The 1,040,275-nt window shown below is 40.1% G+C and overlaps 2 protein-coding genes and 2 pseudogenes across 3 annotated transcripts; 2 read left to right on the top strand and 2 right to left on the bottom strand.

Moving 5' to 3' along the window:
* Positions 1-19,400: 19,400 nt before the first annotated feature.
* On the bottom strand, positions 19,401-45,162 carry LOC115501217 (annotated as a pseudogene).
* Positions 45,163-155,360: 110,198 nt separating this feature from the next.
* On the top strand, positions 155,361-670,004 carry TAFA1 (TAFA chemokine like family member 1). Of its 2 annotated transcripts, XM_030307199.1 has the most exons (5): positions 155,361-156,761; positions 158,764-158,884; positions 544,586-544,726; positions 661,214-661,338; positions 667,130-670,004. In XM_030307199.1, exons 2-5 carry the CDS (start codon positions 158,767-158,769, stop codon positions 667,145-667,147), a joined length of 402 nt encoding a protein of 133 aa, XP_030163059.1. In that variant the 5' UTR covers positions 155,361-156,761; positions 158,764-158,766; the 3' UTR covers positions 667,148-670,004. The 2 variants fall into 2 exon arrangements, with proteins under 2 accessions (XP_030163059.1, XP_030163060.1); XM_030307200.1 differs by lacking the exon at positions 155,361-156,761 and having other exon boundaries at positions 158,395-158,884.
* Positions 310,047-310,146, top strand: LOC115509492 (annotated as a pseudogene).
* A 164,531-nt stretch (positions 670,005-834,535) lies between the features above and the next one.
* Positions 834,536-1,003,687, bottom strand: TAFA4 (TAFA chemokine like family member 4). The gene is made up of 6 exons (XM_032592487.1): positions 1,003,459-1,003,687; positions 957,817-957,953; positions 951,826-951,941; positions 856,296-856,451; positions 838,185-838,309; positions 834,536-834,604 (listed from the first exon to the last, which is right to left on the bottom strand). Exons 2-6 carry the CDS (start codon positions 957,828-957,830, stop codon positions 834,536-834,538), a joined length of 480 nt encoding a protein of 159 aa, XP_032448378.1. The 5' UTR covers positions 957,831-957,953; positions 1,003,459-1,003,687.
* Between the last annotated feature and the right edge of the window lie 36,588 nt (positions 1,003,688-1,040,275).

Below are 1,040,275 nucleotides of genomic sequence, written 5' to 3' on the forward strand. Positions count from 1 at the left end.
CTAAGTTATCGCTCCCAAGAAAGTGCTTAGGCTGTAACCAACCACTAATCATGTAACATTTTATGCTTCTTTATTTCTCAAGTTTTTGAAATAACAAATGTAATAATTTTTTGGTTCAGTGATTCTGGCAGTGTTCTTCACAAAACTTCAGCCATAAAAACAAAGGTGTCTGGTTGCTTCAGAAGAAAAAAAGTTATTTTTTCTTAAAAGTATTTTCCTCAATTACCTTATAGAATTATAGTCTTTTAAAACATATCTAAATTCTTCTCTCTTTTCTTTTTCTTCTAAGAAAAGGAAATTAAAATACCAAGTGTCCCCCCTGCCCACCACCTCTCCACTTTGGTTAAATGGATTATCTGGCAGCATCTCAATGAACAAACTATTTTGGATAATGCCATTGTAGGTAGTAGGGAGAATTAGAAGATTGTAAAATATGGCAAAGAAGAAAAACGTATTTCGGGTGGATTAATTTGGTAAGTGTGTGGGATAGGCGGATAAAGGTTGGCATTACAGAGACACGCAAATGTACTTGGAGTCTTAAAAAAACAAAAGTAAAAATATCCAGCCAAATAAAAAAAATTAAGTGAAAATCAAAGGACTGTTGCATGCGCTATTTGAAGAAAACAAAACAAAGGAAAAGAGTGAGAGAATGTGGTGATGAAACAGAGAAAGTAGTATACACTTAATCCTTGAACAACATGAGGGTTGTTAAGGGCACTGACTCTCCTCTCTCCTGTCATCAAAAAGTCGCATGTAAGTTTTGATTTCCTAAAAACCGGAACGATTATTAATAGTCTGCTGTTGACCAGAAGCCTTACTGATTTACCGTTTATGTAGATGAACACATATTTTGTATATTATATATACTATAGAGTAGGTTCTTACCATAAGATAAGCCAGGGAGAAGAAAATGTTAAGAAAATGGTAAGGAAAAGAAAGTCATTTATAGTACTGTACTTACTGAAAAAAATATTCGTACAAGTGTACCAGCACAGTGCAAACCTGTGTTGGTTAAGGGTCAACCATACACTCTAGAGAGCAGAGCAGTTAAAGGCAATGGTATTGAGTCAAAGAGATTGAGATTCTTTCCTTGGCTCTGCCCTACAACCTATGGCACATGGGGAAGGTCACTTGACCTCTCTCACCCTAGAGTGACTCACGTGAACACACAGACATAATTATGGGGGTCTATAGAATATATTTGTTGGGAGGATTAAAAAAGCACATTGTAGGTATTTATAAAAGAACTTTTATTTTCCATATTGAATTTGGGTTACTTTCAGAAAGTTTAAATGAAAATAAAATTTTTGTTATCGATAAGACTCTAGATGATCTTAAAACTTTTTAAAAACTCACGGGTCCTCGTTATTCAAGATGTTATAAGTGGGTAACATATCATGATTGATACATTGTGCACTTGAAGGGAAAAGCCCTTCCATTTGCTTCTATTCCTTTTCCTTCCTGAGGTGTTGTTACTCAAAGAAGCTGTGTAGAATGCAAGAAATCTGTGGGTTGTGTTTTTTAAAAAACCAATGGATAAAACCAAACCACCGGTGGAAATTTTTGAAATAAACTGTGAGAAGTTCATGGTACAAGCAGAAGATATGTTTCCTTATAGACTATATCTAAATGCAGACAAATGAATACATTCCAACCAATGTAAAGTATCTAGAACTCCAAAAAAGCTGAATTCCACTGTCAGAGGGGTGGAGAAGTGAATGAGCAATCTGCTTACCAGGATTTCGTTGTTTTCATTATTCCTAATGAGAATTCAGTTCCATAATATTTGTGGTAATTCTGCAGGGCAGGTGCTGAGTGTTATTCACTGTCATATCCCCAGTGCCTCAACTCAACACGTGCCACTTAATCATGTTCAATAAATATCAGAGGGATAAATAAATGATGGAGTAAGTGAATAAAGGAGAGGATGTTTTCATGAAAGGGGAGCAGTACAGATGGAAGTGGATAAATAGTATGAAAAGGAAACAATTAAAAGAGAAGAAGAAATAAAATTTGGCTACAAATAGATGCCTTAAATGAAGAAACAAAACGATTTATAAGAAGTAAGACAGCTGAATTTTATGATTTTCTTCTGGTTTAAGGAGACAGAATTCTAATGTTTTGTGAGTTCCGATATTCTCTGAATCTTTAAACTTGGTTCCAGACTGCATTAAGAGTAGTTCATTGATAGAGATTTGGAATTCAGGAGGGAGTGCCCATTTGGGAGAGGATAAAAATATATACTTTGGGGCCTATGGTATTTGACGATTGGATGCTGAAGCAGACCTATCTGATAGAAATCTTGAGATGTGGGATAAACTAGAATAGATAGGGATTAAATGTGTGGTTCTCAAGTCCATTTTCTCTAGGCAAATACAGTATTGTGGCAAGAGGTGATTGACTAGCTGAGTATTTTTGGTATGCCCTGACCATCAGTCATTATGTTATACACAAGGAATAGAGAGCACTGGTTAATTGGGTGAATTGATTACATGGAAGTCAGTGAATAGAGATTCTAAAATAATGACGATGATAAAAGCTCACATTTACTGAGCATTTATCATGTGTCAGGCACATTAGTGTTTTCTTTTCATGTACTTTTATATTTAATTCTTCTAGCACTTCTGTGAGATAGATCAGGGATTGGCAAAAATTTTTCTGTAAGGGCTAAATAATAAATATTTTAGGCTTTGTGGGCCATATAATCCCTGTCATAACTACCCAGCTCTGCCATTACAGCAGGAAAACAATCATTGACAACATGTAAATGAGTGGGAGTGGCTTAATTCCAATAAAAGGTTATTACACCAATAGGCGACAGGCCAGATTTGCTAACTATGGACATAGATCATCACTCCCATTTAATATCTTCTAATCTGGAGAGCCAAGACTCCAATTCAAGTCTGTGCCAGCTCCTGTTCTCTTAATCTCTCCATTATATTGCTTGGAATTAAGCCTCAGAAAGGTGCTCTAGGCAGAGGAAAGATGACTGGATTGGATAGGAAAAATTCGCAGCAGAAGACAGAGAGACAAAGTGGCAAAAATCTGAATATGATCCACCCACATCCAAAACCAGGGAGGTAAAGGTTGTAATGGATGGAAGAGAATGGGTGGAAGTCTACTTTTGGGATACAAGCCCCATGGTTTTGCAATGAATGGGAAAGATGATGTGCTAGAATTGGGAATGCATATAGAAGAGGTGCCAAAACATTATGTGGAATCAGCTCCTGATCTTGTGGTCGTATGTTGTGGCTATTAAAGAAGAGAAAACATCACTGTGTCAAGATGAGCCATCCCTGCCTTTGTAAATCAAAAAGCTGCTTCTTCCCAAGCATGAAGAAAACACATGGACTATGAAAATCAGTTGAAATCTCCCAAACAAACTCCCTGTCTTGCCAGAGCTTCAACACTGTGTCAATTACAGGGCCATCTTTCCTACATGAACCAGCCGTGACCTTGCAGTTAATCAGGGACTCACTTGGGGAACTGCTCGGCACTTGCCCGGAGGAGCTCCTTGTAAATCCATGACAGACTGTGTTGCTCGCATAAATGCTCTCACAGCTATAGGTTGTTTGAAGGGTCGAAAAGTACTTTTTGCATGTTTTCAGATTAGTGCTTAGGTTTTTGCTAGTCTTGTTGCTTATCACTGAGAGACGCCAGAGTCTGCAAATGGTGAAACGCTAAAGTTTTTTATTCTCACTGGAAACAAATCTTTCCTTTTCCCAGTTTCCTGACTTCGGTACCTATATTATAGCATTAGCCAGGGTCCTTGAATCAGAGCTATGTATGTGTATGATTGCTTCCATAACTAGATAGCAGACAAGTTAAGGACCAAAGGCAGTGACTCATTTGTTCTTCTAGGCTTTGGGTTAACACAGAGGGAGTCTGCTGGTTAAATCTAATAACAGACCAAACAGCCCATGGAAATCTCATGAGGATCCAGGAGGGAGCTGTGGTGCAATGAAGGCTTATAAACAGATTTTTAGAACCACCACTGTAAAGATAAAAATGATGTTCACATTTTTACAAGATATTTACATGCCAGGGGAATATGAAGCTAGGTGTACTTTCTTCTGTTGATAAAAGAAATACTGAATAGGAGACATTTTTTAATTTTTTGGTATATATATATATATATATATACTAAAAAGTATATATATATATATATATATATATACACACTAGTATATACTAGTATATATATATATATATATATACTAAAAAGACTTCACCTGCTTGGAGAATATAGAAAATAAGGATACTACGGAGGCAGAACTGAGAGGATTCGTCTCACTGGAAGCCGAAATGTCAGGTACCCAGGTTTCCAGTCTGCCTTACAGCTAAAGGATGGGCTAATGACAGCCTTAGTGAATTAGGCACACCTACCTCAAACTTTGTATGGTTTCGTAGTTTGGGATTTCCCAAGAGCACACCTTGAGATGTGGTTTTTGGCTTATTTGCTTATTTGGGAAGTAAACCTGGAAGTTCAAGTGAAGGAACGGGAAAAGTGAGGGAGAGGATAGATGAAAGCCCATTAAAAGGAACGTTAATGAGCAGGTTATAATATAAACAATATAAACAAATGAATTTCAATATTCTTGACCATCATGTAAGGAGTCCTCTAGATTGCAGGTTAGAAGTGTCTCAAAGAGAAGTTTGGTGTCTACCAGCTTCTATACGACATTGGTTGAAATTTTCCCCAAGGCGTGGGCTAAGTGAGCACCTGGGACACCAAAGGAATCCCAGATGGCAAAGTAGAAAGACACTCAAGATACAACGTGGCCAGGAACTGTCCACTGTAGCTGCAGGTCAGCTCAGACCCGGACTGCGGGGATATGGGGCAGGGAGGCACATCAACAGCCGCTGCGCCATGTTGGAACCTAGATGCAAAAGGAACACAACAGTCTGTGGTGGAAAAGCCCTAGTTGAAACACTCAGGGACCAGAGGCAGTGTGGGGCAGAGTGCAAAAGTCATCAGTGCTACGCTCCCAGGCTATTTCACTTGATCCCCACAACTATGTCTTCATATCAGCTGGGGAGGAAACAAAGCCTTCGGGAGGAGAGCATAACGTGTCCAAGATCATACAACTACCATGGCAAGTAACGATGTTTTCATGCAAAGAGAGCATAACAAGAGTCAACACGTGGTTGCCATTCTTCATACTTAGGGCAGATTAAGAATGTTATAATAATAGCAACAGTAAGGACAGTTCTTTGACTTTGTAGAGTGCATGTCAATGTGCTTCCTCAAACATCTTGTTTATCCGCACGCATGCTTAGGTATCCCTATGCTCCTTTCACAGATGGGGAATCTGAGGCTTCAACATGCAATCATTTGCCCAGGAAGCCATGGAATTAATTGCAGACCAAGTGCACATTGAGTCTGTCCAGCGTGCTTTCTGCGCCTCCCTGTAGGCAGCAGCAGACAAGCGTGCCATGCAGTTCATTTTCCTTGTAGGTATATGCCTCCCCCTATTCAATTCTCAGGAAACATTTCATGAGGTTAAAGGATCTGCTTGCAGAAGTTCTGGAAAACCCCACTGTTGCAAAGGTAAACACATAGTCTTAATACGTTTTCCAGTCTCCCTAGTTGCAGGATGGAATTAGCAAACAGTTAATGCAATCATCTGCCGTTCTCCGGAGGGAAGAAAAATTTAGAGGGCATGTGAGATCTGGAGAAAGGGTTCCATGGAGAATGAAGACACTTTGAAAGGAAGTCTCTCATTGTTACAACCGGATGTGTATGAGTTTTTCCTCAGGGTTTAAAAGAGAACAGATACGATTTTACAAATATTTACGTAGTGACAGTTTGCTGATCTGTGCATTTGGATTTTGTGTGCTTTCTCTCATTTTGAAAAGACCAGTGGTAGATTTCTGAATGGCGTTACAGATGAACTGTTAGAAATTTTGACTCTGCGTAGTTGTCCCCATAACCTAGAGAAATGTGTAGTTCTACCAAGGCAGGTAATATAAGGCCAGAGGATGGAATGGGTCACAGACCCCAAAGCACTGAAGTACATTCAGTTTTAAATGCACATGAAACCATCAGCTTAAGCAGGTCATCACCTTTGTGCACTTGACAATTCCATTTGTTCTGATGCTTTTATGATAACAAGGGATGAGAAGTAATTAAATGCCAGGCCTAGATTATTTGACTGTCAGAACGGCATGAAAAACCAAAACCAAAACAAAACGAAAAACTCTTCTTGGGTTCTTCCTGATGTAAAAACCAAAACAAAAGGGGTGAGAACAAAATGGTAAAAGAAAATTGTTGTCAGGAACGAGTATCAAATAATGCATGTGTAATTTTTCACTTGGAATCGATATGGTTTACAAAGCACCAGACAAAAGATTGTGGGCTGGTTAAGGCTGTATCAGGACGAATGTTTCCACAGTCTGCCTACGCGGAGCAGGGCTGGGCTATGCTTGGAGTTAGCTCTTTTGGTTATCTGTTGTTGCCTAATGAAATACACCAAACTCGGAGGCTTATACAAAAACTATTTTATTTATGTGTTCCCAAATCAGAGTTCGGCTGCTCCAGGGGGGCTGAAGTCTCTACATTCAAGATGGCCTCATTCACATGGCTGGCAGGCCGGTGCAGGCTGTCAGCTGGGAATCCCTCGGGGGCTCCTGGCTTGGGGTTCTCTTCCACATGCCCCTCTCTACATGACTAGGTTGGACTTCTCATGGCATGGCAGTTTTACGGTGGTCATATCTTACCTGATAGCAGGCATCCCCCCCAGAACAAAAGCAGAAGCCATAGGCTTTCTTACCACTGAAGCACATTCATCATTTCTGCTGCATTTTGTTGGTCACAGAGCTGGTCTAGATTCAAGGGGAGGGGCAACAAATGGGCGCAAATACCTGTAGTGTCCTTCATTAGGGGCCAGTAAAGTAAATTAGCTCTGTGTGTTATAATTTAGGACGAGTTTTTGTAGTTACCTTCGGGAATTCAATTTGTGCGCAAAGAGGTAAAACTGATGCCCTGCCATAGTGATCGGGGATAGGGTGTGCACCCAGCCTCGTAGGTTGGAGAAGGATGCAGTCTGGGGAGAGGTGCAGGACTGGTCATGTACGAGCTGCTGAGCTAGCACTCAAGCACTTTTTAAAAATCCATAGCATTACCTGTTCACGTCCATAAAGTGCCATGAACAACATGAGGCCTATTAACTACTTGAAAGGAACATTAGCGTAAATTATCTGAATCATTCCCCCCCCTTATGCCTTCGAAGGGGCCAGCAATGGGATTTTAGGTGATCTGATTTAAACACACAGTACTATCTCCTCCATTGCTCCGGAGGAATTGTGGAAACCTGGGCAAAAATTTTAGCATGTCGTTGTCATGCAGCACATACACAGCATCCTTTCTTCTAGGTGGGGAACAAGTGTAGCCTAGGAACAGAGGAAAATCTCCTTCATTAAAATTCAGAGCTCAGCATTACCGCGGATGCCTCCACCAAACATAGTTATTCTCACCAGCGTCATGAACATTGATAATTTGTTATTTAAGTCTCTGGAAACGTATCAAAGTTAGGGTCTCTACCCTTGCTGACGGAACTTGTAAAGCAAGTCTTGGAAGTCCGTATCCTAAAGCAATATACCCGTTGATCAAAGTTTCAGGACCTATGAGTTTAATGGTCATTCTCATAATTAAGATTTCTGCCTGATGTTAATTTCCCTGGGGACTTCCCAACTTCTTAGAAGGGATATTTCCTAATTTATGATACCTTGTTAGTGAGAGCTCTGTAGCACCAAGGAAGATTGCTAAGTGTGTGTGGTCTGAGTCATGACAAAATGAGGGTAACCAACAATTATGGAGCACTCTTTCTCTGCCATACACTGTTAAAGCTATTATCATAATCTCCGGTTTTTCCAAAGAAAAAATAGAAGTATGAAAGAATTAAGTAAACTTGAAGAGCCAGGACTCAAGCCCGTAACAGCTTTACTCCCAGATCTGAGTGCTTGATTCCCGTAGGACCGTCTGTAACAGAAGGGTGGTTCTGAACTGTTGGCCATGGGCCACGACTTGTGAGACTGCAAGATCTTGATCTACTCCAGATCTATTGGATCAGAAATTCTGAGGGTGGGGGCCAGCGATGTGTGTTTTCTCCCTCCTCCTGATTCTCATGGATGCTCAGGTTTGAGAATCACTTATTTTGACTTTTACTTCAAGAAAAATGCTATAAATCACAGGGTTCACTGATTAATGGTATGACACCACGGACTTCTTGAGGCATCTAGTACTCAAGAAAGATCAATGGACTTCAGGGAAATGATCCACATCCAGTGAACATTCCAGCTATAGTGTGACTTAATGATCATGTCTTTCACTTTTGGCTTGGAATCTGAATTGGCGGTATTTCCCGACTATCTAGTTGATTCTATGCTTCAGTTTCCTTCTCATATTAAAATATAGATAATGATGCTTGCTTTCTTTCCTTACAGAAATGGTCCAAGAATTAATGAGCTATATTAAACTCTTTCAGTTCCTGGAAGAAAGGCAGTATATAAACAGTATATTAATATTTTAAACAGGTTAACTTTGTCTATGTGAATAAAAGTCTTTTTTTCTTTTGATGATCAAACATGTTGCCTTTTCCCAAAAGAATTTTTTGATTTTTAAATTTCTTCTTAAAAGGCACCAATGAGATTTCTTTCTCAACCCCAGAGGAAAGAGTAGCAAGATAAGAAAGCACTTTTTCTGAAAAGAGATGAAGTTTTTGAATCCTGGTTTTACAAGTGCTAAGAGGCAGTGTGGTCCTATACCAGGAACACCAAGTTAGAGATCCAGTGACGCCAAGTTTGGGCTTTCTTTGCCCCGTTTTAGCATGAAAATTAGGGTGACCTCTTCTTCTTTCCTGGCTTCAGCTTACTGAACTGTAAAAAGTGACAATATAGCACAGAATTAAAAAGTACCGGCCCTGGTCTCAAAGAACTGATTGCAAATCCTGACTTGGCCATTCACCAGTTGTGTGACCTTAGGTTACTCTTTACCTATTTACTCTGATCTGATACCCTCTGTGATTTTCATCGCCTCATGTATAAAATGAGGATTGGGGGGCGCCTGGGTGGCTCAGTTGGTTAAGCGGCCGACTTCGGCTCAGGTCACGATCTCACGGTCCGTGAGTTCGAGCCCCGCGTCGGGCTCTGTGCTGATGGCTCAGAGCCTGGAGCCTGTTTCGGATTCTGTGTCTCCCTCTCTCTGACCCTCCCCCGTTCATGCTTTGTCTCTCGCTGTCTCAAAAATAAATAAACGTTAAAAAAAAAATTAAAAAAAAATAAATAAAAAAATAAAATGAGGATTGGGATAGGATTAAATCAGGTAAATTTTAAATGCTCAGTTCAGTGCCGGGCACTCAAGGATAAGTGCTGGCTGTTGTTACCATTAATGAAAATTGAGGGGTAGACTAGATGATCCCGAAGAGGTCCTGCCACTTTGGAATTTTAGGATTCCTTCTGGAAGTTTCTCCCAGAATCTCCAGTTGCTTTTTTTCCTAATGATTCCACATTCATCGTGTATTTATTGAGGACCTACTATGTGTCGGGACCATTCAGAGCACTATGGCTACATTGAGCACAGCTAAAAAGTCTTTGCCCTTCAGGACTGTACATGCGAGAGAGGGCTGGCCTTTCTTGAACCATTTCAGGTACAGAGACGTACTCAATACATTTTGGTTCCATTGAGTGGAATTCTTTTTTTGGACTGAAAAATTTCTAGCACAGACAGGACACTATTTTTCTTAGCAATCAGCTATTCAACGAGATAAAGATTTCCCTTTGACGAATGCTCTGCTTATTTATTTACTTGTTTTTTATGACGTGATGGCTTACTGCTCTGTACAGGTATAAAGAATGATGCGAAAGAGATAGGTGTCTCCATTTCATCTTGCGTGGCTTGGGGGGAGACTTGAAAAATTAGGGTAGACTGGGAAGGAGAGCATGGCAGCTTGTTTAGCAGGAAGCCAAAGGCATTTGGAAATCCATCTCTTCAGTTGCCGATGCCTGTTCGAAGGTTAAGAAGAAAGGGGTTTTGAAATTCAGCTACCTGGGTAAGGAGGGATTTATCTAGAGGTTTGGGACATCTGAAATGATGCAGCTCCAACCTGGTGGGAGGAGGGAGTTGTTGAACCTTTCTGGATTCAGACAGAATCTTCCTCCCGATACTTTGTCTCCATCGCACAGGAACAACACTGGAGATCTCAGCGGATGTGAAGATTTTAAGCAGGAAGGAGTATGCTTCTTTTATTTCTTACAGCATAAATTAAACATCACAGCAGACATCAGGCTGGGAAAAGTTACAGGAAACCAAGGTCCTTCCAGCACTCTATTAATGCAGTCTGGCCAATGGGTTCTGAGGGGTGGTGAGATCACCAGCAGGTATGGGGCCCCGGGGTGATTCGCAGCCAGCCCCGCAGACAGGCTGGGGCTCGGGAGGCCAATTGTTCTGGTTCCGGATGCTGTATCATATCCAGTCCACTTAGGTCTGGAGGCAGGAATCAGAAACATAGGCAGAAAGACGGGACCAAAGAGCTTCATCAGCAACTTGCAGCAGTACCAAGGCCTGGTCTAGACAAGCTGGGGAGCGTGAGGACCAGAAGCCAGGCTGGGCTGGAGAGGGAAGTGGCCCAAACAGTGTGCGGACTGGGAGTTGAGGTCATGCCGGCATGCTTCTCCACGTGCAAACGGGGGTGTAGTTATGACGAGGCCAGTTGAAAAACTAAGGTCAAGTCCAGACTGCTAGGACAAACTGGAGACAACTTTAGTGTCCAAGGAGACGTATAAGTTTCCTAGGGCAGCCATAAAAAAATCACCTGAAACCTGATAGGCAACAATAGATATTTACTCTCTCCCAGCCTGGAGGCTTGCAGTCTGAAATGGGGTGTTGGCAGGGTTGGTTCCTCTAGAGGCTCTGAGGGATGGTATGTTCCATGCCTCTCTCCCAGCTTCTGGTGGCTGCATTGCAGTCCTTGGTGTTCCTTGGCTCGTGGATACATACATCTCTGCCTGTAATCTCTGCCACCCTCTTCCTATCAGTCACCTTCTCCTCTTCTGACAAGTACACTTGTCACTGGATTTAGGCCTCCCTACATTCAGCATGATCTCATCTTCAGATTCTTAATTATATCCACAAAAAAGCCCTTTACCAAACAAAGTCACCTTTATAGGTCATGGGGTCAAGACTTCCTCATATCTTTTGTGAGGTCACTATTCAACCCACTATAGTAGATAGTAAGTCAGAAAGCCTGGGCTTTAATCCCAATTGATAATACAACAATAACTGTACTTTTTTACTGTTTGTCAAGCACTCATTTATGATCAACAAACATTTATTGATCACCTACTGTATGCCCGGCACTATTCTAGATTCTGGGACTTCAGTAATAAACAAAAATGGCAGAAATCTCTGTCCTCATGGAGACTACACTCTAGTGGAGGTGGGTGGAGCAAAGACAACCAAATACTAAATAAGCTGAAGAATACGGTATATCTGATGGTGATGAGCACTAAAGAGACTATAAAGGAGGGGAGGTGGGTAGGAAGTCCTGGGGGTGTTAAGAACGGTTGTCATTTTAAATAGGACGGTCCCGGAAAGCCTCAGTAAGAGCTACCATGGGAGCAAAATCTTGAAGGAGGGGAGGGAGTGAGCCTGGTAGACATCCACAGAAAAAGTCTTCCAGGTAGAGGGAATGGCAAAGTGCAAAGGACTCGGGGCTGCAGGCTGGAGAGTGAGTAAATGGCCAGCCAGGCAGAAGGGAAGTGGGCGGGATGGAAGGGTTGAAGTAGATGAGGCGGAAGAGATAAGAGCAGTGAGACTGTGCACATTCAGCTGGCTATCTAATGGAAGGACTGTGGCATTTGCTTGGAACAGAGTGAGGAGCCACTGGGAATTCTGAGAAGAGATGTGACATGACGTGGTGTTCTGACTGGAGGATCACTTCTGCACCTGTATTGAAAAGAGACTCCTGGGAAGGCGAGTGCAGAGCTGAGAGACCATTGGAACTACTGCCCTAATCCGGGAGAAGGATAGCTGGAGCTTGGACCAGTAGGAACTGGGAAACATTGTGAAGTTCTGCATATATTCTGGAGCTGGAATGGTAGAATATGCTTAGTTGAATATGACAAATGAAGGAAGGAGTCAAGGATCCCTCCAAGGTTTGGAGCCTGAAAAGTAGAAGCATTTACTGAGATTGGCCAGTGCTAATCACTGCACATGCATTAGACAACCCACTGCTCAGCTCGGTTAGGCTGGGAATATCATTCTACCCAGTTTATAGATGAAGAAACTGAGTTTTTCAAAACTTAACTCTTAAGACCGTAAGTACCTGAAGTAGGACTTGGACCCAGATGTCTGATACTAATTATCCCAGAGTCCAAACTCCCAAAGCCCCAGTTTTTTCCTCTATAAAGAGGCTCTTATGATCTTAACTACACCCCCAGGATTATAACGATTGTATGAAAGGGAACATAAAAATGCTTCATAAACTATAATGTGCTATACAATTCTGTTTGTTATCTATTGCCAAGGAACAAAATATCCCAAACTTTGTGATATGAGATAACAACTTATTATTATTTCTTTTGGTTCCAGAGGTCAGTAGGGCTCAACAGGGTGGTTCTTGCTTGGATGCCTTGGATAATCGTAGTCAGGAGTGCTGGGGCCAGGGTCCTCTCAAAGGTTTCCTCACTTACATGGCTGCTGGGTGATAGTGACTGTTGGTTAGGACCTCAGCTTGGATTGTCAACTACAACACTAACACACGGCCTCTTCATGTGGCCTGGACTTCCTCAAAGCATGGTGGTTGCATCCCAACAGCAAACGTCCTGAAGAAGAAGAATCAGGTAGAATCTGTATTTTTTTTTTCATGATGGAGCTTGGGAGGTTACATAGAATCACTTGTGCCTTCCTGTATTGATTAAGGCAGTCACAGGCTTCCATTAGGTTCTAAGGAAGGGATGTAGACACCATCTCTTTTTTTTTCTTCATTTTTAAAAAAATGTTTATTTATTTTTGAGCGGAGGGAGGGCAGAGAGAGAGGGAGACACAGAATCTGATGCAGGCTCCAGGCTCAGAGCTGTCAGCATGAAGCCCGACGTGGGACTTGAACTCGTGAACCGCGAGATCGTGACCTGAACCGAAGTCAGACGCTCAACTGACTGAGCCACCCAGACGCCCCTAGACACCATCTTTTGATGGGGGAATAGCAAGATCACAGACAAGTCCTATATGAAGAAAAGCATGTGGCGGGAGAGAAATGCCAAATGACCTTTGGCAAATACGACCTACAACAAAGTGGAAGATATTATAAGGGAAGTTCGGCAAGAGGTTTGACAACATTAGACACACTGGGTTTCAGCCAGGCACATGTACACAGAGAAAATTAGAGCAGGTCCCTAGAAACAGCCTCCTAGGGCGGCCGCAGAGTAGACAGCATCACACAGACGATGGTGGATGCCTGTGCCCAGATCAGGAGAATTCTGCCCCTTGTTGCGTTTTTTTCCTTTTTTTTTTTTTTTTCTAATGATTCGTTCCTAAATTTATATAAGGAGCCCCAGGTATTAGTGTTATAGAAAAAAAATAAAAGCTATAGGGAAACATATCAGGAATACAAGTACTCCTCCTCCCATCATACAGTCAGAACCAGTGTTAAGACTGGCGTTGGGGCTGATTGTCTGCCTGGATAGAGACCCAGGGCAGAGCACAAGGGCTTTGGGCCTAGAAATCCCACAGACGTAGGTTTCAATTTTCTTTTAGCTGGAAGATATTGGGCAAGTGACTGAACTTCTCTGTGCCTCAACTTCCCAATCTGGACAATGCTGATAATTATGAAATAATCATGATGTGGCCCAGGCACTAGAAACTAGTAAGTTCTCAATTCAGATCAGCTTGTAAAATCAGTATTAAATATATATATGTATATATTTTTTACAAAATATCTCACAAAAACAGCCTGCATGCTCTTTTGTATCTGCTTTTTTCATGTAACAATTTTATTTTGCACATATGGCTTCACAACTCTGGAAACAGGCACCTATATCGTTCATTGTCTTTTTTTTTTTTTTTTTTTTTTTTCTTTTTTTTTTTTCTTTTTTTTTTCAACGTTTTTATTTACTTTTGGGACAGAGAGAGACAGAGCATGAACGGGGGAGGGGCAGAGAGAGAGGGAGACACAGAATCGGAAACAGGCTCCAGGCTCCGAGCCATCAGCCCAGAGCCTGACGCGGGGCTCGAACTCACGGACCGCGAGATCGTGACCTGGCTGAAGTCGGACGCTTAACCGACTGCGCCACCCAGGCGCCCCTATCGTTCATTGTCTTTATGAGATGCACACCTCCCCATTGTATACATGAACTGCAATTCATTTAGCAGTTTCTTTTTAAAAAAAAATTAATGTTTATTTTTGAGAGAGAAAGAGAGAGAGAGAGACAGAGCGCTAGTGGGGGAGGGGCAGAGAAAGAGGGAGACACAGAATCTGAAGCAGGTTCCAGGCTCTGAGCGGTCAGCAAAGAGCCCGACGTAGGGCTTGAACTCACGAACTGTAAGATCATGACCTGAGCCGAAGTCGGATGCTCAGCCGACTGAGCCACCCAGGCGCCCCACCGTTCAGCGGTATCTAATTGTTGGACATTTAGCTTTTCAAAAAATTATTTTTTGGGGGGCACCTGGGTGGCTCAGTCAGTTAAGTGTCTGACTCTTGATTTTGGCTCAGGTCACAATCTTGCACTATGTGAGATCAAGCCTCATGATCAGGCTCTGTGCTCGCAATGCAGAGCCTGCTTGGGATTCTCTTTCTCCCTCTCTCTTTGCCTCTTCCCCACTCATGTTTTCTCTCTCTCTCAAAATAAATAAATAAACTTAAAAAAATTTTCAAAAGAAAAAATTAGTTTTTATCTATTACACATAACACTGCAAAAATCAACTTAAATACTTACCTAATTATTTTCTTGCTGCTTGGCACGTTTCTTTAATAAACACACAAATATCGACAAATTTCTAGAAGTGGATTTGTCGGGCTCAAACTGTCCAATGCAAGGTTTTTTTATTTGCTTTTTGTTATGTAAAGTTTCAAAACAAGAAAGACTTAAAGTGGATTGTATAATGAATATCATTGTATGACTAGCATCTATATTTAGCCTGTTTATGTTTAGCCAAATATACTTGATCTATATTTTTCTTAAGCGTTTAAAAATAAAACTTTCATCCTGACATTTTGGCCTAACACTACATAATATGTTTTTCATAAACATGAGGACATTTCCCTATATAACCATCAAATTATCATACATAACAAAATTAATTTGCTAATATTACCTAATACTAAGTTTAGTCGGAAATTTCTCAATTGTGCAAAATGCTTTCATATTCTTATATAGTGTTTTTTTTTCAAATCAGACCCCGAGCAAGAGGCTGAATCACCTATGGCTGTTACTTATCTCTTAAGTGTCTTTTAATCTAAAGTAGTCCCTACCCCCTCTATTTCCCCCCTTTAACATTGACTTGTTGAAGAGCTCAGCCTGGTTGACCTTGTCCCCTTCTGATCATTAAACCCCCATCTAAAGAAAAATCTCAGAAGTGATACGGTTGGACCAAAAGGCCATCCTGGTTGCAGGCAGTGTTCCTGGTGTGAGCTCTTAACAGCCTTCAGCTCTTAACTACGGCTCCAAAGTGAGGTCTTACATGCTAGACAGATGCTTTCAATTAGAAACGTTGGCTTTGGCAGGCCCCACCCACCCTTCTAACAGACACCCAAGGGTCTGCTCTTCAGCACAAGACTTCCTTAGGATAAAGGGGACCACCAGAAATTAGTGCCAGAAATGATGCTCTGGTTTAATGGAAAAGGTGGCCTGACGTCCAACACGAGTGACGAAGATGTTCTGAGAGATTTCATTCCACTCCATTTAGAGGCAGGTGAGTTTCTCCCGGGTACATTTTTATTCCTGCTGGTGGGGTGGCTGAAGCAGGCCTTAAGAGTCACAGACATGCATTGAAATTCTGGTTCTATTATTAGGACGACTTGTTAGCTTGAAAAGAACCACTTAAAATTCCATTTTATATGGCACTCTGCTATATGCCAGGGACTGAGTTCTTTCTGGAGGACTCCCCTGTCTTTCATCTGCTGGTCGGCAAAGATACTACCACTGAGAGATGAGCAGGTCTCTTCTCCAAGACAGGGCTTCTCAAACATTTATGTACATAAGAATCACCTGAAAGGCAAGGAGGTCTCGTAATAACCAGAGATTCTCCTGAGATTCTTTTTTTTTAATATGAAATTTATTGTCAAATTGGCTTCCATATAACACCCAGTGCTCATCCCAACAGGTGTCCTCCTCAATACCCATCACCCACCCTCCCCCACCTCCCAGCCCCCATCAACCCTCAGTTTATTCTCAGTTTTTAAGAGTCTCTTATGGTTTGGCTCCCTCCCTCTCTAACTTTTCTTCCCCCCTCCCCCGTGGTCTTCTGTTAAGTTTCTCAGGATACACATAAGAGTGAAAACATACAGTATCTGTCTTTCTCTGTATGACTTATCTCACTTAGGATAGCACTCTTCAGTTCCATCCACATTGCTACAAAGGGCCATATTTCATTCTTTCTCATTGCTACGTGGCAATGTTTCTCCTGAGATTCTGATTCAGTAGATAGGCGACCCAGGAATCACCTTTTTTAACAACTACCCTAAGAGATTTTGACTCAGGTGGTCCAGGCACCATCTTTGAAGAAATCTGATCTTGAGCCTCAGTTTACTTTCACTGATAGGTAGCACTTTATAGCGATCGCGAACCAGACATCCTTCTAGCTACTGGAAAACCATTGGCTATCAATCCTCACGGCCACCCTATTAGCTTGATATTCTTTGTACCAATACTTTACAGATAAGGAAATTGAGGCCCAGAGAGGTTAAAAAATGTTCCCAAGGTTCACACTGATACTAGGAAGCAGAGCCTAATATGCTAATACATGTAGAATATGCTGTTATAAAACTTAATTGGTTTGTAAATTCAAAAATTCGTGGAGTAAAAAAGTGACTACCACTTGGTGGTGTGCGAAGAATATTTCCCACGATGATTAAAGAAGAATATCTGAGGTACTCTGTTATTCTATTGAAACTGAGGTCGGCTCTCCAGAGAGTGGATGAATGCTTGGCAAATAGAGAGCACTCAATACTGGCTTGTTGAACGAATGAATAAATATGCTCTAATATGTTCCGATACTCTGCAAATGTTAGCCCTTGAGCCCTTACACAGATGCTATGTTTCTATGTGTCCTTTCTTGATTTTTTTTTTCTTGGTCCAGTCCTGCTATAGCCATGCAATACTATGAAAGTCCAGTTGGTCAATCATGGCAACCGTGGCTTGTCACGTGACCTACCTGGATACCTTTGTTTTCTCCTACCCAGCTGCCATGTGCAGAGGGTGGGAACATTTTTGAACTGAAGCTCTTCAGGGTAGAGTCCTGATACTGACTGAGTCACTGGTCATTATGAGACCATAGCCTGGACCTTTAGCCACGTAAGTTCTCTACTTTGCTCACACAAAGGATGGTTTTCAAAATCACAGGTTTTTATTTAAATTTCAGCTCTGACAAGAGGGAGGTGGGTTAAATTCTTTGATTTTGACTTGCCACCTCTATCAGGTGAGGTGATGTCAGTAACTAGCCGTGAAGGCTTTAGAGATTTTTTCCTGTGTTTGAGTATCTGCTCAATTGCTTATCAGCTCTGCAAACCTTGGGAAAATAACTTGCCTTATCTGTAAAATGGAGTACATAATATATATATTAGAGGCTTAAGGTAAGTCGGAATAGAATAGCACATTATAGTACAGTGCCCACCACATAGTAAGTTTGCAGTAACATTAGCCAAGTTATTGCTATGAAAAATGAAATCATCATACCTACTCTTTTCGAAATTTGAAAGAATGTTTGTAAATTACTCTGATGTTTTGTAACTGCTCTGTAAATAGTGATTGTTATGACTACTAACACTATACCACGAGGTTAAATTCCGAGATTTACAATACTTGTTTCCAGCGCTATTATTCTGTGATTTTTCAGAAATAACAAAATTAATGACCTGCCATTTTTACTTTGAGAGATACGACACCACCATAAGAAATAACCACGTGATGTTTCTGAGACTGCTTGGGTTATGAGGAGCTCTGAACTCCGGGCTGCCTTCCGGAAAATAAGTTGTCGGCTTTAAGGGCGAGGGTTGCTACAGATGTTTCCAGTAAGAAATTTCACGACCTGAAGATTAGACAAGATCATTGAGATTTGCTATTCTTTCAGTTAATGGAAATGTCAGCCCTTTGGAGCGTTGTTATACTACTCAATCTGAGGACAAGAAACATGCAACCATAAAGGAGCTTTTAGAAACCAAAGGTGAGTCTTTGTCCTGTTTTGACATCATTCTGGTGAGCCTATCCACTTTCTCCCCTGCACTTCAGGATGAGCTGTTGTGATAGGATTGCCAGATAAAATATAAGATGCCCAGGTAAATTTCAATTTTAGGTAAGCAGTGACTTTTTAGTATAAATATATCTTTATATGAATGTATGTATGAACAGGTCCCAAATACCACAAACATTTACTGGCTAAGTATAGCAACCTTAGAATGTACCCCAGGACAGTGTCTCTCAACCTCTATTATGCATATAAATCACCTGAGAATTTTATTCAAATGTAGATTCTGGTTGAGAAGTTGAGATGTGAAAGCTACTATTTTGAAAATCACATCCGAGTAACAAGGGTGATGGGTTAGAGTCTCTGAAACTTGTCAGAGTAGAAGAATCACCTGTGGTGCTGATTGAAAATACAGACACTTTGGCTTAACAGCACAGTACTGACTGGGTGGTTTAAACAAGGGCACATCTGGAAATCCAAGATCAAGGTTAACAGCAGGGTTTGGTTTCTTCTGAAGCCTTTCTCCTTGGCTTGTGGACTGCCGCCCTCTTGTTGCCTCTTGACATGATTTTTTTTTTTTTTCCCTGTCCTGTGTGCCCTTGGTCTCTCTCTGTAAGTGTCCTAGTCTCTTCTTATAAGGATGCCAATCAAATTGGATTAGGGCCCACCTTAACAGCCTCATTTTGTCTTAATTATTTCGTTAAAGCGCCCGTTTCCAAATACAGTCACATTCTGAGTGAGTCGAGGTTAGGGTTCAACAGAGGAATTGGGGGAGGACACAGTTCAGTCCTTAACTCCATCTGGGACCCCCTGAGACAAAATTTCTGTGGGAGGGGTTTTCGGGGACTCATCCATTTCACCGGCTAGGAGTTCTGGTTGAAGAATAATATCCCAGGTAAGTTTTATCAAGCAACGTTTGACCAAGAATCAGAGTCACCTGAAGAACTTGTTAAACCCTCCAAGTTTCTGATTTGAGAAGCACGGAGCTCCTGATTCTGCCTTTCTAACAAGCAGCTATTCTTAAGAACCACCACCTTAGACAAATCCCTAAAGTCCTCTGGGAAGCAGGGACAGTGGTAGCACGCTCCTCGTTTGGCTGTAGTAAGGATTTCCTGAGATCAGGAGGCAAAAGCTCTTGAAGATCTAGAGCCCTGGATTAGGGGAAAATGAGTTATAGCGATGCATTTTCTACAACCTGTGAAACAGGAAACAAAGTCAATGTCTTTTCATAAACAGAAAAGCACTGACTTAAAAAAAAAAAAAAAAGAACATTCCCCTGATTCTATACTTGACAGTCCGTGAAGTGTACTTCTTTCTTGTCCCCATAGTGGTCTTTATTGAATAGGACCATATTAGATCCCCTGAGGCTATTTCCCCAGATGTGTTGGGGGTTGAAGATCAAATCTACATATTTTGGGGATGGAATGGAGTTGAAAGAGCCCCAAATTATGTGATTAAGCCTTCATTCTCCCGAGAAAGTGCTTTCTTTTTCTTGTTACAACTAAAATTCCTGAGCCATGAGTTACTTTGATGCCGGTCATGTTAATAAACATGTAAACAAAGTCTTACAGAAAGAGAAATCAATAGCTTGTTACTTTTTTTTTTTTTTTTTTTTTTTTTTACAAATCCCTGAAGCACTTACATGACTCACTCTTTCTGGCATATTAGAAATCTAGAATTTAGCCAATCCAGATAAATGGAGAAGTCCTAAGAAAATGGACCTTTCTTTATACAGCAGTTTCATAAGAGTCTCCCCTTAAAAATCAATACTTGGTAATTTTCTTTTTTTTCTGAAATCAGATGTAAGTGATTGGTCGGTAAGTGATTTTAAAGGTCTTGTTTATAATAATGGGACCATAAGCTAATGATTTTATTGTCTTAGCTAGCAGGTTGGTACATCACTTGGGAGGCCAAGAAATTACCTGGGAGATGGTTTCTGCTGTTATGTGCTCTTACACATGTTATTTCAGAGCTTCATGTCTACTTTAGTGCTCTGCCTTTAAAAACGCTAGCTGCTAGGACTTACGTGAGCACTAAATGTGTGCAAAGTCACTACTCTCCTCTCAGTGAAACATAATAGCTTCATATGGGGTAGGTGTTTTGTTACTTATGTGATAACACGCTGGAATGTGTTGTCATTATTATTTTTTTGTTCATTTTAACTTTTCCTCTACTTTTTTCCCCCTTCCTTTCTTTGGTCTTACTAACTGAACAATCAAAACATGAGATCTGTTTTCACTTAGGGTATTTTGTCCAGCAACATTGGGAGTAAGCTTTTTGTTTGCTTTTTAAAATTTTTTTTTCAATGTTTATTTATTTTTGGGACAGAGAGAGACAGAGCATGAACGGGGGAGGGGCAGAGAGAGAGGGAGACACAGAATCGGAAACAGGCTCCAGGCTCCGAGCCATCAGCCCAGAGCCTGACGCGGGGCTCGAACCCACGGACCGCGAGATCGTGACCTGGCTGAAGTCGGACGCTTAACCGACTGCGCCACCCAGGCGCCCCTTGTTTGCTTTTTAAAGTTAGAATTTTAAAAAATTTATTTTGAAAGAGATAGAGAATGCAGGGAAGAGAGAGAGGGAGACAGAAAATTCCAAGCAGGCTCTATGCTGTCAAGCACAGAGCCTGATGTGGGACTTGGAACTGTGAGATCATGCCCCGAGCCAGTATCAAGAGTCAGGCGCTTAACCGACTGAGCCACCCGGTCACCCGTGTTGTGTTTTTAAATCCTGAAATGATAAGAAAACTGAGACCCAGACTCTAAATATCCAGACCAAGGTCAACCACCTGGTTGTAACAACTGAATTTGAATGCAAGATTTTGACTGCAAATGCCATTCTTTTGGGTTTATGCTCTTCCAGTTCTTCGATTTAAGGTTAACATTTATTGGGTTCAGTGTTGAAAACTGGTACAGGGAAAATGCACAGTGGTGTTAATTTAGGGACAAAGCATCCAGCTGCCTAGTAGGTTTCTGTGTCTCATCAAAAATAGTCTTTGGCTGTTGGGTTTATTAATAAATCTGCCAGAGAGTCATCAGATTTACACGTGAGCATTCCTGGTTAAGAGGTAAAGTATGGTGGAGAAGGAGAATAAGTTAGTTGAAAACTGAGATGTGGTATTCAAAACATCTAATCAGACTGGACCCTGGGGTGTTAACCCTTTAGTGGCTGTATTGAAGAAGTTCTGGACAGCTCGCGTAGAGGTTGGATACTTGGGAGCTTAGAGCAATGGCTATTTGCCAACTAATAGGTAATTAAATAGTTTAACCACTGGCATAGCAAAAACCATGTGAACAGGGTGGATATCTACCCAGGTTGAAAGCTTGGGTCCCTAAATAGCCCCATTCCCTTGGATAGTTGATGAAAATTGATGTTTGTGGTGCAAAGACAAATTTGCAGCACCAAAATTGTTAATTTTCCTGGGCTACCAAGAGCTGTGAAATAAAGGTTAAAATTAGGGTTTTAAACTAAAAATGTCAGCTATTCTTAACCATAAGTATGCATCATCATTGCCTATGCAGTTTTCCCAAAATTCGTGTGCCTTTGAATTTTGCTATGACTCTGATTCAGTAAGTGTGGGCTGTGGCCCTGGAATCTACGTTTTTAAGAGTCTTCCCTAGATGCGTCTGCTATATTGGATATCTCCTGTTTTACCCTCTAGATGTGCACTCAACTTTTTTTCTTAGTCATGCTTTAGTCTCAGGAGGCCAAGCTCTGTGAACTGCCTTGGTGAACTCCCTTGATATCTAGCTTCCTGTTGAGAGAAGCCAATGGGAAGCTGTGGTGGAATGTGGGAGGAGGCGAGGAGAGGGAGGCTGGTCTATTTTATTTCCTTGTCTCCTTACTTAAGGGATCATTTTGGACTGGCTTTCTCTTTGACCAAAAATCATAGCTCCTTCGAAGGGGGCCCTCTTCATATGTCTCTTTCTTTCCAAGTTCTTGTAACTGTTCTCTCTTTTGGCCCTTCCAGCAAAGGGGCAGTGACAACTCTGTTGGCACTAACATCAGGGCACTCTCACAGCTTTTACCATTTTCTTACACCCTTGTAAATATTTTCTTTAGTAAAACTATCCCCATTATTCTATTTGGACTGTGCCATTTATTTCCTGGTGAGACCCTTTCTTTTTTTTTTTTTTAAATATATGAAATTTATTGTCAAATTGGTTTCCATACAACACCCAGTGCTCATCCCAAAAGGTGCCCTCTTCAATACCCATCACCCACCCTTCCCTCCCTCCCACCCCCCATCAGCCCTTACTTTATTCTCAGTTTTTAAGAGTCTCTTGTGCTTTGGCTCTCTCCCACTCTAACCTCGCTCTCTTTTTTTTTTCCTTCCCCTCTCCCATGGGTTCCTGTTAAGTTTCTCAGGATCCCTGGTGAGGCCCTTTCTAATAGGCTCTTATCTATTTCCCCAACCTCTCATTGAACTTAGATGACCTTTAAGAAACCTCCCATTACCAATATTCTGACTCTATCCATAGCTCAGATAAGTCAGGTGGAATTCTGCCATGGTTGATCTCTCCGAGGTACAATGAGAGGTATGGAAAACCAGCTGGAATTCTAACATTACCTTCTAGCATCCTGCCCGCTTTGTGTACAATGTCTGAAGAAAGTCTGGCCAATTCTAGTCTGGCAAAGAACAAATGAATTGAGGATGATCCTAGGGAAAAAAAAAAAAAACCTCAAGTGAACTTTGTAAGTTTTATTCAAATAATACAATATGATTAAAATATAAGGGAGTTTGCTCCCAAGGACAAATACTTACAGAGGCCTTAACTAGGTCTCTGTTTGGCGGCAGAATTTTATGCCTCTCAGTATTTGCATGGTCAATTAATCCCTTAAAGTGATGACTAGTAGGCAATTTATTTGGATGGCACAAGAGGCTAATTGGTAATATTGTTACACGAAATCTTGTGGGCAAAAATTATGCCTGTCTTTTAAAAAATGTGCCTTTGGTATTTGAAGGGAGAGCTCTAGTGCCTTGGGCCTCAGAGGAATTCAGCCTGCTGATGTCAGAATTAATGAAGAATATGGAAACTTAAGTGTAGGATGGATGGAGTGAAAATGCATTAAAGATTAACGACATTAGACTAGTAGGAGAGCCACATTTTCTGGTGATCAAAGACTCTGAGGCTTTCATCTGAAGTGCCTGGAAGAATGTGGGACATCTTGGAATTTGTCATATCGCCTTTGGTTGGATTTTATCAGCCTGTTATTCAGCAAGACGCTCCAAGATATATCCCCCTACCCTCAAGCTCTGATCTGTTCATTCATTCAACAAATGTTTTCTGAGTACCTACTCTGTGCTGGGCGCTCACAACAAAACTGATGACAGTGATGAGTCAAACACAGACGTTGCCACGCACTAGGGTGAAATGGACAAGTTTTCTTAAATAATGGAATAAGTACACATTTACATTCTGGTGTAGAGTAATTACATTTCTTGTGATATTAAGTCCCAGGATAACAAGAAATCCTCCAGCTGTAACATACTCCAAACGCTGGATGAACTATATGAAGAAGCATTGGAATGTAGGAAAAAGTGAGGGAGACTCTCCCAAGCTAGAAGAAAAAACCCTGAAAACACACCGGACAGTAGAATATGGAAGCCCCACAACTAGGGTAGTGTTCTGAAGGAAAGCAAGATGGTACTCAGAGTATCCAGCTAAAAAATCTGGCTAAAGTTGGCCAAGCATGTGTTATGGCAGCTTCACTGGAGACCCTGTGCTTGGAGCGGACTCTGTGGGGCTGAGTTGGGCTGCTGCAGGTGCCGGGTGAGCAGTCCTCTCAGAAAGCTGACCATGTGGAAAGTTGCATGGGCCAGAGCGGTCATGGTGTGTGGGAGGGACTGAAGCCAGGTGATGACTACAGGGAGGATGAAAGGGAACTCTGTGCAGTTCCTGCCTGGCAAGCTAAGCTCATGAATGTTCCATCTTTATAGGCACCCACATTTGAAAAGCTGGGCAACTATTGAGGGTTTTAAATGGTATGATAACATTAGAAATGTTATTTTAAAAATCTCCTTCTTTCCACTTTGCATAGTAGGGGGTGCAGCAGGGTAAGCGTGGAAGATGATCTGGTGAGAGTGAGAGGGCACATGCCTTAAATCCTCCTGGGAACCAGAACATCATAAACAGAACATCATGAGCGGCAGGGGTGGGGAGAGAGCCCCTAGCAAGGGACGTAGGACTCTGTCCAGTGCTTCTCTTTTGAGCCTGGTATTGCTCCATCATGAGCAGAAAACCTGCACTGTGCACGTGCATGGATTTTTCTAGTTGAAGCCTTTAAAAACAAAACATGAAATACAGGATAAACACCATAACAAACCATCACTACCATCAAAAGTGCATCTTTATGGAATGAAGAAGAAAAGTTTAGTTGCATGAAGTTCTAGAACAGAAGTAATGATGTATTATAGCTATAAATCGATTTCAGAATTAATGTAGAGCAAAGGTTTTTTTTGTTTTGTTTTGTTTTGTTTTGTTTTGTTTTGTTTTGTTTTTAATCATTCCTCCACCCTGCCCTAATTAATTTTTCACCATTGCTTCTCCTGGAACCATTTTGCCTCAGCCCCTAATGATAGAGATCCTTCCCCTCCTTTCCATGTTTTCATTTGGCTGATTGTTATTTCTTTCAGACTTTAACTTAATAACAAAACTAACACCATCGGGGGGTTATGTCACATGGCTATGCCAAGCGCTTCTAGGCAGAACTAATTTTTTAGTTCTTAACAGCAAATGTGAGATAGGGGCTTACATTCCCAACAGCAGATGAGAAAGCAGACTCAGGCAAGCCGTATCACATGGTAAAAGTCCAATAGTTAGTAATACTAGAACAAAGATTTAAACCCAAGCATTCCACACACACACCAAACAAACAAACAAACAAAGAAAAACATTAGTTGATTTAGGCAAGTTTAAATTGAATATGTATCAGCTGGGATCTTGTTAAATGCTGCTTCTGTGAGCCTTTGGCTGAACTGTGGACCCCATTTCAAGTCGCACTCGTATGTGCTAGGCTTTCTGTGAATATTTATTAAATAAAGCAATGAATGAAAAAGATCAAGGAAAGAAAATGCTAAGATATGTTAATGATTTCTTTGTTTGGAGATCCTATTTTTGCCTTGCACTTTTAATTGTCTGAGTTGTAATTTTTCAGTTAAGTATGGATAGGGCACCATGGAAGATGCATGAATGAGATGTGACCTCTCTTCTGGGCTGGAAGCCCGAGATGGCAGGCAGGCAAGGACTCTGGCTCAGCGGTAGATTCCTGGAGTACAGTCGCTCCCAGCCAGCTTTCCCTACCACTAGTCATCACGAAAGTAACTACCGGTGCCAATCTTGGTGCTAAGAAGTGTTTTACATGTGCCATTTCACTTGTTTCCCTCGATATCCCCACACTCAAGATGATTTTGCTTTCCCCCTTTTACACATGGAGACACTGTAGCAGAGAGCAGTTAAGTAGCTTACCCACATACATAGCAAGGCTGACATCGGAATCCAAGTGGTTCTAATCCAGAGCCCCATTAATTTACCATTATGCTCATCTTGGCATCTGGAACCATAAAGTAGCAAATACAGAGAGTTTTTTTTTTTTTTTAATTTTGAGAAATACTGAAAATTTAAAGCATAGAAAACTATATAAAAACACTGGGATATTGACATCGATAAAGACTTCCTTTTGTCAGTCTTATTTCACATTTTTTAATGTAAAAGAAACAAAACAGAACAGGCAATGTTGACATTCCTTTTACCCCTCCATATTCCCTTTTCATCTCCCACTGACTCCTAACTTAAGGAGGCATACTTGGAGTCGTTGTTTTCTATTTCTAGAAATTTTTTTCCTGTTTTCTCTTTTCTATTTCTAAATAATATATATAGTACTGTTTGGGTCCACAAAAGATTCAGAAAGTATAATGTGCTGTATGTACACTTTTTTCACTTGGCATTATGTTTTTAATATCTGTGCTGCATGTTATAGGTATAGCTATTTCCTTTTAAATTCAACTGTACTCCCCCTTAATTATCTATTCTACTATTGGAAGATGTGTAGGTTTTTATAATACAATTTCATGATTGCTGGTGTAAACATTCTCAAACAGTTTTCTGGGATACAAGTGCAAGAATTTTTGTAAGGTATATACTTAGGAACGGAACCGTTGGGTTGTACATTATGTCCTTTTTAGAAATTACTGATGTGTGTTGCCAAATTGTTCTCAAAAGTTGTTGCAGCAACTCAGTTCGTTCCGGAAGCATACACTGTTATCAGCACTTTATGAAGTCAGACATTTTTCACCCTATTTGAGTGTATGAAATACTATGCTATCATTACTTTCATTCGTAATACTTAGGTTGCTACTTGAAGTTGAGCTGTGTATACGTGTGTTTGTGGCTGTTGGGTTTCTAATTTGCCTGTTTGTATCATTGGCTCATTTTTTTTTCTAACTCATTTGTAGAATTTCTTATTTTTTCTGAATACTGTTTCCTATTTTTGTATGTGTTAAAAAATATCCGTATCCTGTTGCTTCTTTATATTAATCTTTTAAAAATTTATTTATTTATTTTGAGAGAGAGAGAGAGAGCACGAGCAGAGGAGGGACAGAGAGAGAGAGGGAGACAGAGAGAATCCCAAGCAGACTTCACACTGTCAGCACAGAGCCTGATGTGGGGCTCGATGTCATGAACCATGAAATCCTGACCTGAGTGGACATCAGGAGTTGGATGCTTAACCAACTCAGCCAGGTGCCCCTATATCAATCTTAAGTTATTCGTAAGCTTTTCATTTGGGTGAATTTTGTTTTTTCTTTTGCAAATTGTATTTTCCCTGTATTAAGATCTTCTTTGTAAAGGCACAATAGCAGAATGTTTAGGAGCTTTATTTCTGGAGCCAGGCTGCCCTGAGAGGCAAGCTGGGTTGTCACCTCCTGTCCTAGCCCATCCATCTGATCTTACCCATTGCATTCATGAAGACCTTCAGTAGATGTTGAACAGTAGAAGTGACTGGAGGTGGAGTCAGTGGATTTTCTTGTGAAGTAGAGGTGTTGTCATGATCGGGGATTATAGAATTCTTTTTTAGGCCTGATCTGTGGAGCAGGTGCTATGGTAAGAATAGCTTTAGGTGCTGGTGCTTCATCCTCATACGGGTTTTGGTCAAGTGATCGTTTGCAGGGAGAGTTACACTTTTGTGAGAATAACAGACTCACGTCTGAAATGCTGTCCACTATTTTAGGTCTGCCACTAACTTGCTACTTGATTTCATAGGTTTTTTGTGGTTGTTTGGTTTGGTTTTGTTTTTTAGTTGCAATTATAGTTATCAGTGTCCCTCACTAGGCGCATGCGGATAATGCTGAAGTCAACGTTATTGTTCCAAAGGCCAAAATAGTATCTGGTATTTTGTAAGGTAGAGGTTTAGGAGATCCTAGAATGATTAAATTAATGATCTCACTTTACCTCTCTGTTGAATAATATCTGTAAAATGAGGTTAGTGGAAGTTGGTCTACCTTCCACGATGAGTTGGGAAGTTTATAACAAATAATGTGTTGGTTCATGACAACCACGGTTCATGGTGGATAACAGCAGGCAAGGAATCACAAGTAGGTGGTAAGTTTGCTTGTTTTCAGCACTAGAATGTGAATTCTATGAGAACAGCAATCTTGTCTGACTTGTCTGTGGCTGTGACCCAGGCACCTAGAATCCTTCCTGGAACACAGATATTTGTTAAATAAATGGAGCAGAGTATAATTTAATCAAGATATCTTTAGGAGACTCCGAGAAAGTAAAGGAAAATAGGAAGTTGAATTCATTGGTCTGCTGTGTGAATTTCAAGAGGAGTCAGAGTTTATATGGGAAAAGTAGAAAAGAAGAAAGTAGAAGAAAAAAATAGATGTGAAAACTGTAAATGAGAATGAAGGAGACATTGTCTAGGACTTAAGAAAATCCTAGACTGAGAGGTCAATTTGATGTTTGGGGTTGTCTTTCAAACTTAATAGAATCGATTAAATGACCAATCTGATTGCATAAAACTGGTCATTAAGATGGTAAGGGAACCACAATTTAACTGTAAATGCTTGATTTAGTATTTGTAAGTCTATGAAAAGAGATGAGAGCCAAAAGTCTGTATCTCTCTGACCTTTTGCATTCTGCAGAAGTGTTTTAAGAGTTGGATAGTTGCCTATTCTCTGAAAACAATAATAATGTGTACTGAAGAACTTTGAATTTATACTTGGATTTTGTCTATCCTGACACTCTGTATTCTCATAAAACTGGCTTTAGTAGGCATCTGTTGTTTTTGTTTGCCTTACACGCATTTTTTTTTCCTCTCCTAACAATATCCGAATTTATTCTGGGGAATAACCTCCTAGTCTCATACATTTGATTTGTGTGAGGATGGACTACTTTTTTATCTCCAGGAGTGGCCATGTGACCCAGGCCAGGGCAATCAACATAGACTCAGAGATGTAGCACAAGACCCAGGATAGGCAAAGACACCCAGTCTTGGAATTTTGGATCTGATTGTTGTGAAGAGAAAGTCATTCTTCAACTAGGTCTCCTGAATTGACTCTTATTCAAAAGAGAGAAACTGCCCAAGAGAAGAGGACCCAGAGGAATTGAAGATCACAGAGAAAAACTAAATCCTGATGATGTTGTTGAGCAGCTCAATTCTTTCTTGCTTGAAGGTCTTCTAGTCATTGCATTCAGGTCAGCCAGGAAATTCCTACTTCATTGAATTTCAATGGGGGTTCATTTGCAATTCAGACGAGTCTTGATTAATATATTTTGATTTCAAAAAAAAAAAAAAACAACTGTTCAATGGCATTGACTCTTGAGAGAAAAATCTTCAGACATGGGCTAGTGAAAGTCAGGAATATCTCTCATACACCTTATTTTAGGTGATCAGTTATTGAAAACATATCTGTAGAAACTTAACTTCTCATCGGTGTTTTGTGTATCTGTAGCTAGAGGTGATTGCATATGAATAATTGGAATTAGATAATCCCAAGGCTGTTTCCAGGTCAAAAAGTGTAAAATTCTGAGACAGCTTTTCTTGTAATGACCTCGTGTTCTCTCCTGTATTTTCTGGCAGCTTCTGATGACCAAGGCTACCTCTTATAAAGTTCCTGACTCTATTCCACCATTTATCCCTCCTCTCTGATCTCTGCCGAAGCTAAGGTCCTGATAACACAAGGAGGCACTGCTACTATGATATTGATGATGAAAGTAGCTACCATTTTGAATCCTCACAATACCAAGAATTTCACATAAGTCATTTCACTTAATCTTTCTAAGAACGCAGCGAGGCAGGAAATAATATGTAATGTGCAATCATTGATCCAGCATGAGAATCTTGGGTTTATTCAGTTTAACTTACCTACCCTGCAAGCACAGGTAACTTCTCCATCATCACCCTAATTAATGTCCAAAGTCTCATTACCATTGGAGGAATATACAGATTCCTACATAATTGAGAGGTATGTTCATGGGGGTTCACTGGGCCCAAAGAATTGAAATCTACCAAGTGTTTTACCATAAATGCATATCACTCCTGCTAGGTGTTTATAGGTGATGCTTTATTTGTTTTGCTTTCAAGGGAAGATTACCTTACAAGTTCTTCCTTCAGTGATAGCTGGGTAATTAGTGATGAGGGTGACAGATCATCTCTGTGACCCACTAGTCTGTGTGAACAGTGCCACTCCAAGTGATCATTCCATGAGTTTGCATACCTGGATCCTTCTGGGTAGGTGATCTTCAATCTTTTAAGGAAGTTGTTCCTAGGATCAGATTCTAGCCTCCCAGATTCTAGCCTACTTTAAAAAATTTTTTAAAGTAATTCTTCCACTTTCCTTTGATCCCTTTGCTGCCTCCTCCTTCTCCGCCTTCTTACTCTTTTTGCAAATGTTTTGTCTTCTTATTCTTTCACAGTTGACAGGAAGGAGTCAAACTCATAACACAAATTGTTAGCAACCACAAGAAAGATGTCTTGTCTTGAAAATCAAGAACATAAACTTGAAACCATGCCAGAAGGTGAAAAGAAATTCTTAGAATTAATCTTCCAATTTCATAAAAAAAAGAAAAGGGAAGGAAAAGGAGTTGACTTTCCTTATTAAAACATTGTGAATGTTCTTCTAAGAGCATTTCAATCTTCATTTTACAGATTAGGAGACTGAGGCTCAGAGAATTTAAGTAATGAATGAAAGATTACAGAGTTAAGAAGCTATAGAATCAAACCTAGATGGGACTGAGAATCAAACCCTGCTATTATCCACTAAGCTTACAGGAAGTGGAAGGATGTGGCCCATGTAATTTTTAGGAAAACGATCCTAGAAAAATTTTACAAATGATCGGTTTTGGAAAAAAATATTTTAAAAAATAAATCAGGATTTGTCAGATTCTCTTTTCCACATGTTGTTAGGCAACGAGCCAATAAAACGTTTAGAAGTCCATGTAAATCTCTAAAATATATATAACCAACACATAATAGTCCCTCATGGTAAATATTGTTCTCTGAAATTCTTAGTTTATAGCCAAGCCCCTAGGCATTTGTTTTCACTCTAAGTTTAAAAAGGACTTTGGTATGTTCTGTATGTAACTTTAGTGATTAAACTTTGCATCCAATACCTGTTTATAACCCTTTCATAGCTTTATTTCTCAATATCTAGTGGGCTATGTGGTTAACTATTTTAAATAATTTTAGTCCTTGTATATAGCTACGAACATACTACCTTGTGATCCTGTAGAGAATGGAAATAATTCTTTCCATATGAATGCTATTGGCTTTTCACATTTCCCATGAAAATTTTGGATGAATAGGAAGTTTCTCCTCATCGCTCTTGATGTATCTTTCTGCTTCATTTCTTGAGGCAGGATATAGGAAACAAAGGGATGTGTATTTAATATCATAAGAGAATACAGCCACATCCAAAATAAAATAGTTAATTGTACAAGGTTCAACTTGCACAGGAATGACTTACCAACTTGATAGTGAAACCTGCTTTTAGTTAAGAATTTCCAGCTGCAGAAACTGAGCATCACTTTGTACAGAAAATTTGATTTTCAAAATAAGGGAGTGCCTGATAGCTTGTTGTAGAACTACATGCCTTTTCTAGCCAGTATAAATTGTCGCTTCTAAGTTGCTAACATTTCTTGTGCTGTACATTTTCTTTCATGGCCTGAGAACTAAGGCACCGGCGGGATGGAGGTGCAAATGTTTCATATTGGAGCTGGATGTAGACAGTATGTCAGTTGCTATACTCTGGATGTTAGAAATAGTATGGACAGGTCAGGTTCAAAGCGCTGGACTCCAGCTGGCATTAGAAATGTGTCTCCATATTCTTTCCACAGAGTGAAGAGGGTTTTGTCTTATTTGGTTTTGTTTTGCTTCAAGTCCGTCATAAAAGTCTCCTTATGATATAGTGGTTGTCCTGAAGTTAGGAGAGAGAGCTAATGTGAAGAATGCCAAAGTGAAAATGAACATCTAACGTGACAAGCTAAAAAGGTAAAGAATTCCTTTAAGATTAATTCTGATGACAATTAATGTTCAGAGGTATCAAAAATCCAAGAATGATAACAGGATGATTTGGATTAAAGTCTCCTCAGGAGGGCAGAAAAAAAAATAGAGGACTTAGGTGACAAGGACAGCTTATATAATGTAGCTGCCTAAATAGGTGATACAACCCTAGGTAAACGCCTTGAGCCACTACATACAGTATTGTTAGGTTATATTTAGAACGTGAACTCATTCCTACGGCTGTTATTGGCAAGTGGGAATAGTCTAAAATTCGGCGTGGTTTTATCCGGAGAGCACCTGGGGATGTGGTTCAGAGATGTGGAGGCCATGTTTTCTCCTCCAATGGCCTGCTGATATTTCAAACTCAACCTGTCCCAAATGCAATTGAGTATCATTCTCCCCCAAATTTGCTTCCTCTTGAGTATTCTCTATAAAGTTGTAGGGAAAGGGAAACACCACTATCAGGATCAGTGTGGGTAATGTACCCCCTTAGCTTTGAGCCTGGCACATAGTAAGCGCTCAGTAAATAGAGAACTCAGAGTGATAATGATTACCATATATCACTGCTTTTACTCTTTTAAGAATTTTATGAGGTGAGCACCTGGGTGGCTCAGTCAGTTAAGCATGCAACTTTGACTCAGATCATGATCTCATGATTTGTCGTTTTGAGCCTTGTGTCGGGCTCTGTGCTGACAGCTCGGAACCTGGAACCTGCTTCCATGTCTCCCTTTCTCTCTGCCCCTCCCCCACTCGTGCTCTGTCCTCTCTGTCTCTCAAAAATGAATAAACTTAAAAAAAAAAAAAGAGCTTTATGAGGTAAGTACTACGATCACTTCCATTTTTAGAGGAGAAAACTGAGTGTCACCGAAATCAGGTGGTTGAACCAGACAATGGTTTGCAGGCTTCAGACTAGGTGGCAAGCTGAGGTCTCTCTGAGTGCAGAGAAAGCCTGTACTGTTAACCAGTAATCTCTACTGCCTCTCAAGAGTGTCTAATATGATTGGATAGAGGCAGTGAAGTGGGAAGAGGTTATGATTTCCACATTCTTTTTAACTGGTCCAAAAGACTTGCTACTATGCTTTGGGTTTTGAAAGTTTCCGACATCACTCTGCTGTAGTTTGAATGTTCTTCTCAACTGGAGAGAGAGGGGACCGCGTTAGCTATTAAGTCGGATACATGGCCATATTATATTTTCTGAGTGAACTTTTTAGCACTTCAAAGACTTGAAGTACAGTTTAATGGTGTTCTAGCTGCCAGTGGAATTAAAAGTCGAGTGCTATTGTGTGCTGGTTTTTGTCCCCCCCTTCGGCTGCTATTTAGAGAAGTAATTATTCTACTTGAGGCTTGCAAGGATGTGTGTACCATGGAACAAACAATAAAGATAGACCTCTTGAGGGGTGCCATGTATTATTTATTTCCCTTTAATATTTCTTACTGAGAACAACTCACTGCCTATGTTTTCTGACCCACTATAACTTTTTCTTTAGTAGAAAGGTAAAAAGACCTTAGATCTAACTCTCTGAAATTTATACCATCAGTAAATCATGCAGTAAACAGCAAAAAATATCTTCTAGTCCTTAACGTTGCCAGTACAGGGAAGCAAAATCAGAGGTAGCTATTGCCAGGCACTGATTAAACACCCCCAAAATGGTCATGCTCCATTGAGGCTTATGGGATAGACCAAACGGACTAACAATTGCCCAATGAGGAATTTATCCCCGTGCTATGGCCCCACCATTTGGATATACGAAGGGGTAGACATCTTTCTCCTGTTTAGATTTCCCACGTAGTTCTTGCTTGTCTTTTGCCAATTGAGATTTGGGCGTTGTTGTCCTCACCTACGTTTCTGCTTTCTTCCCTTTAATCACGTGTGCTGAGTAATCATTACGTGCTAGGTTCATGCAGGGAGGGGACTAGGGGGTGGATAAGAGGTACAGGTCCTGGCCTTGAGGAGTGAACTAACTAGTGTTCTGTCCTCTGTATTATTATTTTTTAAATGTTTATTTTATTTTGAGAGGAAGAGAGAGAGAGGGCGTGAATGGGGGCGGGGCGGAGAGAGAGAGAGGGAGAGGGAGAATCACAAGCACAAGCAGGCTACGTGCTCTCAGTGCAGAGCCCCACACAAGGCTGGATCTCATAAACCATGAGACCATGACCTGAGCTGAAATCAAGAGTCAGACACTCAACTGACTGAGCCACCCAGGCACCCCTGTCTTCTGTGTTATTAACACAACTCCTGGTCTGAGACCTTCAGGAGATGCTTAGTAGGTATTGATTAACTTGATATGGTTAAGAATGAGGCGAGAAGGTGATGACACCGATTTCTTCCCGGTAATAACCAGGAGCAGCTTTCTGAATTATCTCCACCTGTGGCATATGGAATGGGAGCTGCCTCAGTTTTAACTCCTAAGTCAGGAGTATTGTGTTCTGGGAGACATGAGTCAGATAGGTAAGAATGGGTGACGGGAACTGAGCTATAAGACAGCAAGAAGTTGTGGGATTTGTGGTAACCGAAGATGGCAAGCTACGTCCAAAAGCATCCAGAAACAAATGTCTGAAAACAAAACAAAACAGAACAAAACAGCATCTACAGGCCTGTAGGCTGCTGGATCATGGGCTCTGATTGTAAGAGAAACTGGGGCAAGTTCAGAGGAAAGCATCGCGGATATCAGGGGATCAATCATGTCTTAAGGGAAATAGTAGGAGCTGGATACGTTCATCCTATGTAAGTGAGATCTCAGACAGAAGATACTATTTTCTGCAGATATCTGAAAGACTGATCAGAGTGGCATATGACTTACTCAGTGTCTAAGGCTAGTATTTGGAATTCAGAGGGAGAGAGAGAGATTTTGTTTGAATAAATTTATTTGAGTTTTTCAATAGATGGCGATAAATAATGAATTCCTGTCCCTGAAAGTGTTATGACTTAGCCTGAAGAACTTACAGCTGGCATGTTGAAGAGGGGGCTGAAATTGAAGATATTTATGATCTGTATCAATTTATCTGATTAATAATTGTATGAAGGTCAAGGTGCAGAGAAACATGCTGCATACATGGATAAGTGTGAGCATCTTTTTACAAACAATTGCATGGAAATAGAGTAGATGGGCAATTTGTCTACTATGCCAATTGTGTACTGGATAGGTACTGAGTGGAGTTACAGATGCCTTCAGTCTTAGGAATCTGTTACATCTCGAGATTGACGTGTGTAGATGACTGGGAAAATATTATGGACCTCATTTCTTAACTGTAATCAGTATTGATGAATATTCAGAAACACATTCACCCTATTATTAAATAAATAATAGCTGTAAAGTCTAGAGAAAAAGACATGAGTAGGTTAACTGCCTGGTGAATTAGTTATATATCATAGCCTAACAAATTACCTCAAGCCGTTGTGGCTTGAAACAACAATAATTATTTATTATTTCATGGCTTCTGTCTATCTGGAATCCCCTGAGTGGCCTGGCTGAGTAGTTCTGATTCAGCGCATCTCATGAGGTCATAATCAACATATCCGCGTTGGTAGGCTTGACTGAGTCTGGAGGACTTGCTTCCAATGTGGTTTCCTCACATAGCTGGCCCGTTGGTGTTAGCTATTAGTGAGAAGCCTCAGTTCCTTCCCACTCAGTCTTCTGCAGAGGTCTCTCTCAGTGTTTTCACAGAATGGTGATTAGCTTTCTGTGGACTACCCTATCCAAAAGAAAGCAAGACAGAAGCCGCAACATCTTTATTGACCTCAGAAGTCACCCTCCTTTATATTGCATTATCCTATTGACTGAAAAGGCCAGTCCTATCATCGTAGGAAGGCACTACACAAGGATATAAATGTAGAAGGCAAGAATCACTAACGACTGTCTTGAGCCTGTCTACCACATTTCATCAGCCCTAGTCTCGTGGATTCATGTCTCACATAGGCCTCCGCATTTGAAATATGTTAGCCAAGGAAAGCTTCATCATTTTTAATTCCATTTTAGGTTTTTTGGGGGGTTTTGTTGTTGTTGGTTTTTGTAAGTTTTTCATCCTGAGTCAGGCTTTATAAGGGTGTTTTGAAGGACGTCTTGACAGCTTCCATCCTGGATCTCTTGTGGTGCAATTCCTCACAAAGTCTTTGGTACTGAACAACCAAAGGACACATGGGTTGGGAAAAACTCCCAAAAGCAGATGCTGAACAATCTAATATTATTGGTCCTTTGTTTTAAAATTTTAACTAAGCGTTGAAAATGTTCAGCTCTTACAATTTATATGTGATTAAAATATATATACATTTAGAGAGAGAAACTAATAGGTTATCCACCCAGCAAATTATACATACATGAAATTCATGTTGTCCTTCATTGGCTTCTGATAATTAACCTACTGTGCAAATCCTGACCAACTCTCGTATTTTCTCAGTAAGAGAGTCCTAAAAGGAAGGTTTTACTGAGTTCATTCCATGAGCTTTTTGATGGGTTTACTAAACCTATCAAAGAATTGCTGTGTCAGAATATATCATTTTTTAAAAATAGGTACTTGGATGAGATATTTTTGTTTTCCTGGTTACAATTCTGCAGCCCTGTTGGTGGCTAATTTTTTTTCTCTTCTACCACAGATTGTTATAGTATTTAACGTTTATGTGTTCTCTCTCAGTACCAACTGGGGCCATGGCCAAAATTCTGATTGGGAGTGGGTGGTGGGGTTGGAAACTATATATATGATGGCTGAGCAGCTGTGATAATCTATGTTTTTGAGGCAATAATCATGAATAATGCAAAGTTAGCTATTAAAATAGAATGGGGTATGACATCTTGTTGGGTGGGAATTTTAAGGAAAAGCTACAGTTTTAGAGTTATAATGATAATACCTATGGCTAGGTGTCAACGTTATTACTCACTGTGCACTCAGTTTGAGGATAAAAATGTAACATCTTTAATTTAACCCCTGAGGAGCAGGTGACAGAAAATCCATATGATGTTGTCTTCTTTGACAGATCTTCCCTAAATTGGGTCAGTGCTCTTGCTGAGTGGTCCCATAACTCCCTGTATTTATTTGCTGTTAGCAGTTATTATGACTCATTGACTCATTGGTATCCCTCACAAGAGTGTTGACTCAATGAGACAGGGTCACTATTAAATTTCCAGCAACTTCTTTCCTTTGGGTATCAACATGGCCACCAGAAAGCCCCAGGATTACTGAGAAGAGAGTTTCTTTTCTTCAGTGTTTCCACCACATATATTAGGCACTAAAGCACTTTGCTGTGATGAGACCCTCTAGAGTCACATGTTCTCCCAGGCAATTCTCTCTCGGTGGAGGGACAGAAGTATAGTAATTGACATGAGCTGTTTATAAGTTAAAGATCTGCCAAGGATATGGTACTTGACTTGGCTTGTATCAGAAGAGAGAAGGGGGAGAGGCGGGCATACCAACCCAGCAAAACGTAGGAGCAAAGACCTTTGTCTTTGGACAAATGGATATGGAGAAACTAAAGAGGCAAATAACTGGTAAAAGTGGTTTTCTTTTTTTTTTTTTTTTTTCAACGTTTATTTATTTTGGGGACAGAGAGAGACACAGCATGAACGGGGGAGGGGCAGAGAGAGAGGGAGACACAGAATCGGAAACAGGCTCCAGGCTCTGAGCCATCAGCGCAGAGCCTGACGCGGGGCTCGAACTCACGGACCGCGAGATCGTGACCTGGCTGAAGTCGGACGCTTAACCGACTGCGCCACCCAGGCGCCCCAAAAGTGGTTTTCTAAACATGAATAGCACAACTTACCATTATGCCACATTATTCTCTTATAAATGCTATTTTATGCCATTCTTTATACCTTTATATACTAAGGCAATTTCAAACACTGGGTAGGGTAAGACATCTCCAAACCATCTGGAGAAGGCAGAAGGAGTCGATGTTTTTAGCATTGCATATATTGGTTGAGCAGATTCTACCCACCTGGGTGATAAACTTAGGTATAACAATAAAGCTGTTAAAGCAACAAAAGAAAGATAACAAGTGACTCAAGCAATTTCTGAAAATAGAAAGCAGATATATTAATCTACAAAGGCAACGATTTTTCTGAAATGAATCTCAAAACAGAAATTCACTTAGGGTTCTTACACAAAGGATATTGAGACAAAGTAGTATCTCATTGCTTACTCCATGGTTGTTCAAAGATTCAAATGTTGTTGGTTCATTGGCTTTACATTGTCCACAAAGGAAATAAGTAACAGGTATGTCACATATCACTTTAATTAGATAATCATATGGCTTTCAACCCCTCACCTCTATAGTTGCTGGTGTTCTTTCTGTCTTTCCCAAACACAATCATATATGATATTCATACATGTGCAAAAGCAGAACACCCACCCTCTCCAGACATGTGAAATATTACATGATACCTGATGTGTTTAAAATTTTTTTTTCAACGTTTTTTTATTTATTTTTGGGACAGAGAGAGACAGAGCATGAACAGGGGAGGGGCAGAGAGAGAGGGAGACACAGAATCGGAAACAGGCTCCAGGCTCCGAGCCATCAGCCCAGAGCCTGACGCGGGGCTCGAACTCACGGACCACGAGATCGTGACCTGGCTGAAGTCGGACGCTTAACCGACTGCGCCACCCAGGCGCCCCAATACCTGATGTGTTTAAAGGAACACTTGGTGTTAGTGTCTTTGCACTGAGGTCATTTTCTCTGTTGAAATTTTAAATGCATGCAAAATATCATTAACTAGTTCAGAATATGATTTATTATTAATTGCCACTAAGATTTACTGTAAGCCTCACTATGTGTCAGGCCCTGGAGCCAAGCACTTTACAAGTGTAATCTAATTTAACTGACCAGTATTTGTATAAATTAATAGTGGTCTGGATAGAGGAGAGGCAATTTATTCATCTCCTTTCTTGGAACTCACATTAGAAGCAAGGTCATTACTTCCTTATCTCCCTGTTGAATTAAAATAAGTGGCTAGGACGTTGCTTTGTGCTTCCTCTCCAGCCAGATTCAGATGGTTCAGGAACAGTCTGCAACTGTGAGCAAGGTGGCTGTGAGTTTCTGTCCCTGCCAGATGTTTCTGGCTATAGGCAGAGACGGGCAAATGTGTCCAGTGGAGCGGTCACCACTTGTACTGGTGGCTTTGTCTTCAGCAGGTCAAACTGGCCTCACTGAGCAGTTGGGAAATTCTGGAACTGCTCCCTGGTTGGGATAGTGGTTAGGGACCCTCACTTAACACAACGGTTTAAGAAAGAAACAATGAGGAGCGCCTGCGTGGTTCAGTGGGTTAAGCGTCTGACCTCGGCTGAGGCCATGGTCTCACGGTTCATGGGTTTGAGTCCCATGTCGGGCCTATGCTGACAGCTCAGAGCCTGGAGCCTGCTTCAGATTCTGTGTCTCCCTCTCTCTCTACTCCTCCCCTGCTCACCCTCTGTCTCTTTCTCAAAAATAAATAAGCAGTAAAAAATTAAAAAAAATAAAAACAACAACAAATGAATTTTGTTCACATTTTAGCCGTAAGGTGAAAAAGACCCAAATAGTCAAAGTTTCTGAATCATAGATACTGAGGTAATAAGTGGTAAATAAATTCTTTAAAGTGACCAAAAACTGGTCAAATTTGGAACACTAGGTATCCACTTAAGGAATATTTCTTAGGCTACAACACAAATTCCCATTTCCCAACTGCCAGTGAGACCTCAGAACCATAACCATCCTTAATTTGTGTATGTTTTTATGGGTTAATGGCACTAAGGGACTGTGGCATGGGTTTCGTATTAATATTGATGTTGTAGCCTCAGCCGAAATAATTTTCATTCTATTTGGTCAGATGTATTTCTGGTTATGTTACATAAATGTTACACCTTTGAGCATAGAGAGATGGCATGCTAAATGTTCATCAAATAAAAGAAGTTAAAAAAAGCCCAAAGAATTACCAGTCTGGGATTTTCACCTAGAAACATAATGATCCATGTCTGTGACTTGGCTTGCTCCCCGGGAAGGTAGAATCACTTCTGGCCAGCTGTTGCTTCTGCAGCATCTTGTCTGTCGCTGGCAGGAGAAAATGCTTTTCCTTCCCCTCAGGCAGGAAAGAATTTGGAATTTGGGGAAGCAGTGAAGAAAAGGTCAAGCCTGATGGGAAAGGGCATATGAAACAGCTGGTGAATTCTACTTTTGCGCTTATGAATCACTGGCTGTTTCATTTTCGAGAAAACATTTGTAAAAGTCTCTGCAGTTTGTGGAAAAGTATTGGTCTTTGTTACTCAAAATTCACAATGTGAGTTTGCACCGAGGACCTCAAAGGTTCGTAACAGGTAATAATATTCAACTTTGTCAGATAAGGTGAAAGAAGGAGTCACTGAGCTAGTGAGTGAACCTAGCTAACTGCCCAGCACTAAGATCCCAGCGGAGCTTTGATATTTGACTATTTCCTGTATTTAGTAACATTCACCAGTTGATTAAAACAATAACAGTAATGCTGTTTCTTTGGAATAAGGACTCCCAGATGAAGGGGAATGGGGTAAAAGTTGAAAGGTGGGTTATTGGTGAGGTGAAGATAGTCTGAGGAACCATGTTTCTTGATGCAATTGGAAAGGAAGCACTCAACCTGTATTCTTCAGCTTTAGCATCTGTGATGGTCTCATTATGTATATTCTTCTCATCATCAGGACATGGATGTCATTTAATGTATGTGCTTTAGTAGACAGCTTTATTTTAGTGTAAATAACAACACGGTTAAGTGGAGTAATCACCATCTGGGATGGGACAAAATTAATAAAAATGATCCTCAAGGATCATTACCCTTCAATGATCCTCATCTTCTCAACACTTACCAAATCTGACACCGGTGTCTCTACCCAACTATGATACTTGGTATTTTCCAGAGTAAAAAGAAGGGGCAGAATTAAAAAAAAAAAGAGGAACGACTTAGCATAGTGCTGGTTAGAAGCCAACCTTGCACTTATAGACAAAGAAAGAAAGACAGAGGGGATGTCATTGAAAATGAATAAGGACTTTTGAAAGTTCTTTTCTTTATAAAAGCAGTGAGAAAACTGGACAGCATTGTCCAAATAAACTTTTTCAAAATTTTAAAAGCTAACAAAGGCTTGCAGCAATCTGGAGAATTTTCGTTGAAGAAAAACAGGTAAATCTTCCTAAGAAGAGTGGGCTTTGTTATATTTTAACTTGCTCCCCTCCCATCTCCCTCTCTACAGCTCCACAGTAACACTGAAAAGCAGCAGACCACAATCTTGAGAGAATAAGGAGACAGAATATGGCCGGAGTTGCCTCACAGCCACATTCCTAGAGAATTAGCATTATTTCACCTGTTTGATAGTTCCTAGGATGACCCCAGTTATGAAGCTGGCTTTCTTTGACCTGACTTACAGGTCACCCACTGAAGAAAGCCTTAGTGAAGACTTTTTCCGGAGATATTTGTCAAAAATCTGTAGGGGTGATTGTTTAATTTTGTGGTTGCCTGAGGCACTGGATGATGGTTGCAGCAAACAATAGGCTACACCACCCCCCCCCCCAAAAAAAAATTAATAGAAAGAGCTGGGAAATGAGGAGTCTATTAAGGCTTTGGAAAACTCTCCCATATTTCTGAGAATTTAGGAAGACATGCACATAGGTAGGGCTGTGCACATTCCCAGGGCTGCATGAATGCTTACGAAAGACCTACGTTACATGTCCTAACCTCTTAACTCTGGCCGGTCTTGATGTTCCTTGCAAAGCATGAAGTTAAGACTAAGGTAAAGTTGTCAAGTGGCTGACTGAGTATTAAAATGTGACCCAACATGCACATGGAGGTCCCTAGCAAAGACTAGGATGCCTCTTGGTTTCCAAGTTAGCAATCACTAAGCTAACTAAGCAGAAGTTTGATGGCCAAATAAGGAAAAGAATGCAGATTTTACAGAATTAGTTCAGAAACACTACTGGATAAACAATGATCAGCAACAATAACAAGTCCTGGAGGGGGGGAAGATGATGGTTTTCAGAGTTTCTACAATACATTATTTTAACGTCAAGCTTTCAACAAAAATTACAAGACATGCAAAGAAATAAAAATGTCTAGCTCATCAACTCCAATATAGCTCAGCTCCACTGATGGATGGATAAAGAAGATGTATATATATAGTGCAATATTACTCAGCCATGAAAAAGAATGAAACTTTGCCACTTAGAAAAACATGGGTGGAGCCAGAGAGCATCATGCTAAGTGAAATCACTCTGTTTGAAAAAGACAAAACCCATGCGATTTCACTCATATGTAGAATTTAAGAAACAAAATAAGCAAACAAAGGGAAAACGAGAAGGGCAAGCCAAGATGCCTCTTAACTAGAGAGAACAAACTGATTCACCAGAGGTGAGGTGGGTGGGGTTCAACTGTTGATGGGGATTAAGGAGTGCACTTGTAAAAAAAAAAAAAAAAAAAAAAGTATAGCTCAAACACAAGAAAGAAGCGATTGATTAAACTCCCTAAGGAGCCCCACATGCCAGACTAAGTAGATAAACATTTTAAACTGGCTATTTTAAATAAGTTCAAAAAACTGAAGGAAACCATGCTTGTGAAAGTAAAGGCAATAGAAGAACAACTTCTCACCAAATAGGGACTACCAATAAAGATATAGAGGATATAAAGAAAGAACCAAGTAGAAATTCTGGATTCGAAGAGTACAATAACTGAAATTTAAAAATTCATTACAAGGGCTCAGTGGAAGAATTGAACAGGTGGAAGAAAGAATCATTGAATTTAAAGATAGGACAACTGAGGTTATCCAGTCTGGGGAACAGAAATGAAAAGGAAGAAAGAAAAGTAAACAGAGCCTTCGAGACCCAAGGGACATTCAAGTATATTAATATACACACAATGGGAATTCCACAAGGAGTGATGAAAGTGGAAACAGTAGCTGAAGAAATAATGGCTAAAACTTCCAAATTTAATGAAGAACATTTATCTACACATCCAGGAAGTTCAATAAGCTCCAAGTAGGATATCCAAGTAGGATACCTCAAAGAGATTCACAGCTAGGTAAAACATAAATTGTTGAAAGGTAGACACAAACAGAGAATCTTGGAGGCAGCAAGAGAAGAGTGACTCATCATTTAAAGGGATTATCGATAAGGTTAATCACTGATTTCTCCTCAGAAGCCATGTAGGCTAGAAACAGTGTGGTGATATATTCATTGTGTCCAGAGAAAAAGACTGTCAAGCTTATTAAAATCCATCAAAACTATTATCTCAAAATTTCCATCAAAATAAATATCTCAAAAAAATTGAGAAATTAAGAGCCTCTGAGATAAATCAAAATGGAGAGAATGCTATATTTAAAATTTCACTAAAAACAGATCAAAAACCTAAATGTAAGAACTAAAACTTGGAGGAAAACACAGGTGTAAATCTTCATGACCTTGTATTAGGCAATGGTTCTTTAGGTATGATACCTAAAGCACAAGCAACAAAAGGCGGGAAGAAAACATAGCAAAGGATACCATCAAGAAAGAAAAAAGACAACCTCCAGAATGGAATAAAATATTTGTGTGAACACACACACACACACACATGATAACATACTCTTTTCTTATATATGAGGAGTTAATTTTTGTATATGAGATGAAGTGATGTCCAGCTTCATTCTTTTTCATGTGGACATTCAATTGTCCCAGTACCATTTGTTGAAAAGACTATTCTTTCCCAATTGAATTATCTTGACACCCTTGTTGAAAGTCATTTGACAATAAATGTGGGAGGTCTTCTGGATTCCTAATTCTGTCCCTTTCATTTACATGTATATCCTTATGCCATTACCACACAGTCTTGATTATTGTAGTTTAATCATTAAGGTTTGATACTGAGCTTCAGGTGTATTTAAGATGTGGATTTGAGAGAAGTGATCATCAATTTAAAGGCAGCTGGATACTAGCCCTTTATCCGACATCATTTGCAAATATCTTTTCCCATTCTGTCAGTTGCCTTTTAGTTTTGTTGATGGTTTCCTTTGCAGTGCAGAAGCTTTTTTTCTTGATGAGATCCCACTTGTTCATTTTTTGCTTTTAATTCCTTTGCCTTTGGAGATGTGTCCAGTAAGAAACTGCTGCAGCTGAGGTCAAAGAGGTTGTTGCCTGCTTTCTCCTCTTGGGTGTTGATGGTTAGAGGATATTTTGCTAAGTAAACATAAGTCAGTCAGAGAAAGACAGATACCATACGTTTGCACTCATATGTGGCTCTTGAAAAACTTAACAGAAGCCCATGGGGGAAGGGAAGGAGGAAAAAAATTACAGAGAGGGAAGGAGGCAAACCGTAAGAGACTCTTAAATACAGAGAACAAACTGAGGGTTGATGGGGGGTGGGCGAGAGGGGAAAGTGGGTGACGGGCATCGAGGAGGGCCCTTGTTGGGATGAGCACTGGGTGTTGTATGGAAGCCAACTTGACAATAAATTTATATTAAATAAGTAAAAATAAATAAATAAATAAATAAATAAATAAATAAATAAATAAATAAATAAATGCAGGTGACATAAAGATAGAAACTGCATCTTTACGTCCAATGCCCCAACTGGGAAATTCCCAAAATTTGCATTCTGCAAATTGGATCCATGTGAAGACATACAGCCATCGATGCTAGTTGGTTTGACAGAATGAAGAAAGAAGCATCATGTGGGAGTAGGACATGTCTGAAACTTGAGTCACCCAAGTACCACTGCAGTATTTTTCGCTACAGCCACTTACCGACTCTTCTGTCATTTTTTTAATGAATTGATTCACTCAAGTGCCTAATTGTTTATTTTCACAGTCCTGAGCTATTTTATTTATTTTAACACTTACCATGCCATGAGTTCATAGGAAATGGATTGCAGCAGCTCAGACCCGTTGGCATTGGTTCTCACAAAGTGTGCTTCTCTGGGTGGGGCAAGCTGGTGCTTCCGTCGAACCCAAGTACCTTTCTCTTTGGCTTCCTTCTTCTTCTGATCATTTTCCGTCACACATTTCACGAAGCTGTCTTGGTTCTTTCAGTGCTTAATATGCTCAATATGTACATTAGTTCTCTTGGCAAGAATCTTGCCCTTAACTTGTTTGTTTACAACAATGCCAAAAGCATGCTGGGTAACAGTGTAGACTCTTCCAGTTTTGCCGTGGTTACATGGGTAGGGCATTCCTTTCTGAACAGTGCCCATTCCTTTGTCTACGGTATCATCTTTTCTGTAGATTCCCGTGAACATGGCCCAAGAAACAACTCCATGTTTTATAAAAGGCCTGGAGAGGGGGGTGCCTCTCCTCTTGCCCTTCGTGTTGGTCATTTTGGCAAATTGCAAGATGGCAATTCTGGCTGAAAGGGAAACACCTAACTGTTTTAAATGACAGCTCTGTATAAAACACCTTGAAAGAAATGTTATTTGTGAAATCGTGGGTTTTAAGTGCTAGTGATATTTCTTCTAATGCATGTTAAATACATAATTATTAAAAATAAAGATTGTCCTCTTAATACCTAAAATTTTTTAGAAGCCGTAAGGCATGTGAATAACCAACTTTGGGAGACACTGCTGTTTATAGAGACCCTTCTTTGGATTTATTTTTTCAGATTTCTAATTCCATTGTATTAGTTTTCTGATCTTTGATGAACAATGCAAAATTCACCGAACTTACCTGAAAAAATGTGACCAAAATATGTCACCCCATATTAGCTATCATTTACTGAGGGCTTCCTGGAAGCTTGATCCTAGGATGGCCTGCCAAAAATTATGTGGCCAAGTTGTTCATTAACTACTGTTGTGGATTGAATTGTGTCCCCAGAAAAGATCAGTTGAAATCCTAACCCCCGGGACATGTTAATGTGATCTTACAATAGGGTCTTTTCAAATGTAATAAAGTTAAGATAAGGTCATAGTGGATTAGAATGGGCCCTAAATCTAATGACTGGTGTCCTTATAAGATGAGAGAAATTTGGACTCATACACATTAGGAGAATGCCATGTGACAATGGAGGCAGAGATTGGAGTGATGGGTCTGTAAGCCAAGGAACACGACGATTCCCAGGAGCTAGAAGAAGCAAGGAAAGATTCTTCTCTAGAGATTTTGGTGGGAGCATGGTCCTAGGATACCTTTACTTCAGTGTTCTAGTCTCCAGGCTGAGAAAATAAATTTTGTTTTAAGCCAGGTTTATAGAAACTTATTATATATCTCTAGAGAAATACTATAGCTATCTTTTATGTATAAGGTTGAGGAAGGTAGGGGTCTCTCATTTTTGTTCACTGCTAATTTTCAGAGCCTGGACCAGTTTCTCACATTTGGCAAATAAAGTTGAACCATGAACAACATGAGTTTGAACTGTGAAGGTCCACATGTGGATTTTTTTTTCAATAAATACAATATAGTAAGTGTATTTTCTCTTCCTTAGGATTTTCTTAATAACACTTTCTTTTTTCTCTCTTTATTGTAAGAATCCAGTAGGTAACACATATAACAAAAACTATGTGTCAATGCACTGTTTATGTGACCAGTAGGGCTTGTAGTCAGTAGCAGGCTATTAGTAGTTGTTTTAGGGGAGTCAAAAGTTATACATGGATTTTCAACTCTACGGGGTGTTAGCACCCCTAACCCTTACATTGTTTAGGGTCAACTGTACTCGGTTCACACATTTTTGAGTGAATGAATCCATAGGCTTCTTTATAATCCTAAGAGTTAGACATTCATTGTTTTATTGTATAAACCAAGCCTAAAAGAGTTTGAGAAACATGTTCAAGGTTACAGAGCTAGTAAATAGTGAGCTACAATTCAAACGTAGGTAGTCTAATCCCAAAACCTGTATCCTTTTCACCATACTCTCCTACTGTAAATTATAGAGCTGGAATCAAATGATCTCATAAAGTCCCTTGAAGAGAGCCATGGTTCTGTAATAACATATAAGGTTTCTTAGAGATTATTGCTAAATATAAGGTTATTGCTTAGAAAAATACTTATTGAGGTTAGGAGCCACAGAGGGAAAAGAAATAACAATTAGTTTTCATTTTTTTGTTCAGTAGATATTTACTAAGCACTTACTATGTACCAGAACCCATACATATTTTACTTGATAGATCACATCATATGTTTTTCACATTAGTCTTGCCAAGTTGAAATAATTATCATTTCCATTTTACACATGAAGCAACTGAAACAAAGTCATACAACTTGCTGAATGTCACAACTAGCAAGTAGCCAAACGTTGATTCGATGCAGACTTTGAAATTACAAATCTCTATTACAGGAACGGCTTGTGCCCTCTTATTCTGTATTGTACCCTTTCCACAGCCCTAGTTCAGCATCGTGCAGCCCAGAAAGCCTTTCTTTAATGTTACCCTTCTTGTGGTATATTTCTTGTGTGTACCACACTCATTTGGAACTTCTCTCTCCTTGGTCTACCTCGAGAGCTACCCCATTATGCTCCCATGCTCACACACAGCAGATACATAATCAACATGACTTGATTTAGTTATATAAATGGTGCCAAGAAAGGTGCTGTGCAGATTCCTGAACATATTTTCCAAAATTTCTAGGATGACCACATGTGAACTGTTTCAAACTACCATATTGCTTCTGACTTTCTTTAAATGTTTTTAATCACTTGCATTAATATTTCTTGGGGTGCTTGTTAACAGTACATTGTCCTGGGTTTCATTTCAGATTTACTGCATCAGAGCATTTCAGGGTTGGGTCTTCCCAAATTCAGCCTATGCTGTTCCCATTGTCTGAAGTGTCTTCTCCCAGATCAGTTATTCATTAGAATAACTCTCTTTGTATTTCTCATGTTGGCTTAGATGCCCCCATCTCTAAGAATATTTCTTTTTACCCCAGGCTAAAGGTGTGCCAATCGAACTCCATTTACCTCTTTGTGTGCCCATTGAACTCTTCAGTGTTTAACACTCTGAATGCTCTAATGTCCTTGTGCCTTTACTTATATGTCTATTTTTCACAACCCAGTGAGCAACTTGGGACCAAGGACTTTCACTATCATATCCCAAGTTCTTACACAGCCCCTGGCATATAGCAGTTGGTCAATAAGAGACAAATGCACAAATAAAAAGAGATAATGGAATTGATGAGCAATTAGGAGCAGTTAATTTCTCCTCAAATTTCTGCCAAGAACACACAGGGACAGAATATGTCTTTATTCAGTGTTAGTGAGGAGATCACATTTTGTACGTCCCACCCCTCCCCATGCTCAGCCATTTTCTCGATTGCAGGATTTGAGTTACAATTAATGGTCATAGAAAAGCAGAAGGAAACCACAAGAGTTGATGGGGTTGTTTGTCTTACTCATCTCGTTTGAAAAGGACACAAATGCAGTAAATTTAGATGTTAATGGGACAACAGCCTAGCCTCCTAAATAGTTCTGGGCAATGTTGACATGGCTTCTGTTGAAATGCAGGAAGAAACCAGTAATGACAAACACATAATTTTGCAAATCACAGTATTTCAAACAAAACACACCCTTTTGGCAATACAGGCTAACTACAAATTGAGGGAGCCACCGTTCCCTTTTTTTTTTTTTTAATGTAGGATGTTTTTGTTTTTGGTACCATGTAGCGGGTGTTCCATTCTCTTGCGGGCTCTTAATAAATGCTTCTAGATTAGACTTAAATAACTAGTAGCCTTCACACTCATGTATGTGAAAAAGAAAAAAAAAATGCCTTTGGGATTCCTTTTCTTTGTCGTCCACATAGTTAACACAAACCTGCCTTTGGAGAGGGCAGGAAAATCTGCTTGTTCTCCCAAACAATGGGTTGGGTGCTTTGGTGGGTTGGGTTGGTGGTTTGTGGAAAGATTCTTGATTCATGATAGGAAATACTCTTAGGTTTCGTCTTGAGTTTGTCTCTAACTAGCCAGGTGACCTTAGATAAGACACTTGACTTCCATGATTATTATTATTATTATTATTATTATTTATGCCCTTACTTGTCATAGGAACAAAGTTCTAGCTTCTGTGTTAGCTCATATTTTTATTCTGAGGATTTAATGAGGCAATGTTCTAATGAGGTTCGTCTTCTATATAATAAGCAGTCACTTAAAAAATACCAAGAATATTTATAAGTAAATGAACCTATTTGTGTAAAGGTGTTTTGGAGGTATAGAATTACCCAAGAATATGAAGGCTGTCAAAAGGTCAGAAATTTCCAGAGAAAATTATTTCTGAAGGATTCAGGCTTCCTCCTTCTTATTCAGAATCTGTTAACCTCATCATCTGAGCACTGTTCTCTGTCAGATTAGTCCTGAGAGAAAAGGGCCACACCCTGGATACATTGTGATAGAAGGAGAAATAGTAAAGACTTACCACAGGAAGGAATGATTGAAGCCCAGGTGGAATGTTCCAGGGTGGGCCCATGGATTGCCACACCTTGGGATCTGAGGCCACAAAACATGGGAAGGGAGAACAGAGAGAGACCTAAGCTGAAAAGGCAGCATCTTGTACTAATTGACAAAATATCCAACTTGTATATAGAGTTTTGTGCATTGGGCTTTGGGGTCATGACCAGTGGTGTGGTGATTAATATTTTCCAATCAATTCTTTGGGTGGTGGGCAGGGGTGGGGGTGGGGGGCGGGGAGGCAGAGGGGAGCCTTAATTATAGTACGGTTAAATTCCATGATGGAAACACATCCACTCTGGCTGATTTCTAGCCACTGATGGTTTAACAACAGGCTGGTAAAATTTCTGAAAATTTAACAATCAACTCTCATGAGCCAGTGTAAGCCAATTTAGGCAAAATAGTGGATAAGATAACTATGAGGTTATAAGAACTTTTGATAAAAAATTTTCAAGAGAAGTGAGAATTTGCTAACCGACTCCCATGTTCCCAATACCTGGCTTCAGTAATTATCAAACCATGCAAATTCTTGTTTTATCTGGATCCCACCTGCTCCTTCCATCCCCAGATGGGTTATTTTGAAGCCCGTTCTTCAAATGTGTCTCTAAAAGATGCAAACTCTTTAAAAATGCAACCACAATACAAAAAAAAAAAAAAAAAAAAAAAAAACAACAACAACAACAACAAGAATAATTCCTTAAAACTATCAACTAACCACTAAGATTCAAATTTGCCTGAGTACATAGAGGTTTTTGGGGGGAGGGGGAGGGTATACAAATCCTATCCAAATCAGGATCCAGACAATTGTATTTAGTTGATACAGCTCTTAAATCTCTCTTAATCTATAGGTTCTCTCTTCATCTCCCCACCTTCTTTATTTTCTTTGCAACTTATTTGTTGGGGAAACCAGGTCACTTAAGTCTTAAGTTTTCCACAGTCTGAATTTTGCTGATTTTACTTCTATAGTGTTGGTAATGGGTTCTCCTGTCCCCTGTCTTTTTTCTATAAGAGCATAATTGGATCTAAGCGCTTGATCTGATTTAGGTTTCTCTCTCTCTCTCTCTCTCTCTCTCTCTCTCTCTCTCTATCTGTGGGGGGAGGGGAGACTACATGCAACCACAAGGGTCTTTCATGGGGAAGGGTGGAACTTTTTCTCATTGCCTCCTTTTAGGGGACACATCGTGTCTGGTTCTCTCTCCTTTAGTGATATTAAGATTGATCAGTGGGCTCAGCTTGAAATGGATGACATTCAACATTGCCAAAAAAAAAAAAAAAAAAACCCACCCCAAATCTGAAATACATATTTTCTTTCTGAGTCTTGAAGATGCCTTTTTACCACAAAAACATAAATCAATATACAAGCATAAACACTTACTAAATCAACCCACCCATCTTATTCATGATCGCTTCGCCTCTGAAAGCTCTTGCTGTGTTTATTTTCTCTGCACTGAATCTGGTGCTTTGACTAGGAAGCCGTAAATCCAGTTTTTTATGAAATACAACGTCACCATTAACGCCCGGTCGGCAAGCATTCCTTGCCAATGTTTCTTCTTAACCTTGGTTTGGTAAGTGGTGAGCGTTCCGTTACATTTCTTTCAGGACATCCCAGCCAGAAATTTCGTTTCAACCTTCTAGAAACTTTTTCCTCAAATGTTTAATTTCTGACGGACACAGTATTACCAGGACATTCACATCTGCGAGGTTGTACGGGCAGGATGTGAGGGTGCCTAAGGTGTGGGCAGATGAACAAGCTCTCTCACCTGGAGTCTGGCTGGTTATTCTAACTTTCTCTAGCTACTGGTTAGGCCTTCATACACTTAGAAGGTTGCTCTTCTAATCTGAACTGTGTGAGACTTTGGCTGGAGGGTAGTCCTGTGTCCCGGTGATGAAAGAACACATAAAACAACCCAGTGCCTGATCATTCTCCCTGGCTGTCAGTGAATCATGTGTAATAGCATCTCCATGCAGTTTGCGCCAATTTGCTTGCAATGGCATCCTTTTCCGTGGGCTTGCTGCTCAGCAGGCCCTGAAGCAATCTATGAATAACTTCCCAACAGATGCTGTTTATGAATTGAAGCAAATGGCTTCCCTGTTTCTCTTTTTTCTCACTTCAATAATTTTCAGTTACATTACGATGAATATTTATAGTCCTGTAGCAGTGCATAAAAATGGAGAACAAGCAGACCTGGGCATTGTTTCCTACGTGAGTGCTGTTCTAATGGGTTTTGGCTGACTGGTTTTAATAATGTTCTGCTGATGGACTGAAAAGAGAATGCAAATTGTAGATCAGTCATTTTCGTTCAGTGTTTTAGCAGGGTGGGCATTGACGGAGCGCTGGCCGCATCCTCGCGCCCAGACGACACCTTCGCTCGCCGCAACAACCTGTCGTGTCCTGTGTGTCTCCTCTTTCTCCTTCGTTTGAGTAATTTCAGATGCATGACTTCAGCACAGACTCTGACACTAATGTGAGGGCTCATTAGGTTTATTTTACCACTCTCTGCAGGTATTACTATTTGTGACTCAGGTGACTAAGTGCATTAGAAGCCGGGGCCCAGCTCATATAATATTCCTAGGAATTAAAACGTAAAATCACAGGGAATAGATTGGTTTTGATTTGCTGGCTGCTGCTGTAGAAAGGGACTGGTCCACATTTTACTCTAAAAGGGATTTTCTAAGACGCTTCACAATTCCATGTTTTCTTAAATATCACGAAAAGGAGAGGACTTCTATCTAAACATACCTCCTACATTTGATTCTAAGGGAAGCAACTCTGTTTTCAGTGGCTTATGTTTCAAAGAGCTGATATACCTTACTTGCACTTTCTATTTACAATAATGAGTTAGTTAGCTAGCCTATATTTTCCAAACCATTGACTGTGTCATATTGGCCCACATGCAAATAATTGCCTGTTTGGCTATTTGCTTATAAATAAGAATGTTGAAAATTATATGTAAATATGTATATGCATGCACCGTGAGTATATATTGAAGCCTCCCAAAATATTCAAATTGTCCCATTTTCCACTCTTGCGTTATGAAATGCTCGCCAACTCCTGAAATGAAACCACATTTATTATGCATGCAAACCCACAATATCTTTACCACCTATCATTTGTATGCTACACACTCTTGGTTGTGCTGTAACACAACAATAAAAAAATAAAAAAGGCAATTTGAAGAGGAATATGTTTCTTGCTCTAACTGCAGAAGATGCCAAGAGTGATTTTCCTTTGACAAGAAATATAACCTGCCATCCTGAAATATTCTAAAAATTAATGAAAAGCTGAAGAATTTAATATTTGATAGAGAAATGTTATTTTTAAAGGAACTAATATACAGCATTATGTCCCGAAGTGATTATTCTGCCACGAAAATACAAAAAATAAGACACTCTGGAAAGGTTTCCAGGCCTGGAACAAAAGTACTAAGAACAGGCTACTTTTACACAACAATTCGCCATAGTGCTTTCTTTTTGTTTTAAATAATAGTAATACATTATATAAGTAACAAATGTTGAGAGTACATGAAGCTAATGAGAAAATGGTTCTCCTTTCTAGATAACTATAGTTAACAGAGACTTGTATATAATTTTAGATGGTTATATTGAAGATGTGGCATTTACACAGAAATGCCTCTCTTCAAGGGAAACATGTTCCCCTTCTCTGTTGTAAATTTCTTTCTTTTTCTTTTTTCTTTCTTTTTTTTTTTTTGGCTAATTCCCTAATGATCAACAGCTGTGCTGGTTTCTAGGTGGGCAAGACTGTTATTCAGGTTGTTTCTTCCATATTGTTCCTTCACCCAAGAGTAACATAGAGTTTCCTTCTAAACATGCCTTTTAAAAAGCAAGAGGAGGCTTTGGGGGACATTGTTACTTGCTGATGACCTTTTCGGTAGTGGCCACAACTTCCGGAAATGAGTCTCCTTCTTAGTACAGAGGTGCTGCAAAAATGTTATTTGGGTATGGAAGGTTGTGTGTGAGAAACTTAGGTCTGGAATGTTCCTAGGTTACCGAGGCCCAGCAGAGCTTTGAATCTAGGTCTATATGACACAAAAGACCATCCTCTGGACCAGTGTGTTCCATCAACCTGTCACAGCATCTCCCTAGTGGCTGGAGGTGGACAGAGCTCATTGACAGAGGAGGCCATCCATCCCATAGGTGATGTGCTCTAGGTCGATGAGACATTCCAGATCAACTTGTTACTATCAACTAATTCCCCCCTTTATGACCGGAAGGGCTGCAATTGTCTCCACATCAGATGGAAATTGGGGCAGTAGGGATTGTAAAAGTTATGTGCATGATACTTACATCTGTAGGTGTCCACGAAATCTCGAAATGTAGGCAAATATATCACTATTATTATATAATATCATCAAAGAACTCTTCAAATTATAGGAAATAAAATATTATCTTTGTTTCCAGACTTCGTAGACATCCTGTTTTCCTTCAAGACAACTTGAAGAAAAGATTTTTTTCCCTTTGAAAATGTGCATACATTTAATACATGGTGGTATTGAATATATTATTCTGGGGTGCCTGGTGGTATTAAATAGGTTTTTCTGGAGTGCCTTATCTCAGTCGATTAGGCCTCTGACTCTTGATTTTGGCTCAGGTCATGATCTCACAGTTGGTGAGATTGAGCTTCACGTCGAGGTCCACGCTGACAGTGTGGAGCGTGCTTGGGATTCTCTCTCACCCTCTCTCTCCGCCCCTCCCCCACTCCCATGTGCATAGTCTCTCTCTCAAAATAAATAAATGTAAAAGAAAAAAATATGTTTATATATATATGCATATATAAGATATATATATTATTTATATATATTACAATATATAAATAAGATATATATATAAATATGTTTATATATATAGATTTATGTATAGATTTATATATAGGTTAAATATATATATATTTCTTTGATTTATCCAGTGTGACTAAATTGCTTGGTTATGTTTTTCCTGTCTATCCTTTCTTATCCTTTCTCATCTGTTCTGTCATATCCACACCCCACATAATTCATTTATCCATCCATCTCTTCATCAGTTTGACAAATTATGTTTGTTGGGCAATTACTGGCAGGCACTATAGTAAACACTAGGGATTCACTAGCAAATAAGATAGAACCTGAACCTACCCCAAGGGAATACTGCCTTTAAAGGGGTTTCTAGACCAACATGAAGCCTATTAGAACACCGTGAGATAAATGCTAGAATAAGTAAGGAAGATAACATGCAAATGTACCTGGATAGGTAGGTTTGGGGTAGAGGAGGATGGTGTATAAACAGAGACCCAAAGGATAGTAAGAGTTCACGGTGAAATATGTAAAAATGACATAAAAATGTTCCTGGCAGGGTCCAGGATATGTAAGGGCCAAGTGAAGAAAAAAATGATGGCCTTGTAAAGAAACAAAAGGTATGTGTATCTGGGGTCAGAGTGAAGTAGGTGATTGGGAAGACTGAGTGAAGACAGCGGCAGACAAAAGACATCATTAGAGGTGAAGACTGGAGGGGTAAAAAGGTATGGTGGGATGTGATTTTGAATAGGGTGTGGAAGCCAGGGTAAATATCTTAGGTTCCATTATTCTGAGGGTAATGGGAAGTTAAGATGGTTTTCAAGGGGAGTAATGACATGAAATTTTCATTTTAGAAAGAACACTGTGGGCACAGCATGGTTGTGGTCCATTTGAGAGGTGAGGGTAGTCTGAACCAAAGGTGTCCAGAGAAGTAGACAGAATAGCATGTTTAGTGGGAAACCACTGTCTTGCTTACCAACATTTTCCTCAACTTGACGTTCAAGATGCCTCCCATTATGGAGCTTGCTTCTCAGTTAAACATTAAAACCCAGTAGGAACTACTGTTGGGGCCAATAGGAATTCTTTATAGTCTCCTGAAAAAACTTCTCCTTTTGTTCTTCCAGACTTTGCGTATTGTTTTTCCTTGTTGTCTTATCTATAGTCTCTGGGAATCTTTTATATAAATTTGTATAAATTTATAAATTTCATATGAATTTGATGTACCTTGAAGCACTGTGGGGAAGGGTATAGGCTTTGGTGTGGGACCCACATGGGTTTATGTCCTGGGCCTACTACTAAATAGCTAAGTGACTTAGGACAAGTGTCTTAACCTCCTGAGCCTCAATTTCTTTACCATTAAAATGGGCATCGACATCATCATCTTCTTTATTTTCCAACTTTAAAGCCAAAGACTCACCTACCACAATAACCTTTGTGGTGTCTGGTTCATTAGGCCCGGAGGCAAGTCCATGATTTATAACAAGCACCTCCAGAGAATTCTTTTTTTTTTTTTTTTTAATTTTTTTTTTCAATGTTTATTTATTTTTGGGACAGAGAGAGACAGAGCATGAACGGGGGAGGGGCAGAGAGAGAGGGAGACACAGAATCGGAAACAGGCTCCAGGCTCTGAGCCATCAGCCCAGAGCCCGACGCGGGGCTCGAGCTCAACGGACCGCGAGATCGTGACCTGGCTGAAGTCGGACGCTTAACCGACTGCGCCACCCAGGCGCCCCCAGAGAATTCTAACTCGTATGTGAGAAATGGAACATTAGTCCAAGTTCCTTTTCAATCAGTGTAAATATAAATTCAAACATTTGAGGCAACCTAGACTAAAAATTTAATTGTTGGGAAAATCAGACTTTGTAAAATATTAACACCACTTGGCAATTACATGTAAACCTTGTATTATTTTACTAGCATAACCCAATAACTAGAGGTTAGATGTAGTTAAAAATGATTGTTGCCCCAGTCATTGTAGAAGCATGCATTTTTAAAGAGCACATTTTAAACACCACAGAACGTAACCCATGGCAATTCTCATGGAAATTAATTTTTTGTTTCTGGACAAAGAGTTCAGAGCCAATCAAAAATCAATCAATATAAACACTAATGTAAATCATAATTAAGGATGACAAATAGATGCTTGTACCATGTTAAATAATGTATTTAAAGAAACAAAAATCCAAAGTAACAGTTCAAAACCAAACCATCAGTTTTTATGGGATCTATGATGGTGATATTTCTCTTAATTTCCTCGGAATTTTTCTGGTTACCAGTAACTGACTATAAATGCCTTCTATGGTTTTGCAAATGCTGAAAGGTGGGAGTTCCATGATATTTTAAAGGGAGTTTAGGTTTTCACATACAGATTCATTTTAACCAACTCTTGATATTCATTCGCTGCATCAATAGGGTCATATGGTTCTGAGATTTTTCCATGGGAGACCTCTGATGTGTATGGGACTCATAACTTGAAGGACTGGTGGGCATCTCCCATGTGTTTGCTGAAGTCAATACCTACAAGAATTCATGCAAAGCAAGAACATAGATGATGTCCATTTCAAAGGAAAGGTTTATAGGAAAAAACACGGGCTACAAAAGCCCAGGATACTTTTATCTTATTAAATCAATTTATTCATTTTTGAGAGAGAGAGAATGCGTGTGAGCAGAGGAAAGGCAAAGAGAGAGAGAGAGAGAGACAGAGACAGAGAGAGAGAGAATCCCAAGCAGGCCTCTATCAGCAGAGAGCCCACCACAGGGCTTGAATTCACAAACCATGAAATCATGACCTGAGCCAAAATCAAGAGTCGGATGCTTAACCGACAGAGCCACCCAGGCGCCCCAAGCCTGGAATAATTTTGGATAACATGTATAGTAAGGAGCCATCAACCGGGTGGCAAAGAGGGGAGTCAACCCCACGAGGAGTGCCAGCTCCACTGTGATCCAATGAATACGGTTCACACCTGGAAGTAACTGTTGCCATAGTACACAAATAAAAAATGAAGGTGAAACACCAGCGCATTCAGACCTCATAGAGATGTTGTGAAAGTCAATTTGCTGGCAAAGGGGCTGAGCATTTGGAAGGAAGGTATAAATTTATTATATCTCTCTACAGGTAGTTAGTTATATTTAAATAGAAGCCATGCATTAGAAGTACAGCAACCCTTCTAAGCTTTCAGTATTTCTAATGAGTTATTTAATTTTTTATACTTGTAATGTGCTGCCTGATCAATAAAGCCTGGATAAAAGGTACTGTACCAGGTTACAGCTTATATTATTAAAGAACACAAATTTAAGATAATGACTCTAGTTTGTACTACTTCAAAGTAAATTTCTGTTTCAAGTCACCAGCTGTTTGTATTTGGCTCTTTGAAGGTAATTTTCAAAGGGATCTACATCTGTAACGGAGGTACACAGAGATCATTGTCTTTAAAATTTAGTCCATAAGGTATCTTCATGTCTGAATCTGAATTTGTCTGTATAAATGACTTGGCGGGCTATGGGTTCTTGGCTTTCAGTGGGCATCTGGGGAAGCTGAGGACATGTGTGAATCAGATCTTCTGAATACAAAGCATGGCTGTACCGAAATCAACCGGCAAAATTTACCTTGTCAGCAATAATGGTAACCTACCTGTTCCTCTCTACCATGTAGAAAGTTAGGTGGCAGGATTATCTGATCAGTCTAGTTAGTCTTTTGCACTCAGTTAATCCTCAGGCTAAGTTTGCTTTGTTCCTTGAATTACTTGGGTTGGAAAAGGTCTCCTTGAATAAGTTGTGATTTAAATTGTAGACTTTTTGGGGTACCTGGGTGGCTCAGTCGGTTAAGTATCTGACTCTTGATTTCTGCTCAAGTCACGATCTCGTTCACTTGTGAGACTGAGCCTCATGTTTGATTGAACCCTGAGTCCGGTTCCTCCCTGGGCTTGGAGTCTGCTTAAGATTCTCTCTCTCCCTGTCCCTTTGCCCCTCCCCCCCATCATGCTTTCTCTCTTAAACAAACAAACAAGCAAGCAAACAAAGAAACCAACAGTAGACTTTTTAGGTGTAGTGGTAATCCTTAGAGGCATATACTTCTTATGGGCTTGGTAGATTCACCTGGAAAAACGGACAGTGTTCCAAGATCTAGATTTCTTTGACTTTCTTTCTCTTTTTACTATACTTGCAGAAATGGCTCACTATAGTCAACAGGCTCTGTGGACTCAAGCTGATATGAAAAACTATTTACTGTATCTGCTAGGAGTAGAGTGTTGTGTCCTAGCAATTTAGATATGTTATCTGATTTAGTGTATGCAAGAACTCTAGAAGACCCCCTGTTTTGTAGATGAATAGACTAAAGCTCATGATTATTAATAATTTGCTCAAGCCCATAAATCCAATGTTCAGTTACTTCTAAGGCTTCCTCCAACAGTATAAAATCTTGATTCCATGAATTCATTACTCTTCTGTAGAATATAATTTGGGATAATAACTGTCTTTTTTTGGTCTCATCCCTATTCAAGGGGTTTAGTTAATAAATTACTAAGCACCTTATTACTCCCTGGTAGAGAAGGGTTTTTGCCTACTACTTAGGGTTTCTCATGGCAAAAACATGGAAAACAGCGTTTTTTAAAATCTATTTAGAGAGAGAAAGAGAGCGAGCATGAGTGGGGGAGGGTAGAGAGAGAAGGTGAGAGAGAATTCCAAGCAGCCCCATGCTATCGGCACAGAGCCTGACATGGGGCTTGACCCCACAAACTGTGAGATCATGATCTGAGCCGAAATCAAGAGTTGGACCCTTAAGCAACTGAGCCACCCAGGGGCCCCTGGAAAATAGCATTTTTGAATGTTTCTGATGTACTGTTGTTCTTCTCTGTAGAGGTCAAACAAAAAAGTCCTTCCAACCACTAAAAAGTTAGATTCATGAATTATAAAACTTTTAGTGCTTACATTTTATTCCAGGAATTGTCATGGCAGCCCTTTTTTTTTTTTTTTTAAGTAGGCTGCAAGGACTGGTTTGCAGTGAGCTGTAACAATCAGCTAAAAATTCATTTTTAAATGCTACCTGTTGCATTTCCAGGACCTACCCTGGGAAGATAAAAAACAGAGCCCTTTCTTAACTCAATTAAGAACACCACAAGTGATATCTCCATTTCCCTGTGTTTTCTCCCAGCATGAGATGACTCAGCCAGAAATAGCGTGATAATATCACAGATGTTCCTTTGCTCGGATAGCTGGTTATTGCTTATCTCAATGATATTTTAATACAAACACACAACTGTTCACCCTGTTTTATGGCTGTCAGAATTTTGCTTCATATTTAACAAATGGAAGTTTATGAGCAGATGTATCATTGACTCAGATTTACTCTTTCCCTCATTATGTTGCATGGAAAAGCTAACTGCTGGAGAGGGTATTAGCCATATCTGCACTGATAGACTATTGGAGTCAGGTTGTTCATCTGGTCCGTCACTTCCCAGCAACTTCATAGCCCTGTGAGCTTCAATCCCTCTTGTTAGGACCAAAAGATTAAAATCTGAATCTAGGATCATGCAAAAATTTCTTCTGTTTTTGACAACGAACTATGTTTAACAGCACCACATTCTCCCTTTGCTCCAGGTACAACTTTGCAGAAAAACCAGACATTTTCCTCAACCATCGTCGTGCATAAATGATGGTGTGTGTCTGACTCAGTGTACTCATCAGGGCTCTGGAACCATAGACACACAGCTTCAAGTTCTGACTCCCTAGTGATTCGGTTGTACGACCTTGGTCAATTCACTTGCACTTTGACCTGGTCCCTTTCTGTTCTCCAGCCTCATCCTGAGCCTCCATTTAAACTCACTTCCGTCACATCAGCCTTTTAATTGTTTTATTGAAACAAGATGCAGGATTTGTCCTCTAATGGGCCTGACGCCTCACCCAGGAGGAGGAGGATTTCCTTGGGAAATTCATCTCGAGTGTCACTGAGCAAGGTGCTAGGCTGTTGGCAATCACTTCCACCAATTGAAAAGTCGGTCTCCAAATCCACGGAGATGAGGTAGAAGGTTATCGAAAACAAACAAAGCAGACAAGCGAGACTGGAAACCAGAGACCCATCCAGGGAACCTGCTGCAATTCCTACTGCAATTACAGGGTGATCAGCAGCTGGGAAACTTCATAGGGACAATTTAAGCCAAAACAATTTACAGCTCTAACAGAATGTTGAGGAATCTGGTTCCAGGTTAAAATTCTCTCTGTGATCTTTGAGACCCAACCACAGGCAATTCCCAGACTTTCCCCAGCAGGTCTGATCAGGGGTAGCTGCCCTCCCCACACCAGACTGGGCGCATGGGGAGTGCATTGCAATTTGCATTCCTGTCCCAGACCTCTCTGATGAGACCTCCTAATCAGGGGTCATGGCTGAGGCATTTTTCCCTATTTTGACCTGGTACCTTTCCCCGCAGACCCCTTTTTTTCCCTGCCTCTTCCTCTTCCGGTCCATGGGCCCATGAGAACTCAGGAGACTTGTTCAGGGCTCCTCAGCCATGAGAGGAATCCCCCATCTATGTGCATTGCCCACCCCTGCCCCTTGCCCATTACACTTCCACGGGGGGCAATGGAAAAATGGGGAAACCACACCTCTCTTGTGTCCTACTCTGTCACAGTACTACCTAAATGCTTGATAGTTAATGTCATTTTGCTCATTGTCCTAATTGCCCACCTCGACACCCGAATCAGGTGTCCAGGCATATCAATAGATATGCCACTGTGTTTCCTGTTCTGTGCATTTTAATAACAATACTAAGAAAAGCTAAAATTTACGGAACAATAATTCAGCACTAGGCGCTGTACTTTAAGTGCTTTACAAAAGTTAATTAATTTGGCACAATTTGAAAGTCATTATCGTTTCTAGCCCCATTTTGTAATGAATCTTAGACAACAAGGGGTTAAATTGCCTTATTTTATTCAGATAGTGAGAAAACCAGGATTGAAGCCGGATAATATGGGTTGCGAGCCTGTACTTCTAACTTCTAGGCTAAATGACTTCTCCTTTACTTCCTTTGAAAGCACCTGAGTCCTTCCCCTGATTCTGACATAGTCCCATTGGTCATGTAACTATGCTGCTATGAAGTCAGGGCTGTCCTTTCCCTCCTTGGACCTTTTTCACTTCAAGTCCACCCATACGTTCATCCTGCTACCTTCTACTCATCTGGCATATTTCAACTTAAGGATGATTTTCTCTAAGCAACTCTGCTTGAAACCGCTCTGCATTTATTCTCATAGCATCCTGTGTCTCTTCTTTGAACACTTCTCACAATTGCATTCAAATAATTACATGTTAACTAATCTCCTCTGCAAATCTCAGGCTCCCTGCAGGTAAAGGTCATGACTTTCCTGGTCATTATTGTACCTCCACAGTAAGGTGCAATGCAAAGCTTATCACCGACCTGAATGCAAAAATTGTGGCTGAATATATCAAAATTTTCTGTGTGTAGATTTCTTCATTTATAGTGAAAGAACAAAAGAACTGTGTTACAGGGCTTTTGTGAAGATATATCCAGATATTATTGAATTGTAGGATATTACATATCTATAATGTGTCTCAGAGTATGTAGAGCAATGCTTGGCATATAGGAGTTGCTCAGCAAATACTAGTTATGTTTGCTATGGTAGCCATAGTAGGCTTCAAATTGTTTTCTTCTTTTCCATGTGGGATGATTGATTTTCCTTGATCCTTTGAAGTTAGGCTAGCCATGGTGACTTGCTTTGGCAAGTAAAAGTGATACACATCACTTTCGAGTAGGAAGTTTAAGAGTCCTTGGTGGTTTTTCAATGCTCCCTTTCCCCCTCTGTCATGAGGCCAGCCAAGACGTGGCACGAAGGACTGCTCCTTCAAAGAGGAGGCATGCATGTGATGACATGCAGCCTAGCTTTAGATGACACACTTGTGAAACTCAATCCAGAAATAAAACTTTGCAAGCCAATGAGATTTTAGGGTGGTTGTGTATAGTAGTAAAAGTTAGCATACGCTAACTGGTATATTTAGCCCAATGGCAGGGCCATTATAGCCATGTGCATATAGTGATTCTTTTGGGAAGTCACTTTTGAGGGCCCTTATTTCAGTATCAAATATGCCCTTAACAATTCGAGACACACACTTGAATGAAATACAAAATGAAGGTCATATCTTACATTTATCAAACACATAATAATTTAGAAGGTTTTATAAGTGCTTTGTATTACCCCATTTAATCCTCAAAAACTTTGTGAAATCCAGTAGAAACTATGACTTCCTTTGTACAGACAAAGAAATTGAGGAACAGAGCAGTCAGATGAAATGTTCTAGTCGCTGACAGAGCCAAGATTTGAGCCCAAGTGTTCTGATTTTAGAGCCTGTATTTTATCACCATGCTACATTGTGTCACATATAAATTCACAAATGTGCAGACACAAGTAGAAAGACAGCCATCGTAAAATGCTAAGAAGAATGTGTATCATTGATGACGAATTAATCTCCTAATACAGAAAATGGAAGAACGGGCTGTATTGAGATTTTTGTCAGGTGTCAAGTTCTACCAGTTCAACTTTATTTGCTTTCCTTCTGTAAGATGAGTAGTACGATTCAGCCAAGGAAAGGCTCAGTCCCATTTATTGGAATCTTCCACTTGCTGCCTTATAGGCGAGTGTGAGTGGACCCATGGTTCAACTCCGCAGATGCTTGGAAAGCATAGCTTCATGAGAGTTGTTCTCAAAGGGGTTATTCAAACTCCCCCTTATTTACTGACTTAACAAAGATTCTATACCGTCCCAAGTAAACACCCAAACAACCACTCTGACGTTGCTTAGATGGCCAAGGGTTTCAAGGAAGTTAACTGAGATTTCTGAGTTTTCCATGATACCTCAGGCAAAGATTTGGGCTTTCATTTTGTTGAGAGTATAAAAAATAAAGATAAGCACATTTTTAAATATAATTTATTGTCAAATTGGCTTACATGCAACACCCAGCGCTCATCCCAACAAGTGCCTTCCTCCACTTTCCCCTCTCCCCCCCCCCCCCCCTCTACCCTCAGTTTGTTCTCTGTATTCAAGAGTCTCTTCTGGTTTGCCTCCCTACATCCCTGTAACCATTTTTTCCCCTTCCCTTCCCCCATGGACTTCTGTTAAGTTTCTCAAGATCCACGGTGAGTGAAAACATACGATATCTGTCCTTCTCTGACTTATTTCACTCAGAATAATGCCTTCCACTTCCATCCACATTGCTGCAAATGGAATGATTTCATTCTTTCTCAATGCCAAGTAGTATTCCATTTAAACCACCCCAATGTTTATAGCAGCGCTTTCAACAATAGCCAAATTACGGAAAGAGCCTAAATGTCCATCAACTGATGAATGGATAAAGAAGATAAGCACATTTTGGATCATTTAGGAGGTGAATGGAAATCCAAAAGTTGGAATCTTTGGAAACAATGAGTTTTGAGTCGTCTAGGTCTGGCTTCAAATCCCAGCTCTGCCTCTGGGTGATGCTGAAGCATGTGGCTTATAGTCCCCAAGTTCTAGCTTCTTATCTATTAATTGAGCATGATGAATTCCTAAAGTATGTGGTTACTATTAAAACTAAATTTAATTTTGTCTTTATCTAACATATAATAAATATCCAATAAATGAATAAAGTAGCTATTATTTATAATTAATTATTAAGTAAGGAACAGATTTCTTAAAAGAATAATTCTGCATTATAATGGGCTGCCCAGGTACTTATTAACACAGATATCTCCCAGAGGACTTTTCCACGGATTGATAATATCACGAATGTTACCGCAGAAATACTGGCTCCTTTTAAAAGATGTAAATGCTATTTGGCAAACAGGTAAAGCCCAGCATGCCCCAACTATGATTCAACACAGTTTGTAACACAGGGCTTAGATAAGTGGATATCTCAAGGAAGAAATTGTTTTAGCATAACAACAAAATCAGGTAAAGCAGAGACAATAAGAGAGAGCAAAACAGATAGATTTTATAAATATAAAGTGAAAACCAAGCCACTCTGGCAATTACAGCTTTCATATGATTTATGCCTTTAATTTGTCTAAATCAGTGACCCATGGAGTATTGGCATAAGAATTTCAAATTCAGCAAAAACCTAAATCACTCTAAGGAAACAGTGAATTTTTATTAGTTATCTTTCTTTCATTGACTTCTCCCAAACAAAATGAATTCTTCCTGGAGTGAGGCAAAATGAAGTATTATACTTTATGAAGATATTATCGATCTGTGATTCTTAGCATCCAATATGTCATGGAAACACAGAAACACAACTTGACTGTGAAATCAACAGTGCAGAATTACTATTCAAAACCCTTTCCCCTTTTCTTCTGTGTAACATTAACACTAGATATCATTTTTATCCGGTAGAGAGCAACAGAAATGGACTCTGGCCAACTTGGGTTAAAAACGAAAAAAACTTCTTGGAAAGACAAGGTGTAGCTCAAAGAGTCAAGAGAATAGATAAATAGCCAGGCATCAGAAAGGGCAAGAATCAATGCCATGGATCTAGGAGGCATGGGCAAGTGACTAGTCACTGCAGGTCCCCTCAGATGTGATGAAATAGCTCCAATGGATTCCAATCTTGAATGGCTCTACTTAAAATTCAAATACTTGAGGAAAACTGTCTGTCCATCACTGGCCAGAGGGCAAGGCACCTTAACAGTGTTCACAATGAAGAGATGTTTCCCCACGTTGGGGATATCCCACCAGCTTCCAGAAATGTTTGCAGTCCTGTCAACTAAAATCTTGACTTTCACCCGTTGGAGCCCATGTTGGATTCCTAACCTACAGAGCTGTCCAGGATAATACAGTTGTCGTGTGTTAAGATACTATATTTGTGGTAATTTGTTATGGTATCAATAGGAAACTAATGCAATAATACTTTTTTAGTATAAATGTGCCCCAATTATTGCATGTGACATACCTATATTAGAAATACAATAAAGGGGTGCCTGGGTGGCTCGGTTGAACCTCTGACTTTTGATTTAGGCTCAGGTGATGATCTTACAGTTCATGGGATCAAGCCCCGTATCTGACTCTTTGTTGACAGTGTGGAGTGGGCTTTGGATTCTCTCAGTCCCTCTCACTCTCTGCCCCTCCCCTGCTAGCGCTCTCTCTGTCTATCAAAATAAATAAATAAACATATTTTTTAAAAGACCATAGATACTAAATATCCCTGTATCATAAAGTAGAAAGTTAGATCACTAAAGCAAGATCTGCTAAGAAATGGTTGTTCTGTGTTTTTTAAGATGTCATATTTGTTTATTTGAGATTAATTCACCATATGGCCAATTAAATTAACTATTTTACTTATTTTCTGTATTATTGATGCTCTGGCATCTGGGGGCCTTACAGACCTTGGAAGAGAAGTCCCTCCCACGGCTGGCCAATTCTTAGAGATAGCAAAAGCTCAACCAGGAACACATCCCTTATATGTAAGCCAACCAGTCCCAAGTCTGTAGCTCCAGCCACCTCCTTTATCTAGTACTTAACACACAAGCCAATATTTCCCTGCTCTAAATCACCCCAGGACCAGGTACCAGACAAGAAGGGACAGCCCCTGTGCCCCAACTATGTGTCTGAATTATTCAAACTAGCTAATTCTAAACTGTTTGCTCTGCCCTGCCTTGCCTCTCTTAAGGAAACCCCTGTGAAATCTGGGGCTTAGATTTTCCCCTCACTCTGGTCTTTAGCCTTCTAACCATCCTGGTGTTTCCCCTAAGGCTCTATGTGGCATGATGTGCCCCCTTGTCTTAGGAAATATAGGTAATAAATTCTTCTGTTAACATGGACTTTTCCACATCATCATTTGGCCAGGCTACTATACATTAAATCCTGGATATCAGTTTAGAGCAATTGCAAACCTGATTCTGCCAGGTTTTGAGAATATCCACATCTGGTTTATATTGGCACTCAAAATTAGAGGGAAGTACACCAAAAAGTGTTGGTGTGGAGTACCCTGTTTGCACACTGTTCCCTCATCGGGAAGAGAAGGGCTGTGTGTCTTTCTACCTAAACCCAAGTAAGATGTGATATAAGAGGAACACTAAGGGACGTGGACAGGTGTCCCTTCTTGTTTAGGTCTGTGGTAGTACGGGAAATAATAAAAAATGGTATATAGTTTCACAGAAGCATTGTGAAAGAGATTCCATCTAGGATAACTCCCAGGATGAGTCAAATGACCCAAAAGAGGAATAAATAGCAGTAAGACCAGGAATAGGAGGAGAGTTGAAAGCAGCCATATAAAAAGGAAACACTGCTCGTATCGTGGGAGCTACAGTTAGAAGCTCCCCCTGGGAGAATGTCCCAGGCTCAGCCACTAAACCGCAACATCTTTCTGGGTTAAATTCTTCCTGCCTCAGAGACCTATCTGGGGAGGAAGCTGTGGAGGATGGGCAGGGGAACAAGAGAAGCCAACCACAGCTCCTTTATTCACTACAGACTTCTCTGTTTTAAGCGGATCTAAACTGGGCAAGGAGAGATAACTTCCCTGCCACCTTCATTTTATAGTGCAGGCTATGACAGTAAAGCCTTCCTTTCCCAGCATTCCTTGATTTAGACTCTTCCGACTGGATGCTCCACAGGAAGATTCCAGAAAGCAGAAATAAAATGTAGGTGCACTTTGGCTTCTACTCTGTCTACATGCATGACCCTGATTGCAAGCCTTGAGTTTTCTGTTGATGTGCTCCAGTGAGTAATCCTGAGATTATGATTTCAGGCTGGGGCCAAGGGCACGCCATTTGCCTTCTTGGGAATGTGAATCTAGGAAATGGGGTATTGGCTGTGAAACCAGTAGTTGTTATGGCAGTGGCTTGTTGGTATCTCTGTTGTTTCCAGTCTGGAGTTGGCCCTTCCAGGCAGTTTCTTAATGCTCCACCTTCCTGACAGTGGTGGAGGCCATTAAGTCTCATTTTGAACCCATTCTTTTCTATTCTAAAGCAGTGTTTGTATAATGTTCAATAATCTTTGATAATGTTGACGTTTTGAGTCTAATGATTCTATTGTGAGGGCTGTACTTGACGTTGTGAGATGATGAGCCTCTGTGAGGTGCCCACCGCACCTGTCCTATTTCCCAGTTGTAATAACCCAGACTGTCTCCAGACATTGCCACATGTCCCCTTGTCAGCAAAATCACATCCTGTAGGAACCACTCACCTAAAACCATACATTCTGTTTGTCCTACCGCCCTTCTGATTCTCTTGTTCCATTCTGTATTGTGTAAGATTTGAAACAAAGATGGAGGTTTCAAATCGTTCCGCAAAGCAAGAATTTGGAACAAAGAACATGGCATGGCTTCCTATCACTGGAACAGTACGGCTCTTCTAGGGAGACTTTCTACCTGGGTATGTAGCATGAGCAGTGGCCGGGCACACTATGGCCTCAAATCCTCATTCTGTGATTCTTTGAGGAGTCTCTTCCATCCCCATCATTCTGTGGTACAGGTCTTGGGATGTCAGAAAATCATATAGTAGAAGCACATTCTAGGTAGAGAATTTACTTTGCTTCACCCTGCTGTCCAGTACACCATCTTACAAAGTTTGGTGGCATTGTTAGTCATACTCTGATAAGTGCAATTCTTATATTTTGATAAATTATGAAATGATTATGTCTTATTCTAATTCCTTCTCCTCTTTCTTCTATTGAATTTTGGGTAAGACTTTTTATAGTATCATCTTTCAAATTATGAATTGTAATACGTGTTCATTTTGGAAAAATCTGAAAAATAGAAACAACACAGCAAACATTACCTATGCCCCAACTGGCCACAGGGGCCTATTATGTTTTGTTGCACTTTCTTTCAATGGTGTCCATTATTTTTATACGTGTGCATGTCTATATTTGTGATTATATGCTTTTTCAACGTTTATTTATTTTGGGGACAGAGAGAGACAGAGCATGAACGGGGGAGGGGCAGAGAGAGGGAGACACAGAATCAGAAACAGGCTCCAGGCTCTGAGCCATCAGCCCAGAGCCTGACGCGGGGCTCGAACTCACGGACCGCGAGATCGTGACCTGGCTGAAGTCGGACGCTTAACCGACTGCGCCACCCAGGCGCCCCGTGATTATATGCTTTTTGAACACAGTTGCCTTGTTAGCACGGAGTAAAAGTTTCCATACTGCTGATTTACATAGCTGTGTTCTATGTAATATGTCATATGACATTATAATGAAAAATCATGAAATTTCTTCCCACTGTTCTATGTCTGTGCTTTTCAGGGCTAATCTTCTCCATCTTCTCCGTGCTGTTCGTTTATTCACTAGGTATTTACTGAGTTGTTCCAATGTGGCAGGCAGATTCTGGCTTAGCCACTAAGTAAGGATACAAAGCTAAGCACCCTTGAGAAGCTTTTCAAAATGAAACCCATGAAGAAATCATTTCAGTGCCATTTTCATTGCTGCCAGCGCCACTGAAGCAGCTTCTTTGCAATTATTTAAAAATAGGTATTAAGGTCCTAATTGCACAAAGGACTGACTTAAGCAGGAAGCTAGAAGTTTCAGGCAGACATGCCAATGCAGATACACATCTCTAAGTCACATCAATCTGAGGTTAAGGACAGTGCATTTTCACAGAAGAAGGCAGGGATCGGTACCTAACTGCGGGGAGAGCTGGGAAAGTGATCAGAGGCGCAGCTCAATCAGTTATTTGCCCAGCCAAACCCCAGGGAGGCTTTGAAGCAAAAAAGTTATAAGGAAAAGAACCAACTAGTGGCACCAGGTGGTGGAACAGATTTTATGCAGAAGGTTACCTGTTGCTTTAAATTTCAGTGTCTGTAATATTTCTTAAAAAATAGAAGAGTAACCCAGAGCAGAGGTGAGTGGAGGGATGGGTGAAATAGGTGATGGGGATTAAGGAGTCCACTTGTCATGATGAGCACCGGGTGATGTACAGAATTGTTGAATCACTATATCGTACACCTGAAACTAATATAACACTGTAGGTCACCCATAGTGGAATTGAAATAAAAAGTTTAAAAAAGAACAAAAAACCAAAAAAACAGGGTTTCCTGGGTGGCTCAGTCAGTTAAGCATCTAGATCCTGATTTCAGCTCAGGTCATGATCTCACCATTTCTGACATGAGCCCCATGTCAGGCTCCACGCAGACAGCATGGAACCTGCTTGGGATTCTCTCTTCTCTCTCTCTCTCTCTCTCTCTCCCCCTGCCCTTCCCCACCTTGCACACACATGCACGCGCTCTGTCTCTTGAAATAAATAAATAAACACTGGGAAAAAAAATAGGATAGTCACTGACGTCATTTACATCCATGCCCTGCTTTCAAGCAGCCACGCCCCTCAGCCACCGCAGACACGCTTGGCTTGGGCTCACCAGCTGTGTGGAAAGAGTTACAAGGGTTAAAAAGCCTGAAAGTTAAGAAGACTATTGAAATCTCACTGTAATTCTTTATATCTGGGGTTTAAATTATCTAAACAGTAGTGCAGTTGGCTTTTGCTGCCATATTATCATGAAACCGTGTTGCACAAAGAAACCTCAGAAAGAATCCTCGACTGGGGTCTTCTGTGAGAAAGAACCATGCAGACTTCATGTGGATCTCTGCGGGTGATTCAAGATCCAGGTTACATGCCTCCTTACGCCTGCTCAGCCTACATGCAGTCTCACTGCCGACATCAGTTGCTTGCTTAGTTTCCTGTTAGAATGGCCCCAGTGGAGGCTCCTGTTCTTACGGTTCTGAAGTTTTTATGACCTTCCCTCCTCACACAGATTACTGTGTGAAAATCATTGTTCTCCCAATGGTAGAAGCCACATCAGTTCCAGCCCCAGCTCTGTGCCCACAGAGCTCTGGCTTTCCCAGTGGCTGCCCAAAGGTTCCGGGATGATATTAACCCATAACCCAAAGGTGCAGGGAATAGCACCATAATAGCCCATGGACAGAACTTTGGCCAATAAGTGGCGGGAGAGGGAGACAAGTCAGCATATAAAGTGCTGCTACTCCTCTCCTCAATGGAGTGCTCTGAGGCATAGCCATGTGGCATGGCTTCTGAGTGACTGAGTGACTCAGCTGGGTTGCTGGGATGCTGAGGCCAGCATCGAACATTCTACCCAGTCTTGCTTTCCCTTCCTCCCTGCCTCATTCCCCACCTTTCCTAGAATTAAACAAATCTCCATGAAGTGTGGACACATTTTTAGAAAAATATGTCCTACTCATCATGATTGGATAAGTACAGATAAGTCTTACTTTTGAACTTTCTTTCATTTCAGAAACAGAAATAAACAATTGATGAGCTATATCCCTGAATATTATTGCAAAAACAACAGGTTTCATCTCAAATTAGCAGTGATACTGTAACTAATAGAATTTAGTGGCAGCAGTTTTCTTTTTTAATTAATTAATTAATTAATTTTTAAATTTACATCCAAGATAGCATATAGTGCAACAGTGATTTTAGGAGTAGGTTCCTTAATGCCCCTTACCCATTTAGCCCTCCCACAACCCCTCCAGCAACCCTGTGTTTGTTCTCTATATTTTAGAGTCTCTTATGTTTTGTCCCCCTCCCTGTTTTTATATTATTTTTTCTTCCCTTCACTTATGTTCATCTGTTTTGCATCTTAAATTCCTCATGAGTGAAGTCATACATTTGTCTTTCTCTGACTGACTAATTTTCCTGAGCATAATACCCTTTAGTTCCATCCACATAGTTGCAAATGGCAAGATTTCATTCTTTCTCGTTGTTGAGTAATACTCCTTTGTGTGTGTGTGTATATATGTATATACCACATCTTCTTTATCCATTCACCCATCGATGGATATTTGGGCTCTTTCCATACTTTGGCTATTGTTGATAGTGCTGCTGTAAACATTGGGGTGCATGTGCCCCTTCGAAACAACACATCTGTATTCCTTGGATAAATACCTAGTAGAGCAATTGCTGGGTCATAGGGTAGTTCTATTTTTAATTTTTTTGAGGAACCTCCATACTGTTTTCCAGAGTGGCTGCACCAGTTTGCATTCCCACCAGCAGTGCAAAATAGATCCTCTTTCTCTGCATCCTCACCAACATCTGTTGTTGCCTGAATTGTTAATGTTAGCCATTCTGACAGGTGTAAGGTGGTATCTCATTGTGGTTTTGATTTGTATTTCCCTGATGATGCGTAATGTTGAGCATTTTTCATTGGTCTGTTAGCCATCTGGATGTTTTCTTTGGAGAAGTGTCTATTCCTGTCTTTTGCCCACTTCTTCACTGGATTATTTGTTTTTTGGGTTTTGAGTTTGATAAGTTCTTTATAGATTTTGGATACTAACCCTTTATCTGATGTGTCATTTGCAAATATCTTCTTCTCCCATTCCATCGGTTACCTTTTAGTTTTGCTGATTGTTTCTTTCACAATGCAGAAGTTTTTATTTTGATGAGGTCCCATTAATTCATTTTTGCTTTTGTTTCCCTTGCCACCAGAGACATGTTGAGTTAGAAGTTACTGCGGCCGAGGTCAAAGTCATTTTTTGCCTGCTTTCTCCTTGAGGATTTTGATGGTTTCCTGTTTTACATTTAGGTCTTTCATCCATTTTGAGTTTATTTTTGTGTATGGTGTAAGAAAGTGGTCCAGGTTCATTTTTCTGCATGTCGCTGTCCAGTTTTCCCAGCACCACTTGCTGAAGAGACTGTCTTTATTCCATTGGATATTCTTTCCTGCTTTGTCAAAGATTAGTTGGCCATATGTTTGTGGGTCCATTTCTGGGTTCTCTATTGTGTTCCACTTTGCTGAGTGTCTGTTTTTGTGCCAGTCCCATACTGTCTTGATGATTACAGCTTTGTAATACAGCTTGAAGCCCACAATTGTGATGACTCCTGGTTTGGTTTTCTTTTTCAAGATTGCTTTGGCTATTTGGGGTTTTTCTGGTTCCATACAAATTTTAGGATTGTTTGTTCTATCTCTGTGAAGAATGCTGGTGTTATTTTGATAGGGAGGGAATTGAATATGTAGATATCTTTGGGTAGTATTGACATTTTAACAATATTTGTTCTTACAATCCAGGAGCATGGAATATTTTTCCACTTTTTGTGTGTGCCTTCTTCAATTTCTTTCATAACCTTTCTATAGTTTTCAGTGTATAGATTTTTTACCTCTTTGGGTATGTTTGTAGGTATAGGTATAGGTTTCTAGGTATTCTATGGTTTTTGATACAATTATAAATGAGATTGATTCCTTGATTTTTCTTTTTGTTGCTTCATTATTGGTCTGTAGGAATGTGACTGATTTCTGTGCATTGATTTTGTATCCTGCGACTTTGCTGAATTCATGGATCAATTCTAGCAGTTTTTTGGTGGAACCTTTGGGTTTTCCATATAGAGTTTCATGTCATCTGTGAAGAGAGAAGATTTGACTTTCTCCTGGCCTATTTGGATGCCTTTGGTTGTCTGATTGCTGAAGCTAAGACTTCCAATACTATGTTGAATAACAATGTTGAGAGTAGATATCCCTGTCGTGTTCTTGACCTTAAGGGGAAAGCTCTCAGTTTTTCCCCCTTGAGGATAATATTAGCATTGTGTCTTTCATATATGATTTTTTTGATCTTGAGGTATGGTCCTTCTATCCCTACTTTCTTGAGGGTTTTCATCAAGAAAGGATGCTGTATTTTGTCAAGTGCTTTCTCTGCATCTATTGAGAAGATCATGTGGTTCTTGGCCTTTCTTTTATTGATGTGATGTATCACATTGATTGTTTTATGGATATTGAACCATCCCTGCCTCCCAGGTATAAATCCCACTTGGTTGTGGTCAATAATTCTTTTAATGTATTGTTGGATCTGGTTGGCTAGTATTTTTGTGTCCATGTTCATCAGGAAAATTTGTCTATAGTTCTCCTTTTTCGTGGGGTCTTTGTCTGGTTTTGGAGTCAAGGAAATGCTGACTTCATAGAATGACTTTGGAATTTTTCCTTCCATTTCTATTTTTCAAAACAGTTTCAAAAGAATAGATGTTAATGCTTCTTTAAATGTTTGGTAGAATTCCCCTGAAAGCCATCTAGCCCTGGACTCTTGTTTTTTGGGAGACTTTTGATTACTAATTCGATTTTTTACTGGTAATGGGTTTGTTCAAATTTTCTATTTCTTTCTGCTTCAGTTTTGGTAGTTTATATATTTCTAGGAAATTCCCCAACTCTTCCAGATTGCCCATTTTTATTGGCGTATAACTGCTCATAATATTCTCTTATTATTGTTTGTATTTCTGTTCTTTCAATCTTGATTATACTTATTTGGATCCTTTCCTTTTTCTTTTTGATCAATCTGACTAGGGGTTTATCGGTTTTGTTAATTCTTTCAAAGAATCGGCTCCTGGTTTCATTGATCTGTTCTACTGGGTTTTTTTCCCCAATATCATTGATTTCTGCTCTAATCTTTATTATTTCCTGTCTCCTGTTGGTTTGGATTTTATTTGCTTTTCTCTTTCCAGCTCTTTAAGGTGTAAGGTTAGGTTGTGTATGTGAGACCTTTCTTTCTTCTTTAGGAAGGCCTAGATAGCTATATACTTCCCTCTTATGACCACCTTTGCTGTGTCCCAGAGGTTTTGGGCTGTGGTGTTATCATTTTCATTGGCTTCCATGTACTTTTTAATTTCCTCTTTAACTTCTTGGTTTGCCCATTCATTCTTAGTAGGATGTTCTTTAGTCTCCAAGTATTTGCTATCTTTCTAAATTTTTTCTTGTGGTTGATTATAAATTTCATAGCATTGTGCTATGCACAAACTATGCACTGTATGATCTAGATCTTTTTGTACTTGCTGAGGGCTGATTTGTGTCCCAGTATGTGATCTATTCTGGAGAAAGTTTCATGTGCACAGGAGTAGAATTGTATGCCATTGCTTTAGGATGAAATGTTCTGGATATATCTGTTAAGTCCATCCAGTCCAGTGTGTCATTCAAAGCCATTGTTTTATTGTTGCTTTTCTGTTTATATGATCTGTTGTAAGTGGGCTGTTGTTGTAAGTGGGCTGTTGTTGTAAGTGGGCTGTTGAAATCCCTTACTATTATGGTATTATTACCAATGAGTTTCTTTATGTTTGTGATTAATTGATTTATGTATTTGGGCCCTTTCACGTCTGGAGCATAAATGTTTACAACTGTTAGATCTTCTTGGTGGATAGACCCCTTAATTATGATATAAATGCCCTTCTTTATCTCTTGTTACAGTCTTTATTTTAAGATCTAGATGGTCTCATAGACGTATGGCTACTCTGGCTTTCTTTTGGTGACCATTAGCATGATAGATGGTTCTCCATCCCCTTACTTTCAATCTGAAGGTATCTTTAGGTCTAAAATGGGTCTCTTATAAACAGCATATAGGTAGATCTTGTTTTCTTATCCATTCTGTAACCCTATGTCTTTTGATTGGAGCATTTAGTCCATTGACATTTATAGTAAGTACTGAAAGATATTAATTTATTGCCATTAGGTTGCCTGTAGAGTTGGAGTTTCTGGTGGTGTTCTCTGGTCCTTTCTAGCCTTTGTTGCTTTTGGTCTTTTTTGTTTTGTTTCATCTTTTCTCCCCTCAGAGAGTCCCCCTTAAATTTCTTGCAGGGCTGGTTTGGTGGTCACCAACTCCTTTAATTTTTGTGTGTCTGGGAAACTTCTTATGTTTCTTTCTATTTTGAATGACAGCCTTGATGGATAAAGAATTCTTGGCTGCATATTTTTCCAATTCAGCACGTTGAATATATCCTGCCACTCCTTTCTGGCCTGTCACGTTTCTGTGGATAGGTCTGCTGCAAACCTGATCTGTCTTCCCTTGTAGGTTAAGGACTTTTTTCCCTTGCTGCTTTCATGATTCTTTCCTTGCCTGAGTATTTTGTGAATTTGACTATGATATGTCTTGTTGATGGTCAGTTTTTGTTGAATCTAATGGGACCCTCTGTGCTTCCTGGAATTTGATGTCTCTGACTTTCCCCAGATTAGGAAAGTTTTCTGCTATAATTTGCTTACATAACCCTTCTACCCCTTTTTCTCTGTCTTCATCTTCTGGGACCCCCTATGATTCGGATGTTGTTCCTTTTTAATGAGTCACTGATTTCCGTAATTCTTAAATCGTGCTCTTTTGCTACTCTCCCTCTTTTTTTCTGCTTCATTAGTCTCCATAAGTTTGTCCTCTGTATTGCTGATTCACTGCTCTGCATCATCCACTCTTACTGCCATAGCATCCATTTGAGATTGCAGCTCAGTTATAACATTTTTTATTTCATCCTGACTAGTTTTTACTTCTTTTACTTCCACAGAAAGGGATTCTAATCTATTTTCAACCCCAGCCAATATTCTTATTATCATAATTCTAAATTCTGGTTCAGACATCTTGCTTGTATATGTGTTGATTAAGTCCTTGGATGTCATTTCTTCCTCTTCTTTCTTTTGGGATGAATTTCTTCAATTTGTCATTTTGAAGGAAGAAAAGAAATTAATAAAGTAAAAAAAAATAAAAAATAAATTAAAGTATTAAAAACAACACACAAAAAAATCAAATGATGCTAGATCCTAGGTGTGTTTTGGTCTGGTTGTTAAAAAAAACACCTTGATAAATTATAGAAAAAAGGGAAAGATAAGAAAAGGAAAAAAAGGAAAAAAGGAAAACATTTGAAAGTTTGAAAAATGGATACATTAAAATAGAATAAAATGTAATGATGGAAGTAAATAGAATTTTAAAAATTTACAAAAAAGCAAAAAATATGGTAGAAAAATTAAAGAAAAATATTTTACTAAAAATGGAAAATAAAAATAAATTTTTCTTTCCATATTCAATACTAAGAAAAAAATTGAATAGATGGACCAGTGAACAGAATCAAATACGATTGAAATTACATCCAGTTGCCCCTAGACGTCAAACTATGAAGCACTTTATAGTCTGTAAACTAAGCAGGCACAGAGACTTGTGTTCCTCAAGAGTGTGGTTGGCCTAGTTCAGCGGGGCTTAGTGTGACGGCTCCATTCTCCACTAGATGGGACTGTTTATCTTACTGGGGTGGCTTGTTAAGGCACGTGTAGGCGTGTTATGTGTATGCACTGAAGGGGTGAAAATAGTGTCACCCAGCTACCCAGTCTCTAGTACCAGAACTCTGTGCTTTCCCTGATCAGCAGTTGAGCACCCCTCCTTTGTCTCTGGCTTCTGTCCACTCCCTGCTTCTACACTGTTCATGACCAAGCCATCAGGCTTCAAGATGGCACCTCCCACGTGAGTTATATCTCAGATGCAGCTGCATTTCCCATCCCCTCACTTCTGAAGGACTGCGGGTTTGACCCATTCTGACCCTCTGTGGGAGGGTCTCCCTGAGCAATGACTGGGTGCCGGCCTGCCCCCAGGACCGTTCATGAAACCAAGCTGCTGCCAATGTCCAGGGATTGCAGCTGGGTGCCAGCCCACTCCAGAAAGAGTTTGCACAATCATGTAGCAGCAGAGTTTCAGGGATTATGGCAAATCACAACACACATCTGTTGCCAGCTTCACCCTTCATGTCCTCATTCTAACACCAGTGAATGTGGCCATTCCCCTGGGTCTGCTGAGGACTTTGCCTGTGTGAAGTTCGCACTGCCTCTACCAAATGTCTTCCCAGCAGGGATACCACCTCTGTGTGGCCCAATGACCCCTCAGACCTCATTCTCTGCTCCTGGGGATTTTCCCCTCCAGGTATCGAGCTCCGGAGTTTCAGACTCTGCACTTCCCCTGTTTATAGAGTCTTAATGGAATTTAAACCCTCTCCTTTCTCCTTTCTCCCTCTTTTGTTCAGTCCTTGTGGCTGTTTCCACTCTGACATTTTCTCTCCAGCTGCTTTCAGGGAGGGGGGTACTTTTCCCATATTCTTCCCCATCTCCATCCTCTCTCCACAAGCAAAAATAGCTCCCTGCCCTCTGCGGCTTCTCTCTCCCCCAGTTTACCTCTTCATGCTGCACACCTGCCGAATTGTGTGTTCAGGTTGTGCAGATTGTTGTGTTAATCCTCAAATCAGTTTTCTAGGTGTGCAAAATGGTTTAGTGTTGATCTGGCTGCATTTCAGGGATGAGAGACACAAAAAAACTCCCACACTGTTCTGCCATCTTGGCCCCTCTCGCAGACGCTTTCACACAAGGTCACTGAGCCAGTGGGTTGGGAAGGACTAGAATTCAGGACCATCCGTCTGTGTTTGGAGCCTCTCAGAGAAGTGTGTTATAGGATTCCAGTGTTAGGTCACTGGGCATCACTGTCAGGAAAGAAACATAAATGTTTTTTATGAGAGAGCTCAGTGCACCAAAACATAAATTTTCTGATGGAAGTGGGCTTGTGCATTCCCAGTCCTTAGCATCTGACCCTGCAAAATATATCACTGAAAAAAGAAGAAAAGAGCAATGCATCATACTGGTGTATACCACATCCCAAGCAGCCAACTGGGTAGTTCTGTCAACGTACAACATCTACCAATTCAATCACATTTTCCAAAATGGAAATGGCAGCAAGAGGGAAAACTTCTTAGACATAAATTCATCATACATGCTTGATACTCAATGGGATGTTTTCACATTAAAATAAGGTACCCAAAGCAAAAAGTAACATTGTAGTAGATGAAGTAAATTGAGGATATTGGCTGCTGAGAAATCTTTGAAAGAGTATCTGAGGTATGTAATATCAGTACAGTCATTTTGCCAATTTCACTCCTGTCACATAACTTAAAATGCCTTTCAAAAGCAGTAAGTCAAATCCCTAAATCTTATCCCCTGTGGATTTAAGAAGCAAACCAGAGCTCCCACGACTAGGCCAGGGCTCTATCTATTGGGGCAGAATTTCAGCACTAATAAAGAATGTTGATTCCCTGATTTAGTCCCAGCCCCCAGATTACTTTACTGTAACTTTTCTTTGGCAGCTTATTTCTTTTGAGTAGTTGTTTATTATAAAAACCAAAGGGAAATAAAAAGTACATAAATTTTTTAAGCCAGCCCTTTTCAACTCCCTCCTTATGCCCCACTGAGTTTTTAGAAGCATGTGCGTTAGTGAAGTGTTTGCAGTATTCATGACTTGAACTTCTAATTTATGAGCTCTTAACTGTACACTAATCATCAGCACACTAACTATTAATATTGTACTCTGAGGATTTTCCCTCCAACTTCTATTCCAAGCAAAAAGAATATTCTTAAAAATGATATTCATTGGCTTCCATAAACAGGCAGGTCAGGTTGGAACATAGGCCATTGACATTGATGTGTGGATGGTAGTGTTATCAGGAGTTATTTACTACATGAAATGCCAACCTTGCCAATTTTTAAATGTTAATGGCCTTATGGTAAAAATGACAGGTTTATACACTCCACTGAGGGATTTCAGAATTTTGTAATCTTGGCATGGGAATGGCTTGATTGTCAAATAAGTCATTTTTACTTATCTTTTAATTGTAGGTGTTTGTGAACTTTTATAAATTTGAAAGCAAAACTTTCTGGAATGTTGAATATAATAATTGAGCTTAAAAGACTGAATTTAATATGCCAGGTTTACTGATTTTGGAGGAGGACAGATTTCTCTGTTGATCCTGGGGGAAAAATGAACCAAAATAAATTTTAAATGGATTATACGGATTTGTCTAAGCAAATCCAGAATGTTCAGCTACATTTATAGGAAATTCTGACCGACTCACTATAACTTGAATGTATCATCTTAGCAAATTAGAAAGAGTTGCCCAGGGCCCAGCTTATCCTAAGAGACTTTGCCAAAATGTCCATAAAAGTTCTAGTTTGTTACTTAATTTTTTATTTCTTGTATGTGAAACTACTTTTAAAAATGTTAAAAGACATCTCATCTTTGAATAATACTCCTTAGATGTGTATTTTTACCTTAATTGTTGGCGTATTAAATTTAATATTTTAGGAGGCTAGCCTTAAAGTCCTTATTTTATGTGATGGTTAAACTTTGCTTGAATTATTCATGAGATGTTACTATAGTTAATAATATGTTATATGCATATAATTTGTATGAATGAGACTAAATCAATTAGGAATCATTACCTAACGCTTACCTGATAATAGAAGAGCTATATGCTCTCAACACAACTTACTTATGGCTTCAGGGGATTTAGGGAAGTGTATTACCTTCACAAAGCTGAGTTAGGGGATGTGTAGAAAGTCCTATGACTATGCATAATATTCCAGGTATAATTTTCATTCACGTCTTTGAGAAACAGTTTCAGCCATGATTAAGTAACCTAATAAAACTGCTGAAAAAATTTGTAATTATAGAAGATAACTAGCCACCCACTAGTACAAAGAAATGGAAACTAGACAAAAATTACTTCCGTTAGTATCATCAAAGATAATCGTTGTAACTTTGGTGTATTTATTCTTAGTCTTTCATTGACAAAGTCCCTGTTTCTGTTTTTAATAGTGCTATGTTCACATATCTAATGAAATCCCATTCTGTGTTATACTAATGTTACAGATGTTTTTCTATGTAATTTCAATTCCATAGTGGCAGCATGAAGATGTCAGCTAATTCCTCCTACAAAACAGCCTTAAAAGCCTCATATGTAGAATTTTCCATCTGTATATCATCTTCAGTGAAATGTCTTTTTTTTTTTTTTGGTCTTTTGTCCATTTTCTAATTGATCATTTGTATTTTTTTTCTTTCTAAATATTTGTTTATTTATTTATTTTTGAGAGAGAAAGAGAGAACAAGAACACACACAAGTCAGGGAGGGAGGGGCAGAGAGAGAAAGGGAGACAGAATCCAAAGCAGGCTCCAGGCTCTCAGCTGTTTGTGCACAGTCTGATGCAGGGCTCGAACCTATGAACCGTGAGATCATGACCTGAGCCGGAGTCGGTCGCTTAACCAACTGAGCCACCCAGGTGCCCTTCTAATTGATTATTTGTTAAGATTATCAGTATATTCTAAGTATGAGTCCATTGGGAACATATAAATAAAACCACAATGAGGTAGTCTTGGATACCAATTAGAATGGCTAAAATAGGGGCACGTGGGGTGGCTCAGTTGGTTAAGTGTCTGACTCTTGATTTTGGCTCAGGTCTTGATCGCAATGTTTGTGAAATGGAACCCCCTGTCAGGCTCCAGGCTTGGCACTGGCAGCACGGAGCCTCCTTAGGATTCTCTCTCTCCCTCTCTCTCTCTGCCCCTTCCCTGATTGCTCTGTCTCTGTTTCATTCTCCCTCTCTCAAAAAAACGAGAGAGAGACTAAAATAAACTATAATACCAACGCCAATTGTTGGTGAGAACATGGAGAAACCAGATCACTCATGCTGATGGGACTGAGAAATGGTATAGTCACTCTAGAACACTGTGGAAAACAGTTTGGTAATTTCTTTTGAAACTGATATGCAATTAAAAAACTCTAATATGCAATTATCATATGACCTAGCAATTGTATGCTTGAGTGTTTGTCCCACATAAATGAAAACCTGTGTACACACACACACATACACACACACGCACACAAACCCAACAAGCTACACACAAATGTTCACAGCAGCTTGATTCATAATAGCTAAAAATTGGAAACATCCCGGATGTTCTTCTACAAGTGAATGGCTAAACAAACTGTGTATGTATTTATTCCAATGACTGCTACAACAATAAGAAGGAAATAACTGTTGACAAATGCCACAACTTGGATGAATCTTCGCTAAGTGAAAAAAGTCAGTCCCAGAATACTACATATTCTATTCATGTAACATTTTGAGATGATAGTATTCTAGAAATGAAGTTCAGATTAGTGGTTGCCCGAGGTAAGGAAGGGAGAGGGGCAGGCAAGAGGTAGATGTGTTCCTAAAAGGGCAACACAAGAGATCCTTCTGATAGAAACATTGAGTATCTTGACTATGGTGGTGGATACACAAACTTACACGTGTGATAGCATTTTGTAGAATAAAATATATATGCACACAAATAAGGAAAACTGGAGAAATATGAATAAGATCAGTGTATTTTATCAGTCAATATCCTGGTTTTGATATTGTATTATAGCTTTCCAAGATGTTAACATTGAGGGAAATTGAGTAAGGCATACATGAGATCTCTCTTTATTATTCTTTAGAACTTGATATAAATTATAATTATCTCAATAAAAACTACCCCAACCTCCCCTATCACTTGGAAGTAACAGAAGATAGAGTTCTGAGCACAGAAAAGTTTGATCTTTAAACAAAAAAAAAATCAGAAATTAAAGAGCTGCAGTCTAAAATCTGAGTATAAACTTTCCCCAAATCCCAAGGTGACCACAAAACTAAATATGCTTGGAATAAGGAAGACCAAGCCTGCTTGGGATTCTCTCTCTTTCTGCACTCTCTTTCTGCCTCTCCCCTGCTTGTGTGTGTGTTCTCTCTCTCTCTCTCTCTCTCTCTCTCTCTCTCTCTCTCTCTCTCTCTGTCTCAAAATAAATAAATAAGCTTTAAAAATAAACAAATAGGGGCGCCTGGGTGGCTCAGTCGGTTAAGCGGCCGACTTCGGCTCAGGTCATGATTTCGCGGTCCGTGAGTTCGAGCCCTGCGTTGGGCTCTGTGCTGACAGCTCAGAGCCTGGAGCCTGTTTCAGATTCTGTGTCTCCCTCTCTCTAACCCTCCCCCGTTCATGCTCTGTCTCTCTCTGTCTCAAAAATAAATAAACGTTAAAAATAAACAAATAGATAAGTACAGATACACAAACAATTTGGAAGTAAAAAGATGGAAAATTATATAATATTTAAATAGTAAGCATAAGAAGGGGATCAATATATTAATATATAACATATTATATATGTATATATGTGTATATATATATATATGTATTAGATCTTAAGACAAGGAGTAGTAGCAGAGACAGTAATATTTAATGAAAAAAAGATCAATACAACAGGAAGATAAACCAGTTATAGGAGTCGATGTACCTAATAAAATAGCTCTACAATACATGAAACAAAAAATAACAGAAGTGAAAAAAATAGACAATTTAAAAATTATGAGCAACCATAGTTAGAAACTCCAGTACTCCTCTCCCAGTAATTTACAGGAGCAACAGAACAGCAGAAAGGATTTAAAAGACTTGAAAAATACGAACCAGTTTCACCAAAATGACATTTTCGAAATAGATTCTACTGAGACAGCAGAAGATGCATTCTTTTCATGAACACATGGAACTTTCCCCAAGACACACCAAATACAAGGCTATAAAAAGAAACCACAGTGAGTACAAAAATATTGAAATCATACATAGGGTGTTATCTAACTGTAGTAGGACAGACAGGAAAAAACAAATATTGTATGATGCCACGTAGATGCGGTATCTAGAGTAGCGACATTCCTAGAGACAGAGAGTAGTCGAATGGTGGTGTCCAGGGTCTGGGGGGAAAGGAGGAGTGGAGAGGTATTGTACAACGGTATAGAGTATCAGTTTGGGGAGATAGAAAAAGTTCTAGAGACGAATGAGAGTAGTAGTGGCACACATGGGAATGTATTTAATGCCACTGAACTGTACATTTAAAAATGTCTACAATGGCAAAATTTATGTTACGTGTTATTTACCACAGTTGAAAAATAAATTACAAGAAAAAAATGGAAATCATTTTGAAAGTAATAAAAAGGAAAATAAATCATGTTCAGTTTCACGGAATATGGCTAAAGCAATGCTCAGCAGCACTTTTAGAGATTTAAATACTTACATTTAAAAGAAGAAACATCCTAACTCAAGTTCTAAAATTGCACCAGTTTCTAAAGAAGCTAGCAAAAAAGAGCAAATTAAATTCAGTAACAAGTGACTAAATAATAAAAATCAAAGCAGAAATCAATGTCAGGAAATGCTATGAACAATGTTACGTCAATAAATTTGATACTTTCTATGAAATGGACACATGTATTGAAAAACACAGTTTACCAAAACAGCCTCAAGAAGAAATAGAACACCTGAACAGCCCTATGTCCATTAAAGACATTGAATTCACAATTTAAAAATGTTCAGGAGGGGCGCCTGGATGGCTCAGTTGGTTAAGCATCCAACTCTTGATTTCAGCTCAGGTTGTGAGCTCAGGGTTGTGGGATCGAGTCCTCAGGATCTGTGATGAGCTGAGTGTGAAACCTGCTTGGATTCTCTCTCTCCCTCTCTCTCTGCCCCTTCCTGGCTCGTGCATGCACTCTTACTCTCTCTCTCTCTCTCAAAAAATAGATGAATAAACATTTTTAAAAAATGTTCAAGAAAAAATAATGTAAAACCATGTGGCTTCACTAGCAAAATAAACATTTAATGAAGGAGGTGAACTAGTCTTTCACAAACTCTTTAAAAAATAGGGGTCCAGGGGCACCTCGGTGGCTCAATCGGTTAAGCGTCCGACTTTGGCTCAAGACATGATCTCACCGTTTGTGAGTTCAAGCCCTGAATCGGGCTCTGTGCTTTCAGCTCAGAGCCTGGAGCCCATTTCTGATTCTGTGTCTTCCTCTCTCTCTGCCCCTCTCCCACTCATGCTCTGTCTCTGTATCTCAGAAATAAATAAATGTTAAAAAAAAAGGAGTCCCCTTGCCAACGCATTTTATGGGACCAGTATTACACTGATAGCAAAACCATATTAAGATATCCTAGAAAAGAAACTACATAAATACAGATGCAAAAATCTTTAACATGATCTTAGCAAATCAAATACAGCATTATATAAAAAGAAAAATTAATCTCAAAGAGGAGAGTCTAATCCTAGGAATTCAAGATTTGTTTAACATTCAAATATTAATGAATGTGATGTATGACATTAACAGGATAAAGGATTAAAGAAACTATTTGATCATCTCAATAGTAGTAGAAAAAAATTTAACACACACTTGTGTTACTAAAATCTCATAAAACTAGCATCAGAGAAGTGCTTTCTCAACTTGGTAAGGAACATCGACAAAAATTCACAGCAAGCATTATACTTAAAGACTGAGTCTATTTTGCCTAAAACCTGGAATGAGTTAAGAATGTCTGTTTCTTAAATTCTTAAATCCTTGTAAGGATACAGTGCTGTGCTGGAGGTCTGAATCAGTGAAACAAGACAGGAAAAAGAAGGAAGAATCATCTATATTGAAAAGGAAGAAAGAAAAGTATATTTATTTGCAGATGACAATATCATGTATGTAGAGTCCTAAGAAATATATTTTAAAAGCTGTTTGAACTAGCAGATTAAGTAACTTTATGCAGTATAAAAGCAATATCCAAAAATGAACTCTATTCTTTTTTTTTTTTAATTTTTTAATGTTTATTTGTTTCTGAGAGACAGAGTGTAAGCAGGGGAGGGACAGATAGAGAGGGAGACACAGAACCTTCAGCAGGCTCCAGGCTCCGGCTTCCGAGCTGTCAGCACAGATCGCGATGCAGGACTTGAACCTACGAGCCATGAACTCATGACCTAGCCGAAGTCAGACACTTAACCAACTAAGCCACCCAGGTGCCCCTGAACTCTATTGCTAATACAAGTCATGAACAACTGGAAGATGAAATTAAAAGTACAATTGCATTTACAATGATACCTATAATAAATAGAGTTCTTGAGAGTTATTTTAACAAAGATTAATGTGTAAGATCTGTATACAATATCACAAAAAATTGCTCAGATAAATTAAAGATGAACTAAATAAAGGGGGAGAGATACCATGTTCACAGATTGAAGACTCAATGTTATTAAGATGTCAATTCTCCAATATAGATTCAATTCCATTCTTCTTAAAATTCTCTCCGAATTTTTGTAGAAAGTGACAAACTGTTTCTGAATTTATATGGAAATGCAAAGGGCCTGGAACTGCCTACATAATTTGGAAAAGTATGAAATGAAGGACTTATACTACTTGATTTCAAGCTGTAGTATAAATCTTAGTATAAATCTATAGTGAACAAGACATGCCATGGTCATAGTTAAAAAGTCGACAAATTAGAGGCACAGAATAGCATCTAAGAATGAATACACACATACATGGATTTTCAACAAAAGTACCAAGGTAATTCAATGGGGGAAAGAAGTGTCTTTTCAACATATGATCCTGGTACAGTTAATGTGGTAGGCAAAATAACATTCCCTATCCCAAGGGTGTCCACAACCCAATCCTTAGAACCTATTTGGTCATATGACAAAGAGGAATGGAGATTGCAGATGGAATTCACTTTGTCAGTCAGCTGACCTTGGAAGAGCATGGGAAGAGCATACTGCATTATGCAAGTACCCAATATAATCATGAGGATCCTGAAAAGAGAAAGCGGGAAAAAAAGAGAACCACAGAGGTCCCAGGGTGAGAAACACTGGGCTCAGTGCTGCTGGTTTTAAAGATGGAGGAAGAGGGCTATGAGCCAAGGGCAATTTCTGTAAGCTACAAAGGACCAGGAAATGGGTTTTCCCTTAGAGCTCTCAGAAAGGGTCACAGTGCTGCTGACAACTTGATTTTGACTGTGTGAGATTTATGGTGGAATTTTAAACTATAGAACTGTGAGATAATAAATTCATGTTATTTTAAACCAGTACCTTTCTGTCAATGTGCTACAATCATAGAAAAATAATGCAATTGGATATCTGTATGGGATATCCAAATTAAATGGAAACTCATCATAAACCCGAGTGTAAGACCTGAAACCGTAGTACTTTTGGATAAAAACAAGAAAAAATCGTTTTGTCTTTGTGTTCTTGGTTTAACGAAAGATTTCTTAAGTATGATATAAAAGGCATACACTTTGAAGAAGAAAAGTTGGTAAATTGGACTTCATTAAAATTTAAAAAGCACTGTCTTTTTGAAAGACTCTTAGGAAAAAAGAAAGGTAATTGACAGATTGGTAGAAATATTTACGAAGTCATAAATCTAAAACTTGTATCCAGATTATGTAAAGAACTTACAAAATATGCAATCCAATAATAAATGGGCAAAAATTTGGACAGATACTTCTGTGAGGAAGATACATGATGACCAACAAGCATACTGGAAATGTTGCATGTCACTGGACATTTGAAAATTAAATTATCAAGGAAAAACCACTGGACACCCATCAGAATGGCCAAAATTAAAAAGAGTAATGACATCAGGCCTTTGTAGGGAGGTGGAGCTAATGCAACTCTAATTCACTGCTGATGAAAAAGCAAAAATATAATAGCCACTTTGGAAAACAGGTTGATAGTATCCTATAAAGTTAAGTATACACTTATTTTTATGACCTATCCGCTCTTTTCCTGATTATCTATCCCCCAAAAATGAAACGTGTCTCTCCTAGGATTCATAGTTCTGCTGTGAATATTTATTCACATTACTTGTAACATCTAAAAATTAGAGTAAACTACAATTTCCATCACTTGATGCATGGATAAGTAAAATATGGTATCTCCCAACAAGGGAATACTCTTCAGCAATAAAAAGGAGCAAACTGCTGATACATGCAATGAGGTAGATGACTCTCAAAGTTACTGTGCTGAATGATAAAACTCAGATGCAAAAGATTATGCGCTTTATGGTGCCATTCCTATGAAATTCTAGGAAGGGAAAAAATTGTAGTGACAAAACAGAGTTTTGGTTGGTGGATGACAGGCGTGAGGGGAAGAAATTGATTGAAAAGGAGCAAAGGAAATGTTCTCTGTCTTAGGTGGGTGGTAGTTACAAGGCTGTATTTTTGGGTGAAACTTGTCAGACTATGTACTTAAAACAGGTTCATCTTATTATATGTAAATTGCACCGCAGTGAAGCTCTTAAGCAATTAGAGTATAACGCTTTATAATATTTGTCATGTTTAGGCTTTGATGTAATTAACACTAATGAAGAATAACACTTACTGCATTTACTCAGGGTTCATACTTCCTAATTTTACTTTTTTAAATTGTCAGACTCAGTTGCCTTATGGAAGTATTGGAAATAACCAAGTTGCCTTATGGAAGTATGGAAATAACCAAGATTGGTCATTCAAAAGACATCATCTGATGTGCATGGGAACCGAATCACTGAAAGGGGCCTAGGCCAGTTAGGGGGAGTCCTGGCAGTTATAGGTGAATTGATGTGTAAATTGTGTATCATTCCAGGAAATAATAACAGTAGTGCCTACCTCAAGACTGTCGCAAGGATTAAGTGAAGTTAGGCATCTGAAATGTTTAACAATTATGCTTGAGCCATAATTCATCCTCAATATAAAGTAGTTGTTACCTTCATGAAATCTGTGCTTTGTCCATGAAGAAATGTGCATCAAGACGGTAGTGGTTAAATGTTGCTTCTGCCTGTCTAGCGTATCTTCCCTTTCTTCAGGTAACTAAACACTGTATTTTTATTTTGGGCAACTGCCCTTTTCCCCGTCAGTGAGGTCTTGGTTAAGCAATTAATCCCAGAGCCAGTCGTGATATTTGATCTCCGTGCTCAGTAATTAGCTGAGGAGGGGCCCTTGATCCAGGCCAGGCTAATTAGAAACTTATCTAAGACCTAGTAACTCCGTGATGAAAGTCAGTGTTGGGGTTACTCAGTGCTGTTTTCTGTGCCTTGAGGAAAAGTCAGGCAGACAGCAACGCTTCCCTTGGGCAGAAGAGTTGAAAGCTAAGCATAGCAGAGCCCTACGGACATTGTACTTCTGGAATCACTGAATATCTGACTTTCCAGTTTCATGAGTGAATAAACTATATCCTCCACACCCCTTTTGCCTACACTAGTTTGATGTGAGTTTCTTCCATTGACAACCAAAAGAATCTAGTGTTTGAAACTTTGGTTTTAGCAGGAACGTTTTCTCGCGCACACAATTGTTCTCATCTCTTGTGCTTTATTTATTTTTTCTAACTTACTTGAAATATTAATTCTCACGATCCATTAATGATGGTAAATTTTGAATACTGCATGATAAACCAGATTGTAAAGAAAATACTCTTAGTCCACGGCATACAAGGCTATCTGATATTTCTGGCATTCAGACCCATTGAGACAGTTTGCATTTGAACTGGATGTAAGCAGTGCATACGTACATATGTGGCCAGTCTTTTAGAACAAACCGTGACAAATTTTGGAGAGTTTCAAATGTTTATTTAAGCCTACATATACCATGTTGACAGTTCTGAATCTAAGATAATTGGTCCTCGTGATATTTAAAATACATCATTTATGTTCTTATAAAAATCCTTATTCATGGATATGCTGATAATTTGAATATCAGTTCTGCTACTTACTGGCTATGCGTTCCTGAACAATCTCTTTGTGTCTGTTTCTTCATCTCTAAATTTAGAGTGATAATTGTCCCTATTTTGCAGGAAGGTTGTAAGGATTAAATGAAGTAATATCTGTAAAGGGCTTAGAACAGTGCCTGAAACTTAGCTAGTGCTATCCAATTATTTGCTGTCGTTATTGTCACATCAATTTTTTTTTTACTGACATTGTGTTTTGGTAGGGTGAGGAGGGGATATAAACATAGGCTTAAAAAATTTCTCACGGCCATTGTCATGAATGACTGCAATAAAGAATTAATTAAATTGAATGGATGAGAAATTTAATACATATAATGTCATTCATTTCCAATGCATCTTTCTTAGGCTAGGGGCTCAATAAGGGTCAAATGAAATCAATTCTCCGTAGCACATAACTAAAGGCACACATAATAATCTTGTTTACTTTACGGTCATGGGAAGTCTGGGTCCTTATAGCTGACTTGCTTAGCTAATTATAGTTATTTCTTCCGTGAGCAAAACCTTGACAATAACGGCAAAAACTTAGCCATGAAATGAAAGCGTTTCTACAATGAATTATAGCTTCCTCTGTCCTCTTGCAACAAGTATTTTTCAACAAGTTTTGTGTTTTGTGTAAGGTATCTTAGGGTTTTCTTTTCTTTCTTTCTTTTTTTTTTAAAGCTATTATTGAACCATGTGGACAACAGTGGTGTCTACAGATGCCCTCACTAATCCCAGCGAGCTGTACTTTGTGAATACTTGTGTCGGATGCTGTATTATTTTCTGTCCTCTCCCTCTGTGTTAGACACAACTTCTTGCTGAAAGTGTGTCTGAACTTCTGTTTTCTTTCTTGTGTGTGTGTGTTTTTTTTTATAATAGCTTATGTGTCCAGAAATGAAATAACTAAAATTGCTCAAGTAAGAGGAAATGACTAAAATAAGAGTAAATCAGTCATTAGCGAGTATACTTTTCTAAGAAACACATTAGTTGGTTTATCTTACACATTTTAGTGTGTCAAGGATCTCTTGAGGGTCTCATTTACCCCAATCCCTCCCACCTTGCCCACTTAATTCTACATAGGGGTTTGTTAAAAATGTTCTCAGTCTGAATGAACTTGTCATAAGTTCATAATACATCTATCTGATAATTCCATGATCCCAATGGGGGGGGGACAGTATTTATTGTTAATTTTTAAAAGAGGTGATATGGGTAACTTGCCTTTTCTTTGATTGTATAATGTATTGACAGGAAAACATGAGGATTTCAAGTTAACAATTCCTGAATAATATCTATAATATGCCACGGGGATATGCAGCAGATTTTTCAGAATTATAAAAATTTAGTTTTTGATAGGAATTGTCTTAGTGTTGTGGTCTTACTGTCATAGCCAAATTTGTATTTAATTCTTGTTAAATGCATAAAAGAATTCATATTTATGGTGACTTAAACATAAAGTAGGCTTTGAGTAAAAGCTTCACCAGGACCTTTTGAAATCACCAAGAGGTGATAATGAGAAAAAATTGAATCTGTCACCTGTGGCCAACTGTATACTAGCAAAGTGAATCTCCTTTACTTTGCAATGCAAGCCATTATTTAAAACAAAGCATGAAACGAATCAGTGACACCCACAGTATACAGACTTGATGTAAAGATTTAAAATATTCACCAGTTGAGTTCAAGGCAACAGCTCTGGAGGTAAAAGGGCATTTTCACGAATGCTGGTATGCTTCAGAGGAGACTTTCACAGTATGGAGAAGTCAAAACTTTGACCATTAGTTTAAACAAAGAGGTCTGATCTTGCTGCCTGTAGGTCACGTAATTCTCATTTTATATTAATTAGAAGTTATGCCCAATCATCAAGGGTAGAGTAAATTTCTAAGTTATATTCTCTTCTAAAAGAGCTATGAGCATAACCTCCGTTAACACTGGGGAACGTTAAGAAGGCAAGACTTTGCATGTTGAGATAAAGGTATGTCCCTCTAGCAGAGGGTTATATCTTACCCGTAACTGAGTAATTCTGACTCAAGTGACCTATGTTGAGAAATAGATTTAATAGTAGAAAGATGGTGTATTGATGGATCCCTGCCAGGCAAGAACAGAAAGTTCAGAGCATTAGCAGTAACTGGAGGAATATGGGACATGATGTTATTCCCAAAATTATCAGAAAGAGAAAATATAACAGGGGGAAAAAGTAGTGTGAACTGTTTCCTTCCCTTACCTCTCTGGATGTACAAGTTAATGTTTTCTTAAATGGAGTTTTTGTATCAGATTTCTCTTCTGAATTGTTCAATGTTTTATAGATTCTCATCTAATGAGGAATAAACCAAAAGCTTTTGTTTATTTTATAGCAATCACCGAGTCCTCAGCATATAATTCTCTGAAGCCTATTTGTTGGTGTTCTAAGAAAATGAGCTGCTTCATATGTGATAAAGCCAGAGTACGCAATAATCTTCCAATTGAACGTCCAGTTAAGAATGTCTTCTGGTCCTCAGAAGCAAGCTAAATGTCTCTAATTGAATTACTTCTTCATGGAATTGCTGGCTTAGGGAGTAAGAAATCTTGATTCTCCTCCTTCTTCCTTTTCCTCTCTTCCCTCCTACCTGTATCCTGCCTTCTTCTTTCTCCTTCCTTCCCTCTCCCTTTCTTCCTCCATCTTTGCTTTACTTCTGCGCCTCCCTCCTCTTCTTCCACTATCTTAGTTCTTGTAACATTGCTTAAAAAGTGTCCCAAATTTGAAGCATCTTGAAATTTTTGTTATAGAAAATGCATATGAAAGTTAATCTGATTCTTAAAAACAGAATTGCAGATTCAGTATCTTATAATAACTTGCTAGTGTTTTATTGACTTTGTGTCTTCAGGACTGAGCTAGCGTTATCTGAATTAGGCGGTAGCATGGAAACAGACCGACCAACCATCAAACAACAGGAAAACAGCAAACAACCTATCTTTGTTCAACATATAATGCAATACAGACTGAGAACAGATTTAAAACTTTCAGGAACTATATCACTGATGTTTTTCTGTACGGGGTGCTAAAAGGAATTTAGATATGTTTGTGGTGCAACACAATCTTTAAGGGCAATTTTATGAAGGGCGATCATCAAGCCACAAGTGTTCCTTTGAAAAATGCAGAGTTCTTAATTGTATAAACTTGGCTCCTATTTTAAATAAGGACTAGGGGTGCCTGGGTGGCGCAGTCGGTTAAGCGTCCGACTTCAGCCAGGTCACGATCTCGCGGTCCGTGAGTTCGAGCCCCGCGTCAGGCTCTGGGCTGATGGCTCAGAGCCTGGAGCCTGTTTCTGATTCTGTGTCTCCCTCTCTCTCTGCCCCTCCCCCGTTCATGCTCTGTCTCTCTCTGTCCCAAAAATAAATAAACGTTGAAAAAAAAATAAATAAAAATAAATAAGGACTAAATCAGGACTTGTATCTGCGCCATCACCTCCTCTATGATTTAATTATTTCTGGGCTTTTGGGTGTATAGATCACACATTCTGACATTTGATAGGACAGATGCTTTCCTAATTTTCCCTTAAGGATATAGACTGATTTCGTACATAGACATTCTTAGAAAACATAAAACTTCCTAATATCATTAAGGTAATAAAATGGTTTGTTTTTAAGGAATTATAAACTTAAAGTAACTTGATCCAAGTTAAGGCCAAATTCTCTCTGCCCTTTCAAATTCTGGGGCTGATTTTATTTAAATCAGTGACTACCGATTGCACTAAAAGATACCATGAGTTCAGCAAATGTTACTTTAATGAGAAGAGGAGTAAATGGTCTCTAATGATCTCTAATTTTCTGGCAGTCATACATTGTCTCTCTCTTCAATGAAAGGAGTAAAAAAATGGTAATTGAATAGTAGAGAGGAAGCTCTGTCTTCTAGACACTGATAGATTTGCATTCATAGTTAATCAGTAGCAGTAAGCTCTGGGTACCTTGACTGGGCTTGTCTTGTTTCAAGTCTGTTTTAAAATCCGTATTTAATGATATGAGGTGATTTGCAGGACAAACTGTAAAATTCAAAGGAGCAAGGAGGGGAGCAAGTATACGTACGTACACACAAATATACACACGTATACTTTTGTGTATACATATTCAGTGTGTATACAAACAGATTCAATATCTCTGAAAGGATGTATAAGAAATTGGCAATGAGATTGCCTTTAGAACAAGACAGAGGAAGAAGATGAATCAATTTTCACTATATGTACCTATCTAAATTTAAAAGAAGATTAAAAGTGCCTTCTTCCATACAACTATACTAAGTTGGTATTAAAGCGGATCTTAGATGTCTCCTAATTATACGGCAAGTCTGAAATAAGTTGCTGACCTCATTAACTTGGTAAGAAACTCTCATATGTATATATGTTGATTAAATAATCTATTTATAATGTGACAAGATACAAAATGACTAGGGGTGCCTGGGTGGCTGAGTTGGTTAAGTGTCCTACTCTTCGTTTCCGCTCAGGTCCTAATCTCAATGGTTTTTGAGTTCGAGCTCACGTTGGGCTCCACACTGGCAGTGCAGAGCCTGCTTGGGATTCTCTCTCTCTCCCTCACTCTGCCCTTCCCCCACTCATGCCCTCTCTCTTTCTCTATCTCAAAATAAATAAAACTTAAAAAGAAAATGACTAGAGTATACTGGTAATTAGAATCTAACTACCGGCTTTGTCACTATAGGTGCACACGGGTTGCACTGAGAAAGAAATACAGAAGATTCTGAAGTCAGTGAGACATTTTTATGAGACCAACTGTTAAGTTTGTGTATATGTATATTTCATACGAATCTTTAAAATGTCTGAGACTACTAAATCATATGTAGGAATAGCATATTCTATCTGAACCTCAAATGGGAACTAATGCTCTCAGTTTAAAGGAAAGTTTTGAAGAATTGATGAAAAAACATTTGGTCTTTAACAGTTAGATATGGTTGACCACCATAACAATGACTTAAAATAACAAGTATTTATTTGGCTCACAATTCTGGTGGGTGGTTCTTTTTTTTAAGTTTATTTATTTATAAGTTTATTTATTTATTTTGAGAGACAGAGCGTGCAGAAGGGACAGAGACAGAGAGAGAGAGAGAATCTAAGTAGGCTCCACACTATCAGCACGGAGACAAATGAGAGGCTCATGCTCACAAACTGTGAGATTGTGACCTGAGTGGAAACTAAGATTTGGCTGCCTAACTGACTGAGCCACCCAGGCTCCCCACTGCTGGGCAGTTCTAATGTGAGCTGTCACCCTCTTGTGTTTGTGGTCAGTTGGGAGTGGCCACTGGAAAAATGTAAGTTGGCTCTGCTCAGTAGTTTGGGACCCAGCACATATCTGGGATCTCAACTGGCAGGATTAGCTGGACTGGCATCTCATCTCTATTGTTTCCCTTCCTCCTGAGGTTATTTTCATGGCTAAGACAGTTTCCAGAGACAGAGTGACAGTTCGCATGACTTCTTGAGGCCCAAAGCTAGAGATGGCACTCTGCTTCTTTTGCTGCATTTTGTTGGCCAAACATGCCACAAGTCAGCTCAGGTCCAAGAGGTTGGGAAATAGACTTCCACCTCTTGGTGAAGGGACTTCAAAGCCACTATGCCAGGGATATGGGTCCTAAAAAGTAAATGACTGTGGCTACCTCGTTTTGAGCTTTAGGCCAAGGACCCTGAGTTGAGTAAAACGTATATATTTTTTCATTAAAAATTTTAAAATATTTACTTATGTTTGAGAGAGAGAGCAAAGGGGGAAGGTAGAGAGAAAAGGAGACAGAGAATCTGAAGCAGGCCTCAGCCTCTTAGCTCTCAGCACAGAGCCTGAAGTGGGGCTCTAACTCATGGACCGTGAGATCATGACCTGAGCCTAAGTTGGGCGCTTAACCAACTGAGCCCCCCAGGTGCCCCAAAGTGTATCTATTTTTAAATGCAGAAATTCTCAACAAGATACTACAAACTAGATCTAACAATACATTAAAAGAATTATTCACCATGATCAAGTGGGATTTATTCCTGGGATGCAGGGCTGGTTCAATATCCGCAAATCAAAGCGACACATCACATTAATAAAAGAAAGAATGAGAATCACACGATCCTCTCAATAGATGCAGAAAAAGCAGTTGACAAAACACGGAATTCTTTCTTGATAAAACCCTCAGGAAAGTAGAGATGGTAGGAATATGCCTCACCATAAAAGCCATACATGAAAGACCCACAGCTAATAACATCCTCAGTGGAGAAAAACCAAGCGCTATCCCCCTAATAGGGATGTTCTCTCTCACCGCTGTTATTCAGCATAGTGTTGGAAGTCCTAGCCTCAGCAATCGGACAGCACAAAGAAATAAAAGGCATCCAAACCAGCCAGGAGGAAGTCAAACTTTCACTCTTTGTAGACGACGTGGTACTCTCTGAAGAAAACCCAAAACTCCACCCCCCCCCCAAAATGCTAGAACTGACAAAGGAATTTAGCAAAGTCACAGGATATAAAATCAACAAACAGAAGTTGGTTGCATTTCTATACACCAAAAATGAAGCAGCAGAAAGAAATTAAGGAATTCTTCCCATTTACAATTGCACCAAAAACCATAATATACCTAGGAATAAGCCTAACCAAAGAGGTAAAAGATGTATACACTGAAAACTATTGAAAGCTTATGAAAAAAATTGAAGAGTACACAAATGGAAAAATATTCCATGCTCATGGATTGGAAGAATAAATATTGTTAAATGTTGATACTACCCAAAGCAGTCTACATATTTAGTGCAATCCCTATCAAAATAACACCAGCATTCTTCACAGAGCTAGAACAAACAATCCTAAAATTTGTATGGAACCAGAAAAGACCCCAAATAGCCAAAGTAATGTGGAAAAAGAAAACCAAAGCTGGAGGCATCACAATCGCGGACTTCAGGCTGTATTACAAAGCTGTAATCATCAAGACAGTGTGGTATTGGCACAAAAACAGACACTCAGATCAATGGAACTGAACAGAGAACCCAGAAATGGACCCACAAATGTACGGTCAATTCATGTTTGACAAAGCAGGAAAGAGTAGCCAGTGGAATAAAGACAGTCTCTTGAACAAATGGTGCTGGGAAAACTAGACAGCGACATGCAGAAAAATGAACCTGGACCACTTTCTTACACCATACACAAAAATAAACTCAAAACGGATGAAAGACCTAAATGTAAGATAGGAAGTCATCAAAATCCTAGAGGAGAAAACAGACAACAACCTCTTTGACCTCAGCCACAGCAACTTCTTACTTAACATGTCTCCAGAGGCAAGGGAAACAAAAGCAAAAATGAACCAGTGGGACCTCATCAAGTTAAAATCTTCTGCACAGCAAAGAAAACAATTAACAAAACTAAAAGGCAATCAATGGAAAAGGAGAAGATATTTGCAAATGACATATCAGATAAAGGGTTAGTATCCAAAATCTATAAAGAACTTATCAAACTCAACACCCAAAAAACAATACAGTGAAAAAAAATGGGCAAAAGACATGAATAGACACTTCTCCAAAGAAGACATTCAGATGGCTAACAGACCCATGAAAAAATGTTCACCATCACTCATCATCAGGGAAATACAAATCAAAACCATAATGAGATATGACCTCAAATGTGTCAGAATGGCTAAAATTAACAACTCAGGAAACAACAGATGTTGGCAAGGATGTGGAGAAAGGGGAATCCTTTGCACTGTTGGTGGGAATGCAAACTGGTGCATCCACTCTGGAAAATAGTGTGGAGGTTCCTCAAAAAGTTAAAAATATAATTACCCTATAATCCAGCAATTGCACTGCTAGGTATTTGTCCAGAGGATATAGGAGTGCTGTTTCAAAGGGACATGTTCACCCCAATGCTTATAAGTCACACTGTTGACAACAGCCAAGGTATGGAGAGAGCCCAAATGTCCAAGAACTGACAAATGGGTACAGAAAATGTTATATACATACATACATATAATATTATATAATATGTATGTATGTGTGTGTGTATATATATATATATATATATATATACACACCTATACATATACATTCATACATACATACACACAGTGGATTATTACTTGGCAATGAAAAACAATGAAATCTTGCCATTTGTGACAACGTGAATCAACTGTAATGCTAAGTGAAGTAAGTCAATGAGAGAAAGACAAATATCATATGATTTCGCTCAGATGTGGAATTTAAGAAAACAGATAACGTAGGGGAAGGGAAGCCAAAATAGATAAAAACAGAGACAAACCATAAGAGACTCTTAAATACAGAGAACAAACTGAGGGTTTCTGGAGAGGTGCTGGATGGGGGGATGAGCATTAAGGAAGGTGCTAGTTGGGATGAGCACTGGCTGTTATATATAAGTGATGAATCACTAAATTCTATTCCTGAAATCATTATTACACTATATATTAACTAACTTGGATCTAAATTTAAAAAAATAAAACTTTTTTTTAAAAAAAGAATGTTTTTCCAGTTTGAAAAGAAGTATTATTAAACTTTGGTTTGAGAATGCATCACAGTAAATCCATCATTTATTTTCACATTCTTTACCATAACAATAATAGCTGTCATTTACTGAGCACTTATAATGTGTCAAATACAACACCTAAAGCATTGTATATACATTTATCTTTCATTTTTAACACTACAACATAAGAAACCAATCCCATTTTCCAGACAAATAAACTGAGATTCATCAGTTGATGGTAAATGGCAGATCCAGCCACTGATTCTAAATTTGTGTGGCTATAAAATTCAGACCTTTGCGTAGTACAATGGAGTCCGTGTGTGGGATTAATTTTTGTGAATTCATGTCTTGGTGCACTGCACTGGGGCCAGGATTGGAGATAGAAGAGAATGAAAGAGAAAATAATTTAAATAATATGGATAATCCAAGTAGCCATTTTATCCAGTGAATATGTATTCCACGGCAACTCTGAGATGGGCGCTGTAAACCTGCTATGACCCAGGTCATTTGAGCTCCCAGATGCCTGTGAGGCTGATGTGTTCCCGATACTTTTGTCTCCTCTTAATAACATGGCTGTAAATGTAAGCTAGCTTCTTTATCTCCTGTTAAATCAAACAAAAAATCATTGAATTGGTAATAGAGGCATCTTGTAGAGACTGTGAGTTGTAATTCGGTCTCTGGTGGACCACACTATTCAGGACCTTTCAAGGATAATTTTGTGTCTACATACTTTTCATTTTAAGAACAAAATTCTGACATTAAACCTCAAATGGTTGTAAATTCAGTTAACTTTGTCTTATTATCTGGAGGAGTGGATTGTAATGTTTGTGTAATAAAATGCCTTTCTGAAGTGGGATAATAGAATATTTGCTCTGCAATCTTCAGGTGTGTTAATTCAGTTAAAGCCTATCCAAAAAAAAAAAAGGGGGGGGGACATAACTCTTCTACTGCTATAGCAATGCTATGAAAGCCCTACTCAACCCATTTTGTAGAAGTCGATTTTGCTTTGTGTTTTATGAGCCATTAGTTAACTTACCAATAATATTCTGCAGGGAAGGTGAGAGTTCTGTTATTAAGTTCGCTTGGCTGTTGACTGTCATAAAGTTAATATGGAAAACAATATATAAATTGAAGTGAGTAAACACAATTGTCACAGCATTTTGCTTTTTAATACTAAATTTTTATTGAAATACAGTTTACATAGAGAAATATACTTGCACATGAAAGTTTACAGCTCAATACATTTTCACAAACGGAACATACCTGTGTGAACAGCATTCACACACAAGCACATTATAAGACCCTCATGCTTCTTTCCAGACGTGATGCCTCCCGCCTCCCCAAGTAACCACGAGTCTTGAACAGTGTAGATATTTTTTCTACATTGTATTTTATATAATGGAACCACATGGCATGTACTTTTTTGTGTGTCTGACTTCTCTTTTTATTTAATTATTTTTACTGAAGTGGAGTTTGCATGTAATACTGTATTAATTTCAGATGTACAGCATAGTGATTTGACATTTATAAGACATTACGAAATGCTCACCATGATAGGTGTAGTTACCATCTGTCACCATACAAAGTTATTACAGTATTATTGACTAAGTTCCTTTTACTGTCTTTTACATTCCCCCAACTTGCTTATTTTATAAATAGAAGTTTGTACTTAGTAATCCCCTTCAACTACTTCGCTCCTCTCCTCACTCTCCTCCCTTCTGGCAACCACCAGTTTGTTCTCTACATTTATGACTATATTTCTGTTTTATTTGTTTTGATTTTTAGATTCTGCATGTAAGTGAAATCATATGATATTTGTCTTTCTCTGTCTGACTTATTTCACTTCGCATAATACCCACAAGACCCATCTATGTTGTCACAAATGACAAAATCTCATTCTTTTTTATGGCTGAATAATATTCCATTATATATATAATGGACATTCTTCCATTCTTCATCCATTCAACATGTTGCTTCCATATCTTGGCTATTGTGAATAATGCTGTGATGAACATAGAGGTGTATATATCTTTTCAAATGAGTGTTTTTGTTTTCTTCAGATAAATGCCCAGAAATGGAATTATTGGATCATGTAATCTTTTTTATTTTTAATTTTTTGGAGGAATCTCCATACCATCTTCCATAGTGGCTGCACTAATTTACAGTCCCAAGAATGATGTGCCAGGGTTCTCTTTTATCCGCATCCTCACCAACACTTGTTATTTCTTGTCTTGTTGATTCAACAAGATTCAGTGTGAGATGATATCTCATTGGTTTTGACTTGTTTTTCCCCAATGTTTAGTGATGTTGAACATCTCTTCATGTGTCTATTGGCGATCTGTATGTCTCCTTTGCAGAAATATCTATTGACATCCTCTGCTCCTTTTTTAATCAGGCTTTGTTGTTGTCGTCGTCGTTGATGGATTGTATGAGTTCTTTATATCCTTGAGAAATTAACCTCTTATTGAATATATCATTTGTAAATATCTTCTCTCATTTAGTAGGCTGCCTTTTCATTCTGTTGATTTTGTTTTGCTGTGAAAAATCTTTGTAGTTTTATGTAGTCCCAGTAGTTTATTTTTGCTTTTGTTTCCATTTTCAAAAGAGGCAGATTCAGAAAAAGATTGTTAAAGCGCATGTTCAAGAACTTACTCTTCATGTTCTTTTAAGGAATTTTATGGTTTCAAGTCTTATAGTTAGGTCTTTTTTTTAAAGTTTTTAATTAAATTCCAGTTAGCTAGCGTACTGTTTAATATTAGTTTCACGTGTACAATATAGTGATTCAACACTTACATACAACACTTGGTACTCATTACAACAAGTGCAGTCCTTAATTCCCATCACCTGTTTAACCCATTCCCCTCCCCCACCTCCCCTCTGGTAACCATCAGTTTGTTCTCTATAGTTAGGAAACAAAATGAGCACACATAGGGAAAAAGAGAGAGAGGGGGGCGAACCAAGAAACAGACTCTTAACTATAGTTAGGTCTTTAATACATTTTGAGTTTTTCTGTGTATAGTGTCAGATGGGGTTTGGTTTCTTCTTTAGCATGTACTTGTGCAGTTTCCCCGACACCATTTACTGAAGAGACTGTCTTTTTTCCCATTGTACATTCTGGGTTCCTTTAACATAGGTTAATTGACCATATAAGCATGAGTTTATTTTTGGGCTTTCTATTTTATTCCATTAATTTCAGTATCTATTTTTGTGCCATACTGTACTGTCTTGATTATTATAGGTTTGTAGTATAATCTGAAATCTGAGATTGTGATACCTCCCGCTTTGTTCTTCTTTCTCAAGATTGCTTTGGGTCTTCAAAGACTTTTCTGGTTTCATACAAATTTCAGGATTATTTGTTCTGACTTCTACTCAGCATTGAATTTGTAAATTGATCCTTGAGACTTCATACATTGCAGTTGGCTCATTCTCATTGCTGATGAGTGAATATTCCATTATTATTCCATTCCACTAGGATGGACATCTGTGTAGTTTTCAGTTTGGGGCTATGAAAAATAATGCTGCTATGAATGCTCAAATACATGTTGTTTTATAAACATGTGAACATTTTTGTTGCAAATATACCTGGGAGTGGAATTTTGGGGTCGTGGACTGTGCATGTTTTCATCTCTAGTAGAAAATTCCAGTTTTCACAAGTGGTTGCCACTTTATACTCACATCAGAAATATATGGTGATTCCTATCACTTGGTATTTTCTCTCTCTTTCATTTTAGCCAGTATGACTATCTCTCTATCTCTTACCTAAAATATTATAATTGAAATTTCCTATGATTAATATGTGTAATCAATTGGAAGTTTTCAGGTTAACAATTCCAAGAAGATAACTATTTAGAAACGCCCAAAACTTCTTATTTTTATAGGGAAGATGCTGTTTTTAACAGACTTACATTGAAACTCACCTTCATGAAAACAGAACACAAAAAAATTACAGATCTGTTTAACTTAAAAGTGATGGCAGCTGGTTTGTGTTTATTTTTTGGCCTTCTTCCTTATCTTATCAAACTGTAGGAATGACTAACCCATGCTTTATGTTCATTAAAAAAAACTTTTATTGCAACAATCTTTCCTTTTTATCGCTGTATTCAATGACTTTCGGTTTTCTTTCCTAAAATATGATCACAGTGTGATGAAAGTTAGGAAACAATCCTTTCAAAGCAGTCTGTGCATTACAATCCTAAGACCAATTCTCTGTAGAAGAAACACCTGCGGTTTCCTTTTCTTAGCATGTGTTTAAGTTTTCCTATACATGTAAGTTCCCCGTTTGCAACTCAAAAAATATAGCATTTCTTAAATAAAAAGTCTCTAGAGAGTGTGTGATTTTTGGAGAATTAAAATTTTCATCAATATTTGATTAGGGAGTTATGATTTATAAAGTCAATAGTAGCATTTTTGTGAATTTCTCAATAAATTATAAATAGATAAGAGAAGGTTAAAATAATAGAAGTTATAGTAAGGCAGTGTTATTCCACAAAAACAATGGTGGTAAGACTTTAAAAGCTGGTGTTTATCAGTTGTATGTACTATGTTGCAAAGGGCTTTATAAATCAAGAATAGAGTCATTTTCAGATGATATTCATTATTATTTTTTTTTATTGTATGAGTTGGTTCATTTCTGTAACCTAAATGGAAAAGTCACAAGAAGTATCATATCTTGTACTGTTTAACCACTAATTATTTTAAGTATTTCTTTAAAAAGCCAATTAAAAGGAGACGATTCATAGTCATATGCAGGTCATGACTTTTCTGAACAGTATGCTTTAATCTTATGGGTGAATAGAACCTGCTATGAGCAGAATGTCTTTTAAACATGTAAGCCATCTTTGGGGGAAGACCAAAAAATAAATAAATAAATAATACCCCAAAACAAGACATTACCAAATAATATCAAAAATATTAACATCTCTAAAGAAAATGAAACATTAAATGTAACTTTTCTTAGGCGTTACCATATTAACATGTTTAGCATCCTGCATGGCATTTAAGTTACCAGTGAATGATAACCAAAAAAAAATTAAAAAAAAAACATGTTAAGTGCTGTTATTACTTCTGTTTTCTAAAAAAAAATTGTAACGTTTATTTATTTTTGAGACAGAGAGAGACAGAGCATGAACAGGGGAGGGGCAGAGAGACAGAGAGACACAGAATCGGAAGCAGGCTCCAGGCTCTGAGCCATCAGTCCAGAGCCCGACGCGGGGCTCAAACTCAGGGACCGCGAGGTCATGACCTGAGCTGAAGTTGGACGCTTAACCAACTGAGCCACCCAGGCGCCCCTACTTCTGTTTTAAAAATAAAGATATTGAAGTACAAAGGAATTAGAACAAGTAACTTACTAAATCCCACAGATAATGGTTTTCGCATGGAGGATTCAAATTATTAAACAATAGAAATGCCTTCTTTTAAATGACCTACATGTGTAGATGAACTCAGTGAAGGCAAAGTGATCAACATAAATGAGGAAAGGGATTGTGATGACAGTAGGAACATGTTCCAGAAGAAGTGACATCAGCAAAGCTTCCGTTAAAGGGATTCTTGAAGGGTTACTTGGCTGGCTTAGTGTGATAGAGCATGCAACTCTTGATCTTGGGGTTGTGAGTTTGAGCTCCATGTTCGGTGTAGAAATTACTTAAAAATAAAATCTTAAAAAGATTAAAAAAAATAAAGGGACTCTTGGAGATCATTCATGACATTGAAAGCTGAAAGCTTAAGGTGAAAGTGTTGCAAGGTGACTCATATTTAGAAAGGAGTATGAGAATTTGCCGATACATAGGAAAGATGCTAACTCAGTATCATAAGTTCTGTGAGGAGAAGAGGAAGGCAATACAATTTTTTAAATAAATATATAAAACATTTTGTCTTACTCAGCTTAGGCTGCCATAACAAAATACCATAGGCTGGGTGGTTTCAACAACAGGAATGTATTTCTCACAGTTCTGGAGGCCAGAAGGTCTACTATCAAAGTGCTGGCAAGGCAGGTTTAGCTCTGATGCCTCTTGTCCTGTTTTGTGGGTGACCATCATCTTCCATATGCTCACATGAACTCTTGTTTGTGAGCTTGCACACAAGGAAAGAGATAGCTCTCTTCCTCTTAAAATGGAGTTGTAACCAATCCTAACAGTTTGGGGCCCCACCTAAGCTTTCTATTTCAAGGACAGAGATGTATTTATCCATCCACTCTCAGCCCTCAATGGTCAGAAGTAACCCTGTGGACATGAACTACCTCACTCCTCCAGAAAGTAAGTGAGTTCTTGTAGGAAATTTCATCCTATGATGTCCTACAAGTTTTCAGGAAGGAAGCAAGAGGGATATGAAGTATGGCATAAACTTCACCTTAAAGGAATTCCTGGAGCTATTTAATGACATTGAACATGCAAAGGATAAAATATCAGAAAGGGAGACAACCTTAGAAAGCAATGAGTCACTGTGAGCTTGCACCATCAAAACTTGGAAGAAACTATCATCATATCAGTGACTGAAGTGAAGGATGAAATAACAAGAATTTAAAGTGCTGTATTCTACACCTATTCTAGGTGTCTCATATACTATGAAGAGATTATATATGAATATATGTGTATATTGTTTATCTCTAAATTTCATAAGAATAGGACTACCAAAGGTGATTAGATGAGCAGAAGCTGAGATTCCTAGTTTAAGTTTGTGGCCCCTGAAGGGTCTAAAGTCATCCTAGGCTTGTGACATCTCCTGGCTTTCAGCAGAAGTGAAAGCAAATTCTCCATGGTGCAAAGTAGCCTCCGGGGGGAGCCACCCAGCTTCCCAATTCATTAAAGTAAATCAGCAGGAGCTCATAAACCACCATGAGTGAGTCAGCAAAAGCAAGCAAGCAATCAAATTTAGATACCTAGTTATTTGATCTAGGAATATCATATATAGAATATAAATTACTGTATGAACACATTAAAGAAATGAAAGATGCAATGAAAATGAGCAAGCAACTTCTGAAGTTACCAAGAATAACCAGATATTTGACAAGTCAAAGTCTATTTTTGCATCAAGTATGGCCAGCTTTTTAATATTGGGGCACTTTTAGAAAACAAAGATATATGGTTCCTATACATAAATATGTATAGAAAAGATTAATGGAAAAGCTGTTAGGGGAATGATATCACCAAGATGGCAATATTGTTGTTCCTGGCTTCAGTCTTCCTCACAAAAAGGACAACTAACTACTCAAAAACAAGACACCACTGAAACAGTCTTAACACACAGGGGGTGAAGCTAAATTACCTTATATAACAGAGAACAAGACAGCCTGTGTTGGAAGGGTGAGAGAAGGAGCTACGTGTTGACCCCATTGCCCCTCCCCTGGCCAGCACAGCACCATATGGAGAGGTCAGTGTCACCAGTGGAAAAAGAGAACCCAGGGAGTATAATCAGTAACTAGCATTTTGAGTGGCTTTGCAGGAGTCCCTGCTCTGGTCTTGCACCACAAGAATCACAAGGGTATGTTGCATTGGGAATCAGACTGTGACAGGGAAGAGGGAAGGGGCTTGCAACAAACAGTACAAGGATCTTGGCAGACCAAGTTCATACTGCAGTGTCCAAGTTACAGTCCGAACCAGCAGTTTTGCTGCAAAATCGTTGCATCTGCAAAATGAAGTTGGGATCACACTTTAACCAGGGAAGTCAGCAGGGTCTAGATGGGCCTGATTTGGATCCTCAAACAGGGAGGTTTGCCAGCCCTAGAGCCCAGTTTGCCCATGTCCAGCAAGAAGCTGAATCCCAGCCCCACACCCTGTGGAAAGTGCATTCTGGCCCCATCTGACTAGAATGACTGGCAACAGCTCCTGGAAGTTGTGTGGCCCAGTGGCACTTGGGCCGAGAGATGAGAAGCCAGAGCAGATTGCTCTAAGGGCAAAGCTAGTGTTAGATGTGGAGATGTACCATGCTATGCACAAGCAAGGCAATTAATTCAAAGCTTATGCTGAGAGTAACTCCGCCTCTGCCAACTGGAGAGCCTGTTTGGGAACCTGAGAGTAGCCAGGAATGGCCCCTCCTTCTTCCACCCAGGCAAGATATCTGAGACATAGTCCCCACCTGCTGTGGCGTCTTTCACCCTGTCTGACCAGAAGGGTGAATGACAACTCCTGGAGGCTGTGTGACACAATAACACACAAGCTGAGAGAAGGGTGAGCAGAGCTGATAGTGTGCAGAAAAAAGCCAGTGGCCCTGTTTGGCTAGGGAACTTAGGGTGCAGTTTGACTTAAGGCAGCAAAGAGCTTTACCAGCTTTAGAGGGAACATGCCTCAATGTAATAAATATAAATATAATAAAGTCCATGGCTAACATCATACTCAATGGTGAGAGGCTGAAAGCTTTTCCTCTAAGATCGGGCACAAGACAAATCTACCTTCTCTCACCCCTTTTATTTAACATAGTACTAGAAGTCCTAGATAGAGCAATCAGGTAAGAAAAAAGAATTAAACGTAGTTAGAATTGGAAAGGAAGAAATAATATTTTCTCTATTTACAGATGATACAATTTTGGAAGTAGAAAATCATAAAGACTCAACCAAAAAACTTTTAGTCAATGAATTCTGTCAAGTTGTAGATAAAAAAAAAAAATCAGTAGTGTTTCCATGTACTAGTGATGAATTTCCTGAATAAGAAATAAATCAATCTCACTTGCAATAGCATCAAAAACAATAAAATATTTGGAAATAAATTTAACTAGAGAAGTGAAAGGTTTCTACTCTGAAGACAGTAAGACATTGATGAAAAAACTGGAGAAGACACAAATAAATGGAAAGGTGTCTTATGTTAATGGATTAGAAGAATTAATAATGTTAAAATGCCATTAGTACGAAAGGCCATCTAGAGATTCACTGCAATCCCTATCAAGTTTCCAGTGGCATTTTTTTACGGAAACAGAAAAAAAGAATATAAAGATTTGTATAGAACCACATATGACCCTGAATAGCCAAAGGAATCCTGAGGAAGAAGAACCAAGTAGGAGGCATTATTACTTCCTTATTTCAAGCTATACTATAAACTGTAGTAATCGAAACAGTACGGTATTGTCATAAAAACAGACAAATAGATCAATGGAACAGAATTGAGAGCTCAGAAGTAAAGTCGCGCATATACAGTCACCTGACAAGGGAGCCAGGAATACTGAATGGAGAAAAGACAGTCTTTTCAATAGTAGGTGTTGGAATAACTGGATATTCATATACAAAAGAATGAAACTGTACCCATATCTTACACCACTCACAAAAATTAACTATGCATTGATTAAAGACTTAAATATATGACCTTAAACCATGAAATTTCTGGAAGAAACATAGGAAGAAAGAAAGAAACATAGGAAGATCCTTGACATGGGTCTTGGTCACGATTTTTTTTTGGATTTGACACCTAAAGCACAAGCAACAAAATAAAAAATAAGCTACATCAAACTAAAAAGCTTCTGCATAGCAAAAGACAGCACCAACAAAGTGAAAAGACAACCTATAGGATGGGTAAAAATACTCACAAACCATAAATCTGATAAGGGGGTAATATCCAAAATATATAAAGAACTCAAACAAGTAAATAGCAAAAAACAAAAACAAAAAACCAAATAACCTGATTAAAAAATGGACAAAAAATTGAATAGACATTTCTTCAAAGACCTACAAATGACCCACGAGTACATGAAAAGGTGCTCAACATCACTAATCACCAAGGAAACGCAAATCACAATCACAATAAATATCCCCTTACAGTTCTTAGGATGGCTATTACTTAATAAGCAAAAGTAAGTGTTGGCAAGGATGTGGAGAAAAGGGAACTCTTGTACAGTGTTGGTGGGACGACAAATTGGTGCAGCCACTATAGAAAGCAGTGCAGAAATTACTAAAAAAATATTAAATGTAATTACCAGATGGTACAGCAATTTCACTTCCGGTATACATCCAAAGGAATTGAAATTGGAATCTTTAAAAGATATCCACCCTCCGTGTTCATTGCAACATTATTTGCAATTGTCAAGACGGGGGTGAGGGGCAAACTAAGTGTCCATTAACAGATAAATGGATAAAGAAAATGTGACATGTTCCTACAAAGGAGTACTAGTTAGCCTTAGAAAGAAATCCTGCCAATTGTGACAACATGGATGAACCTTATTTCCTTACATGCTAAGTGAAATAAGTCAGACACAGAAGGCCAACTGCTACATAATACCCCTTACATATGGAATTTAAAATTGTCAAATTCAGGAAAAGCAGAGAGTGACATGGTGGTTGTCAGGAGCTGGGGGAAGAGGCAAGAAACAGAAGTAATAGTCAAAAGTATTAGTCAAAAATGAAAATTTCCATTGTGCTACATTAATAGGTGCTAAAGATCTTGAGTACATCACAGTCCCTATAGTTAATGATGCTCTATTGTGTAATTAAAAATTTGCTAAGAGAATACATCTTATGTGTAGTGTTTTTGTCACATATAAAACACTGGTAAAGAAGATGGGAAGAAACTTTTGGAAGTGATAGATGTTTCTAGCATAGATTGTAGTTATGGTTTCACAGATGTATACTTACCTACAAACTCATCAAGCTGTATGCTTGAAATATGTAACTTTTTGTAAGTCAGTCATACTTCACTGATTTAAAAAATCTTTGTTTAATTTTCCACACTAGTGTGTTTAAGGATAAAACACACATGATTTCAATAGATATCAAATAATCATTTAATACATTCTACCCTCATTTGCCATAAAACTTTTGGCAAACTATAAATAGAAGGAAATTTTTTAATCTCTTAGAGTACAAAAACCCCACAAAAGTCTACAGCAAACATAATTCTTAATTGTAAAACAGTAGAAGCATTAAATTTAAAACTAGGAAACAAGACAAAGGTGTCCAATTTTACTGCTTATACATAACCTTATACGGGAGATCGCAGACAGAGAAGCAAGGAGAGGTAAAGATACGAAGAGTATAAGGGTTGGGTGCCTGGGTGGCTCATTTTGTCAAGCGTCTGACTCTCGATTTCAGCTCAGGTCATGATCTTAGGGTTCGCGAGTTCAAGCGAGCCCCACATTGGGCTCTGCACCGACAGTAACCAGCCTGGTTGGGATTCACTCTCTCCCTTTCTCTCTCTGCCCCTTTCCTGCTCACACACACACACACACACTCTCTCTCTCTCTCTCAAAATAAATAAATAAACATGAAAAAAAAGAATGAAGAGTATAAATGTTGCAGAGGAATAAACCATGCTGTCATCATTTTTGGCATGTAAATATAATGACAAAATTTAGCAAGGTGGGTATAATACCAACAATAAAAGTTTGCATGTATATACACCAACCAAAAATTTATAAAACATAATTTTGAAAGGAAAACATTACGTTAGCAACAAAGAATGGACGGCACCTAGGAATGAATTCAACAATAAATGTACAAGACTTATCTGGAGAAAATTGAAATGTGTTATTAATTTATTTTAAAATGTAAGTAAAAATATATAACTATTTTTATAAATAGATAAGCTTAATATTGTAAAAATGTTGATTCTCCCAAGTGATCTATAGGTTAAATGAAATTTTAATCCAAATCTCAACGGACTTCTAAGAAAAGCTTTACAAGCTTATTTTAAATTTCAATGGAAGATCATATACCCAAGAATAACCAAGAGACTTGTAAAGAAAAAAAAGAGAATTGTGAAAGTATTAACTCTACTAGATAGGAAGAATGATAATAAATTTACAATAATGAGCCTAGAATAGCATGATAGGCAAAGTAACCAATGAATAGACTCAGAAGAGCACCAAAAGAAGCCCAAACTTTTATGGCAATTTCATATATGGTGGAGCCTGTGAAAATTAATGGAGCAAAGATGAACCTTTCATTTAATGGTGCTGGGACAGTACATTATCCAAACAGAAAAACAAAACAAAACAGAGCAAAGCAAAAAAACCAATAATATGGGATTCCTACACATGCCCATAAACAAAATCAGTATTTTATGGATTAAAAACTTAAATGTGGAGGCAGTATTTAAAGTTTTAGAAAATAATATATAGGGTATCTTCATAGCTTTAGGATTTAAAAAAACATTTTTTTAAATGTTTTTATTTATTTTTGAAGGAGAGAGAGAGAGAGCATGAACGGGGGAGGAGCAGAGAGAGAGGGAGACACAGAATCAGAAACAGGCTCCAGGCTCTAAGCTGTCAGCACAGACAGGGCTCGATGCAGGGCTCGAACCCACAAACTGTGAGATCATGACCTGAGCTGAAGCCAGACGCTCAACTGACTGAGCCACCCAGGCGCCCCTAAAAAAAATTCTTAAAACAAAAGTTGTTAACCATTATATTAGCTTCTCAGGGCTGCTATAACAAATTACCACATCCTGGGTTGCTTACAGCATAGAAATTTATTTTTTGGCAGTTTTGGAATCTAGAATTTTGAAATCATGATGTCTGCAGGGTCATGTGCCTTCTGAAACTTCTAGGGAAGAATCCTTTCTTGTTCCTTCCAGGTTCTGGTGGTTGCTAGCAATCCTTGGTGTTCCTTGGCTTTCCATGGCAGCATTCCAGTGTCTACCTCTGTTGTCATGTAGTCTTCTTCCCTGTGTCTCCTCTCTCTCTGTGTCTAATTTTTTGTCTTATAAGAAAACGAGTGATTTGCTTAGGGCCCATCCTAATCCAGTGTGACCTCATCTTAATTTGATTATATCCAGAAAGACCCTATCTGTAAATAAGGTCACATTCACAGGTTCTTAGTAGACATGAATTTGGGGGGCACTATTCAACTCAGTACAACTATGAAGGAAAAGACTGATAAATCTTTTGACTATTCACTGTAAAAAGAATGAAAAGACAACACAAAAACTGGGAGAAGGTGTTAGTAATATAAATAATGGACAACTTTATATAATTACACTATATATAATATATAAATAGCTGATAGGAATCAATAAGAAAGATAAATAACTCAATAGGAAAATTGACTAGGGTCATGATATGCAGTTCACAAAAGATAAAACATATATGGTAGATTGCCTAATGGAAATGTGCCAAACCTTGTTATTAAGCAGAGAAATTCAAATTAACATCATAATAAAATATTATTTTACTTATGATGGTATCTGACAATACCAAATATTCATAAGAATGTAGCATAATATGAGATATCTAGGAATAAACTTAACCAAAGAGGTGAAAGACCTGTACTCTGAAAACTTTAAAACATTGATAGAAGAAATTGAAGATAACACAAAGAAATGCAAAGACATTTCATGCTCCTGGATTGGAAGAAAAAATATTGTTAAAATGGCTGTACTTCCCAAAGCAATCTACAGATTTCATGCAATCCCTGTTAAAACACCAACAGCATTTTTCACGTGACTACAACCAACAATTATAAAATTTGTATGGAACTGCAAAGACCCCAATTAGACCAATCTTGAAAAAGAAAAGAAAAGCTGGAGGCATCACAATCCCAGACTTCAAGTTATATTGCAAAGCTGTAGTAAGCAAAACAGTATGGTACTGGCACAAAAATAGACACATAGATCAATGGATCAGAATTAAAAAACCAGAAAAAATATACAATTATATAGTCAGGAGTCTTCCACAAAGCAGGAAAGGATATCCAAGAGGAAAAGAACAGTCTCTTCAACAAATGGTGTTGGAAAAACTGGACAGAAATATGCAAAAGAATGAAACTGGACTACTTTCTTACACCCTACACAAAAATAATCTCAAGATTATAATCTCATGATTATAATCACGATGTGGATTAAAGGCCTAAACGTGAAACGGGAAACCATAAACATCTTGGAAGAGAGTACAGTCAGTAATGTTGCTGACATAGGCTGTAGCAACATTTTTCTTTTTTCCTTCTTTCTTTCTTCCTTCCTTTTTTTTTTTTTTTTTTTTGGTTGTCAAATGATCCTTTATTAAAATATTTTCCTTTTGTCGTTCTTAACTAGGTGGACATTCCACTGCACCATTATTGATGTCATCTATGATGTCATGAGGGTGGCCGCCATCAACATTGTAGCCCACGGACTAGGCGGTCCCCAGAATCTCTATAATGGTTCCAGAGAGTTCCCTGCCTAAAGGTTGATCCCGCATCTGTTGGGCAATGTTGACAGTCTCATCAAAAATGATACTTCCACTGTGTTTAATGTTTTTCTGCTTCTTTCTGTCTCTTGGCAGCTCCTTGAGGGCTTTGATAATCAGGGCAGAGGCAGAAGGTGCCACTTCAATCTGGGCCTGTCTGGTTATGAATGGTCGGGTTCACTGTAATTCTCAGACCTTTCCAGTCACCTGTTGCCTTGGCAATGTCATCACCAACATTTTTTGGAGACAGACCCAGTGGCCAATCTTCAGGGCCAGAGCAGACGTGGCACTGACTTTGCCACCGGTTCACCTCAGGTATATGACTTTGATCTAGTTGTGGTCGAGCTTAGGAGGTGTGTGGGAGGTAGTTGGTGCCAGCGGTTGGTGTCAGATGAACCCAGATTTGGGATGATCAAAGACTGTTGCACCGTTGCCTCCTCAAAGCTGAAAGCCAAAAACCTTTTTCTAGATACATCTCATAAGGCAAGGAAAATAAAAGCAAAAGTAAACATTTGGGACTACATCAAAATAAAAAGCTTCTGCATAGTGAAGGTATAATCAAGAAAATTAAAAGGCAACCACTGAATGGGAGAAGATATTTGTACCTAACATATCTGATAAAGGATTAGTATCCAAAGTGTATAAAGAACTGATAAAACTCAACTTGAAGAAAACAAATAATCCAATTGTAAAATGGGCAGAAGACATGAAGAGGCAGTTCTCCAAAAACACATCCAGATGGCCGATACACATGAAAAGATGCTCAGCATCACTCATCATCAGGGAAATACAAATCAAAACTACAATGAGATATCATCTCACACCAGTCAGAATGGCTAAAATCAAAAACACAAGAGACAAAAAGTGTTGGAGAGGATGTGAATAGGAACTCTCTTACACTGTTGGTAGAAATACAAACTGGTGCAGCTATTATGGAAAACAGTATGGAGTTTCCTGAAAAAGTTAAAAATGGAACTACCCAATGGTGCAGCAGTCAACGCTACTGGGTATTTTCCCAAAATATACAAAACACTAGTTCAAAGGGATACATACACCCCAATGTTTATAGCAACATTATCAACAATAGCCAAACTATGGGAACAGCCCAAATGTCCATCAATAAATAAGTGGATTAGGAAGATGTGGTGTGTATGTGTGTGCTTATATACACACACACATATATGTATATATACACAAAGGAATATTATTCAGCCATAAAAAAGTTATGTTGCCATTTGAAATGATCTGAATGGAACTAGAGAGCATAATGTTAGGCAAAATAAGTCGGTCAAAGAAAGACAAATACCATGATATCACTCCTATGTGGCATTTAAGAAAAAAAAGGAAATGACCACAGGAAAAAAAGGGAGAGGCACGCACTAACCAAGAAACAGATTCTTAATTATAGAGAACAAATGAATGGTGGCCAGCTGGGAGTGAAATGGGTGATGGATATTTAGGAGCACAACTCACTGGGATAAGCGCTAGGTGATGCATGGAATTGTGGAATCACTAATTTGTACACCTAAAATTAACACATCACTGTAGGTTAAGGAATAAAATAAAATAAAATAAAATAAAATAAAATAAAATAAAATAAAATAAAATAAAATGAATGTAACATAATACAAAATTTCACACATTACTAGTGAGATTGTTCACAAAAGCCTTATTTTTAATAGAATAACATTAGAAATAGCCCAGTATTCATTGGTGGGATAATATGTATATTGTGATACATTCACGAAATTCACTGTTATACAACAATTTAAAACATGAAATAACTATAGGTACACGTGATAGCACAGTTGAGGGTTCAACCAAGCAAAAACTATTTGATATATCCAATCAATATAATTTTTTTATAAAACAAGAGAATGATAAATATAAAATTCTAGATAATGGTTACCTTCAGGGAAGAGGGGGAAAGTTGATACAGAAAGGATCACACAAAGATATTGGTAATGTTCTCATTCTTGGGTGGTGGGTTCATATGTGTTCATTTTACTAGGTGCCTTGTACAAAGCAAGTATTTCATGATATAAATAAAACAAAGTTCATACATTTTTTTAAGTGTCATGGTATAGGAACCCGGACATATTCAACACTTTGAAACTAGTCCCATTTTCATTGCAGTGCTGATGGGCCAGGATTTAAGCAGTGATTAGAATGTGCTGGCAAATTTTATAGTTCTTGGAGTCCCACTGTCTACCCTGGAATCTTGACTCTGCCATTTACTAGCTGTAGGATTTGGGGAACGTTTCTTAACTTCTCTTTACCTGCATGTCCTTGTCTTTAAAACGAGGATAAAAATGAGCCTGGCTTCACAGGGTTGCTGTAAAGATTATGTAAAAGAACGGGGTAAAATAAAGCTCTTAGAACACAGTTGCCTGAACACAAAGTTAGTTCCTAGTAAACAGGACCCACAGGGATTAAACCAGAGGCCTGAAATATGATCACACCCATGCTCTCTTGCACTTCTTCTGTTGCCATGAGCAGGCCTTACCCATAGGTAGCTGCTTTTCTCCTTGCCTGGACTCCAGAAGAAGCACATGTGAGCCCAACCCACCGTAAGAAGAAAGGTCAAGTGGGCCTGCCATCTGAGGCAGAACTACGTGTCTGAGCCCAACCTCCCTGTCTGAGCCCAAAGTAGATAAACCAATGCCCACCCACCATGCAGTTAGAGAACTGAGAATAAATAATCATTTGCAAGGATAGGAGTCTTAGAATATTTTGTTGGCAAAAGTGGTTGATGGACATGTGAGATGCTATTATTATTATAATAGTAATTATTCAAGTAGTTCACTCATATATGAGATAGTACGGCTGTAATCATTATTATTATCGGTATTGAACATTTTAAAAGAGAGTTGTTCCTGGGTCTGCAAGGTTTATTTCACTCAAATTTTACCTAGTTGGGTTAGACTTAGTGCCTTAAAGTACTGGGAATTTTTAGTTTCTGTCTTGAGCAGCTGCCTCAAGGATAAATATCTTGCTCCCATTGACCTCATCCCTCCTCTAGCTCCAGAACACATAGACTTGAGCTGGCTTCATTTCGACACGCTGCCGTTGTCAAAAAGACCTGCCAATAGAAAAGAGACACACTATCCCTAGTTCGGTAAACAGTCAGCCTTGTAACTAGCTATTTGACATCTCTATTATGAATGTCTCCCTTTATTGTCAGAGCATCCTACACTTCATAAACCACCCGTGCACAAATCGTCTTATTGATCTACGTTGCAACCTGTCTGGTAGCCAGGGTCAGGATTAGGTTGCCTCCTGCGTAATGAAGAGCTCTAATCTCAGAGCAGTTATAGTGACTTGCCCAAGGCCACAGAGCTTTTAAATGGTACAATTGGACTCAAATCTCAAAGTTCTGATGCCAAATATTGATTTTCTTTCACTGCTCCATGGATGCCTTTGAATACCTCCAGTTTTCTTGCTTGAGAACATACTTATCAACAGATTACATCACCAACAGATTGGGTCATTCTCTTATGTCACACTGGTGCCATGGGAAATGGGCAGTGCATGGATAGCAGCAGACTGGCATTCCTATGTCAGCCCCTGGAAGTCAGACAAACACACAGATTCCAGAACAGTACCTCCTGGGACTCTAATGAGAGAATGCAGAATCAATGCACCATTGTCCTTTTTCATAAACTTATTTGGAAATTAAGGTATCATGTGAGATGAACTGATAAATGAATTTAACATATTTTCTGTAAAACGTCGCACAAAGCTTTCCAAGGGACTGTGCTATCAGATGTTCTTGTTTGCAAAATTCTTTTCAGTGGTGTTACATTATTGTAAATCACACACGTCATTTTTACCAAGTAAGACGGTAAGAGTTTCTAAAATAGTCTCTTGTTGCAGGAAGAGAACTGGGTTCTGTGATTCAATGTTAGGGGTGAAGGCTCAGGCATTTGACCACCTAAATTGCTGTCTCATTTCCACAATTTGCTGGTTGGGTGACTTTGGACAAGTGACAAGATCTCTAGACATAAGGTTTCTCATCTATAAAATGAGACAACTAATAAGACCTTTCTTATAGTTTTTATGAAGACTAAACAAGAATTCATACACAGTGCTTAGAAAAATAACAAACGAGTCAGTGTTCAAATACTAGAAATTTATCATTATTTCTCAGACAGACATTAGCTGGGTGTGACCTTCGGCAAGTGATTTCATCTTTGTCATTTGCTTTGTCTGAGCTGCATATCATATGGATTGCTTTACCTGAGTATTATGCAGTGTTTAAAAGTTTGGGTTTGATGGGGCGCCTGGGTGGCGCAGTCGGTTAAGCGTCCGACTTCAGCCAGGTCACGATCTCGCGGTCCGTGAGTTCGAGCCCCGCGTCGGGCTCTGGGCTGATGGCTCAGAGCCTGGAGCCTGTTTCCAATTCTGTGTCTCCCTCTCTCTCTGCCCCTCCCCCGTTCATGCTCTGTCTCTCTCTGTCCCAAAAATAAATAAAAAACGTTGAAAAAAAAATTTAAAAGTTTGGGTTTGAGTCAGATTGCTTAGGCTTCAGATTCCATGGGCAAGTACCAGAGCATCTCTAGGCTCTGGTGCCCTTTTTTCTTAAATGATGAAACTAAGAGAACCTACCTGATAGGATTGTTCAGAAGATTAAATGAGAAAATTGATGGACAACACTTAGAATAATGCCTTACATGTGCCATTACTTAAAAAATGGTAGTGATAATACAACAGTGAGGAAGTTGGAATAAAGGGCTAAAGTTATTATCCTTGTCTCCCTTGGTCTCAAAGAGTTGACTCTCTAAACCTCCAAGCAAGAATACTTTAGAATCAAGACATTGACATCTTTGTGATGGTAGTCACCTGTCCCTGGGTTGTTAGTTTCTGGCTCCTGCTGGGTAGTCCGGCCTGCCCTTGGCTTTGGGACCTCCCTCCCTAAAGAGGCATGTTTGGGGCTGAGCCAGAGTCCACATACACACGGTGGGTCCCACAGCTCACAGCTGCTGCCAATATGTTGCATAGAACACACTCTCCTTCAGAGTTCCTCTTAGCTGTTATTCCAGAAGTGTTTGGTAGAAGATACCCCTCAAAAATCCCTTCCTCCTACATTAGATTCTCCACTTCTCACAATTCTGGAATTGTGTTCATCCCTCGCCCCAGCCCAGCCGCATGTCATCATCTCTGATCCCTTACCCATACCTGGAACACTGTCTCATCTCAGACTGTAAAAATCCAGGCCTCTCCATCTTTAAAGGGCTAGCTAGAAACATGTTTTTCTTCACAATTAATCAGAAATCCTCCCCTTCATCTAAACTTCTCATCACCCTGAAAAAAAAATGTGACCCCTCTACTCTGGCCTGTAAGGATCTATGTGATCTTGTGATCTGCTCTTGCCTGCCTCTCTGAGACCATTTCCTGCTTCTCTGCTTTAGGTGCCCAAGCCTTCTGTCCGTTCCTTTAGGATTCCAAGTCGATTGTCACCTTTTCGTCTCAGTACTCACTGTTCAACTCTGCCTGGAAAGCTTTCTTCCAAAATCATTTTCTCGTCTTTTTTCCCCCTCTTCATTTTTAAGCCCTCAAAGAGGCCTTCCCTGAGCACCCAAGAAAAAGCCAAACCAGACCATACAAAAACCCACTTCCATTCCTGTCACTCTTGCACTGGTTCTCAGATGGAGGTGATTTTGCACACCTAGGAGATACATGGCGATGTCTGGAGGCGTTAATGGTTGTCATAACTGAGAAGGTGCTATTGGTACTTTGCGGGTACAAGCCAGGGATGTTACCAAATGATGTACAGCCCAAACGATGTACAGCCCAAAGCAAATAATTGTCTGGCACAATATATCTGTAGTCCTAAAGTTGCAAAACTGCATCTAACATATAGTCTTGTTTTATTTTCTTGAAGGAATTTGACCCTTTGAAACTCTCACTCACTCCTTTTCCTGGCTTTGCCTACCTCCCGCTTTAGGATGTAGGCTCCGTGAAAGCAGGAATCTTGTCTGTTTTGGTCAATATTGCATCCCCAGGGTCTGGAAGGGTGCCTGACACTTGGTAGAAGCTTGAAAACTATTAGTTGAATTAATAAAACAGTCAGTGAATAAATGTTGGCAGGGACTTTTACCATGCATAGTACTTACTCACACTGGTTACCAACCAGGTGTTTGTTATCTGTGCTTGTTCTTGAATTACATAGTTGGTGGCAGGGATATGACCTCACAGTGACAAGCATGATGAATAAATGCAGGATGGCCGAAATTAGCTCATTAGAAAGAAGTACCCAAACAAGCGTATTTTGCTTTTCCTCTGTGTCTAAGTATCCACGTAGCAATTCTCCATATCATAGGCTGCTGGTTGCCTTACCTGTGTTCTGCTGAGTGCTGCGGGGTTCCTCGTATATTTAATTCTGATTTTGTTTATAACTGTGTTTTTAGCTACCTAACAAATTAATAAAAACCAACATACATTCTCATAATTTCTGGGAACACATTAAAATTCCTAACACTGAACTTTGGTGGCCAGGTTAACCAGTCCTTTCCTCCAGACGTTGGAATCTCACCTCCACCCTCTGGCCTACACATCCTACTTCTGTGCATATGCAATGTTTGAAATCCCGAGAACATGTTAATGATTTGGGATTAATTCTAAAGTGTCATCGGATTAAAATTCCAAAGCGCACTTGTCTGCTCTTTTAAAACCAGGCAGGTGAGTGCAAGCTCAATGAAATGGCAGTGATGTTTCTTTGGTACAGTTCTCCTAAGAACAGAATGGCACACAGTGTGGTGACAACAGGGTCATATGCAAGAGCACGGTCCACTTGGGATAGCTTCAGCAATTGTATTTCAAGCATGATAGAATGTAGCATTGGACTTTGCTTGTTGTCATGGAACTAGGGCCTATGAACCCCTTTGTTCAAAAGGAAGTCAGCCAAGGGTATCCACGTAAGGCGTGTTAAGAGCTGACCGTGTCTCTATCATTTCCATACTTCTTCTATAGCCTCTGTAAGCAGAGGACTAGATGCGCTCCTGAATTCATAAAAAGAGGAAGCTGTGCTATGGGTTTAACCCCTTCTTCTGTAAAGGACGGCAGGCATTCCAGAAAACCATGTAGATATTGGGCTTATGAGATCAAGCTTGCTAATGTTGTTGTTTGATTTTTCTATATTTTTGCTAAGTCTTTTTCTGCTTGTACGAAAGGTACATCATCTTTCTTCTCTGATGGTGAATTTGCTTATTTTTCATCTTGTAGTTGTCATTTTCTACTTTATGTATTTTGAGGTTATGGTTTTAGGTTTATACTAGTTTAGAACTGTCTACCTTCTTAGTGAATTAAATTGTTATGGTTAGTATCAAATGATTACTATTGGAATGAATTATTTTTGTCCTAAGGTCTATTTTGTCTGATATGATTACTTCTATACCCATTGTCATTGAGTTACTATTTACCCGGTATGTCCTTTATCTTTTAACCCTTCTGAATCTTTATATTAAGATGTATCTGCGGGGGCACCTGGGTGGCTCAGTCGGTTGAGCTTCTGACTTCAGCTCCGGTCATGATCTCACAGTCTGTGAGTTCGAGCCCTGCATCAGGCTCTGTGCTGACAGCTCAGAGCCCGGGGCCTGCTTCAGATTCTGTGTCTCCCTCTCTCTCTGCCCCTCCCCCGTTCATGCTCTGTCTCTCTCTGTCTCAAAAATAAATAAACGTTAAAAAAAATTAAAAAAAAAAGATGTATCTCCGATAAATGGCAGATGCTGAAGTTGTCAAAAACAGGCAGTTTTGTATAAGTAGACTGGAGAATTTGCTAGAGAGTTAAGCCCATTTACATTCATGTGATTTCTAGTATATTTGTGTTGATTGCTGTCATCTTATTTATGCTCTGTAGGTCTTGCTTTTCTTTCTCCACCCCACCCCCTTTTTTCTCTTATTTTAGATTTATGAAATTTTGTTTCCTTAGTTCTATTTTAACCCTTGATTTTTTTGGAACTTCTAGGTCATATATCTATTATTATAGTAATGATCCAAGCTATTGTAACATGCCTCTGTTAATGACACCTGAAGTTAACCAGTATCTTTATCACACTGCAGAATAATAAGAACTTAGAGCATTTTACTCAGATCATCTCCCTTACAACCTACATATTACCATTTTTTATGTGTGAGTTTTAATCCCTCCCAAATTAGACAATATTATTATATTCTTTACTGTTAGTGATTTTTTATTCACCTTCTTGCAACTCAGCCCTTCCATGTGGTAAAATTTTCCTTCTGTTTGATAGACATGTGTTAGAGTTTCTTTTAGTGAGAGTCAGAACCTTCAATAAATCACTCAGTTTTTGTGGTATGACTCTTACTCTCAGGATAGCATGTGTGAGCAAATTCTTGATATTGTTAGTGATTACACCTTGAAGCAAATTTGACTGTATTTCTATTTCAAATTTCTGGATGCTATAAATTAAAGGGAATGGAAAGAGCACAAGTGGAGATATTAAAGAAACACAAGCACAATTATAACCATTAGCTTGATGCGATGTTTTCTTTTTTGCTGATTAAAATTGGTCAAATTAAGAAGATCTTATGGTTTATCCTAATATTCATAGCAATTCATATATAAAGATACAAACACAGAGAATGAGACCCCAAGATTGGCAATAATCTTATTTTAAATATTTTATTTGATCCAAACTGCCTTCTTATTGATGGGCTTTAATAAGAAAACATATATTTGAACATGAAATTAACTGAAGCTAATAAAAAATTGCTATAGTTTCTTTTATATATTGAGGCTCTACAAAATCTATCATGTGAGAAGACAATTCCTCTAACTAAATGATACCAGTGATGAAGGATGTATTTTATCATTACACATGTGATTCTTTACCAGCTTATTATTGTTTGAGACAGAACCTTAAAGGATACTGTTGTTACTTTGTAAATAAAGAGTAGGTTTAAATATTGCCTGTTTTACTGTAACTAATTGAAACAAAGTTTCAGAAAAACTTCTACAAAAATGTAAGTTAATGCAGACTTTTCTCTCACGGATCTATGCCTGGCATTTCTCTCACCAAAAGTGAAGGTAAATGCAGTTGACATTGTGTCTGAAACTCTTCAATTCCTTGTTAGCATACAATCATGTACTCTTACTGAGGAGAGGATTTGATGTTTGCGATTAAACCAATCTAGGACAAATGAATTGTTACCAATCCGGCTAATGACAATAATTAACTGCTGCTTCTTAAAATTTCCCGTTTCCTGATTAAATATAATAGCTCTCTAGTTTACCTGTTTTATTGACACAAAGTATTGACATAATTATTTTTTATAATAATGTAGTCAAAATGATTTTTTAGCTATATTATACTTCCATTTCATATAACTCCTTATATGAATATATGTATATTCATATATCCTAAATTATAGATATATAAATCACCATTTCCATTAAGTTTCCATGCATACTTCCTCTATCTTTTGATATATATATTTAGAACTAAAGATCCAATTTTTATGAATAAATAAAAGAAGGGCAACTATTAAGCAAATTCAATCATTATGTAACTGCACGGTAATTCTACTTTTAATAATTTTATAATTGAATGATTCAGCCAAAGCTCTATTCATTAGAATTATTCTTCTTTGGAAGGATTATTTGATATAGATTTTAGTTTAAAAAGAACAATGCTGATATCATCATCATTACCACCAACGTTATCTCAACAACAATCATAGTCGCTATTCTATATTCTTTTTTTTTAAGTTTATTTATTTTGAGAAAGAGCATGTGTGCATGCACTCATGAGTGGGGGAGGGGCAGAAGGAGAGGGAGAAAATCTTAAGCCCCGAAGTGGGGCTCGATCTCACAATCCTAGAATCACCGCCTGAACCAAAATCGAGAGGTGGACACTCAACCAAATGAGCCACCCACACGCCCCTATATCCTATTCTTTTCTACGAGTTCATTTAAATTATTTCATTTAATTCTCAAAATGTGACGCAGGAAAGTAAATAGAACATGTAATATGTCCCAATTGAGAGATGAGAAAAATGAGTTCTATGTATTTCAAGTGACTCAACGAAGCTAAGACTTGATTCCAGGCCTTCTGTTTCTGCCTAGTGTTCTCCTTCTGGATGCAATCCCAATACTTGTGAAACCCAAACCTATCACCTGTACTAAGCAGTGAATTCTATGTAACCTACAGATACCTTCCTGAAACAATTTTTGAAATCGAAATAGAAGTACACGTATGATTTTTCATAGATTAACCTCTTCTCACACCTTGGATATTAGCTACAGATTTGGATAGACTTAAACCTGTATTGTCTGACCTGGTAGTCACTAGTTACATATCACTGTTAAGCACTTTAAATGTAGACAGTCTGAATTGTTTTAAGTATCAAAAACGTGAGATTTCAAAGACTTAGTACGACAGAAAGTAAAATATCTCAATAATTTCTAATATTGATTATATGTCAAAATGAAAATATTTTGGATGTAATGTGACTAACATATTACTGACAGTAATTCCACCTGTTTTTAAAAATTCTTTTAAGGTAGTTATTAGAAAATGTATAATAATATATGTGGCTACATGCACACTTCACATTATAATTTTATTGGACAATACTGTTGTAGAGTTTTCAGTTTTCTTGGGTATATTCCCCTGATTTTATTCTTTATTTAGTATGTTTTCCATTTTAAAATGATTTAGACTTTTATGCCAGTGTTTAAGGCTCATATTAACATAGTCATCTGTTTATTTCCTATATTTGGCACTCTACACTTTAATCTGGACCGTGTTATGCTATTTAAAAGTTTGTTAAACCTTCCTAAATTTGAAATGACTTTCAAATTAGAATTTCATATGTGTTGTAAAAGTCTAAAGTGTTCTAAAAAAAAAGTATAAAGGTAGAGGGAGAGGGTTAGATTACAAAGCAATTTTATCCTATAAAGATAGAACTTAACAATGAAGTAAAATTGTACTGAATAATTACAATAGAAAGTTCTACCTGAGTTTCTTCTCTACTGTAAATGTAAAATATATACTTTCCCTATGTGTACATATATAATATATAACATATATATTCAGTTCCTATATTAATTATAATACATGATATATATAACATGTATAATATATATAAAATATATAATATATACTGATATTATATTAGAATACACACATATATGTATATATAACTTTCCCAATGTGTGTGTAAATGTGTGTGTATACATATATATGTATATATACATGTGTTTTTCAAGGACCAGATGAGTGAATGAACACACAACACTTCAGAACAGTGTCTGCCATAAACAATAAATATTAGCTTTTATTTTGCTACACATTTTGACTGAACAAACCTCACAGATCAACATACCCCCAACTGATCCATGGCACCAAAGAACTTCACAGCTAATATGGGAACAAGTATTAATAAAAAAAGAGTTGGAGAAACACATCTAAATACATTATCGTCCTTCCATACCCTTTAGCCTAAATATCTCTTCACTTTTGCAACTGTCTGTTTATATTTCTGTTGCTTTAAGAATTTCACTACTAAAGGGGAAATAATAAGTTATTATTCGGTCAAACTCTCTTAACAAATGAAGAAGATGACCCCAAAAGAAGTTAGAGAACATGTGTTGCACTCAAATCATTATTTAAGAGATGTAAGAGGCATTTTATAGAGCGATTAACCCACAGACTAGGGTTATGTAGAAGCTTTGAAGACATATCTTATTTAATCATCATAACAGACAAGCAAAATAAAGACTGTTACTTCTCCCCTTGCATAGGTTTGAAAATGGGAGCTGGAAGTAATGGAGTCGATTGTCCAAGGTCACACATTAGGGAGAATGGCGGCCAGCAGATAAACCCCAGTTTGATTCCAAAACTTGTGGGCTTGACCTTGTGTTACGCTGCTTTCCTTGTTAGTTGTTTTGTTTGTTAGTTTTTACTTTATGTTATTACTTTATTTTATTTTATTTTATTTGAGAGAGAATGCAGGCATGAGTGGGGGAGGGGCAGAGGGAGAGAGAATCTTAAGAAGGCTCCATTTCCAGCAGGGAGCTGAATGCAGGGCTTGATCTCACCACCTGAGCAGGTATCAAGAGTCAGAGGCTTGGGGCACCTGGGTGGCTCAGTCAGTTAAGCATCTGACCTCGGCTCAGGTCATGATCTTGTGGTCCGTGAGTTCCAGCCCCGGGTCGGGCTCTGTGCTGACAGCTCAGAGCCTGGAGCCTGTTTCAGATTCTGTGTCTCCCTCTCTCTCTGCCCCTCCCCCGCTCACGCTCTGTCTCTCTCTGTCTCAAAAATAAATAAACGTTAAAAAAATTTTTTTTAAATAAAAAAAAGAGTCAGATGCTCAACCAACTGAGATACCCAGGCACCCCTGTTTGTTTATTTTTAAAGAAAAATGACAAAACACAGAGATTACAAACTAATGATCCCTGGTCAGTCTTGGGTGGAGGTGAATTTAGGGCATTTGTCCCGTCTAGACTCTCACTGGTGACAAATGACCACACAGAAAGGAGGCAGCCCAAGTTTCATGGTTATGGAGCCCTAAGCAGACACCCCATGGAAACCCTTGATCTTTTCCCTCCAGCGAGAATGAACAAACAGGATGAGGAGTGAACAAGGTTATGATGCACAAAAATATATAGACATACTTCCTTGAGGGACATGTAAATTGATGTAAGGAACAAAGAGAGACAGAATGTGAAATGGGTTGTGAAAATGACTTTTTACTTCTTCTCTGTCTAGAGACACCAGAGCTTAGCTTTTATTTTTCAACAGAATCATCAAGTTATAAGAACAAACCTCTGGATCTTCAGTGTGATGGACCCAGTGTTAATAAATTAAAATAATTTTTAAATTGGGTAAAGTCAATCCAGTTAATTTAATTGCTTATTAAAGGAAAACATCAACTTCTCCCTTTATTATTAAACTATCTTAAAACTTATATTAAGTAATTATCTGAAGTAATATGAGGTCTACCGGACTTAATGATTTGAACAGTCAAATTTGATTAGAAAATGTCATGAATTACTTGAGTCCTTCCAGCCACCACAACTTTTCCACAGATAAACCTCTCAATCCTAAACTGAGGGTGTGGAAGGAAGAATGGAAGATAAGTTGATTCATCCAAAAGTATTCGTCTGCTTGCCTGGATCCAATGAGTACAAAATGAGATAGTTCTAGACAAGTCACATGAAAAGAGGCTACTCCTGGTAAGAATGAGTCTATTAATTTCATATTGCTGTTACACCAAATTGCCACAAACTTAGTTCGTGGTTTAAAACAGTCAAGATTTGTCATCTTAAGGTTCTGTATACCAGAATTCTTACTGGACTTAAAATCCAGGTGTCTGCAGGACTGGGATGCTTCTGGGTACTTTGGAAAATAATCCATTTCCTTGTCTGTCCAGCTTCTAGACCTGCCTGCATTTCTTGGCTTGTGGCCCTGTGCCTTTATCGTGAGGGCCAATCATGTAGCATCTTCAAGTCTCTCACTCTCTGTCTCCATCTCTGTCTCTCTCTCTTCTGCCTCCCTCTTCCGCTTATCAGGACCCTGATACAACCAGCCTTCACCACAGAAATACAATTGCCTCATGTTGTCCCTTTCACCCCTGTGACCAGCCATTCCTTATCACAGTCTTCCTGCATCCCCTACCATCACGTATTGGTAACCACAGTTGGTTAGCCTGCTTTAAATTAGTGTGTTCTCATTTAGATGAATGACCATTTTATTGTATTCCATTATCACCCAAGAAATCTTATCCACCAGGAAACAGATTTATCCGAGCTGAAATTTGTTTGGTCATCTGATCTTTTGGCTAACCCACACTCTTGTAACGATGTCTTTGTTCATCCCACCCATACCATATAATTTGTACTATTCGTGGAACTATCTGGCTGAATTCTCGCTCTTCATTTTCATTTTGCCACATGTATAGTTGCTTCCAATGTCTGTGTATATACCGACACGTGATAATATCTGGATGTATACAGATGCTCACAATATCTGGGTATGTGGACACACATGCACAGTATCTGAATATGTATACAGATATACATGTAGAAATTTATATAGTGTATGGAGGTAAATATTTGGCAAGAACACACTCACTTAAGGGAAGAATGATATCCAGTGCTTGTACTGTCTGTTCAGAAAGTTTGGAAGATGAGTTACGTGGAACCAGTTGTGGTAAAATTATGTGGATAGTTGTCTCAAAAGACATGGGTAGACAGAAGACCATGCTGTCTATATAAATACCAAATCTTGGTCTCTGAGACCCAGATAGGTCTCACTGATAGAAGGTAAATCTTATCATGAGATCTGAGGAATATTTAAACAGCAGTGAATCAGCTCCTAGAAGTAAGATCACCAGTGAGATCACTACTGGTGAATTAATGGTAGACGCTAGATGTTATTTTACCATGGACATAATCTCCTAATATAAACCATGTTGTAAAAGAAATAAGCCCATAAGCATTATATTCAGATTCAATAAATAGTAATTTTTTTATGTTCATATTTGGTAAATAATTTGACAAATCTCCTACCAGAATCCCATGGAATTCCAAATAAATCAGTAGATTTCAGTTTAGCTGTTTAGTACTTGTAATGAATTCTTAATGTCTAACAGCATCTACTGTTTACATTTGCCTGGGGTCTCTAAAACTTTATGAGATGAAATGATTTTTCTGGTCCGTGGTGTATGGTTGTCATAGAATTAAAGTGTTTCATGAATTTCATATTTGAGCAAATGACTTCCACTCTTCAGTCTCTTATGGGAAAGGAGAAGGAGGTGGAGTTGCATTTAATGGTCTGCTGTCTTGTCTAGATTGAATTTGCTATGAATCACATGGGTCTCAGTTGTACTCTCATGTGTCCTTAAAACAAACCACAAATTCTATGGGACACATATTTTGTTCTTTGCTGAACACTGAGTATATAAATGATGATTTACGGGGCATGAAACTGAAGTCGGTATAAGGCTACAAACGGTATGTTAATTTTGTTGAGAAACATAAAAGAAAGCTTGTTTTGAATATTCTTAAAAGTTTAATAAGAGTGCCTTTCAAGCTACTATAGGAAAGAGGCTCACAGGAAAATAGATATGGATCCCTTAGCTTTTGCTCAAATGTACCCAGATTTCCAATTATAAAATTCGTGTAAAGTCAATGATTTTCTCCTTTTAGGATCACTTAAAACAAGTGGTAAGAGTTATACTGTTATTTAAATGGGGAACATTCATGTGTCTTGAAAGGATTTCTGTCTAAACTTGGGAGACTGCAAAACTCATGCGTGATTCTATTTGAACACTTTGGGGTATTCATCAGAAGAAATCAAAACAGCAGAGAGGAGTGAGTTGGCTGACTGGCCTCTAGGGAACAGTGGCTCATTAAGCTTTTCTAGAAACTCAGATAACTAAGTTCATTCAGCCAGTCTCCGCTGAGGTCCTATTAGGATTATACTTGGCTCTAGCCACTGGGGATACAGTGCTGGATATGGTAGGCAATGTCCCTGCCTGATGGCATTTACCTTCTTTGGGGTGACAGACAAAACTCATAAACAAATTGATATGTAATATATTGTCACAGAGTTATTTATAAGCGCTGTGAGGAAAAATCAAGCAAGGTCAGGGTCCAAAACGATAAAAATGTCACCTAACTGCCCCAGGTCTACTTTTCCTCACAAGGAACTTTATGATTTCTTTTTGCACAGGAATTTAAAGTAGCTTATAAAAATTCACAAGGCTCAGAATAATTCCTTAAATATTTGAGGAAGTTGGGCACAAGGTCAGAAAACTATTACATCCTGGGGTTAAATTAGATCATGGAAATGTAAACCTTATAGTCTGGTACGGTGGCTGCCCAGGAGCCATAAACTTGGCACTGAACCTGTTGTTTCAAGCAAAGAGAACTATTCAAGCATTTCCTTAGATTGGCTATCGCCAAAACATGAATACCATCTAGGGGTTCATGCAAACATTTTACCGGCCCAGAAAGACTTTCTGGTATGGAATGGATCCCGTGTTCTAGAGTGGGCGACTCTTTGATAGCCCTCATTGAAAGCCCTCATTGAAAGTAGTTGATCACTTGAGACCAGTTGGCAAAGGTAATTAAAGATCAAATTATTTCAGCCTGAGTGTTCATTTCTTCTTGGACTTGGGGTATGTATTTGTGCACAGTGTGTGTGTGTATGATGTGGGGGAATGTCTCAGATCTTTCTGAGAATTTAATGAAAGCTATGGACTCTGTGCCCTAAGTATGTCCACCCATAATCTGGCACACAGTATCAGGGCATCAAGGAGTTTCTGAAGACCAAGCCAAAATCATTCCCCTCTCATTATAGTATTACGAACACAGGAAAAGGAGGCTTACTGTCGTAGGCTCTGATTAAAAAAAAATTAACACGCAAATATTATTTGGCCAGTTATTAATAGAACCATCTACTTTGAAAATGAAGATCTTCTATGGAAAGGTAAGTAAGCAAGACACTGGCATCTCTAACAATATGTTAACAGGTTGGACAAGCCAACTCTCATATTGCACCTAAGTCCATTGCCATTTATATCTATACTGTCTAGGTGTCTGCTTTTTCTTTCTATTTTATTCACTTTTATATTTTTAAGCAACCTGGAGAAGATTTCTGTGACAGTGTGATATCTGCTTGTCAGTATGATTTCATATCCCAGGAAACGGAATTAACTAGCTAACTAATAGAATAGCATGGAATACAGTTTAACAAAATCCCTCTAGTTTAGCCAAAATTGAAACTCAAATCTCAGAAAGATCTGTCATGACAGTAAAGAAAAGAACACCAATATAGATGGATAAATCTCTTAATTGCAAAGCATCAGTTTTTAACCCTCAGGTTTGGCATCATTAGCAGGATTTCAAAAAAGTTCACCGACGGGGACTCATTTGACCAAGTCTACATTTATACACCTCACTTGTCTAAATAAAATCAAATGAATCTGAGTAAAAATGCTCATTGCGACATGGTATAACTTTACCCGTTATTTTTCAGCAGTTCATTTTCTCTTTGCTCTTGTTTTTCCATTTTCTTCCCCTTGGCATTCAAAACCCGTGTTGGAAGACAAAAAAGCAGAACACGGAGGAGTCATTAGTTACCATAAAAGACAAGCAAGGTCTCTGTGTGGGGCACACAAGTCTTTGGTACTCAAGTGTGGTACTGAGTTAACAAACTATAAATGCCTGCTTCTGTTTTAGAGCCCCACAATGGCAGTGCCCAGTAGGAGAGAAAAGTATATTTTCTAAAAGAACATAATTCTATTTAGTGTAAATCTCTCTTCACGTACACTTGCATAAGTACTTGTTATATGTAAGTGGATCTTTTGATATACAGTGGGTGTGTTTCTTGAAAGTTCAGTACCCATGAGATGTTTTTAACTCGAGCCCTGTTTTCCCAGATAATTTGAGTAGATGTTCAGAAAAGAAAACTTTTAATTGGGGACTTGCTGGCGGGCTGATCATTGCTTAAGAGAATCATACACTACACTCAAATAAATATATCATTAACGGCTACTAGGTCGGGAATATTTGCTGGGGTTGCCCATGTGTGAAGCAGCGTGCGGCAAACCACTGCCCAAGATTCAAGGTCTCTTCCCTCAAGACTGTCCATTTGGGCATGTACTTGGGGCGCAGTTAAATGTTCTGTCCCTTGGTATATTGAAATGTCGTGGTTTCATCTTCCCAATCTTTAATTTGCTTATTAGAGCATAGAGTACAAATAGCATGTGTGGCATAGACAAGGATTAAATGAATTGATATATGTAACACACATGGAATACTTCTGTACATACACGGCACTCACCACAGCTGGCAATTGTGTGTCTGTCTGGCAAACATATGATGGCAAATTCGTCGATTTCTCTTCGTACCTCCATTCAGTTCTAGCTACTCTGCAGGATAGCATCCTATCTTTCTGATGGATCCCAATTTTGCACACCTGCTTTCACAAGTTTTTTGGTTTTTTTTTTTTTTTTTTTTTTTTTTTTTTGGTTTTGTCTGTTTGTTTGGTAGTCAACTGTAATAGTTAACTTAACTGTAATTGTCGTTGCAAATGTGATGGGTCGTTCCTATGATGTTCTGGGATCCTACCTAAAATGCCTCCAGGATCTCTCTGCTCTTGTGCCTCCAAACTTTTTCCAGATCTATGAACGGTTCTTACTACGCTGGGAAGGTAACGCCCACAGCAAATCTCAACTGCTGCAGGATGAGAGTCTATATAGAAATTTCCCAACCTCTCCAGTTTTGGAGAGACCCATTCCGAAACATATTCTACAAGGTTCTAAATTCCAGGTAGGAATGAGCCTAGTTTCTTATACCCATCTCCAGTAAAATAATGCAGCTTAATTGGCATTTTCTGTCCCCATTCTTCCTGCTTCCTGAGATCATGTCTCAAATAAATTACCCGAGACTTTGTCTCGGGCTGTTTGATGGCAGAATCCAACTTGACATGCAGAATATAGCTTATATTTTCACTCAGGCCGTCTCAACTGTAGTCTCCAAAAGTGGCGAAAATTCATCCCCTTATTTTCTTGTGCGCTGCAATAACAAGGAGAAAAACTGGGGAATCTAATTTTATTTATATAGAAAATCCATAAACCTAAATACCTTTTCTTGAAATTTTTTATGAAGCTCCACATAATAAGTGAATTATCATTAATAAACACGTAGATATGTGAAAGATGCTTACTTCTTAATCTTATTAATCTCTCTTTCAAAGAAAAAGCCGTATTTATAATTTTAATTATATCCTCACTTGTCTCTTTGCCAGGTTTGGGAGAGATATTGGGGCAGCTGTGACTTATGACCAATGAGTAATTTCATGTTGAAGCTGTGAATGAACAGAATCTATGGGAGAAATATAAATTGAAGGAAAGGAAAAGAAGATAAATTTTCATCCTGTGGCCAGGTTGATTGATCAATCAGCCCAACCATGACTTCTGCTGTTCACCATTTGGCCAATTGAACTGAGCAGTAATAGAGCATATCTTGATTTAGGGCTAGACAGTTCAAATCTCAGCTAAGCCTCCTCTACAAAATCAGTTGGTGCTGTTCTGTAGGCATTTTTACATATCCTGTGTCTGTCGTTCTGCCTATCTTTGGCTATTATGAATGCTTTATTTAACTTTTTCCTTGGAGGGGTATGCATGAGATTGGTAGTTATTTTTCAACAAGAAAATCAATTAAGATAAGGACTCATGCAACCTGATCCTCCCTTTATGGAAACTTCCATGCAACAATAATCCCTGAAGGGATGAATCTTAACCAATATGGCTTTCATCGTGCAAACTAACAGCTTGTAGATTGGATTCAGGTGGAAGATATGTTGGTTCGGCCTGCCCAATGATGGTGATGATTTTAATTTTAATTACTTGTCATTTAAAAATCAAGGCAGCTTTTTATGCCTATTTTATTTTTAGCTTAGTTTCAGGAGTTAATGGTGTTATATTAGTTTCAGGTGTACAATATACTGATTCAACAGTCCCATATATTACTTAGTGCTCTTCAAGATGAGTGTACTCCTAATCCCCTTCACCTATTTCAACCATCTGTCCCATGCACCTCCCCTCTGGTAATCATCAGGTTAAGTATCAAGGTGTTTTAAACAAAAATGAATATTTAGAGCTTGTAAAGCATTGGGAACTCTAACAAATCCAAGTCTCTATGTCTAGTATGGACACATAGGCTGCAGCTCAGTATCAAATATCCTTCATTTTGAGGTCATCATGCGCCCCACCCCACCCCCTGCCAATACATGACCACTTCTTAGTCCTTGACTTTGTTTCCTTTGTTCATTCGCTTCACTCGTTTATGCTACCAGCCTATTCTTTGTAAGTTTTGAATTTGGGTCAAAGTTCTAATAACAGAGAGAACACAATTAAAATAACTTCCCTTTTTTTTTTAAGCCAAAATAAATCTAGGCTACAATGGTACAGTTTAAATCAGCAAATTCTCCAGCTTACTAGGGCCTTCACGATTTGGTCCAAACTCCCTTAACTTAGTGATATGGACGCTGAGAAACAGAAGTTAATTTCTACCTTAGGGTCACATAGCTAATGATAGAGTATGTCAGCATTCCATTGGTCTAGATAAGACTTTGAGGATGCTTTACTTTTTCTCTTGCAGCAGAAAGGCTATGTCTTTCTCCAGGATTCTGGTTATTTAAAAAGACTTCATTTTTTAAGTCAAGGTCTTTAAAAAAACAATTACAAAATAAAAATGTCTTTCAAACAGTCAAGAAATAAAACCATTATGTTTTGAAGCAGTCTGGGTAGATGTTATGAGCGTCATGTCAAGATGATAGATCAATAGGAAGGTGAGAGCACACACTGAGTGAAAAAAGAATGTGATAATAGAAATCAAATGCTCTGTAAAGGTTGGATGTATTATTCCTTCTAAATATTACTTTTTTGGTCATTATTAACCCTAGTATTTTGTTTTATTCTTCACATTTGAAATTTCTTCCACTGTAAGGTTTAGGCTTTATATAAAAAGATACATATATTCTAATCTATTTTAGGACCTTCTTAAAGGTCATTGTGGGAATGATCTGAGAGCCTTAACAGGACATATGTATTAGAGTCCTCATTAGCTACTCAAGCAAAAACTCTTAAAATTCAAAGAATGCTGGGTTGGTGTTAGGATGGAGGAAAGAGACCTTTTTCTCTTTTAAAAGCAATCCAAGAATTCAAAACTCCAGTGGATGGCCTACAGAGCCCATTAAAAATCTCAAGATGTGACATGGCCTTGATTGCTGAATTGGCTGTGCATGGAGGTGACAGGAGGGAAGGTAGTGCTGCTCAGAGGTAATATAACTCATATTAAATAAGAGTTGTCCTCTAAGAATGCCAAGCTCTCAAGGCACCAGGTAACTTAGGTCTCTTAGTTATATATTCACTTTCTGTGGACTAACCCACATGCTCCTGCCCTCTCCAAAAAAACCCTGGGTCATATGTAACACATACTAGTTGATATCTACTTTTATTTTTTTTCAATTTTTTATTTAGATTCTGGTTAGTTAATATACAGTGAAATATTGGTTTCAGGAGTAGAATTTAGTGATTCATCACTTACATACAACACCCAGTTGTATTTACTTGCCCTCCTTAATACCCATCACCCATCTAGCCAATCTCCCACCCACCTCCCTCCATCAATCCTATTTGTTCTCTTTAAGAGTTGTTCATGGTTTGTTTCCCTCTCTCTCCCCCTTCATATGTTCATCTATTTTGTTTCTTAAATTCCATATATGAGAGAAATCTTATGGTATTTATCTTTCTCTGACTGACGTATTTCCCTTAGCATAATATACTCTAGCTCCCTCCACATCATTGCAAATGGCAAAATTTCATGCTTTTTGATGGCTAAGTAGTATGCCATTGTGTGTGTGTGTGTGTGTGTGTGTGTGTGTGTGTGTGTGTGTGTATCTCATATCTTCTTCATCCATTCATCAGTCATTGGATATTTGGGCTCTCTCCATAGCTTGGCTATTGTTGATAATGCTGCTATAAACATTGGGGTGCATGTACCTCTTTGAATCTGTATTTTTGTATCCTTTGGCTAAATACCTAATAGTGCAATTGCTGGATCATAGGGTAGTTCTATTTTTAACTTTTTGAGGAAACCTCATACTGTTCTCTAGAGTGGTTGCACTACTTTGCATTCCCACCAACAGTATAAGAGTGTTCCCCTTTCTCCACATCCTCACCAACACCTGCTGTTTCTTGTGTTGTTAATTTTTCATATCAACTTTTAAATACATGCTTCACATTATTTCAATAATGTCATGACTGGTCTCTCTGCTTCTACCTGTCACCTCTTAGAGCCTATTCCCAACCCATGAACACAGTATCCTGCTAAAATAGAGGTCATATTGTGTCACTCCTCTGCTTTAACCTTGTAATAGCTTGTATCTTAACTTAGAACAAAGATCTAAGTCATTATGATGCTCTACAACCATGCTTCTCAAAGATGGTCCCTGGACCAAAAATATCGGCTTCAGAAATGTGTTAGGCATGCATATTCTTAGGCTTGACCCCAGATCTATTTATTCAGAAAGTCTGGGGGTCCAGGGGTGGGCCCAGCAATCTGTGTTTTAACAAGTCCATCAGGTAATTATGATACCCAGCTAAAGTTTGAGCACTACTGTGCTACAAGACTCTATGGTATTTAGATCTCATTACCCTTGGATTTCATTGACTATACCCCCTCTCCTCACCCTACCCCAGCCACTGTGGCCTCCTTATAGTGACATGAATATACTAAGTCTGCTCCTACTGCTTTGCCTTTGTAGTTTTTGTTCCCTTTCTCCCAGATAGCTACACATGTGGCTTGATCACCAACTTCAAGTCTTTTCTTAGATGTCATCCTCACAGTTGAGGGATTCTCCCAGCCCCTCCACTATTTTAGTTTCCTAGGGCTGCCATTACAAAGTGCACACATTGGGTGGCTTAAAACACATATTTATTCTCCCACAGTTCTGGAGGTTAGAAGTCCCAAGTCAAGGTGTCAGCAGGGCCATGTTGCCTCGAAGACTCTGGGTAGAATCTTTTCTTGCCTCTTCCCACCTTCTTGTGGTGGTCTTAAATCTTTTAACTGAGTGACTCAAACCTCTGCCTCTTCACTGCGTGGCACTCTCCCTGTGTGTCTTCACACTATCTTCTTAGAAGGACACCAGTCATATTGTATTAGGAGCCCATCCTACTCCAGCATGACCTTATCTTAACTAATGACATCTGCAAAGACTATTTCTAAATCATGTCACATTCTGAAATACTGGAGGTTAGGACTTCAGTGTACCTTTGTGATGGGCTGTAATGGAACCCATAAGCACCCTATCCATTAAAAATTGCACCCTGCCCTCATCACTGCCTATCCCACTGCTGTTCTTTGTTTCTTTTCCTGCTGCTTATCACCTCCTAATACACTCTGTGTTTTAGTTGTCTGTTTGGCTCACTACTGGCTCCCTCCTTTGGAATTTAAGTTCTACAAGGTCAAAGATTCTTGTCTGGTTGGTTTGCATCCTCAGAGTATCCACAGCTCTTATACCTGGCACACAGTAGGAACTCAAAAAATATTTTTTGTATGAATGAAAATGATAGACTATTAAATTTAATTTTTAAGAAGTCTGATGATTTATCTTTAATTTAAAGCACAAAAAAGCAATCTCTGGTTCCCCCCACCCCTTTATCCCTTGGAGGCTAGGTATGGAGAAAATAGTATCAAACTATCATGAGAGGAAATTCATTCTGAAACTAATGGTAAGCTTGTGGGTGGACACAGATTTTTCAATAAGGGGGAAAGATCCAAGGGAAGCTTTGGGGTGGAGATTTTGTTAGGTTAATAAATAAACTGGCAATCACAAACCAGGCAATGGACAGGTATCTGTAGTATAATTGGTGAAAGCAAGACATAGAGTGAAAGTCGCCTACACTGAGGTCTCTTGAAGTCACGAAGCCTCTGTTCATTCATTCACTCATTCATTCCTTCAACAAATACTTGAATATCTAAGCGCCAATCTCTGGGCTCCAAGCATGGCTATAAGACTGGATCTCGGAACTTCTGGAAACTGCACTGTGGTATGGGATTAAACATAAGGGAGAGTATAGTTATACACATTAGCCTTTTTTGGGGGGCAAAGCCCGCATGAACTCTCTGTCTCCACCCCAAAGAAAATTAGTTTCCCTCCACCTGGTCTAGGCACAAAATAACACAGGTGTTTAATGGCCCGGTGGGAATTCACCAAAATGGAAGCCTGGATTGGAATTTCAAAGGTAACACTGCTCTTTTTCAGGCCTTATTATTAAACTCATTGCTGAAGCATTCCCTTTGAGCAATGGATTTCAGTGCAGGAGCCGATTAGTGAAGTATGTTAACACATGAGGCTGTAACCTTACACCTAGGTTTGCATTTCTGCTCTGCTGTGTATGAGCCATATAACTTTGGAAAAGCTACCTAACCTGAGTCTCTGTTTTCTCATCTATCAAATGGATCTCACGGTTGTGTGAGATTAATACAGATAAAGACTTTAAGCATTTAGTACAGTGACTGGTCCACCTTAAGCACTCAGTATAAAGGAAAACACAAATCCAGGTGTGGGATTATTCAAGTTTGGAGCATCTCTGCTTCTCTTTGGTGGCATGTGGAAATAAAATGGGGCCATAAAAGCACATTGAGGCAGAGACCTGAAAATGAGAAACACCCGTACAAAACAAAAGATGGACAATGGTGTCAGGAATGACACAGAAAATTATAAACTTCTCCTAGATTTCATTTTTAGGAGACCATCTGAATTCCATCCGTCATATGAGTTTGGGATGACAAATTTAAGGCAAATTTCATAAAACACTACAGGGAAGTGAACCATAATATCAAAGCATGAGGATTCATCCTGGTATTGTTAAAATTAAGCAGAATGGCTTTGGAGCCTTTCTCTTTAGCAGCTTGCTTAACCATGTTGCTTATAAAAGGCAGCAGTGAATTGAAACTGAACAGTAAACTGTGCTCTCACCATCTGTCTTAAAAGGAATAGGACATAGGAGTGACTGTCATTCACACTGTGTGTAAGGCAAAACCACTTCTACGTTTTTCCAGCCTTGAGTTGAACACCCTATACAGAGTTGGAACCAGACAATTAAAAATGCCTCCGAAGGTTATTTCCAGGGCTTACATTTCAATAGGAATTCTTCAACAATGATGTTTAAGCTGTTCAATGATAATTCACATTACTTTATTAGATTGGGCTAATTAAAACACTGAAGATAACCCACCTTCTGCCATTCTCTCCTGTCCTGTTTTCCCTTCTAATTTCCTCTAAGTGATCATTGAAATTTGGATAGGCTGTGGAGGTGACCTGACCAGTCACTAAATAACTACCATGGTCTTTGCTTTGCTAACCTGGCGGCTTTTTTTTTTTTTTCAACGTTTATTTATTTTTTTTTTGGGACAGAGAGAGACAGAGCATGAACGGGGGAGGGGCAGAGAGAGAGGGAAACACAGAATCGGAAACAGGCTCCAGGCTCTGAGCCATCAGCCCAGAGCCCGACGTGGGGCTCAAACTCACGGGCTGCGAGATCGTGACCTGGCTGAAGTCAGACGCTTAACCGACTGCGCCACCCAGGCGCCCCTAACCTGGCGGCTTTTAAAAAAACCACATTGGTAGCCACAATCTGGTTTGAACCTAAGAATAATAGCATTGCTTTGAAAATTCGGTACCCAGACAAGCAAAGTATCCTTTTTTAGAGCAATTAGGTCAGTATGCTAGAGACGGAGACAGGGAATGAATGAAAAGCCCAAGGACCCTCCATACTCCTTCACTAGATTCTCCAGCATGCTGTCCCGATAGTTTGCTGGCCCACTTCTGACTAAACATAGAGATCTTTTCTTGCAGGTAAAGCATTTGATATACGTTTTTCCTTTCTGGAAACGTGAGCAGTGGCCTTTTTAGGTCAAATATATAGGTCTACATTATGGATGGCCCACAGTGCCTGCTTTTGTAAACTGATTGCTGTTCTGTCCTTGCTTACCCCAGAGCAGAGAAGATGTTCAATCTAAACAGGCATATTTCTGCTAAATGACCTTTGCTCAGCCTTGTGTTCATTATAACTTCACAACATGTCTACAGAATTGGATTAAACTAGGTTCAGTGTCTATTTGGTAATTCCTTGCGCAGCCGATTTTTTTTTTTTTTTTTTTTAATTTAAAGCAATACTGAAGAACTCTGCTTTACTGCCAATAGCAGGGGGACTGTTTTATGAGGAGACATAATTTGACTTAGAATATTCCCCCTTCTTCTAACAGTGTGCTGTATTTTAATAGCGTTCCCATATATTATGCAAACGAAATGTTTTACAGACTTGTCACAGATGGCAGTTGGAAGTGACTATTGGACGATCACTCCATACCACCCTCTTCTTAAAAACAACAAGCTTGATTTGTCTCCCCGTGGTCCCTAAGTTGAGGAGCATAAGCCACAGAATTAAGAATAAATTCTGAAGAGTGAAGCAGGGGTGGAAAACAGAGTGTTCTTTAAAGAATGACTAGGGAAAAATGCCTTCCGGTGTGGTTCCTGGAGGAGAGAATTTCATGCCTCCACTAATAAGAATTATTATTTTTCACTACATATCATGCATTGTGCTGGGAGAAAGATGGGAGGAGGGGAAGCGAAGTGCTTGAGAGCTCCGGGGGCTGTTGATTTCCCACAAAGTTGAGTGCTTCTCATTAGCAAAACTGTGGGTCACATATTCCCATTCTAGGCTTCTCTTTTAGACTTTCCAGAGCAATTTTGGAGCACCTCCAAATGGTGTGTTTTGTGGCATCCATTTTTTTGGCTACAGGTGCCTTTCAAACCTCTGTGTGCAAGCAACTCATGGCCCTCTGACCTCTATTTCCTGAAAGCAAAGTCTTCCCCCCATTTAAAAAAAAAATTGCTCCCGTTTCTAAATCTGGTCACCATGAACATTTCCACGGAGTTCAGCTTATCTATTGAATGAGTCACACTTTGTGACTGCGACGTGGCTGAAAGAAATCCAGTTAAACTAACTCAAGTAGAAATGGGGGCTGTGGACAGAACATGGAAATTTCATAGATCTCAGGGATAGGAAATACTGTAATGTCAGGGCCTCATGGAAAATGAAACTGGAAAATGAGTCTGGATCTAAACAGCTCTGGGAGACTCAGTAGTCAGAACAGTCAGAAAATTAATAGACTTCATTCAAATTTTTTGTCATCATTATGCTTTGGCAGTCTTTTATGTGTCCTTAATTTTTGGCCTTGCCGCCAACCTATATATCATGTTTCACAGTCCCAAATCCAAATTCCTTGGAAGCCAATCTGTTGGCCTGACTCACCTTTTCTCTTCATTTCCAGATCCGTGGCCAAACTATGGTTGATGCTTATTTGAGTCAGGTGTTTTATTTTCCTGATCCAATCAGATGTGGATGGATTGGGGTACTCTGGAGGGGGAGAATACAGAAGCAGAGTCACATACTGTTGTAATATCAGAGGCTGTGGCCAGTAATAGGTAGTTTGGGAGAAGGGTGTGGGTATATCTTCTAACATAAAGTAGTCACCTTTGTTCCTAGGGACGCTTATGGAATAGACTAATTGTATTTCAGCAAAGGTAGAGTTGTTTGAAAAGGCAAGGTATTTGTCACTTATATCGAAAACATATTAAGTAAGCATTTTTATTTTGCCCTGGGTCTGTTCCTTACAGCAATCAAAAAACAAGAGACTTGGTGTGCCTGGGTGGTTCAGTCAGTTGAGCGTCTAACTCTTGATTTTGGCTCAAGTCATGATCCCAGGGTTATTGGATGGAACCCGCATCCAGCTGTGCACTGAGCATGGAGCCTACTCGAGATTCTCTCTCTCCCTCTCTCTCTCTCTCTCTTCCTCTCTCTCTCTCTCTCTCTCTCTCTCCCTCCCTCTGCCACTCCTCCACTCACACTCTCTCTGCCATAAATAAATAAAGAAATAGATAGATAGATAAATAAAACTTCATACACGCATCCAGTGTGTGTGTGTGTGTGTGTGTGTGTGTGTGTGTGTGTGTGTGCTTGCATGTACATGTGCTTATACGCATGCACATACAATAAGAACAGAAGAGGAAATAGTATAAACTTTTAATGCCTAGAGAGACCTTATACACATTCTCCGACCCAACTCACACATTTCACAGATGAAGAAATCCCGACTCATAAAGTTTACATGGCTAGCTTAGGGGCACGCAGCTATTATAAGCAGCAGCGAAGAAATCCAGATCTCTTGAGCCCTCATTCAATGAGCTTTATAACCCAGATCTATTATTTTTTTTTGTCTCCAGAAAGGAAGTCTTTATTAATTTAAACAGGCCTAAACATATATCAAACCGTGTCAGTGCATGGTTTGCTTCTTACCTTTCTGGTCCTAGCTCAAAGGTCCCCACCACAATGGACTACCTGACCACTGTCTAAAGTCAGTCCCATTCTTCAACCCTCAGGTTTTCTAGTGTATCATTGTTTTCATAGCTTTATTTCATTTACCCCAGTCTTTAATCACCTCATGTATTTGTTTTCTCATTTTTCTCCTTCATTAAAATAGGAGATTCCACGAAGATAAAGACCATTTCTCTTCTTCACATCTGTATCCCCAGGCCCTGCAATCCTATCCAGCATTGTAGGCACACATAAATAATAAGTCACAACTGTATATATTTAATAAATATAAATAATGAAAGAAAGAAAGATTAGAGGGAAACACATAGACCCCTTTCAGATCACATGTACTTCCTAATGATTGAGGTCACACAAAGTTTAATATCCCTACAATATTCCATTTTTCTAAAGGTCTCTACATATTTTTGTGTGCTGCATAACAATCTCAATCGGAAACAAAACCTGGAATTCATAGCCAAGGGAGCCAGCAACATCTGACTCAGATGTGACTTTACCTGTGTGGGTGTATTACACATAAACTGTGAGTGTGTGCATGACAGAGTAACTTGGCTTAGAAAGGATGCACCCCAAATAATCTCTTTGTTTGTGAATGTTCCTCTGACTCTCTGACAGTAAGAGCTGTTCATTCTTATTTCTGGCTCTTGGCAGCCTACAGATGCTTCCTGTTAGTGCTCCTGGCAGGTTACTGGTGGGGCCTGTTGTTTATTGCCCTATCTATCAAGTCCTATTTATTTTTAAAATAAACTTTAAGTATACTGTAAACTCCCTTCACAAACAGATTTTTCCTCCTCTTTTACACTTGACAAGCCTCTAAAAGGAATAGTAACTCTGTCTCATAAATATTTGAACCCGAACCTTTTAGGAAAGAATTATACTTAAGGCACTCAAGAACAGGAATAGTTTCAGTCTAAAATCTCCCTTACAACTACTCCTTCTCTCTCATTCACTCACTCTCTCCCTATTTCTCTCTCTCTCTTTCTCTCTTGATCACTGTTCTTTTCAAATTATATTACCTCATCCTGATTCTCTACTGACCTTCCCCCTCTGTAGTCACTCCACACTGAGTCCAATTCTCTAGTCAAAAATCACCTTCCATATCTTGCTTAAACATTGATTAAATATTGTAAATTTCCTTAACAAAAAGGTTAAAGTGCTTACTATTTCCAAGCTCATTAGGCCTATATCTCTTTCTCGGTCCTCTGTCATGCAACCTACTATTCCTGTCATTGGTAAACTGTACTATTTTCCAGATGAAGCTGATGAGGGAAGATAACGATAAGGTACGGCATAAAAGGGCTTGGAATTTAGAGTCCAACTGACTCAGTTCAATACAACCACTACTACTTGTTAGCTCTGACTTTGAAGAAGTCCCTTAACTTCTCTTACTGCGTTTCTTCATTGGAAAGGTGAGAACTAACAACAGCTATCTGGGTAAACACTCCTGCCATTCTTTAAATATTTCCACATCTTCTCCTCCTGAGCTCATGGTTGTATTACATTCCACCAGTGCTAGTCATAGCTCTACGTCTTGTTTTGGCTAATAAAATCTGAGAAGAAGTGATGTGTTTTACTCATGAATGGAAGCTTTTAGAGTCATTGTGTCATTTGCTATGGTCCCCTACTTCAATGAGTCAAATATGGAAATGTGTGAAGAAGGAGCCTTTACCATCTGGGGTTTGGCTGTCCGCAATAAGCAGGGTCTTCTGCTGATCCGCTTTGGAAATGGGGCATGAGCTATTGGGGTTGTTTGTTACTGCAGCAAAACTTATCCTATCCTGACTGATACATTTACTTTGCAAGGTTGTTTGGAGGATGAGTGACAATATACATAAAGTAGCAATGTAATATGCAATCAATGAATGGTAACTGCCATCATCAGTAACATTATTATCATCATTATTCCACTGTTATTTTGTTTGATTTATGTGCTCTTTCTAATTCTGTATTTTGGGTCCCCACCCCCATCATCGTATTGTGCTATAAATATGTATTTGTATTTCTGGCAATTCAGTGAATTGTAAGGTCTTTGAAAAGGACAAAGATACTTTATGTGTCCTTGTTCAGGCATTCTCAGTCAGGTATGGCATCTGCACCAATTAAACTCTAACATAGTACTCTAAAAGCAGATATAGACAATGCATTAAAAAATGGGTGTATGTGTTTGGCAATAAAACTTAATTTACAAAAACAAGAGACAGACCTTAGTTGGCTGACCCCTGATTTGGACTATTCCTACTCCCCTCCCTCTTTCTCCTTTTCCATTTTTCATTCATTTGTCTCTTTCTCATCTGGGTATGACTATATTCCCTGCTGCCACAGGCAGATTTTTTCCTCACTGTTGACGGAAATGGCACCAATAGCCACGAGTCTTTGTCATATGGGAAATAAATCTCTTTCTCCCTAGTGTTCTTCTTGGGTAATACGCCCGGGCTTAGAACAGTCTCTGTTGGCAGGGCATGGGAATTCCTGATTGGTCAGGCCTGAGTCCTATGACTACCCCTGTGTTTGGAGAATAGTTGAGGTGCTGTGACTGATGAGCCTTTCAGTAGAACCAAGGTTAGGGATGGGAGAAGGGGTGGTGCTTGGTAGACACAACAGGATGCTCATTACAAGCCTCTTTCCTCCTCCAGATGTAGAGAAGCAGGGAAGAACCAAGTTCAGAGGACCATCCCTAACAGTCCCTTACTGTGTGGTACACTTGATACTATATACCCAGTCCCCATGCTTACTCCTCACAGACCTCCTGCGTGGTCTGGAAACGAAAGCACTGGTTAGGGTTTCTGTTGGATCGTATGTGACAAGCAGGAAAGAGAGCAACCAAGGAAGATCTTAAGTGTCTGTCATTAAGTACTTGGGTGAGTAGAGGCACCCTGTATTTGGATGGTTAAAAATCATTCCTCAAACTGTGGGGGGGGGGGCAGCAGATGGGGACGCAGTAACATGGATAATCCCCAATTGGCTTGTAAGTATTTTTCTAATCTATGAAAACTCACAAAACTTTATAAAAGGTAATAAACAAAGCAACAGGATGGTATATGAGTCAGGATTCTCTGGAAGCTCTCCAAATTCCTCTCTGCAACATGGGGAACATCTGCAAATTCCTAATAGGAGATGCCATAATTAGGGGGAAAAAAACGTATTCCTATTATTCCTGGCCACATAAATTCTACCTAAAAGGCATTACTGGCTACTACAGACGCGTGTTGGGCACTCAAAAACTGAGTCAGTTTGGTACACCAATACCTCCTCTATTTTTACTTGGCTCAGAAAATTTAATGAAATTATACAAATCCCCGAAATCTAATATTTTTATGTGATAAGATTGTGTAAGAGGAGGGGGTGGAAGAGAAGTTTGGAAAATGTGGTGACAGATGGCAAGTGGGCTCAGGCACACAGTGTTCCTATATATAGGGGAGGGGACAATCTGGTTAATCAAGGGGGGGGAACATTTTTAAATTTAGATTCAAGTATTTTATATATTCAGCAACATAATTTACTGAAGCAGCCTAACTGGATAGAACTTTTAAATATTTTTTTTTTTTTGGTTGGGGGTGGGTTGCGTGATACATATTTTCTACAGTTTTACATATTCTTTCATGACGTCTACATTTAAAAATCAGATGGTATCTACAGGCTTTGAGGGTGTCTTTAAAGAGAGTGCTGAGAATATCTATTTCTAGAGAGAGTTCCTTCCAAGGAAATTTAATGGGATTTTAAAAATTAGGGTCATCACAGCTAATTTAGCAACACTGGAAAATTAAAGTGAGTGTTCACAATGAAGATAACTTTCTACGTCAGCAGAATGAACAATGGATTGGCAATGAGGACACTTGTGATTAAGACCTAAATCTAGGTAAACAAAAAGTGAGGTCCTTTGTGTCACTTTGCACAAGTCAGATCAGTGGTTTGGGTCTTAATCTTCTTATTTTTAAAATATGAGTTTGGATTTAAAAATCTCTGGGGCATTTTTAGTTTTATGTTTCCATTGTTGTAAGCTGTCTATTAATGCTCTGTTAATTAGGATTGATTCTTTTGGTTGCACGTAACAGAAAGCCCTACTCAAACTGCCTCAAACTATCCCAGGGAAAGTCTAGTATGTGTTGTGTGGACTTGGATGGTTTGATTCAGCGAAGAATATTTTTACCATTAGGCACTTGGCTTTCCATGGTAGCAGCCTCGTGTTAAGGGTGGCAACCTCTTTAGAATGTCCACATGCCTGTTAATGACTTTGAGTCAATGACCTGCTTCATTGTTCAGGTCTGGACAAAAAGAGAAAATCATTTCCTGAATCTTAGATGAGTGAAGAACTGTTTTGATAAACCTGTCTTTGCGTATCATTGGCACTCGTTGACTTCTTTGCTCATCTCTGACCGTGACCGGGGAATCCGACTGCCCTGAGCCATAGGAGAGACTCCTACAACCAGCATTTAGCCCAAGCAAAGGGGTTGTGGCTACTAACCGATTAAAAATCAAGAAGGGAGAATGTAGGTAAGCGGGAAACCATGAAGTTTACTAACCATTTAGCTCTTAGAAAATCTAAGGTTCACATAATCCTCACAGTTAAATAAGAGCTAAGAAAAAAAAACCCAAATTAACAAAATAGAAGTTTATATGGTAACTATTATCATATTAAGCACTTAATAAGCTTTCAATGAAGATGCAGGCATTGGGCTAACCTTAAAGCAGATAAACACAGAGAAGGTACTTCTCAGTTGGCAACTAATTAACAGAAATCGTGGGTATTTCTGGAGTTGCTATAGTGACCAGAGGCCTACTGCAGTAAGTTTTTGTTTTAGTACAGTGGTTTTCAAACTTGGCTGCAAATTGGAACCACTTAGGGAGCTTTGAAAGATACTGTCGCCTGCATCCCAGATCTAGAAATCTTGGCATGATTGATTTGGGGTGGAGGTCTGGACGTTTAGAGTTTTTATTTTATTTTTTATTATTTTTTTTAAATTTTTTTTTCAACGTTTATTTATTTTTGGGACAGAGAGAGACAGAGCATGAACGGGGGAGGGGCAGAGAGAGAGGGAGACACAGAATCGGAAGCAGGCTCCAGGCTCTGAGCCATCAGCCCAGAGCCCGACACGGGGCTCGAACTCACGGACCGCGAGATCGTGACCTGGCTGAAGTCGGAGGCTCAACCAACTGCGCCACCCAGGCGCCCCCGTTTAGAGTTTTTAAAACTCCCCCAGGTTATTGTAATTCATAGTCAAGATTGGGGACCTCTGGTTTAGGGCATCTAAGTGGGGGCACGCACAAATGCTTTCTACCCCCTTCAGTCACATCCAAGCTTCCCTTGAACTCCTTTTTATAATTCTCTTTTCCTCTTCTACTCTAAACTAGTAACTACTAGATTCCCCTCTCTAAGCTGGGACTCCCAGAGATACCACATGGTCCCCATTACAGTATGAAAAAACCTGAATGTGAGGGTGGAAACCAAGAGTGGGGAAGGCCTACTGTCAATATGGTGTGTGAGGAGAAAGGGACAAAAGGGTGGATGAGAGAAAACAAGAAGTGATGCAAAAAGCCTTTCTTCCTGGCACCAGGATGTGGTTGGTGATGCACATGTAGGCATTCTCAGACTCAGATTCCCACACAAACACCCATACACATACAGACACATCATCTGAAATTCTTCCCTGCCTCCTCCCTGTGCATCCCACTGCCAACCGCTTGCTCAGAATTTTGCTGCGAATTCGTAAAACCCCTAAAACATGAATAAATGAGAAACGGTTATGTTTATTCATTCACTCACCCTTTCATTTACTCATCTGTTCTAGAACTGTTTACTGAGCACCTACTATGTGCCAGGTACATTGCCAGACGGTGAGTGAACAGTGGTAAACAAAACAGAAATGTATAGCATGTACCGAGGCCCTGAATCTGGAAAGTATTTGGAGTGTGTGAGATGGCACAATGATTATCTTGGTCACCCGTTCTGGAGTTCTAGTCCCTGTACCTTGGTCGTTGAATGAATACTTGCTGAGTGAATGAATGCCTGAATGTATTACTGAGGGAAGACCACAGTGACTGGAGTATGGCGAGGGTAGGAGTGGGTAGGGAGGACTGGGATGATATTCAGGTTGGAAACACGGGTATAAATGGCTTATGCTGGGCCTGCAGTCTATGGCTTGAAAACAAAATCTGACATATATTCTGTACATTGGAAAACGAGGGTGTATTTTCAAACAAGAAATGATAAGGACAGGGAAGGTATCTCTGAGACCAGAGGGATTCAAAAAGCACCAAAGAATAGGATGTAAGAATGTTCCAGAAAGAGGGTACAGGATGTGCAGAAGCTGGGAGCCAAGAAAGGCATAAGAGGTTTGAAGAACAGAAATGCACTATGTTTACCTGAAGATATAGAGATGAAAGATAGTCTAGTGGACAGACAAGTGAATAAGTAAATATGGCACGGAGCAGAGATGCTGGGGCGAATGCAGCAGGCACTGAATTGTGTAGGGTTGCAGAGGAGGAGTGTCCAGTCTAGACTCGGGAAGCCAAGAAATACTCCATGGAGAATGTAGTACCAAAACCAAATCTACAAAAGTGGGTTGATTTAGGAGGTAGAAGGGGAAGAAGAAAGGTACATAGAAATGGAAAGAGGAGGGGCGCCTGGGTAGCTCAGTCGGTTGGGCTTCTGACTTCAGCTCAGGTCATGATCTCGCGGTCTGTGAGTTCGAGCCCCACGTCAGGCTCTGTGCTGACCGCTCAGAGCCTGGAGCCTGCTTCGGATTCTGTATCTCCCTCTCTCTCTGCCTCTCCCCCTCTCATGCTCTGTCTCTCTCTCTGTCAAAAATAAATAAACATTTAAAAATAAAATAAAATAAAAAAGAAATGGAAAGACGAACAGGATGTTTCAAACAGAAAACGTTGAATGTACAGAAGCACGGAGATGTAACAAAGTATCTAAAAATTTAGAGCTAAATCTTAGTGACACATATAAATCAAATTTAATTTTAAGAGTTTATGGAGACTTAGAATTTCAGGCACTCTGGTGTACACCCTAACAATCTTTTGAATTAGGTATCCGTCAGGCAACTGGGGGAAGGTATTTGCATAGGATCTAATGGTGAGTTTGTGGTGTAGCTGAAATCCAGAGTTCATTCTCTTAGCTTTTCTATTATAGTGTGTTACTGACAAAGTCAAAAAATAAAGAAGGAAAAGGAAGGAGGCCCAAAGAATTATGGATTATACATATTATATTATATTATATTATATTATATTATATTATATTATATATGAACACATACACTTCTATTTTTCTGTATTGTTTCTATTTCTGGAAATTATCTTCCCCCATTATTAAAATTCAAACCAGAAGAAAGAGATAATCAGCCATATTGATAATATGACAAAGACCAGAAAGGAAATTTACTTGAAGAGAAGTTAGAGACAAACTTAAGGTGTCAAGAAAACTTAATGGAGTTTAAGCCCACACCAGCCAAAGGTGATTTATGATTGTCTATTGTAGTTTAACCATTGGTATCATGTAAGATCCTATAGAAAAAGAAAAACATTCCTGTTGTTAATTCTTGGGTCTTGCATAGCAGGAAATTTACTGGCACAGGAGTGAGATCAACTACAGTTTACAAGCAACAGATATTTAGGGAAAGGAAAGTACTTTAGGTTGGTTATGTAGACTAAGGTCATCTTTAGAGGAATAAGTTAGTGACATTGGAAAATGTGATATTTTTCAGAGAAAAAAAGCAAATCATAAAACACATTGTATATTAAAGTACAATTTTTAGAAAAGCAACAAAACCAAATAAGGATGTTTGGAAAAGTTTATGTACACTTAAATGTAAGTACTGGTAACTTACATGTGATAAATTATAGTTGACTTTAAAAGTTTTCAATTTATTTATTTTTTATTTTTTAACGTTTATTTATTTTTCAGAGACAGAGACAGAGTATGAGAGGGGGAGGGGCAGAGAGCGAGGGAGACACAATATCCAAAGCAGGCTCCAGGCTCTGAGCTGTCAGCCCAGAGTCCAACAAAGGGCTTGAACCCACAACTGCGAGATCATGACCTGAGCATTTCAGGTGCCACAAAAGTGGCAAATAGAAATATTTATTTATCTATTTTTATTTTACTTTATTTATTTTATTTTAATTTTTTTAATGTTTACTTATTTTTGAGAGAGAGATACAGAGTGCGAGTGGGGGAGGGGCTGAGAGAGAGGGGACATGCAGAATCCCAAGCAGGCTCCAGGCTCTGAGCTGTCAGCACAGAGCCTGATGCGGGGCTCGAACCCATGAACCACGTGATCATCCCCTGAGCCAAAATGGGATGCTTAACCACCTGACCCACCCAGTAGCCCCAAAAGTTTACTATTTAGATCTTTAGTTTTCTACCTTTTAAAATATGAATATATTACTTTCATTAAAAAAAAAAAATCACTTACGCTTGGCCAAGTCACCAAACCAGGGCTTAATACCTCACCTAATATCAGTTTTAACCTTTCCCAGAAATGTGGTCTTAACTGAGTCCGGAATTTTCTGGTCAGCACCAAAGAGGTAGTCTGTCAAAGGACACTTCTCCAACCCCACCCCCAAGGAAAATGAGGTAATTTACCTAATAAGACCCCCTGCACTTCCCCAAAGAGAACATGACCTTGCCAGAAACACTCTTTCCTTTTCTTTTGTAAACAACTTCTTTGCCCCACCTTCTTTCTTACAAAATCTTCCATTTTGGACATCTCCTTGGAGCTCCCCTCCGAATCACTTAATAAAACCAATTAGATCTTCAAATTTTTTGTTGTTTAACACTGTATATGTAGGAAAAAAAAAATCAAAGTACGTCAGTTCTAAAAATACATATGAAACCATTATTAGCTTTAGTCAACACAATGGTCTCTCTTCAATATTCATTTCCTCTTTACCACTATTGTCCTAATTTTCCCTTAAGTACCACACTCACCTCACTCCATGCATCTTTTCTGGCAGAAACTGATTTCTTTCTTGATTTGGGCGTGGAGAGTGTGGTGTGGCTCTAAGCCTAGCAATATGATCTTTTTTCCCTCGGCCAAGCCAGGTACCTGGCTCAAGTCATTGATTACCAGGAGCAGTAAGTGACCCAAGTTAAATTAAAGCCATACGAGAAGTGGTTTGCTAGTGGAAGCTGAAAAAGAATCTTCCTTGCTCATCTGACAGAAATCAAAACAGTTCTTTCCGTTGCCATTATGTGGATGAAGAAGCTCATAACTGAGACAGCTGTGGGCAGCTATGCTTGATCCATTGTGGAGAGCCTGCCGTAGGATGCACTACTGGAAAGACAGAGAGAGAGTTGAAAATGAGTTAGGTCCTTGAAGTCTTGGTGGAATTACTGAATCAAAGCCACGGAGTTTAGGAGGTGAGCCCCACCTGTGAACTCTCAACCTTTAAGAAATCATTCATTTTTGGGACGCCTGGGTGGCTCAGTGGATTAAGTGTCCAGCTTCCACTCAGGATCTCATGGTTCATGAATTCGAGCACCGCGTCAGTCTCTCTATTGACAGCTTGGAGCCTGCTTTGGATTCTGTGTCTCCCTCTTTTTCTCTGCCTCTCCCCCACTCAGTCTCTGTCTCTCTCAAAAATAAACGTAACAAAAAAATTATAAAAAAGAAATCATTCGTCTTCTTTATTATGCATTGTAGCTTGAATTGTTGTTGTTGTTTTCCATTAACTGAAACCAAGCATATCGTATTTCCTTCTTTCTTTGTTATCCCTGGTTGAAAGGTTACTATCAGGTAATTTAAGATCTTCCAGTTTAATAGAAAATTATTTGATGTTACTGGTTTTATTTTCCTTGACCTAGCTGGCATATTCCACAACTGTGTTATCCAATACAGTATCCACTAACCATATGTGTCTACTTAAATTGGAATTCATTAAAATTAAATTAAATTAAAAATGCATTGCCTCGGTTGTACTGGCCACATTTCAAGTCCTTAATAGCCACATGTGGATAGTGGCTACCATCTTGGCCGGCACAGACATAGAACAATTCCAGCATTACAGAAAGTGCTACTGTATAGTGCCTACTAAGAGAGAAAGAGAGACAGTACATGATTAGAAAACTTGTGTTCTAACATCACCCAGGCCACTAAACTCACTATATTCCCTTTGGTAAGTAAGCTTCTTCCCTTTGTTACATCTTTTTATTTCCTCTAGAGCAGAGAGGTTGGACTAGGAGGTTTTGGAGGGTGGAGGGATCTCTTCTAGTTTCAATATAATGAAATTCTAAGTGCTTTCTTTTGATTTTTAACATTTGTAGACTTTTCTTTATTCTTCAGGGGTCAGCTGTGCGCTCTATCATGAGATCATACTCAGATATCAAATACTGAGAACGAGGACTGAAAATTCAGGGCAGTTTCATTTCTTTTCTTCTAGCAAAAAAAGGGAAAGAAAAAAAAAATCCAACACAGATTTAGTGGCAGGTAAGTATGGGTTTAAACAACGTATGGGCCAATTTCCTTGACTAAGTGTTATAGCCATTGACTAACACAAAACAAGGCAGTCATCCTGAATATGTGTCACTTTGTAAAGGCATGCTATTGGCTACCAAGAGAACTAGCAAAAGGTATTGGGGAAGGCACACCATCTACTTATTGAGAGAAAAACAGTTTGTTGTGTATGCTGTCATGATAGTGAACTCATATTTTACTTTTGATTGATTTATTATTATTCATTTGTTTATGCAAACAGTTGAGTGTATACTATAGGCCAGGTACTACATACATGCTCAATTCTGAAGATACAGTGGTAAATAAGATACTGGTTTTCCTTGCTCTCATGGTGACTCTAGGAAAGAGATAAAGCAGATAACAAGCAAGTAATACCAAAAACAGTTATTTACAATGGTGGTTAAGGCTACAGAGATGATACCCTGAGGGCTGCAGGAGCATGTAGCAGAGGGACTTGATCTCTTTTGGAGCAAAAGGCTACCAGGAGGAAGTTTCCCTGTCCCATTCAGGGACCCAAGAGAAAACTGTAGCACGAGTCAAGAGTGAGAGTGTTTTAAGATGAGGCCGGAGATGTAGACCGGGGTAGTGATACAGAGCCTTCTCAACCATGGTCATGAATATGGGCTTTATTTTAGGCTCAATGGAAAACTACCAAAAGGTTTTTAAATACAAGAGTGGAATGATCAACATGCATCTCAAACACATTGCCTCTTACTGCAGAGTGGGGACTGATAGGTGGGAGGAGCACATATATTAGGAAAGTATTATCATAGTTGGTGAAAGATGATGGTTGCCTAAACAAGGGTTGGAATGGAGAGGGAGAGAATGGATAGATTTAAGGCATAGACAGAAAGTCAAAGTAATAGGAAATGACACAATGTGGAAGTTCATAGAGAGGGAGATGGGAAAGACAGTCTTCATTTTTGGCTTGAACCATTCATTGGGATTAGGCAACAGTGATGATGAATACAACTATGGATGTGTGAGTTTTATGAACCAAAGAAATCATTACTGTTTGTATAATTATCATCAAAGCAGTCATTTTCATGACCTTTATGTGCTTATATGTTCATATTCTTGTAATAAAGAGGCCACTTGGTCTCTAACTCACTAGTTTATTTATTACTTTGATCGTAGAGAAGAAAGTGAAGCTGTTGTTTCAACTTTCTCTCTGTTCTAAAAGAAAAATAAAGAGATGAGAAGTAGAAGAACAAAAGAAATGACCTTGTTCTTTCTTTTTCTTCTGCCTGGAAGACAGACAAGATAAGCAATGAGGAATTATAATTGATAAAGTAATTGTAGAGATGGGCTGCTAGAGGTGAAAAATGAGATTCCTACATGAAGGTTATCTTTCCTTCCAGCCTAAGAAAAATTTTGTCTCCCATTTCCCTTTTCTTACAGTTCCTGAAAATTCTGCCTTATGTATCCAGATTCAAATATAGACCTAAGTATCACTAGTTTTATAGGAAATGATTTAGGTTCTGTTCATTCTTTGTTACTATTAATGATGCTTATTCTCTCTTGAGCAGAGTTTGGCTTTTTATTTGTTTCCTTGTTTGCTTTTGTCTTGTTTTTTACCTTGTGGATGCTATGGATTTTTAAGAAATAATTTTCTCTTCTTTACTAGTTGGAAACTTAGAGTCAAAATAATGCTTTTTGTGTATCACTTGACAGTTTACATTTCATGTTCAAACTTTACATCAGGCTCATCTTTGTTTACTTGGTCTTTTATCTTTATTATGCAAAATGTATTGTTTCTTACTAATACTGCTTATCTGTATTTGGTTGATTGGAGCTTAGGTTCTGGGAACTAAAGATAAGTCTGAATCTTAGTTCTTCAATCTTATTAGAGGTGTGATATTAGTTCAAATACTTAACTTCTCTGAAATTTGATTTTCTACCCATAAAATAGAGATCAATAAGATATAGATCTATTCACAATTTTGTAAGTATTAAATGAGACACTGAATGTAAAGGTTCAGCCAGGGTTTGGTATATAGAAAGAGTCCCCCCCCCCAGCACCCCCAAATAGATATTAATAGAATAGCACTGTCATCATCATTATACAAATTTTTTAATGTTTATTTTTGAGAGACAGAGGGAGACAGAGCATGAGTGGGGGGAGGGGCAGAGAGAGAGAGGGAGACACAGAATCTGAAGCAGGCTCCAGGCTCTGATCTGTCAGCGCACAGCCTGACACAGCGCTTGAACGCACCAACTGTGAGATCATGACCTGAGCCGAAGTTGGACGCTTAACCAACTGAGCCACCCAGATGCCCCTCATCATTATTATATTTGATTATATTCTTAATTATAATAATATTGTTATTATATATGTCATATATTATATATCATCAATCATCATCAATATTATATATTATCATTATAACTCCTATTCTCTTATTGTACGTCATTTACTTTCTCTTCATCATCCTTTCCTTCTTCTTAGCTTAAATATATTTTGAATCATGGCAGGTGATAAGAGAAATAAGGCAAGTATATACATGCTGTTTAGGTCCCAAAGGTAAGACTGACAACTAGGGATAACTGCTGTGTATCTGGTATAGGGCACATAGGACTGTTTGGTAGACTGGAAAATTTCAGGTGAGTTCTAGAAAAAAAAGTAAAATAACACAAATGATTTATATACACAAATGGAAGAAAGATAACATTATTACTTAGCCAAGGGAAAAGGTATATAACCTTCTCATGATCATGATTTAAAATAGACATTTTCAGCCAATTGATAGGTAGCCCCAGTGACTATAGAAAAAAAGAAATTGGACTTCAGTGCTACAGCAGGCATATAGTTGAGATAGAAAGTACCATGACGATTGTCCTTTTATCCATGCCTCCATTTTCATTAACCAATTGAAATGAAATAAGAAAAAACATCAGGGTTGGGAAATCACAACCAAAATGTGTTATCTCAAGAAATGCGATTTAAATGGTATACATCTAAGCCACTTTAATTTGCATTGGATTGAAACTTGGCATTTTTCTTAGTCCAGATGTAATTTATTTAAATTCCTTTAGTTGTTTTTCAATTTAGAAATATGCATAGACATAAAATCTTGCCTGTCTCAAATTTTTTTCCTGCACATTTGTGAATTAAAATTAGCCAAATTATTAAGTGGACTGTTCTTAAACTGAAGTATGATGGCTTTTATTTCTAATGCTAAGAAGTAAGCAGTGTGGTAATCAGGGGAGTGAGGGATTCTTTCATGGTACTTTATGTCAGGATACAGGAATTAGCCCCTTCAGTGGGTTTCCCAGGAAACTTAATAACTAACACAAAGTATAGATGAGTTTTTTTTTAAGACTTTTATAATCATTTGGTGAAACAGGGAAGAGTCACACTCCATAGGATATAGTTTTCCACCAAGAAATCCCCTTTGGACTTTTCTGTTCTAAGGCCTCTTCCTGAGCCTCTAATATATTTCTGTCTCTGCCTCTCTACCTCCCACCATTTTTTTTTTTCTCCCTCCTGGTTTTCTCCTTGTCATATCCTCTATCACTCATCCCTCTGCCCACTGCTTCTTATTATACAGGGCAATTCACTGAATATTCTTGGCTATTTAGCCATTCTGAGTGTTTTAGCTTTTACCCCCAGTTATTTTCATCGGTCTTTTCCTCTGAATTAAAGTGGATTTCTCCATGGGGCAGATAAATAGGCTAATGAATGGACTTTTCTCTTCTTTACATAAACAAATGTGTATATACATAGATACTATGTTTGAAATGTAGATCTTTAGGAGTTTGGCCTGAATCATGGTTTGAACACCCAGCTACATAGGTATCTTGAATTAATAAAACTGGATGGGCTAAAAAAAATGCTGCTATAGTCCTTGGCCATTTGTAAATTCTGTGCCTGCATAAGAAAATGGCTGAGTAGGACACAGCCATGGGCCACATGAGCAATCAGTCTATAACTCCTGGTTTCTAAGAATCCTAAGGGATTCCAGCAGCAACAATCAGTGCTTTGGGTTTATCGCTGCTCTGATTAAAAATAATAATAAAAAAGCTTAAAGTCTCCAATGGATTTCTATTGCAAGGAGCTCTGACAAGGCAGGAACTTGGTTTGATGTGTGTACTGTTGTCTCCACAGAGCTTAGGGCAGTGTATGGACCATAAAAATTCAATTAATACATGAATAATGTAAGTTAAAGTCCTCATCAGTCAGAGTAGACTAGGTTATGCTGCAGTAACAAATAGCCCTCAAATCTCACTTGCTTAAAGAACAAAACATTTCTTATTCACTGTGTATATCCATTTGGGTTGGTGGGAAAAGGGGAGGGCCTGTGCTCTGTGATCGCTCAAGAATCCAGGCTGAGAGTGTGGCTAGTCCCTGTTCATCAAGCAAAGGCAGATGCTGCTTCAACAAATAAATGCTTCAGCCTCAAAAAGACACCATCAATTCTGCAGATACTTCATTGGCCAGAACTTTATGGCCCACTCAACCATAAAGGAGTTCGGATACTCAGACAGTCCTTCTATGGCCAGAAGGTAGAAAGACCCAACTTCTTTGAAAGGTGTGAGAATAGTTTTGCTATCACAAAAAAGTTGGGATAATGGGCTAAATTGCCTTAAATGCCAATATTTGTTGATGTCTATAGTATTAGGACCAATGGTCATTGGCTGCAATACAATGGACTGCAAGGTATTTGGGAGAAAAAACTGGAACTACGTTGATATTCTTGTTCCATCATATACATGTATTGAAAGTCACTTAAGCTTGAAAGAGCAAGTCTTTCTTCCAGTCTTTTTTTGAAAAATTAACAATGCTTATCTGAGTGCCTTGAACATAATCCATTACTATGTCTTTTAAGCTTATTAAACTGAACTAATTTGTAGATAACTATGTTTAGCTTTTATTTAATCCCTAGAAAGGAAGAACATAATGGTTACTTTTTCAAAATGGTAGCCTTTATTAGTAAATGTGAACCTCCTTTTAATTTGAATGCATTAGCATAGCAAAAACAAAACAAAAAAAATCATAAAGACTACCTTACACACATCTATATTTCAAAAGCCTGGAATGTGCTCAATATATACTTCTTGAATGAATGAATAATACTTTTTTTGAGACCATCTTAAAGGTAAGGAAATAAGAAAATGTAATGGTTAATTTTGGGGTGTTGTTTTAACCATGAAATATTTTATGAGATGGGTTCTTGAGCCAGATCACTGGAGTTTGATACCTGCTCTAAGGCTTACTAGCTATATTACCCTGAGCAAGTTTTTAAGTCTCCCTGTTCTCCCTCAGGTTACTTATCTTTGAAATGGAGATAAGAATGATAACACTTATCCTATGGAGTTAGTAAAAAGGATTAAGTTATATCTTATAAACAACATCATATAGAGTAATGCTACTCATAGCAAAAGTTTAATGCACATTAGCTGCTGCACTGCCATTATTATTTTTTCTTGAGATTGCACTATTGGTGTAAAATTTCTGTAGGTGTCACCAACACAACAATCATGAACCACTGAAATGAAACACACACTACTAACTAGAACTTTGGTGTTGTTACATATGTGCAATGGGAAAGACCAGTGGGGAAGAGCTCCGTGTCTGCAGGGCCTCTCACTCTTTCACTGTGTAAGATGAAAAAAGGGGATGGCTTCCAAAATAGCATGGTGGCAGCACTGGCCCTTCTTTATGACACCTGCACAAGGCAAGAGTATTCTGCGGTATTTCCAAAGGTTTGTGAACAAGGAAAATTATGGGAACCACTTTGATTTTCAAAAAAAAGATGAAAGACTAAACAGTACTGATGAAATTTTGGGGTGATGGTGGGTGGTCTGGGCCGACAGCCAAGACAGAATTCTTGAAGACGTCTTTGGTACAAAAAGGTGATTTTATTAAAGCACAGGGACAGGACCTGTGGGCAGAAAGAGCTGCACTGGGGTTGTGGCGGGTAAATGATTATATACCCTCAGGTTGGGAGTTAGGGATAGAGTTAAGTCTCTAAGGTATTTTGGAAGCAAGGTTTCAAGGACCTTGGGCTAGCTGTTGCTAGGGAAACGCCATTTATTACTGTTGAATACAACCTCAGTCATGAGACCCTTCAGATATATTTCGGGGGGCCATAAGCTTGGAGTATGATTGCCATCACATATCTCGGGGTAGTTGAGACAAAGGAAGTAGACTTACAGGATCCCGGAGGTTGGGATAATGTTAAGCTAAGATTCCCTTTTGCCCCAAGCAAAGTGTCCTCATCAAGGCAGCTGAGCTCCTAGAGGGAGGTCACTCTCCTGGTGTCAAGGACTTGTCAATGGGCTATAGGCAGTAAAGGAATTCAGTTTTTCATTTGCCGTAGTTTCCCACATTACCATGGCAAGCACTTAAACCCCCTTCCTCTGTTCTTGGGTAGCCAGGAGTGTCTGAGGAATATCACACATTGTTCCACCTGGGAGGCGGGGGTGCCAGCCTGTTTTTGCCCTCAGCTTGTCCCATGCTCCCTCATCAGTATGACCTGTAACAGTGGCGACCACATTGGTTTTGTTCTCTGCCTTGTCCAAGTGTCTAACACATAGTAGGTGCTTTATAAGCAATTCATGAAATAACTGAATGAGTATGTCTGAGCATCAGTGCTCATGCAGTCTGTAAGTGAAAACTAGGTCAACTTGCAGACTTCGTTGATGTTCAGGTACAATCACACTATGTTTCCAAAGAAGAGAGTGTCCAAAGCATAGTACTAGAAACAAAATATCCAATTTCTGAGTGCTTTCTCTCCCCACACCAGCATGTTATTAGAGGGAGAGGGAAATTTTTTAAAAAATGCCTTGAGCATACTTATTTGTCATAACCCAGGCTTTGGTGCTGAAAATGACATGTTTCTCTTTATTAAACATGTTCAAAAACCTCAGAAGGTTTCTAACGGGCTTATGCATATATTGTATTCCAAGTATACCATATTCCCAGATTTAGCTACCAAAACAATCGACAGACTTAAATTTGTATAAGCCTAACAATATTTTTGGTTAACGTACTGGTTCAAAGAACGTGAAGAGGTAAGAAATGGCTCGCAGTTCACTTTCGCATTTATTGTTACAAGTCTAACCCCCATTAACACTATCAATATTAGCAGAATGCTTTTTCTTTTGTTTCTCCTTCCCTCTTCACTCTTTTGGCAAATGAAAGGCATCAGTAATAGCTCTACATAACATACCAGGCAATACAGTGTTAAAGTGCTGCCTGAGTTGTTGAAGAGTTAGTGGGCAGGCATTACAATTCACTGTAGCTGTAATAGAGGGTAATGTCACTTTAAGACATGTGATACTTTACAGAGGAGGGATGTATCGAAACAGACTACCAGACTACTGCTACTTACAGCACCGTATAGCAGCCCTGCTCCTGCATTTTGCTGCCTTACTCTGCCCTGAATGCACAGGACCGGGGATGGTCCGTCATTAACTGTAAACTGACTCTCATCAGGAAACTGCACATTATTCCACCATCCCTTCAAAGGTCTCATCAGGCAGAGGTGACGCCAGGAGATGATTTAAAGGTGAAAATGACAAGGTTTCCACCCCTCAAACCTTGGCTCCTTTTCTGACAATACAGTCTGAATGCACCCGATGTCTTCTTTACTGTGGAAATAGCATCGGAAGAAAAAACATATTTTTTAATCCTGATAAAGAAGATTATTGGGAAGCTCTTTTTTAAAAAAAAAAAATCTCCAATTGTGCACAGATGGATTTTAGAAAGTGTTAGAGCTTTCCAATGAACACTAATAGAGTACTCTGCTCTTGGCTGGATTTTTCAGGTAAGAAGCCTCTTTAAGGATTTAAGATTCAGAAAACAGATTTGTAACCTGTTCAGTCATATCTAGGGAACTATGTAAGGCTGGATGCATTATTTTGGTGGAAGACACTTATTAACATGGAGACAAGCTCTTGGTGAGAGTAAGCCATGAGAGTGATAATGCACGAGCCTTGGAAGTGATGCTAAGAATGAAAGAAAGTTAAATTAAAAAAGGAAAAAGAAGGAAAATACTGCAAATGTGAAGTCACAGTAATCTTTTTAAGTGCTAAAATATATGTGGGTGAATAAATGAGCAAGAGAAAGCACAGTCATTGAAAAACTGTTAAGTTTTGATTGTGGTAGGCTTTTTGAAAGTTGAGATGAATTCCTAGTGCATTTTAACTGAAATTCACAAGTAGTCAATGCATGCCACAGTCACCTCTATTTTGTCTTTCTACAATTTGCAGGGTATTTGAAAAAGGCCCCCAAACGCATTCATTTCAAGGTTCACAAAAGGGGTGTTGCTATTTATCTCTGCTGAAGATAATGCATCTATGTTATATTGATAGTTCTGAAGACAATGAAGCTAAATCTGTTGTCTACAAAAGTAAACAGTGGGCAGTGAAAGTAATTATAAAGTGAATGGTCCATCTGAATCACAGAGTGAGGCATGAAAGGCACCATGCTGTTGCAAATAATGTTTTCCTACTTTGCACTTAATTATGGTTGTCACCATTTGTCTATTATAGTCCTAAACCCTTCTTAAAGACTGCATCTCTCTCCTAAAGCCCATAAATTATCTTCTATTATGTCTGTATATACATATATGTGTGTGTGTGTGTGTGTGTGTGTATGTGTGTGTGTGTGTGTATGTGTATATATATCTATATCTTTCTGCTTTCTGAACATCACAGTTTTTGAAAGAGTGCCAATTTCCGTGAATAAAGAAACCACACTGGGAGGTCACTAGCAGATTTTAAATGTATAGTTGAAATACTTGTAGTGTGTAATTTGACAGTAGAAAATGTTAAAAAAGGAACAATCTGGGTTCCGGAGCTCTAAGAGAAAAGCATACACTTAACTGGATTCTTGTAGAGAAAATCCTTCCATATCACTGGCTGAGTAAGGACGATGCTTCAAGTTTGATTAATTTGGCAATATGAAATGCAGCATAAGGTGTTGTTTGAGAAATTGGACAATATGTAGCACAGTTGAATCTCTGTAGCTCCTAAGATCCTTATAGGTGCAGATAAGACTGTCAAAGTTTCAGCGCCTGAGAAAAGGTACATGTTCATCCATAAATACATACACCACCTGTATATGCATATTCATCAACACTATACAACACATGCCACAATGGGATCTTAGAAGGCAAAGCAATATTGTAAATTATGGCTCGCTCTAGGATAGAAGCATAGATGTTGGATCTGAAACTCATTTTGGCTGAAGACAATTCCTTCTGATTCTAAGTCCAGCCAGAAAGACCGGTTCTATCAGGAGATTACAACATGCCTCTGAGAAATGATTACTTAGTTTAGAAGACAGCAGAATGATTAAAAATTCATGACTGTAGAATTAAAAAAAAAAAAAAAGAATCCACTCTTTCCTTTCAGGCTTATGTCAGACTTACAATGAAGTTAGAAGGAACAGGAGTCTGCAGCTTTTCACTGCCTGGAATAACTATAGTTTAAAGATCATTGCGCAAAACAGGATGTATAGTCAGGATACTATGTTGCAAACTGCCTAACCCAAAGGCAAAAACTTGAATTTATTTCTGTGTTTTGGCAAGCCTTGGAGTTGGGTTTTGCAGAATTTCAAAAAGAATTCACGATCTCTTGGAGAGAGCTTTCCATCAGTCCCACTTCATGGCATGACCTCTGCTGGGTTATTAATTCCAGCCAGCAAAGTAGCAAAGGGGACATGACGTCTGAGACCCCCCCCCCCCTCCTTCTTTCATCATTGGGACTGACTGAGCTGGGGGCTTGAAGCTGGAGGTAATCCTTGCTGTCTCATGTTGTCTTTAGAGAATGGCAATGGTCTCTGCAATGTCCTGGGTCCTGTATTTGTGGATAAGTGCTTGTGCAGTGCTCCTGTGCCATGGAACCCTTCAGCACACCTTCCAGCAGCACCACCTGCACAGACCAGGTAAGTCGGAAGCTGGCTCCAATGCAGCCTCCAGTCTCGCTGCTGTCACCTTAACAGATGGTGGAATGTAAGTGACAGAAAGTGCTATGATGCGGGCAGCTTGCCTCTGAATTCCAAGACATATTGTTGGCTGGATGCTTGGGGGGGATCCTAAAATGCCTCAGAGGTATTTCTATTAATTTCTCAGGAAAAAAACAAAGCAAAACAAAAAAAGGTCTTCGCTGAGATCTCCCTGCCCTCTTCCTCACGCCTTAAAAAGTAGAAGTCATGGTTTTTTGGGGTACTTTGGCCAAGAGCAAAATATTCTGCACAAGGTGGGATAACTTGCAAGACTTGAGGATTTTTTAGAGGCAAAACATGATCTTTGCTACCAATAAAATAATGTGTATATATTCCTGGGATAGTCTATCTAAGAGTAGATACTCTAATGTCGGTGTCTATGCAGCTCAGAATTTTGGGGGGATGTATGTGCCAAAATTAACTTTGGAAGTAGTTTGTCAATGAGAAAGAAATTTAAAAATAACTTACTATTTCTTGTCTGGTTTAATTTGTCTCCTTTCCTTTCTCCCTTCACTTTCTGTTCTTCCAGTTTGTTCGGCGGCTTTTTTTTTTTTTTTTTTCTTTCTCTTTCTCTCTCTTTCTTGACACTTTCAGGAACACGTTGCCTGTAGCCTGATTTTCCCCCCTATGTTGAATTTTGATTTCCGGACGCATTTTTCTTTCTTTGCCTTTCTGTTTAAAGTACATTTCTCATCCTTCCATGGCCTCACTCTTCAGTCTGGATTTTTTTTTTTTTCTCCTTCTTTGCCTTTCTCGTTACTGTCCCCCAGCTCGATTGTCCTTACCCTCCCTGGTTGTCTGAAAAGATTTCTTTCCACATTCTGTTTAATTTCAGCCTTTGCGTTGGTTTACTTCCCCCTCCACCTGCGCCTGTCCCCCCCCCCAACTCCTCCCCCCACCCTCATCCCCAAGTCCCGGCTCGGGGGACTAGTTGCGCGGGAAGCTCCAGATCCTCAGTTCTGAAACGCTCACAGCCCTCCAGCCCCTCTCCAAATTCTTCCTGGCCTCCTCCCAAACGTTCGGCTCGTTCCAGCTGCGCGGTCCAGCGTCCACGCCTTAGCCTTTCCCTGGCTCCGCAAGCGGCCTGGGCACCAATCCTGGGCTCCTGGGCACAGTCGTCCAGCAACATCTCCCGGGGCGCCGCTTGCTGCCTCCCCCGGCTGATTCCGGGCTGCTGGCAGGAAGGAGCGCGCGAGGGTGCAGCCCTGGGTCCTCCCGCGCGCCCGCACCGGGCTGCAGGGGAGCGCGCGAGCCGCAGGAGCCGGGCCACCGTGGGAGGAGGGGGAGGGGGCGGGGGCGGGGGGAGGGGCTGGGGGCGGCCTGAACCCCGGGCTGCGTCTGGGCCCCAGCCACCCTCACTCCCCACGCCCCGGGTCTGGGAGGGAAGGCGAGAGCGGGCGCTGGTGCCCCTGCAGGCGGGCATAGAAACCGCTCTGCCGCCCCTGCCGCGCGCTCGCATTTCTGCCTCGTGGGTCCTGAACCCGGAGCGGGGACCGCCACACCCCCAGGCTTCCGCGCCGAGGTGGAGGAAGAACAAACGTAGGTTTTGGAATCTTCAGGTTAGTCAGTTAATCGCCAGTCTGTTGTGGCGAAAATGCCTTTGACTTGTTACAGCCGTACAAATAACGCGGGAAATCTTCATGCATTGTAATACTGAACAATAAGACTTCCTAACAGACGTAACTGTTGTGAGTGTTTCAGGCACAGTGTCACGTTGTCTTAGTCCCCATGCAAGTAGGTTCTGCACCCCACCGCCCCAAACGTAGCGCTGCCCTCCCCCGCACCCCACCCCCCATCCTGTTGCCCAGGAGACCGAAGTTCTGAGGGATCTGGTGACTAGTGCGAGAAGGCACAGCCAATAACTGCCAGTGGAAGTCAGGACGGTCTGATGTCACCTCCCTGCCCTGTTTCCCAGGGAGGGGGTAATGCCTCCCAGGGCACAGAATGGCCATGCCAGGTAGCCTCTTTGAGGAGGTCTGAACAGTTTTCCATAATTTGTGAAAACTTCCAAGCTATGTTAATTCCTGGACTCCTTTAAATTGCAAACCCATTCTGAAAGGTGGCCCCCGGCAGAGGCGGTCGGTGGTGTCCTTGGTTGGTGTGGAGCTCGCCCCGGTCCTCCTCTCCGTGACTTAACATCAGGTGGCATGACCTTGGGAAAGTCACTTTTCTTCTCTGAGCCCAGTTTCCCATTTAGGGATCTTACGGGGGCGTAAATAAAATCGTCTTTGTGGAAGTGCTTTGCAAACCTGTGAACCACTTCATAAATATCAGCGATTACTGACGTGTCCCCTTAATGGACTGCAAAGGTACTTGTCAGAAACGCTGAATGAGTCAAGTTTTGCTGTGCACACAGCTAATAATCCACCTGGGACAAAAATCTCGTTTTACTCTTGTGAATGTTTTTTGTTTGTTTGTTTTTTTAGCTCTTTGATACCTGGCTAGAATATATCACCAAATGCCATGGGTCTGTTACACTCAGTTTGTATAGTTGTGAAATATAGTACGCTTTGCAATGCGCGCTTTCACTTAGACTATCTCTGTTAATCAGTTAATACATGAGGTTTTTTTGGTCAGGGGTTATGGCCATGCTACTTGTAAGTAAATCCTTATGGGGCTCGTTATCAAAATATTATAATCTTAAACTGAGAAACATTAAGTTCTGACTAAAATGAAACTCAGTGTTTGTTTTCTCCACTGTCAACTGATAGAAATTGCTTATCATCATCAATGTGTGGTTGATCCGTGTGTCAAATACCCTAAGAAATTTTAGTGCCCAAACCAATTTCAACTCAAGTGCTTACACATTTGAGATCCATTTCAGATTCATTGATGAAATTAAGAAACTATATCTACTCCTTTCTCGATGCAGAATGATTAAAATGATATCAGAGTGAAAGTCCAATTGTTCTACGTAATAGGTTTATTCAACTTTCTTGGGTTTTCAACAATAGCTGCGAAGATTAAAGCGATAGATCTTGGACATAGCAATATTCTAGATTCTTTCAGTCAGAAATAAAATCTCCTTTAATACAATCTGTTTTGATTTTAAGAGTAAATATATGCTTTTTGTGATGAGAGTTGTGATGTTTCCCTTTGTGGGCCTTAAATCTTCAGGGACACTAATGAAATGTGTATGAAAACAAGAGAGAAATCAGGACCGGTTATCTGTGACAATCCACCCCTAAATGAGCAAATAAATAAATAAATAGCTGGATAAATGAGCAAAAAGGAAAAACATAATCTCATTTTCTCAAATCAGTTAAAACAAGTGACATGATGAGAAAAAATGAGACACCAGGCAGACCCTGAGCTTTGCCACATTTGCCTAAGCTTGAAAAATCGCCTCTTTCATAAAGCAGGAGCAGGCGGACACAGCGTGCATACCAAGTGTCCGGGAAATGTGAAAAATGACAAATCTTTCCCTCAGAGCCCTGAGTGGGGGAGAGGGAAGGCTTTACAGCTGCCTCCTCACCTGCTTAGGAGCGGCTGGTCCCCCTCTTGCCAGCGTCTTACCGGCAGCCCCTTCGCCATCCCTTACACAGTAAGATTGATGGTCTTCCCATCCTAAGTAGCCAATTTCAGTCTCTCAAGAAATAATCCACTACACTGACAGATGAGTGGAATTTGACGCGACGTTCCCCTTGTCAGACTGTGCCGCACCTGGATGGCACCAGCCGGCCAGGGTCCTGTAGGGGAAATGGTTGGAGATTTGGGCCAATTTCTGCTGTCAAAACATGAAATCGGGACAATGTTTTTGCGAGCCCGTGAATTTGAGATCTGTCTTCTCAGTACAGTGGGTTAGTACACAAACAGAATCAGAGTAGGTTAACTGGAAAACGGGCTGGTTTTAATAGATTTCCCTGTAGACCCAAAGTACTTTCTCTTTTCTGTATTTCTGGTATTAGGAACACACCATTTATTTTCACTTACTCACTAGTTAAGGAGGATTAAAATAGTCAATCAAATGGAAGTGAATTTTAAAAGTACACAAATGTGTGAAATGAGCTGTACGTTAACAGATTTGTAATGTCAATATTTTAATATTTGGTCAAACCAAGTTTTTATTTTGGTAACGATGTCGGAAATTGCCATGATAACTTGAAGAATACCTGTGCCCTTATACACACACACACACACACACACACACACACACATGCAGACACATGCACACGCACACACACACATAATTTTATACAGGAAGACTAAACAACGAAAACCCAAAAGTGGTGTTCTCTTGTTTCAGGTAATTAAAAAAGATAGCTTCAACTCTTTGTGATCGTTAGTTATTGTGTAACAGGTGAAAAAGGATGAATGGTTCGCTGGACGTAACTATCTAAATTTAGAATTAGTTTTTCTCCCTTATGGATATATGAATTATGACAGTAAGTTTAATGGTTACTTAATTTCGAGTGTGTGGGTATGTGTGTGGGGGGTTGTTCTTGAAACTTAATGAAATATGGATCATTTCAAAATACTTTAGTAAGAAAAGATCCTTGGGATTCTTTAGTAATTTAAAATTATAAAGATAAATTACATGAGACAAGAAGTTTTAAGTGCCTAATGAATCATTTAGTGTTGAGTCGCTGCTATTGTATTGACAGGTGTATATGGAAATGATATATGGAAAGATTACACTTAATAGAATTGTCTATGTAACTCATACTTGGCCTGATTTAAAACTGTATTAAGCAAAACTGTGTATTTAGAGGTATTCGTTTATGACAATGATTACATAGGGAATATCACCATCCATTTAAAAGTGTGGTGTTTTTGGTTAAAATATTAAAAAGCTTTCTCGTATATCTTATGCTTGTTTTTACCTTACTATTCAATATTACTTTACTGAAAGTTGCTTAAGGAATATGCATTAGAATACCCTGGCACATTACAATAAAGCATTGTTTTACAATTATAATATAAAAGAAATTGTCAGAACAACATTGGTTGCGTGTTGGCTTTTTAAGAATTTGTACCACTACTGGATTGCTAAGTGTAGCGAATTGACCTGAGGATTAGAGCAGACAGGTTGTTATTTGGTGTAAGCTCGTGCTAGTGATAATCCATTGATCATCTGATTGATGATATTGACCTTGTCTCAGAGTCAGCTATGGACATTTGATAAGACTTCAAATTATCCAAACCAAGTAGAGATGCAAATAAATATTTCCTGTCAATCTCATGAATTTATAGGAGAATTATTACAGTGCTATATGAATATTGTTATTTATGTGAGCTCGAGCCTATGGCCTCAATTCATAGTTAAGGAAAATAAATATTATACCACACTGAAAACAAGTATTCAGGAGTGGCCCAAATGAACATTAGAGTTCAGTTGTCAATTTCTTTAAGTTCATTTGAGATGACAACTTGAACTTTTTGAAAAACTGTTCCAGTTTTAAGCTGTGTGAAAATCTCAAAGTTTGATTGTATACCTTGGTATACCATTTTTTTGAAAACAATTCGGCAGTGTGTCCCAAAGTGTAAAATGTGCAGATCCTACGTAATTCCATTTTGGTATGCTTATCCTAAGAAAACGATTGGACAGGTTTAGAAAAGTGAATGTTAGGATTTTGTTAATTTAACGGCAAATAATTGGAGGAGAGTTTTATCTCCGTCAAAAGGAGATTGGTAAAGTAAGTCATTGTACACCTGAACAGTGGGATTCAATGTAGCCACTGCAAAGGGTGAGATGGATTTATATGCACTGTTAAGGAAAAATGCCCATGATGTACTGCTGAGTGAAAAAAACAAGGAACAAAATATACAGTTTCAAAACAATTTTGGAAAAAATATTAGCGCAGACATAAAATAATGTCAGAAAGTATATAAACATTCCCTATATAGTGTTAGTTAAACCTGATGTTAGGCTAGAATGACTTAGACTTTTTATTTCCTATACTTATGTGTTTTATGGATTTGTTTTTAATGTGGGTATACATTACTTTTTTAAAAGAAACTTAAAATATTAGCTGTAGAGAGTTTTATGGTAAAATTAGAAATGTATTGGGGCGCCTAGGTGGCTCAGTTGGTTGAGCATCCTACCTCAGCTCAGGTCACGATCTCATGGGTCATGGGTTCGAGCCCTGCGTGGGGCTCTGTGCTGACGGCTCAGAGCCAGGAGCCTGCTTCAGATTCTGTATCTCCCTCTCTGCCCCTCCCCTGCTCTGTCTCTCTCTCTCAAAAATAAATAAACATTTTTTTTTTAATTAAAAAAAAAGAAATGTATCACACTGATCCTAGTTTAAGGAGAAAGAAAAACAAAATTGTCATGAGGCCCTTTTCCTTTTTAGAGCCTTAATCCAATAAAATGTCTAGGCCAGCATTTTCCAGTTCACAAAATGCTGTACCCTCACGATGCTCCTTGGAAAAAAGCTGTTAAGTGTTGGGACAGTACTGACTGTCTGGTATGTTCTCCTCTTGGAGATTTGCAGTGCATGTAATGTGTATACAAGTTCTGGAAAGATTTGCAGATAGGAAACTTGATTGTGTTGAACTAAAAATTTCCAAACACTTTTATTTTACTCGGGCAATGTCTCAAGTATCTATTCTTATCACATGCATTGAGAAGCGTGACCCGAAATAATTCTAGAAACCTGTGCTATTCATCTTCTTATCTCTCACTTTTAGTAAGGAATTTCATATATAAGAGGTGCTCAGAAAATAGTTGTTACGTTATTAAGTGAAGAAGGAATGAATGTTCTGGTAAAATCTGAACCTCTCCCTCATTTGTTACTACTTGTGTGTGAGTGTGTATGTATGTATGGATGTATATGTATATGTGTGCATGCTTGCAATTCAGAGATACCTCAAATGGAGAGTGATGTAAATATTAAATTGTCAGTATAGCATATGCGTATGTGTGTGTGTGTGTATTTTTTACAATATCTTTGTGTAGCTTTTTACTCTAATATTTGACAGCACTTCCATTAATCACAATAATCCAAAGAATATGCTTAGGGATGTAGTACAAAATTAAATCCCTAAGGTTTTCAGTCACAGCATGGGTTTTTTTCCTATGGATTTAGAAAATATTGTAAGTGTGGTCTTCAGGGACTGAAGAGAAACTTCACTTAGCAAATAAGGGAAGGCCTTCTGCTCTCAAATTGTTTGATAGCAAGAGAAAAATTCACTTCATCTTTGTAGCAGGGAGAAAATAACAACAGACAGCAATTTTTCCTTTCTTTGGGGTAGAAAGAAAATGAATTATTTTGTTAACAATTTGTGTAAACTAATTGGATTTTTCTAAAGATAATGTCTTCAAAGCACTTAGGGGACCATGTTGGCACACTATTTCTTTCTCCTTCCCCCATCTTTATATAATAAAGGTTCAGAGAAAGAAAAGACAAATGATATAATCACAGCAATTTTCTCTCAGAAGATGGATGGATATGCTGAGTGATGTGGCTATTCATTAAGCAGATTCTTCCTCCATGCAGGGAAGGAGTCAAACCAAATCTCACCCAGAGTCCAGAAGGGAGGAAGAGCCCCATCCTCAGCCAAGGTCATTGTTCTGCTCTTGCCATCACCTGTGTTTACCTTTACTGTGTCCTGACTAGACCTACTCTTTTAGGCATGCTTCTGTTTTACCCAAGAATAAATGCAAGCTGAGTCTGTATACACCCAAAGGTGTGTGTGTGTGTGTGTGTGTGTGTGTGTGTGTGTGTGTTTCCCCCGAATGTAGACGAAGAATGGATGGATTGAGTCATAGGCTCTGAAGTGACTACAGTATGTCAGCCCCCAGGTTTAGATGAGCTACCACACAGTAGGAGGAAAAAGCACTTCACTGCTCTTGAAATTGATAATATATCTTAGATTAGGGTCAGCAGGCTGGCAGGTCATACTTCTCACTGAATAAATGTTGTGTAAATATTCAATAAGTATTTTTTTATCAACTAGGCAAGAACTTTACATCCTTTAAGAATGCGTATACTGGCAGGAAAACACCACATTAAGCCTTTTTTATATGGAATGGTAATGAGAAAGGAGCCGCAGAGTAGGGGTAGGATACTGGAGCATTGAGATCTCCCATAAGTTGTCGATTGCAGGCCTCCAGTAAGAGGGTGGATGGAAACAATGATTTTCGTATTTTGTATAGATGTCCCAAAGAGGCCATCGGTGCATCCTGCAAACATAAAGTATATTCTTGTCCATCATAGATGGACAAGGCAAATACCTTCCTAGACCAGTTAACAAAAATGATTGGATCCGCCTAGGGGCCAGACATTACAAAATGGTGACAACCGTAGCAGCTCAAGAGCACGTGTGCATCTAGAGGGCCCATTGCATCCTTAGCTATGCCCAAAATGGGCTCAGTGTGACCAGATCATCCGAAAGATCAAGGCATGCTGGGAACTTAGAATCTTATGTGTAATTTCCTTATCTTTTAAATGTCAGGTGGGCCAGACAAAACTTGACTCACGGCTATATCCCACCTGTAGGCTGTTAGCGTCTGACCTCAGACAAGATTATCTCCAGCTCCAACATTTTTTGATTTCTAATGAATTTCTCAAATCCTTTTATGCAAGAAGGGTAGAGAAAGGTGAAAGGCAGTGGGGCTAAAAGGGGAATTTCTATGCACATCTCTCTTGGCTTGCTTTAAAATCATGCCTGCAGTTTTGGCCTCTCCTGACTTATCCCCAACATGCCTAAAGCGTTGAGTCTCTGGGCATTTTGTATACAGCTACTAACTAGTATCCCTGGGAGTCTGATAAACAAAGAGCATTTATATAATGAAGTCAATGGCCTGAAAAGAGGTCTCCTTTGAATCTTAGCTAAAAATAAATTAATTTTCCTTTGGATTAAAGTTTGGCAGAAGGAATAAACTACAAATGTAATGAAACAGAGGTTAGCATCAGGCAGAGTACTATTGCCTATATAAAATGCTGAATTTTAATACTTTATTAAAGTTTTCAAAATGCAATCTGCAGTCCACTAGTAGGTTATAAATTTATCTTGAAACTCAACATTGTTTTGGGGTTTTTTGGTGTTTGTTTTTGTGTTTTGCTGTTCTTCTGCTTTTAAGATCTCATGTGCTTTCATTTTGTATATGAATAGTCTATTTATTAGTATACCAACTGAATTATCCTTCTATTAGAATGACATGTAACTAAGGTTTACTGAGCTTTCTTAATTCAGTATTCTATTAAGAAAACTGGCTGCCAGCTCTTGGAAACATTGCAAAGTGCCTGCATGCAAATAATTAGAATTCATGCAATTTGGGGAGGGATCATTTGTTACCAGTGTAACTTGAGTGTTGTTTGAGTTGTTAGTGATTTTCAATTGCTGTGGTCTTTGCTTTTTAATTATAAATTAGCGTTGGTTTAGTTTCATCATTATCAATTAAATTTGCTGTGGCCTGTTTCATTAACCGTATAGTCTGTAATGATGCATATTTACATGTTTTGGATTTTAGACTTACCAAAGAGTAGACTTTAAGACATTCTTGAATTGTGGTTCAGAAATGAATAACGTATATCCATATTTGAAAACATGTAAATGTAATCACTCTCAAACTATTTCTATGGTGACACTTATGTAGTGGCATTGTTTAATACTGCCTGTTAACTTCTATAACAACAGTTCTCAAGATAAGTAACATTTTCGGTTTGTTTTTATAACCACAGGACATCATGTTATAACAAATGAGCATGTTAATAGGCTCATCTTACTTTATAAAAATAATTAGTGATTCCTAAGTGTATCTTTCCAAATATTTATTAACTGAGTATTTTCCCACTGGGAAATGGAAACAGGTTGGAATTGGATGTTTCATGTTTTTGGTGTACTGTGGGCAGGAAAGTCTGAACACAAATATTTAATGAAGAAGTTGTAACTAGAGAAGCCCTATGTATAACTCTGAATTAAGAAATATGTGGCATGGCAAAAAATAAAAATAAAACTTTTTTTTTCTGAAATAAAATGTTAAGTTATAAGACAAGGAGAAGGTGCTATGGAAGCTTCTCAGATGAGGTCTTATTAGGTGAATTGTTTTTGTAGCTTCTTATGTGTTTTTATCTGATGAAAATGCAAGATGCCATGTATCAGACATGTGCTTGAGAAACTAGGTCACTGGGTGAATATTTGTAGGGCAACATTTTTGACAGCTACTCCCAGGATTGTTTAGAAGTAAGAGCAGATTTATGGCATACAAGCTGCCAATCTCCAGCCCTCCATCTATCACAGGCCCAGGTCATCAATCACAGTGATTATTCCCACAGAGCCAGGATGTGATTTCAGAATCTTTCTCAATCTCTTCGCCAAACACCGCGTATCCATTGATGGTCAGTGGTGCGCAAGTTGGGAGTCTTTGTCGATCTCTGTTGTGGGTTAATTGACTGACCATCTCAAGGATCTGTTTCCTATCCAAAAAAAGTACACGCCATGAAACATTTCATTAAAAAATAAGAACCATGAGCCAAATGGAAATTAAATGAAAATCTAAAGAGCTGCACGTGTCTCGTAGCTGCTGTTTAAGATAGTGCAGCATTAGACAATTCTCTCGAATAGTGAGAGTTACAAAACTCTCTTTTCATTTCCTCTGGAAGTTTTTCATTCCTTTCTCCATTCTTCTGTATCTCTAGGTCTAAGATGCTGAGTGGTTTCTGATATGAGCTCTAACCAAACAGCATGCTGTATGATCAAAAAGCATGAAGCCAATTCTGAGCAGACTGGATTTGGGAAGCTCTCACGGAGGGGGGATTTTGTGTTGGGCTTTGAATGTTGGAAAGGAAGTCAGCTAACAAGAGAGGATCGAGGGTAGCCTGTTCAACTAGAAGGAACAGAACAAGTAAACCTGAAGCAGGTAGTGGGGATGTGGTGGGCTAGGGACTTGGATGGATATTGGCCCTAAACTGGTTGGAGAAACTTTGTATTATTCCAATTAAAGGGAAAGCAAGATTTACTTTTTCTTCATCACCATTGTATATTCTGAGGGCTGCCTTATGACCAGCCCTCAGGGCATACACTGATGACTGCAGTTGGAGAGCTAGGTAAGATGGAAGGAAAGAGTCCCAGTATCTACAATTAAGGTCTCTATGGAAAGCAAATCAGTTAACTACGAAAAACCCAGGCACTGCACTCTGGACAGATTCTCTGAGTCCCCATCGTGAGGCCTTTCGCACCTTTGAATTGTTGTTACCTTTGTGTAAGGAAGGCAAAATATGTTACTATGGTTGACTTGAGAAGTCTGGTTGTTATATTAGAGAAAACTGCATATCTCTAAACCAAAATCTGAGGATAAATAATTTTTGATTTTTTTTTAACGTTTTATTTATTTTTGAGACAGAGAGAGACAGAGCATGAACGGGGGAGGGGCAGAGAGAGAGGGAGACACAGAATCGGAAGCAGTCTCCAGGCTCTGAGCCATCAGCCCAGAGCCCGACACGGGGCTCGAACTCACGGATCGCGAGATCGTGACCTGAGCTGAAGTCGGACGCTTAACCGACTGAGCCACCCAGGCGCCCCCGATTAATTTTTGATTTTTAACAGACAACTGATTTAATATTCATTATCAACAAATGTTTGCTGACTGCTTACTAGGTACAGAACACTATGCTTCCACAGTAACGGTAGTGATGCCGCTTTATTGTCACTGGTTTAACTGTACTTTCCCCACTAGATTGTCAGTTCTGTGAGGGTAGGGAGCCCCCGCCCCCCCCCCTGGTCTGGCAATGCCTGACACTGTGTCTGCTATATGGCGAGAGCCAAATAAATAACTGCTGAATGAGTGGATGAATGGATGAATGATGCTAGGAATTTGATGTCTCATTGAATCCTCACAATAAACTTAGGAGGTAGATCATCTTTGCATTGAGCCAATGAAAAATACAAACCGAGTTAACTGATTTATTCAAAGCCATGTAGCTTGGGAGAGCAAATTGAGAATGCTTCCAGCCTTTGAATAACAGCTCAGTTTGCTGAGTGTTTGCTGTGGGGAGGTCCTGATACGGGCTGATTCTTAGAATATGACATTTGAACTCTGCCCCAACCCTATGTGGTTGGTGCTGTTACCTCCGTTGTACAAAACACTGCAGAATTGTGCATTATAGTTATAAAGCTGAGAGGAAAACTTCGGTTTGGCACTGACTTGCACTCCGGTAGTCTTTCCATCACAGCCAAGTACTGCTATAGCCCTTAGGAATATCAGGAAGTTAGTCCTGGTTAATTTAAATTACAAAACAAATTTCTGTGTTAAGAGCATTAGGGTAGCTAGGTCACTTAATAATTTTGAGTCTTGTGGCTGAGTAATGCTTTAGTCTCAATTTTGCTGTGCAATACCCCTGGCTGAAACCGTGTTCTCTTACTGGGTTAACAGCACCTCATTTTCAAATATTTTTTACAGTCTCCTAGTATTTGTTTTGTTTTGTTTTTGTTTTTAGGTTTTGGAGACCATTTTTGTGCTCCGTGTAGCAAAGCAACAACATAGGATAAATCTACATTTATTAGACTCGGTCTTAGTGTAGATTTTCTGTTTCACTTCAAATGAAGTTGTAAATCATTCACACTGGAAAAGAATTCTCCCTAATGGCAGTTTAACTTTTTGATAAGATTTTTTTTTTTTTGGTATTCATCATATTGAGACTTTATAAATTATCTAGAATATTGTAAAGTGGGCTGACCTTTCTGGTAAGTGGTTTGATCATTTGTAGTAGTGTCTTTTTGCTAAAGTATGAAATTTGCTGTCTTTCACATTAAACTTGCTAGATGCATAGCCCAGTAACATGCTAGGTAGAAATTGCTTATATAATCGAATCTGAAGCCTCCCTTTTAAATTCCTCTCATCATCAAAATAAATCTTTGTTCCAAAAATATCCCTGTGGCTAGTGATGGCAGATTCCCGATACAAAGCCCACTCTTCCTATGGTTATACCATTGAAGGCATTGCTAACCAACCCAGATTCAACCTCTGAATCCTTCCAGGTACAATGCTTCAATCACTGAGTTGTTAAAGGAGATACTGATGATTTCAAAAACAACCACAACCTGGGCGCCCAGGTGGCTCAGTCAGTTAAGTGTCTGACTCCTGATTTTGGCTCAGGTGGCTCCATTGGGCTCCGTGCTGACAGTGTGCAGCCTGGTTGGGATTCTCTGTCTTCCTCTTCCTCTCCCCCCCCCCCCACACACACACACACACGCTGTCTCTCGTGCGCTCCTGCACACGCACTGATGATCTCTCAGAAAAATAAATAAATAAACATTAGAAAAAAACACAACCGCCCCAAAACAATCATCACTTAGCATGTATTATGTCACATTCTGTGCAAAGTGCCTTATATGGATTTATCTGTTTAATTTTAAGATGAAACATATTGTCCATTAATGGTCTAGGCTGTCTTTATATGTAATTTAACTCACCTCTCAAGGTGGGCCATGTTATTCATTTACACATAATGATTGAAATAATTTAAATAGTCAAGGGAATATATAGCACTTGGAAAGGTTCCCACAACAGGGTAAGTCCCCCTTAAGGCAAGTATAGCATCTCCATACATCTTTGAAAATTGGGTAGAAAGTTGACATGCCTGCAGGTGTTTTCCCCCACCTCCCCCTCTTTGTTACCCATCACTCTTGGCACAAGGAACCTATAGAGAGAGGAGCAGTTTGGTGTACAAGGTGAACCAAGGTTTTGCATTCCACCTCTATCATTGTTATACTATTAGCTCTAAATATGGGCAAATGAGTGTAGCTCTCCTTGCCTCATCCATAAAATGGGGATCCCTGTTTACAAAATCCCCACTTTGCAGGTTTGCATGAAGAATAGAGTGATGTCTATTCTGTACGTGCCATACGGTAGGTATCCAGCATATGGTATCTCACTGTATTGTCATCTAAGTATATGAATGTCAATGCGAAGATGGCCGAGAAGAGCTTGATACTAACACATCCCTCCCTAACAGTTTATTGTACAAAAAAGGATGCCCATAGAAATTTTGCAACTTGAATTTACTTTCATTTTATGATCACACCTGAGTCTTTTGTTAATAAAATCTATATACTTAGCACAGTTTAAAGATAGCGATTTTATAGACAATCTCTATGTAATGGGTAGGCATGGGTGCTAAGTCAGTATGAACAGGTCAGTACTTAATAGCATCCTTCCTTCCAATCGCATTTCTCTATGTAGTTACTGATGAAGGTGCTTTAATCCATAAGTTTTGGTAGAGTCTGTGTGATGCCAAATAATAGTGAACTTTGGTTAATTAACTTAAACATCTGGCCAATAACTCATTAGTGGGAAATAGTCTAGAAGTCAGCATTGGTGCTTTGTGATTCTCAGAATGCATTATATCCTTATTATAACTCTATTAAAAGAGCCACTAATCAACTGAAATCTGATACTATTTATCTGTGTTTCCTCCAGTGTTTTTTCTTTCCACTATTTGACTTCTTACAATAACCCATCCCTTCTTTTTCATAGACCCCATCAACCAAAGGAAGGAACCCAGGCATATACTGATAAACACATTAGTACCTAAATGGTCATAGGTTTCATTACATTTATGTGTACTCATACATGTACCTCATATTTTCTATCCTGAATACAAAATTATATCTTTGTGTGTTAAGGATTGCCTGAGCATCATTGTATCTCTTATTTTGAGAATTAGCAAAACAAACCAAAAAAAAAAAAAGAAGTGCCATGGTTAGTGTCTTATGTTTTAAGACGCTAGGGAACCCGAGTTAGCATGAGTGGGTAGCCTATAAGGTTAGAGACATGGATTAAAGATAATATAAGAGGATGATAAATTTGCAATTAGTGTTTCAGAGTCTCTTAAGAACTATACCCACCAGGCGAGAGCTCTCAACTGAAGAGGTCAAAGCCTTACAAAAGCCTTGCTCAGTTATTTGATAAAACTTTATTATCTCCTTTTTACTGTCCTCATTAACATACTTCAAAACTGCTGTTAAATATTTCTGGCAAGCAGAGCATTGAAGTATTTTACAGCAGTGTAAAGGATTTATTAATTTTAATCTTTTCAGGAATCTATTTATATTCAATTGTGACATTAATAGGTTGCCAAAACAAACTAGAGTTAATTGTATTTAATTAAATTGTTGAAAACAAGTAAGGGTAGTTTATTATTATTGTAAGCAGAAGGCTCTATTGATGTGCTTGTTTGTGTGAATAAGATCTTGTGGAAAGTTCTTTCTTCTGGGCATGGTATTATTCGGCAACAGAAAGCAGCATAAAAATGCTAATTAAAGAGAGTTGTCATTATAATAGAACATTTGGAAGGGAAGCTTCACGTAGTATTTGGTATCTTAAATCCATTGTTAGGTAAGAATACTGGCGTTCTGGCCAAGGCAGACATTGCTTTTTACTATGTCCCCTGAGGGGCTCCAAGACCATCTTTCCACCTCCCCTTCCTTCCTTGGAGGAGTTGTTTGGTGGTGAGAAGAGTCTAAGATCTGGGTCAAGGCTTCCATGAAAAAAAGGGGCTTCGGATGAGACCTGAAGAAATAAGAAGTGTACCAACAGTTAGGGATGGGGTTTGGGTAGCAAAGAATTCGAGGCAAAGATAACAGCATTGTGAAGGCAGATGCATAATCCGGGGAAGATTGTGCTACCAGGGAAATGGGACTCCTTTGTCATGGATTAATGCATGCAAATACTTTGAAGGCAGCAAGAGACCCAGTGGAAACTTACTTTGGAAGAAAAAATAATAATAATTTAGCCTTAAAAAATTAACTTCTTCATTGTGTCTGATGTATAGATACATTAAATAGATTTTTATTTAGTAGTTACTACGTGCCTGACACTGTGCCAAGAATTCTATTTTATTTCATTAATCTTACACTTATCACTGTGAGATAACTATTCTTGTTGTCTTTTTCCACCAATGAGGGAAATAAAGTTGAGAGAGTTTAAATGACTTGCCCGAAGGGTACTGGTAATAAGTGTGAAGCCAGGATTTGAACTGAGGTAATCTGATTCCAGATCCCACCCTCCTAATGACTATACTACTTGAAATTCTTTGCTTCTGCCACTGTTGTTTTCATTGTGATGGACAGTATCTGGAGGAAATCGATGTACCTCACAATAGGCCAGGTGATACTGTGGTAACCAGTCAGCTCCAAATCTCAATCGCACGAAGCAATTTTGTATTTTAGCAAAGTTTATGTCTCACTCATGCTGCTGTTCCCTGAGGTTGGCTAGAAGCTGTGCTCCATGTTATCTTCAATCCCCAATTAAGAGAAGTATCTAGTTGAAATAGTACCGTTATCATGGCGGAAAAAAAAAAAAAGAGAGAGTTTTGGAGGTTAAGATCTACAAATAAAGAGTCCAGCCTGAAAGTGGTGCAGATCACTTCGGCTCACAAGTCATTGGCCAGTCCTGGTACTGTGACTCATCCTGATAGTTAGGGGCTCCGAGGTGCATCCCTACCACGTGCCCAGAAAGTCAAGAGTGGGCAATGTTGGGTGTATGTAGAGCATTCATGCCAACCATAAAATGCCTTAGTGGTTAGGAGATGATATTTTCTTTGTTGTGGTACTCTTCCACTCTCACATATCCAACCCTACACATCTTAGCTTATTTCACTATTTGGAGAAGGCTCCAGAAACTTCAGTCCTGCAGTCTATAAGCAAGAGGATAATTCAGTGAGGGAGTCAAAAAAAAAAAAAAAAAAAGTCAAATCAAAATACAATGTGACACCAAGCATCTAGTTTTGTTTTGTTTGTTTACACTGACTGTTGAGTAAGTGGGTGTTACCAGCCAGCCCCATAGCTGAGTGAATGTGAAATAAACCTTTGAGACAATGAGAGTTCCTGACCTATTCTTCAGCTCAGTCTCTTTCCCCAAGCAAACACCCAAGGCTCTTGCTTGCTCCTTCTCTCCCCTTCCCTCCCTCCCTCCACGCTCTCATTTGTAGGAATGTAATCTGTGAGCTGATTTTCAGTTTTAAGAATGGTCACCCATGAATAAAAGGTCAAAGCGTTCCCTACTACACTATCTGGGATGCTGTTTTTTTCAGATGAAACTTTTCTAGGGCATATTGAGCAAGTGAGTGATATTTTTATATTTTCCTAGGTATTTTTAATTCTTCTTATTTTCATTTTCAGCACTCTATCTGTTTCTAGTTGTCGGGCAGAGAAATCAGTTATGGATCAAGTGCATCCATTTGTCATGGATTAATGCATATAAATGCTTTTATGACAGCAAAAGACAAAGGCTTGTAAGGGTGGATGCTGACTTTGAAAAGGAAAAATTAATGAAGCTGGGAAACAGTGATAGCAGAGAACATTGCAGTTTTAGGTGCTAAATGACTTATTTTCAAACCCTAGAAGTACAGTAGTGTTATTCCTCTCCCCCTTCCTTTAATAAAGCATTCTCATAATCCATAGTGACCTTAGCTGAAGAAACGTTGTTTTAGGGTGAATTAGGCTTCCTGAGAGCTGTTTTTTTAAGGAACAAGATTTCTCCTGATTAGCCAAAGAAAAAGTCTGTGTTGATGGGAAGAAAAAGCTGTAATTCTCTATTGTGAATCTGAGGGAAGAAAAGAAAAAAATAGGAAGACTAGCTTGGTCCATCATCACTTTATCTGTCCCGATGTCATTAGCAAGTGTTGCTTTCCCATGGATGGTTCAGGAGGACGGTACTCACCCATCTGGGTTAGGTTTGTGAAACTTGGCTTTCATGGCTGACCTCCCACCTCTTAGAAGTGAGATAAAGCTTAGGCAATTATTTTGTCAAGATTTGAAAGGACTTTCTACGTTATCTCCTTGCTACACACACACACACACACACACACACAGACACACACACTCCTTCATGTAGTGTTAAAATATTTTAATATCATACCTAAGTAACTTAAGAGTTGGAAATTACTTTAGTAATAATCCAAACCAAGCTGTCATCAGTCACTTTATTTGCCTCAAAATACCCCCTTCCAAGTGGTTGTTGATTCACTGGTTGGATCTTACCACCATATTGACTTGGGGCATGCTGAACTTGGGACTTGTTCTCTGGCCTGACTAAAATTCTTTCAATCATGAAACAGATCTGCTGCTGTCCCCAAACCTCTTCCATTCATAGTTTTCTTGATCTCAGCTCATAGCAATTCTATCCTGTCTGTTCACATCAAAAATCTTGGAATCTCTCTCAGCTCCCTTTCTCCATATCTCACATTCAATCTCAGCAAAACGATCTCTGCTCATTTCAGAATATATCTAGAATCCAGCCACATCTTACCACCTCCATTGTTGCTATCCTGGGGCCAAACCACTGTTTCTCTGAGGTGAATTGTTACAGAAACCTATGGTGGTGTTACCGAATCCAATTTCGGCTACCCTCACCAGAAAGATCATTAGTCAAAAGATGAGTTTTGATTGAAAAGGATTGGGAGCTTTATTTAGGAGGCCACCCACTTGAAGAGAAGGCGACTCTTGTCCAGAGACCAACTCCAAGGTTTCTGCCTGGCTCAGGGGCTTTTAAAGGGATTTAGGGTAGTTAATCAGTAAAGAGAGTGTGGTGACCTTCAGCATTTCTCAATCATGTGCAGACTGGATGGGCATTATCTCAGTGCTCGGGAATTGTGCTAGGGGGTCTGGTTCTTGTTTCTTGATATACAGGAGGACTCTGTTCTATCTACAGAGGAGAGCAAGGTCTATAGATATACTAAGGGAGGTCAGTAAAATCATTTCTTTGACCTAAAAGAAAGAAAAACACTTTGCTAGCAAAAATTGCTGGGCTAATCAGAAAGCCAAGGCCGTGTCAAACAGATTTGCTGGCCTCTGGGGCCTGGGAATTTCTGGTCCTTCACTCCTCAAGGCCAGTGGTCTGCAAATCTCAAAGAAAGTAAATTAGTTCTGTTATAGATCAAGGGCCTTAGGTCAGCAAGTAAGGAGTGTGTTAGCTTGTAGCAAGTTAACCCTTAATACCAGCCCGAGTGTTGTGGCTGTGGGTCTCTTGCTTTCACCTGTTACACCTACAGTATACTCTCCACAGAGAAAGCAAGAATGGGTGGAAAGACTGAAAAGTCAGTCAGATCTTTGACTCATCTCTCCAAGACTCTCACTGGTTTCATATTTCTGTGAGGGTTAGAGTCCATGGCCCTACGCAGTGTGCCCTCGTCTTCCCCCATTACCTTGGTGACATCTACTGTGCCTTTGTTCCCTCTCCTGAATGCATATTGCCTCTTTGCTGTCCTTCAAAGATGCACACTTCCATGTTCATTGGCTCTTATCTGCCTATAGTATGCCTTCCCAGATATCTGCAAGATACACATCCTTGCCCCCTTTCAAGTGTCTGCTCAAATATCACCTCCTCTGGGACTGCTCTCTTGACTACTTTATTTATATTCATTTCACCCTCCTCTGAGATCTTTGGATCCCCTAACTCCATGCTACTTTCTGCAAAAGCATTTGTTGCCTTTCAGCATACTGTATCATTCACTTCCTGATTAAATGTAATGTTTGTCTTTCCCCATCAGGATGTAGGTTCCGTAAGGGCAGAGATTTTCATCAGGTCTGTTCTCTGATGTATCACAGGGCACCAGAAGGCTCTTAGGAATTATTTGTTGACTGGGGTGCCTGGGTGGCCCAGTCAATTAAGCGTCTGACTCTTGATTTCAGCTCAGGTTATGATCTCATGATTCTGAGTTCAAGCCCCACATCAGGCTCTATGCTGACAGCGCTGAGTCTCTTGGGATTCTCTTTCTCCCTCTCTCTCTCTCTGCCCCTCCCATGCTGGCATTCTCTCCCTTTCTTTCTCAAAGTAAATGAGTAAAAAAAGAAAAGAAATATTTGTTGACTGACTGACTGACTGAATGAATGAATAAAAGAAATTTTAGGACTTCATGAGATAGAGACCATTTCCTCTTCTCCCCATGAAATGTTACACAATAAATATTCATATCTTTCCCCCACAGCCTTCAGGTCTCCACCAAAAATGCAATTGTTTTCTAGTTTCAATAGTCTGTACCCCTGGCATGACTCTGTGGGCCATGGCAGTGAGCATGGGGGTTGGCCTGAAGCCAATAGCCCATGGGAAGACCCTGTGACAATATCCTGAGAAAGTAAGAACTTTCATTACCGTTTTTTTTTTTTTTTTCAAGTCAGGAAAAAGTTCAGAGAGATTATGGAAATTGCCCTAGTAAATGACAGAGCTGGGATTCAAATCCAGCCAGTCTGAATCTATAGCTTGTGCTCCTAACCACTGTTTTATCCTCTCACATGTATGTACCTTGACTCTGGAAAGGGGTACACAGTTATCTTGTGATGTCATTCATAAGGCAAAGTAATAACATTCTCAGGCGGTGCCTGGGTGGCTCAGTCAGTTAAGCGCCCGACTTCGGCTCAGGTCATGATCTTGCGGTTTGTGAGTTCGAGCCTCACGTTGAGCTCTGTGCTGACAGCTCGGAGCCTGGAGCCTGCTTCAGATTCTGTGTCCCCCTCTCTCTCTGCTGCACCCCTGCTTGTGCTCTTTCTCTCTCTGTCGTGCAGAAATGAATAAACATTAAAAAAATTAAAAAAAAAATCTCAGACCCCATAGAAGGCACTTTCTTATATTTCCTCTGAGACATGGAAAGTTTGCTGCCTTTTGTGGTAGTGTGTTTCAATACCGGAGAAGCTAAAAAATACTAGCTAGATTTCTACCCCCTGATACTTGGTAGAATCCTGAGGAAATTGGGACTGAGGAAGAATATCCAGATTGTTTTAAACCTGATGGTGGGAACAGAGCAAGCTCATTGTGTCTTCCATAGAAGAGCCTTTCAGATGCAAAGATATCTTAATACGTTTCCCTTTGGACATCCCTTTTCCAGGCTAGTTGATTGTCACATGAAATGGCTCAGTTGTGGACTGGAACAGGACTATCAGTTGTAGAACCCCAATTTTTATTTAAATAGCCCAAGGTCACAATAGTTATTTTAGCATCTCTACCACCCTGCCAACTTAGATTGAGTTTATCATCAGTAACCCTGCCCCAGGTCCCTTTCACACATGCTGCAGTGAAGACACATCTTCTCAAGTCTGTTTTCACAGCTGGCTACGTGAACTCAAGTGTGGCCTTTAAATTTGTCCCTGTGACTTTCCATCTTATTAGATTTCAGCCTTTATTTCATGTTACTGGAAACTTTAAACATTCAAGGTCTCTCATCGGATATATTCATTAGACTTACAAGCTTAATGTTTTTGAATGAATAGAGCAATCTATCAATTAAATATTACAAATTAATTTCTGAACATGGATTGAGCACTACCACATTCCAGGAATGGTAATCGTATGCCAACTTTGCATCATTTTGTGCATTAAAGAAGATCTTGAAGCTGCTTCTTCCATATGTGACCTAAGAGATGGAAATTTCAGGAAAAATATTATTTGAAGAGATAGTCAACCTCTGATAGTTTGTTTTAGAGAAATGGAATGTCATAGCAATATAATGAGAGGCACATATATAATTTAACATGTTCCAGTAGCTGCATTTTAAAACATTAAAAAAAAAAAAACCAGGTGAAATGGATTTTAATAATATTTTTACCCAGCATATCCAAAATATTATTTTATTGGTTTCCTGTAACTGCTGTAACAATTACCACAAACTGTTAATGAGATCTTTTACATTCTTTTTTTTTTCTGTAATAAATTTCTTAAATCTGGTACACGTTTTATACTTATACTTTATACAGCACATCTCAATTCAGACACCAGATTTTCGTTGGACATTATTGATCTCTATTTAGAGTTTGTAAAATTTAAAGTTGAAAAAAGTTGATTCACGTACTTGAGTTCTTCCAAGCATATTTCAAAGTTTTCCGGTGAGAAATCAAATATTAGTTTTAAAATTTGAACGAAACGAAATAAACAAACGAAAAATTTGTTTCCTTACATTTCAAGCTTAGTCGCCAAATTAGCGAGTGGGTGCTGTGTTGTACATTGCAGTGGTAACACTTCAATTATTACAATTTAATAATAATATATAATAGCTGACGTATGCCATTATATATTGCTGACTTAGCTATAAGTGACATTAAGTGTTGTCGTTTGTGGTGCGAGTATTTTTGAGCACCTAAAGTGTGTCGGGACCCGAGAATATGGTAATAAACAAGATAGGCAGGACTCCCTGCCTCTCATGGAGGAATGTGTCTCAACTCATATTGGTGTTCTAACCTTGCCCGTGCCCCATGAGTCAGATGTTTGTATGGACGATAAATAAGGGAACCGATGAGAAAATACATCTGAAGACAGTTGTATTTGGCCCAAGAAGCCAGTTTATTTGAAATTTCAGTGCTTAGAACCTCAGCGGAACTTTGATTTCGGGTTTTCATCCAACATGATCTGAATGTCCTTCTGAGTTCCTCTAATTAACTTCTCTTCAGGACGTTAACTTGATGTTTTGTAAAATGAAGAAATAAGAGAATATATTTAAAATGTCAAGAGAGTGACTATAACTGGAAATAAAGTGAATAGCATTATTAATAATGGCAAACAGTAATGTCACATCAGTAAAACAAGTTATAAAGACAAAACAAGTTCGTACTATGTTTTTTAACCAGAACACAACTTAATGGAGTCTTAAGCCATATATCTTTTATATAGTGCATTTTACCTGAGAGGTTTACCAAATAAGATGCCGATTATTTGCTCTTAATAGCAATCCTAGGCTGAAATGCACCCTTCTTAGGAAGGGAAAGGATGTCCCCTTTTTAGTGGTTTTAAAAAGACCACAAGTCAGCCCATATATTACATTATAGCAGCTTAGATTCAATACCAGAAAGAACTGCACCAACAAAAAATACTGTGGCTGTGGAGATGGTTAAGCTACTCAAACATGATGCTAACATTTGGCTGGCAAGCATCAGTTCTAATCTTTGGAACTGTTTTCTCTGCCACCTCAGAAGTTCCCATCCAGAATCAATGCTCAGCAAATTTTTAAGAAAAACAACACAAAACAAAACAAAAAACCCCAACCCTTATTTAAAAGTAGAAACTAGCAGGTCTCAGGAATATTTTAATACAATCATTTTTGGAAGAAGATAAATATTCAGTACAGATTGGGGCCTGCAGTTATCCATATCGAGAAACTGACGTTGAGGTAATTTTCTAGTGGGATAGCCGGTGACCAATTTCTTGTCCTATCTGATTCTGATTCCGTTCCTCCAATATTTACGTGGTGCTGTGCTAGAACTAGTGTGCCATAAAAGAAGATGAGTAAAAGATCTTTTCACCAAAGGTCTTATGATGTGGTGGGCAATGCCTAAAAAATGAACAATAAGATCAGGCAAAGAGAAGTAATTGTTGAATAAAGGTATGAGGAAGAGAGAAGAATAATGACATTACCTGGTGTTGGGGGGAGAGCTCATTCTTGGAGTAGATGCAGTGGAAGTGAGCCTGGAAGAAAGATCACAATAATAATTCCATTTGTCAAGTTGTTAATGTCTGGATGGGCTTGCCATAAATCCCAAAGCCTCGTATAGGGTAACTAATCATTCAAAAGAGTAGTGAATAAATGAGACATGTGATCTGAAAAGTTTTATTGATAAAGACACTTTAGGTGTCATTGTGTAAACATCCATTCTGAATAATGCAGAACTATAGTATTTTTGTGAGAGGGTTGGTTTCGATGACTTGTGTCTTCTGTTAGATTTCCCGTGGACTCTATTTTCAGTTCTAATCTAAATACTGCTTGGGTCATATCCCATTGTGATAAACTACGCCAGAATCGAAGAGCCATGGTGTTCATTCTTAATCTCTAAATTATACCTATTTGTATTTTCTTATAGATTTTCCTTCTCTAAGCTGTAGGGTTTATTTACTCATTGCACACACTAAAAATTGAGTCTTGGTATTTTTCTCTCTCAGAGATTTCATTGTGTTTGGAATCTTAAGCCTCATGCAGGTACCCTTGACATCTTTTCGGATTGATTTTGGGTTTGGGCAGCCTCGTCTTTGTAGAACAAAGCAAGAGCTTCTTCAGTCTGTATCTGAGGTTCACTAGTTGAAGCTCTCAAAATTATTTTGAATTTTTACAGTGCTTTAGAGGGTAAACAAATGCTCTCTCTCTAGGTGAGCAAGTGCACTAAAATACCAAGAAGAGATATGCATACAGATGTGCTAAAATTATCAAATGATGTCAGATTTAGTTGACTGTTGTTTTGACCTCTTATTCTTCATCTATCCCTCCTTCTGTCCCTCGCTCCATGGACATTGTGGACATGTAGCTCTGCCCATCTCATCCTATGAATACACATAAATGAAATACTGATTCGTTGGCAAAAGTTTTAGAAGGTAACATAGGGCTTTGCTGACCTACCTTTGTAGCGCTAAGACAAAAGTAATTGCACCTTATAACATGGAGTGAGACTTCGCTAAAATCTTCCTTTTCGGTGTAGTCCTCCCAATAGTCACCTGTGTCCTTGTCCATGTTTTTCCAAACCCTCCTCTCACCGTCACCTGGTCCACTTCCCTCCCCACACGTCCCTGTCCTCTCTTGCCTTTGTTTCTCCTGTCCCAGACTCCTCTGCTATTTTCTTCAGGGAAACCCTAAACCATTTCTCAGGTACAGAAACCTGTTCCTCTTCAGTTTAGCCCTCATACCCTCCTGCCCATTGAAGGAAAAGGATCTTCCTTAGGACCGGCATACCTGAGGACTTGGGGGATGTTAACACTTGTTAATGAATCACTGGCTCTGCTATACTTCTGTCCTTACCTCTTTACCCTTATTCCTTCTGTCTTCCCCTCCAGATTCCTCATTCCATCTCTTGCCCTTTATGTGTGTGATGGCTTTTCATTTCTCCCAAAACTAAGCCAGAGGAAAGAACATTTATATGTATGCTTATATAGTTGACGCAAAAAATATGTACTTCGTATATAAATATTTATAAATACTAAATATATATACTAATACACATAATTATGTATATGTAATTACATATAATACTAAATGTATATGTATTTGATACTAAATATATATACTTAACAGTCATTTAGGAAGGTCATGCCTGGTTGTGGAACACTTTTATGATAATGAAAAGGTGACTAAATTGCCTTCAATGTTCGGCAAAAATAGATAACCTCTCTTGTAATTTTCCACATTTTCCATTGACCTAGTTGCTGTTTGATTGTATGAAATTGGGGACTCATCCATTTTTCTATGTCTGAGCTTTCATACCCACTTCCTTTCTGCCAACTTGCTCAGCTGTTCCAATCTTCACCTTCTCTCTGTCCTCACAGTTGGGGACTGTACTTTTACTTTCAACACCTGACATATCTGGAACAATCTATCTCAAAGTCATTCAACTTTATATTTTTCCTTTAGGAGCATAGGATTACTCGCGGCTTATTTTTAATTTTTTTTGTTGTTGCTGCGTGTGTGTGTTTTTTTAAGGCATTCACAATGCAAGTATTTAGCTTCTGACATTGATATTGACTTTGCATAATATGTTAGATGTTTCTCTTTTATTTTTTTAAAAAAAATTTTTTTTTCAACGTTTATTTATTTTTGGGACAGAGAGAGACAGAGCATGAATGGGGGAGGGGCAGAGAGAGAGGGAGACACAGAATCGGAAACAGGCTCCAGGCTCTGAGCCATCAGCCCAGAGCCCGACGCGGGGCTCGAACTCACGGACCGCGAACCGCGAGATCGTGACCTGGCTGAAGTCGGACGCTTAACCAACTGCGCCACCCAGGCGCCCCAGATGTTTCTCTTTTAAAAAAGAACATTCTCCATCCAATTTTAATACTCCGTCTGATAGTATGGTACTTTTGTATGCATATAAGCCAATAGTAAAAAAAAAAAATTTAAATAGGCCTCATTTATTCTTTACTGGAGAAATATATTTCCCTGTCAAACAACCTTACAGAACAGGTTTTTTAAAGAATGTTTATTTATTTTGAGAGACAGACAGAAAGTGTGAGTGGAGGAGGGACAGAGAGAGAGACACAGAGTCCAAAGTAGGCTCCAGGCTCTGAGCTGTCAGAGCAGAGCAGGGCAGGGCTTGAACCCACAAACTGTTAAGATCATGACCTGAGCTGAAGTCAGACGCTTAACTGACTGATTCTTCCAGGCACCCCTGTCAAAAAATCTTTATTAGTGGAGATCTTTACTGGTGTCTAAATGCTAGAAATATAATTTACAATCTCAATGGGGTTAGACTAGATGGACAAGTAGACATTATGTTTGGGTTTCCAATTGTACTTTTCAGTTTTAAGTTACATGTACTTTTCATATCAACCCCTTAACAGCAAGGTGGGCAGGTAACAGTATCACCATGAACCAAATGAGAAATGACCACACTAACAAGGAGCAAAGCAATGTACTCAGGAGCAAAAACAGTCATTGTGACCTCTCACCTTTGACCTATAAACTAGACACAGTGGTGACTTTTGTAGGTATAGCACTATGTGCTAACCCATACCTCCCTGTAGTGCACATGACCTAATTTATAAATGGAGCCAAGTAAATAGTAGCTTGGATTTGTAGCAGAAATAAGGCCATGTGATTTTAGCATCAAAGACTTACATCCCTTAGAATACTTCCTTCACTTGATATATGATGTTATTAATTGTAATAATGATAATCAACTTAAGAGTAGTAATAGTTAATATGCAACATGGATCATGATCATGTTCCAGTGTTCTGGGCACTATTCTAATCTCTATACTTGAGTACATCCATTTAATCTTCACCAGTCTTGGTACTTCAAGGCACTAATGTTATTCATCCCATTTGACATAATAGGATCCTGCAACACGGTTTTCCATACCTTGCCCAGCAACATCACATGCCTAGTACTTGAGGGGTGGGCAGTGGGATTTGAGCCCAAACAGTTGATCCCAGACCCCCAGCTCTTAAAGATGACCTTGAATTGGCTCTACTCCGACCTGGCCTATTGCAGAAAGCCTAAAAGGGTTGCTTGACAAAGTTGCTCCTTTCTGCTTTCGTTCTTGTGTTCCTGGGACTGGAGAATGAGAAAGTCACTATTATCATTGCATGTCTCTGGTGAGTACAGATGCTTTATGTTCTAGGGTGTAAGGCCCAAAGCACTTCCGTCCCTGTGCACATGACAGCTTGGAGGTGAGGGAAACTGGGAGCACTATAGATTGGTAAAGACAGGAGTACTGGGATGAATGTTTGAACACGTAGGCGGGCAAATATCTGACACTGTTGTAGAAAGGGGAAATAAAAAATCTACCCTCCAAAGTAGGTATATCATCTATTCATTATGGTTTACACATCCATCTGTATGGTGGTGCCCAGGTTGGAGGCATCTTAAGGTTTAATCCCAAATCCTTTTTCTTTCGATCTGAAGATTATGCCTCTGGGTCAGCCATTCAACATATATAGATAAACTTGCTTATACAGTGGATTTGGGCATTCCCTCTATTCACAATGACATTAGCTTGACGTGTGTGTGTGTGTGTGTGTGTGTGTGTGTGTTTTAATTATAATTCCCTTCTCAGATCTTGTCTCATCTCAGATAGATTTTAAGAAAACAAGCATCCTTTGGATTTGTCATCTGAACTCAGACTTTTCTTTCCAGAGATTTGTGGTCCAGTCTAGCCTACATGCCATGTTGAGACATCCTCACTTAGCACAAAGCTTCTATTGCCTTTACAATCATGCTCCCTGTTCTGAAACCCCAGACTCTCTATGTATGTGATGTCTTTGCAATTTTCCTTAAATGAAGAATTTAATATATTTGGTAAAAAGAACCCCTCCACTGTAATTACATCATTACTACCACTAACTTCTTTTATCATTTTATATGTAAGTTTTGTATACCTGTTTACAAGTCCCACCTTCTCTTTCCAAGCATCCCAGTTCCTCTGATTAGAATGACAAAACAAAAACAAAAACAGAAACAAAAGCAAAAAAACCTGGCAACACCAAGTGCTGGTGAGGCTGTGAAGCAACTGTATGGCAACGAAAACTGGCACAATTTCTTCAGAAAACAGTTTCGCAGTTTTGTACAAAATTAAACGTTCACTTTCTATATGACACAGCAATCTGACTTCTGAGTATTTGCCCAAGAGAGATGAAACTCGTGTTCACACAAAACCCATACATGAGCATCTCTACAAGTTCTCTTTACAATCATTAACAAGGGAACAATGCTCTAAATGCCCTTTAACGAATGAGACGACACAAACCACACTGTGGTACGTATACGCAATGACAATAGTATCATGCATCACGCTAAATGAAGGAAGTAAGACACAAAAGACACCATCCTGTAGGATTCCATTTATAGGACCTCCTGGAAAAGGCAAAATTATAGAGACAGAAAACTGATCACTAGTGTCCGGGGCTAGGGTTGGGGGATAGGGGTGGACCACAAAGTGGCCGCATGAGGAAATCTGAGGGACTAATGGAAATGTTCTCATATTGTGATAGTGGTGATAGTTACATGACTGTATGAACTTGTCAAAACTAGAACAGTTTGCCCAAAAGGATGAGTTTTACTGAAAGTAAATTTAAAAATAATGAATCAAAGTGTAAAAAGGAAAGATATCCTGATGTATTTGTAGATTGATAGGATGATTTGTATGATGTCCTGGAGCCTGTCACCTCTTTGTTTGGACCTTCTCTCTTTGAGTTGGGTAAAAATCTATGCGTCTACCAACTGGAGGGTGTGACACTATTTGGATGTAGCTGACATTCAGATAGGTAGGGCCTGGTAAATTCCCACAAGGTCAGGCTAGCTGTACAAGTATTGGTGAAGACGGACCATTTACCTTTATTCTCCTCATCTATCTGCTCTGCCCCCAAATCTTAGCCCTTTTCTCCCAACTAAATGTTAGAGCATGAAGTCTGCTTTGTGGATTTCCAAAAAGGTATTGACTTTTAGGACAATCCTTCTAGTTCCTCAAGGGTTTCCAGAAATCCAGGAAATTATTTAACAAAACCACTTCTTAGATAAGAAGAACCCAGTCTGTTGCCACTTCAAAATCAACGGGATTTTTATTGCTCTCCTGTCATATTGAATTTCCTCTTTATCTTTTCATTTGTGCAATCATTCATTTATTTAGCACTTATCTAGCACCACTAAGTACCAAGTCCTGGGCCAGGAACTTGGGAAGTAGAACCAAGTCCTACCCTCTGGAGTCCATAGTCAGGTGAAGCAGACAGACGTGTAACTGATGGCAGTAATTGCATGGAATGGTGAGGGGCAGTGGTTAATTTCTTGCTGGGGGAGGTCAGGGAAGAATGAAAAGAAATCATGGTAGCTACACTCAGTCTTGAACGATGAATACATTTTTTTTTCCAGGCAGAGAATGGTGGGAGAAGGGCACTCCAGGCAGAGAGAAAAGTATATTCCGGGAAAGGCAAGTTGTGCAGAATTGCTAGACGGTGACATATAAAGGTGCTTGTGTCTGGGGATGACACCAGAGATTTGAGGGCCAAATTTGCAAGGTCTTGGATATTATGCTCAGGAATTCATATTTCAGTTTTGCAAGCCTGTGATGATGGGTAACCCACAAGCCACAGGCCCTATATAACTCTATCAAAGCCCACTATCTAGTTTTCTGGTTGAAAGATTAGAGAGCTACCCTCACGTCGCTTTTCACAAACGTCTAGGTATTAACTTTCTCTGTGTAAATGGCAGCTTCAATCTTTCCCAATGACATTCATCTATTCAATAAAGCAGGTAATCCATTTTGGAAGAATATACAGTACATGCATGGGATTTGGTAAAACTGTTTTCAGTTTTAGTGGGAAAAAACTCAGCCTGTAAATATTCTAATCTTTTCCTGTGGTAGGTGGAAGGGATCCTTTTAAATGGTTTTCAGAGAAGAGACACAGTGAGATTTGCATTTTAGAAAGATCGCCCCAGAGGCAATGTGGAGAGGGAGTCTGTAGCAAGATATATTTTACAGCTCTGGAGTCTCAATTTAAGCAAATCCTTTTTTAAACATCTTATGGCCAGATAGGACAGAGGAAGAAAACATATCCTTGCTGTGTACCATTCTGTGCAAGTAGGCATTCAATCCCCATAAAAATATGCGGTCTCTCTCCTCCTCTCTGACACAGACGAATAAGGAAAAGAAACACAAAGAAAACCACAAAGAACCTTTCCATATAATTGCATAAAAGCCTGATGTCACTTGAATTATTATATTATACATGACTGTCAACTGATTGTGCCATTAACAGACCACAGAAGCAGCATTAGGAAATTCCAGAGCAGTGCTGAATTTTGCCTACAGTATATTTAGCTTAATGTACTCTTGTTTTGCCTTGTGGAATACTTTACCATATTTTATCATAATTTTAAAGACTGTCATTGTCACATTTAAGAACAATAGATCATGGAGTCTGAAAAGTCTTCCTTATGCTTTTTTAATGAGTCACTTTGGGAAGGTGATGGGAAAGGATGGATTTAGAAAATTGAGACAAGTAATTAAAATCTTTTGAAAACCGAAGTTTGGTGTCACATTAATCTTCCCTTAAGGTTGGGAAGGTCTAATTTCAGTACAACCAATAGAGAGTTCTCTACTGAGCTCAGTGTAACAACTTAGGTCATACTTTGCTTTATCAGTCCTCTGTTCTGGACTAGAAGCCCTAGGAGCCCAGGGGCATGTCTCTCTCAGCTGAATGCACAGGATTGGGCACAGAGCATGGATTCCAGCAGAAATACAGTAAGTGGCAATTGCAGGAATGACCGGGATCAAGATGGCTGCAGTACTGACCTAACCACTGAGTGGTTCAAAACACTGATGAGATGAGGCAGGGTAAGCTAGAAACTGATGTAGGTCAGATGGAGATGGCTCAAATAGGAGTTACAAGTCATTTTAGAGGCCGTCTCTTAAAAAAAAATTAAGAACTACACAACAGTCAATGCTTGCAGGAGAACGTTTACATTAAATGTGGAAAAATAAACACCTCTAGTTTCTTGCAGACTTTAACCAAGATGGTTTTGAATGAATGTCACTGCCCTGAGATTGTTACTGTTACCGTTTCATTATATAAGCTCCTGTCTTCTTTACACTGACTCAATATATTTGTTTTTGCACTTGTTTTTATGAAAATGAGATACTAGGAGCACAGAGGTGGCTCACACAGTTAAGTGTCTGACTCTTGATTTCGCCTCAGGTCATGATCTCGTGGTTTGTGAGATCTCGTGGACAGAGATAGAGGGAGAGAGAGCGTTCCGACCAGGCTCCACATTGTCAGCACAGAGCCCCATGTGGAGCTTGAACCCAACGACTGTGAGATCATGACCTGAGCCCAGCTGCTTAACCGAGTGAGCCACCCAGGCACCCCTAAATATTTATTTTAATTCCAGTGTAATTAACATACAGTGTAATAGTAATTTCAGGTGTACAATATGGTGATTCAACACTTCCATACATCACCCAGTGCTCATAACAAGTGCCTCCTTAATCCCCATCACCTGTTTCACCCATCCCTCTACCCATTTCCCCTCTGGTAACCACCGGTTTGTTCTCTACAGTTAATAGTCTGTTTCTTGATTGGTATCTCTCTCTCTTATTTTTTACCTTTGCTTGTCTGTTTTCTTCCTTAAATGCCACACACGAGTGGAATCTTACGGTATTTGTCTTTCTCTGTAGAGGCTTAAACTTGTTTTTGAGTCTCAAACTTTTAATGTTTTCCACAGGAGCATCGATGAGTGATTTCACTCCTATCAATATTAGAAATTATGCCTACAAGATAATACATAGATATATTTACCATGTAAAAATGGAAACATTACAAATAAGGCCCAAGTACTCTTTATCAAACACATTTCCTTGAAGGGAGGGTCCTAGTTATTAGTGGATTTGAATTTTTCTCATCATTTTCTCAACCTTTCCATGATATATATGAATTCATAAAAGTATATACTATCAGTTTGTGTGTATATATTTTATTTAACTTAAACAATGTTATTCTTACTATTCTACATATCTCTGCCCACTCAGTGATTATGTTGGATTTCATCTTACAGATACACAATGATGGACAATTCATTTTTCTTTCCTCTTCCTCCCCCTCCCCTCCTCCTCCTCCTCCTCCTCCTCCTCCTCCTTCTTCTTCTTCTTCTTCTTCTTCTTTTAGTGATCTCTACATCCAGTGTGAGGCTTGAACTCATTACCCCAAGATTAAGAGTTGCCTGCTCTGCTGATCAACCCAGCCATCTGCCCCCTTTTTCTAATTATTTTAAACAAGGTTTTGGTGAACAGCTGGATTTATCCAGATGAAGACCTTGAAACAAGGATTAAGGTCAGATAGTTCCCTTGGAGGTGATTGGTGATCTTAGGAGAGACCAGTATGAGAGTGGGTAAATAAGACTGGAAAGGGAGGGGAGCCAACGGTATTGCTCCCATAAGCATTGCTTGGGATCATTGCTTGGGCAAAGTGGGACTCAGTCCCCTTGGGGCCTTCTGGGGGTTGTGTAGAACATGCCTCAGAGAAATCCTATTTGAGGTAGGACTCCACCAACTTCAGTTTATCATTGGCTATGGGTTAATCTCGGAGTACTGACTCCAGAGCACTTCTGACTTGTCCTGTGATTGGGCTGAGCATGCCTTTGCATTCATGTCCATAGCAAGTTCTCAATCTAGTGCTCACAGTAGGAAGCTCTGGGTGTTCGGGAACAGTGTTTTTAGAAAGGATGTGGGCAGGACGTGGAGACCACCTGCTATGGCATCCTTGTGCCACCTTCTTGTGCATTTGTGTTTATGCTTTAATAAGTATTTTTGAGAAACAATGTCAAATTATTCTTTTAACACTTTTACCCAGACCCTGCGTCTTGGTTCCTGTGTTTTCTTGTGAAAAACGCTTATTGCAAGGCCACGTTGCTCACCTTCTCTGTGGTTCAGTTCCACGCATAACTGTTTTTATACCTTTTTAGCTTCCTCTCCTGCTGAGTCAGCCATTCACTTTAATTATCTTGAAACACTCTTTGGCTTTCCTGATACACAACCCAACTCTTTAACATTCTCCCAGGGGAGGTTCATGGCTCCTCTAGGTGCGTTTCAAGTGAATTGAGTCAAGAAACTCAGTCACTGCTTTAATGACTCTGAAGCTGAATGCAACCTGTGTGTCCAAGAAAATGTCTTTTATAGCACTAAGCAGGATGTAATTTTTGCTGGTGTTCCAATGGTGGATGAATGATTTATCCAGAGCTACCACAGCTTTATTTTGAAAACAGTGTTATGCTTTCCTCGCGTCCAGTGGCTCACAAGGTGTGTCATTATACCCACAGCATCTGTATCACCTGGGAGTTTGTTCAAGGTGCACAGTCTTGGACCCTCCTTCCTCCACATCTACCAAGTCAGAATCTCTGGGATGGGACTTAGCAATATGTTTTAACAAGCCTTCCAGGAGATTTTCATGAGCGCGAAAGTTTCAGAACCATAGTTGTTGTCATTTACCATTTACATTTGTCCAAGTGTCTGTGGCAAATTAATTTGTATAAGAGGAAAGTTCTTTTTGTTTTCCGAGGAGAATAGCAAATTCTTACCCTTCTTAACGACTTTTTTTCCCCTTTAGTAGCGCGTCCCTAGTGAAGATTCCAGTGCCCTCAACCTCTGCACATTTATGGATTATGCAAATACAGAAATTATTTTGAAACTCATATGAAGTCAATGCCTCTGTTTCTTCCAATACATCAAGTATTATTGTAATCATACAAATTGATTATTTCATGATTATATCTTTTAAAGCATTTTCATAAAATGAATGATAACATTTGCAAGTATTATGGCTGGGAATTATAAGGCATGTGCTTCACTATAAAGAAATCTGTAATTCAAAACCAAAAAACTTTTTTTCCAGTACCTCTTTCTCCCCTCCATCCTGTGTTGTTGTTCATATTCCCAAAAGTGCCCTGTTGAGGTTCTTTTTACATAAAACATATCCTCTTTGCTTGTGAAAGAATCTGGCTAAAAAATATTGAAACTAACTTACTTGGTTTGCCAAAATTCAGTTTGTATGCTCTCCAAGAATTTATACATGGGTTAAAGTCAGAGAACACACATATATGCCCTCGAGTTGTCTAGAAACATTCTTAGTGAGAACCTGAAGCCACCCATATAGGTTATTTCATGCATCTTTGCTGTATCCCTGTGAGGTACACATTTTTTGTCTCCCATTTTCCCTATAGGAATAACCTAAATGTGGGGAGGTCGAGAAAATGAACCTGGATTGAAAAGCTTTGGAACTTAACACTTAGCTGGTTTCGTCATTCATTCTTTGAAAAACAGGTGTTGACTGTCTACTGTGTTGGGCATTCTGCTAGGTGCTGGGGCTGTGTGGAGAAATAGGACAGACACAGGCAAGCTCCCAGTCCAAAGTGGACAAAAAAACCATACTGTCTTCTCTACAGACCAATGTTTTCCCACCATTTTACAAGCACTGAATCCGTTGATTCAAAATGCTTCTTATCTAGAAGTTCAACATCTAAAAGATAAAATTTGAGTTACTCTGGTGAAAGGCAGTTCACCTTGGATAGTAAATCCAACTTGTGGTCCCTTGAATGCAGGCATGATTCTGAATCTTCCAGCCCAGCTCTGGATCTTACACGTAGCATGGTTTGAAAACTAATGACCTAGACTGGAGGTTGTAAACATTTATCACAGAGAGGTTTTGCTGGATGCCCTCAGTATTGTAATCATATTGAAAACATTTTAATTACTTGCCAATATTATAAAAATTCAGAAAAAAAGCTAGAGTTCTAGCCTCTCTGAGAGAATTGGCAGATCCGGCTATAGGGAGCCTTCATTTTCCCATGATTGTCTGGAATTCACCACAGACCACACCATTCCCAGTTTTATGACTGCTCTTCTCTTACTCCATTCTATTTCACCTACTGTGAACCTACGGGATGTTCTGCTTATCGCCTTTACTTCTTGTCTGAGAACCTAAGCAACATGTATTTTTCATGCGTGTTTGAGATCGTAATAATCCTTTACATTGGTATAGTGATTACATTTCTCTGACTTTATGCAGAGCAAATACTGTTTTCAATTTTGGTTAATGGAAACATTGATTTTTACATATTTATATTTAAATGGAGTACTAGCTGTACTTGTACCTAGATATCTGCGTATTTATTTAATCAGCACATCTCTTAGAAGAATACTGTTTTTCTCCTGTTTTACACATGAGAGGCACAGAGGCTGGTGACTCTGGTTCAGGTCCCTAAAACTTCAGGAGTACATTAATTTCCACTTCAGTAACCACTTACATTGTGCTGTTCTGCATTTCTGTGTTAACAGGAGAGTGCAGTGTTTTCTGTAAAAACAACCAAACAAAAACAGAAACAAAAAAAACTAGCAGGTTCTGACTTTTGCCAACCAATTGCTGCGTGACTCGGGTATTACTTGCTGGAAGGGGAAGGTGGTGATGGTGGAAGGTGAGAAGGAACTGATAAAACTGTCTTCTCAAAAGGGGTTGGGTGGTTGGCTCAGTCAGTCAAGTGTCTCACTCTTGATTTCAGTTCAGGTCATGATCTCACGGTTTGTGAGACTGAACCCTTTGTAGAGCTTCACACTGGATGTGGAGCTTGCTTGGGATTCTGTCTTTCCCCCTCTTTCCACCCCTCCCCTGCTCATACTCTCTCTCTCTTTCGCTGTCTTTCTCTCTCTCTCTCTCTCTCTCTCTCTCTCTCTCTCAAAAGAAGTAAATAAATATTTTCTTTGAATTCTCATTTCTATTCACTTTAGATCCACCCAGGTTCCTCCCCTGAGTCTCTTTGAGTTCTTCTATTTGGGGTGGGAGAAGTATTTTTAAGAATTGATTGAAAGATTAACTGTCTAAAAGAATTCCTTCAAAAGTAAAGAACTATCCAGGTATACGAGTCAATAGTATGGATTTTCTAAGAAATTACTCATACATTATTATTTTTGGTGAGATGTGTATATATTTATTTCAATGTGTGTTTTTGAAAGATAATTAAAAGATTAGCTAAGCCAAAACACACAAATGTCTAGTCTATCTCAGAAACTACTCATTTCCTTTAATAAATATCAGAATTCTTCAAAGTAATTGATATTTCTCTTCCTGGCAAAGAAAAAGCTGAATCCACAACATGAAAAATAAAAATCCAAGTTCATTATTCATAGAATTTTCTATGAGTTCTTTTTCTCTAGCATCTTAAAAGTAAGGCTCGAGTTTTGCTTTTTTCCATCCAAATCCTAAAAAGAAGCTGGGGATGCTTGTAGGATTTAAACATTTTTTTTTCTCTCCTATATTTCTTTTTCTTGGGTCATTCTAATATATGGGCTCTTTGATGGTGTTTGCCAGCGTCAAAAGCTGTTGTTGGTGATGGTATTTCTTTTGAAGTACGTTATTTCTACGGGACGCACACAGGGATGCTTCAAGGAAAACTCATTCTCGTTTTCTGATCTAGAACCCCCTTCCCCATCTTTCCAGCCACCCTTTTGACTCAGACATAAAGGTGAGAACATTCATAGCCCTGAATTTTAGGATTCTACTCTTTGATCATGTATAACAAGCATGCCATGCCCTTAGATTTGGATGGGAATCTTTTCTATCATCTTGTTCATTCTTTCATCCAATCATTCATTCAATTTGTTTCTACTTCAGGTGCTCAATGTATTATGTACTCTTCCCTTGTGGCACTAATGTCAGTTATATTTTTATTTTTGGCTCTTTAAAAAATTTTTTTAAATGTTTATTTTTGAGAGAGAGAAGGGGGGGGGGAGAGAGAGAGAGAGAGGGAACAGGGGAGGGGCAGAGAGAGACAAAGAGTCGGAAGCAGGCTCCAGGTTCTGAGCTGTCACCACAGAGCCCGATGCAGGACTCACACCCGTAACTGTGAGATCATGACCTGAGCCAAAGTCGGCCACTCAACCCACTGAGCCCCGCAGGTGCCCTTTTGGCTCTTTAATTCGTATTTTGTTCTTGTCCCCTGCATTGTAAAGTCAACAATGGTAGGGACTTTGTCCTTTCATTGCTCACCATTGAAACCCTAGTTGTCTAGTGAAGTGCTTATTAATATCTGCTGAGGGACTACATGAACGAGCACATTCTGCACTCCCCTTTTCATGGCCCTCCATCTTGCTCAGAGTAAAATCGGAATTTGCTAGAGTGAGCTGAGTGGCCCTGGATAACACAGCCTCTGGTCCTCTCCTGGACCACACGTCCTACTATTTTCCCTTTGCAAACTTCCTTCTGGCTTTGAAATATAGAAATATATCAATATATATAGAAATATAGAAATAGAAATATAATAGAAATATATCAATAGAATAGAAATATAATAGAAATATATCAATAGATATATTGATATTGATAGCTAGATAGGAGATGAAAAGAGAGAGTAAGTATGGTATTTAAGAAAGAACATGGATTTTGGAATTTACAAGTTCAAACCATAGACCAGCCATTTACTGGGTGTTAGACCTTGGGCAAGTTTTAAAATTTTCTGGATCTCATTCCTGATTCTCTAAAATGGGAACTAAGAATACTGTTGCTGATCTTTTGCGAAGATTAGACATAAAATGGCAAAATGCCTGGCATATAGAAGTTCTTGAGATAGTAATCATCATTATCTTATGCATAATTATATCAGTCAGCTACTGTTGTGTAACAAATATCCACATAATCACAGGGTATAAAGTATTGGCTTCTTCCCCATTCAGGCTTCTTTGGATTAACTGGAGGCACCTTACAACTGATCTTAGCTGGCCTACTTATGCAACCAAGAGTCAGTTGATCTTGGCTGGGAGGCGTTCCTCTGAGCTATGGGACCAGCCAGCTCAGATTTATTATGTCTAACACGAGCACTGGAGAGGGGAATGATGGCACAGGTGATTTGTACTTATTATGTATCACATATTGTTTATTCGTCAGCTCATAGATTGTCTCTTAAGTCTTTTCAACTTTCTAATTATTCATTTTATTATTTTTCCAAGTTTTATTCCATTTTTAAAATGAGGTGCCTAAATTAATAAAGGGGAACATTCTTATGGTGGAGCACACCTTATATCCTGCACAAGATTTCATTCATAGATGATTATCAACTGTAAAGAATCTGCAGTAGTGTTCTGGTGATATTGCCATAAGTTAATTACTAAAGTTTTGGGAATTAGTTTAGTGACAAGTTTTAATTAACTTGTCCCATTGACAGCATATTTTACCTAATAAGTTTACTGTTCCTCTTAGATTTACAGTAATTCCTTCACTTTTCTCTTGTCCCCATTATTTACGTAAGCCATATTCCCATGGAGGGTACTCACTTGTGCAACCACGGTGTTGAGCAGCATACTTATTTTGGCAGTGGTTTTCAGGATTTGAAACAAATCCATATCTTTATTTAGTTTCGGTACTAAACCAAAAAATTGAAATGCGGGTCTAGATATTTTCTTTCGGAATTTGTTGCCTATGATGATAGGTTTATATTTAGGTGACTGACTGCCGAGTATAAAACAATTCTTCCTCAAAACAAAGACACGGTAAATAGGCCCTTGAAAGTATTGTAGCTGCCTTCATCCCAGAGTTTACTTCTCCTTCAGGTAACTCTAGGGTGTGATATGGGTACTATCATCTCTTTCAGCATAGGAAGCTGGTATAGAAATTCGAAACAACCCTCATCAGATGGTGACGTATACTAACATAAATGAACCCAGGTATGAAGTAATTCTGATACAATCTTCCAGGTGAAATAAAACACACAGCAAATATGAGAAAAAAAAGTAAGTTCAAGAAGGGGTTCATCACAAAGAAATAACATAGTCGGCTGAATCTTCATGGAAAGCTACAAGGGAAAACTTATTTTATATGGGTAGCAGGTACTTTTAAAGAGGACTGAAAACCCTCATCTCGGGAATGCACCAGAATTAACAGTTTCTGTTCTTTCTTTGAAATGTCCTGTGATTTCGCTGGGTTCAAACTGTGGTGGCAGAAACATCCTTTTCTAGTAGCAGCGAACTGAGTTGTTTAAATGATTTGTTTACAAGGAACAGAAACTCACTCAAGTTATATTAAGTAGTGGGGGATAGGGATATATTAGAAAAATTTATATGTTAGGAACAAAAGAACCAGGCTTCAAGAAGACACCAACTACTGGGTGATTCTAGATTTGAAACAGCCCTGCAAAGCTCAGAAACCTAAGATTCTGACTCCAACACTTTATTTCAAAAGAGGGGGACTCAGTTACTAACAGGGTCACTCAGACCATGTGAATGCATTAAGATGGCCAACTGTTTATGAGAGATGATGTTTAGAGCTGGCTTCAGCAGCCATCCTTTGACCATGAGGTGGAAGCCAAGGTAATTCCAGAGAAATCAACACAGAGCCTAGATATCTTAAAATCATGAGGGTATCAAAACTTTGAACTACCTTCTTTCTTTTCTTCCTACTTTATGAAATATAAGTGCTATTTTTGAGTACTCTGTAACTGCCACAAAGAAGCACTCTGGTACTCTGAAATCAATGATACTGAATAATATAGTAGTTATGATTGTAAGAATGTACTGGGCAAGACAGATACATATGAGGTTTATGAACCTTGGAGATGGTCTTAAGGCAGGAATGCTACCTATAGTTGGCCAGAGTTTTCACTGAGCAATCAATTTGAGGGAGCCCCAATCACGTGGTCCACAATGTATAACTATTTGTATTGGCCCTGGCTTATTTCCGCATTTTCTCTTTCTAGCCACTCATCTTCCCATAAATTTCCTTTTTATAACACATAGGTTATGAAAAGAAAAGAAACCCCAAACCTTTGCCTAAAGTGTCTAAGATAGGGGCAAGTCAAGGGTCTCTACTGAAGAAGGACTTTTCCCCTGAGGAGCAGCCTTTATTCAGCCCCTAGGCAGGATGTATGCATGACAGGCAGAGGGATTTCAATGTCTCTCATTATTTGAGGACTGTAGGCTGTGGTTGAGGGATTATGGCAGTGGTAAATCAATCAAATTTTTTTAATCCCTAAGAGAAAAGAGAATGGCAGTCTTTTTCTACACCGAAGAGGACTAGAAACATAATTTGCGTTGGTAGGCACACACGGATTCTACGTCTCAGTAATGGAATCTGGACAGAGCTTTCATATCTATTAGAAGGCCTGGGGAAATGGGAATTCTGATTGTTTACGTGGAGCTTGCGGGAAAATTTTGGGTAATGCTGGTAATGGAGCACAAGCAAAGGGAGTATATAGATGTGACTTTCTATATACTCTATATACAGAGAAAAAAGTTTGCCTCTGTCCCCCTGTCTTGGGTTTTGACACAGAAATTGACTCTCCCCTGCAGATAGGGAGGGGAGGAAGCTGAGAGAATGCTCTGTGTGTGTGTTTTCCCCCTGAAATGACTTCTATTTCTCCCTGAATAAATTCTGAGTGTTCATGATTATTAATTTTTCCTGAAAAGTAGAGAAAGAATAGCAGAAATATCCAGATGCCCCCCAAATGGCTGTTACTTGGGAGTGCTTTGTTAGAGGGTATGGACTCTGGAGCCAGATGGACGGCCTGGTTCAAATCCTGACACCGCCAATTCCCAGTGTGTGGATTTGGGGTAGTTGCATAACCTCTCTGGGCCTTAGTTTTCTGCTGAGAAAAATGACATATCTTGATTTTAATTCCCTCAAATACAGATTCTGACATCGGAATTCAAGTGCAAGTAGTTTATTTGGGAAACGTTTCCAGGAAGCATGGGTTGGAAAATGGGGAAGTAAGAGAGGGAGAGGAAAAAGTCAATAAAGGCCGTGTTATTAAACCTACAACTGGGAACTTGGTGTGAGTGTAGAAGAGACCTCAAATTTATCCCATTCCAGGGAAAAGACTCTCAGAAATGTATCGCTAAGCCTTTGATGGTTGCTTTCGTGTCAGTTGTTTCCTGGCACTCCCCACTTTCCCTGTGTTTGGACCAAATGTGCTCCCAAAGCAAGGAAAGAAAAGCCCTCAGCGTGTGGATGTGAAAGCTGGGGGCTATGGGCTGGGCACTAACAGCATCTGTGATGACACATCCTAATACTTCATTGGGTTACTTGAAGTGAGTTTCCATGTGGTGCTTAGTGGAGTGCCGGGCACATAGCAAGCCCTAGCTCTGCGCTGGGGCCATGCCTATTGTGGTGCTCAAAAGAGCCCTGTGGGTTAGAGCCAGGGCATGGAATTGGGCTGCATTCAAGTTCAGGCTCTACCACCTACCCCTCGGGAAGCCTCTTCCTCAGCCTCTAAAGCAGGGGTCAGCATCAACAACAAACTTCTCATGGAAAATCAAGGTAGTAGAATTTTCATCTTTGTGAGCCCTATGGTGTCTGTCCATACTATTCAACCTGGCTTTCTAGAGTGAAAGCCCCCTTAGAGAAAATGTAAGTGAATGGGCATGGCTGTGTTTCAATAAAACTTTACTTACTAAAACAGGTTATGGGTTGGATCTGACCCCTAGACCATTGTTTCTCCCATAAGCCCAAGTATCTTTTTCCACAGCTGTCTAATGTGTGATAAAGAACAGGGTTGACTTCACAGGAGACCATAGAGCGTGGACATTACAAGTAGTGTCTGTGTCAGCCTGCCTGGTTTTGGACCTCAGCTGGTGTTCTTTCTGCTTTGGTGACTTTATGCAAAGCATTTCTTCTCTCCAGCCCTTGGTTTTCTCATCTGCAGAATGGACATGATAAGAATGTCTGCCTCCTAGGGTTCTTACGGGGATTAAATGCATTAATCCACGTACGGTTTAGCACAGTGTTTGACAGACAGAACTTAATAGATGTTTCCATTACCTTCATTTTGATTTCTACTACTACTTTGCTTTCTCATTGGAAGATTCCACTGGAATTCTACTGGGGAAAGATAACACGATAGTTCTTGAGATCCTTGGTAAGATTTGGGTCTGGCACAAATATTTGCCAGTTACATTTGAATAAACTGTTATAACTTCCTGGGCTTAAATCGGTAGTTCTTAAATAGGGGTGACTTGCTTCTCAAGGATTATTTGGCAATATCTAAAGATTTTTTGTTTCTCCTTACTGGGGGAGAGGGGACTCCTTGCACCTTGTAGGTAGGGGCAAGGATACTGCTAACCATTCTACAATGCACAGAATAGTTCTATACAACAAAGATTTATCTGGCCCCAAATGTCACTAGTGCTGAGACTGAGAAAACCTGGTTTAGATTGGATATGTCACTTCTGAACTTTTACCCTCTAACATTTGGTACTGTGTATGTCACAGTATTTCAGATGATTTTTAAATTGTCATCATGATTTGTCAGCTTCATAGGCTTCAAAAAGATGCATGGGAATATTTTGTCAAGATAAATAGATTTAGGTGTGGAGTGTTATTTTTTGAATGACACTATCATTTAAAAAAAAATATGCCAGGTGCCTGGTTGACAAAACCACATACTTCATTTTCTTCTAAAACAATTTTAACTGTTGAAGAATCTTTCTAACAATACAAATGATGTTCTTTACATTGCTTATCTTTCTATCAATCTAGGACAGCATTTGAGATGATGAAGGGCAGCCTCCCCAATCCATCATCTATGTTGTGATTTAAGGAAGACTTTTCTCCATAAATTACCAAGCTATCTGGCAATGAGAAGAATGCAAGGCTATTATTTATACCTGTTTAACTTCCAATATTATGACAGCATGATTTTTGAAATGGACTGTCCCATTTCAAAATGCTTTCTGTTCTGAATTGCACCACATTGGAGTGATTGTTAATAGCTCTTCACTGTCGAGAAATCACCATGAACTCTTCCTTCTCTTATTTTTTAAGTGTTGAGATCTTCTCTCAACTTGACAGATGAATTTGCTAGAGAATTTGTATTAAAAAAAATTGCAGCTCTAAATAGGCCATCTCCATCAATATATCCCTTCTCAATGGCAGCCTTTTTTGTTTCGGGGGCTCAGCTTACACCTGAATCTCCCTAGATTTCCATGGCTCCTTGGTTCTTCCAATGTCCTTACACTGTTCTTGCATCTTCCCCTGGTCCATGTGGAACCTTTGGGGTATAAAGAAAGGGATCTTTTACTCTAAGGAAATAATCTCCATAAAGCAGGACACAGAGCCTTGATGGGGAGCTCTTGAACTATGCACAGCTTATATACTCTTACAGGACATTCCTAAAAGTTATATCCTAACCAGACCTGTCCCCTGGCTTTCTCTCCTGTTGCATCATCTCCATTTATTTTATTTATTCATTTATTTGATCATGTATTGATTCAGCCAACAATTATCTATTGAGTTCCTTCTATGTGCCTGGCACAACAGTGAACAAAGACTCCTATCAGGTTCTGAATCTTGTGTCTAGCATTACTTAATTTTTGGAAAGGGAAAACCATGACTCCCACACACAGAATGAAAGCACATCAAAGATTTTATTTAACTCTTTAATTAATGAGGGAACCAGTAATATTTAATACTTAGTTTGAATGGGAATTGGATTTACGAAGAATTATCATATCTTTGGCACGCTATTCATTTGCATTGCCATGAGCAGGTAGCTTTTGCCTTGCTCTCTGAAGAATGCATTGATTTCACCAGCACTGTCTATAATTTAACTTTTTCTTCCCAGAGTTGCAAAATAGATTGGTGAAAGACAATGAAAGGTATATACTCCACACAATCGTATTATCCCCGGAGGATCCGTTAGACAGCATCTAGCATTCTACAGCAGTTATTGTGGTTCATTCCAAAGTCTTCACAAATTCTCTCAGACGATTCCTAGCCCAGACAATTTTCAAATATGCAAACATTTCAGATGATGAGGACAGAAGTAAATGACAGAAATAAAGCGATGTGATGTGAAACGGTGCTAGGTCGGGGTGGGACCTTGTTTAGACCAGAGAGCCAAAGGAAATCCTACTGAGAATTGTTTCAAGTTGCAATCGCAGTAGATTGCCTATTTAAATTTAGACAAATGAGGGGTGCCTGGGTGGCTCAATCGGTTGGGTTTCTGACTTCCGCTCAGGTCGTGATCTCACAGTCCGTGAGTTCGAGCCCCGTGTCGGGCTCTGTGCTGACAGATTGGAGCCTGGAGCCTACTTCAGATCTTGTGTCTCCCTCTCTCTCTGCCCCTCCCCTGTTCATTCTCTGTCTCTCTCTGTCTCAAAAATAAATAAAAACATTAAAAAAAATTAAATTTAGACAAATGTGATAGTGACTTTATTCTACAAGTGACAGTGTCCACATTTAAGGCATGAGTGTAGGCTTTTAGTAGATTCTTCTGGTACTTTTTCCAATAGCAATAAAAGCAAAATCAGCTCTATCTCCTACTCTCCTCCATCTCTTTGCATTCTTCCTCCCAAACGTCGGGGTCCATATTTTAATGTATGTATTTGTTTTACTTTCATCCAGTGGAACCTGTCTCTGCCTTTCATTTTGCAGAATTTTATTTTATGGTAATTTGTGTGGTATAGAATTACCCAAATGGAAAATTAAGCTTTCAGCAAAGCAGGGCCACCAAAAATGAGAAGATCTGTTTTTGTTTTTGTTTTTAAGTAATATAGTTTTTAAAAAGTGGCCATCAGATAAATCAGAACTTTTTCTGGACTTTGTCCATTTGAAGTTTTTGTATGATCTGAATTTTGATTTGCACCAGAGTTTTCAAACTATGGCTTGTATGGTTTGCAAACATTGGCCAAACACAGCCCACTGCCTTTTTTTTTTTTTTTTTTTTTTTTTTTTTTGTAAATAAAATTTGTTCGGTCACAGCTACTCTCATTTGTTTACATGTTCTCTGTGAGTACTTTCCCATTACAACAGCAGAGTTGGCCGACTGGGATGGAGACTCTGTGACCTGCAAAGCTAAAAATAGTCATTATCTAGCCCTTTATGGACAGAGTTTTGCCAGCTCCTGAGTTATATAATTGGTGGGAGTTAATCTTTTCATCCATTCATTTGTTTATTTATTTATTGAACAAATATTTAATAAGTAGTTACTGTGTGCCAGACAGTATTCTAAGATCTGTAATCACAACATAATGGGAGCCACAATTTTATGATTCAGAAGCATTTAATCTGGTGTAAATGGGGTAGAGGTATTTCTTTTTTTCTTCTTTTGATTTTTAAGAGGAGAGATTAAAGAATGTGCTGCAAAATTTTAGTAATGAGATCTTTTCCTCCATGTTTTGGTTTTGGTTCTCCCAAAAGCAGACTCTCAGGCAAGGATTTAAGCGTGGACATTTTATTTGAGTGGTTGAGGAGTGGGAAGGCAAGACGGGGAAGGGAAAGCAGTCCATAGAAGATGTATTACTAAGCCACCTACCACAGTAGGTGACTGGAGCTGAATCCCAGGAGGAAACTCAGGGAAATGTGTAAAACACACACCTCAGAAATGGCCCACCTAAGAGACAAGAGGGTGGAAGGGACTATTGATACATTAACTCTCAGGAGTCATTAATAGGTCTGTGTGTGTGTGTGTGTGTGTGCGCGTGCGCGCGCACCTGTGCGCTCACAAAAGTGTGAAGTGTGAGGGGGGAGTTTTAATTTCTTGGTGTTTCTGGCTTTCCTTATGTGGGATGCGCCTTGATAGCTACAAATTGCCCCTCATCCAGGGTTTTAGTTTGCTCCCCTCCCTTACCTCACAGTGTAGTCTCCACAAGAGTCATGACCGAGCACGTTTACTCAGTTTCTGCAGGTACCCGGTAGCCAGGTCCTAAAGCTCTGTTGCCGAATAATTCTTGTCTTCCTGAAGCCAAGTTGGTACTTCTCCAGTGAAACTTCACACTGGGTGCTGACATATGGGAAGGTGAGGGCAGGTCTTGAGGAAAGAAGGCATCATCTTGCAAAGCCTTCTCTCAAGCGAAGCTTCTGCTTGGTCTCCAGGCAAGGAGAGAATATTATCTTCTAACCATGGGGTGTGGGTGATTTCTGCAGTCCCAGAAGTCCAGAGGAGCCTGAGGGTTCAAGTGTCCAGGGTACATTTACCCAGATGAACCTATCCCATATCTCATGGTCCCCCGTTTGCTCAACCAGTTCCTGACTATAACATAGCATGCTTGTTGGGACTGTGACTTAAACAGTCCCTACAATGATTCTTTCACATCACATCCTAAGCCCTAATTTTCAACATGATCTTCCCTTAACCTGCACAAGGTGAGTTTCTTTAAATGTTGTTGGAGAGATATTCTGGCTTTCCCACTGTACCATGGCTTGGTGTTCAGGTCACTTGAGCCTCTGCCATTTTCTTTTTTTTCAGCTCCCTGATGGTACCTGACACAACTCTCCAACCCCGGGACCCTTCACTGGTCTTTGCCGTGATATGTCTCAAATGTTAGAGGGATTGCACAAACTAGTGTGGCCTCTTCTATCTGTCCCATCCCAATTCAACCTCAAGTGACAGTTTTAGTAATTACGACATAGCACACCATTCACCTTGGTACCAACAATGGTGGTTATATTGCCATTCTGCTGGTTTAGCAACAGAAGCCGATTCCAAAGGTTTGTTTCCTAGGATGACTTTGTGTTCTGGTGAGGGTGACAAATTCATCCTGGTTTGCCTATTACTATCTGTAGTAGCACTGAAAGTTCCATGTCCTGGAAAAAGTCCTCAATTTCAGGTAAATGTGGGATGGTTTTTCCAGGACTTTCTTGGTTTTGACATTGAAAATCCCTTCCCGAAATCCCCTAAGTCTTGAGCAAATCGGGATAGTTGGTCACCCTATTTCCAACTCTTTTATTGCTGCAGAGGTGGACCCTGGAGTCCATCCACATTTGTTCAGGAAGTATAGTGAATAATATGATATGTTGAAGGGAAGACAGCCAATCAAGACAACATTATTAAGCCAGATACCACAGTAAGCAATCAGATCTTACTCTCATGGAAAAACTGGAAAGTAAGGCAAAACACATGCACCCAGAAATTTCCCAGTAGAGATGTAAGGACACTGGGAGGTTTGCCTACCAATCCTTCAGAGTCCTTGGGAAGGACTGCTCCTGGAGGGTGTTAAATTCTGGGTACTTCCAGCCTGTTGACCAGGGTCTGAGTGTTCTTGTTATAGTTTCAGGGGCAGAAAAAAAGCTCAGGCTCAGGAATGAAGAGGTTGGCAGCTGGTATTTGACTGGAGACACCGAAAGATCTGGAAGATAAGTGAGGCAATTCGACATTTGGTGTTCCTATCCCTGGCAGTTCTTGGATCCACATATGTTAAGTTGACTTTGTCATAGTTAAAGGGGTGGCTGGGCAAGAATTACAACAGGAGGTTTAATGGGAAAAAGCTACAGGACTCTCTTAGACCTGAGCCACAATTGAAGGGGCATCCTTTCCCAAATCAGAGTCATTGTATAGTCTACAACCCTGAATTGGGAGACAGGGATATAAATCCATAGTTTGCAGATTTGCCACTGTGATAACTCAAATGGTGCTGATGGTTTACAGCTAGAGATGTTCCATTAGCTGTGGCATGTGGTCAAACACCATCCCTTGAAACAGTTCCCACACCCATCCAAAGCCAGCCCCCTTGTATTAGTGTTGGAAGAGGTGATACCAGGGTGTTCCTCATTCACTCTGCTGCTGACCTCACATCATTTTATTAGCTTGATGAGTCAACATCAATTTTCCTACCTCTCTCAAACATGGATCTTTGTTACAGAAATGATGGTAGGATAGAGTCAATTTACTCCCTTTCCATTTGTATATATTAGAAGCAGTTCTTTGGTTGTAAGGTTATAACTTGGCCATTGGAGCATGTGGAAGGCAAAATAATTGCTCTCCCAAAGATGTTCACATCCTGATTACTGTAACGTATTACTATGTTTCCTTATATGGCAAAGGGAAGTCGCAGTTATGATTAAATTAAGGATCTTGACGCAAGGAGATAATCCTGGATTTTTGGGAAGGCTCAATGTAATCACAAGTATCCTTGTAAGTGAAAGAGAGAGGCTTCAGTCAGAGTCAGGGAAGGAGATGTAAAGACAGAAACAGTGGTCAGGCTGATGAGATTGTGGCTTTGAAGATGGAGGAAAGAGCCAGGAACCCAGCAGAGGGGACAGCCTCTTTGAGTAGGAGAAGGCAAAGAATACTCGAGAGCCTCTAGAAGGTGTGCAACCTCACTAACACCCTGATTTCAGCCCCCATTAAGACCGTTTCAGACATCTGGCTTCCAGAACTGTAAGATAATACGTACACGTGCATTGTTTTGAACAACTAAGTTTGTAGGAGTTCGTTACAACAGCAATAGAAACTAATGCACAGAGTATAATAGATGACAATGATCTTGGGAGCTAAAGTGGAGGCACTTCTATTTCTGGTGGAAGTCTAGTGTAGATGTTAAAAATTCAAGAAACCGAGTTCAAGTTCCGTGGCCCTATCACTTAATTGCAGTGACCTTCAGAAAGTGAGGTAGCAACTTTGAACCATGGTTCCCTCATCTGTGAAACAGGCATTGTAATGATATGTCAGGTATAGTGTTGTTATGAGCATTGAACAAGATGATGTATATAATGCATTTAGAGGAGTTCCTGGCATGTAGGAAGAGCTCAAAAGCGTTGGCTATCATTATTGTAATGTAACAGCAATGATCATTATACTTGTGATGATCTCACAGTTGACAGAGCTCTTTCAACATATTAGTTTAAACTTAAATCAAGCCTGTGGGGTTGTTTCCCGCTTCTCTCCCTTGCCCTTTTCCATATAGATGCATAGGATCTTGGAAGGGATAACGGCTTTGCATAAGGTCTCCAAGTCATTAATAGGTGTGGTTGAGAATGTCTCCTAACCCATTGCTCTTTTCACTTCTGGGTTGAATTCCAGAAGTAAAGGAAAACAAGCTTGGTTAAATAATGGCCCACCCACAGCCCCACGGGTTTACTATCTCAGAATGCACTTGGCTTCTGTTTGTTGAACCGAACTGTGTACTGATATCTGGGTTTTAGGCTTCTAGAAACCTTAGAGTTTGATGACTTTTCAATGAATAGGCCGCAGGGGGAAAAAAAAAGGCTCATATAATAGTCTCTGCTGCTCTCTCTCGGGGTTGAGTCACACTGCCTGGAGAGATGAGGTCCGGTGGCAGAAAAACGTCCCAAATTGAGAAGTTTCAGAATCAGAAGCCACGCAGTGATGGCTGAAGATGGAACCAAATTGTGGAGCTGTTTACTATTCGACATGCTAAGTGAGTAATACGTCATTGTCCCTGTCACATTCAGTGTTGAATGGTGGTATCATGGTGCCTCTCTTTCCTGCAACCTCATATTTACTCCAAGAGCTGAGAAAACGTATTGGGGAAAATTCATGCTAATGGCTGGAAGCACGAGACCATGTGATAAGGATTATTGTCCTAGATGCCATTTGTCATAACAGTAATAGCTAACGCTCATTGAGTGTTTGGAAGGTGCCAGGCACTGCTGTGATCCTGCTATATATATAAATACGTTTATTCCTCATAACAACCCTGCAAGGTGGGAACTATTAGTTATCTGATTTTATAGATGAGGGATGGAGGCAGAGAGGCTAAATCACTTGCTTCAGTTCCCTGAGTTAGTAAGTGGCAGAAGTGGGATTTGAACTCCAATGACCTGGCGCCAAGAGCCCACATTCCTACTCATTAGTAAGTTACCTTGGAATCTAGACAACAGACCTCAGAGAACAGCACACAGCATAGATGAGTTTTGAAAGCAAGAAGGGAGGATGGTGGGTAGAGAGTACAGACCCAGTTAAGGTACCATCAGAGTGTCTCTGATCACTGTGGGAACAAGGGGTGCTCAATATATGTTTGTGCAGTGACAGAAGGGGGCTGGGATGGAGGGAAACGAATTGAAACGAAAGGTCCCCTGGATAATCTTTCTCTATTCCACCATTTAGCCAAGGGCCAGCCCTAACTAAATGAATTAAGATTCAGAGGAAATAGGTCTTTGTTAAAAAAGAAATGTGTTTGTTTGATTTACCGACTCAGTTGGGAATTATTAACCCAAGTGCCATGGTGGAGGAGTGTAATTGTTTTTACTTATAAGAGCACCTGGGCCTAAATTGCTGGCTGCAAATAAATCTGTTTGTGTGAGGCAATTGGGGGCTCCGTGGGCCTTGTTCCTGGCTTCCTCCCGTTCAGGAGACTAACCTGAGAGAATTTGCTCTGGATACTTAAGACGGTTTGTTCCTTTGGTGATCAGGGCTTGCCCAAGCAAAACTGGGAAGAGAAAGTTTATCTTTGATGCCTCCCTATTGTCCTGTAACCCACATGCTCACTGCCTCAGAAGTCTACCATTGCAACCATGTGTGTGTGTGTGTGTGTGTGTGTGTGTGTGCATGTTTGTGCGTGCATGCATACAGCAACTTAAATTACCTCAGCCTTCCTTCATCAGGGCTCGTACACCTGCTGCTTGGACTGCATTATGTGTAGACACCGGGTGTACAAATGACCAATGCAGCTTCAAGTTGTTGTTTGCCCCCAGGATGGGTATTTTATTTCCATAAGACATTATTTGAGGCCATGCTGCCTTGCTTTGAAGGGCTGAAGCCAGAATGGTAGCATTTCAGACAGCGAAACAGGAAGGTGGGAGAATATTCTGGACCAGCAGGTGAGGTTATGGGCCTTTCATAGACATCTTTGCGTTGTGTTTTTACGGCGAACTCCCTTTTTGTGTGTGAATAGCGTTCCTTTTGTCCCTATGAATGTGGAGACACTGGCTCTCTCTGGGACTGTTCTTGGGCCAGCTGTCTCCGGAGCCCAGCGTCTTTGTCATGATGTCAGGCACGTATGCCTTACAGGAAAGATAAAAGAGTTGGAGGGGCGGGCTGGAGAGAGACTGTATAATTTTATTGAGCAATATTTCTTCTTTAAATGGGCTCATGGATAATTCAATTAGCTGGCTTTTGATTGCTCTTCTTAGCAGGAAAGCTCCATATAATGAAAATGTGGATTCTTCAGGTCCCGATGTCACACACCATCTTGCCAGGATGGATGATTCCACTTGTTCCCTTAGCGCGTTTTGATATAGGTTCAAATTTGTACTGACTACATGTTACTCTAGTGTGCATACACACACACATTCTTTCTCTCTCTCTCTCTGGATTTTTTTTTCCAACTGACAGTTGTAGAAAGTAAATATCTGCTTAAACTGAGCGGACAGTAGCCAGTGAAGAGACAGGGAAACTTCCCAGCAGGAAGCTCTGTGACATGGGATGTGTAACTCCGTCATTCTCATCAGTGCCCTGTGCAGATGGCATATATCCGGTGGCAGAGTTTGAGGACATTTATTAAGGTTTAGAGAGGTTTTTGCAACTTGATTGTCAACATGGCGAATCAAGTAATGAAAGTAAATTTCATTAAAAGGATGGTGCTTGATAAGTTTCTCTGTTCATATGGACTTTCCATACCAAGAATTCTACATTTGATTCCATTTGTGTGCCTCAAGGAGGGCAGAAAAAGCAGGATAAATCCTGAGAAAAGAGACTGAATAAGTTCAACGTGATGAGCAAGTTTCTTTATGAGACAAGGCTGGAAAGGCACAGTGGGAGTCAGCGCAGGGATACTAGGTCTGAGTGGAAATGGTGTAGCCATGCACAAAATTAGAAAGGGGCCAGGTGTGATAAATGTACACTTGTTTATCACATCCTTGAAAACTGAGGGTTTTGCTCGAAGCTTGAAAGTGGTGATTTAAGACTAGAATAACGGATGCATTTTGCACAGGTCATAAGCACTATTGATCATGTGCAGCAGCTTGAAAGAGAAGCAGATTCCAAAGAAGGGCAGATAAATAAGTGAAGAGTAAAACTGTAGTTGATGATTAAAGGTACATTAAGAACATTCAGGAAACATCTCTATTTTGGAGGATGAAGTCATCTCTCTCCACAAAACACCCTTCACGGAAGGAGGGGGAGGTGGAGGCCCAGCTATAGCAAGATTACTTTCTTTTTATGTTCCCTGGATGGATTACATTTATTCCTCATCAAAATGGCATTTTCTGTTTTATGGGCAAATGTAGAAATGATACCTTAAAGAGTATAGTCTCTCTTCTCATACTCATGGAAGAGGTTCCAATGCTTCCCGCAGACATATAGGAGGTATATTATTTTGGAAGCTGTCAATGTATCTTTTGCTGCTACATTTCTAACAGTCAAATCCCTTGGCTGACTGTCACTTGTATATTTTTTTCTGTAATAATTTTGTCTTTGTATAGATTGGGTGGTCTCAAGCCAAGAAACACATAGGAGGGGCCAGGCAGGCGAGTCATAAGGACTATTGAGATGAATCCAGGGTACTTACTAAGGAAGGGTGAGGACTGTAGCAAACTAGAGATCATATTCCATTGTTAAGGGAGGCTGCTACTACTCAGTTTCAGCCAATAGTTTCCATGTGGGGCTGTAGACCCAAAGTTGTGATCCCACACAAATATTTTCAAGAGATGCCAGAAATATGGTCAAAGTAACAAAGTTTGCTGCCATTTGAAATGATATACAGGCCCTGAAACTCTAATTGTGACTTCTAGAGAATGACTTGTTAAGGGGGTTTAACACCAAATAAATAAACAGCAACAGCAAAGCATCAAGAAAACAAAATACAGGTTCTCGACCAAACCAACTCAAATAAAATCAACAAGTAATTAATGTCTTTCTATATGTGCAGTACTCCAGGATTTGCCCACTGGAAAATCTAAACCATAAGCCAAAACATGTACTCTTTGCTAGCTACACAAGGAGAGTAGGGGCAAATATTTCAGTTTAGAGTAAAAGAGGATGATTCATGGTAATATTTGATTTATTATTTGAAATATGAATATTAGCTGGCGAAGAGCAAAAAATAATAATAATAACGAAGAAGAAGCAGTCCTGAAGTGTTGAATGAAGGAAGGGAAAGCCCCATGGTATAAAGAGTTTCTAACACCCTTCCTGGGACAATGGCGACATCACTTCCATTTGAGTAAAGAGCTCGTGAAAACGATTAGTTGAAGGCACTAGTTGTTGAGAGTTTGAAAAGGCAGGCAAAGGAGGATGAGCTTTATCTTCTAGCAGGCGGTTGCCAACTCAAACACCCACAGGAGCCAGGAAGGTAACCAAAAATGACAAAATTATTTTGGAGGTGGGTTGGGCACTGTATCTAGATAAGAAACAGACTTAGGTCCAGTGGATTGTTGCCATGTAGAAATGCAGTGCCAGCCTTGCCCATGAGAAGTCTAAAATCTGGGGTTTTATTTGAAACTTACAGTTTTTAAATGTTGGCAGCAAACTCCCATTTAAAAAAAGTGTGAAGCAAAGCTTATTTGGAAGTTCATATGTAAAATAAACCTAGAGTTGCTGGGCGGGGGTGGGGGGGGGTGTTGGGGGGATGAAGGTTATTCATGCCCTAAGACCTGAGTCTACATTCTTTCCCTTCTTGAGCCAAGGGTGGTCTCTTGTCCTCAAGCGTATTTTAAATATTACTGCTGTCTATAATGGGAGACCATTGAGGCTAGAATAAACTTGGCATGCATTATAATTACAAATATGTAAAAAAATGCATGCACATGGACAAGAAGTATAAAATGAAAATAGTTTTTTGTGAGTAAAAAGATGATTTCATTTCAAATGTTTCCTAATTATAGTATAAAATTTAAATTAGGGAAACATTAATTAAGAAATCTTTTTAGAAGTCTAGGAATTGTTGTTCCTCCAAATCAGTAGTTTAAGCCTAAGAGCATTCTCGGTGGGTGGGGGGTACGACCCTGAAAAAAAGCATAATTGCATCTTTATTTTCATTATCCTCTAATTGAAGTGTAGCACTTCCTTCCATTATGAAACGGTTAACAACCCACAGAAGCCTAAACTGTACCTCTGCGACTTTGTCTCCAATCGAAATCCCAGGTATTTTCAGTGTTGAAATGCAGATGGCTTAACATTTAACTTATTTCTACAGAGACTTTGAAACCACAGTGGTTAGCAGACCCACACTGGATCATGTTCTGTAAAGTATTCATAAAGAAGCACATATATAAACCACTGTGTCACATATCTAAAATATAATATTTCACTATAATTAGTTCCATTTTTAATCCCGTATTTTATTTTAAGGATTAAAAAACATTACTGTGAGCAGGAGTTCACTGACTTCACCAAGACTTCCAAAGAGGCTCAGGACATGAGAAAAGTTAAGAAACCCTGCTCTGATGAGCGTTAACAGTAGATAAAAAGGTGATCTGCTCTGGAGATAGTAGTCTGGCTTTCCTTTCTGTAAGCTTTCCTACCTGGGAGACGGACAACCCTTCCAGGAGAGTTTTCTGTTGCTCCCAGGAATTCAGGAGTAGTTGGGATCATTCACTGTTATGACAGAGAACAAAAATGAATTAAAAAATAAAGATTTTTGAAAAGATTATGTGACTGAACCAGAGCCTGGGGTTCGCCAAACAATGGAAATTGACAAGGCCATTCTGGAAGTTCCAGACAAGGCTTTGCTAGGAGTTGTACTTGAGCACAGCGGAGACAGCACAAAGGGAAATGTCCTCAGGCTGCTTCTCAGGAGCAGGGGTCTGGAGAGGCCCTTAGAGGGATCTCTGAGAGTCCTTAGGCAGGAAAAGGGTGCTGTCTAAACAGGTAGGGACGGGGAGTTCTTTTGTGCTTAGGCATTCAAGCGTCATGCTTCTTCATGCATCACGTGCCTAATTAACATGTTGAATCTCTACCCCTGGGTGTGATTTTCACTGTTATAATGAGAGAGAAAGTAGGTGAAAGGTCAGCACTGGGGTCCATCTTGGAGTAGACTGGTTTGGTCTGGCTCTTGCAGCCAAGCTTCCCTTTTGGGTGAATATCCTACTTCCCAGTTCCATGAGATACATGACTTAAGAGGCAGGTGGCTCAGCATTTTCTTCTGTGGACTTAGCCCAGGAGCTCTGGATTCTGTGTTTGGAGGTGAGAGAACCCCACAGTCTCTGCTCTGTCTCAGTTACATTGCAATGTGTAAAATCAGGCTCAGGGACAACTGACAGAACCTTGCCGAGTGGTTGTCTGTAGTGAACCAATGTGGAGACAGAAAAACGTATGATGTTGGACCTAAAGATGGTTAAGCTGGATCATGAAAAAATGATCTAAGGGTGTATTTTCTTAAAAAGGAAGTAGGGCTTCAATATTCTGAATAGTTGTCGGGGGTGAGAAGGACTCTATTAGCTCTTTTAGAAAAAGTATCTTCAGAAGCATTTTTTTTCACCTGTGTAGTGATTAAAGACAGAGTTTCTATCTCCCATGGAAATGTACTGACTGTGACCAGATTAGCTCTGAATTTGCTATTATTTAAATGCAGTTTCTTGTATTTATTAAAATGAAGTGACTGTCATATTAAAATTGAAAAGGAGCAGTTGCACATGCAAATTATTTCTAAAGTTCAACCGCTGCTAAATGAGACGCAGTGCTCCTAAACTCAGAAATGCTTAACATAAATTATGACCTAATTAACATTTGCATGGTAATCCGGACTTCCTACAGCTTATTCTGCTAATTAACACATGACAAATGAGCACACATTAATATTTTATTGTAACATAACTTGTCCAAGAAAGCTTCTTAACTCCTTGGAAAACATTGTGTGTGTGTGTGTGTGTGTGTGTGTGTGTGTGTGTGTGTGTGTTTTCAATTTTTTTTTTTTTTGGCCTAAAATGTATCCTATTGTGGCTTATGCTATTATATAATTTTGATGATAAAATTATTTTGTGTTGTAAATTTAATGACAGACAAAGACGCAAGCTCTAGGGTGTCTTTTTTCTTCACTTAAGTTCTTTTTTCCATACTTTTCTGAAAATATCTGCACTTTTGAGAAAAAAAAAATTGCCTTGGTCTGTACTTCTTGGCTAGTTACCGCTTGCCATGGTTAAGTGTACATTATATGCCCACGATGTCATCTCCTGGAGCTGTGGGGTAGTGAGTAAATCCAGACCCATGGAGTAGAGCAAACAGATTGTAATACTGAGGATTTTGCACTTTGCAAGTGGCTTCCTGTTGGTCATATATCCAATTAGTTTGTGCCGTCGTCTTTCATGTCAGTTGTAACAGCTCTCAATTTAGGGAGATGCTTCCATCTCTACCAGGGACAGGAAGCACAGATCAGTGTCCGTTGTAACTTAGATTGTTGTTGGGTGACTGTGTTTCAGTTTTGATGGGCTTTCTTGGCATATTGTAGGGGTTTTGGTTTGTTTTACTTAGGATTTTACAAGAGTGATTGTGAAGTGGCTCCTTACTTGATCACGTAAATCGGAACATGTACTCTTTGAGCTCTGGGAGAAGATTTTCTAAACTAGAACCAGAGCAATTGGCTGTGTTGGGCAATGTCCTATAACGTGGAAGCACGTTATAAGGGCGCCTCATGAGTGATTGAGAGGGTGCCTAGTGTCTTGCCCTCTTTGTTTAAAGATGCCATTGGGGTAATTGAGTAACTTTTCCTGCTTAATCCTTGAATCCATGGGCTGGTCTCCCAAACCTATTATTCTTCAAATGCTGGGCGTCTTACAGTTCAGTTCCCATCCCATGATAACTACCTGGAGTTAGGACAGATCCTATAGGTAACGGCTCAGTCCCACAGGACTGCCTTCACTTCAGACACCAGTCAAAAGTTTCAGGCCTCCTGTACGTCTGATGAACTGGCTACAAATCATGGATTCCTACACCCCCCCTCCTATGGCTCCACAATTTGCCAGAATGGCTCACAGAACTCAGCGGAACACTTTGCTTATTGTTACTAGCTTATTATAAAGTGTACAAAATAAACATCCAGGAAAGAGGATCACAAGCATAAGAACTTCTATCCCCATGGAGTTGGGGTGCCCCACGCTCCTGGCACAGGGATGCATTCACCAATCCAAAATCTTTTTAGATCCCACTGTTTAGGGATTTTTATGGAGGTTGCATTACGTAGGCGTGATTGAAGAAATTGCTGATGATGGAACTGAACCTCCAGCCCGTCTCTCCTACTTGGAATAGGGAATTGGGGCTGAAAGTTCCAACCTTCTAATCATGCCTTGGTCTTTCTGGTATCCAGTCTCTAATGTAAAGATACCTAGGGGCCCTGAGCCACCAGTAATCGCATTAGTATACGAAAAACACTCATCACATGATATTTCAAGGGTTCAAGGAGCTCTTGTGCCAGGAACCAGGGATGAAGACAAAATATGTATTTGCTATTGTATCACAGTATCATGACTGTTAACTTCCTTCTACTTAGAACTCCCAAAAGAGCCAGTTAAAGTGTTGGAGAATGCAAATTGAATGGAGACATATGTGTGTTCCATTTAATCTATTAATAATATGTACGTATGTGTGTGTGTTTCTATTTGTGTGTAGATGGATATAGATATATATACATATGTACATATGTAAATATATAGGTGCACACATATGTGTATATCTATGCATCTATCTGTTTATATAAACTGGAAACAATTCAAATGTCCATCAACAGGTACATGGAGAAATAAACTTTAATATTCATACAAAGGAATACTCCTTAGCAATTAAAAGGGTTGAACTGTTGATACATGCAACAATATGGGTGAATCTCAAAATAATTATACCAGATGAAAATGAGCACATACTTTATGATTTTATTTATATAAACTTCTAGAAAATATAAGCCAATCCAAAGTGATAGAAAGTGGGCCAGTGGTTATATGGGAGGGGGTTGTGGGGAAAGATTTTAAAGGGGCAAGAGGAAACTATCTTGATTGTGCTAACGGCTTCACAGGTGTGTACATATATTAAAGTCTATCAAATTGTACACTATTTACAATTTGTTGAAGGTCAGTGGAGCTATATAGGTGTCTGTGCATTTACATGTGTGTGCACATGTGTTCCCTTTTCTGTAAACAAAGAACATTCACTCCATGGAAGCAAAGGATTTTTTTTTTTATCACTGCTATTTTCCCATAACTTAGAATTGTTTCTGGCACTTAGTAAGTGCTCAGTAAATATTTGTTAAAAAAAAATAAATTAGGGATGTCTAGGTGGCTCAGTCAGTTGAGCATCCAGCTTCAGCTCAGGTCATGACCTTGCTGTTCACAAGTTTAAACCCCACATTGGGCTCTGTGTTGACTGCTCAGAACCTCCAGAACCTGTAGCCTGCTTTGGATTCTGTCTCCCTCTTTCTCTGCCCCTCCCCTGCTCATACTCTCTCTCTCTCTCCCTCTGTCTCTCTGTCTCTCTGTCTCTCTCTCTCTCAAAGACAAATGAATATTAAAAAAATAAATAAATGCAAAAAAAAAGGGTACATAGCTCCGTAGATATAAATCTTCTATTCCTTCTTTTGAATGTGTATTGTGTGAAAATCATCATCATCTTTTTCTTTCTCTCAATATAGTAGGAACATTTCCAGATGGGCCTGGAAAATGTAAAAACACACACAAAAAAAACCCACCCAGGCGACAAAGAACTGAGCACTACCCCAATCACAGAATAAACAGGTAGAAGAAGAATCCAGCTGTAGGTTGAAAGACAAAAGATTAGCCAAATATTTCATGAGAGGATCTGACCATACAGAGTTAACTTCTAATTTTCAGGAGATGAAGACTCTGGTCATTTTAGGAGCTATGGTAACATTATAAAAGTCATCAACAGGTAATAGTAAGGGCAAGATATCCTGAGACCAAAATTTGGTGGATTCTGGGCAGAGAGGAAGAGAAAGAAAAGACCAGGGATAGAACTGGAGAGGAACCCCATGATGTCTACAAGGTATATGCCTGTCATGATTCTGGATTTCTATCAGAGTGGAAGAGCAATAGTTTTCCTTGAGGCACATGGTCTTAAAGGGAGTTTAAATAAAAATGGTCACTGGGGCACCTGGGTGGCTCAATTGGATAAGCGTCCGACTTCAGCTCAGGTCATGATCTCGCAGTTGGTGGATTCAAGCCCCGCATGGGGCTCCGTGCAGACAGCTTGGAGCCTGGAGCCTGCTTCCGATTCTGTGTCTCCCTCCCTCTCTGCCCCTCCCCTGCTCATGCTATGTCTCTCTCTGTCTCTCAAAAATAAATAAATGTAAAAAAAATTTTTTTTAAATAAAAATAGTCACTTGTATAGGGTCTTCAATATGGTACCAGGCAAGATGGTCAACTCCACATAGAATAACTGGGAAATAAATGTTCTGGTTAGAGTTGATTTGGGAAGAATGACATAGAACTTTAGCGTAAATTAAAATTGTTTCCATTATACTGGCCGGGATTCAAGCTTGAGAATCTACAATGAGATCATTTTTCCTCAGATTTACCCCAAATCTACTTTCTTGTGACATCTATGTTTGGGTCCTTGTTTTACATTGTATAACCATCCTAAATATGTCTGGGATTTACCTGTTCGATTGGTTTAGACCACCTTAACATTCTTCCTAATTTTCTTTGCGTTCAACATCCCTTTATCTATTCTTCGTAACATAATTCATATTTTCTCACCAGCTTTGCTGTTTTTTACCCCACCACCATCATGTACTTCCCCCTTTGCCGTAGAAAATGACTTTCATCTCAAAGTTAAAAGTCTTTCCCCCTCCCAAACTGAAGGCTCGGTGAGTGTTAGGGGTGTGGCTATCCTGTTCTTATTTGATAAATAGCAACATTTATCAAAATGTCTTTCATCTGCTGGGTTCTCAGAAAATATTCACCAAAAGAATGAATTAACAAGTTGTCGCTCTCTTTTGGACACAAAATTGGACCTAATCCTTTAGATATGGACTGTCTTTTGAAGAACACTAACATTTCCCATTTGGGATTTTATATTTCTGTCAATGTAGCCTAAGTTTTTGCTATTTTTTATATCACATTTTAAATTTTATGGCCAATTTACCCACTTCTCATTCACTATTCATTGCCAGTGTATACTTGAATTTGTGTCCAATTTCTATTCTTAAACATCTTTTAAATGGGCTGCTCTGAGCCATGTGTCTTGTCTCAGTGTTGTGCAACTGAATTTGGATACTTAAGTACATGGCTTGATAGGTAATACAAGCACTTAGGTTTAGAATCCAGCACATTGCCCAGCACATGGTAGACGTTTACATTATTTGCAGAGGCAATTGTTTTTATAAAAATTTTTATTGTGTTATTCTTGTAAGTTTGGAATTTGCATCAATATTAATTAAATTGTAAATTATGGTCATCCATTAATGAACTTTCCTTCCTCCCTCCCTCCCTTCCTTCCTTTTTTCCTTTCTTCCCTCCCTCCTTCCTTCCTTTGCCCTTCCTTCCTTCCTTCCTTCCTTCCTTCCTTCCTTTCTTCCTTCTTCCCGCTCATTCAACAAGCATTTATTGATCGACAGCTCTATGCTACATATTGTGACACAAAGTTGAATGAGGCCCTGGCCCTGCCGTCAAAGAGCTGGCAGAAAGACAGATGCATAAACAATTATGATATAATTAGAAACATAATTCTTCTAATAAAGGAATTAGGAAATGCTCAAACAACAGTGTGAAGATTGGCATGGTTATTCGTTTGTGACCAGCATAGCACTTCCTGTTGCTTCCTCTGATAGTTGGTGTCCTCACATATCTTCAGGCTGCAGCATTGCTTTTGATGCCTAGGAAATACAACTCATTGCAGGTCTCCTGGCTCTGGGCACTGGCTACTAGACATTAGGAACTAACCCATACAGGGGCACCTGGGTGGCTCAGTCAGTTAAGCATCTGACTTCGGCTCAGGTCATGATCTCACAGTATGTGAGTTTGAGCCCTACATCGCTCTCTGTGCTGACAGCTCAGAGCCTGGAACCTGCTTCAGATTCTGTGTCTCTCTCTCTCTGCCCTTCCCCTGCTTGTGCTCTGTCTCTCTGTCTCTCTCTCAAAAAGAAATAAACATTAAAAAAAAAGAGAACTAACCCATACTGGGCAAACACTACTTACTTAAAAATAGTTTCAAATGGACCCTTAGATGTCAGGTAAGTTAAATAACTGGTTTCAATATGTGATGCGTGTAACGTAACAGGACATGGAATGAGATTTGAGGTTGTGCAGTACCACGCTGAAGATGCCACTTTGCCCATCAAGGACTTTAATGTACTTTTCATGGGTTAAACTATCGTAGATCTTCTTTTCCAGAATCAGAAACCTATTTCTAGCACAGACAGATTCCTCTTGTTATGGTATCTGGCTATTTCTGCTGTTCTGAGTCTTGAGACATCACAGTATGACCATGCTGATGATTCTAAGCTTTTAAATCTTTAATCACTCCAATTCCTGCACTTGGGGTCATGTTACTTAAGTAGGCGCCACTGTTCTCAGGAATAAACCTGCTATAATAAAAATGTATCTGTGTCTTTTCTTCCCCTGTGGTTTACCTAAAACAAACCCCAAAGAACATGGAACTGGAAACCACGAACTTCTTATTTCCTCCAAAATTGGTCTTTGTCTGCTTACGAAAGACCCTGTGTTATGGTTTTAGTAACATGCTTGCTGTCTCCCTTTTTCTACCTCATTTCATAGTATATAGAAAAGTTATTCTTATTTATTGTCTTTGGATCAAACAATAACAAAGAAACCATATGATAATAGGAGCTAACACTCTGAGTGTTCATCGAGTGAGAATCTACAAGCTAAGTACCTTACACACATTATCTGATTTAATCCCCCTCATTGTTATACATAAGAATATACTATGTGTGTTGTCTGTAATGCACATTCCTGGCTTTGCCCTTGGAGATTGCAAATCACTAGGTCTGGGTTAGGTGCAGCACTCTGCATTTTTTGGATGGTTTAAAGAAAGGGAGTAACTTGAACCCTGTAGTTTTTAACATACATGCTGGATCATTTCGATGAAGATGTTGCTAAAACTGCCCTTCGGGAAACAATGGAGCATGGATAATATAACAAATAAATTGCTAGAATGGAAAACAAGAGCCTGGATCTGCCAGTAACTATGTCTTGTTGGTGGGATAGGTAGGGTGATAACTGATAAATCAGGGAAGGCTTCCTAGAAGAGGTGAGGTGAAATGATAAGGACCAGTACTCTGAAGCCAAGCAGCGTGAGTTCCAGCCCAGCTCTGCCACTTGCTAGCTGTTTTACCTTGACTAAGTCACTTAGTCTTCCTGTGCCTTAGTTTCCCCACACGTAAAATGGGAATAGACATAGTACTTGACTCATGTGGCCATTGGAAGAATTGAATGTGTTCACACCTGCAATTTGCTTAGAACAGTGGCTGGCACTTTGTATGTGATGTTTAGTTATTTGCTCTCGTTGTTTTTTTGCTCTTCAAGGGTATCATCCTTAAGCTGAGGCTTACGGGATGCGGAAGAGTCTAGCAGGTGATTACCGGATATGGTATTAGCAGGTGGCATTCCCAGCAGAGAGACATTATGCACAAAAGCATAGAGATGAGAAACAGCCTCATGTTGCCCGAGGAGAAAATCTGGGATGCGAGGCCAAGGAAGTAGGCAGGGGGTCAGGTCCCAAAGGCCCTGGCTTGTACCATTGATTTTCAAGTGATGGAGAACCTTCACAGGAGTGTCAGAGAGCGGTATTTTTGACAGCACTCGATGGATCTGCGGAGCTTGGGTTTGAGGGAAATAAGATGACAGGGTGACTAGTTAGGAGGACCTGGGGGGATCCAGGTGACAGAGAAGAGATATAATAGAGACACTAATGAAAAGGTGGAGGGTGAGTATTTTTTAAATATTCGGGAGATAATACAGACAGTTCTTGATTTTATGGGGCCAGGTTAACAAGAAGAGAGGGACAAAAGTCAGGTTTCTGTCTTGGGAATTGGGTGAATGGCCATGTCCCCGATGGAGATAAAGCATCAGGGAATGTGTGTGCAGATTCAGTGAGTTCAGTTTGGGTTGTGGAGTCTGTGATGGTATGTTGTCCCCATAAAGACAAGCATTATCACAGAGCACGTAGGGGCTGGACATGACGCGTGTACAGTTTGAGTCACTGCTTTGGCCTGAAGCTTGGAAGGTGCGACCTGATAGATGCAGACGCTCCGATAAATTGCAGAAAAACCCCCTGCACATATAAAGTATTCAGAGCAGTGCTCTCCTATTGCCGCAGTCTTCAGCAATAATTAGTTTATGTTAGAATACAAAGAACTCCAATGAAATTTTTCTAAAAAGAAACAATATACTCTTTCCCCAGCTCATTAGAAGGATTTCTGAAAAGAAAACACCGCGTTCAGTGACATGCATTCAAATTCTAGACCTCCAAAGGCAATTTCCAGACAGGCCATCCTTGTTCTTGGTTAATTAGAAAATAAGGAGATAAACCAGCAGAAGAGATCCGTGGGTAGACTTTTCCATTTGTTGTGGGCTTATGGGAGGATCACTTCTACCTATGGCTTTATTAGAAGAAGAAGGCATGTTTATGGATTCACACAGTATTAGAGTTAGAAGCAGCCTGGTATTATAGTGTGTGTGAAAAAAAAAAAAGTGGTTTCCTGAGGCCGAGTGATCTGCTCCAGATTTCACAGCAAACACATGACAGGACCAGGCACTCGGAATGAAGTCTGCTGGATTGAGGCACTGGGCGTCCTCAGTGTTCCCTACAGTATTTTCAGTATTGAAACGCATATATCTTTACATCCCCCTTAATTCTGTTCCGCCCTTTTCTCTATTTACCTTCCAGCCAAGGAGAGCATCACATATGAATAAATATAGCCCCGCTGGAGTGGAGTGGACACATTGGCTTGGAAAGCTCTTCTCAGCAAAACATAGTATACTAGTTTGAAACTGTCCTGTGAGGTTTGGTTAGAAAATGCTGTTGGGTTGAAGTGTTTCCATATTTAAAAGACAAACGTCACCTCCTCCTGCCCATTCTTTTCCTGAAAGTGTATTAATTATGCAAGTGGTAGCAGCAGCAATGGTAGTAGCTATAGTTGCACGGTCATGGTGAAATTAGTAACGATGGTGATGGTAATGGTGAGGATGATGATAGACGTTTATTAAGCGCTTTCTGCAGGCCAGCTGCCACAAACATAAGAGGCCGTTCAAAGGTATAATTGAAATCTTAACACATTCAGGTTCAAATTCCTGGGATTATATCCCAGCGAACCATTTTCTAGGTATATGACTTTGAACAATAACTTCAGTTCTCGACATCTCACTTTCCACATCAGTATGGATAACGAGAATACAAGTGCCTGCTTGAAAGAGATGCAGTAAGACTGAAATGAAAAACATACGTACATGAAACATCTGGCGAATCTTATAGCCCCAACTCTAACAGGGAGGCATTATTATTGTTCCCATTACACATAGTAGCAAACTGAGGCTCAGGGAAGTGAAATAATCCACAAGTCTGCCTTGTGGTAGAGCAGGAATTCAAATCCAGGTCTGTCTGACTCCCAAGCTTGTTCAAAACCACGACTGCCATTTTCTTTGAATAGATCACTTCAGTTTCGAATCTTGAAACTTGCTTGTTAAATCTTGAAGAAGATCTTAGTTAGACATCTTTGCATTGTTATCCAGGACATTTTCAGCATTGGAATGTTCCACTTATGAATCCTCTGGAGTGGTTGCAGATGCCTGTTTTAGCTTAAGCGTTTTTCGGATCACAGGTGACTGATTGGTCTTTCTCAGGAAACTGACAGTTGACAAAAGGTGCCCATTTAGCATGCAAGACTAGACAAAGTAGAATCACAGAAGATTATCCAGGCTCAATCAATACTATTATTGGAACAGTATTTAAAACTCTAAATCTGACTGCTTTTTTTTTTTTTTTTTTGTATACAGTATTGTGTTGAGACTGGCCACATTGGATCCTGTTTTATACGGGCTGCACAGTTCCTCCATTCCCTACTAATTGGCACTGGGATAAAATTAGCTGCTTTTTGACTTTCCACTGAAGTCTGGGACCCCTGTGACTCTGAATCTCACTCTTAGGCTAATAGACTGTTAGTCAACTTCAGTGAGTTTTCTTCCTCTCTGTTCTCTTTCCATACACTGATTCAGAAACCAGCTTGTAGTTTGTGATAAGAATATTGAAAAACCTAACTAGGATGTTACATTCGACTCTGCAAAGAAAAGATCACTTCAGTAGAATTATAATGAATTGTTTTCATTTTACACCATTGTAAGTACCAAAGACTTTAACAAGGGGGCTGTTAAAAGTAAATGCTGTTTTATTACACATTGTGAAGAAGCAGCAATTGTGATGTTGTCTAAGGAAGTTAACCTCCTAATCCTTAGACATCTTCCAAGTGTCTCAAGTGGGTGGAATGGTAAAGCCAATGTCAACATAACTGTGACTGGACCAAGACCCGTTGTCTCTCATAGAAAAAAAAAATCCCTCTCAATCATCTAACTAAAATCTCCATTAGCAGAATGACATGATCATTGTAGAAAATGTAAGTTTTTTATTGTGATTCCACTGCCATTTAAATATTCTTGGTGTAAGATGGTTGGAAAGCTAGGACCTGAGCCCAGGTATTTTGACTCTCGGTCCAGTTGTCTTTAGGGATCAGAGTTTGACAAAAGAGAGCAAGACTCCAAAGGAACCCCCACAAAAACCCATAAGTCATAGGAGTCTTTGCATTATTCCTATTTCCTAATTAATATATTCCTTATTTTTGTTCCTGATGCAATGTACATACATCTTAAATACAGGTGGCCCATCAATACAGCAGTTATAAACCTGAACTTTGCTGTCTCATAAACCTGGGTGCAAGTTCTAACCATGACATTGTCTAGTTTTGTAACATCAGGTACGTTATTAATCTCTTGAAGTCTTATTTTCACATCTATAAACTGGGGCCATCGATAGTGCCTAAACTCTGGCTTGTTTGAGGACTGAAAGATGGAATTCACATGAAGAAACTAAAACAGTCTGAAAGCATACTCTGTGTAGATGATGATGGTGATGATGATGATGATGATGATGATGATGGAGATATCCTTTGTATAGTGTGTGCTAATTTATGTCTGCCTTTCCCACTAAGCAGTGAATGCCTTGAAGGTAGGAGTGAATTATATTCATGTGTGTTCTCAGAGACAGTTTTGGCCATCTTGAAGATATTTAATAAATACAGGACTGAGTTGAATGAATTGGAGTTAAAGAGTAAGCAAGGCATAGCTTGTCCTTACTGACTATGCTGCGATTTGACATTGAGGACATCCCTGCCCTCTTGGGCGTACCCATTTTTTCCATGTATAGAGAAGGGGTAGCCTATCTGCCCTTCAGAGATACTATAAAAATGCATGTAACACTTAATGCCAAATTGTATCTTAATTTGTGAGGGATTAATATTTAATATTAATGACGTTCATAGCCTACCATTTCATTTTTTTTTTTTGTAATTGTAAAATGCTCCAGCATAAAAGAGCCCAAGTGAAAGAGCGTGAAGGTGGTGGTGCCTTATGTCATGCTCATGCCAAATAAGGGAGAGCCTCTCAATTCAGAGGGGGATCTATCTAGCAAGAAAAAGCATGGTGAGTCATCAGAAAGTTGATTGAGGCACTTAACTGCACCCAGCCCCCAACCCTCACCTATTAATTTCTAAGCAGTTACATATTTTAGTTGATACGTTTGTCTTTGTTTGAATTCTCTGGATTTTAATTGCCTCTTTTCAATAGGTTTTACATGAAAATCATTTAAAATAAAATTATACATCAAAAAGACTGGAGGTGAATACCCCAAAATGATCATTATGTGTGAGCGGTGAGATTATAAGTGTTTTCTCTCTTCTTTCTAAATTCAAATTTGCTTTAATTTAGTTTCTGTCAGTGGCATGGAACAGACTTATTCAGACTGGCCCAGTTGTGTGAATGCTTGTGGCCAGTAAGAAAGTGGGGCTTTCTTGAGGACCTGTGCTCAGGCATCATGGGAAATGCAAATGAAGGAATAGTGTCCCTGCAAACCTCATTAATAGTTCCCTCTTCACTCTGGCAGTTACAGGCTTCAACTGCTTGGTTGGGTTTGGCTCTTTTGGTGTATTTTCTTGCGCCTGGTCCGTTCTCAACTAGACTTCTTTCAATCGTTGCTTACTATCTTTCTCTCTCAGCTTCTACTCTCTCACCATCTCTGCTTTTTCAAAAAGTCAGCTCGTTCACCAAAACACACACAGTTTCTTAGGAAGTTGTCAAATATGCCTCTTAGAGGCGATCACAACTCCTGACCCTTATGAGAGACAAAAGATCAACATACTGCTTTCTGCAGAGCTTAGAAGTGAAATTTACTTGTTTTTAGCTTTCATCCACTCCCACGAGCATATCTACCTACTGCAATAATGTAAGTTTCTGTCACATATTTGAAATTCACTGGGACTCCCAGGTCTCTCAGGGACCAGGACAAACGTTGAATACAATGTTAGATATTCTGTAGTTTCAGTAGGTTTTCAACCAACTCCCCCCTACCCATGCAGACTTTGATATTCTAATGAGGGCATATGTATTCTTGTGGAGGCTGTGCTTTCACCCAATCTCTTTCCACACTGAATGTGGTGAAGCTGTCACACACCGTACGTCACCACCTGAACAGATGTGTCCAACATGGAAAGCTCTAGCCCCAGGTCTTGATCTTTATTTCAGAAGCTGAGCAATAATTCTGGTATTTGAGAAAACCAACAGCTGATACTTGTTGAAATTCACAATTCTCCCTACTACCCTGAAGGCATTTTCTCTCCTCACAGGAGGCACAGCCCATTTATTTGCAAATACTAAAATGGCCAGTCATTAACCGAGACATCTGGAAGTAGAGAATTACCTGATGTGCCGATCTGGTTTGTGGGTAGTCCAGGATGCAAGCCTTTGAAGGTCACTTCCTCTCCTATCGCAAAGTGTTTTATGCTCATAGACACTTCCAGAATATGGCCCAGATTATTGAGGGCACTCATCAGTGACTTCATCTAGGGGCTTGACCAATGTCAGGTGCCCGTAACTATGTAGAGCTCCAGGTACATTTGGAGGTTCTTGGAGATGTGAGGTTTTTTCCTAGGGGTTCCATCATGATTGACAGAGCTTCTTATCTGTCTCTTTGCCTTTTCATTTCAGCAGTGTGAGCTGTATATTTAATATATCTCTTTGGAGGCACGTGGGTGGCTCAGTGGGTTAAGCATCTGACTCTTGGTTTCGGCTCAGGTTATGATCTCATGGTTCATGGGTTTAAGCCCTGCATCGGGCTCTGCGCTGGCAGTCCAGGGATTCTGGCTCTCCCTCTCTCTGCCTCTCCGCTGTGCTCTCTCTCCCTTTCTCTCAAAATAAATAAATAAAACTTAAAAACAAATAATATGCTTCTATGGCCGGATTGTCATAGGTGTGTCTGATTAATCATTGCCCGTTAAAACAACATTCTTGCTCATTTTCACCTATTCTTTAGTAACTGCATAAAAAAGCATTCTGACTATAATTTCCCCCTTCTGATTTCAAGATTTTTATCCCGACTTGGTGTTATTTATTATTATTATTCTGTAATGAGAATGTGGAGAAGATGAGAAAACATTATTTATTTCTAATTTACCCTTAAAGAGCGGTGGCAGCCTGATGCCTATAATCATGATTTTGAAGTTGTCAGACTTATTGTGGGGTAAACCCATTTTCCCAAATACTGGCCTGGTGGAGAGAATTCTTGAATGTTATTAGATAACAAAAGATGTTAGGTAGTCTTCTCTTAAAGGGTTCACAAAAAGAATCTTTCCCCTTGATCGGGACCATTGAGGTTAGCAGGAGATGTTACAGCATAATTTTGCCTGCAAGATCATCGTTTTATCAAAATACAAAGGGTCTTCAACAAGACACCCCACCAATCCCAAGACAATAATTACATCCTTGGAACTGGAAATCTTGCATGTTTGCAGACATTTTAGAGTTTGGCATTTGTGGCTTTTTGCACGCTATGAAATATTTATGCATTGTTCAAATAACCCTGCCTAGTTACCATTGGATACCCACTGTTGTGCAGGAATTGCATTTAGAAAGGAATTCAATCTGATTTGCAAAATCCATAAAGCTTTCATACCCAGATACTTCAGTAGAAATCCTTTTTGGGACAATAGCTGAAATGCTGGGAAATAGATGTTCACTTGGTTTGGAGGGCTTTTTGGTATTGTGGTAATCAAAGAAAATAATTACTCTCAATATTTTGCATTTGCTTCAGAGGACATGAGGTTGCCAATGAAATTTGCCTCTCTGTGCTGGGCATTTTTTAAAACGATGATTGATGTTCGTGTAAGCAATTCATTTTAACACAAAAACATAAAAATACAGATTATTTAATACAATCACCTAGAGAAGGCATTTTAGAAAATACCCTTTTGTAGTGTGTTTTGTTTTTCTTTCTTTACTTTTCACCCTTGCTTCCCTCCTTTTCTTCCTCTTTCGTTCTTTCCCTTCTTCCTCTTGCACCCCCTCCCTTTTTCCGCTTCATCCAACCATCCTCATATTCAAAACTTAATATTATACTAAACCTGAACTTTTTATAACTTGCTTTTGTAATAAAGCAGCGTACTTTGAATGTCTTCCAAGCCAGTAAATACATTTCTAGTTCACGGGAGTTTTATTTTGTTGTATAAATGTGCCATAAATTGTATATCGGATCTCTTACTACTAGGCATTTATATTGTTTCTAAGTTTTGTCTATGATAAACATTTCTGTGATAAATGGCTTCCATGCAATCATTTCTTCAAAAAATATTTGTTGTGCTAGTACTACGTGCTGGATTCTTTAGCTACAACAATGTTAGACACAACTCGTGTTTCTGTCTTCCTGTGCTTCCATGATAAATAAAATAAGGTCGTTTAAATTTAGTTTGGGGGAAACAATATTTATTTTTACTGAGACAATCTTTATCATGAGTTAGAAGGTTTATAGTTCTGGTTTTTTGTTTTCCAAGGTCATTAAGAGACTTTGTATAAATAACATTGTAATATGGGCTTGGAAAGAATAATATGTACTCACAGGGCATCCATAGCCTATCTTAATTTAACTAAAAATAATGTAACAATTGTATTATCCGGCTCTCTTCACAGCCTGAGTCAAAAAGTGGTATCAGGCAAATACGCAGAATTTATCTTTCCATTGATTTTGGTTTTATTGACCACTTGTGGTTTTGACACATACAGAGGTTTCCACTCATAGCCACCAGGTGGGTGGAGACAGTGTGGCATCATGTATAAAGCCCTGGCCAGGAGCCGCGAATTCTCAATACGAAACTGCTTATTAGCTGCTTAACCTTGGAGGTCATCAGATATTCCTGAGCTTCAGTTTCCTGCTCTGTAAAATGAGAACATATCACTAAATAATTTCTCAGTTTCTAGCAATCCAGCAATCTTTAGCCTTTGGGTTTTTCGATATTACTGCCGGAAGTTACCACCAAAATACTCTGAGATCCTAATACGAGTACGGATTCCTTCAATCTGAGCTATGCTAAGAGATAGGGATGACAAAATAATAAATACAATGAGAGTTTTGAGCCAAGGAGTGATTCAACATTTAAAATTTTGAAAGATTAGTATCGCTATGGGTGTTTGAATAGACTATAGAAAGCCACATGTGAAAGTGGAAAGACCCATTGGAAAAAGCACTTACGGTTGACAAGGTAGAGATTACAGTGGCATCACCAGAAATGGCAAGAAATAGTCGCATTCTGGCTCTGTTTTGAAGGTAGAGTTGATCAGATATGCAGATGGGTAGCATGTAGGGTGAGCAGGAAGGAGATGTTCCCAATGACTCTACAGTTTTTGGCCTGAGCAACTAAAGAGATTCTGGTTGTCAGTCACTGAGATGGGGGATAGTGAGGGAGCAAAGGTTTTCATGGGGGTGGAGGGAAGGGTTGTCAGCATTTTGGTTTTGTATATTCTCTGGGGTGCTTATTAGACATGCCGCTGGAGATGTTCAAGGGGGAAACTGGATATATGGGTCAAAACCTCAAGAGAGAGGCCAGCACTGGCAATTTAAATTTGGGGATTATCAGCATTGGCTAAATGCTCTTAATCAAGGCCATGTATCTTGCTGTGCCTCAGCTGAATCATTTGTAAGATGGATATAATGCTTTTTGTAAAGATTAATTGAGGCGATATGAATTTTATAAAATTTTCAACACATTCTCTGTTGTATAGTAAGTAGATGATAAATATTAGCTCCTTCTCCTAATTATGATGTTACATGGAGGGATCAATTGGCAATGAAGGTATTAGCCAATAAGAACACTTCTAAAATCCAATTAGAGACTTGCAGAAGGTAGAGAAAATGTGTGTTTGTCTAGCTTCTGTGTAGGGTATAGAGGGTAGAGAAGAAAAGGCAGATCCTAAAATTTATTTAGATTAGAGGTTGAATAAATAGGGGCTATTAATTACACTTTTCAGGGAAACCAAGCCATGAATCCCAGGGTCCATATTATTATGGTTGACTTTGCCAACTCTAATCTTTGTGGTTGGAGTGTGGTCCTGACCCTCCTCACCCAGATGGAAATGTTAACTTGAAAAGCCTTGTATAGTCCTTGACATGCTCAGAGAGAATCCTTTTAATAATTCAGCCATCTGTATTTACATGGTCCCTTGATGTCTGGGCTAGGCCTTGTTAGGAATAAAGGATAAAATATTAAAGAGAGAAATATAAACAATCCTGGCTTGAATTACAATTTCTAGTTAAAAAACATGTTCATGACTCACAGAAGCTATTATATGTGTGATCTCTGAAAATGAAATTGGCTGGCTGACCTCTCAAGAACCCTTCGTAAACACTAAGTGAATATTTCACCACGATGACCAAGACTTTGCAGTTGAGATTAGCAACCTGAGCCCATGTACTCACTAAGAATTCCCTCCTTCATTCAATCACAAAGATGTCAAGAGCAATTAATGTGAACCAGACATCCTACTAGCTAAGAATTATAGTATTTTTGGAGTTGTGATGGCAGAAATATCGGTCATTTGTTGATAACTCAAGAGTATGCTCCTCAACACATAAAACAAACAAATCCCTGTAAGATATATGTTTCATTTTTTTAATTAAACCTTTATTTTGAGATACTTGTAGATGCACATACAGAGAGATCTTTTGTACCCATTACCCGCTTTCCCCCAATGGTAATAATCTTGCCAAACTATAGTTATTATCATAGCCAGGATATTGACAATTCATCTTTATATTAAGATTTGGAATCTTAAGATTACATTGAGATTTGAATCATTGGAATTAAAAATGTAAGATTTGAAACTACAACTCTAAAGACATGCAAAGACATCTCAGCTAATGCTATTATCCTGGGTTTTTTTTTTTACCCTATGCTGTTCCCCTCCAACTGTGACCCTATGGGTCTGGATAGATTTCCTATATGCACTCTGGTAGTATTGTGTACTCTGCCTTTTGTAACCCTCAGCTCACTAGTAATCTTTGTTCAGTATCAGCTTTCCTTTGTGACTATAACCTCAGAGGGCAAAAATTACATTTTCTATTCACTACTGTTTCTATGGCACCTGGCAAAGTTTCTGACACCAGGAGAGGCTGGATGAGTTTCATCTGGATGAGATAATCAATTAACCTACTCAGCAACATGTCATAGAAAACTAGGACATTAGTGGTGATGCTCCTGAAAATCAATGTCAGTAAGACCTTTGTTTCTCTGAGCCCAAATCTGTTCTTAGAAGATTTCTATCCCCCAGAAACCAAAATACATGTGTCCTAACACATGGGAAAAATTCTTACTCTGTTAAAAAATCCGATGTCAGTTAAATATCAGTGAGCCAACTACTGAAATGTCTTAAAATCAAGTCTGAAAAAAACAATCTATTCCAGAATGGCTTTCTTGATGAACATTGTTTTGGTTGTCGAATGTTGTTCTGATCAGCTGGACAATTGTAGGTGAATGATTTTCCCGCCTAAATGACAATATAAGTTAATGCTTCTTGAAATCCTCTTTGTGATCATCCAGGATACCCACAGGCTTCCCTCTAGGGATGATGGAACATTGATAATTGGGCATTTTCAAAAGCTTGGCAGGTTGTCTGAAACAAACAGTCTAAGAAAAAAAGTATACCCTAGTGGTTAGCTCTGCGGGCATATGGTATGTCTTAAAAAACTTTTTGTTGAAAAGTTTTGCTTTCTGAAGTCTGGACTGAGTGGCTGACTTTCTATCCATTCTCATGTCTCCACTGTTGTGAGCTAGAAGATGTAATGGAATTATTACGTGTCTGATTTGAGTGAGACCTTCCAAGACTTCTCAATCCACTGGGTGCTCTCTTCTTTGGCACTGAACAGTCACTTGGGATACAATGATGAATCAGTTAGACGTGGTATCTTTCTTTTAGAGCTTATTTCTAATATAAGGAATAGATGAAATATCAAGCAAGCAGACCAATTAATGAACTAATTATCAATTTTGATAAACTACTACAACTGAGTAAATAAATGACCAAACTGAGCAAGGGAAAAGCAGCACTGAAAATTGGATTTTCTCTGTTGAACGTAAAGAATTTCACAGAACATCAGCATCAGGAAGGTCTTTCTTTGACTCTAATTGATCAAGACAGTGACTGTAATCATTTCTGAATACAGACAAAAACATGAAGAAACCACCAAAATGACCAAGTTAATACTCTATATCTCAATTACCTAATCCCAAATTCTAGAAGAAGCCCTTTCTAACAGCCTCCTTACTCAACCCACTTACCCATGTGTTCCCTATGGAGCTGAATTGCTGAGTCAAGGTTTGGAATAAGACCTACTAAGATGTAAATTAGTCAAAGTAACTTGTTACAGAGAAAAAGAAAGTCCTACTCAGAAAGGAAGGCTCTGAGCAGATGGAGATAAGCAAATGATTGGAGATGAGGGCTATGTTTGTCTAGGTAGGCACTATGAAGAATAAGGACCAGCACGGTGAGAGATTTCAACTTATTCAAAGGAAGTTTAGATAGATGAGTGATCTCTTGTAATGCACAAGAGAAAAAGAAATTGAGTCCTGTTATGCCAGTCCAGTCTTCCTTCTCTCTGAGGTAAATCTCTCAGGGAGCTTATTAAGTAGTTTTCCTCAAAGAGTTTACAGGTATATCAACAGGCAGAAGAACACTTTTTCCTCTTCTCCAAAACAAACAAAAAAGCAAAACAAACAAACAAAGAAAACAACAGCTCCCAGCAGTCATAGACAGGAACTCTTAGTATCTGGAGACCTACCAGAATAGCGATGGTACTTCTCAAACGTGCCAAAATAAAGCCAGCTGGCCCCATGTGCATATAGGATAATGTGGGATAAATCATAATTGCCGAGTCAGTAGCCCCTTTACACAGTGATCAAGATTTACACTGTACAGCTCAGCGTTATTGTCTCTAGCTGAACGAGGTTGCCTGGGAATAGCCTGATGGTAGGTATTTCATTCCCTGCTGGTTGTAAACCGTCTCTTTCAAATTCGTTCAGCCTCTTTTGGATGAGTATTCACAAATGAATGGTTGAAAGTCACTTTCATCTATGTTTATTTTCTCTCAAAAGTTTCCCCTGTCCTTCCTGAAAATCCAAGATGGCGTTAGGCATAGATAAAAAGCTTTTCTGTACTCATGGTGATGGAGAAAGGAAAACGGCAGTAAGTATAAGTAGCAAGACTCTTGCCTGGGTTCTTACGTAGCTCCCTTAACATCGTTCTTGTTCAGCCACCAACTTCACAGCTGCTGACGGTATTCTTTTCACCCAGTGGATCATAGTGGCTGTCCCTTCCACCTCCCGTTTTCCATGCTATAAATTGGTCTCATTTTCTTACTGATGGCTCAGGAGATCCTCTTGCATCAGTCTTCCCCATTTCAGCTATGAGAAAGACCTTAAAAATTATCCTGGTGTGTCTGTGGCAGGTTCTTGGTTCTTAAATTAAGCAACCCAAGAAATCCTTTCAGATATTTTCTGTATCATAAGTGATCCATGAGGCCACACGGTAGATTCTGGGAAGGTGGCTCAGTCAGATGGAGTCATTTTCTGACTGACTTTGTCCTGTATCCATTTATAATGTGTGGTAGCTGTCCCATATCAGAAGGGTGCATACTGTTAGCAACACTTTCCTGAGTTACAGGTGAAAAGATGCTCACAGCATCCTGTGTCAATATATCTTATGTTTTTATGACTCCTCCTGGAGATTGGTCCCCAGCAGTGGAAAGGGGTTTATGAGAAATAAGAACCCTAGTTTCCGACCTCCCTGGAAGCATTCTCTATTCCCCACTTAGATGGGAATTTACATTATGTTCTATCCTGAGTTTTGTCTACTGCTGGCAGTCATCAGACTTGTCTCTTGATATGGAAAGGGAGTTTTGAGATTTTTTTTTTTTCTTTTTTGACAACGCCTGACTGTCAGAACTATGATCTTGTTATGGACTCAAAGTAAACCTAATTTGACAGTCAATATGGAGCAAGGATTTTGTTATTCTAGGTGATCCCTGCCCTTTCTCTGAGGTGCTGAAACCCTTTAGGGTCGGCGAGGGAGACCAGGGTATGGTGATTTAAGAGGAATGAAAAGTACATCAGCTTAATATTTTCAAAAACATTATACTTATCCAAATTCTAATTCTATTAAGTTATGATTTCCAACTTCGATGGGTTCATGGGTGGTTAGATCATTCATCTCCTCTGGATCAATGAATCTTTCTTGGACATCCTAAACAATTTGTTTATTTATTCAGTTTATCGCTTGTTGTCTCACTTCCTCCTTGAGAATATAAGATCCACAAGGGCCTGAAATGGATGATCCGTTGGTGCCGGGAACCTACTAGGGTCTCATAACTGTTTGTTAAATAGGTAAATGATGAATGGATAAAAGAAACAGACTCTCTTATGTCCATTTAGCAACAAATACTGAAAAGAGTCAGGTCTTGCATATAAATGAGAAAGTATGTTGTCTTAATAATATGCATTAAAGAATGCTTAGAAAGTATCAGACACTGAGGTGACAATGTGGAACAGACACATGTCAGTTCTCATGGAAGGAGAAAAGGGGAAGATTAACTTTTATCTTGTGTCTGCCACTTCCTAGCTATGTGATATTGGGCAAGCTGTTTAACTGCCACGAACCTTAGTATTTTCATCTGTAAAGTGGACATAGGGTTACCTGTCCTACAGTGTTGTGCCTGAATCGTAGCTTCCTTCTATTTCCTTCCCTTAGGTATCAGCCTGTAGGGTGATATGAAAAATCAGAGGAAGGAAGGGAGGCAAAAGAAATTGAACAAGGACTCTGGTGCTCAACAATAATTGAAAGTTGCTTTCACTCTTCCTGGCCATTTTTCTCCAGTTAATGAGGAGTCATCTTGTAGAATAACTCTTGGGAGTCTCAAGGCCAACAGCAGTGTGTGCAAGGCCGCCCATCACAGGAAATGGGCCGTGACCCTCTCAGAGGCCCTTCGGCCCTCAGTAGCTTGGCCTCAGGCAGGCAGCATTCTGGTCCCTCCTCTTCAGGCCAGAGAGATCTGATCGGCTGTTTTCCAAGTTGTGTCTACAGCTCCCCAGACACTCCTGTTCTGCCCACATCGGATATAGCTCTTAGGTTCTGAACTCTTCTGCTTACACATTTTCTCATTTCTCACTTCCCATGAGAAGAAATTCCTGGATTTTGATACCAATTCAAATGGAAACATGCCTGAGTTTAAGTGACCTTACCATTAATAAAAATTTTTATTAATTCAAAGAGTGCTATTCAGAGACATTTTTGCAGTGAGATTGCTTGGCCTGGTGCTATCCAGCACTCACACTTGAAGAGCTTTTTATATTAGTCTTGGAACTCCCTGGCTTCTCATATCGTGGGCTTAATGTCTTCTTATTTAATAGCAAGTCCTTCCTTCCCTAGTGGTATGTCTTTACTCCGTAGAGATTTCACCCCCAAGTTTCCATGATAGCTATCCATAAATATTAAAGAATTTTTAGCTCCCTAGCATCTGGGCTGAGGAAACATTTGTAAACCCTGGTCTCTGACTTACAGTAGATTATCAGGTGATGATGAGGACGAGGATGGGGATGATAGCAACAACACAGTACTAACAGGTAACATTTATGGAACACTTACCATGTCTTAGACACTAGGTTAAACACTTGCTGTGCATTAAGTAGTTCAATCCTGGCAAAATTGCCTATGAATTAGGTACTCTCAGTATCCCCCTTTCACAGATGAAGAATCTGGGCTCAAAGAGAGTAAATGGCTTGCCAAAGGATTAGAGCAGGCCTCAGAGATTTCCTGCCTCTCGCTGTGCTGAAAATGTTGAGGGTGCGTTATCTTATTCTGTTCTTGGAGACGCTTTGTGAAGGAGGAGCACTAGCTGTGTTTTCCAGCTGTGGAAACTAACTCTCAGGGAGGTTAGGTGACTTCCCTAAGACCACCCAGTTTGTAAAAGGCAGAGCTGGGATTTGGAACAACCAAGCCTCTACTCTTAAATCGCAGATTAGACTATTGTAGGAGTTTGATCTTTAACAAAGATGACACTATCATTAACGTGTCTAAATAATATACAAACATGTGTCCATACCCTACACTTTTGTAATCACAGAATTGTAATCACAAAGCACTTTTATCTAGGATAGAAGGGAGAGTTTGGAGAAGTTATTCTGAGAGATAATGGTAAGGAGCCATCAGATGAATTGGAGGGTTTTGAAAACACCTAATTACCATCTAGCGGGTGTCTGCCCCCAGGCACGCTCAGCAGGTAAAATGGTATCTGGGGAACTGATGAATTCTTCTTTCACTACCTGTGCCTTTCTGTCTACACTGTGCTTCTGTGAGCTGAGGGATTCAGTAACAGATGCTCTGAGATTATTCTTATTAAAGTAAAAGGATTGTCTTATGTCGCCATCGATGCATTTCCCATCCTTGTGTTCACCATGAGCACACCGTAAGAGAAATGATCATCTCATACACAAGCACAGTAGAGATCATAATGGGGGCATAACCCGGGGTTGGGTTTCTCGTGATTATAATTACAGAATCTCAGCTTCATTAACATAGGTTTTTACACATGATGCTTCTTTCCGGTAATAAACCTCATTTGAAATGAACACCTTTAAGCCTCGAGGCCACAACGATTATGTTCAGGTTGAAGAGCAATTAGTTTCTACTTATGTTTGAGTAAACAAAATAAATTATTGCCTCTGTTTGTTTTCCTTCACAATCTGCATTTGATCCTGCGTTCCCTGCATGGCACACCAATACTAAACAGTTCTCATTTGTCCTGAAATAAGCATTGGATGAAATGTCTTTGTGTATAGTTTGAGCTTGTATTTTGTTGTCTCACAGCAATTATTCAGTGCTTTGAATCTCAGTAGATTTAATTATCTCATTTATGCAAGAATGAAGGGAGAGGGAGGAAGGCAAACATATCCCCTGTCTTTATGCAGCTTACGTTCCGACCAAAGGACAGGGTGGGCTATTTTATCTGTCTTTTTCACTGCTGTGCCCCATGCCTGGGACTTAGTAAATGCTCAGTAAATAGTTGCCCGGTGAGTACCTTCACGGGAACGTGTAGTAAAGGTCTATGATAAAGGGGTAACCTGAGAGCCATGGAAATGTATGATGCTAGACCACTTTTCCCAGAGGAAGCTCTCCCTGCCATTCTTGACAGCCCCCTGGAAAACAAACCCTCACAGCATGGCAGTCCAGAACATGCCTCCACTGTCAGGTAAATGTGAATCTCTACTCTGTTTCCCTACTTTCTATGCATGAAAGCATTGATAGGTATCTCTCCGAAACCTCGATTTTCTCTTTTGTAAAATGGCAAATGATTCATGTGGACGCTCTTAGTGACTAGCACAGGTTAAGCAGTCAATAGCTATAATTGCTATTGACCATGCGAGACTGGTTGGGTTCTCACTGCATAGAATTATGTTATTCCTCTGAAAGGAAACTTTGTGGTGTCTTAACAGAATCGTGATGGAAGTCAATAATCGAATGCATCAAATAGAAAAAGGGAGAAAAAAAATCACAGCCTCCCAACTTAGACATTTTAAAGTGTGATTATGTTTTATGTGGAACAATTATAAAAACAAAAGCTGATTCTTTAGAGGCAGGAAAAACATGCCATCTGAAAGATTCTATAGAATCTGATGCAAGGAAAATCTGAATGATTTGAGAGCTTAAAACCTTTTCTATAACAGTTTATATTTAGATATTTTGCAGATATTGTTATTAGCATAACAATAATATCCATATTAAAAATTGTTTCCAAATCTGTTACTATCTGATTTATTCCAATAATTATTATAACAAATTTTCAATAAAGAAAAACATGTTTTATAGAAAAAAAAAATAAAGTGTGATTATGTTTTAAACGTTTCCCTTACATCCTTCCGAATGACTAGTGTTTCCTTAAGAAGAGCCAAATTTTCAGGGGCGCCTGAGTGGCTCAGTTGGTTAAATGTCTGACTTCAGCTCACGTCACGATCTCACGCTTCGTGAGTTCAAGCCCCACATCAGACTCTCCGCGGACAGCTCGGAGCCTGTAGCCTGCTTCGGATTCTGTGTCTCCGTCTTTCTCTGCTTCTCCCCTGCTCGTACTGTGTCTCTCTAAAACAAATAAATGCTTAAAAAATTAAAAAAAAAAAACGAGCAAAATTCTCTAGTACACTGTGCTGCTTCCTCACTTGTGACTTGGAGGTATAGCTACTGGGCCTCTAGGAGTTTCAGCTTCCAAAGCTCTAAAATGAGAAGAATAAAAATAAATTTATAAAGCCATTAACTTCTGGGGCACCTGGGTGGTTAAATGGCCGACTTCAGCTCAGGTCATGATCTCGTGGTCCGTGAGTTCGAGCCCCACTTCGGGCTCTGTGCTGACAGCTCAGAGCCTGGAGCCTGCTTCTGTTTCTGTGTCTCCCTCTCTCTCTGCCCCTCCCCGTCCGCGCTCTGTCTCTCTCTACCTTTTTAAAAATGAATAAATGTTAAAAAAAAATTTTTAAAAAAGAAAGAGTATTTAAAAAAATAAAATAAAATAAAGCCATTAACTTCTATATCTCAGTGTGCTTTTAAGAGACCTATGTCTGAGTAGGGCCTCCTTCATTAGTCCATCTGTTGACAAATGATTTGTGGTCACTAGTTATACCCAGTGCTCCATGCCACTCCTATGATGGCATATCTGCCCTGGAGGAGCACATGGCAGGGAGGTGAGAGAAGACAAGCCCATGCACAAATTATTACATGGGAGGGCAGTTAAATTCTATGCAGGGAGATACCAAGAGCGATGGACATGTGGCAAGAGCGTCTCGACATAGCACGGGACTGTCATGTGCACCAGATGGATCTGTTGTTTTCTAGTCTCCATCCCAAAAGTAGGGTTTGATGCTACTTGTCAGGTTCCATGCTAAACATTCCTTCATAGGTCATCATTCGTCATTCCAAATACCTGTTTACCGACATCGATTTAATAATCCATAAAGGGATATTTCCTGAGCATGGGTTGTGTGTCACGTATGCTGCTCTGAAATCAGTAAGGGGTGAGATTTCATCTCTCTTTTTAAGAAGCTCCCAGGTTAGGAAATGATGTAGGAAAAAATGTAGATCACTGGAGCCTGACTCAGAATATGGTAAAATCATAGACCTGAAACAAAGGCTGGGAAAAAACGTATGCCTGAGTTTTCATACCTTGCTAGTACCACGTGTTACCATGTGTTTAGTTACCTGCCCAACCAGACCCTGGAAGTTCAGCCACTCTTTTGGCTAAGGGAGAGGAGACAGGGGAGTTCCTGAAGGGAGGCGAGCGCTTCGAGGATTTGGATGCCGGGTTCCAGAGATTATCCAGTAGGAAGAGTCCTATCCATTTCTTTTTTTTTTTTTTTTTTTAATTTTTTTTTTCAACGTTTTTATTTATTTTTGGGACAGAGAGAGACAGAGCATGAACGGGGGTGGGGCAGAGAGAGAGGGAGACACAGAATCGGAAACAGGCTCCAGGCTCCGAGCCATCAGCCCAGAGCCTGACGCGGGGCTCGAACTCACGGACCGCGAGATCGTGACCTGGCTGAAGTCGGACGCTTAACCGACTGCGCCACCCAGGCGCCCCGAGTCCTATCCATTTCTGAAGCAAAAGGGGAAAAGGGGAGCACATGCAGAACTAGAAAGCAGCCGTGCCCAGGTCTTGTGAGAAGACAGAGACTGAGAAACACAACTGCCAAGAGGTGTTGCTGCTAAGTTCTCCTGGGGTTGGTTTCTCTTGAGGGACTCTGGGCATTTCAGAGTAGAGCCGTGTGAGACTCTGGTAGCTTCTCCCATCATCCAAGCCTTGAACAGCTCACGTAGCTCTGCCTCTGTGGCCAGTTATTGCTGAAGCATCCCTCCAGAATCCCAAGTTAACAGATCTCAAAGTGGATGACTCTGAGCTGGACAAACTTGCAGGAGGAGCTAGGCGTGTTAGAGTAGCTAGTAGCTTTTTCTCTTCCATTGACTGCAGTCCCTATGCTGCAACTTTATTCCCATCACTTATTCATTCCATAACTGGAAGCCTGTATCTTTCACTGCCCTTCATCCATTTTGCCCATCCCCCAACACCTCTTCCCTCTTTGCATTCACAGTTCTGATTCTGCTTTTTTGTTTGCTTATTTGTTTGTTTTTTAAATTTCACATATAGGTGAAATCATATGGCTTTTTTCTTTCTCACTCTTATTTCACTTAGCATAATACCATCTAGGTCTATCCATGTAGTTGCAGATGGCAAGATGACATCCTATCTAGAAAAAATGTGTTATACACACACACACACACAGACACACACACACACACACACACACACACACCCCACATCTTTATACATTCATCTATCAGTAAACAAATAAACACTTGCCTTGCTTCCATATCTTGGTTATTGCAAATTATGATGCAATAAACATAAAGGTCCATATGTCTATATATCTTTTCAGATTCATGTTTTTGTTTCCTTTGTGTAAATACCCAATAGCGGAATTCCTGATTCATATGGTAGTTTTACGTTTAATATTTTGGGGAACTTCCATACTGTTTTCCACAGTGGCTACACGAATTTGCATTCCCACTGAAAGGTCAGAAGGGTGCCTTTTTCTTCACATTCTCATCAACGTGTTATTTCTTGTCTTTTTTTATTCTAGCCATTCTGATAGGTGTAAGCTGATAATCTCATTATGGTTCTGATTTGCATTTCCCTCATGATGAGCGATGTTGAGTATCTTTTCATATGACCGTTGGCCATCTCTTATGTCATCTTTGGAAAAATGTCTATTCAGGTCCTCTGCCCAATTTTTATTTGTGTTATTTATTTATTTTTTGATGTTGAGTTGTATAACTACTTTAAATATTTTGTATATTAATCCCTTATTAGATATATCATTTGCAAATATTTTCTTCCATTCAGTGGGTCAAGTTTTTATTTTGTTGACAGTTCCCTCTGATGTTTAAAGCCTTTTATATTGATGTAATCCCAATAGTTTATTTGCTTCTTTTGTTTCCCTTGTGTTAGGGCTAGTAACATTGTGAAATTTCAAGTCTGGAAGTTATCCTGGCTTCAGATGGCGATGCTTCCTTTCTTTCCCTCTGTCTAAATTATTCTAGGTGGAAACATCCAGGTTGGCTTGAACTGTGAGGCTGATGGGGATCTCTTAAAATTGAGAAGGCTGTAAACTCTTCTGTGATCAAAGTTCTCAAACCACTTCCCAATTCTTCAAATACCCTATACCTAGGATTTAAAAGGCTGCTCTTGGGGCGCCTGGGTGGCACAGTCGGTTAAGCGTACAACTTCAGCCAGGTCACGATCTCGCGGTCCGTGAGTTCGAGCCCCGTGTCGGGCTCTGGGCTGATGGCTCAGAGCCTGGAGCCTGTTTCCGATTCTGTGTCTCCCTCTCTCTCTGCCCCTCCCCCGTTCATGCTCTGTCTCTCTCTGTCCCAAAAATAAATAAAAACATTGAAAAAAAATTAAAAAAAAAATAAATAAAAGGCTGCTCTTTTCCTACCATTTAATTATCGACTTCTCAGGTAACTGTGGTATGATCATTTTGCAACATCCTGTAGCTCTGCCCTACCATTCAATTAGGTATAAAGCAGGATTTTTACACACCCCTAATTAGTAGGAAAACTGGGTAGAGACATTAATGTCACTTAAATAATAATATGTATAGAAAGCTGGTCCTTAAAATATTGCTCCCATATGGAATTGCTATATATACACATAAAATTTTACATGGGGCTGACTTTTGGGCCAGTACTCATTAAAAAACAAGACAGATAGCTTGCTGTTATGTATTATTATCAGTTTCTGGGAACATAGGAAAAGAAGATGTCTAGACTTACACATACTCTCAGTTACTAATCTACTTCAACCACTTGCCTGGCAGAAAGCCTCATTATTTCTCTGATTCTTAGATCTGGTTCATCAACCATTTGTAGTCAATACAACCCTAGACCCAGACCACTGGTCCCACTCTAGGCCTTGAGCTTTAGAGTGAAGCTCTGGCCTCTTCTGGTTGAGCCTCTCCCCATGAGAATCTTTGCGCTGAGGGACGTGTCCATCCAGAACCCATGCCCCCCACCCACACCATGCTCTGGGTATTTGAGACCCTCAGATTCTTAGCACAAGTGGCCCTGAACCTGTTTTCAAGTTCCTTTTCTCATGAGTTTATTACCTCAAGGTCCAGAAAGGGATTCTGGGAGTGTGTGTATATGGGATCACCAAAGAGTAGATATTTCTAAGGTCGAGCTGAAGGGCTTTGTTGTCCAAAATCATGTGCTTAACTCTTCCTAGTACAGACTGGAGTTGGGCAAGGAGAGGCCGGTGGGCTGGGGAGGTGGTCTCCATTTGTGCTCTTGCTTCAGGCCCTGCAAGTGTTGGGGCAGGTTTTGTTGGACCTGTTAGTGCCCCTCTTTAAAAGGGGTTGCAAGGAAGTTAGCTGCAGGAGAGTAACCTAACATTTTTGAGAAGAAAATGCTAGAGGCTGGGGGAAGGGATGAGTATATTTAAAGGTTTTCTCTAAAGTGATTTTTCCCAAACCCAGAGTTAGTAAGTAGAGGGTCAGAATTTGAACCCAGGTCTCTGATTGTCTCTTCCAATTAGCTTAGGGTTCCCACTTCATTTGCATATGCCTTTTGTCAGCCTGATTTACTGATTTTACCGTTCTTGTGTCTCCAGTGCTCTATAGAAATTTGAAGACTAATGTTAGACTATCTTGAGTGTATCATTAATCTTTATTCCCCTTACTATTATAATGGTTGCATTCTGGACTCAGTAGCCATCATTATACCAGTCTCCTATTCTGGTCCTTAAGAGGTTTGGGAGATTGCTAGCATTTATACTCATATAGTCTACGGTGTTTATTTAGATAACTACCAAAGTCATAAGCTTGCATCAAACAATTCCCAGGACAGTTCCTTAAGAATTATATTACCTCATTCAGTTGTCTTTATTTTTTTTAAATGCATGGCAAAATACACAATTTTTAAATGAGAAAAAATATATAAAAATTGTGATATATATTAACAGGAAAAATTCATGACTTTTATACTGCTGTTAAAAATACCACATTCCTGGGATGCATGGGTGGCTCAGTTGGTTAAGCATCTGACTTCTGATCAGGTCATAATCTCATGGGTTGTGAGTTTGAATACCACATCAGGCTCTGCCCTAAGAACACAGAGCCTGCTTCAGATTCTCTGTCCACCCCCCTCTCTGCCCCTCCCCAGCTTTCACTCTCTCAAAAATAAATAAACATTAAAAAAAAGTCACATTCCTAGAAATCACTTGAAAGGAAATGAATAATCTTTACATTTCATTTATTTTTACACAAATTGCACTGAAATTTTAAAGAGTTGGAGTAAAGAACTTTAACACTGAATCAGGGGTAGGCAAACCACAGCCTGCAAGCTAAATCTGGCCCACAAGCTGTTTTTTTTATTTTTTTTAATGTTTTTATTTATTTTTGAGACAGAGACAGAGCATGAGCAGGGGAGGGGGCAGAGATAGAGAGGGAGACACAGAATCCGAAGCAAGCTCCGGGCTCTGAGCCGTCAGCACAGAGCCCAAAGTGGGGCTCGAACCCACGGACTGTGAGATTGTGACCTGAGCCAAAGTCGGACGCTCAACCGACTGAGCCACCTAGGCGCCCCCAGAAGCTGTTTTTACAAATAAAGTTTTATTGGAAGACACTCAAGCTCATTTGCTTACATATTATCTGTGACTGCTTTTGTGCTGTAACAGCACAGTTGAGTGCTGGTGATACAGATCATATGACACCGAAAGAGTAAAATATTTACTCTCTGGTCCTTTATAGAAAATGTTTGAGGACTCCTGCTCTGAACAGTTTGTACAGACTGAATTGTTGGTTGATATACACAATTCAGTAATACTTCAAAGTTACCTAATATTGGAGACTTTCCAAATGGACAAAAAGCACAGCTGTGTCAAAACAATGTTGGGACTCTGAAATGTTCAGCCTGTTAAAGAAACCCATAATCAAGTATTTACTTTTTCTTCTAAAGCAGAATTAAAATGTAAACTTATTGAAAGTAAACAAACAAACCTCCTCACACCTGTTCCATTTGCAGAGGACAACAAAGGTCCATTTGCAGAGGCCCATCTCTTGTACATAAGGGGCCAAAGTGAGGTTTTCCTACCTTGATCAGATTATTTGGTAGTTTCTTTGCAAGAGGCAGAATTGTCCTTTCATTTGAGCTGCGTTTCTATATAAACCAGGGCTAATTCCCCTACGGCCTACTGAACACGATGTCAGAAACAGGTGCTGATTCGGGAGACCAAGGGCAGTCGGGAATGCAAATGTGACCTGGTGAATTTGGTGGGCCTTACTCAACTAGTTTCAGGCATGTAATATTTTATCCCTAGGTATACCTTTTTTTGCAAGAAGTTAAAAAAAATGCCAAAGGGAAGCCTTTGTGATTAACTTTCACGTACAAAATTTACAAAGTAATAAAAATGAAAACGGATTTTTTTTTTAAATATCACTTGAACAATTTGAAATTCATGGGCAAAAACGCTACTTGTACCTCACACCATCTACAAAAATTGACTTGAAATATACAGAGACTAAATATAAAACATACAACTGTAAACTTGTAAGAAAGTGCTTCTAAGGGTCGCCTGGGTAGCTCAGTCGGTTAAGCATCTGACTTCGGCTCAGGTCATGATCTTGCGGTTCCTGAGTTCGAGTCTGCGTTGGGCTCTCTGCTGACAGCTCAGCAGAGCTGTGTCCCCCTCTCTCTCTGCCCCTCCCCCACTCACGCTCTGTCTCTCTCTCAAAAATAAATAAACACTAAAAAAAAAATGTAAGGGGTGCCTGGGTGGCTCAGTTGGTTGAGAGTCCAGCTTTGGCTCAGGTCATAATCTCATGGTTGGTGAGTTCAAGCCCCACGTCGGGCTCTCTGCTGACAGCTCAGAGCCTGGAGCCTGCTTCAGATTCTGTGTCTCCCCGTCTCTGTACCCCTCCCATGCTCACGCTCTGTGTCTCTCTGTCTCTCAATAATAAAGAAACATTTAAAAAAAATAAATAGCCGCATGTGGATGTTGGCTATTGTATTGGACCTCTGAGTTTTAGAAGACATTAGAAGAACAAATATTTATAAATGGGGTTAGGCAAAGATATCTTAGATAGGATGAAAAAGCACAAACAAAACAAAAACATGACAAATTGGACTTTATAAAAAGTTTTTAAAGGTTTTGCTTTTTTAAAAGACTGTGGTCAGGGAATGAAAAGACAATTTGCTGGGGGGGGGGGGGGGAAATATTTACAAGCAATCACCTGATAAAGGGCTTGTAGCCAGAGCAGGGAAGAGAAGTCTCAAATTGCAATAATAAGAAAACAAAATGGGCAAATGACTTGAACAGATACTTCAATGAAGAGACACAAAGGTAAATAAGCACAAGAGAAGGTCTTCCTTAGTAGTCATTAGGGAAACTAAAAACCACAATGAACAGAATGTAACATACAAAAGACTTTGAGTGGTTGATGAGGGTTTCTCTCTCTGTCTCTGTCTCTCCGTCATTTAAAAATAAAACTACAAGGCACCTGGGTGGCTCAGTCAGTTGAGCATCTGACTTGGGCGTAGGTAACGACCTCACCATTCCCTGGTTTGTGGGTTCAAGCCCCATGTCGGTGGGGCTTTGTGCTAACAGCATGCAGTCTGCTTCGAATTCTGTCTCCCTCTCTCTCTCCCCCTGCCTTGCTCTTTTGCTGTCTCTCAAAAATAAACATTAAAAATTTAAAAAATAGAATTACAAATATGAATTAAGCTAAGTATTTCCCTTGGGACCCTAATCCAAAATACTTTATTCTAATAAAGCTTCACATTGCCCCAATTTTTTGAGCATGAAACTTACTTCTGAATTACCAGACAGGCTATAATTACAGTTAATCCATTATGTGAGTTTTCAGGGACATGTCATATCTTATATGAGACTAAAAAGCTTGAAATTTTCATTCTTGATCAAGTTCCTAGGAGTGGCTTGATTTCATATGATTTCTGATACTCAGACAATAGCATCGAATAACAAAGTCCAGTTTTAAATCCAAATTTAAAGGGCTAAAGTCTTTTAGCACATAATTTAATGTCTATTCCAATTTCTTTCTTGTGTTTTTATTGATTTTACAGTGGCCTTTGGATGATTCTGCCCTAGTCATCAGGGTACTAATTCTGTTAAACGCTTATTAAGAATGAAATTACCTATTCATGCCTAACTTTGATGATTCAATGCTAAAATGTATGGGTGGAGAAATACAGAGTTCAACAAGCTGGTAGGATTCTCTTCTAGTCATATTATGTTCCCACATTTCTGAGCAAGGTTTTCAAGGTTTTGGAGTTATTGAAAATAAAATAATCTTTAAAAGATAATTCTTGTATAACTCTTTAGGACAAATGTGTGAAATAGTGTATAATCGCTTATTATTTCTGTCCTTTTAAGTGTTTATTTTAGGGGCACCTGGGTGTGCGACTCTTGATTTCGGCTCAGGTCATGATTTCGTGGTCATGGATCGAGTCCCACATCGATCCTGTTTAAGAGTGTGGAGCCTGTTTAAGATTCCCTGTCTCTCCCTCCCTGCCCCTCTTACCTACTCATGTGCTCTCGCTCTCTCTCTAGAATCAAAAGATAATGATGATAATAAAGTGTTTATTTTATATTATAAAATGTCAACTTGCTCAGACAAGGGCTATGAGAGCTATTTTTTAGTGATTTCCAGTTGAGCTGACCTGTAATAAGTAATGTGTGTTTTTTTTTTTTTTTAATGCATCAATAGGTCCTAGACCAAAAAAAAAAAAAAAAAAAATAGGCCAAAATATGTTCAAATTAGGTAACTTTGCTTTCTGGAATGTCCAATGTAATAAAGCCAAGATAAAGTAGTGGGGAAAATGTCTGATTTGAGGATTTTGTATACAGTAAAGTTAAGGATTACAATATGCTCTCTCTATGTGGCTGCCATACCTACCTGTTGGGCTGGGGATATCACAGTGTTGTTTGGTTAACTGGTGAGTTTCCTGGCAGAACTTGCCACACTAGACTTGAAGTGAGGAGAGCAAATTAATCTAGACGGCTTAAAGCTTTACAAGTGCGTTAGTAATTTTTGACACCTTGGGAATAATGTCATTGCTGATTAGATAAAGATGTAAAAACACAGCTACACGCAATGATCAAAAAATCATAGGGTATGGTTTTTAAAATCTGAGTGGGCTTGTTGGGCTTTTGTTATTATTTAAAAAAACATAATACATAAGTAAAATATTAGAACATAGCAGGGATTTAGAAATACAAAATAACAGTCTTTGCTCAATGTCAATTTCACTCTATAGACACAACTTCTGTCTATAGGTGTACATAGAGAGAGGTATTTTAAAAATGAAAGCTTTACCATAGTATACATCTACTTGTACATTTTTTAAAGGACAATTTATCATTAACTTTTTCCAGGAAAATACCTCCAGGTCTACCTCAGGGCAGTATATAATTAGGCTTTAAGATACAATATAATGTACTTGCCCAATCTCTCTTAAAGAATATTTAGGTTTTTCATTTTCCCGCTTATTATAGTACACGTTTGTACCCAATTATTTGCTCACTTAAGTGGAGACTGCTTGTTTGGATATGTTACTAGAAACAATTTTTTTTTTAGTTGAAAAAAATGCTGTTTTCTTGAGAAGGAAACTGGGTGATATCAAAGGAGAGGTTTGAAATGAAGGATAAAAGGAAAGAGAATCAGATGGCTGCATGAAGAATGAATTCATAAGACCATGACTGGATTAATGATTTATGTGTGATATCCAGAGCTTTGTGTTTTCGGTTTCAGCAAACGTATTTAAAACTGTCTTCTATGTGCCGGCCTTGTGCCACATGCTTTTATGTGTAATTTCTTTTTGTTGACTTAGTTTTTCTCATCGATTATGACATTCAAGCAGTCTCCTCTATAAAAAAAAAGAGGCCTTTTCACATTATCTCTGACTGAAATTTGTTGCATGTAATAAAAAGGAAACTTTCAGGGAGTGGTAAATGCTATGAACAAAATTAATGGAGTAATGCACAGAAGAGTCACTGTAGGAGGAGAACTTTAGCTAGGATGGTAAGGACTTTGTGAAAGAGAGAACATTCAAGGACAAATTGAATGGACACGAGGAGCCAACCATGAGATATACCAAGGGAGAAGAACCAGTTTTGTTTTTGTTTTTGTTTTCTGATAAAGCAAAATACACAAAGAAACTAAGGAAGGGACTAATTTGGATTATTCATAGATCAAAAATTACTCTAGTATGTCTAGAGAGAAACACAGGGGCCAGACCATGAAAAGACCCTGAAGAGGTGAGAAGGTAAGAAGTTTGAATGTTGGGAAACAGCACACTTCAAGTTCAGTGGGAAAGCTATGGGCGGATTAAGCTGGGAGCCTCATAATCTGATTTATGTAATTATGTGACTGGTTTTAATTGTTCAGTGAAATGACTAAAGGAAGCAAAGGTGGAAGCAGGGAGACAAGGTAGGATGATAATTGAGGTCATGCAGTTAGGAGGTGCTGGTGGCATTGAAGGCTGAGAATAGTCATGAGTTACAGATATGTTTTGGAGATAGAATACAGTACTTGCTGTAAAACTGATTGTGGAATGCAGTAGATAAATTATGGCCATCTTTCAATCTTAAAAGAGGAGGTTCTCAGACAGATCAGGGCTTCTAGCAGCTCCTAGTACTGAAGAGAGAAAAAAAGCTGGAGTCGAGAACCCCTGAGGAGTGGAGTCCATTAAAAAATCCTTTTTGCTTGGTCTCGAATCCTGAAGGGTGCCATCCTGGGAGTAAAGAGGAGACATAGGGCAAGACATGTAACAGGATAGTAGATTACATTAACAGAAATAGATCAATAATTGCATTAAGTGCCCCAAGTAAAAGCTAATTATATTTCAGATGGCTATTTCACTAAAATAGGCAAAGAAACTCCATAAAACGCTAACCAAATAAAGCTGGTGTAGCCATATCAATATCAGATAGAGCAACTATAAGGCAAAATTACCAGGGACAAAAGGTGGCATGGCATCATCATAAAACACACACTTCACCAAGAAGATAGAACAATTCTAAATATGTGTGCACTTAGGAACGTGGCTCAAAATATGCAAAGAAAAATGGTTACAGTCGTGAGCGGAAATAATTATACAGTCATAGTGATTAGAAACTTGTCTCAAATGTGTTTTATTTTTTTCATAATCCTTGTCTTTTTGTTTGTTTTTCATGCTGTTGTTCTGGTGAATAAATGGCATTGTTCATCCTGTACCATGCCTGTATTCTGTATTTGACTTATTGCTGCTTCATCATGTTGTTGACCTTGTTTTTCTATCCCTCTTTCCCCATCAAGTTGGTAGGTAGTTCTGGAGACTTGATTTGACTTTGGTTCAATTTATTTTCGACTAGATTTCTTCCTCAGTGGTGCTATATATTTTCTATTGCAACTTTTCCTGAGGCTTATAATTGACCAATGGCTTCTGGTGAATAGTAGAAAATTTTAACACTTCTTGCTCAGTAATTAATATAACAAGCAAAGCAAAAATCAGTAAAGATATAGAATATTTTAAAAGTCAGTGGATGTATTTAATGCTATATCCAGTAACTGCAAGAAACATATTTTTTCAGCACATGTAGTGCAGTTGTTAAGACTTACATTATTTTAGATCAAGTAATTCTCAACTAGTTTCAAAAAATTAAACTTTCGGAGTATATGTCCTCTGACTGGAGTTTGATTACTGTAGAAATTGAGAACACACAAGTAACTAGAAACTCCCAACTGTTTGAAAATTATACAATACATTCCTAAATAGTCCATAGTTCATAGAAAAAAATATAATGGAAATTAGAAAATATTTTCATTAGAATGACAATGAAACTAGCATCAGAAGTTGTGAGATGCAGCTATAGTCATGCTTTTAGGGAAAAACTAGTCTTCAATGCATGTATCTGAAGGGAAAGTCTTTCTCTGAAGGTCCTTCTCAGAAGTTAAAAAAGGAGGAGAGGGAAGGAACAGAATAAATTCAAAGAAAGTAGAAGAAAGAAATAATAAAGGTAAGAACAGACATTAATAAAATACAAAACAGGGGTGCCTAGGTGGCTTAGTCAGTTAAGCGTCTGACTTTGGCCCAGGTCATGATCCCGCGGTTTGTGAGTTCAAGCCCCATGTCGGGCTCTGTGCTGACAGCTCCAAGCCTGGGGGCCTGCTTCGGATTCTGTGTCTTCCTCTCTCTCTGCCCCTCCCTGCTCATGCTCTGTCTCTCTGCCTATCAAAAATTAATAAAATGTAAAAGAATAAAAAATTTTATTAAAAAATAAAATACAAAACAACAATAATGAACATTTGTGCAATCAAAAGTTAGTTTTTGAGAAGATTAATAAAATTAATAAGCCTCTAGTGAGCTTAATTTTTAAAGGGTGGAGTAATATCAGGGATAAAAATCAGAACCTAATCATATATCCTACAGCTATAAATTTAAGGGACAATTTATGAGCTTTGTGCCAATAAACTTGACAATGTAAATAAAATGGAAAATATTCTATAGAAATGCAATTACTTAAAACTGACACAGAATGTTCATAGTAAGTATGAATGGTCCTATGGCAATGAAAGAAATTCTATCTGCAGAGAAATAAATTTTGCCAAAAAGAAACTTGATGCTTAGGTTGACTTGTCAGTTCAACCATTTAAGGGAGAAGTAACATAATCTTAAACAACTAATCTTAAAATATTAAAAGTTGCCACAATCCCAGTTCATTTTAGAAGGTATGCGTAATTAGTCAAAACTCAAAAAGGGAGTTACAGAAAGTGAAAAATATAGGGCAGTCTCATGTGTAAGTGTAGATGCAGAAATCCTAAACAATGTTAGCAGACTGATATATCATGCCATGTAGAGGTTATTCAGAAATTTAAAGTTGCTTAACTTTGATAGATTTTAAGTCCGATATAACACGTGAACAGAATAAAAGAGGGAAGTCATTTCAGTTAATGCAAAGATGTGACAAAACTCTAAGTTATTTCATAGTTTAAAAAACTCTTAGGAAACAACAAAAAGAGTATATAATCTAATATAGTCACCAAAACACAAGTAGATATTATATTTAATGATTAAATGCTGAAAATGTCCTCTTTTAGTTTGTTTTAAATTACTAAGGTGTGGAATAGTTTGTTACTCAGCAACAATTAACTGATGCAGTTAAACAATAGACAAGCAGGCACTGTGCACAAAAGCATATACAAGTGACCAATAAACATCTGAGAAGAAGGCCAATCTTGTTAATCATTAGAGAAATACACAACTACAATGAGACTCCTACCAGAATGGCTAGAATTAAAAGTTAACAATGCCAAGTTTCTGATAAAGATATGAAGCAACTTTAATTTTCATAGGATTCCCGTAGGAATGTAAAATGACACAAACACTTTGATAAACAGATTGAAATCAGCCAACACAGCTGAAAATACAAATACCTTATGGATTAGCAATTTCCATTTTAGATACATATTTAAAGGAAACACATGCATCTGTATACTAAGAGACATACACAGGACTTTTCATAGCAGCATTATTTATAGGAGTCTTAAACTGAAAACAACCAGTATCCATCGATTTATAAATGGATAAACAGTGATATATTCATACAATGGAATATTATACACTTATGAAAAAGAAAACTACAATCAACAGCAGCAACATGATGTATCACATATGTTGAATATGGCACAGAAATTTATAACGGATATAATTATATCATTGAAATAGGCAAAACTAAACTATAGTATAATTTATAGCTCACTGGAGATAAAAGTATAAAGAGAAGCAAGGAAGCCATGACTATAAAAGTCAGGATTATGGTTACATTTATCAGAGAGGGAGGAGATTTTAAGTGCCAGGGGGCAGCCAGGAGCCCTCTGGAATGCTGGCAAAATTTTTATTTCTTGGCCTGGGGGAAGATTACATGAAGGTTTGCTATATGGTAATTTATTAATTACTGCAATTATGTTTTATGCATTTGCAGTAAGCATGTTATACTTCATAATGAAAATGTTAAAGAGACAGAGAGGCATCATGGGAGTTCAAGAATAGCAATTGTGGGCAAAAAAATAGCAGTGTGACGATGTTGCTGAAAAGCCAAGCAGTCTGTTGCCGTTCCCCCTGCTATGACCACAACTCCTTGGTCTATAAAGTAAAAGGCTGGTTGACCAGATGGCTCTGAGTCGTCCTTTAAATATTGAAGTAAGATGCTGGTACAGCAATTTTGGCACAGAGCCCAAATATCGAGACCCCGAATTAGTGAGAGATGACATCTGATGGACCAGGTTGAGGTTTTTTACGTGATCTAAGTAGCAACCCACATTAGCTGAGGTAGTTCTTCGAGGCTTTGCTCCCTGATCCCTGGGCAGTTTCGGCCATGCTGGATGTGTGTCCCCGTCTCTCAGTGTTATGGACGTGTCAGCAGAAAACACAGCCGGATGCAAATCAGGAAGTGCCTGTACCTTATCAGTTTTTTCCTATGAGCTGTTCCCATGTCTCATTTTTTTATGACAAGAAGATTGTTTTATTTATCTGATTCAAAGCCCATTGAGTGTATCTGGGGACGATTTGGAATAGCTTGTAATACTCATGTAACACATGCCCTGTTGTTACCATAAAATATTTCTGGTAAAAACGAAATTCGGGGACAGACTACCCTGTGGCATTGATATGTACAATTATCCTCTGACAAAAATACGTCAGTTTGAAAAAGTCTTAAAGAAGAACATAGAATTCATATCATGCACGTAATGCAAATGTGTTTAGCTTTCTTACATAAAAGGACGAGTATACCATTTAGCTCTGCTACTTACAATAATGCACATGTGTTGGCCTTTGTGTGTTGAAAAAGCTATTTATTATTTGAACATTGATTCAGCTTATTTCTCTGTTTTTCTCTCAATGTTATTAACAATTAATAACTGTTATTTGTTAATTAACAATTGTTAATTGTTATTAATAATTGAGTTGTTATCAATAATACTTACAGAAACAAAAGTTGTTTAATCAGAGATCTCACTGAAGAACTTTTTTTTTTTTTTTTTTTTAAATTTTTTTTTCAACGTTTATTTATTTTTGGGACAGCGAGAGACAGAGCATGAACGGGGGAGGGGCAGAGAGAGAGGGAGACACAGAATCGGAAACAGGCTCCAGGCTCTGAGCCATCAGCCCAGAGCCTGACGCGGGGCTCGAACTCACGGACCGCGAGATCGTGACCTGGCTGAAATCGGACGCTTAACCGACTGCGCCACCCAGGCGCCCCACACTGAAGAACTTTTTAAAAGGGACGCTCTGCAAGCTGTATCCTAGAGGTCTGTGGTAGGTCTACTTAATTAAAAGTTTTCCCAGATGAAGCCCTGTAGTCTGAATTTTTGACAAATTTTTCTGCCAATCTGTTGAATTGCCAGATCTTAAAACCTTTAGTTTAGAAGATGTTGGAACATTCTGTCATTAAAGAGCATAATGTCATGTCACTTAATAGCATCTGAATATGTATGTATTATGTATGTATGTATGCTTTCCCCTTGCCTCTTTCCTGGAAGGTAAGCTTCGTGAAAATAATATTACTAGGTTTAGTTCCATATTATTTTCTAATATATACAACAGAAGTTAGCAACTATGGCTATGGGCCGAATCCAGCCCACCTGCCTATTTTTACAAATAAAGTCATTGGAACACAGCATTGCCCATTGGCTTACATATTATCCATAGCTGCCTTCATGCTACAGTGGCAGGGTTGAGAGGTTGGAGACAGAGACTGTCTGGCCTGCAAAACCTGAAATATTTTACTATCAGCTCCTTTACAGAAACACTGGCTGATCCCTGATCTAGAACAATAACTATAATATAGTGGGTTCTCCGTAATTGTTGAATACTGAATGAATGAAATAATCATTTTATTAGTGTCTCTAAGCATTTCTCTTTTGCCCAAATACATTTCTTTTTGCATGTTACCTTTAATTAATTGTTTTATTATACTGTGGTCTGTGTTTGCAAACTTCCTTTCCTCACTGCGTTAAGTGCCCTTCATTTTCTCTTGCAGCCAGTCTGGGGTTTTGGTTATGCTAAAGTACAGTGAGGTCTGGGAGTATGAGAATCAAGTTAAGCATAACTTCTCAGGAGCACATTAATTACGTATATGAGATTTGGTCCAGCTCTCATTCTCAGAAAACTGGCAATAATATATCAGATTATGAGTTCAGTGAAAAGCCAAGTTAATAAGGATGGAATGTGGTATATCAGAGTGGATAATATGATTTGTTATAACCCCCAGTTGGATTCCATGGTAGGTTATCAGCATTCAGGGATAAAAGTACATTAGCTTTTAATAGATAGTTAACAGAATGTACAGAGGACTGGTCTCTAAGTTTGTAATCCCATTAGCTATGTATAAACTTGTGAAGTGGGACCCATGTCCAAGCAGTATTTCTCAGCTTTTTCTTTAAAACTGGAAAAAGCTTGGTTACTTGATATTTATAGTTCCTTATAATTCTATTACTTTATAAACACAAAACTTGATAACAAATAGCCAGGAAATATAGTAGAATGACGGGTTAATGTAAGGGTTCGGTTTTAATAGTTTTCATTACTTCATAATGAAAATTTCCTAGAGTCAGAACTAACTTTGATTTTTTTCTTAAGTGACTCGTCAGTTTTTGTTTTGTTTTTTTTTTTTTAAGTTTATTTGAGAGAAAGAGAGAGCGTGAGTAGGGGAGGGGCACAGAGAGAGGGAGACAGAGAATCCCAAGCAGGCGCTGAGCTGTCAGCATGGAGCCTGATGCGGGGCTCGATCCCACAAACTGTGAGATCATGACTGGAGCAGAAATCAAGAGATTGACACTTAACTACTGCAGCCACCCCGGCTTCCCCAGTTTTTTAAAATTGTGGTAAAATACATATTGTGTAAAATGTACCGTCCTAACCATTTTTAAGTGTGCAATTCAGCCAAGGTAACTATGTTCACACTGTTGTGCAACCAATCTCCAGAACTTTTTCATCTTTTCCAAACTGAAACTCCATGCCATCAACAGTAATTCAGTATTTCTCTCTCTCTCCCAGCCCCTTTCAACCATCATCTGCTTACTGTTTCTATGAAGTGGACTGTTCTAGGTACTTTGTATCAGTAGAATCGGACAATGTCTTTTTTGCCGACTTACTTGACTTAGCATAATGTCTTCAAGGTTCATTCATGTTGTAGCAGGTGTCAGACTTTCCTTCCTTTTTGAGCTAAATGGTATTCCATTTTCTGTATATACTACATTTTGTTTATACATTCATCTGTCAATGGATCCTTGGGTTGCTTCCACCTTTTGCTATTATGAAAAACGTTGATATGAACGTGTGTACAGTTGTCTCTTTTGAGACCATGCTTTCAGTTCTTTTAGGTATATTATACTCAGAAATGGAATTGCTGAATAATATGGTATTCTGTTTTTAATTTTTCAAAGAACAGCCATACCATTTTCCAAATGATTATACCACTTTGCCTTCCCAGCAACAGTGCACAGAGGTTCTAGTTTTCCTACTATTTTCTGTCTTTTTAAAGAAAAGAGTAACCAGGGGTTCCTGGGTGGCTCAGTTGGTTGAGCATCTGACTCTTGATTTCAGCTGAGGTCATGGATCCCAGGGGCGTGGGATCCAGCGCCCCATCCAGACTCTGCCCTGAGCATGGAGCCTGCTTAAGATTCTCTCTCCCCCTCTGTGCCTCCCCTGCATGCACACTCTCTCTGTCTCTCTAAAATAAAAGTTTAAAAATTAAACAAAATAGTGACTGTTCCAATGGATGCGAAGTCATATCTCATTATGGGTTTGATTTGCATTTCCCCAATGAACAATGAGTGGTGCTGAGCATCTTTTCATGTGCTCATTGGCCATTAGTGCACCTCCTCTTGAATAGATGATATCTATTCAACTCTCTTGTCCATTTTTTAATTGAGTTGTTTTTCTGTTATTGAGTAGGAGTTCTTTATGTATTTTGGCTATTAATCCCTTATCTGATGTATAGTTTGTAAACATTTTCTCCCATTCTGCTGATCGCCTTTTCACTCTATTGACTGTGTCCTTTGATGCACAATTTACACTTTATACGGTCCGATTTGTCTATTTTTACTTTCGCTTCCTGTGCTTTGGGTATCCCATCCAAGAAATCATTGCCAAATACAATGTCAAGAAGACTTTCCCTTATGTTTTCTTCAAAGAGCTTTATATCTTTAGCTTGTATGTTTAGGTCTGATACATTTTAAGTTAATTTTTATATATACTATATGGTTAGGATTAAACTTTTGCCTTCTGCCTTCTTTTGCACGTGGATATTCACTTATTTGTTGTAAAGACTGTCCTTTGTGCATTGCAAACTCTTGGTACCCTTGTCCAAAATCGTTTGACGATATATGCAAGACTGTTTCTAGGCTCTGTATTCTAGTCCATCGGTCTATGTGTCTGATTTGATGCCACTACCAAACCATTTTTTTAAACGTTTATTTATTTTTGAGAGAGGGAGAGACAGAGCGTGAGTGGGGGAGGGACAGAGAAAGACAGAGACACAGAATCGGAAGCAGGCTCCAGGCTCTGAGCGCCCAGCTCAGAGCCTGACGTGGGGCTTGAACTCACAGACTGTGAGATCATGACCTGAGCTGAAGTCGGACACCCAACCAACTGAGCCACCCAGGTGCCCCCCAAACCATTTTGATCTCTGTAACTTTGTAATAAGTTTTGAAATCAGAAAAGTGTGAGACATCCAGCTTTATCCTTCTTTTGCAACATCGTTTTGATATTCAGGGTCACCAACATGGTGTAATATGCATAGTTCCTTGCAATCCTATAAAATACATTTGTGTAAACCACAGTTAGAGGTAAAAACAAAGGGAAAAAGTAGATCCATATGTAAATGCCCAGTAGGAATGTTCATTCCATTCTTCTTTTTTTTTTTTAATTTTTAACATTTTTTAAATTTATTTTTGAGACAGAGAGAGACAGAGCATGAATGGGGGAGGGGCAGAGAGAGAGGGAGACACAGAATCAGAAGCAGGCTCCAGGCTCTGAGCCATTAGCCCAGAGCCTGACGCAGGGCTCGAACTCAGGGACCGCGAGATCGTGACCTGAGCTGAAGTCGGATGCTTAACCGACTGAGCCACCCAGGCGCCCCCATTCCATTCTTCTTTTAAGAGAACTATGGTATCCTTAATCTGGAGAGTGAGTGGAGAATACTCAAGTGGCCCTCTTTGCTTGCAAACTACACCAGTCAGTTTTCACATTGCCTCCACAGCCTTAACATTTGTGTCTGGATCTGTTTCCCGTCCTGAGAGTTACAGAGATGATATGGCCTCATCTTACCTGTGGTGAGGTTTATAACTATTGGGTAATGGGCCTTTTGAAGATACCACTCTCCACCTTCAGGTTTCTGTGTGGTAGGTATTTGTTGTAGGCCTACTCTTTTATGAAAATACATGGAAAAAACTTGTTTTTCCATGAGGCTTTGGGGGTGGTTATTCTAGAACATGTGACAAGAGATATCCCCAGAGGACTCAGTTCCCCTAAGAGAATAAAAGGATTATGTGAAGTACTAAAAGTGTTAAAGTACTTTTCTCAAATCCCTATCACCTTTAGGAATATGAAGTTCTGGCTCCATTTTTTATTGTCAAATGCCTGAAAAGTTAACTAAAAGTCATTTAAGAACTTTATATGATTTATATGATTTATATGATTTTAGCTTAGATTGAGCGCTAAATTGCAAATTCAAATCCTGCATGGAGTCAATGGTGTCTTCTTTCTTCCAGTAGCTTTTTTTATTCATTCATTCATTCATTCATTCATTTATTTATTTTTTTGGCCGCAGCTTTTTCCTATTACTGAGTCAGCAGTATGGGGATGACAATCCAGGGTGTAAATTTCTCCAAGTCTTAAATTTTTTTTTTTCAACGTTTATTTATTTTTGGGACAGAGAGAGACAGAGCATGAATGGGGGAGGGGCAGAGAGAGAGGCAGACACAGAATCGGAAACAGGCTCCAGGCTCTGAGCCATCAGCCCAGAGCCTGACGCGGGGCTCGAACTCACGGACCGCGAGATCGTGACCTGGCTGAAGCCGGACGCTTAACCGACTGCGCCACCCAGGCTCCCCTCTCCAAGTCTTAATAAAGAAAAGAATACTGAGTTTCCTTGCTAATAATGTTTCAGTGTGGGCTGAAAAATACTCTTTATAATGCATTTCATCCTAGTTTTTTTTTTTTTTTTTTTTAATTTTTTTTTTTTTCCCAACGTTTATTTATTTTTGGGACAGAGAGAGACAGAGCATGAACGGGGGAGGGGCAGAGAGAGAGGGAGACACAGAATCGGAAACAGGCTCCAGGCTCTGAGCCATCAGCCCAGAGCCCGACGCGGGGCTCGAACTCACAGACCGCGAGATCGTGACCTGGCTGAAGTCGGATGCTTAACCGACTGCGCCACCCAGGCGCCCCTCATCCTAGTTTTTCATAGGACACGATTTGATGTAGAATTTTAAAATATACCTGAATATAGGTACAGAATGTGAATAATAATATCATATTATATATATAATACACAATATACATACGTATATACATATATAGATTCCTCAGGATATTCTGGCTAAATCATTATTAAATAATACAAAATATGAATATTTTCCTCTGTTTTTAAAATTCTTGCAGTACTCATTATTCTGTGTCAGTGGATCTTTCACATAATCAAGCTTATTTTTGGCGTTCCAAGAAATTTGAAGTTCACTAACAAGGTTTTTGAAGAACACTATTGAACTGAATGTACAGGCTGTAATTGAATAAGAACAGTATGTGTCTGGGGTGTGAATGAACCAGCTGGGATACTAAGTTCTCGGTGGTGTTCCCAATTCAATCATCATGTGTTTTCCAATTCTCCCACAATGAAGCAGTGCTCATGACTGAGTATAAAAATACTAACATAAATGGACATAATTTATTATTTTGTTCAATATCATACCTTTGTCATCTAGATCAGTTAAAACACATGCACTGTGATTTGTAACAACAAATGATAATCAATTAAAAATGGAGTACCCTTCTTTCCCTCCAGAAGCTTAAGTATGATTTTTGATAGGAATTTTGTATGGGGTCATCATTTGAAAGCATAGAGGAAGGTTAATTGCAGGATGTTTACAAATATATTGTAGTCCTTTGTATCTGATAATAATGGCAGCCAGTGTTTCTAGAGTATTCCATATGTGTGTGCCAAGCACTCTGCTAAGCCTGAGGCATACAGTCCCTTTATAGTCACATCTATCTCATGAAGTAGGTGTTCTTTTTATCTCCATTTTAGAAAGAAGAAAGCTGAGATCTCTAATAAGTCATGTCTCTGGGTTTCAAAGTTCATTTTATCTAACTCCAGAGTCAAATTTTCATGATGTTCTACTCTGTCTGGGTCTCTGATACAACTGTTCATTGTATCATTTAGTTCCAAGGCTTTCTATGTGATCTAACTTTCCTAATGATTTTGAGAATTTCCTTTTCAATTATACAGCCAGTCTTTCATCTCCGCCAAGGCAATGACGCCAATAACTGGGGGAAGTTGTCCCTATAATGTATAGATTTCATCATATTTATAAATACAGTGGCCCAGTGGGAGTTCTGTCTTCTATGCAGTGTAAGTTATAAAAGATTAAATAATCGCATATGTCCCAGGAGAAGTGCAGGTTGGAATGGAATCATAAATGAGGTGACGATAATAGAATGAAAAGGATTATATGGAGCTACACATAATGTGCAGCTTAAGCAATCCACATGACAGGAACACTTACTCCTGTATAAGGAGAGAAAATAAGTTAAATATGAATTTAGGGCCATGTTCTGATGAAAACCAATGTCAAGATAAACCTAGTAGTTTGCCATTGGCATATTTTATGTGTTCATTGTAAAAAGCAAAGCCTGGAAAAAGCAAGTTGCTTAAAATTCCATAAGCAGAACTTGAAATAAATGAGAAATTTATTTATTTTTATATTAAGACTTCAGTTGCTTTTATTCACCTTAACTTACTTCGTGGCATTTATATGTGTGTGTGTGTGTGTGTGTGTGTGTGTGTGTGTGTGTATTTTCATGACTCATTGAAATTTCATGACTCACTGGGTACTGGGGGCTGACCCACTGAAAATAGCAGTAAAGAAAATAACCTTCATTTTTGAAAATACTTCTGTAGATTCCTTCCTCCTCCCTTCCTCCGTTCTTCTCCTCCTTCCTTTCCTCCCCACCCTAGATAGCTCTCACGCAAGCGTTTCCTCTTGCCATAGGAAAATGTGTTATTTTTCTCCCTTGACAACTCTCCATCATGCTCATTTTCAGGTTCACCTCCTTAGATGCTAAGATGCATTATAAGTGCAGAAAAGTTAAGAAGGTAAGAGGTACTCACCGGGGAAAAAAGTTGACAAGAAGCATAGAAAAAGGGGGCTGCTGCCTTTGGTACCTTTAAAGGTTTGCCAAAGGCTCTACTCCATTTAAATATTTCCCAGAGTGCCTGAAGGGGATGTTGTCTATTAGGAAGAGATGGGTGAAGGACTCTAAAGGGAAAAATGGGAAGCAGTCGTTTCCTCTTGCACAATTTGCACAAAACCCCTAGAGGAACCCTTCCTAAGATAATACAGAATTCTTCCTATTGTATACCCAAGAAAACGTGGTGCATAGTCAGGTAGGCAGTGGGACCTCCAGGTCTGGTAAGACTCCTTCAGTTGTCTGAAATGGCAGAGGTCTGTTCTTGAGAATTTCAATTAAATAGTTGGACTTATTTCATTCAGCCTGAGTTCATCTCTTCTCATTTAGCATAGTGGCTTGGTCTGCGATTGGTTTAACAACCAAGTGGTATAACAGCGTGTCCACGGGAATTATTTCTAAATCCGTATAGTTGCTCACCTGATATTTGGTTGTAGGTTTAATAATAGAGTAGCTATTTGTTCGGATACTATGGGCTACCTTTGCTTTCTTAATTAACCAGCTGTACTATGAGAATATCTATACAATGTTTACACTTTGATAAAGAACGAAACTTATTTTTAAAGTGTGTTTGATTCACTACAGACTTTAGGAATCCCTCAACATATCCCTGTGTGGCCCATAAGGATGCTTAGTAGGTTGTGATGTCCCTGAGACCGTCTGAAACATTAGGTACCTATGTGCATTTGTGAGGAAGATATGTTCATAGCATCATGAATTTTTTAAAATTTTATTTATTTATTTTGAGAGAGAGTGAGAGAGAGAGAGAGAGAGAGAGCACTAGTGGAAGAGGGGTGGAGGGAGGAGGTGACAGAGAATCCAAAACAGGCTCCTCACTGTCAGCATAGAGCCCGATGTGGGGTCAAGACCTCATGAACCGTGAGAATATCGTCTGAGGTGAAATCAAGAGTTGGATGCTTAATCGACTGAGCCACTTGGGTGCCCCACATCATGAACTTTTAATTGGAGCCCCAACTCTCTAAGTTAGGAGCATGAGCTCCTTTCATAAAGAGTATATGACAGTGGAGGGAATAAGCATAATAGCCAATGCTTTCCAAGTTTAAGAGACTGTGCTACAGAATTTGTAAATACTATCTAACACATAAGACACTATTATCATGCCCATATTGTAGGTAAGAAAACCAATGCTTTGGAGAACTTGCGCGAGTCAGATTCAAACTCAGGAAGTCTGAGTTCAGAGCCTGGCCTCCTAGAACCTTTACTAATAAACAAGAGTTTTGGAACCTGCTCTATCCCTACCCATGGAACTTTTGTTCTCTTGGAGCATCTGTAAATATGGGTAAGGGGGTAAGGACAAAGGGTGGGGGGTTGAGGTTGGGGTCATAGTGGATGAGCTCTGTATTTCTTTTCAGTTCTAGAATAGAAACAGACAACTTTCTGCCTCCACCAGGCATCGATTGAGACTCATGATATCTGAAAGCGCTTGACTGTATACAAGAAATAGGTGTGAGAAAATGCAGATGATTGGAACAAGCGGGCAACACTCAGGTTCTCCATTAGGCTTCCAGACAGAGAATGCTGTAGTGAGTGCAGACTCAAATCTGACTGTGGGTTTCAGTCTTTGCCTTGCATCTCACTGGCATATCTTATAACTTCTTGTAACCTTTGTTGCCTCATCTACATAATGGGGATGATAATAATGGTACCTATGTCATTGAATTAGTGGAGGAATAAAAGAGATGATATATGTAAAGCTCTGAGAGCCTGGTACATAGAGAGAGTCATTTGTCCTATTGGTTTTTTTGTGTGTTTTGTGTGTGTGTGCGTGTGTATTTTTTGCCGTTATCACCATTATTATTATTATTATTACTACTACCATTTTTTGTTGTTTTGAAAATTAACATTTAATATGCTTTAAAAAGCGACAGTGAATCTCATCACCAGAAAAGTTTCTTTGGTCTGTGGCTGTGAGCTGAAAGATGTTCTAAGTGTGCTGGAGAGACCCAGTCCCGGCCTAAAGATGGGTATAATTGGAGATGTGGAAACCCTTTGTCTTTTCAAGCTCACAGACAGTATCCTAGCAAAGGGCCTGGAAGTGGGCCCTCATTAAAGCTTCTTAAAGAATGACAGTCACTGGGTTTTGGTGTCTCAAGTTGCGGTTCCCCGATTTACCCTTCATTTTAGCCACAGCTGTGGCGGGCGGTGCCTCAGGGGCTCAGATTCCCTTCATGCTGGCAGCACCTGCCTCAGGGGTGCTCATTGCCTTCCTGCTTCCTGTGTCAAGGTCTTTTCCAGGGAACCCACTCAGCCTGTGTATAACGGTAGCCTGCAAACAATCTTTAGCCAATGGAGACAGTGCTGACTAGTGGGTAAACACTGCAGCCTTCCAACTTTCCTGGTGGACAGTTCTAGAAAGTGCCATGTGTGCTCCTCAGAGGCCCCAGTGGATTCTCAGCAGCCCCTACTGCCTTCAACACAGACTTTCAAAACACTCACTTATATTTGACTTGCTCTTTTATTGTGTCACTCTCCTTCTTCCCTTGTTCTTGTCTCACAGAATTACTTTCACAATAAACTACCTGTACATAAGTCCTTGTCTCAGGCTCTGATTTCTGGGACCCAAACTGAGACACATATGCTGTTCTAAAACTGTAATGCCAAAGCCGGTGCCATTGTGCAAATCTGTAAATTCCATTTCCTTTATTTACTGTTGAGCCCCCAGTGCCTAGCACACTATAGGCACTCAGCCAATGCTAGTTGAATGACTCAATCAGTGAACAAACAAATAAATATGCCTCTTAGACTTTGATAATGAGCACATCAGTTGTGCACTGCTCAATTTTCTTTACTAAGTGCTGTACCAGCAACTTGGCAGCTGGTTGTCAGAATTTTCCTTGGAAGGCTCTCATGTCTTGCTTGGTTACTTCCATCTTTTGTCTTGGAGATCATTCAGTTCTCCCCTGTAATCCTGAAGGAAAACAAATAGTGAATTTGATGGCTGTCTATGTTTTCAAAAATTATATATTTCCAAACATAAACATGCTTTACATATCAGCAAATATCCATTGATTTTCTGTTATGGGCCCTGTCCCAGGCTGGAATAATAGATAAAGATGAGCTTATAGACCAAATACAGAGCAAGAGGGAGCTTATAGACAAAATACAGAGTTTATAGGCCAAATGCATAGTCAAGAATACATCATGGGATGATAATTGTACCCTGGGAGGTTATAATGTGAGGCACATCATGTTAGTTGGGGGTTCGTTTGACTATGCACCTCATTCACTAACAATGATGACCCAGCAATCCTGCCAGCCTGACTTGAGAATGTGGAATGTTCTTCACTGAGTGGTCATGTTCCTGTTTCATTACAGAAGAGCAGTTTGTGTGAACTCTTCAATATAATAGGCTCATAATTTCTGTCTTTCTAAAAAGAGGAAGATGGGAGTTTTAGAGATTTAGTCTGCAGAATCTGATGAACTCAGTATTTTTGGATATTGGTTTAGAATAATGATATTACTACCTACCCTGAAAATGTAAAATGTGTACAACAGGGTTTCACTGCAAGAACAGTTAATATAAACTGAAAACTCATGAATGAGCTTTATTAACTGATTTTTGCTATATCAGACCCCAAGCAAAATTCAGCAGTCATATTTCTGAAGATCCTGAGTAGATCTGAGTAGACTCATTTGGTAACTAAAGGGGAGGATAAGTCTTTACAGATAAATATTTAAAAGACGATGAGTCTCATTTAGGGATTAATCAGAAAATATGAAGGCCATTGATAGTGTATGAGTGTCAGAAAAGGGACGGAGGGCAGAAGATTTGAGTTAAGCTATCTAAATTAGGCAGAAATAGGGGTTGTTAAAGACCACAGCTAGCTGCCACAATGGCTCTTGATTAACTTCCTGTTAGGCTTAAAATTGCTTTTACTTGTAACATGGAAAACATAAGCACAGGTTAAAATGGGCGTGGGAGAAATGAAAGAAGATAAGGAGATATTAAGTGGATCTTGAAGAATCGGGCTTATAGGTTTGTGTGGACTTGGACATTTTTGTTGCTGCTGACAGTGGTAGTGCCCATGGTGGTGATGATGGCGGTGCTGCTGGTAGTGGTGGGGATGGTGATTGTAGATTCGTGATGGTGTTGATGATGGTGGTTGTGATGGTGGTGGTGATGACGATTGTGGTGCTGATGGTGGTGGTGATGGTGATGATGGTGGTAATGATAATGGTCATGGAGATGGTGGTGATTGACGGTGGTAATGATTGTGGTGGTGACGGTGATGATGGTGGTAATGATGGTCATGGCAATGGTGGTGATTGACAGTAATGATTGTGGTGGTGACGGTGATGATGGTGGTAATGATGATGGTCATGGCGATGGTGGTGATTGACGGCGGTAATGATTGTGGTGGTGGCGGTAATGATTGTGGTGGTGACGGTGATGATGGTGGTAATGATGGTCATGGCAATGGTGGTGATTGACAGTAATGATTGTGGTGGTGATGGTGATGATGGTGGTAATGATGATGGTCATGGCAGTGGTGGTGATTGACAGCAGTAATGATTGTGGTGGTGATGGTGATGATGGTGGTAATGATGGTCATGGCAATGGTGGTGATTGACAGTCATGATTGTGGTGGTGATGGTGATGATGGTGGTAATGATGATGGTATTGCTGATAGTGGTGGGAATGGTGGTGATTGATGATAATAGTAATGATTAATGGTGGTGGTGATGGTGATGATGGTGATGGTGATGGTGGTGACAATAATGATAGCGAGTGTTTATGATCCAGGTACCCTACTTTTCCTTTAATGCTCATAATCAGGTACCGATGTCGTGTAGTTGTTATTATTATTATTATTCTTATTCAGGTATTCAACTGAATTAACAGGCTTAGAGAGTTTGCCTTTAGTAGTAGAACGAAGACACAAAGTCAGGCAGGCTGACTCCAGAGGCCGAACACTTTGTTCCACGTAGTCGTTATACTAATCTAACATCTTGTTTTCCAATTTAAACTCATCAAGATCGGAGGCCATCCAAATCCAATTCTAAGCAAGACTCTACATCCTTCTGCTAAGAGACGTAAGAGTGTAATGAATAGAAGACTGTGCTCAGATCCTGAAGTTAATGGCTAAGAGGCAGGACTTCAGCCACAACTTTATGAGCCAGGCAACAATTTTATTAAGTAGACAAGCAATTCACAGGGGACTGTGAACAAGACGATATTGTTTTTTAAAGGTCAAAAACTGGATTCTTGTGGATTTAACTAAGGCGAGAATAGGTATGATTTTAAATCAGCAGCTTTATTCATAGTCACAACAGACTCCCTCCACACATATGCACACATATCATTCCTGGTTGTCTACCACGTTCTCATGATCCGTTCTTCCCGTGCTTGTCCCCACCTGCTATTATGTGGGCACGCTCCATGGAGAGAAAATCTGGTACTTAGAGCAATACTTTGGGAATCATTTAGACATCCGGAGCTAAGTCTTTATCTCTCACTAGGTTTCCAATTTTCTTCATATTGCTCAGGCTCAGTGAGTTAACTCTAAACTGAGTGCTCCCAGAAAAAAAAATAATAAAGTCTTTTACTCAAAGCTGATTTCTGGAAAAAGATAGTCTCCCTAGATTAAGTGAAAATGTGTAGCTTTTGTGCTCTGTCACTTAAACCTTGACTTTGACATCAGAATAAATCATGCTAATCAAAACTCTGAAAAGTGTGAAGCTCTTCCTCATCTTTTGGCACCCAGAATTCCCCCAGGGGGCCTTTGCCCCTGAAACATCCCAAATTATACATACAAATTAAATATCCTATACAAAATAGTAAGCAAGACTGAATACTTAATAGGGTCTCCCAATGTGCCTGGAGCTGAGCTAAGTACTTATTTTGTCCTATTTCATCCTCATAACAAACCTAAGAGTGGATGGGGGGCATTGTTACTATCTTTCTGGTGCAGAAGAGTTAGCCAGGGCTCAGAGAGGTTAAGCAACTTGCCTAACATCACACGGTTGGTAAGTGGGAAAGCCAGGGTTTAAATAACCCTTGACAGTCTTGCTCTCTGCTGCTCCTTGTGGTTGGAATTGGAACAGGTGCCACACTAGCCAGTTGTGGAATTAATAAGTCACAGGAATAAAAGGCACAGCTCGGGGAATATGGTCAATGATACTGTAATAAAGTTGTATGATGACAGAGGTAGGTGCACTTGTGGTGGGCAGAACGTAACGTGTAGAAAACTTGAATCATTATGTTGTACACCTGAAACTACTGTAACACTGTGTGTCACTATACTATTTTTTTTTTTTTTTTTTAATGAGCCTTTGGTACAATGGTTAGAAGTTCCCTTCCTGGTTTCACATTAGTTGGATGTACTGATGTCGGTCACTCAACCCCTTCAAGCCCAGTTCTATCTGTTACGTGGAGATCAATACGGCTACTTCACAGGTTTCGTCTATGGTTTATGGGAGGCTCCATTTCTAAAATGTGTTACCTAGGCATCTCTTTTCTTCTTATTGTGTGATCAGTACCTTATGTGTTTGGCACCTAGGCAAGATGCTGACTCCCTAACCTGGTAATTCTTCTCCAAAGCCCTGACAATTATAAGTTGTGCAATACATGATCCCTGCTAGCAGATTCTGGATTTTAAAAGGGCTCCTGGTGTCTCAGTAATAGTCTTTTCCATCTCTGTAATACGGTGTTTGCCAAACTGGGTTCCATGGCAGTTGCAACCAGGTGGTCTGAGAGGAAAAAAAAAAAAAAAAAACCTCCTTCTTGAAATAATTTTGAGAAATGCAGTATGATATTGGCCGGTAACATACCCATTAATTCATTAAAGGCTCTGATAAGTCCTGTGATATAGAAGCCTATACCTGTGTCTGACTACGCAGTGTTTATTTTCTTATTTCTTGGGACAAACGTGTTTTGGTTGGGGAAATATTGGCCTAGAGCCTTAAAGGCTTTTACTTTATTTGTTATTAATTAGTTAACTTTTCACAACAACCCTTCCAGGTAGCCTGGGACAGACCCTGGGATGTAGAACCCACCGCACCTCAGTTAGTTTAAAGAGTTGGCCAACAACAAAGCAGCCATGCATTCAGGAAGCTGAAGCTGGAAGCAAAACTTCCTAAAATCTCTGCCTTGAGTTAGTTTTGAACATAACCCGTTCTCTTTTTTAATTATGTAATTTCAGAAATTTCAGGCACTTGAACAGCTTGCCGTTGACATTTGGAGTAGCGAGGCCTTTGGGTAAAAGCCACAAGTGGTTCTTTCTCCAAGATGAGCTCAAATCCTGCCATTTGTTCCCATGTCTGCCGTTGCCCAGACTCACTTGAACCATACAGGCCTCCACAGCAGCCTCTTGAGTCGTCTCCCTGTTTCTCTTATTCCATTGAATCCAAGCCACAGCAGAGCTTGGGGCTTGCCCTTGCAATGCTCTAAAACCTTCCTTTGTTAGAGTAAAACCTTGAGTTTGTACTCCAGCCTCTGCAGCTCTTCCGATTTGGCTCCTGTCCATTTCAACCTCTCCTGTCTCGGTTTCCCTGTATGGTCATAGTTCTCTTCCCCAAGCACACCAAGTCTTTTCTGCCTCAGGGCCTTTGTACCTCTGTTCCTTTTGCCTCCAAGACTCTCTTTGCACTAGATCTTTGCAGAGATGGTTCCTTCTCATTGTGACTGTCTCAGCCCAAATATTATGCCCCCTGTAAAGCCCTCCCTGTCACCTCTCCAGCTCATCTCCAGCCCATCACCCTGTCCTTTTCCTTCATAACCTGTTATTCTCTTGGTCATTCATTGATGACTTGTTTGATGTTGGCCTGTCCCAAAGGATGAGCAGCTCCATGAAGGTAGAGACTTTTTCTGACGATTCACCATTTTATCCCTAGTACCGGCATAATGCCTTAATAAATATTTTAGGAAACCAGTCCATGTGTAATGAATGAATTGGGGAATTAGGGTCTCCCTGGGTAATTATTTGCAGCGACATGGGACTGGTCGCACATGTGATCTTTGGAACCATCATGAAGTAGTGGTTATTTATTTATTTGTTTGTTTCTACTCATCAGTGATTCCTACAGCTCCTCTTGGGAGATCCCACATTCTCCCACGCTCTGGATGATGCGTGATGTCATCTCTCTAGAATCACCCCTGGACTCATACTCATTCCCAAAAGGAGAGTCTGGCTCTAAGGTGGCTGTCAGAACTGTTTGAGCTGGCCAATCAGTTGCCTCTATTCTCCCCAGAGGAAGAGCATAGGTGAATTGCCTTCAAGTCCCACCTTTCCGGCACCTTTATGTTTATTTTCAGATTTCTCACCACCATGCTGCTGCCCTCCTTCAATCTGCCGCTGTACTTACTAGTGTTGCTCTGAGGTGGTTTAAGCAAACCTTTTCGCTGTTGCTGTGGACTGTTAAATCCGCAGAGTGAATACGGGTTTCAGCTGCTGAGCGCAGGTGGGTGTTTGGGTGTCTTGCTGTAGGGCGTTGGGCTGCATAAAACCTTCAGCATTCAACCTCATGTCTTAGAATCACTGTAGCATTGTGGTTCAAGTTCAGTTTGTAAAGCCCCAGCGGCTGGATGGAATGCAAAACTTGGAGGCATTTCTGATGTCATAGTGGTTGGACTGGACTCTTGGAGAATGTGGGATTGGGGCTGGGCATCAGAATAAGAGTGGACCTTAGTTGAAATGAATAGTGCAATGGAGACGACTGATTAATTGGATTGGATTAAGTAATTGGATTAAAAGGAGATCCCTGATTAATTGATTGGAGTAAAGGGAGAGCTCAAATAAATGTCGCTGTGAGATTGAATTTTGATTGAGTCATACAACCAAGGCCACCAATATGTACTGATTGAGTATATCTCACGAAGCTTCTACTATGCCAGGCTTGTTAATCTATAACCTCATAGAATCTAGCCAACAACCAGATGAGATTTTATTCTTTTATTCATTTACCAGTGGGGGTACTGTGGCTTTAGAGAAGATTAAGCAGCTGTAGAGCAATGCCTTCTAGTTTTACAAAATGTTTGTTTATTTATTTATTTTGAGAGAGAGAAAGTGTGTGTGCTTTTGGACAGGGGAGGAGCAGAGAGAGAGAGAGAGAGAGAGAGAGAGAGAGAATCCCAAGGAGGCTCTGTGCTGCCCGTGCAGAGTCAGACATGGGGCTCGATCTCACTGACCAAACCATGAGATCATGACCTGAGCCAAAATCAAGAGTCAGACGCCCAAACGACTGAGCCACCCAGGTTTCCCAAGGCATGTGCAAGGGGAGAGAGTAAGTATGCAAACTAGACCCTGGGGGTGGGGGGGAAATTTGGAGATTTCAAAAGCAAATAGATCCAATGGCCTGAAAGGGAACAAGGCCACAGTGAGTCCTTAGAGGGAGAAGGGGGTTCAATCAACTGAAGTTGCCTTCAGACTCTTAGTGGGATGAGTTTCTACAAGGACCCCTGATAGGTGTGTGTTTGTGTGCATGTGCATGTGTGTGTGTGTGTGTGCGTAAAAAGTCGTTTCTTTGCCAACTATAATTTAAATATCCACATATCTCCTTTGTTAGCCACTGTCGTTTTGAGAGACAAATTTAATTCTGGGTTGTTGTTTTCTTCAGGTAGATGGTGCTTACTGTCAGTCAGTGTCAGTGGCCTGTTGGAATCCATCCAGGGTATATTTTCCTAAAGTATTTGAATTGGGTTTAGCTTTAAAAAAAAAAAAAATGACATCCGGAAAGTTAGACCTTCCTTGGCTCTTTTCTAAAATATCTACTGGCTTAAGTAAGCAAGTGACTATAGACTCCGCTGTTTATCTGGAAAAGTTCTGGGTATTGGGGGAGGCAAGAAAGGAGATGTAAGCGATAAGGTCTCTTAGCCTCTGGGACGCTATCATCGCACTGGGAAGACAAAGGAATGGATTCTGACTCCTTTTTCTCTCTTATTCTAACGCCCTGGAGGTTTCACTTGGGCTAGTTTTGACTTTGTATGACAGAAGCCCTAAGTAAAACTGGCTTAAAGAAGAGTCACGGTAATTTTCTTTTACATAAACAAGAAACCAGGACTTGAATCACTGTCTTCAGGTCAGTGAAGTCTCTTAGCCCCTGGTCTCTATCTTCTAAGTTCCTCTCTGATTATTATGACTTGTCACCCACCTTTCAGCCCTGAGATGGGTGTGCAGGCAGGTGAAAAAGCAAGAAGACACAGACTGGCCAAACGAGACCCTTTTAGAAAACTTCGCTGCAAACCTTACCCGAAGCTTTTGATTACATGTCACTCGCCACACATGTCTGTAGAGCAGCCTGGCAAGTGTGGTAGTGAAGCTGGGCATGTTGCCACTTGTTAGCAAAGAGCCGGGGAGAGTAGATTTCAGATGGTCGTCCAGCAGTGTCTGCCATAATGCATCTCCGGGATACCTAGCCCAGGCCAAACAAAGCCTATATCATTTCTTCTCTGATGCTGTCCCAGTCCTCAGTGATGGGGCACGTGCTTTGCGTGGCTGCGGTCCCGCAGCTGAATTTTGTCATTTCCTGATTTTCTGGCAGCGTGGAGGAAGAAACACACACTCTGCAGGAGTCTGCAAGACCCAGGTTTGAACCTTTAGCTTGGCCAGAGTATGGAAGAATAGGCCTTAGCAAGTTGCTTAACCGCTCTAAATCACTATTTTCTTCTCCTCCTCCCTCCCCTCCTCCTCCTTCTTCATTATTATTGTTGTTGTTGTTGTTATTTATTTATTTTTGAGAGAGAGATCGCAAGCAGGGGAGTGGCAGAGAGAGAGGGAGACACAGAATCCGAAGCAGGCTCCAGGCTCCGAGCTGGCGGCACAGGGCCCGATGAGGGGCTGGAGCTCGCGAACCGTGAGATCATGACCTGAGCCGAAGTCAGTCGCTTAACCGACTGAGCCACCCAGGCGCCCCTAAACCACTATTTTCTTGTTTGTAAACCACCATGGAGTTACTCTGAGGACCAAACACAGTTATGAATATAAAGGATCCAGCCTCGTGCTTGGAACATAATAGATACTTAAGAAATGTCGGTGGTATTTGTTGCATGCTCAAAGCTAGAAGCTGATTCTTGAAGGATTAGATCATGAGGGCTTGCTGAATAGCAGTTTATTTGAACAAGTCTTAACTGAGTCACAATCACCGTTTCTTTGTTCCTTCCAAAATATCAAGATTCTCTTTCCATTTTACATTGAAACAACCTTAGGTATGATGATAGATGTGTATGGTTCCTGCATATTTAGGGTATGTGTGTGTATCTCGTGCCCCCTTAAACATACTTCCTTTCTCTGAAACCTGAGCTGTTATGCAGAAGTCTAATAAAGGAACCTAAATTTACTTACATAGTCTTGAAATAATTTTGGGGGCGCCTGGGTGGCTCAGTGGGTTGGGCGTCCGACTTCGGCTGAGGGCACGATCTCGCGGTCCATGAGTTCGAGCCCCGCGTCGGGCTCTGTGCTGACTGCTCGGAGCCTGGAGCCTGTTTCAGATTCTGTGTCTCCCTCTCTCTCTGACCTTCCCCCATTCATGCTCTGTCTCTCTCTGTCTCAAAAATGAATAAACGTTAAAAAATTTTTTTAAATAAAAATAAATAAAAAATAATTTTTAACCAGCAGAGAAAAAGGCTGGACTCCAGAAAGGTAAACTCGTACTTATTCCTCTGATTTGGGCCGATGCCTTTTTTCAAGAAAAAGAGAAGAGTCAAAACTAAGGCAGCTCACAATGGACCTTTATTTCCTTCACACTGGCAGAGGTCCCGAGTTAGAACTCTATGGGTTGATCCCACTATAAGTAAACCTGATGCTCTGAAACCAGAGGAAAAGCTTTAAACAAAGGATTTTCATTAGGGTTCTCTTAAATACGACAGTGTGTGCTTTGATTTAAATACAAACAGCCAGGATGCAGCTCCTCTGGAAAGTCAGGCCCCCCCACGAAGGGACAGAGCCTTTTCTGGAGACCTGCAGAACCCTGTTGTATTTAAATGAGCAGGGGCAGAATCATGATTGCTCTGGGGCTGCGGCAGCATTTCTGCTGACAAGCTGCATGCCACTTTTCTGTAGTGACTATTCTTTACCTGGAACAGCTTCTCCATGGCAACCCCATTCACAGAGAGCATTTGTTACTTCTCTCTTTTTTTTTTCAAATGAGCAGGTTGGGAAGGAAACGAAATATATATGTTTTGGGTTCCTAAATGGAGAAAGGGGGTGGGGTGAACAACAGACCCTGGGGGAAAAGCAGGGGATTTTTTTTTTTCTTTTTCTTGATTTGTCTCCTTCTTGGGTGGATACAAATCAAAAAGGTGTAATTAAAAAAATCACCTGGTATGTGGGATTCTCTCCTCCATCAGTGAGCATTCTGATGAGGTACAGTGTGGATCAATTAATTTGTTTCTCAGTTGATAGTGAATTTTGGCCCAGTGGTTCACTGAAATTTCAAAGGGTACTTTCATTCTGCTTTTCACCTGTTTGTTAAGGACCTGCCATCAGCCACTCAGGCCCCAAGGATTTGGCTGAGGGGAAAATCTCATAATAGTGTTTTCAAGGATACAAGTTTTCAAAAGACAAGAGTGAAAGCACCAGAATGATTTTTCCATTATGTCAGGGGTTTATTGTTTCCCAAACTAGTTTCTCAAGGTCTGGAAATAAGAGTACTTTGTAGGATAATCTTTCCTTTCCCTCGTAATACGTTAAGAGACTTCTAGGCACAGAAAGAAACAAAACAAAACAAACAAAAACCCTCAAGCATTCAGTCACTTCACATTGTTTCATTTAAATACCTTGTTTTTTTGTTTTCTTCCAAATCTCCTGTTTTTCATTGTCCCTTCAACTTTATGATTAGATGAAGGAGCGAATGTCCTGTCAGATGACATTCAGCCAGAGAGAGTCTGATTTTAAGTCAAGAGGGCGTATCTATCCCACATCGCAGCTTGCTTGTGGGTCCCGATAGCCGTAGGAATGCACAGTGGAAAGTTCACAGCACCAGCCCCGTGGCAGACATTCAGTGGTATTGCTAAGTGCTCCATTGTTGTTATTATCAATGGTTGGTTTCCGTAATAGTGAGGTTGTACTTAGTTGGGCACTGAATCACTGCAAATTTTTTCAGGTAGAATTAGGATATATTTGACATTGCTAGAAGTTTCTAGGACTGGGGGACTTGACGCTCCAAATGCCATCATCCAAGGGGGAAATTGTGAAGAAAGCAGGATGTGCAAATTCCTCTGCTCTGTGAATCACTCTCCTTGAGTGTGGCCACGTAGAATCCAATTGTATTTGTCCAATATTTTAGATTTGCACTGGTGTACCTTTAGAATTCTGGGAACTACCAGCGTATTTTAATTGTATTTAATGAGTTCCATGGGGAAATGAATTTCTACTACACTGTTGCATCTATCATTATATATATTTATTTATGTTAACACATGCAAATATTGACGTACCAAATACGAGATCAATTAACCTTAGAAATTAATTGTGCATTTATTTTTTTTTTAATTTTTTTTTTAACGTTTATTTATTTTTGAGACAGAGAGAGACAGAGCATGAATGAGGGAGGGGCAGAGAGAGAGGGAGACACAGAGTCAGAAGCAGGCTCCAGGCTCTGAGCCATCAGCCCAGAGCCCGACGCGAGGCTCGAACTCACGGACCGTGAGATCGTGACCTGAGCTGAAGTCGGATGCTTAACCGACTGAGCCACCCAGGCGCCCCTAATTGTGCATTTAAAGAGCAGTAAGAGGAGAAATATGCACCATTGGAAATTAGAGTTGGGGACTGGTTCTGTAAAGTGAGCACTGTTGCAATAATACGTGGGGATGAATAATTCCCCCTGAAATACCAAAGTGACAATATACTGTAAGCATTGCTTTCCTCTGCAGAATTTGCCAGGAATTCAGTGGGAGACAAGTGCCATTATGGGGAAATATTGATTCACTGTAGGCACAATGTGTCTTGTTATTATAAAGACAAGAGTCTGTGGTCTTTTGTCAGCTTCTTTTTAAACTAAATGTATGGAATTGTTCATTGTAATTGGGATATTTAGACTGCTTTTTTTAATAGGATGAACGAGAAGGTTTCTGGAACCTCGACAACTTTTTCACAACCAGAATTCCCTTCCAATTAACAGCAAGCCTCATCTTACCTGCACTCATCTATTTCTGTCCCAACTCATGTCAACACAGGAAACTGAACATAGAGTGGTTAAGAGTACGAGCTCTTCAGCAGTGGCTGGCTCTTCTGTTTATTAGCTGTATGTGATCTTGGACCTATAGCTCATGTTTTCGTATCTGCAAATGAAGATATTAGTGGTACTTAACCCATGGAGCGGTTGTCAGGACTAAGTGAAATAAGGCATGTGAAATTCTAAATAAGTCCTTCCTAAACACTAGGGGTCAACCAACACCACTTTCCTGTGCTACCTTGGACTTGGTTTGACTCTTGCGTCTCAAACTGCAGTGGATATCGTGTAGTAGATAGGAACGAGAACAGTCTTGGGCTCCAGCCAATCACATTGTCTGTCTGTTCACATCTTGAGTGGGAGGGTAATTTGGGGACAACCGCACTTGATGTTAGTCATCACAATTGATTCAAAAGGGGCAGCTGATTTGGGGACCAGTGTTCTTTGCTCATTGCCTATAAAAGTGATACTATCCTAAAGCTTTGAAAGAAGAGGACAGGGTCTCTTTCAGAAGCAGCTGAGTATGTTACTCTTTTACTAGAATATCAAAACGAATTTCCTGTTCCAGAAACTCCTTCCAGATTAAACTACTGCATTTTTTTTCATTTTTTAAAGTGTATTTATTTACTTTTGGGGGGGGGAGGGAGAAAGAAGAGAGAGAGAATCCCAAGCAGGCTCCACGCTGTCAGCGTGTAGCTCAACTCAGGGCTCCAACTCACAACCCTGAGATCATGACTTGAGCTGAAAACAAGAGTGAACCACCCAGGCACCTCAGCTTCTGCGTTGATCAAGAATCGTACCCTTTTCTCTTCAGTCGCCTTGAATGATATCCACTACATTTGGATTGCACATTTCTTAGTGGGGGAAGTGCATATATTATTCGTTCTTCCCTCCTCAACCCATGAACGTGTTCTGATTGCCCATAGTAGGCAGACAACCCATGTCTGACCAAAACAGATTAAATCCTTAGCCTTTTACAAGAGTGAAGGGGAGAGATACATTTTGGTCTGTTGGCCTTGACAGTGAGAGGATATATATTTGGAGCTGTTGGAGTCACCCCTGCAGAAGGCCTTGCTGAGAGCAAAGTCAATACAAAAGGAAGTAAAGCCAAGAGATAGAAACAGAGTCCCCATGATCTCTTTTCATCAGCTGGATACCACCTGGCCTGAAGCTTTGCACTGGGCTTCTCATCTGGAAGGAGAGGCCATTGATATCTTCCTGTTTATTCCATCAGGCAGTTTTTGTTAACTTTCAGTCACCTGCCATTGAAAGAGACCAGTTCAGTGAAGTTTCTCCTCATTCTGAGATATCTACCTTCACAGGTCATTTCTACTTTCTTTGAGCAGTTGGCATTATATGAGATTCCTTCAGTTGTCCCTAAAGAATCTGAGGTCACTGAGCTTACTAACTGTTGAGTTCTGCCTCCTACCTGTAGATCAATGGAATGCCATAGATCCTGCATGCCATATTGCGAACAAATGAAAAATTTTCCAAGACAAGGAAAACAGAGATTATTTCAAGGATAGTTCTCTTTTATACATGGGGAAATACTAATAATTAATAGAAAATGTCTTTATATCTCATTCAAGCTTCTCAAAATCTAAAAAGAGAGGTATGATATCAATCTCCATTGCATATGGGGAACGGCAGAGCTTAGAGAAGTTAAATAAGTTGCCCAAGATCCCATGGTTAATGGCTGCTATATCTGGAATTCAAAACCATATGATCTGATTCGCACATGACATAAAGATGAGCTAGAACCTTGTAACCTTCTTCATGCAGGGGCACATTTAATCCAGACCCCTTGTGCTTTGATGTGCAACCCAGAGCTCTTCCCTCAATTCTGTTTCCATGGTGCGCCCTGCATCGACACTTCTTGAATGTTCTTGCATCTGCTGGGGGTGGGAAGCCTTCTTCCAGACCTCAGCTTCAGATGCTGCCCACCCAACCATCTGTGGCAACAGATTTGTGTGTTATCAATTAAAGTCTAAAGGAAGTTGGTGAAGCCTCCTACTCTAACAGGATGGGCTAAAGCAGTTCCTGTTAAAACAGAAATGGGTTGTGTCTGTGATATTGGTAATTGGTAGCTTTCCAAGAGCACTTTAAATACACCCCATGCCATGAATTGCTCAGCTCTGATTCTCTTTAAGACTTTCCTCTCAGAGGTGGCTTATTTCCAAGAAGTGGACCACTACATAACTAAATAGGGTTGCCCTTGTGGGAAGCAAAGCAACGTCCATAATTTGCAGAATTTACCTCTATGATTTTCACTTTGGGACTCACTTTGGAAACCACAGTTACTTTTTATTGTATAAAATCTTCACACATATGGCACGCCATGCCCCAATTACAGTCACAAAGATTCCTTGGTTTCAACTATTCTGGAAGACTATCCATGTTTTTGAGATGCCTTACCCAGGGAGCACCAAAATATCAAGTACACAAAATAACCAGTAACTTTAAGATAGACCATCTTAGCACATGCCCTTAATTTGGTGAAAATCCACCTAGGTTTTTATATAACCAGATAATTTGAATTTTTACATAGAGACTTTTAAAACATATATGAAGCATCTACCAACTGCGATTTTCTGTGGTAGACCCTGGGAGAGTAGAGATTCGCCATATATGGTTTCTGCCCTCATGGAATTATTGTCCAATAGCTAAGCCCAGCTAGTCAGTAAAGAGTTAGGTCAGTATGACTTAAAAAAAAAGAATTCTACATATCCTTTAAATGTCTTATGAAGAAATGTGTTTCTGAAGCATAGAACTTTAGCCTACTATGGGTAGGCACTTGTATCAACAAATATTGTGTTACCTACCTTCCCATCCACACAGTGACAGCAATATACAAAGGATGACTGCCCTTCTCTCTTCTGTAAAGTTTCTCAACCTTGGCATATTCAATTTTGGGGCAGATAATTTTTGGTTGCAGGGCTGTCCTGTCACTCTGGGGTATGTAGCAACATCCCGGGTTCTACCTTCTAGATGCCAGTAGTGAACTCCTCTCCAGTCTTAACAACGAAAACAGTCTCCAGACATTGTCACACGTCTCCTGGGTGAATGGGAGGGTGGGGAGGAGAGAAGGCAAAACATGGTTCAGTTGACAACCAAAACCAAGAGAAGATGTGTAAGAGTGGACAGGTGTTTGCAAAGTGTTGATCCACAGAAAAACCTGTCTTCCAGTATTCTGTAAAATAGAATAAACTCGCTCTATCATGGTCCATATTATTGGGGAAAGGTGAATCATTCCTGGAGACAGAGGAATGGACGCACTGACTTCTCAAAATCCCTGCTGACCCTAGAATTCTAGAACACTGTTCATCTGTGACCTGGCCTAATTCCTCTCTCTCCCTGTCCCTGTGGCCTGTACTAATGATAGGGATTGTCGAGCTGTCGCAGTATCCAGAATGCCCTTTATGCCAGCAGGAAACCTGGAGGAGACTTTCTTTTCTTCCTTTTTTTTTTTTTTTTTTTTTAGTAGGCTTGGCAGAAACATTTTTTTTTTTCAAGAGAGAGAGAAAAAAAATCAAATTTAAGGACTGTGGAAAAATAACTTTCTGTGCTCTTAGGTACCAGAATCGACCATTTGTCAGAACCAAATGTCTGCTAAAGTGTGAAAAATTGTTGGAAGGCATTTTCTAAATTTTGTTATTGTGGTTCTATCAATTCATTTCCATGAGCCCTCTCATTTGTGTCTGTTGGCTGTCCAGGCCAGGCTGGCCAGCTGAGAAGTGGGTCTACTGTCTTTTATTCTCAAGGTCCTGACATTTATCTGATGGTTGGAAAGGTGGCTATGCTGTAGTGGAGAGAGCTCAGAGTATGAAAGTTTTAAGACCTGGTTTTGGATCTCACCATCATCACTTCCAGGCTTCAAGATCTCAGGAGAAGTTCTTAAATTCCTGGGACTTATCTTGTCCCTGAACATGTAAGTGGTAAAAGTCTCCATTGGACTATGGTGAGTGTAAAACAAGAGAGTAGCTCTTTGAAGATTTTTAAATGCCTATGGAAATTATCTGTTAGTGTGATCAGACATTGTAATCATGTAGCAAATATTTTTTCATCATTGTCTGCTTATGCAGTGTTCTTCATTTTAAACTGGGCAAAACCTAGTCCCCTAAGAACACATTCTAGCCATGACTTTCATATTAACCTCTCTCTTCATATGAACTCTCCTGTAATTTCTCACCTCAATAATCTATCCTACAGATTTTTTCTTAATTCAGCTTTTCTGTAGTAAGAGCGTGGTCTCAGCATTAGATCAAGAGTCTAATCCCACGTATGTTATTATCAATTCTTTGACCTTGAGCATGACATCTTTTATAAACTCATAGCAACCTCTGTTTCATCAAAAATCAGGGCAATAACAGATTATATCTTAGAGTGTTGTCATACTGATAATATAAAATAAAGACTGTAAAGTGACATCAAGGTGCTAGACCCTATTAAGTTCTCAAAAAGTATTAGCAGTTATCGATAAGCTTGAATCAATTAAAGCTCTTTGACAGGACTCATGTATGAAGTCTCTATAATCTACATGGTATGGTGTCAATTTTGAAAATATTTCTTTGGTTGACACAACTCTGGGGGACAGTGTCTCCTTTATGTTCTTTGTGCCTGATGCCCCTGGAGTTGTGCCACCAGAGTCTGAGCTTTCCTTGTCCGTCAGTGGAGCGCACAAGGTGTGCTACAGGAAGTCCTCCTGTCGACCCACTGGTGACATCTGCCTCAAAGCCAGAATGATGAAACCTGGGAAGGGGTTGAAAAAATGGTGGATTATAGCAAGGTTTCTTAAATTTTAACGTGCCTGTGACTTCCCCGGGAATCTTGTCAAAATGCTGATGCTGCTTCCTTGGGTCTGGGATGGGACCTGAGACTCTGCATTTCTAACCACCTCCCCAGGAGGCAGGTGAGGCTGGTGCAGGGACCTCACTGAGTCATGAGGCTCTAGACTAGGAAGATCATTTTAATCATATCTTTCTTTGGATGCAGTCTTTCTCTTTAGTTGGTGCCTTGTGGCTCCTGTGGAATTCAGAGCTGATGAAAACATCCCTCCTTCTCTCCTAGAATTCATTAGGTCAGTATGCAACACGAGTCCCAGGAAATGTTCAACACCGAAAAGACTTTGGAGTGAAATAAGTTTGCCAAGCTCTATCAACTATGGTTCCCCATCTTGGAGAGTCACATGATGCGTGAATGTATTAAAAACTTTGAGAAACCCTACTGGGGGAAAAAAAAGCTAACAAAACCCTTTTACATGGTCAAATGTAGAACTTCCCTTACATATTTTCCAAGTGTCTTTTTTTTTTTAATTTTTTTTTCAACGTTTTTTTTTTATTTTGGGACAGAGAGAGACAGAGCATGAACGGGGGAGGGGCAGAGAGAGAGGGAGACACAGAATCGGAAACAGACTCCAGGCTCCGAGCCGTCAGCCCAGAGCCCGACGCGGGGCTCGAACCCACGGACCGCGAGATCGTGACCTGGCTGAAGTCGGACGCTTAACCGACTGCGCCACCCAGGCGCCCCCCAAGTGTCTCCCTTACATATTTTCCAAGTGTCTTTTGACTGGATTCGTTACATCAGATATTTGGGGGGGTGCAACCTCGATATCAATAGTTTTTAAACTCTCTCCAGGAGATTCTGATGTAGAATGGACATTGGACAACACTGGACAGGAGGGAGAGATTCTCCTAACAGAGTACACCTGGGGACAGCTCAGAAGTCGAAATAGCGTATCTGCTAACACATTGTGATCAGATGCTAAACACGATAACTTCTGAAGTGTTAGACCTACCTCTATACAATAGGTTTCTTGTCTAAACAGACTTACATGACTTAAATCAGGCTGGGAACATGGGGACACTGGCACTGACAGATTGGATGGAGAAAGAGCAAGAGGACTTTTAAATACTCCCTAAAGCCTCCGTGCTACTGAATGCATGTCTCTATCTGTGTCTGCTATCGGCCCAGAGCTAAGAATTTCCTTGCAGCCCTTGAAATATTTGAAAGAGAAATGTTTTCCATACCTGCACTGGACATCAGTTCCATGCCTGGCTCTTTTATCCACTTAAAGATACATTACTCGCAAAGACATTTAGCCCCCCTGGATGTAATATTCCTTGGGTGTCGGATGCCATTTGGCATCTACCCTGTCTCCTTCTCAGACCTAGTGTGCAATTGAAATGTGAGCTTGTGTAGAGAACACACTTGGTAAACTGTTCCACCAAATGCATCTAAAATACTACAACATGCTCTTATTCTGAAAGAAAAACGTCCTCTCCCTCGCTGAGCATTAAGTAAAAGGTGTGGTGTCTTTGATTACCTGCTGCAGAAATTTGAGGAAAAGCGGGACCCTTGTGCTCCTGTCAATGCTGCTTGCATTTGACGGCTGCCCTGTGCCTGGGTGCAAAATGGTCCTCTGCGGAAGAGTCAGGAGCAACTTTGTTATCCGGTATGTCTAATTAATTGCTACAGATCAATTTGCTTATCATTTGCTTCTCTTACAGGTTACTTATTTCTGATGAATGGGTTATGACCAAAGATGGCTCCATATTGTGCTACAAATTTACCCAACCACTGATAAAAATATGACCTTTTTATGACCATTCCAAGGAACACGGCAGTCTGTACCTTGCTGGAAGCCTCGCATATTTAACCTCCCTCGTCCATGTCATTCCAATGAGCATTTTCTACTTGCTGGGTCCCTCATTAACGCGCGATAAACATGGACACAAGTTCAGATGAGTTTGTCTAAGAAATTGTATGTTGTCATTACTGTGTATTTGCATTGTCCTCTCTTCCTAAATTTCAGTGATAGGAACCAGCATGCAGGCAGACTCGAGACTTAGCATCTGTGAAACGACGGGTACTTGAGAAAGTTCTGGGGAACGTTACAGAGATTTCAGACAAGCCTTTAGTCTGTGTCCCTGAAGCTTCCCAGCTTTGTCTCTGTCAGGTCCCCTGCTGGATCCCTCACAACTCTGGTAGCTTTCAAAGCGGCCTCCTTGTTCACCGTCATCAAGCAGCAGAGATATCTGTATGCCTCTGGCTAGCCCTCTTTGGGGAGGTAAAGCTAGAACGATGCATAGGCCATCTCTTTACAGGAGAGATTTTTTTTTTAATTTTTTTTTAACGTTTATTTATTTTTGAGACAGAAACACAGCACGAACAGGGGAGGGTCAGAGAGAGAGGGAGATACAGAATCTGAAACAGGCTCCAGGCTCTGAGCTGTCAGCACAGAGCCCGACGCAGGGCTCGAACTCACGGACCGTGAGATCATGACCTGAGCGGAAGTCGGACACGTAACCGACTGAGCCACCCAGGCGCCCCGAGATTTTTTTTTTAATCAAGAGCAAATTTATTTGAGTCCAAGATGCCTTGTGAAAATCAAATCCCCAACAGTACCTGAATCAGAATACCCAAATGGAAAAAAAAAAATCTGCTAAATAAAATTAAAAGCCGAAGATGTGGGATTTTTACACAAAATAATTTTTTAATTAACAGTATTCATTTTTTGTGTCCCTTTGAGGTAAAGCTGCTGTTATTACTATGCCTACTACTGGCGGGAAAACCGAGTGTTCATATCTGGAAGTAAACTAGGCAATTCACGTGTGTTATCTCGCTTCCTTGTCCTACCAACCATGTGCGATAGGTGATGTTTTTACCCCTATTTTCTGGCTCAGGAAACTGAATCTTGGAGAAGTTAATAGTTAAGCGTTCGCTAAGCTCTTAGTGCCAGCCGTTACTCCATCTTCATGCAGTGTACCTATATTAACTCAATTTTTTTTTTTTTACTTTTATTTGCATTTATCTTATGCAGCAATGTACTCCCGGACCTTAAGTTTTTGTGTCTTCAGTTTCTTCTGGGATGTCTTTTTCTTCTGTGCAACCTCCTCTTCCGGTTTAGGAACATTCTCCTCTTTTTCAGTGAGGACCATCTCGGTGTGGCAGGGAGAGCTCATGTGTGGGTTAATCTGACCGTGGACCCTGTAAGTTCTACACCGCATCTTGGGGGATTTGCATGCGTTTTTAAGCATGTGCAGTAAAAATTCAGCACTATTTTTGGGCACTGACCCTGTGTCCTGCCCCACTGTCTGGCCTGGGAGCACCTGTCACCTCTGCCATTGTAGCTTGTAGCAATGGAATGGCCCACATCGCTTCTGCAAAGCGACATCCTTCAGATACTTGGGAGCTTTTCTGATGTGCGTACCCTTGATGGCCTGGGCAGTTGCACATGTGTTCCTAAAGTGAACATGAAGATCGGGACCTCTTGATTTGCATGATTTTGTAGGGTTTTCTGGGTCAAGTGAATAGCACACTATTTTCAGGGATCACCTCAGGTTGCTTATGGGAAGAGCTATATCAACTCAGTGAACTCAAACTTAATGACCTTGAAGTAGGCACTCTTGTCATTCTGTTAATACTTGAAGAAACTGAGGCGTAGCGTTTTTTAAAAACTTAGCTCTCGTTTCTAGATTTGGGTAGCAGTATCTAGACCGGACTCAGCTCATGTGTTTCTGAAGCTAGTGGGTAAGCAAACTTAGGGAATAGTAGGGAGTCAGAAGTCGGAAGCATAGGAGGTCGAACTCGGGGCTAGGTTGTCTGCAATACTTTGGTCCTTTACCCTGACGTCCAGCTCCACGTAAAAGCTGTGATTTATTTCATTTGAGATGCTGCATGAAAAATGAAGCAAAATCTGTAGTGCTGAGAGGCAAATACTGTAATCATCTGCATGACTCGATTCTCTATTCCAGTAATATGAAAATTGTCAATTATGGATGAATTATGGATGCTACAGATACCTGTAATTTGTGGCTGCAGGTTTGTAAACACGTGCAGCTGCCTTTAATTTTATTTTACCAGTCGTGTAATTCATTAACACACACCTGTAGTTACCAAAGATACAGAAACTAATGAAGCTCGTTTCCAGTTTCCACTGTTTGTGTTTTGTACACCTCCTTGTTTAATTAGCACAGAGTGGAGAAATTGGTTCAAAACAGATGCATCCCAAGAAGGAGCCTAGTGATTATCCTTTAAGAACATACTCGAATTCCCCCCTCGGCCATTGACTTAAATCATTGCTTTATCAGCCCCAAACCAGGCATTTTAGAAAAGGAAAAAAATTGTGGAATTGATTTTTTTGCAACTGTTATGGCAGCAAAGGCTAATCATTAAAACATGGATTTTGGAGATAGCCAGTGGAGATCCTTAGAGTCAGAGCCGTGGTTGGTGTTTGCTCTAACATGTCTGTGGGCAAAGGCCAGCCAAGTCCTCACCTACGAAACGAGGGAGTGCAGCAGTGACTGACAGCAAGTACTTGTTTTAGCCTTCCTCTTGTTTTTCCCCCCAGTGTACTGAAATTGATGGGTTGGGGTGTATATGATTATTACTTCTCCTCACTGTCAATGTTTGCAGAAATATCCAATGTTTTGAATCCTTTTTCTTCCTGCAAAACATCCTCATCTTGCCATTTTTTTTAATGTTTATTTAGTTTTGAGAAAGACAGAGAGAGAGTGTGAGCGGGGGAGGGACAGAGAGAGAGGGAGACACAGAATCCGAAGCAGGCTCCAGGCTCTGAGCTGTCAGCGCAGAGCCTGACGAGGGGCTCGAATTCACGGATCGGGAGATCACGACCTGAGCCAAAGTCAGATGCTCAACCGACTGAGCCACCCAGGCACCCCCTCATCTTGCCATTTAAAAAAAATCTCGACAAAAACCCACAACAATAATAATATTAATTACTATCGTAAATAATATTGTTATACTAAACAATACTATTGTTATTATAATACTATTATTAATTATAAATAATAATAATGGCTACATTTCAGAGTGTAGATCATATGTCAAGCATTCTATTAGACATTTACATCATTATTTCACTGGGTCCTCAATATAACCTAACAAGATTGGCTTCATTTTTTCTTTATGTCCTGGGAACTGGAGGCTAAGTGACTCATTAACATGATGGCTCAATCTAATAAATGGGGCTTCTGTGATTTAAACCCAAGATGGCTGGCCCTCCTCCAAAGCCTATCCTCCATATCTGGATGCCATACAGACTTACACCTTTCAGGTGTCCTCTTTATTCCTTCCACCACATTCACCATTTACATCCCCCCTCGAATACATCCCCACCTGTTACACAAGGGGGAACGTGTTTTGTGATGCTATTTTGATCCCATCGCCTCATTCACTTTTGTGTCTGGGTAGTTATTATTTAATGTACGGAAGTTTTTGGTGGAAAGAATAAAATCATATTGGCAAGCATAATGCCCTCAGGGTTTTTTGGCCCAATAATAGATAAGATAGATATTTTTTCCCTTACAATTTTCCTGTTCTTTGTAAACCAGAACATTTATCAAGCTGAAAAGTAGAGGCTGCCTCCTTTTTTCTGCACCAAAACTTATATACCCTCTGTCTCATTGTTACCAGGTCTTATATGCTGCTGAATTCTAAGGAGTAATAACTGGTTTATCTGAGAAGCTAATCCATGCAAATGAATTACCAACAGATACCATTCAGTGGAGCCTTTACTGGTATGATAGACTGCGCTAGATTCTTTACAAACATTATCTTGCAAAGCCCTCTATGATGGCTTTATTATCTTCATTTGTAGACTAGGAAGCAGAAGCAAAGAAAGATTAAGCCATTCGTCCAAGGTACACTTCGTAGGCAGTAGAAACCAGGACTTGAAATTTATATGAATATGACTTCAGTCCCTCAGTTCTGATCTGTGCGTCACAGTAATATTTCTTAAAATGTGGCTACCTGTATCAGAATCATCTAGGCTGCTTGTTGAAAATGCTGAGTTGTGGAATGTTCAAAAGACTTCCTAAATCAGAATCTGCCCATATATGGCTTAGGAATCTATAATTTTTCAAAACGTTCCCAACTCTCCCTGGAACGCATATAAATTTTACTCAGGTAAAAAGCTCATACTTTTTGAAAAGTCCCTTGAAGAGTAACTATACTATGGTCACATTGGTACAAGGCAGCAAGTGAGACGATTTTGGACGCCCAGAAGTAAATGATGACTGAATACACCACCTCTATGAAAATCTGATGTTGCCAGTTTAATTCAGTCCCATGGTTTTAGGCTGGATGCTTTTAGAGAACCCCCGTCCAAACAGGATGAAGCATCAAAGGAGATTCATTTGACTATGTGCAATACAGCTACACCCAGGTGCTCAAACATGATCACCAGGAACCCCCTTCTCTCCATGTTTTGGTGCTCCTCTCTTCCTTTTGGCTTCATTCTTAAGTAGTCACTTCCCATCAGTGATGAGGTGGCCCCCCACCACCTCCAGGCTTCTATTCTGTCAGGTTAGAACTTTGGTGGGAACATAATTCCTTCAAAAGCCCTAGGACTTGGGCTCAGATTGCTACCATAATCTTCCTGAACCAAATAGAAGCTAGGGCATGCCATGCTCCCCAAGTATGGCCAAACTGGATCTTGTACACAGCCCTGAACCTGGGAGAAAGAGGCAGTGAGAGGGGGAATCAGTCACTCATGAACCAAGTGAGGAAGGCTTGGTTCTTAAACGAAAGTTGGGTCTTGCTACTACAAGCAAGAGGAGTAAATGGTGAGCACGAAACTCAATGGATATCCTTCTTACCAATGAATAGATAAAATGAGCTATACTCTGTTCAAAGCTCAGCTGTCATTTTCTCCCAGGTGACTGGGTGTAGCATAATTTTCTTAGCAAATGTTTTTAAATGTCACGAAGTCTAACACGATCCGGCACTGTGTATGTTATGTCTCCTCATAGATCAATAGTGAACTGTTCACATCAGGCTCAATTAGCATTCTAATAGAATTTATTTCCCAGATGCTTCAAATCACTGGAATGGATAAAATGGTTTATTACAGGTCACAGGACACTTTCAAGGACCAATTAGAAACTGCTGCAGGTTGGGGAGAACGGGAAGGTCATAATTAGAAGCTGAAAACGTGGAAGGATGAGGGGCTGGAGAGAATGAGAACTTTGTTTGCAAAGCTGCAAGATACAGATAGAAATGAGGGTGTTTCTTAGAGTTTGAAAAGCTCATTTACAGCTTTGGAGGGCTTTGAAATTGAGCTCTCAGAGACAAGTCCATCTTGCCTGTTCATACCTGCAGGTATTCGTAGCATCATGCATATTTGCAGGTAAGACTTCATAGAGGTGGTTGAGTCAGATGGTGTTGTGATCTATCTGTGGGCACTCTCGTGGTGAGATGACTAAGGGACAGTCACCCCAACCTTGGCGTGTTTCTGGAGAGAACCCTGTCATGTGACTTCTTGAGTTGTTATCCGAACAACCCATGGTGTAAAGGACTTGCCTTTTGTAACTCTTTTTGCCCACGTATTTCTTAGTTTGCTGCATGGAAAATCCATCTTTTTGTAATAAAGTTATGCACAAATTCAGGTATGATATGTATTTGATTATTTCTCTTAAATCAACTTCAATTCTGTTTTCTATCCTACACCTTTCAGGGCTGATGAAAAATTCTATGTCAGGCATTTTATTTAAAAAAATTTTTTAATGTTTATTTATTTTTGAGACAGAGAGACAGAGCATGAACGGGGGGGTCAGAGAGAGAGGGAGAACACAGAATCTGAAGCAGGCTCCAGGCTCTGAGCTGTCAGCACACGAGCCCCATGCGGGGCTTGAACTTACAGGACTGTGAGATCATGACCGAGCCGAAGCCGGACGCTCAACCGACTGAGCCACCAGGCACCCCCAGACATTTATTAATAAGAGTATTTGGGGTGCCTGGGTGGCGCAGTCAGTTAGGGTCCGACTTCAGCACAGGTCATGATCTCAGGTTTGTGCATTCGAGTCCACGCCGGGCTCTGTGCTGACAGCTCAGAAGCCTGGAGCCTGCTTCAGATCTGTGTCTCCCGGCTCTGCTCTGCCCCTCCCCTTCTCACGCTCTGTCTCTCTTTCTCCAAGATAAATAAACATTAAAATTTAAAAAATAAGAGTATTAATGCTAGCCATTCTAATAAATGGCATTCAATTGTTGTGGGGTTAATAGCATATAAATTTATCTCTTAGTCTTTTTAAACATTTATTTTTTTTTATTTTGAGAAAGAGAGAGGGCACATGCACGTGCCTGTGTGGGAAGGGGAGGGGGAGAGAGAGAGAGGGAGAAAGAGAATCTCAAGTAGGCTTCTTGCTGTCAGCACAGAACCCAACAAGGAGCCTCCATCCACGACCGTGAAATTATGACCTGAGTGGAAATCGAGTCAGATGCTAACCGACCTAACCCACCAGGTGCCCCTCTTAGTCTTTTCATACTCTGATTACATATTTGGCAAGTGACTTTTCATGTGGCAATTCAGGGATTCTCTATCCTTCCATCCATTCTCTAACTGCATCCTATGCATAGAGTCAGCTAATGGGAAAAGACTATGACACATCACCTGAAGGGTTTTAGAGGCCTGGAACTTGTGTACATCACGTCTCCTCATTTTCCATTGGCCACATCTAACTGCGATGGCCCACCTTAACCACAAGGAAGGCTGGTAAAGGTAGTTTCTCTGTGTGTTCAAGAAAAGGAAATGGATTTAATAGTATTCACCCACTTCCAACTATATAATCTTCACTCCTTTTGCTTCTAGATTAGAGTAAAATCTAGGTAACTTGTTGCAAAAGGGGCCTCATTAGCCTATTAGGATTGCAGCTAACACCCTTCCCATCCTCTTACTCAAACTCATGCCATTTCTTCGAGGCTCATGTTTTTCTTCTTTCCTACCCCTGTGGGGATTCATGCTGAGGCTGGAAACCATGATATTCTCAGTTCATCTTTCTCAGGGCAGCATATAGCTATCTACCTAATGTTCTTGCTAGTATTCCAGGCTTTGCCAGAGAACACATATAGATTTCTTTGCTCCGGAGACTCACAGACATCCTTTCTCTTTCCTGGTCTGGGGCTGGTTCTCCTCTCTCTTGCAGAACTTCTGCCATTCTCACAAAACTTCTCAGCCCTCACCTGCCCTCACCCGCACCTACTCACCTAGTGCACTTGGGACACTTAGTTTGACTGATATTTTCAGCCTTACCAAGATTCCTGAAGCGAGAAGCCTTGACGGGCTTGGCTACCATTGTGGAATGAAGACAGGGGAAAATGCCAAGAGAAAAAAATACAAATTATAATTACAAGAAATTATTTTGCCATGAGTAAATGTTAGCATGTCTTGCTAATGTTTATGCCTATCAGAGCCCTGCCCTATGGCATTTAGTCATTGAAGCAACCCTATGAAACAGGTAACGTTTCTTTTTACTTTAAGATGTGGAAAATGGGATTGGAAGAAGTTACATTTCTGGTTGCTGGACACGCAACCAGAAATTGGGTATAGTCCATGACAAGAGCCCAGGTACCATAGATACGACCGTATCACACTGTAGTTCCTGGTCAGTGGGGGAGCTATCACTGTGAGAGAGCCTCAGTAGGTTTGCTCATCCCCTGAAATTTGCAAAGGTTAGCAGCCGGTGGTGGCATATCAGCATTTATCAAGCATCAATTTATGCCAGACAGCACATCCATCAATGTGTATACTCTGTTTTGATGAGTTTCTCCAGTGTTAATATTATCCCTATTTTACAGATGAGGAAGCAGGGGTAGAGGTTATCCCTTATCCCGTTGCCTAAGGGCGGAGCCAGAACTCAAACCTTGACCCCTACGGTCCCATAGTCCCTAATCTACTGCACTGCCCTGTACCTCACTGAAGACCATCACAGCACGGCCCAAGGGAGAAGTCACCTCCCTCGCGGTCTGTGAGAGGAACAGCCACACTTCTCAGTCTTGGGCCACAAGTTGGAAATTCACGAATCATTTCGTTAATAATGGGTAAATGGAACAAGTTGGCCATGCACATGACATATGAGGATTGGGTATGATCCACACCTGAAGACAACACTTACAGAAACCTTATTCATAGCTCTTTTTCTTTATTTGCTGCAATCCGCTATAGCCCAGTTTCATGAAGTAATGGGGGGGGGCGGTATTAAGCTTGAACAGCTTAAAGTTATATAATTAATTGCAGTCAGCTTCAGTTACAATTTCTAATTGATCCAAGCATGCCAGCTTAGCACCTGGCTGCAGTCAGGAACACAAAAGCGAGGGCAGCAGGTGGTTGCAGTAATTAGGTTATTGCTTTTTTTCCCCTGCAAGTACCTGGCTGGTCTAAACCCCAGGGTCAAGCAGGCTGCGCTCGCCTCCAGGATACCGTTTTGGGTGCTGAGTGCTTTTGAAGGAACTAAGGTCTGCGGCACAGTAAGCTAGTAGATGGGGACGGGGTAAATAAAGCCTAAGCGCCGGCCTGGTGTTTCTGACACAGAAGCAAAGAAGAGCATCTGGGATCCTGAGTTAAGTCTGGAAGAAGGCAGAGACTGTTAGACCAGCAGCCATTGTACCTTTGAGGGTTTGGCTTTCTGGCTTACTCCCTCTAACCAGAGTCTCTGGGAAACGAGGATGAACACCCAAAGGTAGGCATGCAGTGTGAATTTATGAACAGTGTTCTCTTAGTGGCCATACTCCTTGGATTTGAAATCAGAGTTGCTTTTTTGCTGGCTTGTTTATTTTCCTCTGGCTTTGCTTCAAGTGTCGGGCTTCAGGTAAATTACGTGATTTCCTAGGCCTCAGTTTCCTCATCGGCAAGATGGCTAACATGCCTGTTGTGCCGACTGAGAAAATGCATCAACATTGCTTATTAAAATGTCTGTCGTGGGGCGCTTGGGTGGCTCCAGTCAGTTAAGCGTTGGATTTCAGCTCAGGTCATGATCCGACAGCTCATGGGTTTGAGCCCTGTGTCGGGCTCTGTGCTGACAGCTCAGAGCCTGGAGCCTGCTTTGGATTCTGTGTCTCCCTCTCTCTCTGCCCCTCCCCCTCTCGTGCTCTGTCTCTCAAAAATAAACATTAAAAATTTTTTTTTAATTAAAAAAATGTCTGCTCTACACTGAAGTGATTCATTAATGCTAACCTGTTTTATCTGTATTGTATACAAAATAGGAAACAGTTCAGTAACCTACATTTTCAGCTAGGATGATTGACCATGAATAAGCTGTGAAATGATCAATATTATCCTCATTTTCATTTCTACAATAACAGCTGTAATCTTTGGAATATGAATAATGTGCCAGGGAAAACCGTAAATCCAGTGCTAGCTTTAATTTATGTCCTCCCTCACCTTGAGCCAGATACTGACGTACCCATTTTGTAGATGAAACCTGAGGCACAGAGAAATTACTTCCTGGAGGTTTTTAGCTAATAAATGAGGGAGATGAGTTAGAACTCAGATATACTAATTCCATCACCCTTTAACCACTGCTCTTTTCTGACTTAAGAAACCCTGAGGGAAATGTTCTCAGGTTCTTTTTTGCAATATTAACTAACTCTTCTATTGCACTGTAGGGTTATCTTAGCCTCGTCCTTGCGTTTTAATTCAACTTTATCTCAGAAGCAATCAGTATGCTATGGAAAACATGCATTCGATGCGTATTCAGAAAGGGCCTGGGAAAGCTGTTGTTTCTTCATCACGGTTATCTTTGTTAGTTTCTTTCTATTTTTGCCTGCTGTCTCTGTGCTTCAAAATGGGTTCTGGAGTTTCACGTCGAAACTCATTCTGAGGTCAATGTATTCAGTGGCAGGTAGGAAACTTCGTGAGGTCCATGATCTTAAATGAGAAAGTAGAGCATTGGCAAGAGGTATTAGAAATAACTGCAATAATAATGATCGCCACTTTATCGTGAATATCTGATAAATAAGCCTTATTTTTTAACTGAAAACTAATTTCTGCCAACTGCGGTAGAGAGGAGGGAAAAAGTCTTGCTTGGAAGGCACGGGTAACAAACAGGAGAAAAATACAGCTTGTTTATTTTTAAATACTTTTGAGTCCTTTGGGACCCTTTATCCAATCAATAGAAAGGACAAAGAAAGCCTATGGTCTCATCTCCCAGGTTTTATGTTTCCTATTAATTTAACCAAGATAATAAAAAAAAAAATCCTATGTGCTGTCTTTAGTCATTTCCAAATAGGGCTGGCATCTTTAGCTTATCTCTGAATACCTCTGACTGCAAATTTCATTTTAGAACTGTCTTTAGCATCCGCCACTGCTAGGCGGATAGCCACATAATACCTTTGGTTTCCTTACCAACAGACAACCTCCTTGGTTTGAAAGTAGTGTGCTACAGTCATGAAAAACTGTCTCGTCTTTTTTGGCCCAAGAAGAGCCACTGTGAGCGCTGGGCGGGTTTCACATTGGGTCTCTTCACTGTGAAATCAGAGCCATTATCTCCACCTTGCACTTAACAAGTTCCAGAGATCAATCAATACCTTTCAGTAAGAATCAGCTGAAATTAAAATCCACGAAGAGGCTTCCCCCAATCCCTTTACAAAATCTACCTTCAAGAGCAACCTGAATATCGAAATCCCAGACGAACAGCTTTGCTGGATCTTTATCCTCCTGACAGCCCAAGATTGATAGGAAATAGGCTTCAGATTTCAGCACATCTTTTAGGCTGGCATGTGTCTGCCTGAAGTTGCTCTGCAGCATTGTCTGTTCAGAAGTGCCTGCCTACTCTACTGCGGGGTCCAAGTGGGAGGTTCTCCCGGCATTCCTTGGGAATCCTCCTTTTTTAAAAAAATTTTTTTTTTTTAAATTTTTTTTTCAACGTTTTTTATTTATTTTTGGGACAGAGAGAGACAGAGCATGAACGGGGGAGGGGCAGAGAGAGAGGGAGACACAGATTCGGAAACAGGCTCCAGGCTCTGAGCCATCAGCCCAGAGCCCGACGCGGGGCTCGAACTCACAGACCGCGAGATCGTGACCTGGCTGAAGTCGGACGCTTAACCGACTGCGCCACCCAGGCGCCCCCCTAAAAAAAATTTTTTTAATGTTTATTTATTTTTGAGACAGAGAGAGACAGAGCATGAGCAGGGGAGGGGCAGAGAGAGGGAGACACAGAACCTGAAGCAGGCTCCAGGCTCCGAGCTGAGCCCAACTCGGGGCTCAAACTCACCGACTGTGAGATCGTGACCTGAGCCGAAGTCAGATGCTTAACCAACTGAGCCACCCAGGCGCCCCTCCCCTTTTCAGTAACTGTGCTGTCCTTTAACGTGTAACATGTATAGTAGAGTGGCATGGCATCTTGTGCTGGGGTTGATTTCAGATTCAACTTGTAACGTGTAAATCGTATAAATAGCTCATAAAAATGATGCGAACGTGTCTTCAGCGAATCTTGATGACAGAGGTATTAGATACATCGTGGCCCTATTTAATGCCACAATGGAGATGGGTGTGAGGGCTCATAAATCAAAAAGGCCCGCCCAGCCGAGTTGTTAGGGTTAGTGAAGTTTGTTTTCTCTTTGTTCCATTCCGTATAAGATGAAGTGTTTGGCTTGCATATAAAAACGAGAGCATTGAACCCTGGAATGCTACTCTGAGATGAGGTGGCCTCAATACGAGAGGACATCCCGAATTTGCAATCAGATTATTTTTTCCCATTTTCTCTTTCATTTGCACACTTCTTATCTTTTTTTTTTTCCAGAATAAATACTATGATTTCATATAATTTAAATAAATGTATGCTGAACCTTCATGTGTTTTGTAGCAGGTCAGGGCATTTTGCATGTAGAGAGGCAAGGAGAGAATCCTGCAGCTGGAACTGGGAATACCTGCATCCTTTAGAAGTCAGCCAAGCCGGGTGGTGACAGAAGGGAGAAATTCCAAGGCCCGGGAAAGAGAGTGGGTTGTGTTGTTGTTGTTCAATCCCCTAGTCATTCAACACGCAATTGCTGAGTGCCTCCCCTATGACTAGCCCTGATCTAGAGGCAACAGACACCTCACATTACTTTTTTTTTTTTTTTTCAACGTTTATTTATTTTTGGGACAGAGAGAGACAGAGCATGAACGGGGGAGGGGCAGAGAGAGAGGGAGACACAGAATCGGAAACAGGCTCCAGGCTCTGAGCCATCAGCCCAGAGCCCGACGCGGGGCTCGAACTCCCGGACCGCGAGATCGTGACCTGGCTGAAGTCGGACGCTCAACCGACTGCGCCACCCAGGCGCCCCAACACCTCACATTACTTTTGATTGATAAAATACCTCAAGATTAATACCATTAACTTTGTTTTCCTAACGTCAGTACTGAAGGTTCCTCTGCTCTTGTCTGCATGTGTTTCTTAGTGAACTAGATCAGTCTTTTCACATTAGGACTATAATTTTTCCCACCTGAATCAGGAAAAGCTAAGTTTATTTTCTTCTTCCCCTATGGCTCAAAAGTGTGGACTCTATCAGTATTCTGACTATTAAATTACTTCATTTAAGTATATTCTGGTCATTCTCTGGAAGTCCCATTAACTGTGTTTGTACCTATCCGACATAGCGAAATTCTGAAAACACGCCAAGAGGAATATTTTGAGCCCAGGCAAGAATCAAAAAAAGGAAATATAATATACTCTTGCCTGAATGATTATGTTATCTGGAAAACCTAAAGTGCTTTATAGTGAGCTCTGTGTCCAGACTCAGAATGAGGAATGACAAAATTTTTAGATAAATTGGTTTGTAAAATATTTATGTGCACTTTAGTGGCACAGACAGGAGGTAATCTGTTTTGTATTGAATCAGCTTGGGACAGAAAAAAAAAAAAAGTACAATGTTAATGAGATTTTTTAAAGCCACTTTTAAATTCATGTTGGCAAAAGACAAATAGTCAAGACTTTTAATTTCTATAAACTTAACGGCTGGAGAACAAATAAAGCTTTATTAACTTAAATAAAAGTAGCTTTTCTTTCAAGGGCATAGCAATTTATTTTTCTTTCTGTGTAATCTTCTGAAGGACTGCTCTCGTCTATGTATTGATCAGCCTTTTCCAGTGCGTTTAGCTGGATTTTAAGTATTGTTGGTTGGGGAGGAAAAAAAAATGCATAGCCTGACTGCAGGTTGATAGAGTGGGCAAACATGTGATGTGGGAGTTAACTGATAAGCATCTTTATACATGACTCTTGCTGTACAACCTTGGGTAGATGACAAAACCATGGGGACCCACTTTCTTAATTACTAAAGTCACAGTGTGAACAAAATGGGTTGCAAGTGAATTCTACCATCACTTCTGTCACTTTCATTATGGCAGACGTCACTAATTCATCCCTGCACCTTCTTTCTCCAGGAAGCCAATCTCAAAATTGTCCTCAATTCAGTATTCTGAACAGCTCATCTCAAGAATTAGTAGCTGCTGTATAAATTTAAATGATTTGCCAATAAACAAGTAGATGATCTCTGGGTTCTATGATGCTGTGTAGAATCATAATTTTTTTTCCTATGTATCTTCTGTAGTTTGACATTCTGGTAATAAACCTACATTTTACAGCCTGCACATGTTAAGATATGGATAGAACCCGGAAGAGTGAATAGTTACTCGTGGTTATTTGAGGGACAATAAAATTGGCATGAAAGTTTTAACTTTGCCTTGTCCTAAAAATAAATCTGGGAGATAGGGGTGATAGAGCAGTTATAATTTTTAAAATACATTTAACATTGGTCACTGTCAAAGTAAGAATCCTACATGCAGCTCTAATTAAAAACTATGCACTCTGTTTGAAACCCTACGCATAATAGAGAACATTGTCTAATGTTCAAAAGATTGTGGAGACAAAGAAATCAATCCCCAGGTATATTAGTGTCTTGGTATAATGGTTTTCATTGTATAAACCATACTTTGAGATAAATATTTGTGTTTGTATTAGCAAAGAAAACAGCTTGTAATCTTTTTTTTTTAAATTTTTTTTCCATGTTTTTATTTATTTTTGGGACAGAGAGAGACAGAGCATGAACGGGGGAGGGGCAGAGAGAGAGGGAGACACAGAATCAGAAACAGGCTCCAGGCTCTGAGCCATCAGCCCAGAGCCCGACGCGGGGCTCGAACTCATGGACCGCGAGATCGTGACCTGGCTGAAGTCGGACGCTTAACCGACTGCGCCACCCAGGTGCCCCAACAACTTGTAATCTTTATAGATCTGGTCCCAGTTTGTAGGGGACCAAAAATGGGGAGTGGGTAGGTGTGTGTGTGTGGGGGGGGGGAGTGGAAATCCCTTAACATCTTACAATGGAAAACTTCAAGCAGCTGCTGACATATCAAAGGGTGCCCCTAGAACTTCCCGAATTCACCGTTACGACCCGGAGGTGAAAGGCACAACCTCCATGTTTAAGGAATCAATAAAATGTTATTTTAGTGCAAAAGCTTGAACTGTACTCTAATGTCAACACTATTACCTGAGTATTGTATGTGTCTCATCCCCGTTGGATGCTCTTCTATACTGGTGATCTAAATGAAAGAGCCTATTTGTGTACTGAAGAGGAAAAAATTCTCTTCGCTTGGCATGGTTCTTCCCCCAAGGCTCTTGAGGAACATGCTTGCTCATTTTCTTGTTCCCCTCATTGTTCAGTGCCTGTCTTCGAGGATTGTCAGGAGAATTCAGGGATTCTAGCAGAATACCTGGCAACAGTAAGTGCCCAGGAAGTGACACCTGTTATCTTTGTTGTTGATAGCATCGTTTCCATCTTTTTTTTGTGTGTTTTAAATAGAACCATGGGGCGCCTGGGTGGCGCAGTCGGTTAAGCGTCCGACTTCAGCCAGGTCACGATCTCGCGGTCCGTGAGTTCGAGCCCCGCGTCGGGCTCTGGGCTGATGGCTCAGAGCCTGGAGCCTGTTTCCGAATCTGTGTCTCCCTCTCTCTCTGCCCCTCCCCCGTTCATGCTCTGTCTCTCTCTGTCCCAAAAATAAATAAACGTTGAAAAAAAAAATAAATAGAACCTCTATGATGAATATTAGAGGAGTACTTAAATTTAGCTCAATTGAGATTTAATGGCTTCCTTTGGCCCCTGGATCTACCATTTTCTCTAGCCTAGATTGATACCACTTACTAAACAAAATCTGTGATCTTGAGAAACTTATTTAACTCACTGTCTTCAGATGTGAAATGGAATGTGATGGTAGAAGCTACTTGTAAAGTCTTGGGGAGAGTTAGATGATGTGGTCAAGTGTCTCAGTGTAAAGTACGTGCTCAATTAGTATTTATTATTACATATCCCCCTTTTATTAGATGAGAAAATTAAGACTGTTGGTAGTTTCCTAGTTGTCAACAAATTTTCGTTCCAACCACACTCACTCTTGCCCTTGTAGTTTCTGTTTTCATACTTGCTTGCTTTTGATGGTTTCTCTGATAACTCTACGGGAGAGACCCTCCACTCACAACCTATTTGTATATATTACTTTTTCACCTACTTTAAAAATAGTTTTTCTTTCCTAATGGTTGTGTATGTCTTAACTAGTTTACAAAATAGCAAAATTTCTTGGGTGCCTGGGGGCTCAGTTGATTAAACCTCCAGCTCTTGATTTCAGCTCAGGTCATGAACTCACAGTTCATGAGTTTGAGCCCCATGTCAGGGTCTGTACTTGTGGAGGCTGCTTGGGATTTTCTCTCTGCCTCTATCTCTCTCTCTCTGCCATCCCCCAGCTCTCTCTCTCTGTCTCTGTCTCTCTGTCTGTCTCAAAATAAATAGAAAATTTTTTAAGAATTCCAAAATTTCTATAAAAGAGAAAACAGACCTTACCCGTAGGCTGTGTTCAACTTCTAGAGCCTAGCATAGAGATACCCTCCAGGAAAATATATTTTATGTAATTAATACCTCAGAGCCCTTCTACAAACACATAGCCACAAAATCACAACCACAAAGAGGAATAGAACTGTGGTTCTCAACATCGGCATTCTTAAGAATCTTCTATTAGATTTCATATCAATGCAAATTCTCATCATTCTTCCTGATTAACTGGGCCTACAGTGAAATCCTGGTAACTTTGTTTAACAACTGCCCTAGAATTAGGAAGTCAAATCCAGTAGCCACTAGCCATACACATGGTTGGTGTTAGTCTATTCAGGCTCCTATGCCAAAGTACTAGACTCCCAAAATACCAGACAGTTCTGAAGTCTCAGAACACACATGTGGTCAGGTGAGGACCTTCTTCAGGGTCACTGACTTCGTGTGGCTTCACATAGCAGAAGGGAGCTAGGGAATCTCTCTGGAGCCTCTGTTATAAGACACTAATCCTAATTCCTAGGGCTCTACCCTCATGACTACCCTAGGGCACCTTTCAAAGACCCCACCTCCTGCTGACATCATCTTTGGATAAACCAACAGACCATAGCATAGTTACTTAAATATTTAAATTAATTAAAATGAAATAAAAATTAAAATCCGATTCTTCATACTAGGGAAATCTCAAGCGTTGAACAGCCGGCCACATGTGGCTAATGACCCACGTAAATATTTTCATCAGTAAAAAGTTTATTGGGAAGTTCTGCCCAATACTATTTTGATGAATAGGATCCTTCAATAATACATTAAGAAATGTAGGAATAAATGTAGAGCTGTGAAAATTTTGTGCTTGTTGACTTCAACTTGAAAAACTATATTTGTATCTTAATAATAGTGGTAAGCATAGCAGCTCCGCAGGTACAACAGCAGAACAAATATTGCAGCTGCCATTTTATTGGGTCCATTTTTGGTGCTCTCTGTCAGGTGCATTATATATATTATCTCCTTCGAATCTCAGAGTTCATATAAGTTGATAATATTCCTATTTCATAGGAACTGAAGAAATAAATTGCAGAAAACCTTTCAACTAGCAGGTAGAGACTCAGCTTGAAGCCTGGATCTGATTCTAAGACCAAGACCTACTCTCTCCACTTCATCAGAAGGTTCTACCTATACACGTTAAACTGGTTTTAAAGTCTAAAATTGATGCTGTACTTGGAATGTGTTAATTATTCTGGAAAAAGTATGCTAAAGGCTGAGTCAACCTTACGACCCTTGAGGTGAGGCTAAAAACGCTTGATTTCATTCATCTCCCCCAACCTAGGTTAAGTATCTCATTTCTGTATTCCCATAGTCCTCTCTACTTACTTCTATCTTGCACAATTGACTCCGGGCTGAAATCACTTGCCGTGCTGACTGTACTTCCCTTGTAAATGTTGATGTTCTTGAGGATAGAAGCTGGATCTTGATCCTCCGGGTATTCCTGTTCCTAGTATAGGGTGGATGCTAAATAAATTTCTGATAGATGAGCTAATTAAAGAGGCTTAATTCTTGCCAATAAACTGGAAGATCTACTAGAAAGATGGGAATGACCATGTAAGCAGTGTCTAAATCTGCCAGGGACTGTACTAAAGAACATCCTTCTGGAACAATTTAGGCATACAGAGACTGAATGCAATCTGGAGTTTCATAGCTCAAACTCTTAGATCTATAAACTGTATAATCCCTTTTGAATCTCCTGACCTTATCTCCCAATCTTGCATTTATGCAAAAATCTCCTTTCTGCTGACCGCTAGTGAAATGCTTTAGCTGGGTTGCTGATCGTTCTTCTTTTTTATTCTATAACAGATATGCTAATCTCAGGAAGGATGCATTTCAGGTCTAGCATCATTAAATTAGTATCCCATTGCCTTGCTGCAATTTACTGCTGAGTCAGCATTTCCAGTACAATCTCTATTTTCCAGGGTTTCTAATTTGGCCATAAAAATTCACTCGGAGTAGAAGCTTGTCATAGGAAGTCCTGCTTCTGAATGGCATTTTTTTTCAAACAGAATCTTAAAATACATCGTTTAATGTAGGTGAACTATTGCAGAGTTTATAGATATTCAAGTGGAATTCTGGAAAGGGCCTTCAAGGCATTGTAACTTGTTCCTCGAAATGTTGACACTTCATCATGGACGTGTCATCAGGCAAGGTTTGAATAGATCCCTTTGTCCTGCCTTGGGTAATTGCCCTGGGTATATCGTGTAGAACATTTCCAGTTTTTGTGAACTCAATCAATTCTCCTTTTTGCAGAATTTCTTCTTTTTCATTACATTGTTTCCCCTTTCCATTTGTTTTTGTTCTTAGTTTTTCACCTTATGATGTCATCTACCACATCCATTATTTTTGCAGTGTGTGTGTGTGTGTGTGTGTGTGTGTATGTGTGTGAGATTGTGGTGTAAGAAGTGTCTACATGGGGAAATTGATATCAGTGCTTATGGTTGGCTCTCAAATGTTCACGTAGAATGATCCACTTTGCAGACGGTCTATATTTCTCCTCTGATTTTACTTTTCCCACCCATCTGGAATAAAACAGATTAACTCCTCTCCCCCCACTCCAATGCACCGTTAATGATTGTAAAGGCCTTTGTAGATTCTCTGAGGTATATCATTTTGGGAATGTATTGTGTTCTCCAGACTCGATAAAATCTCTTTGAAAGTCGTTGATTTAAATGCTGCTCTACATATGCCACTATTTTGAAGTGTATGGGTCCCTTTTCTTCCATTCTATGGAGAAGTGAAGAGTAGTTGGTCATACATGAACTCTTCGTACAGTTGTCCATAATGGGTAGTGAAAAGGATTAAGTTCAGGCCACAGTGCAGCAGCCTAAAAGAGAATTTGAACATAGATGAATTCCCAGAAGTTTTGCTATTTTGTGCATGGAGAACCATCAACTGTTGGAATTTTAGAATTTCATCTTCTCCCTGATGAATGACTCTGAATCAACCAATAATGCTAACGGTGGAAAACATTGGTAAATTTGCAGCAACCTCCCTGGCATAAAGTGGGAACCCCCAACACCCTTTCTGCTATTAGCAAAACTGCCTAATCAGCAACAGTGAGATTCCCACTCCAAGCAGATTCTCTCCACTCCAAGCCTGTCTAAAGTCTTACGTTTAGAACAAGACTTTTTAGGGTAACACTTTGATCTTAAGCTGTCTCAGAATAAATAATTGTACAATTAGGCCAACTAAGCTTTTGAATATAAAGTGCATGGATGTAGCTAAAAAGATAAGCTTAGACTGTTTTATTTATTCAGGAGCATCTGTTCCATGCCAGGTACATGGCTCTGGTCTAAAGAGGCAAAAAGTAAAGAAGATGTGTCCTCTACCCTCAAATTGCCTGCAATCTGTTATGCAAAACAGATTCCTGACTGGTACCCTATAGTGCATTTTAGAATTAAAATAAGGTCTGTTTATTCAGCAAATATTCATTAAGTGTTATCTATGTTCAGGGCACTATTCTAGACTGTGGGAGTAGAGTGATGAACTAAATAGGCAATACCTTGCCCTCCCATCTCCCAGGAAAGAAGAATGCACCAGTAGTCACCGTGTGTGTGTGTGTGTGTGTGTGTGTGTGTGTGCGCGTGCGCGCGCACTCACGCGTGTTCGGGAGTGGGGTGTGTGTGGCTAGTGACTTGGTTTTGCCCACTGCTATATCCCCTCCATCTAGTACAGTACCTGGTGCATAGTATATACTCAGTAAATATTTGGGAACTTGAATAAAAATAATCATGAGTAAAACAAGGTCACAGGTGCCTCAAAAGGAGAAACCCTCGTATGGCAAAGTGATCATCAGGGAGGAAGGAAGGACTAGTTCCTTCTGTCTGCATCAGCTTGAGAAGTCCAGCCTGACCTTGAGTTGTTTGGAGGAGATGGAAGAGTGGAGAGAAGCGAAGCAGCAATGTCAAACGAGGGAGAGAAAAGCTCAAACAAGTGTAGATGTGAAAGACCATAAGGCATTCCAGAAATTCACTGCAACCCAAGCTCAGAGACTGGACAGGTGGTTTGGAACTCGACCGTGAAAGTCTTTTTTTTTTTTTTTTTTTTTTTTTAATTTTTTTTTCAACGTTTATTTATTTTTGGGACAGAGAGAGACAGAGCATGAACGGGGGAGGGGCAGAGAGAGAGGGAGACACAGAATCGGAAACAGGCTCCAGGCTCTGAGCCATCAGCCCAGAGCCTGACGCGGGGCTCGAACTCACGGACCGCGAGATCGTGACCTGGCTGAAGTCGGACGCTTAACCGACTGCGCCACCCAGGCGCCCCTAGACCGTGAAAGTCTTACTTGCCAGGGACAAGGTTTTGCTCTCCTATGGATTAGTGACACCTGAAAATGTTTAAGCAGAGTAGGTCTTGAACCCATCTGCATTTCTGAGTTTCTCCTTTCCTGAGCCACCTCTACCACCATCTTGGGTGGTGTTTTGTCCTTCCTGTTAGTACATTTTCTTCCTCATCTGTCAGTCAGTCAGACGGCTTACCATTCCTTTGAAATTTCGTCAGATCTGTCCTTTATGGTGAACAGAGTTGGATCCTGTGTCTCCTTACTTAGAAAGTCACTAAATAACTTGGCTCTTGAAACCTCTCGCAAGGAAAAGCCACCTTCCTGGAGCAGCTAACGGGATGCGTTGCAGAGTGGGTGAGAGACCAACAGTGCAATCGGTAACATAAAGAACGCCAGCGGAATCTGCCTTCTCACATTAAAAATTAACAATTTGCAATCTACAGCAAAGCCTGCCACACTCCTCCCTTGTGAAGCTCATAACGGGAGAAAGCACCCTCCCCAGAGGATAAGAAGGGAACATTTTTATACAGAGGTGCCAATTTAATCATCAGAGGAAAGTTCTGCGTATCAAAGGGAGGGCAGAACTCTCAGGAAGAGGCTGGTGGTTTAATAGCCCATTTGTGAGTCCTGAAATCCCGTTATAGGCTTGTATAAAGGCCAGAGGAAGTACATCCGCCACGAAGCCTTGCGCAGAGTAGACATGCAGTAAATATCTTCTGAATGATAAATAAGACCAAGGATGTAAACTAGCCACCTCTGGCAGATGCCTCAGCAGTAAGAATATTCTTAACATCATTTGCAGAAGCTTTACAGTTTATACAGGCTTTCATTAAGGCTGTCATTTTTATCTTCATTACTACCGAGCATGAGACGAGAATTTTCACCATGATTCGCAGGGGTCTTAGGAATGGGAAGGGCACTAGTCAAGGTCACGTGGCTGCTTAGTGCTGTGGTTGGGACACGTACTCACGTCTACCGGATCATAATGTAGGATGTTCCTTCTGTGCTCAAAGAGGGTAAGTCCCCTACAGTGATGCTCTCATTCTTTAGGTGTGGTCTTAGGCGACTGCTTCAGAATCAGCTAGGAGGAGTCAAAATGCAAACTGGAGGCCTTCACCCAATCAAACTCTCTTGAAGTAGGATCCCTGGGGGGGAATCTCTATTATTAATGGCAGTGCTTCAGAATTCTCACCATTGTTGTCTATTTATTGGTCCTAACAAACTTCTTTCTTTTTTTTTTTTTCTCTAATTTTATGTCTTTGCAAATACAAGACAAATTTGATTTGTTAAGTTCACTCTGAATCACTACACCTTGTTTTAGGTTGTATTCCTCCCAGCCTGGTGGCATTGGGTGTAACTAAAGATTCTTAAATCTCAAAATTTGATGAATTAGGGTGTGCCTATCAACTCACTTAATGTTGTTAGAGCAAATCATTCCCTGAAGTTCCCAGCGTGTTCAGCACGTAATGTAGTAAACCACATAGTCATTCTCTGTTGTATATTAATATATTTGCCAACTTGGGAGCAAATAGTTAAAAACTGTACAACTTTGTATTTCTGGAAAGACTCCATCCTTAATCGCCATCACCCATTTAACCCATCTCCCCACTCATCTCCCCTCTGGTAACCATCAGTTTGTTCTCTGTAGTTAAAAGTCTGTTACTTAGGAGGTGCCTGGGGTGTTCAATCACTTGGCTGTCCAACTCTTGATTTCGGCTCAGGTCACGATCTCAAGGTTTGTGAGTTGAAGCCCCATGTCAGGCTCTGATGTAGTCTTTTGATGTAGTCCCAATAGTTTATTTTTGCTTTTATTTCCCTTGCCTGAGGAGACCTATCCAGAAAAAAAGTTGCTTGTGCTGCCTTCTAGGATTTTTATGGTTTCAGGTCTCTCACTGAGGTCTTTAATTCATCTAGAGTTTATTTTTGTGTATGGTGAATGTGGTCAGCTTTCATTCTTTTGCATATAGCTGCCCAGTTTTCCCAGCACCATTTGTTGAAGAGACTGTCTTTATCCCATTGCATATTCTTTACTCCTTTGTTGAAAGTTAATTGACCATATAATGGTGGGTTTATTTCTAGGCTTTCTATTCTGTTTCGTTGATCTCCGTGTCTATTGTTAAGCCAGTACTATACCGTTTTGATCACGACAGCTTTGGAATATAACTTGAAGTCTGGAATTGTGATACGTCCAGCTTTGCTTTTCTCTTTCAAGATTGCTTTGGCTACTTGCAGTCTTGTGTGTTTCCATACAAAGTTTATGATTGTTTGTTCTAGTTCTGTGAAAAATGCTGTTGGTATTTTGATAGCGATTGAATTGAATCGGTTGATTGCTTTCGGTAGTATAGACATTTTAACAAGATTTGTTCTTCCAATCCATGAGGGTGAAATGTCTTCAAATTTATTTGTGTCATCTTAAGTTTCTGTCACCAGTGTTTTATAGTCTTTCACCTCTTTGGTTAAGTTTATTCCTAGGGATCTGGTAATTTTTGGCTCCGTTGCAAATGGGATTGTTTCCTTAATTTCTCCTTCTGCTGCTTCATCATTAGTATATAGAAATGCAACAGATTTCGGCACAGAGATTTTATATCTTGTGACTTTACTGAATTTATGTATCAGTTTTAGTTGGATGGGGTATTTCAGGTTTTCTGCAAAATGTATCATGTCATCTGCAAAATGGTCTAAGTGTTACTTTTTCCTTACCAGTTTGGATGAGTTTTATTTGTTTTTGTTGTCTAATTGCTGTGGCTAGGACTGAGGGTAGTGTGTTGAATAAAAGTGGTGAGAGTAGACATCCTTGTCTTGTTGCTGACTTTAGGGGAAAAGCTCTCCGTTTTTGATGTTTGCTGTGTTTTTTTCATACATGACCTTTATTATGTCAAATTATGTTCACTCTGAGCTGACTTTGTTGAGGGTTTTTATCATGAATGGATTGTATGCTTTGTCAAATGCTTTTTCTGTGTCTATTGAAATGATCTTATGGGTTTTATCCTTTCTCTTATTTATGTCATGTATCATGTTAATTGATTTGTGAATATTGAACCACACTTGTACCCCAGGAATAAATCCCACTTGATTGTAGTGAGTGATTTTTTTTAATGTATTATGGAATTCAGCTTGCTAGTATTTTGTTAAGTATTTTCACATCTATGTTCATCAGGGATATTGTTTGTAGTTCTCTCTCTGTCTCTTTTTTTTTGTGTGGCGTATTTATCTGGTTTTGGTATCAGGGTAATGTTGGCTTCATAGAATGAATTTGGAACTTTTCCTTCCTTTTCTGTTTCTTGGAACATTTTGAGAAGAATAAGTATTAACTCTTCTTTAAATGTTTGGTGGAATTTGTCTGTGAAGCCATCTGGTCCTGGAGTTTTGTTTCTTGGGAGGTTTTTGATTTCTGATTCAATTTCTTTGCTAGTTGTCCACCTATTCACATTGTTTTGATTGGTTGTACATGATATCAGGGTAATTTCTATTCCAGGATAGGAATTAAATTCAGAAGACACTGGTTTTTCTTCAAATCCTACTGGCAGTTTATAATTGTGGCCAATAAATTCTGGTATCAAGGGCTTAGCTAAAAATTATTTATGATATTTGAAGTTATTTTACCTACCATGAGCTTGAAAATCTTTTTATAAAAACTTAGTTCACGTAATCTAAACCTGCTGCTTAAGCCATTCAAGTAAGCGTATTTGGAGAGCCTGGGTGGCTCAGTCAGTTAAGTGTCTGACTCTTGGTTTGGGCTCAGGTCCTCATTGCCCCATGTGGGGCTCTGTGCTGACAGCATGGAGCCTGCTTGGGGTCCTTTCTCTCCCTCTCTCTGTCCTTCCCTGGGTTTCATGCATACACAAGCTTTCTTTGTCTTTCTCAAAATAAATACATTTAAAACAACAACAAAAAACACAAACAAGCATATATATATATATATATATATATATATATACACATATGTGCATATATATATATATATTACATAATATATAAAGTCTGTACCTTAATTCTCAGAGTATACAGCCTTTATTTCATTTATAACATATCACTTATTTGCAGTAGTATTGGTACTGGAATACCTACCTTTTTCTCTGCATTAGATCTGTACTTCATTTTTTTTTAATGTTTTTTTGTTTTTGTTTTTGTTTTTTGTTTTTTTGAGAGAGAGAAAGAGTATGGGTGGTGGAAGGGCAGAGAGAGAGAGAGGGAGACACAGAATCTGAAGCACGCTCCAGGCTCTGAGCTGTCAGCACGGAGTCTGATGTGGGGCTCGAACTCACAGACCATGAGATCATGACCTGAGCCAAAGTCAGATGCTCAACCGACTGAGCCACCCAGGCACCCCAGATCTGTACTTCCTTAAGGGAAGGGTCATATTTTTAACATCTTATATCTTGCACAAGGTCTTAAGCAAAACAGGTGTCACAACACTGGGCCTCTATCGTGTCCTGAAATGATTCATGTCTCCAAGAATTGGTGCCCTTCTCCTGTTGAATCAGAGTTGACATTGACCAACAGAATATGCCAAATGTAGTGATGTGTGACTTCCAAACCTTGGTCATAAAAGGCACCGGAGCTTCTTCTTTTCTTGGATCATTCACTCCAGGGGATACCAACTCTCATGTCATGATGACTCTCAAACAACCTTTTGCCCATGTGGAGTGGAACTGAGGCTGCTGAATAAAAACCCAACACAAAGCTGCTAGCCTTGTAGTTGAATCACCTTGGAAGTGAGTCTTCTTGACACCGCCATTACCTGACTGCAACAAAACAGAATCCAAGCTGGAATCACCCAACCAAGCAGTCCCAATTTGCTTTACCACAGAAACCACAGACCAATAGTTGCTTGATCACATAGCAACTGAACATCTGTTTAATGGATAGGACTTTTATGGCTAATGGATGATCATCATTGCTTTAAGCCAATAACTTTTGGGTAATTTGTTACTCAACAATAGAAAATAAATACACAGTTTTATGACTAGAGACAAGAGCATGATGTGAAAGATTCAGGTTATTGGATGCATGCCAACTGCCATAATGATCATAATCTATATCTCATTCTGTTGGTTTATATGAAGATTTTAAGAGAAAAATTAATTTTTAACTAGGTTTTAGAAGAATAGATTATGGTGGTGAGGTAGAGAAAACAACTCCTACTTGTGGTAAATTCTCAAAAGATTAAACCTTCAGTGGTTGGTCAGAAGGTTTGATATCCTGGTAATGAGAAAGGATGCGAGTTGCAGAAAAGGCAAATTTGGAAATTTAAGAAAGACCTGTCAGGAAGCCCTTCCAAAATGGTGGAATAAGTCCCTGTAAAAATCTGCTCTCTGTAAAAGCAATAACAATTGCAAACATTCTCTAAATCAGCTTGTGTAGGAATTTGGAAGTAAAGGCTTCTAATAATTAATGTAGCACTTATTCAAAGAATGCAGCTGAATGTCAGTAAGAAAAGCAAGCTTTGTGACATCTTAAGTTTTCTTATTCCCGTTTCCCTGTCCAGGCAGGGTAGTAGCTGTGGAAACCGATAACCTCGCAACCATGCTACTTGTCAAAACCAACAGTTTGTGAGGCGCTGGGTAGGGCAAAACAGTTTGGGTTCTCTCAACAGCCCGATCCCTGGAGTATTTTCATTATTTTTCTTATCCAGTAGTTCCTTGAAAAAAACCAATTCTTAGGGCTTTCTTTTATGTAGTCTGATGCAGATTTGTCTGTGCAAACAGCCTATCCCGAGTGTTAAAACAGTCAGCTGCAGTGATTTAATCCTGAGGCAGGGATACAAGTGCTGACCAAAAAAATTAAAAGGAAGAACTGAGAAATAAGTTGTCCATAGGAACGTTTTAAATGCTCCAGCATATTTTAAATACTCGAATAAAAGCCCAGAAGTAACACACATGTTCAGGGCTGTGCCCATGTCAGAAATAAACTGAGAAGGTCCTGAACTGTGTTTTATCTGTGGGTCATATTGAGACTCAGTCCAGGGCAAAAGTGGAAAGCTAATTCAGAGTTGTAAAATGCCAGAACACTGGAGCCATGTCCTAAAACATACAGATACTCAGCAAAGACTGGGATACCTACTGGTTCCAGTTATTTAAGGAAATCTCTAACCATTCACTAGCTGACAATTAAGTTCCTCAAGCAGAGATGTGAGTGGCCACATGTACACACAATTCAGACATTACACAATTAGTCTGGAAAATTCACTGAACCATCACCAGTAACAATAGCAAATGTTGTGGAGGTGTGGGAGGCACCGTAAAGCCTCCTCCCCAAAGACGTAGAAGTTCTCATGGTCAGGAGATAGGAATCTGTTCTGTTACCTGAAAAGGAGGAGTTAAATTAGCCAACAGCTGGCTTGGAAGAGATTATCCTGGATTATCTAGTTTCCAATTTAAAGGCTCTTTGAATGTGGAAGAGAGAGGAAGAAGACTTCTTCTCCTAGGGATAAAATGTGGCAAAGATTCAAAGAGCTGCTAATGACTTGGAGGAAGTGATAGGGCCACCAGTAAAAGAATGCAGGCAGTGTCTAGAAACTAGAAAAACCTTAAAAGAAAGAAAACAGATTCAATCACAGAGCCTCCGGTAGGAATGTTGTCCCGCCAACACTTTGGTTTTAGCCTGTTGAGACTCATTTTGGACTTAGGACCTGCAAAGCTGTAAAATGATACATTTGCATAGTTTTAAATCACTAAATTTGTGGTAACTTGTTTCAGTGGCAAGAGGAAAGTAATATGGGGTCAGGGAGGACATGCTTTTCAGAATCGCAAGATTATATATTTAAAATGACAGGTTACAAAAAAAGAGGAAAGCATGTCCCATACCCTGGAAGAAAGCCAGTCAATAGAAACTATCCCAGAGCCAGCACAAATGTCAGACTTCATAAACAAAGACTGTAAGTAAGCTATTAAGAGCATTGAGTGAGGAAAAAAAAGAAAGCATTGAGTGAACTACATTAAAAGTGTTTAATAAAAGGTCTAAAGATGAGTGAAAAGTTTGAGAAAAATGTCTCACCAAATTGTCAATAAAGAGACATTATAAAAGAAAGAGGCAAATAGAAGTTCTTTGAGTTCTTGACATAATAAATGCCATATATGAAAAACCCACACCAAACATCATCAGAAACTCAGAGCTTTTCCCCTAAAGTCGGCAACAAGACAAGGATGTCTACTCTCACCACTTTTATTCAACATACTACCCTCAGTCCTAGCCACAGCAATTAGACAAGCAAAACAAATAAAAGGCATCCAAATTGGTAAGGAAAAAGTAACACTTAGACCATTTTGCAGATGACATGATACATTTTGCAGAAAACCTGAAATACCCCATCCAACTAAAACTGATACATAAATTCAGTAAAGTCACAAGATATCTCTGTGCCGAAATCTGTTGCATTTCTATATACTAATGATGAAGCAGCAGAAGGAGAAATTAAGGAAACAATCTCATTTGCAATGGAACCAAAAATTACAAGATCCCTGGGAATAAACATTTGATCTGGCAGAAGAGAGAACAAAGAAAATTTGAATATAGATCAGTTTAGTCCAAGATTTCTACTATAATCTTCCTTCCTCCCTTCCTTTCTTTAAGAATATTCTTTATTTAAGAATAAACCATTCTTAAAAAAGAATGAAGAAAATGAACAGAACCTCAATCTGTGGGAACCTCATTACATGTACAGATATATAGATAAATGAATTAAGAAAAACGAGGGAAACAGAAAAAATAGTGAAAAAATGACATAAATATTTTTAAATTAAAAAAACCTGAATTCCTAACAGGATAAACTCACAGAGATGCACACCTACACATATGTTCAAGTTGTCAAAATACAAAAATAAATCTTGAAAGCAACAAGGAAAAACAGCTCATCATGCACAAGCCTCCTCAAAAAGATTAACATCACTTTTCATCAGAAATCATGAAGCCTAGAAGGTAGTAGGGATGTACTCCAAGGAAGAAATAGATAATTCAATAATGATAGACTTCAGTCTTCAATACCACCCTGTCAATAATGGATAGAATAACACAGAAATAGAAAGCTTAAAAAATAGATTTAAGAAGCATCTATACGGCACTTCAACCAATAACAGAATGTACATTTTTCTCCCAAGTACATGTGGTACATAGTCCAGGATAAGCCATATATAAGTCCATAAAACCAGCCTTGATAAATGTAAAAGGATAAAAATCATAAGTTTATTCTCCGACCATAAGGTGATCAAATTTGAAATAACAGAAGGAAATTGGGGAAATCCACAAATAGGTGAAAATTAGACAACATAGTCATATATAGTCAAGGTGTCAAAGACGAAAACCGCCAATGTTACACAATACATTGTGGTAAATAAAAATGAAGATATAAAATACTAAAACTTACGGGATGTTACAAAAAAGGAGTTGCTTAGAGGGAAATGTATAGCAATGAATACTTATATTGAAAAAGAAGAAACATTTAAAACTAACAGCCTAATCTTCCACTTAAGAAACAAGAAAAATAATGCTCACTTTGGCAGCACATATATTAGAACAATGCAGAGAAGATGAGCATGGCCCTGTGCAGGGATGACGTGCCAATTTGTGATGTGTTCCATATTTCAAAACAAAACAAGAAAAATAAGCACAAGTTAAACTGGAAGAAGGAAAGAAGAAAGGAAGGGAGGGAGGAAGGAAGGGAGAAAGAAGGGAGGGAGGGAGTGAGGAAGGAAGGAAGGGAAGGAGGAAGGATGGGAGGGAGGGAGTGAGGAAGGAAGAAAGGAAGGGAGGAAGGAAGATTATAGTAGAAAAAAATGAAGCAGATAATAGAAAAACATGGGAGAAAATCAAAACTTTGTGTTTTGAAAACACAACAAGATTGACAAAACTTTACCTAGATTGGTCCAGAGGAGAGAAGACTCAAATATCAAATTACTACAATAAGGAGTCAAGAAGGGAATATCACTAATGATATTACAGAAATAAAAATAATGAGAAAATAATCTGAGTAATTTTATGCAAACAAATTAAACGAATTCCTAGAATGAAATTTCTAAAAGTGAAGGAAGAAAAAATGTGACTATACCTGTAACAAGCACACATAATACATTAGTAATCAAATAATTTCCTGCAAAGAAAAGCCCAGGCCAAGATGGTTTCATTGATGATCAAACCTTAAACAATTAACACCAGTGGTTCGCAACGCCTTCTAAAAAAATAAAAGAGAACATAATGCTTCCCAGCTCATTCTGAGTCTGGTAGTGTTCTGGTAACAAAATCAGACAAAGCTCAATATCCCTTATGAATATAGACATATCCTCATACAAAATACTTGTAAGTAGAATCCAGGAATATATGGAAAGGATTATACTCCATCACAAAGTAGAATGTTTCCCTAGAATGCAAAGTTGGTTTAACATATGAAAATCAGTATAATAGACCATATTAATAGACTAATGGAAAACATCACATGACCATCTCAGTAGATGCAAAAAAAAAAAAAAAATTGACAAAAGCCAATAGCCTTTCCAAAACAAACAAACAAACTAAAAACTAGGAATGTAAAGGAATTTTCTAAACCTAATAAATTAGGTCCACAAAAATCCCACAGCTAATAGCACACTTAACGGTCAAAGAAGAAATGCTTCCTTCTCTAAGATCAGTAACAAAAAAAGGATGTCTGTTCTCACCACTTCTATTCAACATTGTTTTGGAGGTTCTAGTCAGGGAAATTACAAAAGGGAAGTAAATACATGTATCCAGATTGGGCACATTGGGAAGAAGTTAAACTATATCTCTATTTACTGATGCCCATGATCTTGATTTAGAAAATCCAGTGGAGTCCACTAAAAATCTTTTAGAATGAATAAATTATTATTAGAACTAATAAATGAGTTTGGCAAAATTCTAGAGTACAAGGTCACTATCAAAAAGTCTCTTCTAGGGGCGCCAGGGTGGCACAGTCGGTTAAGCGTCCGACTTCAGCCAGGTCAGGATCTCGCGGTCCGTGAGTTCGAGCCCCGCGTCGGGCTCTGGGCTGATGGCTCAGAGCCTGGAGCCTGTTTCCGATTCTGTGTCTCCCTCTCTCTCTGCCCCTCCCCCGTTCATGCTGTGTCTCTCTCTGTCCCAAAAATAAATAAAGGTTGAAAAAAAAATTAAAAAAAAAAAAGTCTCTTCTATGGGGGCAGCTGGGTGGCTCAGTCGGTTAAGCACCCAACTTCAGCTCAGGTCATGATCTCATGGTCCGTGGGTTCGAGTCCCACATTGGGCTCTGTGCTGACAGTGTGGACCCTGCTTCAGATTCTGTCCTCCTCTCTCTCTCTCTCTGTACCTCCCCTTCTCATGCTCACTCTTTCAAAAATAAACATAAAAAAATTTAAAGTCTTTTGTATATTTATATACTAGTAATGGAGACTCTCAAAATTAAGAAGCAATTAAACTTTTATTAGCAACAAAATAAAATAGGAATAAACTTTAAAAAAGTGCAAGACGTATACACTAAATTATAAAACATGGCTGAAAAAATTAAATGTCACAGTTAATTTAAAAGATCATATGGTCATGATTGAGTTAATGTTAAGACAAAAATTTGATCCACAGAGTCAATGTAATCTGTCAAAATTCCAATTACTTTTTTACATTTTGAAAAGCTGATCTTAAAATTCATATAGAAATGCAAAGAACCTAGAATAGTCAAAACAGGATCATGTGTTTCTGCCATGAGGATGGAAATTATTATTATATATATAACAGAATTTTCATCCTTATGCTATATATATTTTATATATATCCTGTGTGTATGCAATAGTAATGAGAATCCAGAAATAACTCTTACATTACAGTTAACTGATTGTGACAGAGATGCCAACCAAGTTCAGTGGGGAAACAACTGTCTATTCAACATCTAGATAAGTTAATGCAAAAAATGAAGTTGGACCCCTACCTCACGCCATATGAAAAGATACTTTATAATGGATTACAGAACTAAATGTAATAGCTAAAACTATAAAACAGTGTGAAGAAAATGGGAGTAAATCTTTGTGACCTTGTCTCAGGCAGTAGGTTAGTAGCTAGGACACAGAAAGAACAAGCAATGAAAGAAGAAATGTTGAGTTCAATTTTATCAACTATTACTTACCCTTATGAATAAACTTGTATTTCAAGGACACCATCAAGAAGTGAAAATACAAATCCAGGGGCGCCTGGGTGGCTCAGTCAGTTAAGCATCTGACTTCGGCTCAGGTCATGATCTAGCGGTTCCTGAATTCAAGCCCTGCATCGGGCTCTGTGCTGACAGCTCAGAGCCTGGATCCTGCTTTGGATTCTGTGTCTCCCTCTCTCTCTGCCCCTCCCCCGCTCACACTCTGTCTCTCTCTGTCTTGCAAAAATAAATAAAATGTTAAAAAAAAAGAGAGAAAATACAGATCCAGAATGGATGAAAGTATTTTCAGATTACATACTTGATAAATGTATAGTGTCTAGAATATATAAAAAACCCTTTTAACTCAACAATAAAAAAAAAGTTTTAAAGTGGGCAAAGAATTTGAATAAACATTTCTCCAAAGAAGACTTACACATGGCAAATAAGCACATAAAAATATGTTCAAAATAATGAGTAATTCAGGAAATAGAAATAATTACAATGAAACACAATTTCACCCCTATTAAGATGATTAAAATAAAAATGATAAAAACAAGAATTAGAAAGGATATAGGGAAACGGGAAGCCTCATACACCTAGGCATTGCTGATTGGATTGTAAAATGGTGCAGCCACTTAGGACAATAGTTGGGCATTTTTTGTGGAAAAAAATTACTGTTACTGAAGTATAATGACATGTAGTAACCTATTTCAGCTGTACATTAAAATAGTTTGATAATTTTATATAGTATGAAATGATCACCAAAATAACTCCAGTTACCATCTATCACCATACAAAATTCTGATAATATCACTGACTATATTCCCTATGTTGTACACATCCCCATGACTTAACTATTTTAGAACTGTAAGTTTGCACCTCTCTATTCTCTTCACTTATTTTGCCACCTTCCCTATCCCTCCCCACCCTGGTCACCAGATTTGTATCTTATATCTATTAGTGTATTTCTGTTTTGTTTATTATTGTTTCTTAGGTTCCACATATAAGGTAAATCATATGGTATTATTTTTGTCTGACTTACTTCACCTAGGAAAGTGCTCTCGAGGTTCATCCATGTTATTGCAAATGGCAACATTACATTTTTTATGGCTGAATAATATTCCCTTGCATATATGTATCCCATATCTTCTTTATCCATTAATTTAGCAATGTACACTTAGGTTGTTTGCATATCTTGGCTATTATAAATAGTTCTGTAATGAACACAGTGGTGTATATATCTCTTGAGATAGATTTTTTTTTGTTTTCTTTGGATTAAAAAAAACATAATCGGCATTGGTAAATCATATTGTAGTTCTGTTTTTAATTTTTTGAAGAATCTTATTTTTCTCCATAGTGCCTGCACCTATTAAACATTCCTACCAACGGTGGATGAGAATTCCCTTTTAATTACATCATTGCTAACATATTATTTTTTTTTCTTTTTGATAATAGACTATCTGATGGGCATGGCCTAATATTATGTTGTAGCTTTGATTTGCATTTCATTGATGATTAGTGATATTGAGCATGTTTTCATGTATGCATTGGCCAATCTGCATGTCTTTGGAAAACTGTATATTCAAGTCCTCTGTCCATATTTTATTTATTTTATTTAATTTTTTAAAATTTTTAAATTTATATGTATATTTTATTATTTGTGTTTTTGTTATTAAGTTGTATAACTTCTTTATGTATTTTGAATATTAACCTCTTATTTGATGTATGGTTTACAAATATCTTCTCCCATTCACTATGTTGCCTTTTTGTTTTGTTGATAGTTTTCTTGGGTGTGGAGTTGCTTTTTAGTTACATATAATCCCATTTGTTTATATTAGCTTTTGTTGCACTTGCCTGAGGAAAGGGTCCAAATATATATATATATATATATATATATATATATATATATATATATATAGCTAAGGCTGATGTCCAAGAGCTTTCTGCCTGTATTAGGTGAAAATAAAATCCTTGGGTGAATTTCTTTAAAACAAACTTCCTGCCCATGTTTTCTTAAAGGAATTTTATGATTTCAGGTATGGTTTCAAGTCTTTAATACCATTTGAATTTATTTTTGTATATGGTGTAAGATAGTGGTCCAATTTCATGCTTTTGCATGTAGTTGTCCAGTGTGTTTATTTCTGGGCTGTCTCTTCCATTGATCTATGTGTCTGTTTTTCATATCAGTACCATGCTGTTTTGATTACTATAGCTTTGTAATATAGACTGAAATCAGGGGGCATGATGCCTCCAGCTTTGTTGTTTCTCAAGATTGCTTTGGCTTATTCAGGGTCATTTGTTGTTCCATACAAATTTTATAATAGTTCTAGGTCTGTTAAAAATGTCATGGTATTTTGAAAATAATTGTATAGAATATGTAGGATTCTTTAGGTAATATGTACATTTTAAAAATATTCTTCCAGTTAATGAGTATGGTGTATTTTTTCACTTGTGTTGTTGTTCTTTCATCAAAGTCTCAGAGTTTTCAGAGTCCTGCATCCCATAGATTTTGGAAAGTTGTGTTTTCATTTTTATTTGTCTCAAGGTACTTTGTGATTTACTCTGCTATATTCATTCACCTGGTTTAATAGCGTGTTGTTTAGTCCCCATGCATTTATTTTTTTTCCAGTTTTCTTCTTGTAATTGATGTCTACTTTTATGCCATTATGGTTGGAAAGGATGCTTGATAAGATTCAGTTTTCTTTAATTTATTGACTTGTTTTATAGCCTAAGGTGTGATCTGTCCTGGAGAATGTTACAGGTATACTTGAAAGAAATGTGTATTCTTCAGTTTTTTGGATGAAATGTACTGTGTATATCTGTTTAGTCCATCTGGTCTGATGTCTTAAGGCCAATGTTTTCTTTTTTTTTGTTTTTTAAAGGTTTTCATAGACATACACTGATTCTTTTTTTTAATTTTTTTAATGTTTTTATTTATTTTTGAAAGAGAGAGACAGCATGAGTGGGGGAGGAGCAGAGAGAGAGAGACAGAATTCGAAGCAGGCTCCAGGCGCTGAGCCATCAGCACAGAGCCCGATGTGGGGCTCGAACCCACACACTGTGAGACCATGACCTGAGCTGAAGCCAGACGCTCAACCGACTGAGCCACCCAGGGGCCCCTTTTTTAATTTTTTTAATCTTTATTTCTTTTTGAGAGAGAGAGACAGAGTGAGAGCAGGGGAGGAACAGAGAGAGAGGGAGACGCAGAATCCGAAGCAGGCTCCAGGCTCCGAGCTGTCAGCACAGAGCCCGACGCAGGGCTTGAACCCATGAACCGTGAGATCATGACCTGAGCCGAAGTTGGACGCTTAACCAACTGAGCCACCCAGGTGCCCCAAGGCCAATGTTTTCTTACTCATTTTCTATCTGGGTAATCTATCCACTGATGATAAGTGGGGTATTAAAATCCACTACTATTATTGTATTATTGTAATTTGTACTTAACGTCTGTTAATATACACCTTATATATTAAGGTGTTTATATATTGGGTGCACAAATATCTACAAATGTCCTTTTCTTTGTATGACTCCTTTATCATTTGCTATGTCTTCTTTTGTCTTTTGTCACAGTCTTGGTTTCAATGTCTGATTTGATCTGATACGAGTATTGCAACTCCAGCTTTTTTATGTTTCTCTTCGCTTGGAATATCTTTATCCATGTCTTCACTTTCAGTCTGTGTGTTCTTTAGATTTGAAGGGAGTCTCTGGTAGCCCACATATAGTTGGTCTTGTTTTTTTTTTTTTCCATTCAGCTAATCTTTGGGAGCAGTCAGTCCATTTACATTTAAAGTAACTATGAATAGGTATGTATAACTATGAATAGGTATGTAGTATTTTGGACTTGTTTTCTGGTTGCTTTTGTAACTCTTCTCTGCTACTTTTTTCTCTTGGTCTCTTCCTATGTGGTTTGGTGGTTATCTACAGTGTTCTATTTAAGTTCCTTCTGTTAATTTTTGTTTCTATTGTAGATTTTTGGCTTGTGGTAACAATGAGGTGTGTATATATATGATATATATATATATATATATATATAACATATACATAACATATATAACATATATATAACATAACATATATATAACATATATATAACATATAACATACATATATAACATATATATAACATATATAACATATATATATAACATATTTATATAAAACAGTCTATTTTAAGCTTATAGTCACTTAGGTTCAAATACATTCTAAAAGCACTACATTTTTACTTTCTACACACACACACACACACACACACACACACACTTTCATATTATTGATGTCAAGTTTTACATCTGGTTGTTTTGTGTATTCCTAAATCGCTTAATGTAGTTTTAGTTGATTTTACTATTTTTGTCTTTTAATCTTTGCGCTAGCTTTTTAAGTAGCTAATCCACTACCTTTAGTAGGAAAATACTCTTTCACTTAGGACACTTATATTTTACTTATGTTTACCTTCAGTAGTGAGATTTTTTTTCTTTCATATATTTCCTTATTTCTAGTTTTGGTCTTTTCTTTTTCACCTAAAGACGACCCTTGAACATTTCTTATAATGCCAGTTTAGTGGTGATGAGCTTCTTTGGTTTTTGTCTGGGAAACTCTGTATCTGTCCTTCAGTTCTGAATGATAATCTTGCTGGGTAAAATATTCTTGGATGTAAGTTTTTCCTTTCCGGCACTTCAGATATATCCTGCCACTTTATTCTAATCTTACAAAGTTCTGCTGAAAAATCAGCTGATAATCTGATGGGGCTTCCCTTGTATACAACTCTTGGTTTTTCTCTTGCTGCCTTTCAGATTCTCTTTTATTTTTAACTTTTGCGTTTTTTTAAAAAATCATATCTTGGTGTGGATCTCTTAGGGTTCCTTTGTTTGAGATACTCTCTGCTTTCTGGATCTGGATGACTGTTTCCTTCTCAAGTTTAGGGTCATTTCAGCTCTTATTCCTTCAGATAAATTTTCTGCCTCTTCGTCTTTCTTTTCTCCTTCTAGACCCCTTGTGATGTGATTGTTAGTATGCTAGATGTTGTCTGAGAGGTTTCTTAAACTATCCTCAGTTTCAAAAATTGGTTTTTCCTTTTGCTGTTCTGATTGAGTTATTTCCATTAATTTTTCTTCCAGATTGCTGATCCATTTCTCTGTCTTCTCTAATCTGCTGTTGATTCCCTCTTGTGTATTTTTCATTTCAGCAATTGTATTCTGGTTGATTCATTTCTGAATTTTCTAACTTTGGTGAAGTTCTGTGTTCTTTCCATTCTTTTCCCAAGTTCAGTGAGCATCTTTATGACCATTACTTTCAACTCTTATGTTCATTTCTGTAGTTTCTTCCCACCCATGAGGTTTTATCTTGTTTCGTGTAGAACATATTCCGCTGTCTCCTCATTCTTTTTGACTTCCTGTGTTTGTTTCTGTGAATGAAGTAGATCAGCTACCTCTCCCAGTCTTGAAGGAGGGACCTTGTTTGGGAGCATCCTCTCTGTAAACTGTGTGATTCTAGAGGTTCTGGGAGCTGGCTGGAGCTAGAGTGGGTGTAGCCTGGGGAGGTCCCAGGATGCATTGCATTGGGGCCGCCCTGGTGGGTCAGTCGGGGCTGGTACAGGTGCTATCCAGGGGTTCCAGAGTGTGCCATTCCAGGGCCACACTATCAAGACAGCCGGAACTGAAGAGGGCACAGACTAGGGTTCTTGGGTCTCTATTTGCTGGAGCCACCCTCATGAGATAGCTGGAACTGGAATGGGCATGGTCCAAGGTGCACCTAAAGCATACTTTGCTGGAGTCAACTTTGTAGAACAGCTGAAGCTGGAGTGGGCACAGCCTGGTGGGGTCTCTGGGCATGCTGCACTGGGGCTGCCTTGGTGGGGTCGCTTGATCAGGCATACTTTGCTAGGGTTATCTTAACTGGATGGCTGAAACTGTAGTGGGCTTTGGCTGCAGGAGGTCTTAGGATATGCCATACCAGGGCTGCCTTTCCAGGATGGATGGGCCTGGAGTGGGCATGAGCCAGAGGTTTTCTGAGGTGTGTGTTTTGTGGCTGCCCCAGTGAGACAGCTGGGGCTGGTGTAGGCATGGATGGGAGGGTCCCAGGGGGCTGCCGTATCAGGCCACTTTGGAGGTATAGTTGGGGGGGGGGAGTGGATATAAAAACTGATGCTTCTCAGTGCCTCTGACCCCAGACGAAGTTCCAGCAGTTACCTGGTCTCTGGCACATGTTCTGAGGTTGGTAAATAGATTTCTTTCACTTACAGTCTAGTTGCCCTTTAAAATGCTTCCCCCCCCCCACCCCATTCCCTAGGGTGGATAAGTCTGCATACAGGCCCCTCAGTGATACCCCTCCCTACTCTAGGTTGTTGCAATGGAGGTAGGGTTCCTGTTACCATGCCTCCATCTGTCCTACCCTTCACTATGTGGACCCTCTACCATTTGTTGCACAGAAGTTGTTGAAATCACTGTCACTTGTTCTTCAGGGGCAATTGTTCTATATGTAGGTTTAAATTAGGTGTGTTTGTGGGAGGAGATGAGTTCAGGGTCATCCTACATCACCTTCTTAGACTTGGCCTCTGACATGTTAAACATAGTGTTCCTGTGTGACCCAGCAATTCCACTCCAAGTTGTATACCTAAGAGAACTGAAAGCACATCCTCTGAAAAATCCAGTACACAACCATTGATAGCACCATTATGCATGGTAGCCAAAAGCAGAAACAACTGAAATGTCCATCAACTGCTGAATGTGTAAGTATAATGTGGTTTATACAACGGAATATTATTTGACTATAAAAAGGAATGGAGTGCTGATAAATGCTAGAAATGTATAAACCTTGAAAATAATATGTTAAATGAACATAGCCAGTCAAAAATGCCATATAATTCAGGATTCAATTTTATGAAATGGCCAGAATAGACAAATCCATAGGGACAGAAAATAGTACTTTCTAAGGCCTGGAGGTAGGGAAGAGTAAGGGGTGACTGCTACCCTAATTGTTATGGGTTTTTTTTTTTTACTGAGATGGTGACATGTTCTAGAATTAGGTAACAGTGATGTTTGCACAACCGTGTGAATATACTAAATACTGCTGAATTGTGAAATCAAAAGTGTGAATTTTATGGCATTGAACTATATCTTAGTAAAGCTGTAATATATAAAAAAGAAGAACCTTTTAAATTAAGTAAAATGTCATTAAAACTGTAGTAATTGAGGTTACGGAAGCAGTGTTAATTCAGGAACCGGAACAAAAGCTAGGAAATCCTTGTCCTCGGTGTGTGTGTCAAGAAACGTGCTTCACGTAAAACTCTCAGTAGAGATGGTTCAGATTATAGTAGTAGAGATAGTTATCAATTTGGGCAGCACAGTATCATGGTGGTACTCGGCTGTGGACTAGGAATAAGGAGAACCTAGCTGGAATTCTAGTTCAGGTTTCTGACTGCTAGTGTGTGTGTGTGTGTGTGTGTGTGTGTGTGTGCGCGCGCGCGTGCGCGCGTGCGCGCGCGCGCTATTTGACAAGTAATTTTATAATTGTGGAGTAAGATGTGGAGTTTGAGTTAGACCCTAGGTGGAACAGTCTCCCTCAGGGCGCTGTCTTTGGAAATGGTAAAGGGTAGCGCCTGGTGGAGGAACTGAGAGAGGCCAGGAGAGCAGAGGGACCCGAACCAGAGCAAATCCTAAATCCTTCTCCATCTGTTTTATACATTGTACGTTGTTTTGCTTGGTGAAAAGTTCACAAGTCCCCAGTCTACATGTTTTGGAAGTGTTTTTAAGCTGTGTCACTCCATAGGCTCTGATAGGAATTTCTATTTAAATACGGTCCCCATCTCTTTTCCATACTTTCCCTGAAACCCTTGCACTCTTCCCTTCCACAATAAAATTGCACTGTCCCTGACAGGTAGAGTATAAACTCTCTGAGGTACCACAGGCTTTGAATGCATGCAGTTCCAATTAGACTGTGTGTGTGCTATATGATTAGTTTTATTCAAGTATAGTTCACATGCAGGGTAAAAATAGTTTCAGGTATACAATATAATGGTTCAATAATTCTATCCATTTCTTAGTGCTTATCGAGATAAATGTAGTATAGGGATGCTGGGTGGCTCAGTTGGTTAAGCGTCCAACTCTTTTTTTTTTTTAATTCATTTTGAGAGAGAGAGAGAGAGAGAGCGCACAAGTAGGGGAGTGGCAGAGAGAGAGGGAAAGAGAATCGCAAGGAGGCTCCACACTGTTAGCACAGAACCTGATGTGGGGCTTGATCTCACAAACTGTGAGATTGAAATCAAGAGTCAGGTGACTGACTGAGCCACCCAGGTGCCCCTAAGCCTCCAACTCTTAATTTAGGTTCAGGTCATGATCAAGGGGTGTTGAGATCAAGCCCTGCCTCAGGCTCCACACTGGGTGCTTAAGATTCTCTCTTTCTTTCCCCCTCTGCCCCTCCCCGAGTCATGCTCAAACAAACAAACAAATAAACTCTTAATCTCCTTTATATATTTCACCTCTCCTCTCACCACTTCCCTTCTGGCGACCACCAGTTCCCTGTATTAAGAGACTGCTTTTTGTTCTCTTTTTTTTTGTTCTTTTTTGTTGTTGTTGTTTCTTAAATTGCACATATGATTGACATCACATAGAATCTGTCTTTTCTGACAGACTTATTTCACTCAGTATTATACTTTCTAGGTCCATCCATGTTGTTACAAATGGCAAGATTTCATTCATTTCTATGGCTGAGTAAAACTGCACTGTGTTCGTGTGTGTGTGTGTGTGTGTGTACCACATGTTTATCCATTCATCTATTGATGGGCACTTGAGTTGCTTCGATATCTTGGCTATTATAAATAATGCTATAATAAACATAGGGGTGTATGTTCCTTATTGAACTTGTGTTTTTGTTTTCTTTGGGTAAATATCCAGTAGTGGAAATACTGGTTTATATGGTAATTCTATTTGTAATTTTTTTGACTAACCTGTGTGCTGTTTTCCACAGTGGTTACACCAGTTTGCATTTCCAACAACAGTGTTAAGAGAATTCCTTTTTCTCCACGTCATTGACAACACCTGCTATTTCTTGTGTTTTTGATTGTAGCTACTCTGATATGTGTAATGTGATATTTCATTATGGTTTTAATTTGCATTCCTCTGAGGATAAGTGATGATGAGCATCATTTCAGTGTCTTGGTCATCTGTATGTCTTCTTTGGAAAAATATGTATTCAGATTCTTTGCCCATTTTTAATCAGATTATTTATTTATTTATTTATTTATTTTGGTATTGACTTCTTTCAGTTTTTCATATATTTTGGATATTAACCTTTTGTAAGATGTATCATTTACAACTACCTCTCCCATTCAGTAGGTTGCCTTTTTGGTTTTGGGATGGTTGTCTTCACTGTGCAGGATTTTTTATTTCATTATAGTCCCAACAGTTCAATTTTGCTTTTGTTTCCCTTGCCAAAGGAGACATATCCAGAAAACTGTTCCTGTGGCTGATGTCAAAGAGATGACTACCTATGTTTTCTGCCAGGAATTTTACAGTTTCAGGTCTCCAATTTAATCCATTTTGAGTTTATTGTGTGTATGGCGTAAGAACATGGTCCATTGTCATCATTTCGCATGTTGCTGTCCAGTTTTCCCAGTACCATTTGTTGAAGATACTGGCTTTTTCATATTGTATACCTTTCCTCATTAATTGACCATGAAAGTGTGGGTTCATTTCTGGACTCTCTTTTCTGTTCTCTTGATTTATGCATCCACTTTTGTGTCAGTTTGCATATTGTTTTGATTATGACAGTTACGTAGGAGGTCTTCAAATCTGGGTTTGTGATACTTCCCGGTAGATTGCTTTTTGGTAGCATGGACTTTTTAACAATACTGGTCCTTCCAAACCCTGAGCATGGAATATCTTTCTATTTGTTTGCATAGTCTTCAACTTCTGTCATTAATGTTTTAATAGATTTCAGAGTAACAGATCTTTTACCTCTTCGGTTAAATTAATTCCTCAGTATCTTAGGATTTTTTGGTACAATTGTAAATGAGATTGTTTCCTAATTTTTCTTTCGCTACTTTATTATTACTGTATACAAACGCAACAGATTTGTTTATTAATTTTGTATCCTATGATTTTACTCAGTTCATGTATCAACTCTAGTAGTTTTTGGTGGAGTCTTCAGGATTTTTTTTTAATATTCTTTTTTTTTAAGTAAACTCTACCCCCAATGTGGGGCTCAGACTTACATCCCTGAGATCAAGAGTCGCCAGCTCTACTGACTGAGCCAACCAGCTGCCCCAAGGGGTTTTTTATATATAGTAGTGCCATGTCATCTGTAAATAGTGAAAGTTTTACTTCTTCTTTACCAACTTGGACACCTTTTAATTCTTGTGATTACTGTGGCTAGGACTTGCAGTACTACGTTGAATAAAAGTGGTGAGAGTGGACATCCATGTCTTATGTCGGATCTGAGAAGAAAAGCTCTCAGTTTTTCACCATTGAGTAGGATGTTAGCTGTGGCTTTTTCATATATGGACTATATTACATTGAGGTATGTTCCCTCTACCGCTACTTTGTTGACTGTTTTTGTCATGAATAAAGGTACTTTGTCAAATTCATTTTTAAGAATCTATTGAGATGATCATAGAACTTTTATCCTTTCTTTTGTTAGTGTAATACATCATATTGATAGATTTGTGAACTTGAATTGCCCTTCTGTTCCTGGAATAAACTCACACTTGATGGTGGGAAATGATTTTTTAATGTGTTGTTGGATTTGATATGCTAATACTTTGTTGAGTAGTTTTACATCTATGTTCATCAGAGATACTGGCCTATAGTTCTCTTTTTCATACTGTCTTTTTCTGTTTTGGTATCAAGGTAACACTGGCCTGTTGGAATGAGTTTTAAGCTTTTCCTTCATATTCTATTTTTTTTTGAGTAGTTGAAGAATAGGTATTAACTCTTCTTTATTTTTTCCCAATATATGAAATTTAGTGTCAAATTGGTTTCCATACAACACCCAGTGCTCATCCCCAAAGGTGCCCTCCTCAATACCCATCACCCATCCTCCCCTCCCTCCCACCCCCTATCAACCCTCAGTTTGTTCTCAGTTTTTAAGAGTCTCTTATGCTTTGGCTTTCTCCCACTTTAACCTCTTTTTTTTTTCCCTTCCCCTCCCCCATGGGTTTCTGTTAAGTTTCTCAGGATCCACATAAGAGTGAAAACATATGGTATGTGTCTTTCTCTGTATGGCTTATTTCACTTAGCATCACACTCTCCAGTTCCATCCACGGTGCTACAAAAGGCCATATTTCATTTTTTCTCATTGCCACGTAGTATTCCATTGTGTATGTAAACCACAATTTCTTTATCCATTCATCAGTTGATGGACATTTAGGCTCTTTCTGTAATTTGGCTCTTGTTGAGAGTGTTGCTATAAACATTGGGGTACAAGTGCCCCTGTGCATCAGTACTCCTGTCTCCCTTGGGTAAATTCCTAGCAGTGCTACTGCTGGGTCATAGGGTAGGTCTATTTTTAATTTTTTGAGGAACCTCCACACTGTTTTCCAGAGTGGCTGCACCTATTTGCTTTCACACCAACAGTGCAAGAGGGTTCCCGTTTCTCCACATCCTCGCCAGCATCTATAGTCTCCTGATTTGTTCATTTTGTCCACTCTGACTGGCGTGAGGTGATACCTGAGTGTGGTTTTGATTTGTATTTCCCTGATGAGGAGCAACATTGAGCATGTTTTCATGTGCCTGTTGGCCATCCGGATGTCTTCTTTAGAGAAGTGTCTATTCATGTTTTCTGCCCATTTCTTCACTGGGTTATTTGTTTTCGGGTGTGGAGTTTGGTGAGCTCTTTATAGATTTTGGATACTAGCCCTTTGTCCGATATGTCATTTGCAAATATCTTTTCCCATTCCATTGGTTGCCTTTTAGTTTTGTTGGTTGTTTCCTTTGCTGTGCAGAAGCTTTTTATCTTCATAAGGTCCCAGTAGTTCAGTTTTGCTTTTAATTCCCTTGCCTTTGGGGATGTGTCAAGTAAGAAATTGCTACGGCTGAGGTCAGAGAGGTCTTTTCCTGCTTTCTCCTCTAGGGTTTTGATGGTTTCCTGTCTCACATTCAGGTCCTTTATCCATTTTGAGTTTATTTTTGTGAATGGTGTGAGAAAGTGGTCTAGTTTCAATCTTCTGCATGTTGCTGTCCAGCTCTCCCAGCACCATTTGTTAAAGAGACTGTCTTTTTTCCATTGGATGTTCTTTCCTGCTTTGTCAAAGATTAGTTGGCCATATGTTTGTGGGTCTAGTTCTGGGGTTTCTATTCTATTCCATTGGTCTATGTGTCTGTTTTTGTGCCAATACCATGCTGTCTTGATGATGACAGCTTTGTAGTAGAGGCTGAAGTCTGGGATTGTGATGCCTCCTGCTTTGGTCTTCTTCAAAATTACTTTGGCTATTCAGGGCCTTTTGTGGTTCCATATGAATTTTAGGATTGCTTGTTCTAGCTTTGGTAACTCTTCTTTAAAGTTTAGTAGAATTCACCTGTGAAACTGTTTAGTCCTGGAGTTTTGTTTGTTGGGAGTTATTTTATTACTAAATCAATTTCATCACTAGTAATCAGTCTGTTCCCATTTTTTATTTTTTCCTGATCTGGTTTTATAAGGTTAGATGTTTCTAGAATTTATCTATTTCTTCTATGTTGTTCAATTTGTTGGCATATAATTTTTATAATATCTCATATTCATTTGTATTTCTGGGATGCTGGTTATTTCCCCTCCACTTTGATTTTCAGTTTTTTATCTTTTTTTTCTAATTAAACAAGTGTTTTAATTCTTAATTTTGAGAGAGAGACAGAATGTGAGTTGGGGTGGGGGGGAGAGGGAGGCACAGAATCTGAAGCAGGCTCCAGGCTCTGAGCTGTCAGCACAGAGCCCAACGTGGGGCTCAAACCCACAGACTGCAAGATCATGACCTGAGCTGAAGCTGGACACTTAACTGACTGAGTCACCCAGGTGCCCCATTAGTTTTTTATCTTCTTTTATGATGAGTTTGGCTGAAGACTTAACAGTTTTGTTGATCTTTCAAAGAATCAGCTCCTGATTTCATTGATCTATTGCTTTTTAGTCTCTAATTTATTTCTGCCATAATCTTTATATTGTTACTTCTATTGGTTTGAGCTTTGCTTATTCTTCATTTTCTAGCTTCTTTGGGTTTAAAATTAGGTTTTTTTATTTGATAATTTTCTTCTTGAGGTAGGTCTGTCTTGCTATAATCTTGCCTTGTAGAACACTTTTTGATGCATCCCAAAGATTTTAGACCTTTTGTATTTTTGTTTATATTTGTTTCCATGTTTCTTGATTGATCAGTTCATCATTTAGTAGCATGTTATTTAGCCCCCATGTATTTGTGTTCTTTGCAGATTTTGTCCTATAATTGGCTTCCAGTTTTATACTGTTGGGGTAAAAAATGATTCGTGATATGATTTGTCTTTTTGAAATTGAGACTTCCTTTGTATCCTAACGTGATCTAATGCTAGAGAATGTTCTATGTACACTTGAGTATTTTGCTCTTTTAGGTTGGAATGTTCTGAATATATCTGTTGGGTACATCTCGACCACATCTCCAGTGTGTCATTCAAAAACACTGTTTCCTTGCTCATATTTTCTGTCTGAAAGATCTATTCATTGATGTAGTGGGGTGTTACAGTCCCTACTATTATTGTATTACTGTCAATTTCTTCCTTTATTTCTCTTAATAGTTGCTTTGTGTATTTGGGTGTTCCCATCCTGGGTGCATAAGTGTATGTAGTTGTTATATTCTCTTGTTTGATTGTTGCCTTTATCGTTAGGTAGGGTCCTTCATTGTCTCTTATTACAATCTCTGCTTTAAAGTCTATTTTGTCTGGTACAGCTTTTTGCTTCCATGCATGATAAATGTTTTTCCATCGCTTCACTTTCAATCCGCCTGTGTTTTTAGCTGTAATGTGAGTCTCTTGTAGGCAGCGTATATATGGGTCTTGCTTTTTTATCTATTCCACCACCCTTTATGTTTTGATTGGAACGTTTAGTCCATTTACATTTAAAGTAATTACTGGCAGGTATGTACCTATTGCCATTTTGTTACTTATTTATGGTTGTTTTTTTAGTTTTTCTCTGCTACTTTCTTCCCTTGCCCTTATCTTGCGGTTTGTTTGCTTTCTTTAGTGGTATGCTTGGATTCCTTTCTCTTTATTTTTTGCATATCTATTACATATTTTGATTTGTGATTACCATTAGGATCATGTATAACATCTTATGCATGCAGCTGTCTATATTAAGTTGATGGTCCCTTAAGTTTGAGCCCAACTTAAAATTACTAATTTTTTACTCCTTCTCACCCACATTTTATGTATATAATATCCTATTTTACATCCCTTTATTTTTTGAACCCCTTGACTGATTTTTATAAAATTGATTTTACTGCTTTTGTGTTTTGACCTCTGTACTGGTTTTGTAAGTGATAAATCTAATTTTCACGTTTATATGTAGGTGTACATATTGTTTTCCCTTTTCTTTTTTTTTCTTTTCCTTACTCCTGATCGTAGCCTTTCTTTTCACTCAGAGAAATTTCTTGACTACTCCTTGTAAGGCTGGTTTAATGGTGATGAACTTCTTTAGCTTCTGTTTGTCTGAAAAACTCTATCTCTACTTCTATTTGGAATGATAGTCTTGCTGGATAGAGTATTATTGGTTGCAGGTTTTTTTTTTTCCTTTCAGCACTTTGAATATATTATGCCACTCTGTTCTGGCCTGCAAAGTTTTTTGAGGAAAAATCAGCTGATACCCTTAAGAAGTTTCCCTTGTTTTCTTTTCTCTTGCTTTCTTAAAAATTTTCCATCACGACTTTTTGCCATTTTAATTGTTATGTATCTTGGTGTGGACCTTCTTGTGTTGATTTTGTTGGGAGCTCTCTCAGCCTCCTGGATCTGAAGGTGTGTTTTCTTCACCAGATTAGGGAAGTTTTCCGTTATTATTTCTTGAGATTAATTTTCTGCCCCCGTTTTCTCTCTTCTCTCTGGGATCTCTATAATGATATTATGCTTGATGATGTTGCTGAGTTCCCTTAACCTATTCTCACTTTCATTTTTTTTTTCTTTTTGCTGTTCAGTTTGGTTGTTTTCCATTAATCTGTCTTCCAACTTGCTGATCTAATCTTCTGCCTCTTCTATTCTACTGATTCCCCTAGTGTATTTTTAATTTTGCTTATTGAGTTCTTTATCTCTGATTGGTTCATTTGTATATTTTCTTTCTCCTTTTTGAAGGTCGGAGGTCCCCCACTCTTTTCTCAAGTCCAGGAAGTATCTTTATGCCCATTACTTTGAATCTTTGATGAGGTATATTGCTCATCTCCATTTCATTAGCTCTTTAGCTGTGATTTGGTCCATTTCTTTCATTTGGGACATATTTCACTTTCTCCTCATTTTGTCTAATTCTCTGTGTTCATTTTTATGTATTAGGAAAGTCATTTATGTCCCCTGATCTTGAAAGTAATAACCCTATGGAGAAGAAGTTCTTTGGTGCCCTGTAGTGCAATGTTCCCTGCCCGCCAGAAACGAGCACTTCAAAGGTGTCTCCTTTGCAGGTTGAATGTGCCCTGCTATTGTGGCTGAGCCACATTAGCCTTCTGTCTGTTTGGATGCGATGACCCCTTTGCCTATTGTGGCCTGGGTTTGGTCCCTTTGTTGTTAAAGGAATAGTCTGGGGCCATGATGGACTCATAGTTGGGCACTGGACCAGATGTCTGCTCTCAGTCTGTTTCCTGATGTTGTAGGTCCACTGAACTTCAGGGTGCTCTCCCTGCATTGTCGCCTGAGAGGCTTTTGTTGGTGGGTGGGGCCTGCAGAGAAACTAGATGTCTGCCCCCGGTGTGTTTTTTGGGGCTGCAGTATCACTAACCAATTGGGTATCTTCCTTTGCTTTGTCCCTTGAGAGGCTTTTGTTGGTGAAAAGAGACAGCAGCCAGGCCAGATGCCTGCCAGGATTTCAAATGCACTAGTTGGCAGGGTACTCTCTCTGTATTGCCAGTTATAATTTTCAGCTGCTGAGACTGCGAGTGTACTGGTGTGTGTGGTTATATTACCTTCTCCTCAGGGCAGGAGTCACTTGGGAGTGGCAGCAGTCCCTGCCAGGGCTGCTTATAGGGTAAGACTAGGCAGGAGTCAGTTTGGATGGACTCCTGAGTGGGATGGATTGGATGAGACCATCAACAAGAGAATACAGGGTGGGGGCATGCATTGTTAGTAAGAAAGGTGGTGAATGTTCTCGCTGGTTCCTGCAGATGTTTGAGTATCTAGGCTGGGGAGTGTGGGAGAGATATGGTGCCCAGCAGCTCTTTTGTTCTTGGACAAGTCTTATAAAAATCCCTGCTCCTCCAGCGTATATCCTAACATGTGTAAATAAATCTCCTTTATGTAAGCACAAGGCAATTTTCTTTCCTTTTTTTTTTAGAGCGAGAGTACGTGTGAAGCGGGGAGTGGAGGAGAGGGGGAAAAAGAAAGAAGCTTAAGCAGGCCTTGCACTCAGTGCAGAGCCTGATGCAGGGATGCATCCATGACCCTGTGATCATGACCTGGGCTGAAATTGAGTCGGACACTCAACCAACTGAGCCACCCAGGTGCCCCCCACGGCACTTTTTAAACCATTTCTATGCTGTATCTCATTGTTGTTATGCATGTTTAAGGTGGTGACTCAGTTTCCTACTGCCCTCTAGCTCTCCCAGAGCCAAGCCCACTGATTTTGAAAGTAACTGGAGTTAAGCCCCACTGTCTAGAAAAAGTGATGAGGTTAAGCCCCATTGTTTTTCAAAACCAAATGTTAAGGGAAATTGTTTTCTCAGTTGAGGCTCTCTATGTCTGGGATGCTTGGTGTACGGTATGCTCTTGTCCCTTCTCTGTGCATGTGATGTCCATCCCATTTGTCATTTTAGTCTTACTGGAACCTTGGTTCCCGTCTGCATCTCGGCCTTTCCTACACTTTTCAGTATGTCCTCCTCTCCATGATTAACTGAGGAAAGTCTCTTCCACCTGTCCAGGGATCATTTTCTGGGTTGATTGCACTGATGTGGCTGTTTTCTAAGTGTGTCCATGGGACGAGGTGAACTTTGGATTTCCTACTCAACCATCTTCCCCATGCCTCTGTGTTGCTGTATTATTAACATTTCATGTAATATGTCAGAGTTGTGAATCACACAAGTCATTCAAGAACCACTTTGCAAATACTTGAGTGGCAGCTCACACATAGAAATGTATGTGTTTTCTCAACTTGGAGATGTAATTCGTACAATGAATATAACAGAATGTATATTCATTTCTATAGGGCACTTAAGTGGCCTCTTCACTTTCCTGTGTTGATAAATGTTTGAATTTCCCAGTACATTGGAATAAAGGTGCATATTTTGAGTAAATCCTCTAAGTGTAATAGCAGTCTTATGTGTCTATGGTTTTGTTTTGTTTTGTTTCGGAGTAGGAATTGGAATCTGTCATCACACAATGTGGCCTCTTTCCTTTGTGGTGCTTTTTTATATGGACTTTGAGGACTATAGCTTTTGAGCTAACTCTCCTCCTTAGGTTTTCCTTAATGAGAATGCTATATCCTCATGTTGCAAAAGAGCAGTTGGTCATCTTAAGACATCAAGCTTGAAACGAAGAGAACCAGGGAAATAGTATAGTGTGAGGTTCCTTGTTTTATCTTTACCTAGATTTTAAATACACATTGGTCCATAGATTTATGCAGAAAGTATGTTTTGAAATCATCAAACACTTAAGAAAATTGTGGGATTCAAGTCTCCCTTTCCTATAAGAATACATTGAAAGAATAGATGTAAATCTACAAAGGTTGGTGTTCATGCTTCTTTTTTGTCTTCCTTTCATTAACTTTATTTCTAAGTATTCTTTCCCTAAGTTACCAATATGAAATGTGGTATTTGTCGTTTGTTGTGGTATTTTTAAGCTACTCCCTTCAGTTCCAAAGTCACTGATTTTTCAGAGGCTTTCTGATGTTTTTTTTTTTTTTTTTTTTTTTTTAAAAACCAGTGCTAGAATGAATAAAGAATGTTTAGATAACAAGTTAAAGGATTTTTTAATTTTTTAAAAATCATATCTTCAACTTGTAAGGAAACACATCTTTCTGGGTGTGAATCTGTTACCCAACATATTTTCAAAGTGATTTTGAATGTTATAAAAAGAGTGCAGTGGTAACCCAAATCTCTTTTAGAAATTCTATTCCAAATAAATAGTAATATGGACCAGCAGCTTGGGAGAAATGCACGATCCAAGGCCCCACTCCAGATATACCAAATCACAATCTGAATTTTTAGTGGATTGCACTGCATAAGCACATTATACTTTGAGAGGCACCGATTTTCATGGAACTGAAAATGGTAGCTGCTATTTTAGTTTGCGAATCGAATTATTGCTTGTTCATGATAATAGAGGAAATAATGTAAACATAAATACAGTTGACAGATAATTTTTTCTCCTTTTTAATCTTGATAAATTTTTAAATTGGGAAGATTTACAGTATTTCAAGTGTCTTCGGTAATAGCAAATGCTATCACCATTGTGATTTCATACACATTAAAATGTACATAATTCATATTTGCGCTAAAAGCTTCTCTCTCTCTCTCTCTCTCTCTCTCTCTCTCTCTCTCTCTCACACACACACACACACACATACACACATCTACTAATAATCCATTCCAAAAATATCCCCCTAAAGCCTGACCAGTGCGTTTGTACATTTAGACAATGCTCCTTCTGGGATTCCCAGGCTACATAAAATAGCCAAGGGTTCATTACAACGATGTCACCAGCATAGCGATAATTAAGGCTGTATCAGCAATTTAGGGGTTTATAACTCTGCTGTAAAGTTGTGCTCTGGGATGAAAGTCAGCACAAAAGCTCAACCTGGGAGTAGATTGTTTGCCGGATCTGGGAGGAATGTGGAGGAAAATTGATTTCATTGTTTGTGATTCACTATTACTGCTCATCTGATTCTTGGTGGCATTTGGATTAAGATGTTTTATGGACTGGTGATGATGGAGAACTGGTATTTTCACTCACGTCTTCCTAGACCTTACTCAAACTGTAAATATTACAGTCACTCAGAAGGTGCCACTGTTTATATTACACAAATGGGGACAAATATGCATAAGAAAGCCATTAAAAGGGAAAAGGAGCCATTCTAATTAGGCAGAAATGGTCACATATTTCACTGAAGGAGGTTGCAGTGGATTCCTAGGTTGCCTGTATATTTCGACCAGGGAGACACCAAAGCGTGCTCCTGTGAATTTCTCTGGGATGCTTAAGTGGTAAATCAATGTTGATGTTGAGAAAAGTTTAGATCTGACTCTTTCAGAAAACGAGCATTCACATTTGACTTCTCGTAGATGTGCTGCAGAGCTAGTGGCTGAAGGGAAGCCTTACTAAGTAAAACAATCCTGGCGTTGTCTGCTCTTCCAGCTGCTTTACGGTCACGTTGCTCTTTGGAAGAGAGAAACTTGCCATCCTGAGACTTGTAGCCGTAGTAATCAAGAATATAATAAGAGTGAACTCCTATTATAGTCAATTTGTGATTAGATACATTGTCATCTTGGGTACACATTTAAATGTGGTTTTAGGCCGTTATCTAAAATGTAGTCCCCGTATAAATAATTAGGAACTCCTGATTTTCAACAAGGGATTTAATATTAATGGTGTGTGTAATAGTTACAAGCTGGAACTCCTGGGTCAGACAGAACTGGATTCAAACACTGTTACCGCTCCCTTTACTATCTGTCTGGGCTTTGGGCAAATAACTTCAGACTTTTGAGCTTCTGTTTCTCTTCCTAAAATATCATGGTGATTATAGTAGCTACTTCAGAGGATTATTATAAAAATCAAAAAGATAATCCTGCAAAGCACAGTGTCTGGTATGTGGTAATTACTACTGTTAAGCAATGCAGTGGCCTAACCAGAAAGGCTTTTCAATTTGTCATTTATTTATTCATTCACTCACTCCTATGTCACACCTGTCAATTGTTTTCATGTGCTGAAAATGGTACAGTGGTGACCAGAATAGGTAGAGTCTCTTGGTCATTTAGTTAACCCTCTGGTGGAAAGGATGCAATCAGATACATGATCATGAATTATAAGAGGTGTTCGGAAAGAAGCAAGCCAAAGTTGAGGTTGGAAATCAACAATGGGGAGAGGGGCATGATAGTTAATTTCAGAGCATTCAGGGAAGGTTTCTAGCAAGCATTGTTTATGAACCTAATAACTGAGGAACAAGGAGTATTTGGAAGACCAGCTCAGGGAAAAGTATTCCTATTGGAGAAGCAGGAGCTGTGTATGCCTTGATGTAGAAAAACCTTGGTACGCACGAGGATCTGAAAGAAGGCCGGTGGCTGGGCCATAAGGAAGATGAGGTAGAATCATTAGATGAGCTTAAAGATTTAAGGAGGTGCTTCAAGTTGCCCTATCAAGTATGGCTTCAAGAAAATCACCAGTGTCTCCCCAGGCTTCCTCCTTACTGATCATAGGGGAAATTTCCAAACTTCCCTATCTGGGGCTATTTTGTAGCTGATACATTTTGGGATGTTAGATGTTTTCATTGTCCATGGATCAGGGAGTGGGGGAAGGAATGCTCAGAAGGCACTTACTTGGTAACTAAGAGTAGCTTTTTATAGCAGAACCACTCATGATTGCATTTACTGTTGTTTTGAAACTCACCTCATCATTCATATTTTTGTTAGGTCGTAACTTACTTCCAGAAAAACTATAGTTTCCGTCTCCTTATTTTCTTTGCACAAAAACACCACTTCGGGTATTTTAAAAAATTTAAAATTCCAGGACATGTACCAGATCAGCCTATTTCTTTGATTTTTCTCCTCTCTAGGTGGAAAATATTTTTAAGCATCGTACAATATGATACTACTACATGACCTTCATAACTTAATTTGAGTGCATAAGGATCACAGACTGAATGTGGGAGTCTCATTCGATTTTTTGTTTCACACTATGGTTTTTCTGCTTTTTTGGTTCATCCCTCTTTTTTCCTCATTTTAGTTTGGCCTGTGTTTCTAGAGAAATTGAAGTTGTAAAAATTGAATTGAGGGCTTTCTTTTTTTGCACTCCATGTGTTGCTGAATTATTAAATAATAATGTAATAACAGGCACTTATCTAGTACTCTATTCAAGGACTTCTTATTTGCAACTCTGTCCCTGGAGAACACTGAAAATGTTTTCTCTGTAAAGTTTCCAAAGTAACACCAACTAATCTTTCTCTTCTTGCTGTACCCCAACAATGCTGGAGTTTTTTTTTCATGCGTTAGTTATCAACTAAATGAGTTGGATGATATATATCTGTAAAGTAGAACATCATTTCTCTTGAATTGTGTTTTAAGTCAAGTAAGGCAATCCGGCTTAAATACATACTCTTCACATTTGGGAGGACGGCCTTCTGTATGTCCCTCGTCTACCCCACCCATTCATTTATATGTTTATGTGAATGCAAATAAATCATCAACCATGGATAACCAATATAGGCAAGTCAGCCAGTGCACATCACATTTTGATACCTGGTTAAGATTTGTTCCTGCCTAGAAAGGAGAACATAGAGCATTTTAATTATCACTCTGAGCCTCACTTTGAGCTAGGCAGGTTGTAAGTCGAAATGGCAGAGGAGCCATGTAAGAGATGGCTAGGATACTGAGCAAGAATCTATAAGCAAGTTTTCTTTGGCCAACCTGTGTTGTCGCAACACTTGAAATTCAGATAATTTAAGACAGAAACTAGAACTCACAGTGTCCCTTGAAAAATTAGTCAGTTGGCAGAAGGGGGCCCTCATTCCTGCTTGGCCCAAATCAGCAGGAGCTATAGTGTTTTTTTCCCCCTCAAAGAGGAGGCACATGCCCCTGGTTTGCCAGGATCTCTGCATTATTTCTCTTAGCATCTGACATGCTTTAGTTGCTTACAGTCCTTGCTGGATCCCTGTAGCCTTTCAAGTATGTGATCATTGGAACACTAACATCCCTGGGGCGCCTAGGTGTCTCTGTTGGTTGGGTGACTGACTTCAGCTCAGGTCATGATCTCATGTTCCGTGAGTTCAAGCCCCATGATGGGCTCTGTGATGACAGCTCAGCCTGGAGCCTGCTTAGGATTCTGAATCTCTGTCTCTTTGCCCTTCCTGCTGTTGGCTCTCTCTCTCTCTCTCTCTCTCTCTCTCTCTCTCTCTCTCTCTCTCTCAAAAATACATAAACATTAAAAAAAAAAAGAAAGAACACTAACATCACCTATGTGGTAGGCAGCTTTTAAATGACCCCCCAATGATAGCCTGCTCCTAGTTGTTAGGACTTTGTGTGATCCCCTCCCTTTGTGGTGGGCTGGAGCTAGCGATTGTCTTCTGAAACACACACACACACACACACACACACACACACACACACACACATTTGACAAAATTGATGGGATCTTCTGAGGTAGGTTATTAAAGGATATGACCTCCATCTTGCTGGCATTTTCTTGCATGAAGCAAGCTGCTGGCGTGATGAGGCACACTGAGTAGGGAAGCAAGAGTGACCTGTGGCCAAGAGCCAGTTAAGAATTAAGGCCCTCAGTCCAACGCCCCATAAGGAACTGAATCCTGCCAGCAACCACACTGGTGAATGTGGAAGCAAATCCTTCACTGGTTGAGTCTTAAGATAAAGCCACAACCCTGGCTGATCCCTTGGTTGTAGCCTGAGAGACCCTGAAACAGAGGACCAGATATGCTATACCCAGATTCCTGACCTCCAGAAACTATGTTGTGTTAAGCTGCTGACATTCAGAGTGATGTGTTAAGCAGCAATAGATAAATAATATATCATATTACTTCAGAGAAAAATGGTGCTTTGAGTAACCCCTACAAGAAACTTATCTTGGGGGCACCTGGATGGCTCAGTTGGTTGAGCACGTTGGTTGATTGCAACTCAGGTCATGATCCGAGGATTGTGGGATTGAGCCCCTTCCAGGCTTCGTGCTGAGCATGAAGTCTCCTTAAGATGCTCTATCTCTCATGGGGCATCTGAGTGGCTCAGTTGGCTAAGTGTCTGACTTTGGCACAGATTGTGATCTCGCGGTTCAGGTGTTTGAGCCCCATGTCGGGCTCTGTGCTGTCAGCACAGATCCAGCTTCAGATTCTATGTCTGTCTGACTCTCTCTTTGCCCTTTGCCCTTCCCCCACTTGTTTTCTATGTGTGTCTCTCTCTGTCAAAAAAGTAATAAACGTTAAAAAAAAAAAAGATTCTCTTTGTCTTTCTCCCTCTCACTCTACTCCTCAACCCTGCTTGCACTTTTTCTCTCTCTCAAAAATAATATTAAAGAAAATCTCCTTGTGATGATAAAAATCAAACCAGTGATTTTTTTTTAATCTCGTAACTATAGTTTTAGCATAATGACTGACATTAGAAGTACTCAGTTGCTATGAAATAAAGGTTGCCAATGGTACGTTAAGTGTCCCATGAGACTGTTACACAGAAATGTCACTTGTATAATATTACATCAGTATTGTTTGAGTAGATTTTCTCTGAAGCCCCTTCAAATGTTCTTCCAAATACTCTGATTATCTCGAATATTCTGTATGTCTCGAATTCAAAAAGGTTGAATACTATTGACTATACTAAGTTCTCAGACTATCAGACTCCTACAGGAGACTCTATGAAACTCCAGACACACGGATGGGCTCCTATCAGTAAGCATGGGGTGAAGAGCAGTGGTTACAACTCCCTCATCTGTAGAGTAGGATGAAATCTAAGTTAAAAAAGAAGCAGGACAGGGCAAAGACACTGTACTCACTAATCAGAATATGATTCTTTGATAATAAGCTGTATAACGCTTAGTGGGTTACTCAGTGTCACTGTATAACCTGTAGTGGGTTCCTCTTTGTCAGTTGGAAAACAGGATCCTGTGCATTTCTGTATTCAGAAGCTTTGTAAAAGCCTCCAGATGGGACCAGTAATTGTGTTCCGTTTCGAGATAAAAGTTGATAAGATATGGAGTGCAATGCATGGTACCTTTAGCTTCTGAGATTATAACATTTAGGTTTTAAGGGCTACAAACAGTGCAGTAGTATTTTATTCAAAACTATTTTGACGGGTTAACATACTCAAATACAGACCTGAGAATTCGGAATGATGAATGCTATGTTGTTGCTCCAACTTTACCCCTGTCATGTCTTAATTCTCCTACTTCTGTATCATACTGAATTTTTCAGATTGACCTGAAACATCCTTTTAAAGGCCTTAATGATACTCACACACACATACTTCACTGTGTGTTGTAATGTAATCTCTTGTAGCCCTTATACCATTTCTTGGTATAAACCTTGCACTCCTGTGAACCTTACATAAAACATAGTACTTTATGCATTACATACATTTATTAGCAGTGTGGGCCAATTTATTTTCTTACTTGATAATAAATCATGTTTTATAAACATTTTCATTTTAGGCATCTGATGGTGATAAATATCACTTAGATTTAGTTGAAAATAAAAATTAATATAATTTGTATCTAGGTTCAAGCAGTTAATAGATAACATGTTAATAATGCAAATCATCAAAATCACATTTCTGTTACCTCTTGTATTAATAAACTCTCCTAAATAATTATCCCATTATAAAATCCTTGCTGTATTCAATACATTTGACCTGAAGGATGTGTATGTAGTTTTATTATCAATCAGTAGCATCACCTGGCCCTTGCTTTTGGTGAAAATGGTAGTCTGAGACAGCTTTCACTCTTCAAAAAGTCCATTGACTAATCTTGCCCAAGTTCACCTTTTAAAGTTTTCCCAGGACCGCTCATTGTCCATTAAGCATGCAAAGTAGATCAAAGGTTAATGATGCTTAATTGGGCTTCATTAAGTGATAATATAAGATCTCCAGCTCCTCATTATGTTCCAGGATTGGACAGCAATGTCATAACATCAGGAAATAATGAACTAGAAGACATGCATTATCATGCATTAGAACACTCCAGCAACTTATTATGTCTCAGATACATTGTCTCAAGTGAGGTATAAAGTGAGGTGCATATTAATAGCTTGGTCAAGTTCCCATTTTGAGAATGAACTATAGTTTTGATATAATGAAGACTTTCAGATTGGAACTGTTATGATTCGGGAAGAGTCTATTGGATCCTGTTTATGTTTAGTGACTATTTATTAGCTGCCCTCAGCCACGAGAGACAAGGTTGTTTGATCATTCCACCACTTACGCAGTCCACTTAAAACATAGCTTTTTAATCATGCATCACTTTTGAATATAAGTACTGGCCATTATTTCATTTCCTTTGTGGTGATTCCAAACCCACTTTGGTAATACAAGGGATTAAGATAGCATATTTGCTACCAAGCACATTTTATGTAGATCGGAGTCAGTTCTCTAGTTTTCATTTTGCTCAGAGAATGGGAATCCATGCATACTGAACAGTCATAACTGTAGTTAACATGTCAGGGAGAATGAATACACAAATGTGTAATATAATTCCGTGTGCTTCAGAGATAACCACAATGAGGGATAATGAGCTAACCCTGGTCTTCTGTAATGCAGAGCTAATATACTCAAAAAGATACTGTCCTTCATCACAGTTTAATGTAATTGCTCCTAATCCGTAACCTGAACAATAAACTCAAACGTCTTATCCAAACACTAACATTAAGCTCCTTGTCTCCAGGATGTCAATGTGGCATTTTACATTTGTACGCCTCAGAAGGGACCTGGACAGCAAAAAAGTACCTCCTGTACCATGTTCTCCTTGAACTTTTCTATGAATTTCTGTGAATAAGGAATCAAATGACTGAGTTGATACTAACATTTATAACTCAGATGATTGACAGAAGATGGATATGGTGATGAAATAAATCACTTCTACAAGATAACATGACAGCAATCTCAGCCTAAATCCTACACAAAAGCAGATAACAGATTTGATGGCCTTGCAGGGTTGGAGGCTTAGGAAATTATTAGAACTCCTATTTTGGAAACGCTGTGGCTAGAAGGTATACCAACATATTTTTCACATTTAAGATAAGCTCTGTGCACACACGTGTGTGTGTGAGCGTGTGCATAAAAATCACACCGCAATAAAAGAAGCTGAAATGTTACGAATGTATTTGGGGGATGTCTTTGCTTCTGTCTCTAAATGGGTACTATTGATGACCTCGACAAAGCAGGTGTTGAATAAATATTGGGTTTGAGTAAATGAGCAAAGATAAACTACTCACTCGTGTGGAATTGTTCTAGCAAAAGAAAGATAATGGGTCCAAAGGATATTGCCTGTCATACGTACACACTTAATCTTTCTCAAAGTAATGTATGGACGACTATTTTACTTGTAAAAAATGTTGGTTCCTGAACCTAGTGTGATGCAGCAGATTCTCAAAGGTGGAAGCCCGGGGAAGTGTGTTTTACACCAGCACCCAGGAAAACATTCTGCAATCTTCATTTGAATAACCAGCGGTATAAATTCAATTTCCTGTTTGGGATGCTTCTTCCCCCCCACTCATCAACTTGATAAATATTTAACTACAATATGTGATAGGAACTTGGCCCCAACACTTTGTCGCATAGCTGCCAGGCTGTTAGGGATCACAGACAACTGAATACACAGCACACATGCACTTAAACTAATCTGTGTTGGAGCAGCAGGAAGGGCACCCCTGAAGACGTAGCATTTGAAGGGCCTTGAAGGCTGTATAGGAGCCAGCCAAGGGCAGGCAAGGAAGGGAAGATACAGAGATGGGAGACTAGCAAATGGAGACAATCCTATGTGTGGGCCCGGAGTCAATAAAACAGGGTGGATTTGAAACACAGCGTTAATGGCTGGAAAATGGAATGGAGGACTGTGGCATAGAAGGGGCTGGATGAAGGTGGAAACTACAGGACAGTATAAACTTGTGCTCAGCCATCTTCAGTACTTTGATACCGCTTTTATGATTTTGTTCCACTTGAGTACGCTTGTACTGTTAATTCCTGAATATGAGGCTCTGCATCTATTCATTTCTTTCCTTAAATGCATTTGTTTTCGGGACGCCTGGGTGGCTCAGATGGTTGAGCATCTGACTTCAGCTCTGGTCATGATCTCGCGGTTCGTGAGTTCAAGCCCCGCGTCCGGCTCCGTGCTGACAGCTCAGAGCCTGGAGCCTGCTTCCGATGCTGTGTCTCCCTCTCTCTCTGCTCCTCCCCTGCTCACACTATGTCTCTCTTTCAAAAATAAGTAAAGATTATAAATAAATAAATAAATAAATAAATAAATAAATAAATACAATCAAATGCCTTTGTTTTAAAGAAAGACTTCACACTGCTATCTAACATATTTAGGAGGCCACTTTCTAAATGAACCAAACTGAAACAAAATTAGATTGTTAAATGCGAAGTCAGAATTGCTGCCCTCTGAAGATACTAAGCCTGTTCTTTGTCAAAAAGGGAGGGGAGCCGGTCTTAGGAAGGAGGTAAAGCTAGCCTAGCGCCAGTATGAAACTTTCTTCTTATAAGAAAATTGATAAACTTTCTCATCGTGCAGTCATGGTTATTTAGTGCCTCAGCCATGTACCGTCCCTTAGGAGTACTATCCACAATCATCTTGAGAGTCTTCTATAATACATTTCCCACTCTTTGGAAATAGTTATTTTAAATCATAAAGATTTTGAATTCTGTCCTAAGAGCAATTAGAAACTGTTGGAGGGCTTTTATTTTTTTTTAAGGTTTTTTTTTTTTCAACGTTTTTTATTTATTTTTGGGACAGAGAGAGACAGAGCATGAACAGGGGAGGGGCAGAGAGAGAGGGAGACACAGAATTGGAAACAGGCTCCAGGCTCTGAGCCATCAGCCCAGAGCCCGACGCGGGGCTCGAACTCACGGACCGCGAGATCGTGACCTGGCTGAAGTCAGACGCTTAACCGACTGAGCCACCCAGGCGCCCCTGTTGAAGGGCTTTTAAAGAGTTCATGGTATGCCTCCCTAACTTGTCCACCGAGTATCCAGAAAAGCCCGAAGCCTTTGAGTTCTCGTGTTCTGTTTTCAATATTCAAGTGTGATTTTGCGCTCTCCAGCATAATGCAGCCGCCTCTCATTACAATAATAGACCGTTGGGGTAAAGCCTCTTTGACTAGGATGTGAGTGCAGATACTAAGCTTTTGTTTACTTTCTTTCACTGTCCTACCCCTCATCCCTGCCATAGGGATGGGCACATAGTAGTGCACCATAAATGTATGTTAGGAAGTGGACAAATTCCTGGTGTTTGTAGTGTGGCATCTAGTGGCCTCCAACACATGTATTTTTACAGTTACAAATCATACACTTAATGCATTTATTTCTTTCTCTTACTGAAGGAAAATATGCTTTTGAATTGGCAATTGATTGATATTTCCATGTTTCAGATATGCTTCTAAGAGGTCTGGTGGCATCAGTTACTAAGAGAGCAGAGTTCTGCATTCTCATTACTCCATTTAACCAATGCAGTTCAGGTTGTATATTTTACATGTTGTACTCTGAGTCAGATCTCCATTGCTGAGAAGAATCCTTGTCTTGTCCCCACTTGGAGCTAGGAAGGATTGTTGGTGCCTCTGTTGGTGACTCCACCCTTCTATTAACCCTTCTTCATGCAGACACTTAATCTGCCTGGGCTCTTTCCTTCCCTCTTCCCCGCCCCCCCTTTTCCCTTCCCTTTTTCCCTACTTCTCTCCTTGTCTTTCCTGCTGTCTCCAGTTCATTAATTCATTTATCAAATGTAGTGTGTGGCAGAGTTTTTACTAAGTGCTCAGGATATATTGAATTGCATTAAGCTGCTAGGAAAGCTCAAACTTTGGGGAAAGGCATGCTAATTTCCCATCTTGCTAGGAATTGGCCCCTTAAAATGACCAGTATATCTAGTCCATAAAATACACTCCTAAAAATGATCTTTCTTTCCTCTGTGGGTAATGAACAGATTTTTGAAAACATGTGGAACTTGTTCAGACAATGACTCAGGCCAGTTTTCCTAGATACCCATCCCATCATTAGGTTATCACTCTGTTTCAGGCCAAACTTTTATGGAAATTAGGAATATCTGTGCAATAATGAAGCCCTGAGTCACATGCTCAATTCATCTCACTTATCATTTTTGAGTGTGGATAAAAAATAAAACATGAGCATTGCTTCTTTGTCTACTTTCCCAAATAATTTGAAATCCTTTTCTGTGTATAATAAGCAGCTCTTCAAAGTATCTTTAAAATTTTTATTTGTAGAAGTATCACAAAGAAGTGTGCAAATTATCCATGTAGAGCTTGATGTATCATTACCAAATGAACACGTTAGAGCCTTAAGTAGAACATTATCAGTGACTCAGGAGCCTTTCTCATGCCCCTCCTATTTACCTCTACTTCTGACTGAAGGTACGATTCTCACTTACAACCCTACAGACTGGTTTTGTTCATTTGTGAACTTCTGGTGATGCACTGCTACTCTGTGGTCCTATTTGTGCCGTAGTATGTTTGTGAAATTAACTATGTTAAGTGGTATAGTTCATCACTGCAGGGTAGAATTGCAGGACCATTTTTATAAATCCTCTGTAGTAGTGAATTTCAGTGTAGAGCCATTATAAGTAATGATGCCACGAACTTTTTGTGTTCTGGAAGCACGTATTACTGTTGGGTACATACTTAGGTGTGGGATTTGGGGGTCATTCTATGCAAAGCATTTGTTTAGCTTAAGTAGAAAATACCAGTCAGTTTTTTTCAACATGTTAGACACATTTATATTTATGCCAGGAGCAGCATATAACCCTTTGGGCTGGGCATTCTTGCCAGCATTTCATTCTGGGTTCTGCCAGTCTTTTTTTTTTTTTTTTTTTTTTTTTTTTGACATTTTGGTGAGTGATGCGGTGGCGTTTTGCCTTTAATTGCATTTCATTAATTCCTAATGAAGTTGAACTCTTGTTCATGAGTTATTGGCCTTTGGGATATTCTGTTTTGTGAGCTTGCTGTTTCTGTTCACATTTCTTGCCCATTTTCTACCGTATTGTCTAGCTTCGTCTTATTGATTGAGAGTAGTCATTTTATATTCTGCATATAAGACTTTTCTCATCTGTGTTGCATAGTCTATTCTGTAGATTGCTTTCTCATTGTCTTACGGATGTTTGCTTGCTTGGTTATAAACTTAACAGAAAATTTTACCTTTACTGCAGTCAAGTCTACTTTTTTGCTTGTTGAAAAATCCTCAGTAACAACCTACAAAATTCCATGCTGCCCAATTTTCCTGAACATTGGTAAGAGCAAGTTTGCAATGTGATTTCCCCTATCAGTGCTCAGTTAATTATTTTAAATAGTCATTTGGCTTTAAGGCGTAATTTTTAATGGATTGGAATTGCTCTAAATATTTTTCTATAAGGCCATTGGAAACTAGTATCTGTTATATCTGTGTTAATGTTTACAGAAGCAACACTGGCTCTTTCAGTGAAGTCTTTGTGTTTCCATGAAGTATTAAGTGCTTTAGAGAGAAAGGACAGTAGCTTTTCTTAACTCTTAATTCCATTCTTCTTGGCACTGAGGATAGAACCACAGATGAGTAAGGAAAGATGACATTTTGACACTGACCACCATTTTAAATGATGCTTGTTTCGGTTAATTTTTATTAATCAGTGCAATTTTGATGAAGTATATTCTTTGTGGCCTGCCATTTCTATTTCCTTAATAGATGAGGGACCAGGTGTGTTCCATGGAATAAGGAGGGCTTATGACCATGTCCAAGTCTTTCTAGATCTAGGCTGTGGTCATCAATTTTGGACAGTCAGACTCTCAAGTTGGATCACCATGAGTGATTATATTCTCAGGGGCTTGTTTGCACCAGTTGAAACCCATGGAGCATGACCTAAACTCTTGGAATGTAAAACTATGGAATGCAAGTTGCATGAAGGTGGGATCTGTGTCTTGTTCATCATTGTATTCATATGGCTAGGCACACGGTAGGTGCTCAGTAAAAGATGCTTCAGTGAAAGAAGAATTATGTACTAGAAAGTAACTAGCACTGTCTGATCCTTGGCTCTTTTAATTTAGCATTGTCACCCATATGCTATTTTTGGCGGGGTGGGGGTAAGGAGTCTAGCCCCAGAAAGTAAATTTGTTTTAAATGTTGCTTCACAATGACCTTTAATATCATCACCCCTGCACCTGTTCTTGTTAACTCTATTTCATACATTCTGGGCTTTATACTCCCAGTTTAAATATCAACTCTGGGTTGGCAACCCATTTCAGTTAGCCTTTTGTATATTTAAATATGGCTGCCCACTCACAGCCTTGCCCCAAACTCTGATTCCAAGGCCTCATTGAGAGCTTCTCACTTCTAGCACTCACCCTTTAGAAGTTCACAATTTAAGCCAACAAAAGGTGCTCTATTAAGAGAAAGAAAACAAAATTATAGAAGCTATGTTTTATATTCAGATAAAAATAGCCTCAATGATGTCTTGTCCACTTAATTATTATGTAGCTGTTCCCTTCATTCAAATTGTTTGATCTCTCTAAGCCTCAGTTTCTTCATATCTAAAATGAGAGCAGTAATGAGACCTCCCTCATAGAGAAGCTTTGAATATGAAATGAGACACTGTAGGACAAGGGCCTAGCACAAAGGGAGTTGCCCTAGCTCTTGTTCTTGTCAATTCTGTAATTCTTACTGGCGTCATTGGTGTTCTTGGTCATCTGCTGTGGGAGTTTCTCCTGGCATGTGAGTGGACTTTGGAGACCCATTTACAGAAGAGAAGATTGCTCGGTGAGAAAGAATTAGAACAAAGGAAGCTGGTGAAGTTCATAGATGTTTATATCAGGGTCCAGGGACTGGATGAATTCTTCCTCCACTTGAAGGACATTCTGTCAAAAGAACTGCTATTATGTGGAAGCAGCCTGCTCTCTCCTTTGAATGGTGTCAGAGAGATACTAACAAATTCTAATGTTTGTCATTTTTTTCCCCTTTATTATTCATTGTCGGTCACCAAAAGCTTCTTTTATGGCTACATTGTACTGGAGTGAAAGAAATGATTAATTAGATCATAGCTTATCTGAGATTCACTACATTACAGCTTGGCAGTCTTTCTGATAGGGGGAGGCTGGCCTTCCTTTGGATAAGCTTTCGGTGATACCCGCACATCATTAGGAAAGACATTTGCAAATATTTCCTGAAGATTCTGCCACTCAGGCATCTCAACTTGATACTTAGGAGGTTTTTTTTTTTTTTTCCTGAAGACAAAATAGTGAGGTGGGAAAAGCATGCGCTTAAAGTCTGTCACCCTAAGTGAGTTGGAAGGGGTTTGTGAGAACAGAATAGGAAATTCACCACAGGAGCTGTGAATAGATATTTTTGATGTATCTTTTTGAACCAGAGAAATATAAACTTTTTATTTATTCCTAATATAATATGTATCTGGGGCTTCCTCAAACAAGGTAGTATGAACTTTGAGAGACTAGAGTTCAAATACAATAAATACAGTGTCTGTCCCAAGGCACAATTTTAACAAACACCTCTCACTTCATATTGACATCCTAGTACTTGTAGGTGTTGCCCCCATATTGCAGTCCTCATGTTTTTGAGGTCTTAAATGCTCATCTGCATAGCAGGTTGAATTCAGAAATTTGGATTCAGCCAGCCTGAGATGTGAACTTCAAATATGCCCTAGAGGAAATCGCACGTAAGTGGTCTTGACACTACACTTAGAGAAAAGGCTAGTGAATGTTTTATGATTAATATATAGCGTGTCTATCTTGTTTGCTTTGTTTTGTTTTGTTCTGTTGTTTTGTTAAACTCAGTGGCAAACACAGTACAACACTTTTAATCCATATGATGTACTTTCTCGTTTAATGTCCTTCCTATGGAATCGCCAACAACTCGACAAAGAGCTGAGTACATAGTCAAGGTAGCATGTGTCATTAATTTAGACCTTAAAAGCATTTCCCCAAGACACCTAGGACTGTCATCATGGAAGTATTTATTAATCCTGTTCAAGCAGTGGAAAACCATGGTTATTGTCAAAAGAGAGTGAATTACATTCACGGGTAAATTGAAGTTGAAACTTGTGGCTTCACTAAAGATGCAAAGCTGAAATTGTACCCAGTTATTCTTGTCTTTGCATGTTTGTTCATTTGGCTTTGGTGTTGTTACTTGTAGAACTGACAGAGCAAAAGTATTTGAGGGAATGCTATAGTTAGGTCAAGTTCCATATTAGTAAGTTGGACTTGATTCGTCAGCTTAGCCTAATTCTGTAGTTGCCACAGGTTTTTTTTTTTAATTAAATTTTTTTTTTTTTATTACAGCGAAGGCCGTAGAATGAAGGCCTACCAAAGCCTACTTGGCTTAAGGTCCCAACATGACAGGTAAACTTTAGGCCGTGCGGCTTTGAAGCAAATACTCATAGGTCCCTAAGCCAGATGATAATGGGCAATTGGTTTTCACCATGGGCAATTTAGGGGTCCTGATTGATGTAGTCATTATCTAGGACCTGACCTGATGGTATTGGAGTAATCTTCTCAGTCATAGTGAATGAATTACCTGCTTCCTCCTGATTCAACCATTAGGTGAATTCTCAGTGCAGGGCTTCCTTCCACGCTTTAGGTTTCTCTCCTTTGCTTTGGTCTCCCTTTTGTTCCCAGAGCCTTGCATAAATGTGTCATTAGCTTTAATTCTTAAGTACTTGTCTTCTGTGCTATGAGAATTGTGTCACTCTAGTCCGACAACTTTTGAGTGACTACTCTGTGCCCTATGCGGGGGCTATAAGGGAATAAGCAACACAACTTCTATTCTCATGGAGATCACTACAACTAAAAGTAGACAAACACCTTTTAGTTATAAGATGAGTAAGTTCTGATGATCTAATATACAGCACAATGCCTATCGTTAATAACACCATATTGTATACTTGAAATGTTCTGAGAGTATATCTAAAGCATTCTTATCAAAAGAAAGAACAAAGTAACTTTGTGAGGTGATGGATGTGTTAAATAACTTGATTGTGGGAATCATTTTACAGTGTCCACATATATCACATCATCGCTTTGTGCACTTCAAATACATTGCAGTTTTATTGATCAGTTATACTCCGATAAAGCTGGAAAAGTAAACAAATGTGACTAAAATTATAATGAATATTTTAGTAGGAAAGTAAAGGAGACTCTAAAAGTGTATAGTCTTGGGCTTTATCTCATCTAAAGGAGTAAAAGATGTGGTCCTGAAGGGCATGATGGATCATGTGAGACCTGAAGCTTGACAAGGAAGTTAACTCAGGGATGGTGGGGCCTATGGTACAGTTGAGCAGAGGGAATAGAGTATAGAAATGTGCCCAGAGAGGTCCAGGATGACTGTAAATCAAACAGGACAAAATACAGTAGAGAATATGAGCCTAGATGGTAGGTGGGGGTATACCATTCAGGGCTTCTTAAGCCTCATTAAAGATGCTGAGCTTTACGCCAGGGGGGAATGAGAAGCCAATGTAGTGTTGTAAGTATGAGGAATCAGCCACAAGACCTATGTCTTACTCCTGAGTAAAAGATAAATGTTAGTGTATGTCAGGATAAGAGAGGATCTGGAAAAGTCTTCATTCTACATACCATGCTATTTTTTTAAAAGATTTTTTAATGTTTGTTTATTTTTGGGAGAGAGTCAGAGCATGAGTGGGGGAGGGGCAGAGAGAGAGGTACACAAAGAAACTGAAGCAGGCTCCAGGCTCTGAGCTGTCAGCACAGAGCCTGATCTGGGGCTTGAACTCAGGAACAGTGAGCTCATGACCTGAGCCAAAGTTGGACACTTAATGGACTGAGCCACCTGGGCACTTTTCATGTATCATGCTTAACTACAGTCCTAGAGAGGTAGGATCTGGTAAGAGAGAGATACCTTATTTTTATTTAGGTACTTCCCTATTATTCAAACATAAGTTATTTTTGTATTAAAGGTTTTTTTTAGTTTCGATAGCATTGATTTCTGCTCTAATCTTTATTATTTCCTGTCTTCTGCTGGTTTGAGGTTTTATTTGCTGTTCTTTTTCTAGCTCTTTAAGGTGTAAGGTTAGTGTGTGTATCTGAGACTTTTCTTCCTTCTTTAGGAAGAACTGGATTGCTATATACTTTCCTCTTACGACCGCCTATCCTGCATCCCAGAGGTTTTGGGTTGTGGTGTTAGCATTTTCATTGGCTTTCATGAACTTTTTAATTTCCTCTTTAACTTCTTGGTTAGGCCATTCATTCTTTAGTAGGATGTTCTTTAGTCTCCAAGTATTTGTTAGGTTTCCAAATTGTTTCTTGTGGTTGATTTTGAGTTTCATAGCATTGTGGTCTGAAAATGTGCATGGTATGATCTCAATCTTTTTGTACTTGTTGAGGAACAGAGGGTTACTGGAGGTGTTGTGGGAGGGGGGGTGGGCTAAATGGGTAAGGGGCATTAAGGAATATACTCCTGAAATTATTGTTGCACTATATGCTAAATAATTTGGATGTAAATTTACAAAACTTAAAAAAAATTAACAAGGGAAAAAAAGTTTTTTTTTAAAGATGTCAAGTTAAAGAAATAGCAAAACATTATGTCCTACCTTAAGTATTTTACTAAAAATGTCAGTAAAGGGAACAGCAAGTTAAATAGTATTCTAGAAAGAAAAGTTGACCAGAACATTTACCATTGAAACTTAACCAAACATCAAGAAAACAAAAAGCCAGACTGTGTCTTCTTCCGATGAGCCTTCTTCCCTCAGCATGAATTGATACTCAACAGTTGCTTGCATTGTCAAGGACAGGGACTTAGGCAGAGTTTTATTTGTTGAGTCTGCTGCATTCTTGAGAGTGTGGCTTTCATTATCATTTGGAAGCCAACATTTTTCCCCAGGCAAAAACATCTCTGAAATGATTATGTGAGTCAATAGGAAAATATGATTTTCCTTACACAAATTCTGTTTTCCCCAAGTTTCTCAGCTTACCTAGGCATTAGAGCTGGGTTGCAAAAAAATAGAATAGATCTCCTCTGTATCTGTGATATATGGTAGCTGTATTAGATTTCTGTTCTTATGCTGGGTAACAAGAAATCATCTGAATCCCAGTTTCTTAGGACTGTATATATTTATATATAGGTTCATGGGTTTGCCTTTCAGTGTGATTTAGCTGGTCTTGGCTGAATTTGGATGGGATGGGCTATATTTCAGGCTTTGTTTCAGATTCACATTGGCTTTGTGTATATTCGTTCTGAGACTTAGGAAAGATTGTTGTCTATCTGGGGTATGTTCTTCCTGTGGCAGAGGGCTAAAGCTCATGGGGCTGGTGGAATCTTGCAATGCCTCTTAAAACCATGGGTTAGAATTGAAATATTATCACTTGTGCCCACTGTAAAGCAAGTGAAATGGTCAAGCTCAATGTCAGTAAGTTAGAGATGCATGTTCTGCTTCCAGTAAGGGGACTCTCTGCCAAGTTATGTGCAAAGGGCGTGTACAGTTCTATCGTAGAGAGGAAGTGAAGCATTGGGAGCGATAATCAAGCCTACCATGGTGGCTAAAGTATCATTAAATGGGAGTCTCCTTTGTTTTCTCCACTTAGACTATGCCATTGTGCAAATTGGAACTCTTTAACCACTCTGGGGGCAGGGGTGGGGGGGAAGATTTGACTAACCAAAGAATTATCTCTACAGATACTCTAATGGCAGACTTGATGTCAGTTGATTAAACAGTAAATGCTGTGCTATCATTATCAAAGGTAAACTGCATTCAAAAAAATCAGATCATACGACCAAGCAGTATGATTTTTTTTTTTGCCACATAATATCCACTTAAGATGTTCTTCAGGGATAAAGGACATTTGTATGCAGTAAATCAGTTAGATATTGTAAAATTAGAAATGAAAGCTGTTTCAAGAGACAAGCTTGTCATTTTTAGCTAATAGAGATAGTTTTTTAAACCAGAATTGAGGTTGAGTTAGAAGCAATAAAGTAATAAAAACAGAGTAAGAAGACAGAATAATAAACAATTCAAAAGTATTACTTTTGAATGGGAAAACATGAATAGATTTTAGTAGTACTCAATACATTTACTCTTCAAGTTCTCTTTAAGAAAGTAATACTGCTTTTAAAAATGGTAACAAGGTGATTAGAACTAAGAGTCATCTTCTGCGTTAATTAAGCTAAAAAAAAAAACAAAACCAAAAACAAAATAAAAAGGTTAAGTTTTGTTGGGTGTCAGCCATGTATCTCATGTACCTAGACATCCCTTTATTGTATTTTGCAGCTACATTATTTATGTGCAGTGACCTCCAATCATGGCCCAGAGGTTCTGATTATAATTTACAATTCATTGTGCAAAAGGGGAAGTCAGGATGGCAGAGGAAGTAAGAGCCAGACTTTGGAAGCCTCAGTTAAGTTTTGTAACTCTCTGTGCCTCAGATACCTTTTACGTACAGTAGGGATAATAATAGCATTGGGGTCTCAGGGCTCTTAGGAGAATTGACACAATGAATGCCTAGAACACACGTAGAAAATTGTCTAGCACACAGTGTCTCTTAATAAATAAGTGCTTGTTACATAACAGGGCTCTTTAGGTAGAGGATGTACGTGGATCCTGAGTGGGAGACATGCTTACATCCTTCCGTTGGGGCAGTGCGTTGAATTGTGGCCCCGCACCCCAAAAAGACACATTGAAGTCCTCACTCCGAGGATCAGTTAAGCGAGATCTTATTAGGAAATAGAGTCTTTGCAGATGAAATCAAATTAAGACGAGGACATACTGGATTTTATTGAGTAAAGAGTATCATAAGGAGAAGATAAGTTGGAGCTAGACGCACACATATGAGGAAGAAGGCCAGAAGACAGAAAGTAGAGTGATGCAGCTACAAGCCAGGGAACGACAAGGCTTGTTGGCGACCGCCAGAAACTAGAAAGAGGCTTACAGGATTCTTCCCTAGAGCCCTCAGAAGGAGCACGGTCCTACCAACAAGTTGATTGCAATGTCTAGCTTCTGGAACTATGAGAGAATGAATTTGTTGTGTTAAGTCACCTCGTATGTGGTCTTTTGTTATGGCAATCCCAGGAAACTAATATGCTAGGTATACAGCTTGGGGCAGAGTACTTCAGTGTATGAAAACTTCATTTCCTCTGCTTTAAAATGACAGTGACAGCAGTAGCTGTCCCATAGGGTGTAAGGTCTTACGTGGAAAGTGCATAATACAGAGACTTGCATATATGACGTATTCATTGCAGGGGTGGGGTTGTCATCGACGTCATCACCAAATAGTGGTGATTGTTTTCTTCCAGATTTCTCAGTAATAGTCACTCCTTGAGTCCAGCCATTCCATGTTCTATAATCCTGCTTAAAGTGGATGTGTTCCCTGTATGCTAATCTATGTCTGGCTTTCATGTGCTTTTTTTTTAATGTTATCTTGATGGCGAAGGTCATTATGAAGCAACATTTAAAACAAATTTACTTTCTGGGGCTAGGTTTCTTGTGCCCCCTGCCCATAAAAAAATGGCAGAGGAGGTCGAGGGTGTGTTTGAAGGGATTGGGGCTGTAGCCTGAAATAGCCCATAGCATTTGAAAATGTTCTTTTGAGCTTCTACCGAATTTATGTGCATTTGCTTAAATATAAATATGGGTGCTTTGAATTACTACTACATTGCTTACTTTATTTCTAAATTCTCCAGGGGAAAGTTTATGCCCTGAGAGGATACAACATAAGGCTTCTTGTTCCCATTTAGTCCCCCTAGTTCCAGCACACTACTACAAACATGTGGACTTATCAACTTTTAATTAGAGTTTGAGAATTTCTTATGTACAGATGCTTATTACTGTGTCTTAGCTGGAATTTCAGATAAGATCTATCCATTAAAAAATTTTTTTTAATGTTTATTTTTGACAGAGAGAGAGGGAGAGAGAGAGAGAGAGAGAGAGAGAGAGAGAGAGAGAGAGAAACCATGAGTGAGGGAGGGGCAGAGAGAGATGGAGACAGAATTCGAAGCAGGCCCCAGGCTCCTAGCTGTCAACACAGAGCCCTACGCGGGGCTCGAAGTCACAGACCGCGAGATCATGACCTGAGCCAAAGTCGGACGCTCAACCGACTGAGCCACCAGGTGCCCCAAGATCTTTCCGTTTTTCAACTAGAGTCCATTTAGGCCAGGGGTCCTCAACCAGAGGTGATTTACCCCCCAGGGAAGATTTGACAATGTCTGGAGGCATTTTTGGTTGTCATAAGGGAGGATACTACTGGAAGTTGTGGGTGGAGGCCAGAGATGGTATACAACATCTTTTGTTGCGCAAGCCCCACACGCCAGTAAATCCTCAGGTCCCAGATGTCAGTGCCAAGACTGAGAAACCTTGCTCCAAACCATGCCCGGGATGATCACATTGTATTTGACTGTCTCAAACCAGAGAGATTTCTACTTTGCAGTGAGGTCATTACCATATACTACTTGATTATTCCCCCCTCTGGCTCTACATAGCTTGTTTTGGTGTTGCCTTGAGCTCCTAGCACTGCTCCTGGGAAGTAGTAGATGCTCAATAAATGTTTTTTGATGGCGTCTGCTGTCTTGCACCCAAGTGACTCTGCCACTTGGGATGAAAAAATATATTTTCTTTCTTCCTGTCATTCAAATAGCACCAGAAATGCATAGGATTTCAGAAACATTATGATTCTTAGAAGCTGGGTCATGCATCAAAGAGCTGAGGTTTTGGGAAAAAACGATCCTCCAACAAGGGCAAGGTGGAAGCTGGTCAAGAATGAGGGACCTGGCCCTGCCCTTCTCATTCATGGGTGAGCAGCTCTCGCCAGGCCCACATTGCTCTGTTCTCTGTAACTTAGTACTTACCTCTAAGCCCTCAAAATACCCATTTCACATATCAATGGGTAACTTGAGTTTAGTTCATTGTTCTGTGCTTGAGGCCTCGTGGAACCATTCCCTAATTTTCTCAGCATCCAAGAATGCTTTCATCAGACCCTCAATTCTGTCTGCACACTGCAACTAAAGTTATCATTACGTTGTATCAGAATAGCTTTTTGGCACATACCTTTCCCTCTCAACAGTGAACTCCTGAAGGCTTGGTCTTATTTATTTTTGTTCCCCCCAGTGCCTGGAACACAGTAGGTACCTTGCATGCATTTGAACGGGTGAATGAATCTTGGAGGCAATCAATGTATAAATCAATCAGTCAGTTTGGATGATACTTCTGTGGGTCTGCATTTGTATTGACTCATCTGTTTCCCAATGTATAGTCACCATTCTTTTAGCTGAGGAAATGCAGGTCATGTTACTGTAAGGGAAAAAACAAAGGGAGATTTATTCCCTCAAATACTTTGACAGACCTAGAATGTAGTTGCATGTGGGAAGCAAAAATGATATGATCAGATTTCCATCTTTTGTCTTTCCTCCTCCTCCTGTTTTCCTGTGTTACATTTCCTGTATGATTGGAACCAGGCGTTCCAATTGCTATTGTCAGCACTGTGTCCCTGTCCATCTTACAGATGGGCCAGAAGGCCACCGTCAGTCCCTGCTGAGCAATCATGCCCTGAATCTTCTTGAGAACCTTCCTAGGAAGAACTTTAATTGGTTCGGTGTGGGTCATTTGCCAGCATCTGAACCAATCACTCTGGCCATACAGGTTGATCCCAACCATAGGACCAAATCTCTGGCTGGGGGAGGTAGAGAAAACTCCAGCCAATGGCATGGACTAGATTTCAGAGACCAAAGAAGGAGTTCATAACTAGGAGAAAGTGTAGAAAGAACTGCTAGACAAGAAAGCATAGTGGATGCTCAGTATATCAGATATCATATCACAGATTCACCAAGTGTTGCCTCTCTTTTTCTTCTACAAGGCCTAGAATCAAGCTTTATACCCCAGCTGTAATTGGCGAATATATATAATCACCAACTGAAGAAAATGTGTGATAATTTACTATGTTAGGTGTTGCCAGCACTCTGGTTTATTTAGAATGGTTTGCCAGCACAGAGCATGAAAAATTCCATAGCCCATAAATAGAAGATTTATGCTTGCTAAAATGTTTCCGACTGCATACTGTATGGCTTTTCTTAACAACAACAACAAAAAAAGGGTAAAATTTAGGAGAACTAAGTGGGTATGGTATGGATTGTATGCTTTCATCAGATCAGGTATATCTTTTGGAATTACCTGACTTTTCCCTAGCACATTTTATGACCGTTCAGTCAGAAGGACAAGCTCCTTTGAGGTTAGGGAAACGCGGTGAGCATTGCATCAGGCAACAATCAAAATTCAAGATCATGGTGTCTGTTCTCCATATCAGTGGCAACATCTAATTATACAAAAGGAAATGTCAGTGCCTTTTTTCTTAATTGCTGGCAAGGTGGTTGTTATTAAATCTAACTTCGGTTGACAGGAACTATTCCAAATTATTTTACACAAATGTACAATCAGACAAGGCATAAATATATCTTTGTCAAAACTTCACGTAAGAGCTCTTGTTTAAAAACTTAACAAATAACTGTAACTTCAGGCTTCGATGGTAAACTTTGTTGCAAACTCACTGCACCGTGAAAGAAAAGTACTTGGAGAACTGAGATCTGTTAAGTTATATATTTTCATTTTTCATTTTTGGTTTAATTGTTCCTGAATATAATGGCTTGAATGCTTCTGAAACTTGAGTTACATGTGACTGAATACAATGTAACTCAAGTTGTGCTAGAATGTTAGCTCAGTGGGTACAGGAGTTTTTGTTTTGTTCAGTACTGTGTCCTCAGGGCTCGCTTAGCATGTAAAAGTTGTCTAATAAATATTCAACAAATGAATGAACAGTGATTAGTCTTTAAAAATCCTCACAATGTAGACCTTAATACTGGACATAGATTTCCTAGAACGCTTCATAACACATACTTTATCAACACATATGTAATGAGCACCTACTTAATTACAGCATAGTGTTCAGTTCTAGAGATTAAATAACAATTTCTGGAGATACTAATCAGAATTCAATCAGTAGCTATTCAAATTATCTTAAGTGAAGAAAGGGAATTTACTGGATTATGTTTTGGAAAGTCCATGAAAGTAAATATGACCTCAGTTATAGCTGGATCCAGAAGTCCTAATGATAAAACCTGGATTCTGTCTCTCTGGTTATATTTTCATCTCTACTTTCTTCTGGGATGGCATAATTCTTTTTTTTTTTTTACATGTATTTATTTTCGATAGAGAGAGACAGAGCACAAGTGGGGGAGGGGCAGAGAGCGAAGGAGACCCAGAATCCGAAGCAGGCTACAGGTTCCGAGCTGTCAGCACAGAGCCAAACGTGGGGCTCGAACCCACAAACCGTGAGATCATGTCCTCAGCCGAAGTGAGACACTTAACTGACTGAGCCACCCAGGCACCCCTGGTTTGGCATAATTCCTATACATCTCACAGCAAAGATGGTCATGAGAAGGCCAAGTTTCACCTGGCCTTATGGTTAGAGATCCCAGAAAATGAGTCCATTTTTCCATCCCCCTACATCCGTATGAATTAATAAGTGATTCTGATTATCTCTCTTTCATGCTACTGCTCATTTCTCAACCAGTAACTGTGTCTCGAGGCGGAGATACCCTGATAGAAGAGCTTCCTGCACCATCACAGGGCAGGAAATGCACAACTGGGATTGGCAGCCTCTGGGACTAACATGAAGAGAAAAAGAGGTAGATCCCGCAAATAAGGACCAAATAAAAGCAACAATCCGAGAGCAGTTGAGGACAGATGTCCACCACATTCTCTCTTTGAGGTTTTCTGTATAGAGTTTGATTTCAGTGGTAAACTTTCCCAACTCCCTTATGAGTAAACTGAAATGCTCGGGCAAATGTGATTTGCTCAAGGTCATCCAGTGAGTTAATGACTAATCTATGAGATAACTAAGATCTACAGTTTCCTGGTGGAGAGCCTGTTCCCACTGTATCATTTGGCCTCCCAGATGCCCTATAAACCTACTTCCTTTTTTTCCTTTCACTTCAAGCATAACTTTTCCCATTTAGTAAATCGTATCCTATTATAGAATTATAAAGTAGATTGGCCAATTGCAGTTGCACATACAGGATGAAACTGACCTTGTATGTCATGTGTGGGGATTCCATAACTTGGGTAAGCCCAAGAAAATGAACCATGACTTAATAACATTGCAGTGTGAGAATTATGTGAAGGAGGATTTTTAACTTATTCTGTAAGATAGGCGTGATTTTTAGACATCACACTCTTCCTGAGATGATTAAAATCAGTTCAATAACAGGAGTTTGTGCTTTATGAGCTGAAACTCTTAGTCGATAAACCCAATGGAAATCATTGCAAGGATTGGGACTCTGGCTGTGTTCATTTCACAGCCGCTCTTTACACAGCTAGTAGCCACTGCGATATGCTAGACTCGGCCTCAAAGACTTGAGAAGAGGTAAATGACCATAAGGGACTGTAGGAAAAGGAAAAGAACATAGGGCTTGGAGTCCAACAGGGCTTTCTGACTTAGGACAAGGCACACAATCTCCAAGTCCCACTTTCTTTCTTTTTTTTTTTTTTTAATTTTTTAATGTTTATTTATTTCTGAGACAGAGAGAGACAGAGCATGAGTGGGGGAGGGGCAGAGAGAGAGGGGGACACAGAATCCGAAGCAGGCTCCAGGCTCTGAACTGTCAGCACAGAGCCCGACGCGGGGCTCGAACTCACAGACGGAGAGATCATGACCTGAGCTGAAGCCGGACGCTCAACCAACTGAGCCACCCAGGCGCCCCTCCAAGTCCCACTTTCTATATGGGTTAAGAGGTGGATATTTAGAGATCACATACTAGGCAGGTCCATCAGTAACAAGCAGCTACGTTGCTATAAGAGGGCAAAGGTGAACTTAGCCTGACACTAGACTCATGGAGATGGGGCAGTGTCCCTAGATAATCTTTTCTTCAAACCACTGTATTTATTTGTAACTGATGTGAATTTCCAAAGGAACAGATCATAAGTGAAATACAAATTATCATAAGCTGTGCCCCAGAAAAAATAAAATTACTGTTTACCTAAGCATGAATAAAGACAAAAAGAGCAATTATTCCTAGAATTGGTCCTGCTCACACTAACAAGAATATGTTCAGTAGCAAAATACTAACCTGGAGAAAGGGGAAAAGTTAGGTGGTGTTCAGATTTTCTCTTCGGTTAAATCGAGCTTTCTGGAAACATGCAAAAACATTGCGTGGTTACAATGCACTGGAATCCTTTTGCAGTGGAATTAAGAAGATAGTCACCCTGATACAGCAACCATATGACTAAGGGCATGGTCTAAAATTTCCTTATCAATCCCCATGTCACATGGAGATTGGGATGATTTTAAGTGGTTTCAATCTTTGTTCTGTGTTTTATTTTAAAACTGCAGATGTACACAGATGTAACCAGCCATCTTTGACTAGTAAAGAAATTTAGAGCAGGTTTTAAATTATGTCTAACATTATGAGATAATAAAGAGATACAGTATGTGTTTATTAAGAGAGTAGCATAATGGCTGATTTGAATTTACTTCCCTATCAATGTAGAGAATATGATATTTTCTTAGAAAAAATGTAGTATGACAACCAATGACAGATTAAAGCTAGTTGGCAGTCTTAAAATAAATGTTAGGGCTTCTTCTCTTTTCTATGTCTGTGATTTGTCATGAAATGCTATAAAATATGTGTTGATAATAAGTTACTCATGTTTTATAAAAATAGAACAATTTCCAGCACTCTTTCAGTCTCACATAGAAAAATCAACTTAAATTGGCTTAAACAAAAAAAAAGGATTTATTGATTCATATATATGGAAAAAAAATAATATGTTTCAGGCATAGTTGGGTCCAATTGTTCAACATCACCATTAATCATGCTCCTGTTTCTAAGCTTTGCTGTTCTCTGAGTTGGTATTGTTGTCTGGTAAGGTCTTTCTGGGTGAAGACAAGAGACCTACCCCCAACCCCCAGTTCCTGCTTTACATTCTGTCACCTTAATTACTTTGAGCCTAAGAAAACTTCTTTTTGCAAGTGGTTTCAAACTGGGCTATGTCAGTCATACTTTAACATCAATAAAATCCATAAATGTTATGTACATAGTATGCATAGGTAATAGGTTTAAGGTCAAGGACCTTACCTTTGGTAAGGACTACCCTGAGTGTTACCAACCTGCCTGATTAATGGTTTTTACAAAACAGGTAGTTTTCAGCCCCATATTAGCAAAAAATGAGGATGCTTCTCACTGTTGACTAATACAGGGTGACTTCTTGGTAATCAAGATCCATACATTTATGGTTGTCTAAAACTTTGCTATTCTTAAGGCAGGGGTCCAGGATCCTACACATCGTGCTTCCTTGGGGTTTTCCAAATTAAATGATGTTAAAATGTCACAGTTAATTAAAACAGGTACTATTTCTGTAAACCTTGTGAAAAACTCATAAAAGTGAAAAGTATGCCCACGTCCTAAAGGGTTGACTACAGGAGAACATCGTTACCGCTTGGATTGCCTCTTTTTCTTGTTGCCCTCCTGAAGTGGCCAACTTCACAGAGTAGACCGTGGTCATGAGCATGTCATGCCAATTCTTGGGGCCCCACTCCAGGCTTGGGATCCACAGCTGTGACACTGGGTCCCAGTAGTCTCTCTTCAGTTGAGCCATCTGTGTGCATCTAGATTCTGATGCACACTAAGGTTTAAGAACTACCAACTGCGAAACCAGCAAGCGATTTGTTGGCACGGTTTTGTAACAACAATTCCATGAAAAGTTTTTGTTCCAACAGTACTAACCCTTGCCGTAGTGGAAGTAATTACTAATCTCTTAACCGTATCTGAGGCATAATGCACGTCTCATTTGGTGATCATCTCTCTCCAATTAGGTGCTTTTATGAGTCCCATTTTATAGAAAATGGAGAGGGAGAAACAGTGTCTCTTCAAAGCCATACCTCTAAATAGCAACACTCTCATTTTCTCACCCTTCCATCTCGTTCTGTCATTTTGGCACTTGGAAAGGTGCTTTCTTCAGGTATCAATGGAATAACAATAGGCTTCATATTCCTTTGAATATCAACCCGGCTTGTTTTTTTTTTTTATTTTTAGTTGTATGGGAAAAGAAAAGGGAAAGTTACTATTGTTAGTTTTAATCTTACAACGTTGTCCACGGTAAGACACGATTTGCCAGTCACCGCTGTGGAGAGGATGTGCATGTTGTAAGCTATCCCTTCTGTCTGCCTGGGACCCGTGCACCAGTACAAACCTCGTCATTCCAGTTCAGTGCCTTCTGGCATCAGTAGAGCCCCTCATGCATTTAAATGTCGGAGCACACCCTGTGGGTTGGCTCAGTGGTGTAGCCAGCCAGGTTGTTACTGCGAGCAGAATCTATGCGGTATATGTGGGCACACTTTTCTCTTGACCCTGAGGCCTCTCTGGGTACACACTTCCAGAGAAGACTGTCTGTGCAGGTGGGGTCCTGCCAGATTTGAGAAAATACCTGAATCCTTTCTGCACCCCACCTTTAGTAGTCACTGGTCAGGAGAACCTACTCAAATAATTTGAATGCTTTCATTTAGGGAATGGCTGGCTCTTGAGATGAACTCAGCCCCAGCAAGGCCACATTCTTGTCTTCAGAATAAAGCTGTTTCAGTTCTCCCGGAACAATACCATAGCCACCATCGTTTAGTGGCCCAGGCAGTTCCTCTCCCTGCAGAAAAAAAGAACAAAGGCAGTTCTCCTGGTGGCAGGCATGTGCCTGTGCCTATGCCCATGCTGGCCTTCTGTGCAAAATTCCCATGAACCTGTATGCCTTTGTTGTAACCAAAGTTAGAAGGTGGCTCCCAAGACCCCCCCTTCCTGGTGTCCGGGCCCCGAAGAACCCCTGCTCTTGAGTGTGACTGGGAGTTACCTACTCAGGTGAGTCCTTTAAAAGCGAGCCTAATGATCAGTCAGAAAAACCTGAGAAATGCAAAACTGTAGGCTCACCTCCTCCTTTTTATGCTGTTGAATGGATAGGGCCTGAGAGAGAGCTCTGGGTGCTGAGGTCCTCAACCAGCATCTTGAAAAAAAATGGGGAACCCCAGTCATACAGCTGCTAGGAAATGAATTCCACCAACTTGAGGGTGCGTGGCATCAGATCTTTGCCTAGTCCAGCTCCCAAATGAGGATACAGGCAGCCGATGCCTTGATTTCAGCTCTCAGAGACCCTGAGCAGAGGACCCAGCTGTAACGTGCCAGCCTCCTGACACACAGACACTGTGAGATGATCAATTTACGTTGTTGGAGACCACCAACTCTATGGAAAGGCGTTAGGTGGCAATGGAACACAAACAGAGTCTGGAACACGTTTAGCCTCCATCCGGAATACTCCACCACGTAGTGGTAATTTCCGAGAACTGTTAGACAAAAACTGGATCATGTGGTTTCATAGCAAACGGAAAGCAGCACAGAAATGCTGTGATTCTCACCGACAGTTAAGAGGCTGGCATCTCATGTTGTTATTGTCCCTTCTGGCTTCTTAACCAGTTGTTCTGCTGTCTCCCACATGCACTATTATATCATATGTGTGGTCTCTGCCCATGGACTTCCTGGGTTTTTGGCTTCCAGGGTGTTGGCACATAGATTCAGAATTGCTGTAGTATGTTTTCTTTTCGAAATCGCTGAAATATTTTCATTGAATCAATAAATACTGCAACATCCCTAAGGTGTTTTTTTTTTTTTTTTGTCTCTGTTGTTCATGAGTGCTATATTGGAGAACTGAATATTTCGGTTTTATAATCCAGATACAGCTCTAACAAAAAGTTTAAGAGCCACCGAAATTGATACCTAGCGTATCATCAGGTTGAAATGCAGGAATACATAGTCCCAAGTAATAGCCATGAAACCTTTAGTGACTGAAATTCTGGGCCTCTCTTTTAAACTCGCGTACCTCAGTTTTAATTTTTGTCTTAAGTGCGTCCTTGAAAGCATCAAAGTTCATCACACGTCTGTTTTGTTTTTCATTTTGCTGCCCCGGATCTGTAGAGGGCTTGTGTTTTGAGAGAAAAAGAAAGGGAGAAAATAATTGCAACGATCTCTCCTATTACTATCAAGTCCTATTTTTGAAGAAATTTTTCTATTATTTAACACATTCCATTTGTTTTACCTTAGAAATGTGATTCTCTTACCAGAAGTTGAAGAAAGTGAAACTAACTTAGAAGGCTTTGTCGCAAGTAGCTTGACTCAACTCAGGAAAACCAGGCTGTCACAAGCCTGAAAAACAGATCAGTGTGGCTAAAGCACAGTGAGTGGGGAGGAGAGGAGTATGAGATGAGATTGGAAGGGGAAAAAAAAGGCCAAATAACAGGTGCCTTGTGGGTCATTTCTAAATGCAATGGCAGCCATTGAGCCAATGACAGGTTTTTAGTAGAGAAGCAACATGATGTTCTTTAGGTTTTAGGTTGACCAATCTTGCCACTGGGTAGAAAATGGATGGACAGTTTCACCTGCTATTATTGTCATTCTTCTTTTTGTTTTCTTTCGTTGGTTCTGCGTGTGCACACTCAGCCCCGAGGCTGAAGTAAACACGGAGCCTCTAGATGGGCTTGCAGCCCACTATTCCGGCCAAAGAGAAAGCTGTCATCTTGAGAAGCTCTCAGGATATGCTATAGTCTCTTTCAGTAAACTTTCTCAGAGTTTGACAGACATAATTTCCAAATGGTGGTATTTATAAAAACGATTTTAGGCAGAGAAAAAAATAAAACATAAACCTAGAGATGCCACCATTTTCTTTGCACTTCAGTACCGCTTGGTACCTGATTCTTTTAGGTGATATGATCAGTTATAATACTTTGTTGTCAGTTAACTAAAAGGCAACTCAGGTAATGTAAGTAGAAAATAAATTTATTGGATGACCACCAGGAGACTAGGTAAATTGAAGGGAATGTTGGAAAAACAATTTTTAGGGAAAAAAACCAACAACAAAACCCCAAAGAAGTCATTAGCTGGCCATGATTTAAGATATAGGATCTAGTTCACACTTTCTTCGGGTTTTCACTTCCATAATGAATGGATTTCACCACTTTTGTTATTTTCCTTTTTGCTTCATTCTCCTTAACTTTAAAAATTTTGAAAGCTCATTGTTGTAGTTCGACACTGTGTACTTGGAAGAAGTAATATTCCAAAAGTAAATCATGGTGTCTTTACTACAAGTGATACTTTCCTTTCTCTTCCTCTGCCTCCAAACTCCCTACAGGGTGAGGCAAGGGAGGATATTGATGTATGAGAGATATTAAATCTTAGGGGAAATTGATCCTGTGGATTCTACCAATCTCACACCCAGCCAGAAAGAGGCCCAACTTACACGTTCAGGGTTATTTGATCAGTAAATTATGAAAAGTCATATACCACGTATTTCTGCATAAGAATCTCCAGTTTAAGAATTATACCCATGGTTAATGTGTGAAACCAGAGGGAATTTCTAGCTTAAATATTCTTACCATTGGAGTCAACCAGAAAGTTTTGCTTAAACCTAGAAGAGCCCTTAGCACATTCTTCCAATATTGAATCAATTCAACCTTGACTTCAATAAAAAAATACTTGACTTTTGTCCATCCTTGCCTCAGATGGGTATTATTATACACAAAACATATGATTATATAAAAAAAAAGAGTTAACTTCAAAGTAGTTCATGTTGTTCCCACTATCAGTTGTGTATGTATGTGTCTACTGTGCTATACCAGTGGGATGTCCTGAAGCTGTTTCTCAGTTGATTCTGACTATCCAAGTCAAACATAATAGCATTGATTTCTTGGATTAGCTTGTTAGAAAGAACAGATCACCTAAGCTATTGGTCTTTTCCTTGGCATACATTGACAGCTCAGCATTCAATATGGTCCAGATGCTTTTGTCTCTCCTTCTCATTCCTTCTAGTTTTTTATAGAATACGGTCAAACATTTTGGAGCAACATAGCTTAGTTACTAAACTGATGAGGAACCGAGCTCTGTAAATAGAAGCTATGATGTTTGGTCAGTCTCCTGGCCACATAGGGTAAGTACAGCCTTTTGAGTAGTCTTCCAAAATCCTCCCATCCAAACCTTAGGTGCTATGAGATCTTTCCCTTTGCAAGAAATTTGGCATGTTAGAAGGTCTAGCCTTCTAACTGCATGATTTCCATTGGGTAGAAGGGCATTGTGCTTCAGAGCAAAGGTTCTGGGTTCAGAGAGACCCAAATTCAAATCCTGATGCCATTCTGCCTCACTGTGTGACCCTGGGCAAATTAGTTCATTTATTTGGGTCTCCATTTCCTGGTTTTCAAATATGATAAGAGTAACTGAGGTTAAGTAATGTAATATGTGTTCAGTTCTTGTTACTGTGTCTAACACACATCAAGAGATCAAAAAATGTTTAAAGTTACCAGCAGCTTCCCTGTCCCCTTATGACATGCTTTGCAGGCTATTCCCAGTCCCCCCATATACGAACTATCTTTGGTGATTCATTGCACTCATAAGAGAATTCTTTGCACCTGTCTTTTAAATAATAAATGCCAAATGTTTGCTTTTGAAGGTGATAAGGAAAGAGAGACCCCAAAGAGCAAGTGGAGACTTCTCTACAATCTTAGCTCAAGTGTCTCAATAAGGAAGAAAGTGATAGTTTTGCTTAGAGGTTACATGTATCTATTGCTGATCTGTGAAATGAAGGGAACTCAGATTTCTGCATTATTTAATCATAGCAACATAAAGCTCCATAAAGCTCCTTTAAATTCAGTGCTACGTTTTTAGGCCAGTATGCCAGAGAGGTTTCACCATGAGTTAATGTGGTTATAACTGAAATCAAAACCCAAGGTAGTTGGGGCGCCTGGGTGGCTCAACTGGTTAGGCATCGAGCTCTTGATCTCAGCTCAGGTTTGTGAGTTCGAGCCCCACCTTGGGCTCTGTGCTGACAGTAAGGAGCCTGCTTGGGATTCTCTGTCTCCCTTTCTCTCTGCCCCTCTTCTCCCACCCCTTAAAATAAATAAATAAACTTAAAAAAAACTTTAGGTAAAAAGCATGCCTAAGAGGAATATTAATAGTAGCAAAAACAAAGTAACAATAATAAATGGAAAGGCAGGTTGTATCCAACATGCCCAGAGTACTTTCTATGCGTTATCTCATTTAATCTTCACACAAATGACATAGTTCTGAAAAATCATAAAATGGGTGGGGGGGGGGGGCGTCAGACAACCTGAGTTGACATACAAGCTATGTGAACTTGGCCCACTTATTTTTCACTCCCGATTTTGCCAGAAAAAAAAAGAGTATATAATTCTTAAAAATTGGACGGTTGGAGAAAATCTAGGTTGAGTTGGGTTTGATGATAAGTTTTAAGATACAGTGCTAAAAGCATGAGCCTCCAAAGAAGATACTGATAAATTAGACTTTATTAAAAATAGAATTTTTGCTCTGTGACAGATTTTAAGAATATGGAAAGACAAAACCACAGACTCCGGGAGAAAATGAATGGAAAACAAACACCCAGTGAGGTATAGCAAGCCATTAGAATGGCTTAAATACTAAAAAACTTCCAAGAGCAGTTGCTGGCAAGGATGTGAAGCAAATAGAATTCTCATTTGTTGCTGGTGGGAGTAAAAATTGGTACAACTACTTTCCAAGACCATTCGACACTTTCTTACAAAGTTAAACATAATCTTACCATATGATCTAGCCATTATTCTCCTAGGTATTTACCCAACTGATATAAAAGTTGATGTCCACATGGAAACCTGCAGGTAAATGTTTTTAACAGCTTCAGTATGTGAATGCATAAACAAACTATGGCATACCCAGACAGTGGAATATTATGCGGCACAAAAAGGAGTGAGCTTTCTAGTCGTGAAAAGACACGGAGCAAACTTAAATGCATATTGCTAAGCAAAAGAAACCATTATGGAAAGGCTACGTGATGCATGATTCCTATTGTGTGGTATTCTAGATCATCTGTGGCCAGATATTCAGAATGGGGCAGGGTTGAATAGATCAAGAGCAGTGGATTTGTTTAAGGCAGTGAAACTATGATGTGTGATACTGTTATTATGGGTACATGACACTATGCATTTGTCAAAACCTATTAAAATTGACAGAAAAAAGAATAAACTTTAATGTATGCAAATAAAAAAATCCTTTAGAGATCAAGGGAATCCCAGATGAATGTAGACTAGGAAAAGAACAACAACAACCAAAAAGAATCTTATTAAAACATAGGAAACAACCTCATTGAAAGGAATAGAGAAAAACAACACTGACAAGTAGTCTTGGAAATGCGTGGAGTTTGTAAAACCAGAGGTAAAAGAAATTGCACATAAACATGCACTGTAGTTGATAAAGGTGTATCAACACATATGGGTTAAATGTGTATATATTTGGGTTGATAAAGACACACAAATGCCCTTGCTGTAACAATGAGCACACTTAGCATCCAGATCTTGGTTGCTAATAGTATTTTCTAATAAAAGGATCCAGGACTCCTTGCAGAAGTGGCTAATTCAAGGACTAAGGCAGAAAATATACAAGATGAGCCTGGGGCATCTTATAATGCCTGAAAGCAAGGATGTGCACACACACAAAGTAAACACCCCACATTGCTAGAGTCAAAGGGACACAGGCACCAACAGAGAGAGCTCCCAGCAAACAAAACCAGAAAAACAAAATAAAGTGGTTATGGGTTATAACCTAAAGTTTAAGATAAATATCCATGAGTTCATAATGATGTAAACAAATAATTAAACCCACAAATACATGGGAAATAATAGGTCTACCATGTAGAAAACTTCCAAATAATTTGTTTAGATGCTCTCCCTTCAAGGATCTAGGGCACAACTCACTACTCTACGTGTAGGTTGTGAGTAGTGACTTCCTTCTAAAGTGAACAATATGACAACGGGGGATGGGAGGGAAGGGTGACTTGAAAGTGGTAAATTTGACGGACAACACCTCAGCCAGGTGATTAAGGTTAACATGATCAGTGATGCCATTTCGATAGTATGTGCCTTTGATGTAATCAGATGAAAATGACACTGGGGGAAAACTGGTGACTTAGACATTTGAGCGTATGACTCTTGGTTTCGACTCAGGTCATGATCTTAAGTTTCACAGGATCGAATTCCACGTTGGGTTCTGTGCTGACAGTGCACAGACTGCTTGGTATTCTCTGTCTGTGTGTCTGTCTCTCTCAAATAAATAAACAAAAAAAAAAAGAAAGAAAATGACATTTGGGCTCTGTGGTCATCCTCTTCGAAACCCATAACCTCAGTCTAATTATGAGAAAGACATGAGATAAATCTAAATTGAGTGGTGTTCTACAAATTATATGACCAGTACTCCTCAAAGCTGTCAAGGTCATCAAAAACAAGGAAAGTCTGACCAAGTGTTGCAGCCAAAAAGAACGTAAGAAGTTAAGATGATCACATATGATGTATCCTGGGCGGTATGCTAGAACAGAAAAGGACATTAGGAAAACACTAAGGAAATGTAAATAAACTAGGGCTTTAGTTAATCATGATATGTCAGTATGGAATCCGTAATTAAGGCAAGTAATGTAGAATATTCGTAATAGGGGAAACTGGGTGTGGAGTCAGTAGGAGCTCTATATTATCTTCATAGATTTTCTGTGTGTCTAATACTGTTCAAAAAATTTTTTGTTTTAAAACTGGAGAGCTGGTAAAAGTTAAGATCGTGTATATAGTTCACACATTTTATGTGTATTAATTTAGTTCATTCTTACAACTCTTTGATAAGTGCATTTATCTCTTGTAATGTTCACCATAACCCTTTGCATCACTTCATTTGCATTAGCTTTTATTATCATTATCATTTTTATTTCGAAGGTTATTTAGACTTGAAGACAATGAATATCTTTCAAAGTGGTGGATGAAGCTCAGAAATGATAAGGCAAATGCTATGTACTTGTATGGCTTTCTAGGAACAGTATCCAAAGCACCTACCATGTCTTCCGGTCATTACGGCAGATGGATCTTTACACGCTATGTTCCCTGGAGATGTAATCTGCCTCCCTCAATAGTTGTTGTTTGCATTTTCCAGCAATGCAAAACTCAATGTAAAACGTTCAAGCCTTTCAGGCCCCAACTGTACAAACTCAATGAAGGGTCTCAAGATTTCCATTTCTATTTAATTACATAGATGTAGCTTTCCGGGTATCTTCTCAACATTGAATGACAGATAGTTTTAAAATACTAATAGTGGTTTAAAATACTAATAGTATAAAATGCCAGCTGAAAGTGTGTTTCAATATAACTATATATTTAGGGGGATCAAATGTGACTTCTTAATATCCAGGTTAATTCATGACACTTTTTAGAGGGGAGGATTTTATTCTTGATACTCCAGATCCCTGGTTTGTGGTGATGATTTCCCAAATTACCACACGTTTGTGGGGAATGACGCTGCCTCTGTCAGTGCAGACCTTGATGTTGGAGTCTGCAGTGGTGCTTATCACTCCCATTGTCTTGAAGTTTTACATCTTAGATCTTTATGTCTTTAAGTTTCATGCCTGGCCCGATTGGTATCCATTTTATGATAGTTAGTAATACTAGCAGCTACCATCAAATGTTGGAAGCACATCCAGATAGAAGAGAGAGAACTTATTCTCTGGAGTGCCAGAAAGTAAAATTTATATAAAGGTTAACATTTACACTGAGCTAAATTTCTCTTGAATTCACCGGAGGAATATGTTGGCTTGTGAGATGGTTAGATCTCTGGCTGTGATCCTTGCTGTAGAGGAGTGTCTGAATTTGGGGTGGACGGAATGAATGGCCCCCTGGATTTCTGTCAAGATTTGAGAGTGTACAGATGTGTTTCTTTGGTACCTTTTAGTTTCTTACCGCCTCTGACCGTCACAAATAGAACTTCATCTTCTCAGCTCTGAATGTGAAATCCTTTTGAGTGTCCTTGATAATGCTGAAGGATTTCTAAATAGTACTACTCCATTCCTAAGCATTCTTTTTTTTTTTTTGAAATTATTTTAAACCAAGATGTTCTCTAAAAGGATTTATAACTTACCATTAGAAACCCTCTTCATTGCATTTTAGCCCTTTAGGATTTTGTAGGGATTACTAAGGGGATTTCTTTTTATCACTAGGGAAATATGGCTGCAGCTATTATGTCTTAAAAAAATAAATCTTAGGCATAGCCTGACAGTGAGAAATGAATTTACATTCCTCTCCAGAACAGGTTTTCTTATAACGCAAAGACATTTTAAAAAGTATTTTAATTTGACAAAACTGTAGTGAAATAAAACCCAGAGGAGTTAAATCCACCTGTGAATGTAGTTTACTAATGCAGACATCATTGAACATCAAAACATAGTTGGGAATGCACAGTATTTAGAAAGTAGTGACTTTCTAGCCCTCTGTCCCTCTTCCTTTTCAGATCTACCAAATGCAACTGCGTGCAAATACAGGTGTCTTTGTAACACCTCACCGTTGCACTGCCTCTAACCCCAGGTCCATGCCATTAGCTTTCTTGCTGGCTATCTACCAGGAGTCACTCTCAGGAGCCCCTCTGTTCTCACACATGGGTGTTTGCTTTCTCCAGGCCTTCCAGAGAGCCCATCACCGATGCTTCACCTTTTAAATGGCCCACCCGATTTGGTCAGGTTCATCCAGAATCTCCTTTATGGTTAACTTAAAGTCAACTGATTGGTAACCTAAGCAAGGGAAAACTATTCTATCGGGGTCACTGGTCCTGCTCACACCAAAATGAGGAGAACCACAGGGTGCCTACATCAGAGTGTGGGAATCTTGGGGGCCATCTTCAATTCTGCCTGTCGCAGATGGTAACAGTTTTGGCTTACCATTGGTTTTGAGTTCTGTGGATTTGTTACCACAATACGAGACCTTGTGCATACTGGGCAACAGATAGGAGAGCTACTATAGTCATCAAAGCATGAAATTTTTGTCCTCCACCATCATTTGTAGATTTAATATCATAAACCAGTTTAGGGTTGGCTGGGAGCTCAGTCAATTAAGCATCTGACTCTTTTTTTTTTTCAATATATGAAGTTTATTGTCAAATTGGTTTCCATACAACACCCAGTGCTCATCCCAAAAGGTGCCCTCCTCAATACCCATCACCCACCGTCCCCTCCCTCCCACCCCCCCATCAACCCTCAGTTTGTTCTCAGTTTTTAAGAGTCTCTTATGCTTTGGTTCTCTTCCACTCTAACCTCTTTTTTTTTTTTTTTCCTTCCCCTCCCCTATGGGTTTCTGTTAAGTTTCTCAGGATCCACATAAGAGTGAAACCATATGGTATCTGTCTTTTTCTGTATGTAAGCATCTGACTCTTGATCTCAGATCAGGTCATGATGTCACAGTTCGTGGGTTCCAGCCCCATGTCGGGCTTCTTGCTGACAGTGCAGAACCTGCTTGGGATTCTGTCTGTCCCTCTCTCTACCCTTCCCCTGCACTCTCTCTGTCCCTCTCGCTCACTCTCTGTCTCTCTGTCTGTCTCTCTCTCAAAATAAATAAAGAAACTTAAAAAAAATCATAAACCAGTTTACAAGTGTTACATAGACCCACTTAATTAGGTGAGTCACAATATGAACTATAGTAGAGCACAAATTAGACCTTAGAAACAAAACATTTTTAATTAGAAAAAAATGCCATTTGGCTTCTAAATTCAGTTTGTTTATTTAGTCAATAAGACAAAATATTACAGGATCACTGGAAAGGATACCTTCAGAGAGTTTGTAGGTTTGGGACATTGTTATACAAATCTTGTCTGCAGTACAAATCTGAAAAAAGTCCGTGCTCAAGTAAAGTGAGATCTGGCAGATGTTAGATGAAGAAATGATTAATTCAAACTCAGTTAATTCTCACAGATAAGGAATTGCACTGAGGCTTGGAGCAGAGCAGGGTAAGGCATTTAACTCTTGATACAACCTGAATGTGCAGAAAAGATGTCATTTCTTTAAATAATCTATAACTAATACGCTCTTCTTCCCAAGTCCTTTACCCTGTAATTAGTGAAGGAAAAAATATAACTATGGGTGAATTTCCAGTCAAGATAACAGGTCTTTCTGATCTTTTAGTTCACACAGTCTCTTTAGGAAGTGTTCAGTCTCTTATTCAAGAATGTGCTGGAAAAAAGGTGTTCAGCCTCTGATTTGTACCACTACCCCTGAGATATCCTCCAATATGGCATCTGGGTGTGTGGGTGAAGAGGAATGGCTTTCTCTGTCTCTTGGTGGAGAAGATTTTGAGGTCCTTAGGTCATGGAATTCTCTGGCTCCTGTCTCCTGAGTAATATCCCTTCTTTCTCTCTCTTTAGCTTATACTGCTGGCTTTGGGGGTGGCTGGTGGTATTGTTGACTAGGTCTCTTTTGGCTTCACTGGAGTTGGTGGTGCTAACAGCAGACTCAGACTTAAGTCATCTCCACTGGGAGAGATGCCTGTGACCTCTGCAGACTACCTGTGACCTCTATCAAGACCTGGCTTCAGTGATTTGCTTATAGCCCTAGTAACAAAGCTGTCTTCCTCCTGCTATAGTGCCTCTGTTGGAGGCCTTCCAGTCATACCCTCAGCAAATTCTAGTCTTAGGTCTACCACACCAGAAACAAGAGTGGGCTCAGGAATGCTAAGCCTCGGGACTTCTATCTCCATGCTCTTGTGACACACTGTGTCCTCAAACTGACGTGGGAAATGGCTTAGAAAACCATCATATTCTAGCACTAAGTGCCCTTTTTCATTTGCCCATCTAGTCAACTCCACTCATTGGGCTTTGACCTAGAGTGAAGAAAATCTGGACCGAATTTTACTCCCCTCTTCTTTTTCTCCTTTCCATTATTTCCTTGGGCCTTAAAACAAGGGGTGTATCCCTATTCCTGTGTGAGTCTTCCTTATATGAAACTGTAACATAAAGAGACTAGATTGCCTTTTGATATGTTAAATGAGGAATAAAATAATTTTGATTATATTTTCTCAAGTAAATAGCATGGCTTGTAAAGCAATTGTTTTACAACAACCTTGATTTTTTTTTAAGTGCCAGAAGGAAAATTACCTTTCTCCTTGTCCTGCTTCTGTTCCTACATTCATTTTTTTAACTTTTTAAAAATGTATTTATTCTTGAGGTGGGGAGGGGCAGAGAGAGAGGGAGAGAGAGGAGAGAGAGAGAGAGAGAGAGAGAGAGAGAGAGAAAGAGAGAGAGACCCAAGCAGGCTCTACACTGTCCATGTGGAACCCAACATGGGGCTTGAACTCAAAAACTGTGAGATCATGACCTGAGTCATGAGTCAGATGCTTAACTGACTGAGCCACCCAGGCACTCCTATTCCTACCTTCCTAATACCTGTCCTCTTCTACAGCAAAACAGGTGACTATACTGGAACAATGAGGTACAAGTAAGAAAGAGTCCATGAAAAGCACCTTAATGGTTTTGAAACTCATTTCAAAGTTTAATTGGTAATTTAATCAGCAGAATAGGTAGGTAGAAAAGAAAGAGCAAATATACCGTGTGGAGATTCTTAATGAATATGATACACAAAAACATGATGTGATCGTGCTATTTTCTTTCATCCCTTCTGATACGCCATTAAAAATCATAGTATTTGCAGTATAATTTGAACACACACAGAAATGTTACCTAATATGTGTGGTAGAACAAGAACTCAGAGTGTAGTTGTTGAACATTGAAATATAATAGAGAATGACACCTGGACAGTGCTTTGGGGCCAGCTATGGAGAGTTGATTCCTCAAGATGAATAGCTGCTGGTCTTGAGCAAACCCGAAATCCGCTTTTTCATTTTACTTTCATGGTCTGAATGAGAGTGAGAGGGATCAGAAGAAAGCCTGGCTCATTTAAAGTTTGTGGTTCTGATTTACAGGTGCAATGCCATGTATCTTTTAGAACCACAGCACAGCTAAGGAATAAAGGTTGATGTGGTTTCTCTTGCCCTTTCCAGCAAACTTGATCTGATATCATGGAGGAAGAAGTCGGCCTGTAGATAATTGTTCTTTTCACAAGATAAATTTCATGCCAGATAGGGAAGCACTGTGTTGTCCTTTGCGTCTCCTTTTCTGGTCCATCTTTATTTGCAGGGTTTAAAGTAAGGCAATTAGAGTTGGTCTCTTACCTGCTTGTCTCTCTGGCTGGCAGCTTCTGAGTTCTAGGAAGAGTGGGGCTGTTTTGCTCCATTTCCATACCCTTTCACCCCTCCAGTTCCTAGCCTAGTTTTTGTTTTTGTTTTTTTTATCTTCTTCCACCTGGAGGGGATTCAATATCTATTTGATCAGTTAATTTGGTAGAATTAGCTTCCTGGAGTTTATTTGTGCAGGATCTTTGTTCCCTCTCTGTGCAGCAGATTGAGTGCTCATTCCAATGGAGGAATCATTGTTATGAGTCATGACTTAAGAATTCTTTCTTTTTTTTTTTAAATGGGGCATCTGGGTGGCTCAGTTGGTTGAGTGTCCGACTTCAGCTCAGGTTGTGATCTCATAGTTCTTGGGTTCAGACCCCAGGTCGGACTCGGTGCTGATAGCTCAGAGCTTGGAGCCTGGAGCCTGCTTCGGATTCTGTGTCTCCCTCACTCTCTGTCCTTCCCCCGCTCACGCTCTGTCTCCATCTCTGTCTCTCTCTCTCTCTCTCAAAAATGAGTAAACATTAAAACAACTTTTTAAAGGATTTTTTTGAGAGGGCCTATCATTTTTTAAAACCGAAATCACATTCTATTGAACACCCTTAATTGTGACATTTTTCTCATCCTTTGTGACTTCATTTCCCTTTTGAAAGAAAGCAAGTCTTTGAAACCCGCGTTTGGTGGCCGAGTTGGGGGGGATCAGGATGAATGTTTCTCTTTCTGGCGAAGATAATCAGTGTGTTTTCCTTAAGGGCCTATTAAATGATTTTTAAGGCCGTTTCAAAGTACTTAAGGGTGAGATAAGTTACCAAGCCTCTCAATCTTTCCCCACACCCTTGGAGGGAAATCTCTGCCCATAAACAATCTAGAGTTTCTACTCAAAGTTTTGTTGTTGTTGTTGTTGTTTGTTTGTTTTTTCAATCAATGAGTACTTGCTATGTCTTAGACATCGTGCTAAGTGCTTTGTATGTATTGTGTTATTCAGTAGTGTCATCCAGTATTTACAACCAAGGTGACTGAGCTTTAGAAATAAAGCGCTTAAGACCCTTGCTAATTTTCTCCAGTGAGTGTGTGTGAGTTACACGTAGATGCACAAAAGTCTCTTATACACGTTTCTTATCATTGCCATGCCTCTGTAATAAAAACCTAAGTCTGCAGAATTTTACCTACAAACGGATGGATAGCATGCAATTCTTGAAAGACCCTCCCAAGTTCCCTAGGTGATATCCCAAATATTTAGCCCTCTAAGAGTTTTCCCCTTGCTTGTTGATGGGATGAAGAAGTTTAGACAAATGGCTGTTATTTTATCAGGAATGTTATTTACCCAGAGCCATGACAAATGCTGGTCAGGGCAAATGTAATTCATGCCACACCTAAAGTTGTTAGCAGTTTTAGACTGAAATCAGTGATTGATCAGAGCTGTCTGGGTCTCACCCTGCTTTATGTTAAGTTCAGCATTTAAAATAGAATGCAAGGCTATACGGCCATGTTTATGTGAATGCCCCAACATCAAATACAATAATTTGCCTAAACCTTAATCCATTGTTTTCTTTGTCCAGAATGCAGTTAATGAGAATAAAATTTATTGAGCACAAATTTTATAGCCATCAACCGTGTGAGTCTTGGCAAACTGCTAGTATTTTGGGTGTATTATGTCTCCCTCCCCGATGAATGTTTTCTGGTTTGCTGCTCACATTCAACATAAAATCTGAAATATTTTGGGAAGGTTGAAATGCACATCCGAATCACCTTCAGTAAATTAAGGTAGATTTAGGCAAATGTAAGACTAGCTCATAAGTAGGAGTTAAGACTGTTACTGGCTCTGAGCCCCCTGCAGGTGGGTGCCTGCCTTGAGGCAGTCAGAACCCCCAGCTTATTTACTAACTCTCCTTGAAATGTAAGAGGTCACACAATCACCTACTCTTTAGGGTCCAGGCTCTGACAGAGGAAATCCTAAAACGTTAAATACATTTTAATCTTCTTTTTAAAATTGTTGTAATCGAAGCCGAAGGGCTACTAAGTTAACCTTAGCTTCTATGGGAAACCCTTTGGGATTCTACAAATCCAGGAATCAGAGGGGTGTTAAGTTTGAGATGTGAGCTTGTTTCTTGAAAACTCTATGGCCTGTGGCTTCCGATAGGAGGAAAAGTAACAGCATAGTAAAAAAAACAAAAAGAAACAAAAACAGATGGGCCATGGGAGTCACTCTCCTGAATGAGGTTCACAGGCTTTTGTTTTGAGCAATTCCCTTCATTGCTCTGGGCCCCAGTTTCCCCACCTTTGAAATGCAACATTTAGCTCATTGATTTCTCTTTTTTTATTGATTTATTTTGAGAGAGAGAGAGAGAGAGAGAGAGAGAGAGAGAGAGAGAGAGAGAGAGAATATCCCAAGCAGGCTCCCGATTGTCAGCACAGAGCCTAACGTGGAGGTCGAACTCATGAACAATGAGATCATCACCTGAGCTGAAACCAAGAAACAGTCTTTGAACCAACTGAGCTACCCAGGCACCCCTCACCCAATGATTTCTGAAAGACTTTGAGCTCATATGAGTAGTCAATAATAGAAAGAGGGGATCCCAGACTTGTGGTTTGGAGAAGGGTGTAAGACATTGCTGAGGAGGACGGTGATGCTCTCCTTGGTATTTTGAATTTAAGAAACGCTTTGCCTGTAGCACTGTATTCATTGTTTGGGTGGAATTTATTTCTCTGGGCTTAACTTAGTAGAGTAAGAGGAGACACAACAGGGAAGTTTCGAACAAGCTGTAATGTCTAAGAAGGATCCTCTGCCCATACATACATAGCAACTAAACAGGGTCATCTATTTAAAATACATTTACCCACACCAAAGGAAGCATTGAGAGCAACAGTTGAAATAGATGGCCTTGGAGTTCCTGCCTGTGGTGGCAATATGGTGCCACAGAAGGAGGGCCAGCTGGCGACCTTGAGGAGGTCACGTCTCCTCTACACATGTCTTTGCTCTCTGCCTCAGGGCACGGACCCCAATAATGACAGGACATACGTATTTCCTAAGCACCTACTATGTGCCCGGCTCTGTACCAGGCATCCAGCATGTAGAGCCCAAAACAGCATAGTAAGGGAGTAGGATATGTCCTCAGTGTCTCTGGGTTCAAGTCCTGCCTTTACTCTTACTAACCTTGAGATCTCCGGCACTGTAGTTAATTTTTGTAAACTAAGCCTGACTTCCCGCATCTTGAATTCCTCTTTGTCTGCCTACCTGCCGATGTGTGGAATCCTGAGCAAGTTTTCAAAAGTCTCTGAGCCTCAGGTAACCCATGTGTGAAAGGAAAGAGCTAATAATACTTGCATCTCAGAATTGCCGTGAGCATTGCGTAAACATAGTCGCTATGAAAATACTTTGAAAACCATCCAATATTATGGGAGATACTGTTTGTTATGTACAAATTTATAGCTTATAGTTGAGACATGACTGGAAAAGTCATTTTGCAAAAACTGTATCACAGCGCCCAATGGGCATGCAGTCATTACAAGAATTGAATTTCGGGTCCCATTTTCAGAGTTCAATTTACATAGGTTCAAAGAAAGAACGATAGAAAAAATGTGATTTATTTTATTTTTATTTTATTTTATTTTATTTTATTTTATTTTATTTTATTTTATTTGGTCTCGAGGTCTACCTTTCCCCACTATTTTTTAGCACTTCTTGATCAGACAATTAAAAACAAAGGGTCAGGGTATACCTCAAAAGGAAATGATTTTGCATCGTAGACAAATGCTTTTCGCTCATCGGCGGAGGCGCTTAGAAGTATTGGACATGCTTTCATGCCCATTAACAAAGGGAGAGGAAAAACCATATTAGCACAACCACAGGGTTTCTGTCCGTGTTCTGTTTCATGTTCAGATAAATGACTCTCATGCTTCTGAGGGACATAATTTTTATATGGACATATGAATTGTCATTGCAAAATGTTTACTCGCCCTCCAGCCCATCCTTGCCTCCCCCGTGTATCCCCATCTCTATCATGCTTTCCTGTGAGGTTCTAATATAGGAGACACAGGGGCTTCACGAGAATAAAACTTGTGCCCTATAATCTAGGACCTCAGGGAGCTTGTACTTTAAGTGAGAGTGAAGGTTTAGGCACTGCTTCCCTTGTCCTTTGCCCTCCTCTTCTTCCTGTTAAGTTCCATCGTACAGCACATTTTACAAGATACACTGATGACTATTCAGTTACTTACGACAATCAGTCGTCGTGAGATGTAAGCCGTGCATGAAGTACTCCCTGTCTTTTGAAATCTGAAAAACTGAAGCTCAAACATGATCTGCCCCAAGTCACAGAAGCAGTAATTCTCAGACTGGTCACTTCCCGTCTCGGCCCTTCCTGATCCTAATGCTTCCTCATTCCACCCCACCCGCCACGCACACACTTGGGAAAACCATTCTTGGCAAAGGCAGTGACTGCCAGTGAGCGCCATCAGGAAGCAGACTTGACGTTTGGAGGGGCCAAGGGTACCCAGCTTTGTCCTTAGGTGCTGCGGGGCACATGAAGAGCAGCTGATCTGGCCTCTGTCACTTAGAGAACATTTATTATTATGGGGAACCAAGATGCATAGGTGGGGTTGCAAGCCTGGAGTCAACTGGTTATTGTTACTGGTAAAACTTAGTCTGTAAGTGTTTCACACAAAAAAATTTTTTAACAGGAGGCAAATATTTCCACGATGTCTAGCTTATATATGCAAATATTGCATATATCATACGATTGTATGTAATACAGCTAAAATATGCAAATTTGGCATGTTTCATATAGAAAATAGATACTTTGAAAATTGTGGATTAGCTCGTATCCTAGCACTCTCTGTTTAGGTATAATCTAACTGGAGTGAACTAAAAATAAATCATATGTCATTAGATAACCTCACAGTACATCCATTAATTTCCCTTCCTGCTAGAAAGCAATGAAATTGTGGTTGGAGCTGTGTTAAGAACATTACATGAAAAATGAGGAGAGGGAATAAAGACAGATTAGAACATAATTACGGGGGCTGGCGTTCAGCCAGGTCCTTTCAAGCCTGGCCAAGTTGGAGACCGCCTATCTCCAGGTGAACCTGGAACATGAGTACTTCAAACTCAGAATGCCACCTCCCACATAGCTGGACTCCACACAGCAGTACTGGTGGAGGGGGGCGATGGAAAGAGTGCATCAAAGAAGACCACCAAATGCAAGGGGGGAAAAATTAAGAGGAAGGCTGGATGGAAATGGAAAAAAAAAATAGTGATCACCTCTGTAGTATAGAAAAAAGTGATGTGGTTCTATTCCAACTCTGTCAGAGATATTAACTTTCTCTCTACAGATCTGTCTCAAATCCTTAGTGAATTCCCAAACAGGGTGTGAATTTATCACTCAATATTGGGAGCATCTGGGGCTTTTCATTTTATTAAAATGATTCCTTTTTTCCCACCACAGATGCTCCATGGACCAAGGTCTGTACATTGTAAGTGAAAAGTGATTCCCCAAAAGGAAATCTTTTATCACCAGCTGTAACTTAGAGTTGAACACATACTTTATTTTGGACACTGCCTTGCAGAGAAAGCAGCAAAGGGTTGAACTTGGAGACAGGCTGACAGGTGCAGAAGCATCCGGCTTGTCCTGGATGGGAAGATAAACACACCCTCATCCAGCAGGTGTATTTGAGGTTGGCTCATCTGTAAAAATGGAGAAAATAATAGTGACCTGACTGGATAATTATGAAGATAAAAGGAGATCATGCACGTAAAGCATAATCTCATCACCTGATGTGTTGTCAGCCCTCGGTAAATATTAACTTGTACTACGTCAAGGTTGCCTGATAACCAGACTCAAAAACATGTCTATAGAAAACACATTATTATTACTATTATATATTTTCTTTTCTTTATAGCAATACCATATGGCTCTGTACTTACTTAATTTTCTCTGGCTGCCATGGTAAGTAACTCTGTCCGTATATACAAGTTTACTTGATTTAAAAGCTGCTTCTTAGTAAGTCATGCTTTGGGAAAGAAGTCAAAACCTGAATAAAACCATCTAATGTGATGTCACACTGGAAAGGGACACAGACCAGGATCGTACCTACCCCTCCTCCAAATAAGCTGAGTCCTACCCATAGATCTAAGGATAAGTGAAGGTTGAAGAAAGGAGGAGATTTGGGGAAAAGAAGATGGAAAAGGGACACTATGAGGATAAAAGTGAACGGATTGCCCCAAAGAGTGCGTTTTGCACAGGACACTTTTCCTCCTCTATCCTGTGGCCCCCTGCTCACTGCCCCCTCCAAATATGGCATCTATCACAACTGTTCAAAAACAGGTGACTTGATGTTCATCAATTCTAGAAATCTTGGCCACTGGCTTTACCTCTTTGAACCAAATAAGCACAATAGTGTTGGCAACATTTTGTGTTGCACTAGATTTGAAAGTCATTCTGAATGTTTCCTTACTGGTTTTCTTCACTGAAAAGGTAACTCAGATTTCCTGTTGCTTTTCCTAATTTTTTTTTTCAGTGCTCAAGAGCAACAGTTTGATCTATGTGAAATAAACACGTGTAAGAAATCCTTATATGCTAGCTGAAAAAAATGTTAAGTTCTTGCCGGGATATCTTATTCTAAAACAGAAAAAACACCTGCTGTTCTACCGTCTGAAATATCATCTCTCAACAATTTTTGTGGTTTGTGGTTGCCTTGGGGCAAATACCCCAAAGTAACCAAAGTAATAGCACAAAATATCTTTTTTGTTTTTTTTTTCCCCAAATGCTGCAAAATACTTTCCTAGGGTAGAAAATGTAGAAACATAGGCTAGAAGTACAGCATGTCCAGACTAATTGTCACCTAGACAGTTGACTTTTTCCCCACAGGTGGAAGGAGACTCCAAAAATTGTGATCATTTGTCATGTGAGTTGCTCCCAAGGTACATTTGTTAGACCAGAATATAGATGGGCTTTCCTTCACGTTGGATCTGTTTCATGTTCGAACTCTTCCACTTACATGTGCATTTTAAAACCCTTTAGGCCTTAGCTTTTTCATCTGTATAAGAGAGGTATTTATAGCACATGCCTCACACAGCTATTTATAAAAACTAAATGTGATAATGTATGTAAAGTCCTTAGGACAGCACACAGCAGATATGGTGGTGGCTTAATAAGTAATTGTTTGAATGTCATTCATTCATTATTTACTGAGAGCCATCTCTAACCACAAGAATCTTAGCATATTTTGTGTATTTTTCTCACGGATGGAAGGGGGTCATTTGTTTATATTTTTTACTTAAATATATGCATGTGTGTTTGTGGATTTACACAGAACTACACTAAGAGGAAGATTCCGTGCTTTCCTCCAGGCCTGGAGATACCAAATTTTGTACACATGTATTTTACCTAGCATTTCATTGTGAACATTTCAATATCCAGAAACAGAGGAAAATTTAACAATAAACACTCGTTGCCAACATCCAGCTTGCACAGTTAACATTTTATATTTATCGTATATCAACAGATCCATTTGTTCTGGAATCCATTTTATTTTTGCCAACAGTTTTATTGAGATGTGATTTATATGCCTGAAAGTCCACTTGTTTCAAAACACACAATTAAATGATTTTTAGTAAACTGGTAGAGTGTATAACCATCACCATACTCCAATTCCAGAACATTTCCATCATCCTGTAAAAGATTCCTCATATCCGTTGACAGTTACTCCCTCTTCTTACGTTCAGCCCCAGGCAACTTCCAGTCTGTTTTCTGTCTCAATAGATTTGAAAGGGCATAAGTTTTAACCAACATAGCATGGATTCATGGGGTGCTCCTATATTTTGGTTCCCAGGACTGCAAAGATTTTTACGAGACTGTCCAAGACCAGAGAGACCTGATTATTTTTTTTCATGAGGCAGAGTTTATATGACACAAAAAAATATGTCCCTATAATTCTTGTTATCTTTCTGCTCCCTTCAATTCCTTATACCTAGAGCACGAAATCATTCCCATTTTACAGATACAAATGAGGTAAGAAAGAGGAGAAGGAGGAAAGACTGAAAGTGGCCAGAAAACCCGGAGACCCAGGCTGTTCATCATTTTGCTGACTGCTTTGAGGCTCGCTTTGCTGAATATCTCTGTACCTGCATGGAAGATCCCTAGATGGGGGAATGCACAGAGTACCCAGCAGCTGATATTTCTGTGGGTTATCAGCTAGGGTGGTAATTGCTCGAACAGATCCCCCACCATGGCATTTGAGCGTGCAACCCGACAACAGCAATGGCAGGTGTTTGGAAACTGCCTTTGGAATTGGCCTCCTGCAGGAAGGAGTTAGATGCTGACTTCGTGGGTGAGGAGGGAAGTCGAAGGCGTTCTCAGAGGGAAGTCGCTTCTGTGGCAGGTTTCCAAGCAAACAGATTGAGGTTTCTTTGACATTAAAATCCCCTGAAGATATAGAAGGGTGGGGAGCGGGCAACTGGAACGCCTCCCTCACACGTGGGGCATCTTTCCTTTCGGGGATAAAATTGTCACTGCCAACCCAATGGGGACGATTTGAGGGTGGTCACATCTGAGTGCAATTGAAGTATAAAAAAGCACCAGTGCTTCCAACACGTTGTACAGCTACAGTTCCCATTTTCCTGTTTCCAAAACGATTGGCCCCAGACCCATTCACAAGTGACACTGTTCTGGGTTCTTTTTTCCTGACTTTCACCTGGCCCATCGAAGTTCTGCTTGGCCTTCTAAGACCGAGTCTTCCCCGCTTAGGTTTTCTCCAAGAGGTTAATGTCTCCCACATTTTATAGTTCTGGGAAACAAAACCAAAACAAAACCAAAACAAAAAGTAAAACCAACAAACACAGTGTCATTGGCACTTGCAGTCAATGTACTTAGATTTCCTCTGATGATTCAGTCCCTGCAAAGCAAATGGTTGAGGGCAAAGTGACAGAGCAGGTCACTTTTATTTCAAGCATTGTAGCTTGCGTTGTCTCTTTGGTGCAGCTGGACTTGAATTTCTCACAAACCGGACTCTCTGCTCCACCCCCGCGTGTGCATACACGTGCGTGTGTGCACATATACACCTTCCCTGGAGTTTTGAAGGTCTTGCCCTAAAAGGGCAATTGCATTTTCATTTCAGTTCAAGGTGAAGGAGCTAGTTGCTGCTTCTGTAAGGATCGTAAGTATTCTGCCTCTAATATTGCTGTTTTCTAGAGAGACTTTGAGTTCCGCTCTTGAAGTAGAAATCTTACCCAAATCCAAATAAGTGTATTATTTTGAGTTAAACACTTCTTCCTTCTACATCTTGCCACATTAGTCATGGAAAGCATTTTGGAGATCATCCCCTTACAGACTGGGGCTCTTCGGGAGTAATTACTTTGTCTCTATTATATTGATAGCAGCTCTAACACCTACCAATGATGAAATCCTGGGCATGTTAATTAATTTCTTTGAGCACCAACTGTCTCATCTGTAAATCACATGTAATGATTCAAAGAAATAGGTGTATCAGGAGGGTTAAGTATTGGCTTATAGGTTGGTACTTAGCCAAAATAAATAGTGCATGCTGGAAATGTAGAACTTTTGTTGATGTCTGTCCAACACCTCTTTCCATTTTTCCTAGAGAGCCTAGGGAGTCCTTATGATGTAGTTGGTGCTGATCACACCCATCTTCTGTGAATCTGGCCAATGAAAGCCTCCTGTGACCCCGGTAGTCCATTGAGACTCGGAGCTGGGATGCTCATGTATATGTTGGCAAAGAGAAACTGCCTTTCAGCTGGAATTAAGCTGGGGGGGGGGGTATAAATCTGGAGCTTCCAAGAACCACCACGCACATTGAAATTTCTTTTTTTTTTTTTAACTTTTTTTAAATGCTTATTTATTTTAAGAGAGAGAGAGTGTGTATGTGTGTCAAGGGGAGTAGAAAGAGAGAGAGAAGGAGAGAGAGAATCTCAAGCAGTTTCCATGCTCGGTGTGGAGTCCAACACAGGGCTTGATCCCACAGCTGTGAGATCATGACTTGATCCGAAATCAAGGGTCAAACGCTTAACTGACTGAGCCACCCAGGTGCCCGCACATTGAAATGTCTTGAGAGTGAAGTTAAAGCAGAGAAAAGTGGAGCTGAGATAGGGCAAAGAGAAATAGAAATAGGGAGTTCTTGCCACATGGGTTGACCATCTTAGAGCTACCTCTGAAACTAGAACTGTTCAAAGACTTCCATTTGTTTAAGTTGGTTTGAGTTGGGTGTTTTGGCAACTGCAGTTGGGAGTCTTGATTAAGGTACTCTTGTACTTGTCACTAGTAAAACCACCACGATACTGCCCTCCTCTGCCAATCTGTTGTACAGGTTGATGCTCAGTCAAGGTTGAACATGGGGCACCTGGGTGGCTCAGTCGGTTGAGCTTCCGACGTCGGCTCAGGTCATGATCTCACGGTCCGTGAGTCCGAGCCCCGCGTCAGGCTCTGTGCTGACCCCTCAGAGCCTGGAACCTGCTTCGGATTCTGTGTCTGCCTCTTTCTCTGACCCTCCCCCATTCATGCTCTGCCTCTCTCTGTCTCAAAAATAAACAAACATTAAAAAATTTTTTTTAAATAAATAAATAAAGGCTGAACATGTGACAGTTCATAGTTCAGTAGAGTAGAGCCAAGGGAAAGGATCGCATTATAAAAAAAACTTGGGGGGAGGGACATGTCTGAGTGGCTTAATTGGTTGAGCATCTGACTCTTGTTTTTGGCTCACGTCATTGTCTTGAGGTTTGCAAGATCAAGCCCCATATGGGCTCTGAGCTGGCAGCATGGAGCCTGCATGGGATTCTCTCTCCCCGCTCTTTGCCACCCCCTTCCTCTTTCTCTCTCCCCCACTCTTTCAAAATAAATATTAATTAAAAAAATTAAAATGGTAATTCTGAACCATCTAATTATTCATATGTCTAATTTCTCAGGGCATACTGACTAATATTCTAAGCTTTTTGTTTAAAACATACACACACAGGGGCGCCTGGGTGGCTCAGTCGGTTGGGAGGCCGACTTCAGCTCAGGTCATGATCTCGTGGTCCGTGAGGTCGAGCCCCGCGTCAGGCTCTGTGCTGATGGCTCAGAGCCTGGAGCCTGTTTCGGATTCTGTGTCTCCCTCTCTCTGACCCTACCCAGTTCATGCTCTGTCTCTCGCTGTCTCAAAAATAAATAAACGTTAAAAAAATAAAAATGTTTTAAAACATACACACACATACATACACACACATTAGTGAGATTGTTTTAGTTATACGTTTATTTCAATAATTCATACTTTGAAAAATATATTTCCATATACTAGATCCTTCAGAATGAAATTACAAATCACTACCATTTTGCCTGTGTGGTTCAATCATTTAAGCATCTGACTTCGGCTCAGGTCATGATCTTAAGGTTTGTGAGTTCGAGCCCTGCATCGGGCTCTCTGCTATCAGCACAGGGCCCACTTGGGATCCTCTATTCCGCTCTGTCTCTACACCACCCCTGCTCACTACTGTCTCTCTCTCTCTCTCTCTCTCTCTCTCAAAAATAAATAAAAACATTAAAAAAACACAAATTACTACCATTTCTGGAATTAGGAAATGGCATTCCTATGTAGGCAAAATACTGGGCTAAGACCAGTTAAATTCACTCCCTTTCATTATTTGTTAATGGACTCTGTGACTGGGATAATAAAAATAAGATGTGCTGAAAGGAGATATTTATGGCCCCAACTTAGGAGGCAGATAATAACCAAGTACACAATGGGAAAAAATAATTATGGGGTGGAGTTGTTTAAAACACCTCTATTGCACCAGATAGTTCAGTTACAGTCTCTTACATTCACAGTGAGTTAATATTATTCATGAGAAATTGTTCCTCTTAAAGTGGATTTTAATTATTCCTGAAACTAAGTGTCAATTAGAACGTCTCTGTTGGGTCACATAAAAATGGCTTCGTGAAATGATATCTTCACCGAAACCACTTCAGTGAACCTCCTGGCTGAGTTGTGTTGGGAGAGGCAGTACCTTCTCATGATATCATGATTGTGGAATTATTTGTGGAGGAATATTGATGGCGCATCAATAGGAGCTCATAAAACGTGTGCTGGAATTAATGTGGCTTCAACAGGAATCTCAGAGATGAATTAGCTGCTCTAATCAAAATTAGGCTGTGTTCACTAAACAGTAAACCACTGAATAATTTCACAAGCATATGTTAGCATTGTAAGACACGATGCACAGCGTAGACTATTGATCCTCAAGTAGCTAATAGGCTGTCAGTTGGTTTATTTTAAATGCTACCCACACATCAAGTGCTAATGGATAATTAGGCATGTATATATGAATTCAGGTATTCATCAATGCAGTCCATGACATTCTGGGAATAACATATCTTTGAGGCAGATTATATCATAATAAATACATAATCTATGTTTTTCTTAGCTTTTTTAAATTAATTTTTTTGAGAGACAGAACACGTGTGTGCATGGGGTAGGGGCAGAGGGAGGGAGGGAGAGAGAGAGAGAGAGAGAGAGAGAGAGAGAATCCTAAGCAGACTCCACACCCAGTGCAAAGCCCAATGTGGACCTCGATCTCAGAACCGTGAGCTGAAATCAAAAGCCCAGGGCTTTACTGACTGAGCCACCCAGGTACCCCTCTTTTTTTTTTTTTTAATTTAAAATTTCTCTTTGTTGTTTTTTTTCAATTACGAATATATTCCTTACTCATTGTAAAAAAATAAATAAATAAAACTATTTCAAAAGATGCTGGATTAGGGTCCAAGCATAAAAGAGAAACCACACAGTAACTGGAACAGAAATTTAACATAAAGATTTATCGTCTACAATAGGGAGTACCATGGGATTGGCTACTAAGATTTAAAGAAACTCTAAATATAATTAGAATAGGAGATATAATGAACATTCACTACCCTTAGTGCTGAGACAGAGAACCCTTGGAGAACCTTCCTCCCCCAGGCTGAGATCTAGACCTTGTTGGGTTTCATGAACCGTCTTAATTTTACCAGCTAATTTTTCCTATTGGTTACATGCACTGGTTAGAGGAGAAATTCAGGATTTGCTATGAAGAGGGACTGGCAACTCAGTGCCAAGTCTGGTTATGTGTTTCCTTCAGGTGAATTGTCCAGGATAAAAGCTTTAATTTTCATATGTATAATGCTTGACTATGACCCATTAATGCAGCTAATTTTTGAAAATTTCACTTTTATGACAATGACAACTTGGTAGGGGGTTGAATGAGACTTTAATCAAACACTGGCTTGGGGCGCCTGGGTGGCGCAGTCGGTTAAGCGTCCGACTTCAGCCAGGTCACGATCTTGCGGGTCCGTGAGTTCGAGCCCCGCGTCAGGCTCTGGGCTGATGGCTCGGAGCCTGGAGCCTGTTTCCGATTCTGTGTCTCCCTCTCTCTCTGCCCCTCCCCCGTTCATGCTCTGTCTCTCTCTGTCCCAAAAATAAATTAAAAAAAAAAAAAAAAACCACTGGCAGAAAGTGACTAAATACCAAAGGAAGAGTGGAATTGTTTTGTGAATTCTTTCCTTTGCCAAGTTGATGGTTGATGATTCAATATTTTGTAATGTCTTAATGGAAACATGGACACTGCAGACAACCATGATATTAAATCCATTTTTTGGTCTCTCTTCTCTTCATGGCCCCAGTCAATACATACGTGATTTTATAGGGGAAATCCTTCCCTGAAGGAAAACGTTACCTTATTAGTGCGTATTTAAATCCATAGCTTAAGACTAGTTTCTTTCAACAGATACTTAAGTTTGAAACATGTGGAAATTAATGGTCTGTGGAGTTCTTTTGGGGTCACACCTTTAAAACGTATCCTACTTCTTTATTTAGGCTGATTTCTAAGAAGGTTTTCCAAATGGAAGTTCTTGAGCTAAATATAGCCTTTTTCATATTAAATTTTTGCTGGAGACTGATTTTATGAGGCATAGACTGGAACCACCCTAAGAATGTGTATTTATACTTATTTGTGCCAAAACAAACTTTTGTAGATAACTCAATTAAATGGGAAGTAAGGAAATCCTCTTAGTTTTCCATTCTTCTTCCTTTACCCCACTTTCCATTTGTCAAGAATGCGGTATTGAGAAGTATCATGAAGAAGAGAGTAGGGGCCAAAAAATTAGTATAGTTTAAGCAAATGTTAGAAGGCTTGTCAATAAGATGTTAGAACTCAGGAGTCTTCAGTCTAAACTCAAATAGTTGCTTACAGTTAAGTGCTTGGATTTGTTTCTTAATTAGCTGTCTTAAATTTCCAATTTCTGGTAGAACAGTTACCATCCTTTCTTCCCTAATGTTTGGGAAGAGGATATTTTTTTTTTCCTGTTTGTCACTCTTTACCCAGGAGAGGCACCTGAAATTGTGTGTGAATTACACCTCCTACCCCACTCTAGCTCCAAATAAAAACATTAACCCTGATGATGATGTTGCCAGTATTTAAAGATGGGTCCAAGCCTTTCAGAGAGTTCTCAAGGCACACGTAGAAGGGTGTAAGTAGTGTTTAGTGTAACTTCTAATCTCTCGGAGGCTTAGTTGCCAAACAATTAGCAGCTTTAGTCGAGGGGAAGGAAGCAGTCCATCTGCTTCTTTTGTGCCATTTAGAGCAAACAGCCAACTGATCACTGAATCCCTCAGACAATTAGTCAGAACCATTTGCGGCCCCCGTGTCCTCATGAAACCTCATTGACACGTTCATAGATGAGAAGACAGATGGTTTTGTTGGAAATGAACTTGCCTTTTAAATATACAATAGCACCTTATAAATAAATAGTGCTTTACCACTAAAAGGCTTTCTTGTGCATTCTGAAATCTGATGCGCCCAGCAGCTCTTTTGTAAAATGAGTGATTTTACAAATGAGGCAACAGAGAATTAAGGAGGTGAAGTGATTGCCCAAGTTCGTGGCTGAGCCAGGATTAGAACTTACCGTCTTTTGACTGCCAGTTCGGTGCTCGCTCTACTACACTTTTAGAAACGATGGAGGGAATGGGTTGCTCTTGGATATTTTATGCCAAACGATCTAGGAATACTCCTATCTTACCCTCAAGTAGTCCACCCCACTTTATGGTGTCCCTTCAAGAGACAGATGAACAGGAAAGTTGCTTCAGAACACAATAGCACTTCGTGTGCAGGTGAGCATGTGCAAAATAGCAAGTCAGAAGTCTTAACAATTAAGGGCACCTTAGGGATTTTTCCCTCTCTTTTAAACACAAAGGCAAGTTTCAGACTATTGTGATTGGTCCGCTACATGGGACACCAGAAAGCGAAGCAAAGAGAGTGCCAGAAGATGTATGAGTAAGAACATCACCAAAACCTTCCTCTTTTTGTTATCACTCCAGCTGCACAGAGAGAAGCAGTACCTTCACACTGTGTCACATTCGTATGACCTTTTACTACACAGCAACCTTGCCCAGTGGTAAACAGGGACCATTCTGTGACATAGACATAGTATGTCCTAGAATTTGATGCATTGAATATGTATTACTCTCCTCTGGTAAGCAAGGTAGACAGGGATAAAGAGAGGCAAAATCTTGGTTCTAACATTGTGTTAGAGTTCAATATGCCTTCTGAAACTGCCTTGCATTTTATAAAGAACTTTCTCCGAAGAACTCACGGACAGTCTCTTACTGATTTGGACTACCGGTTGGGGGCGAGGGGGAGTAGATATGCTTCTCTTCCTCAGTCTAGGCTTTGTTGCCCAAAGACAGAAAGCAACTCAGCCATAAATACAGAATTGTAAGAAATACTAAAGAAGTTCTGTGTTTTGACCATATTTATCTCTGCCAAAGAAAGCTTTGAGGCACTAAAATCATCTCTAGTATGGATATTCTCGTATCTTTCTTTGAGAGGGGGGGATACAGATCTCCTCAGATATAAACCATCACAGAATATTTCTGGTTTGCCTATCGGAAATTATAATAAGAAATTTTATGCCTTCACCATGATTAGGTCACTTCTGAGAGGAGTAAATAAAATGTTGGCATTGCAAAATGATCCTTAGATTTTTCATAAAATTGCTCATTAGAATAGTTATTTCATATAAAAAGTTTTGCTACTTGACCTATTAGAAAGAACACAAAATTGGTAAAGTCTCTTTATTACAGATTTAAACAGAAGTAAAAGAATACAGCAATTACTTGGTGATCTTTTGTGTGGTTTTTTTCCCGATACCGTGAGATGGCATAATTATCTTATAGGGATATTTTTGGACAAATATTATGATTCTATGAGATTTTTTTTAAGGCTTTCTGGACTCAGAGTGTATTAATGGGAGAAACAATGTTAAGATGTCCATCTCTTCATGACTTTTAAAGAATTTTTTTCAGCTTGTAAATGAATTAATGCCAGAAAGAAAGAGAACTTTAGAAGTTTAGAGTGAGACCCAGAAAATGACTCTAAACTCCAAATAGATGTATTTTTCCAAGGATACATCCAAGACCTCCCGCAGGCCAGTTGGGGTGGGGGGTGGCGGGGGGTGGTCAACAGCTCAGTGAATAAATGAATGGGCAGAGGAAAGGGTGTGACAGACACATGTGCATTACACACAATTTATTGCTCGATACCAAGGTTTTATTTTTTTCCTTCCCAGCAGAACCCAGACTCCCAAAAAATGCATTAATCTTGGACCCAGGGCCAAAAGCAAGACCCACAGGAAGCAAAGGGTATGAGAAAGACATTTTTTAAAAAATGGCCATTGGAAAATCCGGCAGCTTAGCAAATTATCTGAGTACTGAAAATGTGGATACCATTTTTAAATTTTAGAAATAAAATTTTGGAACCAGAGATTTTGTTTTGCCCCTTTGTCATGTTAATTGTAATGTATGTATGTTTGTTTGTTTGTTTGTTTGTTTGTTTTCATCCTAATAGCCCTGGATTTTGGCCTGACCACTTGCTCTGTCTGTGCAGTGATACAGCGTGAGGCTGGGTTATTAGGTTGGCAAGCTGGATGCCATTTAGGGTACCAACTGGAAGCTGGGGGGAGTTCTTTTGGCATGAATGAGTTTAGGGGAGTCTCTTGGGAAGGTCTAGTCCCTGTCCATCCCGTATCTCAAGCATCCATATGAAGCAATAGATAGGAAGCATTTCTAATAAACCCCTCCGTTCTTGCACATACACAAGAATTTCTAGAGTACTCACTGTTACTTTAATAAGTTGGCTCTGTTTAAATATTCTTAGACACTTCCTTGCAGTTTGTTTATATGGCAAATTCCTCTTTTTCTTAAATATTAAAATAAAGATACGTAAAGCAGTCTAAGTTATTACAAGTTCTGAATTAATGGAATCTAAATTAATGAGGTTTTACTGTATGTTAAGTATAGTACATCTCTAGCACTTGTACCTAATGAATTTTTGCTCCTAGTTATTAGGTGTTATTTAATTATAGCTGGAATCTTTAATATCACCTAGTTTAATCACCATATTAAAAACAATTTAGAGAGTTGATTTGCTAACATCACAAATTTAGTTATAGGACCAAAAATGTGATTTCTTTCTCCTATTTCAGTGTGACTGGTCAGAATTAAGTGCAGGCACATATCGTTACATAAACTGTAAAATTTGATGCGGACTATATAAAACTTATTGCTGTATGTGTTGTATGTAACACTTAGCATATGGGGATTCTCAAGGAGCGATGTGAGATGTGTGTGCATGTGCAGTGGAGAAAGTATGATGAAATAAATGCTGTTTTCCATCTCTAATTTCCTAGGAAGCATTTTAAATTATTCTCTCTCCCGAACAGCACGAGTACCCGTGAGCTTCGGTGTCACAGTGGAATTTTTCCTAAAGTGCAAGGCTTTGCAAGTGCTTACCTAAAATCCTGAAATCAGCATAGTTTTTGTAACTTTGTATTGTGAAATAATCACAGATTCCAAAGAAGTTGTGACCAAATGTATGGTTTGGGGGTCCTCTGTCGCACCCTTCACTCAGCGGCTTCCCCAGCGTTAACCTGGTGTGCAATTAAAGTACCATGGCAATGCCAGGGAATTGACGCTGGTCCAATTCACCGAGCGAATTCGCATTTCGCCAGTTGACGCCTACACTCATGTGCCTGCGTGTGCGCATGTGTGCATATATGTGAGCACGCCTATATCTGTGCAATCTCATCACGTGTAGCTTCACGGACCACCACGGCAATGAAGATACTTGATTGACTGTCCTCACAAGGCTGCTTTGTGCAAACCCTTTATAGCCACACCCATGTGTTTCTCCCATTTCTAGCAGCTCACAACCGCTAATCTGTTCACCATTCTATGATTCCACTAGTCCACAAATACAACATATGTGGAATCATGCAGTATGTAACTTTTCAAGAGGGATGTTTTTCATTCGGTACAACTTCCTTGTGGTTCTTCCAGAGTGCTAGGTGTATCCAGAGTCCACTCATTTTTATCGCCACGTAATCTTCCACGATAGAGATACGCCGCAGTTTGTGTAACCATTTACCGTCTGAAGAACATTTGTGTAGCTTCAGGGTATTGGGTATTGTGAGTAAATATGCTGTGCACATTCTAAGGAGAATAATTTTTCATTTCTCTGCAGAAAATAACCGATTGTGTGATTTCTGGATCGTATGTGGTAATTCCTTTTTTAGTTTTTAATGCAACTGCCAAGCTATTTTCTAGAGTGGCTGTACCATTTTATATTCCAATAGTAATGTGTGAGGGATGCAGTTCCGCTGAATCCTCACCAGCATTTGATCTGACGACTATTTTTTATTGTAGCGATTCTGATAGGTGTTCAGTGATACCTTATTGTGGTTTTAATTTGCATTTCCCTAATGGCTAATCATGTTGAACATCTTTTCATGTGCTTAGTTGCCGTGGGTATATCCTCTCCAGTGAACTGTCATGTCGTTTATTCATTTTCTAGTTCCAGTGTTCATTTTCTAATGTTGAGTTTGAGGCGAACTTGATCTATTGTAGTTTACGCCTGGTATCATATATGTGATTGGCAAATAGTTTCTTTCAGCCCCTAATCTGTCTTTTCATCTCCTTAATGCTCTTTTGCAGAGCAAAATCCTCTTTTTGCTGAGCAGAAGTTTTTAATTTTGACCAGGTCCACTTTCTCAGTTTTTCCTTGCATTTACTGTTCTTTTGACATCAAGTCTAAGCCCTTTTTGCTTACTCCTGGGTCCTGAAGACTTTCTTGTATTTTTTCCCCCTAGACATGTTAGTGTTTTATGGTTTAGATTGAAGTCCATGATCTATTTTTAGTTAAATTTTACAAAAAGTATGAGGTTTATGTTCAGACTCATTTGATTTCCTGTGATGCCCATTGACTCTGGCAATGGTTATCAAAAAGTTACTCCTCATCCACTTCATCACAGCAGGATATTTTAAAAGATACATAGTCCTTAAATAAGTTATGTGTCGTCTCCCATAATGATAATTAGAAACTGTTGAGCACTTACCCTGTGCCAGGCATATTTATAAGCATTTTACCTAAATTATTGACTATTATTTTGCATACAAACCTATGTGCGCATTATTATTATGTTCATTTTAGAGCTATGGAAACAAAGGTTGGAAAACATTAACCAATATGACAAGATCGCAAAGATAATGTGATATAAAGAGTTAGAATCCAGGTGTCTCTGATCAAAAACCCATAACATGCTTAGTACTAAAATGTTTGCTCACCAAAGGAAGCTCAGAATCAAGGCTTTTCATCTCTCAAGTCATTATATTGCTCAGTCAGGATCAAAATGACCTCTTTGGCAGAACCTTCAAAATACGTTTCTGCAGATCAAGAAAGCAGCTAGAAGTTTGGAGACCAGTAATGAAATTCAACCAGAAGTTTGCTATTTTATCTATAACCATTTTAGAAAATGAAATGATGTCTTCATCCATAATCATTTTCTTTTTTTTTAACAAATTTTTAATGTTTATTTACTATTTTTGAGAGAGAGAGAGAGAGGCAGAGACAGGGAGACACAGAATGCAAAGCAGCCTCCAGGCTCCTAGCTGTCAGCACAGAGCCCAACACGGGGCTCAAACTCAGGACTGTGAGATCATGACCTGAGCAGAAGTTGGACGCTTAGTTGACTGAGCCACCCAGGCACCCCCAGGATCACTTTCTAAATGATACTCTTTACCCTGCCAATGGTTACAACCAGGGCATCTAACACATTTTTGCTCTTTTTTTACTCAGTTTGTATTTAACAGAAATTCTTCCAGAATCATTCTGATTTTCAACAAAGATCACATAGCTATGGATGACTCTCCTTATTTGAGTCTCTAATTCCTTTTTAAAATCTTGATAGGCTATTTTCCTGGACATTAACCTGTAGTAATGATTTCTTTGTGATTTACATGTTATACCCTCAATTTACATATATTTCTAATGTGCTAGTTTTCATTTCATGGAGGCTTGCTTTAGATGTTGCCAATTAAAGCAAAGTGAATAAGAGGGTCACCTAGTGCCATATGTTGCCTGGAAGGGAATTGGCCAGAGTTCTTTTTTGTTTTGTTTTGTTTTTTTTACCATAGTTCTACTTTTTTTCATAAACGTTTGGTACTTGGTCACCTTTTGCAAATAGAAAATGTTGTGGGTAGAGCAAAAAATCACAAGATGAATCGTTTTGCTTCCTCTACTGGTTACTTGCTGAATGACCTTGAGCAGCCTCCAATTCTAAACCTGCACATCTTATTAGTGTAGATCACAAAGGAAAATAATGCTTTGCTCTTGAGGCTTAGCTTTTATTGTTTTCACTGTGTTGTGCAATGTATCAGCTGGGTGTTTTGAAGCAAGAGTAAGCATGTGGGTCTTTGACAGGAGCCAAGAGAAAGCCTATTGAGGGCAGTAGGCAAGACACAGGCACGGGTAAAAGTTAACGTGACACAGTGTCCAGAAATGGAAGGACCAAGAATCTGTGTGTTTCATTCCCTGCCCCTATCTCCGAAGTCAGCAACCGAGTCTGGCATTCCCCTCTGTCTGCTCTTGGAGTTCCTTTTTCCATACCTCTGTGTGGAGCTTGTAAGGTAGTGAAATCAGTTGACGTGCCCTGGAACTTGAGTATCTCACACTTATCCTAAGGCAACCACCCAAACCCCAGCCATCTGTTGCCTTCATTGTGCCCAAACCAACCTCGGACGGGGTCCCAACCTTCCCGGGGACACAACACTGGAATAAGAAAATAAGGGTTTGGGATCCTCTTGGTCAGTCTGTTTTCATTGTTCTCATTGTTTTCTCTCTGTATAATGAGCTCTCACTGGTCTGTTGTGAATATGAAATGGGATTATACAGGGAAAGGACTTTGCAAATGGCAGAGTGCCGTCCCCAGTCAAAGGATTGTTACTGTCTCCTAACAGGGAGTGGTGCATCGTTCTGCTTCAGCTCACTGACTTGGTTCCACCTTGCACTATAATGCGAGGGTTAGAGTACTTGGAAAATGGGCAAGTCTTCACTTTTCCCCCTGGGGAGAAGGATCGGAGAAAGAATAGGTGACTGGTGATTCTGAAGGGTAATACAGATGAAAACATGGAATGAGAAAAAACAAAGTTAGGGAATTAGGCCACTTGAGTCCCAATATTGGCCCCTGTGCTTATTGAGCTTCCTGGTGCCTCAGTTTCTCCGTCAGCTAAATGCCAGAGGATAATGATTCTCGCCTCAAGGGGGTTGATGAAATGAAATTATGTCAGATGATGAGCAAAATGCCTGGCACATAATAAACTTCATGACATATGAGTTAGTGTGTTGCTATTATTAAAACGTCGAACCACCCTACGCACGTCTTACCTGGTGCTGTCTCCCTCCTTCCTTTTCTGGAGTGTGAAAGATGAGTGTAATTAGAAACACAGAGATGTTTGTTGTGTATCATCGTGAAGAAAGTCCACCTGGAATATCCCCTCCCACACTAGCTACATCTCTGTTTCATACGCATCCTCTGGAGGAGATTCTCTCTTTTGCTAGGAATGGTTTAATTCCTTCTCCTCCTGCTTTGAAGACTCCCCACACCCACCCCTGCAAAAAAAAAAAAAAAAAAAAAAAAAAACCACCAAAAAACAAAAACAAAGGCATGGGAGGATTACTTTTTCTCATTTCACATGTCACCAGAGCTAGCACCTGTCCTAATTCCAGCCCTGGTGACCTCCAGCAGGCCTCCTCACCTGGCCTCGTTTGGAACCTTGTCAATTTCAGGATGGTTTTTGCCTGAAGCCACTTCAAGTCGCTCCCGCTACAGGTTTGGCCAGGGGACCTGGAGGTGACAGGCTGGGCAGGATCCGTGCACCCTCGGGCCCGGGATTCTGTAGGGCTGTAAGCAGGGTCCTGTTTGACTCTCTCCCCAAGCGCTGCCCTCATTGTTTTAATTTGTACTTGCTGGATCCTTTCCTTTTTCCACAAATTTCTTTAAGCCAGTGATCTGATTGCAGCCGTGCATGGGAGAAAGGGATATCATTACGTCTGATTTAAAAAACAAAACAAAACCACCCTCGCAGGAAGGCTTCTGACTCTACCCTGGAACGTGAAGGGGAAATTCTTGCAACTGGGTGATTGAATTAAGTTCTGGTGGGCACCTTGGGCTCTGAGCTCTCTGCAGTGTTTCTGCACTGAGCCCGAATCAATTGGCCTGATCACTCTTTGTCTCCATTTGTGTGGAGATGCGTAGAAAGTCTGTCGTTGTGAATTATGTAGTGTAACTTTGGAAAGGTGACTTAAATTCTCAGGCTGTGGTTTGTATCCTTGAAAAACTGTAGATCATTTGAATATCAAGGTACTATAGGCTAAAGGGCAGAACTAAGGGTGACCACATCTGGAATACTTAGTTGCAAAAACTGTTACAAAAAAAAAAAAAATCTCATTTTAAGATCCTTTTAAGACCTGGACTTTGAGAATCCGATGAATGCGAGCCTTGAAAACATAACTGGCTTTCAGTGCATGCTTGTCAAAAACAATGGCTGAAATGATTGTTGTTAGGGTGGCCAATGACCCGGGTGGCAAAGAATTGCACGGAGTGCATCAACAGACAGGATAGAGTTTACTTACTCTCCAAGGGAGGAGAGGGGCCGGACCTCAAGAGTGATGGTGGCCCCGAATTTCTATTAGTGTGGGACTTTTAAGGGGTTTGAAGGATGTGAGAGGGTTACAGCTATGCCCATAGGGGAGAGTGTGTAGGGAGGGGGTCATCTCTTGGCCGGGTAGAGTAGGCGGTGACGGTTTCCCAGGGGGCCGTCCTGGATGTGGGGTGTGGTCCAGCTGGAGAAGAATATGTTTTGTAATTGTGGTCTATTTTCTGAGAATGGGGAGCATCATGACCTAGAAAAACAAAGAGTTAGGGCCAAGTACAGACACCTGTGAGTTTTGTCTGCAAGCTTGACTGGGGAGGGGGCTTTGACTAGAACACTTTCAGTTGTGAAACAGTAAAAATATTCATTGTAATAATCTCTAATAACCATTATGCAGTGGTAATAGTACAGAAAGCTTTATTTGCGAAGTCCGAGTGTGGGGCTACTTGTTTTATAAATCCAAGAAAATCCCAGTTTGGTTCATACACAACCCTAATAAGGACCACTAAGTGCAAACACTTGATAAAGCTCTGTAGTTGCAGATCATTAGTGGAGAGAAGATTTCAATCTGCCTTTGGGCTTGACGTTCCTAGAAATAAAATTAAATTATTGAGAAAAGATTAAGGATGAGATAGATCACTTGGAAAGAACAAAGTTTGTACAATGGCTGAAACCAAACATCAAAGTAAACATCTTACTAAAGTCATCATGCCTACTGAAGATATCCCCACACAAGCCAGCTGCCTTCAGAAACCCAATTCAAATAGGTTTAAGCACCAAAAAAAAAAAAAAAAAAAAAAAAAAATAGTAGTTCAAGTGACTAAAATAATCCAGAAATAAAACCAAATCCAGGAACTCAATGACGTCCTCAGAACTTGGTCTCCCCTAATCCCTGATCCTGCCTGTCTTACCTGAGTTTCACTACTGGGCAGAACCTTCCCGTCAAGTCAAGATATTTCAGGGATTCCAGGCTTCACATCCACCAGGTCAAAAATTCCACTTTGGAGAAAATGTCTCTCCCAGGTGTATCAGCAATAGTTCTGAGACGGAGTCTTCGTTACCTGGTTTGTGTCCCAGGACATCCCTGAGAGGTTGACGACTACCAGGGCTTGATTTCAACATTGCTCCTCCCTTGTATCAAGAGGCATAAGAATACAATAAAGGTGTTTCTCCAGAGGTGCCTGGATGGCTCAGTCGGTAAAGTATCCGACTTTAGCTCAGGTCATCATCTGGGTCCCACGTTTGTGAGTTTGAGTTTGTAGTTTGTGAGTTTGAGTCCCGCGTCGGGCCATGGCTGACAGCTCAGAGCCTGGAGCCTGCTTCAGGTTCTGTGTCTCCCTCTCTGTCTGCCCTTCCCCCTGCTCAAGGTCTGTATCTCTCTGTCTCTCTCTCTGTTTCAAACGTAACTAAACTTTAAAAAAATAAATAAAATAAATAAAGGTGCTTCTCCAGAGGAAGTAGAGCTTCTGTTACCAGAAAAAATAGAATGGCTGCCCAAGAAACATAAACAACATGGTGTCCTGTACCACCCCCTGCCAAAGCTAAATTTGGAAGCAATGGGATGGAAAACTGAGCACCTCAAGCCCAGGAAGGAAAGAAACACTGAAAAGAGGACATGAGATGGCCTACCTCCCCCGCCCAGTGCCTGAGATCCACTTTACCACTAGACAGAAGGGAGCAGGATAAAGCTAAGGCTGCCCAAGCTACAGAAGGTGCAGCACTGCCCCATTATGAAGCCCTGTCTCAGAGACGTGCTGGTATTTTCTGAATACTCTCCAGGGCCGGAAGCACAGCCTCCGCTCCAGTGTGGGCCCCTAGACTGCGACGTGTGTGTGTTTCAATTACTTGTCCTCCAAAGGCACGTACCTGAAGAACACCGAACAATGAAAAATGGCTCTCTGACCGACAACTTTTTCAGGGTTTTCATCTCCCAAATGTATATAGAGATTATTAATGTGAAGGCACGCAACAAATCCATTCCGGAGAAAAAGTAGTTCAGTGAATAGGCATGCCCTGTCATTACCTATAGTCCTATCCCTGCCTCATGGTTCAATGTGGTGATTCTAATCCACACTCCTCTGCCTGCTAACTGTGTATGTAACCCTGGACAAAAGTGACTCTCAGTTTGCTTGTCTGTCCCATGGGGATAATAATAATACCCCTTGCAGAGGTTTGTTATCTTGATACTGAACAGACAATAAACACACTTTCTGATTATTGTTCAGGCATTTTGTCATCGTTTGAAAATGGTCTCAGAATTAACCAGACCTCTTTGCTTATAATATCCTGAGAAGGTATGATATACCAATGTTCAGTATTAGGGACCTGAAAACTAGAGCAAGAGTTACATAATTCCTAGTTCAGCCTGGCCTCTGGCTCATATTTTATCCCGAGGGGGGCCCCTACCTTGTCTATCCAGACTCTCTCAGAATAACCCATAATATTTCCCATGGTCAAGAGACTAGCTCTGTTCCCAAAACATTCACAGACTTAGCAACAGATTATCTTGTGCCCTTTAAAATCCCCACCCATTATTTCTTTTTCAGGTGGCCAACCCCTAAGGCAAAAGGAAAATGGCTTGAGTGGGGATTCCGATAGGGATTCAGAGAAGAGAAGGAATTTTCTAGCCACGTTGGGCAAACTTAAGTGGTTCCTTTGGTCATTTTTCTAGCAATTTTCTTTTTCCCTGGAGCCTGACCCTACAAGACAAGGATCTATTTTCAAGTCAGTTACTATTCATAAAGGGCATAATTACACAACAATCAGAAAAAGAACCTTCTTTTCCTTATTATGGTAATGAAATGGTAATTTTTGAAAGAGCTACAGTACATAAGATATTTGGCATTTGCTTTCTTTTGACTTCTCACTGCTTTTGGTGTAAGACCGCACCATTCCCTTATCTCCAGTTTATTAGCAAAGCAGTGATAAGTGGCAGTTTATAGATTATCTTTAAACAAGAAAACAAAAGAAAACAAAATGTGGCCATTCACTTCTCACTCAGTGCAGGTGATAGTCCTTCAAGAGTTTGGGTCCTGATGGTGGGTACAGATTTAGCTGCTCACGATCCTGTTCACAATCTCAGACACCAAACTCCAGGACTCACCTCCAGCTCTCTGCCCTGTCTTAATACCTCCTGTCTTTTTCAGCTACTTTTTCTTCTTTAATGTTTGCTGCGGCTATGTGCTAAGTGCTTGACGCGTATCGTCTCTTTGATCTGCATACTTCTCTGTTAGCAGTTCTCCTGTTCCCTTCCTTTGTCGTTTTCATTCTATCCATTCATAGCCTTCAGTGAGCATTCGCTGAGTGCCCACTCTAGGCCAGGCACTGTCCTAGGTACTGTGGATATAGTGATAAGGAAAGGCAAGGTTTGCCTTCTAGTGGGGGCATGAGATAGTAAATGAAAGACGAGACGGTGGTGGAAGAGAGGGAGTAAAAAAATGAAATCTGAGCAGAGAGCTAAGTAAAGCAATGGTGTGAGTGAGCTCCGGGGAAAGTGTTCCAGGCTTAGAAACCATCCTGTGCAAAGGTCCTGTGGAAGAAACAGTGCTTGTGAAGAACAGAGTATGGCCTCTGTGAATGGAATGTGCTGAGAGGGGTAGGAGGGCCAGGGCCTTGGAGGCCAGATAAAGACCCTGGATCTCTTTCTGTGGATAATGGAAAGCCCTATGTGGGTGGAGCAGGGAAGTGAAATGCTTTACCTGCTAGGAAACTGAAAACAAAGGGATAATAAATAACTCACTGATAGGACCCTTTTGAGAAGCCCACAGCCAGGGTGAGGCATCTATGCAATTCCAAAGCGTTAATCATTTATAATCACAGCATAGCTTTTTAGTTACTCAGTAGATAATTTCATATATGTGTGCCCTTTTATTGACTTTATTGACAAACTTAACTTTGAAATTAACTTCCTTTTCTGTTGACATCCCCTCACTCAAAATCTCAGCTGGCTTATTTCTTATTGTATTCCTCGCTTTCACTTACCCTTAATCCCCTCCTTCAGTCACAGATCCAGTTAATTATCCCCTATAAAATTCACAGGGTGTGGCCCTTCTTTTCCTTCAGTCCCACTATCCTATCGCCTTCCAGCTGTGTATCCTCTATCTTCTTGTGATTTCCGGACCCTCAGTGATCTGACAGCAGCCTACCTTTTCAATCCCGTCTCTCCCATATCCTCAACATCTCAGATTGCTCATCTGCAGGTGATATTTTGACCATACGTACCTTTTTTTCGAAATGTTTTTTCCACACAAATTAGGATACTAGATTCTCTTCTAGAAAAATCGGAAGTCACAACACCGGACCCGTGTTCCCACAGGCTGAAGATGAGCAGCGGCTGCCCATTTGGTGTGGGGCATGAGCTCTCCGGTTTTCCACAGTCTGCACCACTGTCTATAGTCAGACATCCACAGACATCATATATAACCCGTCTGGTCCTTGTAGGCATGGACACGGATCTTGGCACTAATGAAGAATGTTAGCTCTAAGGACTTATTGGAGCCAAAATAGTGGGTTGACATTCCAGCTCTCTCACTTACTCAACTTAGGATGTTGACTGGTTACTTGAAATTTCTATGGCTGCTCTGCAAAATGTAGGTAACAGTGATACCTATCTCATATCCCTGGTGTGATGATTAGATGAGTTAATACATGTGAAAACATTTAGAACAATGACTGGATGTAGAAAGCACTCAATAAAAGGTGACCTTTAAGTTTGCTGTCTATAATTTCTGCTCTGCATCAGTTAAATTGGTATAGTTTTCAAAGTGAACGTGTCTTTTACAGTCTCATCTCCCTGCCAGGCACTATCCTAAGTGCCTATTCTAATCCTCATTCCCAATTTGCCTATCCGATCCACTGTGATCACTGATTCCTATTCATCTCTTAAGGTCCACTTCAAATCTTACCCCTTTATGAAGCCTTCACTGGCCACCCTTGCTGGACTTCATTTCTCACTGCTTTCCATTCCTCCAGCTCTGATTTTGTGTGCTACCCCTTGTACATTCATCTACTCCTTGGCATTGCTTTTTAAAAAAATTTTCAAATGTTCATTTATTTTTGAGAGAGAAGAGAGTGCGAGTTGGGGAGGAGCAGATAGAGAGGGAGACAGGGAATTCGAAGCATGCTCTGTGGCGTCAGCACAAAGCCTGACGTGGGGCTCAAACCCACGAACCATGAGATCTTGAGCCAAAGTCAGACATTTCAACCAACTGAGCCATCCCGGCACCCCTGCATTGCTTTTTAGCTATCTTGTGCTGGTGTTTTCTCTCTCTAGCCAGATAGGAGAATCCTAATAGAGATGCATGGCAGGTGATGATTGGGTCATGTTTCAACCTGCTGGCAGAGAGTTGGCACCAATGCTCTGCAGTATAAAATTTATTTTCTGAGACCTCATGAGGAAAATTTTATCAAGATACTTTTCTTGGCCAACAATACCAAGTTAGAAGGTCATGTTTCTCTCCAGTCAGTGGAAGGTTGGAAAAGGTAGCCAGTTACAAATTGCAAAGTTGTGGAGTTGAAATAGTTTTTCCATCCCTTTGAATGGCGGTTGAGATGGGTGGAAGGTCATGACTGTGTGACACTAATTCCAAGTGGAAGCTCTAAACCTAATCGGCAAATGTATAAAAATGACTAGGGAGTCTGTTTCTTTGGAGTTCTCGAAGTTATATACGAAACCGTATATACACATACAGAAATGACTGTGGCTCATATTGGGCCTTCGTCTTCAAGATGGATAAAAGACAAAATATGAGAATTCAAGATATATTAGGTTATGTGATAGAGATAATGCAAATAATTACTGAGAAAGTGTGGAAATCAGTTACATCAAGATTGAGCCATCGAAGATGATTGTTAGTAGAGGTGGAAGATTCAAAGTGTACTTTTTGATAAATGTCAGTGAATTGCTGTGTAAAATTCAGTCAAATCTCAGAAAAAGTTTTTAAACCTGGAAGGAAGATACTTGTGCCATCATTTGCATAAGTCTCTGAAATAAAACACTATTCCATATGCCATCATGGTGGGGAGTAGGGCTATAATTACCAAGGCCATTTTCTAAATACTACTGCTGAAATCCATCCATATGGGAACCAAAGAGATCTTGTGATGGATAGTTATTACCTCTGTGGAGGAAAGCTAAAGATAAGTAGCAATATTACAAATAATCCTGGTTTTTAACAGTGGGTCTACCACAATTAAGTCCTAGTTTTCTGAAAGTGACCTTCTAGAATGTTCATGTCAGACTCTCCCAAGGACCATGGTATCTGCCATGCCGGCAGAAGGGAGTAGTGAGATCATTTGATTGATCACAGAGAACCAAATTAATTCTGCTGGCAGCAAACCACACACACAATGCCAGCCTACATCGTGAAAGGAATAGAAAAGGTAATTTGATCCTCTGGCTAAAGCTAGCCCTGGAAGTGGCAGACACTTGGCCCCACTGAAAAGGTGGGGAGGAAATGAATCTTGTAATGAATTACTTGTCACTCAAAGGTATTTGATTTTACAATAGGAAATAATAACTCCTTCAAAGAGTGACCATTTTGCCAAAAAAGGAAGCAATAAGTCCAATAAGCGCTAGTGAAACAGGTGACGAATATTCATGCATCTTTAGGTCATCTGCAACTCCAAACTATTAGATTAAAGTAGGATGATTCAACCTGAGAAGTGTGACTGAGTAAAGAAGGAATAAAGAAACGGTGTGGTTTCCGTATGACCTTCTATTAAATATTGTTTTTTTCTATTAGCTTTGACTTACAAATCTACATATATAAATCTGGTTTGTGTCTAATTAAAAATAATGTAATCCATTTACATTTATTGGTTTGGTACCGATTACAAGTAATCATTAAATCTGGGTAATGAAAAACATTGACCAACCTTTTGGTATACCAAAGAAGTATTCAAAATTGAGGACCCTTTAAAAAGTCTTGATGTACAATCAGCAGTCACCAGTCTTTTTCCTTAAATGTGACATTTATTGGGAAGGAAACTTTATATTCCACTTTATGTCTGGTAGTGTGAAGTACCTATTGTCTTGATGTCCATTCATAGGATACCACGATCAATGGCTGCAACACAGGGAAAGACCAAGGGAAAACTAAATCCCATGGTAGAGATCTTTACATTTTTTTTTGTTTGTTCATTTGCCTGTTTTGTGAGGAATGATAATTTACTTGTTTAAGGGACCCAGAGCTTCTTGGGATTTTCTTTTGTCTAACATGTGTGTAGCAGGGATGATTGGAGGCAGGCTGATAGAAACTGAAAGGCCACTCCATTTTCTCTGGCTGACAGACAGTTAAAGCTGTCAAAACTGAGAAGGTTTCTGTCTTAACAAACATGTTTTTATTTAAGAGAAATGGGGTTAATGAATCTATTTACTAATAACTCATCTTGTCAGTGATTCTATTTGGGACTAATTCATTCTTTCAGAACAGTAGCTTTAACTGCTGCAATACGTACTATTTGTCAAAGCCAGAAAATTGAGTTAAAACATTTGTGGAATATTAGATTCTCATATCAGGCCAGATGGCTACCTCCAGCTACCTTTAAGTTGGGGCATAATAACAGCTTTTTCAGTTGTGGAGTAGAATACAAGAATTTTTATTCTCACTTGGTCTTTCAATCTCACTCAGTCTCAGGAGTTTTTAGGGCATGGTTGCTAAAGCGTTGCCACATTTTAAAAATATACTTCTTTAATTCTTCCTTTAGCCACAGGGAAATGCCAAGTATTCTGTCAAACCCAAACTCCCTTAGCACTGAGATGTGTCAGAGCATGTAGATAAACTGTGAGATCAAGACATTGATTAGGGTACTTAACATTTTTGTACTTTAGTTATCACATCTGTAAAGTGGGGATGATAATTGTACCTATCTCCTCACATTGTAGTTAAAGTCACATCTTTAAATGATGCTTCACCTGTGGTGTTATTTATGAGCTGTTACTGTGTCCTTAAGAAAATAATGTCTCTGTCCATTACTTAGCACTCACTGTTAAACATCTTGAGTGTCTACCATAAAAAATAAAGATAGCATTGAAAGCATTTGTATGATTGTTTTTGAATGTTTTCATGCATATAGTCTTATTTATAAATTCATGTGCATGAACTTGACGTGAAGAATGCTTTTTGAAGACTTTGGAATATGAGGACAACAAATTTAACTGGAGGGTTAATTACAATGTAAATCAAGCTGGATAATAGGGGAAAAGAGGGTTGTCAGAGTTTTGATGTTTGTTGATGTGTTTATCGAGTGGGTCCATCCACTTCTCCCTCCCTCTCTCCGCTGCCACCAACTCTGCTCTGCCCACATTAGCCATATCTCCCAAATGCCTTTGTACCTCCTCTGGTCTGTTTTTCACACTGCAGCCCACCTGATTACTGAGGATTGTCCACCACCTCGTGTCACTCCCATGCTGAGCATACTCACTTCTTGGACTTGGGGTAAACAGAATGCATCAAGCTCCTGCCTCCCTCTCTCGCTTCATGTCCTGTCCTGCCTCGCTCAGTGCCTTTAACCACACTGTCCTTCCCTCGGTCCTTGAATACATGAAGTATTTTTAGCCACAGTACGTGTGCACATGCTGTTCTCCTATGTGGGACACCTTCCATTTGTACTTCCTACCTCTCGTTCCTGCTCATCCGTCAGATCTCAGCTAAATATAACTTTCCTAGAGAGCACTTCTTTGAAGCCCAGCCACCCTACCCTAGAATTTAAATTAGTCTCTCCATCATTAATCTATTTTTCTGAAAAGCATACTGATCTTTTCCTTTGTATAACTTACTTCCGTTAGTAGTGTTACATTTTTCTCTGTGTTTGTTTAACATCCATCTTCCCCAGTAGACAATTAACTCTGTAAGAACAGGGACTGTGTCTTTTGGTTGGTTGGTTGGTTGGTTTTTAACATTGTATTTGGATACCCAGGATATTGCCTCAGGCATGATTGGTGCTTAATGAATAGTTGTTGAATCAGTGAATGCGTGGACAAATGAACACCTACTGTGTGCCAAGCCCTGAGCCAAGGGCACAACACTCATGATTTTATTTCCTCATCACAATAACTTTTTGAGTTAATTACCTTTAGAATTGCCATTTTGCAAAAGAAGAAATGATCTATCTTCAAAGAGTGAGCATAGAAGGGACTCTTAGTTTCCTCTAAAAGTTGGCTACCCTTCCCCTACAGTATGGGATGAACTTAATGACTTGCTTCCAAAGAATAGCGTATAAATGGTAGGAAAAAAGGTAAAAAACTATAACTGTGTTTACAGTGGCTAAACCTGGAAGGCACTGTCTTAACCAAGTGATCAAGGTAAATATAACCAATGCTAAAGCATTCATATCATGCTCCCCAACATGGTGGGATAAGAAAGACACTCCACCTGGTTGATATCCTTCCTCCAAACTCAGAATCCCAACTTAATCAGGAGGAAACATCAAACAAACTCAATTTTAGGGACATTTTACAAAATTCCTCTTCCCGACTCTGAAGATCATGAAAAACCAGGAAAGATAAAGAAACGGTAGAAAGCAGAGGAGACAAAGGACACACATGTACTAAATAAAATGTGTGATCCCGGGGAAGAAAGGGACAAAAGGGAAAAGGCTAGTCAAATTCAAAGGCGGTTCTGGTTCGGTCAACAGTAATGTACCGTTGTTAATTTTTTAGTTCTAACAAATGAACTGTGATTATATAGGATGTTAATACTAGGCCAAGCTGAATAAAGGATATGCAGGAGCTGTCTGTAGTAGCTTTGCAACTCTCTATTAACCTAAAATAATCCTGGGGCACCTGGGTGGCTCAGTCGGTTGGGCGGCCGACTTTGGCTCAGGTCATGATCTCGCGGTCCGTGAGTTCGAGCCCCGCGTCGGGCTCTGTGCTGACAGCTCACAGCCTGGAGCCTGTTTCAGATTCTGTGTCTCCCTCTCTCTGACCCTCCCCCGTTCATGCTCTGTCTCTCTCTGTCTCAAAAATAAATAAATGTTAAAAAAAAAATTTAACCTAAGATAATTCTAAAATTAAAAAAAAAATAACCAAAGTGGGTTAGAAATCAGGAGTTATGTTTAGCTAATATACCCTGGTTGCCTAGCTAGTATACCATGACTTAAGTTGATGCAACATGTTGGTTCTGATTGGTCAGGGGTCCTGTATGGCATGTTGTTGACTGTTTTGATTCTTAGGAGTATGTTATATTGTCTCTGTTTAAAAACAAACAGGGGCGCCTGGGTGGCGCAGTCGGTTAAGCGTCCGACTTCAGCCAGGTCACGATCTCGAGGTCCGTGAGTTCGAGCCCCGCGTCGGGCTCTGGGCTGATGGCTCGGAGCCTGGAGCCTGTTTCCGATTCTGTGTCTCCCTCTCTCTCTGCCCCTCCCCCGTTCATGCTCTGTCTCTCTCTGTCCCAAAAATAAATAAACGTCGAAAAACAAACAAACAAACAAACTTAAAATTGGCTTTCTGTTACAGAGTATTTCCTTTAAAATATTTTGTTTCAGAATAATAAGAAACTGATGTGACTTAGTCATTTTGTTTAACTGAGTGGTTGCCATGGTGAATCTAGCGTTCAGTGAATATTTGCAAATCAAAATTTCTGATAATGCTATTCCACAGAACAAGAAATACCAGCTGCGGATGGTGTGATTTCAGAGTCTTGTAATAACTTTGTAAATTGATGCCTAACATTGGAAGCCTTCTCCTCCGATGTCAGGCCATGTTTTGCTTTGGATATCATCAAAGGTATCCTAGCATGTTTTCCATGTAAAACACAGTCCAGACACGAGCAGCACCTGGGAGCTTTGTAGAAACTCAGAATCCCAGACCCCACCCCACACTCACTGAATAAGAATCTGCAGATTACCAATAAGGTGTGAGGATGTAACGTATAATGCAGCGACGATACACAGTTGATAACACTGCACGTCCAGTTGAAATTTGCTTAAAAGAGTAGCGCTTAGATGTCTCAACCCAGAAAAAAGTAAAGGTTGATGTGTGAGGTGATAGTTATGTTAACCTACTGGGCGGAGTCCCTTCACAATATATACAAACACCAGACCATCATGTTGGTTGTCCATTTTAAATATCTTATAATTTTATTTGCCAGTTATACCTCAGTAACGCTGACAAAAGATGGTAAGACTTTATCGATAATTATTAAGAGCTCCTATAATAACATATGGCCCTTGTATAAAATTAGCATGTGTTATGAAAATGTACATAAAAATTGGGGGCATTTTTATATAATATTGTAGTTAGAAATTCCGGGGCTGCTTAACTGGCAATGCAAGAAACATGTTCAATTTAGTATAGTTTCCATCCTTCCAATTTTTATTTTCCCCTCATCACGGTTCTGTTTAACTTGAAAGCTTTTTTTTAAAAAAGAATCTCATCGGGGCGCCTGGGTGGCGCAGTCGGTTGAGCGTCCGACTTCAGCCAGGTCACGATCTCGCGGTCCGTGAGTTCGAGCCCCGCGTCAGGCTCTGGGCTGATGGCTCAGAGCCTGGAGCCTGTTTCCGATTCTGTGTCTCCCTCTCTCTCTGCCCCTCCCCCGTTCATGCTCTGTCTCTCTCTGTCCCACAAATAAATAAACGTTGAAAAAAAAATTAAAAAAAAGAATCTCATCAAAAACCCTTTCTGAGCCTCTGTTCACTTAGATCACAATCTCCTATTTAATTTTCCTCAGCCGTTATTAACATGTGTTGATTTCACTCTCTTTGTCTTAATCATTTCTTGCTAGGAAATCTAACCGCAGCATGCTCCCTGTGTATTCCAAAGGGGCCCTGGCCCTGCTGCCTCCAACATCAACCTAATTTGAGAGGTCTTTTCATGTGAAAATGACTCCCCACCATCAAGGGCAACTCATGCGTTAATTAAAGATGATTTAGCACACTCACCCAGCATCCCACCAAGACCGGCCTATTGACTCCTGGCAAGGTTTGGCCACATCACACTTGATGTTCCCAGTGGGAATTTCTATGAATTCTGAAATGTCGGAAGGATGTTTTGATCTGTCCCTGTAGGGAGAGGAACTTTTCTGGGGCACAGATGCGATGTGAAGCCCGAACTTACTGAGTTCATCTTCAGTCCTTAGAAAGATCACATGAACATGAAAAACACGGCTTCGCAGCCAGTTGGAAGGAGCTGTCTCTGTGAGGCTTGTTCCAGAGCTGGCCCAAGACAGCCAAGTCCCTTCCCTCCCATGGTCTACAAGCACTGCTGAGTGACAGAGAAGCTAAACCAGCCCTTTAGAAGGGTCTGGACCACCTGGCCCTGACGTGGCTCATTAAGGTGCCAGGCCCAATAGCATTGAGCTATTTCTCCGGGACATTTCACCCCTCTCACATGTCATTTTAAAGGGTTTCTACCTTCAAGTAAAAGCTCTGAATATTGAGAAGAAAAAAATTATACAGTCGGTGGAATGCTAACGTCTTGAGTTTCTAAATTGACCGGCGCCGTCAGATTGAGACTCCCCAGACGCAGTCAGCGAGTTCTTATTCCTCTTGCACATGCCAAGCTGCTATACTTAAAACATTTCCTTTGTAGGGAAAAGAAAGCACCCGTGATAAGGGCAACATTAAAGTAAAGTGGTCACCGCTGGGGCTGAATTGAGACAGAAGTGGAACGTCACCGTTTTCATGGGGCGCGATTTCAGCTACAGCCAGGATGGTCGTTTAAATTTTGACACCATTGGAGTAAGGGTGTCCCTGCCATTGGTGAAGAGTGAAGTTTGATTTGGGGCTTAATGGAATGAGAGGGAGATAGAAAACCTCTTTAATTGGAGAGATCTCTAGGATGTGTGTTGTGGAGTTAAAGGTTTTATAAGAGACATAATTCACGTCCTTTCCTCGAGGAGGCGGTCCGGATAGACTGACCCTAAGGAAATCTCTGCCTCCTTCACTTCCACTGCTAGTGATACTGACATTTGGCTCATTTTCTAAGGTTTACAAAGAGCTTTCACAAACAGAAGTGTGTTGAATCTTTATACCTCCGTGGCGTGCCCAGGATTGCTATTTTCCTTTACCACACTTGTTCCAGGTTTGAAATGCTGCATTTCTAGAATATAGGGCTGTCCGTTCTTGGTTAGGGATTGGGAGCACGGATCATTCCAGGAGACCTAGAGCGGGAAGTGCGGTTTCTAGATGCTTGAGGATGTGCAGAGAATAGGAAAGGAAGGCCAGAGAATCGGGCCACCTTTGTCCACCAGCTTATCTGGCTTCTGCAACCATCTTCCCTAGGGGATGCTGCCCAGCTCCCAGGCATAAGCGTGTGGTTTTAATTGGCTTATTGCCATAATCTGAAGCCATGTGTCCCGCCTGACTGGTTTTTAGTGGGGCACATCCACTCTTGGGTTTAGTCAAGCGAAGGAGGCTTCTGTGGATGAATACACCTCAGTTTCTCCTGTGAATATTCCTGAAGATGCAGGGAGCATTGGGTGCCAGTAAAAAGAGATTTCCCAGGGACAGTCTTCCTGCATGCGAATGAGCCTCCTTCCCAGGGGTACATTAGCAAAGAGCTGAATTTCTCCTCGGGGTAACCATGTGTTCCCACCCCCTGGTATAAACTGGGACACTGGGACACATAGATTAAGACTTCTACACCCATACTTTTTACTAAGCAGTTTGCATGTATCATTTTATTCAAACAAAACGATCCTGCGTCTGCGTTACGGTGGGTAAACTATTGTCGTTTCATATGAGGAATCTGAGCTCCAAAAGCTGAAGTTACTCATACCAGCTTTACCAAAAAATCGAGTCTGAAGGCAAAGCTTGAAGCTCAACCGTGGGACTCTAGAGCCTGTGCACCTAGAGGTCTCAAGAATTGTCCCCCTGCTCTGGATGGAAAGCTTTCTGTCACCACCTCGATGTAAGTGAATTTGTGTAGCAAATTTGTGGGGACTCCTCCTCACAAAAGGATTCTCGATTACGGCAAGGTTTCTCTGGTAACTCCTGGAAATTTTGTTCTCCACTGCACAGGTTGCTTGAAGGATTTCCTTTCTAATGTTTAAGGGGTAGGGGTGGGGAGATCCAAACCCTTACGTTACTCTTTGTGTATGTAACTTTCCAATTCTGCCTTTTCTTTTCCTCTGAGGGCTATTTCCCTGTCTCCTTCTTGTTTCTTCCAGTAAGTCGTCCGCAGTAGGAAGACTACTGGCATGAGATACATCTCTGCTAGACAATTGTCAGATGTTATTAGGGCTACGAGGTGCTACTAGGAATACGAACTGGCTAAGATGACTCAGTTCTGGAGTTTTTCACAGTCATGAACTCATTAGAAGGGCTGTGGTCCCTTGCCACTGGCAGTCCAGACAGTGCGTTTGGCTTGTTCTTTGTGTTGAAATTTTCTGACTGTGTGGAAAAGGTAAGAGGTGAGACATATTTTCAGCGTCATTTTGTCGCTCTCTTTTATGACACCAGCTCCAAAAATAAAGTTCTGAAGTCTTTGACAGCCATTACGTGCCCTTCTTATTTTGAGAAGATGCCTAAAGTTTTGGCACCGAAAGACAATGTTCTAAAAAAAGGACAGCCGGGTCAGGAATCTAAGAAAATAAGAGGGGAGAAAACGCCATTTCAGTTTCAACAAGAAGAGATATATTTTAAGGTGTTGCCTTAACTTTGACATTTGGAGGTTTAGCACATCCAAACCAGAGACCAAAACTGCCTGGCCCTGGTGACTCAGTGCACTGTGGTGCTGACAAGTTGAGGGGGGGGGGGTGGGCAGTTCAATTGTCAGCCAAATATTAGAGCTCCTGAGGCATTTTCTTCCTCTGCTACTTGACCTCACTTTGATGGCCATTATCATCATTGTTCCCCCACACTGGGAGAAAATAGGGCGAAGGAAATGAAAGGTGAAAGGGATAGAAAGGAAAAGAATGAACAGTGGCCAGTGGCCAGACACCCTGATGGGTGGGAGAAGAGGGTCAATGAAGCCCTTCGGTTTTCTTCCAGAAACCTAAAAATACCCCCCTCTTACCTGGTTGACATTTCTACTCTGCTTTCCTTATGCATATGCTGTAGGGGCTGCTATTGTTGCTTTTCTGGCTTGCTCCTTGCCCTTTCCTGCTGTTAGAAAGAAACCAGTCAGTTGAGTAATCATGATAATTGAAAAAGATGTAAACTTTCAGAGTGGCTGACACCAACTCATTACCCTAAGCTGTTTTGCCTGACTGAACTAACATTAATTCTAATCTCCCATTACACCAGGCATGTGAAAGTTTCCATCGAATGTGAATATTTCTTCCTCCCTTGCTTTCCTTCCCTTCCACTTTCCTCCCTCCCTCCTTCCCTTCCCCCTTCCTTTCTTTTTTTCTTCCACATCTGCCAGCCTTGTTCTCATTGATGCTTATGCGGCTCTTCTAAGGACCACACACTGATAGCTTGGCCCAGACCAGTTGATTGCAAATCTGGGTGTGCATTTGCACCACTTGGGGGACTTATTGAAATACAGATTCGGATTCAGTAAGTGTAGGATGAGGATGAGGCTGGGGATTCTCCTTTTTATCAGTGTTCCTGGAGATGACCGTGAGGCAGACTCTGGGATTACGCATTGGGAAACTTCAAGACAGGGGTCCACTCGTTTCTAGTGCTTTTAGAGGTCACCGATGTTTAACAAAACCAAAGGCCGTGTCAGAACCTGTTCGCTCAGATCTTCGTTTGGTGAAATAGTTCCCATCTCAACTCTGGGAAGTCTGATGCCCTTCCCCAGTGCTAAAAGGTTTCCAGGAACCACATCCAAATGTATTCTTCCCCTCTGTTGTGGTACAGAATTGAAGTGGCTCCAAGACTTCTAGATTCCAGCAGAAGTGGATTTCAGTCTATTCTCTATTGCTTTCTAAGGGAACCTCTCTAAACCCCTGGTTAAAGGAAGTTTGAAAGTAGTAGGTGCCTAGATGGGTTTGCGGATGGCCTCAGTGGAGGGTTAGCAAGCCTCAGAACACAGGAGTTCAGATGTAAGCGGTTAATATTTTGAGGTGATTCTTGTCACATTTGGTGTGGGTTTTTAATGTTTATTTATTTTGGAGAGAGAAAGAGAGAGAGAGAGCAAGGAAGCGAGCAAGCAGGGGAGGGGCAGAGAGAGGGAGACAGAATCTAAAGCAAACACCAGGCTCTGAGCTGTCAGCACAGAGCCTGACATGGGGCTCGAACCCATGAACCATGAGATCATGACCTGAACCGATGTCGGAGGCTTAACCAACTGAGCCATCCAGGCGCCCCACATTTGGTGTGTTTGTATTTAGGAAGAAGAGGAGAGACCATTCCAACATTTCTAACATTGTCTGTACTTGGAATTAGGAAGTATTTAGTGTTACTGTATGTGGAAAGTTAGACAATGCTCAGTGTATATACAAGTGGCTTAGTGTTTTCATGCAGCACTGATTTCCCCGTCAGTACAATCATTTGGAACTTGACTCCTGTTGGTACCAAGGGTTTTTCAAGAGGTCAGGGTTATCTGTGGGCCAAGGATGAAAATGCAGTCTGGAATTGCCAAATGATTCAACCACAAGTAGGTTTCTACTTGGCGTGGAGCTTCTAACATTGGTGTTGATCCTTTGGATGAAGGTTCTAGTGGAAAGGTCAAAAGTAACTATTTCCTGGGAGGTGTGGTAGACTAACCGACCAGCAGCTGTGGGGACATATCATAGATTAAACAGTAGAGGAAAGTCAACCCTCAATCAAAATTCATTAGGGAAGCACATGGGAGCCATTTAGCTTATATGAGCCATTTAGAAAATGAGCTCAGAATGATGAGAAAAGAACAGAAAATATTGTTTTTATTGAAGACTTCTTAAAAGCATTGATTTTTGATCTATATGAATCAAGAGTCTTTGTTGAAAATAATACAAACCCAAGTAAAACTGCTTAAACCAAAAAAAAAAAAAAAAGGCAGGGGGTGGTGGTCGTGGAATTTGTTGGGTTGAATAACTGCAATTCACAGGATACGGCTGGTTTGGGACATGGCACGATTAAGGGGATCAGTGTCCTGTTCCACAGCCTGCCTCTCTTTCTCTCTCTTCCTCCCCATCTCTTGGTGTTTCTTTCTTCTGGTTTGGTTTACATCTCAGGAAAGATCTCTCCACTGGTAGAAGGAGGGCCATGATCCATTCCAGCTATATTTCCCACCACGGCATAAAACTCCAATGAAACAAAGAACACCTGCTTTCCAAGCACAGACCCATGGAAGTCCTGAGATGGAGTTTTGTAGGCCTAGCTTTGTCACACATTTGTCCAGGAACCAATAATAGTCCGGGGGATGGAACTGTCTCCTTCTAATTGGCCAGACCCGGGCCACGCAGGCTACATCCCTGAGAATGTGATAAAGACGATATCTCTAATAAAATCAGGGTATTATTTCAAGAAAGAATGGATTATGGGCAGGAAAAAGAACTGATTTCTAAGATCTAAAAGGGAATAAAAGTGATATATTCCTAAAAAAAAAAAAAACTTGGGTGAGAGAGAATCCAAGCCTTGACAAGAAAGAGTGCCTGATGTCTGTCAGAGACAAGGTGTTTTTGGCAAATACTTGACAGCTTCCAAAGGGTTAAGAGTTGAGAAGTTGGGGTGGAGGATTATACCTACCAGTATTTTGTCACTTTCCGTAGTAGATTTTACTCTTATACTTGTGTGTGTGTGTGTGTGTGTGTGTGTGTGTGTGTGTGTATAAATATACACAATAAGCTTATTCACCTCAGAATTGGGGATGTGATGCCAGCCAGAGGGTTTTACTCAAATGATGGAAATGTGGCTAAATGATTTCCAAGTATATAGCTATTTGCACTCTGTAACTCTAAGTAGATGCCCAGGGGAAAATTCTCTTTCCCCAATCCTATTGACTTATGGAGATGTATGAGGAGATCCAAGCTCTGAGCGCAGTGAAATACGGCTTTGTATTGCATTCGCTTTCTGCCAAGGATAAAAATCACTTTCCGTGAAAAGAGCCTTATTCTCACCAGGTGAAAAGCTGCTTTTTTGTAATAAAGCACAGCACTCTGGAAACCTGTGTCAGCTCCCAGGTGCCACTGGAGTGCCCTTCAAAGAGGGAGGGAAGAGGGGGGCTTGAAACCATCTGCTTTGGCACCAATATGGCCTCCGATTGTTCTCCTGCTTGGGGACCTGCTTTGCTTGCTAAACCTCGGTTTCCTCATCTCTTCAGTGACTATGATAAAGTAACAGGAAACATGGGGGTCTAGTCAGATCAAGCCCCTTAAACATAAAACACAGGACTTGGCATACGACAAGGACACAAACAATTGGCGATCAGTAAGTATATGACTATTTGGTGTAGTAAATGGACCCTAATAATTCCATGCAAGTTGGGCAAATGGTACCTTCATTCTATTTGGGGGGATTCTGGATTAAAAAACAGACTACGTGTTGAACTAAAAGCCTAAGCAGCCGTTTTTTTGTGACACTTATGGGAATGCATCCCTTTTCGCTGTAGGTTCCTCATCTATGAAACAAGAGATTCCAAATACAACCTTTTGGACTCCTTCAGACTTTAAAACTCAAAAGATTCGCAGTAAAAAACTTGTGGTAGCTTTAGTTTTTGTTTACAGTAAGAACGTGGTGAATGTTTTTGAAACAGAGCTAAACTTGACATCAAGCTAAACAATGAGTTGGTAGTGGCTGAACCTGATAACATATTAAAATGGCCTTTATTTTAATACTTTGAGCTTCCCACCGTTGGATATGCACTGGGTTGGGAGGTGAGAGCTTTGGATTCAAGTCCCATTCATGCTTTTATCTTACAAGGATGAACTGAGTGCCTGCTCTGTCCCTTGCTCTTTGCTCAGGACAGGGGTTATATTTTAATTGGGGGAAGGGGGGTAAAACTATGTGATGGCAAAATAATAACAAATTTTGCTACATGCTATGAAGGAAAGAGAGAGACCAAGAGAAACAGAAATATTACTAATTAAGGCAGTCTGATTTTCCTATAGCAAGGCTTGTAAAAGGAAGTGAGATCTAAGTTGAGATACAGAGTAAAAAGAATTCAACTAGGCAAAGGAGAAAGAGAAGAGCATTCCCAACAGAGGGCAAAGGAAGTGCAAAGGCCCTGAGTTAAGTACAGTCTGGATATCTTTGAAGAACCGAACAAGTAGGGCTGAAGCAGGGTTAGTCAGGGAAAACCTGTGTAATTGCAGAAAGGAAGGGGCCATATCATATGTGATCATGTAGTGTTGACAAAAGCTTGCTTCATTTTTGTTTTTTTTTGTTTTTTTTTTTTTTTGTGCATTGAGACATGGTTGCAAGAAACAAGTTAACTTATCTTTAACACCACTCTTGGTACTGTAGGGAAGGAGCAAGAGTTTGGTAGAGACAATACCAGTTAGAAAGCTGTTAGAGAAATCCCCTAAGGAGACAGGGGCTACACTGGAGGGGGCGGGATGTGTGACAGTGTCACCCACAAGAAGAAACTTGCAGCCTTAGGAATGTCTATGTCACTTGTTTGCAAATCTTTCAATCTCTGGAGCTCCGTTTCACTGTAATAAGGGCATGCAGAATACAATCTCTAAGGACTCTCCTAGATCAACATTTTATTCTAGCTTATAAATATCTCTAAGCCAGATGAACCCTTCTATCAAATCTGTTTGGCTTAGGTCAGATGTGGTGATTTGCTCTGACCAGCTTCCCAGACCTTCCCCAAGGCAACAGTGTGGGAATATTGATGCACCAAAGAATGAGAAATTAGCGTGGATCCTCTTGAGAACTGCGCGGGTTGGCTGGCCTCGAAACGGTGTTATTTTCTCTCTTTTCCAGTTGCAATGACTTCAAACAATGGTAACTCGGGTACACAAACAAATGTCCAATTCCAAATGCAGACTATAAAGTTCCTAAATCCAGATTATAGGTTAATGAAGTTTCACTCGGGGGTGTTTAGGATGATGGTTTTCATGGAGAGGTGCAAACGAGTAAAAAGAGCTGTGATGAAAGTTTTATTAAATGAAGAATTAGAAAGAGAACACTCTCCACACCTCCTCCGACGTTTTCTTTCTGGCGTTCAGATAAAAATGAAGAGCAGAACAGTGCAGGATGCCAATACATTCAAGAAAAGCCAAAGTTCGTTTCTGCTTGCAGATTCAAATGCTGCCGGCAGATCAATGTGAGCTTCACGGCGCGCTTTGCAAAAATCGTTCTGCAACTAATATCCTCAAGGACAAGGTACAGCCTGCTTTGGCTTCTCCAGGAGTTGGTCTGGATTGCTGTGGGAGGCAATATTTTGTACTGGGAGGACGTTGGGGGACTGGATAGTTACACTACCCATAAATCACATCATCAGGACCTCACAAGAGCGCAGAGGCTTTTAGTGTTTGCGTTTTTCCCCATGGGGCGTGTGTGTCACTAGCCTTAGAAAGTTCAGTTATGGGCTCCTGCTTCAATTCAGTGAGATTATGACCATGTGTGCATGCTCGCTTTCTCTTTTTTTTTTTCTTTTTTTTTTTTTTCTTTCTCTCATTGAGTTCTATTCTCCGGAAGTGATTCTCTTAGCAAAGGACCTTTTCACAGTTTTGTTAATGTTGCAGAATTAATATTTAGTCCGCACGTAGTCTGTGGAAACACCGTGGAGGTGTGTGCCTAAAGTTAGTATTCCTTGAGCAAAGCAGACAAGGTAAGTGTTATTAAATATTCTATTAGATTTAATTTTTCAAAACCCGTTTTAGGATGCTGGATGGAGGAAGTTAATCAGTGTGCATCTGTTGAGCACATAGCCTAAGAACTGGGGTTCTGCCTTGATAGGGCTTGCGCCTAAAAGAGAAGGCAGCCAAAAGAAGCCAATAATTAAAATGTAATAAGTGGGGAGAAACATGGAAGGCAGCCCTTGGTGGATAGTGGAAGAAGTCACATTTAAAGATACGCGGGGCGCCTGGGTGGCTCGGTCGGTTAAGCGTCCAACTTTGGCTCAGATCATGATCTCACGGCTCATGAGTTCAAGCCCCGCATCAGGCTCCATGCTGACAGCTGGGAGCCTGGAGCCTGCTTCGGATTCTGTGTGTCCCTCTCTCCCTGCCCCTCCCCTGCTCATGCTGTGTCTCTTTCTGAAAGTAAATAGACGTTAAAAAGAAAAGAAAGATAATTGCTCAAAAATGAATAGTTACCTGCCAGGGGGAGGTGGGAAGAATTTTAGGCAAATGCTCAAAGATGGTACGTTTTTCTTTTTTTCAATTTATTTATTCGAATACAGTTGATGCAGAAGGTCACATAAGTTTCAGGTATACGACATAGTGATTGCCCATCTCCACACACTATGCTATGCTCCCCACCAGTGTAGCTACCATCAGTCACCGCAAGATGCTATTACAATATCATTTGACTCTTTTCCCTGTGGTGTGCCTTTTACTGCTGTGGGAGGCAGCATGCTCTGATGAAGGAGCAGAGCAAGACCGGTGTGGCTAGAAGGGAGAAAGAAGGAAGGCAGGAGGGCTTCAAGTAAGACCACCCATGTCTTCAGATGTTGTGTCATCCAAGGCCTTGAAGTACTGTGGGCCGTTTTTCCAAAAGTCATAAAGAGTCACCGTCAGAGAGACAAACACTATACAAGTAATCAAGAGAATTTTAGAGCAGGAATATGGAACGGGGCAATGAGACACAGAAAGCTTAGAGGAGATAGTAGCCAGGATAAACAGGAATATCTCTGGGGAGAGGTGACATTGGAACGGAGACCTGAATGGCGCAAAAGACCCAGCAGAGGAAAGATGGGAAGAAAGGATATTCGTCCAGCGCAAGAGCTAGAAGGTGCAAAGACCAGGAAGCAGGACTGTGGTTTGGGTCTGATGAATAGATAGAAGGCAATGGTTGACTAGGATCTGGACTTGAGTATGTACTCATTAATTTAACTGCTCACCAGTGCTGTCACCTGTCTGGGTTTCCTGCTTCCTGAGGTGTGGGGGCTTTTTCTCTTTCACAGAGACCACGTTTCCTCTATTCTGTACTCCCAGTGCCTGCAACAGTGCCTAGGACTCATTAGACACTCAGCAAACGTTTGTTTCACAAAGGAATCTCTCAGATAAAGTGGCCATAAATCTAGGGTTAAAATTCTAAAACTAGAAAGAAATCGTTTAAATGTTGACAGTCATCAGTCATTTTGTAGTCTAATGCCCAAATGTTTAAAAATCTAGAAATCAAAGCAATCAAATTACCTGGAAGGGTAGATAGAACCTAAGTAACAAGACAGGGGGAAAAATTATATAAATCAGGGTTTCTCAGCCTCAGAACTGTTAATATTTTGGACTGAACAATTCTGTTCAGCTTAGCAGCATGGCTACACCCTGCCCACTAGAAACTGGTAGCACCCCTTCAGTGGTAACAACCCACAGTGACTCCAGATATTGCCATATGGCCCAGTTAAGACAACGGGTATAAAAGTATTAATGCCGGGGCGCCTGGGTGGCTCAGTCTGTTGAGCATCTGACTTCGGCTCAGGTCATGATCTCACAGCTGGTGAGTTCGAGCCCCGCATCAGGCTCTGTGCTGACAGCTCGGAGCCTGGAGCCTGCTTCAGATTCTGTGTCTCCCTCTCTCTCTCTGCCCCTCCCCTGCTCATACACTGTCTCTCTCTCTCTCAAAAAAATAAACATTAAAAAATTAAAAAAAAAAAGTATTAATGCCCTGACACTTGGTAAAATGTTGCAGAATATGTACCACCCGGAGGAGTTTCAACTGATTTGTGTGCAAAGTTTTCTCGAGAGGTAGAAATGTGTCCCCTGAATTGAAATACTGTACATCATGCATATGTTCTTAGCAGCAGCTAAACAAAGATGCTTAATTTTTTTATGACTTTTTATGGTTAGTGTTCAGACATCCATCATTGTAAAAGAAACCACTTTCAAAGTTTTTCTTTATAAATATGTAATATAATTGTAGAGTAAACCTCCTTTATCATTCTGATGGGGGATCAGACTAATATTCATCTGGCATATTGAGTTTTATCAGAATTTTATTCTATTTTTTAAGTAGTTTGTTGAGGGAGGGAAAGAGGAGAAAAAAAGTTGACCTGCAATGTGTTGTATTCTGTGGAATAACACAGTTCCACTTTGTCATTAAGCTGTACCATACGGGGGCGCCTGGGTGGCTCAGTCAGTTAAGCATCTGACTTCGGCTCAGGTCATGATCTCGCGGTTCGTGAGTTCGAGCCCCGCGTCGGGCTCTGTGCTGACAGCTCAGAGCCTGGAGCCTGTTTCAGATTCTGTGTCTCCCTCTCTCTCTCTGACCCTCCCCCGTTCATGCTCTGTCTCTCTCTGTCTCAAAAATAAATAAACGTTAAAAAAAAATTAAAAAACAAAGCTGTAGCATACGGTTTTCCCATACAGTTTTAAGAATTTTTAAAAAGAGCTTTTTTCCCTAATCTTAAATATTCAGAGAATATAGGCAAGTATACAGAAGAAAATTAAAGTCATCTATAAACCCACAATCTAGAGGTAACTATGTATATTATGCTTTAATAGATTAATTTATTCCCTCATTAAATTATGTGCCAGAATTTGTGCAAAGGCTCAAGATTCATGGTGGACCAGATGTACAGGTACCTCTTTAGGGGAAGCCTATTTGCATATATATTAGTATGTATATTCTGCCTCTACTCATACCAGATGTACCTGGACACCTGGGTAGTTAAGGAATGCTTGGCCAGGAACTGTTGGGCTTTAAGTGGCAGAAACCTGAAAAATATTAAATTAATGGCTTTATCTTACTTACATAAAAAGTTTGAACCCTTCAGGGCTGATTCAATGAGTCCACGCTTCCCCTGGGAACCCAGGCTCCTTTGTTTTTCTCTTGTGCTATTGCTAAGCATGGATTCATTGGTCCAAAGCTTACAAAACAGCTGCCCTTCTATTCAGATATTCATCCAGATTTTGAACTGGAAGAAGGTAAAGGAAAAAATGTAAAAGGAAGGGCCGTGTGAGTCTGATCCTGTAAACAAGCTCTCTCAGAACTTAAGAATTTTCCCAGTGATGTAGATTTCTATCTCTTGCCTAGAACTGTCATGTGAATCCAGATGCAAAAGGTGAGAAGAACCATATGAAATTGTACAAAGTTAAAAGTGATATACATCTTTCTAAAAGTAGACATTCTCTTTCCCTAAGATGAGCATCGACTGTTTGGAATTAAACTTCCATATGCTTGCTTATGTATAGACAAAGAGAGTCACACACATTAAAGTTATTTTTTCTTCCCATTAAAAGGTATGGTAGACCTTTTCTTTTTCTCAACAGTCTATCATTGGCAACCTTTCAGATCAATATGTTTAGACTTAAACCATTTAGAAATAATAATTGTATTATAGTCCCCACAGTGAATATATTATAATTGTTAAACTTCCCCATCTGAGTAGATACATAGACTTTCTCCAAATTATTGTTAACAAGTAAGGCCACAGTGTATATCTTTGTACTGTATGCATACACAAGTGGATGACTTCTTTTGTACATAAGCATTCTAGAAATAGAATTGCTGGGTCAATACATAAGAAACATTTTTAAACATTCTAATAATTACTGTCAAGTTGCCTTCTAAAAGGTCATAATCATTTATGTTCCCAACAATATATGAGAATTTCCTTTTCCATATCTGCATCAACGATGGATGCTATCCATATTATTGTTTTATAACAACATAGGCAATAATGTATCACTGGATGGGTTTATTTTGTAGTGTTTTGAGAGAGAGAGCGCACGTGCGCGCGAGAGAGACAGAAGGAGTAGGGGAGAAGGGCAGAGGGAGAGAGAGAATCTCAAGCAGGCTCCACACTGAGACCCAACATGAAGCTCAATCCCACAACCCTGGAATCATGACCTGAGCCAAAACCAAGGGTCAGACACTCAACCGACTGAGCACCCAGGTGCCCCCTGAAACTTTTTATCATGAAGAATATCATGGATACTCAAAAATAGAATGAATAGTACAATAAACTCTCATTGCCCATAATCCTGTTTCAACAGTTACCAATATATGGCCAGACTTGTTTTATCTGCATGGGGTTTAATCCTTTGCTTGTTTTTCCTGCCATTTCCCTCTCCACTCTTTGTTGTTGTTGTTATTGTTATCGTCGTCATCATTGTTTGGTTGTTCGTCTTTTACTTGTCATCCTAGTACCAATTTTGATTTCTTCACAGTCTTATGTATTTGGTCTTGAAACATCATATCCACGAGTCAAGTTTTCTCTCTATCACAGAGATAATAAATATGTGGCAAGAATCTCATTACCTTTCCCCTTCTGTACCTTGGTAGACATTATTAATTGAGCTATACATCTTTTTGCAGGAAGCCCCAGTGTATCCTTATGACTCTTGAGCAATGGTTCTCAAACTTCAGTATGCATAGCATTACCTGGAGAGCTTGTTAAAAACATGTTCCTGGATCCCTCCTCCATAGATTTTCATTCAGTACATTTGGCGCAGCACCTACGATTCTGGATTTCTAATAACCTGCTAGGCAATGCTGATGGTACCTGTCTATATATTACACGTTAACATTTTTCTAGACCAGTGCTTCCATTGCTGCACAAATGAATCACTAGAGATCACGTTCGAATGCAGATTTGTATTCAGTGGGTCTGCTGAATAGCCTGAGATTCAGCCTTTCCAACAAGGTTCCAGTTGTATTGCTGGTCCATGGACCAAATTTCAGTATGTAGATCTTCAGTGGCCACACTGCCATAGAAAGAAGGCTTGTGAAGTTAATCAGCCAGCGATGCCTGACCGAGAAGGAAGGGCTTTCTTGGCTTCAAAGAGTCCTGAATATCACTACACAGACTAAGCCCACACTGGATACAGAATAATGAACTGCGAAACTTTTCTTAAAATTTAGACTTCACGGGCACCTGGGTGGCTCAGTTGGTTAAGTGTCTGACTTCGGCTCAGGTCGTGATCTCGCTGTTTGTGAGTTCCAAACCAGGACTTACAGCTCAAAGCCGGAGTCACAGATTCAGACACAGAATCTGAGTCTCCCCTCTCTCTGCCCCCCTCGCTGTCTCTGTCTCTCAAAAATAAATAAACATCAAAAAAAATTAGATTCCAGGGCCCTCCAATGAGAAATCCTGATTCACTGAGTTTGGAGTGGAGCCTGGACATTTATCTTTCAGACAACTCTTTTGTCAATTTGAGGGCACAGGTAAGTGTTGGAGCCACTGCTTTACATGCCACAGATGATGCACAGGTGTTCTTTCTTGGATTCATCTGGTTCCTTTCCAAACCATCCATCTTATCAAGACACACGTATTTGCATTGACCTTTTACATGATGCTGCTGCACGCTGTGGGCCATGCAGAGATGAATCAGGAGTTGAATCGGAGATGATCGTATCTCTGTAGATCTGAAAACCTGGTGAAAGATACAGATACAATAACACATAATCTACCTGTATAGGAAGTCAGAGAAGAAAAAGATTGGTTTTCTTTCTCTGCTTTCTCCCTTTTAAAAGTTAAATTTAAACATTTGCTCAATAGGAAACTCCCCGCTCAACAAGAAATCTCACAAAGCCTAAGAATGCCAAGGTGATGGTCCTCTGTGTAATCATCGTATGGGTTTTGCACATGGGTTATATTGCTGATTATTAGCTAGGTTTGTAAGAATAATACAACATGTTGTTCATTACACAGTATATACGACAGGAGGAAGTGAACACCACCTAGAGAACCATAACTTTGTTCATTCTTTGACTTTGGGGGAATTTCAGTTTGTAGCCTTAATGAGATACAACTGTAGTTTTTGCATTTTAAGTAATGTGCCAATTGTAGTCTTGCACCGCATTCTTGTTTTCCTAAATTCTCGTCCTGTATAGCTTTCTATACAGGGTGTAAAAATTATAAAATGCTAATAATGTAAGTGATATGTTTACCATCTGCTGGATGGTGCTATTCACTGTCATTAAGATTCTAAAAGGATTGCTTGAGAACACAGAACAGTGAAAAGGAAAAAGAACTGTAATCAAGCATAAAAAGATTTATAAAAGAGGGAACTGAGACATCTTTCAGCAGTGACCTTTCTAACACTGATATTGGGCCGGGACTGTAATTGTCCATCATTCTTTTCAATGGTCAATACTCCGCTCACCACAACTCATTCTTTCAATACCATTGATCCCTTTAACAACCTTGGTTGGCAATCGCTCTTTGTAAGTTACACAGTTAGTGACATTCTTTCTGCCCTGTTTTGTGGTTCACTGTTAAACAGTCTCAACATATATGTGTTGATGAATTCAGCCTAATGAGTGAATTAGGAAATTCCACAGGTGGTAAAAAAAAAAAAAAAAAAAAAAAAAAAAAAAAAAAAAAGTGGCTTTTAGGCAGGATATCATACTCGTTAAAATACTGAGTATAGACTGATAATAGACGGTCAGCCTTATGATCATTGCTAGAGATCTCTACCTCCATTTCTAAAGGAATTGAGCACGCCTGTACTTGATTTGGTGATCTGTCCCCTGCTGCACAGTGGGATGGTTAGAAATATTTTGATGCTGTTAGGCAACTTATTTCTTATTCTTTTGGAGTATTCTTAAAGAATAAGAAACCCATATAGTTTCTAATAAAATATTTTAGCATTTTCAAGTTTATGTACATTGTCCCCTTCAGTTCTTAAAATAGGTCTATATGATAGCCGTGATAAATGTTTTATTTGAGGTTTTACAGATGATTAATTTGAATCTTGGGAAGTTTAAAGACAGTGATTACAACCTGGAAGCCTTATGCATTACAAAGAAAGTTGCACAAAAAGAAATGGTATTATGAGACTAAAACCTTCATTTTCTGACTTAGTACTTTTCCCGTTACACCATTTTGCCCTTGATATTATCTTTATGCCATATTAAAATTTTATTTTTAGCGGTTTCTTTTTTATTTATTTATTTTGTGAGAAACGTGGGGGCGAGAGAGAAGCAGAAAGAGAGGGAGAGAGAGAGTCCCAAGCAGGCTCCACACTGTCCGCACAGAACCCAATATGGGGCTTGAACTCACCAACTGTAAGATCATGACCTGAACAGAAATTAAGAGTCAGATGCTTAACTGACTGAGCCACCCCAGTGCCCCTGTTTTTAGCGATTTTTGAATAAAAAATGCTGAAAACATGCTGTAACATAAAGCCCTAGAATCAGTTACTTAAGATGTTTTGATTTGGGGAGGGCCCCAATCTCCATATTAAACACTCTAACAAAGCAGATAGCTGCTTCTTTGAAAGGAATTATATTGAATTCTCTTTATTTACAGTACAATAGTGATATAGGTGAATTGCAACCAACTTAAAATTCATATTCAGATTTTTCATTCCTCTGGGTCATTGTTCACACAATCTGTCATCAGCTCCAAAATTCAATTAAAGGTACGGTGGCCTTTTATTTGATGTGATAGTTCTGTGGGAGCTGATACATTTGACTTCTTCCATGAAAAGTTTTTACTCAGGATAATTAAAAGAGTGGATGTGTCTGTGGCACCACCATTCTACTTGTTTGATTTCCATTAGAATAAAATACCAATATATCTGATCTACCCAAGTGGGTGAATTCAGTTTGCTCTCTTTCCTTTCCTCTTCCTAATGGTGATGATCATGGACAGGTCCTGAGAACTTAATGTGAACCAGACACTATTCTGAATAGTATGTGTGTTATCTGTACATAACCCTGCGAACTACCTTGTTGGGCAGCTACAGTTATTGGGCAGTTATTATCCCCATTTTACAGATGAGGAAACTGAGAATCAGGATAGTTGTGTGATTGGTAGAACTGGAATTTATCCACTGGCTCTCCAGATCCAATACTGATTCTTTTAGAATTGGCCAGATTATGCTGTCTTTCCCGGTATTATATTTAATTTATTGTCTTTCCTGGTACTATAAAGCAGAGTTGTGGGCATCTCCTTGTACTTAGCAAAGAAATATCTTTGGGTGGTGGTATCCTGTGAGAACTTCACATCATATGCCTGACATGACTTTGATTCCTTCTCATCACAATCAACCTAACCACTCCTTCATGCAGCAAGATAATGAAAACTATTCTAAGGGCATTGCCGATGTGTAGGCTACCTCTTTAAGTCTGAAGGTAGCAATTTCTTAGTAACGTAAGATGGCAGGTTATGTCCATCTTAAGGATTGTAGAGCAAAGTCATGGAAACCACAACCAGGTACATAAATGGGGAGCACAGCCAGCCCCCTGGACAGCACCATCACAGCAGCATCAAGGTTGGGAGGAGCTGTCCCAAAGCATTTCATCTTTCAAGAGGAAAATTGTTGGCCTTCATTCTCTAGCGGGTGAAGTATTTGCCTAGTGCACACAGTTTCATGGACAAGCTGTCCGGTCTTTTCTTTCACGAAGTCAGTCTGAAGTATATCAAATTCCCGGTTAACTGATTCTGGGTCTACTGTAGCCAAACCACTGGTCGGCTGATTCATGGAAAGAGCCTTCAACTTTGAGCTTGCAATTAGGTGAATGGGTTCAGTTGGCTGTCCAATATGTACTAGACTTTGGGGCATCTATATCAAATTTCTCTGAACCTTGGTTTTATTCATAATGCAATAGGAATAAAAAAGTCATGTTGCATACACAGTTTACCTTTTGGTTGATTTTGGAAGATAAACTTCCTTCCACCTGTGATTCTCCTATATTGTAAAATTAATTCTCAGGGCAACAGACAGATGTAATTTATTTTATGATTAGAGAGGATTGATACTTAAATGAGTAAACCCTGCCATAAATGTTCACCTATAGAGATTTTATAACTACCTTAAAATGCAAAAAGGCAGAGAGCCCTGAGTCTGTATCTGATATCTTTTGTTCCTTCTTTTACTCTAATATACCGGTTCTCAAGCTGTAGTATACGTAAGTATTACTGTTGAGGGTTATATACACCAAGCCACTTGGCCCTGCTTTGTGGGATATGCAAAGAATTTTTTATGATAAGTTATGCATACTTTTAATATTATCTCTAAATTTAATAAAATCTCCATCCTCCTTAGAAGATAAAACTCCATGGCATTCCTATATTTCTGGGTGAATTCTGGCCCAGGCATTTACAGGAAAAGCTTCTAAATGCTTCTGAGCCTCAGTTTCATTCTCAGTAAAATGGAATAATAAAACCCACCTTGATATATTTTAGTGATGACTGAATTAGATTTAAGACTATATATACATTAAAGTTCTTGCATATTACAACAATTTTGATAACAAAGATTTTGACACATTATAAATACTTGGCTAATGTCACTTTCCTTCCCAGCTTGCCTCTCCCTACTATAAAGCAGCAATGACTGTTCATTCCTGGGTTCAAGGGCATGCAGCTGTTTTCGTTTGCTATTAACTTTTATACATTGCATAGGTGCACATCTTGCAAAATACTCATTTATTGGTTGAATCCTCTTGAATGAATGGTTGAGTAGTTTCACACATCTTGTTAAGTTAGGTAAATGCTGTAAGTTACAAGATGAACATATCAACTTGAACAAGAAGCCAGGACTGAGATTTCTCTCTTTATTCCACATCCACCACGTGGTATTATTTGTAACTGGCCAGGTTGACATTAGGCTTTTGATATTGAATCTTCATAGGTGCCCACATCAGTCAAAGAATTTTGAAAGAGGAAAAAGTTGGATGAGATTTTAGTCCTTATATATTTTTCAGCCAACAACCTTAATTACACTTCATTGATGTCAGAAGATACAACTCTGAAGACTGTGTTCCTATTAAAGTCTAAACACTTATGTAAGCTGTTGGATTATTAATTTTTTCCATCACCTTGGGAATTAAAAATAAATGCCAGCACTGTCAATTCATCAGTCACTGCACCAAATTTTTCAGAATGGCCAAAATTTTAAAAATTGATAATAAGTGTTGGTGCAGCTGTGGAGTAACTGGAACGTTCGTATTTTGTTGGTGAGAATGTCAAACGGTAAACCACTTTAGAAAACTGGGAATCATTAAGAAAACATAGGTCTCCTCTATGACCCAGCTTATGTTCATAAGATATTGAGGTATATGTCTTCAAAAAGATCGTGCGTGTTTTTAGCACCCTTATTTACAGTAGCAAATACTGGAAACTATCCAAATGTCCATCAGCAGGAGAATGGGTGAATTAGTCATGCTATGTTCATACAATAGAAAACTGCACAGCAGTAAAAACGAATAAACTACAAATACATTGAGAAGCACGGATGAAACTCAAAAACCGTTAAGATTGGTAAAAGAAGTGAGGTACAAAAGAGTTCATAATGTATAAATTCATTAATGTGAAGTACAAGGACCAGTCTATGCTGATGGCAGTCAGAATGGTGTTTGCTTCTGGGGGGGTAGCTGATGACTGGAAAGTGGTACAAGAAGTGTTGGGATAAAAATGATCTAAATATTGATCTGGATGTTGCCAGTATTCAACACGTGTGTGTGTGTGCGTGTGTGTGTGTGAAATGTATGCCTATGTGCTTTAAAGATTTGTAGATTTTGTCATATCCACATTATGCCTCAAAAAACTCCAAATAACCTGTCTATTGTACCAGAAGAGATTTATTAATATAAGACAGACACAGGAAATTACTGATTTTTATGAAAAACTTTCTGAATACCCACTTTCTTCAACAAATATGGGACATGAAAAAATGGGAGTAAGAGGTAACTATCACAGATTTAAAATTTTTTAATAGGCATATCAGTCAAATGCAATTTATGTGGATTTTGTGTGGATCCTAATATTAAAAAAAAACTAAAGATATTTTTGAGTCATTGGGGGAAAACGGAACATGAGCTAGTTGCTAAATGATATTAGGGGCTTATATCATTAGGGGGGATGATAGTATCATGACTCAAGGTAAAATGGTAAGGTGTCTAGGACTGGCATTAAATATTTCACCCAGTAAAGGGTCAGCAAACAAATGAAACAAGAATAATGCCCAGATGTTGAATTTTACAAATGAAATCCACTTTTATGACTTAGGTGACTGAAATAAGTAGGCAAAAATAATAATAAAGTGTTAGGGTGGGATGAGGGGTGAGTTAATGAGTCCATTTAAAAAAATGTTTTTTTAATGTTTGTTTTTGAGAGAGAGAGACAGAGAGAGAGTGCACACGTGTGCAAGCAGGGGTGGGGAGGAGCAGAGCGAGAGGGAGACACAGAGTCTGAAGCGGTCTCCAGGCTCTGTGCTGTCACCACAGAGTCGTCAATGACTCAGGACTCGAACTCACGTACCATGAAATCATGACCTGAGCTGAAGTCATGCTTAACTGACTGTGCCACCGACGCACCCCAATGAGTCCCTTTTTTGAAACAGAGCTTGATGTACCTGTGAGCCGTTCAAGAGGAGCTTGCTGACTCTGTGGGCCAAGAGCTCATCGCTGAGGTTGGGCCCGGAGAGAAAGATAAAAGGACCCCCCAGTTCTTCAAGTTGCAGCTCTGGGTTTGAAAGAAACCGGATACAGAGAATATTTGGAGCGAACCAAAGAGCTGGCACGGCCGAAGATGCTTAATATGCAAAGAATAGACAAAGGGAATGGAGAGCCTAGAGCAGGCTAACTGGGATGAATGAGGTGACCCAGGAGGGGAGGAAAAAAAAAAAGGGCAAAAAGCCCAGGAAATTTAGGAATTGCAGAAAGCATTTTGTGAATTGCAATCAGCAAATAGTTTCTGAGCACGTCCCATCTACCCCCGCCCCCCCCCCCCCCCGCCGAGCATTGAGCAGTGGAGAGGTTGTTGCTGACATCTTCCTGCGGCTGTCCCACTGGACTCTTTGGGGACTAGGGGACAAGCACAAGGTTGCAGTAATGCAGAGCAATCAGAACATGGAATATTAAACTCTTACCAGAAGGGTGGGTACAAGAGAAGAGTGAGCCCGTGAGAGACATCTGAAGCACTCTCTACTCCTTATGCTGATAGAACAAGAGGACACCATCTCTCCGGGAGAGCCAGGCACGTGTGTTGCCATCACACTTTTAACAGTGCCATCCTTTACGCTCTGCAATCGGAATAGAGGCTCCCTGCATTTCAAGCAGGGAAACTCCACGGTCACAGGGCCCTGCAGTCAACCACACTGCAAAGAAAAATGCCAGGAAATAGCCATTTCTCTGGCCTAGAATTAAAAGTGACCCGCTTTCATATTTCCTTGGGCTCTGCACGCCCAAGTGGAGACCCTATTTGCCAAGTCTCAGCCCACGGTTAATTTAGTTCCCTTTTATTTTTCCTTAATCCTTGAATTATCACCTTCGTGAAAAACTGCGTGTGTCATAGAAAAGCTGACACCAGCCAAAGTGGAGTATCGCAGCCCAAATGAGGCTCCTATTATTGCCCTATTACATGGGGAACAGGCTTCCCTTTGCCCTTCATTCATCACCTGCAAACTATGGAAACCTGATTGAGCCGCTTTGTTTTAATGGCAGCTGTTCTGCCCTCCCCCGCACGGGTCTCCCCCCTCTGCTCCATGAGCAAACAGATGAGTTCCATTTGGAGTTAAAGTTATGGTGCGTGAAAATCACAGTGAGGGGCAACAAGATTTTTTCTTTGCCTTCACGGGACAGGGAGCATTAAGCACTGTTCTCTTTCCCTTGAAGTCTATCCCAGGACACCCGGCTGCTGAGCACCCTGTGAGATCCTTTGCAGACTGGAGGACCTCACCTTTCCATTGTGCCCCCTGCTAAAGGCTTTAAAGATCACTCCTGAGGTTCTTGTGTGCATTTTAAGTGTATGAAAAATATATCTGAGGAAATGATTTTAACAGTGGATGTTTCCTAGCCTGTGTTACACATTATATACACTTCCAATTAGGATTCTTTATTATCCCTCCCTCCACGATGCCCTGAAGTAAGGTCCATTTGTGAAATCTAATTATACATGCATCTTTCCATAGATAAAGGACATTTTTAGACCTCTCAACATGTACACACTTCTTACGTCTGTAAGGTGTTTGTTTGGTAGTAGGTTTTTTGGGGCAGGGGGCTGTCTTTCTGAAAGCCCCCAAATGATTAGCGTCCTTTGATTGATTTTTTTAAACGTCAACTTTCTGAGGACATTGCAAGAGACCATGTAGACTCCTTTTAGTGACGCCCTGTCCTTGGTTTCTGAAAGCTTTTGCTCTCATTTTCCATTACTTTTCTCTCTGGTCATGGATGAGCTACCCTCTCCTTGCAGGGTTGAGAGTTCATGGCTGTTTCTAATTCAGAATTAGCAGATAGAGAAAAATATGCTCCTCAAGGTAATAATTCTCCCACATTTGTGGCTGCTCACCTGTCACAGTGTAAAACAGAACGTGGCTCTAGGCCCCCGTGTGATGCCTGACATTGCCACAGGCACAAAAAGAACATTTATTTTTTTAAGCAGCTCTGCTAACATGGAGCTATCCTTGGGCTCATGTTTGTGTTGAATCTAAAGGAGGTGGTGAAGGCAGAAATGAGGCAAATAAAATGCAGATCGGCTGTGGGAAGCTTCCATTTCCTTGGCTCAGCCTACTGGAGGATTGGCCCATGCAAGATTACGAGATGAGAATTCTTTGTGTTTGTAGTCTTCCCCAACCACTATTTTTCATGATGTCTCTTAATCATTTCTCATCCAAGCATTTTTCCCTATCTGCTATCAATGCTAATGTCTCCCCATCCTGGTTTTCAAATTAAATATCGTACTTAAAATATTAATACCGCTTGTTCTTGGATTCTTTGTTTATTCATCTTATGCAAAACGCAACAGCGAGCCCCCCGTCTATATTAAATGCTAGTGTATGGGCAGACACAATGACTTATTAATGACTGTTGTATGATATGGAGAGCTAGGGCTTTATATAAGCACGCAATTCTTATTCAAAAATGCTCTGCTGGTACTACCCTGTAGGGAAAAAAAATGAAATATGTCTATCTTTTCAAAGAAAAAAAATGACTTGTCTTGTAAAGACCATTGTAGAGGTAAGGAAGTATTTCAACTAGGCCAAGTTTCTTGAGTCCCCAAGGAAGTTAGCTCATGTCTTAAAGTATTTGGGTATGCAAATTTTTGTAACATTTATTGAAGTGGAAACCACATACTGTAAACCTATAGCTCAGTGAATTAACACAAAGTATATAACCACAGCTGTGGCCAAGAAATAGTATATTTTAAAGGTGCCTTATTCATGTGTCTAGCCCATATTCTGTTGGGTTGTTTCCATTTCTTGGATGACTTATAGCTGTTGTTTTCTTTGTAAGGATTAGACATGGATTCTCTGTGTACTCAATGTGCTAATAAAAGCCCACTGTGTAGGCTGAATTTTCACTCTTTTATTCATATCTTTTCTTGAATAGAAGTTCTTAATTTTATTGTGGTCTAATTTACAGAATTTTCTGCTATGGGCTGTGTTTTTTGTATCCGATTGTAAAAATCTCTTTACATGAAGATAGTCTTCACTTTTACTTCCTAGAAGATTTACTGCTTGCCCTTTGGAGTCAGATCTACATTGACCCCAAAACTTATTTTGGGTGTTGGTGTGAGAACGATGGGAAACCACTAGAATATTCCTAGAAGAGGCTTGGCATGGCTAGTTTTTATTTGATAAAGACCTTTTTTGGCTGCCATATGGAAGATGGACAAGAGACAAAGTAGGGAGAACATTTAGAATATTCTGCTTCAGCAGTTTGGACAAGAAATGGTTATGGCTTAGATTTGGGGGAGTAACAGTGATCATAGAAAGGAATGGTTGGATTTGAGAAATGTTTCAGGAGATAAGCCTTCAAATTTCATAGATGGGGAGGAGAGAAAAAGAAATTAAGGATGCCTCCTTGGTTCTTGAGCTGCTGGGTGAATGACGGTATTACCGATTATGATTATGCAGGCAAAAATTAAAAAAAAAAGATTTGTAGGGCAAACTAAAAAAATCATGTTTTATTCAGGTTCAGTTTGAGATGATTCATCCAAGTGGAAATGAATGAAAGAATGAATGAATGATCCACTAGACTTGCACATGACAAAACTGGAGCACCTAGGTGTTTAGGACTTTTCTCCATTACAGCAATATAATGCACAGAACATTCCATTGAACCTATTACAAAGCATTATAGAAAAACAAAGTAAGATCTTCTGGTCCAGTAACTTTGGATACTTTTTATACTAACTCCCTTGATGGTTTATTATATACATCGCTGAAGTCTCAGGGAAATTCTGTAAGAAAACAATGCTACTTTTGCTTTATTTAACCCGATATTTCTCAAATTTTTTTCTACAAAAGTGCTTTTTAGGAAGACCTGTTAACATGCCTTGAAACTAGCATTAGTATTCTGTGAAATAATCTTCAGGAAAAGTTATTCATCAGCCTGTGCTATCGTGTTAACACAAACGCACACACCCTGGAGACTTATTGCAACACTCAAAAATAAGCGAACAGTAAACATTATGCTTGATCAAATTTGTCTATTTCTGCAATCTTATGCAAGTGGCAAAATGTCTTTTAACTGCCCTTTGTGAAGGGCAGTTCCCTTGTGTCATAATAATTGAAAATTAAGAAGTTACGGAGTCATAATTAAATCGTCCCCTTTGAACCTTTGTTGACTAAAGCTGCATATTAACCACATCCCATTCAGACACAAGTAGCAAGAAATATTCTTAACACCAACTGCTACAAGATAACATAACAAGCTTTGACAGCTTCCTAATTACCTGACTATCCAGTAGTTAAAAACACTTTAATACTGTAGCAATTTTCTTCTTTGCACATAAGTCAAAAGGTATATCTAATTTGCTATTTAATTGATATCTATATTGCTGCTCTTAAAAGAATGTACGCTCCCCAGTATGTTTAACTATTAATTTGTAACCTTTGATCTGCATATGAGAAATAATTATAAAAAGAAATTACTCGTGATCAAGCCCGTGGATGTCAAGCATAGATAAATCTAAAACTGTAACCCAAAATGGAATGAGCCATTTAAAAAAAAAAATTTTTTTTTTCCTGAAGATATAACTCAATTGAATTTCAATTTCGATTATGTGTTATTTTTCACCCAGCTAAGCTTTACTTTTCTGACCTGTAGAATGGAAAGAATAATATTTTAGGATCATCGTGAACATCAAATAGAAAGGATGCGTATAAAAGGATTAGAGCAGAATCTGGCCCATATAAAATGTTCAAGGAATGTTAGCTCTATCCGTCTCAGTTATAAAGACTTTTCGGTTCGACAGGAGTATGAGCTCAACGTGTATTTTTTCAATTGAAATAACATTAAATCACATTGAAATTTCCCTTACGACATTAGTAGACTAACAGATATTTAGAACCAGAGTTATAGACCGTAAGATACTACCCCATCTTCGATACAATTGGCCATGTAATTATGAATAGTTACTAGACCTGGAAGATACCTTTGAGAACACTGTTCTAGCATCCATACACAGAGTATACTTTACCTGTCCAGTGCTATGCTAAGCCTTTTACAAGCATGCTCTCAGTTAATCTCCATAACAGCCCTATGAGGTGGGCAGTATTGTGGATCCCGTGGTACAAGAAAAACAAAATTAAGCCTAGAGACTGTAAGACCAAAGAGCGAGTAAGCAATGGAGGTAGATTTTGACCTAAGTCTCTTTGCCTGCAGAACCCATACTCTTAACCACTGTAAACACTACTTTTGAAAGACTCTTACGAAATAAGTCCTTTCCTAAAAGAAGGAATGGAAGCTAGAGGAGGATCCACACTTAAGGTAGGGCGTGTTAACACAATACGTCCATTCCCTACAGAAAGAATCTGGATCACGTTTAAAGAATTTTCATAGTGTTATAACCCAAAGTGATGCTGATGTCCCTAAACCCACAAATCCCACTGGATTGAATGCTTCCTTCCAAATAACCATGTTTGTTTAGAGAATCCTGGGTCCGCTGCTCTGCAAGGAATAACAGTTAAAATGCATTCCCTGCCCTTAAAAAGCTGGTAATTGTCTAGTGGGAGATAAGAGAGTGGCAGGTGATAATATTTTTCCTTAAATATATAGGAGCTGGCTGCATGAACCAGGGCACTTCAAACCAGAAGAGAATATAACCACAGGTAAAATAGGGGGCAGCAGAACCATTCTTAAGGGGAGTGAACAAGGACAATGTGGACATTTGTGGGAAGTGTTTTGGGAAAGGTGGCTCTTCCTCTGGGTGGGATTAGAATAGGTAGAATAACTGGACGGTTTGGCTACTTTGGCACACAAGGAGACGAGTATGGCACGGACTCATCATTTGCTCTGAGCCAACTCAAGGTAGTCAGCCTTCTTGGAGGGAGATCCATTAAGATGTGAGAGAAAAAGTAAGTTCCCAGGAGAGGACTTTACATTTGAGGGAAAGCAATCTTTTCGGGGTCCTTTAAAAAGTTGCACAATCGCAGGGTGCCTGGGTGGCAGGCATCTAGGTTGAGCATCTGACTTCGGCTCAGGTCATGATCTCGCGGTCTGTGAGTTCGAGCCCCGCCTCGGGCTCTGTGCTGGCAGCTCGGAGCCTGGAGCCTGTTTCAGATTCTGTGTCTCCCTCTCTCTCTCAAAAATAAATAATAAACATTTTTTTTTAAAGCTGAACAATTCCCTTGGCTTGGAAGTCTATAAGGCTTCTAACAATGATTTTAGAAAAATTTCAGAGAAATTTCCCTTTCAAAATCTTTAGAACATTATTGCTGTATTTTTACAAACATGATTTCAACCTCCATTCATGGCTTATACTCTTCTGTTACCATTTTCTCTCCCAGCCACAATAAACCTGGGCACATTTGTAGTTTCTTTCTATATACATTATGTCAAATGTCGTATACTCTTCATATACGTATCCCGAGATTAAGAATCCCTCTTAGCAACCTCTTTAGTTTCCTTGATCTTGACTAGAATGTCATGGTTCACAGTATATACTCAGAATCGATGGGTAAGAGCTCAAACCTTGACCTTGTCTCTGATATTTAATCACGGGCAAGCTGGCCACTCCTAGTCCCATGGTTCAGGTAAGCATCTACGTCTTTGGACGTCCGTAAAAGATTAAATGAGATGTTGATTATGACGGGGCACAGCTTGTTGCCTGGCACATGGGTTTAATCAATGTTAACTATTGTTCTCTTCATAAAACGTTTGTACTTACTTAGTATCTCAAGCTTTTCAGTGGAAATGGAAGGCAGGGCAAAGAAGCTAGTCACGAGAGACCAATGAGGGAAACTGAAGATCAATTTCCAGGTTGAGAACTGGGGTGAGAAAGGCCCTTTTCATTTCATTTTGAGGCCTGCTGGGGGATGCTCCCTCCAGCCCTTTTATAAAGGAGGGCAGGGAGAAAGCAAACCTTGTCAAAAAAACACAAAGGAGCAGAACTTGATCAAAGCTGGGAATCTCTCTGCAACACTATCGAATAAGATTTAGGATTTTTTTTTTGTTCATTTGTAGTGAAATGCATTCAGAGAAACATTACCAATCCATTGAGAGAAACTTATTTTATTCTTGCTTAGTTCTTCCCTTATTTTAGGGAATACTTGACACTATCCGTGATGGTCAAAGTATGCAATAAACAACAACAAAAATTCACGTTTTAATACTATACACAATGTTCTCCCAATGCTTATGGAATTGATAGATAGGACAGTGTAATGCAGAAAAACATCAGTCAAATGCAAGCCACATGCTTGACTTTAAATTTTCATGTGGACGCATTTTAAAAAGTTAAAGTGAAATTTATTATATCTCATTTCATCCAATATGTCCAAAGTATCATTTCAACACATACTTAATATACAAATTTGTTAATGAGATGTCTTGCATTCTTATTTTTATACCAAGTCTTGAAATCCAGTGTGTCTGTTACACTTACAGTGCATCTTTGTCTTCTGATGCTAAATTTCAGTGATAAAAGTAAAATGCCAAAATAATTAGGTTGTGTTTAGAGACAAAATAGTTTATATTATTTTTATTTTTAAATTAAATAGAATTAGCAGCACCTGGGTGGCTCAGTTGGTTAAGGCTCCCAGTCTTGATTTTGGCTCAGGTCATGATCTCAAGGGTTTGTGAGTCTGAGCCCCTCATCGGGCTCCTTGCTGACAGTGGGAAGCCTGCTTGGGATTCTCTCTCGTTCTCTCTCTGCCCCCGCACCTCTCTCTCTCTCTCAATAAATAAACTCAAAAAATTTTTTATAGAAATAATTTGGGGCTCCTGGGTGTCTCAGTGGGTTAAGCGTCCAAATTCTTGATTCCAGCTCAGGTCATTATCTCACAGTTTGTGAGTTCGAGCCCCACATTGGGCTCTGCACTGGCAGTGTGAAATTTTCTCTTTCTGTCTCTCTGTCTGCGCCTCCCCTGATCTCTCTCTATGTATCCAAATAAATAAATGAACTGTAAAAAATAAAAATAAATAAAATTAAAACTCCTTTCCCTGAGTGACATAGCCACTTCTGCAGTTCATAATAGCCACGGGTGGCTCGTGACTGCCCTATTAGAGCATGGGTTTACAGGGAAGGATGTGAATTTATGGTCAGAAGCTCCAGGGGCACCTGGGTGGCTCACTCGGTTGAGTGTCCGACTTCAGCTCAGGTCATGATCTCACGGTTCATGGGTTCGAGCCCCACATCGGGCTCTGTGCTGACATCTTGGAGCCTGGAGCCTGCTTCCGATTCTGTGTCTCCCTCTCTCTCTGCCCCTCCCCAACTCACGCTCTGCCTCCCTCTGTCTCAAATATATTTAAACATTAAAAAAAAATTTTTTTTTAAAGTGTCTGACTCTTGATTTCGGCTCAGGTCATGATCTCCCAGTTTGTGAGATCAAGCCTCATGCCGGACTCTGTGCTGATAGCATGGACCCTGCTTGGGATTTTCTCTCTCCCTCTCTCAATGCCCCTCCCCTGCTCACACCTCCACATTCTCTCTCTCTCTCTCTCTCTCAAAATAAATCAATGAATTAAGAAAAAAAATAACTAGAGTCAGAAGCTCTAGATTTGAATCTGGTCTCCCACTTACTCACTGTGTGTCTTTGTACAACTTGCTTAACTTCTCTGAGCCTCACTTTTTTTGCTTTTATAGAGCCCCCACCCCCCAAGTTGTAAATTTGTTTCTTCTGAGAGTTGAGTAAGATAATGGACTGTAAAATGAAATGTAAACATAAGGTATTTTAAATTTAATGATAGGGAGGGAGTTAATTTTATAGGGATTTCAAATCAGATTCTACATTTGTGGAGACTGAAACAAATCATCGTCACTATTGCTAATGTTGATTATAAATCCTAAAGGTAGGATTCTGCAGGTTGTTACCTTTTTAAAGCAGTTCTTTTTTCTGCTTCCTGTTAGCAAAATCAATGCTTTCATCTTGATTTTTAGTTCTCAAGATATAGTTTTTAATATAAAGGAATACTTCAGAAGTTTCTGAGGAAGAGTTTAAGTGGTAGCATGGTCACAGTGGGGTGTGTGTGTGTGTGCTTGGAAAAATACACATCACATTGTTAAACCTATTTACCCCATAGGTAGAGATTCAAAGAGGGGCATTTCTGTTTTATTTCAAAGTCCTCTGTATTATTTCAGTTTTAAACAAAGAACATACATTATTTCTGTAATAAAAATCAGGACATGAAAAATACCATCTGATATAAAGCAGAAGCCTCTGAGTCTACATTCGTAAGAGATCAAATTAATTATCTTTGGCGAATGAACCTTATTAATGTGCATGGGAATCAATATGGAGAAATCAACAAATCAGAGTTATTTTATATCATGAAACCCAACTCCATAAAGGGGCCCATGTGAGCTGCAGCCCCACCACAAAATCAGCCCTGGCAGTCGGGATCACTGGCCCTCCTAACTTTTTCCTTGATTATGTATTTGGCATCCATGTGTGTTGTTCCTGTCTCAAGCATTTTAAAACGTGTGTATGTCTCTTTATGGGTATATCTTCTTGAATTTCAGTGTTAGCCTCTCTAGGGGATTATTGCCTGCTCGGTTGAATTGTTCCCCAAAGCCCCCTAAATGAATTTCTGTCACATGTACCTTGAAATCTCTATACAGACCACATAATCCCAAACATTACCTTGGATCTGATGGAAATTCGTCTAGATGTTTTCGTGCTATTCAGCCACAGAAAGTTAGAATCCGTTTTATGTATTCAGATTACCCCTGAAGAGAACACAAGGTAACAAGTGATGTGTAAGGGCTCAGAAAGACATCTACTGAACAGTACCTCCTGCATTAGATTTTAGTCAATTTGCTCTTAGGTCTCTGGTAAACACACTTGTCCAGATGGAAGCACTTCCTAATTTAACATACGAGTGACCCACCTGTGTGCCTGTATATTAATATACTTACACTGATTATATTAATAATTACTGAATGCTTACTGTCTTCATTCAGGCTGCTTGTAACCGAATACCACAGGCGGGGTACCTTAAATAACAAAACTTTACTTCTCACAGTTGTGGCGGCTGGAAGTCTGAGGTCAGGGTGCAAGCCTGGGGAGCTCCTGGGGAAGGTGCTCTTCCCAGTTTGCAGACGGCGGTATTCTCATTGTGTTCTCCTGTAGTGACACAGCAGTCTTCTCTCTTGTGTCTATTCCGATAAGGGCACAAATCCTATTTGCAAGGGGTCTACCCTCATGACCTGATCGCCTCCCAAGGACCCCACCTCCGATTCCATCACAATGGGGATTTAGGCCTCAACATGTAAACTTCAAGGGGATATAAACATCCAGTTTACAGCACTTACTATGTGTACACAGTGTGTTAGGTGCTCAGGATAATGGTGAACAGACACAGGTGCTGCCCTTAGGAAGCTTGTTATCACAGGGGAGGCCTCTTCATCCAATAACCAAATGGAAAAATTTAACCATAGCGAGAAGCAGAGAAAGGTGGCGGAAACAGTGAAATTGGAGGCTTTAGGAAGGAAATAACCTAATTGGAGAAGTCAGGAAGGCCTCTATGGTTGAACTGAGACCCAAAGTATGACAAAGTGCTCACTTGACCATAGTAGATAAAAGGAGGGTGGACCCCCCAGGTAGATAGAACAGCATGTGCCAAAGTTCTGAGGTAGAAGATAGCATGGCGCCTTCAAAGAAGGCAACGGAAGCCCATGTAGCTGGAGCTTAGAGAAGAAGCAGGAGTGTAACACAGGATGACGCAAAAGGGGGGCAGACCTTGCTGGGCTCGGTTGGCTCTATCACAAATGTTGATCTTGAGTCTAAGCCTTTACACCTAATCTCGTCTTTGTCTTTTTTTTATTAAAATTTTTTTTTAATGTTTATTTATTTTAGAGAGAGAAAGGGAGTGCGAGCAGGGGAGGGGCAAGAGAGAGAGGGAGACACAGAATCGGAAACAGGATCCAGGTTCTGAGCTGTCAGCACAGAGCCCGACATGCGGCTCAAACCCGTGAACCATGAGATCGTGACCCGAGCCAAAGTCAGACCCTTAAGCGACTGAGCCACCCAGGTGCTCCTCGGATCTTTTTTCTAATACCCATTGTAATAAGGTAATCACTTTGATTGTTGGGACAACTTAGACTGTCACTAGCCCATCTTCAATTTTTTAAGCAAGCCAAGAATTAGCTTGCAACCTTCTCCTTGAGTCTTGAGAACAGCTACTCTCAATTCGGGGTCTGCATCTTGAGCCGCTGGTGAGATTTACAGCAAATTAGGTGATAAGACCTCCTTCCCCAATTCCTGGTGATTCTGATTGCATAGACCTAGGGTGGGCACAGCCACCTTTATCTTCTAAACCTTCTCCTAGTCAATCTGATGGTCAACAAAGGCTGGAAATTCAGAAATTCAGTTTTGTGCATCACCCCTTTATTTATTGATGTCAATCTCAGCAGAATAGACGATATTACCAGTCATTTTTGGAAATCAGCTAATGGGGAAGGTTTACAGCAAAATTTTCCTCTTTTTTTTTAAAGTTTATTTATTTTGGGGGGGCGCACACGAGTGTGAGCAGAAGAGGGCCAGAGAGAGTGGGGGGAAGAGAGGGAGAATTCCCAAGCAGGCTCTGCACTGTCAGAATGGAGCCTAATGAGGGGCTCAGATTCTTGAAACATAAGATCATGACCTGAGCCAAAGTCAAGAGTCAGATTCTTAACCAACCTAGCTACCCATGCGCCCCATAATTTTCCTCCCCTGATGTCAGTGGGCTTTGTGATATTTCAGTATTTGAAGTTTCTGTGGTCATCTATATCAAGAATATTTCTCTGCATTCATTTCCGTTCTTTTGCTTTCCTCAAAAAATGCTGATTCTCTTTAAGTTGGTGTTTGCTTTTACTTTGAAACAGAACTCAAGCAGTTCTTACAACAAGCTCAGTAAGTCTAGCATTTTCAGATCGTGCTGTTTTTATCTTGTTTCTCATTCTGTAAGAACTTACTATCGTTCAACTACTTTCTTGCAGTCGGTATTATTTATACTTTCTGAACACTTCAGAAGCAAGACAAAGATGTTTCCTCTCAGACTAAATTAGTTCATCGGACCTGGAGATTGCTTTCCCTGTCCTTATCTGTTAGTCTGTTTCCATCCGTTATGTAGACTGAGGTATCTGCTCTTGCTGTAGACTGCCCTGGAGAGCCGGTGCCCACAGTCCACGATAAACAAAGTACAAGCCAATAATACAACGGTCTTGGCCGCGGCCGGAGGTGGACACCAGTTCTGGCAGAGGCACTTAGATACTTCTTGCAGGAATTTGAAACATGGGTCCAACATATCTAATTAGTTAGTTTGGGCTACTTGAAGTGAGAGGCCACTATAAATACCAATGGCCAAATAGTACGTATGTCATCTGCTGAACAGATGTTGGAGGAGCGCAAGTCAAGGGAATGGAATACAATGGAAAGGACAGGAAGGGACAGGAAAGGAGAAATTGAACGGGACTGTAGCAGTGATGGAAAATCTGGGAGCTGAAGAGTGGAATGGATAGAAAGAGCGACAAAAAGACAGAGGAAGGGAGGAAAACACACACACAAAAGGGAGATTGACAGAAAGAAGACTGTAGAAGAGATAATGGGGCAGAGAGACACAGGGAATAGAAATATTGATACAGAGAGAAGTGGGCCAGAGAGAAGGAGATGTGCAGGAGGATGAGGACACAGAGAAATTGCTTTTACTGGGAAGAGTTGTATCCTGCCATGAGTCCTTCCAATTCTCTTTCCTGTCCCTGAATTCAGTATCGGATTAGTGGTTAGATCCGCCCCCCTCATTTTTCTTCTAAGTGTTATTTATCTTTTTTCCTTCCCTCTTTCATTAGAAGTTTCATCTGGAAGTTTATTCAGAAGTTTTATTTTATTTCTCTTTTCCATAATGCTGATTCTTTGAAATGCCCCGCTAGCTCGGTAACTTGCTTTTTAACTGTGTTTTGAAAGACTTTTAGACTCACATAGTTCCAAAAACAGGACAGAGAATTCTCATTACCCCTTGCCCAAGTTCCCCCAGTGATAACCTCATACGGGGCCATAGCACAATTGGTAAAACCAGGAGCCTGACATTGGTGTAATACTATTAACCATAGATCTTATTTAGATCTCATGCCCTGCTTTTTTTTTTAAGTGTATAGGTCAGTGGAATTTTATCACATGTATAGATTTCTATAACCACTACCAAGATCGGTCAAATCTTTTTTAAAGGTAGTACATTCATATGGCTAAAAAATCAAAATGATATTAAAAGGTATTCAATGAAACATTTAAATCCCAACTCTACTTCCCCATTCATCTTGTTTCCTGCCTTATAAATGGTCACCTTCACTAGTCTGTGTTTTCCTTCCATTCATCCTTCTTTAAAATATAAAGCAAAACATTTATTGCAGAGAGAGCGAGAGAAAGAGAGAGTGAGCAGGGTAGAGGCAGAGAGAGAGGGAGACACAGAATCTGAAGCAGGCTCCAGGCTCTGAGCTGTCAGCACAGAGCCTGATGTGGGGTTCCAACTCATAGACCATGAGATCATGAACTGAGCCGAAGTCGGAAGCTCCACCGACTGAGCCACCCAGGTGCCCCAAAATGTATGTATTTTAATGTATATCCTCTTTATATAAAAGGTAAATTATTTATATAAACTATTCTGCCCCTTGCTGTGTTCACTTAATATATGTTGGAGATCAGTTCATATCCTCACACCAAGAGTTCCTTGCTTCTTTTCAAGTGCACAGTGTCCCATTGTATTAACTCTGTACCTTTAATTCACTTACACAATCTCTGAGTGGCTTTCTTTGCCAAAAAACACGCCACAATATATACCACAAAATAAGAGCCTTAGGGTAAGTTCAAGAGAAGCTTGCCAAATGTGCACAATAAACTGGGGCCGCTCTATCAAAGGCTGAGGGGCAAAGTAGCCACGTGGCTGGGAGCAGAAAAAGTAAAGAAGAATTAAAAGCAGGAGTACACCTCTGCAAGACTGAAAGGACAGATTTTTTTTTAATCAAAGAGAACACCACCTGAACTACTTGAGATAACGGGGTCATCACTGAATTAAAAACTGACATTGGAGACTCAGCAGCACTCTGCAAATTGTCAGAAGTCTGTCAGATGACGGACAGTGCTTATGTGGAAAAGCAAGAAAGAACATCACCTAACTGTCTAAACCAAGTTGAAAGAAAGATTGCTCCAGAATGATAGCATTAATTAAATGTACATATTTTAGAGATCAACTTTTCTGCTAAGCTTATTCAACTTCATATTCTTAGTTCAGTTTATTCTACTTCCTTTTATTAACAACTTATTTGCTTTATGTTTTCTGATAATCAGAAAGGCTTCAAAGTTTGTTCTATACTTTGTTTCAAGTGTGTGTGTGTGTGTGTGCGCGCATAAACACAAATCTAAGTCCAGTTTAAGACATATTCAATCATCACTACCAGACATCAGATGTTTTCTTTTACCATAATTGAAAAGGAGGTGTAAATATTCTGAGTTGGAGTTTGAATGGCCAAGGTAATGATTATCTTAGACTTCCACTCATCAGTAAAAATACTAGAAATACTAGAAAAAAAAATACTAGAGCACTGAGCCCAGTACTCTTTCACTGCCTTAGAGATTCCAAGAATTCCTCAGAAAAGCCATTAAATTCAGTAAAGAATTTTTTAGCGTCTTTTATGCATCAGGCATTAGACATATGTCCAAGGGAGAATTTCCTACTCAAAGAGTCCCCTGGTCTCTCATATAAAACTCTACCACGACTGGGGTGCCTGGCCAGCTCAGTCAATAGAGCGTATAACTCTTGATCTCAGGTTGTGAATTCAAGCCCAACACTGGATGTAGAACTTAATTTAAAACGTGTGTGTGTGTGTGTGTGTGTGTACACACACACACACACACACACATGACTTCTTCTTGCAGAACATTTCCGAATAATAGCTAACTGCTTTGAAAAATGAGTGGAGTTTATGTGATGATGGGTGACAATGGCAATGAGATTTCTCGGGCACTTATATATCACAATTTCCATTTTTTTCTTAGCGTTTTGAAAAATTTCTATCCTTTTATTCCTTTGTTTATGTTCATTTACACCCACACACGAAAATGAAAGTTCTAAGACCACAGAGTTCATCTGTTTTGTTCACTGTTGTATCCAAGTCAGGCACACAGGAGGGATGCTATGAACCCTTTTTGATGAATGGGACAGAGGTGACAGTCTAGCCTACAGGAAAGACCAGCTGACCAGAAATCAGGGAGACCTGAATTCCCATCCCTGCCTTGATATTTCCTAACTATATAAATCAGCAAGGGTGTTAAGCTTCAGTTTCTCCAGTTATAAAGTGAGACTCGCGATTCAGTCCCCAAATTCAGATTCTAGAGTCAGAACACCTAAGTTTTAGCCCAGCTCTTTGACTTACGTGCTGTGTATGACTTTGGGCAAGCTACGTACACCTTTGAACCTCAGTTTTCTCATTTGCAAAATAGGAAAAACACAAATAATCTACTTCATCAGGTTGTTGGGAGAACTATATTTCCGCTTCACAATATGTAGTAGGTACATAATAAATGATCAGTAAATATTAGCCACTTCTATTCCCAGTACTACTGTGGGAAACAAGTGAGACAGTGAAGGAAAGTAATCTCTCTTTATAAAAAGCTGTACAGGGGGTGCCTGGGTGGCTCAGTCAGTTAAGCAGCTGACTTTGGCCTGGGTCATGATCTCACGTTTCGTGGGTTTGAGCCCCGCCTCGGGCTCGGTGCTGACAGCTCAGAGCCTGGAGCCTGTTTCCGATTCTGTGTCTTCCTCTCTCTCTGGATTAACACGTGCTGTCTCTCTCTCTCTCTCTCTCTCTCTCTCTCTCTCTCTCTCTCTCAAAAATATATAAACATTAAAAAAAGAAAGAAAAAAGGCTATACAGGTATAGACTTCCAGATTGCCAAGTTACCTGCTTCAGAGACATGCATTTGTGTTCCAGCAGGAAGCTCCGTGCTTTTAACCAAATTTATGGACAAAATGGAAATCCTCCCAAATGCTGGCATACTGACAGATGAGATTTTTGAGAAAAGGAGCTTTTGATTGACCTGAACTGAATGCTGAAAAGTTTGCCATTACTCTGTCTAAAGAGGGGACAAGAAAAATGCCTTTTGGTCCAATTCTTCTGGTTATGGGAATTCTGTAGAAGAATTAAAAATATGTCACAAACAGGCAAAATTCTTAAAGGAAGCTACAGGGTTGCTGACATAAATTTGAAAAGCAGTTAAAAAAAAAAAAAAACCAATCCTTCCCCTTACTGAAACTTTATTTTTAAAAAAGCAAAACTAAAACATTTTATTGCCCTGTGTTTCCCTGGAATGTATACTCACTAGAATTTCAAATATTAGGTCTGCACCTGTAATACAGTACTTTCTTAAGAAAGGTAGACATAATATTAGTGGAAAATTAAAGTGTACAGTTTTATCCACAAAAAATAAGGCAGAGCCACTTTGAAATGATAGAAATCGGAAATTGGATACTCAAATATGGCAAAATGAAGGTTTGTAAAAGCATTCTAACCATGTTTTCATCCTATCGCATATTAAAGTAGAAGATATTCGGGGAGCCTGGGTGGCCTCAGTCGGTTAAGAGTCAGACTTCGGCTCAGGTCATGATCTTGCGGTTCATGGGTTCGAGCCCTACGTCAGGCTCTGTGCTGACAGCTCAGAGCCTGGAGCCTGCTTCGGATTCTTTGTCTCCCTCTCAGCCCTTTCCCTGCTCATGCTCTGTCTGTCTCTCTCAAAAAATAAATAAACATTAAAAAAATTTTAAGGAAGCCAAAGTATGGAAGGAGCCCAAATGTCCATCAAGGGATGAACGGGTAAAGAAAATGTATATATATGTATACATATATGTATATATATATATATACATACACATACAATGGAGTATTACTCAGCAGTCAAAAAGAATGAAATCTTGTCATTTGCAACTACGTGGATGGAACTGGAGGGTATTATGCTAAGTGAAATTGGTCAGTCAGAGAAAGACAAAAATCATATGACTTTACTCATATGAGGACTTTAAGAGACAAAACAGATGAACATAAGGGAAGGGAAACAAAAAAATAAAAACAGGGAGGGGGACAAAACAGAAGAGACTCATAAATATGGAGAACAAACAGAGGGTTACTGGAGGGGTTGTGGGAAAGGGGTGTGGTAAATGGGGAAGGGGCATTAAGGAATCTACGCCTGAAATCATTGTTTCACTATATGCTAACCTATTTGGATGTGAATTTTAAAAAATAAATAAAATTTAAAAAAATGTTAGTAGAAGATATTCAATAGCTGTGTGATTTAAGTGATAGATACCTGATGTGAGTGTACATAAAGGAGAAGTTTGCCTTTAGAATAAACTCTGCAGGGGTGCCTGGGTGGCTCAGTCAGTTAAGCGTCCGACTTGGGCTCAGGTCATGATCTCACAGTTCGTGGGTTCGAGCCCTGCGTCCGGCTCTGTGCTGATGGCTCGGAGCCTGGAGCCTGCTTCGGAAGCTGTTTCTCCCTCTCTCTCTCTCTGCCCTCCCCCACTTGTGCTCAGTCTCTTTCTCAAAAATAAATGAACGTTAAAAAAAAATTTAAAAAAAAAGAATAAACTGCAAAATTCAAATACAGCCAAGTTTTACTTGTAAAATCCCAAGTCAATCTAAGCGAATACCTAACCATAGAGAAGAAATCTTTTGAAGTTTTCTTTATATGTGGACCGAGGTAAAAGGTCTTCCCGTTAATCGTTTTATCTTTCTGTTACAGCTAATTTTTTCCATATGTAACTCTTTCCTAAATGGTATGAATGAGGGGTGGGATTCAGATCTGCAACATTTCCTATGTCCCCTCCAGATACGGGGATGTGCATGTAGGCTGAGGATAATGCCTTGTTCCCAGGATTTGTACTAATAAAGGAGTGACAACCATTACTGTGGTACTCAGGAAGTAAGATAAAGCTTGTAAAGCCCTGTTCCACTTTATTCTTTTCAAACAGCCACTGAAATGTAATAGACAGATACTTTATTACGTACAGAGGTCGAAGAGAACCTTGGCAAGCCCACAGTGTTAAAATAGAGAACCAAGAAGGTACAATTCCTTTTGATGCTAATGAGTTATTTGGTTAGTCCGTAAAAGGAAGTAAAAGTGAAGTTATTGTGGGAAAAGTTTGCTAAGGAAGGTTTATTTGGTTGCTTGGTTGGGTAGTTTCATTTGTTTTGTGTGTTTGGCAGGCCAGGCAAAGAGTCATTGGAGTAGATCACATAACTACATAGTTGCTAATCCCTTTGAGGATGTGTCCATTTTGCCTCGCCCGCCCCATAGAACACAAAGGAATAAAACTAGAATTCAAAAGACTCCATGAGTTCCCTAGGACTGCCAAAACAAAGTATCATAAACTAGGTAGTTTAGCACAACAGAGATTCATTCTCCTAACTTTCTGAAGGCCAGAAATGTCAGCAGAGCCACGCTCCCTCTGAGACTCTGGGTAGCATTTTTTCTTGTCTCTGACTTTCAGCTGTAGCCATCAATTGGTGACATTGCTTAGCATAGAGTAGCGTGAGTCCATTCTCTGTCTCTGTCATCACATGGTGGTTTTCCTGTGTGTCTGTTTCATCTGGCACTTATCTTTTTACGTTTATTTATTTATTCTGAGAGAGAGAACGTGCGTGTGCATACAGGGGTGTGGGGCAGACAGAGTGGGAGAGAGAGAATCCCAAACAGGGTCTACACTGTCAGCACAGAGCTCCCTGCAGGGCTTGATCCCATGAACTGTGAGATCATGACTTGAGCCGAAACCAAGAGTCGTTATGCTTAACCAACTGAGCTGCCCAGGTGCCCTTGACTTTCCTCTTTTTATAAGGACACCAGTCATATTGGATTAGAGCCTACTCCAATGGCCTCATCTTTACTTGATTATATCTGCCAAGATGCTATTCCTAAGTAAAGTCACATTCACAAACTCACCACCTGCCAAGAGTTAGGACCTCAGCATATTTTTGGGAGGGGGAGGGGTAGATAGCATCCAACCCCTAACAAAGACTTAGGGAAAAGGGAAATTCCTTGAAAGCATAATTTTCGAAAAGAAAAATAGTGGGCACTTTAGATCCCTGGGAAATATAGAAATAACTAATAAATCCTCTAGCTAGAGCACATAATTACAAGGATTCTTGAGAGGGAATGTGGTGAGGGAGTAGAAGAAGGTGCCTTATGCTTCTGAAGGGTTTACAAGTATCACCAGCAAAAGAACAGAGGTAAAATTATGAAAATTGACAGGTGTGAGTCGAGTGACTAAGAATGCAAGAGCCAGAAAGGCCGATTCACGTGTTGCACCACCACTTACTACCCGTTGGAACTGGAACATGTTAGATAATGTCTCCATGCCTCAGTTTCCTCATATAAATGGAGATAATAATAGCACAAGACAGTTGTGAGTATTAAATTGTAAAGAGAACACCTAGAATAACGTCTTGTGTGAGGCGTGGTTTTAATACCCTTGGAAACCATGAGTTAGGGTAAGCTACTAATTAAAACCCTTTGATTATTGAGTAAGGGAGGTGAGAAAAGAGGGAGCAGTGTGTGACGGGGCACCTGGGTGGCACAGATGGTTAAGCTTCTGACTTTCGCTTAGGTCAGGATCTCACAGCTTGTAGGTTCGAGCCCCGGGTTGGGCTTTGTGCTGACAGCTCAGAGCCTGGAGCCTGCTTCAGATTCTGTGTCTCTGCCTGTCTCTGCGACTTCCTCCCTCCTTTCTCTCTCTCTTTCTCTCTCTCTCTCTCTCAAAGATAAATAATAATTTTTAAAAAAGAGGGAACAGTGTGATTTCATATAGGGACTTGATGCCTGAAGTTGTTCTTGCAGAGAAAATACAAACCAGTGATCTTTAGATTCTAATAAAAAAATCCAACCATTGGATCATGACTTATACTTAGTGGTTGCTTTTCTTTGAAGTTGTATTACATTGTACCTCATTTTTACTGGGTGTTTTTTCTTCCCAGTGGATTCAGTGCTTGGAAATCACAAGTAACTCTTTGGGTTTGACTTTGCCAAAAATGTAATTAAATAATAATAATTATCAGATTGCTATTACCTTTGAAACATGCAAGAATTGGGGCGCCTGGGTGGCGCAGTCGGTTAAGCGTCCGACTTCAGCCAGGTCACGATCTCGCGGTCCGTGAGTTCGAGCCCCGCGTCAGGCTCTGGGCTGATGGCTCAGAGCCTGGAGCCTGTTTCCGATTCTGTGTCTCCCTCTCTCTCTGCCCCTCCCCCATTCATGCTCTGTCTCTCTCTGTCCCAAAAATAAATAAACGTTGAAAAAAAAAATTTAAAAAAAAGAAACATGCAAGAATTAAATACCCCCCAAGTTTGCCTGAGTTTAGTTTTTGAACTTGTAGAAACACTCTTTAACTCAAACATCCAGTGTGTGTGTGTGTGTGTGTGTGTGTGTGTGTGTGTGTGTGTGTGTTCAAACGTATATGCTGTCAAAAACATGTTTTGAGGGGCGCCTGGGTGGCGCAGTCGGTTAAGCGTCCGACTTCAGCCGGGTCACGATCTCGCGGTCCGGGAGTTCGAGCCCCGCGTCAGGCTCTGGGCTGATGGCTCGGAGCCTGGAGCCTGTTTCCGATTCTGTGTCTCCCTCTCTCTCTGCCCCTCCCCCGTTCATGCTCTGTCTCTCTCTGTCCCAAGGATAAATAAATGTTGAAAAAAAAAAAACAAAAAAAAACAAAAAACATGTTTTGATGGAACAGTTTAAATTTGGTCTCATACAAATTAACAAAATTTCCCCACTGGATAGACCCTGATCTCAGAGGAGCTACAGCTGGTCTCTGGAACCATACTCTCTGAAATCCTGTCCCCCCATCAGTTACCTGTCTGAAATGTCTGAAGGACTAGCAGGTGCCTCTGGACCTGGATGCCCAAGAGGAAGGCCATACCACCTAGGTTGCTGTCATTCGTGCTGAACCTTCAGTGTGTAAGAGATGGGATCTTCCTCTAGAGTATCCACATTCCAGCACCGGCCTCACCCCCATGCTTCCCCAAGAGACCAATTATGGCTTAATTTGCATATGCTCAGCCAGTTTCTGCCAAATATTTGCATGCCTTTTTCTGTAAATGTTTGGTGACATTTCAAAGCAGCATTATGTAATGGTTAAGAACGCCATCTTCAGAGCCAGCAACGACTGGTCAAATGCCAGTTCCACCATATGACTTTGGAAAGCCATTTAACTGTTGTGAGGCTTCTGTTTCTTCATTTGTAAAATGCTAATAATAATAGTGTGATTGGGATACTGTATGTTACATGTTTAACACGCTCCGCAGCACATAGCTGTGTGCCTAATCAACCTTCCCAACTTTAGCTATTATTTTCCATCCCACGTTTTCCAAGGCCAAAGTCCATCTTATAATAATGAAAGAAAGTTATTTAGAATATTTATTTATACCTACCTTTATTCAAAAGTTGGGAATTATCTTGGTTAGCTTGATTTAGAACTATTTGTCTAAGCTTGGAATTCAAGATGAGAAAGAAGTTGGACACTTTGAATAATTTTTCTAGTGTTCCATTGCCAGTGTAGAGTGGTCTAGTAGGTAAGATAATTGCCAGGTATGTAAATACACAATGGCCACAAATTCTGCAGTTCCAGAAATATATTTAGAACAGTAACATCTATTGTATTCAGCAGTAATATTCAACTACCTGTATAAATAATGTGACTTTCTAATTTACTCAAATATAATGGATGTATGACTTTGTCCAGTGCTCCTTTGTGGCTTTTGTTGGGAATGTGCCTCCCCTTTTCCTTAAAACAATTTTCATAGTTTACCCTTATTATTTGATGGTTACTTTGTTTCACTGAACAGGGCAAAACACTTGAAAGGAGTGGAGATTGGAAGCGTATGCTAGACTCCTTCCTTGTTTTGGCATTTTCATTTCATCTGGGGATTGAGGAATTCATGAGACAGTGGCTTCCCCAGGACTGGAAAGACATAGTGAGGGTGAATTCCATGTGAGAAGAAGGTGAGCGTGAGGTCAGGGTTAGAAATTTGTAAAGATGCATAAGAAATGGATGATCATTGCACCAGAGACTCATCATTGCCCTTGTCACTTCATTGGTTTCTAATATGACTATGTTAGCCTTCTTAACTGTTCCAAAATAATTATCTCCCTTAAAGGGAAAGTGCTCGTTTTTAATACTGACCTCTGTTGAAATTACTTGACCAAGTAGCAAGTATAGTAAGAAATTAGGTGATCTGAATGGAAATTTCACTTCCTAAATTGAAAATAAGCCCCAAAATGTTGGAGCATTCACCCACCGAAAACCTAGGTTTTACACACCAATCCTAGTGTGTAAATTCAGATGCTCTGGCAAGGCTTCCTACCTTAGGTCATTCTACCACATACACTACTTAGTATCCAAAATTGCACCTACTTTATTACTGTCTTCATGAAAATGCTGCCGCCCCGTACATGGTCATACTCTAAAGTTACTGGTCATTTTTGTTTGTTGGTTTGTTTTTTTTTTTTAATGTTTTTAAATTTTTGTTAATGTATGTTTATTTTTGAGAGAGAGACAGAGACAGAGTGTGAGCGGGGGAGGGGCAGAGAGAGAGGGAGACGCAGAATCTGAAGCAGGCTCCAGGCTCTGAGCCATCAGCACAGAGCCCGATGCAGGGCTCAAACTCACAAACTGCGAGATCATGACCCCGGCCAAAGTCGGACACTCAATTGACTGAGCCACCCAGGCGCCCCTGTTGGTTTGTTTTTTAAAGAGATACTTGTATTCATTTAATAATAAAAATACTTTTTTACTTTAATTTTTTTCTTTATTCTCCCTCCTGCATTTCCCAGTGAATTTGCTGTTTCCTGCACAGACCACATGAAATGGATAGTATAATAAGTAGAGGCCATCATAACAACGCAGAAAAGTTTCTCCTTGGCCAGTTTGTTTATAAAACCTCATCAGCCCCCTAAAATTTAAAAATGGTGGGGTTGTTTCCATCATTGTCCACCATGGCCTGGGAAACAAGTGATTCCATCAAGAGGATGATGGTCATTTATTTTGAGCATATGCTCATCAATGACACACACATATATATAAGAAGCGCTGTTAGAGGGGCGCCTGGGTGGCTCAGTCAGTTGAGCGTCCGACTTCAGCTTAGGTCGTGATCTCGCAGTCCGTGAGTTCGAGCCCCGCAGCAGGCTCTGTGCTGACAACTCAGAGCCTGGAGCCTGTTTAAGATTCTGTGTCTCCCTCTCTCTGCCCCTCCCCCGTTCATGCTCTGTCTCTGTCTCAAAAATAAAGGTTAAAAAAAAATAAAACAAAACAAAACAAAACAAAAAGAAGTGCTGTTAGAAAGTAGTAAGTAGCCTGAATCATCTCTTTCTCTCTCTCTCTCTCCCTCTCCCTCTCTCTCTCTCTCTCTCTCTCTCTCACACACACACACACACACACACACACACACACACACACACACACCTGGAAGTAGCAGGTAGTTCAAAAGCACTGGTTGTACTAAAATCAAATAGAAATTAGTACAAATACTCTAGCCTTCATGGCTGTAATGATCTATTTCTGGCCCACAACTCTAATTTTTATCACCTTGCTTCTTCAGTATGTTAAGTGCCATACCAGTTTTTTCCTGTCCCTGGAATGTGCCCCCTGCTCTAGAGCCTTTGTCTTTGACCTAGAATTACCTTGTCATGAATCTTCACATGGCCAATTCTTCCTCATCAGTTAGACCTAAGCTCACGTCTTAACCAGTTGAAGGTACCCCTTACTCCAGACATTTAACATGCCACAATTTTATTGTATTGTCTTCTTAGGGCTTATCACGCCTAACAGCTTGGTTTGTTACTCATTTTTCCACTCTACCATCAGCTCTGTGAAAGTGAAAACCATGCCATGTCTATGATATCCTCAGTCCCCCACATACCGGGAATATATAGGTGGTGCTCAAAAATTATTTGTTAAATATAATCACGTAGACTTCAGTAGTAAAATAAATAATCATAGTGTGTACAAAGATACCTAGTATCTCGAAGAGGAAAGGAAGAAAGGCTATCTATCATTTACTGAGCACCTACTAAAACTAAGGTATTATAACCACTATTATAAGCACTAAGGTGCTTAAATTGTCTTACTTAATTCTCATATCGTGAGAATTCACAGCATCACTAAATAACCAAGATGGATTTGAATCTATGCCTATCCTATAACAAAGCATTGTCGTTTACCATTAGGCACAAATGTGGAAAGAAACCCAGAATATGTACAACGAAGGGCTCAGAGACCTATTTACCTACCTAACACTTCTCCCTCTGGCCATCAGAAGGGATTACTTGTAAATGCACAGTCCGTGAGATTTCTATCATTTAGATTTTTTTTTGTTGTTAGCAGTGGTAGAAATCTCCATTTAAATCTGCTTGAGCAGGGGCGCCTGGGTGGTGCAGTCGGTTAAGCGTCCGACTTCAGCCAGGTCACGATCTCGCGGTCCGTGAGTTCGAGCCCCGCTTCGAGCTCTGGGCTGATGGCTCAGAGCCTGGAGCCTGTTTCCGATTCTGTGTCTCCCTCTCTCTCTGCCCCTCCCCTGTTCATGCTCTGTCTCTCTCTGTCCCAAAAATAAATAAACGTTGAAAAAAAAAATTTTAAATCTGCTTGAGTGAAAATATAAAATAAGATAAATAAATGTCTCAGTGCATAAAATTGAGCAGGTTGGAGGGATATCTTTAAAGGAGGCTTGACCTAGTGCTCGTATTATGACAGTAGGAGCCCATTTTTTTTCTTCCCAGTTTCCATACTCTCCTTCCTTGGTGTGCACATGGCAGGTGGGTAGTTCTAGCAGCTACAGACATCATGTATTCTCTTTCATGTCAGTGGGAACAAGGAGGTTTGTTTCCCCAGTAGTCAAAGCGCTGCCAGCCCATATGGTATGTTTGTAAAAATTAGAAAAAGGTACCCCTATCTTTGGGAAATTTCCAAACGTGGTGTATGACTCTATCAGTAATTACGGAAACATAGATGAGGCACTCTTAAAAACAATGGTAATCATACTACTGAAAATAATAGAATAGAATAGGTACATTTTAAATCACAAAAATTAAGAATCCAAAGGCATTTCCATGTATTAATTGGCAGAAAACAATTACATGGCGTCCTTTTAGAAAAACAAAATGAAATATTTTCAAAGCCTACCTGCACCAAGAGTGAAACTATAGGTTTCGCTGTCTTTGTAGTGAAGGTGGAGGCCGCAAGTAGTTTTCCTTTTAATTTTGAAAAGCCGCGTTCTTGACTGATGACCAGTACTGCCTAAGTTGAATGGATCTTAAATGTTCTAAAATGAAACCACGTGGAAATTTTCCTGGGGAATGAATATTTCATTGCTGCAACAAGAGTTGCATTGTAATATTTGTAATTTTGTATTAAAATGTATTACAAATGTAATTTTGTATTATAAATGTTAGAAAACCTATAGCAAGTTTACATCATCATCTCCTGATGTCCCCTCAGTATCCCATTCCTTACTTTGTTCCTCAGTCAATTTCAAGTTTCTATTTTACACTATTGGAGTAGCTCTTGTTCATTATAATTTTTCAAATTACATCTCAACTAACAGTCTCATAAACTATTATAAACTTGTATTTGAAAGGTGAATTGGTTAATGTAAAATACAGTGTAGGAAGAAATGTATTCTAAAATATAGTTCTGGGCCATAGAAAGTGAATAATAACGGTATTCATATTTGAAATGAGTCTCATATTTTCTGTGCTGGAGAACTCAATATTAATGCTAAAATATGTTACATTTATGGACCTTAAATTATATGTATTTTTAAAACATCATTTCATTTTTCTTCAAAGAATTCATTATTTCTTTTAGTGCTTTCAAATGCTTTATGCTGAAATTTGGTTGCTCATTGTGTTGTTGATAACATTAATTTTGTTTACAACTTTATGCCAAATTAACACTAATCAAATACATTTGAAAGCAAATAGTTTGGGGATTATAGTATTGTTTTGCATCCCAGAATCTGTCTACTCTGTAAGCTCCTTGCTTAGAATCAGAAATTATTTTTAATGCTGCTGCATTGGCAGAGTGTCTGAATTCTCCAGCTTGCTTATCTTTCATCAGTCGAAGCATAATGATCTATGTACACCCTGTCAGAGCAACAGTCTTTACTTTGGTTTGCTGGAAAATTGTCCTAATCGGCTGATTTTCTTAGAACAAGACATCTTAGTACCATCTGCCCCCCAAATTGTTAAAATAAATATGTAAATCATCTGTGCTGAAGCTAACAAAGTTATAAATAAGAAACAAAATGTCCTAATAAAGAAGATATATCAATATGAATGGTAGCCCCTCAGATCTAATGTCCTTCCTCAGTGTACGACCTGGACAACTGGATACAACTGCCTGGGAAAGAGTGGGAAACAATAACAAAAACGTAATATATTCTCTTTGACCCTAATAGCCAGCCTTGGGTTATTTGTCTAAATCAATCACTCCACGCATGTGCGTGGTGCGTGGACTATTCTCCTGTGCCTTCCTTTTACTCTTAGGGACAAAGTTTAAAGTCATTCTTAGTAGAAGCCCAAAGGCTAGGAATGGAGGGATGGTTTCGTTTTAAGAAACGGTGTGAATATCAGCCTGCAGAAATAACAAATGTGCTTGGCGTGTTTGATTACAAAGATAAGTAGAAATGTGGAAAGGAATCCGTTTTTTTCCAACATCAAGCAACGCTACAATTTCCACCACATTATAACGGAGTGTCCCTGCATAGGATTAAAATGACTCCAGTCTTTGTTGTTTATTTGCCTAGGCTTTAGGGTCTTATTCAGTTTGGCGTTGGATTGTTGGTTTTCTTATGACAGCCCGTGAACTCTCTTTTGGGAAGACACTACCCTGTGTATTGAACACCTGGTCCAATTAGATAGTGATGGTTGACATGTGGGTGAGTAGGCAACTCTACACTTCTTTGTAAAATTCAAATAGGAACACCTGTTCCTGCTCAGAGAGGAGCTGATCGTATGTTGAGAGCTGAGCTTTATGTGGATACTTACCCATAAAGGAAATTAATATCTGCCTTTTGCAGCAGACTTACAGCAAAGTCACACTGTTGACACATGATCATTCCTGCCACTTCTTCGGTCCCCTACACTCCGATTCTCCGGCTCTTAGTGGTCCACAAATTGGTGTCTACAAATAATTCTTCCTCCATTAAAACCACATATCACTGGACAAAATAAAAACGATGGGCAAATTCTTCTCTTGATGGGATTGATTTTTGAGGGAGAAAGCATTGCTCTCCGGTCCACGTGAGTGCGGGCCTGTGCACGCGCGCACACACGGTCCCTGTAATGGCCACTGAACGCACTTCCTCACGGATACTAGTGGTGCATTTGTAAATGCATTTAGCAAGTGCTTTTATATCCAAAATCTTAAAAGTTCTTTTTAAAGACATGACCTATAGTGAGAGAAGTTCAGCCTGACCCCTTCAGTGTAATGAAACAGGGGAAGCTCTGGCACAGAAGCGATCACAATAATATGGGAAAGAATATTCGGGTCCAAAATTTGGAAGAGTTGGCTAAAAGGTGACTATCTCTGGTTAATTTTCATTCTCAGGATAGCTCTTGGCATGCATAATGATGGTAATAGTGATGTACATTGCATATATCACTACACATACATCAGTGTTGGATAAAAGAATAAAATATATGAAGAAGGTCATCAGACATGGAAAAAAGCAGCTTTCTTCATTATAAGAAAGGACTGCAGTAAGTAAGACATCATGGAATATTCTTCTCTGGAAATCATGAAAACCAGACTTTGCAGCCGTTTTTCTAAAGCCAGTTAGTTCTGCTCTTCCTGGGGGAGGAAATGCCAACCCACATGTCCTTTCTCTGTTCCACTGAGCAGTAAGATTTTATGATTTCTGATTGGAAAGTGATGGAATAGGAGAGCCGCAGGATTCCAGAATTAAGTCAATTCCACACAAAACTGTCAGAAACAAGCTTAAATGCTTCCCAGGCTGGGGAACCCATGCTTAATTCTGTCATGTTCCGTTGTTGTTATGGAAGACGATCGAGTCCTCTCCCATGGAGGTGAGAAAGGTATTCCTTATTTCATAAGAAATAAGAAAGGTGAGCCTTCCTCCTCCGCTGAGCCGTGTGCGGAAAGTACATGAGCTTTGCTGGGACAGGCAAGTTGGTTTTCCCTGAAGCCCTTTGGAATTGAGTTAACGATGAATTCTTATGCCTTAAAACCCTGGTGATTTCTCTCTGAAGATAGAGGACTCCATTCACTTTACGCTTCTTATGCCATATGTGCACAGCTCTAAAAATCAAAAATTTCCCAAAACTTCCTTAAATCGTTTTACATACAAACTTTCAGCTATCCTAGAATCTGACAAATCAAATCATTTTAATGAACCACAGCAAACAGCTCATGTCGGAACAGCTGTAAGCACAATATGCAAATCGTGTTTACTGGTAGCTTATGCTCCAGAGAAATAATCTTTATATGACTGCTTTATTATTTACAGTAGTTTCGAAATTTAATTTTTGTCAACATTGACAGATGCCATCCATGTTAATACTTGGACGGCTATATATGGAAAAGGCGAAACATATGCAGAGATCTCGTGTTTGTGAGCTGATAATGTGGTTGACAAATGGGTTTAACAATATCCAGTCATTTCTGAGCGGGCCACGGAAATCACCTGAGGTCTGTGGTAAGAGTGAGGAGGAAGGTCAGAGGAATATGAATGAAGAAGGAAGAAAGCAGTGACTCTGGAGAGCGGTGCATATAATGAAAGCATGACAGAGGATGATTAATTATATTTCAGAGCCAGATAATTCCCAGAGAATATGTGTGTACGATAAAAAGTTTCTAACCTTTGCAGTTGTAATTAAATGAGGGATTCACTCCTCTAAGCGGAGTAAAGACTATTTTGTTCCATTGCCATGCTAATGCACCTATTGAAATGGTTATTTTAAATACGCGTTTTACTGCCTGCTTGTAAAGTTGACAAAGCCGAACAATACCTGGGAGGTGAGGAAGAGGTTCACCTTGCTAAATGGTTAAATAAATCACAGTGGCTTAGAAAATTCGCCTGCCCTGCACTACCTCAGAATTTACCCTCGTGTGAAAAGGAAACAAAACTAATTATTTAACAGTACTGTTTCGTGTTGCTTTAGATTTAAACCTTTGGCTGATTAATGTGTTTGCAATGTTTGGATTTTTCAGAATGCTCTCCTTTTAGGTGCCTTACTTGCAGTGGCCCGGGGCTTGCTTTCTCTCTCTCTCTCTCTCTCTCTCTCTCTCTCTCTCTCGATTTTTTTCTCGGCATTTCCTTGCAGACAGGCAAAGTAAGGGGTCTCGAAAACATTGGAGAACGCTACCGTTTTGTGAGGTGGATAGAGAATTTAATTCATCACATTTAATGGGTTTAAATTCATTAAATTCACATTTTTCAAAAAATATTTACGGACCGCTATAGGCGCCTGATGCTACCCTAGACACTGGGAGGAGTCAATGCCTACAAGTGCTTGGCACATAGTAGGGCCTCAGTAGACATGTGTGGGCTGAATCCATGAAGTAGAACTACATGCTAGTATCTGAATCCGCTGACTTTAGTCAATTCTTGGCCTGCTTTTCTAAGATAAGGAGAGAAAGTAGCGAGAATATAGCTAATGAATGAATGTTTCTCAACTGTTGTGGCAAATGGAAAAATAGTCTTATGTGTCCATTATTTCCTTGTACATATTTTCTATTGCATTGTGATAGTAGCATGTGAGGTCCTTGAAAGAGCTGGTGATAAAGCAAAAACTTAAGCTCCATACATAATAACTGCAGAGTCAATAAATGGCTGATGAGTTGTAGAAGGGGATAGCTGAAATTTTGCTAGATAAGGAGGTGATTAATAGGAAAAAGGATTCCAATACTCTGTTGAAAAACTGTTCTTTTCTGGATAGAGAGAGAGAGAGATGTCAGAGGTCTAATCACTCATGCGAAATCTCTGGCGATTTTATAGCTCTTCTCAAGCGAAATGGAATAAATTGGTGGAATTGTGAGACCAGCTTAGATGATGGTACGTTAACAAAGGACTCCCCTGTTACCTGCCACAACCAAAGTTTCTTTCTTAATTAGCTTGCATGCCAGCTGCAGCTTTATTCTATGTTGCTTCCCTCCCAGGACCCAGAGTAAAGAACCAGTATCTTTTAAGAATATTTCCAGTCACTGCCCCGGAAGGAAAAGAGACCCGGTGAACTGTGTACCAGTTCTTGAAGTTGCTGTCCGCGAGCGACGGAACACTTGGGTCCACTGTTCATTGATGCATGCAAGTTGTATGGCCACTCCTGAGCTCACCAGGGAGAGGAGGTATATTCCTGACCCTGAGATTCCTAGGAATGGAAATTGGAACACCTGATAAGCTAGTAATCCAATCTATCATAGGTGATTTTGCCAATTTCTCACCAGCATATAGAGAATGTCTTCATAAGGAGTCTTTACAAGGAATGTCAGGGGTGGAAAGGGAGTGTAATAATGATGAAGTCGTTGAAAACTCCCCGTGGGCTAGAGTGCAACTTGTTTTTTCTCCTCTGGTCCCTTGTACCTAGCATGGTACCTGGAACATGCCAGATGCTCAGTGAGTGTTGGCTGATTACCGGGGCAACTACATTATTTGTGTGACCCTGTGCAAAGTGAAAAGCGAGGCCATTTATTTGAAAAATACGGGGGCGCATACCCTTTAGACTTGTGAAAGTGTACTTTCTCTTTTTCCTCTCTCTCTCCCTTTCTCTCTCTTTATTTGGTATCTAATTTCAAGCTTGCTCAGGCACATGGACTTGCTGGTGAGCCCTACCTACCCCACGAGGCGCACCAGCTGCCTCCTTCCCCTCCCTGCGTTGTGTTAATCTGACTCTCTTACCTTCCTGCTGAGGAGCCGAAACCCACAGAAATAGAGTGTCATATCTGTGGTCATCTATAGTGTGTTGGTACAAACTTGACAAGAAATCAGCCGTCAAAACCATCTATCTAATGTTACATTGTCTTGAATTCTAGAGTTATATTTTTCTTCCTCCTTGAGTATTTCAATCGCTTTTTGTTTCCAGTTTCCATTTGAAGCGATAGGACAGGTTGAATATTGTTCTTAAACCGTTTGATACATTTTTTTTCACATGAAACCTAGTTCTTTTTGCATCTAAAGAATGTATTTTATGATTGCTGAAAAGATTCTAAGGGCGTATGGTCCAGATAGGTCTAGATAGAGAATTAGTTGAATTTAAGCCCTCTTCCCTAAGGATACACCATGTGATACATCTACTAACACAAGGAATGGATCCCAATATTTAAATTCATAGCTAGAAGAAAGAATTCATGACATGAATAAATACCCACTTTTTTAAGGAATTCCTCTAATGCAGATATCTCAGAAGACAGCATTTTATTTGAAGATCACTCTCCTCCCCCTCTTTCCTTCCTACCTACGCATCTTCAACAAACACATCCTTTTCGCTTGAGGTGCCTTGGGTCCCATTAGGCATACTGAAACTGAAATCTGGGTTCACTTTAAGGACATGTAGGAGATAGGTGATAAAAAGACTTAATCCCACAAAGAGATTTGATCCCTGGGTATTACTTCTTCACCAGTAGAATCCATTTCAACGTGCATGGTTTTCAAAGCTGAAAGTTGAGCTAATTCAACACAAGTGGCAGACAGAGCCAGCAGTAGCATAAGTGAGATAACTGTAAATGTCGAGAGCAGAAATTCTCTCCCAGTGGTTAGTTTGCCCCACTCCCCCGGGGACATTTGGAAATGTCTGGAGATGTAATAGTCATGACTGAGTGGAGAGGCCACCGCATCTAATGGGTAGAGGCCAGGGACACTGTGAAACATCCTATGTTACAAAGGACAGCCGTCCCTTCAACAAATAATTACCTGGCCTTCAATGTGGACTGTCTGAGGTTGGGCAGCCCTGACCTAGCTGCTCCATCCAAGGTATCCAGGAAGGTAGGTGGCTTATAAAAATGTGGTCATTCTGTCCATTGTCATCACATGGACGGATGCGTACTGGTGATGTCTGTCATCGTTACCAGTAAGGATTTTGACACAGTTAAACTCATTCTGGGCTTTGTCCCTCAGGTAATAATCTTTTTTTCTTTTCACTTTCCCATCTCAAAATTAATGCATCATCCTTGAAATAGAGTGAGAAGGATCTTTTTTTTCTTTATAGTTCAGAAGAGATGTTTCCATATGAGAAGGATTAAATCCTTCATTCTAGTTTAGTATTCCTAAGATGGAAGGAACTAGCTAAGCCATGGTTTGGATCTAATTTATCCTACTGAGCTATTTAAAGTCTTCATTATCATAAAAATAATTGGTATTTTCATAGTAACATTAGAATGGTTGTTAGCTTTGATAAAGCAAGTAATGAGATACTACTAGAGCAGAGTTGTTTCTAAAATAATGATTTCACCTGAATTTCACCTGAATACTTCATGTCTAATTTGAGGAAATATGTATACTTTATATACATTACAAATAGAAAATATATATTTTACGTATACACATATGTAAAAAACAAACGAACAATAAAGGCTTCATTGTTTGCAATTTTTAAAAATTTTTTTAACATTTATTTATTTTTGAGACAGAGAGAGAGAGAGCATGAACAGGGGAGGGTCAGAGGAAGAGGGAGACATAGAATCTGAAACAGGCTCCAGGCTCCGAGCTGTCAGCACAGAGCCTGACGCGGGGCTCGAACCCACAGACCGCGAGATCATGACCTGAGCCGAAGTCAGACGCTTAACTGACTGAGCCACCCAGGCGCCCCCATTGTTTGCAATTTAACCATCAGTTTTGCAGTTTGGGCTGGGGGACTGGGGGAAATAATTCACCAAGCCCTTCCTCTTCCTCCCCAAAGTCCCTGTCACTTGAAAGATAATAGAGGTCCTATAAATGAGGAATATAATAATATTTTAGCTTTATTCCTGGTAAAGCCAGGTTGGGAACAAGGCTTAGGTAAGTGGCCACAGTATGGCTTTTTTGTGTTTTTCCCTCTCCGTTGGACTCACCCACTGTGTGGGCCTGGCTTTCTGCCCTCAGACCCACACTTCACCCTTCCCTTGCTCTGCCGCGTGCAGCGTGGCTGGCTGCTGCAGGCTGCGTTTCCTTGGTTCCTTTGGCAGCTGGGTTCAGACCATAGTGGGTGCTGATGGGAGGTTGGGAGGTATTAGGAAAGGACAAACGAGTGTTCCTCCTTCCTTGCCTCTGCGACGTCCCCAACAGCTCCGTCCCCAAGACACCCTGTGGTTCCACATCCTGCCAGAGAGGCCTGCCGTGGTTCTACCTGTCACTCACTGATAGACTCTGAAAGTGAAGCCCCCAGAAAAGCACCTCCTTCTGGTCTCCTTCCGGCCCAGGACCACACTTGGTTCTCTAATACTGCCAAGCCTCATTTCCTCTTTGGCTTCACGCCTTTTCCCTCAGCTCTTATAAGTAGTTTTCTGATGAAAGCCATGTTCTAAAGACTCTCTCACACTTGGACTCCCCTAGAATTCCACACGTCTCTTGCACCCAGAGCTCAAGGTTCTGCCTCAATGGCAGGAACTTGAGAAGAGAAAGTTCACGCCCCAAGAGTAGGTTCTTCCTTGGAGGAGCTACAAGCATTCATGGTCATTCCCACAACCCCCCCCCCCCGGCTCTTTGATCCGGTAAGAATTTCTCTTCCCACCTGGGGAGAGAGTAGACGTTGGGGAGGAGCTGAAGAAAGTCCATCCCATTTAGCTCCCCCTGGAGAATGGGGTAGAAGTTTCCGTGTTTTCTTCTACACCGGAGACCATACAGACCAAAGCCATAAGAATGATCTCTAAAGCTAGACCGTCTAGGTTCATACTCACCACCTGCCTCTTGCTGGCTGTTTTATACAGGGAAGCCGACTAATCTGTCTTTACTTGGTCTCAGTATAGAAGATAGGGGATAATAAGGTTACTTCATAAAAGTATCATTAGCTCTATGTTGTCTTATACAAAAAAATTATTAGAACATTGGTTGGCACATGGAAACCTTCTTATACATGGCTACTATTATTGTCCCTCTGGGTCTGCCCGTAAAATGGAGGTAAAAATAGCCCCTACATCATAGATTAGTTCAAGATTGAATGGGATAATGCACGTGTCTGGCACATAATGAGTGTTTAGTTACTTTACAATTATTGTCATTTCATTTGGGGGCATCTTTAACCAATATTCCCCCTAATGGTGTAGAGAGAGAAAAAAAAGAGGGAAATAAAAGTATATTGGTAAACAAATTGAGATTTTTAAATATTTGAGAACCAAATGTTCAAGATGTTTCTTTTCACTTGTTTCGCTTAAGGGGTAAGAAGATAGCTCCGGTTTGTATAAGAATCATTAGGTAAGGCTGGCATGTAATAATAAAGACTGAAATTTTTAACATGCTAGGGACTTTCAGGAAGCTGCATGTTGTCTGAATATTTGAATGATAGGAAGCCATCGTTCCTCTTAATTGTCTATTCTGTCCTCTCTGCCTACCAGGTCATTCCTTACCTGACCCTCCCCTTGGCCGTCCTCTCCCCCACTATTTATCCATCTGCATTACCCCCTCCCACCTGGCCTTCTACGATTATACATCTTTCAGCCTATCCTAGGCTCCATCTGGACTTAGAGGCCATGAAAACCGCAGGGGTACCTTGTTTACCATTTTAAAGGAAATAGCCAACTGCAACTCCAAGGTTTTCTGACAGACCCTAAATATGAATAGTCACTTTCTTCTCTCTTTGTTCAATGTCATTCATAACAGACATATTTCCATCCTAAAATAAATTCCCATGCATTTAGGCTATAGTCTTTCCTAAAACAGAGAGATCTTTTTCCATAGCCGTGGACACAATGGTTTTCGAACCTCACAGCATACTTTATAAATACAAAGGACAAATTATTCTTAAGGGCAGAGGAGGCTTCTTTTCTAATTTCATGGTTCTGGGGCCAATATGCCAAAAATACCTATGTAAGGGAACATTTTCTATGATCTGGTATCATAGCTAAGTTTATGGGACGCATTCACATTTTGCCTCGGACTCCATAATCATTGTAACACAAAAATACTAGTTTGACATACTTACCATTTAAATTAGTCAATCTTTAAGTAAAATTAATACTTGAGTAAGATGTGCTGTGTTTATGTCCTTCCTCTTCCTCTCAGAACCATCATCTATCCTTACAATGACACACACTGTATTCGAGAAATCCAGAGAGCCATTGTTCGTTAATTTTCACAGTCCTGAGATGTCAGTGTAACTGTCTCCGGTTTATTCAGATCCACAGATTTGGAGAGGTGTTGCCGCTTGCCCCGTCAGATTCATATAGTAAGAGACAAAGTTTGGGCAAGAGCTAAATGAGTTAGGTGAAGTCTAATTTCTCCCGCTACATCGCACAGCCTCACTGCCTCTAGGAAAATCAAAGCCAGTTGGGGTTCTGGGATCACAAACATAATTCTTGCAAAGGGGTGTCATTGCTTATATTAAAAGATGTTTTGCAAAACCAATTGTACATAAAATCCTCACGTAATTTTGCCAAGCATTGGTCTCACATTAAACCCTGGCTTCAGTGTGACCAGGGCTGCATGTCCCGGATCCAGGTGAACGAACCATATACCTGGGAGGGACGCTCTCTCCTCCAGATGAAGGGAATTAGGATTTATGCATCCACCTGTGTAAAGTAATGGCTGCCACCTGCAGACCTACCCAGCTGTGTAAAATTCTCTGAAGTAAATAGATGCAAGGGGCCAGAACTTGGAAACAGGCTGGAGACTCGGCAAATAGGAGCCAACACAACTGCAAAGAAAAAGCGGGGGGAGTTGGAAGCCAAACCAAACAAAATCAAATGTCGACTTCTACAAAGAGAGGAAGCAAGAGCATCCGAATTAACCACGGGTCGGTGGTTGACAATTTTCTGGCCAAAATGTATTGAATTGCCCATCTTTGTGTTTGTAACTAGATAACTTTGGCCCTCAAAATTAACATTTTTCGAGGCTGAACCGCCCATACTTAGTTGAACCTGGAAGAGGGAAGAAACGCCAACCATCCAAGAATGAAGGTAAGCCTGGTGATATTAATATTTGTTTATTCCTTTAGCCTGTGAGATCAGTTGGAATTCATTTCTTGAGAAATAATTCTCAGAAGCAGAATGTTGTAGAGCATTGTTTACCAAATGCTAGCCTTTGGTGGATTTACTGTGAGGCGAATGAAACTTTAGATCTGGAACCCTCCACCTTGGAGGAACCTTACTGTGTGCGCCATGGGGAGGGGAAGCCAGATTGTCATCAGGAGTAATTTCTGTTTAAGCATTTCTGATAAATTGCCTGCAGGGATATCAGAAGAAGGGCCCCTACATCTCTTAAGTCTCCAGGGAGTCTGTATTTCTTTTCTCACTCTCAGTAAACAACTTGTCTGCTTAATTCTGTATTTTTCTTAAATAGCTTGCCCTACCCCCGAACTGTATAAGCTTTAGGCTTCCTGAAACCTAGACCTCTTTCTGGTAGTGCTGGTCCATGACAAACATATCACTAGTCCAAAATGAAATGAGAAAAATGAGAATAATGTAGAGACTTTTCCATAAAGCTAAACTAATCATATTAATCCTACTTTGGTGAGATTTTTTTTTTTTTTAATGCAGGGAGAAGGAGGAAATATTTCCTTACTGTGTTTTGCTGATAAATGCCCTTTCTTTTAGGAACTTGGCCATAGAGAGTAATTTCTTAAAAATTACCTTCAGGTAATAAAAAAAAAAAAAATATTTGGAAATTCTATGTCTATATAGCCTAAGGACATCAAAGAATATCAGAAACACAGCAAGAATACCGGGAACATCTACAAGGCCATGAAAGCAGGGCTCCTTACTGGGAACCGCACATGTTGGGAAAGTGTAGGGACCTATAGCAAAACTGTGAGGTAGGGCTTGTCATAAGATGTATCTTGTTAGGTATCTGAGGGACGTTTCTGGTTTTGCTGTGGATTGTGTGCTTTCAGAAAACAGGAGCATTTCTGTGACTGGGTACCATGACAAGTCTTTTAAGTAGGCGAGAAGAACAAATTAGTAAATCAGTAATTAGTAAAGAAACAGCAGTCCCTCATATTAGGCAAAGGTTGGGGGGGGTTGGTCATTTTTTTGTGGCTTGACCTTGTTCTTGTTTTTTCTGTGCTCAGATAGGATAAGAGGGTGGTCTCTCTTTCTTGGTCTTCATCAGGGCCACAGAGTAGCCTTAAGTGATGTTGGTTGGTGTTTGAGAAATTCTTTGTGTTTAGCAGGAAAATACCATGGTCTGTTAGAGTCAGTACCCCACGCTGACAGGAGTATGCCAGTTAGGGGTGTCTGTCTGCCTCTGCCTCTCCCCCTCCTCTCTGTCTCGTTCTCAATATCACAACTATTCATGAAATCCAAGTTTGGGAGCCACTGCAATAGAGTCTTGATGAACATGGGTTTGAGTTTCCAGATGTGTGACCCTAGGAAAATAATGGCGCTGGACATCACTGTTAGGAGTTATAGAAGGAAGGGTGAGTTAAACATGCATTATTCCTTGTCAAGTTCTATGGTTAACAGTGTAGATAAAAGCCATATGAATTAGTTTGAATCTTGTCCCCTGCCTACTCTATGACCTTTTGGGCTGGTTTTTCAGCCTCTTCCTCATCTGGAAACTGATGAAGATATTAGTATGCATTTCTGAGGATTGTTCTGATAATTTAGGCAATATATGTAAAGATTTTAGAGCAGTGCCTTGCACTAAGTGTTCGGTATTTGTAGCTACTGGTATGATAGTGATGAGAAAGATCACTGTCATTATTGTGTACCTGTTATGTGCCAAATGCTGGGCTGGACATCCTAGTGAATTTCTCTCTGGGAGCTGCAATGGCAGTGAGATTTGAGAGGAACCAGTTGAGGTTTTAAGATCTATTGTTGTATGAATAACATGTAGTATTTGACATTTATTGACTTGTCCATCACTTTTTGTGGTTCTCATAATTCTCTGAGGATCCCAAAGACTCCCCTAACCTGAATGAGGCCGCTGAGACTTGAAAGAGGTTACATAATGTATCCAATGACACATGCCTTGCTGGTGATAAAGCACACTTGAACCCACATCCCAAACTCTCAACCGCTCCTCTGGGATCACAGTGCTGTGACACGAAGGGTTCATTATGGGGCAGTAGATAGAATGATATTTTTTGGTCTTAGGTGGTGAAGGGGGTCATTTGAAATAGAGTTAGGACAAGTTAAAATGTTGAGAATCCAAGAAGATGGCTATTCCTATGAAAATAGAAGTGAAGGGCTTAGCAGAATTTACTGGACTTTGAAGTCCCAAATGCTCTTTTCCTGAAGATCCTCTTTTTTTTTTTTTTTAATTTTCACATGACAATAAAAGGAGTTGAAATTTTCAGGCTGATAAAGAACACTAAGTTCCCTGTTTGCCGATATTAGTATTGAGTAGAACCAACTTGTGGAGGGTCCCTTGTGTCACATGTCTGTAAAAGTATCTGCAGTTGTTTTCAGTGAGTTTTGACGGCTGCATCCTTTGGGTTGTGTCACTGACAATGACCCAGGGAAATTAAGCCTGGTAAAGGGGAGGGATACAACTGAATAGAATGAGAACCATTGGGAATTTGCTGGATTCACTAATCATACCTGTAACACATATGTGTTTCCCCTTCAAATTATCTGTATATTCACATCAGCCTTGGTTTGATTACCACATTATTTGCATTCACCACATCGTTTCTGCTGATCTCCATAATGCTGTGCCATGACTAGCTAACTGCCCCCTCCACATGGCCAGTGCATCATCAGAATTGGATGCTTTGTTTTTAATTTTTTAACATGTATTTATTTTTTGAGAGACAGAGCATGAGCGGGGGAGGGGCAGAGAGAGAAGGAGTCACAGAATCCGTAGCAGACTCTAGGCTCTGAGCTGTCAGCACAGAGCCTGATGTGGGACTCGAACTGACAAACCTCAAGACCATGACCTGAGCAGGCCGGATGTTTAACTGACTGAGCCACCCAGGTGCCCCCAGAATGGGATGTTTGATTGGGCACCTGAGTGGCTCAGTCAGTTAATCATCTGACTTGATTTTGGCTCAGGTCATGATCTCATGGTTCTTGAGTTGGAGCCCATATCTGTGCTGACATTGTGGAGCCTGGTTGGGATCCTCTCTCTCTCTCTCTGTTTCTCTCTCTCTCTCTCTGTTTCTCTCTCTCTCTCTCTCTGTTTCTCTCTCTCTGTCTCTGTCTCTCTCTCTGTCTCTGTCTCTCTCTCTCTCTCTCTCTCTCTGCCACTCCCCCATGTATGCTCTCTCTTTCTCAAAATAAATAAAGGTAAAAAAATCTGATGTTTGAAAAGACACGTAAACTTTCACCCTGAAGTAGAAAAGAGTAATCATGGCAAAATGAAAGCAAATTGGAATGTAAACAGCTCTTATTACTAGATACACACAATGCAGAGATATTTATAAATTGTCTCATTTAATCTTATTACTAGATACACACAATTCAGAGATATTTATAAATTGTCTCATTTAATCCTCAAGACTTTGGGAAGGAGATATTAACATCCCCTTTGAAAAGATGAAGAGATGGGACAGAGAGATGTTATGTGATAAACCCACAACTATAAAACAGAGTTTGGACATCTTACTTCAAATACAAGGGTCCAACTTCTGGATGATATGTTGCCTAAACTGCTACCTTTCCCAAGCGTATTTAGATATGAACAGGGAAAGTATTTTATGAATTTTAGGCCTTAAACTTAGAGCTTCAGCAAGAAATACATTTAGAAAAACTTGAAATTAAAATGGATGTACAACTGAGGGGAGGCAATATGAGGTTAAGTATTAGCTATGATATTAAACCAGCTTGGGTTCAAGTGCTGGCTTTACCACTAATTAGCTGTGTGAAACTCTGGCCAAAATATTTAACATCATTAAGATTTAATTCTCTTTTCAGTAAAATAGAGATACCTACAGTAATTTTACAGCCTTGTTGAAAATATGAGATAGGTTAATTCATATATATCCTTGGCACAGTTCTGGGCACAAAATAAGTACTCACAGAAGGGTTTGAGTTGGGGTATTCATTGCTTTGCCTAAAGTTCAGTACCACTTGTTTGTAATTAACTAAAATTCATGAAAATCTTCAGCCTCTCCTTAATGATAGTACTATTCATTGAAGAAGTGTTTTCAAATGGATATCATTTAAAGCAACATGTAGGGCTGCCTTCCTTCACCATCGAACTCCATCAGGAAGAATAAGTGGACCAGGGTAATCTAGAAACTAGACATCCTCCAAATCCTTGAGAATTATTACTACAATTTTTTTGTAATATGAGTAAAGTTTTAAATGGAGGTATCTGGATATTGAAACACTGACTTGATTACAGGGTACTACTTTGTTAATGTGGTAACTTTAAGGGCATCTGAGTTACTGTACATTATTGATCTATGAATCTGTTGTTATAAAAAGATATTACTTTTTGCTGCTGCCTAGGATCTCATTTTCCTCATCTGGCTCAACTGGAAAGCTGTCCTCAACTTCTATATTTTCTACATGTCTAGTTTTCATGAATCAGCTTGTTGGTGATCAACTGGGATTTTGTGCTGCTCTCACAAATGCATTCCCCAGTGTCTGGCCCAGGCTGTGTGGAGTGTTGAAATTACCAATTTCATAAAATTGCTTTTGATGTTGGGTAAGATGCTATTTTTATTGAACACAGCAATTGCCGCCCCAGTTTCAGAAGGACAGTCTCTTCTTCTTGATGATCCTATTTAGTTTCAGATTTGTGTTTGGGGAAAGTAGTTATTACCCAGCTTTGAAGCCCCTTGAGCTGAAATTGCTGGGCAAAGTGTCTGCTGGGCCGGGAAGCTAGTCTAAGCATTTCAGCTATTTCCTGAGAGGTGTTAACAAACCCGTGTGGTTGCCCTGTGCACATTTCAGGTTCTGTGGATTATCCTAAATTGTTCAGTGCATTTTCCAGGGACTTACATAAACCAGAAGGCTAATATGAGGCATGGATGCATTACCCAGTTTTCATTGTGCGGTTTACTTTGGAGTTTACTCTGTCTGAACATCAGCTCACAGATAACACTTATTCCTGTACACTCTTTATTTCTTCATTCATTTCGGAGAATAAGCTCTTTATATATAATGAATGTGTACTTAGCATTACAGCTCCAAAGAGGAGAGACAAATGAAATTGAGCTAGAAACCAGAGCTTAATGGGAGGGAACAGTGGCATGGAAGCAAAGAAGAGAGAGTTGGTGGTAAGCAAAGAGGGGAGATTACATATAATGAAATAAAAACTAAGTAGGAAGGCAAATACGGAATGGCAGGTTAGTCGCAAGGTATGTGAAAAATAGGGAAAAGGATAACATAATGATGTAGCCAAGTATTCTGATGCTATCTATGCCTTTCATCGTGTCTTTCAAGCTGACTTGGAGAAATAGAACATCATCTTACCTGTGGCCAATCTTAATGACTAAACTACCATGTTTGGTGTCTAGCTTCCAAAGTCTGTCCATCTTGGATCACCTGACATTCTCTGAAGTGATCGAGTCCTCAGATTGGCCAAGCTGGGTCAGGTGCTCATTCCTATGATTCAAGAATCATGCCAGCCTGACTAAACTGCATAAAATGCATTACTTACTGTGTAAAGAATTTCAGTAATCATGTAAGAAGGGACTTTGGAGTGGATATATGCCAGGCCCCCTCTCTCTGTTTTCACTTTCCCTTGATTAAGCCCTATTTTGATTTCATATGCTTATGATGACCATTTATTGAGCCCTTATAATGCTTCGCATGTGTTACCACATTTAGTCTCCAAAACAATCCTATGAAGCAAGATATGTTATCATTTTCCCCATTTATAGAAGAGGAAATTAAGGCTTGGAGAAATTAAGTAAATTTTCCAGGGTCACACAACCAGTAAGTGATAGAATTGGGATTGGAATCCAGTGTAACTAACTACCACACCTTCTAATCTTGTTTGTTTGTTCCATTTAACTTTGGAGATTTGTCACTCTGAGATATAAAATTGAAAGCCTATCTTAGTGGTCTTAGTCTAAGAGGTTCTGACATTTTCTTCTTTCAGTAGTGACATGTCTTTTTCCCTTACTAGATTTAAATCTCTTGAATACAGGGAATTTCATTAATGGTTGTGTGTTTTGTTGTTGTTTTTTCCAGTTTAAAAGTGGTTCCAAAAAAAAAAAAAAGTGGCTCCATATCCTAAAGAATTGAAAACAGGTATTTAAACAAAAACTTGTATAGAATGTTCATAGCAGCACTATTCACGATAGCTAAAAGGTAGAAAGAAAAATCCAAATGCCCATCAACTGATGAGTATATAAACACAATGTGGTACATCCATTCCACGAAATATTCAACTATAGAAAGAAATGAAGCACTTTTACATGCTACAAGGGGTGCACCTTAAAAACATTATGCTAAGTGAAAGAAACTAAACACAAAGGCCATGTAGTATATGATTACATATCTAAAAAATAACCAGACCAGGCAATTCATACAGACAGAACATAGCTTAGTGGTTGCCGGGGGCTACAGGGAGAGAGGAATAGAGAATGTCTGCTTGAAGGGCATGGATTTCCTTTGGGGATGATGACTATGTTCTTGAACTAGACTGTGGTGATAGACGCACAACACTGTGAATGTGCAAAATGCCACTGAAGAATTGTACACTTCAAAGTGGTTGAACTGGTGCATTTGATGCTATGTGAATTTTGCCACAAAAAAATTCCAAGCACAGAGTAGGTATTCAGAAAAATCCCTGCTGAATAAACAAATGAACGGAAACTGGTGAGATTCCAGAACTTTAAAAAAAGTTTTGGAGTAACTTGGTCATGAGGACTCGACTCTACTCCGTTGCACAGAAACATGTTCTTTGTGATAAACAGAAGCCAAAGGCACCCATCTTCTAGCATGTGATTAAGAAATGTTTGTAAGACCATTTACATGTGTTTCCCCCTCTTGATTCTTCAAGTTAGAAGGAGAGAACATTCATACTATTAAGTATAATTCGATGCAGTGTAGTCATGCTATATTTCAATTGCTTCTTTGCCATGAGATTTGTGAGACAGCTTTGGAACATACTGAAGAAGATTCTTAAGGAGAAGAAGGTCATGATTATTCGAGAATGCAAGATCTTTCAAATGTATCTACATTAGACAGAATTACTTAAGCATCGTATAAATCAGGATAGACGCTCAGGGCATGTGCATACAAATCCCCTGGTGAATTTGTAAAAACGTAGCTTCTAATTTGGGGCACCTGGGTGGCTCAGTCAGTTGAGCGATCAACTCTTGATTTTGACTCCGGTCATGATCTCACAGTTGGTGAGTTCAAGCCCTAGCCGGCTCTGCACTGACAGTGCAGAGCCTGCTTGGGATTCTCTCTCTCCCTCTCTCCTTGTTCCTCGCCAGCTTGTGTGCTCTGTTGCTCTCTCTGGGGTCAGGCCTGAGAGTCTGCATTTTTAATCTCCCAGATGACACCACCGCTGCTAGATCATACACCCAGTTTGATTTTTGTGGGAAGAAATTAATTCTGAAACGCCAGTGTTTTGACACTTAGGCTGTAAGTCTTATTTAAATGTCTTACTCATGTTATGTATCTGATGAAGTTTCAGTGAGAAACCTAGCTATACAGAGTCACTCAGGCACCTACATCAGTGAAAAATCTAACATCTTGTAGTTGAACCATCTAAAGGATGGGGAATGTGAGGGTTGGTAATTTGAGCCCTGGCAATTAAGTACTTTGACCTCAAGATGTCCCATGTCACTTTTAATCATATTTGGTTAGTTAGAACTCATCCTGTGAGCATGCCTAAGCTCAAGGAAGCAGAGAATTATAATCTTTCTATACCCAGAAGTAGAGCAGAATAATATATTAGTGAATCATAGTAACTTGTCATGTTGAGAGCCTGTGCATGGGATTGCATCATGTGAATATACTAGTTATTCACAAGTTTCAGAGGAAATACATTTGCCTTCAGGCTTTAGATACATGCTATTTACAAGAGAGTTTGGAGTGATTTTTCTTTCTCCTCGTAGGATAAGCTAATAATTCTTATGGACCGATAGAGTTTGGGAGCCAAAAAGAATTGTAGAAGTTATTTCCAACCCTCTTACTTGTAGAGGCATAAAAAGAAGAGTAATCACTTTTCTTTCCAGAAAAGGAATATTAAGTCTAGAATTCAGTTGTTTTGGCTTATACTTCATGAATTTTTTATGGCATCACTGCCCATTTCTTAGTCTAAATAAATGGCAATGATGGATGGATCATCCAGGGAGCAGTTTTTCCATATCCACGGGGAACACACATGATCTTACAAAGAATTTTGGCCCCTACTTTTAGTTTTAGAACAGTTGAATTAAAATGGAACTTAGATGCTGAGTAACTAAAATTTCCAGGCTCTTCTAGTGGTTCTTAGGCACAATTTTTTTTATTGGAGGATATCCTAGAAAATTTAAGGATATGTGGTTTTAAACCCACACAAATACAGATAATGGCATCAGAAGACACATGATCACGTTCCAAATTTGGCAGGTCATTGAGTCCACTTACTGTAAGAATTTCCATTAATTCTAAAAATGACAGGATAAATAATAGATGATGTCAGTAGCCAGAACAAACACCAAGTTGTCTTTGAATTATTTCCTCAAACAGAAATGCCCTTAGAAAGGAAGAAAGTCACATGATACATTTTGCTGGGAACACGGAAGCGTTAGTCCCAGAAAACATTTCATAGTTGCTTTGTCAGGTTTTGATTTGTAACCCTTCCTTGCAATTCCTGAATCCCAGCCCACTGCTTTCAGCATTTGTTGTGCTTCTCTTTCTCCTTGATATGCTGAGTTGGAAAAGCAAGCAATCATTAAGGAAAGGGAGCTTGCAGCCAGGCAGACTTGGGCTTGAAGCCCAGCACCTCCCTTTGCCAGCTGTGTGGCCTCAGGTAAAACACTGAATCTCTCTGATCGTTGGCTTTCTAATGTTACAGTAAAGAGCATAATATCTACTCTGCAGGGTAGTTATGACGATTATAAACAAGATATGCAAAGCATCTAGAAGAAGGTCTAGCTCGTTACGTAGGTCGTTTAAATGTTGGGTATTATTGTAATGCCGTGTGAACTGGGCTCTCAGCCTGAGAGCCTTAGCTGTGGCATCCCGCCCTGCCACGACACAACCTTTGATCTCTTGGTTTCATGCTTTCATGATCTTCCAAACAGACCTCCCTGTTACTACAACACTTCTCCAGTGCATTTTTGTTGTGCAGAAACCTGGCTTTGCCGTAGAAACCTAGACATTGCCATATCTACTTCCGTTTTAAGAAAATCCGGAAATCTGTTTATGTGACGTTTCCTCCTTTTTGGCCCTATCAAGTAAAACGAATCTGTGAACCAATACAAACACGTGTTTGGCCCATGGGCTACTAGTTTGTGACCTCCTATTAACCTTAATTCAATATTCTTCCAAGGAGATTCCTCACCATATCTGTTTGACAATTACCTGGTATAAATAGGGGAAAAAAAGGAGAGTTCCAGCCATCAGTCCAGATGGTTTAACCTCACAGACCACTGAGTCAGGGTTTGAGTATTTGGCCCAATAAAAAATTGAAAGCTTTTCGGGGCGCCTGGGTGGCTCAGTCGGTTAAGCAGCCGACTTCAGCTCAGGTCATGATCTCACAGTGAGTTCGAGCCCCGTGTCGGGCTCTGGGCTGATGGCTCAGAGCCTGGAGCCTGCTTCCGATTCTGTGTCTCCCTCTCTCTCTGCCCCTCCCCCATTCATGCTCTGTCTCTCTCTGTCTCAAAAATAAAACGTTAAAAAAAAAAATCAAAAAAAAAAAAAAATTGAAAGCTTTTCACATGATTCTGTGCCCTCTAACGTTTAACACCATAGACTGGTTGAAGGTACTACCCTTTGAGAGAAACCATAAGACAGATTCTGGGAGACACAGGGACAGGATAGTGTGGCTCCCAGAGGGATCATTACTATGTGAAGTGATACGTGCATCCACCTAAGCTTTACATTTTTGACTATATATCCATTTTGTCTCTTGTAACTGAAAAAGAGCGCTAGGGCATGTCTGAGACATTGAGTCCCTAACCAATTTCATTAATTCACTGAAGACCACATGGTTGAATTTTCTAACCACTTAGTGGGTTTCTGTCAAATCGGATTAGCCTATGTTCAAGTACAAAGCTGAAGGTTCTTTGGCTTGGAGTTCATTTAATGATGTGAGTATTTGTTTTTGCTGTACAAGCTTATGTTGAAAACTCTCCTCCCTGGTGAGCTCTGGGCTACCTGTTACGGATCTTTAGCGCCTGTTGTTAACAACTCTTGGATAAGGCCATTCCTTAATTTTTACTTATATAATGGAACTCATCCATCACATTTTACAGAGACTTTTTGATATGGTCAGTGCTAAGCAATGTTCAAAAAATAAATTCCTGTTCCAAATCTGTGTTTAATTCGAAAGCAATTACATTTGGCTGTGTTCTACAGTCAATACTGAACATGTTGTCTTGCAGGTGATTTTGTTTTATTAGTGATTTCTGACTCTAAACCAAAAAAATGCTTTTTCATTTCTCTTCCGGGTTTCAGTTAGTGTTAGTGCTTTTGTCAATAGTAAATGTTCGATAAATGCTATTAAATAAAAAACAATACTTTCACCTATCAAATTTTCAGCTTTTATTATGTACCAGGTTCTTTGTCAAGCTCTTTACATTTTTTTAACATTTATTCATTTTTGAGAGACAGAGACAGAGCACGAGCAGCAGAGGGGCAGAGAAAGAGGGAGACACAGAATCTGCAGTAGGCTCTAGGCTCTGAGGTGTCAGCACAGAGCCTGATGAGGGGCTCGAACCCATGAACAGTGAGATCATGCCCTTAGCTGAAGTTGGACACTTAACTGACTGAGCCACCCAGGCATCCAGGATGTCAAGCCCTTTACAATAGATTATTTTATGGTGAGAATTCCTAGTTCATCCTCACCAAAAAACTTGTGAAATAAATAAAAATGTCTTTTTATATATGATAAAACAGAGGCTAGAAGGATGATAAATAATCAAGCCATGACTCAAAATTTTGTTTCCTCATCCCCAAACCTGTACAAAAGGCTGATTTATATAAACTGTCTTAAGGAACGTTTCAAACAATTTCTGCTTCTGCCTAATGTCTGATAACTATTTTAGTCACCTATTTCTACCATAGTGCCGCTTACCAAATTATTTCAAAACTCATCAACTTAAAATGAGCATTATTGTTCACTCATGGGTCAGTGGCTTGTCTGAGGTTGGATCTGACTACAGGGTGGGTTAATGTCTATTCCATGTTTCTTATGCTGGGGGTCATGCTAAGGAATGGCAGCTTTCTAGGGCATAGTTTCCTCATGGTTGGTGGCAGAAACGGAAGAGAAATGAACAATGGCTCTTGAGCACTTGGGATAGGGCGAGACACATTGTGGGCTCTACCCACATTCTATATGGCCAATATCATCAGCAGTGTCATGGAACCTACACGGATGTGAAGTTCAAGAGTGTGAATACTGGGAGAGGGGAAGGTATATAAGGAATTACAGCAATGATTAGATATATCAGAACAACTGTTTTCTTTCTCACTGTCAAAGACATGGGATTGGATTCTAATGAGCACAGCATTAAAATCACTGTACTTATCTACAAAGTGTAACAGGATTTTATTCTGTGACTCTTATTAAAGTTATTCTAGGGGCGCCTGGATGGCTCAGTCGGTTAAGCGTCAGACTTCAGCTCAGGTCACGATCTCGCGGTCCGTGAGTTCGAGCCCTGCCATCGGGCTCTGGGCTGATGGCTCAGAGCCTGGAGCCTGCTTCCGATTCTGTGTCTCCCTCTCTCTCTGCCCCTCCCCCGTTCATGCTCTGTCTCTCTGTGTCTCAAAAATAAATAAACGTTAAAAAAAATTTAAAAAAGTTATTCTATCATTTTATGGTGTTTTTACCACAGAAAACTTATTTATAAAAATGTGGAGAGTTGTATTATTAGAGACACAGTCTCAGTCTATGCCATGATTACTGTTTAAAGATGATTATGACAATGTGGATGATAATGGCCAACTAAACTTGGCAGAGAAAGTAATTGAAGGTTCAATCATTATGGAAGATATTATATATACATGAGAAATAGGAGATTTGTGTATTAAAAAGGCATTTTATTAAAAGCTCTTTTGATGTTTTATTTTGGTGAAGCTAGGATTTATAATCCTCTTGTTCTCAGTAGAATCATATTTTTCCAATGCGTACAGCTCTACTCAGACATTGTCAGTGTTTTTTTAATGTTTGTTTATTTTGAGAGAGTGAGAGAGAGAGAGTGAGAGAGAGAGAGAGAGAGAGAGAGAGAGAGTGTGTGTGTGTGTGTGTGTGAGAGAGAGAGAGAGTTGGCAAGGGCCAGAGAGAGAGGGAGAGAGATCATCCCAAGTAGGTTCTGCAGCACAGAGTCCAATCAGGGCTCGATCCCATGAACTTTGAGATCATGACCTGAGCCAAAATCGTGAGTCAGACACTTAACCGACTGGGCCACCCAAGTACACCAGTGATTTTGAACATAGAGTCACTGATAGTCCCCTTAATGTAGATTTTTGAGGAAACAAAATGTCAATAAGAATGTCTTAATCTACTTTTTTATTCTTCTTTGCAAACTATGACTTACCCTCATGCCTACTCAGTGGTGTTGCTAAACCAGTTCTCCAAAAAACAAACAAACAAACAAACAAACAAACAAACAAACAACGTTTTGATTTGTCATGTTTGCTAATTTCTGTAACATAAATATTCCCACCATGGCCCCTTTCAATTTGCTAGTGGCTTGAGAACCAACTCACATAATGCTGCTATTAGCCAGCTCACCGAACCTCTTCCAATATAAATAATATATAAATAATACTACTTGTTCCATTGAAGTTCCTTATCTCTTTTATTTTCTTGTAATTTTTCTTCCATATTGACTGAATTTGTTCTCATCTACCATCAAAACATTGCATGATGGAGGCGCCTGGATGGCTCAGTTGGTTAAGCATCGGACTTCAGCTCAGGTCATGATCTTGTGGTTCCTGGGTTTGAGCCCCACGTCGGGCTCTGTGCTGCCAGCTCACAGTCTGGAGCCTCCCTCGGATTCTGTGTCTCCCTCTGTATCTGCCTCTCCCCCACTCATGCTCTCTATCTCTCTCAAAATAAATAAACATTTTGAAAAAACATTGTGTCATGTGTAAGTGTGAAGATCATTATGAAAACACTGTGCTTGAAGCCTCAAAACAGGCCTCTGTGTTTCTCTTTTTTTGTTTTTAATGTTGATTTATTTATTGTGAGAGAGAGTGTGAGTGGGGGAGGAGCAGAGAGAGAGGGAGAGAGAGAGAATCCCAAGCTGACAGTGCAGGGTCCATTGCGGGCTCAATCCCATGAACCGTGAGATCATGACTTGAGCTGAAACCAAGAGTCAGACTCTTAATCAACGGAGCCACCCCAGTGCCTCAGGTCCCTGTGTTTTTGATGTACTTACCGATTACGTATTCCATGTTAGAAAGACACATAGAATTACATGATTTTGTAGCATGCGGTCTGTTACATGTTCCTGGTTTAAGAAAGAAGCTCATGTTTTCTTTGTACTTAAATAGTCAAGGTATCAGTGAACCAAAGAACGTACCACCTTTTCTGTCTGCCAGTTCCATCTGAAACGGGCTATGTGAAATCCAGATCAGTAACTGTGGATTACACTGGGGAATGTAGTCAATATGATAGCTATCTGTGCTGCCTTGCCTCTCTTATTTGCATGGACATGGATTTGAATGGGAAAAAATAGCCCCCCTTGCCAGGTGTTGAGCAAATTAGTTAAACTAGGTGAAGGGTACCTTTAAAGTGTCTTCCTGTGCCGTCATCTTTCCACAGTTGAGTGATGACCTCATACTCTGTGTACTGTCCTTCTCTCCTCTTTACCTGACTATTTCCTTGCACAGAAACAAGAAAGCTCTGTTGCTTCTATCTTAGATATATTAGAGTCCTTGAAGAATTTCTAGCAGTAACCACATATCACTTGTTTTCTCTAATTCACTAATTTATTTATTACTCACCAGTGGCAGGCTATATGCCCTCTTCTATGCTAGGAAAGATGCAAAAGTGAATTAAATCTTTTCAAAACTCAGAATCTAATCAGGAAAACACGAATCTGACCAATACCTGCATGTCCTTACTATCAGGAGGAAAGTGATGAGCACATGATCAGTATTTTAGGTCCAGATCAAGTAAAACAGAGACTTCCTCAGTGGGGGGTGCTGGGAGCCATTGAAGCCTTTCTAGAAAGAGTAGCATTAATAGTAGGTAAGATGTTACCATATAGAGGTTGACAAAGGGTGAGATAGTCTTCCATAGTAGAAAGAGTTGGAGAGATGGGGGAATAGAGATGATACACAAAGATATCCTGCTTATTCAGAGTTTCCCAGGAGCTTAAAACGGGAAAAGAAGAGACATGAAACAAAAATGTAGCCTTGATAAAAAGGCTTCTGGTACCAAGGTGGTTTGGGAATGAACTTCATTGAGAGCGGATCATTGAGTAGGGGCATATTATGGGAAAGGGATCTTGCTAAAGAAATTATCACCCAGGGGTTACCCCCTTCTCCTAAGGCCAGTCACATGTGTAGATGGATGGATGGAATGTTTGCATCCTTCTGACCAATTCTTCTGGAAGCTGGGTGGCCTCCAAAAGAAATGACAACTGATCCTGACAAAAACAAGGTAAAGGGAATAAACCCACAAAATGAAGGCTGCCCCTTCCCACCAAGGCCTCAGTGATATGTCAGGGGAATTTGAGATCCAAGCCAGTTTGGAAATTAACTTAAAAAGGTGCTGGAAAACTTTGCCACCTCACTGCAGAACAACAAAGCGGTTGCCCTGTTGACTTTTCTTTTGTTTCTCGTCTCTGATCCTGCTTAGAACTGAGGAGGATCTTTAATCAGCTCCAACAGGTTGCCAACTTGTTTATTCCCATACGAAGGCAGTAAGAGCTAGTAAAAGTTAGCTAAAACATTAGGTACCATTCAAATATTTTTTTCTCTCTTTTCTTAACTATACAAATCCCGTAGAAAATAAGATTCTCATGTCTTAATTGTGATACTGAAAGTGTCTTTTCTTCTCAGCATGCTTGAGATAGCAAAGTAATTTTCAAGCTGAATGTGATTGTCTCAGACAGTCATGATTCAAATATTTAATCTAAAGAGAAAATTCCCAGAGTGCTTCTCTCATCATTTCTCAGTTCTGTGGAGAATAAAAGCCTCAACTTTATGTGATCTGATATTATTTCCATTATTGGTATTATGCTGTAGGCAAATATCCTTCAAGAAGCAAAGTCTACTTCCCTTGTGCTTAGCACGTTACACATCACAAAGGCCCAATCTGGCCTTTACAATATGAGCTGCTGCTACCTTGTAATCTGTGGAGAATTTAATAACAATAATTTCACTTTATGCGGTGCTGCCTTTAAGATTTAATAGTAGATTCTTCACACATTCCAAGTATCTTTTATCCTTTCAAGTCCTTTTTTTATTCATGGATCAAATTTCCTATAGGCTAGTTGTTTTAACAAAGTGCTATCAGGTGGCTAATGTAGGAGTGGGTGAGAATCTATAGATTGATTACCTCGGGAATTGAATGAAAGAAACTTACTTAGCAACCCACCGGAGGCGTTTTGAGTTTTCTCATTACCCGTAATGAAGAAAAGGTCATGGGTTAACTCTGTTCTCTAAATGGCTGGCATTTTCACACATCCCAAATAAATAAATGTTACCTCTCAGGCAATTTTTTTTTTCCAACTGTAGGCTTCCGACCACCTACGTAGAAGTCTCCTGGTGGGAATAAGAATGCAGATTCCTGGGGTACTCCTCATCCCTGATGAGTCAGAATTTCTGGGGATGGGGAACCAATAATTCACATTCAGAAGAAAAGAACTCGTGTGATTCTTCGGCACACGAAAGATGGGGACTCACTGCTGGGTTTGGTAGTTTTACTACTGAATTTTATCCCCACAAATAGTTGTGTATTAGCCTCCCCAGGTTTGTAGGTAAGGGTAATGAGGATGGGCGTGGCTTATGTGTATGGTTCTCACACTGTGTCCTGCTCCATCCTTGAACACTAACTACATTGATTCCACAGAGCTTTGCAGGATGTTTTAAAAATGGGGGAAAGGGGGGCGCCTGGGTGGCGCAGTCGGTTAAGCGTCCGACTTCAGCCAGGTCACGATCTCGCGGTCCGGGAGTTCGAGCCCCGCGTCAGGCTCTGGGCTGATGGCTCAGAGCCTGGAGCCTGTTTCCGATTCTGTGTCTCCCTCTCTCTCTGCCCCTCCCCCGTTCATGCTCTGTCTCTCTCTGTCTTAAAAATAAATAAACGTTGGAAAAAAAAAATTAAAATTGGGGGAAAGATACAGTGATGCTCAACATCTCTTGAATACTGAGCCGGTGCCTAGCTTAAGGTAGTTCGCTCTCAAATTCTGTATCATTTGTACTTTCTGCAACATTTAAAAAAATTTTTTTTTATTTTTTATATTTTTTAATGTTTTATTTATTTTTGAGACAGAGCATGAGCACGAGCAGGGGAGGGGCAGAGAGAGAGAGGGAGACACAGAATCCGAAGCAGCCTCCAGGCTCTGAGCTGTCGGGACAGAGCCCGTCGCGGGGCTCGAACCCACGAACCGTGAGATCATGACCTGAACCGAAGTCGGACGCTTAACCGACTGAGCCACCCAGGCGCCCCTGCGACATATTTTTGAGGATATTTTGTCTTTGTATAGCTGAGTTTTCAGGAGTTGCTATGATCCAGAGCATGTCCCAAGAAGTAAGAGTGGTGGTGTCTCGGGGCGCCTGGGTGGCTCAGTCGGTAAGAGCACCTGACTTCGGCTCGGGTCATGATGTCACGGTTCATGAGTTCAAGCCCCGCAGCCGGCTCTGTGCTGACAGCTCAAAGCCTAGAGCCTGCTTCAGATTCTGTGTCTCCCTTTCTCTCTCTGCTCTTCCCCTGCTCACATTCTGTCTCTCTCTCTCTCTCTCTCTCTCTCTCTCTCTCTCTCAAAAATAAACATTAAAAAAAAAATTAAAAGAAAAAAGAGTGGTGGTGTCTAGTCTGATTCTGATGTCTGAGAAGTTGTGCTTCAATATAATATTTTGTCATATATACATTTTTTAATACAGTAATAATATTTTGTCATATATACATTTTTATATGTATGTTTTATATTTATAATATTGGATATATCTTAATATAATATTTACATATTCCATTTAATATTATATATTATCTATAAATATTATAAATTTAAATACATCTTATATTTTTATATTTTAATTTTTTTTTTTAACATTCACTTATTACTGAGAGACAGAGAGATACAGAGCATGAGCATGGGAGGGGCAAAGAGAGGAGGAGACACAGAATCCGAAGCAGGCTCCCAGGCTCTGAGCTGTCAGCACAGAGCCTGATGCGGGGCTTGAACTCACAAACTGGGAGATCAGGACCTGAGCCGAAGTCGGATGCCCAACCGACTGAGCCACCTGGGCGCCCTGTATATTTTTATATTTTAAGTCTATTTCTTATTTAGATAAAAAATATATAAGTATTGTATATATATGTTTAAATATGTAAATATGTGAAATATGTATATACTATTATGTGGGAAATATATCTTTTATAATATTTAATCTTTCAGGTTATGCGTATTATATTTTCAAATGGCTGCTAAGCTGTTAGGACATAAATATCTATGAAGTGGTTGTACTAACCACTTAATAGCTGGAAAGTTGGGCCTGGCATGCACCGTGAAGAAACCACAGAGACGCTGTGGATACCATGTGACCTGATGAGGTTCGGGAACCTCTGATTTAAAGCATGCGTTTGTGGAAATAAAATACGAACCCAAGTCTGCCTGTCTCTACGTGCCATGTGTCTTCTACGTGCTTCTCACATCATAACCTCATAAGAGATTTTCAGAGAACATGTGTGTATGTGAGCCAGCTCTTATGGGACAGGATTCTCAGGTCTGAGTCATTAGCTAAGAGTCCCTCTCCTAGACAAACGGTCAAAGTGAACTGGACAGCATGTAACCTTGACTCCACTCTGACTTTGCTACTAGATAGCTGTGTGACTTAGGCTGGGTCACTCAACTTCTCTGAGTTTCTAGGTTTTAGTTCAGTCTACCACAGCTAATAACAGAGATAAGAAGGAAAGGAGGAATAAATACTACAGAGCCTTTGCCTGGCAGGTAGTCTTCCAAGTGCTTTGTGTCCTTATTCTATTTAAATTGTTTGTGAGAGAGAGAGAGAGAGAGAGAGAGAGAGAGAGAGAGAGAGAGATTGAGAGCAGGAGCCAGGGAGCGGCAGAGAGAAAGGGGTACAGAGGATCCAAAGCAAGTTCTACACTGACAGCAGCAAGCCCAATGTGTGCCTTGAACTCATGAGTCATGAGATCATGACCTGAGCCGAAGTCAGACTCTCAACTGACTGAGCCAGCCAGGTGTCCTCTATTTAATCTTTAAATATCCCCGAGTTAGGTTATTATCCCTATTGAACAGATATGCAAACTGAGATACTGGGAGGTGAAGGGAACAGAGGCTTTTCAACACCAGAACTTGCATTCTTAATCACTGTCTACAAGAGTGATAAATAAATTGAGTTAAATTCTATTCCAGGCTTTAAAATAAGAAAGTAAAATCAAGTGCCTCATTCGTATTTAGATCTTGGGAGACTGATATCAAATGGAGTATTATCAAATGTTAACCTACATCCAGGATCTGGAAGAGACCATCCAGACCAACTGTTGACCCCTCAAGACAAGCTATGTCCCACTGAATCTCCAGAGACCTGTCATTGAGGCAGGGGGAGGCAACGGATTGAAATAAAGCTCACAACCAGGGCTGGATGTAACCTCATGGGAGTCTAGGCAAGTAGGCCTAGAAGAAGAAATCTGAACCTGGGACCAGGCAGTTGCTGCTTCGTACTTCCCATCTGCCCTTAGTCTCGCCATCACAGCCTTTCTTTATGTACCAGGATGGATATAGAAAGAGAGCTGCTCTTTTACACAGGAAAATCCTCTGACTCAAGGAAAATAGAACAGGGATTAGCAGCACGCAGAGTGTAAGAAGTCAGAGAAGAACGTGAGAAATCGGCAATATGTTGACATGAATCATAGAATGACATTTCAGCTTGACGAGGAGACCCAGGAGATCATGTTCAAGCATTTCCTTAAGGCAGTGAGATACCGTCTTATTCAAATGTTTGCTCTTGCCTGGAAAATACTCTTATAGCTAGAAATGTAAAAAACAAAACAAGGAAACAGGCCTCAGTAAAAAGTGTTGTGCTTACCCGATGATAGCTTTTGAATATTTTTAATGAAGATTCTGGAAAGCCAAAGGTATCCCATTAGAAATTTGTGCAATATTTTGTGTGCATGAGGTGGGGTGCGGGGACTGGAGGTGAAAAGGGTGAGTCAGAAGATGCACTGAGGATAATTGATCATGAAATGTACATTCTTAGAGACAAAGATGGGAAAGACTGTCAAGAAAGAGCAGCTTGCTAAGTTACATACTGGGCTCTACCAACCAACTAAAAATCTGCTTAGAATTTTTCTAGAGGGAATGGCTGGCTGCTTAGTTGCTGTTCCTTACCGACAGTTTCTCTGGGACCTTACCACCTGCATATAGATCAAGTTTGTTTAATTAAAAAGCAAAAATATTTAAAGTGCTAGAAGAATGGGTAGCCTACCAAAATAAAATTAAGCTTTGTTTGGGGCTCTTGGGGGCCTCAGCCAGTTAAGCAACTGACTCTTGGTTTCAGCTCAGGTCATGATCTCAAGGTTCATGAGCTTGAGCTCTGCATGGGGCTCCATGCAGTGTGGAGCCTGCTTGGGATTCTCTCTCTCTCCCTGTCTCTCTACCCTTCTCTGGATCGAGCTCATGTGCTCTCTCTCTCTCAAAATAAATAAATAAACTTAAAAAAAGTAAGTTTCGCATGTAGATATTAAGCAGGGGATACTGCTTACCTGTCATTTTCCTTCTCTGAATCCAGAATCCCCACTACTCTACTCACAGGGGAACCTCCCAGCATAAATATCTCCAAGTGTTAGTACTCAAAAGGATTCTTTATTATTTTTATGAAGTCAGCAGAAGAGTTGGTTGCAAATTATCACTAACATTTGTTGAACGTCTATTGTCTGACCATCATTATACACAGTACTTGGTATACATTTTATTTAACTGCCAAAGCTGTGGTTAGAGGTTTCAAGCCACAAAGTAACTACCCAAGTTTAGAATTTCTAACTAGAATTGTTCCACAGTCCTAAATAATGAGCTATACTGGTTTCCCAGTTGTTTCCCTTACATGATATAGAGAAGTATATATAGGTTTTATATAAACTTTATTAAAACACATATGTATGTATTATATATTCATGTTTTATTGCATTATATATTATAATTATATTTTATTTAATTATATAATTTATTGTACATACATTTTATATATAAATATGTATGAACAACACATGTTAAAATATTCAGATAATATGTAAATTTTAAAATGTATACATATATTTAAGTAAATAAACACACAAAACACAAAAACATCAGACACGCAAAATAATTACAAAATAATTACAATATTCCTAATGAGCATTGATGCAAAAATCTTCAACAAAATAACAGCAAACCAAATTCATCAATATGTTAAAAGAGTCATACACTGTGATCAAATGGTGTTTATTCCAGGGAAGCAAGAATGATTCAACATCTGTAAATCAATGAAATACATCACACTAATGAAATGAAAGAAGAAAATCATATTATCATATCAGTAGGGGCAGAAAAAGCATTTGACAAAAGTCAACATCCATTTATGCTAAAAACTCTCAACAAAGTGGGTATAAAAGGAGTGTACCTCAACATAATAAAGGCCATATATGACATGCTAACATCGTTCTCAACAGTTAAAAGCTGAAAGCTTTGTGTATAAGATCAAGAACCAAACGCGGATGCCCACCTGTATCTGACATAGTATCAGAAGTCTTAGCCACAGCAATAGCACACAGCAATAAGGCAGGAAAAAGAAATTAAAAGAACCAAAATTTGAAAGGAAGAAATAAAACCATCACTATATTCAGATGACATAATTTTATATACAAAGCATTATAAAGACTCCACCAAAAAAAAAAACTAGAACTAATGAATTTAGTGAATTTGCAAGGAACACAATATAAAAAAAATAAATGCAGTTTTATTCATTAACAATCAAGTATCAGAGAAACTAACAAAAAATCCCATTTACGACTCTATCAAAAAGAATAAAATATCTAAAAATAAATTTAACCAAAAAGGGAAGAGACCTATATGTGGAAAACTCTAAGACACTGATGAAAGAAATTGAACTAGTTAATTGATTGGAAGAATTAATGTTGTTAAAGTGTCTGTATTACCCAAAGAAATCTATGGATTCACTGCAGTCCCTATCAAAACTCCAGTGGCATTTTCACAGAAATGAAAAAAACAATAATAAAATTTGTACAGAATAACAAAAGGTCTCAAAACTATTACTCTCACTGAGGAAGAACAAAGTTGGAGGCATCACACTCCCTGATTAAAACTATACTACAAATTTACAGTAATCAAAACAGTATAGTATTGGCATAAAAACAGACAGATAAGTCAATGGAAAAGAATAGAAATCCCAGAGGTAAAGCGATGCATATATCGAAATTTATATATTATGACAAAGAAAGCAAGAATATACAATGGGGAGAAGACAGTTTCTTCAATATATGGTGTAGGGAAAACTGCATAGCCACATGCAAAAAAATAAAACTGGACCACTATTATATACCATACACACAAATTAACTCAAAATGGATTAAAGACTTAAATATAAGACCAGTAACTTAAAATTCCTAGAAGAAAACACAGGTGGTAAGCTCCTTTATAGGGATCTTAGTTTTATGTTTTTGGGTGTGACTAGAGAAGCAAAAAAAACAAACAAACAAACAAACAAAAAAAAAACATAAACAAATGGGACTACACCACAATGAAAAAGTTCTGCACACTGAAGGCAACCATCAACAAAAAGGCAGCATACTTAGTGAGAGAAGATATTTGCAAATCATATATCCAATAAGGAGCTAATATCCAAAATATGAAAAGAACTAATACAACTCGATAACAAGCAAAAATGGAGAAGAGCACACCCTCTTGCACTGTTGGGGATGGTATAAACAGCTACTATGGAAGACAGTATGGAATTTCCTCAAAAAAATCAAAAATAAAACTACCATATGGACAAGCAATTCCACTCCAAGAACTTATTCTATGAAAACAAAAATACCAATTTGAAAAGATACATGCACTCCCTTGTTCATTGTGGCATTATTTACAATAGTCAAGATATGGAAGTAACCAAAGTGCCCACCAAGAGAGGAATGGATAAGGAAGACGTGATATGTATGAAATAATACTACTACTCATACATAAAAAAGAATGAAATCTTGCCAAGTGCAACAACTTGGATGGACCTTGAGAGTATTATGCTAAATGAAATAAGGCGGACAGAAAAAGACAAATACTGCACAGTTTCACTTACATGTAGAATCTCAAAACGGAACAAATGAACAAACTTGGGGAAACATTTGGCCAGTAGGACCACAGTTTGCTGATTCTTACCCTAAAATCACTAGCTTTGATGTGTGTGTGTGTGAAGGGCCTTACATTTTGTTCACAGTATATTAGCAGTAGTCCGTCAAGATGTGCCTTTTGAAAGGGTTCCTTTTGAGGTAGCCACTGCCGTCCTTCTCCGCAACATTGAGATTCCTTCTCTGTAGCTCCCTTTACTTGGAATGGCAGACTAGAAGATTTTCACATGGGGGGTGGTGTGGCATTATGGAAAGGGCACCGAAGTCAGGAAACCTGGGCTCTGTCGTGATGCTCTCATTCGCTAACTCCGTGGTGTTCACTCCTCACAGCTTGTACATCCCCTGTCTGTAAAACAGACATACTCACAGTGCTATTGGGAAGCTGAAAGTATGAAAAACAGAATATTTTTTATTCTGGCCTATACTTCTTGTATCATCTAGAACAAGTTATTAACTTCTCTAGATCTCACAGTCATTGCGTAGAAGGTGGGATCATGTACCTTGTAAGAATCAAAGAGATAATATATGTACAGTATTCACTATAGAGCTTTGTACATAGAAAGTCCATACCAACTAGTATTTCTATTTTTCCATATACTTATGGTGATAGACTGCTTCACGAATTCCAAACCATAGTGCAGATTTAGACACAGTATAAGTCTAATTTTTTTTCTTATTGATATACTGTGATTGTTTTTTACCATCACATGTCTTTGACTTCTTGAATAACAGCTTATTCTATCACAACACATGCGTCTTTGAACTAGAAATTGGGGGAATGGAAACCATTTGCCAGCTACTTACAACTTCTCTTCCTAATTTTATTCCTTGGATGCATTTGAGAGGCTAGAGGAAGGGAAATTTAGGCTGTCTTTTTTTCTGAGCTGTTATTTAACTTTGGCTCCTAAAGCACCAGTGAATTTTAGAGGATTTCCATCTTGCTACTGTTCTGAAATATTTCAACCCAAGCTTCTTTATGACCCTTGTTTTCTTCCTTCTCTCTTCTACCCCCCAAAACCTCTGAAAGCAATTTTTAAAACTCAACGTGAAATCTAAGAATGAATTACTGCAATCCCCCAACAGCCACAGGGATCACGTTCCTGCATGAAAAGTATAATGGTTGGAAAAACTGTAGTAGAAAAGATCAAGGACTCATATAAAAGAGAGGGTAAGGGGAAAGCAATAGGAACAGGTTTTGATAATTTTAAAACACAATTCATAAAAGTTCTAGAAGGCTTTGCTTCTGAAACAACCTGGATTTCTGATGTTAAAACCTTCTTAAAAGGCATGCCAACCTGCTTGTTCTTTATAAGGGACTGACACATTTTTTTTCTTTTGGGAAACTTCTCCTGAATCATTCTCAATGTACTCAAGAAATGTGTTTAATGTCATAAAATTTGAGGTAGTATCTCCCACAGTCTGTTATCTAGACTATACCTTCTCTTTGAGGCATTTGAAAAATGAAATCAGGCTTTATTGTCTTCAAAATCCTTTGTGCTTGTTTTTTTTTTTCTTTGTTTCCACCAGCAAAATCTGTTCTAATTGCCCTAATTTTCCATCAAATATCACAGTACTTAAGTGCTCATTTTTCTGGACATGATATTCTTTTGTGAAAAGGTGTTGCAGAAATAAATACCCCGTCTCTGTTCTGCTTCTGTATATTCATATCCCCGCCCATACAGACAAGAGGAGGGGTAAACAGTAATGATTCTTTAGTTTGTCAACGTATCTGTTTTACTTGGATATGCTGTGTTTTTAGAATCTGACCTGGCATTTTAGATTTTCACACATTAACAAATCTTGATCGGGGATCAGGAAACTTAAACTGTAAAGGGCCAGAGAGTAAATATTGTAAGGCTTTGAGGGCCATATATCTCAGTCACAAATACTTAATTGTCATTGTAGGGAGAAAGCAGCCGCTGGCAATATGTAAAGAAGAGTGTAGCTGTGTTCCAGTAAAACTTTATTTGCAAAGGCAGATGAGGGGTTGGATTTGGCTCTCTGGTCCTAGTTAATGTTTATTATTTATTTTTTGAGAGAGAGCGGGGGAAGGGCAGAGAGAGAGGGAGATTGTGGATCTGAAGTGGGCTCTGTGCTGGCAGCAGAAATAGGGATGCGGGGCTCAAACTCACAAACCCTGAGATCACAACCGGAGGTAAAGTTGGACGCTTATTCGACTCAGCCACCCAAGCTCCCCGGTTTGTGGAATCTTGATTTCAGTTCTCATCTTCTCTTGAGTGCAGGATGGGCAAGCGAGACCAGAAGATCGGCATCATAAGAATCCAGAGTCAAACAACAACTGTTCTTTTGAGACACAAAATGAGCTATAAATTAGCTACAGCCCCACTACCTCCTGTGAAACTCCCAGCCCAGTCGGCCTGATTCATCAGCGATACTTCTCTGGCCTCTAGGATTTGGAGTCTGTGACAGGTTTAAGGGATATAAACTCAATCACTCATAGGCAAACATATTGGTGTATATATAGCATGCATTATTTTCAAACTCTGGAGAGCCAGACTATGGATGGCAAGACTGCAGTTAAAAAGCAATTTATACATATTCAGTTAGCGATTCAATTGGCTTTGTTTGATAGAGCATTACTTGAGAAGCTGTGGACATAATCTCTGCTTTAGAAGAGCTGAGACTCCAATGTTCTACACAAATTTGGAAAAACAAAATGTCAAGTATTGCGTTATATACGATAAGAGCTAGGTGCTGTTCTCATCTGAATATTTTACACCACTGTGTGGACTCGAATGACAGGACAGGGTTCCTCAAAGTCTGGCCCCTGAACTAGTTGCATCAGAGGGAAAGTAGGAGGGAAGTATACTTATAACTTGGTAGGAACTGCTGATTCTTAGGCCTGCCACAGATTTCCCCCATCAACCTCTCAGGATCTGCATATTTAAAAGGCCCCCGTGTGTTTCTTATGTGGGGAGGAATTTGCAGAACTGCAATAAGATCAGTACAGACATAGCACTTCCTGTTTGTTTATTGGATGTGATTTAAATCCCCTTTTAACAGAAAAGCAGCGGGGTGCCTCTTCAGAACAGAGTCAATTACATGTAAGAACATTTATTCCAGGCACAATTAAGCACTGATGAAAGGTTGCTAATCTGTGGCAAAAAGAGTTTTGTGCCGGGTCTTCTAATAACTATCTGTGTGGCCTTGAACCAGCCACTTAACCTCTCTGGCCTCAGTGTTCTGCCCGAAGGGCAGAAAGGAGAGCATTGCCAAATGACCACTGAGACCCCTTCTAGCTGGCACATTGACTTTAAAATTCTATAGATTTCTTTTTCTGGAGCATGTGGGGCCTATCATATCTTGCTAGTGAGTTAGAAGAAAATCATTCCCTCTTATTAGATGGCTCACCTTTATTCCAGAAGAACGGGGCTTCTCACCCTTGGAGGCACATGGACATTGCATGGGAGCTTTTAAATCCTGATGTCCAGGGGCCCCTGGGTGGCGCAGTCGGTTAAGCGTCCGACTTCAGCCAGGTCACGATCTCGCGGTCCGTGGGTTTGAGCCCCGCGTCAGGCTCTGGGCTGATGGCTCAGAGCCTGGAGCCTGCTTCCGATTCTGTGTCTCCCTCTCTCTCTGCCCTTCCCCCGTTCATGCTCTGTCTCTCTCTGTCCCAAAAATAAATAAACGTTGAAAAAAAAAAAATCCTGATGTCCAGGCTGTGCTCAGATCATCTAAATCCAAATCTCTGGATATGGGACCCTGGCATCAGTATTTTTTCTAAGTTTTTTTTTATTTATTCTGAGAGAGAGAGAGTGAGAGTGAGAGAGAGAATGCAAGTGGGGAGGCGCAGAGAGAGAGAGAGAGTTTCCCAAGCAGCCTCCATGCTATCAGAGCGAGCACAGAGCCTGACGCAGGGCTCAAACTCACAAACCATGAGATCACAACCTGAGCCCATATCAAGAGTTGGTTGCTTAGCCCACTGAAGCACCCAGGTGCCCCAATCAGTATTTCTTATTAAAGCTCCCCAGGTAGTTCTCACGTGCAACCTAAGTTACTGAACGTGTAGCCCAAAAGTTACTTGATCTTGAGAGTGACCTGCGTAGCTTGTTAGAAGTGTGGGCTCTCAGGCCCCTATCTTCAACATTCTAACATTCTCATGCATTGACAAGCCTGCCATAGGTCCTGGGAATGTGTGTTTTCAATAAGCAAGCTAGGTGAATGTTGTGATCTGGTAAATTTGGCAAAACACCCCCCAGAGATTCCCTTTAGTACATCAATCAGAGTTCAGTGTGGGGGCAGAATTACCAGGAGTCTTAAGGAATAAGGACTGTAGAATAGGAATAAGGAGATACACTTGAGGGAGAAGCTGGAGAAGTGAGGGTCTGAAGGAATAAGAAGGTGCAAAAAGAAGTCTCTAACCAGCCCTCCCGAAGCTCTGGTGAAGTAGGAGCTTGCGTGGAAATGTGGGAAGGCAGGTGTCCTGGCCCCTGGTGGAGAAGCCCATGGAAGGCTGTTGGCCCAGAGTCTAATGTTGGCCCCGAGGTTGCTGGGGATCTGCAGGGTCAGCAGCGGGGGAGAGCAAGGAAAACCACGAGTCCACGTCTTTCCTTGGCCAGCTGTAACTGTGACACACTTCAGAATCGCAGGCTTGTGTTGCGCTCAAGTCTGAGTCACAAATCAAAGGATCTAGAAAACCCAGCTCCTCGTTAGCCAAACTGACCCAGTAATAAACCAGGACACTTAGAAAATGGCCTCGTTGTCCTCTTAAAATTGTGCGTTTTCACAACTGGGGTTACTCCTCTCTTCTCAGTCCTTAAATTGTACCCACTATAGTAGAATCCACTCCACAAATGTGTTGTTCTCCTGTGTTGGAATGGTCCTTTATTCCAGGCTCCGGTTTTTCACTTTTCACTCGTCTCCTGCCTGCCTTATGAAGCTCACCTAAATCTTTTGGTCCGTATTTGGACAGGCAAAAAGTCTGTAGTCTGCTTTCATAAGTCCTCTCTGTTCTGTAAGAGTCACGCTGTCAAGATGGACATGCTTACAGGCGTCTCCTTGTTTCTTTACTGAAGACACGTCCATCCTCTTGGCCATGTATAGGTGATCCCCGCCTTATGGTTCTCTGCTCCACGCAAGCCCAGAATGCGACTGGTGTGGCATGAGCCTTGTAGGAATAATTCATCCTTGGCGGTTTGAAATTTTCTTGATGCTTTAATGGAGGGGTGTTTCTGAACTAGGTTTATGGATAAGCACATTGTTTGTATTCATAGCCCACAGTTTGCTGCATAATCTGCCTTTTCATGCAACAGTGGCTTCAGGGAGGTAGGGAACAATAGAAGGAAAACTCTAAATGTTCAGGAAAAGGTGATGGCAAGAAAAATCCAGGCTGAGGCAGAGAGTGGGGGAAGAAAGCCAGTGGGGAAGGAAGAAGAGAAAGCATCTTTATCATTAGCAAGGCAGCACAACATTTCCATCACATAATGTCTTACCATATGTGATGAATTTCACCAGTAGTATCCGTAAGGTTTGCTTTATTCCAAGTGTGGACTGAGAAAGGGAAAGTTCTATTACAATTCCAGAATTTATCAGTGGCCTGAGCAGTAGGAAATGGGGTTTCTAGACAAAACACTGCAACTAATGCATGTGACTTGGAGCAAAGTGTTTCTGAACTTTGGGCCTTTGCTTCCTCATCGTTAACTATGGTCCTTGGACTGGATTAGTGATGGCGTATTAACAGCCCATAGGCTACGTATGTATTTACTGATATTCCAGTTAGGGCCTTTTCCCCCCACTTTTAAAAAAAAAGACTAAACTCCAGATTTTTTCAGATGTCATTTGTTTTTCTTCTAACGTCCTTTCTTTATCTCATGATCCAATCTAGGGTACCACTGTGCACGTAGTACAAGGTATTTTTTAAATTGAATTGTCAGTTCTTGAAAAGTAAAATATTTTACTTAAGAAATCTGGATTTCACACATCCTTTGAAAGCTCAGGGGTTCTAATGACTAGAGTCCTGTGTGCATCACTTCATAAGCTTGCTTATAGCAGTGAAAAGCAACCGGGTCACCAATAACTGCCCTTTTGGATAGGATGTGTGCACCTCACTTTGCCACAGGGTCCTCTCCTCTCTCTACTTCCACCCAGACAATAGGCCTAGGTGACAAGCCATTAGCTTGCCTGGCACTTCCCGTGGTAGTGTGGTTGGTCAAGTGACTATGGTCATTCATTGTACAAATACGTCTGTGAACAGTGAGAAACTATAAGGAAACCCAAGAAGACATCATGTTCCAAAGAAAAAACAATGGGCAATAACAAATTTGAGAAAAGCAAGATACGTTGAAATAAACAACCTACTTCATTCATTTCCATGAGCTTCCTGGCCTCTGTAGGTATTTTGGGTTGAAACCCTGGGCAAGAGCAGCTTTTCCATTTCCTTCCATTTTGGCCTTTTGACGAAGTGGTGTTGTGCTTAGTACACAGTAATGATTATTATTACCATCATTATGTTATTATCATCCCACTTTGCTGACTCCCAACAGTAGCCTCATAAAAAAAAACCCTGATCCCAGAATGCTTTGCAGTTATGCAAAGATTCGTGCATGGTGAAGACTATTAGGGGGAAGTAGCTGTGGAATTGATTAAGCATACTTTATATAACTCGAGGGAAAAATTAGGACTACATAAGCAAAAGTTAGACAGATGTTATTCCAATACAATGAAGGCCTTTCTTATTTTCAGAGATACAAAGTAACTGAATAGGCTGCTTGTCAGGTGATCAGCACCCTGTCCCTTAGGTTGTTCAAGCAAAGACTAGATGATTGTCTGTCAGGGATGCTGTAGGTCTCTTGTCCAGATATGTAGCCATGAGGTAGTGTATTTAAATTTTTACTTAAATTTAAATGAAATGTATAAAACAGCTCCTGAGTCACACGATCCACATTTCAAGTGCTAATAGCAATAACCACTAGTGGCTAGTGGCCCTTTCACTGGATAGCACAGACAGAGAACATTTCTGTTATCACAGAAAGTTCTGGTGAGCAGCACATTGTAGAGGGATGTCCTGCTCTGGAGTTCTGAATCTGATTACCTGGAAAGGTCAATCCAGGAAGCATGGAACAAATGTAAAGAAGGGACAGAGATACTGAGTATACTGAGTGATACGGAGCTTACTCACCCATGGACTCCTGGATTTCAGACTCACGCATTGCCCACACAAAGCGCTGGTGCTGAGCCTCAGTTTCCCCAGCTCAATAACTAAAACTTGCCTCAGAGTGTAATTATGAGTATAAATGGATAAAATTCAGGCTCAGCACCTGGGAGAAAGTGCGACATCACACACTTGCTCTGTTCTTTCTTAAGCTGAAGGGAAGGAATTATGTAGAGCCAGCCATCTCCAATAGAGTAAAGCCTCCCTCTTGTGTCAGCTTCCCCCCAAAAAACCAGTAGCTACCATTGGAGAACATATAACCGTGTACCCGGCTCTAAGCTAAACTCCTTGCATACAATATCTCATTTAATTCCTGCCACCGTCCTGGGAGTTAAGTACTCACACTGTCCTCATATTGAGGAAACTGAAGTTTACAGAGTGTGATCTACCCACAGTTATAAAGGGTATGGATACAGAATTCAAACGCAGATTCTTTTGACTCAGAATAATTCTAACTTCTAACAGTTAATATATATAGATTACTACCTATGACAGATACTGTGCCAAGAACATTAATACATCATACCATTTAATTCTTATAGCTGTTTTGTAGGTGAAAATTTTTTGAATATTCAAATGCCTTGTTTTTAACCATTCTTACACAGGAACAGACACAACTTTTTGGACCCAGGTCTCTTTAATACTAGGTATTTGCTATGTGCCCAGCCTAGCCTCCTTGTTTATAAGATAGATGAGCAGAATCTTTAAGGGTGATGTCCCTGTGGCCTTTGTCACACAAAGATGAAGAAACAGGGTGGCTGCGTGGCTTAGTCAGTTATGTGTCTGATTTCGGCTCAGTTCGTGACCTTGCAGCTCGTGAGTTCAAGTCCTGCAAACTCACAACTGGTGAGTTCCAGCCCCACATGATTCTCTGTCTCCCTCTCTCTGCACCCCTCCCCAATTAGCGCTCTCTGTCTCTCTCAAAAATAAACATTTTTTAAAAATACCAATATTTCTCTCCCCTTCCCAATGATACTATAAGCCTTTAGTAAACAAGAATTATATCTGTAACATTTGTTTCTTCTTTTTCTCTCAGAACTGCACACAACACACAAGGATTAAACAAGCATTTGCCTAACTATATGGAGCTAAATCTTCTAAAAGGACATACTGACCAAGAAATGTTTCTTATTTAGCAACTTACTTCAGTGAAAACGTACCCATTTTCGTGAAACACAACATACTCTCATTATGTATATATTCATTATCACTTGAGTGATTGATAGATGGGTCTTGTCAAGATGGAAAGATCTTCTTTTCTCAGAAAGATAACTGGGACCATAGGGGAAGCAAAAAGCATTAGGTTGATAGTGGACCCATCGGTAATTTTTTGTTTTATTGCATTGTTGTTTAATTCCTTAAAAAGCTATGACATTTGTTTGTTTGTTTGTTTGTTTGTTTAAGACAGTTTTCACTCCTTCTATTGTAAAAGATCTCCCCGACCCTGGTCAGTTTCTCAGCAAGTTTCTCTGCTGAGCCAGTCAGTTAGAAAACTCCAATGAGCTCAACAATTGGTTAAGCAAATGTTTCTGAAGAGGCTGAGGCAGAGGAAGAGAGTGGCTGTTAGCAATTACACGCTTTCCAAGCTTTCTGATTCATTGTTGTGCAAAAAAAAAAAAAAAAAATTAAAGGTGGAATGACCAGGCATTTTTGTGTCCCTGCTCAAGATTTTAATGTTCCTTGTGTTTTGTGGATTTCCATTTCTATTTGTTCTGGTTCCCAAGGAATTCTGAGGAAGATGTTCCATTTTACTTTAGATTTTTGAATCTTGGAAATTGGAGAGAGGATTTTTCTTTGAGAGATGACAGAATGATATCAGATTATGAAAAGTCTTCAAATATTACATGCACGTGCTTAGATTTACTTTACATGTTGCTTTATGTGCTTTGTTGCTGTTTTTACAAAAGTATTATAGATTTATTAAATAGACTGTCTTATCAGCAGTTTGTTTGGGTGATATTTGCAGGGAGCCAGCATTCAACAAAGCTGTTTATTCTTACCATGGTAATAAAGCTGGAAGTCGAAGATACCTGTATCCAATCCTATGCCCAGAATTATTAACAGATGTGTGTATTTTCAGACATTTTTCTATACTTACGTGAGCTCTCTGTGTACATAATTTTGGCTTGTTTTTTTTTTTTTTTAAATGGAATCATTCTAGTTCTATATCTTTTTATTTTTTTTATTTTGGAGTGAGAGAGTGCACACAAGCAGGAGAGGGGCCTAGGGAGAGGTCGAGAGTGCAGTGGGGGGAGGGCAGAGAGAGAGGGAGAGAGCTAGTGAGGGAGGGGCACAGAGAGAGAGGGAAGGAGAGAATCTTAAGCAGGCTCCACACTCAACACTGAGCCCCATGCAGGGCTCTGTCCCACGACCCTGGGATCATGACCTGAGCTGAAATTAAGAGTTGGGTGCTCGACCAAATGAGCCACCCAGGTACCCCTAGTTCTATATCTTAATTATCCTTACTGTTGTATCCTGGATATTGTTACATGTTTTCTTATTGAGCTAATAATAATATTCATAATTAAAATGCCAGACACAGCCGATAATTATTAAGGACATGCCATATATCAGGTTCTATACTCTTATATTTACATTAATCATCTCATTAACATTCCAATCCACCTGAGGCATTATCCCAGTTTTATCATTATCTCCCTTTTATAGGAAGGGCCCTTGGAGCTTAGACAGGTCCAGTAATTTGCTCAAGGATACATAGCTGATAGCTGATGGACCCTCTCAAACACTATAAAATATGGCTTCACTTCCTAAATGGTTGAATGTTAATCACCTGGGTGTCTTGTTATTCACCTACAACTTCTACTGACCCAGTCCCCATTGAGACTGCCCCACCCCCACCCCCTGTCCCTAGACAACTCTCTGTCTCCATCACTGCGCTACCCATAGCCCTCAGCTACACGTGCTGCTGATGAATGAATGCTGCCCACCCCTCTTTTTATAGCCTTTGGAATTATAGCCCCTGTGGCCCAAGTTAGTGATATTGTTATGGTTCTTGGATACAGTTGTAGAAAACTCACCGCAGCATCATGGAATAGACAATAATCCTTGCAGGACTGTTAGTTTAAGCCCTTGGCACCCATCGAGTGATCTGAATTGATTTTCTGTTTCCAGACCTAAATCTACCTTTAATTCAGCCTAAGGCAGAAGTTGCTTTAACATATGGAATTAATTGGGTATTCTCTTCTCTTATGGGTATGGCCAATCCACCACTAAAATATAACTGGGTCTTGCCACTTTAACAGAAAGTCTTTTTCTTGTGTGAATTGGGTTGACAGCATAAACTTGGTGTCCAGTGCACAATTTCCTACTCTTGAACCAGACACATATCACTTATAAGACGCTTCTCCTGGGGCGCCTGGGTGGCTCAGTCAGTTGAGTGTTCGGCTCAGGTCATGATCTCACAGCTCATGAGTTCGAGCCCCGCATCGGGCTCTGTGCTGACAGCTCGGAGCTTGGAGCCTGCTTTGGATTCTGTGTCTCCCTCTCTCTCTCTGCCCCTAACCAACTTACGTTCTGTCTCTGTCTCTCTCAAAAATAAATAAACATTTAAAAAATTTTTTCAATAAAAAAAATAAAAATAAAAAATAAGACTCTTCTCCTGAAGATACTTCCTTTTTTGATTTAAGTAGACTTCACACCCAGTGCAGAGCCCATCATGGTGTCTGAACTCATGATCCTGAGATCAAGACCTTAGCTGAAATCAAGAGTTTGGACACTTAACCAACTGAGCCACCCAGGTGCCCTGATAGCTCCTTTTTTATTGTTCACCTGTTGTGCATGTATGAGAAATTTTTCCTATATGTTCTGTGGTAAAAGGCAAATATTCTTAAAATCACGTTTTTCAGAAATTGCCAAAAAGATTCCAGTAACTCTTGGGTTTTAACCTCTGTGGTAGGCAGAATAAAGTCTCCCCCCACAAACTGCTACGTCCTAATCCCTGGAATCTGTGAATATGTTGTTAACTGAGAAAGGGAAACTAAGGTTGCATATAGAAATAAGGTTGTTAATCTGCTGATTTTAGAGAGATTATCCTGGATTATCTGGGTAGCCGAGTATAATCACAGAGGTCCTTCGAAATGGAAAAGGGAGGGAGAAAAGAAGATTTAAGTGATAGGTTGTGAGAAGGACTCAATCTGTCACTGATGGTTTTGACAGTAGAGGAAGGAAGCCATCAACCTTGAGAAGGTGCAAAAGACGAAAGCATGCATTCCCCCCGAGAGGCTCCGGGAGGTAATGCAGCCTGGCCAGCACCTTGATTTTAGCCCAGTGAGACCCATGTTGGACTTCTGAACTACGCAATGTCAGATAATAAATTCGTGTTGTTTTAAACCTCCAAGTTTGTGGTAATTTGTTAGAATAGTAATAGGAAAGTAATATAGCCAGCAAATACCCCTTCATAGATTACCAAATCATGGCAGGAGCTCAACTTTATTTCACTGTCAAAGCAGAGGGTTTATTTCATCAAAGAAACTACCTATTTTCATAATGAGCCATTCTGTAGGTTCCATTAGTGGGGACCTTGATAGAAGACACTTCAACAAAACATGGACAAATCGAATGAGAAAATTTAAATCTTTGCTCCCTTATAAAATTTTACATCAAGAGGGCGCATGGGTTTACCGTTCGTGCTGATAGTTGTGTGTGTTTTTCAGACCCCAGTTTATATTTTTCAAAATTGAATCCATGCCGTTGTCGCATTCACAGCCATACAATACTGGTATAGATCCTCCCCCAACCCCCTTGAACAATACAAGTAAATAACCAACTTGAGTGGTTCTTCAATTCCATGCTTCCTAATGCTAAATGACATGGTGATTCCGTGGAAGAATATTTATTCAACACATCCTCTTGGAGGCCTACAACATCCAGAGAATTCTGACTATATCACTAATAGCAGCCGTTTTGAGCAACCAGTTTAACAAATGCAAAGCATTTATGGTTAACAATGTAAATGCTTCGTAGAGCATAGGTGCTTATCCTCTGTGCAAGGCTATTTGCCTAGTTACAGCCATAATATGTGACACGATATACGTCATGGAGTCCCAGCACTGTTGTTGGCATAACTAATTCAAATTTTCCTCCCAGAGTAGGATGCCAACTTCACTTGTCACCCAACACACATTTACAAACAAAAGGGCCGTGGCTGGAAGGAAGGGGCAAAATTCACATTATTAGTTACTCAATGGCTATGTCACTGAGTGTAAATTTTTAAAATCACAACTGTTCACTCAGTAGGCTGAAAATTTCGAATCAGTATCACTAATATTGTCATAGTTAGTCATTTAAAATACTGTCTGTATACATAAGTATGACATATGCTACTATTTAAATTCACAGCTTGGCCTCATATGAAGACACAACAATGCTAAAATCACTGACTCATATGGAAATGCTTACATTTTGTTCTAAAACAGAAATCACTGTGCTATACGTTAGCATGTTGACAACATATTGCCGCCATGAAATAGGCTTTACAGTATCCCAATGAAAACTAAAATTTATGAATATCAGTTATTATTCATTGAACATTAGAGCTGGTGAGAGTCTTTTAAGTCAAGAAGTTTAATGTTCACAAGGCATAATGTTTCTAGTATTTTCTGCCATGATGATAAAAGTTTGGTATGATTTTAGGCTAAAGAAGTAATAAGATGGAGCACCTGGGTGGCTCATTCAGCGTCTGACTCCAGATTTGGGCTCAGGTGTTGATCTCACCATCGCGAGATCGAGCCCCGGGTTGGGCTCCATGCTGAGTGTGGAGATTCTCTCTCTCCTTTTCTGTCTGCCCCTGCCTGGCTGGCACCCACATATGTGCGCTGTCACTCTCTCAAAATAAATAAATAAATGTTAAAAAAAGGAAATATTAAGGCAAAATACAATGTTGGTGGAAACTCAAACTTAATTACTGATATCTGAAGAATGATATCACGGATTTATTCGGGTATTTGAATAATTGTAGACGGGTAGTCAGTCTCCACTGGCTGCCTCCAGTAAGTGTTGAGCAAACATAAACAGATTAAATTGTTGCACAACAGTCTTGGGTAAGACCTAAGAAATGAAAAGAAAGAATCAGTGTGTCTGAATATACACTATTTGCAACCTTCAGTGTTGGGTCATTTTGCATATTATTTAATTTATTTGTGATGCAAAAAAAAATGTGTCTTATTATTGTTTTACATAGGAAACTTGGTTTCCAAGAAAGTAACAAATTTCTTTGAGTTACAAAGTTGGTGAGTAGCAGAGTTGGCTAAATCCAAAATCAATTTGGATTAAATAGTATGAGGCGGATAGTACTGTCCCTAGTTGATAGCTGAGAAGACCAAACCTCAGAGAAGCTGAGTGACTTTTCTAAGGTCTCATAGCTAGTACATGGAAGCATGGCATACTCTTGACCTCTAAGCTATATTGTCCTACCGAGAGAGGGCAAAGAAATCTTATGTCTTCCAGACATTTCCTGAGAAACAGTAACTTGAAGGAAACATAAACCAGAAAATACATTTGTAATTTTTAAAATGCCTTCTGCCTGATTTTCTTTGGAAGACCTACCCTCATTCTTATTCTGGTTCTTTTGAAAGCATTGGCTCATTTTCTTGCCTAGAATAACTAATGCAATTCTCCAATGCATCCCCAAAGAAAGGCAACTTCTAGCTTCTTTCCATCTGGGTACCCACAGTAAGGTACAGGTACCTCACTGTATTTTTCAAGGTCACAGTGATGCCAGTGCAAGGTTTTTACCTATTTCCCTCCACACCACAGACTATGGGGCATTGGATGGTTTCCATCTTGTTCACCAGGACCTGAGAACTGTTTACAGTCCATGAACTTGGGGGACTCAAAAGCGTGAGCTACCAGAAGTTAGGAATCTTGGAAATGAAGATTGCACAGTGTGTTTAAAAAAAAATTGTTCCCAGGAATAAGCTGAGAAATGTACCCAACGGGGCTGGGAGTAGTGACAACAGGAAGTAGAATGACAAGTGTAACTGGAGGCATGGTTACTACTTGCCACCTCCACCTTAAGTAAATCAGCCCTTAGGACAGAGAGAGAGCTAGCAATAAGCATATCCTGAGGTGTTTTTCCTTAAATACAGATTCCTGGGCTCCAGCCCAGACTTGCTGAGTCTGGAATTCTGGGAAGTGCCAGGTAATCTGTCTACTTCACAAGCACTTCTAGTGAATCCTGGCATACCAACTTCAGAAACGGTGATTTGTGGCAATTAAGACCCATAGCAGAGCCTAGGTAATGTGTGTCATTCGAAAGGCCCATCTCTAAACTTTAAGAAATTAAGCTACCAAATGACAAGAGCACCTGAAAGGGGAATTTGTAGCAAAGACTTAAAGAGGGTAAGGGTGTTAAAGCTAGGGATGCATTTCAAAAGAAACCTATTTCTAGGAAGATATAATTATCTTATAAGCTGATACGCATGTAACTTTATAACCTCTAAACAAACAAGTTTAGAAACTGAGATACGTACCTAAGAATATCGTAGACTACACATTCTTCGATTCTCTTTTGCCATTGTGGATTTGGGTGAACTTAAGTGAAATAATAACAAAAAGTAGCTAGCTATGTGCCAGATACTAGTCCAAGGAACTCCCACATGATAATTTTCATATAACCTTTTCAATCTTCATAACAACCTTTTGTATCGTCCTTTCATAGATGAAGAAACTGAGGCACAGGGAATTTAAGGAATTTACCAAAGTTCACACAGAAAGATCCAGGCAGGGATTTGAACCCAGATGTCTAGCTGTGGAGATTCTCTGCTACATAACACCGTTGGTTGGTTGGTTGGTTGGTTGGTTGGTTGGTTGGCTGTTTTTTGGATGACAACCAGCTTGTCTATAAAGGAGCTTTTGCCCTTAATGTTGATCATAAAGCTGAAAGACTCTTTTATTAAGCAGTGGGGTGGGAGAGTCATGATCATTGTAGTTGTGTTTGCTGTAGCAGTAACATGCACTAAGCAAGCACTGTGCTTTGCCATTCATATGCTTCACCTCATGAATTGCCCAGTGAAGTAAGTATGCCTTGGTCCTTTTTGCAGATAGGGAAATTGAATTTCCTTCCGAAGATCCTCATTAACTGCTAAAATGGCATAGATACTGAATGATGAATCCAAATTTTGAATGTAGGTCTCTCTGGCCGGAAAGCTCGTTTTCTGGACACTGTATTGCCACTTCTTAGGGAATTAGTGTCAGCACTCAGAAGAGTTCAGACCCAAGACAAATGACTTCCAACACAAGGACCATGTCTACTGAAGTCATGTCTGTACCTGAAATTATTTGTGGAACTCACCACTTACAGAGGAAGGCGAGTTTGGATGCTCAAAAAATGGAATGCAGGAAACATTTTGACCACGATAAAGGCGCAGAGGGGGAAGAGGGAACACCGATGTGGAATAAATATCAAGGATGTGAATTACCATGTAGGACATTTCCAGTAAAGATGCATGGGTGTCCTTTCTGGTCTCCCTCTTGAGGTAGTAGCTGAGCCAGAGCCCTGCTTCAGGGTGAGTGAGTGTAATGGTTTGAATCCTGACCTCCAGAAAAGGCAAGAAGCACCACCCCTCGTATGAACAGAGAAGCTCACAGACCTCCTTTAACATCCTTACGCTGAGTCCCTGTTTTCAGACCATTACACGATACGGTGCTGATTGGTCTTAAGCAGAAAGATCTAAAATGGAGACGGGGACTTCACTGGGTGGAAATGTAATGACACAGGAAGCCGTATAATGTAATGGATACAAATGTGGTTAATCCCTTCCTTAGAACAAGGCAGTGGTGGCAGAATTTCAAAATAGAAGTTTCAAGGCAAGACAGTGCAAACCCAACTTTGAGTTTTGGACAAGTTCCTTAACCTCTCTTAAGCCTAGATTTTCTCTTTTATAAAGTGAGAACAAGAATAGTACTTATCTCAGATTGGGGGGATCAGATGAAATAATTAAGATGAGTTGCTTAGTGTAGGGTTGGACGAATAGTATGTGCTCAATAAATAGGACCCACTGTTATTATTAGATGCAAGATTCAGAATGAAAAACCTGGAAATGTATCCATGCCTCTAAAGCCAGATCATATTCAAAGATGTTTATGTTCTTACCTCTCGTCAATTATTATACCCTGGACATTGACCATGACTCATTAAAAGCTTCAAGAACTCATTGTTTATACCTTTAATTTCTCTTTTTTTCTTTCAAATTTTTACTTAAATTCTGGTTAGTTAACATACAGTGCAATATTGATTTCAGGAGTAGAAGTCAGTGATACATACGACACCCAGTGCTCATCCCAACAAGTTCCCTCCTTAATACCCATCACCCATCTAACCCATCCCCCACCCACCTCCCTCCATCAACCCTCAGTTGGTTCTCTACCTTTAACAGTCTTTTAGGGTTTGTTTCCCTCTCTCTCTTTTTGTCTTCCATATGTTCATCTGTTTTGTTTCTTAAATTCCACACATGAGTGGAATCATGTTTGTCTTTTCTGACTGACTTATTTCATTTCACATAATACACTCTAGCTCCATCCACATCATTGCAAATGGCAATATTTTATTCTCTTTGTTAGCTGACTAATATTTTGGTATGTATGTATGTTCCAGTGTGTATGTATACACACACACACACACACATACACACACACACACACACACATTGCACCTTCTTTATCCATTCACAATTCATCAGGCAGTGGACATTGGGGCTCTCTCCACACTTTGGCTATGGTTGATAATGCTGCTGTCAAGTACCAAGTGAGGTTCTATGTCAAAGTGCTTCAGGCTTTGCCACTACAGAGATGGTCAGGTTGTCTATTTTTTAAGTCCCAGCTGAACCTTTAAGGGAACAATTTCTGGCACAGAAATCTCCCAGAGTCTAGTGTTTTCTGGTTCCCCCTTCAGAAATGACAATTCTTGTAAATAATCAGAGCCACTCTTGAGCAATTGCAGTCCATTTAGCAGCCCCTTATTTCACTTGATACAGTTGTTTTAGGAAGCATGCAAGATCTTTAACAGTATTGCAGTGATGGAGTGAAATAGAGCAAAAGGAAACAAAAATTGGATCAAATGACTGTGTAACCCTCTGGTCTAATAACAGCTTACAGCATCCATCAAAGGTCATATGCCATGATTTTTCTCCATCAAATGGCAAAGGATAAACAAGAACACCACAAGTCACCTGTAAGTGAGGAGAAAAAGCTGGAAGAACTGTGTTCATCCAGGTGATGCTCCTAAAATCTGAAGAAGGTCAAGCTGGGATTCCTTGGTCCACCAGCTCAGACACATATAAGAATCACCTGAGAAGCTTTTTAAAAATTACTGTAACCCATGGGGGAGGGGAAGGAAAAAAAAAAAAAAAAAAAAAAAAAGGACGTTAGAGTGGGAGAGAGCCAAAGCATAAGAGACTGTTAAAAACTGAGAACAAACTGAGGGTTGATGGGGGGTGGGAGGGAGGGGCGGGTGGGTGATGGGTATTGAGGAGGGCACCTTTTGGGATGAGCACTGGGTGTTGTATGGAAACCAATTTGTCAATAAACTTCATATAAAAAAAAAAAAAAAAAAAAAAAAACACAAAAAAAGATGGCTAAAAAAAAAAAAAAAAAAAAAAAAAAAATTACTGTAGCCCAGCCATACCCTATACAAAATATAAGGCTCTCTCTGGTGGGCACCATAAATTTGTTTGTTTTAAAGCTCTCCAAGGGGTTCCATTGTTAAGCCAAGCTTAGGAAATGGTGCATAAAAGTTATAATAAGGCAGGGGCGCCTGAGTGGCTCGGTCGTTTGGCCATCCGGCCTCTGCTCAGGTCATGGTCTTGCAGTTTGTGAATTCGGACCCTGCATCAGGGTCTGTGCTGACAGCTCAGAGCCTGGAGCCTGCTTGGGATTCTGTGTCTCTTTCTCTCTCTGCCCCTCCTCCACTTGTGCTCTGTCTCTCTCTGTCTATCAAAAATAAATAAATGTAAAAAAATTTGTTTTAAGTTCTAATAAGGCAGATTGTAGGATAGCAACAGAAAACAAAGGGCAACTGCCTGGGTGGAGGGAGTGGTTCTGTTGTTTGCAAAACTAATGTTCAACGTTAATGGCTGACTTAACTGCTGCCTGTATCTGGTGGTGAAGCAAATTAACTCAAATGCAAACAGTTTATTTATATGAACATAGGCCCATACATTTATTTGAATCCCAAGCGGTGCTCTAAAAGCTAATTACAATGAGAAATATGCCATCCTATGTATAAATATACATGCAATTCTGCCAGTTAGTTGCCTGGAATTTTCATTTTGTTCACTCTCCCAAGTGAAAAGCTGGGAATTCTATCCCTCCACCCCGCCCTTGTCAAGTACCAGACAAACTGGGGAGCCTTTGAAAATGTGCTCAACCTCACCATTTTCTCCTCTAGTCTCTTAATCTAACTAAATTTACTGGATGTAACAAACCTAATAGATAGACATTAGCTATTAAACTATTAGTTTTTTTCTGACATCCCAACCTTCCGAGAGTTTGTAAACAAGACTAGCACTGAGCATCATAGAATTTGGTCTATAAGAATAGATATTTTCCACGTCCCACTGGGAGATAGTTCAAGGGGGTCTACCAACGACCTTATTACTACACCATGAGATTATTTCTCATGGGCCGTAAAGCCCTGACATCTCTCCATGAAATGTAAAGGTAACACAGTCAAAGGAAAGAAAACCCCATTATACAGAACACTGACAGAAGTGCCTCATAAAGACAGCTGGCATGTCCATCTGACAAGTAACCCCAAACTATCTTGAGATTTTTAGTGTTCTTTGTAATGGAAAATGGAGATTCTAAATTGTCTTCTCTATTCCCTCCTTTGGTTCCTCAGTATCATTTTTAGATTTACTTATTTGCACAGGTGAAAGAGGGAAACAGAACCTCAGCATGTCCCATCTATGACATGGTGTCTCCACCAACAAACCTTTCACCTAGACCCAAGGGAAATTGGGGACAACAAATCCTTGGGATTGGCTACAATTTAGGAGCAGGACCTCATCACACATGAATGTATTCTGAATTCATGGTTTATGCCCGTCCTCTATTATTTCTTCTTTTTATTTCCTCTGTGAGTAACTTCATATTAGAACGAGAACCAATGTGTGGTGGAGAGTTAAGAAATCGTTTAAGGAAAGCGTTGGATGAAAATAAAATTTATTGTGTAGGAGATATCATCTCTCTATGGCTATTTTATTAGTTGATATAAACTTGTTTTATCAGATTATATAGCAGAGACTTCACTTCTCCAAAGCAGGTTCTGTGGCTCCAATACTGCTTAGTCAGGAGAAGAACATTCTGGACCATTAGTCTAGTGCGTATGTGTGCACACCCCCCCCCCCCGCCACACCAAATGAAAATAGAACTAAAGAGTCTAGTACGTAAATAATTTTGTAATGGAAGGCCATGAAACCAGCAACCATTATTCCAGTTGAGATGAGCTTTTCACATATACTTGGATCAGAATATCTTTTATCATGCATACAAAGATAGAGGTGACATGTTGGCTTGCGTTGCATGTCAATACGTTAATGGTGAAGTTCAACAAAATTGCAAAAAAATAAAGGGCATTTTTAAATTTTTTGCAAAGAAATCATGTGTGCAGTGAAGGTATATGCATTTAAACAAATAATATAAATTAGCAGAATATGGATGAGACCTAGTTTTAAAACTCAGTTCTGTCAACTGCTTTATGCAATTGGTTATTAGGCATCTGCAGTCACAGTACAGAAATGATACTGTCCAGTCTGGTTTCTGAGTGATCTTTCTCCCTTTGCCAATTCTATTTTTATAGCTCTTGTTCCATTTAAATCCTCAATTTCTTAGGGATTTGCCGTCACTCACTCTCACATTGTTTTCAATCTCAATATAAATTGGCTCTGCCTCTTGCGTTGTTTCTACAAATACTCTTCTTGTTAAACAAGAGCTTCTCTTTCTAGGATTCTTATTAAGGATGAACCCATGTCCTTCTCAAAATATTTGCAAGTGCTACACGTTTAAAACCAGGAGAAAGCCTCCCTTAAGACAATAGAGAAGAAAATAAGACCACCCATATGCTTTTAAAACACACAAGAGACTTGATAGCTGAACAAACATTTGTTTTAAATTGCACAGCGTTCACAAAAAAAGAAGTTTTGTAGCCTGAATTTAACCAAAGTGGAAGAAAGAGCTGAACTTTAGTTGCCAAAAAAAATCAAATGAATAGTTTACTACTTAAGGAAATAGGTGTTACAAATGAGATGTAGAGTTAATTTTTTTTAAGTGTGTGGAAGAACAAAAGCGATGTCAAAACCCTTATAGGTATTAGAAGTTGTCTTCATGAAGGCACATGGAAGAACCACAACAAAACTCTTAGAAAATTTGAGAATGGCTGATATCCTTGCTGAACCTCCTTCCTCTTTGTGTGTGTTTGTTTTTATTTTTGTTTATTTTTAATTGCCTGTGCTCCATAATCACTGGATACGTTGTGGGGGTGTCAGGGAGATGGTTGGGAGCAGTTAGAAGCGATGCTTACACAGTTCCCCTTATTAAATGTGTTAGGACACCTGCCATTCAGTTCCAGTTTCTAGCCAATGAGTGCACAAACAAGGCAGTCTGGTCCGGCGGAGGGAGAAAAAAAGAAACTCTGCACTTAATTGACTGTCACCATGTGGTTAAATCTTCTGGTATGAAGAAGGTATTTGGGGGTATAATCTTACAGAACACTGATTTTCCTCCCCTCCCACCTCATTCTTTAGCTACCTTTGGTTAGTTATCTTTTCCTTTAACTATAAGAGTAAACTAGTATAATCATCTAGCAATCAATGAAGAAAAGGTATGAACAGGTCAAGCAAGCCAGAAACACTTTGTTTTTCTTACTGACTCTTCTGTTAAGGGAAGACTGTCATTTTTTTCATCTCCCCAGCAGGTACCTGTCTGAGCCTTTGTTGATTCATTGGTCAACTGCAGATAATACTTCTTTCTCGAGGTTTTTGTGAAGCTAAAATGCTTGTAATCCCCTATTCCAGATGTGTAACCTCGATTGCATACAGGATGTAGGAGATTTAAAAGTAACCAAAGCGGCCAATTTGGAGGCAGAAGTGAGCATGGTAAACAGATGAGCAGGGGCTGCTTTTTTTTTTTCAATATATGAAGTTTATTGTCAAATTGGTTTCCATACAACACCCAGTGCTCATCCCAAAAGGTGCCCTCCTCAATACCCATCACCCACCCTCCCCTCCCTCCCACCCCCCATCAACCCTCAGTTTGTTCTCAGTTTTTAACAGTCTCTTATGCTTTGGCTCTCTCCCACTCTAACCTCTTTTTTTTTTCCTTCCCCTCCCCCATGGGTTTCTGTTAAGTTTCTCAGGATCCACCTAAGAGTGAAAACATATGGTATCTGTCTTTCTCTGTATGGCTTATTTCACTTAGCATCACACTCTCCAGTTCCATCCACGTTGCTACAAAGGGCCATATTTCATTCTTTCTCATGGCCACGTAGTACTCCATTGTGTATATAAACCACAATTTCTTTATCCATTCATCAGTTGATGGACATTTAGGCTCTTTCCGTCATTTGGCTATTGTTGAGAGTGCTGCTATAAACATTGGGGTACAAGTGGAGCAGGGGCTACTTTTAATTGAAAGTGGGGTACCTAGTCATCCTGGGCCCCAGATCATTATTCCCGTGAGGGCACAGAGGCCCACTGTTGTCACAAATTCTGATACTTTGCAGAGAAACTAGAAACCTAGACCCTTTTTTTTTAAGTTTATTTATTTATTCTGAGAGACAAAGAGAGTGTGAGCAGGGGAGAGGCAGAGAGAAGGGGAGAGAGGAAATCCCAAACAGGTTTCATGCTATCAGCACAGAGCCCAACACAGGACTTAAACTCACAAAACCTGAGATCATGATCTGAGCCAAAACCAAGAGTTGGAAGCTTAACCAACTTTAGATAATTAAGACTTATCTAAATTCTTAAGTTATTTAAGACGTCCCTAGGGGTGCCTGGGTGGCTCAGTCGGTTAAGCATCCGACTACGGCTCAGGTCATGGTCTCACAGTTCATGGGTTCAAGCCCCGCATCAGGCTCTGTGCTGACAGCTCAGAGCCTGGTGCCTGCTGTGGATTCTGTATCTCCCTCTCTTGCCCTCCCCCACTCACACCCTGTCCCTCCCCCACTCACACCCTGTCCCTCCCCCACTCACCCTCTGTCCCTCCCCCACTCACACTCTGTCCCTCCCCCACTCACACTCTGTCCCTCCCCCACTCACACTCTGTCCCTTCCCCACTCACACTCTGTCTCTCTTAAAAATGAATAAACATTTAAAAAAATTTTTTAAAGATGTCCCCAAAGGCTGAAAATAAACAATCCAAGAAACCCAGAAATTTGGTGTCATTTGTTTGTTTTTAAAATACACCAGGAATCATGTTGATAGTTTTGTGGTCTGGCCAATGCCAGAAGAACATAACTCTGCACTATTTGGAGCTCGTCTAGAGCCTGGCAGCAACACAATGGTTCATTCTCAGGTGAAGATTGACATGCAAGGAAAGAGCAAGACTGTCATCGAGACTGATCCAGACCCTAATGGAGAATAATCAGTCCCAGCAAGCAACAGCATGGAAGCCCAAACTCTGAGTTAATGAGCACTTTGATGAAGAGAGCCAGGTGGGATTGGACGTGGGCTACCAATCTTTGGTGCTGCTTTGGGCATGTGCTCAAAATGCCATTTATACTAATTGCTTAGCACATGACAAATAGCCTAGTACGGAACTGGCAGACGCTAAGAAAATGCAGCGTAGAGAAATTTCAGGGCATGGTACAGTAGAGCCTTGTTTTCAGATAGAAGCAAATGAAAGGCGAACTGGAAAAATACAATTTGGGGAATAAACTGCCAAGGTCTGATCCAACAAAGGTTGAATTAATAAAATGAAATAGCACAACCAATCAGATGGGGGGGGGGGCGGGAAGCCAGCACCGAGGAAATCAGTGATTAGAAGGAAGAACTAAAAGACATCATAGGAATAGCCTCTATGAGACACTAAACCCAGGAATCTGTCGGAAAATACAGAAGTTATTTGCAAAGCCGTCCAGGTTTATAGAGGAAACCGACGTGCAAGACCCCCAGTCTGTCTGCAGGCAGATCTCACACTGGAGATGGTAATGGATTTATTTGGCCTCAACCTCAGTGGGTAAAAATTTGGTCCCTCAGTATGTAAAGTTCACAGTTAACATATCCTTATAGTTTTAAATTGCAAGTTCCCACTACCATTTATGGAGTGCCGGGGTGCTGCTCATGAGGAACGTACAGATCCTAGCCTTGAAACTGTGCCCAAGAGAAAATTGTCCAAATGGCTAGCCCCTCTTACACGTGGTTGAAAAATGAGCATTGAGGGTGAAGAAGCATGTTCGTGAACGTTGCATTTAAAACAATGGCAAACAGGGACCGCTTATGCTCAGACCAGACCTGGTTAGGGATATGTACCTTTATGGGGTCTCTTTAATGACTCTAATGCCCCCTGAATTGCAAGCCCCAGAAAGATGTGGCCGCCACTTTTATTCACTGATTGGTGCAATTGTAGCCCTTTAACACAGTGGCTGGGACGCAGCAGTCACAGGAAAAATACTTGTGGAATAAATGAAGAAGTAAATGAAGTAAAAACTGAATTCACTTGCTCGATCTGGTAACTACCATATGATGAATAACTACTGTGTTCCTAGCTTGTTTATAATATTACTTATTCTGATACTCTAAGGGCAGAAAAGAGTATGCTTTTCATTTTACAGATGAGGACGCCGAGGTTCAGAAAGAGAGAGGAACTGAATGAAAGTCACATAACTCCCGAGTGGCGGAAGTGAGATTTGAACCCGAAGCTGGTTAATTCTCGAAGCAGACTCCTTTCTGTATTAGTTGTATACAGATGGGCTTAGAGGAGGTGGCTCAAACTATACAAAGAAACAGAAGGCTTAAATCCAGGTTATCTCCTTTAACCCGACTGCTGTATTAGATCACAGTCCCCATACCTGCTTTGTTTTCCTCCAGGAAACCCTGGCAAACAATACGTCTTGGCTTGTTTTGCTCAGCAACCATCAGCATGCTCTGGCTGTGTAATAAATGTTGATGTCAGAGCTACCGTAAGAGACAGAAGTCTTTTCATTTTACATCAAGACACGAGTCACCATCTGGAAGACCAGATATGCCAATCTTAATTTGAGGCCAGATTTTTAAATCTAACTCCAGTGTGAGGGAAATGCTTATCAGCATTCAAACTGGAAACTTGGGTCATTCTGCCTGGCAAACATTCATTTTCTTAGGACCCTTTTTCATAAGTAAAAGCAAATGGATTCTGCAAACAGCTAGAGCCCATTTCTGCATTAGTTCAGACTCTTGTCTGACAGGAATAGAAACCCACTTGAGCAAGAATAAAACAGAGGGAAGGAAATTTATTATAAGGATACGCAGTGTCTCTTCAAACCTGAGGGCAGGAGTGCACCTAAGACTCAGAACTAGACCCAAGACAAGGTCACTCTCCTTTCTGAATCTCTCTTCCCTGCAAACTAGCCTTTTCTGCTTCTTAGCTCACATGGTAAAACACAGCTATCCATGCATTTCGTGATTAAATTTAGTATTCAGGAGGCCAGCCACGTGCGTGCAGGAATCCCAAATCCCCTTTGGTCCAGCTTGGGTCAGCGGTCGACCCCTGGCCAATCCACTTAAACCAGGAAGCCAGAGGTCACATTTTGCAAATACGGTTGCTTGCACTGTAAACATTTGGGTGGAGCAGAGAGGTAAGGGGCTGGTTCCTGTAAAGAAGAAAGGGGTGATGGGGAGTGGATTCTTAGCAAGTCAGCTACCTTCGGTGGTCCTCCATACTGTTATCTATACACACATACAAAAGAAAAATGTCTCTACTGTGTATAGTTTCATACAGTGTAGAATTTGAACGGAGATGTTACTGATTGTAAGGGTTTTAAAAGATGAATGTTTCTTATGATAAACTGGCTCTTTGAGCACTCTCGAATTCAGTATGGCTTGATGCATAAAATGACTATTAAGAACCCCACAACCATTCTGTATTAGGTCACCACACCCTGACTGTTTCTAAAGATCACCACAACATGCCAGCATCATGTTAAGTATTCACCTTATGATATGTATTGATGAAACTCATTTACTTCCAGGTCTCCTAGTTGTTCAGTTACTTATTATGCTTTCTTGTGAGATAAATGTCCCCAGCCCTGCCAGGAACTCCAGCTCAGCCTTTTCATATTATCTCAGCGATCTCACGAGCTCTGTCTCTATACATTCCTTATGGATCGCATTACTTTCACTGCCTCTTATCTCCCTGCCTGCAAAATCAGCCTCCAGTGGAAAAGTAAAAGAAAAGCATTCTCTCCAACCACCTTTCTCTCTTGGTGATGGCATCATGGGCTCTCCATAGGCTAATCACATTTCAAAATAATTGTGTTTGGGGATAAATGTATCTGGTGCTGATCTTATCAAACCCAAATCTTTGTAGAAGGAGGTCGGTCCGCTTTTGACATGACTGTGCCAGACGTTTTTTTCAGGGTTCCCACCTGAACGCTAATCCTCTTCCACATAAATAGCTCTCTGGCCTCCTGCTTTTCACTCTGTCTGCTGCTCAGCCGTTGTCACTGAAAGCGAGAGCTTTTTTCCAAACAGGCTTCGTTTCCATTGTGCATCCTACTCCAGACAGTGATGTTATCACTTGACAGTGTCTGTCAGGACTTTCTATTACCAAGCAAATAATTTCTAAATCTATATCAATTAAAATATGGTTCATTAAAAATCATACGTGGTGGCTTACCTACATAAACCACATTGGAAATCAACTCAGGGAGTATATATTGCATTTGTTCCATGCAAGTCACTGAATGAAAGGAATGGAGATGAATCACATGCTGTCCCTGACCTTACGTCGATCGTGATCTACACATTTTGTATATAAATATGCCCCCATCAACTCACATTGGGGGAAAGTCAATCTCAGATTAATGTATAGATGATTTCCAAGGACCACTATGAATCTTTTTTCCTTGTGTAACTTACATTCATTAAAAACCAGCATAGTATCCACTCCTTCATATTTAACATTCTTAGCTAATAGTAATAATGAATTTTTTTTGGTGTTCTCTATATATCATGCGCTGTTCTAACTTTGTATACACAAGTCATTCACGTATGTGGCCATGTTGGAGACCTTTACTGTAGCCCACTCTTTATTTACACATAGGTAGGAGCACCTGGGTGGCTCAGTCAGTTAATCATCTGCCTCTTGATTTCGGCTCAGGCCACAGTCTCACAGTTCATGGGATTGAGCCCCACATCATTCCTCACTGATGGCGCAGAGCCCGCTTGGGATTCTCTCTCTCTGCCCCTCCCCTGCTTATCCTCTTTCTCTCTCACACACATAAATAAACATAATAAAAAATAAATAATGTTTATATATACATATGTAAAGATTTGCCTTATCACAGCACACAGTCGAGGATGAGCCCCTGTGTTTATAGCGCCATCCCCGTCCAAAATGAATGAGAATCTCTGAGCAAGCAGCCCAGGCATCTCTATATTTTTAAAGCCTCCTACAGATACTCACCAGTGAGTATTTGAGTACCAGTATCTTAATTAGATGATGTTTTCCATTGATCCTTCATTCCATTTCAATTTGTATCTTTTGTTTGTCCTCTGGTCTTAAGCAGGATATGGACCTTTGAGGCCCACGTGCTCCATACCCATCAGTTATATGCCATTCCTGAAAAGGGACACTTCAGGGCAGAGTTTAATTGCCTTAATATTTTACCTTGGAATCTAATATCTTGGGATTATTTCCCAGTACCGGAATTTACTAACTAGGTTTGCTTGGGCAAGATAACCTCTCTCAACCTCAACTTTCTCATCTGTGATAATAATAGAGCCTACCTTACTGGACTGAATGAGATAATGCATGCATCTAGTGTGTTACAAAGAACCGGGAAAGAACTGCCTTTCGCATTGTCCTCTATAGCCTTTTGCTTGTCATTTTAGAAACATTTCCAATGACTACAAAACCACATAAATCCTGGTCAACAAGTAACGTTGTTGGTTAACCAAGTTATTTTGTGTTTTTAAATGAATTGTTGATGATGCTATATTGTTTTTATAAGTTTGTATACTCCATAGTAAATTTAGAAAAAATTTTTAATTCATTTTTAAGGAAGAGAGAGTGTGAGTGAGGGAGGGGCAGGGAGAGCAGGAGACAGAGAATCCCAAGCAGGCTCTGTACTGTCAGCGCAGAGCCCAACGTGGGACGCAAACCCACCAACCATGAGATCATGACCTGAGCCAAAATCAAGGGTCAGCGCTTAAGCGACTGAGCCACCCAGGCACCCCACATAATAAATCATTCTTAAAGTTCTCTTTGACCTGAAAAACTTAGATATGCCCTATCCATCTTCATCAGTATCATCATTAGTTCATTTTCATTCACAGAATTTTACAACATTGAGAAAACTTACAGTGACTCATAGGTAGGACACGTTTCCGAGAAAACAAATAGCGATGGTCAAAATCAGAGATAAAGCTAATAGAAATTCCTCTAGATTCACCACTTGCCTCATCTACCTCACAATTATGGAGGATGTATTTCCTCAAAATTCAAATACACTAGAGTTTTGTTTGAACTTTAGTTACAGACTGGCTTTCACCTGGCATACAGTTGCATTCTAACAGGGGTTAGTAGGTCGTAGACACTGCCATAGTGAGTGGCTAAGAGGACAGACTCAAAAGCCTGAGGACGTAGGTTCACATCCTACCTTTTCAGTTTATTAGGTCTGTAACTTTCATCAGGTTATTTAACATCTCTGGGCCTGTTTAATTTTGTAAGAATGGACATAGTAATAGTGTCTATTTTATGAAAACTGAATGAGCCAATCCATATGAAACAGTACAATATGTAGCGTATTTTAAACAACTTCCAATATTTGATATCATTAAGTTTATTTATAATATTGCAATTAAGCATATCTATAAGCCATTGCAAATTATAGCCTCCCAGCCAAATTTAGCTCATCTCCTGTTTTTGTCAATAACGTTCTCTTGGAACACAGTCGTGCTCGTTATTTGACACATTGTCAGGCTGCTTTTGTGCTACAATGGCGGTGTTGAGCAGGGGTGAGGAAAGCCACTTGGCCCCTGAAGACTGAACTAGTTAATATCTGGACCTTTACAGGACTAAATTTAATCCCCATAGCATGAAAAATATTTTCTGCCAATGACACTAGGTGGGTACTATCGCTATCCCTATTTTGCATAAGGAGAAGCAAAAATTTAGAATTATTATGTAAAATGCCCAAAGTCCCACAACTAGCAAATGGCAAAGAGTGTGGAACTTGAACCACTGTTTTTTCCTTTATGACTCAAAATCCACATTTCTAACCATATTTCTCAGATTCACTTAGGTCATTCTTTGATGACAAATAGGGCTTTGGTAGCGACTCCTCTTTCACTTTGTTTCTAATCTCAGATATAGATGGTACAAAGAGCGCATGTTTGAAAAGTCCACGTTTGGGCCACCCACCTGCATTTTACCTGCACCAAGAACTCAGGCAGGATGATACGTGCTCGATCTAACTTGACAAGCCTGAATAAAGCTAGCCTGGTGACAGGTGTGTTTTCCTGCCTCCATCTTTGTTGAAAACCATCCTCCTCCTTCCAGGATGGAACACTTGACCTTCACCAACAGTGTTGCCTCCACAAGGCCAGCTGTGTAGCTGATGAATTAATGTTACAGACTGTGGCTTCCTTTCTTATTGGCCTCTTGGATATCCGCTCTGTAACTACTGTAGTAGGTGTGGAGCTAGTTGAAATACCGAATGTCTGAAGCTTTGCGCCCCCAGAAGCTTATTTTGTTTGAGAAGGTACCATTTTCCTTTGATTCATTTTTGAAATACGTCATGTGCATAAGAATTAGGTCCAGTGAAAGGTTTCCCGTGAGATCAATTTGCAAGAACCTTTTAGTTTAGAAGGAAAGATCATTCTCTAGTGTGTATGTTGGTTTGATATGGAAATACATACACTTGCTCTACATGTAGATTGCTAGTGTGCTCCGAATTTTCTTTGTAAAGTCAGAAATTAAATCCATACACCCTGTGCCTTAATGATCCTTTTTTGGTGTCTGCATATAGACGCTTTCTTAAGGATGAAGCCCTTAAGCATGAGAAGAATGTGATGGAATGAATCTGATATCTGAACCTTCAAAAAGCTGTCTTTGTTGTTGGCTGAAGGTGGGATTAAAAATTCTGGTGGCTATAAATCCAGGCATTGTATTTCCAGTGATAATTAGGTTTCTTACAGATTTCATGTCCTCTATGCTCGACTCCAAATGGCAGTCCGTAGTCCACTTTGCAATGGGGATCTATTTCACAACATTAAGAAAGACATTGTTAGATTGTCAAGTGGCTTTTGGAATTTTCCAGTTACATTAAAAACCTCTCCTTAGGATCATTTATTAAAGAAAAATTAGGTTTAAGAAGCCTAATGTGGACTTATTTATGCTTTCTTACATTAAAAAGCACCACCTAGGCTTTTTTCCATGGTAATTTGTCCCAGTGTACCATGGAAATTTTATGTCTCAATGAAGAGTCTTGGTACAATTTTACCTTGTGCTCAACCTTCAACAAACATTTACTTAGAAATAGCTCTCTGCCTGGCGTTATGCTGGTGCTGGGGAAACAAAAGAATCAGGGTGTATTAGGTCGATCTCTTTTCTCAGATTTTTCTTTTGTAAGTCTTCTTTCTCCTTTCATGCAGGACATCATTTCTTTGCCATAGTTAAGAATCCCTATACAGGGTCATCAGTAGTAAATGCTTCTTCCAACAGTGACATGAAAACTTTCTCTCTCTCTCTCTTTTTTTGTTAGCAGAGAGGCACATGGTAGCTTCCTGAGACCTACCTTGCCTTGGAAAGTTATTTCTTATTTTTTTAATATAATTTATTGTCAAATTGGCTTCCATACAGCACCCAGTGTTCATCCCAACAAGTGCCCTCCTCAGTGCCCATCACCCACTTTCCCCTCTCCCCCACCCCCCTTGTCAACCCTCAGTTTGTTCTCTGTATTTAAGAGTCTCTTATGGTTTGCCTCCCTCCCTCTCTGTTTGTAACTGGTTTTTTTTCCCCTTCCCTTCCCCCATGGTCTACTATTAAGGCAGGATTTCATTCTTTCTCATTGCCAAGTAACATTCCATTGTATGCATAAACCATATCTTTATCCATTCATCAGCTGATGGACATTTAGGCTCTTCCCATAATTTGGCTATTGTTGAAAGCCAACATTGTTGAAAGCATCAGCATTCCTGTATCCCTTGGGTAAATTCCTAGCAGTGCTATTGCTGAGGCATAGGATAATTCTATTTTTAATTTTTTTAGAAACCTCCACGGTGTTTTCCAGAGTGGCTGCACTAGTTTGCATTCCCACCAACTGTGCAAGAGGGTTCCCATTTCTCCACATCCTCTCCAGCATCTATAGCTTCTTGAGTGGTTCATTCTAGCCACTCTGATCGGTGTGAGGTGGTATCTCAGTGTGGCTTTGATATGTATTTCCCTGATGATGAGGGACATTGAACATCATTTCATGTGTCTGTTGGCCATCTGGATATCTTCTTTGGAAAAGTGTCTATTCATGCCTTCTGCCCATTTGTTCACTGGATTATTTGTTTTATGGGTGTGGAGTTTAGTGAGTTCTTTATAGATTTGGAATACTAGCCCATTATCCAATATGTCATTTGCAAGTATCTTTTCCCATTCCATCAGTTGCCTTTCAGTTTTGTTGTTTCCTTTGCAGTGCGGAAGCTTTTTATCTTGATGAGGTCCCAATAGTTCATTTTTGCTTTTAATTCCCTTGCCTTTGGAGATGTGTCGAATAAGAAATTGCTGCAGCTGAGGTCAAAGAGGTTGTTGCCTGCTTTCCCCTCAAGGATTTTGATGGTTTCCTGTCTCACATTCAGGTTTTTAATCCATTTTGAGTTTATTTTTGTGTACAGTGTAGAAGGTGGTCTAGTTTCATTCTTCTGCATGCTGCTGTCCAGTTCTCCCCGTACCATTTGTTAAAGAGACTGTCTTTTTTCCAGGATACTCTTTCCTGCTTTATCAAAGATTAGTTGGCCATACATATGTGGGTCCAAATCTGGGTTCTCTATTCTAGTCCATTGATCTTTGTGTCCGTTTTTGTGCCAATACCATACTGTCTTGATGATTACAGCTTTGTAGTAGAGGCTAAAGTATGGGATTGTGATGGGGAGGTCATTTCTAATATACCCTCCATTCAGCGCAATGTTTTCATGCAAAACAATGATGATATTATATTCTTTTTGGTATCTAAGTCCTTTCTGGCTATATCATTAAAACTCATTCATGAGATTCCAGGTAACATTTCCACATTCCACCAAAGGAACTCACGTTATTTTATAAAAGAGTGTTAATCATTTATCACATTACAAGCATATGCTATGTAGTTTGAAGAGGCATATTCAGTATATGAGTACATTGCTATTTTTAGAAATCAAATAAAATTCCTATGTCTTAGCTCACATTACCAAAATTAGGGCCAAAGGAATCTTGGCTGGAAGAGGTATGCAAAAAAACCAAAAAAACAAACAAACAGAAAACAAAAAACAAAAAAAAAAAGATTGTTAGAAGAGATTTAGGGAAGGATATGCCATTGAATAAATGCATATTAGCATCACTAGATTTAAATCTTACCTTTATCAAAAGGTAGTATGGATTTAAAGGAAAAAAAATGGCTGACATCACTAAACTAGGTACTAAGCTTTTATTAATGAAACCCACAAGCCCATTAGCGATTTTAGTAACCACATCACACAGAGGGCTCATTCAAAATTCACCATCAATTTAAACCTCTCTCTCTTTTTCAAACCACTGCAGTTGCTAAGCCTCTTTTCCATCTATACTTAGGGACTTGTTTCTAATATGTCGTGTCTAACATTTATCTCTCTTGCTTCCTTCTAGCTGCGTTCAGCTCATTATCCCACCTGCAGGTTTCTTTTTGGATCTTCCCACCAGTATCTTAATTTGCTCCCCAGAATAAATCCCTATCACCTTCAGATTTAGATAGCATGCCACTGTTCATGGTACCACATTCCTCTGGACTGCTTTGGTCCCATATTCTAAAACTGTACAACTGACAAACAACGACACGAAGCCAAATCAATCTTAAGAAAGACCTGCTCCTTTTTAAAAGTTTGTGGCCATTTGGTTTTTTAAAATATAAACGTAGACAGCAAAAGAAGCCTTTTGAATGGTCATTCTAAAGCTTAACAATTAGCCAACAGTGCCATCACAATGGAATATAGATCCCCATGTGATTAGCCATTGATGCTTTAGCTTTACTTCAAAAATCCGTTTTGGAGAAAATTAGGTTGTAATTGTTTGCATTGTTAAGTGATATTTATCTGGGAAACTAGCCCAAGAGAATTATCGTACATCGGTGGTTTGGAAAAGGGGTTTTTATTGTGCAAGTTAATAAGCCATAATACAGATCCCTTTATTTGTATTTTTTGCATGATTTTTTCTACAAGGAAAATAAGAAAACTATTCCTGATGATGGACCGAAAGGTGCAAATAACTTTTTAATTAAAAATGAAATTGTGGATTCTGCCAACTAGCGTATAGTCTGTGCTGATAAGGACAATTCTATATTTCCAAAGTTCGGGACTGTAGATAGTACGAGGGAAACAATTTCCCTTCTTCCCTTTCTAGATGTTTTTGGCTGGCCTATTAATTAAATTGACGTAGTACAAATTAATGGAGAAAAACGAGTTGTATTTTGGGTATGCAGGAGCCCCACAAAGATGGGGGAGGCTCAGACACAGTCAGGCAATGGAGGCTTATATGTGCACTGAGCTAAGGAGAAGGAGGTCGGGATCTGGGGCTGCAGGGGAGGAGGATAGCGTACAGGAAGACCGGAAGAGCAAACATTTGGTAAACAAATGGTTGTCATGCCATGCAGAGACAGGGGGACACAGAGAGGGATTTGATCTCCAGGCCTTGCTGAGCTTCCCCCAGTTTACCACACCTGACCCATAGTCTGGGTAATTATCCTTGGTGATAGCTGTCTCCCTGGACCTCTAAATTCTTAGAGACAGAAAAGGAGGAAGTAAAATACACTTTGAGTCTTTGGGGCCATGATTGTCTTTAGCTCAGAATAATCCACCTTCTAAAATGGCACACTTTGATGAGGCTCATTATGAACCCCTTCGGTAGCTATCCTGGAGAATATGTCTGGACAATCTCTACCTTGGATTAAGGAGATCTGTATGTAGTTGTAAAACTGTCACATACTTTGCTTTGATTTTTCAATTATTCTTTCTAAACCTAAATATAATAGGTATTTGACAGTGCGTTTTAAGCTCATATTTGTTTGGGGTTTTTTTGTTTTGTTTTGTTTTTGTTTTTGTTTTTTTGGTGTAGATTTGTTTTAACCAGAAGAACACATAAAGGCTTTCATCAGTTTGGCCTCGTGGTAATTAAAAATATTTTATTCATTTTTTATATCATCTTCAATAACTATAATATTTTCCTATCTATTATGAATAAGGCTGCCTTGAATATCTGTGTATACAGCTTTGTAAACTTTTGCAAAGATAGTGGTAGAAGAAACTTCTAGAATTCATATAGCTATGTCCATTTAAATTTTTTTTAACGTTTATTTATTTTTGAGAGAGTGTGAGCGGGGAGGGACAGAGAGAAAGGGAGACACAGAATCCAAAGCAGGCTCCAGACTCCAAGCTGTCAGCACAGAGCCCGATGCGGGGCTCGAACCCACAAGCCGTGAGATGATGACCTGGGCCGAAGTTGGGCGCCCCACAAGCTATGTCCATTTAAAGAGTGGTAAATACTGCCAAATTCTATTCTTTAAAAACGTCTTCTTGATATTTCCTAATCGTGTTTGAGAGTGTCTGTTTCTGCATGCCCTCATCACCTCGGGATACCAACCATCCCTGTCCATTTTTACCAAACTGATTGGGGAAAATTATTGCTAGATTAACTTCAGTTTTCTTGTTTTAAAGTGAGGGCTTTGTTTTTGTTCATTTATTTCTTTGTTTATTTTAGAGCAAAAACCCTATTGAGATGGAGATCTTTTAAAATAGGAAAGTCACAGTGTCCAGTGTTTACTTCTTTTTAAATAATTTGTAAAACGGAAACACAATATACATTAAGAAAAGCATACAAGTCATGAGTGAGCAACTCAATGAATTTTCATTACCTGAACTCATTCATATTATAATTCACATCAAGAAATAGAACATTGGCAGCAATCCAGAAGTATACTACTGACCCCAAGGTGACTCTTTCCTAATTTCTAACCCCACAGGTTGGTCTTGCCTAAAACAAACAAACAAACAACAAAAAACCTTTTTATTTAAATTCATCAGTATACTATATCCTCTTTGATGTCTGGCTGCTTTCATTGACTGTTTGTTACTTCCAGTTTGGGGCTATTATGAATAAACCTCCTATGAGAATTCTGGGACGGTTCTTGCATAAATGCAAGATAAATTCATTATCCTTGGGTATACACCTAGAAGAAGGATGACAGTTTTCCATACAAACTTAAACATCCTTTCATGGTTTTTTTCTAATGTTTATTTTTGAGATAGAGAGGGAGCACGAACAGGGGAGGGGCAAAGAGAGAGCGGCACAGAGGATCCAAAGCGGGCTCTGTGCTGACAGCAGAGAGCCCCATGGGGGGCTCAAACTCATGAGCCGTGAGTTCATGACCTGAGCCGAAGTTAGATGCTTAACTGACTGAGCCACCCAGGTGCCCCTAAACATTCTTTTAAAATACTGCTTCAATCATGTCATTTTGCTCAGGGTCCTTAAAATAAACTGAGAACTTTTTAACATGGGTTTTAAAAATTTCACATCAGGTTATCTTTTGACCACTTTCCTTATTCTCATCTATAAAGCACCTTCCTCCATGTTGACCTGAGTAATCTTCAGCCATCCCAATTCCTTGTAATTATGCTTACAACAAAGCCTCTTTGAACACTACTGTGCCTGGAAATTTTTCAGCTCTCTTTTGCCCTGTTGGCTGAGAAAATCTTGCTCATCGTTCAGGTTTTAAGTCGTTTAGAAAACTTCCCCTTCTCACCAAACTGGAGTTAGGTCCCCTTTAAGGTGCTTATCAAAATCATATCATTTACATCACTGAATTGGATTTTTTTTTAATTTTTCTGTCTTTCCCACTGAACTGTAAATACCTTGGGGATATTTACATTGTTGTATCCTTTTGCCTAAGGTAGTGATGACGAACAGTAGGTAGTCTTCAAAATATTTGTTGAATGAATTAATGATTGTGCAAAGGAACAGATAAAAGCCACTCATGATCGTCAGGACCCAAAACTGCCGGCTAAAATAAGGACTCATGAAATCGCAATTCTTCTACTTGAGTTTCTAGAAACTCTTCCGTACAATGTGTCTCTTTGTGTACATTCACCTGTCCCTTACCCTCCACTCCATCATTGCATACTTACCAAACACAACACTGCACAACAGGAGTGCTGACGGTTTTAGACCAATGTGAACAGTAACTTTGTATCGCTTCACTACCATGAATATCTGTCTGTATGTGGAAAACCTGGGTTCGAGTCCCGGTTCCAAACCTCTCTGTGTCCGGGGATAAGCCTTCCTATTTACACAATGGGTAATAACAGAAACTAAGCCTTAAGCTTGTTGTAGGATTAAAAAAACTAAAGTCTGAAAGGTAAAGCCCTGTGATCTACCAATGTTAGCGGTCACGATCGCTCTCACAGCTTGAGGCACACCCTCTGAGATAAAGGAAGAGAGGGACACATCAACCTTTTTTCACTTAGCCGCAAAAATGTTAATTTCTGGGGCGCCTGGGTGGCTTAGTTGGTTTAGTGTCTGACTCTTGATTTCGGCTTAGGTCATGATCTCACAGTTTGTGAGTTGAGGCCCCGCGATGGGTTCCGCTCTGACAGTGCACAGCCTGCTTGGGATTCTCTCTCTTCCCCTCTCGCTCTGCCCCTCCCCTGCACTCTCTCTCTCTCCCCAAAAAAATTTTTTGTGTTTTGTTTTTTGTTAATGTTAATTCCTGTCTGCCCCTCACTCCACTTATCAAATGCCTAAGGGAAGAGTTGGAGTTTGAATTCAGCTGCATCAGGGTCTGGCAAAGTTTTCCTGTTAAGGGCAGGATAGAACTAGTTTATGCTTTGTGGGCCAAAAGACAAAATTGAGGGTATTATGCAGGTACTTAAATAACATGGTTGAGAGAAAACAAAGCTCCACAAAATTCTTTTTTTTTTTTTTTTAGTTTTTTTAAAACATTTATTTTTGAGAGACAGAGAGAAACAGAGCATGAGCAGGGGAGGGGCAGAGAGAAAGAGAGACACAGAATCCGAGGCAGGCTCCAGGTTCTGAGCTGTCAGCACAGAGCCTGATGCGGGGCTTGAACTCACAAACTGCGAGATCATGACCCGAGCTGAAGTCGGACGCTTAACCGACTGAGCCACCCAGGCGCCCCTCCACAAAAATCTTTCTTGCTGGAATTTAAGATAAAATGACAATCGGGTAGAATTGATTTTCTCTCTAATCTTCCAAGAGAAAGAGCAGGAATGCCCTTCTGCATGCGCTAAGCTTGCTCAGTTCAGCGGCTTATGCTTGGGAAGGGGAGAGCTAGAGCCAACAGTGAGTCACAAGGTACGTGGTGCTGACCCTCACCCCTCTTAGGATTGCCAGGAGTGAGCAGGCAAGAGCTAGGGGTCCTGCGTCTCCTCTTCTCCACTTCCTCCTAAATCATGTAGCCCCCATCGCTGTAGGCATCTCTCCAGGATGATGGAGGAGGTAATGATTTTCTTAGGTAATTTTAACCCAGTATTTTTTTCTGCCTATTCCTCTCCATCGTCTTTAAAATTAACCCCATTGAGGAGTGCCTGGGTGGCTCAGTCCGTTAAGCGTCGAACTCTTCATTTCAGTTCAGGTCATGATCTCATGGTTCGTGGGATCAAGCCCCACATCAGGCTCTGCACTGACAGTATGGAGACTGCTTGGGACTCACTCTCTCTCTCTCTCTCTCTCTTTCTCTCTCTCCCCTTTCTCTGCTTGTGCTCTCTCTCTCTCAAAAATAAAAAGTAAATGAACTTTAAAATTAACCCCATTGTGGGGCGCCTGGGTGGCGCAGTCGGTTAGGCGTCCGACTTCAGCCAGGTCACGATCTCGCGGTCCGTGAGTTCGAGCCCCGCGTCAGGCTCTGGGCTGATGGCTCAGAGCCTGGAGCCTGTTTCCGATTCTGTGTCTCCCTCTCTCTCTGCCCCTCCCCCGTTCATGCTCTGTCTCTCTCTGTCCCAAAAATAAAAAATAAAATGTTGAAAAAAAAAAATTTAAAAAAAAAAGTAACCCCATTGAACAGATGAGGAAACTGACGGTGAGAGAAATTGATCAAGGATTCCAAGGTTAAATTAATACCAGAACTGGGAGTAAAACTGCACCCTGGGTGGTCTGAGTCTGTTTCCTTGGCTGCTGTTTTATATTGCTTCCCTAAGCTTTCAAAGTAGATGTGCTGGAAGAAAAAAAAACAAGTGGTGGATTCAGGGATGAGACACTGGAAGGTGAAAAGCTGTTGGACAGGAAGGAAGCCATTCTAGGTGGACACAAAGGTCTAAGCGAAACTATGGAGTAAAAAGGAGAAAGGCATTCTCTCTGTAAGGCTCTTCCTATGAAGACCTTACATGTTCACAAGTATCCTCAGGTAATAGCATTCTTCCAAATGTCTCTATGCATTATTTTTTTTTAATTTTTAATGTTTATTTATTTTTGACAGAGAGAGAGACAGAGCATGAGTGTGGGAGGGACAGAGAGAGAGGGAGACACAGAATCTGAAGCAGGCTCCAGGCTCTGAGCTGTCAGCACAGAGCCCAACGTGGGGCTCGAACTCATGGACTGCAAAATCATGACCTGAGCCGAAATCGAATGCTCAACCAGCTGAGCCACCCACATGCCCCTCTATGCATTATTGATGTTAGCAGAAATTTGGTATGAGCCAACTAGGCCTTCTCAGTAGCTAAAATCCCCAATGTAGACTCCATTAACCTGAATATAATTTGCTGTGAAGAAGAAAACTTCAGAGTTAGGTTGAAATTTATGTACTTTTTGGACAGCTTTCCCTAACGTTATTTCATTACAGTTATTAACTTACTTGACTGTTTCTTAAAAGAACTTAAAACTTCAATAATCATGCTCTGCTTTTTCAAGTGATCACTCACAAATGTTTGCTGTCAAACTGACATCTAACCAAGGAAGAATGTTCATTTCTTTTTACAGGCTTCTCACTGCAGGGTCATTTATTCTCTATGTATGATTTATCTAAACTAGTGCGTTTAATATCTTAAAGAATGCGTTCTTTTACATTATGTATAAAAATATGTCTCTCATTAGTATACATAGCTTAAAAGTCAAAATTGATCTATTTTGAGGTATTGCTTCTACGTTGCTCAAATGACAGTGAATCAATGCATTTGGCCATAAAAATGTTAAGGTAACTTTGTGTTACTTTAGATGGAACTGGTTTATTCATATCAGTCAACATAATTAAAACATCAGAAGGGCTGGGGATTAGGGTGTTGTACCATTTGAGTTAGGCTGTACTGAGCAGTTCAGATTTATTACTCCATTTATTCCTTACAATTACCTTATGAAGAAGGTGTTCCCCTAACCCCATGTTACACAGCTCAGAGAGATTAAGAAATGGATCTGTTTTACGTGATGTATAAGCAGCAAGTTTGGGATTCAAACCCACATTTGGCAGATATTGAGCCCAGGAGGCTTCAAAATCACATGAATGATTTTGCCAATCATTTCGTGGCTCTGCTGTTTGGGATTGCTTAACAACATAGCCTCAACCATCCAGTTGACTATGAGTCACTTCAACTGATTCTTGAACTATCAATTGCTAGGGATCGATGTTGTGAGTTATTTGGACTTTACCTGCAGTAAAAGTCACAGAAAATCAGTATCACATTGATTCTTGATCAGTTTCTCTCAGTAAATTTAGAAATATTCAACAATACTTGTAGACCCATAAGCATATGAGTGTAATAAAATCCCAGTCACTTCATAAAAAAGGGTAGAACAATAGCTATAATAATAATAATAATAATAATAATAATAATAATAATAGTGGTAACAAAAATGACTACTTACTTTGAATACTTACTAGGTTCCAGGCACTGTGCTTAATGCTTCCTGTGCATTTTTAAATTTAGTCCTCACAAAGACCCTATAAAGTATAATGTTAGAACCCTAAAACCTAATTCCTGTGGTATTCTAGAAAGATATTTGGCTTTTGCCTCCTGTTTCTGACACATAGCTTCTGAAACCCTTGGAAATTGCCAAAGTAATAGAGCATCTTTTGTCGATTAAAGAGATGACTGGTGGCTGGGGGTGCTTAGATAGCTTCAAAATGGGGGCTAGTCGCCAGAAAGACTGACACATGATTAGAAGGTTGGAAATTTCAACCTTGCTCCCCTACTTCTTGGAGGGAAGAGGGCCTAGAGGCTGAGTTAATCATCCATGGCCATTGACTTTTTCAGTCTTGTGTATGTAATGAAAATTCCATAAAACCCCCTAAATGTAAGGTTTGGAGAGCTGAGTTGGTGAGCACATTGAGATGCTGGGCAGGTGGAAGCTCCATTCAAAACACTCCACCCATCCCCCATACCATGTCCTATGCATGTCTTCCCTGTAGCTATTCCTGACTTGTGCCCTTTATAATAAATCAGTAAATGTAAGTAAACTGCCTTCCTTAGTTCTGCGAACCATTCGAGCTAGTTATTGAACCTGACAAGGGGTCTTGGGAATCCCCAAATTTATCTCCAAGTCAGACCGAAGTGTGTGTGGTTCGGGCACCCCACTTGTGACAGGTGTCTGAAGTGAGGTCATTCTTGTGGGACTGATCCCTTCAATCTGTGGGGTCTGTGGTAACTCCAAGTAGTTAATGTCATAATTTGAATGGAATTGTTGGATATTAGTTTCTGTTGGAGCGTTGGAGGTGTGGTATGAGAAAGAAACCACAGAATTCCCAGTGGCCTACTCATGTACGGTAAAAGGAAGAAGGTATATTAGCACACTTAATAAGTTCAAAGGTAGAGCCAGCAGTATTGAAGCTCAAATGTGTCATGAGGGCTTAGTCCTTTGCTATGACTCCTCTCCGCTTTTCTCCATGTCAGCTTGGTCTCACACAGAATCTCCCCAAAAGTCAGCCCACAGCTTTAAGCCCAGCAGAAAAGAAAGCTTCTTTTCACACAGTACTTCCATACAGCCCTCATGTTTAAGTTCATTGAACCACCTTAGATCACAACTTATTCTCAAACCAGTCTCTGTGACTGGGATGGACCATGCAGTTTTGCCTATGCTAGGTCACAATTTCACCCTTGGAGACTTTGCTCACCTGTACTACATGGACTGAAACTAGGGTGGGGTGGTCACTCCCCAGATGATTAACTTTTTTTTTTGTTTTGTTTTTTTAATGTTTATTTATTTTTGAGACAGAGAGAGGAAGAGCATGAATGGGGGAGGGGCAGAGAGAGAGGGAGACACAGAATCGGAAACAGGCTCCAGGCTCTGAGCCATCAGCCCAGAGCCCAACGCGGGGCTCGAACTCACGAACCGTGAGATTGTGACCTGAGCTGAAGTCGGACGCTCAACCAACTGAGCCACCCAGGCGCCCCGATGATTAACTTTTTAATCAAAGAAGAGGAAATGAGTCATAGATTAGCAAGAACAGTAGATTTCAGCTACAGAAAGTGATAGTCTCCATTATCCCCATTTTATAGACAGCTACGTTAAGGTTCAAGAACTTTAGAGTGACATGTCAATATCTGCCAGTTACTGAGATATAAAGCCAGTATTCCAGCCAGGAAATCTCAGGGTAGTTATAAAACCACAGTGAATTTCTAGGAACTAAGTCTGCAAGTAAAGATTTTCAAAAGGAGCTTGTTGCTCGTGCTTGTAAACTTAAAATAGAACAGAGAGTTATGTTTGGATTCAGTCAAGTAAAATTACTAACTCTGAACCAGACTCTTAAAGAGCAAAATACATGTTTTCTTATTTGTACAGATCTTATAGATGCTGTTGATTCTTGGAAGATGTCCCTAGTAACTGGAATCAAATGCCAAATGTAGTAGACATTTTTACCTGAAATTGCCTAACTAATCCCTCATCCTTGGTGAGAACATGCACTGGGTAGGTATGAGATGACAGTCACACAAACCCTCCTCAGAGGGTAACGTAAGTAAATACTCACTCCCAAGTTCCCTCAGGTTGTTGGCAGAATTCATCTCCTTGTGGTTGTATGACACCTAGCCAGGGGTTACTCTCAGCTCATCGGGGCCACCTGCAATTCTTTGCCATGTAAACTTTTTCAAAGCTAACAATGGAGAGAGGGTCTCCCTAATGTCTACTAACAAGATCTTACCTAGAGATAAAGATAGAGATAACCGTGGTGTGGCATCACATCATCCTTGCCACATAATGTAGCCTAGTTACAGGAATATCATCCTATTACCTTTCCTGTATTCCATTCTATAGTCTAGGGGACACTCTAGAATCTGTCACTGACCCATCCTTCGGCCTTCATTCAACTTGCCCTCACTGCCTAAAATGTGTGTTTCCCATCACTGCAAAAACAAGTCATCCTTGAAGGACCAAGGGCCTGAATCAAATACTTCTACTTCCCCAAGACTTACTTAGTCCATTAGGTTGAAGGAAGTATCTCCTGGTTACTTCGAAACCTCCAGTACCGATCCCTAAACTCTCTGGACATTTATTACTGTTTGTTTTGAAATACTCATTTTTTTTTCCATGTCTAAGCACTCTGACTAGATCTCTGAAGCCGAAGGCCCGCCCTTCCTTTCATTATTCAAACCCTAATGTTTATCCAAACCCTAATGTGTGACATTGTACCAAAACTACATTAGGTTTCAAGGGACAGAAAACCCCAACCGAATGGTGGGTTAAACAGATTGACAGGCGGTTTATTTTTTCTCATGCAATAAAAAGTTTGAACATAGGAAAAAAAAAAAAGTTTGAAAGTAGAGTTTTGGTGACATTGGTTCAGCGGTCCCAACTCTCAAGATTAAAATCTCTGTGATTCTCTTGGCTTCTTTTTTTTTTTTTTTTTTTTTTTTTTTTTTTTTTTTTTAGCATTGCTTTTTCTCATTGGCACACCATGGCTTCCAAAGTTCCAGCATCAAGCCTGCATTTCGGGGAGGAAGAAGCAGAAAATGGTAAATAGGAAGTTAATATGTCTGGAAAACAAAGTTTTCCTAGGTAGCCTCACCAGACTTTGATTTGTATCCCACTGGCAAGAACTGTGTCGTGTTTCCATCCGTAGCTGAAAGGAGAATGGAAAAATATTTTTGAACGGGCGGGCATTTAGGCACTCGGATCAACATTCTTGGTCTAGCTCTGTGAAAAAGAAGAGAATAAGTGTTGAGTCGGCAACAGTGATTTCCACCCTCAGGCACTGTGCTGCGCATTCAAGACAACATGATCAATGAAAACAGTTATGGCCCCCGCTTCATATAGCTTTTTACCTAATTAGAGGACACAGGCAATAATGAAACGTATTTGTTGAACACATGTAAAATTCAGTTGTAATTGTGCTGATGTGAAAAAGGTCACAGGGCTCTGAGCATTGGGAAGGGGAGGAGGAGATACGAAGAACCTAATCAGGGAAGTTAGGAAGGCTTTCCTGAACGAGGAGCCCTTAGGGTGGTTGGTATCTAGTTCAGTTTTAGCACCTAACATAGGGTCCTTCATATAACAAAGTTTATAGCAAAGAAGAAAAAATCACGACACAGTCTTGCAATGCCTAGTAGGACTGTACTTCGTGACTCTTTTTATTGCAAGTAGCAAAAAAATCTAAGTTCACACTGAGTTTTTTATTAAAAAAAACAGGCATGTATTCATTACGGTTCACCTTCTACCTTCTGGCACCAGGTAACATCAGGTAACATCACCCATGTTGTCAAGTAGCACTATGCTTTTCCACTTGGCTTCCCTCTGTGTTGACTCCATTCATTTGCTGCTTTTGCTCTCATGATAGTAAGGTCGTGGCAAGCTCCAGATTTACAAATTTTTTTCAGAAACCCATGGAGGAAAAAAAAAATGTGATTTTCCCAAGAATAAATATTTTCTGATTGGCTCCCATTGTGTGTGGGTTAGGCCAGGCACCCACGCTTGGGGCAATCCCTTGGTCACCAGAAAATGCGTGATCCACCTTGCAAGTCCTAAGTCTTGTGCCTTCTCCCGGACGGGGATAGAAGGAGCATCCTCAAAACTCCACGATATGGGAATGAGGATGAAGACCGTTGGCTTCTCATGGAAAAGCAAGAAGCATTCACCAGTGGGAGTGGGAATGTTTGCTGGGCAGGCAGGAGGAACAGGGGACTCCACAGGGTAGAAATGACTAATGGCTTCATTCACTGCCACAGCTAACAAAAATAATAGGAATAACATTAAGAAAAATGCTTATTTTCTAAGTGTTCCTTATTATACCTACCCATACAAATCCGTTCTACACTCCCAGCGTTTTGAAAATGTATCCAGCCTGCTTTACCCAACCCAGAAGGAAAAACTAGGCCTGAGGTCTGAAATTGGTAAGTATGAGATTCCCAGAGGATGGGGTTTTTAGTGGGACTAAAACCCTTCCCTCAGCCCTCAAGTCCACACCGTATGCCCCAGTGCTCACACACCCATGCACACGTACTTCCCTCGGTGCTGATGGGCTTAGAGAAGGTCCATTAAGTGAAGCTCATTTCAAGCGCAGATGGTCCCAAGTAGCTTAACGTCTGCCTGGTGGCCAGACTAAGTGATTTCGGATGGTCTTAGACTTCTGATCACATCCATGCAGCCAGGGAGGAAATGAAACCTTGTTTATCATCTTGATAAACAGTCCCTTTCAGTGCCTCTGGACGCTGTATGTAACTCGGTAGAGTCAAATACTATTAAATTGTCATCACTGTCAAAAAGAGAAGTAATAAGTTTTTCTACCTGAGTCATAGTTAACGACTTCTACAGTGTGTAACACAAATCAGAGCTTCTGTTTGTCTGCTTTCCCCCGAAATGTGTGTTTTCTGAGATTTCTGGCTGTGAACGTGAGGCACAGTCTCATGATATAAATAAGTATATACTTTTATTATCACCTCTCAGCGAAGCCAATAAAATATCAAGATGACAAGGGCCAGATTCTTGGCTCAGGTGAGGTATGTGCACGGAGGAAACTAGGAAGCTCTGTCTTGTTCTGGTTCTCCCTGGAAAGCATAGATTTGAAAGACCATATTTCACGGGTGAAAGCCTCAGAGAGTCTGCCTCCCAGTTACCATTAAACATATTTATAGAAGTTATTTAAACACTCTTAAGGGAGTAATATACTACTTTTACTTTAATCATCTTAAAGAGTAATTTATTAGTCGGATTAGGCCGCATTAAACCACACCAACTCACCACCCCCAAATCTGATTGGCTCATACAACAAAGGTTTATTTGTTCATCTGGCAGCATGCTTGTTGTGGTTCAACAGTGGGGCTGTGTTGATAGACGTCACTCAGGGACTAGCATTGCTGGGGGAGCCACCATCTAAAACCAAGGGGTGGGCAAACTCTGACCCAGACATCCTATCTGCTTTATACTGCCAATGAGCTCAGCATGGCCTTTACCTTTCTAAATGGCTAGAAAAACTCAAAAGGAGAATATTTTGTGACCCATAAATATTGCACAAAACCCAAGTTTCAGTTTCTATAAATAAAATTTTTTTGGCATACAGCCACACTCACTGGCGTAAGTATTGTTCGTGGCTACTTGCCTGATAAAATAACAGAGTTTGGTAGGTGCCACAGAGATCAGGTAGCCTACAAAACCAAAAATATTTACTATCTGGACCTTTATAGAAAAAGCGTGCCGACCCCTGACCTAAAATATTTTGGGTTGGGGACACCTGGGTGGCTCAGCCGGTTAAGCCTCGGACTCTTGGTTTCACCTCAGGTCATGATGTCACAGTTTGTGAGTTAAAGCCCCAGGTCGGGCTCTGTGCTGATGGTGCAGAGCCCCCTTGGGCATCTTTCTCCCTCTCTCTCTGCCCCGCCCCCTCTCGTGGTGCTTCTGTCTCTCTCAAAATAAATAAATAAACTTAAACTAAAAATAATCTATTTCTGGGGGCGCCTCGGTAGCTCAGTCTGTTAAGCGTCCGACATCGGCTCAGGTCATGATCTCACGGTTCGTGAGTTCGAGCCCCACCTCGGGCTCCATGCCGACAGCTCGGAGCCTGGAGCCTGCTTCGGATTCTGTGTCTCCCTCTCTCTCTGCCCCTCGCCTGCTTGCATTCTGTCTCTCTCCATCTCTCTCTCTCAAAAATAAAATAAAACATTAAAAAAATTTTTTTTATATTTCTGGTTATCACACCAGCAAGAAGAAAGCCTTGGTGAGTCTTGCATAGGGAATTAAAAACTCATCACGGTAGTGATAAGTCACTTTCGTTAATACAGAAATAGTCACATGGCCCCACTTCCCACAAGGCAACTAAGAACTACGCATAAGTCCAGGAGGAAGAGAGCCAGAGAGAGTCATTTAGCACTCCTGCTGGCTGCCAGGGCTAAAACTAATAACAGCAAGAATATTAATAGGAGGAAATTGCATTTTTCTTATACTTCAGGCACTGATCCAAGTGTTTTGCCAGTGTTTACTCGCTTCATAGCACTTCACAACAACTTCATCCTGAAAGTACTGTTGTCTTCCCCATTTTACAGATGATAAAACTAAGAATGAAAAGCTTAAGTGATATTCCTGAGGTAAATACAGTTAATCAAGGGGGAAGGCAGTATTTCAACCCAGTCAACAGAGCTCCAGAATCCCATCCAAACACTGGACTCTTACCATCGTACCATGTGCAAACCCCTGGGACTCACAGAAGTGCCAGCCCTTGGTACGGTAGAGACCACTCCCCGACAAAACCCTTAATTGTAAAGTTCAGTAGATGCAAAATGCTACTTTTTATTTTTGTGGGACAGATTTCCATAACGCCCGATAATTCAGGTAGGATTGTGTGTTGGAGATTCATGTGGTTTTCCTCCAGATACTGAAGGAGGAACTTGTAGTTTAAAATCGCTTTCTGACTCAGCAGGGGGACCCCCTGGTGGGCATCAGACCCTCAAGTAAGATCACTTCTTTCAGAGGAGAGTATTTTACAGCCACTTTCTTCCTGGATTAACTCAAGGTGTATCTGTCTTCCTGTCTTTGCTTCTCGGCCATCTCAGGAATGTTGTCGCACCAGCATTTTTGTTGTTAGCGTTGTGTAGCTTGTGGAAGACATGTCAAAGAATACAGTCATGGCTTTGAGGTGATAGATTTGGAGTCATTCTCTTGCCTGCTTTATTTTGTTGAGTATACTTTCATGTTTTCCTAATGGAGTTTATGTATAATTACCACCCGTGTTCCTATTAACATCCATTATACTTACCGGTGAAGGATAATGGAAGAATCTCATTTTAAGAGAATAAAACAAGTGTATAACTGTTGTTGGACTTCCATCTCAGAGAGTATTCCTATCTGTATACCATTAAATAAATGCCGGGAAGAAACCCAAATAGAAAGATGAATAAAGACATAGGAGCAGATAAGATTCAATATAGACAACATATCAGACCACCCACCATTGACAGGACATTCTGGAGCCTGCAAGGCAAATTCTTCCATTTTTCACCCTTTCAGAATTCTCTTCCTTTATCAAAATTCTTGTGAGAAGTAACTGCCTCTAGTGTTGTCTTTAAAACTGGGTTTCGTATTTTTATGTTTGCCATAAGAATAATGTTAGCTTTTATTTATAGTATGCTTACTGAGTGCTGTTTGGTATTATTAATACACAATTTCTAATTCTCCTAATATCCTGTAGAGTTGGGCATTTTCTTTATGAAGGACCAGAAGTTAGAGATTACGATTTGTTCCTAGTTATCCAGCTAGTAACCCATATTGCGTTATTTGAAATATTTAAATATTAATGTATTCAACCTTTAAGGTCAGTGTTTCACGTAATTTTAGGGGAATTATTATAATATTATAATCAGAGGAGTTGCTCATGTAAAATGAGTTTGCCTGTCTGTTTGCTAAAAATTGTTGCCCTATCATTCCCAGCCTGGAAGGCTAGCAATAGAGAAGAAAACCTGGTAACCTACCACCTAGCTGGACTGGTGATTTTGGTTTAGGCAAAGGACTTGGGGGGATCCAAGTGGGATTTAGATGAAGAAAGTCGTACCTTATAGGGGACCAGTGGACATAGCTACTCCTCTAATCCTCATTCCCTTTTAACCCTTGCCTTCATCAAAATAGTGGAGAGGCACCAGCGTGGCTCATTCAGTTAAGCATCTGACTCTTGACTTTGGCTCAGGTCATGATCTCACAGTTCATGAGTTCAACCCCATCTTGTGCTCTGCACTGACAGTTCAGAACCTGCTTAGGATTCTTTCTCACTCTCTCTACCCCTCCCCTGCTCACTCGCTCTCTTGAAATGAGTAAATAAACTTAAAAAATAGCAGAACACAACTTATTTATTTTACATCCTCTGACATCCAAACCACTACTGGGGTTTGCCCTCTCTAATGCTATCCAAGGCATCCCTGCTGGAAAAAGAGTAAAAGTTGTGTAGTATTTAAAGAACGCTAAAGACTGAAAGGTGTTCTTCTTATAAGCTCATTGGTACATCTTTGGGTAAAATTTGTTTCCATGTTGTTAGAGAAGTTCTTAAAAATAATTTTTGCAGTAGAGTTTCATCATATCCTATGTGTAAGCCATTTTCTTCCTTAAAAAAAATAAATAAAGGAGAAATCTTGGGGGTGGGTGATAAGTGCATTGTAGTATTTCATTACTTTTAGCAATCTTGTTTTAGGGGAATAGCGGGGTCTAAATGTTTCCCAGTGGCCCTGACTGGGAGTAGGGATACAGGTGTGAGGAATGGTCCATGTTAGTGAAATGAAGGGTCACATTTTTTCCCAGTAATAATCCTGATTCCAATAGTATTATTAAGAGCAGAATGCCTTTCAGAGCTTACTCCTAATGACGTATTATTATAGCTGCCTATACTTATTTAATTCTTATACTCTCTCATAGTCCTTGGAACAACTCTATGAAATTAATGCTATTATTATCCACATTTTATAGACAAGAACCTTGAGGCATAGCATGCAAAATGATCTGAAGCAGCAGATCCAGGACTTGAATTTTGGCAGCCTAGCTCTAGAATCTGCGATCTTATTCATTATGCTATATTGCCTCAAACAGGGCTTCCCAGCCCAGAATTTGTTCTTTTTTCTTCCATTCATCTGTCTTCTTTGTACCCCAGAGCCCTAGGAGGGAGGAGATGGTAATTTGTTTAATCTGAAGCATAAACAAATCAAGCAGCCATTTTGCCCTCCTCGACCAAAACATGCTTAAGGATCCATTAGTGTCTCTCTTGTCAGTGATTTACAGACGAAGACACTTGGAGCTTCCTTCCAGTCTACTGGGTCAATAAAGCATTTTTAACAGAGTCTTAAATATGCATTTCTGACAGCCACTACCATACATTCCAGGAGAGCTATTTATAAGGTCTTGATCAAGAAGCCCTATAAAAGTGAATCTCAGAAAAATCTGTGCTTTTTCTCCTACGTAACATCTTTTAAAGAAAGGAACCATTTGCAATGAAATGAAAATGGAAGGATCTGAGTAATTATGTCTGTGTTAACATTCCTTGCTATGTTTTATTCATTTCCTCCAGAAGTTGCCCTCAACTATAAGCAGATATATCCTGGCTTAACTCTTAATGAGGACTAAAGTTTTCTTACAGTTATTATTATTTTTTAAAGTCTGTGTGTTTATTTTGAGAGACAGGGAGAGAGAGACGAGAGAGTGTGTGCATACATGCAAGCAGGGGCGGGAGCAGAGAGGGAGAGGGGGAGAATCCCAAGCAGGCTCCACACTGTCAGCACAGAGCCTGATGCAAGGCTTCATCCCACAAACTATGAGATCATGACCTGAGCCGAAATCAAGAGTCAGATGCTTAACCGACTGAGCCACCCGGGTGCCTCTCTTATGATTACTCTTAATTGCGATTTCATTTTCCAGTCATTTTGCTTAGAATAATAAAAAGCTTGTCTTTTGTACGTTTTTGGCACTACCCCAAACCAAAGTTCCAAGTAGATTTTTCTAGAAGGTATATTAGGTCATTTCTTTGCAAAAATTACATCTATCACTCAAGTTTGTTTTCTTAAAAGATCTCATAGTGAATATTCAAATAGGAATAGGTCCCCCAGAGATGATTAATTTATATTAGTCTTTCTTCTTTTCCCTTCTTTTATTTCCTCTTTTTTTACTTTCTCTCTCCCCCTCACTTTTTTCCTTCCTTCCTTTGTTCCCTCCCTCTCTCTTTACTCCCTTCTTTTCTTCCTCCCTCCATTTTTTTTCCTTCTTTCCTTCCTTCCTTCCTTCCTTCCTCCATTCCCTTCTTCCTTCCTTCATCATTCAATCATTTAGCAAAAGTGATACTATTATTCTAGGCACTAAGGATAAAGAAGTAAACAAGATGTGGTCCCAGCCACGTGGATGGAGTATCTAGCCCAACAGGATAGACACATAGTGAACCAAACATTTTTATTGGGAGATACACTGCAAAGGAGAATTTAGGCTTGCTAAGAGATCATACCATGGGGATCCAAAGCTAGGCTTTGGGGAAGAGATTTATTCAACAAATGTTTACAGACCAAACCTGAACCAGATTCTAAGGCAAGTACTAGGGATAGAGTGATAAAAAAGAAAAATTGCTACCCTCACCCTTTATAGGAAAAGGAAGACATTGTTTGAAAATGCCAAAATAATACTTTGTGATTATTATTGTGGGAGAATTATGTAAGGTTATAGAATCATATAGCAGGGGAATCTAACTCACTGTATGGTTCAAGGATACTTAAAGATGATCCTAATGATGAGTATGGGGGGCAAAAAAAAAAGAATAAAATAAAAATATAGTACAGGGTTTAGACTTACAGTCTCTCTCTTTTTATTTTTAAGATTATTTTCTTCTCTTGTAACTTTGTACTGTCCCCTAGCATTTCCTTTCCCAGAAAACCCAGTGTCGTGATAATTTTGAATTACTTGGCTATGCTTAGTCATTGACATTAAGCCATCAACACCAAAATATACTAGTGAATGTCAAATTGCCTGGCAGATGAAAAGGATTAGACATAGCATTTTCCCATAAGTGCCCATTCTTAAGTGGCTGACCCAGTTTGTAGCCCAGAGCAATCCAGTTGCTTGGTATGAGCACTGTTAGATGACCATTCCGGGAGCAAACCCTGTTTTATGATGGCAGCCTTCAAGTTTTTAGCCATCTGCTTGCCAGTCATTTCTAACCTCATCATCCCTTTCATTCTTGACATATAATTGTCATCAGTGGGGACTCTTTTTAAGAGAAATGTTACCCTTAGCAATTCATCTTCTTTGTGTTTCCTCACATGTGCAGGGGAAGACAGTGATGTATTGAGCTGGGAAGGAGGGATCATTGCTAGGAGCATATTGGGCTTGGCATTTTTTTCAACTTCTCCAGCTCAGAGAGAGTTGCTGCTGCCAGAAATAATCTTGAAATGCTGTCTTTCCCCCCCGTTTTTGGATATTAGCAACTTTCTCTTCCTGTTAAAAATAGGTTTTGATAATGTACTCAGAGGTCTGACAAACACAAGAGAAAAAGCAGGAGAGAAAGTGGAGAGCTGACCCATAGAGCTTCCCTACAGGGGGCTGCCATTGCCACTGGGGTGAAATGGACAAATGGAGTGAGAAGCAAGGCTCCCATTTAGAAAATTTGTGGGAGAGGAAGAACTGAGCAATAGATGTTCATCTAACACACTTAACATTTTGGATTGACCCATGTGAGCCGGGTAATTACTGCATTTACCTTCTAATCTAAAAGAACTAGGAGGCCCCTTATGAAGTACAATTTAGGATATGAGGCTAATTTCTTTTTTTAATTTTTTTAAAGTTTATTTGTTTATTTGAGAGAGAGAGAGTTGGGAGAGGGAGAGGGAGAGAGAGAGAATACCAAGCAGGCTCTGCACTGCCAGCACAGAGCCAGCCCTATGTGGAGCTCAAACTCATGAACTATGAGTTCATGACCTGAGCCAAAACCAAGAGTCAGACAGTTAACTGACTGAGCCACCCAGGCAAACCAAGGCTAATTTCTTATATTGTATCTTAGATGTTTTCCCATGGACAAAGTCAAGTGATGATACAAGTAATAATCTGGAAATTTCTGAATAGTACAGAAAACCTTCCTACTGTTCTTTGTGCCCCATTCTTTGCTATTAGCTAATAGGTTACCTCATTGTCTTATGTGCTAGATCTACAGAATGCTGGGTGAAATCCAAGTAAAAAGCCATTTTCCAGATAATCCATAAGCAAAAAAAAAGGGGGGGAAGTTCAATTTATGGAGCACTTAAATGAATGCTGTGAGCAGCGATAGATCATTTTGAAATCATTTTGACTTGGACTGAGATGGAATTTATGAATGGATTGGCATTGGCACCAAAGAAAAGTCTGAAAGACATTTACATGATAAATATTATCATTATGAGTTTGCAATAACCTTGGCAGTTAGGTTTGAAGGGACAGTTAACTAGATAATCTTTAAATCGCAGATAAAATAGATTTAAAGAGACCATTTTCTAGTTTCCGGAAAGGGTTATGACAAATCTTACTCTTCCTTTTCATCATCAGGGACAAACCTGAAGAATATTTTGGTTTGCAGTCCCCTTGTTCAAGCAGCCAGCTTGATAGAAAAATTCTATCCCTATGGTTATAAGAGAAGTTCAGAATTTTATTTCATTTCACAGGATTTGATCAGCTTCTCATTGTGTCTTGGGTAGACCAAAGTAAATGTGGGTTCCTTGTATAGCCAAGAAGTAAAAAACACATAGAAATTGGGAGGGGGAAGTTGATCTTACAATCTTACTATACACTACTACACCAAAGGCATCCAAGCTTCTCAAGAAACAGTAAGTTACATATTATTTGGCTGTGTAAAAATTCATGACCGGCTCATACTAATCATTCATTTTGTTCTATCACCCATCTGTCCATCCATCCAATAATATTTATCATTTGATATTAGCTTTAGAGGGCTGATCATCAGCTAAACAAAGTTGTTTCCACTTTTTCCTTTGCAGAAGCATTCCTTTAAGGAATGGATTCTTGGGGTGCCTGGGTGGCTCAGTCGATTGTCCAATTTCAGCTCAGGTCATGATCCCAGGCTCATGGGATCTACTCCCGTGTCAGGCTCCATGGTGTGCGTGGAGCCTGCTTAAGATTCTCTCTCTCTTTCTCTTTCGCCCTCCTCTGCCCCTCTCCCCCTACCCCATCTCAAATTTAAAAAATAGATTCTTGTACTCAATGTCAAAAACAACTAGAGGTGCTTCTCGTTGTCTCCAGTAGAAGTGAACCCTCTTAAGTAATTCATAGAGCCCCTAAAAGCATAACTTAAAAACTTACAAGCAAAAGACTAGAGATACAAGTGAGCCTTTTCCTGTCAAAGATCTAATATTTTTATTTTGTCAACCCAAGTCATGGGACCAGGGTTTCATGGTCTGGATAGATTAACTTGCTCTGGTTGGCTGTGGCCAGGTCAGTCACAAATATAAAACTTTGGAGTCAGGAGATTTGGGTATGACAGGTCCAATAAGATTTTCTGAATTTTAGGGTCCTGTGGGCTCCAGAACCTGGTTGCATATTCCACATTGGCTTACCTAAGCAGTCAGTGTAAAATGAAGCTATAGTTCAAGCTGTCAAGATCAGGTGAGCCTGTTATTTAGAGTAACACCTCTCTGGCTTCCTGTGTGCAAATCCATCATCCATGAGCCTGCGGAAGACGTGGTCTGGGGTCACTGACTTTATACACAAGGTTTTAATGCAAATGGAGCACTTGTCAATCCCCAGTCTCTGAGTTCTCCTCCCCTTTGCACAGAAATGTCAGCATGTATGCCCGAGTGGGGCTAGCGAAAGAGCACTGCATATGGGGTCAGAAGATCTGGGCTCTGGTCCACACGCAGCCAGATAATAGTTATCTGGGTAGTTAAAACGTGGGCTACTTTTTTAGCTGCTCTTGATCTCAGTTGTGTCCCCTGTAAAATGGGGGTAATCATAACCTCATTGGGCTCTAATAAACATATAGGAAATGGAAGATTTATAATGTGTCTATCATGGTGTCAGGAAAATAGTAAGTACTCAAGAAATGGTTAACTCATATATTCCTATAGTTATCACCTCTACTTATGTGGCTGTGCCATTTGCCTGGTCTAAATCTGCCTCCTCACTAGAAAATCAGCATAACAATAGTTCTATTTCTATCTGTGAACTACTTTGCAAGTAAATTGAAATATGCACTTAAATGTTTAAGAAGTAGACAATAAGGGTCCTTGTCCTTGAGGATATTATATTCTGAGGGGGCTGGGGGGCATATAGACAATAAGGTAAATAAATAAACTACTTACAGCAATTGAAAGTTACAAATAGTCTGGAGGTGATGAAGATAAGGACATGGAGCAAAATAAAGGAGATAATGAACGCTTTCTAAGAGAATTCTGATTTAAATAGGGTAGTCCAGTGAAACTCTGAAAAAAATGACATTTGAGAAAAGATGTGGAGAGAGTAAGGAAGGGAAGGCCCAATAGATTTGCTAAAAGAGTGTCCCAGGTGGGGCATAGTTCAACTTGTCAAGAAGAAGAGAAGGTGCTTCTTAGAGCAGTGCCTCCCTGAGTTTAGAGTAACCCTCAAGAGGGACCACACCTACCATTTGGAGGCAATAGCTTGCAAGACCAGTGTCCCTAGAGCAGAGAGATGGAGGGAAGGATAGGAGCAGATGAGGTCAGAATATAATTCGAGGAGGAAGCGTGAGTTGGATACTTAACCTTGATAAGCTTCCTAAACGTAGTTTCAGACTTCCTTTTGCAAGAACTTCCAAAGAATGACAGCTTGTGACAGGATGCAAAAAAGCACTTTTGGGGTCCAGCAGGCCCAAATCATGCTTGGGTAATTTGGGACATGTTATTCAACCTCTCCAAGTCTCAGTTTTTCATCTCTAAAATAGGGAAAAAATCTTTTATAGTTGCTGCAAGGTTTGTCAGTAATGTGGGTAAAGTGCTGAGGACAGTGCCCAGCATCCATCCAATCGGAATCCAGTCAATGTCAATGAGCACTTAGCTGGTGCAGAACTGTTCCTTTGGCTCGTCTACAAGAGTGTTGGGAGAGACTGGTTTTGGGCCTCCAGTGGCCACCTCCCTGTCCACATTATTTAATTCAGGGCAACAATCTGAATTGTTGATGATTTGGCATGTCTGTCTCTACCTTAACTGTAAATCAAATGAGAGTCAAGATCTATCCTAGAAGCTTTTCTATGGCTTGTGCTATTTTTATTCATAAATGTTGCTCTAGTCTTCCATTAAAACCAAGTGGTGACTTAAACATTGGTGGTATTTTCATAAAGTGTAGAACCAGCTATTACTGAATTGACTGAGGGTACTTACAACTGACAATTACAAGTTAAAGCAACCTAATTGCCCTTATCTGGGTGAAAGAATGTAATGTGTGATTAGCCCTATTGTTTCATTAACTCTCATCCCAATGAAGGGCTTGTGGTGACAGTGAGATACTCTTCCCATGATCCAAGTTCAAACCCCCTTATTTCCTGCTCAGAATTTTGTATTGGCCTTATGTTTCTTCTGCTTTGCTACCTTGCACTTCTCCAATTCCTCCCTAACACAGCAGCCAGGATGGTCAGTCACTCTTGAACAATATCTAGATCCTTTCAGTTCTTGGCTTCAAAATCCCCGTTTGTGCCTTGTTCGAACAGAATCACACTGAATACTCTTTCTGGAGAGGGAAGATCTCTCCAGTTTAATCCTATGTCAGGTCCTTAGTTCATCTACTCTAAAATATTTTTTTAATGCCCCGACCAGCTCCTTAGAGAAATGACTAGTTACAGGACTGGGCGGGAAATATACAAGATGAACCTGAGGCATCTTGTAGAGTCAGAAAGTAAGAAAGTGTTCAAAAAAAAAAAAAAAAAAGGTGAAGGGCAAGCAACATGGGGAGACAGAACACAACAACCAACTGAAGGGACTCACAGTGGCCAAAACTGGAGCATTCTGAGCAAGAAAATAAATAATGTAGTGTTGGGTTATAACCCAGTGTGTAAAATAAACATCTTTGAATCCATACTGATATGAATGATTAAGTAAATAGATGAAAAAGAAGAGACAAATCTGTCATGCACAATTCCCAGTAATCTTAGTAGATGCCTCAACCTCACAGAGGTGGAGCCTGACTCTCTACTCCCTAAGTGTGGGCTGTACATAGTGACTTCCTTCCAAAGAGGACAGTATGGAAAGGCAAGGAGGAGAGTGATGTTATCTGGAGGGAATCTGACCAGCCCTGCCTTAGCCAGGTGATCAAGGTCAACATCAAGAGTGGTAAGTCATGCTGATAGTATGTGCCCTTTACCTCTGTGGTCTTCCTCCAGAAACACATAACCTCAGTGTAATCATAAAAAAAAAAGAATCAGATAAATCCCATCTGAGAGACATTTTCCAAAATACCTGAGCAACACTTCTCAAAGCTATTAAAGTCCTCAAAAAGGAAGGACTGTCTGAAACTATGATAGAGAACTATCATAACCAAGAGAAGCCTAAGGAGCTATGACAACTGAATGTAATGTGGCATCTTGGAATGCACCCTGGAACAGAAAAGGACATTAGGTAAAAACTAAGAAAATATGAATATAGCATAGACTTTAATTAATAATAATGTATCACTGTTGGTTCATTAATTGTAACAAATACAGCATACTAATATACGATGTTAGCATTAGCAGAATAGAAATAGGAAATAATAGGGTGTGGCATATGGGAACTGGCAGTATTATCCCAACAAATTTTCTATAAACCTAAGACAATTCTATATTAATTAAAACGTGGTTCTAAAAAAAAGGCTGTGACCTTTCACATTGGTGAAATGCTTTCCCTTCATCATAGCCTGCTGAAGTTCTCCCTTTCAACTCACAACTTAAGAAGCCTTTCAATAATTTGGCTGAGTGAAATAAGTCAGTCAGAGAAGGACAGGTACCATATGCTTTCACTCATATGTGGATCTTGAGAAATTTAACAGAAGACCATGGGGTAAGGGAAGGGGAAAAAAATAGTTACAAACAGAGAGGGAGGGAGGCAAACCATAAGAGACTCTTAAATACAGAGAACAAACTGAGGGTTGATAGGGGGTTGGGGGAGAGGGGGAAAATGGGTGATGGGCGTTAAGGAGGGCACTTGTTGGGATAAGTACTGGATGTTGTATGGAATCGATGAACCATGGGAATCTACCCCAAAAACCAAGAGCACACTTTACACATTGTCTGTTAGCCAATTGGACAACAAATTATCTTTAAAAAATAAAATAAATAAATAAGTAAATATTTTGATACTCAAAAAAAAAAAAAAAGAAGCCTTTCGAATTCTTCAAAAACAAATGGGTCTCCCCTTTGGCCTATATCCACAGAAATTGCTACTTGTCTTATGGTGTTAATTTTAGGTAATGAACTTCCTTCTTCATTCATTCAACCAACAATTATAGTGTACCTACAGCGCTTGTTGACAGTAAGGCTAACCTGGGCCCTGGCCAAGCTTTCAAATTGCCTGCAGTCACAGACGCGTGGTTACAGTTGTGTGAGGCAATGTGTAGGGTGCTAAGAGAATGAGCAGTGGCAGCAGTGAGGACGCTTTCTTAAAGGAACTGACCTTTGCATTTAGTTCAGAGAAGAGTTCATGAGTGAACACATTTGAGTTGTGGGTGGAGGGTGGAAGGATAGGGAGTAGGAGGAAGTATTCTAGGACACACCATCTTTGCACAGTCACTGAGGCAGAAAGGAGGAGGAAATTGCCAAGGAAATATAATATAAATGTGACCTGATATAGTCATAGGTAGCATATATGGACATTCGGCCGTGTGTCAGGCTCAGTGCTCACCCCTCTACGTGTGTTATCTTGGTGTGCACTCATGCAACCCTTTGAGGCAGGTGTTACTATTTTTACCATTTTACAGATGAAGAAACTGAAGCACACAGTAAGAGGCAGAGCTGAGATGCAGACGAAAACTGGCTGGCTCAAAAGCCCGAGCTCTTCCTGCCATTGAGAGGAGGTAGAATTAGTTTGACTTGAACCAGAGATCCTTTTGCTTCTTTCCTATTAAACCAGGGTTTATCAACCTGGGCCCTCTTGACATTTTGAGAAAGATAGTTCTTTGGTGTGGGATCTACCCTGTGCATTGTGAGTTGTTTAACAGCATCCATGGCCTTCACCTGCTGGATGTCTGTAGCACCTACCCTCCACCAGCGATGACAAATAAAACGCCTTCAGACTTCACTAAATATCACTGGTGGAGAGGGCAAATAGCAAAATCACCCCATCCCCAGCCCTGCCTTGAGAATCATTACATTATTTTGTGGGTTCTCAGGGTAGGATGGGGCCATGTCTTAAGTCTTTCCTGATTTCTGTCTTACTTCCCTCCTCTCCTTCTCTCCAGTGTTTCCTAAGTGCCCCCTGTGTATGGGCTGAACCCATGTCCCTAAAAATTTATCACACAGTGACTTGTATATAGTGGTTGCTTAACACATACTTGCTGAATTTATGCCAACTGGATCCTAAATGTTACGGGTCCATTCTTGTCAAATAAAAAACATTCTTCGTAACATAAAACTTGATACTGGGGAAGTTAATTTCTGGTTTCTGGGTACTTGGAGTATCTTTAGTGTCCCTGTAGAGCTATCCTACAGGCTGGCAAGACCCACCTGAATGCTCACCAACATTTAGACAGACCCAGCAGTGCACCTGTTAAGAACCTAGTGGAGAGTGACATACATTAGGTTGCCAATAAATGTTGAATGCATGGCTGACCTGTAACAATTAAGTGAAGCCATATGCCTAGCTCTGTAATTTGAGATGCCATTTAAAGCACATACCTATTTTCTCCAGCAATTCTTTCTATCATTTTTTGGATGAGATCTGGATTTGGGAAATGACTCCCCAACTAGATTTTCTATTCAGCCCCCTTGAGAGTAGGCGGGCATTGGGCGGGAGAGCTAATTTCTGGGCAGTTATCCTGCCACCGCTGGTTCTGTATCACTGGAGTGTCAGTTGCTTGTCATTAAGCGGGAGCTCAGAGAATTCTAAATGGAAAGATAACATAGGATTGAGCTCCCAAAATATAATGCATTTAAATCAGATAGACTATTTTGTGTTAGCGCCAGGCATTCCCTGGTTCACCGCTTCTCAGTATATACAGCCCGGAATCGTTGCCTCTTGAGCACTATTCATTGGTGGTCTTTGGTGCATTTGAAGTATAGGGCTGTACTACCTGTCTTCTGCAGGACTGCACGTACCTACTATAGAATCTTGTATACATGTGTGTATCGATGTTACAGAGAGAGGGTGAGAGAGAATCCCACAATAATTATACTTCCTGGAAACTTTTTCTGTAATTTCTCTTACTCTCCCCAACCCCTCCACGTGTACCCCCACAGGCTTTAATGGCCCCTGATTTATTTCTAATCAGTGTCCCTCTTCTTTCTGTCTTGCCAGAAGGAGGGACATGTGAAGTGATAGCTGCACACAGATGTTGTAATAAGAATCGAATCGAGGAGCGGTCACAAACAGTAAAGTGTTCCTGTCTGCCTGGAAAAGTGGCTGGAACGACAAGAAACAGACCTTCCTGCGTCGATGGTAAGTGGCCAGTTTTACATCTATCCTTAGGTGTTTATGGAGGTGTTCACTGCGCATAATAAATATTTTTTGTTTCATCTACGGTTCAGGATAACGAACAAGGTGCATCCAAAGAGTTAGACGGCTGTACAAATGCCCGTCCTCAGCAGACTTTGAATTCTTGTTTCTCTGGCTGTGGAATTGTCACATAGCTCTATTTTAATGTTTTCTTAGAGATTAAGGTACAGTAATTTTTCAAGTCAAGAAATTGGAGGGTCCCATTCATTTGGGAAGTAATGTTAGATGAGGTTATACATAATGATGATGGTGACGATAGTACTAAAGATAACAATACCTAACATTTACTCAATGCAAATATAACGAGCATTTACTATATGCCAGGCACTGCTCTGGGTTTATCACATGCATTCGTGAACAAATAGAGATGCTTTGAATGCTTACGATATGCCAAGCAGTGTCTTAAACACTTACCATGCATTATCTTATTTACACCTCCCAACGATCCTATAGTAGTTCCCTACTGCTGTGTAACAAATTAGCCCCTCAAACTTAGCAGCTTTAAACAGCAAACATTACCTCACAAGTTCTGTGGGTCAGGAATTCAACTGAGCTGTGTGTGACTGGCTCAGGGCATTTCATGTAGTTGCAGTCAAGATCTAAAGGCTTGACTGCTTCTGGAGGAAGGTTTTAAGATGGCTCACTCACAAGACTGTTGGCATGTGGACTCACTTCCTTGCTGTGTGGTCCTCTGCAGAGGAGCTCAGTGTCTCACAACATGGCAACTGGCTTCCTCCAGAGTGAGTAATCCAAGAGAACAATATAGAAGCCACAGTAACGTTCTCTTTCATAATCTGACCTCAGAAGTTACCCTTCATTGTTTCTACAATATCATATTGGTTAGTGAAGTCATCTCCATTCAGTGTGGGAGTGAACTATCAGGACTTGAAGGCCAGAAGACTGGGATCATTGAGACAGATACATTTTTCCTCCCATTTCAGACATTAAGAAACAGAGGCTTAGAAGGGTTATGTAATGTTCCATTGGTCCCATGGCTGACAAGTTGTAGCTTGACTGACTCTTAAGCCTAGAGTAACTAACTGTAATACCAAGTCTTGGCCACCGTCTTTAAAACAACTTTGTATGTCCTAATAGTTGAGCCAAGGCTCACAAGGAACACAAATATCTCTCCCCATCTTTATCTTTCATAATTTTAGAGCCAAGTGTGAGGTGATGTTCAAATTCTTCAGTAAGAAAATCAGGACTCAGAGAAGTGAGTCACCTGCTCAGGGTCACACAACAGCAATTAGACCCTGAATCTCTTGGCTTAGGATCCCTGGTTGTACCTCTAGAATGTAGACAGAGCAGGACACCTTCTAGACTGACTTGTGTTATTTATTTTCATTATTATGTGGTTAGAAAGAGAAACAAACTCAAACTACACCAAGTAAAGTTGTTTTTAAGAAAATAGAAGAATCCTGGGGAGCCCAGTTATAGGAAACCTCATGGGATTCAATTCATAAATCCTTCAAGTGGAAGCCATCTTGTTTTCTTTGTTCATGGGACACACATTTTTCTGATCTCTGTTCTCCTCATTTTTCTCCGTGTGAACTGGTTCCCTCTTCCAAGATTTTAGCTTTTGAACCCCCATAGCTTAGGAGATGGCGTCAAGTTCTTATTTCCATGGTGCCAACTCTGATCTCATGGGGATCACAATACAGCCCAAAAATATTTGACTCAGTTCCTGTGTTTTAAATGTGTTCTCCAAAAAGACAAAACATACCTGGCTCAGCCTGGGTCACGTGTCAACCTTTGCCCAATCAGCCATAGCCAGAGAGCCGTACATGTGGCACGTACAGCTGCCCATCATGTACCAAGCTTTCCTTTTTTCTTTTTTCCAAAGGATGTGGAGAAGCCAAGTTTGGAAATATACTATGATCAGTAAGTTCTCAATTAAGGCATTTTCAGTGGTCATTTGGCACTATTTGGAGACATTTTTTGGCCTAGACATCTGTTGCAATTATGGGGGTACTATTCACATCTGATGGGTAGAAGCCAGGGATGCTGTGAAACATCTTACAGTGCACAGGCCAGCGCCCACAGCAAAGTATTATCAAGCCCCGGACGTCAATGGAGCTGAGGTTGAAAACCTGCGCTATGATTATTTACTTCTTGTAGATCGCAGTCAACACGGCAAGGTACCTCCAGTGCAGGAAAGGCAAGCGGCTAGACTAGAAATGCTGCTTTTCTTACTTGCAGGAGGAAACTCTTGGCCCTTGAAGCCAATAAATATTGTAAAACCGTGATAGTTTCTCACATTGTCTGCCAAAGAAAAAAACATCGAGTCTGTTCGCTATAAATCTCCATTTTGTTTCCAGTTCATTTTTATCTCTAATGATCTAGAAATAGAATTGCCTTCAGGATTTGGATGTAAGACACAAAGAACAATACATTGTTTATGCTGGCAGAGGAGGAAATGGCATCTGGCCCTAAGTTTCTATGAGAAGTTAAAGCACATGATGGTAATATTTTGTCTGTCGGAACAAGTGTGCTTGACTTTGGAAACTCTGAATCCTTTAAGGTGGTAGGTTCAGGCAAGAGGGCTATTAGTCCCTATCTTCCAAGCAAAAGTCTATAAAATATAGAGTATTCTATAGGATCAAGCTGATGATTTATATTTTCTAAAGCATTCCACTCTTCCAACATCCCTGACTCCGTTGGCGCGTCAGAGTAAAGTCTACATGTTACTCTGGCCAACATTGTTTTTATGGGGGTGCCTGGGTGGCTCAGTTGGTTGAGCTTGGTTTTGACCCAGGTTGTGATCTCATGGTTATGAGATTGAGCCCCATGTCAGGCTCTGCACTGAGCCTGGAGCCTGCTTGGGATTCTCTCTCCCTCTGCCCCTCCCCTGCTCCTACATACTCTCTCTCTCAAGATACATAAGTAGATATTAAAAAATTATTTTTATGGGCCAAATCTCCTCATGCAAATTAAAAATGAAGCATATATATAAACTAATAATCATTCCAGTGTAGTTATTACGATCACGAGCTGTGCCATTAGACAGACATGAGTGGAACTCAGCTACACCAATTACTAATCGAATTACCTTGGGCAAGTCACATACGCTTGTTACTTGTTCCTTAGCTCTGAAATGGAGATGGTAATTGTTTCTACTTCTCTAGTTTGGGATGAGGATTAAGGAAGTCAAGTGTGTTTTGCATAATGTCTGATTCCCATGAAGTGCTTGCAGAATGATGGCATCTGTTTCCTGTCTTACTAATAAGTGTGGGTAATACTTGGAAGAACACATTGCTTCACAAAGTTGTGCTTCATTGTAATCAAACACGGTAGCATTTTAGTGCCAACCTTTTCCTAAAACTGCTTCTCACTGATTATCCTGGAGATCACTAATGCTGGTAAGTCATCTTCAGGAATTCAAGTTTATTATAGGAATTCTGAAAACTACAGAAATAATCCATACCTTAAAATCACACAGGATATTATTGCTCAGAGATTATCATTACTTTGTAAGAAAACATGTATATGTCCCCTTTGGCTTAACCCATTACTAAAAAGAAACTCACGTGGTAGGTATTTTATTGAACTAAAATGTTACAGTGCTCTTTATCAACAGCTTGTTTCCTTTAACATGAGGTGAACGTTTCCCAATTTAAAACATATTCTTCAAAAACATTATTGTTAATAACTACATGGGGCTTCGGAGGTGGATATAAATGATTGATCTATTTCCTCCACTTTGGCATATTTACAATGTTTGGCACACTTCTCTAAGTCTAAAAATGGATGGAAACCAGCTTCTCCCCATAACAGTAGTTGACAACCCATACACCATATTTGTCCTGAATATATTCTGTTGTACATAGTGCATTTCCCATGTAAGCATTCCAATTGCTGTTATTTACTTTCCTCTGAAATTACAGGTCACTTGCCTTCCATAGCATTTTCAAAACCCGACAAACAGCTATGATTTTAAAATAAGCATATATTGTATTATTCAAAATCAGAGACCAGATGATTTAAAATGGGACATACATTTGCAGCGTAATCTTAGCAACTTATTCAAAAGTAGAATATAGGATATTGGGAAAAATTTTTAAATAGTGGCCTTTGAGTTTAAAAAGTATATTCTATCACCTAATAAGTGAAAATACCAAAAGAAACTCTCAACACTAACATTCAGTCAATTTTGTGATATGTATAAAGACTTTTTAAAGTGTCATGCTCTTGGATTTGTGCCTAGCACTTTTCTGACCAAATATTAAATCATTACACTCTGATTCACACCCTCATGTGTCTTGTTAAGTATTCTCTAACCCAAAAGGAAGGCACCTTCCTCACTATCATTGTTAACAATAATAAAAATAATGGCGGGGCGCCTGGGTGGCTCAGTTGGTTAAGCATTTGACTCTTGATTTCATCTCAGGTCGTGATCTTAAGGTGGTGAGTTCGAGCCCCTCTTGAGTTCCTTGCTGGGCATGGAGGTTGTTTGGGATATTCTTTCTCTCTCTCTCTCTCTCTCTCTCTCTCTCTCTCTCAAAATAAATAAACATTTAAAAAATTAATGGCTAATATGTTCCTGAAGGCTCACCATGTATGTATGATTCAAGTCTTTCAAGTCTCCGTATTCATTTAACTCTAACCCCAACCCCTGAAGGTGTCTCCTTCTCTTACTTCCCTTTTGCCTGTCAGAAAATTGAGGCACGGAGATTTTGTGACTTGCTAACCATCACGCAGCCAATAGTGGCAGAGCCAGAAATCCATCCCGGGCTGTCTGACTCCAGGGCCCTATTTATCAAGTGTGGGCAAACAAGGATGTAACATAAACACACGTTCCCTTCCAAAGCCTTTCTTGCGAGATACCAAAATCTCTAGGTGAGAAGAGTGGGGAAGCCCAACTATGTGCAGACTTTCAGAAACATCCAGTCCTTTGGACCATACCTGCCCCTTCCCTTTCTGTGTCAGAGAGGATTGATTAATTGCCCTTTCTAAGGTTGTAGTCATTGAGCAATTAGAAGCATTTTTATAAATAATGATTTCTGTTCTATGGAATGATTGAAGTGTCATGGAGATGGGGAAGTGGCATAAAATAACTATTTTATGGGGAATTTTTCATGTGGTTTTCTCTCTTTAGGATTTTATTCTCATGCACTGTAAGTGTGAAAAAAATCAAGTACTAGTTTGTAGAGAAGGGTTTTTAATTCTCTGTAGATTTTGGCATCAATCTTATTAAGAAGAGTCTACATGATAAGTTCATAGGCCTTTCCTTTTCATTCAGTGTGAATTCTGACCATTTCTATGACTGATTGTTACAAACATTGTCTGCTATTGTCATCTTTTTATACTGGATACCAGCCAGAAGCGACTAGCTTACATCACAGAACTTCCTAACTTTGACAGCTATGGAAATCCCAGATTTTTTGTTTGTAACTAAGATTTGTGTACAGTTAATGTAATGGAAAAGTAATCATATTCCTGCCTATTTCTGTGAAGACAAAAACCCACAATATAAGATGACATTTTACTGCTGGCTCATCATACATAACCTTTAAGATAAGAGCAAGCAAGCAAGAAAGATACACAAATATTCAGACCCAGAAAAACAGATAGACTTACAGGGAAGGAGACAGACAGTGAGAGAGGACATACAAAGAGGGACAAGGAAAGGGGGAGTCAGAGAAAAAGAGGTGTAAAAGAGACATGAGACCATGAGTGCTTAGAAGGTATATTAAACATCTACCTATGAAATAGCTTTATTCATTTGTCCAAACAATTGTTTGTATTCACTCTCACAGTTATGACTAATTTTAACAAAATGAAATCTACTTGGTAGATTGAGACTTTGAATGTTTTTTTCAAGTTGCATGATAAGAGATTCTAGAACCAGAGTATCTGTAAAAATAGCTTCTGGAGATTGCTTCTTTAGAAAAAACATGATAAAAGTTTCTTGACCACATACCAACACATTCCCTAGAGGCAGGCACGGTCGAGAAAAAGGTCTGATAACTGAAGGAAATTTGAAATTCAGCAATAGTTTTCTGTAGAATGTTATGAAATATATATGAGAAATACTGCATATAATAACCCCTTCATAGCCATTCAAAATACGATAGCATATTAAAGGCTCTGAGAAGTTCTGTAGACAAGAAACTTGTTCAACTTTGACCCATTATGTCCCAAACTTCCTTGACTAGAGAACCTTTTTCTATTCAACACTTATTCATATCCTGTAGACCCAATGTCCCATGAAACAGACTTTGGGCCATGCTGGTATGGACGTTATGGACTATGTTTTTGTTTTTGTTTCCAGGAATTCCTCTTAGGTCTTTTGAGACTGACTAATAATTCCTATGCCAGTAGCTCAGTGTTTTTCCTAAGACTGGCTAACCAAGCATCGCACAACGGGTCTTGGTGGTATGTGATTTATAATATCTCTGTGACATGTCGGGCTCAGCTGCAGTTTGGAAATCATCTAGGGACCTTCCAGAGCAAACATTGTATGAAAAAGCTTAAGCCCTTATTTTTATTCACAAATATTAACCGTTTTCGAGAACAAGGGAAGATGACCTATTTTGGTTCCGCCATTTGTTACTTGTCCACACAATGAAATACGAAGATAATGAATTGCTGTGGTGGATCGGGATGGCACAGCAACAGTCTGTGGTCCCTTCGTTACTGTCTCTGTTCGAAGCCTGCTTTGTTCTTTCAAGGCAGACTCCAGCTTGTTTAATAGATGGGACGGTGAGCTCAGTTGGCTTCATCAAGGAAGCATTTCTGAAGGGAGATCCCACTGCCAACATCAAGTTGGCATTTCTGAAGGGAGATCCCACTGTTATTGAAGAGGGTCTACTAAAGGATCATTAGTAAAATTGTGGCACATCTAGGTATAATTTCTGAATTACATACAAATTTGCTTTTGCTCCCCTACTTGGCACCTAGTCCTGCCCAGGTACGTGAGGGATCCAAGCCTCCATTAGCAAGAGGAAGGAGAGAAAGGATATAGAGGAACTGACAAAGCTTTTTGTACCATCTGATAAAAGGTCTGTCCCTGCGTTTGTTCCTTTGCATAATAAAGACAACAGAAATTCAGCTTTCAGGTTTTCCCATGCTTCCTTTTTTTTTTGTTTTTTTTGATGTTTATTTATTTGTGAGAGAGAGAGAAAGAGAGCGCGACAGAGTGTGAGCAGGGGAGGGACAGAGAGAGAGAGAGGAAGACACAGAATGGGAAGCAGGCTCCAGGCTCTGAGCTGTCAGCACAGCGCCCGATGATGTGGGGTTCGAATCCACAAACGGGAAGGTCATGACTTGAGCCCAAGTCAGATGTTTAGACGGAGCCACCCAGGCGCCCCAGATTTTCCCATGCTTCTAAAACTAAGAGTGGATATCATTTTTTTTAAAAGCAGCAGTTGCCAAATGGCAGGCCACTGGCAGAAACTACCCTCAGACCTATTCCGTAGGTTGGCAGAGTGATGGGGAAACCTGACTGCGTGCCTTTCAAAGGGACACTCCAGTTTTTCCTGTGCCTCTCCACTTTCTATTACACACCTGGCTGTGGCCCTCTGATGTGACCTGCCTGATCCCTGACGATAGGGGAATCCATGCTTCCTGCTGAGAGTCATTTCCCTGCTATTCTCTTAATAAAAAAATTAATTTTCTGGGGAAAAAACCTGCTCTTTGATATCAAAGTAATATACATAACTTGGCATAAATAGAAGTGTACATACACAAAAACAGCAGAGAAAGGAAGAGTAAATCCCCTTCTCCCCTTTCCCACTGAACCTCTCACATCTTAATTGCCAGAAGCATCCACTGTTACCAGCTTTCTGTGCATCCTTAGAGAATATATCCATGCCCCCGCAGGCCTGTGGATAGCACATACATACAACCTGATAAATCAGAATGGTGCTATATAACTGAAACATTGGTCTGTATTTTTTTAGCATAAGAAAATATCTTCCAATAGTTGTCTTTCAGTGAAAGAATGGGCGGTACACATGGAAAAGATGTTCAGCATCACTCAGTGGAAGAAATGTAAATTAAACTCTGAAATGTAATGTTTCATCAATCAAATAGGCAGAGATAAAAAGTTTGGTAATACCCAGTATTAAGGAAGGAGAGAAAAATTACTTATAAATCATACTCAGTGATAAACAGCTTACAGACTCAATTAGTTAGCCACTTTTCTTTATTTCTTTCACCAGAAGAGAAGAAGATAAATAGGAAATTTGGTAATGAGACTGGATGTTTGGGGAACATAATATGAACTACATGCATTTTAACTGCTCACAGTGACTTTATTTAGCAAGAGTTCATGTGTACATCATGCCCTGCCTTTCTTCAGTAAGGTCAGGTTCATCCATTTGGATATCATCTAAGACATCTTCTAAGGATTTTGATTTCATTTCCATGGGAAAACCATATATGAAAGTATATTTAGTGCATACACCTGGACATAAATGTAGGAAGTCCATTGTAAAGTCCATTAATGTAGCCACTTGGGAGATACAAAATTCTCTGCACAAGTATTTGTAGTGGTGTGCATGTCGTGTGTGCGTGTGTGTGTGTGTGTGTGTGTGTGTGTGTGTGTGTAATCATGGTACAACACCAAAGTCTTGTCCCTTACCTAGTTGGAATGTACTTCCTTATACAGAATTCCAAACTCATTACGAAAATTTCCTGAAAGTAGCTCCAAAGTCATTCGTTTCCATTTATCTCCAAAAAGCTTAGATGTTTTCAAATACCTGTTCTTGTCTGATATGAGAGCACTTTTAATCAATTCTTATTTCTTTCAAAAAAGGGGAAAAATGTTGTTCTAAATCTAAGGAGTCAGCTCCTCATCCCTCTCCAGCTGGGCCTCAGCCCAGATAAGGCAAGATTTCAGGGTCCTGTGTTATTAATGTGCTGTCCATATGAATAACGAGCAAGGCTTCTGAATTATTTCACACTTCTAGGAAAATCTATAGCCCTGTCCTTCCACAACAATGCTGGAAGCCGCTCAGGATGTTGGTACATTTCTTTGTGGAGTGTTCCGATATCTTCATCTAAGAATGTGGTAAAACTTATGTCCCCTTCTGAAGCCTGTGCAGAAATTTATGCAGATGAATAATATTTTGAAAAATTAATGATGTATTCCTCAATACACCCAAGCTAGTGGAATTTTTGAGGGTCTACTTCAAACCCAAACAACAAAACATGAATCACCCACTAACCAGAGAATAGAGGCCCAAATATTTGGTGTTTAAGTTCAAAAGCCATTCCGAGACTCCGATATACAATGGAAGAGTTCATTTATTCCTCCCCCCAAGGTAATATGATGGGTCAGCTCAGGGAGGGAGAAAGAAAGGAACACTTGAGGAGGAAAAATGTGGTCCACTGGAGTAAAGGCTCCCTACCACTACCACCAGAGATGTGTGTCACCACCTATAGACTCACCTATCCAACCACCAGCCAAGAGAGCACTGTACATGATAACTCAACACACTGTCTTCATATCCTTTTGGTTGCCTTCCTGGGAAGACCATCCACAAACGGCAGCTAGCCTGTTGCATCCTGACTCTCCAACAGCAGTCATAACCACCGGAGTCTTAGCCTTCCATACTGCATAGGTGACCTCCAGGATGCTTAAGAATTCCCGGAAGTGAAAGGAGGAACTTAGGCTCCTTAATAGGTAGAGTGGACAATGAAAAGAAATTTCATGCACCAACTACCTAAGACTAGATTTCTCACGGAGCTAAGACATTGGTGGAACACTCTTACCTTCCCAACCTACCTACTTCATGTATAATCCCTGATATTATTTGGTACTTTCATCACTGTATCATTTTTCTTCATTTTATTTTTTAAGTCATCTCTACACCCAGTGTGGGGCTTAAACTCACAACCCTGAGATCAAGAGTCGCACACTCCACCAAGTGAGCTAGTCAGGCACCTCCCAAGATTGCATTATTTAAACAATTCAATGGAAAATTCAATGGACTCAGATTCAGTTCTAGCTAATATTACTTAGGCTGGTAAAGTGATTGCGTGGTTAACCAGCCACTCCTTCAAAGGAAGGTCCCATTTTTTCAGATTTAGAAGGGCCTGCATGCGCCTCCTCAGAAGGTCTCATTCATCATCTCCTTTGGTGCCTACACACCAGATTTGCTTTCTGCCGGACACCTGTTCTCATCAACACTCTTCAGAGTGCAGGAAACCTAAACACTCTCAGTAGTGGCTCAAGTGAGAAGCCAAGTTATTGTGAGACTCTACAGGAGTCCAAGCGCAGAGATTATTCCATAGCGAGACTCAAGGAAGCTAACACAGAACCAGGACACGTGTGCTTCTCATAGTTCTGACTCACACATGATGTCACCTTTCGTCTGGGGACCCTTCTGGATATTGGCCTTCTTCTCTTTTCTCTGTGGATGAGGGAGGTTAAGTCTGTCCATGTTAGCTGGAAACAGTCCTGTCAACTGTATGGTCACTAGTTATAGTACTAGTTTAAAACTCCTAGTTATACTGGCTGAAAAGTATCGAGTCCTCCTCTGTGCCAGCGCTTGTGTGCTACATGTGCAGCCATACCTTACTTTATTGAATGCCACGGATACTCCATTTTTTACGAATTGAAGGTTTGTGGCAACAGCAACATTTCTCCAACAGCATTTGCTCGCTTCGTGTCTTTGCATCACGTTTTTTGGTAATTCTTGCAGTATTTCAAACGTTTTCATTATTATTACATTTGATGTGATGCTCCGTGATCTTCGATGTTACCAACGCTGTTGTTTTGGGGGGCAGCATGAACCACACCTTTTAGATGGTGAACTTAATAAAAGTGTGTGTTCTGACTGCTCCACAGACCAACTCTGCTCTCCCATCTCTCTCCCTCTCCTTGGACCTCCCTGTTACCTAAAATGCAACAATATTGAAATGGGACCAATTAATAATCCTACAATGATCCCTAAGTTTTCATGTGGAAAAAAAAGAGTCACATCTCTCACTTTAAATCAAAAGATAGAAATAATTAGGCTTAGTGAGACATGTCAAAAGATGTGTCGAAAGCCAAGATAGGCAGAAAGCCAGGCCTCTAGCCTGAAACAGTTAGTCAAAATGTGAATGCAAAGGAAAAGTTCCTGAAGGAAATTAAAAGTGCTACTCCAGTGAACATATGGGTGATAAAAAAGGGAGACAGCCTTATTGATGATATGGAGAAAGTTTGAGTGGTGTGGATAGAAGATCAAACCAGCCACAACATTCCCTTAAGCCAAAGCATAATCCATAGCAAGGCCCTACCTAACTGTCCTCAATTCTGTAAAGGCTGAGAGAGGTGGGGAAACTTCAGACGAAAAATATGAAGCAGAGGTTGGTTCATGAAGTTTAATGAAAGAAGCCACCTCCATAACATAAAAATGCCAAGGTGAAGCAAGAAATGCTGATGTAGAAGCTACAGCAAGTTCTCCAGAAGTTCTAGCTAAGATAACCAGTGAACGTGAACGTGGCTACACTACACAACACGTTTTAAATGTAGATGAAACAGCCTTCTATTAAAAGGAGATGCTGTCTGGGATTCCCATAGCTTGAGAGTGGAAGTCAATACCTGCAGGCTGACACAGTCCTGTTAGGGGCTAATGCAGCTGGCGACTTTAAGTTGAAGCCAGTGTTTGTTTACCATTTCAAAAATCCTATAGGGCCCTTAAGAATTATGCTAAGTTTCTCTACGATCCAGTAATTACACAACTGGGTATTTATGCCAAGAAAACAAAAGCACTGATTTGAAAGGATGGATATGCACCCCTATGTTTATTGCAGCATTATTTACAATCACCGAATTATGAGAGCAGACTAAGTGTCCATAGATAGATGAATGGATAAATAATATATAGATACATAGATATAGATATAGGTGATATAGATGTAGATGATACAGATATAGATATAGATGAATGGAATATTATTCAGCCATTAAAAAGAATAAAATCTTGCCATTTGCAATGACATGAATGGAACTAGAGAGTTTAATGCTAAGTGAAATAAGTCAGAGAAAGACAAATACCATTTGATTTCACTCATATGTGGAATTTAAGAAACAAAACAAATGGGGGAACAAATGAGATAAATCAAGAAATAGACTCACAGACTCTTAACTATAGAGAACAAAATGATGGCCACCAAAGGGGAGGGGGGTGAGAGATGGGTGAAATAGGTGAAAGAGATTAAGAACACACTTATCATGATTAATAGTGAATAATGTATAGAATTGTTGAATCACTATATTGTACACCTGAAACTAATATAACACTGTATGCTAACTGTACTGGAATTAAAATTAAAAACTTAGGAAAAAAAAGAATTATGCTAGATCTACTCTCCTTTTGCTCTAGAAATGGAACAGCAAAGCTTGGATGTTAGTACATCTGTTCATCACATAGTTTGACTATTTGAGGCTCACTGTTGAGACCTGCTCATAATGAAATTTTTTTTTTTTTTTTTTTTTTTTTTTTTTTTTTTCAAAATACTGCTCACCTGATCATCCAAGCTGTGATGGTAATGTAAAATGAGATTAATGTTGTTTTTGTACCTGCTAACACAGTATCCATTCTTCAGACCATGGGTCAAGGAGTAATTTTGACTTTCCAATCTTATCATTTAAGAAATATATTTTGTAAGGTCATAACTGTCATGGATAGCAATTCCTCTGATGGATCTGGGCAAAGTAAATTGAAAACCTTCTGGAAATGATTTACCATTTTAAATGCTATTCAGAACATTTGTGATTCAGGGCACCTGTGTGGCTTAGTTGATTAAGAGTCAGGCCCTTTTTTTAATTTTCTTTAATGTTTAGTTATTCATTTTGAGAGAGAGAGAGAGAGAGAGAGAGAGAAAGTGTGAGTGAGGAAGGGACAGAGAAAGAGAGAAGATCCCAAGCAGGCTCAACACTCAGTACAGAGCCCAATGTGGGGCTCGATCCCACAACTGTGAGACCATGACTTGAGCCAAAATCAAGAGTCAGATGCTTAACTGACTGAGTCACTCAGGTACCCCTAAGCATGCAACTCTTGATTTTGGCTCAGGTCATGATCTCATAGTTTGTGAACTCAAGCCCAGTACTGGTCTCTGCACTGACACTGGGTAGCCTACTTAGGATTCTTTCTCTCTCTCCCATTCTCTCTCTGCTCACCCCTTCTCTCTCTTAAACTAAATAAATAATTTTTTTTAAAAAGAACATTTGGGGCGCCTGGGTGGCTCAGTCGGTTGAGCGTCCGACTTCAGCTCAGGTCACGATCTCGCGGTCCGTGGGTTCGAGCCCCGCATCAGGCTCTGGGCTGATGGCTCAGAGCCTGGAGCCTGCTTCCGATTCTGTGTCTCCCTCTCTCTCTGCCCCTCCCCTGTTCATGCTCTGTCTCTCTCTGTCTCAAAAATAAATAAACATTAAAAAAAATTTTTTTTAAAAAGAACATTTATAATTCATAGGAAGAGGTCAAAATACCAATATGAATAGGAGTTTGGAAGTTGATTCCAACTGTTATGGACAACTTTGAGAGGTTCAAGTCTTCAATGAAGGAAGTAACTACAGACATGGTAGAAATAGCAAGAAATTTGGAATTAAAAATGGAGCCTGAACATGGGATGAATTGTTACAATGTCATGAGAACACTTGAGCAGATGAGGAGTTGCTACTGAATGAGCAAAAAAGTGTGCATCTTAAGATGGCATCTACTCCTGGTGAAGACGCTGTGAAGGTGGTTGAAATGAGACAAGGTTTTTAGAATATGACATAAATTTAGAGGCAGGATTTGAGAGAATTGACTCTGATTTTGAAGGAAGTTCTAGTGGGCGTGAAATTCCATCAAACAGCATCCCGTGCTATGGTGAAAGTCACTGCAGCAACTTTCTTGTCATCTTATTTTGAGAAATTGCTACAACCAACCCACCTTTCAGCAACCACCACCCTGATCAGTCAGTAGGCATCAACATCGAGTCAAGACCCTCTACCAGCAAAAAGACTACAACTCACTGAAAATTCCAATGATGGTTAGCATTGTTTAGCAATAAAGTATTTTTTTAATTAAGGCATGTACATTGTTCTTTAGACATAATGCTATTTCACACTTAATAGACTACTGTATAATATAAACATAACTTTTACATGCACTGGGAACCAAAAAAATTAGTTGACTTGCCTTATTGCCACATTTGCTTTATTGTGGTGGTCTGGAACTGTACCTGCAATATTTCTGAAATAGGCCTGTATTAATTTATGTAATTCTTAAAGCAGCAGCCTTATAAGAAAGTTGCTATTGTTATCCCCAAATTATTGAGGAAGAACCTGATGCCATAGGGAAGTTAAATCATTTCTTCTAAGAATAGCAGCAGGAGATCTGGGGCCCCAAATGAGGAACTGCTAGAAATGGTTGTAGAAGATTGTACGAGAAGCATGGATAGCAAAATTTCAGAGTACCTGCTCACTTCTTGTATTCCCTTCCTCAGAGAATGACACCGCCATTCAGGCGTGCTAGGTCCTTACCTAAGCATCCCCTCAAATATATACACCATTATCATTCACATCCCATGGTTCTCAGATACTTCAATTTCTCACCATTCTCTAATTTCATTACTGCCATAGACTCTTATGTTGACCCTAATTAATGTTCCTTCAATACCATGCTCTGTATTGTCCAACTCTGAATTTGTTACCCAACTGGACTACCAGCTCCAGAGGCCCTCCCTCAAACCACCACACTCAAAACTAATAAATACCCTCCTCCACATCCTTGAAGCATCCTGTACAACATTTACCGTAACTTAACATATTGTACTAGATCCTTTTGTTGACTGTGATTTTCCCTGATAGACTCACCCATTCATTCAACGATTATTTGCAAAGTGTTGACAGCATCCTAGGAATTATGCTAAACACTTAGTCACATAATGATGAACAAAGCCCTTGCTTTCATGCAGCCTACAGTCCAGCAGGGGAACACATGTTAATCTAATTACATGTTCCAGTGTTCAGGTAGAAATTACATGTTCAGACAGAAAGAATTCAGTCCTCAGAGAGGGTGTTATAACAAAGAATCTAAAAAAGGCTGGAAAGCTGAGGCTTCCATGAAGAAGTGAGAGGAATTTGGAGATGGGAGATATGACTCAAGCTAGCTGGGTGAAAAGCTTTCCAGGCAAAGAGCCAGCATGGGCAATAGCCTTGGGTTTTGATCAAGAACTTCAGAGAAAGCCATCGTGGCTGAAACCCAAAGAACAGTAAGATCATGTGTGAAAGGAGGCAGAAAAGATAGGCGGGGCTAAATAATACTGTTGTAATCGATCTGTGCCTCTCCAGTTCTTAATATAGTTCTTTTTTGTTTAATTTGAGTGTAGTTGACACACAGTTTTACATTAGCTTCAGCTGTACAACATAGTGATTCAACAAGTCTATACGTTATCCTAATTGTTAAAACTGAGACGTGCTAATCAAATTCTTAGAGAAGGCAGCGACGTGGAATCTCTTGTGGGAAATTGGATGGTAAGTCAGCCTGGAATTTGGTACATGAGGAGGTGACTCAAGAGGCCTCTACTGCGACCAAAACCTCCTTCTGTAGTGTCTGCCAACAGATTGCAAAACTTCAACACTCACACTTCAAACAATGGCAAAGCATGGCAAATCAAATTGCCTTGTTGATATCGCCGCCTTCCTCACATGCTGTTATCCACATGGTGGCTGTCACCTGAATGTCTCACACTCTGTCCGTTCCCAACCACGCATCCTGCTGAAAGAATCCTCATAACTACCACCAAATCAAGCAAACAAAACCTTCTGATAGGAATTTTAAGTCACTGACTTTCAATTCTATTGTCTGTCATTAGATAACATTTTAACTAGTAGGTTCTTTATACCTAGAGGGGCATTAAGGCAAAAGGTTTATAATTTGGGATATACATAAACGTGGGGGCTAACTACAGGCTCAGGTTAGTTTATTTTCTTTCTGAACACTTGATCGTCTCTGACTCCAGTTCATTTCTTCATGAATTGATAATGCCATGTTCTTTGGAGCCGAAAAAAAAAAGTCTCCCTAACACCTATACCAAAGAATGTCTGACCTCTGTGTTCTTGAAATCTGGGGTAGTGTTACAAAGCTGTAATCATCAAGACAGCATGGTATTGGCACAAAAACAGACACATAGACCAATGGAATAGAATAGAGACTCTAGAATTGGACCCACAAATGTATGGCCAACTAATCTTTGACAAAGCAGGGAAGAATATCCAATGGAAAAAAGACAGTCTCTTTAACAAATGGTGATGGGAGAACTGGACAGCAACATGCAGAAGAATGAAACTAGACCACTTTCTTACACCATTCACAAAAATAAACTCAAAATGGATAAAGGACCTGTGAGACAGGAAACCATCAAAACCCTAGAGGAGAAAGCAGGAAAAAAACCTCTCTGACCTCAGCCGCAGCAGTTTCTTACTTGACACATCTCCAAAGGCAAGGAAATTAAAAGCAAAAATGAACTATTGGGACCTTGTGAAGATGAAAAGCTTCTGCACTGCAAAGGAAATAATCAACAAACTAAAAGGCAACCAATGGAATGGGAAAAGATATTTGCAAATGACATATCAGACAAAGACCTAGTATCCAAAATCTATAAAGAACTCACCAAGCTCCACACTCGAAAAACAAATAATCCAGTGAAGAAATGGGCAGGAAACATGAACAGATACTTCTCTAAGGAAGACATCCGGATGGCCAACAGGCACATGAAAAGATGCTCAATGTCGCTCCTCATCAGGGAAATACAAATCAAAACCACACTCAGATATCACCTCACGCCAGTCAGAGTGGCCAAAATGAACAAATCAGGAGACTATCGATGCTGGAGAGGATGTGGAGAAACGGGAACCCTCTTGCACCATTGGTGGGAATGCAAATTGGTGCAGCTGCTCTGGAAGACAGTGTGGAGGTTCTTCAAAAAATTAAAAATAGATCTACCCTATGACCCAGCAATAGCACTGCTAGGAATTTACCCAAGGGATACAGGAGTGCTGATGCATAGGGGCACTTGTACCCCAGTGTTTAGAGCAGCACTTTCAACAATAGCCAAATTATGGAAAGAGCCTAAATGTCCATCCACTGATGAATGGATAAAGAAATTGTGGTTTATATACACAATGGAGTACTACGTGGCAATGAGAAAGAATGAAATATGGCCTTTTGTAACAACGTGGATGGAACTGGAGAGTATTATGCTAAGTGAAATAAGTCATACAGAGACAGACAGATACCATATGTTTTTCACTTTTATGTGGATCCTGAGAAACTTAACAAAAGACCATTGGGGCGGGGAAGGGAAAAATAAAGAGGTTAGAGAGGGAGGGAGCCAAAGCATAAGAGACTCTTAAAAATTGAGAACAAACTGAGGGTTGATGGGGGGTGGGAAGGAGGGGGTTGTTGGGTGATGGGTATTGAGAAGGGCACCTATTGGGATGAGCACTGGGTGTTGTGTGGAAACCAATTTGACGATAAATTTCATTTAAAAAAAATAATAATAATTTAAAAAAATCTGCAGTAGTGTATAAAATTCAAATGGGTACACAGGCATTAATGAGTCTATTTTGTGAAGGAGATAATGGAGAAATGGTTGTTTCTCACATTAACAAGTCCTGTTCCCTTCAAAATATTCAAGCACATGCATTTGATAAACAATGTAATAAAGCCATACGTATGCTATAAAAATTATTCACTGTACTTAACAGCCCTTGTAGAAAAACTATAATAATAATTACACAAATTGTAAATTGTTAAGCACTATGTGTCAGGCACCTCCCTGAGAATGTGAGCCGTATTTTTACATGTCATTTTACAACATGAAATGGATACTGTTATTATTGTCCCCATTTTATTGATAAGGAAAGTGAGGCTCAGAACAAAAAGGGGCTTGCCAAAGGTCACATGGCTACCCAACTATAGAGCCAGAATTTAATCCTGGATAGTCGGATAGCAACGTTCCTATAAGATGTTGAGACTGTGTTGCTTCCCAGACAGAGAAAAAGAAAATTTGTGTGGCAATATAGAATCACTGCACTTGGGACATGCACAGGCCTGGATTTCCACCCTAGTTTTGCCACTGATTAGTCCAATTTCCTTCAGCATATTATTCTCCTGGAGCCGTAGTTTCCTCATCTGTTAAGCAGAGAATGAAAAAAGTACAATGTCAAAGAGTTGATGAGAGTATCCAATGAGATAATGCACACAGGGGCGCCTGAGTGGCTCAGTCGGTTAAGCGTCCGACTTCGGTTCAGGTCGTGATCTCGTGGTCCATGAGTTCGAGCCCCGCGTTGGGCTCTGTGCTGACAGCTCGGAACCTGGAGCCTGCTTCTGATTCTGTGTCCCCCCTCTCTCTCTGACCCTCCCCCTGTTCATGCTCTGTCTCTCTCTGTCTCAAAAATAAATAAACGTTAAAAAAATTTTAAAGAAAAGATAATGCACACAAACCACAAAATCCCCAGGCATATCGTGAGTCCCCCATTATATTAACTTTAATAAACTCATGATTATTTTCAGAAAACAATATTAAATTTATATTTTTGTTAATGAGTGTGCATCTAGATTTTGAGATAAGAAACCGTGAGTCAGAACTGCGGTTTTGATTGAAATACCAATAGTTATATACCCCCACCTCAGTGGATTACCTCCAACCATAAAACAAGACTTTTAAGCTCCTGCAAATGTGTGTACAGAAACAAAAGCAGGTGAGATAACTAGTTAGGATCCTGTCCCCAGAGAAGCATGAAGAAAGAAAGCAAGTTGAATGTGATGCTTGTTTTTCCATTTGGAATGGACTTAACCTTGGCTTTGGTCTTTTCTCAACATTCACAGAAAGGCTGCCTTCTTCTCTTGTCACTAGAGACACTCTCCCTGGGTGAGTTCATTCATTCACTCTCATGGCTTCAAAGACTTAGACGGTTGCTACCTAACCTAATCCATTTTTTCCAAACTTCCGGCCCTTTTATTCAGGCAATTATTAGACATCACCATTTGGATTTCTCAAAGGTACCCAAATTCAATATGCTCAAAATGGAGTACACATTTCTACCAGCATGGTAATGCACACGTTATTCTCACATCAGTGAACAGCACCTGTATTGCAGTGGACTAAATGTTTATGTCCCCCCCAAATTCATATGTTGACATTTTAAGTCCTGAGATGATGGTCTTAGGAGGTAGGGCCCCTTAAGGTCATGAGGGTGGAGCCTTCACAGTGGGATTAGTGCCCTTATACAAGAGGCCCCAGAGATGTCTCTCACTCCTGTCAGCAAGCATACAACAAGTTGACCATCTGCAATCCAGAAGAGGGCTCTCGCCAGAACCTGACCATGCTAGCACCCTCATCTTTCACTTACATCCACCACAATCGTGAGAAATAAATCTCTGCTTAAAAGTTACCCAGACTACAGGGACTCCTGGGTGGCTCAGTCGGTTGAGCGTTCGACTTCGGCTCAGGTCATGATATCATGGTTCATGAGTTCGAGCCTCGCGTCGGGCTCTGTGCTGAGAGCTCTGAGCCTGGAGCCTGCTTTGGATTCTGTGTCTTCCTCTCTCTCTGTTCCTCCCCTGCATGCATTCTGTCTCTCTCTCTCTTAAAAATAAAGATTTTTTTTTAAAAAAGTTACTCAAACTATGAAAATTTATTTTAGCAGCCTGTAAGAACTAAGACATTCATCTATTCCTCATTCAAGCCAGCCTCTCGGGAAACATGTTTGCTTTGTCTCACTTCCTCACGCCCACATCCATTCTACCAGGCATCCTTGATGCTACTGCTTAAACATCTCTCCAATCTTTTCTCTTTTTTCCATCCCTACTTCTAACAACCAGGCTCAGGCCATTGCCATCCTTAGCGTTCATTGCTGAAATGTCTTCTTGTTGCCTGAAGCCTCTCTCATACATGGCCTTCAGTAAGTAATATAATTCTTCCTGATAGATGCTACCAGGGTGTTTTGTTCTTCCCCTTTTATAGCATAATTCCCACTTTAAACTACATTTCAATGTTATCTTCACTGCTGTACAACAGATGCTATGCGAATGTCTTGTTCAGGCTATACGTCAGTGCCCAGCTCAATGCCTGGTGTAGACGCTCAAATAATTCACGCCTTTTACACCTAGGCTAGTGGGATCAGACAGATTTGTGTTCCATTCCCCACTCTACTATGATTCTAAGCCTCAATTTCCACATTCCTGAAAATGGGAATTACAAGAAGACAGCTTCATGGTGAGATCATCAGGATGAATTGAGGAAATGCGTGTAGAGCACATAACATAGAATTAGTTCTCAATAAATATTGGTTCTAAGGGTAAAGACCCTCCATTTCTGGTGGGCCACCTGTGGGGCTCTCTACTCTTAATATGGAGAAATTAAAGTCAACACAGCAACTTTCAGCCTTACACTTGAGTAGGCATAGTTTGTACAGAACAGAAGATTCTTTTGGCCTCGTTATTCTACAAATTCACCTGAAATATTGCACTCCTTTAATTTTTCTCCATGGTGAAAGCAGAGGAAAGATGAATCCTTGTAATTGGTGGGAGAAATCAAAAGTCAGGTGGTTTTTAACTTCATGGAAGGGATAATCACTATCAAAACCAAATTGACAATGAACTCTTTTAAATATTTACTCGACCTAAAATAAATAAAATTGGGTTTTTACATTGTGTTACTAATACCTGGCTGGTGGTGTGTGTTGTGGTAACTTGGGATGCTTTGCACTAAAATTTAGCTTTTTCAGTAATTAAAGGGCTATAATCTCTGGAAGATTAGTCTATCTCTTGCCTTTATACTTGTCTCTGAATGCAGCCTCTTCTAGCTAGGCACTTGTTATAAGTAACACTCACTGGAAGACAATTTAAATATTCTCTACTACTTATAAAAAATGTTATATAAACAGATTCATCTATAGAAACTCATCAGATTCTCCACTTAAAATGATTGTTTTAAAGTACATTCAAGAGCTTGACATTACTTAGCCCTTTCTTTGTGTTTATATAATGAGAACTTTTTATTCCATTTTAATGCAAACAAAAAAGACCTGAGACAGAAACATATCCCATCCCTGACTCTTCCTGTGTTCCAATGGAGATAAAACATATATGAGGATGAAGTTTACACAGAACTCTTGATCAAAGGTAGAATTATTCAGTATACTCAACAATTATTCAGGCAGGCAAGCTCTGCAAATGGCTTTGTAGCCTACTGACTGGCTGGCTGACTGACAGAATATTGGTGTATCTTTTAGAGTTAACATCATTTGTCTGAAACCTGTCATTTTTGATGATTTCATCTTTGAGGATCTAAAGAACTCAAGAGAAAAGTGTTTAATACCACCTCCTGTATAAACCAAAAATGATACATAAAATGGCCCAAGAAAATGCCCACCTCAAAAGATTCACTCCGCAAATACTGACTCATCCTCTCTGATCTTAAGCATCAGGGATAGAGTAAGTAATAGGACATTGACCCTGCTTTAATGATTATGAGATCCAGGGGAGACAACAGTAAATGGGTGCTTTCAAAATTGGGTGATTTGTGCTGTGATGGGGATTAGCCCAGGGTGCTGTGAGAGCAGAGGTGAGGGTGCTAACCCAAGCTGGGGAAGGCTCTGGATAGTTCCCCATCAGAACTGACATTCACACTGAGGCCCTAAGTATCTAGGTAAGATGATGAGAAAGAATGTTTGAGGTAGAAAGAACCATACCTGGAGAAGTGTGGAGTCAAGAAGGTGTCTGATGAATCCAAGGATCTGAAAGCAGTTCAGTGCACCTGGGGAGAGGTGAGCATAGGATAGGTGTGAGAAGATGTGAGACCAGAGTGGTCACCAGGGTGAGAGCTCATGCAGCATCCTGGCAGCCATGTTGCAAAAATGGAACTCTGTCCAAAATGGATGGACTCAGGCCCTAAAGGATTGTGTGCCCATAAATGACATGGTTGGATTTATCTTGGAGAGTATCATTAGCTAGCAAAGGGATTAACAAGTTGTTTCTCCTATAAGAACTGCTTATAGGAGCTTATATAATGAACTGCTCTTCATTGTACTTGGGCCCATATTTCTAACCGATAGAATAAACCCAAGAAAGGAATGCCGGAAAGGATGCCGGTCAATTGTGATATTTGGGTCAAAGCTCGCTCAGCAAAGGTGTGTCACAGTTTTGTGGGCAAAAACTCAGGGTGAAGATTATGGAAGAGGAAGCAAGTTTCAGAGGAAGTCATGGCATTTAATTAGACCTATGACTCAAAAGCCCTGCACTATGCATATTCAGAAGGTCTAGGACGGGATTCCAAGGTTCTTCGGGAAAACTCTTGGCAGTGTATCAATAGCACTATGGCAAGAGGAGAGTTGATTCCACTGATGTCTTCACCATGCAAGGAAGAGACCTCCCATGCTAGGAAGATTAAAGGACACTATGCATTGCCACTTAGCTACACATTAGAATCACCTGGAGAGGTTCTTAAACTACCAATGTCTTGACCACACCCCTAGGCACTTGTACTTAATTGGGCTAAGGTGGCGCCTGGCCATTTGTATTTCTTAAAAGCTCCACAAGGGATACTAAATTGTAACTAGATTCAAGAACCAAATGTGTAGTGGCCATGAGAATGGGCTGGAGACTAAGGTGGTGGGAGCTGGAATTACAGCCCTTTCTGGAAATGGAAGTATTTTTGCTATTTTAATTTTTCATTTGTTTATGCATTAAGGTGGCTTATATCGCTATATCTGACATAGGAAGACAGAGATAAAATGTAATGTCAGCATGAAAGGAATTTAGTTCTTACTCCTCTGCCTTCAGTTTCCTTTCTGTAAAATGGAAAACTAATACTATCTCCCTGGTAGGATCATTGCAAGGACTAAATGAGTTAACAAATAAAGTGATTTACAAATACCTGGCAGATAAGTGCTTGATGAATATAAACTATTTTTCTTAACCCAGATGCATTTAATAAGAGAAATGAGGACAGAGGCAGAAATCACAAGGCATGTTCCAAGGGCACCAATTAGTTTGGCTGGTGCCTCAGGGAGTAATAGGAAAAAACATTTAGAAAGGCAAGTTGGGGCCAAATTGCTTTCTTGAGTTCCAGGCTAATGTTCACATTTGAGCAAGTGTTCATTAATTGATCATCTAATAACGTGGTCCCCAAATGTGAGGGAAGCAGGTGTATATTGTACAAAGTAGAATAAATTAAAGGGTCGCCCAGAGTCCATTCCAAAACTTGGACTCTGATATCAGTTTAACACAAATGTGGGACCAACAGATGTCTCTGTGAAAAGCTGAGATTAAATCAGCATAGAGCTTCAAAAATGAACAAGGAGTCACTGGGTATTAATAATCCCCGGTGCTCAGGGAGACAGATGCTCGTCTTTGTGACACCTTGGCTCTCATTCACAGATAGAGCTGACTCCACTTCTGTTGTCCAGATTCAGCCCACTTTATTAGGAACCTCTTAATGGTGCTGAAAATGGTTTCTCTTCTCTTCATTTTTCATTTATAAATATTCAGAAAAAGATTAAAGGTAACTTGCCGGGATGCAGCCCACACATCAGGGAAAGATAAAATGTAATGTACGCATGAAAGAAGTCAGGATCCAGGGAAAGCAAGCATAGGAGCCTTGTGAGGAGGCCAAGAGGGAAGTGAACACATTGAGAGAAGGTCACGGGGGCCTATAAATATGCCAGCAGTGGGCTACAAATTGGCCTTAAGCCTTCTAAGCCTTACAGGCAATGCAAAGAGGGAAACGAGATTGGTTACAAGATTTAGGAGGTTCCCAGCTTAATCCAGGCAATTTCTTAGGAGGGGAACAGCTATTCCTGGCACAATACCAGAGAGCAACCTCTCCAGGTTCAAATAGAGAGGATACCATATAAAATAATGGTATCTACAGCAAACCCCAACACCCTAATAGAGTGCTTAACACAGAGTGTCTGCTAATACATATTTAGTGAGTGAATGGAGGAAGAAAGAAAGGTTGGAGGAGCCTGTACTATATATCACAAAATTCATGGGGTGCTTTGCCAGCATTCCTTAGTGTGGGCTGATGGCCTCCCACGATTCAATAAAAGTAGTTCCAGTGGTTGTGTGTTGCGCAATGACCCGGTTCATGCAGCAGTGCTCAGCTAGCCCGACTGAAACCAGAAACAGATTTTAGTTACCTAGGAAAGAGCATGGGTTATCCCACAGGCAAACTTTCCTAAAGACTGCTGCTTGGCACCAGGCATCTGATAAGAATTGAGGGGCAGAAATTTGATGTTAGCATCCTATATAACTCTGGCTTCTTGATCCAGTGGCTGAAATTCACTGCTCACTCACATGAAAACTGATTCATGGGTACCTGCATGGCAGGTGGCTCTCCTCTATGTGGTGATTCAGGAAACCTCAAATCCTCCTTATTGTAGCTCTGTCATTTATGGCTACTGGGAGCATCTCCATCAAACGGCAGACAGTGGCAAAGACCCACCTCCTTCTAAGGCCCAGAAATGGTCACATCCGTTCAACTCACATGGTCTTGGTGAGTGGTCCCGCTTCATTGTAAGGAAACTGGAAAATAGAGTTTCTAGCAAGGCAGCCTTTTCTTGGTCGCTTCTTTGCTCTATGAAAGAAGAACGCTTCCAGAAGAGCTCTGGGAGGCAGCCGGGTGTCTTTTCCACAGTACTTATCTCCAGGCACCAAATATGTCCCCACACAGAGAACAACACCCATCCCCCTCACCAGAAGAGATAGCCAAAGTCCAGAGTCTCCTATATCTGAGTAGTTTCTTCCAGACTAGACGAGACTCCTCATCGTCTGGCCTCCTAGAAACTATAACATGCATGATTTGACCCTCACCCCACCCCACGTACCAAATATATGTGTGGAAGCAGGAACAGAAGCAATAAAAAGTGCCCTTCAGGGCAGGAATGAAAGGGAAAGAAACGGAGTCACCATTTCTTCCCAATCTGAAATCCTGCCCAACAGGCATTGTAGGGATCCCTGCCCTAGTGGTCCATGTTCCTCCATGGCCCTCCTCAGTCACATGGCAGGTCCTCCTTGTCCATCATCCCCTGTGGCCTCATCTGAGTAGAGTGCCAGGCAGAGTGGCCCCCTCGGGCTCTACAGTTTTCACGGCATATTTCCTATTCTTAGTAATTTGGGAACCTAAGAGTTGCTTTAAGCTTGGATGGCTAAATACATTTTTTTTAAATTTAAATCTGAGCTTTCTCTTATGGCAACATAGTTCCTTCAAACACTCAGAGGCTCCTGACCTATTTTTCCCTCATAACCTCTGCCTACCAGTAATCATCTCCAGTGTTACTTCTTAGAAAGGGTTCTCAAGTCTGCTTTATTTCTTTGCTCTCTCAGCCTTGTGTGACGTGCATTCTTTCCACCAGAAGTGGTCACGTGACCATTGCTAAATGGACTGAGTCTGGAAGTACAGTCCTTGTCTGTGCTTTCCAGTAATGATATTACACCATGGAAACATACAACTCTCCAGTGAAGAGCTGGCCATTGAACTGTTTGTCCCTAAGAATATTTGCAGGAATATGAACATTGTACCGTGTCTGTGGAATGTCCATTGCCTCTGCTGCTGCGAGCTCTTCTACTACATTTAACATCACATTTTGTAATCTATAAAATATTCACAGGGTTGTTATGGGAAGATAAATTTATCTAGTTTTACTAGATAACTTTAGTTTACTAGTTACCTAGTAACTAGTAACTAGTTAACTAGTTAACTTTTCGGTAACTTAAAACGTGTGTGAAGCGTTCTCTTGACAATTATAGTCACCCTCTTTGTTTAGTTTTTGTCCTAATCCAATGGTAATTAGACAAGACTTGGACTTGCTGGTATTTAAGCTTTAAGGCATGCCGTGTGTGTGTGTGTGTGTGTGTGTGTGTGTGTGTGTGTGTGTGTGTCTATGTATAGACACACACTGCATTTTGAGCATTTTCTTTACTGCAAAACTAGCTGGTTTACTCAGATACCTGCTTAGCAGATTATGAATAGTCCATTGTCTATTTCTGCCATTTTTAATTTTGCATCTTGGGGAAGTGGTATCAATCACTTCAGACCAGTTAGAAGAAAGTCTTCTGATTGCACCAAACAGCCTATAATTCGATCCCAATTTGTGTGGTGGTTGGATGTGCACCTTTATAGAATTGAGCACTGAAGGATTATCTGCTTTGCGAGATTATTGTTTTAATCAGTCAGCAAATGAACAAATGATCTATGCAATGGAGTATGGGCAAACTAATTTTCTCAGAGGAATTCTCCATGGATAATTTATATTGAACAAATATATAAATACTGATGCAGTTCCAGACATTGAAATTAGCATTCAGCATGAAAATTTTTTGAAATGAGTTCTAGCTGTTAACTTGGTAGGAGGGAATTCTATCTGCCTCAGACATATGGTCCCTTAGGCTAACGCAGGGGTTCTCATGCAGCAGAATTACCTAGAGGGCTTCTTGAAACACAGATTTTTAGGCTTCATCTTCAAGATTTCTGATTCTGTACATCTAGGCTCAGAAATGTACATTTTTTTAAAAAAAACCTTCAAGTAATGTTGCTTTTATTGAGATCTCACTCTGAGAACCACTAGCCTAAAGCAAAGTTCAGCGAACTATGTCTTGCACCTTCAGTCTGACATACCATCTGTTTCAGTAAATAAAGTTTTACTGGAATACAACCATGATCACTTGTTTACTCGCTGTCTGTGGCTACTTTCACACTACAATGGAAGAGATGAATAGTCCTAACAGGGACCATATGGCATGCCAACCCAAAAATATTTAGTATCTGTTACTTTATCTCAAGAATTTGCTGACCCCTGGCTAAAGAATAGGGAAGTAAATGTGGAAGAGAATGGCAAGAGACCTGGCCCCTTCCCTTCCATCTGTACCTTGTGTAAGTTCCCTGTATGGCCTCAGAATTTGAATTAGCTATGAGCTTACCAACAGGACAGTAAATTATAAAGACAAATCATTTATATATGCCTGTCATTAAAGAGTGCAAATTAAAAGAAATTGAATTACACACTTCAGTACCCAATTTCTGCCAGATGGGTGGAAGACTTACATCTAAAAGGAATCACCAAGTCAGCTTTCCTCTTAAACCCTTCACTCTTGGAAAAGACACAGTGGAAGCTTAATCTTTTGAGATGACAAAGGGGCTCAGTGAGTGTGATGAGTGGTTCACTGCCATGTCCATTTAATTAGAGAGAACTGCTCATGTGGACCCAAGTCATGAGTTGCGATACAAGGTGTCCACTGGACAGAGCGCATAATCTCCATGCTGTTGCTACTTGATGAGGTCTTCATTGGAGTCGTCAGAAAAGGAGATCTATAGCCTCGTGCTGACTCCTTGGATCTGATCACTGTGCTTTACTTAGGGCCATCAATTATCTGTCTGTTGCATTTTTGAGTTTGTTCAACAGTAAAGGGTGAGCTAAAAGATTCCCTTGGGTTGTATTTGGTCATTTGGGTAAGAAACTTTAAGAGGATTATATGGTATTGGGTTGATATCCTATACTTAAAAAGTGAGGTTAAAAAAAAAGGGAAAGTAAATGTGCCATGTGCTGTTCTTACGTTGATGCTTATCAGCTCAAGACACATCTTGGCAGCCTCATGATATTCAAGGTAGCATTACTTTATTCTATAGAACAAAAAACTGAGCTTTATTTAGAGAGCTGAAAGGACTTTCTCAAGTTTACCCTACTAGTAAAAGCCATAGCCAGGACCGAACTGTGAACTAACAACGAAACTGTCAACTACTCTACTCTGCCCGTGGTAAACTCCCTCCACAAATTTTCTGAATGTGATCATTACATTCATCCATAAGCATCATTTACTTTGGTCTTACCTGTTCCCCCAGTGAGTCACTTGTCTACTCTACAGAAAACAGCCTTGCATCAGGTATCGGTGGCCACAGCTCCTAAACTCTTTAGCTTCTGGTCTGATCATGGACTAAGCCAAAAGAGTCCATCCCAAAGATAGGGACAATACGTAGATAAGTGTAGATGGCAGTTGAAATTTTTTTAAGTGTATGTTTCCACAGAGTAGTGTACCTCACAATCAGGGGGAAGCACGCCCAGGCCCACAAACTGAATAATCCCAAGGCTGTCAAATAATTTCCACCTCTCAAGTCGCCTCTACTCAATTGTCAGTGGCTGCTGCAGTGCTATACTGAGAAGGATTCTGAAGCTCTGTGCTGCTGTAGAAGGAAAGAACATTATAAATAGTAATCAGAAAAAAATCAACACATACTGCAGGAATTGCCAGGTCCAGAACTGAACACGTTAAAATAGCACCTTGGTTAATTTCACACCAGTCCTATAAAATAGGCACATGTGAAGGAACCAAAGCACCGAGTTTAATGATTTACCCCATTCACATTCAGCGTAATTAAGTAGCAGGGCCAGGATACAAGCCCAAGAATCTGTCAATGGTGTGGTCACTTCCTGCTAGAGGGCAGGAGTGTGTGTGACAGACCTTTGCATGCCTGAGGTACTCTCCTAGTGAGGGACAACATAAGAAGATAGTCTCAGAGCTTTTTAATCTGTTTTGTGCAATGGAGGCTTTAACGGTCTTGTCACATCCACAGACCCCTTCCCAGAATAATGTTTTAAATGCATACTACAAATCACATGAGGTAACTAAAAAAGTCAAATATACTGAAATCCACATGTTAAACGTATTTGTAGAAGTCACTTTGTAAGAGAGTAGTATACATACTCCTTTATTAATGCAGTAAATAACAAGACCCATCAGTGAGTCTAATAGCAGATATAGTTTGAAATAATGAAGAACATAAACAGAATTTCAAATAATCTGCAACAACTCTGCTGTGGCAGGAAAATCGTGGCGATTTCCATCTGGATGTAGTTGCACGAACTTCTTGTTCTAGTGTTTGTTACCTTCTTACATAATGGAAGGAGTTGATAAATTTCACTTAAAGGTTAATGAAGGTAAAGACGTAATTTTTGTTCCTGTGAAGGTCACAGACCCTCTTATTTCCGAACACTGAAACTTTGAACTACATTAAAAGTAGTTCTGATGTTGTAAAAGGAAAACTGGATATGGGAGAAAAAAGAAGTAGAATTTAATAACTTTTTTGTAATTATGTAACCTGAATAAGTCTCCTAACCTCTCTGAGTTTCACTTTTTTTTCCACTGTAAAATGGGAACAAACCTCTGTTCTGTGGATGATGTCGATAAAAAATAATAATGTAGCTGGAAATGACTGTTTAAAGCCTTTTCTTAATAAATTCTAAGAGATCTTGGTTAGTATTCAAGAAGCCACTTCCCCATTCATACTGGGGAAAAGAACAAACTTTTTTACTGAATGCTTCCTGTGTGTCCACACGGGGATAGGGTTCATGCTGCTGAGATATAAATATGAGTGAGATGACCACCTTCCTTCAAGACAGTTGGAATCTACTCTGGGAAAGACAGACATATTTCCACAAAATAGTAGGGGAAATGCAGTGATAACGTGACAAGGAGACAGGAGCCAGGGAAGACCCTCCCCACCCTTCTCGCCTTGCCGGAAATGATAACCAAGCCTTAAAGGTTGAATAGAAATTTGTCAGGCAAAGAAAGAGTTATTGATGTTACAGCTAGAGGGGGCAGCATAACAAGAAATACACAGTAAGAAAAGACCTTATGAATGCAGGAAATGAGACTCCTTTTGCCATCTCCAGAGCATGAATTACTAAAGAGGAGAAGGCTTTTGGAGAGATAAGAAGGGAGAAGGAGGTGCCAGAACACAGAAGTTCTTACCTGCTGTGCTAGGTTTCTTGAACAGTATTCTGTAGGGGATGGGAGACCCTAATGTCTTCTGAGTAAGTGATTGATACGATCTGATGTAGAGATCAGAAAGAGAGTACAAATTGGTGATCTTCTGAAAAAATTGGTATCTGTTTGCCGAGTGTATTGACTTTCTAAAATTCTTCCTATGTTTAAAAATCAGGAGAGGGGCACCTGGGTGGCTCACTTGGTTGGGCATCTGACTTTGGCTCGGGTCATGATATCATGGTTCATGAATTCGAGCCCCACAACAGGCTCTCTACTGTCAGTGTGGAGCCCACTTTGGATCCTCTGTCCCCATCTCTCTCTGCCCTTCCCCTGCTCATTCTCTCTCTTCTGCCCTCCCTCTCTCTCTCAAAAATAATAAAGAAACGTTTTTTAAAAATCATGAGACTACTCTCCTTCCAAAAAATGAAAAGATACAATATCTCTGAATTCATATTGTGCTTGGCATCATTTGGCCATGGCTGACTAGTGACTGTCTCATTTAGACTGGACAGGAGCTGTCCAGGTGGTCTTGGTCCCACCACTCTTTGTTTCCTTGCCAACTCTGAGCCCAAATAAGTAAGACCATTTATCACCAGGTTTATGGCACTTTTCCTATAGTTAAGAAGTATTTGTCTGTACTCATGTATCTGTTGAAAGTGAAAAAGTGAAAGATACACCAAGTAGACCACATGTTTCAAGAAAAATGAGAGAGACAATATTTTCTTTCTTACTCTAGCATGCTTCACTCACTCACGATGCCTGCCCAAAGCTTGACATTTGAATTTGCAGCCCGTCTTGCCATAGACAGCGTGGACTGATGGGCTCCTGGGAGACGGGTTCTAGGAGCAAACCGGAGGCAGGGAGAATAGTGGGAGGTTTCTATGTTCCAGGCAAGGCTGGATAAGAGTGAGGGTTCAAACTATGGAGCTGAGGTTGGAAAGGCGGGGTGATTCACAGGATCCTTAGGGGATGTGATCGAAGGCTTCGTGATTATTGGCTTGGAGGCTATGAGAGCAAAAAAATTACTTTCTCTGGTTTCTGCTTTGTATATGGAAACTGATGGTGGTTCTGTCGACTAAGGGAATAAGAAAGAAAAGGCAGACGTAGGGTGAAGATGAGATCAGTTAGGGACATGTTGAGTTGGAGGTAAACTTGGAACACACAACAGCAATGTTGAGCAGAAAGTTGGCTATGTGAGCAGAGAGATCTGGGTGAAAAAATTGGATTTCACTAGTCAGCAGCAGATGGTTGGTAGGTGAAGCCATGAGAGTAAATTCCATCACTCAGGGAGAGCCTGACGTTCAAGAATGGCTCATTGACAGATGCCCAGGGAACAGCACATTTGAGGAAAAGATCCCACAAAATCGCCCTGGAAAAACAAACAGGAATAAAAGGATTCCAGACATAGGGTATATGGAGGCCGGAGGAATAGATTTTTAAGAAGTGTCCAATGCATTAAGAAGAGAGAATGGCCCATTCGTCTGGGAGGTTTGGAGTTCATTGTTCATTTTAGTGAAAGCAAGTTCAGTGAAGTGATAAGGACAATACCAGTTAACAATAATAATTACATAGTACTTACTACATTGCAGGCACAGCCCTAAGTGCTTTCATTTTAACTCTTTTAAAACAAAACCTTATAAGGTACTGTGGCTATCCCCATATTACATGAGCCCACTGAGGGGCAGAGGTTACAAAATTTTCACAAGGAAGGACAGCAAGTAAGAGGTAGGGGTAAAGTCTCAAACTCAGGCCGTCTAGCTCCAGAGTCTAGGCTCTGGATTTTAGTACTGTTAGGTTCTGTTTTCACACTGAAATGGATAAAAAAATAGAGTGATCCAGTTTATGCCTATTGTGCCAACATCCTACCTAAAAAGAAGCAGTGTCTAGATTGAGATGATATCTGATCACCCCACTCATGCAGTGAGCAGTCAAAAAATATTGTGAGCCTAGACACGTCTTTGAGTCACCATGTATCACAGATCATATAAGCTCTTGAGAAGCAGTTGTTAAATAAATGCATGAGAAATGTTGAATCTGAGTGGAGGAGTGAAATTGGTACCTAGTATGGTAAAAACTCAAACATATTAATAAATTTTATTTAAAAAAATTTTTTTTCAATGTTTATTTATTTTTGGGACAGAGAGAGACAGAGCATGAACGGGGAGGGGTCAGAGAGAGAGGGAGACACAGAATCAGAAGCAGGCTCCAGGCTCCGAGCCATCAGCCCAGAGCCTGACGCGGGGCTCGAACTCCCGGACCGCAAGATCGTGACCTGGCTGAAGTCGGACGCTCAACCGACTGCGCCACCCAGGCGCCCCAATAAATTTTAAAGAATTCGTCAGTAGAGGAGAAACTTGAGGGAATACGGAAAAAGACATGTGGTGATGTCTCTAAAGGGAGAAAAAGAGATGGTGTTGAAGTTACTCCTCCATCACAAAAGATAAAAGCTACTAAGATCTTATCCATTGGGGCACCTGGGTGGCTCAGTCATTTAAGCATCAGACTTGGGCTCAGGTCATGATCTTGCAGTTCGTGGGTTCAAGACCCGCATAGGGCTCCCGTGCTGACAGTGGGGTGCTTGCGTGGGATTCTCTCTCCCTCTCTCTCTGCCCTTCCCCACTGTGCTCTCTCTCTCTTTCTCAGAATGAATAATAAATAAACTTACAAAAAAAGACCTTATCCGTAAATTCATATCCCTATCATCGTCTCTCTCCATCTGGACATTCTTCTATACATTCAACACATATTTGTTGACTCCTAATAATGTTCTAAGCACAGAGAGGTTGAAATGGTTTTATTTGTTTTTCGAGTATAATTGACCAACAATATTACATCAGTTTCAGGTGTACAACATAGTGATTCACCAAGTTTATACGTTATGCTATGTTCTCCACAAGTGTAGCTGCCATCTGTCACCGTACAATGCTGTTACAATACCAATGACTACATTCTTTATGCTGTGGCTTTTATCCCATGACCTATTCATTCCATTATTGGAAACCCATACCTCCTTCTCCCCTTCACCCTGGCAACCATCAATTTGTTCTCTGTATTTATGTCTGATTCTGCTTTTTGTTTATTCGTTGGGATTTTTTTCAGATTCCACACATAAGTGAAATCATATGGTATTTGTCTTTCTTAGTCTGACTTATTTTACTTCACATAATACCCTCTAGGTCCATCCGTGTTGTCTCAACTGGCAGCATCTCATCCTTTTTTATTGCTGCATAATATTCCATTGTGTGTATATGTGTGTATTTATATACACATATGTGCATATATATATATACTTATATGTGTGTATACACATATGTATATTTATATACACATAGGTATAAGTATACACACATATATTTATATACATGTACACACACACATCTTCCTTATCCATTCATCTATTGATGGCCACTTAAGTTACTTCCATAGCTTGACTGTTATAAATAATGTTGCAAAAATCATAGGAGTGGATATATTTTTTTGAATTAGTGTTTTCATTTTCTTTGGGTAAATACCCAGGAACAAAATTAATAGATCATACAGTATTTCTATTTTTAATTTTTTGAGGAAGCTCCATACTGTTTTCAACAGCGGCTATATGTAGCAACATGGTTCTGGATATGTCTCCTAAGGCAAGGAAAACAAAACAAAAATAAACTACTGGGACTAAGTCAAAATAAAAAGCTTTTGCATGGAGAAGGAAACCATCAACCTACAAAGGCAACCTACTGAATGGGAGAAGATATTTGCAAATGGCATATCTGATAAGGAGTTAGTATCCAAAGTATATAAAGAACTTATACAATTCAACACCAAAAAAGCAGTCTGATTAAAAAATGGGCAGAGGTCCTGACTAGACTTTTTCCAAAGAAAACATAGGGGTTGACTTAAAAAAAAAGAAAAGGAAAATTCAACATCTAAGATGGGGAAAATACAGGTGCAGATGTACACAGGCATGAAAAATTTATAAAGACACAGGATGGAAAATTGAGAAGGACCACAATGATGAATTATACTCACTCACTGAGGCAGGGGCCAGAGCCATTTGCTAAGAATGAGTCCTGCAAGCTGAAGGAGAGAGGTGGAGTTTCAGAACAGTCAATGACGGTGAGGTAGACTTTCGGCTGATGATAAATACAAGGATTAAAGGGCAATTCTGATGGCCTGATTGAGGCTGGAGACCAGGCATTGGATGAGGAAAATCCTGTACCAAAATGAAGACTTGGGATCGGTGTGCCTCGGTCAGAGAGGACGCTCTTGTCTTCCATCAGGGAGGCATTCCTGGACATGTGTGAAATTGATTGTAAATCACTTGTGTTGTTTTCTACATATTGAACATGCCCATTTAACATATTTAATGTGTTTCTGACATTTACAAAGTGTCTAGCAGGCTTTGGGCAATCATTATTTAAAGCATTTTACTAAAAGTACCCCTGAGTAGTTCCTAAACACTGCATTCTTTTTCAATCGATTCTGAATATCCCTGAAGAGGGAATTGTAAATGTTGAATACTGTAGTTGTCAATCATGGGCTCATCTCCTCTCCTCTTTGAATGATGATATAAAGTCATTTGAAACACTACATGTAGCCAGACACTCATTTTTCCCCCTCGCTGCTATGGCATTGCTTTATTTCACTAAGACTGAAAAACTGGATTAATCTCTAGAGACATAAGTGTTCGCTAACCTTGAGAGTTACCCGCTCAAGATTTTTGAATTCTTTTTAAGCATGATGGGGTTTGAGTGGGTCAGAGGTGGTGCCCAAAACCCTCTGTCTTGACAAGAGAGCCATTGCAGACTCCTCTCAACCTCATGTAATTTGTGCTGGGGAGTGACAGCTCCTATATTAGGATGTGAAAATGTCTCCAATCAGAAAATGCAGCGTGTTTCAAAAATGACAGAAATAGTGCATGTTATAAATGCAACTCTTCTTCAAGCCACTTCTCACTCCTGTTCTGATAAAAATGCAAGCTGGAGTCCTGTCCTCAGTGACTGAGGTTATTCCGGATGCCCAAAATGAGTGGATGAGGAATGGACTTGAAACAGCAGGTGAGTGGAGGTAGGGAGTGGCAACAGCCATTGTCCGTGCAGAACACAAGTGCAAATCTCTTTGTCCTCAATTATATTTTGATACATTCTCTGCCTAGAATATCAATGCCATCTAATGAGAAAATGTGCAGCGAGGCCATTTGGCAATGGGCAACAGATTTTGTGTAAGCATCTGGCATAGAAGTAATTTGACAAACAGCAATATGCCAAAATTGTGTTAGATAATTTTTAAGGAACTATTTGTCAAGCTGAATACTCATTATTCCTGGGATGTTATTCATCAACCCCATGATTTAAATGACAATTAGATACAAGTCTTTCATTGCAGGCAAGGCTTTCACATTCCCCATAATCTTCTCCGTGCTTCTCCTTCATTGATAAAGATGCAACAATTTCAATGCCTTCTTGCCTTGGCACTCTGCTGGAAATCTGAACTGAACTCTGGGGCACATCTGAGTAAATAAAGCGTAAAGAGAAATACTGAAACGAAAAATTAATTCTTTGCACATTCAATGGAAGTAGAAGCAGGTTAACAGATGTTTGTTATCAGTGGGGCACCTAGGGCAACTTGTATATTTATAGCAGTGGCTGCAATTGTGTTGTTAAATGGGCATGAGTCTTCTCCAGCTTCAAATAAGAGATCTCCTATATTCGACCCAATTGTAAAAGAATTGTGCCAGCTTTTCCAGGTTTCCAGCGTTTTCTTCATAAGAAATAGGGTCACCGTATATATTTCGTCTCTTAAATGTTCCCTGGCTTGAAACCTTTGTGTGTTTCGTCTATTGTGTTGCATCTATTCTGTTGCTTCTCCTGAACTTGATTCTGTTTACCCCTAGTGGAGAACCCCTTGGTCCCTCCTTATTTCCTCAGTCTGTCATCTCCTACTTGGTCCTGGTGTTCTTCCTCCCCAGTGTTGATCTCGGTGTCGGGTCTTTGAAGCAGTGTTGCTCCGTAACTGAATTTGGCAGCCTCTATCTACATTCCCTCACTGTATGCTATTTGATACAAACCCCAGCTATAGATTGTTAGAGAAGTCCATTGCCTTCAAGCCCATTCCTAAGCTTTTAAGAAGTATTGGAAGTCTTGGGCTGTTTGGACCTTAGGCAAAGCCATTTCATCCATCCACACCTCAGCTCTCAGTGACAGTTCTTTGCGACTATTGTTGCTAATCCATAACAGCTGCTTGTTCAGCCCCCTTCTCCTCCTCCTCCTTCTTCTTCCTCTTCTTTTCCTTCTCCTTCTCCTCTTCCTCCTCCTCCTCCTTCTTCTCCTTCTCCTTCTCCTCCCCCTCCTCCCCTGCCATCAACTCCTTCTCTTTCTCCTCCTCCCCTTCCTCCTCCTCCTCCTCCTCCTTCTTCTCTTTCTCCTTCTCCTTCTCCTCCTCCCCTTCCTCCTCCTCCTCCTTCTTCTTCTTCTCTTTCTCCTTCTCCTCCTCCCCTTCCTCCTCCTCCTCCTCCTTCTTCTTCTCCTCCTCCTCCTCCTCTTTCTCCTTCTTCTTCTTCTTCTCCTTCTTCTTCAAAGCCCCCACACCCACCCCTGTCCTGTAACTCTTCAGGTTGCATAACAGTTACCAAGAATGTCTAGTTAAAATGCTATCTTCCTAACACCACCCCCAGAGATTGTGATTCAGTAGATGGGGGTGGGGATCCAAAAATTTGCCTTTTTAGCAAAAATCCTGGGTCATTCTGATGAAGTTTTCCTATGAATCATGCTTTGAAATAATTGACCATATCACTCTTACGTAAGGCAATGAATCCACGAAACATTTTAATCTTTGGTTTTATTGTGTGAATTAGTAGGCAGATATTCGATAATCCATGGTTACAGCTTTGCTTTTCACCAAGATCACTTGTTCACTATTTTATCATTTCTAAGAGGGTTCAGCAAAGTTAACTGGTCTGTCCAATTCAACACCAGGGCATAGGATTTTAATTCTGTTTGTTGTTCACCCCAGTCTTCTTAAGGGTCTCTAAAGATTCTCAACTGGGAATAAATCCTAAGATGGCAACTACTACTGTGACATTCCCAGATGTCTTATGGACAAATACTCCATATGTAGGTCACTTAGAGTTGCTTGGCTGAGAATCTTGTGTGGTTGGAGTAGATATATTTGGAGAGTTTCTACTTTTTAAAAACTTTCTCACTACTGCTATAGGAAAGGGTAAATCACGTTATATTTAGTAATATCTTCTCAGATAAGTTCTCTGGGATACAGACTCTAGGAGAGATATGCTTGCAGAAGATATATTGAGGAGGCACCTGGGTGGCTCAATGGGTTAAGCAACCGACTTCGGCTCAGGTCACAGTCTCCCAGTCAGTGAGCTCGAGCCCGGCGTCGGGTTCTCTGTTGACAGCTCAGAGCTTGGAGCTTGCTTCGGATTTTGTGTCTCCCTCTGGCTCTGCCCCTCCCCTGCTCATACTCCGTCTCTCTCTCTCTCTCTCTCTCTCTCTCTCTCTCTCCCAAAAAAATAAACATTTAAAAAAAATTTTTTTAAAAAGAAGTTATATTGAGTAATGGCCCCAGGACCTGCACCTGTGGGAGGGAAGGTACAAGGTAGCCAGGATGACAGAGGCAGGAGCAGAGTTGTGATGTAGTCACAGCAAACTCTATAGCCATCACCCCAGGATAGCTCTTCAGGATTTTCTCCCTTAGGCAGGGAGGCAGGCCATTCTCTCCCCACATTTGCTGCTCATTGAATGCAGGGTGACCCCTGGGAGGGATTTGACTTTGGGCAAGGAGGCTCTCTTCAGCTGAAGGCAATTCCCAGTGAACCGTGGCCCCCGCAGGATCTGGGAGAATGTGCCTCTTGGCCAGGAAAGTGGAGATCCACCACAAATATTCCTAGTCTTTAGGATAATAAACTTCAGCAACATTTAAGAACAAAGATAATAGACAGACTTTAGAATATTAAGAACCCTTGATAATGTTTAAAAATTCGTATATTTTTACACTTTGATCGGGAGTTCAGAATCCATCTTCTAGAAAGAAATAAGATTTTTAAAGTAGGGTCTAATTTCAAACATGATTTTTTGTTCCCTACTTCTTTTAATGCACTAGGAGAAGTAAGCAATGATTTAGCCTTGAGTGTTCATTTTTGAAAAATACAAGTTCAGAGAATTGAATAAATATGACTAAATCCTGGTTCGGAGGACAAAATAAATGGAACTAATACTAGTTTTATGGGAGCTGAATGAAAGTGTTTGCAGTTGATAGAAGGTATTATCTCATCTTTGAAATGAGTGATAAGATCAATACAAAGAAATCTCATTGCTGCTTTTTCCCTAATTCCCTATTTGCCCGTATAAGACTTTCATTTTGAGATGCCCCAGTCAAGTGCCCATGAAGTAATATCATCCCTAGTGAAAGAAAAGAAAATGATAAATAAAAGTAAACTTCTCACGTGTGATCCAAGATTCCTGAGGCTCTGGAAAACTCAGTGAGGCTGTGTTAAAATCATTAACTCTAAAATCAAGCTGTGTTATCAGTATTAGTTTCTTTAGATTCACCCACTAATCACCATTTCGTGGTAAATGAATGCACTGAAGGCCCTTCATTGGGGCTGGAGAGAACACTTGTTCCATCATCTAAAATGGGGACCTTATGGTTTTCCCCCAATTTCCAAGTGGGCTCAAAAATTACTTTTTTAGATATCAGAAGGAAAGGAGGAATGAGGCTTTTTTTTAAATGCTTCCTCTTTCTACAAAAAAAAAAAAAAAAACTTAGCTGGAAACTGCTTAGGGTGGTATTAATTAAAATAAAAGAGGGGAGGAAAAAAAGTGGACATTTTCAAATCTCAGAATTCCAGATTTGGAAGGAAATTTTGGCTCACCCTGCCCCATCCCAGCCCATCGGATGCATCACGTTTCCCTTCTTACATCATGGAAGAAATCAATGGAAGGATGATTTTCTTTTTCCCCCTCACCACTCACTCTCTGGGGTCTAGTTTCTCCACGAATAAAGGACTTTTATTTTTCAGTGCTGTTACTCAGATCCAGAGAAGAGACAGACTTTTAGCATAATAAGGTGCAGGGTAGATGCCAGCAGGAACATAACCATTTAATAAAAGATGTTGGGCTATATTTTTAGCGATTGCATTCAGAGGCAAGATCTCTGTGGGGATGTCTTTCTCTTCTCCACATTCCAGATTCAAAGCATCCCTTGCCCCTTCCCAGGAGTGGAGCCCCAAACACAGAGGATGAATATACACACAGAGATGCCAGTGAAAGGGGAGGCAGGACTTTGTGTGACTTGCTAGCACAAGGGTTGCTGAGTCCCTCTGCCAGAGTTTCTGATTCTATAGAGCTGGCCTGGGGCCTGAGAATCTCTATGTCTAACAAGTGCCCAGGTGGTGCTCATGCTGTTGGTCTGGGAATCACACACTGAGAACCACTATGCTAAAAACTTACAAAAAAATATTTTTAATATATTGAAGGGCGCCTGTGTGGTTCAGTTAAGCCTCTGACTTCTGCTTAGGTCATGATCTTGAGTCCTGGCATCGGGCTTTCTGCTTTCAGCTCAGAACCTGCTTTGGATCCTCTGTCTCCCTTTCTCTCTGCCCCTCCCCCCACCCCCGTCTCTCAACAATAAATAAACGTTAAAAATTGTATCTGTATCTGCATATAGATAGATAGATTTAAAAAGAAGAAGATACCTTTAAGTGAAATCTTTCTCCAAACCCCCAAATGTAAAACAGATAAAGATCTGCTCTTAGAGCCCAAGACAGGCAACCGAAAGTGTGCAAATACCTGGCCAGGATATCCTGAAGAGGTCCACACCAGTTGTGCTGCACGTGTGTGTGCATAGCCTGAACTGGCCATGTGGCCCAATTTTTTTTTTTCCTAGCAGCATCCAATCTGCTCTCAGCTTCCCTGGCAGTCCTCACTGAATCCTGGAGATCTTGGTGGAAGTGCCAACCTGAAGAGGGATTGAAGCCTTGCTCCGTACATCTCCCTCACTTTATTTCCATCCCCTTTCCATAACAGTGGTCTCTATGGTTTTTGTGGAAACTCTCATGTTAGAGCACAAGCTACCCACAACATATCATCATAGTGTCGTTGAGAATGAAAACCTATCTCATTTATTATGTTCATCTATTCTCAAGCAGAAGACCGTTGCCCTTGTGGTCCCGTTTGCCTTTCTTCCACTGCAATCATGGTATGTAATTTTAGCAGTGCTCTCCTGGGACCCAGGGCCGGACAGTAGATGCGCCCTTCTCTGCTGGTTTTCTGGTTACTCCTCCATGACAGAGAGTACCGCGGGCACTTTTGGTTGTAGTGTACAATGGGTTAACACGTTTGGAGGAAAGAAATCATCTCTCCCAGAGCTGTTTTCTGGGTTGCAACGAGGAAGTTCAAGGTAGAGAAAGTGGTAAAATCTTGCTATGTAGAAGAGAGAAAGTTAATGATTATGAGGCATTGATAAGATAGAATATATATTTTGGCTGTTAAAGGTACACTTTTGAAAAGCTTGGGAAAATTCTCATTTTAATGGTAGATAAACAGGATCTAACATTGTGGTGTATTTTGAAGTATTCTTGAATACATGTACGTATCTACAAAAACCATTTTTAACAAAATATCATTTAAAAGGAAATAATACGTTAAACGAATAGAGAAACGATCATTGGTACATTCTGTGAAAAGTAAGATATTCTAGTGACTTGTGTCTTATTACTACCAGTTTGTCTTAAATGGTATCATGAGGAAAGTCCACTGTCATAAAGTGACTGTGTAAGCTTTAGGCTTATTCTGTATGCTAATATCTTATGATAAATGGAATAATCTCCTTCGAGAGTAACCATGCATTTTTTTTTCATATTAAATCATGGCATATGCCCAGAACTTCTTTTCATTTCCTCGCAAGCAAATTAAAATTACAACACACACACGCACATGCACACGCGCACACGCGCGCGCGCACACACACACACACACACATATGCATAAGCTCTTATTGGTAGAGAAAATTTTACCTTTTGTTATGGGTGTGGCTTATATAGCAGTTAGTGAGTTCCAAAATTGGCAAGCCCTAAGATAGTCAAAACTACTCAAGACGTTTGTTAAATTCAATTTCAGTGATCTCTATAAAAACATAGATTAAATTCTTGTAGGTTTCTGTTGTCACTCTCTCACTTCTTTGTATGGTACCTGCTTCTAAGTTCTTTGGTTTCTTGTAATCACTATAATTTTAGCTGAAAGGGCATCAGTGAGTTCTCTAGCACATGGGAGGAGGGCATAGATTTCCATCCAGGGTGACACATTGATTGAGTCAGCCAGTAAATTAACAGCATCAGAACACCATTAAATTTTAAACTTAATTGGTTTCTTCAGTTAATTTCTATGCATATAATCAATAGATGCCACAAAAAGTTAAAGGAGTTTTTTAGCAAGTATCTATTTCCTGGAGCATAATGGAAAAACCACTGTTTCATCCCGGAGTTATTACAAACAACTTGCATTTCAAATGCAGTCACTTACAAACCTTTTTTATCAAAAGGTTTCATTTTAGTTGGGTTTTTGATTAGCCCTTTTTCTTGACGAGAAAATGAGGATTTTAGTAATATAATCAGTTAGGTTTTCTCCCTGGATCACCCCCCCCAACATGCAGAAAAGGTACCCCTGCCTATTGAATTGTTTTGCTTATTTTCTTTATATTTGTCACTTGTAAACTCTCTTTCCACCCGAGCATTTAATCTGTGTCCTGTGTTCCAGATTTACACAGAAAGGAACACTTCAATATAAAATGCCGAGCACGTCCTCATACCCAAGAATAAGCTTTGCCAGTTGATGTTGGGCATTATTATTGGCTAAAGTTAAAATCTGATAAATTTTTTTGGTAGGATTGACATTTAGTTTTATTTTCCTTGAGACATTTCTGCTGAATTATGACCATAGCTTAGGAGGCAATTTCATAGCCTCCGAAATAGCCCTCATGAATAAGATACATGTTGTTACTGTGTGTGTGTGTGTGTGTGTGTGTGTATATATATATATATGGTTATATATATATATATTATATATATATGGTTATATATATATATATATATATATATATGGTTATATATATATATATGGTTATAGATATACATATATATATATATGGTTATATATACATATATAATGGTTATAGGTAGATAGATAGATAGATAGATAGATAGATAGATATGGTCAAACATATGGTTTGACACAAATTCATTGATCTATTTATTAAGTGAATGGATAGGCTTATGCTTTCCACATCATTTCATAAATAGCAACTGTGCTTTTTCTGACCCTTCACAGATTTGAGTCAGTAGACTCTTGATGAGGTAGGATGACATTTCACTTTTGTAGGCAAATGAAATTTGATTTCATTCCATTTCTGTCAGCCAGGTAGGGATGATCTCGAATACCACCACCATCGCCCAACTTTTTGTCTGTTTGTTGAACACCTTCCATGTACCAGGTACTGACATATTTGCTAGAGCTACATAGATAAAGAACATGGATGACCCCCTGGCTGCCTTCCAGTTTGAAGACAGTGGGAGTAAAACACTAAACAAGAAGGAAAAATACATCAATATTTAAATGAGATAATTTCTGATAGTAAAAATAACGCGATGAAAACAAAAGGTAAAGGTACAGAGAGGTGAAGTGGAGGGAGCTCCTTTCCCCCGAATGGTCAGAGAAAGTCTCTCAGGGGAGATACATTTGAAGTGAGACCTGAAGGGACCAGAAGGAGCCATTCAGGTAAAATCTTATGGGGAATCATGACTCCCAGTCATAGTCTCCAAGGTAGGAATGAGTGCATACCATTTGTAGAATACTCAGAAGTCCCTTCTGACTGAACACAGTGAGGGAAGGAGAGAGTGGCATGAGATGTCAGACTGAAGGAAGCCGGGGTCACATGGCATAGGACCTTGTAGAGCACAGTCAGAGGTGTGGATATTTTCATCCACGCAGTGGGAAGTTTTCAGTGGGTTTTAAGCAAAGGCAGTAATGTTAAACGATTTGTTAAAAAAAAAAAACAATGTAGCTAATGTTTGCTGTTTGAGAGTCAGTTGAAGGTAGGGGGATGGATGAAAGGCAGAGCAGTGATGAGATATCCTTTTTGCATTGCCTCTCAGGTTGTAGTTCTGTATATTTAGAACAAACATGGAGCTATATGACTTGCTAAGTACAAACGTAGAGGAGAAGCTAGGGGTGCCTGAGTGGTTTACTTGGTTGAGCCTCTGACTTTTGATCTCAGCTCGTACTTCATGAGTTTGAGCTCCGTGTGGGGCTCTGTGCTGGTGGTGCAAAGCCACCTTGGGATTCTGTCCCTCTCCTTCTCTCTCTGCCTGTCTTTCTCTCTCCCTCTCTCTCTCCAGTAAATATATGAACATTAAAAAAAAGTAAAGGAAAAAGTACATTCTTTAACTGCTGAGGAAGACACTGTTTCCACCTTCTTCCTTAACCTACAGAATCCTGATTTGGGGCAGCGGTTTGCTCAGGGACGGGTAGTCCATTCCTCAGTCCTGCGAGATGAGTCATGATGTCCTAAGCCATACATAATAATCCCAGCCTCCTTTGCTAATGATTGGTTTAGAAGAGGGTATGTGGTTTTCTTATAGATAACGGAGGAGAAAGTTTTCAGTGGAGTGGGGTGGGAGGGAAGAAGAGCAGACAGCTTCATAAGCTGCCATAAGGAATTTTGCTTCCCAATAAAAAGAGAGATAACGGGAGGCCCCTGCCTCTTTATGCCATAAATATTAAGTATTAAGGATTACTGCCATTACAGCAGCCATCTTATGAGTATACAGGGACCAAATCCAATGTGCAGGGGATCACAGATCAGAAAGAAAGAGCCTGAGACTATGGAGCATCAAAATTGTGGAACCATCCATGTCTAGACACTTCTAGTTGTCTTTTATGCTTAAGCCAGTTTTGATTTGGGTGTTTATTATTTACAGCCAAAAACATTCTAATTGGTATATGTGTGTATAAATTTGCTGAGCCCTATCATGGACAGTAAAATGAGGAGTAAAGTCCCAAAGAGCAATGATTTAAACAACATAGCAGTCAGTTTCTCAAAGTCTAGATGCAGATATTCCAGGACTAGAATGGGACTTTAATTTTATTCTTCTACTACTGGAGAACCCATTTCCAAAGTAACATTTTAGGACAAGTACCTGCTCTAGCTCCAGCTACCAAGTCCATTTTCCAGCCAGCAGGAAAGAGGAAAGAGAAGGATAAGGCCTTTCCTTTCAAGGACAGCCGTTTCCACCAACATCACTTTTGCCCTTGGTCACATGAGTTCTCTTAGCTACAAAAGAGGCTGGAAAATGCCTTTTGGCTTAAGAACTGTGAATCCAGTGAAAACTTGGAGAACCAGTTACCAACGGAAGAAGGTAATATATGGGGGGGGGGGAGCAGAGATGGGGGCAGTCTCTCTGGCACAGACTGCTGTATTGGCAGGTTGGCAATTATTGGCTTACTGAGAACTGATCGTATTGTGTATTGCCGTGGTAATAGCTACCATCCACTGAGTGCGTCAGGCTCTCTGCATTTGAACCGGCTGCCAAATATTCCACTTCTTGCTCTGTGTCGGGTCATATGGTAGCTTTATGCACTTCCTGCTACCCTAGAGCTTGGGAAAGGCATAAGTGAGGTGACGTGCTTCACGTCTCAGCAAAGCATTACTTACTGATGCGAAACTGTGCAGAGTTTCTCCACTGCCACAGTAGCAGGTGTTCCAGAGCATGTCTTCTCTCTTGGTCTCATTCCCAAACTACGAACGACAATGAGATGGAGCGGACAGCCCAGCCAACCTGCAGGGGACACACAAGTGGGAAAAGAAACTTTGTTTTAAGCTCCTGAAATTTGGATATTGTTTTCATGGTGTAACCCAGGAAGCTTAATTGATGTATGTATATTCTCTTCCATTCTAATAGCGCTGAAATGTAACTTTTACCATTTCTACTTTCCATATGGTTAGAGAAGGTAGGAAGGTAGATAACATGCGAACGGGTCGATCTTTTTTAGGTATGAGAATCTGAGTCTTTCTCATTCTCTGTACTCCATTACAAATATTTAACTGTTTATCCTAATGATAAATACTTTTGAAGAAACTATATTTATACTTTTCAAGGCTTTCGGGACCCTCATAGCCATGATTTCACCAGTTTTCTTTTTTTTTTTTTTTAATTTTTTTTTTCAACGTTTATTTATTTTTGGGACAGAGAGAGACAGAGCATGAACGGGGGAGGCGCAGAGAGAGAGGGAGACACAGAATCGGAAGCAGGCTCCAGGCTCCGAGCCATCAGCCCAGAGCCCGACGCGGGGCTCGAACTCACGGACCGTGAGATCGTGACCTGGCTGAAGTCGGACGCTTAACCGACTGCGCCACCCAGGCGCCCCTCACCAGTTTTCTTTAAACACTAGGTCTCTGACCATTGAACACTCACACTAAGACCATGCTTATGAGTGGGTAAATATCTCAAAACCTAGTCTCCCGCTCTCTCTGCCCCTTCCTCCCTCCCCCACCTCTCCCTCCCTCTCAAAAATAAATAAACATTAAAAAATTCAAAACCTAGAGATGTTCATAAATCTTATATACATTATAGTAAAGATTTAATAAGTAGTCTCTATCTTTTGAAAATCAAAGATAACTGTACCCCTTAGTATGATGTCAGGAAGACTTGCCCAATACCTATTAAATTCTTTTAAAGATCTTTCAGTGTCACGGGCCATTTCCACTTGTTGATGGCCCTGATACATAAAAAAAGTCAAGCAATGTTAAAACAGAGTTTCAAAAATTATAAAGTTTGAAGACTTGTATTTAACAAGTTTTAGCTTTTGATGCAAAATGAAAGAAACATAGTATTATTGTTATTCACACCTTAATAATAGGTATAAAAAATATTAATTCATAGTACCTAAACCAGGAAGGTAGTGATCTAGAGACAGCATAGAAGTTTAACTATGTATGACATATACTTTTCCTGTATTCCTACTGTGCCTCTGTTACTTTGTGTATAAAACTCTTTGAAGATATTTTCGTAAGTCTAAATTGCAGTTCTTTGTATTTATGAGACATGAGCCAAATTCCACCAGCAGCCCCTCAATGACAGGCTTTGCTTGTTGCATTTTCAAGGCTGAGCACCTCTGCTGCTAGGTTGAGCCAAAACAGGAAGAAGGAGATGAAACTCAAATTAGTCACATTGACCACTTGATAATCCATTCCTGTCAAGGGTTTGGCCTAAGAGGGCACTGAAGCTATTGGGTAAAATGAAGTTTTTAAATTATCAGTAGATTTCAATTATAGTATTTGTGCTCTCCTAGACCTCTATTACCACCAATGGTTGAGAGTTGGCAATATTGTTGAGATTTATGATGCTTCTTCAGTGGTTAGCTACATCCAGCTTGAAGCTCACATTATCAACACTTTTCTATTATCTTCAAATCTGGTTTCTAAGAAAGACATATGTTTGCTGCCTGCATGACTTTAAAAACTGCTAACTCATCAATAGCTATATCATTTTTAGTAAGGAATGAATTCCACAAAGTGTCAAATTATTTCTTGTCAAAGTGGTTGATCCATTGGAAAGTCACAGAAGAAAAAAAAGAAGAAGAAATGAGCAGTATGTCCCAGCAGCTCAAATTGAAGTTCTTTTCCAATCACTTGTTTAGGTCAGAGCTAGAAAAGGCTTAAAAAGTTGGAGAAACGAATGCATTTATTTTGTTTTGTTACAGTATTGTTGAATGTTAAAAGACGGAATTTGAAAGAAACAGTCAGTTGTTCTTCAGATGGAAAGGAGGCATGTTAACAATGGAAAAACCATAATTCGTTCATCATCTCTTGCTAGCTTTTAAGTCTGGTTGTCTTGTTTTTTCTTTTGAAAAGTCAGAGAGATGTTCGGTCGGACATTGGGAACTTCACTGGCTATCTTCTAGGGGCATTTCCTCTTTCCTACTGGGCCAGATGTTAAATAACTTGGGTTCAAATTCTGGTTCTGATACTTTTTAGTTATATAACCTTGGGCCATTGACTTATACTATCTAAGCTTCAGTTTTCTTGCCTGGAAAATAGAAATAGATAATAACAGCACCTATATATAATAATAGCACCTATGGGTTTGAACTTTAAAACTACACATAAAGTCCTATGGTAATGGAACTAAATGTTCAGTATCTTGACTGTGGTAGTGGATACATGAGCCTGTAACATGTGCTGAAATTGTTTAGGACTAAATGCACACACGCAGACACACACACACACACACACACACACAAACACACACACAAATACAAGTAAAACTGTGAAACTCTGAATAAAATCAGTAGATTGTTTTAATATCCATATCCTTGTTATGATATTTTACCATATTTTGGCAAAATGTTACTATTAGAGTAAACCAAGTAATGAGCTCTATGTTATTTTTTTATAATTAACTTAGAAATAATAAAATGCATATAAAGCAATTAACTTAGTGCCTCGGACATCATAAGTCCCCAGTGAATGATAGCTATTTTTAAACCAAGTGCCCACTTACCTAATGAATTACTTTGACTAATAAAATTTGCTTCTTATGTGGAACACAATGTAAAAAATGAGGAATGGCATATCAGTCAAGCTTTCAACAGAAAATAGAAGCCACTCTAGATATTTTGATGAGGTTTTTATTTTCAGAAGATCCCACAGATGATAAAGCAAACCACCGTCCATTATTTCAGCTATCTGGGAATCCTCAGTAGCCCAGGAAGCTGTTGACCTGAACTGGCCTGAAACTTCCACTAGAGAACAATGGCTTTGATTTCTCATCCACCTTCCAAAACTCACTCAAATGCCTCTCATTGACTGTATCTAACCAGAAAACATAGAAATGGGATTCTAATTCGCAGCTTCTTCCCAGTGACCAAGAGGGGATATAGAAGGAAATGATGAAAATGATAATGATCATCCCAAGACAATGATAATGACAATGAGGGTGATGATGATTGTAACATGAGTCTGTGACAGACAATCCAGGACAGATAGAAAATGAAGAATTTTCTGTAATCTCTGGATGTATAAATTGCTAAGTGGATTTTTTCTTAACCTGCCCGTCTCTTTTTGTGTTTAGCATTTATTACCAGACACTAAAGACCTAGTGGTCTTATTTGTGGATGACATTGTTTCCATAATGAAACTTGCCACCAGGTAGCGACAGCCTCACCTGTTGGATTTGCCTCCTTCTCAACTAGAATTGACCAAAGGTGGAATGATTACTTGAGATAAGGAGCATCATCTCTGCAATCTGTCTGCCATGGTAGGCCGGGCCAAGTAGCTCCAGACAAAGGAAATAATAGTCTTGGCCTTGGTCTTGGTCCCTGACTTCCAGATTCCTACAAGTACAGAAAAACTCTAGAGTGACCCTCTTGACTGAGGTTAGCATACTCATTCCCAACCCCGCTCACTCTCTCACATAATTTGTTATTGTTGTTGTTTATCTTCCTTGAACTTATTTATTACAATCTCTAATCATTTTATTTATTTACTTGTGTGCTTATTTATTCCGTATCTCCTCTCCCTTAGTATGTAATCTCCACAAGGGCTATAGCCTTTTTTAATTTGTTATGCTTTAATTAGCCAGCGCATAAGAGTTCTGAAACATGGAAAGAGCGAGATCAATATTGAAATGAAGAAAGGCTTCAGGGAGAAAGTCACCATGAGCAAAGTGGATTAAGTTTTGACTTAGTATGACATGGTGCCTTGCCACCTAAATGAATAAACGGCAAGGTTTCATTATAAGTCTTGACTATAATTTAAATGCCAAAACATTTCCTAGGCACTTGACATAGATAGGTATTTTATAATATCATAACACTATTATGAAGGCATTGTAGATGGTAGATGGATAGTAAAACAAAGAGAGATTAAGTGACTAAACCAGGTTTCTCAAATTGTTCAAGACACAAGTGCACCTGTTTCTGGACATGTGTCTTTACCACTGTTGCAGGCTATGTCACTTCTCTAAAGGGGATAGGAACAGGGATTACAATAGGAATGAAGCACTGTCCGCTCATCCGTTTGAGAATCTGAGGTTTTGCCTCAGGCTTGATTTCTACATCTATGCCCCATTACTCAAAACTATGGTGAGTTGACTATACCATCCATGGGGGCAAGCCAGAGCTATCCAGCTGTCAGAATTTATCTACATCCAGAAGCTTTAGAACTTGTTTGGTAGAAGCCACCAGAGTAAAGCTCAGTAAGGTATGGACTCACTGTGTAGCCTTTGGTCTCTAGTGATCAAAGAGTTAAATGCAGCTTTCAGAGAGCCCGGTGGTCAAGAGAGCCAACTTTCCATGGATGTATCATGGGTTTGACAATCTTAGCTTCATAAATCCTTGAAAATTGTTTCCCTAAATATATACCCAATCATTTCTGTTACTTTTCCACAGAAATAAAATTTGACAAGGCTCATACATAGAAAGGCATGGAAGAGATTAACACAAAAGGACCCAGATAAATCATCAGTAGGATAAGGTCTCTAGCAGAAGTGAAAAAATAGTGTAAGAAGGAGAAATAATGAAAGTGGCAGAGATAACTTTGATTCCTGAGACAAAGTTCTTGCTTATCACGTTAGTGTAGCTTTGTTTCTTCCCTCTATGACTGTTTTTCCTCTTGAATATCAGAAATGTGAAGTGTTTCTCAGAGCTGAGATGAGATCTGCTGAACTGATTAGCTAAGGTCCTACTTCCTTATCAAAGAAGCTCTGTTCCTTTGAATTTACCATTGATGTTGAAATCAAAAATCCATCTTGCTCAAGGTCAGATGTGAAAAGGTTCTGTCGCCACCCTTTGGAGCAACTTTTTAAATGTTTGGCTTCTCATTTTGAAGGGCTTGACCTTCAGCTGTTAAGTCTGAGATAGTCACCATGGTCTCCAGAAACCAGCCGCCATTTAACATAGTGAGAAAGTGCTTGGTATCTGTCCTGCCTGGCACAGAGGCTATGAAAGAGAAGCATGGAACTCAACTAGTCTTTAAAAATACAGACACCGGGCACTGAAGAATTTGAGGTGACATACAATCTGTGAAGAATTGGGTTTAACCATTTAAAATTTATACCTATTCTCCATTCACTGCCTATTTGAAAGTATGGAGTAAGAAAGAATATTTTCATATGATTAAGGAAACCCAATAAATAGCATTTTTCTGTTAGGATGGCTTCATAGTTAGACACCTGTTGATTATGCACCTGTTGAGGTTACAGTATATGATGTGAACTAGGACCTCACCTACATTAACCCCAAGTGGATTATGTCCTAACATCTGTCTTCTCAAGCTCATAGGAATTTTTTCCCAGGATCTCGTATTTTAAAAAGGAGATGTAAAACACAGTAACCTGAAAAAAGTTATACCAGTGTTATAGTTATTAGAATTTTCAATATTGGTGATACAATGAAACAGGTAAAGTCTATCATGATAGCTATTGATTTTGTTGTTGTCTTTGTCAGTATATAACTTACATACTGAAAATTCCTGGAAATTTATAGCAAGTAAACTTACCCATGTATCCAGCACATGATGAAGAAACAGATATTACCAGCATCCAAGAAGCCCCTTTGTATTTCCTTCTACCTCCTACTTTCTCCCTCACAGACATTAAGTATCCTGACTTCCAACACCATATATTAGTTTTCTAAATTTTTTTGAATGAATGAACACATTTGAACTTCTTTTTGTCAATGAAATTATATACTATTTACTCCTTTGTGTCTGATTTCTTTTATTTTTATTTATTTTTTAATGTCTCTTTATTTATTTTGAGAAAGAGAGACAGAGAGAAAGTGTGAGTGGGGGAGGGACAGGGAGAGAGAGGGGGAAAGAATCCCAAGCAGGTTCCATGCTCAGTGAGGAGTCCAATGTGGGGCTCCATGTCACAACCATGAGATCATGACTTGAGCCAATATCAAGAGTCGGTAGGGGGCGTCTGGGTGGCTCAGTTGGTTAAGTGCTTGACTTCAGCTCAGATCATGATCTCCTGGTTGGTGAGTTTGAGCCCCGCATTGGGCTCTGCGCTGACAGCTCAGAGCCCGGAGCTTGCTTCAGATTCTGTCTCCCTCTCTCTCTGCTCCTCCCCTCCTTGCGCTCTGTCTCTCTTTCTTTCTCCAAAATAAATAAACATTCAAGAAAAAAGAAAAAAAAAAAAAAAGAGTCAGTAGCTTAACCTACTGAGCCACTCAGAAGCCCCGGTCTGTTTTTTAAACCTAGTTTGTGGGCAGGATCCATCCATATTATTGTTTACAATAATTGTTTCTTCTTTTTAATTGCTGTATGGTATTTCACAGAACGAACATACCACATTTTATTGATTTATTCTACTTTTGATGTGTATTGAAGTAGCTTCTGGTTTGGGACTATTTCAAATAGTACATTTATAGACATTGTTACATACCTCTTTTGGCACACATATGTGACTATCTCTGTTGGATATAAACCTAAGAGTAGTATTTCTGGGTGAAAGAATATGCATATTTTCAGCTTCAGAAGATACCATCCGATAATTTTCCAAAGATGTTTTATCAACATATACCCTTACCCACAGTGTGTGAGAATTCAGATTGCTCCATATATTTGCAAACACTTCGTATTATCAGGTTTTGCGGGGATGAGATGTTAAATCATGTTGTTGATGTATCCTTGCCATTTTAATTTGAGTTTTAGAATTTGAGTTTAGAATGAAGGGTATGGATCATCAGTAACATGGAAACAGTTGTGCTAATGGCTTGGGGATCCTTCATCTGTTCCCAAAAGACTTAGATCTGGTGTATTATTCATAGAAAAAGGAGGCAATTTTTCAAGCACAGAATTTCAGAATTAGGAAGACTTCTGGGGATTAAGACTGAGGTTGGTCCTTGGAGAAAAATGAGCAGACACATTCCCTGTGATTCCTAAATTCTCACAGATGTCAGCCTTCGCATTTCCTGTCCCATTAGGTACTTCCAACTTTGCCACTATCTTTGTTTAACAAATTGGAACATGGGGTGGCAAGTTGACAGAAGAACTGAGAATTCTCAGCAACGTTTACATCATGTGCTCAGGACACCTGTGCATATTTAGTTGTTCTGTTCAGTTCCTCAGCAAGAAAGTCAATGGGTTCTCCCTAAATGAGAGATCCTGCAAGCCTCTCAGCAATCTGAGAGAAAAAATTCTAGTTACTTCTATGACATGAAGGGGAAGTAAAAAAAAAAAAAAGAAAACAAAGAAAAGAAAAAAATTATTTTCAGTGAGGTTTAGAGTCTGAGAAACTTGAAACTCTTTTTCAATGAATATTTATCCACCTTCCATAAGAAGCTAAAAGCTGAAATAATCATTCTTCCCTCAAATTCTGGAATCATATCTGTGCTATGGTAGTTTATAAGCTATGGGAAGTGATGAATAAATATAAGTTTATGTAGATTGAACCTATCAATGCTAGGATTATTTTATTTTAAGTGGTCCTCAGTTTCTGTTCCACTTTGAAGCAACCAGCCCTTTTTTTCATTTGCATAAGGACAACCTGAGCTCTAACATGTAACTGCACAGTGATTAAAATGTATTATTTAAATGAGTGACTGTTTTCCTGAAAAATGCATAAATGTGTTACGTATGCAAATACCAAACTCTAGTTCTACATTATAAGAGAAAAAGAAAATTCCAAAGAGAAAATTAATTTGATGATATATTTCAATACATATTCCTTCATAGTGATCATATATGCATTAATATGTGGTATATGTATACATATGTATATAAATATATATGAATATATATTGCTATATGCTAAAAATGGTAGCTGTATACACACAGATATACTTATGTGCTGATGTATATTTACATGAATGCATATATTTCTATTCCCTATAATAGAGAGCACAAGTTGGGGAGAGGCAGAGAGAGAGAGGGAGACAGAATCCAAAGCAGGCTTCAGGCTCCGAGCTGTCAGCACAGAGCCCCATGCAGGGCTCAAACCCAAGAACTGCGAGATCAAGATCTGAACTGAAATCAGACACTTAACCTACTGAACCACCCAGGTGCCCCTAGATCTTAGTTTTTCAATGTCCTCAATGGGAATTCTCCAAGAGTTTCAGTAATCAATATCAGTACATTTCCCTTATTTTTTGAAATGGCTACCTAAGTTGCCAGTAGAGCCGTCTCCCATAGTTCAGCTGAACTCTCTCTTCTTCTTTTTTTTTTTTGTTTTAATGTTTGTATATTATTGTGAGACAGAGAGACACAGATCATGAGCAGAGGAGGGGTAGGGAGAGGGAAGACACAGAATCGGAAACAGGCTCCAGGCTCCGAGCCATCAGCCCAGAGCCTGATGCGGGGCTCGAACTCACAAACTGTGAGATCATGACCTGAGCTGAAGTCAGTCGCCTAACCAACTGAGCCACCCAGGCGCCCCCGAACTCTCTCTTCTTGGTGGACATTTTGGTTCTTTGCTATTGTGTTTTGTTTTGTTTTTTTCTGTTAAAACAGTGCTGGACTCTCTCCATAGTTTTGCTATTGTTGATAATGCTGCTGTCAGCATTGAGGTGCATGTATCCCTTCAAATCTGTATTTTTGTATCCTTTGGGTAAATACCTAATAGTGGCACGTGCACACACACACACACACACACACACACACACAATAGGATATTACTCACCCATCAAGAAGAATGAAGTTTTGCCATTTGCAATGACATGGATGAAGCTAGAATGTATTATACTAAGCAAAATAAGTCAATCAGGGAAACACAAATATCATGATTTCACTCATATGAGGAATTTAAGAAACAAAACAGATGAATATATGGAAGGGGGGAGAATGGAAGAAAGGGAAACAAACCACAAGCGACTCTTAATGATAGAGAACAAATGAGGGTTGATGGAAGGAGGTGATGGGGGATGGGCTAGAGGGGTGATGGGTATTAAGGAGGGCACTTGTGATGAGCCCTGGGTGTTGTATGTAAGTGATGAATCACTGAATTCTTTTTTTATTTTATTTTTTAATAATGTTTTTTAATGTTTATTTATTTTGAGACAGAGTGTGTGCACCTGAGCAGGGGAGGGGCAGAGAGAGAGAGAGAGAGAAAGAGAGAGAGACAGAGAGAGAGAATCCCAAGTAGGCTTCTGGCTGTCAGGCAGAGCCAGACACAAGGCTCTATGTCACAAACTGTGGGATCATGACCTGTGCTGAAATCAAAAGTCAGCCACTTAACCGAGTCACCCAGGCACCCCCGAATTCTACTTCTGAAACCAAGATGGCAATGTATATTGCCCAACTAAAATGTAACTTTAAAAAAACAGTGCTGGAATGGACATCCATATTTAATATCTTTATATAACACGAGACTGTATTTGTAGGATACATTCTGGAAAATCGACATGCTCTATCAGAGGGGTTACATAAATTTTGAAAATATTTCCAGGCTTTTTGCTTGTCTCTGCAGTTAGGCATGATACCAACTCCACTCAAATCATAGGAATCAAGAGCAGGGAAGGCATTGTCATGACCACAAGAAGGAGTAACGGATGCTTTATAGGCCAACAATAACAACAACAACAACAAAACAGCATGTGTATACCTGCATACATTGATATTCACACATAGACACATACACAAACTCATAGACACACATCTCCACCTTAGAGAGAAGTCCATAAATTATTATTTGCCTCATTTTCAGCTATGCCATTAGCTAACATGATTTGAAACAAGTCTTTCACTTCTCTGGCCTTGGATTATCTCATTTGCAAATTAAGATACATGGCTTTCAAAATGTGATTTGGATACCAACAACATCAGCATCACCTGGAAAGTTGTTAGAAAGGTAAATTCTCAAGGTTTGCTCAGAAGCAGCTGAGTCAAAAACTCTAGAGGTGGGGCCCAATAACCTGTTTTCACAAAATCTTCCGGGTTATTCCGAAGAATGCTGAAGTTTCAGAACCATTCACCTAAATGATCTGGAATATCCCTACCAACTCATATGTTCTATGAAACTCTCAAATCCTCAAGACCCTAGGTATCTATCTCATTCCTTCCTTTTAGATTGTGAGGTTTTTGAGAGAAAGAAGGAGGCCAGAAATACAATTAATGGTAAGTGTTGCTTCTTGTAGCAAATAATGAGAGCGTATTATTATAAGAATACCTCATCATCTTGGCTGCCTTATCAACAATTATCTTTTGAACTTTAATGGCTGAATTCTAATATCTCTCTGATTACTAGATCTGACATTTACGCAGACTCTGTGACAACAAAGCATGAGGTCTTTATTCAACTCATGAGCATTACCTGAATTCTGACTTTACCTGGTACCATCAGGGAAATCTCCTGAAATCTTATGATGACAGTAGACCTTTGGGAGCCTATAAACAGTGGATGTTTTAATCTGTTAGTTTTCTGAAGAGTATTACTATAAACAAGCGATGACTTCCTGTAATTATTAAAAGTAATTATAAACCCTGAATCGCAAAGTCACTTATTTGGGAACATGAAAGAGTTTTAGAAAAATTGTTCACTTTACATACCTCTTTTCACTTTATTGGTAATGCAACCTTCAGAGGTAGGTATTTATTCATACCTAGATTCTGCCTTAATTCACTGCATATCTTGAACAGCTTGCTTAACATTATTGAAAATCTTTCCTTAGCTCTAAAAGTAGAATATTACTTACCTTACGGGGTACTGAGAGGCTTTAATTTGTTAATTTCTATAAAGTAGATAGCATAGGGTTTAGCACAGAAGCAAGTATCAGTAAAAAGCAGCTTTTTAAATTGGTCTAAGCTTTGGATCAATAATTTAGGAATTTGCTTCTAGATGAGTGATACAGAGAGAGAATTTCTAGACATCAAGTTCCTTCACCTTTTTCCCTACTGCCATGGCCCAGCCCCTCCTGCCATCCCTCTTCAGTTCACTCCAAAACATAGGAAGGACCTTGTAGCTTCAGTGTTTCCACATTTACCCTATAAGTCATTACCAGAGTAATTGTCCTTTGTATACTTATTCCTTACTCAAGAAAACAGTGGATAAAGTACATATTAATAGACATTTGCTCAGCATGTATTGGGTTCCTCCTTTATACCAGGCACTGTGTTTGGATACTATGGATACAAAAAGCAAAGTCCTGTCTCAAGAAGCTGAAGCCTCTGCAGGAGAGAGGCAAGTTAGCCACTTATTACCATGTGATCTAAGCAGTGCTCATGTAGGGAAAATCCCAGGATCATGGGAGACCAGAATGCGTATAGGACTCAGCTGGAACAGTGGTGAAGGGATCAGTGAAGACTCCCAAAGGAAGATGTTGCCCTTCCATCAAGATTTAATGGACATGGCAGTGAAACATCCATGATTTTTTTTTAACGTTTATTTATTTTTGAGACAGAGAGAGACAGAGCATCAACAGGGGAGGGGCAGAGCGAGAGGGAGACACAGAATCTGAAACAGGCTCCAGGCTCTGAGTGGTCAGCACAGAACCCGACGCGGGGCTCGAACTCATGGACTGCGAGATCACGACCTGAGCCGAAGTCGGATGCTTAACCGACTGAGCCACCCAGGCGCCCCGAAACATCCATGATTTTTGCTACACGGTTTTCATTTCCTGATTCTCCTGGTTACAAGGTCCTAATTTTCTTGAGAAGATCACCTTCCCTACCTTCAGTTCTGCCTTCTTTTTTCTTTAATTTTTTTTGATGTTTATTTACTTTTGAGAGAGAGTGGGGGAGGGTGGAGAGAGAGAGAGGGAGCCACAGAATACCAAGTGGGCTCCAGGCTCTGCACTGTCAGCACAGAGCCTGATGAGGGGCTCAAACCCACAAACCACGAGATCACGACCTGAGCCAAAGTCGGACATTTAATGGAATGAGCCACACAGGCGCCCCACTTCTGCCCTGTACTAGAACTGATGGCATACCTCATTCACCATGCTGACAACTAGCCTAGTTCTGAGCTAATTAAAGCAACACATTCTTTGGCCAGGGTGATGGATTCACGCAGGAACAGATGGTCCAATTGGAACCATTCAGTAACAGTCTCCCTGGGAACCTCTAGAACCTTAGGGTTGAGGGAGCTTTTGAAAGCCTTCTGCATCTGGAGCCAAAACAGAGGAGGAAGAAGAGAGCAATGGAGAGAAAGAAACCTGTGGACATCATTTAAACCCCGGAATAAAGTTAGTCCTATTTGTGTATTGCTTAGTTCATAGAATCACTGAATTTAACTTCTTTCTTAAACTAGATGGGGTCATTTCTGTTGTCTCTTGCAACCAACATAGGGTTTTGCCAGATATAGGGAAGAGAGATGTTTCCAGACTAGAAAACAAGCACCAAAGTAAACCCCTGAGAGAAGATGGTGCCAGCAGACGTCATCATGTAGTGTGGCTTGGCTGCAGCATCGAGTGGGACAGAGGAAATGACTTGAGAAGATATTGGTGAGACAGACGAAGCTCGATTCATAAAGGATCTCATATAACTTTATATATGTATAAGAGGTTGGCACACTTTTCCATAAAGGATCAGGTAGTAAATATTTTGAGCTTTGTGGGCCAAAATATTCAACTTACAAAAATATTCAACTCCACACTTAACAACACGGAGGCAACCCAATACACCAAAAGGAAACAAATGAACGTGGCTGGGTTTGTGGGCTATACCAAATGGGACGCATGGGGAGACTGATCTATTTTATAATATATGTATCATAATGGTTCTGTCCAATAGAAATATGTGCGTCACACATGTGATTTTAAATTTTCTAGCAGTTACAAGCAAAAAAAAAAAATGTAAAAAGACACAGGTGAAATTAACTTCAGTAATATCTTTCTTTAATCCAAAGGCATCCAGGATATTTTAACTTCAAAGTGTAATCCATATAAAGAATATCCATGAGATATTTTACAATGCGTTTTACATGTTTGTACGAAGTTTCTGAAATATAGAGTGCATTTTGCACTTATAGCATATCTCAGTTGGAAGCAGCCACATTTCCAGGGTTTGATAGCCGCTTGTTTCATGGCTGCCATGTTGGACATTGTAGTTCTAAAGCACCCTCTACTGTGGAGAGAATGGATTTCCCATAGTAAGAATGTAAACAAGGGAATGAGCTAAGAGGCCCTAGCAGTGGTCTAGAGGAAAGGAGATGGTCCTGGGTAATAGAAGCAGAAAGAGATTAATTTGGAATGTGTTGGGGAGATAAGATCTAATGAATTGGATTTGAGAAATGCAGAGACGAATCAAAGAGGATTTCTACAGGTTGGCATAAACAGCTGGGTTGTTGGTTCCATTTGCTGCATGAACAAAGCCTAGGAGAGAACTAAGCTAGGCAGAAGCAAAATGAGGAATTGGGTTTAGAGACATTAAGTTCAAGATGCCTATTAAGCATCCAAGAAAGCAGTTAAACAGAGTGGTGCGGTCCCAAGGATCCATCATTAATCTTATAGGCAGAGATAGTTTTTCATATTTCAAAATCTTTGAAACAGCAAGTTTTAATCTACATATGCTTGGCCCACATTCTCCCCTTCTCCCTTCTCCTCCTCCTGTTTCTGAAGAGATTGATTTCACTTTGCATGAGATGGTACAGTATTTTCCATTTAAATAGAAACCTCAAATAAATTGGATTTAAAACCTTCTCGGGGAAAAAGGAAACAATTTGCTTGCTGGGGTTTAATTTCAAGGCAAGAATCATAACCAAGGCTATTTTAACTCATCTCTTGATTACCTTCCATGGCGGCACATGCTCTTGAAAAGGTAGGGGGATTACTCGAATTTCAAAGAGGTGGATGTGGCCGTATCTACACAGATGAAGAAGTCACAAAAGGGCTCATTGGTTGCAGTCCCCAGCACTCAAGCCTTTAGCGCTTCTAATCCACCCAGAACAAATGACTGTCCTTTTTTCTTCTTAATAATTTCCACAGCTACAGGCTAAAAAATCTCTCTGGTAGTCAATGCCAGTACTTTATCACACACAAGCCAGATGGGGAAGACGGGTAAATGCTGCCAACTCGCCAACTGGCTTTACCAGATGTTTGATTCCAGCCAGTTGGTTTTGAAATAACTACTTGTAAGAGACAATGCATTGGACTTACCCACGATGGGGCACATAGCAAAGCATTTAACAATGGTGAACTCTCAGCTCTGTGAAATGAACCCTTGTTTGTTGTTGTCAGCATAGCAATAATCCTTATAAAAAGGCAATCATTAAGTTAATTATCCAGATGTCTTGATATCGTGGGCATTTGAACGACTGAGTTACCTGTTTCTCATCTGTCTGTGTGGCATTTAATCATCATGACCAATACTCATGCACTCTTTGGGGGACAAATTGGCATGTGCTGTTGGTAGGCTTCTTTTTGAAAGCATTTAATACTAAATATGAGTTTATTGTGATGATTTTTTTTTCCAGTAAGTTTGGACAATAAGCCAAGGACAAAATGAAATAAAATATAAGAAAGTACAGCCCTTTGGGATCAATTAACCCAAGCAAGGGCATTCTTAAACTTCTGAAAAGATGAAAATATTAGGATGGGTCAGAGTGTTTGAAAACTTCAGAATTTAATTGCAAATAAGAGAGAATGTCAATTGCTCAGATATGTGACCTAAATCCAAAATATTATAAGGTCAGAAAAGGTTTGGGGAAACTTGGTAGTTCTCACCAGCAAAGTACACATGGTTCTAATTACAGTAAGAAACCAGCAACATGGGCTTTAACCATGATATGAATTTCTTTCATTGTTTTAAACCTCTGGGTTTGACAAAAGAAAAAATAACTATGTTTGTGATTTTCGTTTTTCACAGCCAGTTAATTAGGCTTTGTTATAAATTGTGGCATGTTGGTAAAGGTGGATGTGTGTTGCTATAAATGTTGAAACTCCTGTCAGCGTCAAACTGTTTGCTCTACCAAAAAAGATAACGTGATAGAAATTAATCTTATTGAAATGCTTAGGGTCTCGTGGATGTTTTTACTTTTGCTTTTCATTGGTGCGTATTGGAGAACTTCCACATAAAAGAAATGTAGCACAGATTTCCTCTTCGTAGAGTCCCTCCACCCATAGACAATCGGTGATCAGTAGGGAGGGATATAAGCATATTTCAACACATTCCAGAACTATAGATGGATGGCAGTATTTGTGGCTTTTAAGAATAAACACTTTAGAGCCCCATCCAGTCCCACATCCAGATACTGTGCTTGATCTTGAGCAAATTCCTTGATTTCCCTGGGCTTCATTTTTTTTCTATCTGTATAATGGCAATCAAATACCTCCATCACAGAGCTTTGTAAAGATTAAATGAGATATTCTTTATTTATTCATTCACTGATGGACAACTTTGGTTGTTTTCATATCTTGGCTATTGTGAATGATGCTGCAATGAAGATAAAAAGGCAGATATCTTTTTAATATCCTGTCTCATTTCCTTTGGATATATACTCAAGTGGAATTGCTGGATTATATTGTAGTTTTATTTCTCTGAGGAAGCTTCATACTGTTTTCCATAGTCACTGCACCAATTTGGGCACTGCACCACCAACATTTCATGGGGATTCCCTTTTCTCTACATCCTCACCGACTGTTGTTACTTTTTGTCTTTTTGATAATAGCCATTCTAACTGGTATAAGATGATGTCTTATGGTTTTGATTTGCATTTCCGTGATGATTAGTGTTATCGAGCAACTTTCCATGTGTCTGTTGGGCAACTGTATGTCTTCTTTGGAAAACTGTTTATTCAGCTCCTCTGCCCATTTTTTAAATTAGAATATTATTCAGCCATAAAAAAAAAAAGAAGGAAATCCTATGGGTGGACCTAGAAGACATTACACTAAGTGAGAGAAGTTAGAGTAAGATGAATACCATATGATTTCACTTATATGTGGAATCTTAAAAAGCTAAACTCATAGAAACAGAGTAGAAATGTGAGAGAATGGGGGAGATGCTGATTATTGGGTACGGTCTTGGTGGTTAGAAGATGTATACATTCTGAGGGTCTAATGCACAGTGTTGTGATTATGGAAAGCTGCTAAGAGATTTATCACAAATTATAAATGAATAAAAATAATGAAATAACCAATGTGATAGAGGTGTTAGCGAACCCTATGGTTGTAATCATATTACAGTACATAAATATATCGAATCAGCATGTTGTATACGTTAAACTTACATAATGTTCATGTCAATTATAGTTCAGTAGAAAAGATTAAATGAAGTGACACATTTAAGATAATTAGTACAATACTTGCAATATGGTAAGTGCTCGGTACATGCCATTTGTTGTCTCGTTGTTAGTGGCGACATCAGAGCTGTTGCTATTTATTGATTGCCTTTTTTTGTCTCATTTTCCTCATCTCTAAAATGGGATCACATGCTTTTTAGGGTCACCGGGAAGATTAAGTGAGTACATGGCCCTCTTCCAATTGACATCACCAACAGAACTAACATGTATTATGTACTTAGGGGAGTGACAGACTTAGAACACAATCCTTTATTTGATAGACTCAGAACACAATCTTTTATTTTCATAATGCCATGGGAGTCCTACAGCTTTCATATTATTATCTGCACTTGGAAGATAAGAAAACTGATTGACAAAGACTGAGCTAACTTTAGAAGTCACATAACTAGTAGGCAGAAAAGTTGAGATTTTGACTCTCCCATGTCCAGCTCAAAATCTTTTCATTCCACAATTTGTTCATAATACCAAGATTTACAGACTCAGATTGCTTTGTTCCTAGGGAGGTAAACAGAATGAATGAAATAAGCTGGGTGGAGACTGGCACGAGGGAGGATCCTGTCTCATGAAAATGGGTAACTCACACTCATTATCACCATGAAGGAATGAGGATCCATTGCCTATCAGATCTGTGATCTATCAGGAAAAGTCTGGAACCCAAGATCGCCTTGCAATGTTGACTCTATTATTCTCTAGAACATTGGTTTTCACAGTATAATCCATAGACCTCTGATGGTATCCTACACCTTTCAGGGGGGCTGCATATTCAAAACTATTTTTCACAGTAATAATTAAACTTTTTTCCCCATTATGTTGACATTTGCATTAATGGTGCAAAGGCAATGATTAGTAAAACTGTTATTTCCTTAGCATGAATTAAGACAGTTTTACTAAAATGTACCAGTCAGTTTTACCTAAGAATGTCACTAATACAGCAATAAAAAGTATTCATTTACTTAATCTAAATCTGTGAGCACACATATTTTTAATAATCCATGTGACAAAATGGTACACTCATATAAAATCCTTTCCTGTAGGAGAAGGGCTTATATAATTGATCAAATGGCAGGCTGGATGAGTCACCATTTTTATGGAACATCATTTTTATTTAAACAAAAAGTTGACAAACTATGGTTATTCAGAATTGGCATTTGACAAACATTTTTTCAAAAAAAGGGTGGGGGGGGGGAACCCTGTTACTTCCAAGAAGTTGATAATATTTGTTACCAATGATAAAACTTTAGCTTTCAAGTAAAAAACATAAAATTTTGGAAAACTTTCACTTGATAGATCCCCAATACATAAATACTTTCTGATGTGATTGGTAGTTATATTAACAAGTATTGTTTTTTATATAGTATAATGACATATGTGAACATTTGGAAAATCTGTTTAACTCAGTGAACCAATATTTTCCAGGGAACAGTTCATGATATTACAAAATCTTGCATGGAGATAAGATCATTCTAAGTGAAGGATAGATCAAAAAATTCTTTGACCGATAATGAAACATTCATTGATATGGTTTCAGAGCGACGTTGCCATTAACCTTTAAGAAATGATACTTTCGAGTTGTGACTATCAAATAAAAATGTCCACAATTATCTTAAAAGGCTCTATGATGATTATGTAATATCATCACATCATATAATATCCTCCCTCTTCTACTACATACCAACAGGAAGCCACATTTTCTTCATATGCTTCACGCAAAACACATATAGCACCAGAGTGAAAACAGAAGCAGATATGAAGCCTCAGCTTTCTTCTATTAAGCCAGATATTAAAGAAACTTATAAACTGTGAAATCAGCTTCACTTTTTACAAATTATTTTGTTTTGCAAAATATATTTTTCATTAAATAATGCTATTTATATTAACATGTGAAGTTTCTATTGTTATGTTTAAATTAATTTTTTGATTATTCTGCTTAATTTCTAATTCTGTAAGTATCAATAGATATCATTTGATAAAACCATTTGGTTTTATGCACCATTTTTAAGAGTATAAAAGGATCCTTTTATACTCTTATGATAATATGAGTAAGCACAGCTCTGGAATAGTGCCAGTCACAGTGTTGTTTATGAATGAGTTATGTCAGCCTCGCCTGTGAAATTGTTAAAAAGTCTATTTCTTGGGCCCCATCCTAGACCTACCAAATCAGAATGTCTGTATGTGAGTCCCAGAAATCTGAATTTTGACAAGACTTCCAGGTTAGTATAAAGTTCACTAGAGATAAAGCATTATTCTGCATCAGACTGTGTTGACCATCTACCTCATTAGTAAAAAAAAAAAAAAAAAAAAAAAAGAGCATACCCTCAGGTTATGTGTTCTTATTTATTTAGTCTGCATATAAGCACTTCTGTGCTAATGTATTATGAACACATAGACAAAAACTTGAACACACACACACACACACACACACACACACACGATATTAGAGGATGAGATGTTTTCTGTTCTATATATTGCACCTGTAGAGACTGGTCCATGTGAGTCCCCAGTTATAATTGCGTTGCTCCAGAAAAGGCTAAAGGCTTTGTAAAAACTCCCTTCCCTCCTGTGATTGAGTCTTGATAAATTAAGAACCATCATCTTTTTCTGGCCCTATTCTATTTCCATCAGTGGCCTTTTCTGCATCAAGCCTTTTCCAGAACACTCAGTGCAGGTTTCTATGTCCCTGAAGCTTCCTTTTGTGAAAGTTAAGGCAGCAAAACCCAGGGAAGTCAGACTACAGAGAGAATTTCTGAGTGAATTGCTTCTCTGATAGTCTGCATAGCCTCCTTTCTTCTTGAGTTCATCTGATCTCTCCATGAATGAAAGAAGAAACCAATGAATGAATCAGAAAAGAGTGTTTGTTCAAGTTCTCTGTTGTTTCACTGTGGACTCTCATTCTCGATTTTATTCAGGGATGACTTTTCAATCATGCAGTTTCAAGATAAGTGACTTTGGAGTTTGAACCATAGTTTGCTTGGAATTGTTTCCATATTTATTTTGTAGAAAACACAGAAGATCAGAAAGGAAAGACAACATTTTGGGATTTTTGTTGTTGTTAGAAGGAAAGCCTTAAAAAACAGTCTTGTGAGAATGCATTTCCATCTTCAAGCTCTGGGTGAACTGAGCCTTAAAAAGAAAGCCCTTGAGGGGCACCTAGGAAGCTCAGTTAGTTGAGCATCTGACTCTTGATTTCCGCTCAGGTCATGATCTCATGGTTCGTGACACAGAGCCTTGCATCTGGCTCTGCACTGACAGCACAGAGCCTGCTTGGGGTTCTCTCTTTCCCTCTCTCTCTGCCCCTCCCCTGCTTGTGGTTCGCTCGCTCTCTCTCTCTCTCTCTCTCTCTCAAAATGAATACACATTTTTTTAAAAACCCCGATTTAGCATGTAATAGGGGTACTTTCCATGTTAGCTTGTTCATAAGGTTGAGCTGGGGAAGTTTTTGGACATAGATTTCTTGGTTTTATCCCAGATCTACTGAATGTAATTTCTAGGGAAAATAACTGGGATTTTTTTTTTGTTTTTGACAAATACATCAGGTAATTTTTATGACCAGGCATATTTGGATACTGAGTGATTGGAAAGTTTAAAACAGATTTAAGGATAATGAACCATATTGCTAATTGCATATTGTAAATATGTGATATTTTCCTAAACTGAGCAACATTCTTTGGAGGCATCAAGCACAGAGGAATGAGACAATATCTGAAATTGATGTTGACTCTTCCCAAAAGCACCCAGTGAAGTCAAATATGGTGTAATAATGGTTGAGAGCTCATACTTAAGAATCTGATGAACCAGGATTCCATATTAGCTTCTGATTTTACTTGCCATGTAATTATTTGTGGGTTTAGCCTTTCTAAGCTTGAGTTTCCTGAAAATTAGGACTGATACTATAAAGCTTTCAGGGTTGGTGGTAAGTGTTAAGTCTAACACCACATCTGGTATAAATTTCAGACCTGTCACTACCATGGTGATCAAGACTTTGACCTTGATTATTCTCAGTTCTCTCCTCTATGAAACAGAGTCAATGATAAAAGTTATCTGCATCCTAGTGTGTGAGTCTCCTCTTTCTTCGTAGAATAACTCACATTTTATGCTGAATATCAAATAGCACTGCTAAAAAAAATATATAGCCAAGTGTGACCCTTGCAATGTAAGTTTTAGATCTTAGAAAAGTCTCCCAGAGAACTTTTCTCCCTTGCCACATTTGCTTCTGGAAAACAGATGTGAAGGCACCAATGGTCATCTTGGATCATGCAATGATCTTGAAAATAGGAATTACTCACAATGATTAAATTCCTAATGATAGTACACAAATCTTGTGGTAATGCCTTCTAAGTCATTTTTCTTACAAGAAGCCTAAACTTTTTAAGCCTCTGTTGCAACTACTCTAGCATTTGAATGCAATTCCTACTGATATTTTACCTCATTCAGTCACTGTAAGGATAAAATTAGATAAAGCATGTGAAACGTGTTGAACAATGCCTGGCACATAGAACATGCTTTAAAAAAAAAAGTAATAATTTTTATTGAAACTGGGCTTGGATTCCTTAGTACTTTCCAAAAAGATCATGTTGATTCTCTGGACTGTGGACAATGTGGTTTTCAATGAGGTTAAGTGATAGCCGGGGTGAAAACCAAGGGAACACAGCAGAAACTCCCTTAACTGACCTCTAACCAACACACCAGGTGAACTCATACTCTCCATTCTTGCTATAAAAATGCCACCAAAGACTTTTGGCTGGCTAATAGGCCACTTCCTCGTTTATTTGAATACTTGTGTTTTCGCTGATTGAGTTGCATACGTAGCAAGATTCATTGTTTCCAAACTTGTTCATGCATATTTTATTTGCTATTGAAATACATAATATAATTAAATATCATATAAGTTAATGAAATATGGGATAGAAAAAAAAGTTAAATGCTTTAGAAAGTTTAAATAAAAAAGAAACATTGCCCTTTTGCAGGTGGGAAAAATTGCTTCAAAAAGTATTCATGGGAAGTATTCTCTGCTCTGCTTTAAGTTCCCACTTTAAATAAAACAAAACCTGGCGTTAAAGATAATGCATAATAAATGTAGTTTATGCAAGGATGACAACTTGGAGCCTCAAAATCTGGATTCTTACTCTAAGAAAAGTTCTTGGCCTTAAATTTTTAAATTGGCAAATAAGTGTACATTTGGCTATGTTAAGTTACACTGAAATGTATATAAGGTATATGTATCAACTTGCCATTTATTGTTTTAACTGAATTTTTCGACTAATTTACTTACTACCATTCTCAGTCCTTTTGGATTAGGGGGCACATTTTCCACCCTGTCCACAGTCTACCCTGCTGCAGGCATAGCCCAAGGACAAATATCTAAAGCGACGCAGCGTTGATTGTTAGGGTACAAAAAGACGCACGCCCCTCTGGCTCCCATGTGGATCCAGAAAGAAAGGAAACTGAGGAAGGAATTTACATCAAAGTCAGTTAGGCAACTCCAGACTTCCCTCTCAGACTTAAAGGGAAAAATGATCTATGTGGACATTGATTTAAGAGGCGTCCTTTGAAGTGCTCTTGTTTGTCTTGTAGGATTTTCCCACTTGCCTCTTGAAACACAATGATAGTGAACATTCTTTTTCTCAAGCAAAACAACAGCAACAAAAAAAGAATAAGAAAAGAAAGAAAGAAAAAAGAAAAAGGCAAAGAGCAGATCTTTTCAAATCAGATATCACTGTGTCTATGTTTTGTCTAACATATGCCTAAAGTTGTTTTCCCATGAGAATTTGAAGGAGTATATATGGCAAGGCCTGCCTTCTTAGTCTGCATGTTCAAGGTTAAAGAGTACCAGGAATGAATAAATTATGGGGAAAGATAGCATGTTAAGGTAGATAGTTTCCAAGGTGGCCTTCATCTGTTTCTTCTCTCTGTGTGCATATTTGCTGCTCTCTGTGTTGAGTGACTGAGTGTAATTCCTTACCCCTTGAACCCTGGATATTCTTCATGTTTGCTTGACCAATAGAATGTGAGAGGAGTCACATTCTGAACTCCCAGGTCACATGAAGCTTTGCATCTTCCTCTGGTATCATGGAGCACTCCTAATGGGATGATCCCTATCAAAACTCAGCTCTAATGCTGCAAAAAGCCCATGCCTCATGGAGCGGTCCTCCAGTCAACAGTCTCAAAGAGCACCCAGCCAACAGCAGCAACAGTTTTTGTTCCCGCAGGTACGCCATCTTGGATATCCAAACCTCTCATACCTGTAGATGACCAAAGACCCCAATTGACAACTGATTGCAATTTCATGAAAGATCCCAAGCAAGAACCTCAAATCTGAGCCATTCAACCCACAAAATTGAGATATCGTATTGTTGTTTTCAGTTACTAAAATTTAAGCGGTAGATAACTATAAGAGATGTTGTCAAGCATAGTGGTTGAGAGCATGCAATCTGAACGTCAGGACTGGGTTGGTATGTATCCTGACTTGGTCTTTATTATCTACACAAAGGTAGAAAATTACTTACTGCTTCTGTGACTCATTTTCTTCATTTCTTCATTTCTATGGTGTGGGTGATAGTATTAACTAACTCATGGGATGGTCCTGAAGACCACATATGATTATGCTGCATATAGTAAACATGGCATATAGTAATGCACAAACATCATCATCATCAGCTTCACAATTATCTTTACTGTTACCACCAATGCTACCACTACTACATTGTTATTGTTTCTCACCAGCTTAGAGAGAGAGATTTCTGACTCGGTCTTCATGAAAATCCAAATGAAAAAACAAAACCAAAAACCACCACTTTGCAGTGCCTTGTACATAGCAAATATTTGGCACATATTAGCTGTTAATAATGCCACTTTTTTCTGATTGTCAATGTTCTTGGGTAAACTTTTATAGTGCTCTATCAACTATTCAAAATTTCAAGATATGTTTTGGACCCTTTCTCATCTCGAAGTGGTTGCTAGAAGTAACAATATTTCAATGATTTCACATAGGTCCACTAGCACATTCAATAACGATTTATGGAGTGTCAGCAATATGACAGACCTTATTATGGGCACAGGGGATTTGGCAAGGAAGGCAGGCATATATTAAACAAGAAATTGTAAGGGTATAATGAGAGTTTTAAAGAAAGAAAAGCAAGGCAACGCTATGCTCATATAAATTAGAGGAATCCAAGGCGATCTGGGATTGAGAGGTCTCAAGAAAGTCCTTTCTGGACAAGTTGATACCAAAAAGGAGGATGAGTGGACGTGTAAGAGCAAGTGAAAGTGACACAGTTGGGTGGGTGGCAGTGGGGGTGGTAGTGTGTCCAACACAAGTTTCAACCTGAGCAAATGGCCTGAGCTAGGAAAGAGCATGGTTCCCCCAGGAAATGAAAGTAGACAGAGTGGGGCTGGCTATCGTGAAAAAAGCTTGAGAGAAGCCTGGAAAAATAAGCAGACCCCTCAGTAAGTACTTTCCACAACTCAAATGAGGATTTGTACTTTTTCCTAAGGATATATGGAATTACAGTGAAGGTTTTAAAAAATAAAATGACAGTATGGTGGGTTTGTTTGTGGAGATGGCTGTAACTGCTGTGTGTGGAAAGGATGGGATGAGTATGTATGTTAGAGGAAATAACTGTAGCCCAGGAGGAAAGGGATGGTTTGGACTACATAGTAGTGGCCTGGATGAAGAGAAATACTCAGCGGTCCCCTGCCATTGGATAATTATCCCCAGTTGGTATGAACGAATTGAATTTTTCCAAAGGATCTACTTGATGATATTCTAGAGAGCATCACCTATCAGGGGTTCTGATGACTTATCTCTGGCTTGGTGGTCAAGTATGTTCTTCATCAAGAGTGGCTTAAAGCTCAGTCCTAGGTGTTGTGAAATGGTTAAGAGATTCTGTGTTAGAGTTTGAATTCTGACTCAGCACTTACTGGTTATTGTAGGACCTTGGAAGACTCACTTCTCTGTACCCCCTGTTTCGTCATCTGTAAGATGGGCAGAAGAACACGGTCACCTTCATGCAGTGAGGATTAGAAATAGGGAAAATATTCATGATGGAACCTGGAATGGAGAGAGGCCTTAATGATAATAATTATTATTATTTTATAATCATCCATTCCACACATATGTATTGAACCAGGCACTGGGATTCAAAGATAAATTAGTGAATGTCCCCACTCTCACAGATACTTATAATCTGCAGGTGTTGGGTTATAAATCACATGGATAAATGTGTGCTGTGAGCCACGAACAGTGCTACGTCTGTGCAAATGTAAATACCAAACCACAAAAGCTTACTGAGGCTAGATGGGCCCAAGAAGCTGCATGTCTCGAAAGTGGAGTTTATTATTTTAAGAAAACAAGGCCAAGGTGACCCCTGATTGAAAATGTGGTAGTTACAGAGCCCAAGATGTCACTGGAAATTCAAGACAGCTTGAGGATGCAAAGATCATTTTCTTTTGAAAGCTGATTCAAGCAGAGGATTTTAAAAAACCTATTTTGGATCATAAAAATGCCTCCAGAAGTTTTTTGGTGGCTTTTTTTTTTTGAGAGAAAACTATTTTAGTGGCCACCACGTAGAAGGAAACATTTGAAGTAGTCCCTATGTCTGGAGGATCAGCTGCCAGGGTGATTGACTTTGAAACTGTCTTCAGGGACTTTCATGAGTACAGGAGATATTTTTTAACACTTACTGGGAAATAGAGCCTTGAAAGCCTGTCTCCAGCAAACGGGATTTTTGACATGTATTGGCTAGAGCCTAGGAGTAAATTTTCCCTCTCCTACTTTTGCAACCGTCTTTTGCCTTTATCTTGATAGAAGTCAAAATGGTCAGCTTCTTGTCACTAAAGTGGAGCTGTAGAAATTATCGAAGAGATACATTATCCCTCAACCCTCATAAAGCAGCCTGGGTATTAAAATATTGTTGGAGATCCAGGCAGAATTTTTATTTATATTAAGCAACTCATTTTATTTGTCAGGGCCAAACTGACAGGAATGACAATTATCTGGGGCAGTATTTTCCATGAAAACTCTTTATATGTTAATTCAAAAAAAAAAAAAAAACACCTACTGTTTATTGAAGCATTCAGATAGTTCTAAATATGTTTTAGCAATGGCATGACTTAACTGAAATTTGAATTCTCGGGAGGGATGCTATTTTTGCTTTTTGTTCTTGTTTATTGTTTAGGAGTCTTAGGTGGCTCTGTCACGCAGTGGATAGTGCATTGGACTTATATTGTTTAGGAGTCCTTTTTTTCTAAGAATATGCAATACAAACTAAATTCTTGAATTCACATTTTAAATTTACAACATAAAAACCTTTAACCTACCATAAAAATGTAAGTGTAGTAATAGATTTTAAAGTTCTAATAGAAGTAAGGTAGTATTTGGGAAAACCCCATTATTTTCCTAGCTGGGGAAATGAATATATGATTAAGGGAGGTGGTTATGTCACAGTTAGTTAATCAAAGTGAAAGGTTAGAAAATTTATATTTGTCAGGATTCTCTTGGTGACAAGTGACAGAAAGCCTAAACTGGCTTTTTTTTCTTTGAAGGAGCAGAAGGAATTTTTTTTGGCTTACATACAAGTGATGTCCAGTGGTGAAAACTTACTAGCTGGGGGACCAGGTAAAACACAAGTACACAGTAACAAGGAAACTGCAGGTTTCATCAAGGTATGGTCACAGATGATGTCATCATGCTCAGTTTCTGTCCACTTCTTGGTCGAATCTTCCAATATATTACCTTCCTTCCTAGGCCCTTTGAAGCGGCTCCAGACATCTCCAGCCTCACATTTTTCTGGGTTTCTGGGGGAAGCGAGTCTCTTCATAAAAGTCTTGGGATAAGCTTAGTTTGGACTGATGAGTTTGGCTTAAGTCATGTTGTGTTCTAAGCCTTGGTGTTTCCATCACCAAGGACTTTTTAATTGTTTCTTTTTTACAACCAATCTGTCATGGAGCAATAATTTTGTGAAATACAATTAAAAACGAATTAACATAAAAATGAAAGAAAAAATGGACTTACAAAATACAAGCCCAAATTATTATTAAATTTCATAGACATCAGATTACTCTGTCAAATTAATATCAAATTTTCTAACCCCTTACTCTTAATTTCTGTACTTACCTTGTTGCAGGCCCATAGCAATCACACTTTGAAGGAGCAGTACTCTAAGCCAGGGGTCAGGAAACTATAACCTACATACCAAGTCTTCACCTCCACCAGCTGTTAATAAAGTTTTATTGGAACATAGTCATGCCCATTTGTTTACATATTGAATAGGTTGCTTTCATCATTACAACATCATCTGTTGTAATAACAGAGTTGAGTAGTTGGAGGAAGACTGTTGCCTTCAAGGTGGAAATATTTACTGTCTGTACCTATACAGAATAAAGTTTGTCAGTTCCTACATTAAACAATCACTGTGACCAGAAGATCATGGTTTATGATTGGACGAGCAAAAGTAATACGCACAACTCATGAAGCATATGCGTGCACGGTAAAATGGGGTGATTTTCCAATGGAAATTGAAATTCAGTTACAAGAAGAAAGGGAACAATATTCTTGGAAGCTAAGAACCTTCATGTACAAAATTTAGATCTTTCTACTTTTCTTTTTCCTTGATTCTACTTCAAATTGAATTGTTATACAAAATGAATGCACGGTCAAACATGCCTTGGGTGAAGTCGGGCCATAACCAAGACTGGATAGAATTTGTTATCTCAAATCCCATGAGAAATGAAGAGGAAGAAAATATGCAAAATAATAAATAAATAATTTTAAAATGGTATAATAACAAGAGAATTGATTATATCTACCATGATAGTATATAAAGTGATCATACTTACAATTATTTAACTCTAATTATCAGAAATGAAAATGAAAACTATTTGGAGATTATATTTGTTCGGAAAATATTTAATAAATACATACTATGAATATGTAAACACTGTGCTAGACATTGGTCTTTTCAAGAGACTTGGAGGGAGGAGCAGAACTGTAATCAGTGGGTAATTAAATAAAATAACTGCAGATTATAATTTGGCTATCATTTGACCTAACCAAAAGGAGTAGGAATAGAGATCAATAATGGGGAATCTCCTTTAGCAAGGAAGACATCTGTGAGAAAGTGGCACGGAATCCAGGCTCCCCCAAAGGGGAGCAAATAGCCAAAAGAAATATAGTGTACAAATATTTTCAAAAAAGGGAAAAGCAGTTGCCAAGTCTTTGCAGCAGGGAAATCTTGATCTGTTCTAGGAAAAAAAAGTGTGGTTGACATCGACTAAGCAAGAATAAAAATAGTCCAAAAACCTTTGGCATATTTTAGAGGCTAAATCATTCCGGCAGTGTCTTAGTGCTTGCACATTCTCTACTGAATAGTAAAGTGGAAAGATACTGAAGGATAGTAAGCAGGTGGATGGTATGGCTTTGATTTATTTTTTTTAATATCAGTTTTGCTGCTATGTATTGAATGAGTAATAATAATGATAATAGTCGACTCCTATTAAGGGCAATGTTCTAAGCAATTTAAATGTGTTAAATTCCTTAATCCTCACAGCAAGCCTGTTATGAAATCCATTTTATAGATAATGATTATAATTACTGTTCTTATTGTCTGCTAGGAAAAATAAATTTGGGTCTTCTTGTGCTTTAAAATACATAGCAACAAGGACTGTCATCAAACACAAAATACTTGTTAATGGAACGTGGCTACAATGTCCAAATATCCTGATTTATGATCATTAGTACTAATCATTTCAGACAATTGATGGATTACTAAACATTGAGTAACTGAATAGGAACTGAACATATTACTGAAACACAGATGAAAATAGACAATCATAGGCAAGTAGATATAATCTCTACGGTACCAATATAACAGATTATGGAGAATTATTTTTTAAATGTTTATTTATTTGGGGGAGAGAGGGGCCGAGAGAGAGGGGGAGAGAGAATCCCAAGCAGGTTCCATGCTGTCAGCACAGAGCCCAACAAGAGGCTCATTCTTACGAAATGTGAGATTATGACCTGAGCTGAAATCAAAAGTTGGATGCTTAACCAACGGAGCCACCCAGGCGCCCCAGACTATGGAGAATTACATTTACTTCAGAGAGGACCCAGTTCCCATTGCCTGCATGCTTCTCCCTCCCTGACTTTGCCACTTGTACTTGCATTTGCCTTATTCACCTTCATCCTTGCAAATCAAACACCTGCTTATTCGTGCTGTCAGAAATATCACATGCAGAAAGCTATGATGTTGTCGGAACAAGTCTTGACCAAAGCATAAGACTCAAATTCAAGCCTCAAAATCATTCCAAGATCTAAAAGAATTGAAGATTTATATTCAACCCGAAGCTCTTACATGAATGTGTCTAATAACAATATTCATAGTAGCCAAAAGGTTGGAAAACCAAATGTCCATAATTAGATAAATAGGTAAGCAAAATGTGATATAGTCATACAATAGAATATTATTCAGCCAAAAATAAGGAATGAAGTACTACTCCGTGCTACAAGATACATGAACTTTGAAAACATTATACTAGATTGCCCAGTTTGTTGGCATAAAATTGCTCATAATATCCTCTTATTGTTTGCATTTCTGCAGTGTTGGTTGTGATCTCTCCTCTTCCATTTGTGATTTTATTTATTTGGGTCCTTTCCTTTTTCTTTTTGATCAATCTGGCTATGAGTTTATCACTTTTGTTAATTCTTTCTAAGAACCAGCTCCTGTTTTCATTGATCTGTTCTACTGTATTTTTTATTTTGATATCATTGATTTTGGCTCTAATCTCTATTATTTTCCTTCTTCTACTGTCTTAGGGCTTTATTTGCTGTTCTTTCTCCAGATCTTTTAGGTGTAAGGTTATGTTGTGTATTTGAGACTTTCTTCCCTCTTTAGGAAGGTCTGGGTTGCTATATACTTCTCTCTTATGACTGTCTTGCTGCATCCCAGAGGTTTTGGCTGTTGTGTTTTCATTTTTATTGGCTTCCATGTACTTTTTAAGTTCTTCTTTAATTTCTTAGTTAACCCATTCATTCTTTAGTAGGATGTTCTTTAATCTCAAAGTATTCATGGTCTTTCCAGATTTTTTTCTTGTGGTTGATTTTGAGTTTCATAGCATTGTGGTCTGAAAATATGCAAGGTATGGTCTTGATCTTTTTGTACTTGTTGAAGGCTAATTTGTGACCTAGTATATGATCTATTCTGGAGAATGTTCCATGTGCATTCGAGAAGAATGTGTATTGTTCTTAAGGATGAAATGTTCTCAATATATCTGTTAAGTCCATCTGGTCTAGTATGGCATTCAGAGCCATTGTTGCTTATTGATTTTCTGTTTAGATGATCTGTCCACTGCTGGAAGTGGGTATTGTGAACAATTATATGCCAACAGATTGGGCAATCTGGAAGAAATGAACAAATCCCTAGAAACATATAAACTACCAAAACTGAAACAGGGAGAAAAAGAAAATTTGAACAGACCCATAACCAGTAAAGAAATTGGATTAGTAATAAAAAATCTCCAACAAACAAGAGTCCTGGGTCAGATGGCTTCCCAGGGGAATGCTACCAAACATTTAAAGAAGAGTTAACACCAATTCTTTTGAAGCTGTTTCAAAAATAGAAATGGAAGGAAAACTTCCAAACTCATTCTGCAAAGCCAACATTACCTTGATTCCAAAACCAGACAAAGACCCCAGTAAAAAGAACTACATACCAATTTCCCTGATGAACATGGATGCAAAATTTCTCAACAAGATACTAGCAAACTGTATCCCACAATACACTAAAAGAATTATTCACCACGATCAAATGGGATTTATTCCTGGAATGCAGGGTTCATTCAAATTCTACAAATCAATCAATGTGATACATTGCATTAATAAAAGAAAGGATGAGAACCACATGATCCTCTCAATAGATGCAGAGAAAGCATTTGACAAAATGCAGCATCCTTCCTTGATAAAAACCCTCAAGAAAGTGGGGATAGAATGATCATACTTCAAGATCATAAAAGCTATATATGAAAGACCCACCACTAATATCATCCTCAATGGGGAAAAACTGAGATCTTTCCCCCTAAGGTCAAGAACATGACAAGGATATCCACTCTCACCACTGTTGTTCAACATAGGATTGGAAGTCCTAGCCTCAGCAATCAAACACAAAGAAATAAAAGGTATCCAAATTGCTAGAACTGATACATAGGATATAAAATCATTGTCTAGAAATTGGTTACATTTCTATACACTAGTAATGAAATAGAAGAAAGAGAAACCAAGGAATCAATCCCATGTACAATTGCACAAAAAACCATAAAATACTTAGTAATACACCTAACCAAAGGCGTAAAAAATCCATACACTGAAAACTATAGAAAACTTATAAAAGACATTGAAGAAGATACAAAAAAAATGGAAAACCATTACATGCTCCTGGACAGGAAGAACAAATATTGTTAAAATATCAATACTACCCAAAGCAATCTACATATTCAGTGCAATTGCTACCAAAATAACAGCAGCATTCTTCACAGAGATAGAGCAAACAATCCTAAAATTTGTATGGAACCAGAAAATATCCCTAACAGCCAAAACAATCCTGAAAAAACCAAAGCTGGAGGCAGTACAATTCCAGACTTCGAGCTGTATTGCAAAACGGTAATCATCAAGACAGTATGGTACTGTCTTGAGAATTGACACATAGATCAATGGAACAGAATAGAGAACCCAAAAATGGACCTACAAATGTATGGCCAACTAATCTTTGACAAAGTAGGAAAGAATATCCAATGGAATAAAGACAGTCTCTTCAGCAAATGGTGTTGGGAAAACTAAACAGTGACATGCAGAAGAATGAACCTGAACCATATGCAATGAACCTTGACCTACACCATACACAAAAATAAACTCAAAATGAATGAAAAACCTAACCTTAATACAGGAAGCCATCAAAATCCTAGAGGAGAAAACAGGCAACAACATCTTTAACCGCAGCCACAGCAACTTCTTACTTGATATGTCTCCAGAGGGAAGGAAAACAAAAGCAAAAATGAACTATTGGGATCTCATCAAGAAAAAAAGGAAACAGTCAGCAAAACTAAAAGGCAACCCATGGAATGGGAGAAGATATTTTCAAATGACATATCAGATAAAGAGTTAGTATTCAAAATCTATAAAGAACTTATCAAACTCAACACCCAAAAAACAAATAATCCACTGAAGAAATGGGCAAAAGACATGAATAGAAACTTCCAAATAAGACATCCAGATGGCCAGCAAACACATGAAAAAATTCTTAACATCACTCATCATCAGGGAACTACAAATCAAAATCACAATGAGATACCAATTCACACCAGTTAGCATGGCTAAGATTAACAACTCAGGCAACAACAGATGTTGGGAAGGAGACAGAGAAAGAGGAACTGCTTTGCACTGGTGGTGGGGATGCAAACTGGTATAGCCACTCTGGAAAATATTATGGAGGTTCCTCAAAAAGTTAAAAATAGAACTACCCTATGACCCAGCAATTGCGCTACTAGGTATTTATCCAGTGGATACAGGAACGCTGATTTGACGGGATATAGGCATCCCAATGTTTATAGCAGCACTATTAACAATAGCCAAATTATGGAAAGAGCCTAAATGTCCATTGACTGATGAATGGATAAAGAAGATGTGGTATGTGTATGTATGTGTACACACACACACACACACACACACACACAGAGGCAAGGAAAACAAAAGCAAAAATGAACTATTGGGACCTCATCAAGATAAAAAGCTTCTGCACAGTGAAGGAAACAATCAGCAATATATATATCATATATATAAACAATCAGTATACACACACACGCACACACCACACACACAATAGAGTATTACTTGGCGATCAAAAAGAATGAAATCTTGCCATTTGCAACAAGGTGGATGGAACTAGATGTGTTATGGTAAGTGAAATAAGTTAGAGAAAAACAAATATCATATGACTTCACTAATGTGGAATTTAAGATATAAAACAGATGAACCTAGGGGAAGAGAAGCAAAAAAAAAAAAAAGATAAAAACAGGGAGGGAAACAAACCATAAGATACTCTTAAATACAGAGAACAAACTGAGGGTTGCTGATGTAGTGTTGGGTGGGAGGATGGGCTAAAAGTGTGAGGGGCATTAAGGAGGACACTTGTTGGGATGAACATTGGGTGTTATACATAAGTGATGAATCACTAAATTCGATTCCTGAAATCATTATACTATATGTTAACTAGCTTGGATTTAAAGTGAATCGAAGGAAGGAAGGAAGGAAGGAAGGAAGGAAGGAAGGAAGGAAGGAAGGAAGGAAGGAAAAGAAAAGAGGAAAGAAAGAAAGAAAGAAAGAAAGAAAGAAAGAAAGAAAGAAAGAAAGAAAGAACGAACGAACATTATAGTAGGGGCACCAGGGTGGCTCAGTCAGTTAAGTGTCAGACTTGATTTTGGCTCAGGTCATGATCTCATGGTTTGTGGGTTCAAGCACTATGCCAGGCTTTGCGCTGACATGCAGAATCTGCTTGGTATTGTCTCTCTCCCCGTACCCCACTCACACTATCTCTGTATCTCAAAATAAATAAATGAACATAGAGAAGGGAAGGGGAGGGGAGGGGAGGGGAAGGAAGAGATTATACTATATGAAAGAGCCAGAAATAAAAGGGCACATATTGTATATACATTTGTATAAAATGGCTGGAATAGGCGAGTCCTTAGAAACAGGAAGCATACTAGTGGTTACCAGGGGCTGTGGAAAGAGGGAAATGGGGAGTGATGCTTAGTGGGCACAAGGTTTCCTTTTGGGACCGTGAGAATGTTCTGGAACTTGATAGTGGTGATTCATATACCTTGTGAGTGCCCTAAAACCCACTGAAATTTTACTCTTTAAAATAGTTAAAGTGGTTTAGTTATGTGAATTTTGCCTTCACAGCTTTTTATCAATTTTTCCAAGAATCGTTTCTGATAGGAATGCCTTTCTGGTAAAAAGCGAGTATGTGTCCATTTCCCCAGAATGAGGCCTCATTTTCTGATAACACATATCTTGGAAAGGAAGCCAGTGAAACAGCCCTGGTGGATTCGTTTTTGTATTTGAACTAAGTGCTCACTGCTGACAGAAGGATTAACTAGTTGGTGATGGTGATGATCCATGGCCATGGTAATCATCATCATCATTATACCTTCATCACCCTATAATCGGGATAAACTTGGTAATCAGAGAAGAAAATTAATCCGGTAGATAGAAAACTCATTTTTAGTGCATAATTGACTGGTGTTTTATAAAAGATTACATATTTGAAGTATAAACTTGAGATGAAGGGACAAGGAAAAGATAAATAACCACATGTGAGTCTCATTTGTGTACAACTAAATAAAAAGAAAAGGGTAGATCTTGCCAGCCATGGAATTTGTACATGCCTTTCGTTTACTGTAGGCATTTTTCTGTAAGGATGCTTCCTGTACAACCAAGTTTGTCTTGTCCAGCTCACCAGGTTGAGCCAGAGGGAAACTGCTCACTAGGCCTTTGCTTTGGTAACCAGTAGGGCTTTTTTTGCTGCCCTCCAAACCTGAGTTGCTCAAAGCACAAACTCTTCACAGAGTGGCTGTGTCGATTTGCCTGTCATAGCCTTATGAGGGACTTCCTTTGACTTGAGTTGTGTTCCTGGAGCATCTTAACCAAGCTTGTCACTAGGATCCAGTCATGACAGCCAATTTTTCCTGCAGTTTCCACCACTAGGTCTTTGAGCTGACTTGATTAGTTTCGCTTGAGCCATACAAGAGCACAATCACAAAAGCCCTGCACCTATCCCTGCCATGCAACCATATATCAAGTGGCCTCAGATATGACTCCATCTCTTTCAAAGAAAAAGGAAATCTATCAAATCTATATTGTGGTTATCAGTCCTTTTCTTCGCCCTTTACTACAAATTTCCCTTCCAGCCTCAAAACATTTGACGTAATGAGCTTTAAAATGTTCCCCATCTGCATTAATAAAAACATCACTGACCACAAAATCTCTCCAATGGTAGCAAAGCCAAAGGACAGTAGTTTCAACCTTGTGCTGTGGTACACAGCTGTACCACCATCCCTTCAAAGAATCAAGATATGGTCAAGAAATGAATATTATTCCTGCTAAAACTAAAGTGATCAACTCAAAAACAAAGGTTATGACAAAAGGCTGTCAGATTGTAAAATTTGTGGGTTTCATGGAATGGTAAGGAGAGAGTATATCTTGCTGCGAGTAAAAGAAACGTGGCATTTGGCTAAACAAGGAACCAAAGGCCAAATGTGTTTACGAGAACGTGGAAGAGCTACCTCCTATGTACGGAAAAGAGCAGAGTCAGGGCAGCAAATGCTTCTACTCAAACAGTGACAAGGTTTTGGAGGGTGCCCCAGTAGGTAATGTGGAAATTGCAGAGGCAGTGACAGTTTAATCCTTTCAAGTGTTAAACCACTGTGTTTAAAAGTGTTTTGCAAACACAACACATTAAGAACCACGGTCCAGGATATAGTCATACGTGATGCAACCTATATTCTTCCAACACCTTCTCCTTTTGCCTTTTAACAGGTTTTCTCATGTCTCATGACATTTTCCAATAACTTTACAATCAGGTTAATAACCTTATAATCACACCCTTCAAGTGTAAGATTCTCATTACCAATTTGCCACCACCTTGTATTATTTTTCTGTGTCTGCATAACAAATTACAAATCTAGCGACTCAACACACGTACATCAACTCAGTTTCTGGATGTCAGGAGTTCAGCCATGGCTTAGCTGGGTCTTCTGTTCAGTGTCTACCAGTCTGCTTTCAAAGTCAGTGTAGGCTACATTCTCAACTGGAGGCTCAACTAGGAAGCATCCAGTTTCACGCTTATTCAGGCAGTTTCTAGAATTTATTTCCTTGCAGCTGTCTGATTGAGGGCCCTGGCTTCTTACTGGATGCCGGATGGAACCTCCCCTCAGATCCTAGAAGCTTCTTATAATTCCCTATCCCATGGCCCTCTCCGTCGACAGTTCACACATGATGGCTTCCTTCTTCAAGACCAGCAAGAGAATCTCTCTCTGGCCTATGAAGATAGAATCTTATATAATGAAACATAATTATGGAAGTGACATCCTCATCTCTTCTGCCATATTCTTTTTTTTAAGTTTATTTATTTTGAGGGAGAGAGAGAGCACATGAGCAGGGGAGGGGCAGAGAGAGAGAGAGAGAGAGAAAGAGAGAATCCCAAGCCGGATCCACACTGTCAGTGCAAAGTGTGACGTGGGTCTCGATCTCATGAATTGTGAGATCATGACCTGAGCTGAAATCAAGATGGATGCTTAACTGACTGAGCCACCCAGGCTCCCCTTCCATATTCTGTTTTCTAAAATGCATTTACAGGTGCTGCTCATAAAATGCAGAGGGGATTGAAAGAGGACACAAATAATTAGCAGTCACCTTAGCATGTGTCCCCTGTGCACCATACATATAGCAAATATGCCTTATCAGTTTATACTCTAAGGTAGTTTCCAATATCTGAGAGTTGGTGTAAACCTTATTTAGGCATAATACATATTGATCTCTGTACGGAGCTCCATTGGTCTGTATTTGGTTGTGATCTGACTGGTTCACTGAGGCCCATTAATTCAGGGTGAAATAACTGTCCTTGTATTGACAAAATGTTTCATATGTAAAATATTTGTCATGGAAGTTAATTTTTCAGGTTGCCCTAATTTAATACCTAACAGTGATCATTGCAATGAATTTAACAGAGGAAATATTCCTGAAAATGTCTTTCATTTTGGAAAGATTTAAATATAGCCATTCATTTCACTTAAATCATTCCCAAAAGCAGCCATCCTGCAAATGAATCAGAAACCTGTATTCCTATGGCATTATAGTATCCCACATTATTTTTTTCCGGGATGGAAGGTGTTTATTATGGCCACAAGCGAGGCCTGTGTTCCAGGAAGGGTCTTGGATATTTGAAGTTCTAGCCCATGCATAGCAAATCCATAGCTTTCATGATGCCTTCCTGCCACCCATGGGAGACACTGATAATCAGAGCACTCTTTCTTCTCAAGTTTAGACCCTGCTTTATAATCTTCAAAATTGTACCCTAAGCAGCCACTATCAATGACTGGATTGGCACTTGAGTTAAAGCCTGTTGGCTCTCCTTGGTCTGGACAGCCACCTAACTTACCTTACCATAGAACTACCTTTGGGTCCCCAAAATGAACTAAAGATGAGATAATCTGCTAAAAAACAAGTAGTAACCATAGACTGATGAAGAACAGTGGTGTAATGGGTTGAGGGAAGAAAGCCTGCTATTGGTGCTACTGAGATAAAGTAGAAAGATGGTTTTATTGAAATATTATTTATATGGAAAAAATGAGATATGTGAGTATTCTTGAAAATTATTATCTCTGATTGTGTGGTAGTCAGATCAGAGCAAACAAGTTCAATTAAAACTAGGAGCTAGAATTCTTCAGCTCTTCTCCACTTCAACGTACCCTCTGACTATAGTTAACATTCAGCTGGGCTGTGCTGAGAAATACAAGATCTATAATAAGAAACACAGGGGTCCTTCTAAGTGGGCCTTACAAGGTTTTTGAACTCTAAAATTGTTACATTTTCCATAAGACTAGATTAACTCTTGAGAAGCATTTTGATATGGTAAAGATAACTGTAGACCAAATACCCAGATATCTTAGCATATCTCACTCTGCAACCTTATATGAACCTCTTATCTCCCTTAACCCATGTCTTCATATGCAAAATAGCCAAATACTTGGACTGGCCACTTAAACAAAGAAATTTTTTCTTACAGTTCTGGAGGTTGGAAATCCAAGGTGAATGTTCTTATTTCTGGTGAATGGTTACCTTCTCATTATGCCTCACATGGTCTTTTTTTTTTTTTTTTTTTTTTTTGGTGTGTACATGGAAGTGGAGGGTGGGGCAGAAAGTGAGCTCTCTGATGTCACTTATAAGAATATTAATCCTATCATATCAGGGCCCCATCCTTATGACTTCATTTAGCCTTAATTACTTACTTCAAGTACAGCCATGCTGGGGGTCAAGGCTCCACCTATAAATTTGGGAGGACACCAAAATTGAGTACACAACAACATAGAAAAATGCCCACTGTCCAGAAAGACATCTTGGGTTTGCCTTTATATCTTTTGTAGCATATCTTGAGCTTTCACTGGGTGTCAGCCTCTTCGTTGTTTCAATTAATCTCCATAGCAACCCTATTTGGTAGATACTGTCATTATGCTTACTTTCTCAATGCTTGAAAAAGTCAAGCATTTGGCCCAGTGACCACGTGACTTGTGACAGAACCATTCATTCAAGACAATTTTTGTTCCTTTGTGCCAGGAACAGTCCTAAGCACCTAAGATGCATTCATGAATAAAACAGAAAGAGATCTCTGTCTTTGAAAACTTTGCATTCCAACAGTGGGAATTAGATAGACAGAGAAGAGAAGAGAAGAGTAATATTTTAATTTAGGAAATTATAAGTTCATGAAAAAACAGGATGGGTGATGTTGGGTCCCGAATGCTTGGAGAAAGGGAGATAAGTAATAACATTAAATAAAATGATACACATAGAGCTCACAGAGCAAGTTAGAGTCGAATAAGTACCAGAAGAAGATGTCGGAGTTGTCCAAGCAAAGCCATGGGATGGGACAGGAGAAGCAGCAGAAAAAGCAAGAGCAGAGGCCGGAAGGCAGGAGCATGGTGGGGGTGTCAGCAGTGAGGTCAAGAATCAAATACTAGTCTGTCCAATTGGCTAATGACTGGCAGATAGGCCTCTAGGTATTGATGTGTTCCTGTTAATCTCTTCATACAAAAAGAACTATTTATTGAACATCTGGTATGTGTTAGGCACGGTCCTAGGTGACTTATATATACTCTTATGTTTAACTGTCACAAACAAATTACACAAGGAGTCTGGGGAAAGCCTGTATCGTGTGGTCCGACGTGAAAAGAAAGAACACAAGTTAATCAAGCATTGTCAATATACGTGGCCTTGCTAGAGTTCATTTCATATTCACTCTACCCTTCAGGAAGGTAGAGAGAAAGACAGTTATACATTTAACTGAAGGACGCTGGCCAGATTTTTTTCATGATCCTAGGCAGGTGTACCTGGCAACCCCGTCTCTTGAAACCCCACATTCCACTCTTTGCTGGGTGAAGCCATTATCAAGACAAAGTGAGTATGTTCTTAGTTTTATATGAATGAAAAGGGATTCAAAGAATTAACCAAATTTCAATTTAAATCATGTAAAATTTAGATATGCTTATGGGCAAGGACTAATAGAGATCATGAAAAATGGGAGACTTTTTAAAAAATCACTGTTGTCATCCTAATTGTTTTTAAAACCCAAAGCCCCATGAAAGGGTGACACATCTCATCCTTTTCAGCCATTTCCACGTGCATGTAATTTACTGGTTCATTCCTCTTCAGAGAATGACACAGCTACACGAGGAAAAGCAAAGGAAGGTTCTCAGAATGTGAACACTGCCGAGGAGGCAGAGGACAGAGGATAAACCAAAGGGAAATAGGATCTGTAAAGGAAGGATAAAATGAGGCTGAAAGGAACAAGACCATTTTGTCAAGGCACCTGGCTCCACAACTAGTCCCTTGCCGGACTTAAGGGGGAAAGACCCACATTATATGTAACTTTGAGTCCCCATTATGTCAGGATAAAGTCCAATGCCATTATCATGCCTTACAAGACTTTTAACGATCTGTCCCCATCTTTTTATTTCATGCTTCCTGTAGTGTTCAGGCATTTGCAAAATTTGATCCCTCTGCCTCTGGTGCTCTTTCTTTTTCTGTTTTGCATCGCTCACAAAAATCTTCCTTATTTACCCTCCGAGGCTGAGTCTGGCGTCTCTCACCTGTGCTGCCTTAATATCCACTGCTTACCCTACAATAGACTTGTTACCCAAAATCACAATTGCCCATTGACTTGACTGTCACATCTACTGCCTTCTGAGCAACAAGGGAAAAGATCGAACAGTGCTTTGGCCAGCCTTGCATCCCCAGTGCTTAGTTAGCACTCTGCCTAGTACTGGTACACTGCCAGGCGATCAAGTGATCACCTCCTCCCCTCGCCACCCATACACACTGTCATAAACAGATACATACGTACATAGCCCTCTTTGATATTTTCCCTTCCACTCACGGGTCCTAAAGTGAAAAGTCACCCCCAGTCTTACACCTTGAGCTGTAGGAGGAAGCACAGTTTAACCCTCCTCTCTCATGAAGAATAGCTTACCTGTTAACCCAGAGAGCCACCTCTGGTCAAAGAGGTCCAATATCACATTTCCCAGTTTTGTGTCTCAGGGCAAAAGCCCTCAGCCAACTATGCTCCCAACTGTCCCTAAGATATTATCAAAATGTATATTACATTTAAAATATAGAGTTTACATCATTTTTTTAATGTTTAATTTTGAGAGAGAGAGGGAGGGAGGGAGGAAGGGAGGGAGGGAGGGAAGCAGGAGCAAGGCTTGAGCTAAAATAGGACTAAGCCACCCAGGTGCCCCTAGAGTTCACATACTTCTTAAGGTAAAGAAATGGAGACTCACAAAAGTTGAGGAAGTCAAACAAGGTGACATGGTTCATTAACGACACAGTGCAGATGTACGCTAGGGAATTCTGACTTTCAATTCACTGTTCTTTCCGCTGTAACATTTTGCATAGAGAAAAAAATGAATAAAACAAAAATAAAAATGCAGGAAAGTGACAGATATATTGGGTTCTGCAAAAGAGTAAAGGGAAGTAATAGGCAAGTTATTACTCTTCTTTGCCTATCAGGTAAATAGAAGTTACAAATTTGCTCCCAGATGTAAATCAGCTTATTATGATACATACGATTTTATACCTTTTGATTTCAGTATGGACTTGTTTATTCAGAAGAACAAGAGGAAGGTCAAGTATCTATTGTATTGATTTTCCAGGCATATATTAAGAGGGCTCAGATGCAAATACCTATCTCTCCACACTGTGTTAGCTATTTTCTGAAAGCAGGGGTGGGGGTGGGGTGGGGAGAAACCTCATTAGATCTTTTGTAATCTTATTCCATTTGCTTTGCATATTGAAGATTACACCCATTGCTGTTTTTTTAAATAAACATATAGTATAAATATCTGGGTAGCAATAAATATGGAAATAAGGCTCAGCCTCTTGCTATGATGAATTTAAACATGAAGCAATGGGTATGAAAACAAATGTGAAAATAATACTGTTAGCAAATGCATTTGTCATAAATGTTATTAACGTAATTATCTCTGTAGCTTCGGTAGGTTGCTAATCACATATTTCTAGGGGAAGACAAGATGAAATAACTTATTCCTTCTAGAACCAGAAATACACTAGAAAAGGTAGTAATTGTTCTTATATCAAAACAGTAAACCCTGAGTTAATTGAATGGAGAGAATGGGGTGTGAGCTGGATAAATATCATGAGTTTTTCATGCTATAAAATGATTCTGAGGAATTCTTTACTTAAGCTAAGAAGGGGAATATCCATAATTACTCCGTAAAAAGAAATACCTACTTTTAAATTGCAAAAGAATACTATTAGTTAAATTCAGATTAATATTCACGAGCCTTACAATCCTTTAACGTTTTCCTGGTGGTCTTAATCACCATAGAAAAACTTAATTTGTTGAAATCCTTTGTCTTTGCTATAATTCTTAATATAGCTTACTTATTCAAATTAAAACCAATATATCATTGTAGAGTAACAGTAGACACTAATAAATATATAAGTGATATCCAATATTAAGTTGAGCACTTATATATCAGGAATGGCTCTGAGTGATACAAGTGATGATGGCAGCCATCACCATCATCAATAACACATGCTGAATTTATAGATGGCAGGCCCTCTTCTAACTTCTCTCCGTAGTAACTGTTTAATACATACTCATCCCATCAATGCTACCAGATAGGAAAATTATGATTGTCCCTGTCTGATGACAGCAGGCACCAAGGTTTATAGAAGTCACCCAATGTAATCAAAGTTACAAGAACCTTAGCCTCACTGACTCCCCAGTGAAAGTTCTCAACCAATTCATGCGCTGAAGGACTACCAGTCTTTATAAACTTCATTCTGTTTCTCTCATCACTTAGCACACTTAGATTTATTGCCCATAATATAGAACTTAGGCACTTCCAAAAAAACTTACTCTTTAGAAAATATCATTAACTTTTCTAAGTTGAGACCATTTTATCAACATGAGAAATCATGAGCAGCCAGCTTAAGAAAATATACTTTTAAAAAATTAGATACGAGTGTCATTAGCTCTCTACGATTTTCTTTACCCACCCACAAAAGTACAGATATAATCCTATAACCACCCATCATGCATGTGTATTTATTGAAGGCTATGTAATGGCCTGTAGGGTGTCCATGGCTAGAAGAGTCAGCTAATAATTTTTATTCCATCTGTGTACCAGATACAATACTAAAATTATGATATCTCATTAAATTAGCACATTGCTATTAAGTGAGTTCTTTCATTAAAAAAAAAAAAAAAAAAGCATTCTTCTCGAAACTAGAACAAGCAATCCTAAAATTCATATGGAACCACAAAAGGCCCCGAATAGCCAAAGGAATTTTGAAGAAGAAGACCAAAGCAGGAGGCATCACAATCCCAGACTTCAGCCTCTACTACAAAGCTGTCATCATCAAGACAGCATGGTATTGGCACAAAAACAGACACACAGACCAATGGAATAGAATAGAAACCCCAGAACTAGACCCACAAACATATGGCCAACTCATCTTTGACAAAGCAGGAAAGAACATCCAATGGAAAAAAGACAGCCTCTTTAACAAATGGTGCTGGGAGAACTGGACAGCAACATGCAGAAGGTTGAAACTAGACCACTTTCTCACACCATTTACAAAAATAAACTCAAAATGGATAAAGGACCTAAATGTGAGACAGGAAACCATCAGAACCTTAGAGGAGAAAGCAGGAAAAGACCTCTCTGACCTCAGCCGTAGCAATCTCTTACTCGACACATCCCCAAAGGCAAGGGAATTAAAAGCAAAAGTGAATTACTGGGACCTTATGAAGATAAAAAGCTTCTGCACAGCAAAGGAAACAACCAACAAAACTAAAAGGCAACCAACGGAATGGGAAAAGATATTTGCAAATGACATATCGGACAAAGGGCTAGTATCTAAAATCTATAAAGAGCTCACCAAACTCCACACCCGAAAAACAAATAACCCAGTGAAGAAATGGGCAGAAAACATGAATAGACACTTCTCTAAAGAAGACATCCAGATGGCCAACAGGCACATGAAAAGATGTTCAGCGTCGCTCCTTATCAGGGAAATACAAATCAAAACCACACTCAGGTATCACCTCACGCCAGTCAGAGTGGCCAAAATGAACAAATCAGGAGACTATCAATGCTGGAGAGGATGTGGAGAAACGGGAACCCTCTTGCACTGTTGGTGGGAATGCAAATTGGTGCAGCCGCTCTGGAAAGCAGTGTGGAGGTTCCTCAGAAAATTAAAAATAGACCTACCCTATGACCCAGCAATAGCACTGCTAGGAATCTACCCAAGGGATACAGGAGTACTGATGCATAGGGGCACTTGTACCCCAATGTTCATAGCAGCACTCTCAACAATAGCCAAATTATGGAAAGAGCCTAAATGTCCATCAACTGATGAATGGATAAAGAAATTGTGGTTTATATACACAATGGAATACTACGTGGCAATGAGAAAAAATGAAATATGGCCTTTTGTAGCAACGTGGATGGAACTGGAGAGTGTGATGCTAAGTGAAATAAGCCATACAGAGAAAGACAGATACCATATGGTTTCACTCTTATGTGGATCCTGAGAAACTTAACAGGAACCCATGGGGGAGGGGAAGGTAAAAAAAAAAAAAAAAAAAGGACGTTAGAGTGGGAGAGAGCCAAAGCATAAGAGACTGTTAAAAACTGAGAACAAACTGAGGGTTGATGGGGGGTGGGAGGGAGGGGTGGGTGGGTGATGGGTATTGAGGAGGGCACCTTTTGGGATGAGCACTGGGTGTTGTATGGAAACCAATTTGTCAATAAACTTCATATAAAAAAAAAAAAAAAAAAAAAAAAAAGCTATGGTTGGCCAAGGGTCAAAAACTTGACCAAGGTCATATTAGCTAGTAATTTACTTAACTGGGATTTAAAGCAAGTACATTAAAAAGAGTGTTTTATTTGGTGTGAGAGCTTGTGATCTTGACTATTGACTGTAAAATCTTGACAGGTGCCTAAGAAAAAAAGTTTAACTTTCTGAGAGCTTTGTCAGTATTAAACTGTGTACATTTTTCAAAGCACCCGTGTTCTCTCCTGTAATTTCAATAACAACTGTGTAAAGTGAGTGGTATACCCACGTTACAGATGAGAATCTGAGATTTAATGACATGACATGATTGGCTAAAGTTCTCATCTACACTAGTGTTCTCTATGAGATCAGAACTCAAGTCTTAAATTCCATTCCACTGTACATCACTCAGGAGGTGTCTCCAGAGTGGTGAGCATAAAACATGAAAGGGATGTGGAGAACAAAGCTGCTAACTCCTTTAGGAGTAGCGTGGGTACTGCTGGTGAAGGGGTAGGCGGGCTTATGCCAGATGATGGTTAATAATGCAGAGCAGGGGTGCCTGGGTGGCGCAGTCGGTTAAGCGTCCGACTTCAGCCGGGTCACGATCTCGCGGTCCGGGAGTTCGAGCCCCGCGTCAGGCTCTCGGCTGATGGCTCGGGGCCTGGAGCCTGTTTCCGATTCTGTGTCTCCCTCTCTCTCTGCCCCTCCCCCATTCATGCTCTGTCTCTCTCTGTCCCAAAAATAAATAAACGTTGAAAAAAAAATTAAAAAAAATAATAATGCAGGGCAGATGGTATGTCAGGTATATTAGAGCAGTGGTATCCATCCAACAGAACTTTATGTAGTGAGAAATGTTCTCTTCTTCACTGTCCAGTAGGGGAACCACAGCCACATATAGTTATTAAATACTTGAAATGTACCTAGTGTGATTAAGGAGTTAAATTTTAATTGCATTTAATTTTAATTTAAATAGTCACGTGTAGCTGGTGTCTGCCTATTTGACAATACCAGCCCTGGACTCTTAGCATCAACCTTAGGAGTCGTATCTATCTTTTCTGCTGACACAAATCATTGCCTCTTTCATAAAGAGAGGTGCAGCCAAGTAAGTCCCCCCAACTGTGAGCCCTAAACATTGTTTTATTTGCCTATTTCAAATTGCCTGTAAAAGCCCTAACTCCTTTCATTAAAAACCTTGTTAAGATGAGGAATAAAACAGGTGTTATTCCTATTTTACAGAGAAGGAAGATGGAACTCCAGCCATCAAAGTAACTTGCCATTGAGACATGAGCTAATGGTTTTGACCATTACACTATTCTGCTTGTTTATATTTTTCCCAGTAGCTTTTGTTAGACATACAATTAGAAAGATCAAAATGGTCTTTGGACTGAGAGCCCTCCTCTTTGGGTTTGGCAAAATATTTTTAGACGTATCTTCAGTTTGCCCCTCCTACTTCTTTTAGTGTGACTTCACTGTTAAAACTGCCTTTGATATTCACTTAAAATATGCACATGTATACAAATACATGTATAGGGATCCTTGATTTTATTGTTTGTAAATCTTTCCTTCTCGTTCACCTTTCTCCCCCTAGTATAGCTTTTCTTAGTTGAATTCTCCTTTAGTGGTGAGAAAAAAATTCAACTAATTTGGACAAAATTTTATTTTCCCATGAAATGAAAGGCCAGTGCTATGACTGTTTTCAGATATCACTACCCCTCTCCCCATCTTCCTTCTGTTTTCTTCTATACTGACCTCAATCTCAAACAAGCTCTGTTCTAGTAATAAAAGAAAAATAAATGCTACCAGCAGCCCCAGTTTCATATCTTACAAGACCATCACCTGATAATGAAAAGAAAGCATCTTTTTCCCAATTGCATTAGCAAAACTCCTGTAATGAATATCACTGATTGACTCAGGTCACAAGCTCATCTTTGAACTAATCACTGTGGCCAAAGAGATTGTTTTCATTTTTAGCTGCTGCATAATTACCCCCAAACGAAGTGGCTTAAGATAGTAATCATTTAATTACATGTTACTATTTTATTCGTCAGTAATTTGGATACGTGTCTGTAGGTTGATTCTTCTGTCCCACATGACATAACCAGAAGTCACCCCATGGTGTTTAGTTGGTGACTGAGCTGGGCTGATCAGAAAGTCAAAAATGGCTCATTTACAGGCTTAAAGTGGATGGCTGGAAGGATGGATTCAGCTTATCTACATTCTTTTCAGCATGGTAATCTCAGGGTAGCTGAACTTCTAACAAGCATTTACAGAGAGAGGATTCCAAGAAGCATGGGTGGAAGCTACAAGGCTTTTTATGACCTAACTTAAGAAATCCTAGAATACACTTCTGCTGCTTTCTGTTGGTCAAGCAAGTTACTCAGGCCAACTCAGTTTCAGCAGGAGGGAAATGATACTTTACTTTTCAATAAGAGGAGTGGCTATTTTTTTCCTGCAATCATTAAGCTACATGCATATGGAATGATCTGATTGGACGAGCCTAGTCATATGCCCTCTCTGTTGCCAAAGGATGGACCCCTCCACCTCCATCCAAAGCATCCGACTGACATTGTGACAAGAGTAGTTCCCCAAAGGAAAATTAGGGTATTTCTGCCAGACGACAAGGAAGCAGATGCTAGGTACATAGAAACAACAAGCTACGTTACAAATTGATCTTGGCATCACCAAATCTGTGATTCCAACAGCTTTGTGGGGGAAAAAAAAATATGCCAAAAAAAAAATACATCGGGCTCATAAAAGCTTCAGTTTTATCCTCACTCAGCCACTAATTAGCTTGGGCTAATTATTTAAAATCTGAACCTTACCTTCCTTATCTATAAAACGTGGATAATAATAGCCATCCTAGGGTTTGCTGTGAGCATTAATGAAGTACTGTACATAAAGTACTTGAGGTTTGTTCAAAAATGTTATCCCCTTCTTTTTCTTTCCTAGATAAACATCCTAAACTGTAGCCGTGAGCTTCTCTTGAAACGAACATCCCCTTTGACAGTGGCATGGAATGTAGTAGCCTAGGGAGTTTGAAGTGTGCAGAAACTAGGCATTGTTTACAGGCTGTGCTGGCCATCAGTTCCCCAAATCCATTTCACAGTGTTCACCTTGATCAATACAAGCAGATACAGTCTGGTCTCTGTTCATCTTTCTCCTATTTTATCTTCAGAATTCATCTCTCTCACAATCCTGAGCATTCAAGGCCATTGGTGTTTTAAGGAATGTTGGAGGCGGCTCAACCCATCTTAATAACGAAATTTAGGGCTGAATTTACCTTTTCTCTTTTATTGGTCATCACTGATAAAACTTGATTGCTTAATATTTTTTCCTGGACATTCAGGTCCTGGAAACTGTCTTCCAAATTCAGTGATTAAATGTGTCTTAAAATACCAGACCGATGACTTCTCAGTCTGGTGCTTTTCATCATGAAGACACAGCTAAAACTGAACTGTCCTTCAAGAAATGTCAGCCTTAGATTATACATTTTTTTTTTTTAGTGTGAACGCCAACCGAAAATCTTAAGCTACTTAGGTTGCAGCTGTTTTCGTATTTTGCAGCCCCATTTATTTATCTCTTCAATTATGTGTCTAGTTCTTGGATTTGATCTCAATTAAAAGTGCTCTTGGGTTGAAAGCATTCGGGATATTGTGTGACAATTAAGGATAGAACTAGTTCATGCTACCTCCTCCCATTCTCCATGAGGTAAGCAAAAAGATCAAGAGAACCGTAAGAAGAGAGAGAGGTTGTTTTATTGTGTTTTACATCTTTAAAGAGAAGATCGCAGTTTGGTACTATCCTGTCTTTTAACGTCTCTCTAAAATTTACTCATTGCCAATTTTTAAATTTTTTTTTTCAATGTTTATTTATTTTTGGGACAGAGAGAGAAAGAGCATGAACGGGGGAGGGGCAGAGAGAGAGGGAGACACAGAATCGGAAACAGGCTCCAGGCTCTGAGCCATCAGCCCAGAGCCCGACGCGGGGCTCGAACTCCCGGACCGCGAGATCATGACCTGGCTGAAGTCGGACGCTTAACCGACTGCGCCACCCAGGCGCCCCTCATTGCCAATTTTTAAAAGCAAATTGAGGACTTCACCTTAGGACAACAGTATCTAACTAGAGTTAGTAACCTTATTTTGTATTGTTTTTTATTTAGACCTTACAGCAAACACCCATTTTCCATTTATAACAAGGAAATAAAGTTCCCTTTTTGTATAAATTTGTTTAAGTAAAAGAAGCTATTTCTAGAAGTGACACTCTGTGGCCTAAAACTCAGGTGAAGCTCTTTGTACAGCTTCTGTTGCCCTGGCTCCTTGTTTATAAGCCAAGCATCCCAAGTTTATCTTGCAGCCTGGGTGCAGGGAACGCTGTGGAAGCCTGCGATCCGAGGAAAGATACAAGGATCTTCTAGGTTACCTCTGTTGGAGATCTGAACAGAAGGAAACATTCAGGGAGGCCACACTGCTTGCTTCTGTCAAATGAATTAATTCATGCCTAGAACCACCTACTAAATTGCACCTTCCAAATGCAGAACTGTGGCACAAGAGGAGAAATCCGTCTGACAGAGAAACGGTATCACCTGAGAGGACAGAGCTGGCGCTGGACCAAAAGTGATGGTTTCCATTATCGTCATGGTATCTTTGATTTGTCACATCAGTTGCATTTGTCTAGTTAATTAAGAAGACCGTGATCATATTTCACAATACCTAAAGTACATCCAGCCTCACCTGCCCTCACTCACTCGTAAACATGCACTAGTGGTCCACAAATGCTGAACTGCTCACTAATAGTTCTGGGAATACAGTTTTCTAACTCACACCTCTGGGTTGTGCACAGCATTACCTCCACTCAGATGATGCTTCTCCACTTTGCTGTTTTGCAAATCACTATTCATCCTTGAGCACTTATCTCTGACATCATTTCTCTGACCTTTAATCGGCTCTGGAAAAGGTGGCTTGGGCTGATTCACACTTCTGCCTCTTACTAGCGGTGCGAGCATGGACAAGTTATGTAACCTCCCTTTGCTTCAATTTCCTCCTCCCTAAAATGGGCTAATAATGGTGCTCACGTTCCAGAATTTTTAAAAGGATTAAATTATAGAATCAATATAATTCAATGAGCTCAGTGCCTGGTGCTCAATAGGTGTTATGATTTCAAAGTGTTATTTATTTTATCAACCCACTGACCACATTGATTGATTAAATGATATTTTATTAAACCGAAAGCCCCTTAGGCTTAGGGTATATGTGGACTGAAATTTATTCAGTTTGTCCTTAGCCCCAACATAGTACAGAAATTCAGTACATTTATGTTTAATAGACTTGCATCCGGATGAGCTCAGCTGATGCTTTCTTGTATAATAGTAATTAAAAGCTAAGGTTTGTATTGGGCATTGATCTGGGGTTTTATGTGTATTGATCCCTTCAATTCTACAATCTTTTAATTTAAGTCCTATTATTATCTCCATCTCAGATATTAAAAAAAAAAACCGAGGCAGAAAGAAGTTAATGCCTTTCCCAACATCATACAATAGAGCCAGGATTTAAAGCAAGGGAATCAGACTTCAAAGATTTCACTTTTAACAGTCACACTTCAATGATTTTGCTGCTCAAGAAATTTATGTAACAGGTATAAGTCTGTGTGGATATGTGTACTAGATTGTTTTTAGTTTATTTCAGATGATAAGCTTTTAAGTATAATTCACAATATTACCACCATTTGCATCAAACCAGGTACTATTTATATTAATCTGGTTTGTTCCATTTGTTAGTTACAAAGGCACCAAACTGACTGAGCAAAACAAGAAATTCCGTGGCTTGCTACTGAAAAGTCCAAATGCCAAATGAGGCACATCTGGACTCAGACCATCCAGTAGAGCTCAAGACTCGGTCTCTTGGTCACTAACTCTTGGCTGTGATTTCCTGTGTTTTGTCTTTGTTCTCAAACAGGACTATCTTATGTGGGGTCCTGGACACCAGATTTTTGATTTACGGGGTTAGCAAACTCATGGGAAAGAGACATTCTTTAAGAGCCCATCAAAGGTTCAGAACCAAGTCATGGGGTAGTTCCATTTACATCTGAACCAATCACTGAGGCACAGGGGAAGGAATATCCAGAGGTTGGGACTGGGACCCATGACCATATGAATTAAGAGAATGAGAGAGGCTTGTTTCTCCCAAGGTAAACTCAATGGGTAAACTCAGTGGGGGAAATGGAATTATTATTGGAGAGGCCAAAATAACAGACAAGAACAATACTGGATTCAGATTAATTTTTCTTTTTCCATGAGGCCTGCTCCTTGGTTCTTTACATGATGACAACTTTTGCAATGAATATAAATAAGGCTATATTTGATTTTGAATATCAGTAATTTGTCTTGAACTCCCAAATAGTAGAAGGTGACACGTGTGTCTATATTTTTCAAGCTGTTGAGCTTCTTGGTCTAAATTACAATCTAGAAAGGGGCTAATTAGAAGATTACTGATGATTGCCTTATAGTTTTGGATCAGCTACGTTCCGTAGCATGAAATATCTCAGAAATAAATTCACATTAGGCTGTGTGTGTATTATGGAAAAAATTCTATAATACAAAGCAGTATGCCTTTACTCAGAATTTCATGTTAATCCATGTTGCGCTGGTGATTGTTTTTTTCTTTAAGAAAAGTTGTCATCTCAGAAAGTGAAATAAAAATGGTTTTTTGAGCTTGGCACTTGGGTTAGAGCCAACTTAAAAAACTCAGAGCATAAAATAAGAAAAAAAATTTCTTCAGACCTGTCGTCTCCCAAAATCATATCAATTCAAAAATATTTTCAGACCCTGTTCCCAGGGCTCAGATTCAGGTAGAGATAGATCTCAGTCTGCTACAGCTAAGACAGAAAATGATTTTAAACCAACAAATAAATGCTAGGAGTTTCTTTAGTTGCTATTCCCCCCCCCTTTTTTTTTGAGGGCTGATTTTCAGCCCTTTTCCCATTTCTTTCTTGTGCTACAGCAAGCTTCAGAAGAAAATTTCACCAAGAGAGCAATTTCTAAATGCTCTCTTCTTCTCGCCCAGATAGTACCAGAGACATGTAAATGAATCTTAATAGTTTAGTAAAATTGAATGCGGCTTCTCTGGACCATAATAGTGTGACTCCATCGTGAGCGTATCAGGATTGTAATTAAGAAAGCTCAACATTGCCACTGACACTGAAGTGCTCTGGGAAAATGCCTCATTTACATAGAGCTATGCCAGCTCTCTATCTTCTGCATCTGGTGCGTGGTGAAGGATGATGTGATTGTACATGCAAAATAGGGAGACACATAATGAGGACCGAAAGCCACTCTCAGGATTGTCTATAGGTCAGTTGAATTTCTGAATTTCAATGCCAAAAAGGAAATTGTTCTTCAGCTGTTGTGAATATCTAGTACCTGTGGCTAGAAATGGCAATGTTCTGGTCTGGTGCAAAGAAACTACTGCATTCGTTCATTCATTCATCTATCCATTCATTCAGTTAGTCCACAAGTATTTATTGAATACCTTCACTGTTACTTAGGATTGTGTTAGGAAGCAAGTACCAGATGCCCAGTTGGAGTAGCTTGAATAATATGAATTGCTTTTTCTTGTATGACAAGAAATCCAGAGGCATTGGCTGGTGGTGTTCGTTCACTGGTGACGTCAGTACCAGGAGCAGTTTCCTGCTGTGATAGCTACTGAAGTTACAGCTGTCACGATAAGTGTTCAAGACAGCAAGCGGGAGGATGGAGGACAGGCCAGCAGTGACTTTGTGGAGCTAGTCAAGGATGATCTCATTCCTACATCTGCTGGTTAGTAGGCTAGTTAATCCAGGAAGGCCTCAGGTGGAATAGTCTACCTTTCATCATGGTCAGCAGGGGGTTCCAAAGAGCAGCAAACCCAGACATAAGCGCTTTCAGCCTCTTCCTGTGCCATGTTGGCTAATTTCTAATTGGCCAAACAAATCAAATGACCAAACCCGGATAGAAGGACTGAAGAAATAGACTCCATTTTTTTTTAAGTTTTAATTCCAATTCCAGTTAATTAGTATACAGTGTTATATTAGTTTCCAGTGTAGAATATAGTGATTCCACGCTTCCCTACAATACCCAGTGCTCATCTCAAGTGCGATCCTTAATCCCCATCACCTATTTCACCCATCCACACCCCCCCCCCCCCGCCAGACTCCACTTCTGGATGGGAGGAGAGGCAACGTCACATTGCAAAGCTCTGGACAGAGAGAAAGATTCTGTGGCCATTGCTGTGATCAGGAGAGAGGATATTAGTATCACCTGACATAAAGAGACGATAAATAGAAAAATTAAAAATGAATCCGCATGACTAAGTCCCTAGCACAACCAGTGCAACCATCTCCACCTTCTTCACAGATGCTCAGCCCTCAGAGTGAACTTTGGGTTTACAATGCATCCCGCTTCCAATTTAGCTAAACTTACAGATTTTTAAATCACAAAAGGAGAAGATAGGTACCTCAAGGCACAAGCTAGAATTCTGAACTTTTTGCAAATGGCTGCATCTGAAACATTGTTATATTTACCTTACTGGTTTCCTTTGATTTTCTAGCTTTCCTGACGCTGTCATTAACATGAAGTAAATCAGTTGCAAAGTGTTGGGGCTTCTGAGTTCGGTCTGTTAAGTGTCAAACAGTTTTGGCTCAGGTCATGACCTCACGTTTGTGAGTTTGAGCCCTATGCCAGCCTCTGCCCTGGCAGTGTGGAGCCTGTTTGGGATTCTCTCTCTCTTCCCCTCCCCCCGCTCATGCTCTGTCTCTCTCCCTCTTTCTTTCTTTAAAGAAATAGATAATTTAAAAAAAAAAAAACATTGCGAAGTGCCAGGGCACCTGGATGGCTCAGTTGGTTAAGTGTCTGACTTCAGGTCATGATCTTGCTGCTCGTGAGTTCAAGCCCCCCGGGCTCTGTGCTGACAGCTCAGAGCCTGGAGCCTGCTTCACATTCTGTGTCTCCCTCTCTCTCCGTCCCTCCCCCACTCATGCTCTGTCTCTCTCTCTCTCCCTCAAAATAAATAAACATTAAAAAAATTTTTTTTAATTGTGAAATGCCAGTACAGTGAGCTTTCTTTTCCCATGTATGTTAGCATTTCCTAAAAGCTTATTCTGATTGCTTAAAAAATGTGTCTGATTTTTTATCAAAGTATAACTGACATACAGTATCCTATTAGATTCAAGTGTACATTATAGTGATTCAATATTTTCATACATTGTAAAATGATCCCCATAATTAAGTCTATTTATCATCTGTCACCATACAAAGTTGTGACAATATTATTGACTATATTTCCTATGCTGTACATTACCTGACTTATTTATTGTACAACTGAAAGCTTGTACCACTCAATTCCCTTTACCCATTTTGCCACCCCCCCATCTCTTTCCCGCTGGTAACCAGCTGGGTGTTTCCTGTATCTAGGTGTCTGTTTCTGTCTTGTGTTTTTGTTTGGTTTAGATTTTAGATTTAAGTGAAATCATGTAGTATTTGTCTTTCTCTACCTGACTTATTTCCCTTAGCATAGTACCCTCCCTGTCCATCCATGGAATTGTCAATGGCAAGATTTCATTCTTTGTTATGACTAATATTCCATAGTATATATACCACATCTTTATTCATTTATCCATCAGTGAACATTTAAGTTGCTTTTATGTCTTTGTTATTATAAAGAATGCTGCAATAAACATAGGGGTGCATACATTTCCTCAGATCAGTGTTTTCTTTTCTTTCTTTTCTGGTGTGTGTGTGTGTGTGTGTGTGTGTGTGTGTGTGTGTGTGTAAACACCCAGAAGTAGAATTGCTGAATTATATGGTAGTTCTCATTTTTAATTTTTTGACGAATCTCCATACTGTTTTCACAGTCACTGCACCAATTTATATTCCCACCAGCAATGCACTAGGGTACTTTTTCTCTACATCCTTGCCAGAGCTTGTTGTTTCTTATCTTTGGAGACTGGCCATTCTTACTTGTGTGAGGTGATTTCTCATTGAGGTTTTCATTTGCATTTCCCTGAAGATTAATAATGTTGAGCATCTTTTCCTGTGCTTATTGGCCATCTGTAGTCTTCTTTGGAAAAATGTCTATTCAAGCCTTCTGCCCATGTTTTAATTGGGTTGTTTGTTGGGGGGGGGGTGATATTAAGTTATATAAGTTTTTTTATGTATTTTGGATACTAACTCCTTATTAGATGTATAATTTGCAAATATGAACTCCCATTCAGTACATTACCTTTTTGCTGATGGTTTTCTTTGCTATATGGAAGTTTTTTAGTTCAATGTAGTCCCACTTGTTTATTTTAGCTTTCAATTGCCCTTGCCTGAGATGACTGATCCAAAAAAATTATTGCTCAGAATCCTATCAAAGCACTTACTGCCTGTTATCTTCCAGGATTTTTATGGTTTTAGGTCGTATGTTCAAAAGGCTTTAAACCCTTTCGAATTATTTTTAATGTTTATTTATTTTTGAAAGAAAGACAGAGTGCAAGCACAGGAGGGACAGAGAGAGAGGGAGACACAGAATCTGAAACATATTCCACGCTCTGAGCTGTCAGCACAAAACCCAGTGCAGGGCTCGAACCCACAAACCTTGAGATCATGACCTGAGCCGAAGTTGGACGCTTAACCGGCTGAGTCACCCAGGTGCCCCCTTTTTGAATTTTTTTATGTATGGTATAAGATAGTGTTCCAGTTTCATTCTTTTTCATGTAGCTGCCCAGTTTTCTCACCACCATTTTTTTTAAGAGACTGCCTTTTCTGCATTGTATAATCTAGCATCCTTTATCATAGATTAAGTGACCATATATTCGTGAGTTTATATATGGGTTCTAAGACCTATGTATCTGTTTACATGCTGTACCATACTGTTTTGATTACTGAAGCTTTGTAGTATAATTTGAAGGGAGCATGATACCTCAAGTTTTGTTCTTCTTCCTCAAGATGACTTTGGCTATTCTTGGCCTTCCGTGGTTCCATACAAATTTTAGGATTCTTTGTTATAGATCTGAGAAAAATGCTATTGGTTTTTTGTTGGGGATAGCATTAAACCTATAGAATGCTTTGGTTAGTATGGACCTTTTGACAATATTAATTCTTCCCATCCATGACCACAGTCTGTCTTTCCATTTATTTGTGTTGCTTTCAATTTCTTTCATCAGTATCTTAGAGTTTTCAGAGAACAGGTCTCATACGTCCTTGGTTACGTGTATTCCAAGGTATTTTATTCTTTTTGATGCAATTGTAAATAAGATTTTTTTTTCTTAATTTTTCTTTCTGATACCTATTTGTTAGTGTATGGCGACACAACTGGTATATGTATGTCAATTTTCTATCTTGTTACTTTACTGAATTCATTTATTAGTACTAGTAGATTGTTGGTAGAATCCTGGGCTTTCTATATAAAGGGTTATGTCATCTGCAAATAGTAACAGTTTTACTTCTTCCTTTCTAATTTGGTAACATTTTTTAAAGTTTATTTATTTTTGAGAGAGAGAGAGAGAGAGAGCACATGTGCACAAGTGGGAGAGGGGCAAAGAGAGAGGAAAAGAGAGAATCCCAAGCAGGCTCTGTGCGGTTAGTTGTTAGCATGGAGTCTGATATGGGGTTTATTCTCAGGAACCCTGAGATTATGACCTGAGCCAAAATCAAATGTCAGATGCATAACCAACTGAGCCACCCAGGCGCCCCCCCAATTTGGCGACTTTTATGTCTTTTTCTTGCCTCGTTTCTCTGTCTAGGACTTCCAGTACTATGTTGAATACACGTGGCTAGGTTGGGCCTCCTTGTCTTATTCCCAGTCTTAAAGAAAAAGATTTTGGCTTTTCACAATTGACTATGAAGTTAGCTGTGAGTTTCTCACGTATGGTCTTTGTTATGTTGAGGTACATTCCTTCTATACCCACTTCCTTGAGAGTTTTTACCATAAATGGACGTTGAATTTTGTTAAATAGTTTTTCCTGCATCTGTTGAGATGATTAAATGATTGTTATCCTTTATTTTGTTAATAGAGTGTATCATGTTGATGGAGCCATATTTGCATCCCTGGAATAAATCCCACTTGGTCATGTTGTATGATCCTTTTCATTTATTATTAAATTTGGCTTGCTACTATTTTGTTGAGGAATTTTGCATCTGCTGCATAGTGGCCTATGATTTTCTTTTGTGTGTGTTTCTTTGTCTGGTTGTGATATCAGGCTAACACTGGCTTCATAAAAAGAGTTTGGAAGTATTCCTTACTCTTTAATTTTTTGGGGAGGATAATTTGAGAAGAATCAGTAGTGACTTTTATGCAACTGTTAAGTAGAATTTACCTGTGAACCATCTGGTCCTGGACATTTGTTTTGGGGGAGTTTTAAAATTACTGATTTCGATTTCATTATTTGTAATCTGTCTATTCAAATATCTTTTTCTTCATCATTCAGTTTTGGCTTGTGTGTTTCTAGAAACATTCCTTTTTTGAGGTTTTCCAGTGTGTTGGCTTATAATTTTTCATAACAATCTCCTATAATCCTTTGTATTTCTGTGGTATCAGTTGTAACTACTCCTCATCATTTCTGATTTTATTAATTTAGGCCTTCTCTTTTTTTCCTGATGAGTCAGAGTAGAGGTTTACTTATTTTGTTAACTTTTCAGAACCAGCTTTTAGTTCCATTAATCTTCTCTATTGCTTTTTTTCTCTATTTATTTTAATTTCTGTTCTGATCTTTATTATTTCCTTCCTCCTACTTTGACTTTTGTTTGTTCTTTTTCTAGTTCCTATATGTGTAAATTTAGATTGTTTACTTGGGATTTCTCTTATTCTTTTAAATTTTTTTTTTCAACGTTTATTTATTTTTGGGACAGAGAGAGACAGAGCATGAACGGGGGAGGGGCAGAGAGAGAGGGAGACACAGAATCGGAAACAGGCTCCAGGCTCCGAGCCATCAGCCCAGAGCCCGACGCGGGGCTCGAACTCACGGACCGCGAGATCGTGACCTGGCTGAAGTCGGACGCGTAACCGACTGCGCCACCCAGGCGCCCCGAGATTTCTCTTATTCTTGATGTGGGCCTATATTGCTTTGAATTTCCCTTTTAGAATTTTCCCTTTTTTGCTGCATCCCACACATTTTGGAAAGCTGTGGTTCCATTGTCATTTATTTCAAGGTAATTTTTTATCTCCTCTTTGATTTCTTCAATAACCCATTGGTTGTTCAGTAACATGTTGTTTAGTCTCCATGTGATTGTGTTTTTTCCATCATTCTTCTTATAGTTGATTTCCAGTTTCGTACTGTCACGATCAGAAATGACACTGGATATTATTTTAATTTTTTGAAGTTGAGACTTGTTTTGTGGCCTAACATGATCTGTCTTGTAGAATCTTCCATGTGCATTTGAGAAGAATGTGTATTCTGCAGTTTGGGGATAGAACATTCTATATATATCTATCAAGTCCATCTGGTCTCATGTGTTTTTTTAAGGCCAATGTTTCCTTATTTATTTTCTGTCTGGATGATGTATCCATTCATGTGAGTGGGTTGTTAAAGTCTCCACTATTATTGTATTACTATCAATTTGCCCCCTTATGTCTGCTCATACTTGCTTTATATATTTAGGGGCTCCTGTGTTGGTTTTATAAATATTTACAAATGTTAACATCTTTTTCATGAATTGACCTCTTTACCGTTTTGTAATGCCTTTCTTTGTCTTTAGTTACAGTCTTTGTTTTAAAGTCTATTTTTCTGATGTCAATAGTGCTACTCAGGCTTTCTTTTTGCTTTCATTTGTATAGGATATAATTTTCCATCCTTTCACTATCAATCTGTGTGTGTCTTTAGATCTAAAGTAAGTCTCTTGTAGACAGCATATAAATTAGCCTTTTTTTTTATTCATTCAGTCACCATATGTTTTTTGATTGGAACATTTAGTCCATTTATTTTTAAAGTAATTATTGATAGGTATATACTTACGGTTATTTTATTAATATTGTTTTCTGGCTGTCTTTATAGTTTTTATCTGTTCCTTTCTTCTTTTCTTGGTCTCTTCCCTTGTGATTTGGTATTTTTCTTTAGTTTTGTGTTTGTATTCATTTCTTTTTATTACCTGTGTAGCTAGTGTAGGGTTTTGATTGTGGTTACCTGAGGTTCATATATATTGACCTGTATGTATATAGCAGTCTATTTTAAACTGATAGTTGCTTAAGTTTAAACACGTTGTAAAACCATAACATAACTACATGCGGGTGTAGCAAATTTTGTATTTTAACCTTTATCCCAACTTTTTAAGTAGCTGACTCAGTACCTTTACTATATATCTGCCTGTATTAGTAAGATTTTTTTTCTTTGATGTTTTCTTATTTTTAGCTAATTGTCGTTTCTGCTTAAAGAAGACCCTTTAACATGTAAGTCTGGTTTAGTGATGAACTTTAGTTTTTACTTGTCTGGGAAACTCTTGGTCTCTCCTTTAATTTTGAATGATAACTTTGCCGGGTAGTGTATTCTTGGTTGTAAGTTTTTCCCTTTCAGTGCTTTAAATATACCATGCTGGTCCCTTCTGGACCGCAAAATTTCTGCTGAAAATTCTGCTGGTAGTCTTATGGGATTTCCCTTATATGCGACTATTTGTTTTACTCTTGCTGCCTTTAAGATTCTTTCTTTATCTTTAAATTTTGCCATTTTTATTATAATGTGTCTCAATATGGATTTATTTAGATTTTCTTATTTGAGACTCTGTATTTTCTGGACCTGGATGTCTGTTTCCTTCCCCAGGTCAGACAAATTTCAGCCATTATTTCTTAAAATAAGGTTTCTGCCCCTTTCTCTTTTTCTTTTCATCTGAGAGCCCTAAAAAGTGGATGATAATACCCTTGATGTTGTCTCAGGGGTCCCTTAAACTCACTTCATTTTTCAAAACTCTTTTTATCTTTTTGCTGTTCTGATTGGATGATTTTTTCTTACCTTGTCTTCCAGATTGTTGATCCATTCTTCTGTATCATCTAATCTGTTGTTGATTCTCTCTAGCATATATATATATACATATATACATGTATATATATATTTCTTTTTATTTCACTGACAATATTCTTCAACTCTGAGTGGTTCTCTCATATTATTTAACTCTTTATTGAAGTTCCCATTGTGTTCTCCACTCTTCGGGGAGTTCAGTGAGCATCCTTATGACCCTGACTTTGAATTCTCTGTCAGGTAAATTACTTCTGATTCATTATGGTTTTCTTCTGGAGTTTTATCTTGTTCTTTCACTTGAAACATCTCTGTCTCCTCATTTTGTTTGACTTCTATTTGTTTCTCTTAGTTACGTGGAACAACTACCTCTCCCTGTCTTGAAGGAGTGGCCTCATGTAGGAACCTCCACTATGTAGATTTCATGTGCTGACAGCTTTGACAGACCTCCTGGAGCTGGAGCAGGTGTGGGCCAGGGAAGTCCCAAGGTGCACCACACCAGGGCTACCCTGGTGGGTGGCTGAAGCTCCTGTGGGTGTCGAAATGGGTCCTGGGACAAGATACAACAGAGCAACTTTGGTGGGACATTTGCAGGAGATTCCCAGGGCTTTCCATGCCAGTGGCACCTTGGTAGAATGGCTGGAGCTGGGGTGAGCTGGGGACTTGGGGCTCTCTGGTTTGCCTTGGAAGGCTGGCTAGGGTACCAAGACCCATGCTATCAAGGCAGAGGGGAAACGTAGAAAGTGGAGTTTGCCAGTGCCTCCCCCTCCAGAGAGAGTTCTAGCAGTTCCCCACCTTTGTCTAAGGCTAAGGCTAATAAATGGATTGCCTTCACCTATAATCCAGCTGCCTTTGAAACTATTTTTTTTTCCATTGTGTCCCAGGGCAGGCCAGTCAGTGCACTGGCCTCTCAGTGATATCCTTTCCTAGCTTAGATCATCATAGTGGGAGTGGGATTCCCATCATTACCATGTCTCTATCTATCCTACCCTCCTCTATGTGGTGCCTCTATTGTTTGTGTGCAAAAGCTATTCCGTCAGCCCTCGATTCTTCTTCAGGAGGAATTGCAGCATATGCAGGTTTCGATTTGGTGTGCCCGTGGAAGGAGGTGAGTTCCAGGTCTTCGCATTCTGCCATCTTGGTCACAGCTTCACAGTGTTTGATATTACTGGAACTAAATGTTTAGGAATCGGGCTCTTAAGATTTCTTATTTCCTCTTCTACTTTAAAACTCATACGTGACAGCTCTGGTTTGCTTTTGTGTCACTCAGACTGCCTATATCAAGTGGTGCTAAGCATAGAGTAGACAGCCTATAAATATTTTCTGATAAGGAAAGTTGAATTCTTCCAACCCATTCAGACAATTCCACACAAATAACCATGCTAGTTGTGTGGTATCTGTAGAGGAAAATAAAACATTGATTCTTATTTCCCAGTTCTCAAGGGGTTGGCAAATGAATGCACATGCTAAAGAGGTTTGGGGCAGTTCTTCTAAATTACAAAAATATTCAGTTATCAAATTATTTTGCCATTTCAAACACGTACACAAGAATCGCATTAGATCCAAGAGTGTTCTGTGATCAAAGTTTACACATTTCATCCTCACATGAAAGGTAGGTTATGTTTTCTGAAGTTAAATTAATTATAATACACCTGAAGGTATTCAGAGTCTCCCACAGAGACTGCATGAGCATAATCGCATTAGAGCATATTGTTCTCTTACTTTAGCATACATCTATGAGACAGGCAGAGAAAGCATGGAGAGCCACAGGCTTTTCATCCAGGACTCACCCCTCCCAAGGTTTCCATGCTCTCAGTTGTAATTTACTCAACCACCCATGACATCCTAATAAAATAAGAGAAACAATGTGTCTTGTTCAATTCCCCATGATTTGGCTTCTAAGGCAATAGGTGAGTTCAGGGTTAGAGACACCTCTCTCCTACTTGCTATCAATTTTTATAGATCTGAAGAGACCTAAGAGGTTTTATGTGCCCTGTCCTTTTTCCCTTGTCTGAAGTCTCCATCATTGCCAAGAGCATCTCCCTGGGAGTTTGAACTTTCCTTTAATCTAATCCATTTAGAAAATGACTCACAATTTATTGAATAAAGTAGAGAAAATTGATACCTTTTCATTAGGCTGACAAAGTCTTTTTCACTGTTGGCATCTGAAATGTGTTTTCTATTTAAATTTTATTTATATCAATCTTCTCTAGTGGGAGCAAGATTAAAATGAAAGACCTTACAATCGGCGTACAACTTTCCCATTACTGCCAAGATCGCAAGCCCTAGTTTTGCAAAGGGACTTGATGCCAAGAATTTTCTGGGAATAATTTAATATTTGGGATCAGTTGCAAAGTGGAATCAACCAAAAGTGATATGTTAATGTATCAATAACAGTAAAAGTGGTTACTTTACATACAAAAAGAGGAAAATGTACTTAACTGACATCATTTTATTATGGTAAATCTGTAGCAATTTTAGCAAAAACTGTATTATAGAATTTAATAATAACCTCACAAAGTACTTCTCCAAATTGGGAAAATACTTGTATACAAATATATTCCTCCAGTGAGCCATTTCTATTGGAAGAACACAGAGAGCTAGCACTCAAAAGATCTATACATGTGCATGTGGCTTAAAAGTTGCATATATATCTTTTTTATTCTGATTTTCACTTTGATTTAAAATACAGAGACATTTTGGAGTTCTTCTCCACAACCACATCCAGCACCCCCGTTCTGTTACCATGAAAGTGAAAGGATCAGACAGCAATGGTGACCACAGGGAAGCCAAATTTCAAAGCGACCAACATAAATGCCTATTTTATTCTGAAATAGCAAGGTTCTCCATCTGAGTTTGCTAAGCCTAAGGTGTACATGTGTAGTAAAGACATCCCATTTTTCAGGGACTTCCAAGAAATATCAAATTATAGGTGTGCCTAGGTGGCTCAGTCGGTTAAGCGTCTGACTTTGGCTCAGGTCATGATCTCATGGTTCATGAGTTCGAGCCCTGCGTCGGGCTCTGGGCTGACGGCTCAGAGCCTGGAGCCTGCTTCGGATTCTGAGTCTCCCTCTCTCTCTGCCCCTCTGCCGTTCATGCTCTGTGTCTGTCTCAAAAATAAATAAATGTTAAAAAAAAATTTTTTAAAGAAATATCAAATTACACTAAGGAATGCAGATTTTTTTGTTGTTCTTTTTTTGTATTGGTGTAGAACCTTCACTGTTTGACCTCATTATTCTCTCCTCACTTGTTATAGCCCTCTTGGTTAGATTTCTTTAAGGACAAATTGAGACTTTGTTGTCATTGTTGCTATTCTATTTTAGGTCTATTCTATAGTCAACCTGGAATATGAAGACTGACGGTAGGCTGCGTTCACTAGCTAGCTAAGAATGTGTTTCTGTACCCCCAAAAGATAAGTAAATGCTTATCTTCACTAAATACTTCACTAAAATCGTCAAGAATTCTCATCTGGTTGATACAGCCCTGCAGAGAAATGGGTACTTATGGTGAGAAACAGTGTTAGTACAGTTTCTCCGAAGGACAACTTGACAATTTATGTATCACAAGTGCTGAACTTTTTTTTTTTTTTTTTTTTACCTCGGGACTCAGAAACTCCACTTCTTGGAATTTTCCCTCGGCAAATAATTAAATATATTTGCAAAGATATATGCGCAAGGGTGTTGATATAAGCATCTTTACTAATAGCAAACCGTCAACCAACCAACAACAAAAAAGAAAAATTTCTAACACTGAGGGATTGGTTAAATAAGATGCACCCCTACCAAGGAGTATTATGTGGGCCTTAAAATAATGCATTTCATTTTTATAGACATAGGAAACTGTTTATGATTCCATGGTTAGGTGTTGAAGAAGGGTGGCAGGCAGTATGTGTGGAATGATCTTACTTTTATTAATAAAATTATCCTAGTTAGTGTATGCATTTATTCAACCATTTAAAAAACACATATTGATGACCTGTTCTGTGACAAATATCCAGGTAAAGTAACCATGTCATGTGAATGCAGGGAGTAATGAGGAAAATCAAAGCAGGCAATAAGGGGAAAGAGTCAGGGTCAAGCAAGTGTGGATTATTTTAGGTAAATTATCAAGAGAGGCCACTCTAAAACAAAACAAACAAAACAAAGCAGAACACAGTTGAATTGTGGCTTATGAATTGGGGTTAATGGCAGTTTGGGGAGAACATTCCCTGGACAGAGGGTGAGCCAAATCAGAAAAGAGATTTACAGATTTGCAAAAGAGGTAGAGGGGCAGAGAGATTGATACAGATGGAGGGTGGGGGTGGGGCTGGTAGAAAAATACATGGTCAGAGAGAGAGGAAGAGCCAAGTGACATGGGACTTTGAAGGGCAGAGTAAGCAATGTGGAATTTATTCCATGTGCTGGAAACCTTTGGAGAGTGTTAAGCAGAGGAATGATAGGAAATGATTTGCATTTTAAAAGATCACGCTGGATGCTGTGTCAAGAATAATCGGAGAGAAATTCTGGAAAAAACATACCCATATGTAGCAGTCTACTTCTGCCTAATGTGATAATGTTTATTTTCCTTTTGCTAATTATCTGTATGCTTTGAGTTTTAGAAAAGAATATCTATTACTTTTAAAATTAGGGAGGAGGGGCGCCTGGGTGGCGCAGTCGGTTAAGCGTCCGACTTCAGTCAGGTCACGATCTCGCGGTCCGTGAGTTCGAGCCCCGCGTCGCGCTCTGGGCTGATGGCTCAGAGCCTGGAGCCTGTTTCCGATGCTGTGTCTCCCTCTCTCTCTGCCCCTCCCCCGTTCATGCTCTGTATCTCTCTGTCCCAAAAATAAATAAACGTTGAAAAAAAAAAATTTAAAAAAAAATAAAAAATAAAAAATAAAAAATAAAATTAGGGAGGAAAGGGGTGCCTGGGTGGCTCAGTTGATTGAGCATCTGACTTTGGCTCAGGTCATGACGTCTTTGTTCGTGAGTTCAAACCCCACACCCAACTCGCTACTGTCACTCAGCATGGAGCCCACTTTGGATCCTCTGTCCCCCTTTCTCTGCCCCTCCCACTCGTGCTCTCTCTCAAAAATAATTAAAAAACTAGGAAAAGCAAAGGTTTCTATGGTTGGCAAAAACAAGAACATCAGAATGCGTGTGTCTCCACAGAATTACACATCACACTTTACCATAAACCTCAGAGTTGCTCTTAAATGTTTTATTTTTTTATTTTTTTATTTAAATTTTTTTTTGTTTTCAACGTTTATTTATTTTTGGGACAGAGAGAGACAGAGCATGAACGGGGGAGGGGCAGAGAGAGAGGGAGACACAGAATCGGAAACAGGCTCCAGGCTCTGAGCCATCAGCCCAGAGCCCGACGCGGGGCTCGAACTCCCAGACCGCGAGATCATGACCTGGCTGAAGTCGGACGCTTAACCGACTGCGCCACCCAGGCGCCCCTATTTTTTTTTTTTTAATTTTAAATGTTTTAAACATAGAATGTTAAGGGGGCGCCACCCAGGCACCCCTATTTTTTTTTTTAATTTTAAATGTTTTAAACATAGAATGTTAAGGGGGCGCCACCCAGGCGCCCCTATTTTTTTTTTTTTTTAATTTTAAATGTTTTAAACATAGAATGTTAAGGGGGCGCCTGGGTGGCGCAGTCGGTTAAGCGTCCGACTTCAGCCAGGTCACGATCTCACTGTCTGGGAGTTCGAGCCCCGCGTCAGGCTCTGGGCTGATGGCTCAGAGCCTGGAGCCTGCTTCCGATTCTGTGTCTCCCTCTCTCTCTGCCCCTCCCCCGTTCATGCTCTGTCTCTCTCTGTCCCAAAAATAAATAAACGTTGAAAACAAAAAAAAAAAAATTTTTAATAAATAAATAAACATAGAATGTTAAGTTTGAGAACACAGGAATGTTCAGTAGAAAATTTATTTAATAACCATGATTCTTTGCGTTCCTTCTTAAACTTATATTTAAAGTTAGGTATACACACAAATGAAAAAACAGAGCTAGAGTTAATTTTACAGTAAAACCACTGATTTAGTGAAAGCCTACCACCATCCAGTGTTTCATTTATAGGTGAATGCAAGGATAGAGTCATCATGTATTGAAAGTGCAGGCCAAGCCGGGAACTCCAGCCTTGGTGTCTGTAGCCCATAAAGAAGAATATCAGTACTGGCAAGAATTAGGAGCACTCCCTTGAGTGGACAAAATGTCTCTGCGTATTCCTTGTTACCAGAGCAGATAGTTTTTTTCAAAGCAGTACGAACTGCACCCCTACGGTCTGATAAGACAGCTTGGAACAGCCCAGGACAAGTAAAAGATTTCTTTACATTTTGTGTTTTATCTTGAAATTCCCCTGAAGCTAGGCGTCTGCCTCACAACATGTATAATTGTTTGCTTTACTATGGAAACAATTTTGCTGATGACTTAGTTATTAAATTACTTCATCAAGGAAGACCTTTATTTGTTTTTTTTCAGTGAGCGTAGTGCCCATTCCCTACCTCCCTTTCATATGGCTGGCATCACTTTGTAGGTCTTTTTCTGACTTTTTGTTGTTGTTGTTTGTTTATTCATTTGTTTGGTTGTTTAGATGCCACATATGAGTGAAATCATATGGTATTTGTCTTTCTTAGTCTGACTTAATTCCCCGAGCATAATACTCTCTAGGTCCATCCATGTTGTTGGGAATGTCAAGATCTTACTCCTTTTATTGCTGTATAAAACTGAATGAGAGAAGATATTGGAACTGATATAGCTAATAAGGGGTTAATATTCCAAATATATAAAAAGCTGACTCAGCTCAACACTCAAAAACCAAACAATCTCATTGAAAAGTGGCAGAGGACTCGAAAAGACATGTTTCCAAAAAAAGACATATGGATGCAAACAGACACATGAAAAGATACTCAACATCACTCATCATCAGGGAAATGCAGATGAAAATCACAATGAGATATCACCCCACACCTGTCAGAATGTTTTTTTTTTAAAAAAAAAAAAAAGAAAGAACAAGTATTGTCAAAGATATGGAGAAGAAGGAACCATCATGCACGGTTGATGGGAATGTAAATTGATACAGCTACTGTGGAAAAGAGTATGGAGGTTCCCACACAATGATCGAATAATTCCACTACTGGATATTTACCCAAAGAAAATGATAACACTAATTTGAAAAGATATATGCACCCCTATGTTTAATGAGGATTTTTCTTACTACCATCACCCTGACAATCCAAATCAAATCCACTCGTTAGTTTCCCTAGTACCTTTTTCATAATTTGTCACTCTGTATTATCCCACCATTATATTTAGTATCTCCCACAACAGACTGTAAGCCACTTTAGGGTAGGCTAGGAAATGTGTCTGTCTTATGTCTACGTATGTCATTCACGGCAGTCAGTGAATAAAAGATCATTTTTGTCTTCAAACACCTTCAAGGAAGATAAAATTGCCCCAGTTTGAAAAACCCTGGAATAGAATTCGTAGAAGGAAAGCAATGCTCATCACTCATCATTAATTTCATGTGTGCCTCTGAAATATATTGTAGATGCTACTAATAAATACAGCCTAATTAGTAAAAAACTGGATATAAGCATCCCACAATTCATACAAGCTTCCGTTAAAGATCAGGCATTAACTCTCTGTGAAGGTAATTGGATGCATACATAGCTCGATAAGGACACATGGATAAATAACAGTAATAACTGCCATCTGTTGCATATAAAGTTTATTATGTGTTACACCCAGATCCTGATCTCCTCTAAAATTTACTGCAGCCAGTTGTGATTTTGTTTAAGTGCTTTTATAACTCAATAACCTGACACTTGACCTAAGAGACTTTCCAAAGCCATGCTGTCCAGAAGTGGTGGCATTAGTTAGGATTCACACCCAGGTCCCTCTGTCACATACCCAAGAGCTTAGAGTCTTAACCATTACATGATGCGTCTGCCCTGGAGCTTATCCTTAAATGTGGGCTCACAGGAAAGAGGGAGTTGGGCATGGCTGCAGGCGACAGTATTCAATGCCTTTAACTTTCTGTTTACTTTGATAAAGACAGTAACACAGAGGGAGCCACTGCACGTCTTTTGAAGAAGAGCATTGTAGCAGCTGTTCCAACAACCTGTGCGAAAAGGAAGGCGGGAGGGCTGTCCCAGCCTTCTAATGGAGTTCCAGCCATTGCCTAAATTGCATGACAGGTTGCACAAAAATGAGCCTGGAAATTTGTCTTGATTGATGTACTTATAACGTACTTCTGGGAACATGAATGCAATCATATGTTCAACCATTTAATTTATGCTCAAACTCTCATAAGTCATAGAAGCAAGCTGGGTGTTTGGCATAATATCGAAGAACAATGGTTTACTCTCTCACTTTGTGAAGAACTGTGTTTCTGTTTTGGAGTGATTTTATTCTTTAGAGTCATAAAAATGATGATGCCGATGATAATAATAGCTAATATTTATCAAACATTTATCGAATGCCAGATACGCTGCTAAGTGCTTTGAATGCATTTTCTCATGGCATCCTCACCATCCTTTGATAGAAGTATGATTTTTTTTCTTTTTCTCTTTCATTTTTTTTGTTCATTCAATCATAAATTGCAAACCTGCCTTGAGTCACCGTGTGCCATTCAGAGACGAACGCAATATGATCCCTGCCCTCAAGAAGCACACTGCCTGGTGAATAGACAGGCACACGAGCTAATAATTCAAGTGCGGTGTGGTTAAGGTTACGGCTAACATAGTTGAGTTATTGCCCTATGGTTTCCTCAGTTGTTCCTAACATCGCTTTCAGCTCTGCCCTTCTTCACAGTTCTGGAGGAGGCATCCAAAAGCAAGACCTATCCCTTCTGTTTGAATGCACCTGTGCTCATGTGGCATTTCAGCTACTTTCTTCTTCCTCCTTCCATCTTGTACATCACTGCCAAATCCATCTTCCCCCAGTCACCCGTTAACCATGTCTTCCCTTTGCTCACAGAATCTAGAATATTCAGTGACTTGCCATTCCTTTGAGGGGGGAGGGAAGCCTGAGCTTCATGCTTTCAAGAACTTCCACAATCTTATTAAGATTTTCCCTTCCCACTCCCAGCGTGGGACTATTCTTCCTGCACAATAACGTGCTTCCTGCCAGAGGAGCACTTTGCTCATTTATACCTCCTAACCATAACACGTGCCAAAGTGCCAATAGTGCCCATAGAGAGAGAAACCTTGAGCTGAGTCATAAGCTCTCAGGGCAGGAACTATGTCATGTTCATCATTTTATCCATGTCACTAAGCCACATAGTCCTTTGGCTGCAGAAAGTGCCCAAAGAACACTTACTAAATTGAGACCCAAACATTGTTTATTGAAATGACAAAAAGGGACTTTGGCTCTTTAATAAGATAATGTATATTTGCTGTATTTATTAACTCCGTTGCTTCTCAGTACCTTGTTCTCTTTACGTGGCAAGATACCACAAAGTAAACAACAATGACAGCAACAGAAGGACTTCTCTATTTAAGACTTCTCACTGAAAATTGGATTGAGTCTCCTTTTACAGTCTCTCTTTTTTGCTCTGCAGCAACATGATGATATAAGGATGAAATCAAGACTCATGATTAAAGTAGCTTTAGTAATTTTAAGAATCTTTCAAGGAAAATGAACACTCTTCACCAAGTTGAAGATCAGATATTTTCCTGAACATGATCCAGTAAGAGAGCGAATTCCAAACCCCAGGGTTAAAAGGGACCTTTAAGAGCCTCTCTCCTAATCATCATAGATAAGAGAGAGTTGGTTTTTGCAGCTGATATTTAATTAACTCTGTTCTTCTAGGGGATAAAAAGTCCTCACAGAAGTTATATGTCTACCTCACAAGTTTCTTGTGGCTTCAAAAATTATTCGCTACTGAGACTTTCTGTTAAAATGCTGTAATAAAATCAAGCAATATGGAGCTCTGTCTAGGAAGAAACAAATATGATATAAACTAGCTATTACGCAACTTATTTTTATGTTAATTTTATGAGAAACTACGTTTTGTATTTTCCTCAAGCGTTTGTATTTATATGAATTTTTTTTCAATAATAAGACATCAGAGAGAATTCATTCCTTCACTCAGCAATCATATGTTTCTTCAGAGTTCTCTGAATCCTGAACACAAAACTATCATAAGTTAGCACTATAATGATGAAAAACAAGGATTTTGTCATTAAGCAGGCCTGCACGTCGTGTTAATTCCTACACTTCCTACCTGTGTAAGCTTGGCCAAGTTTTTTAACTTCTCTGAGCTTCATTTTTTTTTTCATCCATACAATGGGTTCATAATAATACCCACCATTAGGATTGCTCTGAAGATTAAGGTAATACATTTAAAAATTTTTTTAACATTTATTTATTTTTGAGAAACAGAGAGAGGCAGAGTGTGAGCAGGGGAGGGGCAGAGAGAGAGGGAGACACAGAATTGGAAGCGGGCTGCAGGCCCCAAGCTGTCAGCACAGAGCCCGACACAGGCCCGAAGTCACAAATCGTGAGATCATGACCTGAGCCAAGTCGGTGGCTCAGCTCAACCTAATGAGCCACCCAGCCGCCCCAAGATCATACATTTTGAAGTACCTAACACAGAAACCCAGAAGAGGCCATCAAAAATGTCCATTATCATTTTTATTATTGCACTGACCATTGTAATTCAAGATATTTAGAATTATTTGTGCCTGCATTTTTCTTATTATAGGTATCTCCATAAGAAAAATTATAAAGCCAGTTAAGTTGCATTAATATTGCATTTATTGATTAAATCTAATCGATCATTCCTCTTTCAATAATCTGAAGGTTTTAGGTGACTTCCAGTATGGGAGGAGAGAGCACAATTTGTAAATCCTCTCTGAATTTTTTTTGAAAATATTGCAGGAAATACGAGTATATGAAAAAAATAGGGGAAAAGACTATAGTTTGACCTAGAAGATGATGTGAAAGATATTAAAATGACCATGTAATGCATAAATCAAAAGCAAAATCAGTCTAATAGCATCTTTAGAAAAGCAACCCTGGAAGAATGAACTAGATGCCAATAAACCAGAGGGTAACGTCAAAGCATCCAACTCTGTTAAGGAGAAGCAAGTGTAATAGGAATTTTTAGAGATTACAGGCCAGTCTGGGGATGTTTTTATTCTTAGAAAGGCTTTCCTTTTTCCCTTTGAGTCAGTGGACCTTTACTCCCTTGAATTAAAGGTGATCTGTGGGTTTTGAGATGCATTCTTTTTCCTATTGTCTACATTTTCATTTAGAAGACATTAATGCTTAAGAGACAGAAACTGCTTTGTTAGCTAACAACAGAGTAGGTCAGCTCTGAGAGGGCAGAGAGCAACCTCAAGAAGAAGGAACAGCGTCCTTTAGAAGAAAGTAGAGATGCTAAAGCTGACCCCACTGGCAGTTGTTCATTATTTGTGTGCCTCTGTGGGAAAAAAAAAAAGTCACAAACCCTAAATGGAAGACTGTCTGGAAAGGCAATTTCCCCTCGGAGCTAAGATCAGAGGCTTTCCATTCTTGTTGGTGTCGATTCAGGGCAGCAATAGTGAAATATTAGGTGGGATTTCAGGGGACAAGTGTGGCAAATGTCACCAGCCTGTTGCTGCCTGAGTGCTAACCGAAAGGATGCTTCCGATTCTAGGCTCTCAATAAACACTGCCAAACCCTGGCTTTTATCTTAGGTTACTGGAAGCTTTGCAATTTATTTTTGTTCCCTTTTCAACGCTGCATGTGTTTTTCTTGCTGCCAAAGTACATGCTTCTCTCATGTAACATCGTCACCTATTAATTCACCTAAATAAGGTCTCTTTTACCTGTGACTGGAATCTTCCCTTATTCCACATGCTCATAGAGAACCCTGCTATTGAAAAGAAAGACGCTCTTAACTCTCATAATCATTTTGTACCCTGTGGAGAATTTGTGTCTTCTGTTACTACTCCATGTTTTACCAAAATATCACGTTGTCTTGCATACGGATGGACTATTTAGGAGATTTTACTTCCTATACTTGCGTGCTATATTCCAATGGAGATGCATTTTATGTGGTTCATTCTGGTCCGCACATAAGGTAGAAATCAAGCAGAGGCAAAATTACCCCTGAAAAATTCCTTAAATTGACCTGATAATGGAGTAGACATGATTTTGCATATAAGATGAAATTTTGCAATCCATACGCTGGCTTCCAGAGGAAGGAAAGTCCAAATAAGGGTAGTGTAGAAAGAAGAAAGCTTGAATATGGGCAGACATCCAGATGTTTAAACCATTGTTTTTAAATTAGCAATCTAATCCCTCTCTCCGACTGGGGACTTATAATGTACTCCTGCTTTGCTTCCGGATTTACTTCGTTCCATTTTAATAAGAATCCTCTGTGATGTTAACAGATGTCATCTGGCCTCTTTGTCATTGTGAGAAGGAAACATCAAGGTGGGGACTCCCCTCCGGCAGGTGTAAGAGGCTGAAGGCGAGTATCTCTAGAACTAGGGTTCTAGTCCAGTGTGAAAACAGGCAATCAGAAAGCACGACACAAGAACCACTGGCAGACGTTTTGAGAATTTCGAACGGCAGAAATAATTCTTCGCTCATGAAGGCAGTAAGGAAGATGTGGAGCTCCTTGACTTGGGTGGAGTGCATCCAGTCGCTATTTTAGAAAATCTTAAAACAAAAACCAGACTGTGCTATAAATACATCCACTCAGTTCATCGCCAGCTTCCCCTTGTGGTCATCTTTGATATCACCCTGCAAAATAGGGCTTTTTTTTTTATCAGAGGCTCAACTTTGGAAAGTTCGACCCACCTCATATCAAACATCAACAAGAAATGCAGCTGACATGAATATACCTGTGATTGTAAACAAACACTTCTATTTATTAATACCCTTGGTTTTTATTTTGCAGGCTTTCTTTTATGGTTCCAGTCATTTCATTTTTTTTTCCTGTTGGTAGGCCTTTGAAATTCTCAAAGAAGGCCGGAGGCTGGGGGATGAACCCTAATGCCGGGTGAATAAACTGGCCTTTCTGAAGAAATAGCTCTATCATTCTGAAGGACAGTTACTACTTTGTCCCCTTCCCTGAAAAGAAAGAGTAAAAGGTCCTCAGTTTGTGAAAACATAAGGTTTTCTCCAGAAAGTATACCTCCCAATGCATAGATTTTCATCTTTCAGGATACGAGGGTGATTTTTGACAAACTGTTGCTTGATAAAACCATAAAAGTAGAAAATTAGATTTGCTCTGTAAGACCGGTCAATGACAATATTACTTTTCTTCATAGCGAATTCTTAGCCCGCCCTAGAAGGTTCAAGAGAAAGTAGCGTGCTTCAAAGAGAATGAACACCTACAGAGGGTCACGTCACTGGTGCCCACGTTGTTTGGATGAATCGCAAACACACTTGTTTCCTCTTTTTGCACAGCCTCCATAGTGATTGGGAAATGGTGGTGTGAGATGGAGCCTTGTCTAGAAGGAGAAGAATGTAAAACGCTACCTGATAATTCCGGTTGGATGTGCGCTACAGGCAATAAAATTAAGACCACAAGAGTAAGTGTTTTTCTTTCAAATATCTCATGCATGTTACCAACCATACCGTGTTGCCTTTGAGTTGTACAACAGCATCCAGGGAAGCTTTGAACAGGAGATAAGAAGACCTTTTCCCTGACAGAAAACATTCTTAACTGTTCATATCGGTGTCCATCCAGCAACAAGAAGTTAGACATGGAACCTGACTTTTCCCTGCTGAGCAGTTTAGCGTTTTTGTGACTGGGTCACAAATAAAGCTGGATTAGCATAGCCAAAAGGAAGAAGAACGGTAAAGCAATTAGTCGCATAATTCAGCCAACTACTACGGTGCTCAAAATAGATAAGAAAATAAGAGTCCTGCCTAATTTGTCCAGATGGTTTGCGGAAGAGGGCTGCGTTTAAGTACAGCCATTTTCTACATGTCCTTTAAAAGAATTATTTGATGATCTTTTAAATGAGTGAAAAGTTTTTGTGATGTGAATTATCATTCCTTGGTTTCTGTGGTAAAATAAGGAGCTATCTTCAAAATACATAACAACCTATATGGTGAGGCCATCCAACCCATGAGAATTGGTATCATGTTGCAGTTTGGAAAAGCCCAGGTAGGATAGCCATTGGCCCTGTAGATAATAGATCATGGGAAAGTAGGGGAGTCCTAAAGAGGGCAGGGTAGAAAGGGTAGCTCAGAGCACTTAAGACAGTATTTATTCAAATGTAGTACAATATTTTAATTACATAATTACAATCATGTCAATATTTTAATAACTAGTGTGGTTTTATGTATGTATATCATGTGGCTCTCAGCCCTGTTGTGTGTATATGTGTTTTAATGTACTGGGTATTGTTGAAAGCCAGATCCACCAGTTATAAATCCCAACATGCTGAACTTGTAGCCTTCCAAAAGGGTGACTCAAATTTAAAAGGTCATCTCTAATTCCCACCCCTATATAATGAGTCTTAAATTGATCTTTGTTCTCAGCATTATCTTCTCAAGAAATAACATTGGTACTGGCAGCCTCGTGATACAGAAAACATAGTATCTTATAAAACATATCTTTCATACATAAGTGGAGACTCTTCTGCATATCCAATTTCATTGCCTATATTGACTGCATTAAGCAGTAAATTGTTATACCTCATTGGCTTGTGGCCAAGAGAGGTTCCTGAACCATCCTAGCTTGTTAACATGCATTCATGCACCTGAGATGCTCAGCTTGGATTATCATATTTCACTTCAAAGAAACAGCCTCAGGAGAGATTATTCAAAAATGAACCCAGTTCATGACACTTACCTCCAGAAACCATCTTCATTAACTGATGGAGAGTGGATTTCATATTTCCCTTTGGTTACATTTTGCCTGAAACTAATTTTACGAAACAATCTGAAGACGCCCTTCCAAGTCAGTTTTCAGATACTCTGAATTATCATCAGTATGATTGGAATTCGATCACCATTGTTTAAAACAGGTTGCTGATGTATTTTCTGCCAAAACTCTATTTCCTCTTCCAAATGATAACTGATCTCCCTTTATTGAATATAAACCCTGCTCTTATGGTTCCTCCAGACCTGAAACTCAGTCAAGAATAAGAATACAAGTCAAATTACTTCAGGATTTGAGTATGTGAGATTCCAAGGGTACCAACTAGGAGACTCTTTGGAAAATAGAATATAAATAAACAAAGCACAGAAATTGTTAATGCTACTTTTTATGACTGTGTAACACTCTTTTTTTTTTTTTTTGACCTCTGTGGAGTATATTTTAAAACACTGTAAATACATCCTAGACATTTTCTTTCCTCACAGAAGTACAGTGCAGGTCTGATCACAATAATAGAGGCTGGAGCACGGCCTCTGTGTTTGCTACTGTCCTGGGTGGGCTGAATGCAACCCGACAGTTGAGTGTACAAGAGAAATAAATCGCCCATGCAGTTGGTTTGAAAGCAGAGGATGTACCTGTTCTGATATGTGCATCCATTTCAAGCGAGGAAATAAGAGGTTGCTCTACAGTCGTGTGAGCAACACATCACTCAACTAATAAATCTCAACTCTGTCTTTAGAGAAGGAAAAGAAAACACTAAGCTGTACTTTTTACACCTTGAGAGGACTCAGACATTACTACTGACTTAAATTTTCTCCCCACTTCCTTACAAAGAAATTCACAGTGAAATAAGCACTTTTAAACACAAAGGCACCAATTAACTTCAGCTGATACATACAGGAGCTTTCCATTCTGTATAAATGGCAGGCCAACACCAGTCCTTAGATCATAGGCTCCAAAATAGGTTTTATATTAATTTTTCTAGTATGCCCTATGTGTTTTTCCCTGTCAGAGTATAAATATGCCTATACACTTCAAGTATTGACTCTGGCAGTTTAACTTTCAAAACAGTTTAATAAACAGATGTACTTTAATTGTGAGTCATAGGTTTTCAATGTTCTACTCTTATTTAAGAGGTAATCTTTAGGATAAAAAATTCAAGTTCTTCTCAAAGAGGAAAAATTTTTTTAAATCACCTGTTTGGTTCTTACATATAAGACTGATTCAAAGAGAGTGGTCTCAGTAAAAAAAAAACAAAAACAAAAACAAAAACACAGAAGAAACATCCCCAGATGGTTAATGGCAACTGCGAGTTTCCGTCCGTCATACTGTTATTTTTTAAAAGTAACGCCAATATGAAGATATTTGCAAGATAGAGTCCTAAGATGTCATTTTCCCTATGTAGGTTTTTTCAAAACCTTCCTATTATGAATTACTTCCCAAATAATCACCCTGAGTCAAAATTCTCAGCAGTCTGTGCAATGTAGATAAACAAAAGATGTTTCAAAGTGTGATCTAATTCAAAGTTGCATGGTGCTCATTTTTTAAGGATGGTGGAGAGTAGAAATTCATTGTTTGATTTAAAGGACCAGGCAGCCCAGAATACGAACTAGCCAGGACAACAGGCTACAGTCTGAAGGAGAACCTTGGGGAAACCAGATCTGGGTGACAATATAACCTACAGAAGGAAGGAGAAAAGATAAGTAGAATGAGGCACAGGCTTCCCTTTCAGGAGACTGGAGAGAATAAGTCTTAGGAAAGAGGAAGCTTCCTGAATGTCATTTTATGGAGAGAAGGTAGTCACCCTTGAGAAGTTTTCCAAAACCCAGCATGGGGTACAATAAAGCTGATGCCAGAAACCCTCCTGGGAAGAAGCGTGGTACATCTGGGTGAAGTTTCATGGCTAAATTTTAAACTACACCTGCTTGACCATTGCTTCAGTTGTTTCGTTGAATTACTTTGTTGGTAGTTTGTGGCAAGACAAACAATCCAGATATTCACAACAGGTAGTTTCCTATGGTTTTACATAAATATTGGTTTGTTTTTTTTCTTTAAACATAACATAAGTTTGAGGGGCCCCTGGTGGCTCAGGTCATGGGATCCAGCCCCATGTCAGCCTCCATGCAGGGCGTGGGGCCTGCTTAAGACTCTGACTCTCTCTCTCTCTCTCTCTCTCTCTCTCTCTTTCTCCTTCTGCCCCTGTCCCCTGCTCGCATGTTCTCTCCCTCAAAAATAGAAATAAAAATAAAAACATTTCTGAAAACAAACAAAAAAAAACGCATAAGTTTGAAAGTTGGGGGTGCTGTTGGGAAATTGGCTCTGCAGGTTTTGAATTTGCCACTCTCCATAATCAGATGAGCTAATTCCCTATAATCAATATTATATTTAATGCATATGAAATAATAATACATAATATGCTATAATATAGTACATATTAAAAAAATAAGCTGGGGATGCTGTATCTTATGCATTCAGGAAGAAATGTATACTCTGTGTATTCAAGAATAATGCTTTAATATATAAAGACAGACTTCGCCCCAGAGGAAATAAGTTGTTTGACAATGCTGTAATAATTCACATATAAAAAGGGAACATTGGCTTTGGGGGACATAACAAGGCAGGGAAGGAAATGAGGAGAAAACCAAAGTCACTAGGAAGGCAAAATTAACAGGTTAAAATAGTAGAACATAATCTGGTATAATACCTGGAAACTTATCAAGCAACTTTGGATTTCCTTCAACCCAATATGTTAGTGTCTTTCAGACTCCTGGGAAAATGAACAGTTAGGTATACACAACATAGAGTCAAGTTCCATTCCCTAAAAGGCCGTGTTAGACTGCCCATCTCACCACAATGGCTGTCCAGCCAAATTGATGTTTCACACAAATGCACTACTGTCATTTGCCCACACTCACCTGGGCCCATTCTCCTAACGGTGACTCTGACCTCACATAGCTCCATCCATTGTCATCAGCCAGTGTTTTTTATATTACAGAAGGGCAAACTTCCAGCTGTGACACATCCCAGCTTCATCACTCAAAATTCCATCAGGTGTCAAGGGTTATAAAAGCCTTTACAATCCTGATGTTCAGACCATTTTGTATGAACTAGCTTTAAGAGAGAAGGGTAGGTGGGAGAGTGTGGATTTGGAAATTTCCAGAAGGAAAAACAAATCAATTTATGCCATCACAATTGCCCCTGGGTCCAAGTGAACTCATCCATTTCTTTGGCCAATAAATATATTTAAGCCTCTGCTCTGTAAAGTTAATGTGTGAAGGTCTTGGGATGTGATGACCAACCTCCTGTTCTTACATGGAGGATGGGGCCTAAGGTTGGGTAGCGCAGGGTAGAGATGGTAAGTTGATAGAGATAAAAGAAAGGCAACCCATTTCAGTTTTGTAAATGTCACTCTCTCCCTCCTTTTGGTGAAAAATAAGACAGTGGAAACAGGAGGTGATACACATTACTGGAATGTAGGAAACCAAGGTTTGGAAGAATCTGTCATTTCTAAGGAGAGGATAAAAAAAATAATAAGTGTGTGAAGATTTCTTACACATCCTGCCCATGGCACAACCAACATTTGAAAGGCAACTTTATTACTATTCCTATCCAACCTTAAAATCTTTTAATGGACTCCACCCCTGGACCCAGAACACTCAATTTCTAAGACTATAAAGAACCAAGAGATTATGAAGAAAAATGCCTATTCCTAGAACTCTAAAGTAGAACCTTCAACTCTATTAGAATCATCATTTCTGCCCTAAACCAATGACACTCTGTGCGTGTATCCTGTTGAATGTTAGAGTCTTTGGGCCATATTCAAATAGATTAAATGGCATCATTAGTTATAGGAGTATGCTCTTGGTTACTCTTGAATACTATGTCACTGAGAGGGAGAGTTCCTCAACCTGCAAAGCCCTCCTGTGTTCCTAAGAAAATGTGTTCGAACCTTGGCAGTGACTTTACCTTATGGCCACCCCTCTACCTGTCACAGCAAGCCAGCTTGACGAGGTCATGGAATGACCTACTCAGTTCAAATTCTCATCAGACCTAGGACTAACTACATAATTTGAAGGGCCCAGTACAAAAATGAAAACATGGCGTCTCTCATTTAAAAATTAGTAATAATTTCAAGACTTCAATAGAAGATCATTAAATGAAGTGTGGGGCCCTTTCCAGCACAGGGCTCTGTGCAACTGCATATGTGACATGCTCATGAAGCCAATCATCGTTATTCATTGCTCCAAGAGTCCATTTCCTCAGTTGTGGCAAAATACCTTTAATGAACTGATAAAAATATGATGGACTGTCAGTGTGCTTTTTTATCACCATTTGAGAACTACGGTTGTAGACTAACATTTTTGGCTTCACATCACTTGAAAGAAGCCACATACTAAAAATTCCAGATGTCCTCATTTTCTGCCTAGTCACCTTTCTTTATGCCTTCATTTTGTTCTTTTCTCCCTGAAATTTCTTTCTTTCTTTGGTTTCAGATTCACCCAAGAACCTAATGGAAGCATTTGTTATAGTAGCAAAGGAAAACCACCTCTGCAGAAAACACATTTTAAGAATTTAAAACATCTTACACATTACAAGCCAAATGGATTTCTTATTTGCACTTTGACTGGTTACCAGAAAATCACAGTGCTTTTACTGTGTGTCATGAAGTATCCTATAGTGAGAAGACCCTGCATTTTTGGCAACACCATGGAAAGTGGGTTTAAAAAAAGGGTTTTCTCCATGAAAATTTTTGGGATTATGAAGAACGATCAACTATCTTCTAATTTGGATCTATAGTTACTTTGTACCATTTTAAATATATGTATATATATAATATTTTGAAATATTATATATTCTCTTCAAGAAATGAACAATACCACAGTTTGAGGCGGCTGGTGTACCTCTTTGAGTTTGGATGTCTTGTTTTGTTTTGTTGCATTTCTTTTTCTCTTGGCGAGGAAGACATGTGCCCTTCTGAAATTTCAACATGGCACTCACGCTGGAAGGCCAGCTACAGGTGGACTCCTGGAATCTGAGGCATCGTAACAATACTGAATCGAGAGCTTCCTTCTGTTTCTACCAGATGGCCCAAGGAAGCACATCGTCCTGTTTTATTGCTTTCTACCCTGTGCAATATTAGCATGCAAGCTTGGCTTACATAACCATACTTTATATTCAATTGATATATAATAACCATCCTAACCTCTTCCAGGAAAGTATTTTTAGAACTACTAGCTTTTCCACAGATAAGAAAAATAAGAATTCTTGAGGGAGCTGCTCCACCGTGCTATTAAGACTCTGGCAAAATTATGGTAGAATACGGATCCCTGTATTAATAAGTTCTGTAAATACAATGTCTTAAGGCTTTGTATAGCTGTCCTAGACTGCAGAAATGTCCTCCAATGAAATCCAAAGTCTGGCATCATTAAGTACATAGTGCTGTAGCAACAAGTCTTATCATGGTACCTCTTTCTATGTTTGATTTGCTTTTTTCATGAGTATTCAAATCTCTTCTGGTGAGATAGGAAGACCATTAAAGCAATTAGGTTTCAAAATGATCTATGTGACCAAATGCTGGACAGCCCTATTAAAGTGGTAAATAACTTCTTTCTAAACCTACTTGTCCTCTTTATTTGCCATTTATTTTTCCTGAGTCAGTTTTAGCCAAATCCACAGAACACCCTGCTTAGAGACTCATAGTCACCCAGAATTTTTCCATGACGTCTTTGCTACAATCGCAGCCAATATTTCCAACCCCAGTATTCTGAAAATCAGAAATTCATTACTATGACTGCTGTGTTCTCAGCCAGTAAGATTAAATGTCAAATCCCATTATTGGGTTTCTGTACTGGTCACTTGGACCATACATATGGGGCTCCCATCCCGAAAAAAGAAATTCTTGTCCATCTTCTCTTTCTAAAAGTTACTCAGATAATGATTATAAAAAGGAAATAACTACTTGTTATCTACCTGGGATAGTGTAATAGTATTATACATTCCTGTTGCTTAACCTATCATATTGCAAGGATATCTACTTTTTCTCCAAAGCCTTCCCTCTAGAATACATGTTTTAGGGCTTCGTATTAGATCACCAGCACATTTGGCCGCCTAGTTTGGAGTTTTAAAGTTAAACCTCAGGTAATATCCAGAGGCTCCTTAATGTCTACCAGTATAACTTGAAGTCTGATTGAATATGTAGATACTCTAATCAGATAGATGGGTTCTCCATCTTGAATGCCTATAAAAGCATCCAGAAATGGAAATGGAATCCTAACTACAAAATCTAGGCTTTCCAAATACTTTCAAAAATATTTGCCAGAAGATAGCATAAGATTCATACAACCAAATCACAGTCTCTTGAATTTATGGTCCCTTTCCGTGTACTGAGTAATATATTGGCAATCGACTTTCACCTGTAATTTTCAGAGTAACAACTGAGATCCTAAACGCAAAGAGTGACCTAGAACGGTACATCCCAAGATGGGGAGGAAAAAACCTCCCTAATCAAATATATTGGGGGAACATTTTTAATAAAATAAACAGATATATTTACTGAGGAAATTTTCAGAAACTTTAATGCACAAAAAGTGTTGTATGTCTTCAGGAAAGACTAAAACACGGGGAGCAAAGTAAAAATCTTCCCAAATCCAGGCATGCTAGGTGGATACTTGACTAATGGACAGCACATCCCTGCCTAGTAAGAAGGTACAAGAAATTATTTCTCTGTGAGGATATATTCACTGCCTTGTTACATCTTCAATTTTTTCCAAGAGCACCAGCAATCTGGATTTTTATGTAACATCTCCTAACATTCTTAAATAAGAGGAACTAATCTGAGATGTTTGCTATTAAAAACTCTGCAAGCATTGTTATTGCCCCAAATTCTGTGATCATGTAGTCTTTTCTATGAGATTACTGTTTCCTGGAATACCCTGTTAACAGCGTTGGTCCTGAATGGAAACTCAGTGTGAAGTTTGGCCTCGCGCATACAGACCCTTCTCATAATTTACGATATGAGGAACTCACAGCTTCTCCTCCTCTGTAACCAGAGCCTGTAAGTCAATGAAAGAATTAGTCTAGAGGCCCACATCTGTCAGTTCATTTCGTAGTGGTTACTTGATGCATTAGCCTCCCTTGGAAAGGCCTGGAAGAAGAGAGAAGGAGAAAAAAAGACCACATCAGAATCAGGCAACCGTCCCGTAAAACCGTGCAAATATTTGTAAATGTCATCAAATTCAATTTGGATTTATCAAGTCCCTTATACAAATGTGTGAACCGTCACGTTGTGTTTAAATTGGACCCACCCCAGTTAGGGGGGGATTCAGTAGCTACCCCATGCCTACATGTGTGGTTTAAAAACTTTTATCATGTATTGCTGGTAATAAAGAGCTCAGTGTGGTATGACTAGTAATGATTTTGAGCTTGTGCACCAAGGATGATGAATAATGTCATAACACAATTAGAGCAAATGGAAAGGGTTTCATCCAGACCCCGTTTCTTGGTAAAAAAGAAAATATGGCTCATTTCATAAGACAGATTTGCCGGTTAGGTAGAGCTTATTTGTTGACTTTTTTTTGCCTGATTAGATTTATCTATTAATGGATTTGGCAAGCACACCGAGAAGTTTTGCTACTTGGTTCTATTCCATTATCGAATGATGAAGAATGTTTTCACCAACACACAATCCAACATCCTTTTTCTGGTGAAATCCAGTGTAACTTTCACAAAACAGTACGGTGATTTTATAGTGCGGCATCTTATGCTACCTTGTCATTGTCACTGATATAAGTTATGAAAGGTATAAAAATTGTTTATATGAGGAGATCCACACATTCCTCACGTGGGATATGCACTGCGTCCCGGAAGGTTAAATAGCATGCCATAATATGAGTTTTTCTTTTAATTAAGCTTGACACTTTCATTTCAAGATCTCTTAAGGTTTCCTGGACAAAGAAATGTACCGTATTCCTTTTGATGAGCTGTCTGTCTTCTAAATAAAAGGTTTAGCGTCTAGCAAATTCTAGGGCTAACCCACCTCCATCTAGTTTATAAATGTGAGAAAATAAGATAAAAGATGTACTAAGGAAAGGGAGGACTCAGGACTAATGGCAGCAGTGATCGAATCAGATATCCTAGTGCCCGTGGACCTCAGACAAACTGTTGAAAATAGACTCATGTTCACACTTAAAAGTAAATTAAAAAGAAAGACACACACGCGCGCGCATACACACACACACACACACACACACACACCCATCTCATGTTAAAGATTTAAAACTTTTAGGGGCACCTGGGTGGCTCAGTCAGTTAAGTGTCTGACTTCAGCTCAGGTCATGATCTCACACTTTGTGAGTTCAAGCCCCGTGTCGGGCTCTGTGCTGACAGCTCAGAGCCTGGACCCTGCTTTGGATTCTGTGTCTCCCTCTCTCTCTGTCCTTCCCCAGCTCACACTCTGTCTCTCCTTCAAAACTAAAAGCAATTAAATAATTTTTTTTAAGATTTAAAACTTTAAGGTTGAATAAGCCAGGTGTTTTTTTTTCCTTGTAAAACTTCTCAGAGGCATATCAGTGGAAGCCTGGCATGCTCACATCATTGGTCAGTGAATGGTTCTCATCTGTCTGTTTGTTATTTAGTTTGTTTCACTTTTTTGAAAAGTGTTAAGCCCTCCTTTATTTGTTTTGGCAGCTAGTTGCATTATTTTTAAAAATAATAATAGCCAGTCCTTACACAGGAAAGCCAGGACCCCAGACATAACTGACTATATTTATAGACTAGGCACTGCATCTGTAGCCCTAATTCCCACCTGTTGAGAGGCGCTAACCCAAGAATAGGCTCGCATGAATGTGCTGAGGAAAACCTGAGGCCAGACTTGCCGTTAAGTCAGTGGTTGTCAACCGTTTCGCCAAGTTACATGGATGCGTGGTCATACCTCATGAAGTGGGCCGGAAGTGGCTTCTTAGTATTAATAAAGTCTGCAAATATGTCTTGGAAGGAATTATAATTGGCTCAAGGGTAGTTCTCAAACAAGGCCTAAGAGGCATATGTGCCTACGGGAGCTAGTCAGGAAACACAAGTTAATTAACAAGGGTCACCTGTTAACACGTAGGGCCACAGTGACGAGAGTGGCGATGGGACACCACGGTTCCAGCAGCCAGCATTTGGTCCCAGACTATTGTTGCCACGCAGCAGTAGGGAGCCGGGGTGGCCCAGTTCTTCTGTTTGTTGTTGTTTTGCGAAAATCCAGAAACTCAGAGGCTTGAATGAATTCTCTAAATTTCAGATATTTATAACACATTGGATTTGCATCAAAAGAAAGTGGATGAAGACTCTGTTCTGTCCATGAAATAACAGTCTGCAAATCTGGCCAAAAATTACATGATTCCCATGGATTTGCATTATCATGTGCCTCCTCCGGTGGTAGAGAAAGCAACGGAGATAGAGCTTGTTTGAAGATCATTGCGCTTAACTTGCCGACTGCTTTACTTTTCTACGGAAAATACTGTGGGTGCAGCAATAGACACCAACTATCCTTGATCGGGATCATGCCGTGGTCACACAAAGAGGTCATCTGCTGTCTAGAATGGAGTAAATTGATTAATCTGTAGATTTCAGCTTGGGGGCCATGAGCTGGTGCAGGAGTAAACTTTAGGGACTGGAAGAGGGCAGTGCAAGCTCAGTAGATCCCAGCTGCTGGTGGTAAGAGATGTGAGAAGCTTGCGCGTTTAATTTGAAGAACGTTACAAATTGGGTGCCCAGTCAGAATGGCCTCTTCTCTCTGCTTCTGTGTTCCACGTACCGCTGCCACACATGTGGGTTCTTGAGTTCTTTGCCCCTCATCTAGATCCTCCCCCAGATTTAGAAACTCTCAAGGTTTCTTGCCCCTCCCACCTGCCGCTCACTTCAGCATGGCTACTTTTCTCCTCTCTTTCACATTTCAGGCTGATAGGGCACTGTTTTTTGGGGGAAAAAAAGCCCTAAAATGTAAGCCAGAAAAGTCCCCCCCAAAGATTTAAGTCCTTGTTCTCCACTTACAACCTAGAAAATCCTATACCCTCTCTCTCTGAGTTTTCATGTCTATAAAGCAGAGACTGTGCACAAAGTTTAAAGGTTATGGGAAGACAGGGAAATAGAGAAGATGGAAATGTTTTATAAATGGAAATCAGTACGTAAGCATGATTGTTTTGTTGTTCTTTCAGATTCCTATGATTATGTGTCACCTAGATGCTACCTGTGTCAATGCTAGCTCCACTCAAGGTAAACCAAAGAACAAACTTAGGTAAAACAGCCAAAATGTTATTTCATATTCTCTTTCTAGAAAGTTAAATGTCTAGACCGATCTTGCTCCACTTTGTAGGATTTGCCATTTGCCATTACCACTGGCTGCTGTTTTTAAACCACTGGAAAATGTCAATATAACTTACATTCGAGCAATGCCATTGATACAAGCAAGCAATTGCGGGTTGGAGAAGGCACCTTGCTGGTGTCCAGAATGTTTATCCAGTTGATAACGATCTGAGCCCTCTGGTACATAAGACAGTTTTCAGCAACTACACACGATGTTATTACCTGGCTACTTTTTTCCCCACATCCAGCCTCTTGTCCCTCGGGCTAACTGTCCAAGCAGGTTCCCATAAAACCCTTGTTACTGCAGAGGTATGACCTTTCATTGTCCACTCTTACAGCTGCTAAACTGGTAAAGATTGCTTTCAGTCAGTTGTCATTCAGTTACCAAGTGTCTGTTGAGTAGTTACTGCATGTCAGACACAATACTAGATATTGGAGATAACTTCAGAATTTACATTATTCTAGGGGAAACAAACCAAAAATGAACAAATAATCATAAATCATGATAAAACAAATGCAAAAGGAGCCGAGAAAGTAAATAATGGGAAGGAAACATGAACTTTAGGAAGAAGGGTAGTGAGGGAGCCTGTCTTCACGGAGGTGAAATTTAGGCTAAGAACTAGAGGGTAGCAGGCAACAACCATGGTGTTGAGGACATGAAGAGGACAGGAGGTGAGCAGATTAGTATGTACCAAGGCCTTAGCCACGGAGGACTTCATTGTATTTGCAAAACTGAGATAAAGTCTCTTTCAGTTTGCTGTCAGAGAAGTAGTTAAAGCAAAGTGACCTGAGTTTGGGGAGGTAAACTTGGAGTCAGATAATGAGGCTATACAGAGTTTGAGTTTAATCTATATTGTGCCAGGAAGAGATGTTAGTAAAAAGGTTTTTAACCACGGAGTGACACAATCTCATTTATACTTACACTTGACATTATTAGTGTCCATCCATATCGTCTCCTTGGTCCCATACACATGCACGGTAGACCAGATGTATCAGGCAAGAAGGAGAGCAACCATCAACCATTGGCAGATGGGACTCGATGTACAAATTTCCCAGTTTTCTCTCGCACAGGTGGCACAACTCAGAGTCATATTCTCTATCATGACCTGTGACCATTGAGCATTTGAAGTGTGTCAACTGTGACATAAGAAATTATTTCAATTTTTATTTCATTTTAGTAATTAAATAGCCAGCTGTGGCTAATGGCTATTGTATTGGACAACCAAGTGGGATTGATCCCCAGCTGCCCCAAACCTGCTCATAAAGATGCATTTAATTGGGTTCCTTTCATTTCCTGTCTCGCTGCCTCATTTCCTTGCCAGTGCTGCGTACTTTCATCTCTCATCTATACTATTTGCACTGAAATCTCTGTCTCCCAGCCTTCCTATGGAGAGACCCACCGAAGGCAATCTTAAAGTGACCACTATAGTCCAAAAAGGGAAAAAGATGGGAAGGGCACACAAGTGGAACTGAAGGTACCGGTAAGGAGGTTTTTATACTATTTAGTAAACATATATGAAGAATTTTCCTGTCAAAACTGGGGGCAAATCAACGAGTCATGCTTTTCCTTTTATGGAGAAGCTAAGAGCTTGCGTTCACATCTCAACTACATCTGTAGATTCCATTTAATAGGCTTAGTTATCCAAGGCCATCTTGATTAGCCAATAAGGCTGTGCCACATCTCATAAAAGTGAATCATAGTGAGAAAGCTTTTAGTCCCTTGTGATTCGACCTAGCCTCATCATTAGTGAGCAAAGTTCCAAGTGAATTATTAACGAGAAAATTTCAAATCTGTCTCTAATCCTGGTATTTTCTTTCACCAAATGGTAAAACAAGTATGGCATTCTAGAAAATGCAGTGAAGAACCCAAATCTCTAGGCCTAACTTAAGGAATCATTTACACTTCTTGAAGGGGTTCTCAGAAATGACATCCTGTGCAGGCGATACCAAATCATCCCAACAGGAGAAAATGTTGGCCTAAAGTTCCAGTGTGGAATTTTAAAGCACGTAAGTGAAAAATTGGTACAGTCACATAATCAGTAAAGATTATATGTATGTAAGAGTGACAGAGACCTCTAAGAATATCGTTACAAAGTTAAATGAATTTACGACTAAAGTTGACTTCCAGGAATAGTAAGATCATGCTAAAAAAAACTTCTTGTAGCTATGTTCAAAGCAAATGGGGCAAATCTACTGCCTAAAGCCAGGAAGGTGATAGAAATTCAGATTTTTCTCAAGCCAACTATTTTGTTTCTATTTTCTTTTTTGTCAGTAAAATTATCTTCTGCCTATAACATCTGAAAGGAATATATTGTTAAGAGAGAAACTCAAGATAGAAGAAGAAATTTGTGGGGGTGGTTTCCCTTTTTTTTTCTTTTCCAATTTTCGTTTAAATTCTAGTTAGTTGACATACTGTGCAATATTGGTTTCAGGAGTAGAATTCAGTAATTCATTGCTTACATACAACACCTGGTGCTCATCATACCAAATCCCCTCTTTAATACCCATTACCATCTAGCCCATCCCCCACCCATCTCCCTCCATCCACCGTCAGTTTGTTCTCTATCTCTAAGAGTCTCTTGTGGCTTGTTTCCCTCTTTATTCCACCCCCCCCCATACATTCATCTGTTTTATTTCTTAAATTCCACACATGAGTGAAATCATATATTTGTCTTTCTCTCACTGACTTATTTTGCTTTAGCATAATACACTCTAGTTCCATCCACATCACTGCAAATAGCACGATCTCACTCCTTTTGATGGCTGAGTAATATAATGTATATATCACATAGAAGAAGAGGTTTGTAAGACAGCATCTAGCTCTCCTCAATGATTCAAGCACCCTGTGCAGTGATGGGGGGAGGGGGGAAGCCCTGCTTTGTACTATCCATTGATTTCTGCGCTGTAAATACTCGCGTCATGGCCGATTTCAAGCTACGAATGTGAAGTAGGGAAGAGATGTGTGTGATTGACCCCCACAAGCCAGTAAGAGCCAGCTCCAGTGTATAACCACCTGTGTGAAAAAAAATCACAAAACGATCAAAAAATGACTACACTCCTGATGGGGAATTTTGAGATATCTGGAAAAGACACCTGAAGTCTAATATTGGTTAAGTATAGCTACAATTGTTAAAAAACAGGAAGTGAATTTTTTAAATTATAGACCAGTGACCCTGAAGCCAGCCCAGGGCAAGATGCTGCAGTAGATCATTTAAGGAATTTTTGTGAATAATTGGGAAAATAGTGATCACCAGGAGCCAACTGGTGTTCACTGAGAAGAAAAAAGTCATGCCAGACACCTTTTTTCATTGGCCTATTTTCTTTAAGTAGTCTGGAAAACTTTAAGAAATAGATGAATATAGGGGTGCGTGGGTGGCTCAGTCGGTTAAGCTTTTGACTTCAGCTCAGGTCATGATCTCATGGCTTGTGAGTTCAAGCCCCACATCAGGCTTTGTGCTGACAGCTCAGAGCCCGGAGCCTGCTTCGAATTCTGTGTCTCTGTCTGTCTCTGCCCCTTCCCTCCTCATGCTCTGTCTCTCTGTCTCTCTCTCTCTATCTCTCTGAGAAATAAATAAGCATTAAAAAATAAGAAAATAGAAGAAATTGATGAATATGATATGTCTAGACTTTAGCAAGGTAGGTGTCCTTGGCCAAGGACTGGAAAACTATGGCCCTTACAGTAAACCTGTCCTGCTGTCTGTTTTTATAAATAAAGTTCTATTGTGACACAGCCAATTGTTTATATATTGGCTATAGCTGCACTTGCACTATAACAGCCATTGGATAATGGCTACAGCAGAGATCTGATGGCTCAGAAAGCCTAAAATATTTAGCAGTGGGCCCTTTATAAAGCTTGCTGACCCCGGGTCTATTATGGAAAAGGCTGGATGATAGTAAAAATTCGTGTGGGTGGGGCGCCTGGGTGGCTCAGTCGGTGAGTGTCCAGCTTCAGCTCGGGTCATGATCTCACAGTTCGTGGGTTCGAGCTCCGCATCGGGCTCTGTGCTGACAGCTCAGAGCCTGGAGCCTGCTTCACATTCTGTGTCCCCCTCTCTCTCTGCCCCTCCCCTGCTCACGCTCTGTCTCTCTCTGTCTCTCAGAAATAAATAAATTTTTTAAAATTTAAAAAAATTTGTGTGGGCTCATAACCATAATGAATAGCCATATTCAAATGTTTCTAAATCATGGAATGATTGTATTCTGGAGGAAGGTTCCTAGTAGCAGAAACCTGAGTTCTGTCCTGGCTGTGTCCAGTGCATTGTCTTATTACTAACCATGTGAAAGAGGGTATTCACATCGTATGCAGACAAATCTTGGAGATGGTCTACAGTCAAAGTGGTCATTGAGAATATAAGATGGTGAAATCAAGTTCAACCAAAGAGGCAGGCAGAAGAAAGTAGTTTTGATGGTTATGAACAGTTGAAGGACATGATGTTTAGATTTGTGAAAAAGAATAAACAGATCAAGAAGGAGAAGGATATTTAAGGATATTTAAATATTGGAGGTTTTGTCGTTTAGAAGAGGGACTAAATTAGTTTTCTAAAGAGTGTATGGAATTTATAACTAAATATATTTCAGTTAAGGTAAGAACAATGTACCCAATAGGCTTTTCATAGGAGTTAGTGATTTTCTTGCTGTGAATGGTGTTCACACAGAAGAGAACTCTTAGGAGTTCTTTAGGAGGATTCATGCCTACACAACTTTGTACTTCTCAGAATTTGTGATGTGCTGAGCCTGATTTCTTACCAGTAGAGTAGAAATAAAATTAGAGATAATTTGTACTGTCAGATTCTTATGGTGCAAGACATTCTTAAACCCTGAAGAGCAACTGAATCCGCCTGTATCCAAGTTGCCTTGTTCAGATGTCCAGATATCCCTTAACTGACCCAGAAGTATTGTTCACCGGCCATCAGTTTCTTCAAAGCAAGTTGGCCACACCTGGAGCAAGCCAGCTCCATTGCTCATCAGCCAGTTACAGCAATAATGAGATGATGACGGGAGTGACTTGGGGTCACAGGAATTTTACAGGAAACCGGCAGCCCTTTGTTATGGAGATGGGACAAAAGATTTCCGGGATGTTTGATCAGGTATAACTTCAACTGCAAGGATGAACCAATCAGAAGTTTGATAACAGGGAAGCAGCCCAGAAACACATAGGTCAAAACCAAAATGGCTGAAGGCAGGACTTGGTTCAAAAATGTAAAACTGAACACCTCACTAAATATTTTACCCAGGGATGTCTCCACTACCTTTCCAATGGTTTATCAGATTATAGTTATCATTAAAATTATAGTTATCATTAAAGACAGTAACATATAATTAGTGGGATACTCCATAAATGAAAATTCACCTGGACCAAAACCTCAACTCTATTTCACTTTCCTGTCTTAACATGCCCATTATGATCTCAGCATTGTTTCCAGGCATATCTAAATAAAAGACCACCAGATACTCCTTTGCCCTGGGAGAAAGTTTTGTTTGGGGAGAAAATTGTTGAATGGAAACACTCAGGGGTGCCACGTTCATTGTTAATTAATTTTTCATTGTGGTACATTTACCCCGACTTCAACAACAAAGTGCCAGATACTAGCGCTGAACAATGCCTGCCTGCATGCAAATGCCATCAAAGAAATGTGTGGCCTATGTCAGAGGAACATCGCCCTACAAAATAATCTCTTTATAATCCTGCCCTAATGCGGTGATTGTCAACCCCGAAAGATGCACTGCCTCCTTTCGACATCACCTAAGCCTCCTGTAATGAAATTCATGGATACTATAACTTCTCTATACATGTGTTTCCAAAAACTTAATGTAGTTTGCAAGTATAATATAAAAGAGAAATGCAAGAAAATCGATGTATAATAAAAATAATATTTATTCTGACGTGTAAGTGCTCTGGCACATAATGCCAGAAAACGTAATGAAAAACTTAGAGACTTGAGCACGTGTATAATGACTAAGTTTAGATTTAAGAGAAGTAAAATTTATTCAGATACTGCTGACGTATTATATTTTAAATTACAGATTAAGAAAAATTTTGTGAGTGTGTGTACAAATGCTTTAAAATGTAGACAAAGTATTACAGGGACAGACAGATACCATATGTTTTCACTCTTATGTGGATCCTGAGAAACTTAACAGAAGACCATGGGGGAGGGGAAGGAAAAAAAATTAGAGAGGGAGAGAGTCAAACCATAAGAGACTCTTAAAAACTGAGAATAAACGGAGGGTTGATGGGGGGTGGGAGGGAGGAGAAAGTGGGTGATGGGCATTGAGGAGGGCACCTGTCGGGATGAGCACTGGGTGTTGTTTGGAAGCCAATTTGACAATAAATTTCATGTAAAAAAAAAGAAAAGAAAAGAAAAAGAAAATATAGACAAAGTAACAGAGAAGGTGTGTTTACCTAAAGCCAACAATGCAGCATCTGTAAATAAAAACTGAAAGAGTTAGGTTTATTGCTGACTCAAATCCACAATCCACGTTCCTGTTGCTAATGTGCTGTTTCTAAAATGGTGACTAATTCTCGGTAAAGTTCAGGACAAAGAAGGACAGTCTTTCCCCATGTACATGTTAGCCACGCTCCTCAGTAAATTTACTATATCAAAGTCATGCCAGCACGAATGTCCATCGATTGACGAACAGATTAAACAAAATGTGAAAGAAACCAGACACAAAAGGTCACATATTATATGATTCCATTTAAATGAAATGTCCAGAATAGGCAAGTAGATTGGTTGGTGTCCGGGAGCTGGAGGGAAGGGGGAATGGGAGAGTGACAGCTAGTTGTTGTTTGGGACTAATGGACATGGTCTGGAATTAGATAATGGTGATACACAACCTTTCTTTTTCCTTTTTTTTCCCTTTTCTGTTTTGTTTTGTTTTGTTTTGGTTTTGGTTTTGGTTTTGGTTTTGGTTTTGGTTTTGGTTTTGGTTTTGTTAAGTATAGTTGGCCCACAATGTTCCATTAGTTTCAGGTGTACAACATAGTGATTCAACATCTTGATATATTATGCTCCATTCGCCACAAGTGTAGTTGCCATCTAGATATACAACCTTTTGAATATACTAAAAACCATTGATTTGTATGCTACTTTAAAGGGTGAACTTAGGCGTGCCCGGATAGCTCAGTTGGTTAAGCATCTGACCTTGGCTCAGGTCATGATCTTGTGATTCATGGGTTCTAGCCCTGTGTCGGGCTCTGTGCTGACAGCTCAGAGCCTGGAGCCTGCTTCAGATTCTCTCTCTGCTCCTCTCCTGCTTGTGCTGTCTCTCTCTCTCTCTCTCTCTCTCTCTCTCTCAAAAATAAATAAATCAAAGGAGGAAGGGTGAATTTTATGGAACGTTAATTATGCCTCAGTTTTTTAAAAAACATGCAAAATTTCTCTTTTGTGTCTGAGTTCACTTCTGGGCTCAGATCACTTAAAACAGGTTTTCACTTACACCAACGTTCACTGTAACATTAATTATTCTTTGGGACAATGACTCTGCCTTGAGCAGCATTATGTCGCATACTTCAGGCATACAGCATCTTTTTCTTCTCACCACATAGCAGTAGCAGCCCATAACCCCTGTAGCAACAATAAATCGCTGCACAAATTTCCACATGGCCCATAAGGGTAAGGTTTTGCTCTTGTTAAGAACTACAGTCATAACAGCATGCAAAAATAATTAAGACATATCAATACTTGGCACTGTACTTTGCTGGATTTCCATCAGCACTTACCACCCTTAGGGATTTCAAGGACTGTTCAAGCTGTGTCTGTTGGTTCCTTCATCTGCCTTTCCCTCCCCATCCAATTTTTAAGACAGCAATGCAGAATATATTCTTATCCCGTGATCCATGAGATGATTGCAGGTTTCTGTTTGGATTTTTTCCAAAATAAAAATTATTAAGATGTGCGGTATTCCTCAGAATTTACAGCCTCTCTTAAGATTCAATAATGATATGTTTCTTAGAAGGAGCTTAACAACTTTATAGTTCAGTAGTGCTTTGAGGTAGAGGGTGCATTAAAAAAACACACACAAAGCTTCCAAACTATTTAGGATTTTTTTTAACGTTTCTCAAAGCTTTTTCATTCTTGCTTGGGTTTTTTTTTCTTTTTTCATTTAAAACAGCAGTTAAGAGAGCCTCAAGGCATGGGACGGGCTTCAAATGTGAAACTGAGTAACTGACTGATGGCTTGCAGGGTTGAAGCTGCACTGTGGGCTGCTTGGCATCACAAAAAGCAACTAAGAATCTTTTCAGTTTTTCTTTTAATGAATCGTTCCCTTCCAAATGCTGAAGGCTTCAAACCAAGATCTAAGTCATTGATTCCTAAACCAAGTTTTGGTGCACACAAAGATGTCTCTAATGGCTTCAAAGAGAGTCTAAAAGTCTCAAAATACTTTATTTTTATTTATAGTCTTTTTCAAAATAGAATATGCCCTGAGAGTAACTTAGAAAAGATGGATAATGCAACTCAGACTTTCTCAAAAATACTATCTCGGCCTGCTGGTCACTGGCCAATATCACTGGGAGCATGCTTTCTGCAGCCTCCTGTGGACGATTGCCATTTGTGGGATGGGATTTTGATGAAATAATTATTCAGCTTAAACATTGACTATAGTTCCAAAGAGAGGAGAAAAGAAGGCATTGATTTCAAAATGTCATTCTCTTCCTAAACACCACAGAGTATTTTTTTATGTTTATTTATTTATTTTGAAGGGTGGTGGACAGAGAGAGAGGGAGAGTGAGAATCCCAAGGGGGGTCTATGCTCAGCACGGAGCACCATGTGGGGCTTGACCTCATGACCGTAAGATCATGGCCTGAGCCTAAACCAAGAGATGATTGCTTAACCGACGAACCAGGTGCACCAACTGAGGATTTTTAAATCCCAGAGAAGAATTAGTGATAGATCTTATATTTTTCATGATAATTCCATTTGGCCTCCAACATAAACACTGCAAATTCTACAACTGGATATAAAAACTCTTTGTGTCAAATATTGTAGTCTAAACATAAAATTAATGATCTCTTTGAATAAGGTAAACCCTACATTTCAAATTGCTCACATTTCACATTTATTTCAGATTGCATGTAAAAAGCATAATGGATTTGGGTCAGATCAAACACATTATTAGAAAAACTCAAGACCGGCTAAAAGTCTCTCAGGGACAGCCTTTCAATTAGTCGGGAAACAGTGGTCATTATGTTGGTTTTCTACCTTCTGAGGTATTTAACAGATGTCAGTGACATGTGACATGTGTGCATATGTAAGACATGGATTTGACAGAGGGGGCTTTGAATTTCTATGAAATTTCAGGGTTGGCAACTCAACCTAAAAACCTTAAAAGCCTAGTTTAAGCGTTTGATAGAAAAGTGAGTCTTTGGGGCCCTCATTCTACCCTCTCTGCTCGGAGAACTTCCAGCTCTAAGGCCAAAGTTCCTGAACACACATGAGGACGTATAGGTCCATTACTTGTTCCATGTTGGAGCAATTGTTTTTTTTTCTTTTTTAACTTTTTATTATAGCAAATTTCAAGCATAAAACAAAAGTGGATGATATAGTATAATGAACACTTGTTTACCCAAAACCTAGCTTAAACAAATGGTAGTACGTAGCCCAACTTTTTTTTTATTCTCCACATGCCCACCAAGATCCCCCACCCCAGATTATTTTGAAGCAACTCTTATCATCTCAACTGTACATCTTTCAGGCTGTAAAAGGTAAGGCACCTTTTAAGAAAACATAATCACGATATGATTACCAAAACTAATAAACAATTAATGAATCATTAGTATCACCAAATGCCAGATCAGTGCTATTTGTGCTCTTCTGATTATCTTATGATTTTTCAGTAAGTTGCAAGATCCGAATATGGATGCAAGTTCCATATGCAACAATGGATTGATATGTTTCCTAAATCTTGCGGGTTTCCCTTCTATCTTGCTTGGTTTTTTCAATCTGAAAAAAAAAAAAATTGAAACGGTCGATTGCCTCTGTCCTGTAGAATTTTCCCAAAGTCTTCACTTTGTGAATTAGATCTCCATAGTATTGTTTAAAACAATCCTGTCCCTTGAATTTCCTATATAGCAGTAATGAGATCAAGAGGCTGGATGAGATTCATGTTGTATTTTTTTGTTCTTTCTTTCTTCAGGTAAGACTTCTCCAACAAAGATTTATACTTTCATCAGGAGGCACATAATGTCTGGTTGCCTCTTTTTGTGATGTCATTGATCATCAGTGATTGATTACCAGTCGTTGATGATCACTACTCAGATTCACTGATTTCTTAGAAGTTAGAAATAGTGATATTTTGGGGACGCCTGAGTGGCCCAGTCAGTTGGTTGTCTGACTTCAGCTCAAATCATGATCTCATGGCTCGTGAGTTCAAGCCCACATAGTGCTCTGTGCTGATAGCTCAGAGCCTGGAGCCTGCTTTGGATTCTGTGTCTCCCTTTCTCTCTGCCCCTCCCCCACTCATGCCCCCCCCCCCTTGCTCTCTCTTTCTCTCCTTCAAAAATAAATATTTTACAAATTTTTAAAAAAAGAAATAGTGGTATTTTTAATTCTCTCATTCCTTCTTTGTTTATTAACTGGAATACTTGTCTAAAAAGGAAATTTTCTCCTCATCATTATCTAGAGGTACAGATTTTATAAGAAGGCATAATAAGTGCTTGCTTCTCTTCATTTGTCAGCTTTCAAAATATTGAGATGTTTCATCAGCATCCTCCAAAGTAATCAGTGACTTTTTTAGTATTGTTGTGACTTTGTGGAGGTCAATATATTTGATGTCTTTTGTTTCTTTGCATGTCTCATCCTTACTGAAGCTCAAATCGCCCCCTCTTCTGCTGTCTGAAACTTATTGAGGGCTTTCCAGGGACTTTTAAAGGCAAACCAGAAAGGAATTTCAGTAGCAATTGCAAGGGCTTCCTGAGCAGCGATTAAGAGCCCCTTCCCTCTTGTTGGGGTGCCTGGGTTCTCAGTCAGTTAAGTGTCTGACTTCAGCTCAGGACATGATCTCATGGTTCGTGAGTTTGAGCCCTGCATTGGGCTCTGTGCTGACAGCTCAGAGCCTGGAGCCTGCTTCACATTCTATGTGTCTCTCTTTCTCTCTCTTAGTCCTCAACTTGCTCTCGCTCTCTCTCTCTCTGTCTCAGAAATAATTAATGAATAAACTTTAAAGAGAGAGAGAGAGAGTTCCCTTTGTAGAGTGCTTTACAAAGTGCTAACACTCTTTTGTCTCATTTGGACTCACCCATCATTTTAGCAGTGTTGGGTTTGGGCTCTCAGACAGTACCTGATGGCACCCATGTTGCATAGTAGAGGACACATAGCCCAGATGAATGAAACAACTCTGCCAGGGTAAACAAACCTCCTTGATTGTGGAGCAGTGATGAATATCAGATCTTCTGATATCAGAGCTCTTAACACTGTGTCTTAATAAAGCTAAACCCTATTTATCCTTCTTATGGTTATTCCCATCCCAGTCTTGAGAACAACCTTAGACACCTTCTAAGATACTTGAAGACACAAGTGTGTGATTAAATCCACAGTTACCCGTTCCCACAGAACATTGGAATGTTATGGGCCAACATAGTGAATTATACCATGTTCTATTTTCTCTTGATGAGATTCACAGTCCATGAAGTTCATCAAAAAGTCCATATCCCAGGATGAAGGAAGATTGAGAAAGTGTTGCCGAGTAAGCACTTTGTAAAGAATGAACCTTTTTTTAACAAGTCCTTCTTAGTTGAGCAGGGGTAGGGAGAAGTTGGAGTTACAAGAGGAAACTCAAAAAAAAAAAAAAAAAGAATTTCAGGTTGGACTAGCTTTTCCTGGGAAAGGATGAAGCTTTGTGATAAGTATCTTACTACTGTCAAGCATTTTGCTGTAACCTGGGAAACTGGATCATTTTCCTGCTGCCTAGAGATCTGACATAAGCATATTTTCTTAAGCATGTTTCAAGTCGATTAGCTTCAACCGTAGTGTTTTAAATGGTCTAATGATCTCCAACCATTAGTGTTTTTGTCCATTACAGGTTGGGAGTAAATGGGAATTTGCTGAAAATTCGGGCGCAGGTTTTGTTCTCCTAGGTAATAAGATAAAATAAAATTTTCTTAATGACTCTTTAAGCAGTTGACTGAAAAAAACAATAACTGTGACTCAAATTAATATGAAGGCAAAGGCTTTCAGCTAAAGAACAACCATAGATGTTACTAACCTCCTAACATCTTTCCATCTGTGTTCTCTGTTACTGAAATTTCTATGTTCTCAGAGATGAGCAGGGCCCTCCGGGTTGCTCAATGGATTATGCAGAAGTAAGTGGATGCCACAACAATATGAAATGTCTGAATGAAAAGCTAAAAATGAAATCAGTCTGCTTCTAACAGATGTCTAGGTATACAAGTTTCTTAAACCAAATAGTTAAATCATAGGTTAGCAATCTTTTTTTGTGTAGACAGTCGGAAAGTAATTGTTTTAGACTTTGCAGGGGACTACTGAACCTGCCATCACCACTTGCAAGAAAGCATAGACAATACATATACAAATGGATAGGGCTGTATTCTGATGAAATTTATTTACAAAGCTATTTGCAAGAGCAAGTAACAGGCTAGATTTGGTGTTTGAGCCATAGTTTGCACACCTCCAATATAGACGGGGACAGAATATTTTGCTTTCATGTGAGAATTTGACACTTAGTGGCAGATGTGAGAGGAAAGGTGTGGATTCTAGAATATTTTTGTTGTTGTTGTTGTTGTTATATTTATTTATTTTTATTGTAAAACTGTTTTAAAGACAGTGTGGCTCTGGTAGAAGGTCACAGATCAAATTTCTGCAGGGTGAAAACTTTCAGTTACATGAGAGATGTACGTGTGTATAAGATTTTGGAAGTGGTGAGGTTAGACTTCAGCAGAAAGAACCTGCCCTCCCAATGTAAAGGGATCCTGGTACTCAGCCATACCTGACTGTCACCATATGGAAATGTCCAGTGTCTTCCATCTCCTCTAATGATGCGATGAAATCTCCCTATTTTTAAAGATTGGGAAATAATTGAAAAGTGTTTAAGACAATGCACAGGAAAACCAAAACAAATCTCAAGGTGTCCAGAAAAGTATCCATCAAGTACACAGTAGGTTCTCAATAAACATATGTTAGAAAGGAAGAGGAAAGGGAATAAGGGAAAGAGAGAAGGATGGAGGCAGAGAGGCTGAGAGGAAACCAAAAAGAAAAGGTCAAAGTCAAAAAAAAAAAAAAGGAAAAAGAAGCAAATGGTCAAAGTCGTTCCATAAACCACCAGTTTTCAAACTCCAAGCAAAAGACTACATCTGTTCATTCAGCACTGCTCTCATGATGTGGTATGTATTAGAAGAGAGGAGATGTTCTGTATTTATTCAGCCAAAATGATATGTGCCATTTGCAACCTACCAGAAATGAAACAAAGTGAAGACCAAGGCTCTGGAGAAAGAAATCTTGATTTTCATTCAAGCCCCCCATCGTGGTAGGCGGGTAGTGCTCATGTCCAGCCTCACTGCATGAGCAGTAGCGATCCCTCCCTCACTGTATGTGGTAACATCTGGGAGCTTTGTAAGGATGCCAGTGCACGCTCTCAGAGCTTCTGAGATTCTGATTTAATGGGTCCAGTGTGAAGCCCAAGGCCTTGATGTTTTTTGCTTCTTAATTCTCTCCATGCTATCATAAAACACAGCCAGACTCGGAACCACTAACCTCAACATGAAGGACATAGGTGGTGATGATATTAGGATGATATTTAGATTTACGAAGAATAGACAATAAAGAATTGCTTCAGATGGCCATTGAGTGATGTCTCCAATAACTCATGCAATGTTGCATTGACTCATCCCGCTAGTTGAACGGTTCACACAATAACCCTCCCTAATCTTGCCCCAAACTACCACCTGACCCATGTCTTAGACCAGGGGTTGGCAAACTTAGTTCGCTGCCTGCTTTTGTATAGCCTGTGAACTAAGAATGGTTTTTATGTATTTAAACGACTGAAAAAGAATGTTCAAGAATAATATTGGTGGCAAATCAAAATGATAAGAAACTCAAATCCCAGTGCCTATAAATAAAGTTTTATCGGAAGCTAGCCATGCCTGTTCATTCATACGTAGTCTGTGGTTGCTTTTATACTACAATGGCGGAGTTGAATAATTGCAAAGGGAATGTGTGGCCTACAAAGCCCAAAATGTTTACTGTCTGACCCTTTACAGAAAAACGTTGCTGACCCATGTCTGGGAGGGCGTAGACCCTTTTATTTGCAGAGACTGACAAATATAATGAACAATTACAAAGCCTGTGTGCTAACCCAACAAATGATTATGTCCCCCTCATGTCACAGGCTCCTTCCATGGGGCGCTGAGATTTTGAATCGTTTTGTGCCTTGGACCCTTTGGGCAGTCTGGAGATGTCTGTCAACTCTTTTCCAGCATCATAGTTTTCAAATGCATAAAATAAAACACACAGGATTTAAAGAAAATTATATTAAAATTCAGTTATCAAAATATTCTTTAATGTGATATAGTAATATCTGTGCCTCTTTATTAAAGCATTAAATAATAAAATCTCACGGCAGGTTTATTATTATCTTTATTAAAGCATTAAATAATAAAATCTCACGGCAGTTAATAAATAAATAACTGTAAAGCAGTGGTAAGTGTAAAATATTTTGAAATATCTGTAACTGTAATGTGACATGAAATACCTGTGATTTCTCTAGGTAACAAAGTCGGAGGTAGGGCTTAAACCACTGTGGTTATTTGCCCACATTCATAATAGAAGAAAATGCTAAATTTAAGTTCGAGTTTGACGCAAATAGAGATTCATGTTTTTCTAACCAAGCAGAGTTTCATGAAAACAAAGATACGATGTTCTTCTAACCAGGTTAGTGGACTCCTCGAACTTTATTCATAGGCCAGCATTCATGGACTCAAGGCTAAAAATTCATGAGAGTCTCTGTCACTTCTGGGCCCATGGACACTTCCCTTTGAGCCTCTCCTTCCCATCAGTAGACAGAGAAGAGAAAGGATCATTCTGGAATTAAGGGACAGCCCTGGAAGTGGTAATACAGTACAAGAGCCCACATTCCATTAAGTAGAAATCCAGGTTATGGCCCCACATAACTGCAAGGGAGCCTGGGAAATGCAGTCCACTGTGTGCCTGGGAAGGCTGAGAGACCCACATGGTGAACCTCTGGCTGGTCTCACCACAGACTTCTCTCCAGAGCGCTACACAGAATGCCTGTGGAAGCGGCATTGGTCTGCTTTGACTGCCATAACAAAACACCACAGACTGAGTAGCTCAAATAAGAGAAATTTGTTTTCTTACAGTTCTGGAGGCCGGAATGCCAGGATCAAGCTGCTACCAATTTGACTCCTGGGGAGGGCCCACCTTGTAGCTCATAGATGACTGCCTTCTCACTGCGTTCTCACACTGTGGAGAGAGTGAGTGAGCTCTCTGGTGTCGCTTCTTGTAAGGATGATAATTCTATGGGATCAGGGCCCACCTCTTATGACCTTCTATAAACTTAATTACTTCTTATACGCCATTACACCGTGTCTCCAAATGCAGCCACACTGGGGGTTAGTCCTTCAACAAATGAATTTGGGGAGAACACGTATCAGTCGACAGCAGAAGCCATGTGTCAAGTTCCTCTCTAAGACTTGGAGAAAGGAGGATGTTTTTTTCAGAGACTTACTGGTTGCTTGATCCTAATATGGTAAACAGCTCCACATTTTTCCATTTTCATGTTTTATCCCAAAGCAACAGAGCATTACATTAATTGACTTGTCTTATTAATTCAATAAGCCGCTTCCAGGGTGAAATGCTTAGCTATGCTTATTTGTTTTGGGTCCTTTTTGGTCGTTGGGAGAAAGCTTCAAGGCTCGAATCAGTCAGCTGTTTTTCACAGTCACTGAAAATTTTTTACGCACTGGTGAAGATTTGCTGCATTTGGAATTACTACAAACTGCTCGTTTCTCATTATATTATAATTTAATTCACACTTTTGGGGATGATAAGAAAATATTAGGTAGTTCACATATTGTAGTCGGATATTTGCTCACGGATAGTTAATACTGTATTTTAGCATTTATTTTAAATGGCATTCAGTGCAGTAAATTTGACAGCATCAGTTAAAGCCGAAAGAAACTCTTGTGTGATGATGGTAATTCTAGCCTAAAACAGTGAAATGTGGACCTCAATCAAATACTTTTTTGAAAATAAAATTAGGAAATCAACTGAGTAGTGAAAACTTCCTGCAAACAAAGTGGGGGTGGGGGGTGGAAATCTAGATATTTAATGATCAGATCCTTACATTTATACACCTTAAACTGACACACTGTTATTTGTCATTTGTATCTCGATAATGCTGGGAGAAAATCTAGATATTTAAGAGACAAAAATCTTACAGGATTAAAATCATTCCTGATAGCGACTTTTAAAGGACTCCCCAGACTTGTACTGTTGGTTTTCTTTTTCCCAAAATCCTTCGATATGGCACCAGAACAGTACAGATGGGTACCTAATGTGTGTTTTTAATGAGATTTATGTTGATGATGATAAATATGCTATTTTGTGAAACCACATGGGATAGGTACTAAAGCATGGTGAAGGGATGTTTTAAACAATTGTTAGCAATTTAGATACTAATCTCAAGGACAATTTGAAATTTACATTATTAATATGAAAATAGCATTTTAAAGCAAAAGCACAGATAGTCTCCTTTCTCCACAAGGACACAGACGTGCATGTTTTTTTTCCTTCTTTGCAAAGAGGCCATTGAACAACAGGTTTTTAGCAAAAATCCAAGAAGGTTTAAAGTGCTTATTCTAAAAACTGTCTGATATGTTGAGCCTGCAAAGCAGCTCATACTTAGAAAAGTGGGTTTAATATGAATAAATATTCGTGGCCCAGTGCCCACTTAAGCCTGGAATAAAATGTGAAGTAACCAAATATTATTTTAAGCTTTCCTCTGGTGTATTATAGCAGAACCTGATACAAATCAAAGATGAATGCATTAGGTAAAAGGCTTTTATTGCAAAGAATTGACTTTTTAACAGGTTTTCCTGTACTAATATTAAGAAACTGATAATGATGAAAATGTAAAATTAGTAGCTTATGTGATCTTTTTCAGGGCGTGCTCTGTTAGCTCTGGGACTTCAGAAACAACTTCCTTGCTTCCACACAAAACATAGCCAAAAGACTGGGAGCACATGAATCCATGCATTCATCTGTTCCTTTGAAGATTTCATTATTCATTCATTTAAAATCCATTCGGTTATTCAGCAAATGATCTTGAATACCTACTATGCACCAGGCTTTTTCCCATTCGTTTATTTTATCACATATTATTTTTTGCCCATACATTTCAGGAATACGTTCCCTGAGGGAAAAAAAAAAGCAATTCAAACAATAGCAAGCATACAAAGGAAAAAAAAATCTAAACTCTCACTTCACTCTTCCCAATGCCTTCACCATAACTAACCAAGCCGCAGATTAGGAGTCAACAGGCAGTGAGCCCACAGGCTAGATTTTATTTTTGTACATTCCATGAGCTAAGACTCTTTTTACATTTTGAAAGGGTTATTTAAAAATAAAAACATGAATAATATGTAGCAGCAACTGTTTTAGGGCCTGCAAAGCCTAAAATATTTCCAGTCTGGTCCTTTAGAGACAAAAAAAATGTTTGACTACTGGGATAGACTTCCAGACCTTTTGCTAGGTATGTATCTATGTCTGTACATATATAAACACACAAATAGACAGAAATCTACAGTGTTGCATATTTTTATTCATGGCTGTGCAACTTCCTTTTTGTTGTTGTTGTTTTCTGCTTTCTAGTGTATCTTGAAGATTGTTCTGTGTCAATATGTTTGCCTCAACTTTATCTTTTTTAACTTCTAATAGCATTTCATACACGTTGTGTATTCCCTGCTTCTAGAAAGCCATTGCCCTCTCTTCCGTTGGGAGCAACCCTTCTCTGAAAAGGCTCCCCGGTGCATCTTCATTTTAGCCCTCAACCACGTGTCCTTGTCGTCCATTTTAAATATGCATCCTTTCATTTATTCATTCTACAAAACTTTTTTTGACACCTACTCTATGTTGGGTACTCGTCAAGCCCCTAAGGACTCAATAGTGAAATAAACAGACCAAACTTCCTGCCTCAGAAAGCATACGTTCTACTAGAAGGAACGGAACCAGTTGGTGAAATAAAATACGAAGCAAGGAAGGACAAGATGAAATGTTAGAGGATGGGGCTTGAAATTGAGATCAAGTGGTCCTAGATGGCCTCTGTGAGAAAGTGACTCTTGAGAACAGACCCTTAGAAAATGAGGGTGCTAGCCAGGAGAATATCTGAAGGGAGGCATTTTGGACAGAAGGAGCAATGAGTAGAAAGGCCCTGAGGTGGGCTCATGTGTGGCGAATCTGAGGAAGATCAAAGATAGCAGGAAGATCAGAAGGGCAGAAGCAAAGTGAACAAGGAAGAGAGAGGTAGCAATGACATCAGAAAGGTCATAAGGACCTGTATTGTGTGGGATTTCTGGGCTATAGTAAGGACTTGGGCTTTTAATCTAAGTAAGATGGGAACCATGGTAGGGTATTGGGCACAAGAGTGACATGGTCTAATTTTCTTTTAATAAAATAATTCTGGTTGCTTCTTGAAAACAAATTGTAGAGGTGGAAATACAAATATAGAAGCCACTGGACCAGTTAGGAGACTATGATCACAATCTAGGCGAGATATAATGGCAGCCCAGAATGGGGGTGGAAGTGAGGGTGTATTGTGGAGTGAACGTTTATATCCTCCTAAATTCATAGGTTGAAATCTTTTTTTTTTTTTTGAGAGAGAGAGAGAGGCGCGGGGTGGGGGGAGAGAATGAGTGGGGGAGGGACAGAGAGAGAAAGAGCAAGAATCCCAAGCACGCTCTGCATTGGCAGAGCCCGTTGCAGGGCTTGAACTCACAGAGCTTGAGATCATGACTTGAGCCAAGACCAAGAGTCAGATGCTTAACTGACTGAGCCACCCTGGCACCCCCATATTTTGAAATCTTAACCCCCAATGTGATGGTATTTGGCCTTTGGGAGGTAATTAGGGTTAGATGAGGTCATGAGGGTGAGGGGCTCATGATGAGATTAATGTCCTTATGTAAAGAGGAGGAGATTCAGGATCTCCCTCTCTCTGCTCTCCACCATCTGAGATTCGATGAGAAGACAGCCATGTGCAACTTAGGGAGAGGACCTTCACCAAGCACCAGATCTGCTGGCACCTTGATCTTGGACTTCCCAGCCTCCAGAGCTGTGAGAAATAAATGTTTATTGTTTAAGCCCCCCAGTCTATGACATTTCATTACAGCAGCCTGAACTGATTGAGACAAGGTGGTAAGAAACAGATGCTATAAACAGCCAGAAGAAGGGAAAACCAGCTTTGAGACTCTAGTACCTTGATCAGTAGGTAAATCCCTCTCATTCTAAAAATGATGACCTTGTGTTATAGGACAAAACTTCAGATTTCAAGGAAAGGCCAGGGTCAGCCTAGAAAATAAATCTTAATGTCTGAGATCACATCTTATATGGGCTACACATCCTTAAAGTTAGGGTTTATTAGTTATTTTAAGATCAAGGCCATGTTCTCATTAAGTGTCATCATAGAAGATTAGCTGTAGGGTCTGTTGTGAAACCAGTCAACCTGAGAGAAGGCAACAAGGTTTCTCTTTGCAACTGTTCCAAGAGAGAATGTAATAATATGTGCAATTGCTCTAAAACTGAAATATGGAAAGAGTCTGACTGTAGGCCAAAGCACATGGAAGTTCCCAGAAAGTAGGTGAATGAGGACAAACCTAACAGCTATGGTCCTGGCAGGCTCTAAATGACCCTGGGGGTATTTTTGAACAGTCTGGGACAGTTCTGCTGGCCGCTGAGCCTTCTCTTCTTGGGGGCTTGACTTTCTCAATCTCTCGGTAGAGGCCATACACTAGCCTTTCTCTGCTTCTCCAAATGAAGGGGTCGTTGCCTTTCTCTTTCTTCCTACAAATCCCAGAAAGCTGAGGTGAGTTCTACTGAATTGGAATGCTTTCGCATAAATGTAGTCTCAGAGGCAAGTTCAAAGTCAAGAATCTCAAGACCACTGCGTGGGGGGAATATACAATCCAGAAGATTTTGTGATTTCATCAGGGTTTTATCTACCTTTTAAACAATAATGATCCTTGAATATGGAAACAGGGCTTATGCATGCTGATGAATATAAGATCGTTTTCCCTTTAATGTGAGGCACAATGAGATTGGAAAATAACAAAACAATTATTATTTAATTTCTCCTTCCAAAGGAGAGGCCCATAATGTGTTTCAACCTTTGGAAGAAAAGAAACCTAATAATAATTTTAAATATAGAAACACGACTAACACCCTTGTATTGATGGAATTCTTTGAGTTACAAATGGCAGAAATAGGGGCACCTGGGTGGTTCAGTTGGTCAAGGGTCTCACTTCAGCTTGGGTCATGATCTCGGGTTTGGTGAGTTTAAGCCCCACCTCCGGCTCTGTGCTGACAGCTTGGAGCCTAGAGCCTGCTTCTCATTCTGTGTCTCCCTCTTTCTCTCTGCCTCTGCCCCGCTCGCACACTCTCTCTCTCTCTCAAAAATAAATAATTTTTTTTTTTAATTTTCAACGTTTATTTATTTTTGGGACAGAGAGAAACAGAGCATGAACGGGGGAGGGGCAGAGACAGAGGGAGACACAGAATCGGAAACAGGCTCCAGGCTCTGAGCCATCAGCCCAGAGCCCGACGTGGGGCTCGAACCCACGGACCACGAGATCGTGACCTGGCTGAAGTCGGACGCTCAACCGACTGCACCACCCAGGTGCCCCAATAAAAAATATTTTTAAAAAAAGACAGAATCATTACTCAAACTAGTAAAAACAGAATATTTTGGCTCATCTAGCGGTGAAGTCCAGGAGTGGAGTCAAGCACAGATGTTGACATGCGGGGCATAGCGGATTCCAGGGCCTCAGATGATGTCTGGCTGCTTTTCTCTGTCCATCTCTATGTGTCCTTCTCTTTCACTTCCAATATGCATTGGCCTCATTTTCGTTCTCCTGTCATGTAATTGGATAGACGACAGCCAGCAGTCCCATGTGTATTCAGTCCTTCTTGCAACTTAGTATCTAAGCATAAGAGGATGCATCTTCTTCAGATTTCCAGCAGATATATCAAGGAGGACTGTGATTGGCCTCCTTGAGTTGAGTATCCATTCTCACATCAGTCTGTGCAGCCAGAGGAAGGGAGTACTTTGGCCACAAGTGAATTACATGATCATCTGTAGGTTCAGGGAGCGGGGGCCACCATACACAAAATCGTATGGACAGTGGGAGAAATGATCCCACAAAGAAAGTAGAGCTGAGGAGGAAAACAGATCTCTGTGTCCACTAGACATACTTTTTCATTCTAACAGAAACATACTAAACATTCTGAAAAGCCACACTTTTTTATTCTAACAGAAACATAATTTTCAATGACTTATATTAAAATGACCATATTTGAATGTTTGAAAACAATGTGTGCATACATTTTAGGAGGAAACGTCACTTTTTTCAACAAATGTTAACTTTTCGCTGAAGTGGAATATGTGTGTGTATATATCGAAAAGTACGCCTTTTGTGAGTGTTCAGCTTCATGAATCGTGTGGTGGTATTTCGTTTTCTCCTCATAAGGTTGAAGAGTTTTTCCTATGTTCAAAAATAGCTATACAGCTTAGGCTAAGGAGTGAAGAGTATAGTAGAAATGTGCTGGGGAAATATTCCAGAAGGTAGGGCAGACAGGAGGTGGAAGCAAGGACAGCCACCTGTTGAAGGCAAGTAGGCCCTGTAAGTTACTCAGCATGATTTTCCACCAGCTGGATCTGACCTTGGGTCTAGCTCATGTACAACAGTAAACTCTTTGTCACCAAGTATTTCTTAGGATGAACTATTGGCTCAATAAGAGAGAAGAGAAGGGCGCCTCGGTGGCTCAGTCACTTAATTGGTGACTCTTGATTTTGGTTCAGGTCATGATCTCACAGTTCATAAGATCAAGCCCCACATCGGGCTCTGCACTGACAGTGTGGAGCCTGCTTGGGATTCTCTCTCTCCCTCTCTCTCTATGCCCCTCCCACATGTATGCGTGCCCCCACCCAAAATAAATAAACATTTAAAAAAATAAGAGAGAAGAGAGACTTATTATGTCTTTTATTTTTTTTATTTTTATTTTTTTTTAGTTTTTTTTTAACATTTATTTATTTTTCAGACAGAGAGAGACAGAGCATGAACAGGGGAGGGGCAGAGAGAGAGGGAGACACAGAATCGGAAACAGGCTCCAGGCTCTGAGCCATCAGCCCAGAGCCTGACGCAGGGCTCGAACTCATGGACCGCGAGATCGTGACCTGAGCTGAAGTCGGACGCTCAACGGACTGAGCCACCCAGGCGCCCCTATTATGTCTTTTAATGAGAGACCACTGCCTGATTCTCTACAAGTAGAAGGAGATGCCACCAAGGAGCTAAGTATCCATCCTGGTGTGATTCACAGGCTATCACATGGCTTCTTCCAGCACTTTCACTACTCTAGGGACTTGGGAGTCATTTCTAATTGTTAAACTAAGACTAAGTTTTACCCACAGTGTTGTAGATACCTCACGTTTGCCCTTCTTTACCTACTTTTCACCACATCTCTGCCTCCAGGCTGACCTTTAGGTATGACGTCACAGGTTTCCGTATTTCCCGGCTGTCATTTTGTTCAACCAACAGGGGACTGTTAGGCAGGAGAACACTGAGGTCAGGGAATAATCCCTGCAGGAGTGCATGGGATATAAGGGACCAAACGTCACCTGTTTGCTAACCCTGAACTAGAGAAGCTACAATTTCCTATCTCTTAAAGTCCATAATTGCATATTTCTCCTTTCTCTCTTTCTATTCCACCTTTTTGACTTACCTTACTTATTTTGGTATTAGGAACCACAAGTGTCTTCCTTTGCCTTTCAAGCTGCTCTTCAGTTTCATTCGGCCTTAAGTTTGTAACGTCAGATTCCACACTGCCCTTTCTCGATCCCACTCTCTGGGTTTTGGGCGCGTTTGGTGTTTAAAGGTATGTCACTGAGGCTGGTCGAGCTCTCCCCAACAATCCCTAATAAAGGACATCTCATATGACTCCTCTACCTGAGCTAACTTCCATCCATCTCCTTCTCACCCATTCCACATAAGGAAAGGTATTCAATTGCTATCACAGCATCTTCTGTACCCAGAAAGGCAACTATGGTCTCTGATGCACTTTCTGAAAGCAAAAACTGATTATATTTATTTCCTATACCAAGACAAACAGCTGTCTCTTTCACCGGCAACAGTTATGATAGGGTTCGCTTCTGCCCGATGAATTTAATTGGCTATATTTCTAGAATGCCAGCATCAGCAGTGCTTCACTGGTTCATCAATAGCTGTTATTTCATCTGCCGAACACAGAGAAGGGCATAAATCCATAGCCATAAAGATGTTCAGTGGTTCAACAGTCTCTAGCATACATGAGGGCTAGATTGAAGAGTGAGCTCATAGAGAACTACTATACTGGAAACTGGCTCTGGTATGGATCTCCAAAGAATGAGATCGGATAGCTACAAGTGAGGGTCCTTCATGGAGGCCTATTTTAGCTTTCAAAGACCCAAGGATTTCCTCAAAAGAGGGCTTTACTTATGAGATTGCGCCGGAAAGATAGAAGTGAAAAACTACCCAGCAGGTAAAACGACAGCCTTTGGCATCTGAATGGCTTGGACTTGAATTCTCTCTGTGCTCCTTGCTTCCTGGGTAACACTAGGCAAGTCACTTAACTTTCTGAGCGTACGTGTTTCCCTTGTCTATTGATGTTAATGATTTGCCAAGTTACAGGGTTATTGGGATCCTTATATTAAATAACTTTGGTAAGTAATTAGCATAGTGCCTGGCATAAAGTAAGTACTCAAGAAATACTTGGATTTTGATGGTTATGATGACAGTAATTATCATCATTATTTGTCAAACTTCAGGGCATTTTGCATTCTTATTTCCCTCAAACAGATCTTCTCTCCCTCTCTTTCTTCCTCTTTTATGAATATAGATATATAGATATATTGTAGCAATACATATATATTATCACCAGCAAAAGAGTTCTCTCTCTAAATACCCAAGTTCATCAAGGCCCTCCCTCCCTTAAAGATCACTCTGAATGGGGACCTGTTTGGCTCAGTCTGTTAAGCATCAGACTTCAGCTCAGGTCATGATACTTTGGCTCGAGTCATGATCTCACCGTTCGTGAGTTTGAGCCCCACATCAGGCTCTCTGCTGCCAGCTCCAAGCCCGCTTCTGATCCTCTGTCTTTTTCTCTCTGCCCTTCCCCAACTTCTGCACATGCTCTCTCTCACTCTCTCTCTGTCTCTCAAAAATAAAAAATAAACATTAAAAAAAAAAGATCAGGGGCGCCTGGGTGGCTCAGTCGGTTAAGCGTCCGACTTCAGCCAGGTCACGATCTCGCGGTCCGTGAGTTCGAGCCCCGCGTCGGGCTCTGGGCTGATGGCTCAGAGCCTGGAGCCTGCTTCCGATTCTGTGTCTCCCTCTCTCTCTGCCCCTCCCCCATTCGTGCTCTGTCTCTCTCTGTCTCAAGAATAAATAAAACGTTAAAAAAAAAAAAAAAAAAAGATCACTCCTAGTCAACTAGGTAAAATTGAAACTTTTTAACATACCATGCAAGACATTCACAATTTGTCTTTCTCTTACCCCTTCAGCCTCGTATCTGGCTTCTTCCACGCTGTATGTTTTACTGCAGCCATAGCAGAGTTTTCACTGTCTCCCAACTGATCACGATGTGGTCCTTGTATATTCTCTGCCTTTTGCCTGGAACGTTCCCCTGGAGGCCTCAAGTCTTTAACCAAGGATCACCTTAGTAAGTCATATGTCCTCAGTGCATGTTGCATATCCAGCACTGTGATGATCAACACCCTGTGATGTGTTACCATTATTAGGCGTAAGAAGGAATCTGAAGAGCAAAGTGGAGCTCAGCAAAGTGACACCATTCCACAGATACATGTCCATCAGCAAAGTGACACCTATCCAAGGATACATGTCTCAGAATTGGCAGAGTGAGAATTCAAATCAGGACATCCTGACTCCAAAGTAGCTGTATCAGTCTTCTATTGCTGCGATAACAGACCAACACAAATGTACTGTCGTATAGTTCTGGAGGACAGAAGTTTAAAATGAATTCTACTGGGATAAAATTAAGGTGTCAGAAGGCCGCATTGCTTCTGGAAGCTCTAGGGGAGATTCTGTTTCCTTGATATTTCCAGCTTCTAGAGGCTGTCTGCAGCCCTTGGTTCATGGCCCCTTCCTCTGTCTTCTGAGCCAGGAGTGTCGCATCTTGAAATCACTCTCTGTCTCCCTATCTCTCTCCCTCCCCTCTCTCTATCCGTCCCTCCTTCTTTCTCTCTCAGTCTCTGTCTCTGTCTCCCCCTCTCTTTGGGGGGACTCTGCTTCCCCATTTACATCTCCTCTAACTTTTACCTTCTTTCTCTTAAAAGAACTCTTGTTATTACATTGGGTTCACCTGAATAATCCAGGATAATCTCTCCATCTCTGTTCTTAATTTATCAAATCTTCGAAGTCCCCTCTGCCATGTAAGGAAACCACAGAATCCACAGGTTCTGATGATTAGAAATGGATATCGTGCGAAGCCTACTACAGTAGTGTTCTTAACTTCTATATTATTTTTGTCATCTCCCTCTGGAAAGTTACCCTCTTTATTCCTTGAATATTTCCGTGGGTGAGAAACTACCTTCTTGGGCTCCCACAGCCTTGTATTCATACTTCTCCTTTTGTGCTTATCATATTGCATTGAAATTACCTCTTTACTTTCTGGCCCCCCTAGTTGAATGAGAGCTTCTCAAGGGCAAGTTTTATGTCCCCAGAGTCCAGCCCAGAATAATGTATATAGCAGGCATTCACTGAAAAAGTTGGGTGGGTGGTTAGAAGGGTGAAATGTTTGAAAATCATTGCTATCCCTATTCAGAGATGATGGCATCATTGGTCATTTTCAACAGACACATTAATATGGCTAAAAGGATGTGCCCAAAGAGTAGCTAGGAGCCAATGACTCTAAGCCGTAAAGGGTAAAATGCCATAGTAGACCGCATAGTACCCTCAAGACTCAGGCAAGACAAGTTTTGCAGATATTAAAGAATCTGTGTCCCTCCCCCCCCAAAATTCCAAGTATGAAGACAGAGTAAGACCAAAATCTGTACTTGTCTCCCCAGTGGCATCTTGTAGCAATTGTCTTAGCCCTGGAGCATCTGGATGGGTTTAGGGGGGAAGCAGAGAACCTCAAGATGATTGTGTGAGATCTTCTGAATGAGCCTGAGTTTTAACCTAGAAGTAACAAGTCACAATCTCTGGAGGGGACTGAATTTCTGGACTAGTCCTAGAAAGGGCTAGGTTAATTTTTCTCTCTGGGGGATTCTTGACTCATAAAATCAACAGGTTTCATCGAAATAGAGTTAATTTTTACACACCCAAGATTGTCACCTTGGGTTCATAACCCACCAACTTTTACCTTTCAGTAACTCGTCCTCTCAGGCTGAATATGGGGAACGTGACTGAATTAATCATACTTGTGACAACTGTGTTTAGAAGTGCTCAGGTTGTGTTTTATATTAAGTGTATTCCATTACCAGGACCATGGGCACGGAGCTGCTGACAAGATTCGCTGCAGAGCTGTGTGATTTAATACAAAGTTCTTGGTTAAGGAAGTATGACAAGTTGAATCTGCTAATTTAATCGCCATTTGTTCATGTGCTCCTCCTCACATGGAGGTCTCTGCAAAAGAACAGAAAAGGAGACAAAAGAGTTGAGAATAACGTTTCTTCATGTGCTGTCTTGGAACCTAAGAGACAACATCTTGAAGTCAGAGTGGTTACTGTGTAGCTCAAGGGTCAGCAAATTTTTTTCTGCAAATGTCATGTCTTAGTTCAGGCTGCGATAACAAAATACCATAGACTGGTGGCTTATAAACAACAGGTATTTATTTGTCACAGTTTGGGAGGCAAGAAATCTAAGCTCAGGGTGCCAGCATGGTAGAATGAGGGCTCTCTTCAAGATGGCAGACATCTTCTTTTATCTTGTCTAGCTGAAGGGGCTAGGAAGCTCCCTGGGACTTCTTTCATAAGGGAATTGGGATTTCCACAGGTGAATATTGGGGAAGCACCAATATTCAGACTATAGCAGGCCAGATAGTAAATGTTTTAGGTTTTGTGAGCAATAAAATCTCAGCTGCAACTACTCAACGCCACTGTTATAGCTTGAAAATGGCCATAGGCAGTACATAAACAAAGGGGTGTGGCTAGGTTCCAATAAAACTTTACTTACATACAACAGTCAGCAGCTAGACTCAACCCAACCTCTAATCGAGTTTATCTGTACCAAAGCAAGTCCACCTTCCGACTAGATATGACACCTGGGGCATAAAATGTGGAGATACAAATGGACTTTCCTGTTGGATATAGCCAACATAAGTAATAGTGGTCATTCTTGGTTTTATTTTCTGGGTTACTTAGGATCTATTTCCCTTCGTGTCATTTGGGAACCACTGTCACCCGACCCTCTGTTCACGTGCTTTTGCTTTGTCTGGGCTTCTGGCTCCATGAGTAGAGAATGTGACCAAAATCTAACCAATGAACACACCAATTCCCCAAGCCACAGTGACTGGTGCAGGGATGGGGCGTGGTCCCAAACTGTCCAACCGGGGTAAGGTTTGTGATATGTTCAATCAGAAAGAATCCCCCAGAAGCACATCTAGAGATTAGGACTTGAGTATAAATCGCTTACCTGACAAATGATCTCAGGAAATATTGGTTGACATTATCAGGTAAATTATAAGGGAGGGGAATTGGGGCTTCATCTTGGGGGACAAGGAGTCAGTGTAGAACAGGAGCCGCCAGAGGGGTGCACATTTATCCCGGTCAGTCACTGGTAAAGGGCTGCTCCTGGGCGTGTTCATCCCTGCTACCTCTGGCCCACCCTGAGCACAAGCAGAGTAGAAGTTTTAGTCACCAAAGGGTAACATCAAGCAAAGAGATACAGATGCTAGAATTTGCAAGTTACATCCTGCTGCCCTGAAATAAAACCTAAGGAGGATATGGGTAAGGCACCTTTAGCTTTTGCTACCACGGAATGTTGTTAGTCTCCCTATTAGGGTTCTGAAGAAATTGGGGCTTATTTGACTCAGTTTGAGCCCTTGCATTATACTACGCCTGAAATCACCCCACAGGCATTTTCGTTATGGGAGCCCAAAAATTTCCTTTTCACTTAAACCAGATTGAGTTAAGTTTCTTACCATATGAATCAACAAGGACTAAAAATGGGAAGTTAGAATCCTTTTTCCACTCATAGTGATTCATCTTAAAATCTGATAAATATTTTGAGGCATAGAGAATTCCAAAAGGATAATAGGTATGGATATAGATATTATCTATTATTATAGATACAGATCATATGTATCATATGATATCATCTATATGTCTGTCTATACTTCTATGTAGGAGTCTGAAACTGCATTCAGGGGAAAGGTTCATAAATATGTTGGTGTTTGAATAGTACACAAAGTCACCAGATCCCCACCACCCGTCCATCCACCCACAAAATATAAGCCCAGGAATATCTGCTTGTAAGTAAGTGTGCAAAGTTGCCCAGGAGACTTCCTGGAGCTATTTAATAAGAGGCAGGTATCTATTCCTCATAACAACTTCTTTTGGTCCACAATCTCTGTGCTTGTGGTTTATCTCTCTTTTTCATTCTTTCCACTCTTATTTGCTAAATGGAATTAAAGGATTAGAGCTGAGATGATCTGGACAAATAGAAGAGGATCAGGAGATAATAAGAACAGGAAAACCAAATGTAGTCATTTCAGGGAAAGTCAGGGAGTCAAAGGAGTAAGCAGAGGACAACACATGCTTATAAGTGCAAGAGAAGGGTCGGAAAAAAGATTAAAAGAAATTTTTTGTAATGCCTAAAGCATACACTGTGTTCTCGGATGAAGGGAATCTATTTCTGTTATATTTTTGCGCAGGCTGCTGTTTCATTCTATGTGATTCTGGGCTGATCCACACGTACACAAGCTAAATAAGCGTGTGAAACCCTATGGCATCTGTGACCCATGTGGTCAGTCTATGGTATCTCATTCGGGAGGCATAGTTCAACACCCCGATATAGATTGAGATGGACTCCATTTCCCTATTTAATATTCCTGTTGAATATCTTCTGTGCCAGCCATGTTCATGCCACTAGTGATTCAACAGTGAACAAACTAAACAAAAAGTATTCTCTCATTGATTTTACACTGAGGGGAGGAAAACATACGTCAATCAAAATAAAATGAGTGACAAGTTAGATGATGAAAAGCGATATGGAGAAAGGGCAGCAAAAGACGATTGGGAGCACTGGGAGCAGAGAGCTTCCTTGAGATGATGACTTTTGTCCCAAAGTATGAAGGAAGCCAGGAGAGAGGCAGTTGTCTGAGGAAAGAACATTCCGGGTAGGGAGAACAGCAAGTGTAAAGGCCTGAGGTGGGAGAATGCTAGGCCTTTCTTAGAATTACAAGGAGGCCCGTAAGAGACTAGAGCAAAGATCAGCAAACTTTGTGTGGGAAGACAAGATAGTAAAAGATTTCAGCTTTGGGGTCCATACGGTCTCCATAACAACCACTCAGCTCTGCCACTGTGGTGCGAAGGCTGCTACAGACAACAGGCCATCAGTTACTGACCTCTGGTCTAAAAGAATGAGCAGGTGTAGTGATATATGAATGTGTAGGGTCTTATATATCATTGCAACAACTTTGGATGTTACTTTGTATATCAGTCGGCGTTCCCCAGCGAAACAGAACCAACAGGATGTGTGTATGTGTGTGTGTGCGTGTGTGTGTGCATGTGTGTGTGGGGGGGGGAGGGTAGAGATGGAGAGAGAGATTATAAGGAATTGGCTCACAAGATTATAGACGCTGACCAGTACCAAGATGTGCAGTTGCCAAGCTAGAGACCCAGAAGAGCTGATGGTATAGTTGCACTCTGAAGACCAGTAGGCTCAAAATCCAGTAAAAGCCAATATTTTAGTTTGAGTCTGGAGGCAGGAAAAAACATGATGCCTCACCCAATTTGAAGGCAATCAGGCAGAAGGTATTCCCTCCTACTCAGGGAAGGGTCAGCCCTTTTGAGCTATTCATGCCTTCAACTAATTATATGAGGCCCACCCACATTAGGAAAGGAGATCTGGTTTCCCCAGTCTACCAATTTATATGTTAAACCCTCAAAAATACCCTCACAGAAACACCCAGAATTATATTTGACCAATATATGTGGGTACACTGTAGCCCAGTCAAGTGGACACATAGAATTAATCATCACCATCACATTGTATATGGGATAGAGGGCTATTAAAGGATTTGGGCAGTGTAATGGCATGATTTGATTACATGGTAGCCGTATCACTCTAGCTGGTGTGTTGGGCAGACATAGGGCAACCAACCAGGAGGCTATGTCGATATTTTAGGCAAGAGATAATAGTGGTTTGAACAGGGTGGTAACAATGTAGGTGGTGAGAAATAATCAAATTGGTTTTTGACAGTAGCCCTTACTGAACTGACTGATTATGTGATATGAGTGTGTGAGAAGACTCCAGTAGGGTGGGCTCTCAGACTTTGTCCTGAGCAATTTAAAGGATCACAGTATCCTCAGCTTTGATAGGAAAGATTATAAGAAAAGCTGGTTTGGGGAAAAGATTAGGAATTCAGTTTTGAACAGGCGATGTTAAAATGCTGGTTAGGTATCCAAGTGGCAAAGTAGATGTAATGATCTGAATGTTTGTGTGTCCCCTCCCACCATCACCACCCCTGCCAAATTTTCATTTTGAAATTCTCACCCCTAATTTGATGGTATTAGGAGTTAGGGTTTCTGGCAGGAGCTTAGGTCGTGAGAGCGGAGCCCTCATGAATGGGATTTAGTTCTCTTACAAGATAGACCCATAGAGACCCCTCACTCGTTCTGCCATGTGGGAATTCAGCAAGAATGCACTAGCTGTGAACCAGGAAGAGGGCTCTCGGCAGAAAGTGACCATGCTGGCCCCTTGATCTTAGACTTCCAGCCTCCAGAACTGTAGGAACTGTTGCTTTTATAAGCAACCTGGTCTGTAGTATCTTGTTATAGCAGTCTGAATGGATGAAGAGAGTCGAGCAGGCAGGGGTGTGTACTTGTTTGAAGTTCAAAGGGAAAAGTCCCTCCTTACCTGAATTCATGAGATAATTCGAGAGATCCAATTGAAAAGTTTCAACATTTACTATATCCCCTTTCCTCTTCTCTCCATGTGCTGGAGACTCTTTGGAGCCCTTGTTTGACCACTGTCCACCCCTGCCCCATCCTCTATATGCCCATCATCCCCTCTTCTCCATGGCTTCATTGTGAAGATGTAATGAACCTCTCTACTGTACCAGTTGAAGCCTTACTCTACCAATGCCCTTCTGTGTCTGCCTTTCTCTGCCATTTATTGGATCCATCTCCTGGCTGGGGAAAGGCAAGGAATGGATTACAAAGTAGGGGGATGAAGAGAGAATTTGGGCTGAAAATTGCCCTTTATTTTCAGGGGTCTATGAAAACAGGATGTAGGGACCTCCTGTGATAAATAATAGCAACAAAAATATGTGTGTATGCATATCAGTCATAATTGGCTAATGTTCATTATTTCAATGCTAATTTAATAGAATCATAGAATTCTAGAATTTTATCAACTCTGGAAGTTCAAAGATCATTTTGTCCCACCCTGTCTTTTCTAAATGAAGAAACCAAGATCAATAGCAGTGAACTAACTTGGCTGGGCTTCACTTTTTCTCAGAAAGCTATTCTTCTATGAATTACCATATCAGTATAATTCTTATAAAGAGGTGAGTCTAATTCACATAATTTATGGAACGTCTAAGACATGTAGCTTTTTGAAAACAGCGTTATGAAAAGTGCTTTCTATTCACCATTTCACTGAATCCTCATAACTCTTTGAGGTAGTCAAATTATCCCACTTTTACAAATGATTACCCAGAAGGCTCAAAGAGGTTCAATGTCTGGCCTTTCACCTGGCTGGGCAGTGATGGAGCCAGGACTAGAAACTTGTCTTAGTCCAGTGTCTTTCCCTGCACAGAAGTACCCTTCAATCATGGATCATTGTATGTGTTGGGCTGAGGGTAAGGGCTAAGGATGATCCACATTAGATGGTAATGTGGTCTCTCTCAATCTGTTTCAATCTGCTAAGGACATATCTGGGTGTCCCAGAGATTGACCTGGCATACTTCATAAGCTTTGCCTTTCTCTGAATGACCTGGCTTTGTCTTCATGAATAGTGTTGTTCTTTTATTGGTTTGTTTGCAAGTGTTGGCAGGTCGTATAAGTGGGAATGGGATCTGTTCTAAAGACAGAGAGAAAGTACGCACATAAGAGAGAACATGCACGCTCTATTAGCCCACGGCGTTACAACGTGAAAACCTATGACAAATGTGACTTTGACACGAACAGGTGTTAGGAAGTTGTGATAACCAAACAGAAGGCAGTAATCTTGCTGATTCTAAACTAACTGTACTGAAATCAAGAGAAGACACAAACAAGCCACAAGTCCATTCCTCTTACCATGTACTGTGTTGTATTTTCTGGCCACATAATGTCTCCCAGGGTGGATTCTAAAATATCCTCATATAGAAGAGAGTAGGAGAGGAGTCTTAGTTCTTCTTACTAAGGAGAATTTGCTAGGAGAAAAGAGGGAAAGGTACCAGAGCTTTCTCCAGGGATGCAAACTTTTATTTTTAATTTAGCAGATGCTAACCTCATGTTTTCATTTATTGCTCCTTCTGTTTTATGTGCTCTACTTTAAAAACTCTTCCTCCTTTTGTCAAATATATCTCATTCTTCAAGACAAGCATCCAGGCAAGGAAAATGTGTGCAAATACAAAAAGAATCTTTTAACCAGCCTGATGTCTTCATGTTGGTTAGAACAGCGTGTGACACCCAAAGATTGTGTCCCCACCTTTCCAATATTTTCACTCGGAAGGTTTAGATAAAGAGAAGGCAGTAATTGTCAAGATAACACTTCTGGGTGTCTCATCCTTGACACTCTTGACATTTTCAACAAGATCGTTCTTTGTTGCGGGGCTGTCCTGTGCATCACACCATGTTTAGCCGCATCCCCGGCCTCTATATACTAGATGCCAGTAGCACCCGCCCCCACCCCGCCCCACCCCCGTCATGAGAATTAAAAATGTTTCTGGAGAAATGGCTGATTCTGTGGCGGGGGTAAGAATACATAAGGTGAGCCCAGGGCATCTCACAGTATCAAAAAAAAAAAAAAAAAAAGGAAGTTACAAACACACACACACACAAAATCAAGAATGGGGGGATGTCAAAGGGACCCCAGTAACCAAACGAAGAGCCCTCAATGGCCAAACCTGGGGACAATTTGAGCGACAAAATAAAGTAGCATTGGATTTTAACCCCAAGTATAAAATATATATTCAGGAGTTTATATTGATCTAAATAAATTATCGAACAATTAAATGGGATAATAACATCTTCTCTACAGAAGAATTCGAAGTGATTTATATAGATACTTGCCTCCAAGGAGGTGGTATTTAGCTCCACACTCATCAAGTATGGGCTGCATGTAGTGACTTCCTTCTGAAAATTACAGTATGGGTGATTTAAAAAGTGACTTTATAGTGAAGAAACCTGACAAACACTACTCAGCCAGGTGATCAAGGTGAACATCAACAGTGATAAGTCATGTTGACACGATGTACCCTTGATATAATGTGATGAAAATCACCCTTTACTTCTGTGATCTTCCTTCCAAAACCTATAACCCTGTTCTACTCATCAGACAAACACAGACTAGTCCAAAATGAGGGATGTTCTACAAAATATCTGACCAGCACTCTTCAAAATTGTCAAGGTTATCAAAAACAAAGAAAGTCCAAGAAACTGTCACAGCCAAGAGGAAACTAACAAGTCAGGTGATTAAACCTTGCATGGTACCCTGGATGGGATCCTCGAACAGAAAAGAGACATCACATAACAGCAAATGAAATTTGAAGAAGGTTCAGACTTTATTTAATGATGTATTGATATTGGCTCTCAATTGTTACAAATGTACTATGTAAATGATTAGCACAAGAGATGTTTTTAAGAGGAGAAGCTCAATATGAGGTATATGGAAACTCACTACCTTCAGATCTTTTCTGTAACTGTGAAACTGTTGTAAAATAAAAAAGCTGATTTAAAACAGTGTTTCTGGATTTTGGCAAATGTCCCCTTGGAAGAAAAATCAACCCCAACTGAGAACCATTGCTGTAGAGTATCTGGGTTCAAGTCCTACCTCGAGCACTTTCTAGCTGTGTGGCCTTGGGAAAATTTCTTAGCATCTCTGAGCCTCCAGAAAATGGGAATAATCACAATACTACCTCAGAAGATTGGTATGAGGATCAAGTAATGCAACATGCAGGCTGGCACTTAACAAATACTTGATAAATTTCAGCCATAATAACACTATGGACGATCATTATTAGCAATTCACCTTGTGTGAGTGGTTCACCACTAACATGTTCCTATTTGTTTCTAGCCCATCAGCCTCCAGGAAAATAAAATGATTTTGAGTGCAATCTGGGATTAGACAAATCTCCTCTCTTGCCTTGAGGAAAAGAATGTGCCTTTTGGACAATGACAGACCTCCCTGAACCTGCAGGCTTTCTCAGGAAAAGCCCAAACAGTGATGGACAGCAGCATTTCCTGCCCTAATATTGAGGCCGCCCAGGCAGCCTGCATGAGATTTACTTTGGTAAGACTCATATATTGAATCTCAGGGTGAGAAATGCAGCACGATGGCAGGAAGATGAAGCTGCCTGTCTGGCTGGAGACCAAGGGTAGGGGGAGCGAGAAGGGAGGACATCAAGACATCACCGTGTAAGGAGCCAGCCCCTGATGCTAGATCTGTTCAGGTGAACCATCCCTGGGGAACATTTCCAAACTACCTTTTGACTGCTCAATGCTGGTGCCTTTTAAGTCATTTAACCCTTACTTTACATGTCCTGGCTTCAAAACTAGTTAGATGTAATCACCTATGCTGTTGGAGAGCTTAAGGCTAAAAGAAACAGGACAGGTGCCTGGGTGACTCAGCCGGTTGAGTGTCTGACTTCCGCTCAGGTCATGATCTCACGGTTCATGAGTTCAAGCCCTGCATTCGGCTCTGTACTGACAGTTTAGAGCCTGGAGTCTGCTTTGGATTCTGTCTCCCTCCCTGCCCTTCCCCCGTTCTCTCTCGCTCCCCCACCCCCACTCGTTCTCTCTTTCTCAAAAATAAACATTAAAAAACATTAAAAGAGGGGCGCCTGGGTGGCTCAGTCGGTTGGGCGTCCGACTTCAGCTCAGGTCATGATCTCACGGTCTGTGAGTTTGAGCCCCGCGTCGGGCTTTGTGCTGACAGCTCAGAGCCTGGAGCCTGTTTCAGATTCTGTGTCTCCCTCTCTCTGACCCTCCCCCGTTCATGCTCTGTCTCTCTCTGTCTCTAAAATAAATAAATGTTAAAAAAAATTAAAAAAAAAAACATTAAAAGAAAAAGGAGAAATACATACAATTTCAATAGGACAGAGACGGAAAGAGGCTGAAGGCTATCACTCCAGCCCCTTGTCATAACTGTGGCCAAAATGAAGAGTTCAGCATCAGGCAGAGCCATGCAGCTTTTCACTTCCATGTTGCTATAGAAAAGTATAATCTTTAGAATCAGATTAACTTGTATTTTAACTTCTCCAGCATGACTTTCCAGCTGGGTTATCTGTGGGCCAGGCTACCCTACCTCTCTGAGCCTCCATTTCTTCATCTATAAGATGGGGATAACTGTGGAGCCTAGATGAAAAGATTTTTGAAGCTTTTTTTTTTAATGTTTATTTATTTATTTTGAGAGAAAGAGAGCATGAGTGGAGACAGGGAACAGAGAGAGGGCGAGAGAGAATCCCAAGCTGGCCCTGCACTGTCAGCACAGAGCCTGATGTAGGGCTTGAGCTCACGAACTGTAAGATCATGACCTGAGCTGAAATCAAGAATCAGCACTTAACTGACTGAGCCATGCAGGCCACCCAAGCATAAATGAGAGGATTTTTATAAAAGAAAACCAAGAGGTCCAAATGCTAACAGCGGTCATAGAGAAGATGATAATCCTGGATGGTCTGATCCTGGAGAATGGTACCTTCCTGGAGTTCAGGGACACAGGGACAACGTACTGTATCTCCTAAGAGATTCTGAGTTCTCTCCAGCAAGGGACCATTTGGACCCCTTATGGCCTTTGAAATGAGGTCAGGAATGTTGATGTCATAGACTGAAATCTGTTCAATCACCTATTTCCTGTGTTGGTTACTGAGGAATAATTGGAAAGGCCAAGGGATTCAAAAATTTCAGTCCATGCAGTCTTTGCAGGGAGAATGTCTTGGAAAGCAGGCCAGCTCCGAAAGAGATGACATGTAGGGTTTCAGGGGGATCAGCTATGTGCTGTTGTGTTAACTAAGGTCCAGCTTCTTGGACCTTGACCCTTCTCTTAGACCTTGACCTCTGAAATCCTGTTTTGAACCCATTTTCTAGAATTTGGCTTCATTCATTCAGGAAATAATTATAAAGTGCTTGCTGTGTGCCTAGGCACTGAGGATACTTTAGTGAAAACAAGCAAGTTGCCAGCTGGCATTCTAAAGGTGGGAAGCCCACAATATGCAAGATAAGAAACAAACGAATAATGAAGACATCTTGGATGACGAGTTCTATAAAGAAAATAAATCAGGGCCACTTGAGTGGCTCAGTCAGTTAAGCGTCAGACTCTTGATCTCAGCTAAGGTCTTGATCTCAGCTAAGGTCTTCATCTCAGAGTCATGAGTTCAAGCCCTGCATTGGGCTCCACACTGAGAGTGAAGCCTACGTGAACATCAATCAATCAAACAGGGTCAGGGAACACGAAGTGACTAGATTTGAGGCAAACCCCAGCCAGGGTTGAGGAAAGCATCTCTGGGGAGATGACTTTGGAAATGAGCCCTCAGGGAAAAGAAAGAGCCAAATGCACAAAGATTTATAGGATTATTCCGGCAGAGTTGGTAGCCTGAACTAAGGGTATCCTTGATTGCTTCTTGCTTTTGACTTACGTGTGTCTTACCCAGAGCTGATAATCTAACTTCTTTCTACTTAGGAAAGTATTTTAGACTCTTCTTGAGTATGCCATTCATTTACTTGTTCATGCATTCCCTTTTGCACCTAATTACTTATGAAGCTCCTACTACTTGCCAGATACTAGGAATAACTAACGAAGACAACAGACATGAATATTTCCTCATGGAAACTGTGCAGATATAATCCTCCAGGTATTTCAACTAATGCACCAGCTGGTAGTACTGTCTCAGAAGGACCCTTCAGAGCTTCTATCTCAGCTCCTTCAGAGCTTATCTCTTTAGGGAGTCAGCCCGTTGCTGGTAGATAGAACCTCAAAACTGGATTGCAGATGGATATTGTGGCAACACTGGACTTTAGAATCAGAAAGAACTTGATTACAAATCCCAGGGCTGCCCGCAACCACCTGTGAGACCTTGGCAAAATCACTTAACCTCTCCGAGCCTTAGTTTTTTCATCTTTAAAATGACTTGATTTTATGAAACTCAGCTGTAATACCTAGTAGGCTCTCCATAAATGATTAAGGTGACATTTTGACCCATTTTTGTTGTCTTTCTGAGTACATAAACTGTAGTTGTTTTCCTGAGGAGAGTAAAGCTGTGTAACCTACGTCAAGGAGTAACAGAGGTTTTTAAAGTCTACCTAGTTTAATCTGATTTACACAAAGGGAATAAATATCATATTCCCTTATAATCCAAAGGGTGTGTTTTGCCCACAGTTACCGATTTCCAGATTAACACATTCATTCTCAACATAGCTTATTACATAAGCACCCCCTTTCCTGAGACCTGGATTCTCCAATTGCCTATACAATAATGTTAGTTATGGGGGCGCCTGGGTGGCGCAGTCGGTTGGGCGTCCGACTTCAGCCAGGTCACGATCTCGTGGTCCGTGAGTTCGAGCCCTGTGTCAGGCTCTGGGCTGATGGCTCAGAGCCTGGAGCCTGCTTCCGATTCTGTGTCTCCCTCTCTCTCTGCCCCTCCCCCGTTCATGCTCTGTCTCTCTCTGTCCCAAAAATAAATAAACGTTGAAAAAAAAATTAAAAAAAAAAATTATCCATTGTTTGCTTGGATGGGGTGTAGAAAAAGGCTATTCTTTTCTGTGGGAAAATGGAATCGATCAGTGTTGAATAATGCCATACTCACCGTTCTCTACCAAATGTGGAAACTAGCAGCTGCTGCATAATGTTACCCCCCAGCAGTAAACTACTGCTTAAAGAAGTTTAGCTCTAAATATGAAAAAAAAAAAAAAAAAAAAAAGACATTCCCATCTCTCACACTTCCTGCATCTACCAGGGCTCTCCAAGAGCTAGTTGAGGGGAGAGCTTCAGGGGAGAATTAGCGCTTCGGGGAGAATTAGCTATTGGGTTTTGCAATCACCTCCTAGAATCAGGACCAGTGAAGGAAAATAGAGAGGTGTTGTATGAAGGTCAGTTTCTGGCTACGTCATGCACCAGCCGGTAACTGGCAGCAGGAGCTACTGCTGATTTGTACCGAGGCCCCAGGAGTTACTCAGCTGTATTAAACTATTAGGGGGAAGAATGAAAATCGAAATAGATCGCATCCATTTGACATGGGCTGCTCGAAATGCGTTCACTGGGAATGTTAAATTCAATATAGATGACAAGGTCGGATGAGATCCACTGCCTTATTCCAAGCAGATTAACGTTCAAGTGCTCACCACAGGATATTACTGCACACTTCATTAGATTATACTTCTAACCTGAAACAATAACTGTTAAATTCCAAACTACATCTGAGTCTTGGAGATCGTGCCTCAGAGATACCTTAACCTTGGGAAGGGTAGCTGAATGGGAATTGATTTGTCACCTTCTAAAACTTGCTAGAGCTAAGAGTTCACAGTTTGACACTCAGATGGCATATTCTGAATTCTGCAGTCGTTGAAACTTAACTGGAGACTTGTATAGTCCTGTGCCTGGCCAAAACTGCTGCAGCCCCTTAAAATATTACATTAGAATCACACTCACAAATAGGACACTGCCCTTGCTACAGAAGGTGGTTTACGTTAAAATTATGTCTGCCTTGTGACCCTGAGGCCAAATTTGTCCTCAGCTAACTTTGGCCAAAATTCATTTTTACCTGCACCATTTTGAGGTCATAAAGTGTAACCTGACCAGTGAGAATATAACCACAAATTTTCAACCCTTTCAATTCTATGTTTCACCTTCACCTTTATGCTGCCCTGTTCTTACAGGCTGGGGGATTGTGTCCCTTAATCAATCTTGTGCTTTCTTAAAGTGACAATATTTTACCTAGACATTATTTTTCACCTACCTAATCCTACAAGGTATTATCTATCTTCTGGACAAAAGAAATGTTTTCATCATTGCAAGCAGTGCTCAGTCTTTGCTTCAGAGAATGAATTTGTTCACTCATTTAATAAACATTAGTTGAGGATCTGCTGTTTCCAGGCATTGATTGAGGGCCTAGGGCTACAGTGATAATATTGAAGGGATCTTTGGAGCTCACATACTACTGGAAATGAGAAACAATAAATACATAAAGAAAACATCTAATTTCAGGTAATGGTTTAAACAGTAAGTGAAAGAAATAGAGCATACGAGTGGACAGGGTGACCATTGAATGGCTTTCTAAGAGGCGGCATTTATGCACAGATCTAAAAAGATTGGGGGGAAGAATATTCCAGGAAGATGAAACAGTAAAGGCAAGCCTTTGGAGGGAGGATCAAGTTTGGTGGATTAGAACAGCAAGAAGAGCCCAGTGCAAAAAGATGAGGGGCCATAGGTGGGCGGGGGCCAGATGATGTGACACCTTGTTGCCCAAGGGTCAGGAGTTGGGGCTTTGTTTTCTGAGTGACAGAAAACCATCCTGGGATTTTAATAGGAGAAGGATATGATCACATTGAAGCTTTATATGATTAATTGGGCTCATCTGTAGTGAATAGATCTACAGCTTTTTGTTTAATGATCACAGCTTGATAGAATAGGTTTTGGTAATTAGATAGTTCTGAGTTCAAATCCCAGCTTTATCATGGACTAGCTCATCCTAGACAAGTGAATTTCTCACTTTAAACCATTAAGGGCAAAATGGGCATAAGAATATCTGCCTTCTTGTATAAGATCATATACATGTATAATATATAGTAAATCTATAATATATGGTAAAGGTTATTTATTCATTGACTAATTTATTCGTTTGTCTAGTCAGCCAGTAGGTATTCAGTCACTAGTATTCTGTTCCTTCAAAGTCCTGCATGTAGCAATTTTTTATTAGCTTCATTTTATTATTCATTATTTTTAGGGCATTTGATTCCCCATCATCACTCTCTCCATCTTTTTAATATGGGAGGTTCCAATCTTGCCACTCAGATATTTTTGTGCTTCCTCAAATCCCACAGCCCTCCTGAGAACCTGGAACATTAGATCGCAGATTTCCATTCACTGGGTTAATACTGAGCTTCTCTCCCTACAGCATTTTTTTAAAAAAATTTTACTGTATATTTATTTTTGAGAGACAGAGTGTGAGTGGGGTAGGAGCAGAGAGAGAGGGAGACACAGAATCCAAAGCAGGCTCCAGGCTCTGAGCTATCAGCACAGGGGCTTGAACTCAAGAACCGTGAGATCATGACCTGAGCTGAAGTCGGATGCTTACCGACTGAGCCACCCAGGCCCCCCTCTCCCTATAGCGTTTAAAGGATAGGGTTTTGTGGTGGTAAGTTAGTGATTCTCTACCTTTATAATAACAGAAATTTTGGCCACACATTAAAGCCCTTAAGAGATTGAAAGCAACAATAAATCAGTCTGTAATAATTATGGTACAATTCTATTACAATGGGATGATACCACATAGTACACACACACACAAAAAAAACATCGTCTTATCATCTTCGTTGATTGTCTTTCAACACAATGCAGACTATGTAGGCTGTTTTAGACGACGAACGGTTTACTTTCCTAAATTCCCCTAACATACCCACAAGGCAGAGTTCTTGAGTATTCCAAGAAACCCGACTCTTTCTTCATGCTGACTTGATATCATGATTAGCCTCTTCTTAATGTCAACATTTCTCTGCTCTACAGGGCTTCCTAAGTCTCACTCTGCACAACCCTATATCAGACAGAAATTATAATAATATATACCCTCAGTTGAAAAAGAAATTAATTGGACACATTCATCAAAACTAGAAAGCAAACATGCAAAGGATTCATGGCACTCCAGTAATATTGTGACGTTCCTTTTGAGAATCACTAAAATAAGAATTGTCACCGGACTCCTGATTTTCATCTCAAACAGCAATAACCGCTCCTGGGATAATACTACATAGACTCTGATATTGTCAGCCCACAAAACTCCCAGCCTGGCATTTGATCAAAATTTTGCAAAGTCAAATAAAGCTCTGTTATTTCCTGAAAGTTGTCTGTGTCCTAAGTCATTGCGTCTAGACAAGTGTGTACGTTATGAAAAGATTTCTCAGAATGATACTTCTTACAAATTCAGAATAATAAACACATTCCAGAGCCCTAATGCTCAGAGCATGGCAAAATAAAGTATGAGTTGAGAGGTCCTATGAACAGTGTTTCCAGACACGACTTTGTTCTTCCAGTGAAAATCCTGACAGTGTGTTCAGCAAATGTTTCCTGAAGTGACCATGAAGCCAGAATGTAAGATAACAAGGCAATGCAGAAATGAGGAGCTGCTGATTTTTAGCAGTCACATTGATCGCAGTTCTTGTATTTAGATATCCATTTTTGTTCTCTTGTCAAAGCCACTTAAAAGTACCATTACAGTATCCTTCCTTCTCCAGTCATCTTGAGAAGAACTTAATATAGCATGTTCTGAGAAATCCTTCTTTGTCCTTCTATAGGATGTCCTTTCTGAGAGTTGTTTTCATTTAAGTAGCAAGGAAAGCGTTTACTGAGACATTATTATAACAAATACTTCATCCACATTATCTTATATTTCTTCTCAATAATCCTATGAAGCAGATACATTTTTGGATCCACTTTATAAGTAAAGAAACTGAGGCAAAGAAAGGTTAAGTAACTTGTCTCAGGTTACCACTGCTCTATTTTGGGGCTAAGGATTAGGTCACAGAAATCAAGGATTGAGCTTTCCACAGTTTGACTGGTGAACCTTTATTCCATGTTCACCTATGTGCCATATACTAGGTCTGGGGAAATCAATCATAGCCACCAGAGCCTGGATCTGGCAACAGAAATAAAGCCTGATAGGAAAATCAAGTCACTTCCTTGGGAAGGGGTGCTTAATTAGCAGCCTGAAGGAGAATTTAACTCACCAAGCAAGATTTGGTCCTTTTAGCCTCCAGAACCCTTCCTCCCATGGTGTAGCTGGACTTCCTCACTTGGGGTCACATTCATGATTGATTGCAAATCATGTGGCCTGTTTTGATAATAGGCAGTTAGTGACAATACAAGCATAAACTTGAACTGTACTTCCAAGGTTGAAAAGAGCATGCTCTAGGTAGCTCCTGCCCTTTCCTCCCGGACCACAGAACAAACTGAGCTGAACCTCAAGCCTAGAGCCATGTATAGCTGACCCACAGCTGAACGCAGAGCTGCCCAGAGGATTACAGCCTAGAACCTGAGTCACTGAGCCAAGTGCCTGATAATACATAATTGTTATTTTCAATTACTGAGCTCGGAGTTCATTTGTTATATGGTATTATTGTGGCCATAGCCAACTAATACAACATCACAGACACAAACTAGAAGCTTTTTCTTAGTTTTCATGCAAATTCTTTGGCAGTGTTTCAGCATTCTCCTGAACTTGCTGGGTCACTTAACCACAGTGCTAACAATTTCTCTACTTGCCAGTAAAATTCCAAGTTCTGGGAGGTTTGGCCCAGTGATTCATGGTATTGGTCCATCGTTCAGTTCAAAGGGATTGCCATTGTGTTAAGGCAGAAATTATGACTGATCAAAAATAACCTTGAAAAGGTTATAGATTATCCCAAAGTTCAGGTCCGTGATTTTGTGTACATCCTTCTATCATTCTATGCTCATCAAAGTTTGAGAAGCCCTGAAAGAAGAAACAAGAGGGAAGTCCCTATGTAGATACCTGGACATTTGAACGTTTCAGCATGTAACATAACTAGAAAATCTTTAGCAGAAAGTGAGATATGTGGAAAAACTATAAAATGCCCCTGATTGTTCAGAGTTTATGCCACTTTCCCATTACAACTCTCTAACACTCACCTAGTAGAGGAGATGATACAGTAGAATCTGGGTGTAAGATTCTGGCTGGTGGGGTTGGGAAACTTTTAGGTCTATATTCATCTTGTAGATTAAATGCACTCATGCTCCATCTCCAACATAATTTCTCTTTTACCTGATAAACCCCTAGAAACTTCAAAGAGTAAATAAACTAATTTCCTTTCGTATTTCCTACGCCCCAGCACCGTCTTCAGTCCTCCATCTCAGGTACTGTGTCGGGGCTAGGAGTGTAGACGCCTTAAAGGGATACGTGGAGTCTTAAACTTCGTCTCAACCTACAGAAGTGCAGTACCTAGAAATTCTCTCCTCAAGTGTATGGAATGACCATCCACATAAACCAGTCAATAAATAAAATAAACTGTCCCTGGGGCGCCTGGGTGGCTCAGTCAGTTAAGTGCCCGACTTCAGCTCAGGTGGTGATCTCACGGTCTGTGGGTTCAAGCCCCGCGTCAGGCTCTGTGCCGACAGCTCAGAGCCTGGAGCCTGTTTCAGATTCTGTGTCTCCCTCTCTCTGACCCTCCCCCATTCATGCTCTGTCTTTATCTCACAAATAAATAAAGGTTAAAAAAAATTTTTTTTAATAAATTAATAAACTGTCCCCAGCAAACATCTGGCAAATTTGAAATGGGGCCCCCTGTGGCTTGATGTCATGACAGTATGATGCTTTAATCTTCACAGCAGAGGGACGCTACAGTGAATTTCTCCTAAAGCCACACTTATTCCATTTAAAGGACATTTTACTGAAGTTCTATCCTTCCTACTTTTTGTCATCCAAGTGTCTTTCTTCAAGAGAAGGCTGGTGAGAACAGATGGTAGTGTGTGTTTGTATTTGCACATGTATATGTGCTGTGTGTGCAAATGTGATGGATTTCTTTATGACCAACTTTGATGCGTGGAAAGCTGTGTCAAAAATGTATCTTGATCATTTACTTGTTTGAGAAATTCAAACACCTTGCAAGCTTTGACTTAGGCTGTTAAAAGGTGTAGGCCAATCAGTTAGCCGGGGGAACTCGAAGGAACTTTCCAGTGGAAGCCACTATCCCCAGAATTATCCAGGAGGTACTAGGGGAAAAAAGTCCTTCAAAGGAAATGATAATTCTTTTAACTTGCAACCTCTCATCTACTTTATCTTACCTGAACCTTTCCAAAACCTGGGAGGCGGGTAGGCAGAGACCATAACAGCTTTATAGCTGAAAGAATTAAGTCTCAGAGAGGTTACCTCCTACCTCAGTGCCAGAGTTAGAATTTGAAAGCAGACCCTCTAGCCAAGTAAATGATCTTTCCACTTGAGTGCACTCATATCCACTCTAGCAAACTTCTGGGGTCAACATTTTTATTGGCCAGAAGATGCTTGCCTTCATGGTGTGAGTTTCTCCTACCTAAGATCACGCTTTTGTCTGGGATGCAATTAATAAGGATTCTATTTTTAACTTTGGAATATACCCATTTCTGCCTTCCATCACTCTTCCTCTCTTTCAAAGCACTCTTCCTGTCTTTCAAAAGCCACCTCCTCGATGAAGCCTTTTGGGAGTCTGTCACTGCCGCCTAATTAGATATACTTCATCTCTTGGGGCGCCTGGGTGGCGCAGTCGGTTAAGCGTCCGACTTCAGCCAGGTCACGATCTCACGGTCCGTGAGTTGGAGCCCCACGTCGGGCTCTGGGCTGATGGCTCAGAGCCTGGAGCCTGTTTCCGATTCTGTGTCTCCCTCTCTCTCTGCCCCTCCCTCGTTCATGCTCTGTCTCTCTCTGTCCCAAAAATAAATAAACGTTGAAAAAAAAAATTAAAAAAAAAAAGATATACTTCATCTCTGCCGTAAGGCCCTCTTGGGCTTTGTGTTTCCCCTTTGGGTATATATCCACCTGCTACTAGTTTGCAGACATCACCAGGATGCTCTTTACCTTTTGTACCACCCCTCTTTCCTTTTGCCAACACCTCAAAATTCAGATTATTGTTAGCTTTAAGCAGAAAAAATAAAATCAAAGCTCTCATTCTCTCATCAAAACAGAATCACTCTGTTAGCCCGGAGCCAACTCCATCTCCCTCACATAAGCCTTGGAAATCAGGAGAGCTAGAAAGAGAAGGCCATCCTTCGCAAGTCCTTGAGACCCTCCTTGGCACTCCATCGTGTGATGAAGTGTGAAAGCCTGGGCTGTAGACCCTGATGGACTTGGCGTTGACTCCCAGCTCTTATCACCCAAGCCAAGCTGCATAACTTTAGGTAAATCACTTAACCTCCCCTTCCCGCCATTTTCTCATCTGTGGAAATCTTACATGGTTTTTGAAAGGAGTAAACAAGGCATGGTACCTGACACGTAATAGACAGTTAAATGGTAGTTGTTTTGTTACTGGCGTTGCTTCTCTTTTTGCTGCGGTTCTTACTAATAAGATAGGCAACCACACTACCCCTGGGGAAATACTGGCTCCTGTCTCTTCTGCCCCTTACAGTCACAGCCATCCCTGCCTTATCCTCTTCCCAGCTCACTCAAGGAGGCCACCAGCAGGTTTCCTGGTGCAATAGATGAGTAGTGAGTGCTGGAACCAGAATGTTAATTTAGCCTAGCCTTTGTTCCAGCCTTCCCACCAGCCTGCCTTCCAGAGAGATGAACTGGAGCAGAAAAAAGGAGGCAGTGTTTTTTCTTTACAATACGTACCAAAGGGAATTTTTTTTTTCAGTCTTTAATGAACGTTGAACTCTACCTCAAGCTCAAAGTGAGTCTCAGCAACAGAAATCATTCATGGGAAGGATGGGAAGGCTCCTGGACATCAAAGCCAAACCAAACTACAGCCGGTCCCCCTACAACTCTTTCCAGAATGGGAAAGTGGTGGCGGACAAGCTGGAATATTGGAACATAGGGTGGGGACCAGGGTGGATAACCACCCTGGCATTCAAATAGCATTGACAGGTTGAAACCAAGAAATTCCAACCTAAGACAAACACACTGCCGCGGAGGTAACTTTTCATACTTCAGACTCCTTGTCATCCTCATGTGAAACCTGCAAGCCCATGTTAAGAGATGGTTGCCTGGAAATCGGAAGGGTCCAAGATGATGAATAAAGTTACCTTACAATGAAGTCTCTGAGCCAAGGCTGGCATCTTTTTCTTCCTGTTTAGTTTATCTTGTAGGCGTGTTAAGAATGGATCGCTCGCTCTCGAGTGTAGCTTATTATTTGGGTGGTTATGCAGAGTTGCTATTTTGGACTGCCTCTGAGTTTCTGGCTTTCTGATGGGAAGTTTAATAGCTCATTAAGTGGCATACCTACTCATTTTTCCCAACCTTACTTTCTGCTGTTTTAATGTGCCCCGAAGAATTTGGAGATGTATCCTCAATTTAACAAATAATGCTGGATAATGAGTCACGCCCTGCCCAAACCACAGCAAAGGGTTTTTTAAACGTGTAATATAAACTCAGTTCATAAGAAGTATGGGAACTATTATTGAAAGAGTGCCACATAGTCCAGACCTTTCTTATATGCCTGATCTCATTTAATTTTTATAAGGTAGAAAGTATCCATAATCCACTGAAAAATAGCTTTTTAGTTTCTACTAAGTACTAGGCATTGCATTAGCATACTGGGTTGAGATGATGTCATTTCTCTCTTCATTCCAGACAAGGAATCTGGCTTCAGGGATATCAAGTGACTTTGCCAAGGTCACAAGTGAATGAGCACAACTATTAGGTCCTCCGATTGCAAATCCCATGTTGATTTCCACAGAAGAAACTTCTAGCTGAGGGGGGCCTTGGAGATTACACAATTCAGTGTTTTTACTTTGTACATGAGAAAAATAAGCATTCTGCCCAAGGTTACAATTTACAAAGAGTTGAATGGGAATGGGAACCCATGTCCCTCAGCACCCAGTATACTGCTCTTACCCACAAGAATAATTTAAGATTTACTGTGTGTTTTTAGGTCATTTCTCAAACCCACGTTCTTCACCAGAGGACATGTTCTAAAATTCTTTCTCTAATTCACACCCCTCAGAGGGCCTGATCTTACAATATAGAGGAAAGCAAGGGAATAGATGATAATGGATAATGATGATAAACATTATAGGAAGTACCTTCTTATTTTATCCCAACGCAGATCTTAATAACTAATAGATCTGATCCACCCAAAGGTATGAGTGGTTAAAGGACCTCAGTGCAAAGAAGTATTCACAAGCTTGTTTTAGAAGGCCTGGCACACAGAAGCCACTTAATCCACATTTTAGGGAGGGAGGGAAAGAACAAAGGAGAGAAAACAGGACAGAGGGAGGGAGAGAGGAGGGACGGAGGAAGAAGGGGGGGGGAAGGGGAGAGGCTAGGATTTTTTTTTCTATCTTATTAACTTCTTTTCCCCCAGTGCCCAGCATATAAGAGATAATTAGCAAATAATTATCAAATGAGTGAATGAAGCGCTGTGGCCAGACTTGTGTCCAAGTTGACTTCAGGCACTTGAGTCAGTGTGGAAGCTTCTTTTTTTTTTTTTTTTTAATTTTTTTTTTCAACGTTTTTTATTTATTTTTGGGACAGAGAGAGACAGAGCATGAACGGGGGAGGGGCAGAGAGAGAGGGAGACACAGAATCAGAAACAGGCTCCAGGCTCCGAGCCATCAGCCCAGAGCCTGACGCGGAGCTCGAACTCACAGACCGCGAGATCGTGACCTGGCTGAAGTCGGACGCTTAACCGACTGCGCCACCCAGGCGCCCCAATGTGTGGAAGCTTCTTGAAGAAGGTGATGAGTATGACCCAACTAGTGACCCCCGTTGGTCCCTTGGCATCGCCTTTTGCCTCTCTTCGGTTGCCTGCAGTCAGAGGCAGCTTCTCAAAATGCAGGTGGGATTATTAGGTGTCCCAGTGCACACAGAAGAAAATGCAGACTCCATAAGAGGTCCTGCAGTTGCCATAAGGTGAGCTTGCTCTGCTCATTGGTCCCGCATCGTCGTACTGCCTGCATCGCCTCCCTCACAGCCATCTGGCCACACTGGCCCCCTGTCAGTTTTGGGATGCACCAGCTCTTTCCTGCCTTGGGGCCTCAGGATACACCTTTCTTTCTTCCTGGACTGGTCTGGACATCCTTTTACCTAGCAAACGCTTCCTCATCCTTCAAGAGCTCAGGAGAAATGAGCAGAGCAGCTCATCTTTTCAACAGCTTTCTGATTCCCTTCTCAACCAGGTCCTTCTTCCTTTACCGCCCGTCTCCCCTGTATCACACCTATATCAACTTGCCATCACATATTTATTTGTGTGGTTGGCTATTTAATAAGTTCCGCTGTATGAGGGACCGTATGTATTCTTTTCACCACTATGTCCTGGCACGTGGTGGTGATGTGACAAAGATCCGTTAGATGAACACATTAATGGCCTACTAAATCCTTGCAAATCTCATGCGACTAAATGTGTTAGGTCTAGCCTGCATTTAGATCTCTGAAAACCAGGCGCTTGTCTTATTCATCTTTGTTTCTCCCACAGTACTTCACAGGGGTCCCCGACACGAAGCAAATGTTCAATAATGTTTATAGAAGAACACTCCCATAAAGGAATAGAATTCAGGATTATTACTGATACCAAGGAACAGCTATTCTGCAGAGGCTGCTAAGGTCCTCAATCCAACAAGAATAATTCTCCATCTCCCTGCCTGCCTCGTTAAGCAAGCTAATGTGCCTCTGTAGCTGTGCTGAGTCTTCATTTATGTTGAAAGCTGTGTTTGCGAACGTTATTTTAATTCAGGTGTCATTGGTTTAGAAAAGCTCTTACTAGCCCCTGCGCAGGCGTCTGCAAAAATATCAGCAATCGAACTGATGACAGTTTTAAATCTAGACTTTTCGATGGAATAGTGGGATACAGGAATAGTGGTGACATCCTGGAGATCTCAGTGCAATATTTGCACCAGACGATCCTACCTACCTTCCCAATCGTCTCTCCACAAAAATAAATGAATAAATAAAAGAGTTTAAGGGAATTGCAACTACAAGGGATAGAAGTGAGGGAAAGCAAAATACCAATGGACTGTTAAGTGGATCCGTGGCTACCACCCTACCCTTGCCACCCTCTGGCAAGCCGAGCTAAAGCTTGGGGATGTCCTTGTTTGCGGTCTGCAGACCAGCAGCATCTGCATCACTAGAGAGCCTGTTAGAAATGCAGAATGTCTGCCCTCCCCTAAAACTACTGAATCAGAATCTACATGTTAACAAGATTCCTCCAGGGACTCTGTGTACCTTTGTCTTAGAAATAAGATAAAGAGGAGAGAAAAGCAGAGAGAGAGAGAGAGAGCGTGCTATATCCAACTGCTGTGTCTAATGTGTGTGCATGTGCCACTGGCTCCTGTCTCGTCAGTGTCATGGAGAAAGAGACAATTAGGTTGGCAAAACTTGGAATTTGTTCTTCCGGTGTGGTGTACTCAATGTCATGAGAGTCAAGCAAAGTCCCCATCCCAGGCTGACTCAGAGAGACAGGCTTTCACGAGGATTTTATAAACTCCCAAATGATACCTGGTGACAAACTCGCTCCCACTAATTCCTTCAGCCAAAGACCATAAATGCCCGTGTCTCTGAGACAGAATGGGAGGAGGTGGAGGTGTGAGGAAGCTTGTCACTTCATATTTCAAAGATACAAGAATAAACTCCTTGGAACCCAATAACAGAATTTCAAAAATATAAATCCCTAGGCAAGAAAACTTACTTTTAGTCACCTTTCACATCTATACCCTTGTTGACACTGGTATATAACTGATTCTCCGAACTGAAAGTCTGAATGAAGGGGAAAATCACACTCAATTATCTCGGAGGAAAAGAAAGACAAGAAAATTTATGCTCTCATCTGACTATCCACAGGGATCCAGTTTTGTAGATGTGAGACAGATATTAGGGGAAGAATTCTAGGTATCAAATGTACGTTAGTTCATCCAAAGTCTATTTTAACACTGAACTTTCTTAAAGAGTTTTGACTCTGTCCCTAAATACCATATTTTTAATCTCTTAATTTGCAGTGACTCCATCCACTAGTAAATTTTCCCTAAGGCATCCTAGAATCTGACCAATAGAATTAGTATCCCCTTTTCTTGGGAGAGGCAACAAAAATGATACTGAAGAGAACTAATAAGCTCTGGAAGCCTTAAGGCAGGCTTAAAGGGGAAAATGAATTTGAAAAGGCACTGCAGTGTATGCATGTGTGTGTGTGTGTGTGTGTGTGTGTGTGTATAGATTTACACAAGAGACTGAGGGATAGGGAAGTATCTATAGATCTCAGACACCAGAGAATTCCTTCTGAGTCCGTGTCACAGCATTAAATCTGCCCCAAGCAGAGAAGAAGATAGCGTCTTCTAGATATATTTCCATTGGGTAGTAAATATTTATCACCTTCCCAGTATATTTTCTTCACTCCCACCTGAGTGAGGAGCTGCCCCGATGGATGCTTATACTTCGATACATAAATTCCCATTATCCTAATTAGCATGGTTTCACCTTCTATTGAGGTTTTCAAGATGGGATCTTAAGTGCTGATTTGGAACCTCAAGGAGCAGTAACCACATTAAACATGGAGTTGTTTTTCTTGTCAGTTAACCTGTGAGATAGTTAAATCCTAACAAAAGAAAAAAGAAACAAGAAACTGTGAATTTTAATCTCATAGTATTGCTAGTACATAGGCAGCACCAGAAATAAGACAATAACTTATTTAAAAGAAATGTGATTGATGGTAGATTTCAATATCCTCTGCCCACACTTTGCTAGGTTGGCCAGTCCACATGGGGGTATACGGAATAAAGATTGTCTTAACAAAAGCTATGGGTGTTTGTTACTTAGGAAACTTGTAATTATGCTTTTACAGTGATCAGAAATAATATTTTCTTAAATTATTGCCAGAATCTCCCTCCAAAGCAGGCAGAAAAAAAATGTGATTAATTTTGTTTGCAAATGAGGAATTTGAGCTTAGTGGGATTAAGTGATTACCCAAAGTAGCATATCTGAGATTATTACCCAGATCTCCTGACTCTTATGTACGCCTGTGTTATTTTCCTTCTACCAAATCACCTCATCTGCTTTGAGGACAGGAGCATTTCTCTGAATTCCCTATCATGTGCTGTTGTGAGCCATGACAGACAAAACACTGCTCAATGCACGTGAAGTTTTGCAATAGGTAAAAAATTACAGCTCTGTAAATTATCTTCTCTATTTGACCTGTTCTTCCTTAATAACAAGTGGGAGGGTTTTTAGAAGGGAATGCACAGACGTCAAAAGGGACAAAGTTGGTGGACCACATGTGGCCAGATTTTTAATGGCCTGGCTTCTCTTCAAGGTGCTAATCTGTGATGCTTGGTGATGTCTGCAAAAGGAGCTCTGGGCCACGTTTCGTGCAGAGTATGGAGTTTTAGTCTATTTTCATTTCATCTCGTCATTTTATAAGCATGTTCTAAGTGACTACTATACATCGTAGCAATAAATCGGAGACAAACCTGGCTCCCAAGGAGGGGTGCAAAGAGGCAAGTACCTAGGTTCCAAAGATGGAGGCTCCCAGGATGGAAGGCGTTTCATACAGGTTTGGGGGAATAGGTATGTAGCGTTTGTTTTGAAGGTTGAAGCCTTCTGTGTGAAAGAACAATGTTCCTGCAAAGACATGGAGACGAGAAATCTTGTGAGCAATCATGTTCAGCTGGAGAGTTAAATAAAATATGATAGTCAAAGGTGTGGGTAAGAGTTGAACTCGTGCAGAGCCCTTTTGAAGCTTTGAGCTTTCTGGAGTGCCTGGGTGGCTCAGTCGGTTAAGCATCCAACTCTTGGTTTCAGGTCACGATCTCGTGGTTCTTCAAGTGTTGGAGCCCCGCAGCAGGCTGTGCCGCTGACAGTGCAGAGCCTGCTTGGGATTCTCTCTCTTCCCTTCCCTCTCTGCCCCTCCCCTACTCTTGCTCTCACAAGCTCGCACTCTCTCTCTCTCTCAAAATAAATAAATAAAAACATTTAAAATTTTTTTTCAAACTTTGAGCTTTCCAAGAATGCCATTTTTGGTAAACTAGTTTTAGATGAAACTATTTTCTGCATAATATTGTATTTCTTTGAGGTGCTGACAGTCCGATCCTCTCCTGCTTCTGGTGAAATAGTGGGGTATAGTGACGAGGACTTGGGAAGAGAAAGACCCAGCTTTATATTATGACTCTGTTGCTTCTGTTTGACTTTGGATAAGTCACCTAACTTCACTACAACTGTTTCCTGTTTGGGCAATAATAATAATAATGTATTATTGGGGTGCCTGGGTGGTTCAGTCGGTTGAGCATCCGACTTCAGCTCAGGTTATGATCTCATGGTTCATGGGTTTGAGCCCCATGTCAAGCTCTGTGCTGACAGCTCAGAGCCTGGAGCCTGCTTCAGATTCTGTGTGTGTGTCTCTCTCTGCCCCTCCCCCACTCATATTCTGTCTCTCTCTGTCTCTCAAAAATGAATAAATGTTTAGAAAATTTTTTTAAATAATGATGTATTATTTAGTCAAATTATATTAACCTTCTAATACCTACAAAAAACTAGGATGTTATTATCACCTTAATAAGGTTGTGATAAGAATTCTACTAGATAATGTGGCTACACCTCGCCATATATTGCCAACATTCAAGATAGTCACTGCCCTGGATTCCACAGCAGCCTTCTATCTATGCCCTGGGATTTGATAGATTGGAATTTTCCCTTTGCACAGTACAGCACTATTCGTTTTATACACTATTTGGATTATTTAAAAAGTAGAGTGTATTTGAGTTCTCTTGAGACTGTCAATGTGGTTTACCAGGTTTAAACATTCTTTAATCCTAGTATTCAAGAAAGCCTTCTGAAGAGATATGTGCATGTGTGTATAGCAGGACAAGATAAAGTTGAAATGGGTATCTCCGTTCCCTCCTCTCTTCTCCTACCCTGACTCCAAGATAGAACACACTAAGGTGAACAAGGTCTGAGGTTCCTCCCCCTAGAAATTGGTTTCACTTGTAGAAAATGCTGTATTCATGACACTTTCTGAGCCATTGACTGGGGCCCCCATCTTTTCCAGTCCAGGGAGAGCCAGAGAGGTAGCATTGGTTCTTAGAGCCCCACCCTAATGACTGGCTATAATGGCAGAGAGGCAGCCACAGTCTGTTCCAGAACTCACAACTTTTAGGGTGCCTCTCCCTTTTGCTTTTCATCAGAAAAAGCCAGCTTTTTGAAAGTCCCTCCCCCAAGGCGATACATCATAATCTGAGGGACTTATCTCTTAGGAGATTTATTCTTCCTTAGACTCAGGCAGCAGGCAAGGGAAATACTAATGCATCAACTATTTTAGCTTAATTAGGGAGACATATTTAATAAATCACAGTATTCGTCTGTTTCCTGTTGACCGCTACAAAGCTGTAGACTGATTCGTAATCTTGAACTAAAATACACTTGCTGCCCCTACATGGCACGTTAGCACCAAGCTGGCTTATTATTCCAGCTGTCAAGGTTAGATAAGCACAAACAACTTGAAGAATTATCTCCTACACACTTTCTATCTGCCTTAAGAGCAGCATTCCTTTCAAGTGAGTTCTACAGAGACAATCATGGTCCTAAGCTGGGGCAACAGCATTCATTGCCAAAGTGTATTTCTTTGTTCTTGGAATCACCCTCTGTGAAGCACATACTGGCACTCTATCACTTGTTCAACAAATTATATCATGTGACTACTCTGTGCCAAGCACTATGTTAGGATATTGCAATAAATAAAAATATAGATACATATATAAATCTCTTCATTCGGGCAAGCTCACAGCCTAGTTAGAAAGAGAAAAAAAATATATTGGGATCCATTGTTATATTGGGTTAAAAACAAAGAAAAATTAAATTAATAAAACAGTAAGTGGAAGCAGGAAGTGTTGAGGAATAAGGTTGGGAGTTGTAGTTGCATGTGTGGTGGTCACGGAAGGCCAGTCGGAGATCGAAACATTTGAATAATGACTTCAAGGATGTGAGGAGGTGAGCCATGCAGACGCCCAGGAAGAACAACACAGGTAGAGGGGTTAAGAAATGCAAAGGTCCTGAAGTAGGAGCATGCTTGTTGAGCTCGAGAAACAGAGGGAGGGCTGTCTTGCTGGGAAAGAATGAGTGAGTTATAGAGAACGAGAAGATAGATGAGGTTACACAGGTGTTAGGGTCAGACAATGTAGGGCTTTGAGAGTCATCAAGGGGACTTTGCAGTTTTCTTTGGATGACATGGGAGCCACTGAAAGGTTTTGAGCAGAAGAGTGACATGACGGGTCTTACACTTTTAAGAGTCTCACGCTGGCTCCTGCATGTTCATTTAACAAACACTTACTGAGCATATACTTAGTGTCAGTCTTGAGGCCAGGTACTGGGGACACAAAATTGAGCAAAATCTAGTCCCTTCTTTCAATTCACAGACTGCAGCCGCTATTTGTACAGGTTGCTATGAAAATGAGTAAATGTCCTATTAAATTCAGTCCATGGGCGGGGCGCCTGGGTGGCGCAGTCGGTTAAGCGTCCGACTTCAGCCAGGTCACGATCTCGCAGTCCGTGAGTTCGAGCCCCGCGTCAGGCTCTGGGCTGATGGCTCGGAGCCTGGAGCCTGTTTCCGATTCTGTGTCTCCTTCTCTCGCTGCCCCTCCCCCGTTCATGCTCTGTCTCTCTCTGTCCCAAAAATAAATAAACGTTGAAAAAAAAAATTAAAAAAAAAAATTCAGTCCATGGGCAAAGACCACGGGTTGGAAGTGAGGCTGTAATTTTTTTCCACTGCTGAGTGCCTCCCCATTCCTATATATTGCCTTCTGTTTGCTTGGTGGCAAACACATTTTTCACAGTCTCATCCATTACTTTCTCTAATCTGACTAATAACTCCTTTCTTAAAGCTGAACAAAGACTGGTATGTATTCAGCTAACAGTGTGGTGTAGCAAGATACATTTAATCAGATTTCAAAAAGCTAGTTTCTCTCTGTAAGAAAAATGCAAATTATCCAAAGGAGCCTTATCACTGTTTGCAACTGTGGGTTGCATTATTGAGAAGTAAGCAAGTAAGAAGTGCTAAAATAATTTCCTCTCCCCACCCACCCTATTGGCAGTTATATCACTTTATGTGAGTCCTGAGGCAGAATGGATATTGCCAGTCCAATATAGGGGTCAATTATCTGGAATAAGACCCCAAAACCAGATTTTCTAGTAACTTCCATGTTAAGAAAGTCACTTCTTACTATTGCTTACCGTTGATGTGTCTGTGACATAGTTTACAAATTCTTGTTCACCAGGAGAGAAATAAAGGAGAATGTTCTTCACACCTGGTGTGTCAGTCAGCTTTTGCTGCATGACAAGCTACCACAACGTCTCAGTGGCACACTGGAATCAGCAATTATCTCTTGTTCAAATTTTGGCAGGTCACCTGATGTGCTCTGCTTCAGGCAAGGGGTTGGGCTAAATTCTGTCAAGGCCCAGACTGGAGAACTAAGGCATGTTCTCACTGTAGAAGCCACAAGCTCCCAGAGTGTATTCAGTTAAATGTTGGCCTCCAAAATGGAATGTTCCTGTCCTGACCCTTGAACTTATCAAGGTGACCTTACTTGGAAAAAGTATCTTTGCTGATGTAATTAAGGTGCTCGAGATAAGATGATTTGTAATCCCAATGAGCCCTAAATCCAGTGACCCAATGTCCTTATAAGAAGCAGAAGACACAGACATAGAAGAGAAGGTCACGTGAAGATAAGAGAACACGGAGTGAATCAGACACAAACAAGGAGCACCTGGGGCCACAAGAAGCTGAAAGAGGCAAGGAAGCATTTTCCTTTAGAGTCTTGACCGGGAGTGTAGCTAGCCCTGCTGACACCGTTATTGCAGACTTCTGGCCTCCAGAACAGTGAAAGAAAAAATTTATTTTAAGTCACTTGGTTTGTGGCAATTTGTTACAGCAACTGCAGAAAACTAATACACAAAGCAATGAGTAGAAACATACAGAATCTTATGGTCTGGGCTTGGAATTCACACACTGTCCCTTCTCAATTTCCATTAGCCAAAGGAAGTTATCATATCAAACCCACAATTAACAGGGCTGGGAAGTATACTCCTCCCATGGAGGTCGGGGAGAAGTGAAAGCAAATGATGTCTTTTGCCTAATAACAACCTAATTTACTGTACTCTGTCTTCTTTCTTTGCTAGTATTTGCACACCAGATCTTCCTTCTAAATCTAGGACTCCGGGAGATAATCGAGAACTTACCCTTGGACTACTGGACAGAGTAAAAGCTGTTCCAGGATAAAAAGGACTATAAATGAATCATAGAAAATGCAGTGGATGTGAGCTAGGTCCCCAAGGAGAAGATGGTAAAGATCTCTAAGCCTCAACCAGCCCCCCATCACCGCATGGGTTCCAATACTACAGATACAAAGGGCCCTCCATGCAAACGCATCTTTTTGTTGTTACCTATAGAGTTTGCCCTAAACCATTATGCACTCTGACCCTAAGCTAATATATGTTGAAAGGCCTTCTTTTTTACTTCTTTCCTTTCAGTACATCTTTTTTAGAGTGGGCCTTGGACCACTTGTATCAAAACTCCTTAGTATGCTTTTTACATATGCACATCCTTGGGTCTCACCTCTCAGCCAGTGAATTAAAACCTAGGGCATTTTAATGCACATTGCATAGAATTTTGATTTCGCAGTAAAATGTAAGCACCTCTGTTGCTTCTCCCATGCTTGTACTAAATTGCACCCATCACCAGCACCCATCAGCAGCCATAAGTGGTGCTCTACCCTCTGGAGATATGGGGGCAACGTACTAAGCCTCCATGGTAGGAAATGTCTTTGACCTGTAGTATTTTCTCTCTAAAGCTCATGAATATTTAGTCTTCTGTACTACCGTATATTTGACCCAATGAACACAAATATTTTCTCCTTCCACAGCTGAGAAAGATAGATTATGGAGACGTTATGTAGCTCGCCCCAGTTCAAGAACTTTAGGCCTCAGTCCCAGGCCACACGCTGATTTTGCTTGGCCTTCCCAGAATTCCCCTTGCTGAGGATTAGGGTAAAATCACCTGACCTCTTGTAAACCCAAGAAAATCACCTGAATCATCCCCCTGGTAGGAGGGGACTCTGGAGAAATAGTGGGACTCTTCAGTTTGGCGCTTGGGCATCCTCTTGCTTTGTCTCACCTGTGCATTACTTACCTGTGCATTTTCCTCACATTATTTACCCATTTTTTTTGTTTTGACACAAACCTAAGCATCCGGTGGAGGAAAAAACAGTATATACTATGTTCGGGGTGATAAAGCAATGAGGAAAATTAGGCAAAATGAGGAAAGAGCGGTGAGGTTGGAGCTGCTTTAAATAGAGTAGTTAGGGAAGGCTTTTCTGATAGATACATTTGAGCAGAAACCTGAAGAAGTAAGAAGGGAACCATGAGGATAACCAGGGGACAAGGTTTCCAGCCAGACAGATGAGTAAGCCCAAAAGAAGAGCAAAGAAGTCAGGGTGGGCAAGAGCCATAGCAGATGGGACCTGAGAAAATGGGGAAGGTGGTGGGTAGGTCACAGAGGGTTCTATATAGACCACAGCACGGAGTCTAGATTTCATTCTCTACTGGGAAGCCACTGGAGGGCAGAAGAAGGTCAGAGACATGATAGTGCTAAGCTCTGACAGGAATCCCTGAGACTGCAGCGTGGAGAATGAGCTGCAAATGAAAACAGGGAAACCAGGAGGAAATTAGAGGTTAGTGGAAATGATATATTTTTTCCCATTGTATTTCAAGGACACCCCCTCCCCAAACTCTGTGCAGGGACCCAAGTTAAGAATTGATGACTTAAAATGCTATTGCATTATTCCAGGTAGGAGATGGTGATAATTTAGATTATGGTAAACTTGATGGGATTTGAGGAGGTGGGTCAGTGAGGGAAACCGCATTCATTCTAATGCATAGTAGCTACTTTTTTAGATCAAACAACCAGGGCATGGCCTGTCTGTGCAATTCCTTTTCATTCCTATTATTTATTGAGCATGTGTGGCTTTAAGGTCATGAAGGAGGCACTTTTACTCAGTGAGGTAGGGGAGATTTTATACCAACACTCATACACAGGGTGGTCTAGTGAGCTAATTGTGCCCTGAAGTCACATCTGATTCCTCTCCCACTATCTCCACAGTGCCTCCAACTGTTGTGAAATTGATTTGAAGTAGAATTTAGACCTTTCAAAACTGTGTTTGCTCTTCCCATTGAATGGGAGTGGTGGAGTGCATTCTCAGTGGATATGAGTGCATAGACAACTAGCAAAGTTTAATTACATTTTGGCCAAACCAAGTTCAGCAGCAAAGAGGGCTGTAATAGTTTGCAGTTGATTAGTGATGTCTGTCATGTCCATGAGCACCGCATTTCCCCTATGCTAATGATGGGGAGTTGAAGATGTTGGGAAATGCTGCCTTGAGAGAATTTAGGGGGTAGGTCTAATTGTGACAGGGGACAATGATCCCCATAAATGGGGAAATGGTAGTGTGAGTTTGCCCGGTAATTTATTTGTATGTTCACCCTATCTCAAATCTTACATAAAAACATAGTGTATTGTGCTCTTCGATAATAACCCACCTTGGTTTTGTTTTGAGAAAAAAAATGTATGCTTATTCCAACTCTCTTACCTGCAAACTTTGTGTGCCTGGGGATTTAAATGTGACTGAGAAGAAGGCAATTTTCTTTGCTATCTACTGAGCCATTGGTGATTTTCGTTATAAAATGTCATTCTCTCCACCAAGTGTCTACTTGCTACAATTTAAAATGGGCAAGTGATCCACAGTGAGGGAGAAACAAAGGCTGAGATCTATTGGAAAGGCCGACAGAACCTTAATAATAGCCTTGCTGCCCAACGTCAGTACTGTAGTTTATAAATAATTCATTGATCACATGGCTTTGAATAGTTCTATCAAACTCCAGTATAAGGGGTGGTAAATTATTCTTCAACACAGTCATTTGTTTTAATCCATGAAAAGTAGTGTGCATCAGTACCATGGCAAATAAGAATTGAAAGTCTAGCCAGGAAATCTGTTAGAAGAGTTTTGTAGATCAAAATCTGTGCCATACTTTATGAAACTGCCTCTCTTAGCGCTACCCCTGCATGGAGTCACTGTCCTTGTTAATTAATAAATAGGTTTGGCAGTCAACTCAGAAGTGGTTCTGAAATTCTGTATCAGTCTCCATGAAATGTTTTCACAAAAAAAAAAAAAAAAAAAAAAACTAGCAAAAACATAGTTAAACCAGAATGTATAGAAAGCCAACTCTTAACTCTATGAGGAGTTCTATTATCATACTTGGTTTGGTGTGTGAATCTGTTTTCTCATCTGGCCACTAAAGAAATAAAAATATAATCACACGTAGGTCGATACGTAGGTAGGTAGGTAGGTAGCTAGGTAGGTAGGTAGATAGATAATGGATAGAGAAGTGATAAAGCTTGGAGGGAGAAAATATCCTGTAAATCCTTTAAAAACTAGCACTAAGATGGGGCGCCTGGGTGGCTCAGTCGGTTGGGCGTCCGACTTCAGCTCAGGTCACGATCTCGCGGTCCCGTGAGTTCGAGCCCCGCGTCGGGCTCTGGGCTGATGGCTCGGAGCCTGGAGCCTGCTTCCGATTCTGTGTCTCCCTCTCTCTCTGCCCCTCCCCCGTTCATGCTCTGTGTCTCTCTGTCTCAAAAATAAATAAACGTTAAAAAAAAAAATTAAAAAAAAAAAACTAGCACTAAGATACAGCATGCAGAATATCTCAAAGATTCATGTTAGTGATTCTGTTGGTCTCACTTTTAAACAAGCAAGATGAGTAAAGTTAGAGCAAAGTCCTAGAAAATCAGACGAGCAAAATGATTTCCTCCCAGTCATACCCAAACATCCACACAGGCAGACACCAAATCAATGAGAGCACTTTATATTGGCATCACTGAAGGGTGCCAATTTAGCATGATGGGCATGAATTACAAGAAGCTGAAAAGTAAGTGGAAGTAAAGAGACACTACTTTCTGTCCTAAGTGTTTGCCCTTATATAACTCTTAGAATTTCAAGTGCATTTTCTTTGTGCCAAAACCAGTATGAGCATTGAGTCTCTTATTTCCTAGAATCCTCATCATGTTGGAGGCAGCACCATAGTGTACCTGGACCATCAGATTTAAATGAAAAAGATCCAAGCTATAATCTGGCTTAGCTATTGTGTAATTTCAAATGAGTCACTCTCCTGTCCTGAAAATGAGGTGATTGGAACAGAGAATTTGCTGGATGCGTTTAAACTCTGAGCACAAGGAGATAAGCAGGGGTTAAGAGGATAAGTTTTGGCAGGTAGGCCAAACCTCCCACTTAAATATGTTTGTCTATGAAGTTACTTCACTTCTTTGGTCTCAGTTTTCTCATCTGCAAAATGGGCTTGATAATGGCCACTTTGAGAGATAATGTCTCGCTCTCAAGGAGAGAGTTGAGATGAATAACCCTGAAACATACAGCCCATAAATACTAGCTGGTTTCCTTGGATTGTTTTGTAACAATGACTGGTTTAAATTTTTTTAAGCCAAAGGATGTTGTGGGAGAGAAATGAAGGAGAAGACAAGCCGAAAGAAAAGGAGGCCATGCAGTGGTGACTCCCAGTCATGCCACGTGGTAGCCCATGTCGTGGTCCACGTAACCTCAGGCCATGTTGGGAGATCACAGAATACAGTTAAACCATAGTACCAAGTCCCTTTCGTGACGCTACTCTTCAGGTTTTTAGTAACAGCAGAGTGAAGGTGGGGGAAAAGCAGGAATAAACAGCAAACAATAGCATCTCTTTTGATAGACGTAGAGAGTGGCATAAAAGCTTGTAATGTGTTAAACTTTTAAAAAATAAAACGTATTGATCAGGAACATGTCTACTCTCCATTTCATTTCTGACTTCTGCAGTCATGTGTCTGAGGCCTTGACACATTGTGAGGTGACAGAAATATCCACAAATTTCACTGAAACACAAAGGCGCTATGTGTGGGCTTCTGAGACCTGTCCCCACAGGCACTCGTTCCTATTTCTTGACTTTAGCAGACAACCCGAATGTCCCGGATGAGGAAGCGAACCCCAGGGGAGAAGAGGACAGGCCAAGTTTTCTAAAAGCAGATTATAAAATTTGAAATTGGCGTCTTGGGCCCACGTGTTGTGGAATACTAAAGTCTGTGCCTTGAATTGAGGGTCTCTTACCTGTTCCATGAGGCGCTTGTGTTTTCAAGAGGAGTTGTAGGTAGAAAATTAAATGGAGGTGAAACATGAATGCAGGATTTTTTCCAGATGTGTCGCTTTGAAGAAAAGTAGTTTTGTTGCTTGGGCCCATGAGGAACTTACTTCGGTATATAGAGTCAGGTTTACTTCAACCATTGTGACAGATCTATCTATCTGGTTTTTACATAATCTTGAATAGCGTAATGCCTGGATATAAGGCAAGATATTTGCCTCAAAATTCATCGTTCAGAAAATAGGGACTCACCTCACACACAAGTCTTTACAGACTTACTCAATTACTTTATTTTCAACAACTACATAGAAATTTGGAAAAAACCTAGCCTGAAAGACTCTCAATCCATTCTAGTTTGAGATACTTACAGAGACCCCTGTACAGAATTAATTCCTTACACTTAGTTTCTGCTTGTCTTTGTGTAGAGATTCATTATTTCTGGAGATACGAGCCTCACAATTTCAGCATTTCATTGTCATAATTGTGCCTTTGAAAAATCTCTTGAAAATAAAATAAAGTGGGTAGCGGCTTTGGGGAGATCACCATTGTAATCATCGTAGAGTGAATGCGTCGGGGTCCTGATGTTATGCAGAAAATACTCGTAGCCGGGGATAAAATGCCAACAATTAGCAAAATGCCTGTATTCACAATGTGCTGCTTGTTTAAAAGTCAGAGGTGGTTTGCTCTACAAAATGGTTAGGTAGAACCCAACGTGGTTCTAGTGATGACAAAGACTTCCTTCCAGTCAGAGATACTCACCTCCAACTGTCAGTGCCTTCATGGTTTGCTCAGCTGCACAGAGCTGCCCCATCTGAGAGTACACCCTTCTGAGGGAAGCCCACATTCAGTGATTGGTGAAGAGGGAGCAGAAAAGCCTGGCCCAAGAAGGCACAACTCTAATGGGTCGTTTGCAATCCAGAACTCTCCAGGGAGTAAGCCAACATTTTGTTGGTTCTGCCTCACAACGAAACTCCTTTCTGTACTCGATCTTGCTTCTCTCCCCCTCTCTACCTTCCTATCCACAGATGCTTATCCCTACTAAATACCTGCTCACCAAACTCCATCTCAACAGAGAACCGAAACTGCATATGCATGTTTGAAGGCAGAGAGGGAAGAAAATTAAGAGTTCTGTTTTAAACAGAATGTGTGTCAGTTATCCGTTAGACAGCTAAAGAGAGATGTCAAGGAAGCCATTGTATGTATGAGCCTAGAGCTCAGGGGAAAGGTCAGGAATGGAGATGCAAACTTGGGAGAAAACCACTCATAGATGGTATTTAAAGCCATGGGACTGAATGAGAGCTCTTGCTGAGCAAGTATAGATGGGGAAGAGATCTAAGGACTGAGTCCCAACATTTAGAGGTCAGAAAGAAGAGAATCCAACCAAGACTGAAAAGAAGAGCTAGTGAAATAGAAGAAACACCAGGTGCGTTTGGTACTCTGGAAACCCAGCAAAGAAAGAGTTTCAAAGAAGCGATTAGCCATGTCAATGTGCTGCGAGGTTGAGTAAGATGAGGACAGAGAGAATTGTTTTGGCAACACAGAGTCATTGCAGATTTAACAAGAATGATTCAGTGGAGTGGTCCAGATAAAAAGCCTGATTGGAGTGTTTGCAAGACAGATTGAGCTAAAGAGTGGAAAAGAGGAGTATGAAGAATTCTTCAGTTTCACTATGAGAGGGGAAGGGAAGAAATGGGGTTGTAGCTGGAGGGAGAAATAGGGGTGGGGGAAACCCCTTTAAGGAGGGAAATCATTTCGGTATGGTTATAAACTGATTGATATGATCCTGTAGAGAAAGAACAAATAATGACACCAGAGGGAAAGAGGAAGACTGCAGGATAAAGTCCCAGAGTGGGTGAGAAGGAAAGTCATCCAGTGCATGGTGGCGGGACCGGAAGGGATAGATGATGCCATGTATCAGGAGCAAAAGAAAAGAAATGGGTACAGATGCGGGTGGGTGGTAGATTTGGTGATGGAAACATGAGAAAATTGTTTTCTGATTGCTCCTGTGTTCTCAACGAAATAAGAAGGAAAGTCATTATCTGCGTGGGAAAACAGAGCTTGACTTTCTGCCAGTAGCATCATCTTCTACTCCTTTGTAGTCATCCTCCTGCCTGACCTCTCCTCTCGTGTGTGCATTTTGAAATGCTTCTGACCGACCATGTCTCCCTTTCCTTCTGTTTGCCAATAGCCATATCCCCCTGGTTCTCTGTCCGAGTCTCCCTGATCCCTTTTGTGTTGTTCATTTTTTTTTTTTTTTTTTTTACGACCTCATTCTCTTAGCAACATGGCGTGACTCACATCCATGCCCGTTTCTTTACACCTGGGTCTGTCTCCCTTCAACTCTATGGCCCATCAATTTAGCTCCTTCTTCCATTTGCCAGGGTGGGTTTTTTCTTGTGCTTTTGTCAGGCTGTACTCGTTACTAGCCAAGATGTGCCTCCCTGTGCAAATCTCAGAACCTGTGGAAGATAAAAAAGAAGTTGCTTCCAAATGGGAATGTTTAGATATAAAAATAATTCGTTCAGCTCTTTGAAAATGTCTGAGCCACTGGAAGCCATGGGTATTCGCTTCAGTTAGTGTCTCAGAGATTCTGAACTGCCTGAATCCTGAGATAATCTCAGTACTAGAACAGGTCCACAGTCATTACCCTCTGAACATTCATCCTATGAATCTCTGTACAAAAAAAGGATCCCACTGTCACCAGGGGAGACTTCAGAGATCCTCAGTGCTCCTCACATGCCAGGAAGAGTCCAGGCTCCAGACTCAGACTTCTAGGCTTTGAATCTTGGCTCCACCCCTCTTACCAGTTATGTGGCTCGTCCTACCACTCTGTGCCTCCGTTCTATCATCTCCAAAATGAGGAGAGGAACACATTCAACTTCGTAGAGTTGTCGTGTCAACCAAGTACATTAGTGTGCCTAACATTTTTGACACATCTTCTGGACAGTTTTTAGTCGATAGTCGCTGCTGATTTTATGTCAAAGGCCTGAGAAATGTTATTGAGATTAAATCTTTAGCTTTGTTTAACTTTCTTCTTGTTACACTTATTTGGCCGTAAAAACCTTTTTTAAACTTTTTTCCACAGAATTCACTACTAGTGTATGTACTTGTTTGCTAAAGCTGTGGTAACAAAGTAACACAAGCTGGATATCAAAAAACTCAGAAATTTATTCTCCTATAGTGTAGAAGCTAGAAGACCAAAATCTATGTGACAGCAGGGCTATACTCTCTGACGCCATTGGAGAATTAGAGTGACCTTGCCTTTTCCTGTCCTCCATAACTGCCAGCAATCCTTTGTGTACCTTGACTTGTGGCCATGTAATTCAACTCTGCCTCATTCTTCACACGGCCTTCTTCCCTGTGGCTCTTTTGGTCTTCAGCTCGCTTTCTCTTTCTAGGGACACCAAGTCATTTGATTTCAAGCTCACCCTAATCCAGTGTGACCTCATCTTAACTTGACTACATCCTCTGCAAAGGCTACTTCCAAATAAGGTCATATTCACAAGCACCAGGGGTTAAGACTGGAACATATCTTTTCAAGAAGCACAGTTCAACCCACAACAGTATGTATGAGACAAACATGTCCAATCATACTTTATTGGCCAAATCACTTCCCACCCGTAAACACTGATCTAACTCAGTATTGTTTAATGTCTGGCTCAGTGATTGCCACCTTTGGGAACTGCCTGACTAGGTCTGAGAGGAAGTAAATATAGAAATAGAGAGTAAGTTTTAGATACGTCCATAGTAATTTTACATTGCCATGCCACTCAAGCCTGTGCTCACTGAACTTAGCCTCTTTTAAAGGAAATAGGCTAGTTTGCATGTTGTCTAGCTCATCTGGTGAGTCACACAGGGCATGAGCCCTATATTGGTCATACCATGGATTGCAAAGTTTTAAAAGTTTTGCTCACTACAAATCCACTGAGATCCACTGATGTAGCTCACAGGCTGGGAATGGAAAAAAAGTTTTTCACTTTTCCATAGTTAGTTACTTAAACCCCATTCACCATTCCAACCCCGGGGTCCTAGACAAAAGATTGTTATTATTTCTGCCAACTTATTGTTCTAGCTAATTCAAAAATCTCCCTTTTTCTTTTGAAGAACACAATCTAAAATAAACTTTCTGTAAAGCCTTCCAGGGGACAGAGTTTGTTCGTTGTTTGCAAATAACTTTGCAATTCTGTAGACATGGGCTTCTTTGTTTCAAGACATAAACCATATCAATTAGGAGCATTTTAAATGCCTTTGGTGACATAAAAGAAGTTGTTCTTCTAAAAGTGAAATATGGAGTTCATTACGTTTCTTTGTTATTTCTGCCTACTGAACACATTTGCTATTGATGATACTTTGTGTTTTCCAGCACTTTCAACTTCGCCTTCCAAATATTTATGCATTACAGCAAAGATATTAACTCTGCAAAAAAATCACTGTTAAATGATAGTGAGTTAATCTGAGGGGAAGAAAAGGAGCCACATCAAATTCTAATACTAACTTGCTTCTTTAGGGATGGTTGTATATTGGAGTCAAGTTTGGATTACAATTTTTGTTTGCATTATTGTCATTTTTTTTGGTTTGGCTTTTAACAAAAAGTGTTTTCACTAAATATTGGCTACAAATAAATATATAGATCAAACAGGACAAAATGATGTGCCATGAACGATATTACTATTCTACTCTATACCCCTAGTCCCCTAACTCTTACTCCAGAGGCATTCTCTGTTAGGAGTTTGTTAGGTGTCCCCTCAAACAATCTCCAGGCATATATGTGTATATAAGCACAGGTATTATGTATATCAATACACATGAGAGCATACTGTGCCTACCTTTCATCTCCTAGTGGCTGAGAGTTTATCTTGGATATAGTTTCATATGATACAGTGGAACTCTTCTAAGATGACCACAGTGACCCCCTCCTAATTGTATAGTCCCATCCCACATTGATTAGGGCTGACATGTGTTCAAATAGGACACTGCAGAAGGAATGAAGTATGATTTCCAAAACTAGGTCATGAAAAGCATTGTGGTTTCCTCCTTGTTCCTTCTTGGATCACTCTTGGGTCACTCACCCTAGAGGAAGCCAACTGCCATATTGGGAGAGTCCTCAAGTAGCCCTATGGAGGGGCAAAGAACTGAGGCATCTTGCCAATACAATGTGAGCAAGTCACTTTGGAAATGGATCTTCCAGTCCAAGTAAGGCTTTCATTCAACATCTTACCTACAACCTCATGAGAGACTTTGAGTCCGAATCATCCAGCTAGCCTGCTCCCAAATTCATCATCAACAGATACTGGGAGATCATTAGCATTTGTTTCTTCAAGGCCACTAAGTTTGGGGATAATTTTAGATAACTAAAACATACCATCATATGTCATTTGTGTTAGTTATTGCAAAGGCTAATAAAGAAACAACAATCCTAAAATACAATGACTTAAATAAGTGTAAGTTTATTATGCTTCCCATAAAATAGCTTGGAGATGTGAGGCCCAGGCTGGTAGGGAAGCTGTGCTCCACGCGGTCTTTCGGGGACCCAGGTTCCTCCTATCTTGTTCTCTTACCCCTAGGGTCCTGTCATCATCTGTAAGATCAAAGCTGGGTTGCTATCCTATCTATACTCCAACTTGCAGAAAGGAAAAAAAAAAAAAACAAGAAAAAACAAGTTTCCTATAAAGTGAGAGCTGAATCCATGTCATTTGGGGAGCACTTAATCACATGGCTACCCCTCATTGCAAGGAAATCTGGGAAATGATTTCTCTAGCGGACCGGCCATGTAGCCAACAAAAGCAAAAAACAGATGTTAGGAGGACCACCATTCTTCTCCAGGTTTGTAGTATTCCTTTGTTTAGATGTACAGACTTTTATTTAGTTTATCACTAAATGACGGTCACCAGACATAGGGCTACTTAGGCCAGTGTAGCAGGCTGGTCTGAGAGGGAACAGTCCGCAGAAGAAAAGTCAACTTCACACTACAGCTGTGGGAACTCTACACAACGTGCTTCGGAAGTGCTTAGTGTGAATGCTCATGGTCCTGGACATAAGAAAGTGGTGACTTGGGCACAGAAATGCAAACTTTTACCAGGAGTAAAAAGTGAAACAGTCAAAGCAACCAGTGCCACAATTTCTCAATGAATGTCCCTTTCACCCCAAATTTGTTAGGTGTGTAAACTCCAGAATCTGTCTCTCTACAATCATGGTTCTCAACGTGTGGCCCTTGGAAAAAACACCATCAGCACCTCCTGCACACTTAGAAATACACATTCTTAGGCCCATCCCAGACACAGGATCAGAGACTCTGGGGGCGTGGCCTAGCCAACTGGTGTTTTAACAAATGCCGGAAAAGGATTTGTTACTTGTTAATATTTGACAGCCACCAATCTAAGACCAAAAGCAGCACCTGCCGCTTAGTAGCTACATGACTTTAGGCAAGTAACCTAAACCCTTCGCCTTAATTTCTCCATCTGGGAAATGGTGACAGTAATAGTGTTTATCACTGTTAAAATGAGCATGGAAAGAGCTAACATGCATAAAGTGCTTTTAAAAAATGCCTTGCATTTAGTGAGCACTCGAAGATATACTAAGTGTAATTGTTGCTCTTGTCATCTTTATTTTACTGACCTGTAATGTTACCAGTTTGTGGTCGAAAATGCAAATGAAATGACTCAGTCACAAGATTTCCTACTGAGAAAATGTCTTTTTTCCCTTCCTGGGGCTGTTCCCCTCCATAATCATTCCAAGGTCCCAGGAATGCTTTCTAAGATCTGGTGGACACCGACCCCGGCAGCTGCCAAAAGATGGGCCGAACCCTTGCTGTACAGAAAAGAGTGCCAACCAGAAATCCAAGTCTAGCCAAAATGGCCAAATAGTCTTAAACGTTTCTCGTTTGGGGTTCTCATTTTTATCAAGCAATATGTTACGTGCTGGGGAATCAGGAATGATGTCGAGAATTCCCAATACTGGTCTGGGTCAGCCTAAGAGACCTAGAAACTGGGTGACATAAGGGACAGAAGCCTGACTCTCTGTAAGAAGCCGTATGTATGAGGACTTCTGTGCCTGAGCTATTTCTCCCCGGGGCCCCCTCCCAAGAAGCCCACCCTACTTAGGTGCAATGAACAAAGCTGACCTTAGGTGAAATGAGCCGCAGTCCTTTCCTTTACCAAAGCATTGTCTTGAGTGGAGCATTTTCCCTGTTGTCTAGACAATGGATCAAAGGTCTGTGGACCCCACCCTGAGCTACATGATAAGGATACTTATTGCCTAAATAATCGCCTGGGACTGAGAAATGGGTTCTCTAGAGACCCCAGTCGTCATTAGGGCTAATGGTTACAGCTTTAAGACTTTGAGATTTTTTGGCAGGCTCAAAAATTGTTCACACTGCCAGTTTTCAGGGTCTCTCTTTTTCTTTGCAATATGATATTGTATTAGTTTTAGTTGTACAACACAATGAGTTGATACATGTGTATGTTGTAAAATGATCACCACAGAAAGTACAGTTAACATCCACCAGCACTCAGTTTTTGTTTTTATTTATTTATTTATTTATTTATCCACATCTAGCGTGGAGCCCAACATGGGGCTCGAACTCAAAACCCTGAGGCCAAGACCTGAGCTGAGATCAAGAGTCAGATGCTTAACTGAGTCACCCAAACGTCCTTGATATTTTTTTTTCTTATTTCTTGTGACAAGAGCCTTCAAGATCTATCTCTTAGTAACTTTCAAATGTACAGTACAATATTAACTGTAGTCACTATGTTGTGCATTGCATCCCCTGCACTTACTTATCTCGTAACTGGAAACTGGTATCTTCTGACTATAAGATCTCTTTCTTCCTTAGTGCTATCAAGCCATGTAAGCAGGAAGAGATAACGTTTATCTTGAACCCCTGATACCTACCTAATAAGAGAAAATGGGGCCGAACCCCGCGCAAGCATGGCTAAGTATTCTGAGGAGTCAGGCTACCTCCTGAAGGAGTTCCTGTTCTGCAATAGCCTGCATGGCCAGGACTAGCTCTGACCTCAGCCCTGGCTTTATCGAGGGATCTCACGTATTATAAAATTGTGAGAATATGTTGTTTATCTCTCCAGTATCTATCTCCACTCCACCCCATGAAAGGTCAGGTCCCTGATTTTTCTTTGGGGGATTCCTCCTCAGTCCTTCTCAGCCATGTGTTTCAGGTGGGGTTCACTTCCCTCTTATATTTCCAGAGTTTCTGATTAGCCTAGTCAACCTCCATCCCCAAGGGATTGGCTCAAAAACAAGCACCTGAACAGATCAGAACCAAGAAGATCCACGGAACATTGTGGAGAAAGAGATGGTGTTCCCAGGGATGAGGAACTCTGGCTTTCTCAGCCTTATATGTTTTTTTTTTTTTTAATCTTTATTTTTGAGAGAGAGAGAGACAGAGTGCGAGGGGGGAAGAGGCAGAGAGAGAGACACAGAATCCGAAGCAGGCTCCAGACTCTGAGCTGTCAGCACAGAGCCCAAGGGGCCCCCCCCCCCCCCCCCCCCCCCCCCCCCCGAACTCATGAACTGCGAGATCATGACCTGAACCGAAGTCAGATGCCTAACCGACCTAGCCACCCGGGTCTCCTGGCTTTCTCACCCTTATAAAGCGAGGTCTGAGGAAATAGAATCTAGCTCTTCTACAGAAATACTGATGCCATTACAATGAGGAATTGCTAAAGGCAAGTGCAGAGGCTAAGGTGAAGGAAATTCTGCAGATGGCAGAGAGAGGAGAGCCATTGGGTGTTGGTGATATTGTGTATGCCTTTGAATGAAACCTCCATGAAATAAACTAGTGTCTAGATCAGTGGTTTCCAGTGTGTGGTCTCTGGACGAGGAGAGCCAGCATTAGCTTGCAACTTAGAAATGCAAACTGCTGTGTCCCCAGTCCAGACTTCCTGAGCGTGGGTGGGGCCCTGCAGTTTCCATTGTCATAGCCCTCTGGGTGATTTGATACACACTAAAGTTTAAGAAGTGCTGCTCTTGAGTGATCCAGAGAACGGATAGAAAATCAGCTGGGATAACTCAAGTACAATTATGCTCGAGTTTTCAATGCCACAAATGAATCTGTACCTTTCTTAGGAAAGTCTCCAGAAATTTGGCTTCTATATTCAGCTATATTCAGCTATATCTTTTTGTCCTAATAGTGGAAAATCAAATGAGCTGCCTCCTAAACTTTTCAAAACATACTGAAGTTATATGATATTTGTTCCTCAGGTTGTCTTTGTGAAGGACAGAGACTCGCCAAGAGTGTTTTGTGTACAAACTCCTTATTGTACAGATGAGAAAACAATGTGCTGTCCCTTATACTTCCTGGCTAGCTAAAATTCTTCCGATCTGGCCCTTTCCACCACCTTCAGCTCTGTGTGTGGCTGTGTAATTAAACCAGTAGGTGATGGCGTCAGCCAAACCTGGGTTTGAATTCTGACTGTGCCCACATGGGCGCATTCAAACTTTTGAGTCTCAGTTTCCTCATCTGTGAAATGGGAAAAACGGTTCTACCTTCTTTAGCTGGCTCGTGTGAGGATTCAGTGAGAATTAGTACGGAAAGGGCCACACCCTTGATGAGTGCTCAGTAAATGGTCTCCACTAAGAATAGTATTGTCAAATCCATCACTGCCCCTGTGCTGTAAAATGCAGTGGCTCCCTGCACACCAGATGGCACTGAGCCAAGGAGTGTTCTCTAGGACAAGCAGCGTCTCTGTTGGGCACTGAGTAATCCAACCCACTGATTGCCTGGGACCCTCTGAATTCTCCCAGCCAATCACCCTACTCACTGGGCTCTCATCAGCATTATAATGTAATCTCTCCCTTCAGCTTCCTACCAGAAGCAGTGTTCCTAAACCACATCCCCATTTAAGACCTTTCTTCTTAAGGGAGTGAGGCAGCTGCTGATGAGAAGCTGTGTCAATTGCCATCAAGACAACGAAAAGGTTCAGTTATTCTTACTAAAGAACCAGTCTGCTTGAATCAGCGGGCGCCTCGCTTCTTTTCATGGATGCTGGAGTCATGGCCGCTCCACACTGAGGGAGCCAGTTTATTGATGATTTTGACTCCCTGCCTTCTCTGGGCCATCCAGATGGTGTGCTGCCCTGGAAAGGGAGGGACAACACTAAGCCCAGTAATATTTTTATAATCTCATTTATCTTGTCTAGTTCGGGATAATTTAACTGACCTTTCGGCATGGCCGTGACTTTAATGACATACGAGGGGCATTTTGATGACACATTTTAGATGGAGCAGCATCTTACAGCCAAATGAATAAAATGGAGCTGTGTTTAATAAGTGCCTGGGTTCAAACCCCAGCTTTACCATTTAATATCTGTATTTTTTGAGCAGAATTTTTAGCCATTTGGCACCTCAGTTTATCTACCTTTGGAATGGGAATAATTGAAATTACACATAGCATAATGATTAAGTTATGGTCTATAAAACCCTTCCATAAGTAAAAATAAAGAATAATAAATAATATTTGCCATTCACTAAGAACTGACTACATGCCAGACTTTATGCTAAGTAGTTTACACGTAACATCTAAATTTATCCCAACCGTCAATCAGTGAAGTATAATAGTACAATGGTAATAATAAATCAAAGTGATGGTATCGTTAATAATAATGGCAGCAGTAATAATAATAATGTATGCACTAGGCACTACAGTACTATGCCTAATCTCAGCGAACCTCATTATGGGGTTCTATGACAGCTTCCATTCTGGAGATGGGTAAACTGAGAGACAGAAAGGGAAGTATCTTGCCCAAAGCCACATAACTAGTAAGTAGCAGAGTTGGAATTGAAATTACATCCTCCCTGACTACAGATCCCAAGATCTCAACTGCTCACCACTTCAAAACCACATAAATATTGCATCATAAAATGAAGATGTCAATGTTCAAATTTCCTAGAAGCAGGGAATGGATCAAAAATGTCAATACCATTTTTTTTTTCTCCAGGCAAAATTATACCAAATGGGAGACAGATGAATGGAATGGAGAATTGTAAAAGCTCCCAGTTGGCTGTGTGGCCAGCCCTGTGTGCTCCATGAAAATGAGAGATTATTTCCAACATGAAAAATGACTCCATTAAGTAACCAGTTTTAAAAAGTGTAAAGTCAGCACCTTCTAGAAGATACTCAGTTGTGTAATAAAAAAAAAAAAAAAAAGGTGTAGGCTTTTATAGCATCCAATTATGGGACAAGTGAGTTCCATTTAAAGGTGTTTAAAAAATGTGAACAGAGGAGTATGAACAGTTGTAACTGGTCTGCATATTAAGCTCTTTCCAAAGCCATGGGGGATGCGGGGGAGCCATAAAGGATGAGTGTGCAACTGAGGCAAACTTGGTAAGGCTGAATGGAAGCAGTGGGTCCATGACCAGAGACAGAGAGAGTGAGGATTGTAGGCATCACTCATCCACCACCCACTATGCTCCTGTGTGAAGTCCTTCCACCATTTTTGGTGGCCCTTCCTATGGTGTTTTAGTTGGAACCCTTATTAGCCCCATTTTACAAATAAGGAAACTGAAACAAAGACTAGTAAGTGACTTTTCCAAGGTCCTACTTCCTGGTCAGGGGCCACACCGGGGTTCATACTGACGTTTGTGTACTTGAGAGCTACTGTGCTTTCTACCATGTCATATTGCCTCTTTAAGAAGAGATCCCAAGAGAAATTCTAGGATTTGAAAGCTTAGTTTTTGGAGGCAATGACTTTATTTTTCTTTGCACAGTGTCACGTTTATTTATACACAATTTTATAGATGGGGACAAATTGAAGACTCGCTATTACAGAAATGCCTATGATAACACAGCCTGATGAGAAAGATTAAGGCATTCCTTCTGGGTCCTGAGTTCAAGAGAAGCATTTGTGTATTTATCTTTATATCCTAACATTTTATGCCAAGGTAGTGTAGAGTACATGCTCTATAAACGTTTACTCAGTTGTCTGGAATTTTATCCTTCTAGTTCCCAAACTACTCAAGTGAAGGCAAACATGATTTAAGTTCCTTGAACCCTTGCAGGATGCCTGGCTTTTCTCCAGTACCCGTTTTTGCCCTCCAAAGCACAGTGATAAGCATGTAGATGCTCCAGTCCACGCAGTTAATACAGACCCTACAGGCAGTTCTGTTATGGTAAGCTTCAAGTTCAGTATCTGCATTTTGGGAGCCCATGAAGGACTGAATTGAATACTGACACCCACCTGGATTAAAATAGTAGCTGTGTTCTTGAAATTTTGATTCTTGAATTTTGATTCAGTGATAGAATAAAGAATACTAGAGATTCAAATTTTAAAAAGAAGACTCTATTTACTATAAATCTCTATGCAGAAAGAAGAAATGATGCAAGTCCCAAGAATGGTTCAACTCTCCTATCTTCTTGAAATCTTGAAGTTATAATCATTATCGTATTCAGTCTTATGTGCCATTAGTTTAGGAGCTTGAACAAGTGGCCAGAAGCTTCTCTAAAAGAATTGTCTTTCATGTGTTGTTAGGGATGTTGTTGTTTTGATTTGTTTTTCTCGAACTGCTTTTTATTTTTCTGTGGTCTCAGGATTCTAGTAATGTATGTGCATTTGGCGCAGAGGTATCTCAGAATTTAGGGGTAGCCTACAGGTACTTGTATCAAAGGAATGGAACCATGATAGGCGAAATAATGGTTACCCAAAGATATCCGTCTCCTAATCCCCAAAACCTGTGAATGTGTTGCCTTTATATGGCAAAGGAGCTTTTGCAGATATTGTTAAGGGTCTTGAAGTGGGAACATGTTCGTGGATTATGCAGTGAGCTCAGCGTAATCTCGAGGATCTTTCCAAGATGGAGGTAGGGTGTTCTAAGGAGTCAGAGAAGGAGAGAGAATAATGGAGCAGAGGTCAGAGAGAAGGGATTGCTCACTTTTAAGGTAGAAGAGAGCCACAAACCAAGGAAAGCAGGTATCCTCTAGAAGCTGAAACAGGCAAGGAATTAATTCTCCTCCTAGAGTCTCCAGAAGGGACATAGTGAGACTGCTGACCTCCCAAAGTGGAACATAATGCATGTGTATTTTTTAAGCCACCTTGCATGTGGTCATTCACTACAGAAGCCATTGGAAACTAATACAAGGACTACATTCCTTACCAGCAGCATCTGCAAAAGAGAAAGGTGTTTCCTGTTTGACCTTAAGAAAATAGCCTATCCAACAAGAAATCTAGGGTCATTTTGGCTACTTATGATTTACCATAAGGTTTCTCAGCCTCAGCACTATTAACATTTTGGCTGAAGTATATGCTCTTTGACTATATAATTTCTGATGACAGGGAGCAAACCATCTTTCTTCCATGATCATAGTTCATAAAGTAGCCAAACCCTGAGACACACAAAATAATGCTTTATTCAGAATCATCTTGCCGCTCAATTACAAGGCAAAAAATCCTTGCCTCTGGACTAGATGGAATAATCTCATGGCTTGTACCAAGCGATCAGACAGGATTTATTTGCGGATAAAACTCAGCTGATAACCCAAGGCAAGTTATTAATCTACTCAGCTCAGCCAGCTAACACCTTAAGGCTGTTACTCTCAGTAGATGCCAAATAAAGTGTTTTATCAAAATGAGTGGGGTGGCACTGTACCCCCCCCTCCTTTTTATTTGGGAAAGTTAATTGAGAATCCAACTCGTAACTGTTACTGATTCAAAAATCCCAAATTGTATTGGAATGAAATATGGTAAAGCCTGAGTAAAAGAATCGAAGTGATTCCTCTGGCTCTAAGATGTGTGCATTATTGAACACAGAAGCAAAAGTGGCCTCTAGAAAGCCAGTTCTCCCTTCTCTGCATTAACATGCCTGCTAAAGGATGCCCGATGTCAGAAGAGTATGAGAGAGAGATAGAGAGGGAGAGAGAGGGAGAGGGAGAGAGACTCTATCTCATTTTCCAAAAACAGTTCCTATTGTGGCGTAGATAGGTTTAGCAGAGAGATATGGCAGGAAGTCAGAACTGAGGAAAGGAATATGAGAATAAATAACTCTATGAGTTAAGTTCAGCTAGAATGGAAGCTAGGATGATGTTATACACTGAGTGCTTCTGCCCCCGCAGAATTCATTTGTTGAAGCTCTAACCCCCATTGTGATGGTTTTTAGAGATGGAGCCTCTGGGAGGTAATTAAGTTTAGATGAGGTCATGAGAGCAGGGGCCCCTGCTGAGACTAGTGTCCTTATAAGAAGAAGAGAGCAGAGCTCTTGCTCTCTCTCCAACATGCAAGGACACAGCAATGAGGTGACTGTCTACAAGCCAAGAAGAGAGTCCTCCCCAAGAAACCAACCATGTTGTCACTCTGATCTTAAACTTCCAGACTCCTGAACTGTAAGAAATAAATATCTATTGTGTAAGCCACCAAATCCATGGTGTTTTGTCACAGCAGTGTGAGCACTAAGACAGACAAGCAGTAGAACCACAGAAATTGTATCAAGGGCTAGAAAGATAACACATTTGAGGCTCTGGGAGTGACCCCCACCATCACCACCAACCATGAGACCTCTGGCTTATTAATTAATGTTGTGAATTATGTAAACATAAAAGTAATGTGCTAGGTTGAAAGCAAGTGCTAGATTCTCCCACTAGCTGTATGATTGTGGACGGGCCTCTTTGTTGCTTTACGTTTGGCTTCCGTATTAAAATGGTGGCTAACAACACCTGCCTTGAAAGAACATCATGAGAGGAGAGTGAAATCATATATATATGCAAGTGCTCAGTATGTGGCAGGTACTCGGTAAAGGTTAGGGGGCTCCCCTCCCATGCGGACACATCCTGGTCAATTTAAAACAGGTCAAACCTAAATGAGCTGGGTTTTGCCAACCTGTGAGTGTGAATAAAGGTATGTGAACATTTATGCGCAGTGTGGATAATTACCAATCCTTGTGCACTCAGGGATGAAGGGCAGTCCTTGTAAGGGTTTCCTTAGGGTAGATATCTGCAAACTGGTTTTTGTAAACCCATCTTCTAGCCCCCATTCTTCTGGAAATTGTACCTAGGTTCTCTGTGGAAAGTCACCTCTTTCTCACTCTTCATTTATGGGTTTTAGTGCAAGGTGACAACACCCTGTCCCATTCACACACACACACGCACACACACGCACCTGTCTCCAGAAAAGAGCACTTCCTTGGTCTGGTCAGGGAGTTTCATTACCCACCCAGACCAGAGTGAATCAATTTCAGGAATACTGTGAGCATATTAGGGAGGAAAAGTGGGACTATAAAGGAGAAAGATCTCTTTCTACTACAATTTTTGGATTCCTCCTGGCTTTAATTGTAGTGTAAGCTGGACCTGTTAGGGCCACCACGATGAGAAGGCCTGTATAAGACTAAAAAGTCAATCCAGAATAAAGCAGAGCTGAAAGATGGAGAGAGACGGATAACAACAGGTCCCCTGGATACAGCCATTCCTGAAGCTCTCCGCTCCTTTGACTTCCCAGAAGTCAATTTATGTTTATGCCAGAATGAATTCAGTATCCCTACAGAGAGACGCCTGATGAATTTGCTCTCCCACAAATGTTCCAGGCTTTCGCCTTGGGGTGAAATTACCTGTGGTTCATGAGTTAGCTTTCTTAGCCAAACTGATATTGTAGCTGCAGTTCAAAGGCTCCTGGATCCACCCCAGGACTAATTGGTTGGGAATGTGTAGTGATAGCCAAGCTGCCACCACCAACTTAGTAGCCTGACCACAGCTCCTGTCTCAGTACCGGTTGTAAGGAGGTTTTCACTGTCAGCCTCCTCTGCCCCAATCATCCAGAGACTACGAAAGCTAAACCATTCCTTTCTGACAGACAAGGAGCATTCTCTTCGTGATGCTCGCTGAGTAAGGGACATAAAAATAACAATTTTATTTAGCAACAAACGTTCTAGCTGTTATTTTCTGCCCAAAGTCCCCAAAACATGAACGATTCAGGGCTAGTGTTCTCCCCTCTGCTCCAACCATGTTCTCTTCCAGAAAGCCTAGCTGACACTTTTACTGAACTAGAGTTTGAGAGGTTTTTCTAACCGGGGAGGTAAAAGAGACAGAAAACAATAGATAAGTAAAGAAAGCAAGGGAAGCTGAAATAGAAGTGTGAGGTTCGAATAAGGTGCTGTCACGATTTGTGATAAATACGGCAACACAGCATTTAGAAAGGAGAGGCACTAATGAGAGGTTTCATTTTATTCGCGAATTTTTCCTGATGTGAAAAATGGAACTTTTTCCTGCTACTTAACTGCCAAACAAACTCTGAAAAACACATCCAGAGGAATAATGAATCACTTGGATACTGACCCAGCCCGTAACATTAAAGATGAGTGCAGATATTTAGGAACTGGCAATACCTGGGCACTCGATTGACATACCAAGCTGGCCTTTTTGTATCTGCAGTCTGTGTCTACCTTTCCATGAGCAGATATCCTTCTCTGAATTATACAAGGTGAATCCTACTGTGCCGTTTTGACCATGTTCCTTACTCAGGTACCACCTTTGTTAATTTCAAGTCAAAAATATCCTTCGAAAAGGTGGAGAGTGCCAGAAGGAAAGAATTTAACGATGGGTAAGAGTAAGACGCTTTAGTAACTCTCTGTTTAAATAACTCCAGCAGGGGCGCCTGGGTGGCGCAGTCGGTTAAGCGTCCGACTTCAGCCAGGTCACGATCTCGCGGTCTGTGAGTTCGAGCCCCGCGTCGGGCTCTGGGCTGATGGCTCAGAGCCTGGAGCCTGTTTCTGATACTGTGTCTCCCTCTCTCTCTGCCCCTCCCCTGTTCATGCTCTGTCTCTCTCTGTCCCAAAAATATATACACGTTGAAAACAAAATTTTGAAAAAAAAAAAATAACTCCAGCAACGTTATTACTCTGTCACTTTTATACCAGTAGAACCTCGGAGTTTGAAGTGCTACTTTTGAAATAAAATTATAAAGAGGTTTTGGTAATTAAACACACTCTTTTCTCTTAACCCCTACTAGTCTTGAAATCACTCACCTGGTAAGGAATCTGCCGTGTCTCAGAACTAGACTGAAGGTTCTAAGTGCTCTAGATCTCTCTCTCTCTCTCTCTCTCTCTCTCTCTCTCTCTCTGGGTCCCTTTCTGCTTTTACCAAGGCTTCGTCCAAAGGCTTCAAAGCTAATGCTCTTCCTTCCTCCAAGCTAAGTGGAAATTGTGGCCTCCATCAGCCTATGTCTCTTGAAATGCGTATGTCCCAAGTTCAAGAAAAAAAGTTTGGGACAAACAGAGTAGATTACTTTTGTGTCTCATTTCCAACCCCCAAGAGGATATGATGGCCAAAACTGGGCCAGGTGTCCAACTCTGGTCCAATCACCTCATGCAGGGAGGCGACACCATGAAATGCAAACATCATCATGAATAACCACAGGGCTATTTTGGAAGTGAGTCAGAATCACAGATGGTAACTTTTAAAAAACCGTGCCCGTCATTTCAAATTCAAGCCAAAGCCCCCCTCCCCCCCAATCCCTCTGTCTGCTATGCTCTCCTGCCATCATTAGCTAATTACAGCTGTGGAGCCTGCCCTCCAAATCCGAGCCTGGAGAAAGCCTGGTTCCCTTTAAGTGGAGCTCAGCCAGCAGTTGCTTTCTCCAATGCAAATTTCCTACAAACAGGCCCTGCACCTTAAAAGGAATCTTTAAACCCCATTAAATAACACAGTTCCTTAGCAGGAATATCTCCTGGGAAGGGATGTCTTCTGTTCAAATGCTATGTTATGACAAGCATGACAGGCTTGATGGGGATCTGTTCTGACTCATGACATCGCTTAAATTAGGTTAGGTAGAATGTGTGTAGGCATTCTAAGAAAAGCTCCTCGGGGCCCCAGCCCTATTATTTTTGTTAATAGCTCTGAATTATGACTGTCTTTTCCAAGGGACGATAAACCCGGTTTCCACACTAGGTACATCATGGGATGTATGTAATACATGAAGACTTATCAGCAAAGCCAGTTGGCGTGCACACATTTAATACTAATTTACTGTTGTATTTCTTCTCCTCTCTCTCCCCTTCCACTAGGCCAGAGTTGGCTCGCCTTACCACTTGAACTTTAATGTCTCACAAATGTTACAAGGCTTTTTCCTGTTTCCAATTTAATCTTCACCCCAGGGGAGAGACCTGGGTTCTCTTCTCATCCCTACCATATGCCTCAAACTTGATTCACAGTCCGCTTTTGGTTGGGGGCGGGGGCAGGGTCAGAGGCTCACCTTGCATGTGATTATTATTGATAATTGTCAAAGATATAAAAACATTGGCTCCTCGGTCTCATTTACTGCATCTTATCACTTTTTGGCTGTAATGTAAATCTACGTTTTTATTTAACATTCAAGGAAATTTGAGTCAGGACTTCCTTGGTTGCAAGTTGCTAGAACTTTCTGTCTCTCCTTTTCTTGGCTCTGTCTTCGTATGCTGCAAAGACACCTGACGGTTACAGTAGCCCATGTTCCCAGCTGCAAGCCGGCAGAATTTTCCAAGAAATCCAACAAAAATCCCATACTTGCTTTTGCCCCGGTTTCAATCACTGTGGTCAAGAGAACAAACACTCCGATTAGCCAAGCCGAGTTCCCAGGTCAGCCCTTGGAGCCAGAGGGTGAGGTCAACCCTACTTGAACTATAGGGAGTGATGTAAAAGGTGAGCCAGTGCTCCAAAGGCAAAATCAAGATGCTGCCCTAAGAAGAAAGGGGAGGGTATGCTGGGCAGCATAAACCCAAAGTTTATTTGCATTCTGCACCTGTCATCTCGGGCTGCCATACAGAATACCGCTGACTGGGGAGCTTAAACACCAAACACTTAATTTTATTTGCTCACAGTTCTGCAGGCTGGAAGTCAAGATCAAACTGCTGGAAGTGTTAGGGGTTCCCCGGGTGGCTCAGACGATTGGACATCCAACTTCAGCTCAGGTCGTAATCTCACAGTTTGTGGGTTTGAGCCCCACATCAGGCTCTGTGCCGACGGCCTGGAGCCTAGAGCCTTCTTCGGATTCTGGGTCTCCCTCTCTCTCTCTCTGCCCCTGCCCCATTGGCGCTCTGTCTCCGTCTCTCAGAAATTAATAAATGTTAAAAAAAATTTTTTTTAAAGAAAGTGCTGAAAGGGTTAGTTTCTGATGAGGCCTCTCCTCCTGGCTTACGGAGGACCACTTTTTCCCTGTGTCTTCACGTGGCCTTTCCTCTGTACTGACAGACTGTTGGTGTCTCTTCTTCTTATAAGGGAATCCCATCTGTTCTGCTGGATTAGAGCCCCACCCTTATGACTTCATTTCACCTAAACTACCTCCTTACAGCCCTATCTGCAAATGCAGCCACATCATGTGTTAGGGCATTTGATGTATGATATTTGAGAGGGACGATTCAGTCCATAACATGATCCAGAGTGAATAGTTGTGATAATCAAGATCATACAGTTAAAAACAGGGCTGAGGCTGGAAGTCAGATAACTCCTCCAAAAGCAATGTTCCCTTTGCCTGATTGTCCTTTGGTCTCTCTCTCTGTAAATCTCTGCCACACTTCTTGTTGGGAGCTAGGGATCAGAAATTGTGCAAGTGAACAGCCCAGGATATGAAACTAGGTTAGTCCAAGGTTAACCTCACCACTGTTAACTTTATTGGCTCAGATAATTATTGATGATTGGGAGCCTTCGTGTGCATTGTAGGATGTCTACAAGGGTCCCTAGCCTCTATTCATTAGATGCCAGTAGTACTCCGTATGGACGAGTAAAATGGCTCTAGACATTGTCCGATGGAGAGCACACAACCCTGGATCAGAATCATCGGCCTATTCAAGCCTTTTGAGTGACTACCTCCCCCTGGCTTGCTACCAAAGAGCCATTCAGAATTCTGTAGCTCTAGCTCTTTAACCTTCTTCAAATCATCGTTGTCAGAAATCACTGTGAATAAGAATCAGTTCGATTCGGGGCGCCTGGGTGGCTCATTCGGTTGAGCGTCCGACTTCGGCTCAGGTCATGATCTCACAGTCCGTGAGTTCGAGCCCCGCGTCGGGCTCTGTGCTGACAGCTCACAGCCTGGAGCCTGCTTCGGATTCTGTGTCTCCCTCTCTCTCTGACCTTCCCCTGTTCATGCTCTGTCTCTCTCTGTCTCAAAAATAAATAAACATTAAAAAAAAAAAATCAGTTCCATTCTTGGGCCCTACCCACAGAGACTATAATTAAATAGTTAGGTATGGAGTCAAATGTATTGCATGTTTTATAAGTACCTTGAGACCAGTTCCTTAGAGTACCAACAGTCATCTTGCCACTAACTCCTTTATTCAAGATCTACCGAGCATGTGCTGTGCCAGGAATTGTTCTAGGGGCACCTGGGTGGTTCAGTCTGGTAAGCACCAGACTCTTGACTTCAGCTCAGGTCATGATCTCATGATTCATGAGTCTGCACCCCCCACATTGGGCTCTGTGCTGACAGTGTAGAGCCTGCTTGGGATTCTCTCTCCTCTCTCTGCCCCTCCTCTGCTGGTACAAGCTTGCGTTCTGTCTCTCTGTCTGTCTCTCTCTCTCTCTCTCTTTCTCTCAAAAATAAATAAAAATTTTAAAAATAATAATTGTTTTAAAAGGTAGAATACAATATCACTTCCTTCAACTGGCTTTCATTCCACCGAAGGGGATAAGCAATAAACACCATAATAAATAAATAATAATAAAGTGTAAGTGATATCGAGAAAAACCAAACCTAATTGTTGGGGGTGGGAGCCGGGCAGTCCCAGGCGCGGAGATGAAAAGTATATTTGTAAATAGAATAGACAGGGTGAGCGAAATGGGAGAGTGATATTTAAGCAGGTACAGGGAGAATGTAAGGAAGTATGCCAGCACGCAACTGAAGGAAGAGCATATCAGAGGGAGAGTCGTCAGTGCAAAGGCCCTGAGGTGGGTGTGTGCCTGATTTATTCAAGGTGGACTAAGAAGATGACATGGCTGAGGCAGAGTAGAGGGGATGAGGGTTGAGAGTAAATGGTGAGAGACAGTGATATGACATAAGACATCGCATAAAATTATAGGGACTTCATATAACGGGAAGCCACGTCTTGAGCACAAGCATGACACGGTTTGACTTTTACTGCTGGGTTATCATATTGCATGGGAGGCAAAGATGGGAAAAGGGAGACTAAGTTAGGAGGTCACCGGAAGTAGTTGCAAGGAATTCACCGGTGAGATTACAGAGTGGCTTCAACACAGTGCTATGGAGAAAAGCGTGGAAAAGAATGGTTGAATAAGCTCGAGGTCAAAGTGAAGACCATTAGCCTAAACAGTTCTTAGAGGAGGTTCGCTAAAGGAGAGGAGGAAAATGAGGCTCTGGGAGAAAGAAGCGATGGAATGAATGGGGACTGTTGTAAGGCTGGAGAGACGTCTGTGCTTTCACACAGCTGGGAACAATCTTGCAGACAGGGGAGAATTGATGACGTGGGAGGGAGAGGGGTGGTTTGAGCAGGAGAGAGAAGGAGGGTGGGCACAATGTAAGGTAATGTCCTCGGAGTGGAGCAGAGGTGGTTTACCGGCAGGGACAAGAAGGGAGACAGAGCCTGTGGAAAGGTGAGTTGATGCGGACATGGGAGATTGTGGAAGTTCTCGTGTTATTGCTTGAATTTTCTCAAAGAAGGAAACAGCAAGCCGGTCAGCTAAGAATGCTGAGCCGAAGGAGATGTTAGCATTTTGAGAAGGGAGGAGGTGTCAGGAGACAACCGGGGAGGGAACCAAGGTACTCATGCCAGGAAGCATGGCTTACCACCAGACGATGGGTCAAGGGATAAGCAAAAGATCAAGTCATTTGCTTCTGTGTTTGGGGGGGGGGGGGGGGAGAAGAGGGGGGGGGAAAACATCTCCAGTACTGGGCTTTTTTTTTTTTTTTTTTTTTTTTCTATTTTTGAGGCATGTGCTCAGGGCACATCAAGGAATTCACTGCGTCTTAGCAGCCTAAGAAAATGGCAGGGAGGCAAACCCTGGCGGTGGTCATGGGAGGTGGGAAGCACCTGAGAAAAATGTCCTGCTGTGCTCTTTGGTATAAATTTGATAGCGGCCTTGGGCTGGTTCCTCATCCTCTGGTAAATAAGGTTTCCTTCTCACCTACACACTGCCAGGGAGGGTGGGGGCAGGGGGTAGCCGTGAGAAGGTATTTGAAAGCCCCTGAATTCTTTGGAGAACAGATGCTGTAAATCGTACCAGCGGTGTTGGAGAAAGGTGTCTTTTAAAGTGAGGACACTTGTAATCTAGTGGTCAATATGTGTTGAATAATAGATAGGTGACTATCCTTTCGGCAAGTAAAATTAGATGGAAATGCATTTCTCCCAAGTTAAAATTTTCAGAAGAGAACTGAGCCAACGGCTCCTCTCCATCCTTGCATAAACAAAGGCCCAACAGGATCAATTAAGCTCATTTGTTGACTCATCCTATTAACATGCCTCCAGGCCTCGAGGAAAAGAGGAGCCCAAAATGCACTGTACTCAAGGAGAAAATTGACGGGTGGAAATAGATCAGCAAACCAAATTGGGTCTGGGAAGCACGATGGGAGATGGGGAAAGGCTTCATTTGAAAATCATATAAAACTTATGCTAAAGGGAGCTGATTGTATCTCTCTATGTATTGGCTTACGTGCCGTAAAAAAGTGCTCTTCCTTCCTCACACTTTATAATGGATGTGTTCAGATTAGCATTGTTTCCTTCCCTGCAGTTGACTTTGAAGCTTCGTATTTATTCTAATGGTGTTCACATGAGCTACTGTCATAACCTGCACCTGCCAGTATTAGTCCATCTCCTGCTGGGGGGATTTGACTTTCACGAGAGGCTACCAGTTGTTCAGAATCAAAGCTAACAACATGGCTGATCAGATAGGAGGTGTGGGTTTTTAAAGAGGAGAGGTCTGATTTTCTCATACAGTATATAAACGAAACCGATAGGCTGTTTACCAAGTTGGGATGTGATAGAAAATTGTCACCAGAATATAAGTGTAGCCTCCTACGTCTAGATTTCCCTGTCTTTAGAAATAGCTTTGTATCTTTTTTCTGCATATTATTTAAAATTTATACAGGCAAAAATAAAGATCGAGTTTAATCCACTGCCAAGAGGTAGTGGTTATATATATATATATATATATATATATATATATATATATACAATTTTCGTTGTTAACACAGAGTTTGAAATGAGGGCCCCTGGGTGGCTCAGTCGGTTAAGCATCTGACTTTGGCTCAGGTCATGATCTTACCATCCGTGAGTTAGAGCCCCAACGTCGAGCTCTATGCTGACAGCTCAGAGCTTGGAGCCTGCTTCGGATTCTTTGTCTTCCTCTCTTTGTCCTTGCCCCACTCGCAGTCTGTTTATCTCTCTCTCTCCCTCCCTCTCAAAAGTAAATAAACATTAAAAAAAAGAGTAATTAAAAAAAAAGAAATGAGTTGTCTTTTGTAAGTGGGAGTATGATGATAATTTATCCTGTCATTTACATAAAATGAGTGTCATTTTGTGTCACATATAGAATTACACATCAATTTTAATGGCTTTGCAGTACTGTGCTGTAGAGAAGTCTCATAATTAATGTAGCCAGCCCCCTCCTGATGGGCTTGTAAGTGGTATCCAACTTTTTGCTATTATAAACAGTACTAGGAACATTGCTGTCATCGACAATGCTGTTACTTACAAACAGGCCAGAACTTGTCCTTCCTACTCTCAAATCCTCCCTTAGTCTTTCTTCTTGAAGGAACATGTTCTTAAAGGATGGTTAACTTACGGGGTTTCCATAGTCCTCACTCTTTGGACCTCAAAGTTCAAATACAAATGGCTTATTTCATGGTCAGCGTTGGTGTGGACATGGGGGGAGGGGAGGTTCCTGATCTCAACATTGCCCTATTGGCCAGCAGACAACAAATTCCATTAACACCTGTTGGCTTGAGCCACAGCTCTAGCTAGCTGCCCCCATGGGAACCCGGAGGACACATCTGAACATTCAGTTCCGGGTCACTGTGTGGGGCCATGCTGCTCTGGGCTAATGTAATACAGTGATAGAGTTCATCTGAGAAGGAATAGAGGCAACTGCTTACATGTTACCTAATCCATTCCCGGCATTCAACAAACTAGATGGCCCAGTTCCAGGAAGGTAGGGCCATCTGGCCACGGTGTCAAGTAGCACATCACTGAACCGGAGACGAGGACTCATGCCTTGAGTGGTCTTCCTGCCTTTGGTGAGCACATCAGACAAACCCTAAGCCTCCGTTTGGGAACACGGAACTAAATTCCTACCTCATCAGATGGTTTGAAGCTTATGGACTGTAGAGAGGTGTCAGTAGAGTTATTTTCTGGCAGCAGTGGAGGAGCGGTAGGAAAAATATTAGTTAGGGTTGTTGTCATACCTTGTTCCAGACGCGGACATGCGTAGGAATAGCACTTACCATGATTGGCTAGTAACAGCAGGTGTAGAACAAAAGTTTGCAGTTCAGATGCATATTGTCTTGTGGTCTGTGTCTGTTGTTGATGTTGTTGTAGCAGTAACTGCTGTTGTGGTAGAAATCTGAGCAGAACTCAGGCTGGATTTCTCTATCATTTCTTTCATTTTACCTGTCTTACTGAAGTTCCCAAGTCATTATTTTGAACCCCAAGCGAAACGCAGAATTCCATCTGAACTATGTACCCACGTGTGCTTCCATGAGGCCATTAATCCTCACTTTTACCTTTGTTGGAGGAGAGCACAAAATCACACATCCTTGTACTTCAAACTGTAATTGTCAGTTGCCTGAGGGAGATTCAAAAGTTTGGTCTGAAGCTGTACGAGTGGCCACGTGTTTAAAGAATAAGGTGAAAATGGTGTTTAGGACACTGATCTTTTACATTTCATTTTTCTGCTTGCTTTCTTGACAAAGTGAGTTCCTTTTACAAAGTGTGTGTGTGGCTTTAAATTTTTAAAGGGTGGGGGAACAAAATAAATGTGTCCCTATATAGGCAATCGATTATAATTCTCATGAATATAACAAGTGGATCACACTCAAGGTTACACTTTGAAGCCTTGTATATGGATTTATTCCTTGACTCCCCACTGACTTAATAGGAATCACACTGATCAATTACAACACATAACATTTTTTTTTTTTAAATTAAGGGCCAGACATCTGCTAGGGGTGCTCAAAATCAAATTAATTTTTTTTCTTACGAGCATACTCAGATAAGCATTCGGAAGGAGAAAGTAATTATCTAATCCTACAAGAAGGCTCACAGAACTCTAGTACAACCCTTTGATTGGGTGCTTCCTCCGCTTCATCTGCAGTGATTCAGCATCCCAAATGGTTTAAAGCAATAGCAGCAATGTTGGGCCCGTGTTTATTGTGTGCCACACCGTGTGTGAGGGCTTTCCCCTTCTACCGGTGCCTCCGTCTAGGACAGTAGTTTGAAGCTGGGCCTGGTTTGGCCCCCATGAGATAAATGGTAATGTCTGGTAACATTTGGGGTTGTCACGACTGGAGGGAGTGCTACTGGCATCCAGTGGGAATGAGTAAGGGTTGTTTCTAAACATCCTATCGTGCTCAGGACAGTGCCCGCAACAAAGAGTTACTTGGCCCGGAATCAGTTACACTGAGGTTGAGAAACTCTGGATTAGTATTTCTTTTCATCCAACGGTTGATTCCTTTATTCATCCATCAGATGTTTATTGAGTAGCTACTATGTGTCATGCTCTGTACTAGCTGCTGAAGATATCCAGGGGTGCTGTCTCCACAAGAAGACATTTGGAGTATATGTACGGTTTTTCAAAGGTAGCTCAGGTGTCATCTGTGTTATAAATAGCTGGACTGACTTTGAAAATGCAGAGTTCTGGGTACTACCCTGCAGATTCTCATCTCTTAGGTTAGGATGCATGAAATTGCAGAAGCGAGAGGCACCTGGGGGGCTCACTCAGTTAAGCATCTGACTCTTGATTTTGGCTCAGGTCATGATCTCACAGTTCCTGAGATCGAGAGCCACATTGGGCTCTGCTCTGACAGCACAGAGGTTGCGTGGGATTCTCTCTCTCTCTCTCTCTGCCCCTCCCTGCTTGCTCCCCGTCCCCCTCTCTCTCCCTCAAAATACATAAACATTTAAAACTTTTAAAAAATGCAAGAAATGGTACTCTTTTCTCGCCCCATTTTAAAGTTTATGAACTTCAGCTGCTGAAAATGTAACACATGTATTCATGCCGTATAAACATTGATACAATGAAATGTAAACAATGATATGGAATATTTGAAAAGTTAAAAATAAATATGGGGCGCCTGGGTGACTCAGTCGGTTGGGTGTCCGGCTTTGGCTTAGGTCATGATATCATGAGTTCGGGTCCCTCGCCTGGCTCTGTGCTGATAGCTCAGAGCCTGGAGCCTGCTTGGGATATTCTTTCTTTCTCTCTGTTTCTCTCTCTCTCTCTCTCTCTCTCTCTCTCTCTCTCTCAAAAATAAACAAACATTAAAAAGTTAAAAAAATAAACTAAATACACAAAATAAATCTACTTTACTTTCATTCCACCAAGCTTCCTAAAAGTTAAATTATTTAACACCCACAGTAACCCGTTTGAGCAAATGTTGCTCATATTCATACCATTTTCAGATCAGCAGCATCGAGATCCACTTACCTAAGGAACTGACACCCAGAAAAGCTGAGAAATCTGAGCACAGTCACGCAGCTAGGATGTGGCAAAGCCAGGACTCAAACCGCCCAGGGACTACAATAGTCACACTGGGCTGCATATGTTTGTCCCATCAAGTTGCCCTGGTCCCTTCCCTTCTCCCTTTGACCAGCTGTCCAGCAGCATCCCATCCGCAGACCCCTCCCCAGCCCTATGCCAGCTACTTACAGTCAGCAACCCAGAGTCAGGATCTTTATCTGAATAATAGATTTCTAATCCATTTGTTGTAAGTGGTGATAAATTAATACTTATAAGGAGAAATTATGGCTCTTGACAATTCTGGACTATCTTCTTAAGAGGATATAACCGAAAGAAAGGCTCAGAGCCAGTTCGGAACATGAGAAGGCACAGACAGAGCCGAGAAAGTGCCCCAAACCGTACATGATTCTCATGCTCAAAAAGTTTGAGGCTCACTTTTCCTGGACGAGAGAGGAACATGCAACCAGGAAAATTACGGTGTAACCAGCCAACTGTGAAAATCGATAGATAAATAAAATGCCTATTTACATTCTATTTAGCTTTCAAAGCTCAATTCTTTGTAGTCTGTGAAGCATTTTTGGCTGCTTTGGAATGCAATGACTTTCTCAGATATTCGTAAAATGAAACTATTCTCGAATTGTTTTTTAGTGTAAGTAAGGTTTTTCCTTTTTTGTCAGGTAACATCCTTTAGAGAATCATGGTTTTGTATTTCCCAGAGTGACTACACTGATTTTCTGAGGCTCACTCAACCAGTAATTGTGGGTCATTTGACTACTGAAAGAAGTTTACTGATTTTGTCAAGGTACAGGGGGGAAGAAATCAAGATAGAACTTAAATTATTTTCTAAACACCAAAGTAAATTGTAGGTTGGTGTCTATCTAAAACCTGAGTCCACCTGGCCCAATCCCCTCAAGGCAATTAGCTCAATTGTAATATTTAAGAAGCCTTTTTTATTTTTCAAGATTTTAGTTTTAAGTCATCTCTGCACCCAGGGTGGGGCTCGACCTCACAACCTCAAAATCAAGACTCACATGCTTCACCAACTGAGTCAGCCCAGCACCCCAAGAAGTCCTTTTATTTGGGTAGATTTTTCTTCTTTTCAGGATCTGTAAACCAAAAATAGCAGAACCAAGGCACCTGAGTAGCTCAGTCAGGTGAGCATCCAACTTCCAATCCAGTCACGATCTTGCGGTGCGTGAGTTCCAGCCTGGCACTGGGCTCTGTGCTGTCAGTGCAGGCCTGACTTCAGATCTTTTGTCCCTCTTTTTCTCTGCCCCTCCCCTGCATGCACAATCTCTCTCAAAAATAAACATTTTTTAAAAGTTAAAAAAAAATAGAACCAATCAACACTCTCTTCAGTGGAAGATTGATTACCCTCTGTCAATCTTGTCTTTACCCATCATGGCAAAGATACCAGCTACTCAGAGCTCCCCTCTCTGTCACTGTCATCTGTGGTCTGATGGTGAACCTTCCTGAGCTGTCCCTGAGGAGCAGAGGACACCTGTCTTCTAGGGGACCCATCCCTGCCTATGGTTTCTCCAGGTAATTCCAGTCAGTTTCTTCTTAAATTTGGAGAATTAGCTTTGGTATTCAAAATGGCTCCTGAGCCCCCAGGCGTACCTTCCCCAAACCTATCATTGGGTTGGTCTGGGAGTTGGCCCTGCATCCTTTTAATCAATCACCTTTAACTGCAAGGAGAGCATGAGAGATTGGCAACAGCTGAGATTGACTACCGCCCTTGTAAACTTTGCCCACGTGACCATAGAGAGCCCAAGGAGGCGCCCTGAGTTTGAAGTCAAAGAATAGAGATCTTGGGAAACACATCCGTGTTCTGAAACCCTGCTCCATAATCACTTGCCCTTTATCAGGTATCATTTTGGTTACAGGTCCACTTATTAGTATACAAGTTGGGGTGAACACTCCATCCTGGGACCTCAGAACAGTCATGCCGGAGCTCGTGTTTGGATATGTGTGTGTTTGTAATGTTAGCAGTCTGCAAAGCCTCTCCCACGTAGGACACAGTGGATATCAAAATGATCTTCGCCCATCCTATAGAAAAATGTTTGCCAAGAAAATGCCTTGTCTTGCGAGAGACTCACACATGTCCTTGTGGCCCCTGTCTGCTTAAAGCCTCGACAGAAAAAAAAAAAAAACAAAACTGAGTTGTTTTGGAGTTGCCACGGTGATTTGCACGGATCAATTTTACCCTGGTCAATTTTGTTTCTCCCACAAACACTTCAAAAGCCAGTTAGGCGGTGATTCTGTTATCTGATCCATACAGGATCAGGTGCAATAATTGACTCACTGTAGCCCTAGAACGAATTTTGGGAGGTAGCCTATAAATACGAGTGATAGCAAAAGAAGATACGTAGATCACAAGAAAAAAAAAGTGCTGTGACCAGGTATGGTGACAGATGTTGAGTAGACTTACTATGGTGATCATTTGCAATGTATACAAATATTGATCCCATTGTTGTACACCTGCAACTAATACAATGTTATATATCAATTACACCTCAATTTTAAAGAGAGGACGTGTAAGGTACTATTTTAGAATAACAGAATATTTTACAATGTTTCAGGTTTTTGCCTACTGCACAAACAACCCTAATTCAGCTCTCAAACTGTGTTACAACTTAGTCCACCACCATCAACCAAGCCCCTATTCCCAACGCAATACACATGTATAAGATTGGAGCCCAAAGTATGCAAATTTGTTGCAAATCAAACAGTTGTGCGTGTGGTACCCTTGCAAATAGGGATCCAACCAGTTAACAATTTCCATTTTATGAACTGTCTACAGCTCCCGTTCTCAGAACTGATGAGACGTTCAGACACGAATACACTTTTTCTCATAGTAATGAAGTAAAAAATGGGAAGTGATAGAAAAGGCAAGCTTTTAGTACAAATTTATTTCCAACACCTTGGTCAGGCTTTGAAATGTTATTTTTAAAGATAGGCAGTCAGAGTGCATGGTTTGGAAAAGGGCAGATAATTTTCCAAGGTAAATATATGCCACTATTTCCCTTCCTTGGCCACCATAGCAACCAAATAGCAACACTTTCCTCTGGAGGTGGCCGGTGAATCCAACAGGAAAGACAAACAGAAAATGACTCCATTCAGTATTTTGTTATTGACAGTGATCCATAGAATCAGATACATGAGTGGTGTTACGAGTCATTCTTTAGAAGGCAAACATAAATGTTAACTCCCGGTAAACAAGTTAGAGAGCAAGATGCCCGATACATCAGGCAAAGCCACAGGAGAGAAATCAAATTGGACTTTGTCTAGGGTCCCCTTGACAGTGTAGAGGTTTTGCTAAAAATGAGACAACACTTAAAAAAAAGTCCTTTAAGGCAATAAAGCAAACTTGGGGCTTTGTGTTGGCAAATGTTTATTTCAGCTTCCCAAACACTGCCCAGATGTCCATGTTGCTATATCGGGTAAAACCTTGCTTGAAACTGTCAGGCAGACAGAAATATCTTGAGGTTCCTTCTAGACCAGTGAGAGCTCCGGCTGACCTAACCCAGACACAGGAGAAGGGCTTAGGAGTGGCTTCTGGTCTTCCAAAGCAGCAAGCATTGAGCTATTTTTCTCAAGCTTCTCCAGTACACTTCTCTCATTTCATCTTTACCTTCCTGAGACTTCTCACTTTTACCACCTTTCCTTATTTGCTGTGTATACTCAGGAGGTTCTAAGCAATCACGGAATAACTGTCAAGCAAGAGGAGATGAAACCGTGCAAATCGCCATCCAGGGGCTAAAGTATAAAAATGGTATTTCTGAGCAAAATGTGCAAAGCTTTTGCACAGATGGAATATTACTTTTTATGCATCAAGATGTCAGGCAAATCAGGATCGAGCGAAAGGAAATGTCTTTGAAATAACAGTATTTGTGATTTATTCTCATCTCCTGTATTTCAAGCTAATTATCTTTGAGGTAAAAATCTAAAAAGACTTAATCTGTTTTTGAAGTTCAGCCCCATCAAATTAGTTGGAATATATATGTAGCTTCGTGTTGGTGGGAGTAGGATCCAGCAATTATTTCAAAATTAATCGCAACTGCCTTTGTTAATATTTTACTTTGTGACAAACTTCACCATTTACTGATTCCTCCGGTGCTTATAATTGTTCTGTCTAATGAACCAGCTTGCAAGCTACGAAGCTAGTCACCTCAATTTAAGATCAGGAGAGGGAAATGGATACTTTATCTTAATGGAGTCCTTTTTAGGTAAAATGTGTAACGGATGCAAAATGTCCTCGGTGTATAGACAGTTATTCAGGCATTAAATGGTCGTGGCTGAAAGTTGAGCTCTGGAATTAGTTACACCTGAAGTATAGTACAAGTTCTGCGCTTCGGTTTATTATTTGAGCAGGTTTCTTATCCCCACCAGCCTGTTCTTTGATCAGTAAAATGGGAATAATAAAGGCTTTCTCATGGAATTGTTGTAGGTAATAATTAAGTTCCTGGCATAGAAGAAGCAAGCTTTTATTGCTATCGTTCTCTTATTTCATGAATATTTTCCCTCTGATAAAAGGAATTACGGAACACTTTCAGACTATGTAAGGTATAATATATAGTTATTCCGTATGTACCTAGAAGATGAGGGATTATGTTCCTCTTTGCCGATGGGAACGAGTAAAAGCAAGAATGCCCACAGCCTCACCACGACTATGTGGTCAAATCACGATTTGAACTCCAGTTGTTGGACCTTGAACCTCTGGGCTCTTATCCAGTACCATGCACTAATGTGTGCCCACTGGCTTGTTCTGGAGTGTTTGGAAATGAGGCATTGACCGGGATTGAAGAAACCAGGGCTGTGAGAGGCTCCGTACCTTTCACAGGACCTCCCAGTGAGAGCACTGAAACTGAGGCCAGCCTTCTGATTCCTGCCAGTGGGGTTCCCAGGTCTTCTCAGCCAGGTCTTGGAGTTTGGAATGCCTACAGTGCAGGATTTTTTCAATGCCCCTTATCATTTACATAAGCCTACTCAAGCATTTAATTGCCGTTCCTATAATTGGGAGTAATTTCTACTCTTTAGAGGATAAGCCACGCTCTTCTAAGTGATGTTCTTTCTTATATGAACTCAACATAATGGCTCTCTGTATTTTTAAAAAATACTGTCAGAAGTTTGCATCAATGGAAATTGAAATTGCTTCCCTTGAAAGAGCTGTCTCCTTGAAAAGCACTAGAAATTGAGAGGGATTGTCTCAAAAGCCATCCCTGGGTCTTCTACCTAGCCATTTCGGAAATACCTGCTCTTTGGTCTCAAGAGTCTAAGAAAGCAAATTTCATCCAGACATCCTCTTCATTTATTGCTGTTCTAAATGTATATTTCTTTGTGTTAGTCTATTGCACAGATAGGCACTTTTTCTCAAATGTTGTTTGTGATTTGCTTATTTTCTTGGCTTAGTATTACAGTATCTACCTACAGCTAGGGTTTTGTTCCTTTGTGACATTTTTTCTGATTATTCATAAGACATTTTTTTTTTAGAGAGAGAGAGAGAGAGGGACTTAAGCAGGATACCGTTCAGCACAGAGCCCAACACGGGGCTTGATCCCACAACCCTGGGATCATGACCTGAGCTGAAATCAAGAGTCTGATGCTCAACCAACTGAGCCACCCACGTGCCCCTAAGATGGATTTTAATTTCCTAAAATTCAAAAGATGTCACTGGGTAAGCCTAGACATTTAGCCCTTTTCATTAATATTTTCTTACAACTTTTCTTAAAGACAGAAGAATTGACCATTCTGTACTTTTCTTTGTTACTCATTCTGTTCTGACAATTCTCTTGTCTTTCAGGGATTCCTTGTATGTATTTCTTCACGTTTCCAACCTTCTGTCCCTTTATTTTTATCTGTTTGTTTTGCCTGAATTCTGAATGTATTTATTGAATTGATTCCCTAGATAGTTGATCATCTATCTACTGTCTTCCTTACTGTTTAATACACTTTTGTATAAAATAGCTTTTATAAACACTACATATTTCATTAAGGAACAATCCAAACATACAAGAAAAGAAAAAAGAAAGTACTCGTGTGAAGGCACATAGAGATCATTGTTATTGTCGGTATGCATTTTTCCCAACTCTAAATATTTCTTCTATTTGAGAAATGTTCCTTTTCAGATTTTGTATACATAGGGGATCACTTGCATAACATTTATCTTGTTTCATAAATGTGCCCATATTACTTGCTACCTGATTTTTTAGCTTAACATAGAGAGGAAAACTTACCCTGATGATGTGTATAAATTAATTCATCATTGTTAATAGCTTCATATTAATCTAATTATATGAATGCTCCATAATTTCATTATCTATTATGCAATTAATATTTAGCATTTTGCCAGGATTTTACTATTACTCACAGTGGTATAGTATATGTAACTTTAGATATCTTCACAGAGTTACACATTTGATCCTTAAGATCACCTTACAGAGGTGAAATTGCTAAATCTACTCCACATTTAACATTTTGTTCTCTCTTGTGGAGAAAGAGGGATACTTTTATACTGTTTGTGGGAATGCAAACTGGTGCAGCCACTCTGCAAAAACGGTATGGAGGTTCCTCAAAAATTAAAAATAGAACTACCCTATGACCCAGCAGTTGCACTAATAGCAATTTATCCAAAGGATACAAAAATGCTGATTCAGAGGGACATATGCATCCCAGTATTTATAGCAGCACTATCAACAATAGCCAAAGTATGCAAAGAGCCCAAATATCCATCAACACAATGAAGTACTACTCACCAGTGAAAAGGAATGAAACGTTGCATTTGCAACGACATGGATGGAACTGGAGGGTATTATGCCAAGCAAAATAAGGCAGTCAGAGAAAGACAGCTATCATATGTTTTCACTCATGTATAGAATTTAAGAAACACAACAGATGAACCTAGGGGAAGGGAAGCAAAAATAAAGTAAAAACAGAGAGGGAGACAAAGCATGAGAGACCTAAATACAGAGAAGAAACTGAAGGCTGCTGGAGGGAGGAGGTTGGGGGTGGGTGTTAGAAGGGGGATGGACATTAAGGAGGGCACTTTTCAGGATGGGCACTGGGTATCATATGTAAGGGATGAATCACTGAGTTCTACTCGTGAAGCCAAGACTACACTGTATGTTAAGTAATCTGAAAATAAATTAATAATGAAAAAAGAATCTTGATACCCTTGTCATCATGATCTCGAGAAAGTAACAATTTAAGTACCCACCAGCTTACCAGTTTGTGAGAGAGCCCGTCTCTTTTTCCCTTCTCCATTCCTGAGAATTTTTGGCAGACCAAATCCTTTCCCATCGATAGGAAAATCAAACTTATTACTTAATTTGCATTTCTTTCATTATTGGTAAGCTTAAATATGTTGTTGCGGGTAACTATTTGTATTTTTTGTAACTTTTGGTCTCCTACCTTTGTGCATTTTGTTATTAGGAGTCTGCTCTTTATTTTGATTATTTACTGTTCTTCGTGTTTAAGAATATTAATACATAGTGGTAATATGTTACAATAATTTCTCTAGGTTCTTCTTTCTCTTTTAATTTTATGTGTGTCATACCATTTGCTATATCAAAAATTTTTAATTAAAATACACTATAACCAAAAATCCTTTTCCTCAAAATTTCTAGGCTTATTTTTACTCCAAGAAAGATCCTCCATTACCAACACTAGGAATATATTTTCATACATTTTTTCCTAGAAATTATATAATCTTTAATTCTTTAACTCAGATGTAATTAATGCTTTTCTTTATTCTTTGTTACTTAAAACAACATAGATTTATGAAGCATACAGTTATATGGGTGGAAAATCGACATGGGCTGCATGAGGCTAAAATCAAATTTTGTCAGGACTCAAAGGGATAATCTCTTTCCTTGTGCATTTGGGCTGTTGGCAGAGTTCAGTTCCTTGAAATTCTAAGATTGAAATCCCAATTTCTTTGCTGACTGTCAGCTCAGGATCATTCTTAGCTTCTAGAGTCCACCCACATGCCTTGGCTAGGACCTGCTTCTCCTGTCTTCAAAGCCAGCAGTGATTTTTACATTTCAACGTCCTCTCTATTCTTCCATGGTGTATGGTTAACTTAGACTTTTCCCCCAAATAGATAGCTATTCTAAATTTGAAACACTAAATCCGTCCTATACCAAATTGTCAAGTATATGTGGCTCTCCTAAAGCATTTCTTCTGTTTTATTAAGGCTTTTTTATCTACTTGTTACATCACATGTTCAATTATGGTGTTTTAATAAATTATTTCCGGCACGACTAACATTGTGCTATTTAATATTTAGCGTTTTGTTTACTTTCATAAAATGATGTAAGATGTACATGATCCCTTCCTATTGCCTCTCAGACATCATCTGGTACTTTTCTTCCCCTTAGTGCTCATTCCACTGCAGTCAGGCTTCCCCTTGCTCTCTCTAGTGGTTCATGCTCTCATTCCTGCCTTAGAGCCTTGGCATTAATTGATCCTTCCATCTGGGATGTTCCTCCCATCAGATATCATCATGGCTCCCTCCTTCACTTGCTGCAGATTTCTGCTAAAATGTGCCTCTTCAATAAGGGTAGAGCCAACCACCCCCCCACCCCCATTTAAAATTGCAACTCACCGCTCACGTGCCTGTCCCTACGTTATTGATCTCTCTTTTACTATATTCATTGCCTCCTAATCTACATTATTTACTAGAATTTTGTCGAAGTCCTCGCTTGCCTGGCTGGAATATAATCTCCACAAAGGCAGGAACCTTTGCCTGTTTTATTCTTTAATGAATTCAGGCAAGAAGAATGATTAGCATAATCATTTGATGAATGAACACGTGCATGACAAAATAGTTTTTCTAGTTCAAAAGCATGCTTTTGTGATTTTATTGGAGACTAAGGATTCTTACAGTGGCAAATGTTTCATCTAGGAAAACTTGATGATTGGCTTCTTCACATTCTTCAGTGATTTTCAATAGTTGGTTCTTTATTTAGCTCACCTAAAGGATGCAGGTGACTCTTATTCCTAACAGTGACTCACAGCAGCTGTGTTTCCCTTCAGTGGGGCCTGTCATAATTGTGCACGGTGAATTGTTTAGAAGAATAATGATGTTGGGGAGTTGTCGTATGCCAACTTTTGTAAAGAAGAACACTTGACTTTTTGGTATATTTATCTTGTCTCCAACCACACAATTCAAATCTGTGTCTATTATAATAATTTTTCAGCTTATCATCTATTTTAGAATAGAAAAAAATACTGCCTAAACATTACCTTCTTTACTAGAATATTTATGTTTTGTTTTGTTTTTGGGTTTGGGGTTTTTTTTGCCCATGCATTGGCAAAGATATCCAATATAACTAAGTGAAAGCAATAATACCAGGCATTAGTAAACTTTTTCCTAACTTGAATGGCTGTACTTTTTGTATTTCCCTATGGAAATAAAAGAAAGAAAGAAAAAAAAAAAGATGACTGCTTTCTGGGGCACCTGGGTGGCTTAGTTGGCTAAGCACCCAACTCTTGATTTCAGCTCAGGTCATGATCTCACACTTTGAGTTTGAGCCCCACATTGGGCTCCACACTGACAGTGCAGAGCCTGCTTGGGATTCTCCCTTCCTCTGTCTCTGACCTTTTTTAACATAATTTTTACATAATATACGGATTATCTATGGATGACTTTGTGCTACACTGGCAGAGTTGAGTACTTGTAGTAACACACATGGATTTTCTCACAAAGCCTAAAAGATTTGCTTTTTAGACCTTGAAGGAGATTGGGCTGTTAGTTTTTGTTACTCTTGTCCGTCAGGTCTTGAATCAGTATTGTTACTTTGGTAAAAATAAGTTGGGAAGGCTTTCATCCTGGGACTGACATAACAGATTACCACAGAGTGGTTGGCTAAAACTGCAGAAATTTTCTTCTCTTTTCTTTTTTCTTTGCTTTTCTTTTCTCTTCTTTTCTTTCTTAAGGTTCTCAAAGCCAAGACCAAGGTGAGGCCAAACAGGTTTCTGATAACAGATTCCCTTACAGATGGCCACCTTCTTGCTGTGTTCACCTGGCTGGGAGAGAGAGCAAAAAAGCTTTCTGGTGTCTCTTGTTGTAAAATCATGGCCTCTATCCGATTGGGGCCCTACTTTTATGAACTTATCTAACCCTATTTACCTCCTAAATGTTCTATCTCCAAATACATTCACTTTGGAGGTTAAGAATTTGAGGGGATTTACAAGTCAACCTGTAACACCATCTTTTTCTGTGCTATGAAAAATACAAAAATATTAAATAACATTATAGACTCACCAACAAAGTTTTTTCTCTTGCTTTTTTTTTTTTTTTTTTTTTTTTTTTTTTGGGAAGACATAGATCTTTGGTACTCTTTTCAATTAAACTTGTGGATATGCTGATTTGGAATCCATTTTGTTAAGTATTTCTTTAAATAATCAACTATTCAACTTAGATTTTTAAATAGACAAACTTTACCTGGAATTGTTTTGTTATTTAAAAAAAAATCTTCCAGGAATGACTATTAACTGTTATTCTTTCCAAAGTTGTTCTTTTTCTTTTTTTTTCTTTTAATTCAAATCAGTGAAAATCTGATCTATTTTGTTGGTACTTTTACATATCTTGTTCTTGCAGATATCTTTCATTTCCCTTTTTGCTTTCAAATCTATTAATTTTTGCCTTAATCTTAATTCTTTGAGATTTCTTGTTAGTTACTTTATTCCTTTTATATTACTGTACTGAATGTTTTTTTGATGCTGTGTTTTTTCTCAGTGGAACTATTAAAGAGTGGGAATTTTTTTCAAGTTTTTTTTTTTTTTTTGCTACATCCTATACACTTTAACAAATGCAAGTGTCATTGACAATACTTTCCAAAAGTGTGTAATTTCACTCTTTGTTTCCTCTTTCACCTACAAATCATTAGAATGTTGAATATCCAGTTGGTTAAACTTTTATTGTGTTATACTCCTATATTCCTTGCAGTGTTTCTGCTTTAGGAACATTTTTGAGATTTTCTATTGACTTTTTTATTCTCGTATCCTCCCTTCTTTCTAGGCAGTTTGCACGTCCACTTGGACAGTGAGTTTTTCCATCCCTCAGTCCAAATATCTTCTTGCTATGATGGCTACTAGTAGAATTGTGACAGGATAGCTTTACAGCTGTTTAATTTTTTGTCTCTGGTTGTGGCTGAACCAGTGAGGGAAACAGGTATATGAAATATGCAGAAATATTTAGACATATCGTATCAATAGAATATGTTTACCAACCCAGATTATTCCTTTGTATGCAACCCTTAGGCCTCTGCAAGTCCTCATTTTAGTCCAAGGTGTGGCATCATAGGGGTTCCTCCACCTTCAATTACTGACAATAATAATTCCTGGAAATAAGAATCTGATTTGCGCTAATTTTGATTTTTTTTCTCCTTGCCCATGACTTTCCCTTTTAATCATTATCATTTCCTTTATCACTATCCTTAAGTATGGGCCCTATCAAAGGTAACTGACAATGAAATATGCACTCTAGTTTTATTGAAACTCTCTATTTAGTCAAGTTGCAGACCTGACTTCTGTCTTTTTTCCCATCACTTAAAATATGTGGAAATTCTCTTGTCATTATCTCCCTTTTTTCTCTCCTTCTCCATAACCTCTCATCTTTTTGGAATTTGTCACTAATTTGAAATTAAACTGTTAATTTGGAAATAATTATGGATTCACATGCAGTTGTAAGTAATCATGCAGAGTCTCTTTGTATAATTACCCTGTTTCCGTCAATAGTAACATCTTGCAATTCATTTTTTTCCTACAAAATTGGCCTTCTCCCAAAAGGACAATAAATACACACTTTTTAAAATGTTTATTTATTTTTGAGAGAGCGACAGAGCATGAGTGGGAGGGGGGCAGAGAGGGAGGGAGACCCAGAATCCAAAGCAGGCTCCAGGCTCTGAGCTCTGAGCTGTCAGCACAGAGCCCAACATGCGGCTTGAACCCACGAACCATGAGATCATGACCTCAGCCAAAGTTGGATGCTTAAGTGACTGAGCCACCCAGGTGCCCAATAAATTTACACTTTTAATCAACATTTCATACGTAATACCCTTTATCTTTTATTCATTTCTCAAATTTTATATCTCTTTTTCTAAAAGTCTGTGTATTTTTATATTGTTAGCTATTTTTCTCTCAAAAATAGTAAAGACAAAATTTAAATAAAATTTTCATTGAGATAATTGTAGATAACTGAATCTACAGTTCTCTGTATAAGAATTAATGCAGAGATTCTCAAGTACTTTTTCTCCCATTGGTAGCCTTTTTTTTGCAAAACTGTAGTATAATTTCACAACCAGAATATTGACATTGAAACAACCCACTTCATTTATTCAGATTCCCTTACTTTTACATGTATTTGTGTGTGTGTGTGTGTGTGTGTGTGTGTGTGTATTTCTATATAGTTTTACCAAATGGATATGTATGTGTATCTGCCACCACAGTCAAAATAATGAACACTTAAAGGGTGCGAAGGTGGCCCAGTCAGTTAAGCATCCAACTCTTGATCTCAGCTCAGGTCTTGATCTCAGGGTTTGTAAATTTGAGCCCCACATCAGGCTCTGCACTTACCGCATGGAGCTTGGTTGGAATTCTCTCTTTCTCAAAATAAATAAATAAACTTTAAAAATTAGTAAAAAAATAATCAACAGTTTGAACATTATGAGGTTCACCCAGGTTGACCTTTTATGACGATACCCATCTCCCTCCCCACCTTCAACATCCCTAACAGCACAAAACTTTGAATTTGCTCTCCAGTTCTAAAAATTTTGACATTAACATATACTACATAAGTAGAATCATATAGTATTGGACTTTTAGAATTGGCTTTTTTTTTTTTTTTTTTTTACTCAGCATAATGCTATCCAGGTATTGTGAATATCAGTAATTTGTTCTTTTTTGTTACTGAGTAGTATTCCATGGCATTTCTGTACCACACTTTGTTTAACCATTCTTTTGTTGAAGATCATCTGCAGTGTTTCTAGTTGGGGCTCCTGTGAAAATGGCTATAAGCACTCGTGTACAGGCTTTTGTGTGAACCTGCTTTTAATTTTTCTGGGTTAAATTTCCAAGTATACTTGTTGAGTCAAATGGTAATTGCATACTGGAGGGTTTTGTTTTGTTTTGTTTTGTTTTGTTTTGTTTTGTTTTGTTTTGTTGCCAGTTTGTTTTATATGTTTTAGAGAGAGAGTGCATGAGTAGGGAAGAGAGACAGAGGGGCAGAGGGAGAGACAGAGAGAGAGAAAGAGAGATTCAAGCAGGCTCCCTGCTTAGCACAGAGCACAACATGGGGCTCCATCCCACAACCCTGGGATCATGACCTGATCCAGAATCAAGAGTCTGACGCTCAGCTCTCTGAGCCAGCTAGGTATCCCTATATGTTGGGTTTTATTTAAAAAAAAAATAAAAAAATAAAAAAATAAATAAATAAGTAAGTAAGTAAAAACTACATAAATGCTTCCTGAAATAGCTGTACCAGTTTACATTCTCACCAGCTTGTATGAATGATCCACTCTCTCCATCCTCACCGACATTTGGTATAATCACTATTTTTTATTTTATCCATTCTGATAGGCTGATAGTGACAGCCCATGGTCATTTTAATTTACATTCCCCTGGTGGCTAATGATGTTGAACATCTTTCATGTGCTTATTTGCTGTCTGTATATCTTCTTTAGTGAAATGTCTCTTTATGTCTTTTGCCCATTTTCTACTTGGTGTGTTTGCTTTTCATTGTTGAGTTTTCAAATTTTTTTTAGTATATCCTAAAGTCTAGGCCTTTGTCATATGGATCATTAGCACATATTTTCTCCCAGTGTATAGGTTGTCTTTTTATCCTTTTCACAGGGGCTTTTTTGACTTTTGATGAAGTAAGTCCAATTTATGCATCCTCTTAGAAATTGTTTTTGATGTCAAGTTGAAAAGTTCTTTGCATAGCTCTATATTGCAAAGATTTTTCACCTATGTCTTTTTTAAGTTTTATAGTTTTACACGTTAAATTTAAGTCTGTGATCCATCTTGAGTTAATTTTTATATAAAACATGAGGTTTAAATTGAGGTTTATTTTTTTGTTTATGGATCCCCAGTTGCTCCAGCACTATTTGTTGAAAGGCCAACATTCTTCCATCGAATCACTTTGAAACCTATGTTCAAAACCACTTGTCTGTACTTGCAAAGGGGTATTTGGAGTTTCTCTTTTTTATTCCATTGATACATGTGTCCAGCCCTTTGTGGAACCATATACTTTTTATTACTCTCACCATGTAATGAGCTTTAATATCAGAGTGATTCCTCCTACTTTATACTTCTTTTTCAAAATTGTTTTAAAATTCTAGTTTCTTTAACTTTCTGTACAAATTTCACAAGGGTGTTGTCTGGGTCTACAAAATCAATTCTGGGATTTTGACAGAAATTACATTAAATGTATAGATCAATTTGAGAATGATAGATGGTATTGCTATTCTATTGAACTTCCCAATCCATTAACATGGTATGTCTCTGCATTTATTTAGATCGTCTTTATTTCATCAATATTTTGTTATTTTCAGCCTACAAATCCTGTACATGTTTGGTTAGATTTATACCTAAGTATTTTTTTCTTACTTTTATTTCTTTGTTTCTTTTTTGCTACTGTTAATGGTATTGTATTTTTAATTCCACTTTCTACACATTTATTTTTAGTATCGAAAAATGCAACTGATTTTTGAGACACCTGAGTGTCAGTTAAATATTCAATTCTTGAGCTCAGCTCAGGTTTTGATCTTTAGGTTGTGAGTTCAGACCCCACATTAGGCTCCATACTTGGCATGGAGCCTACTTAAAAGAAAAAGAAAATGAAACTGATTTTTGTGTGTTGATCTTCTATACCTTAGCCTTGATGAAGGCAATTATTAATTATAGCCCTGATTTTTTGCTGTTGTACGTTACTTGGTTTTCGATATAGACTATCATGTCATCTACAATAATGATAATTTTGTATCTTCATTTACCATATATATGCCTTTTATTTCTTTTTCTTGCCTATTGCATTGGCTTCAGTTTTCAGTACTAGGTTGAATGAGTGGTGACAGCAGAAAATCTTGCTTGTTTTCTGATATTAGAAAGACAAGGTGGACAGAATTAAGTACGACACGAGTTGTAATTTTTTTGTGGATGTGCTTTACCACTTAAAGCAATTCCTTTCTATGCCTAACTTGCTGAGTGTTGTTATCACAATAACTATTGGGTTTTGCCAAATGTTGCTTCTGTCAAATAGTACGAATTTTCTTCTTTAGCTTATTGATATGGTAGATTGTATTGATTTTTTCAAGTCTTCAACAATCCTTGCATACCTGAAATAATTCTAAATTACTCATGGTGTATAATTTTTTAAGACATTTTGGATCAATTTGTTAATATTAGAGATTTTTTTTAACCTAAGTTCTTGAGAGATACTGGTCTGCCTTTTTCTGTATTTGTACTACTGTTGTCTGGCTTTAATATCCAAGATAACACTGGCCTCATAGAATGAGACTTCTATTTTCTGAAAGTGTTGTATAAAATTGTTGATTTTGTTTTTAAATCTCTGGATAAATTCCCTAGGGAAACAATGTAGGTCCAGAAATTTCATTTTGGGGAGTTTTTACGGTACACATCGAACTTGTTTAAGAATTATATAGCTCTCCAGAATTTCTGTTTCTTCTAGATTAAGTTTGGGTAGTTTGTGGTTTGTGAGAAAGTGAGCCCTTTCTTTTAAATTGTCAAATTTATGAGCATAAAATTGTTGATAATATCTCTTTGTTAAATTTTTAATGACTGCAGGATCTGCAGTGAAATTGCCTATTTCTTTTCTGATATTATTGTGCCCTCTTCCCTTTTATTTTTGTCAGTCTTATGAGGGGTTTATCAATTTTAATGATTTTTTTTTCCCAAAGAACCAGCTTGATTGATTCAGATTGATTTATTTTGTATTATTTTTGTATTCTCACTTCCATTTGACTTCTATTCTTACTGTTTCCTTCCTTCTGCTGGCTTTGAGTTTGTTTAGTTCTTCTTTTTCTAGCTTTTGAGGTATGTAATTAGATTATTGATTTGAGACCTTTCCTCTTTTCTTGTGTACCTACTTGGTGCTAAAAATTTCCCCCTAAGCACTGGTTTAGTTGTATATCACATACTTTGATAGATTAAATTTTGATATTAACTCACTGGGCTGTAATTTGTAATTTCCTTTGAGACTTTCTGATCCACACATTATTTAGAAATGTGTTGATTGATTTTTACATATTTAGAGGTCTTACTATTGTCTTTCTGTTAATGATTTTCTGGTATGAGCCCATTATGGACAGAAAGCACACTCTATATGATTTAAACTTTTTCAAAATTGTAGAAGTTTGTTTATGGTTCAGGTTATGGTGTATCTCCATGAATTCTCCATGGAACTTGAAAACATAGATGGTCTGCTGATGATGGGTGAAATGTTCTATTTGTGTCATTAGATCATATTGGTTGATTATGTTTTTCAAATCCTCTGTATTTTTGTTGATTTTCTGTCTAGTAATCCTTTCAGTTCTTGAGAGAGGAATGTTGAAGTGTCCAAATATAATGTTAATATGTCTTGTTCCCCTTCAGTCCTATCAGTTACTGTTTCAAGTATTTTGAGGCATGTCGCAGACTGTGAGTCTGGAGTTCTCTCTTGTCCAGGAAGAGAGTGGATGCAGACATTGAATACAAGAGAGGCTAATGTCCGGGAGGAGACAAGAGCCCCAAGTAAGGGTCTTTACTCTGCATTTATTAGGATCAGAAGGCTTACAAATGTGATGGACGTGCAGAAAGAGACAATGAAACAGGGATCATTAACTTATGTGTGTGAAAGAAAGGGGGTTTTGAAGATATGCCATGTTAGGGGTTTGGGTCAATACAAAACAAAATCCCAGCGCCAAGCAGATAGCTGTTTACGGCAGGTACCAGGAGCCTTGTCTGTTTATCTTAACTTGTCTAGGGGATAAGACAGAGAAAGTTACCTCAGGGTCAACAAGGCATTTTTTTTTTCCTGCTAATTAGCTCTGGGCACTTTCACCCTGCTGTGGCTGTCTTGTGCTGTTTACCTATTTTCAGACACTTTCGTCCTGTGGAAGTAGCTTCCCGCCCTACACTTTGTTCTACGCTCAGTGTTTTCATCCTGTTTACCTGTTCTCAGATGCTTTGATCCTGTGGAAGTGGCTTCCCACTCTACGCTTTGTTCTGTGCTGGGGTCATTTTCACCCTGTGGCTGCTTTCTGCTTTAAGCCTTGTTAACCCATTGGTGCAAGCTCAGGGAATTCCTAAACTAACTCCCCACAGAGGCACTGTTTGTCTGGTGCATAAACAGTTAGGATTGTTATATCGTCCTGGTGGATTAATCCTTTTCTCATTTTGCAGTATCCCTCTTTGCCTCTAGTAATTTTCTTTGTGCTAAATTCTACAGTATCAGTTATTAATATAGCCACAATACTTCTTGTAAAATCTTGCGGGTTATATCTTTTTCTATCCTTTACTTTTCAACCTAACGATGTCATTGAATTTGGGTTTCTTACAACATATAATTGAACTGTGTAGCTTTAAAATGTACTCTGCCGTTCTGTCTTTTCATTGTTATATTCAGACTATTTGTATTTAAAGTAATAATTGATTTGCTAACACTTAAGCCTGCCATTCTATTATTTGTTTTATATTTTTCTCCTCTTTCATTTCTTGGTTTTTCTTTTCTTGCCTTCTCTGGGTTACTGAACATTTTCTATTTAAATTTCATCTTGATTCACTTATAGTGCTTTTGAGCATATCTCTTTATGTAATTTTTGTAGCGGCCAAGTATTCCAATTTCATTCTGTGAGTTATCAAAGTCTACGACTATGAACATTTTACCACTGCATGTGAATTGTGGAAAACTCACTTCCATTTAGGTCCTTGTCCCTTCCTGTTTTTAACTATCATTGTTAGATCAGATGACGTCATAATTTTTGTTGCAATATTCAAATTTGATTTATACAACTAATTAGACAAAGAGCATGTATTATATGTACCTTTACTTCTGCTTTTAACATTATTAATAGTCTTCCTTCACTTTGTAAGATTTTTTATTTTCAAATGTTATATTTAAAGAACTTCCTTTAGCCAGTCTTTAAAGATACTTACTATAGGGGAATCTTTTTTGCCTGTGGGGGATAGTCCTTCCCAAGCTGAATGCTTATGGCGGCTGAATTCCTCTTCCCAGTCTGCCTGGAGTTTGGGCAGAGAAAAGAGATCTCCAGCTCAGTGGGAAAGAAAAGCAATTCCCCTGGACACTTGTTGATAGGGATCCCAGTTGGCTCTACCTTACTAATGGTACTGGAATCTCCTGATGTAGTCAGAGAGATTGCCTTTGAATCCAGGAGATAGTGAACTTACCTGGCTCCCTTCTGTTGCCAGATTGGTTGTAAGACAAACATTCTAGTGCTTCCAATACCAGGCACAGGCACCACAATTGACACCAGTCACCAAATTAGTGCCAGACACCGAGAGCTCCTGGATCCATAGTTCTTGCTGCCACCACCTGTCGCACAAGGATTTCTGCAGTTTTGACTTCATCATGGGACCAGTTTGTCATTCAAAGTGGAAAAGCGTGCGGTTAGGGGATTTATATGCTGGGCTAAACCGAGGTCATAGGCGCATTCCCTGGCTACCAGCGAGAATGTTTTGTAGTAGAAAAGGAGCTCTGTTTTACCAAGTGGAGGAATTTCCGAAACTTTGAAAAGGGATTTACTTATTTGTAGCCACATTACTCACAAATATCTGTCAAAATACTACCCTACTCTGGAATACAGTACTTAGATTAAAAAACATTCTGAGTTAGTTTTAAACTATCATTGTTGAAGTAAATTTATATACAATACAACGCACCTATTTAAAGCATACACTCTGGTGAGATTTGACAACTCCACGACCCATGTAATGACCAAGACCATCAAGCTAAAAGCTATTTCCTTTACCTCAAAATGTTTCTGTCCCTTTGCAGTCAACCCCCACCTCTTTAAACAGTCATTTGTGTTTTCTGTCACCGTTAAAACTATTTTTCCAAAAATGTTCATGCAAAAAATTTTCATACATATCAAGTGTTGGCAGAAATACAGAGCAGCTAGAATTCTGAAATATTTCTTAGGGAAAAGCAAAGTGGTAAAATAACTTGGGAAAACAGTTGAGCATTGTCTTACAAAGACGAATATATACACACCATATGAGGCAGCAATTCCGTTCCTAGTTGTTTACCCAAGAAAAAATGAAAATATATAGTCATACACTTATACGTCAATATTCATAGTTTTATTCACTATTATCCCCAAACTTTGAAATAATACATTGTCTAACAACAAAAAATGGATCATAGATTGTGGAATTAATGGATGGATAGAGAACAGATACACACACAGTGGAATACTGCTCAGCAATAAAATGGTACCAAATAATAATGCATGGCTGCAACACGGAGACATCTTACAAATATTGTACTGACTAATACAACCTAGACTCAAAGGACTGCATTTTGATGAGATTGACTGCATCTATTGATTTGTTTGCTAAGAATTGATATCTTAAGGTTCTGAGTCTTGTCGAATTTTAATAAACATATCTCCATGTGTTTCACGGTTTTTTTGATGCTACAGTAAATGGTATTTTTAAATTTTATATTTAATTATTTCTAGCTATTAAATTGAAATACATTTCATTTTTGTACATTGACCTTGTTTCTGGATCTTGTGAACTTGTTAAATTTACTTGCTAGTTTTAGTAACTTTATTTAGATTCTTTAGAATTTTCTACACACTCGATCATGTGATCTGCCAATAGACATTTTTACTTGTTCTTTTTTGATATCTATGGCTTTTATTCATTTTCTAGCTTTATATAGCTTTGGCTATGACCTCCACTACAATATTTAATTAAATGTTGAAAAGAGTCATCTTTTTCTTTTTGCAAATTTATTTTTTTTAATCTTCTTAATGTTTATTTTATTCTTGAGAGAGAGAGAGACTGCGTATGAACGAAAGAGGAGGAGAGAGAGAGGGAAACAAGGAATTCGAAGCAGGCTCCAGGCTCCGAGCTGCCAGCACAGAGCCCGACACGGGGCTCAAACCCATGAACCATGAGATCATGACCCGAGCTGAAGTCAGATGCTCAACTGACGGAGCCATCCAGATGCCCCTCTTTTTGCAAATTTAAGGGAGCATTAAGTTTTTTTTACCTTTAGATGAGATTATTAGCTATGTTTTTTAATTTACTTATATATATTGGGGTAAAATATACAGAATTTATCATTTTAACCATTTTATGTGTATAGTTCAATGACATGAAATATATTTATAATGTTGAATAATCATCACTTCTATTTGTATTCAGAACGTCATCACAAACCCTTTACCCATCAAACAATTATTCCTCATTTTCCATCCCCTCTAGACTTTTATATCCTCTTTTCTACCTTCTCTTACTTTGAATGTGCTTATCCTAGGTAGCTTACATAAGTAGAAACTTACAATATTTGTTCTTATAGGTCTAGATTATGTCATTTAGCATAACGTTTTCAAGGGTCATCTGCACTGTAGTATATATCAGAATTTCATTTGTTCTTCTTTAGCTGAAATATTCTATTGTATGCATATTCTACATATTGTTTGTCCATTCTTCCACTGATGCACAGTTGGGTTGTTTCCAGCTTTTGGCTTTTGCCAAGAAAAAAAAAACCTGCTATAACCATAAATGTATAAATAACTGTTCAGTTCCCTGTTTCCAATTCTTTCCGGTATATAGGAATAGAATTGCCATATCATATGGTAATTCTATGGCAATAGAATAGAATGTTTAATTTTTCTCAGAACCACCAAACTACATAGATTTTGGATACTAAGCCTTTATGTGATATGTCATTGGCAAATAGCATCTCCCATTCTGTCAGTTACCTTTCAGTTTCGTTGATTGTTTCTTTCTCCATGCAAAAGCTTTTTATCTTGATGAAGTCCCAATAATTCATTTTTGCTTTCGTTTCCCTTGTCTCCAGAGATGTGTTGAGTAAAAAGTTGCTGTGGCCAAAGTCAATGAGATTGTTCTTGTTTTCTCCTCTGGGATTTTGATGGCTTCCTCTCTTACATTTAGGTTTTTTCATCCATTTTGAGTTATTTTTGTGTATGGTATAAGAAAATGGTCCAGTTTCATTCTTCAACATGTCACTGTCCAGCTTTCCCAGCACCATTTTTTGAAGAAACTATCATTTTTTCATTGAATATTCTTTCGTGCTTTGTCAAAGATTAGTTGGCCATACGTTTGTGGGTCCATTTCTGGGTTGTCTATTCTGTTCCATTGATTTGAGTGTCTGTTTTTGTGCCAGTACCATAGTGTCTTGATGATTACAGCTTTGGAATACAGCTTGAAGTCCAGAAATTGTGGTACCTCCAGGCTAGGTTTTCTTTTTCGGGATTGCTTTGGCAATTTGGGGTCTTTTCTGATTCCATACAGATTTTAGGATTGTTTGTTTCTAGCTCTGTGAGGAATGCTGGTGTTATTTTGATAGCTCTTGCATTGAATATGTAGATTGCTTTGGGTAGTATTGACATTTTAACAAAATTTGTTCTTCCAATCCATGAGCATGAATGTTTTCCTTTGTGTGTGTGTGTCTTGTTCATGTTCTTTCATAAGCTTTCTATAGTTTTTAGTGTATAGATTTTTAACCTCTTTGGTTAGGTTTATTCCTGGGTATTTTATGGGTTTTGGTATGATTTTAAATGGAATCAATTCCTTGATTTCTCTTTCTTCTGCTTCATATTGTTGTGTAGACATGCAACCGATTTCTGTGCATTGATGTTTATGTCCTGCAACTTTGCTGAATACAAGGATCAGTTCTGGCAGTTTTTTTGTGGAATACTTTGGGTTTTCCACATAGAATATCATGTTGACTGCAAAGAGTGAAAGTTTGAGTTCCTCCTTGCTGATTTGGATGCCTTTTATTTCTTTGTGTTGTCTGATTGCTGAGGCTAGGATTTCCAATACTATGTTGAATAACAGTTGATAACCTATGTCTTTTGATTGGATCATTTCGTCCATTTAGAGAGAATAATGGTAGATAATAATTTAGCACCATTGGGTTGCCTGTTGAGTTGGTGTTTCTAGTGATGTTCTCTGTTCCTTTCTAAAGTTTGTTGCTTGTTTTGTCTTTGCTCCACTCAAAGCGTCCCCCTTAAAATTTCTTGCAGGTCTGGTTTAGTGGTCATGAACTCTTTTTTTGTTTGTTTGTCTGGGTATCTTTTTATCTCTCCTGTTTTGAATGACAGCCTTGCTGGGAAAGAATTCTTAGCTGTATATTTTTCGAGTTCAGCACTTTGAATATATCCCACCACTCCTTTCTGGCCTGCCAAGTTTCTGTGGTCTGCTGCAAACCTGATTTGTCTTCCCTTTTAGGTTAAGGGCTTTTTTCCCCTTGCCGCTTTCATAATTCTTTCCTTGTCTGTTTATTTTGTGAATTTGACTATGATATGCCTTGTTGATGGTCGGTTTTTGTTGAATCTAATGGGAATTCACTGTGCCTCTTGGATTTTGATGTCTGTGTCCTTCCTCAGATTAGGAAAGTTTTCTACTATAATTTGCTCACATAAACCCTCTGTCCCTTTTTCCCTCTCTTCATCTTCTGGGACTCCTGTAATTTGGATGTAGCCCTTTTTTAATAAGTCACTGAGTTCTGTAAGTCTTGTATCATGATCTTTTGCCTTAACTTCCCTCTTTTTTCTGCTTCATTATTCTCCATAATTTTATGTTCTAAACCACTGATTCGCTGTTCTGCTTCATCTCCTTGCCACTGTGGTATCCATTTGAGATTGCATCTCAGTTATACCATTTTTAATTTTGCCCTGATTAGATTTTAATTCTTTCGTCTCTGCAGAGAGGGATTCTAAGCTTTTTTCAGCCCCAGCTAGTATTCTTAGTATCATGGTTCTAAGTTCTAGTTTAGACATCTTGCTTATATCTGTGTTGATTAAATCCCTGGCTGTTGTTTCTTCCTATTCTTTCTTCTGGGGTGAATTCCTTCTTTTTTGTCATTTTGGAGGGGAAAAAATAATAAAATAAAAAATAAAAATTAATTAATCAAAAACAACAAAAAATTGAATGAAGGAAGCTAGATTCTAGGTGTGTTTTGGTCTGCTTATTGAAAGAAGATTGATAGAGGAAAAAAGGGAAAGAAAAGTAGAAGGTAAGAAAAAATTTAAAAATTAAAAATACATACAGAATAAAATGAAATAAAGAAAATGAAATAGAATTTAAAATTTTTAAATAAAAAATAAAGTAAAAAAAATTAATTTTTCTCTTTCTGTATCCAAGAATGAGGAACAACAACAAAAAAAAAGACAAGGGGGAAAAGGAAGGAAAAAAAGAAAGCGATTTACACAAAAACAGAAGCAAAGAAAACGAACAGATAAATGAACCAGCAAACAGAATGAAACCTGAATGAAGTTATATCCGGTTTTCTCTATGACTGAAACTGTGAAGCCTTCCATAATCCATACACTAAGCAGATGGAGTGACTTGTGCTAGTCTTCTAGGTGATGTGCTTGGAGGGCACAGTTGGGCAGGGCATGGTGTAATGGCTCTTTTCTCCACTAGGTGGCACTGCTTAACTTAGTGGAGTGGATCAGTGTGGCACGCATGTGCGTGTGTGGCAGAGGTGGAAATGGCTTCACCCAGCTCCCTAGGATCTAGCACAGGAAATTTGGGCTCTCACCCCTCCATTTTCTCAGCACCCTTCCAGATACTTTCAGGAGAGTGCTTCTGTCCACTACCACCTCTACCCTGTACATCCAAGCTGCCTGCCTCCTGGGCAGGACCTCCCTCCAGAGTTTGATCTCAGATGGGGTTGTGTCAGAACCCCATGCTTCAGAGACCCCTGTGGTTTAGACCTGTGTCAACCCTCTGGGGGAGGGTCTTGCTGAGCAATGGCCAGGTGCTGGCCCGAAACCATTTGCCCCAGAAAACATTGGTGGGATTGCATAGTGGCAGAGGTTCAGAGATTATGACAAACAACAACACAACGCCAGCACCAGGTTTCACTGCATTCTGGTGTCTTTGTCCCAATACCAACAAATGGGGCTGCTCTCCAGGGTCTGAGGGGACCTCTGCCTCTGGGGAGGCCATATGGACTCTACCAAATGCACTCCAGGAAGGGGAACCACTTCTCCCCATGTGGCACATGGACCCGTCAGACCCTGCTGCCTGCTTCTGGGGATTGGCCCTGCTCCCTCACCAGAGCACTGCCAGGCACTGATCCCCAGAACTTAAGACTCTGTCCTCCATTGTTTATAGAATCCTGGTGGTATTGAAACCCTCCCCTTTCTTTCCATGAGTGGTTTTGGGGAACAGATTGCTCGTTCAGTCCCATGAGAGTGTTTTCACTCTTTGTCTTTATCTCCAGGTACTTTCAGGAGAGTGCTTTTCTTGCACTCCCAGTGCACCGCTCTCCTTCTTTCTCTTTTTCCATCCTCTCTGCACAAAAACAACTCAGTACCCTCTGCAGCTTTTCTCTCCCTCAGTTCACCTCTCCTCGTGGTATGCCTGCAGATTTCTGTGGCTCAGGTAATGCAGATTGTTGTGTTAATCCTCAGATCAATTTCCTGGGTGTTCAAAATGGTTTGGTGCTGATCTAGCTGCGTTTCAGGGATGAGACAAGCTCAAGGTCTCCATGTTGCTCTGCCATCTTATCTTAATCTCAAGATTATCATTTTTAACGTCAATTCCATTTTTCATTATTTGAATATAGTATAAAAACCTTTTTTCCCCTCCTATGGATCTCAGTTTTCTTGCTGTGGCAATTAGATTCTACTCTTCTGTTACTTAGCAAACATTTAATAATGACCAACAGTTCCTTGTTCATTTGCTCCTTTTTTCATTTTATTCAATCTTTTTCATCCTTTTTCTTTCTTGTATTCATTTACCAAACATTGTCAGGGTCCCTGATAGGCAGCATAATGGAACTGAAGAGTGATTGCCTTTCGGCCAGACTGCATGGGTTCAAATCCAAGCCCAGTCACTTGGTAGCTGATTGCTTTAGGTAAGTCACTTCACTTCTCTGATGGGAGGTTTCTCAATTATAACATGCTGGGGGTGCCTGGGTGGCTCAGTTGGTTAAGCAACCCCCTCTAGGTTTTGGCTCAGGTTATAATCTCACAGTTTATGAGTTTGAGCCCCACGTCGGGCTCCATGCTGACACCTCAGAGCTCACTTGGGATTCTCTCTCTGCCTCTCCCCTGCTCATGTGCACACGCGTACTTTCTCTCACTCTCTCAAAATAAATAAACTTGAAACAATTATAACATGATATTTGATGCTATATTGACCTTCTATATAGTTCTGAGAATGAAATAGGAGGTAACTAATACTATTAACCGTTTTGAACACTGGCTCACACATTTTAAGAACCACGTATGTAAGCACAAGTTACTATCATCTATGTGTGCCACCTCGTAACAGTCCAGCAGAGAAGACAGGCATTAGGCAAGTTTGTATAATTATGCTAAGTATTACAAAAGGACACATTCTGAGAGACAAACGAATAAATAAGATGTGCTTGTTGCCCTCAAGTAGCTCACAGTCTATTAGGGGAGAAAGACCTTAAAATAAATAATCCTAGTACCACAAGCTAAATGCCAACAGGAATTGGGTTCAAAACCATGCAGCACAGAGTAAAAATAGACTGACTGATCATGGTGGTTTATAGAGGCAGGATTCTCTAAGCTGAGTCTGGAGGGGTGACTTCTTGTTTTTCACTTCCATCATTTGATCACATGTATAAATTCACAGAAGGCATTTAACCTCCGTCGTCAAAAGAAAACGCCTTGCATTTTCACAAGTTCATTAGCGGTTGATTTGGACTCCCTAGTTGTGTTCTGGAAGGAAAGCAAGCTCCAAGAGTTTTCGGTTCCTAATAGTTAGAATGGAGGCATGGGGGAGATACTTCAGCAAGCAAGGGATTATCTTTCACAATAGAAGTGCCACTTCAGTGCAGGAATTAAGTTTTTCAATGGCGGGTGCCTAATTGTCAAGCCAGAAACCAAATACAGTAAGAATGAAACAGTTCACAGTTTGACCCGATGAAATAGAAAGGCTTTTCCTTACAGTGACAAAGAAGTAGTGACTTCAGCTGTGCGCACAAGCTGGCTGTTGACAGAGAATAAATTTAAGTTGGATGGAAAATATCCTTGTTTTTAGAACGGGAAGGAATGGTGTGATGAATCAGTTTGACAGAATTATTACTCAGTTATATTATCCAATGTGAACATAATGTTGAGGTGACTGTGTGTTTCTAATCCTTTTTTTTCTGGTGATAAAAAACTATACTTAAAACAATCTTTACTCGATCCCTAGATCTGCTGAATTAACAATTACATTTTACTTGGTGAAAGCAATTTGACTAAATGCTTTCCTTTGTCCTGGAGAAAATATGACCGTGAAATAGCTTCCTAAAAGTCACTTGTCCCAGTCTTTGTCCTCTTTTCATATCATCACTGTCTAATAAGTTAATTAGCAGAAGCCAACTCTACAGATAGAAGGACTAGAAACAAATAGAAGGAATGCCTACTAACAAAAGGTATAAAATCTCATTGAAAACTTGTGATACGGTGTATCTTTAGCATTCAATTAATGCTGATGAGGATTTCACTTACTTTTCCCCACCTTGTCATTGGAAAGTCAAGATGTTTGCAAATCCAGATTAATGACTACAGCATTTAGATACACCTGCTCAGAAATCTATTTGCATTAGTGTATTCTGATAGGTGGAAAGTATTGTGTATTTAACTCCTATTGTATATGTTTCTTTTCAATTTATAACCAAAAAAAAAAAAGATGCAGTGAGGGACATGCTTATTCTATAATGTTTTGTGTTTTCATTTATTTTGTCACCTCATTTCCAATTTAGTTATACTGCCAGCTTTGCCATGATTTGTAGTTTTAACTTCTTTGTGTTTGGATGGTATATTTCTGTCTCCACGAAAATACTGTGATTAACGTAGGGTGATGTGTTTCAAAATCAAAATCCCGTGTTCTTTGCAAGTATTGAATACACTAAAGACATTTTTAACACAACTGCTGCTTGGGACAAATACGACTTTCCTTCAAGGCAATTCTGAGTGATAAAATAAATGGTACATGTATATAATTTGTCAAACTATATCACCATTAAATCCTGTGCATGTGATGTCTCTTTCACCCTCAGGAAACTGAAAAAGAAAGGTCTTGTCCAGCAGTTCTCAGCCGTGGGTGAGATTTCCCCAGAGGATTTAGCAATATCTAGAGACCCTTGTATCACAGCTCAGGAGTGGACACTAACTAAGGGTATCCAGCGGGTAGAGAGGCCAGGGATGCACTCAGCATTCTGTGATGCACAAGACAGCACGTATCTCTCTGGCTTGATCTAGCTAGATCAATTTCCCGAGAAATCGCAGTGGTTGAGCTGATCATGTGTACCTGTTATTATGTGTGTGCATGTGTACCTACACACCCTCACTTTGTGAACTCAAATATAAAGACTGTCTCTTGCGCCTACATCTTGACAGCCTGAAAGGTGCCATAATTATTCTGACTTGCTGACAGCACGTCCCTGCCGTGGTCGGTTCATTGTGGCTTTTTCTTGAACCCATTGAGAGGCTCAATGGGGAACGGGAGAAGCTAAACAGCACCACTGTGAGTAGGCGCTTGCTCTCCAAGCTAGCCGTGATTCTTGCCAAACCTAAGCTGTGTGCCCTAGCTTTGAACACCCTTTTCACTGTGGTTCCTGTGGAGATGAGTGGATGTGCGTTCCCTTTCAAGAGATCTGCTTTCTGTAGCCTGCCATTCCCAACGGCGTGCAGGACGGAGAAAATGATACTGAACTTTACAGGTTCAGTAATTCTGTGTTGCAGAGACTAATCCTGCAGACCGTGGCAGGCACGTCTTCCTTTCCACGTACAGCGTATTTGTATCTTGCTTTCAAAAGCACCAAGGGAGCTTGTAAGGTGTTACAGTCTGGGTGCTTAGGGAAAAAAAAAAATGCCAGCAGAAAGGAAGAGCTGTTGTTGTGTGGTTGCCTGTACTCACTCAAACACCTTAATTTCTGCTCCCGGGTGTCAATCAGTCAACATATAATTACCAAGTATTTGCAGCATGCAAAGCATTCATGTGGAACTCTTAAGAGGGGAAAAAAAGACCTCCTGTTTTCTGAATTCCTAAAAAAAAAAAAAATAAGGGATAGGTGAAATGATGGCACATATGAGTGAATTCAAGGAAGGATAAGATTCATAACCAATTAAGGTAATGATACGATGCTAAAGATCACAAGAGGGGCTAATACATGAGCATCTTGCCTCCACTCCCCACTCCCATGCCTGAGGCAGACATGAGTTGTGCCCTTCTTTGCTGCTGTAGCCAGACATAGACTCAGAAATCGTTTCAACACAGCCATGCAAGTGGCCATAACCACTCAGTGGGAGATGGTATCTGAGTTGAAGTCTATTTGCCATCCTGGGACCGTGGATTCTAAGTCACCGTGGTTTGGATAGAATAGACTAGCGGGTAGATGCGATTTTGATAGTGAGGCTATTTTTGATCTGGCCCTGACACCATTAAAATCATCGGGTTAGGAAAGTATTTAGAGAAGATTTCAAACGCATGTGAGCTGGAATATGGGGCTTCATTAAAATAAGTGGAACAGTCAGAGAAGCTGCTGGTTTGTGGAAAAGAGAGAAAAATGCCGTCTTAGAATTAGGTACCATTACATCTTTCATATTCTCCACATTCTGGAATTTCCCTCCATTTCAATTTCTCACTTTTTCACTTCTTCCCCCTTGCCTGTCCTCACATTTTTCTTACCCTCCTTCTGACATCACCCATGTCTGACACTGAGAATAATGAAAATAGGAGTATATGAATAAAGGCAGAGGCCTCTCCTTGCCTTCCTGAAACGGTTTTGTAATTTATTACCAGTTTCAGCTTCTGCAAATGCAATTTTTTTACCAGCTCGAGTGATTTTTAGGTCTCAGTTCGTTGATAATAATTATAATGGTGGTAAATATTCATAGCTAACATTTAGTGGGTGCACCCCATATGCTGGATATACATGCATAATTTCATTTCTTCTTCAGAACAACTCTTGGAGAATAGATACTATTAACATCCTCCGTTTGCAAAAGAGATTTAGTTAGGTAACTTGCCCAACACTACCCAGCCAGGAGAAACCATGGAGCTGCTTGGCGCTGAAGTCCAAACTATTAAAAATAATGCTTTGGGGCACCTGGGTGGCCCAGTCAGATGAACGGCTGACTTCGTCTCAGGTCATGATCTCGTGGTTCATGAGTTCAAGCCCCACATCGGGCTCTGTGCTGACAACTCAGAGCATAGAGCCTGCTTCAGATTCTGTGTCTCCTTCTGTCTCTGCCCCTCTCCCGCTCACACTCTTTCTCTCCCTCAAAGATAAATAAACATTAAATAATAATAATAATAATGCTTTTTCACACCAGTGAAGAAAAGTTATTAAAATAAATGATTTATCGGGATGACAAATACGGATGTATTTAAGAAACAGTGAGAAATTGAAGTCCTTTGTGTATCTTTATGGTAACGTATGGAAATAATGTATGACAGGGGAGAGAGAGAGCGAGGGAGATGGAGAGGGAGGGAGAGAGAGAATATGTGTGTCGCTATTCATGTCCTCCTCAGAGTTCTAAAGGGGGGGAAAAAAAGCCATAAAATCTGCTGGATGAAGGAAACACTAGGGTGTCCCTGTCTGGATCAGTATGGGAAACACCTACCTGACAATTAGGAGATGAATATACATCCGGGGAGAAGTGAGCTCGTTTAGAGCCAGAGTCCATTATCTGTGTGGGTACATTATTATTTCTGAAAAGCTCTGTTCCAGACACGATCCTGGCCACCTATCCTTCCTCTTCCAAAGGCTGGGAAAGACACGGTATTCGTCTGTTTTTGTGTCATAGTTGTGGCTTATTAAATACCTCCTGCAGGAGACGTACACATACCTTCCTTTCCCTCTGTGCGAGAATGAACGAGAACGAACGTGCAGGTAAAGAAAAGTCACTCAACACCTTCCCCGGCAATCATGGACTTGTTAGTAGCTACCGCTTGTCAAGCTTTCCTCAGTCACTGCCAAGACACTCTGTCACAGTTTGAACGACTCTGTGAGCCCTTCTGATGTCTGGAAGTAGAACGCTCGTACTGTCAGGAGGGTTTACTCTGTCAACAGGACAGCTACATTACCAAGTCTAATTGCACACATTTTTTTTTTTTTTAAAAAGGAAATGTCCACATCACATGTTGGACATAGAAGTCAAAGTACAGCAGAAAAGAAAGGCTTTTGGTGAAATAACGTCAGTTGCCTTTTACCATCAGCTTATAGCTTAATTCAAGTACTAAGTTGTTGTGAGGACAGTGGGTCAAGAATCCTTCTTCTGGACTCCTGGGGGAATATAATCATTCTCGTCCAGCTCCAGCCAAATTCTGTTTGGGGGCCATTCCCATTGCTTTAATTAGGGGAAATTTTTGATGTTGTAAATTCATAGTATGTCACTCTTAATTTCTGTACAATCCATCACACTCGGAGCCTGTGTGTGGCAGCCCTTTTTAATAAAGGATTTTGCAGAGCACCTGCTGCGGCAAAAACATTTTATCGTCTTTGCTAGCTCCAGGAGTTCGAGCATTATGTCATGTTTGACTCCAAAAAAAAAAAAAAATATTATTATAAGCCCTGGAATTAGAAACCCAACAATGGAACTAGCTGATTGCAATTGCCCATGAAGCTATCACATTTTGAAGAATAAAACTTGGTAAGTTTTCATTTTAATCAAAAATTATAACGGGACCAGGGGTGCTTGTCTGAAACGAATAATTTCCCCATTTCTGGATGCTATCGGATAATGGCTCTCTCATCCATGAATTAATTATAAAACTAGCAATACTCTAAGAATATCAGATTGTATCCCCACACTTTCTTTTAATGATAACTTTATGTTTCATCAACTCAGAGCTTAAGGGATAGAAGTGAAGAGCCTTCAAGAGCCAATTTTTAAAAACATCTCACCAGCTGTCACACCTGGAAAGATCATCAAGGGCTTGCTATGTCCCCAGCATCATCCTCGTATAATTGGCTCATTGAAGCATCTCAAATTATTAGAATAACTTTTAGGGAAAAACTTTTCTAATAGACTTCAAGAAGCATATTGGGGCACCTGGGAGGCTCAGTCACTTGAGCGTCTGGCTTCGGCTCTGGTCATAATCTCTCATTTCACGGGTTTGAGCCCTGCATTGGGCTCTGTGCTGACAGCTCAGAGCCCGGGGCCTGCTTCAGATTCTGTGTCTCCCTCTCTCTCTGCCCCTCCCCTGCTCATGCGCTCTCTCTCTCTCTCTCTCTCTCTAAAATGAATAAACATTAAAAAAATTTTTTTAAAGAGGCATGTGTTGGGGCGCCTGGGTGGCGCAGTCGGTTAAGCGTCCGACTTCAGCCAGGTCACGATCTCGCGGTCCGTGAGTTCGAGCCCCGCGTCAGGCTCTGGGCTGATGGCTCGGAGCCTGGAGCCTGTTTCCGATTCTGTGTCTCCCTCTCTCTCTGCCCCTCCCCCGTTCATGCTCTGTCTCTCTCTGTCCCAAAAATAAATAAACGTTGAAAAAAAAAATTAAAAAAAAAAAAGAGGCATGTGTAAAATTGCCCCCACTCTTTCCCAGAGCATCTCCTTAGCATCATCCTTAGCATCTCAGCTCAATTCCACAACTTTTAGGTGTTTTTATTTGTTCATTTTGTTTTGTCTTATTTTTTACTTGCTCCAGTGGTGTCTTTAGGATTGTACCGAGATTCAGTCCCGGTTGTTTTTAAATGTTATTCTTATCTTTTCTCCCTTTTGCCCCATTGTGTCCAATCCTGAGTCTCGCCAACCTTAAGAATCTCCTGTCTCCATCCTGTCCCCACCCCATGAGCAAAGTAGTTCAGTCACTCACAAGCTTTAGAAGTGACTTTCCTGGAGGACTGCTGACTCCAAGGAGAGGAGGTACCTCTCACCAGTCACCCACTGGGAGAAATAGAGGCAGTAGCTCTTCCTACTGTACTTCTCTTAATGCGGTGACAAGGCTGAGTGGGGGAGATGGGGTTAGTTAATGGCACCCTTGAGCAAGTAGCTGCCCTCTTCATTCTGACTTTGGAACATCCTGTATTTCTCCACTCTTCTTCAGCTGTGGGCTGAAGCCACAATTCTATAACCAAAAGGACATCCTCCTGGGTACCAATCATCATCCAGGTTCTTTACACATGTTCTCCTCAGCAAATCACTGATGATGTTCTGAAGTAGGTTTGTCATCTCCATTTGAAGGATGTGGTGGTTTGTGAAAGTGCCATACTATGGTGGTTAAATTGGCAAGGCAATATCAGTCATAGGCTCAAGTTATAGGTTCTGTAGATTTTAACTGTTCAGTGGATCTAAGGGTCAGATGCAAGTTTGGCATCTACCGTTGACCTTCTCATGTTTTGTGTACCAATTCTTAGTTTTTACTACTTCTCTCCTGGTCTCTCCCTTGTCTGAAGCTTCATCGCATAAACCATACTACCCCAGAGATCTGGTTACTTCTCAGGTTTAAACGTTTGCCAATGCTGTTCACTACTCTTCAAAGCTCTTCCATCCCCCTTCTTTAGCCACTTACCTCAGATGACATTCGATCATTAAGCTACTTAGCAAGTACTTAGTGATGACTTATAGCAGTTAGGATAGGCTGGGAAAACAAGCTGCAGAAACAAACCTGCAATACAAGTTGCTGATAACACAGGTTATTTTACACTCGTATAATACGTGTATCTTAGGTGGCTGAAGGCTGTGCTTCATACTTTCTTCAGTTAGAGGCACAGAGTCTCCAACATCTACAGCAGCTCTGTCCAGTAGATCTTTATATGGTGAAGGAAATGGTCAATGTCAGCACTGCCAAAATGGTACCCACTACTCACAGGTTGCACATGAATATTTGAAATGTGGTGAATGTGACCCAGGAACTAAATTTGTGCTTTTATTTGCTTTCAATGAATTTAAATTTTAATAGCCACATTTGGCCACTGGTCACTGTAGTATAGAATACAGGTCCAGAATATCATGTGTGGCTAGGAGTGGGAGAAACATGGACACTTATATAGTAGTCCTTTGCTTCTTCTACTCAGAAGTAATAATCATCATGCCCTTTTGCATTCAATCAGCCAAAGTAAGTCCCTTGTTCGCCTCTAGCTTCCAGGGACCCCAAAGAGCTATTCCACCTCGTGCTCTTTGGAAGAGAGAAAAAAACTATCAGTGAGTAGCTCTAATGAATTGCATAGCACCGGTGTTTAGCAATCTGGATATTCAGTGCAAAATGAAATCCATATGTGCCTTGCCCTCATGGAGTTTACAATTTAATGAGGCAGGGAGGATGGAGATGATTAAAAATACACAAATACACAGTTACATGTCCTTGGGACAGAATAACTAATTGTAAATAAATACTTGTAATTTATATAGGGTAGGAGGAAGGTCTTCTTTGAAAAAGTAACCTGAGCAATGAGTATAAAGTTCTTCGGAGTGTGGTGAAGAATGTCAGACACAGCATGTGTGAAGGCTCTAGATTTAAAAAGTGGTTGGTGGTACCCTCTCAAAAGTGAAGGAAGGCTTGTGAGGCTGGAGTGTAAGCCTAGGGAGGAAATGGCACCGTGAACGTGGAAAGAGCAAGGGCATGTCATACACGGTGTTGTAGGCTGAGGTAGTTTAGAGAAGACTTTTGTCAGGAGGAAAGACATTAAGGAGTTTCCTGCAAGAAAAGACATGAACTGCTGTACAGTTTTGAAAGGTCACTTGAGCTGCTCTTTGGACAGTGGGTGTAGAGAGGGACAAGAGAAAAGAAGTGGGAAAGCCCATTGTGTTGGTTAATTTTATTTGTCAATCTTACTGGGCTAAAGGACGTCCAGATAGCAGGTAATACATTTCTGGGTGTGTCTTTGACGTTTCCAGGACACGTTAGCACTTGAATCAGTAGAATGAATAAAGATTGCCCTCACCACTATGGGTGGGCATCATCCAATCTGTTAAAGGAACTGAATAGAACAAAGAAGTGGAGGAAGAGCAGACTGCTTTCTGTTTGAGCTAACACCTTGATCTTCTGCCTTGCAACATCGCTTTGGGCTCTGAAAGTCACAGACTAAATAACACCATTGGCTTTCTGGTTCTCCAGCTTGCAGAGAACAGACAGTGGGACTTTCCCTAGGGAATCCTAAGAAATCCCTCCTCGAGAAAGGATTCTGGATTAGTTATCTGTTGCTACGTAGCAAAAAAAGATGGAAACATAGGGTTTTAAACAACGCTCATTTATGATCTCAGTTCCAGTGAGTCAAGAGTCCCTGCATGGCTTAACTGAGGCCCCTGCTCACGGTGTAACAAAACTGCAATTCACGTGTTGGCCAGTCTGTATCTTCTAGAAATCGGAGTCCTCTTGCAACCTCATGTGGTTGTTAGCAAAATTCAGTTCTTTGTAATTGTAGAACTGAGATCCCCATTTTCTTACTAGATGTTAGCTGGGGGTGATTCTGAATGCCTGCAGTCCTTGCTATGTGGCCCTCTCACAAAGTGCCATCTTGTTTCTTCAAGGTGAGCTTGAGAATAAATCTCTTCAAAACAGTCCACTCTTGTACCTAATTAAGTCAGGCCCACCCAGGATAATCTCCCTTTGGATTAATTCATAACCAATAGAATTGGAGTCTTAATTACATCTGCAAAATGTCTTTACCTGACATGTAATCTATTTTTAAATTGTTTAAATTAAATTTTAGTTAATATACAGTGTAATATTGGTTTCAGAAGTAGAATTCAGTGATTCATCATTTACATACAACACCTAGCGCTCATCCCAACAAGCGCCTGCCTTGATATCCATCCTCCATCTAGCCCGTCGCCCACCCACCTCTCCTCCATCAACCCTCAATTTGTTCTCTATCCTTAAGAGTCTCTGGTGGTTTGTTTCCTTTTCTTTTTTTCTGGTAGACGATTTAATCATAGGAGCGATGTCCTGTCATAGTCACAGGGCCTGTTGATACACAAGGGAAGAGAATTACACAGGGTGTGTTCACCAGGGAGCAGAAATCTTGGGGTGGAGGGGGGGGGCACCTACACAGCGTTTAGCCCCCCAGCACCTCCCACTACAGTTGCCTGTAGGTAAGGGCAAAGGGGGCAAGAAGTAGGCGGCTATTGCCTCCCAAGAACCAGTTCATTCATGTGGGTCTATCATTTTGGGGCAACTTCACTTGATCACCTATTCACTTCTGACAGACTAATTTAGCCTGCGCAGATTCACAAGAGACTGCTCAGAACGCCAGAATGACATCACTACAATTTAGCACACGGTGTAGCTGCCAAGCAAACAAGAACAGGTGTGTTGCCCGAAGAAACTACAGAAAGTGCTTAAAGAGAGTTTGGGAATCAGAGAGACAACGTTGACATATGTCAAGTTCTCTGCGCTCAGATTTAGTTTCTTCATCTTTAGAATAAGGGTCATTTAAATCACTACGTGGCATCATCCATGAGGAATAAATGAGATAACATGTGTCAAACCCTTACCACTGGACCAGGCGCCAGAGAAGCTTGCAACAACCATTATCCTCTTATCCTCCTCACCAGACACAGCCAAAGCCAGATAAGTACTTGTTGCTGTAATGCAGTTGAAGGCTGGCAGCTTGGGATGCTGTCCAGGTTTCATCCCAGGAGGGGTTCCAGAGCCGAAGCGAACAAGCTCACTGGCATGTCACTAAGCCATTGTGGGCCATCATTTCCAAGTCTGTTAAACCAAGATAACTTCCCCCTCTGTCCCCTTTCACTGATGAAGTTTGTGGCAGCAACTCAAAGCCTCCTGGGGAAAAAAAACCCTCTATGGGATAATCATAGAGTGATAAATACCGTGCATCATGTCTCTTGTTTCCTCCCACAGTATAAAGGTATTCTTGCAGCTCTAACATGTCTTAGTAACAGAGCCTTCCTGAGCAATCTGTCATTCCATTACTTTATAGCTGGGATTTGATTATTTATTCATTTGGACTCTGCTTCATGCCGCTGAGCAGCAAGTAATCAATTAGCACTCAATTTTCCTGTTGTCACACCTGTATGTTGGAATGGGCACAGTTTCCCTGCCCTGCATCTCTGAAACCCCTGGAGTATTCTTGGAATCTTGAAATCTCAATACTTGCCAAATATCTTCAAACACAAAGTTTCATGCCTTCTCAGCTAAATACGATATACCTCAGTTTGCTCTTTTGTAATTGATTTGCAGGGGTTTACTCTGAACACAGATGCAACTCATTCAAATCCATGCATAAGGATGGAGAATATAGGATGAGAATATTATGTTGTCTCAGATTGATTATATATCAAATGTCAATATTCAAGATGCTACTAATGTAGACATGGCTGGTAAAACAAACAAACAAACGCAGGAATGCATTTTCATATCCACGTTTCAGAACTGAAGACATTAAAGAAGGAAGAATTGTTTCTTGCAAATAAACTCATTACAAGTTGGTCAATTATGTTCTCTGAGTAAAGTGCATAAAATCAAATTATGTGCTGGAATTATGCAGAGGAAATAGTCCAAAAGAGTACAGAGAATAGTATTGATAAACATACCCTGTTAATAAATCACACTTCCAAAAAGCAATCATCTGGGCCGGGGTTGGTAAACGTGGTCCAGTCCACTGACTGTTTTTGTAAATAAAGTTTCACTGGAACATAGTCACACTCATTTGCTTTCATGTTTTCTGTGGCTTCTTTCTCACTTTGAAAGCAGCATTGAGTAGTTGTGACAGAGACTGTATGTCCTGAAGAAACCTAAAACAGTGTTTGGCCCTTTACTGAAAATGTTTTCTGGCCACCGATCGAGAACATTCGTTATTCAATTACTTTTGTTACATACGAAATGTATTTAGAATATTGCTTTATCTATACTTGAGCCCCAAAAGAGTCAATTCACATAGGAAGTGTGTCAACAGGAGGCAGGTGCACCTAACAAGAGAGTCCCAAAATATATTAAGCCAAAATTGGCGAATTGAAGGACCAAATATAATTCAACAACAATAGTTGGAGACTTAAATACCCTACTTTCAATAATGGAGAAAACAACTAGAAGCTGAACAAGGAAATAGAAGAATGGAACAACACTATGAATCAACCAAACTAATAGACATCTATAGAACACTCTACCCAACAACAGAATACACTTAAAGTGTACATGAAGACACCTCCAGTGTAGATTATATGCTAGGCAATAAAATAAGTCTTGAAAATGTTAAAAGAATTGAAATCACATAAGCCGTGTTCCCTAACTGCAACTGAAAGAAATTACAAATCATTAGCAGAAGGAAATTTGGGGGAGGGGGGCGGGAAATGTGGATATTAAGAAGCATGCTTCTAAATAACTCAGAGATCAGAGATGAAACCACAAGGGAAATTGGAAACTAGTTTGAGGTGAATGAAAATGAAAGCAAAGCATACCAAAACTTGGTACAACTAACAGAGTGATTAGAGCAAAATTATTAGCTGTAAACACCTATGTTAAAAAAAAATCTCGGGGCCCCTGGGTGGCTCAGTCGGTTAAGCGGCCGACTTCGGCTCAGGTCATGATCTCAGGGTCTGTGAGTTCAAGCCCCGCGTCAGGCTCTGTGCTGACAGCTCAGAGCCTGGAGCCTGCTTCGGATTCTGTGTCTCCCTCTCTCTGACCCTCCCCTATTCATGCTCTGTCTCTGTCTCAAAAATAAATAAACGTTAAAAAAAAATCTCAAATTAGTAAGCTAAACTTATACCTTAAGATATGAAAAAAAGAACAAACTAAGCTTTATGCAACCAGAGGAAAGGAAACAATAAATATGAGTGCCAAAACAAATGAAATAGACAGTAGGAAAAAAAAATAGAGGAAATCAATAAAACTAAAAGTTAATTCTTTGGAAAGTCAACAAAATTGATAAATCTTTAAACTGACCAAGAAAAAAAAGACTTAAAAATTATCACAAAATTGGGGCGCCTGGGTGGCGCAGTTGGTTAAGCGTCCGACTTCAGCCAGGTCACGATCTCGCGGTCTGTGAGTTCGAGCCCCGCGTCAGGCTCTGGGCTGATGGCTCAGAGCCTGGAGCCTGTTTCTGATTCTGTGTCTCCCTCTCTCTCTGCCCCTCCCCTGTTCATGCTCTGTCTCTCTCTGTCCCAAAAATAAATAAACGTTGAAAAAAAAAATTAAAAAAAAAAATTATCACAAAATGAAGGAACATTACTATGAACTTTATGGAAATAAAAAGAATTAGAACAGAATATTATGAACTTTTATATGCCAATGTATTAGATAACTTACATTATATAGAAAAATTCCTGGAAAGAAACATTTCGGTGGAATTAACTGAAGAAAAAATAGAATATAGACCTCATTAGGTCTATAACAAGCAAAGAGATGTAGTATTCAGGAGCACTTTGGACAATAAAACGCCAAGATGCAAATGACTTCACTGGTGAATACTATCAAAGGATTAAGAATAATTAACACTAAAACTTCTTAAAATCTTCCCATAAATAGGAAAGAAGGAAACACTTCCCAACTCCTTCTATCAGGTGAGAATTATCCTGATACCCAAATTAAGCAAAAATATCACAGGAAATTAAAACTACAGATCAAAGTCTCTTAAGAGTATTGATGGAAAAATCTCTTAAAAGCTTTAACCACCCAAATCCACCAATATGTAAAAACAGTTACATATGATGACCCAGAAAGATTCATTCCAGGAATGCAAGATTGGTATAGCATATGAGAATCATTGTAATTCACCACATTGATAGAAGAAATGACAAAAACACATGATTATCTGAATATAAAAAGAGAAAGCACTTGATAAAGTCCAACATCAATTCATGATCAAAAAACTAATAACATACTAAAAATAGAAGGAAACTTCCTCAACCTACTTAAGGACACACTTGAAAAATCCATAACTTGGGGCGCCTGGGTGGCTCAGTTGGTTAAGCGTCCGACTTCAGCTCAGGTCACGATCTCGCGGTCCGTGAGTTCGAGCCCCGCGTCAGGCTCTGGGCTGATGGGTCAGAGCCTGGAGCCTGCTTCCGATTCTGTGTCTCCCTCTCTCTCTGTCCCTCCCCCGTTCATGCTTTGTCTCTCTCTGTCGCAAAAATAAATAAACGTTAAAAAAAAAAAAGAAAAAGAAAAATCCATAACTAACACATACTCAATGTTAAAACTATGAAAGATTTTTCACTAAGATCAGGAACAAGATGTACGTGCCTACTCTTGCCACTTCTATTCAACAATGTCTTAGAGATTTTAGCCAGAGTAATTAGGCAAGAAAATAAAAATAAAATGTAACCAGATTGAAAAGAAGGAAGTAAAATTACCTCTATTGTCAGGTAGCATGCTCTTGTATAATGAAAATTTTAAGACATCCACCAAAATAAAGTATTAAAGCTAATAAATTAATGAAGGTTTCAGGTTACATGATCATGATTAAAAAGTCAATTGTAGGGGCGCCTGGGTGGCGCAGTCGGTTAAGCGTCCGACTTCAGCCAGGTCACGATCTCGCGGTCCGGGAGTTCGAGCCCCGCGTCAGGCTCTGGGCTGATGGCTCAGAGCCTGGAGCCTGTTTCCAATTCTGTGTCTCCCTCTCTCTCTGCCCCTCCCCCGTTCATGCTCTGTCTCTCTCTGTCCCAAAAATAAATAAACGTTGAAAAAAAAAAAATTTAAAAAGTCAATTGTACTCCTACACTTCAGTCATGAGAAATAAAAAGTTAAAACAATTATATTTTCAACTGTATCAAAATGAATACTTAGGAGTAAATGTAACAAAAGTAGTATAAGGTTTTTACACTGAAAACTACACAATATCATTGAGAAACTTAATATTGTTAACACATACTAATGCTCTCCAAATTGATACACTGATCCCATGCATTCTCTATCAAAATTGAAGCTATTGTACAAAAATGTGTAGGCTGGCCCAAAAACTCATAAGAAAATACAAAAGACCTCCCATAATCTATCTTGAAAAAGAAAAGAATTATGAGACTCACATTTGCAAATTTCAAAACTTCATACCAAGCTACAGTAATCAAGGCATTGTGGTGTTGCTGTAAAGACAGACATAGAGAGGGGCGCCCAGGTGGCTCAGTCAGTTGAGCATCCGACTTCAGCTCAGGTCACCACCTCACGGTAGGTGAGTTCGAGCCCTGCATTGGGCTCTGTGCTGACAGCTCAGAGCCTGAAGCCTGCTTCAGATTCTGTGTCTCCCTCTCTCTGCCCCTCCCCCACTCATGTTCTGTCTCTCTGTCAAAAATAAATAAACCTTAAAAAAAAAAAAAAAGACAGACATACAGATCAATGGAATAGAATTGTGGAACCAGAAAAAAAAACATAAATTTATGGTCAACTCATTTTCAGCAACTACGACAAGGCAATTCAGTGGGGGAAAGAACAAACTTTTCAAAAATAAGTGGTGAGACAATTGGATATCCATAAGCAAAAACAAGAAAGGTTGCACACCTTGTGTAACAGTTTGAATTAGGATTCCCAAAGGTATCGGCTTCTGTCTTCTGGGATCTGTAAATGTTGCTTGATTTGGAAAAAGGGTCTTTGCAAATGTGATTATATGAATTTTGAGATGTGGAGATGATTGCAGATTATCAGGATGGGCCCACAATGCAATCAGAAGTATCCTTTATAAGGAGGAAACGGAGACTCCACACAGAGGAATTGAAGGCATGTGATCACAAAGGTAGAGAATGGACTGATGTAGTCCTAAGCCAAGGAATGTCAGCAGCAATCCAGAAGCTAGAAGAGGTAATAATACATTTTCCCCTTGTCCTTCTGGAGGGAACACAATGCTGCTGACACCTTGCTTGTGGCCCAGTGAAACGAATTTTCAGACATCTGGACTCAAAAACTGTGAGATAATGAATTTCTGTTGTTTTAAGCCAATTATTAAAAAGCCATATCAACCTAATATGTCTACCTCACATCATATATAAAAATTAGCTTAAAATGTACCAAAGACTAAAATTCAAGTGTCCAAATTATTTACTTTTTAACACTTAAGTATAAATTTTAGTGACCTTTGAATAGATAGTGGTTTCTTAGGCAAGATATCTAAAGCACAATGAATAAAAGAAAAAATAAAATTGATCAAAATTAAAAATTTTGTGCATCCAGCAAAGGAAACAGTCAACAAAACTAAAAGGCAACCAATGGAATGGTAGAAAATATTTGCAAATGATATATCAGATAAAGGGTTACTATCAAAAATCCATAAAGAAGTTACCAAACTCAACACCCAGGAAACAAATAATCCAGTGAAGAAATGGGCAAAAGATGTGAATAGACATTTTTCCAAAGAAGACATCCAGATGGCATTTCCACATGAAAAATGCTCAGCATCACTCATCATCAGGGAAATACAAATCAAAACCACACTGAGATATCACCTCACACGGGTCAGAGTGGCTAAAATGAACACCTCGGACAAAAACGGATATTGGCAAGGATGTGGAGAAAGGGGAATCTCTTGCACTGTTGGTGGGAATGCACACTGGTGCAGTAGCCACCCTGGAAAATAGTATGGAGGTTCCTCAAAAAATTAAAAATAGAATTGCCCTACAACCCAGTACCTGCACTACTAGGAATTTATCCAAAGGATACAGGAGTGCCGATTCAAAGGGGCACATGCACCCCAATGTTTATAGCAGTACATTCACAATAGCCAAAGTATGGAAAGAGCCCAAATGTCCATCACCTGATGAATGGATTAAGAAGATGTGGTGTATGTGTGTATGTATGTATGTACAATGGAATATTAACAATGAAAAAGAATGAAATCTTGCCGTTTGTAACAACGTAGAAGGGCCTGGAGGGTATTGTGCTAAGCAAAACAAGTCAGTCACAGAAAGACAGATCACATGATTTCACTCATATGTAGAATTTGAGAAACTTAACAGACTATCATAGTGGAAGGAAAGGAAAAATAAGATAAAAACAGGGAGGCAAACCGTAAAAGTCTCTTAAATACACAGAACAAACAGTTGATGGGGGTGGGGAAAATGAGTGATGGGCATTAAGGAAGGCACTTGTTGGGATGAGCCCTGGCTGTTAGATGTAAGTGATGAATCACTGAATTCTACTCCTGAAGGCAAGACTACACTATATGTTCACTAACTTAAGAATAATTTTTTAAAAAATATATATATCATAGGACACTGTCAGGAGTACGTAAAGACAACCTACAAAATGGGAGAATGTATTTGCAAATTATTTATCTGATTAGGATCCGGTATCCAAACATATAAAGAACTCCTATATTCCATTAATAAAATACAATCGAATTTTAAAATAGGCCATGATTTGGAAAGGTGCATATCCAAAGAAATTATACAAAAAGCCAAAAAACACGTGAAAAGGTAATCACATCATTAGTCAACAGAGAAATAAAAATAAATAGGGAAATGAAAATAATACCAGTAGGTGATGTGATAACACTTAACACTCCTTAGGATTACTGTAATTTTTTTTTAAATGGAAAATGAGAATGTAGAGAAATTGGAACCCACACACATCACCAATCGGAATGTAAAATGCAGCCACTTTGGAAAACACTTTGACAATCTCTCAAAAAGTTGAAAATAGACTTACTATGTGACCCAGCAGTTCTACTACTAGATCTATACCCAAGAGAATTGTAAACATATTTCCACAAAAACACACATAAACAAATGTTTATAGCAGCGTTATTCCTAATAGTTAAAAAGTAGGAACAAACAAAATGCCCATCAACCACTGAATGAATAAATAAAATCTGGTCTGTGCATACAATAGAATATCAATCAGCTATAAAGTGTTGATATATGCTACAACACGGGTGAACCTAAAAAATTATGCTAAGTTAGATAACCCAGACCCAAAGGAAAACGTATTGCATGATTCCACATATATGAGATATTCAAATAGGCAAATAGAGACAGTAGATCAATGAAGGGCTTTGGGGAGAAAGGAATGTGGAGTGGGAGGAATGGGTATGAGATTTCATTCTGGAGTGATAAAATTGTTTTGAAATTGTACAGTGCTGGTGTCTATAAAACTTTTTGAATATACTAATAATTCACTGAATGGTACACTTGAAAAGCATAGATTTTACGGTATGTGAATTATAGCTCTATAGAAAACAAAACAAGGAGGTGAAGGAGGTTGTTCATCAGTAGACACAAATCATCATTATCCATATATGTCCAAGACAGAACAGTTCACCAAAATTTCCCCTCTTTTCTCCTTGGTCCTAAATATTTTTCCTCTTGGCTACCCATCAGGTTAAAGTCCTTTGGGAAACTTGCACTTCTGGGAACATGGAATATATTTACCTTTCATTATTTCTCCCACTGAGTGCAAGTAAAATCTCTGAACAAATATAACAGAAGTCTAAAAGGTGGAAACAAGAAGGTAGACTAACTAGGAAACCTAGGATCCAGGGAACAATATGATACTGAATTACCTGGGCTTGCTTTCTGCCTCACTTCTGTCTCAGACTGGGTGCTGGAGAAACCAGTAACCTGGCAACACCAATGTGCATAGACCAGAAAATCTCAAGGCCCACATGGTTTTACTAGAGAAGTCTGTCTAACATTTAAAGCATAATTAATACCAACTGTAAACAGTGTCTCCCAGAAAACAGAAGAGGAGGGAGCATTTCCCAATTCATTCTGTATAGCTGCTATTATTCTAATACTAAACCAGGCAAAGGCCGTACAAAAAAGGAAAACTGTGCACCAACATCCCTCATGAATATAAATATAGAAATAACTAACAAAATTCTTATAAATACAACCGAGTAATATACGAAAAGAAATATACACCATGACCAAGGAAGGTTTATTCCAGGGATGCAAAGTTATGATATTCAGATATCAATTGATATCACTCACTATATAACGGGCTAAAGAAGACAAATGACAAAGATCGTATCATTCGAGGTAGGAAAAAGCATTTGACAACATTCAGTACCTATTTGGGATAAAAACTCTGAGAAAAAAGGAAATAGAGATGAATTTCTTCAAATGGATAAACAATACCTACAACAGCCCTGAAGCTAACATTTTACTTCATGGTAAAAGACTAAATGCTTCTCCCCTAAGATCAAGAACAAATCAAGGATGCCTGCTCTCACCACTCTTATTCTACATGGTACTGGAAGTTTTAACTAGCACAATGAGGAAAGAAAAGAAAAGGCACATGATCAGAAAGGAAGAAATAAAACACACTTTTTTCAGATGGCCTGAAGTTTTATACAAAAAACATCCCAAAGAATTTATAAAAAGAAGAAAAAAAAACCTCCTAGAACTTTGAAGTTAAAAGGGAAAAGTATTTGTATATACTAGCAACAAACGTATGGAAAATGAAATTTAAAAAATAAATGCTATTTACATTTATTCCAAAAATATGAAATACTTAGTTGCAGATCTACCAAAACCTGTGTAGGACTTACATGCTGAAAATTGCACAGTACTGATGGAATAAAATTCAAAGATGTAAAGAAGTGTAGAGATAGTCCATGTTCACGTTCATGAACTGGAAGTCTCCATTTAGTAAAATCGCCATAAATTAATAAAGAGATTTAATGCAATCATATTTTTCATTAAAAAACATTTTTTGTAATGTTTATTTATTTTTGAAGGAGAGACAGTGTGCAAGCAGGGGAGAGAAAGAGGGAGACACAGAATCCAAAGCAGGCTCCAGACTCTGAGCTGTCAACACAGCCTGACATGGGACTAGAACCCACAAGTTGCGAGATCATGACCTGAGCCAAAGCTGGATGCTTAACCAACTGAGCCACCCGGGCAGCACAATTATATTTTTCTATATAAGCAAGACTACGCTAAAATTTATATGGAAAGACAGTGGAACTAAAATACCTAAAAATAATTCTGAAAAATAAGAATAAAGTCAGAGGAGTCACTTTATCAATTGTAAGATTTATTATATACTAATCATGACTGTATATTTGGTGGAGGAATAGACACATAGATAAATGAAACAAGACAGAGAATCCAGAAATAGATTCATACAAGTATGGCCAAGTGATTTTTGACAATAGTGCAAAAGCAATTTTTTTTTAGTATTATTTTGTTTCAGATTTGTATTTAAATTCTAGTTAGCTAACAGGTAGTGTCATATTGGTTGCAGGAGTACAATTTAGTGATTCATCACTTACATATAACACCCAGTGCTCATCCCAGCAAGTGCCCTTGTTGATACACATTACCCATTTAGCCCATCACCCATTTAGTCCATCCCCCGCCCACCTCCCTCCATCAAACCTTAGGTTGTTTGCTATAGTTATAGATATAGAATCTCTTATGGTTTGCTTCCTTCTCTGTTTTTTTCCTGGTTCCCCTATGTTCATCTGTTTTGTTTCTTACATTCTACATGAGTGAAATCATATGGTATTTGTCTTTCTCTGACTTAATTCACTTAGCATAGTATACTCTAGCTCCATCCACATCATTGCAAATGGCAAGATGTCATTCTTTTTGATGGCTGGGTAATATTCCATTGTGTGTATATACCATATATATTTACATATATGAGACACATCTTGTTTATCCATTCACCAAGTGGTGGACATTTGACATTTGGGCTCTTTCCATAGTTTGGCTACTGTTGATAAAACTGTTATAAACTTCAAATGAGTATTGTTATATCTTGGGGTAAATACCTATTAGTGTAATTGCTGGCTTATAGGGTATTTTTCTTCTTCTTTTTTAATAGAATTTATTGTCAAGTTAGGTAATATACAGTGTATACAGTATGTTCTTGGTTTTGGGGGTGGTTTCCCATGATCCATCACATACAATACCCAGTGTTTATCCCAACAAGTGCCCTCCTCAGTGCCCATCACCCATTTTTCCCTCTCCCCCGCACCCCCCCATCAATTCTCAGTTTTTCCCCATATTTAAGAGTGTCTTATGTTTTGCCTTCCTCTTTGTTTGACACCATTTTTCCCCCTCCCTTCCCCCATAGTCTTCTGTTAAGTTTCTCAAGATGCACATATGAGTGAAAACATGGTATTTGTCTTACTCTGACTTATTTCACTTAGCATGATACTCTCCAGTTCGATCCACAAGGTTGCAATGGCAGGATTTCATTCTTTCTCATTACCAAATAGTATTCCATTGTACATAAAAACCACATCTTCTTTATCCATATATCAGCTGATGGACATTTAGGATCTTTCCATAATTTGGCTATTGTTGAAAGCGCTGCTATAAACATTGAGGTGCACGTGCCCCTATGCATCAACACTCCTGTATCCTTTGGCTAAATTCCTAGCAGTAGTATTGCTGGGTCATAGGGTAGTTCTATTTTTAATTTTTTGAGGAACCTCCACAGTGTTTTCCAGAGTGGCTGCACCAGTTTGCATTCCCACCAACAGTGCAAGAGGGTTCCCGTTTCTCCACATCCTCACCAGCATCTGTTGTTGCCTGAGTTGTTAATGTTAGCCACTCTGACCACTGTGAGGTGGTATCTCAGTGTGGTTTTGATTTGTATTTCCCTGATGATGGGTGACATTGGGCATCTTTTCATGTGTCTGTTGGCCATCTGGATGTCTTCTTTGGAAAACTATCTATTCATGTCTTCTTCCTGGATCTCTTCACTGGATTATTTGATTTTTGGGTGTTGAGTTTGGTAAGTTCTTTATAGACTTAGGATACTAACACTTTATCTGATAGGTCATTTGCAAATATCTTTTCCCATTCCATTGGTTGCCTTTTAGTTTTGTTGATTGTTTCCTTTGAAGTGCAGAAGCTTTTTATTTTGATGAGGTTCCAATAGTTAATTTTTGCTTTTGGAGATGTGTTGAGCAAGAAATCAGTGCAGCTGAGGTCAAAGAGGTCGCTGCCACTTTTCTCCTCTATGGTTTTGATGGTTTCCTGTGTTACACTTAGGTCTTTCATCCATTTTGAGTTTATTTTTGTGTATGGTATAAGAAAGTGGCCCAGTTTCATTCTTTTGCATGTTGCTGTCCAGTTCTCACAGCACTATTTGCTAAAGAGATTTTTTCCATTGGATACTCTTTCCTGCCTAGCACCAAAGCAATTTAGTAGAGAAAATGTAGTCTTTACAACAAATAGTGCTGGAGCAAGTGGACATCCATGGGGGGGTGGGACAGTGGGAATGAACTTTGACCTAAACTCCACTTGTAGGAAAGATAACTGAAAATGGATCATAGGCTTAAGTGTAAAATGAAAAACTATAAAATTTACCAAAAAAAATTACACCTAAAAAGAAAAACAAAGATAAACTTATAGAAGACAACAACAGTGTAAATCTTTAGGACCAACAGCTTAATGAAAGGCTGTTAGGATACTAAAAACATGACCATCCACAAAATAACTGATAAATTGGACCTTGTTAAAATTGAAAACTTTTACTCTTCAAAATAACCAGTTCAGGGGCGCCTGGGTGGCTCAGTCGGTTAAGCAGCCGACTTCGGCTCATGTCATGATCTCGCGGTCCGTGAGTTCGAGCCCCGCGTCGCGCTCTGTGCTGACTGCTCAGAGCCTGGAGCCTGTTTCAGATTCTGTGTCTCCCTCTCGCCCACCCTCCACTGTTCATGCTCTGTCTCTCTCTGTCTCAAAAATAAATTTAAAAAAGTTACAAAAAAAAAAAAATTCAAAATAACCAGTTCAGAAAAGGCTAGCTACAGACTGGGAGAAAATAGGTACAAACTACATATCTGACAAAGGATTTGTATCTACAATATGGAAGAAATTCTCAAAACTCCTGATTAAAAACAAACACTGGTAAAGTATTGGTGAGGATGTTGAAAGACCAGTCCACGCATACATTACTAGTGGAATGTAAAATGGTAGAGCCACTCTTGAAAAATAATTTGGCAGTTTCTTAAAAAAACAACAACAATAAAAAAAAAAAAAAAACACATACATTTATCATAAGACCCAGCAATTGCACTCCTGGGCATTTGTCACAGAGAAATGAAAACCTAATGTTCACACCAAAAATTTGTATATAATTGTTCATAGCAACCTTATTTATAATGTCTAAAAGCTGGAAACAATCGGGGCGCCTGGGTGGCGCAGTCGGTTGAGCGTCCGACTTCAGCCAGGTCACGATCTCGCGGTCCGTGAGTTTGAGCCCCGCGTCGGGCTCTGGGCTGATGGCTCAGAGCCTGGAGCCTGTTTCCGATTCTGTGTCTCCCTCTCTTTCTCTGCCCCTCCCCCGTTCATACTCTGTCTCTCTCTGTCCCAAAAATAAATAAACGTTGAAAAAAAAATTTTTTTTAAAAGCTGGAAACAATCAAAATATGCCTTAGTTGGTAAATGGCTAATCTAATTGTGGTCCATTCATACCATGGAATACTACTCACCAATTAAAAAGAACAAGCCATTGACATGTATAACCTGGACGGATCTCAAGGGCATTGAGCTGCCTTTTTATAGAGATGGAAAATAGTGGTGGTCAAGGGTTAGGAATGGTGGGTGGGGGTGGTCGGGTGTGATTTAAAAGGGTAACATGAAGGAGATCTGGGTGGTAATGCAATAATTTTATGTCTAAAACTGCACATACGCATTGTACCAGTGTTGGATTCCTGGTGTTGACACTATGCTGTAATTAGGTCCGATGGAACCAGTGGGTGATCTTGGTGAAAGAGACAAGAGACCATCTCTCTGTATAATAATCCCTGCAAGTCCTATTTCTAAATACACACTTAAAAAGTAAATCTGAGAGGAACCATTCACCCTGGTGGGCCTAGATTTTCAACATGCCATTTTGCTAACAAGTCTGTTATTTAAAGAGTCAAGTTTCCTGAGAATGATCTGCCTACCTTTCAAAGCATCTTAGATTCTAATGGGCAAATTAACTACATGTCTCTGTCAGTGTCTTGGGACTGTCTGGACGACTAAATTTCAGATACAATTGGAGGATGAAACTGCAGGAAAATTGAACCTGAGGTGCTTTAGTATCTTAACCTCCCATTAGATGAACTCTGAATTATTCTGAGCGATTGAATCAATGTGTCTCTTGAATACATCTGATGTATAGAGGCATCTCTAGCAATTGATCTGTACCACACCACAGCTCTTTCAATGATCAGGAAAAAAAAAAAAAAAAACAGAAGAAAACTTTTTGTTTGTTTCTTGATTCTTCCCCCTTTTTAACTGTGAACCAAAGGGTTATTATAGCTTTTACATGTTGAGTGAAAAACTAAAGCAGGGCTCAAACATCACATATGATCAAAGGTTTAATTATGTCATTAGGCACTTTTACCAACAAAGGCTTTCCTTTGATTCAATAAATCAACATCCACTATGGTCCCTCCATGGGGACCATAGAGATTGGTTTTATAATTTGTCTTTCCTGCTATCTGCATTTTATTCCAAATGCAGTCATTAGCACTGATTTGATATTGCTCGTGATAACACAATACTTGCTATCTTTCTGACAAAGAGAACTTTTTAGACAGAAACTTAAAGGGAATTCTCTTTTGTTAGATTGTGACAAAGTAGAATGAGGATACTTACTGAAAAATATATGTGGCTTTACTGGAGACCAAATGAAGATATGCCTCTTCTTCTCTCAGGCCTTAATTTCATCATTGTTCTTCTGGACTAAGTGGCCCAGATTGAAGAGATACCTTTCTCTAACCTGAAGAAACCTTGGACTGGCCAAGGAAATCTTGTGTTTTTTGCCACAGGCATTTGGTTATCACATGCAGAGCTGCATAACCAGAAGAGATTTCCCCCCAGGCCCTGCCTACTCTTCCTTTTAGCCATGAAAACAACCTCTTCCTATCTAATAGCATCCTGTGGGCTCCTGTTTTCTGCTTAGACAGCGTCTTGGCAATTGGGATGAAGTTCCATTAAACTCCAAGGCACGTACTTCCTTATTTTACCAGTCTTGCTGACTATACTTTGCGTAATGTCTTTTTACTAAAATCAATTAGTGTCTTATCAAATTTTTAGTTAAGTAATTCTCATTTAAATTTATTTACTTTCTAAGAACTCAAATTCCCAGTTCTGGACAGTCTTATGTAATTACAAAATTAATTATAGCATTAGGCTCCAAATCTCTTTCCTTTTGATTTTTAGTATCACCACCCTGATATAGCTTCATTTTTACATTGCCTTCTCTGGGGGTACTTGAAGCCTTTGAAGCCATGAGAATGAGTTGGGGTTTCTGACATTATTATTCACTAACATTGACTCAAATTACAGTCCTCTGAAAAAAGTTAGGTAGGAACATGACAGGCTCTGATACTTAACATCTCTGAGTATTCACAGTGGCTTTTCATTTTTTTTCTAAGACTTATTCTGTTCATCTGCCTCAGTCATTGTGGGTGCTTGTTAACATCAGTTTCCTTTCTTTTTCTAGCAATTTCTGTACAATGGATCCAAAGATTTCTTAGACTTGTATCAAAACCTAGAATCTGGAGGATCAGACAGAAAGGCAATAGATGAATTCCAACGGCTACACAACACTCCAAACATTCTGATAGATGACATCTCTGTGTTGGTGGGACTTTTATGAGAGATCAAGTCGAAAGAGTGATCATCTTAGAGAGTTTTGACACTTGAACAAGATGTCACTTCTAGCTATCTGGATTCTCTTCCTTGCTGTGGAATAATAATTCAGTTTAAGTTCGAATGACCAAGGGAGCCAAGGGAATATCTGAAGGGAGCCCAGTTGGAGATTAAACATGTTAGCGCACCTGTCTCAAAACAGAACATTGAGAAAGAGGAAGTTAAAACTACACAATGTCCTCCCTCTTAACATTTTATATATGGGATCTATGTGTATATTTTAATTGAATGGGATTATACAATAAATCAGTACTCTTTTAGTGGTTCTATAATACTTTATTGCTTCGAGATATGATAACATATTTAGCCACACCTCCTTACAATAAGGTTTTATTTTGAAATATTTTAAGACTCACAAGAAGTCAGAAAATTAGTAGTTTACGTGTACCTTATGCACAGTGTTGAAACCAGAATATTGATGGTGGTACAATTTGTCCTTATTTATTCATGGGTTATTTGTGAATTTGTCTACTTGCTAAAATTGATTTGTAACCCCAAAATCAATACTCAGCTTTCACAGTCATTTGGACATGTGCCTACATAGAGCAATAAAAATTTGGGTCATCCAATACAAATGTCTGCAGTTGATGTTAAATACAGGGACACTCTGCCTTTTTGTTTCAGCTCCCATAGTGTAAATGAGATTCTTCAGACAGTCTCCTTAGCACCACATTCTCTTGCATTCTGAGCTTTTTGTGGTCACTGCACCATTTGAGATGGACTCCAAGTGTAGTGCTGAGTGCTGGCTAGTGTTTCTAAGCATAAGAAGGCTGCAATTTACCCTAGAGAAATGCATGTGTTAAATAAGCTTTGTTCCATCATGAGTTTTAGGGCTTTTGTCCAGGAGTTCAATGTTAGTCAACATTATTGTATTAGATAAGGTGTCTTTAAACAGAAACACATATAAAATAAGGTACTCTGTTGATTGGTTGATGAAAATGTGACCAGAGGCCTGCAGGAACAGAAGCTTTTATAAGCTATAGGAACAATGATTCAGTATTCATTAATTTAGTGCTCATGGTGACTTTATAGATAATAACTACCATGAATAACAACAATCACCTGTACAATGCTGGTGAGGATGTTGAGTAACTGGATCTCTCACACATTGCTGTTGGAATGTAAAATGGTACCACAATTCTGAAAACATTTGGCAATCTTTCTTATAAACATACACTTACCATACAACCCACGAACTGTATTCCTGGGTCTTTATCCCGGAGAAGTGAAAACTTAAGTTTGTGCATGCATCCTTGAATTTGTAGGTTTATATCTTTTGCCAAATTTGGGAGGTCTTTAGCCACTTTTTTGAGCACCATAGTCTTTCTCCTCTCCTTGTGGGACTTTGAGGAGATGATTATTAAATCTCATTATTTTATCACAGGCCCCTGAGGCTCAGTTTATTTCAGTCTGTTTCCTCTCTGTGGCTCAGATCGGGTGATTTTGATTGGTCTATCTGCGTGTTTACTGATTTTTTTTCCTATCTCATTTCATTTCTGCTATGAAACCCATCCATGGAAGCTTTTTTAAAATTTCACTTACTGTACTTTTCAGTTCTAAAATTTCAGTTTAGTTCTGGGGCGCCTGGGTGGTTCAGTCAGTTAAACATCCAACTTAGGCTCAGGTCATGATCTCAACATTCATGGGTTCAAGCCCCATGTTGGGCTCTGTGCTGACAGCTCAGAGCCTGGAGCCTCCTTTGGACTCTTTGTCCCTCTCTCTCCCTGCCCTCCCTCCCTCTCTCCTCTCTCTCTCTCTCAAAAATAAGCAGGGGCGCCTGGGTGGCGCAGTTGGTTAAGCGTCCGACTTCAGCCAGGTCACGATCTCGCGGTCCGTGAGTTCGAGCCCCGCGTTGGGCTCTGGGCTGATGGCTCAGAGCCTGGAGCCTGTTTCCGATTCTGTGTCTCCCTCTCTCTCTGCCCCTCCCCCGTTCATGCTCTGTCTCTCTCTGTCCCAAAAATAAATAAACGTTGAAAAAAAAATTAAAAAAAAAATAAGCATTAAAAAATTATAAAATTTCCATTTAGTTCTTCTTTACATCTTCCATTTTGTTGTTGAGATAGTCTATTTTTTGTTTCAAGAGTGTCATAATTGCCTCTTGGACCATTTTTATGGCACTTGCTAGAAAATCCTTGTCTGAAAATTGCAGCAACTTTGTCATTGTTGGCATCTGCTAATGATAGTTTCTTATTTGAGTTAAGATTTTCCTGTTAGTGATGAGTAACTTTGGTCTGCATCCTGGACATTTTGAATATTATGTTATCAAACTCTAGGTCCCATTTAAATCTTGTTTTGATGGCTGGTCAACCTATTACATTCAAAATGTATGTCTTGGCTCACTCTTGTGGGTGGTGGTTCAAATGTCAATTTAGCTATAAAGCCTTTGCAGGGCTATTTCCTTCTATTTTTACTTGTATGTTGATGACAAAATGTCATCAACTGTAGTATTCTCAGCCCTGGGTGGGGATGTGTATGGCTGCACATGGTTGGTACGGTGCTTACTCAAGATAGGTAGATAGGAATAGGGCACCTAACTGGCTCAATTAAGCACCTGACTCTTGATTTCAGCTCAGGTCATGATCTAGTGGTTGGTAAGTTTGAGCCCTGCATCAGGCTCTGCACTAACAGTGTGGAGCCTGCTTGAGACCCTTCTCTCTCCCCCTGTCTCTCTGCCCCTCCCCCACTCTCTCTCACACACACTCTCTCTCAAAATAAATCAATCAACTTATTAAAAAAGGTAGGTAGGATTAAAGATCTATGCATTGTGGAACTGCTCCCTTCCCAGCTGTTTGCACAAAAGAAGATAAGTTTTTTAGGGGGCCTATTTTTTTCTGACCTCTTTGGCATTTCTGGGTTGAAGTCCTCTCCAGTGCCTCAGTCAGGACACACAGGACACAAGGAAGGAAGGGAGACAGGAAGGAAGCAAATGAGGGAGAAGGGAACGAGAGGAAAAAGGGAAACAAAGGAAGTAAAGGAACCCAGGACCTCACTGTTAGGTTGTTCTTTGAGTCCCAATGTGCCTAGCAGGTCTGACCTTCCTCTATCTTTGAGTGCTCTGCTAAGTGATTTATGTGTTTTGTCCAGGGATTTTTGTTGCAATTTGCAGAAGTAAAATGGAATGCATCTTGCCCAGAACCAAAAGTATAGCTCCGTTTGGTAATTATTTAGGATTTCTGATTTTTGCTGTTAGGAACAATTCTGTGACATATTCTTGCTCATGCCACTTGGCCTTTTGATGCCTTAAATTCCTCTAAGTAGAAATCTTGAGTCAAGAGGTATTACACCGCTTGGCCTCTTGATATGCAATATGTACAGTATATCACTGCACCCCTGCAACCCTTGTTAAATGTTCTTTCTTTTTAATATTGTCCAAACTGATACATGAAAGACTGTTGAGTCTCAACTATTTATCAAAAATTGCATGGGGCGCCTGGGTGGCGCAGTCGGTTAAGCGTCCGACTTCAGCCAGGTCACGATCTCACGGTCCGTGAGTTTGAGCCCCGCGTCGGGCTCTGGGCTGATGGCTCAGAGCCTGGAGCCTGTTTCCGATTCTGTCTCCCTCTCTCTGCCCCTCCCCCGTTCATGCTCTGTCTCTCTCTGTCCCAAAAATAAAATAAAACGTTGAAAAAAAAAAAATTTAAAAAATTGCAAACCATTGTCATTTTAGTATTTCTTTTATGAATTATTATACTGTCTATTAACTTCACTCTTCAGGTGTTCATATTTTGCTTCCTGATTTGTAAAAATTATGTATGGCTACTAACATTTTGCCTGACATATAAGCTGTAAATAGGATTTCTAGTCTGAGTTTTAGATTGGTTTACAGAATTCTGCCATGTGAAAGATTTTGCTTTTTATGTAGTCAATTCTATCAGTTTTTACAAATATTTTCCTATTGAAAATGGATAGCTTCCAGGCCCTACCCTGAGCCTGAAAAAACCTTTTTCCCACCTCTCACCCCTTCTTGCATTTGAGATGTCAGGAGGGAAAAGAGAAATGAACATAGCTCTTTAAACCACCAGAAGAATGGAGTAACAAGTGAGGAAGACCTTCTACACTACTTTTTTGTCTAACCAGAAGTGAAATAAGAGCCTTCCAAAAACACACTCAAATTTCTATTTTCCTCTCACCACAGCCCAAGTGCCTACATCACCAGAACAGAGTCATCTGTACTGATTTTCGACAAAGTCCCTTTCCCTTGAGAATGTCAGACACAGCATGTTTTAGAGATCCCCTTCCCTATTCCCATTCTTTGTGCTCTACTGGCGAATCAGGAAAGACAGTGATTGCGATAGCATATGGCGGCATCCAATACCCGTTTTTCTGATTGTGACAGTTTCAAGAGTTGTCACTAACTTTTTCTCAAGCTGAGACTTGATGGTTTTACTCCAGTTTCTTTACTGTGGCATTAAGAATCTGTTTCAGTCCTCTGTGAGATATACAGCACTCATAAATATTTAAATATTCCAAAGTATTGTCCTGATTCCTATTTCAACCCATGCCCCCACTGAGCTGACCTAAGCATTCTGCTCTATTGATTTGTGTGTGAGAGAGTTTGAGAGAAAAATGATGGATTATTTTTTATGTTTTCTTTTCAGTTACTGCAATGCTAAAATTGCAAGGACATGATTTTATTTTCTATGATGTCTGTGAATGGTCTATAAAACACCAAACGTTGAACTTAATATATGTAACAAAGTAAGGGTGAAGATGCAATTCAAAAAGAGGGCAGAGAAGTTCTGAGACCCGAGCTGAACTACTGAGAGTAGGATTTCGAATTTGGAAGTAGAAGACCAAAGTTCATTTGCTTGCTTCCATTCCTTGATCGTTAATTACAGTTATTCAATTAATAATTCAGTGTCCTGAACTATTTTGATAACGCCTCATTAAGGGGATCAAAGCTGATAATTAAAGGATGGGTCAGAGACCCTATCCACAGAGAGCAAAGGCCCAAATGAGCAACATGAAAGAAGCATCATTTCACATTCCCAACATGTGAGCAGGCTATGAATATTGATATCACCAAAAAGGAGAGAAAGGGACTAAAGTCTGGGCTTGCAGAGGTCTGCTTTGTTCACAGTCCAAAATCAATACCACAAAGACTGCCCAACATGCTTCAGTAACTGTTCATCAATTATTTACAGAGCTCTTTTGTTCAAACTTCGTGTTTACAAGATTACTGGAAGATGAACTTGAAAGAACGCTGTTTGTATGTATGGGCTGTATTTGCCATCTCAGGTGGCAGATTCAAATCAAGGTACCTGTGTGCCACATCCTTCTGCCTAGCAGTGCTTCAGCTTCTACCAGAGTAGTATTACAGGTCCAAGACATTGACCTGTCCATGAAGACAGCACAGGTATTTTCCATATCCTACCTAATTGACAGCCAAGGTCAAGGGAAAGCAATGCTCTTTGAATTGTTTTCCACATTTGTCCTTGATCTGCTTTCTCAAAGTTCCAACGGACTCGGAAACAAAGGGAACACACTTGAACATCTATTCTTACTTGGTCCTAATTTTCTGTCGGTTATGTCTGCTTAAACCTTAGGTTCAGTCTTGAAGTGAGTGAAACACCTTCATCAAGAACTATTTGTTAATCAACATGCTAAGCATGTTGTGATACGAAATGCTTTTTAACATTTCCTGTGAGGTGTGTTTATTATTATAACCATTTTATAGGTAAAGAAATTGAAACTTAAAATAGCTGAAAAAGGTAAATAGCAGAGTTGATAATCAAACTTTGTTTTGTTTGTCTTCAGCACCTGAACTCTTTGCCATTGTCTTGTACAACATGTTGGAATGAACTCCTTAAAAAACAAACAAAACAAACAAAAAACCAAAAAAATCATGTTCTTCCTTTGTATTGAACAGGAACTAAGAAATGTTTCTGTAAAGGTCCAAAGACCAAGTATTTTAGGCTTTGTGGACCATGGTTGTCTGTAACAACCATGTGACTCTGCTGTTGTAGTGCAAAAACAGCTAGAGATGATACATGAACAAATGCCATGGCTGTGTTCCAATAAATCTTTATTTACAATAGCCATGCTGATTTTGACTCTACAGGCTGTAGTTGCCCAACCCCTACAGAAGAATCCACATGCTTTTAGGTACAACCCTTAATAATGCCTGGCCTATTTCACGAACACCCTAAATGGTAAAGTTAGTTAGCGTTGGATTCATTACCAGTCAGTGAGTCCTTAATAGCGCATGACAAAGATTTTTGTGCAGAAATTTCTTCCAATCTTGGGAAACTTGTCTGTGAACTAGTCATTTTGGTAAGGTTGTTTCCATTGACACTTTCAGGAGTCAATACCCAGTCTGTGCATCAACAATTTTTTTTTCCAGAAATTCCTTAGTATGGGCAACAATTCAGCTGAGGGAAGCAGACCAAGTCACGGGGTTGGATTAAGTAGGGAGCACATGTCAAAGGGGCCACTGTCTTCATCCATCCAACAGCTGTGGAGGAGTAGGGACTCAGTGTTACTGCATCATCTTGAGAAAAAACCTTGGGAAGCCATGAAACATGCTGGGGCTGCAGATACCTGCCTGCCTGCAGCCTCTGACTAAAGATTACATGGAGAAGGGTGGTTTTCTGCCAGTTTACACAGTGGTATCTATAAAATTCTAGCTGGTTATAGTCTAAGTCCAACTACTGGATAGTAGTTGGAAGTTTTCAGTTTTTGTCCTATATTACCTAAGTCCCATAGTGTCCCTTCAATAAGTAAAAGAGACCACAGTCACTGTTTTAAACTCAAGTAGACATTTGCTAATGAATATTTCACCCTATTTTATTTTAATAATTTTAATCGAAGTACAGTTGACATACAATAGCCTGTGTTTCAGGTGTGTATCATTGTAATTCAATATTGTTAGAAGCTGCAAAATGATCCCCACGATAATTCTAGTTACCTCGTGTCACCATACAAAGTGGGTATGATCTTATTGACTATATACATGACTTCCTTTAAATTATAAGTGGAAGCTTCTACTCCTTAATCCCCTTCATCTATTTTGCCAACCTCTCAATCCCTCCACCCCTCTGGTAGCCAACAGCTTATTTCCTATGAGTCTGTTTCTGCTTTATTTGTTCATTTGTTTTTTAGAATGAACATGGATGTGAAATCATGATACTTATTTTTTTCTGACTTATTTCACTTAGCCTAATACCTTCTAGGTTAATCCGTGGTGTCACAAATGGCAAGATTTCATTTTTTTTCATGGCTGAGTAATATTGTATACAAGCATACCACATCTTCTTTATCCACTCATATATCAGTGGACAGTTTGGTTGCTTCCATATTTTGGCTATTGTAATGCTGCAATGAACAAAGTGCTGCACATATCTCTTCTTCTGTTTTCATTTTCTTTGAAAAAATACTTAGAAGTGGATTGCTGGATTATATGGTAGTTCTGTTTTTAATTTTTTGGTAAACCACCATACTATTTTCCATAGTGGGTGTACCAATTCGCATTCCGTCACCCAGGTGCCCCTCTTGTCTTCTGGAGAATAGCCATTTGACAGGTATGAGATGATACCTCCTTGTGCTTTCCATTGCATACCCCTGATGATGATTCATGTTGAGGTTCATGTGCTTGTTGGCCAACTGTATGTCATCTATTCAGGTCCTCTGCTCTTTTTTAAATTGGATTATTTGTATTTCTGCTATTAAGTTGTCTGAGTTCCTTATTTCTTAAGGATAGTAACCCTTTATCAGACTTGTGGTTTGCAAATATTGTCTCCTACTCTGTAGGTTGTACTTCCATTTTCTTGATGGTTTCCTTTGCTGTGCAAAAGCTTCATATATTTTTATATATATTTTAGCTTTTGTTGTCCTTGCTTGAAGCAACTGGTCCAAAAACATATTAGTAAGACTAATGTCAACTTACTGCTTGTGTTTTCTTCTAGAATTTTCATGGTTTCATTAAATTCTTGGTTTCTTATATTTGTCTTTAATCCATTTTGATTTTATTTTTGTTTAATGGTATAAAATAGTAGTCTAGTTTTATTCTTTTGCATGTAGCTGTCCAATTTTCCCAGCACCACTTATTGAAGAGACTGTCTTTTCTCCATTGTATATTCTTGCCTCCTTTGTCATTCTTGATCATACATATATTGAAGTCTTTTGGTAGAGAGAGGGGGACTCCATTCTATTCCATTGACCTACACGTCTATTTTAATGTCCACACCACACTGTTTTGATTGCTATAGCTTTGTAATATAGTTTGAAATCAGGGAGCATGGTACCTAAAGCTTAGTTCTTTCTCAAAATTGTTTTGCTATCAGGGTCCTTAGTGATTCTGTACAAATTTTAGCATTCTTTGTTCCAGTTTTGTGAAAAAAAAAATCATTGGGACTTTGATAGGGATTTTATTGGGTCATATGGACATTTAATAATATTCTTCCAATCCATGAGCACAGATTATTGTTCCATTTATTTGTGTCACTTTCAATTTCTTTCATTAATGTCTTAGAGTTTTCAGAGTACAGTTTCTGAACCTCCTTGGTTAAATTTATTCCTAGGTATTTTGTTTGTTGTGATCCAATTGTAAGTGGTATTTTTTTAAGCTTCCTGTTTCATTATTAGTGTATTTAAACAAAACCTATTTCTGTATGTTACTTTGTATCTGATCACTTCACACAATTCATTTATTCTGATTGTTTTTTGGTGAAGCCTTTCGGATTTTTTAATAAATAGTATCATGGCATCTGCAGACACCTTTACTACTTTCTGATTTGGATGCTTCCTTTTTCTTATTTCCATGGCAAAAACTTCTAATTATATGTTGAATAAAAATGGCAAGAGTGGATATGCTTTTCTTGTTCCTGATCCTAGAGAAAAGCTTCAGCTTTTTACCATTAAGTATGATGTTAGCTGTCAGTTTTCACATATGACCTTTATTATTGAGCCAAGTTTCTTCCTTACCTGCTTTGTTGAATTCTGTTAAATGCTTTTTAGATGATCAATTGATTTGTATCCTTTGCTTCATTAATGTGGTGTATCATGCTAATTGATTTTCACACAATGAATCATTCTTGCATCACTGGAATAAATCCCACTTGATTATGGTGTATTATCCTTTCAGTGCATTTTGAATTCAGTTTGCTTAATATTATGTTGAGGATTTTTCCATCTTTGTTCATCAGGGATATTGGTCTGTGATTTTCTTTTCTTGGAGTGTCATTGTCTGGATTTGGTATCAGGTAATGCTGGCCTCATTAAATGAATTTGGAAACATTCTTTTCTCTCAAATTTTTGAAAAAATTGACGATAGATATTAAGTCTTCTTTCAATATTTGGTAGAACTCAACTATACTAGACTTTGGGTTTAGCAAGTTCTTAAATTACTAATTGAATGGCTTTAAATATTTGGTAGAACTCAACTGGTAGTGGACATTTGGTTTTGAGGAGTTCTTAAATTACTAATTCAATTTCATTACTTGTAATCAATCTGTTCAGAGAGTATTCATGATTCAGTCTTGGAAAGTTGTATGTTTCAAGGAATTTGTCTATTTCTTCTAGGTTTTTCAGTTTATGGCAAATAACTGTAGTAATCTCTTTTACTCTTTTTATCTGTGGTGGTAGTTGTAGCTTCTCTTTCATTTCTGAAATATCTTGGCCCTCAACCTTGTTTTTTTTCTCTTGATTAGTCTGGCTAGAGGTTTATTCATTTTGTATATCTTTTCAAAGAACCTATTTGGTCTGTTGATCTTTTCTTAGTATGTTTTTGGTCTCTTTCACTTATTCTCATTTTGATCTTTATTATTTCCTTCCTTCCACTAACTTAGGCTTTTGTTTCCTCTTTTTCTAGTTCTTTATAGGTATAAAGTTAGATTGTTTATTTGGGATTTTTCTTGTTTGTTGAGGTACACCTGCATCACTATGAACTTCCCTCTTAGAATTGCTTATGCTGTATCCCATACACTTAAGAAAGCCGTGTTTCCATTTTTAGTTGTGTCAAGTTATTTTTTAATTTCCCCTTTGATTTCTTCATTGACCTTTTGGTTGTTTAATAACATATTAGTGTCCATGTGTTTGTGCATTTTCCCCACTTTTTCTTGTTGTAATTGATTTCTAGTTTCATAGAAACTAAAAAAGTGATTAGAATAAGTGACCTTTTTTTAAATCTTAAATTCATTGAGAGTTGTTTTGTGGTGTAATATGCACTCTGTCCTGGAGAATGTCCATATGCACTCGAATAGAATGTGTCTTCTGCTGTTCGGGGATGGAATGTTCTATATATATCTATTAAGTCCATCTGATCTAAAGTATCATTGAAGGCCAATGTTTCCTTATTGGTTCTGTCTAGATGATCTCTACATCGAAGTAAGTGGAGTGTTAAAGTCCCTTACTATTCCTTTATTACTCTCAATTTCTCCCTTTATGTCTGTTAACATTTGCTTTTTATATTTAAAATATGTATTATGTTGGGTACATAAATATATAAATGTTATATCGTTTTCTTGGATTGACTCCTTTATCATTATGTATTGCCCTTGTCTTTTGTTACGGTTTTTGTTTTAAAGTCTGCTTTGTCTGATAGAAGTATTGCTACTCTAGCTTTCTTTCTATTTCCCTTTCCTTGGAATCCCTTATCTGTCTTTTTACTTTGAGTCTGTGTATGTCTGTAAATCTGAAGTGAGTCTCTTGTAGGCAGCATATTGATAGGTTTTGTTTTGATTTTATCCATTTTGCCACTTCATGCCTTTTGATTGGAGCATTTAGTCCATTTATTTTAAAGTAATTATTAAAAGGTATATACTTATTGATATTTTGTTAGTTGTTTTCTGGTTGTTTTTGCAGTTCTTCCTTTCTTCTTTCATTCTCTTTCCTTGGGATTTGATGGTATTTTAAAAAAATTTTAATGTTTTATTTATTCTTGTGAGAGAGAGAGAGAGAGAGACAGAGACAGAGCATGAGCAGGGGAGGAGCAGAGAGAAAGAGGGACAGAGAATCCGAAGCAGGCTCCAGGCTCTGAGCTGTCAGCACAGAGCCCAACGTGGGGCTCGAACCCACAAACTGTGAGATCATGACCTGAGCAGAAGTCGGACGCTCAACCAACTGAGCCACCCAGGCGCCCTGATGGTATATTTTAGTGTTATGTTTGGGTTCCTTTCTCTTTATATTTTGTATATCTACTGTAGGTGTTTGGCCTGTGGCTATCATGAGGAATATAGTGATTTACATATGTAGCAGTCTATTTTAAGCTGGTAGTTGCTTAAGTTCAAATTCATTTTAATACCCCACATTTTTTTTTGAGAGAGTGCAAGCATGGGAGGGGCAGAGACAGAGAGGGACAGAGGATCTGAAGTGGGCTCTGCAATGCCAGCAGTGAGCCAGATGTGAGGCTTGAACTCATGAACTGCAAGATGATGACCTGAGCCAAAGTCAGACAACCAACTGAGCTACCTAGGTGTCCCAATACTCCACATTTTTAATCTCTATACTTTGATGTCTTATTTTACTTCATTTTATTTTGTACATCCCTTAACTATTTATTATTAGAGTTGGTTTTACTTTTTGTCTTTTAACCTTTATACTAAGTTTTCAAGGGACTGATATACTGTTTACTATATATTTCATTTTACCATTGAGATTTTTTTTCTTTTATGTATTTTCTAATTTCTAGTTAAGTCTTTTCCTGCTTAAAGAAGACCCTTTAACATTTGTCGTAAAGCTGGTTTGGTTCTCTGGGAAACTCTTTATCTCACCTTAAATTCTGAATAATTTTACCAGGTGGAATATTCTTGGTTTTAAGTTTTCCCTTTCAGCACTTTGAATGTAGTATGCCACTTCTTTCTGGCCTCAAAGTTTCCACTGAAAAATCAGCTGATAGTCTTACAAGGTTTCCCTTATATGCAACTATTTGTTTTTCTCTTGCTGTGTTAAGGTTTTCTCTTTAACTTTTGCTTTTATATTATGTTTTGGTTTGGATCTCTTTGGGTTCTTGAGACTGCTTTCTGGACCCAGATGTTGGTTTCCTTCCCCAGGTTAGCGAACTTTTCACCCATTATTTCTTCAAAAAAAGGTTTTTAGTCCCTTTATCTCTATTCTTCTGCCGGGATCAATATAATGTAAATGTTGATATGCTGGATGTTGTCCCAGAGGTCCAACTAGTCTCATTTTTTAATTCTTTTAGGTCTTCTCACTGGGTAATATCCAATGTTCTCTTTTCCAGATTACTGACCTTTATCATCTAATCTGTAGTTGATTCCCTCTAGTATATTTTTCATATCAGTTATTATGTTCTTCAACTTTGTGACTTGTTACGTTCTTATACTAAGTCTTCACTCTGTTCTTCCATTCTTCTCTGGAGTTGTGTGTTGAATGGGCATCTTTATGACCATTACTTTGAATTCTTTATCAGGTAAATTACTTACCTCTGTTTCATTAGAGTTTTGGGGGGCAGGGGTTATATTGTTCTTTGGCTTATAATGTATTCCTCAGTCTCATTATTTTTTTTTTGAACTTTCTGTGTTTGTATCTGTGAACACTTATTATGGAGAACACCTATCTCTCCCAATCTTGAAAGAGTCACCTTGCATTGGAGCATCCCCAGTGTAGATGCTATCTGTGCCTGGTGGCTTTGACTGAGCAGTCTAAGCTGAATCAGGTGCAGGCTGGAGGGCTCCAGGTGGTGCTGCACCAGGGCCACCCTGTCAGGATAATTGCAGCTGGAGTGGACATGGACCGCAAGATCCCAGGGTGCTGTGAACTGGATCAACCTTGGCAGGACAGCTGGAACTATAACCATGGGCTGGGCTTCTCAGGGCATGTCCCCAAGGCTGCCCTGGAGGGATAGCTGGAACTGAAGGAGAAGTGGGCACTCTGCCTGATGGCTCTTTGATGGGGCCACCCTTGAAGGATGGCTCAAGTGGTGCAGGCCTGAGGGGGTTCTTGGGTGTTCTGTGCTAGGGCTGCCCTGGCAGGATGGCTGGTTTGAGCACAGGCCAGGGGAGGCCCAGAGCATACACTGAGGCCACCTTGGTGGAATGGGTGGTGCAGGCTCAGGGTACTATGAAGGTAGGGGGTTACATAAACAGTAGTGCCTGGTGGCACCTAAAACCTCAGAGTTCCCACACTCTGGTTTATGCTGTAGGGTTGTAAATGGCTTTCCTTCACTTCCAGTGTAGTTGCATTTTATTTTTTTTTTTTTTTATTTTTTTTTTTTTTATATGAAGTTTATTGACAAATTGGTTTCCATACAACACCCAGTGCTCATCCCAAAAGGTGCCCTCCTCAATACCCATCACCCACCCGCCCCTCCCTCCCACCCCCCATCAACCCTCAGTTTGTTCTCAGTTTTTAACAGTCTCTTATGCTTTGGCTCTCTCCCACTCTAACGTCCTTTTTTTTTTTTTTTTTTTTTTTTCCTTCCCCTCCCCCATGGGTTCCTGTTAAGTTTCTCAGGATCCACATAAGAGTGAAACCATATGGTATCTGTCTTTCTCTGTATGGCTTATTTCACTTAGCATCACACTCTCCAGTTCCATCCACGTTGCTACAAAAGGCCATATTTCATTTTTTCTCATTGCCACGTAGTATTCCATTGTGTATATAAACCACAATTTCTTTATCCATTCATCAGTTGATGGACATTTAGGCTCTTTCCATAATTTGGCTATTGTTGAGAGTGCTGCTATGAACATTGGGGTACAAGTGCCCCTATGCATCAGTACTCCTGTATCCCTTGGATAAATTCCTAGCAGTGCTATTGCTGGGTCATAGGGTAGGTCTATTTTTAATTTTCTGAGGAACCTCCACACTGCTTTCCAGAGCGGCTGCACCAATTTGCATTCCCACCAACAGTGCAAGAGGGTTCCCGTTTCTCCACATCCTCTCCAGCATCTATAGTCTCCTGATTTGTTCATTTTGGCCACTCTGACTGGCGTGAGGTGATACCTGAGTGTGGTTTTGATTTGTATTTCCCTGATAAGGAGCGACGCTGAACATCTTTTCATGTGCCAGTTGGCCATCTGGATGTCTTCTTTAGAGAAGTGTCTATTCATGTTTTCTGCCCATTTCTTCACTGGGTTATTTGTTTTTCGGGTGTGGAGTTTGGTGAGCTCTTTATAGATTTTAGATACTAGCCCTTTGTCCGATATGTCATTTGCAAATATCTTTTCCCATTCCGTTGGTTGCCTTTTAGTTTTGTTGGTTGTTTCCTTTGCTGTGCAGAAGCTTTTTATCTTCATAAGGTCCCAGTAATTCACTTTTGCTTTTAATTCCCTTGCCTTTGGGGATGTGTCGAGTAAGAGATTGCTACGGCTGAGGTCAGAGAGGTCTTTTCCTGCTTTCTCCTCTAAGGTTCTGATGGTTTCCTGTCTCACATTTAGGTCCTTTATCCATTTTGAGTTTATTTTTGTAAATGGTGTGAGAAAGTGGTCTAGTTTCAACCTTCTGCATGTTGCTGTCCAGTTCTCCCAGCACCATTTGTTAAAGAGGCTGTCTTTTTTCCATTGGATGTTCTTTCCTGCTTTGTCAAAGATGAGTTGGCCATATGTTTGTGGGTCTAGTTCTGGGGTTTCTATTCTATTCCATTGGTCTGTGTGTCTGTTTTTGTGCCAATACCATGCTGTCTTGATGATGACAGCTTTGTAGTAGAGGCTGAAGTCTGGGATTGTGATGCCTCCTGCTTTGGTCTTCTTCTTCAAAATTCCTTTGGCTATTCGGGGCCTTTTGTGGTTCCATATGAATTTTAGGATTGCTTGTTCTAGTTTCGAGAAGAATGCTGGTGCAATTTTGATTGGGATTGCATTGAATGTGTAGATAGCTTTGGGTAGTATTGACATTTTGACAATATTTATTTTTCCAATCCATGAGCAGGGAATGTCTTTCCATTTCTTTAAATCTTCTTCAATTGCCTTCATAAGCTTTCTATAGTTTTCAGCATACAGATCCTTTACATCTTTGGTTAGATTTATTCCTAGGTATTTTATGCTTCTTGGTGCAATTGTAAATGGGATCAGTTTCTTTATTTGTCTTTCTGTTGCTTCATTGTTAGTGTATAAGAATGCAACTGATTTCTGGACATTGATTTTGTATCCTGCAACTTTGCTGAATTCATGTATCAGTTCTAGCAGACTTTTGGTGGAGTCTATCGGATTTTCCATGTATAATATCATGTCATCTGCAAAAAGCGAAAGCTTGACTTCATCTTTGCCAATTTTGATGCCTTTGATTTCCTTTTGTTGTCTGATTGCTGATGCTAGAACTTCCAGCACTATGTTAAACAACAACGGTGAGAGTGGGCATCCCTGTCGTGTTCCTGATCTCAGGGAAAAAGCTCTCAGTTTTTCCCCGTTGAGGATGATGTTAGCTGTGGGCTTTTCATAAATGGCTTTTATGATGTTTAAGTATGTTCCTTCTATCCCGACTTTCTCAAGGGTTTTTATTAAGAAAGGGTGCTGGATTTTGTCAAAGGCCTTTTCTGCATCGATTGACAGGATCATATGGTTCTTCTCTTTTTTTTTGTTAATGTGATGTATCACGTTGATTGATTTGCGAATGTTGAACCAGCCCTGCATCCCAGGAATGAATCCCACTTGATCATGGTGAATAATTCTTTTTATATGCTGTTGAATTCGATTTGCTAGTATCTTATTGAGAATTTTTGCATCCATATTCATCAGGGATATTGGCCTGTAGTTCTGTAGTTGCATTTTAAATGGCAGTGCCTGGGGCAGGTGAGTGTGTGTATACGTCTCTCAGTGATAGCCCTCCCTAGAGCAGATCATCACATCAGGGGTGGTGTTCCCATCATTACCATGTGTCCATCTGTCCTAGCCTACTTTAGGTGGTCCCCCTGTCATTGCTTATGCCAAAGCTGTTCAATGAACCTTCGGTTCTTCTTCAGTAGAAATTGCTGTACATTTAATTGTAGATGTGGTGTGTCCATAGGAGGAAGTGAGTTCTGAGACTTCGTAGGCTTAGAGGACCATCTCCTTTCACCCAATTCAAAAAGGCCAGCAGTACGATTTTTCATCAGTGTACTGGCACGTTATAAGACTGTGGCAAACAGTGTGGTGCTGGACCCTGATAAACTAGGTCAGCTACTAGCCAGATTCTAAGACTCACCCATGTCCCTGACACCCTAAGACACAGGGTTAGTATGTTATCTGAAAAGCTCTCATAAAATCCCTAGTAGTAACTATGTGAGTGTGGGTAAGTTTAATTTTATTGGGTCTTAAATTCTATACAATGGGAATATTCATAAAGACCTGCCAAGTTGAAAAGAAAAAATGGACTTGTGTGTATAAGGGTAGATGATTTGGGGGTCTTGGGAAGGTTCTTTAAATGTTTGTTGAATTTAGCTTATGAATAGAGTTCTACCTGTGTAGAGTTGAGGTCCATACACTTCAGAGCCACACATCTGGATCTGAAGAAGAGCTAGAAAATCTAGGTTGCTGCTGCCTTTGCAGAGTCACAGGCTAAGTCTACAACCTTGCAGGGCAACTTCAGGTTTTTAGATCTAAGAATTGAAAGTCTGCAGGTGTTGAGATCACAAGTGCCACAATCAGAGGGCTTAATGCTGCCATTAATCATGTTCTCACAATTCCATCAATAGTCTTCTAGGATTCAAAGCAAACCTATCTTATGCACCTCCTTACAGGAATGGTATAGGGCTGATAACATTAAAATGCTTCTCCAAGTAGGCTTCATTTCAGGACTAACTTTTGAACTCAATAAAAAGTACACTTTGAAGCAATAATGGATGAGAATGGCAGCTCTAATACCCACCATTTTCCCTAATGGACCATTTATTCCCCCCCGAAGTAGTAGAAATGTATCTCAAGGTGAAGCAGTGTCATTTGTACCTGATCTTATTTGGTGTACAAGATCAGATGTGTGTGCAAAAGACACATTCTTTCATGTGCCATAAAACTGACTTTTTAAACTCTCTGTTCTTACCATGGAGGGTCCTATACTAAAGGCAGCAGAGAATGCCTAAAACATCATGTGGGGCCCTACACTTAATCAAATTTCCCTAGGTTTTAAATGATCGTGAATGCAACGTGTATAGGTCTCAAGTTTGCCATACAGTTGACATGCCCACAATTAAATGTAATTTTAAGTGATTTTTCACATTTGCATTTAAGGCAGTAAAATCACAAAAATTTATGTGCCATCAGCAGAGTGACTTTTTTACTTATAGGACAGTAATAATTCTGGTAAGCGTCCAAATTCAAAGTTAGCCAACAAGTGCATGTCAGCCATTTCCATTCTTTTTGCAAGACTAAAATAGACATACTTGTTGCTCCTATAAATGTTATAGTAATGTTTTCCCCAATGACTGTGAAAGGACAAGGATAATTAATAGTGCAGAAAGGATGTTTTTGTCATTTCTTTATAAAATCTATCTGTTATTACAGTAGTAGGTGTTTCAATGACATTACGCATTTAAAATCTGGGTCAGTCACTTTTCATCTGTAATATATTTCTCCATGACAGCATCTGAGACTATGCAGACACACGTCTGCTGCAAAATCATTAAACCAAGAGAAAATGACTCAGATTTTACTTACATTTAAAAAAATAACAAATGAGAAAAGTGCTAAGTGAATAAATCATTTAAAGTCTAAAAATCAAACATTTCAAGACTTCTAAGGGTTAACAAAATATTTTAAGTGACATAAACTGGATCTCAGAAATCACCCTTGATCTAAACAGAGACTGTTTCAGATTTTAAATAATTTACTTCTATGACCATACCTTAAGCCATAAAAATCCCCACAGGTGTTATTTCTTTTGTGAATATGTCATGATCAAGCTTTGGTTATAAAATATTGGAGCTGATACACTTCCTTAGCACTCAGTAAAATGGTGTACTCATGTTAAAATGTTATTTTATTTCTGCTAACCTGACAACAGAACTTAAAGTGCAAACACTGAAACGCTCTAAAGCAAAAATACAAATGCACACACAAGAACCCCACCAAGTCTATTCATTAAGATTTAGAAAATAAATTTTCTTCCCTAATCAGAGTTTTCATTGATCTACACCTGCAAACATGTTTTGCCAAAGCATTTTGATACTTAGACCCCTTTGAAACCACTGTAATGCAAGGACTAAAGGAAAAGTTCAAAAGAAGACCGGAATAAGAACCCTGTGAACCCGTCCACGCTCCTTTGTGAAGGCAGAAAGAAACAGAAGACCCAGTGAAGATCCACTTTGAAGTCTCTGCTTTGTTCCTCCAGGGTTTCTTGGAGGTTTGGTCCTTGGGATCCAGATAGGATGTGAATTGTGTGGCAGCCCGTGGCTATAATTCAATGTAATAAAATCATGAAGCCGAGAGGGCTGGGACAGTTAAGTGAATGACACTCCGTACAGCATACTTATACAAATGTGATGTTGCTGAAATCCAAGACGATTTTCCACAAACCAGCCAGGATGGTAATCCAAATAGGAGACTTCTGCATCCTGTCGCTCCTCCCACGTTAAGCACATCTGTCTTTGCTACCGTGTTACCTAAAACAAGTAAGTGAGCATTCAGTATCTCAGCCCCACCAAAAAAGGTCCCTTCTACTACCAGACCCGTAAGTCCCTGTCTATGTCATTTGTGCACCGTTGGGCACATTGTTCCTTTATTTGTAACCCACCTCACCAAATCACCTGTTCAAATCCTTTACATTTCTTACTTTCAGGTTGCAAAGAAAACATGCACAAAGACTTGCACAACATGATATTATGTACCTTAGCTTGATATTTTTTAGAGTTATCAAAACCCCATCAGATTAGGTACATTCATTGCCCATCAAGTTAACTCATGCATGTTGAGCATGCTTTCTTGAAGGCACTAAATTTTTTCAAATGAATGCCAGTTAAGATCCGTGTATGTCAAGATCAAAATGCTACCTTTGTTACTTTTTAATGTAGTTAACTTTTATTTTAAAAAATAGGTTATTTTAGAAAACTGCCACAATGACTGCAAACAGATCTTCATTAAGAAGTTTACTTAGAATAAATCAGCAGTTTCTATAGTTTTATTTGGTAATGTATTTTACAGGTTAGATAATCCATACACAAGCTAGAGGGAAAAAAAAAACCAAAAGCTTAAGATGTGAACCTGCCTATAACATAAAAAGATATTACTTGATGACAGAGTCATCCTGCCTGGTCTTTAGACCCAATCAATTATTTATTCAAACCTCAGATTTGCTGTCAATTGACATAAAGCCTTTATTTTATACATTGTACAAAAGAGTTGCTCTTTTGTTTGTGCTGGGAATACCAGAGCAAACACAACAAAAACCTGTCCTCATGGAGTTTATCTAGAATAGGGCTAGCATACTTTTTGTATAAAGGACCAGATAGTAAATACATTCACCTTGGTAGGCCATATAGTCATTGTCAAAACTACTTAACTCAGCCTTTATAGCACAAAAGGAGCATAGACAAGACAGCAATGTAAACTAATGGGCACTGTTTTATCCCAATAAAATTTGAGCTGTAGGCACTGAAGTTAGGATTTCATGTAATTTTCATGTTATGAATTTTTTTTCCCTTTTGTTTCCAACCACTTAAAAGTGTACAGAGCATTCTTAGCTCACAGACCTTAGGAAAACAGGCCAAGGGCTGGATGTGGCTTGCAAGCCACAGCTTGGTGATTCTTATTCTAGACGAAAGGGATGGATGAAGACACAAAGAAAGGATATGTCAGAACGTGATATACGCTAGGGAGAAAAAAAAGATACTAAGGCCAGGTGGGTAGAAGTCTTGTGATTTCTAGAGGATTGTCAGATGAGCAGAATCTGGAGTGATGAGAGGGAGTCCTGACTACCTAGGGGGAAAAACTTAGGCCTTTCTCCACCTCAGGTACAAAAAGTGAGACAAGGGGTGCATGGCTGGACTGTCAAGAGGATCAGTTTGGTAGAAGTGCTGAAAGGCAAAGCCAACAGGACAAAGGATGGAGAGAATGAGGATTCAGGAACTACTCCAGAGTCTTAATCTTGAATACCGGTCTTTTTCTGATGGGGAGGAGTATCACTGCCTGAGCTTCTTCGGCTGCTAAATGTTTAAGTAGCATCTTCTCCCTCCATTTATAGTAAAGAGTGAGTGAACCGTGAATGCCATGACCTGGTGCTTGTCCTGTGATTAACCTCATGAAATGGTGGCTACTGCCACATTAGCTCTTTCTGGATCTAAGTATAGATGGAGGATGTAATTCTCAATGCATCTTATTTAAGGAAGCTTACTTTCCATGCCCAGCTCATTTTGGAGCCAATCTCAAGTTCAATGACAGGATTCTTTAGCATTTATTTTCCTGTAAAGTTTTCATTTTGCTAATTGTATATGTAAGGTTCATTGTCACTTTGAAATTCGGTGGATACCACACTGCTAACATGCCAATACTAGCTCTACTCCACAGGGATCAGGAAAGACAAGACCTCAGGGGAAAGGAACCATCTCGGCTGGAACTTAAAAGACAACTAGAGCTTTAGAAAAGAGAAGTGATGAATGAGGTAGCAGTGGGGGTATGGAAATACATGGTCTATTGGGGGAGTCACATTTAGGGGTTGACCTCAAGATGCTTACACTCTATTTTCTGTTACCCATGGGGATCCATTGATGGTCTCTCACCAAGGAGAAACCTGGGCAAGGAATTTACCCTGGAAACACAGAAAACAGCACTACAGCAAAAACAGAGCAGGTGTGGGGCCCGGTTAAATGACAATCAACGGATGAAGCACTTTTTAAGAATGGTTTGCCCCATCCCAGACTTACTATACCAGACTATCCAAGGAGTGTGGCTCAAAACAGTGGGTACAAGGACCCCCTAGGATGAGTGTTCTGAAGCTACTGTTACCATTAAATAAATATTATAATAATGCAGCAAAAGAGAATGAAGATGATTCATAGCGGTAGCGTAAGAAACAGAGAAAGGTACCGTTCACAGGGTGTTTTCAGGCAGATACCATAAGAACGGGTCATCTTAGATCTTAAGGGTAAGAGATGGTATAGCAGAGGAAGCCTCATTTAACTCTTCTCTCTCATTTTCTAATATGAAATACTAGAAGCATGCAGAGAATGCAAACTTAGAAGAAGTAAATGCAGTAAGAGAATCAGGTAGGATGCTTACCAAGAGCTACCGGAAAAAAATACATTTGGATCCAGTTAATTCTTTGCTATGGGGGACCCCTCCTATGCGTTTTAAGATTTTTACAACCTGTCTGCCCTCTACCCACAAGATGTCTGAACAACCCCCATTCCCACAACGTGTGGCAACTAAAAATGACCCTTGATGGAAAAACTGGCCCTGGTTGAGAACTGCTCCAAAGGCATAGCTCTTTACCCTTAGATGTTGGAAAAATAAAAACCTTAAACATCTAAAATTTCTTGAAATTCAGTACGATTTATTTCCATTTTCAAACATCAAATAGCCCTGGACAGTGGCTGGCTTTGGTGCTGAAACAACATTGTGTGCAATTGTTTGGAGCTTTAACACGAATGACTCCAAATGAAAACGAGGAAAACTGAGGCAGGATGACAGTGAAAGTTGTATTTTTCCACAAGAACTGGTAGGTGAATGCTCTCTGCGACCACCAAAAGCTATCCAGGCACAATAAACTCACTGCCAACCTTTTACACCTGGAACAGACAGCATGGCTTCCTAGGAAACTGTCCCCCTCGTTTTCTGATCTTCATCTAAATCTGTTAATCTCTCAACTTGACTGCTCTCTTCATATTTGCATTTAAATGAAAAATAAAATTCTGACATAGGTCTCTTACTGCAGATCATCTTACTTTTTAGCCTTTCCACGTGTTGACGTTGGTGTGCAGGAACTGTTTAAGGAAAATGAAAACTATTTTGTCACACAGTTAATATCCCCCCTAGAACTGTAATCCCTCAACCGTTGTAGGACCACTGTCTCACTTATGGGTAAGGTTAGTATCTATTTTATGAAAAAGAGAATCTCAGGGCACCAAGTTCTTCCCAGAAGCCAGTCACACCTCCACAAATGAATCCGCTCTGTGTTCATAAGAACGATAAAAGACATAAAATGTTTTATGCAGTTCAAGCCACAATGAGTTGGATTAATAAAGGAAACAAAGTTTTACTACTTTGAGATTATTCTCAAGTGGCATATCACTAAAAAAAAAAAAAAAGCAGCTAAGTATCATTATGGCTTAGGGAACTGTATTGTGTTTCTACAACTTTTAGAAGTTCCAAATGAAATGTCACTACCGTTGAGGTTTTAGCTAGAGCAAACTTACATTCCCAGCAGACAGAGCCAAAATGCCCCTAAAGGTCTGCTTCCTGCAAATGCTCTAACTGCACACAAATAGAGAGGGAGCCTCCCCAGCAAGAGACTACTTAGACACATTCTTTTCCGGAACATAGTTGGCTTGTGTTCATGGTCTTGTTTTATATTTACGTACAAGAATCAATACAAGAATAATCTTCCAAATGTTATTTCTTTGTCCACAAGAAATAGGATAAGAAGACATTTTTATCATTGATGGATCTAATATGCTAGCTCCTTGGCAGCTCCAACATTTTTATTCAGGAAGGGAAGGGGGAAAAAGGGCTGAAAAGGGCCAGGGTGGGGGAAAGGATAGTGGAATTATTTTAAGGCAGGGTTTGCTTAGCAAGCACACTTGGGTGTATATAGACTGGAAGTTAATTAGAAATGATGGGGAATGCTAACCTCTTTCGTCCACCAACAAGGGACTCCATGAACGTCCACTGCTGTGGATATAAAAGCATATACAGGCATACCTCAGAGATACAGCAGGTTCGGCTCCAGACCACCCCAGTAAACCAAGTATTGCCATAAAGCAAATAGCACAACAAAATGAGTATCACCAGAAAGCATGCCAAATTAATTTTTTGGTTTCCCAGTGCATGTAAGAGTTATGTTTACACTACACTGTAGTCTGTTAAGTGTGCAACATTTGTTCTAAAAAAGCAATGTACCAGCCTTAGTTTAAAAATACTTCATTGCTAAAAAATGCTATCATCTGAGCTTTCAGCCAGTCATAATCTTTTTAACTGTGGAGGGCCTTGCCTCTGTGTTGATGGCACTGACTAATCAGGGTGGCGGTTGCTAAGGGTTGGGGTGACATTGACGGACTCTTCCTTTCATGAATGCTTTCTCTAGAGTACGCCCTGCTGTTTGATAGCATTTTACCCACAAAACTTCTTTCAACATGGGAGTCAAGCCTCTAAAACCCTGCCATTGCCGTTCTCAACTAAGTTGATGTCGTATTCTAAGTCTTTTGTTGTTAGGTCAACAATCTTCAGAGCATCTTCGTTAGGAGTAGGTTCCATCTCAAGAAACTACCTTCTTTGCTCCACCATAAGAAGCACGTCTTCATCTCTTAAGATTTCTCATGACATGGCAGCAATTCAGTCCCATCTGCAGGCTCCATTTCTAGTTCTTTTGCTGTTTCTGCCACATCCACAGTTACTTCCTCCACTGAAGACTTGAACCCCCCAAAGCTGTCCATGTGTGTTAAAAGCAACTTCTTCGAAATTCCTGTTAATTCTGACATCTTCCCAGGAATGAGAAGTGTTCTTCATGGCACCTAGAATGCCCAGATCAATCACAGGAATCACTACCTGTGGCAGCTATAGCCTGATGAAAGTCAAAATAACATCCATTCTGCAGCCCATGGATCAAGAAGTCATTTTAGCAGGCATGAAAACAACATTAATCTCATTGTCTATCTCCATCAGAGCTCTTGGGTGACGAGGTAGATTGTTCTGAAAGGAACCTTTTTTATAAACAAGAGGTCTCAATAGTGGGTTTTACATATTCAGCAAACCAAGCTGTAAACAGACGGACTGTTATCTAGGCTTTGTTCCACTTGTAGAGCAGACAGAGTAGATTGAGCCTAATTCTTAAGGACCCTAGGAGTTTTTGGAATGGTAAATGAGCCCTGTCTGTAGCCTAAAGTACCAGCTGCATTAGCCCCCTAACAAGACAGTCAGCCTGTCTAGGCATTGACTTCTCCTCTCTAGCTATGAAAGTTCTAGATGGCATCTTCTTTCAACAGAAGGCTGTTTGGTCTACAATGAAAATCGGCTGTTTTGAGTAGCCACCTTCATTGTCTTAGCTAGAACTTCTAGATAACTTGCTGCTTCACCTTGCACTTGTCTGTCATGGAGATGGCTTCTTTGCTAAACCTCATTGACCAACATCTGCTAGCTGCAGACTTTTCTTCTGTCCCTTCATAGAATTAAAGAGTTAGGACCTTGGTCAGGATCAGACTTTGGTTTAAGGGAATACTGTGGCTAGATGGAGATTTTATTCAGACCACTAAAACTTTCTCCATGGAAGGGGTTCACTGGAGTAGTTTTTTTAAATTTTTTTTTTTCCAACGTTTATTTATTTTTAAGACAGAGAGAGACAGAGCATGAACGGGGGAGGGGCAGAGAGAGAGGGAGACACAGAATCGGAAACAGGCTCCAGGCTCTGAGCCATCAGCCCAGAGCCTGACGCGGGGCTCGAACTCCCAGACCGCGAGATAGTGACCTGGCTGAAGTCGGACGCTTAACCGACTGCGCCACCCAGGCGCCCCTGGAGTAGTTTTTTTAAATGTCCTTCATGAGTTTTGCCTTTGTATTCATAGTTTGGCTACCTGTGTCAGGCCTCCCGACTAAGCTTAATCACTTCTAGCTTCTGACTTACAGTCAGAAACATGTGATTCTTCCCCTCACTGGAACACTTAGAGGCCCATGTAGGGTTATTAATTGGCCCACTTTCAATATCATTGTGTGTCGGGAAATAAGGAGGGCCAAGGAGAGGAAGAGAGGGGAACTGAACACACAAAGGGGTGCCACCCTAAACTTACAACAGTACCATCAGTGATCACTGATAACCATAGCAAATAATGAAAGGATTTGAAATACTGTGAGAATTACCAAAATGTGACACAGAGACACCAAGTGAGCCAGTGCTATTGGAAAAAATGATGCCAAAAGACTTGCTTGACACGAGGTTGTCACTAATCTTCAATTTGTACAAACAACAACAAACCATAAAAACAGTATATGCAAAGCACAATAAAACGAGATATGCCTTTATCAGGTCATTTAGTCACCTTTATATTACTAACAAAAGTTGACAATTATACTACTGCTGATCTTGTATTTGATGCCAGCTAAAATTTATCTTTATAGTTGTTTATAAAATGTTATCATTGTTCTAAATTTATTCTTTCATTAGAATGACCAATTTTATTACTTTTTTTCAATTTTATTACTTTCTATTCAAAAAAGTTATTGGGACTATGAAGGTAACTGAAAACCGACATGAGCCCTGACTTCACAGGTCTGTTCTTAGAACACTCTAGGTACTAAAAACCTAACTATACCTTTCCATGGAAAGTATAACCATAGTAAATGTTGAAAGATAGAGGAGACATGAATCCTGTCAGTGAAGGATTCTAAAGAAATAATGGTTAAGGAGTAAAGAAGGGAGGGAAGCACATTCCATGAAGAACACCTTTCTCTGCAATTGCAAAGGCACCATGGTAAGAGGTACTAACAGAAGACTGAAACAAACAAACAAACAAAAGAATGATGGGATGTGGCTTGCCAGGTTATTTATTAAGACCCAGATAGGCAGGCAGACTAGCTAGGAATATCTGCATTTCACAAATGTGATTGTGGTCCTCATATGGAGAATGACCTAAAAAGGGAGCATGAGTGGATGTGAGGTATCAACATGAGACACAGTGGGGACAGGACCCCTGTTGTAAGGATGGTGACCAACGCTCAAGGAGGGAGGTGGAAATAACAAGCGCAGGGACCAGTAACAGACTGGACATAGAGAGGTAAGGAAGAAGTAAGATTTTGGGCTCAAGAACTGGGTAGACACTGGTAGACTTCTGAAAGTGTGGGGACTAGAAAGCACATCCTTGCAAGAGACAACTCTTGACTTAAATCCAAGTGTTATATAAGTCTTACTCCTCACAGGAAGTATCCCTCCTTGAGCAAATCATCTGGATGTGGAATCTCACCATGCTGTTTGGATATGCTGGCTGTCGACTCTGATTCCTTTATTTTAAAGTGGGCTCCCGAAGGAGCTGCAATGAATTGAGTGACTCATCCAGCAAGTCCCTGCTCCATACGATTTGACATAAAGGGTGATATTAGGCAATGGGCTTTTCAAAAGGCCAAAGTAATGGGAAGGTACCAGCCAAGGAGGTTTATCAACATAAAATAGCGTCGCTGGTGGTGCCAGGATAAACTGAAGGGGGGACACCACATAGTTAATAACCTGGGGAAGTTGTAAATGAGAGTTGTGTTTGTCTGTACTTGCCTTTGTAGTTTTGACTTTATTGCCACTGCTACAGGACCAACCTGAGTAATCTGGCAGCACTTTACAATCCTCTCCTTCCAAGCAAGGATTCATGTGGCACCACCACTTCTGAATCACGATGGAAGCTGGAAAACAAAGGCCAATGTTCGTGAAGGTGTTTCCTCCTCCAAACAGGGACGACATGAAGCTCAGATGGATCAGTATACAGATTTTAGACTGTAAATAAGAACTATTTCAACGTACGTCAATTTAAAGACTGCGTTCAGCCACATGCTCTAGAAAACAGTGAGATCCCAAGCTTTACAACATGCCTGGGTATGGATTTGGCTGGGGTTTTTTTTTTTTTCCCGCCCATGACCTTAGGCTATTTAACTCCTCTTGGACTCAGTTTCTTCATCTGTAACATGGGGATAAAAATAGAACCTCACCACAGATGTCAAGAAGATAAAGGTAATCCACAGCAAAGTCTTGGCTAACCACGGACCAGTCACTGGGTTGTCAGAAAATGTTAGCTACTGGTGTGGTCATCATTTTGTAGGTTACAACAGTGCATATTGAGCTGGCAAAGTCAGTACATTTGACGGACTTTGTTGCCAGTGGCACAGATTAAAAACAGTAAATGTTTCCATCACAGAGGGGTTCATCTCTCCATGCCAGTCCAGCAAGTGGTGGAATAACTCCTTAAACCCAACAGCTGGAAGCCAAGTAAAAGTTGGTAAGCCTGGTACTCCCTCACATGCCCACATCCTAGGCTTGTTCTCTCACCTGAGAATTCTCTTTCCTCCTTACCCCATCATCCCTGCTGACATCTACCAGTAAGAATTCTCCAGGTGTGGACGCAGACTACGAGAAGTTAAGGAAACTCCATCAACTTGGCCAGGTATTCTCACAGAGTCAAAGGACAAAAGGGAATGTGATTCATATTTAAAGGTGGGCCCAGCCAGAAGGCTGGTACGGATCAGAGATCTAGGGCTGCAGGTAGTGTGTGTGGATTAAGGGAGATGGGGTGGCTGAGCCCTGTTTCTCTCTTGTTTTTAATTTTTTTTTTAAGTTTGTTTATTTTTGAGAGAGACAGAGACAGTGTGAGTGGAGGAGGGGTGGACAGAGAGAATCCCAAGCAGGCTCCATGCTGCCACCGCAGAGCCTGATGCAAGGCTGGAACTCATGAAACTGTGAGATCGTAACCTGAGCTGAAACCAAGAGTCAGACGCCTAACTGACAGAGCCACCCAGGCACGCAGAGCTCTGTTTTTCTGTTGAAATAGCAGCACTTAGGTAAAAAAACATACCTCAATGGATGTGACTTTAACTACCATGTCTTGGGAAGTCTGAACTCCATTTCAAGCAAATCTTGAGAATTCCTAATAGCTAGTTTTTACTGAGGGTCAGGCATCCTGCTAAATGTATTTCCTTCATTTTATGGAGAAGAAAAGGCTGAGGCTCAAAGTCACACTGGGCAAACAGCACTGGAACAGAGGCATTCGACCACTGGAGCCCCCTCATCAACCCTTGTTGTATTCATACCCCTCTCTCACACCAGCGAGCTGTAGTAGAAACAACTAGAGGTATAGAGGCAGTAACAAAAGTAGATAATACAGCAAGCTCATGCATTAAAAACTCTTCTCCTGTCAGGCAACAGCACTATGGCAGGATTAGGGCACAGGACCATTTCATTATCAGCTGAAATGGCCAGACATTGTGTTTACTCTACACGAAACCACCATTCCTTATTCTGGCCCAATACTGTGCTACTATCAGATTAGAGTCCCATTAAAACCAATAATCCCTAAATGAGGCACAATCGTGATCTAGAAAAACCATACGTTAGAAGGTGCCAACACTGAGAAAGGAATATAGCTCTATGGGTTACTCATTTTGGCAGTAATTTCCAATGAACCTGAGTAGACAGAGACGGTAGGATGAAGTTGGAGAAAGCTGTATGCTCTTCAGTCACAAATATTATAGAAATCTCACCTTAAAACTGGGTGGAGCTTTGTTATTTTCTTTTTTAACATTTATTTATTTTTGGGACAGAGAGAGACAGAGCATGAACGGGGGAGGGGCAGAGAGAGAGGGAGACACAGAATCGGAAACAAGCTCCAGGCTCTGAGCCATCAGCCCAGAGCCCGATGCGGGGCTCGAACTCACGGACCGCGAGATTGTGACCTGGCTGAAGTCGGACGCTTAACCGACTGCGCCACCCAGGCGCCCCAAGCTTTGTTATTTTCAAAGCCCCTTTCTATACCGTTGTTCTTTTGGTTGTCCCAACAACCTTCAGCAGCAGGAAGAAGAGGCAGATGGTTCCGGAAATAAAAACAAGAGCCTTCCACAAAGCGAGTAAAATGAGGGAGGAGGTATGAGAAGCTAGGCTTCTTCCTCTTGATCTGCAAGTCTTTCAACTGTACCACAATTTACAATAATAGTTTAGGTTACCATAGGCTACACAGAGTTTGACCAGATTCAGTGTGCTGACCAGTCCTTCATTATTTTCTGAATACCTCAGGTTGGTCCCAAGTGGATATAAAGATAAATAAGAGATGGTTCCCAACCCTCAATTTGGAAATTCCATCTGCAGGACTGCAAAAGTTATATAAATGTTGACAGAGCTTAGTTATATTTACACAGAGTTACAGCTGAATTTAAAATACTTTTTTTTATCTTTAAAACAGTTTTCTTAGGCAGATTTTCTGCCACTCAGCAGTGGCAACCTGACAGGTGTCAGGGCTTCATGGAGGATTCCAAAGAGGCCCAGACAGATGACAAGTGATCTGTGGAAGTGAAGACACTTGGCGCTTTGAGACAGGGAGTGGCCCACCAGAAAGCCAGGAGGAGGTCCATGTGGCTGCAGTGAGGGGTCAGCAGAAGAGCAAAGGACAGTCAGCTGAGCAAGGTGGTCTGAGAAGCAACCTTCAGGGGCTCTTAATGTCAATTCCAGATTAGACTTGATTTCTCAAGCAGAAGGGAGCTATGGAAAGTTTCTAGTAAGGTGGTTCCACAACCAAGGGAAAACTGTGTGCCCAGGAGAGCTAGTCTGGCAGGTGATAAACCATTGGGGACAAAAAGGAGTCTGAAAGAGACCAAGTGAGGCATAAGTTGAGAAATCTGGGCGTAAATTCCCTACAGAGGAAAAATTTGATTCTTTCTATCTCAACTTCACAGCAGAGAAATACAAGCCCTTATTGGCCTCATGGGGTCCCAAGATAATTCTGATGCCAAATCTAGAAAAGGAGCTTGAGGGGATTTAAAAAAATGCCAATTCTTAACTATAGAAAAGAGTAAAATAGTTTCAGAATACTTTAAAAACGTAAATTTATTTAAATAAAATAACAAAGCATGGAAGATCAAGCTCTTGTGAAATTATTTACCAGTTTTCTTTCATTTAACTGGAAAATGTGATTTTTCTGAAGACAGATTCACAGTAGGTTCCTTAAAATAGACTTTAAATTTCAGGATAGGTTGCTATTTGCTTGAAAAAAATCATTTTCATATCTTAGTGAATACGTGGGACCCTACAAGTGTGTTAAAGACTTACTTAACAACAAATACTCTTTCAGAAAGGAAACCTTCACGAGAAGCACCACAGTAGCCACAAGAAAAGTTTCCAGTTCCTTAATGGGTTAAAGACTGACTAAAGAACTCACAGCTAAAGTGAGGACCATTTAAGGGTTTCACCCACCAGTGAATAAGGTGATTAAAAAGTCCAGAAGTACGGGCATCTGGGTGTCTCAGTGGGTTGAGCATCCAACTTCAGCTCAGGTCATGATCTCACAGCTCATGGCTTCAAGCCCCCTGTCCGGCTATGTGCTGACAGCTCAGAGCCTGGAGCCCACCTGGGATTCTGTGGCTCCCTCTGCCCCTCCCCCTGCTGGTATTCTGTCTTTCTCTCAAAAATAAACAAACATTAAAAAAAATCTTTAGAAAAAAGCCCAGAAGGTCAAGCTCTGAGTGCGTACTGAGCTCAGCTTTGGGTGGAAACAAAGGACCCAGGAGCAGGATTTTGTTAAAATAACTCTTGAGAACATCTGCCCACTTAACTGAGCCTTGTCTCCATAGGAAAATAAGTTTGTAGGAGGTATCTATTTTATCCTGTTATAAAATTTCATAATGAGAAAGTGTCTTGTCACTTCTATTTTTAAAATAAAATTCTTTAGAAAGCCCCATGCCTTCCTGACTTATGAAAATACAAAACATCCCTATCTTCAAGCTGCCAACCTGTAATGAATTTCTAGTTTTATGCAGAAAGAAGACAAAACCAAACCAAAACAAAACAAAACAAAAAACCCTGAAGCTCTGCTTTTATGGTAGTGACTAGTGTTTTCTGTAATGGTGTTTTCTAGGTGAAAATATAATGGGACCAATTAGCTATTTCGTTCCTGGTACATTTCCTGTCCTCTCTGTTGCATAAAGTAGATTGAGATTTTTTTCTATTCCTTGTCCCAATTAAATATTACTCCATGACATAAAACACAATATGTATTCATATAGCTATTTACATAAACCCACCTTTGAATAAGACTACCAACAAACAGGCTCACTTCTCAGGAGGTGGTCTTCCATTTTTTGTCTTAGTTCAGTTGTATTTACGCCCAGTTAAGCTTTTCTAACAAAAAGGGCACTTTGATGCTGAAACTACAGACAGAAAGGTGAAGAACACATCTTCCTAGAATATGGATGTCTTAAAAATAGAAACGATCACAAAAATATGCTCTGAGTGTCTAATATACTTAGCTACTTTGTTCTTAACATTGTCATTTCAAGATGCTCTTGGCGAATTAACCTTAAAGAAAGGTTTATTAACTTTAAGCCGTTGGTTAACTTTAAAGGTAGGCAGGGGGGAAGACCTGCCAATTTAGATTTGTTATTTCAAGAAAAGAAGCCATTCCAACCTGACCCAGGTAACATGCAAAAAGGCAGTCCTAAGAACACGATTTTTTGTTCAAGAACCTTTCACTTGTTCACACACTTCACATATAACAAGGTACTGTTTTTTCCATAAAGTACACAGAGTACTGACTGAAGCTGTGGATAAATATGTACAGAACGATCTTTTGGGATCTAGGTTTGTCTTCTAAACTACGTGCAAGCTCACACAGTACAACCATGTACAGCAGGGACCTGCCTCTAAGGCAGAGTTACTTGATCGTAGCCCTTTAGAGGCCCCATAATTCTCGATTGTATGGGGTATACATGCAAATGATAACACTGTCACCAGCATCCCTGACTTCAACCCACGAGATGCCAGTAGCACCCTCTCCCCCAGTATACAACCCAAAGTATTTCCAGACATCATCAAATATCCCTAGGATGGCCAAAATCACCCCTGGTTAAGAAACATTGATCGAGGTGGGGTGCCTGGGTGGGTCGGTCAGTTAAAGGTCTGACTCTTTCTCACCATTGGTTGAGTGTGAGCCCTGCAAGGGTCTCTGCACTGACAGTGCAGAGCCTGCTTGGGATTCTGTCTCTCCCCTTCTCTGCCCCTCCCCCACTTGCACACACTCTCTCTCAAAAATAAAGGGGCGCCTGGGTGGTTCAGTCAGCTAAGCATCCAATTTCAGCTCAGGTCATCATGCTGCGGTCTACCGTCCACGGGTTCGAGCCCCAGTCCAGTTCTGTGCAGACAGCTCGGAGTCTGGAGCCTGCTTCGGATTGTGTCTCCCTCTCTCTGCCCGCCCACCCAACTTGCCCGGTTTCTCTCTCTTGCAAAATAATAAACATGAAAAAAAAAAATTTAACTCTGGTTACGGAGATGTACTCAGCCCATGATGAGAAACTGAGCTAGTTCATGAGACTTCATTAAAGCTTTGGCTGGTGAAAATAATCCCAATACATGGTAAATACAATGCCACCTCTACTCCTTATCTTCCCTCCTGCCTCCACTGTGGCCAATCCCCCAAGATGAAAATCTGCATCATCTCTCTCTGAATCTGTTTCTCTGGCTCATTCTCACTGCTCTCTCTCCCACACACAAATCCTGGCTACTCGAGGGCTCACCCTGAAACCTATGCTGACAACCTATCTGACCCGTCAAATTCAGAGATCACATCGTTCCTTTTCAGGAATTTTAGGGTATTTGAGATCAACTTTGCTCCTTGAATATAAATTCGCCAAAGGCAAGAATTAAATCCTAAAATTCGAGTTGACGGCAGGTCTCTAATAGCAAAGGCTCTGTCTGCATCTCCAGTCTCAACTATGACCACCTCAGAGCCCAAACGAGCTGCTTCTAGTTCCCATGGTCACCCTGCTCATCCTGACATGCTTTACCCTGCTACGCCACTTAGTTCCCCTCCTGCCTGGTGAAATCAGACCTCACTGGATGTCATCCCTGACCCCACATCTGCTTACTCTTCAAGTACCTTATTTCCTAGAGTTTGTCTCTCTTTCCCCATAAACTGAGCTCCTTGAAAGCAGGGCCAGGGTCCCATTAACATGCTATCCCCCAGCACCTAGGACATGCCAGGTACAATGCGCTAAGTTAAAATATAATGAACCAATGTATGCAGCGTGCACATCCTTCCAACCTCCCCCAGTGCTTCTGTAAAGTACACCTTGTTGTCATTCACCCTACCGCCACTGGGAAAAACTCAGAAACCCACTTTGTCTTTCAGGTGGCATCATGGAACACAGCCAGTCACAAAACCTTGTGAAATCACATCTTGAAGACAGACTCTGTAACTTATCACACAGTCCATAAAGCCACGCAAGTTGTCTACAATATGAACAGGAATTCTAGGCCTTAACTAAGTAATCTGTGACATCTCAGAAAACAAACTGGGGCATCAGAAGAAGAAAAAAAATAGCTGCCTCCCATTTCTCAGCTTTTATTAGTCTTTTTTAAACCCAATGTTTAGAAAGCATTCACTCTGACAAAATAAATGATGCTTCACCATAGTACACATTTATCCCGTTTTATCATAAAGCATTCAGCATTATCTCTGTAGAGTGGTATTTTTTTTTAATTTTTTTTTTCAACGTTTATTTATTTTTGGGACAGAGAGAGACAGAGCATGAACGGGGGAGGGGCAAAGAGAGAGGGAGACACAGAATCGGAAGCAGGCTCCAGGCTCTGGGCCATCATCAGCCCAGAGCCCGACGCGGGGTTCGAACTCACGGACCGCGAGATCGTGACCTGGCTGAAGTCGGACGCTTAACCGACTGCGCCACCCAGGCGCCCCTGTAGAGTGGTATTTTGATAAATGTGAAGAATACAGTTCCCGTCATTAAACAGCTGCGTATATTTGGCAGTTGAAGATTCAAATGGAAACATGCTCACCAACCACATAGTTGTTTGCTGTAGGAACCAAGTAACCTTGGCTATAATCAAGTAATTTCCCACCCCTCTGCCCAAATCCCCAATGTGTGGGACAGACACATTTCAACAATACAGGATTTTATAAGTTAATTATAACTAAGAAAAAAAAAGAACTTATTGGAGGAAAAACAACACCTAATTTTTCTCCCTTTTTAACTAATAAAAGCTATGATTTTATGGAAAAGCAATGGAAACACAAGGTAAGTATCTGTGCTCTAGATTAACAGAAATGCGTAAGGAGATTCCACTTTCTATGTCAACATTAATTAATGCCCTGCTCCAATGTCTTCTCGCTTTTGTTTTAATTTAAATGTAAATTCAAGTGAATTTTATATTTTAGATCCTCTCCACATTCTTATTGACAAATATGAAAAGAGGAACGGATCAGCAGAGACTAGGTCTTCCACAAACCAACTAGCAGCATGATCCTGCATAATTATTGTGGGATAAAGATTATTATGGGATAAAGCTAAAAAGCCCTAATGGAAGCATTCAAATAATGAATAGAAGATCAGGGGGATATGAAAACAGACACATATTCTAACTAGAGCCTAAACTACGACTTCCAACATCTCCTCTGTGACTTTGATCCAATAAACATTTATTGAACACTGACTGTTTGCCAGGCTAGGCTAGGTGCAGGGGACACAAATATTAACACACAATCATAATCCTATCCTTCAGGATTTGGTTATTCTCTGGATACAAATGTTGTATTCATGAGCTACATATGTACATACAGCTAATCCTGCAATGTTCAATAGAGAAGCTTCTAGTTACAAGTTCCAATTTAAATTTAAATCCATACCAGTAACATCTCAAATGCTCAATAGCCACATGTGGTTAGTGGTTACCAATGTTAGTGGACATACGTGCATCAACACATCTAGCTGAGATATATAGAAAGAATATACACATCATCAGAGAATGTTCTACTGAACCAACTCTGCTCAGATACCAAATAATTGATCTCTATTACTTACTCATCGTATGACACTAAGGAAATCATTTAGTTAGCATATGAGTCTCTTTGTCTTGACACAGACACAACTAAAATGTCCTGCAGTAGATGAACAGCTAAACAAATTATTACCCAGCCATTCAATGAAATGCTAATCAAGCGAGTAAAAAAAAATGAAAGAAAAAAGGCAAAACAAAACAAAACAAAAAACAGCTCAATAGGTACCAGCACACAAAGATCTCATCAACATAATAATGATAACAGGTTGGATTAAGAAGTACACAATATTGGTAGAGGGACCAAGATGGCAGAACAGCATGGAAGGGTTTTTTTTGTTTTTGGGGTTGTTTGTTTTTTTTGCATCTCTCATCCATGAAATACAGCCAGATCAACACTAAAACACCTTGCACACCTAGAAAACTGATTTGAAGATTAACACAATATGCACAACCTGAACCACAGAACTCAGCAGGTATAGGGCACAAAGAGGTGAACTGGGGGAGAGAGAAGCCACAGAGGGCAGGGAGCTGCTTTTGCTTGCAGAGAGAGGACAGAGGGGGGTGGGGAGAGTACAGAAAAAGCATCTGGAGACAAAGTGGAAAGTGGAAAAGTGGAAACAGCCACAGGGACTGAACAAAAAAGGGAGAAAGGAGAGGGTTTAAATTCTATTATGACTCTATAAACAAGGGGAGCACAGAGTCTGAAACTCTGTAGCTCTATACCTAGCAGGACTCTGGTGGGAAGGGCAAATCCCCAGGGGCAGAGAGTGAGGTCCGAGGGGTCCTTGGGCCACAGAGGTAAAGGTGGTTCCCCTGCTGGGAGGACATTTGGTAGAGGCTGTGCAGCTACTCCACAGGCAAAGGTCCCAGCAGACCCCGAAGAACAACCACATTCACTGGTGCTGGAACAAGGACATTAAGGGTGAACCCTGGCGCCAGATGTGTGTGGTGATTTTCCATAATCCCTGAAACACTGCTACACTATTGTGTGAATTTTTTCTGGGGTGGGCTGGCACCCAGCCACAGTCTCTGGGCATCGGCAGCAGCACGTCGTGTAGTGTGGCTGGCACCTGGCCGTTGCTCAGTGAGACCCTCCCCCAGAAGGTCTGAGTGGGTCAAACTGCAGTTTCTCAGAAGTGAAGGGTTGGGAAACAAAGGTGCATCTGAGATAAAACTCAGGAGGCAGGTACCGCCTGGCAGCCTAACAGCTTGGTCACGGACAATGTAAAAGTGGGGAGTGGATGGAAGCCAGAGACAAAGGATGGGTGTGCGATTGCTGATCAGGCAGAACAGAGTTCTGATACTAGAGACTGGGTAGCTGGGTGACACCCTTTTTGCCCCTCCTGCACATGCGCATACACCCCTACAAGCACCACCACAATACACCCCATGAGCTAAGCAGCGCCATCTAGTGGAGAATGGAGACATTACACTAAGCCCTGGCCAACTGGGCCATCCTCACTCTTCAGGAACACCACAAATCTCTCTGCCTGCTTAATTTATGGACTATAAAGTGCTTCATAGTTTGACTTCTAGGGGAAACCTGTGTAATTACAATCGTATTTCAGTCTGTACACTGATCCATCTATTCAATTTTTTTTCTTTTTCTTGAATACAGAGAAATAAAATATTTTTATTTTGTATTTTTATTAAAATATTTTTAATTTTTTCCACTATATATTTTACTTTTTTGTAAATTTTTCAAATTATATTTTACTTTCATCATTTCATTTTATTCTATTTCACTGTATTCATTTTTTTTTTCAAATTTTTAAACGTTTTCCTTTTTTTTTCCTTTCTTATCTTTCTCTTTTTTCTCTAACCTGTTAAGCTCCTTTCAACACCCACACCAAAACACACCTAGGATCTAGCATCATTTATTTGATCTGTGTGTGTTGTTTTTAATTTTTAAATTTCAATTTTTTTTACCTTATTAATTCTGTTTCTTCTTTCAAAATGACAAAACAAAGGAATTCACCACAAAAGAAACAGCAGGAAGAAACAACAGATTGGGACTTAACACAGATACAAGCATATGTCTGAACCAGAATTCTGAATCACGATATTAAGACTACTAACTAGGTTTGAAAATATATTAGAATCCCTTTCTGTGGAGATAAAAGAAGTAAAAGCTAGTCCAGATGAATTAATAAAAGCTATAACTGAGCTGCAATCTCAAAGGGATGCCATGGCGGCAAGAATGGATGAGGCAGAGCAGCAAATCAGCAACACAGAGGACAAACTTATGGAGAATAATGAAGCACAAAAAAAAGAGGGAAAGTAGCAAAAGAGACGATTTAAGAATTAGGGAAACCAATGACTCATTAAAAAGGAACAACATCAGAATCATAGGGGTCCCAGAAGATGAAGACAGAGAAAAAGGGGTACAAGGGTATTGTGACCAAATCACAGCAGAAAACTTTCCTAACCTGGGGACAGACAGACATCAAAATCCAGGAAGCACAGAGGGCTCCCATTAGATTCAACAAAAACTGACCATCAACAAGACATATCATAGTCAAATTCACAAAATACTCAGACAAGGAAAGAATCATGAAAGCAGCAAGGGAAAAAAGTCCTTAACTCACAAGGGAAGACAGATCAGGTTTGAAGCAGACCTATCCACAAAAACTTGGCAGGCCAGAAAGGAGTGGCAGGATATATTTAATGTGCTGTATCGGGAAAATATGCAACCAAGAATGTTTTATCCCGCAAGACTGTCATTCAAAGTAGAAGGTGAGATTAAAGTTCCCCAGACAAAAATTAAGGAGTTCGTGACTACTAAACCAGCCCTGAAAGAAATTTAAGGGGGACTCTCTGAGGAAAGAAAAGATGGGAGGAAAAAAAAAAAAGACCAAAAGCAACAAAAACTAGAAAGAACCACCAGAAACTCCAGCTCTGCAGGCAGCATAATGGCAATAAATTCATATCTTTCAGTACTCACTATAAATGTCAATGGACTAAACACTCCAATCAAAAGACATATGGTAACAGAGTGGATGAGAATACAAGATCTATCTATATGCTGTTTACAAGAGACCCACTTGGGACCTAAAGACACCTTCAGATTGCAAGTAAGGGGATGGAGAACCATCTACCATGCTAATAGTTGACAAAAGAAAGCTGGAGTAGCCATACTTATATCAGACAATCTAGATTTTAAAATAAAGGCTGTAACAATAGATGAAAAAGGGCATTATATCATAATTAAGTGGTCTGTCCATCAAGAAGATCTAACAATTATAAAAATTTATGCCTCCAACGTGAGAGCATCCAAATATATAAATCAATTAATCATGAACATAAAGAAACTCATTGGCAATAATACCATAATAGTAGGGGACTTCAACACCCCACTTACAACACTGGACAGATCATCTAAACAGAAAATCAACAAGGAAACAATGGACTTGAATGACACACTGGACCAGATGGACTTAACAGATATATTCAGAACACTTCATCCTAAAGCAGCAGAATATACATTCTTCATCAGTGCGCATGGAACGTTCTCCAGAATAGATCACACTGGGACACACGTCAGCCCTCAACAAGTACAAAAAGATCAAGATTATCCCATGCATATTTTCAGACCACAACGCTATGAAACTCAAAATCAACCACAAGAAAAAATATGGAAATATAACAAATACTTGGAGACTAAAGACCATCCTACTGAAGAATGAATGGGCTAACCATGAAGTTAAAGAGGAAATTAAAAAGTACATGGAAGGCAATGAAAATGATAACACCACAGCCCAAAACCTCTGGGATGCAGCAAAGGTGGTGATAAAAGGAAAATATATAGCCATCCAGGCCTTCCTGAAGAACAAAGAAATATCTCAGATACACAACCTAATCTTACATCTTAAAGAGTTGGGAAATAAACAGCAAATAAAACCCCAAACCAGCAGAAGACAGGAAATAATAAAGATTAGAGCAGAAATCAAAGCTAACAACCCCCCCCCAAAAACAGTAGAACAGATCATTGAAACCAGAAGCCAATTCTTTGAAAGAATTAACAAAATTGATAAACCACTAGCCAGTTTGATCAAAAAGAAAGAGGAAAGGAACCAAATAAATAAAATCAAGAATGAAAGAGGAGAGATCACAACCAACACAGCAGAAATACAAATAATAATAAGAGAATATTATCAGCAATTATATGCCAGTAAAATAGGCAATCTGGAAGAAATGGACAAATTTCTAGAAACATATAAACTACCAAAAATGAAACAGGAAGAAATAGAAAATTTGAACAAACCCATAACCAGTAAAGAAATTGAATCAGCAATCAAAAATCTCCCAAAAAACAAGAGTCCAGGGCCAAGATGCCTTTCCAGGGGAATTCTACCAACATTTAAAGAAGATGTTAAGAAGCTCTTTTGAAGCTGTTCTGAACAAATAGAAATGGAAGGAAAACATCCAAACTTTTTCTATGAAGCCAGCATTACCTTGATTCCAAGACCATACAAAGACCCCACTAAAAAAGAACTATATACCAACTTCCCTGATGAACATGGATGCAAAAATGCTCAACAAGATATTAGCCAATCGGATCCAACAATACATTAAAAAATTATTCACCATGACCAAGTGGGATTTTTACCTGGGATGCAAGGCTGGTTCAATACCTGCAAAACAATGTGATTCATCATATCAATAAAAGAAAGGACAAGAACCACATTATCCTCTCAATCGATACAAAGAAAGCATTTGACAAAATACAGCATCCTTTCTTGATAAAAACCCTCAAGAAAGTAGGGATAGAAGAATCATACCTCGAGATCATAAAAACCATCTACAAAAGATCCAATGCTAATATTATCCTCAATGGGGAAAAGCTGAGAGCTTTCCCCTCCAAGGTCAGGAACAAGACAGGGATGTCCACTCTCGCTGCTGTTATTCAACATAGTACTGGAAATCTTAGCGTCAGCAATCAGACAACACAAAGAAATAAAAGGCATCCAAATCGGCCAAGAGGAGGTCAAACTTTCACTCTTCTCAGATGACATGATATTCTGTATGGAAAACCCAAAATATTCCACCAAAAAAACTGCTACAATTGATTCATGAATTCAGCAAAGTCACAGGATATAAAATCAATGCACAGAAATCAGATGCATTTCTATATACCAATAATGAAGCAACAAAAAGAGAAATCAAGGAATCAATCCCATTTACAATTGCACAAAAACCCATAAAATGCCTAGGAATAAACCTAATCAAAGAGGTGAAAAATCTATACACTGAAAACTATAGAAAGCTTATGAAACAAATTGAAGAAGACAGAAGAAAGCAGAAAAATATTCAATGCTCCTGAATAGGAAGAACAAATATTGTTAAAATGTCAATACTACCCAAAGCAATCTACATATTCAATGCAATACTATCAAAATACCACCAGCATTCTTCACAGAGCTAGAAACACAATCCTAAAATTTGTATGGAACCAGAAAAGACCCCAAATAGCCAAAGCAATCCTGAAAAAGAAAACCAAAGCTGGAGGCATGACAATCCCAGACTTCAAACTGTATTACAAAGCTGTAATCATCAAGACCATCAAGACAGTATGGTACTGGCACAATAAAAGACACTCAGATCAGTTGAACACAATAGAGAACCCAGAAAGGGACCCACAAATGCATAGCCAACTAATCTGACAAAGTAGGAAAGAATATCCAATGGAATAAAGACAGTCTCTTCAGCAAGTGGTGCTGGGAAAACTGGACAGCGACATGCAGAAGAATGAACCTGGACCACTTTCTTACACCATAGACACGAATAAACTCAAAATCAATGAAAGACCTAAATATAAGACAGGAAGCCATCACAATCCTCGAGGAGAAAGCAGGGAAAAACCTCTTTGACCTTGACTGCAGCAACTTCTTACTCAACACGTCTCTGGAGGCAAGGGAAACAAAAGCAAAAATGAACTATTGGGACCGCATCAAAATAAAGCTTCTGCACAGCGAAGGAAATAATCGGCAAAACACTAGGCAACCGACGGAATGGGACAAGATATTTTCAAACGACATTATCAGATAAAGGGTTGGTATCCAAAATGTATAAAGAACTTATCAAACTCAACACCCAAAAACCAAATCATCCAGTGAAGAAATGGGCAAAAGACATGAATAGACACTTCTCCAAAGAAGACATCCAGATGGCCAACCAACACATGAAAAAATGCTCAACATCACTCACTAAGGAAATAGAAATCAAAACCACAATGAGATACCACTTCACACCGTCAGAGTGGCTAACATTAACAACTCAGGCAACGACAGATGTTGGCGAGGATGCAGAGAAAGAGGATCTCTTTTGCATTGTTGGTGGCAATGCAAGCTGGTGCAGCCCCTCTAGAAAAAACTATGGAACTTACTCAAAAAATTAAAAATAGAACTACCCTCCAACCCAGCAATTGGACTACTAGGTATTTATCCAAGGGATACGGGTATGATATTTCAAAGGGGCACATGCACCCCAATATTTATAGCAGCACTATCAACAATAGCCAAAGTATGGAAAGAGCCCAATGTCCATCAATGGATGAATGGATAAAGAAGATGTGGTGTGTGTGGGGGGGGTGTGGGTGTGTGTGTGTGTGTGTGTGTGTGTGACACATACACACACACACAAACATTGGAGTATTACTCGGCAATCAAAAAGAATGAAATCTTGCTGTTTGCAGCTATGTGGATGCAACTAGAGGGTATTATGCTAAGCAAAATTAGTCATAGAAACACAAGTATCATAGGACTTCACGCATACGAGGACTTTAAGATAAAAGAGATGAACCTAATGGAAGGGAAGCAAAAATAATACAAAAACAGGGAGAGGGACAAAACACATGAGACTCTTAAATATGGAGAACAGAGGGTTGCTGGAGGGGTTGCGGGAGGGGGGATGGGCTAAATGGGTAAGGGGCATTAAGGAATCTACTCCTGAAATCACTGTTGCACTATATGCTAACTTGGATGTAAATTTAAACACACACACACACACACACACACACACACACACAATATGATACCATTTGGGTAAAACATGCATTCATACTGCAATATACCACTTTTTCTGGAGAACTATCTCAAATACACAAATAGGCCAAAAAAAAAAAAATGTATTGACCAAACAGATAAATGCAGTTATTCTTACAGTGGTGGCCAACAGGGATTTGGCCCAAATAATAAATGTATATAAAGAGTAAAATAAGCTACTGCAGAATAAGGTATTAATATTTTCTTTAGTAAGGGAAAGATTAAATATGATTGCCACCCTAACTGTATTTTCCAGATCCTGATGCTTTGAGAGAAATGTAGAAGACTTCTTATATCTAAAGATTCTATGCTGGATAGAATAGAGTTTATGCTATAATTCAAAATTCTTGAAGTTTAAAATCCACACAGTAAACAAACACATTCATTTGAAAACAATCTATGATTACTGAAAATGATTATGTTCTCCATTGTGCCCAAATCATTCATGCACCAGCCAATGCGAGGGTGGGTAGAAAGAAGAAAGAGAGACAGCTCCCATCTTCAAGCAACCTAGAGATTAATGGAATGCACACATTCAGATCTGAAAACATAACAGGATACATGTCATGAACTGGATATACAGGGAGACACAAGAGCATACAGGAGATATGGAAGGAAAGGAGGAATTAAGTAGACAGAATGTGTGTTGTGGGGAAGAAGGCAATGATCCAGGCCAAGGATACAGGTATAAGTGCAGGATAAAAGGGAACATAAAGTAAGGCACCTAGGGGCACAGTTGGTTAAGCATCCAACTTTGGTTCAGTTCATGATCTCAGAGTTTGTGAGTTTGAGCCCTATATCAGGCTCTCAGCTGTCAGCACAGAGCCCACTTCGGATCCTCTGTCCTCCTCTCTCCCTGTCCCTTCCCCACCCACCCCCTCAAAAATAAAAAGGGAACATAAAGGACCCCACTTGGATGTGGGTAGTATAGTTGAAAGAGAGGAGGGAGACAGAGCCAGACTACGCCAGGCTTCAAAAGCCAGGGTAAAGAATTTGGATTTTATTTTAAAGATACTGGGAGGTCACGCAAATGTGGTTTTAAACACAGGACTGACATGATAAGTTCTGTTTTTGCAGAAGGATCTTCTGACTGCAGGGCGGAAAATGGGAGATAGGAGTAGTAAGCTTGTCAAAATGTAATCTGGGCTCCTACACTGTGGAGGTGACAGCGGCAAAGAGAATTGGGAGACAAAACAGGTATGGTTTGGATTCAATTGATGGAGAAAATAAATATGTTCAGCTGTCCCGGCTGGAGAGAGGAACTTTGCAAATTTCTTTTAAGTGTCTCTTGTTTTAATGTTAACCATCTTCTTTTATAGATTACAATCCTTTATCTGCATCCCCAAATCCAAAAAGCTCTGAAAATGGACAGGAGTTCTGTACAATGGCAACAAAACCTGATTTGAATTAACAGGAGGTTGGTCATCTTGCCCTATCCTGTTCCGAAAGAATATTCTATATACTGCACTGTAGAAATACCAGCATCTGTGAATATGGGGTACAACTGGAAAAGACAGTAGGTTCGTTAGGTAACAGATGCTGTATGTACTATGCTGCCTTTAAAAAATCTGAATTCAGCAACACATTTGGCCCCAGGGTTTCTATGAAGAATTGCAGATGGTAAGTTGGCCATATTCACTTTCCAGATTTAACAGTCGCTGAGATCATGCTGATACCCAACTCTAGTGACCATACAGACCATAAATTTGTACCTGTGTTCGGTAGGGGAGGTGGGATATGGGAAAGTCCATTATTATTCTTGATTGTGTGATTCTGGAGTAAAGAATGCATATGTGCATTTTAATGGCTGACCTTTAGACACGCATCAAGTAAGAGTAGAAGCATTCACTTTCAGGGAGTTTTCTTGCCACTATAGATCAAGTGCTACAAGGCTTAACCTCATGTATCCATTCCCCTGGGGAATGATACTTGTTTCTAACAAGCTGTCTGCTAGAAGAGGCCAGAGGCATCAAAAGGAATCAATCCCAGGCCTCTATCAACATTCATTCATTTTTTAAAAATATTCATTGGCACAGCACTCTGCTAGGGGATTTGGAGACAACAAATAAATGACATGTGATTCCAAACTTTTCTCAAGGAAGTTGTTCCAAAGAAGATGTTTCATAAATGTTTGTTAAAATAGTAAACTAGATATAAAGAGAATATAAGTCTGTAACATTAAATATGAGTTGAGAAAATCAGGGTGCTAATCGCTTTGGAATTGAGAGTTTGAGATCAGGGAGAAAATTGTGTCTAGGGAAGCAACTGCTTTTTTTTTTTAATATATATTTTTTTAATGTTTATTTACTTATGAGAGAAAGAGAGAGAGAGGCATGAGCAGGGGAGGGGCAGAGATGGAGACACAGATTCCGAAGCAGGCTCCAGGCTCTAAGCTGTCAGCACAGAGGCTGACGCGGGGCTCGAACTCACAAACCATGAGGTCATGACCTGAGCTGAAGTCAGACGGTCAACTGACTGAGCCACCCAGGTGCCCCAGGAAGCAACTGCTTTGATGCACACGATTTGGATAGACAGTTGGAAAAAAAAAAAAATCAAAGCCTATCTCCCTGATTGTCCAGTAACAGAATTCCCCACTAGTACCTCTTGGGAAATATCATTAATTAACTTCCCTTATCCACCAAGCAATTTGTGGAGTTACAATTATGTATATTTTCAGAGCAGCACTAACCTAGAATCAGCCTCATATTCCTTGAGTTGCAAGGGCTGTAAAGCAAGGAGGTTCTTGGTAGTTTTAGGCACTTTTTGCAGGAATGGAGAAAATGGACCAGAAAGGTCTTACCTTCAACGCAAGAAGGCTGAGCCCGAGTTGTGCCAGCAACCTGTCCTGGGAAGCAGGAACACTTGACTGTTTGCGATCGCTCTTCTATGCGGTTCTTATTACAGCACCTGTGCACAGCGACCACCTCACAGGTCCCTTGCTTGATTTGGTGGTGACCTGATGGATAAAGGGGGAGAAAAACAAACCCGGCGCTGTGAGGAAAAAATGAAGCTACCACATAGACGAATGATGCCATGACTACATTTTCTAACTTCCTGTTCTATGCTTAGGAATCTTTATAACTTTTCCCTTTCATATAATTTCAAATATATATAAAGGTGGTATGAATAATGCAAAAAAAAAAAAAAAAAACCTCCTATGAATCTGTGGTAGTCAGAAATTCAGCCCCCAGGACCTTCAACTCCTAGTATCACAGCCACAGCTAAATTATGCTATTTACATGGCAAAAGAGATTTTGCAGATATAATTTAAATCACTAGCTGGTTAGCGGCACCTAGGTGGTGCAGTCTGTTAAGTGTCCAACTCTTGAACTTGGCTCAGATCATGATCCCGGTCAGTGAGTTCAAGCCTCCCACTGGGCTCTGCACCGATGGCTCAGAACCTGCTTGGGATTCTGTCTCTCCCTCTCTCTGCTCTTCTCCCACTTGCACATGCACGCTCTCTCCCCTCTCCCCCTCAAAAATAAACATTTAAAAATTAAAAAAAATTTTTTTTTAACATTTATTTCTGAGAGACAGAGCATGAGCAGGAGCAGGAGGAGGAGAGGGGCAGAGAGAGAGGGAGACACAAAATCCAAAGCAGGCTCCAGGCTCTGAGCTCAGGCTCTGAGCTCCAGGCTCTCAGCACAGAGCCCAATGTGGGGCTCGAACTCACCAGTGGTGAGATCATGACCTGAGCCAAAGTCAGACACTTAACAGACTGAGCCACCCAGGCGCCCCTAAATTTTTTTTTTTAAATCACTAACTGGTTGATCTTAAGAGAAGTAAATTATCCTGGATTGTCCAGATAGTGCTGATGTGATCACGTGAGCCCACGAAAGCAGACAAATGAAGCAGAAGGGGAAGTCAGACTGAAAACAGAAACACTCAAAGCACCACTGCTGCCTTAAAGACAGAGGGGTCAAAAGGCAAGAAAATGGTGACTTCAGTCCTACAACCACAAGGAACTCAGTTCGGACAACAAACTGAATACATGTGGAAGCAGATTCTTCCTCAGAGCCTCCATAAGTAAAGCAGTCCTGCTGATACTTTGATTTTAACCCAGAGGTCAGACTCTGAGCAGAGGAACCAGCTAGTGTGCCAAACTTCTGTCCTACAGAAATAAGCCCCTAAACTTGTGGTCACTGGTCACAGCAGCAATAGCAGAATAATAAAAGACCTTATGTGTAGGTTCACCATTGTTAACATGCAACCCTATTTGCCTTGTCATTGCCTCTCTTTCATGTATCTTTCTGAACCATTTGAGACTCAGTTGCACTTTACCCTTAAATAACACCTGAGAGTGTGTTTTCTAAGAACAAAGACATTCTCTTACATAATTACCAAAATCAGGACATTTGATGCTGATACAATGCTATTACATAATGCTATTATATAATCTACAGGTTTTCCAGGTGCCCTAATAATGTCCTTTATAACCATTATTCCCCCTGTTCAGGATCCAACCCAGGGACCTATGATGTATTTCGTTCTCACATTTCTTTAGCCTTCTTTAATCAGCTAATACTTATCAGCCTTTATCTTCCCTAACCTTGACATTTTTAAAGAATACATGCCAGTTATTTTGTAGACTGTCCCGCAATGGTTCCTACGGCCCTGGTCAAGTCTTCAAAGATTCCAACCCCAGCCGACAGCTAACTGCAATCAGACAACCCTGAAGCAGGACCACCCAGCAAAGTCACACCCACATTTCTGATGATGAGAGAAGAGACTGTATGAAATAATATTTGTGGGTTGTTTTATGCTTCTAGGGTTTAGGCTAATTTGTTACAGAGCAATAGATAACTAATACACTAATTCTGGCTATACCAGGATTGGAGAGACTTACCTCTGCTCTGATAAAAACAATGTAAACAAGATTGTGGAGGCAATGTGTAGAAATTATTAATAAAAGACAACCTTTTCAAGCCCCCTTGAGCACTCTCAATTTTCACACGTACTATTTACATATAAATTGTTCCGTGAATTACAAGCAATCTCATCTACTCATTAAAACAGGTTTCCCCAAAGATTGTCAGGGGCTAATGCTCTGCTTGCTTTCTGTTGTTTGGTACATGGCCTTCAAATCACAAAACTAGTTTAAAAATCTGAATTAGGCAGTTTTTAATCGATAAAGTTAGCCCTTCCACAAAACAACCTCTATATTATTCTGACAAGTTTCTCACCCTTCCTCTGCATACTGTGTTAACTGTCGGTGGAAGCAAACTTCAAAATTACTGGCAAGAACAAATACTAAGGCAAAGTTTCATTTGTAAAACACATAAAAGCAGAACCAGTTCCCAGAGAATCAAACCACCATCATGACAGAGAGTTTTCAATCTACTACAGAAGAAAACATCAAGTGATTACAACTATAAACCTAATTAAACGTATACAACAAGAATGCGGATTTCCCATAGGTAGTTACACACAAAGTGTAAAAATTAAGTAAAAATAAATCGTAATTACAATGTGAGGAAAGTAGCATGGGAATTTAGTGCTGAGTAAGCAGAAAAGTAAGGACTTCGAAGAGTTCATGAGGAGATCCTGTCTCTGGTTTCCAATTGCAAGCAAACACAGTCAGGTCAAACATTCCCTGAATGGCTAGCCATGTAGTTGGGGGGGCCAAGGTGAATTTATCCTCAGTCCTCCAACAGTGTCTTCCCCTCCCTGTTGGCCACTGTTGCCATTTGCTCAGCTGCCACCACAAAGTACCACAGGCTGGGTGGCTCAAGTAACAGATCAAGATGCTGGCCAATTCAGTTCCCGGTGAGAGCTTTCTTCCTGGTTTCCGGCAACCAGCTGCCTTCTCACTACGCGCTCCTGCGGTAAAGACAGTGCTCAGCTGTCTCTTCCTTTTTTTTTTTCCTTCCCATAAAAACACCAACTCTCCCTTATGACCTCACTTAACCTTTATTACCTCCTGATAGACTCTGTCTCCAAATATAGTCACATTTGGGCATTAGCGCTTTGACATATGAATTGGGTGGGGGGGGGGGGGACACAAATATTCCATCTATATAACAGCCATCATGCATTAATTAGATTTTTTTAAAGTTTATTTATTTATTTTAAGAGAGAGAGAGAGAGAGAGAGAGAGAGTGAGAGTGAGCATGAGCAGGGGAAGGGAAGAGAGACAATCCCAAGCAGGCTCCGCTCTGTCAGTGCAGAGTCCCATGCAGGGCTCGATCTCACAAACCGTGAGAGCATGATCTGAGCCAATATCAAGAGTCAGAGGCTTAACTGACTGAGCCACCCAGGCGCCCCACAGTAATTAGATTTTAAATGACCCTAGAGAGCCATGAAGATAGCACTTAACCTCCTTAAGAAAATAAAGGAAATGTGTTTTAGCAACTTAAAATAGTTGAGAAGTGATTTGGACATTTACTAATATTATAGTTGCTTAGAATTTTGCTGCTAGTTAGATAACCATCCACAAATACAAACAGATTTTTTTTTTCCTTTTCACAAACTTGTCTCTGAATAATCAGCTTGCTGGTCTAGGTTTTTATTCACTTATACAGACCACTGACTATTGTACTTCATTGATTTTTAAGATACATATTTTTCTCATCTTTAACATTTCAGGAGCTATCACAACTGATAGCATCTTATCACTGGAATTGGCAATGCTTTTCTTTCTCAGAAATACACAAAACAGCAGTCTGTCTCACAATTGATGGTCTTAGATTTGATAAAATAGGGTAGTTTGCAGGCACTGTTTTAAATTCTTTAGAAATACTTTCCTATGTAATCTTACAAAAATGCTATGATGTGGGTACTATTTTCATTCCTTTTGCACGTTTAACAAAATGTACAAACATTAATTTGCCCAAGGTCACACAACTAGAAATTGAAAGATAGAGAGACGTAAACCCAGGCAGTGTCTGGACTGTCAAAGTGTGCAGGGGAAAGGTAGGAGCTGTAGTTAACTACTATTCCACTAAGTGGCGCCAAAATGGCATCTCCACCTCAGCCAATCACAAGAAATGGCTCAGTCTCCCACTGAAAACATCTTTCCTCCATGAGGACAGTGTCTGTGGGACTCTATACAGTCACTAGGTCTAGTTGTCTGTGTACTGATAACACTGGACTGTGGTCTTGGAGTAAGAATAGCCCTCATTTCTTTATAATCTACAGTTTCTGGCGGAGGCGATAAATCTTCAGAAACGAGTTCTTAAAAGTGCTTAAGGAACGAGAGCAGAAGACAGGAATCCATTGTGAGCTGCGATGCACAAAAACCACAGACTGTACTTGCTTGAGCAGTTCATCTTGTATTAGCCAGGGCTCTAAGAAACTGGCTCACGTGCTTATGGAAGCTGAAAATTCCTAAGATCTTTAGGGTAAAGGCACTAAGATGGAGATTCCCGGGAGCCAAAAGTTCAGTTCAAGTCTGAGCCCAAGGGCTTGATGAGACCCAGGAGAACCCATGCTGACATTCCAGCTCAACGAATGGAAGGCTCAAAACTCAGCAAGAGCTGATGTTTCAGCTTGCAATGGCAGGAAAAGATTAATGTCCCAATGCACAGTCAGGAATAATTCCCTCTTACTCAGGGGCAAATCAGCCTTTTTGTTCTACTTAGGCCTTCAACTGATTGGATAAGGCCCACCCACATTAAGGAGGGAAATCTTTACTCAATCTATCAATTTGAATGCAAAACTCCTCCAAAACACCCTCAGAAAACACACAAAATAAAGTGTGACCAAGTACCTGGGCACCCCATGGCCCAGTCAAGTAGTTATTTAAAATTAGCCACCATAAACATCACACAACTATGTAGTGTAGTCCTGTTACTTGGGGGGAAAAATGAAAGCTTTTAAAACAGACAAGAAATTTTCATGGTAAACTCACTTTTCTAGAAAAGTACAGGAGGGATGCCTTGCACAATAAGATTGGTACCAACGAGTGGCCACTACCAATAAATTCACTTAAAGATACATCTCCCTCTTCAGCAACAGGAAACATTTTGGTTGGGGATCCATCTTGAAAACTAAAGTAAATATGTATACATAAGAGAGGTTGCAGCTGAAACTTTCCATATGGGATTTTTCTTACTTTTTCAAGGTAGGAACTGGGACAGGTAAGACTAAGTTATCCAGGAGTAGAGCTGTTCTCTGAAGAAAAACTGGCTGAAGAAAAAACAAAACTCTATCGTCTTGATGCTGTCTCTTAATCCCTGTGAGCTGCTAGGCCATTTCCCTGCCAGTTTTGTCTGGGTAGGTAGAAGGGAAGATATTTATTTCTATTTATTTAACCAACACTTGGATACAATATGCTACAGACTAGACACTGTTCTCAGTGCTCTTGAAGACATATCTTCTAAATATGGAAACTTGACATTGTTCCTTGATGCCTTTCCACACTTCTGACCTTGCAACCAGGTGGGGTGGCATACTTTCTTTTTGGGGGGAAAATAAAAGGTGACTTAAGATATTAGCAAGACCGTAAAATCTAAGATATGCAATTCTTCATTCACCTGAAGTTAATGTGGACATCATCCAAAGTATTATGATCATTCTTAAAACATTAATTTACTACTACGCAATTGCTATAGAAGATGGATTAAACTTACGTGGAGAGTAAACTGTTTAAATGCTTATCTTTTTTTCCATATTAACTATGCTTTTTAGAGACGTTGCGAACAACAAAGGAAGTGTTCATTTGTCTCAATGCAGTGAAGGCCCTTCCGCTGTTCAGGAGAGAAACTACAAAATTTCATTTGCAACAGAAGTTCTTTCACTGAAACTATTTGAAAGCCAATAGAGACACAGGAGGCATCAGATGAGAGTGATGTGCTTCCTGCTATTATTTCCCTTGGATCCTTTTCCTTTTGTTCAAATCCCTTTTCCCCCTTCCTTCTCCTGCCTAGCACAAGAACATACACCCTTAAAAGGAAGCCTCACACTCCAGTGATCTTCTTAGAAGGCATTTATTTGAGTGCGGTTTTCTCTGTGGCATTCTCATCCTTTCTCTCCACGAAAGCACGACAGAGGAAAGAGGATGCTGAAAAGAAGAATTCACGAAAAGAAAGCAGACAACGAGGCAGTGGCTAGTCACCGCCTTTGGAAAACATGTGTAGTATTTCTGATTGTGGTTCTCCTACATTTCTCAACTTTCTCCCCCTATGCCTGCCCCAGCTTGGCTTTCAGTCACAAAGGGATATGTCATAGTACCGATGTAAAACAATGGTAGCCATGGGACTAGCTGGGCAAGTTTGGTAACTTACTTGTGGAGACAAGTATCTTCTGAGCTCGCACTAGGCATCAGGCCCCCTGCTGGCAATGATGATAGAACAATAAAGAAGCCACATGGCCTGTGGTTTTAACAAGTAGAGAGACTTGAAGAAAATATCTCACAAGACTCCCAAGGAGGAATTGGCCTTCTCCTTAGCTTCTGGTAACGACAGAGGGAGCCATAGCCTTGCAGTCAGAATTGCTGAGCTAGGATGCTACCTTGCAGACTTGGGTAATTCCAAGGAGGCTCTCACTCTCATTTTCTCAGACACAAGGAATTTATTATCTATATCACACGATGGTTATAAATCTTAAACTGCTTAATGAACATAGTGAACTACTTGAAAAACCATGGATGTTGAATAAATGACTTGTTTTTGTTGACACATTTATTCAATAAATATTTGTTGAGCATTTACTCCGTGCTGGCACATGCAAACAATGCTGAACAAAACAGGCCCCCAAATATCCTCTTCCTCAAGGACTTTTCATATTTTAGTAATGAAAGAAACACAAAGCAGGAAAGATACAATTGAAAATGGGGAGGGCCTCAGAAACTAACATTTGAGCGAGAAATTAAAGCAGTAAGAGAGTAAGTCCTGAAGATATCAGAGGGAAAGAGGCCCTTAAAGCTAGAGGTATGTGAAAGAAGGAAAAATTAATAGTGGATGCCAGAGAAATAATGGAGGGTGAATGGGCAGATTATAGGGGGCCTCATGGGTCACTGGGGGCTTGGGCTTTTACTTACAATGGGGTGGGAAGTCGCTGGAAATTATGAACTTAGAATGACCTGATCGGACATATATTTTTTAAAGATCTACTATGAGCAGAAGAGTAAGGATGAAAGCAGAGACACAGCACCTGCCCATAGTAATCCAAGGAGAGGTGATAATAGCTTGGACCATCATAGCAGTGGAAATGATAAGAAAATGTCAGGTTCTAGATTTATTTCGAAAGTAGAAGGGACAGGATTTGTTGATGGCTTAAATTTAAGATGTGAGAGGAAGAGAGGAGTCAATGCTGACTCCAAAATTATAGACCTGAACAATAAGAATAGTGGGTTGTCCCTTAAATAAATGAGTGAAAAACTAGGAGCTTGGTTATTAAGTTTTAAATGCCAATTAGATATTTAACTGAGGAAGGTCAAATAGGCAGTAAGACATGTGAGTCTGGAATTCAAGAGAGAAGTCTGGTTTTCAGATGCACAGTTACTTACCACTGGAATATAGGATAGTATTTAAAGTCATGGCACACTGGATAAAATCTCCAAAAGAGTAATTGTAGCCAGAGGGAAAAAAAAATTATTTATGCGTTGAGTTTGGAAGAAGAGAAAAAATAGCCAGTGGCCTTAAAGGAACCAAAAGTGAATGCATAAGGTCAAAGAGGTGGGTTCAAGATGGTTACAGAGCAAGATCTTGAACTCACCTCCTCTCACAGACACAACAAATCTACAACTACGTATGGAATAATTCCCTCTAAAAGGGACCTGAAAAATCACTTCAGAGAACGTCCACAACAAAGGATAAAAGGACAGCATTGAGACAGGAAGAGGCAGAGACATGAACTCACCAGGAAAAAAATCATCCCAGCCTCAGTGCCTCACAACCAGAAGACATTACAACGGTACAGAACCTTTCCTTGAGAAGCAAGGGATTCGATCTCATCAGACACCAACCCTGCACAGGATAGACAAGCCCCCAAATACCAGGCTTTGAAAACTGATGAGGATTATGTTCAGGAGAACTATCAAACTGTGGGGACTGGAGACACTGTGTAAAGGGGCTCATGTGCACAATCACTTGACCCAGAAACCAGCTCAATAATACCAATCTGAAAAGCACATACACCCTAGACCACAGAGATCCACTTACCAATTGTACAGTGTCTGTTACAAAGGCAGCAGACAGCAGAGACTCTCCACAGAAAATAAGACACTGGTGGGAGCCATTTTTGTGATCTCAGTCAACCTTATTAATACTGGCACCGAATGGGTGTCATTTTAGAATTCTCCCCCTAACTTGCTAGCACCAGTGGATGGTACCACTGAGAGCTCTGCCCACAAATGCACAGAAGCAGTTGCTGATGAACCCCAACCCTGGACCAGGGGCCAGACCCACCCACCTAATAGGAGGTCCAAAATATTACAGCAAATATTAACAGGCATAAAGAGAAAAAATAGGCAGTAATACATTAATAGTTGAGAATGTGAACACCTCACTTACATCAATGCACAGATCATCCAGACAAAAAATCAGGAGGGAAACATTAGCCTTAAATGACACATCAGAACAGATGGACTTAGCAGATATATACAGAATCATCCATAGAAAAGCAGCAGAATACACATTCTACTCAAGTGCCCATGGAACATTCTCCAAGATATGTTCCATTTTAGGCCACAGAATAAGTCTCAATAATTCAAGAAAATTGAAATAATATCAAGCATCTTATTTAACCACAATGGTATGAAACTAGAAATTAAATACAAAAAGAAAACTGGAAAAAACACCAAAACATGGAGATTAAACAACATGCTGCTGAAAAATCAGTGGGTCTTTGGACAAAAAATAAATTAAAAAAATACCTAGAGACAACTGAAAACAAAAATATGATCAAACAAAATCTACAGGATGCAGCAAAAGTGGTTTCTAAGAGGGAAGTTCATAGCAATGCAGGCCTACCTTAAGAAATAGGAAAAATATCAAATAAAAAATCTCCCTTTACATGTAAAGGACCTAGACAAAAAAGAATAGGTAAAGCCCCAAATTAGTAGAGGGATGGAAATAATAAAGATCAAAGTGAAGAGAAATGAAATTGAGACTAAAAAGATAAATTATATTAAAAAAAAACATTATTGTCAAGTTAGCTAACATACAGGGTAGAGTGTGCTCTTGGCTTTGGGAGTAAATTCCCATGATTCATCACTTACATACATACACCCAGTGCTGTCCCACCATTTGCCCTCCTCAATCCCCATCACCCATTCCCCGCCCCGCCACACCTCCCATCAACCCTCAGTTTGTTCTCTGTATTTAAGAGTCTCATGATTTGCCTCCCTCTCTGTTTGAAACTATTAAAAAGATAATTTAAAAGATCAGTGAAACTAAGCTGGTTCATTGACAAACACATAGACAAACTAGCCAAAATAAATAAATAAATAAATAAATAAATAAATAAATAAATAAATAAATAAATAATAAAATAGAGGACTCAAATAAATAAAATTTGAAATGAAAGAGGCAAAGTTATAACTGATAGCATAGAAATACAAGTATCAAGAGACTACTACAAACAATTATATGCTTTCAAACTGGATAACCAAGAAGGAATGGATAAATTCCAAGAAACATACGATCTTCCAAGACTGATTCAGGAAGAAACAGAAAATCTGAAAGGACCATTTACTAGTAAGGATATTAAAATACTAATCAAATACCTCCCAACCAACAACAGACCAGGACTAGATGTCTTCACTGGTAAGTTCTACCATCCATCCAAAAAAGAATTAATACCTATCCATATCAAACTCTTCCAAAAACTAACAGTGGGTAAAACGTCCAAACACATTTTATGAGGCCAGCAATACCATGATACCAAAACCAAACAAGGATACCACACTCACAAAAATTACAGGCCAATATTCTTGATGTATATGGATGCAAAAATCCTCACCAAATTACTAGAATGCTTAATTCAACAATACATTAAAAGCATCATACATCACAATCAAGTGGGATTTATTCCAGAGAGCAGGGAAGGTTCAACATCTGCAAATCAATCTACATAATATATCACATTAATAAAATGAAAGATAAAACTATACAATCATCTCCCAAGATACAGAAAAGCACTTAACAAAATTCAACATCCATTTATGATATAAAGTCTCAACCAAATGGGCTTAGAGGGGATATACATCAACATAATAACAATATATAACAATCCTACAGCTAACCTCAACTCAATGATGAAAAGATGAAAGCCTTTCCTCAAAAATCCAGAAGACAAGGATGCCTACTTTTCCACTTTTATTCAACCCAGTACTGTAAATTCTAGCTACAGTGATTAGGCAAGAAAAATAAATAAGAAGCATCCAAATCATAAAGGAAAAAAGAAAACTTACCATTTGCAAATGACATACTATATTTAGAAAACACCAAAAAACTACTGGGGTAAATGAATTCATTGAATTCACAAGATACAAAATCAATATACAAAAATTTGGGCATTCCTATCCACTAAAAAAACAAACAACTAGCAGAAAGAAATTAAGAAAACAATACCATTTACAATTGTATCAAAAAGAGTATAATTCCTAGGAATAAATTTAATGAAGGAGACAATGGCATTTTTCACAGAAGCAGAACAAATTATTCTAAAATTTGTATGGAACTACCAAAGACCTCAAGTAACCAAAGCAACCTGGAGAAAGAAGACCAAAACTGGAGGTATCAGGCTCCCTGATTTTAAACTACACTACAAAGCTATACTAACCAAAGCAGTATGGTATTGGCAACAGAAACAAATGATCAACAGAACAGAACTGAAAGCCTATAAAAACACAAACATATATAGGGACAATCTGTAAGAAGGAGCCAAGAACATACAAGGAAGAAAGGTCGGTTCAATAAATGGTGTTGGAAAAACTGACACAAATGCAAGAATGAAAGTAGACCGTATTTACATCATACACAAAATTAATTTAAAATAGATGGACTTGAATGGAAGACTCGAAACCATAAAATTCTTGTAAGAAAAAATGGGCAGTAAATTCATCAGTCTCAGCAACATCTTTGTGACTCCAAAGGCAAGGAGAAAATAAACAAATGATACCACATCAAATAAACAGCTTCTGCGTAGCAGAGTAGACCATCATTAAATGTTAAGGCAATCTAAAGGAATGTGCAAAGATATTTGCAAACGATCTATGTGACCAGGTGCAAATATGCAAAATACATAAAGAGCTCCTAGGGCTCAACAACAACAAAAATAAAAACACTTAAAAAACGGGCAGAGGATCGGAGTATACATTTCTTCAAAGAAGATATACAGATTGCCAACAGACACATGAAAAGATGCTCAACATCACTAATTATTAGGTAAATGCAAACGAAAACAGAATAAGGTAACACCTTATACCTGTCCGGGTAGCTCTTACCAAAAAGACAAGGAGTAACAAGTTTAACAAGGCAAGGATGTATAAAAAAGAAAACCTTCACACACTGTTGGTCACATTGTAAACTGGCATAGTCACTATCTAAAACAGTGTGCAAATTTCTCAAAAAATTAAGAATACAACTAACATATGACCCAGCTATTCCATTTCTGGATATTTATCCAAATAATACAAACACACTTAAGTCAAAAAGATATATGTACCCTTTTGTTTGCTGCTGCATTTATTTAAAATAGTCAAGATATGGAAACAAACTAAGTATCCATCAATAAATGAATAAAGATGTGAACACACAGACACAGCAACATGCAGGGAATACTACTGAGCCAGAAAAAATGAAATGTTGTCATTTGGACAATACAGATGGGCTTCTAAGGGTATTATGCTAAATGCAATAAGTCAGACACAAAGACAAATACTGTATGATTCCATTCACCTGTGGAATGTAAAAAACAAAATAGATAAACAAACCAGAAACAGACTCATGGAAACATCAAATAAACTACAGGTTACTCAAGGTGGAAGGTATTAGAGGGCAGGTGACATAAATAAGTGAAGGGGATTAAGAACTAATATAAGAGTCACAGGGATATAATACACATCATGGGGAATATAGGCAGTAATCCTAGAATAATTTTTGTATGATGACAGATGGTAACAACTTGTCATGGGGATCATTTTATCATGTATAAAAATATCAAATCACTATGGTGTGAAACTAAAACTCTAACAATACTGGATGTCAAATACACACAAGTGCAAATACACACATAACACACACACACACACACACACACACACACACACACACAATAGCTCCCACTTTAATTATAATACAAAAGCTGGCTTTAATTAACAACACATAACTTTTCAATGTTACGTTGAAATACCACTTAACATTTTAGTGGAACGAATCCTCCATTATTTCACAAGCAGTCCATCAAACTGTCTGTTATGGACTCTGTACACCCCCATCCCCAAATTCACTTGTTGAAGCCCTAACCTCCAAGTGACCACAGTTGTAGATAAGGCCTTTTCAAGGTAATTAAGGTTAAGTGAGATCTTAAGGGCAGGGCCCTAATCCAGCAAGAATGGTGTCCCTTCTCTCCATACAGGCACAGTGGTAAGGCTACATGATGTCACAGTGAGAAGGTAGCCATCTGCACACCAGGAATCAAGTCTCCACCAAAATATGAATTTGCTAACACATGGATGTTGGACTTCTAGCTTCTAAAGCTATGAGAAAATAACTTTCTGATGTTTAAGCCACCTGATCTCTCCTTTTTCTAATGGCAGGCCGAGGTGACTAATATACACTGTTACTTATTAATTCTAACTTTAGAGAATGAGTAAAGGTGACATACTTCAGATCAAGGGGTATCGCACTAATAACATGACTGGGCAAAACAAATCTTTGGGGATCACTCATGTTTCTGAAAAAGTCTCTCCATGTGTGCATGGGTACAGGTGTATGTCCGTGAAACTGCTTTTACAATTCATTACAGAGTATTGGGAAATATCAAGTAAAAGGCATGATTTTTGTCTTTACCTGCTGGTGGTCTGGATTCTGCCTGCCTTAGTTTACAGCAACAAAGACTACTACAATGCCAAATTGTACTGGAGAATGGTCTGGTCCTTTGGAAATATATGTAGCTTGCCACTTACTTATAAACAATTCAGAAAAAAATGGCAAGATAGGCAGACAGATTTTTAACCGGTAGTTCCAATATGGTAGGGTATAATGTGATAACTCTTGTAAGAGATATAAAGATGTTCATTCTACTTTCCTTCCAACCCTTCTTTAGGTTTTCTAAGTGTGCAAATATGAAATTGGGGGGTGTAGATGGAGGCAAGCTAACATTACAAGAAATAACTAGAAGGCATTATAGAGCTATAGACCCCAGATGCCTCTGTTTAAAAAACCAATCTGCCATCTCTCTACTTCTATGAGGTTTCCAACAAGGGGCTTCACTTCTCTTTGCCTTGGTTTCCATATCTGCAAAATAATAAACCTTCAGAGGTTTGATGTGAGCATAAAGCTAATATAGAGAGTACCACATGGCATATAGTAGCTGCTCAATAAATATTAGTAATACTAGTAATAATACACTACCTATGATCATAACCATTATTACTCTATTATTAGAAACTATTAATTTTTTTAATGTTTATTTATTTATTTTGAGAGAGAATGAGCAAGTAGTGGAAGAGCTAAGAGAGGAAGAGAGTGAATCCCAAGCAGTGCAGAGCCCGATGTGGGGCTTGATCCCACGACCCTGGGATCATGACCTAGGGTCAAGAGTTGAACATTCAACCAATTGCACCACCCAGGCGCCCCTGTTATAAACTATTTAAACAACTAGTAAACTGGGAAGATCTAGGAAGAAATACAAAAAACTAGATTCAATTCATTTTCCAAAAAATTATACTTCTCACAATAAGGAAAAAGTAAATGCCTTCTAGGAGCAAGAAATCAGCATTGCAAAGGCCCCTTAGCCAACTGATATTCATTGTTTCTGAGATTGGAGATAGTCAGCCATCTTTGTTTTAATTTTTTCCAACATGGCACATGAATCCATTTACTTTCCCCCAAGTTTTCATCCAGTACCTCCTCAAACCCTGAGCTCTCTGATCAAAAACCAGGTGATAACAAACTTAGGCATTTCCAATGACATGAGTCTTGACTCCTATCCATCCTGGACACTCCAGTTCCTATTTCTCTGGCTCCTGGTTTTACTACTGCCTAATACTTTTACTGGTTTCAAAATCAGCAGGATCACCAGGGGACAGGAAATCAAATGAAGTGCCTCCCCATGCCAGTGGATGAGACTGAGCACCCTTCCTCTGAAAGGGGAACATAACTGCAGAGACATAGAAGAGACTGCAAAAAGCCTCTCCATTTAGAGGCAACTGATGAAGCAGAGAGCCCACATTACACTTCACCCATGCCTCCCCTCTGAGTCCCAGTCTGCCTCCCCCTCTTTCCTAGCACACAAAAAAAGGAGGGGTCGATTAAATGTAAGGTTTATTTAAAAAACAAAAAGAAGGACAAGTGAAATTGCTGTGTTCAAAGAACATGTTTAAAAAGCGATACGTACAAAATAAAAGCAAATGAGAATTAAAGATAAAATAAACAAGGCTTGTTTTAGTCCCTGCAAATCCCTTTCAATATCCGCATTTGTGATTTCAGTAACATTTCATACATAGCTGGATAGATTTATTTGTTCTACTAAATTTGTATGCACAACCATCTCAGTAGACAAAAATAAATGTATGCACATATAATACAGAAATTGGAGATACGCTTCTATTTGTACATTTAAAATACAAAAAGTATATATGTATTTTTAACATTCTCCCTTAGGAAATTTTGTTCTATTTTACTTTCTAATGGAAATAGACTCTAGCAAGAAACTGCATAATGTTTTTCATCATACCCTAAACAATATTTTAGGTGTTACTTAAACACTCTCTTATAACTATGATTTTTCTTGACATATGATACGTGGCACGAAGTACCTAAGTCTAGAATTCAAACAGAAAATTACCCTGACATGGCATTATCAATGTGTCTTTAACAGCACATAGCAGAACCAATTTTCAAGAGATGTTGTAATTTCTAAATTCCAGTTAAAGATGGTCAAAGAACCAGCTTTGTTCGTCTCTCTTTCCTAAGACTTCACTAAAACTCCAGTAAAGGAAGACAAAAGATCCAAACTCACTAAAGCAAAGAGAGCAAAGTGGAGGTACCAACGGCCGAGACACCTTTAATAGTCTCTGGGAAGATGGAAAGTAGGTGGATTAGGAGTAAGTGATAGAGACATAGAGAAGTGGATACTGAGGCAATGAGACTGATTCAATTCCCAGGCCCTCAATGGGTCCTTCAAGGCATGGGGCTGAAAGCATCAGTATACTCAAAATTAAAATCTACTCGTCACTAAATCCTATCTATATTCAGAGATGTCACCATTCCCTAAGAAAGCACAGTTGACCTTTGAACAACACAGGTTTGACAGTACGGGTCCACGCATGCCTGGATTTTTTTCGATAAATATAGTATGGTACTGTAAATGTATTTTCTCTTATGATTTTGTTAGTAAGATTTTCTTTTTTCTTGCTTCCTTTATTGTAACAATGCAATATATAATATGGAGAACATACAATGTAAGTGGGTTTTTTTAAAAAATATTTATTTGTTTTGAGAGAGCTTGAGCAGGGGAGGGGCAGAGAGAGAGGGAGAGAGAGAATCCCAAGCAGGCTCAGCGCTGTCAGCATAGAGCCAGATGCAGGTCTCAATCCCAGGAACCATGAGATCATGACCTGAGGCAAAATCAAGAGTCAGACACTTAACGGACTGAGCCACACAGGTGCCCCCAAAATGTGTCAATTGACTATGTTATCAGTAAGGCTTCCAGTCAACAGTAGGCTATTAGTAGTTAAGGTTTTGTGGGAGTTAAAAGTTATACATGGCACAGGGGTTGGTGCTAACTTTTGCACTGTTCAAGAAAGAGTACAACATTTGGAGAAATTTTCTAATATGAAAAAGATTAAAATAAACAAAGTGAAAAAATAAAACTAGAGGATAGAGAATTAATGCAAGGAACAGACAAAGACCTAAGAGTGCTAACAGTGGTTGTAGGACTCAAAAAAAAAAAAAAAAAAAAAATGAGGAAGAGGAGAAGGAAGAAAAGGAGATGATGAACTTTTACTGTGTGTCATTATACATGTATGTGTATATACACATACGCCTATATATTTGCCTTTATACATATCCCCTTATTAGTTTCATATATAACTATCAATTCCCATAGTTATGGAATACATACACACACGCGCGCGTGCGCATTAAATCTTTGACAATAGGTAAAACAGGGGAATAACACAGTTTCACAAAATCATCCATCAAATATTCAAAATACAAAATGAAACCACATTTCAAATCCCCATAATAGGTTACTGAAAACCGTACGATAATAATGTCAGCAAAAAGAAAACACCATTAAGAATTTTTTTAATAGCAAAATCAAGAGTTTGCCCCCAAGAAAATCTCTCAGATTTCAAAAAACATAAAGAGATGTAAAGAATGAAACCAAACAGGAAATACTTCGAGAAACAATCCAGATGGCCCAAAATCCTATTCTAGAGATAGAGAACAACAAAAGCACAAAGCATGGTGAGAATATCACCAAAGAAAAAATACATGTCCAAGATCAGAACAATGAGTAACTTCAATCCAGTTTGCAGAAACACAGCATGAAGAGCAGACCAACACCGCAATACACGTAATCAAGAAACAAACTTTTTAGGATAACAACAACAAAAACATACCCCCAAAAAAGGTAAAAACTTGGAAATGCCAGGGTAGGAAATATTAATAGAGAGAAAAGGAAACAAAACCATTTTATTAGGCTTCTCAAAACTACCACAGTATGCTAAATATCAATGGAGTCATGCTTTTCAAATTCTAAAGGAAAATTTCTATATCCAACCAAACTATCAATAAAGTGTGAAACAAAACATTTTTCAGGCATTGCTTCAAAACTTTTATTTTCATGAACCCAACTATTTAGGAACTTAGAGGAGGATATGCTACAGCAAAATAAAGGAGCAAAGTGAGAAAGAGAGAGATATGGGAAAACAAGAAATTCAATCTAAAAGATCAGTGAAACAAAACCACAGGGTCAGTGTTTCAGCTAGCCAGAATGGATAATTCTGGAACAAGAGACTCTGATATGATACCTAACCCAAAAAAATATATACATGCAAATAAAACAGTTAGGAACAGTAAAACTGTCCAAGAAAAGCAATGTAATCTTTACCTGTCATAACAGAAGATTAATAATGTCTAAAATTGATGAATCAAGAAATCACAGTATATGCCTATGTTTAGAAACATGGTACAAATAAAAATCTAAGATATAAAAAAATAGTTTCAGCTGGAGAGAATTGGAAATACAGTGAGAGGAGGGAGTTTATTTTCAATAATATACCAATCTTAATTTGGTAAATTTAATCGTAACCAGCCAGATGATTTTCAAAGCCATCCTATCTTATATTCATAGCTGAAATCTTTACAGGCATGCATATATATATATATATATATATATGCATATATGTTGATATAAATATATATATGTTGATATACACGCGTGCACGCGCACACACGCACACACATATGTATATGTGTGTGTGTGTATATATATATGTGTATATATATATATATATTCATATACACGTAACACAGATGTATGCACACATAAGAAGTGGCTCCTTTGCAGTGGTAACTATGCCTAAGTATAGTTTGCTATTTTAAGTAAGTTTTTTTTCTATGACACTAAGGCTCAAGTAAAAAAAAAAAAATCTATCTTTATGTGCTGCATTTTTCAGATATACTTAAGTAGTCACACAATAGCACCGTAATTCCTTACAAGAATATTGGCTAAAAACTCTTTTTAAAGCTTCCAAGACAAAAGGGGTAATCTCAATGAAGGATGGGCTCATGATAGTTAATTTTTTTCCTGAGCACCTTCTCTTAGACTATAAGGTTCATGAAGGCAGAGAATACAACTTGTATTCATGATTAGATCCCCACAATAAACATTCAATAAATTCTTTTGGAATTAAGGAATTAGGCCTGTTAGTCCTCTTTTTTCATATACCAGCCCACATTAATACTAGAAGACAACAGCTACATCAAAGGTCCATCAATAGCCTGTGAACTCGAGCCAGTAAAACCTTAATACCACAGAAAACCAAGGAAGATTTCCCTGCAGGAGACTGTATGCTCATCCTCTGGGCTAGCTGGGAACTCAGACTCATTAAAAGAAGAAGAGGAAGAGGAAGAGGAAGAGGAAGAGGAAGGGGGGGAAGGAGGAGGAGGAATTCAAATATAATCCTATTCACATGCCAAACTTTGTTTTTCCTAGATTTTTATCAGTTAGTTCATTTTTACTTTTCAGTTTTGTTTGCTTTTAATAAAACTCTTCAGATAAACACATTAAAAAATGCCTCCCTCCTAAAAACATGATGGCCTTAAGAATGATGCCCAAAGAGGGGTAAAAATCGAGTTTCTTGTGTGGGTTATACAATTTAAATGCTGTAAGGACAGTAAAGTTTTTGAGTATCCAGGACAAGTGGGTGATAACATGTTTTGAACTGCCAGAAACAAATCTAGTACAATATACCACTGCTGATAATAGTGATCATCTCTGAAAAATGACACCAAGGAAGACAATTTTTGGAATAAACAAGAATTGATTTTATAATTAAAGAAAAGCACTATAAAAATAGGAGTAAATAAAGCAGATGTTCTCTTAACCAATGTTCTGCAACAGCAGTTTTCAAAGGAGGTTATGCCAACTCTAGAAATACAGAAAGATTTTTGAAGAGGTATACTCACAATTAAGAAAACTGGTTTTCAGCTAATTCTCCATACATTGTTATTTTACCTAAACATATAGGATGTGCTCGGATGGAAGCACAAATATGCCTGCTCTCCAGTCTCGGCTCACTTTCTCTCATTTTATGAAGAGAAACTTTTGTGCAACCCATATTTCGCTGTGGTGCTAGGAATAAATATTTCTGGGTTAATACCCCAAAAAAGAAGAGTTTGAAATTTGGTGTCACGGAAGGCATCCTCCCCAACTTTCATCTCATTAAGAGATGAAATCCCAAAACAATTTCACTAATGAGGAAGAATTTTAGATGTCAACCTAAAGGCTTCACAAGGGTCTCAGAACCACCCTCTACTTTTCCAAAGAATCTCCAATTCCAAAGTGACAAATAGGCAAGTTTTACACAAACAAGACCATATGGAATTCAGAACATTAGGTCCATGCTGAAAGAAATAACCTTCATATGACAAATCAATTGATTGGGAAATGAGTGCACATTTACAGACACTAAGTTCAAATAAAATATTTAAGGCAAGTTTTATCTTTTTTAAAAAAAATAACGCCTTCTCTAAAGGATTTTTTCAGTTAACCAGGCAACTACTGCTCTCTATCACCTAGATGAGAGCATCTACTAAAAGAAAAGGTCACAGTTAATTGCAACAGTCATTCCTAAAAGAGGACATGTTATCCCCTATAACATTAGGTGTTCTGTTTCTACCCTAACTAGGGTGTACTGCAATACTACAGTGTAATCCTCAAGCTACCTAGAATTACCGCAGTTTCAGAGATTAAGGGTTACATCCTCGACAAGACTGCTCCCACTTCAGACGCCAAGTCACCTGCAGTTCTGACCACCTTGGCGACACATTCAGGGGTTCCCACAAGCCCATCAGCTTTGATAAGTCACTAGAACAGCTCACACAACTCAAGGAAACACTACGCTTATATTTTTGTTAAGGATATACACAGGGTAAGGTCTGGAAGGGTCCTGGACACAGAGCTCCCATGCCCCCTTCCCTTGGATTAAATGCATGTCATTCTCCTAGTGTATCGAGATTTTGTTTACCAACCTTAAGGTCAATGGAACTTGTGTCCAAAGATTTTACAGAACTACCATTACATAGTCGTGACTGATTAAGTCACTGGCCACGTGACTGAACTCAGTCTCCAGCCCTCCTCCTCCACCCAGAGGTTGGAAGGCTGCAAGTTCCTAACGTTTAATCACAGCTGGGTCTTTCTTGTGGCCATCCCCTACCTCCCCATCCAAAGCTATCTGGGGACCCAGCCTGAGTCCCTGCATTAGCTGCATTAGCATGACTGCATTAGCATGATGAAGTGGCTGCATTAGCATGACAAAGACAGTACTATCCACTCAGGAAATTTCAAAGTTTTTTAAAGTGCTGTGCCAGGAAGGGGCAAACACCAGAAATGTTCTTTATTATATCACAAGAGATAAATCAAAATTGTGGAAAGATTTTGGGGCACCTGGGTGGCTCAGTTGGTTAAGCGCCAACTTCGGCTCGGGTCATGATCTCGTGGTGAGCTCGAGCCCCACGATGGGCTCTGTGCTGACAGCTCAGAGCCTGAAGCCTGCTTCAGATTCTTTGTCTCCCTCTCTCTCTGCCTCTATCCCACTTATACTCTCTCTCTCTCACTCAAAAATAAATAAACATTAAAAAATTGTGAAAATATTTTGTTAAATTTTTAATGAACTTTTGGGTTGAGAGAACCAAGAGCAGGGCAGCTTAAAGAGAGGTAAGAACAAGAATAATCCTGGGATCTTACAATGATAAAAAGCAGAACTGTGCTGCCATTGTGGGTGGGGAGAGAGGAGATGGGTAGGAAACCAACTCCCTCCCACACTGCCTTCCCTCTATAGACGCGAGGGCAAGTTCAGCCACCAAGGAGGGAGAGGCAGAAGAAAAAGCATTGAAAAGGCCCTGTCCTTGAAGCTCAGACATACAGGGTTGCCTAAGACTGATACTGGAAGAGAAGAGCCATCAACATCCCTGCTTCCTTCACGAGACTTGCACTGAAAAAAAGAGCACTATCAGTCTACCACTGGGGAAAGGACAAAAGCAACGAGAAAGACCACCTCTACACAGGTCCAACACTAAGCACAAGGTAGCACCAGTCCACTACTGAAGGGATGGGAAAGCTGTGGGGGCACTGAGGGTAATGAGGGCAAGAACAACATCAAAACAAATTCAGCTTAACTACAGACTAGACTGACTTAACTCATGGCCTCATGGAAAAAAAAAGAGATGGGCCTATTCCTGATCATAAATAATATTTATCTCAGTTTCCTCTTCCATACACACTGTCTTGCATTAAATGACAATTATGAGACATACACAAGAAACCAAGAAAAAAATGACCCAGAAAACAATGGAACACCAGTTTTAAAGTATTGAAGGAAAAAACCTGCCAACCCAGAAATTTATGTTCAAAAATGAAGGCAAAATACAACAGGAAAATTAAAGTATAATTCCAAAAACTATTCAAAATGGCAGGAATGGGAGGATGAAGGGACAAAAAAAAGCAACAAGCAAAATAAATAAACCAGTAGTCTCAAATCCAAACATATAAATTATTATAGTAAATAATAATGGACTATAGAATTCAGTTGAAAGGCAGAGACTGTCAGAATAGACAAAACAAAAACCTAACCCAAATAAATGCTAGCTACAGGGTACACACTTTAATATTTTTTAATTTTAATTTTTTTCAGGATGTACACTTTTGAAACAGAAAGGTGAAAAGTAAATGAATGGAAGAAAGATACACTATGCAAGAGCAAGCACAAAAAGACTAAAACAGCTGTATTAGGAGTAGACAGAATATATTTCAAGATACAATGCACTACGATGGATAAAGATGAACATTTCATTAGAATAAAAAGGTCAGTTTAACAGGAAGATACAGACATCATTACACTATATACAATAGAGCTTAAAAACACATAAAGCGAAATGATTGATTTAAAGGGAAAATGGAAGGAGGGCTCAAGGTGTCAGCCAGAAGACCCTGAACTCCTCTCCTCTCGTGAACACAATAAACTTACAGCTTACTTACACCAGGCACCCTAATCTCCGGGGGCCAGCAACAGAAGGATAAGTACCCAAAATATATGGCTTTGAAAATTAATGGGGAGTAAGACGAGGAGGATAACAGAATTACAGGTAATGGAGATCTCAGTCTTAACAAGCTCATGCACAAACCCACTCACCCTGATATCCAGGGCAAAAATAAAAGTTTGAAAGTACCTAGACCAATAGAGCACACAACTTATTAATTCTAAAGCAGCTATTAGAGAGGCAAGAACCTGCAGAGACTCCACCTAGGAAGGAAGTGTGGGTAGATGCTATTTTTGCAAAATCATCCTAACTTGCTGGTGACAGAGCTGATAGGTGCCATTTTTGGTGTCCTCCTTCTAAATTGCTAGTACCATATGGTGTCCTTTCCATACCCACACCCTACCCACCACCTACAGTTCACAGTTGCAAAAAGGCTGGGCAAAAACACCCCAGCACTGGGGCACCTGACTGGCTCAGTCAGTTGGGCATCCAACTTTGGCTCAGGTCATGATCTCACAGTTTGTGGGTTCGAGCCTATGTCAGGCTCTGTGCTGACAGCTCAGAGCCTGGAGCCTACTTGGATTCTGTGTCTCCCCCTCTCTCTGCCAATCTCCCACTCATGGTCGTTCGCCTCTCAAAAATAAATAAATGTTAAAAAAAAATTTTTTTTAAAACAAAAACACCCCAGCACTGCCCAACCCTTGCAAATACTGGGCCACAGCTCTATCAGGCAAACAACCTGATCCCGCCCTCCTAGTCCAGAACTGGGAACGGCAGGCACCCTGAGTCCTACCCACCCCAGTCAGCAGCAGCCAAGCCAAACCAGGCCATGCAAGTATCCCAGTCCCACCCTCCCCAGGCAATGGATGGGGACACACATGGACCAAGGAGTGCCCCAAGCCTCACTCATCCAGCTATGAAACTGAGCCACAAAAGGGCCCAGAGCCGTGACATCCCAGTACTGCAGCTAACCAACAACTGGGCCCAGCAACTGCCCTGAGCAGAGCCCATCCCACAGAAAGATCAACTCCAAAGCAGGAAGAGTAAGCACCTTGAACCCCATCCTCCCTACGTAGTAGCCAATCCTCAACAAGTCCGAGTAAGTTCCTGGAGCTCCACCAACCCCACCAGAAACTAAAGAGCAACCAGCAGGGTAAGTGCCCCAACTAATGACCTTCCCAAGCAGCAAAGGAGTGCCCCAGTGCTGCTGACCCCCACACAGAGACTGAGCCACAACCAGGATGGGCAATCAACTCTAACACAGCTCAAACCACTCAGTAACCAAGCAGCAACCTGTTACAAGTTAATACCCAGAGCCCGGCCCTTCCCTTACAGAAGCCAAGGCCCAAACACAACACAATTCACAGGAAAGACACCACAGAGTGCCAGACTCTGATGGAGAAGAGAGACTGCACTCTGGGCCACAAGGAATAGCTCCTACAGAAGATGAGTTATGCAAGACTGAGGGAGGTAGCTGTTTAGCTTAATATATACAGATTAACAAAGAGAGGCAGGCAAAATGAGGAGAGAGAGGAATATGCTCCAAACCAAAGAAGAAGGTGTAGCCACTGAAAAAAAATTAGTAAAGTTCATTTATGAGTAAAGTTCATTATGTAGAGAATACTTAAAAAAATTGTAAAATGTATCACCAAAAATATTAAAATGTAAAGTTTTGGACTGTGTTCAAATTTTAGTTGTTATTAATTCAAAAGAGACTGTTACATCCATATAACCTATTTTATGTAAACTGAAGAGTAACCAGAGCACCTGGGTGGTTCAGTCGGCTGAGTATCTGACTTAGGCTCAGGTCATGAGTCATGGCTCATGAGTTCAAGCCCCACATTAGGCTCTCTGCTGTCAGCACAGAATCCACTTTGGATCCTCTGTCCCCCTCTCCTTCTGCACCTCCCCCACTCAAGCACATTCTATCCCTCAAAAATAAATGCACATTTAAAAAAAAGAGTAACCACAAAGAAAAAAAATCTTACAGTAAATGCACAAAAGGAGCCAAGAATCTAAACAAAACACTAAGGAAAACATTCAAAGACCAAAAGAAACAAAGAAAGGGACAAAGAACTAAAACAACAGCCAGAAATAAATGAACAAAATGGCAGTAAGTACATACGTATCAATTATTACTTTAAATGTAAATGGACTAAATGCTCCAATTACAAGACACGGCGTGGTTGAACGGATTCAAACAAACAAACAACAGTTTTTTCTATGTGCTGCCTACAAAAGACTCACTTCAAACCTAAAGACACGGATGGAATTTAAAGGGTTAGAAAAAAAATGTATCATGCAAATAGAAATGAAAACAAAACTGGGGAATACTTGTATCAGAAAAAATAAACTTTAAAAGAAACTGTTACAAAAAAAAAAACAACAAAGAAGGGCATTACAAAATGATAGGGGCTCAATTTAACAAGAGTATGTAACATTTGTCAGTATTTATACATCCAACATGAGAGCACCTAAATATACAAACCAAATTCTAACAAAAGTAAAGGGAGAAACAGTAATACAATAATAGCACAGGACTTTAATATACCACTTCCATCAATGAACAGATCATTCAAACAGAAAATCAATATGGAAACACTAGCTTTAAATATCACATTAGCCCAGATGAACTTAATAGATATATGCAGATATATACAACATGCTCTTAAACAACCAGTGAGTCAATGAAGACATTAAAGAGGACAGCAAAAAAAAATATCTTGAGACAAGTGAAAATTGAAAGGCAAAGTTCCAAAATTGTTGAGAGAGCAAAAGCAATTCTAAGAGAGAAGTTTACAGCACTACAGGCTTACTTCAAGAAACAAGAAAAACCTCAGATAAACAATCTAACTTTACATTTAAAGAAAACAGAAAAAGACAAAAATGTCCCAAGTTAGAAGGATAAAAAAGATCAGAGTAGAAATAAATGAAATAGAGACTGAAAAAAGACAAAGGATCTAAGAGTCTTAAGAGCAGGTACCCTGAAAAGATAAACAAAATTGACAAACCTTTGGCCCAACTCATCAAGAAAAAGAAAGAGGGAGCCCAAATAAAATCAGAAATGAAAGAGGAGAAATTTTAACCAACGCAACAGAAATACAAAGGGTCAGAAGAGAATACTGTGAACAATTAGCATATACAGAAATAAATACTGTGCAACAAATTAGACAGCCTAGAAGAAATGGATATATTCCTTGAAACACACACCCTTACAAGACTGAGACAGAAGTAACAGATTAATTACTAGTAATGAATTAAATCAGTAATTAAAAAAGAATTCCCAACAAACCAAACAAAGTCCAGTGTCAGATGACTTCACAAGCAAATTCTACAAAATATTTAAAAACTTAATACCTATCCTCAAGTTATTCCCAAAAATTGAAGAGGAAGGAATAATTCCAACCTCATTTTACAAGGTTAGCATTACCCTGATAACAAAATCAAAGTTGATTTAGAGGGAACACACCTCAACATAATAAAGGACATACATGAAAAACCCACAGCTAACATCACATTCAAAGCTGAAGAGCTAAAAGCTTTTCCTCTAAGATCAGGAACAACGCAAGGATACCCACTCTTACCATTTACAGTCAACATAGTATGGGAAGTGCTAGCCACATAAATAAGAGGAAAACAGAGGCATCCAAATTGGTAAAGAAGAAGTAAAATTGTCACTATGTGCAGGTGGCATACTACATATAGAAAACCATAAAGACTCCAGAAAGAAACAGAGAAAGAGAGAAGAGAGAGAGAGGAAAGAAAGAAAGAAAGAAAGAAAGAAAGAAAGAAAGAAAGAAAGAAAGAAAATATTAGAATAAATGGATTCAGTCAAGCTGCAAGATACAAAATTCACACACAGAAATCTGTGATGTTTTTATATACTGATAATGAAGTAGCAGACAGAGAAATTAAGAAAACACTCCCATTTAAAAGTGCAACAAAAAGAATAAAATACCTAGAAATATATTTAACAGAGGAGGTAAAAGACCTGTACTTTAAAAACTATTTCACACTAATGACAGAAATTAAAGATAACACAAATAAATAGAAAAATACCCTGTGTTCATGGATTGGAAAAATTAATACTGTTACATGTTACCCAAAGCAATGTAATCCCTATGAAATCCCAAAACCATTTTCACAGAACTGGAACAAATTATCCTAAAATTTGTATGGAACCACAAAAGACCCCGAAGAGCCAAAGAAATCCTGAGAAAGAACAAAGCTGGCAGTACAGTGCTCCCTGATTTTAAACTACACTACGAAGCTACAGTTAAAAAAACAAACAAACAGTATGGTACTGGCACAAAAAACAGACACAAAGATCAATGGAACTGAATAGAGAGCCCAAATATAAATCCATATTTATGTGGTCAGTTAATCTATAAAACAGGAGGCAAGAAGAATCAGTGTAGAAAAAGACAATTGCTTCAACAAATGGTGTTGGGAAAACTGGACAGCCACATGCAAAAGAATGAAAGTGGACTTTCTTACACTGTACACAAAAATAAACTCAAAATGGATAAAAGACTTAAATGTAAAACCTAAAACCATACAACTCTTTCAAGAATACACAGGCACTAAGCCCTGTGACATCAGTCTAAGGGGTATTTTTTGGAATATTCCTTCTCTGACAAAGGCACCAGCAGAAAGAAATAGGACTGCAACAAACTACCAAGTTTTTGTACAGTGAAGGAAACCATCAACAAAACAGAAAGCTATTTTAGAAAAGTAGAAGATAGTTCCAAACAATATATCCACTAAATATCTAAAATATATCAAGAATGCACACAACTCACAAAAAACAACCTAATAAAAAAAATGGGCAGATGATCTAAATAGACATTTTTCCAAAGAAGACATACAGATGGCCAACAGCACATGAAAAGACACTCAACATCATTAATCATCAGGGAAATGTCAATCAAAACCATAAGGAGACACCACCTTATACCTCTCAGGATGATTATGATCAAAAAGATAAGAAATAACAAGGTTGGCAAGAATGTGAAGAAAAGGGAACACTTTTGCACTGTTGGTGGGAATGCAAACTGGTGCGGTCATTATGGGAAAATATGGAGTCTGGAGACTCCTCAAAAATTGAAAAATAGAACATATGATCCAGTAATTCCACGTCTGAATATTTATCTAAAGAAAAGAAAAATGTCTACTTGAGCAGATATATACACCTATATTCACTGAAAGATCATTATTTACAATAGCCAAGATAAGGACACCCAAGTGTCCACAAAAGATGAGTGAATAAATGAATAAAAAAATTGTAGTATTTGTATACAATGGAGTATTACTTAGCCAGAAGAATAGAACAAAATCTTGTCATTTGTAACAAGGATGGACTTTTAAGGGTATTGTAATAAGCAAAATGAGTCAGACAGAAAAAGAAAAATACCGTATGATTTCACTTGTATGTGGAATCTAAAAGGCAAAACAAATAAAGGAACAAAATTCATCAATGCAGAGAACAGAGTGGTGGTTGCCAGAGGGAAAGGGGGTTGATGGTGGATAACAAGGAAGGAAAGGAGTCAAGAGGTACAAACGTCCAGTCATAAGATGAATGGGTAATGAGGATGTAATGCACAGCATGGTGACTGTTAGCAATGTTGTATTGTACATTATGTAGCTTTATAAGGTGTTGGAAACTAAACTTACTGTGATCACTGCAGTATACACAAATATTGAATCATTCTGTTGTACACTTGAAAGCAATACCAATATGTTTCAAAGAAGAAAATATCACAACTTGGATTTAGCAGTGGATACTTAGATATGTATAAGACATTAAAAGTACAAGCAAGACAACAAAATTAGATAAACTCAACTTCATTAGAATTAAAAACTTTTGCCCAAAAGACACTGTTTAAGGAGTGCCTGGGTGGATAAGTTGAGCTTCCAATTCTTCATTTTGGCTCAGATCATGATCTCACAGTTCCTAAGTCTAAGCTCCCCACCGTGAGTGCAGAGTCTGCTTAGGATTCTCTCTCTCCCTCTCTTTGCCCCTTACCCCACTTGCATGCTCTCTCTCTCTCTCTCTCTCTCTCAATAAGTGAATAAACTTTTTTAAAAAGGCACTGTTTAAGAAAAGAAGAAATTTTAATACACAGTGTAGGAAAAATAATTTGTAAAACTCACCTGATAAAGGACTTGTATCCAGAATATAAAGAACTCTTGTAACTCAGTAAGAGAACAAACTAATGGATATATAGCTCCTTCTCCAATAACATTCAACAACATCAACATATACTAGAGAAATGCAATTTGAAACTTTAATAAGGTGCAGTAGGTGTCTATTAAAATAATTATAATCATAAAACTGACAAAACCAAATCTGATGAGAATGTAGACAAATTGGAATTCTCATACACTGCTGGTGGGAATGCAAAATTGTATAGACACTTATGAAAGCAAATTCCAGTTTATTACAAAGTTAACCAGGCAACTACCATACAACCCAGTAACCCATTTCCCAAGGGAAATGACAACTTATTTCCCCAGATGGACTTGTATGTAAACACTGGTTATAAGAGCTTTTTTCTTAATGGGCAAAAACTGGAAACATCCCAGGGCACATGGGTGGCTCAGCTGGTTGAGCATCCAACTCTTGATTTCAGCTCAGGTCATGATCTTACAGTTGTGAGCTCAAGTCCACGTCCAGCTCTGCAGTGAGTGTGGAGCCTGCTTGGTATTCTCTCTTTCTCCCTCTCTTTCTGCCTATTCCCTGATCATGTGTATGTGCACATGTTCTCTCTCAAAATAAATACACATTAAAAAAAATAACAAAAATTAAAAGCTAGAAACATCCCAGTGTCCATCACTTGGTGAATAGATAAGCAAATTATGGGAAATCCATACAAGTAAATACTACTCCACGGTAGAAATGAATAAATTACTGACATACACAACAATGTGGAGGATTCTCAAATGAATTATGGTAACTGAAAGAAGCCAATATATTGTATCATTGTATTTATATCTCAATCAAGAAAACAGAGAAATCGTAAGGAAAGAAATCAGATCAGTGGTTGCCAGGAGCTGGGTATTAAGGAACAGGAAGGCAAACATACCCAAGGCAACTTTCAGGAATGATGGAAATTTTCTGTAGTTTGATTGTGATTATTACACCTACTTGTATGTATTTATCAAAACTGATCAAATGTATGCACTTAAAAGTGGTCCTTTTTCTTACTGAAGTATAGTTGATTTGTAATATTATCTCAGTTTCAGGTATCCAACATACTGATTTGACCATTATATACATTACAAAATGATCACCACAATAACTATAGTTACAACCTCTCACCAAAGTTCATCACAATGTTGACTATATTCCCTATGCTATTCATTAAATCCCCGATTTACATATTTTATAACTAGAAGTTTATGCCACTTAATCCTCTACATCTATTTTCACCATCCCCACAACCCTCTCCCCTCTGGCAGTCACCACTTTCTTCTCTGTATTTATGAATCTGTTTCTGGTTTTTTGTTTGTTTGTATGTTTTGTTTCTTATATTCCACATTTGTTTTTATCTGACTTATTTCACTGGGCACAATACCCTCTAGGTCCGTACCTGCTTTTATTAGTAGCAAGATTTCATTTCTTTTTCTTTATGGCTGCGTAATTTTCCATTGTGAATATACACCACACCTTCTTTATCCATTTACCTTTTGATGGACACTTAAGTTGCTTCCATACCTTGGCTATTATTAACAATGCTGCAATAAACATAAGAGTGCATATATATTTTTGATTTAGTGTTCTTGTTTTCTTTGAGGAAAGATGGAGAAATAGAATTAATGATATTTCAATTTTCAATTTTTGAGGAGTCGCCATACTGTGTTCTATAATGACTGTACCAACATGTATTCCTGCCAACAATGCATGAGGATTCCAAAAGAGATGATTTTTGCATATGTAAATTATGTCTTTAAAAAACTGCCATTTTTTCATTTTTATTTATTTATTTTTATTTCTTAATTTACATCCAAGTTAGCATATAGTATAATAATGATTTCAGGAGTAGAATGCAGTGTTTCATCCCCTACATACAATAGCCAGTGCTCATCCCAACAAGTGTCTTCCTTAATGTCCTTTGCCTATTTAGTCATCCCTCTACCCACAACCCCTCCAGCAGCCCTCAGTTCTCTAAATTTAAGAGTCTCCTATGTTTTGTCCCCCTCCCTGTTTTTATATTATTTTTGCTTCCCTTCCCTTATGTTCATCTGTTTTGTATCTTAAATTCCACATATGAGTGAATGCATATGATATTTGTCTTTCTCTGGCTAATTTCGCTTAACATAATACCCTCTAGTTCCATCCATGTTGTTGCCAACAGCAAGATTTCATTCTTTCCGATTGCTGAGTAATACTCCATTGTATATATATACCACATCTTCTTTATCCATTCATCCATCGATGCGCATTTGGGCTCCTTCCATTCTTTGGCTGTTGTCAATAGCGTGCTATAAACACTGGAATGCATGTGCCCCATTGAAACAGCACACCTGTATCCTTTGGATAAATACCTAGTAGTGCAATTGCTCGGTGGTAGGGTAGTTCTATTTTTATTTTTTTGAGGAAACTCCACACTGTTTTCCAGAGTGGCTACACCAGTTTGCATTCCCACCAGCAATGCAAAAGAATTCCCCCTTCTCTGTATCCTCACCAATATCTGTTCTTCCCTGAGTTGTTAATTTTAGCCATTCTGACTGGTGTGAGGTGGTATCTCTTTGTGGTTTTGATTTGTCTTTCTCTGATGATGAATGCTGTTGAGCATTTTTTCATGGGTCTGCTAGCCACCTGGATGTCTTCTTTGAAAAAGTATTCATGTCTTTTGCCCATTTCTCTACTGGATTATTTGTTTTTGGGGTGCTGAGTTTGATAATGTCTTTATCGATTTCAAATACTAACCCTTTATCGGGTATGTCATTTGTAAATACCTTTTCCTATTCCATGGGTTGTCTTTTAGATTTGCTGACTGTTTCCTTTGTGGTGCAGAAGCTTTGTATCTTGATGAGATCCCAATAGTTCATAGTTGCTTTTGTTTCTCTTGACTCCCAAGAAGTGTTGAGTAAGAAGTTGCTGTAGCCGAGGTCAAAGAGGTTTTTGCCTATTTTCTACTCTAGGATTTTGATGGCTTCCTGTCTTACATTTAGGTCTTTCATCCATATTGAGTTTATTTTTCTGTATGATGTTAGAAAGTGGTCCAGGTTCATCCTTTTGCATGTTGCTGTCCAGTTTTCCCAACACCATTTGCTGAAGAGACTGTCTTTATTCCAATGGATATTCTTTCCTGCGTTGTCAAAAGATTATTTGGCCATACATTTGTGGGTCCATTTCTGGGTTCTCTATTCTGTTCCATTGATCTGAGTGTCCGTTTTTGTGCCAGTACCATACTGGCTTGATGATTACAGCTTTGTAATACAGCTTGAAGTCTGGGATTATGATGCCTCCAGCTTTGGTTTTCTTTTTCAGGATTGCTTTGGCTACTCTGGGTCTTCTCTGGTTCCATACAAATTTTATTGTTTGTTCTAGCTCTGTGAACAATGTCGGTGTTATTGTGATAGGGATTTTATTAAATATGTAGATTGCTTCGGGTAGTATCAACATTTTAACAATATTTGTTCTTCCAATCCATGAGTATGGAATATTTTTCCATTTTTTTGGTGTGTCTTCTTCAATTTCTTTCATAAGCTTTCTATAGTTTTCAGTGTATAGATTTTCCACCTCTTTGGTTAGGTTTATTCCTAGGTATTTTATGGGTTTTGGTGCAATTATAAATGGGATCGATTCCTCGATTTCTCTTTCTGTTGCTTCATCATTGGTGTATAGAAATGCAACCGATTTCTGTGCATTGATTTTATATCTTGCCACTTTGCTGAATTTGTGGATCAGTTCCAGCAGTTTTTTGGTGGAATCTTTTGGGTTTTCCATATAGACTATCATGTCGTCTGCAAACAGTGAAATTTTGACTACCTCCTTGCTGATTTGGATGCCTTTGTTCCTTTTTTAGGAAGGTGTGGATTGCTATACACTTCCCTCTTATGACTGCCTTCTGCTGCATCCCAGAGGTGTGGGGCTGTGGTGTTATTATTTTCATTGGTTTCCATGTACTTTTTAATTTTGTCTTTAACTTCTTGGTTAACCCATTCATTCTTTAGTAGGATAATCTTTACTCTCCAAGTATTTGTTGTCTTTCCACATTTTTTCTTGTGGTTGATTTCAAATTTCATAGCATTGTGGTCTGAAAATATGCACGGTATGATCTCAATCTTTTTGTACTTATTGAGGGATGATGTGTACCCCAGTATGTGATCTATTCTGGAGAACGTTCCATGCACACTGGAGAAGAATGTATATTCTGCTGCTTTAGGATGAAATGTTCTGAATATATCTGTTAAGTCCATCTGGTCCAGTGTGTCATTCAAAGCCATTGTTTCCTTGTTGATTTTCTGTTTAGATGATCTGTCCAATGCTGTAAGTGGGGTGTTGGAGTCCCCTACTCTTATGGTATTATTGCCAATGAGTTTCTTTATGGTCATGATTAATTGATTTACATATTTGGATGCTCTCACGGTGGGGACATAAATGTTTACAATTGTTACATCTTCTTGATGGACAGACCCCTTAATTATGATATAATGCCCTTCTTCATCTATTGTTACAGTCTTTATTTTAAAATCTAGATTGTCTGATATAAGTATGGCTACTCCAGCTTTCTTTTGGCAACCATTCACATGACAGATGATTCTAAAACCCCTTACTTTCAATCTGAAGGTGTCTTTGGGTCTGATATCCATTCTGTTACCCTATGTCTTTTGATTGGAGCATTTAGAGAATTCTGAAAGAAATGAACTTATTGCCACTGTGTTGCCTGTAGAGTTGGAGTTTCTAATGGTGTTCTCGGGTCCTTTCTAGGTTTTGTTGCTTTGGGTCTTTTTTGTGTTGTTTCATCCTTTCTCCCCTCAGAGAGTCTCCCTTAAAATTTCCTGCAGGGCTGGTTTAGTGGTTACAAACTCGTTTAGGTTTTGTCTAGGAAACTCTTTATATCTCCTTCTATTATGAATGATAGCCTTGCCGGATAAAGAATTCCTGGCTGCATATTTTTCCACTTTGGCATGTTGAATATATCCTGCCACTCCTTTCTGGCCTGCCAAGTTTCTGTGGGTAGGACTGCTGCGAACCTTATCTGTCTTCCCTTATAGGTTATGCATCTGTAATTCAAATGAAATTACATCCAGTTTGCCCTAGAAGTCAAACAATGAAGCACACTATAGCCTGTACACTAAGCAGAGGGAGAGACTTGTGGCGGTCCTCTAAGGCTTGGTTGGCATAGTTGGGATGGGGCTTGATGTAACGGCTCTGTTCTCCACTAGGTGGCACTGCTTATCTCACTGGGGTGGATCTGTGTGGCCCACACACAGGTCTACGCGCATGCATGGGAGAGGTGAAAATGGCATCACTCAGCTTCCCAGTCTCTAGCATCAGAACTCTGTGCTCTCGCCAACAGCCGATCATGCATCCTTCGTCTGCAGCTTCCGTCCACTCCCTGTTTCTGCAGTGTCTGAGACCAAGCCATCAGCCTGCCAAGTGGCACCTCCCTCCCGAATTGTATGTCACATGGGGCTGTGTTTCCCAACCCCTCACTTCTGAGGACCCTGCAGCTTGAACCTACTCCAACCCTCTGGGGGAGGGTCTCCCCAAGCAATGGCCGAGGGTCAGCCCAACCCCGGGAATGCACAACCATGCTGCCGCAGAGGCCTGGAGACTGTGCCCAGGTGCCAGCCTGCCCCAGAAAAATTTTCCATCATTGTGTAGCAGCAGCAGTTCAGGGACTATGGTAAATCACAACACACGTGGTGCCAGGCTTTGCTGCACCCTAGCATCCTTGTTCCCACACCAGCAAACACGGCTGTAATCTGGGGTCCGCTGGGACCTTTGCCTCTGGGGAGGCTGCATGGCCTCTACCAAATGTCCCCCGGCAGGGGAACCACCTCTCCCCATGCGACCCGAGGACTCCTCAGACCTCCCTGTCTGCTCCTGGGGATACGCCCTTCCCACCGGAGCACTGCCAGGTATTGAGCTGCAGAGTTTCCGATTCTGTGCTCCCCTATTAATAGAGTCCTAATGGTATTGAAACCCTCTTCTTTCTCCTTTTTCCCTTTCTCGTTCAGTTCCTTGTGGGCGTTTCCACTCTTTCTCTCCAGCTGCTTTCAGGGGGAGTGCTTTTCCTATACTCTCTCCCATCTCTGTCCTCTCTCCACAAACAAAAACAGCTCCCTACTCCCCGTGGCTTCTCTCTCCCCTAGTTCACCTCTCCGTGCTGCATACCTGCTGAGTCATGTGGCTCACAACTAACTGTTGTGTTAGTCCTCAGATCAATTTTCTAGGTGTGCAAAATGGTTTGGTGCTTCCATGCTGCTCCCCCATATTGGCCCCTCCCCCCCAAAACCTCCGACCTGCCTTTTTTTATTTTTTATTTTATTTTATTTTATTTATTTTTTTTTTTTTAAGTTTTAAATTTTTTTTTTTCAACGTTTATTTATTTTTGGGACAGAGAGAGACAGAGCATGAACGGGGGAGGGGCAGAGAGAGAGGGAGACAGAATCGGAAACAGGCTCCAGGCTCCGAGCCATCAGCCCAGAGCCTGACGCGGGGCTCGAACTCCTGGACCGCGAGATCGTGACCTGGCTGAAGTCGGACGCTTAACCGACTGTGCCACCCAGGCGCCCCGACCTGCCTTTTTTTAAATGCAGGATGTGTAACACTGTAATTGGTCTTCAAATACTATAACTACATCCCTAGCAATAAACCAAAACAAAGGTGGACAGTGTCAGAATCAGACAAACATAGACAAAAAGTTCTAACCAGCTTAGGAGCTTCAGTGCTGTACCCCAAGTCCAAACAGGAGAGGCCCATCTACCACTTCCTAGGAGTGTTCTTAGATAAACAACAACAAAGGATCCTTGCAAGCACTGAGGATTTTCCTTCCAAAATAAAATACAAAGAGGCTGGTGATGCAAAAAAGGTGCTGGATCTGTTTCAGAGCTCCCCACCTAGTTCTCTGACACCCCAGATGATTCCAGAATTTGCAAGATGAAATAAACTTTGAAAAAACAATTCTCTCTCTTCCTCTTTCTCCCTCTCTCCCTGACTCACTCACACTCACGCTCACACACAGAAAAAAAAGTTGGAAAGAACATATACCAAATACAACAAAAGTGGTTGTCACTAAATAACAAGATTACGAAGATGTTAATTTTGTTTCACTTGTCAGATTTTCCCGAGTTATTCTTCTAATGATCCTGTTTGCTCTTGCAATAATGAAAAAAAGGTCAAAACACAAATGATAAATTAGAAAAATATTTGTAACAGGACAGATGGAACTATGTTCTTCAATATGTCAAAAATGCTTACAATCAGTAACAAAAGATTACGGAGTATCCAAAGAATCACAAATAGACCAGACATAGAAATAAAATACAAACTGCTTCTAACCATATGAAAAGATGTTCAACCTCACTAATAATTTAAAATGTGCAAATTAAACCAACCTAGACTGGCAATTTAAAGTTTCAGGATTTAGGGGCGCCTGAGTGGCTCAGTGGGTTAAGCATCCGACTTCGGCTCAGGTCATGATCTCACAGTTTGTAGGTTCAAGCCCCGCATCAGGCTCTGTGCTGACAGCTCGGAGCCTGGAGCCTGCTTCGGATTCTGTGTCTCCCTCTCTCTCTGCTCCTCCCCATCTCGTGCTCTCTCTCTCAAAAATAAACACTAAAGGGGCGCCTGGGTGGCGCAGTCGGTTAAGCGTCCGACTTCAGCCAGGTCACGATCTCGCGGTCCGTGAGTTCGAGCCCCGCGTCAGGCTCTGGGCTGATGGCTTGGAGCCTGGAGCCTGTTTCCGATTCTGTGTCTCCCTCTCTCTCTGCCCCTCCCCCGTTCATGCTCTATCTCTCTCTGTCCCAAAAATAAATAAACGTTGAAAAAAAAAATTAAAAAAAAAATAAACACTAAAAAAAAAGTTCTAGAATCTACATAATTAGAGTCATTGTGAGGGATGACACAATCTTTTGTGTAAATTGTTACATTGTGTAAATATTGTAACGATGTATTTAGGACACTTTTAGAAATACGCATCAAAATTTTGAATGCACATACCCAATAATTCAGCAATTCTAATTCTAGGGATTTGCATTTGTCTAGGTACAGAAATATTTGTAATATCTACACAGCATCATGTATCAGGCTCTTCAGTACCAAAAAGCATAAACAAACTTAATGTTCATCAATAGGGGACTAGTTAAGCAAATTATGTTAAGTCCACACAATACAGGAGAGAGATCTGCAGGGATTACTATCACACATGTTCAATTTCCACAATTAAATAAATAAGTCAAGTTTCAGGACAGTATGGAGACCATTCTCCTCCTGTGTTTAAAAAAAGAAAAAAGGAGACACAAGTGTAAACATGCATGGACAGTTATTGGAAGAAACACAAGAAAATGGTTAACTCTGGCTACCTCTAGGTAGAAAAACTTTTGTACATTCTTTGCACTGTTTCAAATTTTACCATGTACATGTATTAACTTTTATAACCACTTAACCTTGAATAATAACATACCGTACCTTGGTTTTCTACTTTGTAAAATGGTAATACGTGTCCAGCTCATCTCAGAAGGTAATTGTGAAAACTTAATGAGGAAATACAGATGCATGGAGGTGATTTGTAACCTTTAGAGAATGTTGCATAAACTGCATTAAAGTCATATATTATTGCTAATCATGATTTTTTCTAAGCTAGAGGTAATCATTTTATGGCCCAGGATTTACATGATATAGATTAGAGAAAATTTAATTTAAGGTGAAAAGATAAATGAGAAATAAATGCTAAGAAAATAGCTATAAAATGTACTAGCGGAAGGATTTTGTATTGTTTTGCTTTTAAGGACAGAGTAGAAAAATTAAAAGGGTCAAGGAAAACATACAAATACTCATGCAAAAGGCTTTTTGAAAAATCTCTGTGCTAAATAAAAATTTCATCTCTAACATTTTTGAGGTCCTTAAAAATGAAGAGAAAAACATCACATGAAGTTCCACAGGAGCCTCGTAATTAAAGGAGAGTCAGTCGAGGCCAAGGTGATCCAAAGAGAAATATGTTCCCTCCATGCTGAGTGAATTTTAAACAGGTGTTTGCAGGTATCAATAAAGCTAATGTTAAGAGGAAATAGAAAAACAACGAGACCTCAGAGTATTCAGCAGAGACTGAAATTGCAACAAACTAACCCCCTACACTCACTATTAAAAGCTCATTAACTCCCAGCTGTTCATCCATTAGGCTGAGAAGAAGAAAAAGCGCATGCCCTAGCTGTCACATATTTATACCAGAGGTTTTCATCTCATAAAAAGGAGAGAGAGGGAAGATAAGGAGAAGATAACAATCATAATTATCTCACCAGGCTGTGGAGAAAGCTGTGCTAAGTACAATAAACCTCTCAGGCAATAAAGTCAGATAATGTCCAAAGTCTGTCATGTAAAGAAGAAGGGCAGAAGTTGGAAGATGCCCACTGGCATCACGGGTCTCGTCCTTGAGCCTTTCAGAAACCAGATCCCCATGACTTACCCCAACAGGTCACATCTAATCTGTACTACAAGCAGCAATACCTGCAAATGAAGTATTTTTCACCAAGCTATTCACTATGGGACACAGTCTTTGACTACAACATTAAATTAAAAGAGGGCACAGGAACACAAATCAAATTTAAAGCCATCTGTCCTTAAAGAGGGATGGAATGGAGCTGCTTCTTGTTGATAAGGCTTCTAGGCCAGGACTCAAAATCTGGCAGCTTGTAAAATGATTCCAGCCCACAGGTATTGTGTTTGGCTCAAGGATCCTAAAGGAATTTAATTTCTTAGTTGTCAGTATTTAAAAGTCAAGAGATTTAATTCAATGGTCTATCTCCAGCTTGCCTGACAAAATTGGAAGACTGCAATGCTAGGCCTACATTTGCCTATTTCAGTTAGAAACAAGTCTTAGGTGTTTGAGGTTTTTTGACCCTTGTTATAGTCCCAGAAGCAGAAAGACTTAAAAATAAACCTTCCGTATATAAATGTCATGCTATGGTGTAACAGATGGATCCTTTTTCCCAGCTCTTTTTCACTATATAGCCTCTCTATGATCCTAGCCTCACCTATCTGGCTGAATGCCTACATTTCTTCTCTCTCACCACCTGGCCACCTTGCTCCTCCGCAAACATGCCAGTCACCTTCTGAGTCAGGACATCTGCACTTGCTGTTCCCTCACCTGGAACATTCTTCCCCCCAGAATTCATCAGTGCTGGCTCCTTCACCTGATTCACGTCTTTACTCCCACGTTGCCTTCCAAGAGAGGTCATCCTTGACAACCCAATTTAAAAGTCCAACTCTGATCCCAGCTTTATTTCTTCCTGGAGAACTCATGACACATGCCATAGTTTATTTGCTTATTTATTGTCTATTTTCTCCCACCTATGATGTTAGCCTCAAGAGGGCAATTTTTTTTCTTTTGTCTACTGCTCTATCATCAATTGTCTGGTAAATAACAGTGCCTGGCACATAGAAAGCACTGAAAGACAACAGTCATTCAATGAATTAAATGTTTTCTCCTCAGAAAACAAAAAGCACACACTTAACACATACACGTATGTAATAATGAAACCATGATTACTCCACACCTCTAAAATGAGAGTACAATGTATCATAGCCCTAAAAGAAATGCTAAAGGATATTTTTCATGCTGAAGGGAAATCCTAACAGAAAGAAATTTGCAACTTTATCAATAAAGGAAGAGCAATTTAAGTGGTAAATAACTACATACATATTGTCTATTTTTCTCCTCTTACATTAAAAAAAATGTGTACGGCTATTGAAGGCAAAAATTATCACATTACTTGGTGGGGTTTTTAATGTATACATCTATAATACATTTGGCAGCTATAATATAAAGGAGGGAGGATAAACAGATTTATATGCTTGAAGGCTTCTATATTTTGCTCAGTGAGTCCAAATAGCAACTTTAAAGTAGATTGTGAAAGATTAGATATGTGTATTTTAAGCCCTAGATCAACCACTAAAAAAAAAAGTAATACAAAGAGATATAACCAAAAAGATGATAACATAAAGTATCAAAATTCACTCAACCCAAAAGAATAAAGGAGAACAAAGGAGGAAAAAGTAGTAACCTACCAAAAACAAAAAATAAACAAAAAAAACCCCAAATAATTAAATGATAGACTTAAGTCCAAATATATCATCACATTAAATGTAAATGATCTAAACAACTAATTCAAAGACAGAGATTATCAGATTGAATAGAATAACAATACTTGTAGTTTAATGCTGTAAGAACCCTTCATATGCTAAGGGAAAAGGCCATGCTAAGTATACTCAGGTGATGTGCGTTACACAGTCAATTCTGAGATGGAAGTTCAGCGTCCCATTCATAGGGAGATGGAAATCCCCTGAATCCCCTAGTACAAATGACCTTAAATTAGACATGAGTCCAGAAGCACTGCAACCAGGGAACAAATTGTTACAATGCCAAAGAAGTGAAGTAAAATGGCTGCAACCACTGGATCTGCAAACTTGGGGCAAAGTGGGGAGAGTATAAGCCAGAAATAGCAATAAATTTAAAGGATCTCTCCCACCTTTTGTACAAGCTTAGCATTAAGAAACTAAGAAAGCAAGACTCAGGAACCCTACTCTGGCAAGTTTTGGCTCTAATATCCATGCCCACTACCAACAAACACACTGATTTACTTTTAAGTATTTATGGGCAATGCCAATGTGGGTTTAGCTTAGTAGGAGAGTAAGTCAGGTGTGTAACAGATGGAGACTGTTATCAGAGACATGTGACTCAAAGAGGAAGGAACATGGTAAAACAAGGTCATGGTGGCTGGAGGCATCTCGGTACTATGGACTGATCTTAGGCCACAGGGTCCAATAAAGGGCTCCACCCTAAAGACCTGACTATACATGGCCCAAGGGCCACTGGTCACAACGGTCTTGCTCTCTGTTCAATCAAAGTGTTACAGGTTGAGTTGTGTCCTCCAAAAAGATATATTGAAGTCAGTACCTAAGAATGTGTGCTCGTTTGGAAATAAGACCTTTGCAGATATAATCAAGTTAAGATCAAGTCTAATCTAAAAGACCCGTGTCCTTACAAGAGGAGGAAAATGCCAAGTGAAGACAGACACACAGAGTGTAACAATGGAGGGCAAGACTGCAGTGCTGCAGTTATTCAAGGAACACTTGGGGCTATCAGAAGCTGGAAGAGGCAAGGAATGATCCTCCCCGAGAGCCTTCAGAGGGAGTATGGCCCTATGAACAAGCTGATTTTGGACTTCTAGCCTCCAGAACTGTGAGAGAAAAACCTTCTGTTATTGGCAGCCATCTAGTTTATGGTACTTTGTTAGGGCAGTCCTAGGAAACTAAGACAGCAAAGGGCAACATTTCTCTTTGGAATATATAATCACTTCAAGAAGAAAAGATAAGGTTTTGTTTCCATTAGAAGAACACCCAAGAAATAAATCATTCCCTGCCTCACACCTTTGTCTGATGCAGGCATCTCAGGCTTGTTAAAAGCCTACGAAGTAAATGAGAAGAGCAGCCATATAACCTAAATAGGTACAAAAACAAATGAAAGTCCTGCATCTGGGGTAGTGGCAGCTTCTCAGCTCTGCATATACTAAACTTCTGTTAGAAACAAGAAATTAAGATTCTGATGTGTATATTTTCAGACAGTGAAACACTGTGCAGGCTGAATACAGCACCTATTTGGGCCAAACACGGCCCACAAGCTGTGAGCCTACAATCCCTTCTGTCAATCACACCCTGTACCCCAAGGCAGAGACTAAGATTCTAACAAAACCCTGGAACTGGCAGAAAAGTCATAGTACTTTCAATACTTAAGAGCCTACCCGTGGACTTCACTAGTTGTCTGGATTTTCTGAAGTTATTAAACACACTTAATTTTTCTTAGAAACATCCCATCAATATCCATCCTTGCAAGCTCATTTCACTCATAAAATGAAATGCTGGACTGATACCACATTATTAAATAGTACTTACGAAGGTTACGAGGTTAATGGACAAAAAACCCTTAACTCATCATCATTAGTAGAGGGAAATTATAAATTATTAATCTTATTTCTGTTTTTTGATTGAGAACATGAGCTACGATTACATATACGGACTCACCCACTGACAATCATTGTTTCAATCAATGAGTTGAGGGAATTTTTCTAAGAGAGAACTGAAATTTCAAAGTTGATGGCACATATCCTGATGTCGTGGTCTGGTACATGGCCTGGATATCAAGATTTTCAAAAGCTCACCAGGTGGTCCTAGTATGGAGCAAAGTTTGCAAACTTGTACAATAGAAAATAGAATGAAAGACTTTTTCTAACACTTGGGTAGTATTTGTTTCAAATTCAAATTATAATGTACTTATACCCCAAAGATAATCTCCTCAAAGCTTTCAACTTCTCAGGAAAACAATCAGATTGATTTATGCTGTCTCTTGCCCTGTTTTAGCTGATAAAAAAAAATCTTCTGGGTTACTAAATTGGTCTAAAGTTTCCCATGTCATTGTGTAATTATTTTTCTTCGCACAGGCAATAATTTCTATCTTAGGTGTTTTCAAATTAACCAGATTAAAAGAATACCAATTAACTGCACAATATGTGTTCAGAGGATGGATACAACTTTGCTTCTACTCCTAATGAAACTGAGACCTTTCATCTCAAATTCAAGCAGAATCTCAAACACTAAAATGAAATGAGTTTGATATTTTCCTATTTCTATTAAATTGATGGCCATCTACACACAGGTAAAAAGCCTCCTCATTCTCTTCATTATCCCTGTACAGCTGCACTACTGCTTCTGGGAGATCAACGGGTTATAGTGTCTCTTAAGAGCGGGATTACATCTTTCCTATATTTCTGCTGTTGTTATTCTTGACTTCGCAAAGCATCTCAAACTTTGGCAGGCAAATACAGGCAGTTTATCTCTCTCTCATTTGAGGGAAGTGGAAACCAACTTATCCAAATCCTACACTGGGAGATAGATCTGCGGATGAGATTATGTGATTCAATTCAGAAAAAGACACATTCCCCCAACACTTACTAAAAAAAAAAAAAAAAAAGTATTATTTTTAAATTCCACTAAGCGGATTGTGTAATTAAGGAATACTGGGCCAGTAACTGCACCAAGATGATCATCGGTCTACTGAAAAACGCCCTCTGTTTTAATTGCTCTCTTGTCATTCGTTTCAGGGTTTGGTTTTGCAGCAAACTGTTTCAGATAAGCAATCCTATTTGGTGGTTCGTAGCTAGGCAGCCCAATTCGGAAATCCAACTGCCACTTATACAATGATTAGTCATAAAGCTAAATGGCAAAAATGGCATGTTAATTTTGAGCTGATATTTGAGCAAGAGAACATTAAAAACATTTAGCATAAACCAAAATGCTCTCTACTGTAAGAGTTAGCTGAACTTCATGGAGAGTAACAGTTACAATCTTTTGCAAAAGGAATGAGACTTTGAGCCAGTTCTTTAAAAAAGGGAGCTGCCATTTTTATTGCCGTGCTTGAGTTGTGGATTTTAAAAACTGCATCATGCATGCAAGTTTAATTCACTCTTGTAACAATGAATCAAATGTAGGCATAGACAGAGGGATTCCAAATCAGATAAAGTGAAATTCAGAAAATGCCATCTCTTTACCTGCCGATCTATAAAATAACTCAAGATGTAGCCTTACTGTGTTTAATGGCATAATCAAAAAATGTGTCAGGACACTGGAATTGCAAAGCTGCTTCGCTTTACACCCTGTCCCCGATGACTCATTTAAAAGTGGGCAGGTTGTCAGAATCGATGGGACATAAACACCTTTCATTCCCTGAGGAGCTGCTAGGATCCTGACCCGTGCCACCCCCTATTTTTTTAAACTCCTCTCTTTGGAATACAAGGTTTTCTTAAAAATTCTAGTATCTTTTACCAAGCTTTGGTAGGCCTATGATTATTTATTTTGTCATCGGTGAGAATATGGAACTCATGTTATAAGGAGTCAATGACCATGAATATAAGCTAAGGGGATTAACTTGCTTCATTTTCTTTACCCTCTATCTACCCTTTGTTTTCCACCCTGGCTGTTTTCACTTCTTCCTTGGTCATTTTAAAAGCCATAGGTTAATATAAACATGGCCGTATGTTACTCATGTTAAATATATGCTGTTAATACAGAGTAACCAAAAATGACTTTAAAGGCCCTCACTGTCAGTTAATACAAGTAACAGGACAGCTCTGGTCTTCAGATGATTTTCTCCTTTCCCCCCCCTGCCCAGATGACCACAGGTCTGCTCTCCAGCTTTGTTAACCCTTCCAAATCACTTCTTTCCATTTTCCTTGGCTCCCTCCTTCCCTCACACTTCTTTCAAAATGCCACACTAAGTATTGATCTCAATAGTAAATAGCTTAGGCCTCTCTGCAAATATCAGTGCCAAGAATATCTGTCAATCATGGCAGGTGGAGGGCGAGGGGTTGGTATATACACTCCACACTGCAGAAAGCATGATGCAACCCCATTAATGAATGTGACCCAGCAATTCTGATTCCCTTCATTATTATTAATAATCACCCACTTAACACCACCAAGGCAAAGAGTAGTTGAAATTAGCTCCATCATAACACAAAGATGAAAAACAATACAGTTACTGCAGAATTAAGGGCAGATACAGTTGAAAAAACATACTCTACTAAGAGTTATAAAGCCTAAACTAAACCTTTGCTTTTGAATCATGTTTATGCTTCACTAGCAAAATCACCATTAATTTTGAAACCTTAAATTGCTATAATTGCTTTACTAGCATTGAAAGACATACTTGGGTTTTCACAGTGATTCACTCAAGAACCACAGGTAAGAAAAAGAATAAGCATAAACACACTTTTCCGGCACAAGTGTTTCTTTGGATGTGTAGGTTACTGAGGAATTACAACAAGGAGCTGAAGGTAGTGAACTTATAGCAGAAGCTGGTTTTCTGATGTGCTTTTGCATCTCTATTTTAGAGAATAAAGACAGGTGTGTCAGTCCACGAACTACAAAATAAATTCCAAAGGCTCCCTTTTTCAACAATAGGTATTTGAAGCCTACTGTGCATCAGATGCTGTTTTAACACTCGGGATATAGCTCTGAGCAACAAAGACCTGGTCCCCATCCCCACGGAGCACACAATCTTTTCTCCTCCATTCACTGGATGAATCTGACAGTAACAAGAGACATCACACCACTGTGTATTGTCAGTAGAATTACAAACCATTTTTACCAATGTGCATACACACTTCAAGGGCTGAGGCCAAATAGTAAGGCCTCAACACATGAGATTATCAAATGCATCATGGCAGAAAGAACCAGGGTATGCAGATTCTATTTTTCGGGGGGGGGGGGGGCTTTCTGAAATAGGGAAGTTTTGAGCAAGGTTTATTGGGAAGGAAATGAACATGGAATACTATTCTGTGTGTGGCAAACTGGTGCTGTGATTTAGTCAAACTCAGGTGGCAAAATTGACAAGAGAATAATTTTACTTAACTGGGACAACAAATAAGTTGACCATGGTATTGGGCAATCGTTTCCTCTATTTCATGACACTCTCTGTCCTACGTGTATATTCTGGGAGGGAGATTACATGCACACACAAGCCAATCATGCTCACTCTTCCACACTCGGTCACCAGACCTGACAATACTATTTCCCAGCTACCTCCTAAATCCATCATGACAGACTGCAAAATCGGCCACAGATTTCTCCCCTCCTTTTATTTATGCCCTTGCAATGGACTTTGTAGCTTCTCCCAGCAAGAGGTATCTGTTTCTATCTCTGAATCCAGGATACATATCTATGACTTACTTTGGCCAGTGGGACATTAGCAAGCATTTGAGTGGGACTTGCACACTGAGACTTGCCTTCTTGCTGTTCTTTTAACACAGTCAACATGTGAACAAGTCCAGCCGCCCTATTATCACTCAAAGCCAACCAACCTCAGACATCTACGTGGAGCCATCCTGATCATTCAGCCCCTAGGAGACCTGCTAAATGACCACAGACACACAAGCAGGTGAACACACAGGCACCCCAATCATACTCTGTTGAGCCTGGCACAAACCAAGACAACTGCCAAGAATTTCAGGCTAAACAATGGCTGTTGTTTTAAGCCATATGTTTTGAGGCAAAAGCTTCTACACTGACTTACTCATCTCCTTATGGCCATCATAATTTCTCGCCTACAGTATTATCTTCCATTTTGCCCTCTCCAACCATTCTCCGTGATATGGCCAGAACAATCTTTCAAACTATACAAATGAATGTGTATTATATAAACCTCATGTATATGAGGCAACTGTCTGGGTCAGTCAGTGGAACGTGCAACTCTTGATCTCGAGGTTGTGAGTTCAAGCTCTACACTGGATGTAGAGATTGCTTACAAATAAAACCTTAAAAAATAGATACATATACACACATACACATATACAATATATGTATGTATTTGATGAACAGAATGGTGTGTTGCAAATGTTTAACAACCATCTGAGAGGCAGGAAAGGTGGATGATTTGTGGCATTTGCTAATTTCCATGGTGTAACCAGTCCTCTATGGTGGATTTCAAGCTACCAGCGTTTAATAACTTGTTTGCCAAAGTCTTACAAAGTAAATCACCAGTTTTCAAAGCCAGTATACACCCCGGTCTTGTACAACACTCATTCTTCCCTCCTTAAAAAAAAATTTTTTTTTTTTTAAGTAGGCTTCATGCCCAGCGCAAAGCCCAATGTAGGCTTGAACTCATGACTCTGAGTTCAAGACCTGAGCTGAGATCAAGAGTGAGAGTCAGACGCCTGGGGTGCCTGGGTGACTCAGTCGCTTAAGCATTCCACTCCCGATTTCAGCTCAGGTCATGATCTCACAGTTTCATGAGTTTGAGGCCCGCATCAGGCTCTGCACTGACAGCACAGAGCCTGCTTGAGATTCTCCCTCTCTTTCTGCCCCTCCTCTGCTTGCATTCTCACTCTCTCAAAATAAAGAAAAAAAAAAAAAAGAAAAAAAAAACACACAATATGTCAAAATTCAATGGTTTACTCCATTCCTTTAAAAAAAAAAAAAAAGTCAAGCGTTTAACTGACTGAGCCATCCAGGTGCACGCTCTTTAAAACTTTTAATGGATAAAATCCAAAATCTACAGATTACAATTCTTAGCTACCCGAACAAATTCATGTGTCCTGGAAATCACAAAATAGACAGAGAAACACTTCAGTCAGAATTTTATTTTGCCCATACAATTAAATTTTAATCTATTGCCAACATTTTTAATTCCCCAAGTATGAAATGAGAAACTCTTGAAAAACCAGACAATCTAGCATCGTAGATTGGAGCTCAGAGGACAAAGACACTTGAAACCGGTTTGAGTGTTTTGATTCATAATCCCTGCCCCCACAGCTTGTACCAATTCTGGCTCACTTCTTTTGATTATGCATCCTCCTAGACACAGGAGTTTGAATATGGTGTATAAAACTTTCTGGGCCTTTCTACATCCTTCAATAGGCAATATTCCATTCAGCTTATTCTAAATTCTCCACATCTATGTGTAGGTAATTCCAGGACTGATGTTAAATAACAGCTCCTCATGAAGACCTTGCAGAACCCCCTGACTAAACGTTCCTGTTACACTCTCCCATTCCTTCTTTATTGTTAACATTCATCGTGCTTACAGCGACCTGTGAAATGCCAGTGTCCCCCTCTACATTTTAAGTCCCTGAGAGCAATGATCAACACTTCAGTACTCAGCACACATGGTCTGAGAGACAAATATACTTTAAATGTTCATTAAGTAAAAGAATAGATTCCACAGATAATCAGATAAATTAAACATGATTTTGTGCAGAGATTCCCACAGGAAGCACTTAGAAAAGAGGTAAAAAAAAAAAATTAGCTAGATATTTAAGAATAGCTGTAGATACAAACAGCAGAGAAGGCAGAAAGCATTCTAGACGGGAACAGCTTCTACAGTTGTGAGCTTTGGACTGCCCAGCATCTCAATGCCAGTAACACCCTGATCTTCCTTTAGTGAAAGGCCCTTCCTTTCCCAGGCTCAATCTGGTGACTCAGGTAGGATCCTACCTTCCAGCTCCATGTACAGACCTTATGACCCAGATCTAAGAGGTCAGTGCCTTGCATTTAGTCAAGTTCATGACTCAGTCCTACCTAAAGAAGGCCCAGTTAGAGCTAACCTGGTCTTACACCCAACTGATGAGTTTATTGCTCTGTCCCAGAACACTGAAACTCCTAAGGACAGAAGGTTTGAGCTACTGCTGTCATCTTGCCACCACATGGAACCAGAAAATAAAGGTAAAATCCACAGGAGAGCAGAGGCAAAAGACAGACAAAAAGTGAATTCTGGAGCTCTTGTTGGAAGGTCAATCAGGTTATAATGACAGCAAGCTCTGCCTTCACAAGGGTACCTTCCATCCATGATTTGTTGTTGGCTTCAGACACATTGGATAACTTACTGCCACTTGGAAAGAAAGCTAAGTAAAAAAAGGATCCTTATGACCAATGTTATAAAAGCTCAAGACCCTGAATAAACCACATGCTCATTGCAGGGGGTTTATAGTCAATGATTAGGGGATGAGGCTGAAAAAGAAAAAAAAAATGGCCAAACTATAGACAAAGACCTGATTATAGGAATCAGACACCTTACTAGTTCCAAAAAGAAGGGTGCTACACAGTATTTTTAAAATATCTATATACAGAATAAAATTGTATATTGCCTTTTTCAGAAAAGCAAAACTAATAAAATGAAGTCACACAAAGTAAAATAGGACCAAGAAAAATCATAAAACATATAAGTATCAATAAAGTTATTGTAATTAAGTTTAAATAGGAGCTGAGCTGGGGTGCCTGGGTGACTCAGTCAGTTGAGCGTCCAACTCTTGGTTTTGGCTCAGGTCATGATCTCGTGGTTCGTGGGTTTGAGCCCCACATCGGGCTGCCCGTCAAGAGCCTGCTTGGGATGCTCTCTCTCGTCCCTCTCCAACTCGCACTCTCTCTCTCTCTCTCAAAATAAATAAATAAATAAACTTAAATAAATAAATAAATAAATAAATAAATAGGAGCTGAGATTCCTGGTAATCAGGGTAAACGTTTATGTTCTAGACAACAGGGAACCATCCATCAAAGGATTTTTGAACAGAGACATGTTAGGAATACTTGGTAGGCAGAATAAAACCAAACCTTCCCCTTGCCCCACTCCACCCAACAAATGTCCACATCCTAATTCTCAGAACCTGTGAATAGGTAACCTTACCTGGCCAAGGGACTTTGCGTGTGTGAATAAGTATCTTGAAATGGGGAGAAAGGTCTGGATTATTCTGGTGGGCTCAGTAGGGTCACAGGGTCATTCTAAGAGGGAGGCAGGAGGCTCAGAGTCAGAGAGAAGGCGATGTGTCAAGGGAAGAAGAGGCAGAGGAGGCCAAGTCATGAGAGGCCATGGCCAAGGAATGAGACAGAGAAAGGACAAAGAAACAGATTTACCTCCCAAGCCTCCAGAAACAACCAGCCCTGACAACACCTTGATTTTAGGACCTCTTATCTCCAGAACTGTGAAATGATACATGTGTGTTGTTTGGAGCAATTATGTTTGTGGTAAGAAGCCAGTGGTCTTACAGACACTCTATCCTGGCATCACAGAGCCAGGCTTTTCAAAACAGAAGGAAGCACGGAGTGATTCTTGCACAGCCCAGCAGTTCTGCCAATAGGAAAAAATGGAGCCACAGAGCGGCTAGGCAACCTGCCCAACCTCAGAAAGAGTGACTTCCCTGCCTCACTGTTCACACTCCCCTCTAACAGGTGTGCCCCATGCTTGTTTCTCAACTCTCCAAGGCCTGGCACCAGAATGGGGAGGCTGCCTTTTGAAGAATTTCATTAAGGTGCGTTTGAAAGCTTGTCAAAACTTAAAGAGCAGAAGAAAAGCAAGTTCTTCTGCCAGGTACATATTCCACAGATTTAATGAGAACCAGAGCGCATGAAAAAAATGTGTTGGAATCATCATTAATGAGACGTGGAATTGAAAAGAGGCTAAGGAGAGGGCAAAGTTATAAGATCAAAAACACGGGACATCAGCTTTGTCACCAAAGCCGTAGGTATGTGGCAGGCATCCGAGGGGAAGAGCACAGATGCCTACCTTTTGACAGTTGCAAAACTAATTGGGCTTTCACGTGTTGAATGGCCACCGCAGCCTGGCACAAAAGAGCCCACCATTAATTTGGGCGGCCACTCTCTCAGGATGCCAGAGTTGCAAAGCCAGAACTGTTGTGCATTTAAGTTCCAGAAAAGGTCACCCATCACCCCAGGGTCATTAATTTTACTTTTATGGAGACAGTACATGAAAATGGTATTTATTAATCATTTATTTTTTTAATCATGGGACACGTCGATTTCCAGGTGAAACGCACACCCATATCCCTCTCAACAAAAATATTAAGAAGACTTACTGTTTTGCTGAGGCATCCCTGTTTTATTGTGTCAATTTATCTAATTGACCATCACCTTGTAGTTATGAATGAGCTCTGGAATCCCTATGAATTTTGCTGCAGTGTTTTGGGCAATATACACGTACAGGTTGGAAACCAATTAAATCTCTTTTCCACTAATAGCTGTTTGTGGCTTATGTGAAAAGTATATTAAGAAGCTTCTTAGAATCTTAGATTAACAAGCTTCTTAGTTCTTTATACTTCTCCATTCACAGCACAAGCCATGGTGGTGCTTTGCTTGCTATAAGTATCTGTTGATAGCAACAAGAATGTGGCCCCTAAAACCATTTTTTACTTCCCACCCATCTATCACACCAATTCAATTAGGTCAAGTCTTAATTCCATGATCCAGACCAGAAGCTGGCAACCTTTTTCTCAAAAGACCAAACAGTAAATATTTAGACTTTGAGGGCCAAGAAGCAGGATAAAGGATATTCCCATGTCTAAATAACCATTTAAATTGACCTTTTAAAAATTTAAAGTATGAGGGTGCCTGGGTGGCTCAGTCGGTTAAGCGTCTGCCTTTGGCTCCATTCATGATCTCACCAGATGAGTTTGAGCCCCGCGTCAGACTCTATGCTGACAGCTCAGAGCCTGGAGCCTGCTTTAGATATTTACTACGAGAGATATTTCAAAATGACAGGAGGGAGATTACACTGTATTCTTACCCTGTTACAAAATGATAATAGTGGTATTAAGCAACAGAGAAAACTATTCTAATGGATATCACCAGTTAGCTAACTTTTATAGGCACTTTCTCCTTCTCTAATTGACATTTTATAAATGGAAGCTGCTTCGTAAGTGTTCCATTTTGATTTGTACCAATCTGTTGACATTGCACATGAACTGGAAGAAAATATGGAGCCTTCTGCTTCAAGTATCTTAATTTACATGCTAATCAGAAGGTCAAAATGAATCTTTCTCATGTTTAGAGCCCTGAACATTGGCCCAGAAATAAAAGGCAGTCTGGTGATTCTTTTTTTTTTTTATTTTGCTGGCAGGAAGGAAAATCTTTTCTTAAAAAAAGGAGCAATTGATAACAATGGAGGTTTAGGACAACAAAATCTAGTCATTAGAAAATAAATACTGTGGAAAGTGCTTTGGTACAATGAGTATGACTGTGTTTCAGTTGAAAATTGTCCTTCATTCCAATAGTAGCGGAGCAGCAGATGGCCTGAAGTTACCATAAATATGGAAGCTCTAGAAGTACTCTGCTTTGAAGAGCAGCCAAAACACAACAATGTTGAACAACACAGAGCACACAGAGAACCGTCTGACACATGCAGAAGAATGAGAATCCCTTCTCCACAGCATCAGATTTCTAAGTACAGTAGAACACCCGAGACATCACCCAGCTTTTCCATGCAGCAGTGACGCATGTGGAAGCCTCATTCTTAAAGGTTACATGACAAGGAAGTTAGCCTTTCTTTCTTTCAATTAAATTACCACATTTTCGCACTACAAAACCGGAAAGAGAATTTCAAGGGCTTTCTCTGGCAACTTGCTGTCAAAATCCCCTCTTACTCTTAAGATGAAAAGCTGTACAACGCAATGGACAATTCTAATGGGTTGGTTTGCTTTAGCTTATGTGTAACTTTCCACCATTCTCTAGATACTGTGACTTTTTTCCTTGCTTGTATCTACCTAACTGGATACCTGAAATGCCATCCAAAAAGTTCTTTGTTGCTGAAATTACAAAGGGAGCTCATTTTCTATGTACTGCAGCTGTCACAATATTCTGTAGTTACCAGGCTTCAGCAAATAAATACATGTGAGATCCACATCCATCTACTTGTTAATGCCTACTATTTACTGTACTAAATAACTAGAGATACAGAAATGCATATCTTAGAACAATACTCCTTTCCCTGTGTTTCTACAGAATTGGTTTGAAACTGCTATCTTCTCTTGATCTGAATGGTAAAATGAGGAGCGCAACATCCCTGATCCATAACTCCATCCTGGGCAAGGTTGATTTGTTCACAAGTGCCACGTTGATGTGACCATCACCCATTCAAGAGGTATGACGAAGGCCGAGACCTGCCATGATGATTTATGTGGATAAAAGAGTGACTGGCAACTATTCTGCCCAGGGTGAGTCCCAAGAAGAAGACTAGGGTGGGGAGGGAAGCATCAACAAGTCTGGCTGGGCTGGAGGTCTGAACCTCAGTCTCTAACCCTATTTTACTGATGTTTTGATTTTTCTCTTGTTTTTCATTAGGTTCAGTAAGTGGAAAAAAGAGGGATAGGACTCATTGTATCAACAGATAAGATGCCTGCCCTCAAGAAGCTGAGAGCCTTTACTTTTTGGTGTTTTCCAAACATTATTTATATATTTAGACCATGAGTAAAAAACAATGTCTAGCCCACTTCTTCAAGAAACATGAACTGAATGTATCCATTTGAAGAAACTACTGACCCATATTTCAAGGCACCTAAAAATGTAGTCTCTGGATAAGTCAATACATAAAGGGCATTAGGTACATATAAGATAATTATTTGAAAACAACTCACAAACAACCAATCGGGTACACGGTATCTTGAATTTGGATGACTGTAAGTACATGATAACATTTTGAACATTGCAGAAAAGCAATATGCCAGTGACCTGGACAGTATTTTATTTTATAGTTTATGCCCTGGCAATCAGGGGGCAGAGAAAAACACTTCCACTGAAGTCTGTGACATGGTATTTTCTTTCTAAGAGAAAAATGGCTTTCCTCAAATTCACTAGTCAGTAGATGACACTATTCTACTGGTTCTCACGCATTATAATTGTCTGATTTAAAAACTGTCAAAGGCATCAAATAAGAAAATATTTTACTTTAAGTGACATTTCTAAGGAAGGACAAATAAGCCCTAACCATTTACTTTGTCATTCTTATTTATCTAAAGCATGTATTATATACGGTGGTTAAGCTTTTATTATAAAAAGCTTACCACCCAGGACTTGGCCAAGAAGATATAAGCTTCACATGTAGGATTTGGCCAAGAATGCACAGACTGATGATATACAAGTGTCATAAAGAGTTGTTTAATGAATGCTAGCAAGTGCCAGAAACTATTCTAGAAGCTGTGAATAGAAGAGTGAATAAAATCACTCTACAACTACTTTAGCGAGGGACAAGAAATGCTGAGTACATCAGACATGTCAATCACAACATCTACTGACTTGCTCTCTCTGCTCACATTCAATTCTCGATCATCTTGTGCCTCATTTCCTACAACCGAATGGTCTAGCGTAGCTAATCCATAGGCTGTCTAGTGACTAAGACCTTTGGTCTGACATTAAAAAAACACCAGACGGAGTTGATCTCCTTCCACTCCCGAACTTGAACAAAGGACTGCCAAGAGATAAGGTAGTTAAGCAAGGGCACTTGAAGCCAGGAGTTCATGAAGTCTGTCTTTCTGTAAGGAGGACAGCAAGGCCTTGTTAAAGGCAAATGCTAGCTAACGTTACAGCACAGCAGAAGCAGGGAGCAAGCAGAAGCAATGACGAAGAGCAGTAATCCCCAACTCAGAGCCAGACTGCCCACACATAGACATTTTGGAAATATATAGGGCAGTTCAGGTCGTCTCAGGAATTGGGTGGACAAGGGCATCTTGCAGTACTCCTGAAGTCTTGCACAGTGAAGAACTCTCGAGAGATCTACTTGAGTTTTAATATCCTGCATTGCATATAAAGGTGGAGTGCACTAACAAGTAAATGTAGAGAGGACCGTTTTGTTGTGTCCAGAGCTTTGCAAAGAGACGCTCACCATGTCAGGCAGACCTACCACCTATACAGGACTGCTTTGTGTCACGTTCTCCAACCTAATACACCTCTGCTGGTTTGCATCTGAAGCTGTTACATTCAGAGATTCTACAGAGTGTTAAAGTATCTGATAACATCATGCCCTCTGATGCTGTCAGGCCTGAGCATTTACATATTGAATACAGATCATTCTATTCCTTTTGGTTTCTCCTTTATAATAGGGTAAGGCATAGTACTAGAGAGTTTTTCTTTAGTTGTGTGTATAAGTAGATTGTACTCTTGGTGAACTTTGGCTTAAGTCAGTAAAGGAGGTACTGAAAAATATTTCTTGGAAAAAAAAAAAGAATTGAGATGGGGTTGAAACCAGTCAGAACAGAGGAGGAGGAACATACAGGAGAAAGGCAGTATTCTAAGACACAGGCACTCACATCCATGAGCAAGCCTCTAAAAATGGCCCTTTCAAGGCTTCCAGCTGGCCTTGGACCTTCAACTCCCCCACCCAGGTCAAGCCATTGCAAATACCTCTTGCCCCTGTCCCACGACCCTAATATTTATCCAGCCACCATAACAATCATCCTAAAATGATCATTACTAATGTCTTTCTTTCCAAAGTTCCAAGTTATCTTAAAGTGTTCACAATCTAGACCCAACAAATCTTCCTAAAATAACTTACTGCCTACTCAAGCCCTCTCAATGAGCCGCCCTAATCTACACTTTTCCCTAAATAGATCACAAGCTGTCTCAAAACCCATCTTCATACCTTCTGGTTTCCCGATGGCAAAGCCTATTCTCAGCTAATTCTAAACCCTTTATCTTTCCCTTATGTTTCAATACAAATCCCATATACAGAAGCCGTAAGTGATCATTTTGTCTTCTAAATATCTAGAGGGAGCCACGAGGTATGACACAGCAGGCCAAATAGGGTATGTGACAGTACAATAACAACCTGCCCCCAAATCTCATGGGCTTACCACAATAGTTTGCTTCTCACTTATGTTAAACAACCGATGTAGATCAACAATGCTTCTGCTCCGTGTCATTTTCATTCTAGAACACAAATTAAGGGAGCAGCCTTTATCCTAAACATGGCTGCTCTTCATGACAGAGAGAACAAAGAACATGGGAATTCTTTTTTTTAATTTTTTTTAACGTTTATTTATTTTTGAGAAAAGAGAGACAGAGCATGAGTGGGGGAAGAGAGAGAAAGAGGGAAACACAGAATCTGAAACAGGCTCCAGACTCTGAGCTGTCAGCACAGAGCCCGATGCGGGGCTCGAACTCACAGACTGCGAGATCATGACCTGAGCCGAAGTTGGACGCTTAACCGACTGAGCCACACAGGCGCACCTAGAACATGGGAATTCTTAATAATTCTTAAGATTTTTACTCAGAAGGTGCATGTCACTTCCACTCAGATTTCACTGGTTAAAGCAAACCATATGACCAAACATGATGTCATAGACGCAGGGAAGGAAAGGGCAACAAGTAGTTTCAAAGAATATTAAAATCTTTAATAAGTGAATCAGCTTACATAGTTAGTGAACACTTCCTAGCAATACTTTCATACCTCTAGTTTACAGGGTTCATGCTCAGCAACAAGTCATTCATTGGTATTCTATTCTAATATGATGATAGCAGTGAGTTTGAACATTTTTAATTAATTTTTTTTTAAGTTTATTTATTTGAGAGAGAGAGCGTGGGTAGGGGCAGAGAGAGAGGAATAGAGAATCCCAAGCAGGCTCCACACCGTAAGCATAGAGCCTGCTATGGGGGGTCAAACTCATGAACTGTGAGACCATGACCTGAGCTGCAATCAAGAGTCGGATGCTTAACCAATGGAGCCACCCAGGGGCCCCAGATTTGAACATTTAAAGTGTAAGTCGAAGCCCTGAAAGAACAGTGATCAATATAAATCAAAGCCAATAATATCTCTTGGATTGCCATTTTGTGAATTTAGTTAACCAATGCAATTAAGTTCTACTACAATAAAATACGGTAGACATGAATTTATAGTGCATTTTTTTTTAAATTTTTTTTTTCAACATTTATTTATTTTTGGGACAGAGAGAGACAGAGCATGAACGGGGGAGGGGCAGAGAGAGAGGGAGACACAGAATCGGAAACAGGCTCCAGGCTCTGAGCCATCAGCCCAGAGCCCGACGCGGGGCTCGAACTCACGGACCGCGAGATCGTGACCTGGCTGAAGTCGGACGCTTAACTGACTGCGCCACCCAGGCGCCCCTATAGTGCATTTTAACAGTATGGAGATTATAGTTATTTGTCTAGAAACATGATTTGTTACCAATATCATATGGCTGGGTGGGGTTTTTTTTTGCATTTTTAAAATATACAAATTTATAATAGGGAGATAGAAAATACTACAATCTTACTACATGCAAAAAGTTAGGAAAAATGAAATCCTCCACAATTAAAATGTGAAAAACTTCATTTCAAAGTGAGTAAGCCATGGAAACTACAAACTGGTCATGCTATGCCACAGGAAGGTGCCCATATAGCTGGTATGCGGACGCCCAGTGACTTCGTTAGTACCGTGGAAACCGATTCTGCCAATTGTCTTACTCACTATTGTGCTGTTGTTTTAACAGTCACCACTTACAAATTATTTTTAGTTCTATAATAATGTCATCCATACATTCAATGATGCTGAAAAATGTGGCCAAACAACCATAGCTTTTGAACCACCTCCAAAATATGTACCAAGCTCTTAATTTAGGAACAAACTCAGAGCTATTAGAGGTAATACGGAGGAAATAAACACAGCATCAAGGCAACAATAAGATATGATGGCTGTAGATTTATGAGCCATGAAGTTAACTTTGTTTTTCTGGTTCTTTTTTCTCCAGGAGAAAACAAGTCCTCAAAGAGACACACATTATGAATTACACGAGTTCTTACATATCACTCCAACAATAAACCCCACTGCCCCCCTCAATTTTAAGTCTTGCCACAAAGAGTAAGGCCATGAGGGCCTCGCAATAACTACGCTTCTTTCAGGTGTTTTGCCCATATCCAACTTCTTATCCAAAAGAAAAATGAGAAAATATTGACATGCTTAAACCACGGTAAGTACCTAACAGCGCTCTGTCTTCTATTTAAAGACACACATGGCTGTCAAATCCATCACTTACAGAGATATTTGCGAGTGCTCCTCCAGTGAATCTGCAAGGAAAACCGCCTGTAGAAAACCTCTACTGGTATTAATTTTTGCAATCCTACTGAGCCTCATGTTAACAAAATAAAAATGTATTATGCTCACTCTATTTCTGTGGCAGGTGTGGAAAGCTTTGAAAAGCTACTTGTTTACTTGTGGCTGGCATAGCTGTCTTTCTAAATTATCCAGTGAAAACAAATACTGACTTTTGAAAAAAAAAAAATGTAATCCCGAGGATGAGTAAGATGTAAAATACTGAATCAGGTCAATGTCACTAACATCTGCATGCCTACTACGTGCAAAGCAATGTGCCAGATGTAAGCCTAAAATTCTCACCCAAGGAGCTATTTAATATGCTATCAAATAAGCGACTCTCTTATGAATTTCAACTGAAGCTCATCTGCGTATACCTCTCAAGGACAACCATCAGCACCATTTACTGGACCTTCTTATTCATTCTCAGTCAAGAAAATATTTCTAGCCACTGCTAGTTATCCAAAATACCTCTAAGAGACTTCACTGAAATTCTTGCGACACGTTTCGTTCCTTTTGCAGTGTTTAAAGCTTTGCTAATATGGAATTAATATCACACTCACCTCTTTAACCCTACTGTAAAACTGTTTATTTGCTAGCTCTTCTCTCCTGGTACATTAGTTTTGTTCCAATAATGTTTCAAAACCATGAGGCCTACATCAACTCACACGGATTTACCAGAATTGCATTCACCTTTTCTAAATGAAGGAACGCACTCATTTCCTAGTCCTCACGGACTTACCACCTCTTCAACCCCAGAGAATATATAGAAGATATTCACTGGCTTTTAAGTATGAGAACCCTGGGGTTTCAAGGCTCCTGGGTGGCTCAGGTGGTTAAGCATCCAACTCTTGATTTCGGCTCAGGTCGCGATCTCACAGTTCATGAGTTCAAGCCCACATTGGGCTCTGTGCTGTCAGTGTAGAACCTGCTTGGGATATTCTCTCTCCCCATCTCCCGCTCACTCTAATAAACTTAAAGAGAGAGAGAGAGAGAGAGAGAGAGAGAGAGAGAGAGAGATCCTGGGGTTTCATCATACTACCTGTTGTCTTTTCGTAATGCCCCTGCCAGGGATGCATACCTGAGGTCCTCAGGCATCAAGGGGCCCACAGTCAAAACTTGTGGGGGAGGGGATACAGGGAAAGTGAAGTTAAATGGGGAAAACAAGTTATATCTTTATTCTCCTGACCTCCCACTGAATCCAGCAGTTCCTTCAATGATGAATATAGTCAATGAAATCTAATACTATCAGCTGTACCTGAGATTTTGTCACCCAAAGCAATCGTGGATATTTTCGTCTCACATTTCAGTTGTGTCAGACGTGCTAAAAAGTCCTTTCTGTTCACTTCTGCTTCAAAATTACAGTAGTTATTAGGCCTGCTACATGATCTTTTTAAGTGTGTTACTAAAGTTCAAATATCAGCTTAACTCTCAGTTGTTCGGATATTTGATAACTGTATTTCAGTATAATGGGTTTTCTTAGTTGTAGTATTGAACTTTATTTTATGAATTAAAACCATAATAAATTTCCTGGGGGCACCTGGCTGGCTCAGTCGGTACAGCATGCGACTCTCGATCTAGTAGTCATGAGTTCAAGCCCCACACTGGGCCTAGAGCTTCCTTTAAAAAAAATAAAATCAGGATTTTAAAAAAATGGTGACTGGGGCGCCTGGGTGGCGCAGTCGGTTAAGCATCCGACTTCAGCCAGGTCACGATCTCGCGGTCTGTGAGTTCGAGCCCCGCGTCAGGCTCTGGGCTGATGGCTCAGAGCCTGGAGCCTGTTTCCGATTCTGTGTCTCCCTCTCTCTCTGCCCCTCCCCTGTTCATGCTCTGTCTCTCTCTGTCCCAAAAATAAATAAACGTTGAAAAAAAAAAAATTAAAAAAAAAAAAATGGTGAAGATGGTAAGTGGTATGTGTTTAAAAAAAAAAAAAAACCATAATGGGTTTCCTTTGTTGTAGTAATGATTTTAATTTCGTCAACTAAAACCACAATCCAGGGGTCCCTGGGTGGCTCGGTGGGTTGAGCAACTGGCTTCGGCTCAGGTCATGAGCTGTGAGTTCAAGCCCCTGAGTTCGAGCCCCGCGTCAGGCTCTGTGCTTAGAGCCTGCTTCAGATTCTGTGTCTCCCTCTCTCTCTCTGCCCCCACCCCCACCACTCACGCTGTCTCTATCTTCTTTCTCTCTCTCCCAAAAGTAAACGTCTAAAAAACTGTTTAAAAAAACAAACATCCATACGTAACTCTTTTCTGACAAAAAGAGTTCATGACTCGGAGGATGAACGCTGGTGGTGTGGTTCAGGGACAGTGCCCAGGACCAGTGAGGAAGCTAAGGCCTGGAGAGACTAAGTGGCTACTCTAAGTTATTCCCAAAAAAAGTGACGACAACAAAGATCATTCTTTAATACTTAATTGTATCTCTTTCCTATTACTGTTGTAACAAATTACTTCAAATTCAGCGGCTTAAAACAATACCAACATTATTTTTATCGTTCTGCATGTTGGAAGTCCAAAACAGGTGTAATTGCATTATAATCCGCATTGACAGGGCCACACTCCTTCTGGAGGCTCCAGGGAGAAGCTATTTCTTTGCCTTTTCCAGATTCTACGAGATGCCCGCATTGCTTGGTTCCTGGCTCATTCATCTCCACAACTAGCAACCACATCACTCTACCTCTAACATCGCATCTCTTTCTGACTCTGACACCCCTACACCCCCACTCCCTTTTACTCAAAAGGACCCTTGTGATTACATGGGGCCTACCTGACTCATCCAGGACCATCTCCGTACCTCAAAACACTTAACTTTTAATCACACCTGCAGTGTCCCTTGTGTCATGTAAAATAACCCATTCACAGGTTCCAGGGATTCAGATATGGATCTCTTTGGGAAACCATACTCTGCCTACCATTCTAACCATATTTCTTAATTATGTTTAGCATGACAAAACAATCCAATGAGTTTGAAAATATCATCTTCAGTGTAATAGAGGAGAATTTTGAGGTTTTAAAGTTCGGAGTTCAAGGTCACATGGCCAGCAAGGGGCACAACCAGGATTTGTTCCTCTTAGCCACCAGACTCTTAATGAGAGCTCCCTTGGGACACCTACCATGAATGAGCTGCTTTACCTGTTCGGTATTTCCCTGTCCTTTTTCCTCCAGACTTGCTGCCCTATCTTTTCTAGACCCGCTCTCACTTACTCTTGAACCAAGAGTTTTAATGCTTTCCTTCAGGGCTTTTGAGAGCCTAGTGCTGTCACTGCCATGACCCCGGTCAGTTTAGAATTTTATTTTTATTTATCCAGTATTAACCTTACCTTAAATGACATACTTCAGAGGAGGGGAAAGCAAAAAGGAGAGGCTCACTTAGCAGCTTCTTTATCCCCGCCGTAACTCGTAAGAATGAAAACACAACCTTTGAAGGGAAAGCCTTTCGCTACCTCTGAATCCTGTTCAGGATATCTCAGGTCCATTCAATGACCATTTCTGCCCTTCTGTGCAAGGCTTTCTTTTGCATTCTATGGGCAACACAGTGAAGTGTCCATCCCTGCTCTCAAACAGTTGACAACCTAATGGATGTGAGAGGGAGGAAGCAGAAATCAACAGTGCAAACCTGTTGGACGGGGAGGGACACGGTCAGTAACCCAGGCTGGTGGTCAACATCACAAAGAGGCTTTTAGTAAGAAATCAAACCAGAAGGACCTTCAGGACAGGCAGGGAGCTCTGCAAGAAAAGAGGGTTCTGAAGGGTGAGAGAGTGCTGCTGGACAGAAACAGAGCACAGAGGCCAGGAATCATGGCAGAGTTGAGGGAAGTTTATTTGAGCTAAAGAGAAGAGGTAAGATAGCAACAGGACACTGGACCTGGAATCAGAAAGCCTACTTTTTGAGGAGCCAGTTCTGCCACTATCTGAGTAACCACAATTACTTGACCATGCCAAGTTTTCTTGTCCATAAAAAAAAGGGTAAGAAGAAGGTTAATTCAGAGGTGTGTTATGCAGATAAATAAAATGATGCAAAACCACCCACCACAGTGTTTATCTGCATTTGAGGGTACAGTCGCAGTAAAGAAGCACTACCTGGAAAGGAAGGGGAAGAGGAGACAGACATAATGCAGATGGTCCCCGACTCACGATGGTTGGACTTAACGAGTTTGTGACTTGGAGATGATGCAGCAGCCGTACACATTCAGGAGAAACCATACGGAATTATCGAATCTGGATCTTTTCCCAGGCTAGCAATATATGAGAGAATGCTCTCTGGTGCTGCTGGGAAGTGGCAGCCACCGCTCCAGTCAGCCACGCACTCCCGAGGGTCACCACCAACACATTTCCAACCATTCTGTACCCACAGAGTCATTTGGTTTTTCACTTTCAGAACAGTACTCAATAAATCACATGGGATACTCAACACTTGATTCCAAAATAGGCTTTGTGTTACTTGATTTGGCTCAACCGTAGGTTAATTTAAGTTCTCTGAGCACATTTAAGGGAGGCAAGGCTAAGCTATGATATTCAGAAGGCTACGTCTATTAAGTACCTGTTTGGTTTATGCTATTATTTTCAACTTATCATGGGTTTATCAGGACGTAACCCGATCATAAATCAAGGAAGATCTGTACAGTATCATCAATGGTCTGAGGACGCTCAAGAATAATGAAAACACATTCCTTCTGAACATTCGATACTTGTCTACTCCAACCTTTCTTACCCGGTAACGTTATGAGGACAACCAGATGTAAGATAAAATAAGAGGTCGTGTACTATTTCAGATTTCCATTTTAAAGGAAGTTACCTGTTGCTCCAAAGACTTTGGAATAATAACAGATTCAGCATATGTAATACACAGACACAGAGCCTAGGATTTTCCATAACTGCAACATAACTTCATATGAAATATAGCACCCAAGGTTATATTAGCATGTCTGTCTAGGAAGCCCCAGTAAAAAAACCAAACCAACAAACAAAAACATCAGCGTAAAGATTATCGTGAGTATCGAAAGCATTCAGGTTAGTCGTGAAATAGAACTAGAAGAAATAGAACTAGTAGAAATAGAAGTGAAATCAAGAACTTTTCCTAAAAATAAGTCTGTTAAGAATGAACACTCCACAAACTTTTTTTATTTAAATTGTGTGTAAATATTTAATTTGGAGGAACTATTTTTCTTAATTCTTTTATAAACTTTGAACGAAAGTTTCCCTTAACTGAGATCCACTCCTAAAACGTCATCAACAATGACAAAAATCAAACATTTTCAGGTCTACAGTTTAAAAAAATGTAAATCTAACTGCTTTCAAAGTTCCTGTCTTTACAAAACAGAGGAATAAAAGTCTAGTGTCAAATGCATACCAAGGTATTCCCATGGTGAGCCGGGAGATCTACGGTAAAGTGGCAGCCTCAAGTCTAAGCTGCCTCATGTATATAACAATGATAAAAATGTGACGATTACCTGAAACAATTACTGTAAAGTTTTGAACACTCCGTTACATGGCTAGCGGAGACATTCATTCCCCATTTCATATACCTCATTAGCCAGGGTTAACACTCACCCTGGCTTCTCTCCCCAAGTTGGAAGAACCCCTCTATAGAGAGGAGAAACAAAGACTTACATAATTGGTGGATTGGCAAGTGTAGGCAGAAGGAAGTGGCCATTCCAAGGTCCATCTGTGGTACAAGCCCTTTTATAATCTGCTTACCTGAACGGACACTAACATTCTGATCTGCTTGGCTCTGTGCAGTAAGGAACCTACGCCAACCATGCATGGTAAAGAAGCCATCTTATTTAAGACTAAAGTATGGGCAAGTCCCCTTTGCCATAAACCCAAGGCTACATTCTCTAATCTTGCCGTTATTGGCAGTAACGTTGAAATTTTTATTCTCCACCTGTTTGATTTTTATCACTTGGTTCTGAATTCAGACATGTGGTAAAGAACGTTCTCTACCTCAACTAATAGGCACATAACACTAATACCTATTACTAGCATCATCACCTAAATCCTCCTACCTGAGGTTCACTACCTTATATCCAAGTGCCTTCTTGACAACTTCATGTGAGTAGCTAATAAGCATTTCAACTCAACATATCCCACATCCACTTCCACTCCACACACACACCTGTTCCTCCCATACACTTCCTCATCTCAGAAATAGTACCCCCTTCCTTCTGGCTGATCAAGCCAAAAATATTGGCATCATCCTTGATCCCTCTCATTCTCTCTCAATCCACATTCCATCTGTCAGCCAAGTCGTGTTGGCTCCATTTCACAACATTTTCAGAGTCTACTCCATTCTTGCCACCTCTCCTGCTACCACCCTCATCCAAGGCACTGCTGTTTCTTGCCAGAAATTATTTCAACAGCCTCCTAAGTGGCCTCCATGCTTCTGTTCACTCCTTCCTAAGTTTCAACACCCCAACAGAGTGATTCTTCTAAACTGCAAGTCAGGCAATGTCTCCCCCTGCTCAAAACTCACCAAGCTCTTGCAGCTCATTCAGGGTAGAAACCAAAGTCTTCCCAGGGGCCCACAAAGCCCAATATGGTCTACAGCCCCACTCCCTGCAGTACTCACTCCACTTAACTCCCTGATCTGACCACCTACTTCCCTCACAGCCTTGGCACTCTCTCTGCCCTCCGCCTAGAACACTTGCTCCCCGTTATCCTCAGATCTTTGTCTAAATGGCACCTCCCAGGAAAGCCTTTCCCGATGACCCTTTCTGAACAGCTACATCGCCCACACCCACCCTGCTCCTCCAGTCCCTTGACTCCATTATTTTTCTCCTTAGAACGCATCACCATCTGATATTTGTTTTTTCTGTTTATCGTGTATCTCCACTCATTAGCATTAAAAGTTCGTTGAAGACAAAGACTTTGTTTCCCTGAAATGAGAACTCTGGCTGATACACAGTTAATAATACCCAGATATTTGTTAAAGGAACAAATGAGTGAGGTGAAGGCACAGGATACAAACAAAGGTCTTTCTTCCTTGCCTGCGGCTTCTAGAAGACTTGATAATAATAACTATCTTGAAAAAATAAGCCCCCAAACTGCAAAGTTGCAATTTCTCCAACTAAGGTAAACTCGTGAAGTTAGCCGCTCAAGCGCAGCACAGAGAGAGTATTTTTGTGGGAAATCTCACTACAAAGCTCCGATGTCGCGTGGCTGTCTTGCAAAGGTACAAAGTTGGCTTGCAGGTGACATAATTAGGTCACTGGGGGCAGGAATTGCTTAGAAACGATAAAGAAATCTGTATGTCTCCTCAAGTCAGTCTCCCGGTCGCTTCCACAGCTGCGCCTTTCCTCTTCCCTCCTGAGGAACAAAAGCCAGACTCTCAGCCATTCCACACCATCTTTACTTTAGTACATTCCACTTCAGGGTGGCCATTTTATTCGTCTTTGCATACCCCTCTTTAAAATCACTTGGGATTCTTCAAGCACGCCTACAAAATTGCCCTTCCCTTTGAGTCAGAAGAACCCTGTGCAAATCATGGTGTATTTTCCAATAATATGCAATATAGTTACCAAAAAAAAACCCATTCCAGCAAGATCTGGACGTTTTATTCTTAAAACCTTATTAAGTGCTCTAAAATGAGAAACTACAGAGAAGAAAGAAGAAATGGGTGTACGACCCTCCATCAAAGCCTCTTACCTCTTCTGATTGTTGGCATGAGAATGGACCACTATGTTTTGTAGGAACACCCCCGTCACAAGAGGATGGGGGTTTTGTCTCAAATCTCTTGCCCCAGAAATAATCCTGATTCCTCCATCCACCAGGATGTTTTGTCAAAACACAACTTTATTCCCAATCCTGAGAAGAAACTGAAGGCTCAAAATTAAAAGGGGCTCATATCTATTTAAGCCGCAGGGAACAATTTAGGTCCCTGCAAATGGTACTTATCAAATTTAAATCAACTGCTACATATGAAACAGCCTGAGTATCAAGAAGCTTAAGAACCAAGGAGCCTCTATGTACAAAAATCTGGATTCTAGGACTGACACTTACACAGCAATTCATCGATTGAATTACTTTACCTTTAAAATCAGTTTCTATAGGGGCACCTGGGTGGCTCAGGAGGTTAAGCGTCTGACTCTTGATTTTGGCTGAGGTCATGATCTCATAGTTCCTGATTCAAGCCCCACATAGGGCTCTGCACTGAGAGTGGGGAGCCTGTTGAAGATTCTCTCTCTCCCTCTCTCTCTGCCGCTCCCACCTGCTCTCTCTTTCTCTCTCTCTCTCACTCAAAATAAACTTAAAAAAATAAAAACACCAACATTAGAAGTGGCAAATCAGAAACTAGTCATTCATTCAATAAATGTCTATTGAGCACCTACTATGTTCCAGGTACCCTTCTAGGCAGGGAAGAGAGAACAAAACAAAAAAATTCCTGCCCTGATGGAGTTTACTTTCTACTAGTCCTTCAAAAAGAAAAGTTATTTCCAAAGCAAAAGTCATTGCTAGTATGGAACTCACTTTGTATGGAAGAAAAAAAACACTCAAATTGGAATCCAGAGGTCAGGGTTCAAGATTTCACCATGTCGACTGCTTGCTGTGCTTCCTTGAGAAAGCTCCTTAATTAACTTTCCAGCTCTTTAGTTTTGTGTATTATATCAGGATGCAAAGGATGAAAGAAAGCACCTAGCAAATTACCTGGCATATGGAAGGTGTTCAAAATTTCTAAAAAACAGTGGTCATAATCGGTATGATTCTCCAACCCAGGGCTGGAAAATTTTATGACCCTGAGGCCAAATCCAACTGGCCACATGTTTTTGTAAACAAAGTTTTATTAGGACACAGACACACCCATTCATTTATGCATAATTTATGGCTGCTTTCACATGACAACACCAGATCTGAGTAGTTGTGACAGAGGCTGTATGACTCACAAGGCCTAATACATTCACTCTCTGACTCTTTGGAGAAAAAAAAAAAATGCCAACTCCTGGTGCAATCCCAGAGTTACACTAAATGATCCAAGAACAGGTACCAAGAGCATCTCCCAGAAGCGGGTTTGAAGAGTAGAATCTGAGGCCTGAGTCCATCCACATTTTAGCAAGATCTCCAAGTGTGATTCATTTGACACGGAAGGTTGGGAAACCCAGCTGGGGAGTGAGCCCATGATGATACATGCATTCTTGCTCTACAATGAATGGGTACATTCCAACTTTCTCCTTCCTACTTCTCCAGCCAAAAGATGAATTAAGACCAATGATTTTATACCTTAGTGAACATCAGAATCACACATATAGCTTGGTGAAAATATAAACTCCTGAAGCCTCACTCTAGTGATTCTGATTCAATGAGCCTGAGATGGGGTCAAACAATTCACAATTTTTAAACTATCACCCCCTGAAGATATTCAGACACAAGGGATCCTGGAACATCACTTTGGAAACATTGAAAAGTATGCTTTTATATCCTATAGAATTGGGGCACAAATCAAAAGCATCATTTGTGTCGAGTGCTATTAACATTTTTCTTATAATACTGAAAATGTCACCAGGAGATTTGTTAGTAGTTTATCACAAAGTGATGACTCCACGGCTGTACATGGGTTAAGTGCTGTAACTCTGAGCTACAAAAAATACTTTACCAGAATTACTGTTTTCAGTGACAAGAATCCATTTTTATATCTTCATGACCTTAATCAAGGAACTTTACTGAACACCAGAGGTTTATAAGGCATCACTGTAGGTAGGTGGAGAGTCCAACACTGAGTGATCCATGTAACATTCATTCATTGCCCAAATATTTGTCGAGAGCCTGTTCCACAGCCAGGCACTGTTTTTTAAGGCTTTGTGGGCCCCCTATTATTTCTTCAAGTTTTAACACCCCCCCCCTTTTAACCCTTTAAAATGTAAAAATCATTCTTGGTTCTCATGCAATACCAGAACTAGCTATGGGCCAGAATGGGCCACTGGGTTACAGTTTACGGATCCCTTCTCTAGGTGATAGGACTACGGCAGTGAATAAAAACAGATAAGAGCCCCTGCCCACTGAGAGACCATACTCTAGCAGGACACATGTAGTAAACAAATACAGTAAAATGTAGAGAGCAATTAAGTTCTATGAAGACAAATAATGAGATAAAGAGTGACAGCAGAAGAGGACTTTTCATAGAGGGTGGCCAAGGAAGCTTACATGTAAGCAGAATTCTGAATGAAACAGAGAAATGAATATTCCTCTCGCAGATACAGCATAGCCCGCCAAAGTTAAATTATCATCATGGGTCCCTCCATGCTGTTGCAAATGGCAAGATCGCATTCTTTGTTATGGCTAATACTCCACTGTATATAAATACCACATCTTCTTTATCCACTCATCTATCAGTGGGCACCTGGGCTGCTCCCATATCTTGGCTTTTGTAAATCTTGCTGTGGTAAACAAGGGCACATAGAGGGTATAATGCTAAGTGAAATAAGTCAGAGAAAGGCAAACACCACATGATTTTACTCAAATGTGGAATTTAAGAAACAAAATAAATGGGAGTGCCTGGATAACTCAGTCAGTTAAGCTTCTGACTCTCGCTTTCTGCTCCAGTCATGATCTCATGATTCATGGGTTTGAGCCCTGTGTCAGGCTCTGTGCTGACACTGCGGAGCCTGTTTGGGATTCTCTCTCTCTGCCCCTCCCCTGCTTGTGCTCTAGCTGTCCCTCAAAATAAACAAACTTAAAAAAAAAAAAAAAAAGGACAAAGGAAAAAAAGAGACAAAAACCAGACTCTGAAACACAGAGAACAAACTGGTGGTTGTCAAAGGGGAGATGGATGGGGCCTGAGGAAATAGATAATGGGGATCAAAACTTCACTTCTTTCTTTCTAATTTTTTAAATTTACATCCACGTTAGTTAGCATATAGTGCAACAATGGTTTCACTTCTCTTGATGAGCACTGAGAAAGGTACAGAATTGTTGAATCACTATTGTACACCTGAAACCAATATAACATTGTATATTAATCTCCCTGGAATTTAAAAATACAAATAAATAAAACACAGGCTTTGAGAAAGAAAAAAAAAAAAAAACAACCATGATCACCGTGGTGAATAATGCGAACACCATAAGGAAACATAGGAAACAATGTCCAAAACAAACAGAAATCATTAATAAAAATGGCTTCAGGCCACAAATATTAATGGTCAAGAGAGAAGTGAAAATTTTACTACATGATGTAAATGCAAATATTTTAAACAGGTCCCAGAAAACTCCGCACCAACTCAAGCTTCATTAACACTCCGATGCAATTCACAACCTTTTCATATTGAAAAATGTTCCCCTGCCTCTTAAAAAATCATTTTAATGCCTTCTTTCCCTGACATATGGCCTGCCACTCTGCCTTCCAACCTCACATTAATCCATTAGAAGCATTAAGTTTGAGATCAGCCAATCCTCACTACCGAAGTCTGTTGCAAAAGAGCATTTGGTCTTTGGATTTACAGTTAAGGGGGGGAAATCTAAGGACACCAACTCTGTAAACTGATGATCATAGAGACCATCAGCAACAGCCACAGAGGTGCTGGGATGTGAGGAAAATGGAAGAGAACCGTGATGGGTCCACCATGAAAACCAAGCTGTGCCCACAAATTTAATATTCTACAGGCAGAAAGCTAGAGGAAGAAATAACTTTATTAGACTCTGTAGTTTACCTCCTTTCATTTCTGATAGAAGCTGTGAAAGGACAAGATCTTTTCTCCAAAGAGACGCTTTGCTCCCATAGGCTAAACTCTCAAGAAAAGATAGAGATTGTAAGACAAAAGGACCCTGTGGCAAATGTGGACTGTATCAGGAAACCCCCTGGGACGGAACTTATTCTCACCACTTACAGGTTTCAGAAAGACCATTTGTAAGCCTAGGTAAGTAATCTCTCCAAGAAATGCTCCAGAGATATGAAACACATGGCTTTTAAAAATAAAATTCTTTAATTCTGTTTCCTTTAATACCCAAAGACAGGAGCTAAAGAAGTCAGCTGATGACCTTGTCACATACCCAGTGTGGTCATGGAGAAAGGAAAACCGAGTCCTGGCCCTTCCCCATGGTTCCACAGGTTATTAGCAAACACCCTTCCTGCATGAGGAGGCTTTCATGGTTTCCCTCTGGGAGACACCATACCTGCCAAACCCTTCACCAACCATGGGTAGACTGACCAACAATTGCCATTCTTTGTGTTTGTTTATTTTTTGAGAGAGAGACACAGTAGGAGTCAGGGGAGAGGGGGGAGGGCAGAGAGAGGGAGATGGGAGACCCAGAATCCGAAGCAGACGCCAGTCTCTGAGCTGTCAGCACAGACCCCAACACGGGGCTCACACCCACGAACCACGAGATCGTGACCTGAGCCGAAGTCAGACGCTTAACCAAATGAGCCACCCAGGCGCCCCAACATTGCCATTCTTGCCTCAGTTACTAGTATCTCCTAAAATACTGAGCCAAGTGGAGTTTCTTTCTAATCCTGGGCTTGCCCTGTCTCACATTCCGCACCTTTGCTGTCAAGACAGTAACGCTGTATTACATGCAAAAATCTAACACCATTCAAAGGCTTCCTTTTCACAAGTCTAAATAGAAGGTTACCTTAAAGAATAACACACACACACACACACACACACACACACACACACACGCAACTTTTAATCTGCATTAAGTCTCTGTGGTTCCACAATGGTCTGACTTTGTTCTTGCCTCTCTTCCCTGACAGCACAAGGCTATCAGCCCCTGAGCTAAATCACAAGGCATGACTATCACCCTCCACAATTCATGCACTGTCACCTTCAATTGATCTACTAGAGGGGCGTGAGAGCTTCTCAAAGGCTACCAGTTCCACCTTGGTAGATTTGTGCACAATCAGGTATGAAATCACTTGGTCATAAAATCCACATTAATATCCCAGATACATAACATATTTTGGAAACATTTGCCACCTTTGTATGCAGTTCCTGTCTTGAACTTGTCCTCCACAGGTTAAGCGAAACATATTCATAATTCACTCACCAAGTATTTTTTTTAACGTTTATTTTAGGGGCACCTGGGTGGCTCAGTAAGTGTCTGACTTCAGGTCAGGTCATGAACTCATGGAACACAGGTTTGAACCCCACACAGGGCTCTCTGCTGTCAGCGCCGAGCCCCCACTTCGGATCCTCTGTCTCCCTTTCTCTGTGCCCCTCCCCCACTTAAGCTCTCTCTCAAAAATAAATATTTAAAAAAAAGAAATGCTTATTTTATTTATTGGGGGGAAGGAGCAGAGAGGAAGAGAGCGAACCCCAAGCAGGCTCTGCACTGTCCACGCAAAGCCTGACATGCGGCTCGATCTCACAAATGGCACTCACCGAGTATTTTTAAGTCCCCGCCTTGTGTCAAGAATTAATGCTAGGAATTTCTCTAGGAAAGCTAAAGACTACCGCTACTAATACCTATTCCTTTTATAGCACTATGCCAACTTCCTATGCAATAATGTATTCTATCCTCACATCTACCCTAAAAGGTAGATGTTATTATCAGCCCCATTTTATCGTTGAGGAAAGGGAGACAAACCAGTCTTAGTTTCCACGGCCATTCAGTGGCAGAACCAAAATTCGAACACAGCCAGTCTGGCTCCAGTGCCTGCACCATTAACCGCCACCCTGCAACACCTGTGGGCATCGGCCTTCTCCATCTGTAACTGGAACACACACAAAATGAACCTGTCCAGCATTTTCCGAGGCTCTACCCTGCAGGGAACTCCTGAGGCAGATAAGGCATGGAAGACCATGAATCGGACAGCATCCTCTCTCTGCTGTTAGCCCTCTATCCGCAAATAAAAATCATGGTCTCCACTTGTAGTCTCTAGTCCTGTGGGCATGAAATTTAACTGGAGTTTCCTGTGACCCGTGTAAGGTCTTCAGTCAGTAAGGCAGAAAATGTAATGGTCTTTTTGTCCTCCTATTCGGCCTCTCCATGGACCATGGTTGGCCAACTCACCTTGGTGGCAATGGATCCGTGAACGTGGATTAAAGGTAAATAGGGGCTAGCCTATTCTGTCCTACTTCCTCATCCCCTCGATGATCCCTATGCCCTTTTAACAGCTCCCACATCCAGGGCCAGCGGCTCAGGGAATACTATCTATTACTACCTCCAGAGGCAGTGTAGCCTGCATGACACCCCTCCCTACCCCGAGACAGAGGTCCTGGCCCCCGTACCACATTCTTAGGCATGACTGCCTTAGGGTGGGAACATGCACAGTTTGTAGTACGTGGAATGTGGCACACTGTCTCTTTTCTATTTCGTAAGCTCACCTAACAAAAAACAACTGGATTCACTGGAACAGTTTGTCAGGGAGAATGCCAACTAAAAAAAACAAACAGGGGCGCCTGGGTGGCGCAGTCGGTTAAGCGTCCGACTTCAGCCAGGTCACGATCTCACAGTCTGTGAGTTCGAGCCCCGCGTCAGGCTCTGGGCTGATGGCTCAGAGCCTGGAGCCTGTTTCCGATTCTGTGTCTCCCTCTCTCTCTGCCCCTCCCCTGTTCATGCTCTGTCTCTCTCTGTCCCAAAAATAAATAAACGTTGGAAAAAAAAAATTAAAAAAAAAAAAACAAAAACAAACGAACAAACAAAAAAACAAAACCAAAAAACGCCTAGGGAAAAATAAAATAAAAACAGTCCTCTAAAAGTTCTCCCTTAAATAAATTTCCTACCTCTAGCACAAGCTATCCTTCCAGCGAAAAGGAGCAATAAAACTCCAGCTGATGAACATAATGCAACATAGTTTTTCCATTATTTATCTTTATTTAGCTATTCGAGTAGGAGTCTCACTTAAAAATCCATATTTCCCTCTTCTCAGATTTCTTAGGTTCTTTTTGCTCAATCGATTGATATAAAATGTGATGGTAACTCGGTGTGACATTATTAAAGATAGCCACAAATGCTTTGACACTCAGCCGAGGGAGAGATGGGGTGGGTGTCCCCTCCCTTTGAATATGAATATGCTGTGAGACCACTGCAAATATTAGAATATTCAGAAATCACGCTGAGCCGATTTCTGGGCCCAGGCCTCCAAAGACTGACAACTTCTACTCCATAGCTTTTGGAAAGCGTGCTCTTGAGCCCTGAGCCAGTAGTAAGAGGTTCAATAACGCTGCTAGAGAGACCGTTTGGAGGGACCCTGAAACTACATGCAAAAAAACACAGCTGAGTTCAGGCTTCCCACGCCAGCCAAAGTGGCATAAACCTGAGTGAAGCTACCTTAAATCCCTCACACTAGCCCAGATGTCATCTCAATGCCACTAAGCAACCCAATCCACGTGGAGAACCACCCCCTCGCCAAGTGTGCCATATTCCTGATCTGTAATCACAACCTAATAAAATGCTATTTGAAATCATTGCGTTTTGGGAGTCATCTCTTACAAGCTTCAAATAGTAACCAGTCCTGCCTCAAAACCCCAACTTTTAATCACATTGTCTCACTCACCATCTTCTCTCCCCAAGGATCCACTATTGAACGGCTTATTTGCCATTCCTCAACAGGTTCATCTATTTGCACTGCCCTCCCCATACTTCAGTCTCTCTAAAGGGCCTTTGGCATGCTGGTTGCCATTTACCAAGATGCCACAAAATTGCCACTTTCCCCGTAGAGCAACCAGCATCTTTGCCCTCCTTTTCAAATTCCATCTCGTCACCAAAGGCTCTTATACCTTCAAATAAATGCAACATGCTATACTAAACACTTAGGCGTAAGCTACTAATTGGGTTATCTAATTTCAAAATTTACTGATATGGTCTAGTAGGTATGGAAGATCAAAGGTAGGCAAGACTAGAGGGGGAAAACAACCTGGGGGAGAGATAAATGGGGCTGGAACCTGGATGGTGGCAGCAGAAATGGAGACAGTTTCAAGGGCAGAATTAAGGTCAAACCTCTAAGACTGGGTTGAGCAAAGTTGAGCACACCTCAGAACGACCTTCTTAAAAATCCAGCTTCCTAGGCTCAGACCAAGAGACACTAACTGAGTACATCTGAGTGGGAGCTCAGGAACATGTGTTCTAATAGCTTCTGATTCTGATGCAAGCGGCCACAGACCACTCTTTGAGAGGCCCTACTTGGGGTCTTAGCACATGATGAGCAAGAAACATGAGAAGACATGATGAATCAGCACGAACTCTTCAGTCTCAAGACATACAAGGCCAAGACAGAAAAAGGGAGATCAGGAGGGGCTCATTTGCAGGGAGATGACTGTTTCAAGCCCACTAGTGTTAGGAAGAACCAGGCATCTTACTAACTGCATTCGGGAGTTTGGGAGGATAAACTGGACCCAGCCCCTTCCTTCTCCTTCGGGACTTCCATGCCCGCAGGACACTTGTGTTTGGCCAGCTCTGAGCCACGTGAGGGCCACTTCTGTGCAACCGACCTATGGTTGTCCACATCTGCCAGCAATAGAATACAGAAGTCCATCTAATTCCAAGGAGAAGCATTACCAAGCCCCACTGGCTACAGAATTGAACTGAAGTGAATTGAAATGGCCAAGCTTCAGCTTGGCATAAAAGTCAATGCACACCCACGACCAATTTCTTTTCAGATTCACTAGGCCTGAATCCTTACTCATTGAAATTCACTAACCAAGTTCCCAAACATTACCAGACCACCCTCAATTTAGCACTGTCACCCACCAAAAGGAAAGTAAACTACCAAGACTGAGCCCTCAGCTCTCATGAGCTCTGGGGTTGGGGGGGAAAACCCCTCATCTCATATTCATGATCAGACTAGATAATCCTTTTGGATCTAAAAACCCTCTGTGTTTCCCCTACAGTGTTCTGAAATAATTCCTCCTTAATAAACTCAGCTCCCTTCAAAGGAAAACTGAGGGTTCTTAAACCAGAATTGCAAAAGTTCAGTTGTGATTCACTTGAATCTTTTGCAAGAACATGGTAATAATGTACAAAGCAATGTCATTTCTGAATAAGTAAATTATACTTTAATTTATAATGTCAAATAGATAGAAAGTTGGAGTGTCACAATGTTTACATATCTATTAGCCTTAATTATTATTATTATCCACTACAGAACTAAGGGGGAAAAAAACACATTTTTCCCCTGCTAGTGTTCTAAAAATAACTCAAGTGTTAACAGATATGAGTCAGTTGTGTTTTTAATATGAGAAAGTGTGACTCTTTAACATTCATCTTCCTTCTATTAACTTCAAGCTTATTTTAATGTTTTAAATGCATGATTTACCATTTATTAATTCCACCTTACCTCCTCTCTGTCTACTAGAAGGAACTTGTTCTTAAAATCCAAGTAAGTCCCAACTGTCCTGTGACGTGGGGTGGGACTGGGACCTCTAACTTTTTCTGGGTCACTCCCTTTACTAATTCCTATTTTACTTCTTTCAATTTGTACAACGCAATCAGCACCCCTCTATATTTTCCTATACTCTCTAACTCATCTGTTTTCCGTGATATGGCCCTTTATTAATTATTCACTTCAATGCAATAAATATTTATTGAAGGCCTACTCTAGACAAAGACAGCACAGCCAAGCAGGTAATGGGAGGAAAAATGCCCAAGTCTGAGGCATTCTGGATCCTCTACTTACTACGTGCGTGACTTTGGGCTAGCTGCTTAAGTGCTGTGCCTCAGTTTCCCTATCTGTACAAACAGAGCTAACAGTATAATATACAACACTGCCTCAAGTGTAGCAGGCCTCAGTAAGTATTAACTTTGACTGCTAACACTATTTCTAAACATATTCCTGGGCTCAGGGAAGATGGAAATAAACAGGGTACAGTGACAGTTTCATATTTTAGAACTCACTCCCCAATTTAACAAATACTAACTGAACACCTGCTATGTACCAGACACTATTCAGGGGATATCATTGTGAACCCTCTTTCAATGAGAGAGAAAAACAAACGAAAATCTACTAGGATGTCAGATAATTGTGAGTTCCATAAAGAATTATAAAGCAGGATAAAGGGTGAGAGAGTAATATGGTGGGACAGGGGGCACCTGAAGAGACAGTGCTGAAGCAAAGTCCTCAGTGAAATACGGGAGTGAACATGAAAGAGAGTTCAAGGCAGAGAGAACACAAGTCTGAGATGAGAGCATTCTTTTATAAGAACAGCAAGGAGGCCAGTGTGGCTGTAGCAAAGTCAGTAAGGAAGACAATGGCAAGAGATGATTGTCAGGGATCGATCTAATGAGGGCCTTGGAGGTCATGGGAAGGGCTACGGGCTTTATTCTAAGGTAACTGGAAACCACTACACGGTTACAAGTAAGGAAGTGACATGATGTGCAGTGTGGAGAATATAGTAGAATCACATACATTTTCACTAATTGTCAACATGCTATCCATTCACTAGCTGCTCTTGTGAGTTCTCTGAGCTCCTTGTAGGCAGGCACCAAGTCCTGCAATTCTTGGAATCTCACCCAGCTTCTCTTGAGCAAGGAACAGATATATGATCAAAGCTTTCTGACTGAATGAATGATCTTTGCTTCTCATTTGACTTCATTAAAAAAAAAATCACCAAGTATCTTCTAATAAGCTCTTTTCTCGGGTTTTGTTTTTTTTTTTTTGGGGGGGGGGGGGGGGGAAGCTGGTTTGTTTCCTTTCCTATCCACCTTTCAAAGAAAAGTGAACAACAATTTCTCCTCCACAGAAGTCCACATTCCAACAACCTCAAGCAGCTGGAGCACAGCCCTGAAAGAACACAAAACATTCTATGGAGCTCTGCAAGAATTGGTCATAACTCGTGGCACCGGGGTGGCTCAGTCAGTTAAGTGTCTGACTTCGGCTCAGATCATGATCTCACTGCTCATGGGTTTGAGCCCCAAATCAGGCTCTGTGCTAGCAGCTCAGAGCCTGGAGCCTGCTTCCAATTCTGTCTCTCTGTCTCTCTGCCCCTCCCCCACTCACACTCTGTTCCTCTCTCAAAAATAACCATTAAAAAAAGAAAAAAGAATCAGTCATAACTTCCCAACACACTCTTACTTAACCTATAATCCTAACCCTTGGTCTCAAATGCACAGCAGAATAAAAATTCTAATACAGGATGGTGGAGTTCTTAGGGACCAGAATATTGACTGTGATAACAGATCATTATATGAAAGTTAAAAAAAAAAAAAAAATCTAAATCACAGACAAACTATGCAGAGTGCTACTACAAAACTCAAAACTAAACGCTTCTAAAGTAGTTGACACCAAAGAGTTCACTTACATTCTGTATCTTTTAATTTACAAAAAGTAAACAGTAAAATAGAAATCTAGATTCGTCGAATTCAAGCCAAGTTTCGGCATACAGTAGGTGAAGACTGATTTGCTCTTGTACTTTATATATAATGAGAAGAAAATTTGATTTCTGTAATGAAGCCCAATAAATTGCTGACATTAAAAACTGCCAAGTAGGGGGGCGCCTGGGTGGCGCAGTCGGTTAAGCGTCCGACTTCAGCCAGGTCACGATCTCGCGGTCCGTGAGTTCGAGCCCCGCGTCGGGCTCTGGGCTGATGGCTCAGAGCCTGGAGCCTGTTTCCGATTCTGTGTCTCCCTCTCTCTCTGACCCTCCCCCGTTCATGCTCTGTCTCTCTCTGTCCCAAAAATAAATAAATGTTGAAAAAAAAAAATTTAAAATAAAAAAAAAAAACTGCCAAGTAGGGGAAATGAAGTTGCAGAAGATTATTTAGAACAGGTGTCATTTAGGTTAGGGAAAAAAAGAGAGCAAGGGTTTTGTTATGTACTTACACATGTACCTAAACATCCTGAAAAAGAATGGGTGGATAAGCAGACAGTGGTAAGTACCAACCCAACATCCCTTTGCCCCATCTTCCTTACCATCAGCAAAATGATTGGGTTCCAAAGTGGTCACGTGACAACGTTGGGACCAATGAACGCAAGCACATTGTACTGGACACGTTTTCCAGAAAACCTATTGCACTCCTGACAAAGAGGATGGGAGTCAGGTGCCATGTACATGTTTCCCTTTGCCCTTTCCTGTTTTTCCTGCCCGAAATGAACACGCACTATCTAGGATTAGAGCGGCTACCTTGCCACCATAACTACAAAAGTCACACAATAAGGACAGTGAGGCAGAAAGGAAAAAAAATACCTGGATTTTTAAACAGTGTACCACTCTGGACTATCCACCTCTAGGCTCCTCGTTAAGGGGGGAAAAAAGTAAGTTGATTTGGTTACATTTAGTTGATTATGTGCAGGTGAACACAATCCAAACTGATTAATACACCAAACTAACAGCTCTGGTTATCACTGAGGTCAAAACTGGGTAGGGGCACATGGGCAAAGAGGCCTGGAAGCTCTAATTTTGTCTTTCTGAATGTTTTAAAAGAACATTGCTTTATTATTTGTGTCCACTTAGTCAAAAAAAAAAAAAAAAAAAGAGAAAAGAGGATCATTCTAAGAGTCCATAGATAATAGTGCACAAAGGAATGGGCGAGCATGTTGGCTTACACAATGTCCCTCTCCGAAGATTAACACGTTCCCAAACACACCTAACTTGTCTGACTATTCCATTCTCCCAGAGTCTTATGGAAGCTTCTCTTGACCTAGATTTCAACCCACTAAGCAGCCTCTTGGGGTAACAAACTGTATAAGCTCCATATGTAGCAGTAACCTTCACATGATTTTTAAATTAACTCCTAAGAGTAGTCTCAGGTAGGAATCCTGAGCTGCAAACTAGGTATTATGATTCCCCTTCTTCTAGGACTAATCGATACTAGGAAAGGCACTCACCCCAAGATATGGTTTTCAGCACTCCTATGGACGGAATAAATAATAATTACACCTCAGGTCACTGAAAGGATCTGAGCCTCAGCACAAACATGAGGGGATAACAACACAGACTTCCAGGACCAGGGCGGAAGTCAAATGGGATGTGCGTGCGGTAGATGATTTGGCTCAGCTCCGGTTAATAACATCGTAATAATTACTACTGTCAACTAAACTCATCACCATGTACATAACATTCTTCTTGAATTAAACTTAAATTCCCAGAGCATTCTTATAATCAGCTTCCATGCACCTGTTCCAGGTTCCAAATGTGGCAATCAGATTCCCTGTCACAATGGCATTCAATGATTCCTCCCACGTCACGCAAAGTGTCCACATGTTGCCACACAGCTACTTCTGAAAGCTCAAAGATATACTGGTGGCACAACTGTTAAGTGATACAGTACATCTAAAAGACAAAGTCCCTCTCAATAAAGGAACATCATGGCCTGGCAATTTGCTAAGTACATTAAGCATACAGAGAGCATTGCACAGATGGAAAAACAATGCCTGTACCCTAAACTATGGGACTAATTTGGAAAGAAGGTTAAAGAGGAAATAATGTTAGATGTTAGCTAACAAGAACCCATGGATGTCAACCTTTAACCACTCAGGTAATGCTCTTAATTGCCATCAAAATGATTTCAAATCATTGAAATGGAAAATGGTTTTTACATCCTATGACTGCTTTCCTAATGTATCGTTATCTAAAAATAAGTTATGTAGAAGTACACTGTGAAACATAAATGCATATACACTTATTTATATATATAACCATAGTTAAATATATTTACATATACATATATATGTATGTATATGTATATATATAGTAAAATGTTAATTCTCCTTGTTAGAGCTCCAAAGACAAAAACCACTCAGAAATAGCACTTAGTTTTAGCACCAAAAAGCCCCTGAAACCAACATTTTTTTAAAGGGGGAGTGGGGCAGGAAAAAGCCCTATTATCTGAAGCAATACAATATATTAAGCTCTGACTGTAGTCAAGAGAGGAGGTAAGGACTAGAGCAGACCCATTTATCTCCATCTCATTCCATCATCCAGTCATGTAAATCTGATTTCTGATTCTCCATCTGCTTATCAAACACCAAATATCACAAGATGCTGTCTTCACTGAGAGTGATCCTGTTTTTCCTCCCCTCTGTGGACTGCCGGATCCTGCTCACTTTATCAATCAGTATGGCATTATCTCTAAGTCCTCACGTGGAGCAAGGAAGCCATCACATAAAGCCACCTGTTCCCGTATGAGGAACAAGGCTCACCCACAGATAATACTTCATGGAAATGCTTGCCATCCCTTACACATGCACCATCCCCTTAAGTCTCAGTGCTTGGAAGGCTATCGGGAACAGCAAAACGTCCATCCGCTTTCACAATATCCTTCTTGTAGTTATGCTACAGTGAAATTATAATACTATCAACCTAGCAAGCCATCATTTTAAGGAACGCCTGTGGGAAGCACAAGTATTACTTCTTGACTTTCTTAGATGATGGGAAAAGAGAAATTATGTTTTTTATTTACCCATTAAGTCTTCTTTTTCAACGAAATTGTACATAAAAATATTTGATGGGTTAGCGGGAACTATTCTAAGTGGTGTGGGTGTGTCTGAGTGTCAGTGTTTAATGGACACACATCCACACAGATCCAGGTGGAATCCTCACAGCAACTTTACAAGGTACATACAATTGCTATTTCATTTGACTGAGCACACCAGTGTTCAGAGAGATTAAGTAATCTGCTTAAGGTCACACAGCTCATCTTGAAGAAACCGGCATTTATTTCCACGCGGTTTTGATCCTGGAGCCGAAACTCTTAACCAATGGGCTATGAATGACGACAACGCATGCAACCTGAAATAAAAATCTTCTACTTATTTTTATCTTTATTCTTGAACACGTGAATCAAGGCTCTCAGACTCAGTTGCTGACACTGCAGGGTCAAGAAAGTCAACATAAATGAGGGAAGCAGGTGGCATAGAAAATGAAAAATGCCCCAAAGGCTGGGGCAGCTAGCAGTCAGCTACAGCAAACTGTTACAAAGAAGAAACAAAAATCTACTGTTTCCCGAAATATGAATTTTTATGTCAAATCCTGTGATTTTCAAAAAATTCAACCAATTTAAAAAAACACTTTTAAATATCATCTGGGCCAAACAAAACATTATGTGGTCCACCACTTTGAAACCTCTGCTTCCAACGATAACTTAACCAAATTTTGGTGGGGGAAAAATATATCCAATCACTGGAAATAAATAATTGGTGATGTTCACATTTCCTAGCAAATATCTGATATCTGTTTAACTCTGGAAAACGTGAATCCCTCCTTCCTCCTGAGACAGTTAACTAAACTTGTTTCTTAATTCATGTCTTCCTGCTGCAAAGTTTTCCTTTGCTCAGGTAGAAAATGACCTTGCTGCTTCTATTTATTATTTAACAGAACTCAGTCTCAAAATCCCTGTCATAATCCATAATAAAATAGAGAGAGCAAAATTTAATCGGCTGTAAATGTACAGTAGTTAGCATTCACCGCAAAATGCTAATAATATTTCGAGAATGCCATTTCTCTTCCTGGCCTTTGGACCAAATTGGTTAATGGGCTGAGACCCGGGAAATAATGGAAATGATTTAGGCAGAGAACTTCCCAACCATGCGCCAACCTTGAACTGCACTGCATCCAAGCAGCGAAAGCAGCGCCGAGGTGGCAGCCTATCACACAGGTTTGGCGATGAGAGTTCACCAATCCGTGTGGACACCTGTCACTCTGACAAAAGGACCATCTAATATTTCAGTCCCAAACAGCCACTGCCCACTTTGTAGACACTCCTAGCACCAGATTTTCTTAGAATACTACACAATTAAAACTGATTATCTACTGGGTGTGCAGAATGTTTAAATCCGGTGGTTGCAAAGGGTTTTCTAAAAGGTAGTTCTAGTCCATTTAGGTCTCTAACCCAATATGCTAATCACGTACACTCATCACTGGGCTATGACCCTGAAACGGATCAAGGGAAGCCCAGAAATTATTTTTCCACAATCTTTGCCTTCAAATTCCTCCCTTTCAAAGAAGACATCTCAACCACAGCCTCGGGGACTAGAAAGGAGAATGGCCACCGTGACCTGCCACCAATTAATATTTTGTAATGTGGCATCTGCACCCCACACATACACAACCCAGCAATTCCTCCCAGCTGTCCATATATCCCAGGGAAATTTCTGAACAGGTCCATACAGGGACACATACATGGATCACCAATGCACTTTTGTTGGTGTTGTTCTCGTTTGGCTCTGGGATAGTGGAGAACTGCAGCAACCCAATGTCCACTGCGAAGAGAATGAAGTCACCTGTGGAGGGTGTCCGCTCGCTATGGGATGTTCGGCCACAATTCGAATCTTGGGCCTGTTCTTTACTCACTCTCAGGAACTAACTCGGGAAAATCTTTCCCACTTACATCCTGAAAAGCCGAGATGACAAGCCCTGAGAAATTTTACTTTACATGAGAAAATAGCCTATTGTATTCAATATTCGCTCCATTTTTTAAAACAAATCATATTGTGCCAGGTACCCTGTGAAACAAAAATAAGATACCCGTGCCCATCCTTTCGGAATTCTTTGCCTTGGAAAGGAGAAAGACACAAATCCTTTTCATCCCCAGTGATAAAGGCTGCAAAAGACGTGCACACCCATGCAATGAAAAACATTGAAGGCACTGGCACCACCACAGGATGCCGGGAGACGGAAGGACACGCTGCTCTAGGCAGCCATGCAGGGGCGTGAGCCCACCTCCCCTGGGCTCAGCTCTACACCCTCTGCGGCAAGGCCATGGCCCTGCAAGTTTTCAAGCATTCCCTTATTTCTCTCTCCACAAATGGGCAGGAAGGGACACTAGGAATCACCAGAAACTCAAGCCACCTGTGACCTGTCATCTTGACTCCCACCTGCTGGAACTGCAAATTGAGCACACGGATGGGAGCCGAGGAGATTCAACTTACTGGATGCCTGATGAGGGCCAATAAACTCCACCGATGTCCCCCCAAATGGGTCACACACAAGCTCCATGTGCCAATATTGCAGTATGGCACCGGAGCTTTCCCCTAGCACGGTGCTGACTGACGCATCCCCTACGGCCTTTCCCAGCTGGTCCAAGGGTAAGCTTATCTTTGCTGACACCTGAGGTGGTGACAGGCCAGCCTGCCACACAACCATCAAGTAATTGCCCTGGAGGGAAACAGCTCTCCGTGGATGCCACTAGTTGCCTGTGTTTCCAGCACCCCTTACCAAGACCCTGGGCTTGTTAACAAGGGCAGGGAGACAAGGATGTGGCTGTAAACACAGCAAATCTTCCTCTTTTTCAGGCCACGGTGAAACCTGCAAACTTCCTCTCAAAACAAATATTGGAAATGGATAAAATAAAACTCATGGGATTGCAAAGTAAGATAGCTACATTTTTAAACAGTGTTTAGGACACATGCACATCCACATGTCGCTGTTAGTAAAAATAGGTATAGAGTGGCACATGGACCACACGACAGTCATTACAAGGATGTTTATTTTTACCCTAATTAACCTGTTGATTAACGTGTTCCTGAGGGTTTCCAAACTAGTACATACTATTACACAATATTCATAGAGACTCTAATTCTATCCTTCAGGAACGCTCAAGCTACAAATATCTTCTAATTGTGAAATGCATCACTCTATCTGCCACACATGCCCCCTTATGAGCCATCAGCAACGTGGATCAAGCAGGATAAGGGACACTGTCAGGGGCCAGGGAGCAGAATGCAGGTATTTAGTCATCCTGGATTGGAACCATCTGAACTGGCATCTCAGCGATGATGAAACCCACTGGCCACAATTGCTGACCTATCTGTGGCCACGCCCTCACTACAGCTCAATGCTCACGAGCACCTTAGCAATAGATCATTTAGGTGGAGGGTTCAAGCTACATTGAGTGCTAATACATTTTACTCCTAAAAATAAAGGTCACAATCTACTTCCAATGAGACAGTAGGTGCATTGTTGCACTCTGACTACAAAAAGGCACCCATGACACAGCATTAATAGAAAATCAAAGCCCTTTTAAGTCAATTTCTTTTTTCTCCATTAAAATGCCATCAGCACACGCTTGAAAAATGAGATACGTACAGATGGGGGACATCTATCTAATGTTGTAATTGCTACCAAGATGGATAGAAGGACCCATAAGAATCTGCCCCTCTCCTAGTCAGATCTACACATTGTCAATTTAAAAACTCATCTAACTTCTGTGTTTTACAGCTGTAGAAACTGAGGCCAAGAAATTCAGAAATTTATCACAGTAATATTTCATGGTCTACAAAACTAGTTACTGTCTAAACCTGGAAGAAAGGCGGGTCTCCTGGCAGGCGTTCTCAGGCATTAGAACTACACAGATGTGATTTAAAATATTTTTATCCAAAAAGTTGTATGGTTTAAATTATGACACACCGTTATTTTAACTTACTAATTCAGACTAATTAGAGTGGTCATATCAGTCTGGCTTATTAACATGCCTAAGTAATTTAAAAATAAATCTATGATTTTATTATTTTCAAGTACTCTCAGCAACTTCACCTAGGTAACAAGAGGAGAATTTATAATTGGCAATATTTTTATTTTACCTGCTAAAAATGCATTAGGTGCATTATTTACAAAAATTAACTCCACATGAATCACAGACCTAAATGTAAAGCCTAAAGGTAAAACATTTTCTAGAAAACCACCTCTGTGACCTTGGGTTAGAGACAACCATTCCTAAGACATTAAAAGCGCAATACAGAAAAGCGCACACTGGGAAACTGGACTTCATCAAAACAACAACAAAAAAATGCTCTTCAAAAGACACTACTAAGAGGATGAACCAACTGACAGAAATTATTTGCAATTTACTTAGCTGGTGAAGGAATTATATCAAGGATACATAAAAAACTCGCAAAACTCAGTGTGCAAAAACAAACCCTACTTTTGAAAAAGGGACAAATTACTGGAATCCACGCTTCACCATTGATACACACAGCAATGGAAATCAGGTGTGACATCATCAGTCATTAGGGAAAAGCAAATGAGAGCCACCGTAGGGTATCACTGCACACTTAGTGAAAAGCCCACCAATAAAAACACAGAGCCTACCAGGCGTGCACAACAACATGAGGCACTGAGACTCTCATTCACTGCTGGTGGGAGTGGGGGGCTGGTCCAACCACTCTGGAAAACAGTTTGACAATTTCTTAAAATGTCAAACATACATCCACCACACGAACCAATCATTGTGCTCCCTGGTTATTTGCTTAAGAGTAATGAAAGCTTAGGTCCACATAAGCTCTTGTACAAAATGTTCATAAGGCCTCTCTCTGAAATGGCCCAAACTGCAAAACACCCCAAATGTCAATCAACAGGTGAATGGATAAACAGTGTGTGGCCAACAATGGAATTACTCAGCATTTTTTTTAAATGAGCTGATACACATGACATCACGGAAGAATCACAGAACAATTATGCACACGGAGGGGCACCTGGATGGCTCAGTCAGTTAAGTGTCTGACTTCAACTCAGGTCATGATCTCGCGGTTCGTGAGTTGGAGCCCCCCATGGGGCTTCTCTGCTGTCAGCACAAAGCCCACCTCAGATCCTCTGTCCCTCTCTCTCTGTCCCTCCCCCGCGCATGCATGCACTCTCTCAAAAAATAAGTAAACTTAAAACAATTATGCCCAAAGAAATCAAAGAAGAAAAAAATATATACTGCATGATTCCACTTAAACACAATTCTACAAAATGCAAACTCATCTCTAATGACAGAAAGATCAGTAGTTTACCTAGGGATGGTGGGGGCGGGGGCAAGAGGTACCGGTTATCATGAGGGGCACACCTCTTTCAGGGGTGACACATATATTCATCATTTTGATCATGCAGATGGTTTCATGATGTACATATATGTGCTAAAACTTAACAAACTTGGATGTCTGGGTGGCTCGGTCGGTTGAGCATTTGCCTCTTGATTTTGGCTCTAGTCATGAGCTCATGGTCCGGAGATGGAGCCCTATGTGGGGCTGTGCACTGGGTATGGAGTCTGCTTAAGGTTCTCTCCCCCCACCACCCCTCCCCAGCTCACACATATGCAGCGCATGCTCTCTCTCTCTCTCTCTCTCAAAAAAGAGAAAACTTATCAAATTATACACTTTTAAATGTGCCATTCGCGGTACGTCAGTTACACTTCAATAAAGCTGTTAAGAAGCAATGCAATTAAAAGAAGGGCTTTACATTCCAAACATAAGACCAAAACTCTTTATATGAAGTATTTAATTTAAAACCTCACAAAAACACTTTGAAATGTGGCACGTTGCTAGGCCCATTTCCAGGAAAAAGAAACTGAGGCTCCAAGAGAATGAATAACCTTGCTATTCAGGAACTCACATAGCTAGGACTTTACAGAGCAAAGGCACAAGCATTTTGATTTCACGTTAAATAAATGCTTCCAAAGAACTTGACAATTTTTTAAGATAACTTCAACAGCTCCCAGGCAAATATATTTACACTATTTATTTGCTTAGCAAATCTCTTTTCATAGACAGCACATGGGTAAATGTCATCCCTATCATTCCAGGATCATCACAAACTCTAAAATTAATAGGGTTCAAATTAAGGTTTCAGTGACTCAGAAACAATCCAGGTTCTGACGTGTGACACACCCCCTGAGAGTTGCAAGTGAGGCTCACTGTAAAATAAATTCAACATCAGCACAACACAGGGTGGAAAGGACAGGCTAACAACCTTCTTGCTCCCACCTGGAGAGATCAAACCCCTGAATTTTTCTCCAGGAGCAGACACACATGCACACACACACACACACACACACACACACACACACACAACCCTGGCAACCAAACGCTGATCTAGTCATTCTGTGGATGTTTCAAATTTCTAGGTGGTGCCCTAAAAGTACGCTAACTAGGAAAATAATAAGCTGCCCTCTCTTTACATACAGGCATTATTTCCTACAGGATACGACTGGCCAGCAACAGCTTAAGCCCATGTAATACTGCCAATTGGAATTCCCCATCGTCCGCTGGTCAACACTACTTGGAAGTCTTTAGGATGACACTGCAGGACATCTGGCGAAGGGGTAGAGAAAACAGAAACATATTCACTTCCCTGACTCAAATCTACCCAGGCTCTCAAAGCTCCTGTTGGACGAAGTGCCTTCCACCATCCCTTGCAAATGCTTTCCAAACAACAACTTCCGTGATGGTGCTTCATTTGGAGGAAGAAGACACACAACTATGTTCTCCTTCATCCATCACCAAGTTCAGGTTGCTCAAGTCCTCCACCCCCAGACTTCAGGTATTTATTTCTAGTCCTTTAGCAGGTAGCAAAGGTCAGTGACGAACCAGAAAAAAATTACCTGCTTCTAGTAACACTATGGATACTCCCATTTTATTCATTTCGTGCTCATAATATCTTTTCCCTGAAACAAAGTTCTCTATTGTTTTCCCTTCTGACCTTGAGACCCCGTAACTCACATCAAACAGGTAAGAAACAGGAAACCCAATTGGAGACGTCACCACCTTCAAGCTCTCTTGGTCTTCTTTAAATGGGTTACAGTTCTCACCTGATTTCCAACATTCCCTAAAACAGAAACACTGATGGCACATGACATTAGGAGTGAAATTGGGTTTTTTAAATTTTTTTAATGTTTATTTATCTTTGAGAGAGATGGAGAAACAGAGTGTGAACAGGGGAGGGGCGGAGACAGGGAGGGAGAGGGGGAGAGAGAGAGAGAGAGAGAGAGAGAGAGAGAGAGAGAGAGAAGAGGAGAGGAGAGAGAATGAATCCCAAGCAGGCTTCAGGCTCTGAGCTGTCGGCACAGAGCCCAACGCGGGGCTCAAAATCACAAACTGTGAGATCATGACCTGAGCAGAAGTCAGATGCCCAGCCGACTGAGTCACCCAGGCGCCCCGGAGTGAAAATTTTTTTAACTCTGTATACACACATAGCCTTCTCATAAACAATCAATCATTTCTAGTAGCTTTTTGAACATCTCTTCAATAACATTATTTCCAGTGTGCTATTCTGAGACCACCATATGGGGCAAAATATTTCAAGCATCCAAACTACACCTAAGAAAACACAAAACCTTTTTCTTCCTGTCCCATCTCTACCCTTCCTGACTCTTTTTACCAATGATTTCATTTTCTTTATATGGGACAAAAGATTCTGATTTCCTTATATAGCACTGACATCCAGAGGAGATACTGACCTGTAGCTTTTAAACCCCAAATTGTAGGCTTTGTTTAGATGAGTTTAACTGCATGGCTTGAAAGAGGAAAGAGGAACTTTCTTCTCAAGGGTGAGGAGAATCTTTTTCCTAACTACCCAGAGAACTCTTCAAAGGCGGGATCTTTGCCTGCTCTGCCTCAAAGACTCAAAAGGGGGCAGAAGGAAAAGCCTGCTTTGCCAAGTAGGGTGACTCCCCAGCTCATTTAAGGAACTGAAATCCTTTTCTCTCCAGTCAGTGAAACAACCCTTCCTTCCCTCGAAAAACGATGTGAAGCCTGCTCATTTGTCAGGCATTTTGCAAGGCTGACCTTGCCGACAGCACTGGGACTCGAACTTAGAGCTGAGGACATCAGAAGAAGCCGGGGATTAACACCTCGTGTAATCTGTTCCTTTCCCTTCTTATTAAATGCCAAGGTTCTGAAAAGCCCATCAAGATGGCACTGGAGGAAAACAATGTAGGGTACAAGGTAGGCGAATGGACGCTAGAGGCTTTCGGCATCCAGGAATGACCGTGCCGGTGCAAAATGAGTATTTATTCACAGTCCTTCGGAAAAGTGGAGATGGAAGTCACCGTTTTAGAGGCAAAATATCCCTCTATCAGCCCGGCTGTGGCACATTAAGGCTAAAATGGAGACTCAACAGGCCTGGATGAAACCAGAGCTTGGTAAGAGCAAGAGTCTCACTTTGTTTTTCCTTCCAAATCAGTGATTCTCATCTCTGGCCCCAGGCCTGAACACTCACCAGGTAGCTATTAGCTAATACAGTTGCCTGGGCTCCACCTGGCAAGATTCAGACGCAACGCAGCTGTGGTGAAAAGCCTCTGCCTTTGATCGTGTAATAGCTCCTCAGAGAGAGAATTAAGTAGGCATCATCATACAGACACCCTTATCAATCACCGCCCAAACAGAGGCTTTTTGACCATTCCACAATCCTTCTTCTTGTTGATAAAACAAAGGATTTGCCTGTGGAGCTGCGTACATAAAGAAACCATTCGCTGGAGGTGGGGCAGGAGGAGGACAGGGAAATTATGGAAGAAACCGTACTGAAACTGCATCATCAGATTGCACCTGAGGGGGTAAATGCCCAGTATTGGTCAAAAGAAGCTGTCCGTGGAGTAACTTCAAGACTTACTGGCTGGAGCCATCACACACACACACACACACACACACACACACACACACACACACACTCTATCTCAAATTATTTTGAGACTTCACTCTTCTTAAAAGTACTCTCTTGCAAACAATGGTCACATAGGCAGTGATGAGGAAATGGAACGATCTTCCCCACTCTTTATGAACAGAGGTCACAAACCCCACTTACCTAGCATCTTCCCTAAACCTAGAAGTAGTCATTGAGGGGGAGGGGGGGACTAAATACAACATAAAAACAAATTAAGTAAAACACAGATAAAACATTGTGCCCTACAATTGACCCATGAAAATGCAAATAACTCATAATTCTTATCTTTCAGGAAGTACTGTTCAGACCCAATGTGTTAGCTTGTGCTGTTTATCACAATACATGTGGCTATGGAGCACTTGAAATGTGGCCAGGGCCACAGGTAGAAATAATATTTTGGATATATTAGGTTACATAAAACGTATTCATAAAATTAATTTCACCTATTTCCCTCAACTTTTTAACACGGTTATAGAACATTTAAAATTACATATGCAGCTCTCATATTTCTACTGGACCACCATGCAGTAGACCAGGCTTGCTTTCTGCTATTGAGCTCTTCTGAGCCTTGCCTGCCCCCTAGTGTCAGAACTCTGGCAACACAGGCAAATCATTTTCCAAACATCTGTATAAGTACCATTCATTTTAGTCTGCAAAGTAAACAATAGTAGCTTACATATGCAGCTTTATTATTTGCAGTTTTCACAAGTAAGTTGCATTTGAGCCTCATCAAAATAACTCCTGTAGTAGAAGTTGCATTCCCCACTTAGTTGTTCTCTTGGAAAGAAAGACATTTCTTACAGAAAATTAGGGTGAAAATAGTCATTCCAATCAAAAGTACCTGCAGAGTTCCTGTAAAATTTCAGCCATTATAGGAGCCAGAAACATGAGCTCAAACTTAGATTCAATAACTACTCTTCGATTTATCCTAAGTTAAAAATAACACAAGGCACCTGTAGGGGCTAAGGGCTGGCCACCCCCAAGATGGGCCACGTTGGCATAAAGGTTATTTTGAGTTGAAAGCAATCAAGACCCAGTGGATTAAGTAAAGCTCTTTAACTCCCCGTGAAAACTGTGTAAAACGATTTTTGATAGAAGACCTGCTCCAGGAAAAGAGCTATCACCAGAAGTAACTATGTTATGATATGAACCAGGTATGGTAGAGAGGGAGAATAGGCCTGGTCCATGAACAATGTCTATAACCCACTGTTCCTGAGTATCCCAGCAAACATCTGTTTACCGCACATTTACTGCTTCATTCTTCCTAAGGATTGCATTCCTTCTCTTTGAAGGCCCAGACCCCTACCCACTTCTTAGTTCAGAATGATGGACATACCTCATTTTGCCTGGCTTTGTAACTTCCATGTCTGTATGGATTCCCCGTACATAGCCTATTAAATTTTATTTTCTCCTGTTTATCTGTCTCGTGTCAGTCTGATTCTTAATCCAGCTAGAAGGACCTTAAGGGGACCAGATATTCTTGCTCCCTGACACACCAAATCACAGAACCACAACATTCAAATTTTCATCATCATTTATAATACGGAAAACAGGACACCTAAATTACCATAAATTTCGACAGTACAGATAGCTATAAAATAGAATACATTTAAAAGGAGAAGGCAGGTTGCAATAAAGACAACTAACATTCATTGAGCACTAACTGTGGAACACAATTCTTAGCACTTTCAAGACGTGAATACAGGCATACCTCGGAGATCTACAGGGGCAGTTCTAGACCACTGCAATAAAGTCAACGACACAATAAAGACAAAAGGATTTTGTTTCCCAGTGCATATAAAAATTATGCGTACAATACACTATAGTCTATGAAGGGCACATTATCATTAGGTCTAAAAAACAATGTACACACCTTAAAAATACTTTATTACAAAAATTGCTAACCATCATCCAGGCTTTCAGTGAGTCATAATCACTGATTGACTGCAGATCACCATAATACGATAAAGACATGGTTTTAAATATTGCAAGAATTACCCAAATGTGACACAAAGATGTGACATGAGCCAATGCTATTGCAAAAATGGTGCCAGTACACTTCCTTGCACAAGATTACGACATTCAATTGGAAAGAAAAGATAAAAAGAAAGAAAAGGAATGAAGAAAAAACAATTCAGTAAAGCACAAGAAAACCAAGTACAATCAAACAGGGCATGCCTGTGGTGGACCCCTAATTACAAATCTAACGGGACTCTTTTTTTACATTTTATTATCTCCACTTCACAGAGGAGACTAAGTCCCAAACCGAATTGATAATCCGCCCAAGTACAGAAGGGGGAACCAAGCACACGTGAAACTCCCACAGCTCACTGCACCATGAACAGTACAATCCCTTGTATCTGACCCAGGCATTTCATGTCTTCTGCCAGCACCCAGGAAACTGTGACTGGCGGACTCATTAGCTGGCAAGTAGGGGGAGATCTCAGACCTGTCACAATTCTCATCACCCGACCAGCTTCCAGCACCTCCAGTTCACTCTGTCCCCAGCTTCCTGCAGCCTTGTTAGAAATACCTTTTTTCCTGCTTTCTTCAAGTTGAGCCGAAACGTCAGTCTTCATAAAGCAATGCTCTTCATCACGGTCAGCCTTTTAGAACCATGAAAAACAAGCCTTTTTCTCTTGTACATGATAAAGCTTTGACCTCTCAAGGCACTGATCTATCTCCTTGTACCGACACAATTCCCAGCCGTTCCTCAAAGATGAAAGTTTCCAGACTGGCTCTCATTCTGGATGCCTCTAAATATATACATAGCTACCATTTATTGAGTGTTTACTATGTGCTAATCCATCTGCCTACTTTTTCTCATTCTGTCATCCCCATAACCTCGTAAGGTAAATACATAGAATGTTCCATTTTCACAGACGATGAAGTAGGTTCAGAATGGTTAAGTGGTCTTGACAAAGCCACACAGCCATACGTGCAGAATCAGGATATTTGACTTGAGAGTCCAAATACTTGGTTCCCTTTATGGCTTCATTCTCACGTGTGTTCCAATTAGTCAGGGCCTATTTACACCTGGACACAGTAGAGCACATAGGAGGCTTTACACCAAAGCAGATTATATTAAATAGCAGCTAAGCACCACAGCATCTGCTGTCATTTAAAACCCCAAAACAGGTCATACTTAAAGCTCCCTGGAGAAACAGAGCCACTGAAATGAATCTGCACATCAGCAGCACCTACGTTCCTAACTGTCTGTTACATCAGAAAAGAGGCTATGATGTTACATCAAAGAAGAAGCATCCAACTTCTAAGGGGAATTGTAAATTTCTTTGAAGTGTCCAATTTCTCCTAGGAATCAATCTCACGGTCGTAGGGTGTTTATCATCCCAAACTCATCATGTCTACACTGGACAAAACTTTTGCAAAGATTCCCCCAGTACTAATTCCACAAGCTTCTCAAGTTTCTGAAGCTGGCAGCACCTTTCCACCATGTTGTCTGCTGCCCTCTTGCGGGGAAACGGTGCTACTGACAGGAAAAAAAGAGGAAAAAGCAGAAAAAGACAAATCGCTAGTTGAAGAAATAACAGAGTTAACTCTGACTTCTTTTAAAAGAAACTGACCTAGCAGTTGACCCTTTCACCTTTTCTATTGCTTGAGGCTACACAAGTCCATGTGGTCTCACACTCCATCATTACATCAAGTAAGACCTTAGAAAACAAAGAAGGATGGTCTTTTGTGTTTTCTAATTCCTTAGAAACACCACTTGTGGACTTCTGTCCATGAATGCCATGTGCCTTAAATAAAGACTCCCACCACCTAGCCTAGGAAAAGTAGGTGGGGTTTTATTAGGTTTGGCTTCTTAATGCTTGAACTGAAATGAAAACCACAAGCCACACCTAACACCTCATCTTGCAAAAGTGGGGTGAGTCGCACCTTCTTCCCCACCATCTTAGAGAGTCGTTGTAAGAACTCTCCTTGTTTGGGGGCACCTGGGCAGTTCAGTCGGTTAAGCATCTGACTTCGACTCAGGTCACAATCTCGTGGTTCGTGAACTCAAGCCCCACGTCGGGCTCTGTGCTGACAGTTCAGAGCCTAGGGCCTGCTTTGGACTCTGTGTCTCCCTCTCTCTGCCCCTCCCGCACTCATGCTCTCTCAAAAATAAACATTAAAAAAATGTTAAAAAAAAAAAAAAAAAGAACTCTCCTTGTTTATATGCAACCATCAATGAGCCACTCTCCTAATCCAAGCCATTAAAAGCATCCAATAAACTTCTAACTAGGGTTTCCCGGGGCCACAGCTCCTTTAATTGGCCAGCACCAAACACAAAGCCCTTGGGACAGTGTCAGGAGTCCTTCTGGACACTCACGCACAGGCTTCTGCAGTTAACCCTCTGTGGCTTGTTCCTGCTCTGGAGCTGCCTACATCCAGAGCGGAGTAAAAATCTGACTAGAGCTTCTCAGCCTCTCAGTACAGACAGCCTCCCCCACCCCCACCCCACTCCTGTTGATTCTGACTCTGAGTTTTCTATCAGCGGAGCTCTTATGCTAGGAAGAAAACCACAGACTTGCTTCTCCTGAAGGTCATTAGTGAAAATTTCTACCAGTCCCCAACCCCTCCCCATCACACACACACACACACACACACACAGAGCCTCACTGGAATGGGAGGGAAAAGGGAGAACAGTGAAGGGATGAGGTAGGGGATTATCAAAGTGCCCAGTCTACAAAAAGCTTTTGCAAACCAATGAGTAAACAATCACGAGAGCCAAAAGAAAAGTGGATAAAGAATACAGTAGCTCAAATAAAAACAAACAGTTCACCAGCACGCTGAGTTGTCAGTCAAAAACAGATGCAAGCCCATACAACCCACAAGTTGGCGAAAAATTAAAACCTGATAGCACCAATGGGGCGCTGGGGTGGCTCAGTTGGTTAAGCGACTGACTTCGGCTCAGGTCATGATATCGCAGTTTGTGAGTTCGAGCCCCGAGCTCTGTGCTGACAGCTCAGAGCCTGGAGCCTGCTTCAGATTCTGTGTCTCCCCCTCTCTCTCCCCTGCTCACGCTCTGTGACTCTCTCTCAATAATAAATAAACGTTAAAGAAAAAAAAACTTGAAGCACCAAGCATTGACAAGGGTTTGGGGAAACGGGCATGACCACACAATTACTGTTAGTGGAAGTATAAATAAGTCCAAAAGTTTCTAAGGGCACTTTGGCACTACTAAAACATTAACGTGCTGGGTCAGAAGCTGAATACTCACCAAAATTCAGGTTCTGCTAGTCTCCCTGCACCCGCAGCTAAAGTGTTTCCCAGTTGCTCTGCAGTAAGGTGTGGTTATGGGCCTCTGGTATACACACATACTGGTATACACATTCTTTTTTTTCTGGAAGGATAGTTGTTAATGATTAATTTTATGTATCAGCTGGATTGGGCCATGGGATGCCCAGATACCTGATTAAACATTATTTCTGGGCGTGTCTTGAAGCACATGGGTGGCTCAGATGGGTAAGCCCCCACTCTCGATTTCGGTCCAGGTCATGGTCTCATGGTTGGTCTCATGGTTGGGCTCCATGATGACAGCACAGAGCCTACTTGGAATTTTCTCTCTTTCTCTCTCTCTCTCTGCCCCTCCCCCACTTGCTTACACTCACTCGCTCTCTCTCAAAATAAATAGTTTTTAAAAAATATTATTTCTGGGTGTGTCTGTAAAGGTGTTTCTGGAAGCGATTAGCGTTTAAATTGGCGGACTGAGTAGATGCCACTGCCCAATGTGTCAGAGCCTCATCCAATCCCTCCACCTTGCAGATTACAGATCATGGAACATCTCAGCCCACACAGTTATGTGAGCCAATACATCATAAGAAATCTCTTTCTATATCTAACACACACGCGCGCACGTGCGCTAACACACACACACACACACACACACACACACACACACACGGTAAAAGAATAAGAGAACAGAGCCCCCTGCAGGAGGGAACCAGTCCTGGCTCCTTTGATGGTTGTTCAGACAAGTGGTGAGAGGGATTTAAATCACCAAGATGGAGGAAGCCCCCAAAAGCCAAGAAGCACGTGCTGAGAATCCAAATAAAATCACCTAGGAATGAAATTTTCATTTCCTTAGCAGAATTTGCCAAGGCTTTGCTCTGACTTCTTGCTGTCCTGATTGCTGTTGAGTCTTTGCTCACATGGAAGATCCTGTCCCTACTTCTTGTGTATATAATTCTAACCTTAATTTATATCTATCCCTATGGTTGCACCTTTTCTAAATTCAAAGACATGAGGATTGCCACATGGATAAAAACTGAAGGTTCCGTCACATCCTGTTTCCTTCAACTTTTAATCACTTTCCAACACAGTGTCGCAAGCTGAGTTCCTGGATGTTTGGAAATCTGTTCTTGATAACCTGCCCCATTGAAAGGTTTGCCTGACTGCTACCCTCTCAACCTCCACCCAAGAAAAGAGATACGAATTAAACAGATAAGACTAATGACTTCACACACTCTATCCCTGAGAACAAGCTCATCAAAAGACACACAGTGCAATGACCAGGTAGCTGTAGGCACTTCACAGCAGCCAAATGGTATTGATTTTATGCTGATTCATTAAAATTTCAATTATTTTTCCCTTCTTCTCTGAACTCTCGCTTGAGAAGGGAAAATTGAGTCGTGAGAGATTTTTAAATTCATCTGAAGCCTAAAATTATGTCTTAACCTTTAAATACCAGAATAACAGAGTGGAACGCACAACCTGTTACACATCTGAAGGCAGGGATATCTGATAAACTCTACACACAAGACCTGTGGGAGAGAATTCACGATTCTGACCTATACCTGGTTTAAGGGTTCAATATTCACTTTTTCACTAAGCCGTCAAAGCAAGCCTGGCATTGCCACGCCTCAAACTATGGAAGCAAAGACAGTAAATTAATTACCTGGCAATAAGTCCACAAACGTGAATTACTCAGGAAAACACAATTCACTGTGGGCTTTCCAAGTATGTACCACTTTCATTGTGTATGTAACAAGGAAAGGGGAATGGGGGCAAACACACAAACACACACATGCACCTGCACAACCACACACAGATACTTAACTGATTATTTTCATCTTTTTTTAGAAATAAGCAAAGTATAGACCAGGGTCTCACTAGAAATCATGAGGATGATACTCTAAAACTTTAGACACGTTTTATTTTAGGTCCCATACAAAAGCTACCACTGCTTTTTTCTTTCCTTTCTTCTTCATTTTTTTAAACCCTTCACCATCGTTTCTCCACACATGTTGAAAAGGTCTTAGATTATCTGAAAGCTTCGCTCTAGCCCTGGAAGTGTTTAAGTTTACCAATAAAGATGTTCTGCCTTCAAAGGAAGCTACAGCAGTAATACATGCACAAAGAAAGTGCTGCTGGCTCTCTGGGATTCTCTGAGAAAAACCACTGTAAGAATGGAAATGTACTCAAGAAAGGAAAAGGAACAAACCTGGAAAGCATCTTTAAAAAATGTCTGCAACAACATTCTTTAAACACCACACCACTGAACTGCTTTGCTCTGATTATTTCACGCTTTCTCCCGTTATTTATACACCATCAAAAGCTCTTGTCAATTACCTGTGTCTCAAACATGGGCTCTGACATTTTCAAGGGTTTTATTAATTGATCTCAGTGACATATCATGAGCTTAAAGGGCTTACCTGCGTGTCCCCGGAGGTGCTGGCTCGAGGCAGACATCAGCTTACAGCACACCATTAACACATAGGCCAGAAAGAGCCAGTGTGACAGTAACACTGACTTAGCATAGACTCTCATCCTGGAGAGAAAGCAGGACACAAAGTCAGTGAGAGCTCAGTGAGGTGAGGCCCTGGGGCAAAACATGCCAACAGGCTCTGGGGGGAACTGGGAGAAAGCTGCAGGACATATTCAGTGCTGGACTTCTTCTCCCCCCAAGGAAAGTGAAGGCCAATTACATCTGATTTGCACCACGTATTAACTCAATGTGCAATGAACACTTTTTGTAATTACGAGTTTTCATGTTAGCAATGTGCTTCAGTGAGAAGTCTATTTAGGGCCACCTGGGTGGCTCAGTCGGTTAAGTGGCTGACTTCAGCTCAGGCCACGATCTCACGGCGTATGGGTTCGAGCCCTGCATCAGTCTCTGTGCTGGCAGCTCAGAGCCTGGAGCCTGCTCCAGATTCTGAGTCTCCTGCTCTCTCTCCCCACCCCCCACCCCGCTCGTGCTCTGTCTTGCAAAAATAACCATTTTTAAAAAAAACTTTTACAACTGCTAAGTCTATTTATGAAGCCCTAGTGTATAGCTTGACTTGTCCTGATAGAACATGGGGGTATATATACTATTTTATATCAAGAAATGAGAAAGTTACATACTTAAAGGTGGATTCAAATAAAATAGCCACAGTTTCTGCATTTCAAAGAAACCACGGAAATTGTCACACTCAGCCTGAGAGTTCTCCCCTGGCTACATACTATATATACATATTAATATATGATTATCAGCCTCAAAGTTTGGCGGGAATATGGGCAAGAATAGGTAAATATAAAATAAAAACAGATGAAAAGATAAAGAAGATGTGGTATATATGTATGATGGCATATTATTCAGCCATGAAAAAAATGGAATCCTGTCATTTGCAACAATTCAGATCGATTTTGAGGACATTATGCTAAGGGAAATAAGTCACACAGAAAAAGGCCAATCCTATTTGATAACACTTATATATGGAATCTAAAAAAGCCACTCAGAGAAACATTGTAGTTAGCAAAGGTTGGGAGGGCAGAAAAATGGGAGTGATATTGTTCAAATGGTACAATTTTTCAGTTACAAGATTAGTAAGTTCAGGGGCCTAAGGTATAGCATGGTGATTACAGCTAACAATACTTCATCATATACTTAAACATTGCTAAGAGTAGATCTTAAATGTTCTCATTACAAAAAAGAAATGGTAATTAGTGACAGGATGGAGATGATAGCCAATACTATGGTGGTCACCATTTTGCAATTTATATATATTTATCAAATCATCACATTGTATACCTTAAACACATACAAGGTTATGTATCAATTATATTTCAATAAAGCTGGGAAGATAAATAAACCTAGGTTCATATGAATGGACAGTATCAAAACAGTTGCTCAAAGACAAGTTCATGTGGATGTTTAGTCTACTATTCTCAAAAAAAAAAACCCAAAAGAAATTAAAAGAAGGTATAAAAAATGCATTCTCCCCCCACAATTAATTTTTTCTTCCTTCCTTCCTTCCTTCCTTCCTTCCTTCCTTCCTTCCTTCCTTCCTTCCTTCCTTTTGAGAAAGAGAGAGCGTACACATAAGCTGGGGGAAAGGGGCAAAGAGAGAGAGAGAGAGTATCTTAAGAGGCTCCACACTCAGCACAGAGCCCAACACAGGGCTCAATCCCATGACCCTGGGACCATGACCAGAAGCTAAATCAAGAGTGTAATGCTCAACCAAATGAGCCACCCAGGTGCCCCATCCCCCAATTTTCTTTTTAATTGAAGGATGGTTGACATCTCCCTAATTTCCTGCCCTTTTTGACATGACAAGGACATTAGATAGAACGTGATCGACTTGTTTCAAATTTTTTTAATTAACTTTTTCAAGCAAAAGTCAGAGAGGTTGGCATGTGAAACTCCAGTGGTATTAGGCACATGAGTCATGTTGTCCCTGATATAATTCACTGGAGTGGATCAAAGGAATCCCCTTCATATATGTAGTTCATGTATCAACACTCACGGACAGACAGTAAAAACAGGCCCATGGGCTTGGCTTCCGGTTTGCCTCACTAGAGATGAAATTCCTAAAGCTCTGGAAGGAAGGGTCGAGATCCCATGACCACCAGCATCACCTCAGCCAGAGCCCCGAGTCTGTGCTTGAGGGAAAGTACTGCCTTGGGCACCTAGCATCCAAATCATACTCCAGAGAACAGGTTCTACCCCCACCCTTCTCTCTTGGCGTCTCCCAGTTCAGCCACACAGATCTTGTTGAAAAGGTATCATCCTCCTCATTGACAGGAGACACCGTCTGCCTTTGAAGCAGCCAGGGGAAGGCAAGGTTCCAGTATCATCTGTGAACAACTCGGCATTAAAAAGGCACCAAGTGTTGACTTTGTTTTGCCCGTCACCTTGGAAATCCTGAGCATTCTAAACTAACATGGGGACATCAAGTCTCTCTGCTGTAAAGGCCCTACACATGCCTTCATTTCTCAAAGCCCCATCTCCTATCTCTCCCATCTGTTTATTGTAAGTGTTCCAGTCAACAACAGGCTCTTTTTTTTTTTAATGTTTTATTACTTACGTTTGAGAGAGAGAGAGAGAGAGAGAGGAAGAGGGAGAGAGAGCGTGTGAACAGGGGAGGGGCAGAGAGAGAGAGGGAGACACAGATTCCAAAGCAGGCTCCAGGCTCTGAGCTGTCGGCACAGGGCCTAACACGGAGCTTGAACTCAAAAGCTGCGAGATCATGACCTGAGCTGAGGTCGGATTGTTGACCAACTGAGCCAGCCAGGTGCGCCAGTCAACAGCAAGCTCTTAGTAGTTAAGTTTTGGAGGACTCAAGTGCCCCAACCCTTGTGTTGTTCAAGAATCAACTGTAATTAATTATATTATCATTTTAGGGAATTGATTATTAATTTATTACTAACTGGGGAAAGCATGTAGTTTCAAAATTCCGTATTTGTGGAATTTGTGGGCAAAATGCTTTGTCCCAACCCATCGTGTTTTAAAATTCCAGTTGTGGGGTGCCTGGAGGGCTTAGTCAGTTGAGTGTCTGACTTTGGCTCAGGTCATGATCTTGTGGTTGACAAGTTTCAGCCCCGTGTCGAGCTCCATGCTGACAGCTCAGAGCCTGGAGCCTGCTTCAGAATCTGTGTCTCCCTGTCTCTCTGCCCCTCCGCTGCTCATTCTCTGTCTCTGTCTCTCAAAAAATAAATAAATGTTTAAAAAAATTTTTTTTAATAAAAAAATAAAATACAATAAACATTAATTTTTTTTTTAATTCCAGTTGTTAACTCCAATATTAGTTACTGACCTAAAAACTGCTACACTCTGCAGTTTAAAATGACACTGGACCTATTATCTCACAGGGCACTTAAGTCAGAAGTCTGGCACATTCTAGCCAGGTCCTCGGCCCAGGGACTCACAGGACAGAAATCAAAATGTCCTCTGGGCATGTCCTCACCTAGAGGCTCAACTGGAAAAAGCATGATGTCCAAGCAACTGTGTGTTATCAGCAAAATCCATTTCCTTGGGCCCATATAATTGAGGTCCTTGTGTTCTTGCTAACAGCCAGGACCTGCTCTCAACTCCGAGGAAAATGTTACCCAAAGGGAATGTGCTCTCCCTCACTATCCTTTCCTTCAGCTGGCATTCCTCAGAGGTACCAGACTGACCTGAAGACCAGAATCCCCCCCTGCCCAGTCTGTGTATCCACGATCCATTCTCTGAGATGTGAGTCACATTGCTGAGAATTTCAAGTATGAACTGCTCTCTCTCCTTGTAAATAAACCCATCAGAGTCAACCTGGTTCTGAAACTCACCTTCTTATTCTTTTTTCTTCTTTAATTTTAATGTTTATTTATTTTTGAGAGAGAGAAAGAGACAGAGTGTGAGCAGGGGAGGGGCAGAGAGAGAGAGGGAGACACAGAATCCGAAGCAGGCTCCAGGCTCTGAGAGGTCAGCACAGAGCCCGACGCGGGGCTCAAACTCATAAACTGTGAGATCAGGAACTGAGCTGAAGTGGGACACTTAACCAACTGAGCCACCCAGGCGCCCCACCTCCCTACCTTTTTATTCTTAATCCAATTTCCAGATGCCCGTTGGCTTCTTAATTCTTTACCTTCCACTCAGTATCATTAAAGACTTTTCTTCGGCTTTGTGGCTTGGCTCCCCTGTCTCTAACCACTAAGTCCCACCCAATTCAGTCTCCAAATTCAGATTGGGTCTTTCAGGTGAACTATAACCTCTCCTACCTAATGTACAAGTGAAATCTGGTTTCCATCTGTTTATCAGTCTCTTTATCACCTAAACTTGTCTGAATGGGTCTTACCAAATTTGGAGAGTATATTTGAGATTCTCTGAGTATCAAGGTTGGAAATTGCTTGAGCAGAGAATTAATTGAGGGGTGCTCTAGGGTTATCACCTACAGAGGAGGAAGGCAAAGGGAGGGGAGAAGGCAGGACAGAAGGAGGAAAAGGCCTCAGATAACCCAGTAGAGAATTCCACAGCTGAGATGCCCGTTCTCAGTGGTCCCAAGCTGGCATGAAGGGCCACACCTTTTCCATGTTGATCCATCACTGGATATGAGCCACCCCTAAAAAGGGGGGTAATTTTAGGCAAGGGGGCTCTTTGAATTGAGGATAATTCAAAGAAGCTGTAGGCCACCTTCCGCAGCACTCCCAACAGTGAGGGAATAAATCCTTCATTCCTAAAGGGGGATCTGGGCGGGGCATTGTAGTGTCCACTACTGTCCATCTTCAAACAGAAGACAGCACATGGAATACACCTCATTTACTTTGTGGGTCTGGGGAGTCATCCTCAAGAGAAGACTCATCCTCAGAGCTATAAAGAGACCACACCATGTTTGTTAAAATGTCACAGGAAGTGGTTTCATACATGAAGGCTCTCCCTGCCAGAGCCTGTTTTGACCTAAGATCCATTCTCTTCCCTTCCCCTGGGTCACTCCTACCGGATGCAATTTCCAGGCCCCTGAATCAGCTGGCTTTAACCAATAGGAGATGGTACCTAGAGCCTGGAGAGTGAAAGAAAAAGGATAGGGGTATTTCTCCCCACCTTCTCCAATTTGGGCAGGATCTATGGAGGGGTCATTTCTCCTCCATGGTGCCAGTTCCTGCCAGAAGGCCCATTATGGTTCTAGCTCCCACCGAGGGTCCCTTCCCCCAGGTGCTGGCAAACATGACTTCCTTCCTGTTCTACGAGCCTTGGATGGTAGTAGCTTCCCACTGTTCCCTATCCCTGGGCTGCCTCCACACCTTCTGCTTGACTTCTCTGACTCCCCCTTTACGTATATTCCCTGAATTCAATTCCCTCTGTCCAACATTATCAGAATGCCTTTTCTGTTTACCTGGTTGGATCCCAACAACAGACCCCAATGCCAAAGCCTCAAGGGCACCCATTCCAATCCTAGGGGATGATCCCTGATCCATTTTCTTATAAGGACAATTCTATGTAGCAGGTTCCTGGGAGACGTTTCCGGTGCTTAGAACAGGTATTTACTTAACAACAGCTGTCGCTGTCTGGAAAAAGGCCTGGGGATGAGTGAACATTCAACAGTCTTTCTTTATTTTAGTCAATAAACCAGACCCCCAGTAAAAAGATTTCTGACCTACTACATCTACCATAATATTTCGACTTCAATTTCTTCCACATTGAACATTTTGTTCAAAAGTATAACAAAATTGGCTTATCTTTAAAATTTCGCCTGTCACCCTACCAAGTAGCCAAGACACTGCTTTACAGACGGAAATGGTTTCAAAATGAGAGCTAAAATTCGAAAAACTTGGATTCCCAAAATACCCAAAAATTCAATGTAAAAGAAACCTTTTATAAAGGATCATCAACTCTCAGATACTCCGTTTTTGCTAAATCCTCAATGCTTCATAAAGAAACCATCTCTAGGTGTCTGTTAAAATCATTTTACCTTGGTGACTTCATAAGATATGGTTCCAGTCAAACACAATTATTTCAAGATGAATTTCAGACCAACTCCAAATTCCCATTTGTAGCTATCGCCAACAATTTCTGCAGTTCCAAAAAATTATCTTAGCTTGGGAAGACCTATTTAAGAAACAAAAAAGATGGCAAGGCATTAGCATTCTAATGTTGAAAGGATACAGATTTCCAGTAGCAAAATACTGTTTTCTACAGTGAAATCTGCAGTTGCAGGACTGTGGTAGGCAACGAAATGCATCTATATTTGTAAAGTGTCCTAACACACAAGGGGGAAAGGATACAGAATCCTACACTCACTAGCCACAGATGTGGTTACCAGAACACAATTTTAAAGGAAAAGTTCTCTCAGCAGCAAAGGCATTCAAAATTTGATGGAGGATCCCAAACCATTCATGATGCAAAATTCCATTCTCCCCATTTCTTTAACATTGGGATGAAAATGAAGTGGGAGATGGCCCATTCCAAGAGTTCCGCAACTTGCCCAAGCTCACAGCGCAGTGGAAAAGCCAGCACGTCCATCAACTGATGAATGGATAAAGAAATTGTGGTTTATATACACAACGGAATACTATGTGGCAATGAGAAAGAACGAAATATAGCCTTTTGTAGCAATGTGGATGGAACTGGAGAGTGTTATGCTAACTGAAATAAGTCATACAGAGAAAGACAGATACCATATGTTTTCACTCTTCTGTGGATCCTGAGAAACTTACCAGAAGACCATGGGGGGAGGGGAAGGAGAAAAAAAAGTTAGAGAGAGAGGGAGCCAAAACATAAGAGACTCTTAAAAACTGAGAACAAACTGAGGGTTGATGGGGGGTGGGAGGGTGGGGAGGGTGGGTGATGAGTACTGAGGAGGGCACCTGTTGGGATGAGCACTAGGTGTTGTATGGAAACCAATTTGACAATAAATTTCTTATTAAAAAAAAAAAAAGAATACCAAAAAAAAAAAAAAAAAGAAAAGAAAGAAAGAAAGAAAAGCCAGCATGAAGATCTGAATTCCTAGCTTTGTGTGGCATAAACCTAAAAATGTTGCTAGACAATCTGTGAGGATCCTTTTCGAAAAATGTTAACGGGAGGAAGAGGGTAAACGTCTTTCCAAAATAAACCATTACACCAAAATACAAAGAACACTTGTTAATTCCCTAATTGACATCCAACATGGTCCTTTAATGCACAGACCTCAAAGGACTTTTCCACTCAGCAAAACATTTTTGCAAGGATTCAGATGATCCCAAACCAAAGACATGTCAAAGGGGCGGGGGGGAAGTGGACCTGGAAACTACGCCATTTTTTTTTTTTAAGTTTATTTATTCATTTTGAGAGAGAGAGCGAGTACAGGAGAGGGGCAGAGTGAGAGGGAGAATCTCAAGCAGGATCCACACTGTCAGCACAGATCCCAAAGCAGATCAGTCCCACGAACCATGAGATCATGACCTGAGCTGAAATCAACAGTCGGATGCTCAACCAAGTAAGCCACCCAGGCGCCCCAAAACTACACCATATTTAACATTGCTAAGTTAAAGGCATCCCTTCCAGTGGTGGAGATCAGAGAAAAATGACGATGTGCATCAGTAAATATTACGGTTGCAAACATGAGATAAAAATGTTCACTGCAACACAGTCTAGTTACTTTAGAATCACACTGAACCTATTACAAACCCGCCACAAAGCACAACTGAGCCTTTTCTCTTCTTTAGACGCCCCTAAAGGTAATTACATGTTTGACTGAAGAACACAGACCCACCCCTTTGGGGCTTAAGGAAAGAGAGTCAGCCTTGAGTGAACAGCTCAACAAGAGGAAAGAGACTTTGAATAACTGCACAAATATAAGGTATTTGGGGGAAAAAATACTGGAAACTGTTCATGTCCCACATCCTCCAACTTTATTAACTATGTTTGTCCTGATGTCCACCCAAGGGCACAGTGTGACCTTCTGTTATCGGAAAGAAATACACAGTATAATTTATCAGAATCCATCATAATGAACTTCCCACATATTGGAAACCAAAATGACCTTTCCTAGCTAATATTTATCTTGTTTTCTTCACACAAAAGGAACCACTGGGGATTCTTCTTTTCAATTCATTAAAAAATGGACCCATCAGTGAAAAGAAATGTGATCTCATCGTTCGTATGCCAGACAAGGAGTCAGGAGTTTAATTTTAGGCTGGACAGTAACTCATTCGGTCAGATTGTCCCAGGGTGTACCCTAGGCGCTGGCTTCAAAGGATTAACTCTTTCTTGTCACTTCCAAACTTGAGTGCAATCAAGAGCATGAATAATTTCGCACATGGCACCAAAAGCATTTACTTCTAGTCATTTCTTTTCTCTGTTGTTTTCCAGCCATAGTACAGTCCTTTCTACCCATCTGCTTCCAAACGTGTTTGTTTTTAATTTTTTTTTTTCAACGTTTTTTATTTATTTTTGGGACAGAGAGAGACAGAGCATGAACGGGGGAGGGGCAGAGAGAGAGGGAGACACAGAATCGGAAACAGGCTCCAGGCTCTGAGCCATCAGCCCAGAGCCCGACGCGGGGCTCGAACTCACGGACCGCGAGATCGTGACCTGGCTGAAGTCGGACGCTTAACCGACTGCGCCACCCAGGCACCCCCAAACGTGTTTGTTTTTAAAGAGATTCCATGTTTTCCATGATGAAAGACACTGCCCATGTCTTGACTTAAAAAAAAAAAAAAAGTTTTCGTGCGCCCCATCATTCTCAGAATGAACTTAAAACACTTGGCATTTAGATGTCGGGTACATTTTTCATCTTTTCCCTCATGTGTTAGTACTGCGTAGGGATAGTCACTCTCTTCCAACAAAGGAGCAGAGAGTGCCTATTTATGCTTCCTGGTACCAAGAAACTTGGAGGTTTCCAGCCACAGGAGACCATTCTTCAGATGTTTAATTTATTTCTGTTGTACACAGGAAAAAATTCTGCCTACACTTGATTTCTTATCAAGGAAATAGTGAGGTTTTCCCTTTCTCTTTTCTCTGGATCTATTTGCCCCCACCATGAGTAGGGCGAATTCCCTAAGGGGATTATTCTTTTGAAATAGTCATTTACTTGTAGATAAGCAGCCTCAGAATATCTGTGTTGGTTTTGCTACACCCGCCTCACTCCACACATGTCAATCTGGATAGCATCAAGCTCCTTCTCAGCTTTCCAGTCTACAAATTTACAGGGATGATATATCACAGTTCCTTTTAGAATTGGAAGACACAATGACCTTACAGCAAGATCTAATCACGACGCAAAATCAGACTAACTCAAATTTGAGGGACACTCTAAAATGTAATTGCTTTTGAAAGTATCAAGGTCATGAAAGACCAAAAAAAAAAAAAAAAATTCTAAGGAATTGTTTCAAATAAAGGAGAGACACATGGCAACAAAATGCAATTCTGATGGTGCACTGACTGGATCTTGGGACCAGAAACACACACATACACACACAAAGCTATCCTCAGGATGAAGTGCCTACACACATATACACACAACATACACACATACTGCTATAAATAACATTATTGCGACAATTAACAATTTCTAAACGTAGCCTGCAGATTAGAGGGTTGAAGCAACCTTAAGTTTCCTGATTTTGATCATACTGTAAATAAGAAACAGAATGTCATTACTAAAAAAATACACCTTGGGGCGCCTGGGTAGCTCAGTCGGTTAAGCGTCCGACTTCAGCCAGGTCACGATCTCGTGGTCCGTGAGTTCGAGCCCCGTGTCGGGCTCTGGGCTGATGGCTCAGAGCCTGGGGCCTGCTTCCGATTCTGTGTCTCCCTCTCTCTCTGCCCCTCCCCTATTCATGCTCTGTCTCTCTCTGTCTCAAAAATAAATAAACGTTAAAAATAATAAAAAAATTAAATTAAATTAAATTAAAAAATACACCTTAAAATACTTAAGAATAAAAAGCAAATGCCTCTACCTCATTTTCAAATGATGCTGGGGGGGAGGGGGAAGGAGGGAAGGGCAAAGGAAGGGAGACACAGAAGACTGAATGTATGAATATAAAAAATAATAAGCATAATGTAAGCGATTGGTGAATCTGGGTAAAGGGCATATAGGCATTCTTTGTACTATTCTTTCAACTTTTCATTAAGTCAGAAATGATGTCAAAATAAGAAGTTACATGTCTTTATACGTATATATAATTTATTGTCAAATTGGTTTCCATACAACACCCAGCGCTCATCCCAACAGGTGCCTTCCTCAATGCCCATAGCCCACAAGAACTGACATATCTAATTAAAAGCCTTCCACTCATAAGATATACAAAAGTGGTTTAGAACTTATTACCAATCCTAAACAACAAGGAGAGTTGGTAGTTGGAATGTTCTGGTTAATTCAATTCTCTAAGCATCCACTCAAGCCCCCACAGAAGCACTCACATAGTGCCAGGCCCTATGTTAAAGCACTTTAAAATATTTGTAGGATTGGAGCACCAGGGTGGCTCAGTTGGTTAAGCATCCAACTTTGGCTTAGGTCATGATCTCACGGTTGGTGAGTTCAAGCCCCACGTCAGGCCCTGTGCTGACAGCTCAGAGCCTGGAGCCTGCTTTGGATTCTGTGTTTCCCTCTCTCTCTGCCCCTCCCCTGCTCGCTCTGCCACTCTCTCTCTCTTGAAAATAAATAAACACTAAAAAAATTTTTTTAACAAATAAAATATCAGTAGGATTTATTTATACCCTGATACACAGATGAGGAAAGTAAGGCATAAAGACAGTAAGTGACTTGCCCAAGGTCACCCAGCCAACAAGCAGCTACGTTAGGATTCAAATTCAAGCCATCTGGTACCAAGGCACCTACTGTTCCAGTTCCTGTGAAATTATTTCCAAAACGTATTAGTCTCTTTTCATGCTTTAGTAAATAGACTGAAAATAAATCTATCTTCTTGAGGGACTCAAGACCTTGATCAGCATCCTAAAGATGAGAATTCTGCCTGGAAAAATGTGTGTAGGCAACTGGACTAAATGTGCAAGCAGATCCAGGCTTGGAGCCAAAGGTGTTTACTATTAACCCCTAAATAAATGTTGCTTCATCTCGGAAAAGCTGCGGAAAAACAGGGATTCGGAATTGTTGCAGGCTTCTGATTTGCTGCAGATTTATTAAAGTCTTATGTCATTTTCCAAATTAAGACCAAACATGCAAGAATTCTAAAGTCCTTGAATGCTTAAGCTGCCATTTTTCAAACAGATGGGAAACAACCACACTGCAGATCACAACTTGTCTAAAACATTGCAGAGAAAATACACCGGAGCCAGAACATACCGCATGAAGGCTAAATTACTTTTGTGGATTTCAATGAAGGAATTCGGCATTGAAACAAAACCAAAGGGAAAAAAAGAGGATTTTTGTCTATGCACCCTCCCAGACTCATTTCCTGACAAACTCCAATTTGGAAGCATTTTTGCAACAACACAGCAGAGCAGATTCTCGCTTAATAACAAAGCAAACAGGGGGCACCTGGATGGCTCAGTCGGTTAAGCAACTCACTCTTGATTTCGGCTCAAGTCACAATCACAGTCATGGGATCCAGCCCCATGTCGGCTTCACGCTAAGCGCAGAGCCTGTTTTGGATTCTCTCTCTCCCCTTGCCCCTCTCCCCTGCTGACTCTCATTCTCTGTCTCTAAAGTAAAAAAAAATAATAATAATTAAGTTTAAAAAAATAATAAAGCAAATGGTCCCAAACGGCACTGCCCTTTCCCACCTGGCCAATGGTGAGTGTTACAAGTTCTGCCTTGCATCACCTGCACAGTGGCCACTTTCCAATAACTGGCTATTTCCAGACTCACCGTCAGTTCGTCTGACCTCCCTGGGTGGGATCTACTAGGAGGGTCTGGCAACTCTGGTTCTCAAACCCCCACCCCCGTATCAGGGAACAGGTTAGCATAATTCTCCCAACAACTAATAAAAGAGGTGACACCCTTAAAAGTTTGGATGTTGTAATAAATCATTTTACCACACTAATTTCTACTCAATCAAGACAGCAGATGATGTAAATGACAAATGCATCATAAATTAGCAACCTGGGTTTGGGGAGTTAAAAAAAAGGGGGGGGGAGCAGGTTCGTGAGTGAAAAACATGAGAAAAGATGATCCCACTAAGGGATGTCTTGTCTGATAAACAATGGAAATTTTGAAATGGAAGTTGCCTACATAAATTCATTCATCATTTCTTCAGACAGAAATGAGGAAAGATGTTTCCATTTCCAGTTGCTTAAATAACAAAACCGCATTGAATTGTCTTCTAGAAATTTTCAAGCAGCTTTTCCACAAAAATACATAAAAGCCGATGTAAACCTCCTCTTGACAAATTTATTCTGAAACAAGTATTAATGAGTTTCCTATTTTTAAGAGTGTGCTGATGAAGGTAAATGTATCTAATAGGTTATTGATGCTTACATGAATATATTTCAAACATGGATACATGTCCGATGCCTCCACTGGGCTATCATTTATAATTATCACACGATGCATGGAATTACTTAGTAATTTAGAGCATGTTCACCGTCATATGTTAGAGTGGGCACGTTTTTTCTGCCAGAATGTGGTATATACATGTCATAAATTGCTTTTTTATTGCCTGCTTAAAAACATCTATGAAGAATTTACTACTGAGCCATTTTAGAACATATTAAAGCATGTTGTAAATGAGCCATTAAAGACAATAACTGTGTCTATTAAATATTAAACATTTTATAAACGGCATTTTAATTTCAAGTGTTACCAGTACTATCTCATCTAAATTAGGTGGTGGAGAGTTCTTTAAAAAGGCTCTTCCAGTTGGCGATGATTTAAATAAATTAAACAGACATGCTGTGTTTTTATAAGGTTCACACACTGTCATTTTAAGAACCGAGAAATTCCTTAAAACCACACAGCATCCTTACTTAAGGGCAGTGACACAATCCTTTCTAGTAGAATTATGAGCAAACAGTGCATTTTGTTAATGAAGAAAAATCCAGCCTCCCAGTGACCACGAGAAGCACAAAAGCAATCATCAGTAAGTGACAATGGTTTCATCCAGAGCCGGTATACAGGAAACGGAGAAAACAAACTGGCAAGTTACATGAAATGAAATGCACTCACCGAATTCAGGCACACCCAGCATGACTCTACAGCTTGTTGTCCGAGGGAAATCGCCCAGGTCTGGGGCTGAACCAATGGGAACAGTAATGGCAATTTAGCCATAAATCTCTCAAGGCCTAATTATCCTTACTGCAGAGGGTTTATTTCTTTTAATTAGACCAGTTTTTTAATTGGAAATGTTCCTCTCATTTCTCATTTTTCAAATCATCAAAACAGCATCCAAGGATTTTAACATAATAAATAGCCAACATAATATGTGAAGGCTACCCACAAGTTGCCAAGCACTTGAATTTTTACCGTAAAAGTTTTTTATGTGATGTGATCTAATGTCTACATAAAGAATATTCATAAGGTAAGTTGTACATAAAGATGGGTAACAGTGCCTCTACTATGTTAACGATTGCACTCCTGGCTGGGGCGTGGGGTTACGGGTTGGGGATGGGGGTGGGGGTCAGGGTCTGTTCACTTACAACCAGAATAAACCTCTTGAGGGGAAGGATGATACTGTATTTCTCCTGTACCCTAATCTCTACCATAATGTCCTGTGCATCATGGGTGTTAAATATGCTGTTAAATAAATGAATAAATGTAAGTCTTTAGTTTCACTCCCAAATGAACGGTCATCTAACTTCTATGACCCTAAATGAACCTGTGAACTAACAGAGTTCAACTAGAAGACCCGCCAAGGTGACTTCCATATGTGAAAATGACTCACAGAGCATTCTAGGTGAAACACAGTATGATTCTGATATAGATAACATGCAGTTCATGGACATATATACACAGTAAACTCAGCCGTGACAGGATTAATGGCAAGGCAATGCCCACTGCCGACAATATTGGCCATTTTAATCTATTAGTGGGACAAATGCTTCTTAAGAGCTTAATCTAAACCTTTATTAAATTTCAACCTAAAAATCATCTTACGTTTGCCAACAGTGCCCTCCTGTGGCAAAAAAGAAAAAGTCTTTTGACAGTGCTAATGTAAACTGACCCACATTTTTGTTAAATAAGATGTTTTAATTTTTTAATAAAGCCATATTTATAAACAGAATATAAGATGTCCTTAAATAAACATAAGATTCTACATATTTTTTTATTTTTTTAACATTTTTATTGATTTTTGAGAGACAGAAAGAGACAGAGCACGAGCGGGGAAGGCACAGAGAGGGAGACACAGAATCCGAAGTGGGTGCCAGGCTCTGAGCTGTCAGCACAGAGCCCAAAGCAGGGCTGGAACCCACGAACCACGAGATCATGACCTGAGCCGGAAGTCGGAGCTTAACCGACTGAGCCACCCAGGCACCCCAACCAGCACTTCTGATCAACTCTCCCGCAGCAGGCCATGTGTTGGGCACTGTGCACAGAGGATGGCTAAGGTCCTGGAGCTAGTGTTCCAGCACGGGAGACAGACAAACAGGCAAACGAGCGTGAATAAGGTAACTGTGGATTGGAGTAAGTATAACCAAGAACACAAAAGCGAACAGTGTGACAGAGACTGGCTGGGCTTGGAGGATGCACAGCTACCTGGACTGGGTGCCCAGAGAAGGCCTGCTGAGAAGGGGACTCTGATACAATGGTGAGCGACAAAATGTGGGCTTCAAGCGCATCCTACATAGAGAACCAGCATGCGCTTGCAGGAACCACCAGCTAAAATAAACCTGGTGTAGTCAGCAGCAGAGCAGCAGTCGGAGTGGTGGGAACGGGGGGGGGGGGGGGGGGCCGGGTAATAAGCTAGGGGAGGGAGGGGTTGGAGATGATATCACAGAAGTCCCGGGGGCAAATGATGAGGGAGCTTGCAAATCATAGTGTGGGGCTGGGATTTGATTCCACACACGCGATGTGAGAGTTTTAAACAAGACAGGAAAAGGAGATGGGTTAGTGGGTTAGAGAAAAGAGCCCTCCAGCTGCTGGGTAGAGACTGCACCCTGTGGTGGGGGAGGGGGGGATGCTGAGAGACTACTGTAGGAGTCCAAGCAAGAGAGGGTGACGGCTTGAAGCAGGATGGTGAAAAAAGAGCCAAAGAAAAACTCATGTTCTGAAGCCTAAGGCAGCAACTGCATACAGCAGGCTACCAATAAATGTTTGCGAACCAATGAGCTGGTGCCTAAGGGAGCAAGGGGGGTAAACTCCCTTTTCCCCTTCATTAATTCTCTCTAGGGCTGGCGTCTATCTTACCTGTGGGTCCAAGAAAATTATTGCCTTATCTATATACCCTCAAGTGAAGAAAAACTAGCAAAACATTTTATCAACTGCTTGTTTGGCACACATGAAGGTCTCAACCTAGAAGTGCAAGAGAACGAATCTAGGCTTGAAATTAATGTAACGCGGTGTGGCGAGCACACTTCAACTTAAAAAGAGAGAGAGAGAGACAAAGAATGAAATTTGTCCAGCTATCTCGAGAATAGAGCACCAATGAAGTCGGGCCTCTTTCCGAAGAAGTCCTCTCACACACAACACCGGGTTACCTCAGGCACTCCGTGTGGAGACAAACTAATGAACTAACTTGCAAGGTCGAAGTCTCGGGTCTTGGTACCAAGAACACTGGTTCTTATCTTACAGACATTGCACACCCGAGAGTGTATTCTATTTCACTCTTCCCTTTAGCTAACTAGGAAGCTCCGAGCCAAATTTACAGCCTACCTCCAATAAGCAAATAGAACTCTTCACCATGCGTTTTATATGCCTAATTTATACTTAGTTTTCTTTATCTTCCCTTTATCTTCACTGAATATTTTTAAAGACATTCTCAAATCTGTTTTGATGGGGGCAGATACAAATACATGAGTATATGAACAAGACCACTTTATCTAATATGCCTTAACGGATCCAAAGTTCAACTCGCCCTGTCTCTTTGTCCACTCCCCTTTTGCCTACCCATGCCGCTCACCAGACCAGAACTCAAAATTCCCACCTTGTGATAGTCACCTAAGGGTAAAACATTATTTCCCAAGAATAAAATGAAAAACGTAACCCAGACCACATGATACAGGAATTAACAGGCAATGAATCACAATGCCATTCGAGGATGGGTTTCCTGGCAGATTGTAAGTCGTTAGGGAAGGGGTCAAAGGACTTTTAGGGTCTGGTTTATGTGAGGCCCAAAGTCTACTGCATGTAATATAGGGAAGTAAGCAGTCAAGGGACCTGGAAGAAGACAAGGGGCAAGGGATGGGATGGCAAGGGACCCCAAGGGCCTATGTTTTACAGCTTTAAAAAAAGATCAGCCTTGGCTCACAGTGATTCATAACCAATCATGCCATATGAAATTAAGATCAGGCATTGTGTGATCTGAGAATCTAGAAGAATGTTCATGGGCCCTGGAAAGCAATGGAAAGCCACATCCGATTGCTTTGTATCTAAACTCAGGAGAAGACAACCGAAGAATCTGGCATTGTGGTGATAACCTAACAGATGGATACCCAGGGCCCAACACTGGACCCGTCGGTTCACTTCTCATCTCATTTACTCCTCGAAATAATGAGAACGCGGTTCTGTTTTATTTTGTTTTCAATCGATACAGAAATCATTCCACTTACTTACCCAATAGCACAAGACAAGGAAATGGGGGACTCGGGATTCCAAACTAGGCTGAGAGAGTCCACCCTCTGGGAGGAAAGGGGCGTTTAAAACAGAAAAGTCTGGAGAAACCAGAGGGGGGACTGGACGTAGTACATGCTCAGTCAAGACTGCCGAGTGCGGTGTGCACAAAGTCCCACTCAGAAGGTCTCCCAGTCCGAGGATGGAGGTGATGACAAGGACGGAGCCCTCCTAACACCCGGCCGCAGCTGAGGAAGGAACCCATCGCATAAATTCCTGCCACATGTCTACTTCCTCATGTGTGAACACTAGGAAACACCTATCCAGTATTTCAGTGAACATGTCTCAGTACATGTCAGTAGATGAGACGGGCTCTGCGAGTACAAGGCACACTGGGCCTGAGTACAAAAGAAAGACCCGCCCCACCAATCATCTTTAAGACTCATTACACGCGGAAATGGCAACGGTGTAGACATGAGGGTTAAACAAAATATATTATGAAAGTGAGAAACAAAATGCAGGCCTATCAGTAACACAGTAAGTTGTGATTCATAGACAACAATACACTCCGGATTATTTTTTTTCTCTTCATTTGGAAAGAACCTGTGGCACTCACAGCAATTGTCTTAATCTCCTCCTGATTTGATAGCATCAACTCAGACAAAGGCCTGTGAGGCCATTCTTCTGTATTTAAGACCCCCCCGAAAACAAAAACAAAACCAGCTAATATTTATAACACGTTACAACCAGAAACTGAGTTGTAAGAAATTTCTGTGCCGAGTCCACATTTTCACACAAGAATTCACTAGTCATGTTTCTTTGGGGCATCAGGGAAATATTCTGGCAGTAAGTAGGCCCTTATAAGGAAATATAAGGAAATCATGGGGTCATGATCTCGTAATTCCAGCACAGAATAGATGTGCTACAAACTTGACAAGACTTCTAAAGCAGAAAAACACAAGAGGCTGGCAACAATAACCTCTTATTCTTAGGAGTTTATGCCCTCAAGGTAATAAAGGCAGCATTCATCCCCAAAAGGAAAAAATGAATATAAAAACTAAGATTGTCATAATCTGCTGCATAACATAAAAATACATAAGATGTAGATTTACCTTTGTCACCTACGAGACCTTTAACCTTTCATTAAAATAACAGAATCCCCTGAAACCCCGTCCGTTGTAACCAGTTCCAAAGTACTTTTGTAAACAGGGGCCAGAGGGAGCAGAAACACTGAAATTCCAATATGATCCAGCTCTTTTTTCCAGTCCTTCATAGGCTTCCTGCCTCAGGACCTCTGCACATGTCATTCCTTTTGTTCATAGACAAACATATTGTTCTGTCCTTCTCCACTTAGTTACTTCCTGCTTCATCTTCATTTCTCAGGACAACCATCCTGATGGAGGCACTTTCCTAATTACTAAATAAAATCTCTAAATTTTAGCCTTTTCTTCTTGATTATTCAGAATTGCATTGTTATACTCACGGGAGTCTCCCCCATAAGACTGGAAGTTCCATGTAGGCAAGAGACAGGTTTCTTCTCTCAGCAATGAATCTCATCTCTAGCCCTTGCTACTGGACTTGGCATGTACCAAGCATTCAACAAATATCTGTTGAATCAATAAATGAATCTGAAAACCTAAACTGAAGCAGGATATCCAGTCTCCTTTCCCCAACAAATCTGGGTTTTCAATCACAGTACTCACCTTGTGGCAAAATTTTTAACTACAGACACTTTTTTAGGTGTGGAAGCAACTAGAACTACGGCTTTCCCTGAGAACATCCCAGCCCCCACCAAACCTCTTATGAGACGCATGGCAATATCGTTTGTTGTGTTTGTTGTTCGGCCACCCGTGGCTCACTCAAGCCACACCAGGTAAAGTTTCTGCTTCCTGGGACTTAGAATTGAAACCAAGATGGGGCGCCTGGAGGGCTCAGTCGGTTAAGTGTCCAACTCTAGGCTTCAGCTTAGGTCATGATCTCACACTTTGTGAGTTCAAGCCCCGCGTCAGAAGCTGATAGTGCACAGCCTGCTGGGGATTCTCTTTCCCTCTCTCTCTGGCCCTCCCTGGCTTGCTCTCTCGCTCTCAAAATAAATAAACTTTAAAAAAAAAGAAAGAAATGGAGAGATAGCTAGTCATTTGAGACTAAGCTACTGAAGGGGAGAAACATAAATTTGGGAGTGTGGAGTGGCCATCTTTCTCTCAGTACATGTAGAGGCACCAAAAAAAAAAAAAAAACAAGGCAAGCCAATCTGCACAGACACAAGATTGACACAGATACTCAAAGAGCAGAAATGAGATACAAGAGTCTGATCCAGGTTCCAGAAGGTTGTTCTATCTTTAGCCTTTCCTTGGCCTCTCTTCATTACATAAGAACTCCTAAGAATTTTTTTAAAATAGTAATTTTCACCTTTGGTCTAGCTGGAGTGATTTTTTTGTTGCTGTTGTTGAATCCAAATAGAATTGCCCCCATTTCATTGATGGCGAAACTGAGACCCAAGATGTTAGCTTCCCTAGGTTACAAAGCTAATTGGTGGTACAGGCAGGCCTCTTACTCACACCTTCTAACGTAAGAGTAACTCCGTCTGCCCCGTCCGAGTGATAGCTTCTAGCCACGTGAGCCATTAAACTGAAACGAACTTACATGAAATAAAATTTTAAACTGAGTTCATCAGTGGCACTAGCCACATTTCAACTGCTCAACAGCTCCACCTGGCGAATAGTATATTAAAGAGCACAGCTATAGAACATGTCCATCACTGCAGAGAGTTCTATGGGACAGCACTGGATCCATGAAGGGTCAGTCCCCTTCATTTAAGAGCAGGGGAGGGGCAGAGAAAGATGGAGAGAGAGAGAATCCCAAAATGAACTCGAGAAACAGGAAATGGCAACTCAGAAGCAACAACCCACACAGGAAGAGAAAAAACCTACACAAATCTGTCAGTAATATCCTCAGAGGGATAAGAGGGTCTGTAACCAAGAAACAAGATCAAGGGGTTATTTTAAAAACAAAAGAGGGAGGGGCGCCTGGGTGGCGCAGTCGGTTAAGCGTCCGACTTCAGCCAGGTCACGATCTCGCGGTCCGTGAGTTCGAGCCCCGCGTCAGGCTCTGGGCTGATGGCTCAGAGCCTGGAGCCTGTTTCCGATTCTGTGTCTCCCTCTCTCTCTGCCCCTTCCCCGTTCATGCTCTGTCTCTCTCTGTCCCAAAAATAAATAAATGTTAAAAAAAACAAAAGAGGGAGCACCTGGCTGGTTAAGTCAGAAGAGCAAACAATTCCCGATCTCGGGGTCATGAGTTTGAGCCCTACGCTGGCTGTAGAGATTACTTAAGTAAATAAATATTTAAGAAAAAAAAGAAATACTCAGGGAACAAACCAGAAAATCAGTAGAAGGAAGATGACGACATTTCCCAAAAAGTAAAGCAAAAAGAAATGGAGGGGAGCTAGGAGAGAAACATAAGAAAATTAGAGTGCCAGACAAGGAAGTCCAGTACCTGAGTATTAAGAGTTCCGCTAAGAACAAAGAGAAAATGCAAGGGTGGGGAGGGGGGGATAATCAAAGAAAAAATTTTATTCACAGAAATGAAGGATACAAGTGTCCAGATTGAAAGGGTTTAGTACCCAGCACAATAGTGGAAAACAACATACACCAGAACGCTGGAGACAAAAAGAAGATCCTTAAAGGTTCCAGGATCCAGGATTTTATCAAGGATAAAAAACAGGTCAAATGCAAAAGAACCCAGCTCCCAAGGTATTTACTGCTCAAGCATACCTTCTAAGAAAGCAATTGGAGGGGGTGCTCACCAAATAAAGGAATAAGCTAAGAAAGTCTTCCTATGCAGGATGAAGGAAACATGATATCCAGCACCGGTGCAAAAGAATGCAAGCTGTTTTAAAAAAAAGACCCAAAAATTCAATGGCTCAAACATAATAAAAGTTCATTTCTCACCAAGAAAAGTAAAGTAAAATAAACTGCAGAAGCTCTCTTCAGCCGATACACTAAATGCAGTAGAAGACACTGGAACATGAACAGGTCTTGCCAACCCAAGACATGGGCTCTCATTCCCAATGTGTCACATCTGTCCAACAGGCAAATCATCGGACCTCCCTGAAACTCAAGTTCTTCATCTTAAAAATGGATTTCAGAGTTTACTTTTTTTTAAGTTTATTTATTCTTGAGAGACAGAGACAGAGCATGAGCAGGGGAGGGACAGAGAGAGAGGAGGAGACACAGAATCTGAAGAAGGCTCCATGCTCTGAGCTGTCAGCATAGAGCCCGACGCAGGGCTCGAACTCACGAACCGCGAGATCATGACCTGAACTGAAGCGGGAACGCTTAACCGACTGAGCCACCCAGGCACCCCAAAAATGGATTTTAAAACAGCTACTTGGGCTACTGTAAAGTTGAAATGAGACATGGATTAGGGAAAGGCTGAGTAAACTGCAACCATGCTAATATGAGTTGTTGTAATGAGTAATAACAGCTCACTGTGACTTCCAGAACCCCTGTAAGTGCCCCATGCTGCCCTAAGCCTTTCCTCTGCATGAATTCATTTAATCCTCCCCATGATTTGAGGCAGGTGTTGTCTTTATCCCCATTCAAGGAGGAGGAATTTGGAAGCAGGGCATCCAAATGTAACTTGCTCAAGTTCAGCTACCAAGTGGCAGAGCTGGGATATGGACCCAGGTCCCAGCCTCTGCCCTCCTAACCACTGTGCAACACTGTCTTTCCAATGTCTACAAATGAGTGTTCAGGCCTCCCTTTTCTCCTACCCCTACCACCCCTTTTTTTCAACCAATACCTGGATCGTTCGCTTTGTGGATACACACTCTCAGGCTTTCGCTGTGAACATTTTCCCCTTGTGTGCATATATTTTCATGTATGGGTACAAAACATTACTGGACATAAAACCACTTGATGTCAAAACCGAAATCAGCCTTGTTCACGCCACAGCGTTATGCAAAGTAGTAATCAGCAAATGGATCCTGCCTGAGAAAACCTGACAAACCAAGTTAGTAAAACCACATTCCAAAGTATTTTCAATCTAATAAGTAATTTCAGACATCGTTGGTTCTCCCGATCAATGGCTATTTCTATAACAGATGAAACAAAAAAAAAAAAAAAAAAAAAAGCAGACACAGGAATCCCGCGAAGTAGCATCCCAGGGTCATGGCTCTCGTCATTAACATGGGTCTGACCTATAATGACGGCAGGTACAGTGCTGGCAACACTTTCCTTCAACCAACACTTGCCGAGCATCTCCCGTGAGGAGACAGTAGAGCAGATGGTCACCAGTGGCCTAGCCAAACAGGAGCTTTAGCACAGGCCGTAAAGCAAACTGTCAATCCTGGAAATGGGGGTTCTGAATCTGGGGTCCTTGGGTAGAATTCAAGGGTCCATGAACTGGGATGAAGAAAAACAATGACATCTTTATTTGCACTAACCTCTATTTGAAACTCAGCATTTCCTTCAATTATCAAAGTCAGCAACAAACGACACAAGTTTATAACAGTTCCTAAGACTTGGTCACAAAGAGAAACCACAGGTATTTTCAAGTTACATTACAGTTCGTGGTGCACACCTCAGAATATGTATCCATCACCACTCCACAATTATGTAGTTAATGGATCCGCCTGTAGAGCATGCTGTTTAATGCATTAATACAAAAGTGCATGCTCTTGATCACAAATTGCCTTAATGTTTTAGTCACTACATATTTTTTTTTTGAGAGAGAGACCGAGTGCGAGCAGGGGAGGGGCAGAGAAAGATGGAGAGAGAGAGAATCCCAAGCAGGCTCTACTTGTCAGCACAGAACCTGATGTGGGGCTCGACCTCATGAACCATGAGATCATGACCTGAGCCGAAATCAAGAGTGGGATGCTTAACCGACTGAGCCACCCAGGCGCCCCTGACCACTACATTTCAGTATAGCTGGCTTCCTTTGTAATAGTATAAACTTTCTTTCATGTGTTTTAAGGTATTATTCTGAGACAGGATCCACTGGTCTCACCAAACCTCCAAAAGTAACTATGGCATAGAAAAAGTTAAAGAATCTACCTCCCAAGACGTGGCAAAACATGTGATACAATATCACAGCTACCTTCTCCCTCCTTCCCCTTCCCACCCTATGGAAGCTGAACCCAACACCCATCAATTCTGCCAATACTGACACCACAAGTTGGAAAGAAAACTCACAGATGATGCAGCTAACTTCTGTGTAAGGCATAAACCAGTCACAAAAGCACCAGGCGAGAGTTGCAGAATGAGTTTTGCAAGGTTAAAAAAAAAAAACAAAAAAAAAACAATTTGCCCTGTATAGAAAGTACCATCGTTTCAAGTACTTCTTGCAACCACTATTTGTAATGTATTCCAACTTGCAAGTGTAGAAATGGCCTCATTATCCCCACAGAGGTCCTTCAGAAAGTCTATTTCAAAGCAAGCACATTTGAAAGTTAGCCTGCAATCTAAAAGCCAGAGCTATAAATACGCATGGCCTGGGAAAGAAAGCAAGAGCAAGCTGGATTCCATGATTGCATCTTCAAGGAAGAAACTGGCAGAGCTGGAGGCCAGCAGATTGCTCAGTGAGCAGCTGAGAGGAAAGGGAGATGAACTGTCAAAGATCTTTAGGGTAACAAGTGTCAGAAGTCCAAGGGCAAAGAGACCCCTGTCACCCTGAAAGAGATAAAATACACATGCAAGCAAACACTAACAAAGAGGTTCATAAAAGCTTTCCCGATTTATATCGCAAGTGCCTGTGCAGGCTGTGACAGAAGGCAGGGGACAAGGAAGTGAAGTTATCAATATGAATGGGGTCTCGGGGTGAGAGCCCCCCGCCCAAGCAGAGCCCAAGACAAGGACATGAGGTGCATGACTGAGGTTGCTGCCATGTATGGTGGCAGGCAGATTCCATAGGGCCTCCCCAGAATTGGAGAGAACGGCTCCCAGAATCGTCCGCTGGTGAAAGCATCTCTCCACTGGGTTTTCATCAGGGGTATCACCTCCCATTTTCGTGCGGGCCGCCTTGGCTTGTACACACTGCATCCGAGAAGGCCCTGTGAGGAAGGTAGAAGGATACCTGACAAACACAAGGGACAGAACGTGAGCAGCTTGGGCTGCTCATTCAAGTTGCTACCTTGTGTTATTTCCCTCAGCTCCCCAGAAGTTCACCTCTGAACTTGCTCAGAATGGTCCTCTGCAGCTGCCGGGGGATGAGGAATATGTCATAAGATACCAGAGGTATCTGCTACCCACGGCAAATGGGGAATGTGAGCTTTTTTCTTCCAGAGCAGCTTTTCCTGCACTGAATTTCAAAATTCATTCACTCACCAAATATATCTGAGCCCCCACTATGTGACAGGCACTGCCTCAAGGTATGGGGACAAGCAGCAAAGGGGACACGTGAGGTCTCTGCCTTGTATTCTGTTATCAGCCATCTGAAAAAGGAGTATTCCAGACATTGATTAAAAAAAAAAAAAAATGACAGCAGAAAGTGGCAAGGAAGGGGGAGAGGGCAGAGAGGATAATTTAGCAAGGGCAGTCGAAACTTGTTGGAGTTAGAGACTAAAAGATGAGAGGAGCCAGCTGTGGGATAGATGGAAGAAGGACTTTTAAACAACGGGAACAGCATGTTCAAAGGCCCTGAGGTGCAAAGAGACCAGCTAGAGCGCTAGTGAGAACAGTCTCCCCTAGGGTGGGTGCAAGAGGGCTTTTATTATAAGCAGCAGTTCTCATTGGTCAGAGAGAGAAAGCGCACCGTGGAAATTAATTTTCAGATAATGACAAATTCTGAAAAGTATACACAGTCCTGTCTTCAAGTGGATTTCCAACCAAACCAAAGGATTTCTTTTCCTGCTTTTTTGTTTTGTTTTGTTTTCATTTTTATTTGTTTGTTTGGTTGGTTTTGGTTTTGGTTTTTGGGTTTTTTTTTGTTTTTTGGGTTTTTTTTTTTTTTTTTTTTTTTTTTTCCCGTTTTCACCCACAGACCACTGAACTGGGGAGGTTCCCAGGGTTAATGAGGCTTGAACCCAAAGGAAAACTCCCCAACTGCCTGTAGTCCCAGGGCATTTGGAAAGGAGAAAACAAAAGTAAACCATAAAGTAATTTCACATCTGAGGGAGACAAGGTAAGGAGCAAGCGGCAGGGGGCACAGGTGAAGTGTCCTGTGCACACAGGCCAGCTAAGGAAGCGGGGTGCAGCCTCGGGGCTCCTCAAAAGGTGAAGGGTCCTTCCTCAAAATGGCAAAGCTTGTTCTGCATCCGGCTCCTTTCTCATGTCGTGGGTGATGATACATTGATTGGCACAACAGAAAATCAGGTATCGATTTCATATATCCCTCCCTGGACATCAGAATTGAGAATCTTGCCAGCTGACTGCCCTCTAATTTCAATTATTTGAAGCCTCTCAGCCTTGAGAGTCTCAGTCCACAAATAATAATCACTGCTATCAGAAACCTTTTATTTAGCACTAACTAGTTGCCAAATGTTATGCTGAAAACTTGTTGTATATATTAACTCATTCAAGTCTTGCAACAGCTTTCCGAGGCACAGACCTTATTAGAGGAAATTCAAACACAGCAAGGTTAATACTTTGGCCAAGGTCATAAAGCTGGTAAGTGGGGAAGCGGGGATTTGAACCAGCAAGGGTCTGACTCCAGAGTCCTTCTCTTAATACAAGCTCTAAGGGCTTTGTTAAATCCATGTTAACCGCACAACTGACTTGCCATGGTGACGGTGTCGTGAAGGTTGGAAGCCTGCCTGAAAAAGAGAGCCCACATCTCGCACACAACTCCTGCCATCTGAAAACCAGTTTCCACAGTATGTTACATCCATCATGAAAGGGTCTCAGTAAAAATGATTTTAGCCAAGAGAGAGAAAAAAAGGAAAGAAAAAGAAGGTTTAGAGAAATTGATCCTCCAGTAATACCCAAAGTAGTCGAAGAAATTAACGCCCATTGTCCAAATAGAAGGTGGAAGCAAAGATATGCACCAACTGTCATTCTCAAGATAATAGCTTTCTATCTAGCTGGCTCCTGGAAAGTCACCTGCTTTGGAGAATGCCTCGATCCTCAAATGAAAAATCTTCCAGCTTCTGATACGAGTGTCAAGAAGGCAAAAGGCTGGAATGAGCTGAGCCCAGCAGAAAACACACAGAACTACAAAAGGGCTATTTGTGTCATGCTCAGGGCAAGGAGAACAACAAGACATGGGTCTCTTGCTTCGAGACAGTGGCATGATGCTAACGGGTGACAGCGAGTGGAATTACTCAACCTCCAGTCTGTGCCTGTGTTCTGTTAAGAAGGATGAGATGCTTTCCATAAGGGGTAGAGGGAACACAGGTTAGAGGGAAGTGTGGTCCAAAATAGGTGTTGCGATTGTCAGAGTACCTGCCCTCTCTAAATGAGTCCAAGGCTCCTCGCCCTGATGAATTAAATCCCATACCTCTGATGGCATGGGATGTGAGGTGGCAAAAATATTACTGGCAAACTGAAAAATCTGGGAAACAGGAGACGTACCAGCAAATGAAAAGGAGTGAAAACAGAGGTTCTGCCAATCGCGTTATCGGTAAGCATGGGCCAACCTCACAAAAAACACTTAGAATGCCATTATTAACATGCGTGGCCAGGAGCAGCAAGGATTCCTTGGAATCTGTATGGATTCAACAAGGAATAACCCATGCCAGGCAATGCTCATTCCCTTTTTCATACTCATAGCAGTTGACAATCAAAGGCTGTTATGATCACCAATTCCAGAATTCAGCAACATGTTCTAAGTTTTTCATAAAACTCCAAGCAAAACTATAAAGAAATATAGTCCAGACATAATGAAAATAAATAGGCTGAATAACCCATCAAAAGTTTTCCTTGCTGCTGATTAATTACATCTATGTCAATTCAGAGTGTATTCTCTAGAGGAATGGCGCTGGGCTCCGTCCAGGGCCCCCATCCTGGTCATCTTCTTATCATTAATTTAGATGCTGACATTGCCAGCATCCCACTCAAATTTGGGGATGATCTGAACCCAGGAAGAAAAACAACAGTTTTGATATGTCAAAAGCAAAACTGAAAAAACTCCAGTAAGGTGCCCAATCCATTGAAAGTTAACAGAATTAAATTCTCTGGAGGCAAATGCAGGTTATGAAGGTTGGGGCTAAAAACCTAAGTAGAAAGCAGAGGATGGAAGAAACACCGCTCTCATGTAGCACATGGAGGAAAAATTGCTCAGAGATGTCTCAAATGACTTTGAATTTAAAATGCTGAATTTAAACCGGGGAATACAATATGGCTGCCAAAAATGTTATTTTGATATTACGTTTCATTAATGAAAGTATATTACTTACAACTAGAGAAGGGTAATTCGGTTATACTCTGAATTAGACCAGAATGAAAGATCTCATATTATTCAGTCCAATTAAGGTTCAGTCCTGTCCCACAGCACTTCTGCCGCGATGAAATGTTCTGTATCTCCAATGCAACAGTCATCCCCATATGTGGCTACTGAGCTCTCGATATGTGGCTAGTATGGCTGAGGAACTGAATTTTTAGTTTCATGTCACTCTAATCAATTTAAATTTATGTAGCTGCTTATGGCTCATAGCTACTTATTGAGCTGCACCGCTCCAGACCAAGCCATACGCCAAATGGTGAAGAAAGCCGGGAGGAGAGCAAGCCTGACAAAAAAAAAGACTTGGGGAGACAAAATGGCAACAGTATTTACTATCTGAAGTGCTGTCTTGTGGAAAAAGGGTTAGAAATATTCTTTGGAGCCCACTGAACAGAACTAGGACTTAGAGAAATTAGAGTAAAATTAAAAAACAATCATGGCTGTGTAGAAATGTGTTTAATAATGACAGTGTCAGTTCTGTAAAGCAAGACCATAGCCTACCCCCTAGCAGAGTGCCTGGCACTGAGGAGACCCTCAAGAAATACTTCCACTTAATAAGTAAATGAATTGGGGCACCTTGGTGGTTCTGTTGGTTAAGCATCCAACTCTTGATTTCAGCTCAGGTCATGATCTCCCAGAGCCACACTGGGCTCTGCACTGACAGCACAGAGCTTGCTTGGGATCCTCTGTCTCTCCTCTCCTCTCCTCTTCTATCTCTCTCTCTCTCTCTCGCTCAAAATAATTAAACTTAAAAAAAAATATATATATATATATGTTTATATGTGTGTGTGTGTGTGTGTGTGTGTGTGTGTGTGTATAAGGGGGTGCCTGGGTAACTCAGTCGGTTAAGCATCCAACTTAAGCTCAGGTCATGATCTCGCGGTCTGTGAGTTCAAGCCCCACATCGGGCTCTGTGCTGACAGCTCAGAGCCTGAAGCCTGTTTCAGATTCTGTGTCTCCCTCTCTCTCTGACTCTCCCTGTTCATGCTTTGTCTCTCTCTGTCTCAAAAATAAATAAACATAAAAAAATAAAATAAAAATAAAAAATACATATATATATTAAGTGAGTGAACCAATCAATGAAATAGGAACCTGTCCAAATGGAATACAAATGTGTCAAGACACAACTAATTCCCCCAGTGTGTGGGAGTCCCCAAGTAGCTGGCTGACCACTGGCCGGGACAGGCACCCACCAAAAAGCTGCTGGACTAGATCGCCTTCAACGTCCTTCCAAATCTGCTCACAGCCTCACATCTGCTATCAATGGGATGGGATTCAAACCCTGACACTCACTATTTCTGTGATGATACATCTACTGCTGCATAACAGATTAACTACACACTTGACGACTTCGCACAGCACAGCATGCATTTATTATCTCACACTTTCTGTAGACGAGGAATCTGGGCACAACTTAGCTGTGTGCTTCCTCAGGGACTCATGAAGCTGCATGCAAGGTGTCAGCCAGGGCCGGGTTCTCACCTGAAGGTTCAACTGGAGAAGACCCCACTTTCCCACTCATGCGGATGTTGGCAATACTGTCCTTCATCCTTGAGGTTGCGGGACTGAAAGCTTCAAGGCTTTTTGCTGGCTCTCAGTTCCTAGAGGTCATCTGCATTTCTTTGCCACATGGGCTTTCCCAAGATGCCTGCTTACATCTCCAAGCTACCAAAGAGAATCTCTAGGGCAAGGCTACTAGCAACCAGAGTGTACATAATTTAACAATCATAGCTATGACATCCCATCATCTCTGCTGTATTCCATTGGTTAGAAGCAAGTCAGATCCTGGCCCACAAAGGTGTGAACTCTAGGAGGCAGGGATCACACAAGGCTACCTACCGCAGTGTCTGACAGTGACCTTCGCAAGTCAGCACACTCCAGCTTCTCCTCCATAGAAATGAGGCACTAATAGGGGCACCTGGGTGACTCAGTTGGTTAAGCATCGGACTCTTAATTTTGGCTCAGGTCATGATCTCATAGTTTGTGAACTGGAGCCCCATGTTGGGCTCTGTGCTAACAGCACGGAGTCTGCTTGGGATTCTCTCTCTCTCCCTCTCTCTCTCTGCTCCTCCCCTGCTTGCTCTCGCTCTCACTCTCTCTCTCAAATACATAAACTTTAGAGAGAAAGAAAGAAAGAAAGAAAGAAAGCAAGCAAGCACTAATAGCACAATGGAGTCATTATTGGCACATTTAATATACAAACTCACTTTAGAATGTAACCAGGGTCAAGTTTGTCTCCAAAGCAGTGTTTAAAAGTCACAACAACAGATTTCATACAATAGATTTAGGTTAAAGAGATTTAAGATTAAAAGAGAAGTAAGCCAACCCTTTAAGCCAGAGAAATACTTAAGAATTCTCAACCCATCACCCATCTATGGAAGTTTGGTAGTTACAAGCAGAATTCATTCAGCATTCATTTATTCAATGCATTTGAACACCCAGACTTCTGCATTCCCTTTGTTCCTTCCTGTGGACTAGCTCAGCATTTCTCAAACGTAAGGTATAAGAACTCTTGTACAGGGTTGTACCCAAAAATATTTTATGGGATGTTTCAGGAAAGAATTCTGACTATACACGATTTTTCTTTTAGACACTTAATTCAGCACGAAATCTCAGGGGCAGTCTGACTCCATTGTCCCAACCTCATAGGCTTGTCCTGATAAAACATCATTAAAAGGGTGACACAATGTTTGGTACTTAATTAAGTGTTCGATAAATATCAGCTCCTATCTCCTATTAAATTACTAAACACACACAAAAAAGATTTGATGATAGATTGTGCCTGGAATATTTGCTCATTTCGATGTCACTTTACCCAAAACAGGGTTAGGCTCTGTATCTTTCTCTTCTGTGGAATTTACATTTCAATAACTGTAGCCACAAAACATGTTAAGGGCCCGGTCACATTCTGGGCAGCTTGCTGCTAAAGCCGAAGACGCTGCCGACGTTCGAGAGGAAAGCAATTATGCCAAGCTGATCGATAAAACGAACTGTAAAGATTAATCCTCCATAATCCATTTTTTTCCTATAGAGGACTGAGCACGGCGATTTCTCACTCCTCTACCCTATGTCTCTATCATCTTCTCAGAAGACAAGGACAAAACACAGACAATTAAAAGGTGCTTTCCAATGAGACCCAAATGTTCTTCTCTACAAGATTTACACTCCCTGCAGATGTGGACTGCGAGGGTAAAGAGAAAGGGGACGGTAACAGAGACATTATGTCTTGGTCACTGTGCTGGACAAGGTCCCCATGCTAGCTCATTTGTATCACACATCCCTCCTAACTGATGGGTACGATTGACTCTGTTTTACATATGGAGAAACAGAAGCTCCAGGAAAGGTTACACGGTTTGCCCAAAGCCACACACACACACACACACACACACACACACACACACACACACATCCAACATGGAATTGGAAGCTAGACCCTCAGAAGAGGATCCCCTAATATACAGCATCTCTCCAGCATAGCAGAATCACCAAAGCTAATCAACAAATATTTGAAAGTATATGTCCTGGGCACTGGACGGCTTATAAATAAGCCAGAGCACCAATAAGCAGGAAAGACACAAAAATACAAATTCACTTGTAATTTTGGGGTAGCAGGTAGGGGACAGGGAAAGAAGATTGTTTAATTTATATCAGTATGTCAGAAAAGGTTAGACAGAAAAATAAAAAGCCGTAAAGCCTCCAGGAAAGCTTACGTGTATGTTGTGATGTATGTGTCAGCAGGTGGGGCTGTCTTGGCTCAAAACCCTTATTAGTAGTAAAATGTTTCTTGCCCACACAGAGGGCTCTGGCGCCCAGATCATCAGCCCAAGTGGTGTGAAATCATTTCAATTCTCCGCACCTCACCTCTGAGGCATCACCCCTCCCCCAAGCCCCCTTGGATCAATGTTTCATCCGCTACGTTCGAGCGAATCACTGATCCTACCCCTTCATTCTTTGAGTCTAGGCTCACAGAATATTTCCCGCACCTTTATTCCATTATTTCCATTCTATTATTTTCCCCTTTGTCTGTTTCCCACTTCCCAAGACATTAAAGGGAAGCCCACCCCTAAAGGGTGTATGAGCAATTTCCTTTCCTAACACCTGGCAGGGCCCCTTTAATCATGAAACATCAGGAAAAACCTGCAAACCAAAATCTCCCTTCCATTTTTACCAGTCCCATCGAAGCTGGGTCTTTTTATTTGCCTGCAGACACTACATCAAAAGAAGGGGGGGGGGGGGTACTGGTTGATTAAAAGACTGCCATAGCTCAAGGACACAACCAAAATGTTAGATGCCTGACTTAACTACTGGCCACTAATTAAATGCAAAACAGTAGCATTAATGCAAAAGGGGATGAGCAACACTACATTGGGCTTTTCTTTTTTTCCGAACAGGGAACACCCCTGGTTTTCCCCCCCACCCCCACTCCATCCCCCTGCATTTTCAAAGTGCCGGGGACCAGATGAGAAACCGAGCAGCATACCGTTAATCAACTCTTCCTCATCTGCATGTGACGATGCATTCAGAGAGAATTAATGACGGGTGTAGCTGAAAACCAGGCGGACCAAGGTGCTGTTGGCTCCCACTCAAGTGCTCCTGGATTTCTGGTTGTTCTCTTAAGCCCCAAGAGATCAAACTCGGTTCTTCTGCTTCAGCCAGAAAACTGCAAAGTCCTAAGACTACTCTCCCTGGGCTTCAGAAAACCACTAGAGATTAACAAAATGAAAAGGAAAGATGCTGAGTTCTCTGATATTTTCCTCTGGGTGTTTGTTAAACCACTTGGGGATCTCACTTTAGGGGTTCACGGCATTTACACAGGTTCCTAATGCAGGTGTCTGTTGAGAAAGCACGACTGAAGGCACTGGAGGAAGGAATCCTGCCCCAAAATATTTCCCCAGCCGGGTTATCTTGCTAGAGATCAATGCTTGGGGTTATTAAGGAATTGTCTGTCCTGGAGGAATTAACATGGGAAGACTTTAGGCTACTCAGTCTTTCACTAAAATGCCCTAATGACAATCCTTTTGAATAACACCAACGAAACTAAATAATAATAAATACAGTGGGGGCTTATATTTAATGAAAACTTCCTGCGTGTCAAACACTGCGCTGTGTGCTGTGCGGGTATTTCCTATCCAATTCACACCTGATATTTTCTTTTTAAAGATGAGGACACCTGGGGGCGCCTGGGTGGCGCAGTCGGTTAAGCGTCCGACTTCAGCCAGGTCACGATCTCGCGGTCCGGGAGTTCGAGCCCCGCGTCAGGCTCTGGGCTGATGGCTCAGAGCCTGGAGCCTGTTTCCGATTCTGTGTCTCCCTCTCTCTCTGCCCCTCCCCCGTTCATGCTCTGTCTCTCTCTGTCCCAAAAATAAATAAACGTTGAAAAAAAAAATTAAAAAAAAAAGATGAGGACACCTGATTAACATTATTTGCCCAGGGTTGCACAGAGTCAGGACTGAAGCCAAGATTGAAATCCAGGTAGAGGGACGGTAGAGCACGGTTTTCCGAAGGCCACCTAGTTCTGCCCCATTCACACCTAGTGGCTGGTTGGGGTTGCAAAATAAAGCTAACCACCAGGGAGCAGAAAAGAGGGCATAGGGGAGGCAGCATGGCCAGCTGGAACACCAAAGAGTCCAGGAAGAGGGGGGAAAGACGTGCTGGAAGGGACAGGGAAAGGCTGCCAAAGACAAAGCTTGTTTTATTTAGCAGAACGGTTATGAGCAGAGCCTTTGAAGGCAGGCCACCTGGGTTCAAATTCCAGCTCAAATCACTAGCTGCTAGCGTTCAATTTATAGTGCTGTTCCTTGCTGCCTCTCTGACGGGCACAAGGTCCTGCAGAAGGGTAACCATTTGGAGAAATCAATGTTACTAATCTGATCAATGTTGGAAAGACATTCTCAATTAGAGACGGAGAAAGACAGAAAGAGAGAGACAGGGAGAAATTCAAGCTCTGAGCTACTAGTTGAGTGATGCTGACAAGAGGCTCCACACTCTCTTTTCCAGTTTCCTCCTCTGTAGAATGAAGACAATAGTCCTACTCACCCCAATTAAATGGGCTAATATGTTCAAACGATTTGGAATAATGCTTGGCACACGACAAGCGCTACATAAGTGTTTTATTTTAACTATTTAACAATTCTGGCAAGAACAGCCCGGGCTCAAACATTAGTCTGAAAAAAAAAAAAAAAAAGCTATGCAAAAGAAACAACCATTGTATGTCCACTGAAACCACGTATGAGAGTGTTCATAGCAGCCAAAACCTAGAAAAAATTCAAATGTTTAATACCGGGATGGATAAGTATAGAGTGGTCTATCTGTACGATGAAATACTACACAGCAGTGAAAAACTGTTATGTGCAAGATCAGACATCATATTGCCCAGAAAACTCAGGAAAGAGTACACACACATGTTCCCACGTACATGAAGCCATAGAAGAAGGAAAGCTAAGAGAGAGATTCATGGTCACCTAAGTGGGGTGGGTATAAGGGACCCATTCTGCATTCTGAATAGCGGTTTTGTGGGCGTGCTGCATATATGTGCATATTCACACGGCTAAGATTTGGGTACTTTATTGTAAGTTACACCTCAAGTTTCAAAAATGAACAAAAGCCACTGGGTCAGTATGGTACATGTGATTACACGTACAAAGTTAAATTTTTTGTTTTAATAATTAATAGTTTCAAACATTATTTAAGCACTGAGGCATTTACCTGTGTTTCATTAATTGAAAGATTAAACTCGTTATTTCACAGTCTCATTAAATGAGACTGAATATAAGTCTATTTCAATAAAAATATGGGAAAATTTGGGGAAAAAAACATGAAGGCAATGTGCAAATGACTGAAACTTAGAAATTCAGAAATCACCAGATTATGAGGCAGCTATGGATGGGAGTCAAATGGGCCTTTATTCTAGTCCAAGGGTGGAAGGACTGAATCAGCCTGTTCCTATACAACCTATAAACTAAGAATGGTTTTTGCATTTTTAAATAGCATGGGTGGGGGAAGAGGAATCAAAATGATATTTCTTGACATTCCAATTTCGGGACTCCTGGGTGGCTCAGTCAGTTGAGCATTTGACTCTTGATTTCGGCTCAGGTCCTGATGCCAGGGTTTCTGAGATCCCTGCTCACTGAGGTGTTCGCAAATAACCACCATAATTAGCTCCTTTGCTCCAGAGTCTGACTTTATAAAGCTCACAAGATGTGTGCAAGCCCTGAGTTCTGACCCAGTGGCAATCAGAGCACCATCGGAAGTTGCTTCCACAAGACAATGCAGAAAACAAACCATCGCGAGGGAACTGATGGGTTTCTCGTAATACATTATAAAATTTTCCCTTTTTTTTTTTTTCTGGAATGTTACTGAGCCCTCAGGTTAGTTCTTGCTTAAAAACCAACCCACTTTAGAGTCCTCTTCTGTTTTCAAGGCATTGGTGCGTCTTCATTTTTTTTAATATTTATGTATTTATTTTGAGGGGAGGGGGAGGTGGAGCAGAGAGAGAGAGAGAGGGAGAGAGAATCCCAAGCAGAGTCCGACCTATCAGCGTAGAGCCCGACATGGGGCTCAATCCCACCAACCACAAAATCATGACCTGAGCCGAAATCAAGAGTCGGATGCTTAACCAGGTGAGCCACCCAGGTGCCCCAGCATTAGCGTATCTTCAGAGCATCAGCACTTAAGGCTATTGATGGAAATGTGCCAAGAGAAAATAATTGGAGTGCCAATTGGCTGATAAGAGAATTTAACTGTCAAACAGTGATGGAAGATGAATTTTCCTACCTCTGAACGTTCAATAGACTATCTCTTCCACATGAAATATCCTTCCTCCTATCTTCAGTGTAGCTACCAGACTGAAAGTTCCCTGAATATGAAAACCATATTGGAATCAAGAATGGTACCCTGCTCACCATCTTATGCAAAATGGGCATTTGAGAAATACATGGAAGAAGGAAGAAACAGGAAGTTCTAGTCCTCATTCAATACATATGGTACTGATTAAGACACATTGAGTTTATGTGCTCATTTCCTCAGATTTTAAGTGACTCTCTATCTCTGCAAAAGCAATAACTATTTTTGACAGACAAGTTCAAAATCAAAACCTACTGCCGTGAATGTGTACTTTTGGAAATAGGGTAAATATCTTACAGTTGTGAGAAATTGTTTCGTATAGAATGCTGTTTAAGAAAAGGTGTGAGGTTCCTACTGGCTCTAATGTTAATCATTTATGATATACTGTGGTTCAGAGCTCAGCAATTGGAATCATTTCAGGCAGTAAATATACATTTCCTGTCAAAACACATCAAATGGGTAAGACTTCAATCTATTGGAGAATGAGTTGTAACTAACTTCAATATTGGCAATTTGGAGAATGCTCTGATGGCTTTTAATAGCTGTGGCAGTTTTCTCTTCACTTCTTGCCCCCAAACCACAGAGGATCTCTGTCTGACCCTCCCCAGAAATGGTTCTCAGTATCTATGTAGTATGGGAGGGATGTAAAATGCACCCCTCCAGATCCAAATCTGCCGTGGAGCATGTCTGTTCCCATCACTCAGATCTTCCAGAACTAAAGCTATGTCTACACATAACTTGAAAGAGCATTCTGGATTTATGAGCTATAAATCCTTCTACCATGTTATGAACTCATTAAGGGTGAGGTGTTAACCTTCTGCCTGTACCATTTCACTTCACTACATGTAATGATGACGTAGAAAATAAAGGCTTCAACACAAAATGACTTGCTCTTTTACCAAAATTAAGTCCCCTGGTACGCAGGCCAAGGCAGGTACTTTAGCACCATACAATCGCCAAGGCCTCCTGCTGCTTTAATCTGTTTTGCCTTCTTCCCACCTGTCTTTCTTCCTCAAGGTCACCTCATGGACCAAGACGGCTGCTCGGGCACCAACTATCACATGACACTCCAGTACTTAACATATCCCCAAAGGGCTCCACTCTCAGTGTTAGGAAGACTCCCACAGAAATACCACCTGTCATTTCTACATGTGTCTCACATGGCCACTCTACTGCCAGAAAGATTGTGAAACAGTCATGATTCTGTACAGCATGTGCCTAGCTAGAAATCAGAGCGCCATTAGGAAGGAATGGGGGGAAATGGATATTATGTAGGCAACAAGCATCTCTTCCACAACCCTGTATTGTATGTATACAGATGGACCATCGAAGACCAAATAAAAGAAAGAAATGTAGATTCTCCAATATGGCGCCTCTTGTCACCTCAGGGAACCTCCCAGGAGATTCCATTCTATCATCCTGGAGGCCAATGCTCACCCATAGATGTGAATATTCTCAGACTGGACATTTCTTCTCGGATTGGTCAGTAGTGCATATTCCCTCATCATGTTAACAAAGTAGCAAATTTCACAGGTAAACAGCACCTCAACTCTACTTATCATGACACCAACGTGTTCTATGGTTTGAGTTTTCAGGTTTTGTCTCCTGTGAAATTTAATTATAAAACCGTGTGTGTTTCTATCTCATCCAAACCCAAGAGCAAGATCACAGTCTTACTCCCCTGTGTGTCAACATGGCAGGACTGAAAGCTGAGAGAAGTGATGGCATTGACCAAGGATCAGATGGAAAGGGAGAAACCCAAACTCTGAATTCCACAGCTCTGCGTTTTCACACCAGTGCCCGGCCGTATGGAAGATCACTACAGCTTGGCAGAGGCAATGTGGCTTTTGGCAGGACTTCAGGAATAATGACAGTGTGCATTTATACACTAAGCTGCAGTTTTCAAAGCATTTCCACATAGTCAGCAATTGGAAACACCCACCGATGCTTTATAGGAAGCCAGATTGCTGTTGCTCTGAGTAGGTAAGGGATTTATGGCCTTGAGGTAACGTTCGCGATTTAAAGAATAAGGAGCCAGCCAAAAAAGAAAAGGAAACAAACAGGGTGCAAGTTCCAAGGAAAGGAACGTCAAGTACAAAGCCATTGAGGAAGAAATGAGTTTAGGCATTCTAGGAAATGAGAGATGGCCAAAGCGGTTTTAGGGGAATAAGCAAGGGGAAGGTGTCTCAGATGACATCAGAAAATTGAGACACTGGCAACCGACATCTTTTGGCCCTACTTCTACACAACTGCTACTTTTCCTACAACCACATGCATTTTCTTTCTTTTTTTAATTGTTTTAACATGTATTTATTTTTAAGAGAGAGAGAGAGAGAGAGAGAGAGAGCATGAGCAGGGGAAGGGCAGAGAGAGAGGGAGATCAAGAATACCAAGCAGGCTCTGCACTGTCAGCACAGAGCCTGATGTGGGGCTCAAACTCACGAAACGTGAGACCAAGACCTGAGCTGAAATTAAGAGTCGGACTCTTAAATGAGCCACCCAGGTGTCCCATTTCTTTTTTCTAAAGCAGGCTCCATGCCCAACATGGGGCTCAAACTCACAACCCCAACATCAAGAATTGCACACTCTATCGACTGAGCCAGCCAGGAGCCCCAACAAAATCCATTTTCAACATGGAAATGTTATCTATCTTCTGTCTGTCTCCACCTCCACTCAAACTCCTTCTCTAACTTTCAAGAAAGAGAAGGTATCTTTTAATAGCAACATATGCTATTCATTTTCAAATATCTACAAAGTTTCAGAGTTATAAAACTCCATTTGCTTTAAAAGCAAATTTTCCACAAGCTTTCTCTGTGCTTTCAAATTTTATCTCAATATGTGTATTTTTTAAAAGAAGATATACATACAAATACACAGGATCCTATTGCTTATCTATCCAGAGTAAACCTACAAAATATCCCTCTGCAAGGAGAGAATTCCAAACCCCCGCTATAGTATTTACACCTAGTAGGCCCTCAATTTCACTGGCTCCTTTGGCCTATCACTTAGAAGGTCCCGTGTTTCAAACAGAGGGAAAAAATTTTTTTAATATCTTGGCATCCATCAACCAGCATTTTCAAGGGCATGAGAACTGCAGCGCCCAAGGAGCTGTCTGAGGTGCTTAAGGTTAATGGCTGTATTTACATAGCCATCAATTCACTTTACAAAGAACTGCCCTGGTAGAATGATACAGCTCCCATCAGGAAGCCCAGCCCCGGCAGAGCAGACAGGAGTCTGAAGGAGGGAAGGAAAATGCCTGATAAATCTTAACGACTCCGTCCTGTTTTCATTAGATTATTTATCTCCCTCTTTTCAGTTAAAAAGTCTTGATCCTCTTGTTGAACAAAACAGACTACACTTCCATCACTTGATGAGTCACTTACTAAAACATTTTGACAGTAAAATAGTAGCTGTACCCTTTCTGAGGGAGGTATGCCTATACATGCACTGTCCAAAAAGGCAGCCACTAGACATGAGCAGCTATTTAAATAATGCTAAATTAATTGAAAATAAATAAAATTTAAAATTCAGTTCCTCCTTGACAACAGCCGCATTTCAAGTGCTCAACAGTCAGTCACATGTGGCTCAGTGGCTGCTGTTAGTGGAGGACACGGATTTTAGAATATTCTCTTTCATGGCAGGAAGTTCTACTGAAACTTTTGTCGATCTGTAATGTAAAAGGCTTGACCTGTAGGGGGAACAACTAAATAAAATGCAGTACGTTCCTAATGAAAGTTAGTTAAAGAAAGGGACAAGAGCTATGGGTCACTCTCCAAGACAATGGTAAGGGAACAACCCAAATTACTGAAACAGATGAAACAAATGAAAGTTAGACGGTTAAAGAAATGGACAAGAGTTATGGGTAACTCTCGAAGACAATGGTAAGGGAACAATGCAAATTATTGAAACAGATGTATATAAATTACTATTTAAGTGACAAAATTCTACACAATACTACACAATACTACCTATTCAGTAAACATATGTAAATTAAATAATACAAATAGAAAAGTTTAAATATATTTTGATGTTTCCACATTATACTTTTGAAATAAACGTAAATGCTCCCTACTTCTACTGACCAGTGAGCACTGACAGATGAACTGCAAATGGTCAGGGAGAATCTACCAGCATACCATCAGGCCATTCTCCCTCCTCACGTTGGGATTTCACTGAGACATAACAGTATTGTAAATATATGCAGAAAGAGATTAGCGAAATTCTTAACAGTTGGTGGGGAGAGAGCTTTAGAAATGGGTTGGAGGGGTCGTTAAAGGTGATCTTTACTTTTTATCTTACTGCAATTTTACTTTTATTTTTTTTACAACTTGCATGTCACCAGCAGGGCTTCCACAAGGTCACTGGTTGCTTATTATCACTGGTGGAATCACTGTCCATACGATACAAAACTAGCGGCTGTAATTACACTGCCAATTCCCAGCCAACAGAGAATTCCATCCACACTCTCTAGGTTCTATAGTAAATAAAATGCCATGCTTTTTTTTAACTGGATATTTGTTCTTTAAAAAAAAAAAAAAAAGATTAGGGCAGATGAGGGCAAGTTTGTTGTCTGGATGCTTCTGCCGTTTTGTCTTCCATGTAAACTAACTTCTGCCGTGCCCCAGTCTGCCACTCAACCTGGAAGCCTCATCTTCGAACTGTCTGGAGTTGAGAACTAGAGGGGGACAGAGGGCAAAATGGCAGGCAGCCAGGGAGGAGAGCTATAGCATCTTGACAGTTGGGCAAAGATGACCAAAGTGAAAACGTGCCAAAGGGACAACAGTGACTGATGGGTCCCAAGGAAACGTTAGTACAACATCCACAACACACCACAGCCTTCGAGAGAACACCAAAGTTCCGCAAACCAGCCATGTAATTAAAACACAGCTCTGGAGACAGAGGAGGTTAAACGACTCTGACCCAGCCCATCTACTCTTCTTGGTGGCTGCCAGTTCCAACCTTCCTGCCAACACCCACACATTTCTATACGTCAGACTATCTCTAAAATAATCTCCCAAAACCCCAACTTAAAAAAAAAATGAATAAGGATTTAAGCGATCAAATTCTTCAACATTTGTTTCTCATTCAGGAGAGACTGTGGTTTGCAAACTTCAAGTTCTTGTTAATAGTGCAAGACATAGTAAAATCTACTGAAAGCTTTTCATTTAACCAAACATGGACAGTAATTTATTCCTCCAAGTGGTAAGAGAATGCACCAAGCCAGGCATCTGTGCAAAAACTTTCCATACCCCCTTCAGTCCTCTAACTCTATCTACAATTCCATCTTCTTGTCCTAACTAAATCTTCAATTATTCCCAGAATGGATGAAATCTTAAATCCACATCAACTTTTAACATCTGCTGAGTCTTAACTATACAGGAACCAAAACGAAATTCCTGTATGTCACCTGCCGATAGGATTACAATTTAAATCAGACTCAAAGGCAAATAGAAGAAAATAGAAGGCACATTTTTTTTTTCCTGATCAATATAGACATCAGCCAGATGACAGAAGTAGGTGATATGCTGGTTACATGCTACATACAACAAAACAGCCTCAATACCCATTCACACAACTATACAATTCTTATTCTAAAAGGCCTCAACTACAGGGGTGCCTGGGTGGTTCAGTCCGTTAAGTATGCGACTTTGGCTCAGGTCATGATCTCACAATTGGTGAGTTCAAGCTCTCCATCAGGCTCTGTGCTGACAGCTCAGAGCCTGGAACCTGCTTCCAATGCTGTGTCTTCCTCTCTCTCTCCCTCTCTCTCTCTCTCTCTCTGTGCCTCTCCCGTTCGTGCTCTGTCTCTGTCTCTCAAAAATAAATAAACATTAGAAGTCCTCAACTACAGAAAATACATCTTATACTCTAAAAGGAACTTATGGACATTATCAAAATCAGTGTCTCATATGTGTAACACTGATCCAACCAATATCTAATTTGTATTTTGGGCTCAGTAATCTATATTGATCTTCAGAATTACACTAGTTACACAAACTTAACCAGTGTATCACAAAATGAGAAGCTCACAACCTAATCAAAACAACCCTGTTCTATGAAAATCTCCATATTAAATTTTTTTTACCTCTGAAAGATGAACTGGAGAAGGGTAAAGCACAAGCCTGTCAGCATCAACGCTCTGTGGGACTCGTTGGAATGCAAATTCTCAGGCTCCACCCTAGACTTACTGAACCAGTAGCTCTGGGGGTGAGCCCTGGGAATCTGTGTTTGAACAAAATTCTCCTTATACACTAGTCTAAGTGAAAACACGGAACTGCAGGAGAAAAAGGAGCCCCTGCACAATGTTGGTGAGAGTATAAATTGGTACAGCTTCTGTGGAAAACAGTATAAAGGTTCCTCAAAAAATTAAACATAGAAATACCATACAATCCGGTAATTCCACGACTGGGTATTTACCCAAAAAAAACAAAAATACTAATTCAAAAATATATATGCACCTCTATGTTTAATGTTAATTGAAGCATTATTTACAATAGCCAAGATATGGAAGCAACCCAAGCGTCCATCAATAGAAGGATGACTAAAGAAGGAATAAAGATGTCTGTCTCTCTCTCTCTCTCTCTCTCACACACACAATGAAATATTACTTAGCCATAAAAAAAAAAAATGAGATCTTGCCATTTGTGACAACACAGATGGACCTAAAAGGGTATTATGCTAAGTGAAGTAAGTCAGACAGAGAAAGACAAATGCCATATGATTTCACTTATACGTGGAATCTAAAAAACAAACAAACAAAAAGCAGAAAGAGATCCCTAAATACCGAGAACAAAGTGATGACTGCCAGAGGGTAGGGGGCTTGGGGCATGGGCAAAATGGATGAAGGGGAGTGGGAAATCCAGGCTTCCAGTTTTGTAAGGAGTAAGTCACGGGGTAAAAGATACAGCATAGGGAATATAGTCAATGCTACTGTAACTGTTTTATAGTAACAGAGGGTAGCTACACTTGTGATGAGCATAGCGTAAGGCATAGACTTATTAAATCACTATGTCTTACACCTAAAACCAATGTAACATTGTGTGTCTATTATACCTTAATAAAAAGAATTGCAGTAAGATTAGAATTGGGATACTGGCATACCAAACAAGATTGATAACATGAAATAGATTTCTTAAATCCAGTATGTTGAGAGGACAAAAAAAAATTTGCCATCAGCATAAACCCTATATTTTCGCCTCGTTACTTACTTCTAAGTAAATGAGGACTTTGAAACTTGTATATGGATGTAGTCAACTGCTTGTAAGTTCATGTCTATTTATGCTATGGTTCAGAAATATTTGCACATCAAACTAGAAACGGAGTTTACACTTGGGATCATGAGTCTTTTGTAAATGTGAAGAGAGTAAATTTGGAACCAAAATGTCTTGAAGAAACAGAGCTTTCTAGGAATCCTGCCAGTCCTTTTTCTCAGGGTGACCTTAACTTTCAGACTTGAGGAGTATTTTCCTTCTCTGATTAATACTTCCGTAGGATGATTAGTGTACTTTGTTCAAGTATATATCCAGACAAGCTGACTTTTCCCGTTACCAGGAACCTACAGCTTGCCTCTCCATCCTAAAGGGTAACCCAGTATGCAAGGCCAGTATCAACAGCCACATTTACTGGTTCTCTGCTCCCTCTACTCACCCACAAAGGACGTAGGGCTGATAGGTTCCAAACACTGCCATTTTCCTTTTAAACAATAAAGAAACCTTGCAAATGAACTGCACATATCTGAGTTAGGATTCCCAGGAGGACACCCCTAGACACAGACTTATTTCTAGGCCTTTAGAATCAAATTAGAATACCCCATCAGACACCTATTTGTGCAAACGTTAATTTCAAGTGTATTTAAATGCCTTAGCGTCTTGCTTTTTGCTCATCACATCAAGCAGAGCTGCTTGGACTGTGTAATCACAATAATGAATAAACATGGGGTGCTTATAAAGGACTCGGGAACCACAAAACTGATCAATTGTTAATTCTATAAAGTGACAAAACGTGCCTTCTTTTGCAAGAACTCCATTTAGCTGTATTTTTGGTGGGGAAGACGCCAATGTCTTCTGCCTACTGTCTCCTAAAATAAAAATGCAATCATCACTCGGATCCTACCTAAGGCTTATCTTGATCTCCATTATTTCCTTGTACTGTCTATATCCATGGCTACCCCACCTCCAACGAAAAACAAAAACTGGCATGGCATGTTAAAAACCCTGAGCTGCATGGTTATTAATCGCCAGAGGAGTTGAGGCAGCACTAATATGAACAGCCAAAATAACCACAGTAGATATTTATCGGCCTCTTATTATTTTGATCAAACACCAATTTCACAATGAGCGTGACTCACAGAACACCGCAGTTCAATCAAATTCCTTAGTGTGGTAAGATCAGGACTTTCAGAGCTTCTTCTTGCAATCAACACATTTGTTATTTATCTCCTAGACCCCCACTACACCCAGGCCATGCACAGGAGGTGTTCAGGTCATCTTTCTTGAACTGAAAAAATGAATCACCTAGAAAGAGCTTTGGCTCTCCCACACTGCCTGGGTTCACGCCGTGGCTCTGCCACAAGCTTCCTGTGTGGTTTCGTCCAACGTACTTCACTTTCCTAGTGCACAGAAGGGAGATGATGACGCTCTCTACCATGGTGGGCTTGGGAGAGAATTAAATGAGATAGTGCGTAAAAATGTTCAGTGCAGTAAATTGATACTGCCTCTATGAAAACCAATACTGACGGATCCTCAAAAACTAAAGAATAGAATTACCATATGATCCGCCAATTCCATTTCTGAATATACACCCAAAAGAAATGAACACAGAGACTCAGAAAAATATCTGTAGAGCCATGTCCATGGGAGCGTTATTCACAGAGGCCGAAAGGTAGCAGTGACCCACACATCCATCGACGGGTGAATAAACAAAAGGTGATGTTTCCCAGCCTTAAAAAGGAATGAAATTCCAACACACATTACAACATAGATGAACCTTGAAGACACTATACAAAGTGAAGTAAGTCAGGCCCAAAAAGACAAATACATGATTCTCCTTCAGTGAGGTACCTGGGGCAGTTAAACTCCTAGAGATAGGAAGTAGAATGTACCTGCTAGGGGCTGAGAGGAGAGAGCTGGGGAGCCACTATTTAAGGGGCACAGAGTTTCAGTTTTACGGGACGAAAAGAGTTCCGGGGATGGACGGTGGGGACAGCTGTAAAACAATGCGTATGTTTAATACCACCGGACTACACGCTTAAAAATGGTTAAGCAGCAGGGCGCCTGGCTGACTCAGGCAGTAGAACATAAGACTCTTGATCTCGGGGTCATGAGTTCAAGCTCTGCGTTAGGGGTAGAGATTACTTAAACATAAAATCTTAATAAAAAGAAAAAAATTAAAATGGCAAAGTAGGTGAACTGATGTAATTTGTATTTAAGCACAATTTGTTAAATGTTTACTTATTTTAGAGAGAGAGCGACAGGCTGTGAGCAAGGGAGGGGCAGAGAGAGGGAGGGAGACACAGAATCCGAAGCAGGCTCCAGGCTCTGTCAGTACAGAGCCCAACACAGGGCTCGAACTCACGAACCACGAGACCATAACCTGAGCCGAAGTCAGATGCTTAACTGACTGCGCCACCTAGGCGTCCCAATTTTAGCACAATTTTTTAAAACAGCGCAGTACCCAGCAACATCCTTATTCAACAAATGATAGCTATTGTAGCTACTATCATTTTTCGAAAGGTCAACAAAGCAAATATTTGACAAACATTCCCTAACGTGGCAGTGGCAAATACCAGCAGAAAACTTTAGTGAAAGAGACATTTGTTATCTAACATCAATTCCATTCAAATGCCTCCTTGCCCGCTCTCACCCACCCCTACACTAGCTGGTACCACGTGGCTTTGCTGGGGAGGTTTAAATGTTAACCAGTTCATTTCCCAAATCCCCTCAGCTGAGGTGAGTGGAAATTCAGCACACAAGGAGACTGAGACTGGTACCAGGGGACAGACTCATAGCCATCCCCCAGCTTGCTTAATGGAGCTCCGTGCTCCCGATCAGATCCAAGGGTCTGCAAAGAGCAGGACAGAGGGGGAAGATGTGAGTTTTATCCTGGGAGGACTGGGTCCATGGTAACCAATTTTATGGCTCTTTTGATTTGTGTCCGTGGATGTGTGTGTGTGTGTGTGTGTGTGTGTCGAGAAGGAATTAATCCAAAAATATAGCTGAAGAAAGCTTTGTGTCTCCAATGTGAAGCCGGGTTGCATAATCAGTTCTGAAAGCAGAGAAAAGGTAACAGATGTTTACATTACAATCTGGCTGCTTCTGCAAGAGCTGCCAAATGATTTAAATAGTCACGGAGATTGCAGGCCCCAGTGAATTGTTGCCCCCACTGATACATGCAGAGAATTCACCCCAATAATATATTTTGGGATTGCCTTAATTAAACGCCCCACTGTATAAAAAATTTCTGGCTTGCAAACTACTTAAAATATTAAACTGAGGGGTGCCTGGGTGGCTCAGTCGGTTAAGTGACCGCCTTCAGCTCAGGTCATGCATGATCTTGTGGTTCGTGGGTTCGAGCCCTGCGTCAAGCTCTGTGCTGACAGCTCGGAGCCTGAAGCCTGCTTCGGACTCTGCGTCTCCCTCTCTTTCTGCCCTCCCTCATTTACGCTCGCGTACTCTCTCCATCTCTCTCTCTCAAAGGTGAATAAATGTTAAAAAAAAAAATTTTTTTAATCTTAAACTAGACACCAATTAAAAAAAAAATTTGAACAGAAGGACTTTTTCCAACACTCACATTATGAAACTTGCCGTCTCTGACAAAGAGGAATGCATCATAAAGAAACTCAAAATTGCTTTTTGACTCTGAGTGTTTTATGACCAGGAGGAAGATGAAATTTTACATAGAAAAACACACAGCCATGAAAAAGAATGTCCTCTAGCTCTCTTCACTGAATTGTCATCCTTCCCAGAATGGCTCCAGAGTATATCTGAGTCTTACACGAATGCAGATAAACAGCCATCACTGCATAGAAAGTCTTCCTAATCAAGGGCATTTCACCTGACTGCATGGATGTCAACAGTCTCTTTCCCCCGCCATGGTTTCACCAAAGGCCTGCCAGTGGCCCTTTGCCAAGTACAGATTATATGATATATGGCCTCATTTATCTAAAATGATTTGGTCTAAACATCTATATGTGGATAAAGGCACAAGGAGGGAAATGGAAATAGGTTTATTGAAATATAAAAAGGTATTTTCTCGATGGCAAAACTGGGTTCATTTTTCACTTTCCTTTATATACTCTCTTACAGTGTTTGAATTTTCTACCCCAAACGCGCATTATCTTTACAAATTAAAGAAATCGAAAAGACATCTTCAAACCAGAAGGCTAGAGCAACAGCAAGAATCCTAGCTTCTGCATTAGACACCTCAGACCTCAGTTCCCTGCCTGAAATAGGGAGCTAGGGACATTGGATAAGCCCTTTCACTGGTCTGGGCCCCAAAACTTGACCTGGATCAGAGTTTCTCCACCTCAGCACTACCAACATTTTGAGCCAGAGAGTTCTTTGTTGTGGGAGTGCCCCATTCATTAGCAGAAGTTTAGCAGCACCCCAGGCTTCTACCTGCTAGAGACCTATCTAATTTGGTTGTAGCAACCAAAAATGTCTCCAGACCTTGGCAAATGTCCCTGATGGAGCAGAATTGCCCGCAGTTGAGAACCACTGCCCTAGATGGTCTTTAAGTTTCTTTCTTCCTGGAAACTTTCTTGGATTATTTTAGACTCTGTGCCTAAAGTCTCAGTTTTAGGACCAGGGATGCACAGGGAAGTGCCCACGATATAACAAAGTCTCATCGATGTTTTCACGATTCATTAAGCAAAACAAGTAAAACTGTGAATTTTCAGAGAATACTTTGGGACATGTGGCATAAATATGAAACAGAATTCAAGCAGGTGCAATTGTCATTTAAAAAGCTAATAATAACTGGCTTTGGACAGTTCCACCTTTAGTTAAGGCAAGTAAAATGCTATAGAAATGTTCAATTGCTTTCTAATTTGAAATGAACTTACAGCACTAAAAAAAATCAAAATAGACTACTGTTTTCTGCAATGCCATATTTTTATTAAAAAAGAAGAAAAAGCCTAGGGGGTGCCTGGGTGGCTCACTTGATTAAGTATCTGACTTCTGGTCTCAGCTCTGGTCATGATCTCACGGTTCGTGGGCTGCAGCCTTGTGTCCAGCTCTGTACTGTCAGTGCAGAGCCTGCTTGGGGTTCTGTCTCTCCCTCCCTCTGCCCCTCCCCTGCTTGCTCTCTCTCTAAATAAATAGACTTCAAAAAATAAAAAATAAAAATAAAAATTTGTAAAGGCCTACTGTTTTTTTTCTATTTTATAAAAAATACTATGGAGCACCTGGGTGGCTCAGTCAGTTGAGCATCCAACTTCAGCTCAGGTCACGGTCTTGCAGTTCGTGGGTTCAAGCCCCACATCAGGCTCTGTGCTAACAAACAGCTCAGAGCCTGGAGCCTGCTTCAGATTCTGTGTCTCCCTCTCTCTCTCTCCCTCCCCTGCTCATGCTCTGCCTCTCTCTGTCTCTCAAAAATAAATAAATGTTAAAAAAAAAATACTAGAGTGTCTTTCTAAAGGAGATATTTTATTCTTCTGCATGAGCAATACTACAATCTTATGAAAGGAGACAAATTAGCCACATCTTTACTATCTTCCTAAACACAGCATATTTTTATTTGCCATTTCATTAACATTTTATTAACAAGAACTCCCTAATATCTGACACCACCATACTTTTGAATTAAAATCATTTATGCTCATGCTAATGACTTGCTTGCTACTTGTAAGATCCTGACACCTTTTGAATTAAAAAGAGTGACAAAAAAAATATTCAACACGGTTTTAGATTCATGACTCTTTGAAAATCAGTAGTTCATCCATATAGAGAAAGCCATTTATTAACCAGGATGTTTCATTACCATCAACATTCTACACCTGACACACATTAAGTGTTCCACAAATGCAGAACACCATTATCATTACTCACAACCATGCCAGAAAACAGAGTTTTATTCCAAATAACCAGTTTGGTTTTACAGCAACTAAAAAGCACAAACTATGAAAGAGGAGACTATCCCTCAATAAATTAATATTCTGAGTTTTCAAGCCTTGTATCATGCCTCGTCGTCATTTTAACATCTGTGTCTTATTATGTGCTCAAATAGGTCCAAATTGAGTCACGCTACCCCATCTTCTTCCACTGCCACCTCCCCTTAAATGTCTCTTTTGTAACCGCAGATACCATGACAGCTACTTGAAAGTGGCCCAAGCTTGCAGCTGTCAAATTCTTGAGCTGGGCTCAACCAGCATAACATTCTAACAAACTGATACTTGAAAGCGAAAGAAGGGGACATGATTGGGCTCTGCAGACACAGCGGAAATGAGGGGTCCTTCCACCATCCCCACACCACCCTGCAGGCCTTTATTGGAAAAGTCAGGAAAGGACACTGGGCCAGAAGTTAGGATCCTAGTTCTTTTTACACCGTAGTGGACTGAAGTCATAACACCTTCTAGCCCTGATCTTTTAGAACACTAAACTCTTGAAGTATTCTCCAGATTTAAAATTCTGTGAGCTTTTGGGTCTTTCTTTAAACCAGATGGTGCAATTAAGTTTATGTTTAAAAGTAAAAAAAAAAAGCACAAGAGCCCTTTTAACTGACTTTATGGAAGAAATGGGATTTAGTTTGAATAGTAACTCTAAAGCAGGAAGAGTTACTTCTTTTTCTAATAGATATCAGAAAGATGGAAAGCCAAAGTTAATCACAAAGTGTAATTCAAGCCTATGTCTGTAAGCAAGGACTTCAAGGAAGGAAGTGAGCTTTTTCTAGTAATGTTTTCAAAACAAGTATTTATGAAGTGATTAATGTGGCCAAGATCACTTCACCAATCCCTTTGTGGACATCCTTTCCCTACTGCCTGTCCCTCACCCTCAATCCAGTATCTCCCTAACAAGTTAGGATAAAGTACACTGTATGATCTCCCAGTCATCCAGGATTGGCTTCAGGACTTGAAGTCATTTTGCTAATCTTAGCAGATGTATTTATCCAACACCGGATGAAATGCACACATGTATACAAATAAGTCCATCATCATCTAAATGTTGGATAGATGTTCCATCTATCTTGAGGAAAAAAAAATCTCAGCAGGCTAGGCCAGTTACCATGATGTCTCTCCATTACTGTACAGAAATTAGAGCCAAAATATAGGGTAAAAACTCCCAAAGAGGAAAAAGGCAGAAGGGGGGGAAAACATACTTCTCTGCAAATTGTAAAGAGATCTATAAACTGCAGTCTTAATTTTATTAAGCTAAGCTTCTTAGTATAGAAATCCCCAAAACTCTCCAACTGGGCAGCTAATTGAGAGTTAGGAAGAGCCAAAATGACGTCCCTCTTTCTCTTATTCATCACAGACGATGTACAAACGCTTGCTCAATATGATAATGTGACTCTTGTCAATGCACGTTCAAATCAGATAGAGGATTGGCTAGTGATGATGTCATCCCCATGGGTTAATCCCCAGTGAATGCAGTTTTAATATCATATGCATCAACACAACATTTACATAACAAAGTATTATATTAAGTGTAACAATAAACGGAGGTGCAGATAAAAGCAGCTATTAGAGAAAGGTTACGTGACACTGAAAAGGAGGTGGGGGGACAAAGACTTTTTTTTTTTTAGATTAAATGGAACTAGGTCATCAGACAATACACATCTCTAAAAAAAGCAAAAAATAAATATTGAAATTCAAGTGACCTAGAACATTCTAGCACTAGAAATATGAAAATGTTGCTTCCAATGAAAAATATTCAGTAATTAAGTAAAAACATTTATAAGTTGTGTGTGTGTGTGAGAGAGAGAGAGAGAGAGAGAGAGAAGTTTTAAAAAATTAAAGTCATTCAAAAATAAGTGAACAAGCAGGTATTGCTTTTCTGGGAACAGCAACTTTCTTTAACAGGGAAAATTGGCCAAGTCAAATCGTGACTTAAAACCTTATAGTAAATTTTAAAGCGTCAAAGGGTAGTTAAGATGCCATGGAGGGAAGAGAGAAAAGTCACGCAAAGCAGAACAATGAGACAGAACTGAGGGAGGAAACCTTGAAATACAGCTTTATGAGAATATTGATCAAGTAATGTCCACATATATGAAGAAAGCTTTTTGCACAAATGAGCAATGCCTCCTCACGCGGTCAGTTTGGGAGGACATAAGTCATTATTAGTCATGATGATTCTGAAAACTGTCTCTTGCTGCCTTATTAAGATCTGTATTTCCAATCCAAAGGAAGTGTTAGGCTTGCACACTGATTTATGACTACAAACTTAGCAGAAATGCCTCTCACTGTAAAGCCCACAGGGAGCTGTTGAATTTTTTAAGTCATACATCTGTTCAAGAATGACCAAGTGTAAAACACTGATTATACTGTGATTGGGCAAGTGTGGGTGTCTGGGTGTGCAGGTTTAATTTTCAGGTTGGTGTGGATAATCCCTATACCAAGGGTATTAGAGAAAGAAGCCGACCAAGGCTTTGAACACACGGATCCCCACACACCGGGATTGCCTGTCACATCACATCAACCTTGCTAGTCTTGGAGGGACGGCCATAGAAAAGTTAAAGGGGAAAAGAGTACAGGGATGCAGATGCTTCACCAAGGGGGGTCCTTAAATCCTGGTTGGGGGCAGGGGAGGGGGGGGAGTTTGGGCACTTGAGTAGGTCTCAGTGAGTCCATGAATCTGTACGTGTACATCTTGCTGCGAGTTGCCTCATGACTTGCCTAAGGCTGTCACTGGCATCCGTGGAACCCCAGACGTTAAACAATACTGATTCAGGAGAAAATACTGATTCAGGAGAAAATACTGATTCAGGAGAAAATCCAGTGGCACCGTGTCTAGCTTCAGCTGCCCACAGATGTGGGATATCCGGCTTTTCACTTCTCATCCTTCCCAAGCCATGAGTTTAGGGTTAAATATGCTCTCCCTTCCAGGAGCAGATTGACAGGGCAAATGATGCAAGACAACGTTTAAAAAAGCGGGGAAGCAATGCAGACACTCTGCCCTGGTGGCTAATCCGAGGTGCCTAAGGCGGGAAGGGACGGAACTTCCAGACCCGCTCTTAGTGCTTCCACATGGGCGGGAAGGTTAGCGCTTCAGCCGGAAGACGCGTGCCAGGTGCACGCTGAGTCCTTCCAGCAAAAGCCTCACAGCCAAGATTTCAGGTGCAGGCTAACCTGCTCTCTCCCGTTGGCTCCTATAAGGATCCCGGCTCAGACCCAAGGGTTGAAGCCCAAGGCCGGCTTCTGCAAAACAATTGCTCACCACGAGTTCGCCCTCGCCCTCTTCATACCGATCCGTAAGTGGCCTTTCCCGCACCCAAGGAGCTCCCCGGGGATCTCTGAGTGGCAGACACGAACCCTGAAGTTCCAAGATGCAGCTGCCCAGCCCCAGCCATGCATCCCCTCACTCAGGAGCGCGGCTTCCAACTTCGAGGTGCACGGCAAGCACCGCACAGGAGGTCTCTCCCGCACTCAAGAGCATCGGGGTTGGGGGCGGGGGCGACGAGGTGCTGCCCGGAGCCGAGCCAAGCCGGTATCAGCCCGAGAGGCAGCTGCTACCCACGAGGCAGAGACTGAGCACTGGATCCAGAGCCACCCCAACCCCACCTTCCCGCCCTGTCCTTTCAGCTCCCAAACCTTCTTACTTGACTAGAGCCGCAGGCAAGTCCGGCGGCCGGGCCCAGGACGAGGCACGGATCTCCGCACAGAAGCCGGAGGACGCTCACCGCGCCACTTCCCCGCGGGCGCCCAGGGAGTGACCCAGCACCTCCGCAGGCTGTCCGTGAAAGTTCCCACGTCTCTCCGAATGCAAGTCCGAAACTGCCGCAGAAAAGCAGCGACCGTAGAAGCGCGGGCGCGACTCCCCTCCTGGGGTCCGGCAGCAGCCGCACGCCGGCTCCGTGCGCCCCGTCCGGGCCGCGCGCAGAGAGCAGTGCAGGGCGGAGCCGGCAGGCGCGCGGGCCGGGAGGGGCCGGCCCACCGCGGGCCGCGCTGATTGGCCGGGCCGGCGGCCGCCCCTTCCCCCACCCGGCCCGGTGGTCCACGTGGGCCGGCCCTCGTCCCGCCCCGGCCTCTTACTGCCCCCGACTCGCCTCCGCTCGGCTCGCAGCGCCTCTCCTGAGCGCCTCGCTGTGGCCACCGCTCCGCGGGTGCCGGGGAAAGGTATTCTTTCCGAATACCTGGAGCCGCGGGAGCCCTGCATGAGGGAGAGGAATTTAGGGTTCGGCTCCCAATGCAAAACAATCCCCACGCACGGTATCTGCGTCCGAAGACCCGAAACACTTCGCAGACAGCCTTCCTTGGCGGCCCAGAGCGTAGCGCAGGCATCACTAATCCGGCTTCTTATGTAACTTGCTTGCGTGGGAGAGGAGGAAAATCCGCGCACATGTCAATAACGGAATACTTTGTTATTTTAAAAATTACAAAAGTACGACTAAGACTTTGACTCGCACTCCGTGCTGAACCTTCCCCGACTGAAGTAACGCTAACCATATGTCACATGTCAATAGTATCGTTTTACAGAGAATACCTCATTGGATCTCCATTTTGTAGGCAAGAAAACTGAGGCGCCAACAGGTTAAATAACTTGCTCAAGATTACGGCTAATCAGTGGTAACTGTGTAATTTGAAGCCAAGGAGTCTGGTTGCCGAGTCCACGTTCTTTAATATTCGAAGTGTAATCCAGAAGAGGCATCCCCAGAGACTTTGTTAGAAATGCAGACTCTGAGACCCCCACACTGGAATCAGAAACTTCATTTTAACAAGATCCCCAGGTGGTTAGTTTATGCAAAAGTTTGAGAGGCATTGCTCTCTACCACTATCCTGTTCACTGTCATTGGTTTGCCTTACTCTGCACTGATATGAAATAATGCGCTATCCTGCCTCTACCCCCATCCTGCACTTCAAAGTGTATTTGCCCTTCTCTGAGCCTACTGCTTGAGCCAATGTATGGAAGGCTTCCTGCCTCCCTTCCCCCTACCTCTGTTCTTTGCACACCTGTACCCCATACCATATTATTTTGCGTATCATTTAACACTTTCAACACTTTGTTCTTATCAAAATCGGGGCTCTGGGCCATCATGTTACAAAGTAGTCACCAGTCTTAGAGGGAATTCAAGCATCAGAGATAGGGGCTTCATCTCTGAAGTGTGCCTTTGTGCTAAGATTCTAGGGAGAATGAGGGCAGATGCAAGGAAAACCTGTAAGTACATGCCAGGAGATGCCATACCTCTCTCCTGAGACCATTCATTCATTCATTCATTCACTCAAAGCAATTGAGGGTCAACTGTGTATCAGGCACTGTAAACAGGTGCTGGTATCTGCAGAAATAAAACAGTAAAAACTCCTCCTATGGAGTTTACCTTCTAGTGAAGGGAAGCAGGCAACAAATGATAAGTAAAGTACAGATGAGTAGAAGGTATGTTACAGAGAGAAATTAAGTGTAGAAAGGGATAAGAGTGCTAGGTGGGGGTATTGAATGGAGTGGTCAGGCTAGTTGTCACCTGAACTTTGGAACAAAGACTTGGAAGGGCTGAGGGAGCAGGTCATTTAGAAGAACTCCACATTCATTCATTCACCAAATATTTATTGATTTAGCACGTTATGTCAAGCATGGTTATGCCATGCATCTGAGTGTTCACTTAAGCTCTGCTGTTTTTCAGATCTCCAAGTTTCCCTAGACTGAAGTTTACCTGTCCTTCGGGGGGGGGGGGCAGGCAGGGAGGGGGGAATGTAAGCAATTATGTGGCTCTACCTAATACCATATTCTCCCATCTTGGGTGTTCAACACTGTTAGGGGTTTGTGTCCCTCAAATTCATATGTTGATATCCTCACCCCTAGGATGTTGGAATGTGACCTTATTTGAAGACAGAGTCTTTACAGAGGTCATTAGGGTAGACCCCAAACCAATGTGACTAGCATCCTTATAAAAACAAAAAATCTGAAGACAGAGACACAAGGAGAATGTCACGTGAAGACGAAGGCGGAGATCGGGGTGATGCATCTACAAGGCTAGGAATGCCAAAGATTGCAGACAAACCACGCGAAGAGGAAAGAGGCATAGAACAGACTCTCTCTCTCTCTCTCTCTCTCTCTCTCTCTCTCTCTCTCTCAGCCCTCAGAAGGAACCAACCCTACCAGCTTCTTAATTTCAGACGTCTAGCCTCCAGGACTGAGCGATAAAAAATTTCTGTTCTTTTGGCCCCCTAATTTGTAGTGCTTTGCTAGAACAGCCCTACCAAATGAATAAAAGTATGATTCTTAGGCAAGATGGTACAGTTAGGTACCATCTTCAATTTTCCAATGTCTTTTGGCAAGAACCCAAAATGGTCTGATCAATTGAGATTTACTAACCAAATCAGAAGAAAAGGCAAATTATGTTTAAAAACAAAAAGCCAGGGGCACCTGGGTGGCTCAGTTGGTTGAGGGTCCAACTCTTGATTTCAGATCAGGTCATGATCCCAGGGTCATGGGATTGAGCCCAGTGTTGGGCTCTGCGCTAAGCGTGGAGCCTGCTTAATATTCTCTCTCTCTCTGTCTCTCTCTCTCTCTCTCTCTCTCTCCCCATGTCCTCCTCTCGCATGCTCTCTTTCTAAAGTTAAATATATATATATATATATATATATATATATATATATATATAACAAAAAAGATAAAAACAAAATGCCAAATGAGCCCCAATTATTCGATTATTTTTACATCATCTATTTATTGAATGCCTGCTGTGCACCAGGTTCTGCGATATGATGACAAGGCAAATGTAGGCCCTGCTTTCATGTGACCTGTGTGTCTTGTTACAGGAAGAGTTGGACAGTAAGCAAATCATCAAATATATGAACAAGGTAATTTCAGAACCAAGTAAGGGCTTAAAAGAAGACTAGAGGATTAAAAGAATGGAGGATGGGTTTAATTTAGATTGGCTGCCCAGGGAAGGTCCCCACGAGGTGGTGACATATAAGCTAAGACCTCAGTGACAGAAAGCCATCCAAGCAAAGAGCTGGCAGAAACTGCTCTAGGCAAAGAGAACAATCCCTCTTGGGAAAGAAATATCTCTGCCATGCATTCCATAACACTCTTCCTTTCGCTCTTTACCACCCATTGTGCCTCCTGTGAGGTAGTACAAAATCAATTAATGCCTGTCTCATAAAAATAGGGTCAAACTCTTTATCTTCTTAAGTAAGAACCTGTGAAGGCTGTACGCATGCAGTTTTACACGCATGAGCAGCCTCACAAAACACCCTTTGACGTGGTTCTGTGTTTGTGGATGGTGATAGCACATGACTGAGACACTGTTTATTTTCCTTACCTGTAGCATCTGTTGGACACGCCCTGGTGCTTAAGCAATAGGCTGATAACTGTGCCTGAGAAGGAACATTCCAACTCTCTTAGGCCCACTTACAAAATCCTCATATTATCAAGTGAAGCTTCAGTTTTAAAATTTTGCAATGCTCATGTATTTTGAACGTCATCTTTACTTGGGAGAATAGTAAGAACACCAATTAACGTTAATCCGGCAGACTTCACATGGATTGTTATCCTCACAACCCTATGAGATAGGTTCTCTTATTTATAACATCCATTTCACAGATGGGAAAACTGAGGCTCAAAAAAGACTAAATAATGCACCCAGAGTTAAGACCACTATTGGACAGCCGACTTAGACCCTGAGCCGGTCTCTTTCACTCTGAGGCTTATGCCAGGATGGGTCAGCCCAAAGCAAAAAGCATGTGTGTTTTCCTTTGCATTTGCCTTTGAAATTTTCAAAGCACTGTTTTCTAACTTTTTTTTTTTTAACCCCAGCCCTATAGCTTTCAAGTTCACTCTTCTAGGCAGATATTTGCTTTGCTTTCCTTCACTTCAAACTGGGAACTGCAAGAATTTTGATAAATGAAATGACTGATATATATTTTGTTTTCAGCCTGTTTTTCAGCATCCTCTGAGGAAACGGGAGTCAAGCTCCTTAAGCTCAGCCTGTCTTGTCAGACATCCGTGCCTCATACGCAGACACTCTCCACCACAAAGGGGGGCCCCTCCCCTCACTCGGATACTAAAGACCAGACACCCGTGCCAAACCAAATGCCCTACACGACGCACTACGCCAGCTCTGGCCCTCTTTACACAGATACTAATAGGTCCTCCTGCCTGAGAGTGAACATCTAAAAATGGCTTCGGCTGATCTTTGTGAATCACTTTCTATTCTAGTAGCTTCCCTACAGTCTTGGCCAGGGAAAAAGCCCGGGAAATTTGCAATGGTGACAAGATGTGAGGTATCTCTCGTCAGATCCTGGATTTCCCCCACCTCGCTTAGGAAGTGGGCAGCCGTTTTAGCTGTTAAATAACTTCCTGCCTGGGATGGCTTGGTCAGGCTTGCTTTAAACTTCTGGAACCCAGACAAGGTGTCCGGTCATTCGCTTTGGAAGGCTCAGGTGGGTTTCACTCTCCTTCCATTCACTGACCACAAATGCTTCAATAATTTATGCCCTGGAAAAGAAGAGCACTTCAGGGAAAATTAGCATAAGAAGGATTTATGGAACCACAGTGGGAGGGCATTTTTAGAGATCACACAAGAGCTGTTGCATGGAGCAGTATGAGCCAGTTCCAAGCAGGACCAGCCTCAGAAACAATCATCAAAGAAATAATACTCCGCCGGTACTCTCTTTTTCCCATCCCTTCCACCCACCATCTCCCAATGTGGCTACACAGAAGACCACTACTGTCATTCATTAATTTATGTTTTCATTGATTCTTTTATGAAGTCATTTAACATTTTTGTTTGTCAAATTTGCACATCCATGTTCACAGCAGTATGAGACACACAGCCAAAAGATAGGAACAACTCAAGTGTCCTTGAATGGATAAACACAATGTACTCTGCACATACAGTATCATATTATCTGGCCTTTAAAAAGAAGGATATTCTGATACATGCTAGAAGAAGGATGAACATCGAAGACATGCTAACTGGACCAAGCCAGTGAAAAAAAAGACATCTACTGTATAATTCCTCTTATATGGGGCATCTACATTAGTCAAGTTTGTACAGAGAGGGTAGAATGATAGTTGCAAAGGATGGAGACAGGGGAAAATGGGCAGTTTAGTGTTTAATGGGCATAGAGTTTCAGTTTTGCTAGATGAGAAGGGTTTCCAGAGATGGATAATGGTGATGGTTATGGAACAACACAAATGTACTTAACACCATGGAACCGTACCCCTACAAATGGTTAGGTGGTAAACCTTATATGTATTTTACCACATTAGTTAGTGTTTTAAACTAACATTCTTCTAAATCAATCAAGAGTGACAAAATTTTAAAGCTTGAAATGTGAGACGTAATTCAATTTTTTTTTATTTTTTTGAATGTTTATTTTTGAAAGAGAGAGAGAGAGAGAGAGTGAGGGGTGGGGAGGGGCAGAGAGAGAGGGAGACAGAGAATCCGAAGCAGGCTCCAGGCTCCGAGCTGTCAGCACAGAGCCCGACGTGGGGCTCGAACTCACAGACTGCGAGATCACGACCTGAGCTGAAGATGGACGCTTAACTGACTGAGCCACCCAGGCGCCCCAGATGTAATTCAATTTGTATCAGAGCTTACTAGACTTAGACTAAACACATTTTCATGTAAACAAAAAAAAATTGTTTAATTTTGTTTGTATATGCTAGACATAGTAATAGGCACTTGAGATTCAGTTGTAAAAGACATTCATAATCCCTCAGAACTTAACAAAAACATAGCATGACGACCTAGATAGAATCCTCATTCAATTTATACTTTCTTCCTCCAACAAACATGGAGTCCCGTTGAAATTTTTAAAAGTAGGAGAGACTCTGTTGACAGAAATGCAGAAATGCTTGACCAGTGATAGGCTAATAAGAATACTATTCTGAGGGAAAACAGGGTTTGTAGTCACATTTGTATCCCACCATGGGCCTAGCCGGGCCTTTCTAACTCTGTATTCTTTGGGACAGCCATCCCACATCACAGAGAGTGATTACATGTACTAAGAATCCCTTCCTTCCCTGTTCACCAACTCAGCTTGCTCTGAAAAGACTCAATCTAGATGAGGATGATGGTCAAGAGACAAAGGTCATCAAGTATCTTTGGAACTTGGCTTCTGAGGAAGCTGAGCTTGTATCATGCAAGTCGATATTATGGCAAACTTAGGGTGGAAATAGTAACCACGTTTCCGGTCTATAACTGTGCTATTTACTCTCCTAGACTTATAGTGGAAAGTTTTGGAGAAAGCAGAAAAATAAGTATGGGGTTTTATTCCAACTTTCTTTCCATCTGCTCTATTTTAATACCAGCAACAAAAACCACCTGCCACTCGACTTTTATTTTTGGACTTGAACATTTCACCTCTACCTTGAAATGACGTTATTTAGTCAAAGGTCATAAATGTTAAAGTAGGATTTAAGAGGCTTCACTTGGACATCTGACATTTGGAATACTCTTGATCAGGGACTTACCCACCAGGGAGGCCAAATCTATCAGTGGACCTCAAATCCCATGGATTTCAAACAAGTTGCAGTACTAAACATTTGCCTCACTGCCAAACACCCCCGTCTGAGAAAGCATCCTAGGCAGAATCCTTGACTGCCAGTGATAGAAACTCAACACAAACAAATAGGCAAAAAGAGGCTACTGCTTGCGTAACTGAGATGCTCTAGAAATGTAACTAGATACTGGTATTCAAGCGAGGGCATGAATGTGTATTTCTTCTCCATCTCTTGGCTGTGTTCTTTTGTTTGCATTGGACTCATTCTCTCTTACTAAGAGGAGGTTTCTTCCAAGAGGCAGGAAAGATGATCTTCAAAAACTCCAAGCCATCTCCTTCCAGCCATATGACCTTAGATGCAAAAAAGAATTCTCCTCTCGCTTCAAATTAAAGAAATGTAGGCCAGCTTGTTTTACAAGCACCTCCTCATGCCCACACTGTGTATAAGAGGTGAATAGCAGTCACACTATAATCACACAGTTACATTCCTCCAAAAGAAGGAGTGTTGGACAATAACTAATGTCCATGCCAGGAGTGTGACACATACAATGCCCTGATTGACCAACCCATACGACAATAGCTAATTAGATTAGTTTAGGCTCCGGAACCTAAAACTGTCCATCCATCCGCTATTTCTAACTTGCGTGGTCTGGCTGGAAAAATGGCATGAACCAATCACACTTTCCTCCCTGGAATTTGAAAATGGAAGCTCAAGAAACTGAGCCATTGATTTGGGGCAGCTGAACTAAATTACATGACAAATACTTATGGGTAACGTGCAACTGAAGTTATAAAGAAGCCAACCTACATAACTGGAGATCAAAGAAGAGACAAACATTGACGCTGAGACCATATCACCTCTGAAAGAGAGGTTCAGGGACTTGCTGGCTCAGTTTACTGGGAGTCTTCATTAGATGGTCTTCACTCCCTCCACTTTACAGATGAAATATTGAGGTTCAGAGAACTTATCTGATCTTTCTCAATGTGATGTTTCAAGCTACTTAGACTCCTAGAGGCATTCCCTAAAGCCGTGGAAGGGCGTGAGGCTGCCAAGTGAAGGATCACAGGTAGGGAATAGTGGTGATATTCCTCATTTATCAGTGCTCACTCTCAGCAAGACTCCACACATTATGTACTCTCTCAGCAAAAGGGAGGTCGGGGCAGAATTTGTGGAGATGACAGTGATCATGCTTCTAGGTGCCACAACATGAAACAAACTTCAAATTGTTTTGTAGGACTTGGTGATTTTCCTCCCATGCTTATGCTGCATGTACTCCCATTTTATCCAGCCTGAAAACTTCAAGAGAATCTCCCTTTTTCACATGAATTTATAAATAAATCTTGCAAATTAGCACAGGCATATAGAGCCAGGCTGAAGAAAATGAGACAGAGCATATCAAAAAGTGGGTGTCAGGTTGAATATGGCAACCCCCAAGGCGACACCTCCACCCAGTCATGATAAACAAGGTTCCACACTGAGTTGATTCTGCCCCTGGTGAATTCAGAACATTCTAACATTTTAATAAGATTTTTAAGAGCAACAAATAAAAAGTAACGTATGATTCATCATGTCAGCACTTTATTCTGTAACATTAGCACACACTGACATAAATTTTAAGGAGTAAATACATGTGCTGAGATGATTTTTTAAATATTCCCTTGTACTTCCTTTTAGTCCATGACCCTACTTTCCATCCTCACCGCAACAAATTCAAGCAGCTAGACAGTATGCTTACAACCCTAGGGAAAAATGTACCAAAGCAAAACTCGGAGAACAAAGACACACAGCCATGGCTTATGAGTTTCAAAATAGGCCGCTGAAACCCAGGCTGGAGATAATAGTTTTGAAAGGGTTTCTGAGCCCCAGAAGCCAAGGTTTTGAATATCAAAAAGCCACAGCATATCTCGAACAATAGATTGGGAAAAACAGCCTCCCCTCTAGCTTTCAGACAAGGCAAGATTCCACAGGCTGGATGGAAGAGAAGATCTGATGAAAAGAAGAAAGTATGAGGCCAGTGAGCATTACCTACAGAGACCACCATGGACAGCTCTCCTGGGTCACGTGAGGTCAACAACAGAAGTCTGACCTAGGATGGATGTGCACAGGGCTTCTCAACCTTGGTGCTATTGACATTTTGGCCAGATAATCATTTTGGCCAGGGACCGCCCTGGGCATCGCAGGATGTTTAACAGGATCGCTGGCCTGTACCTACTAGATGTCAAGAGTACCCCTAAGTCATGACAGCCAAAAATAACTTCAGGTATTGCCAAATATTCACTGGGATGGAGGGTGAAGAAGGGAAGGTGGAGAGAAGATGCCCAGGTTGAGAATCAAGATGGGAAGAGGGAAAGAGGGAAAGAGGGAAAGAGAAAGAGAGATTACACAAATATCTCTTTCTAATGAAAAGTTATATGTTCTTTATATAGCAAACTTTAAGAACACAAAAATCACCCCCCAAAAAATCATCTATACTCTACCCACTCAGAAATAATCATTGTTAATGTTTTATCTGCACACATTTTTCCTATATATGTACTTTATTTTCACAAAGCCAAAGATTGGGGCCATATAACCATAGGTTATACAGTTTTGTAACCTGCCATTTTTTTACTTCACAACATGTTGTGGATTTTCATGAAGGTACGGTATTCCTTAATATAGCCATAACATAATTTAATTAGCCAATCCCCTATTGCTGGACATTCAGGTTACTCCCAATATTTCGCCATTACTGGTAATGCTCTGATGAACATCATATATTCCTTTGACTGTTTTCTTAGGATGAATTCCTAAGGAATGTTCTTAGAGAAAACTGATATTTGGGGGCTGTTTCTATAACATTTACACTTTCATTGGTTTAAGCCATAGTTTGCTGATTTTAAAATATACCTTCTATTTCTCTACTGTTTCTTACTCCCCCACAGAGCTTTCTACTTTGTCAAGTATGCAGGGCAGCTACAAACTGTCCCTTTTTACTGAGAAGAAAACAAGTGATCCCAGAAGTTAAATGACTTGCCCATGGCAACACAATTATGTTGCACCAGAAGACTAAAACCCATCTCCCCTGAGTCACCTGGGCTTTTGGCTAATCGTGCTCACACTGGTACCATATTTGCTGCCAAAATTGAAATAATTCAGAGAAGATGAGTATGTCCCATGCTCATGGGTGATGTGCAAATTTGTGGGCACTAAGATGTTAGGATAACTCTTGGTTATGAGTCCTGTCTCCAAGTGCTATTTGTGTACATTCCAGAGATCCCCAAACATAGTCCAAGGCCATGAGACCTCGGATGAGTGAATCTACCACTTTCCATGCAAAATTCCACAACCAATCTCCTCTCCAAATGCTGACTTAGAGGGATAATATTTTAAAATGCTAATTCCAACATCTGCTGCCATCTTATCCCTAAAGCCAAATTAAGTCGGTACAGTCTGCTTTTACTTCCGGTTACACTCTAACACAGATTTATTACCAATTAATTTCTTATCGAGGAAAAACAACCCCGTCATAAGTATTTTAGATAACGACATCTAAGTATTTTATATTGCTTTAAGTCTGAAAAGTTAGAATAGAGATTGCATCCAATGTTCATTACCTCTTAATGTTTGCATTCTTTTTCATGTTTTGATTCACCAAGAAAAAATGAAAATGCTACCTGCTGCTTAGCCATTTTTTAGGTTTAATGAGATTAAATAAATTCTGAGGGGGAAAGGAGTACCGCTTAATAATGTTTTAAGTGGTTTGTGGAAACATTCCCTCTACCATGGGCACAATTTTAAACCCAAGCCAACTTCTGCAGTGCTACTGAAAGCTAATGAATGCCTTAATAATATGCAGAGGAAAAAAGCGATGAGTTGATTAGATACAGAAATATCCTAGACCTCTGATTAGGAAAACAACTCCATTGTACTTACAGACAGAGCTCATAACAAAGAATTACCTGAACATCCCAGCGATCCATTTCACGATCCATTAATAATAAGTGATCTTCCTGGCAGCATACGTTGAGGTAACTGACACTCACTGATTTGAGGGCAGACTTCAAAGCTCCAGATAAACCTTGAGCCAATTTCTCCCGGTCCTAATATTACTCAAAAACTGAGCACAGTTTAGAAGATCATATAACTTTTCCATTTCCTAGAACCCAGTTGGTTCCAATCCCTCCTCCAGTTAATTAAAATTCCTTTGCAAGTTGGCAGGTTTTTAATAAAGTATTTGACAGATTCATCTAGAAATGTTACTTTACTTTTCCTGATTGTCTACCTAGTCTTTGGAACTGTTATGTATGTGCATGTCTTTCTCTGTGTATAAGATTATTACCTCCAAACATACTTGCTTTCTAATAGTTGAACATCCAACTGTGTAAATGTACATCACATAAAACCGAAATACACAGTTTCTTAGAATCTGGCAAATTCTGAGATACTTGTTACTTGATCCTTGGGGCCCCAAGCAAAGGGATATGTTAGATGTAACACTGCTTGGGTAAAGGAGGCAAATATCAAGTGGCAGGAGCCACTTGAACAAATATACCATTAAAACCTCTCACAGAAGGTGAAGAAGCCATAGACAGGAAAACACAGGCAAAGAAACAATAAAAAGAAGTACAAGCTACAATATGGATGAACCTTGTGAACATTAAGCTTCATTTCATTATTAAATGAAAGAATCCATGGGGCACCTGGATGGCTCAATCGGTTGAGCATCCAACTTCGGCTCAGGTCATGGTGTCGCAGTTCGTGAGTTCGAGCCCCACATCAGGCTCTGTGCTAACAAACAGCTCAGAGCCTGGAGCCTGCTTCAGATTCTCTCTCTCTCTCTCTCTCTCTCTCTCTCTCTCTCTCTCTCTCTTTCTCTCTCTCTCTCTCTCTCTCTCTCTCCCCCTCCCCTGCTCATGCTCTGTCTCTGTCTCTCAAAAATAAATAAATGTTAAAAAATTTTTTTTTTAAATGAAAGAATCCAGTCACAGAAGACTTCATATTGTATGATTACATTTACCTAAAATGTCCAGAACAGGCAAATCCATAAAGAGAGAAAGTAGACTAATAGCCAGGAGCTGGGAACGGGGGACCAGGGCTTGACTGCTGAATGGGTGTAGGGTTTCTTCTCGGGGGGAATAAAATTCTAAATTTTTTTTTTTTCAACGTTTATTTATTTTTGGGACAGAGAGAGACAGAGCATGAACGGGGGAGGGGCAGAGAGAGAGGGAGACACAGAATCGGAAACAGGCTCCAGGCTCTGAGCCATCAGCCCAGAGCCCGACGCGGGGCTCGAACCCACGGACCGTGAGATCGTGACCTGGCTGAAGTCGGACGCTTAACCGACTGCGCCACCCAGGCGCCCCAAGGGAATAAAATTCTAATATTAGGTAGTGGTGCTGACCACACAACACTGTCAACATACTAAAACCACTGAACTGTGCACTCTAAAGAGGTTAATTTTATGGCAAGTGAATTATATCTCAATAAGGCTTAAAAAAAAAAACAAAACAAAACAGGCAGAGACAGAAAGGAGTCAGAAGAAAAGAATGAAGAGCCTGAGGTGCGGGGGCTTTAGTTACTAAGAGAAGCATCTTTTCTCCTTGGTCTAACTTGACTGATGAAGTTTCCAGGCAACTCTGATATAACTAATTAAAAATATATATATTTTTAAGCAAGATAAAATCAACCCTGAATCTGTGCTCACCTCAACCACGTAGATTGAGCAAATATTTCCCAAACTATGTGCTAGCTACTTAAAATATAAAGAGATTGCTGCCCTTTTGGAGTCACAATCTTTTAACCAGAAAATAAAATATCTTTTAAAATAAAAGAAGAGGGGTACCTGGCTGGCTCAGTCAGTAGAGCACACATCTCTTGATCTTAGGGTTTTAAGTTCAAGGCCCATGTTGGGTGTAGAGGTTACTTAAAATCTTCTTTAAAAATAAAATAATAACACTGTATACACTGTATGTTGGCTAACTTGACAACAAATTATATTAAAAATAAAAATAAAAGGGGCGCCTGGGTGGCGCAGTCGGTTAAGCGTCCGACTTCAGCCAGGTCACGATCTCGCGGTCCGTGAGTTCGAGCCCCGCGTCAGGCTCTGGGCTGATGGCTCAGAGCCTGGAGCCTGTTTCCGATTCTGTGTCTCCCTCTCTCTGTGCCCCTCCCCCATTCACGCTCTGTCTCTCTCTGTCCCAAAAATAAATAAAAATGTTGAAAAAAAAATTTTTTTTAAAAAATAAAAATAAAATAAAACAAAGAAAGAGAGTACAAAGGTTTAGAATGATTCTCTTTGGGTGTGGAATTATGAGTATTTTCTTTTTTCCAGGGTTCTAGAATATAATGACTTTATAGTACAGAGAGGGAAATGAATTTTTTATATAAAAAAAGGAAAAGGTATTGGAGAAAAAATACAGTAAGTGCTATATTAAAGCTCTGGAAGCAAACGGGAAGGAGAAAGGAGTTGAGTATCAGGAGGGCCAGAGAAAGCTTGACAATTATTTGATACTAGCCCCAAGAGTTAGGAATCTTGGGCTTGAAAAAGTCTAAGGATGTTCCTCCATTCTTCATTCCTGATCTGAAGGACATGATAAAGGTCAGGTCCTTCAGCCTACCAGAGTGAGCCTCAAGGCTCACCAGCTCCCCACCCCTTCCCCATGCCCCCTCTGGGAGAAGTGAGGGGCTGTAGCTCTCAGCCCAGGAAATATTCTCCTACCATCCGCCCACCTCCACTCATGGGTTAGACCTGCCTTTGTTTCAATAGGGCAGGAATCTTGTTAACAGATAGGAATCATTAGGAAGGCATTCATTCACTTCTGGATCTGGGCCAGCGGGTGCCACTTCAGACTCTTCTGTTGTTGCCAAAGCACATAACACAATAAGACAGTTGCTCTATTGGTTTGCTGCAGAAGTAAACGCGGAAAGCTTTGCTATTAATGCACACAGTGTGTGGCAACAGGTAGAGGAAAGCCTCTGTCCATTCAGTTACTCTGCGGGAGAGACGGTTGCCTTTTCAAAGCTGATGCATCCAGTTCATTTATTATTATGAACTGTTTGCATCGCCACAGTTCTGACCCCATCATCCTTTATCTTGTTCTTGTGGTTACCCCAGCCTTCTCTGATGGAACCAAAGAAGATGGCAAAAACCACACCAGCTCAAACCCATGGTCCACCCATCCCTGCATTCTGAGTGCAACAGGGGAAGGGAGCCTATTATTAAAAAAAGAGGATGGGCTTTGGGTTTGAATTCTAGCTCCATCAACTCATCAGCTAATTGACTTCGGGAAAGTTATTCCAGCTCTCTGGTGCTTCATATCCTCCTCTATAAAATGGGCATAATGAGTAGTGCTCTCATAGGGTGGTGGTGAGGACTATTTCAAATCAAATACACACAATCTCCCGGCACTAATTAGTACTGAACAAATTTGAGGTCATTTTCATTACTTCTCTTAACGGGAGACTTTCTAGAGCAGCATTCCCCAAGGTTTAGAGACATTATCTATGTATTCTATCATTTTCCTCTTGACTGATTTAGCTAATGAAGATATGTTTATGTATATATAAATATATACAATATATATAGGTGTGTATACATATATGTGTATCTATAGAGCCTTAACTTTATTGGAGCTATCCTGGTTGCAAGGGATAGAATTTCAATTTGACTGGCTTAGAACCCCTCCAAAAATTTAGGAAACATTTATTGATTCACATATATGAAATCTTGAGTGGCAATTGACCTTCAAGCACAGCTGCATGCAGATAGCCAAATAATACCATCGCAAATTGGTCTCCCTTCATGTTTTAATCTTTGGTTTTCTGTGTGTGGTAAAATTAACCAATATACATAACGTACTTAGAATAGTGCTTGTCTCACAATAAGCACTAGGTACATATTACTACTATCCTACTTTTACAGATCAAGAAACTGAGGCACAGGGAGGTGGTATAGGTGTTTGATATCCCCGCAGGCCAGGCAGTTTCAAAAGACTTTTCTTGACCATTTCTCTCAACTGTCTCCTCAGTGGGACAGAACAGGAGGTTGAGCCCTGATTGTGAAGGGGTGGAAAACATAAGACCTAAAAGACAGATACTTCCAAAATAAAGCAAATGAGCAGGAAAGGTTGGGTCACTTGCCACTCGATAGGGTACTATCCTTTCAAATCTGTGTGTTTTCTTTTGAAGCAGAAAATAAGTTCCTCCTTTTTTAACTCATGCAGAGATCCTATTAATCCTACACAAAGACGGTAGTTACACTCACTTAAAAAGTCTAGAGGCAGGAGGGGTTGGAATAGGAGTCCTAGTAGCGGTTACTCTTTGTTGACAACCCCATCTCCCGTCCCCAAACCATTTCCTGCTCTTGTCTGCTGCTCTGTGCCCTACAAGCTCACCTACATGGAATGACCCTCTGAACTTCTACCCCCCGGCCCGGCTTCTGGGTGGGTTTGGCCACTGGTCACCTGCCTTTGTGAATTCAGGCCCAAATGGAGTGGTAATTCCCACAGTTGTTAGTCCTTGGGTGTTTTGCCTGGCAGGTTTTCTGACCCCAAACAGCACCTTTGCACAGAGCCCCCTTTGTTTCATTATCTTCAGTTGAAATCTTTGAATTTGTCATTGGTCTGTAGGTCCACATGAGGACTTTTGCAGGCCCTTGGCATTGCTATTTTCATGAACACTTTCCTCTATGAAAAACTATTTAAGGGGCGCCTGGGTGGCGCAGTCGGTTAAGCGTCCGACTTCAGCCAGGTCACGATCTCGCGGTCCGGGAGTTCGAGCCCCGCGTCAGGCTCTGGGCTGATGGCTCAGAGCCTGGAGCCTGCTTCTGATTCTGTGTCTCCCTCTCTCTCTGTGCCTCCCCCATTCATGCTCTGTCTCTCTCTGTCCCAAAAATAAATAAACGTTGAAAAAAAAAAAAACCTATTTAAAATGATATTTTATGACTGCGTTGGTAAAAAGACGAATGTAATCCAGGTTGCATTATATCTACTTTTTCTCTTCTGATTTTATTTATTTACTTATGTATTTATTTATTTGTGGAGAGAGAGAGCACATGCACACACATGCACCAGCAGGGGAGAAGCAGAGGGAGAGGGAGAGGGAGAGAGAGAATCCTAAGCAGGCTCCACGCTCAGCGTGGAGCCCAACTCAGGGCTTAACCCCAAGGCCCTGGGATCATGACCTGAGCAGAAATCAAGAGTCAGACGCTCAACTGACTGAGCCACCCAGGTGCCCCTTTCTTCTGATTTTAAAAGAAAGTAGAATATTTTCATGGGCTCCTAAAAGTGTCATGGGCCCTAGGCATTGTACCTGCTACTCAAAATGGAGAAGTCAGCCCTGCTTGTTTTCTGCCAGCACTATGACAGATGCTGTCCCTTCTACCTGCATACCTAGCAGACAAAACATAGAAACTTCTAGAAAGGTGGGGTACTATCAAGTTAAGATCATGATCCTCAGGTCAGATTTCCCAAACAGCCTGTTTCCATTACGGTGGACCTGGCGTCGGCATCCTTGCCCTTAAAGCAGATCCTGTTTCCAAGTCACAGCTATGATGACAAGATAATAAAGGAAGAAAAATGGAGTATCTAGTGTTAAATTCATGCCCAATTCATTTACTACTCGCCACACTCCAGGGGCTGATGGCACAACAATCACATACTTCGTTAATAACACTCACTTTCCCCTACGTAAATAGATCACTTCATAGCTGGGAAAGAGGGAAACTTTTCTTTTCTTTTTTTTTTTTTTGCAGTGGATTTTCTTTTTTTTTTTTTTCAATATATGAAATTTATTGTCAAATTGGATTCCATACAACACCCAGTGCTCATCCCAAAAGAAGAGGGAACCTTTTCTATATATTCTCAGATCACAGTTTTGCTTCCAGGATTGGAAAGCAACTTAGCATTTTTTGTTTTGTTTTTAAATGAGAACTGAGCGTGTTTTGAGGATGAATACCGCCTTTAATTGGCAATCTGTTAAGTATTGATGATCTTGAAGGTTATATTCAGGATTTTACTTGCTCAGCCAGCTCTCGGTCTGTGAGCATCTCAGAGACCAGGCGGAAGGAAGTGGACAATGTGAAGCCATCCTGGGAAAAAGACAAGCTAGGCAGCAGAAGTATTTTTAAATGGAAAACAAACAGTTATTGATTTTCTTTTGGAGTTTCACGCCTCACACCCTACACAATGCAGACCAGATTCACAATGCACTTCAGATTCTCTCTTTGCCTTTTTTGAATCTTCAGTTCTCATTTCAAGGTAATGGCAGATTTAAATCTCTAAGCCCCTGGATCCCTCTGATTCCCCTTCCCAGTCTATTCTTTGACTGACTGGAGGAGGGGGGAGGTCCCTAAAAGGACAGAGGAAGCTGAAAATCTGCCCCTCAGCATCCTGAATATCAACCATAAAACTAATGAACTGTGGCAACTGAATTGTCTAAGTTCATTCCAAATTATGTCTCAGTAAAGTTCATCTTTGTTTCCAATTATCATCCTGGAATCATAAATGTCGAATCTGAGGTACAGCTTCTCAGCTCTGTGAATCTTGTTTGTATTCTTACTGTTAAGGCCATGATAGGTGAAGGCCCACTTCACCGGATACTTAGGGCAATGGGTCCTCTCTTGACAACAACAACAAAAACAAATTCTTTCATCTTTTAAGAAATTAACTCTGAAAGGTCTCTGAAAAAATAAACGTCCTGATTCAGTGAATCTGAATTTTGACAGGTTCATGAGGATAGTGTTTTTAAATGTATCTCCCTTACCTATTCATAACCCAGTTATAAATCATGTTTATTTTACGTCTTTTTTTCTTCATCCTCTTATGACTATAAAACATTTACCCTGACAAGTTTATAAAGAATATTGAGGTTGATACTTGCTGGTCTTAGTAGAAATTAAACAAAATCCATCTGTTCCCTTCTCGGCCTGGACAATTTCATTACCACTAAACCAGGGATTATAGGATTCTTACATCTTCTTTTTTTCCAACACAGTTCAGTTGATTTAGAAACAATGATTAAAGCTGCTTACTTTAAGGAAGATTGTTTCCAATCTTCCCTTCTTGCAAGGCAGAGAAAGATGAAAGCATCTTGATCCTGAAATATTTATATCTAAGACTGGAAATCTGTATCGGAGGCATGATGAACGATTGCAACCAAAGATTTTTTATTTTAAAGTCATATTTCTTATCTCCACACTTCACTTTCCTTACAAGCTACAGGAAAAAGGCACTAAGTGCATTCACTGCCCCCTCTCCCAGGTAAATTTTCCACCTTTATTTAATTGTAAATCCAGTGTGGCATAATAAAGAGACTCAAAGATAAAGATTACCTTTCTGACACTGACTATTTATAGGGATAAATATCAGTTATCCTTATGTGGCCTTAGAATGACTGCTTTGAAAGGAATGCAGAACACAAATTAGAGGGAATGAATTTAAGCCTCCCGCAAGGAGATACCTTGATCTGGGATTCAAGAAATCTAAAGAATTAGAAGTGATTACTAGAGAGTAATTCTGGGTTTACCCAGCCTCAGAAAGGTGCTATAATTAACTGTTCTTACTCTTAAAAAAATATCTGGCTTCCATACTTTTCCCCCTCTAAGGTCCTTTAAATGGAAGTAAAAATGCTCAGACCTTAAGTATACCATTGGATAAGCTTTAACAAATGCATCTATTCATAGAACCATCACTCCAATCAAGATCTAGAACATTCTATACTCTTAATTTTTTTTGGTGTGGCTGTTTTTAATAAAATGGAAATTATTATAGCCCTCTTCTACTAGGAATGAACGCCCCTCTAAATCCCAAAAGGAATAAAATAAAACGAAAGACCTGTTAGCTGGGTTCCCTATGGAGCCAAATGCTTCTTTGAAACCATTCCATGGCCAGGGCCTTTTAACAACATAACAGAAAAATGAACTGATCTTGACCGGCAGGCAGAGGGGATGGCGTCATGACCCAAACATCAGATTAGAAACACAATGATTCCCTGGGACTGGACGCTAAATCCTGGCAGACAACGCAGCCTTTCATCTTCTGAAATGGATAAATTGAATGAAGCTTGGCCAATTCTGGGCCAGACTGTTGGATCAAATTCTGTTTTGTTTTGTTTTTTAATTTTTTTATTTTGTAAAGTTCCTAACTGTTCTACATAGACATTAAAACTTCAATTACAGCAAACCCAGAGATGGCCCTTCTGTCCTTGACATGTCCTCCTTCCTCACGTGTTCTTGTGTGGCACGAAAACAGTTACCCACCTATATTCCCGGCCTTCAGGATCCTGCACCTCAGGCCTGCTTCCTTGTATGGCAAGAATCCTGCAGAATAAAAGGAGAATTACAAACGTTCATCCTTGGAAATCCTGAAGGGAATATATACCTACCCTAAGGAGTGCGAACCGCTCTCCATTTCATTCAGTAATTGCTTCCAGGGGATCTAAGTACAAAAAATAAAGGATGAACAGACTGCAAAGTATAATTTAAAAAAAGCTGCATTGTGGGGAGTTGCTTCTATTGGTTTGTTTTTTAAATGAGGAGTTCTCGGGGCGCCTGGGTGGCGCAGTCGGTTAAGCGTCCGACTTCAGCCAGGTCACAATCTCGCGGTCCGTGAGTTCGAGCCCCGCGTCCAGCTCTGGGCTGATGGCTCAGAGCCTGGAGCCTGTTTCCGATTCTGTGTCTCCCTCTCTCTCTGCCCCTCCCCCGTTCATGCTCTGTCTCTCTCTGTCCCAAAAATAAATAAACGTTGAAAAAAAAAAAAAAAAACTTAAATGAGGAGTTCTGGGGCGCCAGGGTGGCTCAGTCGGTTAAGCGTCCGACTTTAGCCCAGGTCATGATCTCACGGTTCGTGAGTTCTAGCCCTGCATCGGGCTCTGTGTTGACAGCTCGGAGCCTGGAGCTTGCTTCACATTCTGCGTCTCCCCGTCTCTCTAACCCTCCCCAGCTCATGCTCACACTCTATCTCTGTCAAAAAGAAATAAACCTTAAGTGAGGAGTTCTGTACTGTCAAGTCCTATTGTCACCATACTGCGGTACCACAGAAGAGCCAAGACTCGAAGCCAGACTCTGAGTTCAAATCCTGACTTCGACACATATTTGATATGTTACTAAACAAACCACTTACTTCCTGGTACTTCCATCTCACCTCTGTAAAATGGGGACAGTAATAATACCGAGCTCAGGGCCAGCTAACTTTTTCTAAGAGCCACATACTAAATCCTTTAAGCTTTGTGGGCCACTCAGTCTCAGTCCCGACTGCTCAGTTCCATCATTGTAGCATAAAAACAACAACAGGCAGTATGTAAATTAATGGGTGTGGCCCTCTCCCAGTAAAACTTTAAGAACCCTGTAATTTGAATCTTATATAATTTTTTATAAGACATATATATATATATATATATATACTTTCCATATATATAGACATATATACACTTTCCATATATATAGATATATATACACTTTCCATATATATATGTATATATATACTTTCCAAATATATATACTTTCCATATATATATATATACTTTCTATATGTATATATACATATAACTTTCTTTTTTTTAAGATTTTATTTTTAAGTAATCTCTACACAAAGGTGGGGCTTGAACTCACCACCCCATGATCAAGAGTCATATGCTCCCCTGACTGAGCCAGCCAGGTGCCCCAAGGCTATTTATTTATTTATTTATGTGGGCAGTGTCATGTTTACAACAAAATTGAGAGGAAGGTACAGAGATTTCCCAAATACCTCCACCCTTCACACATATATAGCCTTCTCCATTATCTTCACCACTCACCAGAACGATGTGCTTTCGTTTTGGTCTTGTTTGTTTGTTTGTTTCTTACCAAGGATGAACCTACATTAACATATCATAATCATTCAGAGTCCACAATTTACCTTACTGTTCACTCTTGGTGTTGTACATTCTATGGGTTTGGACAAATGTATGACATATACCTATCATTATAATATCATACAGAGTATCTTTACTGCCCTAAAAATCCTCTGTGTTCTACCTATTCATCCCCCACAATCTGCAATGGCTGATCTTACTATGTCCATAGTTTTGCCTTTTCCATAAAGTCATGTAGTTGGAATCATACAGTCTGTAGCTTTTCAGACTGGCTTCTTAGTACTATGCACTTAGAGTTCCTCCGTGTCTTTTCATGGCTTGATAGCTCATTTTCTTAAGTGCCAAATAATATTCCATTGTCTGGTTCTTCCATGGTTTACGTATACATCCACCTGCTGAAGAACATCTCTGTTGCTTCCAAGTTTTGGCAAATTAATCATAAAGCTACCCTAAACATCTTTGTGTAGATTTTTGTGTGGACATAGGTTTTCAGCTCCTTTGGGTAAATACCAAGGAGTACAGTTGCTGGATCTTATGGTAAGAGTATGGTTAGTTTTGTAAGAAATACCCAAACTGTCTTCCAAAGTGACTACGCCATTGTGCATTCCCACCAGCAAAGTAGGAGAGTTCTCTTGATCCACATCTTTGTCGGCATTTGGCGTTTGTCAGTGTTCTGGATTTTGGCCATTCTAACGTGTATGTAGTGGTATCTCGTTGTTGTTTTAATTTGCATTTCTCTGACAGCCTCTGATGTGGAGCATCTTCTCAGAGCTTTATTTACCATCTATCTTGGGTGATGTTTCCGTTAAGGTCCTTGGCCCATTTTTCGATCATGTTGTTTATTTCCTTCTTGTTAATTGTAAGAGTTCTTTGTATATGTGGGTAACAGTCCTTTATCAGATGGGCCTTTTGCTGAATCTCACGTAATTGTCAAGAAATATTCTTCTTCTTTTGATTTTATTTTTCAACTCTTAGAAACTATAAACAACATTCTTAGCTCACAGGCTGTAAAAAACAGGCAGCAGCCAAAGTTGGCCCACTGTACATAGTTCCTGAATTAGCTCACAAGGTCAAGTATTAACACATGCAAAGCTCTTAAACCAGTGCTTGACACATCATAAGCACCACATCCATGTTACTACTATCTAGTGGAAGGTGATGACTGCTACTCTCTCCAGGGGTCTGGTATTAGTATGATTTCCCAGAAAGTTGACTTTATGGGTTTCTAGTTTTGAGAAAAAGAGATAGAGGTCCTCAGAGAGAAAATGATCTTAGTGTCTTCCTCCAATATCTAAAAAAATATAGTGAACACTGCCTCCAGATATGGATCCAACATACAGAGTGCGCCATTGTATAGATCCCATCACTTGGGGAATGATTTTTTAAAGCCATTGCTGTCCATTTTTGCACATTAAATCCCACAAAGAGATTTATTTACAACATTAAATCATTTCCTTGCTGCCTGGCTACATTTTTAACTATTAAAATATTTATCACACACTCTAAGAACCTAATGCCAAGTGTTTTATGACCTCTTAAAGGATGACTTCTTTAAAAAAAAAAATCACCTTCAAATGTGGATGTCAGCTTCTGAATGAGTCTAATAAAGAGTGGCTCATTATCACATATCAAAGGGAATAAACAAGAGCTCATTGTCTTGGAAAACACCACTAGGGATGAGCTGACTAAACAGAAATGTATGTGACGCATAAAGGTTGTGGGCTCTGGAGGTGGGGATGAAAAGTGGGGAAGAGTGTGAGGCAAAATTAGTTTGCTCCCCAGTATGAGAAACAAACTCAATTGTCTACAACAATGGTTCCCAGCAAGAGTCAGTTTGGGCCCCAAGGATACGTTTGGCAATAGCCATAGACATTTTCGGTTGCCCCAGCTGAGTTGAGGGATGAGAGTTGCTACTGGCATCTAATGGGTAGAAGCCAAGAGGCAGCTAAATAGCCTACAATCTACAGCACAGTCCTACACAATAAAGAATTCTTTGGCTCCAAATGGCCTTGTCTGCAAGAGCCACTCTAACTGACCCCAACCCCACACCTGACCTTGTCTTGCTTTTTCTTTGAGTTGGATATGATAGGCGGGTGTCAAACAACTAAACATAAACCCTGAACAGCATCCTTCCCGATGTTTCTATTCAGGACCCCATTTCCATTTGAACTCTACCTCCCTCCACTTTTTCAAAAGCATCGTGATGGAAAAATTGCAAGATTGGTGTTCATTTAAATTACACAAATTAATTCAATTACCCTGAAGAAAACTGGTACCAGATCACCAGATTGCTGAGCAACTGATGCTAATTTGGTAATTCAATTTACTAAAGAGGTAATGTGACAAATGTGTAAAAGCTAGTCATCTGTAGCTAGCACCAAGCCATCCAAGGCAGTCAGTACCTGCTGTGTATCAATTTGGATCCATTTCTACTCCTTGTTCTCAACCAAAATGAATCTGCTCGATTTCTTTAAGTAAATAAGGCCCTTTTTAGAGCAACACATGGTGAAAGAAGAGGTAAAAATGATTTTTTTTACAAAGGATTTTTTTAAAATCCTTTTACAAAGAATCAAGATACTAAAATACTAAATCAGCACGGAGAACTGATAAAAAGCTTCCAAATCAGTTTACGAAGACTCAAAGTAATTCTGATTGATCCAATGTAACTTGAAATTGTAAGTACATCAATTAACTTTGTATATTTAACGCTGTTTTAAAAAACACTTGTAATATCAGTTTAAAACTTTTTATTTTTTTAGGGGTGCCTGGGTGGCTCAGTCAGTTGAGCGCCTGACTTCGGCTCAGGTCATGATCTCACGGCTTTGGCTCGTGAGTTCAAGCCCCACGTCAGGTTCTGTATTGACAGCTCAGAGCCTGGAGTCTGCTTCAGATTCTGTGTCCCTCCCTCTCTCTGCCCCTCCCTCGCTCATGCTCCATCTCTCTCTCTCTCTCAAGAATAAATAAAACATTAAAAAATTTTTTTTAACTTTCTTTAATATATTTATTTATTTAAGTAATCTCTACACCCAACCTGGGGCTCAAACTCATGACCTCAAGATTAAGAATTACACGTTTGTCTGACTAAGTTATCCAGGCACCCCTAAAACTTATTTTTACAATAAAATTATATTTAAGTTGTATTTGTAGAGTGCTTTAAATTCTATTTAAATTCATCTGTATTTGGAGAGTGGTTCACAATTTGTGGAATGCACTCATATACATTATCTCTCTTGAGTCCTAAAACAACTCTAAGAAGGAATAGCAGATATTTCCATCCTCGATTTACAGATGCAAATATAGGTTTTGGTCCATCATATGGGTCTCTTTGACTTAAGAGAACATTCAACTGATGACACCGTGTTTTTCCAAAATCTTATCAGGAGGGAATATGGCAGAGACAACGGTTTAGATTCCTTAAAGAAACAACCCCAAAACTCAGTAACTTAAAACAACAAACCTTTCATTGTATCTCACAATTTAGTGGGACAGGAATTCAGGCAGAGCTTAGCTGAGTAATTCTGCTCCACATTAATCTGACTGGGATCACATGGGTCACTCTGCGGTATTCAGCTGGTGTCTGGTGTAGAGGGTCCAGAATAGCTTCACTCACATGCCTTGGTGGAGGCCAGCTGGAAGGTTGGGCTCAGCCCGGTCCCTCCTTTTCCATGCTGTCTCAAGGTCTCTCCAGAAGGGTAGTAAGACTTCCTACATGGTGTCCAAGAGCACATATTCTGAAAGACAGGAATTGGAAGCTGCTGATCTTTCAGTGTGTGGGCCAAGACACTGGCACAGGGTTACATCCACCATAATTAATTGTTCAAAGTGGTCACAGAGACCACCCAGACTTAAAACATGAGGGGAATCAATGGGAGGAAGAGATCCCATCTCTAGAAGGAAGGACTGTCAAAAAGTCTGTGGCCATCTTCAGTCTGTCATAAGATCTTGAGACTCTCTTCCAACTTAAATGTTTAAAGATGGCCCAATGACTCTGACACCTTCCCTGGTAGTAGGAGCTATTCTCCTCAAAGAAACTAATTCTATCCGGTGAAACTGCAAATCCTAGAGGGCTGAAGTAAGCGGGGCTCAGCACCCGTGTGTTCACCTGTAGGGTCCACTGACTGACTACTGTCTGATCTTATCCATTCCAATGGTGTCAACCATCATTTCCATGCCAGTGGCATCTACTTTTCTAGGCTCCCAGACTCCTGTATCCAACAGGTACCTCCAGTGGATACCTCTCAGTCGCCTCAGTTCTAACACAAAATGGAACTCGCTGCCTTTCCTCTAAAGCCTGCCTCTCTCCCTCCTTCCCTTTGCTGTGATACAGCCATGTACCTTTTCTCCCATATCCGCACCGAGTCTTGATGTCTCCTTCACACTCATACTCTGCATTCAATTGATAATCATGGCCTAGAGATGCTAACTCCTAATATCCACCCAAATCTCTCCAACCTCACTGCCCGCTGTCCTCAGTCATGCGTCTTCTACAATCTTCTACTTCCTCTGCTTCCTGTCCTGCTTCCATGCAATCCAGAGTGACCTTTCTAAAGGTCCAGATATGATTATGTCACTTCCCATTGTAGCTGGGAGGCACACTGTTGAGAATAAAATCCGAATTCTTTAATGTGATTTACAAATTTTGTTCTTATATGATTTGATTTGAAGACACAAATGCTCTCCTGCCTCAGATTTCTCTCTCTCTGGCATTGCCACTAAAACATCTATATTATCCATTCCTTTCAGTCATGGCATCTGAAGTCCCTGTTAACTGCAAATAGATACTGAGAGGAGTAGCCACAATTAACACCTCATCAGCCATGAAGTCCTTTACTGAGGTGCATTCATCAAAGTATTTCTGTGGCCTGATTTCATAAAACATTCTGTACTGTGAAATTATCCTATATGCCACTTTTATTAGATTAAAAAATTAGATAGTGATTGATATTGAGAGAAAGAAAGAAAGAAAGAAAGAAAGAAAGAAAGAAAGAAAGAAAGAAAGAAACCAATGAATGGAATGGTGGAAAAAGCCACTTTAGATGCAAAATTTCAAAATCATTTGGTAAATCAGCTAACTGTCCTCATTTGATAAGGTTACCATAGCTGGAAATGAATCAAATTCCCCAAAAATAAATTCCAAGAGATGACTTACATGCATTGGTCACAGATAAATTTGCAGAATCAATCATTTCCAGATATTAGGGACCCATTAAGCAAGACTCAAAAGTTGTTTCCATATTTAACTCAACTTCTGTATTATAATAGTATTTATTACTATGATAGGATTTGACCTTTAATGAACTTTAACATTTTTGAAACTCAAGTTCTCTGTCTCCTCCTTGTCCATCTTCCATTGATATTCTGCTTCTCCAAGTTCCTATCCTATTGGCAAGAAATGGAACACAGTGGCCAGCGTCAAAACACTCATAGCCCCACCCTCCCACATGCCCGGGCTCCTGGCTATTTCTGCTGATGTACCTTCCTCAAATATCTCTAGCTCTACTCATTTATTTCTGATGCACCTGTCACCTTTCCCATCTTCTTCTTCCCCAGCAGCCTATTAAACCCTTACGTCTTATTACTTAACTTTCCAAAGCCCCCATATATCATTCTCATCTAAAATCTGAATTTGAGTGATGATAATGGAAATGATGATTAGTCAACATTCTTTTGGCATCACTTTGATGTTATATTGAACCATCTCCTCTAACCCTCACAATAACACTATATACCTAAGTATTGTTAGTATCTCTTTTACAGAACAGGAAACTGAGGCTCAGAGAAGTTAAGTAATTTTGCTAAGGTCGTACAATTTATTGATATTTTACAAAGAGATTCTAACAATACTGAAGCAAAAATTTAAATCATCTTTTTGTACACTAAAATTTTCATGAGTAAAATGATATGATGTCAAAGATTTGCTTCAAGATAATCTGAGGCAGGAGGGAGTGATGTGTGGATGAAAAAAGAGTCTCCATGAATTGACGATTTTTATAAGTAGATGATGGGTACACAGACGTTCATGGTAGTACTCATTCTACTTTTGTGCATGTTTGAAACTTACCAAATAAAAAAGTGGGTTTTTTTTTTTACTGTCATTTTTTTCAGACAATTACAAATAGCCCAAGCCTACAGATCATTATAGCCTTTCCGTGTTTACAGATAATTTCAAAATGTTCCATTATGCATCCAGGCTTATAAACACCTAATGTCGGGATATGGGGCAAACACTCCAGCTTTAGATACAAATGTCTCATCTTTGTCACCCAAGTTTATTTTTTTTCCTAGATCTCTGTAATATGCATTACATACTTGCCTTAATGGAAGAAACAATTACCAGGGCACTGTTTCCGACTGCAAAGTGTTATCTTTTAATTAACCTGGGTAGCCTTTTTTTTACTTAACCTAGTTTGAAAACTGACAGCCAAATAATGGTCACTGCTGTTCCTTTATTGGGTCTTTTCAATCAAAACAACAGTTCCCTGTGTAGGGTCCAGCTCTGCAGACCCGGTGATACTTTCTATTCTGTTATGATCCTTGTCACAGACATCAGTACAGCAACCTGTCTTGCTAACCAGACTGCTTAGAATTGTTTCAATACATGAAACACAGATTGATCCAATATGTCATCTTCTCTCAAGGTATTCGAACTCTACTTTGGGGGAGCCTGGGTAGCTCGGTTGGTTAAGCATCCAGCTCTTGGTTTTGGCTCAGGTCGTGATCTCACGGGTCATGAGTTTGAGCGCTACGTCAGTCTCTGCGCTGACAGCACAGAGCCTGCTTGGGATTCTGCCTCCCTCGCTCTCACTGTTCCTCCCCTGCTTGTTCTCTAGCTCTCTCTCAAAATAAATAAAAATAAACTTTTAAAATTTTTTTTAAAAATTAAACCCTTCCACCAACTTACAATGTCCAGTGTTGTGAGTACGTGAGGTGGCTGGATTCTTGCTTATCTGCCCGAGGGTTGGATGAAAAGTACCATATTTCTGGGTAGAAATGTATCAGGATGAAATCAGTTCTCTACAAGTGCGCACGCCCTGGGACCCAGCAGTGTCACATCTAGGAATTTATCCTAAGGAAGCAATTGTACAGATGCACAAAGATGTATGTGTAAGGATGTTCGAGGCATGGCATTTCTTCCTTAACAATAATAAGTAGTTGGAAAAAGCTCCACAGTCCAGCAATATGAGATTGGCTTGATGAAATTATCTGCAAACATCACAAATGTGGATGTAAATATTTTTATGGTAATGAGGAGGTACCATTAAATCCTGTTGGTAAACAGCAGGTTATCCAGAAATATGCACAGTACAATACATATAAAGCCTGGCGTGAAAAAAGTTGTACCTGTATACATATACACATGCGTGTCAAATCTGTATGTACGTGTTTGAGGGAGTGTGGGGGATAGTCACAACCACATCTGACTTGATAAATATGGCTTCCTTCACATGATTTCTTTTCACTTCTCTATATCTTCAGGTATTTCTACAGTGAACGTAGTACCTACCGAAGACATTTTAGAGGAAACAAAAATAACAGACAAAACCTATTCTGTCTAAATGTGTTTCAAGTGTTGAGATAAAAGGAAAATGAAAAAAACCTGGAGAAGATGTAAAAAACCTTTTGGGAGCATTGTTTCAATAGAGAAAAGCCTTTCAGCATTAATTATTGAATAGAAATGATGGAAAAGGTAACAGGTAAAGGAGTAGAGAAGAGGTCAGAGTCAGTCTGCAACTGGTAACAATATTCCAACCTGAGGCTGAGAGCTCTGAGGTGTGGGACCCCAGACCAGTGACATTCTGTAGCACAAGTTCCCTCCCTGTCTTGGAATGCCACAGCTTTTTGGAATTCCTATATAGTGCCAGGCGTTATTCCCTGACCCTTACAGCAACCCCTGAAGGTAGGTCTTCCTAAGGGTTGGCCCAGAGGTTTTATGCCTTGCCCAAATTCAGAGCTACATCCTGGAGCTGAGGTTATGAGTCCAGATGTGCCCTTTACTACGAAGCTTCAGGGACTCTCTATTACAAAAAGAGGGCCCCACGAAAACTAAGAGAGAGGCATTGTCACTGTTGTGTTAGTGACTAGGATAGGACCTTGGTAATACCTGGATAGAATTCTCTGAAGAGAAATGGGGTCAAGCTGAGTTGGCCAGGCAGCGATGAGAGAGGACTCTTAGGAACCAGAACTGAGCCTTTGTGACTGTAAATTATTCAGGCTAGATGTTTACAGTGAGCAGCTTACCTTCAGGCCAATATTAACTTCCGTTCCTATTACTATCAGATTAATTGCATTGTTGCTTTTTCTAAATACGCTACAAATCAGGAAACGTCTAATTCAGCAGTTAGTCATTAAAGTAGCAGTGAATCTGCAACTGTTATCTGATGCTCATCTATAAAATAATGCAAAAATCCAGGATTGGCTTTGCTTGGGTTTTTTTGGTATGATAAACAGAGCATTAATAATGAGTAACTGGGATATTGTTTCTAAGTTGGAAAGTGAAAAATTCTTCAGACAACAAAAGAAATCAGGGCAAAGAGACAACAGAGGATTGAACAAACAAGGGTAAATTTGCATTTTTAATAATGGATCCATAGAGTACATAGAAACTACAGTTGCAAATACTTCCATTTCAAGGTTAAAAAAACTAGAAAATATGTAAGTACTATGTATGTCAGGATGTTCATGTACAAAGATGAGACAGAGTTAAAGGGGATTTATTATTATCTCACAAATTTCAAATAGCAATGTACTAAAAAGTCATATTTCCTGGGTAGTTCAGAGACTATATAAAAATATGCACATATCCATATCCATATGTATAATAGTCTTCATCTTTCATTGTTCCCCATGATCTCATGCCTTTACATTCAGCTAATATCAAGTACTGTTTTACAGCTGATCAATAAAACACAGTTTACATCAAATGACCAGAGAGTTGTCAATTTTTAAAAATCCCGGCCTCTCTTGTGAATTGCTAACTTCAAAGACATGCATTAAGATTATTAAGCAAGTAATGATTGATTTATTACATAACATTACGAAATGTTTTCTTTGAAGCACAAATTAAAAGGTCATGGATGCCCAGATTTTTCTTCAGGTTGATAGTTAAAATGCAGAATAGATCATATTGCCGGCCGTGAAGGACGCATGAAGGGGATGTGAAGTAACTCTCCTTTCCAGGCAATATTTTAATGAAATGCGTAATATTCTGCAGTGGATTAATGAGGCTGTTCTCTATTTTCAAACAACGGGGAGACAATTAAGACCCAATCCTGGGAACAAATTGGTGTCGCTGTTATTTTCTGATGGTATTTAAAATGACCATTGCTGCAGCAACAGGGCATTATTTAACAGAATGGAAAATAACCATTTACATCCAGCAATTCGGCAGAGATATTCAAGAGAAAAAAAAAAAATGTATGTGGCAGCTGCTGTTCCTAGAAATAAAGCTGACATTTTCAGATGAAAGCAATTTGACCAGCTAAAACCTAAACATGCTTTGTGCCGTGTTCAGAAGTCACCCAAAATGCTGCCAACACGCTAACACCCTCCATAAAGCCAGCGAGCTGTGCAATTTCTCACCCTGGTTTCAGAACACTCGGAGAAGAGATGGGTAGGGATCTTTGAAGAGGAAGGACTTCAGAACGAACAGAATTAATTAGCCACATGAGTATAAGAAAAGCCATATATCAAGTGTGGGAAAAGTCATCTACATATGGAGATTCACTGGGAAAAACTGGTCTTCCAGCCAGACTCGAAGTCCAATCCAAGCCTACTCTCAACACCTGTGTGTCCTAAATAATCAGCAACGATATTGCTCAGTAAGCTTGCATACAATACAAACAGAATAATAAATTATGTATTTTCCCAGTGCAGTGTTATAGAAAATGAGGATGAAATGTCAGTGAAATTCCACAGGTGGCCAATGAGAATAAAGTATTTTTCCTGCCTAAAGAGTCACGAAAAGTCAGCGAGCTTTTCTTACACTTTCGCGACTGGTAATTGTATGTTTACCTCAGTATTTTCCCTGAGGAACATTCTTTTTAATTCTACCTCTTAAAGCTTTGGTCTTCCCTTCCCAGGCCGCAAAGTTATTTTGCTTGCTATTTTAGATAACTTCTACAATTTAGTTCTGCCCCCCCCACCCCTCGAAGAAGTCTACATGGCCAAACCGATGGTCTGAAATGATAGGTTTAAAGAATAATTCATTATACTATCAAGATCTTGGCATGCCAATTGCTGAAAAGACTATTTTGAGCTGTCAGTTCTAAAGCACATATTTTTTCATTGACTGGCATGCCAAGTGCTTCATGGAATAATGAATTGTTCCCACTGACATCACCATCTCACACAACCCTTGGGCCCTGCAGCATTTTTGAGGCTGATGAATAACGCGGCTCTCTTTCCCTCGTGTATAAAACTAGGAGGGTGAGGTCACGTATAGGGACTTGCTGAAAAAGGGGGTGGGGTTTAAGAGTGGGGTGGGGGTTGGGGCACCTGGGTGGCTCAGTCGGTGAAGCCTCCGACTTCAGCTCAGGTTATGATCTCACAGTCCGTGAGTTCGAGCCCCGCGTCGGGCTCTCTGCTGACAGCTCAGAGCCTGGAGCCTGCTTCAGAGTCTGTGTCCCCCTCTCTGTCTGCCCCTCCCCTGCTCGTGCTCTGTCTCTCTCTCTCTCTCTCTCTCAGAAATAAATAAACATTAAAATAAATAAAAGAAGGGGGTGAGGGTCAAGGGTACCATAAAGGTCAGCCACAACGGTGGTACCTGTCATACACTTCAGAACTAAAAATACACACGGGCTCACATTTTGACATGATCGCCACCCAAACACCACCATCCAAGTATTCCGCTTTCTCACTTGGGAAGCGTTTTGGGGTTGGTTTTTTTTTTTTTTTTCCTGCGACTGGGAAGCTATTTGTGGCCACTGCATGCGACTCAGAAACTCAACTGCTCTGACTCAGAGACAAGAAAGGCAAAAAGGCTATGATGTCACTCATATTTCACTAAAAGAAAAAAAAAAACCCAAAACAAATGAAAAACAAACAAAAAGCAGAAACAAGTCCATAAATACAGGGAAGAAACTCCTGTCTGCCAGCGGGGAAGGAGGGGGGGGGGGGGGGGGGATGGGCAACATGGGTGAAGGGAGAAGGAGGCAGAGGCTTCCAGTTATGGGATGACAAAGTCACAAGGATAAAGGGCACAGCATAGGGAATAGAGTCGGTGATGCTGTAATAGGACATGATGACAGATGGTCGCTACACCTGTGGTGAGCGGAGTATAACGTATAGAGACGCGGAATCGCTATGTTGCACACCTGCAACTAATGCAACTTTGCGTGCCAACTAGGCTCCAAAAAACCATTCTTTTTTTTTAAAGAAGACTCCCAGATAAAAGGCACAGAGGCATGGTCTTTAGCAAGGGTCAGATCCATATTCCCAAGTTCACTCTGCTCCTCAGACACCCTCATCCCCCACGGCGACTCTAGGGCGGCCCGAATGTGCCCGGCAAATTTGCCAGGGGCTGTGAAGGGCCCGATCCACAAAATGCTGAAGGTCGACGGAAGGTCACCATCCAGAGCAGCCCTGGAAGCACCAGGCGCTTCCCACCCGCGTAAAGAACTTATCTCCCTGATTTAAAAGGCAGGCTTGGCCCTTCGTTGAAACCAACCTCTGGCTCCCGGTCAGCGGTCTCCTCTACCACATGCCCTGGGCAAAAAGCAGTAACACCTGCTTCAAGCACCTCCCTCCTCCTCTACTGAGCAGCAATCCGTTTTATTTATTTTACCCAACTCGCACCCCACCTCCCCCCCCAAAACAGCTTTGGTCCCCCCCCATCCCAGTAGTCAATTGCCTACCAACAATGGAAAACTTAAGTCTCAGCCCCTCCTTAAACACATTAGCAAGTGAATGATTCCCCCCCCCCCCCCGCCCCCTCAGGACAAAGACCAGGAGCGCTTTGTAAAAAACCTCGAGGAGGAGGCCCTCCTTTCACAGCCCCGGAGTGGCCTGGCGGCCTTACAGAACCGAACCGTGGGTTTACGTAAGTGCACACATTTGCATAGTTCCACACACCGTTTGCCATTTTGTCGCAGACTCACCGAGCGAGCGGAAGCAGTTACCAGTCACGACGTGGCGAACGAACTCCTCACTTCCCAGCTGGCCGCGCTGCGGCCTGGAGCCCGCGGGCGGGCGGGGAGGTCGTCAGGTGACGCCGACGAACCCCCTCAGTGGGAAGCCGCCTTCGAGGCCCACAGGCCTGGGGCCTCCGCCACAGCGGGTGCGTGTTTGGCCCTGCGGACTCCCGCTGGCCTCCTCCCCCACCTTCGCTCCCCCGGGGGGCCTTCCAGGGTTGCAGACGTCGGGGCCCGCTCTCCCGGGGCATTTCAGAGGCGAGTGGTCACAACACGAAGGTTTCTCTGGTGCTCGGGATACACGACCCCGGCTTCCTGTGTGTCTGTATCTTCTTCCGCCCTTCACCTGCCTCCTCGCCTCCCTATTTGTTGAGGCCTCACCTTGTGCAGACACTGTGTTACTGCACTTCCCTTCCTCCCCTCGGCTGTAGCACATTCCCGCCCTTCAGGGCACTGACCTCAGTATAAGGCAAATACCCTCACCTGATTCATATCAGCCTCCCCATCCCTTCACCCCTTGCTTGCCCAGCAAAGTACCTTGCATGTAGAATGACCTCACAGTTGGGGCGCCTGGGTGGCGCAGTCGGTTAAGCGTCCGACTTCAGCCAGGTCACGATCTCGCGGTCCGGGAGTTCAAGCCCCGCGTCGGGCTCTGGGCTGATGGCTCGGAGCCTGGAGCCTGTTTCCGATTCTGTGTCTCCCTCTCTCTCTGCCCCTCCCCCGTTCATGCTCTGTCTCTCTCTCTGTCTTAAAAAAATAAATAACCGTTGGGGAAAAAAAAAAATTAAAAAAAAAAAAAAGAATGACCTCACAGTAACTTTGAGGTTGGCTCGCAACCTCAGTAGCTCCCTTTGACAGATGAGAAAACTGATGCTCTGTGAGTGTAAGTGACTTGCCTAGGTCACCCAGGCAGTAAGTGGCAGCACAGGGTATGCTTGTAATTTTCACTGTTCACACTGCCTGTCATCACGTTGTTTTTGTTGTTGTTGTTGTTTTTAACGCTGATTCATTTTTGAGAGACAAAGACCGAGTATGGGCAGAGAGCGAGGGAGACAGAATCTGAAGCAGGCTCCAGGCTCTGAGCTGTCAGCACGGAGCCCGATGCGGGGCTCGAACTCACAAACTGCGAGATCATGACCTGAGCCAAAGTTGGACGCTTAACCGACTGAGCCACCCAAGGCACCCCCCCTCTTGTTTTGTTTGTGTTTTTTTTAAGGTTTATTTATTTTGAGAGAGAAAGAGAGCATGCATCGTGGGGGGAGGGGCAGAGAGAGAGAGAGAGAGAGAGAGAGAGAGGGAGAGCAGGGATGTGGGGTGGGCCCCAATCTCAAAAACCTTGAGATCCTGACCTGAGCCGAAAGCAAGAATTAGGTGTGTAACCAACTGAGCCACCCAGGTGCCCCTGTCATTACGGTTCTGCAAAGCCCCCCCAATTTCTTGTGAGATGTCATGTACCCGCACTGGCCAAATGTCATTACCCTACAGAAGACCTTCCGTGGGTCTCAGGAAGTTTCAGTGGGCAAAGCAGACATTATCCGCAGGCGACTACGGCTTCCCTTCCAAGAGATGGCCACGGCCACGGCCTAACGCTGGGTAAATCCAAAATCTGCTCTATGCCTTACCAGCATGGGTGAGCCCTTGGAACGGGACGCTGATGCTAGTCACCAACCAGTCAGAACTTTTGTGCAGGATTCCTGGCTGACGGGAGCAATTTACTTTCCACCAAGAAAGCACACTTTTAAATGCAAATATTGATAGAAGGAGGAGGAGGAAGAGGAAGGAGAAGAAGAAAAATGACAGGAGTGGAACACATCGTTCCCAGCTGTTGGTCCTTTTCACTGGTGTACAAGCAGAGCTGTGAAAGAACGGGCACCTTTTTCCTGCCTATTACTTTTATGCCCTTGTCCTCGAGATTTATCGCTCCCACCAAGTCACTGCCACCGTAAACCTCGTCTTTTCAATAGACCGCTATTTGAATTGCAAAAACCGGACTCTCCAGGAACATATAATCTAGCACAAAGTAAAATGATAGTATTACAAAGCGATTTCCGAAAGGCGATTTATTTGCATAGACCTACCTGCCAGGCTGGACCAAGGGTCCGTCTCCGCCCACGCTTCGGGTTTGGGGAGCGTGCTGTGAGATGCTCCATCATCACACCTTGCTTTTAATTTCACAGAAAAGCAGATGTGGTGACATCGGTGTCAACCAGAGGAGGAAAACCTCCTGGTCCCCTTTCCACAGAGTGAACCATAAACACTTGCAAAAGCAACCTGTGTAAACTCTCTCCCTGATGTTGCTGACTATCCCCCGCATTTTTGAAAAATGACACGTAGACAAAGATGTTTCTCTAGAGGATTTACATTTGTCTGTCAGCGTAGAATTACTCTTAACTGTGAGGTGGGGCTTTATTGCCTTCCTCCTCGTTTTCCACCTGCCTCGAGAGTTGGAAGGATTGGTGTGTGCGTGTTTCCTTAGTTCTTCCTTTTTCCACCTCCCGCTACCTCCTTTGGAGCTGGCTTTCAAACAGTAATCCTAGCCTCTCCCAGCCTCTCCGTAGGTCAGTTCAATATGCATCCAGGACTAACCTCATCTGACTCTAGTCCCTGGCTCTAGTTACTTGCCCAAATCACTTTAGCTACGGGTTTGCTCCTGGGACTTGGCAACACCCACCGTTAGCTGCGTCTCCCACTTGCTGATTCCTCGTCCAATTGCCTCCTATCACACCGGCCCGGTTTCTCTGGCACTTTTATTTAATACTCCGCCCCGCTTAAATTTCCACCCAAAGCGGTAGGCACTTCAACAGAACTGTGTCCTGACAATCTTTACTTTCCAGATTATTTCCGAAAACTCCAACTGCTTCTCCCTATATTTGTCCGGCTGATTGACCTCAACACAAGAAGGGACAACACGTCAGCGCAGCTGGATGGCATTAAAGTTGGAGTAGGAAGACCTGGGTCCAAGTCCTTTAACCTCTGTTCGCTTCCATCACCAGGGGGTAGGGTGGGGAGAACAATATGTAGAGTGCAGGCATGGCTGTATCATGTAGGTTCTTTCAGACCGTCAGGAAGAGAGATCATCCAATTCGTGACCTAATGTCCAAGTGGCCTCGTGGATAACTGAAAAGTGGTTTCAGGAACCACGCAGGGACTCAGATCTGGTGTCTTGGTACCAGGGAATTGGCATTCTCTTTGTCCCGAATGTCCCCTCTGAATGGCTGGGTTGTATGTTTACCCTTTATCTTGCAGCCTCCTGACTGGACAGACTTTCGCTCAGCTATTGATCCCTGGTCCAATCAACTACAACTCATTCAACTCACAAACATGGTGCAACTGACCAAAGCAACTTCATCCCAAAAGCACTGCCTGGTACCCTTTCTCCAGAAGGGCCCTGTGGCCGTAGCAAGTGCTTCCAGGTGCCTGGAGAGGGATTCTTGCAACGCTGACCCTCATACTCCTTGAGAAAAAGATCCAGTGGTCAAATAAAGTTGAAACAGTAAAATATTACCTCTTCCTGTTTAGCTATATTCACAACGCACATGAGCGTATCCAAGGCATGGAGACGCCCTGCAATAAATAATTCTGTTAAACAAGGCATGTGGCGACATTAACCAAGCAAGCCATTTTTTTTGTGTCTGGGGAGAGGCCTGGAAATCAGAATACAAGTGCTCCCCAGATACTAGAGCTTTAAATAACAATAGTTCTATATGTCATAGCACAATCATTGCACTTAATGAACGTATCCTATGGTGCCAGGGACTACACAAGTGTGCCTGCGTTTTTAAAATTGTATCCTTAAATCTCTCTGCCTGATAGGTATTACCACCAATTTATAAGTAAGAAAAGTGAAGCGCCATGCAGCTGGGCAACAAGGCCCTGAACACGCAGCTTTTGTTGTCGCAAGGCTGAAAAGGCAGGGTCTTCTGACTTCTGTGCCTGCATTCTTTGGTCTACACAACTTGCCTCTTCCAGGAGCCCACCTTTCTGTTACCGGTCTGTTACCAGTGCCTGTTA

The sequence above is a fragment of the Lynx canadensis genome, chromosome A2, assembly GCF_007474595.2.
Source record: "Lynx canadensis isolate LIC74 chromosome A2, mLynCan4.pri.v2, whole genome shotgun sequence".
Taxonomy (NCBI): domain Eukaryota; kingdom Metazoa; phylum Chordata; class Mammalia; order Carnivora; family Felidae; genus Lynx; species Lynx canadensis.

Bases quoted from the DNA above. Each gene is read 5' to 3' on its own strand.
- TAFA1 (XM_030307199.1), top strand. From the start codon at position 158,767: ATGGCAATGGTCTCTGCAATGTCCTGGGTCCTGTATTTGTGGATAAGT. The intron at 158,885-544,585 runs GTAAGTCGGAAG...CTGTCTTGCCAG, and splicing joins GCACCACCTGCACAGACCAG to AAGGAGGGACATGTGAAGTG. The intron at 544,727-661,213 runs GTAAGTGGCCAG...CTTTTTGCACAG, and splicing joins CAGACCTTCCTGCGTCGATG to CCTCCATAGTGATTGGGAAA.
- TAFA4 (XM_032592487.1), bottom strand. The intron at 838,310-856,295 runs GTAAGACCTTTC...TTTGTTTTCCAG, and splicing joins TCAGCCTTCTTGCGTTGAAG to CTTCCATCGTGATTCAGAAG. The intron at 834,605-838,184 runs GCAAGTACAGAC...TTATATCCACAG, and splicing joins ATAAAGTCAAAACTACAAAG to CAGTGGACGTTCATGGAGTC.